Here is a 1,153,433-nt window from a genome sequence, read left to right as displayed (position 1 = left end):
AGTCATTATGAGCATGTGAAGGTAAAGTGTGAAAATTCTCATTTGCTGGGCATTGGTGGTCACTGAGATGACCTCCCTGTGCCATCCCAGGAGAGAGACTAGGTCTCCTTGAAATAGCATAATGATAACACTTGGCAAAAAAATAGAGGACAACAAAAATGAAGTTTGAGAATTCAAGCACATCAGGAAGATAGAAAGGCACCAAAATAAAATCACTCGACATCCTAGGGGAAAATGGAGTGATGAGGTCTGAGGTGCCTGCAAGTAATGTGGCTATACATGGCAGCTGCCTCAGGCAGAAATGTTTATTACAGGACTAGGAGAGAGTTCCAGTGGCATACTTGTGTAGGTAAATGCGTCAATACAAATTTCTGTCCAGATTCCTGGGTCACGAAATCTAGGGAGTCTTTGAAGATTGGAAGGCACAAATCAGAATAGAAATTGCTAAGGTTGAGAAGGAAAGTGTTGTGAAAGTAAGGTCTCATTTGGGTTTATTTTTCTCTTTCACTAACTAGGAATTCTCTGTTACTCAGTAGTGCCGATGATTCATTTAACTCTTCATGGCCTGCTGAGAACCTTTCAAGTCTCTCTTATGGGAAAGTCTATTGGCTTAAATTTTGAGGGTCTTTCCTAGGAAAATTGAGGGTATCTGCTTCATTTTGTTTATTCCTGGGGGTATTAGCTGAAAAGTACATCTAGTAGCAAATGAGAAGATATACTAAAACCATGTTTGATGTTAAGCTTCTGTCAAACATGCACCACTAAGAAAGCCACAAGTTTAGGTCACATGAGTCTTTGGTTTTCTCCTTTGAGTAGAGAGGAAAGAGTTAGATAACTTTTATGATTCCTTGTAGGTTTAATTTATGAGAATGTTCCACGTTGAATGAAACATACTTGTCACTTTTATTGGTTCAAAAAGTATTTAGTGACCTCTAATGATGAGCTAGGAGCTATATGAAGATATAGAAATTTAAAAGTAAATGTACATGCTCTCTACCATCAAAGAGGTCATTTAACTTAAACCGTGAGGCAGATGAGGTGATTGATGTACTGCAAAAAGCACAGTGGAATATTATTTATCCTAAAGCCAATGTCTTTTTGTTTGTTTAGTTGCTAGTTTCTTTGTTTCCAGAAGCAATTTCTGCTACTAAAAAAAATTTTGTGCTGTGGAACTGGGATTTTAACTCATAGCAGGTACTTGCTATGTAAGTGCTCTACAACTTAGGTAATAATGCATTGAACCCAATTTGCTTTATAATTTGGATAAAATTTTTCCCATGGGCAGTTATGGACGGCAATTCTGCTATTTAGGTCTCTCATCTAGCCAGGAATATAGGTGTGCATCACCACTTCCAGCTTGTTTTTGAGATAGGCACATGTTAACTTTTCCCCAAGTTGGCCTGGAATAGCAGTTCTTCCTATCTGAGCTTTTTGGCATAGCTGGGATGACAGGCATATACCACTGTGACCAGCTATTGATTGAAATGAGGTTTATCACAAACTTTTGGCCATGACTGGCAACCACCATTCTTCTAATCTCAGCCTCCTGCAGAGGGAGCTTTTGAATGGAGCTTCCTTCATTAATCTGGTATTTCTCTATTTCCCATTTATTCTACATGTAGTCCATCCATCAAAATAATCTACAGCTTTTGCTTCTCTACTACATGGTTTATTTTTCTCTTGTTATCTAGAGCTCAATGAGCCCAACCTGCCTTGCTCTGCTGCTGATGTTGCCACAGTGAATTGTGGCAGCTCTATGAATTCTTCGCTGAAGAGTAGCTCCTATCTTTCTGGAATCATTTGTGTATTTCTTCCCATCTCTAACTAAAATGACAGGAGTCAGTTACATAGGCCTGAACTCAGCAGCCAAAGCTGATAAACAGCACTGACACAACTTGAAGGCTAATACTGATTAAAAGTGCCATTAACAATATTTCTGGCAGAGAAAAATTTTAATAAAGGAATTCGGTTAACTTTCTATGTTAGTGGAGGGGGGCAGTGGTGCAGATAATTCAAATGTCAATTGTATTTAATTTTACACTGCCTTTTCTGGGATCTGACTGCGTTGTCAGAGGAGGATAAGTACGAGCTTCAACAGGTGGTTCAGATGTGTGAAAATATACATGGCAGAGCCCATTTGTGACATCTGAGACTGTGGCCAAGAGTTCTGTTTTTCTGCTGTTGTCATTTGTTTTGTCAGTTATAGGGCTTGAACTCAGGTTTTAGGTGCTGTCCCTGAGTCTCTTTGTGCTCAAGACTAGAGCTCTGCTGCTTGAGCCATAGCACCGCTTCCAGTTTTGGCATGGTTAATTGGAGATAAGAGTTTCAGGGGGACTTTTCTGCCTAGGCTGGCTTTGAACTATGGTCCTCAGATCTTAGCCTCTTGCACACCTACGAATATACATGTGAGCCACCAGTGCCCAGTTAAGTGTTCAGTTCTTTTGAAGATGGAATTCTATTTCAGTTTCATACTTTGATCCACATTTAATAAGAATCCACCATATATCAGAGCACAAAGTAGTGAAGATTCATGGGTGATTTGGGGATTGTGCATGCCATTGACATAGGGAATGGCTGGATGGTTTTGGGATACCCATGTTATCACAACATCATTGTACTTCTCTCCTGGGGATGAGCAGTAGGGTCAGTTCAGCTCTCTGCTGAAACTAGACACTCCCTCAGAACATGGGAAGGCTTCTTAGGAAGTTTATCACTGGGGCTTTGAGTTCCTGGATTTTTCTTTTCTTTCTTTCTTTTTTTTGTGGGTCAAGAGGCTTGACCTCTGGGCCTGGATGCTGCCCCTGAGCTCTTCAGCTCAAGGCTACCATCCTACCTCTGAGCCTAGGTTTTGTCCCTGAGCTCTTCAGCTCAAGACTACCACTCTACCCCTGAGCCACAGCCCCACTTTTTGTTTTCTAATGGTTAATTGGAAATAAGAGTCTCACAGTCTTTGTTAACCCTGCTGGTTTTGAACCTCGATCCTCAGATCTCAGCCTCCTGAGTAGCTAGGATTACAGGCATGAGCCACCAGGCCCAGTAGTTCCTGGATTTTTCTCTTACCTCTGAGATGACCCCATTTTAATACTCTTCCCAAGAATATTTTCCCATATTCAATCATTAAAAAGAGCGTTTCTCAGTTTGAAGCACTCTTCTCTTACTCATTGTGTAGTCTCCTTACTGAATTTCAGCTGTGGCTTGAAGGTTACTCACACATATGCATCTTTTACCGAGACTTCACTAGCTGCATGTTTATGTTCAGCAAGTTATTACATACTATACTTTTAAGGAATTTTGCATAGACTCCTTTACTTTTGTTGTCCAATTTAGCAACTCACATCTTCCATTCTTTGTCTTGGCCTCTAAGCATACTGATCTGTTGTTCCTCTTCTGCAGCACATTTTCAGATGAATTGTTGTAAGTCTTTTATACCTGGCATTTCAATCCTGTTCACTGCTGTGGATAGCAGATTCTCTCTATCACCACCATGGAGTTTTGCCAATTAGTTTCTATATTCTCTAAGTACCAAGATCAGACTCAGACACCATCTGTTAAAACTCTAGAAAGTCACATCTGACAATTTTAAAATTTCCAAATAAAACAAAAAGAGAAGGAGAAACAATAGCACACATTAATGGACTGTGACAAACACAGGCTACCTCTTAACCCCTACTTCAGGTTTGTCTTTATTTTTAGAGTATACTCCTGCTGCTTTTACTATCACTCTCTATTTGTTCTTGACAAGGATCATAGAACAGGAGAGAAGGGAGGAGACAGGAGGGTGTGTAGAGAAATAGTTCATTAAAGAAAAAGAATTAAAACATGTAGACAAGCTGCCACCACCACAACCCCAGCTGGCAGGAGCCTAGGGATGCTCTGGTTCCTCAACTTACGTTATACATCAGTTGTTAGGATCTTGACTCTTCATTTCTCTGTACTGATCTGCTGAGTATTCTTGATAACTTTTATGACTTGTGACTGGTCAGTTCAAGAATCTTGATATGGTTGGAACTGTAGGAAAAAAGAGGTAGTATTATTTTCAGGCTGGGTTATTATAGTACATATTTCTTGCTTTCTTTTTATTTTCCGTTCAATAATCACCAAGAGTAAATTTCTTTAGATGTCATTGGAGGGCCAGAAACAGGACAACATTTCTGAAAACTGGGATATTCTTGTTCCCTGGATGACTTTATCTGAAGTATTCATCATTACTGCTCCTGGCTCTTCATCAAGAAAGAAATGACTAAGCTGGGCACGGTAGTTCATGCTTGCAATGCTAGCTACTCAGGAGGCAGAGATCTAAGGATGGAGGTTCAAAGCCAGCATTGGCACTACAGACTTGTAAAACTCTTACACAGATTCTCATTAATACCCAGTGCACAATGGAGGCCAGTGCTCCACTTGAGGGAGGTTTCCTAAAGGTTTTAAAATGAGTCACTTTAAAGCTGGGGAAGATAGTGATATTAGAATTCTTTTTAATTAGACATAAATCTTTATACTTTAGAGACATTTTCTGTAAGAAAAGGACACGAATTTTCCTTTCTTGTTTGTTGCCGATCTACTGAACAGTTGAAAAGGAATTGCTGAGTAGGCAAAGAAAAACTCCAGTGTCAGGTTGATCTGAAATATTTTGGAGCCATGCACTGATGGGTGGAGGTTTAAAGGTAATCTGGCCTTGCTCTGAGCCAATTCCAGCCTGCATGGGACTCTGAGCCAGACCACTCAGCTGTGCACGATAGTCACAGACCACAAGATGTAATTATTTTTCTAGGCTTCTGACAGCACATCTGCCTTTCACACAAGGCCATATATTGGGGTCAGGGTCTCCACAATGTACCAGTAATAAATGGGCAGTACTGAGTCCTTCTGACCCAAACTCAATCAATTCTGAGTGAATAGGAATTTAGAAGGAATCAAGTATGCAGGTAATAGGTCATAGAGGAAATGGAAATGGGCAGAATGTTTGGGTTACTTTCTTTCTGTTTCTCCATCTTAGTACTGTCTCCTTTCTGTTGATTCTTTGACTCTCTGTGCTATGTAAGCTCTTGAGCTGACTCTGCTATTCATTTTGCTCAGCCAGGGTTGAGGAAGTATGATATCTAAACGAGTAACCCTAGGAAATAAGCAGGAAACCAAGACAGGGAAATTGAATTGGTCTAGGCAGCAACCCTGGTGGAAACATTGCCATTTTATTTTGTCCTTGTCTTCTGGTTACCTGATCTGTATGTACTTCTGAGAGGTATGGACAGTCACCAAGTCCTCCTGACTCAGTTTCACATGGAGACTTTTGCTGTTTTAACCCATAAATCAGATTCCCATTGATGTAGACACATACCTAGTTGAAAATCGAGTTTATTATTTCTCTTCGAGAAAGTAATCTGAACTAACTTATTCTTACTTCCAGGGTAGAATCTACAGATGAAGATCTTCTATAGTCTACATTCTGCAGATACTGTAACTCTCTCTTCTTCCTATTGCTTTTTCACAAGTTTCACTGTGCTGTTAGCTATTCAATCACTTCATTTAGACTTTACCTAATCTGCTTTCTACTTGAAGGTGAGCTAGAAGGGTACATTTCATAAGCAGGGGAGGACTTCATCCAAAATGGTAGAATTTACTGTTCTAATAACTAGTTACCTAAGAAATTACTCAGAAGTACTAGACTGGCGTCTTTCAAATTACTTCATGTAAGTGGTTGGCTAATTCACTGCCAAACCAAACTAACTTGGCAAAAATCTATTTAGTAAATTAACATTTATTAGTGCTTTGCTCTGGGTTTTGTCTTGTATCACAAGGTTTTTGCTAATTTTAAATGACATTGCCACTTCACTTGAGATTAACAAGATATGAAGCAATTCCAATATTTTAATCAGTGTTTGGGCATGATTTCTGCTGAATAGGAGGATATGTGATTCTTTGGAAATCCATTTTTCATTTGTTTTCTCATTTGCATCACAAGTTTTAAGAAAATTGACTTTTAAAAAGTGAATGATAATTATTCTTTGAAAATATTGCAATTGGTTGGCTTTTCTGTGATTTCAGAATTCTTACAGTATATACCTGAACCAAACAGAGCCCTGGAATTAGAGGGCTAGGAATGACAGGGGAGGAGCTGCTGTGACACACAGAAACATTAGAATTAGGCAGAGTGCCAGCCCAGCTGATGAGGTGGGATGAAGAGGAGGTGTGATATCAGCTATTCATACCCCTCTTTCGTGGTTCAGGGAGAAAAACTCATGTTCCTTGGAGGAATATCTCCAGTTTTCTTACATGTGGAGAAATGGCCTACTCAATTCAAATAAACTGCAAAGGCAGATCAATGGATGGTTCAGAAATGTGTTATAAAAGTTACATTATAAGGGTATAGATTTTATCTCTTGCGGTATGATACAAAATAGGCAGATAAACCCCTTCAGGTATAGAACACATAAAGATGCCTGGTAAAATACTTCATCATGCATTTGTAAAGCACAGGTGAGCTCAAAGTGAACTAGGAGAAGCCACAAAAGATGATAAATGACAGGAATATAGTATTCTATGAGGGTAAGTAAGCATTAGAGTTGAGGAGTGTCTAGACTCCCTGTGCTTCTAGGAAGATATAGTTAAAGGCTTCTATGTGCAAGCGATACCTGCCCACAAATATTAAGTATTGCTCAGAGTATAGAGTCTGGGTGTTCAGGCACCAGAAAAGGTACAGTGTAGAGGGGATAAAGCCCAAGTTCCTGGCAACTCAGGGATTAGAATAGAAACTCCTTCACAGAGCTCCAGTCCTCAAAGGTCTACACATTTGGTGAACTAGAATGTAATCAAGAATATAAACTAGAACAGAAGAGAAGGGGGAATCATTTGTCTCTGCCTTGTTTCTGTGTAGAGGGAAAAAAAGAAAGAAAACAAATTCTAACAAGAATTTTTATCTCCTATGTCTCACCTTCTGATTGGATCATGTTGTTCATGGTGACTGGGTAATTAAAATGAAAACTAAAACATCAACATTTTAGACATAATTGATCCAGGTTGATTGTGTCTAAAAGATCTTGGCAAAATCAAATGGAAATTCTCTATAGAATAACAAAGGCAACCAAAGTCACCAAATTCTTATACATATAATTGGAAAAAACTGTAGCTAACAGTAAAAATTATTAGATGTCCCTCAGTTGGTGAGTGGATCAACAAGATGTGGTATTTGTACACAATGGAATTCTATGCTGCTGTCAGAAAGAATGACATCACCCCATTTGTTAGAAAATGGAAAGACTTAGAAAAAATCATATTAAGTGAAGTAAGCCAGACTCAAAGGAAGATAGGCTCAATGGTTTCCCTCATGTGTCATAATTAGTAGAAACCTTGGTCTCTCCCAGCAGAGATTTGCAATAGAACAAAACGTAGATACATAGGCCATATAGTATGACACTAAATGAAAGGACCTCTGGGATATAGAAACAAAAGCCATATAATGAGTGATTGTTGTCCTTAACGTACTATGTTATCTTTCATCTCTTTTGCTATCCCTTGATTATCTCACATTGTTACAATATCTTACTTTGTTATCTGATATATTGGATATATTTGTATTTGGTTATTTAAAATTGGATAGGGAAGGGGGGGAAACAAGATGAGGGGTGGGGGTGGGGGGGAGGGAAATGGGGACCAAGACATGAGAAAGGGTATCAATGTACATGAATTAATGTACCTTCTATCTGGCAAATATAATGTAACCCTTCTATTAATTACAATAAAAATATATGAAAAAACAGTAAAAATTAGTGTGTACACAAGGAAAAAAGCCACAAAAGTGAGTCAGTAGAAAAATGAACCATAAAGAATAAAGAATTATACTAATCTCATATAAAATATAAAACTAAAATGATCAAAAGCTTCCTATTATTGAAGAAAATTAAGAAAGAGATGAAAATGCAACACAGAAAAGAATAGGAAGATGTCAGGACAAATAAACACACAAAATTCTTTAGAATTAAGAAGAACTCAAATGAAAAATTTAAAACGTTTGCATGCAGACTAAATAGTAGATAAGACACAAAAGAAGAGCAATTCAGTGTTCTGGGAATTAGTTCTGAAGAAATTCCAGAGGGAGAGACAGTGATGATAGAGAGTCAGTATTCAAATTCATAACACATTAAAAGTACCAAAACTGATAGAGAAACTGGAAGCCTGGAATTAAGTACTAAAATACACAGCACAAAAAAGAGAAAAATTTCAGGATAATTTCAACCATATATATGTGTGTGCGTGTGTGTGTGTGTGTGTGTGTGTGTGTGTGTGTGTGTATCTGGTAATGTAAAAGAAGATAACAATACTCTATGACTGATCATAGACTATCTTCTTTCAGTCAGTCACTTTATCAACTTGTGTTTACTTAGATACCACATTTCTGTTGATAAATTCTAACTCCACATCCCTAACTCAGAACTCTTTCATGAGTTTATTCTCTGTTTTCCAAGTAGCTAACCATCATAGTCACCCAGTTAAGGTAAGTCTCAAATGTGGCCTTCAGTTTTCTGCTCAAGTCTGTTTCGGTCTCCCTAGAAGTTTCTTCCATCACTTGTTAACTGTTTTGTTTGGCTTTCATTTGCGATCCTATCAGTCTGAAACATACACAGTTTCTGAACTGAAAAGTTTATCCTGATCTATATTTTCCCTTCCCTTCCATCTAAAGAATGCAGGTGATTCCTCAAATGCTTTCTCACAGGTGCTTAAAAGTTTAAAATAACCTTTATTGTGTAGAGTAGCAATAGTTGTATAATACTCTGTGACTCACTATACACAACTTTTGATTTTTTCCATATATTTTTTCTTGTAATTAATAGAAGGGTTACATTATATTCACCAGATACAAGGTGCATTACTTCACAAAAATTAATACCCTTTCTCATGTCTTGGTCCCCATTTCCCTCCCCTTCACCCCCACTCCTAATCTTGTTTTCCCCCTTCCCTATCTGATTTCAAATAACCAAATAAGCATATATACAATATATCAGATAACAAGGTGAAATACTGCAAAATGATGAGATAATCAAGGGACAGCAAAAGAGATGAGAGATAAAATACTATATTAAGGACAGCGATCACTCATTATATGGCTTTTGTTTCTATATCCTGGACATCCTTACATTTAGCATCATACTATATGGCCTATATATCTAGGTTTTGTTCTATTGTAAATCTTTGCTAGGAGGGGCCAAGGTTTCTACTGACTATGACAAATAAAGGAAACCATTGAGCCTATGTTCCTTTGAGTCTGGCTTAATTCACTTAATATGATCTTTTCTAAGTCTTTCCATTTCCTTTCAAATGGGGTGATGTCGTTCTTTCTGACAGCAGCATAGAATTCCATTGTGTATAAATACTACATCTTGTTAATCCACTCATCAACTGAGGGACATTTGGGTTGGTTCCATGTCTTTGCTATGGAACATCATTGTGCAAGTGGATTTAGTATGTCCTTGTTTCTGGACAATTGGGTAAATGCCACGTAGTGGAATTGCTGGGTCATAGGGGAGCTCTATGTTTAGTCTTTTGAGGCACTGCCATACTGCTTTCCATAGTGGTTGAATGAGTTTGCACTCCCACCAACAGTGTAGTAGTGATCCCTCCTGGTCACATCCCCTCCAGCATCTGTTGTTATTAGTTTTCTTGATCCTGGCCATTCTAACTGGAGTGAGGTGGAATCTTAGAGTTGTTTTGATTTGCATTTCTTTTATGACAAGAGATGTTGAGCATTGCTTCATGTGTTGCTAGGCCATTTTTGTTTCTTCTTCAGAGAAGACTCTCTTTAACTCTTTGGCCATCTTTTAATAGGATGGTTTTTTCTTTGGAGATTAGTTTTGGATTGATTCAATTTTTTGAGCTGTTGATATATTTTAGATATGAGGCCTTTTTCCATTGTATGGTGAGTGAAGACTTTCTCCCATTCTGTAGACTTCCTAATTAATTTGCTAGTTATATCCTTTGCCATTCAAAAGCTCTGCAGTTTAATGCAGTCCCACTTATCCAGCCTTTCTCTGATTTGTTCTGTTTCTTGGTCCTTATTAAGAAAGTTTGGACCGGTGCCAAGGAGGCCTAGTGTGTCTCCTATTCTTTCTTGTAAAGTTTTCAGTGTGTCAGCTTTTACCTCCAGGTCTTTGATCCATTTGGAGTTAATTCTAGTGCAGGGTGACAAAGAAGGATCCAACTTTAGTTTTCTGCAGGTGCTTAACCAGTTCTGCCAGCACAACTTGTTGAAGAGGCTGTCTTTCTTCCATTCTATTTTTTTTGTCTCCTGTGTCAAAGATTAGGTGGCCACAGGTCTGTGGTTTAATATCTGGGTCCTCAGTTCTATTCCATTGGTCTTCAGGCCTGTTCTTGTGCCAGTACCAAGCTGTTTTGGCCACTATAGCTCTGTAATAGAGTCTAAAGTTTGGTATTGAAATTCCTCCTGCACTGTTCTTTCTGCTAAGAAGTGTTTTTGCTGTATGGGTTCTTTTATTATTCCATATGAAATTTTGGATTACCTCTTCTATTTCTTTAAAGAATGCCATTGGGATAGTGATGGGTATTGCTTTGAATTTGTAGAAAGCCCTTGGCAAAATTGCCATTTTCACGGTGTTGATTCTTCCAATCCAGGAGCATGGGAGGTTTTTCCATTTCCTCAGTTCTGCTTTAATTTCTTTAGGTTTTTAATGTTTTCATCAAAAAATTCCTTTACATTCTTTGTTAAGTTATCATTTCATTTTATTAATGGTCTCTACATACCAATCGTTTTTCTCATGATATTTAAAGTTTATATTTATCCTACCAGACTTTGTTCAGTCATCTCTTGGGCTGCAACATTCAGAATGGACCATTCCTCTGTGTCTTTCTGTTGAATTTCTTTAGCAACACTTCTACTAAACATTTATCTTACCTGTTCATTCAGTCAGTCATCAAATAATTACTCTGCAAGGACCTAACACTGTGCTCAAAATTGACAGTCTGTCTAGAAGTTTCTAATTTCTAAACATGTTAATACACCCGTGCTTTTAAACCCAGTACTGAAGAAGCAGAGTCAGGAATATTGCAAATTGAAGGCCAGCCTGTCTACAGAGCAAGATCAAGAAAGGAAGGCAGAAAGGGAGGAAGGAAGGGAAGGAGCGAAAGAGAAAGGGAGGGGAATAAAAAACTCAAAAGTTAACTTTACAAGCAGGAATAGGAGATATACTAGGTCTCCTTGGTACAGGTCAAAACTTTCTTAATAAAGACCCTCATTTGTCATAATCAAGGAAACGTTGGGTTCTCCTAGCAGAGACTTACAATAGAACAAAACCTAGATACATAGGCCATATAGTATGATGCTAAATGTAAGGACCTCCAGGATATAGAAACAAAAGCCATATAATGTGATATTGTTGTCCTTAATGTACTATGTTATCTCTCATCTCTTTTGCTGTCCCTTCATTATGTCATATTGTTACAATATTTCACCTTGTTATCTGATATATTGTATATATGCTTAATTGGTTATTTGAAATTGGATAGGGAAGGGGGAAATCAAGATGAGCAGGGGTGCAAGGACATGGGGACCAAGACATGAGAAATGCTATCAATGTTTATGAAGTAATCACCTTCTGTCTGGTGAATATCATGTAACCCTCGTATTAACTATAATAAAATATATGGGAAAAAAGAAAATGAAATGAGAAAAAACTAGTATGAGTAATATAAGCAAGTTAACTGGACTGAGGTGTGTTTGGAAAGTATCAAAATGTTTCTAGTGAGGCCTAATTTTTCAGAGCTTCAGTTATCAAATCCCTAAATTTGACTATTGTCCTTAGAGTAGCAGAAATTCCTAAAGGACTTTGTTGGGAGACTTGTATGTCTGCACTTATACATCTGAAAAAAAATCATTATGAAAGCAGCAAGGAGACTAACCCACAAGAGTGGAATTGGACATAGGAGGGAAAGTTGCAAAACTTATAGCCATCAAGTTGATAAATGCGAATAGCACACCAGATGAATAGGACCATGATGGTTAGTTACCAAGGAAGAAACTCATTGGGCTGACCAGCATTCACAGGGAACTGCTACTGATGAACCCAAGAATCTATTGGGGTTTATCCAGCTGTCAAGCATTTTGCTGGCCTGGCTGGAGCCTAGCCATTCCTGTCTGTGTCTCCCTGCAACCACTGTTGGAATCGGCAGATACATCTTACCCATCAGAAACCATCTGGAGAAGGTCATTCTGACCTGAGGGATTTATATTCATTAAAAAGTTTTCAAGAGCACAAACTCTTGTTCAGAAAGGGAGATAGTACATCAACTTTCATTCTATCTCCTGCTCATTGTTTTTTGCTAGCTTTGTTACTGTTTTGGCACTCTCCTGATCTTGATATTGAAAACAAATAGTGGCTCCATGTTCCAGTATTCATTAAATCAAATTGGAGAAGATAGGTTAATCCTTAGAAGTCTGACTTTGATGTTAAAATTAAAACCTAGTGGGAGGGGGGTAGGAGGGGAAATGGGAGAAAATCATGGGAAGGGGTAAAAATGTTGAAGAAATAATATACCCAGTACCTGATAAATGTAACTCTAACCCCCTGTATATCAACCCAACAATAAAATAAAGTTAAAAAACTAATGCAGGCTTTTATGTTTTTTACTCTCTTGTGGAAGCTGGTGACTAATTATTAAAGACAGGTTAGGTCTCCTAGGTTGATTATGATACATTTATTTTTCTCTTCTTTCCCTTTATAATATTTTAGCAAATACTAATTTATTAAGCAAACAGCACTCTCCAAAGAGTGCTATTTAAAATTAATTTGCATATTGAATCATACATCTGATAGAGTGAAATAAATATGATTAAATCATTAATATAGATTTTCCAAGATGCTTGTTTACTTGTTGCACTTCGATGTTTCCAACCAAAAATTGAATTTTAGCCCATTGGCTTTTAGTAGCACACATTACTATTTCTGTTGTCTTTAATGGATAATGTTGTCAATCCAGCTATGCAAACAAACACAAGCCAAAGAGTTGTGTATATATTTGACCTCTCAAGGGGAGGCCCAGTGAGAGACACAAATTTAGACAAATACATTACAGGGGCCTCACCATATGTTTTAAACATAGTTCTGTGTGTTTTCCAGTGCCTAGCTTCCAGACCGGGTGGGACTGTTCTTATGTAAGCTGGGAGACTGGCCACAACATAGCCTCCAGAGGAAAATAACCTTTGGCTAAATGAATATTTGAGAGTCCAGAAGGAATCTAAGCCTAGTGGATTAAAGCATGTCAATAGTTACCAAATGAGGTTGACTGGAACAGGAAAACAGATCCACAAGCATCTGCTAAAGTATAATGTGCCCTGCAAATGCATGCATGTTCTAGTTTTGACAGAGAAGTACCATCTCATAAGGGATGAGGGTTGACTTTGTCAGAGATTTCTTGCTATGTCCCAGATGCCTTAGTTGTTCATTGTTATCTTAATATTACCTTTTGCAAGGTTTCATGAGGGTTGAATAAATGCATGTAAAGTTTTAGGAATATTGCATCAAGTCCAGATTTTGCCCCCACTGGTGGTATCTGGCCCAGTAGCAGGGTGTCTGACCAATAGCACTCAGTGTGCCTTTGCCTCAAGGAAACCTGAGCCTATTAAGAGAGAGGTATATAAATAAATGGGTCAGTTTTGTGTTTCATAAAATTCTAAAGGTTGGGCAGAGAATGTGGCTTAGTGGTAGAGTGCTTGCCTAGCATGCATGAAGCACTGAGTTTGATTCCTCATGATTACATGCACTGAAAAAGCTGGAAGTGGCACTGTGGATCAAGTGGTAGAGTGCTAGCCTGGAGTTAAGAAGCTCAGTGATAGTACTCAGGCCCACGACTGACAAAAAATATTCTAGAGGGGAGGTACTCACCGAAGATGGTGGTGGTTCAGTGTGAGTCGTTTTGAGCTCCCACCAAGATACAAGTTCTGGCAGCGTAGGGGACAGTCCTTTACCAAAAATTGATCCTAGGTAAGCTTTAGCGCCACAGAGATCTCAGTCAGAGAGAAAAAGTCAGAATACCAGCGCGAGAAGATAGCGTGGAGCCCCAACAGCCTCAGAGACAAAACTCTTCCCAATCTGAGCAGCAGCGCTTCTCGGTGGTGCAGACCCACCGGCTGCAGACAGAGCCACACAGAGCCTGCACGAGCCCAGAGCTGTCACCCGGCTGTGCACAGGCCTGCCAGCTTCACAGAACTGGAGAATCCAGCAATTTGTGAGTACCTCTGAGGAGAAGTTTCCACTTCTGCTCTCTGAATGGCATGGGAAGGAGCCCCTTTCCCCAGCAGCTGAGAGCAGCGCCATCTTTGCTGCTGGCAATGACCCTGCCAAAGCAATTGGAGCCTGAGAGGTGGTGCTGGAAGTGCCATCATTCTAACTGGCAAAGGATTTCCCAGAGATCCCTCAGCCGGAAATCCACCCCCAGCACTGCTGAAGACCATCCCCTGCACCAAGCCATAGACCTGGTAAACAAACCTCCTTGGAATCTTTCAGCTTCGATTTCCCAATCAAGCAATCTGATCCGAATACCCGCAAAGCAAAATCACAAAAGAAAAAGACTTTGTGAAGTGTTTGGATCCTGAATTTTGTGGAGACACAAGTTTCCTATTCTGCCCCCTCTCTCCCCTGAAAAAAAAACTGAATACCCTTTTTTTTTGTTCTTCTACCCCTTTTCATTTGGATTTTAAGTGTTCTTATTTTCTCTTTGCCATTTTACATACACCTTTTTAAAAATATTTTTATTGTATTTAATAAAAGGGTTACATGATATTTTCCAGATAGACTGTGCATTAATTCACATACATTGATATCCTTCCACATGTCTTGGTCCCCATTACCCTCCCCGCACCCCCCCCTCTTGGTTTTCCCCCCTTCCTTGTCCAATTTCAAGTAACTAAATAAAATTGTATCTAATATATCAGATAACAAAGTGAGATATGTTATGATTCATTCCTTTTTTTTTCTCCTCTCTTTTCCCACATTCCTTCTGTCACTGTGGTTGTTCCTAGAAACACAGTGACATCACTGAGTACAGTCTGAATAAAAATGATATCTGTATTGATACAGTCACCTGCTTTTTAATCTCCTGGTTCTCAACCCTAGTATCTCTTGGGTAAGAACTCACAGTAGTGAAGAATCTTTCCCAGCCCCCCCCCCTTTTTTTTGGTGTGTTTTGTTTTGTAGTTTTCTTTCTTTTTAAAATTTTTATCATTGAAATCTCCTATATCTACCTCCCTCTTTTCTCTATAAATTCTTCTTCTTATTCTTCTTATTTTCATAAGATTTATCTAAGTTCTTCTAAAATTTGAACTCAAATATTCAACCTGTCTGTCACTTGAGGTCAGTTATCCTTACACTATACCGTTACTTCAATACTATAATAATCTTACAGTCCTGCATTATTCTTTTCCTACCTCTCCTGTTGTCTTTCATATTAGTTTTCTATCTCTGGTCCTCTGCTCATACTTCAACTCTTATCATGCATGGATCTACATTTGATGGTTGTTGAACAATGCTGTGTATCTAGGTATTCAATTATACTCTAGGTCCAGAGGGACTTAAATACAATAGAGATTGGATTGGGGGGCTTATTGTTTTGGTCATAAATCGGTAATCTGTGGTTGTATTGGATTTGTATGTAAGTACACAAAAAGAAAGAGTGGTATTACCAATCTAAAAGTGTGAACATCTATTGTGAGCCAACTAAAAAGGACTAGGTCGGTTATATCTGAAAAATTATAATCTCGTTTAGTATTAATCTTGCTTCCATTTTCAAATGGGCAGAACAAGAAACTCAAGAAAAATGTCAAATCAAGGAATAGCATCTCCCACCCAATATAAACAGGCAATGGAGCAGTCAGTGGCAAATCTAGAGGAGAGTCTTCCATGTGCTACACAAATGCAATTGATAAACATCATTAATGAAAACTGTGAAAACATAAAGAAAGAGATAAGGAAGGAAGCCATAGCTAAACAAGAGGAAACTATAAACAAGGTGATATGTGAAAAAGGGGAAGCCATAAACAAGGCCATAATAAAGGTTTTTCAAAGAATAATGGACGAATTCATAGAATCCACAAACAAAAAGGTGACCAAACTCCAACAAATGTCCAAAGAGAATAAAGCTGCTGAGTTAACCACTCAAATGTAAATCAAGGAGTTAAAGAAATCCATACATGATCTAAAACAAGAGATGCAAGACATCAAAAAGGAGCAATTAGAAGCAAGGAGGTTGAAGAATAAATTAGAAAGCTTTGATAGCAGGTTAGACAATGCAGGAGGGAGAATATCCGGGGCTGAAGATAATTTAGTTGTTATAGAGAAAGAACAGAAAATGAGTCAATTCAAATGTAGGAAATATGAGAAAATGCTTCAGGAGGTCCAAGACACAATTAGGAAGCCTAATTTAAGGCTAATTGGTATTGAGAAGGGTCTGGACAAAGAGGTCAATAGTATGGGAAATATAGTTCAGGGAATCATCTCAGAGAACTTCCCAAATATCCAGAAAGGCAGGCCCATCCATATACAAGAAGCTTTTAGAACCCCAAACAGACCTTACCAGAAAAGGACATCCCACTGCAATATTTTAATCCAAAGAGGATCAATAGAGACCAAAGAAAGGATCCTAAAAGCAGCCAGGGAGAAGAGAACAATCACTTATAAAGGCAAACCAATCAGAATAACCCCAGATATCTCAGCAGAGACCATGCAAGCAAGAAGAGATTGGAAGGATATATGTCATGGCCTGAAGCCAAATAACTACCAACCAACAATACTATACCCATCTAAGCTCTCATTTATAACAGAGAGAACAATAAAAACATTCCATTCCAGGGAAAAGCTGCAACATTATGTAGCAACCAAAGCAATATTACAGAAAATTCTGAAAGATGTTCTACACATAGAAAACCAACACAAATGTAATACAGAGAAAGACATGGCACCTAAAAATCATACCATATAAGTACCACAAGAACTGTCAAGACACAGACCCTAATGAAAGCTTTTAAAAATGGAAAGGAACTAATAAATATTTCTCAATCTTGACTCTCAATATCAATGGACTTAACTCTCCAATTAAATGACATAGATTATCTAGTTGGATCAAAAAACAAGATCCATTCTTCTACTGTCTTCAAGAGACACATCTTACCCCAAAAGAAACACCTTTTGAAAATGAGAGGTTGGAATAAACTCTATCAAGCTAACTGCCCTCATAAAGAGGCTAGAGTTGCCATCCTCATATCAGATAAAATAGACTTCAAACTACTACTACTAAAGGGATCTTTCCTCCAGGAGGACATAACCATCCTAAATATCTACACACTTAATCCTGGAGCCCACGAACTTCACCAAGCAAACTTTACTTTCACTGAAACCATACATAGATCAAAACACAGTGATTGTTGGTGACTTTAAAACACCACTCTCACCTATGGACAGATCAACCAGGCAGAAACTCAACAGCGAAACCTTAGAATTGAACAACTGTATAGACCAACTAGATCTAACAGACATCTGCAGATTATTCCACCCAGCAACAACACAATATACATTTTTTTCAACAGCACATGGAACATTTTCCAAAATAGACCACATTTTAGGGGATAAAACAAACCTGAGCAGATTTAGAAAAACTGAAACTATTCCCTGCACTCTCTCAGACCACAAGGGTATCAAATTGGAACTGAACACCCATCTCCACCAACGAAAACCCTGTAACTCATGGAGATTGAACAACACATTGTTGAGTCACCAAAGGAACATCGAGGAGATCAGAACAGAAATCCAACAGTTTATGAAATTTAAGAAAAAGGAGCACACAAAATACCAGCTCCTTTGGTACAAGGCAAAGGCAGTACTCAGAGGAAAATTTATAGCTCTGAGTGCCTACAATTACAATTTGGAAAAATCACAAACCAACTTAATGTGTCACCTTAAGCTCCTGGAAGAAGAGCAACAAATCAACCCTAATCCCAGTGGAAGGAAGCAAACTATTAAAATCAAAGCAGAATTAAATGACTTGGAGTCCAAAAAAACTATAGGAAGAATGAACAAAACAAGAAATTGGTTCTTTGAAAAAATTAACAAAATTGACAGACCCTTAGCAAATGTTACCGAAAAAAGAAGGGAGCACACCCAAAGAAGCAACATCACAGTTGAGAAGGATAATATCACAACAGAAATTACCAAGATCCAGAGCATCATGAGGGAATACTTCTCAAACCTTACACCAACAAATTTGAGAATCTAGAAGAAATGGATGAATTTCTAGCCAATATTAACATACCCACACTGCACCAAGAAGACCTAACCCAACTAAACAGGCCTATTTCAGGCACTGAAATAGAAATGGCAATAAGAGACCTTCCACCTAAGAAAAGCCCAGGGCCAGATGGATTCACAGCTGAATTCTATAAGGTCTTCAAAACAGAGCTCACACCAATACTCCTCAAGCTCTTCAACGAAATTGAAAATGAAGGCTCTTTACCAAACTTGTTCTATGAAGCCAGTATAACTGTCATCCCCCAACCAGACAGAGATTCATTAAAGAAAGAGAATTATAGACCCATTTCTTTGATGCACATTGATGCAAAACTTCTCAATAAAACTGGCCAACCATCTACAACAACTCATCAAAAAATTATACACTATCATCAAACAGGATTCATCACAGGGAGGCAAAGCTGGTTCAACATATGCAATCAATTAATATAATTCAACACATCAACTGGAGCAAGGACAATAATCATATCATTGTCTCAATAGATGCAGAAAAGGCATTTGACAAGATCCAAAACCCTTTTATGTTAAAAGCTCTGGAGAAACTAGGAATCCATGGAACATTCCTCAGTATAATAAAGGCTGTGTATCACAAACCCACAGCTAGTATTATACTTAATGGGGAAATGCTAAAGCCATTCCCTGTAAAATCAGGAAGGAGACATGGATCCCACTCTCTCCACAGAGTATTAGAATTCCTAGTCAGAGCAATAAGGCAAGAAGCAAGCATAAAGGTGATCCAAATAGGGAATGAGGAATTAAAACTTTCCCTCTTTGCAGATGAAATGATTCTGTATTTAAAGAATTGTATAAACTCCACTCCCAAGCTCCTTGAGCTGATTCAAAACTTTGGAAATGTAGCAGGGTATAAAATTAACCCTCAATAATCAACTGCCTTCCTCTATGCCAATAGTGAGAGGAATAAGGCAATAATCAGGAAAGCAACTCCTTTTGCACTAGCCCCACAGGAAATAAAGTACGTAGGAATTATGTTAACTAAGAATGTGAAGGAACTTTTTGATGAAAACTTTAAAACCCTGAAAAAGGAAATTAAAGCAGAACTGAGGAAATGGAAAATCCTCCCATGCTCCTGGATTGTAAGAATAAACATTGTGAAAATGACAATCTTGCCAAGGGCTATCTACAAATTCAACGCAATACCCATCAATATCCCAATGTCATTCTTTAAAGAAATAGAAGGGGCAATCCAAAATTTCATATGGAACAATAACAGACTGTATAGCAAAAAAATTTCTTAGCAGAAAGAACAGTGCAGGGAAATTTCAATACCAAACTTTAGACTCTATTACAGAGCTGTAATTATCAAAAGAGATTGGTACTGGCACAAGATCAGGCCTGAAGACCAATGGAATAGAACTGAGGACCCAGATATTAAACCACAGACCTATGGCCATCTAATCTTTGACAAGGGAGCTAAAAAAATAGAATGGAAGAAAGACAGCCTCTTCAACAAGTGGTGCTGGCAGAACTGGTTAAGTGCATGCAGAAAGTTAAAGTTGGATCCTTCTTTGCCACCCTGTACTAGAATCAACTCCAAATGGATCAAAGACCTCAAGGTAAAAGCCGACACTCTGAAAACTTTACAAGAAGGAATAGGAGACACACTAGGCCTCCTTGGCACAGGTCGAAACTTTCTTAATAAGGACCAAGAATCACAACAAATCAGAGAAAGGCTGGATAAGTGGGACTGCATTAAACTGCAGACCTTTTGTATGGCAAAGGAAATAGCTAGTAAACTAATTAGGAAGCCTACAGAGTGGGAGAAGATCTTCATCAACCATACAACAGACAAGGCTTCATATCTAAAATATATCAACAGCTCAAAAAATTGAATCAATCCAAAACTAATCTCCAAAGTAACAACCATCCCATTAAAAGATGGCCAAAGACTTAGAGTCTTCCCTGAAGAAGATAGAAAAATGGCCTACCAACACATGAAGCAATGCTCAACATCTCTTGTCATAAAAGAAATGCAAATCAAAACAACTCTGAGATTCGACCTCACTCCAGTTAGAATGGCCAGGATCAAGAAAACTAATAACAACAGATGCTGGAAGGGATGTGGCCAGGAGAGATCAATACTACACTGCTACACTGTTGGTGGGAGTGCAAACTCGTTCAACCACTATGGAAAGCAGTATGGCAATTCCTCAAAAGACTAAACATAGAACTCCCCTATGACCCAGCAATTCCACTACTTGGCACTTACCCAATCATCCAGAAACAAAGACATACTAAATCCACCAGCACAGCAATGTTCATTGTAGCACTATTCACCATAGGAAAGACATGGAACCAACCTAGATGTCCCTCAGTTGATGAGTGGATCAACAAGATGTGGTATTTGTACACAATGGAATTCTATGCTGCTGTCAGAAAGAATGACATTGCCCCATTTCTTAGGAAATGGAAAGACTTAGAAAAGATCATATTAAGTGAAGTAAGCCAGAGTCAAAGGAACATAGGCTCAATGGTTTCCCTCCTTTGTCATAATCAGTAGAAACCTTGGGCTCTACTAGCAGAGATTTGCAATAGAGCAAAACCTTGATACAAAAGGCCATATAGTAGGACGGTCAATGAAAGGATATCTAGGATATAGAAAGATCAGCCATATAATGAATGATTGTTATTCTTAAGGCACTATGTTATCTCTCATCTCTTTTGCTGTCTCATATCGTTAGAGTATCTCACTTTGTTACCTGATATATCGGATATATTTGTATTTGGTTATTTGAAATTGGATAGGGAATGGGGGAAAACAAGATGAGGGGTGAGGGTGGGTGGGAGGAAAATGGGGACCAAGACATGTGAAGGGGTATCAGTGTATGGGAGTTAATGTAGCATCTATCTGGCAAATATCATGTAACCCTGCTATTAATTACAATAAAAAATATATAAAAAAATAGAAGAGGCAATCTAAAATTTCATATGGAATAATAAAAGAACCCGTACAGCAAAAACACTTCTTAGCAGAAAGAACAGTGCAGGAGGAATTTCAATACCAAACTTTAGACTCTATTACAGAGCTATAGTAACCAAAACAGCTTGGTACTGGCACAAGAACAGGCCTGAAGACCAATGGAATAGAACTGAAGACCCAGATATTAAACCACATGCCTAATCTTTGATATGGGAGACAAAAAAATAGAATGGAAGAAAGACAGTCTCTTCAACAAGTGGTGCTGGCAGAACTGGTTAAGTACCTGCAGAAAACTAAAGTTGGAACCTTCTTTGTCACCGTGAACTAGAATTAACTCCAAATGGATCAAAGACCTCAAGGTAAAAGCCATCATGCTAAAAACTTTACAAGAAGGAATAGGAGACACACTAGGCCTCCTTGGAACAGGTCGAAACTTTCTTAATAAGGACCAAGAAACAGAACAAATCAGAGAAAGGCTGGATAAGTGGGACTGCATTAAACTGCAGAGTTTTTGATTGGCAAAGGACATAACTAGCAAATTAATTAGGAAGCCTACAGAATGGGAGAAAGTCTTCACTCACCATACAATGGAAAAAGGCCTCATATCTAAAATATATCAACAGCTCAAAAAATTGAATCAATCCAAAACTAATCTCCAAAGAAACAACCATCCTATTAAAAGATAGGCCAAAGACTTAGAGAGTCTTCTCTGAAGAAGATAGAATAATAGCCTAGCAACACATGAAGAAATGCTCATCTCTGGCCATAAAAGAAATGCAAATCAAAACAACTCTAAGATTCCACCTCACTCCAGTTAGAATGGCCAGGATCAAGAAAACTAATAACAACAGATGCTGGAAGGGATGTGGCCTGGAGGGGATCAATACTACACTGCTACACTGTTGGTGGGAGTGCAAACTCGTTCAACCACTATGGAAAGCAGTATGGTAGTTCCTCAAAAGACTAAACATAGAGCTCCCCTATGACCCAGCAATTCCACTACTTGGCATTTACTCAATGGTGCAGAGAGAAGGACATAGTACATCCACTAGCACAAGGATGTTCATTGCAGCATTATTTAACATAGCAAAGATATGGAACCAAACCAGATGTCCCAGTAAGCCAGACTCAAAGGAGCATAGGGTCAATGGTTTCCTTCATTTGTCATAATCAGTAGAAACCTTGGCCTCTACTAGCAGAGATTTGCAATAGAGCAAAACCTAGATGCATGAGGCCATACAGTATTATGCTAAGTGAAAGGACCTCTAGGTTATAGAAAGAAAAGCCATATAATGAGTGATTGTTGTCCTTAATGTACTATGTTATCTGTCATCTCTTTTGCTATCCCTTGGTTATCTCATATTGTTACAGTATCTCATTTTGTCATCTGATATATAGTATATATTTGTATTTGGTTATTTGAAATTGGATAGGGAAGGAGGGGAAACAAGTTGAGGGGTGGGCGGGATGGAAATGGGGACCAAGAAATGAGAAAGTGTATCAGTGTATGTGAAGTAATCCACCTTCTATCTGGCGAATATAATGTAACCGTTCCATTAATTACAAGAAAAATATATGAAAAAAGAACTGTACTCATTACCTGATGTATGTAACTGTAACCTCATGTATATTACCTTTCCAGTAAAAAGCAAGGAAAATTAAAACAAATATTCTAGTTGTACAGGAGTAAAGGGAGTCTTATTCTGATTTGGGGGTTTATAGATGAAATGATTTATAGAATTTCTGGCTATTGTGTGAGTTTTGAAGCATTACTAGGAGTGGAATTGCCAGGAGGAATGAGTGATGAAAGTGACAGGATTAAAGAAGGCAGGTAAGGAAGGCATATATATGTATTTCCATATTTATATCCATATATATATATATCATGCCACATCTTCCATCCCTGTTGTTTTTTCTTTATTTTTTTTAATGAATCATGTAGCTTGAATTCAGCCTGGGTACTGTCTCTGAGCTCTTCAGCACAAGGCTACCGCCCTACCCCTTGGCCTGGATTTGTCCCTGTTTTCAGCCCAAGACTACCACCTTACCCTTGAGTCAAGCCCCACTTCCCATTTTCTAGAGGTTAACTGGATAAAAGTGTCTCAGGTCCTTTTGTGTCTGGGCTGGCTTTGAACCTTGATGCTCAGATCTCAGCCTCCTGAGTAGCTAGGAGTATAGGCATAAGCCACTGCACTGGCTTTTCTTTGATTTTTTACCAGTTTTGTGGTGAAATCTAAGCATTTCATCCTGAGTGGGCAAACCAACATGGAGAATTTCCTCCCAAACTGGCAGCTGACATGTGCTGACATTCGCTTATCTCCAGGACTAGAATCTAGACTTTTGTTCACTGTTTTGCTTGTTAGGTGTTTTACTGACTAAACTGACCAAACCAATTCAAGAAACAGTTTGCACACTACATGAAAAGCTTTAGTTGTTCTGAGCTTCATTCTTCTAGGAGAAAATGAATGGCAAATATTGAAGACAGTTTATGGTTTTTAAAATATCACCATCTCTTTAGTAACAAGAAGGCTGGAAATTGGGAATAGCAAATCTACAATCACCTCCATTTCTTTTGCACGTCAGTCACTTCCTGTCTTTCAACATACTATCATACCTAGATATAGATTAAAAAGGCACCTTGGTTTCCAGTTCATTAAAATTAAATGTGTCACACCTTCCAAGTGAAAATGCAATTTTCAAATGGAAAATGAAAACATTTTCATTATATTTTTCTTTTCCTTCCCGTACAACCTCATAGTTGACAGTCTGAATTTGAAAAGGCTGTTTTACACATGAGTTACAGTATTCACATAGGGAACAATAGTAATTGAAGTGCTATGCACGTGTGTTGTAGTGGCAGAGGCAAGTTACATGAAGGAACTCAGAGAAGACCACATTACCTACAGACTTTTTCAAGCTTTCTTTACTGGCCTAAGGATGGATCATTTCCTTAAGCCATACCAACTTATGCCAAATATTTTGTTCAATTCAAAATGATACATTCTGACCTTGTCTTAATCATACCTCTTGTCTTAATGATACCCTTATGTTCCCTTTTGAGAAATCTAGAAGCCAGCCTGCTATCTCATTGCCTTAAAGTCCCTTTTGTTGTTATTATTATTAAAATTCTGTTTCTCTTTCTCTCTGTGGTTATGTATTTTTGGCAGAGACTCTGTGTGTGTGTGTGTGCGTGTGTGTGTGTGTGTGTGTGTGTGTGTGTGTGCTGCCCCTGAGCTTTTTTTGCTCATGATTAGCACTCTCCTACTTTAGCCATAGCTCAAGTCCCAGCTTTTTTGGTGCTTCAGTAGACATAAGAGTCTTAGAAAGCTTCCTGCTGAGTCTGACTTTGAATGGCAATCCTCGCATCTCAGCCCCTTGGTAGCTAGTATTACAGGTAGATGGAGATTCTTGCCAGACACAAACTTGTCTCAGTAAATGTGTTACTTCAAAACTTGGTTGGTTCTAACTTCGATAGTAGCCGTTCACTTGGCACTCTGCTGATCTCATGCTTTGATCCCATGTTTAAAAAACGGATGATGCTTTGCACAGTCAATGCAAAGATTAAGTGGCATACTCAGTGGTCAGGAGTAAATCCAAACTTCTTCAAATAGAATAAAAAGCCTTTTGTGATATAGTTCTACTATCCTCTTCCTGTTTCTTTTTCTTTAGTAATTAAATTTTATTGTACAGGTGATGTACAGAGGAATTATAGTTAGATAATTAAGGTGGTAAGTACATTCCTTTTTGAACAGTGTTACCTCCCCCCCTAATTTTCTCCTGCTTTCCACCCTGACTCCCTTCCCCCACCAAGTTGTAAAGTTTATTTCTAACATACCTTACTGGGTATTGCTGTTGAATTGGTTTAACCTTTCTCTCATTATTTTTGTGATTTCTCTTCCTCTTCCCTTCCCCAAACCAGATAACTGATATAGGCAAAAGGGTACAGAAATTTAAAATACAAAACAAAGTAAAATGAAAGTGACAACAGAATAAACTGAAAAAAATTAAAGAAATATCTGCAATAGAAAAAGCTCTTGTTTCCATTTCTTTTTCTTTTTACTTTTTTTGCCAGTCCTGGGGCTTGAACTCAGGGCCTGAACAATGTCCTTGGGCATTCCTCTACCATTTGAGCCACAGCACCACTTCCAGCTTTGTTTGTGTATGTTGTACTGAGGAATCAAACCTGGTTCTTTGTGCATGCTAGGCAAGCACTCTACTACTAGGCCAAATTCCCTGCCCTTGTTTCCATTTCTTAAAGTTCATTTTGATAAGCATCATTTTATGTGGTCATATGCATATGGCTAAAGACTTGAAGAGAGACTTCACTGAAGAAGAAATAAATGGCCGATAGACACAGTAAGAAATGTTCAACATTTTTGACTATAAAAGAAATGCAAATCTCAACAACTTTGAAATTCCACCTCACCCCAATTTGAATGGCCATTATCAAGGAAACTAACAATAACAGATGATAGTGGGGATGTGGCTGAAAGGAAATGCTACTACACTGTTGGTGGGAATATAAACTTGTTCAACCACTCTGGAAAGCAATATGAAGGTTTCTCAAAAGACTGAACATAATGCTCCCATAAAACCCACCAATCCCGCTCCTGGGCCTTTACCAAAATGACACAATCAAGGCCACACTAGAGCTACCAGCAAAACCATATTAATTGTAGCATTATTTACCACAGCTAAGATATGGAACCAATCCAGATGCCCCTCAGTAGATGAATGGATCAAGATAGTGTGATATACATGCACACACACACACACACACACACACACACACACACACATTCACACAATGGAATCCTATGCTGCCATTAAAAACAATGACATTATCCCATTAATAAGGAAATGGAAAGACTTGGGAAATATTGTATTAAGAGTAGCAAGGCAGACTCGAGGAAATAAGTGTTACATGGTTTCTCTTATTTGTAATAAGTAGAATATGTCTAGGATATTCCTATTTTTTTACATAGGTCCTATATACCAGGTATATTTAAGTATGAGTATTTCATACTTAAATAGTAGAAGTCTCTTCTCACCTTCGCATATGCTGTCTCTACTGTTTGATGTCTTTTCTTTACTAACCTCCTTGTTAAACTCCTTCAACTCATTTCTCTGTAATTTTTCTTAAAAAACCCAGCAGTCCTCTTCTGATAGGACATACCTCATGTAAAATTAATAACTTAAGGACAGTTGAATAAGATTACCTATAAATATGTGGGTGGTAATGTAAGAAGATCGAGGATGAAAATGCAGTAAGTACTGTGAGACTAACACAAAAGCTATTATCTGCCTCCTCTTAGGGCAAAGAACTATTACATGAACCCAGAGACAAAGAGGCTTTTACCCTGTGAGGGCTGTAGTCATTCTATTCCTTTCCAGGAAGACAACCATGAGGACAAATACACTTGCTCCATCCTTTACTTACCCGGCAATCTCCTGCCAGCAATCACTATTGTTTGTAACTACCCAGAACAAAGCAAAGAGATGTCGCAAAATCCTTGCCATAGATTTGTCCCCCAGCTCAGAGAGGTCTGAAGAAAAGTTGAAGAGAGATGAATGATGATTATTTTGTATCCTTAAGGGCCTGGTTTGTACTTTGTTGTCATTATGGCAATCAGTTGATGGTTATATTTTTCTTCCTTACTGTGTTATAACATATTGGATAACAGAAGCTGTCTGTGTAATTTTTTCCTTTTATTTTCAGTTTTTGTATGAGACATGTGAACAATTTTATATACCAGTGTAATAATGCCTGGGTGGATGAGATGATTGTTTTGTTACCTGTGCTTATTATGATTTGATGGTTCTTATGGTCACAAAGTATCACTTCTAACTGAAGAGTTGAGTCTTGCCTTATTTTTTAGGGTCAAGGAAAACACCAGGTGCATGCTCACCTGCTAGTCTGCAGGAAGGTCATTCTGACCTTAGACCCTAGAAGACAGGGTCCCAACACCCGAGGTGGACTATTTCACTCTGGGCCTGGCCAAGGACCCACCTTTATCCCCAAAGAATCCATAGCTCATCTTTCTTTTCTGCTTCCTTGTTAAGCCCTGTATAATTCCACCCCAAAATGCAGTTCCTCAAACAATCTCCAAATCCTGTGCCCCTACTGGAAATACACAGTTCTAGCTTATTCCTTTTCTTTTCTCCTCCATTTTCCTAACATTTACCATTTGTATTGGTTATTACTAGTGCATCTTAAGGTGAAGATGTATAAAATGGGATAGAAACAAAATTATTTATCATAAACTCTTATTTTTTAATACTAAGATTGTTTTTAGATCATTTGGAATGAACTGTGGACCTAGAACACGGGGTGATTAAGTTTTGATAAATGTAAGGAAAGTGGAGATATTTACCATATTGGCTCTCTGTGGAGAGCAAACATGAAGAAAAATTCTCTGGGGGTAGAATATAAAAATTGGCTTTAACCGAAGTAGAGTTTGCCTTGGTAGAGACAAACTTGAGAGCACATTTAAGATACTGCCAGAGGAAAACGCTCGATGGTCAGGAAAAAAAAGGATGAAGGCATAGATCAGCCAATATTTCATATCTTACTTGGCATCTCGCTGAAAAATAATGTAAGATGAATTAGAACACCTGGTTCTGCCTTTGAAGTCAATGGCTGTTAAAGTACACATTAAGCCCCTCATGAGCTTAGTCAAAAAACAAGGTTGAAATGGACCCAGTGTAGTTCACAGCAATTTGGAGCACCTGTTAAGTATCTGCAAGGCGCTGTTTTAGTTGATAGTGGAGCAAACAGGAGATATGTAAGATGCCATCCTTTTCCCCAGGGATCTCATAGTATTATTTTGAAGGCTTCATAACAGAATATCAAACAAACCACTTCTTTGCCTTGTATTTAGAACATATCAATCTTTGTTCAATCAATAACATAGACCATCTGCCTTCCAGACGCTTGTCAGAGAGAATAGCCACAAATTGTCAGCTTTCTAGCCTTTATCAAAATCCAATCTGAAAGAAGAGATACTTAAGGAAGATAGTCTCTATGGAATAGTTTTCATACTTTTCTTTAAAACAAGTTATTTTTCTTCAGTGATGTCTTACTGGAAACCTAGTATAAGAAATAGATAAAAAATGAAAATGAGTTAGTGAATGGAGTCAAGAGACCCTGAAAGACTTCATCTCTGTTAGGTACTAAGGCATAAGTGTGGCCCTGTAATCCCTAGATAATACAGTCAGGCATGTTTAGGTCTAAAGAAAATGCCTTGGAAAACATATCATGGACAGCGATAAGCAAGTTCCATTTTGCTTAGCATGTGCAAACCTATTTTTTCTGAATTATGTTTTCAGCTTACTCTAGAAGCAAGAGAAAGAAAGAACTAGTTTGGTTTTCCTCCCTGTTTATATATTTTTGAATTGATAGAGAAAAATTGTAAAGAGTGTTTTAGTTTTATAGTTTAAAAGAAAAATGTGAGAAGGTGATGCAATAAAAAAGCAGTATCATAGGAAGGCAGATCTGACAGCAGAATTAGAATAAACTGAAAATATTGAGACTGCACATAGGCAGAAGTTTGGAAGGAAGTGTGAGCAGGCAAAAGCAGCACTAAAGGCACCTAGACCAGGATGGTGATAGATAGAAGAAAGAAATCATTCATGATATCCACTTAATGTGAAAATAGATGGTTAAGGAAATCTCACAGTAGAGGTCAGAAGGGGAAGATAATCGAGGGAACCTATGGGGAAATCCTGAGGGATTTGATCAGTGGGGTTTGATCAAAATAAACATGTTGGGGGAAAAAATCTCTGTCCTTTAGAAATTAGAATCAGAGATTGTCATATTTAATGAGAAGTTTATATTTCCCTGAAGCATGAGGTCTACAGGATGAAGCAGTTTCAACATCTGGAAGTAGTAATATCATACATTAATTGTGGAGTCTAACTCCTAAAATGCTGCACTTCCCCCCACAGTAATGTAGCCTGATTAGAGCTTAATGACAATAAAAGCAGAAGTATTTATATTTGTTACAGAGCGGAGGCAAAGATATATTTCTACAAAAGGATATCACATTCATTCTCTTATTACCTCTTCCACTCTCAGGGAAGAAGACTGAGAGTGTCTTGGTTTCTTGGAGGAAAGAAACAGATAGAAAATCACTCAACATATTTCTAGGTTATAGTCAAGCCATGATGGAACTCAGGTCTTTGCCTTGTACTTATTCTTTCCATCCCTGACTCATCTATAATGCTCTTCACCCTTGTTTATCTACAGATCTGCAGGAAGCAGCAAAGAGTTAAAATCACTCGAATTTCCATTCCACTGGAGAGTCTGTGTATCTCTTTTACAAACTTTTCTGAATTGGATATTGATGTTGGCCACTTGGCTCCCAAGGCTGTGCTTTATTTTTCCAATGTCTCAATTTTATTCATTTAGCTGGTATCTCATCTCTCCTTATCCATATTTTATCCACATTAGCACTATCTTGTGTGTCTGAGCTATCGTTTAATATGCACGGGCAGGTGTGGTCTGCATATTGATGTCTTAGAGAATGTCTTCTTTGAAGTTTCCTGTCCTCCCATTCGGAATACTTTTGCTGGACCAGAGCCTGTCTGGTTCTTGTCAGTGTACTTATGGTAATATCTTATATACTTTGTGTAAATGAGACCTTTGCAGTGTTGGCCTCTTTTGTTAATGAAGAATGATTGATTCTTTTATTTGTGGAGTGGTGTGTAATTACATAAAAAACCCCACGTATAAACTATATATAGCATAATATGGAATATTGAGTATGCATTGTATATTATATGTGTGTGTAAATGCATTATGTGACTGTCTATCTACTTAACTACCTACCTTTCCATCTACTTGTATATCCATCCATTCAATCCGTGCACACAGACATTTATAGTAGGACAAGGTCCTGAAATGTGAGAATAAAAATACCTCTGAGAGTGACCTTGAGTATAAAATGTCTGTAGGAGAATCAGTTTGGCTTATGCATTCCCTGAAGAGGTTATTTATACAAGGAGGAAGCATTTATTTAGAAGGCTCATGTGTTAGACATAGAAATGATCTTAGGAGTCATCAAGTTTAAACTGTCAATATTTTTACTTAAGAGTATAAAAGTATAAAGTTAGCTTAAAGTCATTTATCTCACTACAGCTTATGACTCAGCTGAGATTGGAGCCTAGGGCTTTACTAATTCCTAATATAGCTCCATTCTTCAAGTCTTTTTGCTTCTTCCTTTCATTTGTCATGTATCTTTGTTTCCAGTTTATATAATACGGAGGAAAGTAATTTAATTTAGAAATTAACAACATCCTTCTAAAAAATTTGATTGTGAGAGTTGTTATCAATGATCAGTTTTGACCTTGAATTCTCTGGGACCCTAGAGTATCCAGATACATGGCAGAAAGAGGAAAAATATTGAGATTCCCCACTGAGGTAAAGGAAGTCTTCAGGGTGGTAATAAGTTTGGGGCTACCTCTAATTAGATGTAATTCTAACCTAGTCTTTGGTCAAGGAAGAGCATAGCATCACATTTCCACCACATGTTACAATTTCCCCATTAGCTCTCCAGCAGAGAAACCATTCACCTGTTTTGTGAACAGATATCACTTTCCTTCACAGAAAGGATATAATTGTCAAAGTCTGTTCCCTCTCACTATCCCTAGGCTGTCCTTTTGCAGTTGCCCTAGGGCAGAAGTAATGTTGGAATTGCATGATTTTATTTGATTCATGTTGACATAACTGCAGTCTGACCATACACCAGATACATTTACTAAATGGAAACCAAATTAGCTGGACTAATCAGTGTATGAAACAACTGGTCATTTGAATCTCTTCATCTATCCATGTACATCCACAGAATGACACTGTGGCTTGCCATTATGAAATTTTGATGCAGCATTGTGTGTGTCTATAAGCCTAAATATAAACTTTCCAAGTGACTTTTCAATAAAAGAGTGGAATGGTGGGGATTTTCTATTCTGGAAAGAGATAAAGTTGAGAGGGGAAAGCTTGTGGTAAAGCTAGGTTGGCAGAGTGATACGGTGTGCTGGAGAGGGGTGAAAGGGGTGAAGAAGAGGCTTCTGGAACTTTCTCATGACCAGTGGTGATTTAGGCTGTGAAGACTATCTAACTGAGACAAACTACACATAGGCATGAGTAGTTCTCCTTGTTTTTGATGTTTTATAGATAGAGCAGATATGAACTTTATCTGGAATTGTAGTCTTGAAAAAGAAACACCTAAGAAGTCTTAGTGTGTCTTGCATAACCACAATCAAGTTGTATATGTGATTAATATGACACAACACTATCATTCTACTTGTTGATAGTAGTTATTCTTGCTCTATTTACTCAATCATTTTAACTTTGTACTTTGTTTTAGATTTACAGAAGTTACATTTTATTTCCCGTCTTCATTTACGTGCTTCAGTGTGCATTTTCTATAAACAAGAGTTCATTAACATAACAATGGTGGGCACTAAATATTCTATTTTTCCTTATAGTTTTGCCCACTAGTTTTTTTTTTACATTGGCAGTTCTTGCCTTATTCATTTTTGAGTGACACATTTAGTGATTATCTGATGCATTTCAGCTATTGAACTTGACATATGCATGGCCACAATTCATTCTCTAACCTTAGTCTATTAGAACAACAGACACACAAGCAAATGCATTACAGTGAGAGAGACAATAGCAAGGGCAGTGAATGGTAGCTCAGAAGAGGTCAGAATGAATTTTACTAGGACTGTGAGGCCAGGAAGGGTCTCCCAAAAGAGGGAATTTCAGAGTGAACATTTCCAATTAGAGCTAAGGATACATTCTAAACCCTATACATGATTATGATGATATGACTTTTCACCTGCTCTAAGATTAAGACCTCCCTACTGCCTGAAGTTTTTCGACCTTAATATTTTCCCATATTATCAAACTTTTTGGCTTCTGTGTATAAGAAGAAAAGAAGTTTGCAATGTTTCTCTCTCTGTTTCTATCTCTCTCAGTTTCTCTCTCTCTCCCTCTGTGTTAGAGAGAGTATACATGTAGACATAAGTTCCATTATAAATATAATCTCTAGAAATATTCTTAATCCTACTATTTTTGATACAGTCATAATTTTTACTCTAATATTTTTTCTTTTACTGAACAAACAAAAGCTGTAAAAGGCTGCCTTTAAACTCTCATACCACCTCCTCAACCTTCCTTAATGATGAGACTACAGTGTATAACATTGTGCCCAGCTCTGGTATTCTAATAAACGTAGAACCAATGCATTCAATAGGTGAAAGTAAAGATATGGAATCTACAATTATAACAAGGACTCCATGTTATTCTGCTGCTGGGCTGAAATAGTGGCCTAGGAAGTTGAAAAGAACTCTAAGATAGTGAAGTGGCACCAAATGGCTCTGTGTCACAATAAGGCAGTTTGCCCAGAAGGAAACCTGCTAGTTAATACATTAAATCATTGTCAACAAAAGGATATTTTTTCCTTCTCTTGCTTTCCTTCTTTATTTTCCCCTCTTTTCCTCCCTTTCTCCTATTTTCCTTCCTCCTTCCTTCCTTCCTTCCTTCCTTCCTTCCTTCCTGCCTGCCTGCCTGCCTTCCTGCCTTCCTGCCTTCCTGCTTTCCTTCTCTGATGGTAATGAAACCTTGAACTAAAGGCTTTACATTCTTGCTTAGCATTGTCACTTAAGACTGGCATTGTGTTATTTGATCTATGGATTCAGTTCTGGCTTTTTTTCTAGTTAAATGGAGAAGAGAGTATCCTGAATTTGTGTTCCCAGACTGGCTTTGAGCAGTGATTTTCTAATCTCAGCCTGCAGACTGGCTAGGATTATAGATGTGAGCAACTGGCCCATAGCTTGAAAGGCTCATTTCTGAGCCTTAGGAGTACTATCAAAAGAGAAGTAACCAAAATCAACTTTCTTGAATGTTCAGGTCTGTCTGTGTTTGTGGATGAGTATCATCATCTGATTAGAATTTGTTGGAAAACACAAGTCTTTTCTGGTCTTATATGTAAATCTTTGATTCATTTTTAATTGATGCTGGTGTCACTGTAACCCTCCTGCTCATTAAATTTTCAAAAAAAGAGAGAATTCATCGTATATACCACAAAATTAAGAAAAATAAGGGAAAAGGGAGGAAGTGGGGTGAAAATTTTGGAAGGTGAGATACAGATCAGGATGCATTATATAAATAAACTACTTTGTTAAATAGCAAAAAATGTAATAAATATCCAAAATTAACAATAGTGAGCGAAGTGGATTGGGTGGGATAGATGAGAATGTTGAAAGAGCCTGACATTGCTCAAGATGCACTGTAAATCATAAAAAGCTTTGTGGAATAGTAACTCTTTTGTACAACTACTTAATGATAAAAATATTTTTAAATGATCTAAAAAAGGAAAGGCAACCACAGGAAGATTCTCCGATGAAAGAATATGAATGTTTCAGTCATAAAGGGATTTTGTTCTTCTGAAGAAGCTTTTTCTACCTCTATTTTGTTACTACAAATGATTAAGATGTTGCATTCAGTTAGAATGGAGAAAAAACTGCAAGTCTGGGTCTCTGAAACATAATTTCTCATTCTTCTATAAAATGGTCAGTTCTGTTCCTAAATGACAGTGTGTGGCAGATATCAGGATATTGTACTATGGGCTTAGTTCTTTCAGAGACAGTACTTTTTAAGATGAGACTATGAAGCTTTGACAACTGAAACTTGTATTGATAGAGACAAATTTTCCACCTGAGATATTAGAGTTAGCGTGACTTTTAAGTTTTTATAAAAATATATATGTAGGGGCCGGGAGTTTGGCCTACTGGTTAAAGTGCTTGCCTAGCATGCATGAAGACACGGGTTCGATTCCTCGATACCACATACATAGAAAAAAGCCAGAAGTGATGCTGAGGCTCAAGCGGTAGAGCTCTAGCCTTGAGAAAGTCCAAGGATAGTGCTCAGGCCCTGAGCTCAAGCCCAGGACTGGCAAAAAAAAAAAATATATATATATATGTATATTCCAGATTTTTAGTACTACCACATTGCATACATTCAGTTCCTTTACTTTTAGTAATTTCCAATTGGTATTTTATTGAATGGGGAAATTTTGATTTTTAATCTTAGCTATTATTTTTATGATTTAAAATAGGCATTACATTGTCTGAAAGTTTGGATGATATATGAAGAAAAGCAAGCATTTACGAATAAATCAATATACTTCAGAGAAAACACCCTATTTTAAATATAATTTATTATTAGTTAAAAAGCTTTTCTTTTTATGTTAAGATTGTTTTGGTGTAGTTATATACAGACAGGTTACATTACATGGATCGGGTATAATTGGTACAATTCTTTTTTTTTCCATTGCTCTTTCAAATCTTTCCCTCTCCTTCACACCCATAAGATTTTCAAGTTATTTTCTGCATAGTGTATGGTGAGTATTATTGTTGTATTTGTTTATCCTTGTCCCACTCTTTATGTGCTCTCCCTTACCCTCCCTGAAACAAAGTTACAAATGATATAAAAACCACAAGAGCAACTGAAGAATGTCTATTTCCTGTTTTTGTTGTTTTTTGTTTCTTTCCTTTTAAAAAAGGCTTCTCTTTTGTTGCTCTTTGGTTAGTCCCATATTGTTACTGTATCTGACTTTGTTACCTGGCATATTGTATATACATTTATTTGTTTATTTGAAATAGGAAAGCGAAGGGGGGAAAACAAGATGATTGGAAGGGGGTGGAGGGAGGGAAATGGGGACAAAACATGAAAAGGGGTATCAATATGTGAGAAGTAATGCACCTACTATCTGGTGCATATAACTGTAACCCTTCTATATATTACAATAAAAATGTAAAAAAAGGCAAAAAAAAGTGCCTTGAGCCCCTCATGCTACAGCTAAACTGGGAGACAAAGTTTTGTCTCTAAAGCCGAAAGGTAATGACAAGCATACAGCTTTGGTGAAATCTCAGAACCCTCATGAAAATGTTGCTCCCTATGGCACAGACAATTCGGCGGTCTGCCAAAAGGGAAGCCAGATGCTCATAATTTAGAAACCAAAGTTCATGTTCTCTATGTGAGATCTTCTACTACTCAGAAGGATACTGAAGAAAACATGATTGGGGAAAGCCTTTTGGATACTGCACTCAATCCAGACCTTAAAGAAAGTCTTCAAAAACATGGTATCTGAACTAGTTTGAACTCTGATAAAGAAGAGAGAAAAAGAGGGGTTCAAAATTAAATTCCCAATATCATCCTCAAAAATAGATCAATTCTTCATCCATCAGAAATCAGCCACAGACATAGGAGTTTTAAGTAACACAGACCAACAGATTACTTATCAACTGGCAGAAGTAAGAGATTTAGAATATTTCATATACAGTCTTGCTGTTCAAGTATAATCAGGAATAAAAAAGTATAGATACAGGTCTCTTCTCTACTTACATACAATTGGGAAAAGATATGAACTAGAAGATAATTGTTGTAGAAAGTAGAAAGCAAAAGAAATAGCAAAACACTCAACTACTTATTATCCACGGATCCTACAGATTTATCTCCAAAGGGAAAAGTTACATTGTCAATTCAGCTCTAACCTCGTGGAAAGCAAGTTCACAGTGAAAGGCCATGATATAAACCCAGTCAGTGCTCAGTATCTAGTAGAAAAGGCTTATAGTGGGCAAGGGATCTGCTATCTTATATGGAGTAAATGTATTGGACCTAAAGGTACTGGAAAAACATCTTTGGTCATTCTAACATAAATCTGTGTTATGGATGGAGCCCACTCTAGCTACAGAATGACCATAAAGGGTTGCTGTCAAAAGACAAGACAAAGACCAAGATCAAACAAAATAATATTTATCAAAATGAACTCCAGGAAATGGAAGCAAGAGGATTTTGTTTTTATTCCTTTTTTGTGATTTTTGTGTTCTTTTATTTTTGTCTTGTTTGTATGTCTTTGGGCGTGTAAGGGGAGGCAGAGAAATGCAGCAATGGTATTCACTAGACATTATATTGAAAATGAACTATGCAACTTGTGGGAGGTTTGGGAGGAAAGAATTGGAAGAGAGCGAGGAAAGGGGTGGCATTGCCCCAAAAGAAATGCACTTTTTGCCTGACCTATGTATCTATAACTCCTCTGCTTAAGCATTTTCAAATTTAACACAAAAACAGACTAAACTGAAGAAACTGAACTGCAGAAAATGGTTCTACTTTGAATGACAACATTCAGTTCTAAGTCCCAACTTTTCTTTTCTGCCAGTCTTGGGGCTTGAACTCACTTTTTGCCAAGAGTTGAGCTTTGCCACTTGAGCCTGAATGCCACTTCCATTTTTTCTGTGTATGTACCCAGGAATAAAACCCAGGGTTTCATGCATGCTAGGCAAGCACTTTACCACTAGCCCACATGTTAATGAGAAGAAGCAGGTAAACCAGAGTTGTCTCACTGGACAGCTTCCATGGGAGAAAGCTGCCAGCCTTGATCCTGCATGAAGAGGGACGTTCTGTCCCATTCAGAAAGATCCACAGTATGAGTTTTGCATACTGAGATTCCTGATGCTTCAAATCATAACCTCTTAGCAAATTATGACTGTTCCATCAGTTCCCTGACCTGGAGTGTATCTGAATTTGGGACTCTCAGAAGATAGTACTGCATTCAGCCCTGTTCAATGCCTGAAGGGCTTGCTTACATTGGGCAAGGAATCCAGAATTGCTCCTTCATATCATGGCTCTTCTGCTGATTTCCTGTCATCCTGCTTCCTGTTGCTACTTAATACACATCAAAGAACCACATGAAGGCAATGAGACTGGGCTATGGAATGGCCTTGTACTTGTCCCTTATCGGAATGTCCTGTGTGCTTATGCTGATAGAACTGGTCCCACCTCAGTCATGCATTCCATCAAGCACCTTTTTTTAGGCAAGAGTCCTTAAGCCTGTCATATGTCCAACACCCATTCATCCTGATATACTAACCAGTCACTGCTTGTTGAAACAGAAAGCTGATCATTTATCTCTGTTTGCAGGACACCACAATGTTAGGGTTCTACAGTGGGGAGAGTACCTTTAATTTGCTTCCTTCTACTCTCTCTTACTTATAGAGTGGGAGACCCCAGTTTCATGTACTTTTTGCTCGGGTGTATAAATGATTGCTTTTACATGATAGTACTTACACTTTTTGTATGCTACAGAAATAAAAGACAATTCATATACAAAAAGATGCTTAAAACTGGACCTGTGATCAAACATTGGCTTATCTCTGAGAAGCAGAAACTCTCTCTTTATAGAACCCTCTCTTCTAAATAATAAAGTTTCTATGTTCCTGTGAATGAGGTTGTTCTTTATTTTAAGGACATAAATTTCCAATGGAGTCAGATCCCAGAAAAGTGGTTACTGCAAAGTAATATAAAAATCCACACAGCAGCTAAGGTGAGGAGACATACACTAGAAAGAATAATATGTGAAGGACAAAAGAAGTGGGACATAATTTTACCGGACTCTTGAGTTTTTGAAAGTGTGCCATGAGATGTTTATGGGGATCACTGAGGTGCCATCAAGTCCTGGGAAGAGAACACTACATATTTTTCTGTGGTGACAGGCAATCAATGGAGAGTGTTTTACTCAGTGAAATCTTTAGGCATCCTTTGACTTGGAGATATGCAGATGAGAAGGTTAATTATGTGATTACTTCAATAGCATTAGAGGGATTTGTTAAAGAAATATGAAAGTAGGAAGTGCAGTGGGGAGGGAGGCTCTACCTTCCAAGAGCCTTCCTTCCTTCCTTTCAGGTAAGCCTCATGAAGGAAAGATCTTGGTATTTTTTTGCTTAGCCAATTCCCAGTGCATACACAAACTATCAATTAAAAATTAGGAAGCAATCAATGAAAACGTATTTCATTAATCTCTATGATTTCATCATGTCATCTGAACAACCTATTAATTATAGGGAGAAATAGACATTCCAGAATAAATATTTGGCTTAAATATAAAGTTTTCTTAAATTCATTCTGGATATTTTTGTTTATTTTTCCATTCTGGACATTTTTCAAAGTACCAGTGAAAGGGTTCCTTCAAAATGGAATAGCATAGGCCCTCCCCATTATTACAGAGAATCAGTAAGTCTCTAAAAGGTGAATGAATGGCAAATAGTGACTCCCTTGGGTTTCTGTATTATCTTCCATATATGTTCAATAAGGTGCTGTAGGAGTCTCCAACCTGGAATTTTCCACAAGCACAGACTACATGATCCTATAAAAAAGCAGTTGCTGCTAGCCACAGTGCTAACACAAGGTTCAGGTAACAACAGACACACCTCTTGGCCAAAATCACTTTGAGTATCCTCAGAGAAACAGGACTAATATCCATTCCTTGACTGCAATTGTCAGATGGAGCTTTCATTACCTGCAAGGGTAATATTGAGTGAGTCTAGGGCTGGGAGTTTGGCCTAGTGGTAGAGTGCTTGCTTAGCATGCACTAAGACCCGGGTTCGATTCCTTGGTAACATATATATAGAAAAAAAAGCCAGAAGTGGTGCTGTAGCTCAAGTGGCAGAGCTCTAGTCTTGAGAAAGCCCAAGGACAGTGCTCAGGCCCTGAGTTCAAGGCCCATGACTGGCAAAATCAAAACAACAGAAAACAGCAACAACAACAAAAATGTATAGTCTAAGCCTGGCGCAGTGGTTCACATCTGTAATCCTAGCTACTCAGGAAGCTGAGATCTGAGGTGGTGAAAAGGCAAAGTAGTTGACCTTTATTTCATGGTCACCCCTTGTGTGACAGAGCACCTACATTATCCTGTGTAGCAACCTGGGCCTGGGTCAGCCCTGTGATCCTGCCATTGGAAATACCTAACCAAGAGCAGATATATGGTGTGAGCTGCTATCCACTTTTGCTGGAGCGTATCATAGTGGCAACCAGAAGCTGAAGCAATTTTCAAGTTATATCTCAAAAGGGAACCAACTACTCAAAAAGATTAAATAGGATCTAGGCAGTCATCATAGAATCTAAAATGTCCAGAGAATAAGTGAAAATTACTTGTCATGGAACAAATCAGAAAAACCAGTACACAAATAGGAAAAGAAAATAAACAGATATCAACACAGAAATTAATCAGATATGGTAATTCTCTGATGAGAATTTTAAACCATCCATCATAAAAATCTTTTATAAACAATTATGAATTCCCTTGAAATAAAATGAGAAAAGTAGACAATTCCAACATCAAAATAGAAAGTGTAAAATTACTACATGGAAATTATTGATTTGAGTAATACAATAATTGAAATGAAAACTTTCTTGGATCATTTCAACAGTAGATTAAAGATGACAGAGGATAGAATTCATAAACTTGAGTAAAGATCAATAGAATTCACCAAATATTACCAACAGAGAAAAAAGTATCCTGACAAAGCAATAAAGAACTGAGCCTTAGGGACAAGAATTGACATTTGTTTGGTGTGTTGGATTTCCGACACTGTAATGATTACCTAAAGCTTATAAAAATACAAAGGTTATTTTGGTGCAGAGTCTGACTTAGTTCAGAAGATTTAGCTTTTGGTCAGTTTTCTCCACTATTTCTGGGGCTGGGATGAGGTAGCACCTTATCATGTATGGCGTGAAGAGAGCCCATTTCCCTCATGGCTAGAAACTGAGTGTATAGCCCTACTATGCCCTTCAAAGTTTTGCCCTCAAGGACAAGATTTCCCACTTGATAGAACTTTGACATTCTATCACCTCGAATAACACCAAGGTGAGGACCAACCCTTTGATACATGAACCTTTGAGAGATGTTTTACAGCAAATGATGGCAAGATTTCCAGAAGAGGTAAAATGATGTAAATAAGGTCTCTTTATATCATTTGAAGTGATAAAATGTCAATACCAGAAGCCAATGATAATGATTAAAAATGAAAATATTAATGTTCAAAAACTGTAGAACTTGCACATATGAACATGAAACATAGAGAAATATTCAGAAAATAGTAATACAAAAAACCATAAGCCCTAAAGTATCAATAATTACATGATAATGCACTAAATTCACCATTTAAAAGATAAACATTCCTTGAGTGGATTAAAATCTATCTATGTATCTATGTATCTATGTATCTATGTATCTATGTATCTATCTATCTATCTATCTATCTATCTATCTATCTATCTATCTATCTATCTCCAGTATAGCTTCATTTCCAGCTTTGGGTAGTTAATTGATGATAAAAGCCTCATAGACTTTCCTGTCCAGGCTGGCTTTGAACTCTGATCCTCAGATTCCAGCCTCCTGATTAGCTAGGATCATAGGCATCAGTGACCATTGCCCACCCTAAATCCACATTTGAATTATCCATTGCCTGCCAAATGACATTATTATCTACTTTACAGAAACAGAAATCTCCAAAAATGATAAGTGAATTTAATGAAGTTGCAGAACACAGGATTAACACATTAATTCAAGACAGAGATGTGATGTTTTGTGGTGATAGTCATAGTGATTGTAACAATGAACATGTGGAAACAGAAACTAAAGCATGCTTCTTACTATCACTATGAGTAAAATTAATTCTTAGTTTTAAAGAGAAATATACGGGATCTACCTGTTCAGAATGATAACATTTTGGGGAAAATATGAGAACCCTGAACTTATTCCATGGTATTTATTTAGTATTTGACTGTGTGATGTGTTTAAGGCAGTAGCACCATAAAATGTCATGGGAAAATATAAATATTTATTAGATGCTTTCATGTACCTACAAACAAAATAAAATGGAAATAAAAAAAATTGAGGAAGTCCAAGAGGACCTAAATAAATGAAGACTGCTTACAGTTAAAGGTTCAACATGTTGATGATGTCATTTCTTGCCTCAAATGACCTGTGGGTTTAATGTACTTCCTGTGAACATCATAGGCAGGTTTTCTATGGAAAAATTTATTCTAAGGTATGTATAGAAATATACTCTAGATAGAGAAAACAATAGAGAAAGTGTAAGGAACCACTTTTAAGGCTTGTTATGTAGTTACAGAAAGTGAGACCGGGCTTTCATGGAGGAATAGATGTACTGTTCAACAGAGACAGCAGAGAACTCACAAACAGTCTGCACAGTATGCCTGACAGATAGTTAAAAGGATGCAAATCTAGTTCAATGAAGGAGCTCTGGCCTTTTCTATAGAATCTACTAGAACAAAAGGACGTCCGTAGGTTAAAAAGAAAAATACACTGTTGCCAGGTACCAGTGGCTGACACCTATAATCTTAGCTACTTAGGTGGTGAGATCTGAAGATCATGGTTCAAAGTTAGCCTGGAAAGGAAAGTCCATGAGACTCTTAGCTCTAATTAACCAGCAAAATCTGGAGGTAGAATTGTGGCTCAAGTGGTCCAACACTCCCTTGAACACACAATCTCATGGAAAACATCCAGTCCCTGAGTTCAAGCCCTAGGATTTGAACAAAAATCAAACAAACAATAAACCACAAAAGTAGCCATGTTGATCTTAACCTCACTTCTAAGAAAGCAATTAGCTCAAAACCCACAAAATTTTAAGTGTAGCCTTTATAAAAATCAATATGGTAGTTTCCAAAATAACCACCAACCAAAAACCAAGTAAAAACAAACACATAATCTTGTTATACCACCTTTGTTTATATACTTGAAGGAATAAAATAAGTATACAAAAGAGATATCTGTTGCACACCCATGTTTATTGCCAATATTCATAATAACTAAGTCATGGACTCAGCCTAGGTGCCCATCAACAGATGCCCAGATAAATAAAATGTCACAAACATGTATTTACGCATGCACACACATACACATACATACATGTGTATTATTTAGCCATTAAAAAGGATTAAATCATCTTGTAGGAAAAATGGATATAATAATGTTCAACATGTTAAGTGATAATTAACCAGATTGATTAAAGACAATTATCACAGGTTTTCTTTTTCATATGTGCAATCAATGAGGGGAAAGAGAGAAGCAGCGGAACTTAGGGAATTAGTAAAGGGACTAGCAGGAGGTGGAGGGAGGATATATTGATAATAGAGGGGTTAAATATAATGAAAGAACCTTATATATACATCCTGTACACAGGAAAATGTCACCACCAAACTCATTTTTGGACAATTTACTATGCAGTAATAATTAAAAAGCATAAAAAAGAAGAAAACATCTGAGGAATGTAGGGCTAGAAAAATTTGTTAGAGATGAAAGTAAAAACATGATTCATAAAGGTTTTCCCCATGAGACATGGTTAAGATAATAAAAAATTGTAATTTGAGAGAAAATTCTTACAATTTACATTATCCAACAAAGTCCTAGTCTCTGGAAGATAGACAAAAAAGAAGCTTTCTTCAATGTCAACATTAAATAAGACAAAAAACAAAAGCATTCAGTTACAGAATGGAAAAGAGGATGTACAGATGGAAAATAAGCATATGAAAGGACATCCAACATCATTAGCCATGAGGTAAATCCAAATTTTAAAAAATGAGACATGGAATTGCTAAAACAAGAAATAGTGACAACAGATACTGAGATGAATGGAAAGTAACTGCTCAACTTCTACATTACTTATGGAAGCATAAACTATAGGCCACTCTAGAAAAATTTTTGGCAATGTTTTATAAAACAACATTCATATGACTGAGAAAATGCACCGTTATTTATCTCAAAAGGATAAGCACACAAAATGTACACACGCAAGTGTTCAGATCAGTTTCACTTGGAATAGCTGAGAACATGAAGTGACATCAATATTCTTCAATAGGTGAGCAGCTAAGCAAACAGTTGACTAGCACTAAGCAGTAAAAAAAAGAACAGCAATTTATATAAATCTCCACTACTTATTTATGTCCACTATTTATATTTCTGTTTTCACAACATTCTTGAAATAATGAATTATATAAATGAACAACATATGGTTGACCAGAGGTTACTGGAAAGGTTGGAGAGAGGTAGATGTGGCTTTGGAATTGTTATATGAAATATCCTCATGGTGCTCAAACTATTCTGTATCTTGGCTTTGTAAATCTCAGTATTTTAATGTGCCACAGTAATTTTAGTATTCTATGTGATATTGCACAATAATTTTATAAAATGTTGTATGGGGAAGTAGTGAAAATTACATTGGTCTTCTTTATGATTTTATATAGCTATATGCAAATCTATCATATCTCACAATAATACAGATTAATAATAAACAGTCCCAGAAGCTTTGAACATGCTGATGCTTGACTCTTCCACACATCTACCCTTTCAGATTGTGGCATAGTTGAAATTAGAGTAGGGTCCAAATGACTCCATTTTGAAGTTTCTTACCTATGCTAATGTGTAGTGAGAGAATGTGTGGTGAGAGTTGAGAATTTATTAGCTTGGATTATTAATTGTCTCAGGAAAGATAGCTGAGCTACATTACAAGTTCATGATTTTTTTGTTTCTCCAGTTACATTGCTTGGCCTGGAGAAGACTTATCAAGGGTGTCTGTGGATCTCTCTGACTTTCCCACTTACTCTGTAGAGGCACTTATTAATTTTTTTAATTCAATTTTTATTATCTTTCTGTAGTTGTACTGAGTAGTTACAATTCAACAAATCCATTTATGAGTAAGTGGCATCCTGATCATCATTTTTTTTTCTTTCTAACCTTCCTTCAATTTTCTTAATTTTGTAGACCTTGCATTGAATTTTACAGTTGCTTTTCCCACTTCCCCTTTACTCTCTTCATTCATCAACATTGTCCTCTTTACTCCCTCCACTCTTAAGTATCAGTTTTTCAGTATTCACCTGTTGGATTGTGAGTTAGTGAATTCATATTTTTAAGGAATTCCATTTTTGATTTTTTTTGGAAGATGCTGTGGCCGAAGGTGATGGTATTATGCTATAGTGGTGGTGATGATGTATATGGTGGTCACTGATTTAATTGAGCGCTGGTTCCATTCTTCCAGTCTCAGAATGAAATGATAAGATTTCCATGTCTATTTTCATATCGGATCTGCAGAGGATCAGAGCATGGGAAAAGGATAGACTTGCATGTTGCTTTCTTTCTTGCATAAATCATAGATACTGGCTTATCCATTCCGAACATATGTTTGGTAACAGTTATGAGTTGAGCATATGTTGTTTTAGAAGATTATTTAAATCTTACTCTAAATCCAAAAGAATCTTTTCTGAATATAAAATGGCCTACAATGCACAGAGCAGCCAGGAATTGTATGGATCCTAGCCTATTTTTTACTTTGATCACATAGAACCATATGCAGACTCACTGAGTTTAGCATGGATCATCTTTGTTGCTCTAGCATTCTTAGTAGAAGGAGTTTCACTCATACAGTTGGCTGTTATTTTTAATGTTCAGTTATTAATATTCATTAGTGTATTAGTTTCATTATAATCCAAGTTTATGTCTTTCTAGAATAGAAAAGGATACTCTAGAAGCCCTGATCAGGCTCAGGAATCACAAAGCAGCCATTATTTTCTGGACATCTGTCAAGTCAAGGATGTTAGGCACAGGATTGCAAAAATAGACTGAATTTCACTAGGAGAAACTGAGATGCCATGGTGGCCTCATAATGTGAGAAACACATAATTTTGTAAGAATGACTGTTATCTCAGGGCCTAGTGTATTTTCTGGGATTTTTGTGTCTTTTTAATTTCCCTTTTCTCTTTTACATTCAGAGGAATTTCTGAAATCTCTAACAATGCCTGTTATCCATGTGTCATGAAGCTTCTGCTTCCCAAACCCTCCTTCCCAGCCATAGACAGTGTCTTCCTGCCCAATTCCTTCCATCATTACAAGTGTAAGACATCTTGCACCTCCCTCCTGCAGTTCATCGGTCAGGTGAACTTACCCAATCCTGTCCTGCCTCCTCTGTAATTTTGCTTCATCAGTTTTCATTCTCTATCTCTTATAGCTTCAACCTTTCTTGCCCTTCTTCCAGAAAACCTACTCAACTCTCTTCTTACCAAAATAGATTTTGGGCGGGGGGGACTTTAATGCCCCAGATAGCTCTTGACCTATCTTCTGCTTCCTTTCAGAATCAAAGTTTTATGATAGAATTGTTTTGAACTCTTTGTCCTTACTTCCTAATCTTCCAGTCACTGCTTGCCAGAAGGCAATCTAGCTTCTACCTGCCAGTGTCTCTGGACTGACTTAAGTCCATGATGATGGCTCTGCTTGGAGTACAGTTTCTCAGAAGACCTCACCATGATATTTTCAATCTCCCATTTTGGTTGGATGGTCCTGCTTTCACTCCTTGGCATATTGTTAACAGAGTACTTACTGCTCTTTAGACCTTTAATGAAATTATTAGATGTTTGAGGGCATCTATGCATGTCTAATCTCTAGCCTAATGTCTAATTAGGAAGACATTTAGTAAATGTCTATCTAATGAAGGAATCACAAAATGAATATTAGGCATACTCCAGAATATCTATCTACAGCCTGAGTTTAAAAATTATTTTACATTAAAAAATTAGTCTCACAGACTTTTCTGCCTAGGCTGGCTTTGAACCACAGGCCTCAGAACTTAGCTTCCTGAGCAACGAGGATTACAGGAGTAAACTGCTGCCAGATAGGTTTTAAATGAGCTCTCTCTCTCTGTCTCTCTCTGTCTCTCTCTCTCTCTGTTTCTCTCTCTCTCTCTGTCTCTCTCTGTCTCTCTCTCTCTCTCTGTTTCTCTCTCTCTCTCTGTCTCTCTCTCTGTATATATATGTAATATATAATATAATATGTAATATATATAGCCAACTATATAGTGAATATCTGGATGGTTGATAAATATCTCAAACTAAACATTTACAATATGAAACTTATTGTGTTTTTTCCTGAAAGCCCATTTGAGTTCTGAGTCTTTGAATAATATCACTTCCATTAGATAAGAAAAAGTAACCCTATTACACTACTTTTTTCTCCTCACTTACCTGAACAATTCACTGTCACACCAATTTATCCTTCTACATATATTTCAAAATCATCTTCTTTCTTCTCTTTTCATTGCCATTGATTTATCCTAAAAATATATCATCTCCTACCTGAACAATTTTAATAGCCACTTAACACATTGCTCAGCAGCCATTATCTTCTCCTCCAATTCGTTGTTCATATCTCTGGCAATTCTCATTTTAAAATTCAATTGTGATTCATTTATCCCATAAATATTTATTGAGTACTCATCAAATCCCATGTATGTTTAAGGCACTAAGGATGTAGTTTGGATAAAACATACCTTGGCCTTATGGAGCTTCTTTATGTTTATAGCTTTTCACCAGTCCCTTCTTGTCCAGGTGGTAAAATATGATCAAGGAATTTTAACATGACTGACCAGGTCTCTTAATCTTCAACCAGGAAGCTCTGCACCTATTGTGTTCATTTGAATTATTTAGATTCTTGTTTAAAATATAGCTTTGTGCTTCTCCTATGCGATTCCTAGTCTCTAAGTTTAGAATGGAGACCCTTAACTGCATCTTTAACTGGACTGTCAAGTAATTTTCATATAGGTCATTTGGGAACCACACCTTTTTTGCCTTCTTTGCAGCCTCAACTCCTATTCCTTTGTTTTCAGCCTTATATTTTGATGATGTTAGATTATTTTAATTTTTTCACCAAAATGTAATAAGTCTTACCTGCCTCAGTTGCTTAATCTAAGTTATATCTTAGAATTCTTGAATTCTTAAATTTATACAGAAACCATGCACTGAATATCTAGATGGTTTCATACCAAGTTTGTTAACAACAACAACAACAAATCATAACTGACTTAAGATGACAAAACATATCTCTTATTCCAAGCTGTGTGCAGTAGATCATTTCTACAATACCAGCTTTTAAGAGACACCAGCAGGAGGATCACAAGTTCAAGGCCAATCTGATCTACATAATGAAATACTATCTGAATAAACCAAGGACTAAGTATGTATCTTGATGGTATGCCCAATGTGTTGAAGTTGATTTCCAACACTGAAAAGGAAAAATACAACAATAATTCAATATGATTGTTCCTGAATACTTTTCGTAGGTCATTCCCACTGAAGAAGATACAGAGCTCTAGATTCTGTCTTGCGGTGCTACCATTATGTGGCCTCCAAGGTAGAAAAAAATCTTGGGCAAGGAAAGCATAAGGGACACTACCATAGACTTCAGAGGATATATTTCATTTCAATGCACATTCAGTTGGCTGGACCTAGTCATGTAATCACACTTGAATGTAAAGGGGCTGGTGGAAGGACGTCTCCTACTTTTGCAAACATTGTTTGATCCATACTTTGGCATTGATTAATTGTCTTGTTTCATCCTTGATACCACTCCTTGAGGATAGCTCTCTTGTCCAACTTTCTCCTTCTGTCTCATCCCTGGGATGTGGGAGATTATTTTCTTCTTTGTGTATTTATTTTTAGCTATGTCTGGAGAAAGTATCTGGGAACATGTCCACCTTGAAGACTGCATGGTTTTTATGTTTTTCTTGTTCATGAGAATATGCAGACACAGGGGTGACTGTACTTTGTCTACTAGATAGACAAGGTTTTTGTTCAAAATGCAATAGTGCTGTTTATTTCTAGCCAAGACAAGTGACTATAGGCATGCTCAATCATTATAAGGCATGATACTTGAAATTGACTTATTTCAGGTTTTTTTTCCACATCTCTTTCCCAGAATCCACTTTGAGATGACCATCTTAATGCTATCTGAACCTATGGATTAAGAGATATAACTTGAGGAAATGGCCCTGTGGCTCAAGGGGTAGGGCAGTAGCCTTGAGGGGAAGAGCTCAGGGACAACGCCAAGGCCCAGAGTTCAAGTCCCATGACTGACAAAAAAGAGAGAGAGAACTTGAATATATTCTTTACTTGGAGCCATTTTACAAACCTGAAAGAGTTTTTAAGTGACTTTCCAAACTTTTTATTTCTTAAAATTCTATTTGTCAATATTAGGTGTCTTTAAGCTGTTACTTTTGTTCTCTCTTTTTTTCTTCTTGCGAATCAAGTAGTTCCCCCAACCTATTATTTGTTTGATAGCTGGATGTTTTTAATCAATACACAAAATTTAAACATTGTACATATTAATGGCCTATTATTTTTGATACATATACTCATCATCTGGTGTATAAATCAGGTTAAACACACTTATATCCTTAATCATTTAATGTATCTTTGCAATAGAACTTTGAAAATCCTTTCTTGTAAGTTATTGAAATGTACAGTATTATTATCTATTGTCATTATTTGTGCAGTGGTGCCCCAGAGCTTCTTGCTCCTATGTAACTATGAGTTTGTACCCATAGTTTAAGTATTCCCATTTTTCACATCAGTAAAATCATATGGTCTTTTTCTTCCCGGGCCTTACTTATTTCACCAACAAAATGATCTCCAGTTCCATTTATGGTGGTAAAACTGACAAGATTTCATTCCTTTTAATGTCTGAATTATATTCCATTGCATATATGCAACACGTTCTATATGCCAAACTATTCTCTCCAAATCAACCAATTATTCACTAACACTCTGATTTTAACCTTTTCTTTTAGTAGATTAAGTAGCCTCCCAATTCACCATGTGCAAAAAATATGATCTGGCACCTTGTCTTTATATAACCGGAGCTACCTTTGCTATTAGTTTTCTTACTACCCAAGAGCCAAACTAATGACACATGGCTTCATTTCATTCTTTAAAACACACAGAACTCCCATTCCCCCAAACCTCATTAGCTTGTAGGTGTCAATGGAAGTCTATTAATAACATTAAGTCTAATGTCACTAGATCACACTTATAATCCTGCATGCAGAATCCATAAGAGCTCTGGAAGGTGTTATGCTTAGAGAGTCACAGTGAATTGCCAAGCAGGGCTGCTTGCAGTCAACTTGTCTTTTCTTCTGCTAGTATCCTTTGGACAATACTTGTGCCAAGCTCCTACTACTTCCTACTAGACACCTGGTGAACATTCCTATGTAATGGAACATCTCCTTCTGAACATCTCATTTTCTATCAGTGACCATATAATGTACCAAATGTATTTTTTGTGCAAAAATCGTGATGTGATTTGTCTTTTGTATTTTGTATTATTCATAATGTATCATGCATGGTTCTAACTACCTTCACACACATTGCTTCTGGAGCTACATTCTGTAGCACGTCTGTTCACTGAGCTCAGGCCATACCACCAGGCCAAACCTTACTGCAGATCTCATCTCTTGCATGTTCTGGCTTCTTTTAGGCATGGCCACAAAACTTTCTTTTTTTTTTTAAATTCTTTTTCCTTGGGCAAATCAATTTATTTAATTGACCTCTAAGGAGGTCAATTGGGCTGCAGTCTTGAAGCATTTAAAAATATTGGCCCAGGGACTTTTTTTCCTGATAGCTCCTATAAATATATTGAGTCATGTAAGTAAATGTCCTCTCTTCCTCCATTATCTTGCTTAATTGTTTAACAGACAGATAACTCTGGTCAGTCTTCAAAATTCTAATTCATTGATGGTTGAAGTCAACTATCCTGATCAATTCTACCAGAGACTGAATTGTGAATATTAGCTTGTTTGTCTTTCTTTTCTGTGTTATGGTATGATGCTTAAGTGTTTTCTGTGTTTGCCATGTAGTTTAATAATATTGTTTTAAATTCATTTCATTGAAGTCCCTTTTTTAAAACAAACCTTGTCTATACAGGTGTAAAAGCTTTACCATTTCTAGTTTTCTTTCTTTTTTCATATATTTTTATTGTAATTAATAGAAGGGCTACATGATATTTGCCAGATAGATGGTGCATTAATTCCCATACATTGATACCCTTTCACATGTCTTGGTCCCCATTTTCCTCCCCCTACCCCCACCCTTCATCTTGTTTTCCCCGGTTCCCTATCCAATTTCAAATAACCAGATACAAATATATCCAATATATCAGGTAACGAGGTGAGATACTGTAACAATATGAGATAACCAAGGGATAGCAAAAGAGATGAGAGATAACATAGTACCTTAAGAACAACAATCTTTCATTATATGCTTATGTTTCTATATCCTAGAGATCCTTTCATTTAGCATCCTACTATATGGCCTTTTGTATCAAGGTTTTGCTCTATTGCAAATCTCTGCTAGGAGAGCCCAAGGTTTCTACTGATTATGATAAATGAGGGAAACCATTGAGCCTAAGTTCTTTGAGTCTGGATTACTTCACTTAATATGATCTTTTCTAAGTCTTTCCATTTCCTAACAAATGGGGCAATGTCATTCTTTCTGACAGCAGCATAGAATTCCATTGTGTACAAATACCACATCTTGTTGATCCACTCAACTGAGGGACATCTAGGTTGGTTCCATATCTTTGCTATGGTAAATAGTGCTGCAATGAACATTGTTGTGCTGGTGGATTTAGTATGTCTCTGTTTCTGGATGCTTGGGTAAATGCCAAGTCTTGTGCACATGTTTTAACCATCAGTCTCCAGGTAGGTCTTGGTGTGTGTGTGTGTGTGTGTGTGTGTGTGTGTGTGTGTGTGTGTGTGTGTGTGTGGAAGAGAAACAAAGGTTATGTTAGACTAAGAGCTGTATAGCATGTACAGATGTGCCTTTTCCACCTCCACTCCTTGTTATCTGAGTGGCTTGACTGTCCTTGATGTGTTAGGATTTTAGCTGCTTCTGGTATTTCAAAAGTGTTGAAATGATTGGCTTACAAAGCTACATGTGGCAAGGAACAATACTTTGTATTGCAACATTATTCTAGCCGTGACACTAGGCTCCTTGACCTAATTCATGAGAAAACACTATACCATTTTGATCTGAAAACTGTGATACAAAGTAATTGTTCTCTGAAACACATCTCAGACAATGTGAATACCAACTTAATTTTTTACCTTCACTACAGTAATTTATGAGGCAGAGGCTAGGAAAAGAGAGACGTTTTTAGATGAGAGGTGAAATATTCTATTGTAGAGTATATTTTATGAGGAAAGGAAAGAGATATATAATTTCTGACTCCGAGTTTGCATAGAATCTAGGTATCTTTCAAGTTATTGTCTCCATACATTATTTAAGACTCTGTTCTGGGATCTTGAAGTCTCAGTTTATTTTTTGATATAAAGTCCTATCATTCATAAGAAAAATTCTCCCTAATTGTCACTAAGCCAAGGACATTTTCCCCTGAACCTTCATGGTTAAAAGACTTGGTTTATTTGGAATATATTTAAGAAATATGTGATCGTAACACATGGTATTAATGATTGTTGGCTTAGCTGTTCTTATATATTCCACATCTCAAATAATGTACCTTCTCTGTTGTGGTTTGAAATGTGGAGTCAGAACTGTGGAATGAGACATTAAAATTAAGTCTGAAGCCTTCCACAAGTGAAGCATTTATAAATAATTATCCCAATAAACTGGCTTCTAGCATTGAATAATCATAGGCATTGGCCCCAGCCCCTTCCCAAGTCACTGTATTGTACAGATCAGAGCATGCCGGAGGAGTGACAGCACAAGAAGGCACTTAAGAAATTCTGTAGCTGAGGAAGGCTCTGTTCCTAAGTGAAGCAAGTCTTGTTCTGACCATGAAAGAAGGAGCAGAGAAACATGAGGAAGAAAAAGGCAAAATGATGGGCTCCAAAGAGAATTGAACAAGTTAGTGAGCACAAAATGGAGGCAAGGGGAGGCTTTGGGGGTAGCAGAAATGCCATAAAAGGGTTTTAGATAATAGGCACATGTTCTTGTGGAAAACATTTTTTGATGCGAGGCCTGAAGTTTGAACTCAGGACCTGGGCACTGTCCCTGAGCTTTTGTGCCCAAGGCTAGTGCTCTACCAGTTGAGACAAAGCTCCACTTCCATCTTTTTAGCACTGAATTGGAGATAAAAAGTCTTACAAACTTTCCTGCCTGAGCTGGCTTCAAGTTGTGATCCTTAGGTCTCAGCCTCCTGGGTAGCCAGAATTAGTCATAAGCCACTGGCACCTGGTCCCTATGGAAACCTCTGAGAGCTATCAGGTGTCATTGTTGGTTTAGAGATCACAGGACTTGTCCTGTAAGAGTTATTATAATACTAGATGCCCAAGCCTGGATTTAATATCTCTCTTTCTCTCGAGTATTTAGACCCAAAGGTTTATATTGCTTGCAGTAGCAAGAATGCAACAGCTGGGTCGTTGGAGCTGCATCAAAGCAGGAGCTTTAAAATGTTCTTCCTTTCAGACGCTGGAAGTGTGGCTTAGTGGTAAAGTATTTGCCTATCATGTGCAAAGACCTGGGTTCGATTCCTTGATACTGCATACACAGAAAAAAAAAAGTCGGAAGTGGTGCTGAGGCTCAAGTGGTAGAGCTCTAGCCTTGAGAAAGTCCAAGCCCAGGACTGGCAAACATAAAAAAAAAACACAAAATGTTCATCCTTTCAGGCCCACGTTGCTCAACGTGACAGGAGCAACATTTTGGCCTTATGGGCGATCTTATCCTGTGCCCTGTAGGATATGTAGTAGCCTGCCTGATGTCTACTGCTTATCACCAGTGATCACCCCCTCTTTTGTGTTAACAATATGAAATTTCTCTAGATGTTACATACCTTGGCTATGAGGAAAGTGGGAAGGAACTTGAGTTCTATATTTGTGACATTTGGCTAAGCATGCAGGAATCTAGAAAGATGCTTCAGGTATCTTTAGGAAGCTAGGAGTGGTAGATAGCTTTCTGTTGATCCTAAAAGAAAGCAGCATAGGAAGTTTGTGGTTGAGGATGAGATTCTGGTAGGAGGATCATAGCCCACAGAGAGCCATACTCTCCATGACAGAATAAGACATTATGAGCCTGAGTTCAAAATAAAGTCTCAGACCCAGAGGAAGCCCAGTTGTGAGTAGCCAGCTATATACAATCAGTGTTCACATTATAGAGGTCTAAAATTTCACTTTTATCTGATGGCTAAATATTAATAAGGTAGTAAAATTTGAATTGCGTAAGCATTACTGAATTTTAAGCTAGTTTGCCACTTTCTCATTTCATCCTAGCCAATATTTTCTTCTGCAATATTCATTTTCTTTTTAATACAGTGTAGTCTAGTGGAGAATCTACCATCTTTAGACCTTTCATTTTATAACAGAAAATGTGATGCAGCCCCATTTCTTTCTTAATATATACTTAAAGAGCAATAATGAATCTTTCAAGTTTTTAACTGGCTATTTAATGGTAGACTTACCTTGACTCTAAACTCTTCCAGACAATCAATAATTGTTCTATAAAATTCAGGAATATTCATTATTGCTGATAATAACTCTCATCCTTCTAGCTGCATGATCTAATGTGCTTAAATCATTATTCATCTTACACAGGAGGCTGAAAATAAATAGGGCCAGAAAGTACTAAATTAATGATCACTGCATTTTGAGACAGTCAGGCTCTTCTTTTTTCTGTATTTGTGTGTGTGTGTGTGTTTTAGATTGAATAAGGGTGGTGATTCTTGTATGAAAGGAAGTAATAAATATAAGACAGGAGAATTTGGAAGTTTACAAGAAGTTTTCTAAATAGATAAGGACCCTTGCAGGGCAGGAAAGGGTGTGTGTATGTTTCTGTGAGTGTGTACATGTCTATCTGTCCCTTTGTATCTGTGTGTAGAGATCTGGTTGTAACTGTGAGTGTTTCTCTGTGTATTTGTAGTGTATATGAGTCTGTATTGGGGGGGGTGGACTAGTAAGCAAAGGAAGACGCTAAAGTCTACAGACCAGTTTTGTATCACAAGTCAAGCCAAAGTATATCACTATCACTGGTTCAGAAATTTGTTTTTCTCAGATTGTGATCATGGGAATCAACTGTAGACAGATATTGAAGAACTTACTCAAAAATATTTTGGGTATAGCCGGGCACAGTGGCTCACACCACTAGCTATTCAGGAGGGTGAGATCTGAAGATCAAGGTTCAAAGACAGCTGGTCCCCAAAGTACCTGAGATTCTTATCTCCAATTAACCTCTAGAAAATGGGAAGTGGGGGCTTGGCTCAGGGTTGGGTGGTAGCCTGGAGCTGAAGAGCTCAGGGACAGCACCCAGGCCTAGTTCAAGCCCTATGACCCCCCAACAATATTTTTGAAGTTTATATTCAAATGGAGGGAAGATTTTATTACACAAATATATACAAGTGATCATTCTCAAGGATAGAGAAAATCAATAGAGTAGTATGAAAAAGAGATGGAAGGAAATGTAAGAGAAGGGAAAATAATCATTTAAAAATATTCCCAGAGCATTCTTGAGCATTAAGCATTCCCTTTAACCAAGGAAAATCCATTTAACCAAAGTTTAGCTAAAGTGATGTTAATGACATCTAATCACAGGAGGCTAGGTAAATATACACCCCACTCCCTCTGGCCTTCTTGTCCCATCAGAGGGCACAGACCACTGAAAGATGAAGATCTGACTCTGGATCATAGAATACTTTTCACTCTCCTTATGTTAGTATCACGTCAACAGAATATATGTTCTATATCCTAATGGGGAATCACAACCAAAAGAACAGTAAGGCTTAAGATTCTAGGGAAATCCAAATATAACCGGAGACTAAAACAAAACTGCCACAACAAAAACAAAGAGCAGGAAAGGCTAATCTATGATATTTACCTTTGCAGATAAATCACAGCCCAACTTTTAACAACATGAATACAAAACATCACATGGAATCTACTTGTCCCAGTTTCTTTTACCACATGAATCCTGTCAGATTTAGGCAAACATTCAGAAAAAAAATGTAAAAGGTAATGGGTCTCTAATAAATAATGTAATCCTAAAAGGCTATGCCTGAGGTCAGTCATGAGGAAGTTGGTGCCATTACGGGAAATGTGATCAGTGGTGAAACCAAGACGCAGATATTTAATGAAATTTATCCAATCAGAAAACTGAAAATATGGTAGATTTGGAATAGGAAAAGTGACAGACAGCATATGACACACTTAAAGGGACAAGTAGGAACCAGGTTTGTAGGATTTTATAGACTGTTGCTGTTTTCATTTTACTTTGTCGGGAATCTACACATTCTCTGTTGCCACTACAGAATTGTCCTGGCTACTCATGGATGGCATATTGTCAGAAATAAACCTTGGGCTCTTTCCAACTTCACTGCAGTTCAGTTTTCCTTAAACTCACTCTTCCCATGGCAAGGGCTGTCACAGAGAATTCTCAGCAGCCTCTCAGTATTGATAGGTAGCCATTTCTTGGCAGAAAATTTCCATCAGCCTTACTCTCTTGACAAATGTTTTGTATCTTTAGACTCCCAGGTCTGTGTTTGTGCCAATGGCCAAAGATTTGACTGTTCTGCTTTTTAATAAAGCCTAGTTTTCCTTAAGTGAGAAACCTCACCACAGTTTTCCCCCTGACAATCCAATAGAGTCCCTGATTCTTGACTAAGTTGTCCAAATCCACAAAAGTTATCGACTTCAGCTCCTTCTCTAACTGACTGCTAAGCCTACCTGGAACAGGGAAGAAGCAACATGGTCTAGTCTTTACCATTCAGACAACTACAACTGGTATCCTGTTAGTAGCCCAGACTGCTCCCGCTTTTCCACTACTAACTGATTTTTTTCTGCAGTCAGGAAAATCCTGGAGCCCACCTTCAGGTATTGCTGTGACAGATGGCGTAGAGAAAAATAGATAAACAGATCAAGCAAAACAATTGTCAAGCTGCTGTCACCTTTGATTTCTAGGTTTTACTGATTGATTTCCTGATCTTTAATGTAGTACATTTATCTGCATATTTCAGCCGACAGAGATAATCATGGAGCTCATAAAATAAAAGAGGTGCATTCATGCTCATATAGTATAGCAGATATGTAGTCATTTGTTCTGGTTTACTTTTATTCTTTATGAACCTATCTTTCACTTAGTGATAAATTGAAGATCACTCTCATATTTATCATATTCTATGGCTGTTTTTGTCAATAATAATCAGGATCATAATAACTATCATTTATTGAGCTTCTTTGACATATTAGCATAATAACAAAACACACAATTTCCAGTTCCCGTAGTTCCAATAATCCTTTCAGGAATGCTGAATTGCAAGCATTTTTAATCTTGTTTTTCAGGTTCTAAAACAGATTCCTAGACATCAGGCAATTTTTCTCAACAAAAATTGGGAAAAAGTCAAGAAAGTAGCACAATTAGAATTCAAACCTTGGCCTTCTGGATTTGGAATCCATTCTTAGATGTTGTCAGGCAAAGGCGTCTGAGACTACTTTCAGATCTCTGTGCAGCTGTGCAAGTTCAGTGTTGTGTCTGCCAATGGCTAGTACATTGCTAAAAATGTCTTTGTTTCATGTCCAGAGGTTAGAATAAAGACTTTATTTTTGGAGCAAATATTTAGGTGATTTTCACTACTTTTTGCTCTTATGCCATCCTCAAGACACATTTTACCCTCTTTCTTTGAACTTTGAATCCTCTACTTGTCCATGTATCAAATGAGTTCAGGGTCTTACCAACCCCAGCACTCTGTGTAGCGAATGTCTCCTGTCCCAGTTCATCCTGTATCACTTTCTACATGGTACTTCAGTCTCAGATCTGCTCAGTTTCCTTCTTGCCTAGGATCTTCTTTTTTTCTTCATTTTCATAGTAAGAAACTTGACAGTTGCTTTAAGGCAGCTGTCATCATTTTTTTTGCCAGTCCTGGGTCTTAAACTCAGGGCCTGAACACTGTCCTTGGGCTTTCTCAAGGCTGGAGCTCTACCACTTGAGCCACAGCACCACTTCTGGCTTTTTCTATGCATGTGCTACTGAAAAATTGAATCCAAATAGATTTCTAGTATCATTTGATACAGTGTTGTAAAACACATCTCTAATTTGGCTGGATGCGATATTGATACCTAGTTCTATGTTCCATGGATGGTGACTGTTTCTTACAGAGATTCCAGTGGACTGAGATATCTTCCAACTGCACCCTCATAGTGTATGTGTATGAAGATTCCATGAGGCTACTAATACAAAGAATTCAAGTGGTCTCAGGAAGCCCCCCTGGTTCCTGGTTAATAATTCTGACTCTTCAAATGCCCTTGCTGCTGGAAAAGTAAATGAAGCAATTTGTAAGACATAAAAAATTGCGGAGAAATAGTTACCTCTCTGGCAAGTGTCAGATTTGCTGGAAGCTTTAACTTCCATAAAGGAAAATATAATAAAGAAAAATACAAAGGGAGAAGTTTTATTTACAAAGTCAAATTGAAAGTTTTTTTCTTTAAAAATAAGGAAACTTCTATTTTAAGTTTTATCTTGGCTCCCAGTCATGCCCTAAAGTATGAAAATGCTTTAAAAGTAGTTTGTTCTTATATGGGGTAAATCTGAAACATGTTGTTATTGCATTCCTGAGGGCCAGTTCACTAAGAGAATCAAATAACAGGAAATTTAGCCTACAGAAAGGAAAAAGCTTCCATTTTTTTCCACTTAAAAAAAAATCAGGATCTCTGACTTCATAAGGGATCACTGCAAACACTACCTAAACTGTCCCTAACTATGGATCTGGTTTTGGCAAGAAAGAACTGCTATGCTTCTGAAAGGGTAGTTCTGGAAGAGTCTATGCTCATCACTCTTCTTGGAGTCTTGGATATCTGTATCTTTGGCTTATTGCGATGGATTTGTCTAGAAAAATCTGTCTGCTCTTTTTCTTTTTCTGTGACAATGGAATCATTTTTATGTGTAGCCTTTCCTTCCATTACAGGATGACTAATCATTCAGTATCATGGGAAAGAAAAGTGCTCAACTCCATTAGCACCTTGAGTAGCGTCATAATCTGAGGCAACAGCAGAGCACAGCATAGCTAGTGTGTGTGTGTGTGTGTGTGTGTGTGTGTGTGTGTGTGTGTGTATGTGTTTGTGTGTGTGTGTGTGTGTGTGTGTGTGTGTGTGTGTGTGCACGTGCCAGTCCTGGGGCTTGAACGAGGGTGTAGATACTGTCCTTGAGCTTTGTTTACTCAAGGCTAGCACTCTACCTGTTGAGCCATAACCCTACTTTCAGCTTTTTTTTTTGAAGTTTATTGTAAAAAAGAGTCTCATGACCTTTCCTGCTTGGGATGGCTTCAAACTCTGATCCTTAGATGTCAGCCTCCTGAATAGCTAGGATTACAGGTGTGAGCCACCAATATGCAGCGTTATTCAGTTCTTTCAGTCTTGCATTTCTTCCTTCAGCAATTAATGGAAATTTCTTCTGAAATGGTCCTCATGAGGCATTTTCCTTTTTCCATACACATGGGGAATTGAGTAGTGTGATGCCATGATCTCCAGGAAGTGTGCACTCTAGGCTAGACACTTGGCTCAATCAGAAGTTTCCTTGAGGGATTGTTTTTTGAGGAGAAAGACAGAGATAGATAAGTTTCCTTCTTTGCCCTTTTTCTGTTGTCAACTTTCTTCTTGCTCCTTTCATTTCTCTTGAACAGCTGACTCAAATATCCTGCATGTTGGTAATTCCACTTACACCAGACAACCATTTTGTTCCATGTGAGAAGGAATTGAGGCATTGGAGATCTACATAAATATCACCACCTCTAAGGTGACCTAATTGCTTCTGAGCAAGTGTGGGTGGTAGGAAACTCAAGACTGCTTCCTTGGGGCACTGGTGCTTTAATTGGGAGCACTAGTATGGAACAGCCATGTGGACATTGTTCTTATTTTTGTATACCATGTAGCACAGCTTGGCCTTGCCATAACTCCAGGACTCTGGCTTTCCCAGCAGACTTGTGAGCTGAGGACATGAAATCCAGCAACTGTGGGGGTGAATCTAAATAAACATTCAAGTGTATTATTAGATATAAAATGCACTTACAATATGATAGTAAAAACAAAAAGAAGAAGGGGTAGATGAAGAAAAAAATATCTTGAAGATATTTTAATATTTTAATTCTCCTAAGGATAAATTAATCCTATTGATTTATATTGATTTTTCTCAAATTAGTCTTTAAAATTTTTTTTATTATTGGGCCCGGAGTTTTGCCTAGTAGTAGAGTACTTGCCTAGCATCCACAAAGGTCCAGGCATGATGCCTTGGTACCAAATACATAGAAAGAAGCTGGAAGTGATGCTTTGGCTCAAGTGGTAGAGCTCTGGCCTTGAGAAAAATTCCAAGGACAGCGTTCAGGCCCTGAGTTCAAGGCCCACAACCAGCCAAAAGTAATTATTACCTTTAAGTAGTTATACAAAGGGTTTCAATTCAGCATATCACTTCACAAATTGAATGTGTTACCCTTCCATCATTTTCCACCATCTCTTCCAACTCCACCTATACCTTCAAGTTACCTAGCTCTATTTTCACATATATTCATTGAATAGTATGCATGCAGTCACCCATTTGTCTGGCCCCTCTCCTTAACTGGAAACAAACTTCAAAGATTTTTATTGTAATCCTAAAAATACTCATTTTCATTTTCTTCATGCCAGTATCAGGGCTTCAACTCAGGATTTCATGTTCTTGCTTGGCTTTTTTTAAGTTGTAGTTTATTGTTGGGATGATATATAGAGGGATTACAGTTATATTCTTCAGGTAATGGGTACATTACTTCTTGACGTAATATTGTACATGGCTGATGCTCTACCATTTGAGTCACACTTCCAGTGTAATTTTTCAGCTAATAAAGTAAACTTTTCTGCTCAGTGTGGCTTTGAACCATCATTCCTCAAGTCTCAGTTCCCTAAGTAGCTAAGATCCCAGGAGTGAGCCACCAGCTATTGACAACCAATCATTTTAAATGATATGAATACTAGGGATTATCACTTTAAAGATTTTTGGGGGTGGGAGGTCAAGGGGTGGGGGGAGATGAATGACAAGAGGAATGGGGAAAATGCTGTCATAGTTATATTCTATGAAACTAAGAAAACAGATGTAAGGGTTAACAGAGGAATGAGGGAGAATGATGAAGGACATCAATCAAAATGCATTGTACCTATAAACTGATTTGTTGAGTGGCAACTTCTTTTTCACAACGACTTAAAGATAAGAAAAATGTAATTTTTCAAAAAGAGAGTAGTGAATTATCAGGTGTTGTGGCACTTGGAAGGCTGAGACAGGAGGATTAGGAATTTGAGGCCAGCCTGTATTATATAATGACACATTGTCTCAGAAAGCCAAAAAAAAATGAATGAGCAGTCAATGAATCATGCCACTACCTGTACCAGACATGGAAATTACAGTAGTTTAGATTTGCCCTTCTGGCTTTTGTCCATCTCTCTTTTGTTTTAGAAGACCGTGTTTATTCTGTGCCATTGTACCTTAGAAATATGTGGCTTGATTTTGATTTCAGGAGCTCCCAGCTTAGTTTGTATTGTGTATCATAATAGACATTAAAGTCTGACTTTCTTTTCTGAGACCAGAAACCTCACTTGGTATTCGATGATTTTGCTCACTGGTTGATCTGGTTGATGCTCTGTTGAGCTATACCTCGGCCTCCAGCATCCAATTTTGACTTTTACAAAATGGTTGGCCTGGGCCAGGAGTTTGGCCTAGTGGTAGAGTGCTTGCCTAGCATGCACAAAGACCCGGGTTTGATTCCTTGGTACCACATACTTAGAAAAAGCCAGAAGTGGTGCTGAGGCTCAAGTGGTAGAGTTCTAGCCTTGAGAAAAATCCAATCAGTGCTCAGGCCCTGAGCTTAAGCCCAAAACTGGCAAAAAAAAATGGTTGGCCAGTTAGGACTTTAGGAACTCCCCTCCACCTTTCTCTCTTTGTATGTCAGTCAATAATGGGGCTAAATTCAGGGCTTTGTTTTCTCACTTGATTTTGTTCCCACAAGGCCAGCACTACTTGAGCCAAACCTCCACTTTCAGCTTTTTGCTGTCTAACTGGAGATAAGACTCTTAAGTTAGCTTCAAGCCTAGATTCTCAGATATCAGTCTTTTGAGTAGCTAGGATTACAGCTATGAGCCACTAATGCCCAACACTCTTTAAAAAATAGTCTTTAAGTCATTTCACAAATGAGTTACTATTTAACAAAGCAGGTTATGAATATAAAATACCTTGATCAATGTCATTTTTTCAATATTATTACCCATCCCTCCCCTACAAACTCCTTCCTTGACACATAAGATGGACCAAATTAATTTTGCATTACAGATAGCTATGACACATTGGGGTTCAGAAACAAAATGCAAATTGAAATACCTCCCACAGGCTCATGTGCTTGAATCCCTAGTCCCCCGATTTGGTGCTCATTCATGAACTTGTAAAAAGTTAGGGAGGTGTGTTCTAATTAGTGGAAGTAAGTCACTTTGCGAAAAGTTGCACATTTGAAGGACCCTAGTTCACCAAAAGTAAAAATCAACCTCTGTCATATGCTCCCATTGCCATGGTTATTTGGTCCAAATACCTGGAAGCAAGTAACCATGAACCAAACTGTCTGAAAATACAGGCCAAAATAAATCTTTCAACCTCCACAAATGGAAAAAAAAGAGTAGGAGGAGAAATTGTTTTACTTTAGGTTCTTCCAGAAGGAGTCCTTGGGACAAAGGTTTAAATGAAAGTAATCTATAATTTCAGTAAGTCCAAGTAGAGTTGTAGGGTAGGGGGGGATGGATAGGAGGCTAATGAAGAAAGCCTTATCAAGGAACCTATCCATGGATGATCTGGAGCTTTCTGAAACATGAAGAAAAAGCAAGCACATTCAACTTATCCAATTTTGTAACTGCTCCTCTCATAATTGATAATCCCCTTGCCAATTCTGACCTTCTAATATGTAGGCCAAGAGAACTTTGGTGGCGAGAGATATTTTTCAAGAGAATAGCTACAATGTGCCCACTGTGTGGTCAGTTTGAATTTGGGCCATTGCAAAAGGATTTGGTAAGCTTCAAGAGAATATGGGTGAGGTAACAATAAATACTACAGTACCCAGAAAAATAGGTACATGTACATGCCAAGAATATATTGGATGCATTAGCATAAGGAATCTAAGACAGAAGCAAACTAAATTTCATAGCAGTATAATTGAAAATAAATATACTGACTCAGCATTGTATATTTAGGGAAGTAACTACAGCTATTAATAACAAATGGAGGCATTTCACAAATATGTGAATGAAGGCATTAGGAGCTCCACAACATGTAGTTAGGAGTGTAGAGTGTATTATCTGTAAATTTCAGAGATCTAGCACTACATGGGGGATAATGGAAAAACTGGCCTAGGACGACTGAAAAACAGATCAATGTTATACACTACTAGAAAAGCGAGGCTTTGTGAGTGGGTTAAGACCACTGTAGGAACTCAAGAAATTTGTCTAGACATGGCAAGGCAGGTAACACACATTCACATTGCATATGGAATTCCAGTCTTTATTCCAATTAGCATCCCTTAGTCTTCATACAGAACCTTGTAGATAGTGAGAATATTCCTACTTTATGCTCATTTATGTTGAAATGAATAACAGGTAGAAACTTAATGGATGGTGATAATATTGAAACTAAAAAATGACAGGGAGCATAATCTCAAAATAAAGGCAATATTACAAAGCCTCATTTAGTCATTATAAAATAATTCATTTGGAAATTTCAATCATTTCCCTTAAATATCCTGCCGTAGACACCAGAAACACAATGATACATTCAGCTGATGCATGGTAGAATCTCACTCTATGGTTGGTTATGACAGAGTGAGTAGAGAGGCAAGTTCAAAGTAACCCAGTTTAATTTCTGGAGCTAAGTGTTTTGAACACAAATATGAATGGGCTTTATTAATATCACTGGTTTGGGGGACAAGGTGTCATTATTGTGACAGACAGGAGCTTTCTTAATAGGAGAGTGTTATTCTGATCTGTCTGGCACTTTGTCTTTTCTTTTTCCCTGTAACACAAAAGGCAAGTGAAAATTAAAATGGAAACTTCTGAAGGGGGCAAGTAATGAGTATTCTAATTATTAAAGATTCCTTTCAAGCCTTTCAGATAACATATAAAGTTGAACTGTCTTTCTTCAGATCACATTCAGTTATGCCTGACAATGTTATGGTTGCCACATGCCCAGCCTTCTCTGTCAGACCAAACTCAAAGGAGGAGAAAGTGAAATGTCTCTCTGGTTAGATTGTGATTCATTTTTTTGGAAATTAACTTCCTCACAGTTAAGGTGATACAATACATACATGCCTACTTAGCAATGAACATTACCCATGAGATATTATTTAGCTTGTAAGGATCTGAAAGAAGTCTTTTTCCCTTCCATGGAAGGCAGGGTGGACAATTGGAATCAGGCCCACCAGACACTTTTGGAAGGTGGGTGAGTGAGAGATTTCTTCAGTTTCCAAAGATTCATGCTGTGAAGAAATTGTTGCTTTTTTCTCTAATAATAGAAATCCATATGAATTTAATGGTGATTACTTGTTTATTGACTGTTCTTGTTGCAAGAACAGTTCACCTCATTGTGAACAAAAATACTGCTTTCAAATTCTGTTCACTTCAAGTAACACTTGTCAGCAGAAAAGACGACTTCAATCGACTGTGACAACCAGCTTCATCTTTCAGAGCATTACTTTAAAATGCAAGGCTAGATCTGCATAGTGTTTTTTTCTTGTTTGTTTGTTTTTGGCACAAGTTCCTGCACAGAGGTGGTCACTGGCAGAAGTTTGGTTGGGAGGGTGGAAGGCTGTGGACTCCCATTGTTTTTTTTTCCAACTGCCCAACTTTTGCCCTGTTAGTAGGATACCACATTCAGCTCTCAGGGCTTCTAACAATATGGCGCTGTGCAGACAAGGTCTGTCAGGAAGTACAATGCAAACACATGGGCAGCCCTAGGAAGCTGCCTGCTAAGTGTGACAAAGGAACCCTCAGCTCAGTACCAACATATGGGAGGCAGCCTTGAATTTATCCCATGCTCATGCTTAGAACTGTGCTGAGTTTTTATATTGAGCTCAGAGTGCTGAGTGGTTACAAGTTCTTCTTTGTTTCCACTGTGAAAAGGTAGGACACAGTTGTTTTTTTCTGGTAAAATATTTCTAATGTTCAACAGAATTTTTCATCTTCTTTTTTACTCTTCTATTTTGTTTGCCTATTTTGGGAGATCTCACACGAAGTGTGGGGGGAGGATATATGAATGTATAAATAGCTAAATGTACATATTTTTCCTATGTATAGGAAAATACATTTTTCTGGTTCTGGGGATAGGATGCTATCCCTAAGCTTGTTTGCACTCAAAGCTAGTGCTCTACCCCTTGAGCCACAGCAATACTTCTGGCTTTTTCTGAGTAGTTTATTGGAAGAAAGAGTCTCCTGGATTTTTTCTGCTTGTGGCTGCCTTTGAACCACAATCCTCAGATCTCAGGAGCCTGAATAGCTTGGATTACAGGCAAGAGCTAACAGTGCCTAGCTTATTAATAGATTTTTAATTAACTGTTTAGCTATCCTTGAGGAAGAGATGTTCTTCATTATAGCCATATAATACCATTGTTCTAGGAAGAAATCTAAGCCAAAGTAATGTACTTCTATTCTCAGAGATGGTTGAGGACCTCTGTACCTGGGTGCTGCTACCTGTGTGATGCTTAGAACAGTCCCGGATGGCAGGAGGATACCGTCTTGCAGATTCACTTTCTCAGTTACATCTGTCAAGGGCATGGTAGAAAGAGCAACTCATGTTTCTCAACCTCATTTGAACATGGATTACAGGGTAATTATAGAACTCACAGTTAGATCTAGGTCAGCACTAGCAGATCTTTATAATTCAGGATTTTACAGTAATTTCAGATTTAAAAAAATTATTTAACAGAAAAGATAAGACATCATACCTAAGTAAGGAAGGATATTTTTCCTTTTGAGTTATCTTTATGAAGGAAAAGGAGAGCTGAATTAATTCCTTGTGTCTTACACAGCACTATTTCTTAAAATAATGAATTAGAGAATGGAATTTCTTTCACTAATAGTTTTAAGCTGAAGGCTGGAAGTGTTCCCTAGTGGTAATGCTTGCCTATCATGCACAAAGCCCTGAGTTTAATTCCTTGCTACCACATACATAGAAAAAAACCAGAAGTGGTTCTGTGGCTCTTGTGGTAGAGTGCTAGCCTTGAGAAATCTTAAGGAAAGTGCCCAATCCCTGAGTTCAAGCCCCAGGACTGGCAAAAAAGTTTTAAGTGGAATATTTTTGCTTTCTTTTTAATACATGTAACCACAAATTTGATATTTTGAGTAATTTATTTTTCTTCAATTGGTGGGTTAGGTGAGATGAAAACCCATAACTACCCATAACCAAATAAAAACATCTGTTCTGATTTTCCCATTGGATTATTTCTTTATCCAGAAACCAAACACTTAATCAACATCTTTTTCTTTGTGCTAATGACTCTCATGATACAAAGGAACATAATAGATGAGACCCTCAAGAATAGCAGAAAACCAAAACATATTGTGATTCAATCAATGATAGAGATACTCAATTCATGACATAGAATTGTAGAGAACAGGAACTTAGATGAAGATAAGGGAAGATATGAATATGACTATGAACTAAAATTAGTCATGTAGAGTTACTAGGGTTTCTAATTAGTAACATGGAACAATTGTGAGCAGGTGAGAAGTGTTGAAATATAGAGACAGAAGAGAGGGGACATGAAGAGGTGCATAGGAGACAGGATCCTAGAGAATCTTGAAAGCTGAACTAAAGATTTGGCTACTATTGGGAACCTTTTGTACATCAATGTTAAATTTGATTAAGGACTGAGCAGATGCAATGTTAATAACACTGATACACTAGAAAATGGGATTTTGAAATATTTAGGACAGAAATTCAGAAGAATATGGTATCGGATGAGGACGTGGGAGGTCTACAATGCCTCTCAGGTTTCTGGTGTCAGACTAAATATTACTTTGCATGTAGTAGCTAAGATAATAGCTTGTACAGTTATAAGTGCTTATTAACATCCAGGATAGAATATACTGAGTTTGCTTCGTAAGTCCAAAACTTATGAAAGAAGATCTAGACTGGAGTTAAACTTTTGGAAGTCATCAACATCTTGGTGGTAGTTAAAATGGCAAGTATTTCCAGATTGGGTGACCCAGAAAAAAGGAAATATGCACAATGTACAGTATGTAAAACCACGAAGACCAAAGAGATCCTTCAATGGCCTATGTGTTCCTATGAGTGCCTATGAGTTCCAGTGTCTCTCCTACTTTATCATGTAGCAGTTTCACGGTTTCCGGTCTGACATTGAGGTCTGGCTTCTTCCGCTTGCTGGCCTGGTCTATGCTGGTTTCCATGTCCATCAGGGCTTCCCAGCCCAGCACCCTGTGCCTTGGCTTTCCCTGCTTGGAGCTGGTGGCGAGGGGTGGGGGAGGGATCCTCGCGTTTCGAATTCTTTGAGAAAGTTGGATGTAAGCTTTATCTGGATTTCTTTTCTGGTTTGAGTCCTTCTCCATTGCTTCTGGAGTTTGTTGTTGTGGATTTCTTAAGGTAGTTGGCTCATGGGATTCCCTGGTTCTCTCTTTTTGTGGGAGAGAGCTGGGCGCCATCTTCCTCTTCTATATACTCAGTTTTTGTTTTTGTTTTTGTCAATCATGGGGCTTGAACTCTGGGCCTGGGCCTTGTTCCTGGGTCTTCAGCTCAAGGTTAGAACTCTAACACTTTGAGATATAGTGCCACTATGGTTTTCTGGTGGCTAATTAGAGGTAAGAGTCTCAAGGATTTTCCTGCCCATGCTATCTTTGAATGGTGATCCTTAGATCTCAGCCTCCTCAGTAGCTAGGATTACAGGTATGAACCACCAGCACCCAGCTACACTCAGTTTTAGTGATTGAGATAAGGTCTTATGCATTCTTTGCCTGTGCTAGTTCCAAAGTGATACTGCTACCTCTGGGGTGGCTAAGAATTACAGGTATGATCTACTGTGCCCAACTTACAGAGGAGACTCTTCATGAAGTGTTACCTCTTATAGTTATGGAAGGTGAGAAGTCCCAGATCTGACATATACAAGCTGGAGACCCAAGAAATATGGCAATACAGTTCTGCTTGAATCTGCAGCTTTGAGAAACAATCATCAGGGAAGCAGTGATACAAATTACAGTCTGACAACTAGAGATGAGATGACATGACATGAGATGAGATGTCCTAGTTCAAGTAATGAAGTGAGGAAAGAAAGTGGTGAATCTTTCCCTCTTGCTCCTTTGGCCTCAATAGGCCCTGAAACAATTGGATGATCTCTAATCAAAGTGTACTTTGGAGAGAAATGTATATTACTGAGTTCACTGTCTCAGATGCTAACCTCAACCATAAACTCAGACATGTTTAATCTGTGTTCACCAGGGCTCATTTAAATTGACAGAGTTCTGCCACTGAAGAGTTTCCTCAACCCTGAGAACTACTGTTGCTTCAAGGACTAGACAGCCTCTGAGGCAGTGGCTCTCAACATGGAAATGTATAAGAGACACAAAAGAACCATTTAAATTGCAGTTTCCTGGATCCTCCCACAAGGTGATGACTCAATTAACATGGATTTAAAACTAGCAATGCATATTTGATTAAAACTCTGTTGATCTGACACAGATAACCCGAAGAACTCATTTGTAAAGTACTCTATTAAAGAAATGTGATCTCCAAAGTCAAGAATGTGTAACCTGTTGTAGCATAAAATCTTTTGTAGTGTGAAAAATATTTTATAAGTTTCCTTACCTTTATCATAAAGAAAGCAAGTCACCAGTTTTGTTGTTGGTGGACAGTAAAGTCACTATCATGGGCAAAACCTACAAAATTTTGAGTTTGAGTGGAAGTTGATTTGAATTCAGCTTGTAGTGATATAGAGAGGTATGCTATATGAGAGGTGTATTTGAGGATCAAATTTCTCCTCACAAAAATAAACAAGAGGCATGGTGGCTCACAGCTATAATCCTAGCTACTCAGGAGGCTGAGATCTGAGGATCAAGGTTCAAAGCCAGCCCAGGCACAAAAGGACCTGCGATTCTTATTTCCAATTAACCTCTAGAAAACAGGAAGTGGGGCTTGGCTCAAGGGTAGGGTGGTAGCCTTGAGCTGAAGAGCTCAGAGACAATGCCCAGGACCAGAGGTAGGTTAACAGCCTGGAGCTTAAGAACTCAGGGACAATGCCCAGGCCCAGAGGTAGGGTGGTAGCCTTGAGTTGAAGAGCTCAGGGACAGCACCCAGGCCAAGAGCCACATGACCTACAAAAAAATAAAATAAAATAGACAAAATGATGGGTCTTCTGATGGCTCATATCTGTAATCCTAGCTACTCAGGAGGTTGAGATCTGAGGATAATGGTTCAAAGACTGCCCAGGTAGGAAAGTTCATGAGACTCTTATCCCCAACCAACAACAAAAAGCCAGAAATGGAACTGTGGTTTAAATGGTAGAGTGCTAGCCTTGAGCACTAAAGCTCAGGGATAGTCCCAGGCCCTGACTTCAAGCCCCTGGACTGGAGAGAGAAAAGATGGGGGGTGAGTTTTCTATAGAGGATACATTGAGTTGATACTAATGCCTTAGAGACAACAACAGGAGCAAAAGAAACTGGCTATGTTGGCCCCTGTTTTACTCATGGATAGTTTCTGATCAGCCACATTAAGTAGTAAAATGCAATGAAAAAAGTTGATCAAATAAGATTACTAAGAAGATCAGCTACAATATAGATTTACAGCCATTATCATTCATGATTAACCTCTCCTGAAGTGCTTCAAAAAAATTACCTCATCTCATTTTGATCTGCATGGTGGAAGAGTGGTGGGAGAATGCATGGCAGAGGTTAAGAATCATGCTATATGGGTGTGAATCCAGGCCCTGTTGCTTGTTGACTGTGCAATCTTGCATGAGTTACTTATCTGCACTGTCTTACTGTAGTTCCTGCTGCTTTATCAATTACCATAAACTTATAGCAACAAAAATTCATTTCTTACAGTTGTGTAGGCTTAAAAGTTCAAGGCCAGGGGGTCACTAGATTTGGTATCTAGGTAATGTTCTCTGCTTCAGAGCTCTTATTATAGAATAGGCAAAATGGCAAAACATGTCAAGAAAGCTCCTTCCAGCTTTCACATACCTTATATCAGAGTGCTCATAACCTAATTGCCTCTTAAAGACTCTACCTCTTAATATTATGAAATTGAGGAATAAATATCACTATCAATATAAAATTAGGGGGGATACATCCATGTCATAACATTTATCCCTTTGGCCCCCAAATGTAGGCCCTTCTCACATTTAGAACATATTTATCCTATCCCAATAACCCCTTGGAAAAACAAAAAGATCTTGTTCCTGATACACTCCAAAGTCTAAATCCAAAGTCTCATGTGAATATCATCTAAATCAAATATGGATGAAACTCAAGGAAAAACTTATCCAAATCAGAGGAAGATCCCCTATGGACTGTGAGCTCGTGACATTGTGTAAATTATATTCTTCCAAAATAGAATGCTGAGAGAAGTACAGGACAGACATAGAAATTTTCATTTCAAAGAAAATGGAAGGACAAAAGAAATTCTACAATATTAAATCCTACAGTTCTGAAATAATCATTTTCAACTTCCTATCTCAGTTTATGGAAACACTGGAAGTTGGACCTGAAGCTCTGGGAAACAGCGCTCCTGGCTGTGCTGGAAGTTAGCCTATGCACTATTCTCATGGCCTGGAGTCTTACATGTACATCTCTCCCATGCTGACAATGAACTCTGGTAGCCTTGCAGAGTAGAGGTTTTTGCGATGCCCCTGTTCCTTGGCTCTGTTGGCCTGTCTGAGTGGTGCTGACCCTGTGATCATTCTCTTCCCATGCTCCAGTGATCTCCAGAGGTGTTTTTTTTTTTTTTTTTGGAAATCTGTTTAGGGGAAGTTATGCCCTCACTGCTATATTATGGTAGAGATTGTACCATATATAGACCACCAAAATTTATTGCCTATATAGCCTGGTTGTGTGGCCACTGAAGTACATGACACACTTGGCTCACTGGAATGACTTCTAGGATTACCAAGGAGTACTGTGCCAGAATTCAGCTGGCAGAAACCTTTAGTAGTTTACAGCAATGAGTACCTGAGGCCCTATGGGGTCAGAGGGTACCTGTCCCGTCACTGTTTTGCCCTAAAGCTTTGACATTCTTTGCCTGAGATGAGAATGTCCTAAATACCTTTGAGTCATTCTTTCAGTGTCTTGATGAGTAGCATTTAGGAATTGTCTTCAGGATATTTTCACTATTCTTTTTTTCTGGTTTGGTTTTACAGACTGAAAAATTTACAACTCTTCATATTCTGCTTCTTTATTTATTTACTAGTTAGTCCTGGGCTTGAGCTCAGAGCCTGAGTGCTGTGCCTGCTTTTTCTCTTTTTCTTCTGTTATTCTTTTTCAATTGTACTTTATTGTTGGGATAATGTTCAGTGGGTTTAAAGGTACATTCATCAGGTAATTGGTATATTACTTTTCAAACCTTAATACCCCTTCTCATGTTTTTGTCCCCCTTTCCCAGGCATCTTGTTTCCCCTTCCCTTCCCTATTTCAAATAACAAATAAATGTATAGACAATATACCAAGTAACAAAGTCAGATACAGTAACCATATGAGATTAACCTAACCATAAGTGCTTCTTTAACTCGGGGATAGCAGTTTATCACTTCGGCCATAGTTCTACTTCTGGCTTCTGTTATTGTTATTTTGTTTTTGAGTAGTAGATTGGAGATAAGAGTTTCACAGGCTTTTCCTCCCTGTGTGGGCCTTCAGACCAAGGCCATCAGATCTCAGCTTCCTATAAAGCTAGGATTATAGGTGTGAGCTACTGATACTTAGTTCTTTTTCACTTTTACTTATAAATAAACTCTACCTGTAATTTGTTTCTCTATACTCACATTTCATCATGAGCATTAAAGGGAAGCCATGCCATATCTTCAGAAGTTTGCTTAGAAATATCTCCTGTCAATATTCTGATTTACTTATTCTGCCTTCTACAGGACACTAGAATAGAAGAAAATTCCACCAAGACAAGTTGGCTTCCCTCTGAAGTTCCAATAACAGATCCCTCATTTTCATATAATCCCTCAGTGGATCATCTTTACTGTCCAAATTTCTACTCACATTTTGGTCACATTGGTTTAAGTAATCTAAGAGGATCAATACTGTCTCTACAACTCTCTTCTTCCCTTGAACCTTTGCCATAGTAGTGTTTTATATGGTCCAGCTTCTCTTCATTACCCAGTTCCAAAAATAATTCTACATTTTCAGAATACCTCATTTCTCAATAACAATTTCAGTCGTAGCCCATTCACATTGTTATAATAAAATAATTTCTTTAGACTGGGAACTTTATAAGTAATAGAAATTTATTTTTCACAGTTCTTAGGCTCGACATTTCAGGATCAAGTTACCATCAAGTTGGCTGTCCTATGAGAACTTACTCTCTGTTTTTAATATTGCATCTCTCATTGCATACTCTCATGACAGAGAGACAAGAAAGGGATTATTACTCTGTCCTTACATGGTGAGATGAGCAGAAATGCAAGGCAGGTTTCAAATCCTTTTTTTCATATATTTTTATTGTAATTAATAGAAAGGTTACATTATATTTGCCAGATAGAAGGTACATTACTTCACATACATTGATACCCTTTCTCATGTCTTGGTCCCCATTTCCCTCCCCCCGACCCCTCATCTTGTTTTCCCCCCTTCCCTATCCAATTTCAAATAACCAAATATAAATATATCCATTATATTAGATAACAAAGTGAGATACTGTAACTATATGAGATAACCAAGGAACAAAAATCGAATCCTTTTTTTAAGGATATTAATTCGATTTACCACTCAAAGCCTTTATGATCTGATCACTTTCTCCAAAGGTTGTTCTTTATACACCAAAATCATAATTAGGTTCACCAGGATTTTGAAAGAAAACAAGTAATCAAACCATAGCATGCCTTAGTCTTCAGTTTCCCTATCTGAATCGTAGATCTGATGAAAGCATCAGGCTATGTATGCTGTTCTTAGACCAGTGTACAAGTAGTATATGTAGTACAAATGTTAACTTTTTAAAAATATTGTTCATTTTATGTCCTCCTTTAAATATATTTATTAATGATTTTTTCATAGGTATGGTTTATTATAACATAAATAAGCACACTGACATTGAGGGTAGATGTACAAACAATGTTGTTGAGAGGGTGAATGAGTAAAATATATGAAGTCTACTTTCTATCACAGATATTGGTGCTCTGGAGACTTTCCTAGGTCTCTAGAAGCATAGACAGTTACTGACACCCTTCAACCCTCATCCACTGGCTTGGGCAGAATTTATGGGAGAGATTGAGTACAAGACCAAAAGGGCACCAACTTCCATCTATCTTTTTTACACATTTTTTCTGTATAGTATGTACTGTGGCCTGATTGTCACTTTAAGTCCAGTTTTCACAACTACTCTGTGCCAAGATATGGCTTGAAAAAGCACTTGGAAATATGCTAGTTTGAAATAATGAAGTTTGTGAGGCTCTCCTGGCCCCTCCTGCTTCTTCTCTCTTTTCTACCAGACACTCAGTCCTCTACTCTGAGTTTCTGTTTATCAGCATGCATGCTCTTAGAACCAGACCTGCCCAGGCTGGATGTACAAATGTGAGTAGGCAAACATAATTTACTCCCCTTTCTGCTTAGTACAAATAGATGAGACTACTTTTGTTGTTAATCAAAAGCAATATTTCCGAGAAGAATATAAAAAGAAACAAGAAAATACCAAAGCCCTGGAGTAAATAGGAATGTCTGGTAATTTTTCCAATCATCATTAAATGAGTACAATATTTTTTTTCAATCTCTCTTAGTAAACTTCTACTGAATGTGCCTTCAGCTCAGATCTTTTATTCCTGCCCAGAGTCTGTTTTCTAGTTGCCATTGATTGCAGATCAGAGTCTAGAGCTTGCAAATCTTCATTTCGTTTCCTCCATGTTCAGCACAGAATTTAAGAACTAATGTACAGGATTGGAGTAGAAAAGTTTTAAAGTCTCTTTAACGTTTTCATATCTCTTCAAACTTGACTTTCCCTTTAAGATTGCTTTAGATTGTTCCTGCACACATGAGTTTCATCTGCTTATGACCTGTCCTTGGCACTTTTCCCCAGATCTCTCAGCTGATAGAAATATTGTTGGCTTCCTTGTCCCAAAGCCAATTAAGTTGTCTGAAGTAATAATCCATCTCTGATTGTAGTCATTAGATCTGTGGTCTTACCATTAGGAAACTTTTCTATATGGTCTTTTCTTCTGGTACAGTTCAACAATATCTAGAACCATCCTAAAGACTTTTACATTATTGAACCATTGCGTCTCAAACTTGGAAAAGAGTTTCACTTCTAATTTGAGCTATATTCACAGCCCTCTTAGCACTCTAGTGCACAATTGTCCATATGTCAAAACGTCTCATGTGGAGGTGACCTCAACTACTTCTCCAGGAATCTCATTTCTCAAAACAAAATATCTTCAATTTATCTTAGAATTGATATCATAAAACACAGCCCAGATTTCAAGACAAAACAGTAAAGTATAAAAAGAATTAAGGTTGCACTCATGATGAATTTGGAATATGGTCAGACTCTGGGAGTCTTGGAAACATATATATTGAATATAGGCAGGTTAGTGAGGCTTAACACTTGATTAATATGTGTGTGGCTACTTTCTCCTCAAAGTGAATGTTGAAAAGGTAATGTCCTTTGTAGCAGATGAGGTTGTATTGGAAAATGTGTAACTTTCTAAAATGGTTAAAGGCCAGGAAGAACAGAAAACTCCGATTGTTTGATTGACATCCAAAACTTCTTTTTTAGAATGTTAATTTGAAGACTTACTAACTTAAGATATTATAATTTCTGGCTTAAAGTTAGTTCAGACAATTAACTATTGTCATATAAAATATAAACATATGTTAATTTTGTTTGCCAGTCCTGAGGCTTGAACTCAGGACCTGGGCACGGTCCTTCTGCTTTTTTGCTCAAGGCTAGCATTCTACCACTTGAGTAACAGCACCACTTCTGGCTTTTGTGTGTGTGTGTGTGTGTGTGTGTGTGTGTGTGTGTGTGTGTGTGTGTTTGTATACTGTCCAGGAATCAAACCCAGGGCTTCGTCCATGCTAGATAAGCACTCTACCACTAGGCCAAACTCCCAGCCCCATATATTTACTTTTAGGACACAGAAGATAAATTTAAAAGGAATGCTAATAGTTTTGACTAGAAGGCAAAAGAAATGGCACAATATCATTATGGTTGATAGAATAAGACCCTCTGAGGTTCACCGTCCAAGATGCCCATACCACAGTCCTACAAAGTTTGAAAATACATTTTAATTTCCAATATAGATATAATTATTGGTTCAGGGAGCCGGGAGTTTGTCCTAGTGGTAGAGTGCTTGCCTAGCATGCACAAAGACCCGGGTTCAATTCTTTGGTACCACATAGAAAAAAGCTAGAAATGGTGCTGAGGCTCAAGTGGTAGAACTCTAGCCTTGAGAAAAGTCCATGGACAGTGCTCAGGCCCTGAGTTCAAGCCCCACAACTGGCAAAAAAAATAGCGGTTCAGACAATAAAATAAAGAGATTATTTGGGTTCTTACAAATGAGAATGTAATCTCACCTATCTCTCTTTTCCAGTTATGGTCAGAGAACAATGTCACTACAGATGAAGGTTTGGAAAGAGCATCAACTTACTGACTTTGAAAATGCAGGAAGGGTGCCATGAGTCAAGGAATTTAAATATCCTCTTGACACTTGAAAAGGTGAGGGAACAAATTCTAGTCTCAAGCTTCTGGAAATGATTGCATCTGCCAACATATTGGTTGGTTGTAGCTAAAGGGACCCAGTCAGACTCCTGACCTACTGCAAAATAATGAATTTGTGTTGTTTTAAGCAATTACGTTTGTGGTAATTTGTTATTGATAATAGAAAGCTAGTTTGCTATATTTCAAAGACCCCCTTTTATCTTGGTAATGTGGTCATTATGTGCTTTATCTGGGAGGACGTTCAGCAAAGTTGAATGCTTCCCATCCACAGAAAGCTAATATTGTTTAGATGATATGAGTCTATGTGCTCTCTCTGATTGCCATTTTTCTTTGGAATTACCCAGATATCTCTTCTGTGAAGTCTTAGAACCTTTGTAAATCCAGCAATCAAATATATTTTACATTCACAAATGACCTTTACAAAATGCTAACTGGATAACATTCTTTTGGGTTTCTCTTCATTCAACAAACTGTAGGTTCTTGTCACCTTTATGAGGTTGTTCCACTGTCTTCTTCAGCCTTTCTTTACACCACTTTGAATTTTGCAGATTTGCCATTCTCCGTGGGAGTGACATTCTTTCTGACCTTCTCTTCTACTTGTTCATGACAGGCCAGGCCGTATCTTCGGTATCTTGTTGTTCTGCAGCATTCCTCATTTTCTGTGATCTTTTGTGTTGTTACACAACATTCATTTTCACTACATGTTAATACCATACTGTATTATGGTGTATTGTTCAAATACTGTATTGTAACATCGGTAATTTATGAGTTATTTGTACATCAGATGAACCTTTCTATCTTTATCCCTGGTGACTGTGTTGTCCCCCTAGCATCTGGGATGGTTCTCAATAAGTACTTGGTGAATGAAACACTCATGGTACTTATACATTCTGCAGCCTCCATTAGGAATCAAGAGTTCATATTATGTGTTAAGATGATACAAAACCTGTTTGCAACATTTAAAGAAGTTGTTCCAGTATTTCTAATTTGGCTTTTCTTCTTCCCCCTACTTTGGCAGGGTATATTTCCCCTACTTTGAAAGATGCAATAGGTACAGAAACAAAAACTTGGATCAAGAATTTTAAAGGTTCAGATCAGGTATTCCCTAGAATGAGATTCCTGAAGCTCTGAACCATCAGAAGTATATGCATTACTTTTCTATCTGTATATTTCTGGGAGCCAGCCAGAGGCTTTTGTAATATTCTCAAAAATCATGCAGGAACTCTAACAAGAAATAGTGTAGCTGTGGAGAAACATATTCCAATATACTTTTCTCTGACATTAGGTAGCTCCAAATCCATTTCAAGTTTCTCCCTTTGGAGAGTTTTGTCATCACATTTGTATCTAAAGAAAGAAGTTAGTTCTATTCTTGCCATAACAGGCAGTTTGAGGCATAATCCCTTCCTTGGTATGAGAGCCCAGGCTAATATTGTCTTTACCAGCAATAAACACCCAGTCCATCAGGATCAGGATAGCATAAACTCATCACTTCTATGGAAATTTTTATTTTTGCAGGACTGACATGGAACTTTGAAAGCTCACCATTTCATTATTCAGTTTGACAAAAATTTTAGATGCATTATCAGATGGGTAATAAATCAGATCCCATTTAAAAGTATCCCTGCCCTTTCCCTGAGAAGGTAGTTTTCCATTCCTAACCAAGATCAGTCACTTGGAAAATATCTTGTGCCCTTCCTTTTCCATCAAGCATAATGAAGTGCAGGGTGACAAATATGTGACCAGAGATGTAAATCCTTTGGTTAAACAGTGAGCATTCTTGTGAAGCTGGGCACATGATGTTTTCTCCAAACAGGCAGTACAGTCGCATGCACAAGCTCTTCTGCAAATAAACCACATCACAAACTTGGGCTCAGTATTTGTCTAAATGGAAGAAGAGGAATGAAATATCCCTTTATCAAGGTCATTACTTGTATTGCCATGAAGTCATTTAGGAGACCTGAGGAGATTTTCTTAATAATTGGGGATTTTTTTTCTAGGAAAAGAACAATTTTCTGATGTCACTATTCAAAGCCTCTCTGTCATTGTCAAAACTGTGAGGGCACAACAGGGAGAAACTGGCTACTCTGCCTTGGTTTAATCTCTTTCTACTGAATGCTGCATTAATGATTTGAGGTTGTATAAGAAACAAGATGAAAGAGTCTATGCAGAAATTTAAACCCAGATATTCAGTTATTCAAATAGCACTCACATATTTAGACCATCTATGGCAAGTATTGGGCTCAGAATGAATAGATGGACAGATTCATTTCAATGGGTCAGTTGTTTCAATGGAAAAGAAAAGCAGTGATTGACCCCTACTTTTGTTTATTTTGGTTAAATATTAACTAATTTATCTGTACGCATTCACTATGTGTTGATCATAATTTTGTCACATTCTGAACTAAGAACAGTATGTTATCAGAGGGAAAGAGGATGAAGCTGTGGAACATTTTAACTTTACTGTCTCTAAACAGAGACAAACTTCCATAGAGAAATAGGAGAGAGTTTTTCTTTTTCTCTGCACTGCTAATCCCCTTTCCTGCTCCAAGAAAAGTTTCAGTTTAAAAAGAAAGAAAAAAGTTCTGTTTTAAGGATCTGCTTCAACCTTAAGGTAAACTCAGTTGAGCTTGATGCTCTTTTGCTTCAATTCAGGTTTAGTGAATATCTTTAAGGTTTTTTAAATAAAATCATATAAATGGGAAATAGAAAATAATATTAGTTAATCCCCCTCTTTTCTCTGTACCACAAGTTTATCTCAACTAGTCTATGGAACATAGACTGTTAGGGATCATAATGCATTCTATTATTTTGTCTTAAGTTATGCACCACCACATTTCTCTCTCTCTCTCTCTCTCTCTCAATGTTCTTAACTCTTTGGTTTATGTAGTCCCAATGAATGTCTCATAATTTCTTCAAGTTAGGATTTTGTTCTTTCTCTGAATTATGTTGATACCTACCAAATCACAATGTTCATTCTTTCTGAACGTTTTACATAATTTCACTTTGTTGTGGCCATTGGGTATGATGTGACTCTAACTTGGAGTCAGTTATACTAGAACATGACCAGTGGTTTCTCTTCTGTGCTTTACTGTGGTTAAAATAGCATGTGCATGCTTAATTACTCTGTCCTTCCACAGGACTGAAAAGAAAAAGGAATAACAAGTTTTAGTGAATACATTCTGACTACAGAATGTCTCTAGACCCCAAATCCACACTGAATTTGGCATTTTGGATTTAACCTGAGAATAAAGTCTTTAAAGAAAATAAAAGTAGTACTTTCTGATTTTAAGTTTAAGGAAATTTATGTAGCTGATGAAAGTCTTTTTTAGAGATTCCTTGTCAATTGTAACTTCATTAATAAATCAAGAAAATAAAGGAAGATGTGTGCAAATCTCTTTGGTGGTTTCTGTGCCACTCATTCGGCTTAGTGCTATGTACTTAGAAGAAAACATACACTGATTGATTTAAATGTTTAGATCTATTTATAATAGATGTAAAGATTAGACAGAATAAAGGGTAATAAATCTGTACTTTTCATTGTAGAAGTTTCACACTAATACAATCTAAAACATGATCCTCATCTGTACTAGGATAATGTTTTGTGATTTTATTTATCATGACATTTATCTACTTTTCTACTATGCTTTTTTTTCTTAGTATGGTAATACAAAGAGTTTCATTGTGATTCATAATGCATAAATGAGCAACTCTTCCCCCTCTATCATATTCCCATAACTTTCTTCCATCTTTTTCAATTTTTTCAGTGTTTAATGGGTTTCATTATGTAATGTGTCTTCCTAAATACATATATGTGTATATACTTGTATGTACTCATTCATGTAACATATTACAGCCTCTATATACTCTAGTAATCTTTGATCCCTTCCCTTTTTCAGTGATTCTTCCCACCAGATAGTCTCCCATCATCATGATTATGATCATCATCTAGGTCTCAGTTCTCCATGTAGTAAGTGCTATGATATTTTATTGCTCCATTATTGTTACTGTTATTTTTTGACTCAACAACTATAAGTAGCTTGATAGTTGAATATTTTTTCAGTTTACTTCACAGCTTTAATAGTTTATACATACATACATATATATATACACATACATACATACACACACACACACACACACACACACACACACACGCATTTTTTTTTCTGCAAATCTCTGCCAGACAAACTCACACTGCTAAGCATAGAAGGCAATGTATTAGTTTGAATCCTGACAATGCTAAGGCTCCAGGCAGGCTTGGATCCAGGAAATCAAATGAATTTTACCAGCATGTCCTCTTTTGCATACTGCCTCTCCTGCAGATGTCACATGAACTGTATATTTTTAATCACAGAAAAATGCTTCCTCGTAATGCCAGAGAAGATGACCACATGGAGCTGTAACATACTTGAGACCAAGAAAAATATAGGTTTATTTTGTTAATAAAATGCTTTCCCTTGGTTATCTCATATTGTTACAGTATTTTACTTTGTTATCTGATATACTAGATAAATGCGTATTTGATTATTTGAAATTGGATAGAAAAGGGGGGAAAACAAGATGAGGGTGGAGGTAGGGGGAGGGACCAAGACATGAGAAAGGGTATCAATGTATGTGAAGTAATGCACTTTCCATCTGGCGAATGTAATGTAACCCTTCTATTAATTACAATAAAAAATATATGGAAAAAAAATTCCGGAGCTAAGTCATCTTGGATACCCTTTGTTTCTTCACTTCATTCAAACCATTTCAACTTGCTTTTCTCTAAAATTCTGTTCACAAGAACTTTTTTAAACTAGATAATCCTTCTAGTTCATTGCAATCATGATCTGCATTTACACCATTCATCATTTGGCCCTTCATTCGAGAATGATGAATTGCCATGGTCATATGGGTTTTTTGCTTTATTAACTGGTTCTTATATTTCTATTTAACTTTAAATATATTTATCAGACCATCACTAATAACCTCCTTATTTGGTTTTCTAGAAAGGACTACAAGACACTAATACTTTTTATAATGTCTTCTTTTAATACAAACACTTGATATTTGAGGATGAATGTGCTTTCTCTCTAGAATGATTATCTTTTTTATGGTAGTAGAAACACTGTGAACTGACAATATGAAATTAGCCAATGGAACCCCTGATTTTTCCCTCTGCAAGTGAATAAATGATTCATCTTATTTATCTTCTATTTCTCCATATACAAAACCAAGATAATAGAATCTTTTACCTCAGGCTTTTGTGGCAAGAAATAACATTTTATTTAATTGCCATCATTAATTATTTTGACTTGCAAGTTGTCAATAATGAAAGTGGCTGTTGCTCAGAGTGCTAAAATAAAACACATTATTGTAGGGACAAGGGGTAGAGATTAGGAGTCAGGCTAGAGAATTTTAATCTCTAACAGATACTGTTAGACTTCATGAAAAATAAAATATATAGTTGGATACAAAATGTAAAGGGTACAAAATGAGTTTTGACACTTGTTGGCCTTATAATTAAAATACGTGCTGTGAATTCGATTAGCCAACAAATATCAGTTCACTGCAAAAAAGAAAAAGAAAAAATAGCCAAGACAAAAATGCCTAGTAGAATGTTCTCTAGAATTTGTCTTAGTAATTCAGACAATGATTCCATTATTTCCTACAAATATGTAGGCAATTCACATGGAGAGCTTGGAGAGCAGAGGTTAACAATAGGGCAAAACCTAGATACATAAGGCCATATAGGATGAGGCTAAATGAAAGGACCTTCAAATTATAGAAACAAGGGCCAAATAAGGTGTGACTGTTGTTCTTAATGTACTATGTTATTTTCCATCTTATCTTGCTATCTGATATACTGTATATATGTTTATTTGTTTATTTGAAATAGGATAGGGAAGGGGGAAACAAGATGAGGGATGGGGGTGGGGAGGGAAATGGGAATAAAAACATAGAAAGGGTATCAATGTATGTGAAGTAATGTACCTTCTATCTGGTGAATATAAGGTAACCCTCTATTAATTACAATAAAAAAAAATCAAGATCCCAGTCCCAGACAGTCTGGGACAGTCTCAGCATGCCTTTTGTGAGATTGCTTAAATCTCACTTGCTCAAGACCTAAATGACCTCCAAACTATGCTTTCAAAAACAAACGTGAGAGCTGGGAGTTTGGCCTAATGGTAGAGTGCTTGCCTAGCATGCACGAAGACCCGGGTTCTATTCCTTGGTACTACATACTTAGAAAAAGCCAGAAGTGGTTGCTCAAGTGGTAGAGTTCTAGCCTTGAGAAAAATCCAAGGCAAAAAAAGAAAAAAAAGTGAAAATTATCTAAAAGGTAATGATCATTCCAAGAAGGTGACTGTCATATTCTGTTTGATTTCATTAATGTCGTGGGTTATTGGCCTTAAGGAGGATACTTTCCATCAAGAATGACTTTGTCATTCCATGATGTGTTAGAAAATGCTCAAATATGCCACAGTGGGATTTCATGCCCTTTCATAAAGTAGTGAGACTTGTGCTGATATCAGCAGTTTATGGTCAAGCACAAGTAAACACCTGAATTATTTTCATGATACAGAGTTCATCTTTGGTAACCTGCAAGTAAATTGTGACTTGAATCCCTCCATCTGTTTGCAGATAAAGATCTAACAGGAGATTTTTCTAATGCTCCACATTGATTCTGCCAAAGCTGCTCCTGTTTATCAGCAATGGTGTGAGAGACCCTTAATTATTATTTTTTTGCCTGGGCTTGAGCTCAGGGCCTAACCACTGTCCTTGGACTTTCTCAAGGCTAGAACTCTACCACTTGTGCCTCAGTACCACTTTCAGCTTTTTTCTATGTATGTAGTACCGAGGAATTGAACCCGGGTCTTTGTGCATGCGAGGCAAGCACTCCACCACTAGGCCAAACTCCCAGCTGATTATTATTATTATTTTGCTGTTCTTATAGCTATCCCCCAAGACTTAGCTGTCTTCTAAGCTGTACTCTGAAAGAAAGGACTTAGCAATTCACCTGCAGTTTTAATAGTCATTTCAGGTGCTCACAGCATTGTCTAAATACAGAATATCATAAATATTTTTTCCCAGTTTACTTGGCCTGGCTCTATAGCCTCTTTGTGGGGATCACCTCATTCATGGGTGATTGATTTCTGAACCCCAAATAATGGCAGCATTTTCTTCCTCTATTCAGCTGGGTCCATGACACACTCAATCACAAAAATTGTTCTGATTTTCCCCTTCTAGATATGACTTTTTTTTGTCAGTCATGAGGCTTGATCTATGGGCCTTGGTACTGTCCCTGAGCTCTTCAACTTAAGGCTCCTGCCCTATCCCTTGAGCCACAGGGTCACTTCCAATTTTCTAGTGGTTAATTGGAGATAAGAGTCTCATGGACTTTTTAGTGCCTGATCTGGCTTTGAACCTCTATCCTTAGCTCTCAGCCTCTTGAGTAGCCAGGATTACAGATGTGAGCCATTACACCCAGCTGATATTTTTTCCAGCCCTGGGACTTATACTCAGGGCCTGGGCACTGTTCTTAAGCATTTTTGTGCAAGGCTAGCGCTCTGCCACTTGAGCCACAGCACCACTTCCAGTGTTTTCTGTTTATATGATACTGGGGAATTGAACCCAGGGCTTCCTGAACACTAGGAAAGTTTTCTTCCACTAGAACACACTCCTGACCCTGATTTCTTAAAAGGAAAAAAATCAAAATGGGTTTTCAGTTTGTAGGGAAAAAAAACATCAAGTTGTTCAAATTATTAAATAATTGATATATTTGAAAAAAATTCTAAAACCATGTCTATGGATCCCTCGACTATAGCACTTTCTGTTAAAGAATTTTTGTAGCTACTTACTTCAACTATCAAGCTCAACTAGCTAGATAAATATTTAAGTTTTTAGCATTTTTATGGTTTATTTTCCTGCTTGCATGATCCTTTCTTGGTATACCAAGGGTAATATAAAAGCTCATAAACTGTAGCTAGACCCTAATCACAAAAGAAATTTGATTTATTACATTTCCCGGCAGTGAAAACATAATTTTCATGGAAGCACAGGTTCTAGTGTCCTAATAGACACAAAGTAAACAAACTAATATTTTCATTGGCTTTTTGACTATGAGCAACAATTTAATACTTGGTTGTATGTGGCTGATGACAACTAGATGGTAGATATTTTTGAGTTAAAATGTATGATATTATTGAGTAAAGTTTTCTCTTGCATAAATATGATTGTGACATTTTGGAATGTATGAACTTGTTTTAAGGATTTGAGATTTAGAACAATCTTATAGCAACCTTGATTTCTGAGAACTTTTAACAATCAGACTATGGTGGCATTGCTTGGGGATCATCGAAGGTCTTTTCTCTCTTCCTCATTGTGTATTATTAGATAAATATTTACCCAAATAAAACAGACTATTCAGAGCATTTTATATATCAAGAGAGGGAGCTGCCATTCCTGCTTCTACAAGGCCAAAGGCAAGAAAAATAGGGTGAGGTGTTATGGTGGGGGAAAAACGATCTTCTCAGATATTCTCTGATCAGAAGTTATTGGATCAGGAAAACTGGAGATGACCTCACAGAACTAAAATATCTTTTATGATTGGCACAGCGTTCATATTTGGTCTTTTAGGTAAGTTCTGGGTTGGAAGAAGGAAAATAGGAGGGGAGCCGGGTGTCATTGGCCAATTTCTGGCTACTGTGATACGATTGTTGCAAAGAATGTACTTTGACTTCCTGAATTGATTGCTGTAGAATCTATGGTTTGGTTTGCTGAAATGATGACTGTAAAAAATGTGAGTCAGAGTTCTAGTTCATATATGGTCTTGACATTGTTAGACTTTTCATCCCTTTTTTTGGTAAGTTTGTTTCATGTGTGAGAGATTTAATAATTTATTGAAGTCTAAAGATTAGATTTCAACCATTTGGCACTTTGTCTAGGTGTTTGTATTTTCAGTGGCATGATATTTTTTGCCTTTTCTATGCTCTATGATTATGGCAATCATTTAAAGAGAGAGAAGCTGAAATGTATAACATTAGGTAGAATTTAATGTTTAATACCATAATCAATATGTTAAAGTTAGAACAACTGATCATTTCTCATAATGCATTAGAATTAGGAAGCCCAATTTCCTAATGCAGACCAAGAAAACAACTTTGATAAGGAATTTTGGATTGTCTGTTATATTGCTCTAACTATAAGCAGAAGTAGTATCCAGGTATCAGGTACCAATATGATGGTGAGAAATTTAGAGTTCCATGAGTGCCCGTCAGTATTCTTGTCAAAAAGTTTAGATAAATTTTTATGAGCTCTAGGGAAGTGGTAGCATCGTTGACTCTCCTGACAGAGTTAGTAGTAAGTTCATTACAGTCACTTCTATTTGCATAATTCTCACCAATTAAAATCCTGTTCTGTCGTTTGCTTGAATAATGAGGTGGTACTTCTCCCAGGTTGAGTACCTGAAAAAATGAAAAATAGGTTTAATTGTGGAACTTTTATCTGAATTGGAATTTCTAATCCTAGTTATTCATAAATTTGAGATCTCTCTAGAGAAAGGAGAATCCAAATAATATTCCTAATACCTGGGAGGTGCTACTGCCAGACAGATAAGACCAAGAACTTTGGTTGGTATCATGTAGACTCTCCAAAAATAAAGGAGTTAGCAAGTGTTTGGCTTATCACCTAGGAATGTTGTTGAATTCAAATTTGGAATTACCTGAAGTATGACCAACAGATTGTATTTTTTTCTGGGAAAAAGGGAAACTAGTTAATTTCCAGGATTATTTGTTTCAGGTCATTTTTCCATGTTCTTCCAAAAAGATATGATATTAACTGCAATTCAGTAGTTTCATTTGATGAGGCTGGAATTATAATGTGAATAGGATAGTCAATGCCAGGATAGAGGTCAGCTGTCACTGACTTCTATCATGGTAAGTGAATAATTGCTTTAGAATGAATATGTTAGCCAATTATAATGAGAAAATAAAAAGAGAAAAAAGAGACAATTCTTGGTATAGAAAACTGGAAGTTTAAGGTGAGAAAAAAAATTCCAAGGGCAAGTAGATAAAAGCAGTAAAACAAGCATTAAATAGAAAGTCTTAGTTTGATGTTTTGGGTGGTTCTTTTGTCAACTGAAGCTTGTCAGATGTTCTCAATGGATCAGCTGAATATGAGTGTCTTGTAGAAGATATTTGAGAATCTCCTGTTTGGAAATCTTCTTTGGAGTAGTCTTCTAATTGTGTCAAATGTTTCTCTATTTATAAAGTAGTACTTTAAGAATTGAGTTCTTAGAGTTTTATTGCTATAATTATTGCTTAAAGAACAGGGCAAGATAGATGCTTTTCAATGAGAATCAAAAGTCATGTTTCTCTGATACCTTTTCCAATAAACAAAATCCTTTGACTCATGTGCAGAAAGACTGTAATGGCCGAGGTGCAGCTGGAGTCTAACTGATTTCTCTCAAAGAAACCAGTTTTAGTGTCCCAGGGAAAAGTCCATGACTAGAGAGTCACACCAAGTAAAGCAGTGATAGTACAGAGATTTTGGCCAAAGAGGAACATTCAGGAAGCCTGCTTAAGAAGACAGATTTGAGCAGACATTGGTAACAGCAGACACAGAAGCAGCTAGTCAGAGTCCAGAAAAAAGGTACCCAAGACACACTGCTTTTCATTCACTTCCATCACAAACTAGAACCAGCTAGAACCAGAAATCCGTATTCTGCTGGCCACAGATTGATACAGATCGTGGAAGGTCTGAGAAAGCAAGGGAAAGCTTTACTATCCCCCCAAAAAACACAGCCTCACTGCTTCTCACAGAATAGCTTTTGAAAAGTAGCACTCCACCTCCACCTGAGAACTCCATCATTGATACTGGCATAGAGCCTTCCAGAGCAGCTCCACATAACTCAAGCTAGAGAAACAGTGCCTGTGGTGCCGTTTTTCAACAGGGCTAAGGAATCTGACCAGTAAGATCAGCTGTACCCAGTGAAAGGGTGCTTGCCCAGGAGTAGGAAGCTCCTCCTAGGGAGGGATACATTGCCAGGTAGGCCCATCCCTCTTCAGCAAACAAAGACATTCCAGTCATACAGCACCTAAACCTGAAGCTTAGCCAGCTGCAAAACCAAAGTTTATAAAATCTCACTGAAAAAAAATAATTTAAAAAGAAACCCTGATAATCTGTAGATACTAAGAGTAGCTCCAGACTGGGCAAAAAAGAGTGACTCAGGATTTAGCTCCTTTGGGAAAAGTCAGTTATTCCAGAGTACAACCTGACCTATCCGCTGGCTCACTTGCAGCAACTACTAGCTACATAAACCAGTTACAGCCTTCCCTCATTACACACAAATTATGCTGGGAGGAGAGACATAAAGGCTGCAAACAAACTGATTTGAGAAACCAACTAACCACAGGAAAACTAACCACTACAAGGAAACCAAACCTTCATCAAGTGACTGTAGCAGACATAGGAGAGACACAAACCCCCGAAATGAATTGAAAGTTTTTTTTCTCTAATAATATATTTTATACATTTTTTATATTTTTAAAATATTTTTTCCAATTTTTCCCTATTTTTTTCCTTCATTGCTGTTCTGTTCATTCCTAGATGCACAGCCTATGGTGATTACTCGACTTCCTCCTTGTGTGCATACTTGACTATATTTTAGACTATATTTTGATTACTAAATTTTCTGTCTCTCAAACTTACTATTTTTAATTTTAGTAGTATTAATTTATGCATAGTTAATTTTAATGTTTTTATTTCTTTATTTTTTATTTTATTTAATTGCTTTTTTCTTCTTTCTCTGAATTTAGATCATAGTTTTCTTTCTTCTGTTTCTTTTCTTTTTTTTGTTGGTTATGTGGCTTGAACTTGGCCTGGGAGCTGTCTTTGAGCTCTTCAGCTCAAGGCTACCACCCTACCCTTGATCCAAGCCCCACTTCCATTTTCTAAAGGTTAATTGGAGATAAGAGTCTCAGGTCCTTTTGTGCCCTGGCTGGCTTTGAACCCTGATCCTCAGATCTCAGCCTCCTGAGTAGCTAGGATTGCCTCTCTGTTCTTTTTCTTATCTACATTCCTCTACTCTTATTTTCTCTTGCTTCTATCTATTTTTCATTTTATCTAATAATTTTTCTTCTAATTTTAGTTAAACACATTTTCCTTTATTTCTGGTCCTTCACTCTTTCTTCGTTGTTTTTTTTTTATTTTTGTTGTTGTTTTTAAGTCCATTGATCCCTAATTGTTTGTCTTTGAGCTAGATTGTATCTTATCCATTTTGACTATGTCAAAGTGGCTCATCATACTATCCTTTTGGTTCAGATTGCTTTAAACCTTATGATAGATTTTTTTTCACTGATTACACCTATACATAATCCCCACTCTTGAATCACAATACCCCTCCCATGATAAAGAAAAGGAGAGATAGGTAGGGAAATTCTTATCAATGATTTTGAACCTCTAAAACTGGTGAAATTATGGTCTCAGGGTTTTGTCTTAAAACTGTGGTGGTATTGCATCTCCTTTCATACCCAAAAAAGGTAGATAGAGTGAAAATATTTATCTACCATTGTGGACCTCTAATGTCTGTGCAACTATAGGACTTTATGTTGGTTCTTGTTTTTAAATTGAGTTATATTGTGGTATTGGATTTGCTTTCATTTTCAAATGGGCAGAACAAGCCATAGAAGCACAAGAAAAATGACAAGTCAAGGAACTTCAACTCTCACTCAAAATAAACAGGCAACACAGCAGTCAGTTTAAAACCTAGAGGACAGTTCCAAAACACTACTGATAAACATGCTGAATGAAAAGATTGAAGCCTGTATATGTGTGCAGGATGAGGTAAACCAAAGATTAGGGGAGGAATTCATAGAATCTACAAACAGAAAAAATGAATTCCAACAGAAGGAAGGAAAATATAGCCATTCGGCTAAAGATTTTGAGAAAGAAAACAGAAAACCAAATCAAAGAGGCAAAGAAGTCCATACAATATCTAAACAAAGCTTCAACAAAGAAACTGAAGCCTTCAAAAATGAGCGATTAGAGGGAAGGGAAATAAAAGACAAAGTAGAAAGTCTTGAGAGTAGATTAGATGATATAGGAACAAGATGAGGATGTCTACTCTCTTTACTCTTCTTCAATATAGTATTGGAATTCATATCCAGAGAAAAGGCAACAGATAAACAGAAGTGGATCCAAATACAGAAAGAAGTAAAACTCTCTCTGTCTCTCTGTCTCTGTCTCTGTCTCTCTCTGTCTCCCTGTCTCTGTCTCTGTCTCTCTCCCTGTCTCTGTCTCTCTCTGTCTCCCTGTCTCTGTCTCTGTCTCTCTCTCTCTCAGTAGATGACATGAAACTATTTAAATAAACCTAGAGACTCCTCTCCCAAGTTAATTGAGCTCACACAAAACCATGGCAAAAAAGCAGGGTATAAAATTAACCCACAAAATTCAGTAGCTTTTTTGTATACCAACAATAAGAAGAGTGAGGCTAAAGTCAGAAAAGCAACTCCTTTTGTAACAGCCTCAAACAACATGTAGGAATCAACTTATCCAAAGAGGTGCAGGACCTCAATGATGAAAAGTTTAAAAACCTAGAAAAGGAAATTAAAGCAGATTTAAGGAAGTGGAAGAACCTCCCATGCTCCTGGATTGGGAGGATTAAAATTGTTAAAAAAAAAAAGGCAACATTGCAAAATCTATCTACAAATCCAATGCAATACCCATTAATATCCCAGCACTATTCTTTAACGAAAAATAAGAAGCAATCCAAAGCATCATATGGAATAAGAGAAGACCCTAAATAGCAAAAAAGAAATCTTAGCAGGAAAATCAGTGCTGTATGAAAAGCTACACCAAACTTCCACCTCTGTTAGAAAGTTGAAGTTATAAAACAGAGCTTGGAAAAAAAATAAATAAAACAGAGCATGCCTGAGGATCAACGGAATAAAATTGAAGACCCAGAAATTATCTCACAGACCTATGGCCATCTAATGTTTGGTAAAGGAGCCAAAATTATCAGACAGAAGAAAGATAACTTCTTCAACAAATGGTGCTGGCAGAATTGCTGTACTTGTGTAGAAAACTGAAGTTAGATCCTTATATATCACCCTGCACCAGAATCAACTAGAAATGGATCAAAGTCCTTGAGGAAAGAGCAGATACTCTGAAAATTTTACAGTAAGGGAAAGAGGAAACACTAGGGTCCTTGGCACAGACAGAAACTTCCTAAATAAAGAATCAGAAACACATCAAATCAAAGAAAGGCTAGATAAATGGGATGACATTAAATTGAAGAGTTTCTGCTTGGCAAAGGACATTGCTCCCAAGATAAAAAGCCCACAGATTATCCGATTTGGGGAAGGGTAGAGGAGTAATGAAATGGTGAGACAAAGGACAAATTTTGAACCAATGCAGCAGTGGTACTCACAAGACATGCTAGAAATGAATTTTACAACTTGGAAGGGAGGGAAGCTGGGGGTAGGGAAAGTTGAAGGCAGGGGTGGGTGGTTAACATTGTTTGACAAGAAATGTACTCATTACTTACTTATGTAATTGTAACCCATATGTACATCACATTTACAATAAAAAATAAATTACAAAATAAAAAGGAAGTAGCTCTATGGCTCAAGTGGTAGAGTGCTAACCTTAAGCTGAACAGCTCAGGGATAGTGCCTAGGCCCAGAGTTCTTAACATATCTGTATGTAGCAGGCCAGAATATAGTAGAGGAGAAAAAAATCCCAAAATACATAGGCTAATTCCCAAGCTGAAGAACTGCTGTCTCCTCAAGTGAGTGGATTGAACAGTCATAAGAGCTAATGTGAGCACCTTTGGTCAAGTAAGCTCAAGAATTTCTGAGAATCTTGCTATTTTAATATAAGGATGCTATTGATTCTTTCTGACTTAAAATAAAGATCGTAAGTGGTCAGAATATGTAACCTTTATAAAAAAAGTAGTAACTGATAGTTCTTTTACAATTTCTATAAAGTCTATTCTTCTGCCAGTTGATGAACAAGTTGGTCAGCTCAAGGTTGGAAACATAAAATCAAGTAGTTTTTAGTGACTATAATTTGCAGCTTTTTGGAAAGTAAGTACCTCAATCCATGCTGAAAGCCACTCTCAAACACTAAAATGTATTCAGATCTCTTGGAGAGCAATCCATCTGATGGTGTTCAAAAGTCCTTTAGGCTTTAGTTTCAGGCCAGGTCCCAGTCTGACAGGCTTTCCATGATTATAGTGTTGATGATTTACCAATGTCCCCCCCAGATTGATTGAAACTTTCAGGTTTCCCTGCCAATATTAATTTAAGATACTATGCACACTGTCTATATCATTATGAGTTGTCACATAAAAGCTTAGTATATTGTTATTTAAAGGTTGCTGGTTCCATGAAGCATCTGTCCAGAAATTATCACAGTAAAGACTACAAACAGATTTTTTTCATGCTTTTAAAAATCAAAGGCTAAAATTGATTATTCATAAAGACCTTTTTGAGTCATTTCTGTTATTTAGCCACTGCTAGCTGGACTAGAATCATTACCTGAGATGACGTTTTTGTTCAACACTGTTGCGTGATAGAGCATTTTTTTCAGATTTATGTGTTATCTTTTTATATGAGCTACTTTCAGTATGAAAGTCACCAGTCTAGGAAATAGAGGAAAAGGGGATTAATTTATTCAATTTTGGAATGGATTTCAGACGAAGTGAAAAGCACCTTTGCTTTGAAAGCATTACAATGTCCTGAACTCCTCTGAAAGCATCAACTTCTGTCTCTGTTTTCTTTTCTGGTCTTCAGACAGACAAGCTCTTATGAGTACAATCATAAAAGCTGATTTTTGTCCCATGTCAAAGATAGCCTATTTAAAGGAGAATGAGTATAAAGGATTCTTCTCTGGTAAGTTATGATTCATTCATTCACTCATTCATTTTTTCTTTCTTCTTTCCTTCCTTCCAAGTATTTATTGTACAATTACTATTTATTCGGCATTTATTGTGAAATTGTACAATTATTATTTATTCAGTATTCATTATTGTACATTTGCCAGATATGTTGCATAAGTTTTTAAATGTTTTACAAACCGAATAGAGAGAATCCCTCCCCCCCCACACACACAGTAAGTAGAAGGAGAGGGGGAATTATAATTACAGGCCTAATAAGCAGCTTAGTCAATGTCTGGTTTTGTTGTGCTTTATGGTCCATTGCTCAATGGCTTACATGAGCTATTGTACAATGAAGTACTTTTTATTACTGTAAAGTGCTGCCCACCGGACAGTAAATGGCTGTGGAATTTATCTATACTTTCAGTAAGAAAGAAGCATTAAATTCCTTAAAACAGAGCTCTTTTGAATCAACCAACTTAACTCTGTGGAAGAAACTGTGATAGGAAATACAAAATTGTTCCATTGTGGAAAGGGTAATGAAGTTAACATTCCTCCATTTCTAACACAAATAAGAACACTGTAGACTCAGAAGCCAGTGAGATTCTGGTTTTTAAAAGATATTTTAGAGAAGATGCATTATTTACAAGCCTCTTATGAAATCAAATTCAGTAGTTTCCATTATTTCTTATTTTTATATATTTTTTTGTTTATTGGGCTTGAACTCTGGGCCTGGGCTGTCCCTGAGTTCTTCAGCTCAAGGCTAGTACTCTACCAACATGAGCCACAGCACCACATCCTCCATTAATTTTTTAATCTATTAAGAAAAATTACTATATTTCCTAGTCATTTTTCTCTTTCTGTATTAAAAGGAGCCTGGTTGCTAGTGTGACACTTCTGGGTGAACTTGGATTTCCTGTATGCCATTACCACTTTTTGACACATTTGCAAGAATTACCACTGGGGAGATTGTCATTACCAAAGAGAATAAGCTACAGGAACTTACCTTCTTCCCTTTATCAATGAGGTCATACTGAAATGTTCTATATATTCATTTTTCTCATTTTCAAAAAATGATGAAATAAGAGGAAAGAAGCTCTTCAATTTAGAGGCAAGAAATTGAACGAAACTTCTTAAAGCTTGAGAAAGTTCAAAGTGGAAATAGGGTAGGGGCATTTTGGCATATACTCTTTTAAAGTATTGATTTTTCTTTTCAAAATTGATGTGAAAGCATGACAAATGTTTACTTTGACATCCCATACAGTATTAAAAAATCCAAATGTCAGGATGAAAATCTGATGGGCTGCAACCTTAATGGAAGGAAGGACAAAAACATGTATGTGACCCAGGAATCCTGAGTATGCCATATTTATCTTTTTGCCCTTTTTTGTCATGTTTGCTCACCTCTATTGCACTCATTTAAGAAACAAGAGGGAGAAATTGTTTCTCCTACTAATGTTGCCAATTTTTTTATATTCCAATAAAAATATCTTCTTTTTCTTTAGGAATAATCAAACTTGTTAAATTGTTAATCAAACTTGTTAATGGTACCCTAATTGTACCCAAACATTGTACCTTAATTACTCATGTCATGAACAGATAGATGTTCAGTCTTTGGGCATCTACATAAAGGGGCTTAGTCAGCACTCTATGGAATGAAGGACAACCCTGGCATGGTAAGTAGTTTTCCTTGCAGACTTCAAGAAGGTTCTTTGTGCCACAGAATATATTGATTTTGTTAGATGTGCTAATTTAGCAGTTCTCTGGTATAAAGGCCATAATTACAACACAATACATAACCTGTATATATCAGCTTATTGCTGGGAGAAACTTTTGGTCTCAATTTAATAACAGCAAATGTACACTTTTTTCAGCAAATGCTAGTTATAAATCTCCCTTATATATCCATGAGGCTGTTATTATAATGCTTTATTAATAAAGTGAACAATTTCATGCTGTGTTAATGAGTTAGAGCTTATCTCATGCTCCCTTTTATGGTTAAAATGTGCTGGAGAAGTGGACAATTTGTCTAACCATGTGAGTGACTAAGGTACACGACAGTTTTAATAATTAGGTTCCATCTATCTCTATTTTCACTGATGGAAAAATGTTACACTTGATTTTCTCATTTTCATAGCTGTATCAGAGTTCAGAGAAAACAAATCAAACAGAGTAATATGATAATAGAGCTGAATTATAGAGCATCTTCACCATAAGTGGATTTTTACTGCATTCTGTGTACATGGTGTTTTTGAAACAATTACCAAGGCAGAATACTGATTTTACTTAAAGCATGTCTGCCTATAAATGTTCTCTCCTTTGCCACATTACACCCTTTTTATTATTTAATGATCAATTGCTTACCTTTCACGTACTGGAAACTGTATAAAAAGTAATACTGCCTTTTTATTTTTGCTTTTCTCTGTACATCTGAGTTAGATTTATTAGTATGTAAAAGTACTAGTGGAAGTATGTGGTGTGTGTGTGTGTGTGTGTGTGCACATGTGAGTGCTTGCATGTGCTGCCCTCTACTGGACTTCATTTCTAAGAAGGAGGTATCAAAACATTCATTATTACTTGGAGGAAAAGGCAACAGAACAGCCAGGGAGAACTTAAACACTGCTAAACACTGAGACTAGTACAGTACCTTGTGCATAAGAGGTGCTCAATAAATGTTAGTTTAGTCATTTGTATGTTTTCTTTTCTTTTTCTGATAGAGTCTTCGGTGTAGTTATCAGAGAACTTTATCTCAAATTTGGAATTTATAATGAATTTAGACAGGGAGACATGAGGAGAGGGGACTGGGGGAAAAGATTCCATACATTGAGTAACCAACTTTCTTTACAAATATCTAGCTTAACAATTTGGTATTCTATTGTTATAGATTCAGGGGCAAGAAAAATAGCCATTTACATGTCTGCCAAAGAGTTTACCCAAGTAGAAAACCAAGTGAGGCTTTAATAAGAGAGAATAAAGCAAGTGTTTTAAGCAGAGAGTTTATTTTTCCATCATATATTTTACACTTCATCCATATAGCAAATGTCACCTATCTGAAACAAAGCCAACAAATAAGTTAGGTAGAAAGCTTGCCAATGTTGTGCTCAAGGGAAAGGACCAAAGGAGAAGGCTAATTGCTTTGTGAAGATTATTTGTATCATCCATGTGATGGAATTTTTGTTGGAAATTAGTTGCCTACCTAAGGATTTGATTTCCCATGCTTCCTTGCACTTAAGAATGGCTTCCAGCAATACCAATCACAAACAAGAGTGAGAATGGAGTTCCCCCATCACTTCTCTTCAAGACTTTGAAGAGGGGTGCAACTTTAATCCCTTTTACTGAGGTGGAGGTAGGTGTTCAGCAATCTGCTCACTATGCTGAATCAGTGCTGGATATATGCTGGTGAAAATAAGCCTTTCATTTAATCTTCCAGTATTTGTTATAGCAGCTAGCATGGGAAGGGGTAACAATGTCCAGTAAGTAATATACTCACTACCTATGAGTGTAACTGTAACCCCTCTATACATCACCATGACATAACATTTTTAAAAAGAAAGAAATATGCAGCCTATTTTTCAAGGTTAATAAGGTTTCAGGGTAGTCCTGAAACCTTAAATAGACATTAATTCAATATATGGCTCAAGTAAGGATGACATGAACAGAAAGGGCATACTCTACACACTTAACAAAAGAATAAGTTCTAGATAAACAGTGCCTTTGCGTAATGGTAAAGCAGCCTTGAAATTACAGGGAAAACCAGGACAAGAGAAAATTAACCTCTCTCTCTCTCTCTCTCTCTCTCTCTCTCTCTCTCTCTCTCTCTCTCTCTCTCTCTCTCTCTCTCTGTGTGTGTGTGTGTGTGTGTGTGTGTGAAAAACCCAATTTTAACTACCAATAGATAACTGTCTCTCAACCAAAATCAGCACCTTTAGTGCAGTACAGCAGCTGGTTCGGGGGAATATCTTCAATTGATTAATAAGGTAATTAGCTATCCACAGTTTTGTTAGCCTCATTTGTAGTAAGTGAAGTTATTTGACTCTGTTTTGTTTTATACCAGATACTGTGAGAAAACCTAAATATATATAGTTGCTGTGCACTGAGTTTGGTTGAAAGGTCCCAGAGGAGATGTCTTGACCTATGCTGTGCATACAAACATATCTAATAAGGAACAGCATTATAACAGATATCTGTTGTGTTCAATTTAGTCTCTATTATTACCACCCTATGTTCATAAATGATCTTTACATTTTTAGTGGAAAATATATACATAAAAGCTTACTTGTTGGGTTAGAAGGTGCTTGAAAATAACTTTCTCTTCCTTTCCTTTTCCAAGTTTTATTGTACATTTGCCCAGGGCTATGCAACAGGATCATGTTTATTAATGAAATAAAGAAGCACATGTAATGATGCTCATTTACTCCTGACCGATGAGAAATAGGTATTTATTTTATTGGTGTAATGAAATGTTATAGTTTCTTTCTTTTTTTAAATTCCTATCAGAGTCCTAGATTATTTTTTGTCTCCAGAAATAAAAGTAAAGAGAGGGCACTGATGCAAATGTATTCTCTGAATCTTTGGCCTTTATATAGCTTTTTAAAATTCTTCTCTTGTTTAAGTTTTCATTTTCTACCCCAGGAAAATGTTACTCTTTTGGATTTTGCCCTACTGAACACTACTTGAAATAAACTGATCAATTGTGAAATCAGAGGGATATTTTATCATTTAGTTATCTGAATCATAACAGTTATGCAATAAGAGTTGGCATAACAACATGAACAGAACTGTGTTTGTGATAGTTTTGTTGTAGTTCTGCCTAGAGGCAAGGTTACAAACCAGATAACCTCCTGAGGCTCCCTATAACTCTCTAATTCCATGATACTAATCTCCATGAGTGAATAAATCCAACATTTATATTCCTCCTTTGAAGAGACTACTATACTGTGCTTTGAAAAAATATGTCTCTTTGTTCTGTTGGGGCTTTAGAATATGTTACCAAAGAACAAAGTGAAAGTTTGTGAGCACGAAGCTCACTTTATCTTTGGGAAGGAAGTGGCAGGATGGGACAGATCCATAGTTAGCAAAATTTATTTCAATTCATCAATAAAAAGTGCAGTGTGGAGTCTATTTATTTGGCAAGCATTTATGTTAGATTGTGCTACATCACCTACAAAAGTGGGGACACAAAGTCTGGCTTATTTCTCATGTATGTTGAGAAGATGAATCCAGGTCATAAATATGCACAGAACATGGTACACATAGAGCTTTCATAACAAGCAACTGCTTTTTGGCCAATATTAGGAAATGCCAGGATCATACAAAACTGCTTTCAAATGTGATGTTTTGTTGATGTCAAGTTTTGAGTACGTGCAGTGTTGCTCTGAACAGTACTGCTTGCAAGGCAATATGAAACCTTGAAAGATAACAGCAGAGAGAAATGAGCAAGTCAAATACATTATTTGCTAAGTTAGAAAAATGGCACATGCCCATAAAGTATAAAAATGCATTTAAAAGAATTAAAAGTAAAATTTCATGTGAGAATTCAGGGGTCTGTTGGCCATAGTAGGCATGTTTCATTTGTTTCTACTGCACATCCTGTGTGAACTCTGTTCTTATATCCCATCAGTTGTTGGGATTTGGGGAAATAAAAGCAACAGAAAAGGTTCCCAACCTTGAAATATAATAAAAACTAAAGTGTAGATCATTTTTGTCAGTGCTTCCCATTTTTTAATATTGTGTCCATCATTCTCTTCCAGCAGAGCTTCAAGAACAGGACTTCTTGTTTTTAAGTTGGTCAGCAAATATTTACCCAAAAGAAAGGAAAATGAAATATGAATGTCTTAAATTGTAGTTGTACTCAGAAATAATTCTATAAGTATTTTGAATCTTCAAAATGTTTATATTTTATATGCCAGTCCTGGGTTTTGAACTCAGGACCTGGGCACTCTCCTTGAACTTTGATAAGGCTAATGCTCTACTGCTTGAGCCACAGTACCACTTCTGGCCTTTTCTGTATATATGTTACTGAGGAATCAAACCCAGGGCTTTGTGCATGCTAGGAAGCTCTTCAACATTAGGTCACACTCCCAGGCCCTTGCTTAATCTTTACTGACTGGTAAAAAGTAATTTTAAAATGAGGGATAGAAGTGCCTCTTTTTAAAAAATTTCTTACCATCCCAAACCTAAATAGAATTCACTTTATTTTAATTGTATTTTATTGTTGGGGTGATGTATAGAAGGGTTAGAGTTACATTCATCAGGTAGTGAGTACATTACTTCTTGAACATTGATACCCTTCTCATGATTTTCTCCTATTTTCCCTTCCCTTTCCCCCCCTCCCAATCATCTTGGTTTTTCCCTTTCCTTCCCTATTTAAAATAAACAAATAAATGTATATACAATATAGTAGGTAACAAAGTCAGATACAGTGACCACATGAGATAAATTATAAGGGGAAAAACAGAGAGAAATAACTTCACACAGTACATTAAGAACAGCTTCCATATCCTAGAGTTAGAGTTCACTTTTATAACAACTTTTCATCCCCTCTAGAGGAAAACATTACTCACCTGTAAGAATATTCAGTATAATATTAGCTGTAACAGGCTTCCTGGTAACCTGTTATGAGGGATTTCTGTTTTCAAAAGTCTAGTTGAAGCTTTGGGCATTGGAAGTAACATTCACAAAGAGGGAAAATTTGAGAATGACATGTAACTGTCATTCAACCTTGTTTTGAATGCTGTAGAAGAAAGTAAAGATCCACTATAATAAGATAAACTTGTCATGTTAAAAAGAAATGTATTTTAACACATGTGCCTCTATGTAAGCAGAGGCACATATAACCTAAGCAATTAAAATAATGATTCTTTATTAATTAGCTAAAAATTAAAAATGGTAAGCCTTTTATCACTTACAATTTCAGAGCTCCTTATTGATTAAGCATAGTGAGTGAAAAATTTTTCTTTTTTTAACATTGTGTCACTATATATATTTACATATATACATGTATATACTTACAAAAGGGAAGGAAATGGATCTAACATTTCTAACTCGGGTTTTATATCTCATATATCATAATTTAAACATGTTTTATTTATCACGTGTATATCATTATTAATGAAAGTAATCTCTTTTTTTGGTGCCTGTCCTAGTGACTGAACTCAGGTCCATGGCATTGTCCCTGAGGTTTTATGCTCAGTGCTACCACTCAACCACTTGAGCCACAGTTCTCCTTCCAGCTTTTTTGGTGCTTTCTTGGAGATAAGAGTCTCATGGAGCATCTTGCCTGGGCTGGCTTCAAACTTTGATCCTCAAATTCTCTTTTCTGAGTAGCTAGGATACAGGCAGTAGCCACTGACACCTGGCTAATAACCTGTTTTCAAGTACACGTATATACTTAACTTGAAATACATATATATGCATAATTCAGCAAAATATGACTATTATCTCAATACATTAATTAGTAAACAATTTTCTGCTTTAAAACTGGTTGTCAGCTGGAAACTCAAATGTCTCAAATCTGAGGATAATAGCAGTCTAGGCAGGAAAGTTGGTGAGACTCATATCTTCAATTAACCGTCAAAATTCCAGAGGTAGAGGAGTGGCTGAATTGGTGTAGTGGTAATCTTTAGTAAAAGAGCTAAAGAATAGAGACAGAGGGTGATTTTAAGCTCCAATACCAGCATAAAAACCAAAACAATTGTTGCCCAAGACTATTTTTTTCTAAATTTCTATACAATCTTTCATTATGTTATTTAATATATTGGAGAGTCTCTGTTAAAAATCTATAAAAATCATTTTTTACAGTATAGATTTTGTTTTTTTACTAACATGAATGAGTCATCTTTCAAATAAAAGAGGAAGATTTAAATGAACTCTTAATGAGGAAGAGAAACGTTTAAATTCGGTATTTTTATTAATGGTAAAATGGTGGGAGCTATATAATATTAACAATTAGATTTTTGTGATTCCTAAATATATTTTTTCTTTCTTTTAATTACTAGAACAACTTTACCAAACTGAGAGGGTGAATCAGAAGATGAAACACCAAAAATTTTGAAGCAAGTCTGTTCTTGTTGTTCCATTTGTTTAGGGATGAGGAAGTTTTATGAAACTGGCAATAATAAGTCAGATCCTATATTTTTAAGTGGATAAAGTGGAATATTCTGTTGAAATGTAGGGTGCATTAATGACACTCCTAATGTCATCAGAAGTTCCTACATTTACAGATAATCATTAATTCACTTTTAACAGAAATAATTAGTCCCTTATAACACTGAATTTGAGAGATTTTTAAGGTGAAAATGAAAAGAGACAAGCATTGTTTGCATGCATTATATAATCATTGGCTCTGGATTTTCCACTGTATTGACTAATGAACTAATTAACAGTTTAGTTTTGAGTTCTGCCTACATAGTGTGACCTTCCAAACAGAGTCATCAGATGGAGAGAGGAAGGTCAGGATCTTGGGACATCCACTTTGCATGAAGGACATGACCCTAGTTTAGTAGAAAGCCAGTCTCTTCCCTTTAATGTTGCTAATTGTGTCTAAAAGTGTGTTATCCTTTTATTTTAGAATCACTGATGCTTGTTAGGTATCTATGAACACCTGGAAAATGACATTTCTGAAAATAAGAGTAACGCTCCCTTGGGAGATAAAGATTGGTCAAAAAGCCTTTCATCTCCTCTAATTTTGGAATGCAGCCTGCATCAACTACTGGCCTCGTTTTCAGGGCCATGTCTCTATCACACACATCACACATCACTATGGAATGGCAACAAAGATTTAGATGGTGTTTTTCTTTTCTTCTTGGAGACTTCCACATACTTTTGGTATTTCTAATCTTTTTTTTTTCAGACAAAACATCTGTACAAATGAATTCAGTTGCTCTCTGAAATTGAGCAAATCTAAAAGCTGAAGCACACACTTTCAAAGTGGACTCATAGATTAAAAGAAGAGCAGTATTATGTTTTCCTCTGGCACTACTTGTAGAGGTTTCATCTCCCTCTAGACCCATGCGTACGTGTCAGGAATTGGTTATCAGTTCATTGTTATCAACCCTCTTGGAAGGATTCATTAATTTTATAACACAACATCTCTTTACAATGAATTGTTCTGCAAACTGGGAGCTTCATTATTTTATTCATCTCTAGCATGCTTGGCAGGTTACAGGATTCTTTGGGAATAGAGTTTTGTAGGATGAGACGATTCCCCTTTTCAATAACTTCTGCATCTGTTCATGCAGTGTCATCAGGAAAGCAAATAATAAACCACTCTCAAGGAAATCTATAAAAGACTTTCCTCCCCATCCTGAACTGGCTCAAAATCCTCCCAAAGACCCACTATTAGTCCAACACAACAATGAAAGCAAATTATCATAGCTATTAGCCAGAAAATTATTGAAGGAGAACAGAAAAAGCAATTCTGAGCTGCTGAGTTAGAGAAACCTGAATTTCATTTCTAAGTTATATATATATATATATACATTACTCAATTTCTCTAAATTTTAGATCTTGAATTAGTGAAATAGGACTCAGAGGCTTTTACATAGTACTGAAATATAATTGCACAGTGTAACAAAGGCAAAAGGTAAATACATACCATCAGTCATGGTAATATTTAAGTCAACAACTTTATCACATAGACCACTTCTTAAAGTCATGAAAATCCAGCTAAGGTATCTTATTAAGTCACATAAAAAGAAGTCTGAGACTAGTGAAACTAGGAGTGTGTGGCTCAACTGGTAAAATGCAACTTAGTAAACACAAGGTGTTGAGTTCAAACCCCAGTGCTATTTTTTAAAAAAATGTCTGGGGATAGATATCGTTCTAGTGTGCAATTTCAATGGCATAATCGTGTCCATGTAGATACAGCTTCTTTTAACTTTCTATTTAACCATTCTGAATGTTTTCCTTAGGATGACTCTTCTTATAGGTTACATGATGATTTGTTTAACTGTAGGGATCACCAACTATCCACAGCTATAAAACAGGGCTTTTTAGCTGAGTATCTATGATAATTATTTAGAAATTCCTCTTGAGAGCCATCTGTTCCCTCATCAGTAACTTGGACAGAAATGTATCTCTTGCCCACTTACTGCTCTCTAGTCACTGGAAGAGAAGAAGCATCACTGGAAAGATGTTGGCACCGTAGGTCTGTCATACTTTCTCTCTCTGGCCAGAGGCTAGACTGGACCTACTTGTCCAATTGAAGTCTAGGTATTGTTAGTGAAATTTAAAGAGAATTGCTTGTTAGACAGGTAATTAGTGAGGTCTGCCACATGATTTATTTTCTTAAACTCATTCACAGACTCCTTTTAAAAATTTTGTAAATTTCAATGTATATATGGGGTTACAGTTATATTCACCAGATAGAGGGTGCATTACTTCTCATACATTGATATACCTTCTTATGTTTTTGTCCCCATTTCCCTCCTCCTACCCCCTCTCCTCTTTTTCCCCTCCTATTTCAAATAAACAAATAAATATCTATAGAATATACCAGGGAACAAAGTGGGATAGAGTAATAATATGAGATTAACCAAAGGGCAACATAAGAGAAGGGAGAAAAACCTAATGCATAAAGAGTAACAGTCACTTATAATTAAGCTCTTATTTCCATGTCCTGGCCTCATTTTATATGGTCTTATGTATCTAGAGTTTGAGCTATTGTAATCTTCTGCTAGGAGAGTTTTGGATGTATACTAATTATTAATCCTCTGCTAGGAAGTTTTGGATGTGTACTAATGAGGGAAATCATTGAGCCTATGTTCCTTTGAGTCTGGCTTACTTCACTTGATATGATTTTTTTCCAAGTCTTTCCATTTCCTCACAATTGGGACAATGTTCTTTCTGATGGTAGCATAGAATTCCATTGTGTATAAATACCATATCTTGTTGATCCACTCATCAACTGAGGGGCATCTGGGTTGGTTCCATATCTTTGCTATGGTAAATAGGGCAGCAATGAACCTCTTTGTGCTAGTGGATTTAGTATGTCCTTGTTTCTGGACGATTGGGTAAATGCCAAGTAGTGGGATTGCTGGGTTATAGGGGAGCTCTATGTTTAGTGTTTTGAGGAACCGCCATACTGCTTTCCATAGTGGTTGAAGGAGTTTGTACTTCCACCAACAGTGTAGAAGTGATCCCTCCTGACCACATCCCCTCCAGCATCTGTTGTTGGATTTCTTGATCATAGCCATTGTAAATGGAGTGAGGTGGAATCTCAGAGTTGTTTTGATTCACATTTCTTTTATGGCCAGAGATGTTGAGCATTACTTCATATGTCTATAGGTCATTCTTATTTCTTCTTCAGAGAAGTCTCTCTTTAAGTCTTTGGCTCATCTTTTAATGGGATGGTTGTTTCTTTGGAGATTTGTTTTGGAGAGATTCATTTTTTTAACTATAGATATATTTTAGATATGAGGCCTTTGACTGCTGTATGGTTAGTGAGATCTTCTCCCATTCTGTGGGCTTTCTATTTAACTTGCTAGCTTTGTTCTTTGCCGTACAGAACCTCTGAAATTTAATGCAGTACCATTTATCCAAGCTATTTCTTTTTTGTTGTGTTTCTGGGTCCTTACTGAGAAAGTTTCAACCTGTGCCAAGGAGGCCTAGTGTATCTCCTATTCCTTCTTGTAAAGTTTTTAGGGTGTCGGGTTTACCTTATGGTCTTTCATCCATTTGGAATTAATCCTTACAGATTCATATAGTATCAAAATGCTGAGAGAACACAAAGTTTGCTAATTGTAAGTTGTTAAGAATTGAATTTGAAGAAACCTGGGTCAGAGTAAACACAGTAAAGTCTCACATGGTATACATAAATGTTATCGGACTTCAATGTACATATTGAATCATTTGAAGTTCTTACTAAAATATGAGTTTACATTCAGCAGCCTAGAGGAATAGTGCCAGGATTCTGCATTTCCGAAAGCATTCTAGTACAGATGATGCTGATACGAAGGTCACACTTTGAATATCAAGGGCATAGACCACATGTTAATGATGCTTAATATCTAGAAAAGAGATCCAAGGTCCTTCTGGAGTCTTTCCCAGTATTAGTAGGACACTGTGTGAACTCTAAAAGCTTTTCGGGTTTTGATTGATAGAAGACAAAATATATTCTGCATGGGGATTTTTCCATGAAAGCATACTTTCTAGTTTGTTGAAATCAAGGAAAAATAATGTGGCTTTTAAAACATCCAAAAGCCAGAACCTGATTATCTGAAAAAAATACAAGTACCAACACTGGAAAAATCACAGTTCTTAGGTTTTTGTGCTGACTGTAAACAGAATATACCTGTGTCCTAGAGCACAACAGGAAGCTAGAACTCAGCCAGCATTTGGACCTCTCTCTGTCTCTGTCTCTGTCTCTGTCTCTGTCTCTTTCTCTCTCTCTCGCTCTCGCTCTCGCTCTCTCTCTCGCTCTCGCTCTCGCTCTCTCTCTCGCTCTCGCTCTCGCTCTCTCGCTCTTTCTCTCATTTTTTTTTTGGTTAGTCATGGGGCATGAACTCTGGGCCTAGTCATTGTTTCTGAGCTCTTCAGCTCAAAGCTACTGCCCTACCCCTTGAGCCACAGCAACACTTCTGGTTTTCCAGTTGTTTATTGGAGATAAGATTCTCAGGTCCTTTTGTGTCCGGGCTGGCTTTGAACCATGATTCTCAGATCTCAACTTCCTGAGGAGCTAGGATTTCAGGCGTGAGTTGCAGTGCCCAGCAGATTTTAGCATTTCTGCAGATGTTAGTATGTCTTTGCCTAAAAGTAAATTAACATCTTTGGGACTAATTTTAATACCCTTTATTCTTTAAACAAACAAAGAACCAAACTACTATCTTAAAATTGTTCTCCTTTTTTTTCTTCCTGAATTCTATTTATTTTGTGAATAAATTAGTCAAGTGAGTTCTAACAAAGTCAAGACAGCAATGAAGGTTACTGAAGAAAATAGTCAATGTGAGTTGTTTATCGTAAAATCAAGTTTCTTTAACAAATATGCACATATGTGGGGATAAGGTGATTACAACAGTAAATGGTTGACTGGTCAATAAAATATATCAAAGTCCCTGAGTTATGGTAATGCCATTTTTCCATGTAGTATGATGGGAAATTTTCTGAGATCTCAAGAACAATGAAGCTGTGAGAGAGATTAAAAGGGAGATAATAATGGATTATTATGACTACACAGTTAATTTCCATTTTTCGAAGCATTTGTACTGGTCCCTATCAAGACAGGCGGCTGGTGTTTAGGAATGCCAGAAGACGACTTCATTTCTCATGGACTGAAATGACTAGGAATGGAGAACAGAGAAAAGTGAATATATTCTTTCTCTTGATTTAGAATGGCCCTGCATTTGGTGGGCTTGTACTCAACAACACTATATTTTACTGCTATACCGTGGTGTCCATCAAATGAAAAAATGATAGGGCTGGGTGATGTAGCTAAATGAAGCATGGAGATTAGGAGGCTAGCTCTAGCATTACTAAGCATTACTGTTTGGTTCTCAGATTTCTCACCTATAAAATGGGAGAGTTGAGCTTCACTGCTCCTAGATATGCTGAACATCAGAATAATCTAGCAGTGGTGTGTGTGTGTGTGTGTGTGTGTGTGTGTGTGTGTGTGTGTGTGTGTGTAAGCAAGATTCCTTTAACTTCTTTGCTGAACTTTTGTGTGAGGAGTAGTTAGGCCCACTGGTTGGGCTGAGAGAATCTTTACTTTTCAAATGCTCCTTGGCTGATTCTCCTATGGCCTTTTTTTCTTCTGATGATTGGAGCATCTTACTTTGAGTAAACATAGGAAATCATCTTTAAAACTCTAGTTCAGCTCCCAAATCCTGTAATTTTAATAGATTAGCTAGAGTGAGAATACAAAAATGGAGAATGTTTGAAGGGAAATTACTTGGCTAACTATGACAATGGCATTCTTAAGTTACTAGTTTACTGTGAAATGGTTTTCACAGTGACTGGTCTTGAGGATTTGCCTCACCTTTTGCCTTTGGGAATGGCCAGCTATCAGTGCTAAGCTGAATTGAAGGCAGAAATGGGAGAGAAACCACTTTATTAGCACTCACAGATTCTGTGTGTATTTATTTCAGCACAATTAAAAACAGTGGGGGTTTCTCAGTTAACATTTGGTAAAGCTCACCAAACATTGTTATTTTGCTTATTGCTTTGAATAGCCTGTAGGGTAGGAAGCCTGTTTGACAAAAGTGTTGTCTTAGGTCTCCAAATGTGAAATTATGTAATGGTTTAGATATCAGTGCTGGTTTGAAAGCACTTTGTGGTCAACTCTGTGGATCACTTGAGAGTAGGAACTCTTTTTGCATTTCTTTTTCATTAGCTGCTGTGCCCATGATTCTAGAAAGGATGAGAGGCTTTACTTCAAGGATGTTGTTAGTGTTTTTATTTTAGCCATGCTTTTGATTTATTGATGGTTAAGAAGGTATTCTAGAAGTCCTATTTCAGGGAAATACTTGCAAATCTCAACAGGTGTGCTGGTGACCTTCTTTGTACAAATGGCTTTAAAATGGGCCAGTTCCTGGTCTACAGAACTGACACTCAAAGGCAAGGAATTTTGCTGTCTTGGCTGGCTTGTGACACTGATCCCTACCTCCCAGCCCCCAGAGAAGCCCTCCTACCAAGTTGCATTAGGTCCTGTCATGTCTATTCTGGCCTCTGCCAATGTCTTCCTCTTGCTCCTGAGTGAGGATGGAGTTGAGTTTTGAGTGTTGTTTTTATGTCTCTTTTTTTAGACCCAGATTGTGTTTATTATTTGCTGTGTTTGCTAATTCAGAAAACCATTTGTTGAAGAAAAATTCCAAGCTGGATGTGGTGGTTTGCTATTGCAATTTCAGCTACTTTAAACACAGTGATTGGGAAAAATCTGTTTATAGGCTAGTCTGGACAAAAGTTCATGAAGCTTCCTTTCAAACAATAAAACCTCAGCACTACAGCACAAGTCTATGGTCTCAGTGATGTGGGAAGGATAGGAGGGTCAGGCTTTAGGCTAGCTTAGGCGAAAACCTATTTTAAACTAATAAAAACAAAAAGGACTGGAGGCATGACTCAAATGATGGATTTCCTGCCTAGCAAGTATAAGGCCCTGAGTTTAAACCTTAATACCAATATTGGAGAAAGAAAAGGAAGAAAGGAAGGATGGAAGGAGGAAGGGAAGGAAAGAAAGAAGGAAGGAAAAAAGGAAGGAAGGAAGGAAGGAAGGAAGGAAGGAAGGAAGGAAGGAAGGAGAAAGCTGCTCAGACAAAGAAAAAGAAAATTATACTACAGCCTATCTATGTACCTTTATATCTTCAGCCTCCAGATACCTTCCTAACATTCCCAATCTGTGCCTGTGTGTGGAGACTAGAATTACGAATGGAAAATTTCTTACTGGGGACTTATTATATGGTAGCAGAGTTACCGGTATAAATTGTTGCTTCTTAAACTTTATCATGAAGATTATTTGCTTGATAACCTCATTAAAAATTGTAAGTTCAGGGGCCAGGAGTTTGGCCTAGTGGTAGAATGCTGGCTTAGCGTGCATGAAGACCCAGGTTCGATTCCTCAGTACTGCATACATAGAAAAAACAGGAAGTGGTGCTGTGGCTCAAGTGGTAGAGCACTAGGCTTGAGGAAGCTGAAGGATAGTGTCCAGGCCCTGAGTTCAAGCCCAAGGACTGGCAAAAAATAATTAAGTTCAAACTCAATAGGGCTAAGTGGGCTTTGCTACTCAGCTCATAGCTGCTAATGTACAAAGCATGTTCTTTTAGTAGCAGGGGAAAAACTGATCCCAGAGGCAGTGTAATGAAGAACAGGGTTTTCATTTTCTCTTTATTGGCCATTGCAGTTGGAAAAGTGTTAGTTGAGGGAATGTTCTGTGCAGTGTAGGATATTTACAAGTATCTTTAGCTTCTTCTACCCATCAGACAACAGTAGCATTTCCCTGCCAATTTGTGAGATCAAACCTACCATACATTGTCTGAGGTGGTGATAGGGCTGGTAATGATAGTGGTAATGGCAGTGGTGGTGGTGGTGGTGGCGTGTGTGTGTGTCTGTGTGTGTGTGTGTGTGTGTGTGTGTGTGCACGAGTATAACTTCTTCTTGCTGAAAAACACTGTGCTCAAATGTTTGGCTTATCCTTTACCTAAATGAATGGTGTCATAAATAACCATAGAGTTGCTGCAGATGAAATGATTAAGTATCCATAAAATGCTTAGAACTATATGAGTTTGAATGACTAGCAATCATCAAATATTAACAAATATCACTAACATTTTGTTCTATACTGGCCTATTTATTAAAAGTTACTAATTTATGACATGCACACATACTTTGATCAAAAATGTATATATGCTTCAGTTAATGTAATGCTTATTTATATATCCTGATTAAGAATTTAAAAATAACAGTCCACTGAAATACATGTTAGTATTCTCTATTGACTTGATTTAAGTTAATTTCGATCCTGAACTTGGACCTTATACAGTACTGGAAATAGAAAAAAATATAGCATGCTATGTATTTGACTCTTAACAGAATGGTAGGTAATTTTCATTGAACCCAAGAACTTGTAAGACTTGGATGGCAGTCTTTAAGTAACCCAGCTTTCTTCTATGATTGAACATGATTAATTCTATGAAATGTTATGGCTTAACAGTTTGGAATGCATTTGATTAGTTTTGCTTTTTTTCTTTTGCCAGTCCTGGGCTTGAGATCAGGGCCTGAGCACTGTCCTTGGACTTTCTCAAGGTTAGAGCTCTACTACTTGAACCTCACCGCCACTTCCAGTTTTTTTCTATGTATGTGTTACCGAGGAATCGAACCTGGGTCTTTGTGCATGCTAGCCAAGCACTCTATCACTAGGCCAAACTTCTGGCCCCAAGTTTTGCTTATTTTGGTAGAAAAATATACAGAAAGGAGCCATAAATTCCCCTAATACACTGGAAGTGAAGCTACTCAGTGAGAATTTAAGAATATTTGCACTGGTAGTTAAAAAAATGAAGTAAGCCTACCACCACCTGCAGAGTTTCAAACATTGTCTATACGTGGATCCCAAATTCAAGACCCTGTGTATGAAACAGTAATAGTAACAGAGCCATACTCTTAGTTTGATTTTAGTCCACATGGGTCTATGACAGGCACAAAACTCTCCGGGCTATCTCAGGACAGCTTAGATATTGATTAATTCTTACCGTGGTCTGGAATCTGCCAAACTCTGATTCTCCCTTCTCCAGACAGGATGTGATGACTCTTCACTTGCCACTTGATCCTTTTCATAGAGCATGCTTCCTAAATTCTTCCCATTGCAATGAACAGAATATTTTTCAGATTTATAAGGATAAAATTTGAGTTAGTTGATTGTGATTCCATATTCAACACCAAGTTAATGCTACCTTTCTGCTTAGAGGGATTTTAGGAAGAATTTTTTGTCATTGTCAAGTGTAAATTGTCATTGTCAATGCTTTTGGCCAGGATGGAAAATAATTTTCTTTGGAGAACATTCTCAACAATGATATTTGGATTACTTTTTCAAACTTACACTGATGTTGCATTAAACATAAAGAATACATTTTTAGCACTTCTTTTATGTGCATCTAGGAATATGCATCAAAAAGCATGGGTATTGCTAATTTATTTTTATAATATTCTTGATAGTGACAGAGAGAGCTAACCATCTCCATACACAAAGTATATTGGTCATTGGTTTGATTTTTTATGGCAGTATTTTCTGGGTGATTCTTAACTACTTGAATTATCCTCTGCCCCATTGTGCTTTAGTTTATTTTTCAAGTAGGGTTTTGTATTTTGTCTAGCATATCTTGGATCTGTTCCTCCTACTATTCCTCTTCCATAGCTGGAATTGTTCATCATACACTAGTATGTATAGCTTGTTTTTGATAATAGGGTCTTGCTAACAGTTTTTCCTAGGCTGACCTAAAGCCATGAGCCTCCTGTCTCTACCTTTACTAGGATGACTGGTAGCTGTTTTATTATAAAAAAACAAAGGGATGAATAGATAACATTTTTAATTCCATATATTTGGTGTTATTACACTGGATATGCATCAAAAAGTGAAGTGAGATTCAAAGTTTACTTCTTGTGCAACTACAATCATGTGTAACTGAAACATGCTGAATGCTTATTGCGAGTTAGGCACATTTTGTTCACTCTCTTGATCTTATTCCAAAAGACAATGTTTGTTTTTGTTTGTCTTCAATTTATAGTTGAACAAAAGAGATCCTGGACACAGTGTCTTGTGAAGAGTTTCAGGGCAACTAAGTGTCATAAGCACTCAGTACTGAGATAATTTAGATTTTATAGATCTGTGATACTTTCTCTATGGAGGCTTATGCAGATCCTTCATATTCGCCCTGTAGATAACACCCAACTTCATTCTGAATGTGTTGAATGGAAATTCCCTGATATTTTGGGTTGAAGAATCCTCCAATTCATGTAAGAAACAAATATTCAGTGTGGATATTACTGGCACAGTGCCCAGTCTTTTCCTTTGACATTTGGAAGACATCTCTAACAATACCTGGACTCCCTTGAGCACTTACCTCTCCTCAATAGAATACTATATTTTCCATCTGTCTTCATTGTCATAGCAAAAGAAAACCATTTGCCATTCTACCAACTACCTTCTTTTACTTATTAAAATGACTGTAAATCCACAGCTGGTGGAAAAGTGTCAGATTGATAGGCTTGCTTTAGAAAGCCACAGAAAGGAAGTATAAATCTTCCCTTCATTTCCTGCCAATAATATCTAACCAAAACCTGGAGGGTACATTTTTAAAAAGGAGCTGACCAGGCACTCTAAAATTTTCTTGAAAGCTCTACTTAGGACGTGAATATACACATTGAAATAAAGAGGAGCTGAATTATTTAAAGTTAAAATGCTTAAAGAAGAAAAACACTATTAGAAAATAAATAAAGACTGCTGGGAGCTGGTGGCTCATGGCTGCAATACTAGGTACTCAGGAGGCTGAGATGTGAGAATTTCAGTTTAGAGCCAGCCTAGACAGGAAAGTCCATGAGAATCTTATCTCCAAATAACCACCAGAGAAACAGAAGTGGCAATGTGGTGGAAAGTGGTAGAGTGACAGACTTGAGTGAAAAAGTTCAAGGATTGCATCTAGGCCCTCAGTTCAGGTTCTAGGACTGACCAAAGGAAAACAACAGTAAAGGCTTAATGTGTATTAATCACTGTTAAACTGTTAGGAAAAAGGAGATCATTTTCATCCTCAAGTATGTGGCTTCTTAGTCGTAAGTAGATTAGATTATCTAGATGAGAGTCATTTTCAAATCAGTGTGATTTTGAGCAAGCATGTTTGGATTGAAGAATAGAATAATGAGAATCTCATCCATAATTATCACAAAATATGTAAAGAGATGTCAAGTTATCAATAATAATATTGATAATCACAGCTACCCTTCTTGACACCTGTAGATATTAGGCTCATTGTGTGTGGTCTGAAGCTTTGTATGCTACAGGCAAACTTATTTACAGGTAAGGCTGTAGAGTCTGAGAAACTGAGAACCTGGGACCAATTGCCCAGTGATAGTGCATGGTGGAATATGGACAGAAATAAATTTCATCATTTTCATATCCATTTTTCTCAAACCATAATTCATAACCTTCTTTGAAAATGAAAGCTTACATTGATTCTTAAACATCACTCCAATATACAGAACAGATATATCAACAATAGGTAATTTGTAAAGGATGGTAAAATGTATTTAGGCTCAGTATATCTAAATTTAAATTAAGTAAATCTGAAGTCATGTGATTTCCTTCTTAAAGAATTTATAATACCTAAAGAGGTTGTAGTATGAAACAGCGGGGCTTTTACGCAGGAGTTTGCTAGATTTGGAGAGAGTAGGGAAAGTAGGCTGAGATCATTATCTTTTAAGAAGATGATTATAATCATTTAGGAATGTGACAATGAGATTTGGACTGGTGATAGGGCAGAAGAAACATCAGAGGTGCTTCTGAGATTTTAGTTTAGGCAATTGAGTACCAGGATAAGACTACTAACCTAGATTTCAGGTCACAGAGATGTAGTATATTTTAGATTGCTTAGTTTGAAATGTCTGTGTCACATCCAAACAGAGATGAGAGTTTGAGTAGTTAGATGTAGATCTAAAGGTCAGAGCTGGAAATGAAGCTTGGGTTCCTCAAGTTGAAGTTATGGAGTAGAGAATAGCTTTGAGGGAGTGTGCATATGAGAAGAAATAGGGGAGGGATAAGGACCATTGACAAAGTAGTCATGTTTTTCCAGCCATTTGGTAGGTGGTCGTTGGTACAGGAGACCACAGAGTGAAAAATTAGACAATCAAGCCTCAAACTACCAAAGAGAAGGCTTTTATTTATTTTTTTTAACAAATGTCTGCTAAAAAAAAGAAAGCAATCTGGGTGCAGCTGAACAGATGCAGTTTTCTTTTACAAAAGGATCCTGATAGGACAGCAATAGAAGCTGGTTCCAGGGACTGTGATGTAGGTGGGGATTCTTAAGATGTTTCCTCCCCTCACACTATCTCCCATGATCCTTCACCTCAATCATCTGGGAATTAACCATTCTTTTCAAAATTGTGATTTGCCAATATTCTTATGTTCTGAAGAATTTTTTGTGTTAATGACATACCATACTTGAAGTCTGATAAAACATGTTAGAAGGCATCGTTTCCTTTTTTGTCATTTTTTAAGCGCCTGAAGCCATTTCTTTTTATCTTTTTAAATACTTTTCTTCAACTAGAGGTAGAACAGTAAGAAGCCTGTCTTGTATGTTTTCTCCTCTTCTATTTCTTTGACAATGTGTGTGACCTTGTACAAGACACCTCCACTATCTGGGGCTCAACTTTCCTTATCTTATAAATACAGAAATTGGACTATATTTTCTCTGAGGTCTCTTTCAGCTTAAAAATTGTGTGATTCCATAATTCAAGCTCAGCACATAAATGCCATTTAAATGTCATTGGTTAGATTATAAAAGGCTAATAATTGTATAATCAGGGATAGATCAAATACCATTGCAATAAGGATTCCTAAAAGATTGCAAAAAAAAGTCCTCTTTATGAGAAGAATATCAAAGCATTTTTTCCCCACAAGGTCAGAATTTTCATTTTGATATGAGCTCTAATTAAATTAAATCCTGAGAAGTTTAGACTAGAAAAATAGGAAGGTCTTTCTCTCCCTTCCAGTTGAGTTTAAAGGTTACAAGATAATAGAACATGTTCTTCAGGAAATGTACAGCCATTTAAGATCAGTGCCTGACTTGCTGAAGAACTTGTAGCTATAAGTTACAACTTAAAGTACATAAACCTATCTCAAGTTTCTCCTTTGACAAATGAAGTCTTGGAGATTAGGCTGCTAGTTAGGTTTACAGGCCACCTAAAAAACAGACCAAACCATGCTTAACAAAGGAAACAAATCCTTCTAGAAAGAGAAACACACCGAGTATTACTTGTGGTGGTTCAAAAGAGGCTGTAAACATAAAGCCAGATTAAGAAGGCAGTGCTGAGGACTGGGCACAAGGTAAGAAGTACAGTATACAAAGTCTAGGAGATCATGAAGGCTTTCCATCACCCATGGCTTCACGCAGTCTGAAGCAAATGATTGAAGACAGCCCTACATTTAGTGCTCTGGACATCCTCTTCCTAGGTAGAGAAGATTGATCTTTGAGGGCCACTCATGGGGTGGGGATGCTGTGGTATTCAGCTGTGCTGTATATTATGGAATCTGCAATGTATATTCACTTCAGTAACCTTGGGAAAAAAATCCCTCAGGCCAGTTCCCTGTCTCATCTTGTCACTGCTCCCCCCTATACCTTGGGTGAGTCATCTTCCAGTGCAATGACAGCCATCACCAAAATTGAGAACTCAATGTGACAAAAGGGCTGTTTTCACAGTTCTCTGGCAACATAATATAAAAGTTCACCACATCAGGCACATCATCTTAATCACTGAGGTCAAAAGAACTTTTAGATGTGACAAGTAGCTGCCTCTTTAGTTAACTTCTTCCTTTCAATTGGCAAGAAGACTGCAAAGCCCCATCTCACACGTGATCACTGAATGGTCTCATTACTTTAGATTAGTTTCCATCTGTTGCAAACAGGAATTTTCCTTAGAGTATCTAGTACTGAAAGGAAATATGAAAAGGAAGTTAATGCTCACTTTCAAGATGTAGATGGGAATAAACTGGGCTATAAGGATGTGCAAGTACTTTTCTTTTGTCCAAGTTTATTAGGCACTGACTCTGTGCCTTGCACTGTTCCTCTGGGCACTGGGTGGGGGGGGGCAAGCAGAATTAACAGAAGTTAAATTCTATCTGAGCTGACAGAACAGTGGGCAAACAAATGTAGAATAGCCAAATGCCACACTGTGATATGTACATGCAAAGAACCAAATAGTCATCAAAGACTTTCCGGTAGCTTTTTGGTGAAAATGTAGCATTTTCATTGAGATCTCAGTGATGAGAGAAGAGAGGCCACATGCAGATCTGAGTAGGAGTGATCCAGGCTCAGCCAATGATAGATATAAAGGCTTAAGGCAGCACGAAGATTTTCACACAGGCTGCTTTTTACTGGTGATAGAGTAGGGAAGTAGAAAATGGCATCTCACAGAAAAAGAAGGATTGGATTACATAAAGAATTTAGAGTATATCCCACATGTATTGGGAAATCATTGGGAGGTTTAAGGCAGGAACATAATTTTATCCAATGTAACTTTTGAAAAGATCATTTTGGCTATGATGGCATGAAAGATGGATTTGTAGAAATACCAGTACAGGAAATAAAGGGCAGTTACAACACTATGGTTAACATCTTCCATGAAAAACTATTTTAGCTTAGAGAAGATAGTAAGTGTGGAAAAGGGAAGTGGATGCAGGGAAAATTTACTTTGGAAGTAAATTTTTATCCATGTGTGTAAAATGAAGGATCTTTCTTGGAGGTTGAGCAAAATTCAGTGTTTGGTTTGAAATCAAGAAAATACTTGGATATGGAGTTAGGACACTGTGAAATGGGAGACATTTCCTGCTTATGACATGTCCACACACTTTTCCATATTTTTCACCACCCTGCATTTTGGTAGAGTCACGTGATTAGCTCTAGTCAATGAGCCATGCCATTTAGAGGTGAACTTGTAGTTTCCTTGTGAGCTATCTTGCTGCCACAGAGACGAGCAATGTTCCAGATGACAACAGCCAGCGTATGTGGCCAGGAGGTTATATGAAGCAGTCACCATTTCTCTGCTAATCTATATTGGCCATTCACTAGTACCCTTTTGTGTTAAGCCACTGGAGGGTAGTTTGTTACTGTGATGCAATTAGGCACTACTGACTATTGCAATGAGAAAAACAGATTAAAACATTGCCTTGATCTGTAAAGGGATACTATCTCACAATCATATTCATGTATGGAGAATAAGCACATATGCTTACCTATATATGCTTATCCAAAAAAGGATGCTAGTTCAGAATTCTAATAGATTCTAACTTCAGAGGTTGAAAAGAAGAGGAGAGCAAGGATTACTTGGCCCTTGAACAGCTATGCATGACAAGGCATAGGAACAGAACCCTCATGGTTGAAAATGAAGAATCTGCAGCATTCATAGACAATAGCAATTATTTTTCTTTGTCCATTAGTTGTGCTGTGGACCAGAGCACTACACACTAAACTTGCTATAGTGATAAATTGTTGCAAGCCAGCAGATCACAAGGGAGGGATTTTTTTTTTCTAGTCCTGAATTTGGGCAGATGCAGAACTTTGCTTGTCTTGCACCAGATTAGGCTAGATGTTCCTCTCTGAAGTTTTCACTGTGTCACAGGATGCCTCTAGGGCTGGTTACATTGTGATTTAAGTCTGTTTCCCCAGATAATAATCTCCTCCAGGATTCTCTTCAATGTGTACAATTGTGTCTGCAGATTCTCAGTTTATGCTTGTTCAGTGAATGAACAGTAGTGCCTGGCACCCACAAAGATCAGTTCCCACAAGCATGAGGTGATAAAGGTGCTGATTGTTACAGACATAATGTGGTAAGTGTTTCTGTTCAAGTCACATGACCAAAGAAATCTCATTCGGATTCTTAACACATCTTAGTTGAACAACAGGTACTTATTGAGTGCCAGCTGTGTACCAAAAAATTGTGCATTGAAGGGAAACGAAAGGAATTATCTCCCTTAACCAATACCCTCCAGGAATTAACAACACAGTTGAGGGGACTATGCTAATGATTACAAAATCATTAGAAAACAGTATGAGATAGTATACAGTTAATTGAAGTTAGGTCTGAATGGCACAGACATTGTACATAATAAGAGTTGGAGAAGAGAAGAAATAGAAAGACATGAAATAAAATAAAACCTAGAATAATTTCTTAGAGATGTAATTTCCAGAGCTATAGAGAAAGATTTATAGAGAGAAACCCTGAGCTGGAGCTCCACTAACCACGAGGGACAGGGTGAAGAGACTTTCAAAGGGTATGTACAGAAAAGGCGAGGTGGATCTGGGGTGTTGCAGTGTTAGACAGTCAATAATATACACCATTCAATAATTTCTAAAAATAATACTTGAGGTCTCACCACTTGTCACTGTTGAAAGTATTGTGTATTATATGTGTGCATGTTTTGTGTGTGGTCCTTGCCCTCATATTACACTACACTCTTTTTCTTCTTTTATGGGGGGGGGTCATGGCACTTGAACTTGGGGCCTGAGCACTGTCTCTGAGCTTTTGGCTTACGGCTAGTACTCTACCTCTTTGAGCGACAGTGCTATTTCTGGTGTTCTGGTAGTTAGTTGGAGATGAGTCTCACAGACTTTCCTGCCCAGTCTGGCTTTGAACCATGATCTTCAGATGTCAGTTTCCTGAGTAGCTAGGATTATATATAGACATGATCCACTGGCAGGCAGCTGTGATAACCTCTTGATGAAAAGACAGAGAGTAAAAATTGAAACAACAATGTAGGAAAATTTAAAGTCGTTATTAATACCAGTAAAAACGGTAAGTTAAAGAGATGCAGAGCTGGAACATGATATTTTCTATAAGGAAAGGTCAGGGAAGCCTTTCCTGTGGAGCCATGGAAAGAGACAATGTGAACAGAAAAATAGGTTTCTGGGAACGAAATGATATGACGATATTTGAGGAAAAGAACATGTAATGCAGAGAAAAGCAGAGAGTGAATGAGGTAACTAGAAGCAAGGAAAATGGCAGAACTCAGAATCTAAGGAAATATAAGGAAGCTTCAGTTAATTTTCCTTTTAAAATAAATGCATTGGATTTTTTTGTTTGTTTCCCTGAATATTTGGGGGAAGTTTAGGAGATCAGGAAATGAAAGAACAAAAAAAAACAGAGCACATTTATCTACACTATTTTTTCTACCATACACATACTAATAAACAGGGTAACTTGTAACATATTGACAACATGTTCATTTTCCAGAGTTTTCTGTCCTTTCTATATGTAAAGGGACCTGCTGCCCACAAGATAGGCTGTTGTCCTTGGAAAACAGCAAAATAGAAGATACAAGTTCTCTTGCCCATCTCATCAAAGTTAGGCCTGAGAGTATTGCATGGCTTTGTGCCCGGTACAAGAGGATTAAGGTTGCCAAATCTTTGGATAATAACAAGCTCCAATCTACATAACACCTGGTCTTTACAACCCAAGTCATTATGAATATGGTCCAAGTTGTCACTCCAGGGGTTTTATTATTTCCACATTAGTGGGAGCTGTTTCTTACATATATGGAAGTTGCCTACCCATTTTCCCTTTGTCAGTTCGGATTGAGTGGCTGTCTCTCATGATTTTGCTAAGCATGGAGGATGCTAGAGAATGCTGAGGAAGAAAAACTATTGTTGAAATCCAGATATTTTGATCAGTACAAACATTGGAAGATGAGTACCCAAAGGAAGAATTCAGTGTTGGACATTTTGGTGGGGAAATGGTGGCTTCTAGAACAGAGATTAGATGAAATGGTCCCAGTTGGTCATATGGGAAATTATGTCTGTTAATCTTGTCTGCATACTAGTATGTGACTAAAAGATATAGAGAATAAAGAATGCTTTGATATTAGAATTTGGGGTCTTGAGCTAGCAGCTAGAGATTTGAAGAGAGATTGGGAAGTAGAAGCGCAGGTGAAGAGATGAACAGTATCTTCTCCCAGTTCTATCCAATCCATCAGTTCTCTTTCTTGTCCAATACTGGAACTTAAACTAGGTAATTTGACACTTTCACTCATTGGCTGATACTATCACTTGTGCCATGCTTCCAGCCTAGGAGTTGGTTCTTTCTCTCTTCTCTCTCTCTTTTCTCCCCACACCCACGTCATATATTTTTTATTGTTATTATAAAGGTGCTATGCAGTGGGGTTATAGTTACATAAGTCAGATAAAGAATGATGTCATTTCTTCTCTCCCTCTCTATTTTCTTTAAGGCACCACGATCTTCCGCTTGGACCACTGATCTTTCTGTTATACCTTTTCTATTTCTTTGTTTAAATATAGATACTAAGATGATCTCTTTATTTTTCATATTCATATGACTTTATAGTATATTGTTAAAATTGTTTCATTTCATTACAATTTATTGTTAAGCTCTTCTGTGTTTGATTCATAAATTAAATTGTGTCATGAACATGTATGTGTATTTAGAACAGAACAGTAAATTCGGTACTCTCACTGGCTTTGCTTACCAACTGTAGGTCTTGAAGTACATCCCTCAGAGGTAAAAGGGCATTATTGCAAAGCCAATAAGAGGAGATTCTCATTTTGTTAAGAGGTCTCCAGAGGGCTTTGCAAAGAAATTTGGGCTGAGGGTGTAACTCAGTGGCGGAGAACTTGTCTTGAATATGTGAGGCACTGGGTTCTATCCCCAGCATTTCCCAAATTGAAAAAAAAATAGATATTTGACCTAGATTTTCCCAACCAGAGAGGGCAAATCTAATCTTTTATTAATGGCATCTTCCTTTCTACATACTCCTCATTCTCCTGTTTTGGTTAATAATGTCATTCCTCCTCCTTGCAGATCTGAAACTTTTAAATCTCCCTCTGATTGTTCTCTATATTGAATTCATTTTGAATTATTAGGTATTATTTTCTTTTTTCCTCTGTTCTCAGTGTCAGATTGCCCTAGTGATCTTATAAAAGTCCAGGTTAGAATATATCACTGCAGTGAAACCACCCATTGCTTTCCAGGACCTGTCAGTTTTGCTCTTTCCCTGCTTCTCTACCAGGCTCACTAATTCTCCAGTCTCTTTGGGCCCTCACAATTCTTTATGTCTTCCAGCTACAGGAACTTCCCCTGTTATTTTTTCTTGGCTGGTGGCTAATGCTCAGTTATGTGAGACACATATTTTTTCTTGGTTAAAATTCATAGTATCTTATCTACACATTTATTTGTTTATTTCAAATAGGGAAGGGAAGAGGGGAAACAAAATGTTTCAGGGGAAGGGACATGGGGACAAAAACATGAGAAGGGGTATCAAGGTGTGAGAAGTAATGCACCTACTACCTGACAAATGTAACTGTATACCCTCTATACATTATCCCGACCAAAGAAAAAGTGTATCTATTAGGACAGAGTGTGGCCTAGTGGTAGAGTGCTTCCCTAGCATGCATGAAGCCCTGGATTTGATTCCTTTGTATTGCATACTCAGAAAAAGCTGGAAGAGGTGCTGTGGCTCAAGTGGTAGAGCACTAGCCTTGAGTAAGCCCAAGGACAATGCCAAGACCTTGAGTTCAAGCCAGAGGACTGGCAAAGAAACTGTATGTATTAATGCTAAAAGGCCTGACCAAATTCAAACTTCCCACTTGTCAGCTATGTAACTGACTACATTGCTTAAACTTCCCTTGCCTTTAGGTAAAATGCAGCTGATAGCAGTTCATGTCTCATGGGAATCAAACCATGAGAAGGATTAGATGATACATATTTATTTGTTTATTTCAAATAGGGAAGGGAAGGGGGAAAACAAAATGTTTGCGGGGGAGGGACATGGGGACAAAAACATGAGAAGGGGTATCAAGGTGTGAGAAGTAATGCACCTGCTACCTGACAAAAGTAACTGTAATGTTACCTAATGTAACCTAATGTTAAAAATTTAAATAAATGTTCCTTCTTACAATATTTTGGATCTGAACCCATGTATCCTTTCCTCCAAAATGTTTTACTCATTTTTTGTGACCTTACCCTTTCTTTCCATTTCCCTAGATATTCCCTTTCCCCAGAAGTCCTTTCTTTCATATTACATATTAATAATAATTTTCACAAATGTGTTTATTGCCCCTATTAGACTAGAAACTCCATGAGGACAAGGACCCCTGACATTATATCATCAAATAATTTTCAGCTAGTACAGTGCTAGGCATATACTAGATACCCAACAAACATGCTACTGTGGGAATGTCTGTGGATGATGGTTCATGACTAAGTTTGTGGCTTTCTAGTCTGCTGGAAAAGCTTTGATACCTTGCAAGAACTGAGTTGGGCCAAAGGCCAATGGAGTTCCATTATACTACTTTTCAAGACACTATCTTATGTTGTGCTTTAAGATGTTGACATATCAAAATCAAAAAACTGGACTAAGCTCAAAACTTACATTTATATGCCAAGATTAAATGCTATTTTTTGGCAGAAAAAATTAAATTGTTCAGTTTTTCCATAGGATTTCATCCAACCTGGAATTGGACTGAATGAATTGTATAAATGAGACAATCACAGTCCATTTTTCTCTTGTTCTGCTCCCCAAAGTGACTGACTAGTTGATTCAATTCACTGGTCCCCTGGATGGGCTATTGTATGCCTAAGCAGTAACTTCCTGGGTGCTCAGCCCAAAATACAGGCTCATCCTTACATTTTTCACTTCTATGTTAAGTCAAGCTTCTTTATCTCTTATTTATTTAATGTTACTGTTTATTTCATTTACACAATGCTTTCCCATGTGAGCTTGTTAGACTGTATGGAAAACATTGTGTTTGCAAAGAGTAAACACACACAGACACACAGACACAGACACACACACACACAGACACACACACACACACACACACACACACACACACACACACGAAAATTTATACTTCAGTAGTACTCAGATATCATAGGGTTACTTTCCTCTGTAAATCTGTTATGGTTTACACCAGGGAATGAATTCCAATGGACCCACTCCCACTCCTCTCCTCTTCCATTGTTCTATTGTTCAGTTCCATTTTCCTTAGCAGCCTGGTGATGATTGAGCATTTGACTTAGGTGTGTGTGCTGGGTTACAGGGTTTCTAATCTCCGGCTTGTTGACCATCCCTATTGATCTCTTCCTAACACATAATAATGCCATCTCTTTTATTCTCAATTCTGTCTTTGGTCCTTTGTTTCGTATCATTTCTGTTCTCTTCTTACAATCTTGATTGCCAACATGCTTCCTATTTTGGCTATTCTTTATATGTGTCTAATCAAACGTAGATTGTAAAGGCAAGACTAAACTCATGGACTAAAATGGACTAAAATTAAAAAGGATTAAAATTGACAAGAAGCCCATAGCATTGATAAAATGTTTATTTGAAACAAACTGAGGGATTGGACAAGAATGAAAATAGTTAGAATCAAGCCTGTGTCCACATTTTCCTCCTACCAGCTTCTCATGCAATTGCACTTGTCAGATAAAGTTCAGGCATCTTATCCTCTGAGTTCACAGAAATACCTCTTTGTTGGCACAATGCCTTAAAAAAAAGATTATTTGGTAGTTGAAAGAAGCCAGATGTAATGATGTTTAGTATTGACAAGTAGTTTCAATTTCATTCTTACAAATTATTCCCTTTTTAAAAGAAGCCCGATATACAAGATGTAATTGCCATGTAACTACTATCTATATTCTAGATCTAAAAGCCAAGAATTAAATGCACTGGGACTGAGGAAGAATGCCATGTCCTCAGAATTAAGATATTCTTATTGATCACTAACTGATCAGGCTTGATAGCTGTTTTCAGAAAGCTGTAAACACAAAGCTTTGTAATAGGAATACCTGTGCCTGGAATGTGGGCTGAGAGTGCAGCATTGGTGCTGGGTACCAGGGAAGCCTGAGTGTATCAGAGCAGGAAAGCGAAATGTTTTCCTTTGGCTGTTGTTTCTCAAGTGACTTAAGTGAGACTCAGTGGCTATTGATGTGTACATATAGGGATTGCAATAAAACGTAATGGGTCAGTTTCTATTTCTTTTTTTAAGATTCTTTTTATTGTAATTAATAGAAGAGTTGCAGTTATATTCGCCAGATAGAAAGTGCATTACTTCACACACATTGATACCCCTTCTCATATGTTTGTCCCCATTTCTCTCTTCCTACCCCCTCCCCTCATCGTATTTTCCCCCCTTCCCTTTCAGTTTTTTTTTACCTTTGGCTCAAAGGGATTGACATATTATCTTTGGGGAGTTAAAAATCATGATCTTGGATTTGGGGAAATACTCTGGGATCTGGGTGGCAGCAGATGCATTTTTAAGATGATGTCAGAAAGCAAGGCATAAACCTGAATGTGATTGTGTGGCTCAAAGTGAGGACAGCTGGGCGGTTCTGTTTCAAGTACTAAGGCTTTCTACATTCAGAAACGATCCCACAGCACACAGGAGTGGTACACCTCACTAACACATTGTCATACATTATTTCAACTTTTCTCCTCCCTCCAGATCCCAACTACTCTAGTTACCTCTTTAATCTAATTTGTGCCATGATACCAGGCTTTAATTTTATCACTATTATTTTGTTTCTTTTTTAAGTATTCATGGTGTGCCAGGCATTGGATAAAATAGAAATGATACATTCCCGGCTGTCACTGGGCTCACATATTTAAAGAGCCATGACAGGCAAAATACACAGTAATTGGCAATAGGTAGTCCTGGTGCTTTTATTTTAGTCTCCCTTTTGAAGCAACTTCATCTCTCTGAATAAAGCCTAAGAAGTTCCCTGGATCAAAGATGTCAAAAACCAGGAGGGTTTGGAACTAGTGTCAAGAGTAGGCAAAGGACTTTCAGAGCGGTGGCTCTGCTCAAAGCCTGGCCATGTGCTCTCTGCTCCGCTGTCCTGCCTCACCTGTGCGGACTGGGACATTCCAGCTCCTCTGCTGCTGTGTTTTTGCATTGCACCCACAAGAATGCCATCTCCCTGCATCACCTCCTGCATGCTTCACCTGGGATTGCAAACCCTGTCCATCAGTTACCCCGGAGTTGAGGGTTCCTCAGACACTGGGAGACTTACTTAGGTTTACAGCAGCTGCCTGCCTTGCAACGTCCAGATAGGCGTGCACACAGGAAACACAAGTCCCTCGGGAGTCACCCCCAGTGTTTTCCTTTCCCTCTTTCCTGTGTATCCTGTCACGATCTTCTTTGTCTTTCTCCTAGTAATACATCATAGCCCTCTCCTGCCTGGTAACCATACAGGAACATTGAGCCATCCATACCTTGAAGGATGTCTCAGCGAATGGGTGCTTTGGGGTGAGTGAATGGTGACACGAAGCGACTGTTGGCGAGTGTGCCAGTGTTGGAACCGGGTGGAAGCGTAACCCAACCCAACCCCACTTTCTTCCTTTTTTTTCTTCTCCCATCAACATCTTGGATTCCTGAAGCGCAAAGCACTCACTCCTTTCCCAGGGTTGGGTACCAAATGTTCAACCCTAATGTAGTGTCTCCCAAATCCAGTTCGCACCTCGTACCTCGAAAGCTTTAAAGTTGCAGAAAGCAGCTTCACGGGCGGGGGTGGGGGCACAGGACTGAGCTTGAAGCTAGTGCGTCCTGCGGGTGCTCTCCAAGGGGAACGGGCCAAGCCGAGGGTCAGGAGAATGCCCGTGCTCAAAGAAGGAGCCAGGGGAGGCAGAGCGGAGGAGGGAAGAGGAGGAGGGAGAGGCGCGGGTAGCAGCTGCTGGGGGCAGCGAGATGCAAGGTGGCTCCCCGGCGGCCCCGCGCCCCGTGGCTCGGGGGACGCACCAGGCAGCCAATGGCTGCACAGAGGTGTACAGCAGATGGCGTCCGACTGCGCTGTTCCTTCCTCCTCCCTTGTCCTCCTCCTACTTCTCCTCTTCCTCCTCTTCCTCCTCCTCCACCTCCTCCTCCTCCTCCTCCTTCAGTGTTGAGGAGCCAGAGTCGCTGCCGGGTTGCCAGACGCTGGAATGGGTGGTCTCTCCCCACACACCACCATCTTTCTCACAGTGGGGAAGCTCCCAGAGGCTGCGGCTGCGGCTCGAGCAGGGAGGGTGAGTGCGGCCGAGCTGAGTGGGGAAGCCGGGGATGCCGGAGGGGAGGGGGGGAATGGGAGGGGGGACGGGCTGGCCAGCGGGGCGGGATGTGGCAGCTGTCAGGGTTGCGGGGCGCGCCACCCGCGAAGACTTTGCTGATTCCTCGCCCCGCAGCTTCTCTAACCCGTTCTCCCTGCCAGACGCGGGAACTTGGAACCGAAGCTTCCCCGGCACCTCTGGCTCGGGACTGCGGGAAGGTAGGGTACCCCCGCGCAGCGCGCAGGCATCCCGCAGCTGGCCAGCTGAGCGAGCAGGGGACGCCTCCGTGTGCCACTTGGGCATTGACTTCAACCTACTGGACCGAGCCATGGCGTGGGGTCGGGAGAAGCTCTTTTCCTTCCACCTCGCTGGCTTTGGGGGTACCACGGAAAGGGTCCCCCAGCTTGCGGGGAACCCTAGGAGATTGGAGAGCTGGGAATTTCCAGGGCTTTGCAAACAGGTTGATTTGGGGTTGCCTTTCCTAAGCTGGGACAAGAAATGTGCTCCTTGGATGTTCAGGGACCCTGGAGGATAGCTGGGCAAGCCAAGAACTTTTTGCAGCTCCTTTTGATTTGTCAATGGAGTTGTGTGTGTGTGTGTATGGGGTGGGGGGCGGGGTTCTGCAGCAACAGTTTTCATTTTCACTGTCCCCTGTGGGTTTGGCCCTCTGGGTCAGATATGAGGCACCATTCTTTTTCGAGAGAAATGCTGCTGGCAGGGTGTGAGAATGAGGGGAGGAGCTCACAGGAGAACAAGTGTTTTAATTTTAATTTTTTCTATAGCATCGCCCTTCTGCACGCGCCATCACGGCACCTGTCCCTTAATGTTAAAGTTACTTGAATGAGAAAATGAAACCTCTGGCTCCTTGTCGTTCCCACATTTTAACGTGAAGTTGAAAAGCTTGATGTGTGTGTGTGTGTGTGTGTGTGTGTGTGTGTGTGTGTGTTGGTGAAGAGGACATTAAAGACACACTAGCACTGTATCTTCTTAGAAGGACAGTAAAGAGAGAGAGAGAGAGAGAGAGAGAGAGAGAGAGAGAGAGAGAGAGAGAGAGAGAGAGAGAGAGAGAGAGAGAGAGAGAGAGAGAAACACTTTATTTGGAGGGAAGATTCTATGATCTAGTGATACTTTGCCTGTTGTAGTCTCTGAAATCTGAGCGTCCCCTAAGAGCTCTTGTGATTCAATTCTGCACCACCCAGGTGGAGTTTACCTGAGATTATGGAACTTTGGTATGGTATATGGAAAATGCTAGGACATTGATTTTCTTACATTGCCAAGGTGGTGACTGGTAGCCTGCAGTTTCTTTCCTTTAAATACATTCATGCTCTTGTACAGTCTGACAGGAGGAGCTGCCTGGTGTTTTCCTCAGTACACCTGTGAGTTTTCTGTTATTATAGAAGCCATGCAGGCAGGGGTATTATCAACCTTCCTGTGCCGTGTGTGTGTGTGTGTGTGTGTGTGTGTGTGTGGTGTGTGTGTGCGTGGTTGTGCACACCAGCCCTTGCACTTGGACAGTATGTATCTGAATGTGTGCATTTGGAATTTTCCTCTTGACATGCAATCTTTGGATGTCAAAGTGATACAATTATCCACCTATCAATGTCAAGGCAATCTGGGTTTGTTGGGTAGCTGGGAAGACGCGATCTCCTGGGAAGTCTTTCATGCTTTTGACTCCACTCAGCTGTTGGTTCAGGCTTCCTAAAAGCCACTTAGGATGTTACTAACCAAATCAAGAAGCTCTGTTTGGTGTGAGTGAATGCTCGTGTCTTTGTGGGTTAAAAGCTATAAAAAGTCCCTGTCTTGAGGCTTCACTTTGATGCACTGCTGTTTTTAAACCTCAATGTCATTAATAACAGATCCTTCTTTTGAAACTTAATGTGGCTCATTCCATGTTTTGGGCTGTAGATGAACCCAGAGAAGGGATTTGCTGAATTCTACTTCCACTTTTCCTGGCCACTTTTTTTTTTAATGTACTTGCTGGGAGTTGAGGACTAGCAACTCTTTATTTCTGGCACATTGAAGTGGAAAAGAATTGTGAAGATAGTTCTCCCAGCACTCTGGAACAATATAGACACTTCTAAAGAATTTGTGGCTGTAAGTGTTGAGTTAGAAAAATATGGAGTAGTCTTTCACATTATCACAGACAAGTCTAGAAATATGAGCCATTCGAGGTTTGAAGACTGAAGATTAACCCATACAAAGTGCTGAAAAGGGCTATTTACGGCTGGTGGATTTTGATGATCTATTTTGAGGATTCGTAACACAGTGGGCTCATTTTATATGTGCCTTCGTATTTAAATCAATACCTGGAAAAAGATCTTCTTGATATTTCTTAGTCCTCCTACATTGCTTTTCATTAAAGTTATTACTTGTTTAAAACTGAAAGGCAGAAGCACTCTTAGACAGAAAATAGTTACTGATCATGAAAACTATACAAACACAGACTGCACTGTTTAAGGACTGACATGAATAAATTGGTAACTAAATGTACCATTCTGTTCTCTGCTGAGTGTGCCTTTTAACTGAAAGTAGAGAAGAAATTAAGGGAAAATGGTACGGCTACAATGTTCTTTATAAAAAAAAAGGCCATTAAGGACTTTGTCTACTAACACAAATTCTATTTCTCAAGGAACCACTTTTTTTTATTAATATCTGTTAGAAAAAGAAAGTTTGTCTCCAAGTCATCTCTGAAAGAAGCAGAATGAAAGAAAAGTGATGTTAATGGAGGAGGAGTGTTCAAACAAGACAGATTCCAAGGCATGTCAACTCATTTTAATTGTACATCACAAGATGAGGCTAGAGTCATGATTCCTTCATGAGAAAAACAATCTTGCCCAAACTGTAATTTTTCTGTTCTGTACATCTTTGTAAAGACTAGACATTAGCATAACAACATTTATTCAAAAGCTGGAATAGAAACAGAAAATTCTTGACTGGTCCTATTGAGTTAATCAAAATGACAAATGATGAGTTATATTAAACAGGTATGATGATTAACAGATTAAGAATTCTAAGTAGTGGCAACTATACTATTTGGCAGGACAGAAAGAACAGCCATTAGTGGCAAAACTTCTGAGTTACTCTGCAGATGAAGACTGAGTAGCAGAAAGATATTTACATGAGCTCCTTCAATATGTTTCTAGATTTTGTTTTTTTTTGTGGTATAGGGCTTTGAACACAAGCTCTCACACTTGTTAGGCTGGTGTTCTACCAGTCTTTCTTATTGGTTATTTTTTGGTTAGAATCTTTCTTAGCACCTAGGTACCTGCCTGAATCATTATCTGCCTACTTTAGGGCTTCCTATAGATGCCAGGAAAATAGTCACATACCACTAAGTCCAGTTCCCTTAAGTGAAGATGGAGTTTTGAGGACTTTTCTGTTTATGATGGCCTGGAGTCATGAGTCCCCTGATCTCAAGCTCATGCCTAGCTTGAGATGACCGGTTTTCATCCTAATGCTCAGCTATGGTTTGAGAAGTGGTATCACAAATTTTCTGCTGTGCTGGCATTGAACCACAATCATCTCTATTTCAACCTCCCAAGTAGCAATGATTACAAAGGCAAGAGTTTGGTGCCCTAATGTTTTTAGACTTTTGAATATGGACTACCCTTAACTACATTATGATTGAAAAAAAAAAAGATATTTCCTAACACGTAACTCTAAAAGAAGCAGCTGTAATCAATTGAGCATAAGCCAGCTTCCTATATATACTACAGGCCCTTAATTTAGAGCTGTTAACAGGATTAATAGCTATGTGATAATTAACACATTAAACTTGTGAAGGCGGGAGGGATTTTTTTCAAAGCTCCACTTCTAATTCTAGAATTTACTATTGTGATTTGAATTTGGAATTGTGGCTTAACAGATCTGGCACCCTTGTTTCAACCTGAAAAACATTTTATTTACCTTTCAAAATTTCTCCAGTTACTAAACTTATTTAAGATTTTCTAGTAAGAAAACAGCCATGATAACAGCCTGGGTCATTATAGTGGCTATTGATAAAATCAAACAAAAAGTATTAAGTTCTGCTTTCTGGTCAGCTGGCATGTACTTCTTGATTTAGATATCAGTAGAACTCTTCATCACTGAATTCTTGGGATTATGCTTGAATTCCTAGTTATGATTCCAGGAGTAGGTTCATGATACAAAATATGAGTTCACAGTAGTTCCATAGTTTATAATGCATTAGTGACTTGTAATGAATACTCTGTATAGAGACCAGATTAGACATTTCATTTGAAGGGGAAAACTGTATATTAATCAAATCTCATTACATCATCTCTTTTGGTTAAATTGTACAACTGCATCTTTCATTTCCATTTTGATAATTGCAACTTTTGTTTTCTTTTTTGTTTTGTAATTTTTATTTAATTTTATTGTCAAGGCGATGTACAGAGGGGTTATAGTTACATATGTAAGATAGTGAGTATATTCCTTCTCAAACATTGTTACACCCTCCCATGTTTTTCTCCCACTTTCCAAGTGGAAGTCCCCTCCCTCCCCAAGTTGTGAAGTTAATTTCCAACATATTGTCTTGTATTGTTGTTGCTTTCTTTTACCCTTTGTCCTTTGTCTCATCATTTTGTTATTCCTTTTTACCTCCCTAATTCAAATAAATGTATGTACAATACACTGGATACCAAAATAAAAAACAGTGACAACAGAGAATAAATCATATTGGATAAAAATGAAAGAAAAAAATAACTTGCTGGGAGTTTGGCCTAGTGGTAGAGTGCTTGCCTAGCATGCACGAAGACCCAGGTTCGATTCCTCGGTACCACATACATAGAAAAGCTGGAAGTAGTTCTGTGGCACAAATTGCAGAGTGCTAGCCTTGAGGAAAAAGCCCAAGGACAATGCCCAGCCCCTGAGTTCAAGACCCAGGACTGACAAAAATAAAAATAAAAAAAGAAAACTTCATATAGTACATTAAAAACAACAGCCACAAAGAAAAACCTCTTGTTTCCATATCTTGAAGTTCATCTTGATTTTTTAAAAATTATTATTTATTGTAATTAATAGAATGGTTACAGTTATATTCACCAGATAGAATGTTCATTATTCCACAAACATAGGTACCCCTTCTCATGTTTTTGTCCCCATTTCCCTCCCTTGTCCCCTTCCCTCATCTTGTTTTCCCCCCTTTCCTATTTCAAATAAATAGATGTATATACAATATACCAGATAATAAGGTAAGATACTGGAACAATATGAGAATAACCAAGTGACAACGAAAGTGATGAGAAATAACTTAGTACATTAAGAACAACAATCACACTTTATATAGCTCTTGTTTCCATATCCTGGAGGTCCTTTCATTTAATCTCATCCTATATGGCCTTATGTATCTAGTCTAGGTTTTGAGCTATTGTAATCCTCTACTGGGAGAGTCCTAGATGTGTAGTAATTATTACGAATGAGGGAAACCATTGAGCCTGTGTTCCTTTGAGTCTTACTTAATATGATTTTTTCTAAGTCTTTCCATTTCCTAACAAAGGGGTAGATGTCATTCTTTCTGAGGGCAGCACAGAATTCCATTGTGTATAAATACCACATCTTCCTGATCCAATCATCTACGGAGGGGCATCTGGGTTGGTTCCATACCTTTGCTATTTAGCCCACTTTTTAATGGGATGGTTGTTTCTTTGAGGATTTAGTTTTTGGAGATTTAATTTTTTGAGTTCTAAGTGTATTTTAGATATGAGGCCCTTGTGGGGCTGGCAGAATTGGGTAAGCACCAGTAGGAAACTAAAGTTAGATCCTTACATATTACCTTGCACCAGAATAAATTCCAAATAGATCAAAGATCTCAAGGTAAAAGCAGATACTCTGAAAATATTACAGGAAAGAATAGGAGAAACACTAGGACTCCTTGGTATGCCTATAAATCCTAGCTATCAGGAGGCTGAGACCTGAAGATCATGGTTCACAGTGAGCCCAGGCACTAAAGTCCGTGAAACTTATCTCCAATTAACCATCAGAAAACGAGAAGTGGTGCTGTGGCTCAAGTGATAGGATGGTAGCCTTGAGCTGAATAATTCAAGGACAACACCTAGGCCCAGGGTTCAACTCCTACAACCCACAAAAAAATTAAAAAAAACAAAAAACAAAAACAAACAAACAAAAAACAACTTTCTTAGTAAAGACCCAGAAACACAACAAATCAAAGAAATGTTGGACAAATGGGACTACATTAAACTGCAGAGACTCTACATGGTAATGGACATAGCCAACAAGCTAAATAGAAACCCCACAGAGTGGGAGAAGATCTTCACTAGCCATACAACAGGCAGTTACATCTTGACATAATATGGAATGGAGCTTCACTGCTGGTGAAGGCTCAGGGTTATTGTAGAAGTTGAGAATTTGAATCCAAGCTTAGTTTGTACAATGAATAATTAAGCCATCTGGCTTAATCCTTTGCTTTTGTGATCAGAAAATAGAGTCTATTAAAAATCATCACAAAAATTTTGTTGGTTTTTGGTCCTTAGATGATTTTTCAATTAATGGGTTTGAAAAGTACAATGATGCAACTTTAGTTTTCTGCATGTGCTTAACCAGTTCTGCCAGCATCACTTGTTGAAGAGGCTGTCTTTCTTCCATTCTATTTTTTTGGCTCCCTTGTCAAAGATTAGGTGGCCAAAGGTCTGTGGTTTAATATCTGGGTCTTCAGTTCTATTCCATTGACCTTCAGGCCTGTTCTTGTGCCAGTACCAAGATGTTTTGATAATTATAGCTCTGTAATAGAGTCTAAAGTTTGGTATTGAAATTCCTCCTGCACTGTTCTTTCTGCTAAGAAGTGTTTTTGCTATACGGGGTCTTTTATTATTCCATATGAAATTTCGGATTGCCTCTTCTATTTCTTTAAAGAATGACATTGGGATATTGATGGGTATTGCGTTGAATTTGTTAGGAAATGGAAAGACTTAGAAAAAATCATATTAAGTGAAGTAAGCCAGACTCAAAGGAACTTAGTCTCAATAGTTTCCCTCATTTGTCATAATCAGTAGAAACCTTGGGCTCTCCTAGCAGAGATTTGCAATAGAGCAAAACCTTGATACAAAAGGCCATATAGTAGGACGCTGAATGAAAGGATCTCTAGGATATAGAAACATAAGCCATATAATGAATGATTGTTCTTCTTAAGGTACTATGTTATCTCTCATCTCTTTTGCTGTCCCTTGGTTATCTCATATTGTTACAGTACCTCACTTTGTTATCTGATATATCGGATATATTTGTATTTGGTTATTTGAAATTGGATAGGGAACGGGGGAAAACAAGATGAGGGGTGGGGGTGGGGTGGAGGGAAATGGGGACCAAGACATGTGAAAGGGTATCAATGTATGGGAATTAATGCACCATCTATCTGGCAAATATCATGTAACCCTTCTATTAATTACAATAAGAATATATGAAAAAAAAGAAAAGTACAATGATTTGCTGTGGTGTGGAAAACTGCTGCATTTTCGTTTTTGAAGTTAAAAAAAAAAGGCTTCATAGCAAATGAGGGTAGATGTTGACTTACATGAGGGAGCTTCAGGAAAGTGTGGAAATGTTTCCTGCATGGAACAAAAGGTTACCATTGTGGAACTTAGGAATTTTACAGCCAGGGCCATGCTACCTGGTTTTGATTTTGCATCTCTATGCATATTTTAATTATGAGTCTTTAGTAATTAAATATGCTGTAGCTAAAAACAGAATCTTAACTAACTAATGCAGGAATAATTCTTCAGTGCCTTGACTGGGAAGAAGCTCCTTGCTGTGTTCCACTTGCTTGCATGAAGTTTTTGGCTGCAGATTTGTGCCCTAGTGTTATGTTAGTGAACAGTTCATTACTTTCTGGAAGAATCACAATGTTGAGAAAAGCTCTAAACTTCACAGTACTTAAGCATGATTGCCTTGATCTTAGACTATAGTTTTGTAGTAATGCATATTTTAATTTTTGGTTCTTTTATATGACTATTTTAAAAGAGTACCATGTAGTATTCATAAATGAAGGATTTTAATTATAGTAGGACTAAGGCTTGCAGTAATATCTTGCAGAGTTGAATCTACTCTATTGATTTCTACCTTTTTGTGCTTACGTTAGACATATTCAGGCTATTTGTACTGTGTGCACTGATACAGCATTACTGCAAGTAAAATATCTGGAAGTATTTTTGTACTAATGGTAAACTGGTACTGTTTAAATGCCCTGAAAAATCTACACCCTGGGATGTTTAACAGATATGGTAAGATGGCCTTGGGACTTTTGTCAGGGTTACTGAATGAATCTTTAAGTTTGCTTGTGCTTAAATTCTACCAGTTTGTAAGCATTTTAAATATTATCTCATGATTAATAAATAAATGCAACATTATTCTATAAAGCATGCTACATATTTGAACTTGAAATCTACCTACATATTACATTTTACTGTTAAATTTATTATATCATATATTACATTTATATGTATTATAAAATTACATATTATTTGTATAAATTTATGCTACCTTCAGTAGCAAAGGCATCAACATTCCTTTCAGCTGAGTTATCAATTCATATAAAAGCACACTTCTTCTATGTTCATTTGTTTTCTACAAAAATAAATTTCTTTTTTCCATATATTTTTTATTGTAATTAATAGAAGAGTTACATTAGATTCACCAGATAGAAGGTGCATTACTTCACAAACATTGATACTCTTTCTCATGTCTAGGTCCCCATTTCCCTCCCACCACCCCCGCCCCCATCTTGTTTTCCCCCCTTCCCTATCCTATTTCAAATAAACAAATAAGAATACATACAATACGTCAGAAAACAAGGGAAAATACTGTAACAGTATGAGATAACCAAGGGACAGCAAAAGGGATGAGAGATGACAACTACATTAAGGACTACAATTACTCATTTTATGGCTTTTGTTTCTATGTCCTGGAGGTCCTTTCATTCAGCGTCAAACTATATAGCCTTATGTATCTAGGTTTTGTTCTATGGTAAATCTCTGCTAGGAGAGCCCAAGGTTTATACTGATTATAACATATGAGGGAAACCATTGAGCCTATGTTCCTTTGAGTCTGGCTTACTTGACTTAATATGATTTTTTCTAAGTAATTTCCTTACAAATGGGGTGATGTCATTCTTTCTGACAGCAGCATAGAATTCCATTGTGTATAAATAGCACATCTTGTTGATCCACTCATCAACTGAGGGACATCTGGGTTGGTTCCATATCTTTGCTATGGTAAATAGTGCTGCAATGAACCTCGTATTGGTGGATTTAGTATATCCTTGTTTTTAGATGATTGGGTAAATGCAAAGTAGTGGAATTGCTGGGTCATAGGGGAGCTCTATGTTTAGCCTTTTGAGGCACTGCCATAGTGCTTTCCATAGTGGTTGAACAAGTTTGAACTCCCACCAACAGTATAGTAGTGATTCCTCCTGGCCGCATCCCCTCCAGCATCTGTTGTTATTAGATTTCTTGATCCTGGCCATTCTAACTGGAGTGAGGTGGAATCTTAGAGTTGTTTTGATTTGCATTTCTTTTATGGCCAGAGATGTCGAGCATTCCTTCATATGTCTATAGGTCATTCTTATTTTTTTCTGCAGAGAACCCTCTCTTAAGGTCTTTGGCTCATCTTTTAATGGGAGGGTTGTTACTTTGGAGATTAGTTTTGGAGGGATTCAATTTTTTAGCTGTCGGTATATTTTAGATATGAGGCCTTTGTCTGTTGTATGGTTAGTGAAAATCTTCTCCCACTCTGTGGGCTTTCTATTTAACTTGCTAAGTATGTCCTACAGAAGCTCTGCAGTTTAATGCAGTCCCACTTATCCAGACTTTCTCTGATTTGTTGTTTTTCTTGGTCCTTATTAAGAAAATTTCAACCTGTGCAAGGAGACCTAGTGTATCTCCTATTCCTTCTTTTTTAAAGTTTTCAGTGTATCTGCTTTTACCTGGAGGTCTTTGATCCATGTGGAGTTAATCCTGGTGCAGGTTGACAAAGAAGAATCCAACTTTTGTTTTCTGCAGGTGCTTAACCAGTTCTGCCAGCACCACTTCTTGAAGAGGCTATCTTTCTTACATTCTATTTTTTAGCTCTCTTATCAAAGATTAAGTGGGCATAGGTCTATGGGTTAATATCTGGGTCCTCAGTTCTATTCCATTGGTCTTTATACCTGTTCTTGTGCCAGTACCAAGCTTTTTGGTCAATATAGCTCTGCAATAGAGTCTAAAGTTTGCTATTGAAATTCCTCCTGTGCTGTTCTTTCTGCTAAGAATTATTTTTGCTATATGTGGTCTTTTATTATTCCATATGAAATTTACAAAAACTAATTTGTTAGCCAGGTCATCAGCTCAAATGTCAAAGAAGCCCCATAGCTGTCTTTGAACTTTTCATGGATGTATGTGGACGTGAGATAATTCAAGTTTTTCCATTGGAGCAAAGTTATTTTTGTTTCAGTGTTTAAAATTTCTAGTCTTTAGGGTTAACTCAATATATTTCAAAGTGCTTTCTACTGATGTCTCTGATTAAGTACTACTAATGAAGACTCATGTCACCTGAATTATCCTGTGCTATGAACTGGAATGTCAGAGAGAGGCAAGAGATGTAGCCTGTGAAGGTTCTTTGAGGAAAAGTCCATTCCTTGATGCTCTCTTCTGGACATCTGTGGCTAAAACTGAAGACAAATGCTGTTACATTTATCCTGAAATCACAAAATCATGCTATTATGCTGGTATAGAAAGGAATTTGTGTTCAGCTCCTACATCAACTTAACATGTGCTAGACATTCATTTCTTACTAACATGTCTAACATTTTAAAGACTCACACCTATCTAATGTGGCACCAAATACTTTTCTTTTTACCTAAGTTCTCCCTAGTTATCCAAATTGTCTATTAGTAGGACATAATTTGGATGACTATATCCAGTTAGAGCCATTTTAGTTATATTTCCACTGGTATTTCTCTGATAATGTCAATTCCTAAAGCCCTTTTCCATCCAAACAACTTGTTTGGTAAATTTTAATTTCATTGTTTGATTGAATTTGTTTCCTTATTAGCATCTCCTTGTGGAATTCTGATGATGAAGACTTTGAATAAAAAAGAACACTACTCTCTACTGAGAATTCTGGGAAATACTGGAGAGGAGAATATGATAAAGAATAGGAGTTGGATGATTATAGCAGACTGAGAATCTATAAAGAGAAGCTTTACAATCTCTAGGTTGATAATAATAAGAGCTACTATTAATTACCTATGGCATGTTATCTACCTGACTGAGTGCCTTAGAAGCTCCATTTATCGTCCTCATAATAATTTTGCAAAGTTGGTATCATTATTTAGTCTATTTTCATATTAACAAACTGACTGAGGGACCTTTGCCATCTTGCCTAAGGGCAATGCAATGTGGAAAACTAGAGCCATGATTTTTTATCCTGCTCTACTGGACTAGATGGTTATCCAACTTCTGATTCTCTAGGCCATCCTAAAGCCTGATGTTTGAGGCAGCTAGTTTTAACCTTCCCTGGAATTTTTCTGAAGTACAAGACCACATATACATACTAATTAATTGTCAGAGTCTCTACAGACGGTGGAGGTGACTGCTGAGAATCACAATGTCAAGTTCTGTTTACCTGAAGGTACGAGTGTTATTTGGCAAATGGAAAAATTGTTTGGATTTGGCACAGTTCTGGCACATGAAGAGTTGTAAAGAGCTTCAGTCATTCACATATAAAAGTGTTGGCTTCACAAGGAACCATTGCAAGATTCAGAAAGTAGAGGCTTAGAAAATCCAGACTGCATTCATCTCTTTATTCTGTCATTAAGAACGACTTTTTTTTTTTTGCCAGTCCTGGGCTTGAGCTCAGGGCCTGAGCACTATCCTTGAACTTTCTCAAGGTTAGAGCTCTACCACTTGAGCCTCAGCACCACTTCTGGCTTTTTTTATGTATGTGGTACCGAGGAATCGAACCCGGGTCTTCGTACATGCTAGGCAAGCACTCCACCACTAGTCCAAACTCCCGGCCCCAAGAACGACCTTTTTTTAATACCAGCTCTACAAATCTTAGCTTTGAGATGAGCATATAGAGCTGGAAAATGAAAATCAGTTTTTTTTATCTATTTATATTATTTATATGTAGTTGTACAAAGGGGGTTCAAACATACCTGATACTTTGTAAGTATAATGCATCTTGCTCATTGTCACATCTTCTATCATTCTCCAGTCTCTCCCAACCACACATATCCACCTGGTTACCTGGTTCCATATTTCACATATGTACATTGAACATCATGATGATCACCAATTCTTCCTCTCACCATTTATCCTCCCCCTCCTTTACCTTCCTCTTCCTACCCCACAGATAAAACTTGGCTCAGCTTCTTGCTATTCACTGTTAGACCACAAGTTAGTTGTTCAAAGGAGTGAAACCACTGGAGTTCTCCCTGTGTACACCATGATTTTATCAATTTGCTTGTGGATATGTACATATAGCCCTGTATTTGTTTCCATATATGTTTGTAATTTAGATATAGCTTGCACATATGAGAGAAGCCTTGTGCCCTTTGTCTTTCTGAGCTTGACTTCACAACACAGATCAAGTATTAGAAGTGAGTGGGGGTATACTGGCGGTGGCTTTGGCCACTCTTGAGATTTGATTGAGAGACATGGTCCAGTGGATACCCTTGTCTGAGCTCTTCACTTCATGTGTGAAAAGCTGGCACTTGTCCTTGGTCAAGAGGACACATTTACTAAGAAGAGAGGGACTGTTCTTTGGTTAAGCATATGTGAGAAATCATGTTTTTGAACATCTCTTTCTTGAAAGTGTTTTGCTGGGTCAGCATGAATCCTCTTGACATGAAATTTTGTGAGGTTATATAATCAACCCGTTTAATACCAGCATCTCTTAACACTTTCTACAGAAACTGTTTTGGAAAATGACCAGTTTCACTCTTTGCCTCTGGCAGAATTAGACATAAAGAAATACCAAAGAATTGGAGTTGTAAAGCAATTTTTACTCATTCCAGGAATGAACTTCTACATTCAGAGCTGTCCGGGAGTGTGATAGGTTGTCTCAAGGCTATGTGAGTTTCTGCATTTTGGGTTACTAAAGAAGAAGAGTAAGAACGACTGCATACTAGGACGTTTTATACAAATGATACATGCATTAAGGCTTTCTTGAGCATATACTTCGTGTCAGATGCTGCTCTCAGATATTAGTTCATGAAATCCTTGAAAAGGCTCGTGTGGATGGCTGTATTGTAATTGTTATTCTCATTCTGCACAAGCAGAAACAGTAAGTGACTTGTCTAAGGTCAGTACATAGGCACCCGAATTCTAGAGAAACATTGCTACACAAAAGTAGAATGTGAGGCACGTCAATAATTCACAAATTCACTCTTACATTTCCTAGTAGCCATATGAAAAGAAGAAAATGGTACTGAAGTTAATTTAATAATTTATCTTCTTATTAACCTTGGCTATCTAGAAAGTTTTAAATTCAGCACATAGTGATATGAACTTCTTGTTTATGGGGTGCTTTGATTCACTGATGTGCAAAGTCTTATGATCCAATCTCAATTCAGACTCAGTTGCCACTGTCCAACATGCCACCATGTTGGGTATGTTTGGAAGCCTGCTGTTAGCATTGCCCTCCACTGCTTGAACATTGACTGCCACATTTTATATTAATCCATACACCATTAGTCTTTTCATAGTTGAGGCCATTCATCTAGTTATTCAGTTTGCCCTTAAGTTTCAGCACAGATAATTTTTGGGGAAAAAAAAAACACCTTAAAATATTTCCATGACTTCTCTCAGAAACCTATTTACTTTCAAAACCTTTTGGATAGGAAGATTTCTCTATCTATCATCTGTAAACAACAACAATAACAACAAAATCATAAAACCCCCAAAAGCCAGTTATGAACCCCAAAACCAAAACTCTGAATCTCCATATGCCGTTCATGGGTGAAGACAGAACATACCTGGCTTTCTTTCACTTGACAACTATCCGTACAAATTATAACATCACCAAATCACCTTCCCCTTCTTTTTTTTTTTTTAGCTGAATGATCCCCATCTCCTTTGAGCTGTTGTTTTCCTCGGTTTGCTAGGGTATTTCTGTAGCCTGCTGCCTAGGAAATGCGCATAACCTAGGATCTGCCTATCTCTGGGGAACAGAAGGATAAAGACAAACTTTAGCTAAGAGTGAGCCTCATTTTTTTCCTAATTTACACCTGATTTTCTAATTTCTTAGTCCTCTCTAATATATTCTTATGATTACTGCAGCCTGAAATGATCTGCAGTATCCCAAAGTGTTATTTATGTATTTATCAAATTGTGGTAATTTGGGGGGTTAGGATTGATTCATTTCCTGGCAGGTTGCATTCTTCTCAATGATCTGAAAGGGTTTTCTCAAGTTGAATTTCTGACAGTAACCGACCCTCTGGGCTGTGACATGCTTCAATTGAAAAAACAGAATGTGACATGCCTTTCATTGTAAGGAACATTTTAAAAAAATGGCTGTGTTTCCTTTGTGAGTGCAACCTCCATTGAGCTGTTGATGGTGGTGTGATACATTTTTAATAATTCCAAGTCTCTTTCAGCAGGGGTGGGGGGACAGATCACACAGGTAGCTTAACGCTGACTTGAGTTGCTCATTAAAAGAAGTATATTAAGGAAACGGCTTCTGTTAGAAAGACAAATTTTAAACTTCATAGGGAGGAATTTCCTTGTGGAGACAGACTCTAAGGATGTGTAATCTAATACTATGTGCATGCTTATTAGATATTTCATTTGGTTTACAGAGATGGTGGAATTAAAACATAATGCTTGTGGATATAATGTATTCCCATTGAAGCTCTTCTCTTAAGCTTTTCCCCTGTAACCACACAGTCTGCACACAGCAAGACAAACTTATACCAAGTGCAGGATTTTTTTGCTAGTAAGCTATATGCATAAATTCACAGATATTAATTGAACACCCATTGTGTCCATGGCACAGATTGTATAAAAGCAAGTGTAAGGTAATAGTCCCAGTTTCTAGGAATTTATAGCTTGTCTATAGAAATAAGACATGTATATTCTTTGCCTTGGTGAAAACAAATCACCTTATTAATACATGTCTATCTCTCTTATGGAGGATGAACTCTATAGGAGCAGACAATGTATCTTATTTTTATTCAGATCCTCATCACTTTGCAGAGAGTAACTGCTCAAATGATAGAGGTTTTGTTAAAAATTATCTTTAAATGGTTGTACAATGGGGTTTCAATTTAATATGCCCATTTATGTGTACTGTGCTTCTTAATAATGTTACTCTTTCCATCATTGTCCTGTTCTCCTGTCACCTGACAATTTCTAGTTTCTTTTCCACATATTCCAACATTATGACTATATTCACCTACTACTCTCCTCTCCACTCATATGCCCCCTATCTTTTAGCTCTTTCCCCTATATAGGGCATGTTTCAGCTTCCTAGTATTTTGTTGAATTGTATGTTACTTGTTCAAAGAAGCTAAAGGTTATATGTTGAGTTAAGCAAAAGAGGTACATTTGTTTTATTCATGTATTTCAATATTAATTTTATTTGCAGACATGAAATAAAATGTAGTCATAATGCCACATTTGGAATGGGACAATCTACGTGAACTTTTCATTTTAAATAATGTGGATAAATAAAATCTGGTCTCAATCCCTCTCTTACACAGCATCACAGTAGTACCTCTAGTGCAACAGCTCAGTTGCACAAGGAAAAGATAATGTTCACATAAATGGCACAGATATCTTGTTTTTCCACGTGCCAGGGTCATACTATGACAGACTCTATTATTAACAATATTTTGTTAATTTTGTTTAGAGGATGGAGAATTTTTTTTCCTATTGTATTTTGTTGTTGGGATAATGTATAGAGGGGTTACAGTTACATTCATCAGGTAATGGGTACTTCTTGAACCTTGATAGCCCTTGTTATGTTTTTGTCCCTCTTTCCTTTCCCCCATCCCCTCCCGTGTCATCCAATCATAATAAGTAATCCTTGAAAGTACACATCTAGAAAGTGGGAAACAGAGTAGGACAAAAAGTGAATCTGTAATCTGGGCCTGTAGTGTATTTTCCCAACACATGCAAGGGCTTGAGTTTGATTCTATGAACTGCACACAAACACACATACACACATGGATGTGTACAATCACATATGCAAGAATGTATGTCTATGCCTGCATGAAGATCTCAATGTCTACTGAAACATATATCACCAAAGAAACAGAATGACTGCTTAATAGTACAACAAAAGGAATCTGCAGTAGTGCTAAGTAGTATGAAGGGCTGAAACCCAGTTTTGGGATAGCCAAAACTGTGAATCTGTGGCATTGATAGTTTGGTTATTTGAACCAGGTACAAAAAAGTGAATATGAACAGTACAGATTTCAGCTAATCAGAAAGCCACTTGTTAAACATTTTGTGTACAACAGAGCTCAGTGCACCTCAATACTTCCCAGCCTATTTTGTTACCCAAGAAAAATTTAATCACTGTTCTGCACTGTTTGTTTATAGTTGGCTTATATAGGGATATCCTTGAATTGGCCATTTCCTTGTTCATGGAATTTTCATGGAGTTTGTGTATGATTGGGAAGAAAAAGAAAGTACATTTCAAAGGAAAGTAAATTGAATCTGTGGGACTAGATCCAGCAAAGAAAGGAAGGAATTGGGTTGTCTCTATATTTGTTTGTGTCACCATTTTCACAACATTATTTTCCATTCTGGGCAGTGTATGTTATTACATAAGACAAGTTGTTGATATTCTCTTTAATATGAGACCTTAATGCATGTAGCATTTTGAAGTTGATGGCTTCAGAAACCTCTTTAAGATTCATTAGAAAAAAACAACAATAACCACATTATTTTGCAACCTGGCTTGCACACAGAATAGAAAGCCAAAAATACCTGGTCTGCTGGTCTACATAAAATTTGGTAGTGTTCTGAACTCTGCATTTTGAAAACTTGTAATGCTCACAGTCTAAATGAAGTTGAGTACAAAATTCTTATAATCCGAAGTAAACAGTTTTGTCCTGGCATGTGTTGCGGGGAAATGTACACAGGGACAGAAGTATCCATTGGTTTGGCGATAACGTTGGCAGGCATAGATGTTTGTTAAATGTTTACAAGGTTAAAAAAGCACCTGAAATAGCCATGTATTCATTCAGCCCCAACAACTGAAAGCTCACAGACTCAAAATAGTATGATTGCATGCTATGAAGACTTACGAAGTAGTAGTAGAACAATAGAATTTAATAGAACACACATGAAGGTACACATACACACCTACAAAAAATGAATGAGTGGGCATGTGAATGATTGGAAGGTGAATTTAAGATGAGAAATGGAAAAAAAAGAAGGAACAAGAAGCAAACAGTTTCTTTGAAAGTAGAAAAGGAATTTCCAACTGTTTGGAATTTGATGGGTTCAGAAATACCATTTGATCAAACACAACAAATGAGATAGTGAGAAGAGATGAAGGCAAAGAAAGCACACTGCTACAGAGATATAATCAGATGAAAAGATGGAAGCAATCTTATACTCAGTAAGATGGTATGTGAATTTCCTTGGAAACAGAGAAAACCTATGAACAAGAAAAAACCAAGTGGTGGTGTAACGAAATGAGAGGATGCTACAGTGCGATTTAATGGGGTTTGTCATGCACAGTTTATCAGGTGTAGCACATACATTCCAAACAAGGACTCAGAGCCAGACATTGGTGTTCACACCAGGAATCCTAGCATCTTATGAGAATGAGATCTGAGAATCATGGGCTGAAGCCAGCCTGGGCAGACAAATGTGTGAATACTCTATCTCCAATTAATCAGCAAAAAGATAGAGGTAACTGTGTAGTGTGGTTCAAATGGTAGAGCACTAAGCTGCAAGCAGAAAAGCCATGCAAAGAGCCAAAGGCCTGGAGTTCAAGCTCCAGTACTGGCATAAAATAAAATACAAAATAGCAACAAATGATACACACACACACACACACACACACACACACACACACACACACACGGAATCTATATTGGACTGCTTTTCATGAGCCTTTTTGGCTCTTGTCATCTTTTCAAATTCTAGTTTCTGAAATTAGTAAAATTGCTCCATGTCTCCCTCTTTGCAGTCACCCTTCAAATCACCCGATCTGGCTCCTGCCCCTACTTCTCTAGCTGAAATAGTTCTTGCCAAAGTCACAAATTGCTTCCCAATTGTCAAATCCAATGGACATTTTCCAGTCTCTATTTATTATGATGATTAAGAGAGGAATCTTAGTATATAAAGAGAGCCAGAACTGAACTGGCAAAGTCACCCATGGTCCTGCCATTTTGATTGTCTCATCTAAAGCTGCCAAAGTAACTACTGAAGATTTAGACAAGAAAAATGGGTAATTTTGGACTAAGTATACACTAAGAAAGGTCTGAAAGGAAAGACATTTTCCTAAAAAAAAGAAAACTCCAACTAAAATTGACATTAGCAAAGTTTGCCTTCACAAAATGAGCAAGATAGGACTGCACACAGCAAAATTTAATTAGAGCTTATTAGCAAAACATATAACAACATTTATGGCAGATATCCTAGTTACTCTTTAACAGAAATGTTGCTAAATGTTTCTCTTTCATAGACAACTTTGAAACTAAATGTTAAAAGAGACAAATTTGAAAGAGATACATACAGATGAGTATGCATTCAGAGAGAGATGTCTTCTGAACACCCAACATCCAGATTATGGACAGAATGAAAGACATACTTGTATATTATTTAGTATTAACATTGAAGACCTCTTTCCCAGAACACCTGCAGTTCTCTTTGAGCAATCTACATTTCTTTGACTGTATCCTCTTCATATTACCAGGTAATTCTGCTTTCTTCTCCTGACTTTCCTGCTTAAAATCTGTCATTAGATTTACACTGTCTAGATTACCATTCAATGTTTTACATTAGACAGTTTTCTAATATTTTTTCCTGTAATATTTTCTCCTTCTGTTGGTCTTCCGAGTCCTCTACATTTGACTCTGAAACACATGCCATGTGTTTCTTCTTCCTGTGACTCAAGGCAAGCCTTCCTGCCTCTTCTGTCTATTTCTTAGCTGAAGAAGCGGAATGTGTGCTGCACTGCCACAGGGGTAGATTGTACTGTTTAAAGAATATAGCAAAAAAACCATTCCTGGAATTTGCATAAAGACAAGGCAAGCTGGGCTTTAGAGTTAAATGAAAAATTATTTGATGTACCACTGATTTAAAAAAATACTGGAGTGGTCTTTAATAATTGATGTTGGAGTTTCTTAACTAAATTCTTAGATGCTTGCTTGTAGACAAGATAAAAAATGTTATAGTAAATCTATTTTCTGGATTTACTTTTGGTTCCTCTTCTAATTTCACCAGAAACCACCAGTTTACCGAAATTCCAGAGACAGGAGAGATTGAAGTAGAGAACTGGTCAGTCAGTTCTTTTTTTTCCCTTTTTTAATTGTAATTAATAGAAAAGTTACATTATATTCACCAGATAGAAGGTGCATTACTTCACAAATATTGATACCCTTTCTCAGTCAGTTCTTTTAAAAGAGAAAAGACACACTGCTGCCATGAACATTATTTGAAACAGACATTTATTAAACACCTGCCCTGGGCCCTTCAGTCAGCTTTCAGGTTACAGAGGAATTGTAAGTGCCCTAATGCTCTGCAAGGAGATTTATCTAGAGAAAAAAACACATCAGCTCATTTTAAAAAGAGACTCAGAACATCAGAATCATCCCCAAAGCACCCTTTCAAATCCAACAAGTCAAGCAAAAATATGGTTAACGATCTAGTTGTGTTTATCAGAGCTAGCATTAGATAAAATTTATAGCACATTAGAGTTTTCAGTGTAGTTTTATTTTTTGCTCTATGTGCACATTTGAGTACACTAGATTCCATTGTATGATTTCTATATTATTATTATTCCTTCTTGGGGACATATTTTATGTTAAATAGCTACTGATGTTTCTTACAATTTTTACTTTGTGGTGTGTTACTGAATTTGTGTGTGTTTGTGTGTGCAAGTATGCATGTGTGTCCTTAATGATAAGCTCTTAATCAGAGATATTGTTATTATTACCAGTCCTGGGGCTTGAACTCAAAGCCTGGGCACTGTTCCTGAGTTTTTGCTCAAAGCTAGCACTCTACCACTTGAGTCATCATGCCAATTGCAACCTTCTCTGTTTATATGATACTGAGGAATCAAACCCAGGTCTTCATACATGCTAGGCAAGGACTCTACACAAAGTCAAATTCCTAGCCACATCTCATTATTATAATAAGATTATTTACCTTTAGGATGTATCCAAATTATGACCCAGTTTTCATGTCATATTAAAAAACAGAGAAGTGTCTTTCTTGGGGTAAGGTATTACCAACAATATTGTTTTAGTGTAGTCTATGTCCAGTGTTCCTTTTTATGTGAGTATTGTAACTGCTTTGAAGTCCCAATCCTAGTATTTCGGTATTATATTTGCCTTCATTCTACTATGCCAAGTATATTACAATGTATATAGTAGATGTTAATATAAATTTCTTCTTCTCCTCCTCCTCCTCTTCCTCCTCCTCCTCATTCATCTTTTTCTTCTTCTTCTTCTTCTTCTTCTTCTTCTTCTTCTTCTTCTTCTTCTTCTTCTTCTTCTTCTTCCTCCTCCTCCTCCTCCTTCTCCTTCTCCTTCTTCTTTTCTTCTCCTTCTTATTCTTTCTTTTCTTTCTTCCACCTCCTCCTCCTTTTTCTTCCTCCTCCTCCTCCTACATCTCCACCACTACCTCCTCCTCCTCCTCTTCTTCCTCCTCTTCCTCCTCCTCCTCTTCCTCTTCTGCCTCCTTCTTCTTGTTTTTTTTTTTTTAATGATACTCAGGTCTTTGCGATGACTCAGCTAGCTCCCCTCAGCTTAGCACTGTGTCATATGGATTATTCCTGCAGCAATTCTGCATTTTACTGATTCTTTTAAGGACCGTCTCAGGAGACAGAGCAAGCTTTGAATAGTTATCCTCCACATTACAGCTTCTCAAGGAGTTAGTATCACAAGCATGAGCTACTGGCACCTAGGTAATTCAAAGATTTCTTAAATGAATGATATTAGAGTTAAGAAAACATCTTAGGAACTTCACTGAGTATAAGTTGATCTTGCTTTGATAATTTAGAGTTACTTGAGGAACTTGGAGTATTCCTAGAAACATGAAGAAAATCAATTACCATTGAATAGTACTATAAATTCTTTTTATTTAAGTTTTCTGGGATTTTAGACATGTAATAAATGGGATTTCACTATAAATAGGAACAGATAAGTAGCTCATTTAGTCTACAATAAATTTATGGAAGAATGTAAACAGCCTAGTTATTGATGCTAATGAGGCTATTCTCACTGAGGAGTTGATGTCAATCTTGCTGAGAAAAAAATATGCTATTCTTGGAATAATGGCCATAAATTGTGTAAGGGAAAAGGTGTCTTGTCTAAATCTGGGTAAATGTAAAAGCTAGAGTTGAATGAGGGGTTAATAAACACTAGACGTTCTGTACACCATAGATGTGGAAGGCTTGTGTGTATGTGTGAGTGTGTGTATCTATCTGTCTTAATCCATTCCATGCTATATCTGAAACAGAACACCAGAGACTGAGTAATTTACAAGAAGAGAAATTTATTTTCTAATCATTCTAGAGATGAATAGTTGATGATCTAGCTAGACTTTTTTTTCTGATTCCATGATGGATGCCTCATTGCTGCATCCTCCTGAGAGATCAAGCACTGTGCCCTCACATAGAAAAAGAGTAGAATAGAGAGAACCCACTCCCATACATGCTGTCTTTGTAGTGACATTGTTCCATCCATGACCCAAGTAAAACATTACTACTTAGGGGTGAAGTTGCAAACACATAGATTTTATTCATACCACAACAGTGCTTTACCATTTAGATGAATGAAAATACCATCAACTGGTAACTCAGAAACTGCAGAGATCAAGATGCTGACAGATTTGGTGAGGACCTTCTTAATAATCAGTAGATGATGCTTCTCTAAGTGAGATCACATGGTAGAAGGAGCAGGGCATCTCTCCTGGGTCCTTTTCAGAAGGGCCCTAATTTTCATGAGGATTTTGTTGCTATAACCTAATCACTTCCCTTCCCAAAAATTCCAACTGCAATGATCATATTGGAGGATAGGATTCCCATGTGTGGATTTTGGTGAGGGCACAAACTTTCAAATTATAGATTTGTGTGTGTGTGTGTGTGTGTGTGTGTGTGTGTGTGTGTTTGCATGCATGCATACATGCATGTATGCTTGTTAATATGTGCTTGGCCATTCTCTATTTAGCTTTGCTTTCTTCTCACTGAACTTGAATTTTCCTGCTTAAATTAAACTTTCATTAACTTTAAGAAGTTGTGCAAAGGGGTGACCCTTCAACAAGTTCCTGCAAAAGTATAGTGCATGTTGGCTGATATCACTTCTATCATTCTCTTCTACCCCTCCCTAAATGTGCCTTACTTTACACAGTGTGAGGAGATTTCAATTTTCACCACCGATCTTTCTACTCTCTAGTACCTAATGTAGGTCTCTAGTATCATTGCCACTTAGAGAAAATCCTCAATAGTTTCATAAAACTATTGAGACTTTACAAATTGCTTTTTCTCTAAGATTGCTTTTCAAATACTTAATTTTGAATGAATTATTAAAAAACCATTTGGATTTTTTTTGCCAGTGCTTGGCTTAAGCTCAGGGCTTGAGCACTGTCCTTGGATTTTTCTCAAGGCTAGAGCTCTACCACTTGAGCCTCAGTACCACTTCAGGCTTTTTCTAAGTATGTGGTACCAAGGAATCGAACCAGGGTGGTAGGCAAGCACTCTACCACTAGGCCAAACTCCCGGCCCCCCATTTGGATTTTTATAACAAAAATCTGATCTCATAGGATGAATATTTACATCTAGAGACATTTGTGACTTTTCATGCTTTTCTTTGAACAATCAAGGTAGTAGGTTGCTAGTACTCCTCATGGCTTCAGAGAGATGTAAAACAGGTACAACTTTTGGGCTCATGCCTGTAATCCTAGGTATTCAGGTAGCTGAGACCTGAGGATTCAAAGCCAGCCCAGGCAGGATGTCAGTAAGAACTAATTAATTACTTGTATTGCTGTTTCTTGGTTATCTCATATTGTTACAGTATTTCACCTGGTTATCTGATATAAAGTGTATTTGCTTATTTGGTTTTTGAAATAGGATAAGGAAGGGGAGAAACAAGATGAGGGGTGGGGGTAGGGGGGAGGGAAATGGGGACCAAGGCATAGGAAAGGGTATCAATGTTTGTGAAGTAATGCACCTTCTATCTGGTGAATATAATGTAACCATTCTATTAATTACAATAAAAATAGGGAAAAAAAACTAAAATATATGCACTTGTAACATTAGTAGGAAATTTTATAAATGGATATTTTCAATTAAATTTGCATTACAAAAAGTATATATATATGTGCATGTGGCTTTTCATGTTAGCTTAAAACAAATTATTATTCATCTTGTAATTGGGAAATGGAATCAAAGTGTAGTCAGCCTTCTGTATTTGAGGATTAAATATCTGTGGAGTTAATCAACCTCAGATTGAAAATATTGGAAAAATTACATCTGTACCATGTGTGGACACACTTTTTCTTGTCATTATTTCTTAAATAATACAGTGCAGCAGCTATTTACACAGTACTTGCATTGTGTTAGGAATTATAAGTAATTTAGAGATGCTTTGAAGTATAGTGGAGAATATACACAGGTTATATGCAAATATTGTGCGTTTTATGTAAGGACTTGACATCTTCAGACTTTATATTTTCAGAGAGTCCTAGAACCAGTCCCCACAGATGCTGTGTTTGGCCTCTTCGTTACTTCCTGTGGAGACTTGTTAAGTGTTTGGCTTTCTCCTGTATGTCCACTCTACCCCTTGATCATTTACCATGCCTGACAGGCTACACATGCAGCCTTTGCTTACACTCCAGCTGTATGGACTGCTCTCCAGCACATTCTGATTTCTCTATACTCCGGCTGTCTCTTGCTTCCCTGCATCTTTCTCCTATTATACAAAACAATAGCTCTTATTCTTCTTCCTTCCCCAACAGGCACTACTGCCCTGTTTCTTCAAAGTAGTGCATGCTTTCTTACACACACACACACACACACACACACACACACACACACTCATATATGTGTATATATGATACTTAAAAAACCATACATAATCACACAATAAAAACTCATAGCGATTATAGGAGAAGAAGGCATGGCTCAACATTCAACAATGTCCCCAGAGAGAAAAGGCCAAGATGGCTTCAAATTCTTCAATATTTTCCCAGATTGAAGTGCAGCCTAGATATTCCATCCTTCAATCAAGGCAGGCTTTGTGACTGGCTGTACAAGTATAATTAAGAAGTCATTTTCTGCCCATTTCTGGACTCAGGACTAAAGCTGATAGACTTTCATTACCCTGCAACATTTGCTTTTGGCGGCCAGCGAATAACCATGCTTGACAGGCCCAAGCCACATGGACAGTGTGCTTATTCATGCTCTACTTCACAGTCTTACCTGAACTCTCAGCCAATAACCTGTCACAACTTTTGCCACCACAGTGGGCTCTCTTCAATCTCTATCCCAGTCAAGCTTTCAGACGATACTAACCTTGGCATCAAATATAGGTGAAATCCCAGGGGAATATCAATTCATTGGGCCCCCACACAAAATCATAACAATCATACAATGTGTTGTTGCTTTTTAAGCTACTGGGTTTTGAGGAGCAATAGATGCCCGAATAGAAGCTGACATTAGAACTGTAATTTCCAGGAAATTGAGGACATGTTAGTCTTCTCTATGGTACCAATGCTTCTAGTCAAATGCTTGACCTATCATAAATAGATGAAGGAATGATGTGACCAGAAAAAATTTAAACAACAATAAAAACTTTCCAGTGACCAAGCAAATAAAAGCTCATAAATCAACATAAAACAGTAGTACATTTTTGCCTATATAAAGCAATTAAGAAGTACCTCCATACTTCAACGAACATAGTGTTTTTGCTCTGAAAAAGATCATTAGTTTACTTGTGTAAGTAGGTTATAGCAAAGCTGTTGCTGTGAACTGTGAAAAGATGGAGATTTATCTGGAATCTGCCAGAAAATTATAAGACTTGATGGGTGTGAGGCAAGGTGAATCGGGGCCTGGGAGAGCAATGAGATTCTGCTGCGTATTTACTCTTTGCTTCTCGTCTGCTGGGTGTAGAGTTGTAGTGTTTCTCACAGATAAAATGGCTGAATAATCTAACACAGAACAAGCGTACAGAAAATAATGATAGGCTTAAATTGTTCCCCAATATGCCAATTTCATATTTTCAAAATAAGTATCACATCAGCAACCACTGAACAGTGTTGTGAACTTAGGTTGATTTGAATGCCTTTCTGTGGTTGGCCATCTTTTCCATTAGACAAGGTACTACAAGTCAGGGCTATTTTGCCTTTGCAAATTAGTCCCATCATCTAAAGTATTGCTTAGTTAGTTGTGGACTAAATAAATGAACGAATGAATGAATCTTTTGTCCCTGTCTTCTCCTTGTACATTTTTCCAGGTCCGTTATTTCTGTTAAACACCTCTTGAGTGAATGGGTTAATGGCTGATTGTGGTGTCATTTCCCAGAGAGAAAAAAGTCATGGAATGGTTTCTTCATGAATAAGCCACACTGTCTTCCCATCAAGCAGAATGGCACTGAGAAAACAGAGTACATGCCAACTTGTTCAGTGGAGGGATTTAAGAGAGGTACTTGTTCAAAAGATGTTTTTGAAAATGAAAAGCAAACAGAGGATGGTAAGACAATTCAGAGATTAGCCACTGCCAGAAGCTGCTTCTCTGCCAAACACTAGAAGGGCCAGTGCTGAGGATGGTGTTACCAGGGTCAGGAAAAAAGCAATCCAGGGAACTTGGGATCATTTAAGAAATTTCCACTATTGCCTAGAATACTGCTCTAAGAAGCTGGAGTGATGGCGGTGGGGGTGAGCAGAGAACATAATCAGAAACTTGTCATTAAGCACATGTGAGACGTGTCGTTTTCAGGAATCTGCCACCTGCTCCACAGAGCAGAGCAAGGAGTAAGGACAGATCACTGTGGCCTCTTGTTTCAGCATCTCTTTTTCAACAAATCAATTGATCAGTGGTATCAATGCTGTCTTATGAGTCATTTTTGGAAAGGTTCCTTTGATAAGATGCGAGGTGGTTAGGATTCTAATTAGAGGTTCCTTGAGAGAACTCACTGGGTAATGGATTATTAATGTTGGGAGTGTGAAGTGTAGGCTACTCAAATCTAGTAAGCCAGAGGAGTTCAGTGTGGGTCATGATGAAGTCTGTTTTTTCCAATGAGTTGTAATGCAAAATCTTGTTTCTTTTTCTTTTCTTTTCCAAGTAAGGTCGCTCTGTAGCATCAAATGACAGTAGCAATGTGGTATTCTTCACCTTTACCCTGGCTTATTTCCTTGCAGTTCATAGAAAATATTATCATCCAAAATTGTATTTCCAGCTGCATATTAAAGTATTCTCCGGGGCAAAACAAAAGTAATCAAAATGGAGCTTTTACAAATAATAATTTTGAGCACAGATTCTCGGTGAGACTGAGGACATTCTTTCAACTCAGACTGCCTATTTTTAATTCAGCTTATTCCTTGTATCATTTTAGCATAATGCTCTATGTTGCAGAAATGGCTGGCATAGTTTTTTTGTATGATAGTTAAAGGGCTTAGGCTATTGAACAAACAATATTCATTTTGAAGGCTTTATTCTTTGTGTTGTTAGTTTGTAAAATATTTTAAAGAAGAAGAATTCAAGCACACAAATAAGACACTCTACAATAATTGGTTAGCCAGTGGGATATGGTAGCATATGCCTGCATGACTGTATTCCTAGCACTGGGGAGGCTGGGGCAAGAGTTCCAGGCTAGCCTGGGTTCATAGTGAGAATACACACACACACACACACACACACACACAGATGGAGAGACAGAGGCAGGCAGAGACAGAGACAGTAACAGAGACAAAGAAAGGAGGAGAGAGCAATAGCAGTAGCTCAAGGCTATAATTCTAACTATTCAAGAATCTGAAAACTGAAAACTAGAGGATTGCTGTTTCAAGCCAAGGAAAACAGAATCCAAAAGACTCCCTTTCTAAACTAGACAGCAAAAAGCCAGGCAAGTAGGCATGATTCAAGTTGTAGAGCAGTAGGGAAATGATCACAAGGCCTTTACTTAAAACCTGGTACCAACAGAGCCACAGTCATACTTTTTAAAAAGATATTACTACAATAAAATTATTTAATTTTCATAAATATGTCTTACATTTCCCAATAACTTGAATTTCCTTCTATAGGATACTATTTAGTTCTGAACCTGAAAGATAAGGCTTGACTCATAGCCTGGGCACTGTCCTTGAACACTTTTTACTCAAGACTAGTGCTCTGCCACTTGAGCCACAGCACCATTTCTGGTTTACTGTATATGTGGCACCAAAGAATAGAACCCAGGGCCTTGTGTATGCTAGGTGAGTACTCTATCACTAGGCACACTCCTGGCCTGGAAGATAAGTTTTTATTTTTAGTCTATGATATTTCATAATGAAATATTTGTTAACCTCTTGTTATTAGTAGTTCTATAAAGCACAACTTAAAAGGCAAGTTACAATGATACCAACTGGCTTGGTAAACAGGGATAAAATATGAGAATACCTGTAATATTTTAGCACTGAATATGTAAGAGGTCAATAAATACATGTCCTCATTTCATTCCCATTGCATGACAATCAATTTTTTTATGTGAAAGGACCGTCCATTTTTATTTTTTTCTCTTTCAAATATTATTGAATTTCTTTTTTTCTTCTTTTTTTCCATATATTTTTTTTATTGTAATTACAATCAATTTTTATAATGCCATTCATACTGATGGCAACAAACTTTACCTGCTCTCCCCTGGAGGTTTCTTGCTGTGGATTTAGCCTGAGGGATCTGCCATAGTTCGAGCTGGCTTCCCCTTCATTGTAAAATGCTGTTTGTACTTGGACAGTGCCAAGTCCTCTTCACATGGCTTTGTGTAGCATAGCCCAGCTCCCACAGTGCCCTCTGCACATCATCCTTAATCACTTGAGAGGTTTGTTAGGTATGTTTCTCACCCTATGTGGCTCCAGTGTGCCCCTCTTGCCTTCGAGAATGATGCTTGACTGCACCTTTGCTCCATCAGACACCAGATCATTGTGTGAGGCAGTCTGTCTGCCCAGGCCCTGCTGCCATGGAAACCCTGCCCTCCCTGCATGGCAGCATGGGACAGTAAGATTAAGGCAATAGAAGCTTTTTTAAAAATTATTTCTGAGGACCCTAGAAGGAAAGCTGTAGGAGACTCCTGGGCATCTGATTGTTCTCCACCACTCTCCTTTTCTTCCTGCTTAACACATACCTATCATTTCTTTCTAAAAGTATTTATGCTGAGCTTCAAACACACATAAAAGTCCAGTTTGTAAAGCAATAAACAATTCAGTACGGGAGGAAGAAGACTTAAGGGAGGGTCTTTAGAATCCCAATACAGAAATCAATAAAACTGACATGAGTTTAATACACTTTCTCAGGCCACATTTTATAACTCTTTTCATCTTTTTAACCACTAAAAGGGGTATTATAATGCATAGTTTGTGTAATATTTATTAAAATTCACTGTGATAGGTTAGCCCAGAGACTAATCAAAAATTAGACTTTTCCTTCCACTTGTAGTCTCTCCCCACTATAGCTTAGAGATAGAAAAAAAATTAACTGTTGTAGACACACAAGGACAAAAATGCCACCAGAATTCCTATGTATAGAATCATATTGAAGAAATGCCATTTGAAAATTCTTATTATTATAGATGTTGTACCTATCTGGTATAGAGAATGAGAAAATACTGACAAGCCAAACTAAAAGTTATTGTGTTTCATGATGTAGAGATTAGTACTGGTTCATTACATCAGTACTTGACCTTGGACTCTTGCTTGGTTTTGTCACTCACAGCTGATGCTCTAGTACTTAACTCATGATTCCATGTCTGGCTTTTTGCTGGTTATTTGGGAAACAGGTATACTTCTGACATTTTTCTGCCCAGGTTGCCTTTGAATTTTGATCCTTTTAGCCTTCTGAGTAGCTAGGATTTCAGGTATGAGCCACTGATGGATAATAAGATAGACACCTTAGTGTATATCTACTTTGATTTCTTTCTATCTGTGGACCATATGCACATAGAATTTTATGAATAAGATTTTGTTCAGTTTAATAAGATACGAAAAAATTCTTTGTTTTTCTCCAAAATGTCTGTCATTGCTGTGTATCCCAACATCACTTGTTAGCCTTCAAAGGAGAATTGTTTACTACTCATATTTGCTGTGACTTAGATTTCCTTCACTTGGAATATGTGATTTGTTGAAGAGTCTTGTTCAATTTCCCTGTTATATTATCTACCTTCTTGATTTGTCTGTTTCTTTAAGGTGTGGTTTGATCTTTCTTTTTCTCTTTGTCACACCACTTTCTCCTAAGTAGATGCTGTATCTCAACAAATACTATGGGTTTGAATGCTTCATTGGTGACTTTTATATACTTCGGTTTACATCAAATTGGAAGACATAATCTTGCTGAGTTAAAATTGGTGTCTGGATTAGTGATGACACTGATATTTCTGTTGCATTTTTACATTTTCCCTCTTTGCCTGGAAAGGCACATTTTCAGGGATTTGAACATTATATGTGTATTTGCATTCTGGTCAGTCATTTACTTCATCATTTAAGTAGTCATTAAGATGGATAATGATAGTTTGAATCAAAAGAAATGGTTAAGCACATGATAAAGGATTGAAATGGTATAGTGAAGGGATATTTCGGCTTGTTTCATTTAGATTAGGAAAACGTTCAGATTTTAAGGAGTTTTGGGTATGACCCACCTCAATGGCTAAGGAACACAGAGTAATTATAAGAGCTTGGCCAAAAATTCTGAAGAAAACACTGAATGATTTTAACCAGGGGTACTTTGAGTTGGTGTATTTCAGGCATGTCAAAATTTAGAAAATGCTGAAATTGACTATCCAATGTGATTTTAAACATTTAAAGCACCTTAAAAATTAAACCCAAGATGCTTTAAGGAAATAATATTGGATGTACTTTTCATGAGGGAAAATCTTGAGTTGGTATATTTTCCTTTATAATCTGTATAGTCTACTTTTGAGTAAGTGCCAGAGTTTTATGAGCTCTGACAGTAGTTCCTGAGCCCTCTCTTTTTCAGCTTTCAGGGTATAAATTATTCTTTTCTGCTTGCCAAGAGTAAATTATCCTGTTCTCTGGTACAGTGACGACTTCTGAGATTGTTGGATTTGATGGTTCTGGATTCTTAATAGAGTTTCAAGGTTTGCTTTTAGGAACAAGGTGCTTTGTGAAATGTACTTAGAGTGTGGCATACAAAAGTAAGCCAGTTGGCTGGTTTCTTTGTCTTCTGGGTGACAAAATTCAAAATCCCTTTGAGATATACAATATAGTCTGGAACTTTCCTTGAAAAGCACAAAGGTATGAGGCTCTTAATGGATAACAGATTGTATTATTGTATTGTTGCTGTTATTAGTTCTATTATTAAAACTATTCTACTATGTTGCTGACCTGTATACTAGGCACCCCCACTGCATCACTTGGGCTGAGACTTGCTTTGACCAATAAAATGTAAGCAGAAATCATGAGTGCTTTCTTTTTTTCATATATTTTTATTATAATAAATAGAATGGTTACATGGTATTTGCCAGATAGAAGGTGCATTAATTCCCATACATTGATACCCTTTCACATGTCTTGGTCCCCATTTCCCTCCCACTACCCCCAACCCTCATCTTGTTTTCCCTTCCCTATCCAATTTCAAATAACCAAATACAAATATATCCGATATATCAGGTAACAAAGTGACATACTGTAACAATATGAGATAACCAAGGGACAGCAAAAGAGATGAGAGATAACATAGTACCTTAAGAAGAACAATCATTCATTATATGGCTTATGTTTCTATATAGTAGAGAACCTTTCATTCAGTGTCCTACTATATGGCCGTTTGTATCAAGGTTTTGCTCTATTGCAAATCTCTGCTAGGAGAGCCCAAGGTTTCTACTGATTATGATAAATGAGAGAAACCATTGAGCCTATGTTGCTTTGAGTCAGGCTTACTTCACTTAATATGATTTTTTCTAAGTCTTTCCATTTCCTAACAAATGGGGCCATGTCATTCTTTCTGACAGCAGCATAGAATTCCATTTTGTACAAATATCACATCTTGTTGATCCACTCAACAACTAAGGGACATCTAGGTTGGTTCCATATCTTTGCTATGGTAAATAGTGCTGCAATGAACATTGTTGTGCTGGTGGATTAAGTATGCCCTTGTTTCTGGATAATTGGATAAATGCCAAGTAGTGGAATATGCAAATCAAAACAACTCTAAGATTCCACCTCACTCCAGTTAGAATGGCCAGGATCAAGAAAACTAATAACAACAGATGCTGGAGGGGATGTGGCCAGGAGGGATCACTACTACACTGTTGGTGGGAGTACAAACTCGTTCAACCACTATGGAAAGCAGTATGGCAGTTCCTCATGAGTGCTTTCTTTTTTTTTATTGTAATGAATAAAAGGGTTACATGATATTTGCCAGATAGAAGGTGCATTAATTCACATACATTGATACCCTTTCACATGTCTTGATCCCCATTACCCTCCCCTCCACCACCCTCCGGTCTTGGTTTTTCCCCCTTCCCTATCCAATTTCAAATAACCAAATACAAATAAATCCAATATATCAGATAACAAAGTGAGATACTGTAACAATATGAGATAACCAGGGGACAGCAAAAGAGATGAGAGATAACATAGTACATTAAAGACAACAATCATTCATTGTATGGCTTTTGTTTCAATATCCTGGTGGTCTTTTCAATTAGCTTCATACTATATGGCCTTATGTATCAAGGTTTTGCTCTATTGCAGATCTCTACTGATTATGACAAATGAGGGGAACCATTGAGCCTAATTTCCTTTGAGTCTGGCTTACTTCACTTAATATGATTTTTTCTAAGACTTTCCATTTCCTAACAAATGGGGCGATGTCGTTTTTCCTGACAGCAGCATAGAATTCTATTGTGTACAAATACCACAACCTGTTGCTCCACTCATCAACTGAGGGACATCTAGGTTGGTTCCATATTTTTGCTATGGTGAAAAATGCTGCAATGAACATTGTTGTGCTAGTGAATTTAGTATGCCCTAGTTTCTGGATGGTTGGGTAAATGCTAAGTAGTGGAATTGCTGGGTCATAGGGGAGCTTTATGTTTAGCCTTTTGAGGCACTGCCATATTGCTTTCCATAGTGGTTGAACGAGTTTGCACTCCCACCAACAGTGTAGTAGGGATCCCTTCTGGCCACATCCCCTCCAGCATCTGTTGTTATTCGTTTTCCTGATCCTGGCCATTCTAACTGGAGTTGTTTTGATTTGCATTTCTTTTATGACAAGAGATGTTGAGCATTTCTTCATGTGCCTATAGGCCATTTTTGTTTCTTCTTCAGAGAAGACTCTCTTTAAGTCTTTGGCCCATTTTTTAATGGGATGGTTGTTACTTTGGGGATTAGTTTTGGAGTGATTCAATTTTTTGAGCTGTTGATATATTTTAGATATGAGGTCTTTGTCCGTTGTTTGGTTGGTGAACATCTTCTCCCACTCTGTAGGCTTCTTAATTAATTTACTAGCTATGTCCTTTGCCATACAAAAGCTCTGCAGTTTAATGCAGTCCCACTTATCCAGCCTTTCTCTTATTTGCTGTGATTCTTGGTCCTTATTAAGAAAGTTTAGACCAGTGCCAAGGAGGCCTAGTGTATCTCCTATTCCTTCTTGTAAAGTTTTCAGTGTGTCAGCTTTTACCTCCAGGTCTTTGATCCATTTGGAGTTAATTCTAGTGCAGGGTGACAAAGAAGGATCCAACTTTAGATTTCTGCAGGTGCTTAACCAGTTCTGCCAGCACAACTTGTTGAAGAGGCTGTCTTTCTTCCAGTCTATTTTTTTGACTCCCTTGCCAAAGATTAGGTGGCTATAGTCTGTGGTTTAATATCTGGGTCCTCAGTTCTATTCCATTGGTCTTCAGGCCTGTTCTTGTGTCAGTACCAAGCTGTTTTGATAATTATAGCTCTGTAATAGAGTCTAAAGTTTGGAATTGAAATTCCTCCTGCACTGTTCTTTCTGCTAAGAAGTGTTTTTGCTATACGGGGTCTTTTATTTTATTCCATATGAAATTTTGGATTGCCTCTTCTATTTCTTTAAAGAATGCCATTGGGATGTTGATGAGTATTGTGTTGAATTTGTAGATAGCCCTTGGCAAGATTATCATTTTCACAAATTTGATTCTTCCAATCCAGGAGCATGGGAGGTTTTTCCATTTCCTTAGTTCTGCTTTAATTTCCTTTTTTAGGGTTTTAAAATTTTCATCAAAAAGGTCCTTTACATTCTTAGTTAAGCTAATTCCTAGGTACTTTATTTTCTTTGAGGGTTTTACGAAAGGAGTTGCTTTCCTGATTATTGCCTCGTTCCTCTTACTGTTGGCGTAGAGGAAGGCAGTTGATTTTTGAGGGTTAATTTATAGCCTGCCACCCTTCCAAATTTTGAATCAGCTCAAGGAGCTTGGGAGTAGAGTCTATAGGATTCTTTAAATACAGAATCATGTCGTTTGCAAAGAGGGATAGTTTTACTTCCTCTTTCCCTATTTGGATCCCCTTTATGCTTGCTTCTTGCCTTATTGCACTGGCTAGGAATTCTAATACTATGTTAAAGAGGAGTGGAGAGAGTGGGCATCCTTGTCTCGTTCCTGATTTTAGAGGGAATGGCTTTAGCTTTTTGCCAGTAAGTATAATACTAGCTGTGGGTTTGTCATACATAGCCTTTATTATATTGAATAATGTTCCATGGATTCCTAGTTTCTCCAGAGCTTTTAACATAAAGGGATGTTGGATCTTGTCAAATGCCTTCCCGCATCTATTGAGAGAATCATGTGATTTTTGTCCTTGCTCCTGTTGATGTGTTGAATTATGTTAATTGATTTGCATATGTCGAACCAGCTTTGCCTTCCTGTGATGAGGGGTGGGGGAGGGGTCCTCGCGTTCCGAACTCTTTGAGAAAGTTGGGTGTGAGCTTTATCTGGATTTTTTTTCCGGTTTGAGTCCTTCTCTGTTGCCTTTTGAATTTGTTGTTGTGGATTTCTTAACGTAGTTGGCTCTTGGGACTCCCTGGTTCTCTCTTTTTGTTAGAGAAAGCTAGGCAGCCTCCCTAATGTCTGGGCGCCATCTTCCATTCCCCTCATGAGTGCTTTCTAAGGGGAGGTTTGAAGAGTCCTTTTGCCATTAGCCAGTACCCTTCCCTTCTGCGTTGGCATGTTGCAGATTGAGGCTGCTCTGTGAAGTTGCCTCTCAGCTCATGATGTATGTGTAGCATGTGTGAGAAACAAACTTGAGTTGAAAGCCACTTCAATTTTGGTTTTTTAATGCAGCACAGCAGCCTAATCTGACTCATAGAGAGGAGGAAAGAGACATGTGAATGAAGAATATAAAGACTTGGTTGTGCTGTAGCTAATGAGAAGGTCAGAATGAGAGATTTAAGGTTGGTGACTCACATTGCATAGTTGACTTGTCAGCACCCAAATATTCATTTCAGTTGTGATTCAGTGAATTAAACTGTTGGAACAATGTGAGGCCAAAGTTTCCACTGGGAGACATCTTAAGTGCCTAACATTACAAATCATAGTTGTTTACCAGAATGGGAAAGGACTTCCTCTGATAAGTTAATACTAATGGTCTGTCAGAACAATTAATGGAAAGTGAGCTGGGACTTTCTAATTTTTTCTAGATATTCTATTTGAGGAAGATATTCAAATTGCATTGTCACAATGTGAAATAACACAATCTGTTGCATTTATAGTCACAAATTAATTTTTAAATGAAAATGAAATGTCAGATGAAGTATGTCTTACTCATTGTAGGGAAAATTCCTTTATATTTGACTTTTTTCCATAGCAGAAAACATGCTTAGAATAAACTCTGTGAGCTATGAATTGAGAGGAGAAATCATTTTCTCTTTGATTCAAATTAATTTCTCAGAACTGAAGCAGGATAAATACTCCTGGTGAAGTGTGTAGCTTAATTACAAACCTCAGGGATCTCAAGTTTTATGGCTCAGTATAAGCATTCAAACATGTGCAAAATGACTTAAGTTTGCCAAGTTACCTACCAGGTGGTCATAAATCATTCTTTTTATGTAAGAGGAGTTAAGCAGAAATTAAGAATTAGAGACACGTCCCCTCTCCCCTCACTAGGCCGAATGAAGTTGATCTTCACAAGGCTGTTCTTTCTAGCAGCACGTTTCTTTTATATGTTGGAAACTTCTGGATATAGATTATTCAGCAATCAAGCAACTGAGATGAGGGTCTATAATTCATAATTGAAATTTAGCCTTTAGATTAACTTCATTAGTATGCAGTTGATTAGGAGGTATGTGTTTATTAAATGAAATGACCTCTAGATTTGCATATTCAGTACAAAATTAGGTTCTTGGAGAAGGAAGGATATTTAAAATCACTATTAGAGGAGTATTATTGCTGAAATTGATAAATTAAATTTATAACAGTTTCATGTTTTAAAGTTTCTGAAATTGCTTCCAGGCCATTTCTTCCCACACTTAGTCTTTAGCAAAAAGTAATCTTTTTAACACCTAAAAAGGTGAGTACACATTTCTCTGTTCTAAGGAGCTGATGATTATGATTTTATACTGAATAATTTAAAATCAGTTTCTGAAGCACACAGTATATATCAGTCATTGACCAGGTTGCTGATGCAAAGATAAAAATATTTGCTTTCCACCCCCCCATAAAGTTCTGACAATCAAGGAGATAGATACTTAAAAGACAGCCTTGTACAGTTTCCTATGTTTTGTTCTGAAAGGATGATAGATGAAAGAGTAATTGTTACCAGTATAGAAAATTGAAAGATAATGAACAAAATGTTATTTAAAAATCTCTGTTTCTAATATTGAAGTCTTATTCTAAACAATAGCAACAATAAAATGTACACCATAAAATCTGTGTCTAAGGGATGGTTTTAGGGAAGGAAGAATATGTCAATTTTTTTATTAGAACTCAACAGAGCACATAGCTTGGCAATAAAGCATGATCTTTTATTTGCTTCTGTAGGGGCCTACCCTTACAGAGGTAATCCAGATATTCTACCACCTAAACTTATTAGGAGTGGTCTCATGTATTGTGGGGAAGGTTTACTTTCCAGGGCTTTGACAAAGTCTAAATTCATCCTTTCTGTCTAACCCTGTGACTTCCTAGTGCCTGAGGAGTTCCTAGTCTGTATTATATATTCTATTTGCCAACTTATCCCAGGTTCTACCCCACAGCTATTAAGTTTTCCCACAGCTATTAAACACCACTGTGTGTATGAAGGAAAGTATAGAGAATATATAAGGATGTGGATGGGAAAAATCCTTGTTTAATACCTCAGAAATATTGATAGTATCTTGCCACTTGTATTGAACTAGGTACTGTTAAAAGGATCCAGACTTCAATTCTATAAGAAATTATATTTGTTCATGAATGGTATTTTACAAGCCTGCCTGCTTTATGAGGTTTTATCAATAATTTAAGTCTTAGTGATACCTATTTTTATTACACGTATCAGTAGCATTTACAATTTGTGTAAGTAATAGAGCTCTGTTATACATTACCTTGCTTGTGTCTTCTATTGTCTGTGTTGACACATTTTCTTCCTGAAAAGATGAATGTCCTTGGAGATTTCAAGAACTGCAATTTGCACTTCTTTGTACTACGATAGTTAGCATATCAACACTGCTAAAAGTCTTACTTTGAGCTTCTAGGTTTTCTTTGAGTAATGTGTTTACCTAAACCCAAAGCTATCCACACATATTTCAAAGAAAAGGTAGAGATTCACAAACATACCTAGTAAGACCACAGCACAGATAAGAGCCTGAGGATCTACAAGCTTCAAATTACCTCTGAGTACTGACATGGGAGTCAAGCAGAGGAAACTGGGGAGAAAAAGGAGAGATAGGAAAGAGGAAAACTGATGGAATATAGAAAGATCCAATCCCAGGAAGAAAAGTGCTGACTAGGTTAGGGATAATGAAAAGACTTCCAAAACAATAGATCAGAGCTCTGGCTACAGGTAAATGAAAGGAAATCACTTCCATGTGCATGAGAACTGACTTTATTGTCTCAAGAAGGTATTATGTTTGGCAGAAGAATGATTTAGGATGAGGGACATCAATTTAAAATCAATAACTTGGAAAATAGAAATGAAAACAAAATAAGAATATTATAAAAGTGCAAGAAAAATCAATGAAATGATTCAGTACACACTATGTTTCTCACTCACTCCTCCACAAAAATAAATATATTTCATGCTAATAGACATGAGTGCCCTGGGACAAAGGCACCTATTAAGGGTTAGTTATTTAGTTACATTGTTTTCCAGCATCAAAACAACAGGTCTATCTATCTATCTCTATCATTTATCTTTTTTAAAATTTACATTTTGTTTTAAAAGTGATGTGCAGAGGGATTACAGTTACGTTAAGTAATGAGCACATTTCTTTTTGAGCAGTATTACCACCCATCTTCTCCCACTTTTCCCCATCCTGACTCCCCCTTACTCCAAATTGTAAAGTTCATTTCCAACATAATATCTAGAGATGAATGTCACTGATAGATTGATTCACCCTTTGTCTACTATTTCTGTGATTTTTCCATCCTCTCCCCAAATAAAATAAACTTATATACAAGACAAATGGTACAGAAATCAACAACAGTGGAAAAAGGGAATCAACCAAAGGAAAAAATGAAAACAAAAACTAGTAACTGAGAAGAATACAATAGATTTTCTCGTTTTGATTTTTGGAGTTCATTTTGATAAGCATCATTTTATATTTTCATACGCACATAGTTATTGAGCCATGCTGATCCTCTCTTAAGAAAATCCTCCTTTGTTCTCACTGTGGAAATGCTTAGAGTGCTGCTTAGCTAATCAATTCCAAATGTATTTTTTTTGTCTTTTAATTTCCATTGGATTAACTTGTAGATTTATAGACATATTCTAATCATTACAAATGATAGAAATCATGCACCCTGTGTTCTCTTGGGTCTACTATTTCATGTAATATACTTTTTTCTTTTTTTACATTTTTTTCCTTTTATATATATTTATTGTAATTAATAGAAGGGTTACATTATATTTGTCAAATAGAAGGTGCATTACATACAATCATTACTAGTCCTTCTCATATTTTTGTCCCCATTTTCCTCCCCATCTCCTCCCCTCATCTTGTTTTCTCCCTTCCCTATCCTATTTCAAATAAACAAATAAACATATATACACTATATTCGATAACAAGGTAAGATACTGTAACTATGAGATAACAAAGGGACAACAAAAGAGATGAGAAATAACATAGTACATTAAGAACAACAGTCACACATTATATGGCTCTTGTTTCTATATCCTGGAGTTCCGTTCATTTAGCCTCATCCTATATGGCCTTATGCATCTAGGTTTTGCCCTATTATAAACCTCTGCTAAGGAGATCCCAAGGTTTCTACCAATTATGACAAATGAGGGAAACCATTGAGACTATGTTCCTTTGAGTCTGGCTTACTTCACTTAATGTGGTTTTTTCTAAGTCTTTCCATTTCCTTACAAATGGGCAACATCGTTCTTTCTGACAGCAGCATAGAATTCCATTGTGTATAAATACCACAACTTATTGCTCCACTCATCAACTGAGGGCCATTTGGGTTGGTTCCATATCTTCACTATGGTAAATAGTGCTGCAATGAACATCGTTGTGCTAGTGGATTTAGTATGTCCTTATTCTAGACCATTGTAATATACTTTTTTCTAAGACTTTCCATTTCCTTACAAATGTGGCAATATCTTTCTGATGGTAATATAGAATTCCATTTGTGTGTGTGTGTGTGTGTATAAAGTCACATTTCCTTGATCCATTCATCAGCTGATGGTATCTAGAGTGATTTCATCTCTTAGTTATGGTAAATAATTCTGCAATGAAGATAGTTGTGTTGCTGGCTTTAGTGTAGGCTGGTTTATTGTTGTTTGGGTAAAAGGCCATTTAAAGTTTATTTTGTTGACTCTTTATTCCATTCTCCTTTCATTCATTCTTTCTCTCTCTTTTTCTATATCCTTACTTTCTTCCCTCCCTTCCTCTCTTCCTCCCTCTCTCTCTTCCCTCTCTCCCTTCCTCTCTCCCTCCCTCCTTCCCTTCCTTCCTTCCTTCCTTCCTTCCTTCCTTCCTTCCTTCCTTCCTTCCTTCCTTCCTTCCTTCCTTCCTTCCTTCCTTCCTTCCCTTTCTTCCTTTCTTTCTCATATTCTCTTCTATATAGTCCAGAAGAGATCTTGAATACAAGATTCTCCTTCCTCATGCTCTAAAGGTGTCCACTTAATCCACTCCTCTTCAATATAGTAAGAGCAATAAGGAAAGAAAAGGACAAAAAGGGGTATAAACAGGGAAAGCAGAAGTAGAACTTTTCCTATTTTCTGCTGCTGATGATATAATCCTATATTTAAAGGACTCTGGAGACTCCACTTCCAAGCTCCTAGAGAAGAATAAAAACTTTGGGTTTTATGATTATTTTATGATACTGAACATCTTTTAATGTCCTTATTTTCTGTTTGTACACTTTTTATATAAAGTATTCAAATATTTTATCTATTTTACCAGCTGGATTGTTCATAGTCTTATTACTGACTTAAAAGTCTCACAATATATCCTGGACAGAAACCCTTGATGATATATATGGCTCATAAATATTTTTCACACTCTGTAATTATTCTTTTCATTTAATAGTGCCTTTTGAAGAGGAAAATATTTAATTTTTATTCAGTAAAATGTACAAATTTCACTTTACATCATTTGTGCTACATTAACTTTTGAAAATTAAACCAATCTTGCATTTTTGGAATACAAAATACTCAAACATATTGTATCACCTCTTTCAATATTTTAATGAATTTAATTGACTATGGATTTTGTACCTGTATTCATAAATGATAATAGTCTGCAATCTTCTCTCTGGTAATATCCTTTCAGAATTAGGATTATGTTAATAAATAAATTAGATATTATTTCCACTTTTATTTTTTGTGGGGATAATTTCAAGTTGGATATTGTTTATGGTTTTTTAAAAAAATGTTTGGAATTATAAGTAAAGCTTTCTGGACATTTTAAAAGAAACGTTTTAATTATAGATTCAGATTTTTATAAATTTTTGTAATTTGTATGCTTATGTTTTCATCTAAATTGTCAGATTTATTGCTATAAATATATTTATAATACCTAATATCTTTTGTGTGTACTGATACACCTCATTAATTCCTGATGTGTGCCTCATATTTTCTTTTTCAGTTTTGTTTTGTAAGCCCATAAAATATTTTATAAATCTCAAAGACATACACTTTATAATGGATTCTATATGTCTGCTCTCTATTCTTTTTCATTATTTTTATCTTATCCTTGATATTTCCTCTCTCATACATTCTTGAGCTGTAATTGTTTTTTATTCTCTTTCTTGAGATAAATGCTTAATTGATTTGCCATACTACACTTCTAATTTATACACATAGCTCATTTTTCCTTTCAGTTCTGCTTTACCAGAATTCTATTCATTTTGATATATTACATTAAATGATCATTTTTCTTTGCTCACACATTTATAATTGCCATTTTATGCTTTTCTATTTAGATATTTATTATTCTACTTTTGATTATATTGTGTATTTTTCTTTTATTCTGTTTGTTATTACTGGTTTGGTGGGACTCATGATTGCTAGATTGATTTTCTACTACTTGAACCATGCCTTCAGATATTTTTGGCTGGTTATTTTAGAGACAAATTCTATTGATCTTTTCTGCTTTGGCTATCTTCAAACCACCATCTTTCAGATCTCAGACTTCCCAGTAGAAGAGATTACAAGTATAAGTCATTGGCTCTCGGCATTTGTTGAATTTTTTCAGTTACCTTTCTGATAATAATTTCTAAATTAACTCAAGGGAGGGGATCAGATAAAATAGACTATGATCTTTGATCTTTAGAGCTTATTCATTTTTTTTAGTCTAATGCATGGAATTTTCTGGGGGTGTTTTATGTGCACTTGAAAGCAATGTGTATTTGTAATTGAGTGTGCTTTTGTATATACTCCTATGAAATCAATTTGCCTAATAAGAGTTCTTTTGAGCATTCTTTCAATTCTTGAGAGAAGCTTGTTTTTTTTTAAATCTTGAGTTATGATAGTAGATAGATTTGTATAGTTCTCTATTTTTTCCATGGAGTAAAAAAATTGGTACTTCTTAAACTCACTTTTATACTTATGAAGTATGTGTACTTATGTGTGGTAAGATTTCTTATCAGAGTCAACATCATCAACTATTTATGTAGCCATAGCTGTTTGTATTTGTTTGGTATACCTTGTACCATCCTTTATCTTTACTTGTCTATATACTTATGTTTAAGATATTATCTTATGGCATACTATATTATTATTTTTTCTTATGTAACAAAATTACTGATGGGGACATCTTAAGTTTATGTTCTTACAGTTCTGGGAGTTTAAAGTCCAAAATGGTTTTCATTGGTTTATAATGAGGGTGTCAGAAAGGCTAAATGTCTAGAAGAAGAAATATTTTATTAATTTTTAGGGAAATACTTGTTTTCTTGACTTTTGTAATTTACAGAGGCTTCCTATATTCATTGTTGTATGGTTTCCTTCCATCTTATAAAGGGCAGTCATATATATCTTTGGATAGATATATCAACTTAATGCTGAGTCTCTTAAGTTCTTCCTTGCCAACTCTTTCCTTCCTCCTTCTGCCTCCCCTCCTCCTTCATTTCTAAGGCCTATGTGATTGCATTGGCCTATTTGGATAATCCTGGATAATTTTCACATTTTCAAATTCTTAGTTACTCCCATCTAAAAAATTTCTTCAGTCATATAAAACTACATGTTCAGGGTTTCCAAAAATGAGGACATAGGCATTTTTTGGGACTATTATCTTTGACTATCATACAAATGTTAGGCAAATGTTTTATCTTTTAAGGTTTCTATTATCCATCCATCAATAGATAATATAATTAATGGAATAGGTACGTTCACATCCACTATTTTGCTCTTCATTTTCTATTTGTTGCCTATTTTTCTTTTCTTTCTTTACTTTTCCTTTCCTTTCCTTCATAGTTTTTTGGTTAGTTTGTGAAAATTTGATGTGCATACTTCTTACTGCCCTCTCCAATTATTTTTTTTTGCCAGTCCTGGGCTTGAGCTCAGGGCCTCAGCACTGTCCTTGGACTTTCTCAAGGATAGAACTCTACCACTTGAGCCTCAGCAGCACTTCTGGCTTTTTTTATGTATGTGGTACCGAGGAATCGAACCCGGGTCTTCGTGCATGCTAGGCAAGCACTCTACCACTAGCCCAACTCCCAGCCCTCCTTCTCCAATTTTATTACAATTTTTTAACTTTACTTTTTGTTGTCAGGGTCATGTATAGAGGAATTACAGTTACATTTGCCAGGTAGTAGGTGCATTACTTCGCATACATTGACACCCCTTCTAATGTTTTTGTCCCTATTTCCCCCAACCCTCTCCCAATCATCTTGTTTTCCCCCTTTCCCTTTCCCATTTCAAATAAATAAATAAACATATATACAGTATACCAGGTGAGATACAGATACAGTAAGAATATGAGATTGACCAAAGGGCAAAAAAGAGAAAAGATATAACATAGTATATTAAGAACAACAATCACACGAGATAAAGCTCTTGTAAAATCACATGCAACTTTTAAAATCCTTGGATTTTTATTCAAATGCCTCGGACATATGTGAATATGTTTCTATTTTGTTTCTTTATTAGGGTCAATTGCATAATGAATTTCCACAGGTTGGTATGTAATCATACGTACTCATTGACCTTTATGTCACCTAAAAAGTGTCTTCTCTTTTTGGAGATTTATCTTATGTGTGATTCATTGTTCCTCTAGAATATATATATATATATATTCCAAATAGAAATGATATTTCTATCTTTTTTAAAGCAGTTTTACAATGACCTTTACAGGTTTCCATAACCTTTACACCAATCTAAAATTATAGGTCAGTAAGGGGAAGGAAAGTTAATGAAACTGGCAATAGTCAGATTATTAGGGAAGGTCCCTAGCTTGTCATGACATGTGACATTCACTGATCTGATGATACTATTACTTTCCTACCCTCACTTTTGTCTTTCTGTGAATCTGCTGATTTGTTCATGGAAACGTTTCTACCTTTTGACATTCAATAGTGTACTAGACAAGTATCTACTTTGCTGGATACTGATGGCTTATTTGTGGAATAGTCTAAAATTTGTCAAGATCCCATCCCTCAGTTGATGAGTGGATCAACAAGTTGTGGTATTTGTACACAATGGAATTCTATGCTGCTGTCAGAAAGAATGACATCGCCCCATTTGTTAGGAAATGGAAAGACTTAGAAAAAAATCATATTAAGTGAAGTAAGCCAGACTCAAAGGAACTTAGGCTCAATGGTTTCCCTCATTCGTCATAATCAGTAGAAACCTTGGGCTCTACTAGCAGAGATTTGCAATAGAGCAAAATCTTGATACATAAGGCCATATAATGTGAAGCTAATTGAAAGGACCTCCAGGATAGTGAAACAAAAGCCATATAATGAATGATTGTTGTCCTTAATGTACTATGTTGTCTCTCATCTCCTTTGCTGTCCCTTGGTTATCTCATATTGGTATAGTATCTCACTTTTTATCTGATTTATTGAATTTATTTGTATTTGGATATTTGAAATTTGATAGGGAAGGGGGGAAAACCAAGACGGGTGGGGGGTGTGGGGGGGGAGGGATATGGGTACCAAGACATGTGAAAGGGTATCAATGTATGTGAATGAATGCACCTTCTATCTGGCAAATATCATGTAACCCTTTTACTAATTACAATAAAAAAAGAAATTAAAAAAAATTTCATAGTGAATTATAAAACTTGTACTTATATTGTCAATAAGGATTCATTCACTTGTAATATAATGAAATTTAAGAGATTCAGACTTTTCAAGAATTTTAGATATTATGGATTATTGAACTGTGCAGTTTTTTTTAGTATTTTAGCATTCTACTTCCAATCAGTTTAATCAGGGATGTTTTAGTTCCCCTCTGATCAATATTTATTTACATTTAGGAAGAAACTATCAAGGTAAATGTAAGTCACAATATGAGTTCTAACTTGGCTGAGGACACAAATATCTCCTTTATCTTAAAATGTTCTTATTTTAAAAATTCTTTTGCAGGCTGGGCATGGTGGCTCACACCTGTAATCCTAGCTACTCAGAAAGCTGAGATCTGAGGATCAAGGTTCAAAGCCAGCCCAGGCATAAAAGGACCTGAGACTCTTACCTCCAATTAACCTCTAGAAAATGGGAAGTGGGGTTGGCTCAAGGATAGGGCACTATCCTTGAGCTGAAGAGCTCAGGGACAGCTCCTAGGCTGAGTTCAACCCCCATGACCCATAGAAAAACAAAAAAACCATCTTTTTCAGAAGCACTAGGATTTGAGCTCAGTAACTTGTACATGCTTGGCTCATTTGCTCTGCTCTTACTATACCACTGAAGCCATATATCCAACCCAGATTTTTGCCATTTATCTTGATGATGGAGTCTCTTAGATTTTTCAGCCCATGTCAGCTTTGAACAGTAATGTAAGATCTCAGCTTCCAGTACAGGTAGAATTAGAGGTAATGGCCACTAGCTCCTGGAAAAAATGATTTCTTCTTTTAGTTAAAATTACATGTAGAACTTTCTCTTTTGGTGTGTTTGGGGTGTGTATAGGAAATGAAAAATAAATTTTGAAAGAGTTATGAAGAATATAATAAATGTTGAAAGCTAAGTTATTAATACATATGATGACATAAACTGAACATATTTAGTTTCATGTAAAATGTGAAAAACAATAATTGGTATTGAGACTTTTTAAAAATAGAAACATTTCATTTCATTTGGGAGCCATTTAAAAAGAATGAGTGGCATTTTTGTATATCACCAAGAAGTAGCTAATAGAACAGGTTTTTGAAAGAGAAAGAGACTTTTTTTTCATGTCTCTAGTGGTTGGTCTAGATACTTACCATTTCCTCTGCCTCCAAGACAATCAAAAGATTTAAATTCTCTCATTCGCTCAAGGCTCTGAGTCATTATAAGTCACAAATTAATTAAATACCCATTATGCACTTTGAACAAATGGACCTGAAAGCAACAGGAGGGCAGATGCCTTTCCATAGGCAACTCCATGCGAGTGAGTAAACTCAGAGCAGATATTTGCCTACTGAGGTCTCAGTAGTGTAGATGAAACTTCACAGAATGACCATGGAGTGAGGCTTAGTTAAAATGGACTTATTCATGTGTTGTAGATGGATATGCCATTGAGTAGACATAATGTTTGTTCATGATCTTTTTGAGATTGGTCAAATAGAAAGCAATGCAATTCCATACACATTTTAATCATTTTTTATTGAGTATTGGCACTTTCATTTTTCTGATCCTAGGGGTGACATTTTTTTTTAATTCACCTTTATCCTTCAGTCTTATTCAAGCAAGCCATTCACCCTGAAATCAAATAATGCATGCTCTGAAGTATCTGTTTTAAATAAGGTAAATGATATTGCCAAGTACTTCTGAAAACATTGAATTACTTGTACTTATTTAAAGTAAGAACTTGTCTCTGGAGTTTGTGACATATTAACATTGAATGACCTGGTAGGTTTTCTGTTCAGCCAATTGACATGTTTGACTTTTTTTGGAAATGACTACACAGCTATTGAGTAGATATTTAACAGAGAACCTAGAAGGATTTTCTTACCAGAGTTGCAGACAACTATTTAGTAAAACTGCATATTCCATTATGTTTGTTCTTTCATTCCTATGTCCTCTGTGAGCATTTCTTGGTTTAGTTTTTTTTTGTGCTTCTAATTAGGCATGATTGTCGACTGATGCTTTCCATTTATATTTTTTCTTCAAAACAAATCTCTTTAGCTTGGCTATCTTTTGTCTCTCATTTAGCAAGCAAGATTCGAAGTTTGGATATCCGAATAGTAAATGCTAGCAGCCACTATTTTATATTGTAAGATACATTTTGCTTCATATGTTGGTAGATTAGATATAACTGGGTTCTCATTACAGGGAGTAATTTTTCTTATAAATGTAGTTCTTCGGTTTCTTCATAGGGTTATAAAATTATAAGGATTGATTCAGACTTCCAAGTATTGGGTTTTGAAGGGAAGGAATATAGTGAGTAGTAAAAGAGTTCTGCATAAATGAAATCACTAGCAGCATTTTGGGTGAGGCAATCTTCTTCATACGATTATCCTGCATGTTTCACAATGGTGAGCATCCTGTTCACTTCATATCTTCTTAACATAGCTCCCACCTTCAGTCAACAAAAATGCCTCTAAGTATTTCTGTGAGAGGTTGTATTGTCCTATTTGTAGACCACGGACTTGTTAATAGCACTGTACCAAAAATTAAAAACAGAAGTGAAGCAACTACCAAACTGGCCTATATCTAACTTTACTTTTCTATAGCTCAATACTTTTCAGTCTCACACTGACTACAACCACTCTTTAGGGAACTTAATTAAAGCAACATGATCATTTGTCTGTAGTTTATCCTCCAAGTTTCCTTTGGAAACTCAATATCTAATTGGTCAAAGAGATGCTGTAAGTAGTTGCTAAGTGATTTCTTCTTGGTTTTGTTATTAACACATTTCCTAATTTCTTTTAGGCTTTGTCTAAAGATTCTTGTACCAAATTTTGGTATCTTGTTCTATGAGACTTCCATACGACTGCTTTTGAGGTGAATCCATAGACTCTGTGTGTGTGTGTGTGTGTGTGTGTGTGTGTGTGTGTGTGTGTGTCTCACTTGAAGATGCCTTTGTGGGCTTAACGCTGTCTTTCCTGATGAAGAACTCCTTTATTTTTCTTTAGTAAACAGCAGCGATTTTCTTTCATCTCAACTTACTATGATGGGAAGTATTATCTAGTCAATGTTAAAACATACATCAAAAACAATGTTATTAGCCCCAATAAATTTATTATATTATTGCCATATAATCAAACAATTTAATAGCACAAAATAAGTGCTATAAATATCTTAAAGAATATAAAATATTTTTTCCATTCAAGTTTCACAAATTTTTAAATGATTGATTTGAACAGTTCTATGATGCAGAACCTATTTATTTCAGTGAAAAAAGTTCTTATTTGTTCATTAATAGTTTCTACATTTTTCAGTCTAATTTCACCTTCATTTCTAATGACCTCTGTTCCAATTACGCCTATAATTTAATTTGGGTCAGTTGAGATATATTGGAAGTCATTACCTACTTTCCAGCCAATCACCATTTGGTTTTGCAGTCAGTTTTATCTGTTGTGTCTGATTCTCTCTCTCTCTCTCTCTCTCTCTCTCTCTCTCTCTCTCTCTCTCTCTCTCTCTCTCTCTCTCTCTGTCTCTCTCTCTCTGTCTCTCTCTGTCTCTCTCTGTCTCTCCCTCTCTCCCTCTCTCTAAAACATATATTTATGTATACATTTTTTATTTTATTTTTCTCACAGTGAGGAAGAGCTCCTCTGATATCCATGTTACTGTGAAAGAAATTGGACTTTCAGAGATTTCGATTTTAGTGAGATTACCATGAAGTTATTACCATGAAAGTTTTATAAATCTCCATTTCTTTTATATATATTTTTATTGTAATTGTAATTAATAGAAGGGCTTCATTATATTCACCAGAAGGTGCATTACTTCAAAAACATTTGATACCCTTTCTTATGTCTTGGTCCCCATTTCCCTCCTCCCACCCCCGCCCCTCATCTTGTTTTCCCCCCTTCCCTATCCGACAAATCTCCATTTCTTATCACTATATCTCATAAAAAAGGGTTCTGTAGTGCTATTAGTTTTAATTCTGTTCTCAATAACATGGATATAGTAGAATTATTGTGCATATAACTGATATGTTAATGTTCATGTAATAAAGTAATTAAAATAAACAAATCTTTTAAAACATGTTGCGTTCCCTTTGAGATATATATTCATTCCCAGTGAAATAAGAATATTTTCATGTGTGATAGTCTATAGACAATGGATTTTGGTTGAAAATAATTTTATATGCCCTAATCTTTTAGCTTCTGAACTCTCACATCGTTTCCTAATTTATTAGATTTTATAATACTGTATACAAATATTACTTAAAATAATTTTTGACTTCCACACCCTAGTCAATGTATTTGCATCAGCTTTAACTAATTATGCAGAAGCTGCATTTCCAGGTTATCTCCTCCTTCTGGGTGGAGGGAAGTCTTTTCCAAAGCAATCTGGTCTCTTGCATTAGACTAGCTGTAGTTGATGCTTATCTCCATTATTTCGCAGATGTCTCATCTCTCTGAGGCTCACATTAGGTATCAGTCAGTACTCATACATTTTGTGGTATTCTCCCTGCAGAGCAAGTTGTGACTGGTGGCTTTCTAGTTTAAGTAGAAAACTCCAGTGTTACTCAAAGTAGTTTGCACTTCTTCCCTGTTCATCTCCCTGTTTAGAGTACTGAGTGGTTAATTTATAGACTATGAAACATGATGAGATTACTGTATTTTTAAAATAAAATACTATTCAAGATTGATTGTGTTTCAACTAGATGCAAATGTGCATAGGCATCTGTGAATATCTTGTTTTCCACCACCTGGTATGGGCACAGGTATCAACAGATTTTCTTTTTTTTTAATTTTATTGTTTATTGTTGGGGTAATGTATAGAGGGGTTACAGTTACATTCGCCAGATAGTTGGTTCATTATTTCTCACACATTGATAGCCCTTCTCATTCAACAGATTTTTCTTTACTTTCTTGTTTCTTAGATAGCATAAAACTTTTGTCAATCTTCAAAATGTATGTATGTATGTATGTATGTATGTATGTATGTATGTATTCATTTTTCTGGATAGGTCTGGGATTTATTGTGAGCTTACTTTGGAATATTTGTATGGTAAGTGAATACCTGCTCATTTTTACAAACACCTAGAACTACCTTATTCATGAAGCTTTTCTTGACCTTTCCAGGTATACTTTGTATCTTCATTAATTTTCCATACATATGTCCTCTGAAGGAATAGTCCTAATTGTTTGAGTACTTGAGCACATAGAAAGCAAAGACAGCAGACATAACTTTCAGTGCAATAGGCCATGATCAATGGAGAACCAGAGATGCCAATAATTTTAGAGCCAGATTCAATCTTGCAAAAAGTATTTTCTGGTTAAGATTTTTAATTTTTCTGATGAAGAAAGTGAAGACTCCTGAAGTCCACTTTCCATTCTATAGGCTTGGCCATATCCAGAGTCATCTTTAGACATAGTGTTGGACAGACTTTGGAAGAAAATGGTGGGATGAGTCTGGCCTAGAAAAGTTCACGTTTGTTGGTTTCGATCTGGTTAACTACAGCCACATCTCTAGTCAAAGTTCATTCCTTTTCTTGTTCTCTGTATTGATATCCTCTCATTAGTATCTACATTAGAAGAAAAAATGTCAACAGAACAAAAGAAGGTCCCTCTAAAGAGGCTCTAACAAGTATAAGAGCATTTTGAATGAGAGGGGGATGGTTTGAACAGTATTTTAAGGCAATTGGCAAGCCAATGGAGTTGTGGCTGAGGGATGGGTTCTGATTGCACAGCTATGAATGGCCTAAATGAAGGGAGTAATTTCAGCACATGCTGTGATCTGAAGGGCTCAAATGAAGAGAAGACTTGTGAGAAGGAAACGATAGCATCTTAAACTAGAGCATTATTTCATTCTGGTTTCATAATGCAGATGTAGTGGTTAAACTGTTATTGTAGAGAAATGGCTTATGCATATTTAGTGAGTTGCTGCAATTGAAATGAGCGGCTGCTACAATAGCACAAATGCATGTGTGGTTTCCGAACAGTTAATAATTGTTTAATAAACGATTCCTTGTAAACCTTCCTGAGACAATGTAACTCTGATGGAGATGGATATTATATCCCCATTATTAGAGACAGAATGAAAAATAGCTGGTAATGAGAAAAATACTTTAAATATAAGGGGAACACTAATGGGTAAACTGCCAATTACCATCATGAGAAAATTTCAAAGCTGACAGAAATACACCATGTGGAAAAGGAAGTGAGAATAGCTCTGGGCAATACAATACTCTGGATCCTTGGAGAATTAACTTCCTTTCATTTCCAAATGGATTTTAGCAATATATGTACAATGAAGGCAAAGCAGAAAGCCACATTACAGAGAGAGTGAGCCAGAATATTTTGGCTGAGGTATGGGAGTCCTTTTGAAAATGAGCAATGAACATAGCTTCTCCTGATTTCAGAAATATACAGAGCAGAAGCAAAAGTGTGCCTGTCCCCAGGTCATTTTTCCTGTGTGGATAACAAAATATTGAACAATAATAACAAAGGAACCCCTATCATTTCCACTTGGTAAACTGATGTTGGAGTCTGTCAAGCATTCTTATGTGTGTGTTGAACTATAATACCTTTAAAAATGATTTCTGAATTGATGTATGTTTGATCACTGTTTTTGTAGCCAAGAACAGGCAATGCATACTATGATTTGTCTACAATGAAATATTAAGCATCTCACTAAATATTTAATTCACTTGCTGAACTGCAACCGCATAGTTTAGGAAATGTGAGACCTTCCTGTTCACATAAATGGACACTGCTGTGTAACTAAATGAATTATTAACACTTTTATTATTATTTATCTTTCTATTACTACCTAAAGATCAGTATTCTAAAAAGAATTATTCCTTGCAACAAATGGAGCTAATATCTAATAACCTAAATCAGTGCTATTTTATTGTAAATCTAAACTAATAAAAATCATGAGCCATGGTGCAGATCAAGAAAAAATTCTTATTCATAAAAACAGTTGATAAACGTCCAGCACCATCCATAGTCTTATGGATTCCTATGGATTGAATTTAGATGTAACATGGATCTAATCACATTTTATGGAATATAAAAATGTGTCTTAAAAGACTCTTGATTTATTCCCTCCCATTTTAAGGAAGTAGATAAAAAATTAATGTAATGAGCATTCAAGATTTTGAAAATAAACAAAAAAGCAAATATACCATCATAAAGCTAATAAGGCTGTTGTAACTGAGTCCTGGGCATAAAACCGTCAAGCCTGGGAGAACTATTGCCATTTGCTGTAAAATTTACTGTTATCAGGAAGGAAGAAGCATATTTATTTTAAAATATTAAACATCATCACTAAATCTAAAAGAATATGTTACATAGAACTATGTGTAGAGTATATAGGAGATTATGGAAGTTAAATATCCACAGGTGTTTAACAGAAGATGCAGAAATAATGCTTATCTGTCTGTTTAATACAGTTTAACAATGAATTTATGTACTTTTATTAGTATTCTCCATAGGACTGAAACCAATATGATATATCTAAATGTGTGTCTAATGTCTCTTTATCTTCTATCTATCTCTTTTTCTATTTCTAGTTCTTCCCTCTCCCACCATGTCTCTCCATCTATGGAGTAGTTCCTTGTTGTATACAGCTACCTGTTTTCAAATAGGCATGGAAGAATATCTGAGAATTCTCAGGATACTCGAATTCAGTACCCAATGCTGGTTCATTTTTTTCCCTGTAACACTACCATACATGATGCTTTTCAATTAATTTAAAACTTTCACATTATTCCACATTAACTTTCTAAAAAATGATTATCTTTAGTAGTTGTACAAAGGTGGGTTCCACATAAAAAACCAGGGTATGAATTCAATGTGCCTTGATCAGTGTCAGCTCCTTTAACATTCTCACTCCCCTTCCATCTGCCCTTCCCTTACTTTCCTTAATTTTATGTTTTACATAACAAATTCTTGACTGTATTCTTCCCACCCCTTTCTCCACTTCATTTGTCTACCCCTCTCCCTTTGGCACTCTCCTCCTTCTTGGATGTCCCATTGTCTAGTGTTGACTTTGTTGGGTTTTGACTTACTCTTTCTAAAATATTATACTATTTGATCTCTCTATGAAATTTATTTTACTTTAGTTAACTTATTTGTAACCACTCGTGTTTACTTACAGCTTTAAAGTACATTCTGTCTACCACATATGAAGGAAATCATGTATCCTTTTTTTCTCTGGATCTGGCTTACTTCAGACAGCAGGTCCCATCACAACTTAAACATAACTTGTAATAAGTGACAGTGTTTCTGCATCAGCTCAATGCATATGCACATTGCATATGGAGGAGTTAATTCTTTTTCGATTTACTTGTAATTTAAAAATAGCTACATTTTATTGTACTTTTTTCAAAACTATGCATAATAAATAGTCAAATAAAGTATGCTTACTCTATATAAACTGATTTATTATAGGAATTGGCTCACATGGTTACAGACGTTGAGTTAGATTGTTATCTGCAGCTGGAAGAACAGGAAAGCCACAGGTGTAATTCAGCCTAAGGCCAATGACTGGAGAATTGGAGATTCCCTCATGGTTGGAGTCTGAAAGCCTGAGAAATAGTGTCAATATCTGAGGCCAGTAGAAAATGAGAATCACAGCTCAAGCAAGTGGAGGGAATTTGCCATTTCTCCATCTTTTTTATTCTATTTAGGTTCTCCAAGGATGAAACGATGCCTACTTGCATTGGTGAGTGCATTTGATTAACTCTGTTCAACAATCCCAAGGGTAATCTCCAAACCACCCTTTACTCTGTCTCCAGTTTGCCTGGCCAGCTATTTGGTTATCCCAGATAAGTAAATTTGTTATGTAAGATACCATCAAAACACTCCTATGGAAATCTTGATTTGATGTGGCTACTGAAGGTAAAGCGATGAATGGGAAGAACTTGCTTGGTGAGTGATGATTTGGTCATTTATAACTGTGGGAGATTGAGCCATGTAAAGTTTTTTCTGGGCTCAGTTTCTTTTTCTGCAAATGTATTCCTCTCAGAGTTGTTGTGAGAGTGTAATGAATTAATGTACACATGTAGAGAATGGAACCCAATGCACCAGTGCTATTAATGAATGAAAGCATCATGATTTTTTATGTGAGATTTATCTGTAAAGAATATAATGCTGAGGAAAATAGAACTGATTCTTTATTAAATTAATAAGACCAAATGAAAATCAATACTGATATCACATTTTAGATTTGGGTATTTAAATAGCATTATAGTGTTCTACATGATAGTCAGATAGCATGCCAAGATCTTGGACATTAGTGCAGTTTTGGATAAATTTGAAGAGGAAGGGAAGAATAATTCTGCAGATGAACCTGGAGCTTTCCATTAATGTGATTCCTTTCCTTGAAGTCATAATTTCCTGTTTGCGGACTTCAATGATCTCCTTCAAGAAATACACCTGGGCTGGGAATTTGGCCTAGTGGTAGAGTGATTGCCTAGCATGCACAAAGACCCAGGTTCGATTTCTCGGTACCACATACATAGAAAAAAGCCAGAAGTGGTGCTGAGGCTCAAGTGGTAGAACTCTAGCCTTGAGAAAGTGCAAGGACAGTGTTCAGACCCTGAGCTTAAGCCCAGGACTGGCAAAAAAAGAAAGAAATACACTTGGCATGGTTGCATACACTTATAATCCCAGTATTGGGGTGAGGTTGGGGAGGCTGAGGCAGGAGTATCATAATTTCAAGATGAGCTTGGGTTATGTAATGAATTCTAAGCTAGCCTGAGCTATGCAGTGAAATTCTACCTTAGGGAAAAAAGGGAAAGAAAAAAGAAATCTCGGTTGGTTATTAAACTCATGCATCATGATGCTTCAAAATGGTGATGAGTATAACATTACTAGGGTCTTGGGGTTAAGGCCAGTACTTTGAGTCTCCCTGTGCCCCCTGCAGTCACCACATGCATATAGTGGTCATGTCATTGAGACATAGAGTCCAATGTTTTCAGTTGGAATTGAATGATATTCCCTAGGAGACAGTAAACATTTTAGAACTCAGAAAATGACTGTGCTTCTTTTTCTTTTCTTTCATATATTTTTATTGTAATTAATAGAAGGGTTACATTCTATTTACCAGATAGAAGGTACATTACTTTACAAATATTGATACCCTTTCTCATGTCATGGTCCCCATTTCCCTCCCCCCCCTCCTCACTCATCTTGATTTTCCTCCTTCCCTCTCCTATTTCAAATGACCAATTAAGTGTATATAAAATATATCAGATAGCAAGGTGAAATATTGTAATAATATGAGATAACCAAGGGACAGCAAAAGAGATGAGAGATAACATAGTACATCAAGGACAACAATCACTCATTATATGGCTTTTGTTTCTGTATCCTGGAGGTCCTTACATTTAGCGTCATACTATATGGCCTTATGTATCTAGATTCTGTTCCATTGTGAATCTCTGCTAAGGAGAGCCCAAGGTTTCTACCGATTATGACAAATGAGGGAAACCATTGAGTCTATGTTTCTTTGAGTCTGGCTTACTTCACTTAATATGATTTTTTCTAAGTCTTTCCATTTCCTTACAAATGGGGCCATGTTGTTCTTTCTGACAGCAGCATAGAATTCCATTGTGTATAAATACCACATCTTGTTGATCCACTCATCAACTGAGGGACATCTGAGTTGGTTCCATATCTTTGCTATGGTAAATAGTGCTGCAATGAACATCGTTGTGCTGGTGGATTTAGTGGGTTCTTACTTCTGGACCATTGGGTAAATGCCAAGTATTGCTGGGTCATAGGGAAGTTCTATAGTTAGTCTTATAGGAACTGCCATGCTGCTTTCCATAGTGGCTGAATGAGTTTGCACTCCCACCAACAGTGTAGTAGTGACCCCTCCTGGCCACATCCCCTCCAGCATCTGTTGTTATTAGATTTCTTAATCCTGGCCATTCTAACTGGAGTGAGGTGGAATCTTAGAGTTGTTTTGATTTGCATTTCTTTTATGACCAGAGATGTTGAGCATTTCTTCATGTGTCTATAGGCCATTTTTGTTTCTTCTTCAGAGAAGACTCTTTTTAAGTCTTTGTCCCATCTTTTAATGGGATGGTTGTTTCTTTGGAAGTAAAAAATACGTTGCAACCCCTTACTAGATACATGTTCTATTTCTTCAATCGATAAGACTTCTGTAGGAAGAGATTAGTACATAATTGTCTGTTAAAAACCCAGTTACGGAACTTCAATCTTTTCCCATTTGCTTGAATTAGACCCAGAAGGAAAAAATATAGTGCATTAAAATTATATTTTATATTTGGGATGTTGGTGCTCATACCTTTAATCATAGTTATTCAGGAAGCTGAGATTTGAGGATCTTGGTTGGAAGTCAGCATGAGGAAAAAAAAGGCTATGAGACTCTCATCTCCAATTAACTACCTAAAAGCTGGAAGTAGAGCTATGGCTCAAGTGGTAGAGTGTAAGATTTGAGCACAAAAGCTAAGGGATAGCACTCAGGCCTGGAGTTCAGACCTCAGGATGAGCACATAAATAAATTGCATTTTATACTTTTATTTTTAAGTTCAATTGGTAAATAATATTTCTAGTTTATAGAAACCTGTGAGGTGGCCTTTTCACCTGTTCTTTCTTCTCTGCTTCTGTATGCAATACTAGGGATCAAACCCAAGGTCTTACACATCCCTGGCAACTAAGTGGTCTGCTGAGTTTATCTCTAGACTGCATGAATCCTGTTCTCAGGTTCTCCTAATTGTTCTGTCCTCTGGACCCTTCAGATTGGGAGGTAGAACCAAGTCTGCTGCCAGGACTCTGTCCTGTTCCTTGTGGTTTCTCTTCACACCCATATCACACTTTTGTAAATAACAGCTTTTCTGATTCTCCTCAGGTTAACCAATTAGAGGTTGCCATCTGCTTTTGCCAGGGCCTTTGTCTGCTGCTGTCCTTTAGTACTGGAGCCCACTTAGTGGGCTGGAGCCTCCCAGGAGATTCTGGCTTCTGGTAAATTTGTTCAAATATAACTTGGCCACAGCAGTGCCAAGATCAACTTTTGTTCTTTGACAGACCATAATGTCTGGAGTTACTTTTTCATACTGTGTATTTAGTTTGCTTTTTTCACATTTTTTAGTTCGTAGCATGTAGAAGTTTTATGATATTGTAGGAGTTAGAGTGGAATGCCAGAGTGTCACACTATTTTCCTGGCCTCAGGAAAACATAAGTTTGAATTCAACCTCCTGCATGTCCTAGCTTCATGGACCAAGGCACTTGGAATAATTGCTTTAATCCATCTGTTAAGTGTAATCATTGTAAGCATAGTGCTGGGATCCTAAGACTTTCACATAACAAAGATAATGTTCAAAAGCACTATTAATACAATGCGATTTAGTGTCATATGTGCCAATATAGAAGACTTATGTGATTATGAAAAGACTGAGATTTTCAAGGGACATATATTCTAACTGTCTTTTAAAAAATAGCTTAAAATTTTAGAAAAGTTTTTGGATTTTCAGAAGATACGAAGGTAGTAGGGAGAATTTTTTGTCACCCACCCACAACATTTCTTTATGATTATATCTTGTTTAAAATTTTTAATAATTTATTATATTGTTATTATACAGATGATATAAGGAGAGATATTTGCTTGAATCAGACAACAAGTACATTTCCTTTCATATAGTGTCTTCAGTTCACTCTCATCTGTGCCCAGTGAGCTCCACTGCTTTACTTTCTCATCATTTTTCCCTAGTATTCTGTACCCTCCCTTCAACCTTTCCAAAGATGTACACTTGAATATACCCTACATAAGGAAAAGAAGACAAAATCATCCCAAACTGAAAAATAAAAAGAAAGGGAGAAAAACAGGTCTCTTGTTTCCATATCTTGGAGTTTGTTTCAGTAGGTATATTATTTTACATAAACATAATAAGCCACTTAGGCATTGCACCTTTGTGTTTCTCTGCTAAGAGTACTTACAATAAAAATATAGTACATTTATCACAAGTGGAAAAATACAGATTTACGATTAACTAAATTTCATCCTTCCCTCCCTTCTCCTCCTCCTCCCTTCTTCTCCTCCTTCTTTTCTTCCTTTCTTTCTTTCTCTCTTTCTTTCCCTTTCTTTCTTTCTTTCATCCCTCTCTTTCTCCCTTTCTCTTTTTTTCTCTCTTTCTCTCTCTTTTCCTCTTTCTTTTTTCTTTCTTTACCTCATTCTCTTTTTTCTCTTTGTCTTTCTCTTCCTTGCTCTTTCTTTGTCTCTCTCTTTTCCTTTTTTCTTTCTCCTTCTCTCTTTCTCACTCTTTTTTCTTCCTCTTTCTCTTGCTCTCTTTCTTTCTCTTCCTTTCCCTTCCTTCCTTCCTTCCTTCCTTCCTTCCTTCCTTCCTTCCTTCCTTCCTTCCTTCCTTCCTTTCTCCCTTCCTCCCTCTCCTGTCTTTCTCTCTTTCTCCCTCTCTTTCTTTTTCTTTCTTTCTTTCTCTCTCTCTCTCTTTCCTTCTTTCTCTCTTTCTGTCTTTCTTCCTTTCTTCTTTCTTTCTTTTGTTCTTGTTTGCTTGCTTGCTTTCATCTTTCTTTCTTGTGTGTGTGTGTTTGCAACAGTCTTGGAGCTTGAAATTAGGGCATGAGCACAGTCCCTGAGCTTTTTCACTCATAGCTACTACTCTACCATCTGAGCCACAGCTCCACTTACAGCATTTTTAGTGGTTACTTGGAAATAAAAGTCTCACAGATTTTCTTGCCCAGGCTGGCTTTGAACCACATGCCTCATATCTCAGTCTTGTGAGTTGCTAGGATTATAGGTGTGAGCCAGCAGTGTCTGATAGCATATTTTATCTTTTAATTTAATTTTTAGAGGTTTTGTAGAAGGTTCCTTATTTAGGTTTGGTTGATACCTTTATATGGTTATATTCTCATTATTTGAGGGGAGTGAGAAATCCAATGGAGAGAAGGATGCCTTTTACCATACTAAGGGCATTAATAAAAATGTGACACCTAACTCTCAATGCCAGTATTTTACTCTTGAAAAATACCGAAGAGGTGTTTTTACAGTTTCTTCCTCTATCAAATTGCCTTTCCCATTTTCCTGTTTCTCTACTGTGCTCCCTGAAAGCAGGTCACTGAGCACAGTCCAAATTTCTTTAGGTAGAAAGTTATGCTTCAACTCCTTGAGAAGGGATTCGTGTTCTAAATTATTCATATATTTATATCTATTTGCACCAGAGATTTGTTTATATTTACTCAAGCATTCATTTATGTTACTATGAAACCATGAACATGTATTTTATGCCTTTGGTTATTATGCAACACTGCACTACTCATTCTTTGCATACATTACTTTGAGATTGCTATCAAGTATTCTTTTAATTTGTTTCTGTGTGCCTTTGACACACATATAGCATTTTGCTTTTGAGCATTACCTGACCTTCTGGAAATATGAGATATTTCTAGCTCTCCTTGCATTTATTTCCTGGCCTAGCCCCAAAGCCAGCCATTTCTCCAAGACTCTGTGCCTCCATTCTGTCTATTAGAAAATAGAATTTGAAACTAAGGGTTTAGTAATGAGTGTACTTTTGCAACCAAGGTGCTGCTAGACTTTTTCAGTGAGTAGATGTAGAAAATATATATCTGTGTTCAATGTCTATGTCAAATGAAATATGACTTCCTATCCATATTTACAACTGTAATCGAATACCATATGTTATAGTTCAGCTTTGTTCTCATTCCAGCAGCGAAAAGCCACCAATTTACTTACATGTTTCATGTGTGTATATTTATACAGTGCTTTCAGAATTGTCAACTTTGTCCTGTTAGAAGCAACTTTACCCATGTGCTACAGTGTTTATAAGCAAGTTCTTTTACCTTTGAATCTCACAGTCTTGTATTCATTTCTAGGGTCTCTGGTCTAGTACATACCCTTTTCAGTCCTGAGATTGGTATTGTCTTGTTTTTCATTTTGTATTCATTAAGCATGCATTTGAGTTTCATCCATGTGATTATTCCTTTCCATCACTTAATGTATCATTTATTTGTTTATTGAAAGTGTATATCCTTCCCTTGTGGTTGGATAACTTTGTTGCTTCTAAGTTTAGAGATTATCAATAAAGCTTCTATAAATGTGTGCCTGTAGGTTTTTATGTGGATTCATGTATTCAAAATCAATTGGGTTAAATGCCAAATTGTGTCACTTCTGAAGTGACTATCCTACTTCATATTCCCACCAACAATGAACATTGCTGTTTCTCCACAATCTAAATGTATGCACTTCTTGTAGTTCAACTGTTATGTAGTTTCTGGCCATGGATGAAGAAACTACCCAATGTCAGCTTGCAAATCTGTTCCCTTCCTCTGGTTCACTTGTCAATTGTGGCTATATTTTTTTTGTCAGAAATAAGCAGTGCATGCCTCAGATATACTTTCAAAGTCTAAGAAAACAATTTTGGATACTTGCCTAAGCCACTGCTCATTAGAAGCACAAGTTTCATATGCTCACTTGTTCATCAAATATTTATTGACTACCTACTGTATGCTGAGCCATGGGAATAGAGCAGTGATTTAAATAAATGACAAGGTCCTTCAGTTAGGGAAATTACATTTGTAGTGGATAGAGGGCAATTTCTTATGTAAATATACAATTTTAATACATAAAGTAGTGATAAATGGCATGATAAAATCAAAGCTGGACCCAGAGGAATAGGAGTGCATGGAAGAGACAGAGGTTCAGAAATAACTCACTAAGTAGATGGCACTTGGTCTTTGAGAAAAGAGGAGAACAGTAATCACCTGAGATGAGAGAAGAAGGGGTCATAAAGTAAGTTTGTAAATGGGTATCCACTATGGGAGATGGAAGGTGATAAAGTAAATGTGTAAATGGGTATCCACTATGTTAGAAAGGAGGAGCAAGTCAGTGTTCTGTATTAAGTTTCAGTATTCTATACTGCAGGAGGGGGGATACAATTTGTGGTATTTTATTATATATTGCAAAATAGTTAGATGAGAGAATTTTTTGTTCCAAAGAAATATTAAAGGTAATAGAGAAGGCAATTACTCTGATTTGATCTTTACACAGTGTGCATAGGCCTTCACACATGACTATGCTTCATATATACATTCCTTTGCTGTGTCAATTAGAAAATAGAGACAGGGAGCTTGTCTTATGTAGGGATCTGAAAGTAGTAAGTATGTAGGTTGGGCTGATGTTCCAAAGGAGGAGTATCCCAGACATGGAGAGCAGCTGGAGCAGGTGCCCTAAGATGACAAGTGTGAGGGACAGCAAGGGGTCTAGTGGCTGAAGCTGAGTAAGTGACAGTGCTAGGACATGGGATTGGAGAGTTGAATTTCGTTCCTGTTAGATTTGGTAGTTCATGTTATTTCTAGTCATTATCTGTGAATCTTGTTGACACTAATGCACACACTAATTTACTGGGTCTAGGGTTGTACCTGAGCATGTCTACCTGCCTGTCTTCCTTCCTTCCTTCCTTCCTTCCTTCCTTCCTTCCTTCCTTCCTTCCTTCCTTCCTTCCTTCCTTCTTTCCTTCCTTCCTTCCTTCCTTCCTTCCTTCCTTTTTTTTGTATTGGGGTTTCAATGCAGGGCTTTGTGCTTATGAACCTAGTGCTCTATCAGTGAGGTATGACTGCTACTCTTTTTGGTCAGTACTGGCCTTCAGTTCAGGGCCTGGCTACTTTCTCTGAACTTTTTCTGCTAGAGGCTAATGCTTGACTTCTGGTTTTTTGGTGATTAACCAGAGATAGCAGGCTTGTAGCATTCCTGCCTTTGAACTTTTGTTTTCAGATGTCAGTTTCCTCAAGATTACAAATGTGAACCACTAGCGCCTGGCTTTACAGATCTTTTTTATGCTGTAACTTTTTAGATAGATCCAGAAACTGACTGGAACTCTGATCCACCTATTTGTGCTTCTTATGAAGCTAGCTAGCATGTCAGGTGACAGACACCAACACATCCAGCTATTGGTACAGAAAGGAATCCTAGATGTCATTTTGACTTGGGCTGTGATCATCCCTATTTCAACTTCCCATGTAGCTAGTAGTAATGGTGTAAACAATCAATGCTCCATCAAGTTTCTGCATTTCTAATAAATTCCTTGTGTTCCTACTAGTTCAGGGATGAACAGCAGTTGACAAATAGCAAAGTTAGATAGAGATCCTGATCAGTGTTTTATTCTAAATGAGACTAAAAATCAGAATTGTTTACATAAGGATGATGTTATTTGAATTAAAATATTTAAGTCTCACAATATCTCTTGTGTAGACTCCTCTGAGGAAGAGAGAAAGCACAGAGATTGATGATGACACTAGTGAGAAAAAATGCCAACCACCACAGCTGTATAGTTAGAACATGCAGAGTGGGCATGTTGGAGTGGCAAGCCACTTACATTCTCCTTGGTAAGCTATTTGTTTCACAATTACTCAGCCGAGACCAGGGATTCTTTCTGCAGTCTTTCCTCTCAGAAGGTGAAGATTGCCTGTTATTATTCATGCAAAGGCAGAGTGTGTATTCACTGTGCTCTGAGAAAGAAGTGGTTAGACTCCATATAAGTGAAGGAGACTGTGGGCAGTTAACACAGAGAAGGCAAGTGTGACAAAAGCCTTTCTCTTTTAGTTTTCACTTGTTTTGTCATGTACTGCTGCCTGAGTTCATGGCCCATGAAAGCTTTTCCTGGAAAATAGCACAGCCACAGAGGAGTTAAGCTGAACTTTGAATTTTCCAGAGAGTAGTCTTTCAAAGAAATTGCTTCTGCCAGAGGAGATGGAAAACAGACCCAAGTCATTTGTTTTAGGTTCCTCTCTGGGAGAAGATAGCAGTGAAATCTCTTTCTAAAATGTCTCTCTATGACTATAAAAATGGTCACTAAATATAAAAGGGAAGAGCCCTGACTACCTGTGCCAGGGTCCAATCTGCATCTGGCTGTTAATTTCCCATTGCCCACTGCAGAAGTGGTCTGAAACTATGTCTTGTCTGAACAGTGCATCTGCTAACAGATACATCATGTTCTTTGGAGCTGCCAAAATGGTGTGGTTTCCTGGGGGATGTCTTAATCATGCTGGTCCTTGGCTGGTGCTTATGTTGCGTTGACTTACTAAAAGTTGCTTTAAAACCCTTTTGGGTTTTCTTGTGATACAGGAGCTCTTCTTGTGAATGTTTAGAAGTTATGTCTTAGGCACTGTACCTTAGTTAAATTCTATGGGGTGAGTGTGTGTGTGTGTGTGTGTTTGTGTGTGTTTATGTGTGTATCTGTGTGTGACCTGGACTCAGAGCTTTGTGTTCTTGCTTTTTGCTTACAGCTGGTGCTATAACATTTAAGCCACACTCCCAGTCAAGGTTTTACTGGTTAATTGTACATAAAGTCTCTCAGACTTTTCTTCCCAGTCTGGCTACAAATGGTGATCCAGATCACTAAAGTAGCTAGGATTATAGGTGTGAGCCACTATGCCCTGCCCTATTCTATTTTCAGGTGCTCACATCATGGATCTGCTCCTGGAGGGGGCTTCCTTGCAGAGCAGACATCTCCATGGTGCAAACCTGTCTGATAGTTAAAAGCAGTGATGCTCATAGGGTAAATTAATTTGGCTCATTATTTTGGGTGGAGAGAAATCATGTTTGCATTGTTCATTGAATATGGGGTGACAGATCCTGTTCCCAGGCTTAGACATCACATTTGCTAGCACTTCGCATATTATTATTTTTTTTTATTAAGTGTGTGTGTGTGTGTGTGTGTGTGTGTGTGTGTGTGTGTAACTGGGTTTGAACTTAGGAGTTCATGCTTTCTACACAGGCATTGTATCACTTGTGCCAGGACTTCAAGTCCTTCATGGTTTGTTTTTACACATAAAGCCTCATGCCTGGACTGTGATACTCCCTCCTCTCATTCCTGTGCGGGGGGATGATAAGCACACATCACCATGCCTGTCTTATTTTCTGACTCTCCTTAACTTCTTCAATTTGTTTGAACTCAAATTGTGATCTTTTTTTGTTTTCTTTTTATTGTAATTAATAGAAGGGTTCCATTATATTCGCCAGGTAGAAGGTGCATTACATAATAATCATGGCTACCCCTTGTCATATTTTTGTCCCCATTTCCCTCCCCCACCCCTTCCCCTCATCTTGTTTTCCCCCCTTCCCTATCCTATCAAATTGTGATCTTTTTATCTCTACTTCTCAAGAAGTTGGGACTACAAGTGTTTGTCATGTTTCTGGCCTTTTTTGATTGTTGTATAAACAAAACAAATTCCAGGAAATGAAAGCATGTTTTGTTGTTGTTGTTCTTTTTCTGTTGTTGTTACTTCTGGTGGTGTTTGTTTTTCCTTTTTTGTGTTTTGTCCTTTGAGGAGGTGCAGGGGGACACAGAAATAGAGGAAGGATGGGTGAACAAAGGCACTCATGGTACTCAGTACCATGTGGAAATGGATTATGCTATGTGTGTGCAGGGACAAGAGGGAGAAACTGGGAGGAAAAGATGGAAGGGGTAATATTGTCCAGAAAGAAATGTACTCACTAGCTGACTTATAAACAGTACTTCTTCTGCACAATACCTTAATAATAACAATAAAATTCTATTCTAGAAAGAAGATAAATGATTAGAAACCACCTACATCCCTTGAAAATCTCATTTGTATCTTGAGTCACCCAAGGCGGATTAGTCCAGGCCTTGCACAAGAAGGCAAGAGAGAGATTCCAACCTTTCTCCCTTGTCCACTGTTGAGCTCCAAGGTCTTACCTAGACACTGAGGTTTCCCAGCAATTGACTAAGTATCAACCTTCTATTGGTTAAGAACTTTGCCTCTCATTCATGTATTGACTTAATAGAAGTGGAAAGTAGCATATTCCCCATTTTTGGACCACCAGGCATTAGAATATCACAATGCAGGTGTTAGGTAAATAATTGTCAGTGAAATTCTAGAGAAAAGGAGAGCAAGGATATGAATGCAGCCTTCTTACTTTGGAACTCTGTCCTCTGCCATTTTATTTTATAGGTCATTGGGCTTAAACTCTGGGCCTGGGCATTGTCCCTGAGCTCTTCAGCTGAAGGCTACAACCCTATCCCTTGAGCCACAATGATATTTTCCATTTTCTAGTGATTAATTGGAGATAAGTGTCTCTCATTCTTAAGTGCTCTGGCTGGCTTTGAACCTCTATCCTCAGATCTCAGCCTCCTGAGTAGCTAGGATTACAGGTGTGAGCCACCACACTCAGATCCTCTGCCATCTTAAGATGCTTTAATACCTAGATCAGAACCTTGGGTTATTTTTTAAAATTATATAAATCAGTTCTATGGTTTCCAGAATTATTTATTTATCATAAAATTTGGTTTTTCCTCAACTGTTTTTCAGCTCATCTTCATTTCCATACATTTTATTTGTTGAAAGGCAGTATATCCCATGCCACCAGGATTACTTTTGCTGTGTACATTTCAGTGGCTAAATCCCACCTTTAGATATTATTTGCTTATGCTAAACAGTGTTAAAATAGAATTCAAATATAAGGCTATAAGATTTTATTCAGGACTTCTGGTTTGGGGTTTCTTTTAAAATGCTTTGAAATTGTATTGCTGGGACCTGGTTTGCATATTGTTGGTAATGACCTTGAGCATGTGCTATAATACTATGCTCTGTGAAAGGGTGAAGGCTCTTTTCATGTTCCTACCAGCAGTGTGCTTATGGGTATTTTACCTACTTCCCACCTCAGTAGGTACTGATTTTCAAGTCCTCTGATCTGGAAAACTGCTTACTGCTTTGCAGTAAGAAGTTCAGTTCCACTTTCATGTCAACTGGCCAAGTAGCATAAAGTGAAGCTAATTACTTGGTGACAGAGTTATTTCCTTAACTCTTTAGGATTTTTTTCCTTCCTTCCTTCCTTCCTTCCTTCCTTCCTTCCTTCCTTCCTTCCTTCCTTCCTTCCTTCCTTCCTTCCTTTCCTCCTCCTCCTCCTCCTCCTCCTCCTCCTCCTCCTCCTCCTCCTCCTCCTCCTCCTCCTCCTCCTCCTTCTTCTTCTTCTTCCTCTTCTTCTTCCTCTTCCTCTTCTTCTTCTTCTTTTGCTAGTCCAGGTTGAACTCAGTGTCTGGTCACTGTCCTGAGATTCTTTGGCTCAAGGCTAGCACTCTCCTATTTGAGCCACAGTGCCACTTGTGGCTTTTTCTTTGTAGGTGGTACTAAGAAATCTAACCCAGGGCTTCATGCATGCTAGGCAAGCACACTACCACTAAAATACATTCCCAGACCCTGTTTAGAACTTTTTGAACTATGTTTAAATGATTAATTAATTTTGCTGTGAAACTTTGTTGTTAAAATGCCAGTAATTTGAAAGAGCCGTTTTTGTGTTCTTCAGAAGTGGTAAGGGCACACTTTGAGTATGCTCAGTTATTTCAGCCTTGAAATGAATACCATGGAAAGCTTTTAATAGTATTGCCAAAAAAGAATATAACCAGACACTGGTGGCTCACCCCTGTAATCCTAGCTAGGCTGAGATCTAAGTATCCTGACTCAAAGGTGGTCCAGTCAGGAAAAGTCCTTGAGACTCTGAAAAGCCAGCAAAATTCATGAGATATTTCACTAACCTTAAGCAAAAAGGATTACTGATATTATACAGGTCCTGAGTTCAAGCCTTATGCATGCACATGTGCTCACACACACAGAGAGAATATGAACATTTATAGTACTGAATACAGAGCTTCTCTGTGACCCAGCATTTCTACTCCTGGAAATTTATAAAACAGAGTACAAACAAGACCACACTAAAGCTACAAGCACAACCATATAGATTCCAGTAATGTTTACCATAGCTAATATATGGAAATAGCACAGATTTCCCTCAGTGGACAGATTATTCAAGAAAATGTGGTATACATACACAATGGCATTCTGCTCATCCAACATACAGAATGATTCGTAGTATTTTAAAGGGAAAGGAATGCTTTGGAAAAAATTATATTAAATGAAGTAAGCCAGTTCCAAAGAAATATAGGTTACACGTTTTCCCTCATTTATTGCAGTTAGAATGTGCCTATAAATCTACAAGAAATACATTAGATGGTTAAAAAAGTACACTAGGACAGGATAAATTATACACTCACACAGGCATTTACACAATTAAACCAAAGGAGAGGAACAAAAAGGTGAAATGCCACATTCATCTGCTCATTAAAACTATTTATCAAAATGAACTCCAGAAAATGGAAACAAGAAGTTTTATAATTGTTGCTCTTTTTTTTCATTTGTTTTGTTTGTTTATTTATTGGCCTTTGGGAGAGTACGGAGGGGTATAGAATGGAGGGACAAAAGGTGAACAAATGAAGCAGTGATACTTACTGGACACTGTGTTGAAAATAAACTATACAACTTGTGAGTGGGGACAGGAAGAAAAATCTGGAAGAACCCAAGAGAAGGGATGACATTATTCAAAAAGAAATGTACCCTTACCATGTCATGAGAAAGAGTATCAATGTTTGTAAAGTTAGGCATCTTTTATCTGGTGAATATAATGTAACCTTTCTATTAATCACAATAAAAAAAGAAATGTACCTTTATCTAACTTACATAAATGTAACTCCCTCTATATATTATCATTACAATAGCAATAGCAAATGCATTAAAATTATAATACTAAATGGATCTTCAGCTCAGCAATAAAAAATAAGGTATTGTATTTGTTTGGTCCTTTGTAATATAAACATGGCTAGCCTACCTATCCTGCTAAGACTGTGTGAGGTAGTTATGAGTTAAAATCAGAAGTTTAGCGATACAATGAGAAGAATCATAACTACTATTTAGTAAGAAGTCTCTATATGTGAACATAGAACTAAAATGCTGTACATCTAGTTTCCTATCAGCAGGCAATTTAGAGAAACAGGTATCTATATGTTTGCTTCTGGATGAAGATAATAAATCTAAAATGCCTTAAGCAATTTGCAGTAGGTGAAACACAAGCAGTCAGTAGAGTGGAATTCAGTCACAGTCTTCCTTTGATGTTACCTCTTCTCATATCTTATATTAAAATAAATGGCAGTAGGACTGGAAGTCACATGCAGATCTAATGCAGGACATTTTTTTGGGGGGGGAGGATTGTTGTAAGCTTTGATGGGAGGGAGGAAACAGGGAAAAGGAGACATTATTTAACAAGAATTGTACCATTACCGGACTTATGTGTAACCCTTTTATATATCACATTTGTGATATAATTTCTTAAAAACACAGTAATCTGAAAGTTCATAGAACCTGTCATAACTGAGCAAATAAGAATCTGTTTACATGTGTTAGGGAATGCAAATGAGAAACTCTTGTTGACATTCAGCCAGTACCAAGTTGAATTCTTCAACTATCATTAAATCAGTTGATTTACAAAATAAAATAATAATGTGTTTGGATAAAAACATGCCTATGTATCATACTTTTTATCTGGTTAATTACTTGCCTTCTCTTTAATTAATATCTTTTCAGAGGCTTCATATTTGCTTCCTTTTGATGAATATGCAATGATATTTTCTCAGTATGGTGACATCGGTTTGAAGGAAAAATATTGACCTATGTGTCAAATAATCTTTCTTTTCATATTATTATTCTTAATTAAAGCCATTTAACCTGACCTCAGACTTGCTGTGACTTACTAGACACTGCTGTGCATTCAAACCCTTTGGATTAGCCCCACAGTATGACTGTAAACTCATGTAGGCTGGAAAATTAATGATGGATACTTCGCATTTCCCAAGAGAAGAGAAAATAGAATGGCTGCGCTTTGAGACTACTTTAAACACAGGCACAGAATTGACAAATGGCTCGACTGTATTTACATTGATATTATTTGTTTGGAGACAGCTGAAGGTTTTTAGGTTCCTATTTCAAGTTTGATCTCGCATGATTTTGAACTTCAACAACAAATTTACAGACAATATTTATGAAAATGCCATGATTCAATCACGTGCTATTCTGTCATTTTTTGTGTGAGCTCCACAAATCAATACAGCAGTTCAGAGTGGGTTTTTGTTGTTGTTGTTTGTTTGTTTCCAGAAACACAGTGTGAAGTAATGGTAATGTTCTTCAAAGAGAGGTTGTTGTATTATCTGAGAGGATAATGAGGTTATTTTTCTACTGCCGACCCTGAAATTTCCCTTCTAGGTTTCCATTAAATTTTGGGCTGTCTTTCCATTGACAGAGGCCTCTTTTCCTTTGATTTCCATAGTGGTTTGTCAGTTGAGTGTTCCCTACTTAGAATGTGAAGAACCCTGCCCGCCCTGATGACAGTGATTTGCTCTCATAGTTTGGTCTTAGATAAGCAGGTGCTGGTAACCTCCAGTTTTCTGACTCAGGACTTTAAAATTCCCAGGATATTCTTGTATATATATTTTTTAATCTGAGCCCTTCAGAATTACTAGTATGCTCTTCTTCAATTGGGATCAGAATTGTCTTGGAATAATCCCTGAAATTACTACCACACAGACTTCATAAATTGTTTAGATCCTAGATAAATTCTTACATAAAATGAAAGCAAATTTTTAGTGGGAAGAAGAGGAAAAGTTAAAATTCTGCTATTAATACCTCAGACTCAAATGGATTTTGGTCTATTGGTAACATAGAACTAATTATATTTCTTCCTAAAACTTGGTAACAGTTGTTTCTGGATAAGATTTATGTTTTTAATTCCTTAATAAATAATTTTTGTATATGCAAAAAATCTTTCAGGAAATATATTCAAATACATTTTCATTTTATTTGAGAGCAGCCTGCTTGTAACCCTGGTGGTCTAAAGGCAGTTTTAGCAAACAATGTTTGGTAGACCTGGTGGGATCCATCACTTATTTTAAAGTAAGAATATTTTTATACAAATCAGTAGCTGAAATTAAAACAAATGTAGAATACTATTTTATGACATAAAGAATAACATCTGGATGTCTAAAGTCTTCATGAATACTCTTATTGGAGCACAGTGATCCTTATTCATTTACAGATTTCTTTGGTTACACCGTAATTGTAAAGTTGTGACAGTATGTTATCCCCAAAATATTTAGTGTCTGCCTCTATATAGTTAAAGTTTGTTGATCTTAAGGGCAGTTTTAAAGAAATGAGTATCTGCCTGGCGTGGTGGCTCACGCCTGTAATCCTAGCTACTCAGGAGGCTGAGATCTGAGCATCCAAGTTCAAAGCCAGCCTGGGTACAATAGGCCCTGAGACTCTAATCTCTAATTAACCTCTAGAAAATGGGAAGTGAGGCTTGGCTCAAGGGCAGGATGGTAGCCTTCAGCTGAAGGGCTCAGAAACAGCGCCCAGGCTGAGTTCAAGCCCCATGAGCCACAAAAAAAGAAAAAAGAAATGTGTATCTGATTTCCTTTAAAAACATCGTTTATTACCTAGAGAAGTTCTTGTGTTTGATTCAGTTTTGTAGAGAAGACACGTAAAATTCAGTTACTTTAGACTAGGCATTAACTTGGGTAGGCCAGTCAAGTAAAGGATTGACCAACTCTTGGACTGTTCCCCAAAATACATGATTGTTGGTGCAATCACAGACATCAAGTTTGAATTAAGACAGTACCTCTCTTTAAAGATAGATTCTGTCATAGAACATCTAGACCACAGATTGTATAAATCCCTCTAAATCATTTGATATGTCACAGGAGAGAAATAAATGCTTCTCTTATTTTTCAAAAAGCAAAGATATACATGCATGAGGTAATTCATTAGATATTTCATGTCTTTTAATAAGTTCATTTGAAAATATATTGGTTTAATTCCCTGGTCCCACATACATAGAAAAAGCTGGAAGTGGTGCTGTGGCTAAAGTGGTAGAGCTCTAGCCTTGAGAAAGCCCCCAAACAGTGCCCAGACCCTGAGTTCAAGCCCCAGGACTGGCAAAAAAAAATTTTTAAAAATTTATGCTATTTGTGTTCTCCATAGAATTTACTTTGCTTCAGATAATTCATTTGTAACCACTTGCATACCATCCAATGGGTTTACTTATGGATTTATATGCACATTCTAGCTACCAAAAGTGAGGAGTCATTGTAGCTGTAGTCACCATAGGTAAGTTATGGAATTTGTTTAAATGGACAAATGGACAAATAGATCAAGAAAATATGATACATATGTATATGGAATTTTACCATATATCAGGAAATGGAAAGGCTTGGAAAAATATTATGTTACGTAAAGTAAGCCAGAACCAGAGAAACCAAGGCTTTATGTGTCTATATTCTTTTTTTCCATATATTTTTATTGTAATTAATAGAAGGATTACATTATATTCACCAGATAGAAGGTGCATTATTTCTATGTGTTTATATTGTTATGGGTCAGGAAAGGTTCTCCGTTTTTTATTCAAAGGAGTAGATTACTTCTCACAAAGATCTTTTTTTCCCTATTAGAATGATGAATGAAAGACTTTATTATATTAATTTTCATACAGTGATTTCCGGTATGTTAAGAGAATACATATTGTGTTAAGTGTGAGAAGATTCATGAACTCTAGTTCTCAATGTTTCATTTGTTCTTTTGGCTAGAATTTAGGCAAATAAGAGTTTAGGGTATTGTTTGAGTCCAAATTTTTACCTTCCTTCACTGTGTGTAAACATGTATATTAAAGCTCCTGTTTTCAAACCATTCTTCTGGAGCTGCCTCTGTACCACACCAGTAAGTAATGTGCTGCTAGGATCTAATTTTGGCAAATAAAATATGATTAAACTGCCTGCTTGAAGGCTTCTGTTTTAGAGTAGGATTTGTAGAAATATTAAGTTTTTGCTTGAAGTTAGTTGTCGATTTTGTTTTGAGAGAGTGGGAAGGGGGAGAGAGAGCGGGAGAGAGATAGTGAGATTCTTATTATTCTTAGAAAAAAATATGAATGGGTTCTGAAATTACTGGTCTCTTGCTTCTCTGAGCTTAAAACAGAATTTATGTTTCAATTTTAGTTTTCTCAGCCTTCTATGTGAAATTGTTTAACATGAGTGTTAAGTCCAATGATATAATAAAATGTCACTGATTTCTCGTTTCTATTTTTTTTCACTTAGCAATGTCCATTGGCTTTCAGATAAGTTGGTTTTTAGGGGGCTAGATTTGACTGCTTATAGCTCTCATAAAATTATGTTAGTATAAAGAGAATTATCATTTTAGGTGCTATCAGACTTTTATGTTCTCCATATCCCAGCACCTACCTAGAGAATTAGGAGTTTATGCATGGGTAAAAGCAGCTTAATAGACACCAAAACAACTGGCCCTTTATTGTTCAAAGTTTTGTCTAGAGTATTGGGTAAGAATGATGAAAGAGGTGACATTGATCAAGACACATCATGTTCATAAACTGCTTTGTTGAATGGTTACTCCTTTGTACAAATACTTAGATCATAAAAAGTATACTTTAAAAACACTAAAAAGCTGTGTGTTTAGTATTTCATTTTGTTTGCTTCTTCTCACTCCTCCTTTTTCAATACTGGGGAGAGCAGGATCCAAGGTGGTATCCTTAGGAAGGGGAAGATGCAAAATAGGCAAAGAAACTCAAAATTGGCATTTATTAAGGGCTTGAAATGTCAAGGTGATGATGGTGATGGTGATGATGATGATTATGATGAAGATGATTTTACTTTTTAATTTGAGACTGCATCTCCCTCTGTATCTGATTCTGGCCATCAGCTTACAAAGCTTCCTAACTTCCTCGTGCTTTAGCTTCTTAAGTGCTGGGATTATTTTAAAGAGAAAAGGTGTAATTGTGTAAATGCATTAATAGTGCAGAGCTTGATTTTACAATTTAGGTAACTTTATTCTTTCTTCAAAGTAAAAAAATAACTTTAGAAACATCATTACTGGCTCATTTTATTGTCCTAGAGTAGAATTGTGTGTGTTTGGGGTGGATTTGTGATCTAGCTACTGTCAAGCCAAACATTCTTCACCTTCTTCTTCTTCCCAGCTTCTATCAAACTTAGATATACTCAGAATATACTAGGAACAAAACAGAGGTGAAAGAATAGTTGTTCTCACAGTTTGTCTTCAATTTATTGCGAAAAACATTTACTTTCCCCTGGGATGACCAAATGGAAATGGTGAAAGGCTGGGCTTGAGCTGGCCATCTGTACACTCACTTGGGGAGAAGAAATTGGAGACGGGAGTTGGAGAGACTGGCTTTTGAGAACTCCTTCAAATCCCTTCATTCAGCTGAGTCTGAAATTAACCGCTGTTAACATAAAAATTTTATAGGCTCATATACTTTGCCTCCTTTTAAATTCATAGTAGGAGTTTAGGGAATGCTTTGATCAACCATAAAGGAAGGAATCCTGAGACATCAGTTACTTTTCTTTTGCTAAGCTCACTCTGCTGCAGCCTTAGTGGCTCTTTGCTCTGTCTTGAACCTATCAGGCAACTCAGACTACTTGCTGAGTTTTCTGTCTTGCAAGTTTCTTTCTTTCCCATACTTCCTCTCTCAATTGAGACTTTGCTCAAATGCAAAATCTGGAATGGGATCTTCTCTGAATATTCTATTTAAAATGGAAACATTCTGATCAAAGTACAGTATGGTCATATATGAATATGTTCAATACAGAACCCATTATTTATACAATCAATATGCACTAATTTAAAAAAATGAACAAAAATAAAATGAGAATACAAGCTTCTTTCCTTAAATTTCACCTGAAACTTTATAGAATAACAGAATTCTTTGTTTCCTATCAGTGGTATCCTGCCTCCTCTACATCCTTGAAAAACAGATTTTTTTTTTTGCTAGTCCTGGGGCTTGTACTCTGGGCCTTGGACACTTTTTGCTCAAGCCACAGAGCCACTTCCAGCTTCTTCTAAGTAGGTGGTACCAAGGAATTGAACCCAATGCATGCTAGGCAAGCACTCTTCCTCTAAGCCACACTCCCAGGTGACAAAACAGATTTTCATCTCTTATTTCTTGTGATATCCCTACATGCCTCAAATATTAAAATATAAAAGTTGAGAACTAAATAAATATTTGTTGAAAGGGATTGAAAAAAATGGAGCTAACTCTTTCAGAGACTGCTTAGTACTTATAAAGGGAAAATGGTAACTTATACAGTAAAGTAATCAGAAGGTCACTGTCTTAAGCAAATGATCAAAGTTCGCGCCCCACCAAAACAGAAGAAACAGCAATCACTCACCTGGCTTCCTAAAGCAAGGGACTACGAAGGACAGAGCATGGCTTCTGTGTTATCTTGCCACAAGGAAATGTCAGATCAATGTACTGTGAGGAATATTCTGCAGGGCAATTGCTTGTATGCTTCAAGAGCACCAACATAAATGAGAAAGAAAAGCTGAGTAATGCTTTGGATTAAAGTAAATGAATGAGACATGGTGAACAAATAAAGTGTGCCATTCTACAATAGAAAAAAAACATTGTTTTATAAGTAATTGATGGGACATCTGGAGGGATCTGAATATGCACTGTATTTCAAAAAAATGGGGAGGAAGGAATGTGGGAGTATAACAATGGAGGGAATAATAATTTTTGCTAAGAAATGTACTCAGTACCTTATGTATATAACTGTAACCTCTCTGTACATCACCTTGACAATAAAATTAAATTAAAAAACAGAGATGTCAAATTCTTCAATTTGATAATTATATGTGAATATATAAGATATTATCCTTGTTCTTAGCAAATACACCCCCAAGTATTTAAGAGTAAAGTATTAAGCTATTAGAAACTTTCAAAATTTTCAACTCTCTTTTCACCTAATTTTGAATAAATTTATATCTATATGTCTGCATCTATCTGTCTGTCCACACAAGCATGAACACGCATACACACACACACACACACACACACACACACACAAGAAAATGTTACAAAAATTTTACCAATAGATAATGTGAGTGAAGAACCTATCATTTTATTGAGCAGTTAATGTATTCATTTCATTAAATAAACTTACTGATTAATTGCAAGAATAATGTGAATGGGACAATAAGAAATTGCACTGTATAGTCAGTTTTGATTTAAAGCACTGACAATTTCATATGGCTTATTTTTTTTAACTTCTGTAGAAGTCTGAATTTTATGGGTATGATACAAATGAAAGCAAATGTGAAAGGTAAGATCATTTTTTCTGTGTCATGTATTTACATGGGCCATTTCACCCCAGTATTTCATATCTGCTGGACTCTTTAAGGTCCTATAGCCAGTGTTCTTGCTGAAAGAAAAAGAGAAATGTAAAGCTGCCAATTAGTAGATTCTCAGTCTCTCCTGATAATTTCATCATAGTAGATAATGATTTATAATTAGATTGAAATTTGAACCTCCCCCCTGTGTGATAGTTTGGAGCTCTTTGGGCCTGGCTTCTTCAGAATGTGTCTATTGGGACTTATTCTCATGGACTATATTGCCTCCCTCTCTTCTCCCCTCAATCTCTTAAGGCAGCTGGTGTCTGAGTGAGGGTTATTGGTGGCTTGTGGGGTAGGGAGAATTTTTGATTAGGTTGATGAACATAGCAACTGGACCTGGAGGAGGAGGCTGCTTTTGGGTTACTACTTGTTTCTCTGGTGCTGCATAGAGATGGTTTGGATTTCAGCAAGGTTCTTTTCTTGTTTTGTTGCTGCCTACTCTGAACTCGTGATTTGGAGCTCTAAGCCCAGGCAATCTGGGTGGCGATTGTAGCTCCAAACTCAGCAGAGGAGCTTTAAGGTTATTTTTCTAACCTTTTGGCACTGAACGATCCATGTCATATCTCAGCTTTTACCATAAATCTCCTTGCTGCCTTGCAAACTTTGGGAAGTCAAAGCCTTGTAGTGTGCATGGATAGCAGGCATGAATTCGGTCAAAGTGTGCTGTATATTGCTAGCACAGCAAATTATATCAGGACATGGATAACTAGAAACGTACTAAGATGGCCAGGCTGTAGATCGCAGATCAAATCTCATCACTTAATGTCAAGCCCCTCTATAGGTGTCATCTTCATTCTAGAGCCAAGTTACTAGGACATAACTAGAGAATGACTCTGGAATGACATGTTTCCTTTCACTCTCAACGGATTTCATTGGTGGAGTTATTGCTAGTAGGCTCTGACACCTCATCCAGACTGGCTTCTTCCAATCCATTTCAGAATGATTTCATTTCAGTAAATGTCCTTATAGAGTTTATGTCAATACACATACTGACATAAAAAAGAGCCAGAAGAATCATCTTTGCTTTTAGGAGTAACAGCAGAACTATGATGCGATTGAGTCCTGCTGCCACTGCTGGTGTTGTAGCCACTTTGACAATAATAGATGGGCCTCTTCAGGACAAGTGAGTAGCAATCACTCTTCAAAGCACCTTGTACACTTAGGCCTCAGATCAACAAAGCAAGCTCATAAAATAGTTATTATTTCCCCCCATTTTACAGATTAAAAACAAACAACCAAGACTCAGAAAAGCACTCATCCATTACATCCTACAGCAAGGTTTTGACACAAGCTCTGATTGATTCCAAAACTGTTCTTTTCAAGCTCTGTCTCAAAATATGCATACTTATACATCTGTGGAAAAAGCTAGGAAAAGAGGCCCAGGGTGGATGCAGTTGTGTGGCTAATGCATCCGTGGAGCCTACTTAAAAGGGAGACTCCTTCCAGGCATCATGGTTAAGTGGTCTGAGAGAAGAATCTAATCTTTTTGAAAGCATTCCCTATATCTCACATCTTAATTGTCCTAGGAATTTGGCTAGATGTAATCCTGTACATAAAATTGGTCATTCTAAGTAAACAGGCAAATTCTAATTTCTTATGGAGTACTATTGGGGACCATTCTTTGAAGAGAATTGGGATCCAATTAGAGACAATGTTATCAATGAGCACCTGTTTTACTCTTCCTTTATGATGCAGGTGGTATTTAGAATGAAGCTAGGCACAACACATGCTTTCTCATTAGTTAGTTGGTTATTTAATGTGGATAGCATCTGCAAGAGGGACATTAACATGTAGAGTACCCTGGCATGAGATGATTTTGTTTTTCCAGAAATGAAGGCAAAGAATTATGGGATAACCAAGAAGAATGAGCTTTTAATAAAAAGAAAAAAAAACATTTATATGTTTTTCAACTAACCTCTACACACAGACTGTTAAAGTTCTGCTAACTTGAAGACATATGGCTATTTAAAGGACAGTTTAGTCCATTCTCTTTCAATTTGGGCTTTATTATTTTTTTTTCCTTGTGACAGACGGTACTTGCTTTGGCTCACAGTAAGCAGCTGATTTGCTTTGAAAAGCAGAGTTGAAAACACAGGCTCTTCCTTCAGATACTATGGAGTCTTTCCTCCCATTTCTTTTTGCTCAGAGGCTTTTGAGAGTAACAACTTATTTTTTTTATTTTTAAAACTGTGTCTTCATACATGTGCTTCTTTATATTTAAAAGCCTGGCCTTATTTTTCATGGCATTTTCATTTCATTATTCCCCACAAAGATTTCATTCTAACTATCTATTACTTTAGGGTAAAATTTCCTTTCCTAAAGTTCATTTTTATTATCTTCCTGAGTTTTCTCCTTTTTTCCTCAGGGTTTAGAATTTATAATTGTGCAATTGCTTCCAACAGTTATATCCCAAAGAAATTTCTTTGTAAATCTTAACTAAACTAAGAAAGAACATTTGGGTAAGTTTTTTTCCTTTGAAATCTTATTGGTATTAGGAAATCAAACAAAATTTGTTTGAAAAGAAATGTTTATGATTAACTGTGGTCCATTGCCTAGAGTTTCTGGTAGGCTTTATGGTAAACTTTTTATTGTCCTGAACATAATAATCATATTGATGGAAATAATGATGATGTTTACTGATACCACCTATGGCTCACTTTTGCCTTTAATCCTTAAAATTTTGTGCTGATCTCAGTACAAATTTATCATATGTTAGACATGAGGAAACAAAGGTATAAACTAAGAAACATTTCAAAGGAAATAAAACATACCTAATATTTGAGTACCTGTAGTTGCTTTAAGTACAACTATTTCTTTTCTTTGCTTTCATTAATTAAAATCACCACTAATTAATTAATTAGTTAATTATTTTATTTAGCTGATACCAAGGTTTAAACACAAGGCCTCAATCTCATTCAGCTTGCCTATTTTGTTGGTGCTGTACCACTAATGCCATGCCTCCAGTCTAGTATTTTGCTCTAGATGGAGTTTCACAGAATTTTTTGCCTGGCTGGCTTTGAACCATAGTTCTCTGTATCTCATCCTCTTGACTAATTAGCATTACAGGTGTGAGCCATTTGTGGCCGGCTTCTCCTTTCTTATAAAGTTGTCTAAATATTTAAATTTTTGAATTTGTATTTTTTGTTATAAATACTTCTTAATTATTTACCAATATATGAGGCTAAGGGCCCCTTTTCTGTTCATATCAGCAATACAATTTTCTGTTAGATTAGCATGGAAGACTGCTTTATACCCATCTAATACATCAATCATAAAGTTCTGTTTTTAAGGCCTGTTCCTGGATTGTTGACAGATAATTTTGTGTGGCTAGGCTTCATTCTTTTTTCAGTATGCCAAATATAATCAATGTTTGGCTGATTACATATGTTACTTGCAAAATATTTTATTGGTTTTGCAAACCCTAATACATGGCCCTACAGTCCTATTTCTGATAGCTAAGGGTGGCTTTGAAAACTTTTAATACATGGAGTATCTTCTCTTTGCTGATAGATGTTTCTGTAAAAAATGGATAAGGTGATGAGATCAGAATCAACTGTGTTTCTTATGCAGAACTGTGCTCTAGATGCATGCTAAATCCCCTGCTATGCATCTCATTAGCTTGCTGAGCAGTTGGAGATCTGCATACTGACTTTGAGAATATTTCATTACTGTATTTTTCTAAGAGAGGCTTTGCATTTGCCAAAGAACTGACAAGATATGTGTCTCTATAACTTACCTAGTTTTATATTATGATCAATATGAAAGATTGCCTCTGATTACCTGGGGACTCTGTGAAACTGTTAAGATATATTAGGTGTCTGGTTTATTTTCTGATTGACTGATCTTGTAAAATCTAGGAAAAAGAAGTATACTGAAGAAAAATTTGAACTACTTCTTTCCTCTTAGCTTTTTACCTTAAAAGTCTTTGTCCCATATTTTGCTTTTTAATACTTGCATCATTTATAAGAAAATGAAAAGATACTTGTTCCCATTTTAGTAGTTAGAAACAAGATAGTATTTTGTTGCCACTATAACAAATCACCACAAACTTAATGCTTAAAGTGATTTCATTGTTCGTTGTGTAAGTTAGCCTTCTGTTCTGTGATAAACTTCCAGATGTTTTTAGCTTACAGTCAGGAAAGAATGGCCTGATAGTTGCACAGATTTGATTCCATGATCACTTGCCTAAATGGCTTTGGGCTTTTGCTGAGGCACTACACCATCTTGGTAGATTAATTTGCATAGCAATTGTCAAACAAAGAGAGAGGAATGGGACAGAGTTCCCAAATCCCCTTTAAGAATAGGCCCCTGTGAGCGTAAACTGATCAACCACTATGGAAAACAGTATAGCAGTTCCTCAAAAGACTAAACATAGAGCTCCCCTATGACCCAGCAATTCCACTACTTGGCATCTACCCAATGACCCAGAAACAAGGACGTACTAAAGCCACTGCACAATGATGTTCATTGCAGCACTATTTACCATAGCAAAGATATGGAACCAACCCAGATGCCCCTCAGTAGATGATTGGACCAACAAGATGTGGTATTTATACACAATGGAATTCTATGCTGCCATCAGAAAAAAAAGACATCTCCCCATTTGCAAGGAAATAGAAAGGCTTGGAAAAAATCATATTAAGTGAAGTAAGCCAGACCCAAAGGAACATAGGCTCAATGGTTTCCCTCATTTGTAATAATTATTACAAACCTTGTACTCTCCTAGCAGAGGATTACAATAGCTCAAAAGCTAGATACATAAGGCCATATAGGATGAGGCTAATTGAAAGGATCTCCAGGATATGGAAACAAGAGCTATATAAAGTGGGATTGTTGTTCTTAATGTATTAAGTTATTTCTCATCTCTTTTGTTGTCGCTTGATTATTCTCATATTGTTACAGTATCTTTACCTTGTTATTTGGTATATGTATATATGTTTATTTGTTTATTTGAAATAGGAAAGTGAGGGAGGAAAGCAAGAGGAGGTGGGGGGAGGGAAATGAGGACAAAATATGAGAATGGGTATCAATGTTTGTGAAGTAATGCACCTTCTATCTGGCGGATATAACTGTAACCCTTCTATTAATTACAATAAAAAAATTTTAAAAAAGAATATGCCCCTGTGATGACCTAAAACTTAACACTAGATATCACATTTTAAAGGTTCTATCACCTCCCTGTAGCACGAAGCTGGAGATCAGGACCGCAACCTATCAGGGTTTGTGGAACATGGCAGGTGTAAACTATAACATCTTAAATTTCAGGTTAGAAATAACTAGTTTCAAAAATCCAGTTGTGGTCAGGACTGTGTTTCTTCTGGAGGCTCTTGTGGAGAATCCATTTTTCTACATGTTCCATACCTATAGACCACTGGCATTCTGTAGTTCATGGCTCTCTGCAGAAAGATCATTTTAGTCACTTCTATGCTTCTAATTGTCCTTTCCTCTTTCTTCACATTTCTTTTAACCAGCCAGAAACAACTCTCTGCTTTAAAGGATTCATATGTTATGACTGATTTTTGGTGTTAGTGGTGGTTATGGGACTTGATCTCAAAGCCTGGCCTCTGTCTCTAAGCTGCTTTTGTTCAAGGCTACCACTATACCACTTGAGTCACAGTGCCCCTTCCAGTTTTCTGATGGTTAATTAGAAAAATTAAAAAGTCTCATGCACTTGGCTGCCAGGGCTATCACTTAACTGGGGATCCTTAGATCTCAGCCTCCTGAGAAGCTAGGATTAAAGGCATGAGCCAACAGTACCTGGTTTGGGCTACCTGTGTATTCTAAAACCATCTTCATGTGTCAGAGCTCTTTCACACATGAGTAATGTTCATTTTGTGATGCAAAATTAACATTTTGCACAGATTCTGAGGGTTGGGGAGTATACTTGGTGTGGACATTATTCTTCTTACAATGTGACACAGAGTACGGTGGGACTCACTGTATATGTATTAGTCTTTGTAAAATTAAATACTGCAGTAAATTTTTTGAAATGTAAAATAATTCATAATTATTTAGTGAATTCTAATTTCACAGATTTCAGTAAATGGTAAATAGGAAATGAGTAGCTTCTGTTTAATAAATGCTTTAGATTTAGGAGCTAGGCCCTTGGGATTTATATAAATAAGATTTATTAACACTTGTTTTATACATGTGGTACAGGTCTAACATATCCTGTAAGTGGTAATTTTTGCCTCTTCTGCTTTTCTGTTCAGAGCTGAGACTATGGTTTCTTGTTCATCTGCTGACTGCTGTTAGACTGCCAAAAAATCTTACAGCTACCAAATAACTAGCCCAAAGAACACTGGTAAACTCTGCTTGTTCCTTCTTTGTTAGTCTCTTTCTTCCTATCTCTTTCTCCTCTTTCTCCTCTCTGCCCCACTCCCCCACCCCATCCCTTCCCACATATTTTGGAAGGTATGGAATATCTTATATTTTGTCAAGATCAACTAATACATTCTTTACCCATGATACCTGGGAATGTGTGCTTGCATTGTAATAATCATTTAAACCATGGAAAAGGAGGTGATGACATTTACTATTCAACCAGAAAATAAAAGAGGAATTTTCTCACCAAATCACAATCTACTTCCTCTTCTCTCTACACTTTAAGAGATATCTCTATCTCAATGGAATGATTTCTGTTGTATTCATAGCAACAACTTGGAGAATAAACTCCAGGGTAGCTAGAGTTTCTAGCATTTTTTTTTAAATCAAAGAGTATGAAAATTAGTGTGTTGGTGGAAAACTAGCATGGAATATTCAGAACAAATATAAAATAAAACATGGCAGAAATCATTAACAGTGCCTGTATCTCTTTTAAAATTTTATTGTTGAGATATGCTGTATTAGGTTCCAGAAAATAGAGGTAAATAGATATTACTGAATTGCTTGACACAAACAGAAAATAAGAAGCAAATACAGCCTTAGGCAGCAAGGATAATAACACTTTAGTATCACTGTTTAGAGCCAGGACAATTCATGTATATACCAGAGGATGAGGCAAAGTTTTATTGAGGAAAAATTAATTCAATGTTCTTTGAATGCCACGCCTCTGTTGTCACAGTGTCCAGTTGTTTAGTGGATGTTTGTGGGGTGACATTGGACAGACAGGAGGCATCTTCCAGCTTTCAGTCACTGGGTTGAAAACCCAGGCAGGAGCTCTCCCAGCTCTATGGCACATCATTAGCCACATTCTTTAGAGGAAGTTACAGGTAAATCTCTTGATACTTACAAGGATAGAGCTATTGTTTTAGATAGGAAGACAGGATGTTTGGAGATATACTAAAGAGAAGATGGGGAAAAGGGAGAGAAAATAAAAGCAACTTATTTTATGCTTTGTCTTATTTCAGCTTCTGATAATTGAATTTAGCCCAATTTTCACATTTGTGTGTGTGTGTGTGTGTGTGTGTGTGTGTGTGTGTGTGTGATTCATAGACAATTTCTGCTGAGTGATGTGAGGTGTGCAGTGTGCTGTGTTTCTGCAGCTGTAATAGAGGTGCTAACAGTGAGTGAAGCCTGGTGTGCATTAGCTCTCCTCTTTATTTCTTGAACTCCAGCTCTTCAATCTACTCTTATCTGTCATCTGATCCTTCACTCCATTTAAAATTACTGAAGTCTCCAATAATCTTCACATCTCAAAATTCAAAGTCCTCATCTTATTTAACCTCTCAAGAACATTGGGTTCTTATCACCTTCTCTAAATAGCATTTTTGTGGGATTCTCTCTCACTTAACAGCACTGTCATTCATTTTTGTTAACAAAGAAGTCCATAGGCATTCCCTGACAATTCCTTCTTCTTTATACCCATATCCATTACACTGGAAAATGTAGTCCCTTTGCTATCATACCCTCACAGCTAACTTTTTAGTCCATGTTGTCAACATGTATATCTTGATTGTGCAGTAGTCTCTTAGGTGTCTCTCCAGACCCACTCTTCTTTTGCTCCATTCCCTTTCTCATACAATTGCCAGAAATGCACGCTTGTCTGTTTCATTCTTTCACAGAGAGAGTGGTAACATGGCCTGCAGAGTTGTGGGTGTGGGTTTGCCTTCTTCTCATACACCATTGTGTGTTCTTTGCATTATAATTATTGCTGCCTTCCTGGTCCACCATGTCATCACTTAAATTTGCCTCTTTCAATGACCCCTTTCTCAAGGTATTTGAGAATTTGCCTCCTGCCAGGGAATAAGTTGTGTTAGAATACATTGAAAACTCTTTGTGGAGAAAGGAATACTTTAGGCTTCACAGCAACAACAAAATGCCTCTTGCATGCCCAGATCACATTGGAACACTAAGCAGTTGCAAGCATGGCTATCCTCTTTGCATATGTGCCTCTTGCTTGGTGCTTTCCTATAGCTCTCTCAGATTAGGAGCTATTTGAGGGTAAATGAGAAGTGGAGGGACACAGAGCAAGGGGTTCATCTTTTCACATTTCAGATTCAGGAAACTGAGAACCAGAGGAGAGAAACTTTTGCCTAACATTAGGCAGTTCTGCAGAAATTCGTACCAGATCGCATAATGAATCAGAAAACAAGCTGGGGCCATAGCATGGGGTCCCCTGACTCCAGGCCCATTGTTGTTGTTGCCATTGTTCTTATTATTGTGTTGTCTCATTTAAATTTAGGAAAGAAAGATGAAATACTCATTAAAGCTGAGTGGAACACATGCTGGGAATTGAATTAGTAAGTAAGGCTAGGCAAAGTCAGGGAGGTCCTGAGGGAAAATATGGGTATGTGGATGAAGTCAGGTGAAGCAAGAGTAGGGTGTATATTTGGTTATAACTATTATCTGAAATTTATTTTCTGTTTGAAATTGACACAACTATCAATCTATCTATTTTAACTATGTACTAATATTCCTTTTAAATATCCTTTCCCCTCTTGCCTTTGAAATTTTTTTATTATACAAGATCTAACTTTTGACCCTAACAAGATTCATAATGTATGATATTCTGTGATACAAAAGTGGGAGAGAGAGGGCCGGGAGTTTGGCCTAGTGGTAGAGTGCTTGCCTAGCATGCATGAAGACCCGAGTTCGATTCCTCGGTACCACATACATAGCAAAAAGCCGGAAGTGGTGCTGAGGCTCCAGTGGTAGAGTGCTAGCCTTGAGAAAATGCAAGGACAGTGCTCAAGCCCTGAGCCCAAGCCCAGGACTGGCAAAAAAAAAAAGTGGGAGAGAGAGAGAGAGAGAGCGAGAGAGAGAGGTGGGGGGGAGAGAAGGAGAAAGATATAGAGGGGCGTAGTTTGTGTTCATATTCAAGTCGGGTTCCTTTTTCTCAATTCATTTGACTCATTTGCTTTTTCTAGCTTCCAGATGTCATTTTCTTTCATTATGCATCTGTGCAAAAGCACGGTTGCAAGTGTGCCTGCACACACACACACACACGCACACACACACACACCTGAGTGTGCATAAACAAAGGTCGAGCTGAAATGAAATACTGTGACATATGGTATCTGAAAATCTAGAGTCTCAATGGCAGACCTATAATCAAGGGTGCAGATGCTTGGCATTTGACAAAGGAAATATTTTATGTAAAACTGCTTTAGTACATTAAGTTAAAAGATGGGAAATTAGCTGCAAACTATAATGAACAGTTCTCCCACTGAAAAGGAATAAAATGGGAAACTTAACCAAACAAATGAGTGAGGCCCCCAGAGATCCTCTGAATGTGTTTTTCAAGTACTAGGATTTCATTTTATTGCCTCTCAGGGGTTCTTTTATTCTGCCTTTAGCATCTATCTTACATAGATAAGCTTTAAGGTGTTCCATGTTTTGTTAACCTCCAAGTATTTGGGAATAGAGTTTCAATAGTTACTGTAGTATTTTCTTTTTCCATATTGAAATCTGCTGTAAGTTCATTCTTTTCTTTTGAGTCTTTTCAGTGACCCATTTTCCCCTTGTTATTTGTTGAAACTTTTCCTTCTTCTAAACTTTGAATTAGATATTTTAAGTTACTTATTTTTCAAATATATTTAATTGTAAAGTTTATTCTCATTCCATGTAGTTTTACATACAATTTGGCACATAGCTAAACCCAATGTAGAATTGCTTTCTAATTTGATGTACACCATTCTATTATACTCTACATTGACTATGAATCTCATGAAAATAAGTGATATCATATAATAATTTACCCTTAGATACCTTTTGATTCTTTTTAGATTATTTTTAAAATAGGAAGAAGTCATACTGCTTAGCAGAAAATGACATAAGTTTTGTTTTCCCCCTTCCCTATACAATTTCAAATAACCAAATACAAATATATCTGATATATCAGGTAACAAAGTGGGATACTATAACAATATGAGATAACCAAGGGACAGCAAAGAGATGAGAGATAACATAGTACATTAAGGAAGAGGGAAATGGGGATCAAGACATGTGAAAGGGTATTAATGTATGTGAATTAATGCACCTCCTATCTGGCAAATATCATGTAATCCTTCTATTAATTACAATAAAAATATGGAAAAAAAGAAAAGTTAAAAAAAGAACTTCTTAAATTAATACATGTATTATTGCTCTAGGCAACTTCCCCCATGAGAATCCTATTACAGCCTTATCTGAAATAAATTAAGTGAATAATAAAGTAAGTATATGACTAACTAACTCAAAGAATAAATGAAAATTCGATTGTAAAAAAAAAGAAAATGACATAAGTATAAATGCTACCAGTTTATGACTACAATTGCTATCAGCTGGTAATTTCTATCAATACAACTCTTTGCCATTTCATCCCTCAAGTCTTTTGGAACTGCTGTCTCTCTCCAAGTTCACTTTATTTGGATGGAGTTATAGGTCTGTAAGGTAATCTTTTGTTGTTGTTTACCTGGGTTCTCTTCACCAGTGAATTATATTTTGACCTTCTTTATAGACAACTCCAAAGTATATGCCAAATGCTATTTTTGCAGTAAGGATAAATAAATACTATAGATAACTACTAAAAATAGAGTGGATATATTAGTTATTAATGGCCTTATAATATTTTCTTTCATCTTTTTATTTAACACTTCCAGTTACCTAATCCAATAGGTAGGAAAACAGATCTTGAAAGATGAAACAGCAGTATGAAATGATCAGGAAAAGGCTATTTAGCTACTGAATAGCAGAACTTGGACTCTAATCATCTGCTTTCCTGTACTTGGACTTCCCACTGTGGTAGAATAGCTGGATTGTAAGTGGACACTGTGGGTTTCAGGTTTTGTATAAAAAGATGTTCTCCAGTGTTCAAGTTAGTGGTATTTTCTCTGTGGTAAAGAAATTAGTTGTTGTTATAATATTGTACCAAGTAGCGGAAACATCAACAGAAAGACTTGAATCATCAGCTATAGGTGGACTTACTAAAGATTAGTGAGCCAAGTAGAAATGCACAGTAGTTAGAGCCAAATGGTTCCTGAAGCTTTGGGAGGAGTTAAGTCCTAAGTGAATATGAATGGGTGTGCACTCTTCAGTCTTGGCAGATAATCCCTATCAGGCTATCACAGTCATTTCTTCAATCCCTAGATAGAATTGCTATGGAAGCCTTTCCACATTGCTCGGTACATTACAATCTTTTCTTTCTTTTAAACTCTTGCAAAAATTGTATATCTTGCTCATTTAACACTTGGCAATTGTTAGTACAATTTCTTTATAGATGTTCTGCCTCCTTTTCAACTGGATGTGAGCCCCCTTGGGAATAGAACAAAGATTCCACTTATTTATAACTAGTTTGGTTACTGTGCTCATACATAGCAGGTCATAGCAAGCATTGGTTGAAAGATATATTAGTTGAGGTTCTACATAGGAAAAAAAAAGCCAACTGAAGTCCAAACTGTAAAGGATAGAACCCTATGCAGGATGTATGTCTGCAGATGTGTGTGTATGTGCATGTGTGTATGTGTGTATCTGTGGAGTGTGTAGTATGAGTGTGTGTGCACTGAGAGAGAAAAAATGATGAATTATGAGGAATTGGCACAAATAATTTTGGAGAATTTAAAAATCCTATGATCCGATTTCTATTAGCTGGAGCACTGAGAAAGCAGGCAGTGTAAATAAGTCCAAACCTGAAGGCGGTGAACCAAGTTATATGCTAACGTAAATATTGTATTTTTATCAGAATTATTTCTTTTTGTATTGTCAGGGTAATGTATACAGGGGTGATAGTTCCATTTGTCAGGTAGTAGGTGCAATACATCTCACACATTGATACCCCTTCTCATTTTTTTCATATATTTTTATTGTAATTAATAGAAGGGTTACATTATATTCACCAGATAGAGGGTGCATTACTTCACACACATTGATACACTTTTTCATGTCTTGGTCCCCATTTCCCTCCCACCACCCCTGCTCCTCATCTTGTTTTTCCCCCTTCCCTATCCGATTTCAAATAACCAAATACACATCTATACAATGTATCAGACAACAAGGTGAAATACTGTAACGATATGAGATAGCCAAGGGACAGCAAAAGAGATGAGAGGTAACATCGTACATTAAGGACAACAATCACTCATTATATGGCTTTGTTTCTATATCCGGGAGGTCCTTTCTTTTTTTCATATATTTTTATTGTAATTAATAGAAATGTTACATTATATTCATCAGATAGAAGGTACATTACTTCACAAATATTGATACCCTTTCTCATGTCATGGTCCCCATTTCTCTCCCCCAAACCCCCTCACAACTTGACTTCCTCCCCTTCCTTCTCCTATTTCCAACAACCAATTAAGCATATATAAAATATATCAGATAACAAGGTGAAATATTGTAACAATATGAGAAAACCAAAGGACAGTAAAAGAGATGAGAGATAACATAGTACATCAAGAATGACAATTACTCATTATATGGCATTTGTTTCTATATCCTGGAGGTCCTTTCAATTAGCTTCATACTATATGGCCTTATGTATCTAGGTTTTGCTCTATTGCAAATCTCTGCTAGGAGAGCCCAAGGTTTCTACTGATTATGACAAATGAGGGAGACTATTGGGCTTATGTTCCTTTAGGTCTGGCTTACTGCACTTAATATGATTTTTTCTAAGTCTTTCCATTTCCTAACAAGTGGGGCGATGTTGTTCTTTCTGACAGCAGCATAGAATTCCATTGTGTACAAATACCACATCTTGTTGATCCATTTATCAACTGAGGGACATCTGAGTTGGTTTCTTATCTTTGCTATGGTAAATAGTACTGCAATGAACATCGTTGTGCTAGTGGATTTAGTATGTCCTTATATCTGGATGAATGGGTAAATGCCAAGTAGTGGAATTGCTGGGTCAAAGGGAAGTTCTATGGTTAGTCTTTTGAGGAACTGCCATACTGCTTTCCATAGTGGTTGAATGAGTTTGCACTCCCACCAACAGTGTAGTAGTGATCCCTCCTGGCCTCATCCCCTCCAGCATCTGTTGTTATTAAATTTCTTAATCATGGCCATTCTAACTGGAGTAAGGTGGAATCTTAGAATTGTTTTGACTTGCATTACTTTTATGGCCAGAGATGTGAAAGCATTTCTTCATCCCTTCTCATGTTTTTGTCCACATTTCCCTCCCCCACCTCCTTTTGTTTCCCCCTTTTCCTTTCCTGTTTCAAATAAACAAAAAGGTATATACAATATTCCAGGTAACAAAGTCAGATGCAGCCACAATATGAGATTAACCAAAGGGCAATAAAAGAGAAGAGAAATAACATAGTACATTAAGAACAACAATCACATTTGGTAAAGCTCTTGTTTCCATATCTGAGAGATCCTACTGGAACAGGAAAGCCACCTTTCCCAGGGAAGAATTGCTCCCTCCAGGACAGGGAATCAATTGCTTGGCTAAGATGACACTGGTCAGATCCTTTGCCCTTCTGAGAAATGATGCTGCTGCCACCACTTCTCAGGCTCCAGTTATCTACTAGTTATTCTGGCAGGGTTTTTGTCAGTAACAAAGATGGTGTTGCTGGTGGGGGAGGCACTACCTTCCCAATGCCATTCTGAGAGCAGGAGTAAGAATGTCTTTAGTGAGATACTCACACTTCCCCTTGGTTGTCTGAGTCTTTCTGTTGCAGGCAGGATGAAGATTTCTGCTTGTATTCACCGTGTTTTTGCTGCAGGTAAGTGAGGCACTGAGGGCTGAGGCTCTGGTGCCTTTGTCTTGGTGCAGCTGCTCTAAGGAGCAGCAGCCACCACTGCCATAGACAGAGTGCCCTCATAACTGTCTTCTTAAGCAGACTGTCTGACTTCTTCCTCTCTGACTGACATCTCTCTGCTACTATAGCTTACTTAAAATTGTTCTTTAGCTATAAATTTTCCACCACAATGTTAAAACTGGTGTCTTGGAGAGAGCTCAGAAAGACTCATCCTGCACCTCCCCATCTTCCCAGAATCATGTATGTCTTATTATAAATAAGCAGGAGACCCAGGTCCAGGCTCATGCACCCAGATAGAAGGGACATATTTCCCATTTTGCCATTCATTGTATTCAAGATGTCCTCAGATTTGGTGATGCTCACCCACATTGGAGAGTAAAGCCTACTAAGTATATCTACCCAAGTAAATTCTGATGTCATCTGGAAATATCCTCCCGAACATACCCAGAGATCAAGTTCAATCTCAACAATCTTGTTCCAGTAAAATTGACACAATTATCACAAGATGATACTATCTTTAATGTCCATGGTAGCCTCACTATTGGACACACTGTCCTCTTTTGTACAACTTTTAAAATATGTAGGTGTTATTTGTTTTTCATTCCACAAAGTCTGGGCAGGATTTGTCTGATATCAGTCTTACCCCTTTGCAGCTGAGTTTAAGAAGTGTAGAGAGTCAAGTGACTTGTTCAGAATCACCCAGTAAATAGCAAGCTCATGTGCTGTTGCTTTTACCACACTGCCTCTTGCAGTAAAGGTAATGATAATCTTCCTGTGGATAGATTCACTTTTGCCTCTGACTTCTAGTTGGAAATATTGCTAGCTCATCTAATATAGGTAGATTATTCTAATAGTCTCTTAATGGACTGTGTTTCTGATGGGTGATTACCATACTGGTAGAAATTAATACTCTAATAAGTTTAATAGTAAAGGGCACTTATGTGTATACATCTTGATTATTTTCTAGTAACTTTTCCTTTTTTCATAATTAGCTGTTTGGTACTTTTAATGACCCGTCTCTTTCCGTTTTAGATTTAAAACAATAATTAGAGTTGATCTCAGCTGTGTGAACTTTGAAGGAGCAAGTGTGAGTTTTATGATTTAAAGGCCTCTGTAATGAATATTGTTAGAAATTCCCACTTTGTGATTTTTGTTTTCATGTACTGAAAGTCACATTTCTACAAACTGCTGTTTTAAAGTCTGGTTTACAAAAAGGGTTTTTTTCACTTAGGCAAAGTGCAAAAGTCCATTAATCATCTTTAAGCATATTTTGTTCTCACGTGTAGTAGATCAGCATTTCAGCCTTTGAACAGAGCATAAAAATGAGGGATTTGAGGTTAGATTGAATAAAATTTATTGAGATGTAGGAAAGTACTTTGATCCATACATTTCATAAATTTACTAATATTAAAACAACAGAAAATATTCAGTAAAAGTTCTATTTGTCTGAAATGTCTTCACTTACCATACTTTTTTTTTGATACTTATTTTTCTAATTTTTGAGTTTAGCTGTTTGGGCCAGGAATCCTATTAGAACTTTCTCTCTATAAGGAGTTGTTCCCATGACCAATAGCTTGTCAAAATATTGAAATAATTTTCATCAGGGCTAATCAATGTCACCATCTGAAATGTTGAGACTTATAATCCAGTAGGAAATGGAATAATGTCTAGTACATTAGAGGATACCAAAGCTAGGACTGTGCTGCTGGGCTGTGTTTCTCGAGTTGGGATGAAATGTGAAGTGTCTACCATACAATATGTGGGGCTGTAAGCCTCAGTAACCATGATAGTTTCCTAGTCTTTGCTATGATGAGAGTTGACATTTGAATGTTCTTTAACAGCTGTTCCAATTTAAATTAATTGTAGACTCTTCTAAGTTGTAGATACTATACAAAGCCCTATTTTACCTAGGTGAAAAAATCAATTGAATAATGCTCATTTTGCTAGGATCACTTTCCAAGGAAATATATGAAAGTAGATTATGAATGTACAAAATATTTGTAGGATTCCCAGAAACATTTATGCCCCAGTATCTAGGATTAAGGAATGTAGTTTTGACACCTGTAAGGATGTATAGAAATGATTTCTGTAAATTGTGAAATGCTTTTTACTCACATGAACTCATTCATTATATTCAAGGAATATCCTACGACCCTTGGAAAACTGAGGAGACGAGTAGGTTCAGGAGTAAAAGGATAGACTGATGAAAGAGGTGATATTAATCAAGATACATTATCCTTACAAACTGACAGCTTGAATGGTAACCATTTTGTACAACTACTTAAAGATAATGGGAAGGGAAACGTATTACAAATACAATCATTGGAATTATAGTAGAACAGCCTGGACACTTACTGCATATGTGCTATATGACAGCAGTGTCAAATGTACAAATGGCCTATGGAAAATGCCAAATTGATGACTATCTTCTGTAATCTATGGGCAAACAAAATATTTTCTATAATTGGCTCAGTAAAGTAGGATTGCAAATAAATTAGTGAGAGAGGCCCCTATCTCTAACTTTATTAAATGTCTCTTAACAGGTAGAGACCAGACCATGTCTCTAGTGCACAATGCAACTCTGCTCACATCTACTATGACACTGAGATATCTACCAATGATCAGATTCAATCTGATCATTCAATCATTCTTTATTGGAAGATTAAATCTTTCAATAAAACCTAATGTTTTAAATAAGGGTCTTTTTAAACTACAGGGCATTTTTAGGCCATGAAATATGAACAGGACCAAATACCACTTTAAATATATGTTTTAAAAAAGGGAGACAGTGTTTGTGTTTTCTTATCATTCAGGAAATGAGAAGGGAGTGGGTAAGGTTTTGAGCTCTTTAAATGAGTCCAAGTATAAGTCTCTCATGATTGCTATGACATATTTTCTTTCCTTACTTATTGAAATAGGATTATTAACATTAGCTTGCCTCATAGGAGATGTTAATAAGCGAGTGTTGAGAAACTTCTAAATTAGGAATATTGATGATGTAAATTATCATGATGTAGAATGTGAGTTCATTAAATCTTGCAGCTGCAAGGAGTTCCTGACTGTAACATCTGTCCTTCTATTAATGGCTGGATTCTGTAGCAAGCTGACATATAGGTCCATTCTCTTGTCCCATGGCATGAGAAACCTTTTGAATTATATCGGTGGTTTTATGGGAAGTAATTCCATAGTCAGTAATTTATTTTAGCAACTTAATTCTCAAAAAGGAAGATTATTTAAAATATCATCTTACTGAAAGTGGTTTCCCCACAAGCAAGATAAACATAAAAGAATCTCAATACATTTTTATTCTTACTGTAAAATCTGCCATACTTCCTGAATGTCCTGTGCTCCAAAAAGAGAAACCAATACACTGTTGGATGGTTACATAAAGGACTATTTGTAATACAGATTTTAAAAAATCACAGTGGTTTCAGTCACATGAAGACAAAGAAAATACTAAGAATTAATGTCTGTTTATCTTTACTTTCATGGAGGAAATTAATCTCATCAATGTTATTTGGGAACTTTGGATTGTACTCTTTAATCTTCATTTCAGAAAACAACAGACTGCATTATTAGAAAGAAGATCATTGCATGTGGGAAGAACATTCAGCTGGCGTCTGTTGTCAAATATGCAATTAAAGAACTTAGAGTTAATTTCAGAGCTTAAGAAAACTGTTATCTAAAACAGTATAGGCAATTTTAGGAATGTTATTCCTTATTTAAGACATATTTGTCCATTAAGCATATATACAAAATGCTACACAAACATCCTGAGGGTAAACTCACAATGAAATTTTCACTGATGCTGAATTATAGCTACAAATTACTGGGATATGAAGATATGGATTTAAATTTTCATTTTTTTGCCAGTTCTGGGGCTTGACCTCTGGGTTTAAGTGATATCCCTAAGGCCCTTTTTGCTCAAGGCCAGCACTCTACCACTTGAGCCACTGGGCCACCTCTAGCTAGATATAAGAATCTAACAGACTTTCCTACCCAGGATGCCTTCAGATTGTGATTCTTAGATCCAAGTTTCCTGAGTAGCTAGGATTCATGTGTGAGCTACTGATGCCTGCATCTCAGTTTTCTTTTTTTATTCCAGACTGGGCCTCATATATAAACCCAGACTGGCCTGGAATAGTGTCTCTCTTCTGATTTTCCAGAGTGGTGATATTACAAGAAAGTGACACCACACTGAGAATAAGGTGCTGAGAGGCCCTTTCCCCTTATCACTGTTTGAGAAATTAGTATGTATTTGTACGCATCGTGTGTGTGTGTGTGTGTGTGTGTGTGTGTGTGTGCGCGCGTGTGCATGGGCATGTAGATACAGGTACACAATGCCAGAGTTTGATCTTAGGACCTCATACTTTCTCTTGGCTTGCTCATTCATAATTGGCATTCCTTCACTTGAGGAACACTTCCAGTCCAGCAATTTTACTCCTGGAATAACCTATCATCTTTTCAGAGAGCTATACACCTCATAGAATTTCTTTCCTCTTATCACTATTGGATGACTTCTGAATGTCAAACTGCTCCAAGACAGTGAGATCCACTCCTTTGGCCCATACCTTTCATTGCATTGTACTTACTCCTCAGGTGATTTCACTTAAAACTATAGCTTCTAAATGCATCTGCCTATTGAAGATGTACAGGTTTTGATTTCCAGTCCCAGGAATTGCTAAGTTTCACACATTTGGGTTTACAATTTATGTATTTTTCTTGGATATCTAATGTCATCTGAAGTCAAGTATGATGAAAATGGTAGCCATTAATTCCTGCCACCAGCCACTTCCCCATTTTGATCTCCTTATGTTCCCCATCATTCCATAATGCTACTGCTTACCAAGTTCTCTGGATCAAACGTGTGTAAGGATTGGTCTCAAGCATTTATTCCTGCCCATTTCATATACAATATACTACAAAATGTACTGTCAGCTATGCTTTCAAAGTGTATTCCATATCTATGTCTATAACTATATATCTATATCTACGTCTCTCTGTTTATCCATCCATCCATCCATCCATCCATCCATCCATCCATCCAAAAAATTCGTCTGTCTGTCTATCTAACTATCTATCTATCTAGTCTATCTATCTCTTGTATACTTTAGACACTTCACTGTTAAATTAGTTGGGTGGGCAGGCTTCTTCCAAGGTTCTCTCTGGGTAGAATCCTCACCAAATGGTGCTTTGCAATCCTCCTTACCTTCTGTATTCAGAGTAAACCTATCAAAATATAAAATGAATTCTCTGTCTTCCAAAGGCTTTTGTCTTACTGACAAGCAAAGCTGAAGTCTTTACTGTGACCTGCCCAGCTCCTCTATAGGAAGGCTGTTGTTTAATTGTAGCCACCTTTACTCAACTTTAGGCATCACATCCTTCAGACTGACTAATTTCCACTTACGATGTTTACCTCAAGACTGTTCTTTCCTCTGTGCAGAATGTTCTTCTCCATGTATATTTGGTCTTGCTGTTTATCCTCATTCAGAACTCCTTCTTCTCTTCCAGATACCTGTGAGGCTTCCTTCCTCATGCCACTTACTGTAATGCTCTAAAGTAGCAATTCTGCCTATCCATGTTTGCTTACTATTCATAGCTCTTATTATCTGAAGCAGCACTGGTTATTCCTCCTGTTGATTCATTGTCACTTTGGCTGGTATCTAATGATCCAGCTGGATATGGAACTGTAGAATATATGGCTCACATATGTATTTCTAGCACCAATACTGACATACAATAAATAAAAAAATAATACAATTATATTAATTTTTCCTTGATCTTTTACCAGGCATAAGAATATGTCTTGATGGCTTACACGGTTTATATCTAATCTTACATTGCTATACTATGCAGTGATATTCTGGCTCTTATACAGTGCAGAAATACTTTATTTAAGAAGCAATCAAACAATATAATGACTCTACACATAAAAAGAGTCAGACTTGAGTTCAGTGCTGGCTATCTAATTACAGATGTGATTTGTGAACAATTTGTTCCATTTCCTGTGCCCTTATTTTTTTCAGTTGTAAACTTCGTAATAATGACATCACCTATGTTTGTTGTGAAGAATAAATAAAACTATATAAGCAGAGCTGAGAATTAATGCTCAAATTGGATTCCTATTATTTTTAGTCTTGGGCTGAAATAATTGGATGCAATAATGTTTGTAATCAAATCATTATGGACTGATTAGCTAGTCTTTTTGTCTAATAATTGCTTCCTTGGGTCAGAATTATATTTTTATTGTATTTTATTGTTGGGGTAATAGGGGATCACAGTTACATTCGTCAGGTCATTACTTCTTGAACACTGATACCCATTCTCATGTTTTTGTCCCCCACCCCTCACCTATCCCTTCCAAATTATCTTGTTTTTCTCCTTCTCTTCCCTATTTAATAAACAAATAAAAGGATATATAATATACCAGGTAAAAAAGTCAGATATAATAACCATGTGTGACTAACCATAAGGAGAAAAAAGAGAAAAGAAATAACTTCATATAAACAACATATTAAAAAACTTCTTATAAAAACAATAATCACAAAGGTAAGCCTCTTATTTCCATATCTTAGAGTTCATTTCATTTAATCTCATCCTATATGTCCATATGTACATAGCTTTTGAACTATTGTAATTCTCTGCTAAGAGAACCCTAGATATGTACTAATTATTATAAATGAGAGAACCCATGGAGCCTAGGTTCCTTTGGATCTGACTTACTTCACTTAATATGATTTTTTCCAAGACTTTCCATTTCCTATGAATGGGGTAATGCCATTCTTTCTTATGGCAACATAGAATTCCATTGTATATAAACTACCACATCTTCTTGATCCATTCATCTACTGAGGGACATCTGGGTTGGTTGTATATCTTAGCTGTGGTAAATAACGCTGCAACTAACATGATTGTGCTAGTACCTTTACTATGTCCTTGTTTCTGGGTAGCAGAATTGTAATTTTGGAGGGGAGAAAAGGATGGTGGATAGATCATTAACTTTGCTATTCTTAAATGATAAATATATTGGGTGTATATAGTTACTGTGTGTGGCTCATCTTTCATCCTTCAAATATACAGTAGAGTCAATATTTAAAATACTACAAATGAACTGTGTAAGTAATGTATCTTTTGTGCTTATTTTACATATTAGATCTCTTCATCTTGTTTGCCATTCTCTCTCTAATGAGTACCAAGGTATAGAGGGAACATAATGTTTTAATTACCGTTATGCTAGTCTCTTTTGCTTTATTAAAAACTACATTTTGCTTACTTAATTTTTTACATGAAAATATTAATTTCCTAAGTTTCTCTCTCTTTCTGTCCATCAACTCAAATATGGATCCATGAGTCAAGAGGAATTTGTAAGACATTGACTTCTGAGTCTTTTAGGTCTTTTGGTGTCTGATATGTGTAGGACCATTTTGGTATGGTCCTAGGTATCTGGCATTGATATAAGGAGTTGTACTAGACCTGATTTGCATTTTGTGGAGGAATGTTGTCACGTGTTACTGAATTTTTTTTTATTTTTATAACAAAAGCTTACTTTTTGCCTAAAGTGCTACTTGATCGCTGTCTTGTGACGTATACACAAATTACTTCAGTTTCTTTTTGTTCAGTATCAAGAAATCCTTGGTTTCCGTAAGACATAGCAGGACCACACAGTGATTTAACTTCTCTATAGTAGATATTCAGAGCTCACTGACAGAATGGTTTAGTGCATCCTCCTAAAACCTGTTTCATTCACATCTGAATTCCCCTTGAGGTACTATCATGTTATGCCATATTGGAGAAAAGAACAGATCAATGACTTTGAAGATTTTCCTATTCTATGATATCAGGACCAAATACTGAACAGATTTTACACTGGAGTTTCTTCATAAATTCTAGGGTTTTTACTACACCTATCTTTTGACGGCTACTTGTGAGTCACCTGGGTCTAGGAAGGTACTCTTCTCACCTCTTGGTTCTCACTTCTTTCCCCTAGACTCCGCTAATGAGTAACTACAGAGTGAAACTTTATTTGAGCTTATTATACCTACTTTTGATATAGAAGTGGAGAAATTTATCATAACAGTGGTTTAAGACTAGAACTTTTTCTATAAACCTTGAACTGTATGAATATTGTGTCACTGAAGATTTACTGGGGCTTTGAGTATCTGTGTCTGACAGTTGCTTCCTTCTTTTAGTAGATATCACCCTGCAATCTAGATGGCACTTGTCCTTCAAAGTAGGTGTATAAGATGAAAAGACAAAAACATGAGAAGGGGTATCAATGTGCAAGAAGTAATAAACCTACTTCCTGACAAATGTAATAGTAACCCCTCTATACAGTATCCTGATAATAAAATTAAAAAAATAGTCAATGTCCTTTATAGCAAATTAATAACATTATTGTGTGGAAATCTTTTTATAGTTTCCTCTTTCTGCTGGTTTGGTATGACCTAATGATCATTTAGATATTGCCTGTCTGTGTTTACTTTGCCAATTCACTGTTTCCAACCATGAAATTAAACAGATTTTGATAGATGCATGTACTGGGATTGATGGTTTTAAAGTGATTTATCATTCAGTATCAGTGATATGAATTTAGTAAGCATTTATTGAATACCATTGATAAGACTGATAATGTATTAGGATCTCTCGGTATAAAACAAACGACAGTTTTGCCTTAAGAACTGGTTATAATAAAGGAAACACAAATGTAAAAAAAAATAAATGCAAGGCAGATTGATAATGTAACTGTGGTATATAGAAGAAAACCAGGAAGGGTGTCCCTAGCTCTTTGGTAGTCTCAGGATAGGTCAGTGAAGAGTTTCTTATAATGATACCGTTGAATTTTAAGAACAGATTGACAGACAGGTAGTAGAAGCAGCACAAAAAGACATTCAGGTGGACCTGGTGTTCACTTAAAAAGACTTAGATGGCTGATGTCACAAAGTTTGAAGGATGTCAGGAAGATATTGTCAAACTTAATGGTGTCAAAATAAACGAGGACTTTGTTTTGAAAAGGAACTTGAACTTTATGCTCAAGATAGGAATCACTGGAGAAGTATAAAGTGCAGGTATGATCCAATTTTATTCCAGGAAACTTGTTCTGGGTATTGTGTGGAAAGTCAGTTGGAAAGGAAAGAGATGGTGAAAATTGGCTGGGAATGTACAAAACAAGGAAGGAAAAATATAATGTTAAAAATCCTAAAGTAGGGGGAAGGATATGGGGACCAAGACATGAGAAAGAGTATCAATGTATGTGAAGTAATGCGCCTTCTATCTGGTGAATATAATGTAACCCTTTTATTAATTACAATAAAATATATGAGAGAAAAAAATCGGATAATTGGTGGTTGAAACCAAAGAAAGGAAAGATAAATAAAGCATCTTTAACTATCAACTATACAGCTAGTATTTATTAAATATTTGCAAAATGCCAAGTCCTTTTTCAATCATTACTTTTAGGTAATTCTCCCAAATAATCTATGAGCTAAGATTGTTAATTGTCTTTTATTTTGCATATTAGGAACTAAAGCAAGTGTAGACTGGATGCTTTGGCCAAAGTCTCACTGGAATGTTGGCAGAGCCAAAACTTGAAACCATTTCATATGAATTCTTAGTCTGAATAAAATATAGCTTAAATTTTATATACTTGACTTTTAATAAAATTGTATTTTAGAGGTAATTTATATTTATTGTAAAATTGGGAAAATAACTAAAGAACAAAGGACATGGGCATTTGGGGTCTTATCACACAAAAAGTCAGGTGTTGGCTTAGTCATTGTATGTGAACCTCCACAGGAGGATGGGAGAATTTGGGACGTCTACAGAAAACACAATCAGAGATGTCATCTAGGTGACAGATTGTAAGTCTAGACCATTAGCATTTAGAGAGAGTGATATTTGGTGGTGTATCAGTGGTAGATAATCTGTAAGACCAGAAAAGGCACATTTATTAAGTACTAGAACTATATGGATCTTCACCTTCAATGAAAACACTAAGGATTTCTAACTTTGAAGAAATGGAAGGATAAATTCATATAAGGAGATTTGTAATGACTCTCATTCTTACTGTCAGAATACCGAAATTCTCAATGGTTCTGCAGATTTCTATTGCTTTTTTTCTCATGTTAGTTTGTCACTAATTTGTCAATGTCTCCTGCTTTCCCAATAATGGGACCTAGCAGGCTAATTGAACTATAAAAATGACACTTCGAGGCAGCTAAGTCTGTGGAAGCATGAATTTGTCAAGTAAGAGGATTTTAGGACAATTATTTTTAAAGAATAGCTTGCACTCTTGTGTTATTACTTCCTTTTTCATCCAAATGATTTCTGTGTTCTTGGGAAAATACCAGCATTCATCATTGTTAAGATGGAGGAAAAAAACAGTAGTGGGTTATTTTATAGTTGTCAAAAGCTACACAAGAGGTAGAGAAGACCACGAGGTTCTAACAGTATGAAAGTCTGTGTTCTTTGTACCTTGTCCAAAAATAATTGACTCATTAATCTCAACTATATCAATCTGGTCCCATTATGAGGGTCAAAGATAGGTTAATTATAATAAGTGGATGAGTACCAGTTCACAGATAGGCATATATTTAACAGATAATATCTTAGCAAAAAAAATCAGTAATTAGAAAAAAATTATTTAGTGAAGTGATTTGAAGAGAAAATACCGCAATAAAATTTCTTGTTTCTACCTCAGGGTTACCAGGAGAATAAAAACAAGGCTTTGTCCTAAATGTTGACATTTAGAGGTAAAGCACAAGGTAAAAAAAATCTCTCCTCTTTGGAACAACATTTTGTTAAAATAATAAAACACTTTCACTTAAGGGAGCAATAATGTCACCAAAATCACAAAACAATTTAGGATGAAGAAAATGGGGATTTGACATTAAGATAGTTTTTCCATCACTCCACTCTTTGACTTTTGGCAAGTAACTTGTAATCTTTACAAGTCTCCACTTCTTTCTCCATGATTTTGGATAGTAATCTATTTCTCAGATTTAATGTAGGGATTGAGTAACACAATGGTCATATGAAAACATCCACCACAGGCCTTCATGCGCCGTAATTATTCAGTGAATGCTTGTCTCCCCACTCCCATGACAAACAATTTGAGTTGAATCAGGTACTGACTGGCATGGCTCGATTTTCAAGAAAGTTGTTATTGTAATTTTGAAATTGAACAAAATAACAGTTCATTCATGATAAATTGTTTCTTTCTTTTAGCCTCTTTCCATTGCTTCCACTGAAGACATTACTTTCTATTCTTTCATTTAACGTAATAGATTTAAACTGCTGTTTCTACATCTATTGTGTACGTAATCATTCATTTGAGGGAAGTCAATGTTTGAGTTTTCTCCTATTAGGAGAAAAGTTTGAAGTCTAGCAAGTCTGCTTAAACATTACATTTTTTTATATTTCACATGAAGAATCTTGGCTATATTTAAAATAGTACCTGATGATATTTGTTCTTTTTTTAAATATATTTTTATTGTAATGAATAAAAGGGTTACATGATATTTGCCAGATAGAAGGTGCATTAATTCACTTACATTGATACCCTTTCATATGTCTTGGTACCCATTACCCTCCCCCAACCCCCCCATCCCCCCACCCCCATCTTGGTTTTCCTCCCTTCACTATCAAATTTCAAATAACCAAATACAAATAAATTCAATGTATCAGATAACAAAGTGAGATACTGTAACAATATGAGATACCCAAGGGACAGCAAAGGAGATGAGAGACAACATAGTACATTAAGGACAACAATCATTCGTTTTATGGCTTTTGTTTCAATATCCTGGAGGTCCTTTCAATTAGCTTTATACTATATGGCCTTATGTATCAAGATTTTGCTCTATTGCAGATCTCTGCTAGGAGAGCCCAAGGTTTCTACTGATTATGACAAATGAGGGAAACCATTGAGCCTAAGTTCCTTTGAGTCTGGCTTACTTCACTTAATATGATCTTTTCTAAGTCTTTCCATTTCCTAACAAATGGGGCAATGTCATTCTTTCTGACAGCAGCATAGAATTCCATTGTGTACAAATACCACAACGTGTTGATCCACTCATCAACTGAGGGACATCTAGGTTGGTTCCATATCTTTGCTATGGTGAATAGTGCTGCAATGAACATTGTTGTGCTAGTGGATTTAGTATGCCCTAGATTCTGGATGGTTGGGTAAATGCCAAGTAGTGGGATTGCTGGATCATAGGGGAGTTCTATGTTTAGCCTTTTGAGGCACTGCCATACTGCTTTCCATAGTGGTTGAATGAGTTTGCACTCCCACCAACAGTATAGTAGTGATCCCTCCTGGCCACATCCCCTCTAGCATCTGTTATTATTCATTTTCCTGATCCTGGCCATTCTAACTGGAGTGAGGTGGAATCTTAGCATTGTTTTGATTTGCATTTCTTTTATGACCAGAGATGTTGAGCATTTCTTCATGTGTCTATAGGCCACTTTTGTTTCTTCTTCAGAGAAGGCTCTCTTTAAGTCTTTGGCCCATCTTTTAATGGGATGGTTGTTACTTTGGAGATTAGTTTTGGAGTGATTCAATTTTTTGAGTTGTTGATATATTTTAGATATGAGGCCTTTGTCCTTTGTTTGGTTGGTGAAGAGGGGATTGTATTTACATTCCATTTTTCCTTTCTTCTATATTATAATGATATCACATGTATTTACAAACCATAAAAATGTTAGATAAGTCCCTTATGGTCAAGAGAATATTAGTTAGAGTTGTTATGTGTCTAGTACTTCCTTAGGATAAAACTTAATACATAAGAAAGAATTCTTGTCTTATCACAATAGAATAGACAGGAATGCAAGGAGCTCACATGAAACCCAATTCTATAATAGAAACATGCAACTCATTTTATAGGCTCCTAAAGATGATCCTCGTAAAGTAACTTGCATCTGGTCTGCAGATGAAAGGTGAACTGTTTAGCAATTGCCTGTTTCTTTAGACTAGGCAATTAAGGAAGTGCCCCAAAGAGGACACTGGTTGTTTTAGGTGATTACTTTTCTTATTTATGATCATACTGTTGAGTTCTAGGGTATATTTTTATTTATTTATTTATTTACTTACTTACTTACTTATTAACCTACTTACTTACCTACTTTTGAAACACGGCTTTGCAGTTTGAAAGATTCTGTGATTCTCCAGCCATTCACTGGTCACAGGAGGGAGTGGTGTACATCTTGGTTATTTCCAAGTGCATTCTGGGAGGACAGAAAGCTTTACCCAAATCCTTTGGGCAGATATTGTGGCTTCTGTATGCGATTTTGTTCATGAGAAAAAGTTACAAGTAAAAATTCAATCAAGCAGGGGCCGGGAATTTGGCCTAGTGGTAGAATGCTTGCCTATCATGCATGAGGACCTGGGTTCGATTCCTCGGTACCACATACATAGAAAAGAGCTGGAAATGGTGCTGTAGTTCAAGTGGTAGAGCTGAAGCCTTGAGAAATTCCAAGAAGAGTGCCCAGTCCCTGAGTTTAAGCCCCAAGACTGGCAAAAAAAAAGTTCAATCAAGCAAAGTAAATCATTTCAAGTAGAGAAAATTTATCATTGTTTTATTTTTTAACATCTATGATGGAAGTGTTGAGAAGCCAAACAATGGACAATTCAGTGACTGTAAGAAAACAAGTGGAAATTATCACCCCTAAGTCTGGACGAATGATGGAGCGTGAGGTATTGTCAAAGTTCAGGAGTTGGGGAAATAGTCGGAATTATAACTCCTTTGCCTTTTATGTAATGGAGATATTAAGAGCAGGATTCAAGGAGGAGATGGAACCACATAGAAGAGACCAACAACAGAACTTGGGAGAGGGAAGAATATTGCTTCTCCTGCTCTTGTTTCTCTTTTAGCAACTCCTGTTAGCCAAACCTAACAAGAAAATTGGTAATGACTCTGTGAAAATTAACTTGAAGAAAGGTTTAAGATTTGAATGGAATGCAAGGAAGTTATGACCAAGAAGTTTGTAGAGTTGAGCAGAAAATTTAGTCAGCAGATAGCCTCCGATTATCATCACTTTGGGCCCATTTCTGCTCCAATAATCCTGCTTATTTGGGGGCATGTCTAATCCAGGAGAGCCCACTTCTGGCAGCTGGGGGAGGGGAATATTGATGATTGACCATCACATCAGTCGATATGGAATAACTTCAAAACACAGTATTATCTCCAAAGCTCCAAGACAGATTGGCCAAGAGTTTAATAAACCTTAGTTATAGTTACACTTCTCCCTCTGCTCACTTTCCATTTATTGCTTTCACAAATGTTGGAACCCTGTAAATGGATGGCAACTCAACCTCCATCTAAGCAACTTTCTTTCCTTCCTTCCTTCCTTCCTTCCTTCCTTCCTTCCTTCCCTCCCTCCCTCCCTCCCTCCCTTCTTCCTTCCTTCCTTCCTTCCTTCCTTCCTTCCTTCCTTCCTTCCTTCCTTCCTTCCTTCCTTCCTCTTTTCTGCTTGCCTGCTAGCTTTTATCTTTCTTTCTTTCTTTTCTCTCTCTCTCTGTCTCTGTCTCTCTGTCTCTCTCTCCCTCCCTCCCTCCCTCCCTCCCTCCCTCCCTCCCTCCCTCCTTCCCCCTCTCTCTCTCTCTCTCTCTCTCTCTCTCTCTCTCTCTCTCTCTCTCTCTCTCTCTCTCTCTCTCTCTCTCTCTCTCTCTCTCTCCCTCCCTCCCTCCCAGCACTGGGCTTTTCTTTTGGGGCCTGAGCACAGACCGTGCTCAGTAAGCTTCTTTTGCTCAACGTTAGCACTCTACACTGGAGCCATAGCACCACTTCTTCTTTTTTCTTGCTGTTTATGGGATACAGAGGAATTGAACCTAAGGCTGCATGCTAGGCAAACACTCTGCCACAAAGCCACATTCCCAGCCCTAAACATCTACTTTCAGATAACTTGGAGTTGTTTAGAAACATGCCTATCAACTCAAGCCTCAAACATGATGTAAAGCAAAGGGAGAGAAAAGTGGGTTATGGATCCTGTAGAGAAAAGATGATGGTGATTGTCTTTATGGATTACAATAATCTCAGGGAAGGGCCAAGTGCCTTGAGCACTAGAGACAGCAGATCATGCCATCACAGTGGAGGGGAAAGAACTAGAAGAACTGAATAGTAGGTAGCAGGGAAGGGAGGATTCTGGAAGGAATTATTATGCATAATACAAGAAGTAGTACATGATCCTAAATTCTGCTCCAAGGAAGGACAAGAACTAATCATAATTAAGACAGGTTTTCCTTTTTAATTTTGTAAGCCCTCGGGACACATATTTGATGCTGTGCCAGAAAGAGGTGGGCACATTGTAAGCTTTGTGACACGGTTTTGCATACTACTTTAAACTGTTGCCCATATAGATGCTTTTAATCACAAAAGCATAATGGAGACAACTACAGAAAGTTTTTATTGATATAAAAGCTCTTTATTTGCTAGGGCTTCTTATTAGCAGAAAGGAAAGGAATCTGAAAAGCCTGATTATAAGCAATTACACAATGGAATGTTGTGCTAACCCTCTGTGAGCTCTGGGTTAGGGCAGGCAAAATGCATTTGCTGTTCTGTAGATTAGATGGAAATAGTGTATAAGCAAGAACTGATCATGCTTCTCAGTTGAGAAGATTACTATGCTAAAAATGCAAATTATATTTTATAACTCTATTGAAGAATAGAAAGTTATTCCTCAATATTTAAAAGCGTCAGCTGAAACTTTTCACTGACTTCTTGTGCTATTATGCAGAGACTTGGGTATATTGCTTACACAATGGGAATATTTGGATTATTCCTTTTGGGAGCTGGGGTATGTCTGGCCTGATAGGAAACTCTAGATGTTACAGAACAGGCACTTTCCCTAATCTTGCTAAGCGGGATGATCCTTAGACTCCTCGACATTTAACTCCATGACACACAGCTGTAATTCCAGCACTTAAGAGGCTAAGCCAAGAGGACTATCTCCTCCAGGAATGTCAGCTATATATGAAATTCCAGGCCAGCTTGCTACATAGCAAAATCCAATCTCCCCCCAAAAATAAAACCATGAAAGATTGTATTATCCATGGTAGCATCTATAACGATTTGGACTAAAATATTGGGCTTCCCAAATCATTGCTTTTTCTGATTGGAACCTGAATATAAAAACTAAGGAGATCTAGATCCCGAGACAAATATCTTAAAGCCACATTTAAGGTTCTCTTTTATGCTTAGCATCATTTGGAGAAAAAGCCATAACTAGAAAATGAAATAATTTCCTTCATTAAAGAAGTGAAAGGCAGGCGGAGTGGCTCATGTCTATAATCCTAGCTACTCATGAGGCTTTGAGATCTGAGAATCAAGGTTCAAAGCCAGCCCAGGCAATAATATTGGTGAGACTCTTATCTCCCATTAACCACTAGAAATGGAAAGTGGGGCTATGGCTCAGGAGTAGGGTGGTAACCTTGAACTGAAGAGCTCAGGGACAGCACCCAGGCCCAGAGTACAAGCCGCATGACCAACAACAAAAAAAAAATAGCAAGAAGTGAAAACACTTTCAGCAACAATAAATTGAGAATAAAATTTATATATTACAAGAAACAGGAGCAACATCTCACGACCTGCCTGATCTTCTTTAGCTGTAAGATTGATGGTAAATAATTAACATGAGAATCAATTATAAATGTCCTTATTATGTGGAAAAGCACTCAGTGACTCCATTTCACCCTCATTTAGTAATTTCTGCACAGTGTGAGCCAAAAAGGTATGATCATAATTATATGTTGATAACTGCTCCACTAGGATGCAATGTTTTTTATTCTTATTATGCAGAAGTCACTGAAAATATCACCAGAGCTAGGTCTATGGAGAAAAAAATCACCCCCACTGAATCACTGTATGGATTTTTACAGCATACCCATTTTCATATTAACTTTAGGACAACATTAGAATTTACTAGCAAGTCTCTTTCCTGGAATTCTATTGATGTACAGTAAAAATCAATAATAAAAGTAATGGTGAAAAGTTGACACTTCATCTTTTAATCATCCTACTGAGTCCACACATAATCATATAGGTTATTTAGAGTTTATGTAAAGCTTAACTCTGGCCACAAGAGATACATCTGAAAGCCTTTCATCTGACACAATTTTTCCTCAAAAGGATGGTTTTACTGCTGAATTAAAAGTGGGAATTAAGATGTCTTGTCGACACATCTTAATTTGGGTGGAAATAAATGGAATCACTTTGATTTGGAATAAAACTTCTGGCAAGGAAGCCTGTGGCCCTATTTAGAAAGGACTCTGCTTCTGGCCTAAGTGCTCCTGTGCTATAAAAGCCATGGAAATATGGAATTTAGCAGAGTACAGAAGTCATAGTTGGTGAGTGGGATCTGAGAGAAATCACCCTGTCATGAATATGCATGAAAGTTGCTTGAGTTTCAGCTCTATCCACGACTCTCTCCCTCTCTCCTCTCTCTCTCTCTCTCTCTCTCTCTCTCTCTCTCTCTCTCTCTCTCTCTCTCTCTCTCTCTCTCTCTCTCTCTCTCTCTCTCTGTAAAGTAGATTTTGCAACAGAGAAGCCGCTTTCTGTCAGGTAGAGTCTATAAGCTGAAAGGGGGGAAGCTATTCTGGAGGATTTGGGAATGCTTTAAACTAAGACTACAGGGCGTGCATGCATTGCTTGTACAGCATGTTCTATGCTTCTGCCAGATTGGTCACACTACAAGTAACCCTGGGCTCTCATTCGCAAGATAGAGAAATTGTGAGTTATCTGTTATACTTCTCAGTGTTTCTCAAACTTTAGCATGCATCAGAATTACCGAAGACCCTGCAAAACACAGGTTTTGTGGGCTTCAATCCCATCGTTTTGGATTTGATAGAGTTGGAATAAAGTCCTAGAATAACATTTCTAACAAGTAATATAACCTACAGTTTCAGATGATTCCTAAAACTTGCAAACAAAAACACATGAGGAAAAGATGGATACTAAATTAAGTGTATAATAAAAATTCAAATAACTTTTTCAAGAATGCCTCTCATTTGAAAACTTAATTTTAGATTTCATTATGATCCTCTGAACATATTTGTTGAGGGCAATGAAGTCTTGAAACTTAAGCATTTATTATATCTTGTTCAGTGTTTGCCAAGAAGTAAGTCTGTCAATTATTTTGAGAAAACTGTAGGGGTTTTAGTTATGCAAAGTTTTCCTGAGGATAAGATATTGTTATTCTCTTGAAAGTTGGTGCACAGACACATTAAATTGAAAAAGATGCTTCTTGGTTTTAAAATTCGTAGTTAATTTCTCACTCTGTGATCACAAACTCCAGATTTGGTCTCTCCTCTTTCTCAATTTAGTTTTCGAATTTTAGAGAATATTAATAGTGAGAACAATAATAGCAGGATGGTGATTTCACATTGAAATAAATTCCCAGGGACTCTAGTGTTGAAGTCCTGGTCCCTGGTTAAATGTTCAGAAACTTTGGAGAAGTGATTGACTCCTATGATCTAAACAACATCTTAATCCATTGCTAGTTTCATGGTTTGATGGCATTGTTTGGAGATGGTAGAAATTCGGAGATAAAGCCTGCTGAAAGAAGTTGTTCACTGGAGATGTCTTTAGTTGTATCTTGTCTCTCATTCTCTTCTCCCCTCATCCACCCTTCTCTCCTTTCCTTTTTCTTTCTCCCCTCCTCCTTCCCTTATTCCCTGGTTGGCTCTCCCTCCCTTCTTCCTTCTCTCCTACTTTCCTTCTGTCCATATCCCTTCTGTCCCTTTCTCTGTCTCTCTCTTTCCTAGTTATCACAAAGTGTGCAATTTTTCTTTGCCATGATGTTTTGCCAAGAGATGTCCTTGTCACAGCCTAACATCAACAAAGTCAGCCAATTATGGACTGAAGCCTTGGGCTAAATCAAATCCTTCCTCCTGTAAGTTCTTTCCTGAGGCATTCTGTCACAGGAACTAAAAGTTAATTTCTATAAGCAGTCATGGTTTGAATGCTTGAGCAGCTCTTTATGCCAAACACTTTAATTTGTGGTGCCTCTAAGTCTTTCAATGGCTCCACAAGTTGGATCCTCTTATTCCCATTTCCCAGATGAGGAAATTGATGTTGAGAATCATCACATATCATACTCAAAGATGTAGGTAATCTGATATCTTAGTGTGCAAAAATTTGCATTTTCTTTATTCAAAAACTCATTTTCTTAAGTGTGTGCAGCCATGCACTACATAACGACATTCTATCAAGCATATTCTTAATAAAGGGGGGTCCTATGAGATTGTAATGAACAGAAAACTTCCTCTCACTTAATTATGTTGTCTCCTTCTTAGTTTGTTTAAGTACAAATATGCGATGATCACACAATGACAAAAATGCCTGTGGATCCAATGTAAGACAAAGGGACTTACCTAAGCATCCTGGATAAAAATGTTTGATCCCTATCTTTCTGCCTCTTAAATTAGTGCTTGAGGACGCCAAGGGCTTTTCTTCAGCTTTGAAATGGTTTTAAGTATAGTTGAAAAATTATCAAGCATTCAGAAATCTTTAAAATCTAGTCTTTAAAAATTATGTGTGAGTAGAGTGATAATAGTTGTGGTCTACCTAAGAAGGGTTTCTAGGTAGCTTTCTAGCACTCCACCTAAAGCTGCCAGAGAGCCTCATATTAATCCATTAGTGTTTCATAGCTATAAAAGACACCCTAATCTCTCCAGTTGTCTCCTGCAAATGTGTCTGCCCTTGGGAGGGCTAATGCACTAAAATGCCCTCCCAGATTACATTTCATTCTCTACAGAAATTGGCTGAGTGGTCTGCAGAAAAACTGCTCAAGTATTTTATATCCAAGAGACATATAGAACTCTAGAGCAAATGATATACCTTCACAGATCTTAATAGATTTTCTATGCATGCTTTCATTTTTACACACCTTTTTACTTTTACATTGAAAGTTTTGGAAACCCACATCCTTCTACCTCTCTGTTGAGATAAATCTCATCTTTTATTTGGTCCTTTTAATTCCAACTTATGTATTTTAAATATTTATTTTAATATAATAATTAAATAGTTGTACTAAGGGATTTTAGTTTAACATGTCAGTTTATGTACATCTTTATGCTGTTGCTGCCGTGAATGCACATTTATTAAAAAATGTGTTGTTGGATGTTTTAACATCTTTCCTAAATGGTTTCTGATTTATATGCCATTCCACCATTTTTTTCATTCTACCATATATGTTTTGATGATAATATATGTTGACTTTTGTTTATTAATGTTTCTCACTTTACAGTACGCTAGGTATCTTTTTATATGTTTTTTTTATCCCCTAGTTATATCAGTAGAAGTGGTGTAGCAAAAGCTATGTTGTTGGGTTTGTTTTTTTTTTAGTGTTTTCAAGGATGTTATGTGGATTCTTATATGTTTGTATTATTTCTATTTCCAATGTTTCTTATGAGCCATTGCCCATGTAAAATTTAGTTAGCTATTAGTAAAAGTTTTGCTATTTTAAAATCCCTTTTCCAAATATAGGAAGTCCTTTCCCACTGGCTTCAAATAATTATCTTCAGTGTGATTTTCCATGCTATCAGAAGTGTTTTTAGAAGTTTCTTTTTCACACTAAAATGGAATTCTTATAGCTTTTGTTGATTCTTTTGAATGAATTTCCCCGTTGCTCTTCTTCAGATATGCACATAGATGTTTATTGCTTCTTGTGAGTAAGAATCTCTACTCAAATATCTCCATATCACAGGTTTTTGTTCTTCCAGTGTCAGTCCTGGGCTTGAAATCAGGATCTGGGTGCTGTCTTTGAGCTCTGTTTGCTCAAGGCTAGAGTGCTACCACTAGAACTACAGGTGCATGTCTGGCTTTTTCTGAGTAGTTTGATGGAGAAAAAGCCATATAACCAATGATTGTTGTCCTTAATGTACTATGTTATCTCTCATCTCCTTTGCTGTCCCTTGGGTATCTCATATTGTTACAGTATCTCACTTTGTTATCTGATATATTGAATTTATTTGTATTTGGTTATTTGAAATTTGATAGGGAAGGGGGGAAAACCAAGATGGGGGATGGGTGATGGGTGGGGGGAGGGTAATGGATACCAAGACATGTGAAAAGGTATCAATGTAAGTGAATTAATGCACCTTCTATCTGGCAAATATCATGTAATCCTTTTATTAATTACAATAAAAAAAAGAGTTCATAGTCTTTTCTGCCCAGGCTACCTTCAACCATTATCCTCAGATCTTTGTCTCCTGTGCAGCTAGTATTCAGGCATGTATCACCAGCTCTGAACTGTGTGTGTTTTATTTACTTCTTATTTTCTTCCATCTTAAGAAAGAGCATAGGACTTTTATGCTTGGGTGGCCACTGGCATTATACAGAAACTTAATAAATTGTTTGTTAAATAATGAATCCACTTTGTCAAGAGGGAACCAAGAGAATATGAACATTTAAGAAATTTTCAGGGCATGAATGTTTGGGCAGTCGCCTAGTCACTCACATGGCCTTTTGAACAAGACTGAGGCCAGAATTTTGTATCTTCACAAAGGGTTCGTATTGTTGTATTTGGTGTCATGATTCATGATTCTTTTCCAGGTTTTCTATAAAATAACTTTTAATGTCAGTGATAAATCTTTCCTTAAACTTAGGTCAATATATTTAGCTCTCAGAGATCACTGAGTGCTAATGCAATAGATATTTGAGAGGTGTTCAGAGGTTTTGTTAATTGCTTTCATTGAATCTTCATTGTACTGTTTCAAACAGAGAAATCTGAGAAATACTTTTTATTTCCCTTTAACTTTTTTTCTTTTTTTGCAGGTGCATTTTTATTTTATTTTTTCATATATTTTTATTGTAATTAATAGAAGGGTTACATGATATTTGCCAGATAGATGGTGCATTAATTCCCATATATTGATACCCTTTCACATGTCTTGGTCCTCATTTCCCTCCCTCCCACCCCTACCCCTCCTCTTGATTTCCCCCCTTCCCTATCCAATTTCAAATAACCAAATACAAATATATCTGATATATGAGGTAACAAAGTGAGATACTGTAACAATATGAGATAACCAAGGGACAGCAAAAGAGATGAGAGATAACATAGTACCTTAAGAAGAACAGTCATTCATTATATGGCTTATGTTTCTATATCCTAGAGATCCTTTCATTTAGCATCCTACTATATGGTCTTTTGTATCAAGGTTTTGCTCTATTGCAAATCTTAAAAGTAATTCAATAGTCACCAGAAATGTAGTGTATCTTCTACAGAAGATCATTTGATATATAAGTATTGCCTTAAAACTTCAGTTTTATTGATTTTATATTAGCTCATGAAATTATGTAAGCAAATTGAATTGTATAGCAGCAATAAATAGAAATACCCATTATTTTAGTTTCCTGAGTTAGGCTATTCATGTGACACTTAGATGTCCATCCTGAAATCATTCTGATTTTATCTGTTCTCTGTTCCCATGGCAAGCAGTTTGCTGTGTTTCTACCAGATGCCATAGTAAATGGCTGAAAGAGGAAAGATATCTACTTCCCTCAACCTGAAAGTAGAAGGGAGATTTATTCCTTCCAAGTTCTTGGAGATAATACTATGTTGTTGTCTTCTTTAAGTTTTCCATTTGATCTGTCCTATTGATTGTCCATAGAGTGTTTATACATCTATGTAGGATTTAATTACTTACATAATTAGAATAAAATGTATTTTAATTTACTACAACAGGTATTTACATGAATGAATTTGGACTCAACATAAAACCACTGCTGTCCAATGGAGACAGAATTGTATTTCTGGAGAAGAGATTGATGGTCTTGCCAAATACAAGTTTAAAAATTCACTGAAGATAGTTCAACACATTCTCCAAAGTAATCAGTTTTAAAATAAATTGAAGAAAAAATGGAGTTCACCTCTTTCATAATGTTTCTCCATTGTTAAACATTGATGTGTCATTTTTTTCTGCCTAAGCAGATCCTGTGTTCTGTGGCTGAAGGTTAAACCTGTTTTGTGCTCTTCTAACTTCAGTAGAGAATGGTTGTTTGCCTTTCTTGTCTGTGCAGTGGCTTTGTGCCTTTTTATTATGAAATATTGGAAGTTCTTAGAGCCTTACTTCCAAAGCCTCCTCATTTTTTATGGGAACAATATTACAGACAGATAACTTTAAAGCATAGCTAAATATAATAATTGTAGAAAATAATACAAGTGAACAGAAAGTTATTATTTAGTTAGGCAAATTAAAGCAATTTTAAAGTGCTAATTGTTAAGTAAACACAATATTAGACTTGTGGTGGAGCCTTGAGCTATCATCCTAGACTTTTACTGTGTTTTAGGATCATTTCTTTGGGGAGCTGTAAATGTTTTCTTTGAAGTACAATAAAGAAAAGAATGGCTAGCTCAAAAAAAAAGAATTTGTATGTCTACCCAATGATAGCTAGATAATGCTGGGCTAGCTGACATATGTTCATTCCAGGCTTTATCTTAAGGAGTTTTGACCATTATCTACTCATTCCATGAGGCTAATGGTTCCTTACAGTTTTGTCCATTTCCTGATTATCTTTGGATATCCTATGAAATGTTTGGTAATGTATCAAAAATATGGCCTTTTAGATAATTTCCACTATTTAGATAGTGATATTGGCTTGACAAGCAACACTATATTTGATTTATACTGTCTAGAATGGTGATGTCATTGTGATCATGTAGCTTCATAAATTCAGCCTGGTTGTGTTATTATTTTTATATGCCTTTAAAATATGTGTCAGAATGCTACTCAGAGGAATTGATCCAGTATTTCCAGAAAATTGGACGCTTTTTCCCCTTTCATCATTTGAATTGCTCTTGCCACCCTGGGTGAAGATGTTGAAAAACTTAGGCTAATGTCCCATAATATCTTCTCATGGCGCACCCTTATTGAATTATTTCCAGGTGGATGCGACAGATGTTCATCAAGTCATTCCCAGCTTCTGCTGTTAATTGAGCCATAATTGAAGCCACAGCAGGGAAGGACAAATTATGGGAGTCAAGATAAAATTTGAACCCTGGGTTCTTGTGACCTTGCAGGAAATTCTGGTAAAACTGATGATTCCTGTTCCCTTCTCATGTATGGAAGGGAATGTGAGATTGTTTCAGCTACAGTACATCAAGAAACTAATGTCGTTAGAAATCAGTAGTGTTTTACTGTTGACACTTGTTATCAATCACTTTACAAATCAAGAGTCATAAGTTCTAACTATAAATCATGTCTTTAAAGAAGTCACTTAATCTTAATGAGCCATAATTTTATCATTTTCAGAAAGATCAAACGTTGCCAACTGTAAAGTATCAGAAGTGGAGCTTTTATGTGCCTATGAACACTCTTAAAAAAGGTACAACTGGTTGTGCATATACCTGCTGTAAAAGTAACTTAAGTATGATTAAATAGTCTACACTCAAGTGATTGAATCCAGTGCAGAGAGGATGTACTCAAAGTTAACTTGTTCTGTGCTGATTGGATAACATATAATGACTGCCACTCCAACAGTTAAAAAAACCACTACTTTGAAAATAGAAAACAGGGCTGGACTGTTATTGAGGTGCTTTTCCATACAGTCCAGCCTGTAAAGGCTGTGGGTTCAATCCCTAGCACTGCAGTCATTCAATCAATCAATCAATCAGTAGAATTCACAATGTTCTAGAGATAAATTTAAAGGAAAAATGAGTGAAAGAAGAAGAGAGACGAAGACATAAAATTAATATGGTAATGAAGACAAGCCCTCTGGCAGAACCCAAGAGGAAAAGACACTGAAAAGCATATGTAACCACAGGATGTTCGTTAGAAGCAGTCTTCCTACAAGTTGTTTGATATTTAGTTTAGGAGGAATGATGTGGCCCCTAAATGGAGAAACTCAGTGTGCAAGGTATCAGGAAAGAAGGCCATCTTGAAACCTACCTCAGTCTTCTCTATGCCCCCAGTAACTCCTAGCTTTCTACATGCCAATGTACACACTCACTTTCCAGACCTTTTGCAGTGGCAGATTATTGGCATTAACTTGATTTGATGTCCATAATCCCATCCTTTAAATCAAATCCCGCTATTATTACTACACATCCACAAAATGTTGCTGTTTTACGTTCCCTGATAACTATCATATTTTTTTAGCATGCTGAACATTGAGCATCCAATAAGCATTTATTACATTTCTTTCTGCTAAGCACTCAACTAGGAATATAACATTCATATAAAATTGATGAAACATAATCTTCATTGTCATGAAACTCATGGTGTAATGGATGAACAATATGTATAAATAATTATTTTGCTACATTCTTGGGAATCATAAATAGTTTGGGGAATGAATCAGGATCAGCTGCAGGAAAGATGGGCATTGATGGTGACTTTCATGCCTGTAAATCCTAACTTCTTAGGAGGCTAAAGTCTGAGGATTGCCATTTAAAACCAGCCTTCTCTACAAAGTTCATGAGATTCTTGTCTCTGATTAAAAAGCCAGAAGATAATGTGTTACAGGGATATCTTTACTTGAGAAAGCTATGGGACTACCAAGATAAGCTGGAGGATACACCAAAGATTAGGGGCTGTTTATTTCGGGCTTTGAGGTTTGTACAGCATTTCATAAAGCAGTACAGTAATAGGAGCTTTTTTACCTTGAAGACACTGTGAAAGAAAATAAACATATGCTCTTTCTTCCTCCTAAGTGTGAACAGATGATAAATTTAACCCATCGCTTGCTGCTTTGTCTATACTATTTCTTCCTCACAGTACTTGCCCAGTTTCCTATTTCCATGCATTTCACCTACTTTAATGGACCCTATTTTCCAAAATCATTGATCACTGAGTAAAATCATATACTTTTGCAGTCTGAATTCTTTACCATATGGCTGCAATCTATTTCTAAGGCTTCAGTCTGAGCACTTTACGTCATGCCATTCTTTCATGTTTTCTCAGAGGCTTCACCTTAAAGTAAATCTATAATCTCCAAGAATGCTCTTGATCAGAAATGGGAAACTCATTTGTGTAACATACTTAGTTCATGTGATTTTTACTTACTTAATATGTGTAATAATTATCAGTTCATTGATACACATCTGTATAGGAGGAGCTGTGTGCAATCCTAGCATTCTCATGTGTTCTACACTCTATTTTGCCTTTCCATTCTGGTAATTATTAAATATTTTATGATGGCAACATTTGATATGGAATATGACATTAGCAGAGTAAGCGGGACCATGAGGTTCTCTTCACTGCATTACTGAGACATTATACCATGGAATTAGCTGCATGTCAGATTTTAACAGCATCCAGGGACCATCTGGATCCTTTTGCATTGGAAATTCATCTTGTATTGAAACAAAACGACTGGCAGCTGGCAGTAAGCTGGCAGTTAACATTGATGCTCTCTGTGACAGAATTTGGCCTCTGTTCTTTGAATGAACAGCCAATTACAGTAGAGAATATTGGGAGAAGAAGGTGTTATGATGGATTTGGTTGGCTTGGAGAACTGGGAAAATGGTCCTGTGGTTGGCACAAGTAAAAGGGATAGGAAAGAAAAACAAAGATGAGACTACTTCTCTATATTGACTTGACTTTTAAGCTTTTATTATGCAACACCAGAATAGCTTCAACAAAAGTAAATCAAATGGAGATTATCTTCTGGAAAGAGGCAAATCATTTACATTTATTTCAATTTTCATGATAAAGGAGAGAAATATTAGCCTGCAACATGCCTGGATTATGTATGCAAGACCTTGAAACCCAGGGGTCTGCTTCCTGTCTTGCTCCATGCATTTCCATTAAAAGTTGATGGTAACTCCGTGTTTTAGATGAGCACAGAAGGGAGCAAATGCCTGTCCCCTCTTTGCTGCTTGCAGAAGAATAGTTACACCAGGGGAAACAACACTACTTTTAAAGTAATCATTAAAGTTTCTTTGGTGGAAAGATTATTTTCTTTACTGGAAAAACAACAACAACAATATCACCATTTCACTGACAAATTGCCAAAATCCATACAGGGTAGGGAAATGGCTTCGATGAGTTGGTTTCTTCAAGGATCGTGTACCTTACCAGGCTGTCACAATGTGCTAAAATTTGTGCCTCATTTGCTGTTGACTACACACAATCTGTTCTCTGGAGTTTTCAGATTTAGAAATAGAGGTAACCTGAAATACGCCTCGAAAACAAAGTTCATTCTAAAAGCTTGGGAAAATGAAATTACAAAAAAAGGTAAAATAAAATAAGTTGTATTTCTTAACTCCACACAGCTAACATTTTAAGTATATTCTTTTTTCCAAAATTTTAATATGCAGATATTTGTCTATAGTTAGGCAAATATAATGTAACACCAAGGAGTTTTTAATTTATCAACAGCACGTTTTCCATCTTTATTTTCTCTCTCTCTCTCTCTCTCTCTCTCTCTCTCTCTCTCTCTCTCTCTCTCTCTCTCTCTCTCTCTCTCTCTCTCTCTCCTGTCTCCCTCCCTCCATGCTCCTCTCCTCTCTTTTAATTAGCCTCTGTTTTTTGTATGAGGGAGTTTCATTTTGACATGTCCATATCTACTTACAATGAAGCCTGACAATATAGCTACAGGATATTTCATTGAAAAGATAATAATGAAGCTAATCATTCTGTTATAATAGACTTTTAGGTTACTGCCTTTCTAATTAACATTATTATGTTTCTAATTAACATGTATAATAAGTCCTGATGTGCAAGAGGGCTTTGATATGATTTAGAATTATTCCTGGAATGATTATTTTCCTGCTGAACCCCTTTTACTTGCACACTGCTCCTTACCCCCAGAGCTGTCTCTCAAAAGACTGCTCTTGTCCTGGGGTCATATCCCGAGAAAGAGGGAGTGGTGAAAGGAGATGAACATGTTTAGCCTAGAAAGGTCAAGTTTTGAAGTTCTGTCATGAAAACAGTAATAAGTGATAACTTTGCTTGTGTCTCTAAAGGAAAGAGTTAAGGCTCAAAGGATTGAGATTAAGAAAAGGAAAACTATTAATTGAGATAAACATTGCCCTATCTAAACCCATCCAAAGTGGAATGGACTGCTTTGTGAAGCAATGAATGAATTATCTGTCAATAGGTATACTTACTACTGCCAAAAATGATGGAGATACTGATTTTGATTCACAGAGATCTCTTCTAACATTGATTTACTTCTTGATCCTTTAAGCTCAGTCTTTCTTATTTTCTGTGCTTCTCAGTTAGAAAACTCAAAAAGAGTTATCCTAGAGAAAGAAGAGGACAAGTGTTAAAATTGTTCTAGGAATAGGTTATGCTCAGGGAGATGTCCTCACCAGAAGCTGCTGTCCCAGGGTGCTTACTGTAAAAGTTTTGATCCTCCATTAGAGTAACTCTTCTACATTTTTTAAATAGTGGCAAAGACATGTTGGAGTAGCCTATTGAGCAGCTCTACTACCCTGTGACCAAGGACAAGCATTTTAAAAGCAAGTACAGAATTAAAGTGCAGTGGTAGCCAAAGAACAAAGTGGCACATGACCCACAAACCCACAAGGTGACATTGGGATACCTTGCATCTCATAAATATACAGTTCTATGAAGGTAAAGTGTCATCAGTTTGGATGATGAGCTTTACCTCTGCTTCCCCCAAAGGATTACCAGTCTCTGTGGAGTACATTATGAACCCAAACTGGGAAAGGTAAGGTTTGTTTTTTGAGGCATTGCTGTCTACTTCATTTTTGCCATTGACCTAATCCTTCCTGAGCCTGCCTCGCATTGATACTGATGCATTTATATTGTGCTAGTTTTGCTTTAATGTATTTAAAAGCTCTTATACGGCATTCCTTTTCTCTCTTGTCAGGTAGTGGTGGCTTTGTTCTCACAGATACTCTCCTTCTTTGACCTTCATATTTCTGAGTGTGTATTTTTCCCTCTAGCTGACAGAGGTCATGCCTGTGTTGCTGTTAATATCTAATGCTCTTCTGTAGCAAAGAAAGAAAGAAAGAAAGAAAGAAAGAAAGAAAGAAAGAAAGAAAGAAAGAAAGAACATTACCTTGTAGGAAGGTACTTTTGAACTTTAATAGAAAATGATTATATTATAATATGTTCTTTAAAAAAGTTTACGTTATTAGAAGCCTCCTGAACTTCCACTCAACTCAAAAAAATAAGTGACAATTTGTAGAATAGCAGAATTTGTGGAAGCATCTGACATTCTAAGCCTATTAGTTCAAGGAGTATGACATATTTTCTATAAAAATGTTACTTATCAATAATTATCATATCAATGCTTGCTTATTAAAACATCAGTGTAGCAGTTCATTTTCAACATATTGTCATGCTCAGAAAATCTCCCCTCCCTTTATATTGCAGTGTCAGGAATCAAATCCATGTCACCCCAAATTGTCTACCATTGTGCTATTCTCTCAGTCCTTATATAGCTTAGGCTAGTCTTGAACTCTTGATGTCTATGTCTTTGCATCTTGATTCCTTTGAGTATATATGCATTTCATAAATCTTGCTAAAGTGACCCTGTTAGAAACCTTCAAGATCCTTTAACAACCCACCTATTTGTGCTCACTTCAGCATTTGGTGATGCCTGATACATATTTTAGAAAAATGACATATTGATGAGTTGAGAAGAAATAAATTGGGCATGTAAGAAATTCTGTAAGAAATGGGATTTTGCAATGTTTGAAGAAAGTAGTAGTTGGGAATCAGTTTTCTATGAGATCTTTAGAGTTTTGGATTCCCTGGAACAATGTTTTATTTTTAAAAATGACTATAGTGTGCTTGTTCATTAGAACAGAATATATCCTGCTCTGTCAATGTACTTCTTTCATTGTTTCACTTATTGAATGTTTATTATGCATTCTCTGGATATAAATGCTGGCCTACAAGCAAGGAATACAAGGTGGAAAAAGTATGACATCAGGTCAAGTGACCTCATGTCTTGTCTGGACATCACAAAAGCAAATTACTTATTTCATGCCAATAATGAAATCATATCCACCATCTTTTTGACACGTGTGGATGCTGCTGCTTTACTTGTATGCTTGGTGTTTGCTGTTGGTTCATTTGACTGTCTAAAGGCCTCCATGCATTGTGGAGCTGTGTCACATGTAGTTTACCAAGGAAAGTATACAAAAAATGCTTTTCTATTCTACAGTTATTCAGTGGACCTTTGCCCTGATCATATTCATATTTTTACCCTTATAGCAGAGAAAATGGCTTAAACATCCTTTCCAGAGTGTGATAGTTTTAAAGACTATAGTAAATAGTTTTAATGAACTGTGGGTAACAATAATATCATTTCACAGAAGAGATCCATCCTATTGCTGTTTAATTAAAAATCTTTCTGCTGATGGAAAGTTCTCTCTCTGGTGTTTTCTTTAATGCATTCATGATGCATCTGTCGGGGCTCCCTTGCTGGAGATATCTTTCATTATAATCCACTTATCTAAGTTTGTAATTAAACTTCTAAATGTAAAGCTTCCAGTGGCAAATTTCCAGGACACCCAGTGAACTTTAGATTTTTCTTTAAGAATAACCACTTTTTAGAAATGTAAGTTTTGTGTTTGGGCCTGTTTATCACTTTAAAAGCTTATTTTAAGTACTTACACATGCACTTGGTGAGAACAGAGATTGGTACAGTCATTGTGAAAGACAGATTCCTCAAAACACCAAAAATAATGCTAGCACATGATCAAGCTCTTCTTCACCAGTTATAGCCAAAGGAAATGAAATCAGCATACTGAAAAGATAGCTGTGCACTGTTGTTTATTATAGCATTATTCTCCTTAGCCAAGAAGTGGAATCAAATGAGAAGTCTATAAGTGATTGAATGTATAAACAACAGGTGGTATATATACATGATTGAATATTAACTGTCCATGAAAAAGAACAAAATCTTGTCATTTGCAGCAATATGAATAGAACTGAAAACATGCTAAACAAAAAGAGCCAGGGACAGAAATATAAATACCACGTGTTCTCACAAATATTATGGAAGTTTAAAAAGTTGAGCCCGTAAAGCAGAGACACAAAGATATTATATCATAGGCATCAAAATACAGTTAGATGGAAAGGAAAATATACTAGTGTTCTACAGCAGAGTGGGGTGACAGTTATCCAGCAATTGTTTATATATTTCACAAATAACTGCAAGAAAAGACTTGGGGGATTTCTAACACAAAAAAAACAGTAAATGTTTAAGGAGATTGGCATGCTGATTACCTTGATTTGATCATTAAACATTATACACTTGTGTTAAATTTTCCTGCCACACCTTATAAACATACAATTAAAAAATACTTATAACCAGTATCAGTGGCTTGTGCTTATAATTCTAGTCACTTGGGAAACAGATCTGAGGATTGTTATTTGAAGCCAGGCAGAACAGGAAAGTGTATGATCCTTATCAAAAGCCCATGAAGTGGGTAGAGATCTATCTTTAAACAAAAACGCTCAGGGACAGCACCTAGGCTGTGAGTTCAAACTTTAGGACTGGAACACATATAGACATATATACACATACTTATTTACACACAAAGTGATGAAGGTGACAAAAGGTTTTTTTTCTGTTTTACATCATAATCGTCTGCCTTTTCCTTGCTTTGTGTTTTGTTTTTGTGGTGCTGGGATCAAACCCAAGGATTGGTACTTGTGGGGCAATTCCTATGCTAAACTGCTCTTTGAGATTGTAATGATGGGGGCAGGGGAAGAGGAATGCATTGCAATTTGTAAGAAAGGAAAATTGTAAATAAAATTGACATGATGCCAATTTCCTTCATGTTGAATTGATGTGTTTAAAAAATACACATATACATATATGCATACACACATGCACACACACACTGACAACTTTGCTGATGTTAGTCAAAAACTATAATGTCTTCTAATCATCAAGAATGTCCTTATTAAATGTCTTGTAGTTTGTAAAGTATGATAAGAATTTACAAGTACCTTTTGCATTTCAACTTCATTTGCAATGTTTTCTTTTTTTTTTTGCAATGTTTTCTTTCAGATACTATTCTACCTTTTGGAAAGGAGGGATGAGACAGGATGAAAGTCAATTCTACTAATTCTTCTTAATCTAATAAACAAATTATTAGTGACCCATGAATAAATGAAGCTGTTATAAGTGAAAATTTATTCATGCTAATGAAAGAGTCTGATAGAAATTTTGCAGGGTTACAAACATACTATTATTTTTTTTTCAGTACAGATACCATTTATTTCCAGATATTCGTTTTTTAATATTTTTTATTGTAATTAATAAAAGGGTTACATGTTATTTGTCAGATAGAAGGTGCATTAATTCACATACATTGATACCCTTTCACATGTCTTGGTCCCCATTACCCTCCCCCCCACCCCGCCTCTTGGTTTTCCCCCCTTCCCTGTCCAATTTCAAGTAACCAAATGCAAATGTATCCAATATATCAGATAACAAAGTGAGATATTGTGACAATATGAGATAACCAAGGAACAGCAAAAGAGATGAGAGATAACATAGCACATTAAGGACAGCAATCATTCATTATATGGCTTTTGTATAGTATGAAGCTAATTGAATGGACCTCTAGGATATTGAAACAAAAGCCACATACTATTATTTTTGTGTCAACTATGGACATATTTTTCAATAAATTTCTTTGCAACTGCAGATACATAATTAATCAAGAGAACACAAAGCTGTATTTACAGTTTAACTAGATAATTGTCCTGACATTAAATATTTAGAGTGTTACATTGTAGAAAATATTAATGAGTAATTAAGTATTTGTAATTTCAAAGGTCAACAGTATCTGAAAAGAGGACGTTATCTTGTTCACACAGCTTAGATATCCTGAATTCCTATAAGACTTCTCGGAGTAACTATTAAATGTAAACCTACATAAAATCAAATCTCTATATCATTTAGATAAATGTATCTAACAGATTCCATATAATATTGTAAAAATTTCTTTAAAAATTAATGATTAAATTATCCCTTTCACTTTCACTAGGGGAAAATCTAGTAGATTGATGTAACTATGTATATAATGTTTCTTAATATGCCTATAAATGTATTGTACCTATTACTCTTTATAGAATCTGTTTCTAAATAAAATGTATTTTTTTTACTTAATCTAATCTCCCCCAAAGGATATTTACTTTTACTTGGTGATTGTTATGTGTTATATTATCTACATTTAACTACAGTATTTAACTATATTTTAGCACATCTGAAGTTTTCTTATAATTCCTTGCTTTACAAAGTATCTTAATTAGTTGCACAAAGGGATTTCAATTCAACATACCAGTTTTTAAGTGCAATGCATCTTATTCAACCCCATCCCTTCCAATATGCTCCCATCTGTCCCATCTCTCCCCCAATGACCTGGTTTACTGTTCACATTGAATATTTTTTCTGCAGTAGTCTAACATTTCTCTCTCCTTTAATCTCCTCTCCCCTTTACCTTACGCACACAAAACATGTTTCAGTTTCTCTGTGTTCTCTTTATGACACTGTACAACTGTAGATGTAGTTTTAAAAAAAAAGTTACACTATGCAAATACTCTTCTTACTTTGTTTAAAAAATTGATGTACTTGAAGTTTTTTTTTTAAATTGTAGACAATATGTAAGTTTTCTTTCATCCTTTGGGGCTTTTTGTTTGTTTGTTTTCTGTTTTGCCAGAATTGGGGCTTGATCTCAGGGCTTGAGCATTGTCCTTGGTCTTTCTCAAGACTAGAGCTCTGCACTTGAGCCACAACACCATTTCTAGCTTTTTCTATGTATGTGGTACTGAGGAATTGAACCCAGGTCTTCATGCATGCTAGGCAAGCACTCTACCAAGAGGCCAAACTCCTGGCCCTCCTTTGGTTTATTTGGTGAGTGGCATTTATAACTTCTTTACAAATCTTGACAAATCTTTAGACAGAAAGTTAGTTAACTACAAAATAAACTTTACTTTTGCTATTATCTTGTGTGAAGGCAGAAATATGGCTAGGTTGATTTTCATATATGAGAGAAAGGATTTCCTTGTTACTCCTCGGCTTCTCTGGTAGGGCAAAGTGATATGTTATTTAGATTAGCACTGAGGGACAATTGAACTGGGGGCTCCAGTAAGGAATGAAAAGAACTGCCTCCTGTGTTATGTGAAGCTGGCCTACCAGACATTTGTGGAAATGCTTAATGGTATGTTGGATATATGATTTGAAGAAAGTAGTCAGGACTGGAGATATGAGAATGAATACAGAAAAAAAAAAAACAGGATCAATGATGCATGGTATTAAGAGCCGTAGAACCAAATTAGGTAACCCTAGAAAGAGGCAGTAACATTGGGAAAGAAAATAAGTTTGACTCAATGTTCGAGAAGTAATGTACCCACAACCTCACGAATGTAACTGTAACACCCCTATACATTACCATGACAATAAAACAGACACACACACACGCGCACACACACACACACACACACACACACACACAAGTATGAAGATATAATCAGAGTTGGTTTAGATGTTTGAATGATAGGATATGTCAGGGGTAGAACGAAGAGATTGGAAATAAGAATTTTTTTTTAAGGAGCGTTTGATGTCTCTGTCTCTGTCTCAGTGAAGGAGGGTGTGTCATGGAAGATTTTAGCAAATACTAAGTAATGAGGAGGTGATTCTATGAGCTCTAAGATGACTTTTCATGAGAAGATGACCAATTGCGCCTAAGATTGCAAGATTGTATCTATGATACCTTCGGAGTGAAGGAAGCTACAGAACTAAATTCTTACTTCAGATTCTGCGTATATCAATAAATTAGTTCTCAAGGGAGTAAGGACTTGGGAAGCTTACTAGAATAATTCCTCAGATCCCTTAATGAGAGAAAACTTTCCTTGGATATAGTGGCTATCATAAATGAAATGTCCCTTTCTTTACTGGAATAATACTGATGAAAAATGAGAAAAGACACAGATATTTTTGTAGGAATAATGCATATATTACCCAAAGAAAACAACCAGAGGAAGAAACCAATCCGACCATGGTAGAACCAGGAGTATTCAGGTTGAGAGTAACCAGAATATATCATTGTGTTGCTTGATCATGTGTAATGCAAAGTTGTGTTTCAGTACGTGAAAGTGTACAGAAGCACATACAAATAGAGGCTTATCAGTACAGCCTCTGCCCCTAGTATCAGATAGTATAGATCTTAAAAGTTGCCTTCAGCTCCTGTAACATTAAAAAACTCATAAAAAGTGACCTCAAGCAACGATTTACTTTTTCTCACAAGAGAGAAGTTCTAGATGTCGACAGTTCTCATAATGGTTCCTAATTCTCAGGAGCCCTTTGGTTTCCCTCTCCTTTGCTTTTAGGTGATGTTGGTTGCAGTATGACTCTGGCACCTCCAGACATTATGTCTAGGTGAAGAAATGGCCAACAGCCCTGGACTCGCCTATTTTTGTGGGATGGTATATTTTTGTTAGACAAGGGAGTCTGCAGATACAAATCATCAGCCAAACCCATGTCATATGGTTTACTGACAGGCAAACTTGTGAATGTGTCTTCCTTCTTTCCTTCTTTCCACTTTTCCTCCCTCCCTCCCTTCTTCCATCTCACCTTCCTTTCTTTCCTTCCTCCCTCCCTCCATCCCTTCCTTCCTTCCTTCCCTCCTTTTTCTTTGATAAAATAAGCTGATATTCTAGAAGAGAGAGTATTCCTATGTGCCACCATTACCGAGTTGTTATTTTGAAGGTCTCAGAAAAGCTCTTTTTTTATTGTAATTAGTAAAAGGGTTACATGATATTTGCCAGATAGAAGGTGCATTAATTCACATACACTGATACCCTTTCACATGTCTTGGTACCCATTTCCCTCCCCCCCCACACCCCCCACCCGTCTTGGTTTTCCCCCCTTCCCTATCAAATTTCAAATAACCAAATACAAATAAATTCAATATATCAGATAACAAAGTGAGATACTATACCAATATGAGATAACCAAGGGTCAGCAAAGGAGATGAGAGATAACATAGTACATTAAGGACAACAATCATTCATTATATGGCTTTTGTTTCAATATCCTGGAGGTCCTTTCAATTAGCTTCATACTATATGGCCTTATGTATCAAGATTTTGCTCTATTGCAGATCTCTGCTAGGAGAGCCCAAGGTTTCTACTGATTATAACGAATGAGGGAAACCATTGAGCCTAAGTTCCTTTGAGTCTGGCTTACTTCACTTAATATGATTTTTTTCTAAGTCTTTCCATTTCCTAACAAATGGGGCAATGTCATTCTTTCTGACAGCAGCATAGAATTCCATTGTGTACAAATACCACAACTTGTTGATCCACTCATCAACTGAGGGACATCTAGGTTGGTTCCATATCTTTGCTATGGTGACTTGTGCTGCAATGAACATTGTTGTGCTAGTGGATTTAGTATGCCCTTGTTTCTGGATGATTGGGTAAATGCCAAGTAGTGGAATTGCTGGGTCATAGGGGAGTTCTATGTTTAGCCTTTTGAGGCACTGCCACACTGCTTTCCATAGTGGTTGGACGAGTTTGCACTCCCACCAACAGTGTAGTAGTGATCCCTCCTGGCCACATCCCCTCCAGGGGATCCTGGCTCTTTTAAGCCATCATTCTATTATGTCCACAAAGGTTTATTTAGATATACATAAAATATTTGTGTTAGCATTTAGCAGAGTTTTCTGTTGACTTCCTTGTATGATGTGAACCTCTTGTTATGATTCATATAGCAAATTAAAACCAATGTGATTGCATGTTTTTCTGGTATGCATCTATGGACCATGGACTTACATTTAAAATCACAGGCTGAGTCTGGAGTCTGACAGGCTGGAGTCTAGAGACTGAGGCTTACAGTGTAAGATCCTGGCAGCTGAAAAAGTTTGGGAAGTTCCCTAATTCCTTAAACATATCATTGTGAGGACAGAGGTGAATCTCTTATAAAATAGGGTCAGTATGTATCTTTAATTGGGGCTTTTTGCCAGCGAGTGCTCTTAGCTCTTTAGAAATGTGGCACAATGTCACAAGACTGGGAGGTTGAAATATCATCTCCCACTTGTTTCTGTGTGCAAAGTAAAGCTGGATGGGGCCAGGTGTTTGTCCTAGTGGTAGCATTCATGAAGTCCCAGGTTCAATTCCTCAGTACCACATACACAGAAAAAGCCAGAAGTGGTGCTATGGCTCAAGTGATAGAATTCTAGCCTTGAGAAAGACCAAGGACAGTGCTCAGGCCCTGGAGTTCAAGACCCAGAACTGGAAAAAATAAGTATAGCTGGATGGAAGGTTCTGAATGGTGTACGGTGACATTGACAACCCATTAGGGAGCACCCATGCTCTCCACACTTGCTATTTATTCTCTTATCACGTTTCATCCCTTCAGAGTAATGGGATGATGGTCACTGCATAGCTGAGGATCCTTAGGCTTTGAAGTTGTTAGGCGGCCTGCCAGGGTTCATGGAGAGTGATGTAGTAAATGCACAAGACTGTGGTGTCATCAGGGTTTTCCGTCTTCCCTTTAATATGACCTCTGTCAGAGTCAACCTTGGACTGATTAGTTAACATCCTTACATCCTTAATGGTTACTCTCTATTGTAAGAAAATGGGACTAATCGCAGATAGTATTATAGTGATGATAAGTAACTCAAACCACATGAAAAGTAGTTCTTGCTGATAGTTACAGTGCTACTCTCTCTTGTTTACCTTTGTGACAGTTTACAGTTGTCATGTTCCTTGCCTCAGTTTTCCTTCTCTAAACCAGGAGAGGACATTAAAAAACATTTCATAGGATTATGCCAATGTTTAATGATGCATATAGATCAATACTGTGTACATGCTAGCATATGGTAAGCAGGGGATGAAGCTGAGATAGAATGCACAATATTGCTGTCAGAGATGAGCCATTCATCAGCCATGTTTCTAGAGCCATCCTCTCTGCACACTTACCGTGAGATGGCACTATGGGGATACACATAATCTCTGCTTGTTTCCTCCCATTGAGTGCTGTTCCTTCAGGCTGAAAAACAAATTGAAACAGCTTCTATTCTATTTTTTTAAGTTCTGAGCCTTTTAAATATTCAAGGACTTCAATGATAAGAATATATTTAAAGGAAAATGAAATTCTTTTGAAGGGCAAGGCACATTTTTTATAGTTAGAATGGCTTTTAAATGATTAGAAAACTAAGACTAAAAGAAGAACTGGGTTTTTGTTTGTTTGTGTATTTATTTTGGTTTCTGGTATTATTCATCAGTTTAGAGCTCACCTTACAAACACATGTTGGATGCTAAGATATAGAGTAAATAAGTTGATTTGGAAATTCAATGACCTTCATGTTGTAAATTATTCATGCCATCCTGGGAAGCCTGTCTCCAGCATGACTTATTTTTCCATAGTTTAATCCTTTTCCACTTGAGTTAAGCAAACAGAGCTATGCAATTTCTTGTCCTCTCATTTTATTTAGAGTAAACTCTTTTGTGGCCTCTCAAGTTACAGGTATGAGAATGACTCCCAGTATCTTCAAAGAATAATGTAATGAGTTGCAGGAAGTTAGAGGTAGGAAGAGATTTAGTTCAGTGGAATACGCCAAATCTGTACAAATTCCATATTGTACTTTCCAAAAGCTCAGTAGAGTCTCCTTGTACTTACATATGAAATAAATGCAACATGGCTGATGTCTGAAGCTCCATCAAAGCTGGTTTCCTGTTCTCTGTCCCCAAGCTTCTGGGAAAAGGAAAGTAAGTATACTCTTGCAGGTAGTATAAATACCAAAACGTGTTGCTTTTTCAGGGATAAAATTGGTGTTGCATCCTAAATTGAAATCTATTTCAATCTTCTCTAAGATCTGTTTTTGATTTTTTTTGTTAAATATCTGTTTTGATTTCCTACTAATGCTATGCTTTGTTTGTCAGTGATAGATAAATGAGTTCTAGCCACAAGAGTGCAAGGGATTCTTAAAGTCTGGAAGAATGCTGAATCAGAAGGCTGAGTTTGGGTCTAGATGAAGCAGAAGGAACCTTGAGGGCAGTGAGACTTTTACAGAATCAGTGAGGGATTTGAGGTTGGTAAGAAAGCCCAAGAAGAGATATAAACTTTTCAAGGATGTCCAAAGATTGATGTGAAATTCAAAATATGTAAATCTCTTATGAATTATTCTGGTTCCTATGGGATTTCATTGGCAACCACAATCCTTTTAAATCTTTCAAAATCCTTTTAAATAGCTTATCTACAGCTATTTGTCCTCCCCTCCTCCTTCCCTCCTTTCCCCCTTCCTTCTTTCTTCCTCTTTGTGTGTGTGTGTGTGTGTGTGTGTGCGCGTGTGCGCGTGCGCACGCGCACGCACCAGTCCTGGGCTTGGGCTCAGAGTCTGAGCTAGAGCCCTACCATTTGAGCCACAGCATCACTTTTGGCTTGTTTCTATGTATGTGGTACTAAGGAATTGAGCTTGGGTCTTCATGCATGCTTGGCAAGCACTTTACCACTAGGCTAAACTCCAGGCCTCTTTCTTCCTTTTACTTCTATTGAGTTTTTCATGTGAGTGTAAGTAGCAGAGCTTGAAGTCTGGGCCTCACTCTCTGCTTTTCTGCTACAACTGGTGCTCTACATTTTAAGCTACACCTACACTCCAGCTTTTTGCTGGTATTTGGAGATAAGAGTCACACAATTTGTCTTCCCCGGCAGGTTATGAGTCTTCTTTCAAAGATTTCAGCCTCCTGAAAAGCTAGGATTATATGCATGAGCTAATAGCATCTGGCCCCTTCTTGACTTTCATTTACATTTTTATATCTTGAATATGTTTTCGTTTATGCGGGTTGTATGTCTCCTACTAATGAGAATTCACAAAGTCATCTCTTGTGTGCTAGATGCTGTACCATGAAAAGGAATGGCCTAGGTAGAAAGCTAGTCTGTTAGCTAATTACTTTATTAACTTAGGAAGTAATACCTTGGGATCATTTACCCCAAAACACAATCAGAATTTTTATTAAATGACCTCTAACATGGCATTGACTTAGATCCTTCATTATGCAGAGACCAGCTCATTTGCTTTCTCAGGAATGAACACACACACACACACACACACACACACACACACACACACACTTTGCAGGCAGTTATGATTCATGAATTTATAGTGTTTTATAGAGTCTATATAGGTTATTTCTTACTGCTTCAGTAAAATAATTGGCAATGTTATTTTTCTAAGCAATGTCACAATAAGGTCTTCATATATAATCTGTATAATGCAAATTTATTACCCATTTTTGTGATATGGGTGGAGTTATAAAGAAAATTATATGTAGATTTCTGGGGAAAATAGTAGCCTATCTTGACACTTCCCTTCAACCTAAGTGTCCTTTGAGAGACAAAAGACCTAGTCAGACTTTAAATTAGGTATGGTTGCACATACTGGTAATCCTTGCATTCAGAAATTAATGTCAGGAGGATCATGAGCTCAAGATCAATCAGGGATACAAGATGAGACCATGCCTCAGTACCACAGAGAAATTAAGAAACAGTCCAAGTTAGATAAGTGAAACCAAAAAGTATGATATATATATATATACACATACAATATGATTATATCATTTGCAGGGAAATGGATAGACCTAGAACAAATTAAGTAAGGTAAGCCAAGCTCCAAGATAACTGGCACACAGTTTCTCATCTGTGAAGCTAGATCTAAAATGTAACTGGACATGATAACCTCTTGGCATTCACACACAAACAGTAAGACCTAAAGAGGATTTCAATAGGGGAAGAACACGAAGGAGTAACTCCTGAAACAGAAAGGAGGGTTATTTATTTATGTTGCTCTGCTTGTTGTTGTTGATAGTGGTGTGGTAGTGATGGTGTGTGTGTGTGTGTGTGTGTGTGTGTGTGTGTGCATGTGTTTGTGTTCTTGTGTGGGTACAGGGGAGTGTAGAATGGAAGGGGAACAAATGAAATCATGGTATTCAGAAAGCAACATGGAAAATGAATCATGCAACTTCTCAGGAATGGGAAGGGGAAACTGAAGGAAAGTGGAGGAACGGGTGACAGTGTCCAAATTTTATATTTATTACCTGAATTTTGAAATGCTACCCCTCTGTACACACTTTAATAATAACTATACAATTATATTAAAAATTAGAATGTGATCCATGCATTTCCAACATAGAGTATGTGGGTGTATGTGTGTATGTATAAAGATGTCTCTTTAAGAAGTTACAACTCTTAGATAGATGCTAGTTTGTATGGGAACATAAGGATAGGAGCTGAGATCCTGGGGCTTCTAGCAAGGAATTCCTTCCCATACTCACCACTGTGAAATAAGTAGCCTTGAATTCAGGTACAGCAAAATTTGATGAGTAAACCCATATGCCGTGGCTGTACTTTGTCCTCTACAACTCTTGGAACCTCCTCTAGCTATGCTGTAGCTCCAGCTCTCAGGTACCAGTTCTCTCACCTGCCGAATGGAAAGAAGGGGAAGTGGATGAGGCTTACTGATGGTGATGCATATCCATAAATCTTCATATGTTTAAGAGGGCCTGTATGGACATCTTGCCTAGACTCCTGACCCCTGGGATTCTGGGAAAAAACTCGAGGCCACAGAATTTAAACTATGTAATCATATAGTAACTTGAAAATATTTCTCCTGGAGAAGGGGCTATCTTTTTCTGCTTTACACAAAAGTATCATAAGAGCCTAGCAATAGGCTTAGAATAACCTATAATTTAGTACTTGTATTTCTCGGCCCATCACTGAAGCATAGCTGTGATCAATCATACTCTTGGTTGTTTGCCCCAAGGAAATGTGACCAATTCAGTTCAAGATAAAAGTGTTAGAAGTGTGCCTAGGAATGCTCCAAATGTTCCAGGAAACCCTCTAACAGAACAGTCTTGGGGAAGAATAGCTTCCTTTTATTTCAACAAAATTCTTCCACTTTTGCCCATATCAGTAATGGAAAGTGACATAGACATTTAAAGAAAGGCTCTGGGTGCCTTTCAAGGTATTTTCTTCCTCTTTGGCTTGAAGAAGGCTATCAGAGTGCTATGTACTTGAACTCCATTGTTTGGCTCCATAGAGTCATTTTTACTGATTCATACTTTGCCACCATACTCTTAGAGTGTTCTTGGAGTGTCAGGAGATTCACTATGTATGTATAGTACAGATGGTGTTGTCTGTTATAGTTGAACTAGAGATATGTTCAGCACATTTTCCCAACGTTATCTGTATTTAGGAAGACTACTGGTGGTAAATTCTACTAATGTTTGGAAGCAGGGCTGTGGTTTCTCCCAGGGGAAAAAAAGAAGGTATGCTAATCCTGTGCATATGAAGATATAGGACCATAGTGACTCTTTCTTTGCTTTGGTGACCAGAAAACTCACAATCAAATTTGCTCTCTGTTTCTCCTTTCTTCTTCCTCCCTCTTCCTTTCCCATGTCCATTTATTTATTAATTTTATTTATTTATTTATTTATTTGATTGATCCTAGGAGCTTGAATTCAGCCAGCTTGAATTCTTCAGCTTAAGGCTACCATCCTACCCCTGGGCCTGGGCACTGTCTCTGAGTTATTCAGCTTGAGGCTACCGCTCTACCCTTGAGTCAAGCCCCACTTCCCTCTGTTTTCTAGAGGTTAATTGGAGGTAAGAGTCTCAGGTCCTTTTGTGCCTTGGCTGGCTTTGAGCCTTCAGTAGCTAGGATTATAGGCATGAGTGACTGCTCATGGTTTCCTTTTATTTTTTGTAATTTGAGTTCTAATCTGTGTTTTAAATCTCATCTCTACCTCCTCCTTCCTCTCCTTTATGTTCTTTACTCCATCTACCTATCTAATCACCAGACCCCCAAAACACAAAAATGTCTTGTTCTCTTTCCTTGATTTGCCCTGACACTTTTTTGAGCCCTTGTGCTCACCTAAAGCCTTCTTGTCTCCTCTCCTCTCCTTTCTTTGCTTTCTTCTGGGGCTTTTTTTTTTGCCATTCCTGGGCTTGAGCTCAGGGCCTGAGCACTGTCCTTGGACTTTCTCAAGGCTAGAGCTCTACCACTTGAGCCTCAGCACCACTTCCGGCTTTTTTTTTCTATGTATGTGGTACCGAGGAATCGAACCTGGGTCTTCATCCATGCTAGGCAAGCACTTTAACCACTAGGCCAAACTCCCGGCCCACTTCTGGGGCTTTGAACTCAGAGATTTTTACTTGACTAAGTTGATAGATCTTTTGAAACTTGCCTCCAGACCTGTTTTCTGTTTATTTTGGAGTCTAGCAAGCCTTTCTTTCTGTCTAGGTTGGCCTTCAGACATGATTCTTTAGATCTCAAGTAGATTATAGACCTGAGCCACGGGTATCCAGATTCAGCCTTTCTTTTCTTGTAAGAATAGGAGGATCTACTCTATCTGTAGAATTTATAGATTCTATAAGGAAATATTGGCAATGTAGCTAGTTAGCTATTGATTTCAGATGTTGAAATTACACACACACACACACACACACACACACACACACACACACACACTAATTTTGTGGTAATGGGACATTTTCAATTCTGTCCAAATGAGGTCTCTTGACTTACCTACTCTTTTTTTTTTCTTTTAGGAATAAACAAGTCAAGTGTGTGAAAAATCTGAAGAATGATTCCAAAGTGTAATCAGGCTGTTAGTTGCTGGGTATGGAGGAGCACAAGGAAGCTGTTTCTACTGCTTTCAGTCTTACTGTTGCATGTGGCTCATTTGGAAGGCAAGAAAGATAACCAGTTCATCTGGAAAGCAGGTAGGAACATCCTAGCTATCCATTGCCACATTGTCATTAGTAAGAAAAATATTCTTTCCAACTTTGTTCTTAGTTTGCAGTAGTGGGAAATACCCAGAGAAGAAAAATAGACCTTGTTTTTTTGGTTGGTCCTAGGGCTTGAATTCTGGGCCTGTGTGCTGTCCTTGAGCTCTTCAGCTCAAGGCTGCTGCCCTACCCTGTGAGCCACAGTGCCACTTCCAGTCTTCTAGTGGTTAATTGGAGATAAGAGTCTCCTGAAAAGAGACTCTTTTTTTATTAAACAGTTTAAATTGCCTAATTTTTACCTCCATTTTGCTTATTATCCTTTGGAATTTTCATATTGTTGTCAATTATGATTTTCATAGCTACTTTGACTTCCCTTTTTTAAAAAAAAATATTCCACCACAGTGCAACACATTTGTAGCAAAAATCCTATCTGCATTTAGGTGTTTTTCTTCCCTAAAAATGCTGTGGATCAAAAAAAATGCTGTGGATCTGTTTTGTAGATATCTTTGCTTCAGGGTTTAATCTAGGCTATTATTAAATACTTCCCAGCATAGATATTGTACATCTGGTTTTGAGAGCATGAAAAGATATTCTAGCAACTTTACTTATTAGCTGGGATTAGAAATTCACCTTTATATATTAGTGATATATGAAAATATGTTATGTAACACTTTTTGCACATGAATAATTTGAGTCCATTTTGGAGTACTTATTGCTAACATATATTCTTTTCTAAATATTTCCTTTATTTGGCAGTGGAATGTTTTTTGATGTTTAATTTTAAAGTCTAATAACTTATTAACTTAAATTATGAACTCCAAACATCTTACTCTTTGTATAACTTTGTTCTGGATTTTAATTTTCTAAAAGTTTCACATTTAGCCATTCAAAATTTGTATTACTGTTTCGAGTCTATTCTCACACATATAGATAACTTATAATTGCTCTTTGTATAACTAATGCTTTCCTTTGTTCTGGATTTTAATTTTCTAAAAGTTTTACATTCAGCCATTTGTAATTTGTATTACTATTTTGAGTCTATTCTTGCAAATATAGATAACTTATACACTTAATATGTTGGAAGGTAGATGTGATGTTCTATAATATCTATAGTCTTGAGGCTTTTCATTTTGGTTTTATCATCTGTAAATTAAATAGACTGTGAACATATTGTCACCATGGAAATATGTATAAAAGTGATATTTTAATATTTAAATTACTTCACAAAAATGAAAGTGAATTATGCTTTAAAGTATATTAAGAATGAGAAAATCCAGCGCCATTAGAGATCCAGACAGGAGGAAATTTAATTGCATTAAAGCCCCTATAAATTAGTTTAATTGTGGGCTCCAATACAGCATTAGTGATTTCTATTTTTTCCCTTTTAGTTGTTTTTCAGAGCTTTGGAAATAGTTCTAAAAGTCGATATTGCATTTGTGCAAAAGGCACTTTGTTTTAATCACAAAAGACAAACACTTTATCAAATCAAAATAAGCATATTTATCTGGCTATGCTCCTGACTAAATTTCTCTAAGAAATGCAATTAAAATTGAATGTAGCAAATTTAAAGCATTAATGAGATGCATTAAGAAAATGAGCTTATTTTGAAGCACATGTATAAATGTGTGCCTTTCTAAAAGTAGGTTATTGGACCACAATTGGGCAGAACCAGCTGTTGATTGGATGAATAGTTTCATAACTATCAGGGTTGATTTTCAAAAATAGGAATCATTCCCATTAAAAACTCTACATTATTCAAAGTGAACATCTAAGTTATTGTTCTCATTTTCACTTCTGTTCATTTCTTACCTTGTCATTTAAAAAAGGAAATATTAAATATTAAATATCTTCTAAACCAAAATATTTGTAAGTAAGCATCCATTTCAAAAATACAAAAAATTTACAGTGTAAAATGAAAAGCAAAATTTCAGATTATACATCCAATTCTCCAATCTCTTTTATCATCCAGATATTTTCCTCATATGTGTGTGTGTGTGTGTGTGTGTGTGTGTGTGTGTAAAATGACACAGAACATATGTGGAAGTATCACAGTCATTATTACTTGAGATTCTGCCAGAAAAAAGGGCTAAGGTGAAAATTATTGATAAAAATGTACAAGTATAAGCAGCATTTATGGACAGCCATAGACCCTATGGCCTTTAGAGGGATACATTCAATAGAAGTGAAAATAGGAAGGCAGGAATGAATGGCCCTGCCTTCCTATCTTTCTGCCACTGCATCTAGAACCCCCATTGGATGAATCTAATGAAACCCACAGCAAAAGAGCCCAATGGTATGCATAAGGAGTTCAGCCTCCTGGACAGGGAGGGAGTAGAGTGGCAAATGATGAAGAATGATGAATATTAAAATACCTCATTAAATGAATTTGTGTACACATACATACACACTTCATAGCTAGAATCATTCTCTGCATAATTACATGAGTCAGTTTGATCATATAATGATTAGGGGTTGAATATTACATATTAGCCCACACAAGTAACCTCCTCTTTTCATAGTTGTATAGCATTCTTTCATATTTTTGTTCAGTAGTTTATTTTACTCATTTTCTGTTTCTTTTTCCACTTTGCTTCCCCTATTGCTTGCCATATGAATGGCTTAGAGTATTTTTCTATCATAATTGATGCTGACCTGGATGAAGTATTACTTTAAAGATAAGACATACATGGATTTGAGAAGTCACATGTCCTGCTGCAGTTTTGGGTCACCATCTTAATAAGTGGCCATGCCATCTCAAAATGTTATCTATTTATAAATGAATTTGCTGTCATTTATTTTGTTTTAAAAATATTTGTTGAACTGAACTACATTTTCAGTATGTTTTCAAATTTAAGAACACAGGCCTATTGTAATCTGGATTTTTAAACAGATTTTCTTGGACACCCAAATAAATATAATTTAGGAACCTAGAAACCATTCTCAAGATTTTTGTTAGTCTCCATTATTTTTTTCTGTATAATCAGAAGGTTAGATGATAGCTAACTTCACCCAAATTAGTGGCATTTCTATGGAAGTCTGGGCTTTGAAAGCACAAATGAGAAATAATAAGTGAGTGATATGTTGCTAAGGGGTTTTGTATTAAGGAGAATCTTGTGAATTGTGTAATGTGGGGTTATTGGTCTGGCAAGGAAGTTGAATCTCTGTCTTCATTATGATGAAATTCTGTGATGTATAATTAGCATCAGGCAATCAGTCATCTATGCTAAAGAATGATCATGATAACAACAGTATCAGGTATGAAATAAAGTTGCCTGTTGTTTTAAGTAATAATATTAACTATTCTTGTGTACCTGCCATGCAAAGATGAATAGATTATGATTGCTGAGACTAGTATCCTCTTAAGAAATGTCTCAGTATTGGTTCTAAAACTAACAGTTGTTGAGAATATATACTACATTCTGGGCATGGTTTCAAGGACTTGAAACCATGGAAGGTATGCTAGAGAGTAAAGGGTAGGAACAAAAGGAAAAAGGGATAGGTAGTGGTAGAGGAGAAATTACAAATCTGAGCAGATTGCTTATGGGTTGCATAATTGAATAGAAGAATTTGAATAAAGACCTGAAGAATCAGAATCTGGCTACAAGGATATTAGGACAGAGGATATTCTAGATGAAGAACACACAAGGACCAAGATCAACATGCAGAATCAGAGAGAACTTGAGATGAATGATAGAAAATCCAAAAGGAAAGAAGATGGGCCAGGTCAGCCATATTCCAGAAAGATCCTGGAGGGTTTTGACAGAGCAGTGATGTGATCTGACCTTTTCCCCATAATATTTGAATAAGATTATTGTGAATGGTTACTTGAAAAGGAAAAGACAGGGAGACTATGTAGACATAAAATTAGGAGAGTACTGTAGCTATAAAGAAGAATGATACTACCTAGAGTCAAGGACATGACAATAAATGTGGCAAGAAAGTGTTGACATGAGTGTGTGTTGTAGCCAAAGTTTTCCAGTAGATATGATGTTACTCACCCAGGTCTAAAGACATCTCTGATTGCACAAGGGTTCTACTTAGCATCTGCAGATGCTCTTCCTCAAAAAAAAATGAGGTCAGTTCCTCCCCTAACAAAGAATTTTTATGTCCCCAACTGCCAATAGCATCAGAAACCTATTAAAATGGTTGATAAATGATAGAGAAAAAGGAAAAGAGGTGAGATGATGCCGACTTGGCTCTCAAAAGCAAGAAAATGAAGAAAGTCATTGAATATTGGCTGTTTGTGAAGGACCTGCCACTGCCTCTGGTTTTATGAATTCAGGCCTGGACATGTGCTTATTTTAAGACTATAGAAAATTCACCTAGTATTGTTGACTAGAATGTGGGATATGTAGGGTTTGAATCCGGAAAAGTTTCTGTTGGAGATGTTCCTTTGAGAACTACTAACAGAAGAAGAATTTAAAATGAGCCTTAGAAATGAAAATGTGGGTTTGAAATTGAAATTTACAATCCTGAATATGCAGAGAATAACATTCTAATTACTTCCTTTAGGGAGCCAAATGACATTAAAAAAGTTCCTGTGGAAAAATGCACATAACATAAACTTTACCATTTTAGCAGTTAGGAGGTGTAAAATTCAGTGATATTTCATAAGCTTACAGTGTGGTAGAGCCATTACTGCTATCTAGTTTCAGAACATTTTCATTAGCCAAAATCACATTTTGCAAGTGAGCTTATAAAAAGACTGGAAGACAAATTTTGCTTTGGATAAGAACTTATGGAAATAAAAAAAATGCTCCATAGTTGTTGTTATTGTTGTTGTTGTTGTTGTTGTTGGTGGTGGTGGTGGTGGTGTGTGTGTGTGTTTCTTTTACTAACCTTAAGTCATCTTAAGAAACTGCTCCCACATAAGGGAAAGAGATCAAGCTTTGTACATGATCAGAACCATGTTCAAATCCTGAATGCCTAAAGGGAAGAAAGGGGTTTTTATCTCTCTGAATCTAATTTATCCTTCTGGAAATGATAGTAATAACTAACATTTCACAGGCTTGTCAGAATTAAGAGACCATATTAAAATATCTAATGTACAGTGGCAATTTAGTAAAGGTTTCCTATGATTTCTATTATTGTTATATAATAATTTTATATTTTGAATGTTTGCTTATGTTTTGGTATAAAATAGCTTTTATTTACTCTTTTTCTTTAGACATATAAACCAGAAATGTTTACTTGTCAACTATATATAATTCATTATCTATTTATGATTAATTTTTTCATTGATATTTTAGAACTAAAATTTTCTCTATGTAGATTACTGGAGAGTTTTTATTTGGTAGCTTTAATCAGTTGCTAAGTATGGTGAGAATGACCTATGCTGTTAGAAGCAAGTAGGTAAAGTAGAATTATACCTTGAGGAAAAGGGGTTATGAAAGTGACATTATATAAAAATAAAAGTATTGTATGCATATACATACTTAATTATAGCTAAAATTCATTATAGCTTAGTAATATTTTTAGTACTAGAAATACTTTAAAGCAAAATTACATTATATTACAAGCACAAATACTAAACTTTAAGAATGTTGGGGCAAACAAATTTTTCTAACAAGAAATCAATTTTTAGTATATTCCTTGTGCATGAAGACAAATAGTTGGCTACTAAAGAATCCCTGTAGCCCAGAGATGGTAAATATCATACTGAAATTCCTACTATACTATCCTGTCTGAAAACTGAAATGACCTCAAAGACTATATGTAATTATAATTCTTAAGTAGTAACTTGTTTTCATGTGCATGATTCTCAACCAGAAATGCAAGAATTTAAAAAAAAAACATGGCAATAGTGAGCTTCTAAAGACAGAGTCTCCACAAGAATATACCACAATGAAAGAGAAGTGGATAAATCCAGACAAAGAAATTCCGAAAAATGAATATAAAAATGGTGAAATTAAAGAGCATATACATATACGTTTAAATCTATAGACGAATTTAAAGTATACAAATAAATAGCCAGACAAATTCAAACAATGCAAATAAGGAAGAAATGAAGTAAAGAATACATGTAGGATATGAAAGAAGAATTTAGGGCTGGGAGTTTGGCCTAATGGTAGAGTGCTTGCCTAGCATGCACAAAGACCTGGGTTCGATTCCTCGGTACCACATACATAGAAAAAAGCTGGAAGTGGTGCTGAGGCTCAAGTAGTAGAGCTCTAACCTTGAGAAAGTCCAAGGACAGTGCTCAGGCCCTGAGCTCAAGCCCAGGACTGGCAAAAAAAAAGAAAGAAGAATTTAATAAAATTATAGAAGCATTGAAAAAAAACAAGTGGAGATACTGAAAAAGGCTAATAAATCAAGTAAAATTACAGGTGAAAGCCTAATAAATAGTTGAGTCAACTTGAAGACCAACTACTAGGGCTTGAAAATCTAATTGATGAATAAGAACATTCAAAATATGATAAGGAAAATATGAATGGAATGTCATTAAAATATCAGCACTGGGCTGAGAATATGACTTAGTGGTAGAATGCTTGCCTGGCATGCAAGAAACCCTAGGCTCAACTCATTAGTACCACATAAACAGAAAAAGCTAAAAGTGATGCTGTGGCTCAAGGGATAAAATTCTAGCCTTCAACAAAAGAAACTTAGAGACAGTGTATAGGTCCCTTGTTAAACTCTAGGCATATCTATATCTGTCTGTCTATCTGCCTGTCTGTCTGTCTGTCTGTCTGCCTGCCTGCCTGTTTGTCTATCTGCCCTATAAATAATTGACATACATTGGCTCATACATGCCTATAATGACAGTACTTGAGTGGAAGAGATCAGACATTGACAGAAAAAGAAATCACAGTAAATATTTAAACACCTGGATACTGCAAACTAGTTTTGGGTGATCAGTAGGTAGTTCATGAAATAAGAGAGTAGAACAAAAAGTTTTCTTAGATTCAGACAAAAATGAAAATACAACTTGCTAGAACTTTTTAGGGGCGATGAAAACTTTCCAAGAGCTTTAGCTTGTGTAATTGTTGCCCTTAATGTACTATGTTATTTCTATTCTCTTTTTTAAGATTTTATTAACATTGATTTTTACATCATGTTTCAAATGTCATGTTCGACAAATAAGTATTCAAGAAAGAATTCTTTATATACAATCACTGGCACATAGATTTTAGAACATAATTAAAATTAAGCTGAGGGATTGTATGTCATAGATGCATATCAATCTATATAATATGTCTATAGAGTATATATCCCATCATATATTTTATGTCTATGTAGTTACAACGTTTACTCTTTGGTTAATCTCATGTTGTTACTGTATCTGACTTTGTTACCTGACATATTGTTTATTTGAAATAGGGATGGAAAGGAGGGAAAACAAGATGATTGGGAGGAGGTGGGGGGACTGAAATGGGGACAAAAACATGAGAAGTAATGCATACTGTGTGACAAGTAATAATACCTGGCAAATGTAACTGTAACCCTTCTATACATTACCCCGACAATAAAATATAAAAAATTAAAAAAGATTATTGAAGAGAATTGATCATGAATCTTCAAAAAATTTTTCTAAGTGTAGATTATGAGATAGAATGTCTTTCTACAGTCATGACCTTCCACACACAATCTAGAGTAAAATACAGTTGTCATCTGTGGAATATCATTTCAGAGATTCCTTGTTTCTTCTCTTATGCCTTTCCTCCTTGCCTTTATTGTCTTAGTCTTTCTATAAATACTATATTTATCTTTTAGTTCTGCTCAAATGAAGGTACCTTGCAATTAATATTTCAAATCATTTCTTTTTGGTAAGGGTTTTTGTGTTTGTCATGCACTTGATTTATAGCTTGGCTTGGGAAGTTGAAGACTGAAAGTATTTTCCTTTGAAATATTTAATATCTTTTCTAGTACTTTTTAGCCTCTGGTGTCATTACTGAAAAGCTTGATGTATTTCTGATCTCAGCTCTCTGTCCGCTGCTACCTGTTTCATCATTTATGGAAACCTCCTATTTATAGATTCCTAAAGTGTCCTGATTGTGTTTTGAGGAAGGTCTTTTTTTCCTTTTTGATCAACTATTATTTGGATATTACAATTGATAGGTCTTACAGTTCTGAGATATTCTTTCATATAATTTCTTGGGTCCCCTGTAACCAATTTTTAGATATTTCCTTGTCTTTTTCCTAGGCATTTAATTTTTAAAAATTCTCTTGTATATATACATATCTATGTGTATATATACATATGCATGTATAGATGTTTATTTTGCTTCCATATTTTAGTTGATAGAATCTTAGCAAGCACTGATGTTTTATGCCTATAATCCTCTTTACTTGGGAGGATAGAATCTGAGGATCTTGGTTTGAAGCCAGCCCAGGCAGGAGCTTCTATCAATTAGCTACCAAAACACCAGAAGTGGAGCTATGGCTCAAGTGATGGAGCACTAGCTTGAGCAAAAATGTGGAGTTGCCAAGACCTTAGTTCAAGCCCCAGTACATGTGTGCATGTTCATGTGCATGTGCACACACATACACACACACACACACACACACACACACACACACACACACACACACACAAAATCTGTTTTTACTCTAAGACTTGGTTAAAATTGCAGCCTGTTTTCCAGTTTAGATGATTTTGATGCTAGCTTTTTTCCTTCTGTTCTTTCAGTCATTTGTACTTTCTTTAAATCACTGTATTTCATTCATTTTCTTTGAGGGTGGCTTCTGAGAAAGGAAGCTTTCTTCTGCTCTAATGCCATTAATTATTGGCTATCTCTTTAGTGTCTCAGTAAAGGAAACACTAGTAACTGATCATTTTGTGCCTAGTACTTAATTGTTGGACTTCACTGTCAGAATTTCTTCAGTGGTAAGCTGGACATTTTTTCTTTTATTGTCAGGATAATGTACAGAGGGGTTACAGTTACATTCATCAGTTAGTAGATGAATAACTTCTAGAGCATTGATACCCCTTCTCATGTTTTTGTCCTCATTTCCCTCCCGTCTTGTTTCCCCCAATCATGTTGTATATGCATTCCATCAAATGCTATGTCCATCATTATCTAAAGGTCTTTTATCTGAGCTATCATTAAAGTGAAGGCTCATGACCCAATGACTAAGTTTATCCCACAATAACTTCAAAACACAAGCGCATATTTCTCTTCTGTGAAGATTGCATAGTTTGTGGCTCTGATTGACCTGCAGCTCTTCCCACATTTTTTCAGTCAGTTGTATTTCTTTTATCTTATGAAAGGACATTATTCTTATTTACCCATCCAAGCTGGGTAAAAGACATTCCCAGGTTGTATGTGATGAAAAGGGTGCAGAGATGAAATCTAAGGCAAAGGATTTCTAATAAAAGACACAGAAGTTGGAAACATTTTTATAATTCTCTATTGCTATTTAACAGCTTTGAGACAGTGGCTTCAAACTGTAGTAGTCATTACTATTGTCCACATAATGAGGCTCAGCTAGCTCTTTGCACTCTGGAGTGGAGATTGTCATTATCCAGTAGGATTCTTCACTCACGTGCTTGACACTGGGATTAGGAAGAATCAAACTGGAAGAACTCACTGGGGTTCTTAGTATCTCTTTCTGTGTGGTTTCTCCATCTGTTCTCATCAAATGGAGGCCTCTAAGAGCCTTGTGTGGTGGATACAGAATTCCAGAACAAGCCTCTACAGAGAAACAGGCATGGCTTGTTCTATTAACCTAGAGTCATACGTGGTCAATTCCACTAGTTATAAACAAGTCTCCGACAAGGAAGCTGGATTCTATCTCTTGACAGAAGCAATGGAGAATCTATAGAGAGGGTTGAAAACCACCATGGTTCATAACTTAACATTCCACTGATGAGAAGAGTGACCTGATCCCCTCTAGCTTCATAGGAGTGTGGAAGATGTAACCTGTACTTGAGCAGACAAGCAAGAAAAGAAAATCGGCTTAGTTATAGTAAGTAGTTTTCATTTCAGTGCTCGTTAATGTTTCTTGAAATTAATCCTTCTTACACTGAAAAGAAGGGGAGGGAATGAGGTCTGGGCAGAAGTGGTTCATTCAGGCATCAACATGGTGCCTCAATCATGTTGCAATATATATTTATATATATATATATATATAGAAAAAGGGACTTAACTAGTCAATTAATTCCATTGGTCTTCATTTTGTCAGAACCCTTATACCTTCTTAGCATTTCTATTCCCTTTTCTAGAGTTCTGCAAGCATGGATTGACATTTTATTGTCAGCATACTCTTCAGTAAGCACTTAATCTTCAGCTTCCTTTACCTTGCGTGGATGATTGGCGATCATCTCTGTTATAGTCCAGAATTATTCCTTTCTTTGAATTTCTAACTGTTGGAGGGTCATAACTTTCAACATCTTTACTGTAATTTTTGTGAAATAATGGGAGAGTATAAAATATATGCACGTATTATATTTCTCATATTTATGTAAAATACTCTCATTTCCTTTTTTCCTTATCACTTCTACAATACGTTGTTTATTCTGGAATGGAAAGCCTGTCACACTGTGCTAATCTTAGGATAATTGACTCAGTTGTCTTCTTTGAGAATGTGTGACAAAATAATCTAGAAATAAGTGGACTCTAACTTTTATGAAGCTTAAAATAGCCAAAGAGCATAATTCAAATACTTGAAATGATTGAGAAGCATATTGAACTATTAGGTTTGTGATGAGGGAAAGTGTTTTACCAGGTACTCAGAATAACAATGAAGCATATTCCTTTTATGATACCTGGAAATACGTGCCTTCAATTTTGTTTTTCATCAAAGGGTTTTCATACTTAACACTTGAACTATAATTAAAAAATACAGGATTCTATGCAAAGAGTCAAATTTCAAAACAAGTCAGACCTATCAAAATGAGACAGAAACATCAATTAAAGACTAAATGTCAGTTTTATGAATTCCTGAAGCAACCTACTTAAAAGCTTTTGCTTTCTCTTCCTGGTCATTACCTTAGATGCTGTAAAATAAGAATGAACTTGGTTGTAGCATGAAAATGAATCCCTAATAGTGAATCTTTGAGAATCCAGATAACTATGTCAAAGGTTACGATATGACTCTGCATTTACAAAGAATTCCAAGTAACTCTCAAAATTCATGTTTTGATACATATTTATGTCAAATTTATATATTAATATTTCAATAAAGCTTCTGCAACTTGATAGCCACAAAGGACTAAGTGCTCCTTGAGACTCTGCATGAGAACTTAAAAGGTGTAGGATTAAAAATCAGTCACATTTGCTATTTTCTTTCGCATGTGCACTGTTAAAGCTTACTTTTTCTTTTTAGCAGATGTATGAGCATAATTTAACCAGCTTATCTTTTTCTTTCCTTTTCTCTTTGAGTTACTATAGGAACCAACCTGTAGATGATATGAAGAATCTTTGATATTCTTTATTTTTTTCATTGGTCATTCCCCACCCCAAGTGTAAAATAAAAAAAAAACCATCGAGGAACAGTTTTATCTTGCAAGGGTGAATTCCATTCATAAATGCTATTCACTTACGAAAGTAGCACATAAATAGCATAACATGGATTTTTTAGATGTGTATTTTTCCTGAGGGCTAATAATTTCTATTTTAATTGAACACAGCTGCTGAAAGCTTTGTCTTGCTCAGTACATGCACTATGTTGGAAAGGATGATCCTTTTTGCATATTTTTAGAAAACTTTTGAGACTTACTTAGCTGTAACTGTGCAGAATCTTATGCAATTTCAAATGTTGATGGCCATACATCACAAAGGAGCCACCATTCTTCACTAAGCAGGGTGCTAGAATGTTTCAGAGCATGCTGAAATCCATCTGGGCATTAAACAAGCTGTGTATGCCTTGGGGAAAGTTCCTTAACTGCTTGCTTTTACCAGTTTATCAGAAAAATGGGAATATATATAAACAGTAGAAAATCTATTTATATTGTATAATACATATACGTGAGCAAACTGTTTGCTGTACTTAAATATCACATACTCAGACTCATATTGAGCATTTACCTAATGCTCTTTTTTGAAATGTATTACTGGTAACAGAATGTTTCTGGAATAAATATATTCTCTGTCCTTGATCTTTGGGCACATAGAATATAATATAGGCTGGATAAATAGGCATGCACATGAAAAAACTTCATACAATTTTTCTAAAGAGATCTTTATTGTTCTTCATGTGAAAGTCAATGTTCTAAAATAGCTATTTTAAGATTTTATTTATTTTTTGAAATTTTTAGCACTTGGCTTAAACCCACTTCTTGGATATGTTCATTTTTTTTTATTTTTTTTGCCAGTCCTGGGCTTGGGCTCAGGCCTGAGCACTGTCCTTGGACTTTCTCAAGGCTTAGCACTCTACCACTTGAGCCTCAGCACCACTTCCGGCTTTTTCTATGTATGTAGTACTGAGGAATCGAACCCGGGGTTCGTGCATGCTAGGCAAGCACTCTACTACTAGGCCAAACTCCTGGCCCTGTTTATCCCTTTTTAAAAAAATTTATTTTATTGTCAGGGTGATGAACAGAGGAGTTGCAGTAACATTCATCAGGTAGTGGGTACATTACTTCTTAAACATTGATAATCCTTCCCATGTTTATCTCCCACTTTCCCTCTCTCACCCCCTTGTTTTTCTCCTTCCCTCCCCTATTTCAAATAAACAAATATATGTATATACAATCTACCAGGTACCAAGGTCAGGTACAAGTAACAACATGAGATAAACCATAAGAAGAAAAAAGAGAAAAGAAATAACTTCATATAGTACATTTAACACAACAATTTGAATTTTGATTGTGGCATTGTTTATATGCCTTAGCTACTTTGAATATTGAACCTTCAAAGTCTTCCTACAATATTTCAATTCATAAAAATTTGTTTATTTTTGCCTTCAAACAAATGCTGGAGTATTCTATCCAGAGCAATTACCATGTAGAATATAGTCTCGGGGCTTTCTTGGAATGCCAATGTGTGGCTTGTGTGTGACCAGACTTGGATTTGAGCTTAGATGGGTCCACAGGATTGTCTCCTTCCATCTTCAACACTTGAAGTGAGTAAAAGCAAGCATTTAAGTGGTTCCATTATATTTGGCAACATGTTCAAAAAAGTTAGAGCACTTTTTCTTTTACTTATCTACATTGGCCTCCCAACAGGTGTAGGATGTAGAAGGCAGGCAAGAATCCCAATTTATTTTACAGTTGAAGAAACTGCATTGGAAGCATATGTTCTATTTGCTGTGACTAAAATTAGCACAGTGCCTTTTCACTACTTGAGCTTTCATCATGAAAGCTCATTTCATTGTGGTTTACCCTCTTTGAAACTTTGAAATTAAAACTATATGATGTTGCTACCCTTCCTCATAGAGAATTTCATGACATCAAAAAAATACAACTTTTATATTTCTTAGATTTCAGTAACTGGTGATCAGATTTTACATTTGATGACACAAATAGAGAAATATCATATGCTATGTAGAAACTTCTCTTTTATAAAATTCAAATATTTATTGGCTTAAATGACAATTTTTGAAATCTAACCAAAATATCATTAATACAAACAAAATCTTACCCATATTAAATATGTAAATCAGCTTTTTTTATTTGCAACCATTACCAGTCTCATTTTTAAAATTATTTTTGTCACCCCTTATAAAATTCTGCCTGGCCATTAGTATTTAATGTAATCAGTATTCTCACTACTAGTTGTAGGCAACCATTAGTGTATCTTCCATGTCTATAGGTGGATTTTCTGCATATTTTATAGACTACTACCCTGTTGGTATTTTGTGACTGGCTATTTTCACTTTTCATAATGTTTTGAGGATTATTCATATTATAACAAATATCAGTACTTTATTTCTTTTATTATTGATGAAGAATAGTCCTTTGGCTAGTTATAACCTTTCTTTCTAAATTCATGAACATTTGAATTCTGTCTACTTTTGAGCTGTTCTAAGCATAGTGTGAAAAACTAGGTGTGGATATATGTTTGCATTTTTCTTGGGACTAGGATCTCTAGATCATAGGGCAAATACATGCTTCACTTTGTAAGCACTGAAGACTGTTGTTGTCCAATACAGCTCTATCATTTTATGTTACTGCCAGTATATTCTGCTAACATTTGTTATGGACTTTTATATTATAGATACCTTAGTGGTATCTCATGGTGATTTGGATTTGCCCTTAATTTGTGGCTAATTGTGTAATCTTTACAATCATTTATTATTTGCATAGTTTTTTGGTGAAATGTCTTTTTTTCTTTTAGTAATACTGGGGATTGAAATCAGAGCATATCACTTTCCTAGAATCATGCCTTCAGCCTTATTTTTTTTTCTCTAATCATAATTTGAGATGAAGTCTTAACAGCAATTCTGCCTGTTCTGGTTTGGAACTTCGGTTTTTTAGGTGTCAGCCTCCTAAGTCTTATAACATTAATAGATGCAAGGTACCAGAACACATTCAGTAAAATGTTTTTGGAAATCTTCACATTTTTTAATTAAATGGTCTTTTTTGTGTCTTTATGAGAGTTCCTTACATCTTATAGATGCAAGTCTGTTATTAGAGCTGGATGATGTTAGCAGATACATTTTTTCCCCTAGTGGATGTCTTAGCTTTCAAATTTTTAATATTATCTTTTTTTTGTTCATTGTAAGACTTGAACTCTGGGCCTGGGCATTGTCTTTGAGCTCTTTCAGCTTGAGACGACTGCTCTGTCCCTTGAGTCTGGTGGTTAATTGGAGATGACTCTCACAGACTTTAGTGCCTGGCCTGGCTCTTAACCATGATCTTCAAATCTCAGCCTCCTGAGTAGCCAGGATTACAGTTTAATATTTTCTTTTGAAATGTGAAACTCTTGTATTCTGCAGAAGACCAGTTTACCATTTTATTTATGGATTGTAATTTTGGTTCCATCTAAGAATTTTTTGCCTGATTTAAAGTGTTAAATAATTTCTCCTTTTTTTTAATAGGTTTAGCTTTTACAGATCTGTTATCTAACATAGATTTTAGGATCTATGCTCTCTATTTTTCATTAACTATTGGCATGATAGGAGTAATATTCAAGGAGATTTTGTTTTGTTTTGCACTGGATATCTGTTTAGCATAATTTGTCAGAAAGTAAAACTCTATGCTTTTCATATTGAATAAGTTTGGCACCTTTATTCAAAAAATCAATTAATCACAAGTAAGAATTTATTTCTGGACTATCATCTGTTCTATTCAATTTATCTGTACCTATTTGAGAGCAGTATTATACTGACCTGGGAACTATAGCTTTCTAAGAAAATTTTAAATTAGAAAGTAAATGTCCTCTTATTTTTCATAGCTAATTTTTTTTACTATTTCACATATTTTTCATTTGCATTTTTTGTGATCAGTTTGAAAAATGTCTTAAAACTTTGATAGAAACTTTGAAGAATATCTTCGAAGAAAAAATCTTAATATATGTTTTCCAATCTATGAATGGAAAATATCTATCCATGTCTTTAGTTTATCTAGCAACTTTATGTCACTTCCAGTTTAGAAACATTGAGCTTTCTAAGTTAATTTTGTTCATAAATATTTTATTATTTGAATAGAATTATTTTCTTGATTTCATTTTGTGATTGTTCACTGTTAGTGCAAAAATATACAATAGATTTTAAGGACAAATATAGACCTTTCCTGCTGCTAGGATTCCTCAGTGATTAAGCAACTGTCTGATTTAAAATTAATATGTGGTGGCATAAAACTATTGTTCCAGGGGTCAGGAGTTTGGCCTAGTGGTAGAGTGTTTGCCTTGCATGCATGAAGACCCAGTTGGATTCCTTGAGAAAAAGCTGGGAGTTATGCTGTGGCTCAAGTGGTAGAGCTCTAGCCTTGAGAAAGCCCAGGGACAGTGCACAGGCCCTGAGTTCAAGCCCAGGACTGGTAAAACAAACAAACAAAAAACTATAGTCGCAGTTACTTGGAAGGCTAAGATTTCTGGATCACTATAACTCAGAAGTTTCAGTCCAACCTAGGCAGTAGAGTGAGACACTCATCTCAAAGGAATATTAAACATTAGGAATTTAGTATTCACTGCCTAAAACATCCTCAAATATATTAAAATTCACTTGGATACAATAGTGGGAAAATGACTTTAAGTGATTGTCCCTCTTCTTATGTCTTAGACTTTTGTCATAGGAAGTTGATACTTTAGCAAACAAAGTAATATAACAATAACCCTTTATATTACCAAAGGGCCAGGTTAAGGAGAACACTGTCCAATGAAAAGAATATTATGAACAGCAGAAGCTCACATTGTCTTCTAATTTAGAATCTTGGGTAGAGTACCTGGGTCAATAGGGAAAAGGAACTGAATTATTTTTGTTTGTATAATACTTTGCTTAAAATCATTGTCTAGTGTTCTAAAATTCTCATCCCTTGAGAGTTAGATTCTAGTTTTGTTTTTAATAAATATTTGTATATTTTTATGTATTAATTAAAGTATTTATTACTCATCTATATGGTCCATGATAAATGTTTGTTGTGTGTGTCAGTTTTGGTGCTTGATTTCAAGGCCTGAGCATTGTCTCTAAGATTTTTTTTTTATCAAGATTAACCCTCTGCCATTTGAGCCACAGCTATGCCTTTGACTTTGTGTGTGTGTGTGTGTGTGTGTGTGTGTGTGTGTGTGTGTGATTAATTGGAGATAAGAGTCTCATGGACATTTCTGCTTGGGCTGGCTTTGAACCATAATCATCATATCTCAGCCTTCTGAGTTGCTAGGATTACAGGACTGAGTTCCTAGTTGCAACGTGGTTTTAAAATCATATTTATAACTATGAGGAGAAGTAGGTACATTTCAGTACATTTATTTATATATGATATAAGTGGAGTCCCTAAGATTGCTGGTGAAAATTTGAGGATCACAAAGTACTAATTATGTATTTGCCACTCATAGAATTTACATTAAATTCAGAGAATCAGATGGGTTCTTGCATGGTGATAAGTATCAACTTGTTTTATATTTCAATCTTTGAATAATGTAGAGGAACTGTAAGTTCTTTAGTTGTCCACATGTTGATACTATACTAGGGGCTACTTAGCTAGCTGTGGCAGTGACTCAGCCTCCTGTACTTAGAATGTCTTGTATGGCTAGTCATGAAAAAAATCACTTTTCAAATTAGAACTTAATAGAAACTTTCCTGCTTTGAACACTAAGCTCTACTCCCTGTGTGATTAGAGGTTTCATTTCTTTCTCAGCAGTTGGGTAATGATTATGGCTCCAGATGCAGTGAGAGTGATAAAGAGATTGATTAATTTCACTTGAAAGGGCATATGTTCAAAGAGAATCCAATTGGAATGCCACGAATGAGGATCTGACATCTCACAGCCGAGAGTTGTACTCTTATGTGTGGTGGCCGACTCATGCTGAGAAAAAGATCACCAAACCAATGCTTCTAATCCACATGGTCTGTAAACCATGGGACTCTTTTAGACCTACCAGTGCATCAGTGTGAGTGTGTATGTTCTTCATACATTGTCTCTGTAGCAAGCTATTTGTAACTGCTTGACTCCAGATGCCATTGTTATGAGTTGTTACTGATCAAGAGGATCAAGTTTGTCTGGAAGGAAAGCATGGGTTAATTTAAAGAATACCACACGCCCACATGCACGCATGAGTATGCACATGCATTTATACACATTTTTGTTTTTGCCAGTCCGGGGCTTGGGCTTGGGGCCTGAGCACTGTCATTAGGTTTTCTCAAGGCTAGGGTTTTGCCACTTGAGCCACAGCATCACTTCTAGATTTTTTTCTGTGTATGTAGTACCAAGGAATCGAACCCGGGTCTTTGTGCATGCTAGGCGAGCATTCACCACTAGGCCAAACTTCAGGACCGAGACTACCTTTATTAACAACAAAACCTCTCTGTACTTCAAAGAATATTTTCAATATTGTTGTAATGTGTCCATAAAGAAGCCACTTACTAGGTTTTTTTAAAAATTTTTTATTGTAATTAATAAAAGGGTTACATGATATTAGCCAGATAGAAGGTGCATTAATTCACACACATTGATACCCTTTCACATGTCTTGGTACCCATTACCCTCCCCCCTAACTAAGTTTTATAAGAGGCAAAAAGATTCAGCTTTTTTTCTCTAATTCTTCATCAGCTGACATATAGTTGGTGTTTCATATTTCTAAGCAACACTTTATCATAAACATATCTTTTAGAACCATTCTTTTTCATTTTCATGGATTAAGGGATATCTAAAACATTATAATAACTTTAAAGTGGTTCAAGACATTTTAAAAGAAAAATTTAATAGCCACAAAGAATAATAGGCTCAAAATTTGATGAAAGAAAGATAAAATTTCACAACTTTGATTTTTAACATGTAGCTAGAACTTCATGAGTATTACTTGAGTCTTTAAGTGGGTGAATATGTTCATTCCTGAATGAAGAAAAGATGAATACCAGCCCTTCAGGAGCTACCTTTTATTTATAAATATGATTGTTAGGTGGCAGGTGAGAAGATTTTATAAAGAAATAGTGTCTAGAAAACTGTCATTATACCCTTTTTTTGGTGCTTCTGTAAATCCAGAAAATAATTTTATTCTTTGATTTTTTCTGATGGTTTTACAAGGAGAGAAATATTATTTAATCTGAAATGCCCATGGTTCCTTTTTCTCTCCCATGTTCTTGAATCGTAAGGACTTAAGATTCCATTCATGCAGCAAGCAGGTCTTCCGTGCTTATATATATCGGTGTTGTGTTGTCAGTTACAATATAAGGCATGACTCAGCTTTGTGTCCAGTTAAGAAGTCTGCATTTAATGATCCATATATGGAACAAGTAGTTGATGACCTAGAAGACACCTTTAAGAAGAATAGCCCTGCAAATTATAGTGGTGTACTATGTTTAATATTTTAAGAATATACACTTCCATCTGTGTTTCTAATTTTTGCTTAAAGCTATAGAATATTTTCTGTGAAAGCATGAAAATGCACTTAATCATTAAAGGATGATAAGTAGATGATGGATGAAGGAAAGTCTGAAAAGAATTTTGTGGAGATTTAGACACCTTTTCCTGTTTATATTACATAAAAAGTATTTGGAAATGACATTAGTCATTTAAGCCCTTTAAATATTTTGAAGCTATTTCTATTAGAGTAAATATAGATGAGAGATTTCCCTCAGAGAATTTTATTTATAATACTCAAGGAAGGAATTCAGTTCTCACCAATTTTTTTTACCAACCACTCATACTTTGGAAAAATATTTTATTTTGTACTGTGTTAAAGCTAGTGATAAAGCTAGTGATACATTAAATGTTAGTGCTGTCACTTATTCAACTTTGTTAGATTCTGTGATTTGTTGGCCCTCGATTGATTTTGAAGTAGATGAGCCAGCTTCTAGAGCATGATTTAATTATTCCAGAACCCAAGGTCCAAAATCAGATTTGAAGGTATGTGGACATGGTGTTCAGAATGAGTCAGTGAGTGGACACAGAGTGTTTGTTACTGAAATCTGTGCTGTGTCTCCCTGTGTATCCTTGTGGGTCTTCAGTGCTAATTGTCAGAGGGTTGCCCTTGATGGTTCCATATAATCTGGAAGCGACTACTACACCCAAGCTCCATAATGGAAATTCTGGGATCATTTAATTAGTCTACAGTTTAGATAATGTATGAGAGGACAAATGCAGGACAAGGGACTTGATTTGATGGTTAAAGACCATGTTTTTAATTAGAAGTCTGAACACTGATGTTAATGCATTAGAAGTGAGCTAAAGTACAATTGATTTTTAATAGTTTCAAAGGTTGTTATAATTAACATTAGATCTCAGTTCCCTAACCAGTTAGAATTCTGGGTGTGAGCCACCAACATCCTGCCTTTTTGATAGAATTTTTAAGCTGGAAGATATCATGAACAGATGAGCAGAATGAGGGACCCAAGCATAATCTGGAACAATGAAGACAGAACTGATCTCATTCTCCTCTTTCACTTTAGGTGCATGTTACTTTTATTTTATGGGGATTGATCAAGAGGACTTTGAGGGAACAGGTGGACATTCATGACATACATACTTCTAGTCAACTAGTAGGGGTTAGAAAAAATAGGAGGCTATAATAAATAATTCAGATAAGTATTTTGGGTTAGGAGAAAAGACAGATAAACAGTTGAGACAAAAGGTCCAGAATGAATTGTCAGAAGGTCAGGATTTCTAAATGGTCATTGGACAAAGGAGCAGCACCTGAGAGAATGGACCAGAGTGGTCTCGTTGAAATCTGGCAAGAAGAAAGAGCCATTCCTGTGTATTATCCTGGAAAGATTGAATTTAAAACCAGTGTTAAGGATGGCCATGCTTGTGTACCATATGAAACCTGCTCTTGAGTTCTCACCAGTGTTTGACATTGGACCAGTTGTGTGTCCTCTCCATGCCATAATAATATTAAATTCTATATTCCTTTATTTTTATAGATGAGTCAGTAAATAAAAGTCATGAAGTTTCCTTTGGATACTGAGAACAGTAGCCAGGGCTCTAACCTTATTCCAGAACTGTATCCCATTTTTTTTGTCCCAAAACAGGTAACAAAAAGCATGGGAATCTCTTCTCTCTCTCACCCTCCTCCCCTCTCCCCTTTCCCCTCTCTCCTCTCTTTTCTCATCTCTGTACTGGATCTTGGGACTTGAAATCAGGGCCTGTCACATCCATGGACTTTTTTGCTCAAGAGTAGTGCTCTACCATTTGAGCTACAGCTCCACTTCTAGCTCTTTTGGTAAACAATTGGGAATAAACGTTTCAGGAGGTGACTTCAAACCACAGTTCTCAGATGTTAGCCTCCTTAGTAGATAGGATTACAGGCATAAGTCATGGGTGCCTGGTAAGAACAGTAACTATTGAAAGAGTTCTCAGGACCCTGAAGAACATCTTTATGGGAGAATTGGTGTCTGGAAGATAAGCCAGAGGCATGATTTGGGGGAGCTTCAAAACTAATAATCAAACTTGTAATTCCCAGAGTGTCCCTAAATGCTCACGAGGAGCAGTAAGCATGGAATAGGCATTTTATGGGGTTTAAAATATATTATCCATCCCCAACCCCAATTAATACAGTTTTGTGTTCAAAACTGCATTTGTGTTCAAACTGAGATCATCATACAACTCCAGTGAAGATGGGGTAGATTTGACTGGTGGCACATGCTTGTGACATTTTACTAATAACAAACATAACCCAGGTACTGCATAGGCTACAGGGGGCAGCTTAGCATATGAGATGCCGTGGGCCCAGAAGTGGAAGGAAGTGCAGAGTTGGGGACCCAGTGGTCAGGCTCAGTGGGTTGGTCCAAGTATTTCATGAGACTCCTCACCACTTCCTATTATTAAAAGCGTTCCCACTTACCCACTTAGAAGTCCTTTTAGCGGTGGTTTCAGGAAGATACAGGATAATGCTCTGGTGTGGCTGTGAAAGGCACCTTTCACTCTCCGATGACTGCTGTTAAGAATTTCTCATTTTTAAGGAGAAGTCAATTTCACCAGAATTGGATCCAAGATGCTTTGGTCCTGGCTGTGTCCAGAGCCCTCTCTGATACCTTGGGACATTGCGGTGCTAAAACAGTGTTAAAATGTTGGTGCTTTCCACCGAGAAGTTTGGAGATCCCTAGGAACCATTAATGATTAGCTCTACCATCTCAGTGAGAGAGTATTGGAAGAAGTAAAGTTATACGGAGGCTATAGAAAAACATGAAAGCTAGAATGTAAAAAGGAAGAAAAATGATTTGCTTCTAGAAGGTACATATTTCATTTGATGCCATTTTTTTCTTGTGTTTCTTCATTTGCTATAGGAATTCTACAGACTCATATAATGCTTCCCACAGTTTTTAATTCAGGAAATTGAGTCTGTGAGAGGGGAAGTGATTCTTCTATAAGTCCTTGATCTTTACATTTATTATACACTGTTTCTCCCCTTGAACCTATAACTACGTCAGAATTATGTTGCTGTTGCCTAAAGAAATGCAAAAATCATTGATGAGGATAACGGAACACTTCCATCCTCTTCCCAGAACTGAAATCTTTAAAGAACTAAGTCTACTTTTATTCCATCTATATACTGTCAGGTATTTATGTGGCTTTTTCTATGGTATATACTACGTTCTAGACCTTGATGATTTTCCCTTTTCTTTCTATTTACAGGGAGTCTGCCATTTAGTTAGTGAGGCAGCACAGTAATAGAAAATTACAGAAAAAATATAATAACTGCACATCAAAACCATTATGAGAACGCAAATATGACAAATGTTCTTTAAATATCAGAAGTGTTTAGATAGTTCTGCATATCCACTGTTATGCTAAGTACTTTGCCTAAATTATATTGCAAATTCTGATTATTATTTAGGATCATTGATCCTAAAGCCAATGCCCATTGCATCCTTCATAACCATAAATGTACTATATTTTTCTTTACTATACTTTGGTAGATTATATTTCAGATATAATTTGTCATTTTTATTTATTGTCAAATACATCAATGATCACCAGCAATTATTTGTCTCAAATATTGTTATGGAGAATCAAAAATGAAGGAGCATGTGATTTCATGCAAAGATAGAACTTCTAGGACAGTCAGATGGAAAACAGTCCTGGGAAAACTAGAGCTTTTAAAGGGCAGGAGAGGCAAGCATGCAGCTCTGAATCTTGCATACCCAGGGAAGGACATTAAAAGATAACAACAGAAGCAAGCTATGTTATTCTACTTGCCTGGTCAGTCCTGTAGGAGTAGATTGGTTCTCAGTCAATGGTGGAATTACACATTCTCATCAGACCCACACATTCCACCAGCCCTTCCAAGCCCTGCCGATCCTCTGCATTACTTTCTCAGGTCTTCTTTTTATGTTCTTGCGGTTACTTAATAGGAATGTAAGAAATATTCTATTGCTTGGCTAGAATTAATTTTCAAATGAGCATACATTTGCAACATACTCTTATTCAGCTTCAAAAACTACCTTTATTGAAAATTCCGAACCTTAAAATACCTAAGTCTGTGGAACTGGAGTTGTGGCTGAAGTGGTAGTGAGACAGTTAATGACCAAAAAGGCCAAGTGAATCAATTCATGGAGGTCTTGAGTTCAAGTCCCAGTGCTACATAAACAATCGTAGTCTTTCTATTTTGTCTTATTTCTAATTTTTCTCTATTTTCTATTTTAATATGAGGAAGTTTTATTGTGATATTTTCATGTATGAATATAATACATTTTGAAACATTCACCCCCTGTAATCATTCCCATTCCTCTCAGCTTCTTTTCCACTTTTTCATACAGATTTTTGAATTTCATTGAAAATACTTAATCTTTCCAAGTATTTTCTTAATATTGGTTAGAAAGTAAAATGAATTGTTTTTGTTGTATATGCATTTGTGTGTATTATATGTGTGTGTGTGTGTGTGTATGTGTTAGTGTATCAACCTGTTTAACTACATATCCTCCTATAGAAATAAACAAAATGAGAATGGGTAAGAAGAGGTGCATGGAATGATCTTTCTGTATGGATAGGACTTTACAAATAAAGAAGGAGTGCTAGTTTTGGAGGAGGAAAAACCCAAGGTTTTGGGGGTTGTATTTTTTAATGAGAGAATGTTTTATTTACATTTTCTTTGATATATCATTACTATCATTACTATTATTATTTCCTTTTTGTTGTTGAACAGAGGGATTGCCACTTAATAAAGCAGTTTGTGAATATAATGTATTGTGACCAATGCCACCCTATTCTACCTTCTCAACCATGTTTTCCTTACTCACCCCTTTCCTCATCTTCATTTTGTTGGATATACAATGGGTTCTTGTCTTTATTTCACCACTCTCTTCTTCTTCATTTGTCTACCCTTCTCTCCTTGACCCTCCATCACCCTTTTTGAGTACCTGCTTCCTGGTGTTTTATTTGAACTCTGATTTTTGACCTTAAGGAATTACCCTTTTTGAGACCTCCCATGAATCAACCATTTTTCAGTTAATACATTTGTATACACTTGCATGTCACTTAACATATTTACTTTTGTGTTTATTAGCTAAATCTAACTTCCATATATAAGGAAATCTCTCTGGTCTTTATTTCACTTAACATATTTTTTAATTTATTGATTATGTGAAAAGACAAGCATGGGTATGGACACACTGAAATAGGAATTTTATATAATGACATAATTGACTTGGAAGTTCTACTGATATGTCATAGAGTCTTGTATTTGTAGATTTCTTCTATTTCAAAGTATTTTTATGGAGGTTTCCTCAATAAGAATTGTGAAATTCTAAATATTTCAATGTATTTTCCCTTAAGGGGACTAAAATGGAACATCATGCTAAAAATTAAATAACCAACAACTTTTATTTCCTGGAACTTAATGAGGAAAATGAATTTAAAAATAAGTTTTAGTGGAAATCTAATTTTTTGAACATTTCATGTCACTTATATCAGCTCACAAAATGTGGTAACCAAGGGGCTAAATATAAGTATAATAAAATGAATGATGAATAGAAATCAGGGAGCAATTACTATATTCTATTACCTTAATATTGTTATCTAAAAGTTAGTAGATTAGTTTTGTTAGCTATTTTAGCAATTTATTAAAACTCTTCTACATTTGGTTTTGCCTAAGAGCTTAAGTTTAACCAGCTTCATACACTGCCAAATTAAAATTTCTGCTTTGTTTCAAAAGTCAGCAGCCATATATTGTTGGCCTATGAAAGATATCATTTATTATTGTTGTTATTGCTGTTACTATTATTTTCTATGAATACAAGTTTTTAAGTTTAGGAACATATTGGCTTCCCTTCTCATAAAAATGAACAATAAATTTCACCTATGTTATGTCAAAGGGTGAGTCTTCTGGGAGCAGTGGGGATGCTAACAGAGGGAATTTAACAAGGGGAAACATAACATGACAAAGCATTTATCTATCATTTTATATTTATTTGCATTATATATATTCAAGAATATAAAGTAGATCAGTGTAACTTCAAACCACTTTGTTTCCCGAAGTGTTCTCCTTTCTAGTATTCATGTGAGTATTGTAGTTATTGTAGACATAGCTTAATTAGACTAAAAATTCCTGAATATTAAATGCTTTGTATGGAGAATGGGGAATCAAAGTGCTTTGAATAGCAGTTTCAAATTATGGATATGAATTTTGGAAGCACACAATCATGTGCTGTAATATGATTTTGAGAATTTTTCTAATCCTGTTCTCTATGTATAAAATTAGGATTTGAGGTATCCAAAATTTTGTACAGTTATACAGGTCAAATGACATAGCCTCTAGGTGATCATGATTTGCTCAGTAACTAGTACCTAATAGCAAATCATGCTAAAAAAAGAATTGGTCAGTTCGTCAATTGTGAAGCTGACTTTTAGCCAAAGCTCATATTGCTCTTTTATCTAAGGATAGGCAAATTCATGTTTTGTGCTTGGAAATGTTTAATGTGTATGCCCACTGAGCACATTTGGAGAGATGATTGTGTTGATATCACCCATATTCACTATGAAATTGCTCTTTAAATGTCATTCATTAACAATTCTCTGATCATCTTTACACTTAACAAAATTGATAAAATTGCTTTCACTGTTTCTTTCTAATAAAAACCTTTTGTCGTTCCTCTGGAGATTTTATTGATAAACTCTCCTTTAAACATACATCCAAATTAAATGTGAGAACTGCAGCTAAAAGAAATTGCTTCAAGGCAATGATTCACTAGGATGAAAAATCAATAGCCATTTCATTAAGGAAGGAAAGATAGTTTAGGTATACTCCTATGTAGCTTTCTTCCTAGCAATAAAAGGAGTAATTCTTGGTTATGTCTTCCCTTTTAGATATACTGTTCATATCTTAGGGACCTGGCTGGTGTATAGTAAGGCAGTATATGTTCCTTCAAATCTGCTTTATTTGGTGAAGAAAGCTAATCTTTGCATTTTGAAAATCTCACACACATTTAAGGCCCAGCTTTTTAATAATGCATGCCATGCTGAGCCTGCTACAAGTGAGCATTTTTTAGCCACCAAATCCTGCTGGTATATTTGAATTAGTTAAATTCTGAATCGCTTTCTAAACATTATGTTAATTCATTCTTCCACATACTGCTGGACTAATAACTTGCTAGAAGGATGGACAGGTGAATACATGTAAAGATGAGTGGGTGGTGGGTGGACAGACACTGATGAACAGAGGATTAATGCGAGGCTGGAAGGGAGCTTCATGATATGTGCACTTTATATCTGTATAATGCTGAACAATTGATTCAAGTTCTGCTGTCTTATTTTCATCACCTGTAAAAAGCTCATAATAATAGTTACTACCTCATAATCACGTGAGAGTTAAAAATAACTTATGTAAAGTGATAAAATCAAGTCTATCACATGACAAATGCCACAGAGCCAAGTGATTTTAATCCACAGTGTTAGTAACAATGTTATAAATGGGTGACTAGGTTGGTAATATAAACATTAACCAAGATACCATTTTAGGTTAACAAATAGGATTTAGAAAACAGTTGTATTGTAACTAGGAATTCAAACAAGCCTCTACAATATCTTAGCTGAGATTTGAACTATTTGGGCAATGAAATATCCCTCAAAGAAGTTTTATTTATTAGATAGGACCATCGCTGGATGGAATCTGTGCTGTGGAATGAGTATCTTATCTTATTTAAAGATTCTTTCTTTTGAGGTGATTAGCATTTAAGGCATTCAGCATACTAGGCAGATATTCTAATATGGAGCCATAACACTAATTTTCTTCAGTAATAATTTTGAGATAGGCTCTTTCTTTCTACCTGGATTGGTATGGACCACCATCTATTTTAAGTTATCCACTGTAGCTGGGATGACAGATGCGTATAGCCACATCTAGCTACTTTCCATTGAGATGGAGCTAACAAATATTTTCTCTGGCCTCACCTGGACCGCTAATCTTCCATACCCCAGACAATAGTTTAGGCATAGAGCCTGTGCTCAGTTATTGGTTAAGAAGGGATCTCATGAACTTTTTGCCTAGACTGGTCCCAAAAAGTGAGCCTGATGATCTTAGCTTTACGAGAAGCTAAGATTACAGTCATGAATTTCTGTGACTCATTTTGTTCTTAAGAAAACACTATTCTTAAGGAAACTCTGATATGATTTTTCTTGCATTTTCAATGCAAGAAAAAAATGAATAATTTTTTTAATGTGGAAATAATCAAGGCACTCAACCTAGATATGGAGATAGAATTTATCATAAATTTCTCTGTGTAGCAATCAGGTGTGAATATGGTAGTATGGTTCTTCTTTTGTGACAGCAATCGGTAACATAAGTATCAAAAGGATTTTGAAGAACTTCATTATAAAATACTCTTTCAAACTCTCAAGAAATTAACTAGTCCATCTGCTCTTTGTCACATTAATCTCAAGACCTGTGAGATTTCCCTCAGTAATAGCCAAGCCTAATTGCTAACATTAGCTAGTTTTTCTTTAACAGGATGATACTATTCCAAATGCTTAGCATGGATTTTAAAAATATTCATTTCCTCACATGGATTATTAGAGGGTAGTTCTATTAATATTCCAATTTTTTGGTTGAGAACACTGAAGTGCAGGGAAGTTAAACACATGGCACAGGATTGCACATCAGATCTGTGATGGAGGTAAGACTTAACTGTACCCTAAATCTGCAGTGTGACTTCTACATGAATAGATTACACAGAAAGGGTTTAATATTTTAGGTATGTACTTGTCATACATTTTGAAATCATTTCTGAATTAATAAACATCCTTCCCTTTCCAATGATCAACATGCATTGTACTCATAAAATGATACATTGAATTGAAATGCCTTTGTACAACTGCTCAAAGATAATTGAAAAATGAAAAATAGCTGGGTACTGGTGGCTCACAAGTGTAATCTTACCTACTCAGGAGGCTGAAATTTGAGGACCATGAGTCAAAGTGAGCCTGGGCAGAAGAGTCTGTGAGACTTTTACCCCAATTAATCAGCAAAAGTCACAAGTTGTAGTTCAGATGGTAGAGTGCTAGCCTTAAGAGAATCAAAAACAAAGCTTAGTGATAGCACCTGACCCCATGTTCAAGCCCCTGGACTGGCGCATTCTCTCTCTCTCTCTGTTTCTCTGTCTCTCTGTCTCACTCTGTCTCTCTCTGTCTCTGTCTCTCTCTCTCTTTCTCATACACACACACACACACACACATATATACACACACACAAAAATAATATCTAAAAAGATAAATATCTTACTTTAAATTCCTCTTTTTGTCATGGGGCTTGAACTCAGGGCCTGAGCCATTTTGAGCCATAGCACCACCACTTCCAATTTCCTGGTGGTAGAGTTCTAGCCTTGAGAAAAATCTAAGGACAGTGCTCAGGCCCTGAGCTTAAGCCTAGCACTGGCAAATATATATATATATACACATATGTGTGTGTGTGTGTGTGTGTGTGTGTGTGTGTGTGTGTGTGTGTGTGTATTACTCTGAGTCTCAGAAACTTTCCTGCCTGGGATGTCATTGAAGTCCAATCCTCACATCTCAGCTTCTGGAGCAGTTTGGGATTACAGGCATATGCCACTGGTACCCAGCTAAATTCTGATTCTTATGGTTTAAATTTTGCTAGAGGAAAGAAGTAGAAGTGGTTTTGTCTGTCTGTCTGTCTATCTAACTAACTGATTTCAGTGTACATTATGGATATGAATGTTTGTGGTGTATGGGGAATTTGGTGCCCAAAGTGTTTCCTAACCTCTGCCACATTGGCCAGTGGGAAAAATTGGGTCTCCTGATTCAGATTGCACTTCTGTGGCTTTGAAAGATTTTGTGGCAGCCAGGAACAGACACAGAACAAATAGTACCATTCATGGAGCATCTCCTACACTAGGAAGACAGGCTACTATGCATTCATTCATTTCTTTATAGCACTGCCAAAAAGAATGATTATCCTGTATTATACATGAGGAGACCCAGAAATAAAGGAATTCAGTCATCTGCTCAGTCACCTGGTTCATACTAACAGAGCTTGATGGCTCGAACTATTTTCCAATTTCCTCTGCCCCATGTTTTGCCAGTCCTCAGGCTTCAACTCTGGGCCTGGGCACTGTCCCTGAGCTTATTGTTGCTCCAGGCTACCACTCTACTACTTGAGCCACTATACCACTTCCAGCTTTTTCTGTTAATGTGGTACTGAGGAATCAGGATTTCATGTATTCTAGGCAAGCACACTCCCACTTATCCACATTCCCAGACCCCCACCAAACAATTTATCATGGTACAACTTACTCAGAAACAAGTTGTCCATTTCTTCTTCCCAGGCATTAAATGAAGCTTTCAAATGGGACAGTTTTATGGAGTTTCTCATAATGTCTTTCCCCACTTTGACACAGATAGTTTAGCAGTGTGAAACTTGCTTTGTCCAGCATCTTGCTCTGCACTCCCATTTACAGATGAGGGTGGCAGAGATTCATGATTTGCAGTGGGAAAGAACCTGAATAGTGATTCTGGTTGTCATTTCAGTGTTTTTGTTCTTTGTCAGGATGTTGCACTCCTTAGCATCAACCTGAAGGCACTTTTCTATAAAATACCCAGCCTACATTAGACATAGTGTTATGATAACGCTCTACAAAACAGTTCTTAGAAATATCCAGAAAAATTGCATTCAGAAAGACCCAAGTTTTGTTAGTCTAAAAGCCAAGGGTGTTTGGATAAAGAATCAATTATTTTCATGAAGAACATTTTTGACTATAGCATGTTTACTTTCTTTTAGTTTTTTTTGGGGGGGGGTCAGTCATGGGGCCTTAACTCTAGGCCTGGGCATTGTCCCTGTGCTCTTCAGCTCAAGGCCAGTGCTCTACCATTTGAGCCACAGTGCCATTTGGCATGGTTTTTAAAAAATTAATTAAAATTTTAAATTATCCTTAAGCAGTTGTACTGAGAGATTTCCATTCGACATGTCATTTTGTGACTACAACATATCTTGGTTAATGACACACCTTTCATCATTGTCCCTCTCTCTTCCAACTCCTCTACCCATTTACCTAGCTTTATTTTCACACATGTACCTTGAACATTACAGTTGTATTCACCCACCTCTCCTCTCTCTGTTCATCTTCTCCCTTCCCCTTGAGTCTCCCACCACACTTAGTGTAGCTTCCTAGTATTCTTTTTTGTCAAACTGTAAGTTACTTGTTCAAAGGAGCTACACCATTGGAATCATCCTCTGAAGATATCATATTTTAGTTAATATGTTAGTGTATAAATGCATATATGTTTACTGAAATTACCTGATCTCAAATGTTGCTCTACGAAATCACTCCTGTTGAGTTGGTTTAAAATCATCCATGTGGAATAAGTGTGTTTATCATGCCTCACTTGTGCCCTGTTGCCCAAGCTCCTGTGAGTTGATGGGTGTACATTGCTTTTAAAGATATTATTTAGTTAATCAACATAGAGTATTTTACTGGGCCCTTTCAGCAGGAAAGAATGGGGCTGATTTTTGCCTGGGCCTGTGGATTTACTGGTCAGCTCTTGTCTAATTGAGCCTGTGAGTCAGCTTACATTGACTGAGCTTTCATCTGCAGGTGGGGGAACTAGAATGGAGCATATGCTCAGTGCCTAAGTCGTGTGAACCTTCAGAATCTTGCTGGCCTAATGGACTCTGCCGCATCTCTGCTATCGAACAGCAATTAGTATACAGATCAGGACATATCTGGTTTCATTCCAGTCTGCTCCCACAGATGAGGTTCATGTATGATCACATCGTATAAATTATTTAAGGTGCAGTGTCTCTGTAACCCGAGCCATAAGTAAAAGTTGGTGCACCGTCTGTTCTACTGCCCTGGAGGATTCTTTATTTTCTAAAGGCAATAGTCCATCTTGTGAACTGACATCATTAGAGTCATAAAAAAATCAAATGGGCTTTGAGCAATTTCTTTATTTTGGCATCAGGTCTCAAGTGGCATGTCTAAAAGCTTAGAGATTAGGTAGAGGAAGTTTCTAGAACACTATTTGCCATTCCAAATGGTGAGATCAGTCATAATCTGCAGATGTTTGAATTTTTAAATGGGGTTAATTTTCATAAACCCTGCAATGTTCAAATGTCACTTTCATTGTCATCTGTGAACTTATCAATACATTTGGCTGTATATTTGGGAATGCAGTTCATGAAATAGACTGCAGGTATTATTTCTGTACAGTCCTTTTAGCTTGTGTGTGAGGAATTTGGGGTCTAGAAACAGATGATATATTGATAGCTGACACATGGTGAGAACTAGAAGCCAAGTCACTGCCTTCTGAAGGATGGAAACATTTCTGTCCCCTCAGCTCCCACCGCACCACTCCATTTTGGGAAAGAATCAAAGCCCTGTTTGCTTTTATTTTTTTCATTTCCCCACTCTGGTTTCAGGGAACTGGAAATAGAAAAGGAAAGGAGAACTCAATCCATCCTTCCCTTTCTCTGGCTGAATCACCTTGCCAAATATAGTTACTATTCTCTTATCTATTCTTATCCTGCTCTAGAGGAGACCTGTTTCTTGAACCTGTCCTTCTTATTTTACCCAAATGTCTGTAATGCAGATGTTGGGAGAGATTGCAGCAAGTAACAAGTCAGCCTAGAACCCTGTAAGTAAAAGTCCAGGGCTCCTAACTCACTCCTTGGAGAAAAGGATAACAGGAAATGGACAGAAGTTCTGGTGGTCTTTTCCAAAAAGAGTTCTATATTGGAGCTGACCAAACAAAAATGGTTCTTTCTTAAATAGGAAAGAGTTTAGCATCTTCAGTGATTGTTTAGTCTGGTTAAAATTTACCCATCTGCCTGGCACCAGTGGCTCAAGCCTATCTCCCAAATACTCAGGCGGCTGAGATCTGAGGATTTTGGTTTGAAGCCAGCTGGGGTAGAAAAGACCTCTTGAGCTTCTGATCTCCAATTAACCACTCAAAAACCAGAAGTGGAGCTATGGCTCAAGTGGTAGACCCCTAACCTTAAGCACAAAGAGTCTTAGGGACTGCACCCAGACCTTGAGTTCAAGCCCTACACTGACCAAAAACAAACAAACAAACAAGTAAATACTCATCTAGTTTTGCTGATGCAGTTAAAGGGACATTTGGTTTCTGCAATATGCTAGCTATTATTATATATACCATACTATATACACCATACTGTTCTTTGGACCTGGGGGAATAAAAGAGATGGTTTCTCTTTTGTCTGGCAGTCTTTGGAGGCCTAGGTACTGTGCCTGGCAGCTAGGATTCCTGGGGTCCTTGGTACTCTGCAGGAACATTTGGCTTCTCTGTATGGAGGCATTTATAACTCAAGTCTTCCTCATTGTGTACTCGATTTAAAACACTTTTAAAAACTGGACTCAATTCTATTCCCTTAAACTGGTGCTTCCCAAGCCCCGAAGCAAAAGTTTCTCAATGATGGATTCCTTAAAATGCATGCCATTTAGGACAGTGATAATAAATAACTGGCAATTCAATAGCTTGTAATCCTTTTTACTCTCTCCAAGCTCTTGACTAAAAGTGGCACACACATAAAACATCACAAAAGCGATCGTTCCCTAAAAAGTAATGCTATGGAGTACATTTTTTTCTTTTGTCAGAATATATTTTTTATTATTTCCTAGTAATTAGAGGTAGTTTTCCACAGTTTACAAGCAAGCAAATTTCCCTATAGTATCCCCTCCTCCCTTTTCTTATTTCTAATTCCCACTTGCAGCAGTCCGATTTATAGGTGACTATCTTGCTTCATTTTAATGACCAGTGAAATTATGATAATGCTCTTTCGAATATCAATTGTCTTCCTTACCTTCTAATAGGTTTATTCTAAATGTGCAACATCTTAGCACATAAGGCCAAATCTATCATTGTTGCAGGTGGGTCTGTCCAAATTGAAATTTAGGAGATTTTTTTCCCCCTGGAGACGAGCAAAAAATACCACATGGGAACATTCCTAATTTTCCTATGTGCAAGAATGCTATAAAATGCAATATATATTACAATATGTACACATACTATATACAATATTGTATGTATACATACATATTGCAATATGTATTCAATGTGTATGCACACATACATATATGTGATATAGTAAATATGACTATATCACATATATGTATATATTCCTCTTATAAGCCTGGTCAGAGGTAAAGAATGATAGGCCGGGCTGAGAAAGGGGAAAACAGGTTATGAAGTTGGAATATTTGGGATAGTTTATAGCTTTTATGAAGTATCAGTCTTACTGCCTTAAGTACTGGGTGGCCATTTCAATTTAGCATTTGCCTTGATTTTTGAGAGGTTTTTAAAATTGTTAACGTTTTCTTTAATTATAGAATTAATTAACTTGTTAATGGAAAAATCATTAGATGGTAGAATTCATAAAGCTCTGTTTCTGCAATCAATTATTTGCAGAACAGAGTTCTACAGTTTTAATTATAGCCACCAGAGGAAATGGGCCAAAATATTCCCTGACCCTAGATTGTGGAAATTCATGTCCTTTGTCTTTCTGACTGGTTATCTCTTCACACCGAGTTTTCTAATTTCTTGAGGAACTTTCCAAGTGGTAACAATTCTTTGGAGAAGACAAATTCTGGGATTACTTTTATGTTTTTTTAGTACTCATTTCTCCTTAATGCTTTCTATCTAATCCCAGGTGTGCTTCACCAGTCATTATAAATGGATGAATGGAAAAATAAATCTGTTCTCTGCAATGCTTTTCCTTTTGCCTTTGCTATGCTAGGCATACAGCTCCTGTCCTTGTACATGTCTGCCATAGAGCCATTTCCTCATCCCTGTAATGCATCTGTATTTCCTCTTAACTCATGAACTCCCAGGTTCTCTGATTCCTAATATTACCTGAGGTGGACATGAGTGACTGAGTGCAGGCTACTGCTTAGCTCGATGTCCCTTGATTCCCACTGGCTGTTGGACTCACCACAGAAGCTTCATGAGTGGACATTGCAGAAGAGAAGATTTGTGCAGCATAGTATAGATCACAGCAAACACATGTATACTATGATGGCTGTCTCACATATCCCAACTGGATGAGACAAGAGAGTATCCTGCCCTTAATCAATTTTTGCTCTTGGTGGAAAGGATTTTTTTTTTCATTTGTTTGTTTGTTTGTTCCATTCTTGGAAGTCTGGGCCTAGGTGCACACCCTAAGCTCCTTTTGCTCAAGGCTAGCACTCTACATCACTTAAGTCATAATGCCACTTCGGGTTTTTCTGGGATTAATGGGAGATTGGTGTCTCACAGACTTTATTACCCAGTCTGGCTTTGAACTGTGATCCTGAGATCTCAGCCTCTGAGTAGTTAGGGTTGTGTGTTTGAGTCATTGGCACCTGGCTGGGATCTATTTTCTTTTAATCTACATGATTTTATATAGGTCACCCACTTTGTGGGCCATGATATAATTCCCAGTTTACTACCAGAATTATATCTAAAATATTAATGTTTCCTTATCATTGCATGTTTGTATTTTCTCCAGAGAGGTAATAAGTATGAGCTATTCATTGCTTATTATAATTGACTGATAAATCATTTGTTACATTTACTTGGGTGAGGAGTATTGGAAATTGAACCCAGGGCTACCTGAATTCCCTAGTCATTATGAAAGGATAAAACATGTCTGCTCTGCCACTTGATAAGGGCGAGTCCCAGCCCTTTTAGCTGTGGTTATTTAAGATTTGTTTTCCCTTTTTTTCCACTTGAACTAGCCTGAGCAAGAGCATGTGATCCTCCTATTTTATGCCACCTGCCATTGGTGGGTTGACAGACAATACCACCTCTCCTAGCTTTGTGTGTGTGTGTGTGTGTGTGTGTGTGTGTGTGTGTGTGTGTGTGTGTGGTAGGGAGTCAGGGGTAGGATCTCAGAAACTTTTGGCCCAGGCTGGCTTCCTACTGTCATCTTTTTCAATCTCAGCATGGTCAAGCACATGGAACAATTTCTTTATATTAAAAACTTGTAACAAAAACAAGAAAATGAAATGGCACAGGTGGTAGTAAGGTTTGGAGTTCAAGGTCTTGTGCTTGCCAGGCAGGTCATCCACCATTTGAGGTAGGCCAGGGTGCTTTTTTTGTCTTTATTATTCTTGTACTAGATCCTTACATCTTACCCAGGTCAGCCTCATATCATAAGTCTTCTACTTAGGCTGGGATTACAGAGATAACACAGCTTATTGGTTGAGATGGAGTCTCACTCGCTTTTTGTATGGGCTTTCCTCTAACCACTACTTTCTTGATCTCTACTTCTTAAGTAGCTGGTATTAATGGATGTTAGCCACTACAGCCTGCCTTCTAATATTTTTTCTCAAATTGTTGAAAACAACACATAGCATTCAAATAATTACCTGAATCATTTAAAAGAGGATAGCTCAGTAGGGTTAAATATTTTTGCATTATGATACAACTTTATACAACTTTTGCCTCTTGAAAAAAACTATACCATTAACTAGACACTAAATCCTTATTTCTGTTTCCTCAGCCCTTAGAACTTTAGAGTTTTATGATTTTTACTACTTTGGATATTGTGTTTGATTTTTAATAAACTGCTAATCCTTCTGTGATAGATTAATTTCCCTTAGCACAAAGTCCTATAAGTTCATGCATGTTGTAGCATAGAACACATATTTCTTCTTTTTAAAGGCTGAATAATAACCTACTCTGTGCAGGTATATATATATATACATATATATATATACACATAAACATTTATTTGTCCATTTGTTGACAAGCATTTGGATTGTTTTTATACTTTTGCTGTTTTAAATAACATGACAAATATGGATGTGCATTATAATTTTGCAATTTCTGATTTCAGTTCCTTTGGCTGTGTAATCAGGAGTGAATAACATACGATAACTCAATATTTTTAATAATTTGAGGAAGCTCCATAACAGTTTCTAAAATACTTGAGCCATTTTATATCTCTGCAAACAGTGACACTAACTTTTGCATCTTCTGTTCTTTTGATAGTGACTATCCTAATGGAAATAAGAAATCTCTCATTGTGCTTTTGGTTTGTCTCTTATGATTAAACATATAGCATATTTTCACCAGCCTGTTATCTATTCACATATTCCTTGAGAATTATCAATTCAAAACCCCACTCATTTTTAAATCAGATTATGTCTGTTTTGCTTCCACTGAGTTGAAGAAATTTTTACACATTCTAGATATTAATCTCATCACATATATGATTTTTTTTGCTAATTTTCTTATTAAAATGGGCTATTTGGGGGGGGATATAGGGCTGTCCCTGAGCTCTTCAGCTCAAGGTTATCTCCCTACCCTTGAGCCAAGCCCCACTTCCCATTTTCTAGAGGTCCTTTTGTGCCAGGGCTGGCTTTGAACCTTGATCCTCAGACCTTAGCCTCCTGATTAGCTAGGATTACAGGCATGAGCCACTGTGCCCGAATGAAATGGGCTATTTAAAAAAAAAGAGTTTCTTCATGTAACCCAGGTTGTCCTGGGTCTCCTGAGATTCTTAGCCTCCAATGTAAAGGTTCACAAATATGTATCATCACTTTTTCATTCTTTGTTAAGTTTGGTGCATCATCACATATCTGTTTTGCTTTGCTTATGTAATTTTGGTGTTATATCCAAGAAATCACGAGCAAACCAACACTGTTAAGCTTTGCCCTCAGAGTTTTATAGTTTTAGGTATATAATGCTTTTTTATTTAGCTTTATAAATTACAAGTGAAAAATCAGGATCCAGTTTACTTCCTTTTTTCCCTCACTTTCTGCCTCCCTTCTTTCCTCCCTACCTTTCTTTATTTTCTTCTTTCTCTTTTGATTTCTTCTTGTAAATGAATATCTAGCTTTCCTAATAACATTTGTTCAAGAAATTGTCCTTTCTGTATGGGATTATCTTGGCCACTCTGTCAAAATCAGTTGTGTGTGTGTGTGTGTGTGTGTGTGTGTGTGTGTGTGTGTGTCTTGGTTCTCTATTGTGTACCACTGAGCTATATACCATTCCAGTGCTTCAGTCTCATAATTGCTCTTCTTCTGCATTTTGAAATTAAGTGGTATGGGGTAATTTTTTAAGATTGGTTGGCTATGTTGCAAATCAATATAAATTTTAGAAAACTTTTTGGTAAATTTACTGACAAGTGCCATTTGGATATTGATAGGTGTTGTACTGACCCACACTTCACTTTGGGTGGGTGGGTGTTGTGGCACTGCTGTGTATCGCAGTCTGTGGATATGGGATATCTTGCTATGTTGTGACTCTTTTTTTTTTCATTTCTTCAGTGGGTTCTGATTCTTTTAAGATATAGTTCTTTCATCTCTGTTATTAAGCTTATTCTTTAGTATTTTATCCTTTCCCATTCTATAGTAAATGAAATTGTTTACTTAATTTATTTTCAGATAGGTCAGTTTGTGTATAGAAATGAAATTGATTTCGGCATGCTGATTTGAAATCCACCAGCTTTGCTGAAATCATTTATTAGTTTTACTGAGCTGATTGGAGCTGGTTGATGTGTGTGTGTGTGTGTGTGTGTGTGTGTGTGTGTGTGTGTGTAACTTTGGGGGTTTCTACTTAATATGTTCATGTCATGTACATACAGAGATTATTTTTTACCTTTCTAATTTAAACCTGTTACTTTCTTTCTTTTCTTTTCTTTCTTTTCTTTTTTTTTTGGCCAGTCCTGGGCTTGAGCTCAGGACCTAAGCACTGTCCTGGGACTTTCTCAAGGCCAGAGCTCTATTGCTTGAGCCATAGCACCACTCCTGACTTTTTTTTCTATGTATGTGGTACTGACGAATCGAACCCGAGTCTTTGAGTATGTTAAACAAGCACTCTACCACTAGGCTAAACTCCTGGGCCTGTTATTTTCTTTTCTATTTTACTTGTGGAGAGAGGAACAAGGGAGACAGAAGACAACAGAGATAATATACTTACTGTAGCAAATTAATCAGGAAGGAAGGGTGGGAGATGGAGACTTCTAGAAAGGAATGAAACTAAAATAGCAGGAGTAATCCTTCTATAACAGCAATAAAAGAAAGATCAGGCAAATATTCTTTCCCTCTGTAGTCTCTTTCCTTGGGCATTGCCCTTTAAAGAAAAGGTAGTAAAAGCACTATCGGGAATAGTCCTTTCTTTGTAGGGTGGGAATTACAAAGACTATCAAACACACTTGTGATCTTAATCTCCTTTGATGTCTCTGATTTGCTAGATTATGATAGAGTGTTTTTTCTCCTGATATTTATATTTTTTCTTTAAAATATTTTTATAATTTTCTTCCTAAGTCTCTAGACAGTCTTTTCTTCTTGATAAACTCATTTCCTTCAACTACCCTTTGGTGTGTTTATTCTACAGTGATTTGCCGCCAGTCTTTTCCCTGTGGCTACTATACTTGAATTCTCTCCCAGAAGTGTATATGCGTTTTGACTCTTTGTTTGGCATACATGTTACACACACACACACACACACACACACACACACACACACACACATTTCTTCTGAAGTCAAGAGATGCTTATGCTTAAGATAAATCTTGTTGGATCATTCAGTTATTCAAATTTATTTGTCCAAACCAGTTCTCATCAGCAGTGAGAACCTTCTTTAGTTACAATTTCTATGGATTGATGAGGGATTTTCTCACTTGTCCACTAGTATAGCTGGTTGTACCAACAGAAAACTCCTCAGCCCTGCCATCCTTTCACTCTAACCCTTATCTGTGTCTTAGATATTGCAGTCATTTCTCCTTTTTTCTTCTCAAATATTCTGCTATTCTTTTGCTCTTGAATGGTGTCCTGTCTACAGTTTTTAAGTCTATTCATTTATCTTAAAAACCTTTCTCTGTGCCAAATATATTTTAATAATTTCCCTACCAGTTACAGGGTCAAATCTAAACGCTTTTTCATGCCAAAAAGATTCCTTAGGGTTTCTCTTGTGTACCAGCTTGATTGTCTGTACTATTTCACATAGCATTTTTGAGCAATATGAAAGTTCTCCTTGCAGGAAAATGTATTTATTTTCTTTTCCATTATTATTTTTCAACTACTTCTTCCTCCTCCTTCAATTGCCCCTCTCCTTTTTCTCTCACTCTGAATTTCTCTTTTATGTCCTCATAATAAATTTGTCTTACCCCTTTCACAGCAGCTAAAACCCTGCTGTGTCTGCCCCTCCTGGTAGACACCTCAGAGGTGTCCACGTGATTAGAACAGACTTACTCACTTGCAGAGCCCTGGAAGACTGGTTTCTGAAGGAGTTAGTTATCTTTTCATTAAACTCAAAATGATTTGAGTTTCAGGCAAATTGACTCATAGAATTCTAGCCACTGTATTTTCTTCTGCTTTTGCTCCTCTATAACATCTACCTTTTGACATTTATATAATGTTGTGGAATCTTTATTAAATAATTGGCTCTAGAGCTGGAGTCTTGTTCATTGTTGAACAGATAAGGTCATCTATGCCCCTGGCAAAGGTCTTGAGTTTGTCAAGCTTCAGGACATATAGTTATTATTTCTGAGCAGTATTTCCTTCTAAGGAAAAGTTTCCTTTGAACCAATGCAGAATTTATCTCTGGGAATGGAATTCAGTTTGGTTGAAACACAGAGACAGTGAGGACAGTTTGATGGCTGGTGTAGCTAGGAGAGAAACAGTGTGTAAAGGTACAGGAATGTTGACAAGAGCAAAAATTTTCCCAGCATTGCATTTGACACCAGCTATTTTACAGTTGTTTTTGCTTGTTGAGGGTGGTCACTAAGTCACAGCTCCTTCAATTGTCTGCTGAGACACACTAGGCTATATTCATTTTTGTGACAAGTTTCTCCTCTAGCTTTGGAAATCAGGAGGAAGAGAGAAGAGGGTTCAGATATTCTATTTATATGGATGTTTACCTCCAAAGTCATCCTCAGTCTCGTATTTTCAGTATGTAGCTTAGATGTGCAGGGTCTCTATTAAAATAATACTGTCCATATAGACACATGAAGAAATGCTCAACATCTCTGGTCATAAAAGAAATGCAAATCAAAACAACTCTAAGATTCCACCTCACTCCAGTTAGAATGGCCAGGATCAGGAAAACGAATAACAACAGATGCTGGAGGGGATGTGGCCAGGAGGGATCACTACTACACTGTTGGTGGGAGTGCAAACTCGTTCAACCACTATGGAAAGCAGTGTGGCAGTGCCTCAAAAGGCTAAACATAGAACTCCCCTATGACCCAGCAATTCCACTACTTGGTATTTACCCAACCATCCAGAAACAAGGACATACTAAATCCACTAGCACAACAATGTCCATTGCAGCACTATTCACCATAGCAAAGATATGGAACCAACCTAGATGTCCCTCAGTTGATGAGTGGATCAACAAGTTGTGGTATTTGTACACAATGGAATTCTATGCTGCTGTCAGAAAGAATGACATTGCCCCATTTGTTAGGAAATGGAAAGACTTAGAAAAAATCATATTAAGTGAAGTAAGCCAGACTCAAAGGAACATAGGCTCAATGGTTTCCCTCATTCGTCATAATCAGTAGAAACCTTGGGCTCTACTAGCAGAGATCTGCAATAGAGCAAAATCTTGATACATAAGGCCATATAATGTGAAGCTAATTGAAAGGACCTCCAGGATATTGAAACAAAAGCCATATAATGAATGATTGTTGTCCTTAATGTACTATGTTGTCTCTCATCTCCTTTGCTGTCCCTTGGTTATCTCATATTGGTATAGTATCTCACTTTGTTATCTGATATATTGAATTTATTTGTATTTGGATATTTGAAATTTGATAGGGAAGGGGGGAAAACCAAGATGGGTGGGGGGGTGTGGGGGGGAAGGGAAATGGTTACCAAGACATGTGAAAGGGTATCAATGTATGTGAATTAATGCACCTTCTATCTGGCAAATATCATGTAACCCTTTTACTAATTACAATAATAAAAAAATAATACTGTCCATATAATATACATGAAACAACTATATATAGGTATGTATATATTTTATACTATTTTGAAGGTTATTTGTATAGCATTGCCCCTGAATCTGTGTTTGGCATTATTGTCATCTGATTTATAATTATATGTAAGTCACATTATGTGATTGCACCCCAGGTTAAATTTTGAAGGCCATGCACTTAATGGTATCAGATTGAAGAGCCATTTTTATTATGAAAAAATAATCTTTTCTATAGTTAATGATTTATCCAAGAAATAGAATATTTTACATATAAACTTAAGTATCCAGAATTCTTAATTGAGTGATATGCTTCATTTTTTTTTTTAATCTGAGGAAGTCTAAGGGGAGGGAAATGGGGACCATGTCATGAGAAACGGTATCAATATTTGTGAAGTTATGCACCTTCTATCAGGTGAATATAATGTAACCCTTCTATTAAAAATAAATAAAAAAGAAGAAATAAAAAATAAATAAATGAAAGGATTTCTAGGATATGGAAACAAGAAAGAAAAAAAAGATTAATGCAGAATAAATCACAAAATACTTTCCAAAAGAAAGTAACAAAAACTAATTATTACATATTTTTAAAAATCCCAAGGCAAATATATGTACACAGCAGGTAGATAGAAGAATCATAAATTATAATACATGCAAAGAAAGAATAATGGATTGAAAATTTATGCTTCTCTTTTTTCCTTTTATTTTAATCATAAAAAATCATGAAAATTGCTCTATAAACATGAGTGAGCTAGAAAATATTACCAGAGTATTAGTTACTAGAGAAACAAAAATGAAATTTGTGGATGAGATTTATCATCTTCTCACTTTAATTTGTAATCCTGCTGTACTGTAAACGCAATAACCATCAACATGAAAAATGTAACAGATTGATAATACCATTGAGTTTTAATTAAACTACTGAAATGAAAAGGACCCAGATGGATAACTGGGAAATGTAGTTATCCTTTATGAAATGAGCAGGATTGCCCGTTTGTTCTGTTCCTTGTAAATTAATGCTCTGCCAAAAATAGTGCCCCATCAGAAGATTTACTAAGAATTAATCACTTAAGTTTATAAAACAGATGGTTGCTCTAGTTTATTCAATTTAGGTTTGAAACACTTATCACTTTAAATCAGCCATTGTTCCCTTTCTTGTCCCTGCCTGCTCTGACTTTCTGTTTCTGGGCCTTTTATATAAATAAATCAATAGTACTAAAGTATGTGCACCTTGTTTTTCTAGGAAGTACTGGTCTGATTTGTGTGTGTGCACGTGTGTGTGTTTCTTTGAATGTCAGGTCCTTTGCATGTGATTTCTTAGTAGATGTTAGGTTCTGTGAATTCATAAATTAAGGTAAGTGGAACAGCACCTTAAGAAGCCACTCTGCTGGCAGGCAAGCTTTCCTCTCTTGACACAACAGCAACTGATGACACAGGCCAGCAAAGACATGATGAAATCATATAGTTTTCTGTTAGCTTGATGAAAGACTGACTTAACTACTTTAGATTCAGGAGCTAAGGTTTTCAAATGTCTTTAGAAGACAGATGCTGGTGTCTACAACTGCAGACCACTGACCTGTTTACAAAATGGAACATCAGGTCGCCCCTCACCCCTACCCCTCTGGGAGAATGTGTACAGAGAAGCTGTTGTAAACATGTGCAAATTTCCAGTTTCTAACCCCATGTCACGTGACCACATGAAGCTGACCTTTATCTACAACAGAGCTGGACTTAAATGCTGAATTAGAAATGTAACATTTTCATGACAGCCACAGAGAAATGAGACAGATGAGTTTAATCACATTGAAATTCCTCTGGTTTTACCTTTTTGTTAACTACTTAGTGTGTGGAAGATGTTTCTTGGTCTGAGAAGGGCATCCCAATTGAATGTTATCTAGGGTGCTTTAAGCTCGACACTTTGAACCGAGAGAGATATGTCCCTCTTCTCAAGCTCTTACAACCTAAATAAATAGATGGCAGGGCCAATAAGAAATACTAAATCATTATACAATTGATTGAACCTGCATGCTGCAAGAATTTAAGGAAAGTGAGAGATCAGTAAGAGTTGCATATACAAATAGAAACAAATTGGAGCATTAGGTTAAATTGAATTATTGGATTTGGAACAGAGAGGGTAGACCATTTGGGGTAATGAGATTAGCATAATCAGATGCCTGGCAGAGAGTGATTGTGACATGGTGAGGGAATATTAAGCATCCCCAAAGAGCAGTTCATCTTAAAGAACGGTAGCAGATCAGCTTCACTAGGTAAGGAAGGCCAGGCAAGACAGGAGCTTTATGGCTAAGTGAAAGAGGTTTCACCTTATAGGACACAAAACCCGTGTTAGTTCTTGAGCCTGAAAGTCATGAAAGGATTGCAGCTGGAAGACGAATTTGAATGCAGAACCCAGCCAGAATATGATAGTGGTTACCTAGGCTGAGTGGTTAATTAGGGGAATGATGATGATTTGTGTCTTTAAAGTGATACAAGGGTAAATCAACTCAAAAGAATGAAGAATTCAAGGAGCTGGCATAGTTTTTTCAGAAGCTAATGTCTCTGCTTAGGATATCTGTCTTGTGCCATAATCTGGGCCCTGTTCCCTGTCAGGCTTAACCTAGTATCCTATCATACTGCAGTACCCAGGGGAGAGTAATTTGTTGAATAATAATTATTTAATTCCATATGGGCCAATGACAATACTCTCTCAAACATTTTTGACTGATTATCTAGACAGAAAATGATTTATTTTTCTATTGATCATCAGACAACAAAGATATGAGACAGACTGTTACTATTTTAATAGCATCATGAGACAATAAGTCTGAGAGACTGAAGCCAGAATGCAGAAACATGTGGATAGACAAATGACTAGGGTATTGGAAGGAAATATATACATCCGTGTGTTTTTGTGTGCTTATGTATGCTACCATTCATGTACATTTTAATACAGATTTATAACATATTCTTTACTTGGAACATTCTAGAGATTAAATCAATCAGAAAATGTAGTGATTTGCTGGAAACCAAAATGTCTACTTACAAGATAGATTAAGAAATAGTATTTAGGGGCCAGAAGCGTGCCTTGTGCTGGAGTGCTGGCCTAGCATACATGAAGCCCTGGGTTTGAGTCTCTGGTATCACATCCACAGAAAAAGCCGGAAGTGATGCTGTGGCTCAGGTAGTAGAGCACTAGCCTTGAGAAAGCCCAAAGACAGTGCCTAGATGCTGAGTTGAAGTCCAGGACTGGGGAAAGAGGGGGGGGGAATAAAATTTAGGAGTTAGAGATGTGACTGAGATGGTAAAGCATCTGTGAAAATAAAAAATACAAAGTTCGAGTTTGGGTGTTGTATCCAAAATAAACAAGCACTGAAAAGAGATCACCAGTCATGGTTCCTGGCTATGATCCTGATCACTTGGAGGCCTGAGGTAGGGAAAGCAGTAGTTTGTTTGACTTCCTGGAGACAAAGTTCATGAGACCTCATCTCTGCCAGAAGCTGGATGCTCTTGTATATACCTATCATCTTAGCTTCCTGGGAGTCATAAATTGGTGCATTCATGGCTAGGAAGTAAGACCCTATCTCAAAATCACCACACCGATAAAGGGCTAGAGGCATGGATCAATAGTAGAATGCTTGCTTGCTAAGCTTGAGACTGAATCCAAACACAAGTACTGCCAACAAATAGGAAGGAAGGAAGGAAGGAAGGAAGGAAGGAAGGAAGGAAGGAAGGAAGGAAGGAAGGAAGGAAGGAAGGAAGAAGGAAGGAAGGAAGGAAGGAAGGAAGGAAGGAAGGAAGGAAGAGCCTGGTAAATTGGTTCCAAATCAGTGCAGTTGCCTGTCCTCACAATGATGGAGTCCTGTTCCATGTTTGAGATAATGATAAGCTTATCTTTTCTGTTTTCCCATATGCACATTATTCACAAATGCAGCTGTGGTGAAGTTTGTCTCTGCTGTTGGAAGATACATGAGTTTTTGTTCTCTATATGTATAAGATTTTCAGTCACATTAATTACAGGACACTTTCCTCCTGAAAAAGAGAGCATGTAGTCAAAACCTGGATAATAGAAATCTATATAATCCATAAATGTTTCATACTATCATTGAGAAAACTAGGCTTTTATTGTCTGAGCCAAAGTCCAATAAAATTAAACTAGCTCTTTATGTAAAGCACTGTTGGTATAGACACATTTAGTTTTACTAGATAGGAGAAAATAGTTGTAAAAATTTCAAATTATATTTAGACACTTTTAAAGCATTATTAATATAGCTAGTAATAGAAATTTTCAGCGATATTTAGTATAGGTTTACCAGATCTATCAATTTTGCAAAATTACATTTAATGCCAATAATTGTGGCTCAGATACATTTTTAAATTGTATTTGTAGAGTTTTTTTCTTGATGTGTAGATTGTCTATAGAAATTTAGGAGGATGTGACAGTGATACATTTTTAGCTTACGATATTTTCAATTTATAGTAAGTTTATCTGGGTGTAATTTTATCATAAATTGGGGAACATGTATATATATATTCTAAAAGCATCTTTGACATAGCTTCCTAAAGTGTCATTACTAGAAAAAGTATACTTATTAGTGATTTTTTTCCTCAACCTTGAAACCTAAACTTAATAGTTCATTTTTAGCAGATTATATGATGAAAAGAAAAACATTATGGAAAGAAAAAGGCAAAGATAAACAAGATGATGAGGCAAAGGTCAAAAGATGAACCAGTGTAACAGCAATATTCACAAAACAATGTGTTGAAAATGAGCTTAATAACTTGGGAGGGGGTGGGGGAAGGGAAAATGGGAGAAAAACATGGGAAAGGTAACAATGTTCAAGAAGTAATGTACTCACTACCTCATGAATGTAATTGTAAACCCTCTATAAATCACCCTGATAATACATACATACATATATATATGTATGCATGCATGCAAAGAAACATGTAGGAGATTATGTTAAGAAATTAACTACATTTTTGAAGAGATGCAGAAGTAGGAAAATAGATAGTTTGATATGCCAATAAAATTAGAAACAGATTCCAGATAGAGTAAAAATACACTGTGTGTTTGTTGGGTGTAGGGAGAGAGAAAAGAAGCGAAAACCGCAAGTTTCACCTCCTGACCACCAGGGGGTGGTAATGCCCCAGAGAAGCTTAGAAAGTACCAGAAGCAGGAGGGCAGACCTGGGTGTAGATTTATTACAGATAGTGACATTGGGAGTGCTTAAAGGATAAGAGAGACAAGATTTCTAAATCTTGTTTCTGTTACTCAGGAACTATATAATATTAGACTTTATTCATATACTAATTCTCCATTTATAGATTACCCATTCTGTCTAATCCTCTGCATATCTCTCAAATGTTTCAGAAATGAAAAGTTAAGCTATAATCTATTTTTACTCTTCTGTAATGGCTATTACATTTTTCAGTAAGGTCAACTGTTTTCTTTTTAAATTATTGATTTACTTCTCTCTCTCGTTTTTTTTTTTTTTTCCGGTGGGGGGTTATGGGCCTTGAACTTAGTCTGGGTATTGACCTTGAGCTCTTCAGCTCAAGGCTACTGCCCTATCCTTATCCTTGATCCAAGCCCACTTCCCATTTTCTAGAGGTTAATTGGAGATAAGAGTCCCAGGTCCTTTTGTGCCTGGGCTGTCTTTAAACATTGATCCTCAGAACTCAGCCTCAATGAGTAGACAGGATTACAGGTATGAACCACCATGACTGGCTACTTTTCTGTCTTTTTAGACAGTCCCTTAGTCTTCAGTTTTCTGCCTTTTCTCTGGTCTCTAGCCCCTTTCTGCAGTGTTGGCCCAGAAATCACTAATCTGTTTTACTCTCATTTCACAGTTTTACTGTTCTCTCATTATTTGGCTCTGAATTGTATTGCCTAATTTATAGCAAACTTAACTGGAAAGTTTAACCAGTTCCTAAACTCCTCTGTTGACCTGTTGTGTCAAGTAAATAAGAACCAAGTGTGAAATCAGAATAATCTCCAAATTCCCAGCATTGTAAGTTGTACTGTTTAGTGATCCTAGAAGGGTATTCCTTTTACCTCTTTAGAGACACATCAATTTGAACTTCAGACTGCTTGCCAGACAGCCTTTCCTATAAGCCTTTCTCATATTAAAAAGCATTACTCTAATTAAATTAGGGGCTATTAAATCTACAAATTAGCATCCTAAGTTAGAAAAGTCAATATCTTATTACTTTCAAAATCTTTTATCTAACTCCTCTTGATTTTGTTTCAGAACTTTTTGTAGTAAATGACATGAAATTGATTTAAAGCTTTCAAAAAATTGGTGATCAATAATTGTTTTCTAGTCATGGAGAAATTCATTAACTTCTATACTTATTGCATTGCCACATATTCTTATTGAACTCTTCTAATCACCACATTATTCTTGACTGAAAACACATTAGCTATAAAAATTCATGAAATGAGAAACATAACATTATAAAGACTTTGTTTAGGTATAGTAGTTAATGGATTGTGCAGAACAGTGGAACACTCTTCTATTTCCAGTAAAAATAAATTTATGTCTTCCATTGTTTTACATTTAAACATGGATAACTTCACGGCTTTATCATTGTATAAACAAATTATTACTAAATGAATTTGTAGACCTACAGAATTTTTATTTGTCTAGCAACATGTAGAAAGCCAAGTATAGTTTGTAGATGAAGAAAAATAGCTCTGGTTGTGTACACACTAAAGAAAATGTATTTTTAAATAAGAAAATATTTATTTTTTCAGCTCTAACTTAGAAAATAACTATGGTATAACAATAAGCTAACATAATTTGCGCTACAGTTCTGACATGACTTCTCTGCTTTGGGTGCTTTTGAACTTTTAATCATATTAGCATTTCTCTGCATTCTGAGGAATTTTTCTATAAAATGCTAGCATTTGTATTTTGACTTTTTACGAATAACTTCAGAATATTAGCTCGTTAACAGAAAAAATTATCATTGATTTATAAATCATCATCTTTACTGAGTTTAAGACACTTTATTTTTTAATTGTATTTTATAGGCAGGATAATGTATAGAGGGGTAACAGTTATATTTATCAGGTAATGAATACATTACTTCTCGAACATTGATACCCATTTTCATGTTTTTGTTCCCCTTTCCCTCCCTCTTCCCCTCCCACTCATCTTGTTTTCCCCCTCCACTTCCTATTTAAATTAAACACATAAATGTATATACAGAATACCTGGTAACAAGGGCAATACAGTGACCATATGAGATTAACCATAAATCGAAAAAAAGAGAAAAGAAATAACTTCACATCGTAATGAAGAGCAACAACCACAAAGGTAAACCTCTTGCTTCCATAACCTAAAGTTCATTTCATTAATCTCATCCTGTATGACCATATGTACTAAGATACTTTTTAAATGAAAACAACTATAAAAGTTACTTACCTCCTTATGGACTTAAGTAGTATTTTTGAGGAACACGATCATGGAGAGAGGCTCCTAGGCCAAAGTCAATTAGAAGTTTCTATTCAAACTTCAAAGAATTTACAGGTTTAAGAAATGATTAAATGTAAAAGTTTATTAAAGTTTATTTTTTCTGTGCTCTTGTTTCAGTGTCATGTGTGTACTTTAGTGGAACTCTATTTTTCTCCCACTTGAAACTTTCCTGATTGACTTCGTAGTAAGCTAACCTGTTAAAATATTGACTGTATTACTAGAGGCAAGCAGGGAACTGAAGGGCCGACCAGCAGCCATGCTCGCCTTCTGAGAATCAGAAAGGCGGGGCTCCGCTCTTGGAGCTGAGGTCCTCAGCTAGGCCCTGCCCCTGGGAACAGAGCGGACAGCTGCTGGTCCTGCTGAGAGCCTGGAAACTCCCAAACCCCAGACCCTTGGCCGGGGCCTGCCCCTAGAAGCAGAATAGGAAAACCAACCATCTGCCCAGCACACTGAGACTGAAGCTCGCAGATCCATCCCATGGCCCACTGTGAGGCCACTGTTTGGGCTGAGAGCTAGTCGTGCAGCAGCACACAGCCTCTGGGAACCGACCTAACACCTGCAAAAACTGCAAACTCTGACCTAGTCAGCAGTGGAATCAATTTGGCCGAGAACCACAGATACTCTCATATTCCCAGAACCACTGGTCCCAATCCAAGTAAAGACCGCTACCTACTGACCACAGAGCAAACTACAACAACAGTTCTGGATGCCGAGGAGAGCTCAAAGATGAATTACAACATACATAAATAATCAAAGTCCCATGCAAAGCCCAAAAGGTAACAAGAGCGAAAGGATGAGAGAGATGTCACCATCACAAGAAATGACACCTGAAGAGACACGAAACATGACCCGATTCAAGGAGATGATTGTGAACATGACTAAAGAGATTAAAACAGAACTCCAAAAACAATTCCAGGAACACAAGCAGGAAATCTCCAAAGAGCTCCTCTAATTCAAAAGAGAAATGGAAGAAAAGATTAACACCCTCAGAGCAGACATGATCAGCTCAGTGTACACACTTTAAGCAAAAATGGAGGCATTAAGCAGCAGATTGACGGAGATGGAGAATAGAACATCAGAAACGGAAGATAAAACACAAGAGCTGGAACAGAGAATCGCTACCTTGGAAAAATCAGTCAGAATCAACCAGAGAGAGCTCCAGGAACTGGCAGATGCAGCAAAGAAGTCTAATCTTCGTATAATAGGGATTGAGGAGGGGGCCGAGTTTCAGGACAAAGGTATGCAACCTTTATTCACCAAAATCATAGCAGAGAACTTCCCCAACTTCAAAAGGGAAAATACTCACATTATTGAGGGTTTCTGGACCCCAAACAGGCAAGATCCTAGAAGGAACTCATCTAGGCCTATCATAGTAAAGACACTAGACCCGAATACCAAGGAATTGATCTTAAATGCTGCAAAAACCGAGGAGCTATATTATAATGGGAAGAAAATTCGAATTACAGCAGATCTCTCCATGCAAACCCTAAATGCATGAAAAGCTTGGAAAAACATCACTGATGTCCTGAAGACCAACAATGCCAACCCAGACTGATATTTCTAGCAAAACTAGAATTTACATTTGAGGGAGAAACAAGAATATTTCACTCCAAAGAGAAGCTTTATGAATACGTGCACACTAAACCAGCATTACAAAGAATACTAATTAATCGCGAACAAATTGTAGAACATCAAGAACCCCCATCAACAAGCAAACATCTATAATTCACTAAACACAAAAGGGGAAAAAAGAGAGAGAAAGAAACCTAGAAGTAAAAATAAATAACGACAATGGACCCTGACCACTTCTCCATAATCTCCCTAAATGTGAACGGGCTGAACAATCCAATCAAAAGACACAGAGCATCAGACTGGATTAAGAAACACCACCCATCCATATGTTGCCTCCAAGAGACTCACCTCACTGCCAAAGACAGAAACAAATTCCAAGTGAAAGGACAGAAAGGAATTTTCCACTCCAATGCACCATGCAAAAAAGCAGGAGTAGCAATCTTAATCTCCGACAAAATTAACTTCTCAGTAAAATCAGTACATAAAGATAGAGACGGCCATTATATATTAATAAAGGGTACAAAATCCATGCCCATAATATTACAGTTATAAACATCTACTCCCCCAACACGGGAGCACCCAAATTCGTCAAACAAACTCTTTTAGAATTACAGAACAAGATAGACTCAAACACAATCATAGTGGGAGACCTCAATACACCACACTCAACAAATGACAGGTCAACTCAACAATGGTTAAGCAAAGACACCATCGACTTAAATGACACCATAGCCCAGTTGGGCTTAACAGATATACACAGTGTCTTCCACCCAACGGCGAAACTTTTTATATTTTTCTCAGCAGCACATGGAACACACTCCAAAATAGATCATATAATAGTTCATACAGAAAACTTAAGCAGATACAAGAGGTCTGATATAATCCTATACATCCTATCAGACCACAGTGGAGTCAGACTAATTCTGAACAATGCAGTCAAAGTCAAAAAACATTCAATCACATGGAAACTGAACAACACACTTCTGAATAACTCCTGGGTAACAGATCAGATCAGAAATGAAATTAAAAACTTCCTTGAATGTAATGACAATCAAGAAGCATCACAAAGGAACTTATGGGACACAGCAAAGGCAGTTCTAAGAGGCAAATTTATCGCACTAGGAATTCATATTAAAAAGACAGAAGAATAGCATGTAAATAACCTTAAAAAAAACTGAAACACCTAGAGGAGCAAGAAAAAGTTAATTCTAAAACAGCTAGAAGGACAGAAATAACAAAAATAAAATCAGAAATTTCAGAGATTGAAATAAGATCTACTATAACAAAATTGATAAATCAAAAAGTTGGTTCTTTGAAAGAGTCAACAAAATACACAGACCCTTGGCAAGATTAATCAAAAAAAAAAGGAAAGGGGAGACTCAAATAAACAAGATTAGAGATCCCACGGGAGCAATCACAACTGATTCCCAAGAAATCCAGTCCATAATGAATAGGTACCACCAGGGCCTATATTCAAAGAAACAAGAAAATCTAGTAGAAATGGATGATTTCTTAAATAAATATAGGCTACCCACACTGAACAACGATGAGGTAAACAAATTGAATAGACCAATTTCTTACAACGAAATTGTGGAAGCAATCAGGGAAATGCCAACCAAAAAAAGCCCAGGTCCAGATGGATTCACTGCAGAATTCTACAAGATGTTTAAAGATGAAATAACACCTATACTCTTGAAACTCCTCCGAGAAATAGAAACAGAAGGAGCAATACCAAACTCATTTTATGAAGCTAATATTACTCTCATCCCCAAACCAGGGAAAGACCCAACAAAAAAAGAAAACTACAGACCTATCTCCCTAATGAACACAGATGCAAAACTCCTTAATAAAATATTAGTCAACAGAACCCAGAAACAAATTTAAAAAATCATACACTATGATCAAGTGGGCTTCATCCCACAAATGCAAGGCTGGTTTAACATTCGCAAATCAATCAATGTAATACATCATATCAATAGAGTTAAGGATAAGAATCATATGATAATTTCTCTGGACGCGGAGAAGGCATTTGACAAAATACAACATCCATTCATGTTGAAAGCACTAGAAAAAATAGGAATAAGAGGTATATTCTTCCAAATAGTGAAAGTCATATTTGAAAAACCTACAGCCAGTATTATACTAAATGGTGAAAGACTGGAACCATTCACCTTAAAATCAGGAACTAGACAGGGATGCCCACTCTCTCCACTTCTCTTCAATATAGTGCTGGAACCCTTAGCCAGAGCAATAAGGCAAGAAAAGGACATCAAAGGGATCCACATAGGGAAAGAAGAAATTAAACTATCCTTATTCACAGACGACATGATCCTCTACTTGAGTGACCCAACAAATTCCACTCCCAAACTTCTAGAATTAATAAACCACTTTAGCAAAGTGGCAGGATACAAAATCAGTCTTCAGAAGTCAGTAGCCTTCTTGTACACCAACAATACACAAACAGAAGACCAAATCAAGAAAATGATCCCATTCGCAATAGCCCCCAAAAGAATAAAATATTTAGGAATATACTTAACCAAAGATGTAAAGGAATTATTCAATGAAACTATAAAAGCCTAATGAAAGAAATTAAAGACGACACTAGGAAATGGAAAGACATCCCATGCTCATGGCTAGGGAGAACCAACATAGTGAAAATGGCTATACTGCCAAAATTGATATACAAATTCAATGCAATCCCCATCAAAATCCCAAAGACATTCTTTACGGAAATAGAAGATATAATCCAAAGCTTCATATGGAACAAGAAAAGACCTAGAATAGCCAAAACAATTCTAGGCAAAAAGAGCAATGCTGGTGGTATTACAATACCAGACTTCAAACTCTACTATAGAGCCATAATAACAAAAACTGCTTGGTATTGGCACAAAAACAGAACAGAAGATCAGTGGAACAGACTAGAAGACCCAGAAATAGAACCACATACCTATAGTCAACTTGTATTTGACAAAGGAGCCAAAGATATACAGTGGAACAAACACAGTCTATTCAATTATTGGTGCTGGCAAAACTGGGCAGCCACATGCAGAAAACTAAAAATTGACCCTAGCCTTTTGCCATGCACAAGCATTAACTCAAAGTGGATCAAAAACCTCAACATCAGACCGGAAACCATGAAACTGCTACATGATAAAGTTGGAGAGACACTGGAACTCATAGGCACAGGCAAAGATTCCTGAACAGAATCCCAGGGTCACAACAGATTGGAGAGAGACTCGATAAATGGGACCACTTAAAAATAAAAAGTTTCTGTACAGATAAAACATAGTTGCAAAAGGAGAGAGACAGCCAACCAACTGGGAAAAGATATTCACCAACAATACATCTGACGGGGAACTCAAGAAACTAATCCCCCCAAAACCCAATAAACAATTCACTAAATGGGCAAGGGAACTAAAGAGAGACCTATCAGAAGAAGAGATTAAAATGGCAGAAAAGCATATGAGAAAATGTTCATCATCTATGGTCATAAAGGAAATGCAAATAAAAACAACCCTAAGATACCACCTTACCCCAACAAGAATGGCCAAGATCTTGAACTCAGACAGTCACAGTTGCTGGCGGGATTGTGGAGAAAAAAGAACCCTACTACACTGCTGGTGGGAATGTAGACTAGTTCAGCCACTCTGGAAAGCAGTGTAGAGGTTTCTTAAAGAACTGAAAATAGACCTTCCCTATGATCCCGCCATACCACTTCTGGGCATCTATCCTGAACAGCATGATCCAGGATATTATAAAGACACCTGCTCAGCTATGTTTATCTCTGCACTATTCACAATAGCCAGGCGATGGAAACAATCCAGATGCCCTACTGCAGATGAATGGATACAGAAAATGTGGTATATATGCACAATGGAATTCTACATAGCCAACAGACAAGATAAAATAATGGCATTCGCAGGGAACTGGGTGAATCTAGAGTGAATCATGTTGAGTGAGACAAGTCAAGACCTAAGGAACAAAAGGCGCATGGTATCCTTAATATGCATTTATTAAATCCAAAAAGTACAAGAGCGAGGACTCAATAACTGCATACCCAAAGCTATGGACATGGCAATGGAAATACAAGCATAACTATATAGACATAAAAACCTATGACTCTATAGATATAATGTTTTATTTCATAAATTGATATGTTTCTATGACATACAAACCTTTAGCCTAATTGTGATTAAGTTCTAAATACTAAGTTCCAGTGATTATAATTAGAGATTCCCTCCTTGAACACTTCTTTGTTAAACTTGTCATTTAAAATATGATGTAAACAAAAGCCATATAATGAATGATTGTTGTTCTTAAGGTACTATGTTATCTCTCATCACTTTTGCTGTCCCTTGGTTATTTCATATTGTTACACTATCTCACTTTGTTACCTGATATATCGGATATATTTGTATTTGGTTATCTGAAATTGGATAGGGAATGGGGGAAAACAAGATGAGGGGTAGGTGTGGGGGGAAGGGAAATGGGGACCAAGACATGTGAAAGGGTATCCCCAATGTATGGGAATTAATGCACCATCTATCTGGCAAATATCATGTAACCCTTCTATTAATTACAATAAAAGTATATGGGAAAAACAACAACAACAACAAAAAACATAATTTTGAAGTCCATAGTGATATTCATAGCCAGAATCATTTTGAAGAAAAAATAGATTTACTGATATAGAATATATACTATATTTACCCATTTAGAATGCTTGATTAAATTCCTTTTATTTAACAACAGTTGGCAACTACATTCTAATTTAAAAGTTTCTTTTGTCACTGCTCAAATGCCATATCATTTATTATTAGTTTTTTTAGAGTGACACACAATATTTGTACGTCAGTACTTATGAACTATAACATCAGGCTTTGATCCATGAATATAACAGATAGTGTAATGAGCAACACACCTGTTACTCCCCATTCTCTTCTATCCTTTGCCACAGGCTGCCTATTATCTTTCTCTTACCTCACAAGTGAGCCTTTCTCTTGGATTTGTGGACCACAGGTCACAGACAGGCAGATGGTTCTCGGGGAAAGGTCTGTCCTTTCTGCTGAATGTAAAATTTTCAATGAAGTTAAAGTCAATAAGAATAAAGATAAACCATGGTCAGTGAACTGCCAACAGTGATACTAAGTAAGGTAGAAAGAGGGGGAAGAAGAGACAAGGTCAAAACCCAGAAATGGAAGAGTTGAAGATAAACTCAGTTATTTACTTGAAGTTTGTCTTGCAATGAAGAAGGGCAATTTGAGATATTTTCTTTTAAAACACTAAAATATTGAGACGAGGTATAATGATGCATCCACCTAATCTCTATTACTTGAGAGCAGAGAATCCTGATCTGAAGCCAGTAGGCAAAAGTTAGCATGAGACTATTTTAAAAACTGAAAACAAAAAGTGATTCATTCCTATTACTCCTCAGATGCAATATTCTTATTTATTTCTATAAGTGTATAGATACCTTTCCTTTTTGTACCCCATGCCATTACCTAGGAAGTTACATTTGAGCTTTTGAGGGAAAAATATGTTTAGATTCAATTAATTGAAGTTTCCATGTGTCCTTTTTTTCTTTTTACTTTTATCACATTAAGCCGGTTTTGTGTATGTGTGTGTGTTTTTAATTTTTATTGAACAGGAGATGAGCAGGGTGACTACAGTTACATAATTAAGGTCATGAGTACATTTGTTTTTTAATCATTTTTATTCCATCTTTCATTTTTTCCTACTTACCCTTACCACCCACCCATCCCAAGTTATAAGTTTCACCTCCGACATAGTGTCAAGTGAGTATCAACCTGCATCTGTGAAAGAGTGGCACCACAGTGGTGACTGATAAATTAGAATATTTGTTGTGCTGTCATGCAGACTCTAATCCCTAGAGTATTAAGGCAAGAATAAATGACAATAATACTATAGAAATTAAGGTATACTCATATGACTTAAAAATAGTAGTGAGAGGGATCTCACGGAATGGTAAATCATCCTTGTAGATGCAATAAGCCACTAGCCCACCTGACCATGCAAAACAGAATTTGGTGAGCTTCTTCCAGGCAGATTTCACTAAAAATGAATTCTCCATTTCTTTCAATAGCCACACTATTTATTTGGCTGCCCAGAATTCATTTCTAAGTTATCTCCCTTTAACATGAATAGGGAATGTATCTTTCTAATTAGAATACAGTATCTGAGCCTCCGTTCACTAGTTTCTCTATCATCTTTTCTTTTCTCTGACTAAGACTATTTTCAGAACCCCAGTGTACATATTGTACCTGTGTTAGGACACATGTGAAGAACTGTACATGCATCTCACTTCTAGAGACTTTATTTCTTTTTCTTCATTTCATAGCACAACTCTCACCATCCACTGTGCCATCCATCAGGGGAATGTTTACCATTCATCTCAAGGAATCCCCAGGCAGGAGAGGGGTGGTTATTTAGCACCCTCCACTACCACCAAGTCTATAATCTTATCCTATACACCTAGTATTGATGCACAGCCTTAACTTTCAAATAAGAGTTGAGCACTTCTTAGCCTGTATGATCAGCAATCTAGCCAGAAATCTTTTCTCCTGTATAATAAATAGGATCTATTAAAATAGTACCAAACTAAGTTTTAACTGTCAGTGATTGTATGTAGCTGACAATGAGCTTTTCTTTTACCTGGGAAAGTATTTGAAGACTTTTCATTTTATATTCATTGTTGTGTTTTCAGCTATTACAGCATTTAAAGGCAGAAAAATGGAGAGACACCATAGAAATGATGGGCAGACAGAAATATTTAGTAAATTGAGGTATTTGAAGAATTATTTTTCTTTTTATACTGCGCAGTTTCTGACATAATAACTACATCTTTCTCCTATTTAAAACATCCTTTAAGCACATAGGCAAGGGTATCATATTTCCAGTAATTTTCCCAATTTGTCAGAATGCTTTGATAAACAAAGATGCCATTTTAGAACTTGAAAAAAGCTGCCATATGCCAGTCAGGGGTTGAATTATCATTTCAGTTACTCTGTTATGGATATAATTCCCTGGAGGACAGACAGCTTTAATCTAAAGTTTTGTGATAATAGAAGGTTCTGACCAGAGATTATGCAATTTGCAGATAAGTTTGGCTTATCTCTCTTTCCTTCAGCCTGATTTGCCCCTGCTTGCTTCCCTGAGAAGTACTTTTATCTACGGCACGGAGAGCATGTAAATGGGGAATCTTACATTGGTTTTTTGTATGTTTTATTTTTTTATTCCAAAATGCACATAAAGCAGGTATCAGATGTAACTCTTAATTTCTACAAATCCTCTGTGATTTTTGTAGATCAATTTATACATAATTTTCCTCTGTATTTAATAGCTGAAAAACTTTTGCATGTGCTCTGGAAATTTAGAAACAATGAACAATCCAACTTAGATCACTGCTAAGTATGTTTGTCACTGTCTTGCTCCCACTTTTAGAGCAGATGTCTAGCTCTCCTGCCAGCATTTCACATGGAGGCATCCAAAATGGGCTGTCACCTTCCCCACCTCCTGAGAGTCCCATACCTTTCCAGCCATGGCAATATGCTCTACTGACTTTGCATATTTGTCTCTTGCTTAAAAACTAAGTCTTGTCACTGAACAAGTGCTGTATCTGCCAGATGCCAGTGACTTGAACCTATAATCCTAGCTTCTTACAAGGATGAGATCTGAAGATTGCAGTTTGAAGCCAGTCTAGGCAGGGAAATGTGTGAAACTCTTACATTCAATTAACCAGCAAGAAGCCAGAAGTGGATCTGTGACTCAAGAGGTAGAGTGCTAGCCTTGAACAAAAACATGAAGAAGCAGTTCCCAGGCCCTTAGTTTGAGCTCTAATTCTGACAAATACACACACACACACACACACACACACACACACACACACACACACAAAAGAGCTAGATTATAAATGTGTATGTCTATGTGTGTATGCATATATAGCTATATGTGTATTTATATAACAATGACTTTGAATAATGTGAATCATAAATTATTTATGGAATCCTATGAGATTCGATGATGTTGTTTAATCATCACAGCCTTATTTGGTCTCTAGAAAGGATAATTTCTTATATCATGCACTAGTTCACCAACCTTACCATTATCTGCAGAAAGCTGGTGGATATGAAATACTGACTGATCATTGTTACTGACTGCCAAGGGTATCTGGCTTTCTGCCACTCTACCTTTCATCATGCATCCTTGCTCTCCTTTAGGAATGTCTGAATTATTTATCAGTGAAATACTCGTGCGAGGTCTTGGACCTATTCCACACTATTATATAAAAATGACTTAAATGCTTAGAGAAAATCAACTTTTGGGGCACAAATGGTTGTCTTCCATTTTTCTTGGTCTCATGTTCCTTTGAGGAACAGTGAAGGAAGGCTGCTAAACATCTTTACAGTACAGTGTCCTATGTTCAGTGATGAGAGAATGACAAATACGTTAGGAAACTGCCCGATTAGATAGTGGAGAGAATCCTACAATGATCCATCGATTCATCATTTGGTTGTAGCATTTTTGGCATAGGAAGGTCAACGAAGGATGATGTGACCTTGTCAGGAATTAGTTTAACTGAGAATAAAGCATAAAGTTGGATTTGTGAGACTGGCTTATTGAGGATCTAAGTGTGCTGTGATTTAAGTAAGTATCTTCAAAACATCCCCATGTTAAAGGTTTGGTTCCTGTGGAACCACTGAGACCACAGTGAGGCATCATAGTAGATCTTTAGGTAATGGGGATGGACTTAGAAGAGTTGTGGGAACCCAGATCCCACCTAATTTTTTTTTCTGTTTATTTTTGCATCCTTTCATAAGATGAATATTTTTCCTTTACCACCCATTCCTGCCTTGATATGTGGTCAGCCAATGATAGACTGGATTCTCCAAAAAAAAATATGGCCCAAATAAGCATGGTCCTCCCCTCTCTGTCTCTCTTCTCTCTCATTAGATATCTAAGATTTGAATGCAGAGATATGTCTAGCTATCTCCTCTCTTTTTAATTATCTTAAGTATTTGTTCACTTACTGTAGCAAATAATACAAAGACTGAGAGAAACAAATAGTATTGTCTCCCTTATTCTTCAATTTTTAATTATCATCCCTATGATTACACACACAAATACACATACACACACACACACACACTCACACACTTGCAGTTAGTAGTTTGATGATAATATATCCTGAACATTCATTTAGATGAAAATATAGTCACATTTGTAATTGTAATGAAGCAAATTCTAGTGAATCATATATATGTCTTTCTATTAGAATATGACATTAACATTCCTGTATACATCTAGACTCCATGCCTAGTGAGCAAACCTAAAAGAAAAAAAAGACCCAAAATTTTCTCTAGAAAACATGGCATAATTAAAAGAAAATGAGAATAGTTGTTTGAGGTTTCTTTTAATTTTTTTATCATAATTAATAGAAGGGTTACATTATATTCACCTGATAGAAAGTGCATTTCTTAACAATCATTGCTATCCCTTCTCATGTTTTGGGAGGTTTTTACTCCAGCTTCCTCTTCTCTCTGAATTCTGTCCTTCCTCTTGCTTTTTTTCTGTACGAGATACAAAATGGTGATGCATTAAGGAGGGCTTTCAAATGTGGGGGGATTTTGAATACAGAAGTTCCAGATAAGGTAGTTACAAACATTGTAATTGCTGCTTGTGGTCAAAATATAAGTTTAAATCCTATTTAAAAAATTACTACTGTAAATGCAAGTAACTCTTCATTAAATATTTTCTTTTTGCTTAATAATGGATAGTTACACTGAACTAATTGGAAACACATCAACAAATTTTCCTGGGTTATATATGGCAGTGACTTTCAAGCTCAGATTTTTTTTCTTTGTCAATGTGGTTCTTCCTGCTTTTGAATATAAGAGGGTATATATGTAGTATCCACTTTTCAATTTTCATCAACAACAAAAATATAGCAAGAGGGGCTGGGAGTGTGGCATAGTGGTAGACTGCTAGCCTAGCATCCATGAAGCCCTGGGTTCAATTCCTTGTTACTGAATACACAGAAAAAGCTGGAAATAATGCTGTGGCTCAAGTGGTAGAGTGCTAGCTAGCCTTGAGGAAAGCCCATGGACAATGCTCAGGGCCTGAGTTTAAGCCCCAAGACTGGCAAAAAAAAATAGCAAGAGACAATCAAAAGAGAAAGCTTTTGTGTGTGATTTTTGTTTCCGTCTTTTTCATTTTTTTTATTGTCAGGGTAATGTATAGAGGGATTACAGTTACATTTGCCAGGCAGTAGGTGTATTACTTCTCACACATTGATACCCCTTCTCATATTTTTGTCCCCATTTCACTCCCCTCATCCCTCCCAATCATCTTGTTTTCCCCCTTCCTTTCCCTATTTCAAATAAACAATCGAATATACCATATACCAGGTAACAAAGTCAGATACAGTAACAATATGAGATTAACCAAAGGTCTAAAAAAGAGAAGAGAAATAACGTGGTACATTAAGATAAAGCTCTTGTTTCCTTCTTTGTGAAAAGTATTTGACCTTTCTTTCCTAGAATCACCTAGTTTGTTCAGTGGCAGAAGACTAATTGTGAAGGAGATTTTCTTTTTCATCAAAGAAACAGTAGTCAATTATGTATTAGGTATAAATACATTTTTAAACTTTTATTCATTATGAATAAAAATTATTATGAATAAAGCCTCATCTGCATAATTTTTGCAAAAATTATAAAGAAATCCTCAGAATGTTAAAGATTCTTATGCTTTATGTCTAATTTGGAAACAGGTGTTTATCTTTGATTAGGTTGAATATTTTCTTCAGGGCCAGTTGTGAAAATGATTAACCTGTTTTACCTTTGACCTTGAATGATCTTTGAAATTTGTGTTCTTCAGAGATATTCTTGATAAACATTAAGATTGGATATTGCCTTTCCCCTTGTTTATATCTGGTATTTGCTACTGGTAAGAATTGAAAAATTATAACCCACACCTACATAAAAGTTCATGTAGATTCTTTCAGAGCAAGTATTTTGGCAATTTGTAACTACTTAATGAACATACAAATCGTGTAAAAACACTTAGCAAAATACAGACTACAGTAAAAAGTAACATGTAAAATTATATTGATAATGTGCTGAGACTTCATGTGTTACAGAGTCAATCAAAAGTTACAGAATATTTATAAAACTAGAAAAATACAAAGAAAAAAATGAAAACAGCCTTGTTAACCATCCTTCATTTATCGATTTTATATTGTTCTATGAGAGAAAGGATGAGTGTTGGGGGTGGAGGGAATTTCCCTGGAGAGAAAAAAAATTCAGACTAAATATTTAGGAAAGATGAACTTATTTGTGAGACTTCATGGCTAGCTAGCTAATTTCTTTGAAGGCAGTGTAGTTTAATCTGGCTATTACTCTCAGAGAATACATTAAGCTGTTTTAGAGAGCTATTATCTCCCTCAGAAATGTCTCCTGATATTAGGCTTTAATATTTACTATCCAAGTAATAAGGGAGCAAACAGAGACAGTAAGAACAAAAGCTTTTCTTGTACACATAGTGCTTAGTACTAGAGTTCTCTCATTTTTACAACATGTTTCAAAAATATATGAAAGTAAGTCATTCATACAGGTTTAAATGGAGCACCACAATGGAAGAGATGTAATCCCATCCTACCCAGAACAACTTCTCCATCTTCAAGCATTAACAGACCATCAAATCCATCGTGGATTAATCTTATCAATGCTAAAACACATGTAAACAAATCACATAAGCAAGAGTTTATTCTTAGAACAGCACCAGTAATTCTTAATCCTTAAAGCTTTTTTTAAAGCCTCTTCTGAGATTCTCGTGGACATTATCTTGTTTACTCTACATGTTCCTTCCTGAGACATTGAGAGTCATTAAGTCACCCACATTCCAAGAGTTCAAATCAAAGATATAGAAGGGATTTACTTAATGATGTGTCAGAAATTAATCTTATCTGGTTCCCTGAATAGTGATATAATCCAAGGTTTTATTTTAGAGTTACATGAAATGTTATAAATGAAAGTGTCTAGTGATTTCTTCAGTTATTCACTCTAAAATTACTTACTGTATTGTGTATTGACACTGCTAGATATTGGGCACATAACCAGGAGCCTGCAGCCACTGTGTTTGCAATGAAATAATCAGCTATTGAAAATCATAATTCCATTACTTATTATAGAGTCTCATTTGTGAAATGTGCTCCCAAATGAGAAAACAGGTTTTGTAGAAGTTTAATGGGAAGGAGGATCCTTTGCTTTGGGTGCTGGGAAGGTTCTCTGAGCAAATTTAAGATGAAAGAAACCCATCAAAGGGTAACTAGGTGAAAAAGGTAAAGGGCTTTGTAGGTTTTTCTTACTCAACTCATCCTTCCTCCTCCTTTGATGTGTTGACAAGTTAATGCCATTGTTTTGCTTTTAAGACATCATATATATTTTCTATCCACCCCCGTACTCATTTTTTTGTATTTTATTTTTGGGATAATGTATAGAGGGTTAACAGTTACATTCATCACGGAATTGGTGCATTACTTCTCAAACCTTGGTACCACTTCTCATGTTTTTGTCCCACTTTCTCTTCCCCTACTTCTCCCAATCATCTTGCTTTCCCCCTTCTCTCCCCTATTTCAAATAAATAAAGCTATACAATAGACCAGGTAACAAAATCAGTAACCTCATGAGATTAACTTTAAGGGGGAAAAAAGAGAAAAAAATAACTTCACATTGTACATTAAACATAATAATCACAAAGATAAACCTCTTGTTTCCATATCCTAGGCTTCATTTTGTTTAGTAGACTAAAAAAAGGGTACATTCCTGAGTTCTCAAGCTATGGTCTTTCAGGGGTATGTATGTATATGTGTGTGTGGGGGGGTGTGGTAGTGGCTGTGTGTATTTTTGGTCCAGCATTTGCATACGGTTGACTATAGTAATTATTTGGATATTTTGCCAGGCTCTGAAATTAATACTATTTCATTTTTCATCGATAGGTTTGTTTGTGTGTGTGTGTATGTGATACTGTGATTTGAATTCAGAGTCTCATGTTTGCTATCTAGGTGCTCTACTGGCAACTTATGTTTTTAGCCCTTTCTGTGTTTTTATTTTTGCTTTATTTTTATTGTTATTATAAAAGTGATGTACAGAGCAGTTACAGTTACATAGGGAAGCTACAGAGTACATTTCTTTTTGGACACTATCACTCCCTTGTTCTCTCAGAGGTTTTGTGTTGATTATTTTTAAGATTATTACTTTTAAAGGTCATGCTTCCTGTTCAGGAATATAGGAGTGGGTCATGATCCACCTAATTTACGCATGCACCACTGTTTGTTGAGAATTGGTTTTGTGCATTTCCCACACAGGACAGCCTTGCACTCCAAACCTCACATCTCAGTCTTCCAGGCAGTTAGAAATACAGCCATGAATTGCAACTGGTTTTAGTGTACATTTAACTGCTACTACCCCTCAAGTTCACATAGTTGGATCAACTTTTCTCATAGGACTCCCACAATATATAATAGAGAAGGAAAGCTCAGTTATCCTAATGATATAACCTTGAGGACCAGTGACTCACTTCCTGAGTCACAATCTAGGGAATTTGGCTTTTGCTCAAAGAACCAAAGGCTTGACAATATAATTGTATGCCATTTAAGGTGAATTTAAGATCACCAGAAAATAGAGTCATCTTGATAGAACTGATGCAGAAATGGAAATTTAGAGAACTATTGTTTGCCCAGATCTTTAACTCACTAAGTTTCAATTCATAACAGCAAATTGTTGTAGCTTAATTTAGAAAATCACCTAGCTAAATTAGCTGCTCTCCAGAAGGGAATTGAATTTTATATGACTAACATAATCTACTCTGTATAGATTCTTCCCATGTGTTAATAATAGCTTCCCAGGCTCTGTAAAAAGGAAATTCTCAACGAAACAAATATGCCAGCTCAGGAAATTCAGCAACAGAATCAGCCACTAGACTTCCTTTAATATAGTTTGCTTTAATTTTTAAAAATGTCATTGTGTTAAAGCTGTAGGCTTTTTATTATTTGATTCTGAATTTTTGGAAGTGGAGTTGGCATAGAAATATTTTTAGAAAGCTTTATATAAGTGAAATGAATGTGAGAGTAAGGCTAAGGTGAGGACATCTAATCTATTGTAGGCAAGGAAATAAAAGGATATAGAATTGATATATTTTGTTGTATAAAATATTCTGCAGTACAAATTTAATAAATCAAGCATAGGGTAAAATTAAATGTACTCTGAATTTTCTAAATATGTATGGATTTCAAGTGCATGAAATCTTGAACTAAACCTCTGATTTTAACTGCAAAGCAGATGAGACTGATTTTTTTAACCTGGTGTCAATATAATAATTTATTTATCAGCATACAACTTCCAGTTTGGCCATGAACGAGAATGCAGTAGCAGGTTTTTCAGGACAGAGAGGGATGGTTAGCTTGAATTTATCAAAAATTTTACAAGTTTTACTGATAGGTCTAACTGACATAACCACCTTCCTCTTTTTTATCTGGCCAGGTGTCCCCTCCGGTTAGTGTACAATAACAATTTTATTGGACTTATTTAATGGCCCTTTGAGGTTCTGGTGATTGTGTATCCATTTCATCTTGCTCTGGCCTCAGTAGATCAAATTTCTACTTTCTTTTACTTTGTTTGAAAAGGCTTTCCATCTGTTTCCAGATGAGAGCATGTGATGCAATCTTACCATTGTGCATCACTTAGCATCCTCCATTGACTTATTCCATGGCTGGTGTTACAAGAAAGTATTTTTTTTTCCAGTCAAGACTGATTCCCAGAAAATGAAAGTCAGTAACTATCAGCAGCCATCTTGCTCTGTCTTGTTTCCAGGAGCAGCCTAGGAACAGCCAACATTTAGGAAGGTGGAGCTGAAAGATGAGAGTGAGGTCACATCCTGAGGACTCTTCAAGAGCCTGAATTCTGTAGCAGATACTTTTCAGTTACATGAACCCATGATGTCTTTTTGTTCTCTTAATTGCCTCATCTAATTCAATTATTATCACTGTTAATATTTGCTTTGTTTTGAAGAACTTGTAGAAGAGAGACCGAACAAATAGAATTCTAAAACCTTTCCCTTTCTCTATATTGAATAGAGTGTTTTGTGTTCCACATATGAACTAAAGCACTCTGAAAAATGTAGTAGAAATAATGTCATGTACATTTTAGTACTTTATACAGTATCATAAATTCTTTGAAAAAAGTATGTCAGGGGGGAGGGGGAAGGGAAATGGGGACCATGTCATGAGAAAGGATATCAATGTTTGTGAAGTAATGCACCTTCTATCTGGTGAATATAATGTAACCCTTCTATTAATTACAATAAAAATAAATATATAAAAACATGTCAAATTTGATGTAAATTATTGCTCATAGAGAAGTTCTTGACTATTTGAGTGACTATTGAATTACAAAGACTATGAGTACAATATTAATATCATATTTATTAAAATGTGCTAGTATATTTCTTAATATTTTCAAGATAACTACTAACAAATACATCCATCAGATAGACATATTACTGATAGTGATGATTTATGTTTTTCTTATTTAAATCAGGATATGTAAAGGTCTTCAATAACTAATATAATTATTTGTGGGTGACAAGATGAAATTTAACAGATTTTTTTCCTTTTCAAAAAACTGGTAAGATTCATCAAGCCTATTTTCCTCTTTACTTCACTTTTATTCAATATATCTACTAAATTGATATTCTCATGTAATTAACTTACTTTGTGGAAACAAGTTTGAATATAGAATTAATGAATGAAAAAGTAAGAGATAGTAAGGAAGATATTTTAAAGCCTATTAAAAGACAAAAATATTGACAAATTTATTTTTTAAAATTTAAAATAAAGACTTTTCTATAGATGCCTATAAGTGAGTGTGTATGTTATACCCTTAAAATAAATATGACCCTAAATGAACACAGGTCAAGGGACCTACCTGTGTATCAATAGAACTGGAAAAAAATTCAGTGGTTTTATTTGATTGTAAGAAAATATGATATAACAACCTGTTATGCCATCCAGAGTGGAGATTTCATTTTAATGGTTCAGATGTAGGTTGGGTTAATCCACAAATGTAAGAGGTAATAGTCACCCTTAATTCTGGTGTGATAGAGCCTCATCTTGAGAATCCCATTGCTTTGGCAATGTATTTGAGTGATGTTAACAAAAAGATTTGCTTTAGAAGAATGGAAGACAGTTTAGAACTGTCACTATTTTGAAGGAATTTGAAAGGCCTGCCTTAGAGAAAGAATTACATCTTAGGCTACTTTTGTTCCTGTAATAAAATTCCTAAGCTCACATAGTTTACAAAGCTTAGGACTTTGTCTCATGATTCCAGAGGACAAAAAATCTAGGAACACAGCATAAGCATGTGGAGAGGAAATTCTTGGTAAATGTGGTAGTTCAGGTGTCCCTCTTCTCATTGACCCACTAATGACATCACAGAGCTCTACCTACATGACCTATCTAGTCTTAATTACCTCCCAAAGCCCCCCACTTTTATGTACAATTAACATATGACTGAGAAACTTAATGTCCAACACATTAACGTTTGGGAAACACATTTAACAAATCAGTGACTTACTTTATTTTAAGCAGTGTTTGGGGAGTGACCCTATAGCTCGTTTATGGAAGGAAGATTTTAGCTTACTGGGAAAAGCTTATTAAATTAAGCAGTCTAACAGATATAGAAAGAACAGCCCCAATGAAGGCTGATTTTTTTTTTTTGCCAGACCTGGGCTTGGGCTCAGGGCCTGAGCACTATGCTTGGGCTTTCTCAAGGTTAGAGCTCTACCACTTGAGCCACAGAACCACTTCTGGCTTTTTTCTATGTATGTGGTACTGAGGAATCAAGCCCAGGTCTTCCTGCATGCTAGGCAAGCACTCTACCACTAGGCAAAACTCCCAGCTTCTGAAGGCTGAATTTTATCAGAGTTGATACTTTTAGACATTTGAGCTTTGATCCTCTTAAATGGGTTACTCATATTTTTTAGAAACATGGAAGAAAGGGTTCAAGCAGTCTGGTCTAAAATACAGTAGAAATTGTGGTAGAGGTAATGAGGTGGAGGTGTAATTCTGGAATTCTTGAAGAAATACAATTGTGGGTAAGTCCTATATGAGGCAGCAATATAAAAAGGAATGTGCGAGTTTAGACACTATTAGTCATAAATAGGGCCTGGCATTTAGCCTAGTGGTAGAGTGCTTGCCTAGCATGCATGAAGGACATGGATTGATTTCTCTGTACTACATACATAGAAACAAGCTGAAAGTGGTACTGTGGCTCAAGTGCTCGGGCGTGCGCACGCATGCACACACACACGCGCACACATACACAAACACACACACACACACACACACACACACACACAATTACCTCATTGTCAAAACAAAAGTTTATAAACTTTTTCTAATAATTCATTTGGTTTGGTCAGAGAAATCATCTTGAATTTTCTTGATTTTTTAGCAAGGTTAGCTGAATTTCAAGTTAATTAAAATCATTATTTGTTCTTAAATTAGACTTTTAGAAAATAATTGAATACATTACTAATGGTGATGGAGACTTATTCCTCTAGCATACTTACCTTCCTAAATATGTTGCAGCCACAACCATCCAGGGACCAGTGAGTCACATCTATAATCCTAGCTGCTTAGGAGGCTAAGATATGGGGATGGTTGCTAGCTGCCAAGTCAAGCAGGAAAGTCCATCAGACTCTTTTCTCCAATGAGCCATAAAAATCCCAAAAGCAGAGGCTCAAGTGATAGAATGTCAGCCTTGACCACAAGGTAAAGAAAAGGGCTATACCCAGGCCCTGAGTTCAAGCGCCAGTGACAGCATACACAGAAAGTAGATTACAATGGTAGTGACAAGTAACTTTGAGCTTGTTTAAAATAATCCTGTTATTTATTCTTAATTGGAAATGAAAACTGGCAAATGTAAGGCTGAAGGAGCTTCAGATTTAGAAATCAGATATTGTTTGCTGGCAGTATTCAGGACACAAGAGAGAAAGAAGGTATTGTGACTCAAGATTAGAAGCCACAGGCAGATTCAGAGCTGAGAGCTGAACTGCTAACCTTGCTGTCCTTTCGTCTTTGGGGGATTTGGCAGCAGATAGATGTCAGTCTCTTGAGTATTCATATGAGAACATTCTTGTGATGGACTGGAGACTGAGCTGGAATGTTTTCTGAAGGCTCCTCCAAATGTAGTTATGTGCTTCCTAATGATAGGGATAAACTGCTATGGTGGTATAAATGATTATACTATTCTGTGAACATCATAGGTTACACTTACACAAAAAGAAGACCACTAAGTCACTAGTCCTGGAACTTGCTAGGCTGGAACTCTCCCAATTGAGCTATACCTCTGGCCTTAAATTTTGCAGGTTGTTTTGCTGAAGTCCATCCCCTGCACAAGCCACAAGCCTGGTAAACAAAGCCTGCCCACGAATCTTTCAGCTTCATTTTCCCAAACAAACAATCGAATCCGATAAACCTCATAGCCAAATCACAAGAGAAAAAGACTTGGTGAAGTGTTTGGATCCCGAACACTTGTTCGGAGACACAAGTTTCCTATCCTGCCCTGAGTACACCCCAAAAAATAATCCTGAAGAATACCCTTTTCTTCTTTTCTCTTTAATTTTTTTTGTTCTTTTTCTTTGTTTTTGGATTTTTCTTTCTTTCTTTTTTCTTCCACTCCTTTTTTTATTTGCATTTTAGGTGCTCTTATTTTCTCTTTTCCATCCTACCTACACCTATATTTTTTTCTTACTCTTTCCTCTCCCACATCCCTCTGTCACTGTGGTTGTTTCTGGAAATACAGTGCCAGCTCTGGGTACAGTCTGAATACAAACGATATCTATATTGATACAGTCACCTGCTTTTTAATCTCCTGGTCTCAACCCTAGTATTTCTTAAGTAAGAGCTCACAATAGTGAGGAATCTCCCCCCACCTTTTTCTTTTCTTTTCTTTTCTTTTCTTTGATTTTGTTTTTTTTTTGTTGTTGTTTTTGCTATTTGTTTCTCTGTTTTTTGTTCTGTATGGGTTTTTTTGTGCTTGTTGTTGTTTTATCTTGCTTTGCTTTTTTTCTTTCTTTCTTTTTAAAATTTTTCATCCTTGAAATCTCCTATAACTACCTCCCACTTTTCTCGATATATTCATCTTATTACCCTTCTTACTTTCACAAGTTTTATATAATTCTTTGCAAATTTTGTACTCAAATACACTACCTGCTTATCAAGTTAGGTCAGTTATCCTTACGCTATACCTTTTCTTCATTACTATAACAATCTTACACTCCTACGTTATTCCTCTCATACCTCCCTCTTCTCTCTTATACTATTTATCCATCTCTGGTCCTCTGCTCATCTTTCAACCCTTATAATGCATGGATCTACACTTGATGGTTGTTGAGTAATACTGTATATCCAGGTGTTCAATAATACTCTAGGTCCAGCAGGACTTAAATATAATAGAGATTGGATTGAGAGGCTTATTGTTTTGGTCATAAATCAGTTATCAGTGGTTGTATTAGACTGGTCTGTAAGTGCAAAAAGAAAGAGAGATAATACCAATAAAAAATTGTGAACATCTAGTTTCTGCCAGCTAAAGAGGTCTAGGTTGGTAATATCTGAAAAATTATAATCTTGTTTAGTATTAATCTTGCTCCCATTTTCAAATGGGCAGAACAAGAAACTCAGGAAAAATGTCAAATCAAGGAATAACATCAACCACCAATATAAACAGACAATGGAACAGTCACTGGCAAACCTAGAGGAGAGTCTTCCAAGTGCTATACAAATGCAATTGATAAACATCATTAATGAAAAATGTGAAAACATAAAGAAGGAGATAAGGGAGGAAGCCATAGCTAAACAAGAGGAAACCATATACAAGGTGATAACTGAAAAAGGAGAAGTCATAAAGGAAGCCATAATAAAGGTTTTTCAAAGTATAATGGATGAATTCATAGAATCCACAAACAAAAAGGTGACCGAACTCCAGCAAATTTTCAAAGAGAATTAAGCTACTGAGCTAAGCACTCAAATGGAAATCAAGGAGCTAAAGAAATCCATACATGATCTAAAAGAAGAGATGCAAGGCATCAAAAATAAGCAATTAGAAGCAAGGGAGCTGAAGAATAAAGCAGATAGCTTTGATAGCAGGTTAGACAATGCAGAAGAGAGAATTTCCGGGGCTGAAGATAATTTAGTTGATATAGAGAAAGAACAGAAAATGAGTCAATTCAAATGTAGGAAATATGAGAAAACGCTTAAGGAGGTCCAAGATACAATTAGGAAGCCTAATTTAAGGCTAATTGGTATTGAGGAGGGTCTGGAGAAAGAGGTCAATGGTTTTGGAAATATACTTCACGGAATCATCTCAGAGAACTTCCCAAATATCCAGAAGGGCAGGCCGGTCCAGATACAAGAAGCTTTTAGAACCCCAAACAGACCTGACCAGAAAAGAAAATCCCACCGCCACATTATAATCCGAATTGGATCAATAGAGATGAAAGAAAGGATCCTAAAGGCAGCCGGGGAGAAGGGAGCAATCACCTGTAAAGGCAAAACAATCATAATAACCCCAGATTTCTCAGCAGAGACCATGCAAGCAAGAAGTAACTGGAAGCATATATGTCATGCCCTTAAGTCAAATAACTACCAACCAAGAATACTGTACCCAGCTAAGCTCTCATTCATAACTGAGGGAACAATAAAAACATTCCACTCCAGGGAAAAGCTACATTATGTAGCAACCAAACCAACATTACAGAAAATTCTCAAAGATGTCTTACACATAGAAAACCAACATAAATGCAATACAGAGAAAGAAATCGCACCTAAACATCATACCATCTAAGTACCACAAGAACTGTCAAGGAAGGAAATTATTAAGATCAAAGCAGAATTAAATGATTTGGAATCCCGAAAAAACAATAGAAAAAAATAAAAAAACAAGGAGTTGGTTCTTTGAAAGAATTAACAAAATTGACAAACCCTTAGCAAATCTTACCAAAAAAAGAAGGGAGCATACCGAAATAAACAAAATCGTAGATGAAAATGGTAATGTCACAACAGAAATTACCAAGATCCAGAATATCATGAGGGAATATTTCTCAAACCTTTATGCTAACAAATTTGAGAATCTAGAAGAAATGGATGAATTCCTAGCCAATAATAACATACCCACAATGAATCAAGAACAACTAACCCAACTAAACAGGCCTATTTCAAGCACTGAAATAGAAATGGTAATAAGAGACCTTCTACCTAAGAAAAGCCCAGGCCCAGATGGATTCACAGATGAATTTTATAAGGTCTTCAAAGCAGAGCTCACACCAATACTCCTCAAGCTCTTTAACGAAATTGAAAATGAAGGTTCTTTACCAAACTCATTCTGTGAAGCCAGTATAACCCTCATCCCCAAACCAGACAGAGATTCATCAAAGAAAGTGAACTACAGACCTATTTCTTTGATGAACATCGATGCAAAACTTCTCAACAAAATACTGGCCAACCGTCTACCACAACTCATCAAAAAAATTATACACTATGATCAAACTGGACTCATCACAGGGAGGCTAAGCTGGTTCAACATACATATGTCAATTAATATAATTCAACACATAAACAGGAGCAGGGAAAAAAATCACATGATTGTCTCAATAGATGCAGAAAAGGCATTTAACAAGATCCAACACCCCTTTATGTTAAAAGTTCTGGAGAAACTAGGAATCCATGGAACATTCCTCAATATAATAAAGGCTGTGTATGACAAACCCACAGCTAGTATTATACTTAATGGTGAAAAGCTAAAGCCATTCCTTCTAAAATCAGGTACGAGACAAGGATGCCCACTCTCTCCACTCCTCTTTAACATAGTATTAGAATTCCTAGCCAGTGCAATAAGGTGAGAAGCAAGCATAAAGGATTTCCAAATAGGGAAAGAGGAAATAAAACTATCCCTCTTTGCAGATGACATGATTCTGTATTTAAAGAATCCTATAGACTCTACTCCCAAGCTCCTTGAGCTGATTCAAAACTTTGGAAGAGTAGCAGGCTATAAAATTAACCCTCAAAAATCTACTGCCTTCCTCTACGCCAACAGTGAGTGGAATGAGGAAATGGTCAGGAAACAACTCCTTTCACAATAGCCTCAAAAAAAAATAAAGTACCTAGGAATTACCTTAACTAAGAATGTAAAGGACCTTTTTGATGAAAACTTTAAAACCCTGAAAAAGGAAATTAAAGCAGAACTAAGGAAATGGAAAAACCTCCCATGCTCCTGGTTTGAAAGAATCAACATCGTGAAAATGACAATCTTGCCCAGGGCTATCTACAAATTCAACACAATACCCATCAATATCCCAATGTTATACTTTAAAGAAATAGAAGAGGCAATCCAAAATTTCATAAGGAATAATAAAAGACCCTGTATAGCAAAAAAACTTCTTAGCAGAAAGAACAGCGCAGGAGGAATTTCAATACCAAACTTTAGACTCTATTACAGAGCTATGGTGACCAAAACAGCTTGGTACTGGCACAAGAACAGGCCTGAAGACCAATGGAATAGAACTGAAGACCCAGATATTAAACCACAGACCTATGGCCACCTAATCTTTGACAAGGGAGCCAAAAAAATAGAATGGAAGAAAGACAGCCTCTTCAACAAGTGGTGCTGGCTGAACTGGTTAAGCACCTGCAGAAAACTAAAGTTGGATCCTTCTTTGTCACCCTACACTAGAATTAACTCCAAATGGATCAAAGACCTTGAGGTAAAAGGCGACACACTGAAAACTTTACAAGAAGGAATAGGAGAAACACTAGGCCTCCTTGGCACAGGTCGAAACTTTCTTAATAAGGACCAAGAATCACAACAAATCAGAGAAAGGCTGGATAAGTGGGACTGCATTAAACTGCAGAGCTTTTGTATGGCAAAGGACCTAGCTAGTAGATTAATCAGAAGTCTACAGAGTGGGAGAAGGTCTTCACCAACCATACAACGGATAAAGGCCCCATATCTAAAATATATCAACAGCTCAAAACATTGAATCACTCCAAAACTAATCTGCAAAGTAACAACCATCCCATTAAAAAATGGGTCAAAGACTTAAAGAGAGTCTTCTCTGAAGAAGAAACAAAAATGGCCTATAGACACATAAAGAAATGCTCAACATCTCTGGTCATAAAAGAAATTCAAATGAAAGCAACACTAAGATTCCACCTCACTCCAGTTAGAATGGCCAGGATCAAGAAAACTAATAACAACAGATGCTGGAGGGGATGTGGCCAGGAGGGATCACTACTACACTGATGGTGGGAGTGCAAACTCATTCAACCACTATGGAAAGCAGTATGGCAGTGCCTCAAAAGGCTGAACATAGAGGTCCCCTATGACCCAGCAATTCCACTACTTGGCAGAAACAAGGACATACTAAATCCACCAGCACAACAATGTTTATTGCAGCACTATTTACCATAACAAAGATATGGAACCAACCCAGATGTCCCTCAGTTGATGAATGGATCAACAAGATGTGGTATTTGTACACAGTGGAATTCTATGCTGCTGTCAGAAAGAACAACATTATCCCATTTGTTAGGAAATGGAAAGACTTAGAAAAAAATCATATTAAGTGAAGTAAGCCAGAGTCCAAGGAACATACGCTCAATGGTTTCCCTCATTTGTCATAATCAGCAGAAACCTTTGGCTCTCCTAGCAGAGATTTGCAATAGAGCAAACCTTGATACATAAGGCCATATAGTATGAAGCCAATTGAAAGGACCTCTATGATACTGAAACAAAAGCCATATAATGAATGATTTTTGTCCTTAATGTACTATGTTATCTCTCATCTCTTTTGCTGTACCTTGGTTATCTCATATTGTTACAGTATGTTACTTTGTTATCTGATATATTGGATATATTTGTATTTGGTTATTTGAAATTGGATAGGGAAGGGGGGAAAACCAAGATGGGTGGCTGGGGGGAGGTTAATGGGGACCAAGACATGTGAAAGGTTATCAATGTATGTGAATTAATGTATCTTCTATCTGGCAAATATCATGTAATCCTTTTATTAATTACAATAAAAATATTAAAAAAAACAACAGTCACTCATTATATGGGTTTTGTTTCTATATCCTGGAGGTCCTAGAAAAGGATGTCATAAATCTCCAGGGATTTTTCATTGATCACCCAGAAGCCTCATTTCAGAGTTGTGATCTCTAGAAAGTTAAAATGCTAGATTTGTGTTGTCTTAATGGTAACTGAATATATAATCATAAAAATAATATGTTATCTAAACTGTGTTTCATCATAATACATGACAATACATCTTCTCAAAGTTGAAGACATTGCCTTAGGAAATGAATGGAGTTATGAAAAGTTGTAATAACTATACAACTATCCTCTTTCTGCCTTATTACATATTCTGCTTTCTTGTTGAACACATTGTTATATTTATGTAAATATGCTGATAGTATTTGATAATATCTAGTGTCTGTACTTAATATATGATGGGTATTCCCTCAATGAAAAACAGGCATAGAGAAAAGCATAGTCTGTGGATCACAACTGTAAATACGAATGTAAAGGCTGAAGAGCCAGTAGTTTTTCCTAGTGGTAGAGTGCTTGCCTAGCTTGCACAAACCCTCAAGTTTGATTCCTCAGTATCACATATATTGAAAAAGCAGGAAGTGGATCTGTGGCTTGAATGGTAGAGCTCTAGCCAGGAGAAAGCCCAAGGACAGTGCTCAGCCCCTGAGTTCAAGCCCCAGGACTGGCTAGATATACTAAAACCGATCGCATTTGAAGAAAAAGTTGGAAGAGAGGAAGAAGCAAACCATAGGGGTAGAGAATGCAGTTTGATAACTCTTCCCACTTCATATGGTTTCTCCCTTCCTGGAGCTCACCAAAGACTAGATAATTGTAGAAGCATTTCAAAGTTCCCTTCTCTACTCATTTCTTTTTGACATTTCTGATATATTTGGATCTATTATTCTTCAGCTGCTTTTCCAGATACTATTCTATTAAGATAGTTAGCTTTTCTTTTCTTTTCTTTTCTTTTTTTGTTAATCATGGGGTTGAACTCTGGGCCTGGGTGCTGTCCCTTGAGCTCTTCAGCTCAAGGCTACTGCCCTACCCCTTAGCTTTTCTTTTGTTTCTAAGTTTTACTTCATTAATATTCTTTGTATTTTCACTTCTTCCCAATTATAAACTTGTGACTTGTTATACCTTTTCCTTTTAGTTCATGTGTTTTCGCAAGCCAAAGTTTTTTGTTCCAGTGTATTCCAGGACATTCTTATTGTGCTCATTATTCTTCAATGAGTTTATTAGAAATAATTTTCACATCCTTAGATTCAGATCTCATTACATACATTGTAGATATTTTGCTAAGTAACCATTTTTCCTGAGTGACTGCTCTTATTTTCCCTGGCCATATTGGGCTTCTTTCTCTGGTTGACAAATCAGCTTCTGTCTCATCATTTTCTTAGTGCCTAAAGTTGAATTCATGATTGTCTCCAAATCACTTCCTTCTTGTTTCCTCCTTCAGGGATCTTAGAAAGCTTATTGTGTAGATATCAAACCTCAAAGCTGACATTAGGTATTATTCCTTCCAAAATTCATTTAATATTGAATTGTCTTAAGCAATATTTCTTGAATCAGTTCCAAAATTTCCCATTCAAATGCCCTATTTAATTTTTTTTAAGATTGTGCCATTATATCTTTTTGTCTTGATTATAATAGCATGATTTTTGAACTGTTCTTTTTAGGTTGTTTTCTTACCCACTATTCAGTTGATGGACATTCTGGCCGTATCCTATACTACTAATGTTGTTTTTGTTTATTTTGCCTTGACTGGTCTGTTTAATGTCCTCTAAATATTTAGTATCTTCCTTATCCAAACACAATTATTTTCCTCCTAAGTCAACACAGAAATAAAAAAAGAAAGATTTTAGTTTCTCTGTACTGTCTCTCTTAGTCAATCCCTCCCATCCTTTCTCCTCCCTCTGTCTTTCTCTTTCCCGAGTGGTTCAAGCCCATTGGTTACCTTTACATGGATTTCATCCCCAGGTGTAAAACTTGAAAGTTCAAACTATTCCCTTTCTTCTATCTCACTCCTAAAATATTTGTATACCTTCTTTTTTTGACCCTTCTTCATGACATATTTATCATACAATTTGTCTGAACAAAATCTTCATTTCTTCCATTGCACCCTGTTATTGCAGCTAAGAAATCTCCAAATCCTATTATTCTAGTTGCATGGTGATAACTTGGCCTTCTAATTGCTTTCTGTCATCATGCAAGTCTCCAGTTCCTGTCTCTGGGCTGTTATAGTAGCTCTTCTCTCTGTTTTTAAAGTGTTTTCTGTCTTCCTATCTTTTCCTTTATTCATTTTTTCCAAAATATGTACAAAATGATTTCATTTTATGTTGATAGCTATACATAGGAGAGTGTATATAAATGAATATCTGATAAATAATTATAGAGTGAACTCTGTATCTCAGATCATGCTTAGAAGTGAAATATTGTCTGTGTTCCCTGTGTTTTATCCTTATCACAGTCTCCTTTTTGTCACCCAGAGCACCATCACTGATTATGTAATAAGCTTTTTATTTGTTCTTAAAGTTACCTCTGATGGTTGATTCTTAAGAATATACTGTGTTTTTGAACTTTATGTACATTTGTGTAAATGAGTTTATGTAGTGCAGTGGTCTTTGGAGGTTTGTCACTTTAACTCTGGTAATTGTTGTTTCTGAGATTTATTTATATAATGTCCTCAGTTTTTACTGCTGCATGGGCTTTTATGGAATTTTAGTGTCCCATAATTTGAGTTATTCTGCTATTAGTGGAAATTTAGCTTGTCTCATTTCTTACAAAGTACTTTTCTGAAAATTTTATGAGTATATCATATGTGCCAATGATTGTGAAGGATTTGTAATTTGACGTAAGTTGTTTTCTGAGTATGCATATCTTCAGTCTACAGTTACTGACAGGTTTTTGTTCAAAACAGTGAAGGCAATTTACTTTCTATTAACTATATATTATACTTTGAATATACATGAATAGTACCTAATGCTATGGACATGGTATTGGAAATATAAACATAAAACATTATAACTCTATAGACATGTTTTATTACATAGATTAATATGTATCTATGACATACAAACCGTCAGCTGAATTTTAATTATGTTCTAAAATCTAATCTCCAGTGATTATATATAGAGATTCTCTTCTTGAATACTTGTTTGTTAAACATGTCATTTGAAATATGGATGTAAAACATGGATGTAAAAATCCTTGCTAATAAATTCTTCAATAAAAAATTAAAAATACACGAATATACTATGAATACACATGAATTCTATGAACTATGAATTGTACTATGAACAAAGTGGGTAAAGACATATTCTAATGATATGTATCATCAGAGTCTTTTAAAAATTTCTACTGTATTTGGGATGACAGGTGTGAATCAATGTCTTCACACTCAGCCAAGCTTTTTCATTTGAGATGGGTTCTTGTAGACTTTTTATTTGACTGTGCTAGCCTTGAACTCTGATCATCCTGATTTCTACCTACTGAATACCTAGGATTACAGGTAAGGCTCAGAACCTGACCTATACTTTCAAGTATTTTACATGATCTCTGAGTAGGTATGACTGTGACAACTACAGTTCTATATGTCCTTTGATCAAGGGTCTGGTTGGACTTCTTGGACTTCTTGGACCACTCCTTGAAATCTCCCTTTATCCTCTTCCTCATCTAATTCTGAACTTCTAAAGTCCTTCACATCATGTGTACCCAGATTCTTCTCTAAATTTTCCTGTGACCCTTTACTGAGAAATATATGCTGTTCATTTAAAGCATTCCATTTTCCAATATGTGGTTTCCAGCACTGGCTGGAATTTTTCTCCATAATATTAAGAATTATAAATCATTTTTAAATTACTCATGCCAGTATCTTTCTCTCTGTGGAAAAGGATTTAATTTTAAAAAGTTTTTAATTTTTAAAAACATCTAACATTTCCCTCCCTCCCTCTTTCCCTCCCTCTCCTCTCCTCTCTCTCTTTCTCCCCCCCTTCCTTGGGATTCCTGGGTCTGGAACAAGGTAACAGATCTGAGTGCTGTCCTTGAGATTTTGTGATCAAAGAGAGCAGTCTACTACTTGAACCACAGTTCCACTTCCAGCTTTTTTGGGTGCTTACTTGGAGATAGGAATCTCACTGGCTTTTCTGCTCAGGCTGGCTCCTACTTATAATCCTCAGAACTCAAACTACTGAGTAGATAGTGTTTATAGCTGTGGTGTGGGCCACTACACCTAGCTCAAACATCCGTTTATTGAAACTTTCCAACTTCAATTTTTAGAAATTATTTTTCTAGGAAGTTACTAAGTAGTTCATTGTAATCAAATATTGTAAGCCAAGACAGAAGAAACTATTAGAAAATGTTCTTTTCTAAAACAATAAAAAGACATGAAATTTAGACACAGAGTATCTAAAACAGGCAACACTAAGCTAACATGATTTTCCATGAAGGCTGTCAATGGGATGTTACAGAATTACAGGTGTTCAAGTTGGCTTAAAAAACACCTAGCCTAGTTTGTAAATGGAAAAAAGGGGCCCTTTAAAAAATATGTCTTTACGGAGATGGTATGTCTTGGTGTTCTCAGTATGGATGTGATTTGTGTCCCTGGTTCTGTCATAATCACCAATGATGCTTTCAGAAGTGTTTCAGATACTCAATTACCTAGGCATCTTGGCCATGTTGGGAAAATTACTCAAAAATGTTTCAATGAAAGGTTCTTGTGTCAAAGGAGGGAATAACAACAGGCAGAAAGCAGTCTACACAAATAATAGAGTTACATTTTAAATTCTAATGAATATTATATAAAAACAGGTTGAATTAATATTTGACACTATAACAAACTTACATAGAAGCAAAACACAAGCCCTGAATCATTGGCTTGGCAACCACAGATACATATAAAATTATATTGTAAAGTGGAAAAAGTAGTTGATGGTTATCAGTTAAGATTCATTCAGTTATAATTGGAAAGGGCAACTCTATTTATATTTAATTAAGCTGAATGTTTAATACAATAGAAAGTTTAGTCATAAGGAAGGTACTGCCACAGAGATGTTGGGGCTAAGTTTGCTCCTCTCTATGAATGATTACTTCTTCCCATAGCTCTTTCCGTTTTATTCTTCAGTAGATAGCGGGATGGCTGCAGAAGTTAAGTAACAGTATTCCATCCAATTGCACACTTTTATGTAACATTTATTCAATTCTTTAATGAAAAGTATTTAGATTGATGAAAGTTTTGTTCTTTTAAGTCAAGTAACTATTCCTTAGTTCATTAGAAATACTTAGGCATTTTACAAATATTAAATACACTTGAGTTTAAAGCAACTTTACCTTATGGAGTAAGTCTAAAGGATGAGAACGGTGGTTTACAAATGCTGAATTACATGCTTATTATCTGGAGAGGGGAACTACAAAATCTCAGTGTTTGTGTGATACTCTGGTGGGACACAGATTATCAGGAAACCTCTTCTAGTGACTTAGGGAACCTCAAAGATTACAAATCACTACATATACAAACTTAGATTTACTAGATTTCATCTTCCAGCCAAACACTTAAGTCCTGAGATTAAAGCACTAATTAGATTTATGGTGTAAATCAAATCCAGTTGAGAAGTCTATTATTTTTTCATTTTCAGTACTCTCCTTTCTACTTCTCTCTGACGTAGTCTTGTTCTCCCTGCAACACTTACACTCTTACACCATAGCTCAAGTCAAGGAATCTTAGAAGCACCACAGTTTTAAGTGGGGACTATTGTTCTTTTCTTCTTTACATACGTTGTGCTATACCCAGCCTTTTCATTCTCCTGGTGGTATAGAGGATGAATTGACATTCTGAATTTTGTGCTTCCTTAACTGACTTTGACTTCCTTTCAAATATATATAGGGCCCACTTTTATAACATTCACATTTCAAGTTCTTTCTTATTGCCTAATGGCTCCTTCCAACATAGTAGATTGTTTCTATTTGGACATTTGCTTTGGCAAATAGCTTATATGTGAAGTCTAAATGTCTTTGTTTATTTTTTCTCCACTTTATTTTCTTATAATGGGTTTTTATTTAAGGCAGTATTTATTATTATAGAAAAAGGAAATTCATCATTTTCAAAAATTATTTGTGAAAATGGATTTCCAAGTCTTTAACATATTCCTTTTATTACTGTACCAGCAGAAAAGTGTTTTTCAATTTACTTTTTTGATCAAAACCAAACTTGAAAAATACATTGTACTGCTGTGCCATCTGTAGCAAGCTGTTGTAATTACCCATCTGTTTCAAATTGCTGTTTTGGTAGTACATTCTTGCATTTGGTGTTTTGCATAATTAAGTTCATCAAAGTAACACCCTTGAGTTTTAATATTTCGGGTAATATTTTTGAACTCTGGCATTCTGTAGAGTACAGGTTAGTGTGTGGAATTTTGATGAAAGCAGATATTTTATTACTCATGGAATGGTATTAAATGTGGGAAACTAGTTTAGCAAAAGTATCATGAGGTAATGCATCAAATAACTTCATAGTACAAAAGAAGCTTATATTTCAATGAAAGTTGGGCTAAGTAGAAATGATTACATGATGATGATTTAGATTGCACTGTTTTTCTCATTATGATTTATATAAGACCTTAATGAATGCTCATCTGACTTTGGGACATTTATTTTTATCATAGTACTGCAAAATGTTTGCTGCTTGCACTGCATATATACATGTTACATTGGTTATATCTTTGTTATTTTATGATGTAAAATGCTTTATAAAGTTTATGCAGAAATTTACTGCTTCAAGAACTTAAATTCCTTAAATAATTTTATACATTAGTTTGTATTAGGTGACATATATATATATATATATATATCATCCATATAGGCCTAATTACATATAAAATACTAACCAAGTCACCTAGATAAAATTTATTGCTCTGTTGAGATACAGTTCATTTTTCAATGGATATTTTGTAACTGATAGATAGCTGGGTCTCTTGTGGCCAAGCCTTGGTCAAAAAAGCTGGATCTGAGGCTTCTTGCTTCAGCATACTGAGAGTGTAAAAGCAAAGAACCTGGGGAATGCATGCACTTATGAGGTGAGAAGGTTTAATTTCCACCTTGACTGTAGAATATGGTAGTTTAAATAATCTACATGACTGAATTTCTATTTTGTTTCTTTAATAACCTTGCTTGTCTCTGTTTTATTTCCAATCTAGCCACCTCTTCCTGGAGATTACTCTTAGGCACAGTGTCGTCATTCATGCTACGTTAATGCTTGCTGAGATCTGGGTTCTAACTTAGAATTGTTACTGCCGTGCCTCATCCTTAAGTCAAGCTTGTGATCCCTAATTGAATGTCTTCTGCTTGTTTGCTCTGCAAGTTTCCTTTTCATATTCAACTTCTCTCAACTTTTCTAGGAAACTTGTGGAGGTTTTGTAAGCCAATTAGGAGCCTTTTGTGTGTGCTCAGGTTTACATGTCAGAATTATGCCACAGGATGTAGCAAACTATATTGAAACCGTTGGATTATCTAATTCTTTTTGTTGTTGTTTTGAAGTATTGAAGTTTGCTTACCAGAGAATTGCCCTACCATTTGAGTTGTGTCCCATCCTCCTGGCTTTAGCTACATTTTTTTTTTGAAATAAGATATTTGTTTGCTTTCATTGTCTTATTACAGATATGAAAGAAAGATCATGCTAGCTTGTTTATGAAGAGGGTCTCAATAACTATATGTCTGGTCTGGCTTTTAAATGTGATCCTCTGTCTTGTGAATAGCCGAGATTACAAGTATTCAGTACCATGGACAGCCTAATTCTCTTTCTTGTGGACCTGTCAGTACCACGATGAGGATAACTCTGTCTTGCAGAGCTCTTTAGAGCCACTATGCAAGAGTCAGTGGATATCATCACGCAGGGATATCAAGATGGACATGATGCCATTTAGCTTTCAAGAAACTAATATACCTAATTGGGAAGACACACATGAACTACAACATACTGTAACCACTCTTTCTGTAACTTGAAATCTGCCAATCTGGACTTCATGAGAGAGTTTGGTATCATAGTCCTGTTGTATATTAATTCGGACAACATAGATTCTCCCATTAATGAAACCAACGATTTAGAGTAGTGACAACACAGAATGAAGTGTTTTGCAACCTGCAAAAATCTAAGTCAATTTCATTCATAAGGGAGTCATTAGTGCTGTGATGAAAAAGTATGACATGAAGACTTTAAAAATGAGAGAAAATATTTGATAAACACTGAGGAGGAAGTCTGTGATGAACAGTCAATAAAACAAGAAGTGCTGTAAGATTCATGCTCCTCTCTTTCAATAGGTATTCTCTATTTATCTCATCTTGCAGAATGGTCCAGTTATAGAGGATGGGAAATGATCAGGTATTTGGAAGAAAATAACACAGGTTTCTAAATTGAAAGTCATTGGATAGATTTCTAAATGGAAAGTCATTGAAACATTTCTTTTCCTTTTTTTTGAGGAAATACCAAATAGCACTGGTATGGCCAGGATATTTTCAGAGTCAGATTAGTTTATATTCCTTAAGAATGTAATCATAAGGAAGATCATCCTTTTTGTCAACAGCAGTAAGAGGACCTTTGTAAGCTATCATCACAGAAAGTTTATGTCTCTCATTCTGTTCTCACAGGTAAGAAACTGTGACTCTATATAATTTTGGTAACAGGGCCAATGAGATTTCTGATGCACTAACAATTTGACTATGGGTTGCACAGTACTTGGGTGCCATTTCAGAGTCTGGAGTGTTAGGGGCACGGAAAGCATTGATTCTGAGTTATTTCACCATCCCAAAGCCAGCATCCACATTACAAAAACACTTTACTGTTATAGCCCCATCTGTCAGCAATTTAGAATGGTGGTTGGCGGATGAGAACAGGTAGAGTCACAATGGTTCAGTATTTTGATATGTCTGTATCTAGATGCTATCAGATTTGGCATTCACATTGATTGTTCACATCAGTTGCATATATGCTATAGAACAAGTAAAAGAGATTCCTTCTTAGCCAGTCATCAATGGCTCATACCTGTAACCTAGTCACTAAAGGTACTAAGATCTGAGGATTGTGGTTCAATGTCAACCCTGACAGGAAAGCCCATGAGACTCACCACCTATAATCTGTCAAAAAAAAATCCAGAAGTAGAGCTATGGCTCAAGTTGTAGAAAGCAAACCTTAACTCACAGATGGCATTCAGGCCTTCAGTTCATGATTCAGGATCAGCATACACATAAGAGATAGAGAGAGAGAGAGAGAGAGAGAGAGAGAGAGAGAGAGAGAGAGAGAGAGAGAGAGAGAGAGAGAGAGAGAGAGATATCTTTTAGATTTTGCAAAGTTATTTGGCTAAGGCGAACAGGACTCCTGCAACATGAAAAACACGTGTGCCTTATTTTTGTTAGCATATATTAATTGTATAAGAATGTGAGAAGGAGGAAATAAGGAGGGAGTATTCGTGTTCATTTTAACATTCCCACACAAGCATACAATGCATTCTAAACTGTCTCACTGATATGACTTACTTGGGAAAGAATGACATACTGCTTTGGGCAATTCTGGCATGGAATACTACCAGAGACATAGACTTACAGAAAACTTGGATGAAAATAATAGTATTTCAAAGATATGTTATACAGTGAATGCTGAATCCAAGTGAGTAAGTATAACAGATTCTAATTCCAGATATGTGAAACTGCGTAAAGGTGAGAAATAATGTTTACATCTTCACTATTAGTAGAAGGAAATGAGGCAGTTGTGTACCTTGAAAAGCTCTATGTTATGAAGCAGGATTCTGACAGAATTCAGGATCCTGACAAATCCATCCCTAGACCTGTATTTCTGTCTTGCAATCCAGGATTCTGTCAATAAGCTTTAGACAGGTGTCATTTTATCTGGGTTTGGATTATTCCCTCAGCATTTTTCATAACCTTGCAACTATGTCCATTTGCATTTGAATAAGTGTAGGATATGTGCCAAACATTTTATCTCTAGTCACTTTCTATTTGGCAAAAAAAAAAAAAGAATGAAAGGAGAAATGACACTTTGGAGCGGAAGCTACTTCCCTTGGGAACCTCTGGCACTCTATTAAGGCAAGACTATCCCACACTTTTAGATTGAGGTGAGGAAAGAAAACAAAATACATTTTAACATGGAATTCTCTCTCAGAGCTGAAAGCCAGAGGATGGCCAACTGATTAAAATGCTTTGTAAAAAATCTAATTTGCATTCCATGAAATTTACCCATTTTAAACATGCAATTTGATAATTGTTAGTAAATTTACTGAGTCATTCCACTATCATTACAAGCCTGTTTTATTAGAGTTTGTCCATCACCTCAGTGAGATCTCTGGTGCCTATTACAGTTAATATCCTTCCTTACCTCTAGCCCCAGGAAACCACTAATGTATTTTAGGTCTCTACAGACTTGCCAGTGGATTTATTTTAAGAAAAGCAACTTTAGTCAAAAAGTTCTTAGGCTGTATTTTCTTCTCTGATGGCCCCAAAGGTAGAGTAGTAAGTACAAGCTGGGATACTTCAACTATAAATTTCTATCAATGTAATTCTGGCAGAGGAAGTGGCAATAGTTAATTTCTAAAATAAGTTAGCTTCCAAATTAACTTATAGATCTGCCACAGTGAGGTAAGATACTCCTTTACAAAGCAGTTTAACATTGCTTAATTAAAATAATTTTTTTCCAGACCTGGGCCTTGAACTCAGGGCCTGAGCACTGTCCTGGGGCTTTCACAAGGCAAGCGCTCTACCACTTGAGCCACAACACCACTTCCAGCTTTTCCTATGTATATGGTACTGAGGAATCAAACCCAGGTCTTCGTACAAGCTAGGCAAGCACTCTTATCATTAGACCAAACTCCTAGCTCATTGCTTAGTTTTTTTATCTGGTCAGACAATGTGATGCCAGACAATCCCATCTGGGAAATTTAACATCCACTAAAGTTTGACTTAACTGGCTCTGTGTAAGGACCTTCCACTGACAACTGTTCTTGGGGTAGCTAAAGACTGGGTATTTGTGTATTCATTCTCTGAAAATATTTCTGTTTTTGAAAGAAACTCAGTTTGAGAAGCATGGCATGGTTGGGCTCCACTCTGGCATGTGTGTTTTTTCTACCAGCAATGCCCTCTTCTTGTTTTCTTTTAAGGATCTGTAATGCAACATCTGTTGCATTTCTCAATTCAAGATCAAGTAAGAAGGCTTTACTTCCCAGCTATTTTGCCTTCTTTCATTTATGAACAAGAATTCATCATGTAAGCATTATCTGGGTGATAGGGATATAAGACTGAATTTTAAAAAAAGCCCATGGGTCTGTTACCTTATAGATAATATGCCAGTAAGGAGAAAGAAATAACAAACCAATATATACAAATAAATTAAAGCAGGGTTGGGGAAAGACTGAGTGGTGGGAATGATACTGGCAAATGATTAAAAGAAAGCTTCCTCAGAACATAGACATTTCCTCTGAGAGTGACTACCTGTGGGCACCAGCCATATGAAGACTGGCTAGATATTTCTGAGTGCAGGTACATCAGGTGTCAAGGCAGAAGTAGATGCTTAATATGTTTGAAAGACCAAAGTGATAATAGCCTAGTTTCAACTCAGTAAGGAATAAAGTGATTCCAGATGAAGCCAGAAGGCTGTGACTACAATCTATTCAGAACCACAGAGGAGAGGAATGCTGATATTTCATTTATATTTAATCCAGAGGCTAGTGTACTATCTGGACTTCAGGTGAAGAAGCGAGCACATCCATTTGGAGGTGGTAATGCTCATTGCTTGTGCAGGGGTCCTAGTTCATTCTGTTGTGTAAGATGTGTTAATTTCTATTAGCTTATCTGTGCAGTTATTTGTTCAACTTTCTTGGCATTCTATTAAGTTGCACATAGTAATAGGCTCCATCATGACGTTTCAGTACATATCTACACTGTAATTGAATAATCATTACCCACTGTCATGATTAAAGTTCTTAACATAATGTTTTATCTCCTTTCTCTGTGCTCCTGTCCTGTTAGTGACTTGTCTTCGATTTTCTACTTTTTGTTGTTGTTGTTGTTGCTAAGTATGCTAAACTAAAATGATGATGTCTTTAAACAATTTAGTTAGAAATGTTTTTAGCATTAATGTAGTACAATCCATTCACTTGAGATTTGAGGTGTCTGAGTCAGAGGAAAGTCAGTGAAATTTCTGAGTGAATATATATATATATATATACATATATATACATATATATAATCTAAGCCAATAGTAGATTGCAAATTTCAGGTTTCTTTTCAGTTACATTTTCCATGTATGTTCTGCCTACTTTATATTTGTATAAAATATCTTGTTATCTTCTCTAATATGGAGAGAGGGAGCTATCCTGTCTGATAGATTGACCACTGAGCAGAGAGGCCTGACGTAATTGGACAAGGTGGTAGAGTCGATCACTGTGTCAGCCCAAGGTGATCAAAAAGGCCTAAGAAAGTCTGGAAACTGACAGGACTTTAAAAGGTCAGAGCAATGTAGACAGCAGATGGACAGAGCTGTAGGGGGGTTATGCCAGGCAGGGGGCAGATGAACCTGGGACTGTCTGAGGGCATTACAGGACGGTCAGCAGATGGGCTGTGCCGGAAGACGGGTGAGAATCACTGTCATTGACACTAATTACTCATGATGGAGATGCTTTGCAAAACATGGGGGAAAATGACCTTATTTCATAAGACATTTGCTGCAACTGTGGACTAGTTTGCATTAGCTTTCTAATTAAATACACTAAATGAAGGAGCCTGTGAAATACATGCAGTTTGTTTCTTCCCTTTCTCTAATAATTTGAGACAGAAGTGGAGATGAAGGCTTGCCATGGTTTTTGGCCAATGGCATTTGTGTGTGTGTGTGTGTGTGTGTGTGTGTGTGTGTGTTGAACATTTTCACAGATTAAAATTCCCCTTTAATGTAAAATAATCAGGAGTGAAGCAATGCATAACAGTATACAGTGTTTTAAATAAATCAGAAGAAAGGGATCTGGGAAAGATGAAGACAATGTCACAGTTACATTGCTTCTTCTAGTACAGTTAAATACCTAAAAAGAAAAATGGTCATCGACTGAGCACAAAGAACCTGGACAGATTTGCAATTCAGTGGAAAGATTACACATTTTACCTAAAAAATACTGGGTATATAATTTAGCATGTTCACCCAATTAATTTTTTTTAGTGGTGATTATGTGCTGGGCTTTGATGATGTAAAATTGAGCAAGACAAGATCCATCAAAATATCTCACCATGTATTTAGAGATGAATCTAGCAAAACTGCTACTGTGAATAGAAGTAAAGCATACTTTGGACATGTGGATAATAATCTTTTATGATAATCAGAGTAAGAAACTAAAATAAAATTCAAGCATGATCTAGCGAAGGATGTATTAGCTAAATGCAAAATAAGTCTCTCATTTGATTCCTTGATGTCAGAAGTTACTAACATACTAAGATGTATTGGTGAGTGGGAGTGGGGGATTTTCCCTCTTGGCTTGTAAACACATATCACTTTTCTTTATCTCTCATATTATAATAATTTTAATTAAAATTAAAGTGATTAATTATAATTATAAGTTGTAGAAACAGATTACAATTTCATAACTCAGGTTAGAATTATCATGCTTACTTCCTGGGGAATTTTATCCTAATCATTTATTGCTTTTGCTCAAGAATAGCAAAACTCTAAGTGATAAGTGATAGAGGGATGCTGCTCATTAATTTATGTTTTTGAGCTGGTACTAGGGTTTGAATTCAGATCCTAGGTGCTCTCCCTGAACTTTTTCTACTAAAGCTCAAAGAAGGTGCTCTACCACTTGAGCCACAGCACCACTTCTGGCTTCTTGGAGGATAATTGGTGATAATCAGAAATTTTTGGCCAGGTTTGCTTCAAACCACAACCCTCAGATCTCAGCTTCCTGAGTAGCTAGGATTATAGGCATGAGCCACCTGACTTGGGCCAATAATGCTCAGTTCTTTCAAACTGAAGCTGCAGAGCTGGGTAACCAGACTGGAATACATTAGTTTGGTTGTAATCTCTTTTATTTGATGTTCATTAGAAAGTAATTATAATTAAGAATGTTACTTAGCCTTATTGGCTACATTCTTTTCTCATAGCCAATTCTTTCATCCCATTAATTTTCCTCCCGCTTCACTTCTTTCCTTCAGATTCTCTAATATTCTCACTACTGCTCCCCCGGGCTGAATTAAATTTGTCAAGCTTATTTTGTAACTTAGGTCCATAAAGTTTGAATGCCAAACTGCAACCGTTTGGTTTTCACAATTTTCAGAAGCTTCTTCAGTCCTAAAAGAGGATTTTTTTATTTGTTTCTGGCTTCCCCATTAGTCATTTTGCCTTAATAAAGATTACTGAGACCCCTTCAGCAGTCACATAATCTACACAGTCACATTTGTGAAAACAAATAAAAATGTTATCCTCATTGTCTCTTGCCCAAATACTACAATATATAATTTTATTTCAGACTTGGAAGAAATAATTTAGTTGATTGATATAGCAATAAAGAGACATTTAGATCAAGCAAGATAAAAGGCTTGCATGAACCATCTTTGCCTCACAATAATTTTTTTCTTCAAGTTAGCAAGATCTTACTTAAATGATGAAAGTATGGCACATAAAACTTATTCTACTGCAAAATGTGTACTGAAGGCAAGCTGGACCAGGCCTTAAAGGGTTTCTGCCTCTTCCTCAAAGTAGATTTGAGTTCTGGGGGAAAATGTAGAAATAAATCCTACCTTGCTCCTTGGATATATCTTGCTGTATTGCTGTATTCAATAGATAGATAGATAGATAGATAGATAGATAGATAGATAGATAGATATAGATAGATAGATAGATATAAATATAGATATACATACATTCATACATACATACATACATACATACATACATACATAAATTACATACATACATACTAGAGCTACAGGTCTGAAAGCTGAAACTGAGTACTGGGGGTTTATTTGGGATGTTCAGAGAAGACCTAGTGGGTGGACAAGTGGCACAGGAAAGAGAAGCCAGTGGGGATGCGGGGAGTATTAACTCAACAGTACAGCATTACAGTATTATTTGGTGCTAAATCAAAACTGAAAATTTTTAGGAGACAAACAAATACTCAAGAGGTATGGAGGAAGAAAAATTGCATCAAGGCATTGGCTAAGACCTGTGATATTTCTGAGGTGTTAACTCCTGCTGGCCTGCCTCCCAGTATCACATCCTGGAACCTCACCTTTCCATCAGTGACAAAGCCAAAGTGAGTTATTGGCAACTCTCAATTAGTCTGTTATCTGTGGAAGGGCCCCACGACCATGAATGGGCTACTGGCAGTTTCTGCCCCTACTTTTGTGTCCAAGATTATATGAAGATTTAAATTATCTGAAGAACTGTGGAAGAGAGAGAACAAAGTTAAATCCTGAAATCTTTCTACCCATTTTGAGCCATTAGTTTCATCTTTGCCTCTCATTAATAATCTACTCAAGAGATTTTAGTTCTCTCATCTTTCTATTCATGATCTTGCCCTGGAGGATATACTCAGGCAATCAGGTCGAGGCAAAATGAAGAGAAACAAAACTACCTGAATGATTCATAAACTGGAGACATGCACATGATGAATAATCAAGGGCTGTCAGTGAAGGCTTCCTCCATCACAAATGTGCTTAGATGTTGCAGACAGATGTGAGAACAAATCATCTCATGCTGTATCACTGACATCACTAATGTAACACACTAAGTGGTATCTTCATTTGAATATGCCATGTTCAGGAAGTATAAAAAGCCAGCCAATCCTATTTTTTCTTGGAGTATAAATTTTTATACTATGAAATGAACTTAAAACATAGTCCAGAATGCACATAATTCAATCTCTACAAGGGCTTCAAAAGGAAAATGAGGGAGAAAGTGAGACAGGTGTCCTATGACAAAGTAAGTGACACTTACCCTTGTAGTCAAAAAAAATATACTAGTGTGTGGCACTTTTGGTATATAAATACCTATTACTTCATCCACAGCAGTCTGTGTTAGTATGATGCCAGCCCAGAGAGTATGAATAAGTCCAACTTTCCAAAATAAGCATGCAACATGGGCCTATGTCTCAGAAGTCAATTTGGGGGCATTTAAAAACTTTTTATGTCCTTTAATTATTCAAGTGAAATTTAAATTTTTAAAGAAATATTGCTGATTACAGAAAATATCTGCCAAATTTGACTAGAGATTTTTTTTCTGGTCATAGTGCTTGAACTCTGCTCCTATGCGCTATCTCTGAGCTCTTTAGCTCAAGGATAGCACACAACCACTTTGAGCCACAGCACCACTTCTGATTTTCTGGTGGTTAATTGGAGATGAGTCTCACAGACATTCATGCCCAGGCTAGTTTGAACTGAAATCCTCAAATCTTAGCCTCCTGAGTAGGTAGGATTACAGGCATGAGCCATCAGTGCCCAGATGACTAGAGACTATTGATGTAACTATTAATATATCTGCCCATCTTGTATGGGTCATTATTTCCCTATAGACAACTTTATAAGACCTCTGTCTCATATGGTGACTGTATTTGACTTTGGTACCTTTTATGTTGTATATCCATTTACTTGTTTATTTGAAATAGGGAAGTGAAGGGAGAAAACAAGATGATTGGAAAGGGGTGGGGAAGGGAAATGGGACAAAAACATGAGAAGGGGTATCAATATGTGAGAAGTAATGCATTTATTACATGGCAAATGTAACTGTAACCCCTCTATACATTGCTCCAACAATAATATAGAAAAATAAAAAAGAACTTTGATTTGTAGCTTGAGAATAAGAAAAAGTATATACTGAGAATTCCTAGGTATCTATGTTATCTCATTCAATCCTCGGGACAATCTTTGTGAAATAAAGTAAACAATATTGGAGAAGAAAAATCATACCACCTATACACGTATTTTACATCAAAAAGTAAAAAAGGAGACTGCATTGATTGTGCTCTTATAGACCAGAATATATATGTGTGTATGTATACATATGTATATATTATGTATCTTTATTGCAAAGATGATGAATGGAGGATTACAGTTATGTAAGGTAGAGAATACATTTCTTTTTTTTTCTATTTGCCAGTCTTGGCCTTGAGCTCAGAGCCTGAGCACTGCCCTTGGGTTTTCTCAAGGCTAGAGCTCTACCACTTGAGCCACAGCCAGCTTTTTCTATGTATGTAGTACTGAGGAATTGAATCCCAGTCTTCATGCATGCTAGACAAGCACTCTACCACTAGGCCAAACTCCCTGCCTATGAGTATATTTCTTTTAAAATAATTTTAGCCCTTCCTCATTTTTTTCCTGCTTATTCCTCCCTACTCCCCTCCCCCTTCATGTTGAGTAGTTCATTTCCAAAATAGTGCCTAATCAGTGTCATTGTTGCATTAGTTCATACTTTGTCCTGCTATTTCTGTGATTCCCTTTTCCTTCCACAGATCAGATAGACATATTCAAAAGATAGAGAAAACTAACACAGATTAAAAAAATAATAATAACTGGCCGGGAGTCTGGCCCAGTGGGAGAATGTTTTCCTAGCAGGCATGAAGGCCCAGGTTCAATTCCTAAGTACCAGATACATTAAAAAAAAAGCCAGAAGTAGACAAGTGGTTCTGTGGCTCAAGTGGTAGAGCTCTAGCCTTGAGAAAGCCCAAGGACAGTGTTCAGGCCCCTGAGTTCAAGCACCAGGACTAGCCACTAAAAAAAGGAAGAAAGAAAGAAAGAAAGAATTGTATAAAGGATATGATAAAGAACTTCTTGTTTCCAATTCATAGAGTGCATTTTGATGATGTTCTTCATTATATATGATATTATGCACATAGTAATTGAGCTATTGAGATCCCCTGCTAAGAATATCATAGACATATTCCAGTTATTACAATTAAGGGAAATCATACAACCAAACTTTGCTTTGAGCCTGGCTTGCTTTGCTTAATATACTTTTTCCAAGTCTTTAAATTTTTTAACGAATGGGGGCAATGTCATTCTTTCTGATGGAAGCATAGAACTCCAGTGTGACTATACATTTTTCCAAGCAATAAGAATTGTCAAAATTTCCAGCCGGATGATGGTGGCTAACACCTTAATCCCAGCTACTCAGGAAGCTGAGTTTGGGGTTTGTAACTTGAAGCTAGCCTAAGCAAGAGGGTCTAGATTCATATCTCTAATTAACACTAAAATAAGTCAGAAATAGCTCTGTGACTCAAGTGGTAGAACTCAGCTTTGAGCAACTAAGCTCAAGGATAACACTCAGACCCTGAATTCAGAACTCAGACTAGAATAAAAAGAAAGACAGACAGACAGGCAGGCAGGCAGGCAGACAGACAGACAGACAGACAGACAGAAAGAGAGAGAAAGGGAGGAAGGAAGGAAGGGAAAGAGGAAGGAAGGAAAGAAAGAAAAAGAAAGAAATTGAGAGAGAAAGAGAAAGAAAGAAGGAAACAAAGAAAGAGAGAATGAGAGAAAGAGAAAAGAAAAAAATATGCAAGAAGGTGTCATCTTGAGCTCAAGCCCTGGGTGCTTGCTCTGAGCTTTTATGATCAAGGCTTAAAGCTCTACCTAGTTGAGCCACATCCATATGTTCTGCTTTTTGCTGGTTAATTGGAACTAAAGAGTCTCACTCAGACTTTCCTGTCAGGGCAGGCTTTAAACCCAGTACCCAGATCTCAGCCTCCTGAGTAGCTAAGATTGCAGGAGTGAGCCACTGGTACCTGGCTCAATTACACTTTTCTTCTAAAATATTGAGGGTGGCATATCAACTAATTAATTAATTAGCTTCATCTTTCATTTTGTATCTCTGAGTAGTCCATATAAAGAGATAATACTGTTATTTTCAGTGACATTAGATTCTTTGGTATTAATAAATATGTGGGTTAATGTCTCTGTAGAAATAGTGTAGTGAAAATCTGTTTTCCTTGATCTGAATGAACAAGGCTAGACCACTGAAGAAGTTACTTTGTAATTCTGTAACTAGGTGCAAAGACATGAAAACCCATTTAAATTTATTAACAAATGAATTTTACTGTGTTTCTGGTATGTGATTTGGAGATACACTGAGGACACAAATTGAAGTGAATAATATAATCACTAATCAGTCAGTATTCATGCTATATGCTAAACATGTCACTATATTGAAAAGTAAATAAATTTCTGTTGTCTTTAGTATTATTAATGAAGGCTGAACTGACTCATTCATAATTCAACTTCATGGGTAACAGTAATGTTTTTGCCAATCCTGGGGCTTAAACTCAGGACCTAGGAACTGTCCTTGGCTTTCTCAAGGCTGGCACTCTACCATTTGAGCCACAGCACCATGTCTGGCTTTTTCTGTGTATGTGGTAGCAAGGAATCAAACCCAGGGGTTCATACATGCTAAGCAAATGTTCTGTCACTACGTCATGCTCCCAACCCCAGTAATAGTAATTTAAGCATTATTTATCTTTATGGGATGTGTTATGTAAGTAGTTATGAAAATTATTTTCCCCATATATATTATATAAGATATATAATATTCTATGTCCATTCTTTTTTCTCAGATATAGAGCTAACCATATAATTAATATATCTTTGGATCCAGGATTTTGTAGCACAATGAAATGAGTACTCATTCATCATGACTATAAAATTAAGTGGTAAAATAAGACTATGCTGACTCAGTATCAAGCTGAGAATATTTCCTTGCATCAGAAACCATACCTCTCTCCTCTCTTTTCTCTTTTATATTCCTCTACTTTCCTTGTACTTCTTTTTATTTTATTAATTGAATTCATACTCACCAAAATGTTTTTCTGGCCTTTACTTTTCTAAAATTAGAAAGAAAGAAGAAACCTGAATAGTTGAAAGATTTCTTTAGTTTGGAATTAAACTATAAACAACCTTATACAAGGTACCTGCTTGTGTTTGTGTGTAAGTGCATGCCAATCCCAACACTCAGGGACCAGGCATTATCCCTGAATTTTCTTGCTCAAGGATAGTGCTCTACCACTTGAGTACCATTTCTTGCCTTTTTTGCTATTTAATTGGAGATGCACATGTATGTCATGGAGTTTCCTGCCTGAGCTGGTTTTGAAGTGGGATCTTCAGAGTAGCTAGGATCACAGATATGAAGTTCTAGTACCTGACCTTATATACTTGATTTTTTTCTGATGTCATGTCATAGGATTGAATGAGTTAATATCTTGAATATAAAATCCCATTTTTTTTTGCCAGTCCTGGGCTTGAGCTCAGGGCCTGAGCACTGTCCTTGGACTTTCTCAAGGCTAGATCTCTACCACTTGAGCCTCAGCACCACTTCTGGCTTTTTTTCTATGTATGTGGTACCGAGGAATCGAACCCGGGTCTTCATGCATGCTAGACAAGCACTTTAACCACTAGGCCAAACTCCCGTCCCCTAAAATCCCATTTTTAAAAATATCTTCATCCACTGTGTTCAGCTTCAGCTGCTTCAGAATGGAAACCAGATGCCACCAATGGGAGGTAGAGAATGTGACAAGCCCTTAGGCTTCTCTGAGCAAAGAGGAGCAGAAGTGAAAGACATAGAGGTAGCATACATGAGCCATCCAACAGTTTGTGTTCTATTTTTCTTCCTGTGTCACAGCAAAGCAGAACAGTTGAGTCATGGAGAGGACAAGAAGCAATGACCTCTTTGCTAGCCTCATTGCTTTCTGCCATGAGACTGATTCAGAACTTCCATTGTATCATTTGAGGTGGGAGGATATAAAAAGAAGTTGCTCACAGAGCCTCAAACACACACAGGCTTCATGGAACTAAGCTTTAGCCAGTCTCCTACAAGAAAGCATGGCTTAGGCTCCAAAGGTTTTTTGTTTGTTTGTTTATTGTTTTTACCAGTCCTGGGGTTTGAACGCAGGGCCTGAGCACTATCCATGGTCTTTTTCCTCAAGACTAGCGCTCTCTACTTAAGCCACAGCACTACTCCCGGCCTTATTTTCTATGTATGTGGTACTGAGGAATCAAACCCAAGTCTTCATGCATACGAGGCAAGAACTCTACCACTAGGCCAAACTCTTGGCCCCTCCAAATGTTTCTTGAAATAGCAAGTTTAAAGTAAAGGAAGAGAGTTATAAAAGAATAAATGAAAATGAAAAAGCAACAATTCTGAGATGCACTTTAGCAAACAACTGGGCAAGTTACTCAGGACAGAAGTAGGCCAGCTAAGAACAGTGACTAAAGAGCCACAAAAAGTGAAAAGGGACCCACTTCATTAAATTGTTATCACTTAAATGTTCGCTATTCTTCAAAGAGAAGAAACAGTAGGAATGCTGAAGGGGCTCTAACTTATCCTTAGGAGACAGACTTTACCTTCCCAAATTAATCTTATAAATAAAAAGAGAATAAAAGGCCTAAAAAGAAAAAAAGACAAAGGCATCACGATTAGCAAATTTATTTTTGATCTTAAATATTTGAGTATAGTGTATAAATTTGAACCCAGGACTCACACTAGATATGACAGGATGACTCATTTTCTTCTTATCTCATTGAAAGGAGGAAAAGACTGGTGCTTCAAGATGAGAGTGAAAGATCTACAAAATTGCACTAAGGCATTAGATTTTAAACATAACGGCTTACAATACCAACTGGAGTTCACAAACAGCCTTTTGAGAGTAGAAGTAGAATTTGCTCGCTGTTGTTTCTTGTCATGGATGTGCATATCTGATTTCATTTAGTTTCTACCAAGGGATCTGAAAAGTGGCTCAGGTTCGCAATTTCAGAGTCTAAAGTTTTAAGAAGCAGAAACATATTTAGTGGTGAGAACACATTTAGTGGTGAGTAAGGGAAGTAGTTAGTAGAATTTTTATCATCATGCCATTCATATGCTATTTCATGCTTCTGAAAACAATTTCCAGTGCACATACTTGGGTGTGTGCATGCACGCTCACACACACACACACAGAGTGAGGAGATATATACAGTGAGGAAAATTACCTTTTTCTTCATTGAAGCCTTAAAAATGAGTAAAGAGGCAGGCACTGGTGGCTCACGCCTATAATCCTAGCTACTCGGGAGGCTAAAATCTGAGGATCATGTTTCAAAGCCAGCCTAGGCAAAAAAGTCCCTGTGAGACTCTTATCTCTAATAAGCAACCCTAAAATTAGAAGTGGTGCTGTGGATCAAATGGTAGAGTGCTAGCCTTGAGCACAAAGAGATTCAGGAACAGTGCCCAGGCCCTGAGTTCAAGCCCAACTAACAAAAAGTAAAAAAAGTGTAAAGATCTTATCCAAGATCTCCTCCACCCTAGCTACAAATGCTCATCTCTGCCTTCCCATCAATATCTATTTTCTATATCCTTCATGTAAAAAGTACATATTTTGCTTTCACAGTTCCCTAAAGATAGATGTGAGCTTGCATTTTTTTCTGGCAAAACCAAAAGCTCCATCAAGACAACCAAGACAGCAACAATGTTTCTGTTCTTATTCTTCTCTGGAAGCAAAAGAGATAACTAATAACTAGAAGTGAAAGCCTCCAAACTCTGTCTACATAATAAAAATAGCACAATTTTAGAAATTCCAGGAAAATCACTTTAGCTGTCTCTGCTTAGTCATGGATTTTTCTCAAGGCTAGAGCTCTACCACTTGAGCCTCAGCACCACTTCCAGCTTTTTCTAAGTATGTGGTAGCAAGGAATCGAACCTGGGTCTTCGTGCATGCTAGGCAAGCACTCTACCACTAAGCCAAACTCCCGGCCCCTTGTGTGTTGTTTTTAAAAAGGAAAGTTAGATAATTTGTTGACTGAAAACATATACACTAATAACATTCAGTTAAAAATCATTTTTCCCCAAACATATTAGTGAATATGATTTTTTCCCTTTGTTGGCATCAATAGAAACTGGACTGATCTCACCCTAGAAATACTGCAAAATCATGCCAGCAGATTTGGGAGCAGTGAACTCCCTAAATCTGAAAGTCTGCTCCCTGGGCTGCCTTGCATATGATTTTGGCATCTGGCTCACCAGCAAGTTGCTACAAATCTTCAGCATTAGGAAGAGAAGCTCACAATATTCAAGAAATATGAGCATACTGCTTAGATGGCATATATCAAAAACTGAATCCCTCTCTTAATGTCTAACTAAAGCCCAACTGGAAGGTAGTTTGGATACGGGGGAAGGTGTAGGCCAATTTGTATTTTTCAGATTTTCCTTGAGGGCTAAGTTTAGAGAATTCTTTATGTGCTAACTTGTTCAATTTGGTATCTTTTGGGAATGAAGGGAGAGCATTCAGGGCTCCAAACCTAATTGTGTGCAATTTTCCAGACCTGTTAGGGTGTTTTCCAATTCTAATAGAGAAATTTCATTAGACAAGTCTATGTGAAGACAAATTATGCTTATACTTTTTCATAAATTGCAGTTAGAATGATGAACTGAAGATATTGGCTAGTAATTTTTCTCTATTGTGGTTACATTATTTTATGAAGATGAAGAAACCAACCCATAGGGTTCAGATGTGATGACAGGAGACAGTACAGCAGCTATTATGCTTTGAATCATGCAGATCAGTAAATGGTTAATAAGTCCCCCCATTTTTCCAACTTGAGAAATGGTTGCTTGACTTTTCACAATTTAAGAGGAGTGCAACTGAATTTTATGGTAGGATCTAGGAATTGCAGATTTCTAATCACTCAGCATTTAACTGGGAAGCATTATTGACATTATAAAACCTGCAGTGTCACACCATAGCCAGTTTTTTATGCTTAATCTCATAAAGATATCACATACTTTCATATGCAAGACAATTGTTACCGAATGGCTATCTTTAGCATTTAAGAGGAAGACTAATCCGTGCAGTTTGATTATTAACACAGTTATTGTGTGCCTAATGTACTCATGAAACTGTTTGGTAATGCACTCATAATTTATTTTTATTTTATATCTTAGAAGCATTGTTATGGGTTAATTGGCTCTATATTTTACAAGTTTGCATCACTAATACCAATAAAAATTTGTTTATATTGTTCTTTGGGGATTCTGATTGTATTAAGGAATGATTAGTCCTAATTGAGTTCTCTAGTCTATACTAATTACAAATAAGACTTTATGTAAAAATGCAAAATTGTGCTGAAGTAAATGCATTTTTGATCCTTAATTAGTGAACCACCAGACACAACTTTGCAGATGTTGTTGTTTTATTTATTATTTTTGATAACTGGAAAGATATCTCACCAATTGAATTTTGAAAGGGCGCCTCCTATAGTTGTAGGATCCGCTGCTTAGTTAATAATAGAGTTGAATGATGTTTCTTTTTTTCATTTTTCATGAGAATTAAGGCAATCTCAACTGTTCCTCAACATCTGTGAAGTAGTAATATTAGTTTTGCATTATAGAAATAAAAATGAAAAACTGAAGTTTTTAAGAGCATGTGTCCTCTTACACCCCCTCATTTAACTTTTATTCGCTGGAGTCATGTGGTGCATTTCCTTGATTTTGTTTTCTTTTTTAGTGTTGTGGACTCACTTGGACTCAATTCTGTGTGCTAGTGGTAGTACTTGTGTCTGTTCATCCTGCTGAAGTCATGACTGATGAAAAGTTTGTATTTGTTTTAGGCACCTGTTTAATACTAGCTACATGGATTCCATGTGTATGTAGTATAGGACCACAATTTCTGTATTCTGATAGGGAGCACTAAGTGAGGGAGTGACTTAAAACACAGCGTGGCTCATGGTGCATGAAGGGGTCCACACATCTTATAATACCATCAGTTCTCCTCATAGTCTCCTTTTAGACCAATTAATTGGTTTTTAGCTCAGTGGGGAATAAGAATTTCATCAGGATTCTCCAACAATTTCACTTGCTGATTTTCACTATTCCTGCTTGGAAATACTTTGGGTGTGACAACTGAAACACTTGCAGAAGCAAAGATTTCTTGGCGAAATGAATAACCTTGAAATGCTCCATTGCATACAGTGCTAAAAGTTCCAGTTCAGAAATTACTCAAATCTGACCATTTATCTATGTTTAGCCTACTATTTCTAAACCAGCTACTCTCTGTATCAATCCAGTTTCTACTTTTATGACTTTTAATTGCTTTTCACTGTTTTATACCTTTTCCTTTACATTATTTACTCTCTGAAAAATATTTGCATAGCCTTTATTCTCTTCAGCTATTTAATTTATATATATTGTCTGCTCCAGGACTCTATTCACTTTCTCATCTAATTACAATGATTTCTCTCTGGTGGAGTCCACATTTCAATCTTTTAAAGGGCCACCTATGTCGGTATTGGGGCTTAAATTCAGGGACTCACACTCTTTTCAGCAGTTTTGATTAAGGCTGGGGCTCTGCACTTAAGCCCTGCTTCTGACGTTTGCTGGTTAATTGGAGATGCGAGTCTCCTGGATGTGTCTGATTATCTGGCTTCCAATGATGGTCCTCATCACATCTCAGCTTTTGAGTAGCAAGTATTATATTTCTGAGCCATGGTGAGAAGCTAAAATGGATTTGTTCTTAAAACAAAGAAATAGAAAAATGTCTTCAAAGTTTTATCTAACTCATATCTTCTCTTTCTGGGAAATTTGGTTCTACAACACATTTTTTAAAAAGCTAGTTTTAAAATCTGTATAACATCATTCTGTCTGTAGAAATGTTATTAAAATTGATCCATGTCAAATTCTGTTGAAATAATCAGGCAGTGATGTGATTGTTTTTGAGCCATAGGTTTAGCTAAATATTTAATGATGCCTAGTTCCTTTCTAATTTTTCCTTTCTTTTTTAAAAAAAAATGATACTTGGTTTTTAACTCAGGGTCTGGCACTTGCTAGCCTTCTTTGCTTAGCTCACTCGCTACCACTTGAACAATGCCTCCAGTTCTGATTTTAGCTGATTATTATGGAGATGAAATCTCAAAGACTTTTCAGTGCAGACTAACTTCAAACTATGACCCTCAGGAACGCTGGTATCCAGCTAGGATCAGAGGATGGAGTCACAAGTGTCTGCTTTGTCTTCATTGTGTTGAATTTAGTAATAATTTGAAACATATTCATGAATTTACTGATATATTTATTTTTTTAAAAACTCTTAGCCTTCTCTAGATCATACCTATTTGAAATATCTATAAATAGTTATACCACTGTAATATTATTTTATTTTGAAGTTTAGTATCATACAAATGAACCATGTGCCTGTGCATGAGAGTCTTAACTTTTCTTAAATTTGTAAAATAATTTAGAAAACAAATATAGTCTCTTTAAGCAAGGAAATGATTCTTCTCAAACACTCCTACTTAAATATGACCATCTTCTGGAAATTTTTACTAGCATTATTTTATATAAGCCAAGAAAACTGCAATAATTCCAATGATTTTATAAGAAAATTAATTTCAATGTTCACAAAAGTTATTTTACTAAAAGTTTTCCTCTTTAGTCACCAAATGTTTATGAATAAGTCAGATGGAGAAGTTGAAAGGGTCTTTTAACATGCCAAAGCATGTCAGTTATTTTATATTTGAATTCCCCTAAGGAAAGAAATGTAGGGTACCAAACAGAAAGTATCATCTGCTACCTCTTCTCCCAAGGGCCTTAACTCAGCTTTGCCATCAGTGAAACAGCCCATCTTTTACTTCTTCTGACTGGCACCTTATGACCTTGCACATCAGTGGAATGCTGAGATTCTACAATGCTGGTGTACCATAGTGCATGTATTACATTACTGTCAGAAGAAAATGAGATAACTTAACAAGAGCATTTGTATATCTATATTGTAGACAACTTTATGTCATAATTACTTCTTCAGTTTCCAGGTTTCATGATTCAAGTTGGCCAATTAATTTAGTATCTATCGAAGAGAAAAAATAGACCTAAAATTCAGGCTTTCAATTATACAAAGAAGATGAGGAAAAACTTTTTTCCATAAATTCCTTTCTGTGTATTTCAAATAGCATTGTCACATATTTTAACTAAAATATCATCTACAAAGATTCCAATTTTCTTTGTGCTTTAAAATTAAATTGAAGATAATAAACCAATGACTAAATTTCATATTTATGGGCATTATTGAAACAGGAAGATAACTGTTAACAATTCATGTGTATGTGAACGTGTTTGTATGCATTTATGTATTCATGTGTGTATGTGTGCACCAGCTTTACCCTTGAACATTAATACCATCATTTCTCAGAATCAGGATTTATTAGGTTTAATAACCTTTTAGATACCAAAATCCACCGATACTCAAGTTCTATATTTAAAATGGCTAGCATTTGCACATAACTTTCATATATATATATCCCCCTACGTATTTTAAACCAAATTTTTATACAATTGAATACAATGTAAATGTTGGGTAAAACTGACTTTATTATTTAGAAAATAATGACAGAAAATGTCTACATGTGTTCATTACAAACACAATTTTTGTAATGTTTTTTCTGTTCTCTTAGCTTATTTTGCCAGTGTGAAACTGTTGAGGTCTGACTACTTTTCATCAATTCAAACTGTTAAGAGGAAAGAGCCAAACTGAATTTTTTTTAAAAAAAAATCACTTTCCTATCTATAAGTAGCAAAGAAGAAAAATTGTTTCCAAAATTAATGCAACCAGAAGTTCAATCTGAGCTATTTAAATTTTAAGTGCATTGTTTATGGCAAATGTAGGTAGGTGTTTGCTATGCCATAACCTGAAATTTGTGTAAAAGAGGTTGAAGAATGCCTCTTCTAAAGTACCTGGTTACAAAGACAAGCCTTTTAGGTACTGTTCACATTACCCTCCAGTATCAACATCAATGAAATAGAAAAGCATAGTCAACTCCTCTCAAATTATTTAATAAGCAAAGCACAACTAAATAATTAAATATCTCAACTCAAATTGACACTGTAATCTGAATCAAATGAATTTTGTATATTCTGCATTTGACATTTAGCAAATAATTTTGATATGAAAGTTACCCCTACACAGTAAGGGGCAAATCTCACATTTTCTGTTCCTCAATCCTTTGTCAGCTATATGGTTCTAAATTAGTTATGTGGTGTTTTGTGAAGATGGTTCAAACAGTGGGATATAAACACATATAAGGTGATTTTATTCTTGATAAAAATTTAAATTTTATTCATTTTGGTACTGTTTAAAACATTTTCTTCTTAGCTGTATAAATGACAAGCAAATTAATCTTAGTATAGTGTGCTCTAGGTTTGAAGATATTATTTTAAATCTATGAAAGGAACTCAGGAATTTCCCTGTCACATCACTGCCTATGACTAATAGTAGAAATTTTCATGCAGACAGGCATTCCTGACTGTAAATGTGTAGGCTGTCTCAGTTTTAGGTAGTAAATATTCATACTATAAAAATGGACAGTACTGAAGGAAGCTATAGTTAAGTCATACATTTGTCATTATAAGGGATAGATTTTTGTGAGCATCATAAATTATAATAGATATTTAGATGGTTAAAATACCCACTAATTATCACAGAAATGTTTAAATTACACTATGAAGCATTTTAGCAATCAATGGTTTCCTGTGGATTTGAATCACATTATCATCTAATAGAGACAGATGACTGTCTAATGGAGAAAATAAAGGAAAAGACTGTATGGAAAGAATTAGAGGTGCTGGTTTAATGTATTTCCATAGGGGAACTAAACAACTCATGAAGGAAGTACAAGCTGATAGAAGATTGAATGTAAAATTTTTTTATCAGTGAGCAATAAATGAAGTTTATGCTTAGACCTTGAATCTTATACTTGCATCATTAACTGTTATGAAGGCACAACACAGTGAAATAAGGATGATAGGGAGAGGAAATAGCACTGTGGCTCAAGGGATAGCCCTGAGCTGAAGAGCTTAGGAACAACTCCCAGGCTTAGCGTTCAAGCCCTATGACCAACAAAAAAAAAGAATGATAGGGAGATACTCATATCACTTTGCTTATATAAAAAAGTAGAAATGAAAGCATATATGAAATGAGTCTTAAACATATTGTAATTTTTAATGAATATGTTGGACAAGGGACATTCTACAATGAATGAGGCCAGAAGCCTTTTTATGTAATTATGAATCACCTAAATATCACTTTATTTTCAGGTCAATTGTTATTGTCATCAACTGTTTCAATATCTATGAAAACATATCCATCATAAACTATGGAGTAGTATGTAGACAGACCACTTTTGTTTGATTCGTTTCAGGGCCAACTAGGTAAGTGAGTCAGTTATCAGATTAAGTGTTACATGAAGTTAAGATTATAACATATAACATATAATAATTTAATGTACTCTTTACTACTAAAAATCTGAGTAAGTGTTGTACAATTGGGAGTTGTATACAAACTGAAGAGGATAAGAAAAATAACCTATGGTCAAAATTTCCATTTGTGACAGCAGGAGCTCTTTCCGGATTATGGAACTGTACAATGTGGGGACAAATAGTGCAGTGAGAGAGGAGTGTCCAGAATATTTCTTAATAAGAATGTCCTCTGGGAGAAAGTGAGTTGAACATGTTTAGTGTTTTGAAATTTTAACTAAAAACAAAGAAATCACCTTTAACCATAAAGAATCTGTAGAACAAATCGCTCAGTTCTGAGTACATTGCACCTTCAGATGTCATTCTGTAAATCATTCCCCATAGCTACAGGAAAAATGGACTGTTTGACTTAATCATGATCCTGAAGTGCTTGATGTAATTTTTCAATTAAATATGTAGATGTATGATCTTTTTGAATAAGAGTGGCTTTGACTGTAGTGTTGAGTTTGGTGTGGCTGATTTCTTTGGCTGTGTGTGTGTGTGTGTATGTGTGTGTGTGTGTGTGTGTGAGTGTGTGAGTGTATTTTAATTCATTGTATAAAGACATATTCTTGTATAAGAACTTCATTGTTAGAGAAATCTACATAGTTTTGAGTGTAACAAGTTCTAGAACTTTTTTGGTTTTAAATAAATGTGTGCATAAAATAAAATCTATTTGTTTATGAAAGAAACACTGCTTATTTATCAACTGCATTTGTTACTAATCACTGGAGGTATAAGTGATCATAAATTATTTCTTTCCATTCTTTCATGTTGAACAAAGTTGTTTCTTCCACATACATATATAAACTACAGGGTGATTTCTGTTATTTCAAACATATGCTTCGACTGTTTTATAAAAGTTGATGTAAAAGTATTGACAGTCTAACTTAATTATCACACATGGCCCTTGTTGTTCCACAGACAGAAAATAATAGTCTATGTTAAAATTCCTTAAGATAAACTGTGCAAACTTTTGGGGACAATGTGATACCTGGCACCAACTTTTAAAACCTACATCAATTAGGATGAGGGATTTATAGTTGGAGAGTGAGGTGGGGAATCCTCCTTTTGCCCCAAATGTAGACACCAGTACCACTTCCCTGATGTCACATTTTTGATTCATTGTAGCTTTTGTTGGATTGTCACCATCTGCCTGTCTTCAGACTTTGAAGAATTTCTTTTTTATTTTTAGGTTTACAGTCAAGTTTTTCATCCTTGTTATTACTGAAAATAAAACATAATTCTTTGGGGGGTGGGAAGCAATTATATAAACTATAGGAAGTTTAGCGGCCAAAAAATTTCTACTGGATGCCAGAAAATTTCCTTCAGCCATTTATATGAATCAAAAATGGCTCCAGACTTGTCCAGGTGTCAGCCCAACATCTGGCACATAGTTTTGCTCCAGGAAATAAGTATAATTTTAATGAAAGAATTTTTAAAAAAGATAATAATACTTTTATCAGGAAATTGAGAAGCTTGTTCTGGATTCAAATATGTTTTAAAAGTGCTATTTAGTCATTTTTAAGATGGAGGCCAGCACTAATTTCTTAGATTCAATTCTACTATCCAATTCTAGGTAGTTCAGGGGCCTTTTCCTTCCATCCTTCTTCCCCTCCTTTCTTCCTCTATATCACTGGAAGTGTTTGCTACTGTGAAGTAGATTTCAGTATCTGCCAAAGGCAATATGACTACACAAACAATTTTCTACCCATTTCAATTTGAGAAAATGTGTCATCTGTTACAACTAGACACAAGATGGTGTACAGGAACTCTCTTAGTCAGCATGAGTAGAAACGATAGAATTGTATGATTCCCCCCTTCAATTATGTGTTTAACTTCCCAGCAGTAATACAACCATGATTTTCTTATCTGAGAAGTTAATATCTTACAAGAATCTTTTTTTAACCAGATGAATTGAACTAATTCTGCTTAGATTTTTAATTCTCTTTTCTTACTGATAAAATAATAGTAATATGTACTTCCCAGATACCGTTATCTATGAATCATGCTTAGTTGCAATTATTTTTTTCCACTACCTTCCACTGTTACTGGCCAATAAAATGTGTAAGAGTAGTCTTATATTTTATTTCTCCCTTTCCCATAATAATCTTTCCCATAATAATAGTATGTGCTAAATTTAATAAATTAATTTGTTGCAACAGTGTACACTACACAAGCATTTCTGGCATTTAGTTATTTGATATTTAGTAAATACTTTTCAAAGCTAACTTGGGACAGTTTCGGGAAGCAGAAGTATAGCAGGTAACAGAAATCACATTTCTGCCCTCATAGAGCTTGCATTCAAGTAGGCCAGCCAATCAGTAAGAATTAGCATCTCTTTATCTTTCTACTTTCAAGGAGCTCTAGGTGAGTACATGCTATGAAAAGATTATAGAAAGGTAGGATGAAAATGATGGAGAGTGGCAGAGAAAGGCCTCTTAGGAAGTAATTAACATCATAATTTTTATCATTATCGTGATTAACATTATCATCAAGGTGATGTTATTAGCCTTTCATTAGTAGAATGTGTACTTTGATTCATTTTCCTAATGCTGATGTTGAACTATTTGCGTTCTCTCTGACCTAATTCTCCTTGAGACTGACTCAGAGACTTCTCAGGGCTTATTGCCTTGAAATCAAGGTTTTGACTATTTCCACAGTAACTTCCCCTGCTTACTTACGGAGGGTGTGTTTTAAGGCCTCATATTTCCACAGTAACTTCCCCTGCTTATTCATGGAGGGTGTGTTCTAAGACCCTCAGTGCAGCCCTGCATCTGGATAGTACTGAACTCTATGTACACTATTTTTTTTTCCTTCTGTAACAATCCTGAAAATGTTTACTTTAATATTAGGCACAGTAAGACATTGAAAGCAATGAGCACGAACCCAGAATAGTTATTGGAATACATTGAAATACAAAAATTTATGAGGTTGTGGTATTTCTCTAAAAATACCTTGTTGTACTCACTCCGTGTGTTCGTGTGATGATGATGTGAGATTGTGTGGTAACCATGTGAAATGAATTGTGGTGGATAATACAGCCATTGTGATAGAACATTAGGCTTTTACATCAGGAATACTTGAACACAACCACAGCATTTCTCAATCTAATCACCCAGATAGCTATTAGCTGGCCGTGAATAAACAGGGTGGATATGGTGACTGCAAAAACTGATATGTCCCTGTCCAAGGTGTGATAATGTAAGGTTACATCACACTATGCTGAATGGTACGCATGTAAAATTTCGGAATTGCTTATTTTTGGAATTTTCCGTTCATATTTTCAAGCATAGTTGGCCGCAAGTAACTGAAATCACAGAAAATGAAGCCATGGCTATGGGGGAAGATTGTACAGTAGATCCATCCTTTAATCCAGTCAGATTGAATTTAAGACCCTGTATGAAGAGACTTACTGATAGAGCTTCATATACAATTTGTTTTTAAACTCTCTGTTGTTTTCGGAAAGCATCTTATTCGTAGTTCAAATAGTACATAGAATATATCAAATGTATATATTAATGAATAACACAATATTTTAATACATGCATATGTTGCATAATATTCAAGTTGAATAAAAACATACCTATTTCCTTTAACTTTTGTCATTTCTTAGGATAAAACCTTCCTGTGTTTGAAATGTACAAAACATTCATTTTCCGATAGCCAGTTTGCTATACAACACATCATCATCTCGCTCTTAACTGTACCAGTATTACACCATAATCCATTCCCCCATTCTTCCTTCTCTTTTCCTTGCCCCTGCTTCTGTTAACCATCAAGCTGTTTAGTCTCAACATAAGCACTTGTGACACTGTGAATGGAATAATTCTTTATTGTGGGAGACAGTTTTCTGCACTGTCACATATTCAGTAGCATTTCTAACCTGTACCTGCTAGATTCCAGCAGCATTATCTCCCCAGTTATAGTAAAAAAAAAATTCCCCAGACATTGGGACATTGCCAAATGTCTCCTTGGGGGCAGCAACTGCAATGGCTGAAAGCTGTTGCCTGATAGGAACCTTCTGTCCTGCCAGCTGTTGTGCACAGTGTGTGCTGCAAGTACTTTGCTTGCTCCTCCTGTGTTTGCTTGTACAACATTACATGCACCTTTCTCTCCTCAAATGGCTTGAATCCCACCTGTCCTTGAAGATCTAGTTGGAACTTTACCATTGCATCAGGACTCTTGTAAACCCTGGAGTCTTCTCCAGCTCTTCTGCATCTGAATTGCTATTGTGCTTATTCATTAGCTGAGACCACCCATGTTTGTTGAAACATTTTTTTACCTCTTTACCTCTCCTACATTATATTTTCTTTAAAATGAGAGACAATGCCTTAGTCATAACAACAGCTTCACAGATACTTAGAATAAGGATACTCATTAAATAATGGCTTGAAAGGGTAGCCTAAGAAAGCTTGACTGCTTTCTTTTGCCAACAGCTCTATCCTCAATTGGAAGTAGTAGGTAATAGCTGGTGACGCAGGAGGTTGAGATTTGAGGATCATCATGCAAAGCCAGCAGGTGCACAAAAGTCTGTGAGATTCTTATCTCCATTTAAGCACCAGGAAGTGGAACTGTGGCTCACGTGATAGAGTGATAGCCTTGAGCAGACAAGCATCCAGCACCCAGGCCCAGAGTCCAAGCCGCACAACTGACAAAAAATAAAACAACAACAACAAAAATAAACTAATAGGCAATACAAATGCTAGAACCTTGATAAGAATCAATTGTTTTGGTAAATTGTATTTTTATAGACAGTGCGTAGTCTGTAATGCTATGAAGATATTAATAATTAATGTTGGTGAAACTGTTCATAGAATTAGATACTTTCTAATATAAGTTGACAAAGTGGGTTGATCCCCTTTAATATGTGATCTTTCACCTTAATGAAACTATCCATTAGGTCCTTGTGGAAAAGGTGGTTACATAACCAGTGAAGATCTTGAACTTGGTTATTTTTTGGTAATAAGGTCATCTGAAGGGAATGGGGTATGTATTCAGGGAAATTAAACATGCATCTTCCTAGAAGCTGATCGCTTTGTTTTACTCTTGAAAGGAAGGTTAATAGAGTAATAGGAGTGCCTGCACATTTAATTCTTTATTCAAACACAAACTTGTTAATCAGAATGTATCTGGTTGTTCAGTTATGTTCAGTAGTCACATGGCATACAGGTAATTATTAATTTTCAGAAAACCAAACCCAAAATTATTAATTATTGGAAAACCAAACCCAAGGTCCTTTTAATGACATTTGGGAAGGAGAGGACAACCACAGTCTTCTAAGACTCCATGCTGTCAACTCAGGATTCCTGGGGTGTTCGCTGGACTTATGATGGGGACTCATCCTTCTGCTCGCATTAGAACATTTAACAGATTGCTTAGGGATTTCTGAAGCATAGCTTTAGCTCTTGTTCTCTCCAAAATAACTCTTTTAAGCAGTAAAGCTAATTATATTCTTTGCAAACATAACAATGGGATATAAACTACCTAGGGCATAGTCTTACCTGAGAACTGGTGAGGAATTCCTGCATTAAACTCTGTATCCACTTACACAGATTCATTTTAGCTTCTCATAATAACTCTGGATAAAATGAGTATTTACAGAATTCCATGAGAGGATACAAAAATGGCTACATTTTTAATATATTAAGTGCTAGCTGCTCTACATTTAACACATTTTGAATATTGCTTTTTGTGAGTTTTTCCTATAGAACATTCTCTTTTAGGGTGTTTCTAAAACAGTATTCCCTTCTTTTAGATGTATCCCTCATTCCCTATCCTCTGTTTAGGAGGGTTATAGAAGCCAAGTTAGGTGCATGGGTTCTGTGCTTTTCTGGGCCAAAATTGGACAATCAGGTTATCTTCTGGGTTTGGAATTCAGATTGATAGTCTCTGTGAATAACTAATAAAATATATATCTGTGGGGCTGGGAGTTTGGCCTAGTGGTAGAGTGCTTGCCTAGCATATATGAAGACCTGGGTTCGATTCCTCGGTACCACATGCATAGAAAAAAAGCTGGAAGTGGTGCTGAGGCTCAAGTGGTAGAGCTGTAGCCTTGAGAAAGTCCAAGGACAGAGCTCAGGCCCTGAGCTCAAGCCCAGGACTGGCAATATATATAATCTGCAAATTATAGGGAGCTATGGTGCATCAAAGTCATTCCCACTAAGCGGATTGGAAGAACACATAAATCAAAGGCAGAGAGGCTGAGCCAGTGAGAGATGATTGTTTTCAACATCTGTCTACTTTCTGCTCCTATTTTCCTGAGAGACCTAACTGAGGATCCTGCCGTCAAGTGTCATATCATCATGCCCAACATGTCATGCCCAACATTATGTCTTTTGATTAGAATTCTTAACTGTGGTTTTTGCCACCCAAATGCTTAGGAAAGTCACATGTCCTGTTCCTAAAAACAAAACAAGTGATTCTCAAATAAGCCAGCAATTCATCTAGAGTGGTAGAAGTGGTAGATAATTGAGTCACAGTTCAAGTTCTCTGCTCAGCTTTCCCTATTCCTGAAACTTCTTCTGTAGTAGTTTCTTCCCTAGCACAGTTTACACTGGCACAAAATGATGTGCTGTATGTGATCCTATGCTAAGTGCTTGTTTGATGGTGCCCCTTCCATGGTTTGCTGCTGCTCCTGCTGATGGTGGTTTTTTGGAGGCTACATATTCTTAGAATTGTCTCATTTCCTCACCAATTCCCTGAATCTGCAATTCAAGGGTGAACTATAGAAACATATAGCTTTCACAATAGAACTCAAAGCTTAGTGTTTTTTAATAATTTTTTATTGTGATTAATAGAAGAGTTACAAAGCTTAGTGTTTTTAATTCCCTTTAGCCCTGGGGTTCTTTTTATGGTCCATTAAAGTTTAAATACTTATCTACCTTAGGAATCTTCAATTCAGGATGCTCAAGGTCAGTTTCTCCCTTCCTAGCTCCCTTGGTAAAGGAAGGTTGGCTGTTCTTTATTTGTGTGATAACCAGATGACTCAACCATGAGTTACCCTATCTCTGCTATTCACAGATTATTTTTCTTTCTACAACCAGGCCTCTGTGTCTTTTGCATGGCATTTCCTGCCTGGCTTTCTGTTCACAAGTCCAACTAGTCATTCTCTTTATCTTAACTGCATCATGAGATTCTTGCTGCTTCTCTCTGGACTTTGAGTGTGTTATTCTTGCAGCCTGGCCCATTTGCTTTGCCTATACCTTCCTACACATTTCCCTCAGGTCTCATCTTTAGCTTCACTTACTGGATCCTGAGCTCCGTTCTGTTCTCCGGAGTCCACTTTTGTGTCATGTTCCCTGCATTACCACATAGTGTCTAGTTCCTATATTAAACTATAGATTCTCAATGGTCTCTACCTCCTGTTCACTGTAGTTTACCTAAAGCCTAGTGCAAATTCTGATACAAAGTAATGAAAATAATGTAAATAGCAAATGTAGACCTAAGTCTCATACTTAGCATCATATATCCATGATATCTGATTAAGGTTGTTATTTGACTAATTTTTTTACTCTGAATTCTTGCAATGGACTAGCAAGAAATTCAACTTGGCTAGCCCAGGCCCTTCTCCTTTACTATGGCTGTATCATAATAATCAGGCCCATCTGATCCACTCATGCTCCCTGGAGGTTATTGCAGAGGCATCCATTGTCTTGGAAGCTTTCTACTGCTTCAGAGACCAGAAGGAAACTGTAAGTCACTGGGATACAGGGGTGTCCTACGCCCTCTGAGCCCTTATCTCTTTTTGTACCTGTGATCTTCACGTGTTATGACATTCCATAGAGACTTTTCTGCCTTTATAGACATGTTGCATTTTTTGAAATGGCTGTTAACTCCCTGGGTGCAGCCACTGCTAAGAGCCAAGTCTTTACTCTTCTGGAGCCAAAGTCTTTTGTTCTACCATTTTACCCTATGTTAAAGAGTTTCTTTGTAACCCCTGGAAATCTGTCTTTCACTCAACCTTTCTAAGTCTTATCTTTTTCCTACTCAGCTTTGAAAGTAGATCTCCATGTCCTATAAATTTGAGACCCTGAACACAGAAATGATAGATGCCTTCTTTCTTTCAGCGGAACTGCGGCTTACTGGACCTAACTTCCCAGCAGATGAAGAGAAATAGAATATCCATGTCCTCTTTTTAGCCTGTGGCGAGTGGTATAAACAGAAAAGTTAAACTTATGAAAGTAATCAGAAGTCTTGGTGCCAGTGGCTCATGCCTGTAATCCTAGCTATTCAGGAGACTGAGTTCTGAGGATTGGGATCTGAAGCCAGCCCTGACAGAAAAGTCTGTGAAACTTTTATAGTCAATTAGTCATCAAAAAACTAAAAGTGGAGCTGTGGCTCAAATCATAGAACACTAGGTAGAAACAGTTCCCAGACCCTAAGTTGCAGGCCCAGGAGTAGCATGCACACACACACACACACACACACACACACACACACACACACACACACACACGCACACATGCACACACACACACACACACAAATTAGAATGTTCATATTTTGTTACACTAATATTTTTGAATGCTACTTGTGCACAGGAAATCATGTTTTATCCTCACAACACTTTTGGGTAGGTAACTATTGAATGTGTGAGGAGATGGAGGCTCTGAGGAGCTAAGTCATTTTGTAAGCTTCCATGTAAAGATTGTAACCCAGCTGGCATGACTTCAGAGCCTGTAAAGCTCACTTCTGCTGATTCTCTTCCAAACCATGATGGAGGTTTATTGGGCAAATAATGATGTAGGTGAGCCTCTTATACATTTCCAAATCTAGCAAATCACAGCAGTGAACTTCACCCCTGACTCTGCAAAATGGTTATCCCTGTTTATATTTGTTGACTTAAAAGAATAGTAAATATGGGAGGTTTAACATATTGAAGAAAATGCTAGGATCTAGTGAGCATGTGAGACATTTTGGTGAGAAGCTGCAACTTGGACCTCAAAAATGCTAGGGAGCATATTTTTACTTAACTCCTGATTATGTGAAAGGGTCATTGACATTTGATGCTGAAATCCACTCACCAATTCATATATTGCAGGTTTCTACACAATAAAAGGCTCTAAGATATAGGGAGGGCAGGAAGACACAGCAACCTTCTGTCTGATTCTGTTGGAGTCTCACAGTCATTATCAAGACATCTTCAAAAGGAATGTACTTGAGCCAGGATGTATTTTCTGCAAATATTAGATGATATATAAGGAATATATAGATATTTTATTGCAACTTGATGTCTTAGTATAGCTCAGATTAAGACCATAGTTCCTAAACAGGAATATCTGATATTTCATTTCATCTGTCTTAATTATGTAGCATAAATACTTTTGAATGATAGTGAAAGCTTATGCTTTTTACCTAAACTGCTTGGTGCCACTTTTCAAAGTAGACATTTTGCTTTTTTAAAAACATAATACCATCCATGTATGATTCATATTAGGTATTACCTGTAATATGCACTCCTCTTTTTTAATGATCTAGGAGTATTCAGATGAAGTGTGAATTTTCAGAATATTCAGCTGTTGAAGTAGTTTGGCCAAAACAAGTTTCTATAGGAATAGATGCGTACACATATGTAAAATACATACAGTCATATATATTACATACATACCTATGTACACATGTATATATGGGTTGCATCATGGAAGATGAAGTAATTTGACTATTGGCAAAGGGACATATCATGAATGCCAAATATAAATGTATAAAAAAGGGTGTAATTTTAATTGAGGGTGTGTCTGAAGCATAGATTGTTGATTCTTACTCTTTATTTTCAGGATGTCCAGCAAGGTGTGTTTCACAAACAGACCTCTTTAGGCCCTCTGGAATTGCTGGGCCCTTCTCTAGTCAGCCATATTCAATGTCTCACTTGTATGATGTCCCTTGGTTTATTCAATTTTAGTTTTAAAAGTTGCATAACATCAAATTTTAACTTTTAGAGAAGAACCTCTAAATCCATTTTCCTTAAGTTCTAAGCAATTGGATTCAAAGTTAATCCTTGAACCCTTATATTTCCAAAGGCACTGTTGAATAAGATAGGATGAGAGAAATTATTAGTATCTATGAGGCTGAAGGAAAGAGGCTTTTTGTCTTATTTTTATTTCAACTTTCTTTGGAAGAGATGCCTCACTTTTGTAAGTCAAGGACTGTGATCTTTTTTTCAGCATCTTTAGATGTAGATTACTGATACTGAAATAGAATCTTCAATTCTCCCTTCCTTTAAGCCTCCAGTCTGTCCTTAAATATAAAGGAAATTTAACATTTATGATTTTGGCATTATTATAAGCTGAAATATTATTAAATCAAAAGTATTATTTACAGCTAGCTGTTAAACTTAGAAAAATATATTGATACTAGGTGACTCCCCCCTCATACTCTACTATGAATTATTTTATTTTTCTATATTTTATTGATATTGTTTATAAGAGGTCAATGTTTATTTACTTCTTACTGCTGTCATTCATAGATGTAAGAACCAACATGAAGATATGAGTTTATTGTTGCTAATAAGATTACAAAATGTAATTTCTTAGAAAGGCAAAGTCAAAGTTCAGATGAATAAAATACCAGGAATCAGGTACTTAAAAGGGGTGAGGTGGGATTCAGGGAAAAGGGGTAAATAAACGAAGATGAGAAGAGGAGAAGATGTGGTCAGTAACCAAATGTAGATGCTAGCAAATTAAAAGAAGAGTGGTGGAAGGGATGTGTGGGTGAGAATGTTGAAATGAGTGATATTTATCAAGACATATTGTATTCATAAATTAATTTTTTTCCATTCCTGGGGCTTGAACTCAGGGCCTGAGCACTGTCCTTGGATTTTTCACAAGGCTAGTGCTCTTCCACTTGAGCCACAGCATCACTTCCAGCTTTTTCTGTGTATGGAGTCAAGCCCAGAACTTCATGCATGCTAGGCAAGCACTCTATCACTAGGCCACACTTCTAGTGGCAAAAACTTCTTTGTTAAATGGCAATTAATTTGTACAAATTACTTAAACATTAAAAAAAATAATGATTAGGAAGAACCAAAGGAATCTGGCAAAGGCATATATGTATTCATAGTAAAGTAATTTACCCTATGGAAATGCATTATTTATATCTTGAATTATGGATGATACTTAAAAAATAAAAATTCATGAGAACATATTCACTGTAATCACGATGCTATCATCAAAGGAAATACAGCTTCTAGAGAACACGCTCAAAAACTTGTATATGCAGTTAAACATTTGTAGGGAATTCATTTTTCTTACTACAAAACATCTGTGGATCAAGAAAGAAAACAAAAGACTGGGAGTTTGGCCTAATAGTAGAGTGCTTTGCCTAGTATGCACGAAGACCTGAGTTGGATTCCTTGGTACCACATATATAGATAAAATTTGGAAGTATTGCTGTGGCTCAAGTGGTAGAGCTCTAGCTTTGAGAAAGCCCAAGACAGTGTTCAGGCCCTGAGTTCAAGGCCCAGGACTAGCAAAAAAAGAAAAAGGAAAGAAAACAAAATAGTATTTACGACTTCCATGCACTAAAACATGTATTTTTCTATGAGAAGGCATTTTGTGGATCATTATTAGCAAAGTAACTTAATCATTAACATCATGCTTGCAGCCCATTCATTAACATTTTTAAAAATAAGGAAAGAACAAAATTTTTCTTATCTGGCATGTGGATATTTCACTGTTTTCTTTCTATTCAGTTCTCTCCTTGTATCTGAATTATTGACAGTTTCCTTTTATTGTTTATGAAACGAAACACAGGTTATTTCCTCCCCAAAATAAATGTTTCCAATCTGCATGTCTTAGAATTGTCATCGACTTAGTTGCTAAAGATTTTAGTCACAGCACTTCCCACAGCACTTCTTCAATCCCCATTTTAATAAGTTACCATTTTATTCATTTATTAAAACATAATCCTCAAATATATACTCTTCACTGTTGGAATGTACCTACTCATTCTAGTCATTTCTCCAAGGAGACCTACCTGCTACCTCTGACTTCATTCCTACCAGGGCTTCTCCACCCAGTGTGCTCCATAATCCCCTGCAAGGCATTACTATATTTTCCTGTAATTTTTGTTGTATTCAATTCTTTCTGTCATTCAACTGAAAACTCTAGTTTCCTGTTTCAACACAATACTTGATATTCAACAAGTACTTGAAGAAATGAAACAGGTGCCATGTAGTCTGATTGTGTGCTCAAAACTTCTTTTGTGACTCTACTAACCATAGAATAATTTCTAACTTCTCTGGTGACAAAGAAAACCATCCTAACCTGTCCTTAACAGTGTTATTAGTATGTTGCTGAACAATTATGAACCTTCTGAAGACTTTTATAATTCTTAGCCTTTGGGTACATTTTCTCTGTCTAAACCATATCATCTTGTATTCCCACATCTGTATATCATGCCAATGTCTAGTCTTTTTTTACCACATAAACACACCATAAATGTCATATATTTGCAAAGTAGAATTTTAATTCTTTGTATGTTTCTTTACCTAATTTACTTGTAGGGTCTTACAGTGAGAACTTTTAATTTCTTATTTATTGGGTCCTTCAGTCCAGCTCAGTGTCTACTACCTACTAGATTTTCAATTAAATGATTATGTCTTGAGTCAGTAGAATAGTGAGGGGATTAAAAATGCAGGTTTTGGAGACAGAAAAAGAAATACCTTGAATACTGGCTCTGATAATTAACATTTATGTGACCCAAATCCAGCCTATTCAATAGCACTGATATTCAGGCTACTTGCCTATTAAAAGGGTACTAATTTATGCCTAAGACTTGTGAAGATTAAGTTAGGGAGTCATGAAATTGTCACTTACAGAGCTGAAACACAGAACACAGAAATATACAGTTGCCCAGTGAATGCTAACTATTTTTATTATGAGGTACAGAAATAGAGTAGAGAGCAAAAATCACTTACAGTTGGGCTCAATTTCCAGATAGAGTCATTTTACCTGGATTTAAAGGAGACATCAGGGCCACATAGAAGAAAATAGAGCATGGATGTTTGAGGAAGATAGAGTAGAACAAGCAAAGCTACAGGTGGATTCCACATCAAGTAGGGCATCACGTGGACCAGCCTGAGGGACACATAAAGCCCAGAGAGACAAGCCAGATGAGAGAGGACTATGCATGCTAGCCTGGAGGGATGCTGACTTTTTTCCAGACCCTCTAAATTGCTATAATCTCTTTTAAAATTGTTCCTGTTTATTTTCTCCCTATGGGATCCCATTTCTGTTTAAAAAGAGTATACCTCACTCCAGTTGGACCAGTAGAAAAACACATAAGTAGCACAGCAAGTTATACTATGCCAAGATGCCCCATTATTTCACAGAGAAGCTCATCACAGCAGTCACTGAAGAGGGCAGAAACCTCTGGAACCTGTGGATCCTTCTCCACAGCTCCTAAGACAAATCATCCCTACATGCTTTCTGTGACCCTTCTCCATGGCAAGCAGCCAGATTCTCAGGTGAGCCCCCAAGCACTCCTTCACTTTGCTCTAGGTTGTCTGCATCCTCTGCCAGTTTCATTTGTCAGCTTGTCAAAGAAAAGACCTTCTGTATGGGGCTCGTTATTGGACTGATTTCCATTGTTCCTGCAGAATTAGGAGTTGGTAGGAATAGCTTGTAGTGCAAAATAATTCACTTGTAATTGTTTTACACATTTTTGTTGTGTTCTTTTTTAAAGAAGAGTTTAAGGAGGAAATGCACATCATGAGAGTTGAAGAACTTTCTAGAGATACTGATGTATCTCTATATGCAGATTATCACAAAATATTAGTTCTTAAAAACCCTTCGGGGCTTCCTTGTCTTTTAAAATTTGAAAAATAGTGTTAATAGAGTAAAAATGTTTGCCTCTTTGGAGGAAGTGAACTCTCAGAAAGTAATTTTGTGTGGCCATCTCTGGTATAATGACTCAAATTTAGCTATATTTTGGTCATTCTGGCTCAGAAAGAATAAGTAGAGCTAGCCACTAGCCACAGTTGATTTTGAACAGTAGAAATATAATGAGATTGTTTCTGGATTTTCAGTTAACTACTGATTTTTTACTCCCTTATTAAATATTATTAATTAACAATAAAAACGGTATCTAACCAATTTTTTAAATTAGACTTTTCTATTTTAGAGGTTGAGGTGTAGTTGTAAGAAACACAGAGAAATCCCATGTATTCTTTCTCCAATTCATTTATTGCTCACATCTTGTAAAACTGTACTACAGTATACAAGCAAGACATTAGTCAGCTTTCTGTCATGATAATAAATGCTTGTGATAATCAATGTACAAAGACAAAAGCCTCAAAGTTTGGAAGGTTCCTGGCCATGATTAATTGACCCCATTGTTTTGGCCTTGAGGCACAGCACATCGTGACAAGAAGTGTATGTCAGAGCAAAGCTGCCTGTACCATGTCTGCAGTACAGAGAGAGGATAAAGAGACAAGGTGGCATAATCCCCTTCAAGAACATATGATGATCTTCCATCAAGACCCACCCATTAAAGTTTCTACCAACTCCAACTGTTATCCAAACTCATAAGCATGATCCACTGAGGAGCATTCCATACACTTGGAAATTGACTTTATACGGTTATGTCCAGAGCATTGCTTTACCACAGAGATTCCCTGTTGTGTTCTTTTATCATCCCACCCAGCTTTCCTCATCACTGACCTGCAAATACTCATTGACATTTCTATAATTTTGTTACTTTAAAGATTCCATATAAGTGGGGTCATTTAATATGTTGTTGAATCTGTGTTCTTTGACATAATACATTTAAAAATTGTCCACATTGCTGCAGGTATAAATAAATAATCGGTCTTTTCACCACAGATTAATTTTCAGTGATATGGCTACACTGTAATTTGGTAATCATTTACTTGCTGAAAGATGAATATGTTCTTATTTTCAATTTGAGTATACAATAGACTGAACTATAAAGGTCATTTGGGAGTAATTTTTTGTGGGTCATGGGTCTTGAACTCAGCCAGGGCACCGTCCCTGAGCTCTTCAGCTCAAGGTTATCACCCTATGCTTAAGCCCAGCCCCACTTCACATTTTTTTTTGCCAGTCCTGAGTTTGAACGCAGGGTCTGAGCACTGTCCTTAGACTTTCTCAAGGCTAGAGCTCTACCATTTGATCCTCAGCACCACTTCTGGCATATATATATATATATATATATATATATATATATATATATATATATGACACTGAGGAATTGAACCCTGGTCTTCATGCTAGGCAAGCACTCTTCCACTAGGCCAAACTCCTGGCCCCCCACTTCCCATTTTCTAGAGGTTAATTGGAGATAAAGTTCCTAGGTCCTTTTGTGCTGGGCTGGCTTTGAACCATGATCCTCAGATCTTAGCCTCCTGAGTATCTAGGGTTACAGGTGTGAGTTACCATGCCTGGCTTGAGAATAATTTTTATGTGATCTGTTTTTATTTAATTGTTATATATACCTAAGAGTTCAATTGCTGCCTCATATGGTAATTGTACATTGAGTTTTATAAGAGGATGTCAAACACTTTTTAGAGTGCAATTTATGTTCTCACCAGTAATGTATGGATGTGCCATTTTGCATCTGTGCCAGCATTTAGAATTGATACTCTTTTTTAATCCATTCTGATAGCTATGTAGTATAAATCTACTTTTTTGATGGTAAATTTTATAAATTTAGCATAAAAATCAAATATTTTTGTGTACACAATGGAGCTTTATCACCTAAAGTAGATGTCCCATCTATTTCTATTCTGTGTTTCTTTAGTCACAAAGCATCATGTCACTTTTACAAAAATAGGAAAGAAATGAAATCAATGGGGAAAACTCCTATGCTTGTGGATTTTTAGGATAAATATTTCAAAAATGGTTATACTACTGAAAAAAAGAGTCATGCTAATCCCCATCAAAATTTCAATGATAATTTACATAGAAACATACTATCAAATCCATTTGGAAATACAAAACTGGACACAGCAACCCTAAGGAAAAAGAATAGGGCTGGAAAATATCGTATTACACTAGTTTGAATTATACTAGAGAGCTATAGTAACAAAAACATTATGGTACAAACACAAAAACGCAGCTTTGAGCAATGGAGGTACCTGTGCATCTATCTTTATGAGACCACTATTTTCAATAGCTCAACTGTGTGTTCATCAACTGATGAATGGATGAATAAAATGTGGTAGGTGTACACAATGGAGCTTTGTTCAAGCTGAAGAAAAATGAAATTTTGTCATTTTTTCGGAAAATGGGTAGAAATGAGAACTATCAGGTAAAATAAAGTAAGTCAGAATGAGAAATACTATTATTACATGTTCACTCTCATAGCAGAATCTCCACCTTAAAGAGATGAGGAGGGGCAAAGGGTAAACAAATGCAGCAATTGTACTCACTGGAAATTGTGTTGAAAATTAACTATACAACTTTGTGGACAGGATGGAAGGGAAAATCTGGGAGAGAATGAAGTATGGCCTGGCATTGTCCACCCAGGAAGTTACTCCTTACCTGCTTATGTAAACTATAAATCCTCTGTACAGCTCCTTTATAATAACAAAACATTCTTAAAAATCATTGGGAAGGGAAGGGCGAAAACAAAATGATTGGAAGGGGTTGGGGGAAGGGAAAGTGGGAGAAAGCATGGGTATTAATGTTCAAGAAGTAATGTATCCACTACCTGACGAATGTAACTGTAACTCCTTTATATATCACACCCACAATAAAATATTTTTTTAAAAAATCAATGGGAAAAAATTGATGGGTTACAAATGTAAAATGAGTACTGGGTTTTGAAATTTTAATATAAAGTAAATCAATATTTAATATTTATAATATTGAAGGGTTTTCCCATTAATTTATTACAATTAATTTAACTTGTTGCATTTTATTTCAGTGGAATATGATGACTAGACATATGCAAAATTAGATAGTGAGCCACTGTGTATTTTTATTGCACAGTTCTTGTCTAGGCCATATCATCAACGAGATTGGTTGGGCTTATGACTGGATGGACTTGCTTCATTTCATGTAGGAGTCATCAAACATGTCCTGAATCTGCACCATGTCTTGTTTCCTTGATGATTGCAATTTGGACATAACCTCTCATTATTATTTAGATTTGCCTTTTCTTGATGGCTAAGGATGTTGAACATATATTTATTGGCCATTTACACCATGAGATACTTGTACATCCATGTTTATTGTAGCACTACTCATAATAGCCAAATTAGGGAATCAGCCTTGGTGAACAACAAATGAATGGATAAAGGAAATAGGGTATAAATACCATGAAATTTTATGCAAGAAAATAGATAGACCAACTGATTCATGCCCTATGTTTTCTCTATATATGGATTCTAAATTTTTTTAATGACATAAAAGATGAAGAACAAATGGCACTATTTGGGAAGGGGAAATCAACAATTATGAAGGAAAGGGAGTGGTCAAAAAAGTTAATAAAGATGTTAATATAATCAAAGTATATGAGACATGTGTGTTATATGTCATAATAAAACCTATTACTTTGTAAAATAAAACCTAACTAACTGCAGTTTGCCAAAAGCCAATCAGAAATTATTTCACAATGTGAGCCATAAAGTATCTGTTAGAATGATTAAACTCTGCTACTATAACAGAAAACAGCTAAAGGTGATACAATGCTTAAGTGGATGAGACTATCTCTGTTCCTTTTAAATGATTTACAAAAGCAGACACTGAGCCTAATGTCCATAATTCCTTAATTCTTGGTATAAGGAATCTGAACAAACATAAAAAAATACACTTGACTTTATCAGACTTGTTGGATATGCTTCAATTAGCAAGGAAGAAAACATTCTAGATATCACAGGCATTTAAAAGAGATTTGTTTACAGAGACAAAAACTGACAAACCAAATGCAATGGTTTGCCTTCCCAGAAATTAGCAATTGCTGGAAGCAGACACATTTCTAGATGTAGAGGGACAAGAAAAGGGAGCAGGGATATTCTCAGAGGTCCAGTTTGGGCTGGGATTGCAGAATGAATGGTATCCCAATGGGATCAGACCCTAGGGTACAGCTAGAAATTTGCGTATGCCTTGCAGTAGGTGGACCTACATTAGAGAAGGAATCTGTGCAGTGTAGCAACCTGAGATTTATCCAGTCCAAAGAAGCATGTGGCAAGGATCTGGGGAACAGATTACACTAAAACCTCTTACTTTCTGCTAACAGAAGTTTTGAGCTGGCTTTGTGGCCAGGAGCAGAAGTGTTTTGTGCAGCAGCAGATCTCCCTCTGAGTGGGATTTTTCCCCCTAATAGTTTTATTATTTAATCCCTCAGGGGAAATGATTAGTCAAGAAAGATACTGCAGACCAGTATCATCAGATGGAATTCTCAGGCCTGTCAGTAAATCATCAAGAGCACGCACGCTGTGGTGGCCCTGATGGAATGTTAGCTCACAATTTGTAGCTGCAGGAAGTGTGACATGTTTTCATCTCAGTAAGAAGCACCCATATAACATCAGTGTGGGAAATGGGGAAATAGGATTTCATGTCAAACCTAACAAATGGACAAGATAATTCTATTCCTCTGGATGAATGTTTCTTTGATTTTCTGCTATCTGAATTAAGGTTTGCTAAAAATGAACAAACAAACAAACTTTTTCCCCCTATAATTTGTTCCTGAGTCTCAAGAAATTAATGTCAAGGAAAAGCTGATTTTATCGTACGAGTTTTTGTGGTTTGAAATGAAGCCTACCTATTGAAAAAATCCCACTTGCATTTCTCATTACATCCTGTATAGATATTTTCCAGATTTTTCCTCTTTTATTCTTATTTGTGGTAGGAGAAAAACTTTTCCTCTTTGCTCTATCATTTTGACTCACAGTTGGAAGTTTCAGCCCATGTTCAATTGATGATGTTACTTCAGTCCTGGTGGCAGCGCAGTAGGATATGGCTAGAAGCTAAGGAAGAGAGTAAAATCCCATCATCTCCTTTGCAGGCAATTTCTTCATGAACAAATACCTTCCAGTAGGCCCCACCTTTTAAAGTTCCTACTTTCTCCAATAGTGCCACACTGGGAAAAAACATTTACCAGTGAACCTTGGTGGGGGGTGTTTTGTGCAGAAACATTTATCTGATTTGCAGTGTATTTAAGATAGATTCTAGGTATCTGTGGTTCAGGCCCTCTTGCTTCCTTGCACAGAAAGACTGTATATGGACAATTTTTGACCTCACTGAAGAGTTACCATGCTCTCATTCTCGGCTACCGGTGGCAGTGTGAGAGGTAATGCTTAGTATTAGCATGGCTCCTCAGCTGATGGGATGTTCATATGATCTAAATAGCCATAATTATTATTAGAGTGTTACTCAAATCTATCTAGGACTGATTCTCGGATTTGTTTCTTAGTTGATTTCAAGTTTAGGATAAAGAATGTATATTTTTGAGTCACTCTGCCCACCTCAAAAATAAATCATTATAATAGGGACCATAAACATTTATCAGTATACTTATATTGAAACATATTTAATACTACATATCAGATTGAATGTAAATGAGCATATAGTTTTATGTGTCATTTTATCACTTGTGAAACTATAAAAACTAGCCACTGAGAAAAATATGTAAAAGTCACTGGTTTTACCTTTTTACTTCATCCTCAGTATCCAATCCATAAGGAAATCCTTTCAGCTTAACTCAAATCTTTCCTAATCTGACCACTACAATCATTATCACTACTATTACCCTTTGGTCAAAGCACTATCATTTCATGCCTCGAGTCCTGCTTTGCCTTCCTGTCTGATTTTATTCATCTGTTTTGCCTACCTTGTCATTCTATGTGCTGCAACCTAAAGGGTGAAGCAGCTCATCTGTGCCACTCATCTGTTTCAAACCTTCTCAAAATGTCTCATGAATGTTAAGACCCAGATACAGCCTGCTCAGCCTTTCTCCACTCTCTCTCACACTAGCCTTTTCATTCTTATTTTTAAGTGCAGAATTAATTTATATCTTAAGAACATCGTATGTGATCTATTTGTTGTCATAAATGCTCATTTCACATTTTTTCCAGGCTTCTTTTTTTCATATTTTTTATTGTAATTAATAGAAGGGTTACATGATATTTGCCAAATAGGAAGTGCATTAATTCACATATATTGATGCCCTTTCACATGTCTTGATCCCCATTTCCCTCCCCCCACCCCCACCCCTCATCTTGTTTCCCCCCTTCCCTATCCAATTTCAAATAACCAAATACAAATATATCTGATATATCAGGTAACAAAGTGGGATACTGTAATAATATGAGATGACCAAGGGACAGCAAAAGAGATGAGAGATAACATAGTACATTAAGGACAACAATCATTCATTATATGGCTTTTGTTTCTTTTTGAAATGTAAGCTTTTCAGGAAAGGCTTACTTTCCTATCTTAGAGGATTATTCTAGCTCTTTGGCTTGAACTCTGGGCCAGGGCACTGTCCCTGAGCGATTTAGCTCAAGACTACCCTACCCCTTGGGCCACAGCCCAACTTCCCATTTTCTAGTGGTTAACTGGTGATAAGAATCTCAAGTTCTTTAGTGCCCTGGCCTGCTTTGAACCGCTATCCTCAGATCTTAGCCTCCTGAGTAGCTAGGACTACAGGCAAGAGCCATCACACCTTGCTTATATATCACTCTTGTTTAGAATTTGCCTTGGTTAGGAGCTCAACTAATACCTGTACAATGAGTAAAAATAATAAATAATAGCCCTCACTTTGGCTCTCAAACTTTAACTTCTCTACCACTTATTATTGTCACTATTTCAATGATATTATTGACTTCTGAAAGTGAGATTGAAATAAAATAAACAATATAAATTTTTAGAATAATGTCCAATATATAGCAACATGAGTATTAGCAAATCTTCATAGTGTTCTTGTTGTTTGATACAAATGTATATATGCCTGTGAATATTCTCTATATTATGAATTTTTAGAATAATTAACAGGGCTTCACCCCTGGAAGTTAAACAAATTCCATTATCAAAAAGCTTGGATTTGGGCCTAAGTGAGAGTTTAATATCAAAAGTTCACTCTTTTAAGTTTATAGAGATTATATTCTAGCCTGAAGTAAATTGAAAGACTCAATCAGAAGCATTTGTTCTGTATACTACTAAAGCAGTCATGCTGATAAAATTAGGTAACAAATGGCAGAGATCTATGTTATGCTTTAACCTAGTTGTGAAGGAAATTTCCTGTAGGTAAGATTTCACAGGAACCTTAAGTTTTTGGCAAAGTTTTCAAGAAGTAAGTTCCTTAATAACATATGTTATTTGAAGTGAAATGACATTCTTATTGTAGAATACAATTATTACATTATCTAAGTTTTACAGGCAACAATTTCAGAAATGCAACTATATCTGTCTATACATAAAGTCATTTTGTATATATTTACCTAACAAGTACAGGAATCTACTCCCTACGCTAGATATACAATGGAATTTATATAGTGATTAACTAAACAAGGAGATAATAGTTTTTGAGATGTGTAATAAGGTAAAATAGAAAATTTGGTGTGACAAGTTCCATGATAGAAGAGAGTACGGCATACAATGCATGGGTTTGGTAAGGGCACGGATGATATGTGATCCTAGATGTTTTTCCAGGACAAATTTTATCTAAGTTTAACCTGAGAAGTGATAGAAGCTACTCAGGTTTTGACTCTTTAATACAATCCTTGAACTGAGCTTTTTTCTTCATATATTTTTATTGTAATTAATAGAAGGGTTACATTATATTTGCCAGATAGAAGGTGCATTAATTCACATACATTAATACCCTTTCTCATATCTTGGTCTCCATTTCCCTCCTCCCCACCCCCCATCTTGTTTTCCCCCCATCCCTACCCAATTTCAAATAACCAAATACAACTATATCAAATATATCAGATAACAAAGTGAGATACAGTAACAATATGGGATAACCAAGGGACAGCAAAGGAGATGAGAGATAACATAGTACATTAAGGATAACAATCACTCATTATATGGCTTTAGTTTTCATATCCTAGAGGTCCTTTCATTCAGCATCATACTCTATGGCATTAGGTATCTAGGTTTTGTTCTATTGTAAATCTCTCAAGGAGAGCCCAAGGTTTCTACTGATTATGATAAATGAGGGGAACAATTGAGCCTATGTTCCTTTGAGTCTGGCTTACTTCACTTAATATGATTTTTCTAAGTGTTTCCATTTCCTTACCAATGGGGTGATGTCATTCTTTCTGACAGCAGTATAGAATTCCATTGTGTATAAACACCACATCTTGATGATCTACTCATCAACTCAGGGACAACTGTATTGCTTCCATACCTTTGCTATGGTAAATAGTGCTGCAATGAACATCATTGTGGTAGTGGATTTAGTATGCCTTTGTTTCTGGACAATTGGGTAAATGCCAAGTAGTGGAATTGCTGGGTCATAGGGGAGCTCTATGTTTAGTCTTTTGAAGAACTGCCCTACTGCTTTCCATAATGGTTGAACCAGTTTGCACTCCTGGTCACATCCCCTCCAGCATCTGTTGTTATTAGTTTTTTTGATCCTGGCCATTCTAACTGGAGTGAGGTGGAATCTTAGAGTTGTTTTGATTTGCATTTCTTTTATGACCAGCGATGTTGAGCATTTCTTCATGTGTCTATAGGCCATTTTTCTATCTTCTTCAGAGAAGACTCTCTTTAGGTCTTTGGCCCATTTTTTAATGGGATGGTTGTTACTTTGGAGATTAGTTTTGGAGTGATTCAATTTTTTGAGCTGTTGATATATTTTAGATATAAGGCCTTTGTCCGTTGTTTGGTTGGTGAAGATCTTCTCCCACTCTGTAGGCTTCCTAATTAATTTACTAGCTATGTCCTTTGCCATACAAAAGCTCCGCAGTTTAATGCAGTCCCACTTATCCAGCCTTTCTCTGATTTGTTGTGATTTTTTGTCCTTATTAAGAAAGTTTTGACCTGTGCCAAGGAGGCCTAGTGTATCTCCTATTCCTTCTTGTAAAGTTTTCAGTGTGTCAGCTTTTACCTCCAGGTCTTTGATCCATTTGGAGTTAATTCTAGTGCAGGGTGACAAAGAAGGATCCAACTTTAGTTTTCTGCAGGTGCTTAACCAGTTCAGCCAGCACAACTTGTTGAAGAGGGTGTCTTTCTTCCATTCTATTTTTTTGGCTCCCTTGTCAAAGATTGGGTAGCCATAGGTCTGTGGTTTAATATCTGGGTCCTCAGTTCTATTCCATTGGTCTTCAGGCCTGTTCTTGTGCCAGTACCAAGCTGTTTTGAGAATTATAGCCCTGTTATAGAGTCTAAAGTTTGGAATTGAAATTCCTCCAGTGCTGTTCTTTCTGCTAAGAAGTGTTTTTTCTATACGGGGTCTTTTATTATTCCATATGAAATTTTGGATTGCCTCCTCTATTTCTTTAAAGAATGACATTGGGATATTGACTGGTTGAATTTGTAGGTAGCCCTTGGCAAGATTGTCATTTTCACAATGTTGATTCTTCCAATCCAGGAGCATGGGAGGTTTTTCCATTTCCTCAGTTCTGCTTTAATTTCCTTTTTCAGGGTTTTAAAGTATTCATCAAAAAGGTCCTTTACATTCTTAGTTAAGATAATTCCTAGGTACTTTTATTTTCTTTGGGGCTATTGCAAAAGGAGTTGCTTTCCTAATTTTTGCCTCGTTCCTCTCACTGTTGGCAGAGAGGAAGGCAGTTGATCTTTGAGGGTTAATTTTATATCCTGCTACCTTTCCAAAGTTTTGAATCATCTCAAGAGCTTGGGAGTGGAGTCTATAGGATTCTTTAAATATAGAATCATGTCATCTGCAAAGAGGGAGAGTTTCACTTTCTCTTTCCCTATTTGGATCCTCTTTCTGCTTGCTTCTTGCTTTATTGCTCTGGCTAGGAATTCTAATACTATGTTAAAGAGGAGTGAAGAGAGTGGGCAACCTTGTCTCATTCCTGATTTTAGAGGGAATGGCTTTAACTTTCTCCATTAAGTATAATACTAGAAAACTGAGCTTTTGTGTTATTAATATTATAGACATTGGAACATATAGAAATATATATAGATAACGGTGTAAATTTTTCCATATCCCACCAGAGAATACCATTAACCTCCAGTTTATTTTGTGCATTCAGTTCTCTGTGAATTTTATATGATTAATATAGCAATATAAAAATTTCACTTAGACTGCTTATAATGATAAACTTTTAAAAATATTTTATGGGCATTTTCTTAGTCACTACAAACATATCCCATGGCTGGGCATTTAGCCTAGTGGTAGAGTGCTTGCCTAGCATGCAGGAAGACCTGGGTTCAATTCCTCAGTATCACATACAGAGAAAAGCTAGAAATGGTGCTGTAGCTCAAGTGGCAGAGCATTAGCCTTGAGGAAAAAGCAGAAGGACAGTGCTCAGGCCCTGAATTCAAGCCCCAGGACTGCCAATATATATATATATATATATATATATATATATATGTATGTATGTATGTATGTATATGTATATCCCATTTTAAGGATAACTCCACCCCTTAACTTATTGCTATACATTCAAATTCTTCATATTTTATAAGTCACTATGAGTTAATTTTTTCTCTTAAATACATTAGAATTCTACAGACATTTTTGTCATAATTTTATCAAGTCTGCATCTCCTCTAGATAGCCTATAAAGTAAAAGGAGGGAGAATTCATTTTTCTTGGTTTGTGTGTTGTGAACATTTTAAGCATCTGATACTCAATAGACATTCAACTGCCACTGCTATAACTACTGTTTTTATATTTAATACCTCATATTTATAGTCTTACTATAACTGGTAGAAATATAGGAAAGTAGTTCCCATTACCTGTTGAGAGGAATATCTTGTTTTAAAAGGAGTCCCTATAATTTGTCTTAAAGGCTAGATTCTTCTCCATGGGGGCAAGAACATGAAAGTTTTGTTCAAAAGCTTTGTTTGACTAGTGTAATACCTATCCAATAGTAGGAATTCATTTGCTAAGTTCATAGAGAAACAGATCAACATATATTTATTTATTGAGTATAGTTACTTTAAAATTAACCACTCTATAGCATCATATTCCCTTCCGTATATCTCACATCATTATTGGATTTTAGGATGGGGTCTATGATCCTTCTTCCCCAAGCACTCTGCCTGACTATCAATCACAGGTGGGAATGAAATCCAAGGAATATTTGTCATCCTGTGTTGATATTTGTCATTAGGCCTCTCTCTGGTTTGGTCTTGGTTTTAGGAACAGAAAACCCAGTGTCTCAATGGCAAGAATTCTTATCTTAGTCATTTCTGCATCCAGTTTCTGGTGAACAAAAACTGGATGAAGCATAAAATTGGTGCTCAGGAAGTATTCTTTAAGTCCATGACAGTGTCAGTGGTTTCCAGGTGGCTACATAACCCACCATATTCTGTGTCTTTTATGAATCTTTCCCATGAGGGAAAAGGAAGACCATATCAAACTCCAGAACTAAGCTTACTCTGCAAGGAAAGTTTCTCAACTACATACAATGTGTTAGGACAGTTTGTAAAATTATCTTCTTAACAATTTATTGAAAGCTTCTTTTAGATCCTGATTGGCTTCACATATAAGAAAAACAGAGCTGAGATGCTCCTCTGATATATTTCTGGGAAATTGCTTAAGAAGTTAAATTTAACACCATGGAAACATAGGGAATTTTTTTCACCAATTATAAATAAGTCAGATGATTTTTAATACAATGCCAGGTAGAATTATGTCTCCTTAATTCCCATAAGAAGTCCACTGTGTCTCCATCCCTGGAACTTGTGTATATATTAATTTACATGGAAAGAAGAAACTTTCCAAAACTGATTATGGCTAAGGACTTGGAGAAGACAAGAACTCTAGGTTATGTAGTGGAGTCCAGTCTAACATAATCACTCGGAATCCTTAAAGGCAGCTATGAGTCAGAGAGGGAAGTGATATCAGGTCCTTTGAAGAAAGTTCAAAGAAATGGAACATTACTAGTTTTGAAATTGCTGAATAGAGGAGGAATAACACAAGGAATTTCAGTGGCTTCTCAAAGCTGAGAAAACGGTCGACTGTCCTTTAGAGCCCCAGAAAGGAGCTAAGACCTACTGATACTTAATTCTATTTCAGTGTTGGGTTTTGAACCCTAAGAATTCTAGGTAATATATGTGTTACTTTGAACAACTATTTAATTTGTTATAGCAACAATAGAAAATTTAAATACTTTGAGAATACCTTTTGAATCCTTATTTTAATTCCTATTAATTAGGCACTAATATTAAAACTCCAAATCCAATGACAAAAAAAGAAGTAAAATTTAAATAGTTGGATTATATTCTCAATGAACAATCATTATCCAATAGATAAATATATAATGTATAAAGTACTCCAAAATATGTCTAGTACTTGTCATTTGTATAATTCTGATTATCATGTCTAACAAAATTAAAATTACGTGTCAGCTATGGGAATGAACTGTACTATGTATTTTAGTAATCACTTGAAAAGTAAATTTGTCTGAAATACCTTGTACTTCACTGCCTTATTAAAGAATTGTAGGAAGAATTTCAATTTTTTATGATTCAAGTTCATTGTTTTGTGAGACAGCTAATACTTGCTGAGGATCAGTTACAATACACAAATCAGTGATTATTTGGTAACAAATCTCCAAACTTTAGTATATTAAATCAATAAACTTTTATAATTGTATAAGTATTTGTGAATCTTGTTGATGTTGCTTGGTCCCCTCTCCTCTGGGCTAAACTTTCTCATCTTTGATCAGCTAGAAGGTTTTCTAGTAGGTGAATTTCCTAAGATAGATCCTATCTTAGGTGCTGCATCCCTACTCCATGTGGCATCCCAAGCTCTAGCAGAGTAGGAATAGTGACATGTTCGGATGTAGCAAGGTTCTACGTCAGTGAACAGAAACACTCTGAGGTCATTTCTGAGAACGGAGAGCCACTCAAGTAGATAATTTGGACCAACATGAGTCAACAGGATATCCTAATTTGATAGTTTGGCAGACTCCACAACTCATAGAATTTCTACAAAGTTCTTCCCCCAAGAGTGCAGGCAAGGGGAGGACTGAACATATTTGGTGACCATTTTTATAAATAATTAATAACCTCATTGAGGAAAATGGAGTTCAGTACTATCAGATGATGATGAGATGAACTTTGGACCCTGTTCCTTGTCTGTTTTACAAGTATGTATATTCATTTTCTTATCATTAATCTTATGTTTATTGTAGATATCTCTGTTCTAACAGTTATTTAACCATATCTCTGCCTCATGCAATTTTGCCTTGACTGATTTTCCTTAGAAACTATTTGACCAACATTATCTATAGATAAACTCATACATTTTTGTCATGAAAACTCACATAACTGTGATGCATGTTCGTTTGCAAGCTTCATTTTTGCTTCTAGCAAATATTCTAGGAAAGTATACATTCAAATAATTAGGATGGGGTTCTAGATAAGGAAAGTGTCACATTGTTGCTTTCTTTTCCAATAAAAAAATACCTTATATTTGCCACAGTAATTTCCAAAGAAATACCAGGTATAGTGCTTCTGTTTTTTGTTTTGTTTGATTTTGTTTTTTTGTACCATTCAATTCTTAATATGCAGCACCTTTTCTAGAGCTCATAATAAGTAGAATGAATTAAAAAATATATTGATGATTTGTAGAGCTCTTAACCCAGGCAGACTTCAAAAAAAATCTGTTGTTCACTGTGTCCCAAAAAAAAGAAATTCAGTTAATAGTTCACTGTTTTTAAAGTGTTAACTAGGGACGGGAGTTTGTCATAGTGGTATAGTGCTTGCCTAGCATGCATGAAGACCCAGGTTTGATTCCTTGGTGCCACATACATAGAAAAAAGCCGGTATTGGTGCTGAGGCTGAAGTGGTAGAGCTCTAGCCTTGAGAAAACCCAACGACAGTGCTCAGGCCCTGAGCACAAGCCCAGGACTGGCAAAAAATAAAATAAAAAATAAAGTGTTAACTAACACTTTGATATACTTAGATGAAGGGTGTCCTATAACTGTAATGTTTTATTGTTAAAATTCTATGAAATGATTTGGGGACATATAGCTTACATATTTTCCATAAAATTAATCCATAAATCATGTGTAAAATGTATCAAATCCAAAAGCAATAGCTTTGACCTTAGAATTGCTGCAGCAGTAGTTTGGTGATATACTGCCTACGACACCAGCAGTATTCCAAAGTATATAAAATGTGCTTCTCTATATTTAAAATGTGCAAACACTTAAAGCAAATTACTGTGCTTAAAAAGTACAGTAAATGATTGAAAGATTTTTATAAGCAATGTAAGTATTTTAAAGACATTCTCATACATACTAAAATTTTAGCTGTTTTCAGTAATTCTTAAAAAATACAGTTCATACTCAAATGTTCTATGGTCCTGGTTCTCTTTCATTGAAAGATAATCTTTGCTTTCTTGTGCTTTCTGTCTAGTAGCTACATACAAATGACTACTGATCGTTTAATGACATATCAGAATATGCAGTATTTTGTTATTTCTGCTTTTATTTCACCAACATGGTAAATATCATATTTGCATATTTTTTCTGGGAAATACTCTATTTTCTTCCTCGGGTACATTATTAAATTTCTGAGAACCTAATTGAGAATGAAGAAAATATGTTATCACTGCCAGTGTTGCCAAAACATGGCTCTCCATTTGAGTATATTTAAAGGCACTAATGTGCTTTTTCTAAATACAATCTTCAGAGACATAAAAGACATACCTGTCACAAGTAGAATTTTGCTTAAATAAGATTTTCAAATATTTCCACTTCTTCATGTGCTTGCAGAAGAACATTATTCTGCAGGTATTAAATCAGAATAGTGTGTGCACTCTTTTCTCAAGGGATTTAGCCAAGGGGGAATCTGTCACTGAAAGGAGATGTCAATCACAGAAACAAGGCAACCTTTAAATATTTGCATAGCATAATACCAGGCAATGGGCTGAAAGTTACTCTTCTCTTCCGGATTCCTGTTCTATTCTCATATGGGGTGTGGTGGTGGGGCGCTAAATGAATTTTGTCTGTTTATCTTGCACTTCATTGAGAAGTTCAGTGTGGCTTGGCATAAATTCTTTTTTTCATATATTTTTTATTGTAATTAATAGAAGGGTTACATGATGGTTGCCAGATAGAAGGTGCATTAATTCACATACATTGATACCCTTTCACATGTCTTGGTCCCCTTTTCCCTACCCCCACCCCCACCCCTCATCTTGTTTTCCCCCTTCCCTATCCAATTTCAAATAACCAAATACAAATATATCCGATATATCAGATAACAAAGTGAGATACTGTAACAATATGAGATAACCAAGGGACAGCAAAAGAGATGAGAGATAACATAGTACCTTAAGGACAACAATCATTCCACCTCACTCCAGTTAGAATGGCCAGGATCAAGAAAACTAATAACAACAGATGCTGGAGGGGATGTGGCCAGGAAGGATCACTACTACACTGTTTTGGGAGTGCAAACTCATTCAACCACTATGGGAAGCTGTATGGCAGTGCCTCAAAAGACTAGACATAGAGCTCCCCTATGATCCAGCAATTCCACTACTTGGCATTTACCCAATCGTCCAGAAACAGGGACAGACTAAATCCACCAGCACAACAATGTTCATTGCAGTACTATTCACCATAGAATATTCACATATGGAACTAACCTAAATGTCCCTCAGTTGATGAACGGATCAATAAGATGTGGTATTTGTATACAATGGAATTCTATGCTGCTGTCAGAAAGAATGACATTGCCCCATTTGTTAGGAAATGGAAAGACTTGGAAAAAAACATATTAAGTGAAGTAAGCCAGACTCAAAGGAATATAGGCTCAGTGGTTTCCCTCATTTGTCATAATCAGTAGAAACCTTGGGCTCTCCTAGCAAAGATTTGCAATAGAGCAAAACCTTGATACATAAGGCCATATACTATGATGCTAAATGAAAGGATCTCTAGGATATAGAAACATAAGGCATAAATTCTTTTACTCTTTCCTCAGAGGTTGTTCACTGACTCCTGCTCTTTCCTTCTTCTCTAGGGAAACAACATAGTTACAACTCTCTGCTATCCATTAAATGTCTAGTTTTCTGATGAAGTAAATTTTGTACATGAGTGTTTCTAAAGTCTTTACAAGTTGGTTGGCATAACTATTGCATAATTCTTTCTATTAACATTATTTTTTTTAAGTCTTTATAGGAAATTGCAAGTAGATGGAGATGGCATCTTAAATATCTGTTCCTGGCAATTCTAGTGTGATGCTGCTACATTTATATATTTTTCTACGTAGCAGTTCAGTTAATTCCAAATCAAATTTAAGTTATATATGAGAATGATGCACATAGTTTTATATACACACTGTTGATAACTCAATATTGTATACAAGTAAACAATATTTTAGCACTGAACATTTTATACCTATAAACATTAAAGTGATATAAATACGATAGACATTGGATTCTTATAACTAGGCTAATGAGGATATATGTAAAAATAGATGTCATATTTTTAAGTTCAGTATATACAAAACAAGATATGTACTATATTATTTTTATTGCTAATGAGACTTGACTAGTGGTAGAATCACAGTTATCACAGTTCTGCTTGTTCTGCTTTTCTCTCTTTTCTCCTCTTCCTTCTCCTCTGCCACAGCTGCAGCTTTCTCCTCTTTCTCTTCTCTCTCTCTCTCTCTCTCTCTCTCTCTCTCTCTCTCTCTCTCACACACACACACACACACACACACACACAAACACACACACACTAAAAGAAATGGGGTTTGTTTCATTCATATTTTAATTACTGAAATTCCAAGCATAACTCTTTCAAGGCCCCCTTGGGTGGGTCCCTGAATGTGAATGTCAATGGTGTGTGAGAAGACAGGTCATATTGCAAAATAGGAAACAATAGAGTGATCAAGGGGCACATATTACTCTAACATAAACTCACTCTCAATAGGGGACAAGAATCCCTTTGGATCTACCTTAATCCCTTTTGAGAACAGCTCCCCTAGGGAGAGTCCAACAGGCTACATTGCTCTTAGATCTGGCCTCCTACTACCACCACACTGGAAACCAAGCCTCCAACACATCAGCCTTTGGGAGACACACTTAACCCACGTAACACATGGCAAAATAGCAACCCAAATGGCAGCAACGTAACATATTTAACTTGGGATGGAGACCTTTGCACACAGAAATGGGAAAGGAAAATGAGGATAAAGGCTGTTAAAATTTTTAATGTTAAAAATTAAACTTTTAAATGCTAAAGTTTTAACTCTAAAAGTCTGCATTAAAAGTTAAAACCTAAGCTGGATGTCAATGTCTCATGCCTGTAATCCTATCTCCTCAGAAGGCTGAGATAGGAGTATTGTGGTGGGAAACCATTAGGGGCAGAAATGGCCGTAAGAATATTTATTCCCAATTATCTACCAAAAAGCTGAAAGTAGAGCTGTGGCTCAAGTGGTAGTGTTCTAGTCTTAAGTTCAGGACACTATCCAGGCTCTGAGTTCAAACCCAATGTGTTAAAACATAGCTAAGTGTCATAACTCACACTTGTAATCCCAGCTATTGAATCTGAGATCAAGAAAACCACAATTCAAGGCCAGCACAGACATAGAAAAGAATCTTCTTCACAACCAAGAGGTAGGTTGGTACACATCTAATATTCTAGCTACTGTGAAATAGGTACATTAGGAGGACCCTAGCCCAGGTTGTATCTGAGGTTTACCTCATCTCTTCAAATGATATGTTTGCATGTATCTAGCTAAAATAATTATGCACTGACAAATTATATCCTAATTCCCTTTTCTTACATTTTTGCAACCATATGACAAGGTGGTATGAAGAGTATAATTTATATTAGCTGCAGGTTTGGGAAAAGTATGGAAAAATGATATTCAAACAGCTTAAGAATAACTTTATGGAAATTACAAAGATGCATCAAGTCAAGGGTAGTAAGTATGTGGAATCACTGTTGAGCATATCAGATAAAAGAAGGATAATCCCAAATATCATCATTTATTTTAAAACTTTCTATTGTCTAAAACAAGTATGCATGTTTTATTGGCCCTTAACTTTAGAAAAATCATAGTATTTATTTATTTATTTATTCTTAATTTTCCTTGTAAAAGTTTAATACTAACCAATGATTTTTCATGTCACTTTGCATTTTGGACCCAAATTATGCATATAGTTATCATTTGTGGATTTCAAAGGCTGCCTGTACTTGAAAATATGCTTTCACAAGAATGTTTTGTAGTTTAAAAATATTTTTATTCTTTCTATGAGATTTTTTTTATTATTAAAGAATTTATTAACATTGATTTTTACATCATATTTCAAATGATACGTGTAACAAACAAGTGTTTAAGAAGGGAATCTCTATATACAATCACTGGGACTTAGTTTTTAGAACTTAATTCAAATTAAGCTAAGGTTGTATATGTCATAGAAACATATTAATTTATGAAATAAAACATTATGTCTATAGAGTCATAGTTTTTTGTCTATATAGTTATGTTTATATTTCCATTACCATGTCCATAGCATTGGGTATGCAAATATTGAGTCCTCACTCTTGTACTCTTAATGTTTTTATAATCCATCCATTCAACAATCACTGAAGAGAAAGTGGAAGCTAAATGACCGTTCAAACCCATCTGATGAAAAAAGATCATTCTCTTTTTTCAACTGTTGGTCTCCACGGACCCTTTATGGGAAAACCTTCAGTGGTGTGATCTTGACTTCTTTGGAAAAGATATACTACTGCCCTCCCCACAAGCAAGCATCACTTTAAAAGACATAAAGCCTAAGACTAGATAGTGTAGTTGGATTACACACAATCTGCACTAAATATGTTGGAAAGTTTGATTCACTTTAATGTTTTTTTTGTGTGTGTGAGAAAGGTGACCATTATCTTCTGAAGCACACTGATAGAGGACACATACACTGCCTCTCAAAACGACCCTAAGGAAGAGAGTTGTGGCCAACTCCACTCTACAACTGCAATCTGTACATTTCTATGATGCTCTGTTTAGGGCAGCCTGCAGTGGCCATCTGGATGTTAATACCTCTGTGAAGTTAACAGCTCTCCTTTCCTTTTCTGTAGGATATAAAGGTACATTTAGTTATGTGTCCAGAGTCACACAGATATAATTTTAAGTAGCCACAGCTCAAATCCAAGCTACCTGATTCTAAGATCTAGAGGACATTTGTAGTGAACAGAATGGGGAAAGTAGAGTAAAGATTGTTTAAATACAATTAGTATTAAAGAGTCTGAGAGAAGTGTTTCTGAAAAATTGTTTGAAGATTAATAACGGAAGATGGATAATACAGTACAATCATATCAACATTATAAAACTATGCCTAGAGCTATGCTCACTTTAACAAGGAGGCTAAGATTTGAGATTCATTGTTTTTTGTTTTTTTCCCCCTGAGCCAGCCCCAGCCAACAAACCATGAGAAGTAGAAGTGTGGCTCAAACATCAGAGAACAAGCCATAAAGAAAAACCCTAGAGAGTGTGAGACTCCCAGTTGAAGCTCCATTAGATGCATAAGTAAATATTTGTGTTTTGTTTACACATAATGCTTTGTTTTATTTGTCTTTTATTATGTTGCATTTGCATACATTATTTGTATATCAATGAATAGTTGGAGCTTTCAGTCCAATATTTGTACATAAAACAAACAAAAAAGATTCTAGGAAGGTAATGCTGCTTCTCTGAAGAATAGAAAGAACCTCTCATCTCTTACAGTTTTTTATTTTATTTTTTTCATATATTTTTTGTTGTAATTAATAGAAAGGTTACATTATATTCACCAGATAGAAGGTGCAATACTTCACAAACATTGATACACTTTCTCATGTCTTGGTCCCCATTCCCCTTCTCCCACCCCCTCCATCTTGTTTACCCCCTTCCCTATCCTATTTCAAATAAACAAATAAACATATATATACTATGTCAGATAACAAGGTAAAATGCTGTAACAATCTGAGATAACCAAGGGATAGCAAAAGAGATGAGAGATAACATAGTATATTAAGGACAACAATCACACATTATACGGCTTTCGCTTCTATATCCTGGAGGTCATTTCATTTAGCGTCATTCTATATGGCCTATAGGTTTTGTTCTATTGTAAATTTCTGCTAGGAGAGCCCAAGGTTTCTACTGATTATGACAAGTGAGAGAAACCATTGAGCCTATGTTTCTTTGAGACTGGCTTACTTCACTTAATATGATTTTTTCTAAGTCTTTCCATTTCCTTACAAATGGGGTGATGTCATTCTTTCTGACAGCAGCATAGAATTCCATTGTGTACAAATACCACATCTTGTTGATCCAATCATCAACTGAGGGGCATTTAGGTTGGTTCCATGTCTTCGCTATGGTACATAGTGCTGCAATGAACATCCTTATGCTAGTAGATTTAGTATGTCCTTGTTTCTGGACGATTGGGTAAATACCAACTAGTAGAATTGCTGGGTCATAGGGAAGCTCTATGTTTAGTCTTTTGAGGAACTGCCATACTGCTTTCCATAGCTCTCACAGTTTTGTTAGTATTATGTGACCTGATGTGCAATAGCTGTTCTGAATTGTGGTGATTTTGCTATTCTAGGGACATTTGACAATGTCTGGAGACAGTTCTGAATATATTTTTTATAAACTTGATGGATAGGCTATAAATAACATTAATGAGTATGGCATAGTGTTTTAAAGTATGTTGACCTTGTGGAATAGCTACAATTAATGTTGGCGGTATATTTTATTGTCATGGATAGAGATGGAATGTAGTGTGATCACCATCCAATGTAGAAGTAAGGGTTATTTCTCAAGATCCTGAAAAGGAAAGGACAATTCTGTATCACTGAAATCTTTGGCTTCAAGTATAAAAAGTTTGAGAAATGCTTGTGTCAATGAAGAATTGAGCAACAAAGGTTCTGTCTGCATAGATCTGCTATTTACCCACCTGTCTGGCTGTATCAGGCACTCTGTCCCCTACTCTCTGTGGGTTAATTTTGCCCTTACATACCTATAGAATACAATAACTGAAGAGGACTGTGAAATGTGCCTTGCCCAGGTTACAGAGTGCTAAATGGCCAGATCAAGACTGGACTAAAACCTGTATGGCTCTATTCACTTTCTGCAAATTCCTTCTCAAATTTAAAGTCTTTCTTCTTCTTATTGACTCTGTAGACATTTCAAAGAAGAAGTAAAATAGGCATTTGAGACTGTTTTGTGCCATGCTGAGTAGGGACTTCCTTCCTTCCTTCCTTCCTTCCTTCCTTCCTTCCTTCCTTCCTTCCTTCCTTCTCTCTCTATTTTTATTGTATTTTATATAGAGGGGTACAGTTACATTCATCAGGTAGTGGGTACTTACTTCATGAACATTGATACCCCTTCCCATATTTTTCTCTCACTTTCCTTCCCCCCACCCCCTCCCAATCATCTTGTTTTTCCCCTTCCCTTCCTTATTTCAAATAAAGAAATAAATGTATATACAATATACCAGGTACCATATTCAAAAACAGAAACAGTATGAGATAAGGGGGAAAAAGAGAAAATAAATAACTTCACATAGTACATTAAGAACAACAATCACAAAGAAAAACCTCTTGTTTCCATATCCTGGTGTTCATTTCACTTGGCCTTATCCTTTGCTGTATTGTGTTTCCTGTTTTTTGTTATTTTCTTCCATGTTCAGGTAATCAGAGCAAATATTGTTTTTTCTGGATTCTCCTTTTCCAAAGCAGGAATCCAAAACCCTGACAAAGTGTTTACATCTGTACAGAAAGAGTTTTGGTGGTAGTGTGAGTAATCCTTTGCTTCCATTGCTTATTGAGACTTCCAAAATGGAAAAAAAAAGAAGAGTAGGAGAAAGAAGGACAGTATCCTATTTCATTGCAACCCAAAGGAACTCTTTGGTGAGAACTAAGAGGGGTGGAATTTGGGAATTTGCTTACCAGATGTGGTGGGCAGGAGCTGTGCCCAAACAACTCCTTCAGTTTGGTGTAAAAGCTTGCTTTGTTCTCTTATTGTCCTAGCTGTTTCACTCAAAGGATTGTGTAATTTCTTTATGGAAACCAGTAAATTAGACATCTGGCAAACACAAGGGTTTATTTATATGATCAGCTGAAAAGTGTAGGGACACTTCCTCTGTCTTGAACAGAATAAAACTTTAAGTATGCCTTAAGGTAGAAAAGGAAGTACGGGCTTGAATCACTTCAAAGTGGTATGGGCCTTGATAATATGTATCAAGGATATGAATTATGAGGTACTCAAACTAATTTTCTGAAATCACAAGGGGAATAAATGTTACAGTGAGTTGATTCCCAGGGAGAAGTGTGTTATATTCAATACTATATTTCCATACTTTCAACATGCGTTAAGTATTGATTTTGGGAGAGGAAGGATATTACAGCATACAATTTACTTTAAAATGACAATGAATTTAAACAAATCATTTTTGTATGATTTTGAAATACTTTTGCTTATCCAATTTCTGTGTTGTCTTGTGTTGGAAAAAAAAATCAAATTATCTTTTTTCTTTCTTTTTTTTTTTTTTTTTTTTTTTTTTTGGTTGTGGGATTTAAACTCAGAAACTGGGTTCTGTCCCTGAACTCTTTTGCTCAAGACTAGTACTCTAGAACTTTGAACCACAGTGCTACTTCCATTTTTCTAGTGGTTAATTGGTGATAAGAGTCTCATGGACTTTCTTCCCAGGCCAGCTTTGAACTGGAATCCTCAGATCTCAGCCTCTTGTGTAGCTAGGATTGTGAGCCACCAATGTCCAGTCATATTTTCTTTTAGTTTTGTTGTGGTTTTTATTTTTAAATTTAATTGTTATTGTAAAGGTGATATACAGAGGTATTATAGCTATGTAAGTCAGATAATAAGCATTTCTTTTTGAACAGTGTAACTGGTTTCCTTTATTTTGTCCCAGTTTTCTGCTCCTGAGCTCCCCTACAAGTTGTATAATTCATTTTAAACATAGTTTCTAGTGAATATCATTGTTGTATTTGGTCATTCTTTGTCCCAACATTTCTGTGCTCCCTTTACCCTCCCCAAATCACATAAATTTACATACAAGACAAAAGGTACAAAAATCAAAAAGAGCTTGGGGAGGAGGGAAAAAGAGAGAGAGGGGGAGGGAGAGAGAGACAGAGGGAGGGAGAGCCAGAGAGAGAGAGAGAGAGAGAGAGAGAGAGAGAGAGAGAGAGAGAGAGAGGGGGGGGGGGGAGGGAGAGAGAGGGGGGGAGGGAGGGAGGGAGGGGGAGGGAGTGAAAAGGAATACAAAATAACAAAGTAATCTATTGTTTCCATTCTTGGTGTAAGGAGATGCAAATCAAAGCAACACTGAGATTCCACCTCACCCTAGTTAGAATGGCCATTATCAAGAAAACTAACAATATCAGATGCTAGCAGAGATGTGGCCATAAGGGAATGCTGCTACATTGCTGATGGAAATATAAACTTATTCAACTAGTATGGAGGTTCATCAAAAGACTAAAACATAGAGCTTCCCTGTGACCTAGCAATTCTATTTCTTTGGCCTGTACAAACCAGGCCACAGTAAGCTACCAGCACAACCATGTTTATTATGATATTGATTACAGTAACCAAGATATGGAATCAAAATGGATGTCCTTTCTTGGACAAATGGATAAAGAAAATGTGGCAGATATTCCACAATGGAATCTTATGCTTCAATAAGAATTCAATGTTTCTATCTTTCTTTCCATTCATAAGAAAATGGAAAGACTCAGAAAAAATTGTGTTAAGAGAAGTAAGCCAGACCCAAAGAAACATAGATTGCATGGTTTGCCTCATTCATTGTAACTAGAAAGTGCCTATAAATCTACAAGTAAATACAGTAGATGCTAATAGAAAAGAAATTTCACTTGGACATGATAAATTATACAAGATACTAAACATTCCCACAGTGAGACCAAAGGAGAATATTCTTAGGAGAGGATCACAAAGACCCAATAGCTATGTGCCTCTGACCATATAAAATGATTTTCATCAAAATAAAGTCCAAATTATATTTAATGTGGGATATCAGTACACTCAAGTTTGTATGCAGAAGCACAGTATTTTAACTAAGAGATATAGTTGGCCATTGGTTTCTATATGAAGAAGAGAATATTTTAAAGGGTTCATTGAGAATTTTGGCATTAATTAGGGTATGAGATTCAAAAAAGAAACAATAGAAGTAATCCATTAGGAAGATGTGCTTAATGGACTATGTTATCTCTCATCTCTTTTGCTGTCCCTTGGTTATTTTATATTGTTACAGTATCTCACTTTGTTATCTGGTATATTGCATATATTTATATTTGGTTATTTGAAATTGGATAGGGAAGGGTGGAAAACAAGATGAGGGGTGGGGATGGGGAAGGGAAATGGGGACCAAGGCATGAGAAAGGGTATCAATATATATGAATTAATGTACCTTCTATCTGGAGAATATAATGTAACCCTTCTATTAATTACAATAAAAATATATGAAAAAAACTAACATGTTAACAGATTCAACTAGAAATTTACATGAATGTATGCATACACACAAGTGTAAACATCTACCATATATTTAACATGATTACTTAATATAAGCTATATTATTATTAAAGAAATACATTATATATGATATAAGACATATATTATAAACAGATCTTAAGTATTTCTTATGCATCATAAAACAAAGATGTGGTACTTATACACAATGGAATTTTATGCTACCATCAGAAAGAATGACATCGCCCCATTCATAAGGAAATGGAAAGTCTTGAAAAAAATCATATTAAGTGAAGTAAGCCAGACCCAAAGGAACAGAGGCTAATTGTTTTCCCTCATCTGTAATAATTAGTACACATCTAGGATTCTTCTAGCACAGGATCACAATAGCTCAAAAACTATGTACATAGTTATACAGGATGAGTCTAAACAAAATGAATTCTAGGATGTGGAAGACAGAGGTTTATCTTGTGATTGTTTTAAATGTACTATGTGAAATTATTTATTTTCTGTTTTTTGTCCCTATGGTTTATCTCATGTTGTTACTGTATCTGACTTTTTTACAAAAAATATCATATATATGTTTATTTGTTTATTTGAAATAAAGAAGTGAAGGAGGAAAACAAGATGATTGGGGGGGAGGAAAAGGGAGACAAAAACATGAGAAGGGGTATCAATGTTCAAGAAGTAATGCACCCGTTATCTCACAAATGTAACTATAACCCCTCTATACATTTTCCCGACAATAAAATACAATAAAAAATAAAAACAATTATATGTAATGTATTAATACAATGTTGATACAATATAGTACATAGTATTAATGTAATGATAAAATATGTAAGCAAATTCTAGCGCATGCTATTTCAAACATTGCGTTACTCATAAAATGCTCTGACATGGTATTAAGAATGAATAATATTACATTCTAAAATTGGAATCAGTCATTACATTGCTTTAGTTCACTAGTGTGTGTTCAGTAGTGTACATCTTGTAATATCCTGATGCTAACCCCTACCACTGCGTAAAGTGTGTTTGAAGGCAGGTATCACATATAGAAACTTTGATTGGTCACTGAGTTGCCAGAGCATCTAGTGATTATTCTGAATTTCTTGTGATTCTACAACATCAAGCTCTCCTGCTATTACATGCACTATGATTTTGTTTCTCAGTGTTTTGAAAACTACTAGGCTGACACCCAACAGGTATCTCGATCTCTGCACTCTGTTTTACCAACATCTTCCTTTGTGAACATATAGTGGATCTCAGATACTTCCTGATACAGTAATCCCAGAAAGGGCATTTTAAAGTTTATAAAAATCAAAACATGAAAAAGATTAAAAATGTACCTCATATAATAACAGGAGAGCATCATACCTGAAAAATATTTCTACTTTTTTCTTCCAATAGAAGAGTTATATACAGACAGAAGTGTGTGAACATTTGCATGCTAGAGTTAAATTCTTGGTAAGAATATACATTAAAAGCTGAGCACTGGTGGCTCATGCCTGTAATCCTAGCTAATCTGGAGGCTGAAATCTGAGGATCACGGTTCAAAGCCAGCCTGTGCACTAAAGTTCATGAGACTCTCACCTCCAATTAGCCATCAAAAAACAGAAGTGATGCTGTGGCTCAAGTGGTAGGGTGGTAGCCTTGAGCTAAAGAGCTCAGGGACAACACCCAGGTCCAGAGTTCAACTCCCATGATTAATAAAAATAAATGAATAAGAAGAGTATATATTAAAAGTCTTAAAGATACTTTCAGAGAATAATACTTGGACTTTTTATTTAGCCATGCATCTAATGACAGGGCCCTTCCTTATTCTAGGAATGTCCTCATTTCTTCAAAAGCATTTTGAGAATCCTGGATAATTGTCTATCTACAACTGGAGTCAGACAAGATGAGTACCTCAGGAAACAGAGGGAACAGCAGAATCATTTTCCCTTACCACCCGAAATTTTTTAAATTATCATTTTTCAATTCAGTAGTCTGTGAACTAACAGTAAGTCTATCAGATGATAAATGCTACCTTGTAATAATAATTATTTCCATTATGTAAATGTAAAGTACACTCATAATTCAAATGACATTTCTTCAATTCACTTTCTATGGAAGTTGAATATCTGCAAAGCACTCTGGGAATTCTAATCATGCAAGGACTAGAAAGAGTTGACCCAGGCAACAGGTAACTGCTGTGTAACCACCCCTCTCATAAAGGATAATAAGGATTGATTTTCTCAGTTCACAGTGAAGCAAAGCTTACATGTCCTCTAGGGCTCCCAGCCCTTGTATTAGTGAGATCCGTTTAGTGAGATCCTGATTTCCTTTAATAATTATTTGTTTTGGTAATTATTCCAGTAAGTTTCTATTTTTTTCTTTAAAATTCAAGTGTATATGAGAATTATTATTTTCTTATACTTGATCATGTATTTTTAGCCCTTTCTCCCACCACCGTTTTGACTTTTTCTCTGGGAAGTCCATTATTTTCTGCCATTTTCTAGGCGGGGCATATTCCTGAGAAGTTGCCTGGCTCTTGTAGAACCTCATCCTTCTCATTGCTTTCCCACTGTGCTTAGATCAAGGAAGTGACAAGTGTTTTGACTTGCCCTGCTTGGAAAAAGAAAACACCATCTCGGGAAGTGAGGCTATAAGGTTTTATCTCTCACAGACACCAACATGTCTGTTTTCTCATACATCATCCTTACAAATTTTTGCATTTCCATAAACAAAATGTACTCATTAATTTGATCTTCCCTTCTGCTAAACCCCCAATAAGATGGTCCCTGGCCCTTGGGTCCAAGTCCCACCTTCAGAATAACTGAAGCAGTCCTTAATAAAGCCCTGCTAAGGTATGAGTATGATGACATTCTTTCACAGAATCTGCCAGGCTTCCTAATCATGAGCTTATAACTTGACACACTTCCACCCAGCTTCTGGGATTTCCCTGGTTTTCTGGGGCTTCCTAATTAGTTATAGGAAGAATCTACATTAGCAGCTTTAATATATACCCTTTTAGGTCTTTTCTTTGTACATTGAACCTAATAATATGTCCATATTCTCTCAGATCACATTCCTCCTCCTTTCATATTTTCTGTCAATACATATTCCTGAATGTAGCTGTGACATAAAGCACCTGGAAGTTTTTAAAGATTAGTCTACTTTGGGTGATTACTGCTTGACAAGATCATTATGGAGACTTGGGAATAATGTCTGGTGTATTGTCATTGTCATTGTAACAAACCTGTAGTCATCAGGATTTACTTTCTCAATGTTTTAGAAGACTACAAATCAGAGTCTGAGAGATATCAGATTTGTGAATTCTTTTTATTTGTGTCTTTTGAGAAAAATAAGAGCTGTGTCTTATTTCTTGGGTCAGCTTCCTGGATGGTCATTCTGGTTAGACCTACACTGCTGGGGCCAGCCGGCAGCAAACCACGGTTCGCAGATTGGGGTTCCTGAAATAGGGGGCAAAGATTAGGAAAAAATAGAAGAGAGACAGACACACCGGGTCCGGGATGTCTGCAGCCCAGGTAAAGACTGCCGCCTCGTTTATTGTCAACTCCAGCTTATATCCCTTCTTGAAACCAGGGAACTTCCAGCTGTTACATTCATATGGTAAATCTCAGGTAATTTAAACAGAATAATGCCATAAAACAATAAGACAATAAAGCCATGGTCTGGTGCAAATCAAGGTACAATTTGATTCTACTCTGGCTCCCAACACTACACCTAAAGTGAAAAGTGCTTGTCTGAACATGGTGGTTTCTGTACCTCAGTATGCGCATCACAAAGCTAGAGACTCCATTACTGAGTGCTCTAGATTTAGGGAAGTTGGCTCTAGATTTAGGGAATAGGCTAAGATGAGTTTGTAAAAGGCCAGTATTTTTAAATTCTATTGGATACCATTACTAGAAGTTCCCTCCACTGCAACCCCCATGGACATAGGATGAGGAGATGGGTTTTTTGGGGGGGTCATGGGGCTGGAACTTGGCCTGGGTGCTGTCCCTGAGCTCTTCAGCTCAAGGCTACCTTCGTACCCTAGTGCCAAGCCCCACTTCCCATTTTCTAGAGGTTAATTGGAGATAAGAGTCTCAGGTCCTTTTGTGCTCAGGCTGGCTTTGAACCTTGATCCTCAGATCTCAGCCTCCTGAGTAGCTAGGATTATAGGCATGAGCCACCATGCCCGACAGGCTGAGGAACATCTTTAGCTGTTTTTCTTCCTAATGGTGTTTGGAAACAACTCTGCTTCCTACCCTGCTATTTCTTCATGCTTCAATAATGTACAGTTTTGATTGACTAATTACCAGAGGCTGGGATACTATCAGGAGAAAGTGATGAAAATGCTTCGCTACCACCTATTTTTATAGGTCCGTGTAGGAGCCATTTAAATAAATATTAAACCCTAAATTGCACAAGTACATTTATAATTCCAATAATCAGGAATATTTTGTAGGGGAACAAAGTATTGTTATAATATAGGATAGGGTTCTCTTTGGAAGTGGCTTAAGATTTGAAGGGTAAGGAGGAATGAACAGTATTGAGATCTAAGGAACAGTAGGAATGGCTTGGCTTAAGTCATTATTCATGTGGCTGCCCAAGTAAGGGAGCAATCTTGACATATTGTGTGATCTCCAAAGTGGCCAAGGTAATGAGATAGCTGTGGGCAGTCCAGATGACTAAGATACACAAGGGATAAGATGTAACCTAATCAGACATGCAGTGGTATGTTGTGTTATTTTTTTATATCATTCTAAGGAATAGGAAGCTGTTGAGATTTTAGCAAAAAAATGGCATCTAGATGGTTTGCTATACCAAAAATAGTATAGATTTCAATTATTCAAAAATTATATTGTTGTGGTGCAGAAAAAGAACTGATGGCAGGGACTGAGTGAGGAGAGGACAGTAGATTCTGGGAATTCAAGTAGGAGACAATGGTGGTTGTCACCAAGGTAATAACTGGATATGAAGATGCACAGGCAGGTTAAAGAAACTTTTTGGAGGTAAAACTAATGAGTAGTTGATTGAGTCTTAAATATTTTGCATTTTTTCCAGTGTGTAAGGCAAATAGATTTTTTCAGTTGTCTATAGATGGAAACAAATGCAGTATTTTGATGTTGCTCTGAGTACTGTCTTTTCTCACATACTTTTTCAAATACAGGAACTTTGAAGTTATTTGTCCAACAATGAGAAGAGTCTCAAATAGTCTTAAAATTGAAAAAGAAATAAATATCCCTTTGAAAAGTTATGAGATGAACTAGATTTTCCATCCAGCAAAATGTGGTTAGCATATTGTTTTCACTGACTTGTACATAATAGAACTATCTGCTTCTAGGAAGAGCTATGTGTTCAGAAGCAGATACACTGCCTGTAACCATTGTCACATTGGTTTTCTTGAAGTTACTAAGAAATAAAAACAGTCAATCTCCCCACCTTCCTTCCTTCTTGCCTTCCCTTCCTTCCTTCCTTCTTTCCTTCCTTCCTTCCTTCCTTCCTTCCTTCCTTCCTTCCTTCCTTCTTTCTTTCCTTCCTTCCTTCCTCCCTGTTTCATTCCTTCCCTTCCTAACTTAAGGTCTCACAGAGGCTAGGCCAATTACTCTAGTAATTGAGCCATGCCTAAGTTTGTAGGTAAAATTATTGCTTGAGTTGTTTAATGGTAAATGAAATATTTGGATACTAACCCACCCTTATTTTAAAATGTATTTTCAGAGGTTATGTGCCTCCTATGGCATTGCTTTCTTTCCCTGAGACTCTGAAAGATAACCTGGAAAAAAGGATTATTTTATGCTGACCAACATTGTTTAATAATTCATTTTGTAAATAGAACTTTGCACTTATATTTTGTATATCTTGATCATTTTATCTTCCCACAGATGTGCTCCAATATGGTTTTTGTTTAATGTAGTATAAACAAAGCCACTTTATTACCATCCCAAATGGATGTCAATGTAGGTGGAGCATATTGTGGGTTCAGCTTTACTTTCTTTCTGGCTACCTTGTGTTTTCTATTTGACTAATGTAGAATGGCTGAGTAAGTGATCTTCTGCTTCTCCCGGGAATCTAGAGGGCATAGCTGAAACACTTCCTGTAAGTAAAGTCTAAGTTGAGTGGAGCCATATTTATAGATGAGAACAAAGCATAAATATCTCTTTGACAGATGTCAGATCCCTATGAGTTCTGAGGCTATCTACAGAGCCAGGCCACTGAGCTGGACAAAGAGCTTTAGGAAAGAGAGACGAAAGAGTAATAGGGCAGTTGTCTCCTCACACTAGCTGAACTTACAACACACACACACACACACACACACACACACACACACACTTCTAAATATATTTTTCCTAATGGATTTTCAAGGCTTCATTGTTTCAGAACACAACACTACTAAAATAGATAGGCTGCAATTGCTATAGAAAAAGTTTAGAGTAAGACAGAGCTATAAAGTGTCCCTGAGCTCTTTACCTTGAGATTTTCTTTGATCGCATATATTGATATTCTCTAGCCAAACAGAGCATTGTTAATAATGTATGTACAGTATGGACATACACCATAGAAAGTGTTCAAAAAATACTGATGCTCATTATGATTATTACTATACGTATTCTACTTATTCTGCATATGTACAAGGGCTGATTTTTGCCTGGAGGTTTCTTTTGTGTTAAACTCCTGAACTCTAATGTACCTGCTTGAGCAGTAGTTCAGCCTATACTTTCAATGAATAAAGATATGAAGAATCACAATTCACAGAATAAACTGTGAAGGTTCCCTCAGAGGAACTACCTTTTCCAAGTAACAGTCTCAGAGGTTGTTGTTGCCTGCATTATATTAGATGTCATGTCATTTCCACTTGTTTATTTTGTTTTCCCACTCTCCTTCTTGCATGACTTCGATTATAAGCATTCATAGAGTACTTATTCTTCTGTGATAGTTGTAGAACTTTAATAATAGAAGCTACAGTGATATAACATAAAGATCCTTAGTTTGGGCGAATGGAAATGGAATTATCAGTCTCAGTTCTGCTCTAAGTAATAGGATAACATGGGGTAAGTCATTGGATTTGTCTAGGCTTTGTTTTCACCTGTGAACACTGTGAGTTGTGAGAGTCTTTTTTTACTCCTGCTTTCCAGTAAGTTAGTAGCATGAGTTTTACTAGTCTTAAAAGAATCACTTGTGTGAGAACATCAGAAATATATATGAGACTTGATTGTCTCTTTAAGTCTTAGAATTTGGAGAAAGTAGAATTCAAACCACAAATAATGATACTTAGTTTTCAAAGGGTGGTTTTCCGCCTCCAGTGGTGTTTGCATTTGCTGATGAGTTTTTCAGATTTATTTCTAATCTACTTTTGCCATAGAGCTACTTTTAATGGCTATTCTAGCCATTGGAGACTAACAATATGTAAACAAAAGTGATAAATTTTTTGCGTTTAAGTCAGAGGCATCTGTCCATAAAGATGAAATGGATTTACAATCTACTATTAGTGTCAAAGAAAATGCAATCATACAAAAAGAGTGGAGAATGAAAGCAAAAATGATTATGCTTATGTGAGTGAAATAAATATTGTTTTTACCTGTGGAAATTATTTTGTATTTAGTAGCTCTTAACTTTTCCTTTTAAATTTTTCCAAGGAGATTTATTAGAATACTTTAACACATGTTGTCCCAGATTTTTTAAAAACATCTTAATGTTAATGAAGGATCGTGGCTGTAAACAATGAAAGGAAAGATGTTTTGAATTCACTGTGCTGGGAATTTACTTCTTTCTCACCTAAATATATTTCTGTTTTTACATTTTGTCTTTCTCATAGTTACATTATAACCATTATTGAGCAATGATTATGTGTAGCAAGCAGACTTTCTTCAACAATTAAAAAGTATTATGTAGTTGTATATATTTTTTATAATAGGTTGCTTAACTATCATGATAGTTTTAGATATCTAGACTTATAATCTCTTCCCTTCTTGTTTCCATGTGTACCTCCCATAAGGGAGGTACACATGTTTTAGGTCCAGTGACCTCTGAGAAACAAAGAAAATTAGATTGTTATTATCACCTACAAAGTAAGGGTAGATATGCGACTTCTCCATGAGTAAATTGACATTGTATTTTGTGCATAGATTTTGAAAAAGATATTTATTGTATTACTCATTTTTTTGCCAGTCCTGGGCTTGAGCTCAGGGCCTGAGCACTGTCCTTGGGCTTTCTCAAGGCTAGAGATCTACCACTTGAGCCTCAGCACCACTTGCAGGTTTTTTCTATGTATGTGGTACCAAGGAATCGAACCTGGGTCTTTGTGCATGCTAGGCAAGCACTCTACCACTAGGCCAAACTCCCAGCCCTGCATTACTCATTTTTATATTACAAAATATTTCTTGTCAAATGGGAGGTAATGAATACCTTTTTAATGAATAAGTGCCACTTTTTCTCACACTGTGTTTCTGGATACATCTAAGAAAATAAAATTACTTAGGTAGGTGTCTGCTATATAAGATAGTATTGCTTTAATTATTTTATAGTCAATTTAAATGCTTTTGAAAATTAGAATTTATTACATTTCCTGCCATTTTGTGGAGATGAATCACCATACAAGTAAGTCGTTGTTGATTTATGTCAGATTATGATTTTGAGGTTTATGAGTGCTTTGGTAAAATAATTATCTACAAATAATTTGCTTAAGATGCCAAACCCCTGCCTCATCAATCAGGTCAATCCTCAAACTGGTTGCCCAAGTTAAAAAATGTAAAAATGTGAAGGTAATAAAAGCTGTGGTTAGAAAAAATGAATAATAAAACAAACATCTCTTCCTCTGGCATGAATGGTACTAAATCACAGTGGCTGCTATAAACAGTGGCTAGTATTGTTCATAAACTCGGAGAGTGTGCTTACTTTCTCTGACTTAGAAAGTCCCTTTTCTTCTGTGTTGCAAGCATTTTACTGAACACCACGCCTAAATTCATACCTATAGCAGTTTGACTGAAACATGATGACTAAGACTGAGTGACACATTCATCTAACTAATCCAGTTAAGAGTAATTTAATTAAAAGAATAAAATTTGCCAGCATTTTTCTGCTTGCAGAAAAATATTACTTTAGATCACTCATGTATTTGCACTTAATGCCAAAACACAGGCAGTAAAACAAAAGAATCACAGGAGCTATCTAAAGTGGGATCACTCGAAGTGAGAGAGGGAAAATGATGTGGAGGTATGAAGAGGATTGAAGTACATTACACACACACACACACACACACACACACACACATCCATGGGAGTGTGCCAAACACTGTGTCAAACAAAAGAGAGGAGGAAGGTAACTAAGAGTATAATAAGATATATAGTACATACATATTACATACAGAGATGTAATATGGGAACTAAGAACATATAAGGTGAACTTGTTGCAAGTGTACTGTATATATCCTTGGAATTATCATAGTAAAACCATCTTTCATTATTAATGTATGCTAATTAAAATTAAATTTTAAAAAAATGACCTTTTAGTTCATCAATACTACTCTGCCATGAAAAGAACTTATTTAGTCACATTTTTAACCTATTATTTAAAACTAATAAGGAACTAGCTACTCAGGAGGCCGTGATATGAGGATTATAATTGGAAATTAGCTGGGGTAGGATTGTCTGTAAGTCTCTCATCTCTAATTAACCATCAAATACCTTAGCCTTGATAAGAAAAAGCTAAAGTGCAGTGTCCAGAATCTGAGTTCAGGCCTTAGTACTGGCACACACACAGAATACTGAGATAGATTAAACTATCAGTTTATTCAAATCTGACTGTAACTGTTTTATCTCAGAGAAAAGATAGTACAGTTTTGTTTTGGTTTTTTGTGGGTCATGGGTCTTGAATTTTATGCTTGAATGCTGTCCCTGAACTCTTCAGCTCAAAGCTAGCACTCTACCACTTGAGCTACAGTGGTACTTTTGGTTTTCTGGTGTTTCATTGGAGATAAGAGTCTGGCTGGCTTTGAACTTTGACCCTCAGATCTCAGCCTCCTGAATAGCTGGGATTACAGGCATGAGCCATTGGTGCTGGCATATCCCACCTTATTATTTTAACTTATTTCATGTAGTTTCATTCAAGCATAAAATGCCCAGGTATCCTTGCACATGTTCAAAACCTCCATACCAGTCTAGACTTAACATCAGTCAGGTTTGAGCTCTATATCCGGAGAATTCCTGCTTCTCCTCAACAGCGTCCTCCTTGCAATGATAACCTATCCTGTGTAAGATGCAGAGAAATGCCAGTTTCCAATTATGGCTCAGAAAAAAATAAAACAAAACTAACAACAACAACAAAAAAAGAAAGCCTCTTCAACAAATGGCAATGGCAAAATTGGATATCCAGAAGCAGAAAATGGAACCTTGATCCCTATATATAACCTTGAGCCAGCATCATTTCAACATGGATCAAAGATCTCCTTGTAAGAGCAGAAATCATGAAACTCTTACAGGAAGTAATAAGAGAAATATTAGTGCCCCTAAACACAGGTGGAAGTTTTCTTCTTTCTTTAATATCATTTAGGTTATCTTCAAGTAGTTGTACAATGGAGTTGCTATGTAACCAACAGTTTATGAATAAAATATACCTTGATCAATATACCTTGATTACCTCTTTCAATATTTTCACCCATGCATCCTGTTCACTCAGTTGGGGTTTCTTTGTATGTCATGGGGCTTGAACTCAGCCTGGGCCCTTATCCCTGAGCTCTTCAGCTCAAGGCTACCACCCTACCCCTGAGCCAAGCCCCACTTCCCATTTTCTAGAGGTTTATTGGAGATAAGAATCTCAGGTCCTTTTGTGTCCGGGCTGGCTTTGAACCATGATCCTCAGATCTCAGCCTCCTGAGTAGTTAGGATTTTAGGCGAGAGCCACCTTGCCTGGTTGTTCACACACTTTTCTTGGTTTTGTCTGACATACATGGTAATCTTTACTATAATTTTTTCTCATCTTCATTTGTTCATCTCTTTGCCCTTGACACCCCACCTGCTTTGAGTAGTCACTTCCCCAAACCTAGAAGCACAACAAATCAAAGAAAGACTTGGTAAAGGATACTACATTAAGCTTAAAAGTTTCTGAGTAGAAAAGGATACAGGTAAAACAAGTTTAAAAGAAAGGTTGTAGAGTGGAAGATTTTTACAAGTTGCATGTCAGACAAAAGCCTAATATTCAGAATCTATTACACTCTGTGTCACTGAGGTAATTTTTCAGGAATACCATTCAGTGTGAGTTTTAGCTTAGTGTCACATTCTAACTGAACTTTAAGTCTATGGCTTTTTAAATTATTTTTTTCTATACTGGAGTTTGAATTCAGGACCTCAGGCTTACTTGGCTTAATTGCTTCATTCTATCATTTGGAACATACCTTCAGTAACGCTTTTTGTTGATTATTTTATAGACTTTATTTTCATAGACTTTTTGGTCCAGCTAATATCAAACTTAGAGCTGGATCCTAGCTTCTTAGTAGCAAGCAATACAGGCCTCAGCCACGAGTGCCTTGCTTATTTTATTTTAATACTTGGTATCTATATTCCAAGTATGGGGTATACAAATGACTGAAATTATGTTTAAATGAGTGATTGCTATATATTTATTTAGACTAGATTGATATATAATCAGAAAATGACTTTTAAATGTGATATTCGTTTTTTTCCACGTAACTGCTCAACTCTTTAATCTTTTCTGTTTTTTTTTTTTTTGCTTCTGACAATTGATATAAATTTCTCAAACTGCAGGTCACATTTTACTTCAATATACATGTCTTTTTAAATGGCAAAGCCCCTTAGGGCTGTGCGATTTTCACTCTTGTATAAATTGAAAGTTCATTGCAAAATAAAACTGTATAAACTACAGAACATATTTTCGCTCCATGCCTGAGAAATGCAAATTGTTATAGGTCAATTGCTAAGAGGTCTTGTCTCTATCTCATGTGTCTTATTTGCTATTTGTTTTTCATTTATCTTAAGCATATAAAATTTACTTGTTTTTTGCATGCTTTTGGCTCTCCTCAAAATTTGTTTTAACATGAGAATTCTTATTATTTGATTCTGCCCTTATAAATGTATTACAGTCTAATCTTTATACACATGATGCATCTTGCCAAATGGGAACTGATGTCCTAAACCTACAGGAACTTTACAGAGAAATTGTTCCAAACATGGCTCATATCTACTGTTCATTATCATTCCACTCATTTCCAAAAGAATATTAACCAACAAATAAGAGACCATGACTATGGTAAAGAAATTAATCGGTGGTGCTAACATTGTTAAATTTTTAATAGTTGTATTTTGTCTTCCTTTGATCTAGGAAAACATTGCTTTTTGTTAAAAAAATGTACAAATAGAAGATGTGGAAAGTAAATGCAGAGTAGTCATTTATTAAGTTTAAAACTTTAATAATTTCAAATAACAAAAGAGCCATCTTAATTTTCAAAGCAACTAGAAAACTTAAAAAATGAAAGCAGAATTATACTTGTAAGAAAATGACTTAGTGAAAAGCTTTAAAAGGAAGAACAAGAGCCATTTGAAAGGATATTCTAATTGAATTTAATTGAATATTAACCTGTTCAAGATTGATTAGAAATAGCTTATATTTTCTGATCTTTCTTTATTTCAGTACAGAAATCATGAGCAGAATTATCTCTACCTGAGCAGAAACAGTGACACCTATTATTTCAAAATGCATAGTGCTTTATAGAAAAGTTTGTTGACTTATCCAATAGCTTTCCTGTTCTATCTTTTATAGTTGATTTTGAAGTTTGATGCAGTAATATGTTCCTGAAATATTCCTTTGATTAACTGTGATTTTTTTCATATATTTTTATTGTAATTAATAGAAGGGTTATATGTTATTTGCCAGATAGAAAGTGCATTGATTCACATACATTGATACCCTTTCACATGTCTTGATCCCCATTTCCCTTCCCCTCACCCCCAACTCTCATCTTGTTTTCCCCTCTTCCCTATCCAATTTCAAATAACCAAATACAAACATATCCGATATATCAGGTAACAAAGTGAGATACTGTAACAATATGAGATAACTGTACTGGTGTGTGCTATCCTCAGGCTTGGGCACTGTCCAAGAGGTTTTATGCTCAAGTATAGTGCCCTATCACTTGAGCCATAGCTCCATGTCAGGTTTTTTGGTGGTTAACTTGAGATAAGAGTCTCACAAACTTTCCTACCTGGGTTGACTTGGGACCATTATTCTCAGATCTCAGACTCCTACATAGATAGGATTACAAGTTTGAGGCACTCATTTCTGGCTGAGTGCTCTTTAATGACCATTTGAAGAGTAGTCTGACATCATGCACAAGGGATATAACATTTAAACATTGGGATCAGGTGGCTTTTAAGTAACAAATGAAATTTAAACTTGCAATGTACACATTTGTAGATAATCTGTGAAAAAAATAACACCAAAATGGAGAATAGCTGATAAAATCATCTAATGTTGGGAGCACCGCTCTGCATATGGGTCCACTGTCCATGAGCAATCAATGTAGAAAAGGCTTAAAGGGAAGGAGAATACCCAAGGGTATTTTGTTTAATACAATCTGAATGAGACCAATGAAACTGGGCCTTTTGGTTTCAGCAAGAATTGTCTTTGGTGTATGGGTACCAAAAGGAGGAGAAAGTATGTTCAATGCTGATCACTTTTAGAAAGTTACAGAAGCCATTGTCAGAACAATATTATGTTACTAAGAATGTTAAGTTTATTTACGGAGTGGCAAGATCTGAGGAACAGCTAGGGTGACCACATGCGTTAGAACCAGCAGCTACTGTTTCCTTGATAATATGAGAAATCTCCATGGTAGCATGTGGCCTCAAATGCAGACAGATTTTTCCCTTTGAAGCATGTGACTTGTGTATGTTCCTTCAAATGTAATGGATGCAAATGAAAACAGTTTCCACAAGCTAGCATGGTGGGAGCAATCACTGGTATGGTTTGAGGAAAGGGAGAAAATATATCTTCTATCTCACCTGTGTGACTCTGCTTCTCAGGGAGTGAAATGAATTAATAACCATCAGAGATCTGGCACAGTGGTAGGGTTACCTAGTTAACCATATAAACCTTTTTCTGGTTCATATTACACATTTAAACAAAGTGAAAAGGTGAGAACTAATTTTGTTTCAGTGATATAGAATGTGATTACTACCTGTCCTAGTGAAAAGACACATGATCCACCTATTGGCTAAGGGAGGCTGAAATGTCAATAGATGAGATGTCAGGTTCCTTGTACTCTTTCCCATACAAATTAATTACAGTGAAAAGATCTCATGTGTTGATAAGGTACTCTGGAAGCCTTCCTCTGGAGTCAGTACCCTTCAGAAATCCATTAGCTAAGCAGTCCCAATTAGATGTGAAGCAGAGAAGGGTAGAGCTGTAGCTCAGCGTAGCCAGCATGGTAAGACTTCACTTCAAAAAAAACTCAATTTACACAGTTGCATTTTACAGATTCTAGTGGTAGGATATCCACTGACGATGATTCAGTGCTGTGTCTTTTATTGTCTACTTCTTCCTCTGGATCAGACTTTTTTTCTTTATACACTCCTTGAGAGCGCTAACCAAAACCAAAGGCAGTTATTTAGAAAATGAAAATATATTTCGGTTGCTGTAAGTCTTCCCCTAAAAAAAAACAACAAAGCATTTTTATTTGGAGCTTCTTAGAATATGAGCCGAAAGATTGGGAACATGGGAAAAAAAAAGTCTCGCTTTATTAAAATCCTGGCTTTAGGGCTTTATGTTTAGATGAAATCCTGTGTAACTAGAAAGTATTAATATTGAGTTGGATATATCGGCTTTGGAACATAATAATCATAATGACACCAATCATTTATTAAATTATATTGGCTCCTTGACACCCCATTATATCATTGATCCTCAGCAACTCTGCAAGTCCTGCTTTTATTATTTGCAGCCTTCTATGTGATAAAGCTTAGCAAGTTCAAACAGTGCTTGTATGTGTACATTTGCTGATCAGAGATAGACTGAGATTTCTCCAAAAGCAAACTGATATGGAAATCCAAACTTTTAGTCACTTGCATCCATAATTCGTCATTTGAAGACAGTGGGAGACTATGTTGCTTGAGCTCTTTCCACGGATGTGGCTGAATGAGGTCCCCCCCAGTGACTGGCTCCCCTTGTGTTTCTTCCTGTAGGCCCCTGGGGCAGGTGTTCTGGCGACTGTGGAGTCGGAGGAGTTCAGAGTCGAGCTGTGTGGTGTTTTCACGTCGAAGGGTGGACAAGCCCTTTGTCTCACTGTGAGGAGGGCAGCAAGCCTCCGAGGGAAAGAAGTTGTTTCCGAGTCTGTGACTGGCACCGTGAGCTCTTCCAGTGGGAAGTTTCCGACTGGCACCGCTGTGTGCTTGTTCCTTACGCCCAGGGTGAGGTCAAGGCCAGAGCCCAGGACTGTGTGATGGCTCAGCACGGCCTGCAGCACCGGACAGTGCGCTGCCTGCAGAAGCTGAACGGGACCGTGGTCACCAGCCACATCTGTGAACACTTTGCACCTCCGCCCCCCACCGAACAAGCCTGCCTCATTCCTTGCCCCCGGGATTGTGTTGTGTCCGAGTTCTCACCCTGGTCCAAGTGTAGCCAAGGATGTGGGAAGAACTTGCAGCACAGAACTAGGGTAGCCATGGCGCCCCCTCTCTATGGCGGTTTGCCATGTCCAAACCTGACTGAATCCAGAGCCTGTGATGTGCCCATTTCTTGCCCTCTCGGGGAAGAGGAACATACTTTCAGCCTGAAAGTCGGACCGTGGAGTAAATGCAGACTCCCTCATCTTAAAGAAGTTAACCTCAACGGAAGGACTGCTCTGGGTTTTAGTTCCGAGTCAAAGGAAGAAGTGGCCTTCAAACATCTGAGCTACAAAGCACATCACCATTCCCAGCCCTGGGATGTGGAGATTGGTTATCAAACCCGGCAAGTCTGGTGCACCAGAAGTGACGGAAGAAATGCCTTGCTAAGGTAGGAAGCTTTCAGGGCTTGATTGCAGATCGGGTATTCAGAAGCTTTGCCTACTAATTTTCGATTTCAATGATGGGTGTTAGAACTTTTGTAGACCGACAGGAATACTCCTTTATATTCTGGTATAACTACTGCGGCCGTACAAGAATCTAGGTTTACTCTCAACACTGAGATCTGGATTACATCAGTATTTACCATTTTTCCTTTGTTTCTGCTTATTTTGTTTTCACCATTATGGAGTTTTGTATATGAGTTGTACAATTTTTATATTGGTATTGGTACCAAAAACCAGAGTGTGTTTTTAGGCACAGCTTAATAAGAAGGTAAATTTAGCAATAATAAGAATGATCTACCTGTAGAGGATTAAACTCTTGAAAGCAAAATCAAATTTAGATTCTAAAACTATTGATTTTATTTAAAAAAACATTCTAATGTATGCCAGGCACTCATGTTTCATGCCTATAATTCTAGCTACTCAGGAGGTTAACATCTGAGGATGGTGATTCAAAGCTGCATAAGTCTGTGAGACTTAACCACCAAAATGCTAAAACTGGATCTGTAGCTCAAGGAGTAGAACACTAGTCTTTAGAACCAAAGCTCAGGGACAGTTCCCAGGCCCCGAGTTCAGTCTCAGAACCATCACACAAAAATATATAGTTTAAAACACTGTGAGATAAACATAGAAATATGTAGATAACAATAATTAAATCTTCCTGCAACTCCTAAGTTCAAGCGTTGGTATATTGCTAAGTTTCTTCCCAGATAAGCTACCATTCAATAATTTTTAAATTCTTAATAATACAGTACCAGTGTCTAGAATTAGTTATTAACATCAGTTGCTGTTTTCTTGAATTCCATATAAGACAACTTCTGATATTTATGAACAAAATAATTTGATGATTTTTTTGTAAAACAGCACAAACAGGTTCATGTCACCTTATAATACGTTGTTCTAATTCATGTCACCTTATAATACATTGTTCTAATTCATGCTATATACAATTGACAGGTACTTTGAAGAGTATTTTGCAGCTTTGTATTGATTATTTCTATAAACCCCAGAAGATTTACACAGTTTAAGTGAATGTGTATTTGAGATTCTGTAAAAATATTGCTTTAAAAATTGCATACTGTATTCTTCAGTGAACATAACATTGAAATTTTTTATTTTATTTGTCTTTGTTCATGTTTATCATTAAAAATATATTTTAATTTCCACATCACTTTCATTTGAGAAGGAGAGCAGTTAGTTCACTGATACTCCCTCATTGTCCTAGAGGGAGAGACTCTCCTATGGTTAACCTCTTACATTAAAGTGAACTATATTTGCTCCAGTTGGAATTACATACTGAAAGACCAAGCCCCTCAGATTCATAGGGTGAAATTCCAGCTAGGACTCTAGTGATATGAGGAGTGGGAACTCTGGGAGGTAATTAGGTCATGAACGTGGAACGTGGAACCCACATGGTTGGTATTAGTATTGTTATAAGAAGAACCTAAGGACTTGTTCAGATGCACAGATGCACAGATGAGTCACAGTTTACAATTGTAAATAGATCTTACTAAAGTCCAATGATGCTGGTCTGAAAAACAACATACTACATGATTTGAATTCTCTGGCACTTTGAGAAAGGCTGTGGAAATTTTAGCACAGTGGAGAGGGACCAACAGAGACTACTGATTCTTTGCTGGATCAGTTTTGGTAGATATTTGATTTCAAAAAATCGATTCATTTTATGTAGGCTATCATGTATTACATCAGCATAATATTCCTTTATTTTCCTGTATAAAAATTCTAGTATAGTTAGAAATTACGATTATTTCATTTCTGCTATCAATAAGTTGTGTGTTTTTTTAATTAAAATTTCTACTGGTATGTCAATTTTGTTAGTATTTTCAAAGGATCAGTGGTATTTTTGTTGATTTTTTAAAATTAATGTATTTGTTCTAATTTCATTGACTTTAAAAAAGTAAATTATTAATAATAATTTCATTCTTCTTTCCTCTTTCTTTCTTTCTTTCTTTCCTTTTCTTTTTTGTTCTTTTTTTTTCTATTCCTGGGCCTTGAACTCAGGACCTGAGCACTGTTCTTGGGCATTTTCCTCAAGGCTAGCGCTTTACCACTTGACTCTCTGCACCACTTCCGGTTTTTCTATGTATACTGTACCAAGAATCGAACCCAGTGCATGCTTGGCAAGCACACTATTACTAGGCCAAACTTTTGGCCCTTCTTTTTCTTTTCTATTGTTTATTGTTCTCATTAAGTAGTTGTAAAAAGGGGCCTGGTGGCTCACGGCTGTAATCCTAGCTATTCAGGAGGCTGAGATCTGAAGATCAAGGTGAAAGCCATCCCAGGCACAAAAGGACCTGAGACTCTTTTCTCCAGAAAAACAGGGAGTGTGGCTTGGCTTAAAGGGTAGCCTTGACCTGAAGAACTCAGGGACAGTGCCCAGTCCAAGTTCAAACCCCATGATCCACAAAAAAAGAAAAGAAAAGAAAAAAAAGGGGGCAGGGTTACGAATCCATAAGCCAGGCTGAGTACAGTTTCTTGACAGTGTGACCCCTTCCTTTGTTCTCCTACATTTTCTCCTCCCACCTGTACTAACAAGTTATATAATTCATTTGCTCACTCTTTCTCCTCCCATTTCTGTACCCCTATAATGATGCAAAAGTAAAACAAGATATGTTTTCATTTCTTGGCATTTGTTTTAATACACAGTACTTTCATTCAGAGAAGTTAAGCCATTGGATCCCTCCCTTACTATAACCTCCTTTAACCAGTTTGTGTGTAAATGCCCATATTGTTATGTCTCCTTGTAGTTTATTTTATTAATTTAATTTTATTATCAGGTTGATCTAGAAATGTTACAGTAACATACATAAGTTGTAGTCTCCACACATGAGAGTTTATATACTGTTTATCTCTTTGGACCTGGTTACTTCATTTCATTTAACATGATGATCTAAGTCCATGCAATTCTCTGCAAATGAAATAATTACTTTATCCAGTCTCTAATGGTTTGTGCATATAATCATAGCTATTCAACATGTTGAGATTTGAGGTTTTGTGTTCAAAACTAGCATGAACAGAAATTCTAGAGATTCCTTTATTGGATAAACTAGAAACACACACACACAGATACACACACACACACACACTCATATCTAGAGGTGTGGTTTAAGTGCTAGATCCACAGCTCCTATATAAAAGTCCAGTGAGCACACAAAGTCTTGAGTTCAATTCCCAGTACTAGATAAGTAGAAATAAAGGAATATTTTTGGATTATGACACTGAAGAAATTAATAATATAATAAAAATAGTACATATAATATTACATATGGACATATTTTATAAATAATCTATCTGTTTTTTTTCTTACATCTTCTTTCAATTCAATTGTTTTTCTTTCTTTCTTCTTTCTTTCTTTCTTTCTTTCATTTTTTGCCAGTACTGGGGACTGGACTCTGGGCCTAAACACTGTCCTTGGGCTTTCCTCAAGGTTAGTGCTCTACCACTTGAGCCATAGCACTAGTTCTGGCTTTTTTATATATGTGGTACTGAGGAATTGAACCCTGGTCCTCTTGCATTCTAGGCAAGCACTCTACCACTAGGCCAAACTCCCAGCCTTCCTTTTTTTTTTTTATTATACTAAGGTAATTGATTTTAGTTCTTGTATCTAACAAATACATTTATTACTATGAATTTACCTCTAATCGTTACTTTATTGTACCGCATTGTGACAAGCTCTCTTTTCCTTTTTAATGTAGTTTCATTTTTTTCTCATTTCTCTTGAAGTTTCTTCTTCGCTCATTTAGAATATATTAGATAATCTCTATGTATGTCAGCTCTTTTCATTTGTCTTTGTTCTTAATTTATAATATTGGATAATTTCTGTTTCTTTATGTACAGTTGTGATTTTATGGTCTAGAATTGTGGTTTACCTTGATGAATATTTCTTATGAGCTTGAGAAAAACTTACATTCGATTGACATTACTGTTCAGTTCAACTATATCCTTACTGATTTTCTGACTAAATGATTTATTTGGTATAGATAGAGGGGTATTGGAGTCTCTAAATAGAGTAGAAAATTCTTTTTCATCCTCTCTGCAGTTATATTCATTTTTACCACATATATTTTTGCAGTCTTTTGTTAATTGTATACATATTAATGATCGCAATATCTTTTGTTAGATTTAACTACTTTATTGTCATGCGAAGCCCCTATTTGTTCCAGACATTTTTCTTTGCTATAAATTCTTCATTTCAGATAACTGGGTGAATTGGATTATTGGAATTATAAAATTATAAATTGGGTTATTAACAGATTATTTCACTATATACCTTTAACCTTAAATGCATAGAATCAGTGGTTTATAGACAACATGTACTTAGTGCTTGGTTTGTACACCATTATAGTCCTTATCTGTTAGTTGGTCTACATATATAGAAAATTCATGTTTAAAGTTATTGTTGGACAAAGATGAATACATATATATAAATATATATATATATATTTCACTAATTTACTTTCACTGTTCTTCAGCATTATTTGTTATTATTCCATTTTATCCTAACACACAGTATATATCTTTTTAGCCATTTTAAATGGTTTCTCTTTTGCTTATAATTTACTACTGAGGGAAATTCATTTTCAAATAAGATCATATACTGACAGTGTTTCTCATGCCTTCTAGCCATCCTTTATAATAAGAAAAATAAAATACATTATTATTTCACATTTATTAATATCTACCTCCCCTTTTTCTGACCAGGTTTATAAATCTCTCCCATGATACTTTACTATTTTTTCTTCATTTGCAAAACTAGTCTGGTGCAAAATTCACTATGTTTTGATTGAAAAAGTCTATTCCTGTTTACTTTAAAGAATAACTTTTGTTGTTGTTGTTGTTGCCAGTCTGGGTCTTAAATTCAGGGCCTTGGCACTGTCCCTGAGCTCTTTTGTTCAAGTCTAATGCTCTGCCACTTTGAGCCACAGCTTCATTTCTGGTTTTTAACTTGTTCATTGCTAATAAGAGTCTCTTCTGTCTTGGCTGGCTTTCAGCCATGACCCTCAAATCTCAGTAGTGAGGATTAGAGGCATGAACCACAGATGCCCTACAAAGGTTGCCTTTATTGGACATATAATTTAGCTTGTGAAGGTTTTCTTGAAGTACTGTGCTGACTTTTTTGTATGTAGATTTTGAAGAGAAAGCCAGTAGACTTCTTACTATTTCTTTATAGGTAAGTGACTTCTTTCAAAATTCTCTGTCCTGAAGTTTAAGGAATATATACCTAGACGTAGATTATTTGGTATTTGCCCTTCATGGTTTTTCCTGAACTTTCTACATCTATTATGTGATATCTGTCACTGATTCTACAAAATTTTCAGACATTACTTATTGACTCATTTCATTCACTTAATTTTTTCTTTTGATATTCTTCTATGTATTATATTATACCATTTTGATAGTATGCCACAGATCAGATCTTATTTAGTCTGCTTTACCACTATTTTGTTTTGGTTTTAGATATTTTTATTGAATTTGATTCAAGCTCACTGATTTTTTCCCCTGGATTTTGCTCAAGCATAGTTTTTCATTTCTGTTACAATATCTTTGATTTTTTAAGTTTCTTTTGATTTAATCTCAGAATTTGTATTTTCTGCTCACAATATTAGTTTGTTCTTGCTTGCTGTCCTGTTTCCATTGATGGCTTTGGTGTATCACTCATAATTGTTTTTCATTCTTAGTTTGACTAAGAATATATAAGAACTTTGTTGGAAAGTTTGCTTTGATTTTTTAAACTCGTGTATGCTTTCATTTTTTTAAAAAAAATCTTTTCAAATCCAGTGTAATGTTTTGGTGCAAGTTGAATTTCCTATCGAAGTAAACTGAGATTAACTGGCCTTTTAAAATTAGTTGTTATATGATTTTCAGGGACTGTCTGCTGTATCTGTAGGTATTAGATGCTAAAATTCCCTCTGGTTTCTTTAGTTTCCTTTGTTTTTTATTTGAGGCATTCCTATTGTCTTTGGATCATCTGAGGCATTTATTTCTAAGTAAGCTTTGAATATTTCAGCTGCAAACATCTGGTATTGAGCATGAGCTACTTTGATGTGCCAAGTTTTAGGGAAAGAAAACATTCTGTAATCCTATTACTAAGCCTATATATTTCTGGATTTACCACAGTTACTTCTTAGTTGCCCTCCCTTTTACCCCAATTTTTATCAAATAAGAAGACTTCCTTTACTCATGTCTGTGAAGGTCTGGTAAAACTAGGCTATACTAAAATAGTTGGTAGGAAGTCTTCTGAAAAACAGAATGCTTTTTTGAAACATTTGTAGAATATTTAAAAACTGTTCTGTTTTTTAATGCTCTCCAATATTTAGAAGCAAGGAAAGAGTTTGCTCTTCACTGTAGACACCTGGGAGGACTCTCACTGAGGTAAAATTTATGAATATATCGGGTTCTCATTAGAGCTGAGTCCCCTTAGAGTTTATAACTGTCAGACTTGTGCAAGGCAGCCCTGCAGTGATTTGTCAATCACGGTTTCAATTCTCCTATGTCGTCACTGGCTCCAGTGGTGGTTTTTGTTCTTTTGGTTTCCTGTAAAATGTAGTGATCCTTTCATCTGCTGTCTATCACTCTGGTCTGAGCAACAGAGATCTGCTCTTAGACTTCAATTCCCTGATGTAGCTAAGATAGATTGACTTTTAGTTCTTGTAGGCTTTTTCTTATTGTGAGCACAGAAGTAACTCACTTTACTTGTTGTGCAAAATGGACCATCAGCTTTCTGCCTGATCTCCTTTGAGTTTTAACCCATAGACTGGACCTGGACAGCTTTCTTCACATTGTGTCATAAAATTTCATTCCACAAGCATTCATCTCATTTAGTCTTTAGGATTATGAAATGCTTTCTATTCTGTCATGAAATGATGAGGCTGTTAGAGAAACAGTGGTAAATGAGGGTATGTTTATTTCTCTACCTTCAACTGCTAAAACAGCCAGTGCTACTCTTGACAGCGATGAACATGTGTTTGATAATACCGTCTCATTTCTGTCCACCCAGGTGTACTTCGTTGGTGTTACTATCAGGAACATTTTTTAAACAGCTCAAATCCATCCACGAGGAAATACACATGTTCACTTTGTGGCTGTAGTGCATGTCCTGACTGCTAGGTGGAACTTTGTTCCCTTTAGCAGTCATACTTTGTCCTGAAGATTCTTTTTACTCAATTCTTGTAACTAACTTCAGGCCTATTGCCTTTGGGTGGTCTCTGGGAACAAGGGACGTTTTTTTTTGTGTTCTAGCATCTCACGTGGATTAGCAACAGACTGCCTTTACTTCTGTAACAGAGCTCCTGATTGCATCTTACTCTAAGTTAAGACATGGAGCCTTAATTAATGCCCTGGATTAGCTAAATTGTTGACAAATAAGACTTCCAAACATCACTTCAAGCGATTTTCCTTTTGTTTCTATATTGCAGTGGGACAGCAGCTGTATTGTTCTCCCTGCTACTGTGCTCTCTCCTCATTGATTTGCCTCTAGGATTAAAAGATCTTTCGTCTTTAATTGTCTTATTGTGCACTCTGTCTTTCCTCTTTTATGTTAACTCTCAAGTTCCATTGTCATATGTTACAACAACTGTCAAAGAGCTTTCCAGATCTTGGTGATGTCATTATTGACTTTTTGCAACACCTTCACCTGTAGAAAGAAATTGTCAGTTCAGTATTTCTTTGGCTCACCTTGCCATCTTCCTTTTAGAGTAAGAGCACATCTGCATCAAGAACTCTGAGCTACAGACAAAACAGTTTCTATAAGAACAATGATTTATTATTTGAGTGAGTTAAGGGTTAGCTGAGCAAATTTTACTTTTATTTTGATATAGAAGAACATTTGGTGTGGGCACTCTTACAAACATGATCATTTCATACATGATAAACATACTTCACTTTTCAGTCTAATTTTGTTGAATAAATACACTGTGACATCCTTGTAAAGAGTGTATAAGAATAAATTTTGAGTATAAAAAGAAACATCAGCTCTAATGCTCAGATCTTATTATTTGTTTTTATCTTTACCAGGAAACTAGATACACATGTTCCATTCCTATCTTTCCCCAAACATAAGCAAATACAAATCCCAAATGATACAAATCTCTGAATATTTTGCTGTTTGAAAATAGTAGAATCTTTCTTTTTCTTTCTTGCTTTCTTTTTTTTCTTTCTTTCTTTCTTTCCTTCCTTCCTTCCTTTCTTCCTTCTTTCCTTCCTTCCTTCCTTCCTTCCTTCCTTCCTTCCTTCCTTCCTTCCTTCCTTCCTTCCTCCCTCCCTCCCTCCCTCCCTCCCTCCCTTCTTTTCTTCTTTCTTTCTTTCTTTCTTTCCTTCCTTCCTTCCTTCTTTCTTTTGTCAGGCATGTGTCTTGAATTCAGGGTCTGAGCATTGTCCTTGGGCTTTCTCAATCAAGGCTAGTGCTCTACCACTTAAGGCATAATACCACTTCCACTTTTTCTAGGTTTGAGGAATCGAACCCAGAGCTTCATGGGTGGTAGGTAAGCATGCTCCTGGCCCTCCTTTTTTTTTTTAATGAGAATAGGAATGGAACACGTTTCTTCTTTTTTTTTCTTCATTTCATTTTCAGTTATAGATATTTCTTTTCCTTCACATACAGTACAATTTTATTAAGGTATTGAGCAATAACATATTTTTCAATCATAATTTTATATACTATGTCTCCTTCATTTCATATTCTCTACTCCCTGTGAATATTGTTCCTTTGGTTTTTAATGTGTGAGAATGCATGCATATGTTTACACATGTGAATCCTGATATGTGAATTAATCATATTCAAAGAATTTACGTCCATTCATTCCTTTCTCATCACAAAGTGTTGGGATTAAGAAATGAATATTAAAGATTGTCAACAAGATGAGTGGGGGGTGAAGGGAGGGAAATGGGGACAAAAACATGAGAAGGGACATCAATGTGTGAGAAGTAATGCACCTACTACCTGGTGAATATAACTGTAACCCCTCTATACATTACTCCGACAATAAAACAAATGAATAAATAAATAAATGTCAAAAGTCTTCCAGCATTTTTGGACTTATTTACATGATGGTTACATTAATAAAATTTGTAGTATTGAAATGTGTATTTTTACAATATATCCCCAATTTACTGATTGCCTCATCAGGCTGAGATCCAGTGATACATTTGTCTCAGAAATGACTTGTGAATTTGTTTTGTTTTTTCTTTTGTTCTCCATGTTCTACACATATTATTTAGGAGCCATTTCCGGGTTTCTGTGTGTTGATTGGAAATAAGGGTTTCACAGCTTTCCCTGCCTTTCATGCCAAAAGTAGATCCTCAGATCTCATCCTCAAGAGAGCTAGGATTACAGGTGTGAGCCATAACACCCGACTCAAGGCCAATGCTGTACCACTTGAGTTACAACTCTACTTTCAGCTTTTTGGTGTTTATTTGGAAATAGGAGTCTCTGGGACGGTCTAGGCTGGCTTTGAAATATGATGCTTAATCTTATCCTCCTGAGTAGCTAGGATTATAGTCTTGAGCCACCAGCATCCGTCTCTTTTTCTTCTTTTTTGGTAGAACTGATAGGGACAGTTCAGAGTGAAGTGGCCATTGTCCTCCAAACCTGGAAGTCTAGGATTAGCATACCCTTTTTTTCATATATTTTTTTACTGTAATTAATAGAAGAGTTACATTATTTTCACTAGATAGAAGGTACATTACTTCACAAACAATTTGAGGATCTTATAAATTTGATCTTATGAATTTTCCATGCTTGAACTAGGCAAAAAACATAATGCTGGCTTAAATGGCCTGCATTATTAATTTAATTTTAGTTGTGGCTATTACATAATTTTGTACATGTTAGAGAGAGAAAGACTAAATTTAAAAAATAAATAAAAGTAGTTCCCAAGACATTTCAATGATTTCTATTACTGTTTTCATGTCTAGCCAGTTGCAAACTCACCACAAATATGTTCCTACATATCATTCTTAGAGCTCTGTCTAAGAAATTTGCAGAAGATAAAATCTATTTTATTCCTAGGCTTGCACTGCATTTTAAATCTCTGTTGAATAATATTTCCTAGTGACAGGAAATGATCATAATACTAAACACATTCCATTTTGATATAACATCACACTCAAGGATATTCCTTCTCAGGAATTTAATTTCTTAGTTATGTGTATGCTTCTGTCTATATCTATAGAATAATCTCTCTGTTCCCTAGAAGCAATGGAGCAGCATATATAAAACATAACTTTATGGTGCTGTTTTAGCTTTACTGTGTATATTTACGTTTAATACTTGTTGAAAAGCTAAAAATGGTATAAATCAAGGTAAGGAGTTAAGAAAAACTTTAATAGCACAGTTTTATTTTATTACAAATCAGAAAGCAAAAGACTATGTCTCCCAAGTAAAGGCTCTATTAGATGTAAATACTAACCTTACATAAATATAATTTTTATTAAACAAGTTATGTTACCTTTGCAAGGAAAGGAGGTTGTAGAAAAAAGGAAGGTCAAATTTTTAGCCAGATAAAATTTATCAGTACGTTCTTGTTAATGTATAATCACTTGTAACATTTTAAAAGTCTTCTTTCAGATAATACTATTAAAATGTCTTCATTTGCTGAACCTTACATTGCACAGTAGACTCACTTTGCAGTCTGATTTCATAAACAGGAATTCATATAAACATTGGCATCTCCACGTTTTCCTTCCATAAATTATTATTAGTCATATTTTTAGATTTTACTAATAGTTGTAGCCATAGTGTGAAATGCTACTATTTTTCTGGATCAAAATCATTAAAAACAACATACTTCATACATGATTTTCAATTCATGCGTTCTTATTTAAGTCTACTTCAGTTCTGGTTCATTTCTTTACTCATAATTTGTTCACTGGTATTATTTTCATAATGCGATTGCTCAACATTCATGGAATTAGAATCTGGAAGCTGTAGAAGTCACTTTTATTTTGTTGCCACTGTATGGAAAGCTGTGTTTTTTCTTAGACCCATGTGTTTGAATGGCCCACTGCTTCATTAAGAGTTCCTGTAGGGCCAGGAGTTTGGCCTAATGGTAGAATGCTTGCCTAGCATTCACGAAGACTCGGGTTCAATTCCTCGGTACCCCATACATAGAAGAAAGCCAGGGGGAAAAAAAACTACATTAGAAAATAAAATAGAATAAAATGAACCCTTAAGAGCACTAAAAATCTGCAGTAGGGAGATTTTTTCATGAATCTGTTTCATCAATAGCCAGAAAATGTGGTAGTATAAAAATGCATTCAAATCAACTGAGTGATGAAACCAATGGTATAATTCATTAAGTTTTATTCTGGAGTTTTCTGCTTTATATTACCTTATTTTATTATTAATGGGATAAATATGCTTTGGAGAATTGGGAAAACAGAGAAAAATAGATGTAAATTTATATATAAACATTTAAAATAACACAAATGTGCAAATATTGCTATATATATACAGATAATATTTGCTTAATGAATATAAACTATGTATATGGCATATGTAGAAATTTATATGCACATATGCAAAATTCATATATGGAAAAAATTGCAGTTTTTCATTAGTACTTAAATTTGGATGATTTTTGTATTTCATTGGCAAAAGATATTTAACAATTAAACTATCAAAATAGTTGCTACCTAAAAAAAAAAAAGAGTTCCTATAGTATTTTCTTAGTTGCAATTGATCTTTAACTACAAAGTAACATTTGATGCATGAAGTTCTATGATAAAATATTTTATAATTTAGAACAAAATTAAATGAATGGGAATAGTTTCTCACTTAGAGACTTTACTCATACATTGTTACTTATTCTAATCATCTTTTTCCATGTATGGGGTAGACTTAACTGTAGGAAAAGTCTTGATTCATTGATTAGATCATTATGTGATTTTAACAAAGCTTTGTGTCACATAACTCATTACGTTTCCATTAAAAATGGGAGAATGGACTCAAATTTTCCTTCTGTATTCTGAACTCCACTTAAATATAGTAGAAAAATCAAACAGACCAGGTGGGCTCATGCCTGTAATCCTAGCTACTCAGGAGGCTGAGATCTTGAGGATCAATGTTCAAAGCTAGCCTGGGCACAAAAGGACCTAAGACTCTTATCTCCAATTAACCTCTAAAAAATGGGAAGTGGGACTTGGCTCAAGGATAGGGCAGTAGCATTGAGCTGAAGAGCTCAGGAACAGGGCCCAGGCCAAGTTCAAGAACAGGGCCTGAGCACTGTCCTTGGACTTTCTCAAGGATAGAGCTCTACCACTTGAGCCACAGCACCACTTCCAGCTTTTTTCTATGTATGTGGTACCTAGGAATTGAACCTGGGTCTTCGTGCATGCTAGGCAAGCACTCCACCACTAGGCCAAACTCCCAGACCTGCAACTAGCATCTTACAAGTGTGAATCATACAGGGCAAAACAGATTCAGAACAAGTACCAATTCAAACTAAGTTTAACAAGTATGGCTACAGAGCTTTTCAATACTAGAATTTTTTACCTGAATTTGTGTGTATGTATGTATGTTTACATTTCTTTTTAAAAATTTTATCTTTATTGTTAAGTAGCTGTACAAAGAAGTTACCATTCAACATAGTAGAATATGAATACAATGAATCTTGATCTTTGTAATTTGTTAAAAGAAAATCAGGATTGGGGCCAGGAGTTTGGCCTAGTGGTAGAGTGCTTGCCTAGCATGAACAAAGGCCTGGGTTCAATTCCTCGGTACCACATACATAGAAAAAAGCTGGAAGTGGTGCTGAGGCTCAAGTGGTAGAGCTCTAGCCTTGAGAAAGTCCAAGAAGAGTGCTCAGGCCCTGAGCTCAAGCCCAGGACTGGTAAGAAAAGAAAGGAAAGGAAAAGAAAAGAAAAAAAAGAAAAGAAAAGAAAAGAAAAAGAAAATCAAGATCAAATGTTAGTTGTTCTAGAAAGGTATAGGAACATTTGTTTGATTTAATCTGTTTTTTTTTTCTGTATATTTGAAATACTACTATTGTAAAGTTGTGGCAAGCTGAAGTGATCATGAATTGTGGGTATTTTACTATTGGCTTTTATGAGTTTCTTTCCTTAAATATAAGTGGAAAGATTTCTTTACATTTTCAGAAATAAGAAACCAGAGTAGGTTTCAAAGATTCCCTGTACAGTTGAATACTTGTGAAGTAATTTACAGTTGACAGCATGCTCTATAAATGTCAAGGAGATATAATTATCACAGCATCTCCAGTTTGAAAGACAAATCAACACTACATGTCTGTTTCATTAAAAAGACACAGCACCTTCTATGGAACTATCGATTCCTTCTTTCCTGTGTGGGCAGTCATGTCTATTGTGGACTGCAGATAGGAAGTGATTGCACGTACACTAAAGGTTATCACACTGGAGGGGTAGGCTGTGCAGGGTACACTTCATCAGTGATTTTTTATTCTTCTGGCGATAATGAAACTTTATAGCTGGAGATTAAGGTCATACTAGTCTATTGTGATGCAAAATTCAGGCCTACTTTTTTTTCTGATTCCCCGTACAACATTTCTTCCAGGTAAATCTCAATGGGAACCATTAGACTGAGACCCAAGTTATTTTATTATGATTATTATTTTAATCAAAGGAATGGCCTAGTGAAAATAAGGTTAAAAACAAGTCAATAAGCAATCCATGTGTCATGTTCATTTTTTTTACAAAGAACAAAAAAGAAAATAAAACTAGAAAGCCTTTAAAAATGAAGAAGCCTTAATACCTGTAGTTTCATGCACATATGGGTAACATTGCAGACTTGCTTTCTGTTTGACTGGGAAAATCCAGTGTGGAAAGGTGATCAAAAGAGTAAGATGGGTAAGTACTGTGGCTTGAACTCTGAGCTTAGATCTCCCCTTTGCCTTTTTTTACTCTAGGTTAGCACTCTACCACTTGTGTCACAGCTCTACTTCTGCCTTTTAGTGGTTTTATTGGAGATCAGTTTCACACCTACCTGTCTGGGCTGGCATTGAACCACAATCATCAGATGTTAGCCTTCTGTATAGCTAGAATTACAGATGTGAGCTGGGACTTTCTTTATAAAAAGAAGAACATGACTAACTTGAACATTGAAAATTATTTTCTGAAAACATTCAGGAAATGAAAAATCTTGGTTAGATTTCTGAATTATTTTGCCCAGGCTGTCATAAAAATGGTACACACTGGATGGATAAAGAGCAGAACTATATTTTGGCACATCCTGAAAATTAGAATTCCTCATGGTATTATTAACAGGGTTGTTCTCACCTCCCCCAATAGAAATTAGGGGAGATAAGGAAACATTGCTCCAGTTATCTCAGGCCCTAGGCAGTTCTTGTCATTCTCTTTGAACCTCCTTTGTTGCAATTCTTGTAAAAATTCTGGTGCCATGACTTTTAGTGCAACAAGTGTGAGTGCTTTTGAGTGTCAGATATTTGAAGTCTTCTGCCCTTGACAGTGGAGGTGAATGTTCCAGCTTTCTGGAACCCTTGCAGCAATGGGGAGAGGACCATGGATTTGCTCTCATCAGGCTCTTTATAGTCTTCTTTAGTTTTAGCTTTCTGCTAGAGCTGTGGCTGTCTGCTGCTCCTTGTTCCTCCATTGGTTTTATAGCTGTTACTGCTCCCACTGTTACTTTCGGATTTCAGCTTCCTCCAATGTTGGCTCTGCTGCTACTTCTGCCATTGTTTGGCTCTGCTGTTACTGCTACTGTGGCTGCTGTTGCTGACACTGCTGGGGACAACAGCTGCCTTGGCTGCTGGAGCCAGCCCCACTATGGCTGCCACTATCACAGCCACTTAGCCACTTCTGCTGCCTCTCCCTTTTTGCAGTAATTATCAACCCATCCACTCTGCTAATGAGAAAATGGGAACTAAGCAAGAAAAAAAAAAGGAAAATTCTTTATTAGATTTCATGTTACAATACTAGGGGGCAAAAAACAGGAGAGTGTCACTGAGTAGTTTGCTTACATTACCCAGAGGAGGAGTGCTACAAAGGCCTTCTCGCCAATCATCATACTCACCTTCTATAAATAGAAGACTGTATTGCACCCATCATGGCTAAGAGACTCAAGTCACCAGTTAATGGTGGTCCTTTTGCAAAATACTATGCTTTCACTAGTCACTGATCTGTTGTGTCTGAAAGGACCTCTTTCTTGATTTCCTCTATAACAAGGACCCCTTTAAGACCCCTCTTCCATCTCCTATAGGCATTTCCCATCTTCATGACAATGAGTACTTGACTCAAGCCAGGGGCTGTAAATTCCCTGATAGAGCTCAGATTACAAGAGCAGCTTAACCAGGTAGAGTTACCAGAGTTCTTCCCCACCCTACCCCTTTCACCTGCTGGGAAACTCCCTCCCTTTCCTTTGTCCTTAGAGCACTGTGTTAGAAGCCTGCTGAAATGATAGGTCAGCTCAAACAGCAATGGTGTCAGTGGTTGCCCCAGCCTTCACTCAAGTATGTTGAGAGTCCATTGGCCACCTGTGTATAGCCTAGCCCAACCACATGGCTGATGGCCTATAAAAGTAGCCTGTAAGATTAGGCGGGGTTGCTCTCTCACTCACATCTTAAAGAAGGCCCTTACTGGTCAGTATGATTCTTGATGCTAGACACAGAATAAAACTCTGTTTAACTTCTGCTTTTGTGTGAGACTTGTTCCTTTGATCATGGACCCTAATATTAGGGAACTGGACCCTAACAGTGTCACCTGGGAAAATGCTTCCCCTGAGGTCCGGTAGAAATTGCTGAAGTGTTTTCTGGAGTTTTCCAACTTCTTTGATGGCAAGAAGTCCCATGCAGACTGTTTGCTTAGACATTATCTAATTTAGGAGCTAGAACTGTGGCTTTGGCAACAAGCTGTGATGATCCTATAGTTTTCTCAAAGTGTCTGCAAGTGCTCTAAGCAGCCTAGGCTGAGCCTTGAATGTAATTCTTGGCTCAAAATGGACTGGGCCCCAGGGAAAGTCCTTACAGCAGTCCTTTAGGAGACAAATTACTCCCACACTCAACATCTCAGTAAATCTAAAGGGGAAAAAATAAACATTAGAAAAGGTACTTGAAACAAAGACTTATTAACATGAAGATGCCTTACAGTATTTAACAGTGCCCTAACAATGCTTTACTCAGGCCCCAGTGAAACTGGGAACCTACTAATAGGTCTCCAGAGAGTCTCCTATTATCATTTAAAATTTAAGCTCCTAGATCCTTCCTCAGCAGCCCCAACCTTCCCAGGTGGTTCCTTTCTGTCTCTCTGGGATTCCTTATACTCTTTTTAAATATTGTTATAGTGACATCATCATTACCTCATCCTTTTATTTATCCCCTTTCCAAAGCAGACTTTAACTTCACTTTACTTTTCTCAGAATTTACAGATAAAAAAAAATTGATGCACAGAGCCAAACTGTGAGCTGAAATGGTTTATCAATATGCCATTTTTAGAATAGCTCAGCATTTCTAAGAATGGATAGATTACTTTAAAGCTTTCATTTAGGTTTGTTTGATGCTGGACAAATTACATAGCCTCCAGGAGTCTGTGTTTTCTTATCTGAGAAGTGGAGATAATAAAGTACAAACTTACAAGATCATTGAGAGGAAGCCTGTGTGGAGTGTAAGGCAGTTTGGAGCCATTCAATAAAGGGTATAAGCAGGCTGCAATATAAGTGAATCAACCTAAAATGGTAGCTATTATCTGTGATAATGCTTTGGTTAGGACAAAATGGGTAATCATTGTTTCCAGTGCATAGGACTTCATTTTATGTTGTAATGGGGTCTTGTTAGGTAGCCCAGGTAGCTTTCAATACCTGATCTCCACTGATCTTTTGGCCTCAGTCACTGAAGCAGCCAGCTGGTATTACAGGTGTGAACTTCAGCACCCATTGAGTGTACATTCTTAAAATATTACATCCCCAAATGTTCTTTTTTTTTAACTTGGGCATTAATTTAATTTGCTTTCTTTTTTCTATCTTTATTATCTTCAAGTAGTTTCCATTCGACAAAGCAACTTAATCTTGACCCTCGTACCTTACTTAAAACTTAAATAAGGAGAGTTTGGCCTAGTGGTAGAGTGCTTGCCTAGCATGCATGAAGACCTGGGTTCAATTCCTTGGTACCACATACATAGAAAAAATACAGAAGTGGTGCGGAGGCTCAGGTGGTAGAGCTCTAGCCTTGAGAAAGTCCAAGGACAGTGCTCAGGCCCTGAGCTCAAGCCCAGGACTGGCAAAACAAAAAAAAAATAACAAAAATACCCCCCAACCAACTTAAATAAGATTTAAAATACTTTCCTTTCATAATAGGAACTTCATATTTGTTGCATCTATTCAATGAATATCTTCCTGGTCTTTGCTATATTTCCTACAGCCTTTGTATGCAAGACTCCTTCCCACTGACAGTGAAGCCCTGCATCATGCCTAAGGACTGTGAAACTTCTCAGTGGTCCTCTTGGAGTCCCTGCTCTAAGACATGCCGCTCAGGGACTCTCTCCCCCGGAGTTAGGAGCAGAAGCCGGAATGTAAAGCACGTGGCTATTGGGGGTGGACAAGAGTGCCCAGAACTTCTGGAGAAGGAAACTTGCATTGTGGAACAACTTCAGCCATGTCCCAGGTATTGTGCATTCTTAGAAATGAATATTTTAACATCATGTGAAATGGTGATTAAAATGTGAACAATAAAAAAGTAGCCAGGACTCATGTGTATTGATCAATAGGGGAGCTCTGTTTGTAAACGTGTAGAATGGTAGGTTGAAGCCACAACCTCAGAGCCTAGGAGCCTCCCATGTCTGAAGGAGGCCTGGTTGGGTTGTCCAAGATGTGACCACAAAGGTGTGCCAGTTACCTAGGCAATACAGGTACTGGGCAGAGACTTAAACAAGATGGGGAGGGGGAGATTTATATGCAGCTTCATACACAGACACACACACAGGGGCCTTCTTGGGAAGGTTTTAGAGAAGGCATGGGCATTGAGGCTGACTTCTGTTTCTGTGACTTTCTAAGGCTGTGAATTTCATTGTGTTATTTACTTCTTGTGACATAGTTGACTCATCTACCTGCAGTCCTTACTTCATCTAATTCTTGGCATGTGGTAAATGCTCTGTAATTGTTGGTTATCATTATCTGACATATCAAAATTAATTCTTATAACAACATCCAGAGCCATGCACAACACCCTCCTTTTGCAAATGAGGCCATTAAGGGCCAGAAAGATGAAATAATTCCTGAGGTTGCAGAGTTAACAGGAGCAGCACACTTCTGTCTCCAAATCACATAGCTCTTCTGTGGGTACCATTTCTATTTCAGAGTCTCCAGAGGACCAAAGAATATTTGAAAATGGGTTACCATCTATTAATAGCTATATTTAGCATCATGATAGTGGTTATACTTTGCCTGGCTGTGTTTCAACTGGTAAAGGCCTCAAGCATATTTGTCTTCAGGTCCTTGCCTCATGAGGAGCCTAATCCAATGGTGACAAAAGTCAATTGAGGCCAGTTACTCAGAGGCTTCTTAAAAAATGGGTTTATGATAATTTCTGCTGGACAACTGCCCTTTGCTATATCTGTTGAGTCTGTATCTATAAGAGATACTGTGGTTAATGCTTTTCTATCATTTCTTATGACCTTTAATATCTAAGAAAAAGCAGGGCACAATTGGTGTTTGGATAGATTCCCCATTTAATGATGAGGGTAGGACAGCCACCTTACACATTGAGCAGGTGTTTTAGACGGGGTGAACCTGGAAGTAATAGGTCCTTCAAGGCATAAAGTTCAAAAAATGTTTTTGTCGTGAGATTCTTAGTTTCTCAATCCTTCACTTCTCATGTGGAAGCAGTGCAAAGTAACACATACTATACACTGATGGCTTATTTTACTGAAATAACCTTCTGGATTATTATCATTCCTTATTTCAAAAGCAGAGTAACACACAGTCCTACTGAATAGTTCTCATTGTGTGTATTGTATGTTTTGAAAGCATTTGATAGGGCTTGGAGATAACATAATTTTGATGTCTCTGTCTCTTTGAAGAGTCATATACTTGGATTAAAACTATGTCTCCATCATTTAATAGCTGTGTGACCTTTAACAAAATATACAAGGTTTCCAAGATATTTTCCTTTTTAGTAGATAGATAATGCTGTTTGTGACATGCTGGCAATAATAACGCAGAGGTTCGAATAGCTCAAGACCATTTATAAGGAAGGCCATGTCCAGTGCTTAGCCTAAAGAAGTGCTATGAAAGTGACCATTGTTGCTATTGACAAGTGTATTGCATCCATAAAGAAAACCCTACTTTTCTTGAAATATATGCTCTAGTAATTTCACAGGGTAGAAATTTATTTATTTGGGAGTAATTTAGTATTTTTCCCCCAATGGAAGTATAATTCAGAAGTTTCTCAATGGTAGGCAGAAATAGAAAAAATAGAAAATCTGGGTTTACAATTATAAGCTATTGCTTGACAACAATTTTAATAGCTATACATTAAATATGAACACTACTTACAATATAGTTTGTCATCCAAGTGGAACAATTTTGAGAGTAAAAGGGGACTAAATTCACATTCTGTTCTGTTGTTTATGTCAATGAGTTTGGTGTTTATTTAAAGGAAATGAGGAAAGAAAAGCATCTGTAAATGATAAGTATGTGAGAAATACAAGTTTTGAAGAACTCTCTGAGATACTGGGTTTCCTAGGGAAATGATCCTACATGGTTGTGGGAAGAAGGATGAATAAATAACAGCAACACAATTAACATTCTTATTTGTCTAAAATCTGGGCTGTGGGCTCTACCACAAGAAAGGGAGACCGTACCGCATAAAGGTTGTTTGTTTCTACTCTTTCACAGTAGTGATTAAAATTCATCATGAACAAAGGAAATAGAAACAAATCTATTGTGAAACAAAATGCCTTTATCTCCTTTCCTAGAATTAATGTGCAATTCATATCATTTTTATTACACTTTCTAACATGCTTTAGCTTCTGACTCTATCTCTTTCCTATTGGAGATATGTCTACTTTATTTCATTTATTTCATAAATATCCACTGAGTTTTCACTGTGTCAAGTATGTATTTGGGAGACAGAAGAGACATTCTACACATGTATCACTCCCTCATTGGGCCTTGAACTTTAATGTAAATGATTCATATGAAATAAATTATAAAGGAAATTTATGCTTGCTCTATGAGTTCCAGAAAAAAATAAAATACTAGAGATAAGTACAGATAGAGGTTTCTGGGATGATGTGATGAGGCAGAGCATAAGTTATCAACTTAAGTAGGCTCACTAAAGAGGCCTCATTTGAACAAGTAGGACCTGAGAGGGATAGGGTGATTATTGAAAGGAACTGAATAAGCTAGCCCCTAATGTAATTAGAGAAAAATATTCCAAGGAAGGAGCAACTAAGTTGATGTGAAAGAAGATAAGAGTATTATGCTGACTTGGGAATGTAGATCTACATGAGAATTAGGGATGGGTAGCCTTGAGTTTGTTTCAGAGGAATGAGTTGTATGTATATATGTATGTGTTCATACCATTACTAGGCTTCATGCTCTCATATGACTCCCCCCCCACCCCGCCCAGGGCTACTGCCCTACTACTTGAATCTTGTCTCCACTGTGGCTCATTGTAAATGGTTCATTGGTGATAAGACTCTTAGAAGTCTGTGTGTGAGACTGACTCCAGCCATGATCTTTTTTTTTGTTTTTATTTTTCCATCACATCAATATTATTCTCAGAGCTAACCTGTGTGAGCTATCAATCCTGTAACCCTGTACACTGTCAACTATCGTAGGAATCATATTCCTTCTTACATGTACCAAAAGCTCATACTCAACAATGAGTTCTGGGTTGAACCATGATCCTAAAGCTTCAACCTCCTGCTGGCTTGGATTATAAGCATGAGCCACTGGAGCCCATAAAAGGTGTAGTTTTTAGACCCAGCTCATACGAACAACCTCAAGAAACCTCTTTCTTTAGCTTTACAGTACTTGTCATTTCATGCTCCCCATCATTGAAAGATAACAATACATACCCACATTGTATTGTAGGGGATGTGGAGATTATGTTGGAGAAAAAGAAAAGAAATCTCATGTCCTTGCAACCTTCACTCTGTGTGGTTATTTGCTGTCATTGTATAAGATACCTTCACACTTGATTCCATCCTGTGTTCTGATCACAGTTTAAAGTGTAAGATCTTACATCTCAACCAACACTCCAATGGATCAGGTAGCTTTCTTTCACTTAGATGGGAAAAAGGGAAAGGAGAAGGGGGCAGTAATACTTTACATGGTCCATGTCAAAGGACTAAGACACAGCTTAGGTCTGGAATAGATATAAATCAAGACTAACCTCACTCTGGCTCAAGTTCCTGCAACTAACATATTGAAAACACATCAACTCTGGTCATTTGTTGAAATGTCACCTCAGATGACCAGCCAGCAATTTTCATCACCCCATGGGAGGCAATAGTTATCATGTGGAAATGGCTGTTCCCCCTCTTAAAGAGTTAAAGTTTGAAATTGAATAGCAGACAGCATTGTTATGTGGTGATGAATGTCAATGCAAAGTTAGTCTCTTTAAAAAGCTCTAAGAAGAAATTTCACAGATGATGGTATTAGAATGTATGATATGATTACATAGAAAAGCTAATTCATTAAATTTCCTTTCAATCCCCTAGACTGTCACTGAATAGATGGACTTTCTTATTTCTAGTATATTGTGTGTGTATTTATTCTTATGATGGCTAGACTAGAAGTCCTATCCAAAAAAAGAGGCATATCTGTGCAAACACATGCTGAGAATTGTACCTGGGTCCCCTGTATCCCACATTGATTTGCTTATTAAACAACCTCCTGAGTAAAGCCTGGTTCACCATGACATCTTTGTGAGGCACTGAACTCAATTTTAGACTTTCTAGATAGAATTCTTTTCCTTGAGAAAGGTCTGATGATTCATTAGTGGATTTTTTTTGTGACTATTTAAACCAGAGAGAGTAGAAGGAAACAGATTGAGAATTTAGCCTAGTTGTGTGTTTCTTTTACCCATTGAAACATAGTGGCATGCTTTTCAAGTAATTTGTTTGATAGCTGCTTTAGCTTATTCTTGGGTTTATCACTGGATAATTCAGAAAATTTAAAGCTTTCAGTTAATATACGCTTAATTTATTTATCATAAGAATCATGTATACTGAGCTTTTCCAAAACTTGAAAAATTATATACATATATCGGAGGATAATTTTATAATAGTTGGCAATATTTCTACCCAGCTCTTCATACATTTTTTTTGTGGGTCATGGGGCCTTAACTCTGTGCTAGACACTGTCCTTGAGCTGTTCAGCTCAAGTCTACCTCCGTACCCTGGAGCCAAGCCCTACTTCCCATTTTCTAGAAATTACTTGGAGATAAGAGTATCAGGTCCTTTTGTGCCCAGGCTGGCTTTAAACCTTGATCCTCAGATCTCAGCCTCCTGAGTAGCTAGAATTACAGGTGTGAGCCACTGCACTAGGTATCACATTATACATCTTACTATGTGACTACATGTTTTCTTTCTTTCTTTTCACACCTTGAAGTAAACAACAACTAGCAAAGGGTCTGGCTCAGTGTAGTGTCACTCTTGGTAACAGTGGGAGAATGAATGAGTGAGTGAATGCTCAGTTTGGGTCACATCCAGAGCAATATTATGCACAGAGTATTTATTCCTTGTTTATCTTCCCATTGAACTCTCTCCCCTCTATCTTTCTCTCTTTTACCTCTTCCCCCTCCCCATTCCCATCATTCTCTACCTCTTTTACTTTTCCACCCTCCACCCTCACCCTCTCCCCATTTTGTGCCAATAATAAAATCTGAACTCAGAACCTTGTATTCCCCCTTAACTACTTTGCTCAAGGCTGATGCTTCACCACTTGAGCCATACCTCCACTTTTGTCATTTTACCAGTTTATTGGAGATGAAATCTCAGATAGGGAAAGATGAAGTGAAACTGTCTCAAGGAGTTTTCTTCACAGGCTTCCTCTGAAATTCAATTTTTTGATATCAGAAACCTGAGTAGCTAGGATTATAGCATGAGCCACAGGAACCCAGCTTCCCACTGGTTTCTATCAGTGCATCTAATGCCATCTATGGAATAGGAGCTCAATAAAAAGGTATTAAAAAATTAATGGAGTCTTAAAAGAAACCTCGGTTAATTGTTTAAGCGACATTTTGGCAGCAATTGAGAAGTAAAGAAGTCATAGCCTGGAACCCTCGGCAAAATTAATGTTAGAAAAGAAACAAAATGTTAAAGAAGTGGAAATGATTTCATTAGATGACAGATACCTTTTTATTGGCTCTATCTATTACTGGTGTATGCTTTTTCATGAATCCCCATTGTGCCACTTAAAGCCCTCCCGGATAGAAGATTTGTTCCCCAGTTTGTCTAAGAAAGTTAACGTACTGTTAAGTGCAGTGCAGAGTGATAGGAGTCTATTAATAATACATGTGTGGAGTTTGCTGGCCCAACCATCTGCTGAAGAGCAAAGAGCTTTGCACTTCAGAGTAGCTTTCCATAATCAATAATTCCACTCTATCCAATAAAAAATTACTAGACCGTAAAATGTATAAAGCTTGATCAGTTCCCCTTATGTTGGTCATCTGTTCAGCAAAAAATGACAAGTTAATTCTTTTCTAAATGCATTTACAACTTTAAAAGGACAACAGACATTATCATAAATTAGTCATGCTGCAGAACACTGATTTTTAATATACGCGCACAACTCATTTGAATACCTTGCAGGAGGGTTTCAGTTCCAGGAGCGTTTGCAAAATCTATATGTGCTTAGTCAAAACATGACAATTAACTAATATAATTATTCTTTCAATCTGTCTTCATTAAAGCACTTTTGATTCTATTCTGTTATTATGCTTTAAATCTAAGCCTTCAGAAAAACAAGGAAGGAAACCCACACTTTGTAAGCTTTCTGAGAGTGATGAAGCTCACATTCAAAAGAGGTTGCTATACAACTGTGATGGTTTTAGCATCTTATTGTAGTTAGAATCACTTTATGTCGCCTTAGGATGACAATTTGTCATCACAATCTGTCTATCTTTCAAGTGAGGATGTCTGTCCTCATTGTTTTGTAGCCATGATTTCCTTTCTCATGTGCCCCTTCTCTGTCTCAGTGTAAGAAATGTCTTGATTAGAGTGTTCCTCAGGAAAGCCAAACTGGCTGAGTTATTTAATTCCAAAGCCTCCCCTAAGCTTTCTCCTCTCCCCAGACTGGATCTGGCTCTGTAGCTCAAGCAGGCCCCAAATTCCCATGGTTGTGTAGACTGGCTTTAAACAGTCCACCCTTCTGCTTTAGCCTCCCATGTGCTTATGTTACAGGTGTATGCCACCACCTCCAACTTTCTAGTTTTCTTTTTGAATAGACTATATCTTTCCTCAGTGCAAAAATTCCTTTCTCTGAATTAACATTGGTTTCTTTGTACTTTTCATTTTTCAATAAGTGGTCTTGAACTCCAGGTCTTGAACATTCAGGGTAGGTGCTTTACCACTGGAAGCATGTTCCTAGGCCTTTTATACCCAGTTCCATTTTCATAGGGCATGGCTTCACAGAGTTTCATATCTCTCCTGGGGTGAGCTTTAGTCCACCGAGGAATGGTAGATGTGCACCACCACACCAGTTTAGAGATTGGGTCTCAGTAGGTATTTTGCCTGGCTGATCTCAAGCCGTGATCCTCCTGATATGTGCTGTAATCTTATCTGCTGTCACCCCTGCTGTCTCCTGAACAGTGGCATATTAAAGCTTAGCTCTTTTCTATATAATTTCACCAATATTTGTTGGCCATTTCTGAGTAGTCTTTAATTAGAGGGAAGATATTAAGAAACTGAGCAACAAAGATCAAACATAGGGGGAAAAGTTCAAGGATAAATTCAAGAAGGTAGATGGGAAAAAAATATCCCACCACTAGTTGAAAAAAGTTAAGTTCTAGATACAGACACACACACACACACACACACACACACACACACACACACACACACCCTGCTTTGGTCACAATGATATTGTTAGTAACAAATGACCAACAATGTTTTACAGGAACATAATTGTTCTTCTAATCTCACATGGAAATAGTTTGAGAATATCTTATGTCCAGTAATTTTGTAATTACAGCACTCTGAGTCAAATGGTGGCATTTTTAAAGAGCTAATAACAGTGCTGAAAGATAAGGAAATACTAGCAAAATAAAGAAATCTCTGTAGAGATTCAAAGTCCCACTAACAGGTACAATTTTCTTAAGTAAATACTTGAAGTCAAATACCTCACATTGCTTTCTGGTTATCTGAATATTAGGTAATCTTGTGACGCAGTCACATGGGAAAAACTATGTCCCCGTGATTATAAATGAGCATACTGTAAGCCCTTCTGAAGCTCACAACCTTAATGAACGAGAAAACGAATAACTTAAATACGGAATCTATAGCAAAGAGAAGGCCAATAAGGACATTCTAGTAAAGATAAAGTTTTGTATGAGAAATTGAAATCAGAGGGAGCAAACAAGGGTATCTCCTAATCACAGAAGTAGAAAAGCAGTCACTAATTGAATTATGCATTCATTCATCCTTTTCTGTAGCAAGTAAATCTTGAGCTAGTAATGATTTCAGGCAACAGAGTAGCACAACACTGAATATGAAGACCCCGACTGTGGGAAAATTACCTTCCAGTAGGATGGACAGATAGACATGCATCAGTGTGTGTGTGTGTGTGTGTGTGTGTGTGTGTGTGTGTGTGTGTGTGTGTGTGTGTAACTTAACTTCTTTCAACTAATACCAACCTTAGTTTGTCCCTGTAATAATGAAGCAGTTACTCATCTGTTATTTACTGAACTTTCATTCATTTTCACCTGATTGAACTTCATGAATTTTCTATTCACAATTTTAATAAAGTCAGATAACCTTGACTATAACCCTTATTTTCTGTTTACTTAAAGTGACCCTGGAAGAGTTACTTACTTTCTACAACCACCTCTCACATCAAATGGGGGAAATAATAGTTTTATTATGGAGTTGTTGGGAGAATACAATGAAGTATTGCATCTAAATTCACTAATGCAGTGCGTGGAAAAATAAGCAGGCAGAAAGTTTTGGCTGCTATTTTTATTATTTAAGGGATCTTATAGTGACTCAGATAAATTAGTGTCCTGTTTGTTCTAGGCAGCCAGACCTTTGGAAAGAAGCCAATTGATCTTACACTTTTGCAAGGGTAGAAGGCCGTGAAAATGGATTCATTTCTTTTATTTCATGTTCATCTATTCTACTTGAGGCATTTCCACAGTTGATTTCAAAGTGCTGCTCACAGACAGAGGGTAGAGCTACGATCTTTGTGACTCTGTGTGTTCCCCTCGTAAGCAAGAGGATGAAATAATCATGTATTGAAAAGCATCAGAGCTGGGAGAAAGAGGGATGGACGTACTTGGTCTTTAACACAAGCTCTATCATTAAAGGGGATTCTGGACACTAGGAGACCAGGTTTAACTGAGGCTTGGGGTGATCACTATAACCACTTCTAAAAGAGCAAGGGAGTAACTCCTAACTGAACGCACTCCTTTGATTTCTTATTCTGTCAGATCCTAGGGACGCTGTCTCGAGTTGGTGGAGTTCAGGATATTCAGTTATCATGGCCTCCGGATGATTTGTGTCTAAGCATAACTGGAGCTTTTGAAAAAAAACAAACATAAAATCAAAAGGGATGAGCAAAGACTATGAAAAGACCCACATTAATAAAAGGGAGTATAGAAGCCTTTACTGGAGTGCTTTGTATTCTCTGCTTCATGCTGGGGAGGTATTTTCTCTGAGGTGGTAAACAATAGTAATAATGATAAATGTCTTATAGTTCTTTAGAGATTTTTGCTGGTTCCCAATGAATGGAAGGTGTGTGATTTTGGTTAATGAGCTACCAACAGTGTTTTTGTTACTTTCTGTAAAACCAACTTTCCTTTTCATGCTTCTTCATAATGACTTCCAAGTTTCCTCCATTGCTAAGTTTTGTAGGGTCATGATAAATTAATTGGGAAAACATTTCATACAGTATGGCCTATTCCTTTCAAACAAGCATAATGAATGTGATTTGCCCTAATTTTAAAGTTGGCTTTGAAATGCTAGTTTTTGAACTTTGATTGTTGGAACTTAGACTGTGGCAATTCTAAATTTCTAATATTAGCAATTTTTATGAAACGTGTGGGATTCTTATAAATAAGTTGCTAATTGTCTGTGTTCCTGTGTGTGTGTGTGTGTGTGTGTGTGTGTGTGTGTGTGTGTTTTCTGAAGAAAGAGAACATTTAGTAAACACTTATCGTATATCAGAGTTATTGCTTGGTGTTTTTATCTCCATCATTAAAAATGGGAAAATAAAACTTGCAACAAGGTCAAATGACTAACAAGTGACAAGGCTCATATTTGAGTCAGTTAATTTGGAACTACAACATGTTTATCATTTACACCACTCTATCTCCTTCTTGCTGTTTTAGGAAAGTTGGAGCTAGGTATTTCATATCTCTCTTTACCTGCCAGTAGCATTCTTAGTAAAAGGGAATTTGAAATGAGTATGTTAATTGTTCATCTACCATTCATAAATCTTGTATTTTACCCTAGAACACAATGGGATATTTAGGTTTGGAGACACGAACGAATGAACAAAGCTCTCTCATTCTATAGCCAGGAATTAAATGTTATACTTTCTATGTTCACCTAGCATGAGAAGGATTTGAATTCTTCACTACAAACTCTTGTCTACTGACAAAATTAAGTATAGACAACCATGTGGAAAGGCAGTAGTGAGAATGAGAGAAAATCTGTGTCATAATCAGCCTCAAAGAACTGCCTGAATTGTTGTTATGTGAGGCTAATTACTCTGAGTTTTCAGGACTTTTGAACAATCATATCTGTGTGGTCAGTATTAATTTCTTAGGCATCTGCTTCCTCATTTTGGCATCTGTTACTTGATTTCAGATTACTCTAGTTACCATATGGCTGGGGGCCCTCTGACATATGCTATTTTTACTGTTTCTAGGTGCTTATTTTAAGCAATTACAACTTTGAGAATTTTTTCCCCTCAGATCTGGAGAGGAAGATATAGGAATTTTCTTTATTGTTCCAGAAGTTAATGAGTTTTTTGGAATTTATGTGAATGGTATTGAGTTATAGAAATGCTGCGGGCTTAAACATTCAGTAATAACCCCAGCTAAGGAAAATTATGTCTGACACAGTGTTGTGAATGAAGGGTTGTGATAGTCCTTTGTTTTCCTGTAAGTTATGTACAAGTTCCATCTTGTTTTTATTTCTCCTGTGTGTGTGGGCAGGGTACTAGAGTAATTTCTAATAAACCAGGCAGATCCATTCCTACATCAATTTATGTAACTGAAATAGCTATATATAGCTGTAAAACATATTCATAAATTAATTATGCTGGCATGAAACAGTGTTCACTAATTTTTAAGTTATAACATTTATACTAATAACAAGAAGTTAGATAGTGAGGGAAAAGTTGCTACATCAAGCAGATGGAGATGTTAGATATTGTCTGTGCTATTTAAAATAATATTTGCAACTCCTCAAAATTATATACTGTCATGCTAGTTACAAAATATAAGCACATCCTTGAGAAGTCCAGAAAGTGGAACCCAATGACAATTCCAGCTGCCACAACTTAGATTCATTGGGTTTCCTGCTTCTTCTTAATTCTTTTCTAACTTCATGATTTGTGCAGACTTATGGCATATCCTTGTTGCCTTCCTTCTGTCTGTCTGATGCCATGAAAGACTGCTTTGGTTTTATCTGGCAAGGAAAAAGGCTTTAAACATTCTAGCCTGTAGACTACTTTATCCACAGGTAACAATGTGGGCCAAGAAAGAGATTTTCAAGCACACTTACTTCACTTCTTTTCTTTATAATCATACATTTTTCTTCCATTTTTTCTTTTAAATAAACTCCATGAAACAGGTATTCCTGGAGAACATCAGAGTGGTCAGAATGTCAAGTCTCTCTTCTACTCGAGCAGCAAGACCTTCACTGGCATGAAACAGGACCTGTATGTGGAGGTGGGATCCAGACCCGGGAAGTGTACTGTGCTGAGAGTCTCCCAATATCCACCTCACAAAGGACCAAGGAAGGTAAGCAGCTGGTTCTGAGACAGATGGGACTGGTGGTTGGAAGAGAAATCAACTTCAGTACTGTCTTTTAGTATCTTTTAAATGTGCCAGACTGCTAACATTCATATATTTAACATTTGTTTCATTGAATATTATGCAGTATCCTATATTGCTTTTTAACTTACAGAAATTTGATACAGTAAAAAAATAGGGGTACTAATAAAAGCAGCTGTCACCAAGGATAATTATTAAAGAGAAATGAGGAAATATACCTAAGGTATGTAGCCAGAATGAATGCTATGTGCTAAGGTACAGATGGATGATGCAGAAGTAAGAATATATAATATTGTACATCATATATATGTACACATACATACACACATATGTATCTGTTTTCCCCTCAAAGCATTTTGAAAATGTGTACATTTTTTTACCAATATGCCCATTAAATGTTAGACAGTGTGCAAGAAAAGGAAAGACAATACCTCTCTTTAAATATTCCATTAGGCAGATACAGCATTAGCTGAAAGACCATTTAGTATAGAATTTGAGATAGTGATAACAGGCCAGGAACAGAGACATGTAGTCCAATTGATTGAAAATCCAAGAGTAGACAGTAATGCTTGTATTGTAGAAGTATTCATGGCCTCCTCCTATTCTGGAGAATATAAGAAATGTCATTTGAACATGAGATATAACTTAGCTTACCATAAATGAGCCACACTTCTGTGGCCTTTAGGATGGCAAGAGACAGCTTTCTTGATATGGTATTGCATTTTTTTTGCTAGTCCTAGAGCTTGTACTCAGTGCCTAGACACTGTCCTTGGACAGCTTTTGCTCAATGCTAGCACTCTACCACTTGAGCTACAATGCTTGAGCCACACTTCTAGCATATTCTGAGTATGTGGTTCAGGGGAATCGAATCCAGGAGTTGGTGCATGCTAGGAGAGCATACTACCACTAGGCTACCCTCCTGGTCTGGTAATGCATATTTTTAATTCAGTAAATCTTCCTATGCTAGGACATTGTCTCTCAGTTCCACTATGACTGTACCCTGGAAATATCCTAATTGCATTTATGGGATATAACAACATGAATAGGACCAAACCAGACTAGTTACTCCTCTGAATTTGGGAGCACAACATTTAGTTTAAAAGATCCAGTTTACTCTCTTAAACTTTGGTGATAGTTTTCTATGCCAACTCTCCTCTTCTTACTTTTTACTATTGACTGTGGTTTTAGGATTTTCAAGGATCAACGTAATAAATAAGATTTTATAGAGTTGCTATATTTCCACTTTTGTATTTTCAGCTTCAACTTAACATGTTCCGTTGGGATTTTCACCTCGTTAAAGTTTCTTTAGTAAGAGTAGCTTCTCTTATGTATCACCTATTTCCAAAATTCTTCACTTTACTTAATAGAAGTTTACTTAATGGAAGTTTGCAAGTAAGAAGAAAATGGTAATACTGAGTTCTACAATTGGGAATTAGATGTTATATGATGGAAGGGTAAATAAAAAGTGACGCATCTAACAATAGAAAATACCTTAGGTAGCCTTGGATTCACATGGAAGCAAAAAGTACTTAAAAGGCCCTTAGTATATTACCTAGTTCCGAGAAAAGGGGGGTCTAAAAGTGGCACCAAAGTATAGACATAGTGATATGCTTATTCAGTGCTTAAAGATTGAATGGAATACAGTGAGCAGAACTGTTGAGCCAAATAGCACAGCCACATTAAAGCCATGATATGGCTAACCATTATCTTTGTAGTTGTTACCAAAGGGTTTGTTTGCTTTTTTGGTGCAGGAGAACCAGCAGGACTATTCACCCATTCCTTTCCTGTTCTGGAAATCTTTTTATTCTTACTGTTATGTTTTAATTGTATTTTTTGTTGGGATAATGTATAGAGGAGTTACAGGTATATTTGTCAGGTAATGGGGATAATGTATAGAGGAGTTACAGGTATATTTGTCAGGTAATGGGTACATTACTTCTTGAAGCTTGATACCCCTTCTCATGTTTTTGTCCCCCTTTCCCTCCCCCCACCACCTCCCAATCATCTTGTTTTCCCCCTTCCCTATTTCAGATATACAAATAAACATATATACAATATGCCATTACTATTATTTTTTAAATAGATATTCCTTGGTCACCCTGGAAATATATATAAAAATATAAAAATTTCTTTTTGACCCAAGTTAAACCTAAGAGAAAAATTGAGTTACTACTATCAGAACCTAGGGATGTTTCACTAAATTAAACAAGCAAAATGTAAAGATTACAAAATTAGGCCAAATTGATGGTGTTTCTTAAATGTTTTAAAAGATATCACCAAGATTTTTGTGAAAAGATCGCTTAGTTGCATTGATTTTAGAAACACTTTTCCAAGTTATAAATGATCTCACTACAAGGTTAGCTTCTCTCAGAGGCAAATTAAGAGAAGCCACTCTCTCTGTTCATTCCCTGGAGTGTCATAGTTTGACTTTCCCCACCCACTCCCATAAAAATGCCACCATCCACTGTGAGTTAGTTACTGTGCATTCCAAGAACAAAGTCTTAGAGTAAATTACCACTTTAGGAAAAACAAAGTTCCATTTTCATGAATCCCTCATGCAATAAAGAGCATGTTCAGAATGTATCCCAAGAGTTCCTTGATACAGTATTTTTTTTAAATGCCAAGAGCCTCCAAATGCTGGGCTTGGCTGAATACTCAAGATCATTGTAGACATTGGTGTGGTGTGGTCCAGTAATGACTTATTTTGGAGTTGTCCCATTGTCTGTTTGACCTTATTTATGGCACTTTGCAAAACAAGGTAATGAATCATTTATCCTATATGGTTTCATTGTTCAGATGGTGATTTAAAATGCAGTCTTTGTCCTGCCATGACAATTTAGGCAAGGCACTAGAATTCGGAGTGAAATATAGTTGGTTTTTTGTTTTGTTTTGTTTTGTTTTTTTGTTTTTGTTTTTGCCAGTCCTGGACTTGAGCTTAGGGCCTGAGCACTGTCCTTGGACTTTCTCAACACTAGAGCTCTACCACTTGAGCCTCAGCACTACTTCCAGGTTTTTTCTATGTATGTAGTACCGAGGAATCCAACCTGGGTCTTCGTGCATGCTAGATTAGCACTCTACCACTAGGCCAAACTCCCAGCCAGAACACAGAGTTTTTAAACACCTCTTTTTGCCAATTTTTGTTTTAGAGAGACTTATATTTCTGTTATATAATTCAGAAATATTCATAATGCTTTTCTGAAAAAATTAAAGATTGGATTTGGTAAGACCACTTTCTTCTTGCCATTTTCTTCAGTGGAATTAAAGCTACTCAGCTTGTATTTGATGATAATGTATCAGAAGATAAGATGAAAAAATAAAGACTATATCTAAAGAAGCTCCGGTCAAGTATATTCCACTTATTAAAATATAGCCCACAGATTGGGATATCAAAAAATATAAAATAATATATCTTGCAAATAGAGATTATTTATATGATATACTATAAACCAAACTTAATTTTTAAAATCAGAATATGGTGCTAGTGTGGATGTAGCTGAGCAGAATTCAGCTTGAATTTTTTTTTTTTTGCCAGTCCTGGGCTTGAGCTCAGGGCCTGAGTACTGTCCTTGGTCTTTCTCAAGGTTAGAGCTCTACCACTTGAGCCTCAGCACCACTTCCAGCTTTTTTTTTGTGTGTGTGTGTATGTGGTACCAAGGAATCGAACCTGGGTCTTCGCGCATGCTAGGCAAGCACTTTAACCACTAGGCCAAACTCCCTGCCCCAGCTTGAATTTTTTTTATTATACATGTACATTCCAAATTCCTTGTTTGATATTCAATGGAGACAGCCATATTAGGAATGAGACCTAGCTTTGAATTATTAAATGATTAGTTTTCTCTTCTGCTCTTGTAAGATTATCTTTATCAGGTTGGGTCCAGAATTGAGAGAATATACAGAGAGCCAATAAGCAGATAAAGAATATGTTGTAGAATACTAGATAGGGTTTGAGACTTACAAGATTTGGGATTCTGGGCTTTTAATTTTGACTCAGCTGGAACTATGATAATATGAATAGTATGAACATAATATGATAACACAAAATACTTGATTTTCAAGTCTGTATGATTGGGGAGATTAAGTGGGTGATATTTATTTTTTCAAATGTAATGGTTTGAATATGTACTAGAGTATAAAGGCACTTCTCTTATAATTTATTTTCTTTCAATCAGAAAAGCAATGAAAAACTTATGGTATTTTTAAGTGCTGTGATCTTTGCACAAATCATATGGTTAAAACTAGTTAGTAATGCCTGAGTGCTGTCTTCGCAAAGAGTCTTATAGGAAGTTTGCATAATCAGTAGGAAAACCTGATCCAAGTGATGATGGGTATTCAGTGGTGACTTGTACACCAGTGTGAAGATGACTTAGAACAGGGAAGAAGGAAATTTCAAAGACACTAGAAAACTTGGCCTCTGTGCTATCCTGGAGTTCATAGTTTGTTTTTAAAAAATGTGAGTACTTACTGCAGACTAAAAAACAAGTGAGAAATCTCATATACTTAGCTGTATATAAATATATTAAAATGTTAGTTTGCTAACAAAATTCTTGTGAGTGGTTTAGCCCCTATTTATAAACATACCTTATTGTACATGAAAGTGGTGAGCTATGGAAGAAAGAAATCTATAGTCTGAACAGATGAACAGATCTGTGAAGGGTCAATTTGAAAAAAATATTCAAAGGGACCAGAGATGTTGTTTACCTATCTTCAGAAATTGATTTAAGAATCAATAAGATCATTTGTGTGTAAGAATAAGATATCAGAGAAGTAGTATGCCAAGAAGTTATATTACCAGCAACACTGAGAGGAGAAATGGGATTTTAAATAGAACAGTAGGATTCAAACTTATGCTAAAAGATGAAGACGTAAGTGAATGAAATTAAGTTTAGTTAAAATATATAATTTATACAATTAATGTATTAAGATAGACATGTATACATATATTAAATAGTACATAATTATATTATTTAGATTGTTACGTATGATCTAGTGCATATATATTATTATATATGTTAATATAATGTAGATTGATATGCATACATTTAAAGTGTTTTCTTCAGAAATAAAAAGCTGAGACAAGTTTTTTTTCATATATTTTTATTGTAATTAATAGAAGGGTTACATGATATTTGCCAGATAGATGGTGCATTAATTCACATACATTGATACCCTTCCACATGTCTTGGTCCCAATTTCCCTCCCCCCCACCCCCACCACTCATCGTTTTCCCCCGTTCCCTATCCAATTTCAAATAACCAAATACAAATATATCCGATATATGAGGTAACAAAGTGAGATACTGTAACAATATGAGATAACCAAGGGACAGCAAAAGAAATGAGAGATAACATAGTACCTTAAGAAAAACAATCATTCATTATATGGCTTATGTTTCTATATCCTAGAGATCCTTTCATTTAGTGTCCTACCATATGGTCTTTTGTATCAAGGTTTTGCTCTATTGCAAATCTCTGCTAGGAGAGCCCAAGGTTTCTACTGATTATGACAAATGAGGGAAACCATTGAGCCTAAGTTCCTTTGAGTCTGGCATACTTCACTTTAATATGATTTTCTCTAAGTCTTTCCATTTCCTAACAAATGGGGCGATGCCATTCTTTCTGACAGCCGCATAGAAGTCCATTGTGTACAAATACCACATCTTGTTGATCCACTCATCAACTGAGGGACATCTAGGTTGGTTCCATATCTTTGCTATGGTAAATAGTGCTGCAATGAACATTGTTGTGCTTGTGGATTTAGTATGTCTTTTTTTCTGGATGATTGGGTAAATGCCAAGTAGTGGAATTGCTGGGTCATAGGGGAGCTCTATGTTTAGTCTTTTGAGGAACTGCCATACTGCTTTCCATAGTGGTTGAACGAGTTTGCACTCCCACCAACAGTGTAGTAGTGATCCCTCCTGGTCACATCCCCTCCAGTATCTGTTGTTATTAGTTTTTTTGATCCTGGCCATTCTAATTGGAGTGAGGTGGAATCTTAGAGTTGTTTTGATTTGCATTTCTTTTATGACCAGAGATGTTGAGCATTTCTTCATGTGTCTATAGGCCATTTTTGTTTCTTCTTCAGAGAAGACTCTCTTTAAGTCTTTGGCCCATCTCTTAATGGGATGGTTGTTACTTTGGAGATTAGTTTTGGAGTGATTCAATTTTTTGAGCTGTTAATATATTTTAGATATGAGGCCTTTGTCTGTTGTATGGTTGGTACAGATCTTCTCCCACTCTGTAGGCTTCCTAATTAGTTTACTAGCTATGTCATTTGCTATACAAAAGCTCTGCAGTTGAATGCAGTCCCACTTTTCCAGCTTTTCTCTGATTTGTTGTGATTCTTGGTCCTTATTAGGAAAGTTTCGACCTGTGCCAAGGAGGTCTAGTGTATCTCCTATTCCTGAGACAAGTTTTATAAAAGTAAAAGGACATTAAATCTTCAAAGTCATTAGGTTACTGGGAGACTAAATTGAGGTTTGTTTCTTTCTGTTCTGTTTGATTGTGTAAAGTACTTAACCTAGTGTGATAATAGAAATGTTTATTGAATTATTGTGCTCAGTAAGAATATTAAAGAGTTCCTATTTTTAAGTAATCATTAAATTCCTGACATTCAAAATATCCTAATTTATTTAGCTCAAGGTATAATTTTCTTGATATAAATGAGAGCCAGAGATCCATTCTGGACAAATAAGAGGAAGGATATTTTGAAATTTTGTCACAGTGCCTTAGATGAGTAGAAATAGTTTCTGGAAAATATGATATGGGCTGGGCATCAGTGACTTGCACCTGTTATCCTACCTTCTCAAGAGCCTTATATCTGAATATCTCAATTCAAATTAAACAAGAAGAAAAAAGGAAGGAAGGAAAGAAGGAAGGAAGGAAGGAAGGAAGGAAGGAAGGAAGGAAGGAAGGAAGAAAGGAAAGAAAGGAGGGAGGGAGGGAGGGAGGCAGGGAGGGAGGGAGGAAAGACAGGAGGGAGAAGAAACAGAGAGAGGGAGGGAGAGGAAAAGGAAGGAAAGAAGGGAGGAAGAAAGGAAGGAAGGAAGGAAGGAAGGAAGGAAGGAAGGAAGGAAAAAAGAAAGAAAGGAAGGAAGGATACTGGGGATGAACTATGAAACCACTCAGAACGTGATGGGGATGTTAGTAGTTTTTTGAGCAGTAGTTTAAGGAGCTGATGCACCAGGACTACACGCCAATGTCACCAATGTCAGGATCTCAGTGTGCAGTCCTGATGTATAAAAGAGGGTAATTGTTAAACCCTTAAACCATAAATGCTTTTGTCTTAGAAGTTATTGTGCAAGGCCAGCACACATGCTGGGGGGGTGTTTCACAATTATGAATTCCATACTTCTTTATCTATAATTAGGCTATATCTGTTTGTGGTTGTCAGGACGTCTCAAGATATAGCCATAGTTTAGGTAAGCAAATGACAGGGAAAGTGTGTTAAATCTGGGTAGCCAATGACAGGGGGAAGGGCTCTAAACCCTTGTTTTCACAATTCCATTACAGCAATGCATTTTCTGCATTAAAACAATGATACATTTTTGATTTTCCACACTACAGAAGGAAGGAGGGAAGAAATGAATGAAGGGAGGGAGGTGGGGAAGGAGGGAGGGGAACACAAACTTCAAATCAATGTAAACATTATTTGAAGTCCAAATACTGTTTGCTTTACCATGAATGGACAGCAGCCTTGTGACCATTGCACACAAACAAGCAATGATAATGAGTAGGAGCTATTGTGGCTGAAGTATTCCATAAAAAAAAACAATTTCTAAATACAGTTACTACGTGTTACTGAAACTCAAGCATGTAGTCTCTTGGAGGAGAAAGACTGTTAAAGACCTAGATGTGGACAAGTGTTTGTTTTCAATGTATTTGCACTGACATTTTAGTTTAGCTGTTGTTGTTCTTGTTGTTTTTAACTCTGTAGCACCAAGTCCATAATCTTGTAGCAATATATCAGTTTCTACTTGTTTAAAACCATTGGCATTATTGTCTTTGTCACCCCCTTAGACTAAAAAGACCCTTGAAGAATATGCTTAAGGTCCTTCTATATATTACCAAGTGCTCAGAAATCATCATGAGAAAGGATAATGAAAATCTCTTCTTGCTTTTTGGGTAGCACAGAGAAAGTGATCATTTTATACTTGATAAAACAAGTGTGATCTGCTATGTAGAGCCTAACATTCACACTAAGGCCAGGTGCCCAGGAGTTCTAGAATGTAATGAGAGGAATGGAGAAGATCCTAGAAGAAAGGAAAATGATCTATGGGGAAAGACTGGGAGGAATTGGAAGGAGATAAGATAAGGCACAGTAAGGCATGCCATGAGGCAAGGAGATATTTGTAGACTGAAAGTGCTATTGTGTCTAACACTCTGGATCCATAACATATGGGATAATTTTGAAATAATTTCCAGTGGTAAAACTCTCACTCCATTTTCCACATAAAGCCTACTAAGCAAACCATGAGTAGCCCATAGTTGTTTATTTTTATCAGTGTTACATTTGATCACTTGAACAGTATAGAAAAAGAAATGAGACGTATAAACAAATTATATATATATATATATATATATATACTGCTTGTTTACCCCTATAATCATAATGAATTAGGAGGCTCACAGTTCAATGTCTGCCTAGATAAATAAGTCTATGAGCCTCTCAATGTTTTCCCTCATTTGTCATAATCAGTAGAATCCTTGGGCTCTCCTAGCAGAGATTTACAATAGAGAAAAACCTAGATACATGAGGCTATATAGTATGACACTAAATGAAAGGACCTCCAGGATATAGAAACAAAAGCCACATGAGTGATTGTTGTCCTTAATGTATTATGTTATCTCTCATCTCTTTTGCTGTCCCTTGGTTATCTCATATTGTTATAATAGTTTAGCTTGATATCTGATATATTGTATATATGCTTATTTGGTTATTTGAAATAGGATAAGGAAGGGGGGGAAAGAAGATGAGGGGCAGGGGTAGGAGGAGGGAAATGGGGACCAAGACATGAGAAAGGGTGTCAATATTTGTGAAGTAATGCACCTTCTATCTGGTGAATATAATGTAACCCTTCTGATAATTACAATAAAAGATATATGAAAAAAGAAGGTAGAGGAAAAGGCTCCTTTTTCCTTCTGATGGGGCCTTGTTAAGGATTTTTGTCTTAATCCTAAGGAAAAAAAAGTCTATGAGCCTCTTATTTCCAATTAACCACCAAGAAACGGAGAGTGATGCTGTGGCTCAAAGTGCAAAGAGCACTAGGCTTTAGCAAAAAAAAAAAAAAGCTCAGGGTCAGCAACCAGGCCCTATGTTCAAGGCCCATGTAAAATAAAGAATGTGATAAGACAGATCTTGTGAGAAATTAGGGCTTTTAGGAGGAAGACATTAATCCAGTAAGCTGTGAAGAGTATAAGGTAGGTTTTGGAAAACAATTCACTTACTTGGGTCTTAAATGAAGGATATGGTTTAGATAGAGGTTCAGGTGAAGGGGACAGAATCCCAGATAAAGCAAGTCATGGCTACAAATAGAGACATGGACAGTCAAAGAGTATACTTAGAGCAAAACTGCTGATCAATATTAACATAGTATGAGGTAGGAGAAAATAAAGGAAGAGAGGTATAACTTAGACTGATTTTTCACCTTATGATGTCCTAAATGTTGGACTTGAACTCTTACCTTCTCCATCCCTGTCCAATACTGAAGATATCTTTTGCTTTAGATCTGTGGAACTCATTGTTATTCATTACCCCAAGCTCTCTGTTATTTTTTTCCCACACTCATACATTTATTCCTGACTTATTCTTTTCAGCTGTTTATCTAAACTTAGAAGTTAATTTTATGGAATATTTCAGTTATCATTGTTTTCACTCATTCTCGTTGTTTGTGTGTACTTGACATATGGCTGCTGTGCATGATTAGATACCACATCTGTGTCATTTGCTGTTGTCTGCTTGGTGCTGGACATAGTATCTGGCCCATAAATAATGCTTACATTGAATTAGAACTTAGGCTTTACTTTTCTTTCTTTTCCTTCCTTCCTTCCTTCCTTCCTTCCTTCCTTCCTTCCTTCCTTCCTTCCTTCCTTCTTTCCTTTCCTCTCTCCCTCTTTTTCCCCCTTCTCCCTTTCACTCCTTCCTTCTCTCCCTTTACCTTTCTCCATACTATCTCTTTCTCTTGCTTTCTACTCATCATGCACAGGTTTGCCAGACTTGGACAGACTGCTTTCAGACTTGGACAAAACACCGTATGATGATATATGAAATCCAGCTTCCTAAGTAGCAGTTGTGATTTGAATGATACAACCTGGAAGCATAGAGGGCTTGGCTCCAGGATAGCTAGCAAGCCATGTCCAATGTGAAAAAGCTCTTGGTTACAGTGTAAAATATTCTAAGACAGCTATATAGATTATTTTCATGAATAGATTCTTCTTGTAGTTCTTTTAGAGAGTCACAAGAGTTATCCTTATATCTGTGATTTGGGGTTAAAATAGTTTTGAGTACAGCAGCTCACCATATATCTTTGTCCATATTTTCTTGTTTCATTCCTGGAATGTCCTCATTGATAATGTGTCTTGACCTTATACCTTCCAAATAAAGTATTAACACTAGATTCTCATTGTAAGCACTGCATTCCAGTGGACCACAACAAAACTCTATAAATATTTGCTGAAGACAAGAATAAGAGCTCTTTTTATGATTTATTGCAAAAGATGAGAAACAAATCTCAACTCAAAGGAGGGTAAAAACTAAACAGCAAGGCATCTTTCCTTCATTTTCCTTTACTTTCCTTAACTTCAGTTTTTACCTTTTACTTTATATAGTTCTTCTTCTTCCATTTCCCTTCACTCCCCTCAAGTTACTTCAGCTTTTATACTTGAAAATAAGAACAACTTTAGTCCTTGTGGTAGACTTCACAGCAGTTAGCACATTGCCTGGCAAAAGAGAGCTGAGAATTTAGTAGATACTTCTTGAACAACTGCATGTAAACTCCTGCCTATAGTTCAGCCATTTAACTTGGTGAATTTCTTTCTCACTTTAGGACAACTGTCTCTTCATTCCATTGTTCACCTGCATTTCATTAATGAACAGTTAAATTTTTCTTTTTGGAGAAGATTACATTTAAAGGAACATGCTGAGACTCATGCATTTGCAGTTGTTAGTAGAGTGTCTCACTCAACTTCATTTTGTCAGCTAAGCTGGGTTTTTCTTTAAAACCAAGCCAAGAGGTAATGAGGTTTTTCTTGGCAGCAGAAACCCTGAAAAAAAGTCATTGCCTTGAAATCTATTTCTCCAGTTTTGTTAAATATGTGGATGGCCTGGCAAAGGGAACATAGAAGAAAAATCCACATATTACTCAAACCTTTCTGAAGGAAAGTTTGACCATTCTTACCAACCCAGTCTATTCAGCATTGTTCCCATGCTCTAGTTTAAACTTCTCATTAGATTCTATTCTCAAGAGGGAATAGTCATTTAGTTAAGATCTGCCAGTGTTTAAGAATAGTTAAGTGACTTCTTGTGCCCTCTGGCCATTTTCTCAGGCACACTGTGAAAGCACTGATTTCCTGTGTTCAGAGTAAATCTGAAAACCCAGTTGGATTATGAGGCAGCTTCTAATTGCAAGATCCTATGCATCTTAATGTGGCTCATCTGGCTGCAGCTCCTTTTATTCTCTGTCATTTTTCTTCTTATTGAATGTATGGCAAACAATGTGATGTCTCAACGTATGTATAGATTGTGAAATGACTAAATCAAGCCATATAATTACTATAATGTCTATCTTCTGAGTAATTCTCAAATATACATTGTATAGCTATTACTGCTTGACAAATATTAACCAAAAGATATAAAAATGTGGTAATAAGAATATGAGAAGTTACATAAAGCTTTAATTCACTGTTACTCTTATTTATGGGCCATTCCATGCACCAGGCATGGCAATAGAGAATGTACCACAGACCTCTGAAGTGTCTTAAGAACTGTTATTCTAGTACTTTCATTATATTTGTGACTTTGGATGCACTTGATTCAACAATTCCGTTTCTTTATACTCCGGGAGTTCAGATACGGACCCAGTTCTTTCTGTTTGAATCATGTGTTCTTATTTTAATTGAGTTTTGTCTCCACTGGTTTCTTCATTGTCATCCCACTACTATATTGGGGATGTTTTTCTAGTGTTTTGAGATTTTTGAAGCAGTTTCTCTCTGCCTTTTCATGTTAGAAATTGTATTAAGGCTGTAGTCATTCACTATCACTGTTTATTGCCCATATTCAGTCTACTACCAAATCCTCTTATTTGTATTTTTAAGTACGTTTGTTTATTCTATTTATTCCCTGTCTGCATCTAGCATTCTTATATGAGCTACAATGACATTTTCCTCAAAAATATCTGACTTACCTCTTTCTAACTTCACTTCTTTCCAAATAGAGCAAAACATTATTTTTATGTACATAACTTGGTTCTACTGACATTTCTATCCAACTCCTTCTTCTAGCACAAGCTGTGTAGTCCAAGACAAGTTAATTAATCTGCTTTCCCTTTGGTTTCCTTGTCTGTACAATGGACATAATAGGACAAAATGACATTCTTTAGCTCAGAGATGTTGCTGTGAGGATGAACACAACTATATCCACTATAGTTTTGTTACCGATTACTTGGTTTTTTTTTTAAACTTTTTTCTTACTCACTTGTCCTGCTCAAATAGTTCTATAAGAAAACTTATTGGAAAATACCATTTCCAAATGATTTCAATGGTTTCCTCTCTAATCAAACTCGGTAACCACATTCATAGGGCCACAGGTCATTTGGCTCCTGCCAATATCTCCAGCTCAAATTATTCCATCCCTCTAACAAGTATTATGTTTAGTCAAACTATGTGGTCTTGGGAACGTTGGGTAGTTTTTCTGTGCCTGAGTTTGCAGTTCATATTGTGTAATCCGGGAAGCAAAGAACATGAAAATCACAGACTAGATCTATCTTGACTTGTCCCTGAAAACACTGCCTGATGACTAGTTCTTGGTACAGAAAAGCAGAGAGGGAGGGCAGGTGGAGGGTGTTGGTGGATTCCTTAACTGTACAGTCCTTGGTTGTCTGCCAGTTTCTCACTGTAACTGTCCTTTAGAAGGGGTGCATGAATCTTTGAGGGGCAGATAACTGTCATTTGTATACACAGTGATGTATATTCCATCCCGAAATTGGCTTTTGCTTGCTGCAATAACAAATTACTGCAAATTCAGTGTGCTCAAACATTCCAGAATTATTATGTGAAAGGCATGGAGGTCAAAAATCCACAATGGATTTTGGTGGGCTAAAAATAAAATTTTATCAGGCTTTGTTGTCTCAGAAAACTCTTCCTTCCTTTCTTTCTTTCTTTCTTTCTTTCTTTCTTTCTTTCTTTCTTTCATTCTTTTTCTTTTTTCTTTCTTTCTTTCTTTCCTCCTTCCTTCCTTTCTTTCCTTGTTGCTCTCTTCCTCATTCTTTCCTTTTTTTCCTTCCTTTATTTCTTTCCTTCCTTTCTTCCTTCCTCTCTCTTTTTCTTTCCTCCTTTCTTTCTGTCTCCCCCACTCTCTCTGTCTCATTCCTTCTTTCTTCCCTTTTATTTTCTTTCTCTCATTTTTATTTTGTGCCAGACTTAGAGCTTGAACTCAGGGCCCAGTTGCTGTCCTTGATTTCCTTTTGCTCAAAGCTATTGTTCGAACTACTTGAATCATTGCTCCTCTTCCAGGTCCTCTTTCCTCCATTTTTTGGCAATTAATTGGAGGTAAGTTTCAATCCTCAAATCTCCTCCTGAGTAGCTAGTATTACAAGTGTGAGCCACTGGTACCTGGGTAAAAACCACTTTCCTTTACAATGAGAAATGAACAAATATTTGGCTGGTCTTTCTTTCTTTCTTTCTTTCTTTCTTTCTTTCTTTCTTTCTTTCTTTCTTTCTTCCTTCCTTCCTTCCTTCCTTCCTTCCTTCCTTCCTTCCTTCCTCCTTTCTTTCCCTCCTTCCCTTCCTTCCTTCCTTCCTTCCTTCCTTCCTTCCTTCCTTCCTTCCTTCCTTCCTTCCTTCCTTCCTTTCTTTCTTTCTTTCTTTCTTTCTTCTCTTTCTTCTCTTTCTTTTTTGTTTTTCAGTCTTGGGGGTGAACTCTTGGCCTGGGTGCTGTCCCTGAGCTCCTCAGTTCAAGGCTACTGCCCTACCCCTGGACCTCGGCGCTGTCTCTGAGCTCTTTAGCTGAAGGCTACTGCCCTACACCTTGAGCTACAGAGCCACTTTCTATTTTCTAGTGGTTAATTAGAGATAAGAGTCTCACAGACTTTAGTGCTGGCTCTGAACCGCGATCCTCAGATGTCAGCCTCCTGAGTAACTAGGATTACAGGTGTGAGCCACTGCACCCGGCTCAATATTTGACTTTTCTTAAAGTTTAAAAAACCAACGTAATCCTTTGGACTACATGATTTTGTACTCTAGTGTCAGTATACAGAGGTTCAGTTTGCTTAGTAAGATTTTAGACCTTGAAATGAGGACTACAAGGTTTGATACCAGGTCCACCATTTCTTACTTTAAGATGTTGGATGTCATATAGTCTGGGGTTTGAATTCAGGTCCTTGGTCAGCTGGAGCTCTATTATTTGAGCCATTTTTCCATGATTGCTTTTTGTTTTGGTCCTATCTTGGTGGGGGGGCGGCTGTTGATCTTGGTCCTGGGCTTTGTCCCTTAGCTTCTTTTGCGCAATGCTAGCAATCTGTCCCTGGAGCCACATACAGATCTACTTTTGGGATTTTGGTAGTTTAGCAGAGCTAAGAATCTCAAAGATATTCCAGCACAGGCTGGCTTGAATCTTAATCCTTAGATCTCAGCCTCTGTAGTTTAGGATTACAGGCATGAGCCACTAGAGCCTAGCTCATGCTTATATCTGCATTTTTTTTCTTTTGCTGGTTATTTTGGAGATGGAATGTGGATAACTTTTCTGTACTTCTTTCTGAGATGATTCCATAGTTTGATCTCGCCATCCTGAGGAGTTATAATTATAGATGTTGCCTAAAAGCAGCATTGAACTTAAATAAATTTAGTTGTATTCCGTTGTCATGTTAGCACATAAGGAATTATAGCCAAACCATACATGTCAAAATTATTTTATTTAGAAAGTTACTATACTGTGCTTCTGCATATTAATTTGCTAGAGTCAAATGGATATTGTATAGGTATAGAAGTGTTTATGGTCAAGTTCTTCTGACAAACTAATTTGGTTAATATTCTGGAAATTATGTTCCACATAATTCAAAGCTTACAATTTTAGGCAATTATCAATTAATCTCAATGTAATTAAACATCAGTTCCTTATCTCCAAAAATTCTATAATAGGAGATATATGGAACATATACAATCTTAGGGAGTTAGATATTTTTATTGCATACTACTTTCAAAGATAAAAGTGATGATAATTCAAGGTTTTATGTTGGAGAGATTAAACTAGAAAAGCTTAATCATACAGTATAGTCATTCCCATCTCACAGATATAATAAACACTAGTGACTATAGGGAAGTGTATATTTAAATTTTATTCTTCCCTTGTTTTCCATGTCCTCTTTCACTAAACAGCATGGATCAGAAATACTATATATAATTTACTTTCCCAGATATCCTGCTAACTATACTTACTGTAAAGTTGATGAGAGTTAATTAGTATTCTATCTAATAGATAAAGCCTATAAACACATACATAATTTGTAAGACTTGGTTTTAGTAAAATAAACTAAATATTGATTTATTTAAGAATATCTTTCTTCTATGTGCTTGTTACTCATGCCTTTAATCCTATCTACTCAGGAGATCTAAGGATCATGATTTGAAGCCATCCCAAGAAGTCTGTGAGACTTATCTCCAGTTAAACAGCAAAAGAGCCAGAAGCTATAGCTCAAATGGTAGAATCCAAGTCTCAAAAAAAAAATTCCAGGGATAACACCCAGGCACTAATTTCCCATGTGTGCACACACCACACATACACACACATACAGAAAGAGAGACAAAGAGAGAGACAGAGACAGAGAGAGACAGAGACAGAGAGAGACAGAGAGAAACAGATAGACAGAGGGACAGGGAGGAAGGGAGGGAGGGAGGGAGCAAGCGAGAAACTCACTAAAATGCCATTCTACATTTAAATGTTTAGGCAAATTACTTCTGGAAATGAGAAAGTTAGGATCTAGGAACTGAGAGGAAATTTGAAGTGTCACTTGAGCAGGAATTATGAATTGTCTTGGAAAGGTGCCATTTCTGGAGGTTCTGATTGTGAGGGCCTTTTGCCCCAAAATTTAAAGGAAATATTATGTCACACATAATATTTAACAACAGAAAAGGTGAGGAAATACTGAAGTAGCTCAATGTATTTAGCCTCGGACGTGCAAACTGAAGCTTGTGGAAGATGAAACTTACCCACATTTTCAAATGTGATCATTTGCAGGCCAAGTCCCATACCTTCAACTTCTTACATCTTTTCCAATCTCCTACCTATGAACCTGGCCTAAAAATGACTGTTCTTACAAAACATGTACCTCTTCTACTAAGTTAACACTATTTTCCTCCACAATCATTTACTCTCAAGTCTTAATTTCTTTCTAGCTAAATTTGGCCACTATTCAAATTCTCTGGGTTGGAAGGCAGGCCCAGGTGTCAGAGAACTCCCTGGAGAAATTGTTTCCAATGAAAATCTCTTTAGGTGGGAGCACTCTGTGGAATTTGTGACTTTAGACTCTAAGCTTTAATAACTTGTTAAGTCTAAATTGCTTTTTAGCTATTGGATTTCTATTTCCTGGTTGATTCTTCTATCTTATATAAGGCATATGGCTTTCTTCATGACTCTGCATAAAACTTCTTTTGTGATAATTCTATGTGATAGAGTATTGACAATCTGTAACCTTTCAAGGGACAGAGATAAGTATTATTTTTAACTCAGTTACAAAATGGTTTGAGGCAGAATTAAAGCTTAGAAGATGTGACTAAATACCACTAAATACCACACATCAACCTGATTATGCTTGAAATTCTGAGTATTAAACACTTCTTTTTTTCCTATTTAACTTTCCTCCTTTGTAGAAAATATGAAGAATAATTTAGACATGGATTTAGGACAATACATTTGGCTCTTTAAAAATACGTATCTGACGTAAATCTTAAAGCATTGTTTTCTTTTTTATATATTTTTATTGTAATTAATAAAAGGGTTACATGATATTTGCCAGATAGGGGGTGCATTAATTCACATACATTGATACCCTTTCACATGTCTTGGTCCCCATTACCCTCCCCCCACCCCCCACCCCTGATCTTGGTTTTCCCCCCTTCCCTATCCAATTTCAAATAACCAAATACAAATAAATCCAATATATCAGATAACAAAGTGAGATACTGTAACAATATGAGATACCCAAGGGACCGCAAAAGAGGTGAGAGATAACATAGTATATTAAGGACAACAATCATTTGTTATATGGCTTAAGCATTGTTTTCTTTTACTTGAAATTTTGTTTTGAACATCACATTATACTTTTGGGTGTGTGTAATGTGCCAGGGATTGATGTCAGGATTTTGTGCTCTTGCTGATTCTTTTTACTTACTTTATATCTTGAGTCACAACTCGATTCCTGCATTTTACTGATCAGTTGGAGATGGAGTCTTGAAGACTGGCTTTGAACTTGAGTTCTCCATCATCTGCACCCCAGACTACTGAGTGGCTAATGTTACACATTTGAGACATCTGTTCCAAGCATATTACACTATTTCATTCAGCTTTATATAGCAATGTTTTGATAACCCTTCATTTCCTACATATTGACAATTTTTATTATGGAGAGTAGGATACAAAGTTGCAAAATAAATATATTTCAGAATATTTCATTATTATTTGCATAAAAGAACGTGGGTGAGCACTTGCAGGGAGGGAATGCAAGAGGTAAAAGAGTATCATTATTCAAATTTACTGTTTCATGCTGGACAATGAAGAGCAGAATGTTTGAGATTTCAGACACTTATCCAGGGACTGTTAGAACCAGGGAAAGCAGAGCATCTTTTAGAGCTCACCTAAGGAGCCACATTTGGTTAAGGTTAAATTGAAGAGAAGAGAAAGAGGGATTAGGAACTCAAGTGGGTGACATTCTGTAATGAATTCTGTATGTGGAGTTTAGATCAAAGTACCTGAGATAGGACAATCACTGAATAAACATATAATACATCAATACATATACACATAAATACATAACACATAATTTGTTAATCTGTTTAAATAGTTTATGTAATCTTTTTCACTTATTCACAGGGCTGTTCTATAGTATCTTTCCAATACTCATAATTACTACAATATTCATTCCTCAGCCAGATCTCTTTTAGTATTCAAAGAAGGCAAGCATATTTGTCTTTAGGAATGTTTCTTTTGTAACAATAGAATAGCAGAATAGAATTTTTTCTCTGGCAGAGTGAGGAAAGTCTTTTGTGTTCATCTTTCATATTGTCAAAATTTTAACTGTAGACTGGGAGTTTGGTCTAGTGGTAGAGTGCTTGCCTAGCATGCATGAAGACCCAGGTTTGATTCCTTGGTACCACACACATAGAAAAAAGCCAGAAGTGGTGCTGTGGCTCAAGTGGTAGAGCTCTAGCCTTGAAGAAAGCCCAATGACAGTGTTCAGGCCCTGAATGTAAACCCCAGGACTGGTAAAATGAATTAACAATGTCTAATATTAAATTATTTTCAGCTCCAAAGTAACCCTTCTTTTGTTTAAGTAGGTAGAGGCTAAGTTGAAGTACAGCATCAACATGGTTTGGTCATTTCACTTACCTTTACTAAAATAGTGGAATCAAAATTTCTATAAATTGAAGGGGATTAATTGAGGCAACCTTCTCTCAAACTGTGAATTGTTTTTGAAAACCTCCCAGAGTATGATTTGGAGTTGTATGCTAGTGATTAGTGTTCATTACCCCACAATGTTGTAATTTTACTTAGAATCTTCCTTTATATTAAATTGCCTCATTTGCATCCATTTCTCTCAATTCTATGTTCATAAGCTATATAAAATGTATCTATTTTTCATACAAAAATCTTCAAAAATGTAATGACAAATACATTGTGATCTTTATAAACCAAACATCTCGGATCTTCAAATTTTTCTTCACTGAGTCACTTTGTAATATTCTCTCATCTGAAAGGATGCTTGATGATCTCAACTTATCTCTTAATGAAGTATGATTTCCTTTCTTTGAGGTTACTTGATTTAAAAATATACCACTGAAATTTGTCCTTGATTATTTTCTTCCTGAATACACCATGAAATCTACCTCTTTTCCTTTTTAAACAACAGTTCAACTTGGTTTGTTTTCAGTCTCTACTTCCTCATTTCAAATCCCTTAAGTTGTGATGTCCCAATAGTCTTTTGGGTTAGGTTGAGGAATGAGGATTATTTAATGGGCTTGCTTGATGTGGATATTCAAAAGGAGAGAGTTGGACAAACGGGATCTAAACTTCTCTAATGAGGTAAAAGGAATCCCTACTTCTGCCATGCAGGCAATGTAGGAAGTTTACTGGTATTTCCTTCTAAAATAGGGTTTCTCATGTTTTAATGAATATGTAAATTACCTGGGGAATCTTTAAACATTCAAATTGAGTCAGTAGGTCTGAGGTGCATTCTAATAAACATTTCTAATGAGCTCCCAGGAGATATCTTCCATGTTGCCCCACAGATCACACTTGGAGCAGCCCTGTCCAACAGAAAGTTAATTCGGGTCACAAATGTGAGCTGCATAGGTAATTGCAGGCTTTCTAGCTGCCAAATTAAAAAAATGCAAAACTATCCAGCTACAGTGACTCATGCCTGTAATCCCAGGGCTCTAGAAGCTAGGCTGGAAGATCTCAAGTTTAAGGCCAGGGTGAAGGATGACTAGGGAGAACCTGTCAGAAAATCAAAAACATGTGGAATTATTTTTATGGGGGTGAGGGAGCATAGCCTACTGGTAGAGTGCGTACCCAGCATTCATGTAGCCCTGGGTTTGATTCCTCAGTTCTGCATACATAGAAAAAGCCAGAAGTGGTGCTTTAGCTCAAGTGGTAAAGTAATAGCCTTGAGAAAGCTCAAGGACAGTGCTCAGGCCCTGAGTACAAGCCCCAGGACTGACCAAAGGAAAAAAAAATAAGCAGCATCTAATATTTAGCAAAAATAAGCAATTATTTCCTACTGAGTAATGAAGAATAACACTCTAATTAATAAAGAACTAAGTTAATTTAAAAAATGGAATTGATTTTATCCAGTATACCCAATTCATTGTCATTTTAACATTTAATCTGTGAAATCATTATAATGCTCCAGTTAATTTCTCTTTTTACTACTTAGAATTTATATTCAGTCTACACAGATTAGCCACAATTAAGATGCTCAACAACCACATTTGGTCACATGGTTATAATGATAGCACCACCATGGAGATGGAGATTTCAACCCTCTCAAAATGTGGAAGTCACACAAATAACTAATGTGGTTGAGTTTTTTTCTTTGTGCATGGCACTGCTGCAAAATATAAGATCCAGATGACTGTGTCAGATGGGTCATCGTAGAACTTTTATACAATATTAATATACCCTTTATATCTACAGAGACAGCAAAGTTTGGATTCAGCAGTAGTACACATACCTTTACAATAAGGACATGATTTTAGATTTAGAATCTGACGAATTTTATTGTCAAGGTGATGTACAGAAGGGTTACAGTTACATAGTGAGTACATTATGTGTCTATCAGTGTTATCTTCTCCCTCATTTTTCTTCCACTTCCCCTCTCCCCCAGATTGTAAAGTAGATTCCCAACCATGTTCATTGCAGTGTTATTTACCATAGGTATGGTATGAAATCAACTCAGATGCCTCTCAGTAGACGATTGTACCAAAAATATTAAATATATATAATAGATTTCTATGCTTCCATCAGAAAGAATGACATCACCCCATAAGGAAATCGAAAGATTGGAAACAAAACATATTAAGTGTAATCCTGACCCAAAGAAACATGGACTCCATGGTTTCCCTCATTTGTAATAATCCGTATATATTTAGGATAGTCCTAGAAGAGGATCACAGTAGCTCAATAGCTATGTATATATGACCACATAAAATGATCCTAATCAAAATGAACTTTGAAGTATGGAAAGAAGAGTTTTTTTTCTCAGCCTATGTTTTTAACTGCTCAGAGAAGAGAACTCTTATAGAGAAGCAAGTCCTTATTCTTCAACACATAAGATAATTCTTGAAAAAGAAAGAGAGCACTAAAATCTGATAGTGAGGTTCAAGTTTCTTCTCCAGTGCTGTAGCTTCTTACAGCCCATCCTTAAACCTTCAGTGCAGGTGATTCCATTTTACAATGTAGCAGCAGTTTCTCCCTTATGGCAGTACCCCCAGGAATTACAGTTAATGCACTAGGGACCAAGGAACAGGTCATTAACTTGTAGTGGTGTGTTCCGAGGAGATTGGGTCACTTAAGAAAGGTGGAGTCACAGCCCAAAGAACAACTCTGTGCTTCATTCTTTGCTTTGAAACACTGAAGGTTCATCAAACTGTTCTAGAACATCCCATAGCCACATGGTGTATGGGCTTGATGAAGAAATATAGCAAACCCATAAAACCTTTCCTATTTCCTCCCTGCAATGCAGAAAACATTGATTATGTAAGTTCTTTTGGTTATATAAGCAAGAGGTTCAAATTCATTTTGAAAAGCTACAGGATCTCTTTGTCTCCTTTAGATTTTTATTCCCTCTGACCAATTTTGTATTCTTTTCAGATATAGAGCCAGTAGTAAAGCCAACAATGAGAATTTGAAAGGAAGAATATTATAGGCTATTTAAGAGGGCAGACTTTGCACTGAGAATGTTGGGTTAATTGGCCCAATTCCCTGCTGGATATCACCTAGACACAAAAGTGCTTATCTTGGGTGAACTTCAGTTTCTTCAAAATCTAAAAGAAGAATGGTAACAGTATTGGCCTCAGAGGGAAACTGTAAGAAGCATTGTACAAAATAGTAACTATTAGTATCACTTTGAAATTAATAAGTATTAACTCGATTCAGTGTTGATCTTCTTACTTTTACAGCTCTTGTATCTAGTCCTTTCATTTCCTTTTTTTAGTATAAGTTGTTGAAATGCTCCTTCCACTTGACTCTTGGTTTTCTTTCACATTTTTGTAAGCCTGGTTTATTCCAGGGTATAACCCTGTCACATTTTGCCAATCTCAACCTGACATTACTAATTTTTGCCCTTTGTTCTGCTAACCTATCTGAATTTATGTAATCCTTTAACACACATGTTCTTGAAAAAAAGACAAACAAAACACTGCCATGCAGCTTTGAGTACTCTTCTGAAATTTATTTTTTGCTGAATCCCGTTTGGGTTTCCTTAAATTTGGGAATCAGAATTCCTTTTGAGGGGAATCAATACCTTCAATAAAGATTCTTCTCTGTCCCTTTTGGCCTTGCAGTTCTAATGGCTAGATACAACTCTAGGTTAGTTTTTCTTGTTTGTCACAAACTTAAAAGGAGCTTAGAAAGAAATCTGGAAAGACTCGAAACCCCTATATGTGTTCCTTCCTTGTGATTCATCTCCAATTGGGAAGAATACCTATTCTCTGAACACAACCACCACATACACTCCAGTGACTTAATGGTTTGATAAGAAATGAGTATTGCCCTCTTCCAAAAGATTTCAGAGAATAAAGCAATAAAGAGTTACATTGTATTTCTAGGAACTAATGACATAGTGAAATAACATTCTTTTTAACCTTCAGATACACAATTCTTCCTCAGTCATCTTCCAAGTCTTGTTTGGTGTCATCTTTACAGCCTTTAAAAAATGTTTTAAATATAATAACTTCTTTTTTATATAGGCAATTCAATTCTCTTCTGGTTCCTCAAATAATTTTTAGAAAATCCAAAGTCTCAGTGTTGGCAAATACACAATATTGACACCACATTGGATTGTTAGGGGCAGAATCTTAGTGAACATCCCCAGAGTTCTTTCTTCTGATGCCCTTTTTTACATCTGTACTAATGACACATAACTTCACATTTGACAGGAGTTGTCTGAAGCCTGAAGCTCCTTTTTCTGCTGTCTTCCCCTGCTCTTTCACTGTGTCAATAATGGACTTTTCCAAATGTTTTTCTTCTATTTGAAATAAATTTCAATGAGGTGTTGCACAGATGTTGTCCTCTCTTGCCATACCACATCTCTGTTTGGAGTGGTAATTGACAATACCATTGTCACTAGTTGATCTTAGTGATGTGTAATTGAGATTCAGTAAAACATTCAGATGATATGTGGGAATTTTAATGGATGCTTTTTTATAAAATGAACACACCCCTCATCAACCAGAAAGTTTCTCTGATCCTTATTGTTGTCTCATTCACTTCTACTTATGAACATTATCATTAACATACTTGTGTAGTTTTTTGTCATCTCAGGTTAATTTGTCATTTGTCTTCTTCTTGAAATATATATATATATATATATATATATGCTTTCATGTATTACACACTGTTTTGTGTCATCCTTCATTTGGGATCATATGTCTGAGTTATTTCATTGTATGAGTATTCTCTTATCCATTCTCCTGTTAGTTGGTATCACAATTCTGCTGATTTTTTTAACCTATTGGTAAGTTGTGAGCCCTTGTAACCCTCTCCTAAAAATCCTTTGGTCTCACTGTGGGATTGTTTAGAATTCTTTATAATTTATTATGTCCAAGTGTAAATTTTTGCCTTTTGCTATATATTGGGAGTACTTGTAGATTTATAGGGACATTCTAATTATTATAAAAACGTTAGTAGTTGAACAAGTATTTTGTAGAAAAATATTTACGCTTTCATTTCCCTTGTTACTAATAATATCCCTTTTATAAAGCTGAACACCAGTCCCATTCTTGAAGGGAGATAGAATTTCTATCTGGATAATAAAGTTACTGTTCAAATTCTTCAGCAATTTGAGTTGATTTTTTCTTCTCTTCAAATATTACTTCTCTTTCATCTCTCTTTTTATTGTGCTTCCCCTGTTCTTCCTAGCTCATTTTTAGTCATTTGATTGCTAGAACAGTGAACAAAGCTTTTTACTTTAATAAAATTTATGTGTGTGCATATATGTATGTATAAGTGTATATGTATGTGTATCTGTGTGTGTGTCTGTGAAACCCTGTATTTCAAAAGTTGTACATATAAGATTGTTTCCTATCTTTTATTATAAAAGGTGGTTACATTTTCTAGTTGAACTGCCACTGAGCAACAAGATTTGGTGTTATTTGCAATGTCTCACTTTCTTCCATTTTATTTCTGGGTCCATCCTTGTCAGGTGTGATTCTGTTATTTCTCATCCTGCTCCTATGTATTTACTTCTGTGTATTACTCAGCACATCTTTTGTATTGGTTTTTCTGATTTATTATTCACCATTATGCTCTCAATTTATTCCATATTCCAAATTTATATCAGTATTTTTCTTTCATTTTCAGATTGACACATGTCCTATAATTACGTAGTTAGTGTTCACTGAGACATTATGGGTAGCCCCTACCTAATGGACGTGCTGCTGATGATTGAAGGCCAGTCCTGTGTGTATATGGAATTATTTCTAAGTAATGTTAACTAGATTGCACATAGTAAGCCTCACTCTACTAGTAAAACATCTGAGAAATGATTTACAGATACAATTCATGCCTGCAAAACCTGAGTAACTAATTAGAGTATCGGCCTCTCTGGACCCAAAAGACTACATTTATGAGGAAATTTGGATTTAGTAGAGAGCCAATTTTGATACATGTGAATCCACTCACTCAGCATTGCTTCAATAGAATCATGAAGTCTTGTGGTCGAGTGTAGACAGGGACTGTATCAATTACTACACAAACATGGAATTCAGACTACGGAAGAAGATGAGTTTCTATTAATTTTTTAGTCATTTAAATTCTAGTTAAGGAGTCCTAAACTCTCCACAGAAAGCCCCTAAGCTGTTTTCCAGCTAGTGAGTTGGGAGTTCTGGATGGTGGAAGTGAGAGGTTTGTTTTAACACTGACTAATGCATATATCACATTTGTCTTCTGGATCCAGAATGAGATACTTTAGAAAGCTCTCCATAAAAAAAGGCTCTTGATGATATTCTGCCACCAGCAATTTATTCCATTGAGTTAAAAGCTGTCTACAAAAGCAAGTATCTCCAAAGGAAGGAAACTATATTATGCCAAATATCTTATGACATTATATGTCAAGGCTACTTTAATTTTATTTCAACAAGTTCAACAAGGATACATTATCTTTAAATTGTATTTTCTTCTAGTTGTTTTTTTTTAATTTATAAAAATGTATTTTGAGGAGTTTTATGTAAAATATATAGTGCAGAAAGTTGGGGACTATTTCTTTCAAAAGTGTCCCAATAATCTCAGGAAAAATTAATACAATTGGAGGGAGAATATTTTCTAGTTCTAGCTGACCCTGATGGCTTACTTCTGTAGTTCTGGCATTCCGAGAATGGGAGGATTATGGTTGTAGACCAACCCTGGATGATTCTGCCTTGGTGGAGGGAAGCTGGAAGTGAGGCTTGGCCCTCATTCATAATAATGTGTGGAAGGAAGAATGGGCAGCTTACAGTTCAGGCTCATGTCTGGGAGGAAAGCAAAATCCTTTCATAAAAATAACCAGAAAAAATATAGCTAGAGATATGGCTGAAATGGTAGGGCACCACTGTAACAACCATGAGATCCTGAGTTCAAATCTTAATATTGCCATTAAAACAACAAAAATAAATAGAAATGTCATTGTCTAATTCTGTATATGCATACAAATGCATACCCACATACATTATTCCATAAATTAATCTGGAAATGATTTAAGGCTTATTTGAAGGTTATATGCAAAATATAGATTATATGCAAATATAATATTTTTTGTAATATAAGGGACTGCTTAGAACCCCTGCATTTTACTTTGCGGCATGGAGGAAACTTTAGAACCAAGTATTTATTAAACATCTACTTACTATGTGACAAGAACTGTTTCGGACACTTAGGCTATCACAAGAAACACATCAATCAAAATTCTTCTTGTGATATTTCCATTGATGGTGAGAAAGAGAAAATGAGTGAAGAATAATTAAGCATTGAAAACTGACAGATTTCATAATGGAAAAATAAAGCAGACCCAGAGATAAGATAATAATAAAGAGATAGAGATGTGTACAGGTTATACTAGGAAAAGTTAGAAAATTTCTTGATATTCCCAGAGAGATTAAAATAAAGTTAGGGAAAGAAGAAGGTGGCTGTCTGGGAGAATTATTTTGGGAAAAGGGAAAAGCAATTACAAAAGCTTTGGCACCAGTGTGCTTAGGATACTTCCAAAATTACAGCTAGGCTTTCACATGGAGACACATGAGAGACAGGAATGAGACAGGCAGGAGGCAGGTCTTTGACTTCTCCTGTGTCAAGAGCCAGAGGATGTAGAGATGTGTTGGCCACTCAAAGATTTGAAACCAGATGCCAGATTTCTGTGGGAATGTTCACAATCCAGTATTACGTAAGGGAAAAGCAATGTGAGCATTAAGCCTGGCAGCAAGTAATAAGAGAATGTATTGACAATACTAAAGAGATCATTGGATTACAGGAAAACAGGGGTAAGTAATTGTAGGATTTGAGTGTTCCTATCCAGATTTAGCACAAGAATGACTGTGAAGGTTGCACAAGCCTGTACTTGATTTTGGAACAGGTGATAAAGTTGACTGGAAGCACACACACACACACACACACACACACACACACACACAGAAATTTAAAGGTAATGAAACACAAGTAAATTCTACAGATTTTGTCCATATTGTTTAGGTATTTTACTCTGCTTGCACAGTGTGTTACTAAGGAGTAAACTTGGTAAAAGGGACTTGAGAACTATATACAGTTTAAAAAATATCTTCCAAGGCTATCTAATTATTTAAAATAAAAATGAAAGCAGTTATCCCTGTGATGTTTTTTTACTGTCTTTTTGGTTTGGAAGATAATTCTTTTATTTATTTATTTATTTTTGTTTGTTTGTTTGTTTTTAGTCATTCCTGGGGCTGGGGCACTGTCCTTGAGCACTTTTGCTCAAGGCTAATGCTCTGCCACTTGAGCCACAGTACCACTTCTGGCTTTTTCTGTATAAGTGGTATCCAAGAATTGAACCCAGGACTTTGTCCATGCTAGGCAATTACTCTACCACCAGACCACACTCCAGGCTCAGGGGTTAATTCTTTGATTTAACTCAGGACCACATGTTTGTTAGTCATTGAGCCACCATTTCAACCTCTTTATTTCTGTTATTTACAATTAGGGTCATATTTCTTGCTTAGGCCAGTCAGAACCAGGAAGGTCTTATTTATGCTTCACAGCTTTGACTGAGATGGAATCTTATGAAATGAATCAGAATCTGTGATTCTTCCAGTCTCATCTACTTCAGTAGCTAAATTATTAGCATGAACTACCACAGCCAATAAAGCTGTGATTCTTCATATAATTCCTAATGTAATTCATAAAAGAACTCCAGAGAAATAATTAACCAGAGAACTAATTATTATAAAGCATAATTAATAGTTGAAAATATATTTCTAGGGCTATTCCTCAGTGAATAGTGTTTGTCTAACATGTGAAACCCTGATTTAGCTCCTCATTACAAAATCATGGAGAAACAGAAAAATGATACCTACCTGTAGAATATGTATGTATGTATATATGTATGTATGTATGTATATATGTATGTATGTATGTATGTATGTATGTATGTATGTATCTATCTATCTATCTATCTATCTATCTATCTGTCTGTCTTACCATACTTAAACACACACACACACACACACACATACACACACATACTTACACACATGCACACATACACAGAAGAGATTTTTGTATTTCTCTGTTTGTATAATACATTCCAGTAATGGATATTCTAATGCTGAAAATATTCTTGAATTTGGTGTGTGGGGATTGGATATTACATCCTACCAAATAATGCATAAATTGGTCAGAAGATAGTAAGAGGATTCTGTGTCTTTGAGATGGTAAAAATCATCCCCAGGAAAAAAGAGAGGGAAAGTGTTGGAGACCAATTTTATCTCATGTGATTGTTATTGATGCTATCTCTTTTCTCTATTTTTGCCATTATGGTTAATCTAATGTTGTTACTGTATTTGACTTTGTTACCTAGTATATTATATATCCATTTATTTGTATATTTGAAATAGGGAAGGGAAGGGGGAGAAACAAGATTATTGAGAAGTGTTAGGGGGAGGGAAACAGAAACAAAGGCATGAAAAGGGTATCAATTTTCCAGAAGTAATGCAACTACTACCTGACAAATGTACCTGTAACCCCTCTATTTTATTATCCTAACCCCCCAAAAAAATCAGCCACAAGAAAAAAGAAAGGGAAAGCATTAGAGACCAGTTTTACAATTATGCACAAATTATTTTAGGATTTTTCAGAATTTCTTACCATGTCCCTGACCTTTGCCTTTTGCCAAAACCTTACTTGTGTACAATTGGTGCTATTCACATGAATGCTTAATTTCACACTTCTTTTTTTTTTTTTACAGACCCTAGTTTCAGCCAAATTATAACCTCAACAAAATGAGGATCATGTGTTCTCTGGAACTTTGTGACACTATGTAGGAAAAAGATTGTCAGTAAGGATAACTTGTTTCTCGGGAGGAAGCTTTACCTTGGGGTAGGAAAGGGGAATTTTGTAGATCACCAGCTGAGCTGTTACATCTTATTTGACATTGATCTTTGTAAAGGAGATTTTTCTACTTTCAGAATATTTCCTTTTCATGAACAACATACTCTTTCCTTTTAAAACAACCTTGTACTTTTCTCAGAGGTTACAAAAAATAAATGACCTAGTGTGGACACTTTCACCCCATTCTATGTAAAGATTTTTTTTTAACTTTGGTACAGTTAGCAAACAAATTTAACTTTTGCAACTTTTAATGCATACCTCTATGAATCTAACTCTTAGAACCAGCAAACATTTTTCATTCTGTCTTGGAATCTAATCCCTTAAAGCTACTCTATTGATTAATTCATTCCTCTATTATATTTTCATTGGTGTAAAATCTTTATTATACATCCTAGATATATGATTCCCCCTAATTTTTTGATTATCTTTTAAATAATTCACAGGAATTTATGACCATGGGGTTTTCTGTTAATCTTCATGTGGAGATTTGAAAGCAACATGAGTATGCAGGACTAAAGAATACATTATATGGGAAAAATTGTGGGCAACACCAATTGAGTTATTAGGTATTAGCAAAACATACCGGAAAGAAATGCCTTTCTGGGTATAAATTAGAGAGCACACATTGGTGCATAAGGAATAGGCTAGATTTCATCTTTTACTTTTCCCCTGGACAAGGTAAAAATTTGTAGACTCAATCTGCACCACTATTTGTGGATTGCTGTATGTGAGGAATTTCCAGCACCTCCTTACTCTTTCAAAATGTACCAGGTATTTACAGCCAAACTATTATTTCCTCTCTGGATTGAATGGAGTACATGAAACAAAATCAAACTTACCATGTACTGAATGCTATCTGTTGGTCAGAATTAGATGTGACTGAAATTCATAAGGGAAACAGGACTCTTGTCAACTCGGTTAACCCAGTTTACATGTCTCTACAGAGAACATAACTTTCTTGAGGAGAATGTTTATTTTAAACTGCTTATTTAAATAAGTCTTTTTTCTTGTTCATAGGCACATGAGTAGCTGAGAGCATTCTAATTATGAGTCTCTGAAGAAGTCAATGATCCGTCCTAACAACAAGGTTTTTGCAATCTAATTGGGAAAGAGAAGAAATTTTATTTCACGGAGAACATAATTATCCACAGAATAAATATGCCCTGAATAGTTGTGGTGTGGCAGGGATTAGGAAGTTATAAATTTTAATTTTAATTTCTAATGTTTTTTGTTTAAGCTATGGGCAGTATAAATTAAGAGAAATAGTATCACATGGGATTCTAGGTTAATTTTTTTACTATCTATTGATCTTGGACAAGTCAAATGGCTACTCTAGACCATGAGTGTCTCTAATTTGTAAAATTATGATATTGTATGGTATCATTATGAGAGCAGAAGGTGGTAGTTCTCACTTAATAATTCTAGCTACTCCGCAGGCTGAGCTCTGAGGTTCACTGTTTGAAACCAGCTAAAGCAGAAAATTACATGAAATTCTTATGTCTAATAATTAAAAAGCTGGAAGTAGAGGTATGGCTCAAGTGGTAAAGCACCGGCTTTAGCCAAAAAGTCAGGCAAGGCTTTGAGTTCAAGGCCCATTACCTCACAACCACGATGATGATGATGATGATGATAAAGACTAAGAAGAAGGAGGAGAAGGGGAGTAGAATATAACATTATGATGTCTTTACTCTGAATCCCATAAAAGAATTTTTCTGAGGGAAAAATGTGTTCCGGGAAGGCTGCATCTTCCTTCAGGTTCTGGATACTTCTCTTTTTACATAAAACTTCCTTTGAAAAATTAAGAAATCTTTTTCTCTTTTGTCCTAAAAATATGGCAACGTATGTTACGTTTGTTTTATTCATTTAGATATAAAGGGAAAATAATTCTAGATGCAAAGTCTTTTATGTAATTATTTCTCAATTCTAAAGGTATCAAATTTGGCAGTTGCTCCGGTGACTGCCTGGATGTTGTCCTATATTTTCTTTCATGATTAGAAGAAATACATGTGAAAATAGGGATGGTTCTTATCTCATTTTCCTTGGGCTGGATTGGGGCCAGAGTGGTCTGGCTTATAGTTGAGGTGTTTCTTCACTGTCAGTGACCCCATTGAGAGCTTCCGAATGCTCTCTGACTTCTGTGTAAGATTGAGTCCATTATTGTTGGTAAATGGTCACAAGCTGGTAAATATATTACAAGTATTGGAATCACCATGACTATTGTAGTTGGGTTCTAGCAATACTTAGGATAAGCTATGATAAACATATCTTGCTTTTTAGCTCCAATGCTTGGGAAAAAAAGTGATCTGGTCAAGTACCACAATGTACAAGTATTAAAAATGAGATGATTGTTGCAATTATATTTTTTATTAAAAACTATAGTTCTTTTGAAAAAGTTCACTTACCCTTTTAAAAATAGGCAGTAACATTTTCAGAATCCAAGCTCATTTGCATTTGAAAACTTATAAAAATATCAGTGTTACTCTGAATGTAAAATTATCTAAGTGCATTTTAAAATGAAATAATTTGTTATTATTCTGTTGTTTTCTTTCCAAATTAAGATTTCAATTCCATGTTGATAATATTTGAAAATATAAACAATTCTCTTATTTTATCACCTACTTTGCTCTGAAAAATATACATATGAAAAATTAATGTGCAACATTTCCTGACAACTTTTTTTTAACACATCTTCTGTTAAAGCAAATGCAAAAGATTTATGAAAATTTACAGAATATCAATTGCTTATTGTCCTTATTCTCCACAGGCATCAGAATTTTACCAGAAAATAATCTATCTTATTGGATAATGTACTATCTTCTGCTCATTGCAATAGACACATCAGCACTGTAAATTATAGCTTCTAGCAAAGGACAGGTATTAAGAAGTACTGTAGTCAAATCATAAAGATAGATTTAAGCCCACAGCATTGCACATTTTCTAATGTGCAATGAATCCAATAGCACCAGATTTCATGAAATAGATGGACTTTGGGGCCCAGAGTTTGGCTTAGTGGTAGAATGCTTTCCTAGAATGCACAAAGACCTGGATTCGATTTCTCAGTACCACATACATAGAAAAAGCTGGAAGTGGTGCTGTGGTTCAAGTGGTAATGCTCAAGCCTGTGAAAACACAAGGACAGTGCTCAGACCCTGAGTTCAAGCCCCAGGACTGGCAAAAATAATAGATGGATCTGGTTGTGAAGAGAGGAATGTGGTATTGCACTGTCTAGGTTCAAATCATGCCTCTGCCATGGATAAATTATAGAATCTTAGATAGGCCTTTAAACCTTGCTTTCTGCTTTATTAACTAAATTTTCCTCTATTGGGGAAAATGTTTACCAAGCCTCCTTAGGGAAGAGACAATGAAACAAAGTTGAAAAACTTGGTATGTTGGAATCAATTTATTTTATAGAAGCTCAGTTGCCAGGAGACTTGCATGCTTTACATAGATGGAAGCAGTCTCATAATTTAGTGAATTTAATAGTTTTTTATTTAAAGTATTTTGCCAATTGGCTTTTAAAAAATTATACTATGTAAATTATTCAGAAGGTTCGTGTTCCAGCTCACTAATCATAAAGATGTTCAATGTGTAAAAATCCTTATTGCACGCTTGGCTATTTTAGTCTCTTTCTGACCCACTGCTCTGATGTTAGCTTACATTATGTTCCAGTGGTTTATACAAATTGTAACTTAGCAATTTCATATATTCACCTTGACAGAGCTAAGAGCCCTACAAAGTTAAATCTTGTAATAAGTGAACAGGTCTGTGAGGAGGAGCTTTCATCCAATTTTGCAAGGCAGGAGTTTTGGTTGGTAATTTTTATAAAAGCTACAAATATATTTATTATATAGTTCCTTACTCAAAGAAATGAATTATTTTGCATTTTTAAAATTGCTATGCAAGGCATTGTTCCTGTCCCTAGCAATGAATCTTATGAGCCTTCCTTTGAAGTGGAATTAACTTGTTCAGTCTGAAATAATTTTCAAATTTAAAGCAGTATATGACAACAAGGACATCAGGTACAGCAAAGCCTACATTATTCCTTTCCTTTAAAAACAGGGTGGTGTATACATCTATTTTACCACACCTAATTCTTTCTTGTGCTTCTAAACTAATCATGACATGTCTCTACCTCCTTTTTGTACTTTAGAAAAAGCTTTAAACTAATTAGAAAGTTTTTGGTGGTATTCTTGGAGAACTGGGTAATGTTTTTAAGGAGAGAAAAGAGTTCTTTTTCCTTTTTCCATTGTAAACATTCCAACACAGGTTCTTCTTCAGTAGGGTGAGAGGGCATCCTGTGACCTATAATAAAATCTATGGACCTCTTACTCCATAACTCTCTCATCATAAGAGCTTCTTTTTTTAATCCCTCCACTCAGATGGTCTTATCTCAAGCATTTATTTCTTTGATATTGCTTTTAATCATTAGTATTTGCATCTTTCTTTTTTATTGTCAGGTTAATGTACAGAGGGGTTACAGTTACATTCATGGAGTAGTAGCTGCATTACATCTCACACACTGATACCCCTTCTCCTGTTTTTGTCCCCATTTCCCTCCCCAACCCTCTCATCTTGTTTTCCCCCATATCTTTCTTTTTTCCAATTTTTTGATATTCCAAAGAGATTTTTAAAATTTTTTTTGCCAGTCCTGGGCTTGAGCTCAGGGCCTGAGCACTGTCCTTGGACTTTCTCAAGGCTAGCGCTCTCCCACTTGAGCCTCAGCACCACTTCTGGCTTTTTTCTCTGTGTGTGGTACCAAGGAATCAAACCTGGGTCTTCGTGCATTCTAGGCACGCACTCTACCACTAGTCCAAATTCCCCGCCATAGATTTTTAATTTTTTTTATTAAAGAATTTATTAACATTGATTTTTTTTACATCTTATTTCAGATGATGTGTTTAACAAACAAGTATTCAAGAAGGGAATCTCTATATACAATCACTGGCACTTAGATTTTAGAAAATAATTAAAATTAGGCTGAGGGCTTATATGTCATAGATACATATTAATCTATGTAATAAAACTTAGGTCTATAGAGTATACATTTCATGTCTATGTAATTGTGTTTATATTTCCAGTACCATGTGCATGTATAGAGGGGATACAGTTATATTGCCCAGGTAGTAGGTGCATTACTTCTCACACATTGATACCCCTTCTCATGTTTTGTCCCCATTTCCCTCCCTCCCCCCAATCATCTTGTTTTCCCTCCTTCCCTTTCCTATTCAAATGAAAAATAAACATGTATGCAATATTTTAAAGTATGCTTGTTCTACTGTGCTATAATGGTTCATATCTATAATCCTTGTATTCAGGAGAGTGAGATCTGAAAATTGCAGGTCAAAGCTGGACCAAGTAGGAAAGTCCACGAGTTCCTTACTTCAAACCACCCCAAATCTGGAAGTGTAAGTGTGACTAGAAGTAGAGTGACAGGTCCGAGTGAAAAAAACAAGTGAGAGCACAAAGACGTAGGTTCAAGCCCCAGTACCATCACACTCACTATGTGCACACCACAGGTACATATGCACACCACACACACACACACACACACACACACACACACACACGCAAAAGAAACAAGAGAAAGATTAGTAAGTAGTATAAACTAGGTGTCTTGCTTTATCCTGAAGTTAAAAATATCTAAAAATTAGAACTTATTCAAACAATAGCTGGGGGAAGAACCATGAGAGAACTTTGTTTGGCATTTCTTATTATAAAAGTATATTCATTTTAATGTCATTGCTTCAATAGTAATAAACTCTTATCTCTAATAAAAAAACTGAAAGTGAAAGCTATGGCTCAGGTGGTAGAGTGCTAGCCTTGAGCAATATAAGCTCAGAAACAATGGCCATACCCTGACTTCAATTCCAGGACCCACAGACAGACAGACAGACAGAGACAGATAGACAGACAGACACACACACTGTGTCCTTTCTGCCTTCTATTCCTTGCCTCTTGGCCTTAAGGACATTTTATGCCATCTTTAAGTCAAAAGTATTTGTGATAATTATAGATTTGTATACTATAGAATGTGAGCTATATCTGTAAGCATACTATTTTCCCTAGTTTCCAGGTGGCCCTAATAGTATATTTGGTCATTTTGTGTTCTTTATATTAAATATAAGGAAGCGGAGTACAGTTTTATTGTAAGCTCTTTTCATTGCCTTAGGAATATTAGAAATGTCTTGAGAGATTGATGTCACATAGGAATAAAGATACCAAGTAGAAACAAAGTAGGCAATGCAAACTTTACTTCTACAGAAGGATCAGGTACTAACAAGAAAAAAAATATGCAGGCAACCTTTGTCTCTCAAGGCCTTACTTCCAAGAGTTTCCATTTTTACACAAAGGACACAATATGTCTACAAATAGGCTATTGAATTAAAAAGAGAAACTTCTCAAAAGGAGAAATAAAGATGTCCAATAGACACATGAGAAAATGCTAAACATCTCTGGCCATAAAGAAAATACAAGTCAAAATAACACTGTGATTTCACCTAACCCCAGCAAAGATGGTTGTGTGCATGGTTTCACTCCCATATGGTAGCTATAATTAGCCTATAAACCTATAAGTAATCATTTAGGATAGTATGCAAGTGGTTACAAATGTACCACATAAATGGCACATTTAAGGGAGAAGACACAAAGTATAATTCTTTAGAATGGCAAAGTCCAAGCCCAAAAATAACCACCAGAAAAAGGGTACTTGCAAAGGTAGAGGGACTTATGAGGAGAAGAGTAAATGAACAAAAAGAAGGGGAGAATACAGTCAAGAATTCTATATATATAATATATATACATATATGTGTATGTATATACATATATACAATGTATACATATATGTTACATATATGTACTAGAAAATTCAAAATTAAAGTAGAAGAGTGGGTGGAAAGTTGGGTGACAATGTTCAAAGTGGTGACACTGATCAAGATACATTATATTCATGAGCTGCTTTATTAAATGGCAACTCATTTGAACAACTTTTTGAAAGTAAATCATAAATCAGGCTGTTAAGAACCATGGGCCTGAGTTGTCACTTGTAACTTGTATTATTTTACACAAGTAGTTAATTCTGTTTCATCTCATTCTGTTATAGGAATCATAATTGTTCTTCCCACAGAGTTAACTTCAAAGATTAGCTGGGAACCTGGGTTCAAGCATTAACTGAGTTACCTAGTACCAAGTAAGTTGTCAGTGCATATTAGCTATTATTACTTACATTCATAACTCAAATAGGCAATGTGGTCACTCCTGGGAAGACTTACTCTCATTTTGCTCTTGTCATTGTTTCTCTGGGAAATGTATTCCAGCTTATAAAGTGCTGAATATGAAGAGGACCCTTGACTAAAACCCTCTTGAAAGCTGTTTTTCCCTGACATTGCATATTTCTATTCCTGACATCTCAGAAGATAACTATGTGCTTTCACCTACCTCTTTGCGTTTCCACTTTTTCTCTTTGACTGGCCACTTCCTCGTCCTTCATTTATCTCCCCCACTTCTCTATTATCAGTAACAGCATTTTAAACTCTTTAAAGTATAAAAGAAGGCACTTAGGGCAGTTCTTTTTGCTATCTTCTCAACAGTACTCTTTTAGTGCTTAGCTAAGAGTCTATGAAATGATCAGAAAATCCTTCTCAAATGAGAACTGTATGTGATAATTGCCAATAGTAGAAATAAATATAAGACTTAATGCTATATTATATTTCTTTTTTAATTATGTAATTGCCTACTGATTGCACTGTTAAATTACATGCATGCATCATTTAGCTGGCTAAAATTTTTATTCTGAACATTGTTTTCTCATCTTTGCCTACAGTGTTATAACTTGTAGCAGTGTAAAATTTATTAGTCAATAGGTCTTTCTAATTGGCAATATGAAATGAATGAAACTTAGAAACTTTTTGACATGTGTCCAAATTTCACATAATTATTTCTAATTGCAGGAATTATTTTTAGATATTAAATCCTCTGCACATATACACATACTTCTGCCAAATTGTATTACACAGTATGTTGCCAAGAGAGTCACAATATGGCTAAAATTAAGCTTTATTAGGTATAATAGGATGTGATGTGATTTAATTCTTTAAGCTGACTGTAAGTGCTAGAAGACAGATTTGTTTTCATTCTACCCACTAAGTTAAAAGAATGATGCATTATTTTGCAAATCCCAGTGGCAAAAAGCAGCTGAAATAATATATGAAGCTTCTTGAAGGAAAATGGCTTTATGGTTAAAATTGTAATATTGTTTATCTTTTCCTTCAACCATTTGATTCCTTCAGTCTGTAGAGGAGGCCTATTTATTTTAGCAGTAGGTAGATTGTGTTTCTGCCAAGTGAGCATCCCTGAATGAATATGTCAGAGGTAATATTGTTTCTAAAACATCATTTTGAAAGTAGAATTTTTCCATAAGTAGGCTCTTTCATTAGTTTGGAATTAAATTTGAGCAATTGCTGGTTTTATTATCATTCCTTTTAGGAGAGCGCATGGAACAAGAGGTCTTAAGTCCTAGAGTGAAAATTTCCTTTGCTGGTTACAGTGCCTGCATTTGATTTGGAAAATCAAAATGAACTTAACTTCTTTTTCTAACTTTTTGTGAAGGTGAATGCTGTTTGAAGAATCAAATATTCCTTGAAAAAAAATCAATAGAAAGTAGAAAGATTTGTCATAGGCTTGCTTAGTTACAAAAATCCAAGTTTGGAGATTCCCAATAAGTGACATTATGGTTATTTTCTTCCTTTTAGCTTTCTGAAAATGCTGGGAAATTTAATATCTTGTGACTATTTTCCTAATTTATCTTGATAATGACTTGAATTTCCTTGATATGGTTTCTTGATATTGCCTTTCTTTTTTTTTTTGCCAGTCCTAGGCTTGAGCTCAGAGCCAGAGCACTGTCCTTGGACTTTCTTAAGGGTAGAGCTCTACCACTTGAGCCTCAGCACCATTTCAGGCTTTTTTCTATGTATGTGGTACCAAGGAATTGAACCTGGGTCTTTGTGCATGCTAGGCAAGCACTTTATCACTAGGCCAAACTCCCGGCCCCTGCTTTTCTTTCATGAAGGAAATTTGAGCTCTATTATCCCATGACAGAATTACCTGAAGCACTTGGTGGATTGTGAAAGACTGAAGTGATGGGAATATAGCATAGTGGTAGAATGCTTATCTATCATCCACAGGCCCTGGATACAAATTTTAGGATAATAATTTTTTAAGCCTAATTTGATTGAGAGGAGGGGCCAGACTGGCAAGGATGGAGAATGATGAAAGGGTGACATTCATCAAGATGCATTGTATTCATTAACTGTTCATTTGATGGCAGCTCCTTTGTACAACTACTTAAAGACAATCTTCATAATAAATTAGTCATTAAAAAGCCAGAAGTGAAGGTGTGAATCAAGTGGTAGAGAGATAGCCAAGTGAAAAAGCCCCAAATTCAATCCCTTGTACTGGCAAATACACACAATAAAATTATAACTAATTTTATAATAGATTTTACTGTAAGGAAATCTGATTCATTGCTTATAAACTAACACAGAACACATAGATATTATTCACAATCAACTAAATACTACTGTCTGTGGTAACATTGTCTTTGAGGAATTGAAGGCATATAATATGCAGCTCTTAAAGAATGCCCATCAGTAAAAGTGAAAAATGATAACCTCTTAGTATAAATCCTTGTGAACATTTGTTTGTTTGAATTAGTTTGTATTTGAGCTTGTTTTAATTCAAGGAATAAAATGTGAAAGTACTCATTTTTCTTTGTAGTGTCAGTCACTTGCTGGTGATCCATCAGCATTTTATCTGCTCAATTATAATTTATTTTGTTTGAGTTGGCTTGCACATGTAAAATCACCTTAAGAAAAATCATGAACTTTGCTCATTTCTAAAATTAAGAATAGTATATAGTTTTAGTATTGGATATATCACCTTTCTAATATATTTTCCCATAGGCTGGTTTATGTTCTGTTCATGTCCATCATTCATTATTTAAGACAAGTTTGCAGTCATTAGTACTAGGTTTGGACATTTTTTTTGCATGGAAGATCAATTTAACATTCATATTGCAATTGAAAGCCTCCAGATTAGGCACCAAAATATCCAAAATGTTAATAAATGTTACCTAGGTACAATCACTTACTATATGGTAATATATTCCTTAGCATGAAAAAGATGCTGTTACTAGAGATCTGTCTTTATTATTCTGTGGTTATGAGAAGTCCTAAGGGAACTGACAGACCTTGGCTAATTGCTAATCTAGTCCGATTCTTAGTCAGGGAAGAGATAGCAGAAAGCTTTGAGGTGGTGTGGTCAGAAACTCAGCTGAAGAAAAAGTAGACATATTAGACCTATACTGAACTGGCAGTAGATTAGAGCAGGAATTCTTGGTTTAGAAGAGATAGAGTTACTACATCAAGTTATTCCTTGTTTCAAAGGATCTTTTCAGAGAAAAGAATTCAGGTAAATGAAAAAGCAGTGATTCTTACCACCGACATCATATGCTGGAGTTTGAGCTAGGAGAAATAAGGACTTAATAGAATGAACTGTGTACCACCAACTTCACATGGCCTAAGGAATGTATCTATCTCACATCCCCAAACGATGGGAAAGAAAGAAGTCAACAGACATTCTAAGCAGAGCAAATTTGGGGTTTCACTATCTCCTGAGTGAGACAGGACTGAAGTTTGGAGATGTACAGTAGCAATTATGAAGGAAATAATTTAGATTGTAGTAAACCAAATTCTGCCTGCTATAGTCCTGGGTCCCTTGGATTTGTTTGTTTTGTCACTGACAACCTCTTGTTGTGGTTTCTGTGCTTCAGAAACAAAATACCCTTGATCCAAATGACCTCATCCATTCTAATTGATGCTTTATTTTGTGGAAAGAAATCTTCAGATAAGTAGAGGCCAGTTTGTTTTCTGAGACAAATCTCAGATTGTATTTTGTTTGGGACTCATAAAATGAACAAAATGGAATTATTTGTAATTCAGTTTTTCTCTACAAAGAAATTTGATTAATGAAATTGAATTAGCTCTCCAGCTTACCTCCTAGCACTAACAGTCAGTAGGTATAAAAATGTTTGCCATTCTTAGGGGAATGGCTCCCAAAGCATTCTGAAGCTGGTAAGTGCTTTATGACTTATGCATGATTTATTTTTAGAGCAAATGTAACCTGTGGTGAGGGTTGGCACAAAGATAGGTTGACCCATGCACGTCAATGCAGTGCCTAAATTAAACATTTCAGACATGACACCAGGGACTGGAGGAATTTATTGATATGGATTAGCAACCTTTGTCGATCAAAGAAGCAGGTGCTGAGGAGATATGACAAATGGCCTTCCCCCTACTCCTGGGCCTCTCATTTGTCACTTTATAGTCCCCAAGGAAGGCTCTCCATGTCCTTTTCCAGCATATGGTATATCTCCTACTTTCAAATCTTAAGGGTATTATTAGAAGCATTGTCCAACAGTGTAATAATTGAAAGTTAAATATTTCTCAAGGAATTTAACCCCAGATCCCCCAATAATCCTCAACTCTGTTCCAGAAACAAGCCAAGTACTTGTGATGCCTCATAGACACAGGGTCCTTGACAAATGCAGTTTCAACGTGAATGTCTCACTCTCCACCTGCACTGCTACTGGAAAGACTTTCCTATGCACATATTCTGGAAGCTCCAAGCAAGATTCACTGTGAGCCCTCTGGGTACCCGGAAGTGCTCCCCCCCCCCCCCCGGTGGATTGAATAGTTTCTACTGGAGGCCCTGGCCTCAGCAAAGATTATAGCTGCCACCGAGAGGTTTGGGGATATTTTCAGCGTGGATAGCCATGCAGCCAAGGACATGTATGAGATATGGAAGGGACAGAGCCATGGCACAAGGGAAAGGGACCAGCAGAGCACAACTCTCCTACCTCATGGAAACTCATGGACTCCTCTACAAATAGTGCCAACTTACATTGGAACACACACTCAGGGAATGGAGAATTTCTCTGATTTTTCTCCATTTTATGTTCTCATCAACTATCGAAATATTAGCACATGGGTTGAAATATGTCACTGTGCACTAGTTTCCACTTTGAGCCCAATAGTATATGCACAGTTGAACAATACATATTTCCTATTCGTAGATAGATAGGAAGGAAAAGCAAAAGACTGATTTATCATGATCCAGTCCTGCCCTTCCCCCCTTCTCCCCGAAAAAAAAAAATCCAACTCCAGCACAGATAACCATTCCAAGGGCTATATGCTCAATTGTACCTGTCCTTTGTACACTGAAGGTGAAGTGAAGGTATTGTGTCCTGCTGTGCTTAGGCATTGACTTATTCGGTGGGCATTGGAAGAGTCTAGATTGTTCTGGGAAGCTCGTTTTTATGCTATAGTAATGCATTCCCACATATTCCAGTTACCCTTTAGAACTATAAGCAAGAAATGGAGGTGAAATGGAATCATTCAGGGCACTGAAAGGATTCTGTACATTCTACTCCCTGAGCAGAGGTGGTCAGCTAAATGACTAATGATACCATCTTGTAATATTGTAAAGGGCACAGACTCCACAGCCAGACTACCTGAAACCAAGGCCTCTGCCACCCCCAAACTAAACAAATGGAAAATTAACATTTCTACATTTTAGTTCCTTCATTTTAAAACCAAGAATAACAACAACAATAACAATAAAAAAATCCCAGTTTGAGCCAGTGTTTCCGAGGCTGAGATCTGAGCACTGTAGCCTGAAGTCAGTCCAGGAAGGAGTGTCTGTGAGACTCTTGTTTCCAATTATCCACCAAAAGCCAACAGTGGAAATGTAGGCCAACTGGTAGAGTGCTAACCTTGATCAGAAAACCTCAGGAATAGTGACTAGGCTCTGAGTTCAAGCCCCAGGACACACACACACACACACACACACACACACACACACACACACACACGCATATGCATATATCGGCATACACAGAAATAATTACACTACATAACTGAAAGATGTTACACAGGCTAAATAATATTCAGATGTGCATAGTATACATTATAAATGTTTAATATCGTTATCAGTTGACATGCCCTTCTTCCTTTGTTACCACTTTGAGTTTACCAAAGCATATGCTAACATGATTCGGGAATAAGCCCAACATTTCCAGAATAAGACATTCAAATTTGTACCTTTTTACTCATGCAATGCTGCAACATAGCTCTTTCTATTGTCTCTCTCATTATGCTATTTGACCTATTCATTTAGATTAAGAACTCTGAGGAAACAAGTTACCACCCAAAGATGGATGCTCAGTGGTTTGGAAGGAGTGCATTATTTATTTACTGAATAAATGATGACTATCAAGTACAGCTTGTGTTCTTCACCTGGAAAAACAATCAGGAACATCTTCCCAATCCCTCAGGTTCTTTTATGAACCCACGAATCCTTGGTCTTATATTACATCCTCACTTCTGCTCATTGCAGTTATTTAAAACATGGTCATTGTTTTATCACCTCTTTCCATTCCATCCTGACAAGCAATCCTCTCTCTTCCTTGTCCCTCTTCTGTCCTTTTCCTGTCCCTGCTACATGGCATGCTGCATTTTTTCATATATTTTATTGTAATTAATAGAAGGGTTACATTATATTCACCAGATAGAAGATGCATTAATTCACATACATTTATACCCTTTCTCATGTTTTGGTCCCTCCTTCCCTCCCCCCCACTCCTCATCCTGTTTTCCCCCCTTTCCTATCCAATTTCAAATAACCAAATACAAATATATCCAATATATCAGATAACAAAGTGAGATACTGTAACAATATGAGATAACGAAGGGACAGCAAAAGAGATGAGAAATAACATAACACATTAAGGACAACAATCACTCATTATATGGCTTTTGTTTCTATATCCTAGAGGTCCTTTCATTTAGCATCATATTCTATGGCCTTATGTATCTAGGTTTTGCTCTATTGCAAATCTCTGCTAGGAGAGCCCAAGGTTTCTACTGATTATGACAAATGAGGGAAACCATTGAGCCTATGTTCCTTTGAGTCTGGCTTACTTCACTTTAATATGATTTTCTCTAAGTCTTTCCATTTCCTAACAAATGGGGTGATGCCATTCTTTCTGACAGCCGCATAGAAGTCCATTGTGTATAAATACCACATCTTGTTGATCCACTCATCAACTGAGGGACATCTGGGTTGGTTCCATATCTTTGCTATTGTAAATAGTGCTGCAGTGAACATTGTTGTGGTAGTGGGTTTAGTATGTCCTTGTTTCTGGACAATTGGGTAAATGCCTAGTAGTAGAATTGCTGGGTCATAGGGGAGCTCTATGTTTAGTCTTTTGAGGAACTGCCATACTGCTTTCCATAGTGGTTGAATGAGTTTGCACTCCCACCAACAGTGTAGTAGTGATCCCTCCTGGCTACATCTCCTCCAGCATCTGTTGTTATTAGTTTTTTTGATCTTGGCCATTCTAACTGGAGTGAGGTGGAATCTTAGAGTTGTTTTGATTTGCATTTCTTTTATGACCAGAGATGTTGAGCATTTCTTCATGTGTCTATAGGCCATTTTTGTTTCTTCTTCAGAGAAAACTCTCTTTAAGTCTTTGGCCCATCTTTTAATGGGATGGTTGTTACTTTGGAGATTAGTTTTGGAGTGATTCACTTTTTTGAGCTGTTGATATATTTTAGATATGAGGCCTTTGTCTGTTGTATGGTTGGTGCAGATCTTCTCCCACTCTGTAGGCTTCCTAATTAATTTACTAGCTATGTCCTTTGCCATACAAAAGCTCTGCAGTTTAATGCAGTCCCACTTATCCAGCCTTTCTCTGATTTGTTGTGATTCTTGGTCCTTATTAAGAAAGTTTCGACCTGTGCCAAGGAAGCCTAATGTATCTCCTATTCCTTCTTGTAAAGTTTTCAGTGTGTTGGCTTTTACCTCCATTTGGAGTTAATTCTAGTGCAGGGTGACAAAGAAAGATCCAACTTTAGTTTTCTGCAGGTGCTTAACCAGTCCTGTCAGCACCACTTGTTGAAGAGGCTGTAGCATGCTGCATTTTAACATTTGCATTGGTGATCTTGCTTTGTTCTTGCCTTTCATTTTAAGTCAGGTCAAATCCTTTTGGTAAATTGTAAAATAATTAATTGCAAACAAAACTTACTGTTCATTATTGTGTTCTCTTTCATTTGCATAAGCAATTTATATAAGCTTTCTCATTGTTTGTTAATCCACCCCACCCCCCCCACAGCAAGTCACATTATTTTTACAACGATATTATTATTTTCCTATTGTTTTGTTATTTTGCTCTCCTTACTCCATCCAACCAGTCCAGCATTGTGGTTGATTTCTGCCCTTACCGCAGTTGACTAACACATATGAAAAATTTGAGGGAGCAGGGAGAGTGTGATTCACTACTCAATCCCCTCAGGCCAGTTCCCATTTCTTACCCATTTTGGATTTGCCATGTTTATATGAATGACATATAAGGAATCTTTAGACAATAGGAGCCAAAGCATAAAATGCAACCTTGTGAGTTGAAAACATTTGCTCAAAAACTCTGGAGTATCCCCAAACCTTCTCATCATGGAGTCACACTGTGTAAGAATATGCAATTCAGAGTCCATTTGCTATATCATTGTTGCAAACCCTAACTAGGCAGTATGCTCTCATGTCCATAGAGGTCACAATTTTGCCTTCCCCTTCATTTGTGGGGATGTGAGATAAATCCGACAGAGGGGCAGGTGATTACTGCATTTTGAAGATACACAGCCTTGACCAGTCTACCACATCCAGTCCAGGTACAGTTGCACAGAAGAAAAAGCTGGAGGCTCAAAGTTTTATCCTTCCTCAGGGGGTATCCCTGCACACCTGGGAAGCCTCAGTAATGAAACTGATTTCCAGTAGCTGGTTCTACAGCCACAGAACCCAATTTTTCATCTATTGTAAGAACTATTTTTCTTCTGTGTCTTTGCCAGCTCCACCCCTCGGGGGAGTCACAGCAGTAGATTGGTTATGCTAAACACTTCACCTCAGGGGTTCAATTTTGATTTTTTCCTTGTACCAACCCAGTCATTTATATAGTCAAGACAGACTCATCTTGAAACTTCACAAAGCTATTTAATTTTGTTTTAAGTCATCACTCTGGATAATTTGTATCTATGTTATTTCTACTGTGCTCTTGGATTTCAAGGGAATGCTCTGCAATTGAGGAATATCAAGTGCAAGCCCTTTGTCACTGTCTTCTTTTCCTTGCTTCATCTCAAATGCTAACAGCATGGAGCTAAGTATGTTTAAATATATTGAGAGATTGCTAATATTTTGTTTTTATATATCCTGTAGACATAAAACTGGTGTGGTGAAGCAGATAATATACAAGAAATTAGAAACAATTCTAGGATGTCCAAAGAATGTGACCTGGGCCTTTATTTTTTGTCTTTCAGTCCTTAGACCTGTAGAAAACACACTATGTTTTGGACCTGCCCCCTTGGCCTCTCAGCTATGCAGTGTTCCTTGTTCAACTGATTGCATAGTTTCTTCCTGGTCGGCCTGGGGCCAGTGCACCTATGAGAACTGCCAAGATCCCCAGGGAAGGAAAGGTGAGTGCTCTGTTGACATGTATTTTTGTGGATTTCTACTGTGCTGTGTTTATTCTGCTAGCTAAATAGCTTACTAATCCTGCTTAAGACAACATTTGTTTGTAAAATGTAGACAACCACCTCTAGTCTAGTAGCACTCAGTCTTTTTTTAAAATTTTTTTTATTGTAATTAGCAAAAGGGTTACATGATATTTGCCAGATAGAAGGTGCATTAATTCACATACATTGATACCCTTTCACATGTCTTGGTACCCATTTCCCTCCCCCCCCCACACCCCCCACCCGTCTTGGTTTTCCCCCCTTCCCTATCAAATTTCAAATATCCAAATACAAATAAATTCAATATATCAGATAACAAAGTGAGATACTATACCAACATGAGATAACCAAGGGACAGCAAAGGAGATGAGAGACAACATAGTACATTAAGGACAACAATCATTCATTATATGGCTTTTGTTTCAATATCCTGGAGGCCCTTTCAATTAGCTTCACATTATATGGCCTTATGTATCAAGATTTTGCTCTATTGCAAATCTCTGCTAGTAGAGCCCAAGGTTTCTACTGATTATGACGAATGAGGGAAACCATTGAGCCTAAGTTCCTTTGAGTCTGGCTTACTTCACTTAATATGATTTTTTCTAAGTCTTTCCATTTCCTAACAAATGGGGCAATGTCATTCTTTCTGACAGCAGCATAGAATTCCATTGTGTACAAATACTACAACTTGTTGATCCACTCATCAACTGAGGGACATCTAGGTTGGTTTCATATCTTTGCTATGGTGAATAGTGCTGCAATGAACACTGTTGTGCTAGTGGGTTTAGTATGTCCTTGTTTCTGAATGTTTGGGTAAATGCCAAGTAGTGGGATTGCTGGGTCATAGGGCAGTTCTATGTTTAGCCTTTTGAGGCACTGCCACACTGCTTTCCATAGTGGTTGAATGAGTTTGCACTCCCACCAACAGTGTAGTAGTGATCCCTCCTGGCCACATCCCCTCCAGCATCTGTTGTCATTCGTTTTCCTGATCCTGGCCATTCTAACTGGAGTGAGGTGGAATCTTAGAGTTGTTTTGATTTGCATTTCTTTTATGACCAGAGATGTTGAGCATTTCTTCATGTGTCTATAGGCCATTTTTGTTTCTTCTTCAGAGAAGACTCCCTTTAAGTCTTTGGCCCATTTTTTTAATGGGATGGTTGTTACTTTGGAGGTTAGTTTTGGAGTGATTCAATTTTTTGAGTTGTTGATATATTTTAGATATGAGGCCTTTGTCCGTTGTTTGGTTGGTGAAGATCTTCTCCCACTCTGTAGGCTTCCTGATTAGTTTACTAGCTATGTCCTTTGCCATACAAAAGCTCTGCAGTTTAATGCAGTCCCACTTATCCAGCCTTTCTCTGATTTGTTGTGATTCTTGGTCATTATTTAGCACTCAGTCTTTAGGGAAGAAATTGAACACATATCTGTAAAGCAGAGAAACTGAACTTGATTTCATTTTTTGGTTAGGGTTGCAGTGGAGTGAATACATTCAAGTAAATATATATATATGTACATATATGTACATACATATATACACATATACATGCACATCTATAACATCAAAAGTTTATATATATGTGTATACATATATTACAGTATATACTGTATATACATTATAAACATTTGATATTGATTTTATGCTATTTGATATTTGATTTTAGAGCCTAAAAGGACATCATGTGTAATGCTAATTTTTTAATGTTATTCTCTGGTTGAAAGTGATATCTTAACATTTTGGGAGGCTGACTTGCCTTTATGGGCCTCAGTTTCTGATTAAAATTCACATCACCACCCTGAAGAATTTGTTTCTAAAAACAGTTTGCCTTTTCATTTACTGATGTGTTAATTTCTATTGATATTGTATTCCCTTGTAGCTAAATGCTATGAAGACATACTTTAAAAGAGAAATTAGATCCAAGTATGTTAAGTTAGAAGTTAGGTAATATTAGCTGGCTGTCTCCTAATTACATTCACAGAAAGAGAGGGGAAAGCTCACAGCTCCAGTCCCAGCATCCATGGGCCTATACATAACTCAATGCATCCATTTGAAAAATCTACGTATCATCTTCTTTGGATTGCTTACAAGCACACATATGCACACACACAGCTCATGTACGTAGACTTTACACTTTACTATAATTCTTGTCCTAAGGCAGAAGAGGAACATAAGCATTCATTTTTGGACAGGAAAACGTGAATTTGTAGTCTTTGATCAAATCATTACATTTTTTTCATTTTCTTTTCTTTTAATGTATAGAAGGGTTACAGTTATATTGACCAGATAGAAGGTGCATTACTTCACAAACATTTATACCCCTTCTCATATTTCTGTCACCATTTCCTTCCCCATTCCCTCCCTAATCTTTTTTCTCTCCTATTTTAAATAAACAATTAAACATATATATATATATATATACACACACACACACACAAGGTAACAAAGGGCAATATAAGAAAAGACAAAAAAAACATAGTACATTAACAACAAAAATCACTCATAATTAAGCTCTTGTTTTCATGTCCTGGAGGCCCATTCATTTGGCCTCAGCCTATACGGCCTATGTATCCAGGATTTGAGTTATTGTAATCCTCTGCTAGGAGAGTCCTCGGTTTGTACTAATTATTACAAATGATTGAAACCATTGAGCCTGTGTTCCTTTGGGTCTGGCTTACTGTACTTTATATGATTTTTTCCAAGTTGTTACATTTCCTTACAAATGGAGTGATGTCGTGCTTTCTGATGGCAGCATAGAATTCCATTGTGTATAAATACTACATCTTAGTGATACAATCATCTATTGAGGGGCACCTGGGTTGGTTCCATATCTTTGCTATGGCAAATAGTGCTGCAATGAACTTTGTTGTGCTAGTGGATTTAGTATATCCTTGTTTCTGGAAATTTGAGTATATGCCAAGGAGTGGAATTATTGGTTCATAGTGGAGCAATATGTTTAGTCTTTTGAGGAACCCCCAAACTGCTTTCCATAGTGGTCGAACAAGTTTGTACTTCCACCAACAGTGTAGTAGTGATCCCTCCTGGCCACATCCCTGCCAGCATCTGTTGTTACTGGATTTCTTGTTCATGGCCATTCTAACCCAAATGATTTGCATTTCTTTTATGGCCAGAGTTGTGGAGCAATTCCTCATGTGTCTATAGGCCATTCTTATGTCTTCTTCAAAGAAGTGTGTCTTTAGGTCTTTGGCCCATCTCTTAATGGGATGGTTATTTCTTTGAAGATTTGTTTTGGAGAGATTCAATTTTTTGAGCTGTAGAGGTGCTGTCAGAACTGGTTAAGCACCTGCAGAAAGCTACAGCTAGATGCTTCTATGTCACCCTGCACCAAATAGATCAAATCCCTTGAGGTAAAAGCAGACACCCTAAAAACTTTTCAAGAAGGAATATGAGATACACTAGGCCTCCTAGGCACGAGGCGAAACTTTCTTAGTAAAGATCCAGAAACACAACAAATTAAAAAAGTTTGGAAAAATGGGACTGCATTAAATTGCAGAGCTTCTGTATGGCAAAGTAGATAGCTAGCAAGTTAAATAAAAAGCCCACAGTGGGAGAAGATCTTCACTAACCATACAACAGACAAAGGCCTCATATCTAAAATATATCTACAGCTCAAATCATAACAATTTGTGTCTCAAGAGAACAGAGGCAGGGAGCTCTTGCTTCTCTTTACTTTGACATATAAGCAGACTGCTCCCATAAAGCATCATTGTGTAGATCCAAACACATTTCATTCATACTAATAGAAACAGTTGGTAGCTCTGTGGTCCACACATATAGCAGGCCTCCTTAAGTCTCTTGTAGTTATACATTAGACTCCCACAGTTCACTTGCATGCTCTTGGAACCCATTCTTCATTGCGTCATTGCCTGTCTTGCTATAGCCACTCTGGGAAGCTGGGTCAAGGCTCCCCTGCCAACTTTGCCAGGACCACTATCCTAGATATTGTTTTACAGCTTAGAATGGCACTTTCCTTTACATTCAAAACTATAGAATTCATACCAATTGTGCTCTAATATTATTGAGGACACTTTTGATTATTATTGACAGAAATTCAATTCACATTGTTGTAAGCCCAATGAAAAAACTTTGTAAGATCATATAGCTGATAAATGAAGGGAAGGCAGGGCAAAGTCCAGGGTCCCACAGTATTTCATACCATGTTAGAATTGAGTAGGATCAGACTCTGTTTCATAGGCTCCAACACATTCTCCAAAAAGAAATAACATTCAGGAGACACTGTGAGTCTTTATTGTTGTTGTTCAAGGCTGAGAATTTTCTACTTTCAAAGTATTTCATTAAAACAGAAAGAATTTTGTTTTGTAAGATCTTCTTAAAACCTACCTAGGCTACCTTCTTATTATCCCTCTTGGGCAAAGAATAGAGTTTTTCTTCTAGGGAAACAATGTTGTGTCTACAAGGAGACTGAGTGTGTTTTATTTCTATGGATTGGTAAAGATGAGTTCTGAGACTCACATTTTCCATTCAGTTCCTGTTGCATGATACCGACATGGATTCTTCCAGAATTACTGAATAGCACAGATTAAATGTCATATAGATTACAGAGAAGCTGTACTCTAGGGCATGTAGGCTGCTGCATTGAACATTGGAAAACTCTGGAACATCAGTGGGGTGTTTAGCTTTATATTTGAATTCACTCTTCTGATGAATACCAGTAAACTTAACTAGCAAAAATTCAAGATATGCATATGTTTCTGAAAATTTTGTGGTCATTTATGTATATGTGATATATATATAATATTTTAAATATATAAATAAAATATTGCTTGTAGTATATTAATTATGAAAGAAATTCTATATCTGGGCATTGGTGGCTAATGGCTATAATCCTAGCTATTGAGGAGGCTGAGCTCTTAGTCCCAGTGCAAAGCGATCTGGGTAAGAAAGTTAGATAAGGCATAAACAATCTATAAACAATCCAAAAATTCATGGGTGTGGAGCTGTGGCTTAAATAATAGAACACTAACCTTGAGCAAAACTCAGAGACAATACCTAGGTCCTGAGTTCAAGGCCAGGATTAGTGTCCATGTACACACACTCCCCCCCCACACAAATATACACATGTTTACAATTACAGCTACATACACATGAATATACAAAGAGAAAAAGGAGAAAGAAAGTAGGCATGATCTGAGGGAAAAACCAACAACAAAATAAAAGTGGAAAGTTGGAAACTTACTCTCCTCATGTCTTTTCTCCAGACATCATGCTTTGGTAGTTTCTTTTTGTTCACATACACACAAGCTATATAGAGTGAAAAGGTTTATTACTTCTCCATTATGTAGGAAGTGTTTTATTACCTACTAGAAGAAATTAGTTTTTATAGAAATTATCTTTGAATAACTACTATTTTCAGTCAGCACCCTTCAGTCAGGCAACATTTAAGCTTTGTGGCTGTCAGCTATTCAGTGTGCATTAGAAAATCAGCTGGTGTTCACAGGCTTTGAACCCTTCCATCAGACCCATGACTGACAGACAAGGCAGATCTCTGTAGGTTGGTGCTTGTCAATTGAAGCTAGTGCCCCTTTCAGAGGAATTATAAATTGCATCATGTCTGATTCTCTATTGCTTTATCTTAGAGGTACTCCTGTAGCATTATAATTAGAGAAGTATGAAAAAGAATTAGTGGGGAAGAATGATGATGGATAACTACATGAATGTGGTACATTTAAAAAAAGTTCTTGATATATTGTCATAGATTTATCTGACATCCCTTGCAGACAGTCTAGGAAAGCAACTTTATATGGAGAAAATTTGAGGGAGATTTTTCTACATGACATCCCCAAAACTATCTTTCTGCCTATGTGGTCACAGTTTTTCATGTCTGCCAATCTAATATCCTTTTCAATCATAGTTCCAAAAATCTCCCCAATTTTCACAAGAAAGGATATTTTGTAGCCAAGAAACTATGACTGTTTTGACTGCCTTTGATGTTCTGAAACAATATTAATTTAGCTAACTACAGGAGTTCATATAAAATTTCCTCTTATACGTAGATCTTGTATAATAATAATGGAGAAAAATTCAATTTTGTCCCCTAAAAAGGCTTCATTGCTAATGAGTTTATAAGATACTTTTACATATTATTATCAATAATTCTTCTTTCTTTTTTTTTTGTTTTTTTTTTTTTGCCAGTCCTGGGTTGAACTCAGGGTCTGAGCACTGTCCTTGGACTTTCTCAAGGCTAGAGCTCTACCACTTGAGCCTCAGCACCACTTCCAGCTTTTTCTACATATGTGGAACCAAGGAATCGAACCCGGGTCTTCATGCATGCTAGGCAAGCACTTTAACCACTAGGCCAAACTCCTGGCCCAAGATTCTTTCTTTCTTATTTTTTATGTCATTGTGTCTTGGCACTGCTATGTACTGTGCCATTTCTTACTGTAAGCATGGAGCATTATCAGGAAGGCATCCCCCTATTCATGTTTCTTCTGCTTTTTATTTTCCAAACTCACCAAAGGCTGAGAACAAATAACAGCTCCTGTAGGCGTTGTGGGTGATGTATAAAGAGACGAATCTCTTACCCATTCTGCTCAGTTCTCTGAGTCTAAGTTGTTATCCAACATTTCTCCAAGACAAAAAGCAAATGAAATGCTTAAGGTGCCATAGGCTTCTGTGATCTTTGTTTAATCTGCTGGTTATTTCTTCAAGCCTGTCTCTGTGGTGGCAACATAGAGACACAGTGGTATTCATAGATCTCCCTGTGGAAGTTCACATGGATGCTTCTGATCCAGTAGCACAGTAGAATTTCAGTCCTTGGATCCGATACACCCTCCTGAATCTCATTTAGTTTTTGTTTTCTTAAAATGAATTGACCTTTCTTCTGCCATCTTCTCCTTATATTCTTCAGCTCAGTACTGTACTCATTCCTTTGTAAGGATTTTCAGTAGAATTATATATAACACCAAAAGTATTGAGCTAGTGGGAAAAAATATTAATTTCAGTGAAGGTGAACTGAATCTATGATCAGGAAATGATGGTGATAATTTTTCTATTTAGAGCCTAAAATTCCATTTTCACATCTGTCTACTTTTAGTTTAAGAGAGAAATAATGCTATGTTTTGGGTTTATTTTATGAGGTGCGGCTAAACTACAACATTTACAAGAGTTAACTTGGAAAGTGGAAAAAAACTCTGATTCATTTCATATTTATTCACATAATCTATAATAAAGAATAGCAATAAAGGAAAGTAATAAAACACAATCTAGCTTTAGCTTTCACATATATAAACTGGGGACAGTAATTTGTAATATATTTTTGAGGAAATTTATGGTAATATAAGTAAAGTGACTGTCCTACTTTTCCTGTGGAAGCTTACTTTATATACCATTTTACTTGTTGGATTATGTGCTCTCTGAAGAATAGATATACATTTTCATTCTTTTCTGTGGCAATCTCACGAAAGACAATGATGATCCATACATAGCTACTTATATTTATCGGTGATATTGCCCTATTTAATTGAAATTTAGACAAGAAAGCGAGTGTTTGGCAGACTTAGCTTTAGTGAGCTTAGTTGCTGTATTGCTTTTAGAACAGAAAACCTGGGGGATGTCTAATGTCTACTTGTAGGCATAAATGCCAATGTGTATAAGTACTAACAATAGTCCAAGATTTTTGTTTTATTCTCAGCTTATGATGTGACTGGATCCCAGTTAGTTTTGACAAGGGCAGCACAAATGAAAACTGAAAATAATTTATTGACTGAGCAATGCAATTTATAGATCCATGGATAGATGGATGCAATTGATTTATAGAGGAAACCTGAACATGTTCCTCAATGTTGTAGAGTATGAGCAATGCAATATCCATAATTCCTCAAAAGAGAAAATTAAATTTATGTAGGTGCTTTACTTCTTGCTGGTTGTAAAACCATGTAAATCATGAGGATCTGTATTATGTTTTATTTAAATACAAATGATAAGAAAGTGAAAATATAAGCCAATACACAGCACAGTACTGTTACTTTAGGAGAACAGAGGATATTCTAGTTGTGAGGCAGCAAAACTTGGAAATCATTGTAGATTTTAGTTCATTCAAGTCTAGTTCAGAGTCCCGTGTCTCGCCGGCATCTCTCCTCATGGTGTCCCTAGGAGGGTGTTGAGCCTTTAGGTACATTTTGTTTGGGTTAATGATATAACCTCAGAGCTACGATATAAAAAAATCAGACATCCTTTTCTTTTTTGAGTTTTGATTTTCAGTGTCATGAGGTTAGAGTCAACATTGGCTGCATCATGGGTTCGAGCAGGTAGCCGGTTCTTAAGTGAGATTCTAAGAGACTAAGATTCTAAGAGTCTAAGATTCCTTCAATTTCTTTTTCTTAAATGTTCTGAATCTCCAAAGGTGTACAGGTAGTTACATATCCATCTAAGAATATAGTGCTTCCTTTTTTTCCATTTTCCAGGAATTTATTTTTTTATTTTCTATTGTTAGGATAGAGGGGTTAAAGTTACATTCATCAGGTAGTAGGTGCAGGACTTCTCACACATTGATACCCCCTCTCATGTTTTGTCCCCTAGTGCTTCTTGATCAAAGTCACTGCTATCATTTTCTGCCATTTCATCCAATCTCCCCACTGTAGCTAGACTCATTTATAGGGAGGATTTCCCAAGAAGAAGAAAATTCAATTAAAGCACTCTATTTCTCTATATTCTCAGCCTTGACCTACTGTAAGTAAGCTTAGATACTGGTGGTATTCTGAAACCTTATGACCATTTCATGTTAGATTCCTTGGTGGTGATATTTAAGAAGAACCCCTCTTTCTTCCATAACACTTTGAACTTTACCACCTTTCCATCTTATTACTAATGATGATATAATTGTAAGAGGGATGGACCTGAATTTGTTTCCACTCCTGCCTCCTAGCCTATCCTCCTTCCTTCCTTTGTGGGAAAAGTGGTGGGGCAATCTACCTCTTATTTTACTTATTTACCCCAGGCAATAAGTTAATGATGACTTTTTAAGATGTTATATATGAAACAGATTGGATTAATAAAAAAATTAACAGGTAATTAAAGTGGCTGACTGAATTTGAAATCTAAACAATGGGAGAAAATATGAGCTCCAAGGAAGAAAGCTATAACTACTAAAAGCTATATACCATGAGGGCCAGAGGGTTGAAAAATCCAAGCTAAAGAATTTTAGACTGATTTCTCAGTCATTTCTTTTTAGGTAACTTCATTGTTGTTGTTGCTTTTCAGAATGTCATTATTTTAGTTTAATTTTATTGTCAGGGTGATGTACAGAGGGGTGACAGTTACATGGGTAAAGGAATGAGTACATTTCTTCTCAAACATTGTTACCCCTCCCATTTTTTACTCCCACTTTTCCCCCAAAGTTGTAAAGTTTCATTTCCAGTATATTTTCATGTGATTAACACGGTTACATTGGTTCATCCTTTGTCCTTTATCTCATGATTTTGATCTTCCCTTGTCCTTCCCTAATTCCAATAAATGTCTGTACAATAACTGGGTACCAAAACCATGTACAGTGACAACAGGGGATAAACTATAGGGGAAAGGAATAAAAGAAAAAGAAAACTTCACATTGTACATGAAAAAAAATAACCACAATGAAAAACCTCTTGCTTCCATATCCTGGATTTCATATCATTTAGCATCATCCTATATGATCATTTGTACATAGCTATTGAACTATTGTGATCCTCTGCTAGGAATATCCCAGATATATATTAATTGTTACAATGAGGGAATCCATGAAGCCAATGTTTCTTTGAGTCTGGCTTACTTCACTTAATATTTTTTTCAAAGTCTTTCCATTTCCTCACGAATGTGGAGATGCCATCCTTTCTGATGGCAGCCTTGAAATACATTGGGCATATATACCACATTTTCTTGATCCATTCATAGAACAGGCCTGAGGGACAATGGAATAGAACTGAAGCCCAGAAATTAACCCACTATTCTGTCCTAATTTGAGGCATTCATCCCATTATACATAAAAATACAATAAAAAAGATTAGGAGGCTGCAAGTTTAGACTAGTGGTGGAGTGTTTGGCCAGCATGCACAAAGACTGGGTTTGATTCCTCAGTAACACATACACATAGAAAAAAGTCAGAAGTGGTATTGTGGCTCAAGTGTCAGAGCTCTAGGCCTTGATAAAGCCCAAGGACAATTCCCAGGCCTCAGTTCAAGTGCCAGGACTGGTAAAATAAAAATAAAAAACCAAACAGATTAGGAATCCATGTCTAGTCATTGTAGGGAGTGAGATCTATACAGATAGTATATTACAAAAAAAGAATGATGTGGAAATATCAGTGTTGTCATGACAGAAGTCTCAAAGCAAAAAGCTGCAAGTGTTAGGGAACCAGTTATGTACTAGAGAGTAATGACATGTTGGATTGATGTCAAAATGTCAAAACAAATAGCAGAAATGAAATGCTGATTTATCTGTGAGAGAACCATTCCCATAAGTCTATTTATTTTACTGGATTACTGATAACATTAGAGGCATATTATTTATTTTATTATGATCACATCTGGCTTATAGTGTCTTATTTTATATCCAACATCCATATGATACTCTTTTATACTTCTAATTCTCCCAATTCTCATAAGATAGGCTTCAAAATAACACACTTTTAGCTGGGTACATTAGCACTTGTCATGTTCCAAGTCTAAGCACAATTATGAGATCCCATTAAAAATAACCAAAGCAAAATGGCTGGGTATATGAGGAGTTATGGCATGATTGGTAGAGCAGGTGCCTAACAAACTCAAAATTAAAAAAAAATGTAACTCCTGCTTCAGAGTTACAAAGATAAATATAAAAAAATTCATGTTTACATAGCATCTGCTTCTTTTCTTTTGCTGGGTAAGAATGGAATCTAGCGGACTTTTGTTCTTTTTCTATTAGGTTTTAGAATGAGGCAACGTCATGTCCTCATGGAATCCACAGGGCCTATCGGGCGTTGCCCTCATTTGGTGGAATCTGTTCCTTGTGAGGATCCAATGTGTTATCGGTGGCTGGTATCAGAAGGAATCTGTGTAGCTGATCATGGAAAATGTGGCCAGGGACATCGCATCTTGAAGGCCGTCTGTCAGGATGGAAAAGGTATGACTCAATGGTGCACTAAAATTGTTACATGACATTCACAAATGGCAGATTGCCACTCTCCAAGGGTCATTCCTCAGGGAGACAAACACAGTCTTTTCTACCTTTCAAAATTCATAGTTTGGCCAAGTGTTGTATTGCTGCAAAGTGAGCTGGAACACTTTGCATGGAATTACACGTTCTGTAACATAAGAGTATTGCTAATGCAACATAGTGAAACCACAGAGTTCACCAGAGCCTTTCATTTGTCATGACAAATAGAAAGAAGAATTAATTTGGATAATCTTAAAAATCTATCAGTTCCAGTGTTATTTGCTGTGGTTGAGTTTAATACATAACATGCTTTTTATATATTATTAACAAATGTGACCTTGTAAAGATGCTAACCCAGATTCCCCTTAGTTGATGAGTGGATCAAGAAGATGTGGTATTTGTACACAATGGAATTCTATGCTGCTGTCAGAAAGCATGACATCGCCCCATTTGTTAGGAAATGGAAATACTTAGAAAAAATCATATTAAGTGAAGTAAGCCAGACTCAAAGGATATTAAATGTAAGAACCTCCAGGATATAGAAACAAAAGCCATATAATGAGTGATTGTTGTCCTTAATATAGTATGTTATCTCTTATGTCTTTTGCTGTCCCTTGGTTATCTCATATCGTTACAGTATCTCACTTTGTTATCTGATATATTGGGTATAATTGTATTTGGTTATTTGAAATTGGATAGGAAAGGGGGGAAAACAAGATGAAGGGTGGGATAGGTGGAAGGAAATGGGGACCATGACATGAGAAAGGGTATCAATATTTGTGAAGTAATGTACAAAGAACATTTTCTATAGTGAATGTAATATGAAAAATTATAATACATGTAGTTAATCTTTAGAGAAGAAAATGGAAAGATCATTGGCTTGCCTGAGACTCAAAATCAAGTGACATGCTTTGTCATTTTATGGCAGATATTGGAGAGTTGTGTCCACAACAGTAGAAATTTCTTCTACAGCACATGCTTTGCCTTCTCTATCAGTTACAGAAGTTTCAACTTCCTCAGGCTACAGCAGGCTTAGTTTCATTGCTTTTTCCTGGGAAATACGAATTTTCAGCTCTAACCTATACTTGCAACTACTATGGGGAAAGCTGGTGTAGATGCTGTTTAATCCTTGTATGTATAGTTACATATACATATATTCTAATATATACTTATATATATTATATATATAAAGAAATATGACTCAATATTGGAAAACAAAATTCATAATTATACTAAAAATTACCTAGATGTCCTAACTTGGGGGGAAATGGACTTATTACTGTTTAATGGTTTCTGATTTTCAAAGGGAAGAGACAGGATAGTACCAAAACTGTTACTACATAAGCATTACTCAAAAACACTGAATGATCCCAGATTCATTCTTGGGAGGTGATTCTATAAAAGTTATCATCAAGCTTGAGCTAGTGTTTAATATCTGTAATAATAGCTACTCCGAAGGTTGATATTTGATCATGTAGGTTCAAAGCCAGTACAGACAGGAAAAGCCATGAGAATAAACCCAGGGAAAAAAATGCCAGAAAGGGAAAATTCAGAGTTAAGGCATAACTCAAATGGTAGAACAAGACTATGACTAAGTGGAAATGAAACCTTAAGTTCAAGATTCAGTACATACACACACACACCACACACACCACACAATGTTGTCATCACTATGTTGCAATTGACTGGGATTTTGGCTAGATACTTCAATTTTTACCTTCCCAATCTTACTTATCACACTTTGAGCTGCAATATATGAGCAAGGAGAAAGAAGAGAGGAGAGAAAAGAATGGAGAAGGACAGGGAGAGGGAAAGGGAGAGAAGGAGAGAGGGGAGGGGGAAAGAGAGGGAGAGGAAGAAGTGGAGAGGGAGAGGGAGAACGAGTGACAGGGAGTGTGAGAGGGAGAGAGAAAGAGAGTAATGGATGACAGGGTATATGATTAGGATGATCTTGAATAAAAATGGAAGAAACATATCTCTTTTGTTAAGGTGATTAATTGTGTAGGATATTTGGATCTGAGGTCTTGGAGAAGGTTGCTGCTCTATTTCTTTTCCTTTGTTCTGGGCCAGTGGTTCTAATGCTACCATGAATCTGAATCATGTGAAAATACAAACTGTACCTATTAGTTCCGGTTCTGATTCAGTTGCTGTGGGATAAACTCAAGAATTTTGATTTCTCACCAATTCCCAAATAGTGCTGATGGTAAAAGACCAGGAACAAAGGTATATGAAACACTATTCTAGGGTAAATGAGATCAATGGCAGCCCTCTTAATTTTAGAATACAATTTCAGTCTTCCAGAGCTAGGCAAGACATAACTTGTACTTAGAATCAACAATGTATTGATTATGATCAGTGGTTTGTTGTTTCCTGCTGGTGAAGTTATTCTTAGGAATCATGAAATATGTTACTGTCTTTCCAGAAGCAAGCAGTGAGCAAATATTCTTTTATGCCTATATTGTTACCTAGATGGATTACTAAAAGATCAAATAGTGGAAAGCAATTGTGTTCTCTGGCAGAAACAGAAGACACATAATGTGTGAGATGAGTTATTTCAGTTTAGAGGAGAGTTTTCATTTTCAGCAAGCTATCGTTTTCAGACCACCGACTGGTAGCCATTTGGTATCTGTGTTCTTACTGAAGGAAGTGTAGTGATGACAAATACATTGTATTAAATTTTGAAATGAACCTGACATTGCAGTTGAAACTGCCAATAAGATCAGACTGTGCTATTCACACTTCAGGTATCAGACTGCAAAAGAGATTAAATTTGAGAGTTCCTATAGACTTGTTCGTCATTCCTTTCCTTTTAGATGTCTTGCTGTAAAATTAAAGATGAAACCTAAATAATGTTTGTCAATGAAGGAATCTGAAAAAAATAGAAACTTGTTATAATCACAGTTTTCTCACCCAGGTTTGACAGGGAAGATGGAAAATAAACTGGAGAAATAATTTAAATGCTAAAGAGAGAGCTGCATTTATCTTATGCTGCCTGTTGATAAACAGGTACTATATTTTGAAAAGCTTCCTTTTTCACCCTGCTTCCTACCTAGATAGTCTAAGACAGCTTTCTGCTTTTTATTGGGGCTGAGATAGCCAAAATAATGATTGCATTGAAATTTCCATTCAACTAGTATTTCACAATCACATAAAGTATAGTCTGATTTTTTCCACGTTTAAAAATATTTTTTATTATCTTTGAGTAGTTGTACAAAAGAGTTGCCATTCACCAGAGCAGCTCATGAATACAGTGCATGTTGATCAATGTCACTCCTTTTGACAGTTTCACCCTCCCGCCCCATCCATCCCTTCCTTCAGTTTCTTAACTTTTAGATGATATATTGAACATTTTTCCCATTTAACAAAGCAATTTATATATGCTATGCACCTTTCCCTTGTATTTCTTGATTTTGTGATACATACAATGAATTCTTGCCTGTGTTCTCCATCCTTCCCTTCATTATTCTATCCCTTTCCCTTTGGCTCCAACCCCAATCCCTGCTTTCAAGTACCTATTTCCTTGTACTTATTTTGTTGGGCTTTGACTTAGTCTTTTTAAAGAATGATACTATTTGAGGTCTCCATAGAGTCTATTTATTATACTTCAGTTAATGCATTTGTAACCACTTGCTTACCACCTAATGTGTTTACTTATATATTCATAAGCCTATTTTAGCTATTACCACACAACCTATGATTCTCTGGATCTGGAAATACATCAAATAAATCACTTCCTGGCTATACCTGTGTCTCTTATAGGATAACCATCTTTTACTGAAATTCCAACTGGTCTATTAACTTTCTGTTTCCTTTCCTAATGAGTCAAGAAAAAAAATAAATCCAAGATCACGCTAATAGCTTACGTTGTAGTAATGAAATTGCCAACTCAAACATCTTGTAAGAATATAAGAACATCACATTCTTCATTGCTTTTAATTTCTTCCCAGAACGTACAGTTTCCCATTCTTTGTGTATCCCATTATATTATTAATAACACAAATTCACCATAGCATTTGTCCTGAGGATATATTTTGTTTTCTAATTTGGAAGAATGTTTTAAGGTTGTATTTGCCGGGTTCATATCATCCATGCTTGGTGGTTCTAGATGCAGCATCTCCCAGTCTCTATCTATGTAAACACAGAAAAATACATAGATTAGACACATTTCCGGCGTGGTAGAATAATTTTCCCTGATGCCACTGTCAATATGACTATATAAGGAAGTGCCATCAAAGGCTGCTCAAGCTCTGTTGATTTCAATGTTTTTTTGTTTTTATGTTTATTTTTTTAATTTTTTTTAATTAAAGGACATACTAAATCCACTAGCACAACAATATTCATTGCAGCACTATTTACCATAGCAAAGAAATGGAAACAAACCAGATGTCCCTCAGTTGATGAGTGGATCAACAAGATGTGGTATTTATACACAGTGGAATTCTATGCTGCCATCAGAAAGAATAACGTTACCCAATTTGTAAGGAAATGGAAAGACTTAGAAAAAAATCATATTAAGTGAAGTAAGCCAGAATCAAAGGAACATAGTAGGCTCGATGGTTAACCTCATTTGTCATAATCAGTAGAAACCTTGGGCTCTCCTAGCAGAGAGTTACAACAGAACAAAAACTAAATACATAAGGCCATATAAAGACCAAGGCCATGGGACCAAGACATGAGAAAGGGTATCAATGTTTGTGAAGTAATACACCTTCTATCTGGCAAATATAATGTAGCCCTTCTATTAATTACAACAAAAATATATATGGAAAAGAAAACATAGATACAAAAAGGCCATTTAGGATGAGGCTGAATGAAAGGACCTCCAGGATATGGAAACAAGAGCTTTATAATGTGTGATTGTTGTTCTTAATGTACTATGTTATTTCTCTTTTTATTGTCCCTTGGTTATTCTCATAGTGTTACAGTATTTTACCTTGTTATCTGGTATATTGTATATACCTTTATTTGTTTATTTGAAATAGGAAAGGGAAGGGGGAAAACAAGATGAGGGTAAGGGATAAGGGGAGGGAAATGAGGACAAAACATGAGAAGGGTTATCAATGTGTGTGAAGTAATGCACCTTCTATCTGGTGAATATAACTGTAACATTTCTATAAATTACAATAAAATAAGTAAGAGATGTAAAAAAGAATTTATGACACTGATTTTTATATCATCTTTAAAATGACATGTTTAACAAACAAGTATTCAAGAATGGAATCTCTATATACATTCACTGGCACTTAGGTTTTAGAACATAATTAAAATTAGTCTGAGGGTTTGTATGTCATAGATACATATCGATTTCAGTGTTTTTTAAAAAAAGTAATGAAACTGTGAGGAGATTTCCACCATGCAATGGCAAATCAACTAGAAAATAATACCCCTTAATCTCATCAAAACTTTTTGAATTAATAAATTGAAATAACGTAAGCAGAAGATATATTTTGAGTCTCCCCAAAGGAGCCTGAATCTGTGAACTATATCAAACCATATAACTCTGTGCATTTTTATGTATAACTATGATAAAATTTAATTGGTAAATTAGGCACAATTAGAGATTAACCACAATAACTGATGAAATAGAATAATACTATAATCTAATGAAAGTTACATAAATATGCTCTCATTGTTTCATAACGCCTATTATACTGTACTTACTACTCCTTTTGTGCTGATGTAGATATTACAGTGCTTAAGCAAGAAGATAATACAATGCCTCAAGGATGTATTAAGAGGCTGTGGAGTGAATGGCATAGATATTGTGAGGTAGTGTTTAGCTACTATATATGAGTCAATTGAATACAAGCATATTGATACTATTCTATTTACTCTGATATTAAAAGGTATGTAAATAATCAGCAGGCAATCAGCCAATATAGTATAAAGATTCTGGACAGGGAATGGGTTCAGAACTCAGGCAGGACAGACATGGTACAATGGACTTCATTAAGCTACTTATGAGGAAGAATGGGAAGAGGTATCAATGTTCAAGAAGGAGCACACCCACTACCTGATGAATGTAATTGTTACCTCTCTATACATCACCCTGACACTAAAATACAATAAAAAAGGGGAAAACGATAACTTACAATGTCATACAACTTAGAACTTACAGAATATTTCTTCAATTTTTCATTAGCTTTTGGACCATAATTGACCTAAAATAACAGACACACAGTAAAATTGTAAATAAGAATGGTGACTACTACAAATATATTTTAGATTAAAATTTAAATATGTAATCTATATTTCACACTTTATTGTATACCTGAGTTACTTTTGATTTTTCTGCCAAGACATAATGTCATGGAAAGATGTGGAAGAAATAGTAAGGATTCTTCCAGTAAACACACACTTAACAACTACAGTAATTAAAGTAATTTATCTTTAATCATATTGCCTATTATGGGACAGAAGGCCAAAGAGTGAAGAGGGTAAATGTAGCTAAATTACGTGATGTACATGTGTGAAAATAGAAAAATAAATCTTGTTGGGATTAATTTGGTAAGAGTGGATGGGACAAAGGAGAGGAATGAAAGGAATGAGTCTGATCAGGGTATTACATTCATTTATGGAGCATGTCAAAAAGACATCCATACAATTAATTGATCCAAGTAAAAATTAAAGAAGACAAAAATATAAGAAAAGCTAGTGTCTTGCAAGTAAATTTAGGGTTATATTTACACTAGTTGTTTTCTTTTGCTTCTAGATAATTTCATCTGTAAGGAAGCCTATAGGAATCCATATTTCATACTTATTGGTCCTCTTCCTACTAGACATTTGTGCTATTTGCCCTTCAAGTCATGTTCATGTTGTTACCGTACGTGGGACACATACTTTCATCCTTGGATTTTTAACTGTTTCTATTCTTGTTAGACTCTATTGGTTGTAGAAAATAGTAGATATAATGGTGACATTAAAAAAATGCATGTAAGGTACTTTGATCGTATTCTGCCCTACATTTCTACTTCTTACTCACCTACTGCTGAGTCCTTCCTTCACCTCTAATTATCCCTCTTCTGTTTTTATATCTTCATTTATTTTTGTCACTTCTTGCTGTTATTTCCTGAGCTGAATCCTATTTTTAAAAGTCTGTGCTTGTCACTAGAAAAAATAGGAATAAGAGGTAAATTCCTCAAAATAGTTAAAGCCATATATGAAAAACCTAGAGCCAGTATTATACTCAATGGTGAAAGACTGGAACCGTTCACCTTAAAATCAGGAAATAGACAGGGATGCTCACTGTCTCCACTCCTCTTTAATATAGTGCTGGAACCCTTAGCCAGAGCAATAAGGCAAGAAAAGGACATCAAAGGGATCCACATAGGGAAAGAAGAAATTAAACTATCCCTATTTTCAGATGACATGATCCTCTACTCGAGCGACACAACAAACTCCACTCCCAAATGTCTAGAATTAATAAACTACTTTAGCAAAGTGGCAGGATACAAAATTAACCTTCAGAAGTCAGTAGCCTTCTTGTACACCAAACAGAAGGCCAAATCAAGAAAATGATCGCATTTGCAATAGCCCCCAAAAGAATAAAATACTTAGGAATATACTTAACCAAAGATGTAAAGGAATTATTCAATGAAAACTATAAAAGCCTAACAAAAGAAATTAAAGAGGACACTAGGAAATGGAAAGATATCCCATGCTCATGGCTAGGGAGAACCAACATAGTGAAAATGGCTATACTGCCAAAATTGATATATAAATTAATGCAATCCCCATTGAAATCTTAAAGACATTCTTTACGGAAATAGAAGATATAATCCAAAGATTCATATGGAGCAAGAAAAGACCTAGAATAGCCAAAAAATTCTAGGCAAAAAGAGTAATGCTGGTGGTATTACAATACCAGACTTCAAACTCTACTATAGAGCCCTAATAACAAAAACTGCTTGGTATTGGCACAAAAACAGACCAGAAGATCAGTGGAACAGAATAGAAGACCCAGAAATAGAACCACATACCTATAGGCAACTTGTATTTGACAAAGGAGCCAAAGATATACAGTAGAACAAACACAGTCTATTCAATTATTGGTGCTGGCAAAACTGGGCAGCCACATGCAGAAAACTAAAAATTGACCCTAGCTTTTTGCCATACACAAGCATTAACTCAAAGTGGATAAAAGACCTCAACGTCAGACCCCAAACCATGAAACTGCTACATGATAAAGTAGGAGCGACACTGGAACTCATAGGCACAGGCAACAGATTCCTGAACAGAATCCCAGGGTCACAACTGATTGGAGAGAGACTCAATAAATGGGACTACCTAAAAATAAAAAGTTTTTGTACAGATAAAAACATAGACGCACAAGTAGAGAGACAGCCAGCCAACTGGGAAAAGATATTCACCAACAATACATCTGACAAATGTTTAGTATCCAGTATCTACAGGGAACTCAAGAAACTAATCCCCCCAAAACCTAATAAACCATTCACTAAATGGACAAGGAAACTAAAGAGAGACTTATCAGAAGAAGAGATTAAAATGGCAGAAAAGCATATGAGAAAATGTTCATCATCTATGGTCATAAAGGAAATGCAAATAAAAACAACCCTAAGATACCACCTTACCCCAACAAGAATAGCCAAGATTTTGAACTCAGACAATGACAGTTGCTGGCGGGGTTGTGGAGAAAAATGAACCCTACCACACTGCTGATGGGAATGCAGACTAGTTCAGCCACTCTGGAAAGCAGTATGGAGGTTTTTTAAAGAACTGAAAATAGACCTTCCCTATGATCCCACCATACCACTTCTGGGCATGTATCCTGAACATCATTACCCAAGATATTATAAGGACACCTGCTCAGCTATGTTTATCTCTGCACTATTCACAATAGCCAGGTGATGGAAACAATCCAGATGCCCTACTGCAGATGAATGGATACAGAAAATGTGGTATATATACACAATGGAATTCTACATAGCCAACAGACAAGATAAAATAATGGCATTTGCAGGGAAGTGGATGAATCTAGAGCGAATCATGTTGAGGGAGACAAGTCAAGACCTCAGGAACGAAAGGTGCATGGTATCCTTAATGTGTGGCTATTAATCCAAAGAGTACAAGAGCAAGGACTCAATAACTGCATACCCAAAGCTATGGACATGGTAATGGAAATATAAACATAACTATACAGACATAAAAACCTATGACTCTATAGACATAATGTCTTATTTCATGAATTAATATGTTTTTATGACCTACAAACCCTTAGCCTAATTTTGATTAAGTTCTAAATACGAAGTCCCAGTGATTGTAAATAGAGATTCCCCCCTTGTACACTTGATTGTTAAACTTGTCATTTAAAATATGATGTTGGGCCTGGAGTTTGGCCGAGTGATTAAAGTGCTTGCCTAGCATGAACGAAGACCCGGGTTCAATTCCTTGGTACCACATTCATAGAAAAAAACGGAAGTGGTGCTGAGACTCAAATGATAGAGCTCTAGCTTGAGAAAGTCCAAGAACAGAGCTCTAGCCTTGAGAAAGTCCAAGAACAGTGGGAGTTTGCACTCCCATCAACAGTGTAGTAGTGATCCCTCCTGGTCACATCCCCTCCAGCATCTGTTATTATTAGTTTTCCTGATACTGGCCATTCTAACTGGAGTGAGGTGGAATCTTAGCGTTGTTTTGATTTGCATTTCTTTTATGACCAGAGATGTTGAGCATTTCTTCATGTGTCTATAGGCCATTTTGTCTCTTCTTCAGAGAAGACTCTCTTTAAGTTTTTGGCCCATTTTTTAATGGGATGGTTGTTACTTTGGAGATTAGTTTTAGCGTGATTCAATTTTTTGAGTTGTTGATATATTTTAGATATGAGGCCTTGTCCTTTGGTTGGTGAAGATCTTCTCCCACTGTATAGGTTGCCTAATTAATTTACTAGCTATGTCCTTTGCCATACAAAAGCTCTGCAGTTTAAGGCAGTCCCACTTTTCCAGCCTTTCTCTGATTTGTTGTGATTCTTGGTCCATATTAAGAAAGTTTCAACCTGTGCCAAGGAGACCTAGTGTTTCTCCTATTCCTTCCTGTAAAGTTTTCAGTGTGTCAGCTTTTACCTCCAGGTCTTTGATCCATTTGGAGTTAATTCTAGTGCAGGGTGACAAAGATGGATTCAACTTTAATTTTCTGCAGGTGCTTAACCAGTTCTGCCAGCACAACTTGTTGAAGAGGCTGTCTTTCTTCCATTCTAGTTTTTTGGCTCTCTTATCAAAGATTAGGTGGCCATAGGTCTGTGGTGTAATATTTGGGTCCTCAGTTCTATTCCATTGGTCTTCAGGCCTGTTCTTGTGCCAGTACCAAGCTGTTTTGAGAATTATAGCCCTGTAATAGAGTCTAAAGTTTGGAATTGAAATTCCTCCAGTACTATTCTTTCTGCTAAGAAGTGTTTTTGCTATACGGGGTCTTTTATTATTCCATATGAAATTTGAATTACCTCTTCTATTTCTTTAAAGAATGCCATTGGGATATGGATGGGTATTGCGTTGAACTTGTAGATAGCCCCTGGCAAGATTGTCATTTTCACAATGTTGATTCTTCCAATCCAGGAGCATTGGAGGTTTTTCCATTTCCTTAGTTCTGCTTTAATTTCCTTTTTCAGAGTTTTAAAGTTTTCATCAAAAAGGTCCTTTACATTCTTAGTTAAGCTAATTCCTAGGTACCTTATTTTCTTTGAGGCTACTGTGAAAGGAGTTGCTTTCCTGATTATTGCCTCATTTCTCTCACTGTTGGCGTAAAGGAAGGCAGTTGATTTTTGAGGGTTAATTTTATAGCCTGCTACTCTTCAAAAGTTTTGAATCAGCTCAAGGAGCTTGGGAGTAGAGTCTATAGGATTCTTTAAATACAGAATCATGTCATCTGCAAAGAGGGATAGTTTTACTTCCTCTTTCCCTACTTGGATCCCCTTTATGCTTGCTTCTTGCCTTATTGCACTGGCTAGGAATTCTAGTACTATGTTAAAGAGTAATGGAGAGAGTGGGCATCCTTGACTCGTTCCTGATTTTAGAGGGAATGGCTTCAGATTTTCACCATTAAGTGTAATACTAGCAGTAGGTTTCTCATACTCAGCCTTTATTATATTGAGGAATGTTCCATGGATTCCTAGTTTCTCCAGAGCTTTTAACATAAAGGGGTGTTGGATCTTGTCAAATGCCTTTTCCGCATCTATTGAGACAATCGTGTTTTTTTTCTTGCTCCTGTTGATGTGTTGAATTATATTAATTGATTTGCATATGTTGAACCAGCTTTGCCTCCCTGTGATGAATCCAGCTTGGTCATAGTGTATAATTTTTTTAATGAGTTGTTGTAGACGGTTGGCCAGTATTTTGTTGAGAAGTTTTGCATTGATGTTCATCAAAGATATAGGTCTATAGTTCTCTTTCTTTGATGAATCTCTGTCTGGTTTGGGGATGAGGGTCATACTGGCTTCATAGAATGTTTGGTAAAGAAGCTTTTGAATTTCGTTGAAGAGCTTGAGGAGTATTGGTGTGAGCTCTGCTTTGAAGACCTTATAGAATTCAGCTGTGAATCCATCTGGCCCTGGGCTTTTCTTAGGTGGAAGTTCTCTAATTGCCATTTCTATTTCAGTGCTTGAAATAGGCCTGTTGATTTGGCTTAGTTCTTCTTGGTTCATTGTGGGTATGTTAATATTGGCTAGGAATTCATCCATTTCTTCTAGATTCTCAAATTTGTTGGCATAAAGGTTTGAGAAGTATTCCCTCATGATATTCTGGATCTTGGTAATTTCTGTCATGATATTACCATTTTTGCCTGCGATTTTGTTTATTTCCATATGCTCTCTTCTTTTTTTGGTAAGATTTGCTAAGAGTTTGTCAATTTTGTGAATTCTTTCAAAGAACCAACTCCTTGTTTTGTTGATTCTTTCTATAGTTTTTTTGGATTCCAAATCATTTAATTCTGCTTTGATTTTAATAATTTGGTTTCTTCTGCTGGGATTAGGGTTGGTTTGTTGCTCTTTTTCCAGGAGCTTAAGGTGAGACATTAACTTGTTGGTTTGCGATTTTTCCAACTTCTTGTTGTAGGCACTCAGTGCTATAAATTTTCCTCTGAGGACTGCCTTTGCTGTGTTCCAAAGGAGTTGGTATTTTATGTGCTCTATATTGTTAAATTTCATAAACTGTTGGATTTCTGTTCTGATCTCTGTGATAACCAATTGGTGATTCAACAATGTGTTGTTCAGTCTCCATGTGTTACAGGGTTTTCGTTGGTGGAGATGTGTGTTCAGTTCCAATTTGATGCCTTTGTGGTCTGAGAGTGTGCATGGAATAATTTCAGTGTTTCTGAATCTGTCCAGGTTTGTTTTATGGCCTAAGATGTGATCTATTTTGGAAAATGTTCCATGTGCTGCTGAGAAAAACGTATATTGTGTTGTCGCTCGGTGGAATATTCTGCAGATGTCTGTTAGATCTAGTTGGTCTATATAGTTGTTCAGTTCCAAGGTTTCTCTGTTGAGTTTTTGCCTTGTTGATCTGTCCATAGGTGAGAGTGATGTGTTAAAGTCACCAACATTCACTGTGTTTTGATCTATGTATGGTTTCAGTGTAAGTAAAGTTTGCTTGATGAAGTTCGGAGCTCCGGGATTGGGTGTGTAAATATTTAGGATCCCTATGTCTTCCTGGAGGAAATATCCCTTTAGTAGTATGTAGTAACCTTCTTTGTCTTTTCTTACTAATTTTAGTTTGAAGTCTATTTTATCTGATATGAGGATGGCAACTCCAGCCTGTTTATGGGGGCCGTTAGCTTGATATAATTTATTCCAACCTCTCACTTTCAAAAGATGATTTTTTGGGGGGTAAGGTGTGGCTCTTGAAGACAGCAGAATGATGGCTCTTGCTTTTTGATCCAACTAGCCAGCCTATGCCGTTTAATTGGCATAAAAAAAAGTCTGTGCTTGTGGAGCCAGGAGTTTGGCCTAGTGATAGAGTGCTTGCCTAGCATGCAGGAAGGCCAAGGTTCGATTCCTCAGTACCACATACATAGAAAAAAGCCGGAAGTGGTGCTAACGTTCAAGTGGTAGAGCTCTAGCCTTGAGAAAGTCCAAGGACAGTACTCAGGCCCTGAGCTCAAGCCCAGGAGTGGCAAAAAAAATATTCTGTGCTTGTGATTCTCACTTCTAATCCTAGCTGCTCAACAGGCTGAGATAAGAGGATCATGCTTTGCAGACAGGTATAGCAAACAAATCCTTGAGATTCCTATCTCCAATGAAACATCAGAAGCTAAAACTGCAGTCATGAATCAAAGGATAGAGCATCAGCTTTGAGTGAAAGAGCCAAGTGGGTGAACAAGAGTCCTGGGTTCAAGCCCAAGTACTGGTGCACACACACACACACACACACACACACACACACACATACACACACACACACACACACACACACACACACACCTAGGTCAATATTTTGTAGTGTTTTCTCCTGTCTACCTTTAGTACTTTGTCGAGTAGTTTAGGGTAGGTGAGATTTTGCACGTTCTACGAAAGTATTCTACCCTTGAGCTACATTTCTACCTTCCTCTAATATTTTCAATTTTCTGGTCTTACATTAAGGTTTTATCTATCTAGAATTGTTTCAATAATTAAGAAACAATAATCTAGTTTCATTCTTCTGCACATGAATATCTAGTTTTCACAGAACCATTTATTGAAGAGGCTGTTATTTCTTCAACTTGAGTTTTGGGAATCTTTGTCTAGAATCAGGTGACTGTAGATGTCTGGGTTTATTTCTGACTCTTCTATCTTATTTTATTGGTTACACTATCTGCTTTTATGCCATCTGTGTTGGTTCCCAGGGCACTCTGGTATATTTGGGATCACTAATTCTCTGCAGGCAGGACCAACAGCAGCTGCTCTAACTTTGCTCCCCTCACCTTCTCTCCATCACAGCCCACATTTCCTGCTGCTAATTTCTCTGGGTGGTATCCTAAGAACACTACCTGCAGCCAAGGCTTGCGGCCTTTTGTAATTCTGTCAAGGAGGCATTGTACACTGACTGTAATCAGTGATTTCTCTGCATCTTCTAGGAATAATCCATAGAGGTTATTCTCTAATAATAGGATCTTTATCAAAGTAGCTTCTAGTTAGAATTTGTGGTGTGTGTGTGTGTGTGTGTGTGTGTGTGTGTGAATGTGTGTGTGTTTCTTCTTCCACAACTAGCTTGAAGTATAAGGGGTCAGTTTCAGACAAAATCCCTTAAAATTTCTGAGCATTTGCATGGACCTTGAATTCTCCTGCTTATTCGTATGGAAATATCTTGCCAATCTCATGACTTATTATGCTCTGGGTTTACCTTATGCTTGCTTGGCCACTTGCCTTGCCTCTAGCAAAAGAACTGGGATTGAAACTGCAAATTGCTCTGAGCCCTTCTCCATATTTTCACTTTTCAATGCTGTTTTAATCTTCTAATCACTTCTGTCTTACTTAGCAAGGTTCTTACATAGAGTATAGTCTATTCTGTGTTGTTTTGTCTCTTCTCAATGACAGGAGTCATACAAAAGGTGTTTCTATTCTACCATCTTACCTACAGTTTCTCCTTTGGCTGATTCTTATATACTTTTAGAAGGGTATCCTTCAGAAAGAAATAGTCCTTCCACTCCACCTGCAACCCTCTCATGCTGCTCTAAAATCTCAGGTAAATAAAATAGTCATACCTTGTAACAGATTATGTCACAATCAATTATGATAATCCAATCCTTTGTGATCACTTGGTCCAGCAATGTGTAGAGTTTGATGAAATGAAAGCATTCTCTAGGCCTTGGAAAATGTCCAAACCCTGAAGCTACAGTTTAAGTGTTATCTCATGTAGAATAATATATTTCCTCATAGCTAAAGCCAGTTTATGTCAGAGTATATATCCACTACTGCAGAAATCATCTTAATTGATAGAGTACACATTTTTACTCCCCTAACACTTTGTGATTTAGTTACCAAAGCCTTTACTGCATTATAGTGAGATTATCTCTCACTTGTCTGATGCTTTTATTTGACTCTTCACGTCTCAAGGGTAGGAACCTGACCCATTCATCATTTAATTCTTGGCTTTATGCCAGCAGTGTTAGATCTATTGAGGTATTCACTTTATGTTTACAGTTTCTAGGGTAGTCCTTTTTATTTTTTCCATGGCAGCATAATATTGAATTGTTATTCTTATTCTAATTTTAATGATCAGGATATTACATCCAAGAAATATTGATAGCCTAAAATTATTCAACAAGAAACTCAACACCAGAAAACTGAACCCGAATTCTGGGTTTTTAAAATCAGTTCTTTCTACATTCCCCTTGTTTTTCTGTTAGATGAAACATGGCCTGCAACTTTCTCTTAATGAAGAAGCATTAAGTGAACTTATATGTCACTGATCTAGGGTCATGGAAATGATCTCTACACACTGAGTATATTGCCTCTATTTTCCTCAGTGTGAGAGGAGAGCAAAAGGGAAACATAACCTAGTACAATACAAACATAAATCCCATCCGAGTTGCATTTTGGCATAAGTGAACTTGATCTTGGTATCTACTACTGTGTTATCTTAGTTACTCAGGTTTCCCTAGCAACTATAGCTTGAAACTTGATCATATTCAGACAGCTAAGCAATGTGGAATTTACCCAACACTTTAGATTTGGAGTAGAGAGAAGCAGATTTGGTAAAAATGAAGATAAGACAAACCATAGAAATAGAAGCTAGGGGAGAGTTATTTAAAATAGAGACAAAAGAGTTCCTCATTCTATCATAGAAAAAGTGTTTAAGAGAAAACTGATAACCAGATTGCTAGTAAAACCATATTATTAAGTTTGAGTGATTTAGATAAAATCCAGGCAAAATTGAGGACAAAAAAGACAATGCTTCATATTGCAATGGAATTAAGCAAAACATACTTAATGAGTCACTGAGTGGGGTTGGTAGTATCTCTGTATTGTTCAAAAAGATAAACAGGTAAAGTTTACAATATAATAAACCTCCTTATCTAAGAATACACAATCCACTTTAACTGGCAGCCAGATAAATGGTGAGTTCAAAGCTAGTGGGAGCAATTTGACAAATCCTGGGTCCCATCAAAAGTAACCATACTTTCCCCCATTTGTAATAATTAGTATATATCTAAAATTGTCCTAGAAGTGGATCACAGTAGCTCAATAGCTCTGTACTTATGACCATATGAGATGATTCTAAGCAAAATGAACTATAAGAAATGGAAACAAAACTTACGTATGTGTTTAAAGAATGGTCATATTCTTAAAAATGAAAAGAGTAACCCACACTGGGAACCTGCTCTTTAGTGATGGTGGCTCTCTGGGCTATTTGTAGCCATTTGTCAGAACAGTTCTGTATTTAATTCCTTTAAATTGAGAAAATTAATATCTCTCATTCTCCTTAATAAACTGTCAATGTCAGAGAAAATCATCCCCATATTTTCCTACCATCCCTGATTTAAAAACAACAAAAAATAAAACAGGTAATGAGCTACCCAGAGACTTTGCCAAGAAAGTGCTATGTTTAAGTAAATACTTTTTATTATCTAACTTAATAAATAAAAGATGAGGAACCATTCTAGACTGCATTTTTAAATTATAAACTTAAATAGTGAAATAATTTAAGATACAATCAGAGATATCAGGTAACTAAAAAATTCCCTTAGTCAGAAGGATCAGTTAGCATCCTGACCAGAAAAATAAAATATTTTTATTCTTGAGGAATCTAGGGCATACATAAGAATGGCATAGAAGGGGGAGGGTTATCTTCTCTTTAGAGGAATATAAAGGCATACAGGTTCTTGCTTACTGAGACTAGCGCACCTCTCTGTGATAAAATTGGCAGAGCACAATTACAAAATCATTTCAATCCAATATTTACCACTAAGAAGTATTAGTCCCAATATTCTGAAATATTTCCCATGATTTTACTCAGACTGCAGAGAACTGTGTGCCTGGAAAACTTACTATTATATTAACCTGCAGAAATAGTTCAGAAAATTGATGTGACACTAGCTGCCTATAGTGGGCAAGGTAATTTGGTTCTTACCAATGAAACTTATTGTTATTTCCTCAAATATGTGAGAAAGCTGGATACTGGTGGGTGACTCCTACTTATGATCGTAGAGACTGAGGAAGATGAGGTCTCAGGATAGTATTTCAAAGCCAGATTGTTCAGAAAAATCCAAAAGACTAAATCCAACTAACAATAAAAAAAGCTGGAGTGGAGACATGGTTCAAGTGGTAGAGAATCAGCAGTGAGTGAAAAGTGACCAACAGGGAGACCAAGGGCCTGAATTCAAGTCTTGGTTTTCTCTCCTCATGAGAAAGAATGTGAGACAGACTTTTACACTTTTTGTGTCAGTATTCTGTGCTACGATATTCAGGGCAAATCAGGTTCAGTCTTAGTTCAAGAATACATGCCTAAATCCAGAAGTAGTGCTGTAGCTCAATTGGTGGAGCGCTAGACTTGAGAAAGCCCAAGGACAATGCCTAGGCCCTGAGTTAAAGACTAGGGACTGGCAAAAAAAAAAAAAAAGAATAAATGCCTTTCCTAATAATATGGATCAAGGACACCCTGAAATTTGTCCTGTTTACAGTTTTAACAACATAATTCCAAAACTTCCATCCTGGGCTCATAAAATAATAGGTCCCGACTTATTTCTTGACTTTCTTTCATGTATGCAACATCCTCAGTACTTTATGTATGTGGTATCCCAAACTTTTTGTTTGTTGTTGAGATGTGATCTCTCTAAAGTTGCCTGGAATGGCCTTGAATCGTAACCCTTCTGCTCTTCACTTCCTGAATAGTTGGGTTTTCAATAATGGGCCACTGTATCCTAACTTTTCTAAGATTTTCCTTGTGTCTGATTACTGCTGCAAAATGTATTATCTGGTTTTGTGTGTGTGTGTGTGTGTGTGTGTGTGTGTGTGTGTGTGTGTGTGTGTGTGTAGTTCTCTATTATTTTGTACATTTTTAGTTTTTATCGGTCTTGGGGCTTGGATGCTAGGCCTGGTGCCGTGGGCGTTGTCCCTGAGCTCTTCAGTTCAAGGTTAAGGCTCTACCCCTTGAGGTAAAGCACCACTTCCGGTTTTCTTGTGGTTAACCAGAGACAAGAGTCTCAAGGACTGGCTTTGAACCTTGATCCTCAGAACTCAGCCTCCTGAGTAGCTAGAATTACCTGCATGAGACATCTTGCCTGGAAAAAATTATTTTCTAAAGATAGTTTATGGAATGAACTGGTGGTGATAATATAGCTATAAAAGATGAAGTTTTCTCTTTTCTTTATCTTTGCCATTCCTTGGACTTGTATTCAGAGCCTGAGCACTGTCCTTGGGCTTTCTCAAGGCTAGGACTCTACCACTTGAGCCACAGCACCACTTCTGGCGTTTTCTATGTGTATGTAGTAAGGGATGAGCCCGGGTCTTCATGCTTGATGGGCAAGCACTCTACCATTAGGCCAAACTCCACTGGGCGAAGTTTTTGTTGTTGTTGTTGTTTGTTTTTTTGTTTTGTTTTGTTTTTGTGGTCGTGAGAATTGAACTTGGGCCTGGGCTCTGTCCCTTCAGCTCAAGGTTACCACCCTACTCCTTGAGCCACAGCACCACTTGAAGTTTTCTTTTTTAACATACATATTTTTAAAAATTTTTGTTGTAAGGTGATGTGTAAAGAGGTTACAGTTATATACATCAGGTAATAAGTACATTCCTTTTTTAGCAATATTACCACTTCCCTTATTTTCTCCAAGCTTTTTCCTCCTCACTCCACTTCCTCCACAGGTTGTATAGTTCATTTTCAACATAGTTGCAGTGAGTATCACTGCTGCACTTTCCACCCTTTATCCCACCATTTCTGTGCTCCCCCTTACCATTGCCCAAACAGATAAACTTACATATGAGACAAAAGGTACAGAAACCCAAAACAGTGACAAAGGAGAAAACAAACAAAACCCCCAAAAGCAAGATGATCAAATATGTCTTGACTCCATTTCTTGGAGTTCATTTCAATTAACATTTTATATGATCATATTCACATAGTTATTGAGTCTTTGTGAACTTCTCCTAAGAATACCCCACTTTGGATGCACTGTGGGAGTGTTTAGAATCCTGAGTAATTTAGCATGTCGAAGTGCAATGTATTGTCTTTCATCATACATTATGTTTATGTTTAGATTTATAGACATATTTTAGCTACCATAAATGAGGGAAACCATGCATCCTATGTTTTTTTGGGCATGGCTTATTTTGCTTAATATATTTTTTCCAAATTCCATTTCCTTACAAATGTTGCAATATCATTCATTGTGATAGAAGCATAGAACTCCATTCTGTTTGTTTATACCACATGTTATTTTCTTTTTCATATTTTAATTTTATTGTAAAAGTGATATTAGAGGGGTTACAGACACATAAGTAAGGTAATGAGTATATTTCTTTTTGAAGTGTTATCCCCTTCCTTGCTTTTTACTACTTTCATTCCCTCCAAAGTTGTAAAGCTCATTTACAAGATAGTGTCTTGTGAGTATCACTGTTTCATTGGTTCATCTTTTGTGTTTTGTCTTACCATTTTGTTAGCCACCCTTTGTGTCTCCAAATCAGATAAATGTATATATAAAACACAGAGTACCAAAATAAAAAACGGTGACAACAAGGAATAAACCAAAGGGATAAAAAATGCAAAAGAAAAAAAAAGAAATGACTTCACATAGAACATTCAAAAACAAAGAAAAAAAAACCTTCTTGTAGCCATATATTGGAGTTAATTTTGAGTAGCATCATTTTATATGGTCAATGTACATAGCTATTGAGCTACTGTGATCCTCTGCTAGGATTAGTTTAGTCATATACCGATTATTAAAATGAAGGAAACCCATGTTTCTTTGGGTCCACCTTATTTCACCTAATATGAATTTTTTCCCAAGTCTTTCCATTTCCTTACAAATGGGGCAATGTCATTCTCTCTGATGAAAACATAAAGTTACATTTTCTTAATCTGTTTATCTACTGAGGGGCATCTGGGTTGGTTCCATATCCTATGCTAATATGCTAACGCTGTGATGAACATAGTTGTATTGGTAGGGTTTTTTTCTTTTTTGGGGGGGGGAGGTAAAGGCCCAGGAGTGGGATCGGTGGATCGTATGAGAGCTCTGTGTTTAGTATTTTAAGAACATCCATACTTCTTTCCAAAGTGGTTAAACAAGTTTGCATTCCTAGCAATAATGTAGTAGCATTTCCTTTAGCCACATTCCCACCGCCACCATCATTTGTTATGATGATGATGATGATGATGATGATGATGATGATGATGATGATGGTTTTGATACTGCCATTCTAACTGGAGTGAGGTGGAATTTCAATGTTGTGTTGATTTGCATCTCTTTTATGGCCAGCGATGTTGAAAATGAAATTAAAACAAGGAAATGGAAGAACCTTCCATGCTCCTGGATTGGAAGGTTTAACATCATGAAATGACAGTACTGCCAAAAGCTAACTACCAGTTCAATGCAATACCCATCAAAATCCCAGCAACGTTACTCAATGTTATAGAGAAAGCATCTAGAAATTCATGTGAAATAATAAAAGAAATTCATATGAAATAATATTGCTGGAGCAATATTTATATTAATCCATGGTAAGGTAAACAGCTTGGTACTGGCACAATAGAACTGAAGACACAGAAATGAACCCACCTATAGCCACCTAATATTTGATAGTGGAATCAAAAATGCAGGAGAGAGTAAAGACAGACTCTTCAACAAATGGTGCTGGTAAAATTGGCTATACATGTGCAGAAAATTGAAACTAGATCCTTATGTATCAACCTGAGGCCAGATACCATGAAAATATTGCTTGAAGGGTTAAGGGAAATACTAGGTCTCCTAGGCATATGTTGAAACTTCCTAGCATCCATAATCACAGCAAATCAAAGACTGGAGAAATAGGATTTCATCAAACTGAATAGTTTCTGCATAGCAAAGCACATAGCTAGAAACCTAAATAGAAAGCCCGCAGAATGGGAATAGATTTTTATTAGCTATGCACCAGACAAGGGCCTCATATATAAAATATACTTAGGGCTCAAAAAATTAAATTCTGCCAAAATAAACCTTCAAAAAGCAACAAATTAACAAATGGACTGAAGTCTTAAAAGAGACTTATCAGAAGAAGAAATAAGAATGGCCAATAGACACATGAAGAAAGATAAAATTTTCTTTTTTTTTTTTTTTTTTGCCAGTCTTGGCCGTAAGCTCAGGGCCTGAGCACTGTCCTTGGATTTTTCTCAAGGCTAGAACTCTACCACTTGAGCCTCAGCACCACTTCTGGCTTTTTCTAAGTATGTGGTACCGAGGAATCGAACCCAAGTCTTTGTGCATGCTAGGCAAGCACTCTACCACTAGGCCAAACTCCCAGCCGAAAGATAAAATTTTCTATTGTCTATTTACAGCAATGATACACTAGTGACAGCGAGAAGAGAAAAAAAAAGAGCCTTATCAGCAACATATAAAAAATTGAATTTGGGGACTCAATTTTCTTTTTTCAGAGCCGTGGACTGAACTCAGGTTCTTGCAGTTGCCAGAGAAGTGGTAAATACCCAATCCTAACTTAGTCCTTTAACATAATAGCATCTTGCTTAGAGGTCATAGGGACAGGATGTACATAAGAGTTTGGGAAAGCTACCTTTTGGTCTGGAGATGGCCTTAGTTTTCAGGTGGTGTGTTTTTCTGATGTGCATGTTGCTTTATCTGAAAGAAAATTATCTCAGTTCTATATACAGAAAGAAGGTACTGATTCACCAGCTAGAGTAGCAAAGTCTCTGAGACTTCTATATCCAATTAACCATCAAAAAGCCAGAAGTGGAGTTGTGTCAGTCAAGAGCAGGTTAACTTGTACAATAGGAAAGCAAGTAGCCACTATGATACAGAATAGGAGAGGAGAGCAAAGAAGTACTTTTATAGCACAGTTTTAACACATTAAGGGGCTTCAATAATATATTCAGTATTATATTATATATGCATATATTATATAATATGTTAGTTTAGCTCTGTGTCTTCAAAATCAATAAATGTTCATGGCACTAGGGATCATTCTCAAAAAGTTGAATGTACTAGGCAAGTGTTCTTTATTGAGCTACATTCCCAAATTAGAAGTACTTAAAATCAATTAACAATAAGTGAACCTAGAGTATTCATTTAGGTTTTCTTTTGGGTGTAATAACTGAGCAAGCACATGGCTCATTTCTCAAAGGCCTAATTTCTAGATTCTTTACTATAAAGATCCCATTTTGTATTTTTCCCTTATTACTTAAAAAATTCAACTTGTAGAAAAATTGAAGTTACAAAAATTAGCACCAAATTCCCTTGTTTTCTAGCCATATTTCACTGTAATATAATTGAACTGGGCTCTTATTTCATATAACTATGGTTCAATGATCATCACCCAGATATCAACACAGGTAAAATATGCTTGCTTAGTAAATTAAATAAAGTAATCTATTTTTGTATGTGGGTCATGGGACTTGAACTCGGCCTGGAGCTGTCCCTGAGCTCTTCAGTTCAAGGGTACAGCCCTACCGTTGAGCCAAACCCTGAGGTCCATTTGTGCCAGGCTGGCTTTGAACCTTGATCTTCAGATCTCAGTCTCCTGAGTAGCTAGGATTAAAAGCATGAGCCACCGCGCCCAGCTAGTAATCTAAAATTTTAAAGGAAGTTCTGGCAGAGGCTTTAGTTGTCCTGAAAGCTATTCCTCTGTGGGCAAATTGTTGATGGGCATTGGACACACTAGACATTTAAAACTATTATTTGCAAATTATGATTGAGGAAAAGTCAGAATTGTTGAATTGTACAAGGAAGGCATAATAAAAATTTTAGGCTTGAATCATATGATTGAATAAAAATGTAATTATTTTTAAACTGTTTTAATCATCTCTAAGTAGTTGTACAAAAGCAATTTTCTATTACAAAGTAGTTTATGAATACAATGCATCTTGATCAATGACACCCCCTTCAAAATTCTAACCCTCTGCAATCCTATCCCTTAGGAGAATGTGGTATATACAGTGAATTCTTTTTTTAAAGAAAATTATTGCCGGAGTAATATATAGAGGGGTTACAGTTGCGTTCATTAGGTAATCGGTGCATTAGTTTTCAACTTTGATACCCCTTCTTAAGTTTTTGTCCAGCTTTCCTCCCAATCATCTACAATGAATTCTTGAGTGCATTCGTCCTCTTTCCTGTTTGCATTCCTCCACCTCTCCCTCATGGTCCCATCTTCCCTTGGGGAATATCTATTTCCTCTTGGTTTTTTATTTTTGGCTAGACTTTGACCTAGTCTTTCTGAAGTATTTTCCTATTTGAGATCTCATAGTCTATTATACTTCAGTTAATTTATTTCTAACTTCTTGAAAACCACCCAACCTATTATAGATTTATAGTTTCATTCTATCTGCCACAAATGAAGGAAACCATGAAACTTTTGTTTTAATTTTATTGTTATTGTAGAGGTGATACACAGATTATTTACAGATACATGAATCAGATAATGGATAATAAATACAATTTTTTGAACCATGTTTCACTTTCCCTTGCTCTCTCCCAAGTTTTCTCTCCCATGCCCTCCCACAAAATGTCTAGTGAGTACCACTTTTGTATTTGTCCATCTTTCATTCCACTCATTTCTTATAAATGGTATATCATCATTCTTTCTAATAGATTAATAAAATTCATTATAACACACACACACACACACACACACACACACACACACACACAAAACACTCTCTTCACATTTTCTTGGTCCATTTATCCATTGGGGGGAATCAGGTCTGCAATGTGCATGGTTGTGCTGATGCCTTATTGTAACTTTGCTTATGTTCCATTGGATTAAATGCCCAAGATTGGAATTGCTGGATCATAGGGTAGTTCTATGTTTATTTTTTCCAAGATCCTCCATGCTACTTTATATAGTGTTTGGACAAGCTTACATTCCCACCAAAAGTGTATTTGAGTCCCTTTTTGGCCAAATCCTCATGAGTATTTGCTATTGGTTTTCTTGATAATGGCCATTCTAACTGGGATGATGTGCAGTCTCAGTGGTGTTTTGATTTGCCACCACGCCTGGCTTGATTTGTATTTTTATGGTAAGAGATATTGCACATTTCTTTATGTGTCTATTGGCCATTGTTACTTCATAGGAGAAGTCTAAGTCATTAGCCATTTGTTAACTGAGTTACTATTTCTTTGAGTGTTTAATTTTTTTGATATAATCTCTTAGATATAATCTCTTATCTGATGAATAGATGGTAAAAAACAAATCACACATTTTGTGGGCTTTCTACTTAATTGTGCTTAATTTATTTTAAAATACTTTGGTACCAATGCTATTTAATATAATTCCTGTCATATTTTTCTGATAGCAGGAAGAAACTTAGATGCCATAGGCTTTGGTAATAATATAAACCAAACAGTCATAATTATACCCAGTGTCAGAAAAGTAGACCTAGGCATTGATGGAATAGGCCTTCAGATGTAACAGCAAAGAATATCTATAAAATCAATTTCCTAACCCTTCTATTAATTACAATAAAAATATATGAAAAAAAGAAAAAAACAATTTCCTAGTTTTGCGAAATGATTCATCATGCATAACATTTTACTTAGGGCTGATTTCATTTTCAGAGTTCAAATTTGTGTATGTTATGTAGTAAGTATGAAAAATATCTATACCAACTGTTTTTTAAAATTATATACTAATTTACAGTTTGAAAACATTATTTTACTTTACTTTTTTATTGTTGGGATAAATGTATACATGTATGAATGTAGTACTACATTCACCAGGTAGTAGGTACACTACTTCTCATTCATTGATACCCCTTCTTATGTTTTTGTCCCCATTTCTGTCCCTCCTCCCCATCCCAATCATCTTATTTTCCCCCTTCCCTATTTCAAATAAACCAAATTATATACAATATACCAGGTAACAAAGTCAGATACAGTAACAACATGAGATTAACCATAAGGGCAACAAAAGAGAAGAGAGATATCATAGTACATTAATAGATTAATCACAGGGAATTACAAAACATTATTTTCTTTTTAATCATTCCACAACCCTATCTAGTAGGGCTCATGTAGGGCTGTTACAGTTCTGGAGGTGAGAGTCCAAGAGTTTAGTGCTAGCTAGTTCTATATCTTGCAAGGGTCTGGTCTCTGCTTCCAAAATTGCACTGTTACTTTACCCTCCAGAGCAGAGGAGGGCTGCATCCTCTTAAAACAGAAGAGTAGAATGAGTTTGGTAAAGAACCTTCATTTTCAATTTCGTTGAAGAGCTTGAGGAGTATTGGTGTGAGCTCTGTTTTGAAGACCTTATAGAATTCAGCTGTGAATCCATTTGGCCCTGGTCTTTTCTTAGGTGGAAGGTCTCTTATTGCCATTTCTATTTCAGTGCTTGAAATAGGCCTGTTTAGTTGGGTTAGTTCTTCTTGGTTCACTGTGGGTATGTTAATATTGGCTAGGAATTCAACTCTTTCTTCTAGGTTCTCAAATTTGTTGGCATAAAGGTTTGAGAAGTATTCCCTCATGATACTCTGGATCTTGGTAATTTCTGTTGTGATATTACCATTTTCGTCTGTGATTTTGTTTATTTCAGTATGCTCCCTTCATGTAACCCTTCTATTACAATAAAAAAATATATGAAAAAAACACCACAAAACCCAGAAGAGTAGAAGAGGATATTTTTAAAATCTTGAACATTCCATATTGTAAAGATTTTTGTCTCCGTCATCAGTGGTGGAACCCTCATGAAATAATTTCCTTCTAAGGCTCCATTTCTTGATATAAGCACATTGGTCATCATATTTCAGCACATGGATTTTGGAAGAAAATACATTCAAATGATGGCAATGGCCTATGCCCATTTTGTACTATAGGAGATTGAAGACAAGAGACACTATGTAATTTGCCTAGGTTTATATGATGAACATTTATGATAGCTCCTTATACCTAAACCAATATAGTTCAAGGGCTTAGCTATAGAATCAGGGATTCTATATAGAAATACAGAGTTAAGAAATCTACTATTAAATAGTGAAACATATGTCTGGAATGCTGACCATTATTTTAATCCTTATATAATCTCAGAGAGATTCTTTAAAAGTAGATATCTAGGACCAAGAGTTTGGCCTAGTGGTAGAGTGTTTTCCTAGTATGCACAAAGATCAGGATTTGATTCCTTGGTATCACATACATAGAAAAAAGCTGGAAGTGGTGCTGTGGCTCACGTGATAGAGGTCTAGTCTTGAGAAAGCCCAAGGACAGAGCTCAGGCCCTGAGTTCAAGCCCCAGGACTGGGAATAAAATAATATATATATATTATATATTTATATAATCATTTATGTTTATATCAACTGTGTCTCATATGTCTCTATCCATAGTTTTAAATTCTGTTTCCATAGAAAGAATCCTGGGGACAGAGAAGGAAACCAGAAACTAGATTCTCTATTAGGATTCCCATTATTCTAGAAAGCTGTTTTTAAGGGGTGGAGGGACAAAAGATATATTTGTTTGCAATTTTGGTGATATGCATTGGGCATATGAAGATTCATTTAATATTCTCCAAACTAAAATTATTAGAAAGATTTCTTATTCTCATTGGGATTACAAAATGAACTTCTATTAGTATTTTGCTTTTGTTGTTTTTATTGTTGTCATTGTTCTTTTTTGTTATCTCTTATTAGTCACATATTATACCAAACAGGATAGAACTGTATATACAGAACAAAAATGACATTTTTAAATCAAATGAGCAATATAAACCCAAAACAACTGCCATGAAGAAAAACATTCTTGTAATAAAATCAGCATGTTTGTACGTGTCTACTGTGTGTAAAGATGAAAATTTTAAGATCCTTCTCATGATTGTAGAGTGTGCTGACACATCTCAACATGTCTCCTTTATATTCCTGTGTTCTGAGATGACATTTAAAATCATTTCAGTGTTTGTGAAAGTGTAGGACACATTCTACAGAAGAGATGCTCTATGAAGTAAGAGACTGACTTGGGGGAATAGCAGTGTGCTTTTTGGAGAATTAAGAAGAGGAATGGGCATGCCAACCAGCTAGAGTGTTTAAAAGAAAAGATCTTCCCATTGCCCAAAAGATGTGTGTGCATTACACAGCAACCAACAATAAAACCTCTTGATATACTAGCTATATACAAAGTTAAAGAGCAACTCTCTACTTCCTGTTTGTGGTTTACAGGTCAGTGGACATTTTGAATTCTGAATTACTTCCTTTTGCCAACATTCTGCCTCGAACCTTTAATAAATCAATTAGATCAGTACATGACACATTTCATAATTTAGATAGATGCATTCTTTCTTTCCTTGTTTTTTTGGTGGGTCATGGGGCTTGAACTCTGGGCCTGGGTGCTGTCCCTGAGTTCTTCAGCTGGAGGTTATCACCCTACCCCTGAGCCACAGCTCACTTCCTGTTTTCTAGTGATTAATTGGAGATAAGAGTCTTACCTTCTTTTGTGCCAGGGCTGGCTTTGAACCACAATGCTCAGATCTCAGCTTCCCGAGCAGCTAGGATTACAGGCATGAGCCAGGCTTAGATACATGCATTCTTGATCCCTCTGCTTTTAATCATAGATATCCTAGATTTCAGCTTGTGAAGAAGATGGGAGTTTTGAGAGATTTCCAGATTACCTGTTGCCACAGAGTTGTACCTATGGGGAAAGAAGAAGGATGTTATTTACTTTCCATTGTTTTTGGTGCATAAAAATACCTTATATTGATCAGAGTATTCAATATAGTATTCACACTTGGTTGTATGGTTTTCTAGATAGTTCATGTTTATAATTTGATTAACTTTAATTTACATCTAATTGTTTCCTCTCATCCATATGTCCTCAGGTACATGCATACATATACATATATGATATGATATTTTAATGCTAAATTTGAAAGAATACTAAATTCCATGGGCATAATTGTAACAACTATAGACCTTGTGAGGAAAATATCATTGTTCATTCCATATCCCTGTAACTTAGCACAAGGTACTTGGCACAGATTGGCGACCTAGTATGTGTTTGCTGAGCCAAAGGAATGTTGTATCTGATCTCTTACCACAGAAATAATACAACGTAACAGGGTAAATACTTGGGCATTGAATCTGACTCTATGATTAAACTAAGATTCAAAGGCAGTGACTTTTCTAAACAGAAGGAGAGTTGAAACTAGGTTACTGTCACCTTGCAACCCATCGAGCTTTCTTTCTATTACTATTTTTTTTAATTGAGTGAATGTTGCATTTCTCAAAGCAGTGCTACCTGTGATGCTCTTGTTTTTTATGATTTGATCATTATGAATAGACATTGTATCTGGAACTCTTCTAGCACATTCATTTAACAAAGCATTTTCCAAATCATATTCCATGGGACATTAGTTCCCATGGAAATAGATTCCTTGATTTAATAAAACTAGAAAATACTGCATACTTTCCCACTTATAGACATGTGTGTTATCTCTTAAGGATATCCAAGAAAAATGCTTTGAAGAAATCTCCATAATTTAATTTTCATGTGAGTGTCTTAAATTATATGAGCATTGAACTTTGTATCTGATGCACAGATTAATGCTTTGTAGAATAATATTTCTAGGGATAAAATTTTGGTGTTACTGTGATTTGATTCCTGTTTCTTTGACTTTTTTTAACTTGAGGGAAGATTCAAGTAAATTTTTAATTTTTTTACCATGAAGATAGAAGGTTTAACAGGTATTCATTAAGAACATATGAACTGTCTTGAAGTTTTTTTATAGGAGAGAGTCAGAATCATCACTTTCCTGGCTTATTCCTTTTACTTTGCTATAATTACAGTGCCAGCCATTTTCAATCTCAGAAATGTCTTGGTTTGAGCACATAGTAATTCTCAAATTCTACTCCACCTCCTTAAACACAATTTTTCTTCAACTCATTCTCTCCTTTGGCAGCCAATTCCCATCTCATCTTCATTGGTTTTTCTCTACAGCACGTTGAGTATCCACTTCTGCTGTGTTATTCACTATCCTTTCAGTTATATGAAACTTGGGTGACAAGGAAACAGCATCTTTCTGTCATAAGGGAACTTTTAAAAATTATCGAGGGGAAGTTGATTTTTTTCTTACTGGATAGTGCTCAACAACTGGACAATGCTCAAAAATCTGTTTTTAAATTATTTTATTGTTGGTGTAATGTATAGAGAAATTACAGTTGCATTCATCAGTTAGTAGGTACATTATTTCTCACACATTGATACTCCCTCTCATGGTTTTGTCCCTATTTCCCTCCCCTCACCCCTTCCAATCATCTTGTTTCCTCCCTTCCCTTTCCTATTTCAAATAAACAAATAAATGCATATACAATATCTCAGGCAACAAAGTCAGATACAGTAACAATATGAGATTAATCAAAGGGCAAAAAATGAGAAGAGAAATAACATAGTACATTAAGAACAACAATCACAAAAGATAAAGCCCTTTTTCCCATATCCTAGAAATTCTTTCATTTAGCCTCATCCTATATGACCTTATGTACCTAGCTATTATAATCCTTTTCTAGGAGAGTCCTACATATGTACTAATTATTACAAATGAGGGAAACCATTCAGCCTATGTTCTTTGTGTCTGGCTTACTTCACTTAATAAGATTTTTTCCAAGTCTTTCCATTTCCTCACAAATGAGGCAATGTCATTCTTTCTGATGGCAGCATAGAATTCCATTGTGTGTAAGTACCACATCTTCTTGATTCAATCATCTACTGAGGGGCATCTGGGTTGGTTCCATATCTTTGCTATAGTGCTGCAATGAACATCATTGTGCTAGTGGTTTTAATATGTCCTTGTTTCTGGACATTTGGGTAAATGCCAAGAAGCTTCTAAGAACCTTTGTGAGGAACCAGAGTTAAGAAACAAAGAGATAAAAACAAGTATCTCTCTAGAGGACCTGTAACAGAGATCTCACTATAATGTCCTGGTCCGTATATATTGTGATATCTTCTTACATGGTGTAAATTCCTTCTCAATATGTTTGCAGGTGTCCTCTTTATAATGTCTATGCCTGTATCCCTGCTGCTCTCAGAGCTCAGGCTCAAATCTGCTCAATCTTCTCAATCCCTTGAAGCTTTTTCACACTGCTCTTCAAGTTCTTCCATTACTTCTCTCCTTGATACCATGCTTTACATTGCAACTGAAGTATTCTCTGACTCTTCCTTAAGTAATCTTTTCCTAAGGCACTATTCTTTTCTGTGTAGTTAATTTCTAGTTGTTACTACTACAGTTTCACACTTACTCGCTCAACTGAATTTTGAGTTGAGCTTCCCTGTGACAAGATTAGCCTTAAAAATAGAAACAGTCTTGGGCCGGGAGTTTGGCCTACTGGTAGAGTGCTTGCCTATCATGCATGAAAACTCAGGTTCTATTCCTCCATACCATATACATAGAACAGCCAGAAGTGGTGTTGTGGCTCAAGTGGCAGAGTGGTAGCCTTGAGGACATAGCCCAAGGAAAGTGCTTAGGCCCTGTTCAAGCCCCAGGACCGGCAACAAAACAAAACAAAACAAAACAAAAAAAACACCCAAATTAATAAAGAAAAAAAAGAAAATAGAAAGTCTTGATTGTCTGAATCACTTGTTGGGCCCAGGATAATCTAAGGATTGAATGAATTAAAAATTTTCTTTCATAGAAATTGATGTAGAACCACTCATTAATTGTAGACCACGCAGGCAGCTTTCAAAGCTTGCATTTTGGTGAATAGTGCAGCAATGAACAGAAATGTGTAAGTGTTTTTACAGTGTCCTGGACTGTGAGGTGCCCAGGCAATTTATGGGTGGGAATGGAAAGGAAAAACTGGGAGAGGTTAAGAGAAGTGACACTGTCAAAAAAAGAAATGTGCTCTTTACCTGAAATATAACTCTAGCCCCATTGCACATACTTTTGTAATAACAGTAAAAAATGTGGAAAATAAGTGTATTTATTGCCTGACTTAAGTCACTGTATCCCGAAAGTACATCACCTTTATAATAATAATAGAAAATTTAAATAAGAAAAGAAATTCATTTAGACATTATCTAATCCCACCCTTAAGCTCTCTCAATGATTTGCATAAGGTCACCATTTATGCAAAACAATTGAGATTGTCAAAATAAATTGCTAATTTATTTATTAGAGCAATATAGCTCATAATGAAGGCTCTGCAAAAGAAAAAAGTTTGATTTTGTGCTGAATTCAGAATTACTGTCCTTGAGAATTACTGATTTTCTCCTGTTTTTTCTTTTTTCCCTAAGTAAAAGGGTAGGGAAGATTTTATGAACTGTGTTGCCTTGATGAGAGATTTACATTAGACAATATATATGTTGTGCTGAATACTGGGTGGGAGTGTTCAAGATTTCATTAAACCCTTGTGCATATTTACCGCTTTATTCTATAGAGGGAATGATTTCCAGTTCACAAGGTCAGCTAAGCACATTTCTGACAAGTGTCATTTTTCTCAGGGCTTTTAGAGAACTGCACCTTCTCTTCATGTGGAAAGTTGATGGGGCACACCCCTGTCAGCTGTCACTGCTGCTCTGGGAGAAGGCTGTCCACTGACAGGCTTGTGGCTGTTCCTTGGCAGAGTATTGCTGTACATCTCTTGGCAGGCCATTTATCATAGAGCTGAGCTGGCACAGAGACATGCTGCAATTTCACAGCCATCCTGCAACTGACAGGTGAACACCCTTGCCTCCAGTAGGGTCTGTTAGATGTGCAGAGGTGGTAAGGTTCACTACTGCAGGTGACATCACTCTTCCTGAGAATGGCAAGCAAGTGCAAAAGCACAAATATTGCTGTGGTGCATCATTGACTGAGTTATAGTTCATCAACATGTTAAATGTCCATTCCTGGTAGCATTTAGGATTCATTCATGGATTTATCTTTTTCACATTACTGTACTGCAAAAAATTGTGTTCCTTCACTGAACAATATGTATTTGTATTCTTAAAGCTTTATATAAGTTCTGAAATCATTACTTATAATCTCCTTGTCTTGTCACTGTATCAGCATGGCTCAGATGAAAATTTCAGTGGGTTCATGCTGGATGACGGTGGCAGCTCTGCTTTGGGTCACCTCGGTAAGACTGCTCTTTTGATAAATTCCTGGGTACAATGTGTAGTAATGTGGGGTTCCTTGAATTTATGATTCCTCTTGACTCTGTGCCTTTATTCAATCCCATCCCATATGGCTGGAGTGGATTTGTACCTCACTCTGCAGCTGGCCCCCACATTTTTTTAGTCACTTTTTCACAAGGTGTGTCTTCTCTAGGAAGCTCTCTCTGATTTACCCTTTAGGTCAGGTAATCTCCAAACACTCCCACTGGAACCTGCATGAAGCTTATCTTACATAACTTTATTAATTACAATGAATGGTTGGTTGTGAGTGCTTTGCATATCATATACACATATGAAAATGTTAGAAGTATCTTTTCATGTTTTATGGGTTTATACTTCCTACAATCTAATTACAATTGGAAATGTGACTACAGTGTGAAACAAATAAGAGTAACAAAGGCACCAGTGAATAAACTGAGTTTATATTAGTTTGATAGTAGGTATAGCATAGGCTATATGATCAAAATTATTCAACAAACTAATACACCCTATATATGCTATAGGATGTGACAAGATGCATAAACTAAGATAAGAGAATTTGTAGCACATAATATGAACATGATATATACAGAAATATTATGAACAAGGAAACAGAGAGGTAAAAAGGACATGATATTCATGATACATTATAAATTTCATTTCTAGCCAGAATGATTGTTTGTTTGGAGGGGATTTGTTCAGAGCAGGTGACATTTTAATTGAGACTCAAAGTATCGGTATGACTTGGGTATTGAAGAAGAGAGATAGTATATGGGAGAAAATTCTAAATGGGAAGAAATGTGATAGTATTTTTTGCCAACCCTGGGGCTTGAACTCAGGGTATGGGCACTGTCTTTGAGCTTTCTCAAGACTAGTGCTCTACCACTTGAGTAAAGCACCACTTCCAGGTTTTTCTCTGTGTGTGATAACCAAGAAATTGAAACCAGGGCTTTATGCATGCTAGGCAAGCACTCTATCACTAGGCCAAAGTCCTGGTCCCATGATAGCAAAATTTTAAAACAGGAAAGCAATGGGCTTTCCCCAGAATTGCAAGTATTGTCAATTTTCAGCCAAATAATAAATAGCATTTTTTAAAAATCCTACCATTTGCCCAACATTTTTGTGTTTTCTGTGTTAGAAACATAAAAGAAAAACATTTGTGTATGAACTAATGAGTGTATTTAGAAGTCTTCTATCCTTACCTATTTTCTTGCTTATTAAAAAATAAAATAAAAATGCAGGCTGGGAGTTTGGCCAAGTGGTATAGTGCTTACCTAGCATGCACAAAGATCCTGGTTCTGTTCCTTGGTACCACATACATAGAAAACAGCCAGAAATGGTGCTGTGGCACTTTGAGTAAGCCCAAGGACAGTGCCCAGGCCATTGAACAATTTGAAATTAATTCTGGTGCAGGGTGAGATATAAGGAACTTAAGTTTTCTACAGGTATTTAACCAATTCTGCAAGCACTCCTTGTTGAAGAGGCTTTTTTACTCAAGCTTTTCTTGGATGCATACTGCCATGAAAAATATAAAGTACAAAATACCACTACATGAAATACATTTAGTGTGAGAAAATACAGGAACAAAGACAAATTAGTAAGATTGGGCATCTTTAGCTTCAATAGGAACTGGATGGAAAAGGTAAATTATTTCAAGAATCCAAGGTAGCATTAGGAAGTAAGTTTTTAGTGAAGGCACCTTCTTTATGGACCTTATTTTTACAGCCATATTAATGTTTCACTCATTCAACAGGAAAAGAAATTTACAGTATTGGAAGATATGGCTATAAAAAACAAAGTTAATATAAATAAATGAATTCTAAACATTAAACATTAAGTTGAATTCATTTAAATATGAAGCTTCAACTATGAAGACAAATTTGTGGAGGGAACACTAGTTTTAGTTTAGGGTTGAGGATATCTTTGAAATCATGGTGATAGATGGGAAAGTGAAAATGCCTTCAGGGGCTCTAGCTTCATCTCTTGCCTGAAAAGAGGTTGGCAGCTTCACTCCCATGATTAGAAAATTTTACAAATATAATAAAAGAACTGCAAACATTAAAACTAAGTAGAAATAAAACTTTGCTTTGACCCATCTGAAATCTGAAAGCAGGCTGCCATCTGGAAAGGTGGGATTGCACACATACCATGTCTGATACCTGGGCCCACAGAGCGCAAACTCATGTACCAGTGGGGACTAGTGAACAAAGACAACTTACTAGAGGTGAAGTGTGGACAAGCATAACAGGGAGAAGCTTCCAGGAGCCTTGGAGTTGTTGTTGGTGTGTGTGTGTGTGTGTGTGTGTGTGTGTGTGTGTGTGTCTGTGCATACAAAAACATATTTACTAATTATCAGATCACATCATACATGAAAACTTTTGGAGGACATGTAGACATTTTTTTACACCGAGACTTTACATTTCTTACTGTCATTAATATTTTGTCATCTTTGAGTTGGAGAAGTTAATATTCTTGGTAACATTATTAATATGAAATTAATTGTCAGAAGAATGGATGTCATTAGGGTTCTGCAGGTTAGAGGGCAGAGCTGAGTAAGTAGTATTTCTAGAAGACTTCCTGTGTATTATGTAGTCTACATAGGTGGTCATGGTTTTACCTTCTTTAACAAATAAATATTTAGGAATTGTTGATGTATGCCCATTTTCAAAGACAATGATGGTTATTTTTAAACATAATAGTTATTTTCTCAGCATTTATGTTCACGAATATAAAATATATCGAAAAAGAATATGAAACAGGTATTCTAATTTTAAAATACTCAACATCAGTAGTGCCAGTGCCTCAACCCTGTAATCCTTGTTATTCAGGAGGCTGAGATGTGGGAGGATCAAAGCTCAGAGCCAGCATAGTCAGAATACTTCACAAGCCACCATCTACAATTAAAAAATGAAAAGCTGGGCTGCAGGTAGTGTGTCAAACCAGCAAGCGGAAAAGGCCCTGAGTTCAGTTATAAGAAGGTAGGAAAATCAATGTAGATTCTTATACATATTGCAAACACAAAATATTTACATGAAATAAAAAGGAGTTTCTTTCTCAAACCTCTTCCATTCACTATCTATAATAACAGTAATTAACAATGTGTGGAGTCTTGATAGTAAAAAATATTTCCACCATATACAAGTGTATATTTGCTTTCGTTATATATTATAGCTATGCAAACATAGTTTTACATTCTTTTAGTTGGTCTCCAGATAGTTAATGTAACTATTTTAATAATGTTCTTTTAGAAATAGTGGTAGAAGCTCACTCCAGTGATCCTTTCATGAAAAGAGAAACAAATTTTTGCTGTAATGAATCTCTCAATTAATTTTCATAATGGACATTCCTTACTGCCTCCTTGTTTTGATAAATGAAGATGAATTTATTTGCCTACCTCAGATATTTAAAAAGTATTCTATATGTTCTGCTTACATAGAGAAATATGAAAATATGACAATTTCACATGCCACTCTTGAATTTACATGGAAATAGACTTTAAAAGATAAAATGAAAAATGGGAAGATAGTGCAAAATATTTTTAAAAGTTCCATTATTTGGGATAATTAATGAGGAAGCAGCCAAGAACTTCTAGACAAGAAAGGGGTATTTGAGAGGGAATCACCTTGGACTCTAACTGGACTGTGGCAGAGTCTTTATATCAACACATCAACCCATTTCAATTCTTTAACGAGGACTGGAGACTTGAAGTATTTGTTGTTGTTGTTGTTGTTGTTGTTGTTTTGGTTTGGTTTGTTTGCCAGTCCTGAGCCCTGTCCTTGGACTTTCTTAAGGCTACAGCTCTACCACTGAGCCTCAGCACCACTTCCACCTTTTTTTTTATATATGTGGTACTGAGGAATTGAACCCTGGTGTTCATGCATGTTAGGCAAGCATTCTACAATTAGGCCAAACTCCCGGCCCTTTTAATTATTGTTTGTCTGTTTTTGTGGGTTGTGGGACTTGAACTCTGGGCCTAGGCACTGTCCCTGAGCTCTTCACTCAGGGCTTCTGCCCTACACCTTGAGACACAGCACCATTGAAATGTTTTTTGTTGTTGGTTGTGGAACTTGAACTCGGGATCTGGGTGATGTCCCTGAGCTTTTTCACTCAAGGCTAGTACTCTACTAGGTTGAGCACAATGCTACTTACAGTTTTCTGGTGCTAATTTCCTACCCAGGCTGGCTTTGAACCATGATCATCTGATCTTAGCCTCTTGAGTACCTAGGATTACAGGTGTGAGCCACAAGCACCTGCCAAAACTTGAGTAATCTTGACTTTAATGTTTCCTCAAATCCTTAAATCTCTATCCAATGATTGATTCCTGCGAATTTCATCAAATTAATGGTAATATCTCTTCCAGTATTAAGCTTGCATTTCCTTTATGACTCATAGTACTCAGCCCCAATCAAGACACAGCCCCAAATTATCAGCCATCTCTATTGTGCCACTCAACTTTTTCCTTTTTTCTGATGCTCTTTCTATCCCCCCGAGCATTAATCACTAATTGTACTCGTTTTCCATGTATTTAGGCCTTTGTTTCCCATACTTCTCTTCATTTTTATTTATGAAATTTCACATTCAGGAGATTTTTCTTTTCCATATAAATTTGTTGTAATTTGTGGTATGTTTGTCTTTTTATTTTCGTCTTTGATTTTGTGGTAGGCTCAAAATTTATTTAAAAGTTACTCATATTAAAACCCTGAAAGCTATGAATGATACATTACTTGTGAAAAGTGTAGATTTGTTTATGTTAAGAACCTAAGAAAGGAATATAATCCTTTGTCTCAGGGGGAGAGGGAGCTAAATGCCATCCCAAGCATAGTTATAACAGAGAAAAAGTTAGGCACTGAGAAGATAACATACAGATGATAAGAAACATATTGAGACAGAAGTAATAGGGAGTGTTGGGACCAAAGGCCAGGGGAGGATGGCTAGAATCAAAAGCCACAGATTCAGAACTGATTCTCACCTAGATCTCAGTAGGATATGCTGCACCACAGTATTCAGGAATGTAAGAAAATACATTTCAATTGTTTTAAATATCAAGTTTATAATAACTTTTGATGAAGACTTAGGAATTTTGTATAATGTCCACAAAGTGCTTGGGTTTGTGACCCCATGAGTTTGGTCAAGATTTATGCCAAGAATGAAATCTGTGGACAGAGATGGGCTGGTATGGACTACATAATGGAGACTGTGATTCCATCTCTCTGGAACCTGCATTTCCACATTCCCATGCATCAATAGTTCTATTGCTTCAATGATGGATAAGAAGAAATAAGTAAATACAGATATGAATAGAGGATAAATAGGTGACAAATAGAGGAATGGGCTGATGATACACATGTGATAGAAAATGAAGGTTAGATAGAATACAGGATTATTGTTAGCATTTTTAGCAGTGGTTAATGGAATCCTTGCATAAGTCTAATGAAACTTCTTTTTAAATTAAATATCTCTCATTTCCCTTATTATTTTACTTTATTCTCTAGAAAGATCAATAATACAGGTTTCCAATTCTTGGGCATAGAATTCTCTGATCTAGGGAATAAAGCAACGAATGAAACAAGAACCCCATCATTCTTACTGATATTCTAGATTCCTAAAATAGAAACTGTCCTGCATGTGACAATAAAAATTATGTTGCATCTTGGAATAAATAAACATCAGAGAATAAACACTGAAAATTCTATTTCTATAAGATTTGCTTCTGTAGTTCTGTAGTTCTCAACTTCCAGTTTAAGCTTATATTTTCCTTTCTATTTCCAGATTAGGAAAATATAAAAAATAATTTTGTCAGTAGTTAAAATTTACTGTGTATCTATATAGATTGCTTATATATCAGAGATGGCTGCTAATATTGTGGAGAATTTAGACCATATCCAGAAATGAAGAGAAATTCAGTTGAAAGATAGGATCTTTATATTTTAGAAAATAGGGTTCTATGAATGGCTGTTGATTAAAGTGAATATTTTGAGTGGGAATGTAAAAAGGTCTGTCATCATCTTTGCATAAACTTTACTGTTTAGAGAACTTGGAGATGTGATGCTATTATACAGCATGCACAACAAAGGTCAACTTTTCCTGTTCATGTAGGAGTCTGCAGACAACATGAGTCTGCAGGTGGACCAAATATAAGCATAGACAATATTGAAGGAAAAGCTGGACAAAAATCTCCATAAAATATTTCTCACTGATGATGATGATTGGAATGGTGGTTCATTGCTCAGGCCTCTAGAGTATCTAGGGATAAGACAGATTGTTTTTGTCTGACACTTGAAATGGGCTTCCTGTGAATACATATCTACTTTGTTAGTGTGGAGTGACACTTATCTACAGGAAAATAAATGAAAGAAGGAAAAGATAACTATAATATTTATCTGAGTAAACTTAAGAAATTAATATGTAAACATAGAAGCTCCCTATGACCCAGCCTTACCATGCTGGACATCTACCTAGACATTACAAGTCAGGATACGTCATGTTCATTACTGCAAATAGACATATTATGGAAATAGCTCCGATGATCTATAATGGATGAGTGGATCAGTAAAATGTGGTACTTACACACAACAGACTTTTAGTCATTCATTAGGAAAATTATGATTACGTCATTTACAGGGAATGATGAAAGGAGGGATATTAGTTAAGATACATTGCACTCACAAGCTGACATGTAAAATTGAAATCTCTTTGCACAACTGTTTAGAGATGATAGCAACAGCAGCAGCAGCAGCAGAAGCAATAGTAATTAAGAGAAAATTTCAAGCCCTGATTCAAGCTCCAGGGAAAAGAAATTTAGACAAGGAGTATGCTTAATGCATGACAAATATTTTCATTCCACTAATTCTGAATGGTCTAATAAACGAGGTAATCACGCAACCTAAATAAAAGTTCCATGTTTGAGAGAATGATTTCAGCCATTCTTTCTTGATTATGGTTAAGTCTGAGCCAGCTTCTCCTGCCCATAATCCAATCTCAGTGGAAGGAAGAGAGGATGTGTTGTGTTACCATATTCTGGTGTTAGAGTCAACACTGGATACACTACCAGCAAAGGTGAGAAAGCTGTAAGATGTTTGAGAAGATTATTGGAGATTTTGAAGGTGTCATTAGGTACTTAGAAATCCTTCATGTAGAATATATGTTTGTTCTGTAATATACCACAGAGATGGAAACTGGAAATTTCCCAGATTCTTCTATGACAAATGAAAGGCATTCACTAAAAATATTCTTTCAGTCAACTTGATCTAAGTTTATCACCACTGAAAATTTCAAGTAAATATAGATAACTTACTGATGATTTTTACTGGAAAAATAACAAATAGATTATTTGACATAATTCTTTCATGTAATTACATGGTTTTTGTTTCTTCTCTCTTTCTTCCCCCACCCCATACACTACAGAGGTCTGAGTAAAGGCAATGTGTCTCTTTTACCTTGTTATGATTTTAGAAAACTTTGAATGTCACACTCTATTTTAAAAGTTATCTTCCTCTAAGAATATCTCTTTCTAAAAAAAAAAGAAAAAGTGTAACAGTTAGAAACAGTTCCATATTAAAGAATTAAGGTCCTGAGGAGTGTGACTTTTGAATTAGAATGTTTTCACTTTTAATATCATGAGCCTCTTCAATCCTAAGGAAGTAGTTCTACCACAGTTATACATTCATTTTACAGTACTTTGCATTAATTCAGGTCCTATTTGCTCTTCTAAAACATGGTATGTCTTTATGTTAAGATTAAAAATAATTCCAATGCTAGATGGCTGTCAGCATATTTCTACATATTAACACAATCTACTAGCTTTTTCCTTGTATTTATTGAATGAATAGATAGTGTAAGTCCATATCTCCTCCTGAATAAAAGAGTAGCTTTTATTTCCAAGAAAGATCTTCTTTTTGTTGTTTGATCTACATATCTTTCACATTTTCTTTCTACTTTGTTCTTTCTTCAAGGAGAGGCTTTGTGGACAAGATACTTCATTTTTTAATAAAAGATTCTTAATTAGCTACTACTCCTGTGTGTGATCATTTTGCTACATCACTTGGTACTTAATAGTACCCTGTGAGGTAGGAGGATTACTTCAGTTCTGAGGATCAGAACTCTGGTTTTAGGAGGATAAAATAGTCCCTAGGAGTTTCTGGCACAAACAAAACAGGGAAATGATCTTGACGTTTAACATATACTTAATAAAAGAAAACAATAAAGTATAAACAAAGGTATTTGAAGTGTCACAGTTGGGCACTAGTGGTTCACACCTGCAATCCTAGTCACTCACAAGGTTGAGAGGTGGAGGCTTATGATTCCAGATATGACCTCAGACAAAATAGGTTGCAAGATTCCATCATCAGAATAACTGGCAAAAAGTTGAACTGAAGGTGTGGTTCAACATGTATAGCAACAGGCTTACAAACAAATTAAACAATTGTGAAGCCTTGAGTTCAACCCTAATACTGCCAAGAAATAAAAATAAAAATGAAACTTCAAACATAAAAATTGGATAGGGAAGGAGGGAAATCAAGATAAGCTGGGGGAGGGTGGGAGGGAAATGGGGACCATGTCATAAGAAAGGGTATCAATGTTTGTGAAGTTATGCACCTTCCATCTGGTGAATATAATGCAACCCTTCTATTAATCACAATAAAAATCATACATATCCAGTGGTTACTCAAAGGGTCACTGACTGCATATTAGTCATACCTGTTAAAGCCAGGCACCAGTGGTTTGTGCCTGTAATCCTAGCTATATAAAAGACTGAAATCTGTGGACTGTGGTTCAAAGACAGCCCAGGAATGAAAGTCCATGAGAATTTTATCTCTAGTAGCAAAACACTGAATGTAATTAGAGCAAAAACACTCAGGACAAGCCCTGATTTCAAACACCAGAAATAAAAAAGAAATGAAAAGAAATACCAGTTGAGCTCTGCCAAATTTCTAAATCTATCCATAGAAATCATCCCAAACACAATAATTATATGTATATGAAAACAGTGCTGAAAACTTCTCATCCTTGTGTAAGAATTTATCTCTGAGGCCATGGGGCATTTTTCTGAGTGAAGTTACAGACAGGAAGTAGTATCCTGTGAGTAAAGGAAAGAGTCTATTTTATTTAACTTTATTAGATAGTCAAGATTCATAGACACATTGTTTTCTAAGACCTGGTCCTCAAAATTAAATGGATGCAAAAAGTGTGATAAAAGCATTTTCATGGTTGGAGTTATGAATACAAATTAAACATTGAAATAAATGAAAGCAATTAGGTAAAGAAAGATTTCCTCTAATTAGAGCAGAAATGTGTATTCCTTGTGGCATTTCCAAGAAGAGATATGATTAAATCAGGTGAGTCTTGGGGAAGGTCTCATTGTTTTTTTTCTAGACTAGAAAGTTTAGAGGGGAGAAAAAGTCCCTGATGTTAGAAAGGAGAATTTATTTATTCATTTTACTTACTGATTTACTTATTGATCATACTGAAGTTTAAAATCAAGGCCTCATGCTTGCTTAAAAAAGTGTTTACCAATTGAAACCCGATACATAAGGCCATATAGAATAAAGCTAATTGAAAGGACCTCTAGGATATTGAAACAAAAGCCATATAACGAATGATTGTTGTCCTTAATGTACTGTTATCTCTCATCTCTTTTGCTGTCCCTTGGTTATCTCATATTGTTACAGTATCTCACTTTGTTATCTGATATGTTGGATAGATTTGTATTTGGTTACTTGAAATTGGATAGGGAAGGGGGAAAAACCAAGATGGGGGGTGGGGAGGAGGGAAATGGGGACCAAGACATGTGAAAGGGTATCAATGTATGTGAATTAATGCACCTTCTATCTGGCAAATATCATGTAACCCTTTTATTAATTACAATAAAAATATTTTTAAAATTTAGTCATTTTTTCAAATGAAGTTTCACTTTTTTTTCTGATCTGGAACTATAACTTTCTACTTATGCCTCTGACTTAGGTGGGATTACAAGTATATATCATCATACGCTGCTTGTTTCTTAAAATTGTGTATCAACAAACTCTCTTTCCCTGGTCTCCTGGAATCATCATCATCCTAATCTTAGCTTCCTAAAGACTGAAGATTATAATATGTGTCAATTTTCTCAGCTGGAGAAGATATTTAAACAGAAAGTTTACGATCATAATGATGAGACTCAAGATGTCCAAGTGAAGAGAAGAAATGGATGTGGAGGAGATATACCTATTTGGTGGTACTTGTATTTTAAGTGTATTACCCAGAAATATCTCATCCAGGTTGTTTATTATAAATGTGGACACTGAAGCCCAGCCTATTTAAATGATTTGTTCAATGCCAGACGATTAGAAATGGGTGATGTTAGCACTCAAATCTCATTTCTTACAGTCCATCACTTGGCTCAGTTCACTACATCACTTTTCTACTAAGACCCAATGCCATAATGAAAGACCCATATGATAAGGAGCCATCTATTAATCAAAAAACTATTGAACTAATGAATATGTGCAACAGACAGTGACAAATTTCTACTCACTGGCTTGCTGTTAATCTTTAGACCATCTGTTTTAAGGTAAATTGTCTTTAGGAAGTGGAATATATCAATAGATCAAGAAGTATGAAGGTGGGTGGGATCAGGCATGAAGTGAGTTGTAAGACTGGGCATCCAAGAGGCCCAGTCTGACTCTGAGAAAGAGCACTGGGTTAAATTATTTATAACTAGGTGGTGAATGGAGCCACATAAGAACTTACATACAGGGGGCTGGACTCTACTTTCCTGAAGCTCTGTGAGTTTCTATCACTCAAGCTTAGGTCCATTCTATCTCTGCTGTGAAGCTCTTCCTAGCCTTGGCACATCATGCAGTCCTTGCTTCTTTGAGCCAACAGTGCTCATCAGATGTTTGTGTGTGACACTAGTCTCCCAGATCTTTGTGTACATAGACAAGTCTTCACTAGTCTGACTCTGTGAGGCTAGCAGCACCCTTTTGTTCTTCTGGAAATTATAGTTGCTGGTACCAAATGCTTTCCCTATTGGAATAAGTGAGTTATGAAACAAAATTAATGGGTGAATGCATAGACACAGTCTTCTTTTTTCACTAATTATTATCACCAGGTTTCACAGTATGTCAGGTTTGTGTTCCAAAATAAAATTCACAATTATATTGCTTACCTGCAGATAATGTAATTACTGTTACATATAAGAATAACTTGGAAGAATCTGATATTTGCAAACTCATTTGTTTAATTCTGATATTTGTAAACCCATTTGTTTAGTACTAGATAGGTACTATGGGATAATGTGAATAATCAAGTCATTCCCATACTACTCAAAAATTATTTAAGTGACTGGTAATTCTAATTACATGGGAAGCAAGTTGTCATTATAATTCAAATTTAAGAAATATGGTCCAGGTAAGTTGGCTTACATCTTTAATCTCAACTACTATAAAGATAGAGATATTGAGAGAATCGTACTTCCAAAAAAAAAAAGCTGTCAGTGATCTCCAAACATGAGAGGCTATAAGCAAAATATCTTGGTTCAAGCTGGCACTGGGAAAAGAGACTTATAAATAATAATAATAAAAATAAATAAACAAACAAACATAAAGTAGAAAGGTCTAGAGGCATGGTTTATATGTTAGAAAATTTGCCTAGAATATAAGGTATTAAAGTGTGATTAATTAATATGAAGATACGGGGGGTGGGTGGATAGGGCTCTGACTATATCTTTATAAAAATAGAATTATAGTTCAATTCCCCTGTTGGTCCATATTCAGAAGGAAGATCAGTGAGAAGATGGACATCTGTAAGCCAAGGAGAAAGGCCTCAGGAGAATCTCCCCAATGAACTCTGCCCCTTTCATCCAGAACTGAGAAAAGGAACTTCTGTTGCTTAAGGCATTTTCTCTGACAGCCCTAGCAGATGAATGAAGCATTATGTGTATTGTACTTCTTATGTAGGCTGCATCTTCTTCATAGTTTAACAGTTAGCTTTGTGGCATTTAAAGAGTTGTTACCACTAAATGATCAATAAACATGAGCATATGATGCCTACACCTTGACTCTTACATATTAAAATTTCTACCACATGTAGGTGGGAAAATTACATCATTGTGTTAGTGATTCATAGTGAAGACAAACGGTCTGTTTAAATATAAATTTGCTTAGGAAGACTGGTTTGAAGTATCTCCTTTTACACTCCTATAAGAACCTGTATTTTTTTCTTTTTAAGTTTAAATATTGAAAACATTCAAAGATAAATGTCTTTGTAAAACACCTGTAAGTCATTGTCATGTCTGTATGAATTTTCAGTGGGAGATTTTTTTAAAAGAAATTACTAGGCTGACTTGGTTTGATGTATAGTAATACATTTAAACTGCATTTAAGTAGAGATGAGAGGAACATCAAAGATGACGGCAATGCACCTTAATTTCTTCTGAAGGTGTTTAACATTTCACATGTATAGATTTTATGTTCATTTTTGCGTTATAACATTTAATGAGGGTATGGTCTAGTTATGTTTTAAAGTTATTGGGATTTAGTCCTCTGGTCTCTAGGAAATTGTGGCTTTTAAGATGTGTGTGTGTGTGTGTGTGTGTGTGTGTGTGTGTGTGTGTGTTTTGATGGTTTTATCTGAGTTTGAACTCAGGGCCTTGCACTTGTTAGGATGACATCATACCTTAAACCATGCCTCTAGCCCTACTTTTTGCTGGTTATTAGGCAGATAGAGTCTCTTGTACTTTCCTGCCTAAGCTGGTCTTGAAATTCAGTCCCTCCACTCTTATCCTAACAAGAAGCTAGTAATACATGAGTGAGCTACTCCAGTGCCTGATGAATGTCATATATGTTTTCAACTTATTGTATATCTTTAATTTGTTCTGTGTGGTTATTAGAGTAATTTATTTGGAGCAAAAGGAGAACCTATTCATAATATAGTTTCATCTTCCAAACTGATATGTTTAGTACAGAAACATTAACAGTCATTTCTTAGTGATATATTTTGCTTGATAAATTTCATCCTGGAGATCAACATCTCTTCAGAGTGAGTATTCATTGAACAGATATCATGGAGAAAATTTCCCTGGCATTCAGTGTTTCAAAATATCCAAATGACCCTAATCAGCTTCTACTACAGCATAGAAGGTGAATATTTGCATAGGAAACAGATATGGATATAGGCTATGTGAAATTATTCAGCAGTTTGTCTGTTTGATATCGATCAGTAGGAACAAGGTTCATCTAAAACTTATGAAGCCAGATTTCCTATACATGAATTTACTGGAAGTTTACACATGCACATACACACAAGCATACACACACACACACACACACACACACACACACACGAAGATATCTTAGTTGTGTTTGTTCAATGTGTCAGTTTCAACACTTTCTCAATGTATCAATAATGCTTATGAAAAAAGATTAAGTAGTAAAATATTTGAAAAGAATAAAAATACTCCAATTTATTAGTGTTTATATTACTTGACTATTATAATAACATCTTAATTCTTTGAGTGTACTTTCACTTTGTTGTATCTTCTTTTATTGTATTTTATTTTGGTGGTGATGCACAGAGGGGTTACATTTAGTCAGGTAGTAGGTACATTACTTCTTTCATATTGATTCCCCTTCCCATGTTTTTCTCTACTTTCCCTCCCTCACTCCCTCTCAATCATCTTCTTTTTCCCCTTTTGTCTCCTATTCCAAATAAACAAATCAATTGGGCCAGCGATATGCTCTAGTGGTAGAGTGCTTCCCTGGCATGCATGAAGCCCTGGGTTCGAATCTGCAGTACGACATACATGGAAAAAGCCGGAAGTGATGCTGTGGCTCAAGTGGCAGTTACTAGCCTTGAGCAAAAAGTGTCCAAGAATGGTGCCCAGAACCTGAATTCAAGCTCCAGGACTGGCAAATAAATAACTAATCAAATTAATATATATACAATATACCAGGTACCAAAGTCAGATATAGTAATACATAAGATAACCCATAAGGGGAAAAAAGAGAAAAGAAATAACATCGCATAGTTCATTAAGAACAACCATAAAGATAAACCTGTTGTTCCCATGTCCTGGAGCTCATTTCACTTAGCCTCATCTTTTTAATACATTAAAGATAATTGATATTAGTATACAGACCTGTGCTTAATGACTAGCTAACTTGGGCCATTCCAATTATTCTCATCTCAATTTTTCTTTTAATCAAAATGACTATTAATGATTCTGTTACACGTTTAATAGGAAGGCTGGACTTATTATGTATGAAATAGCCTGATGTTATATCTTCCAAAAATTTAATTTTTCTAATTTTGGTCACTGTGATTGTAATAGTTACTTCAAAGTATATTTCATGGAACTTTCGTAGGCATGTACCTATTTTTAGAATTTAGGATAAAACCCTAATAATGAGAATAAGCCTGCTTTGCTAAGTATTCATTTATTCAACAGATCGTTACTGAGTGTATATTCTGTGCCATGGTGAGACAAAGAGGAACAGATTCTGCTATTTGGAGCTAGATAAGGAGACAGCTAATATTAAGATTCAGAACAATTAATATATATAAAATACTGATACTGATATTTGTAGTGATGTCTTCCACCATATTCTTGCAAATAGTAATTCTATGAAATGTTAAATGTGAATACTTGGTAAAAAATACTTGCAGAAAGTACTGTACAATAAGCTTGAGTTATTTTTTTTTGCCAGTCCTGGGCTTGAGCTCAAGGCCTGAGCACTGTCCTTGGACTTTCTCAAGGGTAGAGCTCTACCACTTGAGCCTCAGCACCACTTCTGTTTTCTACATATGTGGTACTGAGGAATCGAACCCAGGTCTTTGTGCATACTAGGCAAGCACTCAACTACTAGGCCAAACTCCCGGCCCAGCTTGAGTTATTTATGAAATCATTATATGTGGTTTGGTTTTCGCTTAGCATATTCAAATTATATATAAACAATCATCCTGGCTTTGATGGTCACAGCTAACTCAAGAGGGAAGATTCTGAGGATCACAGTTGGAGGTCAGCCTGGGCCTAATGCTAGCAGGAACTGCTCCCATTTCATAAGCTGCATATGGTGGTTCATGCTTATGGCCAGTTATGTAGCAGGCATAGTTAAAAGGTATATGGTCTCAGGCTTGCCCCAGGTGTGAACCCAAATATCCTACCTGACAGATAACTGAAGTGCAAGCTTTCTGGAGACTTGTATCAAATGGTATAGTGTCTGTCTAGCAAGTGTTGTTCTTCAATATCACCAATATCACCTAAGTAAAAAAGAGAAAGGAAAAAAAGAACCTGAAAGAACTAAAAGTAATAGCAAAACAAAAAAAATATATAAAAGGGAAATGGGGCTGTGGCTCAAGGGGTAGGGTGGTAGCCTTGAGCTGAAGTGTTCAGGGACAGTGCCCAGGCCCAGAGTTCAAGCCCCATGACTCCTCCCCCCCCCAAAAAAATATGAAAGGAATTTGAAAAACGAAGCTTTAATTTGTTTATGCACGTCACACAATTCCCTTAATGTTAAGTTCTCTTTTGGTCCTGTGTTATTATCAGTTGTGTTTCAATCTTTGTGTGATCTGATGAATGTAGCCCTGCCTGGAGTTTTGTGACATGTACCTCCCCAAAAGCAAACGGTACCAAAAAGACAGGTGAAAACTTTAGTAATTACATGAAGATTTTTGATTTGTTGAAAGATGCAGGTCTTTATCAGAATTTTGGGAAAAATGAACCAATTATCTTCAGTATTCAAGATGAAGAGTAAGGAATATGATATTTTTGGTTAGCAGTATTTTTGAACACAGCAGTAATATTTTATTTAGTGATATAGCATACTTCATGGGACCTCACACCTCCTGTAAGTAAAATCTCAATTATGGTGAATAATTTTACTATACATCCTAAGCATTCTTCATTTTTGAAAACAGTAGCCCAATAGCTATAAATCCATGGATACCAAGGAACCAGTTTATTTTATACACAGGGCCTGAGCAACCGTGGGCTAAAGCTCTCTTACTTGAGCCACAATACCACTTCTGGCCTTTTCTATGGATATGGTACCAAGGAATGAACCCAGGTCTTTGTACATGCTAGGAAAACCTCTACCACTAGGTCAAACTCCAGGCCCAAGGAACTACTTTATTTTAAGCTAACCTCTCTTACTTCTGTGTTTACTACACTTTATTTTGGGTACATTTCACCTTTTTGTTTATTTTGGAGAGTTACCATGTTTTCTGGGGAGTTTTCTATAATTCTTTTTGTGATGAGTAGCCATGCTATTAATTCTTATTCTCCTTATCTCCACAAGTATTTCAGAAGCTTCTTCCATGGTACAGAATAAGCTATTTTAATCAGGGCTATAAAAGTCTTCATAAGAAAATGCTTTCACATTATCAGCAAGATTTGAAAGCTTAAAAATTACTCAAAACCTAATTTTATTTCTCAAGAGTTTCATCAAGCTCAGTAATTGAAAGTGTGTCCAAGAAAAATACAAAGTAGAGTAACTTTGAAGAAAATTGAAATATGTCTGTATTGGGTCAAGGTGGCTTTTAAAGTAGAGAGTATTGAAAACTGATAAGGTGATACTCAATGCTCAAACATTAGCCTTGTCTCTAATCTAGCATTACCTCGGCACACAAAGCAGATAGTTTTTCTTTTCAATTCAGAAATTTCATTGCTAAAGGCAATCCATATTCAGTCAAGAAGGTAAAGCTCTTCTTGGATGAGTACTAGTGTGTTTAATATATTAAAAGATGCTTGGGTTTTGAGGATGGCTCCAGGGAGAAAACAAAGTTGCCATAAAAGAGTAGCACAGGGAAACAATAGTGAATGGAAAACGATGTTTGGGAGTCTGTCAAGGAGTTAGTATCCTTTGCTTAGTAGTCGATTCTGAGTAAAAGATCAAGGAGAAGACTAGCGTGCAAGTCAGTTCCTGATTTATTTCATTTGCCTAAGCAGAAATTGTTGCACATTGCATAAGCTAATGTCTATGCTAAGAAAGCATTGTAAAGCAAATTTGTCAGGCATGCAGTGTTCTTTGATTAAAATATAATATTAGGTGATGTAAGATATTGTAATATTATAAGATGTAATATATTATATATGCTATAAAATGTACAAATTTTCTGTTTATAAATACTAGAGTTTAAATTCAGAGCCTTGTGATGCTAGTCAAACTCTACCACTTGAGCCTGTTTTGCTCTAGCTTAGCAGATACATTTTTATATGCCCATGCTGGCCTACTGTATTCTCTCCTAGTAATACCTCTAGATAGACAGGCTATTTGTCAATACTGGATTGCTATACCTTTTTTGCTTGACCTTGAACTATGATCTTTTCACTGTTTGACTCCTGAGATAGGAGTAGAGCTACCTTGCCTGGACTTATAATAAATTTAATACCATAATTTGGTAGTCAAAACTTTTATATAAGCAAATAATTCTAAATAATTATATATAACATGTATGATTATGCATGATATTTTACTAATATTAAAAGAAATTGTTTACGTAGCAAGGCAAAATTGACCTCTTATTCTCAGTACCTTAACCAGATTTTACTTCCCAAACAGATACCAATGGACTTATTGGAAATCTTTATCTTGATACTTGACGTCTCAGCCTGTCATTCACAGTATCTAGAATCACTCCCACATTTACACCAAAGAGGATCATAACCATTGGTAGAGTCAGTCCCAGAGCCAGATTCTTGGCCACATGTCTAGAAAGTCATCCAAAGAAGCACTAGATAGTCCATTATCCTCCCTAAGATGCAGTTTTATGTTTTGTGCACTTCAGCATCTTGCAAAGCACTCATTGTATTATTTATTGAAATTTCTTGTGTTCTGAAACCAACAATTCAGGTTCCTTTTATAAAGTTTTAAAGTCTGCCACTATGATTTGTTTAATGGGCTTTGTGGAATTAAATATTGTTCTGTGAAACATTAAATGAGATTGTAACTTACCAAACCATTCAGCTGTGTCATTTTCTCACACTGACCTACAATATTAGAACTATAATTAAATACATACTGTAGAAACACATTATATCATATCTTTTGCTGTGTTCATGATTGATTTTAATGTGGATATATTAGATGCTCATATAGATACATGTTTATAATGTTGTACAGGTTTTCAGAGACTGACATAAATCTTTTATTACTATAATAATATTTTATTTCCTAGAATGCACTGAAAATTACATTGTATAATGAAAAAAGGAACCATATGGACAATGACTACCACTGAAAATTGAGCTATATTTTTCATATGAGACTGTCTCTTCTACAAATGATGTTGGGACAATGGAATAGTAACATGTAGAAGAATAAAATGATACCCCTATATCTAACCCTATGCAAAAATCAATTCAAAATTAATCAATTATTTTCATGTTAGACTTCAGACTTTGAAGATGTTGGCATAGGCAATGAATTTCTTAATAGGATTCCACTTGCTTAGGAAATAAGAGAAAACATGGACAAGCTAAAAAATTTCTAAGCTTCTGCACACCACAGGAAAAGATGATCGGAATGAAGAAGTAAGCCACAGAAAAAGATAATTATTTATTTTTTTCTTTTCTGTTTGGGTGCTATGGAGCTTGAACTCAGCTCTTCAACTCAGTGCTACCACTGTACCCATGGGCCTGGGCACTGTCCCTGAACTCTTCAGCTCAAGGTTACCACCCTACCCTTGAGCCAAGCCCCACTTCCCATTTCTGGAAATTAATTGGAGATAAGATTTTTCAGGTCCTTTTGTGCCCAGGCTGGCTTTGAACCTTGATCCTCAGATCTCAGCCTCCTGCGTAGCTATTATATGTGTGAGCCACTGTGCCCAGCTAAGAAAATTACTTTTATTGGCTATTCTCTGACAAAGTATTAGTATACAGAATATAACAAGTCTGACAAAAAAACAATCTAATTAGAAAATGGAAAAATAGATTGAATAGTTCACAAATAAAATAAAATGAAGAAATGGTCAACTGCCTCAGTCATTAAGAAAAAGCAAAAAGAAATTACAGTAAGAACTTATCTCTCCCCAGGAAAAATGGCAGTCATCCAGAAGAGAAACAACAAATGCTGGCTAGGATTGGGGAAAAGCTCTCATACATGATTGGGGCAGGCAGTGTAAACTAGTGTAATTGCTATGACAATAGTATGTAGGCTACTCAAGAAACTAAGAATTTACTAAAAATAGGTTATATAAACTCTAAGATAAGTAATCTAAATTCTATAAGAGAAGATTACATGGAATAGGAATCTTTCTAATTCAAGAATAGCTCAAGCAAATTTCAGATCATGTGCAGGCAAATCTAGATGCCAAAGCAAGCACACTGACAGATCAGATGATATCTTACAAAGTTTTTAGAAATGCCTTTGCTCCAGTGATGACCTTTAATGCTCATCCTTCTCTGCTGTAATAGAAGAGTATTATACAGAATTGACTGAATTCTTACGCAAAAATCTAAAGAAAGAGTTCAAGTTTGGAGAGATAAAGGATGCATGTTTCTCCTGATATATGGAAAGTTGGTTCAGCTTATAAACTTAAAACTTAGCTGGGTGGTATGCAAATGTATACAAATGTATCACCTGAAGTATGGTAGATTCGATGGAGATCTCAAATAGTGTAGTTTCTTAGAAAAGTAAAATCAAACTTCAGCAAAGTAAAATACTGAGAAGAAGGTTCTCCAAAAGGCTGGAGTAGCATTAACGGGAAAGGAATACACAAAGGAAGAGGAGAGGAAGGGGAAAATGCAGACAGGAATCCAAAGAATGTCTTGCACAATTAAGAAGAGTGAGGGGAGGAGTGGATAGGAGAAAGATAGGTGAGAATGTTGAGAGGGATGCAATTGATCAAGATGTATTGTATTCATAAACTGCTTCTTTACATTCTACAGTTCCTTTGTAGAACTACACAATAAATAAATCAAGAAATAAATTAATAAAATTAAAAAATTGCAGGGAGGAGCATGCCGGCCTGGAGAGTTTAGTGCCTTCCAGTAGGGAAGTGGTTTTGTTCATTAGGCAAGTAAAACATTCCAGTATGTTTTTAAATGACAGTTGATTAAAGGTGGCCATTTTCTTGGGAAATTCTTGTAAAATTTCTGAGTGGGCAGCAAATACACTTTGGAAGAGTGATGTTATTACATTTGCCATATTTGTTGTCTCCTTTAATCTTTTAATCTGTGTGAATTGCTCATTTTACTACTTTGAAGCAAATGAAAATAGTAATTCTAGATTTCAAGTATTTCTTCACTAAGACACTGAATGTAATTTTATCTGAAAAAAGGCCTATCTGAAAAAAGGAAATGATGCATCCCTTAAATAGGTTTTTAGATTAAACTATGAGATAGACCCTGAAGTACATAAAGATAGTGAAATTCTATTTGCAGTGTCAGTGTTTCAATATTTTATGAAATTAGTAAAGCTTTATTATATTTTCTGCCTGGATATTCAATTGAATAAAATGCACAATAAATAAGAATTTAAAGGGAGAATTTTTTGAGGGAAAAATAAATTAGAAACAGTAATGTAATCAGGCTCAAATTTATTTTTACGAACTTCAGGCATTCTATCTTCGAAAGTTTGTCAAGATATACTTGGGTTTTAAAATATAGATTAACACTGAAGTTTTAATATTTTTCTCTGTTTACATCCTTACCCTTTCATATATATATATATATATATATATATATGAATAAAAAATTCTGCCAAAAGCAAAGCAATTGTCAGGATATTCTTTCATTATAATAACTGAATAGTGAAAAAATTGTTTCTTAAGTTAGAGAAACAAAATTGCTTTATGTAACTCTGGGGCTTTTTGTATTTTTGAGGCAAACTTATTGTAGATAGCCTTCTACTATTTTGATATACCAGTTGGAAGAATAGAATAGAATTGCTTTTGACAGGCTTGAGAATTTAGGGAAAGCAGTAGATGAAGGAAGTAAAACAGATTTCTTTTTCCAAGTTGCTGAAATTTTGTATTCATAAATTTATAGAAATTGCCCTCATAACCTAGCCATAAACACCCAGCAATTATTTCTTAGCTGGAAACAAGTATCCCATGGAGTCTAGATGTCCAAGGATGAGTTTGGCTTGCTCAGTGTCGATCTTGTACGCTAACTCAGTTTTGGTACATGCACAGAATGATCTGGTGTTTAAGCTTTCACAGTTTGTGAAATTTCATAAGGAAACAAACATGATTTCTGGAACTTGGTCAATATCCACAAACTACAGTCACATGGGACCAGGTCTATAAGTAGATGATGTATCACATGACTGTAGTGCCAGTTTTCATAATTATATAGATCCTCAGACACCAGTTGGTCACATCTAGACAAATTTGCTGTGGTACCTTCCAGGAGGCATAGCTAATGGGAATTTAATTCTTTTCTAATTTTTTTTCTGCATGTACCTTGGAATTTTCAGTCATTACCTAAACAAGATCCCATGGTGTAAGCTTTTCCTTTTGATATGGCTTTCCTGACACCCAATGTTTCATTTTAGCATCAATCCCTAAGGGAATGTCTAATAAGGGGTTAGCCCTAGAAGGAACAGAATTGTAAACAGGCAAAATGTTTGCCTAAGCAAACATTATGACAAATCAGAATGTGTTATACCAAGGTTTACATAAACACATTCTGGTAGGTCTATCTGTTTTTGAACTCACTTCTGTCTTTCTCCTACGTGAGAACAGTTTTCTCTGAATTTACAGTGAATTTGGGGAAAACTTGAAGGTATTTGAATTGTTGGTAGCTATGCATCATCATCACCAACCATTTTTACCTTGATTATCAACACAATGTGAGCATTTGTTGTGTGCCTGTTAACTTATTATCACTCCATTGACTTATATTGTTCCACTGATGTAGAAAACACCTCTCTAGATGAGCAATATTTGGGATAAAATAACATGCCTAGTGACCCACAACTAGTCAGGACATGCTAGAATTTGATCACATGTTTGTCTGATTCAAAACAAACATTGTTGCTAATAACTTACTGCCTTAGACTTTTGTCAGATGTATTGTGTTGGTATATTTTAGTTTTTCCACAAATATTTATCTGCTTTCTCTCTGTTAGAGATGTGCCTTCAATATAATACTTCTGTTTACAGGTAACATCTGTTACCTGTTTATGTTTAATTCACTGAAGTTAACATCATTAGTAATCACTTGTTGTGTACAAGCATCATTCTAGGCTGGGGATTCTGAAACACAAAAGATGCAAGTTATTGTTATTATTATGTGGACAGGCAAGCATTCTAAAGACTTACAATATTCTGTAACCTTAATCATGATTTAGCAATTGTTTTATACCATTTTCTATATATCAGCAAGTAATTGCATTTGTCCTACTAACCTAATAAATAAGAGTAAATTTGCAAAAATATTTAATTTTTTATATTTTATTGTTATTATAGAGGTGATATACAGAGGAATTACAGTTACATGAGTCAGGTAACGATTGATTGCAATTCTTTTAAACCATGTATGCCATTCTCTCTCACTCTCTCCCAGTTCTTTTCCTCTTGTCTCCACCCAAAAGTTGTATAGTTCATTTTTGGAATAGTGTCTAGTGAATACCACTAGACCCTTTCTGTCTCCTCCTATACCCTCGCAATGACACAAAAGCTCCCTTTGAAAATGGAACTGCTAGAGTAGAGGACTGTACTAAAAATTATTTATTTCAGCAAGTGGTACAGTTAGAGTAAGATAGATGATCAAAATGTCTAATGTTCTTAAATTAGTTCCAAAGAAACCAAGCCATGCAGACAATAACTGTCCACATAATTATTAATAATGTGAATAAGGATTTAACGTAGAAAGAAAAGTAAACATCCAATAGAATAATATTTATTCTTTGAAATAAGAATATAATTCATTCTGGTTTCTACTAAGAAGAAAAAGAAAAGAGAAACAGATTTCTGAAATCTGTGTTGTTCAACTTTTGTTCTTGAGCACAGGGCTTTAATAAAATGTCACCATTGCTGGTAGGGACTATTGAAGATAATTTGGCAATGGAGGAAAGGAATGAGTGGACTTTAGAAACATTTTTCTATTTTGTGTATACATTGTATTTATATCACAAACTTTTCTTAATGTTTCATGCTGATTTTTATGGCTTACTTCTGAATAGAAAGAAAAAAAAATGAGAGTAAGGCTTTGTGATAGGTGCTGCCTGCCAGCACTCTAACAAAGACTTCAAATTCAACCTTTAAAGGGGTGGCTTCTTGGTTTTCATGACTGGATCTACCACACAACATCAATAACAAGAGTTATTGTAATGTCTAATAGATCAGTTAGGGGCAGACAAAATTGATTATAGATGAAATTTCTTCTAATAAAAAAGGAATGTTTCAGTATCCAATTTAAGACTGTATTAGTAAGGTATACCACACACATGATTACACTAATCTAGACATACTTTGGTCTTAAAGAATCTAGGATAAGAGGATTAGGTGAAAATATTCTTCCTAAGACATACAAATTTCCAGCTAATACTGGTTTGAATAAGAATTTTAGGATTTTATTTTCAGTGTTTATTCTCTTATCTGTCGGGGTTTTTAGTCCTTCCTCCCTCCCAACCTGCAGGAGGGATAGAGAGAACACACTCCGACCAAGACGAGGCTGAGAAAGGAGAGGGTCGACTGACCACTGCACTCAGCCCTCCCTCGCAGGAGGACACTCAGATGAGACCTGTCAAGGCAGGAACTCCTTTATTGAGGAAGTACACTCAGTTAGTATAGAATTCAGGAGCCAATCAACACAAAGATGGGCGGGACAGAGGGAAGTAGGTAAAGAAAGGGAATCAAGTCTGAGAGGGCTGAAGTGTTCTGGGCCAATCCCAGAGGCAGCCTTACTTTACATCACAAACCCCAGCCAAGCCTTCCAACCAGGTGACAGGCAGGTTGGGTCCCAAAACCAGGAAATGAGCCCATTCCCTGATGTGATGTGCCCCACATTACCATCCTATTTTGTCTGGTGATTATCTGACTGCTCTACATTTTCTGATTTTAGTTTTCACATTTGTCTAGTTACACTAATGACTTAATTAAGCTTTCAAATGCTATCAGTTTTCTATTCAGATCTCAAATTCTTATGGATAATGAAATACGTTTCATCCATAAGTGTATGTGCTTACTGGTATATGGTATTGTAATTCTGTATCTGAAGTAAGTTTATAAAACAATTTGAAAAAGTAGCATGAAATCATTATTTTAGGGTGTTAATTAGGTTTCAGCATTTTGGTGAGAAATATCTATAGTAAGTTTATGAAACAATTTGGAAAGGTGGTATGCAATCATTATTTTCAAGTGTTAATTAGAGTTTGGGTGAGAATTTCTACAGCAAAAATTTTTCTTTATTTAATTGCCATTCCAAATCTTCCATGTAGTTGAGTGGTTTATTATTTTATTTAACTTCTTCAGTATAGTACAAAACTATACAAATATAATACAAAATATATAAATATAGTACAAAACTATACAATATATCCTGTTAATGCTGTAAAAAGAATGAAAAAGGAACGCTTAAGTAAACAGGGAATCAATTATGAGAATAAAAGAATCAACTACCTTTATTTTTTATATATTTTTATTGTAATTAATAAAAGGGTTACATGATATTTGCCAGATAGAAGGTGCATTAATTCACACATATTGATACCCCTTTCACATGTCTTGGTCCCCATTACGCTCCTCTCCACCCCCCCCCGTCTTGGTTTTCTCCCCTTCCCTATCCAATTTCAAATAACCAAATATAAATATATCCAATATATCCGATAACAAAGTGAGATACTGTAACAATATGAGATAACAAAGGGACAGCAAAAGAGATGAGAGATAACATAGTACATTAAGGACAACAATCATTCATTATATGGCTTTTGTTTCAATATCCTGGAGGTCTTTTCAGTTAGCTTCATATTATATGGCCTTATGTATCAAGGTTTTGCTCTATTGCAGATCTCTGCTAGTAGAGCCCAAGGTTTCTACTGATTAGGACAAATGAGGGAAACCACTGAGCCTAAGTTCTTTTGAGTCTGGCTTACTTCACTTAATATGATTTTTTCTAAGTCTTTCCATTTCCTAACAAATGGGGTAATGTCGCTTTTTCTGACAGCAGCATAGCATTCCATTGTGTACAAATATCACAACTTGTTGATCCACTCATCAACTGAGGGACATCTAGGTTGGTTCCATATTTTTGCTATGGTGAATAATGCTGCAATGAACATTGTTGTGGTAGTGGATTTAGCATGCCCTAGTTTCTGGATGATTGGGTAAATGCCAAGTAGTGGGATTGCTGGGTCATAGGGGATCTCTATGTTTAACCTTTTGAGGCACTGCCATACTGCTTCCCATAGTGGTTGAATGAGTTTGCACTCCCACCAACAGTGTAGTAGTGATCCCTCCTGGCTACATCCCCTCCAGCATCTGTTGTTATTAGTTTTCTTGATCCTGGCCATTGTAACTGGAGTGAGGTGGAATCTTAGAGTTGTTTTGATTTGCATTTCTTTTATGACCAGAGATGTTAAGCATTTCTTCATGTGTCTATAGGCCATTTTTGTTTCTTCTTCAGAGAAGACTCTCTTTAAGTGTTTGGCCCATCTTTTAATGGGATGGTTGTTATTTTGGAGATTAGTTTTGGATTGATTCAATTTTTTGAGCTGTTGATATATTTTAGATATGAGGCATTTGTCGGTTGTATGATTGGTGAAGATCTTCTCCCACTCTGTCGGCTTCTAATTAATTTACTAGCTATGTCCTTTGCCATACAAAAGCTCTGCAGTTTAATGCAGTGCCACCTATCCAGCCTTTCTCTGATTTGTTATGAATCTTGGTCCTTATTAAGAAAGTTTCGACCTGTGCCAAGGAGGCCTAGTGTATCTCCTATTCCTTCTTGTAAAGTTTTCAGTTTGTCAGCTTTTACTACCTTTATAAAATGGAATCATGAAGCTTTCTGGTTATCCCGTTTGACTGATAGGTCAAATAGGTGTTAACCAGCTCTGATTTTGTGGCTTTTGTTCTAATACCAGGTAACCTGCACATATTTTTCATAGACTCAGAAATATGAAAGAGTTGAAGACAAAAGAGCTGAATGCCAGATTTGCTACAGTACTCAGGATGTGATTTCAGACAAAACCTGACCTATCAACTCAAAAAAAAAAGAATATATCCTTCCTGAGCTATGTGCCTTTGTATCATGCCTGTAATCTTAGCTACTTAGGAGGCTTTAAGGCCAAGATCACAGAAAGTGAATAAGATTCCATTTATAAGTCACCCAGCAAAAAGCAAGCTGGAGGCATGTCTTACTGTAGGTCTGAGCTTACAAGTTTGTTAGCATGCAAATATGAAATTTAATATGTAACTCCCACAATTCTATGTTTACAATTATTATATTATTAGGCTGCAACCTAATCCCTCTCAGGGTTTTACCTTAATCAACTGAGTAGGAGTGCTGTGAGCTGCTTAACTCTTATCATAAGTCACCTTATGCATCAGTGGTCTTTCCTGTACAGTTGAAGATGGAGAAGGGAAGTGTTATTATCAAATAAGTCGCAGAGGCAGAATTTTGATTCAGGCAGTTGATCCCAGTTTCCATTATACTGTAGTGTTGGTCAATATTTGGGCTTAGATGAGTACAGTGCTATGGAAGATTCAAATATGTTGTGCCAAAAAAGGCTAACCTTATTTACTCTTAGTTTTGAGTTCTTCCCTCAGCCAGAATTTGTTGAGCTCTATTCTATGTCTGACATTATGCCAGATGTTTGATATAATGTTTTGAGACATAAATGTTTCTCTTCCTAGATTGTACATTATATTGCATAGACACTGTATGAAGATTGTTATAGTTGATGGCAATTTCCATTTTATCACCAGAGGACAGGAAGTAATGGGATCATGGTAGTTCTGCTTATCATGGAACAATACCCTTAGTACCAAATGTGAAATGCTAGTATTGTTATTATATATTAGTACATACTGATTAAAGAACCCATTTGACCTAAAAAATTTAAGTTGCTCTTGTTTTGGCTCTTTTTATTCACATATGTATTTTCCCCATACCATCCTTAATGTTAAAACAACTCCTACTAAAACATAACCTCCAAAAGGAAAGAAATTGAAAATTGGATTTCAGAAAAAATATTTTTATTCAGAAACACTACATAGAAAATGAAAATAAAAATCACTCTATAAGAATGTATTTGCCAACTGTGTATCTAATCAAGAATTTCTGTGTGGATTGCATAATCCTAGCCACTTAGGAGGCTGAGATCTAAGGATCATAGTTCAAAGTCACCCTTGGCACAAGATAGTTTGAAAAACACTTACGGCCAATTAACCACCAGAAAACTGGAAGTGATGCTATGGCTCAAGTGGCAGAGCAATAGCCTTGAGCTGAAGAGCTCAGGGACAGTGCCCAGGCCCAGAGTTCAGGTCCCATGACTGATCAAAAAAAAATTTTTTTAAATGAATCAAATTTGAAAAGACCTTTCACTAGAGAAGATGATACAACTGACAAACAAATGCACAGAAAGATGCTTAACATGATTAGTCCTTGGGAAAATGCAAGTAAAATTACAGTATATGATCAACACATACACAAATACAAATATACACATGTAATTATTGTATAATTATACACACCATATATATTTAGTTCCAAAAATAGAACCAAAAATATTTGGTGATTCTTGGTATCACTATAGGCACAGAATAGTGGAATTTTGTGCAGATGCCTGTGGGAATGCACCATGCCCAGCTTCTTTGCAGCATAGTTCAGTCCTGGCCGTATGAATCCACATTTCCTCTCTTATTATTTATCCAAGAGAAAGAAAGAAAAAATTATATTCTCAAAAAAACTTGCTTAGCTGCTTTATTCATAATCACTAAAACCTGTAACAATCCCAAATGTCCTTTAACTGAGAAATGAATAAACAAAATATGCTACATCCACAAAAAGCAATCCTACTCAGCAACAAAAATGAATACAATATTGATAAATACAGAAATATGGAAGAATGCCATATGTACTTGGCTAAGTGAAAGAAGCAAAACCTAAAGGGTCTAGACTGGAAAATTTTATTCTTATGACATTTGTGGGATAAAGAAACTAAAAGGACAGAAAAAAAGTTGATAATCAATGAGGGTTGACTTTGGGAAAGAACTAACTCTAAAGGGAATAGCAGGAGGGCATTGTTCACGCGTTGATAGAATTGCCTTGTGCCGTGAACATGCTGATCTGTGCCAGTCTGCATTTGCCAAAAATCATAAAATTATACTACACAAAAATGTCAGTTTTGCCTGTGTGATCATTGAAATCTATAGGTGATGCTAAATAATGGAGGGCACAAAAGCAAACTAGCAACATTCTTCCTGTAAGTAAAAGTTCATATTCCCTGATTTTGTTTTCCATTTGCAGAAATTTAGAAAAGTAGTTAATTATATGGTCAAGAAGGCTCACTGCAATGTTCTACATCACAAAAAATTGAAAGCTTCTTAATTGTGCAATTACAGTGAGGTAGTTAAATTTTTATATATTTTCTGTGTATGGGCATTTATTTTTTTATTTTTATTATTATTTTTTTATTTTTGCCAGTCCTGGGCTTGAGCTCAGGGCCTGAGCACTGTCCTTGGACTTTCTCAAGGCTAGAGCTCTACCACTTGAGCCTCAGCACCACTTCCGGCTTTTTTCTATGTATGTGGTACTGAGGAATCGAACCCGGGTCTTCATGCATGCTAGGCAAGGACTTTAACCACTAGGCAAAACTCCCGGCCCCTGTGTAGGGGCATTTACATAATGTTTTTTAAAGTTAATTATAGAAAGAAATGATTATTCTGTTGGTGTATCTAGTCTATGTTAAAGTATTGATTTTCAAATGCTTAAGAAATTTCCAAAGAACTTGGAGTAGTCTCAGTGGGTATATTTCTATACCAGTTGGTTGAAATCTTTTCTGCAAAACTAGCATAGAAACTAGCTAGATAGAATGATAAATAAATATTAATTTTAATTTCATAATCATTTCAATTCCCCTTTTACTGTTCCACCTAAGATAATTGGAATGGAGAGGGAGAGAATAAATTCAGCTCAAATCATTTTCCACAATTCTGTGCCTATAGTGATACCAAGAATCACCAAATATTTTTGGTTCTATTTTTGGAACTAAATATATATGGTGTGTATAATTATATAATAATTACATGTATATATTTGTATTTGTGTATGTGTTGATCATATACTGTAATTTTACTTGCATTTTCCCAAGGACTAATCATGTTAAGGCCACTTATATAAACGGTGCTTTGCAATTTTCCAATCACCAGACCCAGTAATATACTCAGAGATGACAATATTGTCTCTCCCTGTTCCTTATTGAACACATATGGAGCATGAAGAAACAATTTTCTAAGGTCATTTTTGGTAACTTTCACAAGTATCTGAGATCCAGACATCACAGACACTCATCAAAAACTCTGGATATTATAGTCCATTGTTTGCTGGGATATAAATGTCCATTTTCAAGTAGTGCATAGGATGTTATATATTTTTTGGTCAGTCATGGGTCTTGAACTCTGGGCGTGGACACTGTCTCTGAGCTCTTTTTCTCAAAGCTAGCACTCTACCCCTTTGAGCCACAGCAATACTAGTAGATTTCTGCTGAGAATTGGAAATAAGAGTCTCACAGACTTTCCTGACCAATCTGGCTTAGATCTCAGCTTCCTTAGTATCTAGGATTAGAAGTGTAAGTACCAGCACTTATAGTCTTATTTAGCCTACTATTATTATTTTATTTCAGAGTCATCTTTTTAAATTATGCAGTTTCTCTGTAAAATTGTGCGGTAATTTGTGTTTCTACCTTAAGCAAGTGTCATTGAGATTCTATTTTGAATAACTGAGTATGTTTTTCTCTTCTCTGTCTTTCTAACAAGACCCTTTTTCTGTTGATTTTTGAGGTATCCACTATGACTAGAAAAGTTGAATATTATATTATGAATAAAATAGAAAATCAGTGCTACAAAATAGAATCTCAAATCTTATTCCAGAAACAATATGCTTGGATAACTGATATTCATATATAAGACAAGGCATAAGGAGAAAAACTGTCATCAGATTTCAAGTCATTCTTTGCAGGTATTGGCAGGACTGTCACAAATCTTACAATGTACAGTGTTAGCATGAGCCAGGACCCTACACTGGTCAGTTTCTTGATCAGAAGGGAGGATCATCAGAGCATAGAGGGACATGTGGAGGAGGATGACCACATGTGGATGTAATGTTCTATAGCTTTCTTCTTAGTACGTTTCAGCAGCACTGTATGCTAAGGAAGGTGTGCTTGGAAATTTTAGACTGGGTAAAGGGAGCAAAAAAACAGAAAAATGGTTGTCTATTTAGGGACAGAGTGGGATAATGTGCCAGTTATTTATCCTTCTTGGAGTGACCAAAATCCTGCAACTCAACTCCTGTGGAATGTGGAAGGGCTGACTGCTCAGGGAAACAGGGGTTTAACTGGAGTCAGGTATAGGTGGGTATCAGCTATGTAGACAAAAAATGCTGACCTGTAACACAGATCATGGAAGTCAATGGAAACAATTTCAAAAAGTGAGTAATGATTCACATGGATCAGTTTGCTGAAAATACTTCAACTATAGAACAAACAAAATTTCCAAGACAATATATAGTGTTGCATTCATGTTGTGTGCACTGAAAAGAAGGAAGAAAGATTCAGGAGAGAACCCAAACAGTGTGATTCCTTAGAACATCAAACTCACAGTCCAAGAAAATAAATACCAAGAAACAGATACTCAAAAAGTATGCAGTAGTATCTAAGGGAGAGGGTAGACAGATAAAGAAAGGGAGGTGAAAAGAATGCAGTCATAAAATCAATATATTTCCTATAAAATTAAGAAAACTGATGGAAAAAGTGGAAGTGAGAAGGACGTAGGAAAACAATGAAAGAGGTGACATTTATCACAATACATTCTATTCAAGCAGTGGTGACTTGTGCCTGTAATCCTATCTACACTGTAGGCTGAAACCTGAGGATTATGGTTAGATGCTAACCAAGGCTTCATTGTTTCTATGAACACCCTTTATTTGTATTATATTTTTATCTGAGTTTGTATCATGTTAATACTATCAACAGTACTGTTTGTGCTGAGTGTTCCACCTTAACCATTCTCCTTTGTATCTTTACATTCTACATCACACTTTTATTTCTCCATTTCACACTCTTTCAGATCTGCAACCTATGATTTTGACCTACTTCATCCTATCCCCATGGTACCATTCTAAGCTGCCCACTCTTTTGGACTTAACTCCTTCTGATGCTAGTTTAACTAGTGACTGAACAGTGAACTGTGTGCAATCACTCCCCGTGGTTTGACATTAAAAGGATACAAAGAAAAGACATATGCACAATAAAAAGCAAGAGGTAATCTAACTTATGGGTACGATAAAGCTTGTAATATCACAGACTTATTTTTCAATCTCAACTCAGATATTTATTTGATGTATAAGTGAAAACAAACAAACAAACAAGCATTTAGCAAGGGTTTCAGCTTCTCTGTGCCTCAAGTGTATTGACTGCCAGACTAATGATGTTAATATGGATATTCAATGAAAACATACATTTCTCTTCCTATATACACAAACAAGATACAGATTTTTTTTTCTGAAAGAGCAAGAAGAAATGCCAACCACATTGCTAGTGATATTAGGATGTTGCAAACAGGATTTTGTTTTGCCCGTTGCTTATTTATTTATTTATTTATTTATTTATTTTTGTTGAGCACGGGGCTTGGACTCTGTAATACAAACATCCCCTTAGTTGACTAGAATCATGTCCAGAGGTGCCTAGCTTTTGAGGAAGTAACATTTAGATTTAACTAGAGTAAACTCTTATGGATTCTGCTAAATTTCTTCTCTGCTGACTGATATCTTACTCAGCTGTTGGCAAATATTTAGTTAATATTTATTGGCATTCTTTTCTGAGATTTAAATAGGATATACAATTTTATGGCATGTTGAATATTTTGATAACTTTCATTATTTTTAGTAGATAGGATAATATTATACAAGATGAAATATCAGTAACTTACCACATGTGCATTACTTTTGGAAGAGTAAGTAGTTTGAAGTTTATATAATAATGCAATGCTAGTCTACATCTACATTTCAAATCATGCTGCAGACCTGGGATCTTTCATTTGTTTATTTGACTTACTTTGTTTTGTTTCTCATCAGGGTCTCACTACATAGCCCAATATGTTCTGGAATTTGTAATACTCCTCCATCATTGGAATTATTGTTTTGAACCACAGTACTTGCCTTTACTGTAGATTTGCGAATGCTTCTATTGACTTTTTTGTGTTCAAATCTTTACTGTTTTCACTTTTTTTAGAGGTATTTATAGCCTAGGGTCAGAATGTAAGTATTGTAGACTAGGATGCTTATTCAAGAGGAAACGGAAGCCCATAATTTTAGGTTCTATAGTTCCTTAATGGTCACAAAACAAAGAATGCCAATGGGCATTGGTTAGAGCTTATATAAAGATATAATTCACCTGATGCAGGCTTTCTGAGCTCTGATAACTGAATTAGTGTTCAGTTTAAAATAGTAGCTTGAAGATAAGAATTGTAATTCAAAGCCTTTAATCTTGTCCATGTAGGATAGGATATGGGGATTATGGATCAAGGGAAACCCATTAGAGAGATGTTATGAGACTCCACCTCAGCCAATGGCTGTTCATAGTGGTGTGTACCTACTATTCCAGCTTTATGGGAAGAACAGTCTCTGTCTTGATCCAGGCTGATCCTCACACATAAAGAAAAACTCTACTTAAAAATAACCAGTGTAAAAATGACTGGAGGTGAAACTTAAGTGGTAGAGCATCTGCCTACCCTATCAATATGTGACATATCAATATGTGTAAACTGGGGAGAATTTCTTTTAGAGGTTATGAAAAGAGCCCTAAAATGGCTCAAAGTGTCGCATGATTGATGGTGACAGAAAGCCTACAATTTATATTTTAAGTCATTTATACATTTGAATAAAAATAAAAAATAATTTTAAAGAATTTTGAAGTCATGTATGTTGATAAATATCTATAATTTCAGCTATTTAAGGCTGATAGGAAAATCACAAGTAAGAAGCTGGCCTCAAAGTTGCATGGGCAAGACAATGTCTAAAAATGTGTACGAAGGAATGGCATGTAGCTCGATGTTAGGTCACTTGGCTAGCATGCAAGGATTATAAGTGCTGCAAAATGCCAAAATAAACAATAACAAAAATCAGAAAATTCAAATAAGTGTACTTATATCTTCAAGCATCTTTTGTCTGAGTACTTTGATTTCAGCTGGGAAGAGGTAGGCATTAGAATAAGTGGAAGTATGCCCTATTGGCAGGTCCTTACAGTCTGGCTTTCTTTGGCCTCATCTCTAGAATCACAGCAAACAATACTGTGCAACAAAGACACTCCTGGAATTTCATGTATAAGTCCAAAAGAACTGAAATTAAATAGTCAGACAAGTATAAATAAATTCATGTTTATAGTAGTTCTATTAAGTACATTTCAAAATATGATGCAGTACTAATACCCATCAACATGTGAACAGATAAATAAATTCTAGTACATATATAGAATGCCAGTCATAAAATAGTATGCCTTATTTCACCATGCTAAAATGCACATGTACTTTCAAAGTATATTAATAAAATAAAATTTATTATTGGTTACTAATTATCTGACTTAGTGTACTGAAATACTTAGAATTGATAAATCTATAAAAACTGAATGTATACAAGTAGTTCTGATGACTGAAGTATGGCTGTAATGCGGAGGTGAATGAATGAAGGGATTTAATTTGGAGTGATGAAAGTATTTTGTAACTTGATAGTGATGGCAACTGTTTACCATTGCCACTTAAAAGACTACTGCAATGTTTACTTTATTTGGAATTGATGTGGTAGTGCATATCTTTAATTCTACTTATTCTGAAGGTGGAGGTAGACAGGTCAGTCTGAAACTGATGAGTGCAAAGTTTAGTGGAAGATCTTTATCTGACAAACCAACTGCTTGCAAACAGACTGGAAGATGCCTGAAGGCAAAGCCTTGGGTTCAAACCCCAGTGCTGCAAACACTGTAAATTAGAGTAAATAGTTAAATAATTTTATATTATATGAATTCCATCATATTGAATTACTTTTGAAGAGTTTAAGTGAAAAGGTTGAAGTACTATCCAATCTTCCAGTCATCACAATGAATGTTACTATTGATATCAAGAAGTCTGGTGAGGATTGGGGATAATTTTACAGAGTCTTCTTGAATGATGAATTCAATTTTCCTCTTAAGTATATTCTACTTTATTAGGCATTAGAGTATGTGAGCTTGTGAATAATCACTTTTAATGACTAAACTCCTGTGTCATGTGCTGCTTTATTTTCTAAGCCTGCATAAGATTTCAGTAGGTTTCATTGATCCATACCAGAAATCAAAACTGGAAGGCATAAATGCTCTTCATGCAGCACATTCTGTATAGACAATGTGAACATAATAATACTTTCATAGATGAGCAGAAAAAGGTTTTTGTTTCAAGCTCAGCTGTTTTATTGGGGCTCATAAATGGTTTGATTAGTCGATCATATCAATAGGATGATCTAGGTAATTATAAATATGTTTTGTATTTTATGTGAGCCTACGAAGGCAAATGATGATAGTTATTTACACCCCATATAAAAGGAATAATTAGTTCATTTCATAGTTCTGATATGAATATCAGTATTTTTCTGATAATGAACATCCTTAAGTTATGTTGGTAGGCCTCATTTTGTTCATTTGGAGGCTTTTACATATTGAGAACCCTCCATTTGTTAGCTGACAATATATGTGTCTTATAAGTCATCTTTGATCTTTAGACCACTCCAGAGAGTGAAAGTTATTATTACAATAAGGTAAATGATTTCCTTGAATTTGAGTGGCCTCCCCAAGAGCATAGGTGTTTAGGATTCTCTTCTCAGTACTTAACCTGTGTCATGCTAGATCACATCACATATGGAATTTGCCCTGTAGTGGCCAGGAGTTTGGCCTAGTGGTAGAGTGTTTGCCTAGCATGCACGAAGACCTGGGTTCGATTCCTCTGTACCACATACATAGAAAAAACCTGGAAATGGTGCTGAGGCTCAAGTGGTAGAGCTCTAACCTGAGAAAGTCCAAGGACAGTGCTCAGGCCCTGAGCTCAAGCCCAGGACTGGCAAAAAAATAAATAAAGAATTTGCCCTGTAACTTTTCTTTGGCATGATTTCTTATACAAAACAACATATGAAAATGTTGGTCTGCCTGGAGGTAAAAGCTGACACACTGAAAACTTTACAAGAAGGAATAGGAGATACACTAGGCCTCCTTGGCACAGGTCGAAACTTTCTTAATAAGGACCAAGAATCACAAAAAATAAGAGAAAGGCTGGATAAGTAGGACTGCATTAAAATGCAGAGCTTTTGTATGGCAAAGGACATAGCTAGTAAATTAATTAGGAAGCCTACAGAGTGGGAGAAGATCTTCCCCCGCCATACAGCGGAAAAAGACCTCATATCTAACATAAATCAACAGCTAAAAAATTGAATCACTCCAAAACTAATCTCCAAAGTAACACCCATCCCATTAAAAGTTGGGCCAAAGACTTAAAGAGAGTCTGCTCTGAAGAAGAAACAAAAATGGCCTATAGACACATGAAGAAATGCTCAACATCTCTGGTCATAAAAGAAATGCAAATCAAAACACTTCACTCCAGTCAGAATGGCCAGGATCAGGAAAATGAATAATAACAGATGCTGGAGGGGATGTGGCCAGGAGGGATCACTACTACACTGTTGGTGGGAGTGCAAACTCATTTAACCACTATGGAAAGCAGTATGGCAGTGCCTCAAAAGGCTAAACATAGAGCTCCTCTATGACCCAGCATTTCCACTACTTGGCATTTACGCAACCATCCAGAAACAAGGGCATACTAAATCCACCAGTACAGCAATGTTCATTGCAGCATTATTCACCATAGCAAAAATATGGAACCAACCTAGATGTCCCTGAGTTAATAAATGGATCAACAAGATGTGATATCTGTACATAATGGAATTCTATGCTGCTGTCAGAAAAAAATGACATGGACCCATTCGTTAGGAAGTGGAAAGACTTAGAAAAAATCATATTAAGTGAAGTAAGCCAGACTCAAAGGAACTTAGGCTCAATGGTTTCCCTCATTTGTCCTAATCAGTAGAAACCTTGGGCTCTACTAGCAGAGATTTGCAATAGAGCAAAACCTTGATACATAAGGCCATATAGTATGAAGCTAACTGAAAAGACCTCCAGGATATTGAAACAAAAGCCATATAATGAATGATTGTTGTCCTTAATGTACTATGTTATCTCTCATCTCTTTTGCTGTCCCTTGGTTATCTCATATTGTTACAGTATCTCACTTTGTTATCTGATATATTGGATATATTTGTATTTGGTTATTTGAAATTGGATAGGGAAGGGGGGAAAACCAAGATGGGGGGTGGGGGGAGGGTAAAGGGTATCAAGACATGTGAAATGGTATCAATGTATGTGAATTAATGCACCTTCTATCTGGCAAATATCATGTAACCCTTTTATTAATTACAATAAAAAATTAAAAAAAAGAAAATGTTGGTCTGCTTATGACTGTTAGTTTGGTTTCTGTCAGAAAACTCTGTACTGTGTGCTCACATTCCTGAATTACCCTAAATAGATCACATATCAAAATGTTTGTTGTAGTTTTGACATTTAACTGCCATGAGTTTAGGGACATATCAGTTTATAAGAAAGCTCAGATTTTTGCAAATATTGGTGCTCTTGAAGTAGATGCAGAGGGCTCTCAATGTGTGACAACGGGGGAGGATTCTAAATTTAGGTCATGAGAAGTGAGAACAAATAGAAAGCAAATAAAATCAAACTCGTATTCATCTAGGTCATTCAGAATTTGATAAGTAACTCTTCCACTGTGAAATTTCCTTTCTCCCCAAGTCAGGAGTAATTGTCTTCCAAATGCTATGTTTTCCTCCCATTTTTACCCTAGTTCTCCCTTCTCTTGCCTGAGATGCCCTTCCTGAGTGCTCCTCTCAGCTTTTTTTTCTAGGTCCACTAAAAACATATTGTGTCATTATTCAAGAGCAGTTTCTCCTGTTACTTTAGTGTTTTCTGATTTTATCTGAACCATGAATTTGCAACTTGTGGTTTACTTTTGGACTTGGCTTTATTTATATATGTATGTATGTATGTATGTATGTATGTATGTATGTATGTATTCATTATTTTGTCTGGTGTGGGACTTGAACTCTGGGCCTGGACGTTGTCCCTGAGCTCTTCTGCTCAAGGCTACTGCCTTACTCCTAGAGCCACAGTACTACTTCCGGTTTCCTGGTGGTTAATTAGAGATAAAAGTCTCACGGACGTTAGTGCCCACTGGCTTTGAACCTTGATCCTCAGATCTCAGCCTCCTGGGTAGCTAGGATTACAGGCATGAGCCACGTGCCCAGCTTGGCTTAATTTTTTAATGTTTTTATCAATCATATCATTACCCATGAGCTCTAATAGGAGGTAAACCAACAATCTCATCTATGTTTATCCCATCATACATAGTGGGCCTAGTATGTGCATGGCAAATAATAGTTTAAAAACTTATAATTATTTTTTTTGGTAATACCTGAGCTTGAACCCAGGGGTTTACATTTGCTCAACTTGTTTGAGTGGCTGGTACTCTACCCCTTGAGCAATGCCTCTAGCCAAGCATTTGTACTTTCTAATTTGAGGTAGAGCGTCATGATTTTTCTTTCCATTCTGAAATGGGAAGAATCCTCCATGTCTCAGTTCCTGAGTAGCTATGTTGCAAGCATAAATCACTAGTAAGAACTAAAGATAGGTTTTTCTCCAAGCATAATATTACATCCTAATTCTTTCAAGAAGATGTTCATTAATTAAGTATAGCCATTAATAAAACACTGTGGGAAAATGCTACACCCACTTCCCTCCCAGAAAATTCCCAATGCTATTTATATACTTGATACTCAGTTCTTCAGTGGTGAGACTGATTTTTCTATTTTTAACACAGGACTTCTCAATTCCTATAATACTTTTATTTTCTCTTAAGACTCCTAGTAATTTTTCTTATCTCTTCAAAATGTCTTTTCAAGGCATTGCTTTAAAGAGCTTTGTTAGAAAATTATGCTAATAATATTCACAAGTATGGGAATTAATTTTTATTTAAAATGTTATTTGAAAATGCTAAGTAATGGAACAGGTTGGGATTGCCTGTTTTATCAGGAGTTGGGGAAGTCACTGCTTATGTGTTTTCTTGATGTGTGTACTAGGGGGATATGTACAGTGTAAATACAACTTGAAAACAGATTGAGACTGAAAAGGGAATTATTGATTGGAACCAGTCTTTCAGCTTGATTATCTGCTAGAATCTCGATTACTTCTCATAATATGCTTGAAAAGTTTTATTTGTACCTCAAGGGAAATGAGCCTGGCCTCATTTACAAATATGAATGCAGATATTATCCTTGCACTGTCTTCGCCTTCAGGCAGTTTTGCTGACTGTTAGCTTGCATTACTTCCTCAGAAGAAAGAATATCCACTTCCTTGGAATTGGATACAGACTGGCTAATGGGAAAATGGAAGTTCAAGAGTCACAGAATTTCAGATGACTCCCAAAACCCGTCTATAACCATGAGTCAGTTTTCTTCCCCCAGCCTCTGACTCCATATCTGTAAGCTGAGATAGATCATCCAGACCCTAAAAGCTTCTTATGGGGATTCAATCTATGTTGCCAAGCCTTAGTGTGACGTGATTGACACAAAGTCTGGCACCAAAAGTTGCTCAATACATGCTAGCTCTCAGTCATTATTATTTTTTTGCATCTGATGGATCATAATAACAGATTTCCAAAGCTTTATAGTCATTCAGACAAAAATGCCTTTCTCCCTTTGTTTCCATCCCACATTTTATGTTGTTATTTTAAATAAATGGCAACTCTATTCTTTGTGTTCTCTGATTTTGGTTGTGAATAATGGGGAATAATAAGAAATGACTTATTAGCTCAAAAGAATTATAATAAATTAGAGCAAATAAATAACCTCCAAAATGTATTTTTAGAAATCATTGTAGTCCTTTGGATGGTAAAGGCAGCCAGTTGGACATGATCCCACTGTTCTTTAATAGCTGTTAATTGCTAAACATTACCCCTCATTTTATTTTCTCAACAATCTTGTTTTATAATATGATATCAGAAGATTTTGTATAGTATTTATAAAAAATACTATGTCAATAGCAAAATAGATAAATTATGATATTTGATGTGTATTAGTTGTTTTTTGGTTTATGAATTCATTAAATTTGTTCAAAGTGGACCTAATGTCTTTTTTTTTTTTGGACCTAATGTCTTAAGGCAAGCTTTCCGTTAGCTTTTAACTTTGTGTCATTATGTAATTTCTGCCACAATCCCTTTAAATTTTAATTTTGTATTATTTACCGCAAGATACAAAGAGGACAAATTCATCTTAATATTATATTTCTAAAGATAAAAGCAGTATATAAAAAGCAGAAAGACAAACTACCTCTTTGTAGTGTGTCTTGTAATGTCCAGTGTAATTTGTGGTTTGCAGGCCACCGTGATCTCCATTTTGAAGAAAAGTATATGCTTGTTATACTTGGTTGTTCTTGCTTATCTCCAACCCTGGATATCTCCAACCATCCATGGCTATATAATTTCATAAGAAATCAATGTTGTCCCTATGAAGGATGACAGATAGACACTTCAGAGTGGAATCTACCTTTAAATGCCAAATTGTGTCTTGGCAGTTGTTCTTGACATAAACATTATAGATAGCTGCAGAAAGCCATAATTCTTTGTACTTCATTGATTTAGACAACAGGTGAAGTCTTCTGTAATAAACGGAACTAATTGAGCATGCAATGAACTTAAATGTTCCTTGGACTGGCCTTGATTTTGCATTAATCAACCTCTGTCTTGAACTGGTTGGTTTTAGGAGAAGATGTGTCAGGGAGCTTCTGCTCAGTACCTCCTCCTCCTGAAAGGATGGCTTGTGAAATCCCCTGCCGAATGGACTGTGTGATCAGCGAATGGACAATGTGGTCATCTTGTTCCCAGTCTTGTTCAAATAAAAACTCGGATGGGAAACAGACTAGGTCAAGATATATCTTGGCATTGGCAGGAGAAGGTGAGCAACAGAAAATCATTCTGGATTCAGTAGTTCAATGATCCTTTTTACTATTTCCATTAGTAACTGCAAAGGCACCCATGAGTAATTTCACTATTTTTTGAACCTAAATTAACATGTTCATTTTCATACCCATTTCCCTTTAATCCTCTATTTTTATCTTTGTTGTGTTCACATACTCACATGAATTGTTTTGGCTATATTTATATTTGGTCCCTATCAACCAACTGACAACCACTGATTACATTTCTTAGAGAAGTTAGCAAAGTTTGATCAACATACAGAATGATTCATATGGCTATGACAATTGGAAACATAATTGGATCATCTAGTAAAAAAAAAAAGGGTTTTAAATTAGGTATGAGGAGGCCTGACTTTTCAAGCAAGAACTGCCAACACCATCAGCAAGCTAGCTGATCCATGGACTCTGGTTTCTGATCTGTCCTGTTGGCATACTATAGGCAGGGAGAGAACATGAAAGCTGTAAAAACAACTTTGAAGAAGGTAAAAAAGAGCGCTGGAAATACTAATGGTGACATCAGAACAAATGAGAGGACCAACTGCACCTATCACTTACTGAGATGGTCTCTGTTTCCAGATACACACTCCAGTCCTTTCTTATCCTCCTTGGCTTCCTCTGCCTTTGGCTCTATTTGAACAGCAAGATAGAGAGGACCCTGGCTGTGAGGAACTTCTTAAGCAAGGTTGTGTTCTGTGATCCTGAGAAATGGGGACAGGGTCAAGATAAAGGAAGATGTTCATAATCTTAAAGTACAGTTTCTTCCCATCTTATCTTTTGTATTTCTAGAAGGGGAAAAGTCAGTTATATTTAATTGGAACAAAATTAAGAAGAATAACAAATTTAAAGTTACAAATCTTGGGTGTTTGACCTTTGAATAAAACATTATTGCATGGAATAGCAGGAAAAGATCAATACTTTTGAAAAACACCTCTTCTTACATTGATATAAAAATGTGAAAGAAAAGGCAGTAATGAAGTTTATCTGATTCACCCAGTGTGTAAGGATGTACATCTGTCTGTTTTCTTTGCCAGTGGATAGCACACCGTCTGATGCTATTTTAGAGTTTAAGGATGAACTAGTTTCTGCCAAGCTTTAACAAATACTACCACATTTCTCAAATTGCAGAATGCACTACTTGGTGGAGAATAGGCATCTTAAAATGAATTTTCATCAGTCATTTGTGAAAAAAGGGGTATAACATAAACATCATCACTTTTTGGCACAGGTCAGAAATATTTGATCTTAGAAGGGGAAGAATTATTCACTATGACAGTCCTATGGGCCATTAAGTTATCAAAACATATATCCATGCACACATGCACACAAATACATACAAAAAAAAAGAACAAGAGGGGCCAGGGATTTGGTACAGTGTTTGCCAAGCATGCATGAAGACCTAGGTTTGATTCCACATATATAGAAAAAGCTGGAAGTGGTGCAGTAGCAAACGTGGAAGAGCTTTAGCCTTCAGAAAAAGCTCAAGAACAGTGCTCAGACTCTGAGATTAAGCCCCAAGACTGGCCAAAAAAAGAGAGAGAGAGAGAGAACAAGAAAAAAAACATCAGCAATTATGTTTTATGTGTTATTCTAATTTTTGGCAGGTGGAAAGCCATGTCCTCATAGTCAGGTCCTCCAAGAGTATCGTTTATGCAATGACCATTCCTGTGTACAGCTCTACTGGGAGACATCGCCTTGGGGTCTCTGTTCTGAAAACACATTGGTAACGACTCTGAATGCAACTATTGGCTGGAATGGAGAAGCGACCTGTGGGGTGGGCATTCAGACACGGAAGGTCTTCTGTGTCAAGAGTCATGTTGGACAAGTGATGACCAAAAGGTATTTTCAAGCTATTACTAAAAGTACATGTATTCACTATATAACTGAATATTTTCAGTTGAGAGCATTTATTAAACAGCTGACTTGTGCAAGATTAAGAATGCTATTGTTTTTGTTCTTGTTACTTGCCCTTGCAGAATAAGATATGTGCTTTAAACAAAGAGAAGCAGACTTGTGGTTTGTATCACATTGTGTACTTGTTATAAGTGTATTTATTAATAGATAAGAGTAAATAATGTGATAAGCAACAAATATGTTTCCCTGATCAAAGAAGTTTTCTTGAGCTGACAGTAGTTTTGACTCTTCTTAAATCCTATGAAGATTAGGTCAACATATATTTTCTACAGGTTAAATTATACAGCTATGTTTTATTCTTTGAAGGAGAAATCACTGAAACTCTTCAGTGGAATTGAAAGCAAAGATCACTACAAAATTCATTCTATCAGGCCAGTATAGCCCTCATCCCCAAACCAGATAGGGATCCATCAAAGAAAGTGAACTATAGAACTCTTTCTTCCTTTCTTTCTTCCTTCCTTCTTCTTTCTTTCTTTCTTTCTTTCTTTCTTTCTTTCTTTCTTTCTTTCTCTCTCTCTCTCTCTCTCTCTCTCTCTTCCTTCCTTTCTTCCTTCTCTCTTCCTCCCTCCCTCCTCTCTCTTTCTCCCTTCCTTCCTTCCTTCCTTCCTTCCTTCCTTCCTTCCTTCCTTCCTTCCTTCCTCCCTCCCTCCCTCCCTCCCTCCCTCCCTCCCTCCTTCCTTCCTTCCTTCTTTCCTTCCTTCCTTCCTTCCTTCCTTGCTTCCTCTCCCCCTCCCTCCTTCCCTTCCTTCCTTCCCTCCCTCCCCCCTTTTTCTCTTGTCAGTCATGGGGCTTGAACTCAGGACCTGGACATTGTCCCTGAGCTCTTCAGCTCAAGGCTACCATCCTACCCCTTGAGCCACAGCCCCACTCTTGTTTTCTAATAGTTAATTGGAGATAAAGAGTCTCACGGACTTTCTTGTGCCTGGGCTGGCTTTGAACTACAGTCTTCAGATCTCAGCCTCCTGAGTAGCTAGGATTACAGGTGTGAGCCACTTAGCTGGGCTAGACCTATTTCTTCAATGAATATTTATGCAAAAGTACTCAATAAAATTCTGGCCAATTGACTTCAACAAGGAATCAAAAACTTCATAGGAGCTGGATGCTAGCATGATAAATTCTAGCAAATATGACATGATTAACCCATGAATGTGCTTTCTTCCCCAGCTATTAGTTTTACATTACTTGTGATGTTTTAGGGTAGAGTATACAAATTGCACTAGTTGTGTTTTTTCAACTTTTCTGGTAGTCATTGTACCATCTATACAGAATGTACATATTAATCAATGGAATTATTGGCAAGCATAAAGGTAGCATTTTATGTCATATTAGTCTAGCAATAATCTAATTTATGAAGTTGCATTGAAATATGGTAATGTCTTTAATAGTTTATGTAGACGGAAAAAGAATTTAAGTCTTTTGAGAAATTTAATACTATAACCCAAACATTCAGCATTATAAAAGACATGAAACATTAGACTTAAAGTAAAACAAACAACTTAGACTACATTTAAAATACTGTAAACAATTGTGTGTATCATGATTAGAAGATGTAGAATGCTTAAAATCGAATCTGTTTTCTAAAAGATTTTAGAATTGAACTTTGCTAGGAGAAATCTACTTGACATGAATATATTCTGTTCATTTCTTAGAAAATGGACTTGGAATCAAGACTGACATATGCTGAATAAATTATTATCACCTCTTGAAGGGCTATTCAGATTGGAAAAATTGAGTTAAGTGTTAAAAAAAATCCTAGATTTCCCCCTGTATCTCATTATTACATTCAGCTGCAGTTTTTATGAAGGATTTAATAAAAACTTACTCAAATATTGTGATTTTTTTAAATGTGGCTTTACCATAAATTTATAGCATTTCATACACTTGTCTGCATTTATTTGAAAATTCTTATATTTGAGACTATAAAGTATAATAATGAGTAACCACTAATGTTGCTATAGTTCACCAAAAAGTAATTTTTTAAAGGACCTATCTAGATATGCCCCTAGCACAGACACACAGAACACACTTATGTATATATAAAGAGAGACAGACAGAGAGAACGACAGAGAAACAGGAACAGGGAGAGAGGGCAATGAAGGGGGAAGGGATATTAATATTAATTATTTCTCATTGCTAATGAGGTTAGAGTTTTAACCAAATTTTAATACATACTGTATGTATGTCTTCAAATAATCCTATTAAAGATGAGCATCCTGTATTGATCTTTGTAGATTTACTTAATTAAAATTCCATGAGGTTAATCAGACTAATTAAGCTAAGAAAATGGTACTTAATGTCCATTAAAGCACTCAATGAGATTATCAGCATAGAAATACATTTTTTTCAAATGGGGGAGGAGTAGAGGAGCAGTACTAGGAATTGAACGGGGAACATCTTGTAAGCATTTTACAACATAGGTTTTACTCTTAGTCCTTGGGATATTTCTGGTTTATTTTTCAGATAGTGTTTCTTTATAAAAATTTAAATTATATTTACATAGTGGCATAAAGGGCATCAAGTAAATGTGTGAGTTTATGAGCACAGATTATCCTGAGTGGCTGGCCCTGTACCATAATCCTACAGTTAGCTCCCAAGAGACTGGGATTACAGGCATAGTGATACCTAGAAAGGATCATTGCCTTACTCTTGTCAATTAAACAAACAAATAAACAACAACAAAAAACAGAACCAGAAAAGCTTAATTCACCTCGCATGAATGAGGGGAAATGTAAATTGTGAAATCCTTGAGTGTGGGAGAGAGATAGAAACAGGTAAAAATAAATACTTTCATGTAAAGGAAAAGAATGAATGAGCTAAAATAATGCATTTTATTATTTTCTTAAGTCCATTGCAGCAAAGGCACCAAGTTTCTTGCAACTTCTTGTATACCTGGCATGGTACTTTGGTGCCAGCGTAATTCTGTACGTGAGAATGTTCCTATTGCATGAGTGATAGAACTGATTTTATCAGAAAATGAACGCTAGCTAGCTACTACTGAACTGGAAGTGAGAGCTTGCTGGCGTACCTTGGGTGTTTCATTTGTTTGGTTGTTTGTTTTATTATCCAGTGTCTTTCAGTTGTAATGTCAAAAAGAATAATAACAATAACAGAGATTACAAACACAGTATCCAGCCTCCCAAAGCTTCTGATAAGATACCTTCTGCCTTCACTGTGAAAACGCCTGGCAGTATTTTGTGAGTTAGAGTAATAAATAGCTCCATTTGAACATTTAGTGTATAAAAACCTGGCTGATTTGCCCCATCAACCTGAGTGAGATGAATATGTCAAGCCTGGGTTGGATGAGTGATCAGGGAGATGGAGTGTTGTGGGAACAACATGAAGAATGGCAGGTCCCAGGGCTCAGCTTGATGAATTCCCACCCAGTGCTGAGCCTCCAGGGTGGAAGCAAGGCCAGGGAAATTTAGGTATCAAAATGGAATATATTCACATTTTACATAACATGATACCCTTTCATGAGTTACTATGTGCATGAAAGTAGGAAAAATAAAATAGGAATTAAAAAGGAAAAACTTAGTTTACTAACTCAAAATGCATGTTTTCCTGGATTGTAAGCTTATTTTTGAAGGGTGGGAGAAATAAGCCAAACATCTTCCACAAATTAATTTCTCTTTTAGTCTCATTACATAAAATACAATATAATGAGTCACTTGCAATTGCTAAATAGACACAGAGAGAAGATCTGTCCTTTTAAAGTATGATATAAGGTGAGATTTCCTCATCAAAACATTAAAAATTAGTTTATGTTTCGTGTGTATTCTACACATAGCATAATAAACTATACAATAGCATACAACACTATAAACAGCAACACAAATGATATCAAAAGCCTTGTTTTGGTCAATAATGGCAATGATAGAGAAACTAAACCTTACAGAGAAACTAAGCGTTACAGATTTTGGAAGTAGATAACATATTAATTTAGTAGACAACGTTGATATCTTTGGACATTGGTAGGAAATTCATGGAAATTGAAGTGTATGCAGTAACAGACAACATGCAGTTAAATAGGAAAAGGAAGTTAGTTAGACTCTGACTTCCTTATCTAGAAGGTCCTCAGTTCATTGCCTCTGAGAAAAAACACTGTAACCTAAACCTGGCCTTTGCCACTAAGAGAGTGACATTCTTTCTGTCTTGAAGATGAAAGGGAGAACACACAGGAAAAGGCGTTTTATGGAGAGTTGGCGAGATTCCCAGTGAGCCTTTATTGTGAGTGATGCTAGTGGAGTCAATATAGTATCAGTTCCCAGGAGACTATTCTAGGTTAAAGTCCCCAGAATATGGATACCCCATGTAGAAAACACAAGATCCAGCACTACAGATAGTTCTCAATTCTTTCATGAATCTGTAGGGAGGAACATTGAGCAGGCTCATGTCCTCCTACTTCCATAACCCTCAGAGCACGGGGAAAAGGCACTAGCCAAGCTGCATTCTTCATTTCATCATGTACTGGGAGAGGTAGTGAGAGGGCTGAGAATAAACATCATTTAATTTGTGTGTGTGTGTGTGCGCGTGCGTGCGTGTGTGTGTGTGTGTGTGTGTGTGTGTGTGTGTGTAAGGATGGTTAATAATAATGTCACTGATAGGATTTAATTTCTTCAGTGGTCCATGAATTTTTATTTTAATGTATTTTATCAAAGTAATATATTCTCCATACAAGTAAAAAGTACAGATATATTGATGATGGAAAGCAACAAGTCATAACTATCCTCTCTTCTAATTGTATTCTGTTTACTACGTGCACCCATGCTTTTGGCAGGACTGGGGTTTGAACTCAGAGCTTTGTACTTGCCAGAGAAATGCTTTTGAATCATTCCTGCAGTTTACAACCACTTTTATTGCAGTTATTGTTTTCTTGTTGTTTTTACTGAATAAGCAATCACTTAGTTCACCCATAATAATAACAGTAGAAGGCTTTCTCATGTCTTTCTTCATAAGGGCTCTAGTTGTTTAATGACAATTCTACTCTGTCAACTTAGTCACTTCCCAAAGGCTACCACTCTGAAGACTATCATAATGAAGATAAGAATTTAATACTTTAACTTAGGACTTCTATCTATAACAACTTTGTTCTTTGTGCCATTTAGAGTTAGACAGAGAATCAAGGAACACTCATGTTGTCAGATAAGCATATCCAGACTTCCACCCATGCTCCATTCTTTATCCATCCTGTTTGTTTGTTGGTTGGTATGGTTGGTTGTTTTTGAAGTACTGAAGATGAAACCCAAGCCCAGTGCTGGGTAAATAATTTTGCTTTCCTTGGTCAAGCACCAGCCTCCCCACTTTTTGTCCTTTCTAAAAATTATCTTTAAGTAGTTGTACAAAGGACTTGTCAATTAACAGAGCAGTTTATGAATACAAAGTATCTTGATCAATATCACCCCCCCAACATTGTATCTAACCACCCTAGCTTTTCTAAATTTTGTAGGATAAACATTGAACTTTCTGCTGCATTCTTTCTGCCCCTCTTTCTCCTTAGGAACCATTGTTTTTGAGAATCTAGATCCCCTCCCAGGACTAGCCTAGAATTCGTATCTGAGACTGCAGATATGTACCACAAAATCTGGCTGACTCACTGCATCTACCTTATTAGAGCAAGAACAACCTTTGAGACATTCCATTCCAAAATAAAATTCAGTCCTTTGGTCTTTGCATTATTTCAGTTTTAAAACTATGAAAAACATTAACTTTTATAATTTTGTTAGCTGAGGTGGTTTGACATCAGTCAGGTTCTTTTTCCTCATTAGAAAATTCCACTTTTTTCCTTTTTCTATACTAATGATTAATTTCTTCATTTCCTCTGTGTTTAATATTTGAATAATCTCTGTCTTTACTTTGTTGGTCATTTTGTGTATCCTTGTTGGGATTTTCTTGCTGAATTGCCATTCTTTTGTTAGTGTGGAATAGTTCAGTGCATTGTTTCCTTGTAATTTTTGTCCTCTATTTTCTCTCTTCTCCTCTAGTGAAAGTCTGTTAATTATATATTTAATTACCAACTTTCCTACTTTGATATTTGGGGCATCATGTTTTTTCTTCCAGTTGCTTTGTCTCCATGTGGTTTTTAGTGGTTTTTATTATTTTTGTGCTTGTGATTATCATATGAAATAAAGAGAATTCCTTTTACTGCTATTAGTATGAATAGCAGTAACTAGCATCACAGAAGCAGGGCACTGAACTAAGCACTCGCCTTCTGTATATGGACCATACAAGTTAGCTTTCACACATCCTGTAACTCTGTTTTTTAAGAGAGCCATGAGGATCAACAATAAAAACTAATGTACATTACTTGTATCTCTTTCTTTCATTAGTTGCAGGAATGCTCTTTCTTAGTTGGTTCAAAATATTTTGGTGTTTCAACCAAACATTGACATAGTCTCTTCACTTTGTCAGATGTCCAGATTCTACACGACCTGAAACGGTGCGACCTTGCTTTCTCCCATGCAAAAAAGATTGTGTTGTGACTGCTTTCAGTGAGTGGACATCTTGCCCCAGATTGTGTCAACCAGGTAAGGCTATGTTACTTTCCTTGTGCTTTCTTTCCGAGCTATCTGATCACCATCATCAGCACTCTGGAAGAACAGGAAAAAATAGGTTAACAAAGCATTGTACAAGTACAGAAATTGACATTATAAGAAATATGAATGTTTATTTATCATGGTGATTATTTATGTACCTGGATATATTTAGGATTTGTAATATCCAAACCTTAGACTAATACATAGGAATGTGCAGAAGAAATGACTCTCTTTCTAAGAATAGGTCTTTTTCCCAAAGCTATCGCATTTCCCTGATGAAAGAACTCATATGGAAATTCAATTACCCACAGTTCCCTAGTTTAATTTTAGCTTAAGGTCTAAAGTTTACCATGTATTCCCATTCTCATTTCTCCTAGACTCATAAGCCCAGCTTTGCCCCCTGGGATTTTACCACTGCCACAGTAAAACAGGTGAATCTAACAAAAAGAAGTACTAAAAAAGTACTGGCTCCATTCCCCAGAGAGGGGTGTGTATATTTTTTGGAAGACTGTTCTTGATGATCATGTTCATTCAAGCAAAGTGTGGTTCTCATTCTATTGTTGTACCAACTTGCTGGGGAAGAAAGGAGGTATAAAACTGTACAGAAACAACCTGTCAGAGATCAAGAGTATTAGCATTTTTCCTTAGAACATCCCAGCCAAGTGTATTTATAGCTTTACTTCATGAAAGTGCTATGAAAACATGATGACCACTGTCCTAGAGCTGATGGCCTTTGAAACCACATATCATAGGGATAGTGACAATGGTAAAGGACGTCATCATCAATATTTTATTTGCCACTAAGTGACATCTGTATGAACATTTAAATTTTTATGCTTACTGGGAGCCTGTGTAATCCTAGCTACCAAGGAGGCTAAGAACTGAGGGTTGTGGTTTGAAGCCAGCTCCTCCATCAAAAGCTGTGAGGATTTTTTTTAAATTTTATTTTTCCTTTCAGGGTAATGCATAGAGGAGTTACAGTTACATTTGTCAGGTAGTAGGTGCATTACTTCTCACACATTGATATGCACTCTTTCCCCCCTCTCCCCACTCCCTCCCAATCATCTTGTTTCTGCCCCCCTTCCCTTTCCTATTTCAAATAAACAAATAAACATATATGCAATACACCAGGCAACAAAGTCAGATACAGTAACAATATGAAATTAACCAAAAAGCAAAAATGAGAGGAGAAATAACAGTACATATCCTAGAGATCCTTTAATTTAGTCTTATCCTATATAACCTTATATACCTAGGTTTTGAGCTATTGTAATCCTCTGCTAAGAGAGTCCTAGATGTGTACTAATTATTAAAAATGAGCCTATGTTCCTTAATGTCTGGCTTACTTCACTTAATATGACTTTTTCCAAGTCTTTCCAATGACAATGTCATTCTTTCTGATGGCAGCATAGAATTCCATTGTGTACAAGTACCATATCTTCCTGATCCAATCATCTGCTGAGGGATATTTTGATGGTTCCATATTCTTGTTATGGTAAATAGTACTACAATGAACATCATTATGCTAGTGTCTTTAGTATTTCCTTGTTGTGGAAATTTAGGTAAATACCAAGGAATGGAATTGTTCCCTCGTAGGGGAGCTCTATGTTTAGCCTTTTGAGGAATCACCATAGTAATTTCGATAGTGGTTGAAGGAGTTTACACTCCCACCAACAGTGTAGTAGTGATCCCTCCCGGCCACATCCCCTCCAACATCTGTTGTTATTAGATTTCTTGATCATGGCCATTCTAACTACAGTGAGGTCGAATCTCAGAGTTGTTTTGATTTGCATTTCTTTTATGGCCAAAGATGTGGAACATTTCTTCATGTGTCTATAGGCCATTCTTACTTCCTCTTCAGAGAAGTCTATTTTTAAGTCTTTAGGCCACCTTTTAATGGGATGGTTGTTTCTTTGGAGATTTGTTTTGGAGAGATTCAATTTTTTGAGCTGTAGATATATTTTAGATATAAGACCCTTGTCTGTTGTATGGCTAGTGAAGATCTTGTCCCACACTGTAGGCTTTCTATTTAACTTCCTAGCTATGTCCTTTGTCAAACAGAAGCTCTGTAGTTTAATGCAGTCCCATTTGTCCAAACTTTCTTTAATTTGTTGTATTTCTGGGTCTTTTATTAACAAAGTCTGGACCTGTCCCAAGGAGACCTAGTGTATCTCCTATTCCTTCTTATAAAGTTTTCAGGGTATCTGCTTTTATTTCTAGGCCTTTGATCCATTTGGAATTAATCCTGTTGCAGGGTGATATAGAAGGATCCAACTTCAGTTTTCTGCAGGTAAAGCTGTGAGATTCCTATCTCTAATTAACCCCCAAACAAAGCCTTAACTGGAGTCATGGCTCAAATGGTAGAGTGCTAGCCTTGAACAAAAAAGCTCAGGAATAGCACCCAAGTCCTGGGCACATGCACACACACACACACACACACACACACACACACACACACACACACGCACACACACACACACAATCAAAACTCTTTACTATAATTTTCTTAAAATTACTTTGCTTCAAAATGAATATAGCAATACCCTATAAGCTTTGCTTATAGACAGACCCAGAAATAAACAATAAATAAGAAGGTACTTAAGCCAGACCTACGGTTTGAACTCTGGGTCTGAATACTGTCCTTGAGCTCTTCTGCTCAAGATTAGCAATCTACCATTTTTTTTCTTTTTTCTTTTACTTTAATGTCAGGATAAAGTATAGAGGGGTTACAGTTACATTCATCAGTGTATATTACTTCTTGCACATTGATACCCCTTCTCATGTTTTTTGGCAACCTACCATTTTGAGCCACAGCTCTACTTCCAGTTTTCTGGTAGTTAATTGGAGATAAATATCTCACAGCCATTCTTCCCTGGGTTGGCATTGAATTGTAATCCTCAAATCTCAGTCTCCTAAGTAACTAGGCTTACAGACATAAGCCACCATTGCCCAGTTTTATCTGATCTTTTGAGCAGTGACAACAGTAATCTCTTCCTGAAATTCTCCCAAACATTTTCTGTGAATAGAGATGTAGAGTAGATGAAGCATATGAGCAGTGTTAATTGAGGAGGCTGGTGGGTGAGTCTGATATCCAGTAAGACTGGACAGAGAAGCTCCTCTGTTTGTCACTGTTTGAAAGGGTAGAATTTAAAAAGCAGCTCATTTTTAGAATTTTCATACTTAAATACTTTAACATAGTCAGTGCCTGAAAACATTTTAGGCTCTTAAGATACATATTAGAAAGCTAAAAGGGGTTATTATAATATATGTTGATATTGCTTCATTGAGACCCTACTATAGCTTTTATCTTCTCTCTCACAAGGGATCACATAATTCCTTAGGGGTATAGTAACAAGAAAAGAAAAGCTTGAATTAAAAAAAATCCTACTCTCCTGGTTGTAGACTTGGTGCTGAGGCTATCAAAGTCCCCCGATACTTAGGAAGACAAATTAGCTTTGCTGAGCCCATGCACCCTGGAGAGCAGAGATTTCTTCAGGCCCTTCTATTCCATGTGTTCAGTGTTCAAAAAAATCTCTCTGCGGCCTGAGACTCTTCTCCTAGCTATGGCTAAGGGCAGCATATGAAATAACTTTTTTTTTTAGCAAGTTTAAATTTGACTCAAGTTTCCAGAGATTGAATTAGTTGTCTAAATGGTTGGCATTGTAATGAAAATAATTCTAAACCTCTGTGGTATCTTTTTGCCTCCAACTTTTCAAGACTAGATAATTCTTTTCACAGCTTGGCAGTCAGGGACCTGAAGGAGTAAAGATTCAATTTTCAGATTTCTTCCAGTTTTCTTCTTCAATCTTATTTATCCTTGTGTTTTGTCCATATCTTGGGACCAATATATTATTAAGTAACAATTGGTTAATTAGGGGACACTGTAAAATGGAAAGCTTGTAAGAAGAAGTTGCTTTTCATTCTATGGCACTCAAACTTTATTGCATCTGAATCACCTAGAAGCATTATTAAATTGAAGATTTCCAGTTCTATAACTAGAAATTCTGGCCTAATTGCCATAGGATAGAACTGTAAGAAATGTATCATTCTAAGAAGCTAAAGCCCTGGAGAATAAAACTTTCTAAATAACAGTATCTATAGGTTTATGAACAGACCTTGTTTTAACTCTGGGCTTGTGGCTCTTCTTTTAGTACCCATTTATGCCATGATGTGCTCTTCCCAATTCAAAAGCATAGGCAGATGGCTAGATTTGGATTTCTAGGTTTTCTCTGTCATGAGTATATCTCACTCAGCGTCAGCTTCCTCATTTATAAAATATACCTGATAATCATACTTGCCATAAGAGAAGCATGTAAATTAGTGCCTATCAGAGAGTGGGTACTAGGTAGGTGTCTCTGATCTTTCCCAGATACTCACCCTGTCATCTACATAGGGCTGCTTCTCCTCATATACATCATTCATCTCCCAGGGTGCCCCAGTGCCTTTCCTGATCCACTTCATGCAATATATCAGATCATAGTCTCTCACACATTCCTTTTACAGATTCAAGCAGCTTGTCTTTCCTTATTAATTGTCGTTAGATATTATATCCAGCTATGGAAGGGAGGGACCATTTTCTCCATCTTCACTGCTGGATCCTCTAAACAAAGCGTGGGATAGCACATATCTTTGCCACATAATACATGTGTTTTGAATGCAGGAATGTCCCATAAAGAGAAAAATGGGAATTTTTAACATTAGTAGTGAATTTCACTTTTTTAGATTATTCTTCAATGAATTTTCTGGAGAATGGTGCTCTAGGACAATACATTTCAAGCTTGAATGTGCTTTCAGATCCTGGGGATCTTATTAAAGGCAGGTTCTAATTTGAAAGATCTGCATGAGGCCTAGACTCCTGTCTTTCTATTTGTTTGCTGGTGATTCTTAGGCTTTGGGTACAAAGTTGTAATTGAGATGAACTTATTAAAAGTTTCTCAGCAGGGGATTGTCACTTTCCAAGTTATAAAGTGGGAACTGTAAATCTGGACCTATTCAGCAGATGACAACACAAGAGGAATATTCCTGGGGTGGAGAAATGCATCTAAACTGAGAAGCCAGGAATTGTATTCTAGGAAGAGGATGGGCCTGAATGAACCCATTAATGAGCCCTTCAACTAAAGCGGTCAGAGGGATATTATTTACAACAGTGGCATCAGTTTGGGTCATGAACATGAGAGGCAGTTACTTCTGTAGTCATTAAACTTGTCTTAATAATGCAATCATTGAATCCTAATCTAAGAGATTCTAATTTAATAGGTCGGTGATATGATTGAAAAATGAACAGATCATAGGAATTCCAAGCCAAATCCATTCTAGACTTCTCTGAAATCCGAGTAGGTTGCAGATGGCTAGGTGCTTTAGCAGTGATTTGTGTCTTGACCATGAATGAGCAGTGACAGGTTTTGTTAAGGCTAGGTTTATGAGCTAAATTTTTAAGACTTAAAGTGTTTTCAAGCCATGGCATATTGCTAGACAGTAATCAACTTCTTTTTTTATTCTTTTTATATAAGTCTGTCCTTAAAGGACCAATATGGTCCTAAAATCATCTATGTAAATCAAGGATCTACCAATCATTGGTCCTGTTTTGGCCTCTCTTACTTTTTTTTAAGTCCCTTTAATAAATCAATTGAATGATTAAGAACCATTTCTTGGTACTTTACTTGCTACTTTATCCTATTTCTTCAGCCTATAAAGAAAATGCCAGCCTGAAGGGTCCAATGTTGTTTCTTTAATAACAGCAATGTGGTTATTGCAGTGTCTCTCAGTCTTGGAACATTCAAGCAATGAACAGATGTCTGAGAATAACCACAGCTCACTTCAGGCTGAAGCCCTTCAGACTTAAAGGACATCCATAAGATTTAAATTCTCCATTGGTAGTTCTTATAATTGGTGAAAAAGAAGAAACACTCATTTAGCACTTTTTATTTTACAATGTATGTTCACATAAAGTTTTACTAGCAGTAGAAGATTAAATTTTTACTCAGTGTTATAAGTTAAGAATTTTAGTCGCTTCTTTTATCACTATTATACCTCTCTCTCTCTCTCTCTCTCTCTCTCTCTCTCTCTCTCTCTCTCTCTCTCTCTCTCTCTCTCTCTCTCTCTCTCCCTCTCTGCATATATGTATATTTGCCAGTCCTGGGGCTTGAACTGAGGGCCTGGTCTCCATTTTTGAGCTTTCTCAAGTCTAGCACTCTAACACTAGAACCACAGCACCACTCCCAGCTTTTTCCATGCATTTGGTATAGAGGATTCAAACCCAGGGTTTTGTGAATGCTAGAAAAGCACTCTACCACTAGGCTATACTCCTAGCCCCTCTTTCTTTCTTTCTTTCTTTCTTTCTTTCTTTCTTTCTTTCTTTCTTTCTTTCTTTCTTCCTTTCTTTCTCTCTCTTTCTTTCTTCCTTTCCCTTTCTTCTTTCTTTCTTTCTTTCTTTCTTTCTTTCTTTCCTTCTTCCTTTCTTCCTCTCCTTCCTTCCTTTCTTCCTTCTTTCCTTCCTCTCCTTCCTTCCTTCCTTTCTTTCTTTCGTTCTTTCTTTCCTTCTTTCTTTCTTTCTCTCTCTCTCTCTCTTTCTTTCATTTCTTTCTTCTTTCTTTCTTCCTTTCCTTCTTCCTTTCTTCCTCTCTCCTTCCTTCCTTCCTTCCTTCCTTCCTTCCTTCCTTCCTTCCTTCCTTCCTTCCTTCTTTCCTTCCTCTCCTCTTTCTTTCTTTCTTTCTTTCTTTCTTTCTTTCTTTCTTTCTTTCTTTCATTATATTCAAATTCTAAAATCTGAGTGATGTGCTCAGTCTTTTATGCCTTAGTTTGTTTTTCAGAAGAGTCCTTGCACTTTTGTCCAAGCTAGTCTTGAAATATGATTTGTCAATCACCCCGTTCTGAATATCTGGGATTATAGCCATGAGGCTATCAGGCCAGTTTTCATGTTATGGGAATAGCGAAACTTTTACTGCCAAGAGGTATTTGGATATTATAACATTATTCATGGACAGTTCAGACTTATCTGTAAAAGCAGCTAGACCACGGATTGAGGATAAGAAGCATATGTTTTTGTTTCCTCTCATGTACCAAATGATTTTGTGGGCTTCATAGCATCCATCAGATGGATTTTACCCACTTTCAGTAAGACAATGAATCAGCAGTTTTCTAGGATTTCAGTCAGACTATTTCAGTAGACTCATTAATAGCTTTAACTTTTAATGAATATATGATTAAATCTATATTTATTACTGATCTCAATTTATGATAAAATTACATAAGATATTTAAAAGTAAATATTAATTTTAAATTTTATTTAAATGTATATATAATAAAATGTAAATATTATTTGTAAATATAAATTCATAAATGCAAAGTGTTAATACAACAAAGCACTCTAATTTGGTTGGACTGCAAAGTCAATGATACTACCAATAACATGAACATTCTTGCTTTGTTAGTACTTCCTTACCCCTAATAAAATATGGAAACAATTCCCAAGAATATTGATGACAAGATGGAATTGAAAAATATAAAGTTAATAATGATAATAGACTGAAAAGTAAAGTGAGGTATATTCAAAATAATTGTTCTTATATAGTTCAAGAGACTTGAAAGCTAGTCATCAATTATTTTAAGCCTCCTACATTAAAGGCTGAAGGAGCAACTCTAACTTTCATCCCCCAAGGATGAGCTAGAAGCAATTTCAAGGTTACAGGAAGTCCCTGGGCTGACTACTGGTGGGAATCATCAGGAAACCTCATTTGGTGGTACCTGGTTCCTTCTGCCCTCATGAAGCTCAGCCTTCATTTTATAGTATTAAAGATAGTGATTTTTTTTTGTCAAAAATCATACTTTATTTAACAATTTGAAAGTCTCTTCTTTCCGGTGGTTAAGTGGAAAGCATATTTGTTCATGAGCATGCGCGTTTGTGGTTATGTGTCTCTATATGGGCAAGTGGACGTGTCTATAGCTACTTACATTCTTTAATCTTTAATAGTGAAGGTCTTATTCTTCTAACAATGCTCAAGCTTGAATTAAAAAAAATTCCGAGTTTGAGTCTGACATTCTCCTCTCCCAATCCTTCCTCCCTCCCGTCTTCCCCAGCCTCCATTAAAGAACTGCCAGGTCTTTAGAAATTCCCAACATTAATTCTGTGCCTGAATATCTGGCCTCTGCCCTCTGCCTGAGGGGTTTCTTTGGAGAGAAGGGAGTTGGGAGGTCTTGGCAGATTCTCTTCAGAGTTGTGCACTCTCACTTGGACATGCCTCTTCTTGAGACTTAGATACTGTAATCTTATTCTCTCCTGGATCCACAGAGACGGGAAGTTGAAGGTCTTGGCCCTGAGGGGTGCTCGAGGAGGGGGCGGTGCAAAGCTCTTCTGTGCTGGGGCTGTGGGAGGTCTCCTTTTCTAAGGCCTCTGGAGTTCTCAGTGGCTTCTAGTGTGGTTCTAGATCGGGGGAGGCCTCTAAGGAGGCCCTAGGACTTGGACTCCCACAGCTGGAGAGGGCCCAGGGGCTGGTGGGCGAGCCCCCTCGAGAGGCAGGTGGGCTGGACAGCATGTTCCCTGAGGAGAGCCTGGGGCTTCCTGGGACTCTGGTGGGAGGAGGTCTGCTGGGGGGCCCGAGGTCCTCTGGAGGGAGGCTTTCTTCTTTGGTTGTTCGGCTCCTTCACTTGCGGTGCGTGTAAGGAGAACTACTTCTGGGACAGATGGTGGAGGCCGATGGGATGGGGTCAGGGATGCGCCTGGGGATGGGGAAAGGGAGCAAGGGAGATCTTCCTCCTGGGGTTTGTCACCCTCTGGAGCAGGAGAAAGCTGGGCCTGGGGTGAGCCATTGCAGGCTGGCAGCGGCTCCTCCTCCTCAGAGGAGCTTCTTTCAGACCCATCCTCCTCCATTCCCTCATCTTTTGAGGACTCTTTTTTGACATCCAAATCATCTTCGCCCTGGGCGGACTCGGGTGGCAGCTCTTCCTCTGCTGCCAAGACCGCTTCGCTCTCACTGGTTAAGGAGTTGGTAGAAGGACTGGAAGGTGAGGTGGGGGAGCTAAGGCTGGCCCCTGGAGAGGTCAGGACTGGAGAAGAGATGACTAAAGAACGCCTGCTGTTGCTTGACAGTCCCTTCACCACGAAGACTTTGTTGGAATGTTGGTTCTCCAGTTTGCTCATAGAGATTGTGGTTCAGCTTACTCATCTCTCTGTAGAAGACACCCCTCAAGTTGGAAATGTTCTGCAAGATGGTCACGTAATAGCTGATTTGACTGTTATACAGGAGGGGCAGCTCCTCCAACAGTTCCTGGTTGAAACCTTCAAAGACCACCTGGGCTTTGGTGAATTCTTCTTCTGTCTTGGCAGTCTTGGCTTCATCTTTCTTCTTAGCATTCTGCACTGCCTCCAGGTGGTGTCGGGCACTGTCATAGTCCACAAGTTTCCATCAGCGCTTGGCAATTCTCTCCTTAATCTCGCTGAACTTGGCCACATAGTTTTCCATGGTCCTCAAAACCTGGCCAGTCAGCTTCTCTTCATAGTCTTCCCAAAGGAGATCATGATTCCCTATGATGGCCTTCAGGTCCTCGTGCCCGTCCCACTCGCTGCTGTAGATCTCCTGCAGGGTCTCAGACACTCTCTTGGAACTGTCGTGCATCACTTTGACTGCACTAAGGAAGTTCTTCAGGTCTTTGTAGAGCTTTTGGCCTTCTGCCTGCAGGGAAAATAGCTTTGGTGACTGTTGTTGGTAGAAGTTGCTGGCATTTTGCTCAAATCGCTCATCTTTGGTTTCTACAGTTTTCCCCAATTTTTGCAGTACCTTCTCCTGGGCTCTGCTGAACTTCTTCTGCACCTGCTTGGCGAAGAGGCCTGCTGCATCGCCCGCCTTGCCCTCTGCCATCCTGCCTGCCGGGGCGGCTGGTCTGGGCTGTACCAGGCCCTGTGGTTTCTACGGGCCTCAGAGGAGGAAGTGCTCCCAGCAAGCCTTGCACCTCCGGCGTGGGGGCGGTCCTGGCCTCCCCCACCTTTCCCCAGGTGGGCCCATCCCACCCTGACCACCCAGAGGACAGGACCCCAGGCCCACTTCGAGTCCACTGCTGGCCACCGTGAGGCCCAGGCCCAGTCTCAGCAGGGGTGGGGCCAGAGCAGGCTAGATAGTGATGTTTTTAAATACTTAGGTCAAATAGCATAAAAATCATGTTTTTAAATTAGGTTTTTTGCGTTCAAATATGGTGTTAATATTTTTCCTTTTAATTCAATTTTATTGTTAAGGTTATGTACAGAGAAGTTACAATTACATAATAAGGTAGTAAGTACTTTAATTGCCAAGCATTGTTATCCCCTCTCTCATTTTTCTCCCACTTTCCCTCCCCCATTCCCCCAAGTTGTAAAGTTTCTTTCCAACATTTTATCTCATTAGTATCACTTGTACACTGATTCATACTTTGTCAGTTGTCTCACCATTTCATTGTTGTCCTTTCCTTCCATAATTCAAATAAACAAATATATAGTACACTAGGTATCAAATCAGATACATTGACAACAGGGGATAAAGCATAGGGTAAAATAAATAAAAGAGAAATAACTTCATATAATGCATTAAAAACAACAAGGAAAAACCCTTTGTTTCCATATCCTAGAGTTCATTTCACTTATCATCATCTTATATGGTCATATGTATATAGCTATTGAGCTATTGTGATCCTCTGCTAGAAAAATTCTAGACATATACTAGTTATTACAATGAGGGAAGCTGTGGAGTCTATGTTTCTTTGGTTCCGGCTTACATCACTTAATGTGATTTTTCCTAAGCTTTTCCATTTCCTTATGAATGTAGCAATGCATTCTTATGGCAGCATAGAATTCCATTTTGCATACATGCCACATTTTCTGGATTCATTCATCTACTCTCTGGGCATGTATTACGTCTCAAATGAGATAATACTGACACTGATTTTATACAATGGTTAAAAGGAGAATAGGACTCATGAAAATGTGTTAGCTACATAAATACACAGATATGTCATGGTTATTATTAATTTTAATAATTGATAGTGATGATTATAATGATGATGAAGAAAGCTTCAGAAAATCAGAAAACTTTTATTTGGTGATGTGGGCATTTCAAAGTACTAAGTTCTCCATCAATTGGAATTAAGGTATATGTTTCCATGTCACTATTTTCCTTGTGATATCCAGAGATGAGAATCTTTGATTCCGGTGTCTGTTATGTGATGGGTAGTATGGCTTGGATATAAACTCCCCTCCCCCACCACAAAAGGCTCAGGTACTATTGTGGCTTTTACCTGGTGACACTATTTTGAGAGATTCTGGAAGCATTGGGAAATAAGGTCTAGTTGTCAGAAGTATGGTGCAGAAGTAATATTTTCTTTGGGGGCAGAACTATGTCCCCGTACCTCTCTTTCTATCAGCTCCTTGTCTACTATGAAATGACAAACTGTAGTAATCCACACTCTTATCACTGTGAAACTCTGTGTCTTTGACTCAGAAGCCAAAGAACTCATTGCCCACGGAGTAAACATCTGTGCCCTAGACACAAATAAGTCTTCCCCCCTTTGGAAGTTGGTCTACCACTTCTTTTGTTACAGTGAGGAAAACGTCTAAGGAACCCAATGGAAATGGAGTGATTGTGGTTATATTAAGGAATAAATAAATTCCTTTGGGCTACTTTTGAGAAATAATATTATTTTTCTTTTACAAAAGTAAGTTTTTTCCTTGATGGATTACCTCTTGTCTACCTCTTGCTCAGTATTAAAATTATATGGTTTTAATTAGTATAGAACAGTACACTGTAATCCTTATATAGATGTGTACACTTTGAACAAGGTCACCATATGTTAAATTTTATTTATTCTTGTTATATTACTTTTAGCCTCTCCCTTCTATCATCATTTTCCAACCAGTGTGCTTGGTAGATTTGATTGTATTACTTTCATATGTATGTATGGTGTTCAATCCTCTTTTCTTACCAGCATGCACTGTTCCCCTTCTCTTTTCTTCTGACCACTACCACTACTATGCATAGTCTACATTTTCCCCAGTCATTTCCAAATTTTAGAAATTTGTTTCAAGCTAGGGTAAAAAAGCACATCGCATCAAGAGATAGTCCAGCAGATCTAGGCCATGTAGTGTTTGTCATTCTGAATGTTAAAGAGGTAGAAAATAAGCCAGAGTTCACTTAAAATCTTTGGCCCATTCAATAGCCATCCCTTTTCATCCCAGCAGATTAATAAATAGGAGGATCATGATTCAAGCTGTGTAAAATTTGAAACCCCTACAGTATGTCAAATAATAGTTTTCTGTGTTTGGATAATTAAACCTTGAGTCTGGGATACTTGTCCAAAATGGTGTTGGAAGCAATGTAACATATTTCTCTCTGTTAATAAACTGAATATAAATTCAGTTACTACCTCTTTACATTTTTGATAATGTATCTTTTTCTAGACTTTTTAAGGAAATTAAGTAAAAGAAGATATGTGGCTCACATATATGTCTCCAGACCTAGGTTTGATATACATAGAGTGCAGGTACCTTTGTCTTTGCAATTCCCATTGTGCGTAAATTGCTCTTTTTAGTCTGTCATTTAAATCCCATAGATCACCATGTGGGCCTAGTATTAAATAAATATTCCTAATAATTTAGTATGTGGAGTGACAAACATTGGACTTGTAGAGATTACAGTTCTCAATTACACTCTTGCTAAACAAGGAAATTCTGAAGATAAAGTTCATAAGACATCCATTCTATCATAGTTAATAACTGCTAAAGGCTAAATTTTTCCTGATAAAAATTTACATTACTGAGGAAGGGAGGAGGAAGATGGCACTGAGACAATACGATGCTGCCTATTTCTCTCCCACAAAAAGAGAGAACCAGGGAATCCCATAAGCCACTACCTTAAGAAATCCACAACAACAAACTTAAGAAGCAACAAAGAAGGACTCAAACCAGAAAAGAAATCCAGATAAAGCTTACATTCAGGGCCGGGAGTTTGGCCTAGTGGTTAAAGTGCTTGCCTAGCATACATGAAGACCCAGGTTCGATTCCTTGGTACCACATACATAGAAAAAAAGCCGGAAGTGGTGCTGAGCCTCAAGTGGTAGAGCTCTAGCCTTGAAAGTCCAAGGACAGTGCTCAGGCCCTGAGCTCAAGCCCAGGACTGGCAAAAAAAAAAAAAAAAGCTTACATCCAATTTTCTCAAAGAATTCAAAACGTGAGGACCCTTCCCCCAGAAATAACAAAAATAAAATCAGAAATATAGAAATATCAGAAATTGCAATAAGAACTACTATACAAAAATTGATAAATCAAAAACTTGGTTCTTTGAAAGAGTCAACAAAATAGACAGACCCCTGGCAAGATTAATCAAAAAAAGGAGAGGGGAGAATCAAATAAACAAGATTAGCGACCCCACGGGAACAATCACAACTGATATCCAAGAAATTCAGTCCATAATGAATAGGTACTACCAGGGCCTATATTCAAAGAAACAAGAAAATTTAGTAGAAATGGATGATTTCTTAAATAAATATAGGTTACTCACACTGAACAACGATGAGGTAAACAAATTGAACAAACCAATCTCTTACAAAGAAGCAATCAGGGAAATGCCAACCAAAAAGAGCCCAGGTCCAGATGGTTTCACTGCAGAATTCTACAAGACGTTTAAAGAAATTCTTCCAAGAAATAGAAACAGAAGGAGCAAAACCAAACTCAGTTTATGAAGCTAATATTACTCTCATCCCCAAACCAGGAAAAGACCCAACAAAAAAAGAAAACTACAGACCTATCTCTCTAATGAACAGACGCAAAACTCAATAAAATATTAGCCAACAGAAGCCAGAAACAAATTTAAAAAATCATACACTATGATCAAGTAGGCTTTATCCCACAGATGCAAGGCTGGTTTAACATTCACAAATCAATCAATTTAATACATCACATCAAAAGAGCTAAGGATAAGAAACATATGATAATTTCTCTGGAGGCGGAGAAGGCATTTGACAAAATACAACATCCATTCATGTTGAAAGCAATAGAAAAAATAGGAATAAGAGGTACATTCCTCAAAATAGTTAAAGCCATATATGAAAAACCTACAGTCAGAATTATTCTAAATGGTGAAAGACTGGAACCATTCACCTTAAATCAGGAACTAGACAGGAATGCCCAATCTTTCCACTCCTCTTCAATATAGTGCTGGAACCTTTAGCCAGAGCAATAAGGCAAGAAAAGAATATCAAAGTGATCCACATAGGGCAATAAGAAATTAAAGTATCTCTATTTGCAGATGACATGATCCTCTACTTGAGCGACCCAACAAACTCCACTCCCAAACTTCTAGAATTAATGAACTACTTTAGCAAAGTGGCAGGATATAAAATTAACCTTCAGAAGCCAGTAGCCTTCTTGTACGCCAATAATACTCAAACAGAAGGTCAAATCAAGAAAATGCAAATAAAAACAATCCTAAGATGCCACCTTACCCCAACAAGAATGGCCAAGATTTTGAACTCAGACAATGACAGTTGCTGGAGGGGTTGTGGAGAAAAAGGAACCCTACTATACTGCTGGTGGGAATGTAGACTAGTTCAGCCACTCTGGAAAGCAGTGTGGAGGTTTCTTAAAGAACTGAAAATAGACCTTCCCTACGATCCTGCCATACCACTTCTGGGCATCTATCCTGAACATCATAACCCAAGATATTATAAGGACACCTGCTCAGCTATGTTCATCTCTGCACTATTCACAATAGCCAGGCAATGGAAACAATCCAGATGCCCTACTGCAGATGAATGGATACAGAAAATATGGTATATATACACAATGGAATTCTACATAGCCAACAGACAAGATAAAATAATGGCATTCGCAGGGAAGTGGATGACTCTAGAGCGAATCATGTTGAGTGAGACAAGTCAAGACCTAAGGAATAAAAGGCACATGGTATCCTTAATATGTGGCTATTAAATCCAAAGACTACAAGAGCGAGGACTCAATATTTGCATACCCAATGCTATGGACCTGGTAATGGAAATATAAACATAACTATATAGACATAAAAACCTATGACTCTATAGACATAATGTTTGATTTCATAAATTAATATGTTTCTATGACATACAAACCCTTAGCCTAATTTTGATTAAGTTCTAAATACTAAGTTCCAATGATTGTAAATAGAGATTCCCTTCTTGAACACTTGTTTGTTAAACTTGTCATTTAAAATATGATATAAAAATAAAAAAAAAGAATCAGGAAAGAAAAAAAATCATGAATCCAGGAAGAAAGCCTTTCTGTACTCACCAAATTGGAATTGAAATCATCTACCATCCATACTAGCTGAGAGTTTTCTATTAATGAGCAAATATTTTATAGGCAAAAGGTATGGAAAATTGCTAGTAGATGTATGCTTACATATCTTCTTTCAAAAAGACAGAAAGATATAAAACCTTTTTTGTCTTATAATCAAGCAAAAAAAGTTACATTACTAATCCCTTCAATATATTTTTCCTTAACTGACAATACCTCTGCTTTCCATTAAAATTCAATAGAAGTTGCACTTAGATTTGATAGCATGTACATATATTTTTAAACATTCCTCAGAATTTGATGGACATCATATTGAGAAAAGCAGTACCACTTCACTCAGAATAATTGCTGACCAGAGTTCATACTCTTATTATAAGCCACATTTCATTTGAACATATCTAAACCGAAATCCTACCTTTTAAGGAAATCATGCTTAGTCTAAACATCTTCCGTCCACCCCTTTTCTAATGCTTCCTTCTGGACCAAAGATTGATGAACAATTATCAACATTTGGAATTTGCAAAAATCAACTGGATTTTCATTTCCTTCATTTAATATTCCCAGTAGATAAACTTAATAACATGTAACATGTGAAGAATCACAAAGTCTGAAAACTTAGGCAACTATTCCAAGGATACTCAGCATGTTCTACTTAGAGCAGAATTGGAATCTGTGTTTGCTTTCATTCCCCAAATATTTTCCATATCACAAGTCCAGATTTTGAAGCCTAGCACCTGTGAGACAGTCTTTGCATCATATAGGTCACATGCTGATTTCATATGTGATATTCCATAGACTGGCATGACAGGGTGATAATGACGGAAAAGTATTTTATTTATTCTGCTCCATAGCAGAGACCACACATTTCACAAGAGGAACATTTTTGGAATCAGGGACAAACTCTAAGTCAAGAAACTCAGTGCTCAAGTTGGTTTGGTACTCTTGTGTATAGATGGGAAAAATAAATCCATTCAACTTCCATCATTAAAAGATATTGAGAAAGTTCGCATTCTAACCAACAGCGTAGCAGCATTTTGTTTTGGCCATATCTCACCTATGTTAGTTGTTTTAATGATGGTTGTTTTTTGCTGGGGTGAGGTAAAATTTCAATGTTGATTTGAATTACATTTCTTTCACTGCCAGAGATGATTAATATTTTGTCATATATCTATTGGCCATTCCTACTTCTTCTGAGAAGTCTCCCTTTTAATCTTTGCCTCACTTATTATTTGGGTTTTTTTTTTAATTTGTGGCTTTATTTTTTAGGGGAAAAAGGTATGAAGGTTCCTCAAAAGACTAACCATAGAGCTTCCATATGACCCAATAATTTCACTCCTTGGAATTTACCCAATACAACCCAAACAAGGCCATATTCATTGCAGTATTGTTTACCATAGCCAAGATAATGAATCAATCCAGATGCCCCTCAGCAGACAAATGGATCAAGAAAATGTGGCATATATACAGACGCTTCCATCAGAATGAATGACATTACACCATTCATAAGGAAATGGGAAGACTTGGAAAAAATTATAGTAAGCGAAGTAAACCAGATCTAAACAAGCAAAGGTTGCATGTTTTCCTCACTTCCTGTAACTACAAGTATACATATATTGGATGGTAAAAAACAAAAACAAAAACAAAACAAAACAAAGCAAAAATTGGAGCCAGATATTGGTGGCTCAGCCCTGTAATTCTAGCTACTCAGAAGGCTGAGATCTGAGGATCACAGTTCAAAGCCAGCCTGCAAACAAAAGTCTGTAAGACTCTTCTCTCCAATTATCCACCAAAAAACCGAAAGTGCCATAGTGGCTGAAGTAGTAGAACGCTAGCCTTGAGTTAAAGAGCTCAGGGACAGCACCCAGGCCAAGCGTTCAAATTCCATGACTGACAAAAAACAAAAAAAACCAAAAAACAAAAAACAAAAAACGTGTACATAAACATTCATATAGTGAGAATGAAGGAGGATATTCTTAGGAGACATTCACAAACATTCAACAACATCTATGGGCATATGATCATATAAAAATGCTTTTTATTGAAATAAACTCAAGGAAATGGAAACAGGAGCTTTTATTTTTTATGTTATTTTGCATTTAGTTTTTTTCTCCTTTGTCGTGATTTTTAATTCTGTACATTTTGTCCATATGTAAGTTCATCTGTTTTGATGAGGGGAACAGAGCACAGAAAAGGTGGGATAAAGGTTGAACAAATGCAGCAGTGAAAATCCCTAAACACCATGTTGAAAGTGAACTACACAACTTGTGGGAGATCTATTCAGGAGGACAAAAACTGGGAGAAAATGATGGAAGAGATGACACTGTTCAACAGGAAATGTGCTCATTGCCAGTCTTATCTAACTATGATCCCTCTGTGCATCACCTTTACAACAACAATCTAAAAATGACACAAGCACAAAAAAATGGTAGTGAAATGCAATACAGGGCTTTACTACATATCCCTCTTTCTTATAAAATTTATAATAGCTGTATTTTAAGTACTTGTATTACTTTACTTTTAAATAGCATTTTAATTGATTAATAATATATATATTTGTGATGTTTTGATAGTTACATAAATGGAGTAATTCAATTCAATTTATCAATATATCTATTTTTATCTGATTATAATTAATAAGGGCATATATTTCTGATTTGGTAAAAAAGTATTTCAAAATAGTCCAATGATCTTATTTAATTCTTGCCTCAAACAGTTACAGAATTATTATTATTCCAATTTACATATGAGGAAATAAAAACTTGAACATAATGCCCCAACATGCAAAGTAAGGTAAGGAAAAAAAATGGAATACTAACTTCTGACCATTTGTGAACCATTTCCTGAATCATCATTGGGTTCTAGGTACAGTGAACTTGGGATTCAAGTGCTTTTTCTACATTCATAGTGTGATGGGTAAAACAGATCCAAGTCACACAAAGAACCAAATAAAAACATAAGGCAGCTAAAATTCTATAAATCAGTAAACCATTCAAGACTATCAGGAGAAGCCCATATGCTGAAGTAACTCTGAGAAATTGAAACAAGGGAAGTTAACCTGCTTTCATGCTGAAATTTCTCATAATAATTTTCAAAAGCAGGTGATACAAGACTGACCACAGAATGTATGGGGTATAGAGAATCTGATTTTCTGAAAAATATTGATTTTTTTGGCCACTGTCAATTTGTTCTTTATAATTAATTTATTGTACTGTTTGTGGAAGCAAAGCTTAACCAGTTGCTAAATTTTTAGAGCCAATTCCCAGTGAATCTCAACAGCAGTCACAGTCTTAAGGTAGATCACTGTTCTTAGTCATACAGCTGAAGAGTAGTCAAGAAAAGGTTCAATGGGTTTTTTTAAAAAAATATAAACAAATAAGTGATTAGTAAGTAAGTAAATAAATAAATAAGACCCAAGGCTATACAGCTTAAATACAAATTTATAATCTTGAGCAATTTTTGATAGCTTTGGCTGAACTGAGAATAAAACTCAAAGTAACTGGAACATGTTTCTAGAAGTGTGATCCATGGACATAGAGCCCAGATCAATGTGAAATGCTACTGATGTATCCAGTGTATGCTTTTGTGTCAGGTCCCATAGTAGCACTATAACATGTGGGTGCATATCAGTCTGAAGGGGTTTGGAGACAGTTGGACCCCAAATCAGCATGTACTAATGCTGGAACCCACTCTCTGCTGGGGCTATTGTTAGGCAGGAATGTAAGTTAGTTTCCAGAAGACCCTCAAGCTCAGTTCTCTAGGGGAAATCTACCCCCTTGCCTGTGCCTCAGCAGCCTTCCTGGATGCTGACTTCTCAGCAGGGACAATTTGGTTTGTAATACATAACCCGACCTCTTTTCAGTTTCCTCAGCTCTGGTACAGTGCTGTTGTAAATTGGTTAGAAATATAGAAAAGAAACATGAAATTCCAAAGTGCATAAATACAATAGAATAACCCACCCATGGAGACTGGAAGTAGCGAAAGGCCTCTCCATGAGTATGATGTAGCCCAGAAATTTGACTCAAACAAACAAAATTACATAGTCTGTGTGTGCTCAAATTCTTACCAAAAAGAATCGGCTATGATTCCTAACAATATTCTGTCATAAGCCCTGCTGTATTATAACATAAACCAGCATACCATACAAAACCAAGTACATAAAACTATAAACAAAATAAATAAACATAGATTTGTTGCTTGCAGTTTTGTTCTTTATACCTAAAACCCAGTGTTATGCCTCCTTAGTCTGCATCTAATGCTTGCTTTAAAGAACTATTAATTTTCTGCACTCAACATCAAGCTTCATTAGCATAAATAAATCCTGTGGCACACATGGATATTCAAAATGATTTATTATTAGCAGTGGTGACAGAAATCTGTGTTTCCTTGAATTTGAATATGTTTCTTTCCAAAACACGTTTACTTCTGGCTGGTTTCATTGTTATATCTCCAGAATTCTCTATGGAACACAATAATATGATTCTTATTTGTACATAGAGGTATATTACTTGCTTTTCAGAAAGCAGGTAATCATATTAATTAAGTTTATTTTTTGTAGACTTCCAATGTATTTCCTATGAAGGAATAGAATAAATTAGTTTCACTTTCACATAGCCTTTCATAGTTGAAAAGAATTAATTAATTATTTTTAATTCCATGGCTTGGCTCCCATTTTAATATGATTCTAATTTAGTATGTGGTTTCTGGAAGTTTTAGCTCACTGAATTATCTAGTATTGTGTTAGATTTATGAACTGTTTAATTTGTATTACTCTAACAAAGCCTAGAGTTAGAAATGGAGTCAAAAGTTGGGGTCTTAATATGTAAATTCAAATCTCCAGGTTTTATAAGAACATAAGATAATTTATAGATGACAATGCATCAAGAAGATATTCAATTTGTGTTCAAAACTAATAAGGTTGCATGGTTTAGACCAACAATATTCAAGTGTTCTCTTATAGAAAGATCAACACTTGACATTATGGCAAAATCTTGAAGTTGCTCTAAAATTAAGTTGCTACATGTAGATAACTCACATAGAACCTGTGTATGACATATTTTCAGTGATAATGAACCTACTGGCCAAAAAAGTATGCATACAAGGAATGATAGACTGCCTGTCATTTGAGGTACTTCCATGTTAAATTTAATTTTCTGATACCCAAAATGTGCTTATCATAACTTTCCTTTGATGATTTCTTGATAGGAACTGAAGTAGAAATGAAGATCATATGTTTATAAGACATATTGGGAGTATTTTTATTCTAACTTGAGCCAACACTGTTCTCTTTCATTGCTGCATAACTGCAATGCTTATTTAACTGATAAATTGACTGTATTCACTTTAGCACTTAATTGTACTGTCTTTAATGTCTGTACAGATAATTCATACACATTACAAACAGTTTGACCTTGGTCTATAAAGGATGACAGAATTCTGGTGGCCTCCAGTTCTTTTTTTCTTTTTCTTTTTTAAAAAAAAATTACTTTTATTGTCAAGGTGACATATAGAGGGGTTACAGTTACATACACAAGGTAGTCAGTATATTTCTTGTTGAATATTGTTACCCCTTCCCTCATTTACCTCCCACTTTCCCTCTCCCCAATCTCCTCCCTCCAAATTGTAAAGCTCATTTTCAGCATAATGTCTTGTGAGTGTCATTGTTGCATTGGTTCAAGCTTTGTCTGTTGTCTTATCATTTCGTTGTTCCCTTTTCCTCCCCCAATTCAGGTAAACATACATGCAAAACACAGAGAACCAAAGTGAAATACAGTGATGGCAGGGGATAAATGGAAGGGAAAAATGAAAGAAAAAAGTTCAACCACTATGGAAAGCAGTATGGCAGTTCCTCAAAAGACTAAACATAGAGCTCCCCTATGACCCAGCAATTCCACTACTTGGCATTTACCCAATCATCCAGAAACAAAGACATACTAAATCCACCAGCACAACAATGTTCATTGCAGCACTATTCACCATAGCAAAGATATGGAACCAACCTAGATGTCTCTCAGTTGATGAGTGGATCAACAAGATGTGGTATTTGTACACAATGGAATTCTATGCTGCTGTCAGAAAGAATGACATTGCCCCATTTGTTAGGAAATGGAAAGACTTAGAAAAGATCATATGAAGTGAAGTAAGCCAGACTCAAAGGAACTTAGGCTCAATAGTTTTCCTCATATGTCCTAATCAGTAGAAACCTTGGGCTCTTCTAGCAGAGATTTGCAATAGAGTAAAACCTTTATACAAAAGGCCATATAGTAGGACACTAAATGAAAGGATCTCTAGGATATAGAAACATAAGCCATATAATGAATGATGTTCTTAAGGTACTATGTTATCTCTCATCTCTTTTGCTGTCCCTTGGTTATCTCATATTGTTACAGTATCTCACTTTGTTATCTGATATATTGGATATATTTGTATTTGGTTATTTGAAATTGGATAGGGAATGGGGGAAAACAAGATGAGGGGTGAGGGTGGGGGGGAAGGGAAAAGGGGACCAAGACATATGAAAGGGTATCAATGTATGGGAATTAATGCACCATCTATCTGGCAAATATCATGTAACCCTTCTATTAATTACAATAAAAATATATGAAAAACAAAAGAAATAAGTTCACTCAGTACATTAGAAACCTCTTGTTTCTGTAATTTCTTTCCTGTAGTTCAACTTTAGATCCTCCAAAACTCAAAAAACTTGTTGTAATACAGATATGTTGTATGATATCTGTAAGAGAATGTAGTCAGTAGTTTTCTGATTCTACTTGAATAGAACAGTTCAGCATACTTGCAAAGGATACCGTTTTCCTCCTTCACTCAACTCCCCTAAATTGGAGTACTTATGAATACTCGAGTTTGAGATGTAAACACTGAGACTTTTTTTTAAAAAAAAGTATCTTCTATTTGTGTGAGAAAAAGATTTTATATTTTCCATGTTTAAAATTCCATTTTATTTTGTTATAAAGGTGATGAACAGAGAGGTTACAGTGAAATAGGTAGGTAATGAGGAAATTTCTTGTTGAATAGTGTTACACTGCTCTTATTTTTCTCCCATTTTCCCTGCCCTCTGACTCCCATCTCCCTCCACAAGTTGTAAAGTTCATTTCCAAAATATTGTCTTATGAGTATCACTGTTGCTTTGTTTCATCCTTTGTCCTTTGTCTCACCATTTTTAGGCCTCTTCTCTTCCCCAAATCAGATAAATGTATATGCAAGACACAGCATAACAAAATAAAAAATAGTGACAACAAAAGAAAAAATTAAAAAAGAACTTCACATAGAACATTAAACGAACAACAACAAAAACAACAACAAACCTCTTGTTTCTGTATCCTGGAGTTGATTTCAATTAGTATCATTTTATGTACATATGTACATTGCTATTGAGTTATTGTGATCCTTTGCTAGTATATTCTTGACATGCATTGATTATTACAAATGAGGGAAAGCATGCAGCCTGTTTTTTGGGTCTCGCTTATTTGACTTAATGTTTCCCACGTCTTTCTATTTACTTATGAAAGAGGCAATTGCATGGAGCTGAGTAACGCCATGTCTAAAATCTTTCTGCTGAGACAAGAGGCAGGGCGCAAGACTTCATTACCACTGGTTACAAATGTGTTATGACTTTACCACTTTCTGCTGAGATCTAGAGAGAGGGTATATTAGCTAGAGGGACTTCTGGGGGGTGGGTGGGAGGAGTTAGAGTTCCTGCCTTGACGAACCTCCCTGATGTGTCTGTTTGTCCTCTGGAGGAGAGCTGTGCAGGTGGTCAGTGGGCCCTCTCCTCTCTCGGCTCGTTCTGGTCGGGGTGAGTTTTCCCTATCCCTCCTGCTGATTGAGAGGGACCGGCAATGAAGGACCCTGACATACTGGCGCCCAACTTGGGGCAGGATCACGAAACCGTGATCCAAGCGAGAGATACATGGAAGGGCCAGGGAAACCAGAAGGGAAAATCCAGGCTGAAGTTGCTCATCGGGAAAAAGAAAAAGACAGGAAGGAAGACAAGGAGAAAGAGGGGACAAAGAAAAAGAAAAATCAGAAATGAAGAAAAAATAAGAAGAAAGCTAAGGCTAAAGAAAAGATTAAAGAGAAGATTATGAAAGAAGTGAAAGATGGTAAACAGGAGAGAGGGAAGCAACTATCTGCAAAATTCAAAGAAGTAAGAAAAAATCCTCAAAGACTGAAAAACCAGAGAAACCTGAATAGGAAAGTACAAACTAAAGTTGCTCACAAAGAAAAAAAAACACAAAGAAAGCAAAAGATAAAGAAAAAGAAAAACCCATGAAGAAAGCAACCCACAAGGAGAAAACTGAGAAAAAAAGAAAAACCAAAAACTCCTCCCAAAGCTAAGGAGAAAGAAGACAAAGAGCTGCAGCTGTGTCAAAACATAGCAGAAGCAGCCAGGTGTTTTTACAGTGTGTTGGGCAAGACACAGATAGACTCAAAGTAAAACAGAAGCAAAAGCCAAAATCAGACTACAAGTAAGCATAAAAGACTCGCACAGATCATTCCCTGTCCGCCTCTGAAGTGTAGGTCACTTCCACACTGTGGGAAAACACTGAGGAACCTCGAGGGAGTCTCCGGCCAGAGCGGTAAGGGTGAGGCAATAAATGGGTTTGGAAAAAGAACCGGAATAATGGATTCAGAAAAGAACCAGAATAAGTGGTTCAGAAGACAACCAGAATAATAGGTTGAGAAGCTTAAAAGAACCGGGAATAATGGGTTCAGAAGTTTCTAAGAACCGGATGGTTAGAGTTATAAAAGAGTTACTTAAAGCTAATGGTACTGCAGTAAAAGAAGCCATGGTTGCTGGTTGCGTGGAAATAATTAGAAGAAAACCTTCTGGAAAATGAACGGCCGGTATTAATTTTGAGCGCTTTAAGATCTTTGAGTATGAATGTGTGTGAATGGATTTGAGTGAACATGTTTAAGGTTAAATTGTCAGCATGCTATGTAAAATAATGGATGGATTTATACTTGAAAGACAAAGGCAATTGGGTAAATCTAAGTCTAAACTATGCAGCAACATATAGGAGTGCTTGCTTTCATCCAAACAAATAGATAAAGAACAAATGGAAAGAAGTGCAGTGCAAATGGAAAAATGCTTGAGAAAGAGGAAGAATTAAGTGGCAGTGATTTAGAAAGCCTGTGCTAAAGGTGCAGAATTGCAAGATAGGGAGCCACTGCCCATAATTGAATGTTTCCAATGTCTCAAAGGATTATTGCTTTGTTTTAAAGAGGAACTGGTTAAAATGTAAATTTTGGGTCCCTAGCTAAATATAGAGACAACGAAGATGGATCTTCGCCCATCAACCCCCTTAAAATGAAGGGACCAGAGTTATTTTTGGAAAGTGAGATAGGATAAATTAGAGACATGGGAGACAGTAGTAACAGATGTGCAAGAAGGAAAAGGGATAGTAGAGCATGCACATTAGAGTTGTTGCTTTTGAAACAAAGGGGGGCGGGATTGGAAGATTCCTAAGGAAAATAATATAAAGTCAATGTAGATAGTGAATGCTAATACGACAGGCATTTGCGGCCATGGAAATAGGTGCATCCTCTCAGGTCTAGCTTGCTTAAATGGATGGCTGTTAGTCAAAGATGGGCAAGTCCCAGCTGTTAGCCTATCAACCTAAGACAGGAACCAAGTAAAGAGTACTTGGTGATGCCATGATGGGTGAGAAGACTAATGAGCTTGGAGACACCTAACACAGGCACAGTCGATTTGATATGATGGTAGCCCCACATATCCTAAGTTTTTTCTTTTTTCTAAAATAAAGACGGGGAGATGCTGAGAGTCGAGTAACGCCATGTCTAATAACTTTCTGCTGAGACAAGAGGCAGGGTGCAAGACTTGATTACCATTGGTTACAAATGTGTTATGGCTTTATCACTTTCTGCTGAGACCTAGAGTGAGGGTATATTAGCTAGAGGGACTTCCTGGGGGGGGAGGGTTGGGAGGAGTTAGAGTTCCTGCTTTGATGAACCTCCCTGATGCATCTGTTTGTCTTCTGGAGGAGAGCTGGATGCAGGTGTTCAGTGGGCCATGTCCTCTCTCGGCTCGCTCTGGTTGGGGTGAGTTTTCCCTATCCCTCCTGCTGATTGAGAGGGACTGGGGACAAAGGACCCCGACAGGCAATATCATTCCTTCTGATGGAAATATAGAATGTCATTGTGTCTATATTCCATATTTTCTTGATCCATTCATCTACTGAGGGGCATCTGTGTTGGTTGTATATTTTAGCTATGGTAAATAAAGCTGTGATGAACATTGTTGTGCTGGTAGCTTTAGTGGGGCCTTGTTTATGAACATTTGGGCAAATGCCTAAAAGTTGGATTTCTGGATCATACAGGAGCTCTGTGCTTAGTCTTTTAAGGGACTTTTCCAGTGTTTGAACCAGTTGACATTCCTACCAGCATTGTAGTAGAGCTCCCTTTTGACCATACCCCCACCAGCATCCACTCTTATTTGTTTTCTTGATAATGACCTTTCCAGCAAGGGTAGAGAGAAATCCCAATGTAATTTTGATTTATATTTCAAAAAGACTTTATTTTGCTGTAAAATTAATGCATATTGAATTGCCTTGTATAGAATAGGAAATAATACATGATCAAGTCATAAATAATATAGTTTCAGTAGTTCTGTATTTTCTCTACTCAAGTTTACTTCCCCTCCAATCCAGAATAACTAAGAAGTACTCTATGACTAGAGAAATCAGCATATCAGTTGAGCTGAGCATGGTGGTGTACATATTTCATTCCAGCAACTCTACATTTTGTTTTAGTTCTTCTGTGATCACTTTGGAGCTGCCTTAACAAGCGCACTCCGTTTCCTGCTTTCCTTTCTGATCATTGCCTCATATAGATAATCCCTAACTTAGGATCATGTAATTTATCCAAAATCATGATGGTATGAATTTTTCATGAAGTAGAAATCTCTACTTCAAATCTTTAATTTGATCATTTGGTCTGCTGGGCAATGGCATGCATTCCAGAAAACAACAGATACTCTACAATACTACTGAATGATGATGCTGTGTGGATTTGGTGCATTATATGAATTTTAACTTCGGCATATTCAATTAAGAATATGTTTAATAGTTTATTATCATATATCAAGAAGCACCTGAGTTAGTTGCTTCAACACTTGCCTTTACACTAACCCTAGCCCTATCATTAACTATCCTTACACTTACCTACACACTGCAATATTCTTGAAATTTGTATTGTTAAAGAGTGGATGCCACAGTCAGTGCCTAATTCTTTGCTGAATAAGTCATATCCTATAAATGTATCATTGAATTACTAAATCTTTAATATAGGAATATATAAATTTTACAAAAGAGTTTTGTTGCAACGTTTATATACATGTGTATAATATACTGATGGCATCCATCCCTGTATTATTCTTCCTTAATATACCTCTTATATTATTTTGTAATTAGTTTTATTTGTACATTTTCATATATACATGTGACATGATTCAGTTATTTATCCCTCAGTCCCCTTTCCTTTTGTCTCGTCCCCTGGATCCATTCTCTAAACAGTACCCATTCTATTTGTTTTGGTCAGTGTTGGGTCTAGTGATGCATATGAAAGGAATTGTTATATTTGTCTTTCTGAATCTGATTTAGGTAGAACCTACTATATAACAAATTTGGGGACAATTACTACCTACATTAAGGTGAGCAAGTTCAGTATTTATTAAGAAAAATTTTACTAGGGGTGCAAACTTGTTTTAAAACCTGGAACGAATACAGATATTTATGGAACTGGAGGCTTAGATCTTGATCTGGCTACATATTTGGAAAGGATATAACATAGAGCTGAGATCTGATAGATCACTAGTCATCAAGAAAATATGCTGTGTAAGTTTAGAGGTAGTTGGTAGCACAGAGGGTATGTGTGCTATAGCTTAGTGTCCTGAAAGTATATTGTAATTCAGTGTGTTGCAGGTAGTTGAGGATATTCTGAATGTATTATCTATGTGAGCCAGCGATAAGGAAGGTTAGAGAGATATGTAGGAGCCAGCTCCTAGAGAGATTTATGTCATTCTGAAGAGTTTGGACATTATCTGGAATTCTGGTGGAACAGTATAAATTTTAAGCATGGGGTGATAAAGATCACTTCTGTGTTTAAAAAAAGTTCAGAAAATTAATGAGGTGAGACAACATTGGAAATGTGTGGAAAAATTAGATGTCCTTTCAATTTTCTGGGCAAGAAATGAAGTGCATTTGTTTTCTTCACTAGGAGAATGTGAATCACTGGTAGGCATATAAATGAGCATAATTCAACACTGTTTATTGGTATATCTTCATGTCCTGGAGTACATAGGGTTTTTACCCATCATTTGAGATTCACATAAGTGGATGATTATGCATACATTTCCTCCTCAAGAGAAAGAACTTAATTTTAAAAGAGAAATAAGAATACAATACTGCCAGAACTCTTACAGAGTTCTCAGCCACTTCCTTTGAATGTATGTTATCACAAGTTAAATAGTCTTGAATACCATAAGATCTCCTACTTCCTTACATTCCCATCTATACCAGTAACACAATTAGTGGGGTCTTCTGCAGATTGAAAATAGGAAGTTCCCTCTTAAATATTATTGATTTCAAGACTTCTGCTACAGATGATTAAGTCATCCTAGAACTTGCATAGATCACATGTCCAGGACACCGATTCTAATAACTGAGTTCTGAGTCCTAGGAAAAGTTTCCATATCCAACAACTAAAGTATTACTCCAACTAATTTTAATGGAATGAAATGTCTTTGTGTATATGTAGGAAGATCCGAGGAACATGGGGAACAGGAGATACTTCAGAAGTGTACTTAACAACTGCTGTCAGGCAGCAAAGTAGAAGAGTTCACACCACACACTGTATCCAGAGAGTACTAAAACTTTTGGGTGTCAGATCTTTTGTACCACTTCCCATAACCTTGCACAAGATAAAATCCCTCTGTTTTCTTACCTAAGAAATGAAATTTAAGGCTGCTTATGAGGATTAAGTGATCCAATTCATGGAAAGCTTCTGGTGAGCAACCAAAGTGTGTTTGGCTTGTTTTTCTTACTGTTGGCTTTGATTTACTATATAACTCAAAGATTATATTCTCATAGTGAATTTCTTGATCATATATAGTACAATTATCCTTTGAGGGTAAACTGAAATAGGTAAGGTAGTTAAATCCATCTGTTAATTAACCAATTTTATTTTTAAAATAATTTTACCAAAAGGTTTATGATTTTTCAGTTTTGTGTTTTATACTTTTTTCCTATTCAAAAGTTTAACATCATCATATTTTTCTTTGAAGTTTGTACAGCCAAACCTTTAATTCTTCTACAGAGGATTTGATAAGAACATTCCTTGTGGAAAAACTTACTACTTTTCTCTTCTTCCCCAACTCCTTTCAAAAATCCAGCCATACTTGTCCTTCTGGCTGTGCCTAGAATGTGACTGTGTACCACTTTACATACTATTGACTTATGCTTCCCCAGATATTAAATAAATTACCTCTAAAATTAATTCTCAAATTCTTCAAATATTTCCTCTTACTAAAGCTTTTCCTATTTAAAATTATAACCTTCCCTCTCCCACCACACTTGTTATCATGCTTTGATTTATATGTTTGTCTGTTGGAGATTGGGGATTATGTACTTGTATTTGTTGGTTCTACATGAGTTCTTTATTACCTGAACCAAGACTCCAGCTCTTTTTAAACTTATTATTCATAAAGGACTTCTCATTTTTGCCTGACCTCCTACTTTTTCTATATATCTGGGATTACTGGTATGAGCCACCTGGCTTTTTGTTTTTTTTTGAGACAGCATCAAACTCTTCTGCTCTTAAAATCATCGCATCTCCTTTTTCCATGTAGGTGATACTACATATATATATTTCCATTTTCAGCCAATTTTATATTTATTACACCACATTTAATTACCATATGAAACAGTAAATATTTACTTATTTTGAAATGGTCTCGCTACTTTCCGTAGTTTATAAATTCATTACAATTATAAAATGTTTTCTTCTGTTGTGTTCTAAATTTTGAAGTGTTTCCCTCAGAATATTCCAGAGAAATGACAGTTTCCATTTTAGGTTTTCTTGTTCTAAGTAGAATTGTATGACTTCTAACTATACAAATACATTAGTAGAGGGAACTGGCTCTAAAACTCCAATGATGTCTTTGATTTTGTTCTCTTCCCTATCTCTGTTTCTGCTTCAGTTATGCCAAGAATTATAAACATACTTCTTTATTCTTTCTTTCTACCAAATATAAGATTTTTCCTTATTTTTTATCCACACATAGAAGACTTCATTTTCATGTATATGTACAAAGCACACACACACACACACACACACACACACACACACACACAGCCCCCCCCCCCACATTATATGGGTTACTACCTACCACAGGCCTTACTGCCTCTTTCTTGATTTACTCCATTCTTGAAACATACACTGACACTATTGGCCATGAATAAAATTTTCCTGAAGCTATTATTCTGAAAAACTTTCTTGTCTGATTTCTATCTTACCCATTTGTTTATAAAATACTTCAAACAGGAATGCAAGGGAAACAAAATGAAAAAAAAGAGGAAGAACCTACGGACATTTCAAACAAGGTTAACCCAAATAAAAGTTGGGTGTTTATTAATATTCTAGGAAAATTTATTTTGCACTATGTGACCATAATACTTTCATGGTGTCACTATGGCTGTGTTTCAAAAAAGGCCCCTTTAGGGCTGGGGGTTTGGTCTACTGGTAGAGTGCTTGCCTAGCATGCACAGAGACCAGGGTTCGATTCCTCGGTACCACATACACAGAACAAAAAGCTAGAAGTGGTGCTGAGGCTCAAGTGGTAGAGCTGTAGCTTTGAGAAAGTCCAAGGACAGAGTTCAGGCCCTGAGCTCAAGCCCAGGACTGGCAAAAAAAGAGAGGCCCCATTTAAAAACCCATTCTGACTGGGAACTAGTTGGCTCATACCTATAATCCTAGCTACTTGGGAGGCCAAAATCTGAAAATTGTGGTTTGAAGCCAGCCTGGGCAGGATAGTCCATAAGTCTCTTACCTCCAATGAGCCATAAGTAAACCAGAAATAGGGCCATAGTTCAAATTGGTAAAGCTCAGGAACAATATCCAGACACTGGACCTGGGAGTTTAAGCTCCCTGACTGACAAAATCAATACAAAAAAAAAAAAAAACACAATCCTATTCTGAATTGCTTGTGTATAGATGTTATGATGTTGGCATGTTGTTTGAAATAATACTGGTAAGTATAAATGGTTAAAGGAATTGATGATAATATATTGCACTGATAAATATTGAACCTGATAGGGTAGATTTTGATTTCATTTGATATTTCCTAAAATTTCCAAATCAAAAATGATACAGATCTTAAGTCAAAATAAATGACAAAATCCTAATATTCTAGTTTTCCTTTGTCAGGAAAATTTCTCAAAGCATCCACTAAATGTCTAGAAACTTGGGCTGGGAGTTTGGCCTAGTGGTAGAGTGCTTGCCTAGCATGCATGAAGCCATGGGTTGGATTCCTGGGCACCACACACATAGAAAAAAGGGTAGAGCTCTAGCCTTGAGAAAGTCCAAGGACAGTGCTCAGGCCCTGAGCTCAAGCCCAGGACTAGCAAAAAAATTCTAGAAACTAGTAATGACTCAATCTCCTCAGTGAAGAAAAATAAAGATGCTGCAGGTGACTTTTTTTTCTTTAAAGCATTATCTCATTCATCAACCACTTTTATAATTGTCTCTCAATGTTCAGAGATATAGTAAAAACAATACTAATGATGCTGGAGAGTCAGAGGAACATGGGAAAGGGGCTGATGGTGGTTGAAAGACTTCTTGAAGAAGCTGACCCTCTATTAATTTCCAATGGAGCTGTAGAAGAGAAAATGAGCTTAACTCACATTCCCACTGATCTACCATACTAATACTAAATAGAAGACTCTAAACTAACTGCTTCACATTTTTGGAGGGTGAGTTTTGCAAATTTATAATACTTAGGACTGGAAGTGTTTCATATTGGGGATGGTGTGTGGGGTAGGAGAAGAGATAGAGACAGAAGACAGAGAGAGAGAGAGAGAGAGAGAGAGAGAGAGAGAGAGAGAGAGAGAGAGAGAGAGAGAGAGAGAGAGAGAGGGAGGGAGGGAGGGAGAGAGGGAGGGAGGGAGGGAGGGAGAGGGAGGGAGGGAGGGAGAGGGAGGGAGGGAGGGAGGGAGGGAGGGAGGGAGGGAGAGAGGGACAGAGAGAGAGAGAGAGAGAGAGAGAGAGAGAGAGAGAGAGAGAGAGAGAGAGAGAGAGAGAGAGAGAGAGAGAGAGAGAGCGTGCAATCACACTGGTAACAAGGTTTCAAGTTAGCTTCATGCCATCACCTGAGACATGCCTCCAGTCTTGCAGTCTGGCATTTTGTTGCATAATTGGCCACAGATTTTTGAGAACATTTCTGCCCAGGCTAGTTTTGAACCACATTTCTGATTCCTGAATAGTAGAAACGGGCATGAGCCATCAGTGCCTATCTACCTTGGAATTTTAAGTTCTGTAATTATTGTATTTCCACAATGAAATGGAGTTGAGAACAAGTTCTAAACATGAAATCCATCACTATCTCATCTTACACATACAGTCTAAGGGCATTTAAAAATATGTTAATGATTGTCTACATGAAACAAAGACTCATGGTGTATCATACCCACTTGTGATATGCCAATGCTCAAAAGTTTCAGAGTTCGGTTATTTCAGTTTTAAATATTCATATACAGGGCTGGGAGTGTGGTCTAGTGCTAGAGTGCTTGCCTAGCATGCACGAAGCCTTGGGTGTGATTCCTTGATACCACATACATAGAAAAAGCTAGAAGTGGTGCTGTGGCTCAAGTGGAAGGGCTTTAGCTTTGAGAAAGTCCAAGGTCAGTCCTCAGGTCCTGAATTCAAGCTTCAGCACTGGCAAAAATATTAGTATACATATGGTCAACCTGTACCTGCTTTTTATTCAAATTGTATTAATTAGTATTTTAATTATTTTCCTCTGCAACACCAGAAAAGTACTCTCCACAACTTATCAAGTACATTTCAAAATTTATTGATCCAAAGTTGTTATATCAACTCTGAACAAATAAAAGGACATTACACAGCTAGCAACTTTATGTTGAGGCCATAAAAATAATGAAGACATTGAAACTGGCAAAAATAGTGCATGCTTTGTAAGGCAATAAAAGACTTGGAAAAAAATACTAAATGAAGTAAGCCAGACAGAAAGGAACATAGGCTCAATGGTTTCCCTCATTTGTAATAATTAGTACAAACCTTGGACTCTTCTAGCAGAGGATTACAATAGCTCAAACCCAAGATACATAAGGCCATATAGGATGAGGCTAAGTGAAAGGACCTCTAGGATATGAAAAGAAGTGCTATATAATGAGTGAATGTTGTCCTTAATGTACTATGTTCTTTTTCATCTCTTTTGTTGTCCTTTGGTTATTCTCATATTGTTACATCTTACCTTGCAATCTGGTATATTGTATACCCATATATTTGTTTATTTGAAATAGGAAAGGGAAGTGGGGGACAAGATGAGGTGAGGGGGTGGGGGAAGGGAAATGGGGGCAGAAACATGAAAAGGGGTATCACTGTGTGTGAAGTAATGCTCATTATATCTGGCAAATATAACTGTAACCCCTCTATTAATTACAATAAAAATTTTGATTAAAGAAAGAGAGAAAAAAGAAAAAGAAAGAAAGAAAGAAAGAAAGAAAGAAAGAAAGAAAGAAAAAAAGAAAGAGCTGGACTTTTGACTTAAAAAAAAGATGGTAGGTTTAGAACATGGCAAGCTGGGTAGCAGAAAACATTCCGACAACATGCTTTACTTTGCTGTTAAATGAGCAAAGGATGTGCTGATTACAAGCTCCTATCTGTATATCACTGAATGCTGTCTTCTTGTGCTGTGACACAGAAGCTTTCAGTAGATGCTTTTATGCCCTCTAGCTATCAGTTCAACAGTAGGTAAGGATTTCTTCCCTTTGCTCTGAAGGGCATAAAGCATTAGTGAGATAGGATTATTTTAAAAAGGTTTTCTAATAATATATATAGTTAATTATCCATGCTGAATAATGATGACACATCTTGAGTTTATGTCTCAGAGGACATTTGTGCCCTCAAACCTGTCTGCATGCAGTTTGCAGTGTGTGGTTTAGTGTACTTCGGTTCTCATGCTGATGGATGCAGCACATTAGGAAGCCCTGTAGCAAGCAGTCACTCAACACTTCATCTGCTAGAATAAACAGGGGTCAGGATGGGGAAAGAATAAATATCTGTCATATCAGCAGACATTGGCAAGAAGAAAAGACAAGTGCAATGCATCATTACAAATGGCATTGTTAACCCTCCTAGTTTATAGTACACATTTCCAATTATATCCATTACGATGTGCTTAGCTGGAGGGCAGGTTACATTTTTAAATGTGTTGAGTGCAGGAGTGATTTGCCTGGTACTTATTTGTTTTGCACAGCTTGGGTAAGCATATTGCTTGCTCTTTTTCCTGTCTTATATATTGAGTGAATGAAAGACTTTTCTTTAATTGTGCTAAATCACAATGGGAAAAATGACATTGCTCCATTTGTAAGGAAATATGAAAAGACTTAGAACAAAATCATATTAACTGAAGAAAGCCAGACCCAAAGGAACATAAGCTCAATGGTTTCCCTCATTTGTAATAATTAGCATACATCAAGGACTCTCCTAGCACTGGATTACAATATTTCAAAACCTAGGTGCATAAGATCATATAGGATGAGACTACTGAAAGGGTCTCTGGGATATGGAAACAAGAGCTTTATCTTGAGTGATTATTGTTCTTAATGTACTATGTTATTTGTATTCTCTTTTGTTGACCTTTGGTTAATCTCATATTGTTACTGTATCTGAATTTGTTACCTGGTATATTGTATATAGATTTATTTGTTTATTTGAAATAGGAAAGGGAATGGGGAAAACAAGATGATTTGGAGGGGATAGGGAGAGGGAAATAGGGACAAAAACATAAGAAGGGGCATCAATGTGTGAGAAGTAATGCACATAATATCTGGCGAATGTAACTGTAACTTCTCTATACATTACCTAGATAACAAAAAACAAAATGAAAAAAAATAAAACAACAACAACAGAAAAGAAAATAATAATGCCTAGCGCCAGATACACTCCAAATTCTGATTACATCAGCATGTGTTGGGAGACATGTCGAATTTGTAAAAGTATCCCCTGGAATTCTGATACACTTCCTACTGAAGATCGCCCTAGTTAGGTGGATAGTGAAATGGCGTGTGGGTAACTTGTTTGATGATCTGCAGAGAGAGGGAAGACTAGACTCAAAAGAAGTTACTATTGGATAAGCTTATTTCTCTAAATTATACAAAATTTCAAAGTCGCATAAGGAACATAGGAAGGACTGAAAATTCGAGAGACTGGAAATTTATGACAACTGCATGATGTCTACCAAAGAGAGCAAATGTTTGTCTTGACACTTCTCTTGACCAGTTTATGCAGATATAAACATGAGTTGCAGCTGTTGAGGTCTACATACAAGGCCTTGTAGCTAAAGCATTTTAAATTCACTAGTTAGTCTTATATATTTGCAAGATGCTTTAAATCTGATTTAATTAGGCATTCCTAACAACTGTCCGGTGAATTGGATAGGCAGTATTTTCTACACAGGACAAGTAAGAAAATTGAAGCTCCGAAAAGTTAAGTGCATTGCCCAAGGTCATATAGCAATTCAGTAATGAGCTGGGATTAGAAATCAGAGCTCCATAGGTCCTGTCTGTTACCAGTTCCATGGAATTTGGCTTCTGTTGCAAAAAAAAATGAATAATTACTAAGAAATTTTAAGAGCATAGAATACTTTGTTTGAGGCAACATTTCAAAATGTTTCAATATTCCTGGAAAGTTTAGCAGAAGAGCTTTGCAATTTTGCTTACTGCATTTATTTGTAAATAGGGTCTTTAGCTCTGAGTTCATTTTGAACTACTTCAAGGTTTAGATGGGGAGTACATTTTAGGAGAGGAGGGTGCTCCTGATGCATGTATGTATAGCACACAAAGGTGAACAGGAAGGGACTGTATAGAATCTTCCTATTCCCAACTCTTTTAAAGCATTGCATTTTTCACCACTTAAGCCATCATTTCTTTATGAACAAGGAGAGAGAATACTGGATTGATGGCCTTTGAATTCTAAATATGGAGTATACTATCATTTTCATACCCTTAGGAAAGTATGGAGAATTTGTAGGTTATTATCCAACCTTCAAGCTTCACTTTAGTTCTCACTGGTGATATTTAATAATGCATGTATACACATTCCAGCCTCCCACAGCACCTAGGTATGCTGGCTACATGTAGCGGATATCTGATAAATATTTATCAGTGATGACAATACTGGGTATGTTGAATGCTTCGCTCTGAGCACCCAGTAGCAGTGTCTAGTGCTTCATATTTAAGTGGGACACAGACTGGAAGTGAAGTCCTTAGTTTAGTTTCTTTTTTCAAAAGGAAATAAACTCTGACTCTAAATAGAATGGCAATTATCAAGAAATCTAATAGCAACAGGTATTGGTAGGGATGTGTCCAGAAGAGATCACTGCTATACTGTTGCTGACTGTGTAAACTTGTTCAACCACTCTGGAAAGCAGTATAAAGGTTCCTCAAAAGACAATAGAATTCCCCTATGCCACAGCAATCCCATTTCTGGGCATTTACCAAATAACCACAAATAAGGATATTAAAAATACCAGCACAAGGATGTCCACTGTAGCATTATTTACCATAGCTAAGATATGAAGCCAATCCAGATGCTCCTCAGTAGATGAGTAGATTTAGAAAATGTGGTACATAGACACAATGCAATTACATGCTTACATTGGAAAGAATGATACTGTCCCATTCATAAGTAAATGGAAAGATGTAGAAAAAAATCACATTAAGTCAAGTAAGCCAAACCCAGATAAATATGGACTCCATGGTTTCCCTCATTTGTAGCAACTAGCATTTTCCTAGCAGAGGATCACAATACCTCAATAGCTATGTATATATGAATATATAAGAGAAATGAACTCCAAGATATCGAAAGAATGTTCGTCTTTGTGGTTGTTGTTTTTAATGTACTATGTGAAATTATCTATTTTTTTTCATTTTTCCCCTATGGTTTATCCCCTCTTGTTACTGTATCTAGTGTGTTACCTGGTGTATTATGTATGTTTATTCGAATTAAGGAAGGAATGGGGAACAATGAAATGGTGAGACAAAGTATAAACTGCTGTAATGGGGATACTTACAAGACAATAAGTTAAAAATGAACTTTAGGACATGGGGTGAGGAGGAGGAAGGGACAGTGGAAGAAAAATGTGAGAGAGGGTAACAATGTTGGACAAGAAATGCGCTTACTAATGTACATATTTAACTATAACCCCTCTATATATCATTTAAAGAATAATATTTTTTAAAAAAGAAACTGAAAAGGCGTGTCTTCTTGTGTATAATTAGTCAGCGAAGAGAACATATTTTGGGGGGTGAAATTTAATGTTGAACACAAGATTTTAATGTAATACTGCCCTCTTTGACTATATTATTGTCTTGGAAACATGCTCCTTAATAAGTTGCAAGCTCTTTCCCACCCTAGTAATGCTTCACTTGGATTAGGTGACAGTGATCGTTAGTTGTGTAGGATTTATTAGTGTTGTTTCTCTCAAAATAACAGAAATTAACTTGCATCGATTATTTTGAGGTAAATTTGTACTGATTCAAGGGAATGAGTTCTTAGGGCATAAAATATTCTGATGTCACACAGGTAGCAAGAAGTATAAAGAGTAAAAGAATAAACTTAAGGACAGTAGTACAATTTATCTGTGCTGTATTTCTAAATTGCGATTTTATGATGCAATAAGCAATGCTTAGTTAAGCAATTGCTTATTTCTTATGTTCACATGGGCCTGGAGCTGCTGGTGGTGGTATTTGTCTGTTTGGTTATATAACTTTGCACACAGAAGGAGACACTTATAAAAGTGAATGTAGGACTATTAATACTTATGCTAGTGTAACAGCATTAACCAGGATTCTCCTGAGTAAACAGGGAGTTTGATCACCCAACTAATTCTTTCCATTGCTATAACAATGATTTACTTACCAAGAATGTAGCTAGAATTCAACTCTGAGAGTTGAATCAATGCTGATTACTCTGATTTTTCAAAAAGGCAAACATGACCTAATTATTTGAATTTCTTTTAATCCTTTTGCCTTGTTTTATCTTTCTTTTATGAATGAAAATTACATTTCTAAAAATACTTTATACCAGATTATGCATATATATTTTCCATTTAGTGTCTCATAAAGTCCTTAAAGCAATTATAAGAGCCCAAAATTTCTGTTGACCTATCTTACAGATGAGGAAACTGAAGCTTAGCAAAACTAAAAGAATTACCTCAATTTAAATAAGTACTAGAGTTGTAACTCATCCCCAAGGTTGCTAATGCATGGCTGCTCATGTGATACAAACCTTAAAATACTACTCATATCATTTTTCTTCTTCAAGACAGAGTGGATTTTCAGCAGATTTTTGTTGTGTTTGCCTTTTAATTTATTTTTGAATGATGAATTGAAGGTGAAGATTAGGAGAAGAAAAGAGAGCATTAGACTGAGTCTAGAGTTACAAAATGAGTAGCCTGGAGAAAAATCAATGTCATAATTACATCGTGAGTTCTGGAAACTGGTCAGTTGTAGGGATATTCCATAATAAAGAATACACCTAAAGATCATGTTTAAAACTCAACTGGTCAGAATACTGCAGTCAGGACATAAAAAATTGCCATGAATAGTTGATAGACCATCACCATGCATCTATTATTAATACTATGTTCACCCTTTACCAGGTTTACTGTACTCCACCACCCTCTGTCCTTAACCAAGTTGATCATACTCTATCAGGCATATGTTCAACAAATTCTAATTTGGGATTCTTAATTTTTTTTCCAAAGAAATGACTGAACAGTTTTGATATCAGGGCTTAGAACTTATTAAACCTTATTTCAGTGTGTTGTGTAACAGTTTACCTAGTGGCAAAGTGACCAAAGACTGTCTCTCTTTCTTTCTAAAGAGAAAGAGAGAGAGAGAGAATATAGATGACACAATATATATGTGTGCAAAAGTATGTGTATATATATGTACTAATCTATATATCTATGTATCTAAATCTTGATGTATTTGTGTAAACAATTGCTTTTTAACACAGCAGTTTAGAAATACAATATATCTTGGTCAATGTTATTCCTTTCAAGATTCTCACTGATCCTTCGCTTCCTACCCTTCCCTATTTTTAATTTTGTAGAATAATCTAAAAGGTCTTCTTTATAAACTTGTTTCAATTTTAAAGCTATCTTTCTGAGAATGACTGAGACTGACATTTTTGCAAGAATTTATTTATATATTCTTTAATGTATGAATTCCACTCATATATGTTGTATGCTAAATATTCTTCTTGATGTTTAAATTGCCATCTTTTCTAGATGTTACTTCTTTTGATTATAATTAATAACAAGTTTAATTATACTGAATGACTTAGTGATGATTGACTCTGTATAATCAAAGCTGAATTTCAATGAGTTGTTTATTAGTCATAATCATTCTTGAGTAATTGTTTATGTTTGCAAACAAGACCTTTAATTTATCGTTATTTTTCATATATCCAATGAGGTGGGAATCATCACTCAAAAACATGATAATGTTTTATTGTTAATTGAGGCTTATTCAAACAGGGTGCTGTTGAAGAATTGCTCAAAAAGGAAGCATATCTCTTTGGAGCAGCAGAGGGCTGTGATATAAAGTCCTCCCTCTCGTTTGACCCCTGTCTTAATATGAAGTCTCATTCAATAGAAAGAATGTGGGATTTGATGTCTGTTGAGTGTAGTTTAATTCTTACAATGTGATATTGGGCAATTATCTTACCTCTTTCACAGTACAGTAATAAAATAATGCCAATATTGTTTGATGTTATAATAATAAAAGACGGCAACATATACACATAAGCATAATGTCCAGAACTAGATCTGATCCAGTTTAAGTAATGCATGTAAGCAACAATTAGTTTACATCTATTATATCATTATGGTAAATTATACTTTTCATATCAAATAAAAGAATGGACTAGCTGATCAAACTTCTTGCTTACGGAGGACAGTCCTAGTCAATGTTGTTATCCTGGTTTAAATAATAAAATTTCACCATTCACTCTTAAAAATGTTTCATGATGTTGATGGGTATTGCATTGAATTTGTAGATAGCTCTTGGCAAGATTGTCATTTTCACAATGTTGATTCTTCCAATCCAGGAGCATGGGAGGTTTTTCCATTTCCTTAGTTCTGCTTTAATTTCCTTTTTTAGGATTTTTAAAGTTTTCATCAAAAAGGTCCTTTACATTCTTAGTTAAGCTAATTCCTAGGTACTTTATTTTCTTTGAGGCTATTGTGAAAGAAGTTTCTTTCCTGATTATTGCCTCCTTCCTCTCACTGTTGGCATAAAGGAAGGCAGTTGATTTTTGAGGGTTGATTTTATAGCTTGCTTCTCTTCCAAAGCTTTGAATCAGCTCAAGGAGCTTGGGAGTAGAGTCTATAGGATTCTTTAAATACAGAATCATGTCATCTGCAAAGACGGATAGTTTTATTTCCTCTTTCCCTACTTGGATCCCCTTTATGCTTGCTTCTTGCCTTATTGCACTGGCTAGGAATTCTAGTACTATGTTAAAGAGTAGTGGAGAGAGTGGGCATCCTTGTCTCGTTCCTGATTTTAGAGGGAATGGCTTTAGATTTTCACCATTAAGTGTAATACTAGCAGTAGGTTTCTCATACACAGCCTTTATTACATTGAGGAATGTTCCATGGATTCCTAGTTTCTCCAGAGCTTTTAACATAAAGGGGTGTTGGATCTTGCCAAATGCCTTTTCCGCATCTATTGAGACAATCATGTGATTTTTGTCCTTGCTCCTGTTGATGTGTTGAATTATATTAATTGATTTGCGTATGTTGAACCAGCTTTGCCTCCCTGTGATGAATCCAGTTTGATCATAGTGTATAATTTTTTTGATGAGTTGTTGTAGACAGTTGGCCAGTATTTTGTTGAGAAGTTTTGCATCGATGTTCATCAAAGATATAGGTCTATAGTTCTCTTTCTTTGATGAATCTCTGTCTGGTTTGGGGATCAGGGTTATACTGGCTTCATAGAATGAGTTTGGTAAGGAACCTCATTCTTTAAAGAAATAGAAGACGCAATCCAAAATTTCATATGGAATAATAAAAGACCCCGTATAGCAAAAACACTTCTTAGCAGAAAGAACAGCGCTGGAGGAATTTCAATCCCAAACTTTAGACTCTATTACAGAGCTATAATTCTCAAAACAGCTTGGTACTGGCACAGGAACAGGCCTGAAGACCAATGGAATAGAACTGAGGACCCAGATATTAAACCACAGACCTATGGCCACCTAATCTTTGACAAGGGAGCCAAAAAAATAGAATGGAAGAAAGACAGCCTCTTCAACAAGTTTTGCTGGCAGAACTGGTTAAGCACCTGCAGAAAACTAAAGCTGGATCCTTCTTTGTCACCTTGCACTAGAATTAACTCCAAATGGATCAAAGACCTGGAGGTAAAAGCTGACACACTGAAAACTCTATAGGAAGGAATAGGAGATACACTAGGCCTCCTTGGCACAGGTCGAAACTTTCTTAATAAAGACCAAGAATCACAACAAATCAGAGAAAGGCTGGATAAGTGGGACTGCATTAAACTGCAGAGCTTTTGTATGGCAAAGGACATAGCTAGTAAACTAATGAGGAAGCCTACAGAGTGGGAGAAGATCTTCACCAACCAAACAACGGACAAAGGCCTCATATCTAAAATATATCAACAGCTCAAAAAATTGAATCACTCCAAAACTAACCTCCAAAGTAACAACCACCCCATTAAAAAATGGGCCAAAGACTTAAAGAGAGTCTTCTGTGAAGAAGAAACAAAAATGGCCTATAGACACATGAAGAAATGCTCAACATCTCTGGTCATAAAAGAAATGCAAATCAAAACAACTCTAAGATTCCACCTCACTCCATCTAGAATGGCCAAGATCAGGAAAACGAATGACAACAGATGCTGGAGGGGATGTGGCCAGGAGGGATCACTACTACACTGTTGGTGGGAGTGCAAACTCGTTCAACCACTATGGAAAGCAGTGTGGCAGTGCCTCAAAAGGCTAAACATAGAACTCCCCTATGATCCAGCAATTCCACTACTTGGCATTTACCCAACCACCCAGAAACAAGGACATACTAAACCCACTAGCACAACAATGTTCATCGCAGCACTATTCACCATAGCAAAGATATGGAACCAACCTAGATGTCCCTCAGTTGATGAGTGGATCAACAAGTTGTGGTATTTGTACACAATGGAATTCTATGCTGCTGTCAGAAAGAATGACATCGCCCCATTTGTTAGGAAATGGAAAGACTTAGAAAAAATCATATTAAGTGAAGTAAGCCAGACTCAAAGGAACTTAGGCTCAATGGTTTCCCTCATTTGTCATAATCAGTAGAAACCTTGGGCTCTACTAGCAGAGATTTGCAATAGAGCAAAATCTTGATACATAAGGACATATAATGTGAAGCTAATTGAAAGGACCTCCAGGATAGTGAAACAAAAGCCATATAATGAATGATTGTTGTCCTTAATGTACTATGTTGTCTCTTATCTCCTTTGCTGTCCCTTGGTTATCTCATATTGGTATAGTATCTCACTTTGTTATCTGATATATTGAACTTATTTGTATTTGGATATTTGAAATTTGATAGGGAAGGGGGGAAAACCAAGATGGGTGGGGGGTGTGGGTGGGGGAGGGAAACGGGTACCAAGACATGTGAAAGGGTATCAATGTATGTGAATTAATGCACCTTCTATCTGGCAAATATCATGTAACCCTTTTACTAATTACAATAAAAAAAAAATGTTTCATGACCATGTACTACTGGTGGCTCATGGTAATAATCCTAACTACTCAGGTGACTGAGATCTGAGAGGATCGTAGTTCAAAGCTAGCCCAGGCAGAAAGTCTATGAGACTCCTATCTCTGATTAACCACAAGAAAATCAGGAGTAGTTCGGTAGCTTTAATTGGTAGAGTGTTAGCCTTGAGCACAAGGGCTCAGTAAAAGCACCCAGACCCCCAGTTCAAGTCCCATGACCAAAAAAAAAGTGTTCCATTTTGCATGAGAAGCTATATGACCTATCAGACAAAGATCATCACTAAAATTACCTCCACCTCCATAAGAACATAAATGAAAAGCAATTCTTGCATTTTTCTGTTATAATTATTTTAAATTTGGGATAATGTATAGAGGGTTCACAGTTACATTTGTCAGGTAGTAGGTACATTACTTCTCACAAATTGCTTACATTTTTCTTATTTTAATTTTTGGTTTTATACATAATTATTTTGTTTTATACATAATCCATATATCTTCTCCTTTAAAAGATATTATCATTTTGTGCATCTACTTCATAGAACTCACTTTTCTTCTGGACTCAAAATGGGGGGCATGGAAGGCTTGACTGTCACTATTGGAGAATTTACTTGATGATTTTCTAAGCCTGTCTTCTGTCTTTAAACCATGATTGAAGTTTTCCTCAGGCATTTGCTCCATGTATTGCTATTTACCTCCAGGATTTAGGCCATTATTGTCCTCCCTTCATCCAAAACTGCTGTGTCATATTGGCTATAGAGAAGAGAAAGTAGAAAGAATGTTCAGCTCTGTGTATATAAACTGCCTACTCTTGATTTTGTCTCCAAACTTCTATACTACATCTGTCATAAAAGATTTGTTATAAAAATGGATAGCATTACAGTATAGGGAACTAAAGACTATTTTAATGTTAACTGTTAAATATGACCACTCCAAAGTTCAATGAAACACACACACACACACACACACACACACACACACAAACACACACACATGACAGCACACAAATCCTGGCAGTGATCTCTTGTCTTAAAATCCTTCCCCAGTCCCCCTAAAGTACTTTCTTTATTTCTGTAAGTGACAATCTGTTTCAACTAGGAGAAATATTACCTCTGTGCTAAATGTTTGTTTTCACTACAGAAATCATCCTTTCTCTGCCTCCACTTCTACAACTGAAAGGAGTGAAAATCAATGCAACATTTTAATTTAGACTTTGAAGTATTTATCTGCAGTATAATCAGAAAAGCACAATACCTGTGGGGTGTGTGTGTGTGTGTGTGTGTGTGTGTGTGCGTGTGTGTACTTAAAGGGGGAAGCATGCATGAAACTGTAGGTCTAGCCCTCTTTAGCATTTCTCTGAGTAAAGTAAACATATATTTGCATTTGTTTTATCTGTATTCAATCTTTATTTACAGCTTACTAAGATTATATTTGGACAAGTGCATGTATATACACAAACATTCATGTATACATTCTAAGCTAATTAATCAATTTCAGAGCAACTGCAGTGTAGCTGGAATGTAATTAATTGAAAGCGAGGAAATAAATTATTTCTAAAAGCAAAATTACCTACAAAGATTGTAGGTAGATTTTATAATATATAAAACTATTTATAGGCCGGGATTTTGGGCTAGTGTAGAGTGCTTGTCTAGCATGCATGAAGACCCAGGTTCACTTCTTCAGTACCACATACATATAAAAAAGCCAGGCTAGTATTGTGGCTCAAGTGGTAGAGCTCTTGGTAAAATCCAAGGACAGTGCCCAGGCCCTGAGCCCAAGCTCAGGACTGACAAAAAATTTTTTTCTATAATTTTTAGACACTTGGTTTCTACAATTCTCAGAGATTTTATGCCATTTGTAAAAGGGATAATTTACAGTATTCCTTCTATTTAATTGCTACATCTCTCCTGGAAAGAAACAAGTAGTGATTGAGGAAAATAGAGTTGAGAGACAAGCAGCATGCTTGATGGAACCTGTTGGAGATGAAGTTTAGTATTTGTGCTTTTGACAGGCAAGAGTCTGAAAGGTGATGGAAACCAGTGAGTGGGAACCTGAAGAAAGTAGTTGTGGACAAATGCTCTTCATGGGAATTTGTGGTCTGGTAGAGAAGGAGCTAACCTGAACCAATCTATATGAAGGAAGCCAGGAGGAAAAACCCCATTATCTGTTCTCCTCCTGAGCTCTTTTGCCTCTCACACCCTCTCATATTCATTATCTCATGTGCCAGACACAACATGAAGGTTATGGAGGAAATGATGCAGCATTTTTGTTATTATTTGCCTAAGTATTCAAAAGCTTAAACAGGGATAAAGAGGGAGCCTGAGAAGCAAGTAGGAACATTCCCTTACATCTCCACTTTTAGGTCAAGATCATGGAATTGACAAAAATGTTTTCCCCCCTTTCTTCTTAAGAGGTCTCTGGAAAAAAAAAAAGCTAGATAAATTAGGCACTGGTGACTCATGCTTCTAATCCTAGCTACTTAGGAGGCTGAGATCAGAAAGATTACAATTCTCCTGTGGGCAAAAATAGTCACAAAACCCTATTTCAATCAATAGCTGGGCATTGTGGCTTGTATTTGTCATCCTCACTTTGTGGGACGCAAAGACTTGGAAAGACTGCATATCCTAGGTCAGCCTGGGAAAGCAAGTCTTTGAAACTCAATGTCAATGGTAGTAGTGGGGTGTGGTGGCCTGTAATCCTTGACACAATGGAAAGCTTAGGATCAAGGTCCAGACATGTACTTGTTCAGGAAGTGGCTTTTATCTATGAAATAGTAAAAAAAAAAAAAAGAAAGAAAAGAAAAGCTAGATGGTTTGCAGGAACTGCTAAAGGGGGTAATACACTGAAAACACTAACATTCCTTAAAAAAAAAACAAAACAAAAAACAACAAAGGCTAGAAAGTCTCAACTCAATTAGACAAGACAGACATTAATGGATAAAGAGAAAGAGAAGAAAAGGGAATGATGACATGGTCTGTAGAATCCTGGACTCACTTAGCAGCAAAGTGACTGCCAAAGAGAAATTCTATCTATTCAGAAAGATTCCACAAAACCAGTTGGACTGGTCTGATGGGAGCACATGCTATAGGAGTGGGGCTGAAAATATCCAAGTTATCTAAAGGTTTTAAGTAACCAATAGATGCATAAATAGCTGTGCAATTATAAAAATATTGAAAGGAAAATTGTCATCATTTATTGCAGAAAAAGTCAATAAATGATGTCTACAATTCATAAATCAGGAAGCAATAACATTAACATATTGTTTATAGATTTGGAGGTCCCCACAGAAGAACAAAATATAGAAACATAAGTTATACATGCTTCAGAAAGCATCACAGAGAGTTAAAAGAACTTGGGTTTTGTGGGTCAGTAGCTTCTTCTTGCTAAGTCTTCTTTCAGAAGTTTTCTTTCAGAAAACCACTTGTGTACGCAATTTCAATACATTTCTCCTTTCTTCCTTTTGCTTTGCTTCATTTAGTTTACTTGCTTCCTAGAAATTAACTTCTAAGCATGGTAAGATCTATTACCTGTCCCAAACCTACAAATGAATCCTGTAATTTCCGTTTACTACTCTTTATATTTCTTACTATGCCTTTCCATTTCTTCGTTCCTGCCTATGTACACAAAAACTATATATTTTTCTTTAAAAATTTACTTATGTGGCTTTTTCAGTAAACTGCTTGCCATTTCTAATACTCAGAACTCTTTCTTTGACTTGAAATGGTTTTATCTATAGCCTTCAACACTCAGGTTAAATTCTAAATCCTTTGTGAGCTACTTTTGGTTCCTAAAATCAAAAAATGATTTCTATCTTTTCCAACTATCTAACACTAGATCATTGTTTGACACTACTAACACTTAGCAGTATTTTGTAACTAAATATGCACATATTACAGGCTCTATTTTTGCCGGTGTAATTGTATGTTCTGTAGTGATAGTATTTTTTTCTTTACTTATAGTGCAGATAGTATGTCTTGCATTTAGTAATTGAAATACTGGGAAAACACTACAACACTAATTGACAATTTGGTCAGTGCTGATTTTGAAGGTTTCTGAAGATTGTGAAATGAGTACTGTAGAACATTAATGGAATATCAGTGGTCTTTTTATTGAGGAGCATATTAATAAATCTGTTTTTCAGCCAAATCACAAAGAAAATAGTATTTTGTTCCCTGTCAATTTCAATTTCTCCTTCCTACATTCTAATTACATAATACTGATTGTGAGATTATAATAAACAGGTTACTATTAATTTTATAAGGTATTTCTATTGTATAAAACCTAGAAAGAAAATTCTTATTTTAGGAATTGAATCAATAATAAAATTAGTGGATCCCCAGCTGATGTTTGAAATGAAAGAGGGTATCTGAGGGACCATAGATTGTGACATGTAACCTGTTGTACACTCTAATTCATTCTTGATACATCATAACAATGTTTTGAAGTAATATTTTCCCATTGGAACACATATATTTGACATTCTTACTACTAAGTATAGTATATACAGAAATGCTAACAGTGCTATCTACTGCTATTGTATGAGGTAACAAGTGAGTTTTAATATTTTTATTCTGCTTCTTGGTTTGGCTTTGAACATGTGCTTAATGTCCCTCTGTTTTTATTTTTTCTAACTGCTGGCTGGATTTTGACCTACATCAACATAGAAGACACTACAATTTTATTTCTTCTTTATTTCAGGAAATGCTACAATAAAGCAATCAAGATACAGGATTATCATTCAAGAAGCAGCCAATGGAGGCCAGGAGTGTCCAGATACCTTGTTTGAAGAGAGAGAATGTGAAGATATTCCAGTGTGTCCTGTATATCGGTAAGTGATTACCTTCTCAAATTTTCACTAGAACAGAATATAACTCACAATGTATTATTGCACATAATATATGTATTTTTGTGAATAATAGTATAGGACAATAGTGTATGTCTTCAAATCATACTTAACCATTTTCCCTTATTGAAAAACTGGATTGTTTTTGAAAGGAGCAAAGAATATGAATGTCTAGTTAGTAGAGGAAAAATCTAAACATGTTTGATGTAAATGAGCTACTGGATTTCTGCCAAAGCAATTTTCTGGATGATGATCCAAAGAAAGTCAATATGAGTTCGTACCTTAGGAAGAAACACATACAAACATAGCACTCACAAATAAATTTAGATTTTCAGAAATATAGTTCAGAGACTAGTTTTAAGGATGCAAACCATAGTCTTCTTTATGATTCATTAAAAATATAAACAGATACACAAAAATACACAGCCACACACACAGATATACACACATAGAGAAAATAATTCCCTAATTCCATTGTTCTCATCTTAAAATGTTTGGGAAAGCAACATGAACAAACTGGACATGGTGATACCTTTCTGTAATTTCAGCATTCACTCAGGCTGAGTATGTATGCGCTGTATCGATAGAGACAGACAGGCAGACAGACAGACAGATAGATAGACAGATAGATATAATTTGAGGCTAACCTAAGATTCGTTACAAAATACCCTTTCAAAACAAAAAACAAGAGTAATAATTTAGTCCGTTTGTAACATTTATTTATTTTTTTTATTTCCCAGTTCTAAGGCTTGATCTCAGGGCCTGGGCACTATCCTTGAGCTTTCTCAAGGCTGGCACCCTACCATGGGAGCCACAGAACCACTTCTGATTTTTTTTCTGTGTACGTGGTATCAAGGAATCTAACCCAGGACTTCTGCATGCTAAGCAAATACTCTACCACTAGGCAACACTCCTGGCCCACAATTATTTATAATTATTTAAAATATTTTTGTTACTCTCCTGCCCCTACCCTTTTATTTATATTCTGCTTTTGAGATGGGAGCAGTGCCTTTCTAACTTTTTCTAAGTTGACCTTGAATTTGTAATTTTCTGTCTTCTGTCCCAAATAGTGAGGATTACACTTTGCACCAATGTACATGACAAAAATCATAGTTTTTGTGAAACACTTAAAATACCTTTGTTGAAAAGATGCTTTATTAAATAAATAAAATATGTTTTACTAAAAATGCTTTACTAAAATATGCTGTATTAAAAATGCTTTACTAAATGATTTGGTATACTATAACTCAAAGCTAATGCAATTTAAGAGATAGTTTATTCAGGAAAATACAAGTTGTTTCTTCCTTTAAAGTAGATCCTCAATTTAAAGTTTAGAAATGTCATTGAAGAAGTCCACATGACTATTGATTTATCATGCTTACTCTCATTGTTTCCAACTGATGACTAATTTAGATGTAAGTAAACCCTGGGATCATGCCCAGACTGTTGCTTTGTCCCGCTAACCACAGGGCCATTGTGGCAACACTGTCAATATTCATCCTTTTATGCCATGTATAAATATTGAAACTTTTAAGTCCAGCAAAAGAGCTCTCAAGGAAAGTAGCCAAGTTAAAAAAATTGCCAAATCAAACATTATTAGACATGTTTATGAACCCAGAGCTATTATAATCAGTTGAAATCTTTGGATCTACCAGTGGGCTTTTCTATTGTCCACTCACTTGACTATCCTGGAGCACTTCAATTAGAGTACTTATTTTTGAACTAGTTTTTCTTATCGACCCCCTGCCATTTTCCCCAGAACTCAGTTCCACTGTGGACTGTGACTCAAATGGGTCCAAACTGATATAATCATTCTCTACACGCTTTAATTTTGAACAACAGTGTTACAAAGTGTATTTTGCTTTCCTACACATGTGAATGCTAATAAAGAATTTATCTTAAGACAGAAATTAAAGTAGTTCTTTATCATCATCTTCTGACTTTTCTGTTTTGATCTCTATTAAGGTGCTATGGCCATTTGTTTATTATTAAATGTCTATTTTATTTGAACCTCTTCATTTTAGTATCTGGAGAGAACCGCAGAAGCATCTATATCTCAATACAGAAATGTGATGTGAAGAGTGTATAGCCAAGTACCCAGAGTGTAAAAACTAGATATTGACCTATACTGATTCAGCTTTCCTCAGACTAATTGTCTGAACTAAGATTCATCATTTTAAACCTCAGAAGCTATCAAAGAACTTTTGAAACTCTGCCTATTCTTCTCTACAGTAAAAGCTAAACTAAACTGAATAACTTGGTTTCGTTTTGTCTAGGAAACCTATGAAAACTCAATTAGGAAATGAGAGTAAAATACCATTTCAGAGCTAAAAACCTGTACCTAAACTATTTATTATATTAGCTTTTGTGGTTTTGAAACATCTTATGAGTAGCTGAATTCATAAGTATGTACTAGGATGCCTGGCTTATTTCCTTGAACTGTGATCTGGCCCTATTTTCTTAGTAGGTGATATTAAAGGTATCTCATTAAGCTCAATCCTTTTTAAAAATTCTCTTGAAGTAGATATTGCTTTATTGTAGATAGTCTTATTTGACAGAAGCTTAAGAATCTGTGGTTACACTTAAGACTTGGGTATTCTGGAGTGTTGTTCAGACACCAGTTCAAAGACACAATGATTCATAAAAGTGGAGAGTTTTATTAATCACAAAGTGGAAAAACAGTTTTGGAGACTGTTTCCTCAGAAGAATATAAGATTTGAGGTAGAAGTGTGTCCATTCCCCACCCCCTTCTGATTAAACTATTGGATAAAATGATTTCCCAGACCCCAGGTTTCCTCTTTCATTTTGTAATCTATTGAGATGTTCAACACTAGAAAAAAGTCTTAAAAATTGTAGGCAGTGACTTCTGTCTATCCTCCTAGCTACTCAGGAGAAAGATTTAAAAAACATGGCAGGAAAGTCTATGAGACTCTTATTTCCAATTAATCACTTGTGGTAGAGCTCCAGACTTGAGTAAAAGCAGTTCAAGAACAGTGCCCTCGCCCTGAGTATCAGATCAGCCCCATGACTAACCCCCCCCCCAAAAAAAAGAAATAAAGTAGAGGACTCTGAGGGAAAGTTTGCACCTCAAGGTTTGAAGAGTTCAAACTTGGATATCCTAATACTATAGAATTCAGGGAGCGTCTTCTCTTTTTTGTTGTCAAACTTTTAAAATCATTATAGGTTGAAAATTCCATATTGGGGACTGGGAGTTTGGCCTACTGGTGGAATGCTTGCCTAGGATGCAGGAAGATCCGGATTCAATTCCTCAGTATAACATACACAGAAAAAACACCGAAAGTGGTGCTGTGTCTCAAGTGGTAGATCTCTAGCCTTGAGAAAGCCCAAGGGCAGTGCTCAGGCCCTGATTTCAAGGGCCAGGACTAGCAAGAAATCCCCATTGATCTGTTCTTACAATGCATGTTGCTATTTTTGTTTCCTTTTCTTTTATTTTCAGGGTAATGTACAGAGGGGTTACAGTTACATTCATCAGGTAGTGGGTGGATACATTACTTCTCACACATCATTTTGTTTTCCCCTCTTACAATCCCCATATCAAATAGATTACAGTAACAATATGAGATCAACCAACAAGGAAAAAAGAGAAAAGGATTAACATAGTACATTAAGAACAACAATCACAAAGATAAATCTCTTGTTTCTATATCTTAGCGATCCTATAATTTGATCTCATCCTATAAGACTTTATGTGCATAGCTTTGAAGATCTTGTGATACTCTGCTAGAGAGTCCTAGATGTGTAGTGATTATTATAAATGAGGGAAACTGTTGAGCCTTTGTTTCTATGGGTCTGGCTTACTTCACTTAATGTAATTTTTTTCCAAGTCTTTCCATTTCCTTACAAATGGGAAGATGTCATTCTTTCTGATGGCAGCAAAGAATTCATTGTGTCTAAGTACCACATCTTCTTGATACATTCATCTACTGAGGGGCATCTGTGTTGATTCCATATCTTATCCATGGTAAATAATGCTGCAATGAACATCATTGTGCTAGTAAGTTTAGTCTGCCCTTGTTTCGAACATTTGGGTAAATGCCAAGTAGTAGAATTGCTGGGTCATAGGGGAGCTCTATGAGGAACCACCGTACTGCTTTCCATAGTGGTTGAACGAGTTTACACTCCCACCAACAGCATCTTGCTATTTTTGTATATGAACTAAGATTTTATATGAAAAGTTCACCAATATGCTAGAAATGTACTCTACAATGCGTGAGGGGAAGGAAAGTGAGAGACAAACATGGGAAGGGGTAACAATGTTCAAGGTGTCATATACTTACTACCTTATGAATGTAACTGCAACCAATCTGTACATCACTCTGATAATAAAAAAAATAGCCAGCCATGAACTTGAATGAAAACAAATGCCATCCCTAATTCTTGCCAGGATTTGACCCTGTGGCATTAGTTGCAATTCCATTTTTATTTCATTATCATGTTTATCGCTTTGGATTTCAAATTAATCTATCCAAGCATGATTTTGTATGATGAACAACCTCATATTCTGTTATTTGAAATCACAGATGGAAACTACAAAAATGGAGTCCTTGTATCTTAGTGCCCGAGTCCATCAGACAGGGAATAATGGGAACTGGTGAAGCCTGTGGGAAGGGGTTACAGACAAGAGGTAAGGAGATCTTATAATATTCTCCTATATGTGTTGCTCAAAATCATGTTATGTTATAGTATGTTACTTATTTTTGTATTTTACCAAGTGTAATATTATTCATTGAAATTTGAATATATACATGGACAGATGTATAAGTCTATCTATCTGTCTGTCTGTCTGTCTGTCTGTCTGTCTGTCTATCTATCTCAGTTTCCTTTTGCATTAGTTAGAAAAATAGTTTTTTAAAGCTATGATTAGTATGTGTACCTTGGGACTAGAACAGTACAATCAGATCTCTGTTTTTGATCATAGCTATCCTCAGTGGTAATATTGAAAATATATGTTGGATGTCAGCCAAAGAATTAAAGATATGCCAGGAGTAGACCCCAAGGTATATCACATGCACTTTTTAGGTACAAATTAAAAAATGAAAGTATAACTGAATAAATTGACAATTCCTAACGGTAATGCCTTTGCCATAATTATTATATTCATACTATGTATTCTACATGTAAAACAAATGGGAAGGAAATATTCCATTTTCTGGAGCACTTTATGTCTAGGCTTCTTCTGTATCTGACTAGAAGAGTCTCTTAGTATCAATGACTAGAAAGGCCTGAGAAGCACTCAGTGACTCATCACACTGCTCACAGGGCTTTTTCATTCCTTATCTTGATGTCAATTATATCAGACTTGATGAGAAGTTTACTCTTAAAATCTTATCATTTTGTGACTAAATGTGTAGGCACAGCAAATTTATGCATTGTGAGACTGACTGTATTATATTGGTTTAATTAATAATGTTATTCAAAACATATACTTTGAATTAAGTTTCTCTTCCTTCACAGGCTCTTCTAGGAAATAGATTCCTTTATAAACACTGGTACATGTGTTTGGCTAGGTTTAGAATTGATGAAGTTATCTCTTTGTGAATTAAAATAGGACACACTACTTCTTTAAACTCTTTTACTTCTTTTCTCCATACCACAAAATTGCTTTTTTTTCATATAAAAAGGTGAATTTATTGGGGAAGTAGATGGTGAACTGACTGGCCAAGGACACAGTGCAGACTCGGGAGCTGACGCTGTGACCCCGAGCAGCGCTCAAGCTGGGTTTTTAAGGGCAAAACCCATGGGGTTGAACCTGGCCACACAGGTGGCCAATGGGATAGTTACATACACAGAGGGACCAGAGCCAGCTCCAGCCACACGCAGGTAGCCAATAGGGTTACAGCCCAGTGCTTGAATTTACCTATCACCTTAGTTGGAGTTGGCAGGCAAATTGGGAAGGTCTCCACACAAAGCAGGCCCACCCCCACCCAAGGGGATATCCCTCCTCATGGGGGCTGTGGGGAGGTCAAGGTGGCTTGGCTGTACCATTGTCAACCTTCCACAATGGGGTGGGGGAACTCAGGCATTCTGGATGGCGCCAGTCCCTGCTCCCCTTAACACTCCCCGCTTTTCTTTTAGCCTAGTCAAATCCTTGACTAGTTTACCTTAGTACAAAATGGGGTTATACCGGGAGTGTAAGATCATCAGTTTTATAACTCTGATCCTTTTTTTACTAAAGACATCATTTCAGTAATTACACATGGGCCAATCAACAGGAACATTCTCCTCCCAGGGTGACACTCCAACCTCTAGGAACAATATATCTAGTCCTCTTCTGTTCTGGAGGACAACTTCAGTTAGGGACCTGAGTGAGTTCTCTGAGATTCTGAGAGTCCAGGATCCTCACATGCTGTCTCCACCTAGGAGTGATGAACCCAGTAGCTTGTTCCTGCTACCTTCACAGTGGTTGGAGTGCTGGGAATCACAATATAGGTTCACTTGAGTGCCAGGGTGCTGGAAACCAGAAGATGAACATGTCCTCAAATCAACTTGTAAGGCTTGGAACTTGGTAAGAGCCAAAGTTACATCTGAATAAGGATTGCTGTCCTTCTCCATGGGCCTCTGGAGGCCTTTACTTTTCACCAGGGAGATTTCCCCAAAAAAGATGGTTAAGAATTCCTGGAGGATAATCAGAGACTCTCTTGGGTCTGACGCCATCGATGGGATTCCACATCCACCGGTGGGACTTGAACCCATGCGTCACCCTGTGGTTAAGGACTCTTCCCGGCCAATGCACCAAAAATGTTATGGGGTCAAGAGGAGGGGATTCAGAAGCGTGCTGGGCCCTAAATTGCTTTTTTTTAGAAGGTTATTGTCTATTTTGTGCTGGAAATTGTTATAAAATGTTTTAATTAACAATTCTACCATAGAGACTAAGTCTTTTAAAATGTTGCCTTTGTTCAATGAGCAGGTTAATGCTGAACAAGACTTGGACTTTGAGTCTCTATATTCTATTGTATCATGTTTTAGAATTACAGAACCAAGTATAAATTATGCAGTGATAGTTATTTTTCTCAATGATGACAACACTGTTCATATCAAAGGCAAATTATTTAATCAATCCTAGAGGAACTGTATTAAGGATACTAATTTAAAAGGGTTATTAGCTGGATGCTTCGTAATCCTCTTGGTTAGATAGATTATCTACTGGAAAATTTCCGAACCTAGACACCAACACTAAAGTTTCTTAGTTTTTAGTTGTCGCATCCTTTCTTTCTTTCTTTCTTTCTTTCTTTCTTTATTTTTGCCAGTCCTGGGTTTAAGCTCAGGGTCTGAGCACCGTTCCTTGGATTTTCTCAAGGCTAGATCTCTACCACTTGAGCCTCAGCATCACTTCTGGCTTTTTTCTATGGATGTGGTACCAAGGATTGGAACCTTGGTCTTTGTGCATGCGAGGCAAGCACTCTACCACTAGGCCAAACTCCCAGACCCAAAGGTATTATCAACACTTGTTGCATAATTTATGCTTTTAAAATGTTACAGTAGGTCACAGATTTTGAGCCAATAGAAAACAATTTGATATAATTTTTAAATTTGAAATTACTTAAAAATCATCTTAGAAAAATAAGAAACAAGAGTTTAATTATAAGTGACTTATTCTTTATGTATTATGTTTTTCTCTCTTCTCTTGTATTGCCTTTTGGTTAATATCATATTATCATATTATTACAGTATCCCACTTAGTATATTATATAGATTTTTACTTGTTTATTTGGAATAGGAGAGAAAAAATGAGGGGGGGTGGGAGGAGGGAAATGGAGACAAAAACATAAGAAGGGAAATAAATGTGTGAGAAGTAATGCACCTTCTATGTGGCAAATATAACTGTAACCCTTCTATACACTGAAATAAAAATATTAAAATAATAAAATAAATACATAAATAAAATAACAGAAAAAATGAAAATAAGAAATAATGGCACAATGTATCAACAAAGTCATCTTTATAAAATCATTCCAAGAACAAGGTTACAGCAAACTATGTTTCACATAAACCAGAAGCCTTCTGTAACAGCAATCACAAGAATTTAAGAAATAAATGTAAATGTAGCAAGTTTTGTTGCATAAGTTATGTGCAAGCCTTGCCAGAGACCAGGGTGTAGCTATTGAAGAGGAACAAACTCTGTCAGGGAAAATTCCAGAGAGACACTATGCTGTAAGAAGGGAGTGTGTGTGTGTGTGTGTGTGTGTGTGTGTGTGTGTGTGCGCATGAATGTGTGTATGTGTGCATATATGTGTCTGTAAGTTAGGACATTAAGTCCACAACCATTTGGCAAATATTAAAGAAAACAACATACATCATACAGAACTACATTTATAATATATATTTGTATGAGATTTACATAGTAAGAAAATATATATACACATAAATATACCATGTATACAATTTTCTTAGGAGTAATATATATATATATATATATATAACATATATATACTCAAAAGAATCACTGGATATCTGAATACAGACCAGGGAGCCATGTCCTGAACTCATTCATTTTTACCATTCTTCTTGAACAATCAAGTCCCTAATACTTCTGATATCTGAGAGCCTGTTTATATTTTCTGGAGAAATAGAAATTAGAATGGTTGTGCACATTGGACAACAGGCAGTGAATAGTGGAATGGTGAGTCTGGATGGAAATAAAGAGGAGAAATCAAAGTTTGAGCAAGAATTCAATCTCCTTCATGTACAAGATAGCTTCAGCATGTTAACTGTGCAGCATTCTCCAATCCCCTAACAAAAACCTAGGCAGGAGGTTGATTTTTCTTTACTGTGGATAAACTGTCCTACTAATAATGACATGTATGAATAAACAATGTAAAAGAGACTTGCACATTGAATAATATTGTAACATCAACAACCATACCATGTGCCCAACATCCACCTCAAAACAATTTATTTTAGTCTCTTTTTGGCATACTCATACTAAATTATGATTTGCTAGGTATTAAAACTGAAAACTTCTGGTAATAAAGGAAGTGGCCAGTGAGTGGAAAATAATACAAAACTAATAGGAGAAATTTAACATCAATGTCTCAAGATTTTAGGAAAGAGGAAACAATGTAAATAAGGAAAAAAATCTGCAATCTATAATAAAAAAAGAGGAATAAAGGAGGTCATACTTAGGAAAATTGGACATCTAACTTGATGATCAAAATGATGAAAAGAGGCTTGAGCACATAACACAATGGCTTGTTGTTAAAAGTGTAAATAAAGAGCATGACTTCACATTACAAAAGTTAATAGCAGCACCAGAAAGCAAAAGGAAATGTAGTAATGCTTATCAAGTGTTGAATGAAAAATCTTTTTTTTTTCCGCCACTACTGGGCTTGAGCTCAGGGCCTGAGCACTGTCCTTGGACTTTCTCAAGCTTAGAGCTCTAGCCTTGGTATGTGATACCGAGGAATCGAACCCAGGTCTTCATGCATGCTAGGGAAACACTCTACCACCAGGCCAAACTCCTGGCCCTGAATGAAAATCTTTTCTTTTTTTTAAATAATTTTTTATTGTAATTAATAAAAGGGTTACATGATATTTGTGAGATAGAAGGTGCATTAATTCACATACATTGATACCCTTTCACATGTCTTGGTACCCATCACCCTCCACCCCACCCACCACCACCCCCCGTCTTGGTTTTCCCCCCTTCCCTATCAAATTTCAAATAACCAAATACAAATAAATTCAATATATCAGATAACAAAGTGAGATCCTGTAACAATATGAGATACCCAAGAGACAGCAAAGGAGATGAAAGATAACAGTACATTAAGGACAACAATCATTCATTATTTGGCTTTTGTTTCAGTATCCTGGAGGTCCTTTCAATTAGCTTCATACTATATGGCCTTATATATCAAGGTTTTGCTCTATTGCAGATCTCTGCTAGTAGAGCCCAAGGTTTCTACTGGTTATGACAAATGAGGGAAACCATTGAGCCTAAGTTCCTTTGAGTCTGGCTTACATCAGTTAATATGATTTTTTCTAAGTCTTTCCATTTCCTAACAAATGGGTCGATGTCATTTTTTCTGACAGCAGCATAGAATTCCATTGTGTACAAATACCACAACTTGTTGATCCACTCATCAACTGAGGGACACCTAGGTTGGTTCCATATCTTTGCTATGGTGAATAATGCTGCAATGAACATTGTTGTGCTAGTGGATTTAGTATGCCCTAGTTTCTGGATGGTTGGGTAAATGCCAAGTAGTGGAATTGCTGGGTCATAGGGGAGTTCTATGTTTAGCCTTTTGAGGCACTGCCATACTGCTTTCCATAGTGGTTGAACAAGTTTGCACTCCCACCAACAGTGTAGTAGTGATCCCTCCTGGTCACATCCCCTCCAGCATCTGTTATTATTCGTTTTCCTGATCCTGGCCATTCTAATTGGAGTGAGGTGGAATCTTACAGTTGTTTTGATTTGCATTTCTATTATGACCAGAGATGTTGAGCATTTCTTCATGTGTCCATGGGCCATTTTTGTTTCATCTTCAGAGAAGACTCTCTTTAAGTCTTTGGCCCATTTTTAATGGGAGGGTTGTTATTTTTAGTTTTGGAGTGATTCAATTTTTTGAGTTGTTGATATATTTTAAATATGAGGCCTTTGTCAGTTGTTTGGTTGGTGAAGATCTTCTCCCACTCTGTAGGCTTCCTATTTAATTTACTAGCTATGTCCTTTGCCATACAAAAGCTCTCCAGTTTAATGCAGTCCCACTTATCCAGCCTTTCTCTGATTTGTTATTAAGAAAGTTTCGACCTATGCCAAGGAGGCCTAGTGTATCTCCTATTCCTTCTTGTAAAGTTTTCAGTGTGTCAGCTTTTACCTCCAGGTCTTTGATCCATTTGGAGTTAATTCTAGTGCAGGGTGACAAAGAAGGATCCAACTTTAGTTTTCTGCAGGTGCTTAACCAGTAACCACTTCTGCCAGCACAACGTGTTGAAGAGGCTGTCTTTTTTTCATTCTATTTTTTTTTGGCTCCCTTGTCAAAGACTAGGTGGCCATAGGTCTGTGGTTTAATATCTGGGTCTTCAGTTTTATTCCATTGGTCTTCAGGCCTGTTCTTGTGCCAGTACCAACGTGTTTTGATAATTATAGCCGTGTAATAGAGTCTAAAGTTTTGAATTGAAATTCCTCCAGTGCTGTTCTTTCTGCTAAGAAGTGTTTTTGCTACACAGGATCTTTTATTATTCCATATGAAATTTTGAATTGCCTCTTCTATTTCTTTAAAGAATGACATTGGGATATTGATGGGTATTGCGTTGAATTTGTAGATAGCCCTTGGTAAGATTGTCATTTTCACAATGTTGGTTCTTCCAATCCAGGAGCATGGGAGTTTTTTCCATTTCCTTAGATCTGCTTTAATTTCCTTTTTTAGGGTTTTAAAGTTTTCATCAAAAAGGTCCTTTACATTCTTAGTTAAGCTAATTCCTAGATACTGTATTTTCTTTGAGGCTATTGTGAAAGGAGTTGCTTTCCTGATTATTGCCTCATTCCTCTCACTGTTGACATAAAGGAAGGCAGTTGATTTTTGAGGGTTAATTTTATAGCCTGCTACTCTTTCAAAGTTTTGAATCAGCTCAAGGAGCTTGGGGGTAGAGTCTATAGGATTCTTTAAATACAGAATCATGTCATCTGCAAAGAGGGATAGTTTTACTTCCTCTTTCCCTATTTGGGCCCCCTTTATACTTGCTTCTTGCCTTATTGCACTGGCTAGGAATTCTAGTACTATGTTAAAGAGTAATGGAGAGAGTGGGCATCCTTGACTCGTTCCTGATTTTAGAGGGAATGGCTTTAGATTTTCACCATTAAGTGTAATACTAGCAGTGGGTTTCTCATACACAGCCTTTAGTATATTGAGGAATTTTCCATGGATTCCCAGTTTCTCCAGAGCTTTTAACATAAAGGGGTGTTGGATCTTGTCAAATGCCTTTTCCGCATCTATTGAGACAATCATGTGATTTTTGTCCTTGCTCCTGTTCATGTGTTGAATTATATTAATTGATTTGCGTATGTTGAACCAGCTTTGCCTCCCTGTGATGCATCCAGTTTGACATAGTGTATAATTTTTTTGATAAGTTGTTGTAGATGGTTTTCCAGTATTTTGTTGAGAAGTTTTGCATTGATGTTCATCAAAGAGATAGGTCTATAGTTCTCTTTCTTTGATAAATCTCTGTCTGGTTTGGGGATGAGGGGTATACTGGCTTCATAGAATGAGTTTGGTAAGGATCCTTCATTTTCAATTTCATTGAAGAACTTGAGGAGTATTGGTGTGAGCTCTGCTTTGAAGACCTTATAGAATTCAGCTGTGAATCCACCTGGCCCTGGGCTTTTCTTAGGTGGAAGTTCTCTGATTGCCATTTCTATTTCAGAGCTTGAAATAGGCCTGTTGAGTTGGGTTAGTTCTTCTTGGTTCAGTGTGGGTATGTTAATATTGGCTAGGAATTCATCCATTTCTTCTAGATTCTCGAATTTGTTGGCGTAAAGGTTTGAGAAGTATTCCTTCATGATATTCTGGATCTTGGTAATTTCTGTCATGATTTTTCCATTTTCGTCTGCGATTTTGTTTATTTCGATATGCTCTCTTCTTTTTTTGGTAAGATTTGCTAAGGGTCTGTCAATTTTGTTAATTTTTTCAAAGAACCAACTCCTTGTTTTGTTGATTCTTTCTGTAGTTTTTTTGGATTCCAAATCATTTAATTCTGCTTTGATTTTAGTTGCAGCTTTTCCCTGGAATGGAATATTTTTATTGTTCCCTCAGTTATGAATGAGAGCTTAGCTGGGTACAGTATTCTTGGTTGGTAGTCATTTGACTTAAGGCATGACATATATGCTTCCAGTCACTTCTTGCTTGCATGGTCTCTGTTGAGAAATCTGGGGTTATTCTGATTGGTTTTCCTTTATAGGTTACTGATCCCTTTTCCCTGGCTGCCTTTAGGATCCTTTCTTTGGTTTCTATTGATCCAGTTCGGATTATGATGTGGCGGTGGGATGTTCTTTTCTGGTCAGGTCTGTTTGGGGTTCTAAAAGCTTCTTGTATCTGGATGGGCCTGCCCTTCTGGATATTTGGGAAATTCTCTGAGATGATTCCCTGAAGTATATTTCCAATACCATTGACCTCTTTCTCCACGCCCTCCTCAATATCAATTAGCCTTAAATTAGGCTTCCTAATTGTATCTTGGACCTCCTGAAGTGCTCTCTCATTTTTCCTAGATTTGGATTGACTCATTTTCTGTTCTTTGTCTATAATAACTAAATTATCCTCAGCCCCGGAAATTCTCTCCTCTGCATTGTCTAACCTGCTATCAAAGGTATCTACTTTATTTTTCATCTCCTTTGCTTCTAATTGCTCATTTTTGATGCCTTGCATCTCTTCTTTTAGATCATGTATGGATTTCTTTAGCTCCTTGATTTCCATTTGAGTGGTTAGCTCAGTAGCTTTATTTTCTTTGAACATTTGCTGTAGTTCGGCCACCTTTTTATGTGTGGATTCTATGAATTCATCCATCTTTCTTTGAAAAACCTTTATTATGGCCTCCTTTATGGCTTCTTCTTTTTCACTTATCACCTTGTTTATGGTTTCCTCTTGTTCAGCTATGGCTTCCTCCCTTATCTCTTTCTTTATATTTTCACATTTTTCATTAATGATGTTTATCAATTGCATTTGTATAGCACTTGGAAGACTCTCCTCTAGGTTTGCCAGTGACTGTTCCATTGTCTGTTTACATTGGGTGGGGGATGTTGTTTCCTGATTTGACATTTTTCCAAAGTATTTTTATCAGTGTATCATGTCTCAAGAACTTAGGTGATGTGCTTCATCAAAGACCATGAGCAAACCACAAAACTAGGTACCCTGTCTATGAAATCAGCCATATTTATTCTAAGGGTGGAAGAGAAAGAGAGTTTCATGGCAAAAACAGTCTTATATTGTGGCTTAACTGGATAGGAACATGCAATCAATGAATGTCTACAGAGAAGCTTCTCAATAAAAACTGAAGGGGCCTGTAGTGGGATCTAGTGGTAGACTGCTTGGCTCGCATGCAGGAAGCCTTGGGTTTGATTCCTTGGAACTACATACACAGAAAAACCTTGAAGCGGTGCAGTGGCTCAAGTGGTAGAGCAGTAGCCTTGAACAAGCTCAAGAACAGAGTCCAAGCTCTGAGTTCAAGTCCAGTCTTGGAAAAAAAAAACAAAAAATAAAAAGTGGAAAGAGTAGATTATTTTTCAGATTGGACTCAATTTACCAAGAAGCATTGCACAAACATAAAACCATTTACTAAGATTCAAACAAACTTCAGGAAATAAAAGTTGTTATTGGAGATACAGTCCAGTATGTATCTGCAGTTCTTCAATGAACCATCTCTTACAAAGACAGGAACTAACATATATGTTCCACAAATATTGTGATACAAAAATATTTGTAGGGTCTAGGATTTTTTACATCTCCAAGAGAACATATTTTTAAAAATTTGATATTAAAAAGTACTATGTGAAGGTATTTTTTAATGTTATTTTATTGTAGGGGTGTTGTACAGAGGGGTTATAGTTACATTCATCAGGTAGTGGGTACATTACTTCTTGAACATTGATACTCCTTCCATGTTTTTCTCCAACTTTCCCTCTCCTACATCATCCAAAACATCTTTCCTTCCTTTCCCTATTTCAAATATACAAATTAATGTACATACACATACCAGGTACCAAAGTCAGATACAGTAACAACATGAGATTAACCATAAGGAGAAAAAAAGAAATAATGTCACATAATACGTTAAGAACCACAATCACAAAGATAAAACTCTTGTTTCCATATCTTGGAGCTCATTTTGATTAGCCCCATCCTTTATGGCCATATATACTTAGCTTTTGAGCTCTTGTGATCTTATGCTAGGAGAATCCTAAACCTGTAATAATTATTACAAATGAAATAAACCATGGAGCCTATGTATCTTTGGGTCTGGCTTGCTTGACTTAACATGATTTTTTCTAAGTCTTTCCATTTCCTTTGAAATGGGGCAATGATATTCTTTCTGATAGCAGCATAGAATTTCATTGTGTGTAAATACCACATCATCTTGACCCATTCATTTACTGAGGGGCATCTGGGTTGATTCCATATCTTAGCTACAGTAAATAATGCTGCAATGAACATCATTGTGCTAGTAGCTTTAGTATGTCCTTATATTTGGGTACATGCCCAGGAGTGGGATTGCTGATTCATAGGGGAACTCTATGTTTAGTCTTTTGAGAAATCACCATACTTCTTTCCAGAGTGGTTGAACAAGTTCACAGTCCCACCAGCAGTGTAGTAGTGTTCCCTTCTGGCCAAATCCCTGCCAGCATCTGTGTTATTAGATTTCTTGATAATGGCCATTCTAACTGGTGTGAGGTGGAATCTCAAAGTTGTTTTAAGTTGATTTTCTTTTATGGACAGAGATGTCAAGCATTTTTTCACATATCTATTGGTCATTCTTATTTCCTCTTTAAAAAGTCTCTCTTTAATTTTTTTTTTACCTGTAAAACATTTTTTTATTTTTTTATTGTAATTAATAAAAGGGTTACATGATATTTGCCAGATAGAAGGTGCATTGATTCATATACATTGATACCCTTTCACATGTCTTGGTACCCATCACCCTCCCCCCCCACCCACCATCCACCCCCCCATCTTGGTTTTCCCCCCTTCCCTATCATATTTCAAATAACCAAATACAAATAAATTCAATATATCAGATAACAAAGTGAGATACTGTAACAATTCGGCTGATCTGGCTGGCTAGGCGGGTGTCCCCTTCCTCCCTCATCACTCCATGTGCGTCCCTCCCGAAGCTGCGCTCTCGGTCGAAGAGGACACCATCCCCGATAGAGGAGGACCGGTCTTTGGTCAAGGGTATACGAGTAGCTGCGCTCCCTTGCTAGAACCTCCAAACAAGCTCTCTCTTTAATTCTTTAGGTACTTTTTTAATGGGATCAATTCTTTGAGGATCTGTTGTTGAAGTATTCAATTTTTTTGAGCTGTAGGTATATTTTATATTTTAGACATTAGATCCTTGTCTGTTGCAGATCTTCTCTCACTCTGTGGGCTTTCTATTTAACTTGCTAGCTATGCCCTTTGCCATGCAGAAGCTCTGTAGTTTAATGTAGTCCCATTTGTCTAAACTTACTTTAATTTGTTGTGTTTGGGGCCTTTATTAAGAAGGTTTTGACCTGTGCCAAAGAGCCCTTGTGTATCTCCTACTCCTTCTTGTAAAGTTTTCAGGGTATCTGTTTTTACCTCAAGGTCTTTGATCCATTTGGAATTAACCCTCAATAAACAATGCCTTTCCTATATGCTAACAATGAGACTAGTGAGGCAGAAATCAGAAAAGCAACTCTTTTTGCAATAGCTTCCAAAATAAAATACATGGGAATTAACTAAGGAAGTAAAGGACCTTCATGATGAAAATGTTAAAAAAAAAAAAAAGAAAAAAAGAAAAAAGGAAATTAAAGCAGAACTGAGGAAATGGGGAAACCTCCTATACTCATAGATTAGGAGGATTAACATCGTGAAAATGGCAATCCTGCCAAGGGCTATCTACAAATTCAATGCAATACCCATCAATATCCCAATGTCATTCTTTAATGAAACAGAGGAAGCAATCCAAAAATTCATATGGAATAATAAAAGAACCTATACAGCAAAAACAATCAGCAGAAAGAACAGTGCTGGAGGAATATCAATACCAAACTTCAGACTCTATTACAGAACTATCGTAATATAAACAGCTTGTTACTGGCACAAGAACAGGCCTGAGGACTAATGGAATAGAACTGAAGATGCAGAAATTAACCCACAGACCTTTGGCGACCTAATCTTTGATGAGGAAGCCAAAAAATAGGATGTAAGGAAGACAGCCTTTTGAACAAATGATGCTGGCAGCATTGATTAAGCACTTTTAGAAAACTAAAGTTGGAACCTTTTATGTCACTTTATGCCAAAATTTTTTCCCCTTGTGGTTTATCATCCCCTTGTTGCTGTATCTGACTTTGGTAACTGGTATATGGTATATATGTTTATATGTTAATTGAATCAAAGAAAAGAAGGAGTAAAACAAGATGATGAGACAACAGACAAAGGATGAACCAGTGTAACAGCAATATTCACAAGAAAATATGTTGAAAATGAACTTTACAACTTGGGAGGTGGTAGGGGTAAAAAAATGGGAGAAAAACATGGAAAGGGTTAACAGTGTTCAAGAAGTATTTTTTAACTACTTTATGAATGTAAGTGTAGCCCCTTTATCACTCTAATAATAAAATTCAAAACGTGGAATATTTAATTGATGAAACTTTGAACTAAACAGTGGATGATATTATAACAAGCTTTAAAGGATTCAAGGCAAGGAATTAGGTAGGTATGCATGCCTCCAATCTCAGCTATTCATGAAGAACATGAGGATCACAAACACAAGGCCAACCTGGGAAAAAGAGAGAGTTCTTAAAAGAAAATAAAAAGAAAATGGTCAGAGATGTAGTTAAGAAGTCTGGAGAGTCCAAGTTTGATTCCTAATACTGCCAAAATATAAGTAAATAAAAGAGCTAGGTTAGTATTTGCTTCACTGTTATGTAAATTCAGTGCTACCTATACTTATATATTGTCTTTTAAGTTTAAAAGGGTTTGATATTTTAAGTATCTAAGTGACTACATAGAAATTATTTGAATAATTAATCCAAGAAAGAAAAATTAGAAGGAAAGTGAAAAGAAAGTAGGTTAGGTGGATATTTTCTATTCATAGCTCTCTGCTGTATTAATTTCTACCTGGGCTTTGTTTTTACATGCACATTTGTAGACATGGGCATACCTTTACCCTTTTAACTTGCACATGTGACTTTATTTAGAAAAGTCTCTTCATGGATGCAATTAAAGAATCTTGCCATGAAATTATCCTGGATTATCACAGTGAGACTTACAAGGCACAAAAGAAAATAGGGAACATTAGAATGTACAGATAGAAGTCAAGCAAACAGAAGCTGCAAGATGCAAAGGTAGTTCTTCCTCAGAGCTCTTGGTAAAAGCGATGCTGATGCCTTGACTTAAAATGTTCAGTTAACAGACCACAATTGAGAAAATGTTTTGTTGCTTTCAGCCACAATATGTATTAGTTTTTTATAGTAGCTTGGAAAATTCACACAATTAGTTACCAATCAGTAGATTGGTAGATTAATTATGTGTAACTTGACTGTGAACTTTTCATTCTTCTGTGAAAGAACTTTAACCACAGGAGTTCCTAGAGGCTGTATTGCCATTCAGCTTCCCTAAGAAGGCTTTTTCTGTATTTTGTTCCATCCATTCCAATGCACATTCTGAAAACTGTAATTTTCTCCTTGAAGTTCCTTTGGCATACAGAGAGAGAATGAGCTCAGAACATATGTTCATAAGAAAGTCAGCTTGAGTTTGTAAATTCTCAGTTGACGTTCTTTCCTCTTGTCTTCCTGCAAAGTTCTTGAATTGCAAGTGGTCTTACTGGGATTTTTTTTTTATAGCTTGGCAAGCCTATTTTAGTCATTTCACTCCTAAACATCAAGTTCTGGCTTGTGAATATTACTGCTACTAATGGACTTTTAAAGGTCTCTATATAAGGCTTATATTTTTTAACCTAATACATTATACAGCTATGAAAGTAGAAACACAGATGTATAAGATTTAAACCCTTAGAAAAGAAAGACTTTAATTTAAACTCTTAGGGGAAAAATAGTTGTTTTACTTACTTTGCAAGGTCCATGCATTCAAGTTCATTTAGTTTTCATAGATTCTAATCTTTGAATTAATCCAGAGATTGATATATATCATACATATATCAATATATAAGATATATTGATAAGATATATTGATATCTTATATATCAACATATAATGCATATATAAATATATATAAAATGATATATAAAATATATTGTTATATATTTTAACTAATGTTTACATTATTTCTTTTGAAAGAGTTTTTAGGATCCTTTAGCCATAATACAGTAATAGAAAGATCAATTATTTTACTTATTATGATTATGATGTTGAGTTTTTAAATTGGTATACAGTGAAGAATTTATGCATGCACTTCTCTTCAATTAAGAAGGAAGAGAAAAAAATCAAGGCATGTATAATTACAGATAGAGCTCAAAATCCACATGATCTCCAAGGAGATGGGCATTTGGCATTCTGTCGTCCTAGTTACAACATCCCTCATGGACAGCCAAGCATTTTGCTACCAAGCCTTGTGCTTTATCTGATGTGGATATAGCTTCTGCTTTTATAATAAAAATAACAAAAGAAAGAAATGTATATATTTTATACTTTGAAGAAACAGCCCTGAAAATGCAAAACTTTTGTGGTAGTAAAAGAATAAATAAAAATGAATATGCTGACATTCCTGGAAGTGCATGATGATTAGTTTGCTATCCACAGAAACTAAAATTGACTCAATAGGCTTTCTATTATTTTTATTCTGAAGACTAATTTCATGTCATACATCAAGTTGTAAATATCCCTTGTCAGTAGAGATAACTGAATGGAGGGCATTATAAGGGAAGCACTGGAGATGGAAGTTGTAGTATCTAACTTACTTCAGCTTCTTCTTTCAAGTACCTGCATTCAGTTCTGGTTTACTTTCAGAGGATAATGTTCATAATAACCAAAAGAGGGAGATAGATCTCCAATCATCAAGAAATTCAACAAATTTTCTATTCTTCTTTAATTAGGTTTTGCCTAAAGAAGCATATTTTTATACAATACTTTTTTTTTTGCCAGTTATGGGGCTTGAGCTCAGGGCCTGAGCATTGCACTTGGACTTTTCTCAAGGCTAAAGCTCTACCACTTGAGCCTCAGCACCACTTCTGGTACCGAGGAATCCAACCCGGGTCTTCGTGCATGCTAGGAAAGCACTCTACCACTAGGTCAAACTCCGGCCCCTAGACAATACTTTTGATGGAATCTTCTGTTCACATTTAGAGTCTCTATAAAATAATTTATTTACCATGTAAAAAATCGAGCAAAATGTGAGCTGGGAGTGTGGCCTAGTGCTATAGTGCTAGCCGGGCATTCATAAAGCCATGGGTTCCATTCCTAGGTACAACATACACAGAAAAAGCCTGAAGTAATGCTGTGGCTCAAATGGTAGAGTGCTACCTTTGAGAAAGCTCAAAGACCCTAAGTTTAAGCCAGGAACTGGCAAAAAAAAGAGCAAAATAATACTTTTTTATTTTAGAAGTAGCTAAGAAGATATTAAGGAACTGGGTGTAAAGTCTTTTACAATCCTGGGGCTTGAACTCAGGGCTTGGGCACTGTCCTTGGGCTTTCTCAAGGGTAACACTTTACCACATGAGCCAAAGCACCACTTCCAGATTTTTCTGTGTATGTGGTACCAAGGAACCAAACCCAGGGCTTCATACATGCTAGGCAAGCACTCTAAAAGCACTCTAACACTAGGCCATGCTCCTGGCCTGGTTTAAACTCTTAATGATATATCAGAAATATTTGGTGTTCTGAAATGAAAGACACATTGCATATGTATATATGTATATATGCACACACATTTTTATCTTCTACTGTAGCAAGTTATGCTTAATTTCATTCTTTTTCCTAATTTATATTTTCAAGATTTTTTAAATCTGACTAAATCTTTAACAAAGAATTTATAAAATCTCTATAATACAAATTATATAAATGAATACTGTACACATAAATAGATATATCCATTTTTAAACAGATAAGGAAATATATTACATGAACTAGATTCAGAGGAAATTATTCAAAGTTTAGGTCTTAGTACTATACTTTTTGACTAAAAAAAACTTATCTTAAGTGATAATGTCTTTATGGAGGGAAGGTGAAAGATAAGTATGCCAGCCCACTATAAACTCATCAATCAACTCTGGTTGAAAACAGAAATACAGCGAAAACCTACACTTTTAGATATGTCATCCTAATAAGGTATCAGAACCGTCAATTGGTGCATGAACTTTCTGTCATTAATAGAGACTAGATGAGATAGTTAATACTCCTATTGTTTATAAAGTTTTTTTTTTTTTGGGTGGGTCATGGGGTTTGATCTTGGTCTGGAGGTTGTCCCTGAGCTCTTCAGCTTACGGCTACTTCCCTAACCTTGATCCAAGCCCCATTTCCCTTTTGTTTTCCAGGGATTAATTGGAAATAAGTCTCAGGTCCTTTTGTGCCTGGTCTGGCTTTGAACCTTGATCCTCAGATTTCAGCCTCCTAAGTAGCTAGATGTACAGGTGGGAGCCACAGTGCCAGCTATTTTAAAGGTTTCAATCTATGCCTTGGAAGCTGGGGTGAGGCAGAGCCTCTTGGCTGGAGTAAATGGCAGACGAGGCTGCTCAGTCCATGACAGCCAGAATGGGAAGGAGAAATAAGGAAAAGGTTGGGTATTCCCTTCCAGAGCACTTCTTCCTTGAGAAAGAAGATCAATCTAACATTATAGCTATACTGAATTTTTCTGTCATTCTCCTACATAGATCACAAAAAGTCATTTAAATATTTTCAGAAAAAGAAATCTATGACCAAGTAATAGACACAGATATGTTTACATAAACTTTTATACATTAATACTTTTCTTTCCTATGAAAAAAGGAATCAAAAGAATTTAGCACAAGGAAAGAAGTGGCTTGTTAACTTCAAAACTTGGATACAAATGAGATGTATTAATCATGGGCTATAGATGTTTTCAAAACAGAAAAGGAGAACATGTATCTTACCCCCAGGAACACATTCTCCCAGTATAACTTTAAAGTAAGCTGAGCCATCTGGTAGTAATTTTCCTGTAAAAAATGAAAAGTTTATATTGTAAGTAGCTAGTAAATACTTGACCAAACACATTATCATTGGTAACTTTTGTGAGGTCATTTTGAATAACTATTTCTGTTAAGAAGAAATGATTATAATACAATATACTTTGAATTAAAGACTCATTCTGACCTTAGCTCTAACACCAAGAGCAGAATAGAATATTGAAAGACATCATGTTCCAATTAACCAAGTGACTAATTATAAATATTTTAAGGGCCTTCAATAACTTCTATACTAAGTAAAATTGCTAAAAGTGTGAAAATAAGGAAGCTCAAGTTAGAATATAGGAAATTAAATCGTTAGTCTAGGGAAATTCTCAAAATTAATATATTCCTGGATTGTAAAATGAAAGATGGTTTATATAATACACTAGGCCTTGGCTTCAAGAATGTTGGCTTCAGAGAAAAAATTGCATTTAATGTAAATGAATAATGATTCCAGGAGGTATTTTTCATTTCCTTTACATGTTTCAAGGTAGAATTATGTTTGTAGCTTTCATGGTTACTGCAGGTGATATATGCTTATTTTGAAATTGGTGATAAATTAAAAATAAATATTAAAGGAAATGAGTCACTGCAGGCATGATGCTTTAGTTGCAAAGTGTCATCTAACTGTGATTCAGAGATTTTATTTGTCCATTAGCCTGTTTGTTCTCAACATATGCCATCTATAAATGACAGAATAACTCTTTCTCCCACTTTTGTCCCACATAAAACCCACAAAAATACTTTATAGATGAAAGGATGTTGGGGATGAGAAAGGGTATATGTAGGGATAAAGATTTTTCAATTGATGGATGCACTGATTTGCAAACATTTGAATGGGAAATTACTGTTTGAACCACACAGTTCTCATTTATAGCACTATTTTCCCTTCATGTATGCTAATATGAATTTCAAAATCTATTGCAAACCGTATAAATGTAACAGATTGCATATCTCTTTTCCAGAATGCGCACTTCATCTCTTAAAATAGATGCACATTTTCTGTCTTCCCTTAGCACAGGCATTATTACTAAAGTCAAGCTATTTATTTGTTTAACCTGTGCACTATCATAGAACTGTAGCCCAAACAGGTGAATTCTGTTAATTTTTGTTTGGATTTCCAAGGAAGACAGATATGCTGATACTCTGTCTACCAAGAAAATAAATGAGGATCCCACATGTGTACTAGAATGTTATAGAAACCAACCATAAGCTTCAAAATTCAGCTCTACAACTACCTTCAAATAGATGCAAAAGTTGAAGAAAGAATTTCAATTTTGCTTTGTTGTGAAATATTCACATAGCGGGATAAACAAAAGCAAAATAACCCCATTTTAATCCAGATGTTTGTGGGGAATGTGAATTAAATGTCTGCTAGAGTTAATTAAACTCAATAAGTACTTGTAGGATATGAAAAATAAGACTTTAAATGGAAATGTTGTGGGTTCGCGGTGTCTTTGAATTTATACCAAGAGGAGTTAGGAAGCCTAATTTGCATTGCAATTTTGGGGATAGGTTAAATGGAATATACATAAAAGATATTTTAAGAATAAAAAAAAGATAAGCACAATGGCTCACAGCTGTAATCCTAGCTACTCAGAAGGCTAAGATATGAGGATCATGGTTCAAAGCCAGCCCAGGCAATAAAGACTGTGAGACTCTTATCTCCAATTACCCACTAGAAAACGGGAAGTGGGGTTGAGGCTCAAGGGGTAAGGTGGAAGCCTTGAGCTGAAGAGCTCAGTGACAGTGCCCAGGCAAAGAGTTCAATTCCCATGACTGACAAAATAAAGAAAGAAAGAAAGAAAGAAAGAAAGAAAGAAAGAAAGAAAGAAAGAAAGAAAGAAAGAAAGAAACTTAGCTAATCTTACATACCAAACAGAATAAGAATTAATTGAAACCACACAGTGATTTTAGTATTGGACAATATTGAAAAGTTGACGGATGATATAAAAATGTACGTAGAGGGCCAGGAGCATAGCCTAGTGGCAGAATGCTTCCTTAGCATTGTATGAAGCCCTCAGTTTGATTCCTTGGTATCACATATGCAGAAAAATGCCAGAAGGGGTGGTGTGGCTCAAGTGGTAGAGTGCTAGCCTTGAGAAAGCCTAAGGACAGTGCCCTGAGTTCAAGCCCCAGGACTGGCAAAAAAAATGTACACAGAGACTCCAATACAGGCACACAGTAAGAGAGACACTATTTAAATATCAAGAATAATCATTTCATTAGGTACTGGTGGCTAATATAATCTTAGCTACTCAATGAGCTGAGAGCTGAAGATTTCAGTTCGAAAGCAGTGCAGGCAGAAAATACTTGTGCTACTTTTATCACTAGTTAACCAGTAAAAAGGTATAAGAGGTAACCTGGGTTAAATAGTAGAGCACCATCCTTGAGTGAAAAAGTCAAGTAAGAGTACACACCCTCCTCTTTGCCTTGCCTCTGGAAGCGCTTTGATATATAGTTTTTCCATTCCATAGGTTGGATCTCTGAAACAGGTACCCAGCTTATCTTTAGTGGACTTTGGGAGCTGTGGAACCAGTATCACCTATACTTCCATAATCTTTTGGTCATTGTCAACAGGAAGATAGAATGAAAGGATCTCTGAGGATAATGATATCTTTGGAGGGGAGTTAGTTTATAACTCAAAGTCCTGACCTCCAATCTGCTCTCTGGAGATATATTCAACCAGGAAGTTCCAGGTCCCTGGCAATCTGGATATCAATGTTAAGGACAAAAGTCTTAAAGAGCAGGATGGATTATGGATCTCAGACATCGTTGTATGAAGGTCAAATAAAAGAGATCTCAGTACTTTGACAAGATCAATTTCTGCAATAACTACATCTAAGAGATTTTTGGATCACTTGTATTTGAGCTCTGAGCCAAACAAAGCAATTTCTTTAAAATGCTCAGGCAAAATCAAACATTTGTTATAAGAAGTTTGTTATGGATACCAGCTTCTGGTATTTTATCTGGTACTGAGGATTTGGTTGGCTCTTGGACTGAGGTAGAACTCAAACTGGAAGGTACTAGAAGGAAAAAGCTCAGTGGGGAGTCAGCTAAGTAGAAAAGGGCTGTGCTGAGGCCTTTATGCAACAGACAAGCTCTGCAGGCATCTTAGGGCAGAAAGAAAAAGCCCAGAATAAGGATTCTGCTGCCCATCAGTCTACCATCAGCACAGCATGGCACCTTCAGCTTAGGCCAAGGGACCAATAGGGCCTGGTCAGAGAAGACTAGTACTACAGGGTAAGACCACCAACCTACTCTCAGGAGTCAGAATTGATTTCAGCTCTGATCCAGGGGCCTTTACAATATGGATGGTTTGTCTCAAAGCTTTGATTTGTAAATGAATTATACAAATTTATGATGAGAAAAGCTGGAGATGAAAACTAGGAGAAAATGAGGGAGAAGTCACACTGTTCAAAAGGAAGTGCACTGATTACCTGACATGTAAATATAATCCCCTGTACATCACCATTACAGTAATATTTGAAAAACAATAAAACGAACCTGAAGTGCTATTGCCTATCTGCCAATCTTAGGTATTATTAAACTCTACTCCAAAAAAAGAAAGTCAGGTATGTTGCCTAAAATCACAGTTTTAATAGCAAATTTTATTTCACTAATATACAATTATTGTCATGATGGGAGAAGTTTGGTTTGATTCAGAAGCATAGGGAAAGATACTGAAACACATGACACTGATAAATTGATAGAACTTATAAACTAATACCTTCTTTGCAGAATTATTTAAAGCAAATAGAGACTTTTTTCTTTTTATTGTATCTTATTGTTGGGGTAATGTATAGAGGGGTTACAGTTACATTTGTTAAGTAGTGGGTACATTACATCTTGAACATTGATACCTTTTCTCATGTTTTTCTCCCACTCTCCTTTCCTTCACCCCTCCCTATCATCTTGATTTCCCCCCTTCCCTTCCCTATTTCAAATAAACAAATAAATGTATATGGAAAATACCAGGACAAAAATGGGACAGGCTCTAAGTTAAAGCCTCAGTACCAGCAAAAACAAACAAACAAGCAAAAACCAATAATTTTCTAGAACTATATGAATTTAAATCACTTTCTTAAAATCCTCATTTATGCCATGTTTTCTAGAGTTCAACAGAAATTTGTAGAAGCCCCATCCCAAGGAGAGGGGAAGACTGACCTTTGTTTTCAGTATGAAGTGGCTTAACTCAAAGGCTGGAATTGCCACTCACTACGGGCATGAGGTTGGTCCAAATCCATAAGCTCTCTGGTTCTCAATCTTCCTGTTCATAGTAGGGATAATAATTTCAGATGTTTAGTGCTTTAGCTAGTCCTTGTAGATGCTCAAAAATGATGTCTTTTTCAAACCTTGGAATGTAATTATTAGAAACAAGAGAGAGTGCAAGTATTGAACAGGATGGTTGTTTTTATTTATATGGATTATTTTTGAATATGTGCTTTTATTTTTAATAAAATTTAAATTTTACTGTAAAGGTGATATAAAGCTAAGTTACAGTTATATACGGCAGTATTGTGCATTTGTTTTTGAACAATGTTACCCCCTCCCTCATTTTTCTCCAGCTTTTTCGCCTCCTGACCTGATTTCCCCTAGTTGTAGGGCTAGTTTCCCATAAGGTGTCTAGTGAGTACCTTTGCTAAACTAGGTCACCCTTTATCCTACCTTTTCCTTCCCCAAATCAGATAAACTTATATACAAAACAAAGGGTATAGAAATTAAAAATCAAAAACAAAAACAAATAGGGACATCAGGGAATAAACCAAAGGGGGAAAAAAGAAAAGAAAAATGAAATAACTAAAAGAAGTACAATAAAAACAATGTTATTTCCATTACAGTAAGCAAAGCAAGTCAGACTCACAGAAATATAGGCCATATATTTTCTCTCCTTTGTAATAACTAGAATATGTCTAGTATATTATTAGAAGATCATAATGGCCCAACAGCTATGCACTACGATGATATAATGTTTATTGGCATGTTTGTTTTATAAAATAAACCACTAGTTATAAATGAATTCACTCATGTTTAATTGGTTGGATGGGAAAAAGAGGGAAAGGGAATATAGGAACACAAAAGCCTTCCTGAATTCATAATGTATATTTTACCTAAGAAAACCTCTGAGGATGAAGAAATTATTGCCATTTCCTCAGGAACAAAGTTTTAAAACTTTGTGTGTGGTCTGTCTTTCACAAAATAGGAACATCATTTTATTGAGAATTGAGGTATCATAAAATTCACAGCAATCATAGCAAAATAATTAGATGATAAAAGTAATCTTTTTAAGGACCAAGAACTGGGAAGATATATATATTATATAGATAATATGATAACATTTATTTCAAAAGAACCTGAACAGATATGGCAGTGTAGTTCTTGCAAAGCTCAAGGAGGGAATTTAAAATGACACTGTAATGATATAAAGACCAATTTAGAAATAACCACTGGAAGACATATACAGAAGCTGTTAGGATGGAGGAAATATTTATGTGAGAATGGTTTTGGAGATGGTATATGAGATGTGACTGAAACTAGAGGTAAACTCAGGAGCTGAAAAGAAGAAAGTCTATTTTATCTTCATTTGAACTCTAGGAAGAGAATAGAATGCAGGTGTTGGAAAGCAATAACAAAGCTGGATAAAAGACTTTCAATCAAATGGCCTCATGGCCGGTAGTTACCAGTGATACAATTTGGCTTTCAGTTTTTTCTTCATCCTCTAGAGTTTCCTTGCTTTACCATTACCTCCACTCTTACACTGTGAATCTTCACATATCATTCACTACATCTTACTGAATACACAGGTTATAAGACCCTGAACCTGGCTTCTTCACTTCCATGCACATCTTATGTGCCATCTGCCTTCATGATTCTCCCTTTCCCATTGTCTTTAATTTTTTATACAATGTCTGCCTAAACCATCCCAACTTTCTCAGTGTTTAAGCTGTAGAAACAATCCAATGCTGGTATTTCAACTGGACGAAGTATTTACAACTATGGGTTTAGAATTTCCACATGAACATCACCTTACAAACAATATTCATTTTCATTGGCTCTAAAATGAACTTACCTACACCTCTCCAGAAACTAAGCTTATTTTCAGGAATTTTCACTCCCAAAGTGTCCTATTCCCATGGATCAACAAGAGTGTGAACGGACCACAGGATGCTCCTAGTATTATCTTTACAAGACCCTTCGAGTCTCTTCTGTATTTTAGGTCACTGAAAACATCCATGTGGGTATTACACTCATATTGTAATGGCTTTGCCTATTTTCAGGCCCATCATTATCTCCATTGAGTTATCCATTTAATTGTCTCATTCACCTACTCAACCCTGTTCAGTGGCTTTTCTTTCTGGTTCCATGTCATTATAATATGTCCAACATATCAAACATTTTCCTTGGCTAGTTCTTGTTTCCTTTTCCTCAGAGAGTTCCAATGAAGAGCCATTGCCTAGATGTTACCTGTGAACTATGAAATACTCTTCACTTCTGGGATTTTTCAACTAGGAAATCCTAATCCCATCTCAAACGTCCTCTTCCCAAAGAGATAGCTGATATTCTCAGCACAGAGTTGTCAAGTCTTCAGCCAAGAGTGCATCAAATTGCCCAATACTTCCACTTTTAATCATTCACAGAAAGCACTAAAGATATGTATAAGAAAGGCTTAATAAAAATTCATCACAGAAGTAATACTTCTAATTTAAGAATGTAACAATGTTTAACAGTGCTTAATTCCCACCCCCAGTATCCCAGAGAGGGGAATGACTGTTCTGATTTGTCTCAGTACATAATTTTAGTCTGTAAGGTCAAAAACAGATATTATAGCACATTAAAATTACTTACTACTGAAAAGCTTTAAATGCGCACATCCAGTAATGGAAAAGGAACAATGCTTATGAGAGTTTAATCTCTTTGAGAAAAGAATATATCCCATGATGAACATAATTTAAACATTGCTTTCTAAAAGTATTTCTGATGAAAAAATTAATTGAAGATAAAATACTCTACAACCTGAGTCAGGTTGAATGCTGAAACCATGAGTTAAATATACAATTTATGAAGTTTCATTCCATGAGTATCCATGGTCAAGGGAGGTTTTTTGCCTGTTACCTGTAAGAATGACAATAAAGGTACATTTAAGAGTTACTCTAGGGCCGGGAGTTTGGCCTAGTGGTAGAGTGCTTGCCTAGCATGCATGAAGACCTGGGTTCGATTCCTCGGTTCGATTCCTCGGTACCACATACATAGCAAAAAGCCAGAAGTGGTGCTGAGGCTCAAGTGGTAGAGCTCTAAGCTTTGAGAAAGTCCAAGGACAGTGCTCAGTGCTCAGACCCTGAGCCCAAGCCCAGGACTGGAAAAAAAAAAAAAAGAGTTACTCTATTTTGGTTATTGTAAAGATAATGTGCAGTGGGGTTACAGTTATATAAGTCAGGTAATGAGAGTACATTTCCCTTTGAACAGGGTCCATCTCTTCTCATTTTCTCTCAGATTTTCCACTCCAGAGACACTTCCACCAAAGTTGTGAAGTTCATTTCCAACACAAAGTCTATTGAGTATTACTGCAAAATTAGTTCACCCTTTGTCACACCATTTCAATGTTCTCACTTACCCTCCTCCAAACAGGTAAACTTTCATATAAAACAAAATGTACAGAAATAAAAAACAGCGACAAAGGCAGGGAAAAAAAGTAAAACAAAAAAACACTTGTTTTCCATTTCTTGGAGCTCATTTCAATAAACACCATTTTATACTGTATGAAGGTTTAGAGTCCTGTATAATTTATCATGCCCAAGTATAATTTTTTTGTCTTTTATTATCCATTGTGTTTATTTGTAGATTTATAGGCATGTTCTAATGGCTACAAATGTGAGAAACTATGCAAGTCATGTTTCCTTGGGTCTGGCTTGCTTTACTTCATATAATTTTTCCCAATTCTTTCCAATTCCTTACAAATGGGGCAAAATCATTCTTTCTGATGGAACATAGAATTCCATGGTGTGTATATACCACATTTTCTTGATTCATTCATCCACAGAGAGGCATTTGGGTTGATTCCATGTCTTAGCTATTGTAAACAATGCTGAAAAGAAAATAGGTGTGCTGGCAGCTTTAGTGTGGCCCAGATTGTGATCAATTGGATAAATTCCCTGGAGTGGAACTGCATGAAACTGAAGAGTTTCTGCATGGCAAAGGACTTTGTTAGCAAGATAAATAGAAAGTCCACAGAATAGGAGGAGATCTTTACTAGCTATGCATTAGATAAGGACCCCATTTCTAAAATGTAAACCACCTCAAAGTAAATCCTCAAAGAAATAACCTAATTAATAAATGGACTAAATACCTATAGAGAAATTTCTCAGAAAAAGAAGTAAGAATGGCCAATATACACATGAAAAAATGTTCAACATCTCTAGCCATAAAAGAAATGCAAATCAATGAACTTTACAACTGCGGGGTGGTGGGGATATTGAGGAGAAAATTGAGAAAGGGGGTAACAATGTTTGACAAAATATGTACTCACTACCTTATGTATGTAACTGCAATTCCTCTGTAAATCAGTTTAACATTAAAATTAAATTAAAAAAGAAATGCAAATCAAAACAGCATTGACATTCCAGCTCACTTCATTTAGAATGGTCATTATCAAGAAAAATAACAGTAACAGATGCTGGTGGGGAGCCTGAGATTCCTGCTTTAGAATAAGAAATAAAACTTGAGCTTCATTTTATCATGCTTTAATACACCTAATTTGAAAATATTTTTTGATTTCATGACTTCTCAAAATGCTTCCTGTACAAATAACTTCGTATAATATGTCCATTGTTAATAATATAAGCTAATTGGTTAACTGAGTATAGCTGTAAGTTAATTATAATGAATTTTCATTTGCAGCAGTGCTAAACACTTTTCTGAGTAATCATTTATTTCAATGTGTGGATCCAAGGCACTTCAGAATGTACAACTGATTGTGATGGAAATGTGACAGTTGCAAAACTGCCAAGTCTTAATTAAATTCTGACACTTGTATAGACTGAAACATTGAACACTGTGCCATCTTACAACAGAGCCTCTGTGGATCTTTAGGATTTGGAGTGAGCTATATAATATAATTAGACTCTAAATAAGGAACTACTTATTGTGTGTTTATATATTGGAACCTGCTATGTTTAATTTGTATTGGAATTATGGTTTCAATCCAATCTGTAATTAGCACAGTAGGTTTTTAATAAGTAGCTTGTTTTTTTACCAAAGGAATATTTGTCAGTTATTATCTACTAATATTTTTCCAGATTAGCTTATTTATGCTTTGTTGCCAACTGTAAGTGTTGTTGGACATAAAGGCATTGATTATGGTACATATTTTATGATTATCTTTAAGCAATAATCTCTAGGTTAATCCAAATGTCCAAAGCCAGCTTTTCATTTTATCTATGTAACAGGAGGAAGAAAGATAGATTTGGCTTGAAATTGTCTGGTTTTTTTTTCTCCATACAGTCTATACCACAAAGTTTTTAGGTGTTCTTTACTAACCTATGGAGACAGTTAACCGTACAACCATGAGTCATTTGTTTTATGTTCAACTGGCATATCTTACTAGTTTTCTTCAGCTTTACTCCAATACACTAGGGTTATTTTTATTTGAAACTGCTAAAAACAGAGGGGCTATATTTACATTAATCAGGCAAAGAATACATTTCCTTTTGAACAATGTCATCACTTTCTGCTCTCTCTCCCAGTTTTTCCCACTTGTCCTACCACAAGTGATAAATATGACTTTGTGCAATCAGATGCTACATAGGAATTTGTTTTTGTTTTTGTTTTTTGCACATACCTTTCCCACAAGTCCCTAGTGAGTCTGTGGCACATTTAGGCTTGAGAAGAATACTCAACTCAGGCTTTGTCTTAATATCAGTAAGAAAGAAATGTTTTGCTTGCAAGAATGAATTTCAGTGATGAATAGATACTTTTCTTTTTAAATATGATACTGGTCATAGGGCCCAAGATTTTATACATGTTGAGCTAGATCTTCTAAGAGATTTATTTAAGTATATATACATATGTGATATAATATAGTGTGTGTGTGTGTGTGTGTGTGTGTGTGTGTGTGTGTGTGTGTGTGTATGTATGCGTGTACCAAAAGTATGACTTGAACTCTGGCTAGTACTCTACTACTTGGGCAGCAACTCCGTTTCTGGCTTTTTGGTTACAGATAATGAGTCTCACAGATTTATCTGCCCAGATTGCTTCAAACTGTAATCCTTAGATCTCAGCCTCTTGAGTAGCTAGGATTATAGGCCCAGGTCACCAGCACCAGCAAGCAATATTTTGTGTCTGTGTGCCGATCCTGGGGCTTAAACTCAGGATGCTATCTCTCAGGTTTTATGCAACAGCTAGACTAGCACTCTACCACTGGAGTCAGTATTTTGATGGTTAATTGTAGATAAAAATCTTGATACATAAGGACATATAATGTGAAGCTAATTGAAAGGACCTCCAGGATAGTGAAACAAAAGCCATATAATGAATGATTGTTGTCCTTAATGTACTATGTTGTCTCTCATCTCCTTTGCTGTCCCTTGGTTATCTCATATTGGTATAGTATCTCACTTTGTTATCTGATATATTGAATTTATTTGTATTTGGATATTTGAAATTTGATAGGGAAGGGGGGAAAACCAAGACGGGTGGGGGGTGTGGGGAGGGAGGGAAACGGGTACCAAGACATGTGAAAGGGTATCAATGTATGTGAATTAATGCACCTTCTATCTGGCAAATATCATGTAACCCTTTTACTAATTACAATAAAAAAAAATAAAGCAAAAAAAAAAAGAATCTTACAGACTTTACTGTCTAGGCTGACTTAGAGCCTTAGAATCCTTATCTAAGATTGTAGGCAAGTGCTGCTGGTTGGCCAGTAACCTTATTATTCTTATAAGGGGGAGATAAAAGCCTTTTTTTAATCATAGAAATTATCAGTTAGTTTTTGGTGCCTCTATGACATTTGTGTTTTTAAAATTTTAGTATTTAGTTATCTAAAATGCTTGTACAAAGAAGTTTAATTCAACAAATTGGTTCATGAGTAAAATGCACCTCGCTCATCATTCTCCAGCATCTTTTTGGCTCATCCATATCCTTAAGTTACGTAGTTCCATTGTATGTGGTTTTGATTAGTGCTGTTTCTATATTCTATATTGACATTAGCCCAGCATGGCCTGGGGATTGCAATTAAGTATGGGCTGTCCTGGACTTCTTGATCCTCTTGTCACAGTCTCACAAGTGTTGGCATTATATACATGTTTTATCTTTTTATCTTACTTATTAAAAGTTGATTTTTATCCATTCTTATTCATATTTGCTGCCCATTGCCAAGACATTTGGATGAGAAAGTTAAAGGGGACCTTAAAACATGCATACAGAGATATATTCCTCCCTTGACATCTTTTTTCAACTCTCCACTCATTTGATGGTATACACACTGACTATAGCTTAGTCAAATTTGAAAAGCTATTTTTTTATTAAAGAATTTATTAACATTGATTTTTACATCATATTTTAAATGACAAGTTTAACAAACAACTGTTCAAGAAGGGAATCTCTATTTACAATCACTGGGACTTAGTATTTAGAACTTAATCAAAATTAGGCTAAGGGTTTGTATGTCATAGAAACATTAATTTATGAAATAAAACATGTCTTGAGAAGCTATTTTTAAAGTTAAAAAGTTAAGAAAATTTTTGAGATATCTAAAAATGAATAATTTGATCCTCAATAAGTCATTCTACAACTATGGCTTCTAATTTTAAAGCAAAGATCCATCATGACTTACTGTATGACTTTAAAGTTGTGATTATCCACCATTTCTCTTTTCATATTCTTGGAGTGAATGCAAAGATTGTGGCTTCTAAAATACAGGCAATATTCCATAGCGGTTTTACACAACAACTTTAGTGTGTTCTCCATTTAAGCATAAACAAATATGTATGATGAACTATAAAAGCTATTTTAAAATAGCTATTTTAAAGCTGTTTTAAAGCTATTGGTTGTTTTTTTTCAATTCTTCTTTGGGTGGGAGCTGTTGAAGTGGGGGCTGCATTGTGTGGAGGACTTAGGGCTCAGGAGCCTAGAATTGGCCTCAGTTTTAGTTTTCTTTTCTTTTATGACCAGTTCTGGGGCTTGCACACCAGGACTCGGTGCTGTCCCTGAATTTCTTTTGCTAAAGTTTGGTCCTCTACCCCTTGAGCCACAGCCTCACTTCTAGTTTTCTGATGGTGCACTGGAAATCAGAGCATTGGACTTTCCTGCCTGGGCTTACTTTGAACTGAGATCCTCAGATCTCAGCCTCTTGAGTAGCTGGGATGACAGGCCTGAAACTGCTCGATGCTTTTTTTGTATTTGAAAAATTGTGTCAAAATTTCAACATGAAGATCTCTCAGAAGGAGAGTTACAAGATGACTAAATTACAACACTACTGCTAGCATCTACTAAGACAGGAAGATTTCAGGAAATGTATTGTTGCTATATTTTAGAGAAATATGTTTGGGAAGTCCATAGAGTAAATACATCACTGAAATGGCATCAAGTGCAGCTATCCATTTCTTGGAAGTTCTGAGATCTTTCATCATGTAAATAATTTTTCTATCTCCCTTATATAATAACCTGATGGTTAAATTAATGATATCCATGTAATCTCACTTTTTTTTCTTTTTTGGGGGGTGGGGAAGGTTGTGGGGCTTGAACTCTGGGCCTGGGCGCCGTGCCCTAGCTCTTCAGCTCAAGCCTCCCACCCTACCCTTGAGCCACAGCTCCACTTCCCATTTTTTTTTCTAGTGGTTAATTGGAGTCTCAGGGTATTTAGTGCACAGGCTGGCTTTGAACCTCCATCCTCTGATCTCAGCCTCCTGAGTAGCTAGGATTACAGGTGTGAGCTGCCACACCCAGCTAATCTAATTGTTCTTATATAAACATTTCCACATAAAACATGTAAAAGAAAAAAATAAAGCCTATCTCTATGCTTGTACATTTAACTGATGGTTAAATTTAAATAATATATATGGTTTTAACTGTGAATAGTTACTACTGTATCATAGTACTTTTCTCTATTTAGTGTAGATTATTGTTTTGACATAGCAAATGATAAGCATGAGTTTTAAACTTTCTATATTGATTTGTCATATTTTTGTGAAATTGCTTGTGATCATAAATTCTGATATTGGCTGCAGTCTTCATTTTTAATTTCTCTAATTGGAAATAGAATAATTGACCAATATTCCTTATAGAGCATTGCTATTTCTCACTGTTACATGCAAGATGAGAGTATTTTCTTTAATCTTTTTTATGAATGTATACAGATAAAAGGTGATTGTGATTTTTTAAAATTGCATTATGGATAGGGTTGTTATTTTATATTTTATGCAAAAGGAAATCAAATATCATTTTCATTATACTTATCATTTAAAAACCAAATGACACTTTAACTGCTTCTTTTCTAATAGTACAAGCAAACTTTACTTTTTTACTGTTCAAAAAATCAGTTTATAAATGCAATGCATCTTAATTAAGGCCACCCATTTCACCATTCTTCATTATCTCTCCCAATCCTTCTCCATACTTTCATTGTATTTGCACCAAATATTTTGACTACATTTTCCTCCTTCCTTCTTTCATTCCTCCACCCCACCCTTTCACCTTTCATCAGGCCCTACATCCTCAAATGCTAGTTTCTTACTAACCATTTTGTTGGGACTTTGAGTCTTTTTTTTTCTAAAAACTACACTATTTGAATTCTCTTCTGCAAATATTTACTACTTGTCATTGGCTCCTGCAAGTTTCTAAGTCAAAGAAAAAAAAGACAAATTATGCAAGAAAATACCTGTAATTATTACAGCAACATCATTCACTCAGTTCAAATTAAGGAGTATCAGTGTGGGAGAAATAATTCTCCTACTATCTGATGAATGTAATTGTAACCCCTCTATACATTATCCTGACAATAAAGAAAGAAATAATAGTGAGTTATTTTCTAACTTATTAAAGTAACCTTCAATACTAACTTGCAAATTTCTTTCCCTCTTTCTTCCTTCCTTAAGTCACTTCTTCCTTGTAATTATTATTTGATAGTATGTCATCTCTTTCATCTAGACTTTGGGTTGCACTTAACTAGTGATTGTAGGATAAGTTTTCTATTCAGTTATTATCCTTTAGGACATATCCATGTGGGAAACAAAATTTCCAAAATTTATTATGAAAGATTGCATGAAATAGAGGATCTAAGGTATGAATGTTATGGTCTGTATGACCTGAAATAACCAGATATATGATTTGTAAAAATTCATATGAGGACATATAAGAATTTGTTGCTGTAAAAGATAGCATACTCTGGTAAGGGGGAAAAAGGGTATAAAATCATCTAGACAAAGTATTCATGTTGTAATCATTAATAGTAACAGTTGATTTGTCATTGCAATAAGGGGAGAATGAAAAGTATCTGAGCAACTTTTTATGGGAAAATAATTGAGAGAATTCCTGCTGCCTCAGTTGATTAAAGTAGAGGTTAGAGCAGACACACTTCAGGGCTCATCAGAACCAGTTACATTGGAAAGCATGGGTTTGGGGGCAGGGGAAGAATGTATGTACCTGTGTTAGGGGTGAAGTTCTTCCTTGCAATTCTCCTCAATGACAAAAGTATGAAAATCTTTTCTAATTGTACACTGTACCCGTGCATGTAATTCATTCTATAATATGAAACCCTATCTCCTGCTGATTGCTTAAAAAAATTGTGTCACTTGGTACTACATCACAGCTGGCTCATTAACATTTATGATGGGCATTAACCCACTGCCCTCAGCTTCCCTGAGAACAGCTGCTATTGCTTTCCCCTTCCTGCTGGCAGGCAAGTGGCTCTAAACCTCATCAGCTTTGTATACTTCTGCCTCTTTCCTACATGGCTGTTTATCCATATTTAAGTTAGTGATTTATTAATTTAATAAACATTCAGTGAGTACCTACTATATTCAAAGCAATGAGTCTAAATATTGAAGTTCAGTAATAAAGTAGAAATCCCTTAATTTCTGTAATTAATTTTGTGATTAGTGTATGCATGTGATGTCAATGGTGATTAATCTTATAGAGAAATATGAATTAAAAATGAAGAATAAAGAAGGTAGAGTGAGGTGGAAAGAATTCTTCAATTTGAGATTTGAGTAAATAGTTGGAGGGGAAGGAATGACTGCTGCTAATTTCTGGAAGTGCAAGACTATAAAGAATCTGTTGCATTCACTGAATACGAAAACATATTTTACTTACAGGATTATAACAGAATAAAAGTAGAAATGCAGATGGGAGATTTTTATGCTTTAAATGGTATATATTGTTCTAAAATTTTATTCTATTCTTTGAATTGAACTTAAGATTCATATATTAAATTGAGAGGCCATATATAGTGATGCAGACCTATAATCTTAGTTGATAATAGGCAAAAATTAAGGTGATCGAGAGCCCAGGCCAGGCAAAAAATTAGTGATATCTTCTCAATAAACAAACCATGCATGGTGGTCCATACTTGTCATTCCAGTTTAATGGAAGCCAGAGATAAGAGGATCAAAGTCTGAAGCTAATCTTATGCTGAAATTGCAGCCCATACCAAAAAGTGCCAAAGCAAAAACAAGAACAAAATCTTTGGGCCTGGTTCAAGTGGAATAAGGCAGAAAATGGGAGGCTCCAACTTCAAACCTCAGTACCATGTATACACACACATACAAAAGAACTTAAGGTAATTGGTAATTGTGTGTTTCTTTGTGATCATTACATAGTTTTGTTAATAAGATGTGGACAATTTATCCTAAAATTCAGAATATATTCTGGTTCCTCAAATATGAAACTAAATATTCCTGTTTTGTTTGTTTTTGTGGTTCATGGGGCTAGAACTTTCTTGGCACTGTCCTTGAATTCTTCAGCTCAAGGCTACTGCCCTACCTTTGAGCCTAGACCCACTTCCCATTTTCTAGATGTTAATTGGATATAAGGTTCTCAGGTCCTTTTGTGCCTGGACTGGATTTGAGCCTTAATCCTCAGATCTCAGCCTTCTGAGTGGCTAGAATTACAGGCGTGTTCCAACACACCCAGCTTTCTGTTTTTTTTTTAAATATCTATCTATCTATCTATCTATCTATCTATCTATAGATAGATAGATAGATAGATAGATAATTTAAGAAATACCTATTGAAGACTGTGTGGCAGGTATCATTTTAGGACCTGGAGCTATAATAATTGTCAATGAGAGTAAAGCATTTGTGTTTATTAACCTCATTTACATTTAAAAGACTTAAGTTGTTCAGTTGTATTTTCACCTTTTTAGAATTATTTTTTGTATTTTAAATTGATGTTGAGAAATAATCACGGGGAGAATTTGACTTGAAGGCAAAATGAATCATGAAATAATTATTGTAGCTACTGGATATCATAAATTGAATAACAATTACAAATCACATTTGACTTCTTTCTTACCATCCTATTGTCAATTTTCCAAAAATTATAAATAAAATAAAATAAAAATTATTAAATAAAATATAAAATTTTCAAATAATATCCTTTGGGGAAAACATGACTCAGCCAAGATTGTGGCTTTACACGTTCAAGGCCCTGGTTTAATTCCTAGCACCACCAAAAATTAGAATTGCAAAGTTATTTTAAATATTTGAAAAGAGTACTATTTAAAAATCTATTCTGGAATCTGCCTTGTCTCTGTTCATATTGACTTTTTCTATAAAAGGTGCTGATTTCCTGTCTATGACTTAGCTGTCCTGGTTGTTCATATATTTGTGTGATTGAAGGACTAATTTGAAATGTAAGCCTTTGTAGAACTTTTGCAAAATAGCGTATCCCTGAAATGGGATAATTATTTGGAAATGGGAAACTCTTTCAGGTTTATGTACACAGCATTATTAAATGATGAGCTAGAGGAGGAGGTAGCTCATGCCTGTAATCCTAGCTACTCAGGAGACAGAGATCTGTGGGTCGTGGTTCAAAGACAGCCTGGGCACCACTGAAGTCCATGAGACTTTTATCTCCAATTAACCTCTAGAAAACTGGAAATGGCACTGTGGCTCCAGGAGTAGGGTGACAGCCTTGAGCTGAAGAGCTCAGGGACAGCGCCCAGGCCCAGAGTTTAAGCCTCATGACCATCAACTACCACCACCAACAACAACAACAATAACAACACCACCAACAACAAAAAAGAGAAGCTGAAATTGTTTTTGTTTTTGGTTTTTACTGCTTTAACACTTCTGATGTTGGAGCTCTCAGCCATTCTGGAGATGCTCTTCTCTTAGCTCATTTACAGCAGACCATCTTCAGTCAGGGTCACTATGAGAGGGAGCATCATGTGATCACAAGCAAGCAAAGAACTAAAGAGACACCAGACCTATTAGAAATGTGCCTTGACAACTGAAGAATATGATGAAGCTCAGGATCAATATCAATACCTACTTCATTTCTAACCCAAAGGTGGTATTCAATTACCAGCTGAAGATATGCACATTAGAGTAAACAATAACTAATAGCTCGGAGAAATATCTAAAATAGTCCTTTAACATCACATGTTACACATAATGGTACTAAAACAATTATAAAGCCATACGACTTCCAAGTATAGAATTGTTCCAATCTCATCTCCTGTTAAGGTGCTCTAGAACTTGAGTGGGAAAGGTTAGAGCCTTTTCTGGTAACTTTTTCTGATTGGAGCTCAAATAAAACACTTCCATCATCACTTGTCTTGAGGTATAAGTATGTGAGTATTTGCTCCTATATTCGTTGCTATTGGGTAGGCTGAATCCTGAAGAAGCAGATAATTTGATGCCTGGAGGAAGGGATAATGGGAAACTTCACTTCTTCCTACATCAAGAATGCTTACCGAAGAGATTATCAAGCAAGACTGATTAAAAGTCTATATCACCTCATTCATAAGAAAATGGAAAGACTTGGAGAAAAGCATATTTAGTGAAGTAAGCCAGACCCAAAGGAACATAGGCTCCATGGCTTCCTTCATGTAATAATTAGTAATTGTAATAATTAGTACACATCCAGAATTCTCCTAGTAGAGGATTACAATAGATTCATAAGGTCATATAGGATGATACTAAATGAAAGGATCTCCAGGATATGGAAACAAGAGGTTTATCTTTATGATTGTTGTTCTTAATGTACTATGTGAAGTTATTTCTTTTCTCTTTTTTCCCCCTTATGATCAATCTCATGTGGCTACTGTATCTGACCTCGTTACCTGGTATAATGTATATCCAGTTCTTTATTTATTTGAAATGGGAAGGGAAGTGGGACAACAATATGATTGGGAGGGGGCATGGGAGGTAAACAGGGACAAAAACATGAGAAGGGGTATCAAGGTTCAAGAAGTAATTCACCCATTATCTGACGAATGTAACTATAACCCCTCTATACATTATCCAAGCAATAAAATGCAATATTTTAAAGGCTATATAATGGAAAATACTTTCCATAACTGAATTTCTGCCTTTCAGGAAATTCCCATATCCTATCAGAGGGAATCACTGGATTCCTACCACTAGTCTCCAGACTGGGACACCCGAGCTGGGCACCGGCTGGAGTTTTCTGATGACAAAGTCCCCAAAGAAAGACAACCATGATAAATTCTGAGATACATGTTAACCCTACAATTTACTCTGAGAAAAATATAATTTTTACTCATCCAATATTAATCTAATTTATGCCTCACAATGTAAAAATCATACATAGAATATAGCATGATTATCAGTGGTGCATTACTTTTTATTCTTCACATCTCATAAAAATACATATATTACTTCTCAGTAATAGAAGCCAGATAGGAATTTTTCGTGATGCATTTTACATTTGGTACTAGATGTTCCCATTTCTATGTGCCAACAAATAAGGATATAATTTGTCCAACACATTCTACAAACACTCTACAACTAGGCCAAACTCCCAGCCCTGAAATATATACATTTACACACACACATACACACACATACCCACATAACTCCAATTTTTCCATCGTGGTAATTGACAGTCTTCATTTTTTTTTTAAATTTTAAGCTACCGGTGGCATAATGTGAGATATTGTAGTAACCAGTATACTACATAATGAAGTGATTTCTCATCAGAAACTTCATGAACTAAAGTTTTGTCCACTTCTAACTCCTCTACTTGAAGCTGTACTGCTACAAGTGCAATTGCTAAGTAAGAAGGTATGCATCATTTCAGATTTCATGATGTAATTTATAATTGACTTGCAATAATTTTACCATTTTATTAACAGCAGTCTAGGACAACACTAATATATATAATCATTATTTTTAATAGCTGACAATCAAAAACGAATAGATAGTAGCTTGCTTTTGAATTTCTATTTCTTTGGTAGTACTTATTAGTCAATTATATTCCCATTCAAACAGTAGCACTGAAAATTACCTAGTTTTTAGGTCTACTCATTTCCTATAATTTGGTAGGATGATTTGAAGCTAAGAAAATATACAACGTAATAAAGGTCAAATTATTTAGCTAAACTGACTCTTCAATGTGTACTAAAAATAATTTCTAACATTTAACAACAAAATAGTTATTTAGACTATTCCCTAGGAGTTTCCCTGATGAGTGTCTTCATATATCTTTCTTTTTCCTCATTTGGAGGCTCTAGGATTTAAATTCAGGGGCTTATACTTGCTTGGATAACTTGTGTGCCCAGCTCTCTGCCAAATAACTCACACCTTCAGTTTGCCTTTTGCTGGTTATTATGGAGATAGGAGTCTCCTGAACTTTTTCATCTTGAATAGATTAGAATTAGTTTTGTGGCTCTCAGACTACTTAATAGCTAAGATTATAGTGTGAGATACTGACCTTGGGTTCTCATCCCATTTTTTTCTTATAATATTTCCTTAAGAATTAAAAAAATGCTCTAGATCCATATAAGTTAATCGTCTAAGTGAGGATTAACTGCTATGGAGAACAATGATCAGAGTTTGTATAATATGATGATTTTGATGGGCAGAGAGTGTCAAAAGGCGAGTGAGTCAGAAAGAAAAATGTGATATATAATCATTGACTGTTGCTGCTGTTGAATGAATTTGTCATGCCAAGTGGATAATTTAGTCTTTTTAATTCTCTGACTTGGCAGGATCTGACTTACTCTCTAACTCACTAGAAAAAATAAGACTATATAATGGGGGAACATGTAAACTTTAGAGTATAAATTAAAAATCAGTTTAATATTAATTCTTATGCACAGGGTTAAATTGTTCCTTGAATGCAAAGATGTTTTCTCTGGGGATTATATAAACAGATTGTGGCTTGATTTTTTCCCCTATACTTTTATCCTTCTGGAATATCGATCAAGTATTATATTTATGAGTACAATTAGAGAATCTTACCTAGCCATTTTCTGATCTATTGTTATTTTCCCAAGATGTCTATGAGCAATCAAATCCCAGTGGATAGTAAAATAAGGCATTTTTTATGAGGCCCCGTGCTTGAATCGTGGTTATTGATGTTGTGTAATGAACCTCATGCACTTCTTTTTTTAATATTTTTATTGTAATTAATAAAAGGGTTACATGACATTTGCCAGATAGAGGGTGCATTAATTCATATACATTGATAACCTTTCACATGTCTTGGTCCCCATTGTCCTCCCCCCTACCCCCCTCATGCACTTCTATATTGTTAGGATAGGATATATTTTGTGTAGTTGCCTAACACCTAGAGTTATCACATAAAATATGGTAATGATAATTCTACTTTAAAGACTAAAATATATTAAGTAAAACATACACATAAATCATAAAGTCTCCAGAACAGTTTGATCACTGATTATCCCCAATCTTCTCAAGGCATAGCAATTTAATCAACTCAGGACAGTGGCCCCCCATAAAACATTGATTCTAGCTGTGTACAGTGGCTCACACCTGTGATCCTAGCTACTTAGGAGGCTGAGATCTGATGATTATGGTTCAAAGCCAGCCCAGTCACTAAAGAATGTGAAACACTTATCTCCAGTTAATCGCTAGAAAATGGGAAGTGGGCCTGTGGCTCAAGGGTTAGGGTGGTAGCCTTGAGGTGAAGAGTATAGGGACAGTGCCCAGGCCCAGAGTTCCAGCCCCACACCAACAAAACAACAACAATAACAAAAACAAAAAACAAAAATAATTGATTCTATTAGATATAACTGTTCCCTGGCTTGCTGAATACATTACTAGTTATATCTATGCTTATGTCATATTTATTTTCTTTTCTTACGAAAAATTACTTTATTGTCTTTGTCACCATTAGAACAATAAAACTTCAAAACTAACTTAGAAGTAGGACTTAACAACTTTTTTTTTGTGAGTCATGGGGGATTGAACTTGGCCTGGGAGCTGTCCCTAAGGTCTTTAAGCACAAGGCTACCACCCTGCCCCTCAAGTCAAGCTCCACTTCCCGTTTTCTAGAGGTTAATTAGAGATAAAAGTCTCAGGTCCCCATTTGCAGGAAATGGAAAGACTTAGAAAAGATCATATTAAGTGAAGTAAGACAGACTCAAAGGAACTTAGGCTCAATGGTTTCCCTCATTTGTCATAATCAGTAGAAACCTTGGGCTCTCCTAGCAGAGATTTGCAATAGAGCAAAACCTTGATACAAAAGGCCATATAGTAGGACACTAAATGAAAGGATCTCTAGGATATAGAAACATAAGCCATATAATGAATGATTGTTGTTCTTAAGGTACTATGTTATCTCTCATCTCTTTTGCTGTCCCTTGGTTATCTCATATTGTTACAGTATCTCACTTTGTTACCAGATATATCGGATATATTTGTATTTGGCTATTTGAAATTGGATAGGGAACGGGGGAAATCAAGAGGAGGGGTAAGGGTGGGAGGGAGGGAAATGGGGACCAAGACATGTGAAAGGCTATAAATGCATGGGAATTAATGCATCATCTATCTGGCAAATATCATGTAACCCTTCTATTAATTGCAATAAAAATTATATGAAAAAAAGTCTCAGGTCCTTTTATGCCTGGGCTGGCTTTGAACTTTGATCCTCAGATCTCAGCCTCTATAGTAGATAGAATTACAGGCATGAGTCACCATATCCTGCTCCTTATCAACTTTTTATAGTGAGAAATCTATGCTCTAGACTTGCTTTAAGCATGACTATTTTGGGGGACTCTGATGATATTATCAAGGATCAGGTTTTCTCTTTGCTTTTTTTTTCATGTTTAGGCTTAACAACCACATTAGAATGACAACTTTCTTTTGCAAAGGTGATAGCAAACATGGAAGAACTGAGAAATCAGAGCATTTTGGCTCATATTTTTGAACCAATTACCTTTATTATTACTAGCTAGACTCAATTTTATACCCACTCTAAAAAGTGAGGCATTCTCCCTCCTCCAACACAATTAAGAAAGAAAAAGCTAACTGCTGGTGGAGACTAGAGAGCAATGCACATTGTGCAACATTGGAAAGCCACCATCTAATATTATTCAAATTTTCTACTCTATTTTAGCAGAAATAGCACAATATACACAATCTAATGCTTTGAGATTAAATTTTATCTTTAATTTCATATTTGATGTTAATATTTTAACATCTCTGTTCTTTAGTTTTCCAATCTTTAAAATAGGAATAGCTTCCCAATGGATATGTACAATGTATGGCAGGTCAAAAGATACATTATGCAGAATGTTGTAATGGACCCTGCTTACCTATCCTAGACTGCTTACGGACCTGTAGTCTCTACTGGAAATCACATACTCACAGTAAGGATTATCAAATTTGATTGAGTAAATAATGTTATATGTAAATGAGTTATCCATAAATCTCATTAATTTTGAGTTAATAAGCCATGCTTATTTAAGCCATGTCAAAAATTACTATAATCTCTAGGTTGTAAATTTACCAGACTGTAAAGCCATTCCTTCCATATTTAGCCTACACTGTAAACCCTGGCCATCTAAAGGTGCTTGCAAAGATGGACTGAAAGAAAGTATATATGACCTCAAATATTACCTTAGTTCCTTCCTGTCCCTAAATTTTCACCAGCCAATTCTTTTTTGCATATGTTTTTTATTGTAATTAATAGAAGGGTTACATTATATTCACCAGATAGAAGGTGCATTATTTCACATACTTTGGTACCCTTTCTCATGTCTTGGTCCCCATTTCCCTCCCCTCACTCCTGCCCCTCATCTTGTTTTCCCCACATCCCTATCCAATTTCAAATAACCAAGTAGTCCTCTATAGAATATATCAGATCACAAGGTGAAATACTGTTACAATATGAGATAACAAAGGGAAAGCAAAAGAGATGAGAGATAACATAGTACATTAAGGACAACAATCACTTGTTATATGGCTTTTGTTTCTATATCCTGGATGTCCTTTCATTTAGCATCACACTATATGGCCTTATGTATGTAGGTTTTGTTCTATTGTAGATCTCTGCTAGGAAAGCCCAAGTTTTCTACTGGTTATGACAAATGAGGGAAACCATTGAGCATATGTTCTTTTGAGTCTGGCTTATTTCACTTAATATGTTTTTTTCTAAGTCTTTCTATTTCCTTACAAATGGGGCAATGTTGTTCTTTCTGATAGCAGTATAGAATTCCATTGTGTATAAATATCACATCTTGATTATCCACTCATCATCGGGGCATCGGGATAGGTTCCATATCTTGGGTTTGGTAAATAATGCTGCAATGAACATCGTTGTGCTAGTAAGTTTAGTATGCCCTTGTTTCTGGACATTTGGGTAAATGCCAAGTAGTAGAACTGCTGGGTCATAGGGGAGTTCTATGTTTAGTCTTTTGAGGAATCACCATACTGCTTTCCATAGTGGTTGAATGAGTTTGCACTCCCACCAACAGTGTAGTAGTGATCCCTCCTGGCCACATCCCCACCATCACCAGCTAATTCTTCAATTTGAATATTTCTTCCTCCCCCCCCCCGCCCTGATGTTTCTTGACTGGTTAAGATACTGCATCTTCAAATCCCAGATCATCTCACAGATCTGAGAACTTTTCCTCAATTGAAAATTATTCCTATTATTTCCTACCTTTCTGCAGCAATTCAGCAAATGAATTTGAAATCATACTGACTCTCTTGACTATGCTTGCCTGTGTCCAAGACCACTTAATTCCATTCAGCGTCAAGTTTCTTCTCTTTTTGTTGTTGTTGTTGTTTTCCTTTGTCCTATTTTTCAACTATCTTAAATAGTGTACAAAGAAACTTCTATTTAATCATGCACTTTATGAACACAGTGCATCTTGATCAGTATCATTACTTCCAACAATCACAGGCATACCATCCCTATTTCCCATTTTTGAGCTTCTTAATTTTATAGGGTATATATTAAATTCTTTGCTCTCCACTTCTTTTTCTCTTCATTTGTACACTCTTTCCCCCTTGACACCACCACATCCTTTTCAAGTACCCACTTCCTAGGGTTTTTTTAATTGTAATTAATAGAGGGGTTACAGTTATATTCACCAGATAGAAGGTGCATTTCTTCTCATACCTTGATACCCCTTCTCATGTTTCTTGTCACCATTTCATTCCCCCATCCTCTCCCCTCATCTTGTTTCCCTTCTTCCCCTTCCTATTTCAAATAAACAAATAAATATATACAATATACCAGATAACAAGGTCAGATACTGTAACAATATGAGATTAACCAAAGGGCAACAGAAGAGATGAGAAGTAATACAGTACATTAAGGGATTTTTTTTGTCACAGTTCCACTATAGTCATTGTAGCATTACTCACTGTAGCCAAGGTATGGAATGAGCCCAGATGCCCTTTAATGGATAGATGGTTCAAGAAAATGTGGTATATTTACACAATAGAAATTACTCATCCATTCAAAAGAATGATATTGTGCCATTTGTAAAGAAATGGAAAGTGCCAGAAAAATTCTATGAAGTTTCTCATCTTTAAAATGATGATAATAATACAATCTCCAAAAAGTAGTGGTGAGATCAATGAGGTTGGGTATATAAGGTTTACAGAAACATCAGCAGCATACTTAAACTTTAAAATGTAGAACTTTTTATCCTTATCTTCATTGTTAGATTGAGAAAAGTATTCATTTCTAAATTTTCTAAAGGATTTTCCATTCGGTAAAGCAGTTTATTACCTCAATGCATGTTGAACATCATCCTCCATATTTTCCAAACCCACTGCTTCCCTCAGTTTTCTTAATTTTGTAGGTTATGTTGCATTCTCCCCATTGCATATTTAAAGAGTAAATGTGGTATAGTAGAGAATAGACTGTTTTTCTTATTCTTTCCAGAGTATCCTGTACTTAAATAGTATTATCTGTTGATCTGGGTAACTCTAAAACAATCATATTTAAATTTAATAAATTACTAATTATTTTCCTATGCTTTGTGCTGTATATGTGAAAATCCTGCAATCGCAATGTGACCTATTGTGGAAATGTTGTGTTTGCACTAATTATGTGTCATACTGTTAGTTAGGCATCTGCTCCAGAAGAGATGAGAATGTTTTAACATGCTACTGAGTTAAAACACTTTCCTCATATTAGGAATGCATGGATGTATCACTGGCTTCATTTGTGTGTCACATCAAAAGCCAAGTAAGTAAGTAAGTAAGTAAGTAAGTAAGTCACAAGTATTGTAGAAAGAGTGTGGCCACCAGAATGTGTGAGGTGATGTTTGAGGACTGAAATGAAGAGAAAGACTGGCAAGGGTAACATCAAGCTCTTATAATCCTTCACATAAACACTCTGCTATGGTAAGCATTGAATTCTTTTCAAAAGCCACCCAAGATGCACAAATATCCCAACCATATTGTGTTGTTTTAAACCATGCTGAATTTCATGGAGTATAAATTCTTGTCCAATCTAAGCACATCTGTTCATAATAATTAACTCCTGTGCCTTGTGAGCAGAAAAAGCAGCATCAGCTATACAACGAGATGCATTGACTTTATTTTTGTTTGTCATAATGATTCATTGAGACATTATGGGGAAGCAGATGCTTTTTATGCACTCTAAGTCTCTGCATTGTAGCTGCCTTTACACTGCCATCACTCCTCATGTGTTGAATTAAGCAGAGTTTTAAGTTTGTAGGGTATTAAGGTTGTCAAGTGTTAATACCACTATGGGAATATAATTTTGAAACCTTAAAAAGTCATTTGCTCCTTTCAAAACTCAACTCCCTTTTCTTCCCTGGTGTGGGATCATAATTTAAGCTCTAATCTTGAAATGGAGAGGAAGCTTTTATAAAGTTGCAAATCATTGGAGGAGAAGTTCCTGTGAAAATTTAATTCCAGTCCCAGATCTACCACCTTCTCTGTCAAAGACAGGTAATAACACTTTCCCAGTAGGGGCATTACGATGATTAAAATGAAATTATAGGAGTAGAGCACACAGAAGTTATCCTGACATATAGCAATGGTAACAGCTACTGACAGTTACTTTTCAAGCTTTGTTCTAACTCCTTGTATCCATTCTTTATTTAGTCCTCAAGAGTTTCTATGAGGTGGAAACTATTATTATACCCATTCCAAGAATAGGAGATTGCATGTCAGAGAAATTAACTTCAGTAAATGGGTTCCTCCAGAAAATATTGAGCCAAGATTAAGGCTCCTTCAGCTTGAGTCTATAGCTGACTTCCTTTCCTGTCCTTCATAAAAGCTACTTGAAAAAGAAAATCTCTGTCTGAATATGATGCCAAGGAGATTTGAACTTCTGAGTTCACATTTGACTTGAGTAATGAATGGTAGCCTCAGGTATGCTTGTGATTGATTTAGGTCTACAGTACTGTCAGCCATTTTAATTTCAGAATTAGGACATCTCTGTTATCACAGAGCCTCACTTTGCTGTCTTACAGATACAGAAGTTTAGATCTGTTTGGTGGAGGAAAATAGCAAGGAGAAAAATTTTAGTTATCTTTGTTATGAACATGTCAAGTATACTGTCTGACAGCTCACAACAATTTTAAAGGGAAATGATTCTAAAACTCTTTGGCACACTCAGCCCTATGCAAAGTTATTTGTTGTTTAGTTGCACATTTAGCTCACTGGAAAAGTTCACTGGACCAACCATGAACTGAGATACTCAAGGTGTGTGATGCTAGGAAGGGTCTCTGATGGATTATGTTCAGTACAACATTTCGCATAAAAATAGTCTACCAAATAGTAAAACTTCAGCAAAGTTGACATAGAAAGGAAACTAGACCAATGGTGATGCTAGAAGTAGAGACAGCATGGTAGATAGGGAACTAGTAGAAAGACTTTTCTACTTCATAGTTCCTAGTCCATTTCTTCTATTCAAAGCTTAATGTTCAAAGACTCCTCTTCTATTCCTATAAAATTCGGTGCTTTGTCGCTTTAGAAAATAACCTTTAACCCTCTTGCACTCTCCATTGAGATATCATAATTCTCTTTTATTTTCAATCAGAGGAATAAATTAAAGTAACTACCCTTCACTAATGATTCTGTTAGGTAGGGTGGCATTAAGTAGAGAACTTGTCTCACACAGCCCTGGGCTTGAATTGCTTCTTTAATACTTATTAGCTATTGAGGGAGTAGGGGCCCTCTGATTAAGTAGCAATGACTAGGTGAAGTTTTAGTCTCTTGCTTATGGGAATGAATTTGACTAGAAATCCAGTGAAACTAGTAGGAAACTGTGGTGAATTGGTAGTTCTGAAAGATATTACTTCCATAAATTTCCCCGGTGAATGTTAATCATTTTGTGTGAGAAAATTTAGGAAGATGAATGGGATTCCATTTGACAAGAATAAATGTTCTGGCTCAGGCAAAGCAAAGTACTGCATTATGGTCAGGAGTAATACCTTTCATTTATTTCTATGTTTTGAATTCTAAATAGGAAAATACATCACTCTGGGGTTCAGAGAAATGAGTGACTGCAAAAGTCTTTACACACTGGATGACTTAGATTTCCTTATTGTCAGAAGTAAAATTAAGGAGTGAAGGGAGGCAGGTAACACACAATGCAACTTTACTGTCATTTGTCACATGAGTTTTGTAAATATTAAGTATTCTTCTGTATCCTAAAAGACCGTAAGAAAGACTAAACCCTTAATTATCTAGAGCAATGGAGCCAACTCTACCTGGACACACTATTGTCAAAAACCTTTTTTTGAAATAATAATATTTTATCTCTGATAATGAACTGTACAGCTATGTTTGTATCTATAGTGCTTGGATTCCTAACAGAAACAATCAAAAATTAACTATATTTACTACTTCATTTCATTCAATGAGAAATCATTATATTTTAGATTTCATTTATTCATTGCTTCAAATTTCATACAGCATCTCATGAACTAACAGAAATAATGTCTGTAGCTCCTATCCTCATATTTATAGATAATGGGGATGCAAATGATATGATTATTCACAAACATGCTATTTACAGCAATTGCTTCTGTCTTCTTTTGATTCCTATAGAAAAGTTTTCTTCCTTTGGTAACAATGGGGAAATATGTGTCTATAGAATAATAATATTTATAAATTTTGTGCAAATCAAGGTAGATATTAATCAAAACAATGAAGGCATGAGAAAACTCTATTAAAAGAATAGACCAAGAAGACAAATTAAAATTATCAGAGCAAATCAAAACTTGAGATTTCTGCCCCTTTTCCTGGAAGTTGTCTCCCAAGAGAAAAAAAGCCTCAGACTTTGAGTCAACTTGATCAATGTGTGCCTCTTCCTTGTGCAGAGAGGTCGGTAAACTCTATTTCATACTTAACTACCTCTAACTGGTTGGTCAGATATTGTGATGTAAGATGACAGACTTCTTTAAATTTGATGGTTTTTAGCTTTACTCAGGCATTTGCTTTGCCATAGGCATTGACATTAAGTATCCTGTCTGCTCAAGATTGTGTGGTTATAGAAAGAAGTCACTGGACTGGATGGGGTGGGAGGAGGAGCAATGTTATATAACTGTAAAACTGCTGTATAGCTCTATGATGATAAAAGAAAGAAAAAAGAAAATGGTAAAAAGAAAAAAAATAAGAAGTCATCTCACTGAATTCTAGATCGTGTTGTTACTTTGTTTTAAGAAAATATCAAAGAACAAACATATAAAATCAGACAAACAAATCTGTTCATAGACAGAAACTCCAACCACAGGTAGCAGAAGAGAGAGCTCCAGACCAAAGAGAAAGCAAACTGTTGACCTCTACATTTGCTTTCTCTTCAGCTATGACTTTTAAATTGATCATTTTTTAAAAATTCCTCAGTGAAATAAACAAAAGCAGCAATGGAAACAATATTTAAATATCTAGCTAAAATAATAGTGCTGCAGAAGAAACCTGGTGAAGGAATTTGTGCATTCTTCATTAGACTGTATTCTTTCATATATTAGTTACCCAAATTCTATATTCTTAATCAGCTTCATGATCTATAGGAGCTTGAGAATAATAACAGAATCTCAGCATTGTTTTGAGGGATAAATAAGATAAAAGGATTATGTACAAGGCAACACACATACACACACACACACATACACACACACAGGCACACATGCACACACACACATCCATGCAAACACCAGATGTTTGTTTAGCACAGTGTAGCATGAGGTGTTAGCTAAGATTAAAATGGGTGAAATGGTAGTGTTTCCTAAATCTTTTATTCCATATAATGAAAGGAACGCTGTAGATAGATACTAGTCACATTAGCCATCTGCTCTGAGGTCACAATTGATCGAGTGCTTTATTTCCTATTTGATTTTCTTGATTCCACCTTAGTGATCTTCATTGTCTGGCATGTACTTGGTTGTAGCGGCTGTATGTTGTAACATCCAAAGGAGAATAGATGTGTGTTCTCTGTGCCTACTCCAGCACGTATGGGGGACATTTTTCCCCCTAAAAGCCCTCACAAATCTTTCCTCAGATAATATCAGCTTTGATGGAGTCATGATTCTATTCCAAAATTAGTACCATTAAGAATGGAGTATCACAATTGGCTTGGATATTATAAGGAACACTACTGGCTCTGTAGGATGCTTAGCTTATTAACTTATACATTATTAGCTTAGATTAACACTGATCATAACACATGCAGATGGGTGTTCAGAGAAAAACAAGGGTTCCTTTATAAGGGTTTGAATTGCATTATAGCAATATATGGCCATGTCTACATCTTTTCTTGGTATGTAAGTGAGGCACAGTGTAAATTAATTTCTTTGCCAAGTTGTTTTATCTACTTGATTTCGTTTCATCCTTAAAACATTATAAGCATACAACCAATGGAAACTTGGCAAACACATAACAAAAGAAACTTCATAGAAGTTGATTCTGAGCCACTTAGTTTCCTAAAATTGTTAGTTGAACAATTGATAGAGGTAACAGTGGCTGTATTTTCACTTCAAATTGTGAAATGAACCTGCACCTTCTTCCATACTGTCTTTCTCAATAAGAGACATCTTTAGTCAGTCCAAGGCATTGACTTCAGGTCTATGGAGAGCAGGGCCATTTGAAGTTATCAAAACTAATAGAACAGTTCTTTGGAAATGTGACCAGTAGTTGATGAAATTAGATGAACAGTAGTGAATATGACTCACAAAACCGGCACAAATCAATATAAGAATGTCAGAAAAATGTTCTTCCTCCTTTGATAAATGCCATTACAGATAGTAATTTAAAAGCAAGTTTGTCAGACTGGGAATATATACTGTATTTATGCTATTTCCTTATAAACACAAGAATTTCCAAAGATGTAAAATGAATGTCAGTTCTATGTACATAGCAGGCATGCTAAAATGTGTTTTATGATAAATGTTTAAGTGTGAAAATAATAAATGTATAAATGTATAAGCTATCTCTGTAGGTTAATACCTGAACCTTTAAGTTTGTTGATTCTTTCCTGAAACACACATTTATCCATATGTTGAATAGTTTTATTTCCATTTGAATAAGTCATTTTTCCTTACTTTGGTTTAAGTAGTTATTCATTACTTCTTTAGGAAAGCCGAATGTATTTTAATAGTAATTTTCTCTTCTACTGAACTCCCTGATTAAAAGATCAAGTTTAAATTAGAAGGGGTTGGGGAAATCATGGTATGTATCTAGCAAACTCAAGTCACTGAGACAGTGACATCTGCTGAGCAAAGATTTACTTATTGATTTTTGCTGAGAGCATCAGTCCATATCAGCTTCCTGATACATTTAAGATATGGTTGTTTAGCTTTGATGTACTATTATTGTAATTTTATTCCTATTTTTCAACTAAAGTTAAAACTATGTAAGCAAATGAAATGACTAGTTTCTAGAAGCAATGGGAGTTTGTTTATGTTCCTTATGTTCCTTATTTGTATTGAGTCTCATAGGAAACACTTCTGAAATATAACTGAAAATATTTAGATATTAGATAGGAAATCTCTTATTTTATTTTATGCTGGAAAACCAATAAAAGCTAAATTTATCCTCAACCTGAAAGTTAAATCAAGAGAAGATAGCAGGAGAATATACAGGAGTAACATTTATTTCTTCCCTTTAAAATCTCGTTAGTGGATCTGAGTCTTTTCCAAAGTGCTCCCTCTCTCATTTTATTATTCTCTCTTATGTCTTCCCAAATTGTCTAAATATACAAATATAATGAAGTAGATGGTTGGACAGAGTTTTCAAGAATTAAAGAAGCCATGAGCATCAATATTCCAAATGTTCCTCAGAGAATTTTACTAGGGTATTTCTGGTAGCATGTAAGTGTAAATGCTAAAGTAGATGAGGTAAATGGATATATGCTAAGAGCTTAGGAATCATCCTGAGTATCTAGCTTCCTTAATCTTCATCCCAGCATCAGGCACCAGACTGTCTTCATCTCAATCACTACTATACACACAGTAGTTTAATCCAGCATTTCAGTCCCTTCTCAAGTACACAACCGAACTGATGTTTCAAGTGCACTAATATAATTATAATTTGCTTGTTTCAAATTTCTCAGGTCTTGCAATGGCATTTCATATCTTTCTGATACTTTCATAACATTCTTTTTGTGTGTGTAACTAGTTAATTAATATTTAATCCTAGCTGGTTGCCTGTGACTCACACCTGTAATACTCTGCTCAGGAGGTTGAGATCTGAGGATTGCTGTAAAGGGAGCAGGGACAGGAAAGAGACTTTTATCTCCAATAAACTCCAAGAAAATGTCAGAAGTGGCCTGTCGTTCACATGGTAGAGTACTAGTCTTGATCAAAAAAGCTCAGGGACAGTCTCCCTGAGTTCAAGCCCCAGAGCAGTAAAAATAAATGAATAATTAAATTAAATTAGAAATAAAAATAAAATATCTACTACTTTGTGATATACAATCAGGTTATGGACTTTCTTTGTGTGGGTTATGGGGCTTGAACTTGGCCTGGGCACTGTTCCTGAGCTCTTCAGCACAAGGCTACCACCTATCCTTCCGTCAAGCCCCACTTCCGGTTTTCTAGAGGTTAATTGGAGAAAAGCGTCTCGGGCCCTTTTGTGCCAGGGCTGGCTTTGAACCTTGGTCCTCATATCTCAGCCTCCTGATTAGCTAGGATTATAGGCGTGAGCCACCGTGCCCTGCCATATTATGGAATTCTTGATTACCACATTATAAATTAATGACTATATATCCTTCTCCAGATTTTTCACTGTCTAATACGTGAAATTCTAATTTATAAGCATATAAAATAATTATCTAATTCTGAAGGCAAGTAAAGGATGCAACAGAGGAAGTCTGTTTTTTCAGCAGACTCACTAGAATTTCATCTTGATTTTCTTGCTGACAGGCTACTTAATTTTTGTTGAATTATACAATTTTACACACTCATTTTACAACAATTAATAACATTTGATACATAGGGACTATTAAGATTAAATGAGATAGTTTCTTGATAAAGGTAATAACCTTTAATATTCTGTCATTATCATTATTAAGTACTATGTTAATATTGTTATAATAGGCCCTGAATTTCCTTTAAAAGCAACTTATAAAACCTAGAGAAATGCACCGTTAGTAGAGTGCAAAATGCAATCTTCCAGATGAGTATGACTTCGAAGCATGTGAATGCTGTTAATGATCAAGAATCAAATAGAATTTTCTTGTGGAATTCCCCCAGAATTTTTCCCACAGAATGTTACTACACACGGTGTAGCACAGGTGCTGTTGCAACAGATATGAAATGGCAAAAATATAATGAAAGACAAAAAAATTAAATGTTTTCAGGAAACAATTACCTGATATTAATAAAAAACATAAAAAATATATTTGTTTTATAGTCATAATTTTTTGAAATTCAAGAAAATTTAGAAATAATATAATTTCCCCTTTAAAATTTTATTGTCAAGGTAATGTATATAGGGGTTACAGTTATATTTATAAAGTAATGAGAACATTATTTCTTAAACATTGTTACCCCTTCCCATGTTTTCATCCCACTTTCCTTCCCACATCCCCACCTGAGTTGTAAAGTTCATTTCCAACTTATTATCTTGTGAATATCACTGTTACACTGTTTCTCAAGATAATATGTAAAATAGGAAATTTAATAGCACCAATAACCATTTGACCTTTTTTTGTTGTTGTTTTAATACAGATAACTGTGTTCACTTAACTAGAATGGATACTCCATTATATCCCAATCCATTTATTTATTAATTCATTCATGTATTTATTTATTATACAACAAAGTTGTAAAAAGGGACTTCATTTGTGATAATTACTTCATAGAGTTCTACGTTCATATATACTTTTGGTTTAATACAGGCCTAGTTAGCCATCTCACATGATACAATACAATTCCAACACCCCAAAACAATCTTTTTTTGTTTTTTTTTTCATGATCCTTTCTTTTTCCTTGGTCCTTCACGCATCCCTCCCCTCCGCCTTCCTTCCTTCCTTTTTGTTAGTCCTGAGGCTTTGCTAATTTGGGACCAGGGAGCTCACTCAGTTTCTTTTTGCTTGACTACTTTGGACCACCGGTTCTCTTCCAGCTTTTTTCCCTGATTTATTGGAGACGACAGTCTTATGGACTTTTCTGCCTGAATTGGCTTTGAACTGTGGTTCTCAGATCTCAGCCCTCTAAGTAGATTAGTTACGGATGTGAGCCATTGGAACCCAACTTCCTTTTGATTCTTTGTCATTTTCCTCCCCTTCCATTTTTTGGTGCTTGGTGGTAATTATATGTTTGAAGTTATAAGACATTTTATAATAAGAATTCAAGTAATGGAGTTGCATATTGTCATTAAAACATGTTGCTATAAAGCTGGACGCATTGGCTCATGCTTGTAATCCTAGCTACTCAGGAGGTTGATCCGAGAATCAAGGTTCAAAGCCAGCCCGGGCACAAAAGGACCCGAGACTCTTATCTCCAATTAACCTCTAGAAAACGGGAAAGGGAACTTGGCGCAAGGGTAGGACGGTAGCCTTGAGCTGAAGAGCTCAGGGATAGTGCCCAGGCCTAGTCCAAGCCCCATGATCCATTAAAAAAAATTACATTTTTTAATGGTTTTGTTTTCAATTTGATTGAACAAATTTGCGTAGATGCTGTTTGGCAAAGTGCAATGAACTTTGAACAATTTTACCCGCTCCTTTCTTGGCACTTTTTCCTTACTCTTTGTCCTAAACTCTTCCCCCTGCAGTACTGTTTAGAACCCCTCTTTTTTTCTATTAGATTTGGTCTCTTCCTGTTGCATTTTCCTGATGCTGTAGTTGCCACAGGAGAAAAACCTCAAGACGGGGTGGGGAAACAAAGAATTTAGATGGAAAAGCAAATCAACATATCATCCATTGAGTATCAGCATCTCAGTATTCCTACCAGCATTTTATCCTTATAGATGCTATTCAAAATGTAAGGTAAACTTGATTCAATTTAGGCGAATAAAATTTCTTTTTCCTTTCTTTTTAAATCTTTTTTTCCTTGGACGTGGCGCTTGAAATCTTCAGCTCAAGCCTATAGCCCTACCTTTTGAGCCACAGCTCCACTTCCAGTTTCCCAGTGGTTAATTGGACGTAAGAGTCTCACAGTATTTAGTGCCCGGGCTAGCTTTGAGCCACTATCCTCAGATCTCAGCTTTCAGCAAGGATTAGGCGCGTGAACCACCTCGCCTGGCTGTGAATGAGATTTTTATTCCCTGTTTCAGAGATATTCTTATTGTGCCAATGGTTAGATGTTTGAAGTTTCAAATTGATATCACAGCATATGAATTTTTAAAAAGCAATGACTCATAAATTAGAATCTACCTTCCAATCATATTTAGCAAGAGTTGCCCTAGCATCAAGATTTTACCAGAGAGATGGAAACAAAGTTATTTATAGTTGAGCAAAGAAGTGCCTGCTCTTCATGGTCTCCATGAGGTGTCTGATTTTTCTCCTGCTTTTTCTGGGAAGGCTTGGTGAAACACCACAGGAGTAATTCGCAATCGATGCATCAACTTCTGCTCGTTTAATTCTAACTTTTCTTTTATTTCTCCCTCCTGGAAGGAGTTTTTTGTCATTTACACTGAATATTCCTGCCAAAGTTAATAGCCCATGCTCGCAAGCTTTAAATAAACGAACACCAGTTGGTGATAATATTGGATTGGGGAAAGAAATAATGTTTGGCATTCATTAAAATAGTTAGACAGATTGAAACCAGCTTTAAGTAGAGGAAGAAGTGAGGTGGTTTTGAGTTGTAGTTATTGCCCTTCAGTGTTCTCCAAGTAAATAGATCAAGATAGCAACATCCTAACAAAGGCTAGAATATTGATTTTTAAACATATCTACCCATATAGAGAATGGTGATTAGAATTCTAGCTAGAACACATTCAGAGTAAAAGTTTGTTAGTTTTAAAGTGAAAAATGTTTCTCTGCCAAGTTTGAATGCCTGCTTCTTTTTTTTTAAGTTTTGTGATTTCTACCTATCTTCCCTCCTTCTTAACATTTCCTTAATTATATACATATATATATATATTTTTTTTTTTTTTGCCAGTCTTGGGCTTGGGCTCAGGGCCTGAGCACTGTCCTTGGACTTTCTCAAGGCTAGAGCTCTACCACTTGAGCCTCAGCACCACTTCCAGATTTTTTCTATGTATGTGGTACCGAGGAATTGAACCCGGATATTTGTGCATGCTAGGCAAGCACTCTACCACTAGGACAAACTCCCGGCCCCCCTTAATTATATTTTTAACTTCAATTGTGGTGAAACATTGCACTAGTAAACCATTGATAATTTTTACTTTGCAGCCTTGATTTCAAAAATAGCAGATGTTAACTAATTAGAGGAGGATAAAAGTTTATTGATTAATTAAAAGTTAGTGTTTCTTGAGACAGCTGAAGTGGAAATCTCAATATAGGAAGTCTAGGAAGATAGTATCAATGTGAAAGTGTCAGGAAAAAAAAAACTTAATCGTGATGAATTCATCATCTAAGTATCTGTGCGCTTTTCTAATTTGGGGTCTATACATAGTTTAATATTCACGTGTCTTCTTAACAAAGTTAATTACTTGCTAAAGCTGACACAGGAAATGGAAGTATGTAATCTACTACTCCCAAATCTATTACCTTCCAAGATATACTGGAACTAGATAACTGTATCTCTTACTAATACTCTGTAAAGTTAGTTTTCATCCTCTCAGCTTCCAGTCCAATTTGCTACAGTTTGTCAGGATTTTTCAGGATTGGTGTGGCAAGCAAAGATGGACCTTGTGTATACTGTACTTATCCATTATCCATAGCCATGGCAATTGTGAAGATAGCTCCTTTATTTGATAATTTTTTTCTCAGTTTTACCTAAGATTAGACTGATTGACAGTATACCTTTTAAATATCCTTGGTCAAAACAACCTCACATAAAGAGTTTTGTGATATCAACAAGTTAAGTCTGATCTCTTAGTTAATGTAGTTACTGAAACATCTCTCAACTGTCAAGTAAGCATTTCCCTTTGAAATTAATAATGTTATCTGGTAAGTTATTTTGAGACCACAAAATCTACTGCTTCTCATTATTCTTTTGGTCATTAATTTTAGCAACCATCAACAATTCTTCTGTGTAAGGTTTTAAATATGACATTTTTCACAGTGATTATCAATTTCCACCAATCTTCCTGTTTCTTAATTTGACTACTGCTGAGAAGATTGATCACTTCTTCCTCATTTATTTATTCATCTTTTTTTAAATCAGCGTAGACTTGGGAATAATTATTCTATGATTTGTAACTCATCACCGTTACATTTCATTTAGTTCTGATTGTCCCAAATTTCGTTGTTAGGAATTCATTGAAGTTGGTTGTGTTTATTCATATTTTTTATTTTTATTGTAATTAATAAAAGGGCTACATTATATTCATCAGATAGAAGGTGCATTACTTCACAAACATTGATACCCTTTCTCATGACATGGTCCCCATTTCCCTCCCCTCTCCCCCAGCTCATCATATTTTTAAGATGAAAATGTGCTTGCAGTTCTATTCTGACCATCTTATTTGGTAGAAAAGTTATCCCCCACATTGAAAGACCTAAAATGATGCATATGGTCAGTTTCTGTATATCTTACTGTGAAAGTGGTGCTTCTTACCAGGTCGCTTTTCAACAGAGAGAATACAACACAGGTAAGATCTATGCTGAGGACCTTTTAGTTACATTTGAGGCATTGCATAGAAGGTTAATAAGTCAATGTCTTCTTCACAGTTCTTGGAAATGAATGATTGTTTCCTCCTATAGGAAAAGTCTCCAAGTAGTGAAACATTTTACATGGTAAAACTTCTCTTGGACTGAGTGCTGCAATATCTTACAAGTTTTCTGTTTCCTAAGGCTCAGATATTATGCATTATACATCTATCATTGTTCCATTTATCAGTTGCAAGTTACTAGATGTGAGGTAGAGAGGAGGGAGAGCTGGGGCTGAGGGAAGAAATTGTTGGTAACTTGTACAGAAAATACTACCTACTTAGTGGTATTTAAAATCAGCCTCATTTTAATTCCATTTGTGTTAGCACACATGAAATGGAGTAAATGTTCTTGATTTTATTAGGATATGAATTATGAAATAAAACAAGGAAAACAAAATGTATTTTTTAAAATTGCATATTAGCCTAGCTAAACAATATGTTGGTTTGCTAATTGATGCTTCTCCATTTAACCCAAAATGCTACTTACAATATGGTTTTGAATGCTGTAGAAGATTTGAATCTGGTATGTCATGAACCCAGAGAGATGGGCAGAAGTGTATGGCTGCACTAGTCAGATTGCTGCACTGTGACAAATACCTGTGACAGTCAACTCATAAGGAGACATAAATGTTTATTTTGGCTCAGCATCTTGGAGACTCATTTGCCAGCAGTACACCATAGTAGAAATCTGAAACTTTCTTATAGTGAAATAAAACTGCTCACCTCATATCCATGAAACAGAAAGGTGTGAAAGATGAAGATGGAGTCCCATTCTTTCCTTTAAGTACACTTCCACTGAGGCTTTACTATTTAATGGTGAGGTGTAAGATTTTAACAAATGGAGCTTGGAGGGACACTAAAGATCCCAAAAACAACAACAGCAGAGGAAACTAACTGTCCCTTGGAGAATTTATGTGCTCCTTTATCTTTGGATCATCACCACCATTGTCTTTTCCACGATTCTGTAGCTAATTGGCCACTCATATGAATTTCTAATATAGCATATATATTAGGTTTATAATCTCTACTTTTGAAAAATGTGTCTATTTTTACAACACAAATTATTAACAGCCTGAGCATTCCTCTTAAAATTAATGAAGAACAAAGAATTTTGAAGCCTAATTAAAGACTGACCTCTGATATTTCTCTTCTAAGAACTGTGTCATCAGTCAGAGCCTGCACCATTAGAAATGCAGTCCTTCTGCTCAGACAAATCAGCACAACTGTTTATGTCAGATGGTGGGCATCCAGTGCATCCGGAAGTCACTGGAGCAGGTGTGTTTGCTGTAGATGCAAAAATAACTAGAGAAGTGCAAATGAGCACAAGAACCTTAATGCTCCACTGAATGCTGTGGAATAAGACAACAAAACAAACCCAAAGCAAGCATTTTATTGGGACTGTGAGAGGAAAAAAAGCATAGTACTATGCAAGGATGGATTGTGGGGTGCCCATATTTCTCAATTGAATAATAACCAGAAGAAAATGGGTTGTATTTGTGATTTGGGATTTTGAATAATTTCTAAAATATCCATGGTTAATTAGTTGTTCTCTCAATGAGAATAATAGAGTCAAGTATTCAACTTGTCCTGAGCCTTTGGAGATGTGACTATGAGAATTGTACTAGGTGATTTGGGTCAAATATGGGACACATAGAACAAAGATTGCAGTTTCCTCTTATGCTATTTTTTTCTCTTTCATACAGAGCCATCCTTCCAATTTCTGTCTGTATCTCTTTATATAGTTTTTCTTTATATTGCTTCCTGTTCTAACAATATGAAAGGAAACCTTGTATTTAAGGAGAAAGAAAGGGAGAGACAGAGAGAGAAACATACAGAGATATTCAGAGAAAAACACACAGAGAGTGACAGACATATAGAAAAATCAGACCCAGATTTTGTATTTATTAGCCAGGTGGTATTTTTAAGGTCACATACTCTGACACCTCAGTATTATTCTCCCTAGAAAAACGGTTTAATCAATCTTTGATTTGGAAACTTGCTGGTTCAGGATCCTATACATGGTATATAAAAGATACTTTTGGGGTTCTTTGTCATTAAAAGGTGAAATCACTTTTTTGTAGACATTTTATTCTGATCTGAAGCTATTACTTCTACTGTTTTCTTTTAAGCAAGTAGATATAACTCTAAGATATAATCTCCATATTTAATTCAAGAAGAATTCAAACTTCTCTTAAAATTTTCAAGCTTCAGATGAGATATATCTTAAAACTCAATGTAAAAAGGAAGTAAATTTTGTAGAACAAATTTCATGGATAACTTTCTTAGTAGTTGAAATGGAAGCCTATACAGTGTTTCTTGATATAGGAATTATTGGTACTTTGGACAAGATGACTATGCTTGCCTCTGAGTCTTACATACAACATGATGTTTAAACTGTGGGTCCTCAGTTCGTAACAGCGGAACCAAATCCTGACTAGCAAAATTTCTGCTTGTCATTTCTAAACTCTATCCAGATGAAAATCTCTGGACAGTAGATGTATTTATTTGCCATACATGTTTTTGTGGTTGTAGAATTCCAATTTATTCTTTTGCTAGGCAAATCCCCTAACACTATGCTATATCCCCATTTTTATTTATTTCTTTTAGAAGAGGCATACATTCTAGATACCAGGCAGAAATGTAACTTCCACACATTTTCCCTAAGAAATAACAGGAAAGAAAATGTACTTATTGTACTGTACAATTTTTTTTTGCAATAATGAAGTTCGATTTCAGGGCCTCTCACTTGCTAGGACAGCACTCAACCATTTTGGCCATATCTCAAGCTCTTCCACTTTGCATTTTTTAGCTAGTGTCTGGACTTCTTGCTGGAGGCTGGCTTATCTGTGACTTTTCTGCCAGTGCTTCTCACAGAGCTGAGATTACAGCCATGAGCCATTACAGTCAGTCTGGCTTCATTTAAAAACAAATCTTTTACAATAAGTTGATGACTTGTTGATTCAAAAATTACTAACATAGCTGGGCGTGGTTGCTCACACCTACAACCCTAGCTACTCAGAAGGCTGATGTCTGAGGATCAAGGTTCAAAGCAAGCCTGGCCACAAGAGGACCTGAGACTCTTATCTCCAGTTAACCTCTAGAAAATGGGAAGTGGGGCTGCGGTTCAAGGGATAGGGCAGTTTTCTTGAGGTGAAGACTGCACCCAGGACAAGTTCAAGCCCAATGACCCACAAAAAAATTACTAACATAAAGGAAACATTTATGCTGTATTTCTTGATATGACCTATGTAACAGTAAATGTCTTTCCTAAGTTCTGAATCAGTTTAGAAGACAGACAATAGTCTGACACAGAGAACTAAATATTTTCATATAATAAGCTGATGATGGAGAATGTGGCTTATACTTGAGGAGAAACAGTTCTTTTATGAAAATGAGATAGACTTACCACCAAATCATGGTAAAACTAGTGTGGAAGTTGCTTCTCATAGCTAGAGATGTAGTGGCTCTCTATGGAACATTCATGGTAAAGGAGAACAGAGTAGATAAATATTACTTAAAAATAATTAAAAGATGAACAGAGGAGATCTCATGATTTCTGCTGTACGCCAACTTCCTAATGTGAAAAAAGAAATTAACTACATTGTATATGTTCACATTCTTCCAAATATTCTAATTAATTACTGAGAGAAGAATGAATGAAGAAGAAACAGTTCAGGAGAAGATTTTTCATAAGAAGACATCATAGATTATGAAATGTCTGTTTTCCATAGCTAATACACCATTTTGCATCTCAATTAATAGTATACAGAGGAGTTCTGGTAACTTTTGTTTACCACATCCTGGTAAACACTTGCTATTTGTTAAAATATCTAACAATTATGGTATCTTTTATTTAAAAAGACCTCTGACTCCAGCTTGAAAGTAAAACACAACAAAATAGAGGTACATTTTAGATATTTACCACCTCTAATAGTGGAAATTACATGGAACCATAAATAGAGACAAGAAAAAGGAGAGAAAAAGGTCAAAGTGGAAGAGATAAAGCCTTTGGATCTTAAAAGGTGGTTAATGAAATATTCTCTCTCTCTCTCTCTCTCTCTCTCTCTCTCTCTCTCTCTCTCTCTCTCTCTCTCTCTCTGTGTGTGTGTGTGTGTGTGTGTGTGTACTACTGTTATTATAACGAGAAGTCAGTGGTATCCCATTAATGAAAAAATCAATATCGGGATAAAGATAGAATTATTAGCATTGGTGGTATGACTCTATAAACAGGAGAAGGCTCATCAACTACCCTGCTTAATACTCATTGCTTCCATTAATGGACTTTGTAGTGTAATTCCTCTCTCTATTATATTGCACACCCCCTCCACACACACACATGCACGAACACACACACACACACACAGAAACACACACACACACAGAAACACATACACACACACAGAAACACACACACACACACGGTACAATATAAAATATAGACTTTAGGGAGCTGCATTGATAGCACAGCTCACTGGAGGAACATGTGGCTGCTTTCATTTTGCTGATTTAGAATAACTAACATCCACTGGTTTCTAAGCTAGAAAATGACAAGAGGAGGAGGATTCACTAATAATGGAGACACTGGATTCAGTTTCTTTTGGCTCTGTTGATAGGATTGCATGAATTAGGGCAGTTTCTCGTTAGCATGTAGCCTTCAGTTTCACATTTCCAAAAATGTTTGAACTTGATCTTTTGATTCAGTTTGGTTTTGTAAAATATTTGGATCTTTTTAACTGTCATATTTAGGATGATAAGCTTTTAGAGTAACAAAATTTACTTACATGACAACTAGTTCATGTTACAATTCTCTTAGAATGATCACCCTTATTTGTTGATCTTGAAAACCATTAGAATTAGAGAAAATTATGCTGCAGGAAGGACTTGAAGAATTCTACTATACTACATACTCAATTTAATTTGTGCTTCCTTAAAAAATAGCATTATTAAAGGGAACCTAGACAATGCTTTATAGTATCTGCACTCAATTAGACTGTTTATTAAACATTTATTTGTAATAATTCAGCAATGTGGAAAAGTCTATGTGGAGATAACTGATCCATCAAAAAGCTCAAATGTAAAGAAATCTATTACAAAATGCATTTTCTATAATGCAATATTTCAGATATGGCTAAGTGAGGTTGACATCCAACAAGAAGCATGATTAAAATGTCACCAATATACTCTCACTTCCAGTTTATACAAAGTGGTGTCAAAAGGCAAGCATGATTTAATAACTAGCAAGCAATTGTTTACACTGAATGCCTTGCAAGAATATTCATAACTACATGGCCAGATGTTCAAATTTATGCTGGTTGTGTGTGTGTGTGTGTGTGTGTGTGTGTGTGTGTTTTTCTGGATTTTGATTTTCTGAGTGCTGTTAATCATATGCCCTCGATATGCAGTGTTCAATCCATTTTGTTAGCCTTTTATCATTTTAAACAGTTACAGATTATGTCTCCATGGAGTGTGCTAGAAATGTCCTTATGTTGCAGCAGCCCATACTTTATGAGATAAACAAATGAGTAATTCAAGCTTTGTAGCAGGTACGTGTGTCACATAAGGGCTGAGTCATAATTTTCAAATTGTCTGCCAGTGCATATTAAATCAAAGTGTCTCTCTGAAACAGTAATAGTATTTCATGAGCTATGTGAAACAGTTCGCTATCCTATCTCTTTGAGCATTTTCTTCTTCCTTTCATATTTTATCAAAGAGGTGGAGGTGTACAAAAATAAAACTTCAGCCTAAAGTCAAGGGAAAAGCACTGAAAACTGTAATGTGGAACTTGTCATTTCTATTATATTGAAATTTCACCAATTTGCATGTAGATAATACCTCTGACTGGCAGAACATTTTTCTTTACTACACTTAAGATTTTAAAAAATGATAATAAATGTGAAACTTCTGAAAAATCACTACTAGGAGAAAATAATATGAAGTAACACATATCTATATTCTAGAATGGTAAATTCCTAAATGGAATATGTATGTATGGCCAAATGTAAATATATCTACAGATTGGGAAACAGTTATATAAAGTTAGTGATAGGTTTTTATCTCCTCACATGACAAACCACTTATTTGGCTCTATGATCAAAATGGAAAATGGTTTCCAAAGCATCCGTTCTAGTCTATTGCTTTGGGAAATTGTGTATAAGCAATCACAGACATCTTCAGATCAAACTAACTTATGTTCCCTATGGAGATATTATTATGTGATTTTTAACAGCAATTTTACCCATTTGTCACTTATTTATGAAATAAAATGATCATGAGAAGGAATGTTGTTAATTTGTGCTGTTGATTGCATTCCATTTCAGCAGATTAAAGCCAGCTGGGAAACAGTACCTCCAATGTGGTTTGTAAGAATCATGTATGGCATGTGCAAAGTTCATAAAAATCCTTAGCAATTTGTTATATAATATGCCAGGTGATAGCTATAGATTTGTAATATTTTAGAAAGGCCTATCTTTAATTCATGAGCCTTTCAATTACCTTAAAACTTATACCAGGAGGGCGAAGCTGTCTGACCCATTTATAGTTATTACAAACTCTGTTTCTAGTTATGGCTGAAAAGTAGGCTATTGCTGGTACCTGCTGTGTTCAACGTTTTATTGAGACCATTTTTCTTTGACTCTTGAATGCAGAGAGAGTTACTTGTGATCGTTATTTCAGATGACTATTCACTCTCATTTTTAAAAGATGAGCTCATAATTTATAAAAATTTTGCTTTATGATCAGCCACTGACAACACAATGATATATGCTCAAATCATAATATCAAGAGAACCCTTGAAAGTTATCTCTCTTATCTGCTAAATCCCAGATATATCAAAAAGCACAGGAACTGTTAATTATAAATTTCTAAATAATTTAAATTTCTCACACATTGTGACATACGCAAGCACTAGAGAAAACGATACAGCAATTAAGTGGCACTGCAAGAGATCTCATAAGTCTTGCATGTTTCTCATGAATTTATTTTTAAAAAGAAGAAATACTTAAGTCGAGCACTGTGGTTACACCTGTAATCCTACTTACTCAGGAGATTGGGATCTGAAGATCAAGATCCAAAGATAGCCTGGGCACAAAATACCTGAGACTCTTATCTTCAGTTAAACTCTAGAAAATGGGAAATGGGATTTGGCTCAAGGGTAGGGCAGTAGCTTGAGCTGAAGAGCTCAGGGACAGCACGCAGGACGAGTTCAAGCCCACAAAAAAAGAGAAATACTTAAAACATGTAAAAATCTGGTACTTAAGGATAAAATGGAGGACAAGGTATATGCAATATTACCCAAGTATCCTTTATAATAATGATAAAGTTATATAAAAATAACTGGTATTGGTTGGGAAAGCAACCAATTAGTTTTCTAATAAATATTGAAAACAAAAGGCTCATCAGATATTGAGTGTTTTTAATGAGTCTAATTCTTTGAAAGTTTTCTTAAAGACACAATACAAGAGTGGATGAAGAGAATTTGTTCAAGAAGAGAATAGTTATTTACAACAAATGGAATATTATGTGAACATCTGTATGCTAGGAAGAAATCACATGCCTTGGAGTAACTGGAATAGGATCATTATGGCTAAATTAGGGATATCAGAACAAAGGGTGAACCAGTTCAACAGTGATGCTCATGGATATTACGTTGGAAAGGGGAAAAGTGGAAGAAAATGAGGGACAGTTCCAAAATGTACTCATTATCTGACATATAAATGTACATCACCCTTATAATAAAATAAATTACAGAGGGAAAACCTATTTATAATGTTGATAAATAAATACATGCATAGAATGTGAGACAGTGACACAAAATAAATCTAAGTCAGTGAGGAGACCACAGAGATAATGGAATAGTTTTTAAGTTACATTAATGTATTTAGACTTCAAGGTAAAGGCAATAGAAATATTTCAGGACATTTTAAGAAATCTATGTTTTAAAGAGGTAACTAACTCTGTTAACAATATAGAAAATGAATTGGACGTAACTGAGAAGCAAGACTGGAGTAAAAGAGACCACACAGGTAATTGGGTAATAGTATCCAGAGAAGACAAAATTACAAAGATTCACAAGATGCCAGCAGAGAAAAAAGGATGTACTGAAGAGATATAGGCTACCAAATATTTACTGGATACAGATGTTTTTTAAGGTAATTCCCACCAGGCAAAGATTATGCCTGTAATCCTAACTACTCAGGAGGCTGAGATCTGAGGATCACGGCTCAAAGCCAGCCAAGGCACAAAAGGACCTGAGACTCTCATATCAAATTAACCTCTAGAAAATGGGAAGTGGGGCTTGGCTCAAGGGTAGGGTGGTAGCCTTGAGCTGAAGATCTCTGGGACAATGTCAGGCCAGGGGTAGGACAGTAGCCAGTAGCCTTGAGGTAAAGAGCTCAGGGACAGCATGCACTCAGAGTTCAAGCCCCATGACCCACCAAAAAATAAAAAATATTTAAAGAAAAGGTAATTCTCCAGGGGCTGGAGTATAGCCTAGCTGTGGAGTGCTTGCCTAATATGAACAAATCCCTGGATTCAATTCCTTGATACCACATACACAGAAAAAGCTAGAAGTAGTTCTATAGGTTATGTGGTAGAGCACTATCCTTGGTAAAGCTCAAGGATAGTGCCCAGGCTCTGAATTTAAGCCCCAGCACCCAGCAATTCCACTCTGTGGCAAATACCCAAATGTCCAGAAACAAGGCCATACTAAAGCTACTAGTACAATGATGTTCATTGCAACATTATTTTCCATAGCTAAGATATGGAATGAATCCAGATGCCCCTTAGTAGATGAATGGATCAAGATGTGGTACTTAGACACAATGGAATTCTGTGCTGCCATCAGAAACAACAAATCACCCCATTTGTAAAGATATGGAAAGACTTGGAAAAAAATCATATTATGTGAAGTAATCCAGACCCAATGGAACATAGGATCTTGGGTTTACCTCATTTATAATGATTAGTACACATCTAGGATTCTCCTAGCAGAGGATCACAATAGCTAAAATGATATGGACATATGGTTATATGAGATGAGACTAAATGAAATGAACTCTAGGATATGCAAACAACAGAGTCATTTTTGTGATTGTTGTTCTTAATGTGTATGTGAAGTTATTTCTTTTCTCCTTTTTTCCCCTGATTGTTAATCTCATGTTGTTACTGTATCTGATTTTGCTACCTTGTATATTATATATCCATTATTTGTTTATTTGAAAAGGGGACAAAAACATGAGGGGGGGTTTCTGTGTTCAAGAAGAATATACCCACTACCTGACAAATGTAACTGTAACACCCCTATACATTAACCCAACAATAAAATACAATGAAAAAGAAGATATTTTCCTAGGACAATACCAAAATTCCTGGATTGAGCAACTGCATTGATAAGGGTACCTTGAGCCATGAGTTGAAACATCAAACAGCATTGAACGATTAACAAGGTTGAAGATCTTGAAAAACATATGAAATTTTTTAGTGCAGATTATTGTAGATAACTAGATATTAGACCTTAGACCTTAGTAGAAACATCTATGGTGAAGACTCAAACCTAGTAATTATTGATGTCAACCACTGAATGCTGCCTCATCATTGGATGAGATCCAACAGTGTAAGAAAAAGAATGTCTAAATGATTAAAGCTATTCTCTTGGTAGATCTTACACTTAAAAGTTCAATTGCCAAAACATGGCATAGGTTTTAAGTTTTATATGCAGGTGCTATACATAACAATCAAGATATGATTAGCAGAATATTCCAGCTACCACATAGGAGGGAATCCATGCAACCTTTGTTTCTATGGGCCTGACTTCATTTCATATAATTTTTCCAAGTCTTTCCATTTTTTTACATGTGGTACAATATTATTCATTCTAATGGCTAAGTAAAATTACTATATGCCATATTTTCTCGATCTATTCATCTATTTAGAAGTATCTGGGTTGCTTCCATCTTGGCTAAGGCAAATAGTGATGCAATAAATCAGATTGTGCCAGTGGGTTTATCATTTGGATAAATGCCCAGAAGTGGCATTACTAGGTCATACTGTAGTTCTATGTTTAGTTTTATGAGGAATCTCCACAGTGTGTTCCAGAGTGGTTGAACAAGTTTACATTCTAACCAACATCATATTGGGAATTTTTTTGGCTGTATCATTGACAGTAGTTTATAAATGTCTTAGTTATGGAATTATGATCAATCTTTATTTCACAGCGGCTAATTGACCCCAACAAATGCTTTGATTTGTTTTTTGAAAGAGGCAATTTTGGAGTAAAATCAGGAATAAGAGAAAATATGGACAGGAAGTAACAGGAAGAAATGGAATCATGACTGTGGCGAGAATCAGAGACTCTTGGAGATACCTAGCAAAATGGCACCACTGGAGTCTGTTGCCACTGGATTCTCAATGATGCTTAGTCCTTGGCCGAGTTCTCCATAAGTCCAAAGTATGGCGCTATAGAGTAAGAAGCAGATTTCCTTTGCTTTCTTCATGGATCTAACCAAGCCTACTACTTTGTCTTGCAAAGTAAATGTCTACAAAGCAGGACTTGACTCTGCATAACACTGTAGTTCATGGCCTGGAATTTCTTAAAACAAACCTTCTAGACCTACTTAAGCTTGTTGTAGAACCAGATAATTTGTCTACCTTCTTGATGCACTTTTAAGTATATTAGAATTGAGAATTCATTTGGATTTATCTTCCTTAAAACTTTTCTAGAGAAGATGTTTGCTAAATATATAACAATAAAAGAATCCTATATTTAGTTTGCCAGGTATAATAAAAACTCTTCAAACACAGAATATCGAGTCACCCTTACTTTACATACTTCACTTTTCTATTAAAAAAGAAATAGAGTAGCATTAGAGGAATTGGTAAAGTTTAGTTACAGGCAAAGGAAAGGGAGAAATGGATGAAGAGAAGGAGGAGTAAAAGGTAAGTAAGAAGGTAAAAGAAGATAAAGGAACTGATACCAGTCAATGGCTGTCAATGGCAATCTTATAGACTTTTTTTGGTATGGCCCATTTTTCTTCTCTTTTAGCAGTATCTAATGTGTGAACGTTCTCTGTCCCATATTAATCCAATTTGTAACTACATGCTCATTCTTTAGGAAAAGTTGATATTTCTCCCACCTCTACAATATTATATAACTATATTCAAAGTGTTACTACTTTCATGGATTTGTCTTTAATACTTTATTCAAATATTACTGTGAACAATTTTAAAATAATTCTATATGATTGTTTTTATTTTACAGTTTTCCACTTAGTTCATTTTATATATTTCCTCTTAAAATAACTAAAAGGTATACTCAGCAAGTAGAAAATGGCTATAAAGCAACAGCTTTGTTTGTTTCACTCATTATTTCTGACAGAAGTGTGAGTAGTTGCCTTTGGTGAAACATATACATATATGAGCATATGTCTATAGATATACACAAGTGTTAGAGCTTACAGCCTGTTTTATACTTATAAATTTAGGATTAAATTGGAACTTTTAAAATTATTTTTTATTGTAAAGATTATATACAAACAGGTTATAGTTACATAGGTCAGGTAATGAGTACATTTCTTGAACAATGTCACTTCCTCGCTCATTTTCTTTCCTCCCAATTCTCCTCCTCCCACCAAGCTGTATAGCTCATTTTCAACATAGTGTCTGCTGAATTAATTCACTCTTTATCTCACTATGTCTGTTTCATCTTTTCAGCCCCCAAATAGATAAACTTACATGCAAGACAAAAATACATAAATTAAAAACAGTGGAGCAAAAAAGAGAAAAACAAAAAAAAAATCACAAAAAGTAAAATTAAAAATCTCTTATGTCCATTTCTTGAAGTTCATTTCAATGAGCATCATTTTATTTGATTATATACAAATAGCTAGTGAGCCTTTGTGATCTTCTTAAGCACAACCTCCTTTGGTCTCACTGTGTGAATTTTTAGATTCCTGTTTAATTTATCATGTCCAAGGCTAATTATTTGTCTTTTACCACCCAGTATATTTATTTGTACATTTATAGTCCCATTCTAATTGCTGCAAATGAGGGAAACCATGCAACCTATATTTCTTTGGGTCTGGTTTATTTTACGTAATGTAATGTTTTCCAAGTATTTGAATTGTAACTAATTTTATTTTAGAACATAGCATATAAGCCTAGTCCTATTTTGACTGAGGTTTGTCTTTCAGTTCAATTCAGGTATCAGATTATCTGAGGAGCCTTAAAATATTTCTTGGATCATCTCCTCAGGAGTATATTGTGAATGCATTGTAATTTTGCCTAAAATTAACAATGAGACTTCAAGCAGACATGAAAGCTTGGAATTAACATGAAACTGCTAAAAAGAAATCAAAGCATCACTGCCAGCTAAAGCAAAAATTTAAAAAAAGGCAAACAGCCAAATAAATAAAAAACTTGATGAACATTTACTGTGAATACCCTTAAAGCTATTTTCAGAAATATTTAGGTTTTTGATGGTTTGTGAAAAACATAATCACAAATGAGTTTTAGACCTCAAATACTTAAGCTTTTAAGGTGAGCCACAAGCTTTAAATCTTTTGAAGAGCTTCATATTCTTTTTTATTGTATTTTATTGTTGGAATTATGTGTAGAGGGGTTACAGTTACATTCATCAGCTAAAGGATACATTACTTCTTGAACCTTATTACTCTTTCTCATGATTTTTCCCTCTTTCCTTCCTCCACCCCTCCCAATATTCTTTTTTTTTTTCATTTGAGTCGGGGCCATAAAAATAAACCTGTTACAATCAAGTGTAGCATTGCAATATGGACTACAGCTATTTAAACACTGGAGTTCAAGTGCAGACTCGCCCTTTGAAGATGTCTTACAAAACATATGATTGCATGATTTTTCTTTCTTTTATAAGAAAATAAGTAACATAGACACAAGGAGTATCTAATAAGAATGAAGATTTTTTAATAGAAATATACTGTGAAAACTCCATATTTTCACAAAGTATCCCAATGTATGAATAAAAGCATAAAGAAAAATTGATGAACTGTACAAAAAAAGAGTGTATATCCTTCTTGGTACAGATTTGGCAGGTCACTAGAGAGATTGAAATAGAACACACAAGTAAGCATTTCCTAAATTCATGAGTGTTTCTAAAATCAGCATGAACTTCTCAAATAGTTGGAGATATAGTTGCACCATTTGCGTTCTATCAATCAGCTCCTAGGAAGACAGTGTGACTGGAGGTTCTAAAACTACTTGCATCTAGAAATTCAACCATCCTCTAACCTTGTTTCTCTTGTATAAAATGGAAATGTTTATAGAACTCATTTATGTTTGTTTTGAGACTGTGTCTCCCTATATATACCAGGCCAGTCTTGAATGCAATCTCCCAACTAGCTGGGATTACAGGCTTGAATCACTGTGCCCAGAAGTCCTTTTTGGTTTGTTTGTTTGTTTAAATTATATTTTATCATTGAGATAATGTGTAAAGGGGATACAGTTATGTTTGTCAGATAGTGGGTATGTTACTTCTTGAACCTTGATATTTCTTCTCTTGTTTATGTCCCCCTTAACCTCACTTCCCCTTCCCAGTCATCTTGTTTTCCCCCTTTCCATTTTCAAATAAATAAATAAATAAATAACTGTATATACAGTATACCAGTATACAAATTCAGATACTGTAATCTCATGAGATCAAACATAAGTAAAAAAGAAAAAAGAAATAACTTCACATAGTACATTAAGAACAGCAATCACAAAAATAAACATCTTGTTTCAATAACCTAGAGTTCATTTTGTTTAGACTCATCCTGCATGACCCTATGTACACAGCTTTTGAGCTATTGTGATCCTTTATTAGGAGAATCCTAACTGTGTATTAATTATTACAAATGAAGGAAACCATGGAGCCTATGCTCCTTTGGGTCTGGCTTACTTCACTTAATATGATTTTTGATTTTTTCCCAGGTCTTTCCATTTCCTTATGAATGGGTGATGTCATTCTATTGTGTCTAAGTACCACATCTTCTTGATCCATTCATCTACTGACAGGCATCTGGGTTGGTTCTATATTTTAGCCATGGTAAATAATGCTACAATAAACATCGTAGTGCTAGTGGCTTTAGTATGGCCTTGTTTCTGGACATTTGGGCAGTTACTTTTCTGATAAGGTCTCAGACTAACTCTCTCTTCCAATATTCTCTGTCACTTTTGTTAATACTAAAGTCTTTATTCACCAATGGTTTCCTGTATGCTGATAGGCATCTAAGGGAGATTTTTAAAATTTTATTTTTATTGTAAAGATGGTATGCAGAGGGGCTACAGTTATAATGGTTAGTTAATGATATATTTCTTTTTAAACGTTGTAACCTCTTCCTTCATTTTCTCCCAGTTTTTCTCTCCTAAACCCCCTCCATCTCCAAGTGTGTAGTTCATTTTCACAGTGTCTATTGAATGTCACGGTTGTATTCATTCATCCTTTTTCTATTTCTGTGCTTCCCCCTCCCTTCCACCAAATAGATAAACTTACCTAGAAGACAAAAAGCACAGAAATCAAAAATAGCAACAAAAGGCACAAAGTAAAAACAAACAAAAGTCGCAGGAAGGAAAAACAAACAAACATCTGCATTCCTTTTGGAGATATTGGTAAACATCGTTTTACATGATCTTATATAAATAACTATTGAGCCTTTGTGATCCTCTTCTAAGCATATCCTCCTTGGGTCTCACTCTGGGAATGTTTAGGGGCCTGTATAATTTATCATGTCAAATGTAATTATTTATCATTTACCATTCATTGTGTTTACTTGCAGATTTATAGGCACATTCTAATTACTACAAGTAAGGGAAATCATACTTTTTGGGGTCTGGCTTTCTTTGCTTACTATGATTTGTTTGTGTGTGTGTGTGTGTGTGTGCCATTCCTAGAGCTTGAACTCGGGGCCTGGGAATTATCCTTGGGTTTTCTCATGGTGAGAGCTACAACACCACTTCTGCCTTTTTCTGCGTATATTTCATGCATGTTAAGTTGGAACCACTAGGCCATGCTCCTGGCCATGCTTACTATAATTTTTCCCAAATATTCCGGTATTCTTGTCTATAGTCTCAACTATGATAGTCTGTTACACACATCAGTTAGGATGAGGATGAAACTGTGAAGTCTGCTGTAGCTATGACCTGTCCTTGATGAAAGAGATGCCTGTTGAAGACTATTATACTATGGTGATCTACCATTTTAGTTGTCATTAAATGTGACTGGGTCACAATTAGAGTTCTTCAAGGAAAAACATTGGTCAATGGTGCACCATGGTAGGTTACCAAATTTGTATACCTTTAGGTTCTGTCCTCCTGTTTTTTTTCTTAGGCATCACCACATCTCAGGTCTACCTGTACCCATTCTAAGGTGATTCCATGATCTATCAACTCATGGTCCAAAAGTGGTTCTTTCTTACTTCTTTAGAATACACTTGTCAAATGAGACATCTTTCCTCCTTAAATTCCTTTAAAAATAAGTTTTCATTATCTTTAATTAGCTGTACAAAGGAATTGCCATTCAATGAAACAATTTATGAAAACAGTGCATTGTGATCCATGTCACTCCTTTCAATATTACAAATCATTAATGAACATGAGAGTCTTCTTGGAATCTGAACCACTAGGCTATTCTACACTTCTTTTAAAGGTAATTATCACTCATTACAACATTTTATCTCCTGTAAAATTAGGTGGTTACTTTGTCCAATTCCAGTAAAGCTGGATTAGTCTTCTCTGAAGATGGAATTAGTCTTCTCTAACATATACTTTTCCAAATGACTTGCTTTGGTTAACATGACATCCACAAATAAGATATAAGCATCTACCGGAAAACCTCTTCCCCAGTGGCAGTGGCAACTCAGCAAGAACAACTACCAAGTAGAAACCACTGTCTAGGTTCTTCAAATGCACAGGTTCCATAGTAAAAAAAAAAACCTAGCTGGTGAACTCTGATGGCTCAACACCCTTTCAGGTGAGCCTCAGCAAACTCAGAACTGCCCAGATACTGAACACTTGTCTCAAGCCTGCATTTTGGAGTAGCTCATATGTATTAAGGTAAAATGGATGTAGAGACAATGGGTGCTAGTTCAAACTGAACTACTTCCAAATTTCTGTGTCCCAAGGGAAAGGAAACACAACACACAAATCAATGCATACACATGCATGTGCATGCTTTTATTCTTGGGTACATAAATTGCTATACTTGGCTTGAAAGCAAATTCATAAGAAACACTTGTGTTCTAAATAAATTTGCCAAACAATAATATTGAATGCATAAGATTCATTGTAGTACAGAATTTGTAAGGAAACAAGAATACACACACACACACACACACACACACACACACACACACACACACACATATATATTGAATATATTCAGTATTCTGTCTTGTCTTTACCATTTTCCCACTTCTGAATTCATCTGGTCTCATCAACTACTGGAAAGAGTTGCTGCTTAAAAAAAAATAATTTGAATAAAATGGATAGACTAATTTGCTTTCTTTCTAAGAAAGATATACTTTTTTTCTTTAACCTCTGTCTCCAAATGTCAAGACATTAGCCAACAGTTATGATATTTGGGGGGAAGAACAAAATTGAACTTATCATCATGCCATATGTTTATTCACATGGAGAATTCACCAATAGATTAACGTGTTTCTGAATATCTCCATCAGACTGCATTCTAATCTTGCCACTGGTTCACATTCCAGAAGAAAACATTCCTATTTTCATTCTCTATGCCTTTGCCTCACACTTTCTCCTTTTTAATTATATTGTTATCTTTAGTAGCTGTGCAAAGCATTTGCCAGTCAACAAATCATTTATTTTAGTATAATACATCATGGTCCATGTTACCCCTTACATTTTTCTCTCTCATCCCTCCTAAGCCAGCCTTTCCCTTTCCCTTTATTATGGTGACATTCCATCGTACTTTTACTTCTTTTTAAAATTTTCCTTTTCTTTAATTTTTTCCAACTCTTTTCAACAAGTTTAAATCTTACCACCTCCTTTTAGTAGTCTTTTGTTTTAAATTAAAATAATAGGCTCGAGGACTCCAATTCAAATTTACCCATAGGTATATTCTTTGAAGAAAACACATTTGAAAACATGGATAGTGAATGTTCTAATGAGAAATTTCCTTCTCTTTCTATTGTTTTGTAATTTCATTCAAAATAGATCTGACCTTTCAATCTCATGTAATAGCATTAAAGAGAGCATTTTTCATTATGATTAAAGGCTTAATTCATTTGAAAGCAGTAGATACAAACTTAATACTCAAAATATGAGAAAAATTCATTTAAAGTCTGGGTATAAGGATAATAAATTGATTTAGCAAAGTACCTCAAACCAAACCAAGCTTGTTGCTGAACTGTGGGAGACAGAATCCCAGGACGTACAGTCTATTCTGGGTAATGGCTTTTAGTTCACTTTCAGTGGCTTGGAGCATTCTATATTTGATGATGGTGATATTGTTTTCACAATCACCCTAGTAATTTCATTCTTCCAGGAATCTCACCCTGTTGGTTGACGTTCATAGATGGATTATATTGATATCTTTGAGAATTTATGGATTTGTGGGGTTTCTAAGTACATGTAGCTGTTTTTAAAGGTTTACTTAATGAGTAATCATTATATACCCCACAATACATTTTCATTTGCTGCAAACAAAGCAAATTCCACAGATGCTTCTTATCTATAGACACCAAAAGCTTTAATAGGACACAAAGGGTCTGCTGTAATTTCATGCAGGCTCACTTTTATGGTCTTTTTCCCATGCAAGCCTTGGGATTTAGTCCAAGGAGGGATAATTGACCATGCATTTTACTCTCATTAAGATGTTTCCTTGCCTCTTTCTTCTACTGTCAGATAAAACAGTATCCATCATTACTCATCCTAAGAAGGACCTCCTCCAAGAACACAATTACTGTTCTTTCTGGAGGTGAAATAAATGGTAGACAGGAATGGGTTGTGCCTTCTGGCATGTTGAATTTACAAAGCATGTCTGGTGTCTACATCTCTTGACCCAGGACGTAGAAAAATGAACTATATCTATATAGCTGATAGGAGAGATAAATAAAAACAAAAGACAGTTGAGTTCAAAGCATCAGTACACAGGAAAAAGAAGTCAGTGTTAAAGAATGTCCAATCAAAATTGATCTTACAAAAGAAGATGACCCTCAACCTCAAGTAGATTTGGAGAGGTTCTGCTAGGTTCTCAGTTAAGGAAAGTAGTTGGACAGGAATGACTAGATGTTGCAGATAAGTTCTTATCTTCCCTCTGGTCTAGTTTTATTTCTGATTTATACTTTATAGATGAAAGATAAACCCATGGGCTGCTTTAACACTCAGCATGTTGGAAAATTTCCAGTCTCTTGATTACCATCAACTTCTCAGCATGTATATCACCCACTGGGTACCCTTTCTGGATAAATCTATATCTATCTATCTATCTATCTATCTATCTATCTATCTATCTATCTATCTATCTATCTAACTAATCTTTCCTGCTACTCTGAATGGATTTGTTCACATGGCTAGGACTGTGCTATACTTAATTTTCTTTTTGTATGTGGTACCAAAGAATCAAACCTAGGGTTTCATGCATGCTAGGCAAGCACTTTACCACTAGGGCAAACTCCCAGCCCTTAATTTTATTTCTTCACACAACTCTTTGATTCCACCTTAGAAATAGGCTTAAATAACAGTTGGTATTCTGAAAATCTTTACTCAATTGACTAAGTCAATGATTACATGATCCAGTCATGATTTAGGAAACCTAATGTGAAACCGGTAGTATGTATGAAAGTGAACTTCAGCTCTTATCTAACAGGGATACATTCAATGAGCAAACACTACAATTGTCACTTTATATAATCATAAAAATTTAGTCAGTTATCTTTCTCAAATAGACCTATGAAAGTCTATGAATATTTTAAGTGGGTATGAGAGTATCCTTGTAAATAAACCTTGACTTATGACAAGTAAAGCAAATGCCTAGAAAAATCTGGTTACCTGGTCAGACAATTGAGGACAAAGAATTTAATTATGGCTGAGTTTCAATTTCCTCTTCCGTGAATGGTTACTGATCCCCAAGTTTTAGGAGAAGAATCAAGTAAAATAATACCTATGGATTCTTCTTGGTAGATTATGTTATGTAAGTGTTACATTTCCATTTCCTTTTTATAAATACATACATTTACTAAGAGGCAATGTAAGGCTTATTCTCTAGGCTATACTTCTTAGATTATTGTCTTTTTCAGATCTTAGCGAGATTTCCCAGGAAGGCGTTTAAGGCCTCCTCTCCCCCTCCCATTTCTCTTGTACTGATTGTATGTCAAAAAATATATTTTGAAAGGAAGTAAATGATGCACAAAGAGAAGATGGATTAGGAAAATTTGAGAGCTAATGATTGTGGGATTCTTTAATGTATTGGGGGTTTGTGTATAATTAGGTTTAAATATAAATATTTCTAGCGGATTTATCTTCTTTTCTAGTATAAGGATAAAATGTAACATTTCCTTTCTAATTATTTCTTTTGGTTTTCTTATAAGTTTGATTATAATTTCTATCATGTTTATCTTACAGGTAATAGTATGCTTTCTTCTGAAAGACCCTAATCTCTTTCAGAAGTCACAATTAAGAGAACTACTCAATAAAGTTTAATATACTTAAACTACATTTAAGGAATAATGCAAGAATATTTATCTATTTCTTTACTGTCCAAGTAATTCTATTTCATATTCTTACTTTACTTTCTTTATTCTTACTTACTCTAAATTAATTGACCTGGGGAGTTAACTAAAATGAAAAATATCTTGGACATGATGGCATCTACTTGTAATTCCAGCTATTCAGGAAGACAGGTAGGAGGATCAAGAGCTCAAAGCCAGGCTAAGCTGAATTAGACAGACCTTATCAAAACAAAACAAAAACAAAGCACAAAAGGAAAATTTACAGGAAAAAGAAATCAAAATTATTTTTTCTCACTTGATGTTTTTCTTGTTCCCTGGTGACTTTTAGTTTAGTGCAGAGAAGGATAGAGAGAAAGGCCACCAATGATGTCCCAATGCTCTTGTGCAAATTATAAGTACCTTCTAAAGGCCCATTATCAATTACTGTCATATTAGGGATTAAGGATTTAGGGAACACATACATTCAGATAATAAGCATCAATCCTGTTTTGTTTTTTTTTTCCTGAAAATGTCAAAAAGACTGGGTTTCATAGGTAGATTTTCAAAGGACTCAACACCACTTTCCTTGTTAGGATTGGTTGGGAAGAATGAATAAAAACCTTGTGAAAATCTGAAAATTATGTAAAAATGTGGGCCCATTGCTTTTCCTCTGTGGCACTGAAAGAAAAAGTGGCTACCTTGTACAATTAAGGAGGGATAAATTTAGGATATGTGAAAGAAAAAAATGGTCTGAAAATAGCTGTTATTTTTAATTTTGTAATTTATCAGAAGATAAAGCTATTATTTTATTCTCTATTTGTCTCTTTTTCCTCTCGGTCTTCTAAAATAATTGTGTGTGTGTGTGTGTGTGTGTGTGTGTGTGTGTGTGTGTGTGTGTGTGTTTGTGTGCTGGTCCTGGAGCACAAACTGAAGATACTGTTATTTAGGTTCTTTTTCTCAAGGCTCAGAATCCGTGTCTATGACTTGAGGCACAGCTTTACTTCCAGTTCCCTCTCCCTCCCCTCTAGCCCTGGTGGTTAACTAGAGATAAGAGTGTCAAAGCCTTTCCTGCTTGGCTGGCTTCAAATTATGATAGTCTAATCTCAGCTTCCTGAGTAGCTAGGATTTCAGGATGAGCCACTAAGGTCCAACTTAAAATAAATTATTTGAAGTACAATGCACATATTTAATTAGTTATTCAAACCTTTTTGCTTAATTTACTAAAGTTATAGTAGCAAATTTAATATCAGCTAAATTATTTCTATTTTTCAGTTAGCTTACATAGAGTTAATTTCTACAACTGTTTTCAAATCATTTTTTATAGAAAGGCATCATTTCAGTTATAACATACAGAAATGTCTGATTTGCTTTCTAGATATGTTCTTACTAGGCTCATTTAAAAAGCCAGATTTGAAGGTTATAAAGTCAAGAGAATTTCACTATTACAAAAGATATGGTCTAAGTTTTCATAATTTAGAAAACAACTTTAAAAATAAATTAAGTAATTTTCATTTTGACCCCTGAGATATAAGACCACAGACTGCATGTTGAATTTTAGTGTTATCATGATTTATTAATTCCCAATTATGAAAAATGAAGTTATGAATAATGAAAATGCATTCATTATGTTACCTGCAGTTGGAATCTTAACTACAAGAAGACTTTCCAACTTGTAATTTTCAAACTCTTCAACCATAAGTAAGATCATCTCAAAACTCTACCTGGAAATTCTCCAACTCAGATTTCATTTTGATATGATGGATAAGTCTTCATTTCTTCTACAATGGTTCAACTTTTCCAAGTATAGAAATAACCAGGGCATTTGATGGTGAACAGCTTTTAAAATGTGCTAAAGACTATTTTTGATCATTTTTCTATCCATGCTACAAACTTTTTGCATAGTTGTGTTGAAGAAAGTACAGCTAGAAATTTGCTACTGTCTTTCCAGTTTACAAAAAAAAAAGAAGAAGAAAAAGAACTTTAGGCCACATGATGCATTTGCAATCCTTTCCCTCACCAGGTTACATAGTTTTGGAAGGAAACAGATACCTCATAGATGCTAATGAGTTTGTCTTGGCTGAGAATAAAGAACGAGATTGTTTTGGCTTCTATACTTTCATTGCTGTCAGCAGTCTTTCATATTGCTTTCTGGCATCATGAGTTTAGCAAGCAGCAGCCTGAAGGAATAGAGAGAGCCTACAGAACCAGGATGCTAGCCTTTCTCTTCAATTTCCTTATTAAATACAAGCCTGAAGAAATTTGTGGCAAAAAATGACGAAATAAGGATCTGGGAATGAAAGCGAAGGTGATGTAATTCTTAATCAGTAATCTTTGGTGGTTCAGTGTACTTTTAGAACTAGGTAAGAAAGTGACTGCAGAGCTGCAAAACCTTTCATCTTTAGTCTTCCCACACAGTTCAATGTCAAGTGCTGTTTACTGCAGGCTCTTGTGATGATTTTCTTGACCTTCCATTCCTGTGAGTAGATTACTATTGTATTTCAACCTCTTTAGCTTTTTCTCGTAGAAATCAGTTTTTCAATTCAACAAATCAGTTGATAAGTACAATGCCTTGATCAATGTATTCCCTTCCATAATTCTCTTCCATGTTGCCCAGGCTCATCCATTCCCTCAAGTTATGTGGTTCAATTTTCATACATGTACATTTATTATAAAGACTATAACTGCACACTTTTCCTCTCTCCGTATTTGATCCTTGTTACTAAACAGAGTTTTCTTTGTGAGTTGTTCTAAATTTTCCTCTTGGTGGCTAAAAATAAATGACACCATTCATTTACCCAATCTTCTCAACTATTCACCTTAGATCTCAGAAACCAAACACAGGTTTCTCTTGTATATTTTTGTTCTATTTGTTTGGGTTTTGCTTTGTGATGCTTCCTGGAGGAGCTGACACACATTCAGCCATTAAGAAATGAACCGAATGAGTATCTTGCCTGATTAAAGAAAAATAAACTACCACCTTTTGGTGTGTCAGTTTTGTAGGAAAATAGTAAGTATAAGATCTGGAGAGGTAACAAGTGAACTTACACTTTATTATATATGTTTGATTTTTATGCTACTTTGTTTTAATATTAGATTTAATATTTCATTTATTTTTGTGCTGGTAATATGGCTTAGTCTCTGGGCCTGAGTTCAGCTTTTATTGCTCATAGCTGACACACTACATACAATATGAGCCATGCCCCAAATTTGTGGGGCTCTTGGTTAGTTGGTAATAAGATACTCTTGAGTTTGTCTACCTGGGCTGCCTCTGAACTCTGATCCTCAGATCTCAACCTACTGACTAGTTAGAATGATAAAGATGTTAATGTGTTACTTTCTTTTGTTGTTAGCACTGGAGTTTGATTTCAGAGCTTCACACACAGTTACCGGATACATGAGCCATTTCTACACATTTTCTTCCTTTTTCTTCTTTGTTTCTTTCTTAACTTTAGTTCTTTTAGCTAAGTCTCATGGTATTTTCTTAGGAGCAGCCATGGACCATGTTCTCTCACCATGTATCCCACATAGCTGGGATTACAGATATGACATCATACTCAGTTTCTTTTTCAAATGAGGTGTCTCTATTTTTTTGCTCAGACTGTCCTTTCACTGTAACCATTTTCATTTTAATAATTATTTGTATATCCATAATGTGAAGAATCAAGGGTGTCTAGAAGAATGAAAATGTGCATTAATCATATAAAATAATATTTATCAAAATGAACTCCAGATATTAGAAACAAGAGGTTTGTTTTATTTTTTCATTTATTGCTCTTTTTTAAAAAATTTCTTTCCTTTGTCTTGTGTGTTCCTTTATCTGTCTTTGAGAGGAGAAGAGGGGAACACAGAAATGGTGGAAACAAAGGTCATGCTAAGTGAAATGAACTCCAGGATATTGAAACAAGAGGTCTATCCTAGTGATTTATTTTGCTTAATGTACTATATGAATCTCTCTTCTCTTCTGTTACCCTTATGGTTTATCTCATGTTATTACTGTATCTGAATGTGGTATCTGGTATATTGTATATATATATATTAATGTTTAATTGAAAAAGGGAAGGTAAGGGAAAATCAAGATGAGTGGGAGGGGGAAAGTGGGAGAAAAACATGGGAAGGGGTAACATATTCAAGACGTGAACTACCCACTGCTGTAACTGTAACCCATCTATACATCATCCTGACAATAAAATAAAATTAAAGCCATTAAAAAATAAAACAAACACAGTGGTTGTATTCACTGGATACAGTGTTGGAAATGAAGTATACAACTTGTGGACAGAAGCATGAGAGGAGAAAACTGGGAGAGAGGGATAGTGGTAACATTGTCCAAAAAGAAATGTACCCTTTATCCGACTTAGGCAACTGTACCACTCTGTAGATCACCTTTACAATGACATTTTTAAAGAAGCAAAAATAAATGGGAAAATGAAAATTTAAATTTTTTTATAATTTTACCATTGACTTCATTGTTAATTACTTTCAGTTATTTTAACTGAATGTTTAGCTTTTTGTTCCTCTAACAAAAGTCATGGGTGAAGTAATTTAAAAAGCTGAAGATACATTTTTGGCTCACAGGTTTCAGCTGACTTCTGACATCTGAAGTCAGAGCTTCTGACTTCATAACATCTAAGATGCAAAGAGAGGGGGACAGAAAAGAACCAGGGCCAAAATATGCCCATACTTCCTCCTATGAGGTACCATTTCCAAATAGCTCACTCAGCTATGAACTGATTTATGAATGAACAAATTCATTGATGAAGGGACACCATCTGAAGCAATCATTTCTCAATAATACCATGAAATGGAGACCAAGACTTTAAAACAAGAGGCTTTTCCAGGGACATTTCATATTCAAAGTGTAATTTTGATCATGATATTTTTGAAACTGCTTATTCAAAAGCCATGTTGGTTCTTGTGACTTTTTAAAATTTTGTATTTATGCATTGTCTATTTCCTTGTAATCATGAGTAACAAGGATTTAATTCTGTTGTCCCACCTTGTTCTCACTATGCATGAACACTCATCTTTCCCAATAATTATAATTTAACATTTTTAAATCAGTATTTTAGTGTACATTTAGTATAATTTTATGCATTATAAAACAATACCATGTGTAAGAAAAGGATCAACTTCTTTTCCACATTATGTATATATATATTTAATATATGTACCATATATATCATATACCAAAATTATATACACTTGTGTGTGTGTGTGTGTGTGTGTGTGTGTGTGTGTGTGTGTGTGTGTAATGTTTTGTCCAGTCCTGGGGATTTACTCTAGGCCTAGGCACTGTCCCTGTGTCTCCTTTGCCCAAAGTTAGCACTCTACCACTTGAACAATAGCACTACTTTTTGCTTTTTTTTGGTCATTTCTATTATTGGAGATAATCTCTGACTTTTTGCACTGGTTGGCTTCGAACCTCAGTCCTCAGATCTCAGCTTCCTAAGTGGCTAGGATTACAGGCGTGAGTCAACAGAACCCAACTTTATATTTCTCTACCACAATTAGCAGTCTAGATTATTTGCTTTATACTTCATTCTTTATTACCAAAAAGAATTAAAAGTCTCCACAGATTGTTAAACATTTTTCCAAGATTCCCAGATCTGTCAGTTCCGTCTTTCTGACAATCAGGGGTTGTTCTCCTAGCTGCTATGTATTTTTTATCTCCCTTCCACATTATCTTTTGTCAGTCTACCCATTGCTCTTCAATTAATTCTAGTAAATTAATTCTGATTTTTAAATGAAGTTCATGTTCTAGTTCTTCAGAGACGTTATGGAAGCCCAATTTTCATAACTATGAATGTCTGAAAATGACTTTATTTTGTTTATACACATAGATGATGACTTTGTAAGATACGAAATTCTGCCTTGGGCACAACTTTTCTTCACAGTTTTGAAGTTTTCATTCTAGAAGTCTGATATCAGTTCTGAACTTGTGAGGTTTATGCATCATTTGATCTGAACCTATATATGGGATTATATTAATTGTATTGACATTCTGTAATCCTGTTAAATTTACTAACAGATGTTCTTTCAATTTCTTGAATTATTTTAAAATGATTTCTTTCTACCTGTTTTAGTTTCATGAAGAAGTATTCCTCTAGTACAAATATTAGTGCTGTTAGCTAGATTTTATACATTATTTTCCTTGTTGGTATTCATCTACTTTTATCGCAACTCCAGGTTTTAAATACTTATCCAGATTTGTCTTACACATATACTCTGAGGTTGCTGTTTTCATTTTGTTTTCTGGTCAGTACCAGAGTTTGAACTGAAAGCCTTTTTCTTTCTATTGAAATGCTCTACAATGTGAACAACACTTTTGTATTCAAGACATCCAGCATCAGGCTTTCTCTTTTTCTGAGGACTATAGAAAAATTTCCCTTATGATGCTGTGCTCTTTGTATACTTACTATGCCATTAAGTGAAATAAAAATAAAATAATTATGAATAAATGCTTGTTGTAGTATCCTCCGGCTATATTAGTCTTACAGGTTCTCAATGGTACCATGCATTAGAACTGTACATGAGATTATATATACTTGAGACTGTAGTGTATTCATGGAGTGTTAACTGGAAGTGACTGATATTACCCAAATGGAACTGTGTTTCGCAAGTAAATAACACTGAAGTCCTAAGAGCCTAGCCCACTGGGTCATGAACTATCAGTAAGCTGAACTTTCCCATCAGATTGACCATGTTACTCTGTTAAGATATACATGGATCTATTAATGACATAAAATTGTGTCCGAAAAGCAAGTTTCTTTCCATTTGTGCAAAGATTTGAAGCAAATATATCAATGTATTATCAGCATATTTGGTCCCCTGGCCCAGTTAATCCTGGTAATTTAAATCTTGAATATGGCCAATAGTATTTTTAAGGAATCATAGGAATGGTTAATATTTTTAGTGTTTACAGTTTAAATTCCTGACTTAACGAATGTATAACTGGTGAGGAATTTTTCACTTTCATCTAATTTCATCATATAAAAATACAGCCAGGAAATTGAGGTTATTTGATTTTGATTTTGAAATATCTATCACATTAAAGAAATTGAGTTTCACACAAGTACAACATTTGAAGTTCACATGGAATTGTAAACTTCATTGTTGTGAGTGGGAAGCCCTTCAGCACAGGCTTCCCTATTGGTTTCATTTTCTTCATGCTTCCTGGGAACCACTTCTCAGGAACCCCATGGCATATTATATGAAATGAGGGTGTGGAAGTTGCTAAATTCTGTGACTTAAGATTGATGTAGTACCTAGAGAGGATACTCTGATTCTCTTAATCCACCATTACTCTGACATGTATTGCAGGATTTGTTGTTGTTGTTGTTTTTAAAATTTTAATTAAGTGTGAAATTTTAGAAGAGAAACAAACAGCATCAAATTTGTTTTTCATAAATAATGTAGCCAATGCCTTATCTCCAGAGGGAGCAAAGAAGATATGCAAATGAATAAACAGTGTCTACCCAGATGAAGATCAAACAAAATGAAGACAAATGTCTCTTTGATATGACATCAGCTTTGATAATAGACAATATATTGTAATGATGATGATGATTACATGAAAAGCATGAATGCTTACAGTGATCTGCAAAGAGGATCATTTTTCCCCAAAAAGCAGCAGTTATATCCAAGAGAAGAAATAATTTCTCATGTTCTAATGCAGAGTAGGATAATTATGATTAATAAGAATCCAACTTTTCAAGGTTCTAGACTCAAAAAATATATTTTGGATGGTAGATATGCTCGTTTCCCTAATCTGACCATTATATGTTATATATAGACAAGTTTCCCACAGATGTATACAATTAGTATGTGTCAGTGAAAAATAAAATATATTAAAAGACAAGTAAAGTTTGTTAGGAAATATTTTACATATATATATATATACATAGGAAATTGTGCTAGCCTCTTAAAAGTGAGGAAAATAAATGTGGATATTGTACTGGTTTCCTGTTTTCCTGTAGCAATAAGGTAATTAATATCTTATGTCTTTGAAGTTATTTTTCAAAAGAAAATGCTAAATTATTTCCATTTCAAGTTTCACATCTCATTTGTTACTCAGTTGCTATTACCAGAATGAATATATAATACAAAGTTTAGCTTCCTGATAAATGATACAGCATTCATTATCCAGATTGCTTATTTCCTGGCAGATTGGTTAGAATTTTACTGGTACACAGGCATTAATAGAGTCTTACCTTTTACACTCGAAGAATAAGTATGTTTAAGAAATCTATCATTATTTGTTAGAGTGAATAATGTCCCTTTATGAAAGTGCAGCAGGTGACTAGGGAACAGCCATCTGTCAACCCCAGAGCACCTGTTACAAACTACCTTGCCCAGTGTTTATTTCTGATTTGGAAGTAAGTTGCATAGCAGCTGTTTACAGAGATACAGCTGAAACTTATATAAACACTGCCAAATTCTTTCAAAAATGGAATAAATCACCCTCTGCACGCAGTGTGAATTAGCACATTTCTTCTTTTTTTAATTGTCGGGATAATGAATAGAGGGGTTACAGTTACACTCATCAAGTAGTAGGTGCACTATTTCTCACACATTTATATCCCTTTTCATGTTTTTGTCCCTATTTTCTTCCCCCCACTCCTCCCAATCATCTTGTTTTCCCCTCTCCCCTTTCCTATTTCAAATAAACAATACACCAGATAACAAAGTCAAATATAGTAACCACATGAGTAGACCTTTTCCTTGAACTTGTATATAAAATAGGAGTTTGAGCATTAACTTTTCAGCCCATTGCCTAGTCAGAGCCGATGATCTATAGAATCAAGTTTGCATGAGTTTGTCTATGTATATGAGATACACCAAAAACTTCCATGCAATTTGAATTGAGGTTCAACACAAGCCACAGAATTAAAGTACTGAAGTATTTTTTTTCAAGCATCTGATCTAATGTCTTTTTAAATGCTGTGAGAAAAATGGCTAGCAAATACCAGAAACAACTCATAATTCGATTAATTCTCTAATGAGGTTGTGATTCACAAAAATCCAAAGAAAAACTGCATCTATGAGAAAAGTTAGATGACTTCTTACCTGCTAAGTTTTTATAACTTAGTGAGAAACCAGTTCTCAATCAGTATCCAATACTTAACCTAATTTGAATGTATTCAATTGTACAGATTAATCAATATTTTATACATTTATTGTTATTTCCTACTTTCTGGACACTGAGTGTTTTATATAGTTACTAAGTATTCTTCTCATCAAAAGTCAGTTTATATCATGGCTAAGTTGTACAGTCAACTAACTGAATCTTCCATGTAGTGTTGCAGTGACTTCTAATTCTATGTGGATGTCTTTATTTGTTCTTAGTGGATGACAAAGTTTTAAACTAAAAATTTACCAGTTATATCTACATTGAAAGGACTGAATTGTGCTAACTAATCAATGCACTTTATAATTTCAGCATTTGTAGAGAATTAGTCCAAATGAATTTCAATTTGAAGCCAAGATATATATGATTTTCAAACTGGGCTTGGCTATACTCTGTCTAAAAAATAACATGAAAATAAACAAAATCTAAAGACAAAAATTACCCTACATTAATTGACAAAATAATCCATACCTCTGTTTACTTTGTAAGTCCGTCTTTCCTTCCTCCCTTCTTTCTTTCTTTCTTTCTTTCTTTCTTTCTTTCTTTCTTTCTTTCTTTCTTTCCTTCCTCCCTCCCTCCCTCCCTCCCCCCTCTCTCTCTCTCTCTTTCTCTCTTTCTTTCTTTCTTTCTTTCTTTCTTTCTTTCTTTCTTTCTTTCTTTCTTTCTTTCTTTCTTTCTTTCTTTCTTATTGTCTTGTGGGTTGTGGGGGGCTTGGACTTAGCCTGAGTGCTGTCCCTGAGCTCTTCATCTTAAGGCTACCACCTTGCCCTTAGAGCTGGGCATTGTCCCTGAGCTCCTCAGCTCCAGGCTACCATCCTGCCCTTCAACCAAGCTCCACTTCCAGTTTTCTGGAGGTTAATTGGAGATAAGAGTTTCAGGTCCTTTTGTACCCTGGTTGGCTTTGAACTTTGATCCTCAGATCTCATCCTCCTGACTAGCTAGGATTACAGGCGTGAGCCACCATGCCTGGCTGCTTACAAATTTTAATAAGGAGTTCAAACATAACTTTTGTCCAAATATTTTTATGAACTAATAATTGCTGTGACTCCCAGAAATGTATTTAATTGATGTGATTTTTTGAAAATCTGTGATTTAAACTCAGGGCCTGGGCACGGTTCTTAAGCTTTATCAAGGCTACCACTCTACCACTTGAGTCATAGCACTACATTGTGGCTTTTTCTGTGTATGTGGTAGCAAGAAATTCAACCCAGGGCTTTGTGCATACAAGGCAAGCTCTCTACCACCAGTCTATGCTCCCAGCCTTGATTGATGTGATTTTTGTGACAAGGGATTTGGTCTTTTCTAACATCACATACATTTAAGATTGAGAATTTTTAAATTAAAAATTTTAATAACAGACTTGTGTAGATAAATGTCACATTTTTAAGAAGCATAGTTTGACTGGGCTCATGTCTACAGTCCAAGTATTTTGGAGGCTGAGATCTGAGGATTGAGATTTGAAGCCAGCCTTGGCAGAAAAGTCCATGAGACTCTTATTTACAATTAATCGGTGGAAAAGCCAGAAATGGTGCTGTAGCTCAAGTGTTAGAATGCCTCCCTGAACAAAAGGAGCTTTGGGACAGTTCCCATGCCCAGAGTTCAAGGCTTAGGGCTGGCAAAATGTAAAATAAGTACAGTTGGTTGACTTTAGCATGTTCGTGGATGCTTGTCAAACTATCTCTAATACTAGCTCCAGAATACTTTCATTACATTCAAAAAGATCACTATACTTATTTCTATTTGTTCTCCTTTGAAATATTTTCAGTAGATGAGTTAATTGAAACAGTGTTATCAAAAGACATTACAAAACCAGGGGGAGCCAGTAAAAACTACATTGTAAAATAGGTTTATTTGTAAACATCAATTGATATGAACTGCTACATCTTAATTTAGCATTATTGGTTCCAATTATTGTATTGAATGTTGTTTATATTCAATTAGAATTGTTTTTTTCAATATAAGTTTTAATATTTCCATGGAGAAAAGATTTAGAGAAACCAGATGAAAGGAGTAGCTGGGGAACTTGTTATAAAGAATGTCCTCTGTTTCCATGTAATGTGTTTTTTCTTATCTAGTTCAGGGAAAAAGTGAGTTCAGACACTTGTCTTGCCCTCTCGTTAATAAGTAAACCAATTTTTTGAATTTATATTTATGTGGCTGGTTTTATTGTGTGCTGATGGAGATTGTTGGTGTTTGAGATCATTTATTTTCAGGTAAATATACCATTGTACCAAGATACATTTTGTCTAAGAAAAGTCAATTTTCTTTATTCCTGCCTTTGTTTTCAGAATCTCCACAAGTCACTATTTCTCTATTCTAATTACCTGAAAGTTCCTGATTTCCTGACTTGACTAGATTGTTAACTTGGTTTATGCTTGATTCCTATTCTGGTGAATATTTCTTCAATGCCTAGTGCCAGTCAGTCCTGATTAATTTCTCCTGATTGTGGCTAGGTCACTTGACCATAATTCCAACATTCCTTCTGATTGGATATATCCAGAGTTTAAGATCTTCCTTCTTCATCCTGTATGACTTACACATGCATCTGTTATTCTTTATATTTAACTTAAGAATTATTCTTTGTTTATTTTTGTTTTCTTTTTTCTTGGAGTGCTTTTTTGTCAATATTTTCCAGTAAAGGGTCAAATAGCTTGAAGCCAGGAGCCCTAGCTGTGAACATTTTAGTTTGCTGGGAACACAGGGGGCTCCAGGGCTCAACAAATGCCTTGGAATAAAGCAAAGGAGCCCCATTTCAACTGCACATTTTCTGATCTTGTATTAGAATATAAGTAAAATGCTTTTACATCACCTAAGGAACTAAGTACTGTACATGCTATTAGCTTACTAAGCATTTCCTATTTATTTGAAAATTCTTCTTTTCTGAGAGGGCAACAATAATTGGGGAATATGTTTCCAAGTATGCAAAATGAGTTGTATCTTTCCATAAGCAAGCTCATAATTGGGCCCCTGCAGCTACGCAGCTTCGCATATGGTACTTAGGAGTCAATTAAAGCACCCTAACAAGCAATTACAGGTTTATTGTTTAATTCAATTTCCACAACTCATGCTGTTACCAAAAGTCGCCTATATGTCAATCAGCATGTAATCATAAGTGCCTAGTTTCCTCAAACACTATTTTTGAAGAATGGGGACTCCAAATACTGTGCTTTCCTATGTTGTACCCTACAGAGAGAAAGATTAAATACAACAGAGGAATGAAAGCACTTGGGGCATGCCAAGAACTGACTTTAATTTCCAAATGCATTTATTTGTATAATGGCAGGCAAAAGTACCTTGTATACAACTGATAAATTCCAAGGGAGTTTTTTTTTAATATTTACTCAGTAAATAAGAACATGAGTGGTGTGATGGCTTAGTAAAACTCAAGTGGTTGAAGTTCAGAAAAGAAGGGCTAAAGTATGATCTTAAGTGGGAATGTTAACATGTTGAAACTAAGGTGACTGCACTCTGTGCCATGGAAATTTTGGTGCTATTCAGCTACCTTTTCTGTGCTTTCTTATTCTTCTAAGGCTATTTTCTATGCTGCACACTAGCACTAGTGATGAATAAGAAGGCTTAATTATCTTTTACCCTTTTCTTGAATCTTGAGACTCTAGACAGACTTCAGTGAATTATCTAGACCATCTCTGTATCAAATTGTTTACAGAAAACATGTCTTGCCAAGAATAACATAAGGATATCCTTGTTTTCTACCTGTTCTCATTCCATTCTCAATACGTTATATTCCTCTAAAGAGACCTTACCCTGGTATGTTTATAAACCAATAAATTAACCATAGACATTACATGGGATAAAGTGAATTTGCATTTTCTATTATTCAGTCTAACCCATATAGTAGCATTTCCCATAGAGCTTTTAACTTAATTTAGTTATATATTCTAAATTATGCTTAGTATATAAAATGTACGGAAATCTGGCAAGATGACTGAATAAACCAAAATTAGCATACAAGCACACATATACACAGACACACACATGCAATTTGTTGTGGAAGCAGATAATAGGACACATGAGTACCAACTCTGTTTTTAATCTCACTAGGAACATGTAAGGCAAGCTTGGTTGTTATTCTAGTAGATGGGCAATGCTCTGTTTGATAGGCTAACTATACTGGGCTCCAAAATGTCTAAGTTTTCATTCTGAAATCATGTAATTAAGTTAGCTTCTATAGTAAAAGGAATGGTATAGGTGCTAAGAAATTAACTCTTTAGATGAGACTATGTTATGGGTTCTATAGATTCAATGTGATCACAGTGATTCTTATGGGAGACAAGCAGGGAAGTGTTGGTGGAAGTTGAGTGACAGAGTTGCATGGATATTGTAGTACTATATTTGAAGATTGAGGCGGAGGCTTCTGGGGAGTTGTACAAGATAAAATAACAAAGCCTTCTCTAGAGCCTGCTGAGGAAACAAATATTTCTGCTGCTTTGAATTAACCTGGCAAACTTGATTTTGGATTTCTGACCCTCTGAAGTCTAAGATAATACATTTCTGTGATTTTGATCTACTCCATTATACATTCTGATAATAAGTTAGCATTCAAAATCTCACAGGGCTTACCTTCTGCTTAAGGACTAGTCTAATGGTCCTGTTTAGCTGTCTTGGAGAATAACTAACTCCTTCATCATTTGTTACTTTGTCTCCCCCATCACCCTGGACACATGGCTCAATAATACCTGCTGATTGCTCTATGGTGCTTCAAAGACTCCATCTATTCTATTTATCAGAAGCCTCAGGTGCCCCAGTTCCTTATTAGAGGCACATCAATACAAGAACCAGGCACAGGCTCAGATCTCTTAAGACTCAGCACCTAGAGGTGAAAAATGTAAATGTCAGTCTCCATGTTTCGAAAATAATTCTTAATTTATATTTTTACCCCAGTAAAATTTTTCTTTCTGCCACTATGACTGCAGGGAAGAAAAGACAAGAAAAATACACTTGAGGAGAAGCAAGGACGTATTGCAGAAAAAAATCTATTAAAATGTAAAGATCAAAAGCTCTCCATTTTCTGCTATGTTGTGAGATGAGAAGGAATTAGAACTAATGGGGAAAAATGAGGAAGTGGAGCAGAAATGGCTCAAGACATTCTGTGATTCAGGACTGATGCTGTAGTGGTGGATTCTAAGGGTAAAGAAGCTGAAATCGTTCTGCTCAGAGTGTTCTGTAGAGTCCAGGAAGTGAGGAGTGCAGGCATCTCCCCCACATCATTGTACAGGAGCCACTGAGGGCATAAGACCCATTTCCTAGAAGTCGAAACTCCTTTGAAAGAAATCCTTCTATCCTTTCAATAATTAGATTTGAACAAATTCAGGAAAGTATGTCGGTATTTTTTGTTGTGGTGGTGGTTGGTTGTAGATAGGTAGGAAGTAGCAGGCTTCATCCACAATTTGCCTTCCTAGGCAGAAAATTATAATTTATCACTAGTAACCTCTGCTCCCTCTATATCATCACTGAAATGAAGAGAATCTTATTACATCATGACTTACTATCAAATCTTAGAGCTAACAGGGGCCAGGAAAACCAGCAGTTTAGTCAATAATCAAATGACTTCCTTCATCATTTAAACTGTCTCTGATCTTCCTTTTTGGTTTGTTTGTTGTTGGTGGTGGTGTTGTTGGTGTTGTTGCTTGAACTCTCGGCCTGGGCATTGGCCCTGACCTCTTTAGCTCAAGGCTCTACCCCGTGAGCCACAGGACCAATTCCCTGATATTCCTATTTTAATAGCAGTTACTTAAAAATGTTAACTGTAAGACACCATGAGAATTTATATAAATCCCTGGTTTGTTATTTTTGCTACATTCTCAGATTATTTTGTGTTCGCTAACATAGCATTTGTTCTTTATTATGCTGCTAGAAGGGAAGAGATTCAAATAACAGGGAAAAATAGCCATTACTCTTCCTAGATATTATGTACCTTGCTGAACACCATAAATAACACATGTGATCATTCTTATTCAGATTGCTTGGGAGTGTTCCCGATCACCATATCACACCCACCAGTCAAAAGAAGGCAGCTGTCTTAGTAGCATAGCTCAAGTGCCTGTTTCCCTATTTTTCCAGGATAACCCTTGGTCCCTAGAAACCTTCTTGAGAGCTCTATGTGAAACAATGCCAAATAATGACATCCTTCTAGGTCTACCTAGAATCAGTTTGCTTGGGAATACAATTTTCCTTCAGTGAATACCAATACTTCAAGCTTAAGAACTGAACCAATCAAGATTGCATTGCCACACCCTTTGGATAAGTCAATCCAGGTAGAAATGCATGAGAGAAAGGATCAGAAATGATTGTCTATTCTTTTCCCAATAGAAAGTCCTTTCCCAGTTGTATAGTACAGTTCTCAAAATATTTAAATACACCAAAAGTAAAATCATTTCTCCAGAATGTAGCCTGAAATGATTTGTGATCTCTAAGATCCTGCAACTCAGGGTTTAACTAGGAACCTTCTGACAGATAAATTATCAGTAATGGCTTATTTCTTCTTTCCAGCCTGCCCATTAGATAAGCTTTCACTCAAGATTTGAAGGCACATTTTTCCCTTCTACACCAGATTTTCCCTGGGTTTTAATCATTAGCGAAAATAGAATATCATACCACTATTGTGTTCTCTGACCCCTGACACTGCCTTAAACTATGGTCTAGGAGAACATAGATTATGTATATGGATGTGTGTTTTGTGCCTATGTGTGTGTATGTATGTGTCTGTGTGCATATGTGTATTCATACTCAATGCATTCATAATTATGTGAGGTTCCTTACATGTATTTTGTGATTGAGTGAATGGATCAAGTTAACTAAAGACTTTTGGGGCAGAAGATGAGCATTATAGTGGCCTAAGTGTATAGCATGTAGACCTAAGTCATTATGAATCTGAGCTTTAGAAAAGTTTTATTACTCATCCTAAGCCCACAGGTATTTTTGTCTTATCTTACTTCTATTCCCATCAGTAAAAAAGCCCAAATGGCTAGATGATCAATAAGCCTTTGACATATGTGCCTAAATTCCCCTTAAATGTAAACATTTTTATTAATCCAGCTTCATCAGAGCGAAGGACAGCACCTACTTCCACTGGATGTGACCGCATCAAAGAAGGGAGGAGTACAGATATAATTATGACAAACTCTCTTATGGGGAAATGTTTACTTTCCTCACATGAAAGTCTTTCTTTGCTCAGTGTTAAAAAAAATCTAGAATAATGGTGCTTAGATTTTAGTGTCTGACTTTTCCTGGAGTTGTAATCTTATATGATAGCATATAAGCTTATTTTTATAGGCACTGAATTGAACACAAAATTTAGCACTTCGAAGTCAAAAATAACCTTAAGTGGTCCTTGAAATCTTTAGAATAGACACCAGTGTTTCAATTCCAAGAGTCTGTAGTGACACATCTAAGGTTTAAGAGGCAATGTGAGATTAGGAAAATTCCTTCTAACTAGGAGAAGTAATGGTAGACTCTTCTTTCTTCCACCATTTCTCACCTCCCAGTCCTAGTAGTTATTTTCATGTTAATGCATTGCTTTTGAGATCATGCACAAATGTAAATAATGCTGTTTTGTGCTAAGCACTTCATCAGAGGCAATTTATCATTAGTGAAGTTGGTACTCTCATTCCCATTTATTCAATAAGTTGGTTCTAAAGACAGCTACATTACTTAGAGAAACAGTTAAAAATAAGCAATTACCTTTAGTTTTCTTTCAGGCCCAAACCTATAATTTTAGAATTAACCTAATCTCTGTTTTTATTTCATAAAAAAAGCTGATTTAACATTACTAGGTACTTTAATATTGGTCACAGAACTATATTGTACTTTACATAAACTCAGTACATTTCATGAGGTTTTTTAAATTATTTTTTATTGCCAAGGTAATGTATAGAGGGGGTACAGTTGCATTTGTCAGGTAGTAGGTACATTACTTCTCAAATATTGATACCCCTTCTCATGATTTTATCGCCATTTCCCTTCCCCTATCCTCTCCCTGTCATCTTGTTTACCCCTCTTCCCTTTCTTATTTCAAATAAACAAATAAATGTATATACAACATACCAGGTAACACAGTCAGATACAGTAACAATAAGAGATTAACCAAAGGGCAACAAAAGAGAAATAACATAGTATATTAAGAACAACAATCACACAAGATAAAGCTCATGTCTCTATGTCAAAGGCTTCTGAAAACACATTGATATTTCATGAGTTTTACAATGCAAAAAACCCTCAAACTTTCCCTATATCTTTGACTTATACTTATCTCCATTGATTTTAATGTCTTCTTTTTTATTTATTTGAATGTTTAGTTTACAGTGCCTATTTTATAGCAATGCGGTTTTCTTTTCCATTTTTCTCTCTCTCTTTAATTTAGTTCTAGTATTGGGGCTGAACCCAGGGCTTTCATGTTCTCATCTTCATTTTGTTTCTCAATGATGATGCTCTACCATTCGACCAATACCTCCACTTTTGGCTTTTTTAAGGTTAATTGGAGGTAAGAGTCTTATGGATTTTATTTTTTCCCAACCTGGCTTCAAGGACAATCCTCAGATCTCAACTTGCTGAATAGCTAGGGTTACAGATGTAAGCTATGTTTAGGTGCTCAGTATACTGAAGCTTTCTTAAGTATTTCCTCAGTATCCCACACTGTATTGACCCCACAGTTCCACTTCTGATCATTTGTCCACTTTACCACCAACCAGGACACAATAAAGCTACCAGCACAAACATGTTCATTACAGTATTGTTTACCATAGCCAAGATATTGAAAACAATCCAGATAGCCCTTGATGGACATATGGATCAAGAAACATCAGAAAGAATGACATTGCTCCATTCGTAAGGAATGGTATGCTTGAATTATATTAGGCAAAGTAAGTCAGACCCAAGAAAATATAAGTCATATGGTTTCTTTTTTGTAAAAATTGGAATGGGCCTATAAATCTATGAATAAACACAATAAGTAGTAAAAGACTAAAAATTACACTTGGACATGATAAATTCAACAGGGTTCTAAACATTCACACATTAAGACCGGAGGGGGATATTCTTAGGGAGGATAGCAAAGCCTTGAAAGCTATGTGTATATTATCCTATAAAATGATGCTTATTAAAATCAACCCCAAGTAATGGAAATTAGATTTTTAATTTTACTTTTGGTGGCTTTGCTTTGTTTTGTTTGCATTTTTCTGTTTCTCACCATTTGTCACTGTTTTTTTTATTTCTGTATTTTTTGTCTTGTATGTAAGTTTATATAATTTGGGGAAGATGGGGGGAAGCAAAGAAATGGTAGTACAAGGGATAAACTAGTTCAGCAGGATATTCACTAGACACTATACTGGAAATGAACTATATAACGTGTGGTGAGGGAAAAGATTGGGAGAAAACAAGGGAAGAGGTGACAGTTAAAAAAGACATATACTCACTAGGAGGAGAATACAAAGGTATAACTACTCTGAACATTTAAAATATATTGAAAACATTTAAACTATATTGAAAAAATGTTTTTCTGTTTTATTCTTTTTTAAAATTTAATTTTAATTTATTGTAAGGATGATATATCAAAGGGATTATAGTTACATAAGTAATATAATGAGTGTATTGAACATTGTTATCATTTTCCCTATATTTTCCCACTTTGCCTCTCCCCAATGCCTCCCTCCCTCAAGCTGTATAGTTGCTTTCCAACATAGTGTTTTCTAAGCATTGCTGTTGCATTGGTTCCTGTTGTTGTTTGTCTCACCATTTTGTTATTTCCCTTTCTGTCCCCAAATTAGATAAACATATATACAAGATGCAAGTTACCAAAATTTAAAACAAACTGTGACAACAGGAGATAAACCAAAGGAGGAGGAAAAAGGAAAAAAATAATATCACACAGTTCATTAAAAATATTAAAAACAAACAAACAAATAAAACCTCCTTTTTCCTATCTTGGAGCTTATTTTGATTAATATCATTTTATATGATTATATGTAAATAGTTATTGAGCTATATGATCCTCTGGTAGGACTATCCTAGACAGAGAGTAATTATTACAAATGAGGGAAACTATGAAGTCTATGTTTGTTAGTCTGACTGCGTGCGAATGCTTAGAGTCCAGTATAGGTTACCATGTTAAGTTAGATTTTAGATCTAGGAGAGGACAAATGTGCCACTGTCTCTAGGAATTTGGCTTGTCTCATTTAGCATGATTTGTTCTAAGTCCATCCATCTTTCCATAAATTGCATACACTCTTATTCTAAATTATTTTTAAAGCATGTTCTTATTTCTTTGTTTGTTATTTTAATCAGATATACAAAGGTGTTTCAAATTCTTTAAGATTGTGTTTAAAGAGTTTTGCCATTGATTTGTAGCATACATATGAGTCTTAAACTTTGAAATGTCTGGCTATAAAATGCTTGTGAAAAAATGTGAGGATGTATGTGAAGATAATATATACTTATATGGAGTTCATGCACATCTTCATGTATTGTACAAATGTATTTTAATAGATAGTGTGTTTTAAAGAATGCAATCTTCAGTTGACTTTATTTTATATTCAATTTATTTTAAAAATATTATTTCCTATTTTCCTTTGAGATTTAAGACTGCCTTGTGAGATTTTGGACAAAAAAATCAAAATAAAGAACAAGAAAACACTGTTGTAGAAATATTCATCAATTATAATTGCTTCCCATCTAAAAAATTATATTCATTACCTTATTTATGTACCTGTAACCCCTCTGTAGTCACCTTTACAAAACAAACAAACAAGAATCTGAAAGTGATCATTCCTAGTCTAGCCCAATGATTGAATGGCCTAAGCGTTTTATTCATATATTTTTACTGTAATTAATAGAAGGGTTACATTATATTCACCAGATTGAAGGTACATTACTTCACAAATATTGATACGCTTTCTCTTGTCATGGTCTCCATTTCCCTCACCCCAACCCCCCCGCTCATCTTGATTTTCCCCCTTGCCTATCCTATTTCAAATAACCAATTAAGCATATATAAAATATATCAGATAACAAGGTGAAATATTGTAGCAATATGAGATAACCAATGGACAGAAAAAGAGATGAGAGATAATATAGTACATTAAGAAAAACAATAACTCATTATATGGCTTTTGTTTCTATATCCTGGAGGTCCTTACATTTAGTGTCATACTATATGGCCTTATGTATCTAGACTTTGTTCTATTGTGAATCTCTGCTAGGAGAGCCCAAAGTTTCTACTGATATGACAAATGGGTGAAACCATTGAGCCTATGTTCATTTGAGTCTGGCTTACTTCACTTAATAGGATTTTTTCTAAGTCTTTCCATTTCCTTACAAATGGGACAATATTGTTCTTTCTGACTGACAGCAGCACAGAATTCCATTGTGTATAAATACCACATCTTGTTGATCCACTCATCAAATGAGAGACGTCTGGGTTGGTTCCATATCTTTGCTATGGTAAATAGTGCTACAATGAACATGGTTGTGCTAATGGATTTAGTATGTTCTTGTTTCTGGACGATTGGGTAAATGCCAAGTAGTGGAATTGCTGGGTCATAGGGGAGTTCTATGTTTAGTCATTTGAGAAAATGCCAAACTGCTTTCCATAGTGGTTGCATGAGTTTGCACTCACACCAACAGTGTAGTAGTGATCCCTCCTGGCCACCTCCCCTCCAGCATCTGTTGTTATAGGCCCATCCAACAGATGCTGCTAGAGGGGCCTATGCTTTTAGAATTGCTTTCTATCCTTTCATTTTCATTTACAGAATAATGGGCCTTGATCCAAGTCCAATGTGAGCATTATCAAAATTCATGCTTAAATTTTGTATGTATCCTCTGGTCCTCAGAAACCTTTATTTGATGTATTAGATTACACAATTGTACCAATTTATAAAGGACTGATGGATCTGATTTCCTTGACACAAAATTGATGATCCAATGAATGGGTTGAGGTTATAGCTGATTTGTGGATTAGTAATGATATTTATAAAGTGACCACTAAGACAAGACAACAATTCAAAGAAGGTTTTCAGATACTGAGGTTGACCAGGAAAGTATTGATCCTAGGAAAGATATTATATATAATATATATTTGCTTGGAGACCTATTAGCTTAATTGTATTTAAAAACAAATATAAAGGGTAACAATAATTAGCAGCATTACTTGGACCTGTAGTATTTCAAAAGCATTCTTTAGAATTTTTAACACAATTGTTATGGTTATATTACACTTATTTTAGTAATAAGGAAATGAAAAAAGGATAAATTTTCTAAATTTCTGTAAGACTTTTAGTTGATATTTTTATTTATTTTAATTTGATTACATAATAAGAACTTCACCAAATACTTTTGATATTCTTCCTTAATTTCTTACATTTTCCTCCTCAATTCAGAATATCTCAATATAGACCTGCAAAATGCAATTTTGTTTTAATTCAGGTGGTTTGTAGAATTTTTAAATATCATCAAATTATTTATCATTGCTTTTACATTCTAAACTTATTCAAAAAGAACATAGAAAATAAATAAAATAGTCTATAATTTATCATTGAAAAAATACTCATTTATTCTGAATTAGAGGGCCATATTAAAAATAGAATTTTTAAAATACGTCCTTAAAAATTCCCCATTATATTATTCAATGCATTACAATTTTGAAAAACAAACAAAATCCTGGCAAGATGAAAGTTCTCTGAATCGATCCAAACTGGATACCTAAGCATGCAAACCATGCAATTCTTGTACCATACTTAAGATAATATATATTCATCATTAATAGTTGCAATATTTCCAACAAAGAAAATGCAGGTGATGCTGGCTTGATATTCAGTGGATTTTATTCTGAAGATGTGGATTAAAAACAAAAACATGAAGTAATTCAAATGGAATGAATGGCTCCACCTGCTACAGAGCAGATGTCCATACTAGGATGTATTGTGTATGTGGCCATTGTCATCTTAGCAAATTCCTTGGCCCTGAAGCAATAGATGGCTTTGGCTTCCCCCAGTCCTGAAACAAGATTTGTGATATTCAGATAGATTTGTCCTCTGTTGCATTCAGAGTAAGGAAAGATTTTCAGAATATAAAGAAAATGTGGAACTGAAAATAGCCCTTAAGTATTTTCTTTTGTCTGGAGAAGTTGTAAATAAATTTGTTTATTTGAATTTGGGAAAGACAAGATGATGAGACAAAGGACAAATGATTAAACAGTGTAACAGGGATATTCGCAAGACAATATGTTGGAAATGGAAAAAAATGTGTTGGAAATGAACTTTACAACTTGGGAGGGTTTGAGGAAGTGAAAGTGGGAGAAAAACATGGGAAGGAATCACAATGTTCAAGATTTAGTTTACTCACTACCTTATGAATGAAACTGTAACCCATCTAGACATCACCTGTACAATAATTAAAAAAGAACTAATAAAAATTTCTTAACAGAATTGGTCCTGTGCTGCAGTCTCTTAATGTCTGTCACATGAAAAACTTTCTAGGGATCTACTAAAAAATGATCTGAAGCTGCTGTCTTTATGAACTCAGAAAATATCCATGAACACATATTGAACCTCATGGCACCATGCTAAATACAGATAGGCAATACATGTTGGATCTACATCACATAGAACACTTGGAAACAAAAAGACTTCTTACCCAGACACACTGATAGAGCAAGTCTGAACTGGTGCCATGAAAACTGTCTTCAAAAGGCAGCACTGTCAGGATGTAGTTAACCAGAGTGCTGCTTCACTGAGTTGATATCCACCTCCAACTCCCCCTAGAAATATGTAAAGATATTTTTACCTGTTACAATTTGAAGGGAGTTTATCCCATTAGCATCTTATAAGAAGAGGTCAAGGTTGCTGCTAATGTACTCTTCACAAGCTTTTCATAGGCACCCACAAAAAATATTATCTAATTTAAAAATTCAGCAGTGATGAAGTTCAGAAATGCTGATCTAGAAAATCTAAAAACAGATTTACAGAGTTCATACTAAGCAGGGTGAATAAAAGGTGCACCATAGTATCATGCATTCATCATCAGATAAAATAAATGGCATGAACCCAAAGAATCAAATAAAAATTTCAGTAAAAAAGTGTTCATAAATGTTTTACCTCAAGATTATTAGTAATGTTATGAGAAGACTGAAGACCATCCTAGCTGAAAAGCTTGTGGGAGGAAAAGTTACTTGCAACAGTAAAATAATTGTACTGGGAATTATACAGGTAAATTATGCTTTCTACTTGAAAAGGTGACTTAAAATTTTTAACTAGTGCTTAAATAGTAATAAGAAAAAATTGTAGAAGGCAGAAATTTCTTTTTAAATATGGACTGTGATGCGAGTATAGGATTAACTCCATTATTGCATGTAGCTGATCAAAAAAGACACCGAAAAAGAAAAGAAAAGAAGAGAAAGAAAGAAATGAAAGAAGAAAGGTTAATAAATTATGGGTAAAGTCCTCATGAGTTTTCAAAAAACCAGTTTTATCCCTTTTTATGCTCATCTCCATCTTGCTGATAGATTCTTTTTCTAATCTTATATAATCTCTAGGGATCAGAAGCTCATAAGCAGGATGTATAATAAATTACTCGAAGTTATTTGGTTGCTGTCAATGCAAGGTTTAGATTAATAATGAAACCAATTAAATCCTCAAATATCTCCAATGGCAACAATAAAAGTTTCATTTTCAGGGAGCAATAAGGTTAGCTTGATATTGAGCAGCATATGCAATCAGAGTGAAAAACAAATTTCAAACATTAGGGAGTTCTAATATTTTGTCAAAGAACTAGCAGGTGCCTAATTTAATCAAAACAATAGCAAAAGAATAACAGAAGAATATTTTTTTTTCCAGCTGTGTCCTGCATCTCTGATGATAACCAGTCAGTAGAAATGATGGAATGTCTCAAGCAGACAAATGGCATGCCTGACCTTGTGCAAGAATGCACTGTGCCATGTCGAGGAGAAGAGTGTACCCTAACTCCTTGGTCCAAATTTACACCTTGCTCCGGGAGTTGTGAAGCCACCCAAAGCAGGAGGCGACAACTCACAGGTACGGTGTACCTTTCACTCTTTTCTTTCAGGCAAACTGTATTTCTGTTAATCTCCCAGGGAGACTGTAGTTCTCACTGAGAGAAATTTTATGTTAACTTTCTTCTTTTTGATGGAACTAGGGTTTGAATTCAGGACTTCATGTTTGCGCAGTGAGAACTGCACCATTCAAATGGCAAACCATGACTCTTGTTTTACTTTGGCTATATTTTCACATAGGATCTTATGCTTTTACTTAGGGCCAGCCATAAAGTGTGATCCTCCTACCTGTGACTCTCATGTAGTTGAGTTGACAGTCATGTTTTTACCTATTTGACTTATCTTCCCATTTCATTTAGGTAAATAACGATAAATGTCTGCTGCTTTTTCATGCCAGGAACTCAACAAACTTGAAAGCAGTCACTTCTTTAGAAAGAACATCAAAAGCAGATCTAACCCACTTTTATTCATTTTGCAATTAGTTTAAAAGCAAGTTGATACTTTAAATTTCATTAAAGTAAAAATCAGCTTACATATACCAATTCTGAGTCTGTGGTGTTTTGTTGTTTTTTTCTGTGTACATCTGCAAAAGATAATTGAAAGTTAGTGCAATTGATAGTTTGCTGGAAGTCCAGAAACATATTATGCGTGTAATAATCAAATGACTAAGGCAGTAGAATATTTTACTACTTGTCTATGTAGTATGCTGGAATTTCTTACTATTATTATTTTTCTGGTATCCAGATAATGTGAAGTACAGGAACCTTTGTTCTGGCTCTTGCTTGCTGGGGCCATTTTCCTAGACACATTTTATTTCAGAGATAAGAGATAATCTCCTTTAATGAATGCTTCTAATTAGTGACTAGGTTTTTGCTTCCTTTTGAAGTTTTGCTAATGATATTTGGCACCTGCAAAATCAGAATGAAAACTATTGAAAATTCTAGAACATTAATTCATTTTTAAACCAGCACTGAAAACTCAAATGAAGTTGACGTTTATTTCTTTTCTTTTTTTTTCAGTGTAGAGGCTTTAATTTAAAAGGTATGGAAATGGACAGTGGTTATTTTCAGTACACTTACTATGTATGATAATTAAAACTGACATGTGGCCAGGAACCTGTGATCGTACACATTTGGGAGCATAGTTTTTTGTTTGTTTGTTTTTGTGTTTTATTTATTGGGTTTGTAAGGATAATTGTTTGGGGACAGCCTGGGAAAATGTTCATGAGATCCCACCTGAACCAGTAGCTGGATTTGTTGGCATAGACGCCTGCCACCCTGGTAGAGTGCTTGTCTAGTAAATACAAAGCCGTGAGTTCAAACTCTAATGTCACAGAAACATAAATATTTTGTAATTGCTATTTGTTTGAACCCTGAGAACTGGGGAAAGAAACATCCATATATATGGTATATACATACCTACAAACTAACATATATGGCATATACATATCATATATATTCTCCATAGATGTGTTAGTTTGTACGTATTTCACATATATTATAGCACATTTTCTTTTTTTAATATTTTTATTGTGATTAATAGAAGTAAACATTTGAAAGGTTTTAGGCATTTTTCTCCAGACTTAATGCTAACAACTATACCAAGTGACTACTTAGAATTAACTTTGTATTTGTTAACTATGTTCTTTGTGTGTTTTCATGTCTAGGTGACAATACAACTGGTCAGTTTTATGGGAGGCATTCACTGTAAAAAGCAAAATGAGTCAATGAATTAGTAAATCAGTCACATGGATTATTTAAAAACAATATTGAACAAAAACACAAAAAGCTCAGCAATGAATTAAAATTATTCCATTTGTAAGGTCTTTTTATTATTCTGAAACTAAATCTTGTATTTTGATTAATTTATTTATTCCCATGTAAATTATCTGCAAACTTGATAAATGATCTCATATGAATGATGATGGAAATCATAGGCTCAGATTTAAGAATGTGTGATCCTTTCTATAAGCCCAGCCACATGCAGAAAAACATGTAGACACAAACACAAAGCACTCCACTAAAAATGGATGGTTCTAGAATATTTGTCTTGTTGAAATTTTATCAAGAAACGTCAGTTACTTTCTGTGTATTGTGTCCAAATTAGATTATCACATATTTTGGCTTGAGTGGTAATTAAAACAGTTGTTCATACCACATTAGAAAGAATAAATTCATTAGTCCAGGTATGCACAAACATGTTTACAGTCAAAATGACTAGAGCAGTGATATACATTCTAACTTAATTTGGAAAATTGCTTTAGATTTGTGCTATGGATCAATTTTCAGTGCTATTTGACACTGAATTTAGTGGTTAATGCTGATTTTTATTAAAATGTAATCAAAGCAAGGGCTGTTGATTATTTGTTTCTTATTCTGAGAATCATTTCTGCATTAACTAAGTTGCTTAAGTCCTCTTCAAACATTGATGGAAAGTAATTACAAAGGATACCACAAATATAGATAGCATCTATTTGTACAAGTTGTTTTGCTAAAGATTAGTTTTGTTATTTTTCTTGTAAATGAACATTTTTCTTGTGCTCTCTCTCTCCTTCTCTCTCTATCTCTGTCCTTACTCTCCCTGTCCTTCTTTCTCTTTCTCTTTTTTCTACTATAGTTCTCTTTACATCTTTTTCATAACTTCTTTTTCTCAGGTATTAAAAATTCATGCACATATTGACAATGTAGGGATGACCCTATTTGCTAGAACTTACAATTTACTTAGAGATATAGAAAGGACTGTAATACCAACAGAAACATCTTCTAAGTATTCTTGATGTAATTCCAGCAAGAATAATTTTTATCTTCAAATTGATTGAATTTAAGAAATGATTGAATTGAATGCCCTGTATATTGTTCAATTGTCTTAGGATTTGCTTGTATCAGTGTGTGTGGATGAAACAAAAATGTAAAACTTTATTTAACGTTTGATATTCTATGAGCTTATAAATTAAAAAAATAATCATGTCCTCTGAAATACAATGTACAAATCAATATTAATAAATTATTTAATAAAAATGTTAATGACTTTTAACAAAACAACATACACAAAATTAACACATCTATATTTTATTTTGGAACAGGGAAAAGCAGAAAGAAGGAGAAATGCCAGGATGCTAATTTATATCCTCTTGTGGAAACACAATTTTGTCCATGTGATGTATTTATATCTCAACCTTATGGAAACTGGTCAGATTGCATTCTTCCAGAAGGCAAAAAGGAGGTTCAGAGAGGAGGATTCCGAGTACAAGGAGACAACAAAGAATGTGGAGAAGGTATACACTTTCGAGCTATTGCCTGTTCTGATAAAAATGGAAGACTTGTTGACCCCTCATACTGCAACAGCTCTGGTAAGCAAATGGAGGAGGAGGAGGAGGGGTAGGGGAAGGGATGGGGAACAGGAAGAGGGGAAGGGAGGGGGAAGAGGAGGAAGGAAAGGAAATGGGAAGGGGAGGAGGTGCAGCTGAAGGGGAGCAGGGAAGCCAGAGGAGGACTAGGAGGGGGAGGAGGAAGACATTGACACAGCCAAGGAGGTTGTTCCAAGGCCTGTGAGTAGGTTCCTTTATTATATTTTTTTCAATCTCCTCTATAAATGAACCCTTATTCCTAAAACGTAAAAATACTCATTCATATCTCAGTGATTAACTGGGACAATGGTTATCTGATTTTGGATACTTACATATTTCCTGTCAGTTCTTCACCTGGATGAATTAACCTTTTTTACGTTTTTTTTTTTCCCCTTGTTTGTCATGGGCCTTGAACTCTGGACTTGGGTGTTGTCCCTGAGCTCTTCAGCTCAAGGCTACATCCCTACCCTTGAGTCAAGCCCCATTTCCCGTTTGGAGTAAGAGTCTCAGGTCCTTTTGTGCCTGGGCTGGCTTTGAACCTTGATCCTCAGATCTCAACCTCCTGAGTAGATTACAGGCATGAACCATCACAATGGCTAGTTTGTTGACTTTCGATAAGCCCTGCTGCAGTAGGATTCATTATTTATTTCAGGGAGATATTACGGGCCTTGGGATTGGGACTGAATTTGATAGAAGGAAAATCAGAGATAGCTCAACCCAATGGGAGTTAGGGGGTTGGAGTGTGATAGAATAGTGTTCTCATGAGGGTGAAATTTAGCATTGACCCTGGGAGTGGAAAGTGTGTGAGTCCAGAAGATGACAGTGATTAGAGATACTGAAACAGGAGGAATCAGGCATAAGTTTGAAACTCAGATTAATGAGGGATAGTGGGGCTAAAAAAGGAAAGATTCAGTTTATGAGGAAAAAGTAATGAACTTAGTTTTGTATGATTGGAGGGATAAGTGAAACACTCACTAAAGGTATAATACACACACAGAAACATATATACAATTGAAATTATTTGGAAAAAGTCTATCATCTATTATCTACACACATACACATATGAACACATATATTTTAAAATAGCCTATAGGGCATAAGTTAATGGTAAGAATGATGTTGAAAATATGGAGAAATGATCTCACAATAATCATGACACAGCTCTTGTTTCCATATCCTAACTTCCTTTCATATAGTCTTACCCTATATATCATTTCAGGTATTGGTAGAAAGCTCACTGAAACATTTTCCCAGATTAGAAACTTTAATTGCAGTTCATTCTCCCACATACAAGATGATCAAATAATATGCTGAATGCTAATGGGAATGCAAAATGCACACTATGTATATTTTTCTAATTTCTTTACAGCATTTAGTGCTTTTTTCCAAAAGTTTTACTTTATTTTGCCAACCATCTCAAATACTTGATAGATGACATTAAAATAAATAAAATATGTTGTTTAGTTAGCATAGTAGCTGTAGATGCATTCTTAGTTTGCAGTTACAGCGGTCCTATTGTGTGATTTTGAGTAACTGATAAAAACTTTTGCATTCCCGTTCTGAGCATATATTGTCCTTTTGAGTATCAGAGTGCAGAACTTTTACCTGTATTCTCTTTTGTATTCTTAGCTCATTATACCAGCTTGTTAGAAGCTCTAAATCTTACTCTGACATATAACATATTAGCTATAACTCTCTGCTTTATATCATCCCTGAATTTGATAAGCATACCATCTGTGTCTTTATCGAAGTTGTTAATCAAAGTGTTGAACAAAATAAGACCAAGTACTTCTCATCAGCATTCCGTTTCAAAGAGACATCTCTCAGGATGGCACTGATCCATTAATCAACACAGCCTGGGCGAGGCAAAAATCCATTTCACTTTCTACATTTTTATAAGGCTGTCAGTGGAACTTTTGTCAGGTGTCTTCTGCCTATAACACTATCTTTCCATTCTGTACCACTCTAGTAAGCCCATCAGAAAGAAAGTTGGTGATTTTCTTTGAATTGGCCTAAAAGAGAACACAGTCGACACCTGGTGCCTAGTCCTTTACTGAAATATTCACAAGCTCCTTAATAGTTCATTCACGGATTTTTGTCAGTCTGCCAAGGAGAGAGTTGCTGTAAAGCCTTTCTATAGCATTATTCTTCCCGCTAGGGCCAGCATCTCTGAGAACAGATAATGTCTCACTGGCTTAAAAGCCAGGTTGAGTCACACAACATCTGAGTGGATTGGGCCTGTTCCAGCTCATAACTCGTTGCAGATAACGAAGGTGCTCAGTAGAACAAACAGGTCAAGATGGACCTGTGGCTGAAGGACATATTTCATATAGCCACAAATTGCATTTGTATTTGTTTTGCTGTGCTTATTTTCACATTCTGAGTGTTGTATACACATAATGACAGCAACAGTGCTGTTCCTCAATTTCTTCTTTCTTACCATCACCTCTCCCAGCCAGTCCTGGGGCTTCAATTGAAGGCCTGGACAAATCCTTGGGCTTTCTCAAGGCTAGAGCTCTACCCCTTTGAGCCACAACACCACTTCTGGCTTTTTCTATGTATGCGGTACCAATGAATCAAATCCAGGGCTTTATGCATGCTAGGCAAGCACTCTATAACTAGGCCACACTCTTTCTTTTTTCCTTCTTTAGGTGACCTGTGCTCCCTCCCCCGCCCCCCTACCTTTTTTTTTTTTTTTTGTCGCTTGTGGTGCTTGAACTCTGCCTTGGTGTTGCCCTTGAGCTTTTCAGGTCAAGGCTACTGTCCTACATCTTCACTTCTAGTTTTCTGGTGATTCATTGGAGATAAGAGTCCCAGGGACTTTAGTGCCTGGGCTAGATTTAAACCGTGATCCTCAGATCTCAACCTCCAGAGTAGCTAGGATTCTAGACATGAGCCACTGAGACGGGCTCCTTCCTCCCACCCCCTTCCATTCAAGATTTTCTTCTCAGTGTTATCCTCTTACCTATTTTCCTCTCTATCAAGCTTGACTCGAAGACTCAAAAGACTTGTAAGATGTACTTGTTTCAACTTCATGGGCTAAAACATCTTAATTTTTAATCTTCAGTACAATCTTTACTTTTCATATACATATTTTTCTTTTCTTTCTCAACATGTTCTTTCCTTTATCTTCACAGTTAAGATCACCTCTACATGGCAGACTTTTCATCAGCCTCTTCCATTTGTCATTGAATGGAAGTAGCACAGAATGTGATATGTTTTGATGGTTTTTCCTTGGATATCAAAGCATGCTTGAAGGTGAAGGGAAAGAACTATTTCAAAAATATTCCCTATGTAATGCATACTTGCAGAGCACTTATTTATGTGCAATTATGACATCTGTTTTTCAGGATTAACACACAGGCTCCACACAGCCACATCTCAGTATGATATCAGGACAGAATAAATTTAAATATTTAAAAATGCTTTTCAAACTCATAATACAATATAAAACAGCAAAAGTATGGGTCATTATACCAGTTCTCCATAAGTATCCATGGATGTATTAGTTTCAGGACATACTCAAACACCAGAATCCATGGATACAAATAAATGTATGTATATATAATTACATTGTGATCATAATCTAACTTGTGTTAATATTTATTCCATTTTTATTTAGTTGTTCTTCTTTAGAAGTTTTTTGGTGGTATAGGGGTTTTAAACTTAGTACCTTGTACTTCCTACATTGAACTAATACCAACCATTTCTCCAGACTTGTTTCATTATTTACTTCTAGAATAGACTCTCCCAACTTGTATGTCCAATTGATCTTGGTTCAGTCTACTTTAAGCCTTATGTTGCTGCAGATTAGGTATATATCATTTAGCTCTATGGAGAGAGTCTCAGGATCTTTTTTGTCAGTGTGTGTGTGTGTGTGTGTGTGTGTGTGTGTGTGTGACAGGCCTGGGGCTTGAATTAAAGCTTGGGTACTGTCTTTGACCTTCTTTTTGCTCAAAGCTTTTGCTCTGTCACTTGAGCCACAGCTCCACTCCCAGCTTTTTGTTAGTTCACTGTTTGTTTGTTTGTTTGTTTTTTGAGATAAGGGGGTCATGGACTCTCTTGCTGTGCTGGCTTTGAGCCAAAGTTCTCAGATATTAGGCTCCTGGGTAGCTAGGTTTACAGGCATGAGCCACTGGCACCCAGCTATATCTATATTTTATGTAGAAATAGAGTTCTCCCATTCTCAGCTTCTCGAGTTATTAGGAAAATAGGCATAAATCCTAGCTACCAGCTTCTGTTTTATTTTTTCTAGTCTCTTGTATACAATATTATCATGTTTTTATATTACCTTCTGCATTGGCATGTCCTTCTGTATTATTTAAATTATCTCTAGAATACTTTTAATCCCCAATAAAATGAATACTATATGAAAAATTTCATAATGTTTAGGGACTTGTGATGAGAAAAAAGTCTGTACATATTAACTATAGATGTAAAATTTCCCCAAATGCTTAAACAATTTTTCCTCGGTCATCAAATTGATTTTTATGTCTTTGTTTTCTACATTTTATTCTTGTTGTAGAGATTTACAGAGGGGTTATAAATATATGAGTCAGGCAGTGAGTACGATTCTTTTGAACATGTCACCTTTTTCCTTGTACTTTCCCAGTTTTTCCCTCCTGTCTCCATCCACAAGATTTACAGTTCATTCTTCACATAGTGTGTAGTAAGTACCACTGTTTATTTGTTCAACTTTTGTTCCACCTTTCTTGTGCTCCCTCCCAACTCAAGTATTTTTTATTTTAAATTGACTGAATCTCTGGGTAAATAAACCATAGATAAAGAGCTACAAATACATTACACTATTCATTGTGAGCTTATTCAATGTCCACATCAGGTTTTGAAAAAAGCAACAACAACAATAGTTATTTTGAAGGTCATTAAAACAGTTTTAGTGTTTTTATGTTTTATATCTCAAGTGAATGCAAATGTCTTACCACATCTTTGGTCCATGTTTTATATGTGGTACTGAACTAATATGATGTTAGAAGACTAATATGAATTTTAAACTATGAGAACACACAGAACTAAACTCAGGTCTGGAGATGTATTGCTGGATACCCAGGCTGCTCAGAAACCTGAGAACCTACTGTGTTTGGAGAGGGAGAGCACAGTGGCTCTGGGTTCCTCCCTTTGCTTAGGCTGTCCACTGTAAGACATATGGGGCTATATGTTTTGGTCTCTTGCTTTTTTTGCTTAACAGCCTGGTTTTCCACTTCTTCCCCAATCAGAATTCCCTCAGAGGTAGAATTGAATTCTCTTGTATTGAAGCCCTGCATATTCCTCCACCCCTCTCTCTCTCTGTCTCTGTCTCTCTCTCTCTTTCAGTGCTCAGGGGCTCAGAACTGTCCTTGGACTTTTCTCAAGATTAGAGTTCTACCACTTGAGACACAGTACCATTTCCAGCTTTTTTTCTATGTATATGGTACCAAGGAATCTAACCCAGGTCTTTGTGTATGCCAGTCAAGCACTCTACCACTAGGCCAAATTCCTGGCCCACATTCTCTTTTCAGTTATAATTCCATTTTATAATTTTCTGGTTCAGTCTGTATTCCCAATCCTATTAGTTTTCCTCATTTTTAATTTGCAACTATCCAATTCTTTCTAGGGCTACGTATATAAGTATTTATGAATCCATGATATCTACATACAAACAAATGTGTATATACACATTTATTTATAAAACATATTACAATTTATTTTCCTCTGAATAATGATAACTCACATTTAGTGAACATTTACAGTGTTCTATACAGTTTTCTATATATCCTGTTTGTTAGGCAATTTATTCTAACATAAAGAAAAATAGCACCAACAGAATAGTATTATTATTGCAAATATATATTAGATAATCAACAAATAGACTGGCTAAGGAACTCGAGCAAGATTTTATACTCAGAATTTCAGTGCTTATTTTTTTTATCATTCTTATAGTTTAGTTTTATAGAATGTAGTCAATTCTGTATATTAACTGATTCTATTCATGGTGATATAGATAAATAATTCTTCTGGATGGCCTTTCAACTTTTGTACATAGTTAGCATTTTACATGCATTTGCTGTTACCAATAAATTATACAAGATTCCATTGATCCTTTGTCACTTTATGGTGTCATAGAGCCCATGAATATAATCCACCAAGAAACATTGACAAATAGGAACAATAACCCCAAAGTGAACATATGCCCAAATATTAACAGTTTGCAGCTTCCAGACCATCATCTTAATTTTGCAGATAATGAAGAAATTTAAACTTAGATAGGTCACTGACAGAAACAAATAAATGCCATTGTAATGTGTCTTGGTTGATGTTTGGCTTAGGCCTTAGTACTATCAGAGTGGATTCTACTCCTATGTCCATTTTAGAAATGAAAATTTTTAACTATTGTGCATTATTATCAAAACAAAATATTTCAAACTTTGTGAGCCATCCAGTCCTTGTCATAAACAATCACCTTTGCTGTCATAGAATATGATTAAACAAATACTTCTGGCTTTGTCCCAAGAAAACTGTGCAGTAGACCCTTGGTATATGTGAGTAGATAGGACAACTTTTGAGAAAAACCCTCTCTGCTTAGGATGAATGGAGTTCAAGGCTATGTTGCAGATGTCTGGTTTGTATATCTTATAACACTGCCTAATTTCCACTAATATAGCAAATATAAAACTTTCAACAAATCTAAAGCTTTCACTTTATCACTTAAACTAGAACATTAACTTTCACCTTGTTTGGTGGGAACCAGGTGTTTGGGGGATGATTATTTTTTACAAAACTAAGGCCTCAAAACACAGCATAATAGATGCATGGGAGTTTTTTCTTTTTAAAATTAATTTTAACCATGCTTGGTAAAAATCATGTATAGTAAATTTTTGAATAAGACTAATTACCAAAGCAGACAGACACAAGTTTTGTACCTGTATACCATACTTTTATAATCACTGTTATATATGGTAAGATTGAAGTTTAGAAAATGAAGGCAGTTACCCTTCAAAGTAGGTAGAGACTGATGTCAAATTAAAACTAAAGTTTGCCACTTCTCCATGCATTTATATCCATGTGTTTGTCTTATTCTCCCCTATAATGTTCATTTATGACTCTAGAAGACTGAGAAGACTGAATTATGTGTCCCTCGAAGACAAATTTAAATTCTAAACCCCAATACAGGAGCATGTAAATTTATTTGAAAACACAGTCTTTGCAGTTTAAAATTAATTTAAAGTACTTGAAACGTGATCATTTTAGGTGTAGAATGAGCTTCAAATTCAATGTTCACAGTTCTTATAAGAGAAGGGAGAGGTTTGAGACAAATGGAAGACAAACATGAGGACAAACATGCTAGATATTGATTATATGCTGCCAGAAGCTAAAGAATCCCTTGGAACCCCAAATACTAGAAAAAGAAAGTGACATTTTTGACAAATTGCAGATAGAGTCCAGCTTTGCCAGCATCTTAACTTCAGATTTCTGGAATATAACAGAATACAATTAATGAGTCATTATGACAGAACTAATAAAGAATAAATGCACAATTTATTTGAAGCTTTGATAGTACCAAGAATTGAACTCAGAGCCTCCTGCCTGTTAGTTAGGTGTTCTATTACTTTGAGTGTTGCCTCTGGGCCCTTTTTGGTCTTGGTTATTTTCAATTATTTTGGTTATTTAGGCCTCACTCTATGCCAGCCTCTTTCTAGTTGGGCTTCTCCTATCATTGGGAATGAGAGTGTGCAGCACTGCACCCAGCTATCAGCTTCCAGGCATCTGGAATAACAGCCATACACCACCCAGCCATCTGTTCAGAAAGAGTGTCATTAACTTTGTCCATTAGACATTGGACTATGACCCTCTGATCTCCACCTCTCACCTAACCAGGATTACAGGTTTGAGCCAACATGTCCAGTTATGAATTAACTTTTCTTGTTATGCGCTACAAAGTCTCTACTAGCTTCTTTTGACAGCCGAGTGAACTCATAAACTTTCTTTTCCTTTTGTCTTTTGCTTTTTCTTCAGAGGTATTTTGTTAGCTTCTCTTCATATATTTTTTCTTGGTTTAATAGATCTCTTATCTGTGAGAGCAGGGAGTATCCATAGTCCCTTGATGCTTCTACTACTGGATTTAAACGATGGTTAGGAATTCACATTTTCTTATAGGTTAAAATTAAATAAATTTTAAATAAATAAATATAGATGTCTCATTTTTGTATTGAGTAGTTACTGTTAACTATTAAAAGAAAGCATAAGCGACCATCACAAGCCTCACTCGCGATGTGCATAAGATCATATAAAAATGACCTTTATCAAAAGGAATTCCAACAAATGGTAACAAGACATTTTTTTGGCTATTTTACTTTTTGTGGGTTTTTTCTCCTTTATTGCTTTATGTTAGCTCCCCCGCCAAGTTCGGGGGCTTGACCTCAGGGTTTGGGCACTGTTTTCTGCCTTTCTCAAGGCTAGTGTTCTACCATTTAGCCACAGCACCTTTCTAGCCTTTTCTGTGTATGTGGTACCAGAGAATGAACTCAGGGCTCTGCACATAATAGGCAAGCACTCTACCGGTAGCCTATGCTTCCCCTTTGTTGTTGTTTTAGACACATGTATTTTTTATCTTGTATGTAAGATTATCTGGGGGAGGGTAAGGGGTTGTAGAGAAATGGAGGAATGAAGGGTGAACTAATGGCAGCAGAGATATTTACCAGACACCATGTTGAAAATGAACTACACAACGTTGAGGGAGAGGACTTTTAGGAGGAAAATACTTTTAGGAGAAAATGAGGGAAGACATGACACAATACAAAAATAGTGTATTCATTACCTGACATGTAATTATAACCCCTCTGTACATCATCTTTACAATAAAACTTAAAATTTAAATTCAAAAAGAAACCACAGTCTATTTGTAGACTAAGACAAGGGAAGCTGAAATGTAAATCAGTAGATTAGATAATGTGAAATCTATTGGAAAACAAATTTATTGTTAAGTGAAACAAATTCACCATTATCAGCATGTTATATAAATCAAGACCAGGAATCATATTTAATTTTACATTCTGGCAAGAGTTCAAAGAGTTTTTACAGTAACTTGCAAAGAGTTAATGTGCTGTGAATTCATTCCAGTACATTGATTTCTGCATTAGCTCCGTGAAAGATGCAGCTCTTTGCCAAAAGAAAATGTTTGGAGGTAAATTTTCTTCATCGTGTAATCAATAATTCAGAATTTATATAATAGCTTATTTTATTGTACATAAATACAAATTATTATCTAGATGAACAGCACAGAAAACTGAAAAAATGAAATGTGGATTTTCATTTCTGAAGTTTGCCGTGTATCTCATATTACCAACTTTATGCACCTATGTGCAGGAGGAATATCACTGTATATGAAAAATGGCTCTCTCCTTCCTGCTCTGGACATTCCCACTCTTCTAGATATCCAGCTCTATTGTTACGTGGAGACATATTGTCCAATTGGATGCATTAGTGTGCAGGACACTGATGTCAGCACCAGTCATTCCTAACAGGAAGCTGATACTTTGAGGAACACCTTACATCACCCCCTTCCAAATCATGGCACCCATGAATGTAGCCATAAAAAAATAACAACAACAGCAGCAACAACAACAACAAAAGACAAGGAACTCTAGGATATAGAAACAAAAGCTGTATATTGTGTGATTGTTGTTCTGAATGTACTAGTTATTTCTCTTCTCTTTTTTTGCACTTTGTTCAATCTCATACTTTTACTGCATCTGACTTTGTTACATGGTATAATGTATATACATTTATTTGTTTATTTGAAATAGGAAAAGCAAGGGGGAAGCAAGATGATAAATGGGGACAAAAACATGAGAAGGGGTATTATGTGTCAGAAGTAATGTACCTATTACTTGATGAATGTAGCTGAAACCCCTCTATATATTATCCTAACCAAAAAAAAAAAGTGGTCATCACCACTAAAAACAAAAAACAAAAACAACAACAACAAAGCCCTTGTGTTACATAATCTTCACTGCCCCTGATCTAGTTCCAACCTTAGCTAGTAGCATCATTCCTCCCAGTGACATCACACTGAGGGAGGTGTCCCGTGGGATTCCTCTGCTTGCTTGGGGTGAGCTGGATAATTATCTTTCACTTTCCCCATGGTAACTTCAATATCAGCCTCTTTTACATGAGGTTTATAATGGAGTTTTTATTTTGTGTTAGTTGGTATTTATTGAAGGCCGTGGAAACATAGTGGCTGTTGTTTTTAAGAAGCTTTGCTCTGAAGCTCCAGTCCAAATTATCCATGTTGCAGACAAGTCAGAAATCTTTGTTAGCACACGAAATCACATTGTTAATTTTAAGCACTGTGTAATCTTCTATTATATTTTTCTCCAACACCATGCTGTTTTACTACCTGTAATTTCTTTTTAGATTAAATTGTTTGGTCATTGTCACTTTACTGCTGAGATTTCCCAGCACTTTGAGTTCATGCTGTCTCTTCCTCCATCAAATAGCACATCCAAATTAATGTGAACATTTTAAATCAATTTTCTAAGTCATCATCCATGGCTTCCCAGTGTGGCTTACATTGATCTAACCAGATTCTTGATATAAAAGTCTTTTTTTTTTTTTTTGCCAGTCCTCGGCTTGAGCTCAGGACCTGAGCACTGTCCTTGGACTTTTTCAAGGCTAGAGCTCTACCACTTGAGCTTTAGCACCACTTCTGGCTTTTTTCTATGTATGTGGTACTGAGGAATCGAACCCGGGCCTCCGTGCATGCTAGGCAAGCATTCTACCACTAGGCCAAACTCCCGGCCAGATATAAAAGTCTTATATTAAGAATTCTCTCAGGCTGGAAGTTTAGCCTATTTGTAGAGTGCTTGCCTAGTAGCATACAAGAAGACCTGGATTTGATTCCTGGGTACCACTTGCATAGAAAAAGCCAGAAGTGGTGCTGTGGCTCAATTTGTAGAGCTTTAGCCTTGAGAAAAGCCCAAGGACAGTGCTTAGGCCCTGAGTTCAAGCCCTGGAACTGGAAAAAATATTTCTCAGTTTGTTTGATAGTTGTTATGATTAATTTCCATCTTTCTAGTTTAGTATTTGAGTCTCTCTCCTGTGTAGATTGCATTTTACACGTCTGCCCATTTATCAATATCTTGCCACCCTGTAGAGGTTATTTATTTTATGGAAGCTATGATATGCTTAGGGTTTTGCTTTTGGGCAATTTATATGGCAGCTTATCAGTACTGGAATAGATTAATCTACTTGAGATCTGAAATCCAGTTATGGGGCTATAATAATAGTCCAAGTAAGAGATAATGATTACCTGGCTTTGGCTAGTGGCAAGACTTAGAGAGACAGAGACCGACTGAAGCAACTGATTTACTGTCCCAAAACAGAATCTCTCCTGTTGCCAGTTTATTCTAGACTTTAATTTACATGGAAATGAGAAATGGCTCCCAAATTTGAAAACTGTTATTCTATAATTTCTTTGCTAAAGTATTTTTCAGAATTACATTTGCCATCAGTCACTCGCACCAAAAACACGATAACGAAAAGAACATTTTGCTTTTGCTTTATTGCTTTTAGTCATGGTAAATTATTATTATATCATTTATATCATATGTTGAGTTTCTACGGTGCTCTACTTGTTATATTTCATTATTATAGATACTGTAAGTATTGTAACAATACTTCACAGTGAAACCACATTCTCACTTGAAATCATTGCTGTTCAAACTGTGTTAATCGCTAATAGAGCAAAACATCATTTGCTCAGGATGTTAAACAGATTATCTAAATATTCCAAATACTGTTCCATGCTGTCTTTACTTTTCCTTCTTCAGATGTAATTCTGTATGTAAAATTGACCTGTAAGTGCTATTTCAAGATCTCAGTCACCAAAATGTAGAGAGGTCATCCTTTTCCTGTTTCCATCTCAGGCTATGTGGAAGCTCTGCCTTTGTTACTTGCACTCTTTGAATCTGACATCCATTGCCTGACATACTGCTGGTCCCTGTGGAAAAGGAGAAAAAAGATCAGCGCACAGCATGCATTTGTACCTACCCTTTCTTTTAGAGGCAACATCTTTCACTTCTATTCACAGGTCTTTGTACAAAGCTAACTATACAATCACATCTAACTTCAAGAGGCAGGAAGGTGGAATCATACTACATTCTAGGAGCAGAATATGATATTTTCAGGAATACTATGCTAAAGGCAAGATACTGCTCTAAAGGAAAGAAAGTATGATACTTAGACTTCATATAGGACTAAAAGCCACATTCTAGAAATTACTTAGTAATATTGGCTTGTCAACAATTTGTCTGTCTTTATAGTTTAACATGACAAATTGATTATTTGACTACTTTTTTTTTTGCTATTTGCAATAATGAGAGAAACCTCTTTGATATGCACAACCCTAACGAATAGTTGACAGTTCTGTGTCAAGTTCTCCACTTGTCCTAAATAGCCTCAGTACTTTTTTTAAGAAAAAGAAACAAACATGTCTTTCTTTGCCTGAAGGAAACTTACAAAGGAAGTGAATGCTGACACTCAGTCTAATATGAACAACTGGAGATATCATCATGATTAAATTGTAGGGATGATTCAATTTAAAAGATCAGTTATTTTAGTCATTATATTAAAGTAACATTAAGAGAGTTACTTATACAATTCATCCAAGTATAAGCAATTAGTGCAACATCTGCATCTCTATAATGAATTATTTTTCTCAAGAAAAATAGAAAATGGAGGCAATAGAAGCAGGAATCCATTCATAGTATATATAAATTTTATCATGTAGTTCAAGCATGTGATTGTATGTCAGGCTTTTCTCATTTATCAGAACACTTCCAACTTATTAATTTTTCCAAGGGAAGCATTGATTCCATACCTAAACAAAATTATTTGTAAGCATGTAACATTTTTTTCCTTGATAATCAATTCTGTATTTGAGAATCTTTTCTACTTTTGACAAATTGAGCTGAAATTTGTGTAAATTCCATAACAGTTATCATTCCACATATCAATCCCTGGGTATAAATGAGATCCTTTAGTATTTGCAATATAATACCATCAATTGATATTAAATATTAGATGTATGAAATTGATTTCATTGTGACATTTTGTATATACTTATTGATCACACATACATAAATACCTTCTCTCATTCTGCTTTTCTTTGGGTCCCTTCTTTCCTAATAGTTTCATTTCTACTTTGTCTTATCTTTATTTTTTCTAAATTTCCACATTACAAAATCACTTACAATATTTTTCTTTCTGAGTCCAGCTTATTTCACTTAACAAAATCATCTCCAGAATTGTCTAGTTTACTGAAAATTATGATTTAACTCTATTTTATAACTTACTTTCACATTAGTTTATTCATTCATCTATTGGGGGCCCTTTGTATTGATTCATTAAGTGTTATGAATAGTGTCACAGTAAATATGGGCATGAATATGTATCATCTATAGCATATTGATTTTTATTCCTCTGTATAGGAGTACCTGTATAGTAATATAGTAGTATTGGTAGTAGTATTAGTAGCTAAATCAAACAGTAGTTATATGTTTAGGGTTTTGTTTTTTTGTTTTTTGCTTTGAGAAACACCTACTTTAAATTCCACAGTGGCTTGACAAATTGTATTCCCACCAACAGTGTGAATTTTTCCAGTATCCTTGAAGACATCTGTTGGTTTTGTTTTCTTTGTGATAGACAATCTGACCATATCTACAGTATAGATTTGATTTGCATTTCCATGATGGTTAAGTATGATCAACTTTTTTTGTTTTGCTAAATTGTCTTTTAGTTGTTCCGTGGGATTACACCATTGAGTTTTACTCATGCATACACCATTCTTTGGTAATTTGGACATTTTATATATACATATATACATTTAGATATTTACACAGCATATATATGTATTTGTATTTTAGATCTAAGGTAGCAGAGAAAGCACAAAATATATTTTTTGAATCAGGCTTGCTTCACTCAATATAATTTTCCCAGATTTACCCATTTCCATATATATGCTATGATATAATTATTCCTAATAAATTATAATTATTTCTAATAAATGAATGACATTCCATTTCTATATAAAACCCAAATAAATACTTCATCCATTTTTTCAGTTGGAGGACACATTATGAAAAATGTTGCAATGGACAAGGATGTGCAGGTGGCCCTCATATAGTCTGACTTTCATGTTTTAGATAAATATTCAGGAGTGGTATCTCAAGATAAATTCTTTGAGGAATCTCCTTACTATCTTCCAGGTGGTTGCACTAAAGTCCATTCCCAAGAACAGTGTACTAAAGTCCCCCTTCATCCTCACTAGCATTTGTTTTCATCTTCTTTATTGCAATTGTGAGCCCAATAAGAGAATTTCAGTATTGTTTTGATTAGCGCTTCCTTTTAGAGCAAATCATATTAAGCAATTTCCTATGTTTGATTGGCGATTGGTACTTTCTTCTGAGAAGTATCCGTTTACAATTTTTGCACATTCATTTCATTAAATTATTGATTCTTTGAAGGATTAGTTTTCTAAGCACCTTTTATATTCTAGTTATGAGAACACTGTCAGATATATAAATGAGCTTCTGAGACTTCTTTAGAAAAAGTTTCTGTAGTGTTTTCCCTGCACGTTTCCATAGCAATTTCAAGATGTCAAGTCTTACATTAAAGTCTTTGATCCATTTGGAATTAATATTGGTACAAGATGAAAAACAGCAGTCAGACATTTAGATTTGGCACTCTCAGCATTGTCTTTCAAAGAGTCTATCCTTTCTCTAATGAATGTTTTGGAATTTTTATAAAAATTTAGTTGGCTCATGAGGTGTAAGCTTAATTCTGGTATTCACATCAGTTTCATTGGTCGAGTGTGGGCACATGCTTCTGTGTGTGTGTGTGTGTGTGTGTGTGTGTGTGTGTGTATTTGTGTAACAAGCTGTTTTTGTTACCATGGCTTTAGAACATATTTTAAGACATAGTATTACAATATCTGCAGCATTGTTTTTGCTCAAGATTCCCTAGTCTATTATAATCTTATTGCATTTATAAATTAATTCTAATAGTGCCTTTTCTATTTCTATAAAGGATAACACTGGGATTTTTTATTGTTTTTACATTAAATTTATAGTTGGCCATTGATCATCATCTATAAATAATCATATCAATTATATCAATCCAGGAACATGTGAAGTCTTGATAAAATATTTTAGCATTTTTCTGGATTGGTATTTCCCATCATGGCTCTCAAACAACAGAACTCATAAACAGTTTTAGTTTTGTGCCAGTACTGACACTTGAACTCACGTTCCTTAGTGTTCATCAAGGTTGATGTTCTTCCAATTGATCATTTGAGCCAGAGTTCTACTTCTAACTTTTTGGTGAAAGTAAGAGTCAAACCAACTTCCTTTCCTTGTCTGGCTTTGATCTCAGGAAACTGAGATCTGAGGACTAGTAGCCATGAGCTACTCTTTTTTTTATTTTTTATTGTGATTAATAAAAGGGTTACATGATATTTGCCAGATAGAAGGTGCATTAGTTCACATATATTGATACCCTTTCACATGTCTTGGTCCCCATTACCCTCCCCTCCACCTCCCCCCAGTCTTGTTTTTCCCCCCTTCCCTATCCAATTTCAAATAACCAAATACAAATAAATCCAAATATATCCAAATATCAGATAACAAAGTGAGATACTGTAACAACATGAGATAACCAAGGGACAGCAAAAGAGATGAGAGATAACATAGTACATTAAGGACAACAATCATTCATTATATGGCTTTGGTTTCAATATCCTGGAGGTCCTTTCAATTAGCTTCATACTAAATGGCCTTATGTATCAAGGTTTTGCTCTATTGGAGATCTCTGCTAGTAGAGCCCAAGGTTTCTACTGATTATGACAAATGAGGGAAACCATTGAGCCTAAGTTCTTTGAGTCTGGCTTACTTCACTTAATATGATTTTTTCTAAGTCTTTCCATTTCCTAACAAATGGGGTGATGTCTTTTTTTCTGACAGCAGCATAGAATTACATTGTATACAAATACCACATCTTGTTGATCCACTCATCAACTGAGGGACATCTAGGTTGGTCCCATATTTTTGCTATGGTGAATAATGCTGCAATGAACATTGTTGTGGTAGTGGATTTAGTATGCCCTAGTTTCTGGATGATTGGGTAAATGCCAAGTAGTGGAATTGCTGGGTCATAGGGGAGCTCTATGTTTAACCTTTTGAGGCACTGCCCTAATGCTTCCATAGTGGTTGAACGAGTTTGCACTCCCACCAACAGTGTAGTAGTGATCCCTCATGGCCACATCCCCTCCAGCATCCAGTACCTGACTCATAAAAATTTGATTTTTTTTTGCATGCTACACTTTTGATAAATAGCATAGCATATGCTAATAGTAATAAAATGTATAATGAATAGAAACCAAATCCTTAAATGGTAAGAAGGAAAGATATGATCTCATTTTACCTGACATTATTCTCCCAGGTTATAGGTTATTTAGCATTTTTTTTTAAAATTTCAATCCTGGTGCTTCTGGCTCATGCCTGTAATCCTAGGCACTCAGGAGGCTGAGATTTAACGACCATGATTCAAAACCAGCACCTTGAGACTCCTATCTCCAGTTAACCATTCAAAAACTGGAAGTGCTGCTATTTCTCAAAGTGGTAGATTTCTAGCCTATAAAACAGAGGTCAAGGCTAGTGCCCAGGTCCCTAGTTCAAGCCCAATGACTGGCTTAAAACAAATGAACAGACAAACAATTTTACTTTTTTTAATTGCTTTTTATTGTCGGGATAACTATACATTCTTGAACACTGATACATCTTCTCATGTTTTTCTCCTACTTTCTCTCTCCTGACCCCTCCAAATTATCTTGTCTTCCCCTTCTCTTCCTTATTTTAAGTAAATAAATGTATATTTTACTTCTAGTAATGTGTTTTAATTCTTTGAGAACATGGTCAGTAAGTCTAGTTTTGTCTAGGGAGGTATTCGCACTTACTTTACGTAGTAGAAAGGATTAGTAAGGGAATTAATGTAGGTTACTCTATCTAGCTCAAAAGCATTAATATTTTCTTCTTTCCCGACCTTCAGAACAAATATAACAGAGAAAAAATGTTTGAATGACAGAGATACAAAAGAAATGCACAGCTAAGTTTACAGGAAGTAGTTGTAGTAAAGAGAGTATCAAATTAAGAAAAATGTTCTTATACTGATGTACTTTTGCTGATTTTAAAGAGGCAGTGTTTTGGATTAGTTATGGATTGAAAATCTTGCCCTTCTCAGTCTCAGGGTTTTAATTTTATTTGAATGATCTTTAAATACATATTTCTGTTTCTAATATATACAGATACTATTAATGGATCATATTCAGTCCATCTTTGTCCATAGTAAGCAATTTCTGAACAACTACGATATGTGGAATATGGTTGGCTAGTATATTCTCTCTCTATACATGTAGATACCAATAAATACACACATATTTATATATTACTTTTCAATGACTGCTTCCTATGTAATTTCGTATGTGTGCAACCTATGACAAAAAGTGGTCCGAGCAAGTTTTTCTCCAGATAAACAGTAATTTAACAATATATCCAGTAACGTAACTATTCTCCAATTTTTAATAGAAATACTAATTATATGTCCTTATGAACATTACCCAGCATTTTCTAGACAGAGATACTTTCTGTGGCATATTTCAAGAAAATCAGTTTTAAGCCATTAGTGAAGTTTCTATAATTAGAAATTGAATTTCTCACCTGGCACATTAACCTTATACTTACATTTCATCATATTCTGTTGCCCCAAATGGAAAGTAGGTATTAAATATGAGGGTAAAACATATCTTTTCAATTATGAGATTGCAATAGGCATATGCAATTATTAATAGTTCTCAATTATGGCATTTCCCTTGAGGTGTATCTACATGGAAATTTTCTTGAATAAATAAATGTCCGTTTTACTTGGTCCTGTTGAGTTTCAAATTATTTTATACATATTGAATTTATAACCTTTGCTTTCATGAACATCCTCCGAGTTTATTTCTTATCATGATAAAACCATATATTTCAAGATTTTCTAATCAAATATTTCAATATAAAAGTATAGCTTAAAAATTTAAATATCATAAGGATATCTAAAGCCTGCTCTAAATAATCTATAGACAGATACCCAAATACTTAACATGTATTAATATGAAGTGTTGTGGAATTTCATATTTGAGTATTTGTAACATACATACTATAAAACACCTGATATTATTTGGCTCTTTCCATTTGATAATCAATTAAATAATTTTGTGACTCAGCTTCTCTGTAAAATTCTATTATTTACCATTTTTTAATCCTTTATGTAACTTTTATTGTGCAATAATTTTGATGAAGTCCTCCAAAGTATTTAGAGATAACACATATATGTGTGCTTTTTTTGACAGTCCTGGGACTTAGCTCAGGGTCTGAGCACTGTCCTTGGGCTTTCTCAGTGCTAGAGCTCTAACATTTGAGCCACAGCACCACTTCCAACTTTTCTATGTATATGGTACTAAGGAATTGAACATGGATCTTTGTGCATGCTAGGCAAGCACTCTACCACTAGGCCAAACTCTGGCCCCTTTAATTCTAATATTAAATTAAAATAGACATAAATATAAAATGAAGGCAAAGGAAAAGGAGGAAGGAAGGGGGGAAAGATGAAGACAGAAGAGAGACAGTAGAGACACAGTGTGTAAAATTGATGAAACCATTCTAAAACACCAAGAATGTGTCAGGTGGAAAGAAAAAGAAATGTACCTTATACAGAAAAGGTGTGTTTTTTCAAACAAGGAAAAAGTGGACAATGCAAATATGCAAACACACAGGAAATTAAAAGTTTTCTGGTAAATTTCCTTTTATTGTTTCCAAGATTGGAGAGGCGAGGTCTTGAAAGTCTAGCAAGCAGAGCAGATTTGAAAACACTTGTATAGAATGAATAAGAAGAAAATTTAGATGAATTAACAGGCAGCAAAATAATTTAGGCTGTGATAGACAGTACATTGGTAATCCTGCTTTAAACACAGATAAACATAGCCATGGTCTGAGGTGTTAGCATACATTGCAGAAAGACACCAGGACAAGGAGTCAACTATGTAGACAAGAATGTTTCAATTAACAAACTAGGGAAGCTAACCTGGCAAGGGAAATAAAATACTGTATGAAAAAGGTGAAGAAGATGAGGAGAGGAAAAGCCATAAGGAACCAGGTTAGAGGTAGCTCCTAGTGCATAATTGAGATCTCCGTCTGTGATAAATTTGGGACAATGGAGTTTATTTTATAAATGAAGATGAAAACTATCACTTAGAGCTTTTCATGGAGAAGCTGTTTTTTTGTCATTATTTTATACTAAAAACATAAACTATAAACCTGAAGGCTGCTGTTACATTTTCAAGTCAATGGAGAAGCAGTATAGATTTTAAAGAGAAGCACTGATGCAAACTTAAAAAATCATTTTTCAAATATTTTTTGTTCTCAGAATAGTTGATAGATACTAAAGGAGAAAATTTGGAACTTAAAAGTGAAAAGAAGCTACTGGAGAGAAGATTGTATTTTTCTGAGGCAGATATAGAAAGAGCTTACAGGAAGGAAAGAAAGAGTTCATTGTATGTACCACAAACTAAGAAAAGTAAGGGAAGGAGTGGATAAAAGAGAGTTGAGAATGTTGAGGAGGAAACATTGATCAAGATGTGTTGTATTCATAAACAGTTTAGTTTTACAGCAAAAAAGAATTTATATCTGCTGATGTATGTGCAGAATTATAAGAGAGGGTCTAAGACAGCATTAGTGATTAGTTATTTAGTATTTATTTATTTATTTATTTCACTGTTCTAGGGCTTGACCAATAAGGCTTCATGCTCTCTATTGGCTTTTTCCCTCAAGACTGGCACTCTAACATTTGAACTATTTCCAGGAAAGTCTTATAGACTTTCCTGCTCAGGTTGTCTTGGAACTATGATTCTTAGATAACTATTGGGTAACTAGCTTTACAGGCATGAATCATTATTGCTTGGCTACAGGTTGTTATTTTGAAAGATTTCTTAATTTTTAATTTTCATGTAGCAGATTAAAAGTGATTTTGAGGGCTCAGAATAATCCTTATTGTGTCAATTTTTCTATGAATCAGGAATCCAAGCATGACATCTTCTCTGCATTATCTGTCTAATGGACTAATGAAGCTATAATGAATGTGTAGACAAAGTTGAGACTATTGCTCAATTTCCTTACTTTTTGGGCAGAATTAACTTCAGGTCATTCTTTCTTTCGGGGCCTAGACCTTCTTTTGAGTTTTTCCATCTGATTCGAGCAAGCAAACCCAGCATTATCTCTTTTTGGATTAACTGAGTTAGATAATTGAATTTTCAAAATAATTGTATTTTATTTTCTTCAACTTTATCATATATTAAAACCTAATTGTGGGAATGATATGGAATCACACTCTCAGTTACTAATATACTCATGTGCAAGGGAATATACAAGAAGGGACCATAAGAACAACAATAAAATTATTTTGATTTGAATTCAGATGAAAAATAAAGTATTAAAATTTAGGAAGAAATTGATGGCCTCAGTTTCATACATATTGAAGTTGGCGTTACTGCACATAGAATTAAGGGTGGTCTAGCAGGTGTTACAGTGTTCAAGAAACAATGGACAGTGGAAACAGCTATCTGGCACTGACAAGTAGGATTGATAGAAAAAACAATGTGATCACCCCAAATAGCAAGACAGGGGAAAACTAGAAGTTTTGAAGCTGTACTCTAACTCCTTTCTCTTGTCTCCACTACAATGTATCATTCATTGTACACCTTTTAATACTGTACTATTCTACTAAATAGCTTCCTTGCTGCTTATCAGAAACTAGAACTAATGACATGCCTTCCTAGTTCTTCCATGTCACAGTCCTTATGGTGTAACCAGAACAGCACAATTTCAGATATTATTTTGTTTATATAGTTCTTAAAACTTTGCTTTTTGTATGAGTATTGAAGCCACTGTAGGCATATTGTTGAGAAATTGAACTGAGATGGTGGAAATGAAAAGTGAATTTGATCAATACATTTTTGAATGGAATTCTTCCTTTCACTGGAAGGTTTTTCTTTCAGGTTATATAGAAGAAGAGTGTAACATCCCCTGCCCATTTGATTGCAAGTTAAGTGACTGGTCCAGCTGGGGTCCTTGCAGTTCATCTTGTGGGATTGGAGTGAGAATTAGATCCAAATGGCTAAAAGAGAAACCTTACAACAGAGGTCGACCATGTCCCAAACTGGATCTCAAGAATCAGGTAAAGTGCATGAAATAATAAACAAAACCCCCAAACACCCTAATTATTTCCATTTGAATATGAAGTTTCAGTTTTTTTCAAAATTCTTTTTATATATATTTATTGTAATTAATAGAAGGGTTACATTATATTCACCAGATAGAAGGTACATTACTTCACATATATTGATACTCTTATGTCATGGTCCCCATTTCCTTCCTTCCCAGACCCTGTTACTCATGGAAGTTTCAGTCTTATTACAAGAAGTTTTCATGATTTGGAGAAGCTTAACCATGGCAAATATGAAAATAATAGAATTTTCAGTAGGAAATTTAAGGTGTCCTTAACAATAAATTAATTTGCAAAATTATATGCAATTGATTTATCTTGGGATAATTGAGATTATAAAAATATACTTGTATTTTAATATAGCTAATAAGATTGAAAGATTATTAATCAAATTTTATGAGAAAAATTTGTGGTTTTATCTATTAGTTTCAAAATTAGTGTTCTATTTTATTTTACTCATTTCTTCTAATTGTTTTTACAATCTGGACTGATTCTTTGATACCTTCATAAGACTCCATTGCCTATTTCTCTATGTATTTCCCAAAAAGTTATATATATTTTAATAAATAAAACTCTGATGGATACATTTCCACATAATGTTTAGTAAAATTGACATTCTGAGTAAAATTGATTACAGTATTACAATTTGCTTTACCTACAATAAGTTGAAAATTTAGATAATAATGATAATAATAATAAAGAATGTGAATTTCACCAATGGTTACAATTGGTTACTAAATTAGAACTGACATTTCAGCTTCTGTATTTTTTAATAAGTTGAATAAGATGGATCTGTTATAAGTTCTTTTCTTTGAAAAAAGAAGTATGTCTCATATGAGTATGTAGATTCTTTGTGTCTGGTGAGCTTTTAAGAGAATAATTACAAACGCTTCTAGTACTAATTCTGTCATATTAATTTCCATTTTATCATGCCATTCTTATAAGATATTGATGGTAAGGTAGCACAATACATCTATTCTTAATTTACATTTTGTATATGTAGCATTGCTTGGACTTAAATCTCATATTTCAGTTCAAAGCCAATATCAGTAGCTGCTTTCTAGTTTTTATAAAATACATATGTCACTGAAAATGAGGGAATTTCATTTCACCAAGAAATATTTAAGTTCTACAACAGGCCACACTCTTCTACTCTAAATTTTTTAAGGTTATTATAAAGTAATAACATACAGTCTTCCCTGAAGAAACAAATCTTTTGAAGATATAATGTAGAAGATTGAAAATCCCCCAAATACTGGAGTTTGGAGAAGTCATGACTAACACATGATTAATAAAATAAAGGAAGAAATCATCAGAGAAGAGTTATTCTGGGCAAACCATACAAAGGAAAGAATAATATAGGAATCATGGTCAGGGTGAGGATTTGCGGGTGAATATTCTACATCAATAGAACTTGACTATCCCTAGGGAATTTATCAGGAATTTAAAATGGAGAAGATTCATTCAGGCTTATAATAATTGGGGATCATTCTTATGTCATTTTTGAATCCACCATTGAAATCAAAGTCTTTCTAACAGTCATAGCAAAAACTAATTTTAACATTCTAATTTTATTAACAAGGAATTATTAAAGGAATGAAAAGACTTCATTTCAGCCCAGACTCAGTGTATAAAATCTATAGAACAGAAGTGCTGGGCTTAGTGTATGTAGTAGTGTGTACAGAATAGGTCTATGAAATTTCAGGTGATGGACAGGGGATGGGACTTGAGTGCCTGCTGTTACTTAAAGGAACTTTACTCTGAGTCCTTAATTGACATATAGTACTCATAAACTAAAGAAATTGCAGAAATTGGGAATTAAACCCATGCTGAAGAATAATTTCGATGAGTTCAAAAAGTGAAAATTAATTAAAATGAGGCCTATCTGCAGGGCAAGTTTCCAACAATGCTTATTAGTTTTCTATTCATTAAGATAATTGTAGTTTTCCAAGAGTGCTTGGTTATTCTGTGATTGCATTATAAATAGAATTTAGAATAAAAGTTATGTTAATGGAGATAAGTTTTAGATATTCAGCATGTTTGGGAATATTGCATTAATGCTGAATTGAGATCATCACTCTAATCTTTAATGTGTATAGTTCTAAACTGCATTTTTGTAAATTAATAAAATACAGTTGTACATATTTATGGATTATACATGATACTATGAATTACAAATACAATATACATAATATAATCAACAAATTAATATGTATGTACCTATATATATCACTTCAAAAACCCTTATCATGGTGGGCATGTTTAATTTTTACTTTTTAGCACTCCTGTGATTCACTTATATTAACTGCCCTGCATGATAGACCTCAAATAAAAACCAAAGTTAAGCATCTTGCTTTGTGACCTTTGTCCATCACCTCTCTTTTACTACTTCCTTCCACCCTATGGTAAGACCATTCTACTGTATGGAGAACTCATTGTTTTAGAGTCCATTGTAAGTGAGAGCCAATACTGCTTGTGTTTCTATATCTGGATTATTTATCTTAATATAACATTCTTCAGCTCCATTCAAATTCTTATAAGTGACTGAATTTCTTTTGAAAGACAAAATATTATCCCATTGTTTATGTCCACTTTATTTTTCTTCATTGCCATAGAATCGTGTATAGAATGTCTGATACTGTAGCTTAGCTCCTGTGAATAACACTCCAATGAACAGGAAATATAGCCATTACGCTAATATATGCATTTCAGTTCTTTTGAGTAAATACACAAAGAATTGCAAACTCAAATAGCTCCTATAGTAGTCTACTTTTAGTTTATGGAGAAAACACTATGTAATTTTTCATAGGTTGTTTTATTTTACTTTCCCAGAAGTAATGCTTTAGAATTCCCTTTTCTCCATACATTATATTTTAACATGAATTAATTGATCATTGTATTATTGCTTATTGTAATAAGGCTTCTCTCTTATCCATGTCAGTGAATGGCAAGGAAACTGTTCTTGTGAAAAAATACTAAGTTTGAAGGAAACTTACTTTAGGCCAAGTCCACTTCCATTTATAAAGCAAACTAGCTACCTATCTATGTGAGCATATGTGTGGAGAAGTATCAGTGGTGACTTAATATATAAAATTAAAATTGAATGATTTTAAAATAGAATCATTGTGTGTGTTTGAATATGTGTGTGTTTGTAATATTATATATAGGTTCTGAGATAATTTGTATCTTCTTAGTTGACCTGACAATAATGGGTTCTGAAAAATTGTCATTATTTAGGAAATACTCCCCCACTTCTATTATTTGTTTCAATTATTCCTTAAAAGAGTTCTGAATTTCTTGTGTGTCAGTGTTTATGTAAACATGAGTCTGTCTCTACATACAATCTTTCTATATTTGCAACATGTCCATATTCTAGTACTGTCTTTGTAGGTTGTCAACTTACATTGGTTGGCTATCTCATTGGAAAAGCACTCTTCTCTGTGGGTGAGTGGGTATCTGTTTGCATCAAAATCAGCAGATACTTTTCAAAGCTGTCCCTTATGGTCTAATTCTTCATTTGAGTTCTCAAATTCCGGAACTCATTTAGCAGAAAGGAAATAAGCACCACCACGTTGTTATTGCTCAAATAGTCTTTGATGATTTTTCATGAACAGTCTTTGGCACTTGGAACCGCATCGAAGTGCAACACAAGAATATAAATGGAAATGGTAGTATTAGGTACACAAGCTCATAAATTGTCCTGAATCTGTTAGTAAAACCAACTTTTGGGCCTGGGAGTTTGGCCTAGTGGTATAGTGCTTGCCCGAAGACCCCGGTTCTATTCCTCGGTACCATATACATAGGAGCAAGTCGGAAGTGGTGCTGAGGCTCAAGTGGTAGAGTGCTAGAGCCTTGAGAAAGTCCAAGGACAGTGCTCAGGCCCTGAGCTCAAGTCCAGTACCGACAAAAAAAAATCCCAACATTTAAAATCTCTAATTAAAAGTCATCCTAGTTTTTAAATCCGAACCAGTAGAAGTGACATTCCTTTTTCTAGAAATTCCTAAGCGTCCCAAACTTTGAGTAACTTTCTAAGTATACTTGTGATCCTAGACATTTGGTCTGTGCCCACTTTGGTTGATTTATTGGTACATCGGTGCTTTGTACAGTTTATTGGATTATTGGGTCGGTTGGCTGATGTCCTAGACTCTGCTATAACTAATAAAATATATAATATACTTTAATTTTTACAGTATGTAATGTATTGAGAGGCTTAGGTACACTAACACTTTGCATGTTTTTGTTATATTTTGTATTTTGAAATGCTGCGATTAGTAGAGGAAATGTGAGAGCATTAAAGTGTTACTGAACCTGCATTTCCCTTTATGAATTCTTCACATAGTAAAAGCCTAAGGATTCTTATGAATCTAAGTTGTATTTTTACAAGTTCTTAGATATTGTGTGCACAGTCTGAATAAAATCTTGTATAGAGAATAAGTGCTTACAATTTTTTTTTTTTTTGCCAGTCCTGGGCTTGAGGTCAGGGCCTGAGCCCTGTCCTTGGATTTTCTCCAGGCTAGAGCTCTACCACTTGAGTCTCAGCACCATTTCCGGCTTTTTTCTATGTATGTGGTACTGAGGAGTTGAACCTGGGTCTTCGTGCAAGCTAGGCAAAGAACTCTACCACTAGGCCAACCTCCCAGCCCAAGTGCGTACACTTTTAAAAGATACATACAACCCAATGCATTTTACAATAGACAAGTTAAGAAAACAACCTAGGATGTAGGCTATGTGAAATGAACTCCAGGATATAGAAACAAGTGGGTTATCTTTGCAGTTGTTCTTTTTAATGTAGTAGGTGAAATTATTTCTTTTCTCTTTTTTTCCACTTATAGTTTATCACCTGTTTTTATGTATCTGACTTCGGTATCTAGTGCACTGCATATGTTTATTTGAAAGAGGATAGGGAAGGGAATAAACAAGATGGTTGGGAGGGGATGAGGGGAGGAAAATGGAGGAAAAAAAAGCATGGGAAGGGGTATCAATATTCAAGAAGTAATGTATCCACTACCTGATGAATGTAACTGTAACCCCTCTATACATCACCCTGACAAAAATAGAATTTAAAAAAGAAAAAAAAAAGAGAAAACAACCTAGGCACCCCACAGTATATGAATTTAAATTGTATGTATTTATATATAGATACATACAATTCATTTATATACATAGATAAGTATGTATGTATGTATGCATATATACAATAAAATTCATGCTGCCATCAGGAAGAATAAAATTGTTCATTTTTAAAGGAAATGGATACATTCCGAAAACATGTTGGGTGAAATAATGCTAGAAAGATAGGCAAGAAAGACAAAGGAAGAATGTTTTCTCATATATGTGGATATAATTTCCATATATAATTTCCCATATGAACACATATAGAGCTGTATGTTTATATATACAATCTAGTTGAATATAGTCCGTGTGGAAGTGAATATCTGTACACAAAATCTTTTGAATTAACAAATAATTGAACACATTGAGCACAAGAAGCTGAAACATGATTGTTAGAGAATAGGGAAACTGTGAATAAGTAAAATGGGGGCAGGAAATAAATGCAGCCAGAACATCAATATACATATGTAATAAAGGAAGTAGGAAAAGTGAAAAGAGTCTAGGGAAGGCATGATGTATGATTGGGAAATATGTTGTTAGAGATGCATCAACACAAAGCAGTGGACACTAAGACATGTTATGATTTGCTGGTACAACCTATTGGTCTTTAAAAATAAAATAACATTATAATTAGAGTCTCATTAAAAAGTAATAAATACCTTCAGTTGGTTGGAAGGGGATAAGGTTATCGGGGAAGAAAATGGGGGGGGAAGCATAAATTTGTATGTTCTCTAGAAAAAGGTTGCTTTTTTTGAAGGTGTTTTCTCAACAGAGGAGGCCAAAATTTGCAAAAGATAAAAATGTATTTCATTTTTTAAAGTAAGGTGATATTGTTTTCAAGTAGTCTTTCTTTTCAAAGAACTGCAGGTAGAGTTCAGCATGGACATGTTTTTCTTTTTCTTTTTCTTTCTTTTTTTCTTTGCCAATCCTGAGTCTTGAACTCAGGGTCTAAGCACTGTCTGTGGGCTTTCTCAGGGTTTGACCTCTACCACTTGAGCCACCGCACCATTTCTACGTATTTCTACGTATATGAGACTGAGGAAATGAACCTGAATCTTTATGCATGCTAGGCAAGCACTCTACCACTAGGCCAAACACCCAGCCCTGGACATGTTTTTCTTTAAAACATGGACTTGGAGATGGAGAAAGTATTCTGGAGAAGTATCTCTGGCTCATTTTAACATTGTTTTAGTGACTATCAACAGCATGTTAGAAGTCAGAAATACAATAACTTGTTCTGTCTGTATGTTTGTTTACCTAGAAAAATATGGCTATACACTTAAGGCTTAATTTGATTTAATACATTTTGGCCTCTTGCTTCTTTCCAATAAAACCCTCCTCCCTCAGTTCCTGTTTTAAACCAAAATCATTCCTGGCAGAATGCTATTCAGCTTGGGTTTAGTACTTTGGCAAGAATCCCAGACTGTAATGGAGCAAGAAACCTTCCTGAGAATTAACATGGAAGGCAGTCCAAACTAAACCATGGTCATGCACTTTCTGGTGTACTACTCTGGCGTGAGGAGGGGTAAATGGCGGTTTTACCTGGTATGAAATATGAAGCAAAGTCCGACAGGCTGAAGAGTGATTCTGTCCTAAGGGTTACTTGGCAAAGAATACTGTAGGCAGTATTTCCTCTCTCCTCAACATAATAATGACCCCAATTCCCAATTCTATTGAACTTTCATCTTGAGGCAGCAGGAAATCGCCCATGTGAGCTTCTGTCCATCCATTTGTAATATTTATGCCTCTATACTGGCCTGACTCTGAGCTCTCGGGTTGTGAGCAGGCTTTGCACTAATTGTACTGGGTTCAGTCCAGAGGAGTCTCATTTTTTTTCTTGCTCCAGCACTGTTGTCATACTGAAGAAAATGTAAATTTCATTTTCTTTTCTTTTCAGAAGATGCCCTCTCCCAACATTTGTGTCCATAAACATCCAATTCTTCATCATGACAAAGTAATACACCTCAGGCTTAGTAAACTCTTTTGAAATCTTGATCATTTGTTTGTTAACCTACCAGAATCACTCCTGAAAGGCCATCTTCCTCTACCACTGGCTTGCTATTATTGCATTTGAATCTGACACTCTCTGCACATCCAACTCTACTTTTAATTATTATTCAGGGTACTAGCTGAGCAGTTCTACAATCTGCTGCAACATGCTAGTTTGGCAAATTTCCCTATGCTGCCCTTAACAGAATTTTCAGGGTTGGCTGAAGACAACTGTAAAAAACTGTAAAACTGGGTATTTTTTTAAAAAAAAATTATACTTGGTTTGGGAATTCTTTCATTTCCTTTCCAGATCTCATATTATCCTTGGCCCCTGAAGCTCCCAAATCAATCCTGATAATAATAATGATAATAATAACAACAACAACAACAACAACAACAATAGTTCCAACAGGAGAATTGCATCATTTCTGTTTTGGGTTTTGCAAGACAGTTGTCAGCAAACATAAAGCTATAAAGTACTTGGTTAGATAAATATTGGTAGAACCTGCTTTTCCTACCTTTCCTGACTCAATCTACTGCACAGATTTGAAAATTCTTCCTTTGGAATTTAGTAATCTGGTCATACCTGTAAATTTGAATCTGTCCTACTAAATAAGGCAAAGGATAGTGACCCATGCTTTTAATCTCAACTACTTAGGAGCAAAGATTCAAAAAACCCCCACAATGTTATACTTTAAGAACAGCCCTGGAAAGATAGTATCTCAGTCAATAAGCCTGGCACCTGTGGTCCTCACTACATGGAAGGACTTAGGTAAGAATATCTCCATCAGAGGACAGCCCCAGGCTAAAATGTGGGCCCCTGCTTGAAAAATAACTAAAACACTAGTGTCATGGTTTAAGTAGTGACGTACCACTTAGCAACTACAAGTTCTTAAGTTCAAACTCTAGTACAACATACTGAAGATGTTGATGATGATGATGATTGCATGCTTGACAGAAAATTAAACCCAGAATAATGGTAGTGCAAAAATATCACTTTTAAAAAGATAAAGAAAAACCAAATTGTGTTTAAAATCTATTGGAGAGTAAAATTACACATATTATTCTGCTCCTTCTGTTCTTATTTTTTCTTTGTTTTATTTTTCCAAGATTTTATCTCAATATTATATTACTAGAAAGCAGTGACCTTGATCTTACCACAAGTCTTTGCAGAAAAGCATTTGTAGCATCATGGATTATGTTTTCCTATATGAATTAATAATCAAGATGAAAATGGACTCTCTGAGAAACTCATGTATCTTCTAAAACCCAAAGTTTATTGCTTAGTAACTATTATTGATAATAAGTACAGAAAAAAATGGTGCTGAGAAGCGGTTATCATTAAAACAGTTTCCCAGGCCTCTGCTCTGGATATTGTGGTTTAGAGTGGGGGTTGGTCCAGGAATATGAATTTATTATTTTTAAAACTGTATAGTAGATGCTGGTTCTTCTGATCATGTTGCCTGGTGAATGCTGCCATGTCTTAGATTCCTGCTCACTGAAGCTATGGTTTCAGTAAACCAGCTCTGGAAAGAGTGTTTGTAAAGCTAGCTAGCTCTTTCTAATTCAGATGAGCTTCTCCCTTGTTCAGAGCCATGCTCAGATCTTATCTGTAAGAACTCTTCCATTTTATAGAAGAGGGTGCTTTTAACTTGTCTAAGATTATCAGGGAGAGTAGATAAATAATTAAGATTTAGTCAGGTCTAGGGATACAATAAATATTCCTGAATCTGTCTTGCACAACCTGTCAGTTGGATATACTTGATACAGCTGAGCAACTTCATAAGCTTATTGTGAATATTAAACAAAATAAAATGACTATGAATACCTCTATAGATAATAGCTATCTACCAATAAATATAAATATCTGACTAAATATAATTATCTGACTTCTTGACATATTTAGTGGTTTATAAATGGTCCCTAAAACATAATTTATCTCCAATTCCCTTTTCTTTCACTTATTTCATGTTACTATTCAGAACTGTTGCATGCAGATTGCTTTTCTTCTTGTGTAGTCAAATGCTTTAGTTGCAATGAGCGGAGATGCATAGCAAAAGGTACTTCAGTTGTGTACTATTTAGGAAATCTGTTTACTTTCTAAAGTGTTATGTACTTTCTTTTCTTTTTTGAAATTTTTTATTTTTGGCTAGTATTGTTCAAAAGTGCATTTAATAAATCCATGAGAAATATGATCTTACTGTAAATATTTCAATGAATAGTAGTACTAAACTTCCAGTTTCATTTGAAACAGTGCTTAGAAAACATAACTAAATATATTTACAGTATTTATGTCGGGTGTAAGTAGATTAATTAATTTTTAATACTTTTATTATCTTTAAGCATTTGAACATAGGAATTATCATTCAAGAAAGCAACTTCATATCACCGTTTTCAGCATTCTCTCCCATTCTTCCCAACTGAGCCCTTCTCACTTTCTTAATTTTATAGGTATATATTGAATTTTGACTGCAATTTCCTTCCTTCTTTCTTCTCTTCATTCATCTACCCCTCTCACCTTCACCTTTTCCCATACCTTTCAAGTACCAGATTCTTTATTTTGTTAAACTATGATTTTTGTCTTTCTAAGGAATTAGTGTTTGAGTTCTCCACTGAATCTACCTCATTTCAGTCAATGTATTTGTATGCTCATGCATATCACCCAAAGCAATTACTTACATATTTATAAACTAATTCTAGCTTTCACATATAACATATATAAATATAACATTTTTCCCTCTGGGCATGAATAACTTCACTTAGCATATAGTTTGCAAGTTCTTCTATTTCTTTTCAAATGATACAATATCATTCTTTCTAAAGGATGTATCAAATTCCTTTCTGCATGATATTTTTGATAGATATGCTATGTATATGATATATAATATATGTGTGAGATAATGAGAGATCATATTTTCTTGATATATTCATTTATTGAGTGGCATCTGGGCTGATTGTATACCTTGGCTATAATGAATAGAGCACTGAACATTTTTTCTAATGGCCAAAATAATATGACCTGTGTGCAGTTACAAATAACTTACCATGAATTGGTGATATTTTAGTCCTTTATATAAGTTGTGTGTGTGTGTGTGTGTGTGTGTGGTGTGTGTGTGTGTGTGTGTGTGTGTGTGTGTGTGTGTGTGTGTGAATGTAGGTATCAGGCTGGGGGCTTGAACTTAGGGCCTAATTGCTGTCCTTGATCTTTTTTTGTTCAAGGCTAGCACTCTACCACTTTAGCCACAATTCCAGTTCTAGCTTATTTGGTGGTTAATTGGAGAGAAGTGTCTCTGGGACTTCCAACCATGGCTGGCTTTGAACTGTGATTTTTCTAATCTCAGCCTCATAAACACCTAGGATAGCCTGCATGAGCCACTGGTTCCAGGCCTCATTTCCTCAAGCTTTTTATCTATCTCTGATCCTCCTAGCTTTTTGGCTTAACTGTTTCTCTTCTTGAATACTTTATTATTTTTTTATCTTTCTATTTCTGTTTGCTATACTTCCATCTAACCCATTTCCCAGTAATATTGACTTGATTGATTTAATTTCCAAATACAACCTGGAACAGCCCACATCTGTTTATCTCCACTGCTCATGGTGATCCAAGCTGGCACTTTCTCTTCTTGGACTAACTCTAACTGATCTCCCTGTTTATGTTCCATGTTCCTCCACCCTCTCCAAAAAATAAAATACACCTTAAGTCTCTAGATCAGATTTTCTGTTTCTCCACTGAAAACTCTTGAATTGATTCCCATTGTCCTACAGATAAAAATCATTCTCCTTAACTTATCTCTGTAATTCTATATATTGTTATATCTTTGTAAACAGTCACTTAACTCTTTTCCAAGTTTTCTAATTCAAATGTTCAGTTTTCTGTTTGGAAACTTACCTTCCTATCAAGATATCAAAATTCATTAAATAATACTATGTTATTTCTATAAATTATACATAGGTTATGTGTAGGCATATATAAGTAAAATAATAGCAGAAATTCTGGAGAGATACTCATCAGGTGGTCAAGGTTACTTTGTAAATGTAGATTACTGGTCCATAGAAATTATATCATTTTTTCCTAAAGATTTAATTTTAAAACAAGCACTTTCCAATTGTTACTCACATGAGAATTTAATTTTGACAAAAATTTGAGATGAGGACACTGAGCTAGACCAATGATTGGTTTTGACTGTGACCTATGTTAAGAAATCCATAACTTATCAAGTGACAATGGCTCACACCTGCAATCCTAGTTAATCAGAAGCTTGAGATCTGAGGATCATGGTTTAAAGCCAGCCTCGGCAGGAAAGTCTGTGAGACTCTTATCTCTAATTAATTAGCAAAAAGCCAAGAGCAGAGATGTGGCTCAAGGATAGCAATCTACTATGTGAGCCACAGCTCCATTTCCAGATTTTTGGAAGTTAATTGATGATAGAAGTCTGATGAATTTTCTGCCCTCTTTGGGTTCGAATAGCCATCCTCAGCTCAGATTCCTGATGAATTATAAGAATGAGCCACCAGCACCTACCTTCATAATACTTTCATATTTTTTGCCAGTCCTGGGCTTGAGCTAAGGGCCTGAGCCCTTTCCTTGGATTTTCTCAAGGCTAGAGCTCTACCACTTGAGCCTCAGCACCACTTCTGGCTTTTGTTTCTATATATGTGGTGCCGAGGAATTGAACCCGGGTCTTCCTTCATGCTAGGTAAAGCACTCTACCACTAATCCAAACTCTGGGCCCAATACTTTCATTTTTAAATTTGAATGTATATAGAAGATAAAGAAGCCAACAGAAACACAGCTCCTCAGCCATACAGGTGGAGAGATAACTTACCTCACATTTCCAGATAACTCTCTGAGTCCCATTCTCTATATATCTTTCTTTTATCCAAGGTTACTGTTGTGTAGATTGATAAGGTAGTACCTCGTCTTTAACATTCAGAACAAATTTATATAAATAAATTTAGTTGTATATTTTATATAATTATATATCTTATAATAAAATTATTATATCGTCCCTTTTGCTTACTGTGATGTCTGTGTGACTCAGTTATGTTGGGATAACTGGGGCAAATTTTTTCTTTTTAAAAATTTTATTGTCAAAGTGATGTACAGAGGAGTTATAGTTACATATATATGTGTGTATCTATATCTATATATATAGTAGCAAGTACATTTTTAACTGGCACAATTTTTTGTGTGCTTGTTGCTTTCCATTAATTAGAATGCCTTGTTATGGAAGCTACTTTTTTTCATATTCTCGTGGCTGGATATTAAAATTAGTTCCAGTTTTGTGTTATTTTTGAATAACACTGCATTTACCATTCTTGCACCTGTCTTTGGCACACACGTGCATTTTTTTGCAGTGCATATCTACCAGTAAAATTCCCAAGCCATAGTATATGCATAGATTTAAATTTAGGGTAAAGAAACATTTTCAACATTAAATGATCACAGATTTTATTTTCAGCTATAGATAGTTTCTAATGCTAGATAATGAATTGAAATATAAAAATATGACACCTTAGAAAGAGGTGTCAGAAGATATGTTTATCTTTTCATCTCTCTCATAGTAGGCTATCAATGACATCTGCCTACTCCCAGTCATGTATCTCTTCCCAGACAGAAAACCTGCATGAGCAGTATCTTCCTGGTGGCTGGATGATACTCTCTTCCAGAATAACCATCATGTTTTTTCTGTCTACAGCTTTTTTCTCTCCCCTCCATTGTACTCTACACACAGCAGTGTAATGAGCTTTCTATATAACCAACCTGATCATGTTTTAAGGTTTTTCCAGAATACCAGCTGCATTGAATAGTTTCTAATGCATTTTGTGTTTTGACTCCAACTCTTATTTCACACAGCTGGGAGGCATGCTAAAACAGCAAGAGCCTTGGGCTAAAAAAAAATTCCTTCCGGCGAAGAGACCACTTTTGTGGTTCATTAGTGCACAGCCTGGTTTTCCGTGAATTCTCAGGTGGATCACAGAAGTCAACTGATTAATGCCCACTCTTTTTTTTTAACCAAAAAAAATCTTTTAATTTACTTTGCATGGCACCAACATTTGTTAATGAAATTAAGTATTTAGGTTTATTCTATTGTTTTTTTCTCTGGGAAAGATCCATCAGATTTCTTCAAGTGGCATTAAGATTATGCTCCTTGCAAATGGCACTGTGGCTCAAGTGCTAGAATGATAGTCCTGAGCTCTTCAGGTTGAGGACAGAGTCGAGGCCCAGAGTTCAAGCCCCATGACAGACAAATGCACACACACACACACACACACACACACACACACACACACACACACGTTCTTGGACCTGGAGTGTAGCCTAGTGGTGGGATGCTCACCTAGCCCTGGGTTCGACTCCTCATTACTGCATAATCAGAAAAAGCCAGAAGTGGTCCTGTGGCTCAACTGTCTGTGGCTCTAACCTTGAGAAAGTTCAAATAAAATGTTCAGGCCCTGAGTTCAAGCCCAGGGACTGGCAGAAAAAAAAAAAAGATTATGCTCCTCTCTTATTTAAATGTAGATTGCTCAAGATGCCACATCCTAATTTAAAGAGAAATCGTTTTCTCTTTGAAATTAAAAAGACAGCTTATCACCAATGATGAAATCAAGTATGGAGTCACTTGTAGAATGCCTCCCAAGAATGTACTGTAAATAGTACCTAGACAACAATCCAGTTATCCTCACTTTTAGAAATGAAAGCAAACTAAGTCCAACATTAGGGAAGAGGTGTGAATTTAGATGATGTACTATTTGTCAACTGTGGGTTCAGCAGAAACTGTGACATAAATCCAATGACAATCATAATACAAACAATAGAATTGGGTTATTGTGGGTTTTGTTTTTTTGTCTGTTGAGAAAGAAGATGCAATTGCCTTGTACTTGGCCTAAAAGTTTAGTTTGTTCATTTAAAATAACATTGAACTCTTATGTAAGTGAATTTTGAAGAGTTATGTGATTTTTTTTCTCCAATATATGTGCATTTTTATGTTTTAAATCTATGCTGAAATTCAAGTTCTTAATTTTCCCTATGTGATCATTATTTAATTTAAAATCTACACTAAAACCTTCTCCTTTAGTTTGTTGTTTCTTCTGTTCTGCTATATAAATTTTTAATTTATTATTAACCTTTTGTTTATACTTTTTATAAGGGTCTCAAATGGATATACTACTTGGTGTCCATAAGTGACTACAACACTTTGAACAATGTTTTTTTTTTGGTTGGGTTATCCTGCAAATTGAGGATTCCAGAACATGAATTTTCTTTAAGAGCAGGGACTTTCATGAGCTAAGTGAATAAAACGTGTGACAGAGAAAGGAAAAAAGTCAATAACAACTATATTACTATTCCAGGTATCACAGGGCTTCCAGAACTTCAGACTGCAGGTAACCCTGGGAGGCTAAAAACACAGGCTTCAGATTTATCATACTGAAGGACCAGTCACTTGCAATATCCATAAAGACATTTCTAAGATTACCTGGTTGAGGAGTGGAAAGTCTACCAACTCTGGGCTAAGCATAAATAGTCTTTCTTTGACCTGGAAAAAGCCCTTAAGCATAGAAATACAAATGCTGGCAGTTGGGATTTTCCTGGAACACAGTGAAATATTGCTATGTGTATTATCTCAGTATGACAAAAGCCTGGAAGCATTTAAATATCTCGGGTTTTTTTTAAACAGAGATTAGTGTTCTGTCTGTGCTATCTGTGTCAAACATAAAGTACATTTTTTCCATTATATATACACTTTACTAAATCTAGCAATAGATAGCACGTATAATTTGAATGACTTAGATTTTTGAATAATTTAATTATGTGTGCATATGAGTAGGTAGTCACATATAATCTTCCCTCGATGTGATTCCATACCTTTCATTGAAATTGGATCAAGCTGAGGGAGAAACATAATTTTGAATATAGCGACAGTGAACAAATGATGCTCCATTTCATCAGACAGAAAGATGTGCCCAAGGCTCAGTCTCTCATATATAGCTTCCTTTTGTCCTTAATGGACTATACTGCTTATGCAATCATTTTGTCTGTAATTGCTACCAAGTTCAGTGTTGTACAGAAGTGGGTAAAATCAGGAGGCAGGACTAGTATGTGAAACCCTCAAGTGGCATTCCCCCTCTATGAAAAAGAAAGTGTTTTACTGGACATAAATAAGATGTCAGGACAATTACAAAATAGTTCAATCAACAATTGAAGCTGAGAAGATGCAAGTTACTAGTTTTCAATCGTAACCTAATATGAAATTTACTTGTGATGATTTATAACCCTGTCCCTTCTCACAGACCAATTAAATCAAGATTTCTAGTGGTCTGTATTTAAGAAGAAAAAAAAGTCAAGGGGATTGTAGTGTGCATGCCTGTCTAGGAATTGCTGCCTAACATAGCCCACCATCTTGTAAATGAGGTAACTAGGGATCCAACAATTTACTCAACATCTATTACCAACTATTATGCTATTCCAGAAATTCAGTCCATTGTAGCTACCTCCTTGGACTTCTGTTCCAAATGAGCAAAGCAGAGAAATAAGCATTCTGCTCACTGTTCTAATAGGAACAAAGTTAGGGCATCCTGGATTCATCGTGCAATAGAGCCTTTGGACCCTGACTGTCTTTAAACCATTGAATAACCTTTACCATGAACAAGACTTTCGTTGGGGAGATGTTTGATTTAACAGAATCTGTGTTTTCCAACAACTATCTAATCAGCAGACAGGGAGGGGACACACCTGAATTATATATATATACTAATATATATTTACAAAAATAAAATATAAGGTATCCAATGGCCTCATGGTCTTAGGTACTATGATATTATGGTAAGTATATTTAGTTTTTATTATTCAACAAACATTATATATGTATCTTACAAATGTAATTATATAACAAATAATTATATGTGATAACAAATCTAAATATTATATATAATTATATGTATAGTCATATCCAGTATATAGAGAGATATAATTACATCCTAATACTATACAATTTGGTATTCCAGAAGCATATATATAGAGAGAGAAGTGTAATTTAGGTGCATAAAATTATGTAAATGTATGATTTATTAGTCAGCTTCCTATGGCTATACCAAATGCTTAAGAACCAATAAAGAGTAAAAAAAATTACTTTGGTTTTAAAGTTTTGGAAGTTTAGACTTATGATTAGATTGAAGTCAATGGTGGAACAAAACCAGTACTCATCTATTACGGGGACACAAAACAGAGAAAGAGAATTGGCATCCCTAGTCCCTTTCAAAGATATTCACCTATTCACAAGCCCTCATCATATCTCAGTCACACCAAGCTAGGCACAAAGCTCTTAATACATATGGGATTTGGGGTACATTAAAGATACAAAAACAGACAACTCTCAGAATCTGTGGGTATATGGTTCCATGGAAACCACCATGAGGAAAAATTGAAAGCAATTGAACACAGTTGAGAGCTGTATTGAAGATAATGGATTTAATTTCTTCTGACACTACCCAACTTCTGCTGAAGACAGACTGCCTTCCAGCAAATCTAAAATTTTCACTTTATATCATTAAAATTTAGCATATTACTTTTACCTGGCTTTTGAACTCCATTTGCTTTTCATTTCCTCACAAAATTAAGAAGAATAAAATACTCCATGGATTCCAAAATGATTTAAACATAATTGATGACAATATGGGACCTCAACTGAGTTATGTAATGTGCATTCGGGAATTTCTGAGCTGGGAGCATAGTGATAAAGTGTTTGCCTAGCATGCATGAAGTACTGGGTTTTATTCCTTGCTACCACATAGACAGACAAAACCAGAGGTGATGCCGTGGCTGAAGGGTAGAGTGCTAGCTTTGAGAAAGGTCAAGGACAGTGCCCAGGGCCTGAGTTCAAGCCCCAGGGCTGGCAAATAAAATTTAGAAATTTGTTTTTAAAAATTCTTTTCATTCTTATTTTTCCTTTACCATAGTGCATCAAATAAAAAATAATGAATCTGTGAATAAGGGAGACACTGTGAAACAGTTTGGATGAGAGCTTATCAGTGAGAGTAATTTATTGATGAACACTGTTAGATTTCAGTAAACAAAATGAAGTTCAGCATAATTATAAATGTTCTGGAAGGAACTTTGACAGATTGCAATTTTAATGTAATTCATTCTTTTGCCATTTGTTCAACACACATATAATTGTTACTTATTGTACCAGCAGGAAATAGTCAACTCCACATTTCAGGTGGATTTGCACTGAGACCTCATACTCCTTGAAAGTTGAGTGAAATATTTTGCAGGTTCAAGATGGCAAATGATTTTGTTGGATGTTTATGATATGAATGCATTAAACTAGTGCATAATCAGTTGCATTTCCCTTCTCTACATTGAGGTGCAGCTAAGAGAAAACTCCGACTAACTTACACAATATGGTGACATTACATGATATAAAAAAAGTTCAGGGTTGTGAGCTCAGTGGCACTCACTTGTTATAGCACAGCAATATATCCAAGAATTGTGTTCAGTCTCTCATCTTACTTCTTTTTTAGTTTTCTTGACACAACCCTATTTCTCAAGGCTATCTGATACCTATCACAGCTTTTTTTTTGTTTGTCAGTTCTGGGAATGAACTCAGGGCCTGGGCTACAGTTTTCTAATATGTTCATGGCTATGAGCTGGTTTTAGGGGGTTAAAGCAACATGGTGTGGCAATTTCAGAAGAGATCTGTGCACATGCAAGATTTCCATCTTATAAATTTAAGTAGATGTATACAATGCATCTCATGGATATGGAGGTCTTAGATTGAGGGCTTTCTAAACTAATAAGGTAAACGGCATATTTCCATTGCTCAGGTTTCTCCCTTTGGTTAGAACTAGCAGGAAGGTTTCTGCCTTTAGGTAGAAATCCTAACTGTACATAGACCACAAGAAGGAGTAACCCTAGAGAGTTGTAGGGAGGATGTAGAACTCCCAGTATTTTACAGGGCATGGGAAGAAGGGGGAACTGGTTTGAGCTTTTTTTCCCTATAGCTAACATGCCTCAACGGCATATATAAATTCCTATATTTGTCTTGTAAATTGGACATATCCTTAAAGATGCTTAGGGCAATGAAGAATGGAATGGTGTGAAACTAGATTCTCTGTGGTGGTGACAGCCAGGTCTGTTACACTTGTGGTGCACTTAGGATATGCTAGCATGGGGGATTCGTTTCTCAAGCTTAAGGACCTGATGGAATAAAATGGTAGAAGGGAAATAAACTGCAGTTCTAGAAAATAACCACATGGTGGCCACGCTGCTGCTTTTGCAGATGTTCTGAAGTAATGACCACTTTGAGATCCTAATGATTAACAGTTGAGAAGGGCTCTCATAGAATAATCTATAGCGGGTCATTCATTCATTATGTAGTGAATCAAAATGTCTCCTGTGTACTCTTAGTCTTGTTTTTTGATTCTTAACTTTTAAGAGTTTAGTTCTTTTTTTAAATAGTATTCCAGAAAGAGACATGAAGAATGGTTTTAAAACAACTATCAGAACATCTATTCAATGTTGGTAAAGCTAATGTCTTGTTCTTTTTTAAAAAATGAGTATGCAAGTTGTGTTGATCAGTGCACTCTGGTATTCCTCATTTTGATATCAAGGGAATCATTCCATTTTGTAAGTTTTTTGGGGTAAACAATCTTCCCCTCCTTGACTCCTATGATAAATAAGATGAACATAAATAAACTTAATAAGCAATATATGCATGCACCATGTGTTCCTCCTCCTGTTTCTCCATCTTTCTGGAGACATGCAAACCTTTCATGGGATATTTACATATAGTTATATGTGCATTAAAATTATGCATATATTTGTTGGGTTTCTAAAAATATGAATGAAGGAAGCCAAAACTGATATATTCTTAAGTTCCCTCAGAATGTTGCAGTCTGAGTCAAACCTTCTATCTTGTATTCAAAATCAAAACACCATTTGGTATTGCCTAACACTAGCAGATGGCAACAATGTATAGAGCTGCATGTTGTTTTGTATGAGATAGAAATAAGAGCTCATATTTGTGAAAAAAACTCAGTGAAAATAGTTCTTTTAATGAAATTTATATATTGAGATCTAGATTTAACAGTTGTTTTGAAAGGTTTAAAGTCCCTGAGGAATGATATATTTTGAATAGGTGAGGATACCAGTCTACATCAATTACATAGCTTAGAATTCCCTCCATTACCGATTTTGAAGTGAGCAAAAAGCAGTTCTGCTGCCCCAGTGAAGTTTAACGGTTCTCAGAAGATAAGGCACAATTGCTAAAGTGAACCAGCTTCTTTGATTGTGGAACACTACTTTCACTTAAAAGAGCTTTTTCACAGACAAGCTATGATATATTTTGAATAGGTGAGGATAAAAAAAAACAAAAGTCAAAAAATGCAAAGCAAGCAAACATCAAGTATTGAGATCTTAGTTGTATATGTACATTTCTTTGTGTATGTTTGTTAAAGTTATTCCATTTTTCTGGTGTTCATCTTGGATCATCACCCAATCTTGAGGCTGATGCATTCAGGTTCCTTATTTCCTTTTGTTTACAGAATATGACCAAGGGCTAAGTACTTACCATCCCATCAGTATAAATCCTACCAATCATAAAGAAAAGGAAGGAACAAAAGTTTCAAACACAAAAATAATATTTTATGAGGGCCAATCATTTGACAGGATGAAATTATTTTTTTCAGTTAAATTATGTTATTAAGTCATTAGAGAGAGGATGAGTGAGCATATTTAGATCTTTTATGTTTGCATTCCATCTTAGGTTTTATGTGTATTGCTCCATAATCTTATTACTGTATTGACATTTTCCTCCATCTATAAGTAAGAACTAGAAAGTAGTGAAGCTGAATCAAGCTCTGAAATATGAAGTAAAGAAGGAAACTCTAGTCCCTCAGCTATTTTCATATACAGTTGTTTTTTCTCGTCTTTTTGGTAAACAAGAGAACTGGACATTTTGTTTTGATCACTGAGTTACTATCGGTGTACTTTTGCTCTTTCAAGTATATTAGTCTTCCTTTGCTTGACAGAACCTATGTCTGCATGAGACTGATAGGAATTTGGACAAAATTCCAGACAAAAAAAAATCACAAAAATGTACCATTTGGTCATCTGAAGTATAAGCAGTAGAACCAGATTCCCTATGTCCAAAGATACAATAGAGTAAAATGTTGAATCACTCTGTGCAAAAAAAATTAGCCATATTATCTACTTATTGCTAAATAGGGCTAATAAAGAATGGAGGTTGAACTGAAGTTGGTTTGTAATATAAATGTGAAATATGAAAATTTTTAATACGATATATGATCCTCTTTGCATGAATTACTACCTGTCATTTGATATGCACATTATTCAAAACAACTGAAAAATCTATTCTAGCTTATTACTTTCTAGTCTAGATATATAATTTACAAAATTTGTAAGTCATGATTTTCTCATAATTCTTTTGCCTCTAATCATCAAAAAAAGTAATGCTATGCTTAAGCACAATCATGATGCAATTTTTCCTCTATAACAGATCTTACAAAAGGAACTATCACAGCTAGAAAAAAGTCTAATACTTAAATATATAAAAGCCGGCAGCGAGAAGATTGAATTTTTGTCCTTAATATTCCTAAATCCTAAAAACTTTAAACTTTTGTCAGAAGAGGTCAGTGGTGTTATTGTCTGGTTGGAAGTGGGCAAGGGATGACACACTTTGCTCTATTTTACTTTAGGATAAACCAAAGAAAACTAGTTGTTTCTCTTACTAATTTGTATGAGATGCTTTCCTGCTGAAATATTTGCTTCTCTTGTACTACTTACAATGGAGAAGTAAGAATTTTTAACTCACCAAAATATCACCATTAGAATAACTGAAATGCTAAACTATATATACCAGATGGTTAAAATGACTAGATTTGAGATAAAACATACAATTAATTTATATTTTAAAGCTCAGTCCCAATTTTAATATATTGTGATTGACCACTTTATAGCCCATCTAGAAGATATTTGAAGGAATTATAGAAGGGGTATAAAAGGAGGTGTAAATGTGAGATGACATTTTATTGGCATAGAAGCAGAAGAGTTTTATGCCCAATGTTCAAGTTTCATTTGCCTGGAACTCAACATTTAATTAAAAATATGTGAAGCAGATTAATTCCCTTAATTATTTCTTGTGCAAAGCTTAATCTCTCCACAGCCTAGGTAAATTATTCTAATCTATATCATATATATTACACTTACTTTATTCAAGAAGCTGAGCAGAAACATGGTTTCCATTGGCTAAGTGAAAATTCATGGCTGTGTTCTAGGTTTTCAATAAAACTGAAAACCTTTGAAAAATTGGATGCTATATTCAATAGTCCTAATACATTTCCTCCATGAGTTGGTGTGTCGAGAAAATGTTTCAGTTACTATTGGTATTGATATTATGTTCAATGTTGAAAATGCTGAAAGAAGCGCTTTGTAAAACACAAACTTTCTTCAAGACCAGTATTAGAATAATTAAGTGAACTATAAACCAGATGTAGGCTACTAAGAATATATTTAGATTTTGCAGTGTTTAATTTCATTATATTAGTTATTAACTGTTCTAAAATAAGAATTACTTTGCAAAACGTTTCTCATATTACTTTAAAATATTTCTCATATTCCTAAGCTGAGTTTGAAATGTTGGTACCTCTTAGAATATACCAGTAAAATGGTTACCCTCTTTCCATCTTCCTACTGTGCTGAATCCCTAAACTTAGTTCCTATGTAGAGTTTACCATATTCATTTATGTTGCATGACTAAAATCTGTCTGTGTCTGGGTTCAAGGCTTTTGATTTAGTCAAATTCCTCCTGTACGTATTTCAAGGTTATGTTTATCATGTTTAGGAAGTGTTTCAAAAATTAAACTACTGCTAGATATTGTGAAACACATACTAAATCATTCCAATGACTAAAACCTTAAAAACCTTTTAGGAGGGAAGGGAGGTTGGACTAGTGGTACAGTGCTTGCCTAGCATGCACAAAGACCCAGGTTCAATTCCTCGGTACCATATACATAGAAAAAAGCTGAAAATGGTGCTGAGGCACAAGTGGTAGAGATCTAGCCTTGAGAAAGTTCAAAGACAGTGCACCTTTTAGGAAAATGCTCATTAAAAATGGTAATTCTCAAACTTTCTGGCTCTGGAATTCTTTATACATTTAAAACTCATCAAAAATAGTAAAAAAAAAACTTCCTGGATATAGGCCATATATGTACATGAATTATATGTGTATATATAATTTGTGTATAAATTCTAAAGACATTTATTGGTTTTAATAATAAAATTAAACCCACTATCTACTTACATTAGCAATAATTCCTTGAAAAATAGCTAAACATCTCTACATAAAACATTTATGTTGCCAGGAGTGGCACAAAAGGACCTGAAACTCTTACCTCCAATTAACCTCTGGAAAATGGGAAGTGGGACTTGGCTCAAGGGTAGGGTGGTAGCCTTCAGCTGAGGAGCTCAGGGACAGCACCCAGGCCAAGTTCAATTCCCAAGACTCCCACACACAAAAAAATCATTTGTATTAAAAAATAACATTACTTAGCAGTTTAGCAAATTACTTTGATATTAAACATAGAAAACAGTTGCAATATCAAATCCTCTTCAGACTTCCATCTTTTGTAATTTCACTGAAGCAGTTGAATGTCAGACTTACACAAATTAGTAGGCAGAAAAAATTCATGTTAGTATATATTTTTATAGGTTAGAATTATTTTATTCTGGTACTCAGGCTAGAATTGGGACTTCATGCTTGAGCAACTTTCAGTCACATGAGCCATCTCTCCAACCCTGTATGTTGCTGTTTATTTTGGTGTTGCAGTCCCAAAAGGTTTATCAGCTCAGACTACCCTTGGGCCACTAACCTCCAGATCTTATCCTCCAGAGTAGTTACAATGATAGGTATGAATCACCAGCTCAGCAATTTTGGTAGATTCCTACAACATGATATTAGAACATCTTTTTAAAATTTATTTAATTTTAATTTTTTATTGTCGGGGTAATGTATTGAGGGGTTACAGTTACATTCACTAGGTAGTAGGTGCATTACTTCTCACACACTGATACCCCTTCTCTTGTTTTTGTCCCCATTTCTCTCCCCCCTCCTAATCATTTTTTCTCTCCATTCCCTTTCCTATTTCAAATAAACAAATAAACTAATATACAATATAACAGGTCACAAAGTCACATAAAGGGACAATATGAGATTAACCACAGGGCAACAAAAGAGAAGAGAAATAACATAGCACATTCAGAGCAATAACCACCCAAAATAAAGCTCTCATTTCCATATCCTAGAGAACCTTTCATTTAGTCTCCTCTTACATGACCTTATGTATCTAGGTTTTGAGCTACTGTAAACCTCTGCTAGGAGAGTGCTAGGTGTGTGCTAATTATTACAAATGAGAGAAACTATTGAGCCTGTATTCCTTTGGGTCTGGTTTACTTCACTTTTCCAAGTGACATTAGGTAATATTTGAAAGAGGAACAAAACATGGCAAATGATACATTTTATTGGCTATTTATAATGTGGAAAGTGGACTTATATAAACTTTCCTTCCTCTGCTACATTGTAAACCACTGGGTTATCTGTCACCTTGCATAAAACCTTCATCCACATGTTATTTTTCAGCATCTGACAATTGTCATTTAGAAAGTACTTGGGATATGCCAAATTGTGAATAGATTTTTTACTATACTTTAATATCACCTGTGATATTAGTTGAAAACATTCTTTAAGTACTGGTTTGCTCCCATTCTGATGGTGGTAGATAGAAAATTTCCAAATGTTATACTACTTACTTGAGAACTTGAATTTTGTCACTACAAAATAGCCATTTTCATTCAGTCATTTCCTCAGAGGTTATCTGCTAAATAGGCACATCTGCATATTCATAACTTGTCTGTGAAAAACCTCTTTTAAGTGAAAGTAGTGTTCCACAATCAAAGAAGCTAGTTCAGTTTAGCAATTGTGCCTTATCTTCTGAGAACCTTTAAACTTCACTGGGGCAGCAGAACTGCTTTTTGCTCACTTCAAAATTGGTCATGGAGGGAATTCTAAGCTATGTAATTGATATAGACTGGGGAAGACTACAATAACAGCTGGTAACGTTTTCATACATTTTGATTGATTTTAGGTACCAGCATTCTACGTGATTATTGCTTTATTTTAACATTTATTGTGAAATGAATATATTGCATTTTCATTACCATTACAAATGCCAGGAACAAAACAAAAATTTGTAAACAGAATCTTTGACCATATGAAAGTATTTCATGGTCTCCTCCTATGTTCACAATCTATGCTTTGGAAAACACTTCTGCTGAAAAGTCTAAGAATAGAATCCTGAAGAGAGTGGGAGTGGGAAAAATAGAGGAAATAATGTTTCACTTTCTTCTTAGATGTCACCTAAAGACACATTAAATTCAATATAAAACGATGATGGATTTTAAAAGATAAGACTAATTGGTTCTTTTTGTCAAGACTTTATCCTACATAACCTCCTCACTTTTGAACAAGAATTTTTCACCCAAGATCAAAGTCATTACTGCTGAAATGTAAGTTTAGTGGCTGCCATACCATTTCTAAGCCTTCTGAATTTTTTTCCATATATTTTTTATTGTAATTAAAAGAAGGGTTACATTATATTCGCCAGATAGAAGGTACATTAATTCACATACATTGATACCCTTTCACATGTCTTGGTCCTAGTTTCCCTCCCACCCCACCCATCATCTTGTTTCCCCCCCTTCCCTATGCAATTTCAAATAACCAAATACAAATATATCCAATATATCAGATAACAAAGTGAGATACTGTAACAATATGAGACAACCAAGGGACAGCAAAAGAGATGAGAGATAACATAGTACATTAAGGAAAACAATCATTCATTATATGGCTTTTGTTTCTATATCCTAGAGGTCCTTTCATTTAGCGTCATCCTATATGGCCTTATGTATCTAGGATTTGCTCTATTGCAAATCTCTGCTAGGAGATCCCAAGGTTTCTACTGATTATGATAAATGAGGGAAACCACTGAGTCTATGTTCCTTTGAGTCTGACTTATTTCACTTAATATGATTTTTTCTAAGACCTTCCATTTTCTAACAAATGGGGCAATGTCATTCTTTGTGACAGCAGCATAGAATTCCATTGTGTATAAATACCACATCTTGTTGATTCACTTATCAACTGAGGGACATCTGGGTTGGTTCCCTATCTTGCTATGGTAAATAGTGCTGCAATGAAAATCGTTGTGCTAGTGGATTTAATCTGTCCTTGTTTCTGGACAATTGGGTAAATGCCTAGTAGTGAAATTCCTTGGTCATAGGGGAGCTGTATGTTTAGTCTTTTGAGGAACTGCCATACTGCTTTCCATAGAGGTTGAACGAGTTTGCATTCCCAACAACAGTGTAGTAGTGATCCCTCCTGGCCACATCCCCTCCAGCATCTGTTGTTATTAATTTTCTTGATCCTGGCCATTCTAACTGGAGTGAGGTGAAATGTTAGCGTTGTTTTGATTTGCATTTTTTTTATGACCATAGATGTTGAGCATTTTTTTCATGTGTCTATAGGCCACTCTTATTTCTTCGTCAGAGAAGTCTTTCTTTGGCCCATCTTTTAATGGGATGGTTGTTTATTTGGAGATTAGTTTTGGAGTAATTCAATTTTTTGAGCTGTTGATATATTTTAGATATGAAGCATTTGTCCCTTGTATGTTTGGTGAAGATCTTCTCCCATTCTGTAGGCTTTCTAATTAATTTACCAGCTATGTCTTTGCCAAACAAAAGCTCCGCAGTTTAATGCAGTCCCACTTATCCAGCCTTTCTCTGATTTGTTGTGATTCTTGGTCCTTATTAAGAAAGTTTCAACCTGTGGCTTTTACCTCGAGGTCTTTGATCCATTTGGAGTTAATTTGAGTGCAGGGTGACAAAGATGGATCCATCTTTAGTTTTCTGCAGGTGCTTAACCAGTTCTGCCAGCACCACTTGTTGAAGAGGCTGTCTTTCTTCCATTCTATTTTTTTGGCTCCCTTGTCAAAGATTAGGTGGCCATAGGTCTGTGGTTTAATATCTGGGACTTCAGTAATATTCCATTGGTCTTCAGGCCTGTTCTTGTGCCAGGATTAAGCTGTCTTGATAATTATAGCTCTGTAATAGAGTCTAAAGTTTGGTATTGAAATTTCTCCTGTGCTGTTCTTTCTACTAAGAAGTTGTTTTGCCATACTGGGTCTTTTATTATTCCATATAAAATTTTGGATTGCCTCTTCTATTTCTTCAAAGAATGATATTGGGATATTGATGGTTATTGCGTTCAATTTGTAGATAGGCCTTGGAAAGATAGTCATTTTCACGATGTTGATTCTTCCAATCCAGGAGCATGGGAGGTTTTTCCATTTCCTCAGTTCTGCTTTACTTTCCTTTTTCAGGGTTTTAAAGCTTTCATCAAAAAGGTCCTTTACATTCTTAGTGAAGATAATTCCTAGGTACTTTATTTTCTTTGAGGCTATTTCGAAAGGAGTTGCTTTCCTGGTTGTTGCCTCATTCCTCTCACTGTTGGCATAAAGGAAGGCAGTTGATTTTTGAAGGTTAATTTTATAGCCTGCTACCTTTCCAATGTTTTGAATCAGCTCAAGGAGCTTGGGAGTAGAGTCTATAGGATTCTCTAAATTCAGGATCATGTCATCTGCAAAGAGGGAAAGTTTTACTTCCTCTTTTCCTCTTTGGATCCCCTTTATGCTTGCTTCTTGCCTTATTGCTCTGACTAGGAATTCTAATACTATGTTAAAGAGGAGTGGAGAGAGTGGGCATCCTTGTCTCGTTCCTGACTTTAGAGGGAATAGCTTTAGCTTTCCGCCATTAAGTATAACACTAGCTGTAGGTTTGTCATACACAACCTTTATTATACTGAGAAATGTTCCATGGATTCCTAGTTTCTCCAGAGCTTTTAACATAAAGGGGTGTTGGATCTTGTCAAATGCCTTTTCTGCATCTATTGAGACAATCATGTGATTTTTGTCCCTGGTCCTATTGATGTGTTGAATTATATTAATTGATTTGTGTAGGTTGAACCAGCTTTGCCTCCCTGTGATGAATCCTGTTTGATCATAGTGTATAATTTTTTTTGATGAGTTGTTGTAGACAGTTGGCCAGTATTTTGTTGAGAAGTTTTGCATTGATGTTCATCAAAGAAATGGGTCTATAGTTCTCTTTCTTCTATGAATCTCTGTCTGGTTTGGGGATGCGGGATATACTGGCTTTATAGAATGAGTTTGGTAAAGAACCTTCATTTTCAATTTCGTTGAAGAGCTTGAGGAGTATTGGTGTGAGCTCTGCTTTGAAGACTTTATAGAATTCAGCTGTGATTCCATCTGGCCCTGGGCTTTTCTTGGGTGGAAGGTCTGTTATTTCCATTTCTATTTCAGTGCTTGAAATAGGCCTCTTTAGTTGGGTTAGTTCTTCTTGGTTCAGTGTGGGTATGTTAATATTGGCTAGAAATTCATCCATTTCTTCTAGATTCTCAAATTTTGTTGGTGTATAGTTTTGAGAAATAGTCCCTCATGATGCTCAGGATCTTGGTAATGGCTGTCATAATATTACCATTGTCGTCTTTGATTTTGTTGATTTTGGTATGCTCCCTTCTTTTTTTGGTAAGATTTGCTAAGGGTCTGTCAATTTTGTTAATTTTTCCAAAGACCCAACTCCTTGTTTTGTTGATTCTTTCTATAGTTTTTTTTTGGACTCCAATTCATTTAACTCTGCTTTGATTTTAATAATTTTCCTCCTTCTCCTGTGATTAGGGTTGGTTTTCTGCTCTTTTTTCAGGAACTTTAGGTTCTACATTAAATTGTTGGTTTGTGATTTTTCCAATTTGTTTTTTTAAGCACTCAGAGCTATAAATTTTCCTCTGAGTACTGCCTTTGCCCTGTCCCAAAGGATCTGGTATTTTGTGTGCTCCTTTTTGTTAAATTTCAGAAACTCTAGGATTTCTGTTCTGATCTCTTCGATGACCCATTAGTGATTCAACAATATGTTGTTCAATCTCCATGAGTTACCGGGTTTTTGTTGGTGAAGATGGGTGTTCATTACCAATTTGATGCCCTTGTGGTCTGAGAGAGTGCAGGGAATAATGTCAGTGTTTCTGAATCTGCCCAGGTTTGTTTTATGCCATAATATGTGGTCTATTTTGGAAAATGTTCCATGTGCTGCTGAAAAAATGTATATTGTGTTGTTGCTGGGTAGAATCATCTTCAGATGTCTGTTAGCTATACTTGGTCTTTATATTTGTTCAAATCTAAGGTGTCTCTGTTGAGTTTTTGCCTGGTTGATCTGTACAAAGGTGAGAGTGGTGTGTTAAAGTCACCAACAATCAGTGTGTTTTGATCTATGTATGATTTCTGTGAAAGTAAAGTTTGCTTGATGAAGTTTGGTGCTCCGGGATTAGGTGTGTAGATATTTAGGATGGTTATGTCCTCCTGGAGGAAAGATCCCTTTAGTAGTATGTAGTAACCTTCTTTGTCTTTTCTTACTAATTTTAGTTTGAACTCTATTTTATCTGATATGAGGATGGCAACTCCAGTCTGTTTATGGGGGCTATTAACTTGATAAACTTTCTTCCAACATCTCACCATCAAAAAATATTTGTTTTTTGGGGGTAAGATGTGTCTCTTGAAGACAGCAGAACTATGGATCTTTCTTTTTAATCCAACTAGATAATCTATGTCATTTAATAGGAGAGTTAAGTCCATTGATATTGAGACTCAGGATTGAGAAATATTTATTAGTTCCTGCCATTTTTAAAAGATTTCATTAGGGCCTGTGTCTTGACAGTTCTTTTGGTACTTAGATAGTATGAGTTTTAGGTGCCATTTTTTTCTCTGTATCACATTTGTGTTGGTTTTCTATCTGTAGAACATCTTTGAGAATTTTCTGTAATGTTAGTTTGGTTGCTACATAATGTTGAAGCTTTTCCCTTGAATGGAATATTTTTATTGTTCCCTCAGTTATGAATGAGAACTTAGCTTGGTACAGTATTCTTGGGTGGTAGTTATATGACTTCAGTGCATGACATATATCCTTCCAATCTCTTCTTGCTTGCATGGTCTCTGCTGAGAAATCTGTGGTTATTCTGATTGGCTTGCCTTTGTAGGTGATTGTTCCCTTCATCCTGGCTGCTTTTAGGATCCTTTCTTCGGTCTCTGTTGATCCAGTTCAGATTATAATGTGGCGGTGAGATGTCCTTTTCTGGTCAGGTCTGTTTGGGGTTCTAAAAGCTTCTTGTATCTGGATGGGCCTGCCCTTCTGGATATTTGGGAAGTTCTCTGAGATGATTCCTTGAGGTATATTTCCAATACCATTGACCTCTTTCTCCACACCCTTCTCAATACCAGTTAGCCTTAAATTAGGATTCCTAATTGTATCTTGGACTTCCTGAAGCATTTTCTCATATTTCCTAGATTTGAATTGACTCATTTTCTGTTCTTTCTGTATAACAACTAAATTGTCTTCAACCCCAGAAATTCTCTCTTCTGCATTGTCTAACCTGCTATCAAACCTATCTACTTTATTCTTCAACCCCTTTGCTTCTAATTGCTCATTTTTGATGCTTTGAATCTCTTGTTTTAGATCATGTATGGAATTCTTTAACTCCTTGATTTCCATTTGAGTGGTTGGCTCAGTACCTTTATTCTCTTTGGACATTTGTTGGAGTTCGGTCACATTTTTGGTGGTGGATTCTATGAATTCGTCTATTTTTCTTTGCAAAACATTTATTATGGCCTCCTTTATGGCTTCCCCTTTTTCACATATCACCTTGTTTATGGTTTCCTCTTGTTTAGCTATGGCTTCCTCCCTCATCTCTTTCTTTATGTTTTTCACACTTTTCATTAATGATGTTTATAAATTGCATTTGTATAGCACTTGGAAGACTCTCCTCCAGATTTGCCACTGACTGCTCCATTGCCTGTTTATGTAGGGTGGGAGATGCTATTCCTTGATTTGACATTTTTCTTGAGTTTCTTGTTCTGCTCATTTGAAAATGGGAGCAAGATTTATACTAAACAAGATTATAATTTTTCAGATATAACCAACATAGACCTTTTTAGTTGCCTGACAATAGATATTCACACTATTAGATTGGTAATATAACTCTCTCTTTCTTTTTGTGCGTTTACATATAGATCTAATGCAACCACCGATTACTGATTTATGACCAAAACAATAAGTCTCTCAATCCAATCTCTATTTTATGTAAGTCCTTGTGGACCTAGAGTATAATTGAACATCTAGATATACAGCATTGCTCAACAAACATCAATTGTAGATCCATGCATTATAAGAGTTGAGGAATGAATGGAGGACCAGAGATAGAAAAATAATATGAAAGACAGCAAGGGAGGTAAGAAAAGAATAATGCAGGAATGTAAGATTATTATAGTAATGAACAAAAGGTATAGTGTAAGGATATCTGACCTAAGGTGATAGACAGGTAGAATATTTGAGTAGAAAGTTTAGAAGAACTTTGATAAAAGTTATGAAAATAAGAAGAGTAATAAGAAGACTATATAGAGAAAAGAAAGAGGTAGATATAGGAGATTTCAATGATACAAATTTTAAAAAGAAAAAAGACACAAAGCTACCACAAAATAAAACAAAACAAAACACCCCCCCCCAAAAAAAGGTGGGGGGAGATTCCTCACTATTGTGAGTTCTTAACCAAGAGATACTAGGGTTGAGAACCAGGAGATTAAAAAACAGGTGACTGTATCAACACAGATATCATTTTTATTCAGACTATACCCAGAGCTGTCACTGTGTTTTTAGGAAAGACCACAGTGACAGAAGAAATGCAGGAAAAGAGAGGAGAGAAAAAAAAGAGAAAAAATAAAGCAATGAATCATAACATTAGCAAAAAAAGGTGTAGGTAAAATGGCATAGAGAAAATTAGAACACGTAAAAATGTAAATGAAAAAGGGTAGAAGAACAACAAAAAAAGGGTATTCTTCAGTTGGTTTTTTTTTTGGGGGGGGGCAGGATAGGAAACTTGTGTTTCCACTAAATTTGGGATCCAAATACTTCACAAGTCTTTTTCTCTCGTAATTTGGCTTTGCGGTTCTTCAGATCAGATTGCTTGCTTGATAAAATAAAGCTGAAAGATTCAAGGGCGGCTTTGTATACCAGGCTGGTGGCTTGGCATAGGGGACGCACTTCAGCACTGCTGGGACCGGATTTCCACCTAAAGGATATCTGGGAAATCCTCTGCCCGTTAAAATGATGGCGCCTCCTGCACCACCTCTCAGGCTCCAATTGCTTTGGTTGGGTCTTTGCCAGCAGTCAAGATGGCGCTGCTCTCAGCTTGTGGGGGAGGGGTTTCCTTCCCAATGCTGTTCAGCTAGCAGAAGTGGAAACTTCTCCTAGGAGGTACTCACAAATTGCTGGATTCTCTGGTTCCGTGAAGCTGGCAGGTCTGTTCACAGACGGGTATCAGCTCTGGGCTCACGCAGGCTCTGTGTGGCTCTGTCTGCAGCTGGCAGGTCTGCGTCGCCGAAAAGTGCTGTCTGCTCCGAGGCTGGCGGGGCTCCATGCTGTCTTATTGCGTAGGTATTCTGCCTTTTTCCTCTCTGACTGAGATCTCTGTGGTGCCCTAACTTAGCTTCATCTTATATGGCCACATGTACATGGCTTTGAGCTATCATGTTCCTCTGTTGGGAGAATCCTAAATGTATACTAGTTGTTACAAATAAGAGAAACCATGGAGCCTATGTATGCTTGGGTTTGGCTTACTTCATTTAATATGATTTTTTCCACGTCTTTCCATTTCCTTACAAATGTGGCAATGCCATTCTTTCTGATGGCAGCATGATATTTCATGGTGTGAATATACCACATCTTCATGTTACATTCATATACGGAGGGGCATTTGGGTGGTTCAGGATCTTACCTGTGGTGAATAATGCTGCAATGAACGTAGTTGTGCTGGTAGATTTATTATGGCTTCCTTTCTGGATATTTGGGTAGATGCCCAGAAGTTGGATTGCTGGATCATAGAAGAGTTCTATGTTTAGTATTTTGATGAACATCCATAATGCTTTCCAGAGTGGTTGGATAAGTTCACAATACAAAAATTCATATGGAATAATAAAAGATCACAAATAGCAAAAACAATCCTTAGCAGAAAGAACAGTGCTGGAGGAATATCAATACCAAAATTCAAACTCTACTACAAAGATATAGTAATAAAAACAGTTTGGTCCTGACACGAAAACAGACTGGAGGTCAAGAGGAATAGAACTGACACAGAAATTGACCAACAGACCTATGGCCACCTAATCTTTGATAAAGGAGCCAAGAATACTGGCTGGAAGAAAGACTGACTCTTCAACAAATGGTGCTAGCAGATCTGGCTAAACACATGTAGAAAACTAAAGTTGGATCCTTATCTGTCTTGATGAACCAAAATCAACTCCAAATGGATCAAAGACCTTCAGGTAAAATCAGGTACCCTGAAAATTTTACAGGAAGAAAGAGGAGGCACATTTGTACTCCTTGGCATAGGATGAAACTTTCTCAATAAAGTGATTTAAAAAAATAAACACTAAGATAGTTTAAGACAGGTCTTGGTCCTATAGCAGTCTGTAGTATTAACTTTGTGGAAACTGAATGGGAGAAGGAAGTATTCCACTGAATAATTGACAAACTCTGATCCAAAACATGGCTCTTACCTTGTCACTGAGCCCCTGTTTTCTTTATTGCTTGCACACTGAACAACTATTCCAGCTGATAATTCTCTACCTCATTTGTCATCTAAAGTAATGGCCTTCTGAGCACTGGTGACTCACATCTGTAATTCCAGCCATTCAAGAGGCTGAGATCTGAAGATAGAAGGTTAGATGCCATGGGTCATAGGGTTTGAACTCTGGGTGTGGGTGCTGTCCCTGAGCTCTTTAGCTTAAGGCTACTGCCTAACCCTTGAGCCACAGCCTCAATTCCCTTTTTCTAGAGATTAATTGGAAATAAGAGTTTCATGGCTTTGTAGTGCCCAGGCAGGCTTTGAAACACAATCCTCAGATCTTAGCCTCCTGAGTAGCTAGGATTTCAGGCATGAGCCACCATGCCTGGCTAGGACATTATTATTTTTTTAATGAAGGTCAATACATTAAAGGTGTATTACTGATAAATAACAACCGCTGGCTTTATTGTTGTTGTGTGTTTTTTAAACTTTTTTGGAAACTTAGTATGTGTATAATAAACTGAATTTTACCCTTGGATTCTCTTATATAAACTGCTATAATGGAACATTTCTTTTACTATTTATCAATGTGCTCCAATATTATTATTGTTTTAGTTCAACAGTTAGTTTATTTTAAAACAGTGTGCAAGAGGGCTTTAATGTGTACTGGATCTTCTTCATGGTTCACCCTTCTACCATTCTCTCTCCCTATCACTTACCCATGCTACCAATGTTTTCTTGTTTTCTTCTTCTATTTACAATGAGTATTAAGCCTTTATTCACCTATTGTTCTTCTTTACATTCATCTCCCCTCCTTCTTTTAGCCCCCATCAAACCTATACAAGATATATATTTGTTTCCTGATATTAATTTTCTTCTTGATTATTGCAAAGGAGTTACATCGTGCCATCTCATTCCTACACATATCATATACTTTAGTCAGTTTGACCATCTGTGTATAAATATTCAGTGTATTTTTGTTTTATGAATAACATCTAAACATGAAACTTTTTATGTACTCTGTCTATTTTACATTAGTTGACATGATTTAATCCATATATTTCCCTTTAACTAACATATTATTCTTTCTGATTGATGAATTAAATATACACATATGCATATAAATGAATATGTGGCTAGATTAATATATGTGTGAATAAGTGAACATATATTCATATATATTCATATACATGTATAAACACTAATGAATGGTATATTGAAGTTCATACACACACACACATATATATATACATGCACAAACACACACACACATACACTAATGTGCCTTTGCTCTGACTATTAAGGATAAGAACACAGTCTATGTTAGACTACTGTTATCACTCTTACAAGTAATACACTTGCTTAGCATATGTTTTCATAAGAATTGTGAATTGTGGTTATCATTTCCATATTCATATATAGTCGATGCCCTTACTCCTTTATTAAATTGTGGAAAAATTTAATTAATATATATAATATATTATGCTAATTTAGAATATCAAAATATGACATTTATCAAGGTAGCCATGTAGGTCATATTAAGTTCTGCAATTCTATTAAAAATGAGTTAACTATTACACTATTTTATTAAATTTACATATTGAGTGTTCTACATTTTGAGCAATTATGTTGAAGTTCTATCTTTATTGAGAAAAGATGAGAATTTTCACTTCTGATTAAACCAAATTGCATGTTTCAAGAACCTCACAATTAATTATAATTCAAATAGATATTTTTCATTAGTGTTCAGAAGAGGCTGGATTTAAGCACATTAATAAATTAACAAGATTAAAATTTTAACCATGTAAAGGGCTGATAAGTCTAAATATTTTTTAAAAGAGACAGCTTAGTAAATCTTCAAAACTCAAATCAAAATATTAAAAGAATTTCTCTAGATACTATGAGTTATATTTCTTATATTTTTGTATTCTTGCCAAAATTTATGTTGAAACTTAATTTTCAGTGGAATAGTATTAGAAGGAATGATGTTTTAGACTATAAATGTGGAGGCCTCATAAATGAAATTAGGACATCATATATTGGCTTGAGCACTCTCAAGCCTTTTTTTTTTTCATTGTCCCCTATGTCCCTGTGGAATAAGCAATCTTTTAGGTGTCATTTCAGGAGTGAAGAGTAATCCTTGCCAGCCACAGACAGCATTTTCATGTACCTTACTGTAATCATGGACTTTCTAGGCCGCCACACTGTGAAAGCAAACACCTATTGTTTATAAACTACCCAAAACCCAATATCTTTGTTACAGTGACACAACTGTGTGTGCAGACAACTCTTCGTTACCTGTCAAAACATGGACACTTTCTTCCTGACATGACTTTCCCAGCTCAGAGAGAAATGTCAGCTTTTGATGTTTTAGTTTTATATCTATGACAATTTTAAGGCTTTGTCCTGAAGATAGATAAGGTTATTAGTTTATTTGTATTTTATTTTCCAGGTTGAATTGCTGTAGATAATATCTTTCTAATATGACTTTTTAAAAGATTTCAACTTTTGTAAAGCTAAATAACCCTAGAAAACAAGGTCAACTAACTGCTTCTCTAAAGGATGAGATAGGACATATTTTAAGTTTTGTCCTATGCTTGTTGTCATAACTATTTTGCTCTGCTCCAGTATTTGAAAGGCAGGCAGGTTCTCTAAGTTATCTAAGTAATGGGCACATGAACTTATATTTCCAATGGACTTGTATTTACAAAATAATGGACTGGGTGTGGTAAAAGGGCTACAGTTTGCACTCCACAAATCCCTTGAGTAAATGAAAATTTTCTGAAAATACATGTCATTAGAGGAGATATAAGAATCCAGAAATCACATAAATAAAATCAGAGAACTAACTAGTCTTTCCACATATTCGAAGAATCAGGAATGGTGCGATAACTTTGGCCCACTGAAAACAATGTTCACCAACAACTTAGCCATGTTAGTTACTTTGATGCTTACTTTAGCCTAGTTATACTTATGTATTTTTTATTTTCACCAAGAAAATAAGTTGTTATTTTATGAATAGAGGTCCTTGAATATATGTTCAGGTGTGGATAATTTAAATAAAATTTAAAAATTTAATTTAGTATAGAGCCTTACAAAGCTATTAATACAAAAATACATGGTGTGACTCTCCAAGAGCAGGAAAGCCATGAAGATATGATATGATATATGTATATATATGTCCTAAACTTATTTGTTCATAGAACGCTACTGACTGATCAATCACAGATGGTGCGAAAAACATAGTATGAAAAATATTCATATAGATTATCCTGAGATTAGAAATCACATTCCAGGCCCCCCAAAAGCCATTATTTAGGGTTTATTATAATTTCTATTATTACTATATTTTCAGCCTATATTTTTCTGACAGCCTTTTCTGTCTTGTCTAACTTGGTTTCAGAAAAGGGAAAAGGATACAGGAAGTAAGAGAAAAGATAGGAAGGTATGGTTACTGAGAGTTTGGCCAATGTTGTAATAAAAATATCCTATTTTTATGAAAATTGTCCTCTATTTATGAAAATATAAGGTGGTTTCTGTCTCCTCATAGTTATTTAGAAGGCTGAGATTTGAAATCTGAGGATATACTTCTACCTGAAGCCAACCTTCCAGTCTGGGCAGAAAAGTCTATGAGATTGAGCCTATGATCCTTTGAGTCTGTCTTACTTTACTTAATCATAATCATGGTGGGTTTTAATGTAACCTTGCATCTCTCTGAATATGTTGTGATCAAGATGGGTCATTTGCAGCAATTAAATCTTGAAAATTCTGAATTGTGTTCTTTATGTTTGCACAATCTCTGAAATGCAGAGATTTGTACTTCAGACTTGTGGACAGAAGAACAAACAAACAAATAACTGTATGTTCTGATTTTCAGCGAACATGTTGATATGGGCAAGAATGATTGGACCACATTAAGATAGACAGAAGCTCTCAGAGTATGTTTATTCTGGTGTTCTCAGGAACCTTATTATTGAACACAAAATACTCCTGTTAAATATTGAAGTGAATGAGCAGATGCTTTGCCTTTATCATATATTTTAATTCTCAGATTACCCCATTGACGTTTGCCTCTCATGCATGTTGTATTGGAGACAAGGCAAGTGAATTTCAGGGAGGTTTTAATTGGCAAACATTGCACAACAAATACATCATGTATCTGGAGAGGAGCTTGTCTAAAGAGCAGAGTTCACCTAATAGATATGTTATTCACTGAGTGTACCAGGATCGGTACTAGAGCACTGAATTCAGAGGCGAGTGTGACAATGTGATCCAATCATTACATAGAAGGCACCTGCAGAACTCCTCTACATTGAATTCTAGATACTGTTTATTTAGTTATTTATTCAGCAGATGGATTTTCAAGAATATTGAAGCGTGGACCATTAATTAAAGTCAATGCAGCTAGCATATATTTCATAGAAGTAACAAAGGAGCTAACCTTTAAGATTCTGAAACAGAAAATGAACAAAAGTCTACATGGGAAAAAAGAAAGACCCAGAAGCCCCAGGGAACAGCATATTGTCAAATGCAATTATCTGTAGCCTTAGGAATTATTTTAGAGATATAATTCCATTATTATTATCATTATTATTAATTATTGTTGATCTTGTTATTGTGTGCTGGTGGAGCTTGAACTCAGGGCCTTGGCTCTGTCTGTTCCTGAGCTTCTTTGTGCTCAAGGTTAGCTCTCTGCCACTTGAGCCACAGTGCCACTCTTGGTTTCTGAGTGGTTAATTGGAGCTTAAAGTCTCGCAGGGACTTTTCTGCTTGGGCTGGCTTCAAACCATGATCTTCGCATCTCAGCCTCCTCAGCTAGGATTGTGAGACCTCAGTGCCCAGTTATCCTTTATTTTTAAGTTAAGGTCACATGGATATCTGTTCTTGTAAAGAGTTGTTCTCCAACACATACATAGAACACTTGTAATCTGAATACTTTGTATTCACAATGTAAAAGTTCTTTATAAAACAAAGATTTCTTTTATTGTTTATAAGTCAAAACAAAGGAAGTTTTTATAGTTGATGTTTGAATGAAACTCCAACACGCATATACTTGCATAAAAGCATATAAAGGAAATTTTTCTGACTCCATCATGTTTTAAATGAGAGGAGAGGAAAGTCATGAGAAAAAGGGAAACATGCTTATTCTTTAATTCTGAATTAATCACTGAAGTGGTTCTCAGTAAGTGCAGATGTGACTAAATGTTTTTATAAGATTGAACTAGTTGCCTGTTAATCTGGATTTAATCAAAAGTCAGCATACAATCATGTTAATTACTCACTTTTACCTACACTATGCGACATAATGTAGTTAATTACTTACAACCTTTTACTCTTGCCAATATTTCAGCTACATAAACTAGTATGTTGTTGTCATATGGATGAAAGTTTAGATAAAGAATTGATCCAAAATTGTTGCTTTAGATAAACTTCCACAGGACAGCTTTGCCTTCTCAACCACAGGTTCAAGCAATAGGTGGTTTTATGATACGCTTGGTGCAATTATATTCCAGTTCCTTTTAAAAAGATTTTTTTCTTGTCCCTACTTTAACCTAAGTAGAAAGACAGGGCATTTAAGAGCACCTAGTTTGGCAAAAATACTTTGAAAAAAATATGAACTCATATTTTTCCAGATTAGTGTACAACCCCATCAAGTCTAGACTATTTCTAGTCTTCTACATGCTATGATTATTGCCTGATTTTATTCAGTAATCAGTGATGAGTTTGATCATTGTAAAATATAAAGCTTTTCTTTTTTTCCTGCTTAGCAGTCATACTACTAGTCTGATCTTGGTTTGAATTAATCTTAGTGTATCCATAAAAAAAGATTAAAGCAAATTCTCCTTTAGCTATATATTCAACGATATCCAACCTTTTTAGTTTCACATTTATTTAATTTGGAACTTTTTTTCAGCTTTTTTGTGGATCATAGGGTTTGAACTGGGCCTGGGCCCTGTCCCTGAGCTCTTGAGCTCAAGGCTACTGCCCTACCTCTGGGCCTGGGTGTTGTCTCTGAGCTCTTCATCTCAAGGCTACAACTCTACCCTTGAGCCAAGCTCTACTTACTTAATTGCAGATAAAATCTCTGGTCCTTTTGTGCCCGGTCTGGCTTTGAACCTTGATCCTCAGATCTCAGCTTCCTAAGTAGTTAAGGTTACAGGTGTGAGCCACCATGCCTGGCTCATAAGCTTCTTTAGAATTCATGCATTTGCCCAGTACTACAAAGCAAAGAATGTAAGATTCCATTTGACCTCATGATTCATTTCAAAGCAGATTTTAATTCACTTATGTGGTGATAGCTAGCAGCAAAATGATGAAAGTTTGATTTAGAAATTCCCTTTTCTTTTCAACTTATATCTGCATATCATAGCTCAGTACCCCTACAGAAGCATCCATGTGTGCTGTAACTGCTAGAAATCTCTTACTATCCTTGTCCTGCATTCATCCTCTCCACCCACTCCACCTAGCTCTAGGGAAGCACTCTTTTGATTTGACATGTTATACCGTGACATCATGTGTGCATATTCTCGAGATCATTGGCTTTAGGGAGCAAAGTTTCTAATACCAGATTAGTGAGGATATAGTAGTGAGCTTGGAAAAAAAAAACCAAAAAATCAATTTCATTTTGGAGTCAAGAAGACTTGGGGAGTCATTCTGAGCTCCTTCTGTTCCTCAGTAATTGGAAGGGCAATTGCTTACTTCTGAGAAATACTACCAACACTAAATAGGATGATGTATCTAAACTACTATGGATAGCATTGGTCATAGGTTAGCCCTTGAAAGAACACAAGAAATTGGCACTTAAAAGAAAGTACAATTTTGTGACAGAAAACTAAATAAAATATTTTTATACACCATTTCTTTCTTACTCTCATGTTTCATCTGTAGCAGTCTTTGAATCCTCCCTGTTATTCTGATGGAAAAAAAAGTTATAGGAAGTTAGGTGCCAAATTTACTGAAGCCTTTCTTTATAGTTTTGACAGTTGCTTTGTCTAACCTATTGTAGAGTGAGTCTTATTATTTTGACCACACAGTTGCAAGATAAATGTCAGCAGGAGATTAACTTTATTATATGTAATCAGAAGAAGATCTGAGGTAATAAACCATGATATGGCTATGTCGTCTTAAGAGCATCTTCCTACCCACTCACACTACTTCACATAGCCAACAGGAGGATAAGTGAGGACATTCATGAATCACAACTTCCAACATAAGGAGAACCCATTATCATTTTCAAATAAAGGAGTAGCTAGTGGTAAAGGTCACCAAAGAAGTCCAATTTTACCTCTGGTTTATGGATTGGAGAAGGGGAAAAAAAGCCATACAAATGTGGCCAAGATTCTGGCATCCTTTAAGGTCTGAAATCTTCCGAATGGTAGATGAAATGAAAGAATAGGAATATGATGAAAGGGGATATCTTTTGTTCTTCTTAGTTTATTTAACTTGTCATTATTTCATTTTGAGTTGGTTTAAGAAGTATGATGCTCACTTTCCAGGGGAAATCTTAGCATCAGGTGTTTATTCCTTCTGTATTATCAGGAAAATTACATCAGTTATTATACCTCAATTTAAACCTTCTTCATATTTTCTATTATTTTCCTACTACTTTTTCTAGTATCATTTTCAGATCAAATAATCAGCATATTTGATGCATTTATGTTGAATGTAAAATTTTACCAGCAAATAAATGTAACAGTATTATCATTGTCTCACAAGAAATATACCTGCCTGACCCTTGATTAACAAAGATGCATGAAGAGAGGACATTTTTAATCAATTTTAATGGATATTTAATTTTTTTACATTGGTCAGTACACAAGTTGCGAAGACCCTGCTCCAATTGCTTAGGCCATGAGAAGCCAACCATCCTTCAAGAGGTGGCATAGAAAATTGGGGATCCTGTGTTGATCATCTCTGAGCAATTTTTAAATCTTTAGTTAACAGAAAGTTACTAATTCTATCTTTGAAAATAACTTAAAACTTGTAATTACACTTCACAGTCATTTTAAGTATAGAGTAGATGTGTTAGATGAAATGAATGTGATAGTCTCAGATGGTCTGGCCCTTTATATTTTTGCAGCATTATCATTTTTGGACATAATAAGACTATAAATGAAGATTCATAAAATATAGGAAAGCATGTGATAGTAGCTAGAATGTGAATTGGCATTTACTTCTTTAAGAGTAAATTTGTATTTATTGCTCATTTTTCTTCAGATGTCTATTATTATGAGTAAATTACAAAACAAACAAAATGAGAATAGGACTTGGTTGAAAAGTCTCAAAACATAAAGACAAGGATTATAATATGTTTCCTTATTTACCTGCTTAAGGATCTAGTTTAGAAAGTAGATACAAAAAGTAAATTACATTTATTTATAAAGTCCCTATTAGCTAACACGTGCTCATCCTTGCCTAAATCTTTTCTCCACCTTCTTTCATGTTTTATTATCTTTTTTTTTTATTGTTTAGTAATCTGGGTTTTATCCCCAACATTGAACAGTGTTCCATGATCACTTTTAAAAATTTTTAAATATATTTTTATTGTAATTAATAGAAGGGTTACATTATATTTGCCAGATAGAAGGTGCATTACTTCACAAATATTTCTACATTTCTCATGATTTTGTACCCATTTCCCTTTCCCACCTTCTCCTCACTTGTTTTCCCCCTTCCCTATCCTATTTCAAATAAACAAATAAAGATATATACAATATAACAGATAATATATTCTCTTTTACCTTTTGAAATTGTATCTTACTTTTAGCTTTTTGAAAAATTTTCTGTCGTTACTAGCAATTGAACCCAGGGTTTGAATGCTTGGTAAGTGTCCTATCACTTACCAGCACTAGCCTCGTTCTTTTGATTTTAGTGAACTTTATTAAATATGTCTGGTCCTTGTGAACTACACAGATAAACTGTGGCTAGCTGAGAATTAGCTACTCTAGCTATTTCCAGGTAGAGGTAAAGTCCTTGCAGGATTGGGGTGAATAACAATGAGCCACAGTCAGCTTTTGATCTTTGATGGCAAAGGCAGTATTCACACTTCAAGGTTTCATCCCATGTCTCCGAATAGTTGAGCCTACTGAACTGAATTCATAACCATTGCTATTGTGGGAATTGATTGAATCCAATTACTTTTACTCTCTTAATGATCAGCTATACTCTCCCTGGGCTGATCTTCCCCCTATGGTCATTTTCTCCTGGGCTGCTCAGCCCAGCTTGCTAACATGACTTCAAACCCTGATACTAGAACAGCTTTCCTCCTTGTACTTCAGCTTCTCTTTTGACCTTCTTTATGTTACTAGCTCAGTGAAGCAAGGCAAGTTCTCTTAAAAAATCTTTGTTTGTAATGAGTGATTGTTGTCCTTAATGTACTATGCTATTTCTCATCTCTTTTGCTATCCCTTGGTTATCTCATATTGTTACAATATTTCACCTTGTTATCTAATATATTTTATATGTGCTTAATTGGTTATTTGAAATTGGATAGGTAAGGGGGAAAAATCAAGATAAGCGGGGGGATGGAGGAGGGAAATGGGAACCATGTCATGAGAAAGGGTATCAATGTTTGTGAATATCTTGTGAATATAATATAACCCTTCTATTAATTACAATAAAAAAAGAACAACAGTCCCACACACACACAAAAATCTTTGTTTGGACCTGCTGCTATAACATGAGTGCAGGAGGAGCAAGAAGAGAATCTCCTAGATATTTGTGAAGTGAATGGAGCATCGTGCTTATATAGCTACAAAGGTAATGGAACAAAGATGTGTTAAGAATCACAGCAGTCCCTTCCTGTTTGCAAGAATCCTGATACAGTTTGTTATGCAAATAAGAAACCATATTTGTACCATTCACAGAACTTCTGTTTCTTAGGTCAAGAATGACTGTGTTTATATCAGTCACAGATCTGCTGGCCCCTTACCTGTTCTGGGTGGAAGTAGCAGTTGTTTCTTAGAGTGACAGCTATTTTGGGGCAATGAGGTGTGGAGATAAGATGGAGGTTTGGGTGTTGTCAGAACAGTTCACCTGCTTGGTTGGCAGGCCTTTCTCAAAGCATTTTAAGTCTCAGACAAAGGATTGGAAGCTTTCAGTTCGGAAATTATCTCTCTTTCCTCAGTCTTCTACTTCTCAGAATCTTATAGAGGGGGTAACTTAAATAACAAAACTCATTAATACTATTAATACTACTAATAAAAGCTTTCCAGTGAGTGTTTACAGCAAAGACTTATTAGTTACAACACTTGAACAACATTCTCTTGTGCTCTAACAATAATTTACTTCGGTCCCAATGTGCCAGAGAGAGACGGGTCCCTGCCATGTGTTTCAAATATACTATCTTGAATTAAAGACTGCTCAAGGGGGCCGGGAGTTTGGCCTAGTGGTTAAAGTGCTTGCCTAGCATGCATGAAGACCCGGGTCCGATTCCTCGGTACCACATACATAGAAAAAAGCCAGAAGTGGTGCTGAGGCTCAAGTGGTAGAGCTCTAGCCTTGTGAAAGTCCAAGGACAGTGCTCAGGCCCTGTGTTCAAGCCCAGGACTGGCAAAAAAAAAAAAAAAAAAAGAAGAAGAAGAAAAAAAAGACTGCTCAAGGAAAGATAGGCTTAACATATACTCCAGCCAGGAGTATATGTCCTCCTTGGTTTCCCTCAAGAGCTGCTGCCTTTGGATCCCCAGTTGTTAGTCATAAGATGCACTTGAACTCCATTTTCCTATGGGTATTAGTAAGATATTAATCCTTACCTATCTCAATGCAATGCCCCAGACAATTCCAAAGAGTTTACCTTGTTTGTCTGTATACATTCTGCCTTATATTGCGAGCCAGCATTAACTTTCCAGTACAACAACCCTTGACTTGGAAGAGACTCTACACAGTCTATGGTTTATAATGTAGAAGATACGAACCTCATTAAGCTCAAGTGATTGTTGCAAGTGCTTGTCTATAGGACTCAGAAATCTGTCCAAGTGCCTCCTAATTTCTCTAACCTCCTTTAGTTCTGTATCTCATATTGCTGAGCTTTGAGTACACAAGTTGTATAATTGAAATGAAACAGTCATGTAATTCTTTTCATAACAAAAACTCCTCCAAAATATAATTTTTGATATTTTTACAGATTCAGCATATATTTTCCTCAAGTTTTCTGCCAAAACAAATAGTGGCATCCTCCAGCAATCCAACTATATTCATTGGCAAATTTTATTTTTCAGAAATAAATTTGAAAATTATTCTCTGTATTTAAAAAAGATCACAATTTTCAACAGTTTTCTTTTTAGTGAATCACATTTCAATGTAGACCTAAATATCTGGTGTTTGATCTTTTTACTCTTATTTTTTAAAGAAAATATGCACTCTAATTAGAATAATATAATTTAACACAGAGAAATTGGAAATTTGTAGTGTGAATTATCTTTTGAATTTCTGCAGGTAGGGATGTATCAAAGAGAAATAAAGATTTAAAGGTATCTCAAATATCCAAACTCAACTAATGAGTCCTCATTTTGTAAGAAATGAAAAAATTCCAGATGCAATGCTTAGATGACTTCCTAAAAATTTTCCTGCAGCCAAAATATCAAAGTTGCAAAGCCATATTTGGACTAACACTTCTGTTCAGATAAAGGTATTAATCTTGGTTCAACCCATTTAAACTCTCACAACTTATATATTTTTGTTTGTTGGTTTTTGGTCCAGTCCTGGGCTTGCGCTCAGGGCCTGAGCACTGTCTTTGGGCTTTCTTAAGGCCAGAGCTCTACCACTTGAGCCTCAGCACCACTTCTGGCTTTTTTTCTATGTATATGGAACCAAGGAATTGAACCTGGGTCTTCATACGTGCTAGGCAAACACTGTACCACTAGGCCAAACTCCCAGCCCTCACAACTTATATTTTAAAGATAGATAAATATACATATTAATCACAGTTTCTAGCCAATGTTTCTCTTATACTTTCTTTTAAACTTTGCTTGTTTTGTTTGTATGTTTCTTTTTTGGATTTTCAATTTAGAGACAGCATCAATTTCTCTCATATGGCCATCTCTCTTGTTATTACCAGCTATATTGTTTTATCAACAATATTCTCTTTCAAATGTGTGGTTTTAAAAAAATCATGGATGATGTCTGGTCTCTTTGGGCAATTTAAATCTCTGAGTTCTTTATGAAAGAAACTTATGTAACTGGAAAAATTCTAAAATGATTTGTAGGTTATAAACACTGAATGAATAGAGCCATTGTACAATATGGCTTTAGTATTCTTTATACACTTGTAACTTCCTACTTTTATTGTTTTCTGTTTTGTTATGAAATTTAAAAAAAATTTACTGAACCCTTTTTTATTGTCAGCGATAATGTATAGAGGAGTTACAATTACATTCATCATGTAGTAGGTGCATTACTTCTCACGCATTGATACCCCTTCTCATGCTTTTGGCCCCATTTCTCTACCCCCATCTCCCAATCATCTCATTTTCTCCCCTACCCTTTCCTATTTCAAATAATATTTTTCTTCTGCTGCATAATTTTTAGTCTCTATAATGTTCCTGGACATAGGTATCTAGAAACAAGTCTAGAGGTTTCTGGTTATACAGAAAAAAAAAATCAAATGATCCATTATTTTTCTTCTGAAGAGAAGTTAAAATTGTGAGATTCTTCAAGCATTTATAATTTAAAGCAAAGTTAATGCTTAATATTTATCCAGGCTAACCTCTGTCCTAAGTTAATGCAGGTAAATCTTCTTAGCTAGATTTTTTTTCAATTTGTGAGTGAAAGTATATTATTTTTTCCCTCTGTTCTTTTCTCTCTCTTTACTTCATCTAGGTTCTTTGTTCTTGTTAAATAACATGACAGTTAATGATAAAGGAAGTGAATTTGTTCAATAGACAATATATGGAAATACCTCAAGTAAATGTCCTCATATTACAAATGTGTTTTAACTAAAAAGAAAAAGAGAGGGAGAAAGAGAAAATAAAATTAGCTTAACACTGATGACTTGTGTCTGTCAAAAAAATCTTACGCAGGAGGCTGAAATGCAGAGTATTGATGTTTGAAGTCAGCCTAAGCAAAAAAGCCCATGAGAGTCCATTCTCAAAATAACAAGCAAAAACTTGACTGGAGGCTGGGCTCTCAGGGTAAAGCAATAGCTGAGAGAGCACTAAACCCTGAGTTTAGATTTCAGATCTCAGTTCCACCAAAAGGAATGAGTGAATAAATGAATGACTGAATATATAGTTAAAAAATAAAAGTCTGTTGATTGATATTTAGAATAAAATAACTTCTAAAAATTATTGATTTTTCTTTCAATTATCTCCTAGAAAAACAATTTTAGGTATTAAAATCATTTCATTTAGTCTTGAATTTTTCAACTTGTTAAACCTCCACAAAAATCATTAGCTACATCACTTTTAGCTATATTCCTTTTGCCTTGACACCTTAAAACTAGATCGTGTGTGTGTGTGTGTGTGTGTGTGTGTGTGTGTGTGTGTGTGTGTGTGTATGCGCACTAGCCTGGCTCTGGGAGTTTGTCCTTGAGCTTTTTTTTTCTTTTTTGCCAGTCCTGGGCCTTGAACACAGAACCTGAGCACTGTATCACTGGAGCCACAGCACTATTTCCAGATTTTTTTCTATATTTGTGGTACTGAGAAATTCAACCTGGGTCTTCATGCATACTAGGAAAACACTCTTACCACTAGGCCAAACTCCTGGCCCCTGTCCTTGAGCTTTTTAAGCAAGGTTAGTACTCTATCACGAGCCACTGCTTCACTTTTGGGTTTTTGGTGGCTAATCAGATATAAGAGCTAGGATTGAAGGCATGAGCCACAAGTACTAAGTTTAGGTTTGTTTCTTAATTTAGCAACTGCCTATATGGTTTTCTTATGAAAACATATATTTATATAATTCAGAAGTGTATATTTTTGATAATATGTAAGTATATATTTATATAAACACATAGTTACTCAAAGGAATTTCTCTAGTTTATGAAAAAAATTACTTCTTGAAAACTTATCAGTAAAACAGTATACACAAAGAAATGTTCCACATCTCTGGCCACAAAAGAATGCAAATTGAAACACTTCTAAGATTCCATTTCACTCCAGTTTAGAATGGCCACTATCAAGAAATCTGTTAACAGCAGATGCTGGTGGGGATGTAGCAAGGAGGAATCACTACTACACTGTTGGTGGGAATGCAAACTCAATCAACCACTATGGAAAGCAGTATGGCATTTCCTCAAAAGTCTAAACATAGAGCTCCCCAATGACCCAGCAATTCCACTACTTGGAATTTACCCAATTGTCCAGAAACAAGGACATACTAAACCCACTAGCACAGCGGTGTTCATTGCAACACTATTTACCATAGCAAAGATATGGAACCAACCCAGATGCCCCTCAGTAGATGATTGGATCAAAAAGATATGGTACTTATACACAAAGAAACTCTATGCTGCCATCAGAAAGAATGAAAACAGTGCAATTTCAATTACTACAGATTGTTGACTTACCTTAATCTCATGAAATAGAAGAGTTATTAAATAGCAGGAACTTTTTCTATTTCCTTCTTTGGTTCTCAGTTTTAGAGTCACACTTCTGTGATTGTAAGAGAATAAGAAAAAACTTAAAGTAACTATTGAAGACCATCTTATCTTTGTAAAATGGACAATTTTTTTCTATTTAGAAAGTAGAAATACGACTTAGACAATTTGTAATGCTTTCATAACCAAGTTTCACTGAGATATTGGATATGTCCCTATGTCTCAATCTCCTATTCTTTAGTGAAAATTCTGACCAGCTGATCCTGCATATTTTCTCAAGTTATTCCAGGATAAGCTGATCCACCAATCTCAAATTAAGCTTCAGTTTCCTGATCTCTGACTCTTTTTTGGTTATATTTCATGAAAGTATTTTATTGTTTTCTGTCATTGAAGAGAGTGTGGAAACTAGGGATAAGATGTTTCTTCTTTGTTGGCAATCAGGGAGTCACAGATGACAATATTTTAATTCAGGCATTAGAAATTGGATAGGGGTAGATATTGGTCACTTCACGAAGAAAAAGACAAAAAAATCAGTGAATATTACATTATGAAGAAATAACTTTATAGCAGCCCTTGTGAAAATAAGGAAAGAGAAATCTAACTAAAAGTCTAACTAAAAGTCTAAATAAGAGTGAGCTACACATGTTGAAGAAAGAAATAACTTCCCAGATTGCCCAGAAAGCTCATGAGCTCTGGCCTTTGGAGAAATGTAGGCATTCTGCATATGCTGGCATGGCATGGATATAGGTGCTGTCCTGCCCAACAGCAGAGGCAACACCGAGGCTCCTGCACGGTGGGAAAGTAGGTACTGCAGTTGGTGAGAGTGCAGCAGAGCATGACTCTGAAGTGTATTTGAGCACCTGTCCCTATCTACTTAGAAATATATGGTAGGTTGGCACAATGTAGATGTTGGTTGTGAGCAAAGGAGGCAAAACCAATTAATGTCCTTTAATTATGTAATAGTACTAACTATATGTTAATGAGATTCAGAGGATGCAATTTGGTTCTAGGATCTACTTTATTAGCATCTAATTCTTAAAAAAATATGTTGATTAATGGGAATTTGTTTTCCTCATCTGTAATAATTAGCATACACATAGGACTCTCCAAGCAGAGGATTACAATAGCTCAAAACCTAGGTACATAAGGTCATATAAAATGAGACTAAATGAAAGGTTCTCTAGGATCCGGAAACAAGAGCTTTATCTTGTGTGATTGTTGTTCTTAATGTACTATGTTATTTCTCTTCTCTTTTGTTGCCCTTTGATTAATCTCATATTGTTACTGCATCTGACTTTTTTACTTGGTATATTGTATATATGTTTATTTGTTTATTTGAAATGGAAAAGGGAAGTGGGGAAAAGAAGATGATTGGGAGTGGTGGGGGAGTGAAATGGGGACAAAAAGATGAGAAGGGGCATCAATTTGTGAGAAGTGATGCACCTACTACCTGGAGAATATACCTGTAACCCCTCTATACATTACAATAAAAAATTTGTGTAATCTGTAGAATTTTTAAGAATGTTGAATGTATTTTGTTACTCACAGAAGAAATATTCTAGTTTATCTAAAGCCTAAACACAATTTAATGAATGCTTGCATGAATAGCAACAACAATGAAATGGTTTCTTCATTGTACAATTTTGGCACTTTCTCAAAGCTTCTCTATTTTTGCAATTACTCCCTAGATCACATTGAATGATAGTTTCTATGTTCTTATTTTTATGTTATTATGATACTTGGGATAAAATTTAAGGCCTTATAGTCTATCATACTCAGCCATGTGCTTAGCTTAAAATCATGATGTTGTCACATATCATGGTCAAAAAAATATTAGTCTATCCATTCTAAATTGTTTCATAAGGACTAAGTGTTATTTTTGCCTGACAATGTATTGTTTGAGTTCTTATGGATTCTCATCAGTGGGAAAAGATTTGACAATACTGAAGTTCCTTTAAGTGTCTTCATAAACCCATGACCTCACTAATGGGAATAGGAATGTGATCACAGCTTGAGTGATGGTTGTTCTTAATGTACTAGTTATTTCACTTCTCCTTTGTTGCCCTTTGTTTAATCTCATATTATTACTGTATTTGACTTTGTTACTGGGCATATTGTATATATTTTGTTTATTTGAAATAGGAAAGTGAAGGAGGGAAAACAAGATGATTGGGAGGGGGTTGGGGGAGGAAAATGGGGATAAAAACATAAGAAAGGGTATCAGTGTGTGAGAAGTAATACATCCTCTCTCTGGTGAATGTAACTAACTCCTCTATATATTGATAATAAAAATAAAATGAAAAAAGAGCACACTAGGAAATGCCATGTAGCAATTATAGTTCAAAGACAAATATGTAAATAGAGGAAAATATTTCCCTTCTGCCACACAAGCATTGTATGAGGGTAAGTAAAACAATATAACCAAGAATTAAGTAAGATGATATGTGTGCATATATATATATATATATATATATATATATACTCTTGGGAACATATAAATAATGAAGTTAAATATCCTCAGTCTGACAGTTGAATTTGTGAGGAAAAGTAAGAGATGAAGAGCTACTTCAGCAGTAGATAACCCCTGAGAAGTTAACAAAAGCCACATGCTTGAAGATATGCACTGTTTAAATGTGGAATTTAAGCAGAATTCCTCAATTCCAATCAAAGAAATTATTTTTCTTGAAAATTCATTAGATGGAAGGGGTAACATTGAACAAGATGCATTGTATTCATAATCTGACTAATGGAATTAAGGAAAAGTCATTACTGAAACCCTGACTTAATTAAAATACCCCTTTTGACTTTTTGAATGAAGAATATTGAATACTAAATCTATGTGGATGTATACCATGAGAAAAGATTAAAGCAATCAACCTAACAAACTTTTTGAAACAAAGTTTGAATCAGACACCAGAAATATAGATTAATTCCATAATTTTGGGAAATCATAGTCATCATTTTGACTCAGCATGGGAGTTCTAGATTTTTTCCTTGAGTTTTTTTTTAAATACAATTTTATTCTTTTATGTTTTTTGGGGGGGGGAGTCAGTTGTGAGACTTGAACTCTGGACCTGGGCACTCTCCAGAAGCTCTTCAGCTAATAAGGCTAGTGCTCTACCACTTGAGCCACTTCTAGCTTTTTCTGTGTATGTGGTACCAGAGAATTGAACCCAGGGCTTCAGGCATGCTAGGTAAGCACTCTACCACTATGCAACACTCCCAGCCTCTACAATTTTATTCTTATTACTGAATCTTTGTATAGAGTGGTTATCATTTCATAAATGAGGTAACCAGTATATTTTTGGACTCTTTCCTTTGCTTTTCCCAATTTTATAATGCTATCCCTGCCTCCAAGTTGCCTAGGTCATTTCCACCATAGTATACACTGAATAACATGACTGCCTTTCTGCTACACTTCTTCCCTCCATTTCTATGTACAACCCCTGCAATTTAAATGCGTTTGTGTTTGCACTAACAGTATAGATTTATTTCTGTCTAGAAAGTACCTCAGTTACTTCTTTTAGGTTTTCCATTGTCTAGACAATAACACAGCAATGTGAAAAAAACTAAAGAGATCTAAGTTGTAAATCAGGCACATTGTTAGTTTTCTAGTCTATCACTTTCTACCTGTGTCATGAGGAGGGTCAGGAAACACTTGCTTAGGCTCTGTTGTCTCTATACAACAGGCACACTCATGGGCATCTCTGAGCATTTGTGAGAAAATTAAACAATCAGCATACAGTTCTTAGTATACCTTCTCTCATTCTGCTAGCATTTATTAGGAGACTTCATTTTGTTTATAAATGCATTGCAAAAGATGATTAGGATGATAGATAATTAGGGAGATTAGCATCATAGCACAGCTAAGAGCATGTTACATATCAATACATATGCTAGGCAGTGCCCCATCTGCAATCTAGAACTTGGTAAAGGCACAGAAAAGCAGCAAGAAATGTTGAAATAGTGCACTCTGATCTGGGTGTCAGTGGCTCTTGTCTATAATCCTAGCCACTAAGAGCTTTTTATGCAAAGATTACATTTTGAAGCCAGCTAAGACAGGTAAGTCCCTGAGACTCTTTTATCCAAATAAAAAAACTGGAAGTGGAGGTACAGATCAGGTAGTAAAAAGCTAACCTGGAGTAAAAATTTGTAAGGGACAGAGCCCAGGCCTTGAGTTCAAGCCTCTCTCTTCTCTCCCTCCCTCCCTCCCCCCCCCTCTCTCTCGCACACACATACAATGAAATTACTGTATTTTATATTTTTAAAAATGTTATTAAGAAAAGGAGGAACAAAATTTCCATTATTTTTAAATTCCCAGATTAATATCCTGATACTTTAGAATCCTTGTGATTTGTGACATGTATTCTACAAAGACAGTTCTACAGCTACATGTATAATTTTATCTTCCTTTTCTCCCTTTTGTGTGGACCATTCTGGGATTAAACTCATGGTCTTGAATTTGTTAGACCAATGTTCTACATCCAGAACCATAGGCCAAAGGTTTTTTTTTCTTTCTTTTTAGGAAAGGTCTTATACTTTTGTCTGGTCAGTAATCCTCCTACCTCTGCCTCCTCACTAGTTGAGATTATAGGAATGCATCACCATGCCTATACACTTACACAGCACACTTTTATTAGACTATCGAAATAATCTTAAAGCTATTATTTTTCAATTAATGACATTAACAAATGAATGTCTCTCTTTACCAATACTTAAGAACATTGATATACTGAGAAGAGTGGATTTCACAATTTAGAAATCCCCAGTTTGCCTCTTCTCATCTGCCACACCTACAACAGTATACAGGATGAGTAAATAGAGAATACTGTATGAATTCACTTATAATGTTGTAATTATTTTCTTTTTGCCAGTGCTGGGCTTAAGCTCAGGGCCTGAGCACAATCCTTGGATTTTTCTCAAGGCTACAACTCTACCACTTGAGCCTCAGCACCACTTCCAACTTTTTCTATGTAGGTGGTACCAAGGAATCGAATCTGGGTCTTCTTGCATGCTAGGCAACAAGCACTCTACCACTAGGCCAAATTCCCGGCCCCATGTTATAATTATTTTGTGATTATGTCAAAGAGTTCTACATCCACCTTTCAGAATGATAATCTTGTTAATAGTATTTTATTTAAAATGACAAAATATGTGGTATCAAAAAAGTTTGGGGGGCCAGGAGCTTGGCCTAGTAGTAGAGTGCCTAGCATGCATGAAGACCGGGGTTTGATTCTTCGGTACCACATACAAAGAAAAATGCTGGATGTGGTGCTGTGGTAGAGCACTAGCCTTGAGAAAGCCCAAGGACAGTGTTCAGGACCTGAGTTCCAGCCCCTGGACTGGCAAAAGAAAGTTTTTAATCACAGCATATTCTGATATTCTGAAATGAATACCTCTTCTCATTTATGTTTCATTTATTTATGTTAGATGATACTTCTTCTGACTGCCTTAGATGAGACACTTGCCTTAAAGTAGCAAGTCTGAGTCATAACCTGTATCTCAAAAGGACCATTGATCTTTTGGCAATATGATTTTACTTACAGGAAACAACAAGGTAATTTGTATTTAATTCAATGGTTCCTCAAGAAAATCACCCATGATTTTCTACTCTAATTGTGATTTTGCAAGAAAAATAATATCTCTAAATCACCTGTAAATATTGATAAATTAAGACCATTGGTTGTGAGGAGAGCTTTAGAACCTAAATAGCTTTTTTCCCTAATGAAAATGGTTAGGTTTCCCTGAATGCATCTGGGAGCACATTAGTGGTTTGTCTAATTAAATGTGTAATTTAAACAGGTAGAGCTTTAATGGGTACTGGTGATCAATGCACAAACTAAATGTACTGATTTGTCTCCTCTCTGTGCTTTTGTAAACATAAATAGAAGAAACGCAGAGGATACCCACAGAACACATAGGAAAACCCTCTGGTATAGTCTGAAATAAATTAGATAGGCCAGATAATTTAATTGTACTCTGTGCATTCAGGATAGCATTATTTGATTTGTTATTCTTCCAACACATAATTTTGAAGTTCAGCAAGTCTCTGTGTTTGTTACTAAGGTTAATAATTTACTATGCAACATCAATACTTAGTGACATATGAATGCATATATATATACATAACTGTTGTGTTTCATATATAGATGTCCATGCATATATATATATATATATGGTAAAGATATAAAAAAGAAAGTAGAGAGAAAGAAAGAGAAGGAAGATGTATGAGAGGCAGAGAAATAGAAGGTAGAGAAAGTTGAGAACATTTGCCACATTTGAAATGGCTTACATGCATTTATTGATGAAACTTCAAATTCAGCTCTTTACTTAATTTGATCTGTGGTACTGAAACATTGCTTTAGAACTAAGGTACCTTTCTTAAGTATTACCAGTGATATGTGGTAAAAAGCAGCTGAGCTTTTGAGTCTAGATTTTTATCATAGCTACATGAATTAACTGTCCATTTCAATTAACTGATATTTTTAGTATTTGTGACAATCACCATGTTGATTAATTCTGAATGTACCTTGTTTTCAGATTACCCTTATAACTCTTTTGTTTATTCTAAGCTCTACACAATACCTTGGACTCTCTGATCATAGCTTCTTAATGTTTATTTTTATCTTGGTGAATTTATAATACTATCGTATTTCCTAAAGTCATATAAAGTGTGTACATTCTGAGGAATGCAATGCATTTGAGAATAAATGTGTCCGTGTAATTATTTGAAGATGTCTATTATTAATGCATATTATATATGATACATAGTAACAGACTGGTGACCACAGAAATCTTTACAAACAGCAGCTTGGGGAAAATGCATATTTGAAAGCATAGCCTTCATTTTGTCCCTGCCACTTGCATAGGATACTGAATCTGAAATGTCTATACATTAGGTTCTCAAGGCAGTCATAGTTGTTACAACTATTGGGCATCATTTTGTATACTTCCGATAGTTACATGCTCAGTATATTTTGGCATTATATTCCACTACTTAAAATCAAATTTAATACAAATTTCTGTATAAAGCAAAGTATAGTCCTATGAATATAGTACTTCCAAATGAGCTACAACAAATATATTTACTTGTATGATTACCCTTTATCAAATACTGACCATTTCTACCACTCTAATAAAACTTTAATCTTTTTTTTACTCCTAGAGCATAGTCTGAGAGTTGGAAATAACTGCAATTTCCCATTTTGAGATTGCCTAACACTCTGTACCAATTAATATGATTTGTTTAGAAGGATAAGAATATGAAAATATATTTGGAAAATTCTATGCTGTTGTGTGTGTAAATACAACTTACATAAATTCATATAAATAATTGTTTCATGAGAATATTATTTAATAAAGTTGGAAAGTAATAAAAATGACCCTGGCATGGTATTATAAAAACTTGCTTTTAACATGCACAATGCCAAATTTTATTGCATAGTTTTCATCTCCTTAGGTAAATAACATCTATAAACTTTGATTCCCTCCAGTGTTAAATGGATCTGATATCTTCTGTCAGTGTATAAGAAAAAGAGTGATTCATTTTAATATAGAGCTTCCCAACTTCATGATACTGAATGTACCGTTCTCTCAAATTGTCCTCACTTGAAAAAACATTTTCATCAATCTCAATCCTGTTACTATCTCTGATTGCATGTGTGATGGCTTGTAATATTAATTTAGAGATGATGTGCTGAATTTATAACATTCTTAGAGTATGACACAGATTTCACGAGAAGTATAGATATTCATGCATGGTATACAATTGGAATAAGTCTACTACTGTATACTCTTGAGATGATAGTAATTATTGTATCTTCCCATCTAAAACATATCCATTGTCCCTCACCTACTAGTATGCTGCTGAAAAGGCCTTCATTGGATTATTTCTCTCTCATGTAGTTAGGGTACTTATCTTTATGAATGTGTCTAAAAGTAGTGGAAACAATCCTAACACTTATTGTATAAATAAGAAAACAAAACTGAGCACCAGTGGCTCATACCTGCAATCCTAGCTACTTAGGAGGCTGAGATCTGGAGATTGTGGTTCAAAGTCAGCCCAGTCCAAGAGACTCCTATCTCCAATTAACCATAAAACTGGAAGTGGAGTTGTGGCTCAAAGTGGTAGAGGGCTAGCTTTGAGTGAAAAAACTCAAGGATACCGTTCAGGCCCTGAGTTCAAGCCCCACAACCGAAAGAAAGAAGAAAACATTCATAATGTTAATAAAAATTATTCTTCATGTAATTGATTTGAACAAAACGTATGTTTTTGAAGATTTATTAGACTATACACTGTATTTTCTTTGTAAGTTGCTTGTGTCCAGCACATCTTTTATATTCAGTTTGAGATCATAACCACCAGAATTTCTCAGTAACTGAATAACTACTGGATTCTGAGGAAGAACCAATTTCAACTAAAGTAGGAAGCAAGGAAGAGGGAAGGTTGGCAAAAATATCTCAACACACAGTTCTAAGGGATATTCAGAAGGGTTACTGGTGTGAACTTGAGCCAACTTTGCACATGTCACACTTCTCAGGAACAGGCTTGTCATCAAATCTTTCCCAAGTCACAGTTTCTGAACAGGAAACATGGCTTTCCTCCATGCAAAAGTTGTAAATGAAGGGGATGGTTTCAAAGTTTAACCACTTTGTGTACTGAGAAATTTGTTTTTATGATAGGAAGTAGTCCTTTTAATGAGAACACAAATAGCTGAGGGGTTTTCATTAAAATACAAATTCTAATTTGGTAGGTCTAGAGCCAGATGTGAAATTCAGCAGCTTTCAACAAGTTGCCAAGAACAACTTATGTCAGTGGCCTGAGAACCACAGATTGAGTTTGTAATAATAGGGGCATTTAGCTCTGGAAGACTACCTTTGTAAATCCACCAGAACTCAAAATCGAACTCACAGAAGGCTATGTAGAATATAGGGGGCCATTTCTGGACCAATAATCCATGAGCATATCTCAGAGATACTGAAAATGGTGAAATTTTGTAGTAAGTAGCTAGATTTCTAAAAAAAAAAGTTATATTGTATTATCTTTAGTAGTTGTACAAAGGAATTCCCATTCACCATGTCAATTTATAAGTTCAATCAACTTTCATTATTCTCTCTTTTCCAAATCAACTCTTCCCTTCAATTCTCCTTGTTTTATACAATATGAATTCAATATTATGAATGCATGCTCCCACCTTCATCTCTTTATTTGTCTCACCCCTCTCATTAGCTTTTCCTTCACATCTCAGTTATCAGCGTCCTGGCATTCAAATTTTTTGAATTGGGAGTTTATTTGCCCAAAGAACTCCACCATTTGCATTCTCCCCTGCATACATACTTTGGCTAATGCATTTACTTATATGTGCACAGGACCCTATATATGTTTGCCTATACATTTATACTTTAGATCTAGCTTCCACATCTAGGAGAAAATGTGTCACATGTGTCTCTGGGCCCCCTCTCTTTCTTTGCAAATGATATAAATATATGACAATAGTTAGAAATTATTATAGGAGATGACCACCATTGAAAGGATAGTTTGTATTCTCATAGTTTCCAAGAAGAGCACCTAACACTCGGGGCTTCTCACTGGATAGCAATTGGGTTGGTAGGAAACAGAGGAAAAGGGGGGAAAATTGTAGCAGGAGCTTTTAAGGAGCTTCCTTAAGAAGTAATGTATGAGACCAACTAAGATGATTTTGGATTGACCTGTATGAATAATTGATACAAAGTTGCCTCTAACTGACTTGTACTTAGCCCTGCAGTGATTAGAATATGTGGATAGTGCACCAGCATTCGAGGATGCTATGTCTAATAAAACAGCCCAATAAAAAAGAAGAAGAATGGCTCTGGCTGGCTTAGTTTTTTGGTAAGTCCACCTTTGAGGAAAAAAAAAAGTTCTCCTCAGCAGGGGCTAGAGAGTCAATCAGGAAGGCCAGATACCAAACTAAGGTAACCCATGTGCATTATGAGATTATCCAAGGAAAAATTCCTGACATATGGGTGACTAAGGGGTTATAGCATCAAAATTTCCAGGAGTTAGAAGATGGTTAATATAGTCATCGATATTGTTTCAGAAGTGACTTGTGGGCACTAAAAGCCCTTAGATGTCTCTTCATCATAAGCATTACATTTTTACTAGAGGGGATTTTCTGTAGAGATTTGTGATGCCCTTGGGAAAACAGTCTGAAAAAGAATTTTTTTCATTCCTCTTGGCTTAAAAAATGCTTCTAAAAGAGGAAAGGAACTTGTTCAAGTCCTCGTTTCAATGCTAATAGCGGGCAATTAAAATAACCTTTATATTTCTCTAAATAGATTGAATCTGCCTGCCCTGAACTCTCTGTATCTCTGTCTCAAACATTGCTTTGTGGAAAACATGTGGGATGTGAAAATGCCTAGATAAGTACTTACAATAAAGGTTCAAGAAAGGCCAAAAAACAGACTTATCTATTAGCATTTGCCACAGAAGATTCTCCAGACATAGTTCTCTGCAGCACTGTCTTGATCACAGTGTTCTTTCAAGTTGTGTGATGACCTGGTGATGCTAATCTAACTCGGTGCTAATGGGCTTTAAGTGCTTGCTGTCTGGGAATATTCTAGAAGCTACTGTGGAACAGCCCTACTCCTGGGCTCAGTAAGCCACTATTAGGGAAAGAATCTGCATCTAAATTGAGTCCTATACAGTAAATTTTCAGAAAGGTAAACTCTTGACCTTAAACTCAGCAAGAGTACCCATCTTCAGGGACTCAAAGAAATAACAATCACGTAATTGGTGTTTTCTGAAGAAAGAAGGATAAACTTTGATGTAACAATAAAAGCTCAGCTTGTAGAATCCTGGGTGCTTGAAGATTTGGGGGAGGGCAACACAGTACATAATGATGTCTTTCAAAAGAATCTAAGCAGCCATTCTAGGAGTGGAGCATGCTCATTCATACAAGTCTGTTTTGTCAACTGTTATTTCACAATGGCAGTGAGCAATAGGAGAGAAATTACAAATGAGTCTCAAACCCATGACAGAAAGTAAGAGCCCTATCTTCAGTCATGCCTCCGAATCACAGAAAATACAGCCACATCAATTCAGAATCAAAGAATTGTCAACCAGGAGGGAGGTCATAGCTCAACCATTCCTTGGAGTTCAGGGATTTAGAACATAAATAAGAGCAGAAAGTCTCCTGTCTTTTTTCCTCACAGTAACAAATTCCTCTACCTTTGAAGATCAGTCGCTTGATAGTTTCTGGAATTAGGTTTGATGCAATATACCCAGTCACACTCAGACTCAGAATTGCTCCATTTCTGTAACCAGAATCCTAGGTTAGAAGCCCAAATCTGGCCACTCCTAACAAATGACTCATCCCAGAAATCAAATAGAAAAAGTAATAATGAAAGTTAGAAAAGGACTTTAATTTCCAGCATGTTCATATTGGGAAGCCAAAGGAGATCAAGTGTCTTATAACCCTGCCTTCCAGCAGTCTGACCCAAGATTCAGGTTTACCTAGATGGAAAAGGGAAATAACAAGGTCTGAGGGGTTTTGCCCAAAAGTCAGTCTTAGTGACACTGAGAAATTTGCCTTTATTTGATACTAAAAAAGTTGCAAGTTGCTTCTGAGTAAGGGTCAATGAGAGGATTTTCAGACTTATAATGAAACAGTTTAAATAATATTCACAAGTACAGATCTGGGCAGGAACCGGCCCTAAAACTTAAAGCAGAGAAGAGAGATATAAAAACGGCACATAAGCCGAGATTTATCTTGATTTTGAGATGTCTGATTTTTAGAGTTTTAGGATCTATGGCCTTTTAAATTCATACTACATTTATGCATACTTACAGTGGCTGAATCTTACTTTAATATGATTAAGGCCAAATAAACTACATTGTTAAAAGCCTAGAATACTGAAGCAAGAAAAAGAAAAAGATGATTACATTCTACTAAGTGTAGTCAAAAAGGGTGGCAAGATCTTGGGCAAACATTTTTATGCAGTCCATTTTTTTATTTTACAGAAGCAGTTTGAGTTCTCCAAAACCAGAGTTGTTATGCTTACCTTCCTGGAAGGATCATCTTAGGTGATCCTGTAAAGAAATGATGCTTTGTCCAGGGAGAATTACTCAGCTTCAAGTGGTTTTTTGTGAACCAGCATTTGTACACAGTGCCCTAGGATGACCATATGGAGGTAGCTTTAGAACTTAAAAGGCTTCTGAGTAACTTATGTGGGATCAGGGCTAAAGAAAACTCTGACAGGAAACTGAAAAGGCATCCAACTGAATGGATGGACTGAAGGCACTGGCCTAACCCAAAGACTCACTGGATTGTTCCAGGCAAAGGACATATTTTATCTAAAATGATACTCCAAAATGTAATGATCTTGATAAAAGTAGGGACTTGTGTGTCTAAGGTCAAGGGCAGGACTAACATCAAATTTATGCATATAAATCACATCATCTAATCAGTTTACAAATGGAAGAAAGAAAAAATAGAGTTGAATATAGAAAGAAAGATTCAACTTGGAAAAAAGTCCCTTATTTAAAGGGTAGGTATAACATTACCAAGATCATGATTGTAACTTATAATTTACATCTTTATTAAAGACAAAGGGAAGAAATGGGGACATACAATCATTTAGCCACCTGCCAAAAATGGAAGAATGATATTGTAATGTAACAAGGACTTAAGAGGTTACAATTCCTAAAGCACTAAAAATCAGACTCCTCCCTTGAATCTATAGGTGACAACGAATAGGCAAAATAAGGATAAAACCTGGTAAATTAGCTTTAAGCTTGGTGGTGTGGAAGTGAGGGTAGAGTATAGATTCCTGTTCAGTGTGCTGCATTCTTGCATATTGATTAATAAGGGATGTCATTGTAAGGATGGTGATAGTCTCTGTCCAAAGCTGAAATGAAGATATTTTTGAGATTAGTGGGGACATTTTTATGTCATGTCACATCTACCCTGGAGAGTGGCTTCCCAACATCTTTAGTGATCACTCTATTCCTTCCAGGAACAACAGGGCCATGCAGGCCTATCTCTGTGTCATGAGACCACTCACAGGATCAATCATTTTGGGGGAACTGAATTTCTTCCACTTCAGATTTAAATAGAAGAGAGAGAAAACAAGGGCAAGGGTGTGGGCCTTTTCCCCACAGTCCCATGACTGCTGAAGAAATCACATCTGTTTTGCACAGAGGAATTTGTAACAGTCAGAAGACAGAGGACAGGCCAGGATAGACAGGAGTAGGCTTCTTGCTTTGCTCTGCACAATGTTTATCTACCCATCCTTTCTTTTTTTCCATATTTTTATTGTAATTAATAGAAGGGTTACATTATATTCACCAGTAGAAGGTGCATTACTTCACAAACATTGATACCCTTTCTCATGTCTTGGTCCCCATTTCCCTCCTCCCACCCTCGCCCTTCATCTTGTTTTCCCCCTTCCCTATCCTATTTCAAATAACCAAATAAGCATATATACAATATATCTGATAACAAGGTTAAATACTGTAACCATATGAGATAACCAAAGGACAGCAAAAGAGATGAGAGATAACATAGTACATTAAGGACAGCAATCATTCATTATATGGCTTTTGTTTCCATATCCTGGAGATCATTTCATTTAGTGTCATCCTATATGGCCTTATGTCTCTAGGTTTTCTTCTATTGTAAATCTCTGCTGGAGAGCCCATGGTTTTTACTGATTATGACAAATGGAAAAAACCATTGAGCCTATGTTCCTTTGAGTCTGGCTTACTTCACTTAATATGATTTTTTGTAAGTCTTTCCATTTCCTTACAAATGGGGGGGATGTCGTTCTTTCTGAGAGCAGCATAGAATTCCATTGTGTATAAATATCACATCTTTTTAATCCACTCATCAATTACATTGCCTCTAAAGAGATTTTTGCAACTAATTGTATAGATAGTCCCTTGTTTATGACTGGTCATTTTTCTATTACTGCTTAAGTAGTTTGACTGTTTTGTGTCTAGGAACAGTGTCATTTGTGTTCATGTTTTTTGGAATATGTTGACTTCCAAAGAAGTGTTTCTTTGTTTATTTATTATCAATCAGCGATTCCTTTCTGCTACTTATTAAGACAATTTTGCTCTTCTTTCCTCATTATCTTCAAGGATTGTATGGGGGTATTGTAATTCTTCATACAGTATCACAATTCTGCAGTCACTTAAGCATGCTTATCTTTTGTATTCTTTAGATTGGATGTTTTTTTCCCTCAGATATATTTACTTGTTATTTTTATTGAAAAATTTTGAGGCCAAGGGTGGATGCTGGTGCTCATAATCTTACAGATCAGGAGGATGGCAATTGTAGTCCAATGGAGGCAATATTTTGGCAAGACCCTCATCTTAACCAATATAAAGCTGTGTCATGAAGCATACCTTTTATCCCAGCTACACAGAGGCTTAAGTAGGAGGGTAGTAATACAGAACACCCTGAGTATTAGAAAAATAGCAAAGGCAAAAAGCATGGAAAGAGAGTCTTCTCTGAAGAAGAAACAAAAATGGCCTATAGACACATGAAGAAATGCTCAACATCTCTGGTCATAAAAGAAATGCAAATCAAAACAACTCTAAGATTCCATCTCACTCCAGTTAGAATGGCCAGGATCAAGAAAACTAATAACAACAGATGTTGGAGGGGATGTGGCCAGGAGGGATCACTACTACATTGCTGGTGGGAGTGCAAACTTGTTCAACCACTTTGGAAAGCAGTATGGCAGTTCCTCAAAAGACTAAACAAAGCTCCCCTATGACCCAGCAATTCCACTACTAGGCATTTACCCATTTGTCCAGAAACAAGGTCAGACTAAATCCACTAGCACAATGATGTTCATTGCAGCACTATTCACCATAGCAAAGATATGGAACCAACCCAGGTGTCCCTCAGTTGATGAGTGGATCAACAATTTGTGCACAATGGAATTCTATGCTGCTGTCAGACAGAATGACATCGCCCCATTTGTTAGGAAATGGAAAGACTTAGAAAAAATCATATTAAGTGAAGTAAGCCAGACTCAAAGGAACATAGGCTCAGTAGTTTCCCTTATTTGTCATAATCAGTAGAAACCTTGAGCTCTCCTAGCAGAGATTTGCAATAGAGCAAAACCTAGATACATAAGGCCATATACTATGACACTAAATGAAAGGACCTCTAGGATATAGAAACAAAAGCCATATAACAAGTGATTGATGTCCTTAACGCACTATGTTATCTCTCATCTCTTTTGCTATCCCTTGATTATCTCATATTGTTACAGTATCTTACTTTGTTATCTGATATATTGTATATATGCTTATTTGGTTATTTGAAATAGGATAGGGAAGGGGGAAAACAAGATGAGGGATGGGGTGGGGGGGAGGGAAATGGGGACCAAGACATGAGAAAGGGTATCAATGTACGTGAATTAATGTACCTTCTATCTGGCAAATGCAATGTAACCCTTCTATTAATTACAATAAAAATATATGAAAAAAAGATAAAGCAATTGCATAGTTAATGAGATCCTTAAGTTCAGACACCATTGCCTCCCCTCAAATGACAAATAATACCTTTGAGCTGTTTTTCCTCTAGTCCCTTGAATGTTTTCCTTAAATTTGGGACATCAAAGAATAGCTACTTGAAAATGTGTGTACATAAACAAAAAAGGAAGGAGAGTATCCACTCAATAACACTAAAATCCTTTACAGAATAATTTGTAATATACATTTACAATATAGTACAGTCTATTTATTTAGGTTTTCCTCATAATTTATCACACACACACAGTTCTTTGGGGCTTGTCATATTTTTAACAATGCTGTATATATCTCCAATTAATCTCCAGTACTCAGCATGTGAAACAGTGAGTAATAATAGACAATAGGTTATGCTGAGATGATGATGAAGTTTTTGAGGTTCAGTGGATCGAAAGATTACAGCACATTTATGGGCAAGGGCATAACAGAGTTAATCACTGGTATTACATTGAGGTTTTAATTGGAGATTTTGATTTTGATTTGTGTAGGATTCAGTTCTGTATAAAAATCTAGGTTCGGGGCAGCGAGTTTGGCCTAGTGTCAAGAGTGCTTGAATAGCAGGCATAAAAGACCCGGGTTCAGGTTCGATTTCTCAGTACCACATACATAGAAAAAAAAAGCTGAAAGTGGTGCTGTGGCTCAGGTGGTAGAGTGGTAGCCTTGAGAAAAAAGCCCAAGGACGGTGCTCAGGCCCGGAGTTCAAGCCTCAGGACTGACAAAAAAAGAAAAATCTAGGTGTGATCAGTGGAGCATAAAACAAACAAAAAATCTTGTAATAATATACATTAGAGAAACTTCGATCTTAATTTTTATCTGTATGGAATTCAAGCTTTCGAATATTTAACATGAATATATTTACATGTGAAATATGACAAAATATTTTAATAAAATATGTAAAATTCATTTAGAATGATTTCCCTTAGTGTTTTGCTCAATGTGTCCTGGTAAATAGATCTCGAGGCAAAGATCAGGAAAGCTTGGTGAGGGCTGTTTTTGAAGCTGGCCTTCATTACAGGTTTCTCAGAAGAAAAGCAGAGAGGACAGTGAAATCTGGGAGTTTCTATGGACAGAGCTGAATTTTGAGATATAGACAATACTAGAGAAACAGGACAGAGGAATAAACTATGTCACACACACATACTTGGCTGTATCATTTCCATTTAATTTGTAAAATGCAATTTAAAATGTCTCAAAATAGCAATATACCTTATTTCTATTTCTGTGTCTCTCCTACCCTTTCCATGACTGCCAATATTTTCATTACTGATGGTATTTTCTCCAGATACATCAATTGAAAATCAATGAATAATTTAAAATTGATCTGTTATTGCTTTCTGATATATATATATACATATATATATGAAAACATGTGACACATATATGAATTGTTTTTCACATTAATTAAAGCCTATGGGAAATGTTCAAGAGGCTTCTTAATTCATTTGGAGGCCTTTAAAGGCAAGCTTTCTTTTTTCTTTCTCTTGAATTAATATATGGGGTACATTTTCAAAATCCAAATAGAGGACATTTAAAATTTTTGCAACTTGCTTGAACAATTCTTAAACCCAGGCCAAGTTCAAGCCCCATGACCTACCACAAAAAACTCCAAAAACAAAAAACACAAAACAATACAGTTCTTCACGTTAAATTATAAGCATATGTGGTAAAGCAGAAGTACAGTTTGTATTTTATCATTACTATTTATTAGTCAGAATAGTTTGGTCAAATCACTTATCGAAGAATTATTTTCCTTATCTATTAAGTAAAAACAACAATAAATGCCTGAAAGTTCATTGTGAAAATTAAATGCATGTGTGAGTTATGATCTAGTTAGGAAATCAATGCTAGACTAAATGTTTTAGTAATAAGATTTACTACAGAACAATTTGCAATGGTGATGTTACAAGAGCTGGAGAGGAAGAGAGAAAGTAATCATTTCCCTGCTAACAGCAATATTCTTCTCTGGATTAATGCCCATAAAAGCATTTTTGCCACTAACAGCTTTCGAATGGTTGCCTTCAATACTACTGAGACAATAGCAAGTGGCACAAGAAGAAGTTGTTGTCTATTCACTGGAGAAATTGACTGCTGACTCTGAAATGGATAATGAAAAGAATATTGGCATTGGCTGTTACTACTGCTATCAGATATTTTTCCAGATTATTTTTTTCTAACTTCTCATGGATTTCTTTACAACATAAGCATTTCTGATCAGCAGGAGGTGTGAGAGTTAAAATGTAAATGTCTAATGCATTGAGAGGACGTTTACAATAATCTGTCATATCACAGAGTACTGTGGCAGGATGCTAGTTTTGTGATAGTTGTGGGATCATGAAGAGGTGACACTGATCATGGTATATAGCACTCATTCATTGATATATTGAATGGAAACTCCTTTCTACGACTTTTTAAAGATAATTTAACGTTTGTAAAAGAGAGGCTAGCAGTCCTGGTTGATTTTGTTTGTTTGTTTGTTTGTTTTATTGATCATGGGGCTTGAACTCAGGGCCTAGACACCGTCCATAAGCTCTTTTGCTTAAGGCTAGTAATCTAACATTTTGAGCCCTACCACAACTTCTGGTTTTTTAGTACTTAATTGGAGATAAGAGTCTCTTGGGAACTTTTCTGCCTGGGCTGGCTTTGAACCATGATTCTCAGATCTCAGCCTCCTGAGTAGCTAGGATTATAAGTGTGAGACACCAGCACCCAATTCAATAGTCCTGTTTCTATGCTTTTAATTTTTTTGACAATTTATTTCAAATTTAGCTTAGTCAATAAAAGCAACAACTTTTCTTAGGTACTAGAATTTTAAAAGGAAACCTCTTTTAAAGAGTTGGTATATCTCAGAAAATGTGTAAGATGTTTTCTGTTCCTATGGGCAATTTCTTTCTGACATTAAAAGATTTTAAACAGATTAAAAAATAGAACAGTGAGGTGTCTTCTGCATTGCCACAGGAATGCTGAGAAAAGATATCACTACAGTGCCTGTATTAAACTGTAACCTCTTTATATGAGTTACTAGTTATTTGGATGCAAAAAAATATCTTGATTGAAAATTAGCATGCAATCCTATTTTCATTTTCTGTTCAGTGACTAGGTGAATGACATTGTTTTTTTTCTTTGAAAATGCAAATATGGATTAGTTAATTTCCTTCAGGTTTTCTTCAACATGATTGCTTTGTCTTATCAGGATGATGATGGTAATAACTATGATATTTTTGACATTAACCGTGATGACTTTTATAACATCAAATTTTTATTGAATGCTATGTGTCAGGCACTAGAATAATCACTCTGTAAACATAATTACACCCACTTGTAACTTGATTTTTATACTTAACATTACAGAAAATGAAATGTAAGTAAGTCAACTAGATCTTCTTCTCATGTAATCTTAGCGGAATCCAGAAGTAGAAGTTTCTTTATCTTCTGTTAGAAGCATTACAAATAAGATGAAAGAGAAAGATGCCAATAAATACAGATGTATTTTATGCTCCAAGGTTCTTTAGTAGGCCCTGTTAAAGCAGGGACATTCATTCATTGCTTGGTTTCATTTTATTAGCCTAGTCACATGCTGTTCCTTGTTATAAAGGTTCCTTTATCTTCCACATCCTTATGGAAGAGATCTACCCAGGAAACCAATAAACATGGCAGTGCCTTATATTTAATTGCAATTATATATTACTGTTTTCATAATGCTAGAGGGTGATGAGATTTCTACAAATTACATTTCATAATTAAATATACTGAATGAATTATGATGAGTGTTTAAAAATCATCAGCCCTTGGATTTTGAACATGCTCTTGAAGTTACTTGAAACTTGTGGTTAATGAAAGATTTGGAGTGAATTTTGTGTTCATGTGCAAGTTAAATAATTAGTATCACAACTACTTCTAGTCACTGATCTGACTTGGTTTTGGGTTGGGGATTGTTTTGCTGTCTGGCAAGGACATTGGGTGGAAGGGAAAAAAATGTTTCAGAAGTCAAGAAATTTGTTCACTGCCCTTAGAGTAATGCACTATTTGTATCAACTTCTGGGGTGAGAAAGCGTATTTTAGGGCTCTCAGCTCCAGATGACTGGAATTCTGCAATTCATACTTAATTGATATTTTAGCTCCAGTTATCATTACAGTACTTTTCTTATAAAAAATTTACAGGGATATATTGGTTGAGCTCTCACTCTGTGTTGTGACCACAGAAGTCAATCAACCATCATTACTATCAAGGTGCTTTGTAAAGTGTGTATTGGGAGGTCTCTAAGTGATAATATGTCATATGGAGTACAGCACCTAGCCAAGTTAGGAAAAGAAGCCTGGAGAGAGGTTACATCACATTCCCTTCAGTGACTTCACTTTGGACTTCTTCCCCCTCTAATCATGGGGAATATAGTTGTCAGTGTTGCAGCCCAGGTTTGTGATGTGAGCATCGTTAAAGTAGATTCCAGCTGGAAGGACCATTTCAGTTCAATCAGGAACAGTAAAGGGGGTACTGGCATCTGTTTGGCTTTGAAGACTTCTCCGACAATCTGGCTCCCTATAGAGCAAGTCTTTCTTAGCATATGGGCAGTGTATCTCGGGGCAGAACACGATGGGCTTGTCAGTAAAAATGTCCTCACCGTTGGGTAGGCTCTCCTGCCATGTGTCTCTGAGCTGCTGAATAATCTCCCTCCTTTTCCACATTTTTCCCATTTTCCAGCAACAGGTAGTTCTTTACATATTCCCTTTGCAGCTAAATGAAGGACATTTCTGTAAGTTTAGCTTGCACTTCATACACATGGAAAGCCTCCTGAAAGGAGATAAACTTTCCTTTCAATTGATCTCAGCCTGATGACTATATGGTTTGGGCCATCCTTATTGATTGCTTACTTTCTCTCTCTCTCTCTCTCTCTCTCTCTCTCTCTCTCTCTCTCTCTCTCTCTCTCTCTCTCTCTCTCTCTCTCTCTCCATTCTTTTTTTCTTCCCCTCCCTCCCTCCCTTGCCTGGGAATTGAACTCAGAATCTTAGGCAAATGCCCTAGCATTTGAGCCATATTCTGAGCCTTTTGGATTGGAGACTTACAAACTTAGAGATTTACTAATTTTTGCTGGACTGGCATCCTACTCTCCAACTGTAGTCCTCCTATTGCATCTTGGTGAAATAACCCTGAGACTACCTGGGTACTCCGTAGTGATCCATTCTGATGCTTGTGTGTATACATGGATAGTATGCTACTGTCTCACATATAGCTGGCAAAAATCTCCTGTTCTGTGGCTGCATTTGTAGCTTGTAACTATGTTCTTTGTCAGGCAGAAATTTTTAGTTTGATGCAGTCACATTTATCTTTTTCATTTGCTGAATTCCTTTCTATACCCAAAAGTTACAATAGAAGAACAAAAGGAAGTTACAGGAGATGCTGCTCTAGATGTGAGAGAAAGGGATCCGTGATACACTGTTGGTAGGAAGTTATACTGGTAAACCCTGGAAATCAGTTTGGAGATTCCTCTAAAATATAAACATAGAACCAACCCATAATCTAGTGATAACACCCTTTGACATAGAGCAAAAGATTACCAGTCAGGATACAATAAAGCTGCTAGCACAGCTATATTTATTACTTTACTATTCACCAAAAGTAAGGTATAAAAACAACTTACAAGCCCCTTAAAGATAAATGGAATAAGAAACTAATCCATTACTAGAAATACCACATAATTTGCAAAGAAATGGATGGATTTGAAAAGGAAGTACGTTAAGTGAAGTAAATTAACCCTAGAATGAGATAAAAGATACACGTTTTCTCTTATATATGAAAATTAGATTTAATATAAAAATATATACTTGTCCTATTCAGGGTTATATGCATATGTACACACATATATTTACCAAAGTATGGTTAGAACATCAAACTGCAAATCTAAAATACTGAATACCAAGAAGATAGTACTAGAGATATAGGTGGGGGAGGGACACTAAGGGGCTGATAATTGAATAAAGAGAGTAAGGAGGGATACAGTTGTCACATTCGATGTATGTACTATGGAATGAGGAAAGTTAAAGAGATGGATAGGATTGGGATGGATGGAAGAAGATGAAATGGATGACATTGCTGAAGATGCATTTTACTTGTAAATTGATGGGTTGAATTGTAGTTCTTTTGTGAATCAATTTCAAGATAATATAAATATAGTGAAAAGAAAAATTTTCATTATTACCACATCAGTTTTACTTCCTGATATAACCTCTATCTCTTTCCTTCCTTTATTTCTTTTTGGCTGTGGGGCTTGAACTCTCCTTGGGCACTGTCCCTGAGCTCATCAGCTCAAGGCTATCACCCTAGCCCTGGGCCTGGGCATTGTCCCTGAGCTCTGCAGCTGAAGGCTACTGTCCTACTTTGGAGCCAAGTCCCATTTCCCATTTTCTAAAGGTTAATTGGAGATAAGAGTGCCCAGGCTGCCTTAGAACCTTGATCCTCAGAGATCTCAGCCGCCTGAGTAGCTAGGATTACAGGCTTGAGCCCGAAGCCTGGCTATCTCTATCTCTTTCTAATGTTCTCAGTGCAGGCCTCCTCAAGTTAGTCACATTATCAAGGATAAGAACCCCCTTTTGCTTTTTTCACATGTTTTTTTTTCACTGTATCTTAAATCATGTATTTTTTTGATGTAGATTAAAAAAAATTGAAAGATTATCACATATCATCCTATTGTTTTTGAGACATGTTGAGTTAGTTCTGTACATTGCATTCCACAGAATAGGAAGGGAACAAGAGGATTTGATATGATAACTACTATCAATTTCAAACTCTTCTCTGGCAAGTTTCCCATCACATTCAGAATCGACAAGAATGAGTTGAGATTCTTGTAGTGAATGTGAGACATACTTGGTTGCTTACTCAGTGGCAACCTGGCCAATAATATTCTTCTTTCTCCCTTATTCTAGCTTGTGGAACCCAATAATGTTCAGTCATTCCTGTCCCCAGCTCCACTGAAAAGTCAAGATGGCTCTAAGTCAGTCAAAATTGCAATGGGCTGTTTTTCAGATAACTTGTTACCTATTTCTTGCATTCCTATTTAGATCTCTGAGACACAACATTTTAAATTCTAAAGAAGATTTAGGCACTATCACGGTTTAGTGATAATTATTTTATTCTACTTATACAACTATGATTGAAAGCAGATTTGGTAGTATATACTTAACAAATAAATTCTCAACTCAGGGAACTTATAATAATATAAATGAAGAGGCCAGGTGTAATGATACATGCCTGTAGTCCTAGCTTTCAGGAGCTCAAAGCCAGAGGATTTTTAACTTGAGGCCAGCCTGCAATATATAGAAAATTTCAGGTCACACTGGGCTACATAGTGAGCCCATGTCTCAAAACAAAACAAAGGAAACAATACACATGTACACACACACACACACACACACACAGAATTTTAGTTTTATGTATAACATTTGAGTAATAATTTTTCTGTTAAATTACTGTACTGTTAGCTTTCTGGATATCAGTCAACACCATTTACATACTACTCAGTCAAACTGCATATGTGTTTATGCAGTGAAACCTGAACAACATCAGTTAGGAAAAGTCTCTATGCTTCCAGTTTTGTAGCCTGTCAAAAATGTCAAAAGATTTGGCATCAAAACCTCATTTTAAAAGAATGCCTTGAAGGACTAATAGGATATTCAGGAAGTCATTTGAAAATCCCAAGCCACCTCATAGAGGCATTGCAGTTTGCCTAAGTGACATTTTCTAGTTCATGAATATGCTCTTCAGGTGAAACCATTCCCTTCCTATCCCTGCCTTGGGCCACTGGAAATCATTGCTCTGCTGGCAGAGCATTAGGCCTTCACTTTTCACAGCACATTCTTCATTTCTTGCTTTCCTATTATTGTTATTTTTTGGTCCACATTTTATTGGAGAATCAAATGTGTCATCACCTTCCCACACAACCTGAAACAGAAATTTCCTTAATTTTAACCAGTGAGTTCTACATCCGTGTTCTTATTTGGCAAATCAATCAAATGACATGTATAAAACTGAGCAAGAAATTATCCCAACCCTCAAAGAGTTAATAATGAACATATTTAAAAATATATTTATATAAGGCAATACAACCAGTGTACAGTAGAGTGAAGTGAGCTTTCCAGACATTTGGGGGGAGAGGAGGAGAGTATGAGGAAATGAACTCAGGTTGGCTGCTGCTCTTCTACTTCAGCCATGCTTTCAGCCAGTTTTTTTTTTTTTTTTTTTTGCTGGTTATGTGTGTATGGATGGATTCTTTCTGACTTTCCTGCCTGCACTGGTTTCTAACATTATTAGAAACTGGCTCAAACTTAGGTTATTTTTTCGTGAAACAGTTCCCCATCTCTTTGGGAGAATGTTATTTCATGTATATGTACGTGTCTGGCTCACCTGCTCACTTCGATTGTCTGGGAATTTGCGGATACATTAGTTCCAGCCTTACAAGTTGGTAACGTTTTACATATAGTTACTATTCTAGAATTTGGATCCACTTGCATGGTAAATAGCAGTCTGATGTTTTGCTGTTCACTGACTTTTTCTTGTGTACTGAAAAAATAGAATAGATTGGAGACAGGGAAGTGCATACTTCCAGTTTTGGGCGTATCTTTTTTGTTGGTTGATTGCATTTTATTTATTCTTCTCACATTCTTGGCATAATCCTTAGCATTTAGCATGAAATAGACAATTTTTAGTTAGCAGATTCAAAGAACCACAAAGGTTGAGGCTTTCCACAAGACCATTGTGTTTACAAGAGTAGTATACGCACAAGTGATAATGTCTTGACATGGACTGCTACAGAGAAAGCAAAAGTCAATTGCCATGTATGCATCCTAATACTTTCTCTGACACTAATATCCCAGTTTATTCTATTATCATTCTTAGACAGAACCATTGTCCTAGATAATAGCAGTGTTAGGAGCTGCCTGATGTTAGGTAACTGTAAGTGTCTTAACTTTGAGGAGCAGTTAATTAAGCAAGTCTTTTGGGAATGCATTTGATTAGGCAAATACTTTCCCAAGATCTAGTTACTTATTTTTATTAATCCATTTCCAGGCCATGTATAATTCTTCTGTCTTGAAATTCCTAACTGCAACTCTGGAATATATTTTAGAATATGCTATCATTATGCAATGTAACTAGAATTTTGCATCTGTATTTTGTTACATTGATCAATGTAGGCCACATTTTGCAAACATAATAGTGCAGTTTAATTTGTTTAAATATCATTAATATCAATATTTCATAATGTGCCATGCTTGGAAATGGAAGATTATAGTTGAGAGTATAGTAGTTAATGGGATGAAAGCTGGAGAGCTAAAAGCTGTTAGTGAATTTTCACATTTATAAGTATTTTAGGAGTCAAAGAGGGCTAGATAAGTGACTATATAACTACATTACACCCTCTTCCTAAATCTTTATGTAGTCATACATCCCTAATTAGGAGTCAGATAAAAGCCATTTTCACTCAGTCAGTCATAGTGGCTGTTCCACTCTAGTATCTAAGTTCGTCTCTTTTTTCCATATATAAAATTTTAACTCCAACAGTTTCACCTAACCAGCCCTATCATTCTAGCATCCACTTAACCTGTGTCTCCAATTTACTTTCTTTAATTCTCCTGGCTTCATACAATTATCCTGGATAGAGAGAGAAGGAATAGCCCCATGTCTCCTACCACTATTTGCCTGACAGATTGGAATCAAAACCATTCTCTAGCTCTTCCTAACCTTTGCATCAGACATGATTGAGCAAAACCAAATTTTTGAAAAAGTAAACTATTCAGTTACTGCATGCTTGATCATAAAATGTCCATTCATATGTATTTATGAGAAAATACATCCAACTTACAATATAGATCTTTGTTTTTTAATAGAATTTAATAACGTAATAGAAATTAAGCAATTAATAGAAGAATAAGTTGGCTTTAATGTTTTTATTTGTGTAACCAATTTTATTTTATTATGATTGTGCTAATAATTAGAAAATGATTATAAGAATTATGATCATAAGTATTTTGAAAAAAAGAGCATTGGTACAGAGAGACAGCTATCCTGTAGACTTGAACTATGCTTGAATGATGCATTGTCATAAATTAACATTGTAAAATGAAACCCTTTTGTTCAACTACTTAAGGATAATACAACAATTTCTAAATTAACAAGTTTAAAAACTAACAAGTTCACTGAATGAAAAGTATCACCAAAGAAGAATATCTTAGAAAGCTTCATACATTTTATCTAATTTGTAACAAAACACCTACAATACAACTTAATACAATATTTTACTGTGCTTGTAGAAATTAGCAATTTGAGGAAAGTGGGGAAAGATTGAAATTGCTAGAATTGGTTATTAAAGATTAATGAAACCCATGTACTTTGGTCAAAGAAGGATTGTATCTGGAAGTCCAGACAAATTTGTTTACCACTGAAAGCAGCAGTTGAGTTTGAATAGTAGATTATTTTAAAGACAACAACAGAATTGCATTTCTTTACAGAATAATCTCATTTGAATAGATTTGATCCACATCTAGAAATTTGTAGAAACTTTTCTGTGTTTGTATCAATATGGGAATCGTCTGAAAACTTTTCCTGCTAAATTTTCATCCATATACTGCAATGTTCTTAGGAAGTAAGTTTAGTTTAATTTGTTTAGTTTAATTGATTCTGTAATCATAATAAAAGGTAGAGCTCAATTACCTTGTTCTTTTTTTCAGGTGAACTTGGGAATTGTTTGTTACTGTTGCTCCCTTCAAATTGAAGCTTCTTTTTTAATTTTATTAATACATTTATTTTGAAGTAGTTGTTCCCAGTTCTTATTCTGTGACTTTGAGTGGCCACTGACTCCATTTTGGATCCACAGGCAAACATTACACTTCCACAGGGTCAGTCAAAGCACGTATTTGCTCTAGCTAGAGCTGTTGAAGCAAGGATGTAACTTGGACTCCATTAGAACTTAAAAGTGCCTTCTGACAAAGGTTTATGGGAAAAAGAAAGTATCTCTTAGGCTTGAACTTTATAGGATGAAGCTACTGCCCCTGAGCAACCCATTTTACCAAGACCAGGGGAACTGACATAGACAAAGGGAACCCAGTCAAGAGATGGATAGGGTGAAACTAATATCTAGCGTCATGTTTTGCTTCCTGGAACAATTGATTCTTGTCTGTACAAAACAGACTTTTCAGCCACAAAATCAATAAATATCCATTTTTCAGCCAGTTGTGCTTGAATTTCTTTCATTTGTAGAAGAAATGATCTTAATACAAACTGCATACCTGTATTTTTCATTTAGTTAAATCAAAATTGTGTGCACTTTTGTTGTTTCTGTTATACTTCATTGTATAAATTAGAAGTTACATCATCATTTTTTGAAAAGCAGAATGGGAAAGAAAAAAGACCCAGAGAGACCTACAATCCTGTTATGTTTATATTGTGACACACATTCAACTCTCGGAGCTCTTGTCTCCTCATCTGTTACAGGAGCAGTGAATTGCTTCATAGGATTTTCATGAGGCTTAATTAGGACAACATGTTGTGTGACAAATGAAGAATAATACCTGTTGGAATATTGTGAATTGAATATGAAACATTTTAATGCTTTTATCTAGAGATCCACTCAGGTATATTCTTGATTTTTTCATGAATCATAGCAACTAATTAATGTTATTGAAATGAACACCCCTTAACTGATCTATTGTCAAGACTCCCTCATTAGAATGCATCCAAACAAACAAGCCCCTTAAAGTATCCCCTTGTATGGAAATCACTAGAGATATTAAAAGGACAGATTTCCATACACCACTGTATCCTCATGCTTAGGAACTGCTGATACACGCTGAAATGTTGATACTTAAGTTAAAGGGCACACTGATGAAGGAGAAAACATAGTTTCTAATATGGCATCTTCCAGAATCATCTCTCTACTATATACACTTCTTCCACACCAATAATTAGTGACTTTTCTTCATCATTACATTCTCTCTGCTTATTACATATTCATGTATCTAGGTCTCCTTAGAAAATCTGTCCCTGGGCCTGGAGTTTGGCCTAGTGGTAGAGTGCTTGCCTAGCATGCACAGACCAGGGTTCAATTCCTCAGTATCACATACATAGAAAAAATGCCTGAAGTGGTTCTGAGGCTCAAGTGGTAGAACTCTAGCCTTGAAAAAGCCCAAGACGGTGCTCAGGCCCTGAGTTCAAGTCCAGGACTGGCAAACAAACAATCAAACAAAAAAACCCCACAAAGACTTTCCCTTTCCCTTTTAAGAAATCCCTATTTCTCACTAAACAAAAGCTACATTAAATCATTTAGAATTATTTGATTTTTTTCACATGTTCTTCTCCTTTCTAAGACACTTGTTTTATAAGTTACTAACAATACAAGATTCTGAACTGATTCCATTGCTGCACTTTCCCCACCAGAATATGAGCAACACAACTATGATCACTAATATTAAATGAGGGCTATCTATTGAATAAATGAATGAAAGAATAAGCAATTCATTGTGATTGGCATAAGGAATATAATCATAGAGCAAAAAGAGATTTATAATGGAATAGTAACATTAGTTCATTTGCTTAAAATATATTTAAAAACTCATGTTGTATAAGTGCTAAAAGAATAATAGTTGCCCTAAAGGTAAAGGCTTCATCCTGCTTAAGAAGACTTCACACAGAAAATAAGAGTTGAGCTTTTAATGAGAAAAAAAATCACTAGAAACAATCAAATATAGTGTAGAATGTTCAAGCAATTAGAGTTTTGTAAAGATTTTAGAATTTTCCTTTGAATTTTGGAGGGAATTTTGGCACACCTGTTTTTTGAGAGACCATAGGCAGCTTCATAAAATGAAAATTAAAATAGAAAGTTTAAGCTTTCCTAGTGAAATAGGTATAAAATGTTTTTTGGAATGTTTATTTTTGTTGTAAATATGATATTTAAGCGGTTTTAGTTAAATGAGTCCGATAATGAGTGCATGTCTTTTTTCTTTTAACAGTTTCATCTCTTTCCTTGTTTTCTCCTAGATTTTTTCCCTCCCACACCCCTTCTCACACAAATTTTACAGTTCATTTTCAGCAGTTATCTAGTGAGTATCACTACTGAATTAGTTCAACTATTGTTCCACCATTTCTCTGCTTCTCCTTATCCTCCCCAAATTAGATAAACTTACACACAGAAAGTACAGAAATCTTAAACAGCAACAAAAGAGGAAAAACAAACAAAAAATACATAAAGCACAAAAAGTTAAAAATACCTCTTGTTTACATTTCTTGGAGTTCATTTAACAAGTATCATTTTGTATGATCCTATGTACATTCGTATTTAGCTTCTGGGTGCACAGGTCACATTAAAGCCACCAGCACAACCATGTTCATTACAAAATTTTTTTAACAAGATATGGGCTCAGCCTAGATGCCCCTCAGTGGATGAATGGATCAAGAAAATATGGCATATACACAATGGAATTCTATGAATCCATCAAAGTGAATGATATTTCCCCATTCATAAGGAAATGAAAAGACTTGGAAAAATTATACATGAAGTAAGCTAGACCCAAGGAAACATAGGTTGTCTAGTTTTCCTCACTTGTAGTAATTCAAATGTACCTACAAATCTGCAAGTAAACACAATGCATATTAAAAGACAAACTATTACTTGGATATGATAAATTAAATAGGACTCTAGACATTCACACAATGAGTTCAAAAGAGCATAGTCTGAGGAATATCTTAATTGATCACAATGAATTAATTTCTGTATGAATATGCTCATAGAAAATGATAGTGGTTATCAAAATAAAATTAATTTTGCTAATCACATTTTTACAGAAAGGGTACCATTCAACATTTCAGTTTATATAATGCATCTTGATCAATATCACCTCCTGAGAAAAAATGCCTACATATCCTGCCATTTTTTAAATGAGACAAGGGATTAGAAACAGGTATTAATAGTGTGACATCTGACTATATATCAGCTTGTAAAATCTTACTAGATATTTGAAATTGACTGACAAGAAGATGATATTCCAGCTTGTATGTGAAGAGAAACAAAATGTCATTTTAGCAGTGACTGGGGAAAAATAAATGAAAAAGAATTTTGAAGATTATTTCTTGATCTTTCCAAGTATTGGCTGTTAATTGAAAATAAAATGCTATTTGTAGCATTACATGTTCCTGTGTCACACTTGGGAGAGTTAGAGTTAAACCTATACAGGTCTAAATGAAACGATCAGTTTCTTACAGTGGCTTCAGCAATTCTCTAGAGAGATGTGTCTGCTTCTTGTATGCTTTGCAATAATTACTAGCTAAATTGTAATGATAAAGGAGCTCCGGGAATATACCCAGAGTAAGCCAGGTTTACAACTGGGACATCTGAACATTGCTTCCTACACAAAATTTAAAGACAATTTTTTAGATATTCTGCTTCCAAAAACAGAACAAAACAAAACAAAACCTCTGTAATAAAATAAGATTGGAAGGTATGCTATTAACTAATTTTAATTAATTTATATATTATTAAATAAAACTGTATTTTGTTTATAGATTGTATTTTCTTATCCATCTACTGATGCACATTTTACTGATTTCATAACTTGGCTATTTTGAATAGTACCATGATGAACATGGATGTGCTGGGATCGCTATATTAAGCAGACTTTGACATTTTATACATCATATAGCTAGATCCCATGGATGTACTCTAATATTTTGAGCAACCTCCAAACTGATTTCCATAGTCACTTGACTATTTTACATTCCCAACAGCATTATGTAAGTATGGGCCTAGGAGATAGTATAAACTACCTTAACAAGTATTTGCATATTTATCTATAGTGTGGTGTTGGGGAAAAAATCAGAGCCTTGCACATACTATGAATCACTGGGGAGCATTTTATCGACTTTCAGCCTTTTCTTTGACCATAAAGATGTTTCCACCATTTTGAGAATTGCATAAAGACAAGTGTGAACATGGCTATATAACTTTCCAAGTCCACATCGTTTCTCAGTAAAGAGGTTTTTGATCCATATTGTAGCCTCAGAGACTGTGGTAGTAGCACAAAACTGAAGCTGAATTCATACTAGATGACAGTATGAATGGTACTTCTCGAATATAGAAAATGATATTTACATTTGAAGCATGATAAAGCTTCGAGATATCCTGACTATTGGTTTTACCTGGATTATCAGACTGTTTATGACTAAGCGCTTTTGTATTTACCAAGAAAGGGAGATGACCTACTAGGGGTATGCTGTTAGGGCAAAATTGGGAGACTCAAAGATTAGAAGTAAGGAGCATATGTAAGTCTATTCCTCCCGCTATGTAAGTCTATTTTGTGGGGCAATAACAGAATGCTCGTTTTGTGATTTATTTTAAAATACAAATATCTTTCACAGTTTAGAAGGCAGTAGAGATCAAGATCAAGGTGGTGTATGTACTGTTGTTTGGTAAAAGCTGTCTCCTTCAGATTGAAGGAAAGCTGGAACCTCATTGGGCATAAGGCAGAAGAGTAAGAAGTCAAAAGTTTCACAAAGACTCTTTTGCAGAATCACTTCCAAAAGATCCAAGTTTCAACACCATCATATTAGCAATAACTGAATTTTTAAAGGGACATATGAAAATGATGTCAGAATGATTGAAATACAGGACTAATATAAAAGGCAGGAGGTAGAAAAAGGATGGCAGGAGACTAAAAAAAGTAAGTAGATAATAACAAAATGTGTATTTATTCTTGCTAGTATCAATGTTTGAACATGGGGCCTTGTACCCAGCTTGTTTTTTGGATTGGCACTTAATATGGTTAAGACTGTAATCTGGATTTTTTTTTACTTTTAGATATAGACCCTTACAGATTTTTCTACCTTGGCTGACTTTGAACTGCAGTGCTCTGGATCTGAGCCTCCTAAGTAGTTGACCTTACATTCATAGGTCTTGAAGCACAAATAGACTAAAGATCAAGAATATGACACATTTTAAAAGTTACATGTAGATGGAATTCCTTATAGAAGGAATATGGCAAGAGTTGGGTAACCAAAATTAGGATAGAGGAATGTGGGCATCACTGATCCTTGATTTTCAGTATATAACCAGCAAGAATAAAGAGTTATATATCTATCCAAACAGGCATAGATTTGGGGTTAGATTTTAATATTTTTCATTGTATTGCATTGTTGGGGTGATATATAGAGGGGTTACACTTATATTTGTCAGGTAGTGGGTACATTACTTCTTGAACATTGATACTACTTCTTGCGTTTTCTCCCACTTCACCTTCCCCAATCATCTTGTTTTTCCCCTTCCCTTCCTTATTTTAAATAAACCAATAAACATATATACAATATACCAGGTTTATCTTTGTGATTGTCCTATGTGAAGTTATCTCATGTTGTTACTGTATCTGCCTTTGATACCTAGTTTAGAATTCTCTGTCAATTCAAAGTATTTATGCTACTCTTATCTTCCTATTGTGAAGTGGTATCTTTAAAGGTCAATACCATTTGTTTGCACAACCAGAAAATATAATAAAAATACATTTCTAATTTATTCTATTGGAGGCAGGAGGCATAGATATTTTATTTCAATCAGTGACATGCAACCTTGTAAGTTACATGCCCTTTTTTCTCTGAAGTATAGCAATTGAACCGTATTTATATTGCCTGCACTCTGAGGTAAGTAAAATAAGCTCACCAGAGCATACTTTCTACAATTAATGATGGCATTTGGGGTTAGTATTGAACTTAATATAGGTTCCCTTGTTCCATCCCTGTGTTGGACAAAGGATACAGAGTAGTTAAGTAAACAGTGATTAGGTACAGTTGTAAATACCCAGACAAACAACTGCTAGTGTGAAATACAGTTCATAAGAAGTTGAAACCCAGTAAGCAGCAATATCAACGAAATTTGTATGAAAGCTATGTTCATATCCTATTTTCTGCATTCTAGTTTTTTGAGTGATGAAATTGCATGGACATTCATGTAATTATACCAAAAATTATCGAATAATTGCCATAATTAACCCAGACTCCCTTGGTGGGGGGGAATATCTGACCAGTTACACCTGCATTAGCTAATTTCAAGCACAATTATTTCTGCATGCATTTTTTACACGTGTAGTTAATTGGAGGAGCTAATGGTAAATGTAAGACAAAAGTATCTATGTTACCATTGTTTATGGTGTGCAGGAGCTTTATATCACTCTGCAGTGGTGAAAACACTATTTCATCAATGCTTGAATTTTTTATTAAAGAATTTATTAACATTGATTTTTACATCATATTCAAATGACAAGTTTAACAAACAAGTGTTCAAGAAGGGAATCTCTATATACAATCACTGGGACTTAGTTTTTAGAACTTAATACAAATTAGGCTAAAAGTTTGTGTGTCATAGAAACATTAATTTATGAAATAAAACATTATGTCTATAGAGTCATAGATTTTTATGTCTATGTAGTTATGCTTATATTTCCATTACCATGTCCATAGCATTGGGTATGCAAATATTGAGTCCTTGCTCTTGTACTCTTTGGATTTAATAGCCACATATTAAGGATACCATGCGCCTTTTGATCCTTAGGTCGTGACTTGTCTCACTCAACATGATTCGCTCTAGATTCATCCACTTCCCTGCGAATGCCATTATTTTATCTTGTCTGTTGGCTATGTAGAATTCCGTTGTGTATATATATATATATACATATATATATCACATTTTCTGTATCCATTCATCTGCAGTAGGGCATCTGGATTGTTTCCATTGCCTGGCTATTGTGAATAGTGCTGAGATGAACATAGCTGAGCAGGTGTCCTTATCATATCTTGGGTTAAGATGTTCAGGGTAGATGCCCAGAATTGGTATGGTGGAATCGTAGGGAAGGTCTATTTTCAGTTTTTTAAGAAACCTCCACACTGCTTTCCAGAGTGGCTGAACTAGTCTACAATGTTTGAATTTTATGCCTTCATTTTTTAGTTTTTTGAAATTTTTATCAACATGTCTTTCTGGAATGACCTGGAGACTTTGGATTGTGCTTTCTTGCTCTCACAACATCAAATAGTACATCTCAGAAGAAAATTAAGCCAAGTATATGGCTTATAACCAAAAACAAATGAGTAGTCTTCTATAATACATACAGAGAATGTATTGACAGAGAAGGTGGATTTGCAAAATAGAGTTCATTGCAATTTTACTTTTGGAGTTGGCTATTAATGGAGCACAAAGAATTCTGATACACTTAGTTACTATTCAAATGCACTATTGAGAACACAGTAGTTCAATAAATGGGGAATGAATGAATGAGATTGCTATTCTTTGGGGATAATTTGATGCTTGAATTGTTTTAACTTTTGTTTTAATTTCTTAAGTCATGTACAAAGAAGTTTCATTTCACTGTGCCATTTTGTGTGTGTAATGCATCCTGAACAATATCAGGACCATGCTCTACTGGAAACACTGATCAAATACATAGTGTTAATTCTTCCTCATGTTAATGCCAGGTTTGGATGTTTTTCTAAAGACATAGAGCTATTATGATCTCAGTTCCTAACAGAGAAAACTTCAATCTTTTATATTACTAATCATCATAGAAACTTGCAGATATCTAATTATAGAACCAAAAAAGAGGTTAAAGGAAAAAAGAATTATTTTAGATTATTCAGCCTCATGTCTTTGGCAACTTACTAATTTCCTATAAAACTCACTTAATTTTTATTTTATTTGATGAGATCATAGCCCTTGGGGGGAGAGAATAACATCTTGGAGATTCAACTGCCTTATTTGTATAAGAAATTAACTGGTTTGCTGTAAGCCACTGGGAACATCACCTGTCATTATTATTGCTTTATTATTTTGGCTTGTTAGTTTTCAATCTTTCATTTTTACAAAGGATTTATTTAACAACCTAGTCCATTGTATTCGAAAATAGTGTATTGTACGTGTTGTGTAAATAGCTTTTCACAAAAGAAAGCTGAGTCCTACATAAAACACTAATAATGTAGTCGTAGTCCATGAGCCTTAACCTGTGCTATGTGACCTATCTTTGTAGCTTATTGAGAATTGAGCAAGTTTTGTATAATTGAACAGACCAAAAGGAACAAGCCACGTACTTTTGCCTCTCTGGTTTGTCTGCTTAATGGATTCTTCCTCTTCCTTGGAAGCACAATAGGAATTAATTATATACTTAATTTGGTCACTTTTAAAATTTTTCTTTTTTGTAAATCTCTCTAAAATCTACAAAAAAGAGTAAACATTGTAATTCTACCCTTACCCATGTGTGATCATATTCACACGTTGGTATGCAAACATAAAAACACACAATTAGTACTATTAGAAAAAAGAAGATTGTTTTGTTCTAACTTTAGTTATACAGAGTGTTTGAATCACTGATTGGTTTCCAAGTCCTTCAGTTTCCCCTTTTGACTCTGATTCAAATTTCTTCCTTTCTGTATGACTTTCATACTACTGAACATAAATCATTACCTCTTTTTCTGTCCTTTAACCTATTTATAGAGGGTTTGAAAGGATTAATAAAACCAGGGTTTTAACAGCAGTGTGTCTATTTTTACAGCTCTTGATGGCTATTAAGTTGTGTGAAGCAATCCCTTTTATGTCACTATAAGCATAAGAGCATTTTATGGTCACCTAGAGGCTGCAATCAGGAAAAATATTGTTGATGATATTCTTAGACATTACATATTTTTATCACACTTTTGTTTATGGAGGAGAAGAACATGCATGTGTTCTAAGTAGTATGAGTTGTGCCTGTATTGCTAACGTCAGCTTTTCTGTTTCTTCAACTCTTTTTCATTTTTATATTCATTTTCTGTTTATTCAACTCCTAATTCATTTTCATATTCAAGTACTAAGTTTAAAATCAATGCTTAAATTATTAGAAAATTATAGAAAATATTATGCACCTCACATTAAAACTCTATACTATCAATATATTTCTTGCCTTCTCCCTAATTTTAATTGGTATAGAAACAAATACATAGATCTAGGAATAGCAAATATTTCTTTAGCATGGATAGGTGAAGTTCTAATACGTGAAGCTGAAAGCATATTTATTATAGTTTTACCAAATAGTTTTTGTATATATGCCATATTATAATATATCTATGAACTTGATATAACATGTTTAGCATACAATAACATCTACGTACTCTTGTGCTATAATAGACTCAGTATAATACCTTCATTTAATTCTAAATTTTCTCAGGAAAATTTTCTGAGGACAGAAATTAGATTTGTCTGTTGGTATCATGTTTAATTATCTATTCATAAAGATTCCTATTTTTTCTATTGTTTTATGAGGCATATTTCAAATGTTTTTCAGGTTTTTATTTAACTTACATGTATTTGATGTTTTAAACAATTTTGAAACATTTGAATGTGGTGGGTCTTCCTTATAACCTCACAACTTGGAGACTAGGGTAGGAGAATGTCAAGTCGGAGGTCTGCCTGAGCAACATATAGAGTTTAAGACTAGCTAGGGGACAACATATAGAGTTCAGAACCTGCTAGGGATATACAGAGAGACCTTGTCACATAATTCCAAAGGATGCAGTCATACTTATTGATAGAGTACTTACCTACCATGGACACAATCGTGTCCCCAGCACTGAAAATGTTTTTCAATGCCAGTAAAATTATGAACATATTTTAATAGTTAAAATTGATAACAAACATATTCATTTTTTTCCTTTGGGTCAATATTTTGGATCTAAATTCTCCTAAATAAGCATTTGTTTTGAACACACACACATCTACGTTAATTCTATTAACTCATATTCATATACTTGACTAAAAATTTATTATCAGTGGAAGTAGAAATGAAGTATATGATGGAGCATACCTGAAGTTGCTCAGATAGCCTCATGGCCTGACCATTTGTATTAACTCTCAATGATGTTTATTATCAAGAAATGAATATTTCAGTTTGCATGAAAATGGATTGGAATGAGACCCTGTACCTTTAAGTGTAATAACCCATGTATTATGAAGCTTAAGGTATCTTCTCATATTTTCTTATCTTGTAGTTCTCACAATCCTTGCATAGTATACCGTGCTCAGTTTCTAACCCACAAGCAAGTAATTATTTATGAAATTCATAGATTCTAGTGGTCTTTTCCCAAAACACATCTAAAAATAAAGCAGTATTAATTCTAAAAACAAGATATTCTAGTAAAGGAAGTAGATAGCAAGGAAGATCATGCATGCATATATGTACATGTGCCTAGTACACACACACACACACACACACACACACACACACACACACACACACACACACACACACACTGGTTGTGGAAAAAGATGGGTATTGTGAAGATCAGGGCTCTGATGGTGTGTAATGTGAAAGCTGTGAGTTATGTGAAGATCTGGCATTAGTTCCCCCCAAAATAAGTAATATTTTGATATGTGGAAATAGACTTGGCCCAGTGGGAAAAACTATTTTGGCAGATTATTTTGAATATAACATTTCTATGTTTCAGTATAAACAGACTAAAGTAGTTTGAAAAAAATGAGGAAAAGAATTGAAGCTGGATCTGGAGGTTAAAAAAAAATCAAGATACCTGGGAGAATTTGAGGAATAACAATCTTATTTCGAAATAACAATCTTATTTAGAAATTACGTTATTTTAGGCAAAGACTAGGTTGTTATGAGTGTAAGATTAAAGAAAGAAACAGAGGAAAAGGATCACTAGTAATTTCAAAAAACAACTTAGATTTTCATGATACACTTGAATTCATTCTCATGTCGAACATAATTTTTAATGGTTTTGGAAAGTTCTTTGTTATGATCCTGAGGAATGACAAAAGTACTTCTGATTACTATATTATTCTGTGGACATTTAAATATTCATAATAAATTTCTTATTACTGAGAGAACTTTTTTCCTGTTATTTTTAATAATTCAATCATTTTACCGGTACAAATTTTAAGTAGCATTGCAAATGGGCTGAAACCATTTAGTTCTGGCAATCCTTGATGTTTGGAAATGTCTTCCTAAAACCATTAACTCAGCAGACCAAAAAGCCTGCATATTGATACATAAGCAACAATGAACCACATAAAACACTGATCTAAATCACAACCTAATCTTAGCCATCACCAAGATTTGTTAAGGCAGTTCATGAATTATTTTCATAGATGCAACATTAATGCTCAATAAAATAATCATGTAAACATTGTCCACTACACATTGACCACTTAACCCTGAGTTAATTATATCAACCATATATCATAAAGCAGACCTTTCTCTAATGCCGGGAATTTTATTAAGCACTTTTAATGGTCCATGATTCTTTCTAAAGCCAGTGATATTCTTCTTCATATTAGCCCACATAATTTATAGCTCGAAAATCACCAATTTTAATAATTTTTTGAAAAATTCTGAGAGCATATTTGAACACTTGCTCAGATGTTTAGCCTTGGAGGTTTGATAAGATTTGTTTGTTTATAGACTTCCTTGATGATGATGATGATGATGATGTTTTCCATCAATATGAATGAGAATTCTCAGGATAGCAGATGCATAGCTGTTTAACTGACTCTTTCAATTAGTTTGTTCAAAAATATTATTTTGTTCATTAATAATTTATTATATAAAAATGAACTAAAACTTAAATGGATTTCAGATTTGGGGTATAATTTTTAAATATTTCTAAGAATTTATTTATCTTTGAGAAAACATCCTTTTTTTTCTTTCATCTTTCAACAAATATTTTTTAAATCCTTAGACTAGGCTCGAGTTAAGTACTGATGTTACAGTTCTAGAAAAAAAATCATGATACCATACCTGGTGTCAGGAAACACACTTTCCAGTTTTAGAGATAACTCTAATTAAAGTATTAGTCAGGTGAGTTCAAACTTAAAATTATGATAAGGTTAAGGAGAAAAGAAAAGTACAACTAGAAAATGACAAGTTAGTGGCAAGTTCTAACTGCAAAGTACCAGTTAGAGTAAGTGTGGTGGCCTCTACAGTTTAGGAGTTTAAACTGGTTTATACATGCTAAACTTCAAAATATCAATTATTATGTCTTTTTGCCATGACTGATCAACTGTGACTTTGATACTCCCTATGGAGTTTGAGTTAAGCTTCAAGGATTTATTTCATTTCCTTAGGCCCTTGATCTTAGCTATCAGCACTCAGATCCTGAGGACAGATAAATATATCATTCAGCCATCTCAGATATATGTGCTTTCGATTCCCACAAAATGAAAAGTTTGATATCCACTTAGAGTGATAGTTTACTTGAGAAATGAGAGGGAAACATTCAAATTCTAGATAAAAGTATTGCTACCAATTTAAATAACTAGGAAAAGGATTTCTTTTTTTCTCTCTTTTATTTTTCAATTTTATGTTATAATAGCAGCTCAACTAATGCATATATAATTTTCTTTCCCTTTTGCTTGTCATGCACTGCTAACATGGACTTCTACAAAGGCTCAGGTTGGTGTTGCAATCTGTTTTGGTCTTTACTGTTCTCATTTAGTGAAAAGAACCTTTGATGTTTTCCTTCACAAAGATAGCTTTTTTTTTCTTTGTAACTCCTAATCAAAACATTGTTCACACATGGAAGGAAAAAAAATCATTTTGGTGGAGACTTAGTTTCTTATATGTGCCTATTGAATGAATTCATCTTCTTCAGAAGAATGACTATTTAAAACCCCCTAAAGTGATTTAATTTGTCATGTCAGGTTTGTTTTATGATAGGAAGGAAATAATGCTCTTTCAAAATCAACAGAGTTTGATCAACCAATTTCCAATAAATATTTTAATATCACAATTTGCTTTAATCTTTTTTTATTTCAAAGTATTGTGTACAGTTGGTATAGCTCTAAACAGTGCTTTTATAATTCTATGATAGACTCCTACCAAGACACTGATTCTAAAATCATAAATGTCTCAGCTCTGTTACTCACAAAATTGATAGTGTATTTCTGTCCTGCTCATGTCCTTATTCCTTCATATTTTAACAGGCATTATAAAATTACATGAATAGATCACATAAATCTCAAGTTCTTTTATTGTTTGAATAAATATACATGCTATTTCTATCCACCTGAATTCTCATTTTAAATATTACTTAGTCACATAATGAATAAAAACATCAGTAATATTTTTAGAGACTATACATATGGTATAGTCTCTAAATGATATATAATGAAATGATATATAGGACACCTTAAAGTACCCATAACTACATCTATCTAAAGTAAGTTTGTCAGTCTTGTGAAAATCCAGATTTTATCTCATATAAAAAGGAAATGAAACTGTCAAGTACTTTTGATTTCATATATGGAGAAAATATAAAATATGCAGTTCCAGACTTACATTGCCTTCTATTGATTGGGGGTTTGGTAGTAGATTTTAGGATCCAAGAATTTTATATCATACTCTCTATTATGCCTAAGCTTTATCTAAAATGCTCAGATTGGCTTCTAATCGTCCTTTAATGTGCAAAACCATTGCATGGCTTTCTTCATGTAGTTTCCATTTCACGCTCTGGTCATGTACAAGCAGTGTATGCAGAAGATGAGTGTATTAAAATTAAATATTCCTTTCATGTTTTTATATATAACACTCAAGATTACTACAATGACTTGTCAAGATGAATACTGTAGAAACTTTTTTTCTCTGAATAAAGATGATGACCTTTAGCTGGGAGGTGTACATTGCTTGCAACATGACATGTGCAATCTGGTGGATTGCCTTAGCTTTCTGACCCAAAATGTCTCATTGTGATCACTTTAAATCATATTTTTGACAACTGATGATGGTTGACAGACATCTCCTCATTCCTTGCATATATTTTCCTGAATAAATTCTTTAAGTTATTGACTAGTTTATCTTAATTTTAATTTAACCTTGCATTAAAATGGTTTTCTTTTGAAAATTTATCAAAGATGTTAAAAAAGTAGGCACTTTTGTCACTTATGTCTCAAATAAAAGAAGTTATTAAGAAAAAGCAAATATGACTTTTCAAAGAATGTGGTCTTGTCACAACTACCAGATCCGCTATAAAATAACAAAAGCAACTAACTACAATGCTTCCACATGGAAGCATGTGACTCAATAAAACTTGATTTAATGAAATAAGCAATGGCAACAAGAAAAGGAGAAAGATCTCTCAAAAGCCTTTCCTGCATAAAAGCAAAAATAGCACAACTTATCAAACTCAAGTTCCTCAAAGCTCCCTTTTTATTGTTGTGTTTATGTATTTTTCTTGTTACTGTAGATTTGATATACAGATGATTATAATTACATGAATCAAGTAATGAGTAATTAGTACCATCCTTTTTGAACCATTTTTCCTCTTCCGTCACTGTCTCCAGGGTTTTTACTTCCTAGTTCCACCCAAGAGATATCCAATTCAATTTCTACATAGTGTCTAGTGAATATCCCTATTGAATTTCTTCATCTTTGTTCCATCTTTTATGTATCCTCCCCTACCCTCTCAAATACAAGCAAACTAGCAAAAAAGACAAAAGGAAAAGAACAAAAATAGGAAAAATGATAACTGAAATAACTTTCATTGTTTACTTTTCTTGGAATTCAATAATAGGAGTGGTTGAAAAGTACTCAGTAGCTATGTGTAGATGATCATGTAGAATAATGCTCTAGGAAATGAACTCAAAGGTCCATTTTTGACAGTACTAGGATTCAAAGAAGGCTTCTATTTGGTAAGCAGTGATCAGCTACTCGAGAGTTATCTCCTTAGCCTGTTTTTGTTTTTATTTCTTCTTCTTTTAATTCAAGCTAGGTCTTTAATTTTTGTGTGGACCTAATCTTGGACCAGAAACCTTCTCTCTCTGACTCATACACAACTGGCATTACAGACATACACCATCAGGTCTAGCTTGTTTTATGAGGCACCCTTATAGCTAAGAGGAGATTTGTACCTTGTGTAGATGAAAATTTTGATAATAATCACAGACATGTACTATGGGCCGTTTATAGAGGGAAAAAAATTCCAGCTCAAGAACAGGGAACTTTACTATATTTTAACTTTCCCTGTTAGGGACCTCAGTCCTAGCTCTAAGGTAACCTTTAACAAAGCAGCTCAGCTTTGTGGTTAAATGCGAATAAGCACATGAACAGAAGCAGCAGCCAAGTTGTGATCTGGAAGTCCAGTGGACTGAACAGTTTGGACCTCCTTCAAAGTCTGAAGGCTGAAGCACTGCTATTATTTGAACTTTCTGAAGGTTCCACTCACAAAGGAGATTTAACACTTCTCTGGCACAGTCAGAGAAGCTTCCCATCACAAGGGTGACATTAGTCTAAAATAATAAAAAGCAATAGTTTAACATATAGCTTCTTGAGATTATAACTAATAGTTATGGTTAGAGATAAAAAACTTGAAAGAATAAGTTACAGAATAAATTATCTGAAAGGATTTTCAAAAACTATGGGAATGAAAACAGCAAGCATACACATAAGTCTGTTCTCTTATTCAGGAAATCTCTGATAATATTCTAGGCCATTGCCTAAGGGTAACTTTAAGGTTTTGTACAATCAATCAATCAATTTATAAATGCAATAACATAACATAAAATAAAATGTCTTGATTAGACATAGCAAATAATACATTTATATCACAGAATTAGCTTAAAATGTTGCTGAACAAATGACTACAACAACTAGCAGCAAGAGTAAGAAAATATGATTTCCATAGTTAATATATTATTTTTTGTTTGCTTATTTGTTTTGCCAGTCCTGGGGATTGAAGTCAGGACTGAGCACTTTCTCCAGACTTTTTGCTCAAGGGTAGTGCTCAGCCACTTGAGCCACAGCACCACTTCTGGCTTTTTCCTTTGTATGTGGTACTGAGGAATCAAACCCAGGGCCTCATGCATGCTAAGGGAGCACTTGACCACTAGACTATGCTCCAAGCCCAACATGTGTTATTTTTAAATATTTAGGTTTCCCCTGAAAGGTATAAAGTGTACATGGCCCATGCACAAGAAGACAAGGTAGTGGACTTAATTTGACAAACATTTGAAGTCAAACATTTTAAATCAGTTCAAACATCTGGAGGAAGCTGCATCTAGGGAACTAAACTATAAGAATAATGTCACGACAAATAGAGAATGATAGCAACCAGATAGAAATTATAAAACAACATGTCATAAATTGTGTAAGAATCTGAATGAAAAAGTCATATGTGCAAGAAAGCACATAAGAAGAGTTAGGAAAAAGAAACAGCAATTAGAAATATAAATGTGAAGATTATGTAATCTGAGGAACAGAAAAAAATAAAGAAAAATCAATAGAGCCTCAGAAATGAATGAGATACAGACATGCACAAAATGGAAATCTCCGATGAAAAGAAAGAAATAGAGGGATATTGAGTAAGGGGGAGAAAAGGAAGACATTGGTAAATATGGATTTGAAGAATCAACCAAAAATTTTGTGACAAATATTACATTCCAAAAATGTCAACAAACTCAGGGATCTGTATCTTGGGAGAGCAAAACCTCTCAAAATTAAAATCTTGTAAGAAGCCAAAGAACAGTGACTTATTATACACAAATAATCATCAATGTCAAGGTTAGCATTGATGTTCTGTTAGTATACCATCGAGGTTTGAAGACAATAAGAAGATGTCCAATATGTAAAAAAAGAATAACACATGACTTTTTCCAGCAAAGATATCTTTCAAAAATGAAGGGGAAAATTTTTAAATTCTTAATGAAAGAAAGGTAACTCATTAATAGTTGATCAGTCATTCACTAAATACTAAAGAAAATCCTTAAGGTTACCTGGAAAGATAACAGACTATAATTCAAGCCTGTATGAGGAAAATAATTTTACCAATAAAAGTAAAGCTGAAGATAAATTACAGAATCCTTCATCCCACCAGAGAATATACATTCTTCTTAATTGCATGTTTTTAGAATACATCTGTGAAGTCAGATGATAGTCTTAGTAAATTTAAATGATTTTAAATTGTAGAAAGTATGGAAGATAACCAGATTTGTCAAAACAACTTGTGAAGGAACAAAAAATGTTCAATCTTTGAGGATTTATGATTTATGATTTTAGAATTGCAACCATCCAGACTGTGTTGAAGTGACCCAAGGATTATTCAACTCAGCAGTATAGAACTAAGATATATGTGTTCAGAATCCATTGATATTTGACATGAGTATTATATTAGCTTCTTATTGCTGCTGTAAGTTACTCAGATTTACTGGCTTAAAGCAACATGAACTCATTATTATTATAGGTGTAGAACGTAGAAGTGAAACTCCAAAATACATTTTTCTGGGCCATGATATGAGTATCTTTGTGGTTCTTGTAATTTTTTGTATATGTTTAACACATACACCAAGACAAGATAATGAAGAAAAAAATATTTCTTCATTTCACATGCAAAGCATAAATTTTGACCATCTCTTCTCATCATATGGAAGAAATTAAACATGGATCTAACACTAAGATGTAAGGGCTAAAATTATAAATCACTTAGAAATAAATATTAGTGTTCATCTTAGGACCCAAGACTGGACTATAAACAGCTAAAACTCAGAGAACCAAAAAGAAAAATGAGGTAAATTGGATTTGATCAAAATAAAAACTTGCAAGTCAAAGGACACTATCAAGAAATTGTGACAATACACAAAGTTGGAAAAATGTATTTAAAACTCATAAATCCAGTAGGTCTAATATTGATATCTCTTAAGAGTCAACAATAGACTAATAATAAGTTGACACAACTCTAGATATTTATTCAACATTTGCCCTGGTGAAGATTTATGAATTGGCTATAATCACAACATTTTTCCTCAGATATTAAGCATTAGTCATTAAGTAAATACTAATGAAAACTAAATTTGTATCACTTTATAGTCACTATAATGTCTATAATTTTTAAATGATAGTGATAAGCATCAGAGTCATCCTAGCTTTCATCCATTGTTAGAATACAAAATGTGGGTGCCACTTTGAAATCGTCTTTGGCAGATCCTCGAAACACAAACAGCCTTCAGACAACCTACTTCCAACTATTAGGTGTAATTCCAAAAGTGGTAATAAAATATCCATGTGAAAACATTCATGCAAGTGTTCAGAGAAACACTAATCATAGGACACAAAAGATTAGAATTACTCCAGTGCCCAGTAAATAAATAAGCAAAATTCATCATACTAATACAATTGAACAATACAACATCTTTATAAATCATGAAATATATAGTCATACTACAGTAAGGATGAACTTTGAAGATATTACCCAAAGTGAACATAGTAACATAGAAAAGACCAAATAGTATATGATTTTGTTTACATAAAATATATAAAATAGACACTTTCTATGAGACAGAAAGCAGATGAGTGATGGATTGACAGAAGCATAAGAAGAGAATGTAATGTGACTACTAATGGGTATAGATTTTCTTTGAGGATAAATAGACAACTCTATTATAGATAATGGTTTGTGAATTTATTGCAGAAGAATGACTTCAATGACATGTAAGTTATGTCTGATTTTTACCAAAAAAAGAATAGATGAGAATGCATGAGATAAAATGAGCTATGTCATCTTTATTTATCCAGTGTAAAGAAAATTCTAGGTCTTAACTGTGTAGAGAGCATCAATAAATATCTGCAAAATTGATAGATGAGTAATTGAGTAGTACATGAGATCACACTCATCTATTAAAGGAGCATATTCTATAACTGTGGTAATCAGAGCAATTTATCTTTAATGAAGAGTAATTTTCATGATATTCATACACATTTTTTTCTTTCTACTCCTGATCACTATCATATAGTCTACCTGTATAGAGTAAGTGATCCCTAAGTATTTAATGGTTTGTTTTTAATTAAGTCTTTCAGTATAGCAGATATTTTTCTCATTAGGGAGAATCTTCCCATAATCAAGAGAAATGCAAAAAACTAACATGACTGTGGAATTGTAAGAGCACCCTGTCTCTTTATGGAAAGAAACATGCTATTTTTTGAGATGACTGAGGTTATTTAACTGGCTCATTTCTTACTGATTGGGCATTTTTCCTTAGCCACTATCAAGTGTTGTGCAGGAGCCTTAATACTTCTCTATCAAGCTTTGAAGGTTCAGTGTTGGTATTTAAAGTTTATTAAACTAGAGTACATGGTAGTGCAGGTGTATTTTTGATGAAAACATGAAGCAGTTGGATAGATGATCATATTCCATGTTCCAAACTCAATCACCTCTGTTGCAATTGTATTTAAATGTTACTTTTGTAAAGAATTCTCTTAAAGTGTCTAAAACTCAGATATCATTGACACATTCCTCTTGAAAGTGATAGCTATTAATGTCATGTTATGAAAAGAAAAATCGGACCCCAAGTGTACCATAAGTGAGCTGTCAGAAAATCAATGAGAGAACTTGATACAAAACCTTCTTTCTCTCAGTTCCTTCAGATTAGTTTGTCCACTAGACCACAGATAATCATTCACAAAATATAAAAGATTACTTCACCTATCACTGAAATAAAGCTACCCCCCCCAAGAGGCCTGCATTATCAATTTAATAGAGCTCAACTGAGGAATCCAATAACAAAGGACAGGAATCCAATATATACAAACTGCTTGATGTTTCTCATCCCTAAATTGCTCTGCACATGTCACTTCATCAATCCAAAGCAGTGTGTTTCTTGCTAAACAGGAAACATGTTAAACATAATTCCCACCCCATAGGAGAGGCCAGCTTAGATTTAAAACCCCAAACACTATTTCCTGAAGTTCTGTCCTTATGCAGTCACCAGGAGAGTATCATGATTCCAGCTAACACCAGGTGCTATGTGCAACATAAGAAATGTATATGATATGGGTAGTAACTTCTAAGACATCACCTTGTCACTGTGAGCATGGCCCCTCTTATCACCAGCATGTGTTTTACATTAAGTCTGGTGGGTCATGACTACTTAGACTATTATCTGTCTTCAATTCTTTCAGAAACATCTATTTTCTGAGTTAATCAAAGGCACTAGAACTCCAATTCTTAACTTGTATAGGGAACTAAAGTAATAGATTTCAGTTACCATCATATAAATTCAGAGAAATTAGAAGTCAATTCATAAATGGGAGAATTTATAAAAAAAATAACTGCAAATTCATTTGGATTCCATTGTTTCAGAGTCATTCACATCTAGAGAATAGACTACACCTTAGGAACACATAGAATTACTAGGTTAATATTGCCAAAACTGTTATAAAATTAAAAGTAGAAAAGCATAAGTCTGCCTGCCTCCCTTCTCTTCCTTCCCTCTTTTCTTTCATCCCTCCTTCCTCCCCTCCTTCCTCCCCTGCTTCCTTCCCTGCTTCCTTCTCTCCATCCTTCCTTCCCTCCCTCCCTCCCTCCCTCCCTCCCTCCCTCCCTCCCCTCCCTCCCTCCATCCTTCCCTCCTTCCCTCCTGGCGCTATCCTGTAGCTTTAATTCTGGGCCAGGGGGATGTACTAGAGTTTTTATAGATAGGACTAGGGATCTACCACTTTGAAATGCCAAGTCCCTTCTTGGATTTTTGAGAGTTAATTGGAGATGAGTCTCATGCACTCTCTGGCCCAGCCTAGCTTTGAAATTTGATCCTCAGATCCTCAGTCTCTTGTGAGTAGCTAACTGGGATTACAGGCATGGGCCAGCAGTACCTGACTCAAAAAAATCTTTTTTTTTTTTTTTTACATTGACTAATTCAATAGCTATGGCAATATATAGCTATTGAGCACAAAGCTCATACTTTTCTTTTTGGCAAGGCAGGTTTTCTTTTGTTTTTCCGATTTTCCAGAACTCTTAGACTTGAATTAAATTTGTTATTGATTGTACAGAGAAACTCAGGCTTACATTTCAACTTGTTATTAATGGGAAATCTGTTTTAAATTTGCTTACTTCATAGAAATGTGCTAATTAATCATACTGTTTCATATTATAAGCCTTCATTATTTGTTATATAAATTATTAATATTTAGACTTGTAAGCAGCCATATGATCTTTATTTTGGTCAACCCAATACATTTTCTAAAATAGAGGGCAGGTATAATACAAAAATCTTCTCCTACTTTTAATTATATAAAAAGCTAGCAAATTGTATCAGTTTTGTATCTCCATTACTGTCCTCTGTGGAAAACTATTTGCAACAAAATGTTCGTTATTTTATAAAGAAGCATCTTTCAATTAATTCTTAATAAGAGTTTCAGACTGGTGGAATTAGGGTGGAAATCAGAGCCAAGATCCCAATTTATCCCCCAGTGAGAAAATGGCAGGGATTCCATCATCCAATCAATCTTGCCTTTCAATCCTGAAAAGGTCAGGCTGTGCTATCCCTGTTATAACACACCACTTCTGGTTCCACTTTAACTTTAGCCCAGACAGATGAAGTGCATTATGGCAAAACTCACAAAAAGTTCATATTCATATTCATATTCTTTGTTCTGCTTGGTCCTGTAATTTAACATGTTAGGACCCAATGTGTCTGGAGAACCAATTACATGTATGTATATATATATAATGTATACATTATATATGTATATATATTTCACAGAAGAACTAAGACATCACTCTGTATATATGTATATATCTTCACATATGTGGATACACATAGATTTTTATAATAAATATCATTTGTGCAGAAGAAAAGTTTCCATGATTTTGTAATGATTTTTATTTTCCATTTTTCCCTCAAAGTATGAAATGATGTGGCCTCTTTATCTTGGCTAACACAGTGATTGCTTCATCTTCTTCTGACTGTTCTGAGGCAAGCATCTTTTAGAAATGAGATGCATATGTAATAAAATTTTCAGACTAGAATCGTTTTTTTTTTTTTTTTTTTTTTTTTTTTTGTTTTTTTTTTTTTTTTGCCAGTCCTGGGCTTAAGCTTAGGGCCTGAGCACTGTCTTTCTCAAAGCTAGAGCTCTCACTCTACCACTTGAACCTCAGCACCAGTTCCAGCTTTGTCTATGTATGTGGTACCAAGGAATTGAACCCGGGCCTTCTTGTATGCTAGGCAAGCACTCTGCCACTAGGCCAAACTCCCGGCCTCTGTACATCTTTTTAAATTGTTTTGGTTAGACAGAAGCAAGTCTGTTTATAAATCCAAAGATGGTGTCTTTTTTGTGGGCGGTGGTGGTTATGAAGCTCTAACTCAGCCTGGGTGCTGTCCATGAACTCTTTAGCTCAAGGCTGTCACTCTACCCTTGAGCCAAGCCCCACTTCCCGTTTTCTACAGGTAATTGGAGATAAGAGTCTCAGTCTCTTTTGTGCTTGGGCTGACTTTGAACTTAAACCTCACATCTAAACCTCCTGAGTAGCTAGGATTACAGGCATGAGCCACCATGCCTGGCTAGATGGTGTCTTATTCTGTTGTATTTCACTTACTTATAGACTGCTCAATAAGTTATATGCAAAAACTGCATTGTATTTCCAAGTTCAAAAGTTTTGTTTGGGGTGGGAACATGGCCTACTGGTAGAGTACTTGCCTAGCCTGCATGAAGTCCTGGGTTTGATTTCTCTATACCACATACACAGAAAAAGCCAGAAGTGGTGTTGTGCCTCAAGGGATAGAGCTCTAGCCTTGAGAAAGTACAAGGCAGTGCTCAGACTCTGAATTCAAGCCCCACAACCCCCACCACCAACAACAAAATTGTTTGCAATGGTGATTGGATAGGATTGATAGGTTGTATGGTAGGTTGAGAGCCCTCATGGCTTGGATAAGAATATATAAAGCTGTTTCTCAAAAACTGTGTGCTTTCTTCTTGGTAGTGATGCTTTGAAATCAGACCAGACTGGGCTTGTGACTTAATATAGAGAAAAGTTGGTAAGATAAAGACTAGACTGATATCTCACAGCGTGTGATATCTCATCTCAGATGAGCCAACATAAAATGAGATGATAAATATGTTATTAAAATCTTTCAGAATATACTCAGGAGTTTCTGCTACTTTTCTTATAGGAAGTTCTCCTGACTCAAAACACTTGGTAAATTGATGCCTTATTTTATCCTGACAATATTTTGGTAAAAAAAAATGAAACAATATGAATAGGTGCATCCATTCTAATTAAATAATTCCAAAAATGCTAACGTTTTTGATTGTGTCTTCTTTCTTCTTATCTACTAGAAATTCGTTGGGATGAATTGTGAAAATAGTAGTTGCAAAGATCATTATCCCAATCTTATATCTCAGAGTGAAACCACACCAATTTCTTTTTTCTGAGCCTCCTACATATTCTTTTCATTGCAAATTGAAGATTATTTATTTTTGTTTATTTTTAAAATGCCTTGATAAAAATATGGAAGGAGAGCCAGGAGTGTAGCCTAGTGGTAGAGTGTTTGCCTAGCTTGCACAAAGACCCAGGTTCGATTCCTTGGTACCACATACTAGAAAAAAAAGCCAGAAATGGTGCTCTGGCACAAGTGGCAGAGCTCTAGCCTTGAGGAAGCCCAAGGACAGTGCCCAGGCCCTGAGTTCAAGGCCCAGGACTAGCAAAAAATATGGAAGGATGTAGTTGTCCATCTTTTCTACAAATGAAGTTCTATATTATTTCCTATTTCTTTAGCCCAAGAGCTAGTCTCCAGACTAGGTGCTGTATGTATTCCCCAAATCTTTCATTGCCTACATAAGAAAGAATAAGGCTAAAACTAATTCTCTTTCTTGATTAACCACTAAATGCTTTTTATAACACATAGGACATTTGTTTCTAACAACTGAGATATGTTAACTAATTTGTTTTAGCGAAATTTACACCAATAAATTGTAAAGAAGTGAGTCAGAGAAGTTGCCCTTTACAAATCTTCCTTTCTATCTTCTTTCTCTTCCTTCATTTCTTCTTTCATTCCTTCCTGTTTACCTTCTTTCATTCCATTCATTTCCCCCTCCCTCCCTCTCTCCCTGACTCCCTCCCTTCTTCTCTTCTTTCCTTCTTCTTTTTTTTTTTTTTGCTAGTCCTGGGCTTGAACTCAGGGCCTGAGCACTGTCCTTGAACTTTCTCAAAGCTAGAGCTGTACCACTTGAGCCTCAGCATCATTTCTGGCTTTTTTCTATGTATGTGGTACCAAGGAATCGAATCCTGGTCTTCATGCATGCTAGTCAAACATTCTATCAACTAGGCCAAACTCCCGGCCCCCTCCTTCTTTCCTTCCTGGTGGACCATGCTATTGAGCTCAGTGTAGTCTAAAGTTTGCTATAGAGCACAGACTATCTCAGAATTCGAAATCCTTTCAAACCAACCATGTGAGTGCTAGGAGTGTGAGTCATACACAGAATACCCAGTTTAGACTCTTTAAGAGAAAGAAAGCCTTTATTTCTCCTTATTTGATGATGTTACTGTTCTGAATCCACACTTGGTTATTTACTTCTTTCATCTGTGAATCCATCCACATATCTGTGCTTTCACTATATTTCAGACAGTATCCCAGCATCTATGGTGCAATCCAATTTCCCTTGAGACATATAATTGCCTTAATTATTTAAAATTATTATTGTAAGTAAATTTAACATGAAAACTACCCTCTTAATAGGAATGTGTAGTTAGCTCCAGTCATGGTTTCCTTCAACAAATATTTAGAACTCATTGATATTGTATAACTGAAAATTGTACTAATTGGTTAACAATTAGTATTCTACTCAGCATCATTTAATTCTTTGCTTCTGTGAGTCTGACTACTTTAGATATCTCTTATAATTAGTATTAGACAGTTGTCTTTTATATATCTTTCTTTTTACTTTTGCTGATATTAGGCCTTAAATTCAAGGCCTGGACACTTTCCTTGGGTTTTCTCATGGCTAGAGCTCTATCTCTTGAGGCACAGCAACACTTTCAGCTTTTTCTGTGTATGTGGTACCAAGTAATCAAACCCAGGGCTTCATGTAAGCTGGGCGAGCACTCTACCACTAGGCCACACTCCTAGCCCTTTGGGGAGTGAATAGTTTAAGATTTCTTTTGATTTTTTTCCATCAAACACACAGGCTGGTAGTAAAAGGCATCTGTTATTTGTTGTGATTATTTACATAGGGTTGTATACAGAATATGGGATCTGCAGTCCAACTTGCCCAGAGTTGCCCGGGTAGCACAGTTGTCCCTTTGGGTTGTGTAAGATGTGACAGACACAGGAGGGAGGCTGAGTAATGCTTGTGTGTGTTTGAGAGAGGGGTAGTGTTTTTTTCTTGTACAATATCAGGCAGTGTGTATTATCTGCAAAACAATCCTTTACACTGCTATCTCTACTTATACTGCAACTCACTTTAAGAACACAATTTATTTCCAAACTCCCTCAAATGGCACACAATAAAGACTATAATTCTTTCAGAAGTGAAAATATAATGTTACAAGAAAGTATACTTCATCTGAATTGTATAAAACTAGAAAAAATTAATTTTTCAGGTTTTGGAAAAATATACATATGCACATGATATTTTGAGGATTGGGCCCAAGTCTGAACATGGACTATATATTTCATATCCACGTTATATACTTAGTCTAAAAGAAGTTTAAGGGAATAGCTTTGGTGTCCCTGTGTTTTGACTATGGCCTATCAGAGGATGTCACATGCAGAAAGTTCCACTATGGTGTCATCCTGGTACTCAAAAAGTTTCTGAACTGTGGGCATTTTGGATTTTCCTATCATCTATACATTTAAAATAACTAATGTACTGTGCTTATTTGCCACTAAAATAATGTAAATTATGTCAGCACAGATAACTATGGTCGTCTAGATTTCAGCTTTGGAGTTATCATCATTGTCTGTAAGTGGAAGGCTTGCTATAAAACAACCTTAAAGAAAGCAAAGTTATGAAAGAGGTGCAGGAGGTGCATGCATGATTTGGGATGTATTTATTCAATTCCAAGTCTTCTTAAATGGAGGGGGATATCCCACTGTAAATCAAGTAGCTGAAACAGGTAATTTTATAAAGGAAAGAGGTTCTTATTTTGTCTTTGTTTTTGTTGGCTTATTTAGGACTCAAGAAGTACAAACAGCATGGCTCAGGTCTGATAAGATCTCGTCTGTGCTGCTGTTCATCACAATGGGAACATGTCTATATCTCTTTTCTCAGTGTTCTCTCTTCCACTTATGATGCTGCTAGGAATTAGTCCTGAGGCCTTTTCCTGAATGACATCTAATCTTACTTCCTAATGCTGCCAACTAAAACCTCGGTAGTCAGATTACATATTCACACTTTTAATACCATTAACGTAAGTCTTTGAGGCTAACCGTCCTGCATGCATTTAGGATGGCATGGAATGCCATAGGCCAGAGGGAAAGGTTTTGATGCTGTGAGCCTTCTCTCTTTGTTATCTGATATATTGAATTTATTTGTATTTGGTTATTTGAAATTTGATAGGGAAGGGGGGAAAACCAAGACAGGGGAGGAGGGTAATGGGTACCAAGACATGTGAAAGGGTATCAATGTATGTGAATTAATACACCATCTATCTGGCAAATATCATGTAACCCTTTTATTAATTACAATAAAAATTAAAAAAAAAGACACAGTCAGGCCGGGAGTTTGACTTAGTGATAAAGTGCTTGCCTAGCATGCTCAAAGACCTGGGTTCGATTCCTCAGTACCACATAGAGCTCTAGCCTTGAGAAAAGTCCAAGGACAATGCTCAGGCCCTGAGTTCAAGCCCGCCCCACAACTGGCAAAAAAAGACACAGTTCAGAACTTTCACATAAAAGTTTTTATCTTAACAATCTCTTTCAGAAGATGGGATATTATGTAAAACAAATCTTTTATGTACCCATAAGCAATAGTGTGATTTTCTTGTCTAAGAGTTTCTTTGTTAATCCATTTCTTCTCTTATAAGTATGTAAAAAGACAGATTTTATTTTATTTTGTTTTTGGATCGTTAGGCATCTTAGATCAGGAAAATTTCTAGTGAGAGAAAAACTAATTCAAATTCACCAGTGCTCTCAAATGAAATTAAAATTTCATTAATCACAACAGTCTCAAATTCCTTTGTTCATTGAGATTACAGACAGGATTTTGTATGTGAATGCAATTTTAGGCCCCTTGAAATAATGGCACACTCTCCAGCTCCCACTAGTACCTTAGATGCCACTGGGAGATGGGGGAAGTATGTCTAATAAACTTTTAGTTGGCTTCAGAGTTCAGTAATTTATTTTTCAATACATGTTAAATATAAAGCTTATTCAACATCAGCATGATTAGGTTTTTTATTTTTTATATGTTTTTATTTTAATTTATAGAAGGATTATATTGTATTCACCAGATAGAAGGTGCATTACTTCACAAACACTGTTACCCTTTCTCATGTTTTGGTCCCCATTTTCCTCCTCCCATCCCCTCCCCTCATCTTTTCTCCCACTTTCCCTATCCTATTTCAAATAACCAAATAAACATATATACATTATGACAGAAAACAATGTAAGATACTGTAACAATATGAGATAACCAAGGGACAGCAAAAAGAGATGAGAAATAATATAGTATATTAAGAGCAACAATCACACATTATATGGCTCTTGTTTCTATATCCTGGAAGTCCTTTCATTTAGCCTCATCCTATATGGCCTTATGTATCTAGGTTTTGTCCTATTGTAAACCTCTACTGGGAGAGTCCAAAGTTTATACTAATTACAGCATGATTAGTCTTATTTTGAGATTTTTGTAATTGCTGTCAGTACTGTTATTTGAACTCAAGGCTTTACACTTCCTAGATTTTTATGTTATCACTTGAAGCAAGCTTCCCAGACCCCTTTTTTTGCTTCTTATTTGAGATAGATCCCCATTTTCCACTCAGAAATATGCTCATTCTTTTTTTTTTTGGAATAGGTTCTTTTTTTTATTATAATTAGTAAAAGGGTTACATGATATTTGCCAGATAGAAGGTGCATTAATTCGCATACATTGATACCCTTTCACATGTCTTGGTACCCGTTTCCCTCCCCCCCCCACACTCCCCACCCGTCTTGGTTTTCCCCCCTTCCCTATCAAATTTCAAATATCCAAATACAAATAAATTCAATATATCAGATAACAAAGTGAGATACTATACCAATATGGCCTAGTGGTTAAAGTGCTTGCCTAGCATGCATGAAGACCCGGGTTCGATTCCTCGGTACCACATACATAGAAATATGCTCATTCTTAAATTTTAATGTCAAAATTAAAAACATAAGATGCTTATTTAAGAGTAGTGATAGATGAATGCAATCAATGTAGATTATACATGTGCAAAAATATCCCCAGCGCTGGGTGTGGTGGCTCATGCCTGTAATCCTAGCTACTCAGGAGGCTAAGATCTGAGGATCGCAGTTCAAAGCCAACCCTGGCACTAATGACCGTGAGACTCCTATGTGCAAATAACCACCAGAAGACCGGAAGTGACACTGTGGTTCAAGGAGTAGTGTGGTAGCCTTGAGTCGAAGAGCTCAGGGACAGGGCCCAGGCCAAGTTCAAGCTCCATGATCCACCAAGAAAGAAAAATGTCACCAAAGAATCCCTTTACAATCAATTTAGACTCATTTAAAAATGTAACTAACCAGGCTGGGGACACACCTCTAATCTTAGCAGCCCAAAAGTCTGAGATTTGAATTTCAAAGTCAGCCCAGGCAAGAAAGTCCATGAAACATGTTCATCTCCAATAAACCTCTTTAAAGAAGTCAGAAGTAGAGTATTGACTGAAGTGATAGAGTACTAGCCTTGAGCATAACAAAGCTTAGGGACACAATCCAGACCCAGAATTCAAGCTCCAGGACTGGCGCACATGCACATACGCATGCACATACTCAAACACACTCAAAGCCACTAACTACAAGCTCTCAGCAGTGATAAAAGCAAGACGTGATGGAAGTCTAAGGAAGGGCTGAAGATATCTTTGCAGAAGAACCTAGAGGATGAAAATGACTTGGAAGTATAGGGCAGCTAAAACTTCAAACTGAACTATCTGAACCCCAATTGACATCTACCAAGACCTCTGAATATTGATCACAACAACCAAGATCTCCTGAAAAACCAAAGTCCAAATAGGGTGTCAAATAACGCACCACAGAAGTGGAAAAACCTAATGATTTCCCTACAAATGACAATTTCAACACACTTGTGAGTGCATGCCTTCAAATTCACTATCTTTACACAGATTCTCTCCAGCCTAATACTTGCTTCAAACATACTTAAATTGGGGACAGACATTTTGGCTTCTTGAAATTGCTGCAAGAACTCACCATATATAAAAACTAAGACTAGATTGTTGATGGCATTTTTTTCTCCATAAAGAAACAAATATCTGATTGAAAGACTTCAAAAGACAGTTTTAAGTTGTTTCTCTTTTCCAGAACTCTACACCATTAAGGAATGACTGGGGAAGTCTGTACATATCACATACAGATGCAATATTTTCATTTTATACCACTTTGAATATGCAGATATCTTATCTAAACCATAATAATCTACATAGAATTACTGTGATATTATCTCTGACTTGTTACTATGAAAGAGCATATATGTATATTACAAGGGTAAAGGAGCATTATTACTGACCTTTTGCATGGTATGTAATACATTTTATGAAAGAAATACATGATTGGGAAGTTTAGAAATGAAAACTTTTTTTAATTTTTATTTTATATTTTTTCATATATTTTAATTGTAAGTAATTGAAGGGTTACATAATATTTGCCAGATAGATGGTACATTAATTCCCATACATTGATACCCTTTCACACGTCTTGGTCCCCATTTCCCTTCCCCCCCCACCACCCCTCATCTTGTTTATCCCTGTTCCCTATCCAATTTCAAATAACCAAATACAAATATATCCACTATATCAGGTAACAAAGTGAGATACTGTAACAATATGAGATAACCAAGGGACAGCAAAAGAGATGAGAGATAACATTGTACCTTAAGAACAACAATCATTCATTATATGGCTTATGTTTCTATATCCTAGAGATCCTTTCATTCAGCATCCTACTATATGGCCTTTTGTATCAAGGTTTTGCTCTATTGCAAATCTCTTCTAGGAAAGCTCAAGGTTTCTACTGATTATGACAAATGAGGGAAACATTGAGCCTAAGTTCCTTTGAGTCTGGCTTACTTCACTTAATATGATCTTTTCTAAGTCTTTCCATTTCCTAGCAAATGGGGCATTGTCATTCTTTCTGACAGCAGCATAGAATTCCATTGTGTACAAACACCACATCTTGTTGATCCACTCATCAACTGAGGGACATCTAGGTTGGTTCCATATCTTTGCTATAGTTAAATAGTGCTGCAATGAACATTGTTGTGCTGGTGGATTTAGTATGTCCTTGTTTCTGGATGATTGGGTAAATGACAAGTAATGGAATTGCTGGGTCATAGGGGAGCTCTATGTTTAGGCTTTTGAGGAACTGCCATACTGCTTTCCATAGTGGTTGAATGAGTTTGCACTCCCACCAACAGTGTAATAGTGATCCCTCCTGGCCACACCCCCTCCAGCATCTGTTATTAGTTTTCTTGATCCTGGCCATTCTCACTAGAGTGAGGTGGAATCTTAGAGTAGTTTTGATTTGCATTTCTTTTATGACCAGAGATGTTGAGCATTTCTTCATGTGTCTATAGGCCATTTTGGTTTCTTCTTCAGGGAAGACTCTCTTTAAGTCTTTGGCCCATCTTTTAATGGGATGGTTGTTTCTTTGGAGATTACTTTTGGAGTGATTCAATTTTTTGAGCTGTTGATATATTTTAGATATAAGGCCTGTGAGTTATGGGGGAGAAGGGAAAAGACATCAATCATAGGTTTGGAGAAAGGAATTAATTTCTTTGAAATGATGCCTGATAATCAGAGAAAAACTTGAATGTTATAACTAAAGAGGCGATAGCATTTAAATGAAGACCATCCTGCTTAGTAAGCTCACCACTTTATTTCTTCCTGTTGCTCTGCTTCCTTCTCCTACTGCTCCTATTGCTCTTGCTGTTGCTCCTACTGCTCCTGCTGCTGCTGCTGCTGCTGCTGCTGCTCCTCCTTCTCCTCCTCCTCCTCCTTCCCCTCCTCCTTCTCTTCCTCTTCTAGTGTACCAGCATTGGGGCTTGAACTCAGAGCCTGGGCACTGTTCTGTAGGTTTACATTCACGGTTCATATTCTATTACTTGAGCCACAGCTCCACTTCTGGATTTTTGCAGCCTAATTGGAGATATGCTTTTAATGAACTTTTCTTCTCAAGTTAGCTGCAAACTTTTGCAGTTTTCAGCTTTCTGAATAGACAGCATGCCTGGTTTGAGCCACTGGCACCTAGCAAAGGGACCATTTATTATTACATTCTAGTGGGAGAGACCCCTGCTCATGAAATTCTACACAGTAGCCAAATTTCTCAATATAGTGCCCTTAAGCCTGGGGACTTTTGTCTGAGTCTTTTCTGCCAATGTACTAGAACACAGGTTTATTTAAATGGAAAAGTGGAGGCTGGTAATTTTTTCAGCTCCTTCTATCTCTCTTCTTTCCTTCCTCTATCCTCTTTCTTGTTTTCTGTTCTAAAAAATGGTTGCTTCTGGATTGTCTGCTTCACTTGAATCCTAAGAGTCTAGTATGCAATATCATCACTAAAACCTGGTGAGATCCAACCGCAGGCTCATGCCAGAAAAGCCAGTCTGTCTCTGGGAAAGCATATAAAAGAAGGAGTACTTAATTAAACTGATTAATGGAAATGAGTGGAGGCTTATTTAATGAATATTAAAAGACTGACTCAATGAGTGATTTTATGATATGAATCTGGAACTGGAAAAATTATAAACTTCAAGTCCCCACTGAAGCAGTAATAAATAGAACTCATTTCTAGGAGAATGAAACTGTACATTTCTCAGAGGGTTTAGAATTTTCAGTGGCATTTTTTAGCATGTATAGCCCTATTAAACCTTGTTATTTTCTTCTTAATTTGTGCCATTTAGAAATGATTTTCATTTAACTTTTCCATGGCTCATTTCTCTCCTGCAGAACATTTTCATATGATTCTGTGATAAAGTCTATGCTGTAACACAATTCCATTATAAAACCATAATAATATAATAAGTACCGACTAAACAGTAATAGGCAATAGCCAGAACATAAAAGACTGACAGGAAAAGAAATCAAGCACCTGGGAAGTTAGATTTTATTTTTGAGTTCTCTATAAGATTCTTTCCTTTTGCACATGTTTTGGATCATCTCAATAAGGTTCCCTACCTGGTAGGCAGGGTTTTAAGGAAACAAATCACAAAATTTGTAAGGCACAAGTCCTTCTTCACCCAAAAGTTCATCGAGCTGCACCTTTCCACAACATGATTACCATGCTTTAATCAAAATCCCACAATGGGAAGAAAGTTTCATTTTTATGGCCTCTTTTCTTCTTTTGTGTTTTGTGAAATATTGCTTTTTTGTTCCATAGAATGAGCCTGTTGTCTCTAAATAAAACTAATTTCAATTTAACAAATACCCTCCATTAAACTCTCCAACATCCTGTGTTTTGTGGATTACAGCCCCTCCCTGCATGGAAACAAAGCCACTCATGCCTGAGATTTGTAATTTGGGTTTATCCAGACAAACGCATATACAAAACACTATCAGCATAAGTCAGACTTTGGTTAGAACCAGAAGCATATGTACATGTAGAGAAGGTTGTGTCATTCTCAGCACTTTTAGTATTATCAAAGTCTAAGCTGGACAGAGCTGTGTACAGATTGGTTGGTCTGCTAGAAAAACAGCATAAACAATTCTAAAATTGCAAATGGGCTGGATCAGTGTCTGCCCAGTATGTGCGAGATTTGACTTCAATTACAGTGCCCATACACACAAACACACACACACACGCACACACACACACACACACACACACACACACACACACACACACACGGGAACATACGCAGGCACACATATACAACATACATACTCACATACACACTCCAGATATATACTAGAAGAGAATCAAGAAATTCTATGTGATTGGACAATTTTTTTCTTTTTAATTGCTAATCAAGAGGATTTCTGAATTTTTCCCCATTCATACCTCCTACACAACTTCCAGCAGCTTGTCAGGATGGTTAGCACTGTGCTGTGTGCAAGGAGCACTGCAGCATAAGCAATGCAACCAGCAAATTAATATATGACTAGGCAGTCACATATTACCAAAGATACATACACCTGAATTGTTTTTCATTTTCCATGTGACCTTGCAGCTTTATATGGGAGGAAATATAGAAAGATAAGCCCTGTGTTATATTGCTAGCTTTACAAAAACAGTGGGTCTATTTCAAAAATGGCATCCCATCCATTCACTCTTAGGTACATACATGAAATGAGAGAAAAATAACCTTTAAAATTACTTCTTGTTTGCATATAAGATACATTCTTATACCTCATAAGGGAAAAAAACTTTGTTAAAATTAACCTATATTGTTACATATTAAAGCAGTTATAGGAAGAATAGTGAAAGTATCATATCCCTGATGCACTCCTCAAATTTTAGCTTGAAATACCTGTTAAGTTGAGCTTATATATTTAAAATTTTGAAGTTTCCTCTTTTCTCTCCACTATTCTATGAATTTTCTGAATAGCTTTTCTCAGTTATAAATCATCACTTCCTTATTCTAATGTAGGAACTGATTGTGGATTTTGTATTTCATTCTTGTCAATATTCTTAGCATAAAATGCAATTATTTTATTAGTTAATTTCTTACTTTCTTACATTGAGTTCAACTGGTATTTTCCATCTTGGCTGATTTTTACCCTAAATATTTTTTACCTTGTGGATTCTCTTCGTCTTGTGAGGTCTGTATGTGAGAATGCAATACAACTGTTGGTTAAAAGTAGTTTCTGACATTATTTGTGATTCCTAGGAAGTAGTCTACCAAATCACTTTTTCTCATTTGATTTCCAGCTAAGCTGCTGTCAGAGCTTCAATCTTGTTTTCTGATTATCCCATTACATAGTGCATTCCCTTGAATTTAGTGAAGACTTACAACAGTGGTTCTGTACGCATACCACTGCCTTGTCAACACTTATAATTTTGTAGAATTAGACAAAGGACTGCTATCTTACTTAAAAGGAACAGCATTAACTAACTCTTTTGGTTAAAAAAAATCCAGCCACATTTTCTCAGTATGCTTGTACTAGGGCCATCTTTTAAGATCCAGAGCATGAGATCACTCAGAGGCAGTTTTGCTTTCCTTATTTCTATTATACACATCAAAGCTATGCTCCATACTGAGAAGCAATAACTATTAAATGTAGCCTCAAAGAGACAGACAAACCCAACTGGCTGCCAACTGGGATGCAATTTCAGGAAAATGTTACCACAAACAAATGCATAAGAAGTAACAAGAATGTATTTAGTGGCCTCATTGTTTATATTGCGGTACTATAAATATTTGTAACAACTATGTAGACCCTTGACAGTTTAGCAGCTTTTATTGTATGTGTGTGTATGTGTGAGTGTGTGTGTTATCCATATTCTGAAAACATCCTATACATGGCACCATTCATATGAATCCACAATGCCCAAGTGGCTGACATTGTTAGCATCAATCATTTAAGGGTATAAAATGAAATTTCTGGTACAAATAATGCTACTTCTCTTAGACATTCCAAAAATCCTTTATATTCAAAAGTAAACTTTCCTTATACATTTTTTTTTAAATTGGCATGTTAAAATACACCAGAGAATACAATATACCACATAATTGAGAGTTGGACCATCTGGTGGTGTGTGAGTTCCTTTAGGAAATGAAATGATAATGGAATTTCTACTCATGGTGCTAGGAAATTATTCGCCTTTGTTCTCTTCTGTGAAGTCATATCGTCTTATTTTAGTTGATTTCCCCTATATGCTTCTTTAGACAAGTCAGTAAATTGAGAGTAGTAAAATATATCTTGCTTTGGGGGAATGTAATCTGGCTATTTGGGCGAGAGAATAGTTTCCTGGGTTATGTTCAGCAGGCATTACTAAATGATAGGCTATTTTCCCTATAATGTGGATAGTTTCACATACCTTTTCTTTTCCTATTCTTGACAGGTGCATGAGGCAGTCCCATGTTACACTGAGTGCAATCGCTATTCCTGGGTGGTAGAACCCTGGTCTCCATGCAAAATCAACAATGAGCTGAGGTCTCCACGCTGTGGAAGAGGAATTCAATCCAGAAAAGTGAGGTGTGTAAAAATAGACTGATTTGCAAAATGGGGGCCATGGCATTTTGGCACACATACATATCTATGCATATATATAACTACATACACACACAAAATTCATATATAATTTATATATACACACCATCTAAATGTATATATAAACAATATCACTTACCCAAGTTTACTCTGATTTTTACATGATTTACACTGATTTATGCTCATCTTCCAAACATCTATGGAGACATTTGTATCATTCTTATCATGTGCATATTAGGATTATTCTGCAATCCAGCCATAATTCTCACCATTTTCTCCATTCCAGTGTCATAAGTGGGATGAACTATGTGAGCAGGCTGGGATCCCTTCACTTATTTTTTACAAATAAAGAGGTTGTCATTGTATTTCTACTCCTATTTTTTTGCACTATCATTAGTACACCATAACCTGTATGAGGTCATGTAAACCCCCAATTTAGCTTTATAAACTGAAACCTAAAGATACCATGGATAAGAGCAATACATTGTATTTCTTTTTAAAAAATATCTCTGAAAGAATTAGTATATCTTGGATTATTTACTCTTCAGATACCTTGTTCAGATATTTTGTTGTAGAAATACAGACGTGTATCCAAATTTAAAACTTGGTCTGAGTTTGATAAGTAGTCTAATTTAGAAATTATTTTTATAGTAGGCAGAACCATTTTCTTATCCTCAAATAACAAAGGCAATAAACCTCAAGTACTGAATAGTAATAGCAAAAATGTTGCTAGACAATAACTAGTAAATAGACCAAGAAGAAAACTTAACTGTAGTTATCCAATTGAATAAGCACTTCATCAAATTCAGGAAACTCCATTTCCAGTGGAGAGACAAGGCCTAAATCATACAGTTGCTTGCTGAACTTGGGGTTAGATGATTTTTATCCAGGACATCATAGTCAAGGTAAAGCCATACTGTGTGTATTAATGTTTGTCACCAGTGATACCTCATTTAGTACCCTATTATACACCCACTATTTTCAACATACCAATGTTACAAAATTACTAGTAGCTATGTTGAAAGAAGTAGCTGCTGGCAAAATTATAAAGGTGTTTCTGATCACCAATCCAAACAAATGGCTAATATACAAAACCTATTTCTTTCCTCTTGGCTACTTCCTTCTACCCTGGAGAGACATAAGCTCAGGCTATTGCATGTTGTGTTTTTACCATTTTCTTTTCAAATCCTCAGTCTTCTGTTTCTTATTCTCCAATGGCTTTAAAAAGTGACTGACCAACAGATTTTGCAAAACAACATGGAAACAAGCTTATTCATTACATACTTATCCCATTCAGGACTCTTGGCAGTATTAAAGAAAAATGTGAGGAGAGAGAGAAAGCTTTAAGAGAGTAAATAGCTACTGGCAGAATTGCAAATGATTAATTGAAGAAAACACACTTTACCTAGGGGATCTTTCAGCTGTATGTGCCTGACACAATAGGAACCCCCAAACTAACAAACATTATTCTATCAGGGACTAATTTTATTCCACAGAAAAGCCACATGCCAAAATTCCAGCTATTTGGTCCCCACTATGTGACTTGAAACATCATTTGAAAAAGAAGAAGAAGAAATAAAGTAGAATTAGGTATTGATATGGTCCCAGTATATTATGGTCCCTTACAGGAAGAGGGGATTTAAAAAAAAATACACAGAGTAGAAGATTAAAATCCCAAGCCATCCCTAAATCAAAGGAAACAGACTTGGAAGAAACTAATCCAGAAGCACTTTCCTCTCAGACTTTCAGTATTCAGAATTAGTAAAAACTAAATGTTTGTTTTTGTATTACCCTGTGAGTATTTGTTAATTTTCTTGTCTTGGTGACAATCTACCTTATAGTAACAGCCTATGATAGTTTATTTTCCTCATAGTTTTACAAGTTGGTCATGGTAGGAAGCAGAGAAGGCTGGGTTGGCCCTTCTCATTGCATGTGGCTTTCCATAAAATATGTTACTCTGAGGTTTCTATTGCAACTTAGGCATCATTATCCCAACCTTACATACCACTTTTTCAGGGACAACCTTCAGGGATCCCTTCATTGTCATGACTTTCCTGGTTCCCCAGGCCTTCCTTTGAAATCTGAGTAGGAACTTCCATCAGCACATAACTCCCGCATTCTGTTTACCTGAAAAGTGAACATTACAGATAAAGCTGAGATCTGTTACTAGTTTGAGCACTAGCCAGGTTCCCATAAGCTCTTCCTACAGTGACCTCCAAATGTCTAAGTAGCTGAGCAGAATGAAATGAATACTTAGAGAAGGTTACTACTAGGAAGTTATGTAACTAAGGCACTCTCTTTTCAGGAGAAGTATATTTCACATAATGTTTACCCTTTTATACCTTTAAACAGGCCATGTGTGAAGTCTGGCCAATTCCTAAGATACCCTCAAGATACCTCTTCTATTTTCTTTATACAAAGTACATGGTTCTTTCTAGTGTCTTCAATTTCTTTAATAATAACAATCACCTTGTTTTCAGCTTTATGTATGCTTATTTTCTAGCAAAACTACATATTTTAGTAAGATTTTTGTTCTGCTATTTGCTTTCTATTCTCACTGTACAGCTGACTAAAAGCACCCAGCATTCACAATGCCACAGCATAAATTTTAGACTGTTGTAAATTTCCTCTGCCAAATTGATTCATCCACAGCTTTTTAACTCAGATTTATTCAGTCTCAAGACAGGGAAAAACTGTAGACAAATTTGTTGCCAGAATGTCACAAGAATGGCCAGGAGCGGTGGCTCACATCTGTAATCCTAGCTACTCAGGAGGCTGAGATCTGAGGATTGCAGTTCAAAACCAAACCAGCCTGGGTACTAAAGAAAGTGATACTATTATCTCCAATTAACCACTAGAAAACCAGAAGTGGCACTGTGGCTCCAGGGATAGGGTGATAACCTTGATCTGAAGAGCTCAGGGACAGCCCCTAGGCCCAGAGTTCAAGCCCCAAGACAAACAAACAAACAGACAGACAAAAAAACACCAAAAAACATGAATAGCCTCTAATCCAATTCTAAATAGAGTTCTTATTTCTACCTGAGTAAAGTAGAAACAACTTCTACATGAGTCAAGCCTTCATTTTACACATTCCTATCAGCATTCTGATCTGAGCTCCTACCAGACCCCTGACCCCCACACCCTGCCCCTGCATTGAAGCTGCGCTTGGAACATTGAAAAACTATTCTACTTGGCCCAGGAGCCTGGCCTAGTGGTAGAGTGGTTGGCTAGCATGTATAAAGCCCTGGTTTTGATTCCTTGGTACCACAGATACAGAAAAAGCCAGGAGTGGTTCTTTGGATCAAGGTATAAGGCACTAGCCTTGAGAAAGCCCAAGGACAGTGCCCACCTGCTTTTCCAAACTATTCTTAATTATTCTCACAAACCAGTTTCAATATTTTCTGAACCATATGGTCAGGATAATTCATAGCAATAATCCTATTTCTCAGTACCAAATTTTCTTTTCCACAGATATAACAAAATACCTGGCATAAACAACTTAAAAGAGGAAGAATTTATTTTGGTTTATGATTTAGAGGTGTCAGCCCACCAAGAGAGAGAGTCAGCCCACCAAGACAGAGAGGGTATGATAAGGAAGTTCGCATTATGGAAGATAAGAAAAAGTGAGCAGTAAAAGGAAAGGGTCAGTTCAAGATATAGGCCCTAAGGATAGACCATATAACTGACTTTGTCCACCCAGAAAGGAAGTTTTTACATCTCAATAATCCATTATACTTGGGTTGAACTGGAGATTTCACCCTTATAAGCCAAAGATTGGCATTTGAGCCATTCTTGTAATTCATTTTTGCTTTATTTTAAATATTGGTCTGACTTTTGACCAGTCTTCACTTGAATCATGAGTCTTAGAATGTTTACTCCTTAATACCTAGGATCATAGCTATGAACCAGCAGCATACAGCTTCCATTTGAATTTGACATTCATCACTGGATTAAATAATTATTTCCTTCAGAATCCTCATGAGGCAATTGTTTCTGGAAGCATTCTTGCAGATATGACTAAAGATGTGCTTTACCAAGGTACTTCTAGGTTCTTCTATCTTAATCAAGTTGATAATCAGAATATGTATTTTTATGGCTGCTCTCACATGCTAACACATACATACTCTGTAACAAGCATCATTACTTAATGTGAATGATCAGATTTAAATATGGGACGCTAACCTGACAGAAATCTTGCATTTCTAAATTGTCATTGACCTAAATAAGATTATGTTATAATAAATGAAACAGCTAATTTTTTTCTCTTTTATAACACTTCCATACTGGAGGATATGAGTCTCATCATTTTTTATTTATAAACACAATTTTGATTATTTGATTTCTTTTTATTATTTTTTGATGGTCATGGAGCTTGAGCCACAGAGTCACAGAGACATTTCCAGTTTTCATGTGGTTAATTGGAGATAGTAGTCTCAGGGATTTTAGTGCCTGAGCTGGCTTCTGAACCACAGTCTTCAGATCTCAGCCTCTTGAGTAGGTAGGCTTATAGGCATGAGCCAACCGTGCCTTGTTTTGATTATTTGATTGCTTTGTTACAGAACTCATTCTGGGTCCTGGAGATATATGTCTAAATGTAGAAGTTTCTGAAGCTGGGTTTGTAGTTCAGTGTTAGAGTGTTTTCCTAGTACTCACCCATCCTGAGTTCATTAGTACCACAATTTGTTTCTGTTCACAAAGAACTCACAATGTGTCAGAAGAGAAAAGTAAACATGTACATTTATATGATAAAATATCTTTGCTGTGAATTGTGAAGAAAAATATAAAGTTGCGCTGGGATGGTGGGGGTACTGTTTTAAAGAGATCAGTAAAAAATACGAAATTTAAGCAGAAATTTTCTAGTGAGAAACTTGAATGAATGTGAGATCTATAGAAAGAAAATTGAAATATTGAACATAAAGCCCTTTACATAGGATAATTAATGATAATGAAAACAAATAGGAAAGAAGCTGGACACACTGGTATCTCACTCCTGTAATCCTAGCTACTTAGATCTAAGGATCTCAGTATGAAGCCAACCTGGATAGGAAAAGTTTATGGGACACTCATGTACAGTTAACCTCAAAGAAAAACAAGTAGAGCTATGGCTCAAGCGGTAGAACACTAGCCTTGAGTGAAAAAAAACCTCAGGTGTAATGCCCAGGTCCCAAATTCAAGCCTCAGCAACAGCATACACACACGTGCTCACACACACTAATAATAAGAAGGAAGAAAATAATAGAGTAAGGAACCTGTAAAATAGAATTATTCTTATTTTATATATTATGTCCCATTTGGTTACTACCAGTATTCAAATCATGTCTTATATTCTAAAACATGATAAAACTTATGATATTATTCTAATTCCAAAGTGAATCAGTGAGACTCTGAAAGGTATAGGGTAGAAGAGGGTGATATACTTCTATTTACATTGGAAAAGTACCTTATTGTTACAGAGAATATACCATAGTTCAAAATACTTTAGAACAAAGATGTAGACTTGAGGCCATTGAATAATTCAAGGTGAGAAGGCTCTTGGTTAGACTACATTTAGTATGAGTGAAAGTGGTGAGGTCAAATTTAGGATATATTTTAAAGGTACAGAGCAGAAGGTTTTCTCATCTAATAATTGTGAGAGATAAACAAACATCAATGATTACTTGAATGGGGAAGTATAAAAAACAGGCTTGTCAGGAAAACTAAAGTTGCTGCTTGAACATATTAAATTCGAAATGTTCGGTTAGCACTCCAACTGAGCTATTTATAGTATGGGTCCAGAGAAATGACTGAAAACAGAAATTTGTGTATCATTAGGTTGAAAGTTTGTTTGAATTGGTACATTTTTGACTCCTGGGAAACTTCAATTTTCAGAGGTTAAGAAGAGTCAAGCAGAAAGACTAGACTAGATGGAGAAAGAGCCAAGGGGGTAAGAGAAAACAAAGAAGAAAACCAAGAAAAGGAGAAAACAAGAGAATTTTTCAAGGAAGATTTCAGTATTCAATTGTTTCAAATGCTCCTGCCTTTACTCAGATACGAACTGGCTATTGAGTTTGTCAACTTGGAGTCTCTTGATAATTTTGATAAGAGATTTTCTTGCAATGGCAATAAAAACATGATTGAAGTAAGTTCAGGAAGTAATAATAGAGGGAAAGGAATGAAAGAAAGTGCTGATCACAAACACAAAAAATCAGAGCAGTTTTTCAGTTTGAGAAGAAATGACTACTGGTAGGAAAGGGGCAAGGAAATTGATGATATAAAATATGTAGTAGAGAATGACATTTTCATTTGCAGAGATCTTCAATTTTGCTCATTTTAAGTCTTTATTCTTACACTCGTCAAAATCTCCAGAAAAGTCTCTTCTTAAATCATGAATGAAACAGAGAATTCAATATCTGGTATTCTGGAAAGTCAGTGAAGGAAATCTAGTGTGTCAGACAGAATGATGTCCTAATAGATATCCTAATACCTGGACCTTGACAGAAGATGGTTTTCTGGATTGTCTGTTGAACACATTTTGTTCACAGGATCCTTAGGAATAGACAGAGTGATGACAAAGAGAAAACTACAACCACAAAAGGGAAAAATACAAGGTTGATACGCTACTAGTTTTAAAACGCTACCACACTTTACTGTGGGCTTAAAAGTATACGGCCTAGTGGTAGAGTGCTTGCCTAGCATGCACGAAGACCCAGATTTATTCCTCAGTACCACATATATAGAAAAAGCCAGAAGTGGTGCTTTGGCTCAAGTGCCAGAGCTCTAGACTTGAGAAAGCGCAAGAACAATGCCCAGGCCCAGAGTTCAAGCACAAGGACTGGAAAGAAAATGTACAGGGCAAAAGGATAGGAAGGTTTGGGAATGTTGTTAACTAAAGGTTTAAAAGAGACATTAGGCATATAAAGGCTCCAACCACATGTATTATAAAATGGTGATTCTATTTAGAGTAGGAAAGGTTTCAAGTTTTGTTACAATAAAAGGAACATTTACTCAGTACGGGGTGTGTGAATAATTACAGTTCCACATCTCTCCAGACAAGGGAATTGCTCACATCTATAACTTCAGCCACTTGAGAATGGAGTTTGAGGACATTCTCAGCAAAATTTAACAAGCTAATTCCTGAGATTATCCTTGCTGACTGAAGGGCTCTCTTTTGAGGTATATCATTCAATAAAACCCGACTAGATGAAGAACAGATGTGTTTTCTGTTTTTGTATCTTAGATTTTTTTGGGATCTTATTTTAAATTTAACTACGTTTCAGAGTCAATAGCTTTAAAATATTACAATAGTTTTAAGTATACTCTCCACTGTTTTAGTCATCAGTCTGACTTTTGGTTTTGCCCAATAGGTGTGTGAATACTGCAAACAGTGAAGGTGAATCAGTGGATACCAGTCTGTGCAAACAAGACGAAGCACCCCCGGAAACCCAGTCTTGTTCTCTTCTGTGTTCCAGTGACTGTGTCATGTCTGAGTGGGGAACATGGACCACATGCCCTCAGGTAATTCCTTTCCTTGTCAATACCCTACTTTTCCAGTGCTGCCTTCACTGCTGTTTTCTAGACACTCACAATGCAGCACCCACTCAGTCTTTATCTAACACAGGATTTTGAATTTTTTCTGGGGCCAACAATAAATACATGGATATATACATGAGCAAGAAAAAAATTTGCATTTGCGACTGCACAATTTAAAATGCCATTGCTTCTTCTGAATCAATTTTTATCCTGGGAAGCTGAACAAGGAAAATGAGCCTGTAATGATCATGCAAGTATGTGACTGCACACCCATTGTTAAAGGGATCTTCCTTAGCACAAAAATGATTCACCTTATAATTTCTTAGATTCTTAGAATTCCTGGTGGAATAAATTACGTCTTAAAAAGCCCAATACCTCTCTGCAATTTTGCTTGATAATTAGGATCTGTTTTTGCCTTTTGTTGTTTTTACAAAGATAATGTGTTCTTTTACAATGTTTTTACCTTTGAAGTTTCCAGAAGAAAAGAAAAGGATTCACAACTAAAGTTGTGTGTTTTTTTCTCTTTTATTTTTGTTAAATGGAAGCATAGGAGGAATATGATCAAATAAATTTTCTCCTAGTAGAAAACTTTACCTTATATATCCGATATATCAGGTAACAAAGTGAGATACTGTAACAATATGAGATAACCAAGGGTCAGCAAAAGAGATGAGAGATAACATAGTACCTTAAGAACAACAATCATTCATTATATGGCTTATGTTTCTATATCCTAGAGATCCTTTCATTTAGTGTCATACTATATGGCCTTTTGTATCAAGGTTTTGCTGTATTGCAGTTCTCTGCTAGGAGAGCCCAAGGTTTCTACTGATTGTATATATTTCTATTTGGTTATTTGAAATCAGATAGGGAAGGGGGGGAAACAAGATGAGGAAGGTAGGGGGAGGGAAATGGGGACTGAGACATGTGAAAGGGTATCAATGTATGGGAGTTAATGCACCATCTATCTGGCAAATATCATGTAACCCTTCTATTAATTACAATAAAAATATATGAATAAAAAGAAAACTTTACCTTAATATTTCCAGAAGGCAAATTTTTCTATGTAGTATTTCTGTTTCTGTATAAAGATTGAGCAAAGGAGAATAGCAATTAGGAACATATTACATGGCTTCAAGTACTAAGATGATAAAATGAACATATTAAATTCAACTGTTGTAGTAACAAATGGTAGGAAGTCTATAGAAATCATTCTAAGAAAGTGGAGACTCTATTTGAAATAACAATTTGCTCTCATAGCTTTTAACTATTTGTTGCTTATCAAATAACATTGTAACTTTAAGAGATTTCTGCATCAATTTATCTATAATCTGTTGAATTTTTCTGGACACAAAAAAGCTAATGAAAATGAAACATACAGCTTGGTTTTGCTACTAAGTCACTTATTTCATTTCATGCATAATTTGAGTTAAGTAATTTTTTTGCCAGTCCTGGGACTTGAACTCAGGGCCTGAACTCTGTCCTTGGACTTTCCTCAAGGCAAGTGCTATACCACATGATCCACAGCACCACTTCTGGCTTTCTATATATGTGGTACGTAGGAATCGAACTGGGGTCTTCATGCATTCTAGGCAAGCACTTTATCACTAGCCTAAACTCCCAGTCCAAATTCATAATTTGAATATAATGAAAGTTAACATTTATTTACCATGCATTTTGAGCACAGTACTTGTGAGAATTATCTTTTTTACTTCTTACACTAGAACTCCGAGTTAAATAGTATTATTAGTTTATTATTCAATTGGAGATATTGGATATTGATCATTAGAAAGCTTAAGGAGTTTGCAAAAAGTTTTCGATGTGGTAAGTGATAGACTAAAATGGGTCTTACTTAGTCTGAAGAAATCAGAGCCTTTGTTCTTATATTTATTGCTCACTTATTCTGGAAAAAGAAGATAGATTTAGTATGAATATTTCTCTTTATTAAAGTGGATTTTTTATTTTGTCAAGTAATATGTTTTATGTGCCTGATAAGTGTTTTCTGTGACTGAGTACATGAATGTTAGGAGTATGCTGGCATAGTGCTTATTAATCAACCTACAGAAGAATTAGCTACCTGAAGTTTAATTAAATGTAGAGGCCATGATCTTTCTCCTTTCCTGTTCTAATTTACTCACAGAAGACTCCATTAAGCTCTAATCACTTTGCAATGAAAATGTTGCTCTCTTAAGCCCAGCTGTCTGGCCACTGAGATGAAATTTTTATGAACATTTGCAGAAGATTGTGATTGCCTTGCCTGCCAATCTGCATTTGTTTCTTTAGGATAGTTAGTTTCTTTGAACTTTGGTTTTCTCATTTGGTGTAATCATTTTATTCTATTTTTGGAATACATGGAAATTAGAGGTGGACAATATATTTTAACAACATTTCATATGTCTGGAGGAGGTTATAGAAATTTTCTTGTTACTCTTCATTAACCATACAACGGACAAAGTCCTCATATCTAAAATATATCAACAGCTTTGAATCACTCCAAAACTAATCTCCAAAGAAACAACAATCCCATTAAAAGATGGGCCAAATACTTAAAGAGAGTCTTCTCTGAAGAAGAAATAAGAATGGCCTATAGACACATGAAGAAATGCTCGACATCTCTGGCCATAAAAGAAATGCAAATCAAAACAACTCTAAGATTCCATCTTACTCCAGTTAGAATGGCCAGAAAGCTAATTTAACAACAGATGCTGGAGGGGATATGGTCAGGAGGGAACACTAATACACTGTTGGTGGGAGTGCAAACTCATTCAACCACTATGGAAAGCAGTATGGCAGTTCCTCAAAAGATTAAACATAGAACTCCCCTAAGACCCAGCAATTCCACTACTTGGCATTTACCCACTTGTCCAGAAACAAGGAAATACTACATCCACTAGCACAGTGATGTTCATTGCAGCACCATTTACCGTAGCAAAGATATGGAACCAACCCAGATGCCCCTCAGTTGATGAATGGATCAACAATGGAATTCTATGCTGCTGTCAGAAAGAATGATATCGCCCCATTTGTAAGGAAATGGAAAGACTTAGAAAAAAATCATATTAAGTGAAGTAAGCCAGACTCAAAGGAACATAGCCTCAATGGTTTCCCTCATTTGTCATAATCAGTAGAAACCTTAGGCTCTCCTAGCAGAGATTTACAATAGAACAAAACCTAGTACATAAGGCCATATAGAATGACGCTAAATGAAAGGACCTTCAGGATATAGAAACAAAAGCCATATAATGAGTGATTCTTGTTCTTAAGGTACTATGTTATCTCTTATCTCTTTTGCTGTCCCTTGGTTATCTCATATTGTTACAGTATTTCACCTGAGTATCTGACATATTGTATATATGTGTAATTGGTTATTTGAAATTGGTTAGGGAAGGGAGGAAAACAAGATGAAGGGCGAGGATGGGAGGAGGGAAATTGGGACCAACACATGAGAAAGGGTATCAATGTTTGTGAAATAATGCACCTTCTACTGGTGAATATAATGTAACCCTTCTATTAATTACAATAAAATATATGAAAAAGGAAATTTTCTTGTTATTATGACAAGAATATATTTATATATTTCCAGGTAACATATAATAATATAATAATAACTCAGAAAACAATAACTTTCATTGAGAAGCCTTAGGCACTTAACACAATGCTGAAATCATGAAATACTAAAAATCATTGCCAAAGCATGGTAAGATGTTAGCACACTCTTTCTCAGGTCTGTCTTATCGAGAGATATTGCTCTCATGTGCTCTGGTGGGCTCCAGTTTAAATGGAGACCTCATAACAGAAAGGGGAATGGAAATTACATATTTTATCTGATTTTTCTCCTATATCTAAATATGTTGAATGATTTGGTCAAGTTTGAAAGTCAAGTAAGCTATTACGTGATCTCATAGGAATGGACTGTCATGATCTTTACTGAAATACGACTTTCATGGAAGTTAATATCAACATTCCAAAATAAGGTATCAAATAGTACCTTTAAATAACTGAGTTACTGACATGAAAGTCTCTGCCAATTGCAAGCCCTTTGAAAGGATAAATAAGACAATAACTTTGTAGTGAAACCATTAAATGTTGTATGAGTCAGAACCAGAGTATTAGATCAAATACAACCAACCACAGTTAAAAGAAGAATTTGAAGAAAATGAGGGGAAAGTGTTTTGTTTTTGTCTTTTTCATGTTCTTATAAGCCACATACATACTTTTGCCTCTCACTTAGTTTTATTCACTGCTTTAATTCAAAACAACCTTCTGCAATTTTATATACAAAGTTCTCCACAATAGACTTTTCCTTAGATTTACAATTAGGTGTATGTATAAATGCATATATATGTGTATGTATAAGTATACACATATATATGCAATTTAATGTGTACTTGTACATGTAATAGTTCAATGTTTATTATATATTTGTTCTTTTCTTACTTTGGTTCATTTTAATCCCAATCTTACATATTTCAAAATTGAACTAGGTAAGTATTTGTAGAATCACATATTCTTCAAGAGATTCTCATAGGGAAAGATGGAGTAGAATGACGGAAGAAATAACATTGATCAAAACGTATTCATAAATTGAAATGTTGAAATCCCTTTGAACAACATAAATGTGTTTGCAGTTGCCTTTGTTTATGCTATTAGAGTTTTCTTAGATTAATACAAATTTTCTATTGGTGGATCTTCTTGGAGTTTTGGCAAAGGAATTACTTGAGCAATGATATTGACAAGAGAAAGCAAAGGCTTGGAGATAAAATTTCAAACTCATATGTATTTTGCAGGAGCAAGACTTGGAAAATCCTTACCAGAAAGTTGACTTGGGTTAAAAAAAAATCTTTATGAACTTTAATTGATTCACAGCATCAAGCCAGACATTCTCTCCTCTCAATAGTGGGAACGGGAGACTCATTGAAGAGTGGTCCAAACAAAAACTCATGATCAAACACGGACTCAGATCTTTGTACTGTCACCAACCTCTGGAGAAGGATCACAACAGAAGACTTTACAAATAAACTATACAGGGTTTAAGTGTAATAGAGTCTGGATTTGATCAAAGCCTTAGTACTGTGCTTTGAGAATACACTTGATTTCTAGAATTTATCCCTTTATCTAATTCTTTATTTGTGCATGGTCTGCTAGTGAAAGCCAGTGCAAAACACTGCCTTTATTTCTTCAGGCAAAAACATCTCTTAAAGAGAAATAAAAGTGCTGGCAAATTTTGTGATGTGATCTATACTTGAGCGTTGAAGTTAACTAAAATCCTCCCCAGTCCTTTTTTTTTCCTCTCTTTTTCTCTCTTTCATTTTGTTCCAGAATTATTTGGGAGAAAGGTTCTGCGCAGTGATAATTTATTACTGATGACTCAGTGTTCTCAGCAATACTTAGGTTCTGTTTCAAGGGAAGCAATTTGACCCAAGGTTTACTGCTTAGTGTTCAGCTCCAAGCACTTCTAACGTTCTCACAAGCAGATGGCAGCCTGTTTGTCTTTGGAGGATACATCGAATACATCGAAGGATCAAAATCCTTAGGCTGCCTTTTTTTTTTTAACTTATAGCTGAAAGGCAAAAGACAATGATGATAATTTTGTATACTCTAAATAGTATATTCTGTGTTTTTTTCTTGCTAAGCTGATATTATTGTCTGTTAGAAGACAATAGTTCATTACTCCTGGTTTTTCAGAAGAATCTTATCCCTTGTGCAATGAGCTGCGATATCAGTTAAAGCCAGTCTTATTTCCAGAATAACGAGGCACTGAAAGGAGGGCACCTCATTTCAAGCTCAGAAAATTACAATCTGATAAAAAGCAGTCTCTGGGCTGCTTCATTTTCTGAAATTTAATATGCTTATTATCATTATCTTTTATATAGCTTGATTTCTTTGATTTTTTTCACTACCATGCATTTGGAGTACAAAATAAGGGTTCTGTTGCTCCCAAACTTCTCTTTTCTTTCCTTTTCCCTAGCTCCTCTACCTCTGCCTCTGTTTCATAATAGAAATCCTCACTTTAAAATAGAAAAGATTACCTGGGTGCTGGTGGCTCACACCTAGAATCCTAATAATTCAGGAAGCTGTGAATGGAGGAACATGGCTTGAAGCAAGAATGGACAAGAAAGTCTGTGACACGTTTATCTCTAACCACCAAAAAGGCTGAAAGTGGAGGTTTGGCTCAAGTAGCAGAGTGCTGGCTTCAGTACAAGAGTTCAGGGACATCATCCAGTCCCTGAGTTCAAGCCCCGAGACTGGTGCACACACACACACACACACACACACACACACACACACACACACACACACACAGAAAGGTGGATCACATAGCTAGGCACTGATGCCAAAAGGTTGTAATTCTAGCTATTCAGAAAGCAAAGATCTGAGGATCACGGTTTGAAGCAAGCCTGGGCAGGAAAGTCCATGAGACACTTATGTACAATTGACTCTGAAAAAAAACAAAAGCCAGAAGTGGAGTTCTAATCTTCTTTTTTTAATTTTTTTATTGTAATTAATAAAAGGGTTACATGATATTTGCCAGATAGAAGGTGCATTAATTCACATACATTGATACCCTTTCACATGTCTTGGTTCCCATTACCCTCCCCCCCAACCCCATCTTGTTTTCCCCCCTTCCCTATCCAATTTCAAATAACCAAATACAATATATCTGATATATCAGGGACAGTATCCAGGCCCTGAGTTCAAACCTTGGAACTGACACAAAAAATTAAAAAAATAAAATTAAAAAGGATGTATTACATTCCCATATTTGCCCTGTTTTGGGATCCCATATCTGTATATTTAACAAAAATCTGTTTTTGAAATATCAAGTATAAGATCAGCATATAAGATTGTGGGCATAGTCATATGCAGATACTATTCCATTTTATATAAGGTACTTGAGAATCCACAGATACTGGTATTCTTGTTATAGTGGGTTATGGAATAGCTCTATTGCAGATTAAACGTGACTATATGCTCCATGTTTCTTATCATTCATTCACAAATGCTTGTATCTATCATTCTAAGAAGTAATGAGGCATCACAACCAAACTTAAATGCAATATTTTGGATACTTTATAAGTATATGTTTTTCAGAAAATTACCATATTGCCGGACACAGTGGCTCATACCTGTAACCCTAACTAATCAGGAGGCTCAGATCTGAGGATCAAGGTTCAAAGCCAGCCCAGGCACAAAAGGACCTGAGACCTTATCTCCAGTTAATCACTAGAAAATGGAAAATGGGGCTTGGCTCAAGAGTAGGGTAGAAGCCTTGAGCTGAAGATCTCAGGGACAGCCTCCAGGCCTAGTTCAACCCCCCCCCAAAAAAATGCGCACAAAAAAGTGAAAATTACCATATTGATTCTCCTACCCATTTGCACAAATTCATTAACTTATGAATGGTTCAGCTTGATTGGAAGACAGTACATAAATGACTGGAGAGGAGACAGACATTTCATTTCTAGCCATGCTGGAATATTACTAGGTACATTCAACTTGGATTGTATTTATCTTCCTATTGTGAACAACTTTACACAGCCCAAACACAGAAAATCACAGTTGTGAGACATTGCATAACAAGCAATGTTGAACTGCCTTGAATGGAACGAGAAAACCAAATGAGAAAAGACTCAGGATTCAGATCACAGAACCACTTTCTGATGGCTGGAGATACATTTCAAACAGGGATAGAGAGAATGGGACCAGACAAGACCGTACTATTTCCAGATATCAGAGCCTAAGAAATCCGAGAAGCTAGAATTTGAATGTCAACATGTAGAAGAGTTAAAAAGTAGGCCAAAAAAATCTAGATATCTTCATAAGCTTGAATTATGGAATAAATATTATTTTTATATACATAGAGTGAAAACTCCCTCAGTATAGACAAACTATGACGTCTGGAGAGATACATGCTGAATCCGTCCCAACACATACTGGTCTAGGACACATGGGAACTACACAAGCTTGAGCAGAGATACCACCTAAAGTCCCCGTCTTATAATCACCTTACAAAGGACAAGCCACAAAAAGAGATAGAATTTTATTACAAGTTTGCTCTAGAAATTACCTAATAAAACGTATACCCAAACTTCAGAGGAATATAGATTATCCACATTTTATATCCTTCCAAAACAAATATAAAGACACTAAAATATGAGACCCAATCCTCAAACAATCAACAATGGAAGTTTCAAAATTTCACGGATTGACTGGCAACTAGAAAGGAGAATGATAGGGTCCTAGTTTGTTCTGCATATATTTTGTTCTGTTTCCTTTTTGAAGGTTAATAAGTTCTATTTTGACATTTGATCTGCTTATATAGATATTTTGACATTGTAATATCAATCAAGTGTCATCTCTTTTTTGTTTCTGTAATAAATGTGAAAAAGCAGCTGACTGTAATCCATGACCAAGAGGAAAACCAATTACTAAAAGTAGAAATAATTTTAATGTGTTCACAAGAGTCTACTTCATATTCTTGTTTTGCCCATTTAAAGTTATATATAAATCTGTGTATATATATTGAGATTTTCTTTTACTATTTTTCCTCTATCTTTAAGCTTTCTTTTATCACTCTTATCAAACACACATTGGAAAGCATATCAACAGTGCATCTTAAGTCATTTTACAACAAAACTTAACAAGGCAATTGTGATTACAGAAAAAAAAGGTCAGCAAAAAGTACCCAATAAATCCATTGAAACACAGTATTCACACTTTATAGGTTTATAGGAAAATTGAAAAAAAAGTTAATAGAAGCCAATCAGAAATTTAAGGATTTGAGAAAAGAACTTCTTGGTACTGAAACATATCTATCTACATTTAGTTACTCCAACAAACAAAAAACTTACAAATTAAGACATCACAAAGATAACAGAGAACCACAGTGCCAAGAAATATCAAGACTAATATGCTATTGAAACAACTGGTTAAATAGCTATTCAATGTATATTGTGATATTCGTGTAGTTCTGAGGTGAAGATAAACCAACAGGAGAGAATCCTCCTCATAATGGCTTTGATTTAAGTGATCTTTCACATTTTTAACCATACCTTCTTATCAAAAACAGCAACCCCATACTTTCAATGGAAAATAGTAACAAGGTTTTATTATTCACAACCAACAACCACTCCAATACTGACACAGGAAACCGTAAACTTAAGCTTTATCAATCATAATCAGATACTTAAGAGTGATTAAAGACAGAAAAACTGGAGCTCTTTTCAGGGAAAAATGCCTTCTACCTCAAATTTGACACTATCCAAAGGATTATTAAGGAATGTTAAATTACTTAAGATTTTTCAAAAATAAGTCGGGATTGAAAGAGTAAGTCCTGCTGGAAAAGTTATTTATTTATTTATTTATTTATTTATTATTAAAAGGTGCTGTTTAAACTCATGGCCTCACATTTGCTAGGCAGAATTTATTTATTAGTACAGAGCTAAATGACAACTGTTTTCTATTGGTTACTGACTTCCCTTACATTCCTAAGTTTCACCATGATGCTAGGTGACTCATAAATGTTGTGCATCTTATGCATTTTTTTTTGCTAGTCCTGGGCTTGAACTCAGGGCCTGAGTACTGTCCTTGAACTTTCTCAAGGCTAGAGCTCTACCACTTGAGCCTCAGCACAATTTTTGGCTATTTTCTATGCATGTGGTACTGAGGAATTGAACCCGGGTCTTCATGCATGCTAGGCAAGCACTCTACCACTAGGCCAAATTCCTGGCCCCATGTTGTGCATGTTATACTCTAACTATTTATAATATTTTGTTGTAGTGGAATAAAGAGATAAGATCAGGACAAGACTAAGACCAAGACCACCTTAATTTCATCTTATATTAAAAAATTGTATCTACTATTATGTATTAAGATGACAGATTATCACACAGATGGCAATTAGAGATGTAGATGACTTCTTGCTATCCTCTGTCTCACATAATCACATTTATTTATAGACGTCCATAATCATATATTTAAAGAAGAAATATTATTCATTTTACCATTTTATTAGATTATTATTGCTCCTAAGAATGAGCAATATGTTTTACTTCAAAAAAAATCACTCCAAAAAAGTTCAGATGGTATCTTGAATATTTGTTCATTGTGATAAAATGTCAAGTTCAATTAGCTAATTAGATATCCTACTCTGTATATTTTCTTGTGCAAGAAAATCCCCCAAATTTTATTATTCCCTCCCTAAATATCAATTGTGGATTCAGGTTCTGGCCCCTTCTTTAGATATTAGTGTTTGAAAATTAATCTGTTAACTCCACAATGATAAACTTCTCATGTGTTTAGGATCATCTGCATTTCAAGACAAAAACATGTACAATTTATATTATATGGAAAAACTTCAAAATCTTAGGCACTTCACAATGTGAAAGTTGCAAATCATGAAATACATATAAACACATTTCAGTAGTGAATATAATGTTTAAATTAAAACATCAGACATAATAGCTAAATAGATTACAATGGTGTTGTTTGATTTTGAAATTATTTAAAACTATATAGAGTTGGGCAGCAATTAACAATGTTTATTAATAATTGTGTTTGCATTTACTAAAAATTTCTATTTTGTCTTTAAGTGTTAAAATTTATTGACAATTGAAGATGATGTAAAAGCTGGATACGTCTTATTTATATTCTTGGTTTTCATGGGTTGAGATATCAGAATGATAGTTTAGAGACAACACAGGAAGACAAAACCTCAAGTCTCTTAACTCCAATTAAACAGAGTGGAGGTATGGTTCAAGAACTAGAGTGTTATCCATGAGCAAAAGAGCCTAGCAAAAACTTAAGATCCTTTGTTCTAGCCATAATACTAGCCCAGAAAATAAAATGCAAAGGTAAATAGAGAAAACTTTTCAGAAGGGAATTTTATGAAATACCAAAATTGTATAATTACCTGATGTAATTATTGTATTGTGTGAGTAAGGTCATACTAACTTAGTAAAGTACTCAACTCACTTACCCATTTTTATTTGAGAAAATGTATATATTCATTATGTGATTATATTTAAAAACATAACATTTAAGTTACTTAAAAGACTATCCACCATAAAATGACACTTACTGAAATGAACTTCAAGAAATGGAAACTGGAGTTTTTATTATTATTATTATTACTATTATTATTATTGTACTGTTGATATTCACTTTTTATTTCTTCTTTTCCTTTGGTTTATTCCCTTTTGTCACATTTTTAAAATTTCTGTATGCTTTGTTTTGTATATAAGTTTATGTCATTTGATGAGAAGAAAAGGAATCACAGAAATTGTAGGACAAAGAGTGAATTAATTCAGCAGGGATACTCACTAGACATTGTCAAAAATAAATTTACAACCTGTGGGACAGTGGAGTTAGGAAGGGAAAAGGTGGGAGAATATACTCATTACATCATTACTTATATAATTGTAACCCTTTGCACATTACCTTTCCAATAAAGTTTAAATAAAATTTAAAAAAATTCAACTTCAAGTGCATTCATGTATTTGAGACTGTATATCTACACTATTGAAGGCATCTTTACACAAGTTCCTTTTTTTCGATTATTGAGTATATATAGTAAGGTTTAGGGTTTTACAAATGACATTTTCTTTTTTTTTTTTTTTGCCAGTCCTGGGCTTGAGCTCAGGGCCTGAGCACTGTCCTTGGACTTTCTCAAGGCTAGAACTCTACCACTTGAGCCTCAGCACCACTTCTGGCTTTTTTCTATGTATGTGGTACCAAGGAATCGAACCCGGGTCTTTATGCATGCTAGGCAAGCACTTTAACCAGTAGGCCAAACTCCCGGCCCTACAAATGACATTTTCTTTCCAATCCCAGGAAATTGTAAATTTGTAATGATGAACAAATTTCATGCATCTAAACGAATAGATCTTAATGATATAAGTTGATGCCACTTTAGTTTTTACTGATCCAACAAACACATAAATATAATACCAATTCCAGAATACCACAGATCTTTGATTGCACTTGTCAGTTTATATAAATAATTTCCTATATATACTGAATTCATAGAGTTCCTGTGACAAGTACTATTGGGAATATTCTAGGAGTCATTATGAACACATGCATTCTACTTTCAAGCACACAATTAGGCGTGGGATAGGTGAGTTAAAGAATAGGGTCATGTTTATTACTAGAAATGTTCAAACAGTTTAAAAAGATACAATACTACCTTTCATTATTCTTAGCACTATATGAGAGATCCAATTCTTTCATAATTTGATTAGCATTGAATTTTTTAGCTTTTCTTTTTTATTTTCCAAATAATGTTTTATTTCCATTGCCCTAACCACTAGTGTGGATGATTAATGTTTTATTGATGTGATGGTGGTGGTGGTCATTGGACTGCAGTTTGAACTTGATTCTTATGCATGTTAGACAAATAGTCTATAATCCCACCCCCATCACTTTTGTGTTGTATTTCATTTTGGTAATAGTTTCTAGCTAACTTTGCCAGTGTTGGGTTTGAACTTTTGAACCTTCTGTGTCAGCCTCCTATATAGCTAGGATTACAGTTACACACCACATGCTGCTTAGTGTACATAAAGATTTAATCGACTCCTAAATCATTAAAATGATTTATTTAAAGATGACTTATGAAGTAATTTATCTAATTTTTAAAATAATTTTGGGGTTTTAATAACTACCATATCATATGAAATTCTAGACTAAGCCTAATGTTCAAAGAAACACTTTGGAATAATTACCCCATAGCAATATCCCTTAGCTAGGCAAAGGATGGAGTCCCTGTGTGTTATCACTAATATTTAACTAGATACAGGGTGACTCTGATGTAAATGTAGAGAGGATGGGTTAAATATTGGTTCTCCTTAGAGTTTTGGAAAAGGGCAATTACTGGAGGAACTAATGTGCAGATCGTTAGTGGCAAATTATTCAAAGAAGAGAAAATGATGGTCAGAGCGGATGAAAATATCCTAAAGAATCTGAATGGGCTACTGAGGGAATGGTCCAGGGGTTAATGCAATTCAGTGTCATATAGACATTTTTTCCCAGCATGTTTCAAATTCTATCCCTGCCTTCATAGACCATCATCAAGTGAATAATCATCAGTGTGAGTATTTCCAGAGTGCCTATTCTAATCAATTGATCTGTTTGATATTTGGGTTTTTTTTGTTGGTTATGGGGCTTGAATTCTGGACCTGGGCACTGTCCCTGAGCATTCCAGCTCAAGGCTACGGCTTGACCACTGGAATCACAGTCCTACTTTCTGTTTTCTCCTGAGTATTTGGAGATGAGTCTCCCAGACATTAGTGCCCAGCGTGGCTTTGAGCGTTGGTCCTCAGAACCTCCTGAGTGGCTTGAGCCTCCTGAGTGGCTAGGATTATAGGTGTAAGCCAATGCACCCTGCAATAGATTAGTTTTATTCACAAAATCATATGACATTGTATTAATTACTGTGGGTTTACAGGTAAGCCTTAAAATCTTCTCATATGCTCTTCAGTTTTTAAACAAAACTTTTATAACAAGTATGTATCCTTACATTTTTTTTGAAATTTTAAAATTGAATGGAAGCTTTCTTAAATCTGTTGATTTTAAATGGAAAAGAAAGATCAATGTGGAGAGGACTGGGACCTTGAGAAAAGGATCCTGTAACGAATGTTGAATATTTCTCCAAAGTTATGTTTTTAAAATACATTTAGCATTGTTTTCTGTTTTTCAAAGACAGAGATATGGAATATCTTATTTTTTTTAATGATTTTGTAGTTTGTAATATACTGTGAGTTTGTCACTACTTTTACTTTCTCATTTTGCTTTGGTATTATGCAAGTATTCAATTACTTCTTTTAAATTCTATTTTATTATCAAAGTGAAATGTAGAGAGGTTACTGTTACATTCATAAGGTAGGGAATATAGTGCTACTTTACTTCTTGAACATTGTTCCCCCTTCCCATGATTTTCAATTACTTTTTAAATACTGTCCTTACATCTCATTGATGACAAATTTGCAGGGGCACACAGCATTCACTTTCAATTTATTTTATATTACTTTTTATTTTTGCCAGTTGTGGGGACAGAACTTAGAGCCTGAGCACTGTCCTTGGGCTTTCTCAAGACTAGAACTCTACCACTTGAGCCACAGAACCACTTCCAGTTTTTTGCTATATATGTGGTACCAAGGAATTGAATCTGGGTCTTCATGCATGCTAGGCAAGCACTCTTACCACTAGGCCAAACTCCTACCCCCCATCAATTTCTGTAATAAATGCATTTTCCAGTTTTTGTAAAATGGATTCCTTCCTATATGGTATTCCATGTCTCATTTATCTTACCTAAAAAGTCCAAACTCTTCACTTTGTTGTTTTTTTCATCTATTCTAATGCGATTTTAGATAATTGCAAGAAAATGTGAAGATACTAAATGTTCTCCTTTCAATTTTCAGCCTGTCAAAGATTTTTTTCTTGTAAACAATTCCTTCTCATGGGTAGAAATGTGAATAGATTACTAGAGTGGGTATCCTATGCTTTCAAAATATTTCTATGATATTTGTAGCACTTTTCCAAATAGGCTGTCCTACTACAGGCATGTTTTAGGATCTGATCAGTAATTTCTCAATGAAATGGAGGTGGGTTAACATGTAAAACTGCTCCTTGATTTCTTACGCTTTAATTATCTTGTTTGTACAATTCTACATCTGCTCCCGCTTACCTTAAGACTTTCTAAAATATGAAAGTTTAAAAGTTTAATTAGAGGTTTTACTATGTTGAGACTTGGCCTTGAAAACATAACTTTTACATTCCAGCACATAATGACATATATTTCAAAGGTTACTATCTATTTTTCCTGGATGCCCTCTATGGGGAATCCTAGGGAGGAGGGGAAGTTTGTGTGTGCATGTTAATTGTCTTTTTATTGTATTTTATTGTCGGAGTGATGTATGGAGAGGTTACAGTTACATTCATCAAGTAGTGGGTTACATTACTTCTTGAACATTGATACTCCTTCCCATATTTTTTCTGCAACTTTCCTTCCCCTTACTCCCCCAATCATCTTGTTCACTCCCTTCCTTTCCCTACTTCAAATTCACATATATACAATATACCAGGTACCAAAGTCAGATACAATAACAACATAAGATAAACTGTAGGGGAGAAAAAGAGAAAAGACATAAGTTCACATGCTACATTAAGAACAATCAAAAAGTTAAACCTCTCGTCTCCATATGCTCGAGTTCATTTTGTTTAGACTCATCTTATATGTTAAGTATTTGTACAAATGGGTTTCAATTTATGAGTACAATGCATCTTGATCAATATCAACTTATCTCCACATATTGTCTACGTATGTGTACAGATTTCTTATGTATAAATTAATATATATCTATGCAGATGTTTAAATCCAACATAAATGGTTAGTCAGTCAAAACTTTTTTAAATGTTAATATTATAGAGTGCTTTAGGTAATAGTTATTTTAAAACACTTATTATATTGCTATTATCCTTACAAAGCTCTGTATCAGCAGAATTTGGTTGTGCAGGCTATAATCCCATCAAATTGGCAGCTGAGTTTGGAAGTTTCTGACTTCAAATCTAGCTTAGATTTCATAGTGAGTTTGAGGCCAGTCTGACATATATCCCAAGATGTTGTCTCACAAAGTCAAACAGCAGCAGGAGGTCGGAAGATGGCACCGAGACAATAGCAACCCAGCCCAGCTCTCTCCCACAAAAAGAGAGAATCAGGGAATCCCACGAGCCAACTATCTTAAGACCCCCACAACTACAAATTCAAGAAGCATTGGAGAAGTACACAAACCAAAAAAGAAGTCCAGATAAAGCTTATATCCAACGTTCTTAAAGAATCCAAAACGTGAGGACCCCTCCTCCATCCCTCACTGCAGGCTCCAAGCTGCGAAAGCCGCAAGGGAAGGCACCAAGGCCCAGGAAAGTTGGAAATACAGCAAATCCAGCAAGCAGTGGAATCTAGATGCAAGAGTCCCTCACACATTAGGCACAGGCAGCACAGATGACAGCAGAGACCAGAGGGGAAAGATCAACCTTCTAACACCGTAGAGCAGCTCACAACCAAACCCTGATGAATAAGTAGTCCAGTGGGTTCCCCAAACCCATTGGGAAAGCAGAGCTGGTGGCAGGCTTCAGAACTTACCTCGGACCCTATCCACCCCACCCAGGAAAGACTGGCAAGTTCAGGTGGGGCAAGGAATTCAGAATCCTGTCCGTTCCCCCAACAGCCCCCTCCCCCAGGCCATTGACTGGAGACTGAAAGGCGGGTGGGCATTAAGACCCATCACTCCACCAAATGGGGTGGAGATGTCCTTGCTCACACCTGTCCAATAGCCTCCTCTCTCAGACCACTGAAACTGGAGCCTGAGGGTAGTAAAGACCCTGCCTTCCAACAGTGGGTGAGGGTGTGTATGAATCTGCAAGCTAGCCTCTGACTGAGCCAAACCTAATTGAAGCGTCCTCCTGCTGAGAGTCTCCAGTAAGACAATACCAAGGGCACCCCATGGAATTACAGAAAGACTCTCAGCCAAAGAAGCTGAAACACAGCAGGGAGCTGAAGGGCAGACCAGCAGGGGCCAACCTCACCTTCTAAGACCCAGAAAGGTGAAGCTCCACCCTCATCCTCACCTGGTTCCCACCCCTGGGATCAGGGTAGGTAAATGAGCCACCCGCCAGGCTAGCTGAGATCTAAGTGTGGAACTCCATCCTATGGCACATTGTGGGGCCACTGGTTGTGCTGAGAGCTAGCTGTGCAGCAGCACACAGTCTTTGGGAACGGCCAACACACCTGTAAAAGTTGCACACTGTGAGCTACTCAGCAGCTGAACTAATTTGGCTGGGAACCACACATATACACAGATTCCCAGAACCACCAGCCCCAAATTAAGTAAAGACCATCACCTACCGACAACAAAGTGAACCTACAAAAGTCTTCAATGCCTTGGAAAGCGTAATGACAAATTATGACATATATAAATAAAGTCCCACACAAAGCCCAGAAGGAAATAAGAGTGAAGGGATGAGAGAGATGTCACCATCCCAAGAAATGACACCTGAAGAGACATGAAACCTGACTCTATTCAAGGAGATGATTATGGACATGTCTAAAGAGATTAAAACAGAATTCCAAACACAACTCCAGGAACATAAGCAGGAAATTACCAAGGAGCTCCTTGAATTCAAAAGAGAAAAGGAAGAAAAGATAAATAACCTCTAAGCAGACATGATCAGCTCAGTGTCCACATTGAAACAACAATGGAAGCATTGAGCAACAGATTGACTGAGATGGAGAACAGGACATCAGGAAAGGAAGATAAAACACAAGTGCTGGAACAGAGAATCATCAGTCTGGAGAATTCAGTCAGAATTCACAAAGGGAACTCCAGGACCTGGCAGATGCAGCCAAGAAATGTAATCTTCATATAATAGGGATCGATGAAGGGGCAGAGCTTATCAATAAAGGAATGCAACCCTTATTCACTAAAATCATAATGGAGAAGTTTCCCAACATCTAAAGGGAAAATACTCACATTATTGAAGGTTTCAGAACTCAAAGCAGGCAAGATCTTAGAAGGAACTAATCTAGACACATCATAGTAAAAACACTAGACCCAAATACCAAGGAGCTGATCTTAAATGCCATAAAAACAAAGAAAGAACTATACTACAATCAGAAAAAATTAGAAGAAATGCAGACCTCTCCACGCAAACCCTAAATGCAACAAAAGCTTGGAAAAATATCATTCATGCCCTGAAGATCAACAACTGCCAACCCAGACTGATATATCCAGCAAAAATAGCATTTACATTTGAGGGAGAAACAGACTATTTCATTCCAAAGAGAAGCTATATGATTACACGCACATTAAACCAGTTATAAAAAATATTAAATAATCAAGAACAAATTGCAGAACAGCAAGAACCTCCATCAAGAAGCAATCACCTATAAATCCCTAAACACAAAAGGGGAAAAAAGAGAAAGAAACTCAGAAGTAAAAACAAATAATGTCAAAGGACACTAACCACTTCTCCATAATTTCCCTAAATGGGAAACAAACTCCAAGTGAAAGGATGGAAAAGAATTTTCCACTCCATGCATCAGGAAAAAAAAAGCAAGAGTAGCAATCTTAATCTTCGACAAAATTAACTTCTCAGTAAAATCACTACCTACATATGATAAAGAAGGACACTACATATTACTAAAGGGGACAATCCATATCCACAATATTACAATTATAAACATTTTTTCCCCTAACATGGGAGCACCCAAATTCGTCAAGAAAACTCTCAGAATTACATAACAAGATAGACTCAAACACAATCATAGTGGGAGACCTCAATACGCCACTCTCACCAAATGACAGGTCAAGTCAACTAAAGATAAGCAAAGACACCACTGACTTAAATGACACCATAGCCCAGCTGGGCTTAACAGATATACACAGAGTCTTTCATCCAATGGTGAAACTTTATACATTTTTCTCAGCAGCATGTGGAACACACTCCGAAACAGATCATATAATAGTTCATATAGAAAATTTAAGCAGAAACAAGAGGACTGATATAATCTGATATAGTAAAAGAGACTTATCAAAAGAGATTAAAATGGCAGAAAAGCATATGAGAAAATATTTGTCATCCATGGTCATAAAGGTAATGCAAATAAAAACAACCGCAAGATACCACCTTAACCCAACAAGATTGGCAATGATTTTAAACTCAGACAGAAAAAAGGAACCACACTGCATACCTGGTGGGATTGTAAGCTACTTCAGCCACTCAGGAAAGCAGTGTGGAGGTTTCTTCAAGAACTGATAATTGGCCTTCCCTATGATCCCGCCATACCATTTTTGGGCATCTATCCTGAACACCGTAACCCAAGATATGATAAAGACACCTGCTCATCTATGTTTATTTCTGCACTATTCACAATAGCCAGGTGATAAAAACAATTCAGATGCACTAACGCAGATGAATAGATACAAAAAATGTGATATATATATATATATATTTGTATATGTATACACACACAATGGAATTCTACATAGCCAACAGACAAGGTAAAATAATGGAATTTGCAGGGAAGTGGATGAACCTAGAGCGAATCATGTTGAGTGAGAAAAGTCAAGAGAAAAAGTAACAAAAGGAGCATGATATCCTTAATATATGGCTATTAGATCCAAACAGTACAAGAGCGAGGACCCAATAGTTGCCTACTTAATGCTATGGACATGGTACTAGAAATATAAACACAACTATATAGACATAAAAAATATGACTCCATAGATATAATGTTTTTTTTAATATTTTTATTGTAATTCATAAAAGGGTTACAGGATATTTGCCAGATAGAAGGTGCATTTATTCACATACATTGATACACTTTCACATGTCTTGGTCCCCATTACTCTTCCCCCATCCTCCCATCTTGGTTTCCCCCCCTTACCTATCCAGTTTAAAATAAGCAAAAACAAATATATCCAATATATCAGATAACAAAGTGAGATAATGTAACAATATGAGATACCCAAGGGAGAGCTAAGGAAATGAGAGATAATATAGTACATTAGGGACAACAATCATTCGTCATATGGCTTTTGTTTCAATATCTTGGAGGTCCTTTCAATTAGCTTCATACTATATGGCTTTATGTATCAAGATTTTGCTGTATTGCAGATCTCTGCTAGTAGAGCCCAAGGTTTCTACTGATTATTACAAATGAGGGAAACCACTGAGCCTAAGTTCCTTTGAGTCTGGCTTACTTCACTTAATATGATTTTTTCTAAGTCTTTCCATTTCCTAACAAATGGGTCGATGTTGTTTTTTCTGACACCTGCATAGAATTCCACATCTTGTTGATCCACTCATCAACTGAGGGACATCTATGTTGTTTCCTTATCTTTGCTATGGTGAATAATGCTGCAATGAACATTGCTGTCCTAGTGGATTTAGTATGCCCTAGTTTCTGGATGGTTGGGTAAATGCCAAGTAGTGGAATTGCTGGGTGATAGGGGAGCTCTATGTTTAGCCTTTTGAGGCACTGCCATACTGCTTTCCATAGTGGTTAAATGAGTTTGCACTCCCACCAACAGTGTAGTAGTGATCCCTCCTGGCCACATCCCCTCTAGCATTAGTTATTAGTTTCTCTGATCCTGGCCATTCTAACTGGAGCGAGGTGGAATCTTAGAGTTGTTTTGTTTTGCATTTCTTTTATGACCAGAGATGTTGAGCATTTCTTCATGTGTCTATAGACCATTTTTGCTTCTTCTTCAGAGAAGACTCTCTTTAAGTCTTTGGCCCATTTTTTAATGGGATGGTTGTTACTTTGGAGATTAGTTTTGGAGTGATTCATTTTTTGAGCTGTTGATATATTTTAGATATGAGTCCTTTGTCCGCTGTATGATTGGTGAAGATCTTCTCCCACTCTGTAGGCTTCCTCATTAATTTACTAGCTATGTCCGTTGCCATACAGAAGCTCCGCAGTTTAATGCAGTCCCACTTATCCAGCGATTCTCTGGTTTGTTGTGTTTCTTGGTCCTTATTGAGAAAGTTTCAATCTGTGCCAAAGAGGCCTAGAGTGTCCCCTATTCCTTCTTGTAAAGTTTTTAGTGTGTCAGTTTTTACCTCTAGGTCTTTGATCCATTTGGAGTTAATTCTAGTGCAGGGTGACAAAGAAAGATCCAACTTTAGTTTTCTGCAGGTGCTTAACCAGTTCTGCCAGCACAACTTGTTGAAGAGGCTATCTTTCTTCCATTCTATTTTTTGGGCTCCCTTGTCAAAGATTAGATGGCCATAGGTCTGTGGTTTAATATCTGGGTCCTCAGTTCTATTCCATTGGTTTTCAGGCCTGTTCTTGTGCCAGTACCAAGCTGTTTTGAGAATTATAGCTCTGGAATAGAGTCTAAAGTTTGGAATTGAAATTCCTCCGGTGCTGTTCTTTCTGCTAAGAAGTGTTTTTTTATATGGGGTCTTTTATTATTCCATATGAAATTTTGGACTGCCTCTTCTATTTCTTTAAAGAATGCCATTGGGATATCGATGGGTATTGCATTGAATTTGTAAATAGCCTTTGGCAAGATTATCATTTTCACGATTTTGATTCTTCCAATCCAGGAGCATGGGAAGTTTTTCCATTTCCTTAGTTCTGCTTTAATTTCCTTTGTCAGGGTTTTAAAGTTTTCATCAAAAAGGTCCTTTACACTCTTAGTTAAGGTAATTCCTAGGTACTTTATTTTCTTTGAGGCTATTGCAAAATGAGTTGCTTCCCTGATTGTTGCCTTGTTCCTCTCACTGTTGGCATAGAGGAAGGCAGTTGATTTTTGAGGGTTAAACCCCAGACCCTTGGCCAGGGGCCCGCCCCTGGAAGCAGCACAGGAAAACCAACCATCTGCCCAGTATGCTCAGACTGAAGCTCCCAGATCCATCCCATGGCCCACTGTGAGGCCACTTGTAGGGCTGAGAACTAGTCGTGCAGCAACACAGAAGTTTTATCTAATACTTTCCAAACTTTGTACTCAAATACGCTACCTGCTTTCCAACTTAGGTCAGTTATCCTTAGGCTATACCTTTCCTTCATTACTATAATAATCTTATACTCCCATGTTATTCCTCTTGTACCTCCCCTGTTCTCTCTCATTCTATTTTTCTATCTCTGGTCCTCTGTTCATCTTTCAACCCTTACTATGCATGGATCTACACTTGATGGCTGTTGAGCAATACTGTATATCTAGGTGTTCAATTATATTCTAGGTCCAGAGGGACTTAAATACAATAGAGATTGGATTGAGAGGCTCATTGTTTTGGTCATAAATTGATTATCAGTGGTTGTATTAGACTGGTCTGTAATGCACAAAAAAGAAAGAGTGATAATACCAATCAAAAAATTGTGAACATCTAGTGTCTGCCAGCTAAAGAGGTCTAGGTTGGTTATATCTGAAAAACTATAATCGTGTTTAGTATTCATCTTGCTCCCATTTTCAAATGGGCAAAATAAGAAACTCAAGATATAATGTTTATTACATAGATTAATATATATATATATGATATACAAACCCTTAGTCTAATTTTCATTTTGTTCTAAAATCTAAGGGCCATTGTTTGTATATAGAGATTTCCTTCTTGAACACTTGTTTGTTAAATATGTTATTTGAAATATGTTGTAAAAATCAATGTTAATAAATTCTTTAATAAATGAAAAATTCAAACAGCAGAGAGAGAGAGAGAGAAAGAGAGAGAGAGAGAGAGAGAGAGAGAGAGAGAGAGAGAGAGAGAGAGAGAGAGAGAGAGGACACAAAATATCAAAAACAAATGTATTTTTGTCTTCATGTCTTATTGTAGGGTCAAAAAAGAATTATTGAAAATTAAGAAAATTGAGAAAGATGCATAGTAAGGTCATAATCTTGCAAGTATGAAGAAATATATCCTGAAAACTGCATCCTTGCTAAAACCTTCTATACAAAGTATTGTTAATGTTGCACTTCATTTAGTATCATCTTCTGGTATTTGCTCCCAGAACTAGAGTGTTACAATCCCAGTTGAGCCTATACCTGGTATATTGTGTATACATTTATTTGTTTATTTGAATTAGGGAAGGTTAGGGGAAAAACAAGATGATGAGACAAAATAGCGATGTAACAGCAATATTCACAGGACAATTTATTGGAAATGAACTTTATAACTTGGGATGCAGGGGGGGAGGGAAATTGGGAGAATGAAATAGGAAAGGGTGACAGAGTTCAAGAAACAAAAAACAGTAAGAAAGAAAAATAACTACTGCATTAATTTCTTGGAGTTCATTCCCATAATTATCATCTTGTATGATTATATGTACATAGCTATTAGGTCTTTGTGATCCTCTTCTATGAATACCTTCCTTTGACCTCACTGTATGAATGTCTAGAAACCCGTATAATTTATCATGCCCCAGAGTATGTATTTTTTGTCTTTTACCATTGACTGTTTGCTTGTAGATAATTAGACATATTCCAGTTACCACAAATGAGGGAAACCATGCAAACTATGTTTCTGTGCTTCTGGCTTACTTTACTTAATATATTATTTCCAAGTTTTTCTATTTCCTTTGAATGGTATGATATCATTCTTCCTGATGGAACTGTAGAAATCTATTGCATGTGTGTGTGTGTGTGTGTGTGTGTGTGTGTGTGTGTATAAAGTCTCTCTCTCTCTCTCTCTCTCTCTCTCTCTCTATATATATATATATATATATATATAATTTTTTCTTGGTTTGTTTGTCCACTGATTGGATTGATTCCATATCTTACCTATAATAATGTTACAATTAATATAATTATGCTGGTTGTTTAATGTGGCCCTGTTTGTGTCCTATTGGATAGTAGGGAATTTCTATGTTTAGTCTTTTGAGGAACCTCCATATTGCTTTTCCAGAGTGGTTGAATGTTTACATTCCCACCAATGGTGTAGTAGCATTTCTTTTTGGTCACATCTCCACAAGCATCCACTACTGTTGGTTTTCTTGATAATGGCCATTCTGATGGGGATGCGGTAAAATTTCAATATAGTTTTGATTTATATTTCTTTTATGTCCAAATGTTGAACATTTCTTCATGTGTCCATTGGCCATTCTTCTGAGAAGTTTCTTTTTCAGCCTTAGCCCACTTATTAATTGGGTTTTTGTGTCTTTGAAGATTGGAGAAGAAGAGATAATTTTTTGAGCTCTAAGTATATTTTAAATATGACATCCTTATGCAATTCATAGCTGGTAGAAATCTCCTTTCATTCTGTGTATTTTCTTTTGTTTTTCTTCTTTTATTTCTTCTTTCCCCATCTCCCCTGTTCTTCATCTTCTTAAAACTTCTAATAACAAAATTGATTCACTAACGTATATTTTTCTTCAGTACTATGTATTTCAAATTATTTTAGTGATTACACATAAATATAAGTGATAGTTGGGAATGTACTTCATCCTAAAAAATATAAGAATAACATAATATTTGTTGATTAGTTTCATGAATGGTTAGTAAATCATTATGTGGCATTTTAACAAAGAATAATATTATGAAATTACCATTTCTGCTATTTCAATGTACAAAGTCAGAATCATGATCTAAAGTAATGAGCAATTTTTCAAATATGGGAATAATAGAGGAAGTTGTACAGGTACATCAATTAACACATTACTAATACCATTGACAATTAAGTCATACATAAAGACATTGTTGGTTGCAGTATTTCTTATAATAATTTTGAACAGTAAGATTTTTCCCATGTTACTAAACACATGTACAAGTATGTTAAGATTCCTTGGCTCAAAAATAATGTTTTTCAGTGGAACTTTCCTAAGTCCACCAGACTAAAGAACCTAAGTTTTCAGTGCTTGGAAATTCTTTCATTTGTGTTTATTCTCTATAACTAGCATATGTGTTGAATAAATGAGCTAGTTGTCAAAATTATTGACTAATCAAAAAAGATCAGTTAGCAAAAGAAGAAAAAGAGCTGTTTTTAGAAGACAATATTGTTCGTGTATACTTACCTGTAGAGTAGAATTGACATGGAAAACATTTAATTTAAATTTAGTTCCCTAAAATTTTAGTTATAATTTTAATTTTAATTCACTTTTAGTTCACTAAAATTTAAAGTGAATTAAAAGTGATCTAAAAGCTCAAACACATGTAATTCCCCAGTGAAAAAGAAATGCAGTTTGTCCAAATTCAAGGAAAGATCTCTGATCTATGCAAAATTTAGAACTGAGACTGTGTATTCCCAGCTACATAATAGGTGAAGGCAGGAGGATCACAAGTTGGAGACTAGCCTAGGACATTGGGCCTATGTGAAAACAAATACATTAAATAGGTTTTGGGGTTGTTGCTCAGTGATAGCGTGTTTGTATAATTATATATCTAAGCTAGCTTCTCAATTCTGAAAACAAAGTAATATATAGTAATTGTATTATTTGAATCTAGAATTAGTTCTCACTCTATATTTAAAAATAGTTCTTTGGTATTTTCTTCTCAAGGACATCCTAAAAGCCTCTAAAGACTCCACCTGTGGCTACTTTTCCTACCTCTTCCATTTCTGTATCCTTTTTATCCTTTCAGATAACTCTCTAGTCCTCATTGCTTTTCTCTTTCTTGACCACCCTACCCCTCCAGATGTGTATATATTTATATATACATGTATATACATATTTTTATAGAAGACCCACAATTTCATTGCCCAAGATATTTTTTGCTTTGTTGCAAGAAAATTGTACAATGACATTACCAATTACCAGATTTTCCAGAACTAGCCAAACACAGAAAATTACAATACATTTTGCACTACATGTCTTTCTGGCACCTATAGAAATATGATCCAAAATTCTGAAAAATAATAATTTGATTCTCATCTTTTAGAAAAATTTCTGCAATGAATGAAGGTTCTGTTTCACATCAGACCAGTATCAGATCCTGCATTTATTACAGACTGTTCATTTGCTCATATGATAGAGTGCCTGCAGGCTGGTTGGTGAACATTTACATTAGTTCATACAGTAAGTTAAAACAGGAGCATTTATTAGACAGTTATAATGATTCAAAACCCACTAGAGATGCATTCACTTTAGTTTAAGGGTTGCACATTTCCCAATAAACGGCTTGTTGTGAATAATGTAAATGTGCATCCTTGAGAATAAATTAAATACATTTCCTGGTATTGTTAATGTGTTAGAACAGTTGTGCCATAAATCATTTGAATAGCATTTATAGATTACTACAGTCTATCTAGACCAAGCTTGTAAATATCTCTGTAACTCATAATTCCATGATTTACAACACTCTAAAGGACACATTAGAGCTCTGCCCTTACTTCTTCTTTTCTCTTTGTATGGTATTGACAAACATCCACCTCAAACAAATGCACTTTAAATGCTTTCAGAAAGCCTTGCTTTTTAATAGAAGCTACAATATAGTATAGAACAAGAAGGAATCAACACAAAAATGAGTGGAGTAACAGTCACCATACAGTATTGGGGTGTCATTCTTATAGTCTTCCTTTTCTAAACAAAGCTATTCTCAGAAAACCAGGAATTCCCTCCAGTCTGTGGCCATGTTGGTAATGACTCTTTATCAACATGCTCTGTATTTTTTGCTGCTCCTTTTTCTCTTCTTTTCTGAATCTCTCTCCTACTTTCCCTCAGTTCACTCATGCACACAAATACCCATATACACTGGAAAAATACTTTTTTCTCTTACAGGAAACAATGGTACATTGTGTCCCTCCAACCATCATCATTTTCATTAGATAATGAGATACTTCAGAGGCAAAAAGGAATACTTAACTTTGTAAAAAAGGTAGAACAATTAGATTTAGTAAAAAAAATTTCTTTTTTTGTATTTTATTGTCAGGATAATGTATAGAGGGGTTACAGTTACATTCATCAGGTAGTGGGTACATTACTTCTCAAACCTTGTTGCTCCTTCTCATTTTTTGTCCCCCTTTCCCTCCGCCACCCCCTCCCAATCATCTTGTTTTCCCCTTCTCTTCCCTATTTCAAATAAACAAATAAGTGTATATACCAGGTAAGAAAGTCAGATACAGTAACCAAATGTGATTAACAGGTAAGTGGAAGAAAAGAGAGAAAAGAAAGAAGTTCACATAGTACATTAAGAACAACAGTCACAAAGATAAACCTCTTGATTCCATAACCTAGAGCTCATTTCATTTAGTCTTAGCCTGTATGACTATAGGGTACAAAGGGTAAAACCATTTTTCTAACTAGATGAAATATTTATTTCTTTTTGTTTTTTAGTAAAGAATTTATTAATGTTGATTTTTACATCATATTATAAATGTCATGTTTAACGATGAAACATTTTTTAAAGAGCAAACAACATTCTTACCAAAGAGTTCCATTTGACTCTTTCCTTGCCAGCATCTGCTAATTGTTTTCTTAGTAATAGCCATCCAAATGGATTGAAGTTGAATCTCAATGTTGTTTTGATTTGCATTTCATTTATGGCCAAAATATTGAAGCATCTGTTTCTTTGCTGTTTTTGCAATTCTTCTTTTGAGAAGATTCTATTTAACTCATTAGCCCATTGTTGATTTTTCCAGAGTTTAATTAAGTTCTCTGAATTTTTTTTATACTAGGCCATTGTCTAATATGTAACCAACAAAAATCTTCTATTCTGTGGGCTTTCTTTTTGCCCTTTTGGTTATGTTATTTGTCATGCCAAAATTTTAGTTTGATGCTGTCCCATTTAAGTCTTTCTTGGATTTGTTGTGTTTTGGGGGTTTTACTAAAATTTATTTCAAAGAAATGCTGATGTTTATCCCACTCCTTTCTGTAATAGTACTTTGGAGGTTCCTCTAAAATTAAGTCCAGAACTACCCTTAATCCAGCAAGTCCACTCCCTGGACATTTATCCAAAAGATTCTAAATCAAGACCCAGTAAATCCATCCCCACAACTATGTTCCATTCAGGGCTATTCACCATATCCAAGGTATAGAAGCAGCTCAGATGACCCTGAGAGGATGAATGGATCAAGAAAATGTGGCATATATTCACAATGGAATAGTTGTCCATTAGAAAGAATGATATCTTGCCATTTGTAATCATATATATATATACATATATATATATAAAACCATATAGGATGATGCTAAGTAAAATGAACTCTATTATATGGAAACAAGAGGTTTTTTTGTTGTTGTTATTTTTAATCTGCTGTGTGAAGTTACTTTTTATCCCTTTGGTTTATCCCCTGTTGTCACTGCTTTTATTTTCATACCCTGTGTCTAGAACATATATTTATCTGATTTGGGGAAGTGAAGGGGAATCAAAAAATGGTAAGAAAAAGGTCAAAGGGTGAACCAGTGCAACAACAATACTCACAAGGCTCTATGTTGAATATAAACTTTACAACTTGTGAGGGATTTGGGGGAAGGAAAGCAGGAGACATACGAGGAAGAGTGTAACAATGTTCAACAAGAGATGTACTCACTGCCTTTTATATGTAACTCTAAGCCCTCAGTACATCACCTTGACGATAAAATTGCATTAAAAAAGAAATAAAAAGGCCTGGAAAAAATGTATGTATATTACATGAAGTAAGTCAGGCCCAGAGCAAAAAGAATCCATGTCTTCCCTTATATGTAGAAGCTAGATTTAGCTTATAAATATGTAAGTAAATACATTGGGTGGTATGCAAATATATACAAATGTATTATCTGAAGTATGGTAGATTCAGGGGAGAACTCAGTGTAATTCTTTAGAAAGGCAAAGTCAGAATCCAACAATATAAACACCAGGAAGTGAACATATTAAAGGAGTAAATGAATGAAATGGGGAAGATGGGAAGAATGTAGCCAGGAATTCAATGTCCTTCCTACAAAATTAAGAAGAATGAGCAAAGGAATGAACGGGGAAGAACAGTGAGAATGTGGAAAGGAGTGACTTTGGTCAAGATACATCATATTAATAAGCTGTTTTATTGGATGACAATAGCTTTGCACAGCTACCTAAAACTAATAAAAAATAAAATAAGCAATCAAAATCTCTGTTTATCTGCTATAGGCATTTTGTACACAACTCAATACTCAGTATAAAGCACTGTTAGCACCTTTTCCTAATTAGTGAGGACACTGAATGATACAAAAGTAAAATAATTAATCAATCAGACTTCTAATTCTTAATCGAAGGTGCAGGAGCAGAATTTGTAACTGAGTCTAATTCAAAAGATAGCATCTGTGTTCTTTCTTTCCTTCTTTGTTTTTGATATTTTTATTGTAATTAATAAAAGGGTTACATGATATTTGTCAGATAGAAGGTGCATTAATTCAAAAGTAAGCCAGACTCAAAGGAACTTAGGCTCAATGGTTTCCCTCATTTGTCATAATCAGTAGAAACCTTGGGCTCTCCTACCAGAGATTTGCAATAGAGCAAAACCTTGATACATAAGGCCATATAGTGTGAAGCTAACTGAAAGGACCTCTAGGATATAGAAACAAAAGCCATATAATGAATGATTGTTGTACTATGTTATCTTTCTTTCCTTCTGAACGTAGTTCTCTTATATTTGTAGAAAGCTGTTTGAATCTCACAAAATTTCATCATGTTGTATTTGTAGAGTGTTTCAAAACATTATCCCCATTAATTATCAATTTTAGTGGCCAGATTCCTCTGATGAATATCTCTCTTGCCTTCATTCATCTTTCTCACATTGCTCCAGTTTTCTTCTTTCTTCATACTGCCTGAGGGAAAGCAACGCAAAGCACCTGAGTAATATTGTGTATCATAGTTTCTTTTTTAAATTTAATTTTGTTGTAAATTTGGTGTACGGAGAAGTTACAGTTACATATGTAAAGTAATGAGTACATTTCTCATTGAACATTGTTACCCTTTCCTTGTTTTTCTCCCACTTATCCTCCACCTCCAGACTCCACTCACCCCAACTTGTTGTAAAGATCATTTCCAATATACTGTCTTGTGAGTATCTCTCTTGCATTGGTTCACCTTTGTCCTTTTTCTCACCATTTTGTGATTCTCCAACCTTTCTCAAAGTGACATAAATGTATATACATGATACATGGTAGCAGAATCAAAATCAGTCGTAATAGGGGATATGGCAAAGGAAAGAATGAAAGAAAGAAAGAATATAAAAGAAAGAAAATAAAAGAAAACAGTAGATTAAAACAAAAAACCTCTTGTTTCTATGTTTTGGAATTTATTTCATTTAGTATCATTTTATATGGTCCTATGTATAAAGCTATTGAGCTATTGTGATCCTCTTCTAGACTTATCCTAGACGTACACTAATTATAACAAATGAGGGAAACCATTGAGTCTATTTTTCTGGGTCTGGCTTATTCACCTGATGTGTTTTTTTTTCAAGTCTTTCTACTTCTTCATGAATAGAGTGATGCCATCATTTCTGATGGAAGCATGGAATCAAAGAAAGACTGGATAAATAGGATTGCATTAAAGTACTGTGATTCTGCTTGGCAAAGAACATAACTAGCAAGGAAGGCATTCATTAGCCATACAACAGAAAAGAGCCTTGTATCAAAAATATACTTACAGCTCAAAAAATTAAACCCCCAATAAAAAAATCCTCAGGGAAACAACTGTCCCAATTAATAACTGAGCTAAAGAATTAACAAGAGATTTATCTGGAGATGAAACAATAATGGTCAGCATGAAGAAATGTTAGACATTTCTGGACATAAAAGAAATGTAAATCAAAACTACATTAGGATTTCATGTCTCACCAGTTAAAATGACCATTATCAAGAAAACATTTAATAGACACTGGCAAGGAAGTGGCCAAAAGGTAAGGCTACTACACTCTTGGTGGGCATGTACACATTTCAACCATTCTGAAAAGCAGTAAGTCAGTTCCTCAAAAGACTAAACATAGAACTCCTCTATGACTCAGCAATCCCATTCCTGGGCATTTACCCAAATGTCCACAAATAAGGTCATACTAAACCAACACAACCATGTTCACTGAAATATCATTTACTATAACTAGATATGGAACCAACCCACATGCCCCTCAGTAGATGAGTGGGTCAAGAAAATGTGGTAAAATATATCTTAAGGCATTGTGACCCCATACTGTTGCAGCATCTGAAGGTCTCACAAGGACAATTTGTGGTTTAGGATTGTTCTGTTATCATTTTTTTCTCACTTCGCCTTCATATGAATATATTTGATCCACGATAAACCTATTAGTAAAATCTCAAGACTGGGATTATAGGCATAGATTTATTCTGTATCCTTCACTTGTTTATCATAACAGATGTCATGGGCTCCAATGTCTGCAGTACAAAATTCTTAACAATACTTCTACAAGAATTACTACTAGTAGTAATAGTAATAGTTGAGAACTAGAAAATAATTTGTTTTTTACAGCAATGACTAAAGTTATTTTTGTAATGAAATAGACTTCTGTGAAATGGCCCTTTCAAAAATCACAAAATGCTTAGAATATTTTTTAAATGCGAAGAACAAGTTTTTTGCAAGATAGTTGGAATGTTTAAATATTCAGATTATTTATTTGTTGCTGAAAGACTTTGATCATTTTATAGGTTAAGATAGAAACTGAGAGGCCAGGAATGTGGCCCAGCAATGGAGTACTTGCCTAGGATGCACAAAGCCCTGGGTTGGATTGTTTTGTACTACATACACAGAAAAAGCTATAGAGGTAATGAGCTAGCATTGAGAAAGTTCAAGGACAGGCCCTGAGGTCAAAGACTGGGAAAAAAACATGCCAAAAATCAGAAACTGAAGATATGTTAGCCATTGTTATATATAATAATGAAGTTTTCTGATTATATTAAGCTTACTGAGTGATTGTGTAAGTATAATATTTGAAATCTAAGAAGGCAATGAGAAGGGAATATCTTGATTCTAATCTGTATTCTGCCTATTGTTATTTTGACACTTTACTAAACTTTAAGATGCTCAGTATTCTGATCTATAAATGTGTGCACAGTAATTACCTTTTAGAATATCAAATATGATTTTGCATGGGATTAAAGATGTATGAAGAATAATTAATATTGGAAACATATCAACAATACTCAGAAATCATATTTACTTATAACAGATATTCCTAATTGATCCTATTTTTCTTCAAGTAATTATAGATTTCTTCCAAAAGCAAGAGTGAATATTATTTTTATATAGTGAAAATACAAAATTTCTTTTTTAAAATGATATCTCTCTAGTCTATGTAATGAAAGTTCATTATTATGATCTCTATTTTAAAATATTTAGAATCAAACTACAGGATATTACTATTTTTTTAACTAAGGTGTGTTATATCTAATCTGCTTTACTTGCAAGTTCCATTTTATTTCAAATGTGTGCTTCATGTTCAAGAGGAATAAAAGCCAGCTTTTTGCTTTGAATTTTAAACCTGTGCTTAAAGTACATGAAGGTTATGAGTTCTTCTTTGATTATTTCAGTTCTTAGAGTTGGTTGTAAGAAAAAAGAGCATGAAATACATTTACCATCATGGAGTGTCACAGTGCTGTTTGCCAGGGAAGCTTGGCACAAAATGTGCCAAGTTGTGATAAGGTGTAATGGACAGAGTAGGCTCTACTCATTATTCCACACAGTTCAACTTCTAAAATATCTCCATATCTTAACCTTCTATTTTTCACTGTGGAGTATACTTTGTCAAACTTTGGAAAGCAACTATGAATAATTATAAATAAATTATTGTTTTAAAAAATGATGTAATATATTTCACTACACGAATCATATCACACTAATATTCTATCATTCTGCACATTTACTTTCAAAGATTTATTAATTATATTGTTTTGTTCATTACCTGGCTGTGAGAAGCAGAAAAATGATTTAGAAATTTTAGGAATATAGTCAGTGGGGTTTTCTTGTTTTGTTTTTGGTTGTCTTTTGTTGCTGTTGTTTTGTTTGTTGGTTTTTTGTCTTTTTTTTTTTTTTGACCAATCCTGGGGCTTGAACTCAGAGCCTTGTCACTGTCTCTGAGCTTCTTTTGACCATGCTTAGCACTCTACTATTTGAGCCACAGTACCATTTCTGGCCTTTTCTCTTTATGTGATACTGTGGAATAAAATCCAGGGCTTCATGCATGCTAGGCAAGCACTCTACCACAAATCCACATTTCCAGCCAGGCGGATTTTTTTTTAACATTTAAATTAGCTTATAAATCAGACCCAAAGGAATGTCAGTTGCATTGTTTCCCTCATTTGTTAGAACTAGAATATGTCTATGATATTCTTAGCAGGAGATATCAATGACCCAATTGCTTAGCATATAGGACTATATATACTGAAGCATATCAACATGAACTCCAAGACATGAAAATGGGAGGTTCTTATTATGTCCTGTATGTATTTTTTGTTATTTTCTTTCTTCATTTCTCTTAGCTTTCTGTATCTTGTATATAAGATTATTTGATATGGGACAGGGAAAGGGAATCACAAAAACAGTAGGACAAAAGATGAACTAATAACAATGTTGATACTTGACACAATGATGGATTTCAACCTTATAGTTTGCGGGGGGGAGAGAAGTAGGGAGAGTAAGCAGAAAATGAGGCATGGGATTACAGTGTTTAAGAACAACTGTACTCATTATCTACTTATGTAACTGTAACCCCCTTGCTCATGATCTTTTCAATAAAAAAAGAAATGTAAAAAAATAGACAAAACAACAGATTTAGCCAGGAACCCCTGGCTCATGCTACTCGGGAGGCTGAAATCTGAGGATCAAGGTTTGCAGTGGTAGAGCTCTAGCCTTGAGGAAAGCCCAAGGACAGCATTCAAGCCCTGAGTTCAGTCAAAAAGAAGAGAGAGTGAGAGTGTGTGGGGGGGACAGACAAATGGAAAAATGAAGACACTGTCATAATATTCAATATACATTTAGGAAAATGGAACTTTGTAAATTGAAGAGATGGGTGGTGTTAGGAGAGATGGCAGAAGAATGGTGGAAGGGATGACATTAAACAAGGTACACTATACTCATAAACTGAGCTGTTGAAACCATTTGGATGTATTATTTAAAGATATATATATATAAACATTCATTAAAAAATCAGAGAACCTGGGCACTGGTGGCTGTCTTCTGTAATCCTAACTGCTCAGAAGGCTACAATGTGAGGATCATGGTTCAAAGCCAGCTCAGGCAAGAAAGTCTGTGAGACTCTTATATCCAATAAACTGCTCAGAACAAGCTGAAGTGGAACTGTGATTCAAGTGGTAGAACGCTAGCCTTAAGCACAAAGAGGCTCAGAGATGACATCCAAGCCCTATGTTCCAGCCCCAAGACTGGCAGAAAGAGAGAGAGAGAGAGAGAGAGAGAGAGAGAGAGAGAGAGAGAGAGAGAGAGAGAGAGAGAGAGAGAGAGAGAGAGAGAGAGAGAGAGAGAGAGAGAGAGAGAGAGAGAGAGAGAGATACAGACACAAAGAGACAAACACAGAGAGACACAGAGACAGACAGACAGATAGACGCAGAGACAGACACAGAGACACAGAAGCAGAGACAGAGAGACAGACAGCAAACAGACAGAAAGAGAGACAAAGACACACACACAGAGAAAGGGAATGGGTATTAACTGTGTCCACAGAAGCCACAGCTCCAGGTCATTAGGGAATAGGAATTAAGATGTAGGAACTAATATGTTTTCTGTGCCAAGGCAGGCAGAGCTCCTTCTTAGTCTTCTCTTCCAATTTATTGCCAGATGTAATGCACATTATCTCACAGTTAGATGATATCAGCAGCCTTTGAGTTTTTGCTTCATATTCTGTGAGAGGAAACAAAGTTGATTCATGATTTATGATGTAGTTCATAAATTGAAAGTATAAACTGAAATGCTTTTAGGAGCTAGGGGTGTTGCTTAGTGGTAGAGAACATGCTTAGCCTGCATAAGGACCCACGGTTAGTCCTCACTACAGAAAGAAAAAGAATTAAAATGCACTTAACGGCATTCAGACTGCTGCATGCTGTAGCTTAATGTTTTTCATAGTAGCCTGTGGGTTGTGGTTCCTGGTGCTTTGGGACTGACTGGGAGTCATGACATGTTGCCCCTGTCCAGAATCCTCAAGAGAGTGGCACTGTTACACCACATGCTATGCTGGGAAAAGATCCAAATTCAATTTTTTTCAATTGTATTTAATTGTCTGGGTGATGTAAAGAAGGGTTACAGTCTATGTTCCTTTGGTCTGGCTTACTTCATTTAATATGATTTTTTCCAACTTTAAATGTATTTTCTAGTGAATTCACATTACTTCTGAAACATCATAGATCATTATGTATTAATTTTCAATGCATGAAGGATTTAGACTTTTCCTTTGCTCTTCATTTTGGTTAAGTCTAATTATACCTATAAAGGTTTCAAAAAACACTTACCTACATCCATTTCTCAAGGGAGGAATATGTTTAAGAAGTAATGTGTCTTGCATGTTTGCACGTAGGATTTGTATTTGTGGATTTGATCCCAAGTAATTAAAAATAAATGTGATCTTCCAAGGTACACAGATAGCCTAATCATAGTCTTAGCCGGCAATTAATCCTGCTATTTAAGGAAAAATAATTTCTGCACTATAGAGAAATACTTGGGAGGGAAAAATAGAGCAAATATTTATTCCTTTAAAATGTTACACCTGATTCTTGTAAAAGAAGAAACACACAAGCAAACAAATCTGAGTAATAAGCCTACAGTTTTAAAATGATTATTCTATTTAATAGAAGAATGTTTATGTCCATTTTACCTACAATTTTCTTTACTGTATCTGTAGCATAAATGAAACTTTTCTGAAATATTTTCTTAAGTTTGGGACACATTTTCTTTACTATGGTGTGTCAGTTTTTAAATTGTTGGTTATGATTCACTAAAGAGAACCAAGATAAGGTAGCCAAAAAAAACCAAAAAAACAACAAAAACAAAAACATGAACTTGCAAGAACAAAGAGTTTGGAAAGCTGAACTCTGCTCTTTTTTCCAGTACGAATACAATGTGCCTTTTTCTTCTATCAACAAAATGGAGCTAATAAGATATCTAACTCATAAGGTCATATTAAGGATGAAGTGAGTTGATTTAACAAACATAGAATAATGACTATCTCAGAACAAGCATGAAAAATACCTACTACAAATATTGTTTTCACAACCGGCTCTTATCTAAGGACTTGAATTTTAAAAAAGCATGAATAATTGTTTGTTAAACATGAAATTTGAAATATGTTGTAAAAATCAATGTTAATAAAAAAAGGTAATGAGAAAGGCAGTGAAAATGTAGAAACCCAACTCCTTGGAAATTCTTGAATAGTCTAATAATTCTTAGGCAAAAAGTAAATAAAAACCAAGATTATGGACAACTGACAAAATACCAACAATGAAGACACAATATTACTATGGGATAAAACAAAAATGGAATTGAGAAAAAAATTCACCATTTTCAATTAATTTATAATTAAACATGAAGAACTACTACAAATGAACTACTTATCAAACTCAAGAGCGTAATAAGGAAAGGTGAAAGAGATTAATAGATAAAATTAGAAATTCATATGCTAAAAATAACTACCAAGCCTAAGAAAATAATTAACCAAGAGCTTACTACATAAAATATCAATAAAACACATTTAGAATTATACAAAATAAGGCAAAAAGCAAGAATATACATTACAATGAAGAAAAAGATCAACAATGTAGAGCCAAAATGAATAAAAATTCAATGTAGAAAAATAAACATGTTTGACAAAGAATAGTTTCATGTGTCTATCATATTACCTTCTAATACAAGTACTCTTTCTCTCTCTCTCTCTCTCTCTCTCTCTCTCTCTCTCTCTCTCTCTCTCTCTCTCTCTCTCTCTCTCTCTCTCTCTCTCTCTCTATTTTCCAAACTTGGGGCTTGAACTCAGGACCTAGGCACTGTCTTTTAAGTTTCTCAAGGCTAGTATTCTACCCTTTAGCCACAATGTCACTACTGGCTTTTTCAGTATATGTAACACTAAGGAATTGAACCCAGAGCTTCACTCATGCTAGGCAAGAACTTTACCAATAGGCCACACTCCCATCCTTCTCATCCCCCACACATTTGGGGTGGAGTTGCTCGTGGGGCTTGAGCCTTAGGCCTGGGCATTGTCTCTGAGCTCTTCAGTTCAAGGCTACCACCCTATCCATTGAGCAATAGCACCACTTACGGTTTTCTAGTGGTTAACTGGAGATGAGTCTCACTTACTTTAGTGCCCGAGCTGGCAGTGAACCATGATCCTCAGATCTCAGCCTCCTAAGTAGCTAGGATTACAAGCATGAGCTACTGGGCCCCTAGCTCCCCTCATGCTTTATTTCCCATATATTTTTTATTGTAATTAATAGAAGGGTTATATTATATTCACAAGATAGAAGGTGCATTACTTCATAAACATTGATACCTTTTCTCATGTCTTGGTCCCTATTTCCTTCCCCTCACTGCCACTCCTCATCTTGTTTTCCCCCCTTCCCTAGCCGATTTCAAATAACCAAATACACATATATACAATATATCAGATAACAAGGTGAAATACTGTAACAATATGACATAGCCAAGGGACAGCAAAAGGGATGAGAGATAACATTTTACATTATGACAAATGAAGGAAACCATTGGGCCTATCTTCCTTTGAGTCTGGCTTACTTTACTTAATATTATTTTTTCTAAGTCTTTCCATTTCCTTACAAATAAACGTCACTTCTTCAGAGGATAATTCAATACTTTTCTTTTGAAAGTAGCATAAAATAGTTTTAAAATATGTTCTACTTAAATGTAATTATAGATCTTTTGGGAAAAACTATAATGATTTTTTTGAAAATCTAGTCTGAAAGGAAAATCCTCTCTGAAATGCTGTTTTATTTGCTGTTGTGGTGCCTTGAATTCAATTTATTCCCCAATATTATTTACTTAAAGTGAATGGAAAGCTTAGCATATTCATTTTTAAGAATACCAAGGGATTCACATAGATAAGAAATTAATAACTTCATTATTTGCACAGAATTTTAAATTCCTTGGTGTGAATGGTTTTTTTTTAATCTGTTACATGGCAAACTAACTTGATAATAATAGTCTGAGATACTTGGAGAGTTACATTATACAATGTAGCAGTTACACATCATTTGTTAAAAACAGTCTCAAACTATAATGGTTCACATGCAAGAAGACTGTACTGATCAACTTTGCAACAGTTCAAAGTAGGTTTCTGAGTGTGGTAAAGACACTGGCTTCTCCTTGAAGTCATCCTTGGCCCAAGCAGATGGTGTGTTCACCATCCACAAGCTTGACTTCCATAATCATCTTGGTATCACTATTTCATCTCCCTCAGGCAGGACAAGAGCTTGGATATTAGGATGTAGATACTAGAGTGAGGAATAGAAATGCCTCAAATGCCTTCCACCTTACAGGCCATTGTCACATGACAGTTTTTTTTTCCCATCACACCCATCTGCAAAGAAGGCTGGGATATGTAGTCCAGTCTTGTGTTCAGAAAGAGAGAAGATGAATCCCAACAAGTAATTTCAGACTATATCAAGCATACCATTCATTTTACAAAAAATGCACACATATTTAGCGTTATTTACCTCAATGTTGCCCAAGCTTATTTGACTTTATTTTTCTTTCTTGTCACTAATTGACATTATAGAAAGCAAAACACTTTGGAATTCTGTTGACTGGAGACTTTCAAAACGAATCATGGAAAAAGGTTTAATTCTTACAAGAATAAAACAAGATTTTATTTAACTTCTGTAGAGTACCACAGGAAGGAAATACGTAGCTACATACACACAACATCCATCTAGGAGGTAAAAGATTTAAATATCACAGAGGAATGTCACAGTTTCCTTGTACTATAATCCCTGTACTTTTTAACTTTTTAATTTAAATATTTCTTTTATATATTCATTTATTTTTATTGTTGGTGTAATGCATAGAGGGTTACATTTACATTTGCCAGGCAGCAAGTGCATTACTTCTCACATATTGATGCCCCTTCTTCAGGTTTTTGTCTCCATTTCCCACACCCACCTCTCATAATCATCTTGTTTTCCCCCTTCCCTTTTGTATTTCAAATAAACAGATAAATATATATAAAATATACTAGATAACAAAGTCAGATATAGTAACAATATGAGATTAACCAAATGGCAAAAGAAAGAGAAGAGAAATAACATAGTAATTTTAGAACACAGTCACAAAAGATAAAGTTCTTGTTTCCATATCATAGAGATCCTTTCATTTAGTCTTATCCTATATGAACTTATGTACCTATGTTCTGAGTTACTGTAATCCTCTGGTAGGAGAGGCCTAGATGTGTACTAATTAATACAAATGAGGGAAACCATTGAACCTATGTTCCTTTGGGTCTGGCTTACTTCACTTAATATTTTTTTTTCCAAGTCTTTCCATTTCCTTACGAATGGGGCAATGTCATTCTTTCTGATGACTGCATAGAATTCCATTGTGTATAAGTACACAATGGAATCTTCTTGATCTAGTGATCTACTAACTCATGACTGATTTTTATGATCATGTTCTTCCTTTGTAGTCTATAATATAAATCAGACAGTTTGTTAGTTTTTCTTTTTTTTTTAGATATCTTTAAATCTCTTTTGATGTACCAGTTCTTGTTATTTTTCTTCTTCTCATCCCTTCTTGGTAACTGAGTGATTAGAAAAATAAGCCACTTGTCTTATAAAGAATTTTCTGCATCTTGTGTGAATTACATCACCATGGTGAGGTTTAAGATGGCCTTGTGTCTTAGAATTTATGAAGTTGAAAATTGGAAAGGGCTTTATCAATATTGGTAAGAGGTCTACTACAAAAGTTATACTGGAGGTGGGAGTCTGGCCTAGTGTTAGAGTGCTTGACTAACATGCACGAAGACCTGAGTTCAATTCCTCAGTACCACATACATAGAAAAAATGATCCAGAAGTGGTGCTGTGGCTCAAGTAGTAGAACTCTACCCTTGAGAAAACCCAAAGACAGTGCTCATGCCCTGACCTCAAGCCCAGGACTGGCTGAAAAAAAAGTTATACTGTAGGAAACTTACAATGCTCAATTAACCCTTTCTGTTAATTACTATCATTTGTGGATAATGGCTAGACCCTATTTTCAAGAAATATGAAATGGCAACACTCTAATTCTATAATCCTTCTCCATTTATTTGTGAATCTATGTATAAGAAAATAACTCTACTGCTATGTATTTATCTAATAATTCAATTTGATATAGCAAAGACAGGAAAATGTTGGAAAATAAAATACAAAAGTAAAGTGATATAGCCAGGTGCAGTAGCTCATGCCTGTAAAACTAGGATCAAGGTTTAAACCAAGCTGGGCACAAAAGGACCTGAGACTCTTAGCTCTAATTAATGCCTAGAAAACAGAAAGTGGGGCTTGGCTCAAGGCTATGGCTGTAGCCTTGAGCTGAAGAGCTCAGGAACAGTGCCCAGGCCCAGTTTAAGCCTCATGACCCAACCCTCCCCCCACCAGAAAAAATGTAGAGTGATATGTGAGGAAAAAAATCAAAATTATAGAAATTCATTTCAGTTTGTTCTTATGTTTTACTTTCTCCATACTAAAAATCAAGTTTGTAATAAAAAAGCACGTAATTTTTAACACAAAATACATCACAATAACACATTTATTTTATGTTAACAAAGAAAATATTATAAGACTAACAATATGTACATTAATCAAACTTTAAAATATTAAATTGTTTTTACATGAGCTCTCATCATTCTTTTTTTCATATTTCTTATTGTAATTAATGGAAGGGTTACATTATATTCACCAGATAGAAGGTGCATTATTTCACAAACATTGATACCCTTTCTCATGTCTTGTTCCCCATTACCCTCCACCCACCTCCGCCCCTCATCTTGTTTTCTCCCCTTCCCTGTCAGATTTCAAATAATGAAATAACCATATATATATAATATATCAGCTAACAAGGTGAAATACTATAACAATATGAGATAACCAAGGGACAACAAAAGAGATGAGAGATAGCATAGTACATTAAGGACAACAATCACTCATTATATGGCTTTTGTTTCTATATCCTGGAGGTCCTTTCATTTAGTGTCATACTATAAGGCCTTATGTATCTAGGTTTTGTTCTATTGTAAATCTCTGCTAGGAGAGCCCAAGGTTTCTACTGATAATGTCAAATGAGGGAAACCATTGAGCCTATGTTCCTTTGAGTCTGGCTATCTTCACTTACATGATTTTTTCTAAGTCTTTCCATTTCCTTACAAATGGGGTCATGCCACTCTTTCTGATGGCATTATAGAATTCCATTGTGTATAAATACCACATCTTGTTAATCCACTCATCAACCGAAGGACATCTGGGTTGGTTCCATGTCTTTGCTGTGGTAAATAGTGCTGCAATGAACATCATTGTGCTAGTGGATTTAGTCTGTCGTTGTTTCTGGACAATTGGGTAGAGGTCAAGGAGTGGAATTTCTGGGCCATAGGGGAGCTCTATATTTAGTTTTCTGAAGAACTGCCATACTGCTTTCCATAGTGGCTGAATGAGTTTGCATTCCCACTAACAGTTTAGTAGTCCTCCTGGCCACATTCCCTCCAGCATCTGTTGTTATTAGATTTCTTGATCATAGAGCTATAGTGACCAAAACAGCTTGGTACGGGCACAAGAACAGGCTTGAAGACCAATGGAATAGAACTGATGACCCAGATATTAACCCACAGACCTATGGCCACCTAATCTTTTATAAGGGAGCCAAAAAAGTAGAACGGAAGATAGGCAGCCTCTTCAACAAGTGGTGCTGGCAGAACTGATTAAGCAAGCACCTGCAGAAAACTAAAGTTTTTATCCTTCTTTGTCAACCTTCACTAGGATTAACTCCAAATGGATCAAAGTCCTCGAGGTAAAAGCAGGTACACTGAAAACTTTACAAAAAAGAATAAGAGATACACTAGGTCTCCTTGGCACAGGTCGAAACTTTCATAATAAGGACAAAGCAACACAATAAATCAGAGAAAGTCTGGATAAGTGGGACTGCATTAAACTGCAGAGCTTCTGTATGGCAAAGGACATAGCTAGCAAATTAACCAGAATGCCTACAGAGTGGGAGAAAATCTTCACTAAACATACAATGGACAAAGGCCTCATATCTAAAATATATCAACAGCTCATATAATTGAATCACTCCAAAACCAATCTCCAAAGAAACAACCATTCCATTAAAAGATGAGCCAAAGACTTAAAGAGAGTCTTCTCTGAAGAAATAAGAATGGGTACCAAGACAAGTGAAAGGCTATCAATGTATGTGAATTAATGCACCTTCAAATATCATGTAACCCTTTTATTAATTACAATAAAAAATATATATATAAAAAGAATGGCCTATAGACACATGAAGAAATGTTTGACATCTCTGGCCATAAAAGAAGGGCAAATCATCATTTTTTTACAGTTATATTTTATCTGTGCCTCAGAGTACATAGCTCTTACTAACATTCTACATTGGAATGCTGCTAAAATCACAGTTATAAGTGAATGTTTCAGATATTGGAATTACCAAATTTGGTCTCAAATAAACCTCAAGAAAAAATGTTCATGGAAACTATTTTCATTGAGCCTATAAATCGCATCAGCATAGCATTAGCAGCTTTTCTATGCTCTTTTCTTTTTTGGGAGACTGTGGTCTTGGGCCTTGAACTCTGGGCCTGGGTTTGTCCCTGAGCTCTTCAGCTCAAACCTACCACCCTACCCCTTGAACCACCTTGCCACTTCCAGTTTTCAGGTGGTTAATTGGAGATAAGGGTCTCATGAATTTTAGTGTCTGTACTGGATTTGAACTGAGATCCTCAGATCTTATCTCCTGAGTAGCTAGGATTACAGGCATAAACCAGTATGCCTGGCTTTGTCTATGCTTTTTATAACAGAAAATCCTCAGATCATTTTTTCTTTGTATATCTACATTTCTCTAATAACTTTCTTTGTCAAAATAGGAGAATATGTTTTTGTTTTCCATTATAAGCAATTTAGTATTCTTGTAGATTTTTTTTTCAAACATACTCCTAGCAGGCTGTATTTCAGTATTGGAGTTTTTGTTACGCTGTTTCAATAGACAGTTTCAGACATTTTCTTTGTTTTACTTGGAAGACTTTCTTAAACCTTTTTTTTTATTAAGTCCTATTTTCTTTTTATGAAATCTTTTTTGTGTGTGGCTTTTTTGCTTCAAATCTGCAGATTTTAGCTCTAAATTTATTTTGTTTCAATTGTTTTCTCTACAATTTATTTCTCTTATTCAGAAAAGTAATTCTTCTTTAATTCTGATTTATTAAATGAGCCCTATAACCCAATTTCTGAGTTACCTAATTTACTTATGTATATAACTTTGAGTATCTTTCAACATTTTCTAGATAACTCTTTTGAAATAATTACTTTGTTTTGCAGTCTTGTCTTCCTGATGTACATTCTTATATATAGAATGTCATTCTACTCTTTATTCTGTTATGTAATTTGGTTTTAACCTTTTGCTTTGCCTCCCACTTTGTTAAATTAGATTTTGTGAGCTTTTGAAGAGGGTGTCCAAGAATAAATCAATTTCCTTTGTCAAATTTGTTTCTTTCTCTAGGCTGTTTACAGCTCCTTCCTTTTCCTTTAGTTTTACTTTCCCTATTTTACTTTGTTTGAAAATTCCTGCTCTCTGTTTCTTTTTAATAGAAGTAAATTGTGCTAGCAGGAAGCTTTGGTGGTTTCTTAACATTGGGAGTTCACTGGATTAACATCACATTGACTCAAATCTCTCCATAGGCCCTCCATATCCCTCTGCCTTTGTGTAAAATGCTTTTGTAAGGTCTCAGATTTTATTTTCTACTCAACAGAATTAGGTCTTTCAGATGTCCAATATATTTTTTTAACCTTTTGCGTTCTCCCATCAGATGGTGATATCATACAAACCCGATAGCTTCTGTCATCTGTCATTGATACCAACACTGGTTTTTAACATTTGTAGAGATGACTTTCTCTTAATTCCACTGGATAAACTGTACATTGTTTTAGACTTCACTCTCAAAGCACATTGTTATAGAGAGAGGATTTTTTCACATCTGCAATCATCACTGTGGAATTGAGTGTTTTTAAATGTATGAGGCATGAGAAACTATATTTTCGCCTTATATTTCTCTCAATGTCTGTCAAACTTTCAGAATCTGGGCTAAATTTTATTTAAAATTTTGGAGAAAACATCGCAATGTTCCCTTGTCAAATATATATCTCTTTTATTCCAGGTTTAGACAACTAAATTTTTCTAGTGTGTGTGTATGTGTGTGTGTGTATCTGTATATATGCATATATGTATACTATATATAGTAAATACATATATATTTTTTCCTCATGAAAACTATAGAACAGAACTGTTTAAGTATGGCTAATTGGGAAATTGAGGAAGCAGCCACCTCAGGATTATTTGTTAAACCCTATAACAGAATATGACTGTTGGTTTTCTATATTTCTCTATCTGATGGAAGATGAAATGCTGGACCTTGGAATCATTATCATTTTAGGCAAGAATTTACAGAGTGACTTAAATTTACAAGTACTTGTGTTTTTCACAGGCATTATTAGTAATCTGTAACTAATGATAGTTAAGAAATGAATACAAAAATTAAATGATATCTCCTGTTTGGACTCATATAAATGCTTTGTTAAGCTGTTATTTCTTGGAAAGGAAAATTAGAACTAATTTATTAATGTAACTTATTAATTTAAAGATGGACTCTATTATTCTGGAAAATACCATCTAGATTGTATGAAAAAAATGAGGGCTAAAGAAGATATTCTTATTTCTTATTTCTTTCTGTCAGTCATGGGTCTTGAATTCTGGGCCTGGGTGCTGTCCCTGAGCTCTTCACTTTAAGGATACTACCCTGTCCCTGGGCCTGGGAATTGTCCCTGAGCTTTTCAGCTCACGGCTACAACCCTACATCTTGAGCCACAGTGCGACTTCTTGTTTTCTGGAGATTACTTGGAGGTAACAGTCTCCTGGCTTTGTAGTGCCTGGACTGGCTTTGAACCTTGATCTTCAGATCTCAGTCTCCTGAGTAACTATGAATACAAGCACGAGCCACCCTGCCTGGCTAAGAAGAGGATATTCTTGTTATAAGAATATCTTGTGTCTTACCAAACTCTTACCTTCAGATAATAAATTATAATTCTGAGTTTATAATTTGTTTGATAATAGCAGTTTGCAGAAGAATGGTTTAATTGCTGAAGAGAACCCAAATACAACAAACATTATTTGTGTACTCTGTGACAAACATAGTACCAGACTTGTTTACAAAAAGAAAATAAAGTCATAGAGTCTCAAGATAGCCCACAAGAAGGAATGAATTCATATGAATGCATGTACAGTACAACAGGAAAATGTTTATTAACACTAGATAAGACAATTCTATTTATTAAGGGTAAAAGAAAGTAAAGGTTTAAAAATAGGGCATCTTATTTATTTTGATGAATGGTGACAGATATTTAGATCAAGTAAGAAGCTTCACGTGTGAAAAAATCCAAAGGTGTCAGGACATGCCTGAACTTTAAGGTAAAACCTGGTTTACTAAGTAAATAAATTACAAAATCTATCTTTATAAGAATTTGTGTACTAGAAATAAACTGATCTTTATTGATCATCTCCTTCTTAGCAAGAAAACTTTAGCTGTATTATTTTGCTCATTGTAAGGAAACTAGTCTGTAGTTGATTTGGGATTAGTTATTTGTCCATCATTTTTTTCCACTTCTCTATTAGGAATTTAACAATAGCTATTTAAAAAAATATAAAGTGAAAGAGATCTAGCATTGTATTTGAAGAGTTTTGAACCAATAATGAAACCATAAAGAGATAAATATGCTCTTTTTTCTTATCTTACACAAGTGCTGATTTATATCTGTTTAATGTCCTATAAATCACTAGTAGAAATAACCATAACAGTGCAAATGAACTTTCCATAAATATTTAATATGCATGCAATTGTCCATAATAGTAGGACAATTTTTTTAAGTAGGTTTAAGAAAACATTACTGAAAATGAGTGTGTATTGTATTTGTGGGTTTGAATCACTCATGCTTCCTTCTATGTTTCTATTGATACTTACATAGTAGTAGGGATGGTTGTAATGTTTGGTTTTCAGTAATCTATAGAAATTGATTTCTAATAACTATAAAAGTAGCATGATATAAACAACATAAGACCTAAAGGATATCCTATAGCCATATTAAGCAAACAAAGATAGGCTACGAGATTTGAAGTAAGCAATTCTTAAACATAATCAAATACTATTTTTATCTTCAGCCTCTTTTCCCACATGCTTAGATGCAGAACTAAGATGCAGAGTATAAAAGAAGATGGTTAAAATTTATGTATTACAATCTTTAGATTGCAGGGAATTTCAGGGTTTGGAATTTCAGATTGGAGATGTGAAACTGTAAAAATGCTGATATTCCAAAATTCAAAAATTTCTACCCAAAATGAAACAGTTTATTTCTAAAATTTTTCCAATGAGTGATACTCCATGGGCAAATTGATCTGCGAGCGCGCACGCACGCACGCGTGCATGTGTGTGTGTGTGTGTGTGTGTGTGTTTGTGTGTTTGTGTGTATTTGAGTTGAGACTAAACAATTATATGATCCCTTAAATCTATTCATTCATTTTAGAAATAATTTTATAAGATAGAATTTCAGAACACTAAGAAGAAATATCTACCGGAATACTTTTGATTTTTTAATTGACAAATCATTTATTTTTCCTGTTCATGAGTATAAGCATTGGCATTAATTGGTAATTGAGTAATAAATTATTTATGCATTTAGCTAGGAATTTGTGTGAAAATAATTAAGAAAACTCCTGGCTCTTTTTTGATCATATGGAAACAATATAATACAATTAAATGTAAAATTACAAGTGCAGACAGAACATTTAAGTGTAAAATAACATGGATATTGTTATATATGTTTTATATATGTTATAATGATCAATACTCTTAATATTAGAAAATATAATCTATAAATTTTTCTGCATGATTCAATGCAACCCAACATTAATACTGTATACAAAGCCAAGATTCAGAGTACAGTTTTCTCAGTATAATATCTGAAAAGGTGAAAGGAATAAAAATGAAGTAAATGTTTAAAATACAAACAGTGAATCAGTGTTCATAATTCCAAGACTTTTGTAAATTTTACTTTTTAGATTTCCTAGGAAGTGGAATTATAGATAATAAATATTTTATGGTTATTTATTGAAAAGCTGATAAGCAAAATTTATGTCGAGATTTCAGGAAGTTGCAAGAGAAATTGTAGTCATGATCCATTGTGCCGAATTTAAAAAAAAGAAAGGACAAGGGTAAAGAAGATATGTTTAGTGAAACTGTAAGAACAGGTATAGAATATCTGTCCATCCATCCATGCACACACACACACACACACACACACACATTCCCACTTACACACACATACATTTAGAAGCAAACCTGCGGACAATCACTAGGCATGAATAGAAATTTGCTTAAGAAGGAGAGGGAAAATAGTATTATTAAATGTAAGATTATGAAAGAAATAAGACTTGGTTAATGTTCTTGACAAAGCCAGGATAGAGTTTTCAGGACAACTGAAAGAGTTTGTTTCAGTAGGAGCAGTTAGAAAATATATTGTGGGATAGAGCAGTTGGATGAGGTGTGCCAAGTAGATTTATCAGGCTGATGAATGTTACATGAGCTGAGTCGATAAGAGGGTAATTACCCATAGGAAATCGTGTATTTCCAAATCTCTGGAGTTGGCCATTTATAGATTAACTTTGTAAAAAGGGCAACAGTATACAGTGGATCATGCCCTTGGACTGAGATTCCCCCCAACACAAACACATTCTTTCTAATTTGTGTGTGGGGTTGGCACTACAATTCAACTCAGCACCTCTTCATATTTGTAAGGCAAGTACCCTAACACCTTAACCATAGTTCCAGGCCACCAAGAAATTTCTGGTATATTGTCTGCATATTGTCTGGTATATTGACTCCATAATTTCTTTTTTTATTTGAAAAAATTTTATTACCACTGATTTTTACAACATATTTCAAATGTCATGTTTAACAAACAAGTATTCAAAAAGGGAATCTGTATATGCGATCAACGGCACATAGATTTTAGAACACAGGGAAAATTAAGCTGAGGGTTTATATGTCATAGATACATATCAATACATATATATATAATATTATGTCTATAGAGTATATATCACATCATAGATATTTATGTCTATGAAGTTATGTTTATATCTCCAAGAACATGTCCATAAACGTGGGTACCCAAATACTGAGTCATCGCTCTTGTAATATCCACATATCAAGGAGATCATGCGCCTTTTGTACCTTTCGTCTTGACTTATCTCAATCAACATGATTCGCTCTAGTTTCATCCACTTCCCAGCCAATGCCATTATTTCATCTTGTCTGTTGGCTATGTAGAATTCCATTGTATATCACATTTTTTTTGTATCCATTCATCTGCAGTAGGGCATCTGGGTTGTTTCCATTTCTTCGCTATTGTGAATAGTGCAGAGATGAACATGACTGAGCAGATGTCCTTGTTATATCCTGGGTTATGATATTCAGGATAGATGCCCAAGAGTAGTAAGGCAGGATGGTAGGGAAAGTCTATTTTCAGTTTTTTCAGAAACCTCCAAACTGTCTTCCAGAGTGATTGTACTAGTTTGCATTCCCACCAGCCGTGCAGCAGGATTCCTCTTTCTCAATGGTCCTGCCAACATTTGTCATTGTCTGAGTTCAGAATATTGGCTATTCTAATTAGGATAATGTGATATCTTAAGGATGTTTTTATTTGCATTTTCTTTATGACCATGGATGATGAGCATTTTCTCTTTTTTTTTTTTGCCATTGTAACCTATTCTTTTGATAAGTCTCTCTTTAGTTCCCTTGCCCATTTAGTGATTAGTTTGTTGGATTGGGGGGATTAGTTTCTTGAGTTCCCCGTAGATAATGGATATTAAGCATTTGTCTGATGCATTATTGGTAAATATCTTTTCCCAGTTGATTGGCTACATTTCTACTTTAGTAGCTATACTTTTATCTATGCAGAGACTTTTTATTTTTAGGTACTTCCATTTATTGAATCTCTCTCCAATCTATTATGACTCTGAGACTCTGTTCAGGATGTTTTTGCCTGTGCCTATGAGTTCCAGTGTCTCTCCTACTCTACCATATAGCAATTTCAGGATTTCATGTCTGATATTGTCTTTGATCCATTTTGAGCTAATGCTTGTGCATGGTGAAAGGCTGGGATCAACTTTTAGTTTTTTGCATGTGGCTGAAAACTAAATAATTGAATAGGCACCAATAATTGAATAGGCTATGTTTGTGCTACCGAGTATCTCTGGCTCCTTTGTCGAATAATACGTTGACTATAGTTATATGGTTTTATTTCCAGATCTTCTATTCTGTTCCATTGATCTTCTGGTCTATTTTTATGCAAATACCATGCTGTTTTGTTTTATGGCTCTATAGTAGAGTTTGAAGTCTGGTATTGTAATACCTCCTGTATTGCTCTTTGTGCCTAGAATTGTTTTGGCTATTTTAGGTATTTTGTTGTTCCAGATGAACCTTTGGATTACACCTTCTATTTCAGTAAAGAATGTTCTTGGGATTTGGATGGGGATTGCACTGAAACTGCATATCAATTTTGGCAGTATAGCCATTTTCACTATGTTGGTTCTCCCTTCCCATGAGCATAGGATGTCTTTCCATTTCCTGGTGTCCTGTTTAATTTCTTTCTTTAGGCCTTTATAGTTTTCATTAAATAATCCTTTTGCATCTTTGGTTAAGTTAATTCCTAAATATTTTATTCATTTGGGGGCTATTTGCAAATGGAATCATTTTCTTGATTTCTCCTTCTGTTTGTATATTGCTGCCATACAGAAAACTACAGAAGGTTGATTTTGCATCTTGCCACTTTGCTAAAGTAGTTTGTTAGTTTGAGGAGTTTGGGAGTGAAGTTTATTGGGTCGTTCAGGTATGGGATCATGTCATCTGCGAATGGGGATAGTTTAATCTCTTCTTTTCCTATGTGGATCCCTTTGATATCCTTTCCTTGCCTTATTGCTCTGGCTAAGAGATCCAGCACTATATTGAAGAGAACTGAAGAGAGTGGGCATCCCTATATACTTCTTGATTTTAAGAAAAATGGTTCTAGTCTTTCTCCATTTGGTATGATATTGGCTGTAGGTTTGTCATATATGGCTTTAATTATTTTAAGGAATATACCTCTATTCCTATGCTGCATTTTGTCAAATACCTTCTTGGCATCCAGAGAAATGATCATATGATTCTTATCCTTAACTCTATTGATATGATGTATTACATTAATTGGTTTGTGAATGTTAAACCAGCCTTGCATCTGTGGGATGAAGCCTACTTGACCATAATGTATAATTTTAAAAATTTGTTTCTGGATTCTGTTGGCTAGTATTTTATTGAGGAGCCTTGCATCTGTGTTCATTAGAGAGATTGGTCTGTAGTTCCTTCTTTTTTTGTTGGGTCTTTCCCTGGTTTGGGGATGAATGTGATATTAGCTTCATAAAATGAGTTTGGTATGGCTCCTTCTTCTTCTATTTCTCAGACAAGTTTCAAGAGTATAGGTGTTAATTCATCTTTAAAATCTTGTAGAATTCCATAATGAAACTGTCTGGACCTGGGCTCTTTTGGTTGCCGTGTCTCTGATTGCTTCCACTATCTCATTGACTGAAATTTGGTTTGTTCAGTTTATTTATCTCTTCTTGGTTCAATGTGGATAGCTATGCTTATTTAAAAAATTATCCACTTCGATTAAAATTTTCCTGTTTCTTTGAATATAGGCCCTGAAAGTTCTTATTCATAATGGACTGAATTTCTTGAATATCAGTCGTGTTTTTCCCCATAGGATCTCTAATCTTGTTTGAGTCTCCTTTTTTTGGTTAATCTTGCCAGTCATCTGTCCATTTTGTTGACTCTTTCAAAGAACCAATTTTTTGAGTTATTAATTTTATGCATAGTAGATCTTATTTTAATCTCCAACATTTCCAATTTTATTTTTGTTATTACTGTCATTCTAGTTATTTTAGAGTTAATTTTTTCATGCTCCTCTAGGTGCTTCAATTGTTTCCTTAGCATTTTTACATGAGCTTCCTCTGTCTTTTTAATATGGGATCTTAGTGGGATAAATTTGCCCCTTAAGACTGCTTTTTCTGTATCCCATAAGTTCCTTTGTGATATATCTTGATTGTCATTACATTGAGGAAAGTTTTGCATTTCTTCTTTATTTGTTCTTTAAACCAGGAGTTACTTGGAAATGTGTTATTCAGTTTCTAAGTGTTTGAATATTGCTCACTCTTTACTATGTTGTTTAGAACTAGTCTGATTCCATTGTGATCAAATGGAATGAAGGGGATTATATCAATCCTCTTGTATCTCCTTAGGTTCTTTGTGTGAACTATTATATTATCTATTTTGCAGTATGTTCTGTGGGCTGCTGAGAAAAAATGTGTAGTGTTTTGCCGTTAGCTGGAAGACTCCGTACATCTGTTAAGCCCAGCGGGGCTATGGTGTCATTTAACTCAGAGCTGTCTTTGCTTATCTTTTGCTGATCTGATCTGTCTTTTGGTGGGAATGGCATTTTGAGGTCTCCACCATGACCATGTTTGAGTCTGTCTTGTCATAGGTGCTCCCATGTTGGGGGAGTAAATGTTTATAACTGTGATCCTTCTTGGGCAGGAGTGAGTGGGGTCGGGGTTAAGTTGTGTAACTCACTACCAGCTCTGCTCTCCCTTTAGAGGAGTTCCCGGGCACCTGCTGGCACCTGATAGCATTTTTGAGGGTCAAAGCCTCCAAGGTGAGAGGTAGGGGAGGGGTCCTTGTGTTTTTAATTCTTTGAGAGCATTGGTAATAACCTTTATCTGTGTTTTTTCCCATTTCTATATTTCTCCATTGCTTCTTAAATTTGTAATTGTTGATTTCTTAAGATAACTGGCTTGTGGGATTCCCCAATTCTCTCTTTTTCTGGGAGAGAGCTAGGCTGGGTCCCTATTGTTTTGGTCAGTGCCATTTTCTTCCTTCCATAATTTCTTTTTATATGTTTCTTCTTGAATTTAAAAACACATATATTCTCAGTGGGGCTCCAGTGTCTCATACTTGTAATTCTAGTTATTTCAGAAGCTAAGATCTGAGGATCAAAGTCAGTCCAAGTAGGAAAGTCCATGTAATTTATCTCCAATTAACTATCAGAAAACAAGAAATGGAGCCGTGGCTCAAGTGGCCTTGAGCAAAAAAGCTCAGGGACATTTCTAAAGACCTGTTTTCAAGCCTCAAAACTAGAACAAACAAACAAATAAATAAATACATAAAGTATCACTTTTATTACTCCATATAATTATATTAAACTAATTCTATTGGACTAAACTGTCTGAGGTCACAGTGACATTTAAACTTACAAAGCATATTGATTTCTTACTTGGTGCTGATTAAGAATGTAAAATGAGTTTCGATGAAAATCATCTCCATGTGCTTCATTATATATGAGAAAAAGTGTAGCCTTTAAAATAACAGAGAAAATAATTGTTAGATGAAAAGAAAATCAGGGAGCACCATTTTCATGAATCACAGAATGATTTTACTTTCTGAATATGATGTATGACACTCACAGAAGTCTCTTCTGCGTATCTTGTTAAGTAGCTACCTCTTCTGTACATATAACTAGTTGTGATTTATTAACCCAGCATAGACCAACTCTGTCTGGTGTTTTGATTTTCAGTCATGTGATCCCCATACAATGCAGAGAAGAACTCGCCATTTGTTAAGGCCTTTGCTGAGTTCGAGGACTTGTGCCGAGGACTCACAGGTGCGGCCCTGCCTCCTTAATGAAAACTGCTTCCAGTTCCAATACAATCTAACAGGTACAGTTGAAACCCATGACTTTGCTATCTGTCCTGAACACTGGCAAGTGAGAGGCTGTTGATGTTTTTTTTGCTTCCTGAGCTTTTGAGGGAGAGGATATATGTGGATGTGTTACTCAAAAGCATGAGGTCTTATTTCCATCTACCGTTCACAGGAAAAAAAATACTCATTCTTGATATGAAGATTCATCCAGACTCCTTGGAGCCCTTGCAGTATCAAATGCTTTTTTAAAAAGACCTGGCATAGTTTCATAATAATGCTGCCTTAAACCACTTTAAACTAAAACAACAAAAATGAGCAGAGAAGGATAATTTACCATTGAGAGATGATTGTCATCACAGTGTCATAGAGTTTGGGGTTTCATGGCTCATATGATTTTAAACATTCAAGTTTGTGGCAGCATACTGTATAGATCTCAGTAAAGGATGGAGGCCTGATTGCAATGCATTGGCAGTCACATCAGCCTAGTCATTCAACCACTACTCAAGTTTCCCTGAGTACAATACTATTACTCACATTGGCCTGTGGCTTGCCATTCCCTGCAGCTCAGAAAACTGCAGGAGAATGTAGAACTCAGTTAAGTCTCAGCATTAAATTTAGTATTGAGGAACCCAGCACTGTATTCATGCAGAGACAAAGCAATCTCCTTATTCAAAACAGAAAAATCAGATTCACTGCTCTAGCCATAATTGAAGTCCTGAGATTCCTCACATAGAAAACCATACAGGAATTGCTGGTGAGATCTCTACTCATAGTTTCAGATAGATGATGATGATATGGTTTGTTTGCCCCTTTTCTTTGGAACCTTAAGTTTTATAATACATTTTCAGAACAGTGAAATTTGCTTAATAGAATAAAAACAAATGTATTTATAAACATACATATATGTATTACACTACACATACATATATGCACACATACACATACATATTAAGTTGGTTTTTTACCACTTATACCACACATCCCAGAACTTTTGTATTTTAGTTATTTTCCAGATAATGGCTTGTCTGGGCTCCATCGCAATCTACCTACATATTCTGTGTAGCTGGGACTATAGGCTTGTACCACAATGCCTGACTGGAAAAAGCATATATATGTATGTATATATATATATGTACATATATATGTACATATATATGTACATATATATGTACATATATATATTTTTACATATATATGTACATATATATATGTACATATATATATATATATATATATATTTGCCAGTCATGGGGACTAAGGACTGAGCACTGTCCTTAGGCTTTCCTCAGGGTTAGTGCTCTACCACTTGAGTCACAGCACCAGTTCTGACTTTTCTATATGTGTGGTACCGAGGAATCGAACTTGGGTCTTCATGCATGCTAGGCAAACACTCTACCACTAGGCCAAACTTCTGGCCCCAAGCATATGTTTTAATGACTGATTTTTTTCCTGTATGTAAGTTTACTGTTGCTATTAAAATCTTGGATCCTGGACCCAACATAGAAAATATCTTTAATAAGGTTCACATTTATTTGGTCAAGAACCTTTAAATTAATATCAAGTATTCAGTCTAATGAATTACATGGTAGCTTATCCTAACTCTCTATTGTCTACATTATAATATGACTATAAAGTCTATAGAAAATTCTCTTCCACAGTAGAATAATTTGAAATCATAGATACTCTGGGTCTTCATTCCTTTCTAGGATATCTCTCTTGGTTGCTCTGTAGGAAAAATACCAAATTATCCAGATTATTGGATATATTCTTTAAAAATATTTCCAAGTTTACATTAAATAAAACTATATTAGTCCATTCAGTGTCAGGGTTTTTAGTCCTCTGTCCATCCGGACCTACAAGAGGGATAGGGAGAACACTCCCAGACCAGGACTAGCCAAGAAAAGAAAGGGCTGATTGACCATTGGCACCCAGCCCTCCCTTGCAGGAGGACAATCAGACACTTCAGGGAGACCTGTCAAGGCAGGAACTCATTTATTGAGGAAGTACACTCAGCTAATATAGGATGCAGGAGCCTATTGGCACAAAGGTGGGCAGGGTGGGGGAGGTAAAGAAGAGGAATCCTGTGCTGTCTGAGAGGGCAGAAGGGTTGGGGGCCCATCCCAGAGGTAGTCTTATTTTACATCACAAACCACTGCCATGCCTTCCAACTGGGCGACAGGAACCATCTCAGCAAGTTGCGGTCCCCAAACCAGGAAGTGAGCACTGGGCCACGAATTAGGCCTCTTTTTCTATAGCATAGGTTTCCATTTCCATTTTGTGATGTGCCCCACAATTCAGGCTGCTACAACAAATTTCCATGCACTGGGTAGCTTCTAAGTGAGAGATTTAGTTCTCACAATTATGGATGCTGGGAGATTTCATGTTTGATGTGGGTTTCTTACCCATAGTAGCATCTCTGTGCATCTCATGTGCTCTCTACAGTCTTCTACAAAGACTTGAACCATTGTGACTTCTCAAGCCCGTTTTCTGCAAGATCCACTTCCTAACACTGTCACCCTGGGGGTTAGGATTTCTATATAAGAATAGATGGGGAGGGAACATAAATTCTTACCATCTGCCATCATTTCTGTCTTGTGCTCTCCTCGTTGTTATCAGTAAAAGTTACTCCCAAATTAGTGTTCCTTTAGCTTTGCTGACTAGTGTGACATAATCATGTCACCATTATTTACTTTACCTCTGGAAATCAAACGTGGAAGGTAAATCACTTCATTTGCTTAATTTTTTGTTTATATTTTTGGAAGATTTCTTTTTTATCTCCTGGAAAAATAATCTCGTCAGGTTTTCCAAAGCCTTGAGAATGGTTTTAGGATTATGTGTGGACTTCTTCAGTATTTTGTACCCATGGTTATAATTTTGAAACTCAGAGTGTGGGGGTGATTCTATGCCTGTAGAATGGAGCACCTGTCAGCTGAGTGAAAATGCATCCTGTGGCCAAGGTGTCAGGACTCGCCTGCTGAGCTGTGTTCGGAGTGATGGCAAGCTAGTCAGCATGGACCAGTGTGAGCAGGTAACTTGTTCATGCTGGATAATCTTTGCTTTTCAAATATTTGTCTACAGCTTTATCGTGGTTTTTACAGATGGCAGACTGATTTGTTCTCCTCCTTGTATAAGTCCAATAGGTCCAGTATATATATATATATATATATATATATATATATATATATATATATATATATCTTGGACTTGGTCACAAGGATGAGGGGATTTTTTTCTAATGGAGAAGTAGGTCTATTATATACATATATATATAATGATATTTTAATATGTTTTGATATTTATATGCATATAATACTTCCAAGAACTTATATATTGTGCTTCTTTGCCAACAGAGGGTTAACCTTAGGAGCTTTAACTATTAGCATATGACCCTTGATATTGACACATGATATACCTTGTCCCTTTATCATAGGACACTGAAAATTGTCTAGGAAAATGATTGCTGAATAAGCCATACAGCTGTTCTCTTCTTCTCTATCTAAACAACCTCCTTATCAAGTTTCTATCTAGGGAATTTGAAACTTTTCTAATTATATTGCAGCCATCTTCCCATCACAAACTATATGGAATTTAAAGAAAAAGTTATAGACAAATGTGTTGCAGAACATTTAACATTTCCTTCACTAAAATAGATGAAAAGCCTATATGGGATGCTGAATAGAAATAAAGATGCTATCCCATTGTAAGAATCATAAAATCTTGTAATAAATTGAAAACAAGGGAGCAGAAAACCAAGATTGCTTCAGAAAATTCTGTAACAAATTGGCAAGATGAAAATTGTCCCTGCTGCTGCTAACCTAGGTATAGTATATAGCTGGAAATTAAAGCAAAAGAACTTTTCTTCATTCTTCCTGACTTAACTCCAAGTATTGCCTCAACATGCTCTCCAAACAACCATCAACCATGACATCAACTTTGGATCACATCATCTGAAACTGGATGGTATTGTGAAATCAGCTAATGCAGTAGAGTGCTATCTGCCATGTGTCACTGATTTATTTTAACATTCTATTTCAATTAATCAGTTGTCTGCCTCAGAGAAGTTAAATAATTTCTCCATAACAGTTCATAATCAATATTTAATGTATGTAATAAATGCTTTCTTTTGATATATATAAATAATTCACTAGTGAAAATTATGCTTCTGCTTCCTAAACTGTTTATGTCCAACAAATGCTTTTAAAATGTCCGTTTTAAAATTCCCAAGTTATTAACCTAAGTAGAATATCCAAACTTCAAATATTAATTGTAACTCCCTTAGGGTAATTTCTATTTTATGCACCTGGCAAACCATCATGCTATAATAATTAATTTTATATGCACTGCTAATATTTACCATGTGTTGAATGTCAAAACTTTCCTAATTATGTTCATAAACAGTGTATTAGTTACATATCACATTATTTTATTATTTTCTTCAGATTTTTAAGGTGATTTATTTTTTCACTAAGATCTAATCTATCTTAGTCATTACCTAATATTTATGTTTTGTCTCTAGATATTGACTTCAGATAGAATTTTTAATGACATATATTTCATCTTTTCCCAAGAGTAGGACCATAATTGTGTTTGAAATCCAGTTTCTCTTTCTAGTAGTTCAGATAGGATGTTGGTTTTTATTTTGATTTATATTCTGTTATCTTTTAGCCATGCTAGCTGTTACTTTTGAGGACTCTATATGCTGTTGACTCATCCTAGGAGTCCTAGATTTGGCACTGAGTGTCTTTTCTGTTGCTTACTGACTAAACAACAGGACAGATCTTCCTATGACATGACTTCCTTTGTTCCCAGAGCTTGATCGAAGATCCATTCTTGACTTGGACTTTTATCAAAAGAAAAAATATATGGTATTTGGGATTACAAAATTTTAGTTTAAAACAAGAATCCTATAAGAATTATTTTCCATGATTGTCATAGATTTATAACTAATAGACAATTTGTTTCCCCAGTGAAATGTGGAAGGTTTATTAATTGCAGTGTGAAGGCTATTCTTTCTCATAAAAACAATACTGGTTATACTGGGGGTGAAGTTGTATTTTGTTGCTATTTGCAGCTCAATTTGGAGAAGCCCCAAAGAGTCAGCCTTCCTTGCTTGGTAGAATGTGTGGTCAACTGTCAGCTCTCAGGATGGACAGCTTGGACAGAGTGTTCACAAACCTGTGGCCAAGGAGGTAATTGGGATCTCTGTCTTTGTTCTGAACAATTAGCTTAGCTTTTAAAATAGTTTTCAGTATGTAGGTAGTTGGATAAATGGTGTAGGGTATGTTGGTTAGCTGGCCCCAAATGGAAGAGACAACTGGACCTCATACACGTTTCATAGAACTAAGTCAGTTGTGAACCTAGCATGGTAAAGTTGAAGAATCTAAAAGGGATTTTAGACTTTCATAACAATACTCATTAAGAAGATGCTAAGTTCTACTGGTTGAAAAACATGCTGGCCTCAGTGGTTTTATGAGTATGTATTATATTCATAAAACTAGCTACACTGTCAGACAAGCCCCCAAAGCACAGAAATATAACATGACACTGCAGACTTATTTTCTACCCATGTAAACTGAGAAGTAGTCTCTGCCTCAAAATATCAATTAAAAGCATAAATTGACAGAGATGCTGCCAGTTGAATAGACTGGTCTTTCTCAGAAGTGTGACATCAGATGGTTTTGTGGGCATTATTCTAGACTAGTTGGAAGTGATATGTACCTCTTCCATAAATATTATATGTAAGTTAGTGACTGTCCCTAACTCCATCTAGGAAGACATATCAGAAAACTTATTTTATAATGGATAACCACTAATCAGTAACAGTGATTCACAATAGAAGCAAGGACTTTGGATCTTTAATGAGCACTGCCACAAGATCTCAGTCCATGTGTAGTGGCAAGAGATGAGCAATAGTCAGAAGGCAATGGTAAAAGGAAGCTCTCCTCTTAGCATAAATGATATGCTTAGATATGTATCTGTGGGTGAGCAGGAGTAACAAGATCGTAACAAAAAAGCACACAACTAGTTTAGGCTAGAACTCTGGTGTGAAAGAAGAACACAAGGTATTACATGGTAAGTACCATAAATTTGAAGTTAAAATCTTGGGAGAAATTTTGAAAATACAATTAAGTAAGATGAAGGGGAAATTTTTTTTTAAAAGAGGAAATGGAAAATGAAAGAACTGTGAGCTAGAGAAATATGGAAAATAGTGGGAGAAAGGAAAAATAAAGACTTGGAACTGTTTGCCAACCAAGGGTAGTTGCAAGGAGTTTTATAGAATTTTTGAGATTGGACCACTGGCACTTAGGGTAAGAGCTTACTCTTACACTGGTCCCAAATATAAAGATGCTTGGGGTGGTGATAATTCTCTGAATTATTTGGAATTGTGCAAAGAACTAGATAGGAGATAGCTTGTAGCAGGGGCCAATCTGTGAGCTCACCAGTAGGATCCCAGGGAGGAATGATGTGAGAGTAGCACTCGGAGCACATATTAGGAAATTGTAGCTAAAAAAAGAGACTACTATATCTGCAAAACCATCACTCATAATGAAGTGAGCTTCCAAAAAACCATTTACTATTCCACTGAGTACAAAAAAATGTGCAAAACAAATGGTAGGAGCAGGTATTGTTCTCTTTTGTTTTATTTTTACATATTCATTGTCTTTAAGTAGTTGTACAAAGGACTTTGCATTTAACAAAGCAGTTTGTGAATATAATGCATCCTGATCATTGTCACCCCTTTCAACACTTCGTCACTTTTCTTGTCCTCACCCACTCCCTCACTCTTCTCAATTTTGTAGGAGATTCATTTAATTCCTGAATTCCTGACTGCATGTTTCCCCTCTTTTCCCCTTCATACCTCTACCATTTTCTCTGACTACACCCCATCCTTTTTAAGTACCCCATTTCCAGTGTTTTTTTGGTTGCACTTTGATTTTTTTCTTTCTAAGGGACTACACTATTGGAGTTCTCTCTCAAAACTATGGTATGTCAGTGAATATATTTGCATATACTTGAATCCCACCCAATAAATTTACTTATAAATTTATAAGCTAAATCTAGCTTCCACATATCAGGGAAAACATGCTCCTTTTGTGTTTCTGGGCCTGAGTTACTTCATTTACCATTTGTAAAGAATCAGTTTGTCAATGACTAATCTATAATTTCTCAAATATTCTGAATTACAGCATAGTATTTCCAATAAGGCATTCACTTTAAAGTTGGGCCTGTCTTGGTTCAAATTACAGCTGCTACCATTCACAATAGCAGTAACGACCCAGAGAGTCTACAACTGAGGGCTAAGAATATGTGATATATATATATATATATATATATATATGTGTATGTGTGTGTTAAAATGATTTTTGACAGTGTGTGTGTGTGTGTGTGTGTGTGTGTGTGTGTGTGTCTGTGCTTGAACCTTGGGACTGAGCCTTTTTCCTTCACCTTTTTAGTTCAAGGATAGCAATCTATCACTTGAGCCACAGCACAAACTTCTGGCTTTTGGGTGGCTAATTGTAAATAAGATTCTCATAGGTTTTCCTACCTAGGCTAGTTTTGCACTGTAATACTCAGATCTCAGCTTCCTAGCAGCTAGGATTAGAGGCACGAGCCACCAGCACTCAACTAAATTTTGTCATTTCAGGTAAGTAGATGTTTTTGAAAACTACCATATTAATAATGTAAACTAGATTCACAAGGCAAAAGTCACATATTTTCTCTCAAATGTAGGTGTTAGCCTAAACTACAAAATTCAGAGGTACATACAGAATCATATGTTTATATGCATGTGAATATATATATATATATATGTGTGTGTGTGTGTGTGTGTCTGTGTGTCTGTGTGTCTCTGTGTGTGTGTATTATATGATCTGACTAAAGCATATTCAAGTGTATGATACCATGGTAACATTTTTTGCACAATGAACATGCACTTTTATAGCAAAAAGAACACTAGGAAGTTGGATAGGGTATATAGGTACTCAGCACCTGTGTATCTGTGAGAAAATGGAGCAGGTAATTTTAAGACTGGTTTGTGAAGCAGTGGGTGATATTAAGAAAGAAAAGCTAATGGAAATGTCTGAGTTAATTGATCTTTCTGTTTCAGCTTCTTTAATTACAAATTGGAATTTACATACATGTTGGAGCCAGATTGCTACTGTTTGTATCTTCATTGTCCCCTCAAACCTATTGTCAGTTAAAGGCTTGGAACCTGGGGAGGTGGGGGAACCTTTAAGATAATGCAGTCTAGTATATAGGTCCCTGGGGGTTTCTTTGAGAAGCTCATGATTGAAACCCAAGCTGCTTTTCATACTTTCTGTCTCTTCCTGTCCATGAGGTGAGCAGCTTTGAGTGATCAGAGTTTTTCCAACATAGGGTGCCATCAACAGGGCCAAATAATCCTAGAGTAAAATCTCTACAACTTTGAACCAGATATATGCTTGATTTGGGGAAGTTGATTGTACGCAGGTGTTTGTTGTAGCAGTGAGAACTGATGAACACAAAGGTGTTGTTCTTGGATTGATGACTAAATGATATGAAGTTTGTGAAGACACAGAGTAACTGACCCACTAGGGATGTTTAATGTTTGTTAAGCCTGCTTCTTCCTACTTGCCAGGAGTAGGAAGGGCTCCAACACTCCTGAGGAAATTTTAAAGACCCTTTCATAGACTTAGTTATCCCATTGTAACTCATCGTTTCTACACTCAATATCCGTGTACTAGTCACAGGCTAAGTAAAGCTTTAATGTGAACATCTATCTAGTGATTTCCTATTAACTTACTGGTCCCTCATCCACTCATTTATCGGTTAAACAGATACATATCAGTTAAATTCTATGCCTTGAAAGTGCAGTAGTTGATATTTTTTAAATGGCAATTTTTTGAATTCCATGAAGCTTACAGTCCCTTATAGTCTAGTGAAGGTCAACCAAATATAGTAATATTGCATGTGGTGAATTCACTTATGTCTCATGTGGATAAAGTGTTATTCACACAACTAGAGCCTGTGGTTAACAGAAATTATTTGTTCCTCTGCCCAAAAGTGCCTACCAATTTAACCTCAGCATAACCACTGCAGTCTTGTCCTCAAGGGGCACTGTTGGGAACTGCTTCTAGTCCTCAAATAATGAGTTTCATGAGCAAGAAGAGAAAAGATGCAGACTGATGTTATGACCATGGTCCAGAAAAGGGAAGAATATTTTCTTTGTGAGGACTCTATCTCCATCTCCCTCTCTGCCAAGATAGCTCTTTTTGGTCCAATTCACTGGATTTGGGACACCCTTGATTGCACCATCCCACTTTCCTTCCAGGGATCATCATATAACCATCCCATTACCACATACTGTCACTTTTGTCATATGTGAATTGAACCAATTGTAATGTCTTATCTTTCTAAAACTCCAGAAACCCTGTTTGTATTCTTCATGGGTGAATCTTTCGAGTTCTCATGAAGCATATAGTATGTAATTTATTGAAAGAATTTCAGTTAGCTTTGTCCTTCCTCAAGTGGTTGAGATCATAAAGAGAAAACTCAAAAAAGAGGCAATGATTATAGACTGGATTGTAAGTATAAAAGTAGCTAGTCTTGGGGAAGGGGTGGGAGTATGGAAATGGAGACAAAAACAGGAAAAGGGATATCACAATGTGTTATGAAATGCACCTACTATCTGGCGAATATAACTGTAACCTCTCTATTAATTACAATAAAAAGATATTTAAAAAGTAGCTAGTCTCTGCCATCGGCTGTGTTTTTCTCCTTTTGCCTAGATATATAAGTTTTTAGTTCTTATTACTCAAGTTTATGTCCAATGCAAGGATTTATTTTTGTATGCATGACACAATTCTCCTGTACCAAGTTACTGAAACATGACAGATGGTCGTTACTACAATAGAGCACCTTGACAAAGCCAACCTCAAATCATGTATTTGATGTTACCAATTCAAATTTAATGTAAGTTAAATACCATTGTATATAAATTTACCAATTTAATTTCTCAAGAAGTTTGATGGACCTATCACAGTGATTATCTAAGAAAACCAACAAAGTAAACAAACCCATCCAAGTCTGAAATCCTGTGTTATAGAAATCTAGCATGAGTTTAAATTCCCCTTTCACAAATCCTGAAAAGAATAAACAAAGAAAGGATCAAATAAACTTTTCAGAAGAAAAGTCATTTTGTAAAGTGAGGCACATAAAAATAAAGAAAGAACATTAACTACTTGGGAAAATTCAGTTTCAAACAACCTCTTCAGCTTGTTTAGCAAAATGTTTCTCCCTGGAACCAAATATTTGCATCTGTGTTCTGGGTTGACCTGTGCTACGGCCCTCATGCACCCCACTAAAGAGCTTCCCTGTGGACCTGGTGGCCATGGGAAGTAGGACCCTAATAGGAATTTGAAGCTAACTGGTGGGCCAGGCAAAACTTAATAACCCGTACTTAGCCCTCCTTGCCAACATTGAGATCAGAAGGTGGCCAGAGGCAGAACAAAGTAGAACAGACAGAAAAAAAGTAAAGAAAACTAGGATTTGGGCTGAGATGATTAGGTGAACCATGTCTGCCTGGCAGTCTGACTTCCTGTAAACAAGGATTTTTTTCATATATTTTTATTCTAATTAATAGAAGGGTTACATTATATTCACCACATAGAAGGTGCATTACTTCACAAACATTGGTACCCTTTCTCATGTCCCCATTTCCTTTCCCCTCCCCACCCCTTATGTTGTTTTCCCCCCTTCCCTATCCAATTTCAAATAACCCATCAAGCATAAATAAAATACATCAGATAACAAGGTAAAATACTGTAACAATATGAGACAACCAAGGGACAGCAAAAGAGATGAGAGATAGCATAATACATTAAGGACAACAATCACTCATTATATGGCTTTTGTTTCTATATCCTGGAGGTCCTTTCATTTAGCGTCATTCTATATGGCCTTATGTATCTAGGTCTTGTTCTATTGTAAATCTCTGCTAGGAGAGCCCAAGGTTTCTACTGATTATGACAAATGAGGGAAACCATTGAGCCTATATTCCTTTGAGTCTGGCTAACTTCACTTAATATGATTTTTTCTAAGTCTTACTATTCATTTCCTTACAAATGGGGCAATGCTGTTCTTTCTGACAGCAGCATAGAATTCCATTGTGTATAAATACCACATCTTGTTGATCCACCCATCAACTGAGGAACATCTGTGTTGGTTCCATACCTTTGCTATGGTAAATATTGCTGCAATGAACATCGTTGTGCTAGTAAGTTTAGTATACCCTTGTTTCTGGACATTTGGGTAAATACCAAGTAGTGGAATTGCTGGGTCATAGGGGAGCTCTATGTTTGTTCTTTTGAGGTACTACCATACTGCTTTCCACAGTGGTTGAATGAGTTTTCACTCCCACCAACAGTGTATTAGTGATCCCTCCTGGCCACATCCTCTCTAGCATCTATTAAACAAGGATTTTTTTTTTTAAATTTTGTCCTCCCTTCCCTATCCAATTTCAAATAACCAATTAAGGACATATAAAATATATCAGATTACAAGATGAAAATTGTAACAATATGAGATAACCAAGGGATGGTAAAAGAGATGAGAGATAACATAGTACATTAAAGACAACAGTTACTCATTATATGGATTTTGTTTCCTTATCCTGAAGTTCCTTACATTTAGTGTTGTACTATTTGGCCTAATGTCTCTAGATTTTAAACAAGGAATTTTTAAAAAAATAGATTTCTTATAAAGATGTAGAGTTCAGTATTTCTTTTCCATTACTTTCTTTCTACTTAATTTCTTTTTGGCTTACTTACCTTTATTTTTTATTTTTTTTATTTTTTATTGTAATTAATAAAAGGGTTACATGATATTTGCCAGATAGAAGGTGCATTAATTCACATACATTGATACCCTTTCACATGTCTTGGTACCCATTACCCTCCCCCCGCACCCATCTTGGTTTTCCCCCCTTCCCTATCAAATTTCAAATAACCAAATACAAATAAATTCAATATATCAGATAACCAAGTGAGATACTGTAACAATATGGGATAACCAAGGGACAGCAAAGGAGATGAGAGACAACATAGTACGTTAAGGACAACAATCATTCGTTATATGGCTTGTTGCAATAGAGCAAAATCTTGATACTTACCTTTATTTTTTTATGCTGGCATCCTATAGCTTACTCATCTGCCCTCCTCTCAATTGCAGCCTCAGATTTTTACTCTATCAATTTGTTCTATTTGGCTGTAATATTTTTTGTGTGGCTTATGTCTTTGTTTAATTTTATGGAACTGCGGATTGAACTGAAAGGCCTTCCTGGCTAAAGGATTTCAACTTGGTCCACAGGCCCTTAGTCCTTTTGCTTTTTGTGTGTGTTTTACAGATAGGATCTTCTGCTTTTGTTTTGGCCAGTTTCAGACCTCCATCTTCCCATCACTGCCTTCCAGGGTGCTGAGACAAAAGGCCTGTGCCACATACCTTTCTTGGGTTTTGAGATGGAGGTTTCCCTAATTTTTGCCTGGGCTACCCTCATACTGAGATCCTCTCTGACTCCTAAGTAGATAAAATTATAGGCATTTGCCACCACATCTAGCCAGGTTTTCAGTACTTTTTATACACCCCTGAGAAAGTAGTAGGAAACTATTGTGGCTATATTGCATTTATCACCAATCATGCATTTGTTCCCCTGTTCTAACCTTCTTGGTCCCATCTTATAGGGTCATGGCTTTCCTGTTTTTAAACAAATACAATTCTCTATTTAAATCAAGCCTTAATACTTATATCAACATCTGAAAACAATGAACAAACAGCTGTCATCATACACAGGAATGTGTGACACAGATGAACTTATTTTTTAAGAGACCAACTCCTGGAGTTGGAAAGGTTAAAGACTATTATTGGAAAATATGGGTAGTTGTGTCTTCCATACGATGCACCTACCACTGTTTCTTCTTGAGCCGTTCTCTTTTCCCAGCTGATTATGCCAAAGGGACTGAGACCACAGGATAAGATATATTTTTGTATATCATAATGGGCCAGGGAGCTCTATCAGATCTCCAGCTTCTCCATCAAATACAAAGGTTACACAATAATCTCTATTTATATATGCAGTGGGTGTTTGGCAAAATCCAGTGAGCCATACATCTCTATCAAACTCACACAACTGCAATCTGATAGGAAATTTTGAAATGAGCTCCTATTTAATTTTTCTGAGCATCCAGCTTACCTCTTTAATGTTCACCAGAAGCTTGGCATATACTTTCTAATTGTGTTAAAGATTCCAAGGTCAGAACAATTTGAATCTAATTTAATTCAGGTTAGAGAGAGGCTGATTCTAAGTTTCTACTAAGGGATCTTCTTAGATAGATTTCAAAAGATCAAAGCTTGTAATAGAAGAGCTTAATATTTGGATTAGTCATGTTCTTTGTCTATTGAATTTTCATCAGTTCAGTGAAATGTAGAACTCCTTAAATTTAGCATACCATGAATTATTCATAGTTATTTCTTAACCAATAAGACTATAAGAATGTTATTAATTTCATACTATGATTTTTCCATATTATATTTTTAATTTAGTGCATATGAGTTAATATTATTTTTCTATACTGTATAATCCAGCCTACTTCTTGTGTTTCCCAGATGGTATATATAATTTTTCTGTCAATTCTATCCCATAATGAAAATGTAATATTATATTAGCTATAAAGCACAACCTTTTTTTTCCATCTTGAGCTTTTACTTTCCCCTAGAGATTTCAAGGGCAAGTGAATAACCTTAATTTTGTGATCTGCATGAAATTCAATCAGAGTGGCACCTTGATTTGACACAGTCTGATAGATCTAACAATTCAAAGTTATTTACTGAATCAACTAATTAATTCCTATGGCAAGAGGGAAAAGACTAGATAGAATAAAAGAAGATAAGCCAAGAATACAAAAGATTTAATTTTAGACCCAACTTTTCAAATGACAAATTGTAAATTCAGGGATATGACAGTAATATAACAGTATAGTAATGTTGGGGAATTAAGTTACCTCCATAATGTTATGCAGCTTATCAATTATAGTGGCCAGATTTGAACCCAGGATTGAAAGTCTCCCATGTGTTTCACTTTTTTTTTCCCCTTTGCTTTTGGTAATGAGTGCTTATGTATTTTGCTCTGAGTTAGATACTGAATCATTTTATAAGAATTCTTATTATTTACAGATATATTTTGGAAAGAACAGAAAAATGGATATTTCATTGAGAAAATAAAAGTTGTATTGATACTTTAAGAAATTGATACATTAGGGCAGGGAGCTTGGCCTAGGGGTAGAGTGCTCACCCAGCATGCAAAAAGCCCTTGGTACCACATACACAGAAAAAAGCTGAAAGTTGTGCTGTGGTTCAAGTAACAGAGTGTTAGTTAGCCTTGAAAAAGTTCAAGGATATTGCCCAGGGATTAAGTTCACTCCCCAGGACTGACAAAAAGAAAAAAATAAACTGATATTTTAAGAAACCATGTTACTGTGGTGCATTAAGTTTTGTTAATAGAACTAATATCATTATGTAACAGCTTAAATGTATACATGTTGTACCACTGGTAGATTAGAATTTGTTATAGCCACACAGAGGTCATGATTACTAAATGTTTTTCCTTTCAAAGACCGACACATTCTCTATACTTCTATTGCTCCCCTTTCTCTCTGAAACTGTGGCATTACTACACGTCTTCAAGTTACTAGTCTCACTCTTGGCTGAATATAATAATTTTACATAGATTAGCCTATGGTGTCCTTATCTTGCCTAAATTAGATGTGCTTTTGCACGAAGGATGTCCAGGTGCCTACAGTAATTTTCAAATAAGCCATGGAATTCTTTTACTGAAGAAGTACAATGACTGAAGCTCTGAGTATCAAATCCTTACTGCATTTCTCATCACAAAAATGCCCAGCTAAAATGCTTTTACATGCAGCTCAGGACTACAAGTTTTCCCTACCTCTTTATGTTGTTATTAACCTTGATCCCAAATCCATGTTCACCAGGGTGCCCAATTAGAATTAAAGTATTATTTAAATAAAAACTATAGATTATGTTTGTTTAAAGAAGAAAAATGCAGTTTCAAATACTTTATATATGCCCTGTATAGAGATCAGCATGAAATAAATTAAGTATTTTATATGCAATGAGACATCTATTCTTCTTGAAAACTTATTCTTACAAGCATCCAAGAAGAAATAAAGAAGTATCAGAGGAGAAAAGTATTAGTACATTAATCTTAATTTTTTTGCTGAAGAAAAATGTGAAATGCAATAAATTCTCTGCAGAGGTAAGGCTATGTGTAATTCCAAAACTTGCTCCAGAGCCTGAAAATTTAAAGCATATAATATGATGCCCATGGCATAGGCTGGATGAAGTTTATCAGAAAACACGCTCTTTGGAAATAGGGGAAACCTTTGTTCCAATCCTTCTGTGTGATTTTTCAAAACTCAAGTCCTCTGAACTTCACATGTCTTAAGTAAGAATGTTGATAATAGCTTGGAAACAAAGCCTGAGAATAAGGATATTCTGAGGTAATTTGTTTGCCATATGGATGGGAAGAATAAGTTATTATCAGGAAGAGTGGGAAGAATACAGAATAAGGAAGAAGAAAACATTAAGTACTCCCCCATCTATATGTCAGTGCTTACTCTAATCACCTTGCATAATGAGGATCACTTTCACAAGGAAAACAGTATCATACAATAACTGGCCTTACCTAGGGACTCATAAGTGACTACCATTATTTCAGAATATGAACATGAACACCTGTTAGAAGAAAATCTTCCATTTAATAAATTATTTGAGGGGTACCAAGGTTTGAGAAGCAATGTACCCACTACCTGATGAATGTATCTGTAATGCCTCTATATATTACCCCGGCAATAAAATACAATTTAAAAAATAGTTTATATTCAAATTTGTCAGATGATAGGTGAACTTAGCATTTTAAAATTTTAATTCATACACATTTATTTTAGCAATCCAGTTACTTCTTTTAAGTTGTATTTTATTCTCAGGGTAATGTATAGAGAGGTTACAGTTACCTTTGTCAGGGAGTGAGTACATTATTTCTCAAACATTGGTACTCCTTCTCATGTTTTTGTCCTTCTGTCCCTCCCCGAAACCCCCTCCCAATCATCTTGCTTTTCCCCTTTCCTACCCTATCTCAAATAAACATATATACAATATACCAGATAAACAAGTCAGATACAGTAACCACATTATGAGGTTAACTGTAAGGGGGAATAAAAGAGAAAAGAAGTAACATCACATAGTGCATTAAGAACAACAATCACAAAGATAAACCTCTTGTTTCCATATCCTAGATTCATTTTGTTTAGTCTCATCCTATATGTCCATACATACATAGTTTTTGAGCTATTGTGATCCTCTGCTAGGAGAATCTCAGATGAGGGAAGCCATTGAGTCTATGTTCCTTTGGGTCTGGCTTACTTCACTTGACATGATTTTTTCCAGGTCTTTTCATTTCTTTACAATTGGGGCAATGTCGTTCTTTCTGATGGCAACTTTCAGGGAGTGTGTAAAGAAAATAAAAATCTGATCCAGAGGACAAAGTACACAATAAAAGGCATAGCGTTTTGCTCATAATCTTTTGCTTCCTAGTATTTACTACCAACTCACAATTAGCAAGTACTGAAAGCTTTAAACAAAGTCCACGAGGAAAAGAGTTGAAAGTGGAAACATTTTAATAAATCGACTCTTTTTTGGGAGGAGGGGCATTCCATCAGGAAATTCCACCATTGGCTTGAGTACTGTGAGTATTAAGTTGTCCAACCCTCTGTAAATGCCAGCTAGCAGATGACTTTTCCTGCCATTGATAGCAGATGTTTTTAAGAAACACCGACTGTATTTATGCCAATAAAAATCTCAAATGGAAACAAGCCAGTAATAATATTATTCATAATTCATGAAGTTTATGAGCTACAAGATACTTCATGTAGTATATTGGAGTTGATAGATATGTTCTGAAAATTGTGAGATATTTTATTTAATGAGATGTCTGAGGTTAAATATCTTCTTCAATGTTTTATCATTCTTGTATTTCCTTTTTTGTCATTTAAGCATATACTCTATATTGTTTGCCTAAGCCATTATCCATGTTTTCTAGAGTTATCTAAACCACAATTGTCAAATAGATTGATAACTGTAGTAGGGACACAGGAGAATTATTAAATCATCTTTTGGGAAAAGCATAGTATGTACCTGGTTACTTGGAAATAAGTGTATGATCAGGAAAGAAATAATATTTGACTCCCTTTCTCTTAGAGATGAATTTTTTTACACTCCTGGGCTTGAGCTCAGGGCCTGAGCACTGTGCTTAGACTTTCTCAAGGCTAGAGATCTACCACTTGAGCTTCAGCACCACTTCCAGCTTTTTTCTATCTATGTGGTACCAGAGACGAATTTCTAAGGGATAAGTCTTTCCTTTAATTTTACTTCTAGGTTGCAAATCTTGACAATTAGTTAGCCACTTTGAGATGATTTTTTCAGTTGACCACAATTCCCACATATATCTTATGAGTAGAAGCCAAAAGTCAAGTCCGATTATCACTGTGTTGAGTGGTAATGTGATCTGATACATCTTTTAAGCTTGGGTAAGCAAGGTTTGGCCTCTTTCTGTTTGTGTTTTGTTCTTATACCTAGGGTTGTAATAAGTTTTTAGCTGCAAGTCTTGCCATACAATTTTTTCCCTTGCAAGTAATTATTGCTAATTTTATAGCAAGTAAACTCAATGTCACTATTTCTTATAATGAGGTGTCGGCATTCCCCAAGAAAGGAAAGGAAACAGAATTATTGGAAAATAGCAAACTTTACCACAATTTAAGTCTTTTTTAAATTGGAAACATTTTTCAGCAAGTGTCTAGATATAAAGTCAACTTCTATTGCTTCATTTAATTGGCATTGCCCATTAGGCAATGTGTTCTGCATTTACCATTGCAATCATGTTTCAATGCATGTGTAGTAACATGACTAATAATCATAAGAAAAAGCAAGAAACCAAAGGAGTTCCAAGAAATATATTCTATTTTCATTTTCAACGTGCAGGTGTTACAGAAAATTTCGTACTTTGAGGTCGGGCATTTGATTAGAATATTAAAAATTGGCAGGTTAAGATTTGGCTGAATTATTGTGACTTTCATAGTCTTGCACATTGTATATAATAGAACACTGGAAGGAACTGGTTGTATGTCTGATACACTCAGCACAGGCTTGTTCTAAAGCCAGTACTAAAAAATTGTATGGAATCTAGTATTTTGAAAATCAGTGATTACTAGTATAAAAATTTTGAGTTTGGGGTATAGTTCAAGTGATAAATACCAGCCCAGAAGTTGTAAAGTCCTGAGTTCAAATCTGGGCATTACCAATAGAACTTTTATATTTCCTTTCATATTTATCACAAACACAAGTGCACAATTAATTTTCTAACAATAATGTGTGGGCACACAGTATTCGCAGATAAATAATACTAATCAAATCATACGTGTTTACTATAACAATAGAGGAAATGTTATGGGAGGAGACAGAGAAAGAGGGAGAGAGAGAAGACTGAGGCAGAGAGAGAAAAGAAACAGAGACACAGATACACACACGGTGAGAGAGAGAAATAGAGAGAGAGAAAACATAAGCACAATGGAAATGTACGTATTGTTGCTCACTCTACCTTTCTACTTAAGCTCAGATGAAATGTGACCTTATTCTTTCCAAACATTTTTGCTAAAGAACTATTTTTTGTTGTGTCATGGGATTTGTATTTGAACATAAGTTTTTTTTAACTATTATAGTTCCTTGACACAATCTAATAACTTCTTCAATGAAGTTTAATATAATAAATAAACAAGAGTTTACAAAATTAGTCCCTTCATCAATGTTACAGGATATGTATCTCTGAAGATTACAGTAGATGTCTGGCATAAGACTGCAGATCTTTTAAAGCACTATGAAGATGAAGATAATTTGTGTCTCTGTAAATATAAACTGGAATCACAGAAAACCAACTGTAAGACTGAAATGTGTTCAATATATTATTATGAAGGCCTAAGACTTCTACTAGTAGGTCGACATTCTTTCCTTCAGGTCCCTTCCAAAGTCAAATTTTAACAGAAAAGTTAACACCATCCGTATTATTTTAGGTCGCATGACCCGGACTCGATTTATCATAATGCCAACCCAAGGAGAAGGACGGCCATGTCCCACAGAGCTCACCCAACAGAAAACCTGCCCAGTGACTCCTTGCTATAGTTGGGTCCTAGGCAACTGGTCTGCATGTAAATTGGAGGTAGGTCATATAATGATACTTAGAAAAATATTTCTCAGTATTTCCAAAATATTTGCCTGGTCGCATGTATCAATATATGTACTATATACAATATGTATACAATATTTAGTGCAAACAAGCAAGTTAACCATACTTGGATGGATGATATTGCTAAGGAAATGAGCAACCATTCACTAAGCATTGATTAGAGAAATCAGATCTTAAGATTGTCAATTTCTTTCATATCTTCAAGAATTCTCTGCTATTTTCTTGGCTTGTTGAGAATAACAAAGTATTATTCGACTAGGCAAAACTCTGATGTTGGAGAAATGCACAACTTAGTTTAAATTGTATTTCTTAAATAAACACTTTTTGGGCTTAGACCAAATCTTGCATATGGGCAGAAAACTAAAAGTACATAAAAGCTATATTTTAACATTATTGTATGAATCAAGGTAACTCTATACTTCTCAGTGATTACTTTTTTATTGGTCCAAAATATAAAAATGTAGCAACATCATAATATTATATCACTTACTCAGAACTTTTGCTGGATCAGCAAATATTTCTACCATATACACTCCCTGGCATCTTGTTTTCTTTTCTTTAAATATATGTTGATTTCTTTATTTTTTGTTTTAATAATTTATCCTTTAGCTCTTCTTCCAAAGCACATTTTAATTAAATAACAATCATTTTGATTGTGCATTAATAAAATCTACAGATTATTCTCACAGAGTTATTTAGTACTCTTGTCAGGATGACAATATCATGGAGCACTGTAATATAGTAGATGTTAAAGTCTGTATGTTTTAATAGGTTCTAGAAGAACAAAAATGTGTGATGTTTGTTCAGTCTTCTAAAGAACGGTAATGTTAAATTAAGCAATTCAATAGTAACCTAACAATTTCTTTTTGCCAGTCCTGGGGACAGAACTCAGGGCCTGTATACTGCCCTTGGGTTTCAAGGCTAGCACTCTATCACTTGAGCCACAGTACCATTTCCAGCTTTTCTATATATGGTACCCTGGTATTCATCCTGGGTCTTTGTGCATGCTAGGCAAGCACTCTACCACTAGGCTAAACTCCAGGCCCTCTAACCTCACAATTTTAAATATTAATGTTTTGTCTACTAGTCTAGGTGCCTTTTCAAAGGCGTTGGCAATGTTTACATGCTGTCGCATCTCATTTATAATTATGAAAATGGAAAGAGTAATTTGGCTTCTAATTGTGACAAGTTTGATCAAGGGAACAAAGTAAGTTCAAAGGTCTCAGGGAGTCACTGAAGGAGAAAGTAGAGGAGAAAGACAGAGTTGAGGTTGGGAAGGATGGAGGGCTAGAGGAGAAATGGAGAGATTCACTCTGATCCAAGGCCTGCCAGGTGAACAGCTGCCACTATGTCATCCATATGTCTTCCTATCATCCTCTTATCTTAGTAGGTCCCATTATAAAAAAGGCATGGGGTGGTGGATGCAGAAGGGAACAGATGTCATGTTTCTGTCCCATATGGAATTTCTGAGAGAACTACCAAGACAGTGATGAGTTATGACCATTCTTTGTACAGTGCTGGTGGTGAGTGAATGGCTGCGGTGTCTACCTGGAGAGGCCCAGTTTTAGAGGTCCACTGCATAGATTCCCTAAGCACAGATGACTTGCTTCTGCCTCTAGAAACTTATGAGCACCTTGAGTGTTTAGCAGGAAACATTTTGTTTGGAAGAAACACTGGAGTTAGAATTAATCCAATTGTAGATGAGATAGAGAGAGAGTCAGGGGAGAGAGATTTGTCTTTTATTGTTATTTATATGTAAGCTGAATTTTTAGCATTGTTGGATCCAAACACTTCACACAATGAAAGAATATCTTTCTCTCTAGCTCTTTTTCCAATTATCCTAGCATATTCTAACCTGCCAAATATAAGTTCAGAGCTCATTTATTGAGAGTGGTGATATGACATTTCAATGGCTGCTGGCCATCACATATGAGTGGCTTGTACAGGGCATGGTAATTGTGCCAATTCTGCCTCTATCTTTTATCAAAAGCATTAGCTAAAGGATCCAGTTTATGCTCAGTTATTTTCCTTTTTCAGTGTTTCCTAATTCTCTCTTTACTACTCAGCTACTAATTGTGAATATAAGCTGATAAATTTGCTGGAGGAGCTCAGATTGTGCCATCTAGCAGTACTAATTTTTGTCATACTTCTGAGAATCCTAGCTTCTATTTCTGGGTCAAATTTCTAAGGAATACCTTTATTCCAAGAACTTCTGCAATACCAACATCCAGAAAGGTTCAAATCCTTTATTTCAAATGGTTTAGGATTTGCGTATAATCTATGCATATCCTCTCATAGTTTTCAAATCTCTTGGTTACTGAGAATATCTAATACTATATAAATATTATGCAAATACATGTCATATGGTATTTTGTCAGGAATATTAATGAGGAAACAAATGTACATTTACAACTTGAAAATACTTTTGTCATTTTCTGTTATATTTTAAATATCATTTAAGTAGTTTCACAAAAGGGTTTCATTTTTTTTTTTTGCCAGTCCTGGGCTTGAGCTCAGGGCCTGAGCACTGTCCTTGGACTTTCTCAAGGCTAAAGCTCTACCCTACCACTTGAGCCTCAGCACCACTTCCGGCTTTTTTCTATGTATGTGGTACCGAGGAATCGAACCCGGGTCTTCATGCATGCTAGGCAAGCACTTTAACCACTAGGCCAAACTCCCGGCCCCAAGGGTTTCAATTTAAGATGTCAGTTGGTAAGTACAATGTGTCTTCATCATTTCTTAATTATTTTAAATTCTATATAAGTTGAAACTACACCCGCAGTATATGGAATCTGCCAGATATGAGAGGCCAACTAGAGCAATTTTGGTAGGGATTTCAGATAAATCCTTAAAAATACTTACCATAGTACCTGACATAAATGAAGATCTCAGTAAATTGTGTGATTTTGATTCAAGCATGCTTATGTTTATTCATGTCATTTGCCTGTCCACATCTTGTAGAGATAGCAATTCCATATATACAAATCTTTCGTTCGTGATTTGGGCAGTGAGGGTTAGCAAACAAAGATCCTTATTGTTTATAATCTGCTGTCAAAGATAAAAGTGGGGTCTATTTTTGGCCCACAGCATATAAACTCATAAATGTATAGGTGAGTGAATGCTTGTTTTAGGAATGGAGTTATCATTCTGATGCTGACTTATCTTTATTTTGTGACTGTCATCAAAAGTATGAGATTAAGACTGAATATCAGCTGATCCCAAAATACATACTAGCTGCCTATTGCTGTTTGTCTTGGAGTTTCAGTGATCCCAGGGGTAGGCTTGCTTTCTGCCATTTCTTCATACATTGCCTCATAGAGTGTCAAACAAAACTCTCATCAACTGCATCTTCTGTTACCTGGGGTTCCACACATCAAGACTGTCAAACTTCACATAGCCTGCAGTATCTTTATGTTTCCTTCCAAGTATAAAAGTCTGATACATAGTAGCAAATATATCAGGAAAATTCTACAATGGATTAATTGTCTTTATAGAAAGTTATGAAAGGACCCTCTCCTTTAACTTAATGCCTGCGATTTTCTAGGTTAGGGCTCCAACATTTGTTTTGACTGACTCTATTGTGTGTTGATTTCAAACAGTTGATCTCTCCAAAACATGAGCTTAAATTTAAACTGATGAGATTTCTTTAATTGAATAATTTCACAATAGCAGTCAGACAAGTTACCATGTAGTAATAAATCAAGCTTGAGAATTCTCATCTGCTAGAAGCTGAATACTTTGGTCCCTTCAAAAGTCACATGTTGCACCTTGTATCCCATTGTGATGGGATCAAGAGGTCATGCCACAAAAGATCCTTCACTTAGTAATGGGATTCTTCTTTTAAATGAAGCCTCTCTGGCATTCTCCCCTTATGCTTGTGAGCACCCTAAGTAGTTGCCTTGTATATGAAGCAGTCCCTCAGAGACATCAGGTAGACCGGCAAATTGACCTTGCATTTCCCCGTCTCCAATGAGCACTATATATGTGTGTGTGTATATATATATATATATATATATATATATATATATATATATATATATATTCTAAATTATATAGCCAAAGGTGTTTTTGTTACAATAGCATAAATTGACTAATAGACTATCTTTAATATAATTTTGAATTCTGTGAAGACATTTCTGAAAGAGGAGTGACATGCCTCCACAGATTCTGTAGAATTTGGACTATTACAAGATAGACTCATCCCAACACACCTTGCCTGCTTGGACTATAACAGGGGATATACATTCCAGAATCCCCAGTGGATGCAGTAATCATGGGTAGTACCTAATCCAGCACTTAGTATGCTTTTTTAAAACATATTTGTAATGTTTAGTTCATAAATTAGGCACCGTAAGGGAGTAACAATAATGACTAACAAGAAATTAGAATACATATTACAATGCAGCTCAAAAATACTTCACAAATATCACTGGTCTTGTGCTTCAGGGCCATTATTAAGCTTAAAAGGGTTAAACAATATCACTATGCTATTATGACTATCAATTATTTCCTAAGTGACAACAGTTTGGGTTGTATATGGAGCCTGGATACATTGTCCACCAAAGAGATGAAAGGCAGAATAAAATGGTGCAGTACAATATTTAAGCTATTTAGAATAGTGTGATGTCATTTTTCTTATGGCAGCATACAATTCCATTGTGTGTAAATACCATATCTTCTTAATCCATTCATCTACTGAGGGGCATCTGGGTTGGTTCCATATCTTAGCAGTCGTAAATAATGCTACAATGAACATGGCTGTGCTGGTAGGTTTAGTGTAGCCTTGTTTGTGGGCATTTGGGTAAATGCCCAGGAGTAGGATTGCCAGGTCATAGGAGACATTTATATTTAAGTCTTTTGAGGAACCGCTACACTGCTTTCCAGAGTGGTCAAACAAGTTTGCACTTCCACAAACAGGATAGTAGTGATCCCTTCTGGCCACATCCCTGCCAGCATCTGTGGTTACTAGATTTCTTGATAATAGTCATTCTTACTGGAGTGAGATGGAATCTCAAAGTTGTTTTGATTTGCATTTCTTGTATGGCCAGAGTTGTCCAGAATTTCTTCATGTGTCTATTGACCATTCTTTTTTCCTATTCAGAGAAGTCTCCCTTTAAGACTTTTAATGGGATGGTTGTTTCTTTGGAAGTTAGTTTTGGAGTGATTCAATTTTTTGAGCCGTTGATTTCTTATTTCTATTCTTTCTGACCCTCACTCGTGCCAGTCTGAATTGTACTTTCTTAACATAAGCTTATCCTTGGGCTCTGTTTTCTATATATCTATGTGAAAAATTAAGCTATCAGGTGAAGTTACCCAAACATTCAGTGGACTTCTTTTAAAATTGGGACCACACGACAAGAACTGAGGTGAAGATATCCATCTCAGGAGTACCTGCCAAAAACATTTTCATAATAGAAAACCTTTCATCAGGCAGATGGTTGGGCCAAAACCCTACTAAGCCTTTCATTTCTAAGCATCAGTTTCTGTGAGACACACTATAAAATCTTTCTAATTACCTAGAATATCTGAGTGAAATTGGTATGAAATGCCCTCAAAGAATATTTATTCAGCAGAAAGGACATACTGGAAAATATGGTTTCATGGCAATAGAGAAAAATCAAGGTTTCACTGAAAACCATAACCTAATCAACGTGAGAAAGCACTGAATTCTCTGTAAAAGAAAGACAGTAAAAATAAAAGAGAAATTTGTGCCTTGTGGCTGTACATGTTCTCTTGGGAGGTGATATGGATTAGGCTGTTTTATCATATAACCTTGATAAATTATGTCCTGTTTTTCTTGGTTAGTTAATTCTGGCTGAGCTCCAGTATCAATGGTTATATTCTGAGTACATAATTTCTGTGGCATAAATTTGTATTTCCACTATGACTCTGTTAAGTCTAGAAACATTGCTCAGTGGTGATTTACTCTCAACTTCAGCATTTTGATAAAGGACAAGGCAAAGAAGCTAAGAAAAGTGTGTCATGAAAGATGTTAATTATTAGAATGATTGTGAATGTATCCTTTGTTTTTACAGGGTGGAGAGTGTGGGGAAGGAATCCAGGTAAGAAGCTTTTCCTGTGTGGTCCACAGTGGTTCAATTTCTCATGGAACTGTCCCTGTCAAGGATACACTGTGTGGAGAAATGCCTTTTCAAGATAACATCCTAAAGCAGCCATGTTCTTTGCCTTGTCCAGGTATGGAATTCTAGTAGTTCATAGACTTACTTATTTATCTTTCTACTTGTGGGTTCTTTGTTTTGTGCTTTTTTTCTGGAGAAGCTCTACCTTGTTAAATCAAGGATTTTAATTAAGTTTAGTCCATTTCTTTGAAATCGTGGTTACCATTTTGGAATATACTACTTGTCTAAATGAGGAGATGAAAGTAGAAGGAAAAAGAAGAAAACTAAAGCTCTGGATTTGGAAGATTACTATTGGCCTAAAATTCTGTCTTTTATCACTTCAAACTCTTACTCAGACTAAGCCTCCAATTCAGTATTTTTGATTGTTAATTGGAGATAGGATTTCCAGGATTTTCTATCTGGTCTAACAATATCAAACCAAGATCTGCCAATATCACTGAATATCTACTATTATAGGAATGAGTCACTTGCACTCAGCTTCCACTGACCCCTGTAAACATGATTTCTTTGACTAGAAAATGGGTTGATCCAATCTCCACACATATGTTTAGAACATTGAGTGAAACTTCCTTTATGACAAAAGATGTTTCACTGCAGTGACCTCCTTATTTCTTTTTATAGAATTTTTATGAATACCACATTTTACAGAGTTTTGCTGATCTTGCAAAACTGAGTTACTATAAACTTAGTATCTCCCTTTTAAACTTTTTATTATCACTATCAGACATAGATTGTAATCTAGCTATGACTGCTATGATTTGAAGCAGTATAATGGCAATCCAGTTTTTGGCACCTTCTTAATAAATTAGATTAAACTGCAAATGACTTCATCTTCCTTACTATTTCCTAATTAGAAAATGGTCTAACCAGCTGCAATATCTAGACCCTGTGGTCCCCTAAAGTTCTATCCCAAGTGTCTGTGCATGCCAATGATGTCTAACAACTGTGGTCATTCATGCTGTTTCTCCTACACTGTTCCACACAACTTTGCAGGAGATTGCCATTTAACTCCATGGTCAGAATGGAGCAAGTGTGAATTAACATGCATTGATGGAAGAAGTTTTGAAGCCATGGGTCGCCAATCTAGGTCAAGGACTTTTATAATTCAGTCTTTTGAAAACCAAGACAGCTGCCCCCAACAGGTGCTAGAAACACGTCCTTGTACAGGTAACCCAAAGCACATTTCACTGGTGAACTTTGTTGATCAATGCGCATTTTTTTGTTTATGTGAACTGTAACAGAACCACTGTTATCATATTTACTTGCAGGAGGCAAATGCTATCACTACATATGGAAAACCAGTCTTTGGAACAATAATGAACGAACTGTCTGGTGCCAACGTTCAGATGGTGTTAATGTTACAGGTATTCCCTTCTAAAATTTATCGGGGCCATTGAAGTAGATCTTGAAGTGTGCCATTTATAAGAATTAAACAAAGGATAAGTGGGTATATGGATTTGATTGTCTTCATGGCAAATCTTCATTTTATTCTTACACATCTGGAAAGCAAACATCCTATTTGAAGTCTCACAAAATAATATGGAACCCAAGAAATCATGTATCTTCTCAGGAAAGATTTTGGGGGATGTGTTTCACCATGCACTATTCTGCTATGGTTTCATATTATTAAATGTTTCCAAAATCAGAATAAAAGTGTTAACATGGCAAATAATTGCTTGAATTTATACTTTATTTGAATACTTCAGTGAGTTTTTTTAAATGTACTACTTAATATCCAGAAATGGGGAGGGAAGGAAAGCTACCTTATTCTTAACAGTAGATACAATTTTATTGTAAAAGTGGTCTTATCAATAATTGTAATGATTTTTGATGTCTTTGTATCAGAGAATATTAAATTGACATTGATTTTACTTAGTACTACAGCTGACAAAGTTTTATGCAGGTCTGAGAGAAGTGTCTGTAGGAAAGTATTGTCAGGGCCTCATCTTTCTTGTTTAAATACTCTGCATTGTTGGTGTTAGTCTATAGTTTCATCCATACAATTACTTACCTTGAGATACTTTTCATTTGGTAAGTTGTTAAAATGAAATTGACTCCATGTCTGGCTAATTGGAAGCCAGAAATTTTGTCCTCTGCAGTGCTCAATGGAAAGAATCAGCATTACAAATGTGTTTTTTTCTAGTCCTGGGCTTGAACTCAGGACCTGAGCTCTGTCCCTGGGGTTTCTCAAGGCTAAATCTCTCCCTGAGCCACTTCTGTCTTTTTCTATGTGTGTGATACTGAGGAATTGAACCTGGGTCTTCGTGCATGCTAGGAAAGCACTCTACCACTAGGCCAAACTCCCGGCCCTATAAACTCTTTTTACTGTGATCCTATTCACTGTTGTACTTCATGGGGTCATCTCACAAATCATTCCAGATCACCAGTATTTTTGTGTAAATGATGTGATGGCTAAATTATTAAAATTTTAGAAGATGTTTTTTAATCTATACAAATTCTGTTTCTTTTCTATTTTTTGCATATATTGTTTATTGAAATTAATATTATTAATAGTATATTCACCAGATAGAAGGTGTATTATTACTTTACAAACATTGATACCCTTTCTCATGTCTTGGTCCCATTTCCCTCCTCCCACCCCCGCCCTTTTTACAACCTCCTGAAGGTAACGATAATTGTGAAAATTAAAAAGTTCAGGGTAGGCACAGTGATGTTAGAGGAGAGAAAAGTTGCTCACTTCTGTTCCGGGGTTCTCTGGGGTGGGGGTGTCAGAGCACGTGGGGAATATGAGTCAATTACCACACATGTGGGTGACACAACCACCTTCAAAGGCCCGTAGTATCTGTTTCTTTTCTAATTACTAAGGAATCTTCCTCAGGGATAATCTATTTGGGAGATTACTGTTAAAAGTTTCTTTCCACAAATACACTGGTAAGGATAGTCTGAGGATGCTTCTCTTAATATCCAAAATATCAGGTTGCCACCAAATACTCATTCTGATTTTGTTGTTTTTTTTTTTGCTTTTCCTTTTTTTCATGTATTTTTATTATAATTGTAATTAATAGAAGGGTTACATTATAGTCACCAGATAGAAGGTGCATTACTTCACAAACATTGGTACCCTTTCTCATGTCTTGGTCCCCATTTCCCTCCCCCCACCCCTCATCTTGTTTCCCCCCTTCCCTATCTGATTTCAAATAACCAAATATGCATATATACAATATATCAGATAACAAGGTGAAATACTGTAACAATATAAGATAACCAAGGACAGCAAAAGAGATGAAGGATAACATAGTACATTAAGGACAATAATCACTCATTATATGGCTTTTGTTTCTATATCCTGGAGGTTTTATTTTGTTTCTGTTTTTATTTTTGCCACATTCCAATGTACATTGTTTCATTGTCCATCGTGAGAATTTTTCTGCTTTCTAGGAAAAATGTAAGTTTAGTCTCTGTGCCAATTTGGAATCAAAGTCTTTCTGTTGTAGTTACAAAAGAGTACACTGTAATGACAAATACAGCCACCCAATCGTTAGGTCCTATAAATTAGCCAATATTACATAGATGCAGTTTAGACATGCCTTTGAATAATAAATCAACTTCTTAGTTGAATTGTCTTTTAATGTCTTTCTACAACTATCATGATTCAAGAAAGAACAGACAAATACTTAGAAAACTTTTCGATAACATGAATTATCTCACCACATTAATTAAATATGTTTGCTGAGCAACTATTAGTGTCCAACATTCGATTACCCTTCCTAGACCTTATGCCTTATGCATAAAGAATGCGCAGGTGTGTGTGTGTGTGTGTGTGTGTGTGTGTGTGTGTGTGTGTGTCCTGGCTGGTACATCTATAAAAATTATTATCAAAGTATTTTCTACTGTGATTCTATGGGGTAATTAGTGTCATAGGAATAGACTAGTACATAGTTGGGCTGCTCAGGAACTTCATGTATTTTGTGCTCCTGAATTTAAACTGATATTTCCATAGCCAGCATAATAATGATAGCAATAATAACAGTAACAATAATAATAAAATACAATTAGAGATTTATCAACTCTTCTGCTGTCCTGTCATGCATATTTGTTGCTCTAGTGTGAATAGACATATGCAATGACCTTGGGGGAACATCCACTGTAAAGATGGTCTGTTGCTGTACCTTCTCTCTCATTTTAAACAGCACTTCCTGGATAAGACAATAAGATAGGACTAGATTATATTGTTGACATATTAATATAACAATAACAATAATGGCCATTGACATACAGGGGAAATACAATACGTTTTGCTGTTTTAGAGTTAACAGTAGTGTTTCTTTTGCAGGAGGCTGTGCCCCTCAGGCCCGCCCTGCTGCAATTCGGCAGTGCATTCCAGCTTGTAAAAAGCCTTTCTCTTACTGCACACAGGTGAGTGGCATGCCAAGTCCTCTCGAGGTATTTTAATTGCTTTGTTTTACATAGACAGTCAGATGTGCTCCTGCCTGCTGTAACCCACTCAGCAGTTCCACGTGTCCATGACACCCTCTAGAGGCGTGTATAGGACTAACATCACTATGACGGCTTTCTGTGTAGTGCCTGCATGAAGCCGACTTTTGTTTCTATGTATGTTTATAACAAAACCTGCCTTTCAGCTATCCATTGGTTCTATTCTCAGTTGATTTACATCTTTTATTTTTAGCATTTCATGTACCTAAACTGTTTTGAAAGATATAAATACCACTCACATTTGAGAAAAATTTATTTTTACTGGGGGAAAATAAGGATCAATGGCATCATCAGAAAAAGAGAAATGTACTCATTATCTGATTTATGAAATGGTAGACCATCTGTAGAACACCTTAATAATAACAGCAAAACTATTTTAAACTACACTTTATAATGTATTATATGACAATTATTGTAGGAATAAATTTTTAGTTGACTTTAAATGTAGTTAAAGTTGAATAATACTCTAATACGTTTTTGTGTGTCCACATTCCCAATGTTGAAATTTGTTCCTTTTAAACTCCTACAAATCTCATCTAGTACTGTTTAGGAGTTAACAGCAAATGTGTAATATATTCTGCACTTAGTAGTATGTGGTTTATGTGTAATTTTAAAAGGTTATAGTAAAAGAAATTTCCTATTTACAGTACTATTTGTAGTATCCCTATTCTGAAAATGACTTGATTAAAATAATTCAAGTATTTTATATGATTTAATATCGCTTTTATTTCAAATTAGACTTATACTTTGGAATGAGTTGAGTTGATATTTTTTCACACAGAAAAGATAATGGGTATACTTACAGAAATGAATAAACAGTAAAAAAGAAAAGACCATAAGGAGTATGTCTTTGGACTGATGTTGTTTGTAAATGGAAGTTGTAGTTTTCCAAAAATTCTCTAGATGCCCACTTTAATAGAACACATATTGCTCTTTTTCTTGAACTTTTACACAAAGAACATTCTGATTAAAAATTTTCTCTCAGGCTAAAAATAAAGATGTATTTAGAAAAGATGTCTTAAATCACTCTGCATTTAATACATGTATACAGTTAATTAGATGTCTGCACTGAATACCCTGTGATAAAATCAAAACCAACTGAAAATTATTACTAGAAAATATCTTGTACTAAGCTATGGGTAGCTAATACAACATTTGCTCTTTTTGTTCTTCTATGGTTTTGTAAAAAGGTCAATATCTTTGCTCAGTGTAAGTATCCCTTGCACTTTAAAATCTTGTTTAGTTACCCATTGATTATCTAATTTGATGGCAATTGGCATAAGTAGTTACAGGAGGCTAGGATGTACTTGGAAAATATCAGCTCATCTTGGGGAAGGGAGTCATAATAATGAACACAGAGATTGAGGATTGTGATGCCTTTCCTTTTGTGTTCTTCTGTGGCACCTGTTTGCTTGAGGAATGGCAGTGATTTGCAGATTCAGTCCTAGAAAAAGATAGGGATCTTCCCATGACTGCTCATCATAGTGAGCGCACACACGAAAATGATCAGTAATGCCACAGAAAATACGAAAGGTCATATTATGACGGTGCCAACTAGGGGTGTGATATAGGTTGACACTCAGGCTACCATTTATATAACAGTAATTTAGAAGCCACATATAGTTGTTCACACCTCTAATCTTAGCACCTTCTGCTAAAGCAGAAGGTAAAGAGTTTGAAGTCAGCACAAATGACAAAGAAAATGAGCTGGTTTATAACAGGCTACCAATATAAAACAATTTTTGTGAATATTCTACCATAAAGAATACTAATTACCTGTATCCCCATATTATCATTAACTAATAGCTTGTTTTTTCCAATTGATAGTGCTAACTGAATGATTGACCACAGATATTATAGTCATCTAATAGTCACTTAAAGGTACAATTTTAGTTATCCCTTTAATGCCTACTACAATAGCTCTTGTTATGTTCATAATTTATCTTTCTTGGCTCATCTTGAGTTTGGTATTTCTCAAATTCTTGTTGTTTACTAGTCTAGTCTGTATCTTCATCATAACACCTAATGACTCACCAAGCTTACAAGAATGGAAGGAAGCATTTCAACAGAACACATGCCTAGCATGTCCAAAGCCCTACATTTGATTTCTAGCATAACAATAATAATAATGAAAATGATAATGATAATAAATTTAAATATAAAACAGGCTATTGTTTCTTTGCTTATAGACCATTGATGAAGTCTTTCCCTGTATTTATGCTGCTCACTAAGCATCATAGAGATACTACAGACTCTTTAGAGGTCATTGTTAGAAGGTAGATCTGATAGAGGAATTCAGACCTCCAAAAGTCTCAAATACAATTTGAGAATGGTCAGAAAGCTTGCTTCCACTTCCTGGGATGAAAGCAAATTTGGAGTAAGTGGACAGGTCTCTGAAACAATTGAGGAAAGGGAAAAAGATAATTTGATCAAATGATACCAACAATTCAAAAAAAGGAATAGACACAGTTGACATACTCTATTTACAAATAATTGTGATTTGATATTTGCAAGGTGTCAGAATTATAAATGCATTAGAAAAATATGAAAAGTTATTAAATCCTGGCTTTAGTATCCAAGAAGATGAAATATATTTAATTTCCATCTTATGGGGAAGTTGCTAAAAACCCTAAGTTTCCATAATATATAATGTGAATATTAAGGAGATCCATCATGTAAATTGTTCTTTATTCATTTGCTGAACTGTGTAACCACTAAAATATTTCTTGTGTTGCAGGGTGGGGTCTGTGGTTGTGAGGAAGGTTATACGGAGATAATGAGATCAAATGGCTTTCTAGATTACTGCATGAAAATACCAGGCTCAGAGGACAGAAAAGCTGATGTGAAAAACCTCTCTGGGAAAAATAGACCAATGAATTCAAAAATACATGATATTTTTAAAGGATGGTCTCTTCAACTACTTGATCCAGGTATACGTCAGTTATAAATAAGAAATGAAAATATTCTCATAGAGGGGGACATATTTGGACCAGTAATCATAATGGGTAGAATGGAACAAGGAAAGAAAAGAATAATAATAAAGAAGCATTAATTTTATTCAAGCTTTCTCTTATTTGTGTGTTATCTGTAAAATATATTCGTGTTTGCGTGCTCTCTGCCAATCTAAAAGGCACTGAGTTAAGTAACAAAATAGCATTCTTGGAAACACTTTTCAATTGTAAATTATTTCTGATACTATAACTGGATTCATGTGTATAATTATAATCAGAGGGAAACACTAGAATAGAATATGAGAAACTTTCAGGAAACATCTAGAGCGAGAGATCTGATCTTGTTTGAGAAAGATTAAAACACTAAACATCACTTGACTGGCATGGGGGTTTAAACATGCCTGTTTGGAGGCCAAATGTAATTTTAAAACATCTCAGGATCTCAGTTTCTTTATCTATGAAGTCCATCAAATGGCATCTACTCTGCAGAACTGTGGTGATAATTGCAGTGTCAGGCCTAAAGCTCAGAAATCCTGGCTTTACCACAAAGAACAGAAAGTAAAATGTATTGACTGCTTTCTGTGTTCTTCCTAGTTTTCTGCTGGCTGCTTCTGTTGCATGAATCATATTATGGCAGTCTTGCAGCCTGTAGGGATATTATCAGTCTCATTTGAAAGAACAAGGAGCTAAAACTGGCAGTTTCAACTGAGTGTATCAGGTCCTACCATCAACAGTGAGAGAAATATTACAAAAAAAGATCATCCAAGCCTTTCTGTGAATTTTGTGAAGTGGACAGAAGGGAAAAGCAAGAGTCTCAATGTCTGTCAGACACTGCTTCCAGAAATGCAATGTAACTGCCAAGGAATGGGAGAGAAGAGAAAAATAAAGCTCAGGACAGTATGCCTTAGGGATTTTCTTCCTGAGTATAAGCTCAGGTTTTACCCTTAAAAGAAATAACTCACTGACATGTTTACATGAAGCAAAAACCAGAGCCCAGGTGCTAAGCACTCTAGGTCTAATTAGAGAAATAATATTTACATACCTCAACCAACTTCGAATGATAAGTATCATATTTTATTCAATTTTGATTTTTCCTATATGTCTAGGAATACCAGAGGTGTTTAAAAATATCTAATTAGCTTGATGACTGAATTAGGAACAGACACAAACTTAAGGAAGGATGATATGAAAAGCAGACCCTATTTCTGGAAAAGAAGAGTAGGGTGAGATCCAGGACAATGTGTCTTTAAATCTGCACATGAAGTCCTAAACACTCAGCTTAGGGATGGACTGCATGGATCTAAATAAATCACCAATGATAGTCCTGTGTATTAATATATATGTTATATGTTTATATGCAGTTATACACATATGGATACATTTTTAGTATATATTTAATATATAAGTATATATTTTTAGTCTTGGAAACTCATAACTTTCCAATTATGTCCTAATGGTGAATGTTGAAATTAGAGCACCTTTATCAGAGGACAGTGTGGTTGTTATAATGGATTTACCGATTACACATTTTTATCCAAAATATTTATCTTTCAATTCATTATTCAGATGCACTTACATAAACACAGATAAAGAGTTATCTTAATCATTACATGATTGATTGATTGATTGTAATATAATATAAGCAGAAATAGCTCAAATGCTCTTTAGTAAGATAATATTAAAACAAAAATGTGATACAATATGTCTATTCGTTTATTTGAAATATGGAAGGGACTGGGGAAAAACAAGATGATTGTGAGTGGTTGAGGGAGAGAAAGTGGGACAAAAACATGAGAAGAGTTATCAATGTGAGAGAAGTAATGCACCTACTACCTGATGAATGTAAATATAACCCCTCTTTAATTACTCAGACAAGAAAGTACAATAAATATAATGTGATAGCATTATCCAATGGTATCCCATAGGTCATAAGACATAATATGCTTTTATGAACTAGCTTGTATTGCTTAGCAAATGAAAAATACAAATAAAAATAAATGGTGTGTATGAAGTGGGCTTTTTGATATTAATATACTCTTATTTTTTGAATCTTTGCCTTTATTTTTTTAACTTTGATCTGAGTTTATTAAATTAAATTTTAGTAATTTTTTTCTTTACACTCTACTTTTCAGGATTCCTTCTCTTTTCCCTAAAAAAAAAATCACTCTTAGGAGACCTAATTGAACAACTACCATCATCCAGTGGGAATAGTGTTAGTTGAATCACACAGGAAATTAAACAAGACCCACATAGATATTAACGTTGGGGCTTCCTCCATGGAGTCTTGCTTCCAGTAACCATGAGCCCAGGATTCCATAGGACCATTTAGGACCACAGTACTAACTGCTGTCTGGGCTCATTTAATCTCGTCACAGTGTGGTTTAGGGAGTTTGTCCTTTTACAAGAGTGAACTAGATGTAAGAGACATATCAACTAAATCCAATATGTAGACGTAGTTTGATTCTTGCTTTGAGCAAACCAACCATAAAACCGCATTTTATGTTAATTGGCACAATTTCATCATGGCTGGATGGTTACCTACGACAAGGCGTGGAGGTTGTGTATCAGCAAGTCTTCTTTTTTAAATATTTTTATTGTAATTAATAAAAGGGTTACATGATATTTGCCAGATAGAAGGTACATTAATTCACATACATTGATATCCTTTCACATGTCTTGGTCCCCATTAGCCTCCCCCTCCCCCCATCATGTTTTTCGCCCCTTCCCTATCCAATTTCAAATAACCAAATACAAATATATCCAATATATCAGATAACAAAGTGAGATACTGTAACAATATGAGATAACAAAGTGACAGCAAAAGAGATGAGAGACAACATAGTACATTAAGGACAACAATCATTCATTATATGGCTTTTGTTTCAATATCCTAGAGGTCCTTTCAATTAGCTTAATACTATATGGCCTCATGTATCAAGGTTTTGCTCTATTGCAAATCTCTGCTAGGAGAGCCCAAGGTTTCTACTGATTATGACAAATGAGGGAAACCATTGAGCCTAAGTTCCTTTGAGTCTGGCTTACTTCACTTAATATGATCTCTTCTAAGTCTTTCCATTTCCTAACAAATGGGTCCAGGTCTTTTTTTTCTGACAGCAGCATAGAATTCCATTGTGCACAAATACCACATCTGGTTGATCCATTCATCAACTGAAGGACATCTAGGTTGGTTCCATATCTTTGCTATGGTGAATAATGCTGCAATGAACATTGTTGTCCTAGTGGATTTAGTATGCCCTAGTTTCTGGATGGTTGGGTAAATGCCAAGTAGTGGAATTGCTGGGTCATAGGGAAGCTCTATGTTTAGTCTTTTGAGGCACTGCCATACTGCTTTCCATAGTGGTTGAATGAGTTTGCACTCCCACCAACAGTGTAGTAGTGATCCCTCCTGGCCACATCCCCTCCAGCATCTATTGTTATTAATTTTCTTGATCCTGGCCATTCTAACTAGAGTGATGTGGAATATTAGCGTTGTTTTGATTTGCATTTCTTTTATGACCAGAGATGTTGAGCATTTCTTCATTTGTCTATAGGCCATTTTGGTTTCTTCTTCAGAGAAGACTCTCTTTAAGTCTTTGGCCCATTTTTTAATGGAATGGTTGTTACTTTACAGATTAGTTTTGGAGTGATTCAATTTTTTGAGCTGTTGATATATTTTAGATATGAGGACTTTGTCCGCTGTAAGGTTGGTGAAGATCTTCTCCTACTCTATAGGCTTCCTGATCAGTTTACTAGCTATGTCCTTTGCCATACAAAAGCTCTGCAGTTTAATGCAGTCCCACTTATCCAGCCTTTCTCTGATTTGTTGTGATTCTTGGTCCTTATTAAGAAAGTTTCGACCTGTGCCAAGGAGGCCTAGTGTATCTCCTATTCCTTCCTGTAAAGTTTTCAGTGTGTCAGCTTTTACCTCCAGGTCTTTGATCCATTTGGAGTTAATTCTAGTGCAGGGTGACAAAGAAGGATCCAACTTTAGTTTTCTGCAGGTGCTTATCCAGTTCTGCCAGCACAACTTGTTGAAGAGGTGTCTTTCTTCCATTCTATTTTTTTGGCTCCCTTGTCAAAGATTAGGTGGCTATAGGTCTGTGGTTTAATATCTGGGTCCTCAGTTCTATTCCATTGGTGTTTGGACCTGTTTTTGTGCCAGTACCAAGCTGTTTTGAGAATTATAGCTCTGTAATAGAGTCTAAAGTTTGGAATTGAAATTCCTCCTGCGCTGTTCTTTCTGCTAAGAAGTGTTTTTGCTATATGGAGTCTTTTATTATTCCATATGAAATTTTGGATTGCCTCTTCTATTTCTTTAAAGAATGACATTGGGATGTTGATGGGTATTGCATTGAATTTATAGATAGCCCTTGGCAAGATTGTCATTTTCACAATGTTGATTCTTCCTATCCAGGAGCATGGGAGGTTTTTCCATTTCCTTAGTTCTGCTTTAATTTCCTTTTTCAGGGTTTTAAAGTTTTCCTCAAAAAGGTCCTTTACATTCTTAGTTAAGCTAATTCCTAGGTACTTTATTTTCTTTGAGGGTGTTGGGAAAGGAGTTGCTTTCCTGATTGTTTCCTTGTTACTCTCACTATTGGCGTAGAGGAAGGCAGTTAATTTTGGAGGGTTAATTTTATAGCCTGCTACCCTTCCAAAGTTTTGAATCAGCTCGAGGAGCTTGGGAGTGGAGTCTGTAGGATTCTTTAAATACAGAATCACAGCATCTGCAAAGAGGGATAGTTTTACTTCCTCTTTCCCTACTTGGATCCCCTTTATGCTTGCTTCCTGCCTTTTGGCACTGGCTAGGAATTCTAATACTATGTTAAAGAGGAGTGGAGAGAGTGGATTCATTTTTATTTTTATTTTGTTACCAGGGTAACGTAATAGCGTATGTGTATGTTCATACTCAGATGCTTGGATATTCAGATTAAAATGGAGGAGATTCCCCCCCACACACACAATAATAATTAGCCATAAAACAGTTTTCAAGTAGGAAAGTTTAAAAAAGTTGGAAAATGATATTTGATTTGGCTTTTATTAGTTACACACATGTGCACATTGCATTCGAATCTATTTACCTCCATCTAATAAAAGTGAAGCACATCATTGTTTTGAATTGTTACTTTTCTTTTGCTTAACAGTGTAGACTGGATATATTTCCATGGTAGTGTGCAAAAGGAGGTCTACCTAATTTAATATATCCACTAGGTAGTTTGCACCATATTTTTGTTTTCTTATTGTTGTATTTTTGGGCATTCAAATTGTTTTCCTCACTTTTATAACCAGCAATCATGTAAAATATATCATTTACATGATCATAAGAAAGGAGTCATTTCTACATTGAAACTCAATCTCAAGGGGTAGGGTGGTAGTCTTGAGCTGAAGAGCTCAGGAAGAGTGCCAGGCTGAGAGTTCAAGCTCGATGACTGAAAATAAAAGTCTTCTACAAAGAAAAAAAATGATAATAATATAACTGAAAGCCATTATGATTTTATTCAAACAGTTGTTGTTTAAAAGAATTTTTTTATTGTTTTTCATCCCAAAGAAGTTTAAGAATAAGATGCAAACCAGGCACTAGGGTTATCCTAGCTACACAGTAGGCTGAGATCTGAGGGTTATGGTTCAAAGCCAGCCTAAACAAGAAAGTCTGTGAGACTCTTATCTTCAGTTCACCACCAAAAAGCTTGAATTGGAGGTTTGATGGCTCAAATGGTAGTATGTCAGCCTTGAGCAGGAAAAGCTAAGAAAAAACAACAGACCCTTATATTCAAGCTTCTGTGCTGGCACAAAGGGGATGATGAGGATTATGATGATGGTGATGATGATGATGAATAAGGAAGAGAAGGAAAAGGAGGAAGAGAAGGAGGAGGGGGAATGAGAGAGATGCAAATATGTGTATTTTGTACTGTGATCAATGGATTTCTGATATTTTCCATAAATCAATGGCATTCTTTTAGTTGCTAACAATTACCTTTGTTGATCAAGTTGTAAATTTAGTTAGCCATTAATAGACATAAAAAGCTAGGTGTAATGGTTCATGCCTATAATCCTAGCTACTCTGGAGGTTGAGATTGTGAGGATCGTAATTTTTGGTCAACCTGGGAAAGTAAGTTCAAAACATCTTTCTCTTCACAAAAGTCATTTGTTGTGTTGATGCACACCTATCATTCCAGCTAGACAGAAAGCAGTAAGACAATCATAGTATGTACTGGAGCTTGCAAAAAAAATACAGCATATCTCAAAATTAAAGCAAGCAGGCACTATTTGCTCATGTGTGTAATCTAAACTGTTCAGGAGGCTGAGTTCTGAGGTTTTGGTTCATGAGATGCTTATCTTCAATGAAACATCAAAGAGCTGAAAGTGGAGCTGTGGTTCAAGTGGTAGAGTGAAATATAGCCTTGAGAAAAAAAAAAAGGTCAGGGACAATACCAGTGGAGTTCTAGAACACGCACACACACATACACACACACACACACACACACACACACACACACACACAGGCACATACACATACACACACACTCATCTGGCAAGTTCAAGTCTCTGAATTCAAGCCCTAGTATTGATGAAATAGAGAGAGAATTAGATAGAGAGAAATAAGTTATGTATATGACACATAAGATGTCTATACATACACTTAAATAATAGATGGAAAAGTTACAAAATAGAACAGCATACAGCATATTTGGTGAATCTGTTTTATCTAACTTTGGGAGTTACAAAATTCTAAATAATGTATGCTTGCATGTATTTCGACATAATAGCGTAGTAATTTGTACAATTGTTTCATTGGTTTGGTTATGTTGGTTTTGTTTACCAATCATCATTTAGAAAGCAGAGCTATTAAAACAATCATACTAGTTTTATTTGCATGAAGAATTAAGGAATGCCAAGAAAAGCCTTTTTGTTTACTTTTTGTTGTTTATGTGAACATAATGCATTGCAAATGCACATATATTATGTAAGGACTATAAGCAGCTTCAGATAAAATAGGCTGCCAGATAATTTAATTTTATGAACTAATAATCACCAATGTCTAGTATTTATAAAACAAATGCCAAATATTAGTAATTATAATACAGTCAATAGTCAACTTCATTATCTGTAGTATAATATGAATATATGTCAATTATATGTGCATTTACAACTATGAAACTTTCAGAATTCAGGTAAAAATTTTAAAACTTATCTTTCTATTATTATTATTATTATTATTATTATTATTATTATATAGAAAATGTTCCAGGCCAGGTGCTGTAATCCTAGCTACTCAGGAAGCTAAGATCTGAAGATCATGGTTCAAACCCAGCCCAGGCATGAAAGTCCACGAGACTCATATCTCCAGTTAATCACTAGAAAATGGGAAGTGATGCTTTTTCTCTAGGGGTAGGGTGGTAGCCTTGAGCTGAAGAACTCAGGGATAAGACCCAGGTCCAGAGTTCAAGCCTCATAACTGACAAAAATATAATAATGTTCCAGTGTCATGAGACTAAAATCTAATGCTGCCATCAGAAAGAGTAGCATTGCCCCATTTGTAAGGAAATGAAGACTTGGAAAAAGTCATATTAAGTGAACTAAGCCAGACCCAAAGGAACATAGGCTCAATGGTTTCCTCAATTGTAATAATTAGTACACATCTAGGACTCTCCTAGAAGAGGATTACAATAGCTCAAATTCTAGGTGCATAAGGTCATATAGGATGAGATGAAATGAAAAGATTTCTAGGATATGGAAACAAGAGCTTTATCTTATGTGATTGTTGATCTTAATGTACTATGTTATTGCTCTTCTCTTTTTTTGGCCTTTGGTTAATCTCATATTGTTACTGTATCTGACTTTGTTACCTGGTATATTGTATATATATTTATTTGTTTATTTGAAATAGGAAAGGGAAAGGGAAAACAAGGTGATTGGGAAGGGTGAGAGGAGGGAAATGAGGACAAAAACATGAGAAGGGGTATCAATGTGTGTGAACTGATGCACCCACTACCTGGCAAATGTAACTGTAACCCCTCCATACATTACCCCAACAATAAAAAGTAAAATAATGTTCCAGTGTCATGAGACTAAAAATCTAATTTTTGAGGGTTAACTTCCTAAATATAAATGTAATGTAAAGCATTTATATCTGTAGAAATCCATAAATATATGGCAATATAGAGTTTGTTTTTCACAAACATTATTTTTGGTGAATAGGTCATATTCCTTTGATGTTAAAGGTAGAGCGTTTTGGGTTCCTGATTATGTATAGCAATCACAGAGTTGCCAAAACACAGCTTGCCATGATAGTTTAGTTAGCTCTGATGCTGTTCAAATTCTGATCATCAGTTTAGAGCTGTCTGATAGCATGTTACTCTCTCCAATGCGGCAGACTTCTGGACACTAAGCTTGCTATGTCATCTCTTTCTTAAACAGATGGCCGAGTAAAAATTTGGGTCTATGGCATTTCAGGTGGTGGTTTTCTTATCATGATTTTCCTAGTATTTACTTCCTACCTTGTTTGGTAAGTACTAATGAGTATAAAATTGATATACCATGTTTTATATGAGGCAGGTTGTTTTAATAGGAAACATTGATTCATCATTATGACAGGACCCTTGAGTCTATAAATACTGTCCTGTAGAAGAAGGAATGAATAGTTGAAAGAGGGGACTTCTAATGAATAGAGATACTTCTAATGAATCATCTATGAAAACTGAGGAAAGTATAGATGAATTTAGTTCTTAGATTTTGTTCTTAACCTGCTCTATTCTGATTAGTTAGGTTAAACTAATCAATTGATTCAAGGTAGCTGTTAGCTACTATAAATAACAGAGCCAATCTAGGTGCTGGTGGTTCATTCCTATAATTCTAGCTACTCAGGAGGCAGAGATCTGAGGATTGTGGTTCAAAGCCAGGTTGGTCCACTGCATCAATAGAGTCCAACAGGGTTTTATCTCCAGGTATCCACCAAAAGTCATTATCCAGAAGTGGAGCTGTGACTTGGGTGGTTGAGCACTAGCCTTGAGCAAAGATCAGAACAGCTCCTAGATCCTGAGTTTAAGCCCAAGAATGATGCAAAGAAAAAAATAATAACATTGTCAAAGGGCAAAACAAGGGGTTATCCTCACTGAGTAGCACTAAAAGAAATACTACTTGTCAATTCCAGGAAATCTATTTCTATGTAACTTGTTCCTAAAAAGGTATTATTCTCATGAAATTATAATCAGTTTATTGTACAGAATACAGTGTAGTTGATATGTAACTCCTGAAACAAAGATGCCAACACATTTGAAAAGTTTCTAGTAGATAAGAATATTTCATTAGGTTCTAAGGGGCAAAAATAATGTGGGTGCCATTCCTGGGGCTTGAACTCAGGGCCTAAGCACTGTCACTGAGTTTCTTTGTTCAAGGATAGCAATTTTCCATTTGAACCACAGTGCCACTGTTTTTTTTTTGTTTGTTTTTTGTTTGTTTGTTTGTTTTTGATGGCAAACGGGGGATGAGTCTCAGGGATATTTCTGATGGAGCTGATGTCAAACCATGATCTTCAGATCCCAGATCCCAAAGGAGCTAGGATTACAAGCTTGTGGCTGAAAGAAAAAATAATAAGAATCATTTTGTCATGAGTTCAAAGTGTTACTTCATTTTTTCAAATTATAGTACTTACATTTATCATCTATGTACTATTTTCTTTAAAATTTTTACCAAGTTTTAATCTTGATTCAAATCTAACCTTTATGTATTTAACCTCAAATTCTGTTTCCAAGGCTACATAAGTATTTAAATCTCTGCTCTTAGGTAAAGTCAGGGATGAAAATAAAATGACTTTAATTCTTTCTGCCACCTACTGTGAAAAAAATTGAACCCCTGTGAAATTGGATTTTTGTCCAGCTAATGCTGCTAGAATATTATACTGAAAAGTTGTGTCTTTGGTTAGTCATTCACCCTATAATGAAATTATTTGACCGATTTATATGTTTCAATTGATAAATTCAGTGAGTAATGTCTAGCTTCATTCTTAATGAATAAATGTGAATTGAAAGCTTTTTATGAGGTTTAGATTGGTAGGAAGCATTCACCACCAGAAAAGACTTAGAAAAAGAGGGAGATTTTAAATTGCAGCAAAAGATATGTTTTTAGTAAGAAACTGCTCTTGAAGCAATAGGCCAATATGGTACAAGATAATTCCGTAGTCTATTGGTTGGAGAAAAAAAAACTTGTATTAACACACATGACCAAATTCACATTCTAATTTTCTCTTCTTCCTTCTTATGTCTAAGAGATTGAAAATAAACACCTAATATACATATGTTTTGCCTCTTTTTTCCTTTCTTCATTTTCTATCCTGTTTGATTTCTTCAACAAATATTTAGTAAACCCCTTTTCTATTTAATTTTAGACTCTTGATTTTAATTAGTTGTGTCACTAAAGTCTGGAAACACATATAATTTACCATAAACATTTTTAGCATATGTACATCAGTGCAATTTACCTGCCCCTACATAATTATTCATGATACATTTCTTATATGATCTCATGCTCTTGATAGTCCTTTATATAACTGCCCCTTATTTGAGTTCTCTATCCTGTCTTCAGTCTAGAGCCAACTTACGCTCCCTGAAACACAGAGCTCTCAGTGAACAACCTCTGTCTACTCACCAACAGCACTATCACATCGCACTGACATCAAAATCCCAATCATATTCCATTGCATTTTGTCAGTCAGCTGACTAAAGTCTTTCTTGATTAGAGCCCAAAGAGGTCTTCTGATTTCATTTTCCTCCAAGTCTCTATGTCCTGGACAGCCTGATATATAAATATATATGCATATATAATCAGTATTATATATATATATGATATATGTGTATATGTGTTTGGCTGTAAGGTATTTGTCTTTATTTTCCTCTGAGAAAAATAAAATACACACAAAAAAATTGCACACATGAAGACCCAGGTTCGATTCTTCACTACCACATATATTAAAAAAAAAAAAAAGCCGGAAGTGGTGCTGAGGCTCAAGTGGTAGAGTTCTAGTCTTGAGAAAGATGAAGGACAGTGCTCAGGCCCTGAGCTCCAGCCCAGGACTAGCAAAAAAGAAAACAAAACAAAACAAAAAAAAAACACGAAAGAAGAACAATATTTGACTAACAAGTATTTTTTTAGTTTAGGTAAGGTAATCCTTTACTCTGACAATCAATGGCTTAATTGCTACAGTCCCACCAACTATACTATATTAAGTATTAATATTTCATTCAAAGTCAGCTTCACCAATTTTATGTGTAGAACAGTGGTATTCAATAGCCTCCATCCATCTTTCAGATCAGTCCATTTGTCATCGCTTCATTCCCCCTATTCACAATCAAGCCTAGTTTTCCCTTTGGCCATGAGCAAGTGCACCCTTTCCATCCATTTTGCATGATGTGCTTCTCTGAGTTTGAGTTTATGCTGCTGTTTGCAAACTTTGATCCTTATAATTAGTCATCTATTCATATTCCTTAGGGAGAATCATTATTTTCTTCATTATCAATCTGTATTTATCATGTTTTAGGTAAAAGGTTACTCATAACATATAAGAATGTGTAGGTGTTGAATATAAGTCTGCTTTCTGAGGGAAAATTTTGGGATGACACAACCTTTTATTAGTGCCCTTTGCCCTTCCAATTTCATAAGGACACTGCTTTGTGCTGTCACCTCCACCTGTTCCTGTAGAAGGAGCTCTTCATCTCCTATTGGTACTCAACAATTTCCTGCAAGGAAGCTTAAATACCAATGTTTTCCTCATCCAACAATCTGGAATAACCCATCTATTACCCTACCCCCAATGACATACACTTCATTCTGATTTTTGTCGTCATTTTCCTCCAAAGCCCCAAGGACTTTACTACATTTTATTAATTTTGTACAGCACTAAGTTGATAATTATCTATCTAACACATGAATTAGTGGATGAATAAATGAGTAGATTAGCAAATACTAATTTATTGTCTGTGAGAAAAATATTCCAACAATTTGAAAAGAACCTATCTAACATTTATGTTAAGCATAAAGCAGTTTACTTTGCCTTCTCTAATCCTTCTAATGGCCTAATGAGATAGTGTTATTACCCCTATTATAGTAAGTGAATAATTAATCCTCAGAGAAATTAAATAACATTTCTGTAGTCACCAATCTCATAGAGTCAATTCTAGCTTTGCTTAACCTCAAAAAAAAAGGCTTATTTGTATGTGTGTGTGGCAATACTGGGGCTTGAACTCCAGACCTGGATGCTCTCCCCGAGCTTTTCCACTTAAGGCTAGTGCTCTACCACTTGAGCCACAGCTCCATTTATGACATTTTGATGGTTAATTGAAGATAAGTGTCTCACAGACTTTCTTTCCCAGGCTGATTTTTGAACTATAATCTCAAATTTCAGCCACTTGAGCAGCTAAAATTATAAGCACAGTTCCTTAGCACCCAGAAATAAAGGCAATTTTGACGATTCTTTCAGTCTTCATGTTTTATTTTCCTTGATTAAACACCAAACCTCTTCAGATGATGATAGGATCTTACTCCTTTCCAAGCTTGAGAATGATGGCCAAACTCTCATAAGCCTGCCTTCCATGAGTAGCTGACCAAACCAGAGTTTCTGGCATTAATCATATTTTGAATCTCTACTAACTTAGAGCTGTAACAGCCATGGTAACTTAGAACTTAACAGCCATGGTGCTAAGAAGCATCAGCAGCTTGAGTGTCAAGCTGCAATGAGCATACTTTTATTTTCTGAATGCATTTTTATCCTTTACTAAAATGCAAATCACAGAGCTGGCAATGTGCCTCAAGAAAGAAATCTTCCTAAAGTGGAAATGACTTCGGACAAGGTCACTTTAAAATTTGTCAGTCAATGATCTCTCACAGCTGGAATTGCGAAATGGTCTTATCCTTTGTACTGACTTTACTAGCTTTAGTGGCTGTCAAGAACACTCTATTAGGAAGAGTGATGATGTAGACCTCAGATCAACAAGGGAGAAGCATATGATGGATTAGAGATGTCGGCTTGCCACAGGATGACTGCTGGTGTTGGTGGTCTGTGTGCCAGCCATTTGTGGGACCTTCTATTGTGTGAAAGAGGAAGGAAATCACACTTTTTATCATTGAGGAGTTGGAGAAAAAAATGAGAAAAAAATTATTTTTCCTTTTTGCCAGTCCGGGCCTGGAGCTCTGGGCCTGAACACTGTCCTTGGGCTTTCTCAAGGTCATAACTCTGTTGCTTGCGCCCCAGCACCACTTCTGGCACTTTTTCTATGTATGTGGTACCAAGGAATCGAACCGGGTCTTCATGCAGAACATGCTAGGCAAGCACTCTACTGCTAGCTCAAACTTCCAGCCCAGAAAATTTCTTTTTCTTGAAGAAAAAGTGGCCTCTGGTAACAGAGAAGAAGAGACAACCAAGGCTCTGAAGACAAGTATTCCAGTTGTCAGATTTGTACAGAGCCCTCTTCATAGGGAGCTCTTGGACTGTGTAATAATCTTTCTAAAATCATGGCTGCCCAGTAAAGAACCACTATATGCAGCAGTTCAGAGATCACATTCAGAAAGACACTGATTCATTTTAAGTTCCGTAGAAATACTCAACTCCCACATATTCATGATTGATGTGTAGAATACTACAAATTATCAAAAGATTCACGGTCATTGAAGTTCTAATCACAGTGTTCTCAGCAACCATTGCCCACTGAGGTCCAGATCTTCTGTTCTTTTCAGATCTGGATACAATGTCCTTAATTCTACACAGATATCTGTGTATATTTTTTTCTTTCTTTCTTTCTTTTTTTTTTTTTTTGCCAGTCCTGGGCTTGGGCTCAGGGCCTGAGCACTGTCCCTGGATTTTCTCAAGGCTAGGGCTCTACAACTTGAGTCACAGCACCACTTCTGGCTTTTGCTATGTATGTGGTACCGAGGAACCGAACCCGGGTCTTCATGCATGCTAGACAAGCACTCTACCAGTAAGCCAAACTCCCGGCCCCATCTGTGTGTATTTCGAACATTTATAGTTTTTCCTTCCTCTTTCCTGTTCCCTCCTCTTCTCCATTTCTTCTTCCTTTCACTACCCCTTCAAAAAGAAAAAAAAAAACAAACATGAGAATATGACAAAGAAAAATATTATTGACATTTAAGATTAAACTCCTTGTATTCTTTTTTTTTGTGCCAGTCCTGGGCTTGAACTCAGAGCCTGAGCACTGTCCTTGGATTTTCTCAAGGCTACAGCTCTAACACTTGAGCCTCAGCACCACTTCTGGCTTTTTTTCCTCTGTATATGGTACTGAGGAATCAAACCCGGGTCTTTGTGCATGCTAGGCAAGCCTCTACCACTAGGCCAAATCCCTGGCCCGTTGTTGGGTTTTTTGACTGTATTTTTTTGTCTTTTCTTTTTTGGCACTGGGGATCGAACCCAGGAAGTTGCACTTGTTAGGCAAGCGCTTTGCCACAGAGCTACATCCTAGCCCTAAATTCCTTGTATTCTTTTGAAATTAAGATAAGAGACAACATTACCACGGTAGACACACAAGCTGTCATACTTAAGTAATTCCATCTGTATTTTTTTAGATCTTTTCTGTGACAGATTTGAACACACACTGATCCATTTTGAAGCTGTGTTTATTATCCATGTCAGAGCCTAAGTCCAGCATATAATTAGAGAATATATTTCTAGATTCTATTGGATAAAGTTAAATTAGTTGTTATTCATGTAATTATACAATATTCTTTGGAAAACTGCAGGATCCTTTCTGGGAAGCAGAATAACAGAATCTGTGACTTTCTATGGAGAAGATTTTCAATCATGTCATTTGCCTCTTCTTATGGTTTTGGAGAGTTGTTTGCCATCTGAGCCCAGTGCTCCACAATTCCTTGGGGAGCACCATGGCTTGCTGAGTACAGGGTGGAAGACCATTAAGAAGACCTTTAAGTGGCTTCTAAAAATCATTTTATTTCCTTAGCTTCAATAATTTGCTTCACACATTAGCCTCCCAAATCAATTTTGTACCTGCAATTGAAACTTGAGAATTTACATCAAGAGATCTGCCCTACAACTCTTTTAATATCATTTAACATTTTATGGTGGTAGAAGTTAAACAGCAATTCACCACTGTCACCATTAAGTGAAAGAAAGCAGACACAGAAAGGCACAGATGGTATGATTCCACTTATGTGAGATGTTTGGAACAGACAAATCGATTGGAGGCAGAATGTTGATTAGCAGTTGGCAGGAACACAAGGAGGGGCAAAGGGGGAGATACTGTTTGATGAAATAAGAGTTACCTTCTAGGTCGATGAAAATATTCTGGTGCTAGATAGACAATAAACAATATTGGGGCTTACAAAATACAAGCATCTGCCCAATAAAATGTTTGCTTTTTAAATTTTAATCCTGAAATAAAACCTAATTCATATGTAGAGACCAAAGAAAACATTTCCAACAGTGCAAAAAGACTGACAGATACATAGAGAGTATGGTGAGGATTGAACGCTTAGGCTATCCCATGTTGGATTTCTATAGAACTCTTTGACTCATTCAGTGACCTAAGGGAAAGTACATAATTCTCCCATTGCTGCTGCACATAGAATAGCAATCATCTAATTGCTTTTGGAATTTATTGAGGGAATAAATATAAAATGCTCAGCACAGAGTTTGTCACTTTGCATACATCCAACAAAATAAATAATAGATGTTACTGTAAGCTATGTAGCGTAATAGCTGGATTCTAGAAAAAGAGATGATTTTCTCCTAAAAGCAGCTAAGGGAAGAGCCAGGCTCAGAAGGCCTGGCAAAAATCCGGCTCTGGGGAGGAAGGAGTAACAATGTGGAAAGGAATTACACACCTTAAATATTTAACAATATAAGTTAAGATTCACTGCTGCTCAGAAACGTTAAGTGAAAAATACAAGGTGCATCCTCTTAGGAATTGCGAATGTCATTCATGCTCTGCTTCTTTCTTTATGAGGAAGAAAGCCCAGCCCTCTCTGACCTCACAAAGGTGTTGAACACTAGTAAAGCAGAGGACTGGTGACAATGTCTTTGCACAGAGTAGGAGTGTTGAATTTTCCTCATAAACTATGGTGACTCGGCAGAGAAATGTCAGGTTTTAGGCCAAAGTGGAAGTATACTTAAAAACAAGACGAGAATTGTATGGCAGCCGAGTTCTCCAGCCACTTTCTGTGCTAAGCATCTGCCATGTAGAGGTCACAGTAGCTTAGTAATTGGTGAGCAGCAGATGTGTACATTGCTTCCTAGGTAACAACAAGCAGCCATAATATTCAAGTCTATAGGTGAAAGTGAAATTAGAAAAGTAAGAGGGGGGATGTGTGAGGTTGGGTAAGAAGAGGGAGAAGGATGGAAGGGGTGTCATTGCTGGGTATGCAGTATTCTCATAATCTGTCATGTTGAACCAAAATCCCTTTATACAATTACTTAAAGGTATTTTTTAGTCAGATGTTGGTGACTCATGTCTGTGACTAGTTGCTAAGGAGATGGAGATCTGAACAACACAATTCAATGCCAGCCCATGCAGAAAAGTCCATGAGACTCTTATCCCTAATTAACCACTCAAAAGCCAGAAGAAAAGCTGTAGTTTCAATGGTAGAGTGCTCTCTTTGAAAATAAATGCTCAGAGACAGATCAGAATTTGAGTTTGAGACAATAAAATAATTAAACAAATAAAATAAAGAATAAGAAGGGAAAAATCACCCTGTCAGGATCTATGATTTTACTGAATAATCTTCAGTGTTTCGAAAAGGTAATGGCTTATTTGTAAAAGGGTTAAAATATATAGCAGAATCATTCACTGCATAGCAACTTTTCCATCAATAGTGGGATGTATGACTCTGGTCTCAGTAAACCGTTTTGATTTAGAAAGTCATGTTGAAACCATCTTAGCTTGTGTTTGCATAAGCTCTCATGTTTACAGAGTGACAAAATTTCCTACTAATTTACTTCACGAAAGTGTTGATGAGTGACACAGGAATATATATATATATATATATATATATATATATATGAAATTCCTTTTCAGAGAGATGTGATTTAGTTATTTTATGCTTGAATTTGTATGGCTCAAAATTGTGTTTGGCTGATGAAAAAGATCTGTGTGTGAACTTTATCTAAGAACTTCTTTTCCCTTTGCAGCAAGAAGCCAAAAGCACATCAAAGCACACCTCCCCATCAGAAGCCTCTGACCTTAGCCTACGATGGAGACGTAGACATGTAACTAGACAAAAAAGATCCAAATGTAGACATCGACTGCCTTAACTGCTTTCTCTTTTGTAGCTCTCAGACTTCTCAGTTTTTTGAGGAATCTCGTGATGTGATATATTGGGCAGAATACAAATACTGCAAGAAGTAATAGATAGCCTCAACTTCATTTGGACATGGAGTCAAGGATTATTAGGTCTGCCATTTTTATTTCAAGTTGTTGTGGGTGTGAGTGTTTTATTTCTTTGGTTTTTTCTAAGAGGCCTGAAAACCCTCTCTTCCTGTTTGGAAATGTGGGGGAGGGAAGAACATTGGATGGAATTCCCACAGACTTGAGTACACTTGATCTTCAGCAGCAGCATAATGACAATCTGGAGGAAAGCCCAATCAAGGCATTTACTGTAAATGACAAGTCTGACACTGTATTGTTACGCACTACATTAGTGCAAAATATTTATTCTTCCCATAGTTCAACATGAGTTTTATAGAGTTTACATTGGTTAAAGACTTTCAAATTGGATTGCCTATTTTCGTGAGCACTGAGAGAATGGGTTACCATTTCAGAAGTTCTCTGAGTTTTTACCTTTAAATATTGTATTTTGTTTTGTAGCCAGGGGATGATAGCATTTCATGGACTGTATCTATTGAAATTAAGGAGTGTGTGAAATTGCTGGACTAGGTGAATACTAGGTGGTTTCTGAATGAAGTGTAGGTAGAATGATACAATTGAATTTGATGATTATATTGGAGAATGAGGTAAATTATTTGATTACAAGAACTGTATTTTAACAAAATCTTAGCTGGGTAGTTATAGTATTAACCATGCACCAGTTGAATTTAGTTTAATGATGACAAACTCTGCTTTTGTAATTTCAATTTTCTTATCTGACTATTTATAAATTCTTTTTCTTGAATTTAATTATCTGACCTCATTTAATATACATTGAACACCGATCCTGTTTGTAGTGAGTCTTGCTTTTATAAGGTTTCAATAATACCTAAAAACAACATATTAAAAAGCCAAGACCATTTTATGAAGCTAATTGTTTGTAATTTTAGGTGTCGAAAGTAAGAAGGTGCCATCTTGTGGTTTTCACTTGTATTTATAACAAATAAAGTGCTCAAGAGACAGTAACTTTGGCTGTTTCACATTTATTCACTTTCAAAGTAAGTTTGCTTTGATAAAAATATTTTAATATTAGCTTTTCTATGTTGCCATTTTAGAAACTGACACAAAATCACCAACAAATGAAAGTGCAAGATTCTCAATACTATTAAGTTATTATGAAATGACATCAATTACAGGGACATGGAGTCACTTTTAAGGAATACTTACAGATCAGATAGTGCTAGAACAAGAATGTAACATGAAAAGCATTCGCATGTAAAATGACCTGAGAGGACAGAGGAAACAAGAGTATTAGAAATGGATTACAGTACACAAGACAGAGAATGTTCTCATTCACTCTGTGATTTCTGTTAACCACAAAATAATTGTGTGCAGTAGTACCATGCTTCTATAGGGGAAACAAGCAAAAGAAAAAAGAATAACTTATTTTATTTGATCGAGGGAATTAACTCCTAGAGTTATGTTTTTATCAGTTTCTATTAGCAAAACATTAGTATTCCTAAGTGTAAGTCAAGAGAGGTTTGACTAAGGAATCCAACACTGGCTGTGCTTTTTATAACCATTTAACTATGAACATGGAACACAAATAACCTATGCCTTGACTATTTGACCCTTTGAATGCTGATAATAAAATTATTTTCCTCTTAAAGTCATTATAAATATAACAGACTTGCCATTCACAATATACCAAAAAACACTATATACAAATATTATTTACAGTGCATTCAGAATATAGAATGTAGGTCAAATTTCCCTTCATTACAAATTCAATGTCCATCAATTTGCATTGAATTTGTGTTAAAATACTAGATTTTCAACCTTCAGGACTGAATAAAATTGCTTCTCCAAGAATATACTTTCTCAAATTGTTTTTTTATTAGGAAAAGCAATTGCTCAAATATTGTAATTAATAAGTGCTCATTTATGAAAACATCAGTGATTTATTGATGACCTGCCTAGATGTGCATCTTGATCAGAGGTGTTCAAATCAATGAAATATGATCATTTTGGCTTTTACTTTATTTGAGAATTACCACACATAGATTCAAAGATTTAGAAACCTCATCCCTCCAGAGCAAAGCTAAGTATTGTTGTCATTAAAAAGAAATTCTGTAATTTTTAATAAAGTATACAAGCACTTTTGCTTAGGAGAACATACTGCTTCCAGAATAAAAGAAAAAAACTGTTGTTTGATTGGTATTGAGACTTGCACTTACTAAGGATGTGTTCTATCACTTTAGTTATCAATCCATTTTTACATTGCTCATTTTTGGTGGATAGGGTCTCATGGTTTTGCTCAGGCTGGCATGAACCTCCAATTCACATCTATATAGCTGAGATGATAGATACACATCATCTTACCTAGCTTATTGGTTGAGATGAGGGTCTCACTAGTCTCAGGTTTTCCTTAAATTTGAATTCTCCTAATCACTGCTTCCTGAGTAGTTGGGACTATAGGGAAGTACAGACTTGCCTGACCAAAAAGTAATTTTAATACATGTAGTTCTTAAAGTCTAAAAAAGTATATAAAGTCAGAAGACTTGAATAGTCATGATACCAGCTAGCATTGGCATTAACAAATCCACTAGTCAGCTGCATACTTCACAGTGTGGACAAAACTTGAATTCACACACTGGCTAACCCCATGTGGGTAGCAGATGTCCCAGATAGCAATCCAAAAAAAAACAGTTAGGTTTAAATTTAGTTTTATAAAAATCTTGAGAAGGTTTCAGGATTTCTAGTTCTGTTGGATATTTTAGATCTAGTGACAAAAATCTCAATCAGGAGAATCATTTGCATTAAAACTCGATGAGACATTCCCCTGCAAAAATTTTATATTGTAATCTGAGTTCACAAATTGCAGTTCAGGAACCAAATTAGTTTCATTAAAGCAGTAAAGTCCATTCACTAACACACCATCTATAGCTTCCTTGGTGCCAAGCACAGGGCTGAGTACTTTAGAATGTGACTCTAGGATCTGCAAAGCTGAAAATTCTGTTTGCTCAATTTTTTTCCTTTACTATCATTTTTAAATTTCTTTTTACTATGCAGACTTAAGGTACAGTTTATTGCATAGATTCTCTATGCATTAGGATTCAATTATGAGAACAAAGATCTTAATTTAGCTCACTTATGAATCCTAAACATTTGTAATATAGCAAATTTTTAATGGATATTTGTAGAATGAGTGAATGAGGTTAGAGAAACGAGTAGTATACAGCATATAGCCACTGAAGCCATGGCGAAGGATCTGTTTGTTTCTTTTTTGTCATTTTCTTGCTTTTTTTTTTCGCTAGTCCTGGGCTTGAGCTCAGGGCATGAGCACTGTCCTTGGACTTTCTCAAGGTTAGTGCTCTACCACTTGAGCTTCAGCACCACTTCCAGCTTTTTCTATGTATGTGGTACCGAGGAATCGAACCTGGGTCTTCGGGCATGCTAGGCAAGCACTCTACCACTAGGCCAAACTCCCTGCCCCTTTTTTGTCATTTTCTATAACTCTGGAATTTTACCTGAGAACATCATTTTTGATAGGCATGTACTCTAATGCTAAGCCATGCCTTGAGTCCTTTATGTAATGGCTATTTTTGAGATAGGATCTTTCTTCTTGCCTTCTTTGACCTTGCTGGCTCAGCTAAGATGACAGATATGTGCTATCACAATCAGTTTCTTCCTCTGTGACCTGAACTGGGATCCTCACAAACCTAAAGTGACAGGCACATTCATAGGTACACATACCACCATCACCACCATCACCTCCACAACCATCATGCCCAACTATGGTTTAAGATGTGAAGATTGTCATAAACCTTTCTGCCTAGGCTGGTCTTGAACAGATTTTTTTTCAAGTAGATAGGTTTGCACAATAATTATAGAATAATAATAATTTTTCTGTATACCCCAGAAAGTTGAAGAAGTAGTGCAATTAACTATCATAATCTGCAAATGTTTATTTTCAAAATAAATCTTTAAGTTTTGAATATTAAACTCAGGAAGATGGTTAGTATTATTTCACTAGTTTCTTGGTAATATTCTAATTTTCAATAAATTTATAAGAAGGAGTTTATCTCATAAACAGTGATATAAATAGAAGTGATAAAGATAATAGTGATACAAATAGAAACATAAAGAAAAGGCTTCTTTAATTGCAGCTAAGGGATTAAGAAAAGTTCTTTAACTACTTTAAATTAGTCTTTGATAGGAGGGAAAGGCAACAGTCACTTATCTAGATGAACATACACCTGAAATCCAAGGCTGTTTCCACATTGAGGTGAAGACCAAGATGAGGAGAATTTTCACACTGTTGGGTTTATCCAAGAGTGAGATGGCAAACTAAAATGTATCAATTTCTTCATCAAATACATGTTTTAGTCTCAGTTTATGACCATGATGTTTGAGCTCCTCAGAACCAAATCACCAAAATTTTCTCTATTAACAGGATTTCAGCCCATGTTCATTGTTTAGCCTCATAAATGTCATTCCAGATGTGGAAAATAAACAAAGCAGCATGCTACCCACCTACCAAGTAAATATCAAAAGGTTGGGTGCCAGCAATCTTAGCTACTAGGGAAGCTGAGACATGAAGAATGCAGTCCAAAGACTAAGGAATGTTGGTGAGGATCTATTTACAATCAACCACCAAAAAGCCAGAATTTGTACATGTGGCTCAACTGATAGAGTCCTAGCTTTGAGTACAATAGCATCAGGGACAATGCCAAGGCCCTGAGTTCAAGAACCAGGAATGATTGAGAGAAAAAAAGGAAGAAATTTCCGTGTCAGAGGGGAGCTCTATGTTTAGTCTTTTGAGGAAATGCTATATTCCAATACTGGGCATTTTAACCAATCGTCCTGAAACAAGGACATACTAAAGCCACTAGCACAATGATGTTCATTGCAGCCTTGTTTACCACACCAAAAATATGGAACCAACCCAGATGCCCCTCAATTGATGAGTGGACCAACAAGATGTGCTATTTATACACAATGGAATTCTATGCTGCTGTCAGAAAGAATGACATTGCCCCATTTGTAAGGAAGTGGAAAGACTTAGAAAAAATCATATTTAGTGAAGTAAGCCAGACTCAAAGGAACAGAGGCTCAATGGTTTCCCTTATTTGTCAAAATCAGTAGAAACCTTGGACTCTCCTAGCAGAGATTTACAATAGAACAAAACCTAGATACATAAGACCATATAGGATGACACTAAATGAAAGGAACTCCAGGATATAGAAACAAAAGCCATATAATGAACGATTGCTGTCCTTAATGTACTATGTTATCTCTCATCTCTTTTGCTGTCCCTTGGTTATCTCATATTGTTACAGTATTTCAGCTGTTATCTGATATATTGTATATACACATATTTGGTTATTTGAAATCAGATAGGGAAGGGGGAAACAAGATGAGGGGCAGGGTTGGCTCGAGGGAAATGGGGTCCAAGACATGACAAAGAGTATCAATGTATGTGAAGTAATGCACCTTCTATCTGATAAATAAAATGTAACCCTTCTATTAATTACAATAAAAATATATGGAAAAAAAGAAAGAAAGGAAGAAAAGAGGAAAGAGGAAAGGAAGGAAAAAAGGAATGAAGGAAGAAAAGATGGAAGGAAGGAGAGAAAGAAGAAAGGAAAAAGAAAACAGAAAGAAGGAAAGATAGAAAGAAAGACAAAGAACAAAGAAAGAAAGAGAAAAAAAGAAAAGAAACCCTGCTTTATTATATTTACATAAAGCCTGGGGGACTGGGATTTCTTTTTAAACACAAAGGCCAGGAAACCTGGGTACATATATGTACAAAGATCAAATAAACACTGTAGAGTGTTGCATAAGAAATAAAGATTTTGTCAAGGCATATTAGTTTGTACAGAAGCATAGTCTGCCAGTCTCCCAAGAGCTAGGCTGCCACACTGAGCAGGGCAGTTCTGGAGGTTTTGTTTGTTTGTTTGTGATTCATAGGGCTTGAACTTGGCCTGGGCGCCCTGTCTCTTAGTTCTTCAGCTCAAGGCTACCATCCTACCCTTGAGCCAAGCCCCACTTCCCATTTTCTAGAGGTTAACTGGAGATAAGAGTGCCCAGTCCCTTTGTGTCTGGGCTGGCTTTGAACCTTGATCCTCAGATCTAGCCTCCTCAGTAGCTAGAATTACAGGTGTGACCCATGCGCCCAGCTTCTTCATGGGTTTTTATCCTAACTCTAGGGCTGACTTTTTTTTTCTTTTCTGCAGTTGATCAGAGTGATGAGGTAATACACGAGATTAGAAATCTCTCTAACTTTCAATGTAAGGTCCTTCCTTGGGGTATGGGAATGTCCTTTTAGAGGCAAAGGTGCACATTCTTCTCATCTCACCTGGCTCGGAATGGGCTGAGAATGAGGCTGGAAACAGTTGCAGTGGAAAAGGTTATTTGGTAAAGTCAGTAGAATGTTCCTATTCAAGTTTCCATTCAAAGGGATCTATTTTTTATTTTTTATTGTTGGGGTAGTGTATAGAAGGGTTACCGTTATATTCACCAGGTTGTAGATGCATTACTTCTCACACATTGAAGGGGATCTTTTCTTTAAGTCCACTGATAAATGTTTACACACTTGACATAACTGGCAGATCACCAGCAACACAGATGGCAGATACAACTGAAGTCAAAAAGCAAACGATTCCAAGCAATATCAGTACCAGGAAATATCAGTATATAATGGTAACTGGTTACAAGATGGAGATATTTTAGTTTGAACGAAAAAAAAAATGCTTCTTCTCACACTTCATTCTCAAGATTCTTAGTATGTCACTATATTTTTATGGCATCTGATCGGACCAAAGCAATATACCACTATTTCATCTATGACACAATTAGGTAAAACAACTTAATCATTCATGTCTTAAGAATTTAGTGATACATTGGAGAAACAGATTAAAAGAAAACAATTTTTCATTTTATTTTTAAATACCTGCAATTATCATATTACTAGAAGCTTAAGTGGATTTGAGCTCTTTTCAAACTATGGAATTAGATTAAGCACTACACCTTCATTCCTAATTACATATTGATTTTTATGCACAATTTGTTTTTATTACAACAATCAATGAAAATCCAGCTTCATAAAGATGTGACATCATCGAAAGAAATGTAGCGAGATATATTGCTGAAATATGAACTACCTCAAAGAAGTAGTTGACACCTCATCTGACAGATGCTGCTTTACTGTACCATCTTCATAAATTTAGTATTTGTTAAATGAATCCCCAAGAGACCTGTGATTTGTAGCAATTCAGAATTGTGTTTCTCAATCACTATAAATACATCAGTGTTTCAGATAGCTCTGTTGATTTTCCCTGAGCTTGTTTTTTGTTTCAAGGATGAATAACTGCTTGACTCTCATATTTTTATTTTGATCTGAAATATACAGCTTCAATTTATTTTCGAAATCTCTGAATACTCTATTTCAAACCCTATTGATTCGCTACATATTTAAAAGCACAAAGGGAACAGTCAAAGGGTATTGTGTTTGTGTATATGTGTGTATGACTACTCATTGCCAGTAAATATATTCTAGACATTATTTTGTAGAGGATTCCCTTAAAGTGGAGTAATTTGCTTTCTCTCTCTCCACACATTCTTTCTTATCACAACGTTTACATGAACATATCTCACCTACTACCTTTAAATTTAACTGTGGAAATATTGAACAAAATAGAAGCTGGAAATACAGCTGGAATGATAGCTAGGAGATGGCAAGATGCCACAAGAAATTTTAAAGATTGTAAATCAAAAGCAAATAGAAAATGGCTGGGGGCTGTGGCTCATGTCATGCCTGTAATCCTACCTACTCAGGAGGCTGAGATCTGAGGATCAAGGTTCAAAGCCAGCCCGGGCACAAAAGGACCTGAAATTCTTATCTCCAATTAACCTCTTGAAAACGGGAAGTGGTCTTGGCTCAAGGGTAGGGTGAAGAGCTCAGGGACAGCACCCAGGCAAGCTGAGGTCCAGCCCCAAAATCCCCTCCACACACACACACATACAAAGAAGAAATAGAAACTGTGGTTTTTAATTATTACATATAAGTTGAATGTGTCCCCAAAGTCATGCTCTAAATACAATTTTTTCATAGTATTTTTCCATATATTTTTATTGTGATTAATAGAAGGGTTACGTCATATTCACCAGATAGAGGGTGCATTACTTCACATACGTTGATACCCTTTCTCATGTTTAGAGCCTACAAATTTGTTTTACTTATCTTTTAGGAAAATTTTGGCTTTTTGATTAACTCTTAAAATTGTCATTTTTTTTTCTTGGCTCTTGGCTTTTTTGTCTTTTTTTTTCATTTTATTTTTTATTATCGAGGTAATATATAGAGGGGTTACAATTACGTTTGTCAGATAATGGGCACATTACTTCTCACACATTGATATCCCTTCTTATGTTTTTATCCCCATTCCTCTCCCCCCACCCTCTCCTTGTTGTATTATTCATCCTAAAATGTAGAAGTGATTTTAAATATATGTTAATTTATAATTATTGATTCTTATTCCTAATGCCCAAGATTTTCGGGTGGTAGCCTTGAGTTGAAGAGCTCAGGGACCTCAGCCAGGCCGAATTCAAGCCCTATGACTCACAAAAATAAATAAAATAAAATAAATCTAATCTTTCAAGCCAGCACAGTTTGTATGTCTATGAGAGTTTTATCTCCATTTAAGCAGCAAAAATCCAGAAATGAATTATGGCTCAAGTTTCAGAGTGCTAGCTCTGAGCAGATGAAGCCAGCCTGGGCAGGAAAGTTCCTAAGACTTTTTTATCTTCTCTTAACTAGAAAAGAAAGGAAGGAAGGAAGGAAGGGAGGGAGGAAGGAAGGAAGGAAGGAAGGAAGGAAGGAAGGAAGGAAAGAAAAAAAAAGAAAGAAGGAAGGAATGAAGGAATAAAGCTTTGGCTTAAGAAAAAAACTCAGCGACAACTCACAGGCCTTGAGTTCCAGCACCTGGACTGACAGCAAAAAACAAAAGAAAAACAAAACAAAATTTTATTCTATTTATTTATAGAAATAATGCAATATGTGTTTCTTAATTGCTACTTATTAGTTCAATGCTAAACTCTTTGTATAACACACATACATGCATATAATGATTTATTTATTCTACTAAAGACAATGAATGCATTACTTATTAGGCCTTAATATTGCAATAATTTGATCTAAGTAGAGACTAAAAAAAATGGAAGGCCAATATTTGCACTTTTGAGAACCTAAATATTTCCACAAATCTCCTGGGACTATCTATTGCATTTAAAGAAAAATGGCAAATGTATGCTCCTTTCTAAATAAGCTTAAATAAGACTTCTATTGCAAATAATTTTTAGAAATTCTATGAGAGATATACAGAGTGAAGATACATAGTAGTAGATTTATTTAAATTCAATTCAAATGCAGAATAGATTTTCATTCCTGGAAGTTTTCTGAAATGTACATTGTAGCTTTGTTTAGTTAAACTAGTTTTGACACTTGAGCCTCTGAAATGCTAATATACCTTCTCCCAGCCTTTCTGTGTGTATGTTGATTTAGTTTCTTTGGTGAGACAAATTTCAGTCCTTTCCATGCAAACTAAGATGAGCAGATATTTCTGTAATGTATATGTTAATTAAAGCACACAGTTTCCCTGCTGGCTGGGGAGCAAAAAATAGATTGCTATGGTTATTTTAAGGAAGACATTCACTGGTATACATATCGGAAGCCACAGGGCAGGATAGTGAATTGTTAGGTAGTAAAATCGCATCTATTATGGTCACATATTAAAAATAAGAGAAAATAATGCCACAGAAATAAAGTTTTGGTGCCTTAATTTTACAGAAATATAGTTTTCATCAAATATCGTGTCATGCTAACGGTCACTAAACCAGCACATTGCTTCACCAGACTGTAGATTACTCTGCTCAGCCACAGTTGATGGACTTATAAGAGGATTAGTATTTTTTTCCTAGAGGAGTTTCTAGAAGAGCTAAAAATAATCTTCTCAGTCTACCACCATTCTGCTCACCAGCAAGGCTTACAGACCAAGAGTTCAAAACCAGTATGTTCTAAATTGTCATCATATCATCTCAAAACAAGAAACTAATGTCTTTTGAAAATAGTTCATCCAAACCCTTTGGGTTTTAGATAACCATTTCAAAATATGTTCAGTAGATTTCAGTAACAAGGAAGCACAAAATTTTTAAAAGTGAAAAATAGGCTATAGTCTCTTGGGGAGTAAAGGCACTGCTTTTGGCCAGGTCCAGAATGGAATGCTCTACTTGGGTGAGGGAGCTTTCAGCTAAGTCAAGGTCATATTGACCTGCCTGTAGAAAAGTGAGCATGCACTTGGTATATTGCTTGACCTGCAGGAATAATGTAGGATTAAATCCTTCATATTCAATTTTTGGATACATAAAAATGCCTGGGCTCAAAGGGGAGAGGTATGTCCTTCGTATTGATCTTTGAATAGATAAAATGGTTGGGCTGGAAGAAGAGACCAGGAAAGAGGTTAGCAGTTGTATTTATAAACACCATCTCAGACACAAGTCATGTAGAAGAAAGCAAGATTCAATGTCCACCAAAGTGGACAGGCTGATCTCCTGCAGGATAGAGAAGAGAGAATTAACTTTCAGGCAGGAGAGGTAATTCTAGGGTGCTGGGGACTGGATACCAGAGAAGAAGCTGGGAGGAGGAAATCTTTGAAGTTGTAGCAGGACCCTGGAGATATCAACTAGCGAGGGCCAAACATCCTATAGCTGGTTTATGCTAGGAAAATATCTTGAGTCTAGCTGAGACAATACATTCTATAGCCATAGCCAAACATTCTCTAGCTGGCTTATTGCCAGAAAACATTTTGGGGCACAAAGTCAGGTCTAGGCACCTTGTATCAGGACACTAGAGATAGTAAGTGACCAGAAATGGGTACCAGGACTAAGGCAACAGGATGTTGCTGATGCAGTTAGGGCTGGGGGTACATGCAATTTGGGAATGGGCAATTGTAGCCAGGCCTGGCCTGTGGATACCTCAAGATGAGGGCTGTCCAGCTAAAATGGGGGAAAATGCCTACATTATTGCCATGGTAGTGTTGAGGAGTCACCTAGGGTGGACTCTCCATGGCCCAGGTCTGTGCTGAGCAATGTGGTGGTGTGGTGTAAGTGAAGCCTTCAGTTGCCTGCAGTAATAGGATGAGCTTGACTTGGTCCCAGATTCTGAGTGAGTATTGTTACCTTCTAAAAAGAAACATTTGAAAAAAGTTAAGAAAACAGGGTCCAAGAAGGAGAATTAAGAGAATGTGTGTTAAAGGTCCCAATAGAGGGAGCAGCCAGGGAGACCACTGTGAGAGGGAATCCCACCAGGACATCCATTGGAGTGATTCCCATCATCCGTTGGTGTATCTCTGCAACTGAGTTGAGATCAGGCAAGAGGCAGACAATGCAGTAGTGCCAGTTGATATGAAAGACACAGGAATGCACACTGTGGGCACGAGCCAGACAAATTCCATTTGCAGCATAAGCCCAGTTGTAGCCCATTACAGGTAAAGAGGAATTTCCATGCATCTGGACTAGGGGAAGGAAGAGAGCATCTAGGAATTCTGGTGACTAGGGAGAACATGGTGGACTGGTTAAGAATAACCAGTAAGAAGCTAGTGTTGGAATGGTGTGGTTCAGGAACTATTGAGAGGTCTTGATCACTTCCTGTAACAAAAGCAAGAATGTAAGTTAATTTCTAGTTTGAAAGTAGACAGGTGTGGGCATTCAATGGACATGATTATTAACTATTTTCTTTTGATATGTCAGCTATGGCTAATTTTGAAAGGGTAAGCTCAAAGTGACTCCATATAGGATATGACACTAGCCCCAATTACTCCTCTCCATGATACTTTGTGACAAGGACTAGCTTTGTCTCAAGGATCTAGGTGCTCTGCTGGGGTGTTTGTCCTGGTTAGCATCCTTTGTTAACCCTTGAGCTTGAACTCAGAGCCTTGGTATGGCTCCTAAGCTGTTCAGCAATACCATTTTTAGCCACAGTGCCTCTTCTAGAATTCTGCTGTTTAGTGGTAAGAGTCTCTTGAGCCATGCTCCCAGCCTGGCTCTTTGCTGGTTAGTTGGGAAATGGAATCCCAAGGAATTTTCTGCCCAGGCTCGGTTTAAACCATAGTCCTCAGATCAAATGAGTCTTTACCAATAGCCTCTTTACTCCAATTGAGGCAACAAAGAGAACAATAAAAATAGGTTTTAAGAATGTCTTACCTGGAACTTATAAAGAGTTAAGTTTGGGGGCCCTGCTTTAGTTTTTGGATTTCAAGCAAGGCTGTTGCTTAAACAAATGACATCTCTGTTCTTAACGTACTCCCTATCGTGTTCAAGAAGATCGTCAAGAAATGGAAAGAAGGAAACAGAAACAAGGGCTTGAACTGATTGTTTCAAATTTACTGTCTTTCATACACAGCTAAAGTAGAGAGAATTCCCCCATTAAGCAACATAATCTGACTGGATGCCTTTGCAATGATTGCTGAGAATTTTCTACTTTTTCTAAACTGGCCACTTCTTATGTCCCATTTGATTTTGTGGCATCCAGACTGAATGATTCCATTCTGGATTCATCTCATCTGTTAGATAGATCCCAATTTAGGAGTTTAGCAGAAAGCAGTTCCTTCCTATCTCTTTTATTCACTATCTCTTATATTTTGTTTGACTGACCTGGGTACTGAGTAAGCTATTGCAAAAACATTCTGAAAGCATTCCAATTTCTACCTTGTTGTTTGTTTGATTGCTCACAATGGGAAGCCTAATGCCATGTTGTAAGACCATGTAAGCAATTCTATAGACAGGTCTATGTGGAAAGGAGGTAGAACCTCAACCCAAAGTCAACATCTATTTGCTAGCCATATAAGTGATCCATCTTGGAAGCCAATACTCCACTTCCAGGCAAACTTTATATGACTGAAGTCCTGACTGATAGTTTGCCTTTAATTCTATGAGATCTAAGACAGAATCATACAACTGAGGTGTTTCCAGAGTCATTTCCAATAGGCAATATAGATATATAAGCATATGCTGGTTTCATGGCACAATTTTTGTTTACATTATTACTCAGCAATGGATAACTTAAGTACAAGGTTAAATGATTTTTGAAAACATAACACATATATGTAACACTATACATATACAACAGTAAAAGGATAAAATATTCACTTAACTTAGGAACAAAACACTGGGAATGTGCCTTAATGGTAGAGTGCTTGCTTAGCATGCATGGAGTCATGGGTTTGAGACTTTAGTACCACATGAATAGAAAAAAAAAAAACAAAAGTTGTACAGGGACTCAAATGGTAGATTGTTACTCTTGAGGAAAAGAAGCTCAGAGACAGTGACCAGGTCCTGAGTACAAACCCCAAACTGGCTAAAAATAAGTCAGGAACAAAAGAAAAAATTCCAATTTCTGTTTACAAAAACACATATTAAAATGTTCTACCTAACCCTATGTATTGGGATAAAACTTACATATTGTTTCTTGGACCAGTGTCCAAACCTTAATAAATAGGCAGAACTATGGGTTAAAAGCTAGTTAGATAGACTGAGCTGGGTGTGGTGGCTCACATCTGTAATCCTAGTTACTCAGGAGGCTGAGATCTGGGGATCAAGGTTCAAAGCCAACTCAGCACGAAAGGACCTGATACTCTTATCTCCAATTAAACTCTAGAAAAGGGGAAATGGAGTTGGCTTAAGGATAGGGTAGTAGCCTTGAGCTGAAGAACTCAGAGACAGCACCCACGCTGAGTTCAAGCTCTATGAACCACAAAAAAAATAATAAATAAAAAATAAAAAGCTAGTCAGATAATTTTTTCATTGCCAGTCCTGGGGCTTGAACTCAGGCCCTGAGCAGTGTTCCTGGGTTTTTTCCTCAAGGCTAGCACTCTACCACTTGAGCCACAGCGCCATTTACAGCTTTTCTAGGTATGTGATACCAAGGAATCAAACGCTGGTCTCCATGCACATTAGGTAGGCAAGCTGTACCACTAGGCAAAACTTCTGGGCCTGTCAGATAATTTTTAAGAATATGATGCCATGCCCTTGAAAGTAAAATTTGTCTCTCTCTACAGGATCAGAATCCTTTATTTTATGGCCCCCATAAGGAGAACATCTTTTGCTACCACACACTCCCATCATAATACACTGTCTCTTCACAGAATTAAAGACAATGATGCTATGTTACCAAAGATTGCAACTATGAGCCAACATATTTTCTGATGGGGATCGGCTTTGTTCTCAGAATCACTCAATGTTCCTCTCATGGCCTAGACCACTGTCCACTGATTATCCACATCCTTTTCCACATCTTCCCTTCACCTTCCTGAAATTCTTCAGCCCATTGTTAAGCCTGAAATTTTAATCCAAATGTGAAAGACCACTTTCCCACCTCACCTTTCAGGTAATGAGCACTTAAGTTCTTTGAAGCAGGCTACACTTACCTGAACCTCTAACCTCTGCAACAGGTTCCTGGAACCAGGACATTTCAATCCATTACTACAATCTCATTGCCCCAAACTACTTGCAACTCTCCAGCTACCTTCAGCCTTATCCCCCTCCATGACCCTACTTAAAGTTCCTGCACCTCTTCTCTCAGTGTGCCTCATGTCACCCGACTCATCAGGTCATTATGGCATCCCTCTTCAACTTTCCATTAATGTTGATCTGCTCTTTCCTTATTTTAATAGCCTCATGACTTAGTTTTTTAACACTTTCCTCTTTGTATGTTATTGTATTTTATCCAGGTTAGAGAAAACTAATGTAACTATAAGACCAGCTAAATAAATAAAACCAAAAATAATTAATAATATTTACAGATGAAATGTTATCTTCATGGATCTTCATGGAATTTATAGAGAAACTATCAACATTAATGAAAACTTAGTACCTTTTCAGATAGGAAATCAAAATATTGATGTCCTTTGAAATTCTTCATACTAACAATAAATAGAAATGCAATAAAATGTCATTTTAGATAGTAATCTTCACAGAGAAAGTAGGAATATACTCATGGAAGTCATTTTTGAAGTATTGTTTTATGGCAAGAAAATAGAAAAACCACACTTTGAGTAATCGAATCATAGAATCTTTATTAAAAGGCTGGCAACTGCATGGTGGACTCTTGTCTCAAAGACCAGCAGCCAGCAAATACACTTAACACTGTTAGAAAACTGAGCCATGGAAACTGGAGAGGAAAGAAAGAATAAAAATAATATCAACAAACCAACTCAGCTCCAATGGAAAGTTAAATTCAGATGCTGTGGTGATCAGGGAAGAGCCAGGAGCCAGGAGCCAGGACAGGAACACAGAGACATGTGTGGCATGCCATAATGCCACCTGAGCTAGTCTAGGCCCATATAGGGTCAGGTCAAGGAGCATGGTCACAGAAAACTTGAGTCCCAGGCACTGGACTGACAGTTTTAGTAATCTATCATCTTCCCCATCCCTGCCTCCAGGAATTCAGGCAATCCCATCATCTGGGATGTGGGCACATCACTTTCCCCCACCACAAAGACAAGATACCAGACTCTCCCATCTACCATGTGGCCACCATGGCGCTGGCCAGACTCGATCTCCCCATTTCAGGATGACACTTTCTATAGAAGTGATAAAGCAAACTTAAATGCTGGATGCTTCCCATTTTCCCCTTCAGACTTGTTCTTAAATCTTCTCCAGCAATGCTTGAAGTGATATTTCGTGGGGCCACCTCATCCCTGGGATTCTAATAGGTATCAGCCAATAAGAAGTACTGGCTTGAAGTCAGAGAGCTGAAAGACCCAGCCCACTGCCTCCCTGCTAGATAGATATGGATTGAATGCGCTCCTCTAATGATTGCCCTAACTCCTAGCCAATTACTCTTATAGCTGTAGATCCTGCTTCTCTATTCCAGTGACTATTCTCTCTGTACACCTTTCTCTTATCCTTTGGGCACTACTGTAAAAGAAACCTAAAAGATTATTTGGTTGTATGCTGCACATTAATTAAAAGTCACCTTTCTTTACATCATTATCTGCCAGTTTCTTTACAGTCATCTCATCTCAGGGTCCAGGAAAGATGTGATTTGCTGATGAGCTTGTTGTGACAGAGGTCAAACTGTCCCTATGAGCAACTGATGGCATCTTATTATCTTAAAGGGAAGTAGCCAGAAACTCTGGAGACCATCTACCAGGCAACTTGTTCCAGTTCAGGTTCAGGTCAGTTAAGGAATAACTTCTCAGGAATTCCTCCAGAAACAAATTGAGCTAATGAGCAACCAGGCCATACCTGTAGCTTGAGAGTATTTTAACTCCTCGCCTACCACCTCCAATTCTCCCAGGGTATGCCTTTGTCTCCAAACATGGCTGAAGATATACTAGAGTGCTCTCTTCCCATGGCTACCATAAAATTAATGCCCTTTCTCTACCCTTCACCATCCCTTTATTTGACATATGATGAGGAGTGGTCAGACTTAACATGAGACTTTTGAAATTTGGGTCTGGGGTCTGAAAATCTGGTTTCATTAGAAGTGTGGTAACTGTCATGATCATTGGCTTTACTTAAATGTTCTTCAGTTAAACTCAAATCAATCACTTGGAATAAACTGCCTCTTTGCCATTTGAAGATTGATTGCTAAAGTAATTTGTTTCAAAGTTACCACAGGAAATCAGACCCTTATACTACATTGTTCACAGTCTTAAGGAGAGCAAGAGTTACTCTCCTGTAAATAACTGAAGACCAGTAATAGATCTACCATTACTGAGGTTAACACTGGTGGCATGCTAACTAATGCAAATGAAGAAGAGCAGAGCCTTGAATGATCCCCTACGGTTCCTCATTGCTATGATAATAAAAGTGATTATAATAATGTAGAAAATCACAAGGAAAAGAAAAACCCTCTCTCATTTTCCTTTCTCAACAATGATTTTGGCTCTTCTTTCTGGGCATTCACATATAAACTCAGAGTGACTTTTTCCAGTTAAAAATTAAACTTCTAGACTTGATATACCTAGGAGAATACAGATTAATTTTCGGAGAAATGCCATCTCAATGTTCACATATCTGACTTTTGAAAATCAAGTCAGAAAAGAGGTTGGTTATCTCCAAATGGGCCTATCATCTGATTTAAAGGGATTAGATAATATGTACATACATTGCTAAGGTTGTTCTAAAATATATATGAGAGTGTAATGCACCAAGAATAAATAAGACAAATCTTCAGAAATAAAAGTTGAAGGAATTTTATTACCAGATATCAAAACTTTATATAAAACTAAACTAATTAAGAGACATGCACTTCTGGAAGAAGATAGACTAATAAATCAAAGAAACAGAATAGAGAATCTAAAAAAGACGCTGTACTTATATGACTCTATCATTTGATTTATATTAAAATGACTTTAATATAGTGTGGAAAGAATAGTCTTCTCAATAATTGATGCTGAGTCAATTGGATATTCATATGGAAAATTTGTAATCTTGACATGTTCCTCGCACCATATGCAAAAATCAATTCTGGGATGACTGTAAATCTAAATGTGATTAAATAAAGCAATAAAACCTCTAGAAGAAAATATGCTAGATTTCTTTTATAAGCTCGAGGTTGGCAAAGACTTCTTATACTAGGCATAAAAGCATAAACTATCAAATACATGAATGTTAGGTATAGAGCACGCTCAAATTTAGTATATCTGTTAACCCAAAAATACCACTATAGACCAAAGTAAAAAAACAAAAACTGGTAGAATATATATATATATATGTGTGAATATTCTATATTTTAAATACATTATACATTCTCTATAAATTATATTAACTATATGTTATTTAATATATAACATAAAATAACAACATATAGCATATAGCATGTAACATATGCTCTCTCTATATACTATATACTATACATAGTATATATACAATATATACTAATATGTAAAACATTAATACTGATACAGAAATGTTAATTACTATTGTTAATATATTAAGTCTTTTATATATTATATATGATGTATGTTATTATATATTTTAGAATACATATAATGTTATGTATTCTATAATATATTATGTATAATATAATATACATTATATATTACACATTGTATTTTATATGTTATATAATATGATTTGCTATTACATAACATATGTTGACATATATGTTGAATACTATTTATCTTATATTATATACATATGATAAATATCATCTATATGTAATTAAATGGAATAAACACTATATTTAGTGGAGTGAGAGAGAAAAAAAAACTATTACCAATCAAGAAAAGAAAGACAATCATATAGGAAAATAAAAGAACTGAACAGATACCTAAGACAATACCAAAATGGCCAATATATGAAAAATATTAAATTGTACTAGTTCTCAAAATACTGACGAAGAAACAGTGGTGAGAGTTGAGTGTGGTGGCTCACACCTGTTATCAAGTCTACTCAGGAGGCTGAGATCTGAGTATCTTGGTTCAAAGCCAGTCTGTGCACTAAAGTCCAGGAGACTCATCTCCAGTTAGCCACCAGAAAATCAGAAGTGGTGCTGTGGCTCAAGGGTAGGGTGGTAGTCTTAGCTGAAGAGCTCAGGGACAGCACCCAGGCCCAGAGTTCAAGCCCCATGACTGAATAAAAAAGGAAAAGAAAAAAAAATCAATGGGGAGATACTACATATATCAAATAGCTAAAATGAATATAAAATTAAAATCATCCAAGAGACTGTATAAAAATGCTAGTAGGAGTTTGGCACATTGGGACCTTTATATACTATTATTATAAATGCCCATTGGTTTAAGAAATACTGATTTATTTCTCTGTATGATGGACTTATATTCACCTAAAGATATATAGAATATTACACAGAATAGCATTAAAATATTTTCCCTAAAGTAAAAGCAATATAAATGGTTATTTTCATTGAGCAAAATTTGATCTGTCCATAAAATTGAATATCATTATAGAGAGAATTATGTGACTGTATTCATATGTTTAATTTATAAAGACATGCTAAATAGAAGAATTCAGAGTAAAGGGAGTATAAAATTTATAATTCTTTGTAAATTTTAGGATACTGGTAATTTTTTGATCTTGAACTTAGTGATAGACACTATTATGGACTTTTATACATGCATGATACAAACTTTGATGATGTTATATATTTTGCTATAATCAGCTGCACAATTACACAATTAGAAGAATCTTTTTTCTAGGAAATGATATAATAAAAATTTATTCATTGGTGCATAATGGCATATATTTATATTAATGTCAGTTACTCCATTTTAATAGTGAAATGAAAAAGAAAATGTCCTTTAATAAATACCTCTTTAATAATAAGTGAAAATGATGGACTACTATGCATCAATTACCAAAAATATAGGTACATCATTGCCCTAAATATGTACTGTAATATATCAACAAAGCAAGATGCTAAAAGTGAATAGTAATTCACAGAGTGTAAGTGAAGATTTAATAAGATTCTATAGACTATGAGTTGTATGATATTTTTTCTGTAATATCATTATGAAATCTTGAGAGCCTCTTAAATCATTTTGCTTTTTGTAAGGAGAAAACATGTGCGAGCAGAATGTTATAGAATAGAGGAGATTTAAGCAAATTCATGACAAATGTTATTACCTTTGTAATATATGACAAAAGTAGAAAATAAAAACTAGGAGGAGTTTTTACAATGAATTAAAGATAAAAGTAAATATTAAAAAAATTACAGACAACTCTGTTATGAGCTTCACTGCAGATTTTTATTCAAATGATTGGCAAAAAATTCAATCACATATTTTATTGAATATATCATACTCTATCATTTTTCCCAGTAATGTAAGAATGGGCTCAATTTAAAAGTGAGTTTACAGATACAACGTGTAACATGTAGATCTTTGGGGGGGGGAAGGTAAATAACTCATGTAAAAAAATGTAAAAACATTTGACTAAATACAACTTATTAATAAGTTAAAGCTCCCTTAGCCTAATAGTTCATCCACCAATTTTTGCATTGGATTTTTAAAGTGGAAAAGTATTAGAATTATTTTCTGCAGAATAAGGAATAAGTCAGAGCTGCTATATTGCCATTATTTTGGAAAGATTATGGTTTCAACTTGGCTTGTGCTGTCATAAGACAATAATTCCATCATTTGAGCCACACCCCTATCAGTTTTTGTTTTCCAGTTATTTTGCTAGGTTATTTAGTTATTTTTAGTTGGTTGTTGTTGTTCTTTTATGGATTTTGCTGTTGTTTGTTCTTCTGGGGGCCAGCCTCAAAAAGTAATCCTTCTATTTGTGGTCTCTTATAGCTGGAATCTTAGATAAATGCCACCACATTTATTATGATATGGTGTCACTAATTTGAGAGAGGAAGGTATTCAGAGCTGGTCTCAAATTGCCCAAATAACTAAGATTGTAGTTGTGAGGCCCTACACAAAGCAAAACTAGCAATCTTAATTTTATGATTTCCAGGAAAGTTTCTTTCCAGTGTGTGAAGATTTGAAAAGACACTGCTTTATCCAAAACAAAGAGCTTCACAATACATAATGGCCAAAATCTATACATAAAGTCTAATTTTTTTTTGCCAGTCCTGGGCTTGAGCTCAGGGCCTGAGCACTGTCTTTGGACTTTCTCAAGGCTAGAGCTGTACCACTTGAGCCTCAGCATCACTTCTGGCTTTTTTTCTATGTATGTGGTACCAAGGAATTGAACACGGGTCTTTGTGCATGCTAGGCAAGCACTCTACCACTAGGCCAAACTCCCAGCCATAAAATCTAATTTTTGAAGGTTTGCAGCTATTTTTATTTACAAGTATACATTTATCACAAGGAAATAAACATTGATACACTGAAGCCTAGTTAATAGCAGTGTAACAATATCATTTTGATGATTGCATTATTTTAAACAACAAACTGCTGAAAAATTGATGCCAATAAAATTCTTTGTCATAATATTAAGAATACAATATATAAATTGAAAATATGAGTGTTTGAAATTTGAAAATGCATGGTATCCTTAATATGTGGCTATTAGATCCACACAGTACAAGAGCAAAGACTCAATATTTGTGTACCCAATGTTTGGACATGGTAATGGAAATATAAACACATAGACATAAAAATCTATGACTCTATAAATATAATGTTTTATTACATAGATTAATATGTATCTATGACATACAAACCCTCAGCCTAATTTTAATTATGGTCTAAAATCTAAGTGCCAGTGATTGTATAGATTCCCTTCTTGAATACTTGTTTGTTGAATACGTCATTTGAAATATGGTGTCAAAATCAATGTTATTAAATTCTTTGATGAATCTAGAGCAAATCATGTTGAGTGAGACAAGTCAAGACCAAAGGAACAAAAGGCGCACGGTATCCTTAATATGTGGCGATTAGATCCACACAGTACAAGAGTGAGGACTCAATATTTGCGTACCCAATGCTATGGACATGGTACTAGAAATATAAACACAACTACATAGACATAAAAATGTATGACTCTATAGACATAATGTTTTATTACATAGATTAATATGTAGCTATGACATATAAACCCTCAGCCTAATTTTAATTGCATTCTAAAATCTAAGTGCCAGTGACTGTATATAGAGATTCCCTTCTTGAACACTTAACATGTCATTTGAAATATGATGTAAAAATCAATGTTAATAAATTCTTTAATAAAAAATTGAAAATGGAAGTGAACTCATTTGGACAGTCAGACTTGAACATAATCTGGAAGGGGAAGAGTTTTGACCCAAATGCTATCTTTCAGGTTAACAGAAGAGAAAAGCAGCAGAGTTTATCTCAAGGCTGGCAGGCAGTTTGCTTCTTCAGGTAGAATGAATCCCAGTATCTGCAGGCTCTAGCAAAATCATCACATCACTGAGCACGAGGATTTTCCTTGTGATGCTGCCCCATTAATTTTTTCTGCCTCCAAAATTAACCTCTTAGAAACAACAACAGCAATCTGATTTTCTTTAGCAGAAGATTCCAAGAAAGTTGCACTCCAAAATTCTTCCAAAGCCTTCCCTTCTTCATAGCTGATCACCCTTTCCATATGCAAGTCTCTATTATTCCCAACCAACATGATAGGTATTTGTACTTCACGCACCATATGCAACAACTTGCCATGGATGGCTTTAATCAATAAAGTCTAATTTTTGACAAAGGGTAAACTAATGCAGCAGGATGGTGAGTAGACACTATGTTGAAAATGTACTATACACCTGTGGAAAATGGAGGATCACCTTTACTATAAAAATCTATTTATAAAAGGAAAAGTGTTGATTTTCTAATACAAATTTATGCCAAAATACATACCTTAGAAAGCAAAATGGATATTTTATTTCTTCTTAGAGAGTAAAATGGAGATTTTATTTCTTCTCATATATCCTTCACTTTAGGAGGAGAATGAAATTTCATGGGCATTAGAATTTGGTGTATTGTCTGTTTTTTTGAAGACCTCGTGCAACTACACACCCTCTGAGTACATGTGTATAAGAAACATATTTTATGGATTTGGTATAGGAGGCAGAAAGATTAGATAGAATCAAGTGTTCTTTTCAGATAATTGCTGGCATATTTGTTAAGCAAAAGAAAATATTGTGACATGTATTGTACCACTCATAACATATAAAAGGGAGTTCTGAATCATCTGGAAGCCCAAGATGCTATGAAGTGTGCCGGAGTGGGTTGTAAGAATCTTCCCAAAGGATTTGCAGCTAAGTTTGGAAACAGATTGAGGTATGGCATTCCAGTCAGTCTACAATGAGGTATGAAACACCTGCCACATATTCGGAAGGTATTAGATTAGCATGACAAAAGCATGGGCATAAGTGAGACTCTGGAATAGACCCCTTGGGGAAAAAAAGCATAATAGACTCTATGACCCTTGATCAAAGGCTACAAAGATACATTTGAAATATACTTCAATATGTTACTATTCAAAACATTATTTTTAGTAACATGGATAATAAAGATGAGTAGGAAATAACTATGGAAACAAACCATGGATGAACTGAAAGGACATGTGGATATGATTTGAGAAATCCAATGAAGAGATAAATTAGAGAAACATTTAATGTAAGGTACCCAAGATTCCTACACCTGAAACACCAGCTCTCAGGGTGTTTGTTTCTGATTCTAGCATCCGTAGGCTATAAACTCTTCCTGTGCACTATCTTGTCCTTCACATTTTGACAAATTGTTTCCAATATAACTACAACTACTTTTACATATATACATATATGTATTTGTGTACATATATAAGTATACTCTTATTCCATAGAACATGGGATAATATGTCCTTTATAAAGTATATCTTTTATCTTTACACAAAAGAAAAATAAATTTTGTACCTTTTAAATTTTTTATCACATATATCTTGTTTATTGAAAACATCAGGGTACATCACCAATTTATTTATTTGTTTGTTGGTTGGTCACGGGACGTGAACTCAGAGCATGGGAGTTGTTCCTGAGTTCTTCTGCTCAAGGCTAGCACTCTATCACTTTGAGCCAGAGTGTCACTTCCTGGTTTCTGGCAGTTAATTGGTGATAAGAGTTTCTGGGACATTCCTGCCTAGACTGGATTTGAACTGTGATCTTTAGATCTCAGCCTCCTGAGCAGCTAGGATTAAGGTGTGAGCCACTAGCACCCACCTACATCACTCATTTTTAATTAAAATAATTTTCTATATCAACAGAATAATTATCTAAATTAACTTTTTGTATTTAAAATGAGTTCTTATTTATTTTATTTTTTTTACATTACTTCAATACATTTATTTTTTTTGAGTTGTGTTTATTTTTTTTTATTGTAATTAGTAAAAGGGTTACATGATATTTGCCAGATAGAAGGTACATTAATTCACATACATTGATACCCTTTCACATGTCTTGGTACCCGTTTCCCTCCCCCCCCACATCCCCCACCCGTCTTGGTTTTCCCCCCTTCCCTATCAAATTTCAAATATCCAAATACAAATAAATTCAATTTATCAGATAACAAAGTGAGATACTATACCAATATGAGATAACCAAGGGACAGCAAAGGAGATGAGAGACAACATACTACATTAAGGACAACAATCATTCATTATATGGCTTTTGTTTCACTATCCTGGAGGTCCTTTCAATTAGCTTCACATTATATGTCCTTATGTATCAAGATTTTGCTCTATTGCAAATCTCTGCTAGTAGAGCCCAAGGTTTCTACTGATTATGACGAATGAGGGAAACCATTGAGCCTAAGTTCCTTTGAGTCTGGCTTACTTCACTTAATATGATTTTTTCTAAGTCTTTCCATTTCCTAACAAATGGGGCGATGTCATTCTTTCTGACAGCAGCATAGAATTCCATTGTGTACAAATACCACAACTTGTTGATCCACTCATCAACTGAGGGACACCTAGGTTGGTTCCATATCTTTGCTATGGTGAATAATGCTGCAATGAACATTGTTGTGCTAGAAGGTTTAGTATTTCCTTGTTTCTGGGTGGTTGGGTAAATGCCAAGTAGTGGAATTGCTGGGTCATAGGGGAGTTCTATGTTTAGCCTTTTGAGGCACTGCCACACTGCTTTCCATAGTGGTTAAACGAGTTTGCACTCCCACCAACAGTGTAGTAGTGATCCCTCCTGGCCACATCCCCTCCAGCATCTGTTGTCATTCGTTTTTCTGATCCTGGCCATTCTAGCTGGAGTGAGGTGGAATCTTAGAGTTGTTTTGATTTGCATTTCTTTTATGACCAGAGATGTTGAGCATTTCTTCATGTGTCTATAGACCATTTTTGTTTCTTCTTCAGAGAAGACTCTCTTTAAGTCTTTGGCCCATTTTTTAATGGGATGGTTGTTACTTTGGAGGTTAGTTTTGGAGTGATTCAATTTTTTGAGTTGTTGATATATTTTAGATATGAGGCCTTTGTCCGTTGTTTGGTTGGTGAAGATCTTCTCCCACTCTGTAGGCTTCCTGATTAGTTTACTAGCTATGTCCTTTGCCATACAAAAGCTCTGCAGTTTAATGCAGTCCCACTTATCCAGCCTTTCTCTGATTTGTTGTGATTCTTGGTCCTTATTAAGAAAGTTTCGACCTGTGCCAAGGAGGCCTATTCCTTCCTGTAGAGTTTTCAGTGTGTCAGCTTTTACCTCCAGGTCTTTGATCCATTTGGAGTTAATTCTAGTGCATGAGTTCTTATTTATAACTGATGTACAATAATTTGGGCAACATATACTCTGTTCTAAGTGGTTCTTAGATTTTTTTTTGTTAATGAATATGACATAGGTTTCTATGAGGGAGAACTCAGCAGGATAATTATCTTACTTGTCTTTCAACACTGTGTGTTTTTCTCCTTATCATGTAGAACAATTTTCATATCTGCCAAAAAATGAGAACATTTAACAATATGAATATCTGAGCCCATACCCTGTCAGTTACATCATCATTGTACTAGTTTTGAAAAACAATGAAACAATTCTTCCTGCTAGTTGAATAATTGCTTTTTCTATTGGTTAGAATTAGAACATTTTTAATATATTTTACATTCTCTCTAGTTCATAATAACCTTCTATTTGAAGGACATACCCTCTGATCCTTAAGCGTGAATATGAGGAAGCACCTGCATAAAAACACAAGTTCATGTACAGCCTACTCATCCTAAGCATTCCGTCCTTCTAAGCAAAAATCTTAAGCTCACTTGGGCTTAGTGTCCTCCTATCTGAATTATGGATGACGAGCATATAATTTTTCATGGAATTGGTTTATGTACTATATTACTAGAACAAATGCTAATGGTAAAAATTAATATTAGAATACAAATGCAAAACTAGTGTTCTGTCCCCCAAAATAGACTGAATTCATCACAGTATTTCCCACATTATCATTTATACATAATAAAATTGCAAAATACTTTCAGTTCAAAATTAAAACCAGGAAGGATCTTCATCTTTGAAGGAAGTTTAATTACATGTGTTTGATAACTTCATACAAAATATTTTGACCATTTCCTGAATTTTCTCATGTTATGATCAATGGAAACCAAAGCCTTGCTCTAATGCCATTTCTGTGTCTTTCAGCGTTAGTCAATTCATAGGATATATTTTATTTACTGAAGACTGTTTCTTTTCCATTAAATAGTATCTCACTTTGCACTGATCTTATTCCTCTTTGCCTTAACCACCATACACAAGCTGCCTCTACTACCTGCCTTCCACATTCCCACTGCTTGGTTTTGCTGCAGTTTGTGCCATGTAGGTATACCAAGAGCAATTAATTTATTATTGTTGGTATTGGGTAAGGAAATACATGAAAGTAAAATTCGAGTTTGAAAGACTTTTTTAGCCAGTAATATTCAAAACTTTACCTTAGGCACTAGCAAATGCTCAGGCTCAGCACTGACAAGGATTTAAAACAAAGTTGGATTTCACCAGTTATCTACTTTAAGAATCCAGTGGGTACTTTAAGGCTATTTTGATGGCCATGACTGATTATTGAATTTTCATCTTCAAAAGCATCCCTATTTCTCTAGCTTAAACGATTGTATTGGCTCTAGGGTAGACAATAATGTGTCTTTGAAATAAATTTTATGCTAACAGCCTCATTTTCCCATTTGAATTTAAGATTGATTTGCTGAAATTATCAGGCTAAATTACAATAGATTGAGACTGAGGCAATCTCTGTTTAAGATGTCCAAGGGATTCCTTGGTTTGAAAATTATTTCTAAAGCAAACCATAATCTTTCCCTAATAACCTTGTGAACTGAGGATATATTCATTCACTTGCTGATCTGCCATTTATCTAATATTGACTGAGGCTCCATCTTTACTGAAGTCTTGACAAAATACAGGACCCTGGAATCCTACTATTTGCAGTCTCAACTCTGGATCTATCTCTGCTTCTCAGAAGTTGCAATTTGTTAAGCAGCTGACCATTGGAGCTGGGGAAAACTTAGAAGTCAGTTTCACCAATTTTGTGAAACATACTCTAATCCCATTCAAATAGTTTGAAGTTCTTCTTTCCCACAATATTCAGTTTCTCCAGCAGTTCTGAAGGAAAGTCCTCTTTAAATCCATTGACTCCATCATATTCAACCACTCAGGTGCTGCCAATCTGCATAGTAAATCATTATGTTGAGGTAATTTGTGCTATAATTATTTGGCATGGCAAAATGAATCACCTACAAACATTATAAAGCAGAGTCTCTTCTTTCTATCAGTTGAAAAATTGGTTTGCAACTATCCTCTTTCATATGTTTTCCTAGTGTAGTCTAGCATGTTCTTTTCTGTCCTTTCCTTCCACACTCTGTCCAGTCCTAATGTACATGCTGGTGATTATCTACACATTGGCATGGTTGCCCAGGTTTTCCTAAGATCTGAGCATTCCTGGGCCTTCTTCACTTCATTTTATCCTTTGACCCTTCAAGTAGAGGACTTCTTCTACTCATTGTCCTACCTTCTGCCCTGAGATTCTTGCTTCAGAAAAAGTTTCTCTAACTTCTAAGACTACAGATCAAATACTATGGTTTTAATTGCTTCTTCATTTACTTAATATTGGCCTATTGTTATTAGATTACAAGATGTTTGCAGAAAAACTTCACTAAGATCTATGCCCATCACACAACAATTGTGGTGGAAGCAACCCTACTCTTTTCAGTATAAGTGATAACTGGAATATAATGAAAGGAACAAAATCCAGGCTAATCCTTGAAGGCAATACTTGCTGAGTCAACTATATCACTGTAGCATGGTGATCAAGATGGTAGTGATCCAAACTTGTGCCCTTGACACAAAGTGTTTATAGAACCCTATCTTGGAAGCACCTGTGTCTTACTACTCCACTGGAAAAGAACATTGGGCTTTAGTAAATTCTCACCTGTGGATAGAGATGTTTATTTCTGGTTAATTGTGGAGATATTTGTAGAAGTGGAATATATCCAAATCTGTATGTTTTTATAGATCTAAATGGTGGTCATAATGAGAATAGGACAACTGGACAAAGATGATATTGTTTCTGATGTATTTGCTTGCTGGGGTGACACAATGTAACTCCATATTCACTAGCTGGGACCCTTGAACTGTAGGTATTTATTTTGCTTTGATAGTTCTGGAGACTTCAAATCTAAGCCCAAGAGTTCAGCCAGTTTGGATTGCTAGAGGTGACTCTTCTCAGCTAACATGTAAGTACCTTCTCAGGACACTCATGTGTCCTTTTCCTGATTAGTGCTCAACCCTGATCTCTCTGCCTTTTCCAATAAGGATGTCAAGCTGAATGAGGTAGAGCCCTGCCCTTATAACCTCATGTCACTTTAATTTGCTGAAGCTTCTTGCTCCAAATATAGTGACAGTGGTGATGAGAGCTTCAACTTGATAAATTATGGTGGAACAAAATGGAGTCCATAAAAATCTGTAAAATCCTAAGATAGTATGGTATTGGCATCTGCTCTTTCAGAAGAGTGGTCTTTGGAATTATATTTCAGTGGTCTAGATGTATATATTTATGTTAAAGTTCTTATCCATAAAATTTAATATATATTTGCATGGAACAATTCAAAGATGTGATTCTGCCACAGATCTCAAAATATCTGTATTTTGCTACAAAGATTACATAGAGCAATTCACTTGTAATAGATAGCAGCATGCATTTATTTTAGGAAGGTTCTTAAGGGGAAATCATATTTCTCATAAAATAGCCTGAAGATCACACACATACAGGGAGAAAAATTTTCTCTATCATCCATTGTTCATGAAGAAATAAAAAGACAAATTTCTAGATTTTGTTATGACTGATATCACAGCTTCTGAATAGAAAAATTGGAGAATATATTTAGATTACCAATAGGAACACTTCTTGTGCATTATAATATTTGAGATGAAAAGAATAGAAAACAGTAATTATTTTGCACATACTAACCTAAAATTCTTTTAAGATACCAACCAGATGGTCTATTCTGTTCACAAGCATTTTGTCTTTGAATTCAATATCTTCTCAGCTTGTTTCTGATTCATGGGATTTGCTCTGTATACTACATTCTGGAACCTGATACATCTATGAGCAGTGAAAGAGCTCCACCTGAGTGAACAAATTTGCCGCATGACAAAGCTGTTGTCTTCCTTGACAGAGAATCTCCAATCCCCTGTTTAATGCAATCAGTAGAAGAAATGCATACCCTTTGAATGGAAATGAAAAACCATAATGACAACGTTTATAACATCTGTCACATTAGATTTTCTTGGTCTGTATATCTCTCCCTGGAATAATAGTGATTTATACAAATTGCTTCTCTCTGCAATTTATATCAGTGTAAAGATGCCACCAGATATATGGAGAATTTTATTTGCTTCAAACTGAATGTCTGTTTAATTGTATTTGCCACTAAATGAAAATACTACCCTCTGGCATATCTGTTGAGCTATGATAGTTTCTTTTCTTTTTTTCTTTTTTCTTTTGGTAGGAGAAAGGTGGGGTTAGTCTTATAACTTTAGCCTCTTCCACTTGTTAAGTACTTGAAAGCATAACTTTTTCCTTCTTCAGACACACGCATGTGCTGTGTATAATGTACATGCACATTCCTGCACATAATTATATATTTGTGACATCTTTATGTCACAAATCTGGTAAAGATTATTTTACTACTCCAGGAATCTCACTGCCTACGTATTTATTCTTTCCTTTTTGGAAGAGAAAGCAAATCTCTTTTATGGCTACTATGAAATTATAGCAATGATTAAATTATAGCAATGATTCCCAACACAGAGGTAAGCATTGCTATAAATTTGTCTGTTTGATTATATTTGTTGATTGGTGATATTTTTGGTAGTCATCATGGGAAAGGATGCTACTGGCCTCTTGTGTGTAGAAATCAGACATTCTGCTAAACATACTGCATTACCCAGGGCAGAGCTCCAACCAAATATTAGTAGTCCCAAGGTTTGTAGACCTTGAATGACACAGGGACTTCTTTGTGCAGTGATGCTGCATTATCAAAGCATAGGTATGCTACTCTATGAAATCCTTGAGAAATAAATAGACACTAAGAACCCAAAAGCCAGGCGTGGTGGCTCACACCTGTAATCTTAGCTACTCAGGAGGTGGAGATCTGAGGATCAAGGTTCAAAGCCAGCACAGGCACAAAAGGACCTGAGACTTTTATCTCCAATTAAAATCCAGAAAATTTGAAGTGAACTAGCACAGCGATGTTCTTTCATTGCAGCACTATTTACCATAGCAAAGTTATAGAACCAACCCAGATGCCCCTCAGTTGATGAGTGGATCAACAAGATGTGGTATTTATACACAATGGAATTCTATGCTGCTGTCAGAAAGAATGACATTGCCCCATTTGTAAGGAATTGGAAAGACTTAGGAAAAATCATATTAAGTGAAGTAAGCCAAACTCAAAGGAACATAAGCTCAATGGTTTCCCTCATTTGTCCTAATCAGTAGAAACCTTGGGCTCTCCTAGCAGAGATTTACAATAGAACACAACCTAGATACATAAGGCCATATAGTATGATGCTAAGTAAAAGAACCTCCAAAATACAGAAACAAAAGCCATATAATGAGTAATTGTTGTCCTTAATATACCTTGTTATCGCTCATCTCTTTTATTGTCCCATGGTTATCTCACATTGTTACACTATTTCACCTTGTTATCTGATATATTGTATATATGAGTATTTGGTTATTTGAAATCGGATAGGGAAGGGGGGAAAACAAGATGAGGGGTGGGGAGGTGGGCTGAGGGAAAAGGGGTCCAAGACATGAGAAAGGGTACCAATGTATGTGAAGTAATGCACCTTCTATCTGGTAAATAGAATGTAACCCTTCTATTAATTACAATAAAAATATATGGAAAAAAAGAAAATGGGAAGTGGGGCTTGGCTCAAGGATAGGGCAGTAGTGTTGAGCTGAAGAGCTCAGGGACAATGCCCAGACTAGTTCAAGCCCCACAACCCTTTACCACCCCCCCAAAAAAAAAGAAAGAAGAAAGAACCCAAAGAGTGGATTTATAAAAACCCCATTGCATATTTGTGTCAGGTTAGAGTACGCAGATTTTTCTTTCTGGCTACTTCTCCTCTGCCTCCTTCAATGCAGAGCCTTCCCAGGAGTTGGACAGAGCTTGAGTTTGCTTCCATTTTTGTTTTTCCCTCCTTCTGCTTGGTGGGAAATGAATAAAAGAGGCCCAGGAGCTTGGCCACAATCATGATTTGGTGCTGTGATGTCCACTATCCTTTTTCCTATCTGCTTTCCACCAACAGGGCGCACTCTCAGTCTTTCTTACTGACTTTTGCCTCCTGCACATTCCTACACATAGTTATTACTTAATGTTCTAACACAGAAGCTGTCTGTTTTCTTCTGAATTTATTACTTTGATCATTCTGTTGGCTTTCCAGTCACATCAATGATTTCTAGGTAATTACTATATTTGAATTGTTAGAGACAGTCTCTTTTCTGAACACACCACCTGCATTGTCCAACTATGCTTAAAGGGTTCTCTTAACCTCTTTTGAACTTACCAGTTTTACAAAATGTCACTAAGTTAATCAGATTGAACCTTACCAAGTTTCTTTGCATCTAAAAATATTTTCTAATTATACTTGCCTTCTCCCTTGCTCAGCTTTTTATACAATGGCCACGGGAATCTTTTTCACACACTGCTTCCTTGTGTTTCTGCACTGAGAAAATATTCAGTGTAAGCTACTCACCTTGTACATTGAATAAAAAGTCTTCATCCTAACAATGAGAACCCTCAGTCAATGCCCCTAATCAATCTTGCTCACTACACTAACGTGCATACCCACAGAAACCCTCAAACCAACTCGGTTCTTGAACTTATGGGTGCCGTATTTTCCCCCTGGATGTGATTTCTCTTGCTCACTTGCTCTCTCTACCAAGCTGCTCATCATTCATTGAGAATTCTATCAGAAGCTGGTTCCTAAGCCTCAAGAAGTCTCTCCCTTCCGTATCACTTTTTATCTTCTGCATACCTGTTTGTCTAGTGCTTACCAGCCAGAATAGCAATTAATGTTTTTAATCAATTTTATGTTAACATTTTGCCAAAGAATATGGGTCATATTTCATACTTTTGTTGCTCTTCAAAAGCACTGAACTTCAGGTACTAGACACCAATTAGCATTCAATAGCTGCTTCCTATTTCAGTGGCAGTTTACCTCATGTTCTCCATTTTCAACTGGTGGCATGACATTTTTTTAACTCAATTTCTACTACACATAATGCTAAGCTCATTTCCCCCTTACCTTAAGCTTCCTCATTTACTATTCCTTGCCTTTTATTAAGGCATGTCATTCTCTCATCAGCCAGTTTTATGAAGAAAATGTTCTGCCTTTAGTCATTTCTTTCTCTTTGTCCCATTTCTCTTGCTCTTTGTCTTTTCCTTTCCTCTCCTTCCCTTCCCCATATGTCTCATTTCCCTTTCTCTCTTCTTCTCTCTCCCTCATTTTCTTCTCAACACTCCCATTTCTTCTCCTCCTCCCTTATACTCCCTCTCCTCTTTTCCTGTCCCTCTCTCCCTCCATTCCCATTCCTCCTCCCTTCCCTCTCCCTCTCCTTCCTTCTTCTCTCCTATTCCCTCACCCTCTCCTTCTTGTTCTTTTCTGTTTGTATGGTGGTTTAAACTCAGAGCTTTGTGTATAATAGGTAGGTTCTGGAACTACATCCTCATCCTAGCCAATTTTTTTTGTTATTTTTCAAATAGATACTTACATGTATACTCAAAGCTGAAATTAGCTTGGAGCTTAATCCTCCTACTTATTGTTTTCAGGTAATTGGGATGATAAGTGTCTATCACTGCACCCAGCTACATTGGTTGAAGTGGATGGGAACGGTATCTCACTAACTCAACTTTTTTGCCTATTCTGTCTTTAAACTGTGAGCTTACTGATCTCTGACTTTTGAGTAGCTAGGATTACATTTGAGAACTACCAGGTCTGTCTCCTCCTCTACTCTTTTGAGGGCTACCAAATTCCATGGAATATCATTGAACAATTGATTACATGATCCTTTAAGCCATGTCCTTTAGATAGTGTCTAGCCCTATCTGTCCCTTAGGTAGATCTATCCCTATCTATCCCTTAGACAGTGATAGGCATTATCTAAGCACTTCTTTGTCACTAATTCACTTAACACACACAAAAATCTTATTACTTATGCTGTGAAAGCACTCTTCATTCTTTATTTCAGAAGCTACAAATTTAGCATCTATAAGTCATATATGCCATTGCATATGGTATTTTAAAAACAAGTTAAAATGGAGAAATTTCACAAAATAGAAACATTTTCTAGAGAATGGTAGAATATGTAGCAATAGAAAGCCTTCATGTGTCTTATTATAATTGGAGAGAGCTTGGTAGCTGCTATTTATTTAGCTAGAACAGATGCCATCTCTCCTTACTGTCTTCCCACTATCAGGCCAAAGGTGGCTGCTATCATTTAGATTTGGTTACTTTGGGTTTGGTGGTATTTCCATTTTAATAATGGTGCTAAACAACAGTTAATTTTTTGTATTTTACTACAACATCTCTCTCTGAAGAGTTGGAAAATAACGTACTATAATTAAGAAAACAAAGTAATTCATAGTACATTCCTGTGTTTATTAAACAACAAATGCTTGTAAAAAATGAATGAATGAATATTAGTGTTAGTATACAGGGGACTGAATGTATCTAAAATTCATCCAATGGGTGGTAATCTGTATATATTTTCTCATTAAAGAATCCTCTACTCTGGTGAGATGAGTAGTGATGCTATTTAAAGTAATAAGAGAACCAAGGCTTCTACTGATTATGACAAATGAGGGAAACCATTGAGCCTATGTTCCTTTGAGTCTGGCTTACTTCACTTAATATGATTTAGAACAAAACCTAGATACATAAGGCCATATAGAATGACACTAAATGAAAGGACCTCCAGGATATAGAAACAAAAGCCACATAACATATATATGTGTATATATATATATGTATATGTTTAAAAAAAAGAGAATCAAGGCTTAGAAATGGGGAGTGAAGCTGGTCACTGCTGGCTCATACCTGTAATCCTAGTTACTTGGGAGGCTAAATCTAAGAATTATGGTTCAGAGTTAGCCCAGACAGGAAAGTCCATGAGACATTTGTCTCCAATTAACAACCAGAAAATCAGAAATAATGCTATGGCTTAAAGTGGTAGCATATTAGATCTGAGCAAAAATAGTTTCAGGGGCGGAGAAGATTGACCTAGTGATAGAGTGCTTGCCTAGCATGCATGAAGACCTGGCTGGGTTCAATTTCTCAGTCCTACATACATAGAAAAAGCCAAAAGTGGTGCTGTGACTCAAGTGGTAGAGCTCTATCCCCCAGTTCAAGCCCCTGGACTTTCAAGGGAAAAAAAAGAGGAAGAAAGAGCTCAAGGACAGTCCTCAGGCTTTTGCTTCAAGACCTACAACCAAGAAAAAATAAAATAGAATGGTTCGATTGCCCATTATGCATGTATATTTAGCTATTTAGTAGTCCTGCATGAATTCCATTTTCATTGAATGGATCTAATGTCTAGGTTCTACTCATGTAACATACTCACATATTGATTAATTATATAATTAATCTTTAATACAAAACAGAGGCATCACTATTAATTATCATGCAAATAGTAATATTCTGTCTCACAGTAACTAATAAGAGTCTTTTTGTTTACCTCTTTAACTTTACTACACTGGTAATTCCAAATCAGCCATTGGAAAGAATACTTAGATCACAGAATTGGCAACAATGCTACAAATTAGCATTTATGTTTGCTTTATGTTTCATGTTTTGATTTTGCAAAGCCTTTCATTAAATACTTATCAGCATATTCTTCTTAATGAGAAATATAGTCCATGTTTGGCCTGAAAATTACATTTATTTGTTATTGAGAAAGCTTCTGCTAATATTAAGAATACATCAATTCAGAAAATTAATTTTGCGTTTGGTCAGAGTGACTTAAATTCTTGTTCTTCTGTAGGTCATGTAATCTTGGACAAGTTATTTAATATTTATTAGCCATTCATCTATAAATTATAGTAAGTAAGTAAAAAGTGTATCTCCTACTTACCATAAGGGGAAGCAGCACCTTCCTTCTAGCCAAGAAATGCTGGGTAGGAAATAATTAGCCATCAGCACCACTGCAATGAAACTATTCAAATAGAGAAATTATCCTGGAGTGGTGAACATACCTACAATCCTAGTACTCAGAAAGTTGAATTATAAAGATTTTGAATTTGAGGTCAGTTAGTACTCCATAATAGCTCAAAACTGTGATTTTAGCCATTTGGAAGACAGAGATTGAGAGATTGCAATTCCAGGAAGCTTGGACAAAAATATTTGAGACTCTACCTCAATTAATTACGAAATGTCATTATGTGTGTTTCTCATCTCTAGCTATGCAGGGAAGCAAGAACAGGAAAATTACAATCCAAGCTAGCCAAAAATAGCTAATACTAAAGAGGTTGGAGAATGGCTCAGGTTTTAAAGTACTTGCTTAGCACATGCAAGGCCTTAATTTCAAATTCTAATATTCAACATTGCTCAGACCTAGAAAATGTAGAAAAAATTAACAAGTTAGGAAATAATATATGTCTTAATCTTTATCTGTAGTAGTAAAAATATCACACAACCTTACAACTAGAGTACTTTAGGTTCTGTTCTTCTACAAATATTTTATTTGTGCTCTGCTTAGCATACTTAGCTCAAAGTTCCATGTGAAGGATAAAATGAAATGATATCTACAAGGCCCTGACATCATGAGAGCCCCATAGATTGGTATGGAAAATGTTACTTGATTTTTGTTTGCAAAAGGGTGAATATGCTTTTACACACTGCTGCAAAAAAAAAAAAAAAACAACAAAAAAAAACAAATAAAAGTGTTTCTAACATCTGGGGAAATGGATTGGTAAAAAGACTACATGATAGCATTTGTTGAAAGAAATCACCAGGAGACAACAGCTAACTCAGGTATGTTGAGCACCTAAAGTAAAGGTGATCATTGAGATGTTTCTCATTGATGCCAATAGCCAGGAAAAACAAAACAAAACACAACAAAAACTCATTCAAGAAGACGACCTGACAAGATCGGTATTCAGGGTGGTATGAGAAAGAGAACTATTGACCTATTTCTTTGATTACCATCGATGAAAAACTTCTCAACAAAATACTGGCCAACCGTCTACAACTTACCAAAAAAATCATACACTATAAACAAACAGGATTCATCACAGGGAGGCAAAGCTGGTTCAACATATGCAAATCAATTAATATAATTCAACACATAAACAAGAGCGAGGACAAAAATCACATGATTGTCTCAATAGATGCGGGAAAAGGAATTTGACAACATCCAACACCCCTTTATGTTAAAAGCTGTGGAGAAACTAGGAATCAATGGAACATTCCTCAATATAATAAAGGCTGTGTATGACAAACCCACAGCTAGTATTATACTTAATAGCGAAAAGCTAAAGCCATTCCATCTAAAATCAGGAACGACACAAGGATCCCCCCTCTCTCCACTCCTCTTTAACATAGTTTTAGAATTCCTAGCCCATGCAATAAGGCATGGGATCCAAGTAGGGAAAGAAGAAGTAAAACTATCCCTCTTTGAAGATGACATGATTCTGCATTTAAAGAATCCTATAGAATCTACACCCAAGCTCCTTGGGCTGATTCAAAACTTTGGACACAAGGATCCCCCCTCTCTCCATTCCTCTTTAACATACTTTTAGAATTCCTAGCCCATGAAATAAGGCTTGGGATCCAAGTAGGAAAAGAAGAAGTAAAACTATCCCTCTTTGAAGATGACATGATTCTGTATTTAAAGAATCCTATAAAATCTACACCCAAGCTCCATGGGCTGATTCAAAACTTTGGAAGGGTAGCAGGGTATAAAATTAACCCTCAAAAATCAACTGCCTCCCTCTACACCAACAGTGAGAAGAATGAGGCAACAATCAGGAAAGCATCTCCTTTCCCAATAGCCTCTAAGAAAATAAAGTACCTAGGAATTAGCTTAACTAAGGATGTAAAGGAACTTTTTGATGAAAACTTTAAAACCCTGACAAAGGAAATTAAAGCAGAACTAAGGAAATGGAAAAACCTCCCATGCTCCTGGATTGAAAGACTCAACATTGTGAAAATGATAATCTTGCCAAGGGCTATCTACAAATTCAATGCAATACCCATCCATATCCCATTCTTTAAAGAAATAGAAGAGGCAATCCAAAATTTCATATGGAATAATAAAAGACCCCATATAGCAAAAACACTTCTTAGCAGAAAGAACAGCGCAGGAGGAATTACAATACCATACTTTAGACTCTATTACAAAGCAATAATTCTCAAAACAGCTTGGTACTGGCACAAGAACAGGCCTGAAGACCAATGGAATAGAACTGAGGACCCAGATATTAAACCACAGACTTATGGCCACTTAATATTTGACAAGGGAGCCAAAAAATACAATGAAAGAAAGATAGCCTCTTTAACAAGTGGTGCTGGCAGAACTGGTTAAGCACATGCAGAAAACTAAAGTTGGATCCTTCTTTGTCATCCTGTACTAGAATTAACTCCAAATGTATCAAAGACCTGGAGGTAAAAGCTGACACACTGAAAACTTTACAAGAAGGAATAGGAGATACACTAGGCCTCCTAGGCACAGGTTGAAACTTTCTTAATAAGGACCAAGAATCACAACAAATCAGAGAAAGGCTGGATAAGTGGGACTGCATTAATCTGCAGAGCTTTTGTATGGCAAAGGACATAGCTAGTAAATTAATTAGGAAGCCTACAGAGTGGGAGAAGATCTTCACCAACCAAACAACGGACAAAGGCCTCATATCTAAAATGTATCAACAGCTCAAAAAATTGAATCACTCCAAAACTAATCTGCAAAGTAACTACCATCCATTAAAAAATGGGCCAAAGACTTAAAGAGAGTCTTCTCTGAAGAAGAAACAAAAATGGCTTATAGACACATGAAGAAATGCTCAACATCTCTGGTCATAAAAGAAATGCAAATCAAAACAACTTTAAGATTCCACCTCAACCTCACTCCAGTTAGAATGGCCAGGATCAGGAAAACGAATAATAACAGATGCTGGAGGGGATGTGGCGAGGAGGGATCACTACTACACTGTTGGTGGAATGCAAACTCTTTCAACCACTATGGAAAGCAGTATGGCAGTGCCTCAAAAGGCTAAACATAGAGCTCCCCTATGACCCAGCAATTCCACTACTTGGCATTTACCCAACCATCCAGAAACTAGGGCATACTAAATCCACTAGCACAACAATGTTCATTGCAGCATTATTCACTATAGCAAAGATGTGGAACCAACCTAGATGTCCTTCAGTTGATGAGTGGATCAACAAGATGTGGTATTTGTACACAATGGAATTCTATGCTGCTGTCAGAAAAAAAACGACATTTGTTAGGAAATGGAAAGACTTAGAAAAAATCGTATTAAGCCAGACTCAAAGGAACTTAGGCTCAATGGTTTCCTTCATTTGTCCTAATCATTAGAAACCTTGGACTCTACTGGCAAAGATTTGCAATAGAGCAAAACCTTGATACATAAGGCCATTTAGTATGAAGCTAATTGAAAGGACCTCCAGGATATTGAAACCAAAGCCATATAATGAATGACTGTTGTCCTTAATGTACTATGTTATCTCTCATCTCTTTTGCTGTCCCTTGGATATCTCATATTGTTACATTATCTCACTTTGTTATCTGATATATTGGATATATTTGTATTTGCTTATTTTAAATTGGATAGGGAAGGGGGGGAAACAAGATGAGAGTTGGGGGTGGGGGGAGCGTAATGGGGACCAAGACACGTGAAAGGGTATCAATGTATGTGAATTAATGCACCTTCTATCTGGCAAATATCATGTAACCCTTTTATTAATTACAATAAAAATATTTAAAAAAAAGAAAAAAGTAGCAAAAAAAAAGTTGGATATGGTGGCACCTATCTGTTGACTCTGTTATACAGAAAGTATAAATAGGAAATTATAGTTCAGGCCAGCACAGGCATAAATGCAAGACCCTATTCAAAAAATAAACCAAGTGCAAAAAGGGCTAGGAGAATGGCTCAGGTAATAGAATGCCAGCCTAGCAAGCACAAAGCTAAGTTCAAATCAATACTGTTGAAAAAAGAGATATGCAAGAAACACCATACACTGGGGTGGGGGGGGAAGAGGAGGAGGTATGCAGTATAAAATCATATAGTACCCTAGAGAAGTTGAAAGTTTGTTTGTTTGCTTATTTATTTATTTTTGCCAGTCCTAGGGCTTGAACTTTCTCAAGGCTAGAATTCTACCACTTGAGCCACAGCACCACTTCTTGCTTTTTCTGTGTATGTGGTAGCAAGGAATAGTACCCAAGGCTTCATGCATGCTAGGCAAGCACTCTATCACTAGGCCATGCTCCAGGCTAAGAAATAGAACTTTACGTTCACACAAAAACCTGTATACAAATGTTATGCTAACTTTATTCATAATCTCCCAAAACTGGAGACATCTTTCAATGGTTAACAAACTTTACTACATCCACACAACAAACTAATACTCAGAGCTAAAAGGGAATGAATTATGCAGTAACTTGAATGACTCTCTTGAGAATTATATTGAGTGACAGTAATAATCCCATATATGTAACTGCTTACAATGCAAATGCATGGAAATGAGAAAACCCATCAGGGGTCACTGAGGATTGCAGGAGAGGGTATAGTTCTAGAAGAGAGCATGAAGGGTCCTGGCACTGTGTCCAATATGTGACTAAGTGTCCACAGCCAGATAGTTGTATTGATTATAATCTTGTAAGACTTTACCATTGTGGTAAAGTGGGTAAAGGATCCCTGGATTCCTTCTTAAAAGTACTTATTCATTTACAACTTATAATTTTATAATTTGTAATTTTAGCTTTAAAAAAAGAATGACTCAAGAGCCAACAAAATAAAATAGCCCTTGTCTGGATTCTGATTTCAAGTATAAAGTCACATTTTCTGAGACATGAAACATGTGACTACTTCATGGATACTAAATTCTTACAAGACATTCCTGTTTGTTTGTTAAATGTGATAAAGATGTTATATTTGAACAAAAAAGTGCCCATTCAGAAGTATTTACCAAAGAACATAAGAAAAAATAAGTAAGATGGTATCCAGTTGGGAGAGAAGGCAACTGGTGAGAAGAGTATTGGGATGGGGCAGTCCATGAGCTAGTATCAACCGAAACTCAGTGAATGCTACAGGGGAGTTCATTATACTCTTCCCTCTGATTTTGTAAGTATTTGAAATTTCCCATAATTCAAAGTAGAAGGGGGTCTGGGATTACCACTAACTGGCAGAGCACTTGTCTAGCATGTATAAGGCCCTGAGTTTGACTCCCACACCAAGAAACTCAGACCATAAGGAAGAGAAATACAGAGTTTTAACCCAGGCTGAGCCACTTTCAGGATGAGCCACCAAGGGAGGTGCCCACGTGTGGGAGATGAGAAGTACCCAATCCAGACTGTTAAAAGGATCCAAGACTGAGGAGCAGCTGGAGAGCCAGGTCTGTGAATCCGGAAATGTTGCTCATTGTTGCTTAGCGGGTGCTAATAAGAACTCCCATGGATGAAAGCCAGCAAGGCCTATGAGACCCCAGATGCCACCTGTTGAATTACACAGGAAACATCAAGTCCTGCCCTTCTACCCCAGAAGAATGGAGGTTACCCTGGAAAACAGGGCTGACAAATGAAGGTCCTTGCACTCTGGTATGCACAGATGGTCAGCCTTATATAAGATGTGTAGTTTCAAAAAAGTAGGCCTGTTATCTGATATATTAGATATATTTGTATTTGGTTATTTGAAATCAGATAGGTAAGGGGGGAAAACAAGATGGGGTGGTCGGGGGGAGGGTAATGGGGACCAAGACATGTAAAAGGGTATCAATGTATGTGAATTAAAGCACCTTCTATCTGGCAAATATCATGTAACCCTTTTATTAATTACAATAAAAATATCAAAAAATAAATAAAATAAGTATATATCATTAAAAAAAAGATGACCTGGCTTAGAGTGGCAAACAATAGCAACAAGCCTCCTGCATTTCTTTGAAAGAGCTGATCATCTCTTTGCCCTTACCAGTCTTCATGGACAACTTGGCTATTTTTTAAACCTTTCAAGGTTCTTTATTGAAGGTTTTTCTTTTTTCAAGGTTTTATTTTGTATTAGTGAGAAAGGTTTCCAAAGTCTAATCTTTATTTGAACTCACACATATGCTCTAAAAAGAGTAGAGAATGCAAACGCAAACAGATCACAGCAACTGTTGCTGCTATATTTTGTCAAATATACTTTGCCATTCTTTGTGATGGAGATATAGATTTCCATCGTGTGTAAGTAACACATCTTGTTCCAGTCATCTACTGAGGGGCATCTGGGTTGTTTCCACAGCTGAGCTATATAAATAATGCTGCAATGAACATAGTTGTGGTGGTAGCTTTAGTGCAGCCTTGTTTGTGATCATTAGGGTAAATGCCCAGGAGTGGGGTTGCTGAGTCATAAGAGAGCTCTATTTTTAGTCTTTTGAGAAACCTCCATACAGTTTTTCAGAGTGTTTGAACAAGTTTACACTTTTCTTGTCACCCATCTTCTGCCCTCTCTTTCCAAATCTTCGTACATGCTAGGCAAGCATTCTACCACTGGGCCAAACTCCCGGCTTAAGTCTTACTTATTTTCTTTTCCTTTTTTCCTTTTATTTTCAGGGTAATATATAGAAGGGATACAGTTACTTCTCACACATTGAAACCCTGTCTCATGTTTTTTTTTTCTTTATTTCCCTTCCCCGATCCCCTTCCAATCATCTTTTTCCCCCTTTCCTTTCCTATTTCAAATAAACAAACATACATATATTGTGACAGATAACAAATTCTGAGATAGTAACAACTAGGATATGGAAATAGAGTTTTATCATTAAGAGTTGTTCTTAATGTACTATGTTATTTCTCTTCTCTTTAGTTGTCCTTTTGTTAATCTCATATTCTTACTTTTTTTCAAATCAGGTTTTCTAGTTTTCTAGGTACTTTAATATACTGACAGTTTCTTTCAATCTATGTGTGATGGTTAAACTTCAGTAAACATGCTGAGGATTATTCATCTGAATTATCTGTTAGGTAAATTATTTTCATTCCATTAGTGATTATTGATAGGGAATTATTTATTTTTTACTTTATGATTTTTACTAGCCTTAAGTATTTACAGAATAGGGTTTCAGTTCAGCATGTAATATTCTAATTGAAATGTATCTTAACCAGTGTGACCCACTTCACTATTCTCTCCCAACTCCCACCCAGATCCATTTTCACACACACACACACACACACACACACACACACACACACACACTGAATATCATGACTGCCTCTGTCCATCCTTCCTCTCTCTCCATTTGTCTGTGCCCTACTTGAACTAACTCAACCTAACAACATATATTTATCATTCCTTATATTCTCAGTATATGTTTATGTATAGTTTTTTAACTTAGATATAACTTTGACATATAAGAAAAAATAAAATGTGCTTCCTTCATTTCGCTAACACATTTTTTCCAGATGCTTATGGAATTTTGTAATCTTCTTTCTGTTTCTTCATTTTTCTTTGTTTTCTGTTAATGTCTATACATTGAATAGAATAGCTGTCTCTCACCATCTTCAGAAATTGTCTACAAAAGAATGTTCTCACTAAGCAACTTGGACAAATATTCTAGATACCTCTAAAATATTTATGGTACCTATTGCCTGCTGTTTTTATTAGCTCCCTGGCATTTAGGGAGTGTGATGGCCTGATGGTTCCCTGAGACCAATAATATGCAAACCCTGGTCCTCAGATCACTTGAACAAATGTTGGAGCATTGGATACTATGTCCAAATATTCCTCTTCTCATGGAAAGAGCATCTCTGAGTTTTTTATTAGATTAGATTTTTAAAAAATCTTCTAATACTAATTCATATATCCAGTAAAGGATGTATGATTTGCAATTTGAATGATTCACCTTTTCTTTTTTCTTTTCTTCCTTCCTTTCTTCCTTCCTTCCTTGCCGGGACTCCCTCGGCTGGCAAGGAAGGACACGACAAAGATAACTTCTTCTTGAGCAGCAGTTTATTCAGCAAGCTAGTACAGCCATGCTGGGTCGACCCCAACTTCCTCAAACATAGACCTTAAATAGGCCTATTAACCAATCACAATTATTTCCTTAACACTAACATCCAATCAACTACAAGCATATCTCCAGCACACTCCGGACACACTTCCAATCACGCATTAGGGGCGTGAACAGTCAAATCTCTTCCTGGAAACTTTTAGACAAACAACTCAGAAAAGCAACCACGGAGGCGGATGTCAGCGCCATCTTGTAATGGCGATTGCAATGGCTCTCTACATCTCCCCCTTTTTTCTTTTGGCCAAAATAAAACAAAAGCAGAGTGGAAATCCGGAGGCCGGCCGAACCTTCGGATGTCCCTCTTGCTCTTAAGAAGGTAAGGGATCATGCCTGTCTTAGGTTGGAGAGATGCCTCTTGGTTCTTACCCGTCATTAACATCTGATGCTTAAGTATCGGAGTCTGTCTTAGGTTGATACCAAGATCAATCTCTACACTTACCCGTCCTTGACTACTGATCCAGCATACCCAGCCAAACCTGGGGGGAGAGATTCGATTCCAGAGTAATAAGAGCTTGTTTCACAATAACTTATCACGTCTCCTCTGTGCCTGAAGTTGTCTATACATGATTACAACAAACCAACAAAATAAAACAAAACTCACACATAATATTACAATCAAAGACACACTTCCAGCCCACTCCTTGATCCAATTAAAGGAGTTGGAAATCCAATTTACAAAATCTTCAACTGTAGCAATATTAACACGGGTAGAATTTACAATCATAATTTCATAGCGAAGTTGAGTGATTAAATTCTCAAAATCCTTGGACCAAGATTCTCTCAACATATTTCCTAATTGTCTGGACAAATTCGTTGCTCGAGAATAATTATAATAGGGTAAAGAAGTAATACACAACCCAGTGCCTATACCCACACAAGACAATTGAGCATAGGAAAACATCAAATCAACTTGTTCCTGAAGTAAGTCCACTCTTTGATTCAATAACATGACACCGTGTGCCAAATGCTGGTTAATCTGTAACTGCGTGTCCATAGTTTGAGATACCGCCTCGGACAGGGTAATCACGGTAGTTGCGGTCTGAACTGTGGTGACTAACGCAGCGGCACTGCCTGCGGCGGTGGCGAGTAATGAAGAAACCAGGACCACCAAAGCAGTGATTCCAAGATCACAATGAGGTCTCTTCAACAGCACAATTAAATCCTTCTCAGACACTTCTACAGGAACAGGAATAAACGTTGGCAAACGCATAACTACAACAGAATTAAACTCACTAGCATTCCAACACTGACTTAAAAAGCAGGGACAACTAGAACAATTCAATAAAGAATTATTTCCAATACAATTACTTTCAAAAACTAAAAACATAAAGGGGGGCCAAACACATACAGGACTAGCTTTATACTTAGTCTTAAATTTACAATTATCTTCCAAAGTAACATTTAAGCTTTCTCCTACTAGGGCAGCTCCTTTCTGTATAACCGAATTACTCACTGTAACGGAGCAGTTACAGTACCAAAATTCTCCCTCTTGAATAAATCCCAAAGCATTTGCTGTGGTACAGGCAAATTGTCCACATAACAGCCAACCATTAAAAGGATTTTCAGTATCCTCCCGAGTACCTTGAAAATTAAATTTAGACTCATGAATAAAAGTAGTATTTCCAGCAGTATGAATTTTAGGAGCAAAGGTAAATCCATATCCTATTGAGGAATATCGCGGGCTTTGACACCCTGTCCATTCCCAGGGCCAATTCAATGGACTAACACATTTCGGATACACTAAGGGAGGAGGAGGGTTCCAAGCTTTATAAGAAAATATAGGGATTCTAGCACTAAATCCTACCACTACAGTTTTGGTCACATTCCCATTCTTAACACTAGGATATTCTGTACTATTAAACTTTCCTACCTTATGCTCTTGTAAGTATATACAAATATCACTATAAAATTGATTCAGGGTAAAACACAAGGATGAAGATAACATTACAGATAACGAATAATTTCCTTTCTCATAACTATAAGGTAAAAATGGCAATTTTAAGGAGCTACTACTGGTAAAAAGGTATGGAAACACTCTGGAGGTATTAGTCACAGGCATTGGAAGTGGGAAGGTCTTCATTACTGCCCATAGTAGGCGAGGCTCCACCAGCGGACAAAGTAGTATTATCAGTAATATCTTCTTTGCGGCCATCTTCTTGCGCTTTTCTCACCAGGCGTTCCGGCACCCAAATGGGATCTTGTGAATTCTGTGGAAACACACAAACATCTCCTCGTGCCCAGGAGAGCACGGGGTCTGGCCCATTCCATTGGCCTATTAATATATCTTTCCATTTTACCATTCCTTTATATAGTCCCACAATTGGAATAGTATGCCGCTCCGCAGTGGAGTGGCCTTGAGTGTCCAAATTTAAAAAATTTATGGTAAAAAGGGCTAAGGAAATTCTTTCTTTTGGTGTCCTATTCTGCCCAATTCCCTCTTTTTGTTTTTGTAAATAAATTTTTAAGGTGCGATGAGCACGTTCCACAACGCCTTGCCCTTGAGGATTATATGGTAATCCATGAGAAATTTGTACTCCCATGGTTTGGCAGAAGGCAAGAAATTGTTTACTAGTATAGGCAGGGCCATTATCAGTTTTTAATAAGTAGGGCATTCCCCAGGAAGCCCAGGCTTCCAAGCAATGAGTAATTACATGATGAGCTGTTTCTCCACCCAAAGGGGTAGTATGAATAATTCCAGAACATGTATCAGTTGATATGTGTAAATATTTTAACTTTCCAAATTCCATAACATGGGTAACATCCATTTGCCAAATTTTTAGTGGAAGTAAACCACGGGGATTAACACCTAATGGCACAACTGGAAGATGGGTAACACATTTTGGGCAATTTAAAATAATTTGTCTGGCTGTCTGTCGAGACAGCTTAAATTGAGATTGTAAGGTGCGAGCATTAACATGAAATTGATGATGAAATTCTTGTGCCTGCATTTCTGGGGTAAGAGCAACAAAGGCCATTTGCATACGTATACATTTATCCACTACATTATTGCCCAAACTTAAGGGCCCAGGTAAACCAGTGTGAGCACGAATATGCAATGGAAAAAAGGGGGCTCTACGAGCGCAAATTAATTCCTGCAACTGAATAAACAAATTACATACAGTGCTATTTTTATTTATGGGTCCTGCAGCTTCTAAGAACTGCAAAGCATTAACTACAAATGCAGAATCAGAAATAAGATTAAAAGGAAAATGACAATTTTTAAAAACAGAAATTACAACCTGCAATTCTATTCTCTGTGCTGATCCAGGCTGAAACTGGCATAAAACTGGCTCTTGGCCTTCAACCAAATATGCTCCCATTCCATTCTTGGAACCATCCGTAAAAATATTGATGGCTCCAGGTATAGGTTGTCTGGCAGTAATAGTTGGGAAAATAATAGGGTGTTCCTTAAAAAACTGCAAAATTGGACTTTTTGGATAATGATTATTAATTTTTCCTGTAAATGAACTAATTAAAACAGTCCACTCAGTAAAGGTGGAGCTTAAAACTTGTATTTGCTGACTGTTATATGGAATTATAAGAAAATTGGCCTGAGTGCCAAAATGCTGCACGCTAAATTTTATTCCCAAAATAGTTAGATTGGCAACGGCGGTGGGATAATATTCGATAGATTTTGCAGGAGATATTTTCGGATGAATCCATGCTAAAGGACCATCCTGCCACAACACCCCTGTAGGCTGTTGAGATGAAGCCAAAAGAACTAAAGAAATTTCTTTTCCCAACTCTATTCTTTTTTGAAAGGCCAGTTGTAACTTTTCTTCTAAAGTTTCTAAAACTTTTCTTGCTGCAGGGGTTAATTCCCTAGGCGAATCCAAACCTGATGGGCCTTGCAATAACTCATACAAAGGTTGCAACTCCTGATTACTCATAGGCAGGGAGGTTTGAATCCAATTTATAGCTCCCAAAAGTTTTTGGAAATTATTCAAGGTCTTTAAATTGTCTTTTCGCAACTGCCAATTTAATGGAATAATTTTTTGGGCTGTTATTCTACTTCCCAAATAATGTACAATATTGTTCTTCTGTACCTTTTCTGGGGCTATAAATAATCCTTTATTTTCCAGACACTTTATTAATAAAATAAAAGTCTCATTCAATACCCTTTGATCTTTGGAAGCCAACAAAATATCATCCATATAGTGTAAACACCGTACTGATGAAAACTTTTCCCGCACAGGAATTAAAGCTGCATGTACATACAATTGACACAAAGTAGGGCTATTGGCCATTCCCTGAGGTAACACAACCCATTCAAATCGCTTATCAGGGCTCTCTTGATTAATGGAGGGCAGGGTAAATGCAAACCTACAAGTATCCTTATTATTTAAAGGAATAGAAAAAAAGCATTTTTTTATATCCAGAACAATTATGGGCCATTCTTGAGGCAAAGTAGAAAGTAAAGGCAGTCCTCGCTGAACAGGCCCCATGATTTGCATTTGACTATTAATTGCTCACAAATCATGTAATAGTCGCCATTTCCCAGATTTCTTTTTAATAACAAATATAGGAGTATTCCAAGGCGACACTGAGGGGCGTACATGTCCTAATTTTAACTGTTCTTTTACTAAATTATGGGCAGCTGCCAATTTCTCGGACAGGAGGGGCCATTGAGGAGCCCATACAGGGTCCTTGAAAAACTGGGCATTCGAGACAAAGTTTCTTTTTGTACTTGTTGCCAGACCTGGGCATGGCGAGTACGCCCAGTTCCCTCAGCATGAAAAGGAGGGGCTGGCGGGGGAGGAGTAACTAACCTAGGCATTTCTCCAAGTTCCTCCCTTTTTGACCTTGATCGAGGCAATGGCCCTGGGTCTGCGGGAAACTCTTCAAGGTCAGACTCCGCCAAGTCTCCGTCTCTTGGCAGTGGTGGATAGATAGAGGGTATATGCCTTTCACTTTTCACACTACTCTGCCTGGATGCCGTTCTCTCTTCTTTAAATTCCTCAAGCGCTATTTTTCCTTCCACTAGAGCGCCGGAGCAGCGCTCGTCAGCCAAACAACTCCTGACTAACCTCCATATAGGTTTCACTCCAGGCCCCAGTCTACTCTTCTCGTCAGCGCTATCTAAATCGTTTCCTAATTTATCCCAAGCTGGCAAAGATAGATTTCCTGAGACTGAAAACCAAGGAGCTACCTCCTCCACATTTGACAAGAACAGTCTCAAAGTACTTTGTTTCACTTTTAAATTCTTAGCACGCAATAATGCGTCCAAGGCTGTAACTAATTGAGATGACTCTGAGGCTCCCATCTTAAAACTGGAGCTTCTCCCCGCTCTTTCTTTATCTACAGAAAAGAGCAGAAGTAATTGGTCCCCTTACCTGGGACTTTAATTGGTCCTGCTCACCCAGGACTTTAATTGGTCCCCCTACCCAGGACTTTAATTGGTCCTGCTCACCCAGGACTTTAATTGGTCCCTCTTACCTGGGACTTTAATTGGTTTCCCTTACCTGGGAAACTTACCGGTGCACCACCTCGAGTTCTGAAGTCTGCTGGAAATGAAGGTCTTGGCGTACGGGCGTCCCCGTACGGGCCACCAGCTGCCGCAACTCCCTCGGCCGGCAAGGAAGGACACGACAAAGATAACTTCTTCTTGAGCAGCAGTTTATTCAGCAAGCTAGTACAGCCATGCTGGGTCGACCCCAACTTCCTCAAACATAGACCTTAAATAGGCCTATTAACCAATCACAATTATTTCCTTAACACTAACATCCAATCAACTACAAGCATATCTCCAGCACACTCCGGACACACTTCCAATCACGCATTAGGGGCGTGAACAGTCAAATCTCTTCCTGGAAACTTTTAGACAAACAACTCAGAAAAGCAACCATGGAGGCGGATGTCAGCGCCATCTTGTAATGGCGATTGCAATGGCTCTCTACACTTCCTTTCTTCCTTCCTTTCTTCCTTTTTTCCTCTTTCTTTTAATCTCTTTGTATTATCTAAGTAGTTGTACAAAGGTGGCACTGTTTAACATAGCAGTTCATGAACAATGCGTTGTGATTAGTGTCATGCCTTTCAACATATAAAGGCAATCATGTAACCTTCTTTTCTCTAGGTCTGGCTTACTTCTCTTAATATAATGTTTTTCCTAATTTTTCTATTTTCTTACGAATGGCACAATATCATTCTTTCAATTAGATAAATAAAATTCCATTGTGTATATACGCCACATTTCCTTGATCCATTTTTCTATCAAGTAACATTTGAGTTGATTCCATGTCTTGGCTATGGTGAATAAGGATGTAATAAACATGGATATTCTGGTGGCTTCATTTTAACCTTGTTTGTGGTTCTGTGGGCTCTGTAGGATGATTTTGCTTGTTCAGTCTTCATTAAACACAAAGGAGTGGCTGTGGTCACTAGCTGCATGCTGTATTGTCTCTGTCAGATAGAGCCAGTCCCTTGGGTGACGTTCAGAAAAGGTGGCGCACTGGGTGAAATCTAACTCTTTCTTATGCCCCCCTCAACTGCCACATGCACACACTGGAACAACTAGAAGGTAGGAAGTATCTAGTTTTGTGCTCACTCAAAAAGCAAGAAGCTCTCAATTTGTTTCTGTGTTCTTACAGAGAATATTTGTACATGAATTATTGCAGTTTTAGTTCATTTGCATGAAGGAAGAAGTTCCCCTGTTTTCTTTTGTCACATTTCTGATAAATTTTTATAAGTTATAAATATTCACTGAAAATATCATGTCTTTATATTATCACTTTATATCATCAGCCAAGTAATACTAAGGCCAATCCAATCATCAAATTATTTTAACTTTAGTAAGCTTAATCATGCAAATAAAAAATTGCTGAAGTCCTATATTCATTTCTCCCTTACTGACATCCTAAATTCATTGGCAGCAAGAAAGGATCAGCTGAAAACAAATAAGTGAAATGAGTTCTCTGGTTTTCTTTTCTGAACAGTTATGTCCAGGATATGAAGTTACGAACAACCAGTTATAAGTAAATATAATCCAGATATCTTTTCTAAAATATCTTTTCTATGTTGTGTCAGGGTATTTCTTCATAGCTCAGTCTGGTTCAAAGTCATGATCTTCCAATCTCTGCTTCTCAGTTGCCAGAATTCCAGGTATGTTCCCTCCTCCTACATAGCTAGTTAAAAAAAAAAAAAACAGTCCTCTTTAAGGTATGTAGAATGTAGACAAAATAAGCTTATGTCATTTTGTCAAGTGTCATCTCCTTTGCTCCTTTATTATACAATAAAGCTTTTATTGGAACATCCATGTTAAGACCAAGACTTAAAAATGAAGGAAGCAACAGAAACCTGTGCACAGTTGAACAGCATGATCCTGTGCCTGGGAATGCATACCTCCAGCCTTCTCATTGTGTGAGTGGACTATAATTCCCTAATTTGTTTAAGACACAGGTAGTCTGGCAGACACTCAATTCCTAATGTCTACATGGTTACAAGGGAAGATAAACAAAAGATTGAATTATGCGCATTTTAGAAGATGATGTATAAGAGCTGATCCTATAAAATTATTTCTGAGACTTATTTGTGCTTTTTTAGTAGAGGATTGACAAGATTTTACTTTCTTGTTACCTGTTCTATGGTAGCCATTTTGTTCTCTTTGTCTTCTATAATAAAGATATTCTTACTCAAGCAAACAATTCTGAACCTTTTACTCATTGACAGTTGAGAAACTGTGAATCCTTGCTCTTTCTTATGTTGTTTAATTCCTTATTTCCAATTCTTTTTTCTTTAGTATCCTATTATTCTCTTCTTCATTTATATTTTCTTTTATCTTATCTTTTCTCTACCAGTTTCACTTTTGCTTAATCAATGCTTTCACTATATTCATGTTTAAATATTTAATATAATTAAATGCTTTCACTATATGTACGTTTAAATATTTAATGATTATATAAATCAATCATAGTTCTTTCTCTCATTCTCTTCCTTCTTGCTACTCTAATATATCAGATGCTTATATTACTAGAAAATTAGAAAGTACAAAGAAAAGTCAAGTTTAGCATGCACAGTAACCAATGACTGTGGCATCTGAACATGTATAGTTAATACACACTGGTCAAAGCTCTTTAGAGAGAATATAAATAGCAATGGTGTAATTCCTTTCAACAATGAAGTTACTATTTCACAAAATGAGCAGTAGGAAGCTGGAATATATATATTTTCAGTGGTTAAGGAGAACTTAAAAGGATGAAGGTAGACAAATGGAAAACCAGGAGTGGGTGAATGCAGTCATAAAATTCAATGTACATATATGAAAATGGACAGTCATAAACTGGGAGAGGTGGGGGGAAATGATAGAAGAGGTGACATTAATCAAGATGCATTGTATTCACACACTGACATGTTGAATTAAAATTCCTTTGTACAACTTAAGGATAATTTAAATCAAAAATAGCAAAGACACATATTATAGATTTTAAAAAGACAAGTAAATGTTTCTTGATCCATGTTTTGTCCCCAAACTTTTGTTAGAATGACATAATACTTACAGTTAACATATAAAAGGTCAGTCTGTATTCGGGCACATGTGTTTTACAGTTTTTATTTTCTAACGGATGTAAAGCACTTTATCTGTGCCTATATTAAACATACTGTGAGACCTGACATGCTTATGCAGTTTACATTATTTCTGTAGTTCTTCAATAAACTTGATATTACACATTTTCTTGAACTTACTTCCTCTACTTCTCTCTCTATTTGAAGGTAAACTAAATAAAAATTGACATAGCCATTCACCATCTTCTCAGTGATTCATGTAATAAATTGATCTTGCCACAAAATAGTCTCTTCAGTTCAACCAGGCTGAGAGCTAACAAGGCCTCCAAATTATTTTATACCTTGTTTATAACTCCAACAGCTTTTACCAGTTTTAAAGGTAATTCATGGTTTATTACCAGAGGGTCATTTCATGACAGTAAATGTGATTTTGCTGACATAAAAATGTCACCCAGTAACTAAATGAATATAAAACAGCTGCTTCAACTAAAAAAAATAAAACTTGATTCTGATCCCCTTGCATTCTGAAAGGAAAATGAGCAAAAAGTAAATTGAACTGACAAGATGATCCAAACTGAAGATGGAAACATGGTACATTATTAATTTAGCCAAAAATAAATAAGTTGACCTTTCACAAATGCCTGAGGTAGCTGAGTAGTATGGAATGCTAGGCCAATTTCCCTCACTTGCTATTTTTCCAGCACCCCTCTGGAAATACTTATTCAACATCAAGAAATCCTGTTGCAATCAATAGAACTAGACAAAAAGCATGGTTTGTCACTTTAGTTAGCTATGGAAAGGAAAACATACCCCACATTCTGTGGGTAAGCAGACATCACCCTGGATGGGATTGCTATCTTCAAAGTGTCTTCTTTGTCAACTTCTTTCCTATAATCACCATCAACAACATCATTTAAGAAAGAACACAAAACTACACCAAATTTCCACACATGTTCTCAGAGAAAGCCTACGCTTAGATTACAGTCTAGCTACAAACCAGCATGGGGGCAACTGAACAACCATAATAAACAGTTGTGGGCCAGGCTTTCTGTGTCAAGCACTGGTATAAGCTCTTTCTATCCATCCTCTGTTTTGTCCCTCAAAACAGTGCTACTTCTCTTTTACTAGATGAGTAAACCAAGGCAGAGAAAAACCTGAAGCTACTCAGGGTCATATCATGGGTAGCAGAGAATTTAAACTCACAACTTTAGGACTCTAAAATTCCTCTTATTACCCTAACCAGTGCTGCTTTAAACAAAATCCGACAGGATCTTAACTCTGACTTTCTAATTGCTGACCTAGAAATTCTGCTGTTACGTGCTCTTTTGTTCAGCTCCTCCTCTTCATTCACTGGAATGCCAGTCCTGGCAATCTGCAAGGCTGAGCATTCCTTTAAATGGAAGACCACATCCTAAATTCTAAGCAGCCTGAAAGGTCTGAGGTTTCTGCCTGGTATTTTTAGCAGTGTACTCCTTAAAAGGCTGGTACTTTGCCTTATAGGACAGTTAAGGTTTGTGACTTGGAAACATGATGCATTATTCTTTCCCTTTAAACATGCAGACTTTGCATTTCCTTATCACAGTCCACAGCCAGTAAGTGATCTGATTATTAAACAGATCCAGAACCTAGCTCCTGCTGACTATAGTGCAGAACTATAATCTGCAAGGATTAACTCATCCCTGTCCCTTTGTGGGTGACAAGGTTTTTTGTTTTTTTTTTTTTTCAGTCCTAGGTCATTATGTTGTTTGTCCTCTGCCTTAGACTTCTTTGTATCCCTATAAGCTACCACTAGACCCCCTTCTTTCCTACATAGAAGTGGTGTAAATACGCTTTTTCTATCTGAGTCTCCAGGAGCTCTTGGAAGCTTCAGCTCTTTTCTACCTATGCCCTCTCAGCAATTCAGGCCCTTTGAGCAAAGCTAAAACAAATGAAAACAAAGCTGACTGGCTTTCATGCCTCTCCTAGGTACCTCTTCAGCCTTGAAAGAGATAAGATCCAAAATCATTCTGGACACAGAAAGACAACACAAGAGCAAATGACATAATAGTGACTATGCTTCCTCCTGCCCTGCTTGCATATTCAAATCTAGAAAATTCTATAGCAGTCAATCCAGTTAGGGCATAGAGGCTTACTGCTAGATTCCAACATACTATAAAGATTCCACTTAGTTATTATTTTCAGATTACATGTTTTAACTTAAATAGACTGTCAAATTCCTTTAAATAATAGTAACTGATTCAAGTAATGGATTCAGCTAATTATCTATTAGGAGGTAGTTATGCAAAACATTGTTAGTATATTAGTTGATGAACCTATGGACCACATTGCCAAAGATTTCATTTCAGGTTTTTGCCAGATGAAATGGCTCAGGTTTTATTTAATTAATAGGTTATGAACTTGCTTCAGTGTTTTGGTGTTGTACCTAAAGCTCAAAGGGGGCTTCAGCTTTCTTTATGACCCGCAGTGACTTAAGGTAAGAAACAGGAGCCAACTATTTCATTCAAAGAACATACAGAGCAAACCTTGAACTTCTCTTGATTTATTTCTCTCCTATGTCAAGGGCCACCTTCATAAAATAGTTATTGTTACTCTATTTGGATATGCCTTTAAGCTTGAAGCAGTATTTTTCATTTAGTTATCCTAGATTGCTGTAGTAAAATTGAAAGCCAGTAGAGTTCATAAGGGCTTTATGACAAAGAGCCTGAGTAAACTTCACATCTAAAGATGACCAACACTAAATCTACAACAATACAGAAATTTTACCAGGACTATGAGCAAGAACTGGTGCTATATGGTACCTTAAAAAAAATAAAAAAAAAAGAGGGCTGGGAGTTTGCCTAGTGGTAGAGTGTTTGCCTGGCGTGCAAAAAGACCAAGTTTTGATTCCTCGGTACCACATAAATAGAAAAAGAAAAGCCAGAAGTGGTGCTGAGTCTCAAGTGATGGAGCTCTAGCCTTGAGAAAGTCCAAGAACAGTGTTCAAGCCCTGAGCTCAAGCCTGTTGGGATTTTTAGTTCTCGGTCCCTCCCTACCCGTAGGAGGGATAGAGAGAACACACCCCAACCAGGACAGCATAGGTTTCCATTTCCCTGATGTGATGTGCCCCACAAAGCCCAGGACTAGCAAAAATAAATAAAATAAAAAGAGAAGAGCAACACACTTTCTTTTTTAAAAGTTTATAGTTAAATATGAAGAATATTTAAGAATCATTCTTATTTGAAAGAACAAGCTTCGTGAGTGAGAGGCTAGGATAATTTTCAATGAATGTCTCTAGTGCCAGTAAATTTATAAATTCTAAAAACCCTACAAAGCATGAAATTTGCTTCCATAAGGCTCTCCAGGATTTTTTTATACCTGTGCAAAAGAATGATATACCTTCAAGAAAGTTCATGTTCCATAGTCCTGAGTACAAGCCTGTAAGAATATGTCACATTAAAACATTTGTGTCTAAATACTCTTTAAAATATTCATAACAGAACCTGAATCTGAAGATTTGCTCATATACAAAGTATAAAATGCTGTATTTTTGGATCACCTTATAATACAAAATGTACAATAATACAAATGGAAAGCCTTGCACTACTGCTGGCAATAGGAAGTTATTTGCTTATGAATAAAAGTTTTTACTGTCAGTACCTGTATTAAGGGATGTCATTTTACATAATCTGTGCTTGATATGTGTTATTTCTAATCTGTAACTTACGGGTTATTAGTGATAAGTTTCTTGATTGGGAATATACCAGGACAGATAGTTGAATTGACTTTATCTCCATTTTATCTCCAAGCAACATCAGATTACTTGAAAATGAATTTAGGGTGGTAATATGGCTTTCATCAATAAACTGAGTGCTTAACATGCACTGAGTTTGGAGGAGAGTTCTCATTCTTGCTGATATTTGTTCTATCCCAACCCACTCTTCTGAAATTCAAGTTGTGTTCTACTACAATGTTAGTTATCCAGAGAAACATAACAAAAACAGTGTGTGTGTGTGTGTGTGTGTGTGTGTGTACATGTATGTGTTGTATATGGAGGTGTTTGAAAACAAAGAAAAATAAACACACCCATACACACATACCCACAGACAGACAGACAGACAAAGACAAAAACAGAAACAGAGAAAGGAAAAGAAATTTATCAGGAGGAATTGAGCCATGAATTAGTTTATGGGGATACCAGATTTCCAAGTCTACAGTGTGTGTGTGTGTGTGTGTGTGTGTGTGTGTGTGTGTGTGTGTGTGTATTATACATGGAAATATTTAGAAATTTTAAAAATACACTTACACCTACAGAGAGAGAGAGAGAGAGAGAGAGAGAGAGAGAGAGAGAGAGAGAGAGAGAGAAAGGAGAGAGAGGAGAGAGAGAGACATAAACACACCCATACACACCATGAGACAGAGATAGAAAGAGAGATGGACAGAGACAGAGATGGAGAAAGGAAGGGAAATTTTTCCTGAGAAATTGAACCATAAATGAATGGGGCTGCCAATTTTTCAAGTCTAGGACAAGTAGGCTTGAGAAGAGGAGCAACAGATACCTCAATTCCAGTCTCAGGGAAAGAAGAGAAAAATGGAAAGAAAGAGAAAAGAAGTGGGAAAGGGATGAAGGAAAGAAGAAGGAAAGCAAGAAGTAAGGAAGAAGAAATGAAAGAAGGAAGGAGAAAAAATAACAGAAAAAAAGCACCAATGTCTCACTTCAAAATCAATCAGCGGGAGGAATTATGTCAGATTTCTGTGACTAGGGAAGTTCCATTCAGGCGTTCTACTGAACGGAAGAAAGATATTTACATTAAGTAATTTAAGTGCTAACTCATTCATAGACACCCACACAGAATATGCAGAATTATATGCAAACAAACACCTCAGAATTCCATGGCCAGATTAGTTGACAAGTAAAGCCAACTGTTGCAACCATCTGTCATGGAATTTTGACACATATTCCACCTGATATTGAACAAATGCTAGGATAATACTGAACTTGTCTCCAGTAATGACAAAAGGTAATGTTGGAACAAAGAAATAGAGGTCTTGAGTTTCACTGATGTTACTGAAAATACTCCAATTATTTTTGTTTATGGAGGTTATTAAACATTAATGTATCTAGCAGAATTTGCTTTCATTGTGACAAACTCTGTATGAGAGGATGCCTATAGCTTTTAACTATTTCTGAAATACTGAGGATTGCCAGTGTGAATGTAAAAGAATCTTATAATTGTGAAAGATCATATTGACACTGACAGTGTAATTGCTACTAAGCTGCTGAGTAGAATATGGTTTTTCTCACAGGTAAGGTTTTGAAATGTCCTTCCACTTCAACAGCAGAATTATGACCTAACAGAAATGCCATAAGTAATAGGCCTCAAATAGACAGAAGGGTATGAGAGAATCCCACAGCTCTTTCTGGTAAAATGAGAAACAAGACACTAAGCTGAGCAGTGCGAATCAAGACCAGCTTGTGTGAACATGGATTGCTAAAGGATATCCTAGAAGCAAAAGGAAAAACAAAATGAGCCACTGGATTCTTAAGACAGAAACAGATGCTGGAGGAATCCCCAAAAGAGAACCCAGAGAACTTGCGCATTGTGCTTTACTAGTGTCATTCTTATCAGAACTGTAAGTACATATCTGGAGCCATCAAATTACATTACCATCTCTCTCTCTCTCTCTCTCTCTCTCTCTCTCTCTCTATATATATATATATATATATATATATGTAAATATTATGTATATACAAGTTAAGTGGTTTATATTTCATACTGTCTTTCCTTTGTCCTTTGGAACATTCTCCAATTAAAGAAATCTCCATATTTTACTGTAAGATGAATAAGACATGCCTATAAAACAGGCAAGGTTCTAGTGCTCAATGTAGAATGAACAGGTCAACAAAGCTGCAGGTCCCAGTGAATGACTTAAAATAGAATACAGACTTAATGAGACTTAATTTTCCCTCTATAATCCATCAAAATAAAAATGTCAGCCCAATACACAAATCAATAACTAGACCAAGGAATAGATACTTTGCTCCATGCTGTACTTCCTAATTCCAAAACAAATTTGCCCTCCATAACATTGTATATATACCATGGAAAATAGATCCCTTTGCTTTGACTGCGGATCCTTCAGAAGGATTTGAAAGTAAATAAAATTGTAGTATCACTTTGTGTGATCTTTTCAACTGGCTTTAAGATGCTATACATTTTGAGACTTAAACACAATTTTGGAAGACAAACACTGATGTATTTGATGTACATCAATGTCTAAAATTGTATCCAAATGATCATTTCCTCCTGGCAATAGCATTTTATGTACTTTATATCTCTTATTCAACCTATATTCAGTACTCTTTTTATTTCTTCGTATCTTATATTTTCAGGGCAGTAGGGAAAGATTTCAGCTATTAACATTTCATTTTCAGAGATATTTTCCCTCATGAGGCTGTCCATAGTTCTGCTATTCATTCAGAAAGCTAATCTAAAACATTGGCAATGAAGGAAAAACTCTGTTCAAGAAAGTCTCTATAAAATAGCAAAACTACAACAAATCAGAGGTGGCTACATAATCCTCTACCAACCCAATTCTTCAGACAGATTTCCAGATTGCATTTAGGAAGAGCACTGGCATTTCATGCTAAAAGTGAAGCATCTTTGATTTTGTCAATAATATATATGTGTGTGTATTAGAAATATTGAAATTATTAAAATATGTCTCTGGGGGTGGAATTTACCATGAATTTTCGAAAGTAATGTATGTATCTCTGTATTCTTCACTGTGGCAACGAATATTGTGGGTCCTTTGTATTCTAACATCTATATTTGGAGATTAACTTGTTAGTTAAGCTTTTTATTGATTCTTTTTCTGTTGTGTTGATGAAAGATCATGTGCAAGACTTAGTAAGATTAGTAAGAAGAAAAATTACATGTGAACATTGTTGTTGGGGTCTTTCTCGGATGTCTAGGAGGGGGGTAAGATGGCGACGGAGCCCACGAATTGTCCCTGGAACACAGACTCCGGAGACCAGACTCTCGGTGCAGACCTAACTTTATTTTAGAAAATGTGCTTGCTAAATACAGATCGAGCGGTGGCAGTTTTGGGTCTTTCCCGAATGCGACTGTCAGTCAAAGGTGTCCTGAGACATTCCCCACTGGCCAGGAGAATCTGGGGGCTCCTGCTCCAGGAGGAAGGGCCTAGGCGCCCTCTGGCTCCAGACTGCTTGTGTCATTAAGTGTGTACGTGTTGAAGCACAGGCGTCAAGCAGCCAGGACTCCTATGCCACTAGCTAGGAGTCCCCACAGTTCCCCTTTTTTCTTTATTTATAGACATTCATAATGGAATGTAGGATGGGGCCCAAATGGTGCACAAAGACATTAGCTAGACAGCATCCAGGCAAGCCTGGATAAACTCAACCAACTTAGAGAAAGCAAACATGGGTCCTGCTGCTGTGGAAATGAGCTTGGTGGGCCAAAGAGGGCTAGGGCTAGGTGGGTTTCAGATGGGATTGGGTAAATGGGAATCATGATACCCTGTTAAAGGTACAGCCCCCATGCCCTCCCCAGCATGCTTTGAGGGAAGACAATAGGGTTGCAGTTCCTCAGATTGTATTGTTCATAATCATATCTCAGTCCCATGCTTGGGAGTCACAAGTTCCTCCACAGTTCCTGTTTCTTCTGGTTCCCATGCAAGGGTAGACATAGGATGAGGTAGCTTTGAGGAGAATGTGGAGACAGTGTCTGTGGTATCCATATGTGGCAGAGCAGTCATCCAGGGTAGTTTTTCTGGATAGGTACATGTCCTGGGCTGTACTGGTGGGGTTGCAAAGATGGAGGCAGAACTCAGGTCAGCAGTGTCCCTGAGAGGCCATTTTGTGGTGGTAGGAACTTGTAGATTGCCTGCTCCTGAAACTTGAGAGTTAGCAGTTATGCAAAGAAAGGGAATCATGTGCTGTCCGAGAGGGCGGAAGGGTTCGGGACCTATCACAGAGGTGGCCTTACTTTACAACCCATAGCCACACCTTCTGACCCGGTGACAGGAGCCATCTCAGCCAGGTGCGGTCCCAAGACCAGGAAGTGAGCATGGACCACAAGCTGGGCCTTCTTTTCTACAGCATAGGTTTCTATTTCCCTGATGTGACATGCTCCACATCTCCCCCTTTTTTGTTTCATTAGCATGTGCTTGCTTTACTTGAGAGTGTGCCTGTCTTAGGTTGTACCCCTACCATTCTAGCTCTTCAGGCAATTCACCTGTAGGGTTGGCAGACCCAAATGGAGATTTTAAGAAGGGCAGATGGCCAATGTCCATAAAGAAAATCCTTCTATTCTCTGGTCTACACCTGTACATCCTGGTGAGGGCCGGGTCCAACCTCATTCGGTTCCCAACCCGCATCTTGTAGCACAGCATCTTGTCAGACCACCATTAACTGAACAGCTTTAACATGATCTCTAAGAAACTGATCTCTAAGAGACTTGAGAGAAACACAAGGTCCGAATGTGATTATAAGGCCCAGTATTTGGTCCTTCTTGGGCCTGTAGGACCAGGGCTTTAAAATCCCCCCCCCAGGTAATCTGATGGGCTACGAATCCAGGGCTTTCCTCAAGGTGGGCTTCAGGGATCATCTCCATCAGGCTCATCTCCTGTAGCCCTTGTACTGGTTCCATTTCCCTGGGCTATACAGGGATGTATATATCGGCTGGGAATCCAGATAGGCTTCTCTGCTCCATCTGGGAAAACACAAGCAAACCCTCACACCATTGTTAACAGAGGGGCTGGCTCCTGCCAGGTGTTAGTGATCAGCTCCTTCCATTGGACAAGGGGCATGGGGGTTGGGCGAGTGAGCAGGTGCCGCAATGCTTATGAGCAGGGGAAAATCCTTTAGTATCGAAATTTAATATGTTCAATGTAAGCAAAGCATCAATGAGCTTACCTTGAGGCCTTATGCCTTGGATACCTGTATTTCCCTTCTTTGTTTTCTGAGTGTCAGGTGAGCTTGTTTAACAATACCCTGCCCCTGTGGATTGAAGGGAATGCCAGTGACATGCTTAATATGCCATTTTGTGCGAAATGCAGCCAAGGCAGAACTGGAATAGGCTGGTCCATTGTCAGACTTTAAAGAAAAGGGAACACCCATTACTAACATGGCCTGTTTTAAAGAGGCTATTGCCATAGGAGTGTTTTTTGGGGGCTGGGCTATTGCAAACATAAAGGAGGAAAAGGTATCCACACAGACATGTGCATATATAAGTTTGCCAAATTCATTAACATGGGTAACATCCACCTGCCATAGAGCATTAGGTTTCAGCCCTCGGGATTTATACCTTGTGGTAGAAGGGGGCTTAGGGGCAAAAGTGGGCTACAAAAGGAGTAGGCCCGAACCAGGTGTTTTCAAGTCTGTTTAGTTAAGTCAGGAAACAGGGTATGAAGGGAAGAGGCAAAGTTGTGGAAACGGGAATGTAAAGATCGTGCCTGTTCCAAGGGGGCTGCAAAAAAGGAGGACACCACTCAATCCACTTTTTCATTGCCCTCAGCTAAAGCCCCAGGAAGGTTTGAGTGAGACCTGATATGCTGCAAATATAAAGGTTCCCCTCTAAGCTCCAGCAATACCTTTATTTTTTTTCATATATTTTTATTGTAATTAATACAAGGGTTACATGATATGTGGAAGATAGATGGTGCATTAATTCCCATACATTGATACCCTTTCACATGTCTTGGTCCCCATTTCCCCACACCTCACCCACACCCCTCATGTTGATTTCCCCCGTTCCCTATCCAATTTCAGATAACCAAATACACATATATCTGATATATCAGGTAACAAAGTGAGATAATGTAACAATATGAGATAACCAAGGGACAGCAAAAGAGATGAGAGATAACATAGTACCTTAAGAACAACAATCATTCATTATATGGCTTATGTTTCTGTATCCTAGAGATCCTTTCATTCAGCATCCTACTATATGGCCTCTTATATCAAAGTTTTGCTCTATTGCAAATAACTGCTAGGAGAGCCCAAGGCTTCTACTAATTATGACAATGAGGGAAAACATTGAGCCTAAGTTCCTTTGAGTCTGGCTTACTTGACTTAACATGATTTTTTCTAAGTCTTTCCATTTCCTAACAAATGGGGCAATGTCATTCTGACAGCAGCATAGAATTGCATTGTGTAAAAATACCATATCTTGTTGATCCACTCATCAACTGAGGGACATCTAGGTTGGTTCCATATCTATGCTATGGTAAATAGTGCTGCAATGAACATTGTTGTGCTGGTGGATTTAGTATGTCCTTGTTTCTGGATGATTGGGTAAATGCCAAGTAGTGGAATTGCTGGGTCATAGGGGAGCTCTATGTTTAGTCTTTTGAGAACTGCCATACTGCTTTCCATAGTGGTTGAAAGAGTTTGCACTCCCACCAACAGTGTAGGAGTGATCCCTCCTGGCCACATCCCCTCCAGCATCCGTTGTTATTAGTTTTCTTGATCCTGACCATTGTAACTGGAGTGAGGTGGAATCTTAGAGTTGTTTTAATTTGCATTTCTTTTATGACCAGAGATGTTGAGCATTTCTTCATGTGTCTATAGGCCATTTTTGTTTCTTCTTCAGAGAAGACTCTCTTTAAGTCTTTGACCCGTCTTTTAACGGGATGGTTGTTACTTTGGAGATTACTTTTGGAGTGATTCAATTTTTTGAGGCCTTTGTCTGTTACATGGTTGGTGAAGATCTTCTCCCACTCTGTAGGCTTCCTAATTAATTTACTAGCTATGACCTTTGCCATACAAAAGCTCTGCAGTTTAATGCAGTCCCACTTATCCAGCCTTTCTCTGATTTGTTGTGATTCTTGGTCCTTATTAAGAAAGTTTCAACCTGTGCCCAGGAGGCCTAGTGTATCTCCTATTCCTTCCTGTACAGTTTTCAGTGTGTCAGCTTTTACCTCCAGGTCTTTGATACATTTGGAGTTAATTCTAGTACAGGATGACAAAGAAGGATCCAACTTTAGTTTTCTGCATGTGCTTAACCAGTTCTGCCAGCACCACTTGTTGAAGAGGCTATCTTTCTTCCATTCTATTTTTTTGGCTCCCTTGTCAAAGATTAGGTGGCCATAGGTCTGTGGTTTAATATCTGGGTCTTTAGTTCTATTCCATTGGTCTTCAGGCCTGTTCTTGTGCCAGTACCAAGCTGTTTTGATAATTATAGCTCTGTAATAGAGTCTAAAGTTTGGTATTGCAATTCCTCCAGCGCTGTTCTTTCTGCTAAGAAGTGTTTTTGCTATACGGGGTCTTTTATTATTCCATATGAAATTTTGGATTGCCTCTTCTATTTCTTTAAAGAATGACATTGGGATGTTGATGGGTATTGCATTGAATTTGTAGATAGCTCTTGGCAAGATTGTCATTTTCACAATGTTGATTCTTCCAATCCAGGAGCATGGGAGGTTTTTCCATTTCCTTAGTTCTGCTTTAATTTCCTTTTTTAGGGTTTTAAAGTTTTCGTCAAAAAGGTCCTTTACATTCTTAGTTAAGCTAATTCCTAGGTACTTTATTTTCTTTGAGGCAATTGCGAAAGGAGTTGCTTTCCTGATTGTTGCATCATTCTTCTCACTGCTGACGTAGAGGAACGCAGTTGATTTTGAGGGTAGCCTGCTACCCTTCCAAAGTTTTGAATGAGCTCAAGGAGCTTGGGAGTAGAGTCTATAGGATTTGTTAAATACAGGACCATGTCATCTTCAAAGAGGGATAGTTTTACTTCCTCTTTGCCTTTTTGGACCCCTTTATGCTTGCTTCTTGCCTTATTGCATGGGCTAGGAATTCTAAAACTATGTTAAAGAGGAGTGGAGAGAGTGGGCATCCTTTTGTCGTTCCTGATTTTAGAGGGAATGGCTTTAGCTTTTCGCAATTAAGTATAATACTAGCTGTGGGTTTGTCATACACAGCCTTTAATATATTGAGGAATGTTCCATGGATTCCTAGTTTCTCCAGAGTTTTTAACATAAAGGCGTGTTGGATCTTCTCAAATGCCTTTTCTGCATCTACTGAGACAATCATGTGGTTTTTGTCCCTGCTCCTGTTGATGTGTTGAGTTAAATTGATTTGTTTATGTTGAACCAGCTTTGCCTCCCTGTGATGAATCCTGTTTGATCATAGTGTATAATTTTTATGATGAGTTGTTATGGACGGTTGGCCAGTATTTTGTTGAGAAGTTTTGCATTGATGTTCATCAAAGAAATAGGTCAATAGTTCTCTTTCTTTGAAGCAAGTATAACCCTCATCCCCAAACCAAAGAGAGATTCTTCATAGAATGAGTTTGGTAAAGGGCCTTCATTTTTAATTTTGTTGAAGAGCTTGAGGAGTATTGGCATGAGCTCTACTTTGAAGACCTTATAGAATTCAGCTGTGAATCCATCTGGCTCTGGGCTTTTCTTAGGTGGAATGTCTCTTATTGCCATTTCTATTTCAGTGCTTGAAATAGGCCTGTTTATTTGGGTTGGTTCTTCTTGGTTCAGTGCGGGTATGTTAATATTGGCTAGGAATTCATCCATTTCTTCTAGATTCTCAAATTCATTGGCATAAAAGTTTGAGAAGTATTCCCTCATGATACTCTGGATCTTGGTAATTTCTGTCTTCATATTACCATTTACATCTGTGATTTTGTTTATTTCGATATGCCCCCTTCTTTTTTTGGTAAGATTTGCTAAGGGTTTGTCAATTTTGTTAATTCTTTCAAAGAACCAACTCCTTGTTTTGTTGACTCTTTCTATAGTTTTTTTGTATTCCAATTCATTTAATTCTGCTTTGATTTTAATAATTTGTTTCCTTCTAGTGGGATTGGGGTTGGTTTATTGCTCTTTTTCCAGGAGTTTAAGGTGACACATTAAATTGTTGGTTTGTGATTTTTCCAAATTGTTTTTGTAGGCACTCAGAGCTATAAATTTTCCTCTGAGTACTGCCTTTACCATGTCCCAAAGGAGCTGGTATTTTGTGTGCTCCTTTTTGTTAAGTTTCATAAACAGTTGGATTTCTGTTTTGATCTCTTTGATGACCCATTGGTGATTCAACAATGTGTTGTTCAATCTCCATGAGTTACAGGGTTTTCGTTGGTGAAGTTGTGTGTTCAGTTCCAATTTGATGCCCTTGTGGTCTGAGAGAGTGCAGGGAATAATTTCAGTGTTTCTTAATCTGTCCAGGTTTGTTTTATGGCCTAAACTGTGGTCTATTTTGGAAAATGTTCCATGTGCTTCTGAGAAAATTGTATATTGCGTTGTTGCTGGGTGGAATAAGCTGCAGATGTCTGTTAGATCTAGTTGGTCTATATAGTTGTTCAATTCTAAGGTTTCTCTGGTGACTTTTTGCCTTGTTGATCTGTCCAAAGGTGAGAGTGGTGTGTTAAAGTCACCAACAATCACTGTGATTCGATCTACGTATGGTTTCAGTGAAAGTAAAGTTTGCTTGATGAAGTTCAGAGCTCCGGGATTCAGTGTGTAGATATTTAGCATGGTTATGTCCTCCTGGAGGAAAAATCCCTTTAGTAGTGTGTAGTAACCTTCTTTGTCTTTTCTCACTAATTTTAGTTTGAAGTCTATTTTATCTGATATGAGGATGGCAACTCCAGCCTCTTTATAGGGGCCGTTAGCTTGATAGAGTTTATTCCAACCTCTCATTTTGCAAAGGTGTTTGTTTTTTTGGGTAAGCTCTGTCTCTTGAAGACAACAGAACGATGGATCTTGTTTTTTGATCCAACTAGATAATCTATGCCATTTAATTGGAGAGTTAAGTCCATTGATATTGAGAGTCAGGATTGAGAAATATTTATTAGTTCCTGTCATTTTTACAAGCTTTCATTAGGGCCTGTGTCTTGATAGATTTTGTGGTACTTAGATGTTATGAGTTTTAGGTGCCATGTCTTTCTCTGTATTACATTTGTGTTGGTTTTCCATGTGTAGAACATCTTTGAGAATTTTCTGTAGTGTTGGTTTTGTTACTACGTAATGTTGAAGCTTTTCCTTGGAATGGAAAGTTTTTATTGTTCCCTCAGTTATGAATGAGAGCTTAGCTGGGTACAGTATTCTTGGCTGGTAGTTATTTGACTTCCAGGCATTGTATATATTGTTCCAATCTCTTCTTGCTTGCATGGTCTCTGCTGAGAAATCTGGGGTTATTCTGATTGGTTTGCCTTTATAGGTGATTGTTCTCTTCCCCCTGACTGCTCTTAGGATCCTATCTTTGGCCTCTATTGATCCAGTTTGGATTACAATGTGGCGGTGGGATGTCCTTTTCTGGTCAGGTCTGTTTGGGGTTCTAAAAGCTTCTTGTGTCTGGATGGGCCTACCCTTCTGAATATTTGGGAAGTTCTCTGAGATGATTCCCTGAAGTATATTTCCAATACCATTGACCTCTTTCTCTAGACCCTCCTCAATACCAATTAGCCTTAAATTAGGCTTCCTAATTGTATCTTGGACCTCCTGTAACATTTTCTCATATTTCCTAGATTTGAATTGACTCATTTTCTGTTCTTTTTCTATAACAACTAAATTATCTTCAACCCCAGAAATTCTCTCTTCTGCATTGTCTAACCTGCTATCAAAGCTATCTACTTTATTCTTCATCTCCCTTGCTTCTAATTGCTCATTTTTGATGCCTTGCGTCTCTTGTTTTAGATCATGTATGGATTTCTTTAGCTCCTTCATTTCCATTAGTGTTTAGCTCAGAAGCTTTATTCTCTTTGGACATTTGCTGGAGTTCAGTCACCTTTTTGTTTGTGGCTTCTATGAATTCGTCCATTTTTCTTTGAAAAACCTTTATTATGGCCTCCTTTATGCCTTCCCCTTTTTCACTTATCACCTTGTTTATGGTTTCCTCTTGTTTAGCTGTGGCTTCCTCCCTTATCTCTTTCTTTATGTGTTCACAATTTTCATTAATGATGTTTATCAATTGCATTTGTTTAGTGCTTGGAAGGCTCTCCTCTAGATTTGCCACTGACTGCTCCATTGCCTGTTTATGTTGAGTGGGAGATGCTATTCCTTGATTTGACATTTTTCTTGAGTTTCTTATTCTGCCTATTTGAGGATGGGAGCAAGATTAATACTAAACTTGATTATAATTTTTCAGATATAACCAACCTAGACCTTTTTAGTTGGCTGACAATAGATATTAGCTCTTTTAGATTGGTAATAACACTCTCTTTATTTTTGTACACTTACATACAAATCTAATACAATCACAGATAACCAATTTATGACCAAAACAATAAGCCCCTCAATCCAATCTCTATTGTATTTAAGTCCCTCTGGCCCTAGAGTATAATTGAAAACCTAGATCCGCAGCATTGCTCAACAACTATCAAATGTAGATCCATGCATTATAAGAGTTTAAGGATGAACAGAGGACCAGAGATAGAAAAATAATATGAAAGATGACAAGGGATGTAGGAAAAGAATAATACAGGAGTGTAAGAATATTACAGTAGTGGAGAAAGGATATCATGTAAGGATGACTGACCTAAGGTGATAGACAGGTAGAGTATTTGTGTAGAAGGTTTAGATGAGCTTAGATAAAACTTACCAAAATAAGAAGAGTAATAAGAAGAATATATAGAGAAAAGAGAGAGGTTGATATAGGAGATTTCAATGATACCAATTTAAGAAAGAAAAAATAAACAAAACAGCACCAAAATGAAAGAAAACAGAACACACACACACATACACACACAAAACGAAAACAGAAACAAAAGAAAAAGAAAAAAGGTGGGGGGAGATTCCTCACTGTTCTGAGTTCTTACCCAAAAGATACTAGGGTTGAGAACCTGGAGTTTAAAAAACAGATGACTGTATCAATATGGATATCATTTTTATTCAAACTGTACCCAGGGCTGTCTCTGTGTTTCTAGGAACGACCACAGTGACAGCAGGTTTGCGGGAAAAGAGAGGAGAAAAAAAGAAAGAAAGAAATAGAAAAAGAAAAAGAAAAAAAAGGAATGAATCATAACATTTGAAAAAAATGTGTAGGTTAAATGGCAAAGAGAAAAATAAAAACATTTAAAAATGCAAATGAAATGGGGTAAAAAAAAATTAAAAAAGGGTATTCTTCGGTTTTTTTTTTTTTTTTGGTGTGGGGAGAGGTTCAGTAGTACCTTTAATTGTTGCATGGCCAGGTGTAGTGGGCCTTCCATTGGCTTAAGGGAGAACTCGAGCAACATTACTTGCGTATTGGCTATTCCTAAAAAGATTTAATGGCCCATAGTAGTCATTGAGTAGTACAAGCATAGCTAATGATTCTTCAAGTTGGACTGAGCCACAAAAGTTCTGTCTAAATAGGCAAGGCTTTTGTGAATCAGCAGGGTGTAAAACATACCTGAAAGCATTTCGGGAAGAGTTGGTAAAGCCAACTGCAGCTTTAATTATTGGCTGTGTTTTTAAAAGCCTAATGGGTAAAATAGGCATTAAGGGTAAGATTGAAAACTTTTTTAGGAAAATGATTATCAGTGGGCCCCTGATAAGCCAATGCAAAAGTCTGAGCAATAGAATGTGCACTAAAACACCGGGCTAAAAGATCTTGGGACAAGGGTACGACTACTTTGTCTAAGTCAAGATCAAAGAGGGTAAGGCTAGTTCTGAGCATCTTAAGGGCAAGGCAAAACACTCCATCCAAAAAGGGGAAAATCTCTGGGGCATTAGAGTAAACAAAATGTATCCAGTAAAGAGTATGAGAGGGGGGCTGAAAGAGAGCAGCTTTTGGCAGTCCCTTAATGGGGAAAATAAGTCCCCACAGTTCTAACGTGGGATCATACCAGTGGAGAAAGGCCTAATGGAGGCTAGAATTGACAAGCTGCAGTGCCTCCTGTGCCTCCTTAGTAATTTTTAATGTCTCCTCAGGTTCCTAGACCCCTTCAGCAAGTTGAATAAGGGGCTAAGTTTTCCTGATGTTACAGGAAGACTGGACCTAATCCATGCAAGGTTACCTAGGAAGGTTTGCATGGATGCGAGGGTTGGGGATTAGGGAAGGTAAATTGTAACTTTTGGGGACAAACTGACTTGTCATTTATAGCATGACCTAGAAACAAGTATGGCTCTCGTGTCTGGACCTTCTCAGCTGCCATCTGAAGACCAGCAGCCCTGAGGGCCTCGGAGATATCTTTTAGCTTGGCAGACAAAACAAAGGGATCATGATGGCCAATTAGAATGTCATCCATATAGTGAATGACATACATATCCCATGGAGACTTGCTTAATAGCCTCCCATACAAATATTTGGCAAATGGTAGGGCTGTTTTTCATTCCTTGGGAGAGAACCCTCCATTGATACCTCTGACTAGGTTTTTGGTAGTTAATAGAAGGGACGGTAAATGCAAACTGCTGTTTATCCAATGGATAAAGGGGAATAGAAAAAAAGCAATCCTTTATATCAATAGTATAAATATACAAATATTAGGAATTGATGAAAGATTTAGGAGCCCTGGCTGGGTGGCCCGCATTGGCTGCATAATATTATTTATTGCACAGAGATCATGAAGAAACCTGTATCTGCCGAATCGTTTTTTAATGACAAAAATGGGGGAATTCCAAGGGCTTGTTGAGGGCTCTATGTGACCCTACAGAAGTTGTTCCGGTATTAACTTTAGTAGCTCCAATCGTTTTTCTCACTGCCAATAGGCCACTGCTCCACCCATATGGGGAAAGTGGAAACTGTGGGAGACAGTAGCCTCTGGAATTGGGGGGTCGACTTTATGCCGACTTTCTCATGAAAGTTGCAGCCATCATAGGATGCCTTGCTGTCTGTAGACAGCAAGATATCTCTCCTCCAGAGGTTATTGGACAGGTTCTCTAAGACCAGTGGCTGAACAGCTCCTTGATTACCATCATTGTCTTGCCAGGGCAAAGGGCAAGCCGAGACCAACCTACACCTTAGACCTGGGGGCCAGGGCTGAGATTCCAGGAGGCAGGAACTTCCTGCCTTCTATGGCAAATTCTCTCAGCTCCAATATGTATTATTCCTCCAAACACAGTACCTTCTATCTCTATTTTCATCCTGGCCTGATTTTATACGATTGGTATGGTCCACATTATGAAGGTGGTTTCAAATGGATCTTGTGGTCTCCCTCTCACTTGAGGGACTGAGGAGTGCCCACTCCTGGAGTTTAAAGGTTGCTCCCCTATGCCCATCTTGGATTGGCAATCCTTGCCCCAATCAAGACCCTTTTGACATCTGGGGCAAACCGATGGGGGTCTCTTGTCTGCCTCTCTCTTCCTGTTAGGGCACTGCCTGGCTAAGTGACCACGGCCAACACATTCCCAGCATCCTTTCCCTTGCTGCTTGTTCCTGGTCTGAAGGTGAACGGCCAGAGCCGCCTCAAGACCCTGAGCAGTGCTGGCGGCTGTCCTTATATCCTGGAATCTGTATGACCTGTATCCAATCATCGATTTCCCTACTACAAACAGATGCAATGGCTTTACGAGCCTCACTGGTAGCACCTTCCCATTTTGATAATACATTTACATTTTATGGTCAATGTAGTTGACAAATTAGGAAAAACAAGTTAACAAATTCCTTTGCATTGCTCACTCTTGAACATCTGCATGAAAAGTATTTTATCTTCTGTGGATGGGAGATGATTGGGAGAGTACATGTGGTCACTGATACTGATATTGGGTATACATATTTCCTGGTGGTAGAAGACAACTGTCCTATGCCAGTGGAAAGAACACCTCAGTCTGAGGAAGAGGCCTTTAATTTTTCAGCATTTCTCAGGACCCTTCTTCAGAAACGAGATTGCCTTGGTTCTGTTCTTTGAAGATGTATTAAACACTGCAACATGACTGCTTTGTCTCTCATGCCAGATAGGTGCGACCATGATTTCATTCTCATCCTCTTCATCTTGCTAACCAGTCTAGAGAAAAGCTTCAGCTGTACTTCCCATGTAGCATCTCTGTGTGCACACCTCTTGTGCCTCACACATAAATAATTAGTTTACCTACCCATTTCTATAGCCTTTGGTCAGTTGCAAGAAGCAGAATAATTCCGCCAAGAAGGAAAATTTGCACCAAATCATTCCTATTTGTCCTCAACCAAGTAAATCCAGCTTTGTTGACATTAATTTTATACAAAGTTTTTCTAATTTTTATTGTTTTATATAGTTATATAAAATATTTTGACATGTTCATTTATGATTACAAACATCTTATGCAGTATTGTCCTTTCCATTTTTGTCTATTTTATTTAATTTGATTGTTTCATATGTGTAAGCTAGGTAATAACCGATTTCCCTTTGAAAATAGTGACTTGACCTTAAAAGTTTTGAATTTTACTTATTTTTAAAAATTAACTCATATCATGCAGCCCATATGATGATATATAGTCACTGTTAATTACTCAGGGGAGATTATTCCTGAAGCAAATGATATCATTCATATATAGCCTAGGGGAACTATCTGTGATGGGGTACATTCACTAAGAACCTTGTTCTTAACCTACTTGAAGTAAGTTATAATACAATCTCAGTTCTTGGAAACATTCTGATCACTCATAAGTCAATGACTAGAGTTATTATAGATAATGAAAATAGCCTAATTTTTTTCTTATAAGACATGGTGGAGTTTGTGTAATCATTAACACATTTTATTGTGCTTGGATTAAAGTTTTAGGCAAAATGGAAAGTTCAAAACAGAAATGTAAGAAGAAATTTGTCTGGATTTCCAAGATAGATCCTGATGGTTTATGGAATTCATTTAGCTGGCCATGTCCTGATGGAGAGAAGAGTCAATACAACAAGGTGCACTCATCCACTACTCATAGCCCTAATGATTAATGTTTTAATTGAATGATGTATGAAATTAAGATAGATTTTTTACCATCTAATGTTATCCACATTAATGAAAGTGGGCAACAGAATGACATACAAATGAGAACTACAACAGAAGCCAAAAGAGGATAACACTGATGGACAGAAACTGCTAGAAGATAATTCTTTAAGGATCTGTTATCTTTTTCCACTCATCATTCCAAGTTATGATTTTAAAGAGGTCTATATAGAGATCAAACCTGAGAAATACACATAGTATTTCTATTCTGATTAAAGAATGCTTACTGTAAAATACAATGAAGATTTCACATAATTCTGTAGCAAAGAGAAGACATGTGTCTGGTTATTATAAAATGTTAGGGCCCTACATTGTGGTCCTTCTCTCTAACAAAAACCATAGCAGGGGCCAAGGCTTTCTGACCCTCAACAACAATACTGTGAAAATGGTTCTTGGAGACATTGTACACAAGCATAGATATACACAGACACAAACAGAGACACTGGAATTTCCATTATTAACATTAGTTTATCTTTTCTAAATTCAGGATAATTAACTGCTACTAACTCAAATGGTTAAGTGCCAAATAAAGTTAAATTTCAGACTCTATTAGAATTCTTAAGATGAGAATAAGTTAAAATATTAGACACAGCGGGCCGGGAATTTGGCCTAGAGGTAGAGTGCTTGCCTAGGATGCACGAAGGCCCGGGTTAAATTCCTTGGTACCACATACATAGAAAAAAGCCAGAAGTGGTGCTAAGGCTCAACTGGTAGAGCTCTAGCCTTGAGAAAGTCCAAGAACAGTGCTCAGGCCCTGAGCTCAAGCCTAGGACTGACAAATAAATAAATAAATAAATAAATACATACATACATAAATAAATAAATATTAGATGCAGATAGCTAATGCAGCTTCTGGTACTCTGGATAACCTTAGTATTATAAGTAATTAGGTATAATTTGTGACTCACAAAACAAAATGCAGCACAGAGTGTTGCCAGAGGGCCTGGAAAATAGTTTAACAAATAGGACAATGTGATAGACCAGTTCTTACAAGTTGACTAAAAATTTTGCTTAATTTTCCATCCAGTAGATGTCAGTAGTGATCTTGCAGAGCTGACATAACTAGTTTTCTTTCTAAAGTTTATTATTTTCCTAACTCTTACAGTGATTTAGACATCAGAAATTCTCGTCACCACTCACTAGGTATCAATCATTACCTAAATATTGTGGTAGAACTATGGACGCTAACCATAATTTCTGATTGCATGATAAAATGTTCAGCTTTTATATATCTGGTTGCTTCAGCCAAGAAGGGGAGAATTCTTCCTTGCTGACATTGTTCTGAGGAAACCTGAATCTCTTACTAATGACTACAGAGTAAACTATTGACTTATGCCCTCAATGTCTTAGCACTGTTCAAGTATCTAAAAATTTAGTCTATAAGATTCTCTTATGGGAAACAAAAATATTCTCTTTGCCTTTCTTGTGAGAGGATTATATAGCTAAACCAATTTTCTTTATTCTAACTTATAACTTATTTTGAGCTATAAAATGAGAACAAAAATGATATACAGCACTGATAAGCAGAAGTTTTTAGAGCTGGATATTCTTTTGCTACTGAAAAATAGAAATGACTCATATTGGGGCTGGGAGTTTGGCCTAGTGGTAGAATGCTTGCCTAGCATGCATGAAAACCCGGGTTCGATTCCTCTGTCCCACATACATAGAAAAAGCCAGAAGTGGTGCTGAGGCTCAAGTGGTAGAGCTCTAGCCTTGAGAAAGTCCAAGGACAGTGATCAGGCCCTGAGCCCAGGACAGGCAAAAAAAAAAAATAGAAATGACTCATATGAACATTGTTTCTTCATTTTGTGACCTAAACAAAGATAATGAGTTGTGTATGTCTGTCATAAACATAATATAACCAAAGGTGAACTTCTATGAGCAATGAGATTTAGGATGTTATTTAATACAGAAAGAGTTTAGCTTTAGCTACCTAATATAGGACAAATAGAAAAGTTTTTTTAACCACAGAAAGCTCAAATAGTAAAAACATGTCAGCTCTAAAATACCGCAACTGCTATAGAATAAAAGCAGTTTTTGAATATAAAAAGCCATGTGGTTAATTGGAAATAAGTCTCAGTCAGTGATGTTAGTGCCCAGGTTGGCTTTGAACTGTAATGAGCAATCCTCAGATCTGAGCCTCAGGAGTAGCTAGGATTACAGACATGAGCCACCTATGTCCACTCTCATTTATTCTTCTGAAGAGTGTTTATTCCATACTTCATTTGTTACTTCTCTCTCTTTCTTTTTCCCTAACCCTGGACTTAGGTAAAATATTTTGAATGTTCATTATGTTCAGCTTTGTATATTAGCATTCTCTCTCATCTTTCCTCTTTTTTAATGGAAAAAACTTGTAACCATTAATTAAGGCAGCCTTGTATCCGGTTTTACCTTAATATTTTTGTAATCCATACATTTCATAACAAATCACATACTGTATGAACCATTTTTTATTACCTAGTTCTCGCTGGCTTTAATAATGGAAAATCATTACACAGTTGGTGAAAACAAAACCAAGATTTGAATGAATCTGTTCAAACCCAAAGTGTCTGAAGCTTTTACTCTACCACTGGACTAGAGACTAGTATGAGAATATATATGGATTATAATCATCTATTTTTTCCATTAAGCTATAAATATTAATATAGAAATCTGACAACCTTTTAGCATTCATTCTTAATAATTTAAGTTTCATGGAAATTTATTCAGAGGAAAAGCTTCCTGCAAAATATGGTTAAGAAATAGACATACACTAAAATGAAGGTAGAATAATATTATAGTTGGGTAATAGGGTGGACACTGAGTGACTTTCTGATAAGGAGCAAAGACAGCAAACTTTTCCATTTTCTGAACCAAACTTTACTAAGAGCTGCATGGGGCTTTGTGTATGCTCATCATAAATGGAAGAAATCAAATAATAAATGGAAATCCATGGTGACACTTCTCTCAGTAATGACCACAGGCAATGGGTGTTTTTTTTCAAAAACCAAAAACATCCAACAAGTCACTAGAAGACTGATGTGGGTTGTGAGGAGAGAGGAGAAATTTTGCAGTCTGTCCCTTATTTAACAGGAATGGAGCAGTACCTGTGCTTTGTGAGCATGAGGTAGGGGAATGTTTATGCAATCTGTGATCACCTGAGATTCACAGCTTTTACACTTCACATTTTCAGGTTTTTTTTCCACACAAAACACCAGGGTTTGAGACAGCAGAGATTTTTTGCACAGGCCTATTGAGTTTACGAAGGGTGGGGGAAGGAAAGGCACAATACTAAACCTTTATCTTTTCATTGTTGTTTTTTACATAAAACTTTGATTGGCCTGATGCCAAAAAATATGATTGAGGATGAAAATAGAGCAGAATGTGCTAACTGTTGTATATGCAGGAAAGATATGAGGAATGGAAGGAGGAAAGACCTTGATGACTGGATGTGTCTTAGTGTATTTGAGACATTAGATATGAACTGAAATGTGGAATAATGAAATATTTTGAAAATACCTACAATGTTATGAGATTGGCATTCAAATGCTATTAAACATTCTGTGCAATACAGGATTTTGTTTAAGTTGGGTGAATAGCAGTAACTTGAGTGAAAGACCTAAATTCAGAAAACCTGCATGGGAAATCTTACCCATATCTTCCAAGCTCCACTCTTGTTTTATGTAGTGACATAGCAACAGATCGTAGAGTGGAAAGACTTGAATTCTTTTTAAAAGTGTTTTGAGGCTAATTTTCTATAAAGTTACCAAGATGTATAATAAAAGTGTATTTTGCATCTTGAAACTTTGCAAAATGACAACAGCAAACAAATTATGTATTTCTTTTCCTCTCTAATGGATAAAGAAATTATATTTATTTTTAAATTTAATTTATATTTGACATTAATAATTAACATTCTTTAAAATACAATACTCAGAATTTGTACTACCCTTGAATTGTTATACTGTGGAGAAATCAATGTATCTGTAAACATTTGTATGCAAGCATGCAAGACATAACAAATTTCTCCTTATGCTGTGTATACAGTAGAGCAGGCCAATAAAGTTTTAAATTCTAGGCCAACTTTTACTTAATTATGTTAAGAACATCCTAACCTTTAAGCTGATGCCAAGCTTATAGTGATAAAACATGTAAATTTTAATTGTAGTTTGTAGCTTAGATCATCTTTAATCTTGTCAACTATTTCTTAAATAATATAAAATACTGCCATTAGAGTTTTTGGAAAATAATTAATGTAAAAGACTTTTGGACAAAAATTCAAGTAGTTAATATGTGTCTTAGTCACCCAATAATTTATTTTTTTAACTGAACTTCATATGATTTGCTTAAAGGTTTTTGAGGGCTAGACTGAACATATGCTATATAAGCTATAATTGGGCCAGCCACAGTGGCTCAGGTTTGTAATCTTAGCTACTCAGGAGGCTGAGATCTGAGGATTGCGGGTTCAAAGCCAGCTCAAGTACTAAAAAGTCTGTGAGACTCTTATCTCCAATTAACCATCAGAAAACTGGAAGTGATAGCCTTGAGCTGAAGAGCTCAGAGACAAGGCCCAGGCCCAGAGTTCAAGTCCCATAATTAGAGCCGAGAGTGTGGAATGTGGTAAAGTGGTAGAGTTATTGTCTCGCATGCACAAAGCCCTGGATTGGAGTCCTTGTTACCACATAAACAGAAAAAGCCAGAAGTGGTGCTGTTGCTCAAGTGGTAGAGCTCTGGCCTTAAAAAAGCTCGAGTATAGTGCCCAGGCCCTGAGTGCATGTCCCAGAATTGACGGAAAAAAAAAATGTTAAGAAGAAATTTCAAAAGCATACTGAATAAAACAAGGCAGATACAAAAGTACATATTTGATTACTTCTTTATATGAATTTTAAGGCAGTTGAAATCAATTGAATTAACAATTCAATATATATTCAATTAATGTAATAAGAGAAAAAAAAGCACTGAAAAAAAACATGGTTATCTCAACTGAAAGGAAATTGATAGACTCACCACAGAATATTCAGCATAAGTAAGAGTGAAGAGAGTATCAACATCCTAATAAGGGATATCTAAAAAACGAAACAAAACAAAAACCTTACAGCTAACATTGTACTACATGGCAAAAGTATAGCTTTTTTTTCCTTCTAAGATCAGGAACAGGGATGTTTGTAGTCTTCACCAATATCAACCTTGCACTAGAAATTCTAACAGGAGGAAATAATCAAGAAAAAGAAATAGGGGCTGGGAGTTTGGCCTAGTGGTAGAGTGCTTGCCTAGCATGCACGAAGACCTGGGTTCGATTCCTCGGTACCACATACATAGCAAAAAGCCAGAAGTGGTGCTGTGGCTCAAGTGGTAGAGCCCTAGCCTTGAGAAAAGCCAGGGACAGTGCTCAGGCCCTGAGCCCAAGCCCAGGACTGGAAAATAAATAAATAAATAAATAAATGAATAAATAAATAAATATAGCACCTGTATTGCAAAGAAAGAAGGAAAATTGCATTTGTTTGCAACTGACATAATTATGTATGTGAAATATCATAATGAATACATTAAAAGTCTACCAAAGTAAAAAATGAGTTTAAGGACTTTGCGAATTATGATATCAACAAAAACAAAATTGTATTTCTACATGCTTACATTTTACAATACAAATTTTAAAAAGAAAAAAGAGTTTTTACAATAATAATCAAAATAATTTACTATTTACTATATAATTACTATTTACAATACTTATCAAAATAATTAAATATTTAGGCATAAATAGCAGAAAATGTACAAATACATACATGCTAAAATCTAAAGCAAGGTACCCCCCAAAATTAAATAATGGATGTTTCAATATACATCAAATTAATGAAGAAATTCAACAATAATTACTTGAATTCCAGGTAATTTCTTTGCAGAAAATATAATTTCTAAAAAATAATATTCACACAGTACTACCCATACCATTCACATAATATTCACAAATACAATAAATATTACATTTAACATATTTATATAATTTAGATGTACTTTCAGTAGTCAAAATTATCTTCAAAAATAAGAAAGTGAAAGAATTAATTCTCTTTTTTTTTATTTTTTTTTTTTTTTTGCCAATCTTGGGCTTGGGCTCAGGGCCTGAGCACTCTCCTTGGACTTTCTCAAGGCTAGCACTCTATCACTTGTGCCTCAGCCCCACGTCTGGCTTTTTTCTATGTATGTGGGATCGAGGAATCAAACCCGGATCTTCGTGCATGCTAGGCAAGCACTCTTCCACTAGGCCAAACTCCCAACCAATTTTTTTAATTTTAAAACTTTCAATATTTTTGCTATTGAACAAACAAAACTATGTCTCACATATGCCAATGGAAAACAATTTAAGTCCAAAAACAAATGTATGTATGTATGCTCAGATAAAACAAAAATTCCAAGATCATTCAATGGAGAAGGAACACTGGGGAGACAAGAAGGAAATAGTTATAAAAATAAAAATTGTTTGATAAAATTGTAACTCTGTTAACGTGGTGTTACAAGCCACTAATTCTGGCCCAGATTGTTTTACCTAACACTGTACCATTCCTTCAAGTGGACTATGATAGCATGTCTATACATATGGATTGACTGTGGGCTTACCCTACTCGTGAGTCTTTCAAGAATTTCAACTTAAAACAAAGTATTTAATAGAAAGTGACATGTTGACTGAAAAATAAACATCATATTCTGCTTTTATTCACCTTATTTCCCTCCATTAGCTGAAATTCTTCATATTTCTTGTCTTTAGTCAAAGGTGATTAACTGCTCAGTATATGTTTCACAAATAGTTACTTAGGTGCTTTCAGACGCATTATATGAAAATGTTTAATTATACAATATTTTATCTTATTGTGCTCATACTGTCATTGGATGCAAGTAAGGGTTTGGGAAATTTCCCTCTAAAAGTAGGAACTCGTAATTTAGGGAGAGCTTGATTTGGCCGAGCTTTATTGAGTAATGGATGTGAATCTGCTTTGTTGTCATAAGTTCGTATTGCTCTCTTGGCCCACGGACCACATTTCCATGGGGAACTCTCCTGGTTCTCTGGAAAATCCCCATATAGCTGGCCTTATCTGAAAGAACAGAACCTTCCCTAAGGCGGATATTCCCACCATAGAACTTTGCTGAACAGGACTGTTTACACAGTAAACCCCAAATGGAACAGATCAGGTAATAAACCCCCAGCAGTAATCAAGGAATTTCCAAAGAAATTTTCTCTTAGAACTTATAAAAACCTACCCCCCCCCCACACACACACTCCCTGCTTTTGGTCTCTCTGATCCTGTTAAGTATTGCATGGAGTCCCTCTGTAGATGCATGTAAAGCCTGTTCTTCTCCTTGCTGCTGAGGTATCTGCTTTCCTTTTCTGTTTGATCTACTTGTTCTTTCTTACCACTCAGGACTTCCTTTCCCAACAGTAAGCAAGCAGACAGGCAGACAAAGAGACCAATAAACAGATGGAGATGCTCTCTAATAGAGTGTGGGTGCCCTCAAAAGGAGACAGAGCACTATGGCATCAGGAGTATTTATGTGATAAAGGCAGGAGGTCTGACAAAGTTGTGTGGATAGGTGTTTTGTTTTGTTTCTGCTCTTAATTATTTTGGTGCTGTTACACTTTCTTAATTCCTTACGCTCCTTCACCATTCAGGTTTTTTGTTTGGGGTCTACCTTGTAATTTTTGTGGTGGGGATGTTGGGTATTTCTCTTAGGAAGGGATGCATTCTGCCACCAAACAGATACTAATTCTTGAGATAAGTACCTATGTTTTGGCCTATCCAGTATCTTGAGTCTACAAAAGTTACTCTACTAAGTAAATAAATAAATGACTGAATGAATGAATCAATAGCTTATTGATACCAAGCCCAATGACTCACAAAACTGTGACTACAACATACAGAAAAAAAGGAAAAATGTTACATTGTCTTCCTCTTGTGGGATCTTATACCAATTTTTTGTAGTTAGCACTTTAAAAGTACTCCACAATGTGTTCAAAATACTTTGATTAAAAGTTACCATTTCCTGACAACTCCTCCAAAGGCAAAATGTTTCCAACTAGTTTTCAGCTTCTCTGATTCCTTCAGCTTCATAAAAATTTTCCTCTTTCATTAGATTTCAGCTAGTCTTTGAAAAGACACTCCAGCTCTGTGGCCATGCTTCCTTTTGTATGCTGTCTGCCTCTCTAGGTTTGAAAAAGGGAATGCAAAGGCTGCTGCAGTCCTGTGTGGCTTTGGTACTCCTCCCTGGTTCTGCACTCACTGCTGACAGAGCTAAGATGATTAAAGGATTTGGAGAATCTGTGAAGAGCCAAGCATAGATTTTTGAATGTGTGAACTACTTGTCAAAATTTCATAGTAATTAGGAGCTGAGTGAAGAAAAAAGAAAGTGACTGCTCAGAGCTCGGTAGAATTTGAATGTTGTAGTATTCCCTTTGAGATTTTTAAATGGCCTGAATTCGTTAAGCTGGCACATAAACTTTGAGTTCCATGAGGAGAAAAAGAGTTGGATCTGTATAGTATTTACTTCCTAGTGTCTTTCAGATGTGGAACAATGGTTTGGAAGCATACTTTGAAATAGATTACACTTGAATATCTAATGTCTTAATCTCTTCTTTAAAAAGTAGAATCATCTCTTTATTTATTCCTACATTGAATTCATGTGGGCTTAAATAATAAATTGTGTAGCAAAAATGGCAGACCTCATAGACACTGGTTAGAACCTTGAAAACCAGAAAGCCGAGTTAGGACTTTTTTCACAATTTCCTCTATGCGATTTAGAGCTACTAAACATTAGTTTGTTGTAAGTCTGTTTTGTTTTGTTCCTGGAGTGGAGCTTAAATTCAGCAAGTCCCTTAGATTTTTTTTCACTCAACTTTCTGTCCTTGAGTAATAAAAGCTTCTTGAGCTCCATTCTATTTTCTGCTTTTTGGTCGTTAATTGTAAATAAGTTCATAGATTTCTTTCCAGGCTGACTTTGATCAGTGATCCTCAAATCTCAGCTACACTACTTCACTTTTTCACCCTTTTTTCCTCAAGTTCTGTCTGTACTTTCACCCAAACTCTTCCAAAGATGTACAGTTGAATACACCATATACATAAAGAAGACAGAATCATCAAAAACTAAAAAATAAAAAAAGAAACAAAAAAGTGATCTCTTGTTACCATATCTTGGAGTTCATTTCAGTATATATATTATTTTATATAAATATGAAGAGTTACTTTGGCATTATGCATTTTTCAGCAAAAGTTTTAAAACTATGATTTCCATTTTTTGAACTACCACTGTTTAGATAATTGTTTCTTTACTTGGGAATATTAAGCTTACTTCCATTTTTTCATGATCATATCTTTTTTTGTTGTTTATTCACCTTGTCAGTGTTGGGATTTTTGTTGTTGTTGTTGTTGCCTTTTTATTTTAGTATCTTTTTAAATCTATACTTGAGTTTGAATTTATGGTTCCAAGATTTGTAGACTGGTGTTCTACCAACTCTACATTTTGTTGGTTATTTTGACTACAACGGAGTCTAAAAAACTTCTCAATCTTTCTTGGTTGGCACCCAACAATGATCTAAACTTCCTGAGTAGCTAGGATTACATACAGGTAGTCAAACTTCTCCTTGCTTGACGACAAGACTGAATATAATGCAAAAAGTGTGGGACTTGTTTTGCTATTTGGGGGTAAGGATAACTCTAAAGTTTCTCTTTGTCTTGTGTTTAAACAAACACTTTATTTTTGTGCCTTTCTTCAAATAAAAAATCCTAGATAGGCTTTGCTTTCTGAAAGTTTTGAGTTCACAGTGAAACTGAGGGAAAGAGGAGATTTAGAGAGACTACCCACATACTTGCCAACCCCACACAAACAGGAGTGCCCGGGCCTCTCACATATTTGTTACAATTTATAAATCTACTTTCCTCACATCATCATCTGAGGCCCAGAGTTTACCTTAAATAGTTTCACTGCCTTAAAACATACATAGCGGAACAAAAGATGATAGAAGTGGCTATTCTCTACTCTACCTAATCCTACTGCCTGAGTGCTAGAAACCACTGACATTTTTTATTGCTTGCATGGTTTTGCTATCTAGAATGTTGTATACAGTTCAACTTGTACGGCGCTTCTCTATAGTAGCATATTTCATCTAGTAATATAAATAAGTTTTTTCCCATATCTTTTCACAGCTTAATTGGTATTTCATGGTCCCTCTGAATAACATCCTATTGTCCCGATTTACTACAGTTTTACTTGTCCATCCACCTAGTAAAGGTCATCTTGAAGCTGCTTCAAAATCTTAACAATTATAAATAAATCTGATATAAATGATTATTTGCAGACTTTTGATGCAGATTCAAATTTTCAATACCACTGACTAAATACCATTTGTGGGTTGAGTAGTAAGAATGTATTTAGTTTTGTAAGAAACAGCAGAACTGTCTTCTAACATGTTACATTCGCATCAGCAACAACCAAGAGAGTTCCTCTGATTCCCCATCCTTGCCAGCATTTGGTGGGTGTCTGTGCTCTGGATATTGACTTCTAATAGTCAGATAATTTGAGGAAAATATAGCCTTGTGAAGGCAACTCAGAAATATGTATTTAGAAATATAGCAATGCCATTTGTACTTCAAAGAGAGACAACAGGACACATGCTTCCCTAAGGGATGCTTTCCTCACCCCAAAAATTAACACTTATCTAACAGGATATATGCCTTCCTGAAAAAATTGTTTCCCCCACACTTAAGCTACCTCCTGTGCAAGATGCAGTTAGCAAGGTGCCTTGTTATTCAAGGATAAGGATCTGTTTTATGACAGGATGCATTCTTACAAGGAAGAAATTCCCCCCCCAATCCAGAAACATGGCAAGTAACATCAATAGTAATTAGAGCAAAGATAAAACATTTATCTTTGCATATCTTTGTCTAACTTCAGTTAGACTCCCTGACTTTTACTCTATGAATACCCATAGAAGCCGCAGAGTTCTGGGTCACTGTTTCTCTCTCTCTCTCTCTCTCTCTCTCTCTCTCTCTCTCTCTCTCTCTCTCTCTCTCTCTCTCTCTCTCTCTCTCTCTCTCTCTCTCTCTCCCTCTCCCCTCCCAACTTGGCCCTGAAAGCACTCACACTCTATAATAGAGTATGCCTGCCTCTACCCTTCTGTTTGTCTGTTTAGCTGCATGCTTATATGTGTATGTGCTTATATGTATACCTGCTTGCTCACTTACTCAATAAATTCCACTAAGTTTTCTTATCATCCTGACATGTCCAGATATTCTAAGATCAGAGTCAAGGACCCTAAGTGAAGAGTTCTTATATTTAAAGGAAAACTTCACTAACCCTTACCTGTATCCAGTGACAGAGAGGTTTCTGAGTGTTTTAATCAGAAGTTCTTAATGAGAGATGTTGAGTATCTTTTCATATGCAGTTCTTCTGTTTAAAAGTCTGCAAGAACACTTAATTTTTTGTGAAAGCTGTGGAGTAATATGTAAGAGAATAAAATATCTTAAGGCATGGCAAGATTAGTAGTGTTATTTTATCTTTTTTGTTTTCTATCTATGTAGCACAGATGAGTTGATTTCTGGATATGAGCAAACAGTTCCCAAACCTGCACATTTTCCCTTGGATTTCTTATCTTTTATTCCATCCCCGAAAACATCTTATCAAAGCTTCTAGGGACCAAGAAAATCTGTAGACCTGACACTTTGTACCACTCATCCATAATTAGGTAGGTATAGTGTCAATTCTGGGTCCTTATAGAGTCAGTTATTTGTTGGGAAGGCAAAGTTGCATGAGAAAACTCGCTCCTGTTTTGCAGTCTGCCATACTGCCTTTTCCTCTTCAACACTAGTCCTCTCTTTTTCTGGTTTTCCTCCAAATAGCATTAAAAGCATTTTTCTAATAATGGGAGATGAGTCTTTAACCACAACAAAAATCCTCATGCCAAATCTGTAGAGTATGGAACAGCCTAAGGCCACAGAGGGGTTTAGTTCTAAGACATTTCCTATTTCTCAGCATTAGTTCTTTATGATAAGGCTGGGGAGTGGGGGTGGGGAGGAAACTGCTCTAAAACTTATGCACAATAATCCTTGGTTAATGCAGGCTGCTGATAAACCAGCTTAAAAGGCTGGCTCCTGTTTGATTCCCTGGTTCTCCAGTAAGGCAGGCGGACTTCTGCCTCCTGACATTTCACAGTTTAACCGTAGGGAGAGCCTTTTGTGGGTGACTGTCATTAAACTACCACTGCTTGTTCAGTGGCATTCAAGCAGCTTTCTATTTGATAACTCTTGTTGTTTTATATGCTAAGCTGGAAAACAATTCACCTTAACAAGAGAGAAAAAAACTTCCAGTGATTAAAGGACTAACCCATAGACATTATCCACAACCCAGTAGTGCTTCTGGGTGGAAAATCACTAAACACTAAATTAAACGCCTCATCAAAAGACCCACCTAATCCTAGGCTTTCACAAATTCACTTAACATCTGCCTCCTGCTCAGCTTTGGGGGATGGAGCCTCAGGAGGGAGTCTGGTGCTCCCTAGTTGAGTAGAAATGTTTTCTCAGAAAAGGAGAAAGCTTAGAATTAGAATCTAATTCTAAGCGGAACCTAAACAATCAGATTCCCTCAGAGATGCTAATAGAACCAGACTAATCTGGATCTCTCATTAAGCAACCTTTTTATTTTATTTTATTTTTTAAGTTACATAAAGAACATCCTTATGGGAAAGAGACATTTCACCATTCAATCCACCAATCAGGTGCTCCTAGCAGGGTAAACAGTGTGTTCTCCGTTCACTATTTTGCCCTCTTTCAGGAGGAAGCAGCTCCAGAAGACATGATCTTCACCCACATTCCTGACTTGGTGCCACCCTCTTTTGATTACACAGAAGAAGGGGAAATGTTAGGCCGAAAGCTCCCTCTCTCATAGCTAAGCATGCTCTTTCCCGGGGCAGCACTAGGCCCGTTAAGTACAGGCAGTAAAAAATTAGCCACCACTCTCTTCACTTGAGATGGCACTCCTAACACAATAGGCAGCACATTCTTTTCTGTTCTGAGAAAGGATCTAGCAGGTCCAGGGGGTGGGGGGAGAGAGGAAGGGAGGGAGGGAGGGAAGGAAAGAGAGAGACAAAGAGATGCACACACATGCACACGCCTGTTTGTGCCCATCCAGATAGATAGGGCTAGTGCATGGATGATAGATGGGCGGAGAGAGTAGGAGTATCTGTCTTTTCTTGCAGGAGCTCCAGAACATGGTGGAGTTATAAGCTGCCCTGGGAAATGCAGTGGCTGAGAACCAGAGGTAGGGGTAATATTATTAACAAGAAAGCATACAGACCCCAACATTCACCCATCACCACTGACCTCTGAGAGACTTGCTAATTTCTTTAACTTCCCTGAGCCTCACCTTCCTCATTTGTAAAATGGGATGTTTAGCCTGGAGAACTGTATTAATATTAAAGATAATTAGTAGCAAACTTGCCAACATGTGCAGCACATAGTAGATGCAAAGAAATAATGATTTTGATTTCATTACGATTTATAGATTACTTTTTTCAGGTCATAATTGGATAATGTTAGAAAAACAGAATCAATATTAGCCATGCAACAAAGGTAGGAATATAAAAAAATATGAATTGTTGAGAAAATAAGTTATAGTTATTCAACAGAAGTTTGGATTGTCTTGATTCAAATGGAAACTAAGAAACATTTTCCCTAACACATAAAATAAGGCAACCAGCCAAATGAAAGGGACAGAGATGGGGAAAATTTCCATGACCTGCAAGAGGAGAGCTGAAGTTGCTGCTAAGCCAGTCAGCTTCTGCTTACTGAAAGGGCAGGAGAGGTGAAATTAAAGAAAGAAGGTGATCCCTGGGCAATTTTGTGGCCATTACCTTGTAATCACCTTGTCATTCAAAATCAGCACTAGTGAGGTTTAGAAGTGTCCTCATGCATTACATTTCCTCTCACTCTCTTATATTCTGTTTCCCCCCGACTACCATAAATTTTAGAAGGATTGTAGAGAATTTCAGGTTACAAGGAATTATTGCCAAGCATTACCGTATCTGCTTTTAATACCAGTACTCTTGCTGGTATACTGGGAGGGAGCATTTCCCTAATACAAGCAAAAGCTGCCATGATGGAGACTGATCAAAGCTTGCACATATGGGACAAAAGCACTGAACAACTCATCACTCTCTAATTGTCACTTGAGTCCAAAGTCTTCCTGAGGGTGGCTTTACTTCACTCACCAGAACTGAAGGGCATAATCTGCCTCTGGAGATCACAATTGGAATAAAAAACAACTGATATGAAACAATGTTAGAGTAACTTTGCTTGTAAAGGATATATGCTGTTCCCTCAGCATTCCTTTGTCCCCTACAGATAACATGTTTTAAGGAAAGAACATCCACTAATTATCTCACACACACACAAAAAAGAATGTACACACTTCTTTCCCTTAAAGGATAAATCTAAAACTTCAAGTTCCTAATAGTTCATAAGATAGGATTGAGTAAAGTGCACACAGAAGACTATTCCATGCCACTTTCTTGCTTTCATGGATATAACTTCTTGTTATTTTGAGAATTATTCTTGTTAAATTAGAGAATAAGTAAGTTAAAATGTGTGCGTCCAAGAAGTGGTGGAGTTTATGAGTTGTGGTAATTCATAGCCCTCAGATCATACAGACAAGTTGAACTTAGGTCTAACTTTGGGTGTCTGAGAATAGATGACTTAATTTACGACTCAAAAATGTTTTTTAGCCAGGTTCAGTGGCGCACGCCTGTAATCCTAGCTACACAGGAGGCTGAGATATGAGGATTAAGGTTCAAATCCTGGGCACAAAAGGACCTGAGACTCTTATCTCTAATTAACCCCCCAAAAAATGGGAAATGGGGCTTGGTTCAAGCATAGGGTGGTAGCCTTGAGCTGAAGAGCTCAGGGACAGCGCCCAATCTGAGTTCAAGTCCCATGACTCCACCACACAAAAAATGTTTCTTAGTGTACATTATCTGCCAGGCACTAATGATAGAGAGGTACATCAAATTTGGTGCATACTTTCAAGAAGAATGCCAGCTCTAGACAACACTGACATCAGGAAGGACAGTTCCAGTGTTGCTCAGTGTGCTGGACTGATTGGCTTGCATATGAAAGATACAAAGGAAGTTCTTCATGGTTTCTAGTAATTAGTTAATGCAGGAAGGAAAACAGTTTCTCCATGGCCAGCAAGGTCTTAAAAGTCAAAATATTGAAAGTGCCTGGGCAATCACAAGATCACTGAGCTAATAACTAGCAAAACAAAACCCAAAACAAAATTAGACCCCAGATTTGACAACATAACACTCAATCTTTACACCTCTTTCTAGACTTTTTAAGGAATATCTCAGTATCCCTTACTTCAATAAATACTTTGTCAAGCTTACTGCATCTTAAAATTCACATTATAAAAGCTAGGACACTAGTATTCTGTCTACAGTGTCACACTAAATTACAGGTGGCCATTGTTTTAGATTCTTTGTACTGGAAGTCTTCCACAGATCAGACCAAACAAAAAATATTTGGTGAAATGCCATATCACTAAGCTGAACCTTTCAGCATAATTCCCAAACATGGCAGTTTTGCCTAAAAAAAAAAACAAAAAAACAAAAACGAGCTTCAAGTCTATCTGACTCAGTGTAACAAGGAAGGCCCTTCTTGCTTTAACTTTTACAACAAACCCACAAACAAACCTGAAATACCTAAGCTACCTAATCAATCATTTTTCAACAAAACCAATTGTTCCCATATTGCCCAGTGGGAGTCCCTTTCTATTTTGTAGAATGTAGGCTTTTCTGTTTAAGAATGACAAATTAATAAGGCACTAGAGGCTCACACATGTAATCCTACATATTAATGAAACTACTCTGTTCAAAGCCAGCCCAGGAAGGAAAATCTATGAGACTACTCCAATTAACCTCCAAAAAAGCTGAAAGTAGAGCTGTGGCTCAAGTGGTAGAGTGCTGTAGCCTTGAGAGAACAAAACCAAAACCAAATCCAAACCAAAACAAAACTAAACAGAACAAAACACCTGCTGAAAGGCAACAGCCAGGCCCTCAGATCAAGCCCCAGGACTCATACAAATTTTAAAAGAAAAACAAATAAAAGAAAATTGGAGCTATAACTACATTTGTTATAATTTCACCTTTTCCAGTAGCTATAAATTGAAGTATGGTATGCCCTTTTGACTTAAACTTTAGTGTCTATATTAATGATCTCTATTACTTTAGGTAATTATTAAAGCTTACTGAGCTTTAGTTGTCTAACATTCAAAGGAATAGTAATGCTCACCCTGAATCGTTTTAGAGATAGGAACATATATTATTACCAACTTTGGAACTTAGGTAGTGTTCAATATGCATTATAGGTATTAGAATTATCCAGAGAAACATTAGTACATTAACTACTCTCTAATGAGAATAATAATGGTGATATACCAATATGTTTCTGTGTAATAATCTTTTCCTAAGCTCTATGGAAAAACAAAACATAGCAACCCAGATGGAATTATATAAATACTCTGCAATCTAGTTATTTAAAAAGTCGTAGATTAAATGCCTCTTTACAAAGCCTCTATATTATAACAGCCAGAAATAAAATAGGCCTTATATTCAATTTCCAGTACAGAACTCCCTTTGCCTATGTTCAATGCCTTTTGTTGTATGTAAATAAAATTACATCTTCCTTTTTATTGTCGGGATAATGTATAGAGGGGTTACAGTTACATTCATCAGGTAGTAGGTACATTACTTCTCACACGTTTATATTCCCTCTCATGTTTTTGTCCCCTTTTACCTCACCCACCCCCTCCCAATCATCTTGCTTCCTTCCTTCCCTTTCCTATTTCAAATAAACAATACCATTGTTTGTTTTTGTTTGTTTATTTGTTTGTTTTGCCAGTCCTGGGCTTAAACTCAGGGCCTGAGCACTGTCCTTGGACTTTCTCTAGGCTAGAGCTCTACCATTTGAGCCTCAGCACCAATTCCAGCTTTTTTCTATGTATGTGATACCAAGGAATCAAACCTGGGTCTTTTGCATGCTAGGCAAGCACTCGACCACAAGGCCAAATTCCCGGCCCAATATCATTTTTTTTACCCAGCTCCTACTCATAGATAACTGGTTTCCTGGCCAGTTCAAGTTTGTAGCCTGAACAGCTGAGTAAATGGAGATGTTATTTATCACTTACTAAGGAAGTGAAGGGATTGGGGGTCAATTATGATTTTTTTTCCTGTGTCAATTATGATGCTGGCTAATTCTGGAAACACTGGTAGACTTAACCAAAGGCAAAACAACTAAATTCAATTTCATTCCTGTGTCACTTTAGTCAGAACTGACCTCTTGTTTTGGTTCTAGAGTGTCCATGAATGACAGGGCCAATCCATACTGATAAGCTAACACCTCAAAAGTACTTGTCTTCATGCTTTTACCTTCTCCCGCACTTTCAAATCTCTGATTTTTGTTTTCAGAAAGAAACCTGTTAAGGGTAAAATGAGACACTTCAAAATTAAAACATTATGTTCATTTAATTTTAATATGCTAATCTGCCTTGTGATGTGATAAAATATTATGGATTGATTTAATCAAAAATGAAATAGAACCTGTTGCATTTTTCACCCTGAAATGAAATGATAGCAAAGAAAATCCTGGCAGGGTAATACTATGTCTAAAATTGAAGATAGATTTATGTGCTTGATGCCAGGAAGATAATGTTTAATTTTTTCAAATCCTCTTTTTAAAATTTGTGTCCTCTATAGAGATCAGCATGTTTTTTCCTGTAACTGTGGAGGGTCTGGGTCAAGTACACACAATAGTCTTTTGATTTCTTTATTGGCAAGCTATGGATGTCAATTTCTGTATTATCTAAGTTCCTTGATGGGTCAGGCAAACTAGAAAAAACTATTCAAGAAAAATTATTCTTATGGGATAGCTGAACTCTTTCAACAACAGTAAGCTGTTTCTTGAACTGTTGATGTCTGGGAAAGTAATTTTATTTAGTTGTAGCTGAGCATACTATACTTGAAGCAAGTTTAGTTTATTTCCAAATCTATATACAAGAAGAGTATACGTAGCATGAATGGGAGTTTTATGGTGGTGTAGCCGTGGGTCCAAATCTTGTTAAATTATGAAATGTCTGTGAATTTCAGGGCTTATTGTGAGGTGTTTCTGAGCTTTAATTAAAATGAAAAAATGTAAATAATAGAACCTCTGTATTGGACAAGTGTTATTTTTGCTTATTACAGTTTATTCAATCAATAACTATGGAAAACACTTATTTAAACTTGAATTTCAGCTAAACAATGACAGTTTACATTTTAATACTTTTACACATTGTATAAGGACATATTTGCACTAAAAGTTACATAATATTTGAGAGTACTTATAGTAAAAATTATTCATTGTGATCTGAAATTGTAATTCATATGAGAGCCCTAAATTTTCTCTAACCATTCTATGATTATCCTATGTGTCCATGTCTGAGAAATTCTGATTTTTTTCATAGAAAGTCACACTTTTTTCCTATCTACTTTCACAAGTTTCTAGGAGAGCTCTTTCTGTCCTGGCATGGAGCAAAATTAGAACAAAGATTTGGTTAATTGGGCAGCAAATTCATCTTGTTGCTGTTTTCTTTTCAAAACTGGCTTTGAAAAGAAATGACCATAGTAGTCCAAATAAATTCAGTCTTAGTACTCAATTAAACAACTCAGAAAGATGAGTTTACTTTCAGTTGAGATTGGTGAGCTTCAAATTGAAGCAAAGGATTGTTGATATCTATTCTGGACACAACTGGAGAAACTGAGATGGAATTGAGCAAGGATGGCATGCTGCAGACCTCAGATTGTACTGTGAGGGTATACACTGAAGACAATGGTTTTCATTTGTGCCTCCAATCAGTGCGCTCTGTTTCCGGTTATGCAAATTGTAAGCTATTTTCTTGCTAATCCATTTTGAGTGAAGTTTTTGTTTGTTTGTTTTGTTTTTGTTCTTTGCAACCAGTAGAGGTCTATAAAATTATAGTCTACAATCAAATTTTGAGATAATCAGTTGAAATCCTACATAAATAATTAAGTCTGTCACAGATATTCATAAAGTTTCCATTTCACACTACCCCATTTTAGTCTTTTTAGACCATACATAACTCCAACACCACCAGCCATGATATATGAGGGAGATGGATGGAATCACTTAAATTTACGATAGCATGATAAAGAAACTACTTCTTCTTAGTAATGGTGGGTTTAAGCATATGTTTTTTAATGAAGGGAACTGCTGCTCTTTTTTATTTTCTTCCGTAGGCAAGATATAGTGGCTCCTCTCCAAGTATATGAAAAGTAAATGCTGACTTATTGATAAGTAAAGCTCATAATGCTAAAATATGAGAAGCTTTAATCTTCTTGAGATCATGAAATATAACTCTGAATACTAGGTGAACTGAAAGTTTTACTTTCCTAAAAGTTTGCATGAAAGATAATTATTTACAAGATTCTGCTAACTTATATGCATTGTGGGAAGCTAGCTGATCTTCGTTCTGAACATTAAGGATTTGTGCTAAAGTATGCACGTAATTCAGTGTAGTTTACTCTTTTTACTGGGAAATTCTGTGACAATATGTCTAACAGCAAAAAGTGAAGAGAAATGGAGCTGGGGAGAAATGCTTAAATATTGCCAACATAGTAAGAGTAATCATAATATGTTCTGACAGGTTACAACAAAGCACTGGCTTCTCTAATTACAATTATTTTGCATTCAGATTTTATAATCCTGCAATATAAACAATAATTTATATTGAAGGCGTTGGGGTTAGATGAACCTGGAATAAAATTCAAGTCTTACCATTGATTCAATCACCTTAACCACCTTGAGATGTTATAACTTCTGTGAAGTAGTTTGCTATGAGGACTAGGGTTAAGATGTGATGGGAATCTAGAAACACAGCTGAAATAATAAGGGTGTTACAACCTAATGAGATATAGAAGTAATCAGTTCATGAGTACATTAAGTTTTTATGTGGCTGGTGCTTAGAGAATGGTTGTCAAAGTTAGAAGTCAGCACTTTTTATTTTGTTTTCTTCTCATTGCCTGATATGGGGCCATGTTACCACCCATAAGGTTTTTTTGTTTGTTTTTGTTTTTTGCCAGTCCTGGGCTTGAGCTCAGAGCCTAAGCACTGTCTTTGGACTTTCTCAAGGCTAGAGCTCTACCACTTAAACCTCAGCACCATTTCCAGCCTTTTTCTATGTATGTGGTACTGAGGAATCGAACCTGGGTCTTTGTGAAGGCTAGGCAAGCACTCTACCACTAGGCCAAACTCCTGGACCTTGGGTTTTTTTTTGTTTGTTTTGTTTTGTTTTGTTTTTCCAGATGCTGTATATTTTATTTTATTTTTAAAGAATTTATTAACATTGATTTTTACATCATTTTTCAAATGTCATTTTTAACAAACAAGTATTCAAGAAGGGAATCTCTATGTACAATCACTGGCACTTAGGTTTTAGAACATAATTAAAATTAAGCTGAGGGTTTGTATGTCATAGATACATATTAATCTGTGTAATAAAACATTATGTCTATACAGTATAGAGCCCATCATAGTTTTTTATCAACTCTAAGATACCATCTTACCCCAATTAGAATGGCCAATATTCTGAACTCTGACAATGACAAATGCTTGTTTTATTTTATTTTTTTCAAGACACATTTCAAATAATGATCAGACCAAAAATTCAGGCAGAGATGAATACATCTTTAATATTTTCAAAACACTTTCCCTAGTCCCAATTACTTCCTACTGTTTCCTTCTAGTCTCTTCTCAATTGTTCAGAAACTATGAAATTGACCATGTAAATTCTGCTAGTGTAATGTTCTCTTCTGTATACTTGATACATGTCTATTCCTTACAAATACTTAATCAGACAAGTAAGTCTAACTTGTTTGCTAGAACTCAATAGTAAGAAGAGAGTCTGGATCATGTAGCATCACCATAATACCCCACTGAACACAGCAGGGTAGACTGCTTATTGGCAGAGCATGATGCAAAATTTTGAATAGGGACTGGGTATGTAAACGAAACTGCTTTGAAGACATAAGAAGGATGGGACACTAACTTCACTCCAAGAGTCATGAAGCCCATTGTTAGAAGAGAGAGCAAATGCTTCTTGAATATTATAACCCCCAAACCCCGGGCTTTTCTCTTTAATACTGGTTGTGAATTCCCATCGTGAATTACATTGTCTATAGAAGTGTGATAGTAAGTGAAGCTTGGAAAAGGAATGTGTTAACTGTAAACTATCGTCTTAGCTGTAAATTATATGTATTGGAAATACACACACATATACATGCAGGAATATATATGTGTAAACATGTGTACACATGTATAGATTCATAAAATTGTCTTTCTAGATTTTCCATTAAAGAGCACTTTGAAAACCTCTTAGAAAGCATAACTAAACAGCAGGACCATCACTACCACAGATCAGCAAAAATAAAGGGATCATATGTGTCCAATCTTTAACAATATTAACTCAGTGACTAGAGATAAAAGCCATGTTTGGTACTTTGAGTGAATAAAATCATTCACTTTGAAAAATTAAAAAAAAGAGTAACTATGATCTGCACCAAAATGATAGAGGGTTGTACTGTATTGATCATCCTGGGTCTTCTCCTTTAAAGGACAGAAATTTACTTGCAAGCATTATTTATGCCTTTTTTCATTTATACTGATGAGTATATAAAACACATTTCTAAAGTGTTATGATTAAATGTTAATTTATAAATCTTTTAATTTATAAATCTTTCAACTTGTACATACTATTTTTCAAACAGATATGAGCATAATTTTTTCTGGCTTGCTCTAGTTGTCATGTAAGGTGTCAACTTTTTCTCTGCGATATTCACAGCATATATCCTAGTATTGTCTCTCCTGTATGAATTGATTTTTATAAATTGACATGTTGCAGACATCCAACATTGTGAATGAATTTGATAAAAGGAGAGAAAATGTGTGAGAGTATGCCAAGGCAGTTCTGCTAACATCTGATCCCAACAGAGACCCCCCCTCCAAAAAAAAAATACCTGCAATGAACTTGTAAATCAAAGGGTTTGTTTATTGGCACCTTTGATGTTCCCAAGAAAGAGACCAATGGGTGCATCAACCTGCTTTCCTTTCAGGGGTAGGGAATGCCTGATTGGCTGGATTCTATAATGCTGGAGCAATCATCTAGCTTGTGAAGATATAGAGAGTTCTGTTTCTTCTTGCTTGCTGTCAGCAATTGGCCTATACTAATCATTTTGTATGACCCAGGAATGATGCTATACATCTGCAAATGATCCTCCAGAGAAAAATAGATTCACCAACCCTGCAAGGCTGTGCTATTTTGTTCAGAACTGAAGGAGAATTTACAGTGATTATAAATTTCACACAAGCACACAGCGAAGTCACCAACATTGCTACTTTCACGTGGCTTCTCTCTTATGCTCAGTGTACACTGTCCCCATCAAAGGCCAACCTTTGCTGTCAAGTTTTAAGAAATTCGGCTGCTTCCTATTTTCAGTAGCTCACTCCCACATCTGCCTCTTGGCAGCTGTCAAATAGTTACCCGTGGGTGAGGTTTGGGGTGGAGGTCAGACAATATATGCATTGCAAAAGGGAGACATCTCGAGTGCTGTCTTTTGTGCATTGTATCTGCCCTTTGCCTTTTTTCTTTTGCTATACTCTTGTTCCTTTTCCTTGAAAGAAAGTTTTGTGCAGCTGAGAAGATGCTGAGTGATCTCTAGCTGGAAGGGACAGGCAGGTTTTTGATGAAGTCTCAAATTCTAGGTAGACCTTTTCCCCTGCCACTTGGCATCAAATTTATACTCTTTCTAACTGCTAGAAAAGACAGAAAAATGGCCTCACAGCCAAATGGAGTAATCCATTTTTAATATCATGAACCCTGTTTCTTGTTGATTATAGAAAGAACCAAATAGCAGACATTGGTTCAAAACAGCAAAACTTCATGAGCAGACTTAAATGGACTAAATGTAAGAAACGCTTTAGGTTGTCAAATAAAAACGTATAAAAATGAAACAAACAAAAAACAAAAATGGGCTGGGGAAGATTTAGCTGAATGGAAGAGCACTTGCCTGGTAAGGGCAAGTCCTTCAGTTCGGTCCTCAGCTCTAAAAAAATAGTAAGTCAAAAAAATCACTTCTGTGGGTGGGGTGATTGGCCTAGTGGTAGAGTGCTTGTCTAGCATACATGAAGACCCAGTTTGATTCCTTGGTACCACCTACATAGAAAATAGCTGGAAGTAGTTCTGTAGCTCAAGTGGTAGAGCTCTAGCCTTGAGAAAGCCCAAGGACAGAGCACAGAAACTGAGTTCAAGGCCCAGAACTGGCAAAAAAAATCAGTTCTGCAACAAATATTAAGAATCTTAAAGTGATTAAACTTATCTCTTATTTCCTTATATCACACTTGGAGATTATCTTTCATAATTGAAAAACAATTGGGCATTATTTTCCAGTCTGATATAATAACTAGCTCTAAAAATCATTAGAAAAAGTTACTTTCTTTTTCTCGGTGTCAAATGCCTCACCAAGAAGTAGAAGATTTTAAATTAAATCTCTGTTTCAGCTCAAATATCCCACAGAGCCTTGATTTTCTCTGTTCAGTGCTATGAGTAAGTGCAGAGTGTAAGTCATAGATGTGACATAAGAGACATCCTATAATCTGAATAGAAATGGAATGATGAAATAATAGCAAGTATTGTAAGTATTAATGACAGAATGCATTTTAGGCATGATTTGACAGATCATGAGATGGACTGTGACATTCAGAAGACAGAGGTCAGAGTAGACTCTGATGGCAATTACCTTCTAGACAGTAGTAGCTTTGGATTTGGTCTTAAGAGAAGATATTATTTAACTGGACAATAGTAATTCAGTTCAGAGTGATAGATGACCAAGGCCTACAGCTGAGAGTGAATATGGCAAAGAGATGATTCAATACATCTGCAGGCTTAAAAGGCAGGCATTTGCTTGTTGTTAACATATGCATGTTAGTCTGTTCATGCTGCTTTAACAGAATGCCATGGCCCACATGACTCAAAACAATCAGCTTTTATTTCTCACAGGTCTAGAGCCTGAAAATTCCAAATTCATGGTACTGACAAAATCACTGTCTTAATGTAGGATAGAGGCCTGCTTTCTGCTTCATAGATGACAACCATCTTCTTATTGTAGTTTCATGTAACAGAAGGGCAGAGTAAATTCTCTAGAGTCGGTTTTATGTGGCAACCAACCCAGTGCAGAGGATTCTTCTCTCATTACTTAATTGGAGCATAGAACTTCAACTAATGAATTTTAATGGAGAAACAATAATGCTTTGCATAGCATTGTGAAACCCTATATCCAGTGTCTGACCACTCAGATAAGAAGCCATCTTAGGACATGGACCACCACTGCCTGAATTATGTGTGCATGTTTGTATGCCATTCATTCCTCAGGTCAGCTATTCTCCATTACAGCCTATTTTTCTTTAGTTACTCCATTACTGAGTCTATTCCACCTAAATTTATCAGAAACGATGAGTAAAAATTGCATCAGTTTGATTTCAGAGTTTTTTTCTACTCTCCTTTGATGTCCCAGTATTTTAGGTAAATGTTATAGAAAAAAATCTAACTAGCAGGCAATCTTCCCATTCAAATGTCCCAGAACAAAATCATTGCATCTTGACTTGCAGCCTAAATTCACATTATCTCATTATCAACAATTCCCTGCATGTTGAACTTTCTTTGGAAGTTCCCCTGTCTTTATGTTCTTCAGGGTCTTAAAATACCCCAGATGTTGGCTGGGAGTTTGGCCTAGTGGTAGAGTGCTTGCTTAGCATGCATGAAGGTCCAGGTTCGATTCCTCAGTACCACATACATAGAAAAAGCTGGAAATGGTGCTGTGGCTCAAGTGGTAGAGCTCTAGCCTAGAGAAAGCCCAAGGACAGTTTTCAGGCCCTGAGTTCAAGCCCCAGGACCGCCAAAAAAAATACCCCTGATGTTCTCCAGCTATCACTTTTTAGAAGATTTATTGCCCATGTTGTGTTTCAGCTCTAACAGAATCATGGAATAGCAGTTAACATTTTTCTGCTTTAGCCAGAACCTTTTCTAAAGGTTTTAAAACTTACTTCTGCCTACTATACAAAAAAGGGAAAATTATTTGCAGGCATTTGAGGCTTAGGCCAGATATTCTCTCATTAGACACAATATTATATTTGTGTACAAAAGAGTCCAAAATATGAATTCAGGTTTCCCCTAGAAATATATAAAATCAGAATTAAAGACTTTCATTGAACCAAGACTAAAGGAAGTGAAAACTTTCCAAGCTCAGCTTCATTTAACTCTGAGAAAACACCTCCTGATAGATAATATCCTATCTGGTTCCTATTCCATCTGGTGTTCATTAATTACTGAGCACATTAATGATGACTCAAAAGCCATTTTGCAAGACAATAAAGTAAAAGAAGCTCCACAGAATATTTAATGCTCCTGAAGTTCGTTTTATTCATCAGTTTTGAACAGGTGGGCCTATTATGCTTTTTGCTATCCGTCTCATATGACTGATTTTCACTCTCACAACTTTCACAATTTCATGCTAAGTGACTAAAAAGGTGCTTAATTAAACCCATGTTTGGTAATTAGAGAGTCTTCACAAGCAAGTGCAGATGGAGCAATTGTAATTGAATGGAGGACCATAGCAATCCAGCGAGCCTTCATGAAGAATTAGAAGTGTGCGAAAGCAATATTAGAGGAAGATCATAGTAGTATCCCAATCACAAATTTTTAAAATATTCTCTCTCTTAAAACGTTGATGATTTTGAACTTGAGAGATACACACAGAACTCTCGAAAAGATGGGCAAACATCTTTTCCTAAAAGTGAAGCTATGGCGCTCACATGCTCCAGTTCATTTAGAACAATCTTAGTTAATGCCTTAAAGCAGATGCTGTTGGTTTCCACCCCATGAACCTTTGGCTCTCACATTCAGCACCGTGGCTACTAGTGTCCGAGGACACATGCCTCTGACCTTTAAAGACTATCTATAGGCTCCACAAAAAGGCAGACTAAGCAAATATGTCTGTTTATGCCTCAAAATTAACCAGTTAGAAAGGAAAAACCAAGAACAAATACTAGTTTCTTTCTCCCTGTGGCGGGTTCTAGTTGATACTCTATTTCTCAGCAGCACTGGGCCCCACTTGACCACAGTGGTAACTGGCTTGATGAATGTCTTCTAGTGGCATATCTCCTTTGCGAAACATCTTGCTCTTGAATTCTTGCCTTTGAATCTGTGTCTGAGGGAATAACACTGGCTCCTTTGCCACAGTTTTCCACTGTTATCACCTTGTGGCTGAAAGTATATTGGCTAACTTCCTTTGTCAAATCAAAGAGTGCTGTTCTGAGTTTGAGATTTATACTAGGACCCCAGGATTCACAGCATTGCTCAAACCAGCGACTCTGACTGAAATAACACAAGTATCAGTCAGTCTTGCCAGTCAGTCTCCTATCAAAGTAAGGTAGTCCTGAGACATGCAGAGACTGATACTGGACCTCCATGACAGCTACTGTACAAATGTTTTGACAGAGAAAAAAAAATGTGCCTACTTTGCAATGCAAATAATTAGATGTAAAATAATTCTAGAAGTCGTGTGAGTTACAATTTCTCATGACAAGAGAAAAAACTATGGTATTCAAGAGCTCAAAGCCTAAAGAGAAATGTTAGAAGAAACAAATGTTCTAATGATATACAAAGTTCTAAAAAATTATTTTTTACAAAAATTTCATATTTTTACAGAAAAAGTTAAGGTAACATTGTTCACCTGCAGAGATTATAAGAAACTCAATGCCTAGTATTTGTACTGGGTGCTTACCACACAGAACTTAATTCTAGGCATATATTGAAGTTACTCCCAAAAGAAATATGAGATTTAGTACAAATCATGTGTGTACACAAACAGTTTAAATATAGTCAGCCATTTAAAAGTGGCTTTATTAAAATATAACTCATACAAAACATTTTGCAACTTTAATGTGTGGAATTTGATAAAACTGTATATAGGCACGTGTCAATGAAACCATCACTACAATGAAGGACGCAGGCATATCTATTACCTTAAGACTTCCTGGATCTTTTTCTTTTTTTAAATAATTTTTATTGTGATTAATAGAAGGGTTACATTATATTCACCAGATAGAAGTGCATAACTTCACAACCATTGATACCCTTTCTCATGATATGGTTCCTGTATCTTTTTCTATTATCTTGTTTGGGCTACTTGGAGTTTTTCACCTCTTTTGTTTATACACAAACCATTGCTTTTCTATGTACTAACAACGATCAATAAACAAACTGTTAAGTCAGGAAAATAATCTCATTCACAATAGCCTCAAAAAATTCATAGGAATAAATTTAACTAAAAAAGGTAAAAAGCTGGACTACAAACACTACAAAACCTTCAAGAACAAAATCAAAGAAAACATTAGATGATAGAAAGTTCTCCAGTATTGGTCAAACAGCAGAATCAGGATTACAAAAATGATTATATGATTGAAAGTAATTTATGTATTCTAAGAAATTCCCACAAATGTTCTAGTCATATTCCTTACAGCAATAAACAATCAATAAACAATAGAAGCAGAAAATGCTACAAATAGCAGAAGCCCTCATTAGCAAAAAGAGCAATGGTGGGGGTATTATAATTTCTGAATTTATTTATACTACAGGAACATAATAACAAAAATGGCATGGTCCTGGACCAAAATAGATACATAAACTAAAGGAATGGAATAGAACACCTAAAAATAAGCTTATAGAGTTACAATCAACTGATTTTCTGACAAAGTTGTCAAAACATACATTGTAAAAATAACAGCCTCTTCAATAAATCATGTTGGAGAACTGGATAGCTAGATGTCAAAGATATGCACTAGATTCTTGTCTCTTGCCCTGTATAACTCAAAGTGGAGCAAAGCCCTTAATTTAAAACCAAAACTCTAAAACTGCTTCAGAGAAACACAGGAAAAACACTGGAAAGTATAGACATAGACAACAATTTTCAGAATAATGCTCCAATAGAGCTCAGGAAATAAATGGGATTGTATCAAATTAAAATACTTTTGCAAACAGAGGAAACACTCACGGACTGTTCATTTGAATAAAATATGTAAGGAACTCAAACTAAACTTCCTAAGAATCAACAAACCAATTAGTAAGGTAGCAAAAACTTCAGCATAATTTTCCAAAGCCAGAAAAATGGCCAACTAATACATGACAAGATATTTAATATTCCTGATTATGAAACTATGCCTAGAGCCCATCTTAACACTAGTCATAATGGCAACAATGAGGAACATAAACAACAAATGCTTATAAAAGATTCAAGAAAGCTGAGTGCTGGTGGCTCAAGGATGTAATCCTAGCTACTCAGGAAGCTGAGACCTGGGGATCACAGTTCAAAGCCAGCCTGGCCAGGAAAGTTTGTGAGATTCTTATCTCCAATTAATCACCAGAAAACAGGAAGTGGCATTATGAATCAAAGTGATAGAACACTAGTCTTGAGCAAAAAGACCTCAGGGACATTGCCTAAGCCAAGGTTTCAAGCCTTACAACTGAAAAATAAAAAGGAACTTTATATACTGTACATTCTGTTAGTAGGCATGTAAACAAGTGTTGCCAATAGTGAAATCAATATGGAGGTTTGTGAAGAAATTAAAATTTGAATTATAATATGGCCTGCTGATACCACTCCTGCTTGTACATATCTCCAAAAGAATGTAAATATGGATAAAATGAAGGCACTTAAACACTCATATCATTGCTGCAATCTTCATAATAGTCAAGTTATGAAATTAGACAATTTGCTCTTCATTGATAAATGAGTAAAGAAAGGATTGAATACTAAATTCTCTTTACTCCAATGTCCTGTGTGAAGAGGGATATATTTCTCCTCTTTTTTGGGTTCTCCCTAATTTTTTCCACTGTACTAAAATAAATTTATGCTAAAATGTAACAAAAAGAGAAGAAAACAGACAGAACTTGTTATGATTAGTCCAAATTAAACCAGCTTTAGAAGGAAAAATATTGCATGCTTTCTTTATAATGTAAAATCTAGACCTCAAATATGTATGTATATATGCGTCTGTCCATCGAGGTATGTGTTTGCCTATGTGTGTGTGTGTGTGTGTGTGTGTGTGTGTGTGTGTGTGTGTGTGTGTGTGCATAATTATGCAATGATTGGTGGGAGAGAAAGAGAAAGAAAATGATATTGGCCAGTAATACCTTAAGAACATTGTGTGTAGTTATGAAGGTAGCATAATGAAATCCACTATTGAAAGATGTTCAAAACAGGAGAAGGGGTATTTTCATATCTTGTTATACTAGAGAAAGCAGACATGTACATCATATAATATTGTTGATTATGGTACTATATTATAGACAGATTTGTGGGCCTAAAGTTTCATGTTGCATACCTGTACCTATAACAATTAAATAATAGCTCTTCATTTTCCCTCTTCTTTGCCTCTAGTAACCACTATTTTACTCTCTGTTTCTATGAGTTTGGTTGCTTATATAAAGGAGTAATCAATGAGTAATCAATAAATGACAACTCATATAAATGAAATCATTAAGTGTTCATCATTGTGTGGGTTATTTTACTTCTTACTCTAGGCGAATTTATATATTACATGGCAATTTTTCCATTTTTGGCACTGCAATTTGAACTCAAATGGCTTTGTGTTTGTTAGGCTCATACTCTACCACTTTATTGGACTTCATTGGTTAGTTTGGAGATGATATCTAGTAACTTTTTCTGCTTGGACTGACTTCCAACCATGGTCATTTAGACTTCAGTCTTCTGAATAACCAGGATTACAGGCACCAGTCACCAACACCTAGCAAATTTCCTTCTTGATAAGGGTTTCATATGTATATCTCACATTTTTTGTCCATTAATCTTTTTTATTAACGAATTGATTAACATTGATTTTTACATCATATTATCAATGATGTGTTTAACAAACAAGTATTCAAGAAGGGAATCTCTATACCCATTAATCTTTTAATAGACATTTTAGTGTCACTAATTTGACTATTGTGATTAATGCTGTAAGAAATATAGCAATATAAATGTCCCTTTGCAATCCTAATTCTTGTGGTTAATTCTGGAAATGTTAGTAATTATTTCTGTGCTGAAGTTACCAGATGCCAACAGAAATGCAGGAATTTCTAAGAATAAGCAATCATACCTAGTTTTAGTATTTTTTTTGGTATAATGCCAAAGTGTCAGGTACTGTTCCTAGGGATAAATTTAACATAAACAATCATCATCATAGAATTATTTGAGGAGCTATTTATAATGATAGAAAGCAGTGTTTATGGGGCTGGGAGTTTGGCCTAGTGGTAGAGTGCCTGCCTAGCATGCACGAAGACCCAGGTTTGATTCCTCGATACCACATACAAAGAAAAAAGCCAGAAGTGGTGCTGTGGCTCAGGGTAGAACACTAACATTGAGGAAAGCCCAAAGGCAGTGCTCAGACCCTGAGCTCAAGCCCAGGACTGGCAAAAAAAAAAAAAAAACACTGTTTATATAAGGCAGAATTAGCTAATCTGCCACTGGTTGAGACATAGGAGTTGATTAGAAAACAGAAGTGAGGCAAGAAGGTACCAGGGGCCCACATCTGTAATCCTAGCTACTCAGGAGGCTGAGATCTGAGATTCCAATTTAAAGCCAGCCTGAGCAAAAGAGGTTGTGAGCCTCTTATTTCCAATTAACTATTAAACAATTTGAGAAATGGAGCTATGACTCAAGTGTTAGAGTGATATACTTAAGCAAAAAAGCTCAGGGATATGACTGAATCTCTGAGTTCAAGTCCTAGTTCAGGAACAAGGAAAAAAAAGGAGAAGTGAATCAATTAGAAAATTCTGTCAAGAAGACTTGGTTTCACAAGAATAGCCAATGGTGAAAGGAGGTGATTCTTTTGCTTTTAAACATGACATTCTGGAACACATTAAAAACCTAGAAAACTAAACTTGTCACAGAAAAAGAGGCTGAATGAACCAGAAGGAATGAAGAAAAACAAAGAATGAAGAGTTTTGAATATTTCCCTCCAACACACCAGAGGGGTGGAAGGTGGAGGGTTGAATTTCTTTTATCGTGACTGTTGGCAAAATAAATATGTTCAAGAACACAAGAATGTGACAATTCCATAGCAAGAAAGTAAAATGATTTCATTCTGGCAGCATTTGTTTCCATTAAGAAATGAGAGGTTAAATTTTCTTGTGTGAGTTCTGTAAATTCAATTGGTGTTGGGGGGGGACGGGTAAAAAAAAAAGGTTAGAACTAAGTAGAGAAACTTGGAACAACTGCCATTCTGCTTGAAGTCCACGGCAAATAGATGCCCAGATGCATATTTTCTTCATAGAAAATGAAGAAGAAACCTATTGGTGCCAATCATAGTCAGACACACTCTGAAGTTAAGCTAAGGAAACCACATGATCGTGACGTGGTAAGAGATTCAGTTTCCCTAGATGTCTCTCATTGGATGGAGAGGGAAGTCCAGCTCTGTTCAACTGCTATTTATCAAACCGTCCTGTTTTCCAGATATGTGTTCTAGATGGTAGAGATAGGAGCCTGGAGGTTAACTACACTGTAAGAAAATGTCTTATTAATCACATACAGAGCAAGAGAAACTCCTGTTAAATTAAAACCACTTAATATCTGCTCTTCAACAGATAACTTGCCTTCTTTAAAGAGATAGCCCTACACCTCACTATGATTCCTTTTTGATTATAAAATATCCAGCCTGAAGTATTCCAAGATTTATTTTCTAACTTCTCTTCCTCCACTAATTACTTATTTCCTTACTCTACAGTCATTCAAATTTTATAGGTTGCTTTGTTATAGATAGTTCATATTATACAAGCAATGCTGGGAAATCCCATTTCCTTTGTTTTAATAAAACAAAGCTCTAATGAGCTGTGTGAATGACAGACAGCACAGCATGGAGAGGACAGATGCAGCATCCATTCGATAATAAGAATCTCGATTCTGAAGAAAAGGAAATGCCACAATACTTGGCATGGACTGATAAGAGAACAAAAGGTTATTCTGTACATTCATTTTATGGTGATTTTATTCTTGCATATGTAGGTACATTCTGATGAAAGACTGAACTAGGGAAAGCCTCAAGTATAAAAATAAATTGAGAATTTCACTTGTGGAGTTTCGCTTGTATTTCTCATTAAATTTCAGCAAATTCAGAAGAAAACGTTCTAGAACCAGATACACAAAAATTCATATAAGACACATAAATTCATCCACAATGAAACTGCATTTACTTTACCTATTCCACTGATATCTTAGAGTGTAGAATATTACAAAGCCATTAAATTGAATTTAATAAATATGCACCTAAACATTTTAATGCAGCAACTATTTAGTATTATGGTAAACCAGGGACTACAGTAATTCTGTATAGAAGGTGTAAATAAACTGAAATGCAGTCCCAATTCCTGGATCATTACAGTCTTCTGGAGGAAAAAATAAATGCATGACAATTTAAGAGGAGTGTAAAATAACATCAATACAAACCTGAATATGTAGCATAAAAGAGCTCAGGGAGAAGTTACCATGGGATATGGCCTTCAGTGGCTGTTGCAAGAAGCAGAACATACAGAGATAATCTCTAGAAAAACCCTGGTCTCATCCTCTCCTATCCCTTCAATGTGAAACTTTTGAATTAGACACAGGCTAATAGTTGTAACCTCTCATGCATTGCCTCATTTAGTATTTGATATTTCCACTGACTGAAAAGCTTTCCCAACCAACCAAAGAGTTTTAACCACCCATTTCCAGTCCAAAGAAGTTTTTAAAAAATATACCCCAAACAACTTAAGTTTTTATGATTTGAGCATGATATGTCCCCACAGGTTCATGTATTAAATGCATTGTCACCAATTGGTGATGTTATGTTTGGGAGATACTAGAAGCTTGGAGGGTGGCTCTACATGGAGAAAACGGGTCAATGGAAGCATATTATTAGGGTCTTTACCTTACCCTCACTCCTTCCTGTATTTCTGCCTCTGCTTTGTGTGCACTTTGATTTGAGGAGTTTCTGTTGCAGGATGCTGCCTCCCTGATTTTCAAACTCACCATAGGCTAAGAATCAATAAAACTATGGACTATAGACTGAAACTTCTGAAACTGATCCAAAATAAATCCTTTTTCCTTGTAAGTATTTATATCAGGCAATACATGACAACAATGAAAAGATAGCTTATACAGAAAATTGCTACCAGAAGTGAATCCAGTGTTGTCACTGAACTTGCCCTTGCAGTTCTTATGTCCTGGGAATGGCTTTACAGGAAGAATTCATAACAGTTTATAAAACCTGACTAATGAAAGCCAAATAGGTGATTCTGAGGGCAGCCTAGAAAACCAGAATAAGGATAGAATTGCAGACTGTGCTCATGTTTCCTTGGAATCTACAGTTACTCTAAAGAATCTACAGGAATTATACTAGAGAATATTGTGTGGCATCCTTGCAAATGTCTATACATTTTCTTTGTCTTAAACCTTTATTGGGGCTAAGTTTATAGGTAACAAGTTAAATAATTTGGTTGAAGAAATTTCAAAGCATTTCAACATACAGGCAAAAGCATGGTGATGGTTGGACCTTTTCTGTTATGTACATAATGAGAACTGTGAAAAACAAAGAAGAGCACGAACACTTGAAAAAAATGAGTCAGAAAATTCAAAATATAGTCAGGCTGATGAAGACATGATTTCTGTCTGACTAAATGAGTTACAAAGAAGTCAAATATTTTATGAGAGCAAGAGAGCCAAGTGCAGAAGAAAAGATGTGCGTAGATATCTCAGGAATTGATCATACCCATCTTCCAACACACATCCATTGAAGGCTCAAGGGTTCCTTTGAACAGAGTACCTCAGGGACACCCTACATACACATGAGTACTGGAAACTTATTTCCTCAGATTTTTTTTTTACACTGAGCTACTTAGGCACTCAGAAACCAATATGGAAGTAGCTCAAAGAGATCTAACTGCCCCTCATGCTGGCAGAAGACTATGACATTGACCACAAGATGCTGGTTTCTCAGGCATGGAAAAATTCAAGAGTTACAAGGAAGCTCTTGGGAGGGTAATATATGAAGCTTTAAGAGTGAAGCCTAAGTTGCAATGGAGCTACATCTGGAGATGCTGCAGAAAGCTTCAGGGAAGATTGGAATCAGTTCAAGAGAGATATAATACACAGGAGCCTGTTGGGGCTCATATCATGAAGCCATTGTGCCCCTGATATGAGATGTAGGCTATATAAATTAGTATTTCCCCTGCCGACTTTTGGGCTTGCTTTGGACCCATCTCTCCTTCATATGGTTTCATTACACCTTTTTAGAATGGAGATATTTATTCTTCCACTCTATCTTGGGAATCATACAATTTTGATGATATAGGAGCAAACAATATAGAGCTCCTGTAACATCTCTTTCCTTGAGTCTAGGGGTATAAGAATAAGACAGACATAAGCCTCTTGGCATCCAGAGTTGGAATTTATGGTTAAAGGAGATGTACTTTGGTGTCAAGTTGACAAAGAATGGTTCTCGACTTGATTGCATTGAGAAAGTATCTAAGAAAATACCAAAGCACACTCTGAATAGATGACTGAGGGCATTTTGAGAGGTGATTAACTAATGAATGGGGTTAGCCCCACTGTTAGGCATGAAGTGTAAAGGGACGATAAGAGGAAAAGGAAAAAGCTGCAAAACACTCTTATTCTTTTGCACTTGCCCTATTTTCTGGCTGCTTTAGTGTGAGTTGCTCTGTTCCCCCACATCCTTTCTACCCTAATAGGCTAGAACTTCTGAAACTGTCAGCTAAAATAAATCTTTCCTTTTATAATTTGTTCTATCTGACATTGTGTCCTAGTGTTAGTCTGGCTAACACAAATCCATGGGAAGTTACAATGTCCTCTGAGTGGCAGGTAGACCCCTTAAGCCCATAAGATACTGAATTTGAATGTAGCAGAGAACATTGAATTATATCATTCTAAAGTCCACCTGTCACTCTGATTCACTTTTTTAGTAAGTTATGCTCATCAAATCACCTAACAAAGTTAACAGGTTTTAAATCCGAAACTTTTAGGAATTGAGCAGATTTTTTTTATAGTAACAAGGTGGTTGAGCCTTAAAATACATTGGAAAGATTAAGGACAATCAAAGTTAAATTTAGGAAGAACCCAAATAACAAAGGACAGGAGAATGTGCTGACCAATCAAATGTTAAGATGTGTAGTGAAAAAGAGAGCAGTCAAGAGACTGAGAATATGCCAGCACTATTAACAATAAGGAATTTAGAACAGAAGTTGGTTTGTATGAGAGGTAGTGGTTAAGTCTGGAGTCTAGATATGTGAAAGGGGCCAAGTGGAATAGCTAAAGTGTATTCTATGTTCCTGATATTTTACCAAGCATTGTATTGTGAAAAATTCATTTAACTCTTGCAATCTCTAAGAAATGGAAACAATAACTGTTTCGGGGAGAAAAATCTAAAACTTAGAGATACTAGGTACCATCATGCATTACATTAAGACTTAGTTAATAATAAGACACAAACACTATGGTAGTTATGGGAGCTCATACTATAGCTGAAAAATTACAATCATTTGTGACATTGACAGTAGACCTACAATTGTAGTGTAATATATCACTCAATATGCTTGTGGTCTTCCTGGCATAAATATGCTTATTATGCTCCATGGTTGGTATATAAGTTACACACTACTTGATAATGATAACGAATGACAATCTCTGCTCTTTTTTTTATTTGCCCTATAAAATATTTTCCCATATACTCCACCCCCTGTTTTATTTTTTGCCACTGTAGAGCTTAAACTCAAGGCCTGGACACAGTTCCTCACCTTTTGTGCTTAAGACTAGTGTTATACCACTGAGTCACAACTTCAATTCTGACTTTCCAGTGTTTAACTGGAGATAAGAGTCTAACACACTTTCCTACCAGGGCTGGGTTTGAACCACAATCCTTAGACTGTACCTGCTGGGGTAACGAGGATTACAGTCACAAACCATCAGAGCCTGACCACTATGCCCTTTGATTAGTGTTTTAATCACCTCAGGTTTCTAGTTATGTGATTCATAAACTGCTACTGGTTCATATAAACTCTCAAAAAATTATTTTAGTGCTAGTCCCAGGGCTTGAACTCAGAGCCTGTGCACTGCATCTGAGCTTTTGTTCTCAAGACTCAGCCTCTTGTGTAGCAAGGAATATAGACACGAACCACCAGCACCCAGCCAAACTTTAAATTTATAATATGCCCAAATATGTCTTTTAATGGTCTACTATCACTCCCATAATAAGTAGCCAAGCTATGATGTCTAAGCATATTTTATCAAGTCATAACTTGAGGATATTAGTTATCTGAATTGACAAGATGATAGCATTTTATGGAATAACTAAATGGTATTTCCCATCTTACTATGTGCCAACAGCTTATAGCATAAGCTGTTGCTGGAATATTCCTTTCATACAGAATTATTTTTGTAAATTTCAATGATATGGAATCTCAAAAGAGTACTGCTTCTGTGGTTCTCTGGATACCTCTAAGTTTTGTTAAGTGAGTTGAAAACTTAAGGGCCAGGAAGACTGCTTCTGTGGGATTCTATAAAACATTTTATTTCTTTTTGTTTCTAGTATACTATCTCCAAACATCAGAAAATCCAATTGGATCTCACCATTAGTAGGAAAGGAAGCTAAAGATCAAGGGTATTTAGTTAATATTATATTAAACAAGAGGAAATCACCCTATTGTGTGTGAGAACCTCTATCTGAGCCAGACCTTTAATGCATGCTTTGGCACATAGAGGGTTAGCCTTAATCTCATCTAACCATAGAGAGGAAGCTCTTAGCACCAAGGGAAAGACTGTAAATAGCACTCATGGACCACTTGTCTTCAAAAGAATATGCCCTCAGTCATATTTTATCTCTCCTACTCACTTATTCTTTTGAGAAGGCCATTTCCTTTAAGATTTAGTAAAAATGTCAGTATTTTTCCCAGGAGCATTTGTATCTCAGTCCCAGCTGAAACAAAATGGCATTAAGTTGATCCTGGAGACACAGAAAGGGCTTTAATTCTAAAGAAAAGGATGACCAGGACTTGAACAATTGTTCTTATCAGCTTGGAGTCCTAAAGCCCTATATTTTCTTATCCGTTATTGTTCCAAACTTGTGGAATACACAACTTTTCCACCTGCTCTCCTAGTATCCCACATTCTTCTGCCTTTGCTCTTTCACTTAGCAAGTGTTTCTGAGGATTTGAAGTGAGAAAACCCAGCCAGGATCCCTGTCCTGTTTGTTGTTGTTGTTTTGTTTTGTTTTAGGGATTCAGGTGGGTATAGAGAGACATTGACCCTTGAAATAGGATTTGGAAGAATTGAAAGCAATTATGTATCACTGTCTATATTAATCGATCTCCAATTTCATTGCACATTGCCGGCACTGGGAATCTCTGACAAATCTGACTATTACCTACTCCCAGTCATTTGGATTAAACAAAGATGGAAAAATTATTGGGATTTTGTAAAAGTTTCCTGGGTGGTTCTGAGAGTTAGCGAATTTAGAGTACTACCAGGGTATGTTATGCATGGCTCTCCAGGAAATTACAGTGACATTTTGAATAGGCTGATAAATTTTGAAATACTTTACAACTGAAGCTTGTTCTGGTGAAAATATTTAATAATAGTAGCAGCAGCCTCATTGAGTGCTCAATAGGTAACAGTTGTTTCACATTCATTTATTCTTGTAACAACTTCCAGGTAGATATTCTTTCAGTTTAAAAATGGGGAATCTTGGATAAATCTGAAAGTCTTAAACTCTACATTATAAATTTATATGATGATTAAGGACTATCAACATAAGGTGTGGAGCATGTCACATCAGGGAAATGGAAACCTATGCTGTAGAAAAGGAGGCCTAACTCGTGGCCCAGTGCTCATTTCCTGTTTTGGGGACGGCACCTGGCTGAGATGAGATGGTGCCTGCAGCCTGGTTGGAAGGTGTGGCTGTGGTTTGTGATGTAAAGTAAGGCTACCTCTGGAATAGGCCCTGAACCCTTCTCCTCCCTGGTACAGCACATGATTCCCCTTCTTTACCTATAATGAGAGTACCTCCCCCACCCTGCCCACCTTTGTGCTAATAGGCTCCTGCATCCTATGTTAGCTGAATTTACTTCCTCAATAACCGAGTTCCTGCATTAATGGGTCTCCCTGACATGTTTGATTGTGCTCCCATGAGGGAGGGCTGGGTGCGGGCAGTCGGTTGGCCCTCTCCTTTCTCAGGTCCTCCTGGTAAGGGCATGTTCTCTCTATCCCTCCTGCAGGTTGGGAGGGACCCAGGACTAAAAACCCCGACAATAAGGCTGATCCTGAATCATCCGGTATTATCCTTTGCAGCAAATTACCCCCACCCCTTGTTCTAGATACTTGGGTTGTTATAATTTTGCTATTTTTGAGTTGACGGTGATAAGATCTAATAAAACACAGTTATTGGTGTTGTCCTAGTAGGATTTTTCTGTTTGGAAATTTAAGTTATGACTTTTTTCTGGTTATCAGTTCTTTGTTTTGTTGCTTTCCAGATGGAGAGATCTCTTCATAGATGTAGTCAACAGTCAGGTGTGGCCAGCTGGGATCAGAACTTAGACAAGTTACAAGTATCAGGATCCACATCAATGAGTTTTATATAACACACAAGTCTTGTGAGGCAGGAGATGGATGGACAAGAGACTGAGAAGAAGATAAAATCTGTTTGTTTACCGAGTTGATGACTAGTGCCATTGTTAAAACACAGTGTAGGTCTAGAAGAAAGACTCTTCACATGGAAGGTCATTATAGCACATGCACTGGAAAGGAAAATACACTGAGTTAGATTTTCTAATCTTCATTGTATTCATTTTTTTGCATGAATAAGTTGATCCTGGAGACATGCAAAGGGCTCTGATTCAGGAAGAAAACGAAAGAAGAAGAAGGATGACTAGGTTTGTGCAACTGTTTTTACCAGCTTGGAACCCTAAAGCCTTAAATGACTCAAAGCTAGATCACTCAAAATGTGTGTGATATACCAGTACTGGAAATACACATAAACATTTCCACAGCTTTAGGATGATTGATGAGAACCTAGTAAAGGAGAGCACTAGTCTTTGATTTGATTAACTCCATTTTGGACTCTCATTAGAGTTTTTACCTCTTGACCCATTTTATTGTTTTCTCCCAAGTCTCTTCCCAATTACTTGGGATGCTAGGAAAGACAGGATTCATGATAAACATTGTGTGACTAGGGCTGAAACTGTACCCCAGTAAACAAAGCTTTTTCTTGCCCTGATGATGCCTGACTGTCATTGGGAGATAATCAACCAGTCTTCATCTTTAGCAGGACTGCCCAATTACACACACTTCACACTCCTTCCCTAATTTTTCTTTCCCTTAAACCTACAGTTAATGTCAATGACCTAAAGGTGATTTTGGAATCACTGAGTCCTTTTATCTTTCTTCTTGATGTGGTTCCTTTTGTTAAATCTCTTTTACTTCTGACATTTATCATTGGATTTCTTGAATTGACATATATTATCTAGCTACATTTCTGAGAGATTGGCATATGACATCCCTCATGTAAGGGGATGATCTCCACAAGCAAACAGTGAGTTAAAGTGGTCCAAACACATGATGAATATGTGAACCTGACATTATTACCTTTCTCAGTCTAAGTTTCCATTTCTGTAAAGTTAGGTTTTTAAATTATTAATGCTCTGTCAGAGTCAAGGCAAAAGCACTAATCCTAAGGATGTCTTGGCTATCCTCCCAGCCAAAGTTAATAAAAGACAGATGTAATGAAGATAAAAGAAACGTGTCCTCACCCTCAGAAACCCTCAGTATAGGAAAATGAATCCAAGACACATGAATGTTGGGCCAACCATTTGCTGTTTAAATTTCCTTGTGCTTTTATTTTGTTCTCAACCTCTTTATCTGAACTTAACTCAAACTTATGATCCTCCTTTCTCTGCCCTCTAAGTACCTGAACATAGACATACATATACATTCAGAAAGGAGATTTATTATCAGCAGGATAATATCAGGGGAAAAATAGCATCTAATGACTTAAAACCTATCTTCAAAGTGCTTTCAGAAGCCTCACTGTTACAGTGAAGAGAGAAAAAGCTCAACAACCTTCAACAATTTGCTTCTTATCAGTTGTATCAGATTGATGCTGACTTTGCAGTTACATATTTTAGGATGAATTTGCTAAACCTGGAGCCTATTAGATCATTTAGAAATGAAGCAAGAGTGCTTACTTCTTATAGAATGTAGTGAAAATGAGAAAGTAAATTTGCTGCTTGGGAATTGGAATCATTCCTTAGAATGTCCTGCATCAAGAAAGATGATGGGCTGAGTTCTGTTGCTCAGAGAAGACAAAGACTATGAATGTGGTCCCTTTAAGATTCCCTTTTCTCCATCCAGAGTGTTCACTTTTTCATGGTTTTGACATTTTATGGGTGACGTTGAATATTCTACACTCTTCATACCAGTGGGGCCAAATACCTGGTTAGTATTGCATAAACCTAGTGGACAAACACTTTGTCACTTTCTTTCTGCTTGCTTTTGCATTTGTCATTATGGTCAAGATGAATGCTAGGAATTAGATTTAAGGAAAATGTTTCTAACTTGAGAAAAGAGTTCTGTACATAGTCCATTTCAGATTGTTACAACTCTCATTTGTGGACTTGAAATAATCATGAAAAACACAATAACCACAAATAATTTCCTTTCTGTTTTCTGTGTATTCATTTCTGTTGGGTCTCCTAAAGACTGGTCTAGTCTAAACAGGATGCTCCTAGACACTAGTTATTGTGCTGCTCTAGGAGAACCTCGGTGTCTTCTTCATTCCTTTTCATCATAAGCATTGAAGTTGTAACTTACTCCATTTCCATGAATGATATTGTCAATTGGGCTGCACTAACTTCTTCTGAAACCACTTGTTATACTCACTTCCTGAAGTCCATGGAAAATATGATATGACAGATTTTTTGTAAAGGTGATGTACACAGGGGTTACAGTTAAATATGTAAGGTAATGAGTACATTTCTTTTTGAACAGTGTTACTCCCTCCCTCATTTTCTCCTGCTCCCTTCTCCATGATAAACTTTTTATAGACTGTAGTTGTTTCCTTGCCAGAGCCTCCTGTTAACTGTTGATGCCCTGTCCAATGCCTCACACTTTTTCAGCTTCTAAATAAAGGTTTCTTCATATTCAGTTGCTTTTCTAGCTTTAGTAAATCAGATTTGTCTTCCTAAAACAAGAGTCACTTATTGCTATGATTTTCCTAGTGTTTCTTCCTGGGGGGAGATTGATATAAAGTTAATGAGAGTCAAGGTGAAGAATCACCACCTGGTAGGGGCCTGGGTGAAAAAACAAAGGCAACATTTTTAACATATATAAGTTTAGACTTTCACATCTCTATGCTTTGGTTTGCTCTTATTTACACATCCCATTGTCTAAAAGGTGATGGAAGAGTGACTCTTTTTAAATAAGAGTAGGGACCTATATCCTTTGTATTCACGGTTACATTGGGTTATTATACCATTTAACTGAATGTTGTGATGTTTTTGAAATCTGTCACCTTTTAAATGACAACATATGCATTTATTCAGTTAGAGAAAATATTTTGTTCCACAATTGTTACATATTTTGTATGAAAAATAGAAAAGGAGGGGAATGTAGTTACCAATTTAATGTATATCCTAGAAAACTAAGAAAAGTGGGGTAAGGGGTGGGTTCAGAGGGTTGGGTGAGAATGTTGAAAGAATGATGTTGAACAAGATGCATTATATGCATAAACTACTTTGTTAAATGGCAACTCCTTTGTAAAACAAATTAAAGATAATAAAAATTATATGTACATGCTCATACTGTATTTTTCAAGTTTTATGAAACAAAAGCATAATTTTGTCTCTTGCTTTCTGTTTCTGTTTTTTTTTCTTTTGGTAAATCTGTTGGTTTGGAATTTATTTTTTTCCAAATATTTTTATTGTAATTAATAGAAGGGTTACATGATATTTGCCAGATAGAAGGTGCATTACTTCACGTACATTGATACCCTTTCACATGTATTGGTCCCCATTTCCCTCCTCCCTTCCCCACCCCTCATTATGTTTTCCCCCCTTCCCAATCCAATTTAAAATAACTAAATACAAATTTATCCGGTATATCAGGTAACAAAGTGAGATACTGTAACAATATGAGATAACCAAGGGACACCAAAAGAGATGAGAGATAACATAGTACCTTAAGGACAACAATCATTCATTATAAGGCTTTTGTTTCTATATCCTAGAGGTCCTTTCATTTAACATCCTACTATATGGCCTTATGTATCAAGGTTTTGCTCTATTGCAAATCTCTGCTAGGAGAGCCCAAGGTTTCTACTGATTAGGACAAATGAGGGAAACCATTGAGCCTAAATTCCTTTGAGTCTGGCTCACTTCACTTAATGTGATCTTTTCTAAGTCTTTCCATTTCCTAACAAATGGGTCGATGTCGTTCTTTCTGACAGCAGCACAGAATTCCATTGTGTACAAATAACACATCTTGTTGATCCACTCATCAACTGAGGGACATCTAGGTTGGTTCCATATCTTTGCTATGGTAAATAGTGCTGCAATGAACATTGTTGTGCTAGTGGATTTAGTATGTCCTTGTTTCTGGATGATTGGGTTTGTAATTTAAATCCCTTCCTTCTGCTACTCACTTTTTCTCCAACCTTCACTGGTATTTACTTATTTTTCATCAATACCTCATTCTCAAATTTCAAATACTTCTGAGTATCTGCCAAATCTGCCCTTCATTTTGAGCTTCCATCTCATTACCTGAAAAAATTAAACAAAGCAAGATCACAGATACTATTTCCAGTATGACAAACATTGTCCATACACAGTCTTCAGTTCTTTCATCAACTAAACAAGGGAGGCAACTTAGGATCTTTCTAAAGGTCAAGAGGACACAGTATATTTGGCCTGGTGTCACAGAACAGGAGACAGCACTTTCCATGGCCTCCTAATAATGATAATTTCCTGCTCCCTAATCAGTCCAGCTATTGCTGAGGCTAATGTATTGATGGCACTTACTTCATATGCAGCCAACTGCTTACATTATTCCTTACTTATTTTGTAGCCCTACCTCTTGCTTCTTCATTCATTCTTTATCTCAGTTAAAATGTATTATGTTGGAAAATTGGAATAAGATTTTATGTTTCCATACAGAAAAAGTATTTATAAATTGGTGTTTTAAAATTACACAAACTTAGCTGGGCATCCCATGGCTCATGTCTAATAATCCTAGCTACTCGGGAGGCTGAATCTGAGGATTACAATTAGAAGCATGTCCAGACAGGAAAGGCTGATACTCTTATCTCTAATCAATGAACAAAAGCCACAAAAGGAGCTGCAGCTCAGTTGGTAGAGTGCTAGTTCTGAGCTAAAAATCTTAGTGACAGCACCCAGGTCCTGAGTTTAAGCCCCAGAACTAGCATTTATACAGATATGAAAAAATATTACTCGAACAAAACTAAAAGGATTTCAAAAGTGACCTAATTGTCAATTCACAGGAGTTAGAAAACTAAGAGAATAAGTCTTTCTCTTAACACTTCAATGGTAAAATAGAAAGCAGATGTTTAAAAATGCATATTAGAAACATTTGAGCTGACAATGTCAAGAAATATCATCTAAAAATATTATTCACTGAGAAAAGCAATTCATATGTGTCTTCATTCTGACAGTGTAAGTGATTAAACTGAGAAAGAATTCATAGTTTTTAGAATATAGCTGAAAATTATACAGATTTTAAAAATCAATTTCTGTCCTCCAATCTAAAAACAACATGATTTCAAAACTAATGTAAATATAATGAAGATATGAATTAAGAAATATGTTGCATATCAGATTATTATGTCAATGGAGTTTTTAAAGTCTCTTTTGATACCTAATATTTCATATATTGTTTCATGGAATAGGGGGATTGACATGATAAATTTAACATTCTTATCAACATTTCTCTACCTCTCCTCCATTCCTTCCTCCTCTCTTCTCCTCTTCTTTCTTCTATCATTAGAGTTAAATGGGAGGGAAGGTTATATGTCCCTGCACAAATTACAGATGTGAACTTCCACACAGCATGCTTAGAAAAGAACTTTGATATCTACCATTGGTCATTCTTTTCATCAGAGAATCTCAAGTTGTTAATTTTCTTTTCATTAAGTTGTCTACATTTACTACTTTCAGTAGAATTATGATAGGAAAGTTTGTTAGGGAAGGTATACATTTTTAATAGACAGCAAGTAGGTATTTTTAGAGTGTGATGAGGACCAATGTTATTTTCTTTTCTTCATTTCTTTCTTTCTCTTTCTTTATTTCTCTCTCTCTCTTTCTTTCTTTCTTTCTTTTTTCATATATTTTTATTGTAATTAATAGAAGGGTTACATGATATTTGCCAGATAGATGGTGCATTAATTCCCATACATTGATACCCTTCCACATGTATTGGTCCCCATTTCCCTCCCCGCCTTCCCTACCCCTCATCTTGTTTTCCCCCATTCCCTATCCAATTTCAAATAACCAAATACAAATTTATCCGATATTTCAGATAACAAAGTGAGATATTGTAAGAATATGAGATAACCAAGGGACACCAAAAGAGATGAGAGATAACATAGTACCTTAAGAACAACAATCATTCATTATATGGCTTTTGTTTCTATATCCTAGAGATCCTTTCATTTAGCATGCTACTATATGGCCTTTTGTATCAAGGTTTTGCTCTATTGCAAATCTCTACTAGAAGAGCCCAAGGTTTCTACTGATTAGGACAAATGAGGGAAACCATTGAGCCTAAGTTCCTTTGAGTCTGGCTTACTTCACTTAATATGATCTTTTCTAAGTCTTTCCATTTCCTAAAAAATGGGGCAGTGTCATTCTTTCTGACAGCAGCATAGAATTCCATTGTGTACAAATATCACATCTTTTTGATCCACTCATCAACTGAGAGACATCCAGGTTGGTTCCATATTTTTGCTATGGTAAATAGTGCTGCAATGAACATTGTTGTGCTGGTGGATTTAGTATGTCTTTGTTTCTGGATGATTGGGGTAAATGCCAACTAGTGGAATTGCTGGGTCATAGGGGAGCTATATGTTTAGTCTTTTGAGGAACTGCAACACTGCTTTTCCATAGTGGCTGAACAAGTTTGCACTCCCACCAACAGTGTTGAAGTGATCCTTCCAGGACACATCCCTGCCTGCATTTGTTGTTATTAGTTTTCTTGATCCTGGTCATTCTAACTGGAGTGAGGTGGAACCTTAGCTTTGTTTTAATTTCTATTTCTTTTATGACCAGAGATGTTGAGCATTTCTTCATGTGTCTATAGACCATTTTTGTTTCTTCTTCAGAGAAGACTCTCTTTAAGTCTTTGGCCCATCTTTTAATGGGATGGTTGTTACTTTGGAGATTAGTTTTGGATTGATTCAATTTTTTGAGCTGTTGATATATTTTAGATATGAGGCCTTTGTCGGTTGTATGGTTGGTGAAGATCTTCTCCAACTCTGTAGGCTTCCTAATTAGTTTACTAGCTATGTCCTTTGCCATACAAAAGCTTTGCAGTTTAATGCAGTCCCACTTATCCAGCCTTTCTCTGATTTGTTGTGATTCTTGGTCCTTATTAAGAAAGTTTCAACCTGTGCCAAGGAGGCCTAGTGTACCTCCTGTTCCCTCTTCTAAAGGTTTCAGTGTGTCAGATTTTACCTCCAGGTCTTTGATCCATTTGGAGTTAATTCTAGTGCAGGGTGACAAAGAAGGATCCAACTTTAGTTTTCTCCAAGTGCTTAACCAGTTCTGCCAGCACCACTTGTTGAAGAGGCTATCTTTCTTCCATTCTATTTTTTTGTCTCCCTTGTCAAAGATTAGGTGGCCATAGGTCTGTGGTTTAATAACTGGGTCTTCAGTTCTATTCCATTGGTCTTCAGGCCTGTTCTTGTGCCAGTACCAAGCTGTTTTGATAATTATAGCCCTGTAATAGAGTCTAAAGTTTGGAATTGAAATTCTTCCAGCGCTGTTCTTTCTGCTAAAAAGTGTTTTTGCTGTATAGGGTCTTTTATTATTCCGTATAAAATTTTGGATTGCCTCTTCTATTTCTTTAAAGAATGCCATTGGGATATTGATGTATATTGCGTTGAATTTGTAGATAGCCCTTGGCAAGATTGTCATTTTCACATTTATTGATTCTTCCAATCCAGGAGCATGGGAGGTTTTTCCATTTTCTCAATTCTGCTTTAATTTCCTTTTTCAGGGTTTTAAAGTTTTCATCAAAAAGGTCCTTTACTAGCTAAGGTCATTCCTAGGTACTTTGTTTTCTTTGAGGCTATTGCAAAAGGTGTTGCTTTCCTGATTGTTGCCTCATTCTTCTCACTGTTGGCGTAGAGGAAGGCAGATTATTTTTGAGGGTTAATTTTATAGCCTGCTACCCTTCCAAAGTTTTGAATCAGCTCAAGGAACGTGGGCGTAGAGTCTGTAGGATTCTTTAAATACAGGATCATGTCATCTGCAAAGAGGGAAAGTTTTACTTCCTCTTTCCCTTTTGAATCCACTTTCTGCTTGCTCCTTGCCTTATTGCACTGGCTAGGAATTCTAAAACTATGTTAAAGAGGTATGGAGAGAGTGGGCATCCTTGTCTCGTTCCTGATTTTAGAGGGAATGGTTTTAGCTTTTCACTGTTATGTGTAATACTAGCTGTGGGTTTGTCATACACAGCCTTTATTATATTGAGGAATATTCCATGGATTCCTAGTTTTTTCAGAGCTTTTAACATAAAGGAGTGTTGGATCTTGTCAAATGCCTTTTCTGCATCAATTGAGACAATCATGTGATTTTTGTCCCTGCTCCTGTTTATGTGTTGAATTATATTAACTGATTTGCATATGTTGAACCAGCTTTGCCTCCCTGTGATGAATCCTGTTTGATCATAGTGTATAATTTTTTTGATGAGTTGTTGTAGACGATTGGCCAGTATTTTGTTGAGAAGTTTTGCATCAATGTTCATCAAAGAAATAGGTCTATAGTTCTCTTTCTTTGATGAATCTCTTTCTGGTTTGGGGATGAGGGTTATACTGGCTTTTTAGAATGAGTTTGGTAAAGAACCTTCATTTTCAGTTTTGTTGAAGAGCTTGAGGAGTATTGGTGTGAGCTCTATTTTGAAGACCTTATAGAATTCAGCTGTGAATCTACCTGGGCTTTTCTTAGGTGGAAGGTCTCTTATTGCCATTTCTATTTCAGTGCTTGAAATAGGCCTGTTTAGTTGGGTTAGTTCTTCTTGGTTCAGTGCAGGTATGTTAATATTGGCTAGGAATTCGTCCATTTCTTCTAGATTCTCAAATTTGTTGGTGTAAAGGTTTGAGAAGTATTCCCTCATGATACTCTGGATCTTGGTAATTTCTGTCATGATATTACCATTTTCATCTGTGATTTTGTTTATTTCGTATGCTCCCTTTTGTTTTTTGGTAAGATTTCTAAGGGTTTGTCAATTTTGTTAATTCTTTCAGAGAACCAACTCTTTATTTTCTTGATTCTTTCTATGGTTTTTGGGATTCCAAATCATTTAATTCTGCTTTGATTTTAATAATTTGCTTCCTTATACTAGGATCATGGTTGGTTTGTTGCTCTTTTTCCAGGACCTTAAGGTGACATATTAAATTGTTGGTTTGCGATTTTTCCAATTTGGTATTGTAGGCACTCAGCGCTATAAATTTTCCTCTGAGTACTGCCTTTGCCATGTCCCAAAGGAGCTGCTATTTTGTTTGCTCCTTTTTGTTAAACTTCATAAACTGTTGGATTTCTGTTCTGATCTCTTCGATGACACATTGGTGATTCAACAATGTGTTGTTCAATCTCCATGAGTTACAGGGTTTTCGTTGATGGAGTTGTGTGTTCAGTTCCAATTTGATGCCTTTGTGGTCTGAGAGAGTGCAGGGAATAATTTCTGTCCAGGTTTGTTTTATGGGCTAAACTGTGGTCTATTTTGGAAAATGTTCCATGTGCTTCTGAGAAAATTGTATATTGTGTTGTTGCTGGAGGTATAATCTGAAGATGTCTGTTAGATCTAGTTGGTCTATATAGTTGTTCAATTCTACAGTTTCTTTGTTGAGTTTTTGCCTTGTTGATCTGTCCAAAGGTGAGAGTGGTGTGTTAAAGTCACCAACAATCACTGTGATTCGATCTATGTATGGTTTCAGTGAAAGTAAAGTTTGCTTGGCGAAGTTTGGAGCTCCGGGATTCGGTGTGTAGATATTTAGGATGGTTACGTCCTCCTGGAGGAAAGATCCCTTTAGTAGTATGTAGTAACCTTCTTTTTCTTTTCTCACTAATTTTAGGTTGAAATCTATTTTATCTGATATGTGGATGGCAACTCCAGCCTGTTTATGGAGGCCGTTAGCTTGATAGAGTTCATTCCAACCTCTCATTTTCAAAAGGTGTTTGTTTTTTTTTGGGGGGGGTAAGCTGTGTCTCTTGAAGACAGCAGAACTATGGATCTTGTTTTTGGATTCAACTAGATAATCTATGCCGTTTAATTGGAGAGTTAAATCCATTGATATTGAGAGTCAGGATTGAGAAATATTTATTAGTTCGTGCCATTTTTACAAGCTTTCATTAGGGACTTTGTCTTGATAGTTTTTGTGATACTTAGATGTTATGAGTTTTAGGTGCCATGTCTTTCTCTGTATTACATTTGTGTTGGTTTTTCATGTGTAGAACATCTTTGAGAATTTTCTGTAGTGTTGGTTTTGTTGCTACATAATGTTGAAGCTTTTCCTTGGAATGGAATGTTTTTATTGTTCCCTCAGTTATGAATGAGAGCTTAGCTGGGTATAGTATTCTTGGCTGGTAGTTATTTGACTTCAGGGCATGGTATATATCGTTCCAATCTCTTCTTGCTTGCATGGTCTCTGCTGAGAAATCTGGGTTTATTTTGATTGGTTTGCCTTTATAGGTGATTGTTCTCTTCTCCCTGACTACTTTTAGGATCCTATCTTTGGCTGCTATTGATCCAGTTCAGATTATAATGTGGCGGTGGGATGTCCTTTTCTGGTCAGGTCTGTTTGGTTTTCTAAGAGCTTCTTGTATCTGGATGGGCCTGCTCTTCTGGATATTTGGGCAGTTCTCTGAGATGATTCCCTGAAGTATATTTCCAATACCATTGACCTCTTTCTCTAGACCCTCCTTAAATTAGGCTTCCTAATTTTATCTTGGACCTCCTGTAGCATTTTCTCATATTTCCTAGATTTGAATTGACTCATTTTTTTTTCTTTTTCTATAACAACTAAATTATCTTCAACCCCAGAAATTCTCTCTTCTGCATTGTCTAACCTGCTATCAAAGCTATCTACTTTATTCTTCATCTCCATTGCTTCTAATTGCTCATTTTTGATGCTTTGCATCTCTTGTTTTAGGTCATGTATGGATTTCTTTAGCTCCTTCATTTCCATTTGAGCGTTTAGCTCAGCAGCTTTATTCTCTTTGGACATTTGTTGGAGTTCAGTCACCTTTTTGTTTGTGGCTTCTATGAACTCATCCATTTTTCTTTGAAAAACCTTTATTATGGCCTCATTTATGCCTTCCCCTTTTTCATATATCACCTTGTTTATGGTTTCCTCTTGTTTAGCTGTGGCTTCCTCCCTTATCTCTTTCTGTATGTTTTCACATTTTTCATTAATGATGTTTATCAATTGCATTTGTATAGTGCTTGGAAGGCTCTCCTGTAGATTTGCCACTGACTGCTCCATTGCCTGTTTATGTTGGGTGGGAGATGCTATTCCTTGATTTGACATTGTTCTTGAGTTTCTTCTTCTGCCCATTTGAGGATGGAAGCAAGATTAATACTAAACAAGATTATAATTTTTCAGATATAACCAACCTAGACCTTTTTACTTGGCTGACAATAGATATTAGCTCTTTTAGATTGGTAATAACACTCTCTTTTTCTTTTGGTACACTTACATACAAATCTAACACAATCACAGATGTCCAATTTATGACCAAAACAATAAGCCCCTCAATCCAATCTCTATTGCATTTAAGTCCCTTTGGACCTAGAGTATAATTGAACACCTAGATACACAGCATTGCTCAACACCCATCAGATGTAGATCCATGCCTTATAAGAGTTGAAGGATGAACAGAGGACCAGAGATAGAAAAATAATATGAACGATGACAAGGGAGGTAGGAAAAGAATAATACAGGAGTTAAGAATATTATAGTAATGGAGAAAGGGTATCATGTAAGGATAACTGACCTAAGGTGATAGACAGGTAGAGTATTTATGTAGAAAGTTTAGATGAACTTAGATAAAACTTACCAAAATAAGAAGAGTACTAAGAATTATATATAGAGAAAAGAGAGAGGTTGATACAGTAGATTTCAATGATACCAATTTAAGAAAGAAAAGAAAAAAAGAAAAAAGAAAAAAAAACAGCAACAAAATAAAAGAAAACAGAATACACACACACACACACACACACACACACACACAAAACCACAAAATGAAAACAAAAACAAAAACAGAAAAAAAAAAGAAAAAGGAAAAAGGTGGGGGCAGATTCCTCACTGTTCTGAGTTCTTACCCAAGAGATACTAGGGTTGAGAACTCAGAGGTTAAAAAGCAGGTGACTGTATCAATATGGATATTGTTTTTGTTCAGACTGTACCCAGAGCTGTCACTGTGTTTCTAGAAATGACCACAGTGACAGCAGGATTGTGGGAAAAGAGTGGAGAAAAAAGAAAAAAAGACAAAAAAAGGAATGAATCATAACATTAGAAAAAAGGTGTAGCTTAAATGGCAGAGAGAAAAATAAGAACATTTGAAAATGCAAATGAAATGGGGTAAAAAAAAGATAAAAGAGGGTATTCTTCAGTTTTTGGGGGTTTTTTTTGGTGGGGGGAGAGGTTAGGAAACTTGTGTCTCCACTAAATTCGGGATCTAAACACTTCACAAAGTCTTTTTCTCTTGTGATTTGGCTTTGCAGTTTGTTGGATCAGATTGCTTGTTTGGTAAAACAAAGCTGAAAAATCCACGGGCGGCTTTGTTTACCAGGTCTGCGGGAGGCACAGGGGGATGGAATTCAGCAGCGCTGTGGCTGGATATCTGGCTAAGGGATCTCTGGGATATCCTTTGCCAGTTAGGTGGCGCTGTCAGCAACACCTCTCAGGCTCTAATTGCTTTGGCCTGAGTGGTTGCCAGCAGTCAAGATGGCGCCGCTCTCAGCTGGTGGGGGAGGGGCTCCCTCCCAATGCCGTTCAGGGAGCAGAAATGGAAACTTCTCAGAGATACTCACAAATTGTTGGATTCTCCGGTTCTGTGAAGCTGGAAGGTCCATGCACAGCCAGGTGTCCGTTCTGGGCTCGAACAGGCTCTGTGTGGCTCTTGCAGCAGGCGGGTCTGCGCTGCTGTGGAGCACATTCTCTGCTCTGATTCAGAAGAGCCTTTGTCTCCCAGCCACTCCGTGGAGGAGCTGCACACTCTCTTTTCCCACTGGTATTCTTCCTTTTTTCCCTTTTTTTCCTTTCTGCCTGAGTTCTCTGTGGTCCTAAAGCTTACTTAGGATCAATTTCTGTTAGACAACTGTCTCCTGCACTGCCAGTACATGAATCTTGGCAGGAGCTCAGTACGTCTCACCCTGAACTGCCGCCATCTTCTGCTGAATCTCCCTTTCTTTCTTCCTTTCTTTCTTTCTTTCTTTCTTTCTTTCTTTCTTTCTTTCTTTCTTTCTTTCTTTCTTTCTTTCTCTCTTTCTGTCATAGGATTTGAATTCTGGATCTGGCCACTGCCCTTGAGCTCTTCAGCTCAAGTCTAGTGCCCTACCACTTGAGGCACAGTGCCACTGCTAGTTTTCTGGTGGTTAATTGGAGATAAGATCTCACGGACTTTTGTGGCCAGCTGACTTTAAAGTGCAATTCTCAGATTTCAGCCTCTTGAGTAGCTAGTGTGAGTCACTGGTGCCTGGCTACATTTTTCTTTAACTGGTGTTTCAAATCCTTTCTTTTCCTTCCTTCCTTCCTTCCTTCCTTCCTTCCTTCCTTCCCTCCTTCCTTCCTTCCTTCCTACCTAGTTCCCTCTCTCCCACCCTATCTTTGTTCCTTCCTTTCTTTTTTATGCCATCTTGGGGCTTGACCCCCAATGCCTGGGCACTCTTTTGGTTTTATTTGCTCAAGGCTAGTACTATAGCACTTAAGCCATAGTTCTACTTCCAACTTTTTTATAGTTTATTTGACATGAGAGCTGCACAAACATTTCTACCTGAGCTGGCTTTGAACCATGATCCTAAGACCTCAGCCTCCTGAGTATCTAGGATTACAGGCATGAGCCAGAGGACTTGGCTCATTTTTTTTCTCTTAAAAGAAATTTTATGGGCCGGGAGTTTGGTCTAGTGGTAGAGTGCTTGCCTAGCATGCAAGAAGACCCAGTACCTCGGTACCACATACATAGAAAAAAGTCGGAAGTGGTTCTGAGGCTCAACTGGTAGTGCTCTAGCCTTGAGAAATCCCAAGGACAGTTCTCAGGTCCTGAGCTCAAGCCCATGACTGGCAAAAAAAGGAAATGTTATTAGTGTATATGACTTGTACAAACTAATAGGTGTCATTATATTGCCACACATTATCTAATGTATTTTGATTGAATTCTATTTTATTACCCCCTTCTCTCATCACTGTTTTCTATCTTCCTCTGTACATAGTCTGTTTTTGATGTTGATGTATTTTTAAAGAAAATATCTAAATTCCACATATGAGAGAAAATATGGTATAGTATGTTTATCTTGCTTAACATGAACATTGATATATCTATTTTCTTGTAAATGCATAAATTCATTATTCTTTACAGGAGATAGTTCATTATTTTACTAATTTATTTTATTATTTCATTTATAATTTATTTTATATTCATTTATTTTAATAACTCCTTTACCCATTGGTGGACAACTGGGCTAATTCTATGACTTGAACATTGTGAATAGAGCCTACAGAAACATGGGTGTACAGGTAGTTATGGACTTTACTTCCTTCCAGTTTATATATAGAAGTGGCATGCATAGCTGGATAATACAGTGGTTCTATTTTCAGTATTTTGAGGAAATTCTCTATTAATTTCCATAATTTATATTCCTATTACAGTGTAAAATGATTCCTTTTTTTCCATATCCTCAGCCACATTTGTTTACTTTTTCCAGTGATATGCATTCTGATTTGAGTGAAATCAAATCTACATGCAATTTTTACATGCATTTCTCTGATACCCGATATGTTTATTAATTGTCCATGAATTTATTGATCATTCCTATTACTTCTGAGAACTGCCAATTCAACAATGAAAAATATCAATAATAAAAATTCAGATTGACTCTTCAACTGGTTCAGACATATAGCTACAGACTATCCCATTCTAATAACTATGGAACAATGTTTTTGATAATCTATGGAATGTTTTCCAAATTAAATCACATTTCATACCATGAAGAAAATCTTGACAGTTACAAAAAATTGAAATAATTTCTTGTATCTAATTAGATTATAATAGAGTAAGTTAGAAATAAAAAGCAAAAGAAACTGCAGAAATTGTAAAAGCATATGGAGATTAAACTACAATTGCAAATAGTAACAAGGGATATTTAAAATTTCCTAGAATTAAATAAAAATGAAAAAAAGTTATCAGAACCTTTGAGGTAAGTTACAACAGACCTAGTAACTGATAGCTTATAGAAAAAATTATATTTACAAATTCAGAAAGATTTCAAGTAAATTACTTTGTGATGTACTTCAGTATCTTAGAAAATCAAGAAGCCAAATACAAAACTAGGGACAGACAAACAAACAAAAACAAAAGTAAATATCAAATCTACAATGAGTAACTTGGAGATTAAAACAACAATAGAAAAGAGTTGGTTCTTTACAACAACAGCAACAATGAAAACAAGACTAACAAAACTTTATTCAAACAAACAAAGGACAGTTAGAGACATTTTAAAATTTGAGATTAAAAAAAGAGTAATGTTAAAATAGCAATGAAATCAAAAGGATCATTGGAGAGTAATTTGAAAATTTATATTTTGATATACTTGGAGAAATGAAATATTCATACACATATTATCTATTGAAGTTGAATCAAGATGACATTGACATCATTAATAGATCATTAATGAACAATAATATTGAAGCAAAAATGAGTCACCCAGTTAAAATTCAAGACCCAATAGATTCATTGTTGATCCTTTTAAGACTGAACATGCACCAATGCTCCTCAATCTATTCCATATGATAGAATGGGAAGATACATTTCCAAATTCACTCTTTGGATCTAGTAACACTCTAATACAGAAACTACATAAGCTCAACAAAATACTGGATAATTGACTTCAACAACTAACCCCCCCCAAAATTATACACTAGGCTCAAACAAGGTTGATCATAGAGATGCAAAGCTGGTACAATATGCAAAGCAATTAATATAATTCATCACACCAACAGGAGCAGGTACAAGAACTACATTATCATCAAATTTTTTTTCTGCATCTATTGAAATAAGTTCCAACACTCCTTTATGATAAAGGCTCTGGAGAAACTAGCAATCCATAGAACATTTGTCAGTATAATAAAGGTTGTATATGACAAATCTACAGATGTCATTATACCTAAAGACAAAAAAGCCATTTCCCCTAAAATCAGGAACAAGACAAGAATGTCCCCTCTCTCTTCTATATAGTATTAGACTTCCTAGCCAGAGCAATAAGGCAAGAATCAAACATAAAGGGGATGCAAATAGAGAAAGATGAAGAAAAACATTCCCTCTTTGCAGATAACAAGATTCTATATTTAAAGAACTCTATAGACTCCACTCCTAAGTTACTTGAGCTGATGTGAAACTTTGACAAAGAAGCAGAGTATAAATTTATCCTTCAAAATTCAATGGTTTACTTGTATGGCAATAATGAGAAGAGCAAGGCAGAAATCAAAAAAGAAACTCCTTTTGCAAAGCCTCAAAAAATATATAAAGTATTAAGATAGCCAGAAGAGGTGGCTCATGCCTGTAATCCTAGCTACTCAGGAGGATGAGATCTGAGAATCATGGCTCAAAGACAACCTGGGAATTAAAGTCTGAGAGACTCTTATCTCCAATTACCTACCAGAAAACCCGAAGTGGTGCTGTGACTTTTGGAGTAGGGTGATACCTGTGAGCTGAAGAGCTCAGAGACAGCGCCCAGGCCCAGACATCAAGTCCCATAACTGACAAAACAAAAGCAAAGTCAAAACCAAAAACTTTAGAATTAACTTAACCTAGGAAGTAAAGGACAACTAGCATGAAAAATGTTTAAAAACTAGAAAAAGGAAATTAAAGCAAAACTAAGCATGTGGAAACCTCACATGCTCCTGGATTAGGATGATTAACAACGTGAAAATGGCAATGCTGCCAAGGGTTATGCAAATTCAATGCAATGCCCATCAATATGCCAATGTCATTCTTTAATGAAATAGAAGAAGCAATGCAAAAATTCATAAAGAATAATAAAAGATCCCAAATAGAAAAAGCAATCCTTAGCAGAAAGAACAGCACTGGAAGAATATCAAACTTCAGACTCTATTACTGAGCTATGGTTATACAACAACAACAAAAATCTCAAAAGACAACCTGGCATTGGCACAAGAACAAGCCTGAGGACCAGTGGAATATAATTGACAACACAGAGATTAATCCACTGATCTATGGCCACCTATTCTTCCATAAGGGAGCCAAAAAAAGAATGGAAGAAAGACAGCCTCTCTAACAAATGGTGCTGGCAGAATTGGTTAAGCATCTGTAGAAAACTAAAGTTGGCTTATGTTTCTATATCCTAGAGATAATTTCATTTAGCGTCCCACTATATGGCCTTATGTATCAAGGTTTTGCTCTATTGCAAATCTCTGCTAGGAGAGCCCAAGGTTTCTACTGATTAGGACAAATGAGGGAAACCATTGAGCCTAAGTTCCTTTGAGTCTGGCTTACTTCACTTAGTATGATTTTTTTTCTAAGTCTTTCCATTTCCTAACAAATGGGTCGATGTCGTTCTTTCTGACAGCAGCATAGAATTCCATTGTGTACAAATACCACATCTTATCTCACTTTGTTACCTGATATATCGGATATATTTGTATTTGGTTATTTGAAATTGGATAGGGAAGGGGGAAAAACAAGATGAGGGGTGGGGTGGGGGAGAGGGAAATGGGGACCAAGACATGTGAAAGGATATCAATGTATATGAATTAATGCACCTTCTATCTGACAAATATCATGTAACCCTTCTATTAATTACAATAAAATATATGAAAAAAATGAAGTTGGATCTTTATATGTCACATTGCACCATGGATCAAAGACCTTCAGGTAAAAGCAGATACCCTGAAAACTGTATAGGAAGGAATAAGAGACACACTAGTTCTCCTTGGAACAGGTGGAAACTTTCTTAGTAAAGACCCAGAAGCACAACAAATTAAACACGTTAGACAGATGGGACTGCATTAAACTACAGAGCTTCTGTATGCAAAGGACATAGCTACCAAGTTAAGTAGAAAGTCCACAGGGTGGAAAAAGATCTTCACTAGCCATACAACAGACATATCTAAAATATACTTTCAGCTCATAAAACTGAATCTCTTAATAACAAATCCTCACATAAACAACTATCCCATTAAAAGGTGGGCTAAAGATTTAAAGAGAGACTTCTCTGAAGAGGAAATATTGTCCTTAATGTACTATGTTATCTCTCATCTCTTTTGCTGTCCCTTGGTTATCTCATATTGTTACAGTATCTCACTTTGTTATCTTATATATCGGATATATTTGTATTTGGTTATTTGAAATTGGATAGGGTAGGGGGAAAAATAAGATGAGGGGTGGGGGTGGGGGGGAGGGAAATGGGGACCAAGACATGAGAAAGGTTATCAATGTATGTGAATTAATGCACCTTCTATCTGGTGAATATAATGTAACCCTTCTATTAATTACAATAAAAATATATGAAAAAAGACACATGAAGAAATGTTCGACATTTCTGGCCACACAAGAAATGCAAATCAGAACGACTTTGGAATTCCACACCATTCCAGTTAGAATGGCCATTATCAAGAAATCTAATAACTGTTGAGAGAGTATCAACTTGTTTAGCCACTCTGAAAACAGTATGGTGATTTTTCAAGACTGAACATAGAGCTCACCTATGGCCCAGCAAACCCACAAGTGGACATTTACCGACATGTCTATAAACAAAGATTTACTAAATCCACTAGCTCAACCATTTTAATTGCAGCATATTCACCATAACTAAGATATGGAACCAACACCAATGCCCTTTAGTAGATGAATGGATCAAGAAGATGTGATATTTATACACAATGGAATTCTGTCCTGCCATCAGAAAGAATGACATCATTCCATTTGTAAGGAAATGGAAAGACTTGGAAAAAATATTAAGTGAAGCAAGCCAGACCCAAAGAAGGAGGGCTCCATGGTTTCCCTTTTGTGTAATAGTATATGTCTAGGATTGTCCTAGAAGAGGATCATAATAGATCAATAGGCCATATAGGATGAGGCTAAGCGAAATGAACTCCAGGATATGAAAATAAGAGGTTTATCTTTGTAGTTGCTATTCTTAATGTACTAAGTGAAGTTATTTCTCTTTTTCCTCCCTCTTAAGGTTTATCACGTATTATTACTGTATCTGGCACCCAGTATATTGTATGTATGTTTATTTGCTTGTTAGAAATAGAGAAGGGAAGAGGGGAAAAGCTGATGATTGAGCAGGGATGGGGTGAGGGAAAGTGGGAGAAAAACATGGGAAAAGTAACAATGTTCAGGAATTAATGTACCCATTACCTGATGAATGTAATTGTAACCCCCAATAAAATAAACTACACAAGGATAACAAAAATAGAAAACTATAGGAAAATTTCCTTGATTAATATACATGCAAAAGCCTCAAGAAAATTCTAACAAAGTACAATAACATATTAAAAAAGATACACATCATGAGCAAATTTCTTTCTCTGTAATGATTGGATATTCGTTAATGGTACACTGCATAATTAGAATGCAGGAGGAAAAATTACATGTTCACCTCAATATATTCATAAAAAGCTATTGATATTTTCAGAATTTTAGTTTTCTCAGAAATTTTAGCTATTTAGAAGTTCAAAGCATTTCATGAAATCAATATATATGTATATATAGATAGATTTGAGTATATAACACAACCTACTAAATAGTTCACATATTTAATTCTTTTAAGACAATTTGTATGGTACTGGTATAATCATAGCCATTCAGGAGGCAGAGATTTGAGGATTGAGAATTTTAATCAGCCATGACAGGAAAGTCTATGAGATTATTTTCTCCAATTAGCTAGTTAAAATCTGAAAGTGGAGGCATGTCAGAGCATCAACAAATCCAAGTGTGAGGCTGAGTCGAAGCCCAGTAAACCACAGATATGCAAAACAGAAAATCAAAAAGATACATATCATTATTTACTGTAGAAAAATACAGGTTAGGATAGTTAAATAATGACAGTAGTTATTGGGATTTGTCAAGTGTTTCTGTATGCCAGATAATGTTCTGAGTGTTCTACAAAGACTGAAGTGGTTTGTCCTCACACAGTGTTCCTGTATAGACCTTGTCAGGGAGATTTTATTGATGTCCACATTTCACAGATGAGGGCAATGAGTTCAGATCAGTAAGGACATAGCAAGGTCACAGGACTATAAGGGGAAACCTGAATTGAAAACAAGGCCCCTTTGTTCCAGAATACACCAGGCTCACTATAAAATAAGCCAACTATTTAGAGATACTCTTTCAAGTCTTTTATTTTTTAATCCTCAAACCTATTTTCTTACTTGCACTGGTTCAATCCCCTTTCCAATTACCTTACAAAGGGTTATTAAGCCTAGGCTGTAGCTCCTGAATTGCTGGGGTTGACGGAAAAATGCTACCTCTGCAGAAACTTCATTCTATTTTTGGACAACTCTGTTAGGAGAAAGAACATCTTCTTTATAATGAATTAAAATCAGTCTCTCATTACCTATGTGAAAGGTAGTGGGTTGGCAGAAAATGTCTTTAGTAAGTCTGGGAAAATGAAGACCAGCTTGTGTAATGCCAGAGTCCAAATCAGCCTCCAGGTTCCTATGGAGACTGAACCCTGTTAAATGCCCAGATTTTCAGATTCATTTGATATAGTATGAATGTCTGATGGCTTTGTCCTCAGGGTGGTGTGACTTGAATACAGTATAAATTTTAAGAGAGTGGGCTAGTATGAGGTCTTAGGTCTCTAGTCGTACCATCTTGAAGAAAACTGTGAAACCTGGGTTGTTGTTTATGCTCTCTTTAGATTCCTGGCCATGAAAAAACAGTTTTACTCCACAATGCACCCAGGCCCTTGGTACTTTGTAATAGTAATGGAGAACTGAGTAGCTCACTTTCAACTGCTGTTCTTGGATGGCAGGTATTCCACTTCTATGCAGGTAAATGAACAATAGTTACATATATTCTCTAAATGATTGGGTTTTGCTCATTCTAACATCAAGATATGTTTGTTTTGTGACTCTGAACTTTTGCATAGTTTGAGCCTTTCTATCACTGTGTTTATTCAAGCCATTGATAAGCTGCCACAAAAAGTCTCACTGATGCCTAAAAGATTGATTTTATATTGTGAATTGCAATGAGGCTACAGTATTGACTAGCAGTGCATTGCCTGCCATTCTCCTCTTTTTTCTCAGTTAACACTATGGTTAGTGCATCAACCATGATGTGGCCAAGGAATGAGAAAGAGTAGAAGTCACATGACTTGGGCTCTTGTAACCAGCTAGGATGTTTAAGAGTGCTACATAGGAAATAAAATGGTATTTATGTTTCTGCTTAATGGAAAGTCAATATTTAGCTATGACCTGATTCAAAGTTTCTCTTAAAGCATGCTAAAAGCAGAACAAGTGCCATGGGTCTTAAAAGCTACCACACTGCAAATCTGTAAAAAATGAGGAATCAATGGGGTGGGCCTTAAAGCAAATGTAGAAGGTGAGGCACTGACTCTGGAAAGTAAAAATGGAAGATTTTCCCCATTCATTAATAATCCACAGCTGACCTTCTGCAGTCCACAGAAGAAGAGGAAGAGTATAGCTGTTGTGACTATTGGGAAACAGAAGAAAAATCCTCTACAATTACAATAAACATAATGGTACCAGAAAGCAATTTCCCAGTTTTTTGGAGAGGATTTAGAAAGAAGGATGTAGTGTACCAAGGAAATCAACAGATTCTGTTCAGAAGAAAGAGGAAGAAACTTTGAACTAAATCAAACAAAACCCCATTTCTATGATTCCCAAATGATCCAAGAAGTCACTAGACATTAGTAAAGAGAAGATGGAATTTAACAGTGTGCCATTAATACCTTTAATGTAACTATATAGTTATTTTCAATTTGTTTTTAATAAGCAACTGGATAAAATTTTATTTTTTCTTATCCATATATTTTATTGTAATTAATAGAAGGGTTACATTATATTCACCAGATAGAAGGTGCATTACTTCACATTCATTGATACCCTTTCTGATGTTTTAGTCCCAATTTCCCTTCCCCTACCTCTGCCCCCATCTTGTTTTCCCCACTTGCCTATCAGATTTCAAATAACTAAATAAGCATATATACTGATATATAAGCATATATCTGATAAATATATCAGATAACAAGGTGAAATACTGTAACAATATGAGATAGCCAAGGGACAACAAAAGACATGAGAAATAACATAGTACATTAAGGACAACAATCACTCATTATACGGCTTTCGTTTCTATTTCTTGGACATCCTTTCATTTAGCGTCATACTATATTGCCTTATGTTTCTAGGTTTTGTTCTATTGTAAATCTCTGCTAGGAGAGCCCAAGGTTTCTACTGATTATGACAAATGAGGGAAACCACTGAGCCTATGTTCCTTTGAGTCTGGCTTACTTCACTTAATATAATTTTTTCTAAGTTGTTCCATTAACTTACAAAAAGGGCAATGTCTTTCTTTATGACAGCAGCATAGAATTCCATTGTGTATAAATACCACATCTTGTAGATCCACTCATTATCTGAGGGGCATTTGGGTTGGTTCCCTATCTTTGCTATGGTAAATAGTGCTGCAATAAACATCGTTGTGCTAGTGGATTTAGTTTGTCCGTGTTTCTGGACGACTGGGTAAATGCCAACTAGTGGAATTGCTGGGTCATAGGGGAGCTCAATATTTAGACTTTTGAGGAACTGCTATACTGCTTTCCACAATAGTTGAATGAGTTTGCACTCCCATCAACAGTGTAGTAATGATCCCTCCTGGACACATCCCCACCAGTATTTGTTATTAGATTTCTTGATCATAGACATTCTAACTGGACTGAGATGGAATCTTAGAGTTGTTTTGATCTGCATTTCTTTTATGGCCAGAGATGTCAAGCATTTCTTCGTGTGTCAATAGGCCATTCTTATTTCTTCTTCAGAGAAGACTCTAAGTCTTTGGCCCATCTTTTAATGGGATGATTGTTTCTTTGGAGATTAGTTTTGGAGTGATTCAATTTTTTGAGCTGTTCACATATTTTAGATATGAGGCCTTTGTCCATTGTATGGTTAGTTAAGATCTTCTCCCACTCTGTAGGCTTTCTAGTTAATTTGCTAGCTATTTCCTTTGCCATACAGAAGCTTTGCAGTTTAATGCAGTCCCACTTATCCAGCCTTTCTCTGATTTGTTGTGTTTCTTGGTCCTTATTAAGAAAGTTTCTGCCTGTGCCAAGGAGACCTAATTTACCTCCTATTCCTTCTAGTAAAGTTTTCAGAGTGTCGGCTTTTACCTCCAGCTCTTTGATCCATTTGGAGTTAATTCTAGTACAAGGTGACAAAGAAGGATCCAGCTAGTTTTCTGCAGGTGCTTAACCATATCTGTCAGCACTAGTTGTTGAAGAGGCTGTCTTTCTTCCATTCTATTTTTTTGGCCCCCTATCAAATATTAGGTGGCCATTGGTCTGTGGGTTAATATGTGGGTCCTCAGTTCTATTCCATTGGTCTTCGGGCCTGTTCTTGTGGCAGTACCAAGCTGTTTTGGTCACTATAGCTCTGTAATAGAGTCTAAAGTTTGGTATTGAAATTTCTACAGCTCTGTTCTTTCTGCTAAGAAATGTTTTTACATCTAGAGTCATTAGGCCAAATAGTAAGACACTAAATATAAGGACCTCCAGGATAAGGAAACAAAGCCATATAATGAGTGACTGTTGTCCTTTATGTACTATGTTATCGCTCATCTCTTTTGCCATCCCTTGGTTATCTCATATTGTTACAATTTTTCACCTTGTTATCTGATATATTTTATATGTGCTTAATTGGTTATTTGAAATTGAATAAGGAAAGGAGAAATTAACATAAGCAGAGGGAGAGTGGGAGGGAAATAGGGACCATGTCATGAGAAAGGGTATCAATGTTTGTGAAGTTATGCACCTTCTATCTGGTGAATACAATGTAACTGTTCTATTTATCACAATAAAATTATTTAAAAAAAGAATATAGAAGTTCCAAATAATAAGTTGAACAATTGAAATAAAAAATATTTGAACTCAGTATTTCTATCAAAAAAAGAATTGTTTTTGCTATACGGGGTTTTTTATTATTCCATATGAAATTTTGGATTGCCTCTTCTATTTCCTTCAATAATGACATTGGGATATTGGTGGGTATTGCGTTGAATTTGTTGATAGCCCTTGGCAAGATTGCTATTTTCACGATGTTAATTCTTCCAATCCAGGAGCATGGGAGGTTTTTCCATTTCCTCAATTCTGCTTTAATTTCCTTTTTCAGGGTTTCAAAGTTTTCATCAAAAAAGGTCCTTTACACTCTTAGTTATGTTAATTCCTAGGTATTTTATTTTCTTTGAGGCTATTGCAAAACAAATTTCTTTCCTGATTGTTGCCTCATTCCTCTCATTGGAAGGTGGTTGATTTTTGAGGGTTAATTTTATACCCTGCTACCTTGCCAAAGTTTTGAATCATCTCAAGCAGCTTGGGAGTGGAGTCTATAGGATTCTTTAAATACAGAATTGTGTCATTTGCAAAGAGGGAAAGTTTTACTTTCTCTTTCCCTATTTGGATCCCCTTTATGCTTGCTTCTTGCCTTATTGCATGGGCTAGGAATTCTAATACTATGTTAAAGAGGAGTGGAGAGAATGGGCATCCTTTTCTCCTTCCCGATTTTAGAGGGAATGGTTTTAGCTTTTTGCCATTAAGTATAATGCTAGCTATGGGTTTGTCATACACAGCCTTTATTATACTGAGGAATGTTCCATCGATTCTTAGTTTCTCCAGAGCTTTTAGCATAAAGGGGTGTTGGATCTTGTCAAATGCCTTTTCTGCATCAATTGAGACAATCATGTGATTCTTGTCCTTGCTCCTGTTGATGTGTTGAATTAAATTAATTGATTTGTTTATGTTGAACCAGCTTTGCCTCCCTGTGATGAAACCTGTTTGATCATAGTGTATAATTTTTTTGCTGAGTTGCTGAAGATGGTTGGCCAGTATTTTGTTAAGAAGTTTTGGGTCAATATCCATGAAAGAAATGGGTCTATAGTTCTCTTTCTTTGATGAATCTCTGTCTGGTTTTGGGATGAGGCTTATAGTGGCTTCATAGAATGTGTTTGGCAACTGGATAAAATTTTATTTTAAAATAGTTTTTTTTTCTTATTAGGTACCTTGCTACTAAAGATCAATAACTAATAATTTATCTTCATGTGTTGTGTTAAGGAGATTACAGTCTAAGCTAAGCTGTACTGACATTTATGAATCACATTTACACATCTTGGTAGCCCAGATAAGTAGTCATTTTTACATCAGATTTTCCAAACTAGATGTGTTCCACATCACATTTCCACTTATGCTCAAGTATGTGTAAGTGCATAATTGTGCGTGCATATGTGTATATGTGTGTGCATGTATGTATGTGTGTAAAAGTTTGTGTGCATATGTGTATGTATGTGTGTATATGCATATGTGTGTATGTGTGAATATGTGTGTTTGTTTGTGTATATATGTGTATGTGTGTATGTGTATATGTGTGTATATATATGTGTGTATGCGTGTGTATATGTGTGTGTGTGTGTGTGTGTGTGTGTGTGTGTGCTAGTCCTGGGGCTTGAACTCAGATCAGAGATGCTGTCCCTTAGCTAGAGCCTCAACTCCATTTGAAGTTCTTTTTTTCCTTCCTTTTTCCTTCTTTTCATCCTTTCTTCTGATTACTTTTCTCCCTCCCTCTCTCCCTCCTTTCCTCCTTCCTTCCTTCCTTTCTTCTTTTCATCCTTCCTTTCTTCCTCATCCTTCCTTTCTTCCTTCCTTCCCTTAATTGGCAGTAAGAGTCTCACAGACTTTTCTGCCTGAACTGGCTTCAAAGGATAATTCTCAGATCTCTGTTTTCTTGCTTCACTTCTCCAGCCATCTGATTCTTTAGAGCAAAGTGTTTTTATCCATGCACTAATGAACTTTTAAGTCTCATCCTGCCAGAATAGACAGTGTCAATCACCAAAGCAATGATAGTGAGAATTTACTGTGTATCTTCATTTACTGAAATAGCTTTAACTTACTCTTCACAGTTCATAGTTAATCTTCAAGGTAGGTTTATGTATCATGAGTTCACATTTTAGTTCATTGCAATTCAGAAATGGAAAGTTCCTTTTCTAAATTCTAATAAATAAGCAGTGGGGAGCTGGTATTGTTGCCTATGGTCTAGCTATTCCCACATCTACGGCAATGCTGAATTTTTGGTACAGTACTTGCTGAGATTCTTTTCCCTGGTGTGTCACCTTTGTGGAATTATCTTACTGCTCAGTTTACCTGTCTTGCCTCCCTGTTTTTGTTTTTGTTTTTTTTTCTACCCAGGAAATGGGCAAACATTCCATTTTTCAGTCTAAATATTTACTTTATAGAGAAAATTAGAAACTTATTTTATAAAAGCATATATAGCCATCCTGTTGTGACATATATATCTTTACAAAGAATAAGAGGAGCTGGACACTGGAGGCTCACACTTGTAATCCTAGCAACTCAGGATGATGACATATGAAGACTTTTGCTAAAAAGCAACCTGGGCAGGAAGGTCCAGGAGACTCATATCTTGAGTTTAACCACTAAAAAGACAGAAGTGGACTTGTGACTAAAATGGTACAGCAATAGCCTTGAGCAAAATAGCTGAGGAACAATGCCTAGGCCCTGAGGTCAAGCCCCAGGAAATTACCCCACCACACACACACACACACACACACACACACACACACACACACACAGAAGAAGAAGAAGAAGAAGAAGAAGAAGAAGAAGAAGAAGAAGAAGAAGAAGAAGAAGAAGAAGGAGGAGGAGGAGGAGGAGGAGGAGGAGGAGGAGGAGGAGGAGGAGGAGGAAGAGGAGAAGAAGGAGAAGGAGAGGAGAGGGAGGAGGAGGAGGAGGGGAGGGAGAAGAAGGAGGAGGAGGAGGCTGTCATGTTTGAGTTAAGGATTGCCAATTCCTCGTCCAGATTGAGTGTTCACACTGGCATTTCTATCCATCCAGGCATCTAGAGAAATGCATTCAGTGCTCTAGGAAAAGGACTTAAGGGTCATTTGAAAGAGGAATTGTGGGAACCAGATCTAGTGTAGGAGGGGAAGGTGCAGCAATCCATGGACTCCATCTTTAGGCCTCAAAGTTTCCTCATCTCATAATCAAAGTCAGGCTCAAAATAGGTTAGAATGGGGTTTCGTTAGATTAATCAAAAGGCAACACTGCTTTGAATTTCCTCAAATCTTGGCTTCTCTATGGAGGGCCATTGAAATGAATAGGAGGCTCTAGGCCCACTGCCAGACAAACTACATTTCACGAAGTCAAGCTGGCTGTGTGGAACCAGTTCCCCAAGTAGCCAGAACTTTCCTGCAGGTACACAACATCATTCAAAATGTTTGTAATCTGAAATATTCATTCTCTAAACAATGTGCCCTCCTCAATGGATTTTTAAACATTCATGTCATCTAAAAAAAAATCCGCACATGAACCAAAGAAATACATTTGCTCACAATGGAATTTCTACCAAAAGAAGAAATACATTTGTTAGACAAATTCTCTTGTGTCATAGAAATCTGTATTCATTTCCTGGGATTGCCATAGCCCAGATTGGCAGCTTAAAACAATACAAAATGTTATGTTAAGGTGTCTGAGAGCCCCATTAACTCTGAAAGCTCTAGAGGAGAAACCTCTCCTGCCCACTTCTACCTGCAGGCATGCCTATTCCAGAATTTGCCCCCATTTTCATATGTCACCTCCTATCCCAGTTTCCACATCTTTCCTGCCTTTTTATGGATGCCTTTCATTGGATTTACAGTCATCTATATAATCTCAAAGGAACTTATCTCAGGATCCTTAAATAAATTACATCTGCAAGGATCTCTTTGCCCAAATATGGCCCTATCAACAGGCTCAGGTAAGTATATCTTTCAAAGCTACCATCTAACAACATAATATCAAAGGCTACTTTTGGGGAACATACCTTGCTGTCCACCAACTAATTGAATGTCGTCCTGCTATAGTGGAAGGAAGAGAGAATCATGAGCACTGGAGGGCCTCAATGAACTTTGTGTGTATAACAAGGCTATGAAGGTTAGTGTAGAATTGTCACTTCTGAGAAAACTATCAAACATTCTCACATGTGAGATGCTTTTGAGATGCTTTTGCTGTAACAGAGAAGTGAGGAAGGCCGCAATCAATGCTTGTCAGTATTTATGGAGGGCAGGATGTGGTAGAAATTCTGGAAAAGATTTTAGAAGTTGATTCAGAATAAAGAACAAATCACGACTCCTTCCTTTTTTTTCCTGGTCCTGGAGCTTGAACTAAGGGCCTCTGAGCTTTCCTGGGCTTCTTTTGCTCAAGGCTAGTCCTCCGCCATCTGCCACTGAAGCACAGTACAATTTCTGGCTTTTAATTTTTTATTTTATTGGTAGTTTGTTGGAGATAAGAGTTTCATTGACTTTACTGCCCAGGCTGGCTTTAAACCATGATCCTCAGATCTCAGCCTCCTGTGTAGCTAGAATTACAGGTATGAATCACCAGCATCTGGCTGTATATTCTCATTCTAAAAGAGCCTCCATTGCCTCATTTCCTCATAAGCATTACTAGAGATCAAATGATTCAATGTGTACAAACATTCTGATTATTTTTTCCTATAAATGGCAGAGATAAAGAACTACTAAAGATCTGTTCAATTTGTTTATTATACATAATTAAAAAATCACATTGCTTCACTTTGTCCTCAAACTAGTACCCTTTCTGGACATTATTATTACACCTATTCACTGTTCAAATGTGGAAATTGCGGCTTAGAGATATTAAGTAACTTGCAGGATCCTTCAACTAGGAATCACAGGTATAAGGCACACAGGTGAATGCTCTATCTGGAACTCCACTGTGCTGCAATCCATCCACCTCAGCCCTAGCTTTTCATATTGACTGCCTTGACATGACTGATTTCTTTTACCCATCCTGGAATAACTATGAAGAATCCTTTGCCAGCCCCACAAAGGCATAGGGAACAATTTCCTTTCTGCCTACCCTACACTGCCATCTAGTGTTAATATGAATGATGGCAGAAGATAGCATTTCTGGTCTATGATTTTTTTGTTTGTTTTTTAATTGTTGGGGCAATGTATAGAGGGCTACAGTTACATTCGTGGGGTAGTGGGTGCATTACTTCTCACACATTGATACCCCTTTCTCATGCTTTTGTTCCAGTTTCTCTCCACTCATCCCCTCCCAATCATCTTGTTTTCCTATGTTTTGAAATCTGTAATTGGCCTATACGTTTTACAGTTTAATTTCTGTCACTTTCAAAGTCCACACCAACTTCCTGCCTCTAGTGTTGTACATACAGCTACACCTTTTCTGTGCATCTCTGATGTAGGCATATGTCACATCTGGTCATGTATACCACAAAGATGAGAAGCTTGGGAGCATGATTGCTAAGGACCAACTAAACTCATAAGTAAAAACACATTCTCCCCCAATTTCTACCTCACAAAAATGTGCCCAGATTGCATTGTCTAACTGGAAGAAAGTTTTCAGGCCCATTCTTTTTGACAAAGTGACTGATAGATGTTTTTATTTATACTTTTCATACTTGTAAGCACAATTTCTGTCCAATCAAAGCTAAAGTTTATATGGACCCATGAAAGAGCTGACCACAGCAGTAATGGTGGCCAAGCAACAGGAGTTTGAGGCTGCTACTGAAGAGGGCCTCTCATTCACTAATGCACTGCTTCCATGCCTCTATGTAAAGTCTCTGTGTAAAAGTGGAACAGGGAGAATCCGACCTGCCCCCGTGTTATTAAATATGCATTCTGAATCCGGTCTCTTATTGCTGCTCTAAAAAATTCTCACGGCTTGAAATAATGCACTCCTATCAATTTGGCCATTTTAGAGGTTAGAAGTTATTTAAAATGAGTCTCACTGGTAGAAAAACACCAGGAATCAGCATGTTAGTCCTCTTTTTAGCTCTAGAGGACACGTCCAACTAGCTGGCATTACTTACTTAGTATTTAATAAATGACAAGCAAATATGCTCTATTCATTTAAACCCCTCAACCATACCAAAAGTTGGAGAGAATGTGTAGTTGGGAAAAACTTAAGCCAGTGACTTCGCCAAGTCTCTCAGGTGGCATGGTACTGCTCATTCCCTCTGCAACCAAATATTATACATATGGTATAGGCGATCATATATGGTGTGTAATTAACTTTTCAGAGTTTGCTTCAACTGTTTGGTTTCCCTCAGACCCAGTCTGTATCTCTCTGACAGCACTTACATCCTTGATGAAATGAATTCTTATTGCTATATTCTTGGTGGGCACGGGATCGTTATTTACCCTTGGTTCATCCATGCTTATTAAATGAAATAATGCATGTCCAGAGAAGCAAGTCAATATATGAATAGTTCAAGGTAACCAATGTGAGAAAGTGAGACTCAATATACAGTTCACTGTTGCCCTATTCCTGAGTCAAAGAAGCACGACTGTGTGATAAATTCTATTACATGTCATGTATTAGTTTTGAATAAAATGGCAGCTCCTAGAGGGTGCTAAACTCAATTAAAATATTTTCTACTCTATGATTCTTCCACAATCAGCAGAAAGATATTAACGGGAATGTTTCAAGCTTCAGCGAATATGCCCAGCAAGTGAAAAAGATTGTTTTAAGCTTATTTTAACTGATACATAATTGTACATAGTTGTACAGAACTGTGTTATGTCTGGAAACATGTAGACATTGTATAGTTTCCAAACCAGGATAAACACATGTCTTTCCTCAAAAGTTTCCCAATTCTTCATGACAAAAACATTCAAATCCTCAGATCTAGCTTGTTCTGCTGCATCGTAGATTATGCCATGCATATTCACATCATATTACTCTTACCTAACTTTTCACCCTATGAACCCACATTTTTCTATCCTTTCTCCCTCCAGTGGCATAAGAGTTGCCTTGAAGTGGATTCTTAATGTCTTCCTTTTAATTGGTCTAGGTTGGAAATGGCACTCAATTTCTATACTCCAAGGGGATAGATAATGATAAGAAGAAAAGCAAGGCCACAAATTAGCTCATACTTTCTTTTTCTGGTAATCGTTTCCCATCTGTTTAAGAAATAAGCTGCATTTGTCTCAAAGTTTTGTGATCTCTTTTCTGTAATTTACACAAATCAAGTTGTGACCTAAGGTACTTATTGTCTTAGCTAAGGTACTAATGTCTTTCTGATTGAATATCAGAACTAACAAGTTATAATAATAAAATTTCTCGGGGGCGGGGAGTTTGGACTAGTGGTTAAAGTGCTTGCCTAGCATGCATGAAGACCCGGGTTCGATTCCTCGGCACCACATGCATAGAAAAAAGCCAGAAATGGTGCTGAGGCTCAAGTGGTAGAGCTCTAGCCTTGAGAAAGTCCAAGGACAGTGCTCAGGCCCTGAGCTCAAGCCCAGGACTGGAAAAAAAAAATAATAAAATTTCTCTTAGCAAAGGTCAGTAGTATAAGGAAATGATTTATGACGATGAGAGAATAAGAAGAAAAAAGTTGGAAAATGTATTTTTCAGCTCTCTAAGATGGGAAATTTACTAATTCCTAGCAATTACGTAGTTAATTAGAAGCATGTAATTATCTTTGCCACTTCATTAAGAACTTTGTACAGATTTGCTAACATAACTTCTTGGAAATCCTCCTTATCTTAGTTATTAGGATTTCAATGTATTAAAAAGACTATCTCATTAAAACTTTTCTTGGCCACCCATGGAAGCATAAGCTAATTCCTAAGGATCTAATGGTTCTGAAATTACTGGTGAAGTTCAACTCAGAGAAAGAGAGCACGAATAAGTTTCTGGCCTCCATGTCTTAGCCTGGTATTTAGTCAATGTATGGTCAGGGCCTAATGCTTATTCAGGCTGTTATCCATTTTCATTGACTGTGGGCATTGGCTCTTACTGGTGAATTCACATACTTCTATTCATTTTAAAACCTTTGTGAAGATTGTGTGTCTTGTGTGTACAAGATACACAATCCTAGGTATGTGTGTGTGGGCCTGGGGGGATGGGAACCTAGGAGAGAACACGAATTCTGGGTCATATATGAAGTTGTAAGTGAAACAGATTGTAACAGTATGAATTCATGAAGTCAAATCTGTGGAAAGGAAAACAAAATGCAACCTGGTGAGGGATTCACTGGTGTCTTTCATCTATATTTTTCCCCCAAAGGAAAGTCCTCGTGATTATCATCAGCACTGCCAGCAAGCCTTCTCACAGAGCTTGCAACAAGAATGTTGACACTGAGTGGAAACAAAGCAGGAGAAATCCCAGCTTCATCTGGTGTTAAGGAAAGAATAGAGTGAAGAATGTGTGTAATCTCCTAACTCTGATAGAATATATACTCAGTTCATAGTGAGAAACATAAGGCAGGCTATTTCCTTCTGCTTTTCAAATTGATTACAACCAGATATTTTTTTCCAGTCCTGACCTTGAGCTCAGGGCCTGGGCACTCTCCTTAGGATTTCTTAAGGCTAGAGCTCTATCACTTGAGCCACAGCACCACTTCCAGCTTTTTCTATGTATGTGGTACTGAGGAATTGAACCTGGGTCTTTGTACATGCTAGGCAAATGCTCTACCACTAGGCCAAACTCCTGGCCCCACAACCAGATCTTTAATAATAAGTTTTCCTTCATCAAGTGGACCCACTGTGAAGTTTCAGTCATGGAAAGGTTATTTCAAAAGTTTTACAATCGAAGGCAGTTTCCACATGCAAATCTTTATGTAAACCACTGCTTTTATATTTTAGTTATTCATCATCAAGATCTTCCCAAGAGAATTGATGACATCAAAGGGTACACATTTTATGAATATCCTATTAGAAACAGCTCTCTTCTGCTTATTAGCTGTCTCCTTACTGATAATAGGGAATTATATGTGATATTGACTTTGAGAGTTTGAGTGACTTACTCTTAAAAGGTTAGTGAAAATAGATTAAACTAGCCAACTGGATTTACTCATTCCTGATTGAAAAAATATATTCAAAAATCACATTTTACCTGACCTACTTTTCCACAACCCAGGAAAAAATGGAGTCAGCAGACCTGGCTGGAAACCTCTGAAAATGTGAGCTAAAGGAAATCTCTCCTTACTTAAGTTTTCTCTTGGGGATCTGTTATACTAACATGACAAACACATCACTGGCAAACATACTAATGTTAAGAGAAGGGTGTTATTGCTTATGTTAGCTTATGCCTTTTTCATATATTTTATTGTAATTAATAGAAGTGTTACATTATATTCACCAAACAGAGGGTGCATTACTTCACATACATTGATACCCTTTCTCATGTCATGGTCCCCATTTCCCTTCCCCACCTCCACCGCTCATGTTGTTTTTTCCCCCTTCCCTATCCAATTTCAAATAACCAATCAAGCATATATACAATATATCAGAAAACAAGGTGAAATTCTGTAACAAAATGTAATAACCAAGGGACAGCAAAAGAGATGAGAGATAAAATAGTACATTAAGGACAACAATCACTCATTATACGGCTTGTGCTTTTAAAAATGATTTCGCAATGCTTTTCTGGCTTTTACTAACTACCTTTGTAATGTAAATATAACAAAAATATGCAAAAAGAGGACAATTTACCTATTCAAATATAATAGAAATATGTTTAAAAGACCTAAGCAAAGACTCTGAAAAAAATAGTATATTTTAAGAGGAATTCATATATGTACTCTAGCTTGTATAATGAGCAAGCATGATATAATAGTTTAATCTTTGTTATGCAACTAAAATAATTTTCAACTGTGCCATTATTTCTTGTGATAAAGAAGGAAATGTGTAGGGCATGGTCTTGTTTTAGAAAGGTCTTTTTATTTTTTTTTTCAGTAGCAAAGCATTGCTAGATTTGCAGTTCAAATATAGGATAATTTCTGTTTCCACTCATCACAAATCCAGGCAAAAGTCAGATACCTAGCTACATAGGCACTGAGAACTGAGGATTATGGTTCAAAGCCACTTCAGGCAGGAAAATTGGTGGGATTCTGACCTTCAATTACTTGTCGAAAGGTGGAAGTGCAGCTGTAGCTCAAGTTGTAAGAGTCTCTGCCTTGAGTGGAAAAAAAGCCAAGAGAGAAAATGAAGCCCTAAGTTCAAGCCAGCACACACAGGTACACACACATACAGGCACACACGCACACACACACACACACACACACACACACACACACACCTGCATATACATCCCACCCCCCCAAAAAAAAAACATGTAGATGAAATTACTTGGGCTATAAGTAAAATTAAGTTTTAGAAAATACTTTAGATGGATTAATCAAAAGCACTATTGATAGTAAATATAAATTTTAGTCTATCTAACTCCAAATAACTGTGAAAATTAATACTGAAAAATATTTAATGACTTTTCTCTCAAATTGAGTTTCTTTTACAAAAGCACATGTGCCTCAAGTAAATAATGATAATGATAATAATAATAATAATAATAATAGCCTTTTCTATACCACGGAAAAATAAGCTTTCTTGCAAAAGGCCAGTGTTTAACTGTAGGAGAGTGAGCAATTGGAAGATACACAGATAGAATGCACAGGGCTGCTGAACAAAGCTCCTAGGTATTTTAAGACAAAGGAGGAGTTTTAGAAGGGCAACTTGCTTCTGCTTGTTGTCACTTATGCTTTTGTCATTTGTCTTGAGAAGCTTCCAGATGGCGGCTATGCACTGGTCCCCACACATGACCACTGCATTCTTGGAACCATTTATAATTGTAGGTACTTGATATTTTGAGGCTGCTTAATACTTCAGTATAAACTGCACAGTATATTCCCTAGCCTGTGTGCAGAATGTGTGTATGATATATCTATCTTGAATCAGCATTTGTCTACTGGTACAGTTGTTGAAGAGAATGAAAAAGACAATGGCATGTTTTGACAAGGATGTGTTAAAATTGGCAATGCTTCCAGATACTGGTAACTCACTCAGCAGGCTGAAATCTGAAGATCAAGGTTCTGAAGCTAGTGTAGGTAGAAAGGTCTGAAAAGACAGCTATGCTCAATAACCAGAAAAAAATGCCACACTGCTGGGATAGATCAAGTGAAAGAGCACTAGCTATACCAAGAGGCAAGTGAGAGAACACAAGGCCTTCAGTTCAGTAATTCAGTACCAGAGTGGGATAAGGGAAGGAAAGCCTTTTAACTGATCATGGATGGGCAAAGTAAATTTAGACAAGTAGGACATTTTTCAATTGATCAAATAGCTCAACAAGGAAGTGAAATGGCTCACAGTTTCTCTATTAGTCATCAACCCAGGAAATTTACATTTAGTATATGTTGGCACAAAAACTTGCAAGTAACCATTTACAGCTGCATTATATGTAATAGTCAAAAAATAGAAATAATCAAAATGTTCATGTGATAAAGTATAATCACTTGATGCATTCAAGCAATGGATTGTTATTTGACCATAAAATGGAATGAATCACTGATATATGCTATGAAAACGATGGAAACATTGCTAAAGTCACTTGCCTTGGTGGTAAAGATAGCTTCAGTCGTGATACTGACTGACCTTTGGGCAGACATGCTGCTCCCTCCCCTAGGGGCCCAGTCCTCTATCACTTCTGGACACTTACCCCTGGACTTCCCCAGAAAAGGACTCTCCCCTGCTTACTCCTCAATTCCTGGAAAACTGCCCAAACCATTCCTTCCTAGTTAAGCCCATGATGCTAATTGAAATCCTTAATAGATGTTGGGGTAGACTCCAACTCAGGAACTCCAGGAGACCCTAAACAGCCAAAATGGACAACTAGTTATTGTCCATCACTTCAGATTACTATTTCTTTTAGTTCACTACAAATTTCTCTACTGAACAAGTTTTTTTTTCTTTTTGTTATTTTTGGCTTTATTTCTGTAGTCCTCTCACTTACATATCAAAAACATGCTAAGTGGGCCAAGCACAGGTGGCTCATTCCTGTAATCCTAGATACTCAGGGGGCAGAGATCACTGTTCCAAGACAGCCCATGCAGGAAAGTCTGTAAGACTCACCTACAATAAGCTACTCCAAAAAGCCAGATGTAGTGCTGCTCAAGTGGTAAAGTGCTAGCTTTGAGCAAAAGCATCTCAGGAACAGTGCCCAGGCTCACAGTTAAAGCCCAAGAATTGGCTAAAAAACAAACAAAACAAAAACATGCTAAGTGAAAATTAATCACAGTAATCCATGTACTATATGGTTGTTTTTTATTCTAACTCTACAACGGGTATATCTGTAGAGATAAAAGTTAGCTTAGTGGGTTGTCTCAAGCTGGAGAAACAAGAGGCCATGTGAAATTGAGGGTTCAGAGTTAAAGACCTTGGGGTGTCTTTGAGGAACAATGTCATTGCAATGCTGGTATACACTCGATTTTGTCAGTTTACTAAAAGCACCCAGTAGATCTCACAGTTTAAATGTGAGAATTGTTTGGCATGTGAATTATATAGAGAGTAGTTTAAAAGTGAGAGTGAAGCACTGACATATTATGAGAACATAATACTAAATGAAAGAAGTCAAGCACAAAAGGCCACATATTGTAGGATTCAATTTATATGAAATGTCAAAACTAAGCAAATCAGTGGAGACAGAAAGTAGATCAGTGCTTGCACAGGACTGAATGTAAGAGAGAATTAGGAGTGACTGCGAATGCATGCAGAATTCCTTTTAGAGAACAGTGGCAATATGTGGAATTAGAAATAATGTTTTATATGAATGTACTAAAAATTTAGTTACACATTGTTTAAAAAGAACATAAGTAAGACTTCTCTTCTAAACTGTTGAATTACAATGTACATTGCTTGAGTGGCTGATAAACCTTAATTATCCTACCATATTTGACTTTTAGTCTTCTCTATATTTCAGATTACTGTAGAACCGATTGAGCCTTTCTAAGTAAAGTTCAGCAGGCTCAGTGTTAAATTGCAATGATTAACATTTATTGACAAAAATGATCTTAACTAAAAGAACTCACATGTGTAGGTCATCCAAATATTTTATTCTCAAATTTATGTGTAAAACCCAAATGAACTAAATGCTTATTTCAGTGATCATATGTATGATTGTGTTAAATGTAATGCTACCTATAGAAGTTCAGATTGTATTGGCACAACTAGAGGTGTCTGACATAAAATCTCCTAGAAATGATCATAATAAAGTAAGTGATACTTTACACAACTGAATTCATAAAGATAATTTAAATGGCTGGACACCAGTAGCTCACACCTAGAACCCTAACTACTCAAGATGAGAAAATCATGGCTCCAAAGCATCCAGGGTAGGAATGTCTATTAGACACTTATCTCCAATTAACCAATGAGAAGCTGGAGTGGAGCTGTGCCTCAAGTGGTAGGTAAAACATTAGCCTTGAGCAAGAAGACTTAAGGACAGCACTCAAGCTCTGAGTTCAAACCCCAAAACTGGCAATAATAATAATAATAATAATAACAATAATAAATCTTTCAACCTATTTCTAACAATAGATCCTTATATGCTGTCAATCAGAATCAAAGAGAAAAAGATTAACTACTGTGATATTTAGGCATGTTTTCAGGTATATTCATTGTTTGATGGAGCTGAAAACTTACTCAAAACTAAACGAAATATCTGTTTTAGGTTTTTGGCCACCATGATTAAAAGAGTGGCAAAAATGACTGTCAGGTATTCTTAGCATTACAATAACTACAATAATAATTGTGGCAACTGAAATATGTATTTAGCTATTAGAAAAATAAAATAGACTGCATTGCTTTTATAGAAATACTACTTAAAATCATTTTAAAATTCTTATATAAAACAAAAACTTAAGGAAAACTGTTTTTAATGAAATAGATTATAACTGGAAACCTCAAATATTAAATTGCACCATAACATGCCACAATCTGTAACCCCTTTGTATATAACGCAATTGATCATTGTCTCCTAGCCTTGATCAAAGGCAGAGAAGATAATGATTTTGGATATTGTGGGTATGGGAAAGAAAGCAGAGGAGAAAGCATATGAGGTCAGGAAGGAGAGGTGACAGTAAATATGTAGTATTTTTGAACCAGGCAGGCCCAGGGGAATCTGACATTCATGTCAAATTCAGTCCAACTCGACCTGTCACCTTGTAGAAAAGTCCCTTGAGGAAATGAAAAAACTTTGAAAAAATAATATTAAGTGAAGTAAGCCAAACTCAAATGAACATAGGCTCAATTGTTTCCCTCATATGTAATAATTAGTATAAACCATTGATTCTCCTAGCAGAGGTTTACCATAGGGCAAAACCTAGATACATAAGGCCATATAGAATGAGGCTAAATGAAAGGACCTCCAAGATATAGAAACAAGAACCATATAATGTGTGATTGTTGTTCTGAATGTACTATGTTATTTCTCATGTCTTTTTTGTCACTTTGTTATCTCATATTGTTACAGTATCTAACATTGTTATCTGATATATTGTATATATGTTTATTTGTTTATTTGAAATAGGATAGGGAAGGGGGAAAACAAGATGCCTGAGGTGGTGGGGGAGGGAAATGGGGACAAAAACCTGAGAAAGGGTATCATCATTTGTGAAATAATACATATTCTATCTGGCGAATATAATGTAATCCTTCTATTAATTATAATAAAAAAGTTCCTTATAGGCTCAATGGCTTCTCTCATTTGTCATAATTAGTATAAACCTTGGACTCTCCTAGCAGAGGTTTACAATAGGCCAAAACTTAGATACATAAGGCCATATAGGATGAGGCTAAATGAAAGGACTTCCAAGATACAGAAACGAGTCATATAAGGTGTGACTGTTGTTCTTAATGTACTATGTTATTTCTCATCTCACCTTGTTGTCTGATATATTGTACATATATTATTTGTTTATTTGAAATAGAATAGGGAAGAGGGAAAACAAAATGAGGGGAGAGGGTGGGAGAAGGAAATGGGGACAAAAACATGAGAAGGGGTAGCAATGATTGTCAAGAAATGTACCTTCTATCTGGTGAATATAATGTAACCCTTCTATTAATTATAATAAAAATATTTTTTAAAAAGTTCATTGACTCTCTATTGTCTCTCCTGAGGTCCATAAAATCCTAGCAATTCACATCTCCCAAAATTATTTCCACTAATTTTAAGTGGAACTAAATTTAAATGGACAGGAGCACAACTGTGGAACACATTATTGCTAAAAACATAGATTTATACCAGCTAATTTATTAGTATCTCATCAATACAAGCCCAATTTTCATAAAATTCAGTCTTTACACTTGACTCATTCTTGAGTTGAGACTTTATTACAGCTAGTTTTTAAAAAATTTTCAATCTTAATTGAGACATTATAAAAAGTCACATAAATAGACAGCTTCCAAAAGGAAATACAGATTGAATAATGCACTCAAACTGCTCTTTATTTAAAGTTACTGAAACTATGTACCATTCACATGAATCTATTAAATATGTACCCTTTGTCAGTGTAATCATTAAATTGCAAAAGATTCATTATTTCTTTTCTCTTTTTTCCCCTTTTGGTTAATCTCATATGGTTACTGTATCTGACTTTGTTGCCTGGTATACCATATATATATATATATATTTGTTTATTTGAAATAAGGAAGGGAAGGGGGAAACAAGATAATTGGGAGGGGTGAGAGGAGGGAAAAGGAGACAAAAACATAAGAAAAGGTATCAGGGTTCGAGATGTAATGTACCCATTACCTTATGAATATAACTGTAACCCCTCTATACATTATCCTAACAATAAAATACAATAAAAATATTTCAGAATTTGGCATTTGAAAATGGCAGTAGAATAAGTTTGGATTTTTAAAATTTGTATTTTATTATTGGAATGATGTATAGATAGATTACAGTTACATTTGCAAGGTAGTGAGCATATTACTTCTTGAACATTATTACCCCTTTCCATGTTTTTCTCCCACATTCCCTCTCCCACCCCCTCCCAAGTTGTAGAGTACATTTCTAACATATTGTTTTGTGAATATCACTGTTACACTGGTCCATCTATTGTCCTTTGTTTCATCATCTTGTTCTTTGCCAGTCCTTGTACTTTTCCTGAGCCTTTTTCACTCAAGGCAAGTACTCTACCACTGGGGCCACAGTGCAACTTCTGGCTTTTTTGAATAGTGTATTATAGATAAGGGTCTCACAGACAATCTGCCTGGCTTTGAACCATGATCATCAGATCTCAGCCTCCTGAGTAGGTAGGATTACAGGCATGAACTTTCAGTACCTGACATAGAGTAACATTTGGATAAATACTTTACAAAAAACTTTAAACCCACTAAACAAAAAGATATGTTTATCAAGTTATATATAAGATCTAGTAACTGAATATATAGAATGAAATTTAAGCTCTGATACCAAATGCCAGTCTACTTCTAATGTGCTGAAGTTGAAAATGAGTATCATTGGGAGAGATGACTGTTGTAGTGCTAACCCTGATTTTATCTTATTTAGTAACAAGATTTATTTATTTTATTTATTTTTTTGCCATTCCAAGGGCTTGAACTCAGGGCTTGAGAGCTGTCCTTGAGCACTTTACCACTTGAGCCTCAGCACAATTTCCAGCTTTTTCTATGTATGTGGTACCAAGGAATCGAATTTGGGTCTTTGTGCATTCTAGGCAACCACTTTTACCACTTGCCAAACTCCTAGCCCACTAACATCTTTAAAAAAAAGATTAATTCTGGGGCCAGGAGTTTGGCCTAGTGGTAGAGTGCTTGCCTAGCATGCATGAAGGATCCGGGTTCGATTCCTCAGTACCCCACATACATAGCAAAAAGCCGGAAGTGGTGCTGAGGCTCAAGTGGTAGAGTGCTAGCCTTGAGAAAACCCAAGGACAGTGCTCAGGCCCTGAGCCCAAGCACAGGACTGGCAAAAAAAAGATTAATTCTAAGTAGATACATTGTTTAGTGGAATTAAAGCAAATATACAAATTGTTTAAACCATCCTTCTTTTTGATGTAGAGTTTCTAAATGTTATCTTCTAATGCACAAGATGAGTACACATGGCTTAGATTGTATTGCTTCATCTTTCTCAAATTTCACAAATAATTGTTTTTTTTTCTTTTTTGATTTAGGATAAAATATGCTTTATAGTATTATCATAGTAGATGTGTGATATTCTTTCACTTGTTCAAATTACAGTGCAAATGAGGTCTTTATAAGTTGTTCTAGTTAAGTACATGGTTAATCACGTGTAGCAAGAACAAATTTTGAAGTCAATCTTTTTATCTCATATTTTTAACTTGATTAAGTGATCTGCACTGAAAATATTAGATTTCAGTAGGTCTATCTATCCTTAATGTGAGCCCAAGACAACTACAGTGATTACATTGCTGTTTCACTGAGAGGTTGGTATGGTTAATTAAGCAGACTAAATTAACTACATGACACATTTCAGTATACCAGAACAAACTGATCTTAAACTTGGGCAGGTGGGGAGAGAAATACCATGTGTGGTTTACTTTAAAGCCAGCATGAAAGTCTTTCATAATGGCACAATAGCAGAATCTGAAAACTAGTCATGTAATTTGCACAATTTGTCCTAATCACTGGCTATAAGTTCTGGCATTCTGCCCAAAGAGTGATTATTCTGTGTTGGATTTAAATTTTATAACATGCTGCATTCAGGACTCAAGCTTTCACATAATTCAATTAGGTACAAAAGAGCAAAAATGAATGCAACTCTAGCCTACACACTTAAAATAGTCTTCCTTTTTAAATCATTTATGAAGATACAGTATACATTACCTACCACTCTTTGAAGAATACCATTGGTGTCTAATCAATAATTATATCATTTAGATTCCTTACTTACTATCAAACTTCTCATTCTAACAACATATCATTGTTTTAAGTAGTAAAAATATCTTGGAAGGAAGACATATGCTTTTCAATAAAGAGTGAGTGACAAAAGACTAATGATGGTGAACAAGTGACAGTTTCCTTCTTTGGCATGTCTCGGGCATTGAGTTAAAGCAGCTGGAGAATGGCTATCACTTTAAGGGATGGTGTTGGTAGAAAGATACTAAAGCTTCCAATGGAGAGAAGACAGAAACTTACAAAAATTAGAACCTGCCTCAACATGTGGAATGTGGAGGGAGGCTCACAGAGTGGCAAAGGGCAGGGACAGCAGTTAAAAGAAGAAGGAGTAAGACCTCAGGAAAATGCGCACAATAGCTTCAATTGCAAATAGACCATATAACTGCAAAATTTTAAAACAGCAGAAAATCAAGAAAGAGATAATAAAAGGAAAGAGAGAGATACCGAGAGACAGAGAGAAATGGAGTACTTCAATGTATTGGCGAAAGTAAAATGGCAGAAGGAAGGGTAAGTCCTGAAAGTTTGCAACTACTATGGGAAAATATTGAAACTAATTGGCAGAGGCAAAACTTCCTGAAAAGAAATTCAATATCTCACCAAATAAGAGTAAAGATTGTTTCCAACTAAAAAGGCCTGGTACAGGAAAGCAGGCAAGAGACTAAAGAGGCAGCCTACAGAATGGGAGAAAACCTTTGCCACCTATATATGTGACAAGACATTAAGAACCAGAATATGTAGGGAGCTCAAACAGCTGAACATCCAGAGAAGCAATTCATCAAGAATAAATTGACATAACAAATGAACTGACAAATAATTCTTGAAAATCATGAATGATCAGAAAATTCATGAAGAAATATGGTATCGTCTATCTATCATCTATCATCTAGCTAGCTAGCTAGCTGTCTGTCATTCTACCCTTTAACTTTCATTTTGTGTTACTCAGGGAATGAATTGAGGACAGTGTGCCTCATAGACAGGTGTTCTTCACTTGTGCCATACTTCCAATTCTTTTCTCCATTTTAAAACTTTTTATTGAAGTTTGAACTCAAGATCTTGTGCTTCCAGTACTTTCTTGCGCTGTGGGCACTCTGCCACTTGATCTATGCCTGATTATTTTGAAGATGGAATATTGAAGAACCTTCTGCCAAGGCTGACTGACTGAACCACCTATTTACAACAGCCAAGACCTGGGATTGGTCTAAGTGCCCATAAAGATGTAAATGAACAAGGAAAATGCAATATTCATATTTCCTTATTATTTCCATATGCATATGTACATGTATATAATAGATTATCATTCACCCATTAGGAATAAATTGTTATTTGCAAGAAAATTACTGTAACTGGAAATCATATTGAATGATATAAGCCAGACTCTAAAAGGTAAATAGCATATACTTCCTGTCATATGGAGCATCTAAAAATAAACTGTCATAAAAGTTTAAGGAGAACTTTTAGGGAATCTGAAGAGGGCCAGTGGCAAGGAAAAGAGAAGATAAATGTGGATAATTAGATAAATAGAGCACAAATATAACTATATATATATACAAATTTTATAATGAAACCTGGGGTTCTGTACAATTTATATACAACATATAATATAATATATATTATATATTACATATTGCATGCATAATATATAATATGCAAATACTTGAAAGGAGTGGAGTGGGGTGGGGTCAAAGAGAAAGGTGTACTCAGATGAAGAGGAAAAGAGGGGGAGAACGTATATCCACAAAGTTAACACAGCTGAGATATGGGGTGGGTTAGCAAAGAATAGATGAGAATGCTGGGAATGACATTGACCAAGATGCATTGCATTAATAAACTGCTTTATCAAATGGCAAGTTTTAACAAATTCTTTGTAAAAAAGACATTCTATGAAAGTTAGATAGGAGAATAAAACCCTAAAAATAAGTGTTTAGTCAACTACTGTTTGTTGCTGCAGATGATGATGATGATGATGATGATGATGATGATGATGATGATGATGGTGGTGGTGGTAGTACAGGCAATCAGACATATCTATACATTTTCCCCAGGCATATTGAACTTTTAAAATTATTTTTATCAGTAAATGAGTGCAATTAAGATCTTTATATTTTAAAAGATTTGCAAAAGAAATTCATGTTTAATATATTTTATACAGCAAGTAATAAAACTAAATTAGAATATGAGGATCACAAATCTTAATCACAGATAGAAAATTTTGTGAGAAGGGATTAATTTCACATTCAGACATTGAGTCTTTAGATAATTCTCTAATTAAAGCGGTGACAAGAACTTTTTGAAAAAAAATTAGCAACTGTACCTGACAAATTTCCTTTCATTAAGATTTCTCCTCTGCCCCTCCATCAAAGTAATCACACAAGGCTGGCAGGAGGATACGCTGTAATATTCTCCAGAATGAGAAAGGAAGATAATGTTTTTGACAATTTTTGACATAATCATTTTGGTATACGCACTTTTAGAAAAAGACTCAGGCCACAGGGCGATGTTGAAGGGAAATAAAATGATTAACTTTGACATTAAATAACTGTGAAGATAGTTTTTTAACATGCATTTACGTTTGCCTGCCAGATAGATAACACTGTGTGAGAGACAAGGTTTAAAGAAAATTCTAGTCAGGTACTAATGGCTCATGTTTGTGATCTTAGTTATTCAATTATCTGAAATTTGAAACCTGGTTAAAAATTTTCCTAGACTTCACACCAAAAATAATCCAAAAACAAGGCTAGACATGTGACTCAAGTAGTGGGGTGATAGCCCAGCAAATCAGAGGCCCCAAGTTCAAGCACAGTCCCAAGTTCTTTATCTGGGAGAGAAATAGGGAAAGATCGGATTTATGATACAACCAAGGGAAAATGGTAAGAGGTCCCTTGTCTGTGCTATAAGTTATTGCCTTTCTTTTCTTTTCTTTCTACTCCTCTAGCTATTTTTGTTTTTTCAACTAGGATCTTACTTTTTGCCTAGTCAGGCCAACGCCATCTTCCTCTTCATCCTTCCTGTGATAGCTAGACTGACAGGCATGTGACACCATGAGCAGCTTCTTGTTGGTTGAAATGAATGTCTTTAGAACTTCTTATCTGAACTAACTTGAACCATCATCCTGATGTTCTCAGCCTCCTGAGAGCCTAGCACTAGAAGTACAATTATCCAGAAAGTATTTTGTTTTCAAATTTGGTCTTAAAGTCTCTCTCTGTAATATATATTTGCTCTAAACTGTCCCAGATATTTGTATTGTGTTATTCAGAGGTCATACCTTTATCCAAAGAGTTGGACTAATGACTGCTTACGACACCTGTGAGCAGATGTCTTGCTCACACAAGATCCATTCATACTGGCAGATACTCCTATGCTTTGTGTCTGCTGATTTTTGTCCATTTTCTTTCTACCAGGAAATTACTATCTAGATAACCCTGACAAAGAGCGAAATTGGATCAGTCAGGTGAGATGCTGATTAGGTAATAATACCACGACATACCTGGGATAGTCGACCTGTGTACTTCTTACAGGTGCCACAAAAAGAAAGGGGCCGGCAACTTTCCAGGCCAATGGGCATGGGACAGCCATCCAGACCTTGCACTCTCCAATGGGTGGAGAGCAACGGAGAGGGAGGGAGCAATAGAGACCTGGTCACTGTAGACTTCAGGGCCCTGTGGATCATGGGGGGTTTAGAACAAGCTAATGCAAGTTCCAAGGAGGCCTCAGTGTAACTGAGTAGTGTCACTGAGTGAGACTATGAGGTCAAATGTTTAAAATGGATGCTGAAATACCAAATTATATACAGATGCACTACAGAGGGGTCCTTGTGTCTTTGAAACCACAAGTTCAAATTCCCCATAACTGGCTGATGACATGAAAGACAGTCTACAGGAGAAATTCCTAACAGTCCCATCTCCTTCAGCATAAGGTGTCAATCTTAGTGCCCCATCCAACTTAGGTACTCTAGTGGGAGATGATCAAGGACGGAATGGATACAGACCACTGGGGGGAAACTAAGCCAGGGATGGAGGGATTTCATTGCCTGTGAGGCTTGAACGCTCTGCCTATTCCCTGGCTCCCACAATGTCCTGGGCTGTCTGGTTGCCAAAAATAGAGTTTAATACCCTTAACATAAATTGTATAAAAGACTGTCCAGCAGAAAGCAAACCCACCCTGGAATATGACCAGGGACAAATGTACCCCCTTCAGGGTCAGCGCTTCATGGAGGCAAAACACATCCTACCAGCAGAACAGCCTGAGCAGCGTGAAGCTGCGTGGGCTCAGGCCCTGGATCCTCTGTGAACTCCCTCATTAGAAGCAATAGGAAGGAGGGTGGGAACTAGCTATTCCGTAAAGACAAGATGGTACATGGCAGCATGGTCTGACAACTTTCAGGAATAAAATTCTCTATTTCTTCTGGAATATCCTCCGAATATATTTTTCTCAAGAAAAAAAAATGATCGACAATACAAACAGCAATCAATGAGTATGCTACAGTGGAAGTATTATACATCATGATTATATATTACATAGTAAATGCCTAATAAAAGAGTACCATACAATAAGGGTAAATTATGTATTTTATATACACATGTGGGTAGTAGAAATATACGTAGGAAAAAACAAAAAATGCATTGCAATTATAATAGTGGCAGTAGATTTGTGGTGGTTTAATTTTTCCATACTCCCATACTGAATCTTAAATACATTTCAAATAACTTTTCATGTTTAGAAACAGTATAATAGAACGTAAAACTTACATTAGTGGAAAAAATATGATATATTGATACTATAGGTGAAGGTGATCCATTGTTAATACGAGGAGCTCATATTAAACGAGGGAAATTGTATGTGCTTTGGGAGAGCATACCTGCAATCCCAGAGCTCAGAAGGCTGAGGCAGGTAAGAATGTGAGTGCCTGCCTAGGGAACATAGTCAAATATCATAAAAAAGAGCAGTCAAGAAAGGAATTAAAGAGGGACTAAATTGATATAGTGATTTGCTCCTATATCCTAGCTGAGGGAGAAAAATCACTTGAGCCCAAGAATTTGAGACAAGCTTGGGCAACAAAGACCCTCTTTCAGAACAAGAATAAGACAATATAAAGATAGATTGAGTTTCTCCCTTGCAGAATACAAGTTCCATGCTCTGCTTAGCAGTGGTCAGTTTTAGAAGGGAAGTGTCAGGTAATATTATAAAGCCATAATATCTAAGTTGACCAACTAGAATGAAATTTGTTCTCTACATCGAATTATTCCACTGAAAAATACACAAAAGTCTTGCTTAAGTTAAAATGTAAAGTTTGTGGCTCTGACATCTGGAATGTCAACAGTGAAAGGACCCCGAGTTCTGCACAGTCAGCAGCTCCCCCTGAGCTAACTCGGGTCTTCCAGCCTTCCTTCCATGGTAACTTAGGCAATGACACAGGAGGCCACCAGAGGGCGGGCACGCCTAGTGAGAAGAAGGTCCTGGCTCAGAGGATGGAAAGCAAAATGCAAGGCAGGCATCCTCTAGGCTTGCCTGTCTTCTTTGGTTCTGGATTTAACTTTGGGGATGTTAAACATCCTATGCGTTCAGAACAAAAGCATATAAGAGACTTGAAGGAATGCCAATCAAGTCTGCAAGTTATATCCTTCAGCAGCTTGTGTCCATACCAAAGAACTTGGAAAGCTTTTCTTCCTCCCCCTCCCCCTCCCCCTCTCTGCCTCCCCCCCTCCCCCTCCTCCTCCTCCTCCTCCTCCTCCTCCTCCTCCTCCTCCTCCTCCTCCTGCTGCTGCTGCTGCTGCTGCTGCTGCTGCTGCTGCTTCTTTTTCTCCTTCTTCTGACCTTAGGTGGTATGGACAGTCACTAGCATAGTATAATGCTACCATTTTGATGCCTTCTCCTATAGTGAAGAACGATGATATCTTGGGCTGCAAGATCCAACCTGATAGTACAATTTATCCCTTGCATACCCCCTGAAAGGGACATTAAGTGGAAATACAGTCTTCGTAGATCATCAAGCCATGGTAAACCTTAACTAATAGGGTAAGTCCTATTCCAGTATTGTTTGTATTTAAAGGAAACTTCAGACACACGTAGATAAAAGATAGTGAGAAGATGGCATAGGTCACCCCATGTCTAGGCCAAGGGGCAACTGAGGCCCCTAGAGCTCTGGGAGTCACCGACTCTTCTCATGAGTTGTGGTCCTTTGCTGTGGCAGTGCTAGGAACACAGGGGACCATGCAACATAGTGCAATTTGCAGCATGGTGAGGATGTGCTTTGAGAGGCAGCAGGTAGCTGGTAGCTTAGGAAGAATGTGACTAGGTTGCAGAATATATTGAACAGAGAAAATGACTGAAGCATGAGAAGATCAGAAAACCCTACTGGAAAGCCTTTGAACAGACTCTTTTCTCATAGACAAGACCAGGAGACGATGAGGCTCAATTTTAGAAGCTGAAGATCTAAAGATCTAAGAAGAAGCTGAGTTTCTCTTCTCAGCATCTAGGACCTTAGAAAGAAAGGATAAACCTTGAGGCTTGCAGTCTGAACACATAAACCTCTGACTTGAAGAAACTGGAAGCTATAGGTGCCATAAACCCCTTGGCTGTACCAGAGAGCAGAGCACTCCATTTGACCCCCTGTAGCAAAGTGTATAAATCAAAACACAAAAGTAAAACAAGAGATTTACTTTGTGTGGTTTATATTAATTTCTTCACTGAAGTCCAATGCATCTACAAAAGAAAAGAGAGATACTCAAGTTTTCACTCTCAAAGGTTTGTGACTGACCATACATAGGCAAGGTACTTGATGAATCTGAACTTCCATTTTCTTGTCTGACTGAGCACCCCCACAAAAAATGTGCTTAATGAAGCCTCCTACCTCCTATAATACATATAGTGTAGCATGACTTCACAAAGCAGCTGGTTAGCAATTATAATCTACTGGATTCTTCTGGGTTCCAAATATCTCTGATTCTAATAATGGGCAAAGTCATGTGCCACTTAATGAAAAGTCCTGCTGATAGGTAGCCAGGCAGGAGCTAGGGAGGATAGCTTTTCTTTTAATCTTCTTCCTTTAATCCACTGAGAGGGAGATGAAGTCAACAGCTGTTGAAACAAACAAGCTCACTTAGTGAGCTGAATAATATCAAACTCTTGTTCAAATGAAAAGAGCAGCTGGCTTGCTACCAAGGCATATTGTCATTCCCACCCTCACATTTGGGATCATTAGAAATTTACATGGGGTGAATAGCCCTGAAAAACTGTATTTACTTTTCCATAAATCATCAGAAAAATGCTAGCATACTCTCAGAGAGATGTGAGAGGGAAAAAAAAAGAAAATCAAGAAAGAAACGCACAGCCACAGCAGCTGTGTATTTTTCATGTGAATGTGAGGGAAACGGCTGGAAATAAATTTCAGCTTCCCTGAGACAAAGAAGTGGCAGGCGTTCAAAGGATGATAGATGCTTAAAGGAATAGGGGGAAGTGGAGCAGAGAAAAATGGGATCTATCTAAAAGCATAAATTAGCTCAGAGGTTTTAGATAGGTCTAATTATTCCTAGGCCGGCTAAGAATATGGCCACGGGGTATTCGCACGTAAGACCTAGAGATCTTTAAACCTGTCTCCAAAGGTTAAGTTTTTATTGTAAACATTCAACATTAAGTATAAGACACAAACAGGGAAAAGAGATTTATAACCTTATAATCTAGTGGAAAACTCAGATGAGAGTGATGGGTGTCATTCTGATTAGTATATTTTCCACATGGTTCCATGGAGAGAATGTCCAATGATATCATAGATTTGAATCCTACTTTTATTAATTTATGATTTTGTGTGTGTGTGTGTGTGTGTGTGTGTGTGTGTGTGTGTGTGTGTGCATGCACACGCATGCACCTTAACTCAGGACTCTCAGCATTTGTTTGGTGTTTATTGCTCAAGGCTACTGTTCTATCACTTCAACCACATTTTCACTTCCACCTTTTCGCTGATTTATTGGAAGGACTTAACAGATTGACTGTTCAGGTTAACTTCAAATCCTGATCCTCAGACCTCAGCCTAATAAGTAAATAGGATTGCAGGCATAAGCCACTGGCACCCAGCTCATAATACTTTTAATGATATATAACACATTTTAGAGGTGATGTTTTTAAAGACTGAATGATATTCTTTGGAATGGATATATGCAGTCACTAATAATTCTCTAAAATAGAAATTTGGTCTTATGTTTGAGTGTGTTATAAAGTTATCAAGTATTAGAAATAGTTACTTTTTAGATTATAAAATTAATAGATGTTATTATAGAAACTTTGCAAATGGAGAAAATTGCAACAAACTGAAGAATAAATTGATCTGTTTCTCTTTGCTTTCTAAGTTAACCGTTTGTGTCATTGTAGTTTATTCTTTTCTAGTTTGCAGAAGTCTTTCTTGCCCCTTTGGTATTTGCTATATCTATCTTTCTATTATTCTCCATCATCTCAGTTTTCCCAGGAGAAAATCTATATCTTAAATCCAATGGATTTTTATATTTCAGGTTTGGGGAAACCCTTTATTGTGGTATCTTATACTAAAAGCAGGCACAAATTGAATTTCCAGCTCCCTTCTCCTGTAGAAGTCACACATTACCCTTTCAACGTATTACTTCTTGGGCCATCGTAACAGTGTGTGAGTAGAAGTGGGGCCATTGTACTTAATTCACTGGCATTGCTTTAGGTTCCCAGTCGATACCAGCTTTCCCCTGCCACAATCTAATGCATATAATCCTGAGGTTTGTCTAAAGAGTATAGATAACTGTTGATTTATAATGAAATCTGAGTTTATAGTGGGAAACTTCCTTGTTATATTCTACTTACAAGTTCATAGAAAGCAAAATTCTTTTTTGTATTTATGGTCTTAGGTCATGCTCTCCTCAAGCAGGCCTTAAGATGGGGAATTATGTGAAAGGAACTTGCTATGATGATGATCTCTGAAGAAAATGGGGAAGTTGAACACAGAAGACTCACAAGCTATCTGGGTTTAGGAAAGCCCAATGTCAGCCTACTCAACTTAAGGCCAGTGAGCCTTAGGTTTGAACCTGTCAGTCATTGAGTAAGAGCAGAAAGCTTCAGTATCTAAGCACAACTTAAAAAATGCATCTATCTTCAAAGAGTCCCAGCACAAAATTTGAAATTTGATAGGGAAGGGGGGAAAACCAAGACAGGTGGGGGGTGTGGGGGGGGGAGGGAAACGGGTACCAAGACATGTGAAAGGGTATCAATGTATGTGAATTAATGCACCTTCCATCTGGCAAATATCATGTAACCCTTTTACTAATTACAATAAAAAAGTATAGGTTCGTGGAGATGGAAAAGAGGATTGAAGGTATTTTCACAGGGTGCCAGTTGTGTTTATGGTTGGTGTGAACTGGATGTTTGTTCACTGCTTTCCTACTTTAAATGTTGAATCTAATCGTAAAATTATGGTGATAAGAGGTAAGAATTTTGGAGCTGATCGAGTTATGAGGGTGAAGTTTTCATAGTAGCAATAGTGCCTTCATCAGAAAGGACATGAAACAAAAGATTTCTCTCTTTACCCTGTGAGGGTGCAAGGAAAAGAGAGTTCTGAACAAATTAGAAGGTTTCCAATTGGAAAAAGAAGTATATGTTTATTATGCGACTAATTTTATAGAAAACAGAAATTAGATGCATTAAAATTAACAACACAACAACAACAATGATAATAAAGTAATCAACTGAGGTCTAGTTGCCCTCTCCAATAATAATGCAACCCATAGTTTCCTTTATACTCTCCGAGATGCAAAATCCATTTACCTGTAAGTGCAGAAATGTTTGGAGAAGTAAAAGTTTTGCATACATCTCTCATCAATGGAAGATGTTTTTTTTCCAGGATCCTTAAACAGTTATAAAAATATGAAAATGCCCAAATCTTTATTGTAAAATGACATAATATCAGCAGGAAACCTGTGTACAATCTTACTTGTACTTTAAATCATTCAAGATTCATTATGGAACATACTACAATTTAAATAAGATGGCTGGTATAATGACTAAAGAAAGTATTTATACACATTCAGTTTAGATGCTGTATATATATATGTATATATATATATATATATATATATATATATATTATCAGGGCTGGGAGCATAACCCAGTGGTAGAATGTTCGCCTTCATGCACAAAGCCCTGGGTTCGATTCCTCAGTACCCCATACATAGAAAAATCTGGAAGTGGTGTTGTGGCTTAAGTGGCAGAGCACTAGCCTTAATCAAAAAGTGTCCAAGGACAGTGCCCAGGCCCTGAGTTCAATCTCCATGACTGGCAAATATATATACATATATATATATTGTTTTTTCAATTCATGCCAGGCTATATGTGGACACAAATGTTAGCTATATATTCAGATATAATATAGTTGGAAAAATTCACTGAATTTAGTATGTTATGTATATCTATGGAAACACTGAACAGAATGTGCTCAGTTCTTTAAGTGTATTAGACTTGTATTTGAACAAAGTAGTAAATATTACTATTGCTGTTTAACATCATTGAAGCCTAACCCTCACATGGATATATACCATGACTATGGCTATGATTATATGCAGCATTTAAATGTTACACCTTCTAAATATTGAATAGAAGTAGTAATGACTTTATTTCTGATTTTAGGTTCATGCCATCTCTTTATTGAGGTGACAATTGATATTGCTGGCTTTGCTTCCTGGAGACATGCTTTGAGGACCACTGCCCCTAAAAAGGGTAAGATCTGAAATCAGATCACAGCTGTATGTCCACAATGCGATTGCTTAAAGCATTGTGTTAGGGTTATATTTTGTCATGTATTGTCATATAAATAATAACAAAAAAAGAAAAACATTGAGTAACATATTTGAAAAGCAAAATACAACAAAATACACTCCAGGCATTCTGCGAAGTGTTCACAACTATATATGTGTGTGTGTGTGTGTGTGTGTGTGTGTGTGTGTGCATATATATATATATATATATATATATATATATATATGTATATATGAGGCAAATAAAGCCATTTGGAGATGACAAAGAACAATGCAAAAGCCATGAACTACAGGAAGTACAGGTGGCTTATTAAGCAACAAGTAAATATTTGTTTCTAAGAGTAAAACTCAAAAGATTTAAAAACAAAAAAATAGAGAGACCAGCTGCTTATTCCAATTGAGCACTGACCACTATACACTGTGGACCTCTGTAGACTACTTCCCAGAGTCTTGATTATGAGTCCTCAGGGAGATGGAGAAAGATACTGGTAATGCAAAGGGTGTTTCAAGGTCCTTAATGGATAATCAGCTTTAGGTTATGATTGATGTCTCTTATACATGAGTTTCTCAAAAGAAAAAGAAGAAACAAAAATCTCTGTTTTTGTCAAAGAAGGAAAACTGGAATTGGAGTAGACCTAACAGGCAATGCAAGGTAGAAATGGACAAAAGACTGAGTGCCCATTGGCCTAGGATTTGAAGCATACTGAAAAAGCATACTGAAACTGGAGATGGCAAGACCCTTGGAATTGATGAATTCCACACACTGAGCAGTTTAGCTCTAATCAGAGATTCCGGGGCCAGGGCTCAGGAGTCTGGATAAACAGGGTCTCCATATGATTGTGACTATGTGCTTACATTCCTACCCGAATTTACACTGGGTATTTCCCTTCAGGACTAACAATAAATATCCATTGGATATGTTAATTTGGCCTTAATACTTTTCAAGCTATTATTAATGAAAGTATAAGGAAGTGAACAATTCCAGGTAGAAATGTATAAAAGACACAAAGGATAAAGTAAGAACTTTAGGTTCATGGGAAAATAGAGGCAATTGGGTTTCAAATATAAATAGAATGAAACAGTCTTTTACCTGAACCTGAACCTGTAAGGATGAAGTTGGAAGTAAAGCATACAGTTGGATACTGAACGACACACACAACAGTACTGTAGTATTTTTTTTTAACTTTTGTGCTTTGATATGAGCACTTGATAGACCTTCATTTAATCATATCGGACTCCTTGAGGCAATCCTTGCCAATTTCAGTAAGGATGTTAAAATTATCTGAGGGAAGCTTTAAAACAATCTCTGTCCATAAGATACCCAAGATCAGTATTTTTGTTTTTATTTCCCATGTGATTCCGATGAGTAGCCATGGTTGGGAATCATGTTCCTGCTTAAAGACCGTTAACAATGAAGTCTCTATTTTTTTTCTCAACACTTTTTTCCCATAGTCAGCTTCCAAAGTTCAGACCATATCTGGTTCAAAGAAAGCAATTAATAGAGTCATAGATTAATTACTGGGTTACTTCTATAGCGAGTTTGCTATAAAAGTTGCTTAATGTCCTACATGTCTCTCTGTCTCCATGTAAACCTGGGTTTCTGCCAACAAGAAAGCCATCAATAGATGTGGCCTTTCAAGCTTATACAAGAACCATGAGCCCAAATAACTCTCCTCATGTTAACTTACTGAGTTTATAGTTACTACATTATTATTGACAGAAAATGGGCTAACATAATGGTCTACTTGCTTTTTACTGTACCTAGGGTTTTTTTTCTTTATCTATTATGTCTTCTTGCTGACTGAATACCCAATATTCTTGAAGAAAATTATCTGGCAAACCTGCTAACATTAAAGATTCAGTCTCCTAAGAAGAGCCTAATCTTCTTTTATATTAGAATTTTTTCAATATATTTTTATTGTAATTAATAGAAGGGTTACATAATATTCACCAGATAGAGGGAGCATTACTTCACATACATTGATACCCTTTCTCATGTCTTGGTCCCCATTTCCCTCCCCCCACCCCTGCTCCTCATCTTGTTTTCCCCCCGTCTCTAATCTTCTTTTTGATGGACACTTGCATTTTCTAAGAAGTTATCTGAAGAAGGATGCTGCAAACTCAATGGACAGAAATGTCAATGGCCATATGTCAGGTAAGCCAGAGTCTAGTCTAAAACCACTTTCTTATTATACTCTGGGGAACAATGTGCTGTCTCAAAGGAAGAAAGCTTATAAATTTCTAGACTTAGTGGTGCAAAAATCCTCTGCAGTGCTGTCTTGGGGTTGATGTATATGTAACATACAATGTATGCACTCTGTTTTATGCATAGGCTTTGCTTAAATGCTTCTCTCACTTTCATGAATCATTAGCTCATTCTTTTTTTTTTTTTCTTTTTTTGTTTTTTGTCAGTTGTAGCGAGGATTACAAGAGTGAGCCACTGGTTCCTGCCTGCTCATTCTTTAGTTACGTAGTTTCCTTAAAATACTTGAAAACACCACGCAAAACTTTAAATACAGGAAATGCAAAAAAGAAAGAATATAAAATTTAAAGTACAAAATATTGGCCATAGTTAAAACCTAGACATATACAATATTTAAATTAAATTACATGAATCTCTCCAGTTTTTTAAACAACATTGATTCATGATATAACAAAGTTGTTGTATCATACTTTCTAGGCTGGATATGATGGAACATGCATGCATCTCTAATCCAGCTTCTCTGAAAGTAGAGATGGAAGAATCAGATTGGATGTCAGGTTGGGTAGTAGGAAAGGGAAAAATATGGGCATGGTGGAATGTACATGTAATCTCAGCACTGAGGGTGTTGGTAGGTAGTAAGATGGTGGCCAAAGGCCAATTCTGATTGAAAAAAAAACAAACAAACAAAATCCTATCTGAAAAATAACTAGAGGAAAAAGGGCTGGGTTCATTGATAATATGACAAAACACTTGCCTTTCAAATTCAATCGCTAGTAAAACAGAAGAGAAATATAAAATCATCTCTTCTTTCTGGAAACCAATAAAGTCAAATTTCTTTGGTAAGTTTGAATATACATCTATAATATAAACATGACAAGCAAATTAGATACGTCAGATTCTTGCATCTATAACTTAAAAATATTGAAAGAGGGTGGGAGTTTGGCCAAGTGGTAGAGTGCTCATCGAGAATACACGAAGGTCTGGGTTGGATTCCTCAATACAACCAACGTAGAAAAAAAAAGCTGAAGTGGTACAGCGGCTCAAGTTAGAGTGCTAGCCTTGAGAAAGCCCAAGGACAGTGCTCAGGCCCTGAGTTCAAGCCCCAGTACTGGCAAGATATATTGAAAGACCAGATCAAATAATTCTTAAATAAAATAATTAGAGCTCTAAGCTTGAACAAAAGGAAGTCAGAGAAAGCACTCAAGCTGCAAGTATAAACCCCATGAGTAACAACAACAACAAAAACAAATAGAACTTGCTAGGTTTTCATGCATTCAATGTTTTGATAATGATTTTTTTTTATGTACTTGCCAATCTTAAGACTTGAACTCAGGCTTGTCCCTGGCCTCTTTTTCTTAAAGCTGTTGCTTTACCACTTGAACTACAGTTCGACTTCTAGCTTTTGGTTCTTAATTGGAGATGAGAATCTCATAGACTTTTCTGCCTGGGCAGACTTTGAACTGTGATCCTCATATCTCAGCCTCCTGAGTAGCTAGAATTACAGGTGTGAACCATTGGTACCTTGCTTGGTATTTTTTGTTGTTTTTTGTTTTGTTTTGTTTTGTTTTGTTTTTTGGGGGGCCATGGAGCTGGAACTCTAGCCTGGGCACTGTCCCTGAGATTTTCAGCTTAAGGACACTGCCCTACCCTTGAGCAACAGCGCCACTTTCTGTTTTACTTGGCGATAAGAGTCCTTGGCTTTGTATTGCCTGGGCTGGATTTGAACCATGATCCTAAGATCTCAGCTTCCTGAGTAGCTAGGATTACAAGCATGAGCCACCATGCCTGGCTTAGTACTTTGTTTCATAAACTTGTTTCTTTAAAAAAGAGTAAATGGGCCGGGAGTTAGGCCTAGTGGTAGAGTGCTTGCCTAGCCTTCATGAAGACCTGGGTTCGATTCCTTGGTACCACATACATAGAAAAAGTTTGAAGTGGTGCTGTGGCTCAAGTGGTAGAGCTCTAGCCTTGAGAAAAGTTCAAAGACAGTGTTCAAGCCCTGGGTTCAAGCTCCATATCTGGCCAAAAAAAAAATAAAAGAATAAATGAAGACACATAAGCAACTAAAGGTAAAAAAAATAAAATATATCTTTCACAGTGTACCAAGACATGCATAAATTACTTAAAATCCAAGTGCTGGGAAAAGAAAGGATAGCACCTCAGTGGCATCATTCTGGCACTCTCCTATAAAAAGCTGCTGAAAAGGTCTGGCCCTGGAATGCTTCCTGCAGAAGGTATGGTCATCTGTGGTCAGTTGTGGTGGGCTAGCAGCTCAAAGTCAGGGTGCAAACAGCACTTTAAGAGTCAAATTAGATGTCATAGATAACAAGTCATCTAATTGCATATTCAACTGCATTTTCCATTTGCACATTTAATTAATTACATCTTAACTGAAAGCATTCTGTTTATAGTGATTTGTACTAATTTTCATTCAAATCAAATTACCAAGGGATGTTTTCATTGGAATTAATTTACAAGTTTTATGGAGATAGATATAGGCATAAATAGATACAGACATAGATAGATATATACATATGAAAAATAAATGGATTTTCTAATTCTTAGAAAGAAAAGTCTTTCAATTCATTTAGAGGTGAAAAGGAAGGAATGAAGGAAAATCCAGATGAATATCTTAGATTTCATCCGATTATGACAACTAACTTTGGAGGTGGAGAGGATATCCTTTTGTGTTGTGGAGATGTGCCCATGGTAATATTGATATCATTAGTCTTTTGGCTATACCCAGTCTTTGGTCAATGTAAAAGACCTCATTTATTTAAAAAGGCAAGTCAAGTCTGAGAAAGTAGCTAATTGGTTTTACATTCCAGGAATATACTTTTCATCTTCAAAACAGCCATTTAAATTCTCTTTATGAAAATTAGACTTTGTAGGGCAATTCTGAATGCAGTGAGGTCTGTAGTTGCACACTGAGGTCTTCCAGGGAAACAGAAAATGGTGCCTATGTCTTTAAATCTACTATACTTGCTAAGCCTCAATAGCACCTGGGTAAGCTTTGTATTTCTAATAGTTTCCACTAGGAAGCCATTCTTTTTTTTCATATATTTTTATTGTAATTAATAGAAGGGTTACATGATATTTGCCAGATAGATGATGCATTAATTCCCATACATTGATACCCTTTCACATGTCTTGGTCCCCACTCCCACCCCTCATCTTGTTTTCCCCCATTCCCTATCCAATTTCAAATAACCAAATACGAATATATCCGATATATTAGGTAACAAAGTGAGATACTGTAACAATATAAGATAACCAAGGGACAGCAAAAGAGATGAGAGATAACACAGTACCTTAAAAACAACAATCATTCATTATATGGCTTATGTTTCTATGGTAGTTCCTCAAAAGACTAAACATAGCGTTCCCCTATGACCCAGCAATTCCACTGCTTGGCATTTACCCAATCATCCAGAAACAAGGACATACTAAATCCACCAGCACAACAATGTTCATTGCAGCACTATTTACCATAGCAAAGATATGGAACCAACCTAGATGTCCCTCAGTTGATGAGTGGATCAACAAGACGTGGTATTTGTACACAATGGAATTCTATGCTGCTGTCAGAAAGAATGACATCGCCCCATTTGTTAGGAAATGGAAAGACTTAGAAAAAAATCATATTAAGTGAAGTAAGCCAGACTCAAAGGAACTTAGGCTCAATGGTTTCCCTCATTTGTCATAATCAGTAGAAACCTTGGGCTCTCCTAGCAGAGATTTGCAATAGAGCAGATCCTTCATACAAAAGGACATATAGTAGGAAGCCATTCTTTAACTCAGTACTAAGAACTGTTAGAGGATGCAGAAAGAAGGCATAGTGACCTATGTTTTGGGATGTGAAATTGGAAAGAAGTCAGATATTACTTTTTTCATATATCTTTTATTGTAATTAATAGAAGGATTATGTTATATTCACCAGATAGAAGGTGCATTACTTCACAAACATTGATAACCTTTCTCATGACTTGGTCCCCACTTCCCTTCCCCCACCCCCACCCCTCATTTTGTTTTATAATCTGTGTTGCATAATGTCACACAAAATATTTTCTTACACTATTCTCAGAGAGGCCAATTTGTGATTCATTTGTGACACATTGTTCTGAAATTACTGACTTGTGTGTAAAACAATTTAGCTTTAAGTAAGGCATTTAATTTAGACCCATCAAAGCTTCTCCTGCATTCTGATCTTTGTCCTGAACAAGATGTTATTTCATAAATGCAATTAAACATGGTACTTAGGCTAGTTTAAATACCAAGACAGATTTAATGCATCATCCAGTTTCACAGATCAGCAATATTATTTCTACCCACATCACTTGCCCATGACACTAGAAGAAGGAACAGTCTGTGCTAGCAGAGGGGCCAGAATTGAAAACAGTGAAAACATCACTGTCCTTCAGAAAGGACCGTTATGTATGATAGTGATCCCCCATGCTCCATAAAGAGACATAGTGGACAAGAGTATTCCAACATCCTGGTGGAATGTGAAGTGGATCCAAGCACTTGAAATTGATCTAATGGATTTAAGATATAAAAGTCAAGATCCTGAAATGTTTTCCCATATCCGATTTTTTAACTATCCTCTGAGAAAAAATATAACCAATCAGCAATACCAACAAAAAAGAAACAACAAATCAACAAAATCTTCAGTAATTTCTTGAAAGTTTGTATCCACATCAATGTAGCAGCAGTTTATCCTTTTCTGTCTAGCTGTCTGCCATTTTTCTTTTTCTTTTCTTTTTCTATTTTTGTCACTACTGGGCCTTTCTTGAACTGGGCACTGTCCTTGGGCTTTTTCAAGGCTAGTGTTCTACTACTTGAGCCACAGCACCACTTCCAGATTTTTCTATTGAACCTGGGTCTTCGAGCATGGTAGGCAAGCACTGTACCACCAGGTCAAACTCGCATCCCCTTGCCATTTTTCTTAAACAAAGTTATAATGCCTTTATTGGTATTTCTCCTGTTCTTCTGTCTCACTTAAATATTTTACCAACCCAGAATTCTAAAAACAAAACAAAACCAAAAAATGGTGAGAAATTGAGACTTCTTTACCCAGGATTTCAGTTATTCATGTTCTAAATATCAGCAGCCCCATCTAGTTAACATCATAGCTGTCTTAGTTTGAGTAAATACACTCTGATTTTGCCCAATGGTGAAATCTCATAATGTTGCACATCTTGGAAGTTTTTCTTGTTGTTGAATAACATATGACTGTATTATAAAATTAATTGCCCCATGTACATGAATTTCAGCCTTTTAGAAATGCAGTTTGCTTTCTTGAAGGTTATAAATCTTCACAAACTGTTGAACTGAAATTTTCAGTTGAGGAGTAAATCAGTGCTATTTTCATCAATATTTGAGTTGCTTTTCCAAGTTGGTGCATCATTCCAATTAGATGAGACTTTTAGTTAATCTGTTTAAATTGTGGAAACTCAATGTGAGATAGCTTTATTTTTCCTTTATAATGTCCTCTATGATGGTAAGTTTTAGTAAGAGCTTATTATGAATATGTCCCTGGTAGTTTCTGACATTCATGGTTGGTGTTCTAGAAACAAGGAACTCATGGAGTTCATGTGAACTCTCCATTGTTTGGTGTAATACTAACTTACATACAAAAAAATAAACACTGATGTAGGTTAGTGATTGCATGCTTCTTAAATCTTATTGAAACACTACAAATGTTGAGTAATTCCCTTTTTTGTAATTCATGTATAAATGACCATTTGGCCTAGTTTGAGCCACTGGGCCATATTCAGAAAAAATCCAAAGAACAGAACTGATTATTAGGTATTTTACCTCTGAAATCAGATAGGGAAAGGGGGAAAACAAGATGAGGTGTGGGGGTTGGGAGAGGGAAATGGAGACCAAGACATGAGAAAGGGTAGCAATGTATGTGAAGTAATGCACCCTCTATCTGGTGAATATAATGTAACCCTTCTATTAATTACAATGAAAATATAAGAAAAAATAATAACAAAGCATAAGAGATTTCCCTCCTTAATTTGACTGTATTTCTTAAAGTTTTAATGATTATAAGGGTGGTAGTTTAGGGATTTTGAGGAATTATACAGGATGAAAATCCAATCTGCTGGTAGGCCAGCAGGGCAGAGAAAATGTGCATGCTAGGTTACACCGTTCAAAGTATGTATAACACATATGTGAGGAACCTGGAAGCTTATATTTCTACAGATTTTGTCATATAAAAATTATTGCTTTAATTGAAACTTGCAACCAACTGCATCCAAACAATAAGGTCAGTAAGGTCAATACACTTGCTTGAATTTTTTCATTGGAGTTAAGAGTTTCACAGATGTTCCTTCCACAGATGGATTTGCAATTTTTAATCTCAGCCTCCTGAATAGCTAGGATTACCACCCTGAGCCACTGAAATTCAGCTCAAATGAGCTACTAAACATACGTTAAGCATACAGACTATATATACAGATAGAGATATAATAAAGTTACCATACTGTGTAAATTCTTCTATTTTTATTTAAAATATAATGTGTTGCCCCTTCACAATATAGCATTTGTGTCCTGCAAAAGTAATGGTGTGTCAAGATATGAGAACTCCAGTTTCAGGCTAGCTTCCTGAATTGAGAAGCATTGGGTATATGATTAGAGCACCACAAGGACTATTAGAGATCATTTGGCCTACTAACCCTTCATGGATTTGGGAGAAGAAATCTGGCCATCTAGGAATTGAATTGTTACCGAGGTCACATTTTGTGTTTGTGGCCATGAGAGGAATTGCAGTCTGGATCCACCATATCCACAGCCATGAAATTCTCTAGGTAAGGAGCTAGGAAGCTATGAGCTCTTTCACAGGCCAGGACAGGCCAACCAATGGGTCAGTGTTAACCATTAAGGCTTGAAGCTGGATAGCTCACTCCTGTATTCCTGGTGATGGACTTAACCTCAGCCCTCACTGATAGCACCCCAGCAGCTCTGCCCAGAAGTGTAGATGAGGAAGATGCTGCATAGATAGCATGACATGAGATTGGAATGCCAGGAAAGAGAACCCAGGAAAATAAGAAGGAGAATGCAGAACCTGAACTAGGAAGCAGAGCTAGTATAACATGCTAAAGTTCTAAAGTATAAAGCAAAGATACCCCAGAAAGTAGACTAGCTACAGAAGTGTAATTAATAGTGAAGAACAGGTACAATTAGAGTATTAGTTGGCTTTGAGATCATGTGTCGGAAATAAGTGGGGAGATTGTTTATGGAAGACTGGGTCATAAATATAAATCTACCATCTGAAGTGGAGATGTTGATTTCTACAATTTGTCATTAATTATCTTTCAGTCTAGTTTACCTGGAGACAAGAGAGGAAGGGCAGATCGTTTCTCTGTGCTTACAGTTGCTTAGAGCTGACCGAATCCAGCAAAAGTATCCTCCACAGGGATCTTCCAGATCAATAGTTGCATTCTTCTACTTACCCGTCCCCACGGCTAAGAAACATAAAGAATTTATTTCCATTTAGTTTCCCACCCTGCTATTTCCACACTAGCAATCCTAATCTCAGATATTTCTTTGCTTGGAGAAAGATACTGTGTTTAAATAAAACTCCCAAGTGTCCACTAGCTCATCCAATAAGCAATTTCTTCCATGTACACCAGAGGTCAGTATTGGCTTATTCATTTGCATGAGCTATTAATTTTTAGTTTCTCACTTGATAAAAATAAAAAACAAAATAGCAAGCATTGTCATTCTTCGAGGGATTAGCTTTTATGCCTCTAAGCTTCATCTGAGCAGACATATGAAGAGTGGATGCAAATGAAGAAAACTGGTGAAGAAAGCCATGTAGCACTGAGGATGCCCTTTGTTCTTTAGGAAGACAATCGTAACCTAGGCACATCTACTATGAAGCATTTACATAGTGATTATCATGATGTGTAAGACATGGTCTCAACCAGTGGCATTCCACACACTGAAACTGAATTTAAAAAGTAATACTCCCATTCTAATCTGCACACTTAAAATAGTAGATCGAAGTTGAATTTGAGATGTTGTGTCTGAAATAAGTGAAGAAATAGTTCAGGAAAGATTGGGCAATGCATATAAATCTACTGTCTGCTTGGAATGGTAGATGTGACATGATTTCAGAAAATGAGATAAGAATCCAGCTGTGTAGCACTGAATGTGACTATCTAGAGAAGCTTAAAAATGTAATGAAAAGGGAAAAAAAGATTAAAGACAGATCAAGCTATCCAACAGTCTACAGATACATTTGAGACTTTCCATGGGATGAAAAAATAGTTTAGGGGGTTCTTGCTTCAGTCAGCCATGGTTAGAATGCAATGATGGAGATTGTAGCTGAAACAAAATTAGGAGTTTCAGTATTTTTCCTCTCAGGATGCCAGCATCTAGAACCAGAATAAACTGGATGAATATTTGTTTCCATTCTAAGGTTATGAGTATATGATTGTGCTGCCAGAGAGTGAGAATTCTCATGAATTCCACAAAATCTAATCCACCCTCCACACAGAGATGTTCCAGGAAGCATCTGCTTTAAGAAGTCCCCCAGTTTCCTAGATCCTAGTTTACCATTAACAATGGCTCCACTACTTTACTCTAAGACACTTTAGCTTTCTTCTGGGCCATATCATTTGTCTTAGTTAGCTTAGTACTTTTGCATTACCTAAAAACAAGCTTCTTTTGACAGGAATGTAAACACCTAGTCCAATAAAATTTAACAACTCCAGTACTACAATAAAGTTAATAGACGATATCTGAGAAGTAAATGTGGGTTCTTTTTTTCCTATAAATAATGGGTAAAACACTCACCTTATCTGTCTCTCCAATTTGTTTTAAGAACAAGGTGAGATAATGTGCCTGGGAACTATGTTTTTTTTTTTTAAAAAACACATTTATATGATGGGAAGACATTATCATTGCACAGGAGTTCTCTCAATTATAACCTTCCATGTCAGCTGAATGTAATGACAACTCAGGAACATTCAAAAAATTAATCCAAAAAGGAATCTGTCCCTTCTGGGTACAAATTATAAGACTTGAAAAAAATGTTTCTACATATTTTTGTTTGTTTCTAAATAGCATAATGAGCTATGGTCTTTCAGGGAAAATGTTGCTCTCTTAGAAGTAATTCACAATGTAGAAAACTGCCCTTGTGTATTTTCAGAAAGGAATTGCAAACAAACGAGCTATTTTGCCTTCTTAAGCAAAGGGACTTACTGGGCATGGGTGGCAGCTGTTCAAGTCCATCTGGTCAAGAATTTAGTAAGATTATAATGTGAACGTTGCTCAAATGCAGATTTGCACGACAGCCTGCAAATGTTCCTTTGGAGACAAAATGCTTCCTCAGGCTAATAATCTGCATTTTAAAAAGTCTCTAAATACAAGTTTATGGAATAATTCATTACAGCTTTAAGGAACTTGGCTGCTACTTTGAGAAAGTCATGCATATTTGTAGTATATACTGATGGTGGCTGGCAAGTCTGTCTGGGTCATACAATAAGATTATAAGTAGTTGTTTTGTTTTTTAAGAATAAATTTTCCAAATAAAGTGTTTTTTATATATTTTTATTGTAATTAATAGAAGGATTACATTATATTCTCCAGATAGAAGGTACATTAATTCATATACATTGATACCCTTCCTCATGTCTTGGTCCCAATTTCCCTCCCCCCACACCCACCCCTCATCTTGTTTTCCCCCCTTTCCTATCCAATTTCAAATAACCAAATACAAATATATCCAATATATCAGATAACAAAGTGAGATACTGTAACAATATGAGATAACCAAGGGACAGCAAAAGAGGTGAGAGATAACATAGTACATTAAGGACAACAATCACTCATTATATGGCTTTTGTTTCTATATCCTAGAGGTCCTTTCAAATAAAGTGCTTTTAATTCTTATTCTTTCTTTTTGGTTTGTTTTACATGTTTATTTTTGTGCTGTACTGAAGACCAGACCAAGAAGCTTATGCAAACCAGGCAAGCGCTTTACCAGTAAGCTCCTCTCTCACCCCCCAAATAAAATACTATGGGTGAAAAAAGGAACATTTTTCTGAAATTCTTTATTAGTTTTTGAATGATATTTTTAATTTCAAATAACATAATTATGTTCATAAATAAGGGAAAGAAGAAATACCTTAAAGTACATAAAAAGTTCCTCAGTAGATAAGAAAATGAGAAATATATATGAGTAAATGTATATATATATATATATGTATATATATTAGAACCAAAATTTATAATCTACCTTAATAGTATACTTCTTCTGTAACTGATTAAGAATTGTTTACCTGACTGAGCACCAGTGGCTCATGATAGTAATTCTAACTACTCAGCTGCCTGAGATCTTTCTTAGGGCTGTGGTTCAAAGCTAGCCCAGCTAAGCAGATTCCTAAGACTCTTATTTCCAATGTACCAGCAAAAATTCAGAAGTAGAGCTGGGGCTGTGACTCAAGTGATAGAGTGTTAAACTTGAAGGAAAAAAAAGGGTAGGAGACAGCCTTTCTCCCCTTTTCCCCTATCAGCCAAAAAAAAAATCACTTTATCATGCTTTTTATTTTTCTTTCTAATTTTAAATGTCTGTCTGTATTGAAGTTTTGGATTCAAAGCCTTCTTGTTTTACATTTTTTTTTTTGCCCAGGACTAGTCTTGGACTGTGACTCAACTACCAAAGGCTTCAGCATCACCTAATCAGGTTGAAATGTAATAATTCGAATTTTTTCTCAGGCTCGTTTGGAAATGCAGGCCTCCTGATATCTACCTGCTAGGTTGTTAAGATTATAATAGCCATGAGCTACAATGACGCTAAAACTAAATGGCTTTTTATATTAGAGTACATAATGAATTTACAAATTAGAAGGTACATGCTTAACACGTAATCTCCTTACCTTGGCCTTCCTGTACTTTCTTAACCAAATATTTAGCTCCTACATTCAGAATACTTGTTAGATTTGAGGGAAATTTGGATAGGTAAGCTCTTCGCCAGCTAATGTTTAGAACTCTCTCCCTATGAGCTAGAGCTGGTTTAAAATTCTGGAAGGGTTACAATACAGCTAAGCAAAGGGTCTTCTAGGATTAAAGTTAGGGTTGGTGGCATCTGGCCAATCCTCTCATTTCCCTTGTATGTCTTTTTTTTTCCTTTTTATTGTATTTTATTGTTGGGATAATGTCTAGAGGGGTTACAGTTACATTCATCAGGTAATAGGTACATTATTTCTTGGACCTTTATACCCCTTCTCATGATTTTGTTCCCCTTTCCCTCCCCTCACCCCCCCCACAATCATCTTGTTTCCCCTTTCCCTTCTCTATTTCAAATAAGCAAATAAGCATATAAGCATTATGTCTGGTAACAAAGTCAGATACAGAAACCACATGAGATTAACCATAAGAGGAAAAGAAACAGCTTCATATAGTACATTAAGAACAACAATCACAAAGATAAACCTCTTGTTTGTGTAACCTAAAGTTTGTTTAGTCTCATTCTGTGTGACCATATGTATAGAGCATTTGAGCTACTGTGATTCTCTGTTAGGAGAATCCTAGATGTGTACTGATTGTTACAAATGAGGGAAGCCATGGAACATTCTTTTATAAAAATCATCTTCCTTTCTTTTTTTGTGTGTGTTTTTGTTTTTGTTTATGGGTCATGGGACTTGAACTCAGCCTGGGCTCTTTAGCTCAAGGCTACCACCCTACCCCTGGACCTGAGCTTTGTCCCTTAGCTCTTCAGCTCAAGGCTACAGCCCTACCCTTGAGCCAAGCCCTACTTCCCATTTTCTAGAGGTTAATTGGAGATAAGAGTCTCAGGTCCTGTTGTGTCCCAGCTGGCTTTAAACTTTAATCGTCAGATCTCAGTCTCCTGAGTAGCTAGGATTACAGTTGTGAGCCACCCTGCCTGGCTCATATTCCTTTTTAACTAATGACAAATCAATATGTAGGTGTAAATATTTTGTGAATTTGCATCTAATCATCCATTAACTACTTCACATTTAAACATTGCTTTTCAAGGGATACATTCAGATTGCAAAGGACAGAGTTCAAGACTAAACTAATGCAAATCCAACTCTTAATTTGCAATATATTAAAAAATCATTTCAAACTAGGAGAATGGTAAATGGAAGAAAAGAATTGGGAGTTGAGAAGAGAGGATGGGGACAAGGATGAAAAGGGTGGAATAAATCACAATGCGCTGCACTTACCACTGATTTGTTTGATCAGTTGAAATTTCTTGGTACAATTAATTAAATTTAATAAAAATATAATTTTCAAAAGTTTAATCAGAAAGACTAAAACCATAAATTTGGGAATAAAGTTAATGGAAAAATCTAAATTGAACAATCAGTTCATGTATATGAAATCATATTATTAGGATCATATAAACAAGCAGTAGAGCATCTGAATAAGTAAAAGTAAGGTTTTAGTGACTTCCTAAATAGAAAACATTTATCTTTTCATAATTATTATTTTTATTGTGATTAATAGAAGGGTTACCTTATATTCACCAGATAGAAGGTGCATTATTTAACAAACATTGATAACCTTTCTCATGACATGGTCCCCATTTCCCTCCCACCCTCCCCCCGCATACCTTGAGTGATTGTTGTCCTTAATGTACTATGTTATCGCTCATCTCTTTTGCTATCCCTTGGTCATCTCATATTGTTACAATATTTCACCTTGTTATCTGATATATTTAATATGTGCTTAATTGGTTATTTGAAAGTGGATAGGGAAGGGGGGAAATCAAGATGAACTTGTATGTCTTAAAGAGTCCCAGGGGTCTACCCATCTCAGGCACACATATAGTTTCATTGACTGAGCCACCATAAGCACACAGAGTAGTGAATGCTTTAGAAGTCCTGTGCATTCATGAGGTACTTGGTGACTGCCACTAATCTCTTAAGTGAGTTGAGAAAATGTGGAGACATCACAGCAGACACTTCCCCTAGTAATGCTGTCTATATACCACTCTACTGCTCAGAGGTTAATGCTGACATTGAGGAGTTGCAGAAGGTTTATCTCTGGGGTTTATCTCTAGGGTCTCCTTTTACAGGCACTGTAGTTAGGTCCAAAAAAATCTCATCACTTGGAATATCTGGTTCCAGCTAATCAGAACGGGTGAAATGAAACAAGCTGCCGCTCAATTCCAGGTTCTGGAGGAAAGATGATTGAACTTGCACCTTTCCACCCTAAAGCCATGTAGATCCAGAGCAGGTTACCTGATAAAGGCTCCTCTTGACTTCTTAGGACAAGAAGGTAATTACCATTAAGGTTTAAAGGCAAACTGTGCCAGCAAGGATATCTGAGTCCAACCCATAATTCTCCAAAATATCTGCTAACTACTTTCCCAATATATTGGTAGAATGCCTGAAACAAAGTAGAATTTGAGCAAATGAGGGCAAAGGTTTCTGGACTTCTGACACAATATTCTAGTGAAAGAGGTTACCAGAACTTAGTTTTTAAAGTATTGAATTTCAGTTGCTCTGCCATTCAGAATGAGTTTCTTCATAAGAGAAATGATATTTTGTTCATGTCCATCATTCCAGTGGATAATATAGTTCACAAATTTAGTCAGCACTTGTTTTAATTTCTTAAATAAAACCAATTCTATATTATCATATGGATCAAGCAAGTAAGAGTTAAGTTTAGGGAAAGTCTCTAGTATGAATACTATTGATATATAAATGGAAACCATATCTGCATGACAAATAAAAATCAATTAATAACAGTTATATTCCATGTAAACAGCATTATATTCCATATAATCAACAAAAGATTATAACCTAAATGTTGGTATGCCCACTTGGATGGGAAAGTGAATCAATGATTTATTGTCATGAGAGGAATAGGAAGATATCTGTCATTTCATAGAAGTGCTCAGGTTTCAGGAATAGGGTCTCCATTCCTGAGAAGATGATGACAGGTAGCAATAGAGAATCAAATTGAAGAACAGTTCTTGTATTGGGTGTCTGTGGAAGACTTAGAAATTGAGTTAGCAAGGAAGTAGAGAAAAGAGGTCAACCACAGCTTGCAGACATGCAATCATGTAGAGCTCTCCAGCATGCTTTCAGGACTCAGGCTGCACATGAAAACACAGGCAAAACTTCACGAGGAGTTTCAATGGCCACAGGTCAAGGAGAAGAAGTGCAAACTATGTCTGATTGAACATTTGCAAGATTGAACTTGATTGGGGATGTTCATTCAACTAACAAATATCAATTTAATTTCCTGACATTTATTTCAGGATGTTTACTAGAGTTAATTTCCTTGGAAATGATTTTCTTTTCACCCTTCATTGTAAAAATTCTTTCTCTCACTTCCATATACCTTGAGGAAAAACATGAATTGTTTATAAAAAGTGAGGCTTGTTGAGACATAATTTCACAAAATGCTTTCTCTAACTATACCTTACAGATATATTATTAAAATAATTGCTTGACATATTTATATGTACACCTTTAGTTTAATATCTTACCTAATTGTCCAACAAACTAATTCAATGTTGTTTGTGATGCATTAAATGAACAAAAGATAAACTGGGTAATAGAGAATGCACAGAGCCTAGTGGCCCATGAAATCA

The 1,153,433-nt window shown here is 36.1% G+C and overlaps 1 protein-coding gene and 1 pseudogene across 1 annotated transcript; one reads left to right on the top strand and one right to left on the bottom strand.

Annotated features, from left to right (window-relative positions):
• The first annotated feature begins 254,763 nt into the window (after positions 1-254,763).
• Thsd7b (thrombospondin type 1 domain containing 7B) lies at positions 254,764-974,691 on the top strand. Its single transcript, XM_090343132.1, has 27 exons — positions 254,764-254,902; positions 411,953-412,763; positions 430,176-430,418; positions 441,781-441,950; positions 487,151-487,306; positions 498,255-498,452; positions 570,682-570,873; positions 572,497-572,731; positions 579,215-579,330; positions 626,390-626,519; positions 631,076-631,179; positions 729,658-729,855; positions 732,916-733,182; positions 754,319-754,497; positions 863,419-863,552; positions 870,911-871,061; positions 923,375-923,516; positions 926,412-926,527; positions 928,571-928,688; positions 942,672-942,817; positions 948,880-949,039; positions 949,978-950,151; positions 950,253-950,348; positions 953,279-953,361; positions 956,177-956,369; positions 964,806-964,893; positions 973,534-974,691. The coding sequence occupies exons 1-27, from the start codon at positions 254,764-254,766 to the stop codon at positions 973,613-973,615; spliced, it is 4,821 nt and encodes a 1,606-aa protein (XP_090199258.1). The 3' UTR covers positions 973,616-974,691.
• On the bottom strand, positions 587,547-589,193 carry LOC150056438 (bridging integrator 2 pseudogene; annotated as a pseudogene).
• Positions 974,692-1,153,433: the final 178,742 nt, after the last annotated feature.

The sequence above is a fragment of the Megascapheus bottae genome, chromosome 12, assembly GCF_031878675.1.
Source record: "Megascapheus bottae isolate mThoBot1 chromosome 12, mThoBot2.hap1, whole genome shotgun sequence".
Lineage (NCBI taxonomy): Eukaryota > Metazoa > Chordata > Mammalia > Rodentia > Geomyidae > Megascapheus > Megascapheus bottae.
This window is presented reverse-complemented; position numbering and strand designations above follow the sequence as displayed.

What these genes read in the sequence shown, in the direction of transcription:
- Thsd7b (XM_090343132.1), top strand. Translation starts at nt 254,764, where the DNA reads ATGATTCCAAAGTGTAATCAGGCTGTTAGTTGCTGGGTATGGAGGAGC. An exon ending in CCAGTTCATCTGGAAAGCAG is followed by an intron (nt 254,903 to 411,952) that starts GTAGGAACATCC and finishes TTCTTCCTGTAG; the next exon opens with GCCCCTGGGGCAGGTGTTCT. An exon ending in CAGGAGGCGACAACTCACAG is followed by an intron (nt 729,856 to 732,915) that starts GTACGGTGTACC and finishes ATTTTGGAACAG; the next exon opens with GGAAAAGCAGAAAGAAGGAG.